Source organism: Homo sapiens, chromosome 13, assembly GCF_000001405.40.
Source record: "Homo sapiens chromosome 13, GRCh38.p14 Primary Assembly".
Classification (NCBI taxonomy): domain Eukaryota; kingdom Metazoa; phylum Chordata; class Mammalia; order Primates; family Hominidae; genus Homo; species Homo sapiens.
The window spans coordinates 34,880,438-35,752,870 of NC_000013.11; the positions used below are offsets into that span (position 1 = coordinate 34,880,438).

Sequence of the window (872,433 nt, forward strand, 5' to 3'; positions counted from 1 at the left end):
GATAACAGATTGCCTGGTGCCATGAGAGATGAAGAGAGCTAGTGCATTTCTCTATTTATCCATTCATCCATTCAAATACGTGCTGAACCTACTAGGATCCCTACATTACCACAGGTGCTAGGGATTCAACAGTAAATGGGACAATAGAAGTCCATGCTTTCAGCGGGCTTGAAGTCCTATAAAAAGGACTGTTGGGAACTGATTATGATGAAAAGTCACAAATGTTCTGATACAGAAAGTTCAGGATGCCATGCGAACATAAAACAGGGAACCCAACATGGTCTAGTCTTCAGGCAGACTTTTCAGTTCCAATCCTTGCGTGGCCCAATTCTATCTCATTTCCTGTCCTTTAACATCTGTAAGATTCTTTTTTATCCCTTCAAGAATGAGCCCCCTTTTCAGTTGAATCAGCATACTGAAGATCTGATACATTTTGTCTGCCCAGTATGTGTTTGGGTGCTGTCATTTTAGGAATTGTCCCTTCTCTTCTTGGTGATGCAATTGATCACAAGGTCCCACCTCTCCTGACCCTTAGTCTCGCTCATCAAAATATCCCATGTTCCCCCTACAGTGACGGACTCAGATGTTTGCACACAACCTACTCTGAGTGACTTGGACTTCGGACTCCTTTTGTGAGGACTGATGGGGAAATGGGGGAAACTGTCTCTGCTCTCCTAGGATCTCAAGCATGAAGCTTCTTACAAGGTCAGAGCCACTGGGGCCATTCTTGCCACTATGTGAAGAGGGCTTGCCTAGGCATGAAAACACCACAGAGGACAGCAGAGCCAAGAGGTGCTGAAAATTAGAAAAATCCCTGACGACAACTTTTTAAGCACCTCAGGTTTCAAGTGCCATGAGCCAATACATTTCTTTTTTTCCTCCTTAATTTAAATGAGTTGCTTTCACTCAAAACTAAAAATATCCTCCTTATTCCAGCTATTCTGGATAAATTTCTGTTCCCTGTGCAAATAATCCCTGATCAAGATGGTTTAGTGGAGATAGGGGTGGAGAAGGCAAAACATGCCCTATCTTTCCCCTACCCTTCCTAGGTTGTAACAACACGTTTGTATAATGCTTTACCCGACAATTCCTCACACAGTTTCCTATGGCCCTCCCAACATTTCTGTGACATGGGTATTAGTATTCCCATTTGGCAGTGGTGTTCTGAGGTTGATTAGCTACAAAGTGGCTGATTTGGGACTTGGAATGTTGTTCTGGCACCAATGTCTGGTGTATTCCCATTCTGCCACATCTCTGATTCCTGCTCCCCCAGATGCCAGTCCCTCCATGCCAGTGGCTACTATATTCAGCCTCCAGCTTCATCCCTAGTTCCTTAATATGCCAACTGGAAAATGCCCACTGGAACATTATGAATTCATTTAATTATTTTTTGAGAAATTAAAATCATAACATAAATTTTACTACCCAGCTAAAGTCTAATTTTCATATGCAAATTTTGGATAAATTAATAGTATCATCCAATTTTTCAAGAACCTTGAATCCTGCCAACTTATTTTTTATTGCTGTGAATAAATGCATATTTTTCAAAACTTGGCAAAAATATCTAGAAATAGTTATAGCAGTAATCAGACATAGATATCTCAGATGATAGAAAGATCATTTTTATCCAGATTAACTTCTTCTCTTAAATGTACAGCAGTCCAGAGCTAAAAATGAAACACAAAAAAATTGCAATTACTTTTTAAATGAAAAAATCCCTGTACTGCCATGAGATTAGTCCTTAAACCTGTAAGATTTGGGGAAAGAAATAATTTTTTGCTCCATTACCCTAAAACATTCCAAAGGAATATTAAATTTGAATGAGAACATTTAAAAATACCATTTAAAAAATTTTTCACTGATGATTAAACTGATGTTAAATTATTACACTTATTTTCTTGACAATTTATAAAACTAACCTCTCTCTTTCAAACTCCATTATATTTTTAGTCCTGTAGAATTCCATTTGGATGTTATCTTGTTATTTTTGGTCAGTCTTTGAAGAATAACACCAACGATTATGCACCAGCAACCTGCCACTAAGTCACCTGCTTAAATAAGCGAGAGGCCGTCACTACTCAATACACTCTTCTTTTAATGAGCTAATAATTAAAGCTTTATTTTGAATATAAATAGTGCCATTTATACACAGAAACACACATGAAGATTATTTACTAAATCTCCATATTGGTGTTTATGAATCAAAATTTCTTCATTAAAATATTACCCTATTTAGTATATGAATTTTAAAAAATAAAAAATTATTTCCCAAGTCCATTCTAAAACCCTCCCTTGGTTATTATAAGGTTAATATATTTAAGAATTTGTCTGAACTTATTTCCATCTCTCCTACACAAAGATTAAGCATGAAACAATATATCCCCAGAGTAGACTGAATTCTGTGTGCAGACTAAATAACTGTCTACACAACTTGATTTTAAAGATTGTCCAACTCTCAACATTGAAATCTCTTAATACTATCTGAAAGTAGGGACCTTTGTACCTCCTTGCACTGTTATTGTCAACTGCTAACACCTGGCCATGGTAGATTAACAAATTAGATTTCCTATTAGCGTCAAACACTAAAGGAACAGAACAGAGAATCAATGAGTTTCATAGAGTAGAAGACAGGCAGGAAGAAAGGTCAGAATGACTGCATGGAGCTCTGAGCAGCTAGGAAGCATCAGAAAAGCACTGGGCCACTAAACTTCTGAGAGTAGGGAAGGCACTAAATAAAAGGTAGGGAATGTCAAAAGACACTCTAAAGAGAAATCCACGAGCTTCACTGAATCCACATTTTAAATAGCATTATTTATATTTAGTGACATTTTCAAAATTTAATGTCAGAATCATGACGTTGAAAATAGATTCTGAAACTAAGGGGGAAAAATATTCCCTTAATTAAGCTCATGGAGGTAGTTGGCTGACTTTGGCAATGAAATTTAACTTATTCTTTTTTCCATTCTCTCATACGTACACTCTGCTACACCTTACTGAACAAGCTGAAAATTCAATAAATAAATGCATTCGTTAATGATTTAGTATAACCCGAAAGGAAAGGAAAGCTGCTGGAGCCACTCCACAGGTCTCCCACTTTGCCAAAAGCGATTACTGTGTGTCAGGGCTGATGGCATGAACCCAGCTGTGGGAGGCCAGGGATGCGGGGAGGCTGCTGCCCCTGCAGCTGTTGCTGTGAGAGATGCTGAAGGCCTTAGAATCTGCACTCCCACAGTGACTGAGAAATGAGGGATTTGAATATGTTTATGTGAAGGGTTCTTCCTTCTTCCCCTTCATTATGCGCCAAAGGATGTTCTAGTAAAACTCAAGACATCAGCTTAGAATATGTTACTGATCATAAATTAAATTGCTCACAGAAGGTGATCAATTTTTAATGTTTACACTCAAGATGTTCTTTCTAATTAACACTTAGCTACATTTGTATTCTGTGTTCACTGTAGAAAATGTCTGAGCTTGCAGAGAACTGCAATAAGTTGTAAGACATCAAACTGCCATAATTTTCAAAGTTACACTCTTCAGCTAAAGAAAAAGGATTTAGCTTCAGAGCACTGACACCATAAAGGGACCTAAGTTATTCTTCGGAAGTAGTGGGAAGTTACTCTGTATGAATAGATATTTTTAGAAAGTTACTTATATTCCTGATGTGGAGGTGGAAATTACCCATCCATAATGCCTATGATGTACTGAGACATATATGTGAAAATTAAAAGTGATTTCCAAATTTAGCAAAAGCTCATTAATTTAGAATCTATTGATTTTTAATTAATGCTAATTGGCCACTTGTGAGCTATATAGAACTATTTTAAAAAACAGATTATTTACTAGCTGTGTGACCTTGAGAAATTGACCTAACTCCTCAGATTGAAAGTGGGAGTAATATCTATATGACGGTTTCTATGAGGATTAAATAACATATGTGAAGTACATATCAGTGCTTCACATATACTATTAGTTTCTTTCCTGTGTATATTACCATATTTACTTGCATTGTGCTTCTTGGTACTTTCTCTTTAAAAATGGGAATAACAGTTGATCAGGAAATATTTATGTATCTCATTGTGGAAAATACCGCTTCTGGCAGTGTCTGGGGTCCTGCGCCAAGACAGGAACAATTCAGGGAAGCAGGCCAAGGACTTTGACTTACTCTGCAAAGGAAAAGGTACTATATGTCAGTTATTTATGTATTTATTGGAGACAGGACCCCACTCTGCCACTCAGGCTGGAGTGCAGTGGTGAGATCATAATTCATTGCAACCTCAAACTCCTGGGTCCAAGCAATCCTCCTTCATCAGTCTCCCAAGTAGCTAGGACTAGAGACATTCTCCATCATGACCAGCTAATTTGTTTTCCCCTTTTCATGCAGAGACAGGCTCTCACTATGTTGCCCAAGCTGGTCTTGAACTCTTGGCCTCAAGCTATCCTCCCACCTTGGCCTCTAGAGTTGCTGAGATTACAGGCATGAGCCACCACACCCAGACATGAGTCATTTAGAGGAAAACTAGTGTCCACAGAAAACAGACATTTGCCGGACACAGTGGCTCATGCCTGTAATCCTAACACTTTGGGAGTCCAGGCAGGAAGATCGCTTGAGCTCAGGAGTTCAAGAATGGCTTGGGCAACATGGTGAGACCTCGTGTCTACAGGAAATAAAATTAGCCGGGCATGGTGGACCACACCTGTAGTCCCAGCTACTCGGGAGGCTGAGGCAGGAGGATTGCTTGAGCCCAGGAGGTAGAGGCTGCAGTGAGCTGAGATCCCTTCACTGCACTCCAGCCTGGTGAAACCCAGCCTGAGTGACAGAGCGAGAGCCTGCCCCTGCACCCCAAAAAATGGAAAGAAAAGAAAACAGATATCCATGGAGCATGGGTACAATGGCTTTCATGGTGCCATTGCCAATTCTATAGAAAAGAAGATTAGAAGAGTACAAATAATTGTTTAAAATATAATGGACTCAGTAAGGCGCGGCAGATCACGCCTGTAATCCCAACACTTTGGGAAGCCAAGGTGGGCAGATCACCTGAGGTCAGGAGTTCGAGACCAGCCTGGCCAACATGGCAAAACCCTGTCTCTACTAAAAATACAAAAATTAGCCGAGCATGGTGGCACAAGCCTGTAATCCCAGCTACTCGGGAGGCTGAGGTATGAGAATCACTTGAACCCAGGAGGCAGAGGTTACAGTGAGTGGAGATCACACCACTGCACTCCAGCCTGGGCAATGGAGTAAGACTTCATTGAAAGAAAGAGAGAGAGAGAGAGGAAGGAAGGAAGGGAGGGAGGGAGGGAGGGAAGGGAAGGAAGGGGAAAAGAAAAAAGAAAGAAAGAGAAAGAAAGAAAGAAAGAAAGAAAGAAAGAAAGAAAGAAAGAAAGAAAGAAAGAAAGAAAGAAAGAGAGAGAGAGGAAGGAAGGAAGGGAAGGAAGGGGAAAAGAAAAAGAAAGAAGAAAGAGAAAAAAGGAAAGAGAGAAAGAAAGGAAAGAAAGAAAGAAAGAGAAAGAAAGAAAGAAAGAAAGAAAGAAAGAAAGAAAGAAAGAACGAACGAAAGAAAGAAAGAAAGAAAGAACGAACGAAAGAAAGAAAGAAAGAAAGAAAGAAAGAAAGAAAGAGAAAGGAAAGAAAAGTGAGGGAGGGAGGGAGGCAGGAAGGAAGGAAGGAAGAGAAGTAAATAAAATAGCATGGACTCTTCTCATCCTTATATTCTCTCTAAATTGCATTTTTGTTTTCTTTTGTGTTTTTAAGGATCTGCAAGAATATCTCTAACATGGAGATTTCCAAGTTTTCTTAGTTTGATGATAGAGGAAATTTCAGGCTTAGACGATGATAGTAACAAAGGAGAAAAATTGGCACTAGGATAGGTGGGTGGAGCCAAAACAGATTTTACAGACTGATGAAAGTATGATTTTGGCAAAATGGACAGAAATTTTTGGCTCTGTATATGCTCAAAATAGCTGTTGGGATGATAAAATATTAAATCATAAATGTATAATTTTTACTAGTGGTGCACTAACTTCCTAGGAAGATCTCAAGACATGACTCTGAAATTAAGTATCCTAAAGTGTGTTTCTAGAGCTATAAATAACCTCCTTCTATGTGTAATTCCAATAATCCATGCAAATGTTGCTTTCAGATATCCATGGAAATTTTTGGTACATGACTAATTAAAATTATTGTTTAAGCCCATGGCAAGTCACTGGTGCACTAAACAAGACAATGAGAGTGTGCATGATTGTCATATTTAAACCAAAGCTGTGAGAGAGCTTCCTGGTCCACTGTTTCTGGGATATCTATTATAATTTGCCACACGTTGAACTATAAAAAATGATGTGTCTTTAGCTAACTCAACTTTAATTTTCTTGTATCTTACCCAATTTCCCAAATATTTTCTAAGTATTGCAATGTGAATAAATTTTCTAACAGTAAAACAGGATATAGTTTTATGGAGTTTTATTTTCTGAAGTAGATAACTCAAGAATGTAAGGAAGTAAAGCAAAAAAAAGAGACTCAAGTGATTTTTTTGTTAGCCTGATAATTAGTTTTTGTTTTCTTTTTTAATCTGAAGATCTGTGGAGGAAATGATTTTACTTTATAAATAAGAAACTTGGACTTATATCAGCAAGAATTCTATTGGCTGGGCTCACACAATCTGGATTAACAGGGAACACTCCTTGAAACTTTTTATTCTTTTTATTTTGTTAAACTATTTCAGATTTACTTTTTATATGACACTTGAGTCACTATGAGTCAAACTGGGTAGTGATATCATCTAACCTCTGGAAGGGTAAATAGTTCAAAAAATAGTAGCTCTGATCAATGCTTCAAAATTCTGTTGCACATTAGATTCAGCAGAGTACCATTCAAAAACATATAATACCCAGGTCCCAGGTGGGTCATGTCTTAGTATTAGTTCTTTAAAAACGCTACTCAGTTGATTTTAATGTGCAGATAGAATTAAAAACTACTGCTTCAGATAAAGCATTTTTTTTTTTTTACATAGAAAAGAGCACTTCAAAGGGTTATGTCCATCACAGTTCCCAGAATATGGAGAATGATCAATAAAAGTTAGAACTTCAACTATTTGAATCCATCAGGTTAAACTTTTTCTGTAATGGGTCTGACAGTAAATACCTTAGGTGTAGAAGGTTATAGGGTGCCTGTCGCAGCTACTCAACTCTGCTGGTATTCAATCCTATCATTGTAGCACAAAAGCAGCCACAGACAATATGAACCAAATATGTCTAGCTGTGCTCCAATAAAACTTTATTTACCAAAACAGGCAACATGTTGGATTTGGGCCACTGGTCATAGTTTGCCAACCCTGGCAATACATCACCTCTCAATTTTTGCAACTTTTTGCAATTTTATCACTATAGCTTTATTTTATAGTTTAAAATATTATTTGTTTATAAAATATTGCCATGGATTAAACCACTAACTAGCTATTATATGTGATTATTAAAGAGTTAGTGTAGCCAGACACGTTGGCTCACGGCTGTAATCCCAGCACTTTAGGAGGCTGAGGCGGGTGGATCACCTGAGGTCAGGAGTTCAAGACCAGCCTGGCCAACATGGTGAAACCCCATCTTTACTAAAAATACAAAAATTAGCTGGACGTGGTGGCATGCACCTGTAATTTCAGTTATTTGGGAGGCTGAGGCAGGAGAATCGCTTGAACCCAGGAGACAGAGGTTGCAGTGAGCCGAGATCACACCACTGCACTCTAGCCTGGGCAACAGAGCAAGACTCCATCTCAAAAAAAAATAAGTAAATAAAATTTAAAAAATAAAGAGTTAGTATAAATAAAAATGACCAAATAATAACCTCTGCCCTTTTGATGAGATTACCATCTCTAAAGATACTGGTTTTTAGAGAATTTAATTTAACTTTATTTAGCCTAGCTAATATAATTTATAAATTATACTTACTGGGATATGAAGTGATTAAATAGAAATTTCCTAGTGCTACTACTTCTAGAGGACAAGAGCTCTTTAATTGTATTTCATAGAAAGTACTGTAGTCAAGAGTAGAAAATATGAAATATACATAAGGGCCACTTTCCTCTCTAGGAAAGACATTGCCAATCAATTATACCTGATCCTGGATGTGATCTCCCAATACTTCTTACTATTACTCCAGGCAGTCACCACAAATCAAAGTTTGCAGACAAGATGAAATCTATGTGACATTCTTAACACAAGAGGAGATGTGTTTCCAGCTCCAACAACGTGCAGGAAATTATTCTTTGCTCCAAGGGTATAAATGCCCTTCCCACCACCACACTGAAGAGTGTGCTGATCTTACAGAGGAAGCATAGAATCACATGTTAATGTTTGTTAGAGATGCAGAAAATTGCAGCAAGTCACATCTTATCCAAAGTAGGTAGTCAGCATTTTGCATAGCATGCTTGGAAGAAAGAAAAGATTCCCATAGAAATCAATTGATTAAAAAAAAAATCTATAGCTAAAGGCTGTAATTTAAACTTAAGCAAAAGGAAATAGTAAAAACTTTTCTATAATTTACATAAAATAAACTCTGAAGCAGAGGTTTTGGGGCAGCTAGTATGGGACTAGAGAAGTGTGGGGCACACAAAAGGAGATTTAGATTGAACCGGAACTTTTTCCTGTCTCATTCTTCATGACTGGTAGCTGGCACTGGCTTTAACCGAGAAATCTCAATTCTCCTCTGGCTTCTCATCCTCCAGTGTACTAGATCAGCTTCCTTATATGAGAGTGGTGTTGGGGGACATTCCAAGAAAGCAAAGGCCTTTGAGGCCTAGATTCCTGAACTTACACAACATCAGTTCAATTACATAATCTATTCGAAGCAAGATTCAAGAGGTAGGAAAAGAGACTCCACCTCTTGGTAGGAGGCACTATAAAATACTGGAGTTATGTTTTTCAATCTGCCACTCACAGTGGAGCTGTAGTCTTACTTAACACATTCTTCTGATTCTTCATAAAGTTCTGAATTAAATTATTCTGATTATTATGTATGGACAGCAGGACCAAATGGGGCCTCTCTGACAACATCTTAAGATTCTGATGCTCAGAGCAGCAAAAATTGTCTAATAAAATTCCATCAGAAAGAAGCATATTTCTGTCTAAGGATGCTACATCTTACATATGTAAGATCTTTCATGTTTGATTTCAATCTTTCATGTTTGATTTCATAGAATCTTAATATTAAGAAAAAGAAAGAAACTTAAATATCATCCAATTCCACGTTAAGCAAAATTGCCAATTCACAAAAAATATACAACTTTTATTTCTTTAAAAGAATAGATACAGGCCCACGGAGGGGAATAATATTTTTCTACAATTATGCTACCTTCTTTATTGAATTGTACAATACAGTTATTTTAGTAGCTCAAGGTTTAATGTCTGGTTATACTTCAGGAGAAGCAGCCAGGTGGGCAACATGACCAGTTCCTTGATTTTCCAGGTAAGAAACAGAGACAGGGAAACTAAGGGTCTTGCTCAAGGTTACAGAACTAACTACTGGCAAAATTGATGCCACAAGACAACACCCTTGCTCCCAAAACAATGTTTCCTCATTGCTCCATTAGGACAGTTACTCTAATTCAGGAAAAGTCATTATTCTCTAAGCCTTACTGATCTGGTGAGACCAGAGGTCAGCAGCCTGTTTCTGGAAAGGGCCACATAAAAATTACTTTAGATTTTGCAAGCCTGGAAAGGGCCACATAAAAATTACTTTAGATTTTGTAAGCCATACAGTCTCTGGTTGCCACTATGCAACCCCAGCATTGTACCACAAAAGCAGACTGACAATACATTTTTTTAAATGACCATTCTGTGGTCCAATCAAATTGTTTTTATAGAAACAGGCAACAGGCCAGGTTTGACCCACAGCCAATACTTTTCCAATACCACGCACTTGATTAAAGTCTAAACTATTAAGACCCCAATTCCTCATCCCTTTATGCATTCACATCCTTTGCCATGTCATCATTATGAGTTCAGTTTGTAAGTCCTTTATTTTGGGCTTGACCCTTTATTATGGGTCAAATTGTTTCCCCCCAGAATTCATATGTCGAAGTCCGAACTCCCAGTACCTCAGAATATGACTGTATGTGGACATAGGGTCTTTATAGAGGTAATCAGCTAAAATGAGGTTATCAAGATAGGCCCAATCCAATCTGACTGGGGTCCTTGTAAAAAGGAGAAATTTGGAAACAGACACGCATACAGGGAAAACACCACGTGAACATGAACACAGCCATCTCCAAGGCAAGAGAGGGACCTGGAACAGATCCTTCCCTCACAGCCTTCAGAAGGAACCAAACCTGTCAACCTCTTGGTCTTGGACTTTTAGTCTCCAGAGCTGCGAGATAATAAATTTCTGTTGTTGAAGCCACCCAGTCTGTAGACATTTTTTAGGACAGCCATAGGACACTAATATACCATGTGACTTGTTGTGCCCAGTGATGCTGGGCTAGAAGTGGCAAATGCCAGTCTGTAGACTAGGTCTTAAAAAACTTTGAGTTTTTCCACTTGCTGTCTCACCCACCTTCCATTGCTATGAGAAAATTATGCCCTAATGCTATTCTGCTGGTCTAAGAAGCATGAGACACATTTGAACCAGAGCCATTCCAGCCAATCCCTACCTCCGGATGACCTGCAGATATACCAGCCATAATAAATTATTTCTGTAAAGCCACTGAGTTTTAGAATAGATTACTACATAGCAACAACTAATTGATTTAAATGTTAAATTTAACATTAGTTAAATTCCCAAAACACAGCTGTTTACATTCAATATAGAACTATGACTTTTTTCTGCATGTGTTTTGCCTTTTCCACTGAAAATTTAAGTCAATTCCTAAACACGTGGTTTGCTATCCACAAGCCTTCTCTCTTCCTTTTTTCCTTCCAGTGAAAATAGTGATATGAACTGATGAATAAATGAAGTCGGCTTGCTCGTCTTCTTCTAACTTAGGCCGGCAAAATTGCTATGTAATCCCACTCTTTTCCACAGTTGCAAAAATGTGCTCCGTTTTGCTTTCAGCAGCCTCGTTTCATCAGTCAGACTATTTCTTAAGAGATGTATCTATAGAGGGATAGTTTGCTGTTGTTGTTATTGTTGTTAATTAAATAATGCGATCCATTTTTAAACACACAGTTGTAAAATACCCTTTGAACAGACACACAGTTTGTTTGTTGGTTTGTTTGTTTGTTTGTTTGTTTGTGACAGGGTCTCTCTCTGTTGCCTAGGCTGGAGTCAGTGATCATACCTCACTGCAGCATTCAGCTCCTGGGCTCAAGTGATCCTCCCACCCCAGTCTCTGAGTAGCTAGGACTACAAGCACGTACCACCATGCTCAGCTAATTAAAAAAAAAAAAAAAATTGTAGAGACAGGGTCTCTCTATGTTGCCTAGGCTAGTCTTGAACTCCTGGCCTTAAAACAATCCTCTAGCCTCTGAAAGTGCTTGGATTGCAGGCATGAGCCACCACTCCCAGCCATACACATAGATTCTTAACTTGTTGGTACTTTTCACAAATTACCTAACATTTTGGTCTTAGTTTTTGATTGGCAGAATGAAATTAGACTAATTGGTGTGATGTATGGTGGGGGCCTTGAGCCATGATGTGTCAGTTTGACCTCAGGAGGAACTGGAAACCGAGTAACAAAGGTCAGTCACACCATGAACTTCATGCCTACATGTCCCAATTAAAACCCTGGAACTGGCTGGGTATGGTGGTTCATGCCTGTAATCCCAGCACTTTGGGATGCTGAGGCGGGCAGATCATGAGATCAGGAAATAGAGACCACCCTGTCTAATACAATGAAACCTCATCTCTATTAAAAATAAAAATACAAAAAATTAGCCAAGCATGGTGGCACGTGCCTGTAGTCCCAGCTACTCAGGAGGCTGAAGTAGGAGAATCTCTTGAACCTGGGAGACGGAGCTTGCAGTGAGCCGAGATTGCACCACTGCACTCCAGCCTGGGCAACAGAATGAGATTCCGTCTCAAAAAAAAAACAAAAAACCCTGGAACCAAAGTTTGGGTGAACCTCTCATTTGGCAATACTCTGTGCTGTCACACATCATTGCTGGAAAAATTCAGTACTGCTCATATGACTTCACAGGGAAGGGACAGCTGGAAACTTGAACTTGTTCTTTCCTGGTGACTTTAACTTGTACCCTTTTGCTGTAATAAACCATAACTGTGAGTATAACAGCTTTTGCCAGTTCTGTGAGCCCTTCTAGCAAGTCATTGAAACTGAGGGTGTTCTTGGGGACTCCCAAACACATAACTATGCAAACATACATGAAAAGAAAATATAAGATTGTGATTAATAACTTCTCCATTTGTTATATGTGTAATCACTGTACCCTGCCCCACTGTATGCAAAGACTGTGACATGTGTGCAAAGACTCCCAAGCCCATGTGTAAGTGAGGAAGCCACTGAAGCTCGTGAGAGCCTAAGTTAGGACTTACCATTTGATAAAATGATGTCAACATTACCATGGGCTTCCCCAGTCCTTAGAGGATGTGGATCACTCTTTAACCAGTCGCACGGAAAACTTGCCCTCCATGGTCTTGCAAGACCTAAGAACAAGGGTTAGCAATTCCCAGTAAACCATTTGCTATTTATGAGATCCTGGGCAAATTCCATGAACTCTCTGAACCTTAGGTTCCTGGTTTTAAATAGGAAAGCAATAAGTACCACACAGAATTATTATTAAGTTTAACAAAGATAATGCATGTGTGATTGAGTAAAAATTAATAACAGGATAGCTCTTCACCACCAACTTCCTTGTGAAAGAAGATTTTGTCTGTCTCATCTTCTCCCCCTTCCCCACCTTCCGAGAAGGATTCTGCTTTGCCCGTTGATTATTTGGAATTTGATAGTGCAGAATCAGAAAAGAGAAAGTGGTAGAAGGAGAAAAGGTATATATATAGACTAAGGCTGTGGGACAAGCTTTTCAGGAAGACTTTGAGAGACAGAGAGAGATCTGGCAGCCCCTACAGAGGAGTAGAAAGTGAATGGGATATAAAAGGAAGAATGTTAAGAAGTGCGTATCCTCTTTATAAGTAATATTTGAGAATCAGAAATATAGACCTGAGTAACCTCAAACCAACTTATATAAAAATCCTATTTGAGAGAAATAGTACAAACTGAAGAATAGCCTTTCTATTTTTCTGTGGATTAGGCCAGATCACATCAAGCTTCATATGCTTCTATTTGTCTTGCTTTCCAGAAATTCTTTCAGAGTTTCCCTTAAGATCCATGCCATTAACTTATACTGAAGGAATAATAAACTCAAAAAACATATTTTATTTCGGGAGATTTTTTTTTCAGTGTGATGTCACGCTCAAGAAATTTCACTTAGAACATAAAGCCAGAGGAATTTCTCTCCTAAAGGTGTAATACGTTTTCCCTTCTGTAACGCTGACAAACGTGTGATTTTGGCTACCATTAAGTTCAGAGTCAAATTTCTAGCTCGACTTTTGTTAATGATTTAAATTAAATTTAAATGATTTTTAAACTTCTGGCCGGATGTGGTGGCTCACACCTGTAGTTCCAGCACTTTGGGAGGCCAAGCGGGGAGGATTGCTTGAGCCCAGGAGTTTGAGACCAGCCTATACAACTGAGACCTCATCTCCAAAAAAAATTAAAAATTAGCCAAGCATGGTGTTGCCCACCTGTAGTCCCAGCTACTTGGGAGACTGAGGTGGGAGGATCGTTAGAGCCCATGACATCAAGGCTGCAGTGAGTTGTGATCATGCCACTGTACTGGGCAACAGAGTGAGAACCTGTCTCAAAGAAAACTTAAAATTAAAAATAAATAATTCTAAGTTCTATCTATCTGAATTTGAGCTGCCTTCTTCCCACTTTCACTTGCTTACATCAGATCATTGGGAATGGATGTAGATAATAATACCAGAACAGGAGGATTTATTTATTTATTTATTTATTTATTTTAGATAGAGTCTCACTCTGTCACCCAGGCTGGAGTACAGTGGTGCAATCTCAACTCACTGAAATCTCTGCCTGCTGGGCTTAAGCAATTCTTCTGCCTCAGCCCCCAAAGTAGCTGAGATTACAGGCACCTGCCACCATGCCTGACTATTTTTTTTTTTTTGAGGTGAAATTTCATTCTTGTTGCCCAGGCTGGAGTGCAGTGGCACAATCTCGACTCACTGCAACCTCCACCTCCTGGATTCAAGAGATTCTCCTGTCTCAGCCTCCCAAGTAGCTGGGATTACAGGTGCCCGCCACCATGCCCAGCTAATTTTTTGTATTTTTAGTATAGACGGGGTTTCACCATGTTGGCCAGGCTGGTCTCAACCTGCTGACCTCAGGTGATCAGCCCACCTTAGCCTCCCAAAGTGCTGGAATTACAGGCATGAGCCACCACGCCTGGCCCAGAACAGAGGGATTTTGAAGTTGCTGGGAGAGGACAAAGAGGTAACAGACTTCCTTTGTGTGTCGGTGGGAGGAGTGTCAGTGGGAGTAGCCTTAAGATAATAATCAATCAACACACATTTAAGAGCTATAGTAAGCCAACAAGAGTAGAGCAGTTTATTGGAGCTTCAAGAGTCAAGGCTAAATGACACAAGGCTAAAAGATCCTTATGAATCTTGACCCAGCTTAAAAGATCTAAGTGATGAGAACAACTTAAAGTGTTTTGGTTCTAGAATTTAGAATTCTTCTGCGTGAAGAATTTAATCAGGTGACTGCAAAGTGTACAGTTTTCATTTTAAAATAACAGGAGATTGAACCTTGGAGCCCCACCAGAAAAGACTAAATGTGCTTAGGGATGATGGCTTAGAGAGGTTTAACCAGCTGGAGGTGAAACAGTTTGCAACTGAACAATCTAGATGGTTATGTGAAGTACTGTGCCATGCAGAGTCCTCATAATTTATCTCTGTAATTATAATATCAACCCTAGACCTTCATTTAAAAGAAGAAAATATTTGAACCATTATTGACTCCAGAAGGCAATATAAGGAGCCTTTTTTTTTTTTTTTTTTTTTTTTTCAGAAACCTTTTATTGGTTTCATTAACAGAATCTGGCATGTCCACTTTAGTTCTCCTTAGCTAAACTTAAACAGACATTTCAATGTAAGTCTACTTAAGTAAACTAAAAACAAGACACATAGAGTCACGCCCAACAAGAACCTTAGAAACCATCTAGTCCTAGGCCGGGCACAGTGGCTCATGTCTGTAATCCCAGCACTTTGGGAGGCTGAGGCAGGCTAATCACCTGAGGTCAGGAGTTCGAGACCAGCCTGGCCAACACAGTTAAACTCCATCTCTATTAAAAATACAAAATTAGCTGGGCGTGGTGGTGCATGCCTGTAATCCCAGCTACTCAGGAGGCAGGAGAATCTCTTGAACTCGGGAAGCAGAGGTTGCAGTGAGCCGAGATTGCGCCATTGCACTCCAGCCTGGGCAACAAGAGCGAAACTCTATCTCAAAAATTAATAAATAAATAAATAAATAAGAAAAGAAAAGAAATTTCCTAGTCCTAGCTCCTCATTTTACAGGTTGGAAACCAAAATTGATAAAGGCCAGAATCACATGTCTTAGCTAATGGCAAGAACCTGAGGCCTCTGGATGCTCTGCGATCCTGTTCTGTCAGAAATGCATGAGGTTACTCTGCCCAAACCCCACCAATGCAAGTTATAAAAATGATTTTGAAGCTGTTTCTGAGGCAAAAACAGAGACCCACAGCTCTGCAATTCCATTTGCCAGCCCCAGTTCACATTTGCTTTTTTTTCTATCAATTATACAAATTAAACTTCTCTAGTTTTCAAATTCCAGAATAATTTGCATATTCCAATAAATTCCCAGGTGACTTTATTGAGCATAGGCGTTAGCAGTATAGACAAATTTCATCTTTTGACTTGTTGCTACATGTCTTCGTTTAGGAATCCCTTCTGGCTTTTATGACTCAGGATTTTCTTTAAAATCTCCTTGGACCAATATTTCTATATTTTCACTAAGGTTCAGTTAGCTCTTTTAAATTCAAAACTGTAATCTGCAGCTATGAAATCTGTTGCCCAGCAAGGTAAGCATACTTTGCAATTCTTTGGCAACCTTCTTTTTCTCTCCAACTTCTTCCATCCCATAATATTTACACTAAGTCTTATTTGTTCTTACTTTCACTCCATGAGTATTTCTTCTACCTACCAAGCACCCTCAGTCCAAGTTCAAGGAAAGATACAGAACAGAATCAAAAGTACATAAAATAATAGCAGATACATTTTCAGGATAATTGTTAATCCTTGTTTTGTGTACTTTACAATGTGTGGGCACACCATTTTGTTTTTTAATAACAATATCTTTCATCAGTTAAAAAACGTAGTTTCTATTTTTCCTATTATAATATGGCCGGTTATTTCCTCTTATTTTTTAAAAATACCATTTTTGCTGTATCCTGTGTAACTGATACAGAAATAAGTTCACAAAAGATTATAAATTTTTTTTTGCAATAAGGAGTTAGTCAAGGCCAGTCGCGGTGGCTCACACTTGTAATCCCATCTCAAAACAAAAACAAACAAACAAACAAACAAAAACAAAGAGTTAGTCAAAACAAGTAGCTTGGCCGGATATGGTGCTCACGCCTGTAATCCCAGCACCTTTGGAGGCCGAGGCAGGCTGATCACCTGAGGTCAGGAGTTCGAGACCAGCCTGGCCAACATGGTGAAACCTCATCTCTACTAAAAATACAAAAACAAATTAGCCAGGCATCCACTGTGGCACAAGCCTGTAATCCCAGCTACTCAGGGAGCTGAGGCAGGAGAATTGCTTGAACCTAGGAAGTGGAGGTTGTGGTCAGCTGTGGTCAAGCCACTGCACTCCAGCCTGGGTGACACAGTGAGACTCCATCTCAAAAAAACAAAACAAACAAGTAGCTAATTTTTGGAAGACTTTTTGCAAGGATTAAATTCACAAATCTTAGATGAGCCAAGAGCTGGAAACTTCCAGCAGATGCAGTCAGAGAAGTGAGTAAGAATGAGTCTTACCCCTTGCATTTATTGGGTTCTCTTATGAGATTTAATATGATAAATGAGCACGGTGGCTCAGGCCTGTAATCACAGCACTTTGGGAGACCGAGGAGGGTAGATCCCTTGAAGACAGGAATTTCAGACCAGCCTGGCCACCATGGTGAAACCCCGTCTCTACTAAAAATACAAAAATTAGCTGGACTTGGTGGCACGTATCTGTAATCCTAGCTACTCAGGAGGCTGACACTTGAGATTCACTTGAACCTGGGAGGTTGCAAGATTGCACCACTACACTCCAGCCTGTCTCAAAAAAAGAAAAAATTAATTAATTAATTAAATATATGTATATATTTATCATATTTTTACATGATTTTTATATATGATAAATGAACCAATTAGACTCCATTATGTTTTTCAATGCCCCACTCCCCAAATTTGCCACCATTTAAAATTCACCAAAAGCTAAAATTTGGATCATTGCTTTATGACTAAAAAGTCTGTGAATCTGCTACCAACTATAAAATCCCTTCACAAGTGTATATTCCCTTAGGAAAGATCAAATTCATCAGAAGGGCAACTTTCAAGAGTATGAATTTTAAGCCATATTAAGAGTTCTTCCCAAAGCATCTCAGAGAAACATGTTCAGAAGTCCAGCCTCATGGCCACAGCCCAAACAATCCTGGAGTTATTTTAGTGCTCTGCGATATTTTCGTCCCCATCCTTTGTCCTCCTTTTCTATAGTATCGATTTCAGGATTAGTATCACTATCATATAACTACACACACACACACACATTAAAAACCTGTATGTAGGTATATTTTCATGTTGCCATTTGCTTCTGATTATCCTTGATCTACATGCATATATGCTTTTAAAATAATGAGCCTTATTTATTTTTCCAATTTCATTTTACCTTAGAACTGTTCATTTGCATAAGAGTAGTCAGTGAAATGTATACTTCTAATTGTTCATTTTTACTTGTGTCAAAACCAGATATCCTTCATCTTTTTTTCCTGACTTTACATCGTTCACAAGCACAACCCATTTCCTTCAAAATTTTCTCACTGCACACAGTAATTTTCCAGTGGTAGGAAAGAATGCTTCATGGGTATTTCAAAACATCTTCTGTCCTAACCCTTCGTTCTTTTCTCACTTTGGATCTCTGGTGTCTTCCCACACAAAAAGGGGAATATGCCATCTCCCTTTAGGAAATCAAGATTCTAAAATATCTTTCCTCTCTTGACCGTTTTGGACTGTGGGTATTCATAACCTCACATATAAAATTGGCATAAATGTATTTATTTATTTATTTATTTATTTATTTATTTTATTTATTTATTTTGAGACAGTGTCTCGCTCTGTCGCCCAGGCTGGAGTGCAGTGGCGCGATCTCAGCTCACTGCAAGCTCTGCCTCCCGGGTTCCTGCCATTCTCCTGCCTCAGCCTCCTGAGTAGCTGGGACTACATGCGCCCGCCACCACGCCTGGCTAATTTTTTGTATTTTTAGTAGAGACGGGGTTTCACCGTGTTAGCCAGGATGGTCTCGATCTCCTGACCTCGTGATCTGCCCGCCTCGGCCTCCCAAAGTGCTGGGATTACAGGCGTGAGACACCACGCCTGGCCTAATTTATTTTTTAAGTAATAAGCTTTAATCAGTTATGATAAAACATCAGTTATGAACCACATTGTTAGTTTTTGTTACTCTTCTTTCACTATTATATTTCAGTAAATATTGCCAAATGCATTTTAATTGTCTTTGATATTTTAATAGCTTCATGTACCCTTGAAGAGATGTGCTGCCAGTCTAATTATTTTCAAAAAGTTAAATTATCCCTCAAATGAGACTTTCTTCATTTTAAAATTTCCTCATCTACCCATAGTGTTTGTTGATAGATTTCCTCAACTATTTTCTAGGTCTCTTGTTTTCTCTTGTGTTGTAATTAATCAGTTAGTGTTTTCATGCATAGGGAAACACATGTTGTTCTCATCAAGTTTCTTTCAGTTGCTTACTTAATCTTCTTCACAGCTTCCAGAAATATCTTTACTCCATCTGTAGAATTACAGGTTTAGAATACAGTTTCCTTTCCAGGTTATTGACTCTGTTTTCCCCTGTGATGTTGCAATTTTTGTTCACTAGCCAAGGAGTATTAACTGGTGTACTCATTCGTTTGGGAACTTAATTTTTTGGGTTCTATTATTTTCCTTTTTTAGGTGACATTATTTTTTTTTTACTGCATATAGAAATAAGGAATAACCTGACACTAGATGTTACTTCCTCTACCGTACCATCTTTCCAGAACGCCATAGACTTGTACCACAAAATACAGTCATTTTTAAATAGTTGTGCTTGATTTTTTTCTTGTTAACTTCCTATGATGATTGCTGCACGGTATAGTAAAATAGATGAGCATATTATTTTAAAAGTATTTTTCATGCCTTTAACAGGCTTTGTTTGCTGTGTAAGGTTTGAACACTAAGTGATAATGACCCATAATATAAACTAATTCATGCTCATAGATCCCTCCAAGTAGGGATTTCGAGTAAATTAGAGGCAATCTTTTTCAACCGAGCAACTTTTCTTAGAGCACAGAACAACTGCCATCCTCTGCCTTGATGCGGGGAGCTGCAATTGCTGAAGGTAGATACGTTCACGACCTAAGTTAGAGTTTAGCCTTTAACCTTACCAAGGGTATCATTCCAACAGCCATCTACCTCACCACCTAAAGCAGGAAAACGAAATGTCTTTTCTTTTGTCATTGGCTTTCTACTCCATTAAAACTATAGAGAATAGTTGGTATAACTGTAAAATATAGAGCCTCTTCCCAAGGTTAAAATGGGTTGTTATATTTTGTCTTTCACACACACAAAAAAGACCTCCTGCTTCTTTTTCCTTCAAGCAGGGAAAAGTGGCAAGTCTGTCTTGAACCATTGTGCCTTTCACATTCTCCTCCCCAAAGCCATTTAAGCTCCTTCGACCTGCTTCTCTATTTCAAGAGGTCTTTTCTTTACATTTGCATAACTTAAAGGTATCTATCTCCATAACAAAGAAACCCATTGCCTGGAAGGTGTGTTGGAGTTTCCACTTCTCACCTAATAAAGACTTCTTGCAGTTTTTAAATAATGAAATGTGAGAGACTGGGGAGATTACACTCTGTCATCCATGCCTCCGGCTTTTTTCAAAACCCATGGGTCTGGGAAATCTGATACAATTCTGCATAGTCTGCAAGACATAGTGCTATGCATTTATTGCATTCAAGTTGTTTTCATCCCAATTGAGTGCTGACTGTGTACCTGGCTCTGTCTGTCAATGAACAACAAAGACAAAACTTTCTCCCCTCATCCAACTAGTAAAAGGAGCACCTGTCCTGAACAAAATGAGGAAGTTAAATGTGTATTATATAGCTGTGAATACTATTAAAAAAAAAAAAGGAAAAAGGGGAGATTTGGAGCTAGGGTAGAGAGAGCTGTAAGTCATTCAGGCAAAGTTCCAAAGGAAGGAAGAGTGTTACAGGCAAAGACTAATGGAAGGAACAGGCCTGGAGACTGGAGCATGCCTGGGGTTTTAGAAGAACTGCAAGGAAGCTAAAGATAAGAACCCAGAAACTACAGCACTTAGAACTCCTATGACTAATATATGATTTCGCATTTTCTTTTTTTATTTTATTTTATTTTATTTTATTTTATTTATTTATTTATTTATTATTATTATACTTTAAGTTTTAGGGTACATGTGCACAATGTGCAGGTTACTTACATATGTATACATGTGCCATGCTGGTGTGTTGCACCCACTAACTTGTCATCTAGCATTAGGTATATCTCCCAATGCTATCCCTCCCCCCTCCCCCCACCCCACAACAGTCCCCAGAGTGTGATGTTCCCCTTCCTGTGTCCATGGGTTCTCATTGTTTAATTCCCACCTATGAGTGAGAATATGCGGTGTTTGGTTTTTTGTTCTTGCGATAGTTTACTGAAAATGATGATTTCCAATTTCATCCATGTCCCTACAAAGGACGTGAACTCATCATTTTTAAGCTTTCTTGACCCTGTTGCATCTGAGATCTCTAAGCTGTCTTAAGAACTCCGTAGCACACAAAAGGAGTTAGAAGCATCCTTCAGCATTCCCTGAAGCTTAGGCCAGTGTATTCTGAGCAACCATTTCTTCTAAATGCATAGACCCTCATGAAACCTTTTTTGGATCTATTTTTGTTTTTCTTACCCCTGGCTGTGTTCGTAATTGCTTCACGATGACATCTCATTGACAGATGCAAGGCTGCTGACACCACGCCAGACTCTCTGAAATGAAATCATTTGACACCTGAGGGGATCTGGGCCTTCTGGACTCTTCATTCCTGGCTGAGAACTCTGTGCCCTACTTTGAGGGTTTGAACCCTCAGGGAAGAAGCTAACTTAGGAATTCTCGTTGCCCTCATTGCTCATCTCTGAGCTACCTTAGCACCTCAAAAAGGGCCCGCAAATCCTGTCCCTTTCTTTATTCACAAACCTCAAATTTTGGTGACAGAGTGCAGGTGCCACAGGGACTTAGAGTCATGGTTGAACAAGGAAGGGCTGTACGTTCAGATGCCTACAGAGGCTACTCCGGTCACATATGTCAGCGAGAAGTTAGATAAGTGAGATCCACAGCAATTGTGAGCTTGTGTGTCTTTAGGGGAGAGCGAATTCTCAGATCTAGCCAGTCATTGAAATGTGGAAATAACAGTCCAGTGTTTCCAAATCTTATCGTAAAAGACAAGACAGCAATCCAAATATTTGTATGAAATTTCCTGATGTTTTAATGCTGACAACTAGTAATCCCCCCAAAACAAACAAACAAACAAACAAACAAAACCACTGTTGAATTACACCAAACAAGAGCTATCTGTAGCCTGGGTTCTGCCTGGGGGCTCTCATTCTATGACTTCTGAAACAATCATCTTTGATCCTGTCACTCATTGTCCATTTCATGGTGTTTGTGGGAGTTTAAAATTTTTTAAATAAGATGTGGAACAAGGATGGCAAATAATTTCTAAATTGCATGTCACCTCTGATTTATTAGCAGTGGCTGCCGTGAGCACTACATTTAGGATTCTGAGGCTGTTTCTAGGTCTGCAGAAAAAGCATGTGTTAAATTATCAATGTTGAATGATGGTACACAAGGCCTGTATTTGCAATTCCCCAACCAAACAATCCCCATGAAGGTTAGTGTTGGTGCTTGAATAAATGATTTCAGTTACTCCTCCTCCTTTCTTAGCTCTTTAATTCAAGTGTGCTTCTCTCATCTACTGTTCCCCAAGGCCTGGGAAAATGGAGCACTGACTTTCAGCGAATGGCGGAGGCGGGGGTGGGGTGGGGGTCCTGCCAGGTCATCAGGTGTCTTTGCTTATAACTCATGAGGCATAAATCAAGCCAATGCATTCAACACTACAGGAGGAGAGTAACTGATCTATCACTCAGACACCTGTTATAATTTTTTCAGATTTCTTGTGATGTAAAAATATCAGAGCAAAGTTGTACTACTCTAGACCAATCAGGCTCCAGATGATAAATATTTTAATCTGAGTTGGTATTCTAGCTCATTTTAATATATCAAAATGAGTTTACTTTGGAATAAAAATGACCTTAAATACAAATTTCAGATACTTTATTTTAAAGAGAAACAATAAAAACCAACACTGGAAAACAACCTACAACATTTAATTATTTTTAGTGTTTTAGTTCTTGATAGGGAAACTGAACCCAAGAAAGTAATTGAAAAATGTTATCCTCCACAAGTATATCTTAGAGGTAAGAGCATTTGAATGTTAAGAAATATATATTTTTAAACGTCCACTTATGTTTACTTTGGAAGGAATTTCTTATAGAAAAATGCTAGCAAATAGATAAGTTCTTACCTACTAATTCACTCTGTTTTCTCATAATCTTCTGACAAAATTTCAGTCAAAGTAATCAATGGTCTGCAAGCTCCCAGTTTCCAACAATTGCTAACTCAGTAACTAACATCAACTACTTGAGTCAATAGAATAGGTAGTAGTTGGCCTATATGTGATTTTAGACCACATATAGAGGATTTGATATAAAAAAATCTCCCCACAATGCCCCAAATCTCTTCTTCATCAACACGATGTTGATGCCTGAAACTCAGCAATCAGACTCCTTCTGAATTTTTATAATTCATTATTGCAATATTGTTTAATTGGAGTATCAAAATGTCATTGTCTTTGAGACTATTAAAAAATAGTGCTTCAATATAAACTATTTATTGTCTACAGTACATTCTTCCATTTATTTGATTCTGATTATATAGATTTCTTCCAATTGTAACTTGTAGGTAGCTAATGGCATTGCAAAATAATTTTTGTCCATAGACATGCAACTGAACTGTTCTCCCGCTGTGGAAAAAATAGTTTTGTCTCCATTTGCACATTTATTTCAATAGTCTTGATCTAGAAATGTGTCTGTTTAATTGTTTGTTTTTGGATTTTCTTTTGAATTGCTTATAATATCTGCCTAGTTCTCTCACTGAACAATGAGTTAAGTAAGATCTTTAATACATGTTTGCTTTATATCTGTATGAGTCATGATTTTACTTCTTTTTGAAAATTATCTTTTAATGATATTTTCCTATTTGATCAATATAAATTCTTGACAAGTAATTCCAATATTTATCCACATTTATGAAAAAAGACCCTTTGAAAAAGTAAGAAACTTGATTAATAATTTGCAATTTTATTTTATTCTACCAAAATGTTGTTGATAAATGTGTTTCTGAAAAGTATATTCCACAGCTATGTGTCCTGACCTATTTTATCCTTAAAATCTTATTTAACTTCAAATTTTGGAAAATGTAATAAGGAAAATAAACAATTAAAAAGCAATTTAAAAAGTAATTATTGAGCACGTGCTCTATTCCAGACTTGCTCAAATATCTGACCAAGGATCCCGGTATGCGTCTCACTTTTGAAAAGCCCTTTTAAAGTCCATCTAAGAGCAAATTCATTTCTCTAGCATCTACTGAAAAACAGCCAGTCAAAGAATATGTTCCACACCCTCCAAGTGTTTCTCCAATGTAACAGCCACTGTCAGCAGGGTGACTGGGCCCCTTCCCCAGGCTGTCACGTCTGATGCTTCCTTCAGTGACCCGGCCTTCTAATTCAGCTTAACCCTTCTCCCTTCAACCTCAGCCCTGTCACCAGGACAGCCTCTCATTCCACTCAGTCCTGCCTTCCAGTGGGAATCGGATGAGCGACTCTACATCCATGGTGGTCAAGGAAATGGGTTGCCGTGATGTGGGAGTGGAATTCGAGGTGCAGACCTTCTATTGTTTAGAAACAGAGCTATTGAATCCCCCAGGGTAAACCAAAACTAAGAGTGCTGAGGAAGACCTAGAGTCAGAGGCCGTAACACTCCCATGAATGTAGGAAAGTAACTTGAGAACAGTTGACGTAGTAAATAAAAGAGGAGCTTTTGCATGATAGCAGAATAGTCTAGAATCAGCAGTGGGAGCAAGATAAGCAAGATGGCAGCACTACTCTCCTGCCCTAGAGGGATTACAGTCTTGAGAGGGAGACAGACCAACAAACAAGCAATTACAATATTGTCTGATCTGTAGATGATCAGGGAATTCTAAGGATGCCCACCGAAGGTAAATGGATCCCAGTCTGGGTCAGTGTGGAGTATTCACAAAGGGAAGAATTAATGGGGAACTGGGCACTGTTTATTCAACATGATCCAGAGAGAAACACTAAATATGAGCAAAATGAACTTTCCAGTCACTGGGAAAGCATCTCTGTAGGTGAAGTAGAAATGATTGAATAAGCATCGCCACAGAGCAATGAATCTCTCCCATGCTTACTGATCAACATTCTGATTATTAGTGTATCTTCCTGGGTACCCTAATCTCAGCAAAGGAACATCCTGGATGGGGGATACATGCACTCCAGCAACTAGAACTGGATATCTCCCACTATAAATTACCCAGGACTCTTGCGAGTAGATTGCCATGAATCTTCTTTCCTGAGGCTTTTCCACTTTGAGAAATTGACAGGGCTGAAGGCCAGACTGGGGGCCTTTCTAAATTCACCAAAGGTAATGCCACCTGTGAGGCTTCTTGGCAGGCAGTTTTCAGCATTCTCCTGGAAGCACCCTAACCTTCTCTACAGCGCCTTTGAAATTTTTAACAATGGGCATAGTGAATATGAATTAGATGTCACTATGTCACCAATCAGCTCTGTGGAAACATAAAACCTCTTTGTTTTGATGGCTACACATACTTTTATTTGACAAGCCCTGTAACTGCTCAGCACCAGAAAAACTAAATTGGTCCATTCAGAAAACTTGGTCCAACCTAGTAAATTTTTCAGTTTCTGCTAGCTTAAAATTGAGCATCTCTCAGGTAAATATTCAATCAAATGCAAGTGTAATTCTGTCACTGTCCAGTTCAATGCTCGTTCTCTTCCTACAATCCCTCCACTGTCCATCCAACTCTCAGGAGGCCTCTGAGAGGCCTCTGGCCCAACACCTGTGCAGTGGAAGACCTAAAATTAAGACCCAATACTATGTGCTGCCTTGACATCTGGAAAAATCAGCAGGACCTCAAATGGCCTGATCCCAAGTTCACCTCCTGCTCCCATGGTTAAAGTCCCCCAGTCCAAAAATTCTCCTTAGCCAGTGGACCAGGCACAGTTTCTGCTTATCCCTAAGTAGTGGGTTTCAGTTCCCAGCCTACCTAAGGAATTATTCACACAAACCAATCACATCCTCTCACAGAAATCAGGAGTCACCTCACCCTCTTGATACTACAGTCTGCCTTTCCCAGCCCTGGCTCGTTCACTCAGTTTTCGAGTGGAACTCTCATGTGACCCTGCATGGCGTGCTGTGTTCTCCTTCCCCAGGTTATGAGGACATGTAACTAATAAAGTTACAACACCTCCTCTGCCCAGTGTTGGGAGTCATGTGTTTGGCTATCCCAGTAACTCTAAAGCATCAAAGGGTAAATAGGAGGTGATTAAAACACCCTGCACTAAGCAGCAGGACGGAATGGAGATGCGTCACCTGACCGGCTGCATGGTGGCTGTAAGGTGGCTTCCTCAGGTGGGTCTTGCTGGTAGCTAGAGTCCTTCCCTAGTCTAGTCTCTGGCTCTGGTGTTTTATCACTACCAGCTATTTGGAGTGGTCTGGTAGGTGGTGGATAACAGCCTCGAAAGGCTTAGGGCGGCTTCCAGGTTTGGGTAATCCAATAAGGTGATCCTTACATGCTAAATCCTCCAAGGTCTACCTCACAGGCTTAGGACATGAGGTCTTGTCCCCACTGAGAAACTTCTTGTGAGATGGCTGACAAGCCAGCAAGGACCTCAGCTACCTAGTTCCCTAGTTAATTCCAAGCCTACAGGAAACCTAGAAATTTCCCCCAGCTGAGCTTGGCTCCAGAGGAAGCTGAAGGTGATCTTTGCCTTCTCTTGCCTCATATTGCTATCTCCTCAGGGTCCTTCTTGCTCCAAAGGCGACAGAGGATTCTGCAGATTCTATTGCTCAGCAAACTCTAGAAATTGTGTGTCATTTTCTTACTTATCTGCCTACAGCTGCAAAACTAAAAATGATGCTTTAGAATGTTTCTCGTGTGTAGACATGTGGTCAGAATAAATCTTCTCACTCAAATGCTCTCTTTTCCTCCTTTTAGTGTCCTCTCCTGACTCTCCTTCCTTTCACAGCCAAGCCTCAAGAATGGTTCTATGCTCACTTCCCCTACTTCCTCCCATCACATTCACTCTTTGCTGCAGTCTGACTCTAGTCCCTGAAACTCCTTTCCATAAAGTCATAATTTATCCTCAAATTGTGAAATTCAATGACTATGTCCTGGCCTTATTGAACTACAGTGTGGCACAATGTGCTGCCCACTCCCTCTTTAAAACTCTCACTTTAGTGTTAGTGACATCATTCTTGCCTAAGTATCATCTCCTTCCCTGAGCATCTTTCTGTCTCATGCATGCAGGCTCTTCCAATTTCCCCTCAGTGATGGTGCTGCCACTGCTGAGGACCTGCTTTTTGCACTGTGCTCTTCCATCCATATAGTTCTCATTAGGTGACCACATGGAAGCCTCTGTTTTCCTTCAACTACCACTGTGTATGACCCAATGCCTCCAGCTCCTTCTACTGAGCTCAGACATCATCCCCGGGTTCTGGACCCACATAATGTGTTCTTTATTTGAAGAGAAATGATGACTTTATGGAAAAAAGTTTCTGCCTGAAACTTGCCTAGGCACTTTATACTTAACATGGATTATAAGCCCTTCTTCCCTCTGTATTCCCCTAGTTGAAGGCACATTCATCCAAGGACCTAGTATTCTAGCCATTCTGTCTGCCTCTTCTATCCTCATTGCCTAAGAGTCTGATTTTACTTCCTAAATGTACATGTTTGGGCTCTTTTCTTCCCTTCTATTGCACTGCCATGGTCTTGGTTTAGGCCCTCATTGCTTTTTGCCAGGATTATTGTTCTCTCAGCCTCTAGACTACACAAGCCCTTTCTCCTACCCAACCTCTACCAGAGTGATTTTTTAACTGTAAATCTGCTCGTGTCAGGTTACCTTCCTGCTTAAAACCTTTCAGGATTCCGTCACATTCAGGATAAAGGTCAAACTCCTCAGCTAGGCACACTAAGCCCATCATTAATACTTTGGCATCACACTCCACAGTACTAGTTGTGAGAGTGTAGACAAGTTACTTAACCTTACTATGCCTCAGTTTCCTCCATGTGTAAAATAGAGATAAGATAGCACGTGTGATAAGATCATTGTCAGCACAGAATGAACTAAGGCATATAAAGTACTTAGGCACGTAGTAAGCAATCTGTTTTTTTGCTTCTTTGTTTGTTTATTTTTTAGACAGGGTCTTACTCTGTCACCAAGGCTGGAGTACAGTGACATGATCTCAGCTCACTGCAACCTCTTTGCCTCAGCCTCTCAAGTAGCTGGGACTACAGGAGCATGCCACCATGCCCAGCTAATCAATGTTTGTTTGTTTGTTTGTTTGTTTGTTTCTTTCTTTCTTTCTTTCTTTCTTTCTTTCTTTCTTTCTTTCTCTTTCTTTCTCTCTTTCTCTCTTTCTCTCTCTTTCTTCCCTCCCTCCCTTTTTCCTTCCCTCCCTCTCTTCCTTCCTTCCTTCCCTCCCTCCCTCTCTCCCTCCTTCCCTTCCTTCCTTCCCTCCTTCTTTCCTTTTTTTTGTAGATATGGGCTTTCACTGTGTTGCCCAAGCTGCTCCAGAACTCCTGAGCTCAAGTGATCCACCAGCCTAGGCCTCCCAAAGTGCTGGGATTACAGGCATGAGCCACTGCACCCAGCCAGCAATCTGTTTTTGATAGTAGCTATCTTTATTACCATTTTAAAATCTCACCTCCCTTCTCTTCCCTTCCCTTCGGCCACCATACTGGTCTACTTGACATTTCTGAATATTGCCTGTGAGTTCATCCTCCTGGGCTTACTTATGGTCCTGCTTCCTCTGTGTGTAATACTTTCCCCCTCTTTCTTCATCTAGCTAACAGGTACTTAGTTTTAAAGACCCTTCTCACATCACTTCTTCCAGAAACTCTTCCTTGATCTTCTTGCTCCAGTCGGGGTTTAATTTTCCATGTTTTTGTAACTCTTCATTAATACATTTATCCCAACACTCAATAACTCTGCATTGGGCTTGATTACATGTTTGTCTCCTATACAAGACTGTGGATTCCTTAAAGGCAGAATACAACTTTGTCTGAGTTCCAACGAAAGGGCTTGTCAATGTTGAACCAGGGATTCAGTAAATGACTGCTGGGTGAATTAAAAGATTGCATCAGGTGCTCAGAGACTCTAGCACACCTTTGCTTCAAAAAGCACCTTACTTCAAAATTATTATCTCATTTCTTCCTCTATTTAAAGTCCCTATTTGTAAATTGTGAAATTAGGCACTATTAGTTTACTGTCAGCGATGAAACTAAGCTAGTCAGCTGAAAATTTATTACAATTCATTTATACTTCTAAAGCGTATATTTACCCTTTCAAACAAGGAACTTGTAAAGATAATAGGATGAATTTTAGTGATGAGTTTTAAGGAAATATAATAGGAGGAAAGGGTGTAGTGTGAGAAGATAGGAAGAATAATTTTTTTCTGCCCAGGCACAGTGGCGCATGCCTATAATCCCAGCACTTTGGGAGGCCAAAGCAGGAGGATCACTTGAGGCCAGTAGTTCAAGGCTACAGTGAGCAATGATCATGCCATTGCACTCCAGTCTGGGCCACAGAGGAAGACTCAGTTTCTAAAAAAAAAATTAAATACAGAAAAAATAAAAAAATAAAAAATAAATTTTATGGGAGAGTTGCTTGGAACTCCTTAAATAACATCAAGTGGGAATCCAGCCTCTACTGGTAGGGGTAAGCTGATGGCCTACTATATGAGGGGATTTGACTGGAAAAGCACCCAGAAGCTTTTCATAATTAAACTAGTAGCTGAAATACTGAACTAATATCACTAATAAAAAGGCAGCCTGACAACAAAAGAACTAAAATCTTGATACATGATACAACATGCTAAGTGAAGGAAGCCAGACAAAAAAACCCATATGCTTCATGTGTATGAAATGTCCAGAATAAGCAAACCCATAGTCAGTGAGTGGATCAGGGGCTGGGGAACAGGGAGTGATTTCTAATGAGTATGGGTTTCTTTGGGGCTGATAAAAATGTTCTGAAATTAAATAGTGGTGATGGGTGCATAACCCTTTGAATATACTAAAATCTACTGAATTGTACATTTTAAAAGTGTTATTTTTATGATATGTTAAATTATATTGCAATAAAAATATGTCAGAAAAAAGTGATATTCCAGGAAATACTGACAATAGAAAAAAAACAGCATGAGTTATTTATTATACTATTTGAAGGTCCACAAATAAAATTATATTTTCTAAGTATGAAGGATTATATAGCAAGTCATTTTAATAGCTTACATAAAGCAGTTTCATATTTCTTTTCCTCTAGTTTCACAGAACTCTTTTGATGTATTGTGTCATTAATTAATAGGCTCTAAAAACTACCGTTGTGTTAGTTGGTGTTTTGTTTCTGTTTTAAACTTTCAATTTTTTTTTTTTTTTTGAGATGGAGTCTCACTCTGTCACCCAGGCTGGAGTGCAGTGGCTGGAGTGCAACCTCCACCTCCCAGGTTCAAGTGATTCTCCTGCCTGAGCTTAACAAGTAACTGGGATTACAGGCACCTGCCACCAAACCCGGCTAATTTTTGTATTTTAGTAGAGACGGAGTTTCACTATGTTAGCCAGGTTGCTCTCAAACTCCTGACCTGAAGTGATCCACCCGCCTCAGCCTCCCAAGGTGCCAGGATTACAGGTGTGAGCCACCACGCCTGGCCCTAAACTCAATTTTTTAAAAAATAATTTATTTTGGTTTTATAATGGTCTCAATTTAGCTCATTCAATCAAAACAATAACCTATACTACTTTCGGTTCAATTCAAATGTTCCTTTTGACTATTAATCCCAGTTTTAAGATGAACATTTATAACTATCCAAGTTGATGCCACAGATATGCTGTAATTAATAACATTTTATGTTTCCTTTTATTTATCATAGTGATATAATTTTATATTACTGTCCACCATAAATGTCAGTTGAACAGAGGCTTAATTGAAACATTCTTTAGATCACAGAAAAAGATAGTGATGTTATGCTTGAAATATTTCTCGAAGATTATACAAGGTTAAGAAGTCATTGAACAAATGTTTATTGGAGGTCTACTATGTAAACTATGGCTCTCGGCCTTCTTATATTTCCAAGTGTACCTTGAAAACCAACTCTTCTGAGCAACAACTTGGAGAGATTAAATGTGCCACACACGTCAGCACTAATTACACTGAAATCCCAGAAAATCATGGCTCATAGTGTCTGTGAAAGTGTCCAGTCAGCACACTATTTAGTTGTTTACACTTTTACACTGAGGCCTTGTTGAAGAAGAAGAAATAGTCTCTTCCTTGACAATCCTCTTTTATATACTCAGACATAAGGGTTATTTTATGTTATAGTAAACACACATAATCCAGATATCCCAAAATTTTCTAAAATTTGATGTCTTGTTTTTTATAATACCCAAATAAAACAGCTCCTCCTCTTTACACTCTCTGGGATACCAGCACCCTCCCTTCTCCTCCATCAGTATTTTCTTGCACCTTTCAGAGGTGCACATTTTCTCAGATGTTGCAGCTGCTTTCCCACTGTGGTTTGACCATGAACCATTATTTGTGGCTTCCATGTTAGTTGTTATCCAGTTAAAAGCAGAAAACAGTCTAGGGTTCTGTATTTGTCAGCTTGAACTACTATAACAAAATGTCACAGACAGGGTGACTTAAGGAACAGAGATTTATTTATTATCTATTTTATTTATATCTCACAGTTTTAGACTCTAAAAAATTCAAGAACAAGATGCCTTGGTCTTACCTTCTCTCTGCGTCCTCACCTGGCAGACACTCTGTTGTCTCTTCTTTTAGGACACCAACGCTGTTGGACTACAGCCCCACCCTTGTGACCTTGTTTTATCTTTATCACCTCCTCACACAGTCACATTGGGCACAGGGCTTCAACATATGAATTTGGGTGGGGGGAAGGGACCCAATTCAGTCCATAGCATTTCTTCTGCAGCCCTCCAAAATTCATGTTCTCACATGTAAAATACATCAATTCCATCCCAACAACCCCAAAGGCCCTAATTCATTCCAGCATCAACTCCAAAGTCCAAAGTTCCATCTAAACATCATCTAAATCAGATATTGGTGAGATTGGAGGTATGCTTTATCTGGCTGCAAAATTCCTCTGCAGCCATAAACCTGTGAAACCAGGCAGGTTATGTGTTTTCAAGAGCATACAGTGGTGGGACAAGCATAGGATAGACATTCCCATTCCAAAAGGGAGAAATCAGACAAAAGAAAGTGGTGACAGGTCCGAAGAAAGTTTAAAACCTAGCAAGGCAAATTCCATGAGATCTTCAGGCTGGAGAATAATCCTTTTTAGTTTGATGCTCAGTTATGTAGTTAAAAGCTACAGTTGTCTGTTAGTTGGTGTTTTGTTTCTGTTTTAAAGTTTCAATTTTTTCTTTTTCTTTTTTTTTTTTTTAGACAGAGTCTCACTGCCACCCAGGCTGAAGTGCAGTGGCTCAATACTGGCTCACTACAACCTCCACCTACCAGGTTCAAGTGATTCTCCTAACTGAGCCTTACGAGCAGCTGGGATTACAGGCACCTGCCACCACACCCGGCTAATTCTTTTATTTTTAGTAGAGACGGGTTTCAACTAAACGTACATCGGGGAGTACAATTTTCTTTACTCAGTCCAGCAATTCAAATGTTAATTTCATCCAAAAACACCCTTCCAGAAACACCCAAAATAATGTTTGACCATATCTGGGCACCCTATAACCTAGTAAAGTTAACACAAATTTAACCATCACATTTTCTAACAGAGGGTACTTAATGCAAGGAATGTGTCAGAAAACTGTTGGCATGGCTAAAAGAACAAAAATGGAAAGACACAGTTACCTAGGGATGGAGGGGAAAAAAGGGGAAATAAAGTTACCTAGAGTGGATGCCGAGGCTGCCAGAGCAGCCACTGCCGCTGTTGCAACTGTGTTGCTGTACTCTGTGGTTAAGTTTTGCACCTGCGTTGTCACTGACACCACAGGAGCACAGAGGCCAGAAGATGCCTACTTTTGTTGCTGCTGCTGCTACTGAAGCCGGAACCTGTAAGTGCTATGCTGCCAGTTCTTTTGCTGAAACTGCCTGACCAGGATACCCAGGAGCCTACACTTGCTCATTTGCCACTGCTACTGTCCAAGGTGCTGCCACAAGCAGGGCGGAAAAAAATGGCCTCTTCCTCTTTCCACCCTTCCCCTAACATCCTACCTAATGCCTCCCTCGGGGCACTGCTTATGCTTAACCCTAAGCTCTCAGGCAAGGCAATCTAGCAAATACCATTTGCAGCCTTTCAATCTCCTGTGATTTAAAGGAGAGCATGAGAGGATAGGAATGGGGCTGAAAGCCAACAGCCATATCACCAGAACAGTAACACTAACCCTATGATCACTATTATTTTGCTGTACAGTTTGTCCCACATAGGGTATCAGCTCTGCTCTTTTATTCTCCAAGCCTTGCTCTGAAAAAGGCTGCTGTGTGTAGCAAACTTTTTTGAAGGCTTTATGTAATTGAGGATATAATAAATAAGGAAAAAAAACTCAAAGTTGGATACTAATTATGATTATTTCCATAAACCAAGAGAATAAAACATAAACGTAAATACTTCCATGGGAGTTTTCTCTGGTCTTGCTCCAGGTCCCAGTCTTGCTTGTGTCTCTTGCTCAAGTCCATCTACTTGGTTCAGCTCCCTGCAGCCCCATATCTCCTCTCCACTCACTTCCTGCATCCTTACCCCGGCCCCACAACTCACTGTGCCCCATGAAATGCTGCCAATCAGTCTTTCTTTGACAGAACAATTTATCTTTCCTTGTTTTCTCAGTCTAACCTATCAAGGTACTTTTTAAAATAAAATATCCATCCACCCTAGATATGAATTTTGCCATTGCAAAAGCAATTGCAGTCCATTTTTGTCTTAAATGGCCGTTTTTTTCTTTCAGCTATTATTAAGATCTTTTTAAAAATATAATTTTAGGAATGCCAAGCCTCTTAGGTGCAGCAAATTATACTTCGCTGTATACTGTTTACTACTATCCACTCGACTCTGTGTGTCATATGCAGACATTACTGTAACAATGTATATTCTTAGTTATATAGTAAAATAAAGTTTTCACATCATTGAAAAGTTGGTAGCATACCCCTGAAGGTTATCAGCACAGCAACTGAGAATCTCTAAAGTAGCAGGTAATTGCAAGTATGAAAGTAAATATAATGAATAAGACATCAGGCTTACTTTCCAGGAGTTTCTAGTCCATGGGGGGTTAGTGTACCACAAGTAAAAACTATAAAATAAAGTGCTTCAAGAACAAAAGAAGAAGAAGAAGCATGAGAGCTTGAACGGGCTTTTGTAAGAAATGGTCCCAAAGCTGAAGCTTGGAGAATTAGTCGGGACAGGAAATGAGAGGGAGGAAAAAAGATATGTAGATGGGAGCATGCCACAGGAGGGGGCAGGGATGCAGAAGAATGCAGCCATGCTCAAGAAACAGAGTTGTTAACATAAGAAAGTCTTAAAATTCTAATTGACCTGAATGGCTTTTTCATTCATGCTTTTACATAGGGCTCACATCACTGTTTCAGCAAGGAGCCACAAATCTAGATTCTTTGCTTTATTCCCACCTACTTTTTTCAGATACAAGAGGTAGAGGATAAAAATACAAGTTCAGAGGGGACAGATACTACTTGCAAAATGCCAGTGAACCCTGATTGTGGAAACTAGAATGCTAATCGAACAGGGTTTACCTGTGAATCTGGGGCAGGTTGAAGAAGAAAAGCTTAGGCATATTTAAGTCTCTTCACTTCTCTTATGTATTAGTAAGTGGTTCATTTTATCTTGCTCTGTTTAAGCCTATGAATCTTCTCTACCTCTATCCATTGACTTCTGCTTTTCCTAAAATTGGTAAATTTGATTCTGCATTTCTCTGCATTCCTGGCTTTACTTTTCTATTTGGTAGTGTTTCCAAATCTTATCTAGAAGCATAATGTAGATTCACGGTTGCTTCCCTCCTTTCAGTGGTTCTCAACCCTGTGTGGTACAATCTCTATAGAAACAGGAAGGAGTCATAGTTTTGGTTGTCGCAATGTCTGAGGGATGTCACCAGCATTTAGTGTGGGTGGGGGATGCCAAATGCTAAAAATCATACAGTTCTTGGGATACTCTAGCAAAGTAATTTTCTCATCCAAAATGCTAATAGTCCTCTTCATTGAGAAATATTTTCTTTTGATGTCTTTATTTGTAGACTTATCAAATAGGCCCAAGTGCTTCAGCAGAATGGACCAAAATTCTTTCACTTACAGTCCAGTATAGTGCTTTGTACAGTGTTTTTACAAATTAGGGATCAAGAGGAGCTTGTTGATATAATATTGGATTTATTGCTGTGGTCCAGGAATGCAGAAATCCAGCCCTAGCTCCCCTGCCTGCTTAGGATGCTGTTTTCCTTACAAGAGCTTCACAAGCATTTTACAAATTGTCTTTATCCATTATCAGCCTGCTTCCTCCCACATCCCATCCCCCAGATTGCAGAAAGTTCTGAACAGAAAGAGATATAGAATGGGAAGGAAAATATCACTTCATTAATGGCTGAACAAATGCTTGATACATCAAGGAGAGCATTTTTTTAAATTTTTTATTGGAGACTAAGGTTTATATTTGGTGACCTATGCTGAGCTGTTGACCCCTACTCAGCCCCACCCTAACCTCCTGTCCACCCCTCCATCCTCATAAATACAGACCTTTCCAAGTGGCTAGACTGAGGAAGAAAGTTAAAGAAGGAAAGAACTACCACTAAGTAGCTAGGGTAAGCCTTAGTTTAATTTATCTATTTGTTTTAGTTTATTAGCCAAGGGACAAATATATAAGGAATCCAAAATAGAAAAAGAGAGAAATCTGACTGTGATCTCCTGCAAGATCCAGTCCCTATCTAGTCTACATCCTAGAGACAGACGCAGCAGACAGAATGTAAAGAAGACAAATAAGGCTGAGCTTCCCAGCTCTAAGTATAGAGCTTCTTAATGCTATAGTAATCCTGTTCAGTAGAAAACTGTGACCTAAAGAGTGACCCTTTCTCTGACCCCTCATTTCCTTTCCTCCTTCAGAGAGATGAAGAATCAAGAACAGGGTCAGCAGAAACAGGCCTTGGAAGATAAGTGGAAGAACCCACATGCCCTATATCTTAAGTCCATATGTGCTTGTTGATCAAACGTGACCATAAATAGGATTTTTGGGCGTCTTGACTTGAAATTTGGTTTGGAGATATGAGGTGCATACCAGAAAGAAAGATGACTCCATCTGGAAGATTATGAAGGGAAAGTATAGCGAAGGGGAGAAAGGTTGATCCGCTATCTAAGGGTAGAATCAGCAATATTTGATGATGAAGTGGACATAGAAGCTAGGGAGAGGAGGGAGTCAAGTTAATAATCAGTTTTCAGAGTGGGACTCCTGACTAAAATGCAGAATATAGGATGAGAAACATGTTCGGTGCAAGAAGATTTCTTTTTGGCATCAGTTAAATCTAGATGGGGTGGGGTATCCAGATGAAGATCCCCAGGAGGCGAGGCAATTGTTGTATGCACCAGGCGTTCAGTAAAGAAGTCTAGGTCATTTATTTCCTTTTCTGACACTAAGCTTCTATTTATTCTTCATGGTCCAACCCAAATGTTCTCTTTTACTGACCCAAATGAACAGAGTTATATGTAATTGTTGTTCTCAACACATTTTATACCACTTCTGATAAAGTACTTATCATATTTTTTATTGCTGTTTTCATCTCTTTTGTTATACATGAAGTCCTAGATCATGACTTGTTCATCTTTACATCCCCAGTAGTTAGCATAGCTTAAATAATACTTATTGAAGTGAAATTAATGAATATTTTTGTTAAATGATTGATAGAATATTCTGAGAAATTTGGTAATTCATATGATATTTAAGGCAATTGGCAAGTGGTAGTTTAGTATCTACTCAATATTCCCCAGTCATTGGGTTCTTTCTTGTTCCTAAAGCAGCCACACTAACTCCCATTTTAGATTGTGATTGTAGACAGAAGTTCCTCTGCCTGGAATGTTACTTCAGATCTTTCCATTGTTATTCCTTATTTTCATACGATCTCTTCAGAGAGGCATTCCAATCAGAAGGAATGCCATCCCAACTCAGAGCCCTTTACCTTATCACCCTGCTCTGCTTTCTTCATTGCACGTATCACTACTGTCTGTCTGCTCCCACACAAAGTTAGGTCTGTAAGAGCAGAGAACTCCTCTGTCTCATGCTCTGCTAGATCCCTACTGCCTAGAAGTTGGCCCTCAATAAATATTTGTTGACTAATAAATGAAGCAGGTCATCCCCAAGGGACAGATACGTTGCCATGAACATTTACAAAAACCTTTGGATTTGCTCTAATTTGGATTTATGCATTGAGAAATAAAGACCTTTGTGGTAGTTTTCACATCCTCATGGGTTTTTCTCTCTACCTGCAGTTTTCCACTTTAGTGAATCCTGAGGCATACACTCAAGAATCCTGCAGCCCTTTGTTTTCACAGCTGAGTTGCAGTGATTACAACTTCAGTGATGATAGACTGGATTCTTTCTAACATCTCTTTGTTGGAGATTTTATCTTCTTTAGTATCACCCATGAGCAGGAACAAAAAATAAGTATGCCATTATGGCAGGTTCATGAATCTCCTCTACATTAGCAGGAAAATAGATAGAACATCTGAAGGAACCATATGCAGTACAATTGTTGCTGCCTCAAGAAATGTGACCAAGACTCTGTAACACCCTGTCTGCACAGTTGGTAAATTGCCTAGTTAAGTCTGGACTCAAACTGTGTTACCACTTTTAAACTGTGTTAAATTTCTTAGTACTTTAGACTTGATGGGGTGAGCCCATTTACTGTGACGAAAGGATTACCTTTAAGTCGGTCTTCTACTTTAAGTAAGTAGTATTTAAGTAGTATTTCTCCTTTAATGAGTCTAACAAAAGAGGGCTATAGTTTATTACCTATGGGTGAGATTAAAGAAAAAGAGGACTCTGAAACACATGGGAATCTAAGAGGAACCACTGTGAGTACATGTGCATTCCAGCGCATAGTAGCTATTGGGAAGTAGTATCAAAAAGTCATTAGAAGGCTGGGTGTGGTGGCTCAGGCCTGTAATCCCAGGTCTTTGGAAAGCCAAGGTGGGTGGATCACTTGAAGTCAGGAGTTCAAGACCAGCCTGGCCAACATAGTGAAACCTCGTCTCTACTAAAACTACAAAAATTAGCCGGGTGTGGTGGTGGCTGCCTGTAATCCCCAGCTACGTGGGAGGCTGAGGCAGGAGAATCACTTGAACCCGGGAGGCAAGGCGGAGGTTGCAGTGAGCTGAGGTCGCACCACTGCACTCCAGCCTGAGCGACAGAGTGTGACTCTGTCTCTCAAAAAAAAAAAAAAAAAAGTCATTAGAATGATAGGGTCTGGAAAAACCAATCTTGGGTCACGAATACATATTCAAAAGTAGTTTAGAACATTTATAAACTTAAATTTGAAATTTTGAAAATATTTTCTTTTAATCTGTATGAGTCTAAATATTTGCCTTTCCTTAATAATTTTGAAATTAGTAGTCATCAAAGGGGTTGGCAATCATGGCAAGTGGCTATTAATGATTGACTTAGAAAATAATACTAATTGCAATAATACTAATTGCATTCATTAATTCATTTATACATTTTTAAAAGTCCTCCAACATTTTTTCTTATTCTCCTTTGCTCATAAGCTTCAATATCCACATTCTCTGATCCTTATTTTGATCTTTTAAAATACCTGTTGAGTATCCCTTAACCAAAATGCATGGAACCAGAGGTATTTTGGACTTTGGATTTTTTTCAGATTTTGGAATATTTGCATTATACTTACCAGTTGAGCATCCCTATTCTCCTTTGCAACAGGGTGCTAATATTCTCTTCTGTCTTTCTTGTTTTGTATGATAGTCTATGCCCACCTAACTCTGGAAGTTAACATCTATGCCAGCAACAGTTCTCTAAATTTGTCCTCATCTTTCACGTTTCATCCTTCAAATATCTCTTGAGATTTTTGGTTTCTATGCTCCACTTAATTTTGTGTTAGAATCTTTCACGAGTTGTCCAGTCCCAAGAAACCCATCAAACTTCACATGTCTTTACTGACAAATGGACATTGAATTTCTCATTGATTTTACTGATCTCTGGGGAGGTGTGCTCCCTGAAGGCAGCACTTTTATTTCCAGTGAAAAAGGCACAGTTAAGCAATATGGGAAAGGCATTTCTGAATTTTAGGACCAGTCCTAAAATTGAGTTTGGGTCAGTTCTCTCTAGAAAAGATTCTATTTTATTTACAGAGTAAAATTATTTTATTCCTTACAATAATATCAGAGGAGTTTTCCTACTATTTACATTCAGTCTTTGGCCCTAAGTCAAATAATCAACTCTGAAAGGAGAAGATCTTTGAGATAAACTTATTCTGTACCCTATGGAGAAAGCTAAGTTCTTTGGAGGCCTCTAGTTATAGCTCCCTAAGAACTATAAGGGAAGATAATAGGCAACTGACTTCAAAAAATTTTGTTCTATTTTTTTGAAAACTCAACTCATTTATGCTCTCCAGTGTCTTATCTCCATACTGCTCTGTGTTTTACTTCTGAGTCAAACTTCCTTCCCTCCCAAATATTTTCACTGTGATGTCTGGAAACCTCATTAGAGGACATCCACTCCATTTCTTTGCTTTAATTAACATTCAGCTATCTCTATGGGGACATTGCTTCCCTTGACATATGCTCAACTGAAGGCTGGTCATTTTCCCAAATGCTAAGGTATCATAGAATTTATTTAACAGAAGTGCATTGGCACAATTTTAGCTCCATATTTCCTATTCCCAACCACTATTCCTCTATTTTAACATAAAAGCCCCTTCTTTACTGTCTATCCATTTAACTATAATGTCTTCTGACAACTGCCACATTTATTCCAGAACTTCCTCTCCATCCAAGTGACATCATTTTCTCATTTGGCTTCCCTTTCACATTCATGTGGTTGACTCATCTAACACCTTAACCCCATAGGTTCTTCATTTCCTCAGCTCTGAGACTTTTTCTTGAGTTCGACCTTCCACTGCCTATGTCTTAGACATTTTTTAAATGGCCTCAACTGTTCCATATTAAAAAAACATAAGTTTAAATATCCATATTCTCTGATCTTTATTTTGATCTTTTAAAATACTTGTTGAGTATCCGTTATCAAAAATGCATGGGACCAGAAGCATTTTGGATTTTGGATATTTTTCAGATTTTGGAATATTTGCATTATACTTACAAGTTGAGTATCCTTAATTTGAAAATCTGAAATCTGAAATGCTCCAATGAACATTTCCTTTGAGCATCATGTAAGGGCTCAAAAAGTTTCAGATTTTGAAGTATTTCAGATTTAAGATTTTCAGATTAGGGATACTCATTGTTTGGCTGCCTTGGCTTGGGACCACAATTTTATCTCCTGCTAGGGCAGGCTCTTCAGAGTCACTTCTTACAGCTGCTTCAGTGTGGGGAAGCAGTTGACAGGCTTACTGTGAAGCTCCTCCCAGACTTTAGCCAACTTCAATCTCAAGCCACAGGCAGAGAGTCTTCTTCGTGTAGTTATAGTCCTTTCCTGCCCTGTTTTATGTTATTTAGCTCCAGCTTGAGTTCCTCTCTTGGAGCCTTTACTAAAAGTAGCAAAAAGCAAGCGTCTTATACCAAACACTTGAAATGTTTTACTCCATGTTCTTTGGAGTTAGAGGTTCAGATGGCATGTGCTCTACCTTCCATGACATCATAGATGGTGGTTTTAACAAACATTTGTCCATGACCTAGCTAAACTCACCAGCTGTATCACTGTCACTTGCTGGGGAATTCCGAGTAAATGCCACATATTTCAGATTCTGTTCTGTTTAGCTTCTCTTCCAGGTACAAAGTTTTGTGTTAGTTAAGATATAGGTTTGGTGGTTGTGAAAGAAGTTCAAAATAAGAGTGGCTTAGACAAGAAAAGAGACTATTTCCTGGTCACACGATAGAACAAGTTGTTAATGCGGCATAGCTTTACAGGGTGGTCAGTACTTGGGTATCTTCTATTTTTCTTTTATCCAATCAGTAAGGCATGGCCTTTATGGCCCAAAAGAGCTTATCACCACATCTGCATGTTAGCTATGGAAAAGGGGAAAATACTCCCTTCACTGACACACAGCAGTCACCAAAGCTGGTCATGTGGCTATTGAGAAGGTGCAAGGGCAGCTGGGAAAACTGCAATGCATTCTGGGTATTGCTGAGGAGGCAGCCACACTCATCTACTCTGATATTGAGAATTACATGTGATTGCTTTTAATTTTCATGTTGAACTTATCATTATGTGAGTTGGAACATTAAAGAAAAAATACACAAACAAATAAACTAGAGAATATTTTCCACTCCATTCATGTGACTGCCAGTCTTTGATGGAGTTTCAACCTGACAGAGATGAGAGGCAGAGCTCACAGGATAGGAAGATTTGAATTTGACTTTACTTTTAAATGCTTTCCTAATAACTGACTCCAAAAGTTAAATAAAAAAAAAAAGTGTTTAATTTTTCCCTTTATCTCTAGGTAGCCCTACATTAACATTATTAACATTATCATGAATACATTCCATTTAAAGACCTCCTTGAAAAGACAGTTCACAAATTCCCTCTATTTATGTTTCTGAGTTTTCTAGCCAAAATAAACATCTCAACTTGTGCATTTCCTTTACGTAAGGGTGTGCAGTTGTGATAAACAAATTATATATGAAACTGACATGATACTAGAACAGAAACTCTTTGAATACTGAGGCTGTGCATTTTTTAGGTTAGTAGATACTTTGCAATTTTTTTTTTTTAATGGAGTCTAACTCTGCTGCCCAGGCTGGAGTGCAGTGGCATGATATCAGCTCACTGCAACCTCTGCCTTCTGGGTTCAGGTGATTCTTCAGCCTCAGTCTCCTGAGTAGCTGGGATTACAGGCGTGCACTACCACGCCCGGATACCTTTTATAATTTTAGTAGAGACGGGGTTTCGCCATGTTGGCGAGGCTGGTCTTGAAATCCTGACCTCAAGTGATCCGCCTGCTTCGGCCTCCCAAAGTGCTGGGATTTCAGGCGTGAGCCACTGCGTCTGGCGGCAATTCTTCTTTCAACTTAATCAGCCCTTATATACTCAAAGAGTTACTTGGGTGCACACTTTCTCATTACCTATTTTTGTCATTGCATATATCTGAGGAAGGATAATGAAACTCTACTATCAGTAGAAGGATGCTTGGATTATGAAGTGCAACACTTTATAGCCTATCTTGACTCTTCTCCCAAACTTCATAGAAGTAAAGATGGGATTTTCTGAGTCTTTTTAACTTCCTAGGACTGGAGAGCCAGGAAGACAGAATAAAGGGGGAAAAGGGGCCTTACTTTTAACTTGGTACAAAGTTTATAATGGGAACGTAACAGTTTCAGAAAGCAGAATAGAAGAATCTTAGTAAAGAAACCAAGACAGGCAGCTTCATTTAACATTCTGCTCTTGAACTCATACTTTTATTATATACTTATATGTAGGGTTATTCTGAGGACCTACTATTCATTTTTCAAATAATTTATATTTTAATGTGTTTACATAGGTAATTTACATGACACTATTTTTAGAAATCCTGACCTATTTCAACCTGTCATGATTATCTATGGCTTAATTTCTTTGAAAAGCAATGAAGTCTCTCTCTGGAATCTAGCTATAATGATCTCTAATTTTGTAGTTCTCTAACTTGTTCACACACTTAGAATGACCTTTTATGCCTTTCCAACTATGACATCTTCAATTGTTCTATGGTTTGGGTTCAAATGTTCACAAATACATAGTGCTGAAATGCATATTAAACACATATAAACAAGGGAGAAGAGAAGTTGACACAGAAACAGTAATACACAGTGTTCCAACCAATCCATGTAAGTTGCAATTTCTGGTTTCATATCTCATAATTCAAAATCCTGGAGAGCTGCCACTGAATCATTTCTTCTCCTAATCATAAATACCTAGACCTGATACACCAGGGAATATCAGGATCTTGAAAAAAATGAAATAATGGAATAACAAAATAGCCTCAGGAAAGCAGCCTAAATATATTTTGTAGGTAGGTAGGTAGGTAGATAGATAGATAGATACCTAGATAGATAGATATTCCAAGACTATAAAACTATGAACCAATTTTTAAAATAATATAATCTTCTAATATTATGTTGAGTTGTGATCATCTGCTTATGTAAAATTCAAGACACATTCAAAGAGATCCTTCAGTGATAATGTTTTAAAAGAAGGAAAAAGTTTTAGATGCTACTTGAGAAAAGGACAAAGTATAGCTGGAGTTTCTCTTTCTTCCGTTGTTATTACTTAATTACACTATCTTTCTGGCCACAAAATGAACAAAAAGATTCATTCACTTGTGTCATTAGGTACTAAGCATCAGCTGTCGATTCATTCATTTCACACATTTTACTAGTGACACTGAATACTGCAGAGCCAAAGATGAAAGGGGAAGCAATCCACAGGCCAGTGAGAAGATGCATGATTGCCATTCAGGTACTGAGGGCTGCAACGGAGGAAGGGCGGTGAGGGCACTAATGAATTCTTGCTGTGTTCTGGTTGTTTTCTTATCCTAATAACAGCTCCCTGGAAATGGTACTATTAATCCCTAAAGAAACTAAAATTCAGAGAGATTAAATGACTTTCCCAAAATCACAAAACCAATATGCAATAGAGCCATAAATCCAATTCAGGCCTATCTCATATCACAATTATTTTCTGTCTGCTACACCAAGTGGCCTCCTTCAGTTTTGCAAGACGCCCTCAGTGCCAAGGCATGAGCCCTGACCAGGGAGTCAGAGAAACTTTTTCTTTCTTTCTTTCTTTCTCTTTCTTTCTTTCTTTCTTTCTTTCTTTCTTTCTTTCTTTCTTTCTTTCTTTCTTTTCTTTTCTTTTCTTTTCTTTCTCTTTCTTTCTTTCTTTTTCTTTCTTTCTTTTCTTTCTTTCTTTTTCTTTCTTTCCTTCTTTCTTTCCCTTTCCTTCCTTCTTTCTTTCTTTCCTTTTTCTCTTTCTTTTTTCTTTTTCTTACTTTCTGTCTCTCTTTTTTTCTTTTTCTCTTCTTTCCTTTCTTTCCCTTCCTTCCTTCCTTTCCTTTTCCTTTTTTTCTTCCTTCCTTCCTTCCTTCCTTTCTTTTCTTCCTTTCTTTCTTTTTTATTTGATGGAGTCTCACTCTGTAAGCCAAGGTGGAGTGCAGTGGTGTGATCTTGGCTCACTGCAACCTCTGCCTCCCAGGATCAAGTAATTCTCCAGCCTCAGCCTCCTGAGCAGCTGGAATTACAGGGGTGCGCCACCATGCCTGGCTAGTTTTTTGTATTTTAGTAAAGACGGGGTTTCACCATGTTGCCCAGGGTGGTCTCAAACTTCTGACCTCAGGCGATTCACCTGCCTCAGCCTCCCAAAGTGCTGAGATTCAGAGAAACTTTCATGGAGGGGGGACAGATGGAGTCAAGTCTTGTGGGGTGAACAGGAGTACCACAGGTAGAACGAGGTTGTGAAAGATTTTCCAGACAGTTGGAAGAGCATGTGAAAGACAGATTTTGAGAAAGTCAAGTCTGGGGAACTGCAAGCCTTTTGGCACAAGAAAGCCACTGTGGATTGCAGAGGCAGGATGCCTAGATTCAAATCCCAACTGGTACACTTCTAAGCTTTGTAACTTTGGCAAGTTTTTACCCTCTTTTTTCTTATCTATAAAATATAGATAGTAATAGTACCTACCTAATAAAGTTGTCAAAGAGTAAATGATATAATATATGTGAAGCATTTTGTCCAGTGATAGGAACCCAGGAAGGGCTCCATGAATATTATATATTATTATTATTCTAAAGTAGCTGGAATACAATGTTCAAAGGAGAGAGTGGCAGGAGACAAGTTTGAATTGAAAGATTGAGGCCAGAACATAAAGTGCCTCCTATATTATATTTTATATAATTGAAACATCATTGAAGGATTTAAGTGCTATTTATGTGTATGTGTGTGTTTTATATAATTAATTCTAGTTCAACATTTTAAAATATCTTTCTGATGTCACTGTGAACAACAGATGAGAAGAAGTGAATCCTGAGGTAAGGAGACCAACTCTCTGATTACTGCAATAATCCAGGGAGGGTACCATAAGGATTTCACCTGGAAATGAGTCCATCCTGATGGAGAGGAAGGACAGGGCTGAAAAATACTTAGGAAGTAATATCAGTAGGACTTGGTTAAGACAGAGCAGAGGCAGGCTACAGGGGTTGAAGGTGCCAATCACACAGATAGGGAAAATGGGAGGAGAAGCAGGATTTGAAAAAGTGGCTTGTCTTGTAAAATTATGTCCTGTTAAAATAGTAAAAGAAATTAATATATTCAATCCCAAAATACAGGGACAATTCTGTTTGAAAGAGTTACCCAGATAATCTCGCTTGAAGTTTTCAGTTAAAAATAAAGAAATTTCTTGTTAACAAGTAATGTAGTCATAGAAGAAAACACTTAAAACTTTATTGAATAAAACTAATAAATCATTTAATATCATTTATAGGAAACTGTTATATAACATACACATTCAATACTTTTAGGTAAAGTATAAATTAATGGAAGGAGAGCACACACAGAGGTTGCATTATGTTTATGACTTTATTAGTCAAGAATACAAAATTGAGTAGCTACATCAAGCAGAAACAGATGCTTCACAATCCAGCATAGAATCCCTTGACTTCCAAATTCCCGAAATAGACACGTAAATACAGATGACACTGTCAGAAAAAAATAGGGTCTCACCAGACCTATAATGTTCTTTTCTTGATATAAATATGCATATGAATTGCATACGGTCATATGGTGCCAATGACCATTATTTCCTCTGGGCTTACCTATCCATCTAAGGAGAATTTACACCAACACTGTACTTCTACTTACAAGAATATATGAAAGCATAGTTAACTTCTGGCTTATGACCCCATCTTAGGATCAACAAAGCAGTCCTCTTGGGGGAAGCCCATTTTGCTACAATTTAAAGCCGTTATAAGCATTAAATAAAAGCTTAGTACTTGTAATCTAGTGTGTTATAATGCAGCTAGGGAATTAGATTTCAGGTGTTTATTTTTAACACAAATCCATTAATTCTGACACCTAAGGCAAATGCTAGTCAACATGAATGGAGAAACTTTGATTAGTGGTATATGTTTTCAGATTTCTGGAACATTCATAGACTCCTCAATGTCTTATGTACTGAAATTTTTTAAACCATTGTTTTCTCTAGAAACTAATGAAACTCATCAGAAACTCATTTTTCAATACTAAAACATAGTCATAAGTAGAATATTAATCTTACATTAATTAAGATGTTAACATATGTGAAATTTAATACTTCCTTTAAGGTATGAACATTTATCCAATTCATAATTTCAATGAAAGGAAATGTCTAAGAGAAACTGTTTTAATTCTTCAACCACAAGGACTACACAGAGCAGTTTCAGCACCAGGGATAGTAACCTTCTTGGCTAGCAGTGAATGCTCTAATACTGATGAGTAAATCCTGTGTGTCTAACTTCAAATTAATTGTTAGTTGTTAGATTTATAAGAATGAATATAACATGATAGGAGCATAGGCACAAAGGAAACATTCAAATTTGTTGTTGTCCTTGCGATTATTCTTGTTATATGTGAGGCTGATATGATAGAAGATACTGATTTAGGTCAAATACACATATTAAATGTGGAAAATTAATAACTCTAATTAAATATTTCTTGTTTTATACACATTAATTTTAAATACAGCCCAACAATGGACCACTATTTCTCAATACAAGAAAGTAAAACATAAAAATCATGAAGTTCTTCAATCAAACTTCAGTAATGCTTATCGCAAACATAAAACATAAAAAACAACACATTTTTAAAGAAATATTATCTTTCCAAACATAGCCATGTGATTCCTCTGTATTAGAATTTTTCACAGGAATTTTAACTATTATATTTTTTCTACATGCTTTAAATAATAAAATAATTTGAACTTTTGACCAAATGTGATATATTTAAACTATTGTGTGTATTTTAAAGTGAGGGTAAAAAAAGACACCAAAGCGTCTAGGAAGTTAAACTATAAATTAACATACAGAATTAATTAATTAGGAAGTTAAACTATAATTAACTTACAGAAGTTACCAAAAAGTGTTAATGCCCACCCCAAGAATGACTATAAATCTATTGTTAGAATTTCCATGTATCTCAATTTTTAATATGTAATTGTTTTGAAAAATTTGGCCAATTTGAAAAAAGCCATTAATATGTAAATAAAGACATCTACATTAATACATATTCTTTATTAATTCTTTATTAGATACTAGATAATCTGGGTTCTGCACAATTTTGTATTTGGCCATTTATTTGTTCTATATATCAGTAACAAATATACAAGTTTTTGAAGCCTCCAATACCAACATATTTTTAATGAGTGGGGCCATCTCTTTGCTGACATACCATGGTTACTACACCAATTTATCGTCACGAGATATCTGAACATGATGTTGGACTTAGGAAACTAGTACTTGTAAACCCAATCACCAGGAATGCATGGTTGAATGGCCAAAATTCAGGCAACATACAGGTGGATAAACCAATGGTCCATTAACCTAACGATATAATGGTTCCCAGGAACCAAGGGGAACAAAATTGGTTGGAGAAGAAATACACGATACTTGCAGAAAAAAACAACTTGCTGCTGAGGCCAGGTTCCTTACTGGCATGCCACCCCTCCTTCCTGGGGGTAGCCAGTCCTGAGTGAGCCTGGCCTGAGGTTTGCTGGTAATCACTACACATGTCTAGCTAGTGGGGTTCCTTGGTCAGTTTTGAATGTTGAGATAGAAAGCAAACAAACAGTTACCTAATGACAGTAATTCTCTCCCATCCACAGGAGGGTTTTGCCTAGCATTCACATGCATGTTGCTACAGTACAATTGATTCATTAATTTACTTTAGCCAATTACTTAGTAAACTCATGTCAACAAGAGAGGGGGCAAGGCTTTCATTCACAGCTGAAACCATACATACTGAGGATCTAATAATGAGTGCATACATCACCAACTGAGTTTTTTTACTTTCAAAATATTTTGTGGTACCATGAAAACATGATGTAAATCCCAAGGGAAATTTGTCTAGAGATTTGATGAAGCTTTATCTTGCTGTCCAATTAGAAATTGGATGACTGGAAAGATTCTTCTAAAAACTGGCTAAGATATTTATTGCCAGAATTTTCTTGAGGAGAAACTGTTGGTTTGGCTCCACCTACATTCCCTTACCTCAACCATGTAATCCTGAGCACCTGCTCCTCAGGAGTCAATGCTTTCCTTCAAAGGATCCTTATACATACACTGGAGCTGATGCACAAAACTGCCTTGCCGCATTTTTGAGGATCTCAAATTTGGCCCCTTGTTTACATTATCCTTCTTTTTGTTCATCACATTTCCAGATTCCTGACTGTTTACCAAACTTTATATTGCCTTCCTATTCCATTCTTGAGGATCCATGGTCACTGCAACTGTCTTTTCAGGTTTGCCCCAACTGTGGCTTGTGTGACCAGTTTTGATTCCTTGCCAATTGATTCCTGACCACTAGCTCTGGGCATGGAACCTGCCTGGCTCCTTTTAACATCCCCACAACTTGTCACGCACTTTATCCAAACCAGTTCCCTGCTCTGAGTCTACAGCTGTGACTCACTACTGCCTGTATTTCCAGATTACTGGAATTACTGCTCCACTCCAGATTGCTGCCAGAATTAATGCTACTGCTTTCTCTGTAATACTTTGTACTTTTCAAAGGATCATAATTTATCTCATTTGTGCTTACAGCCCCTTTCTATAATGAGAGCTGTTCATTCCCATTTCATTGGTAAGAAAATCAAGACTCAAAAAGGCCAAATAATTTACTTAACACCACAGTGACGATTTAATACTTTGAATGCTAGTTTTGAGGACCTTATTATTCCCCCAAAATCATGTTTTAGGGAATTTAGCAGTCCTTTAGAGGAATGATTTTATTCTGACTTTAAAACCTTTTGTTTTTTTCTTCCTTTAATATGTGACATTGCCTTGCAATGTAAGTAATCTGTATCAAACTATTGAATGTATTGAATTGTTAGAATTTTTACCTTTTAAGTTCTTTCCTCCTTTCTTTCCTTGAGACATTTATCAAGTACTTACCATGTATCAACCAATGAGCATAGTATATTGCTGCAGAGTTTATTTATAAGCTGTAGTCCCTGCTTTCAAGTAGTGCTAATGTAAAGTCAGGAAAAAATTGTATAACAAATTACTACAAGACTATTCTTTTTCATAAAAATAAATACCATATAAAAGTATCATTTTCTGAAATCATATTATTTATATACATTTTACTAGTTTATTGTCTGTGACCTCTATTAGAATATAAGCTACATGAGGACAGGGACTTTGTTTCATTTACCACTATATTTCCTGTACCTTGAAATGACACATGGCTTGCAAAATACATTCAATAGATACGTGTAGTAAGGAATAAAATGTTAGTTCTCCTTTAGGCTTTTACAAAATGCTCTTATGTTTCTAGTGAATGAAGACTATTTATTAGATACCACATGAGTGGCTCTCGTTGCATAATCAGTTAGCACGTGCTACTTTATAAGATACTACATTAATTCAATGTATTTCACTTAAAGTTTTTGTTCTCTTTAGTTGAACTCCTTTTTAGTTTTTCTAACCTTCTTAAAAAGGCCATATATGTTTTATTACTTAATAGACACACAATCTTTTAAACATAGAATTCATGTATTTAACAAACATGTATTGTTAGAAATACATAATGTCTCTTTAAAGTTATCCCATTTCATGTTTTGCTCACTGGATGGTCATTAGTATGTTTTCTGATGACTCTAAAATGAATGCTACAGAATTGCTACTGTAAAAATTATTAATTTACTAGTTTATTTAGTAAATTTGTATTTCATTTTAGGTTAAGGCTTATGGTCACAAAGCTCAAAGGGTTGATGTATCAATTATATTGACTATTTGTTGTTTATATCAACTTTTTGTTTGTAGTGGCTGCCTTCTAAGTTCCATTGCATCTCTGCTCTTAAATCTGTTCTGTGTTATATGTGATTATATTTTCTTTGGCATTTTTCTTACTTAAACGTCAAACAGATTACATTTCCCAATTTTAGAGTGCTGAAACTATGTCTTTATAGTTATCTTTCAAAATAGTTAACAGTAATATCCACAGGTGTAAAGTTAATATATGTTTTATAGTGATTCAGTACAAGATGTTTTCAGTTTAGGCATTAGTAGAGGGATTTTTTTTAAAGAAAAAATTAATCATATGACATTTCCAGTGAATGAAGGCTACTTATTAGATACTACTTAAAGACATTATGACTTTTATAAATATTCTGGATAGGACAATTCCAAAGAGGTAACAGATAGGAAAAGAAAGTAGAGGTACAAAAATCTGTTGTTGACTCCCATTTTAAAAACTGGAAGCTATATGCATAATCTTAGCCATAGCTAGGAAGTGCATACCATATGAATGCTGCCACAGTGTTGTGGGTCAATGTCAACACAAACACCAATGAAATAATTTGGAAAAGTTAATGTCATGAAATGCCACTGTCCTTTTAAAGAAGGAAATCAGGGAAAACCCTCTGTCTTGGCATAAACTTAAAAGTACTGAGCTTGTTTACAAAGAAAGCAGTAATAAAATATTTTTAATGAAAAGGAAAAGGAAATAGATATTGAAAAGTCTGGTTTAAACCATCAGATACATTTTGGTAGACTGTTTACTTCCATGGGCTAGTAAATTGTAAGGAAGTATTTTGTTATTATTATGTCTTTGTTCTTTTGGCTTCTTATTTTTATAAAGTTGCAGAGAAAAATACTTAGTTTCTAATATGCCTTCTTTCCCTATGACTAGCAAACCAAAAAGAAAAGTTATATTGCCAATTTTACTTAATGTAATTAAAGGGATAAAACATTTAAGTTTGAGATAGGGATGGAAATCATTAAGGCTATCGTAAGATAAACTAACGTTGAATATATATTAGGCTATTCATTAAACAAACAAAACACTAAAGAAGACACTGATGTCCTATTTGCTCTTTGAAGAAGGGAAAGCCAAGTTAATGAATGAAGAGAAAATAAGTGGAGATTAGTGTATTTAATTATGTAATTTGAAAACTCACAAAAACTGTATTAAGCCCTCTTTTGGCACGAATCTATAATCACTTCTATCACCTGTTGAGCACTTATTACAGGCACTGGCTAAATGCTTTATATGTGTTATCTCTGTAAATCCTCCAAGCAATACATGTGAGGTAGTTACAATAGTACCCCCTTATCCCATGGTTTTGCTTTCCCCCTTATCCCATGGTTACTTATGGTCAACCATAGTCCGAAAATAGTAAATGGGAAACTCCAGAAATAACAATTAATACGTTTTACATATCATGCTATTCTCAGTAGCATGATGAAATATTGCACCATCCCACTGCATCCTGCCTGAGACGTGAATCATCCCTTTGTCCAGTGTGTCCTCATTGTACCCGCAACCTGCCCCTTAGTCACTTAGTAGCCATCTTGGCTATCAGATGGACTGTCACAATATCGCAGTGCTGTGTTCAGGGAACCCTTATTTTACTTACTGACCTCAACGTGCAAGAGTAGTGATGCTGGCAATTTGGGTATGCCAAAGAGAACTTAAAGTGCTTCCTTTAAGGGAAATGGTGAAAGTTCTTAATAAGAAAAGAAAAAAAAATTGTATGCTGAATTTGCTAAGATCTATTGTAAGAATGAATTTTCTATCCATGAAATTTGAAGTTAAAAGAATTTCTTGCTAGTTTTGTTGTCACACTTCAAACTGCAAAAGTCATGGTCACATTGGTGATAAGTGCTAGTTAAGATGGAAAAGGCATTACATTTGTGGGTGGAAGACATGAACAGAAACATGTTCCAATTGATGACAACGTGTTCCATCAGAGAACATTGAACCTGTCTGAAGACTTCAGCAAGGGATCCTCTAAAAGGAGTAACAGTCATTTACAGCAAGTAAAAGATGGGTACACAGATTCAGGAATAGGTTTGTACTGAAAAATATAAAAATTATTGAAGAGGCTGCATCTGCTGCTGATGAAGCTACTGCCACATTTCTGGCAGAGTTGATGAAATTGATTAAGGAGAAAGGATACCATTCAAAGCAAGTCTTCAATTATGATGAAACCAGGCTCATCTGGAAGGAGATGCCTAATAGAACCTACATTCACAGAAGTGTAAAGGAGGCATCAGGGCATAAAACATGGAAGAACAGATTAACTCTGGTGCTATGTGGCAACGCTGCAGGGCATACGATAAAGCCAGGCATAGTGTACAGAGAGAACCCATGTGCTCTCACAAACAAAAACAAAAATTATCTGCCTGTGTATTCGTGATGGCAAAGACTTGGAACCAACCCAAATGTCCAACAATGACAGACTGGGCTAAGAAAATGTGGCACATATACACCATGGAATACTATGCAGCCATAAAAAATGAAGAGTTCATGTCCTTTGTAGGGACATGGATGAAACTGGAAACCATCATTCTCAGCAAACTATCGCAAGGACAAAAAACCAAACACCGCATGTTCTCACTCATAGGTGGGAACTGAACAATGAGAACACATGGACACAGGAAGGGGAACATCACACTCTGGGGACAGTTGTGGGGTGGGGGGAGGGGGGAGGGATAGCATTAGGAGATATACCTGATGCTAAATGATGAGTTAATGGGTGCAGCACACCAACATGGCACATGTATACATATGTAACAAACCTGCACATTGTGCACATGTACCCTAAAACTTAAAGTATAATAGTAATAAAATAAAAAAAAAATTATCTGCCTGTGTTTGGTATAGGGATCAGTACTATATGCAGTTTCAGGCATCTATTGGGGGTCTTGGAATGTCTTTAGCTCAGATAAGGGAGAACTACTGTATATTTTACAGGTTCAGAAATAAGCTCATAAGTAATTTTTCTGGATTTGAACCCAATCTACCTAAATTCAAAACCGATTCTTTTAGCCACTACACCATAATTTGAAGGATTATTTGGGATTAGAATGGGGATGGCAAAAAACAAAACAAAACAAAACAAAACAAACCAGTGAAATGTTTGGGAGAAATGTTTTATTTTATAATGTAATCATGTGAGCTCTCTTGTGCTTATGAAAGAAAACACTGTGGTATGAATTATGAGGGCAGGGCAAACCAGGTGCCCACTATGCTTACTATGCCTCACTGGATGCAAATAGCCTGAAACACATTATGTTATGTGCTCTTGCCACTGCAAAAGAAATCTGGCTGAGCTTGTTTTAATATAAACAGAGAAACTAGTGATAAAGCTGTGGCTAACATATCACATTTCATTTACTTCTCACAATTTTAGATCAGCCAGACAGAAATGAAGTTTTATATACACATTTGTGTGTATTTAACAGAACCCTAAATAATAAATATGATTAAGCATCTTAATTCTTTAAGATTTGCTTTTACATTAACAACAAAGGGGTTACATATAATGGATAATCCAGAATATTTAAGTTTAGACTCTCAGGTAGAAGGTACGGGTCAGATACTGTGTTCTTTCTTTTTACCTCTCTTTTCCGATCCTGACCCTTCTGTCTGTTAAGTGAAAAGAGATACATTATAGTTCTGGGAAATCAAAGTATAAACCTCCAATTGTCTCCATGACAATGGACCTGCTAATTGGACAATGAAGTAGCTATTTCAAGCCATTCTTCCACCAGTTAATCCATGGCTGCTAGCAGCAGAGAAAGGCTCTATTCTAAAACTTTATGCACCACTACTAGGCTCAGATTGTTCTATGAAGTTTCTCAGTTGAGCTAGAGTTTGGTAAACATGCTGTCACCTATTTTGAAGAGATTCTAATAATGAGATACCTATTCCAAAGGATCCTTGGATATTTCCTCACAGCATTTCTTCTCTCCCATTACCCAGGGTGTGTGATTTTTTATTATAAATATATAGATATGTAATCATAACCTTTTTAAACAAGGACTAGATTACAAATTTTTTTCCAGAAAAGCATAATAAGGAACGATATACTAATATGAGAATGAAATTAAATTTTGGTTAATTTTAATGAATAAAAAATAATTTGTTTATTCCAAGTGATTTTTGTCCAGGATTAAAATGATTTCCAGGAAATAGAAAGGCTAATAGCATTTTCTGAACCTTTCTAGGCATAGATAAGAGATATAAGACCAGATTGGCTCCAGATATCATTTCTTGGTGGGGCGCTTTCAAATATACATACAAAAAATGATGATGTTAATTTTAAATGACCTTTCCTGGTCTCATTAGTATCTTCTGTCTGGTCCATTTGGTAGAAATTAGTAATGGCTTTGGTCTGGGTCCCAGTATAGGCAGTGTGGGATAGGAGTAGAGCTGTGGCTTCAGCCAGTCACAACTAGGATCAAATCCTAATTGTGTCACTTCCTTAAGTGTGACTTCACAAAACTGACTGAACCTCTCTTTAGACCAGTGTCCTAGTATGGGGATAATAACTTACTTGAAGAACTATGGTAAGGATTTAGAAATAACACATATAAAAGTGTGTGGCAGAAAAGAGATAATCAGTGTGTGACAGCTACAATTTTAAACAATTAAGCAGCCAGTAAAAATTAAATAAACTCCTTTCTTTAACATACTTTTCTTTCTCTAGCCTATGTATACCAACTACAATGGCAACTATGGTAAAATAGATGTCTGCGCAAAACTAAAAGAAATTTACTGCTCAAAGTTTGTTAGTGTGAAAACATTTTTTATATAGTTTTTCTTTCTTTTTGAATTTCACTGAAGGAGTTGTGTAGTTGACTACATATATTAACATGAATTTCTTACTCTTGGCAAAGGAGGCAGAGAAGAGGGAAACTATTTAAGTGAAAATTTGTCAACCTATGCTATCTGAAAGAAAAATATTTTTTTAAAAGTGGAATTGGGTACAGTGTTTTAGATCACTTTCTTTTTTTTCTTTTTTTTGAGACGACATCTCACTTTGTCGCCCAGGCTGGAGTGCAGGGACCCGATCTTGGCTCACTGCAATCTCCACCTCCCGGGTTCGCGCCATTCTCCTGCCTCAGCCTCCCAAGTAGCTGGGACTACAGGCGCCGGCCACCACGCCCTGCTAATTTTTTGTTTTTCATTTTTTGTATTTTTTAGTAGAGATGGGTTTCACTGTGCTAGCCAGGATGGTCTCAATCTCCTGACCTCGTGATCCGCCTGCCTCGGCCTCCAAAAGTGCTGGGATTACAGGCGTAAGCCACCGCGCCTTGCCTTAGATCACTTTCATCTGGGTGGGAACATGAATATATTCATGAAAACGGCACTTCCACTGGCAAGAACTTCAGTAGGGGAGATGAGAAGGATAGGGCTGTGGACAGAAGCAAGAAAATGAGTAAGGCACTAAAGGAGGAAAGCACAGTACATTAATTGGGGATAGAGAGAAATTCATGTTGGCTGAAGCCCTGTTTTCCCACCTGGGGACTTCGGAATTATTCAAAGTGATCCATGAATACTTACATACATCAGGTATTGTTTGTGGACAGAATAAAAGTTAAACACATGCAGGTGAATTCGTTTCTTAGGGCTGCAGTAACAAAGCACCGCAAACTACAGGGCTTAAAACAACAGAAATTTATTCTGTCATCGTTCTGGAAGCCAGAAATCAGAAAACAAGGCATCAGCAGGCTCATGCTGTCTCTGGAGGCTCTAGAGAAGAATCCTGCCTTGCCTCTTCCTCGCTTCTGGTGGTTCCCGCAATCCTTTGCTTTTCTCAGCTTGCAGCTGCTTAACTCCAATCTCTGCCTATATCTTTACATAGCCTCCTTCCCTGTCTTTACATCATCTTCCCTCTGTGTGTCTCCTCTCTTTTTATGAGGACATGGACATATTTGGTGAAGGGCCCACTCCACTCCATTATCTCATCTTAAGGTCACATTCACAGGTACTTGAGGTTAGAACCTGGATGTATCTTTTTGGTGGACACAATTCAACCCAAAATGGTGTGTATATGTATTTCAAATATATGTAGATGTGTGATTTTTTAAGTGAAAATTATTTAAATAGCATTATTAACTTGAAAGTAGCAGTTCATCACTGTAAATTTTCTCAATTAATGGATATTAAAGGAATACATCTGTCAGGTAGGAGTCTAACAGTCTATAATTTTTTTAATGATAAAAAGAGTTGTACACACTGAGAAGGGTTGGGATCTGTGGTATAGGGTTCCTGTGGAAGAGAATGAGATAAAACTAGCAAATAAGCTAAAGTATGAAGTGTCTTTGGTACCGATAGGACTTAATTTCTTAGGCAAAGAGAATTACTGGTGATGTTTTCACAGATGCAGTGCATGTATGTAGAAGCTATTGTGATGAATACAGTAAAATCCTGGACCACTAATCTGTCCATCAAGGTGGAACGTTAGGAAGACTACCATGTAAGGATGAACTGGAGAAGAGTGAGTGTGGAAACAAGGAGACCAGGTATGAAGTGACTAGAATCTAAATCAGGATGACTGCAGTGAGAATGAAAAAAATGAGATGAATGCTAGACCCACTCCCACGAAGAATGGGCAGAGGTATGACAATTTAATGGTGAATAAGTATGTGTGCATGGTGCATTTGTATGCATATTTATGTGATGTTTACGGGTACATGTTTGCATTAGGCTGCTTGTATGATATCTAGTTCATTTATGATTCCAGAATACTTATTATTTCAGTACCATTTGACATTTTAAAATTACTTGCTGATAATTTTCCATGTCTCAACACAATCTTTTCCTAAATGAAAGATTCAGAATCACTCATTTCAATTAGTTTAATTTTTGGCATACAAATATGTATTGGTTGGTAAGCTTCAACATTTTAACCATTCCCAAATTGGGTCAACTTAGGATACAAATATAGAATTTCTATTTTGTGTTTGTGTTCCCTCTTTAAGAGGAAAATTAGTGGAGCAAAAAAGGTAAAAGAAGTAGTGGTAGTTGGAAGAAACTGACATTTAAGTTTGATGAAGAAATTCTAAATAGACACCTAGAGAGGCTAAATGAATTCAAGTCCCCAAGGCAGGACAAATTGCATCCACTGATCCTAAAACAATCTGAAAACTAGATCACTGAACAACTCTCAATGGTCTTTGAGGAGTCATAGAGAACTAGGAGTGCCAGAGGATTGAAGTGCTAAAGGCAGGGTGAGGTTAATTCTCGAAAATCCATAGCAAGTAGCTTAATATCTCCAAAGCAAGTAATAATACTTCACATCAATATATTTTCATTTAATTTTGCTCAGATACAGAAACAGAGAGTATCCAGACTGCAGCTAGACAGTTGTCAAGGTCCCTTACGGTATCCTTTGGTAAAGCCAGAGGAATATGTGTGCTAGTTATCAGCACACTATGGTAGCTAATTTATTATTGAAGGAGTATGCTAAACAGGTGCTTATAAACAACTTAAATCAGTTTTCAAACTTTTTGACTACAATTTGCAGTAAGAAATACATATTACATCATTACCTAGTAAACATACATATGTATTTTTATGTACGTGTGTGTAATTAAAGCAGATCTTATAAAATGGTACTTACCCTTACAAAATAGATTTTGAAATTTCTCATTATGTGTGTTTCTATTCATTTCATTTAAAAAAAACCCTGTTGGTTGCAACCCACTAAATCAATTTCATGACTCCCTATTAGGATGGGACCCACAGTTTGAAAAACGTGAATTGATTCAAGCAGAGTGATACTGGTGACTGCTGAGCTGTTTTCATCCTGTTCAATCAACATTTGAATGGAGGTATAGAAGGAATGCTCCCAAATTTACACATAGACTAATAAGACAATAAATTATTTGCATGATATAATCAGGATTAAGAAATTCCTAGCAGATGAAATTTAATGGATAATTAAATAGAAAATTTGTATTAAATAATCTTTTTTTTTTGTTTTGAAACAGAGTCTTGGTTTCTTGCCCAGGCTAGAGTGCAGTGGCATGATCTCTGCTCACTGCAACTTCTGCTTCCCGGGTTCAACTGATCCTCCTGCCTCAGCCTCCTGAGTAGCTGGAATTACAGGTGGCCACCACCACACCTGGCTAGTTTTTGTATTTTTAGTAGAGATGGGGTTTCACCGTGTTTTCCAGGCTGATCTTCAACACCTGACCTCAAGTGACCCACCTGCCTTGGCCTCCCGAAGTGTTGGGATTACAAGCATGGACCACCATGCCTGGCCTTAAAATAAAATTTAAATTTAAATTGATATGTTCAATTTTGTACTTATATCTCAAAATCTACATGTAAAGCTACAAATTGTAGATATGCTGCTGCTAAAAAAACAGTAATAACAAAAGAAAACGCCTTAGTTTTTCAGGTCGATAATTATTTCATGCAGAAGCTATTGTGATTAATAAAGTAAAACTCTTTATTAATCCTAATTAATCCTGATGGTCTAATCTGTCCATCAAGATGGACCTTTACGAAGATTACCCATGTAAGGATGGACTGGAGAAGAGTGAGTGTGGAAAAGAGGAGACCAGGTATGAAGTGACTGGGATCTGAATCAGGGTGGCTGCAGTGAGGATGAAAAAAGTGGGATGAATGCGAGACCTATTACCAGGAAGAATGGGCAGATCTGTAACTAATTTAATGGTGATAATAATTTCAATATGAGAGGAGAATGGAACCAAAATTATTTGAGAACCTACTACGTGCCAAATGTGAATCATTACTACATTACACGAATCATTAGTGTCATGTTAAGAAAAAAATCCAAAACCAAAACAAACCAAACAGATCTAATTTGATTTGGGGCAACATTAACAGGAGCTATATTGCTAAAGGTTGAGGGTGAGGTAAGAATTTCCCTCTGTTTTATACAGGTCTAAACCCACATTGAATTTGGAGTATTCTGTTCAGATAAAGTTTAGAGGAAAGCAAGAAATGTGTTCTTTAAAGAACAGGTGAAGGAAACGGGAATAGTGTGGAGAACGGCTGTTTCCATCCATTCATTTTTGAACATATTTATTCAATGTAAATTATGTCAGGCAAGGTAGGTGCAAAAAAAAAAAAAACCCAAAAATAATGACACAAAATAACTGTGGGTATTTTCCGGCAGCCAATGAAGGGAAACATTATTGATTGCCACTTACTACTACATTAAGTACGTTAAATGTATTAGCTCCTTTAATCCTATAAAGTAGTATTATCATCCTTACTTTGGGTTGAGTAAACTGAAGCTTTGAAGCTAAAGTCATTTTCCCAACATCACACATATAAGTGGTGGTGGAACTAGAATCTAAATCCAGCTTCCATTGAATCTGGGGCATGACTTCTCAACCTCTCTGCAATATTGCTTCCTGAAACTCAGATTCACAGGTTTCTTATCTTTGAATGATTGTCCTTAGGAAGTATGGGTATGCAAAAATGCATACAAAATTAATATTCACCACATAAAATATATTTTTTAATCTGGAGATTTAAAAATATACATATTGGGTATCTTCTATTATTATGTAGCTTTTCTTTCAAAATATTGTTAATGTAAATGTAAAGTTATTTGCACATTTTCCGGGAAAAGGTTTTGTAGGCCAAAAAGAAATAGACCTGTTGACTTTTCTGAACTTTATGCTTTTGGGATGGTATGGAAGACATATAACTGTGCAATTATGCAGACTTGTATGTGGTTATAATTGGTATTACATGTGTTTATAGGTCATGCAACACACATGCCTGTATACTAAGGACACAAAGACACATTGACTATATGCTAGCTGCTCAGCTGAAATTATTTTATGGAATTCTTACTTCCCTATGAAACACATATTATCATTCCTACTTAAGGAACCAGGAGACTGAAACTCAAATAGCTTGAGTAGACTGCAAAGGTAGTAAGTTGTAACTATGACTCAAAGAATCATGCACTTTCCACAGTATCATAGCGCCTGCGAGGAGCTGATTGTCTACTGGAGAAAGATTTTTAATTGGTAAGCTCTTTTAAATATCTCTGAAATTGAATTAAGTAGGCAAAAGAAGTGGAGTTTTCCTACTTAGAAATGGTGATATTATCTTTACCCACTCACTATCTTCACTAAGAAAAATGAGCAGAAAAATACAACCAACTGCATATACATACTACTTAAGAAAAAATACAAGAAAAATCAAAATGGAAATGTTAAAAATGATGTTAAGCTATTCATTCAGAAAGGAAATAGAAAGTTCAGGTTGTCACTGTCTCTCAAAGTACTCATGCAAGAAGTCTAAAAATAGCAAAAGGTAGAACCTGCTGCCATATAGATATATGCACAGTGGGTAAAAAAACTTAGTGTGACAACCTTTCAGTCTAGATTTATGTATTTTACAAAGATATCATTTTAAATTTGCAAATGAAACAGTACTCTTAAAAGCAGATGATACTCACTTGGGACAGACAAAAATGTAGTAGAAGGATATAAACGTTACAGGATTTTTCAATTATATAGTATATCTCAAGTCATACTATTATGACTTGTATGTTTTGTAAATTTCCCGTACAGTTTCAAGCATTCTAGCATTTTATAATTCAATTGCCATTTAATTTAAATGGACATGCTAGTTACCACTGCTTTCAGAAGTGTTTGCTTAACTACTTTAACAATTCAATCACTTTGGTGCAAGTTTAAACAAACAGACATGCAACCAAGAATTCATCCTAAGTACTGGTTTTGAGGAACTTTTTTATAACCTGTGGTACTTAGAATTTTACCGTGTTCCCATATCCTGGGAGTTAACTTGACTGGCAGGTCCAATTAAATATGAATAATAACAAAACTGATTATGGTGGATTTGTATATTGACCTTTTTCATTTGAGAGGACAATTAAAACGATCTGAATATACCTCAAGATACCTAATATTTCTGGTGACTTGCAATAATCTTTATTGAAAAGGGAAGACCTCATGAAATATTAAAGAAAATTATATCATTCCTTTCAAGGAACAGTCATGCCTATTTAGTTTTAATTCAATACTAACAGCAAGATTACTGTGTACATTTTAATTTTTAAAAATTAAAGGTTTATTTTTTGTCTCGTATCTGTGCAGACATAGATATGTACTTTTCTCACAGACAAGGCTGGCAGTGAGAATCACCCATGTTTTTAGATAATTTCGAAAGTCCTCTGAATTGTACGTGCCTGTGAAAAAAGGAAACATTAATAATTGGCATCATACCTGAGGATTGTCAGGATTTTGAAAGTGTGGGATTTGTCGTTCCCACCAAACTACCCCACAGTGTCACACACTGCAGTCTTTTTAGGCTGGGAGGCGAGTTCAAGAGCTGTTTGTTGTTCCGAGCTTGATCCAGAGAGGATCACTGTTTGACAAGTTCTATTTTAAGTCGTGCCTGAGTGTGCAGGTGTCAGCCTCTTTCATGGCTGTAGAAAAAGCACCATTACACTCCGTCTGTATTCTTCCCCCGACAATGCAGGATCGCCCCCCCGCCCCCCCGCGCGTTTGTTTCTGCTTTGCCAGCCACTTTTTCTTTGGGAAATTCTAGGGAGGGCAGGCGGACAGGACTGCGAGGAAGGGCGAGGAGGGGCAGAAAGAGGTCGTCTGCCACTCCCCTACCTTACAAGGCACGTGGCACTGGCAGTAGCAGCAGCTGGATGCAACAACTGAGATGAGGAACCTCCTCCCAGCAAGAGGATATTGAGAGAAGGAGGAGGTGGCAGCGAAGGCAAGACATGCACACTGTGTCCTTCCCCAAAGGGAGAATCCGCCCTCAAGGGAAAAACCACAAGGAAGCCACTACCCGCCCCGCCTCTGCCAGCTTGCCCCAGTGTCTGGCAGCAGTCCCCATGCACCTGCTCACCTGTCTATCCGTTCGGGGTGGTTGGGGGAGGGACGAGGGGTGTCGGGGTGGGTGGGTGGGAAGAGAAGGAGGGCAGGGCAAAAGAGGGGGTGCACCGAGGGCTCCGCCCCCCCGGAGGCTGTGCGCAGGCGCAGTGGCTGCTACCGCAGGCAGGGGGCGGCAACATGGCGGAGTGAGCGGCGGCGTCGGGGCTTCACAACAACAGTGGTGGCCGTAGCAGCGGCGGCAGCAGCGTCAATAGCATCGGCCACAGCCTGAGCTTCAGCACCGGCCAGCGTCGTGGCCAGCTGCTCGCGTCCTCGGGCTTCTCGGAGCGGCTGCAGCATCTCCGCGGGGGGCGGGCCGGGCCGGACAGACCGGGAGAGGGAGAGAGCAGAGGCAGCGGCGGCGGCAGCGGCAGCGGCAGCGGCACACCTGCTGGGCGGGCACAGCCGCTTGCCCGGCAGCGGTTAGCGGTACCGCCACCGCCGAGAATAAGCCTGCGGATCCCCCGCCGCCTCCGCGGGGGAGAGCGCCGGAGCGGGCCGGGCTGAGGCGCAGGCGGGGAGCGGGCCCGGCGCCGCGGCGCTGGTGGATGCTGGGGCTCCGAGGCGACGGCCGGGGGGCGGGGGCCGAGGCAGGTATAACGGTACCGGCGGCGGCAGCGCCGCTGCTCTTCCCTTCTCCTCAGGAGGGGGGCCAATGGCTAGCGAGAAGCCGGGCCCGGGCCCGGGGCTCGAGCCTCAGCCCGTGGGGCTCATTGCCGTCGGGGCCGCTGGCGGAGGCGGCGGGGGCAGCGGTGGTGGCGGCACCGGGGGCAGCGGGATGGGGGAGCTAAGGGGGGCGTCCGGCTCCGGCTCGGTGATGCTCCCCGCGGGGATGATTAACCCTTCGGTGCCGATCCGCAACATCCGGATGAAATTCGCAGTGTTGATTGGACTCATACAGGTCGGAGAGGTCAGCAACAGGGACATCGTGGAGACGGTGCTCAACCTGGTAAGGAAAAGGCGTGCTCTCAATCTGCTTCCCCAGTCCCCACATACACCGTCCCCAGCGCCTTTCCCTCCCACCCTTCACCCCCAGGGTCACACGCGCCGCGCGTCCCTGGGAGCGCAGAGCGTTCAGCCGGTATTGCCCAGCGGGTGACCTGCCTGCGCGCTGCTAGAGCCACGCCACCTCCCTCCTCTCCTCTTTCTGGTCCTCTCCTGCCACCTGAGCGCAGTGCCCAACTTAACACCGCTTCTTCTCACTTTTTAGGACCGCGAGTAACCCAGTACCCGCGGTGAAGGTTTTGGGTCGACTTTAGAGTTTAGTTAGGAGGTGAGGAGGCCTCCTGTTCTCTGGGGTTCTTTTTCTCACACTTAATTGTCCTTGGTGTCGCTCTCCGAGGATGACAGCCTTGCCCCTGGAGCCTAAATTCCCCCGTGCTGCTGAAATGTGAGAAGCGCATTAGCTTCCAACTTGAGCAGCTGGGGTGTGATGTTTTCGAAGGAGACAGAAAATGATGCAGTTTTGCATCTGTCTTTAAATATTCCAAGGCCATGATGGAGAGTGTTGTGTCTGTATCCATCCCCCTCCATCTCAGAAGCAGCCGTCCCTTCTTTGTAATATTGCCCTGAATATACTGATCTCTTAGTCATTTTTTGTGCACACAAGGTGTGTGAGGACACCAAATCACACAGGTTGATTTCTGTGGTTACTTTCAGTAGTGTGGCATGTGGGTAAAGACTAAAGGAAAGGTTTTAAACGCAGCCCTAGGTTTTGGTTCCTTTCATGGTAAGAAAGAGTTACTGCAGAAGTGTGTATGACTTAATGTTTTGCGCTATCTACAGAGAGGCTCAGAAGCGTTTAAGATGTCAGGGAAAGAAATGGAAAGAAGGAGAGGAGAATCATACATTGAGGATAATTAACAGTAGTTCATATTTAGTGCTTTGTAAATGGAGGTTTTGTTTTGTTTTGTTTTGTTTTTAAATGCAGCCAAGCTTTTTAAACAGTTTTCTCTGCAATAGATCTAGTCTTTGACATACTGTAAGGTTGGGCTTTGGGAGGCAAGACATAAATCGAGAGCAATCAGTTGAGTATTGTATTTGGTGTGGGGTCACAGGAATATAACAATATGCTTACAGGGGTACTTTGTAACACCCATGCAGTCATTTTTCAGCTAAGCAATTATTTTTACTTACTCTATTGGAAAACTGAGAGAAAGCTGCAGCTACATCAGTGGTGTCCTGAGACATGCATTAGATAATGTCTACGGTTTATGAACCTCGTAAATGCACAGAAAAGTTGAAGCTGTTTTTTTCCTTTTGCTAGTGTGTCAGGTCAAAGGAGATTATCTGTCTTTGTTATATTCATTGCTGTTTAAAACAAAACACCTCTTTTTACTTTTTTGTACCTTTCAAATAAATCATCATGAAAAGTCAGTGTAAGTTTGAGGGAATGTCACTAAGTTGATATAACCAAGTTCTTTTCAGAACACTACTAGAAATACAGTTTTCTTGAGTTTTAATTTTAACTAGCTGCAAATAAGAGGTCAGTACTTGCCATTTCTTTTTAAAAGAAGATAAATCTCAAACTGTTAGTATGTTAGCAGGTAACTGTATTTCTGTAATTTAAAGGAACACATTTTTAGTTGCAGTTTTGATCTAACCAATATCATTTTTAAGTTAGATTATATTAGGCTATTTTAGTAAGTATTCCTATGCTTACTTAATACATTTTAACCTGGTAAGAGGCAGTAGAGCTTTCACAACCTGGAAACTGATTTGAATGTATAACCAGTTTGGACTCTGCAGCAGTAGCAATGTGTGCTGAATCAGTTCTTAACAGATGGGGTTTTTTAGATATACGGTAGACTAAGAAAGGAAGTGAAATGTTTCTCTTGAGATAAAAAAGAAATTTAACTCTTCAGAGCAATGAAAATCTGACATGAAGTTTCAGTATGCAGACGTTATTTTAGAGAACTTTACCATTAAGCTTAGAGTCACTAGAAATAAAGTAATACTGAGATAGTATATCCCCAAATCTACCTAAGATTTTGTAACTGCAATGATATTTGGAATTTAAAGAGTTAGGTTTAAAATTTCTTTGTATGTATTTAAAGAATGCAATAGATTTTTAAATAGAAACTTTTGGAGAAAAGAATAAATGACAAAAGGAGCTGTTTATTACTAAGTTGTTAATTATATTAATTGTGGAGTATAAATTAGTCATTTGAAGTGTAATTTTCTTGAACTGTAGATTTAGGGCTTTATTGTCCAATACACTCATGAAAATGTCATATGAAAATTTAAGTGGATTCTCAAAAATATGTGGAAGTCATGGGCATTTAAAAAACTGATTATCAAACTTAATTCTATTTATTTAGTAAGTAAACCAATAAAATTCATATAGGACACTCAGTGACTCGTTAGAGTTTGGAAACCTTTAATATTAAATCTAAAATGATTTTTTAAAATTTTCAGTTTTAGTTTAACACATTAAATAAAAATGTAAGGTGAAATAGTGAAATACCTATTACTGTGCCCTGAATGACAGAAAAGAAAGGAGAACTAATGAAACTTCAAAAAAAAGAGGAGTTTCTACCTTAAACAATACCTTTGTCTCAGTCGCCTTTGTCAGTATATTTTTCTTTCTTTTTCCTGTTTATTTTTTCTTCCTATGTAAGGATACTCATAAATACTTGGTTTTTAGGTGCTGTTTCTCACATGCCTTGGCCAAAGAATTAAAAGCTGGGCAGAGTGAAGTTTTAAGCATGCACTAAAGTGTAGGACTTCTTCAACAGAGCGGTGGCTGTAATTTTTCTGCTTTGTTTCCCAAAGGTCTAGAGACCTATTTTTACTACTAGGTGGATTGTGGGAGTTTGGTGAGGAATCACCAATGTGATATGATATAAAATTAGTCATTTTTATTAGAGATGTATGTATTTTGTATAATGATGTTATAGTTGACTTAAAACAGTGAAATATGGAATGGATAATGTTAGGAAGGTAGGTAAATTAGTTTGTGAATAAAGTTACAGTCAGAGTGCATTGTCAAGGATTTTGCATTGTAGCTCTACTAATGAAAGAAACTGATCGTTAACAAAGTTTGGCTTCTGGAGGAATTATTTAAAGTGGCAATATAAGAGAATTTAACTACAGAGAAGAGATTTTGTTGATTGTTTTCAGTTGTAAAACTGGCGTACTACCTAATCTATTACTTCTTTTGTAAACACACTTAACATATGTTTATATAAGCTTTATCCATATTTGAAGTAAAAGCTATGTAAGTATCGTGTTATTGTTGCTTATAACATGGAAGTTTCTTTTATAAACATAAATTTCTAGAAAAATATGTTTATAATAGAGGATTAATATTTACTTAGTGAAAGAATTCATAATTTTTTTGGAATGGCTTTCTTATGTGTATAGTATAATTCTATGATTATAATTATGGAATTTAATTATAGACAAATTTTTTATGAATAACTGAATTCATGAAATTTTTTCATGAAATTTTTTCATGGATTTGTAGTTTTTTTTCATGAGTTACAGTGAGTTATATCAGTGTGTCCAGTTGTAGAAAATGATATTTCCTCTGATTTTTTTTTTTTTTTACATTCTAAGTGGCATGCTGTTGGCTGAACTGGAAGCCTAATAAGATGCTTTGAAGGGATTTGTGGTTTACCAAATTTCTCTCATCTTGGCTTATGGATCATGGTATTTTTGTTAAAAGGGTAACTTTAAGGTTTTTTTTTTTTTTGTACTTGAATATGGCAGTAACTCTTCTTCCTTAGAGTTTTTTTAAATTTGCAGCTTGATAGTCATAATTTTCATTTTAAAGATATTTAGAATTTTACAAACAAGGTGTCTTCTGCATTTGAATTATATTTATTTAAAAAATATACAGTTGCATCTTAGAATCATGGAGGTCCTTAATACTAATAAAACCACATTTATATTAAAATAATTTCCTGCATTTTAATTTATGTTGATATATAAGCCTTTTCATATTAATTTGAGTTGTATTTTATTCTCATGATTGGGTATGGAAAATAAAATTCAGGATTCATATGTAAATGCTCGAGGTTTCAATATCTTAAGGAGTTTTGAGATTTTCCTTAGAAATATTAATTTAGTCACATAATGACACTAAGGCAGCAAATATTCTGTGGTCAGTCAACGATCAAGTTATATTAATTTTAAATAAATGTTTTGTGTATTGCTAGCTGCTTTTTGGTAAATACTATGCTGCTAATTAAAAATATCTCAAGGTTCTTTATTCTTTTGCTATACTTTTCCCAAACAGTGTGAAATAATTTATTGGGTCTAACAGACCCAGTGCCCGTTTTGTGTCACTGGTATAGCTGTATTATAAAATTCAGTCACCTGCATTTTTTTTTTAACTATATACTGAACATATTGTTATGCATTAGTTCCAGGTTTTCCATTTCTTGTCTTTATACAATGTCAGCATATCTCTTTGGCATCACATATCACCCTGTAGCATTGCAGTTATTTATGTGTGTTTCCCTTCCTAGGCTGTGAACTCCATGAGGGCAGGAATTGATTTTATGTATATTTATTTTTTGTATTTCTAGGCCTTGGATAAGTTAAGTGCGTTTGTAGTGTGCAGGACACTGTATTAGGCAGTAATGATTATGGTCAGTTTCTGAAGTTATGTTCAACATTACGGTCCAGACTTAGGATCCTGAAATAAACTCATATATAAAGTCAACTCATATAAACTTTATGTATTTCTTATTCCTCAAACTAGAAATATGTGTTCAATGTGTATGATATTACCTGACTGTGTAGGCATTACTGCATATGTAGATGTTATTTTGAACTGGCATCTGTTAGTAAGTTCGAATCTGGTAAAAACTTTTCAGTAAACTTTTATGTATAATCAAATATAATCACATAACAAGGTCATGTTGTTAACAAAGAAAATACGTAATGCATTGAAGAGAAATTGTAGAAAATATTGTTAGCATTTGTCATATTGCCAAGAATAGTGGACATCTCTTGTTTTTGTGTGTCTGGCGTACATGTCACCTCTTTGTAGTGGTACCTCAGTTTTCCTTTGATGACTCACTTATTCCCCATTTGTAGTTCAGCTGGTTTAGGTGGGTCTACCCCACTGCCTGCCTTGAGGGTCAGACATCTAACCTAGGTGTGGCAAGAATTGTGGTGATTGGTTCAGGGACAAACATTTAACCCAAGGGTAGCGAGCCAGAGTAGGTTCCAGGAATTGTGCTGGAAGGCTTTCTGATGGGGATGCTGAATGTGTAAATTCTTAAGAGTTGTAGGTCCCTGTCTTAGAATTTGATCAGGTGTAAAGCAAACAACCTCATGATTCTGTTGGAGAACCTAGAGTTCTTTATGTCTGTGGTGATTATCTTCTAACCATTAAATTATCTCCTTTAAAATTTACTATTGTTATTTATTTCAAATCAGTGTAAGTTGGGTTTTTTGTCACTTGTAAATAGAAGGAATCCCCAGTAACATAGACATTAGTATCTGGAAATGACACATTGTAGGAAACAGACCTTAGATTTTGAAATGGAGTGGAAGGCAGTGAGAACTTTGTGGTCCTCTAGCAGTTCCGTTTTACAGAGCAGCTGTTTAAATTGTCACCTGTGTTATCTTTGTCAATGGAACTACTGAGGTTGGAATTTTAGGGATGTTGGAATGTTTTGGTCACTTTTTGGGGTCTTTGATACAATGTCTTTTAAGAGAGCAGTTAACTTCGGTCCAAGTTAGCATGCTTGAAAGCAAAGCAGAAAGAAAATGTAGCCTTTCCAAGGCAGAGAGGCTCTTTCTGCCTGTAGCTGCCATCCAAGATAGCAGAGAATTAGAATATTAAAGCTTTGTAGGTCATAAAGGCCTAAGTTTTTACCCCGTGCTAAAGTTGGCAAGAGGAAAGCCAAGAGTTTAAATGAGAACCAAATAAAGTTCTGTCTGATAAGCTTCTCCCAAGCCTCGCATGCAGTATACGCCAGCCTTCTGACCAAAGTAACAGTAATCCAGTTGTGAAGAGCTTTAAAATAGGATGCAACCAGGGAGCAAGTGATAGAATAGCTGTGCCTCCTCACCCAGTTTATTGTTTCACATTGCTTCAAGGAAGATCATTAAGCTGACGGTTAAGGGGATAAGAGTACTGGGAAGGCCTATTGCTATGAGACTGAAACTTAAAAGCTGACAAGATCCTGACAGGATCTCCTGTTTTGGTTGCGAATTCAACTCCTTTTACTTAAGTAAATTGACGAAAAACTTACCAAAGTTTAAGGAAGCCATACTTCTAGAGAAACCTCAAGCCTGGTAAACAAAGGCCTGCATTCTTTTACTTCTAAGGCAATTCTAAGCTCCAGCAGTGTAGCTGCTAGAAGGAAAATCTGCGTTATGGAGGCTAATAAGTGAGATCTTCTGAGATATAGTGGTAGTGAATGTGTTCATTTTGGCCGACCCAAGGAATTCCATTAGCAAGGACAGGGAATTCTTGTTACTCTGACCAATGATATATGGTTTATGCTTTGAAATTAGTTATCATGGTGTTTCTTTAACCTTCTCCAGTCTTCTAAGTGCAGTTATTGTTTCTTAATGTTCTTTTACCATTGTATATTAATTAGAAGTTATAGTTAAATTCATTATATAGCTATATAATTGGTCAGGTTTGAGGTACCACCAAGAAGAATATTGTCATAACACAAAAATTTCAGACTTGAGGTTAGATGCAGTAATTTGTCTTTGTCTTTTTTCACCCTCTGGTAAGGTGGTAAGTACACTTTCTATTGTGTCTAAGATAGCCATGTTAAACATGGATATTTAAGTAGTTATATGTATGAAAAGAAGTGAGTGTCTGAGATGGGTGGGTAGCCAAGGACTCTAATGTTATAGATTTCTGACGGTTTTGGCTGCCTAGCATCCATTCTTTCTGCTGTTAACATTCTCGATTTTTTGATACTCTTTTAGGGAGTCATTCTTGATTTTTATGGTCTGGGGCTTCACTGGACTTTATCCTGCTTTCCTGGACCAGACAGAGAAACTGACGTCTGGCCCAACAGTAACTGGTATTGGTTATAAAATTTAGCTGCATTTCTGAGACAGCTTGATAACTTCTTTCTGAAGAAAGAAAAAGGTGCTTTCGCTGGGGTTGCTGAAAATGTTAGAATGTAAGTCTAGAATTGATTGCAGTCTGCACCATGAAGTCAGATTCTACTTGAGAACAGAGCTGTTAAAGAGGCACCTAAAACCAAGCCATACATTGCTGATGGCAGCTTTGGATCCCCTCAAGTCAGTTTTATCTCCAGATGTTTCAGTGCATCATTTTGCCTTAAGCCAGTTTGAGTTGGGTTTCTATCCATTTGTGCCCCAATATTCTAAATTAAAAAATATTTAAATACTAATGTTTAAATTAAATATTCTAATATTCTAAATTAAAAAATTTAGAATATTCTAATTTTCTAAATTAAATATTTAGAAATATTTAATTTCTAATATTCTAAATTAAAAAAATTTTAAATACTTTAGGTATTAAATATTACAGGACGAAGCATAAGAAAAATGTTTACTTGTCAAAGAACTTGATATATTTCAAGAAAGAAGAAATATACATGTTTAATTAATATAAAAATACTCACTTTGGCTAAATAAGAACATAAGGCAACAGATAACATGAAAAGGAAGTGATTAAAAAGAAATGACCAGCTGGTCATGGTGGCTCATGCCTGTAATTCCAGCACTTTGGGAGTCTGAGGTGGGAGGATTGCTTGAGCCAGGGAGTTCAAGACCAACCTAAGCAACAACCCTGGAGGTTGAGTCTGCAGTGAGCTGTGATCACGTCACTGCATTCCAGCCTGGGTGATGGAGTAAGATCCTGTCTCACAAAAAAAGAAATGATGATTGTTTGCTAGGGCAAGTTAAAATAATCTTAAATGCTCTTTCTGGGCTCGTAAACTGTTACAGCTATTCCGAGTGACATTTTACCAATATGTATCAAGGATTTTAAAGAGGTTCCTATAATTTATTCTTAGTTCTTTAGGCTAAGGAAAAAAATACCTGTGGACAGGTATGAAAATTAAGTGTATTTTTATGATATAACATGTGGCAACAACTTAAATGTTCAACAATAGGAAAACATTAAATATATTATTTTTACATCCATGTTATGAAATAACATACAGCTATTAAAACATTCTGTGCCTCAGTTTCTTTGTGTGTAAAATGGGATTTCAACCTTATAAGATAGATATACAGGTTGTACAGATTAAATGGGTTAATATATGTAAAGTGCTTGGTATATAGTAAACTTTAGTTAGTACTTACTATTGTTGTTTTAGTTATTACCTTGGTCCTGAGAATCACCTGACCATAGAAAGAAGTAATGACCTAACTGAAAGTGATCTGTCCTATTTTAGCTTGGAGTACCTGAGCCTAGTGACCTGTCAGGGAGGGGACTCTTAGGTACACACAGATCATGATCTCCTGCTGAAGCACAGGACATCTGTTGTCTTGAATCCTGCATAGTCTTTATCAGTGCCTGAGGTAGTTTTTCTGATTTCTTACTTTGCATGAGGAGGGTGAGAAACTGGGGATGGAAGAGGCAAGAGGTAACACCAGTTCCTTTGTGTGGAGTCTCTTCCATCTCTTCTCTCACAGGGCTGACTTTCACATGTTGATGTAGTAAGACATGAATGGTGATCCAAGGCAAATAGTAACTCCCTCTGGGAGTATTTGCTTAAATATTTAGAAGACTACTTGGGTAACAAGTCTAAGGGGCAAGTTAAAGGATTAAAAACTAATTTATGACTATTTTAGAAACTAACATTAGCCTATAGTTTAATAGCTCTTAACTATTTACAGTACACTTGCGGAATTGAACACAGCAGTGTCCTCTAACCCTCAGAATAATTTCCTTTTATAGATACCATTCCTGCTTTACATATGTAGAAACTAAGGCTGTAGAAAATGTGAAGTAATTAGACAAGGTTATCTAGGTACTAAGTAGCACAGCTGGGACTCAGACCTTCAGGTTCCAAAGCTAGAGTTCTTTCCCATTACTAAGCAAATGTAGCTAGTACTTAGAAATTATCCCAAAAACAGCATGTATGAAGAGATGATGTTGGAAGGGGAGGGACCAGCCAGCCTCAGTGAGTTGATTCTCTGGTAGGGAATGTGTCCCATAGACAACTTAGGACAGGCTATTCAGAGGAAATTAAAAATGAATGCAGGTCAATTGAATGGATTTGTACACTAAAGTGACTTAGCAAGAACTGTACCATGAGTTATTAATATTTGAGTTTTAGGAAATAATTGGTTATGTGGTAAATGGCTTTGAATTTTATACATTTTCACTGGGTATAATGTGGATACTTGAGGGATTACTCTGAACCAGAATAGTAGTATGCATTAATATATTATACAGAAAAAGTAAATTCGTGATTTTCTTGTTATATATTGGAGGTAATTATTTGAACCACTGTATATACCATATTTGCTTGAATAAAACAAATGAGTTATAGAAGGAATTATACTAGCATCTGGGTAATATAATTTCTAATAATTGTGATTTCTCTTTCAGTTTATGAAGATAGAGCAAACATTGGTTAATAGCAAATTTTATGGGAGTAAAAATATCTAGATATATTTCTCTTTAGCAAATACTTTCATTTTCTGAGAAAAATAACGCAGCAGATTAAAAGATGGTATATAAATATTTTTATGTTATTTAATTTTTTTACATTTGGGAAGGGAATTGGCATTTATAGATTGGGTTTGGGTTCATATCTTATGTTTTTAATGTCCTCTTCCAACTCCTTTGAAATAATAACTAATCTATAACTGAGGTTAAGGAGCTTGTCCAAGATGGCAAAATTGCTTAGTAGCAGAATGAGATCCAAAGTTGGATCTTCCATTTCCAAGTTTTGCTATTTAAATACACCATTACCTTTGATAATGATGATGATGACAGTGATAGAATCTTTACATGTCAGGCACTGTGTTAAGCATATGACCTATGTTATCTTATTTAATCATCTTGACCTATATTGTGAAATATTCAGTGAAATAAAGTAATTGTCTTTTTAAGCTAAGCAAGTCTGCTGTCTTAAAAGACAAGTGTTTTCAACTCTGAATATATAAACGATACTTGATTATAAAATGTCATAGAATTATTTCACTTAATTTATACTAATTCTTTATAACTTGATCCCCCTTTCAAAGTCCTTGACTTTAAATGAAGTATTTAAATTTTTTTAACCTTAGGAGATATGAGTTATCAGTACAAGAATGTTCCTTTTATTATAATATATTGACTGTTACTTGATAGTTGTTACATTTCTCAAGTCATCATATTCTTCCATCTTTTGTCTAAAGAACAGCTCATCTTTCAAGATTTAGCTCTTACCCCTATTTAAGTGACGTCTTCCCTGATATTCCCCTAAAAGCTATTCCTCCCAACATGTACTTTCCCATAGAATTTTATACATATTTCAGATTTAGTACCCACACATTCTATTTTAAATTACAGTTGGCCCTCTGTATCCATGGGTTCCATATCCGTGAATTCAGTTTGGATAGAAAATATATGAGAAAAAAATGGATGGTTGCATCCATACTAAACATGTATAGACTTTTTAATCTTGTCATTATTCTCTAAACCAGGGGTTCCCAACCCCTGGGCCACGGACCTGTTAGGAACTGGGCCGCACAGCAGAAAGTGGGCCATGGGTGAGCGAGCATTACCACCTGAGCTCTGCCTCCTGTCAGATCAGCAGTGCCGTTAGATTCTCAAAGGAGAGCAAACCCTATCATGAACTGCGCAAGCAAGGGATCTAGGTTGTGCGCTCCTTATGAAAATCTAATGCCTGATGATCTGAGGTGGAACAGTTTCATCCCAAAACCATTCCCCCTGAACCCCCCTATTCATGGAAAAATTGTCTTCCATGAAACTGGCTCCTGGTGCCAAAAAGGTTGGGGATCGCTGCCCTAAAGAATATAGTATAGAACTATTTACATAGCATTTACATTGTATTAGGTATTATCTGGAGAGGAGTTAAAGTATACAGGAGGGTGTGCATAGGTTATGTGCAAATACTATACCATTGTATACCAGGAACTTGGGAATCTATGGATTTTGGTAACCACAGGGGGCCCTGGAACCAATCCCCCAGAGATATCAAGGGACAACTGTGTTTGTTTACTTATCAGACTGCACTAGAGGCTCTGAATCTTTTGAGGATCAGCACATTATCTTACCTTGCTATTATGAGTATTTAACATAGTATCTGGCATTTTGTGGTGTTTAGTGAACTTTACTGTGGATATTTTCTCTCATCTTTGGTATAGTTAGTTTGCTTGTTTCAGTCATATTCAGCTTCGGCACAAATCTTATCTTTGCAGGCTATTCTGATTCTTTTAATTTCTACATTTTCCTCTTGCTTTAACATTTCAGTTTTTATTTTTGAGTGGGGGATGATTGGTGTACCTACATGTATGCAGTTGTCCCTTGGTATCCATGGAAGATTGGTTTCAGGACCCCTCAGGATACCAAAATCCATGGATGCTCAAGTCGTTTGTATAAAATGGCATAGTATTTGCATATAACCAATGAATATCTTCTCATATACTTCAAATCATCTCCAGATTACTTATAATACCTAATGCAGTGTAAATGCTAGGTAAATAGTTGTTCTGTTGCAGTGTTGAGGGAAGTGACAAGAAAAAATGTACATGTTCAATACAGATGCAACCATCTATTTTTTAAAAGAAATATTTTCGATCCCCTATTGGTTGAATCTATGGATGTAGAACTCATGGATACAGAGGGTCCACTGTAAATACATGGTTTATATTTTAAAAAAAGTTTTCTGGATATTTGAGACTGGTAAGGAGTCAGAGTGTTTTTGGATCTGGTCAATGGCCTGACTCTTTCACTTGCATAGATGAGGAAACTGAGAACCAGGTAGGTTAAGATTCTATGGTCCTTCACAGACTAGGAATTAACACCCAGATTCCCTGACCCTTCGTCCAGTTCTTTTTTCATTTTATCTTGATGACTGTAGTTCTACTTTGCTTAAGCTCAGTTTCTGCTTTATAACTTTCATATGGAAACTTCCGTTTTTACTCCAGCAGGCTCAGAATACTTAAAATGATAGTTAAATAAATTACTGATTAATCCTAATCTAGTGTGCTATTGCTAGAGTCAAGATACTTCTTGGGTACATAAAAGAGTAACATAATTCATACCTTCAAATAACTTGAAATTCAGAACAGGGAATGGAAGAATAAACAGATAAATTATAATGGATGAAAGTGATATTGTAGAGATAGAAACAAAGTGCTGTGGGAACATTAATGGAGCTCCTAACTTTCCTTGGAGGAGTTGGGAAGGCTTCATGGGTAGACGTCTTGTGAAAGGGATCTCGAAGGACAAGTAACTGTTCCAGGATTAAAAGAGCAGGAAAAGAACAGCTTTCCACAAAGGGATAGCTTGCACAGTGACAAGAGCCACGAAAGAGTGTTTTCATGGTTTTTTGCCTTAATGCTAACTATAGACTACAGTAAATTAAATCAACTTTATTTCTTTTTGTAGAAATCATTTTTTTTTAAAATTCTAGTAGTACAGTTGACCATTCATATCTTTCAGTTAGGAGGAGTTAATTACCCCTTCTTGTAGGAGGGTCAGCCTTTTGTTCTGTTTAGGCCTTCAACTGATTGGTTGAATGAGGCCCATCCACATTAGGGAGGGCAATCTGTTTATACAGTATACTAATGCAAATGCTAATCTCATTCAAAAACACCCTCACAGACATTCAGAATAATATTTAATGAAATACATGGGCATTCTCTGGCCCAGTTAAGTTGACACCTAAAATTAACCATCATAAGAGGTATGTATTTTTTCTATCAACTCTCCCTTTTATTTGACTGTTGAAAGATATATTGTTATACCCATTGCAGAAAAATTATAAACCTGTGCACATGGTAGGCATTTAATAAATATCAAATGAATGAAGTACAAAAATGAATGAGACTCACTGGCAAAGAAAAAAGACGACTTTAATTTTGAGTATATTGTAATTCTGAAGAGAATGTAAAGATGAATAGATGAAAATTAACATTTTAACATTTGGCATTTACGTTTATTTTCAGTAGTCTTTGAGGTGAATGATGATTAACTTTTTAAGGAAATTAGTGTTTTCCATTTATAAAAAATGAAATTTATATACAAATAATCAATTTTTTATAAGAGCAAAAAAACAATGGTTTTGAAAGTCAGTGAAAGTTGTTTTTTTTTTTTTTTTTGGTCATTAGGTTTATTCCCAGGCTGGCCTGATATGTTCAAATTCTTGATATCTTTATCTTTTTATAGAGGTAAAATATACATAACATATAATTTATTTCAACCCTTTTTAAAATTTTGTTTTCAATTGACACATAATTGTATGTATTTCTGGGGTCTAATGTGATGTTTTGATACATGTATACATTGTGTAAAAATCAAATTGGGGTAGTTAGCATGTCCATCACCTCAACTATTTATAATTTCTTTGTGATAAGAACACTCAAAATCTTCTGGTTATTTTGAAGTACACAGTACAATATTGTTAATCATAGTCACTGTATATTTTAACCATTTTAAAGTTTACAGTTTGGTGGCATTAAGTGATTTCACGTTGTTGTTCAACCATCATCACCATCCTTGTCCAGAATTTTTTCATCTTCCCAAACTGAAATCCTGTGCCCATTAAATAGTAACTTCCATTTCTCCTCTCCCAACCTCGGGTGATCCGCCCACCTCGGCCTCCCAAAGTGTTGGGCTTACAGGTGTGAGCCACTGCACCCAGCCAAAAGTAATTTCTACAGGACTCAGATTCTTTAGTTCTGTTTCTTTAATATCATGTGGAATATATATATATATACACACACACACACATATATATACACACACACATATATACATACATATGTATAAACACAAACACATACACACACACATATATATACCCACCATAGTGATATTTATTTAAAAATTCATTTTTTCCCTTGCATTTGTTTTGTTCTCATAGTAGAGCTACTCTTGATTCTCTTATCTTGAAACTTCTATGTATTGCTCCACACCTAGCCCTAACCCTGTATTTTCATAGTATTCCATTTCCTTCATCTTTATTACAAAGCTTAAAATAATTAAACTGGGAAGACAGTCTTAAAAGGTGAGGGAGGTGAAGAGACTCAGCAGGCCAAGCCAGAATTCTGGCACAGGAAAAGAAAGACCACGAACACTCACACATGTATAATTTTTGTTTTGTCACCTAAAAATCGATTTGTGGACAACAAAACTAATTTGTTATGTATGATTAAGCCTGATGATTTCACTTCCTTACTGAATATTCAGCAGTGATTTTATCCCAAGTCCTCCTTTATCTAAAGCAAAATACCTGTAATTCATCTTTTCCTTAAGAGATTGTAAACATGTTACATTAAACAATCTGAATTTTAACATTAAAAAAAGGTAAAGCAAAAACTTCTATTTATCTTTCATACTACCTGTCTATTTATAGGCTTCTAGAGAGCATGACCAATATCTATTTGAACTTATTTTATATAACATATAACTTCTGAAGATACGTGTTTTCGCTACAACCCCTTTGTTTTTGTATTTTTAAGAAACAACATAAATTTATTACCTTTATTATAGTCCTAGCTAATCTTAAATAACTTACGCAAGACTTATCAGCCATGGATATATTTATAACTCTTTTGAGTCTATTTATAGCTTTATTTGTCTCTTTGTTTGCTTCTTTTTGTTTGTGTACAGCTATACTATCCAGTGTGGAAGCCCATTTCTTGTGGCGGTGAGCGCTTATAATGTGGCTTTTGAGAATTGAGTGTTCTTTAAGTGTAAAATACACAATGAATTTCAAAGACTTAGTTAAAAAATATATCTTATTAATAATGTTTTATATTAGTTACATGTTGTAGATATATTGCCTTTAGGTTATTTTATTATAAATAAAGCATACTTATTAAAATTCATTTTACCTGTTTATATTTCTTTTAATGTGACTACTTAAATTTTAAAAATTATATATGTACCTCACATTATATTTCTTTTAGATAGCATTGTTCTAACTGAGGTAAGTCAGTTGTTAGGTCTTATATTGGAGACTTTGGGAGACAAATTCATATTTTACATGATTTTATGAACTATAATAGTCACTTGTCCTTTATCTTTGGAGCAAAAACGATTCATTTTTATTTATAATGAAATTAGAGGATATTCATCAGTAAGAAGGGGAGGACAGATTCAGATTAAGTTTTGACTGGGGGAAGTGACAATGGGAGGAGACCCTCTAATGCCTGGTAAAGTCAGGCCTGTTATATAGTAAACATTTGATACATATTAATTTTTTAAAAATTGGGTCAGGATTTGAAGAAATAGTAATAATAGGATATTTCACACCATGAATAGAGTTATAGTTTAAATGCATAGGTGTAAGTTTAGGCCCTGGGGAGACTGGAGGTGCTTTTGGTTTTTACTGCCTGCCCTTGAGAGTAGGAGCTAGAACTCCGGGCATTTGTGAAAAATGAATAAGAGAAAAGGTGGAGGAAGGGATGAGAGTAAGTAAACTGAGAGTGTTTGGAACTTATTTCTAATTTTTGCAGTCTCATAAAATTTGATTTCCAAGAATTGCAATAGTTTATCAAAGTAGAGTTAAATGGCTTGCTAAAACTGAGAAGAAAATTCAAGTTGGTCTGATACAGTTCAGTATTCTAAGATCAGGATCACCATGAATATGGATTTTTCCTTAACTGTTTTGGTAGCAGCACTATTATGTCAAACCTTTCTTTTTCTGTAAGGATATCCTGTCCCCTCACCACCTCCTAAAGGAATTGTTTTTTTCCTTCCTGCAAATTGAGTTACAGTTTTCCATTAATCTGCAATAAAAATTGAAAGTATGTTACAGAAAAAATACCTTAGAAGCCAGGTCAAATAGTATTATATGTAATAATACAGTAACTAATTATGAAGTGCTATGTTTATTTGTCGTGTTTTTTAAGAGTTGAGGTTTAATGATTCTTTTTTTTACCAAAATGTTACTTTTCATATTGTAAGTTTCTTTAGAGTATCTATTGCTATGAATAAAATATTCTAAGGTGTGAATTTTATGTTTTTTTCGTAGGTGTTAATCTGTTCACATGCTTGTTTCATTGCTGTTGTTGTTGGAAGTCGTCCACCTGGCAGACAGGAAGCTCTGCTTGGGTGGGATTGGAGGTGCAGTCTTTCAATACTGGACTATACTAAGTATAGATTCCAATGGCAATGTAATTCCATTTCCTTGGCCTCATTAATACTACATAGCAGTTCAAGATTCCTGGAATGGTCATAAAATTCTTTTGAACTATTAACAGTTTCTCATCCAGGCCTTAGGATAAAAAAAAATGTTCATTTTTAGGGTGACTGACATACTTATTTTAGGAGTCTGTTGAGTAGCTGTGAAGAAGCATTTTTTCTTTTTAAAAGTACTCATTTCCATAAGTGTCATAGGGAGTATGTTGAGCGAATAGGTTTTGGTCAGATTTGCTGATGCTGCATAATGACATTTTGGTCTACAATGGACCACATATACAATGGTGGTCCCATAAGATTATGATGGAGCTGAAAAATTCTTATCTCCTAGTGAAGTCAGAGATATCATAATGTCATAGCACAATGCATCATTCACTGTGGTGATGGTGGTGTAAACAAACCTATTGCACTGCTAGTTGTATAAAGGTATAGCACATACAGTTATGTACAGTACATAATACTTGATAATAAGCAGCTATGTTACTGGTTTATGTATTTGCTATACTGTACTTTTTATCATTATTTTAGCAAGAACTCAAGCTTAAAAAAAAAGTTAACTGTAAAACAGCCTCAGGCAGGTCTTGCAGGAGGTATTCCAGAAGAAGGCATTGTTATGATAAGAGATGACAGCTCCATGGGTGTTGTTGCCCCTGAAGACTTTTCAGTGGGACATGATGTGGCGGTGGAAGACAGTGTTCTTGAAGATCCTGACACTTCGTAGGTTTAGGCTAATGTGTGTGTTTGTGTCTTAGTTTTTAACACAAAAGTTTAAAAAGTTAAAAAGTAAACATAGAAAAAGGTTATAGAATAAGATACAAAGAAAATATTTTTGTATAGTCATATAATGTGTTTGTGTTTTAAGCTAATTATTATAAAAGTCAAAAAGTTAAAAAAATGAAAGTTTATAAAGTAAAAAAGTTTATAGTAAGCTAAGTTTACTTTAATATTAAAGAAATAAACTTTTTTTTGTAAATTAAGTGTAGCTCAAGTATATACATTTTATAAAGTCTGTGGTAGTTATTGTAATGTCCTAGGCCTTCACATTCACTCACCACACAACCACTGACTCACCCAGAGCAACTTCCAGTCTTGGAAGCTCCATTCATGTTAAGTGTTCTCTACAGGTGTACCATGTTTTATCTTTTATAGTATATTTTTACTGTATCTTTTCTGTGTCTAGATATGTTTGGATATATTAATACTATTGAATTATAATTGTTTATGCAATACAGTAACATGCTGTGCAGGTTTGCAGCCTAGGAACAATGGGCCATACCATAGAGCCTATGTATGTGGGCTGTTCCATCTAAGTTTGTCTAAGTACACTCTGATATTTGTACAACAACAAAATCAACTAATGACACATTTCTCAAAATGTATCTCTGTTGTTAAGTGATGAATGACTGTATTTTATCCTAGAAATAATGTTTAACCTTATTAGTGATGTGCACTCTGAAAGATAAACTAATATATTTTAGTTACTGTATGACAAACTGTCACTCAGTGTGACAGCTGAACCCAATTACATTGAAAAATTATGCTGCCAAACTCTGAAATAAATTGAAGATGACCTGGCTGGAAAATATAGGATATAGACATTTACAACAGAGATTTGAATTCCAACGAAAGAATGGTTGTAGTTTTGGATCGGTATGCATTTTATATTTTAGAACCTTAATTTATTATCTGTGTATGTAAAAAGATTAGAGCGGTATTAGTGGGAAGATTGTTTATGGGAATAAAATTTAATAATTAGATGTGTCACACTTGTGGCATGTTATTAGTTGTTAAAGAGGGACTCTATTAATGTAGCTTATTCCTGAGAAAAAACCACAAGTCTAATAAAAGTTTTGCTTTATATTATTATCAGGATATGATCAGATATTAATGTTTAACATACACTCATAAGTTATTAAATTATATCATTGTCCAGTTTTGACTCAGTTATTCAGTGTGGGTTACTATATTTAGCTCACAGATGATCTATTCTTTTGCTCCTAGCTATTTCTCTGTGGCTTCCCCTCCTCCTGCACGCACCCCCATATAAATACCAGTCTATTGGATCTAAATATGTATATTCATTTTCAATCTAACTTCATATCTGGTCACATATCCATTTTATCCCACAAACTTTTATTGATTACTTACCGTATGTAAAGCTAGGCACTTCGGATACAATGATCAAGATAAGGTCTCTGCCCTGGAGTTTATAGAGTTGTAGAGGGTGACAAATATGGGCAATGAGATGTGTAAATTCTATCATAGAAATCAATTAGGGTATTGTGGGCTACACTGAAAAAAGAAATCTACCAAGTAAGTCAAGGTAAGTCTTTATAAAGGTGATGAAGCTTGAGTTGAGTTTTGAAAGATGGCTAGAAGCTAGATCTGGCTACAGCTGTGTGGTCCAGCATGGCGGCCACTAGCCACACATGTGGCTAGTGAGCATTTAAAATGTCCTTAGAATATAAAATGCACACTTAATTTTGAGGGCTAGGTGTAAAAAAAATGTAAAATATCTCAATAATTTCATAATATTTACTACATTTTGAAATGATATTTTGGATATTTGGGTATATGTACTGAGTTAATACAAGTTAATTTCACCTGTTTTATTTTACATTTTTCTTTTCATGTGGCTAATAGAAAGTTTGAAGTTATGTATATGGCTTGTATCTGTGACTTGCGCTGTATTTTTATTGGCTATCAGTGGTCTGGAGATTTCTGAAATTTTTAAGATTTTTAAATTAGATGAACCATTAGAAGTATAGAAAGAAACTAAAATATATTCTAGCATGCCCTCTTTTTCTCTCTATGTGTGCATATGTGTGTACATATGTGTCTATATATACACACACATAACCTTTATATTGTTCAAGTCATTCATACTTTGGGTTTTCTGGTTATATGTCAGTAAACCTCATCCTAACAGATACATTGAATTAATAGCAACAATTTAAAAACCACAGACCACTGGGGAAAAACTTGTTCTCCCTACTCTGGCAAAAATTGCTTAAATAATTCATGGAAATCAATATGGCAACAAATTTAAAATACATTTTATTGTCAGCAAATACTTTGAAAGGAAAATTGAAAACGTTACAGAGTTGAGGAAACAATTATTAGAATCAAATGTTGGAGTTTGTTTTAAGTACAATGAGAGTACTCTTATTCCCAACATGTTTTTATATATTATTTGCTATATTGTGTTTCTTAATGAAATAAACAACTGCTTTTTGTGAGCTCTATAAAAATATATATAAGTGAATGTACACTTTCGACAGAAATTCCTGTATTCCCTGCTTATTGAAACCAGAAATCAAGAAGGAATTCTACCTTTACCTGGAAAGCAGAAGATGTGTTTTGTGAAGATTTACTTGACTTATCAGAACAAGTCTCTCTTCCGGTATTTAGATTGCTACTTTGTATATTAACTGTCAGGGGCACCATATTTTAAACAGGACTCTGAATTGAATACTAGAACTCCAGAATGCTGGTGCTTGATAAGATTTTAAAGATTATTTAGTTTTTCAGATGTGGAAACCTAGGCACAGAGAAATTACTGATTTAATGTGGGATACTCCGATTTTAAGTTGCCATACTGTGGAACTGGATTTCAGGTGTTTGATTTTCTAGTCTAGCAATGATCTCTTTGGTTATATTAACGTGAGTCTCTTGGGTTTGGCTGGTGTATTAGTTTACTGGAGGTGTCATGACACATACTGCAGACTGGGTGGCTTAAAAAATTGTAATTTATTTTCTCACAGTTCTAGTGGCCGCAGGACTGGTTTCTTCTGAACCTTTCTCCTTGGCTTGCAGATGGCCGTCTTTTCCCTTTGTCTTCATATGTGCTTTCCTTTGTGTGTCTATGTCCTAATCTCCTGTTCTTATGTGAACATCAGTTATATTAGATTAGGGCCTATCCATATGATTTCATTTTATCTGACTTATCTCTTTAAAGGTTCTATCTCCAAATGCAATGCCATTAGGCTGTACTGTGTTCCCCCCAAAATTCATAATGTTGAAGTCCTCACCTTTAGCATATGAATTTTTGGGGGGATACAGTGCAGCCCATAACAGCTGGTCTTAACTAAGCGAAAATAAGGGTAAAATGAGTGATAGTGATAAAAATGTAAGGTCTTTTATTAGTAATGCTTTACTTAAATTCCTGTAAAAATGACAGTTTTCTATTTGTAAACCCATTGCTTTTTTACTTTGAATTATTTCATCCTTTTCCATGCTTCTACTCTTTTCTTCCCCCCCCCGATATATTTTTATTCTCACATGCCTTCATCTGTGCATCCAAAGGCACTGTTGATTCAGTAGTATCAGCGGAAAAGCCCAAATAGTTTTGACTCCAGCTAATTAAAAGAAAACACCTTTAAAAAATATATGCTGCAATGTTTGTAGAAAATCTAGGTCTTACTTTTCTTTATTAATATCAATAATAATAAAAATAATAATAAACCTCTGTTAAGTGCATATTAGGTACCAGGGATTTTGCTAAATGCTTTACCCTATGACTTTGGTAGTTTTATAGATGAGGGAACTAAAGGTTAAAGAAAGTGAAATAATTTTTCCAAGATTTCAGAGCAAATAATTGTTAAATTAAGCTTCAGACACAGGCAGTACTTGCTATGCTTACTGCCTGTTTTTTAGAATTCTTAGGAATTTAACTTGCAACTGTCTCGAATCCAAGCTATACTCTGATTGAAATTAAGATATGGAAATAACATCATATGTTGATAGCTTTTGTGGTAACTATCGTGTTTACTATGGCAAGCATTCAGCACACTGAGCTTTGGATGTTTAAATATATTGAAGCTTTGATTCTTGAAGTCCTCAAGAATCTGTTTGCTTACCCAGGCACAAAATCACTCAGCATCTTCACTTGGCACATAAATGCTAATTCAGTAGCATGATATACATGGCATGTCATAATTTGCCCCTGCCTGTCTTTCTAGTGACATTTTATTTTTTCTCATAGCTCTACACTCTTTAGTCATAATAAACTACTACACTTATTTTCTGGAATTTAATTATTCTTATGGCTCCTTGGGGTTGCTCATGTTCCTTAGTTCCATTTAGGAAATATTTTATTGATTACTTACTAACGCACAATTCAAGGTTTGTTTGTTTCTGTCTGCACTATTGAGAGTGATGTTGGGGCCCAAAAGACCAAAAAGGAGTTGTTTACAGGTGGACTTGGACTGTTCTGAAGAGAATCTGCAGATACCTATTTGTGTTTTGCTAAGTGGAGCTTAAATGACAATGGGCCACAAGGAGCAGGGCTACAAAGGGAAGAGCAGGGGGAGAACGTTATCTATGTCTCTGGGTCCATTAGTAGGTACGTGCTTGATCCCAGCTGGATCAGGTTAACACTGGAGCAGAATTAGGAACAGAGGGCAATAGAAACAGTGAGTGGGGAAAGGATTATTGTGGTGACTATCACTTTGGTGCTCCATAGCGGTGCCTAGAGTAGAGGACCCATCACAGAAGTGTTCTAGCAATGACTTATCTAGGAAACTAGCTACTGTAAACTTGGTTATTTGTTTATTTCTTCAGACTTGGTGATACATATTATGGTCTTCCATTAACATTATATGGTATATGTCAGCAGCATTCTTGTATGGTTTTAAACCCTGACAGAACTATAAAGACCTTTTGGTGAGGAGAAGCAGATTAGTTTAAACATACTTGTATTTCTAGGTAGTTGATGGGAGCATAGCATAGGGATGGTATGCCCAACTCTGAGGACAGAACAGGATTGGGAAGATGATTCTTATCTTTAAGGATTTCAAGATCTAATAAGAGAGACTAATGTGTAAATTAAAAAATACTAAATAATGTGTTCAGGCCTTAGTGGTAGGACTAGTCAGAATTCAAATCCTGGCTCTTCCCTTTCTTTGCTTGTGACTGAGTGAAAGTGTGTATTAGATACCACAGTATCACAGAGAAGAAAGCAATGAACTATTTGAAGCAGTTGGGAAAGACATTAAGGTGGAGGATTCCCCTGAGATTGGCTCGAAAGGGTCAGCTGCAGTTTGCACAGTAGACTGGTGGAGTGAGGGCATTCCAGATAAAGAAATCTGAATTGGCACAGTGTATTCTAAATAGTGTTTTCTTCCTAGAAATGTTTTTCTTTCCCAGAAAATTCATACATATTCTTTAGATTTAGCTTCTATATTTTTTTATGGATCCTTGTTTAACTCACATCTATCTCTCAACCTCAGGAGTCACATGGTTGGCAAATGCACTTGGTTAGCAAAACTGCAGTTGCCATGATCAAGGTCTCCTGGATGACAAGGGGTGGGAGGAGGAGAAATTAAGGTAATGCATTAAATGTGTATATTTATTTATAAACACATAACTAAAAGTTCTGGAAAACAGTTGTTTCCAAAACCAGAATTATCTGTTGTTGTTTGTTTGTACCGAATGTAATAAAATGATAATGTAGTTACAAGTTTTTGTAAGGTATGTTGCTAGGCTGTTGACTGTTTTGATTTAATATTAGTAGGAGCTCTTCATGAGAAGAAACACTATTACATTAAAGGTATACATCAATTATGAGTTACATGTTTATTTCAGAAATGTTAAATATGAAAAAATGTTTATTGGAAAAAGGAAATATGGTATTCTGAATTAATAACTTTATGACATAGGCATTTGTATTCCCATTTGTATATAAGAAAAATGAAGTTTGGTGGAATTTGAAGCTAAGAACTTTGGGCAATATGGAGCAAGAGGCTTTTATAAGAGAGTGGCATGAGTGAAGTAGTGTGCCCATTGCATGTAGATTCATCTGATTGGATAGAGTAGTGTCCTCTTATCCTTTCAGTGTTTCTTATATTTCTTTTCCTGAAACGGGACTTGTCAGAGAGCACAGCCTCTTCTGTAGCGAAGTATGTATAAGTTGGGAGGTGCTTCTTTCTAGCCCCAAGTTGTGCTTGTTTCTCTTAGGTCTTTTATAACTGTAAGCTGATGTACTTGACTCTCTACATTTATATTTGTAGGATTAATGAATAAATACTATTAGAATCCAATCAGTTTTTGTGTCCTGGTTTTCTGTAAATAACTTGGCCTTTGTGGTATGACTAATCTGAATCCAAATCCTGGTCTGTCTTTTCGTGGCTTTGTGACCTTCAACTATGTTACATATCTCTGAGCCTGTGTTTTTTTTTTTTTTCTCTCTCTCTCTCTCTGTGTATGTGTGTGTACCTGTATATTCTCACATATATGAAAATGAGGTAAATGATGTTATTTTTCCTTTTATTTCCCTCATAAGTGGAAACTGTATATATGAGAGAATTCTATATATAACAGATCATTATATTATTGTTTCTGCTACTATACTGCATGTTCATTTAGCACATTTATTAGTCAAAATGTGGTCCACAGATGAGGTTTGCATATTCATGAAATATTTGCTGTTCTAAGAGGAGATAAGGAACTTGTGCCAGAATGCAAATCATCTGTGCTAAGTACACTATTTCTTTCAACTAACCTTTCTTTTTTTTTTTTTTTTCTCATAACAAGACTTTCTTGATGAAGGAAGCAGAATGTCGATTCATATTTTACTTCTATCTCCTCATTGGCTGGCACTCTGAGTAGCCTGAATGTAGAGTGCTTTGGGAAGATATTTTGAAGAAAGCTTAATTTTATTTATATTACTTTTCATTTTTGGTGTTAGAAAGGTTTGTTATTATTAGTGAAAAGGTTATTAAATTTGAACTTGGATTCTAATCGTGTCTTTGCTACTGATTAGTTGGGCAACTGAATTAAATCTTCTAGGCCTTATTTTCCTGACGGAAAATGAAGGTTGGGTTAGATATCTGTGGTTTTTGTAGGCTTTAACATGTTAATAATTATGTTTTTTAAGTACTATTTTTTTCTTTTACCTTTTTTTTTTTAAAAAAGCAAAACTGAGACCTCGTCAAAGTAGTAGATAAGAAGCACTGCAATAGAAACATACTTTAAGAAGCCTCTTTTTGGAATAGATGTTTTATTAAGCTGTAGTCAACCATATGGCAAGGATTTGATGCTAAGGCTATAATGATTGAGACTGTTTTTGTCTTCAAGTAGTAATATCCTGGGAAAGATAGACAAGTAAATACATACAAATGTAAATACATAAATCGGTAGTGTGTTAGAGATATGGACCAAAAATGTGTGAAACAGGAGGCTGTGAAAGACTCTCTAGAACAAAGGTAAGCAAACATTTTCTATAAGGATCCAAATATTTTAGCCTTTGTGGGCCACATGGTGTCTATTACAACTACTCACCCTGCAGTTGTAGTGGAAAGGCAGCCATGTAAATAAAAATACATCATTTTTCAACACCAATTCTCTGGCACTAATTAAGTGTCCTAAAATTCAATCCTGATACTACATAGAGTTAGTGCAAACCTCTTAAATTAGAGGCAGAATCCTTCAATTCTGACACTAATTGAAAGTTAGTACAGACTCCACAAGTTAAGGAGCCAGTCCCACAAGACTGCTTCCATTTCAGATACCAGCCTGAAATAGGCTACCTGCACTTCTGCTCAACTGACCACAAATTCAGAGGTTCCCACAACTTCCCTCAGGTTCTGTAATCACTAGAATGACTCAGAGTTCAGGAAAGTGCTACACTTACAATTACAGTTTTATTATAAAGGAAACAGCTTAGGAACAGCCAAATGGAAGAAATGTATAAGGAAGGCACTGAGAGGGAGTGGGCTATAGAGCTTCCATGCCCTTACTGGGCACACCACCCTCCCAGCAGATTGATATGTTTGCCAACCTGGAAGCATCCTGGACCTCGTTGTTTGAGTTCTTATCAAGGCTTCAATTATGTGGCCTGATTTATGGGCCACGTAATTGAACTCAAGTACCAGCCTTATATTCACTTGCTTAGTTTTTTTTGACTTGGCCAGCCCTTCCCTTGAAACTATCTAAGGGCCCCAACATGAGTTAGCTTGTTAGCATGAGCTCAGCTATGGTCAAAAGGGTCTTGTTATGAATAGCAAAGGACACTCTTATCACCCAGGACATTCTAAAGATTTTTGAAGTTCTGTGCCAAGAATTGGGGGCAAAGACCAAATATATTTTAAATTATACGATAGGCAGCCATTACTGATATGTAAATGAATGGCCAATGGCCGTATAATAAAACTTTATTTACAATAAGACATTGAGCTAGAACTGACCTATAGGTAGTAGTTTGCAGACCCTTGCTTTAGAAAAATGTGAAAAACTGCTGAAAGAATGTGACATTTGAACTGTTTCTTCTATTTATTTTAAACTTTTTGCTGATATGATACTATTTTATAGAATTTTTAAAATTTATTTTCAGTAGCACTAATAGATTTTTTTAAGGTGCTATGAGAGTGAGTAAGGAACTTTTTTTAAACACATATGCTGTGATTAATGTGTTTTAATATCAATTATTAATATCAATTGATTGTTAATATCAATTGATTATTAATGTGTTTTAATATCAATTGAGAAGGACTTCAGTTAAGTCCTCTTTGTGCCTCTTACTCCAGTAGGTGGGCTTGAAAACTACCTACTGGATCACAACTGGTAGGCTTTATTCTCCTGAGTGATCATGACTTTTATCACATTCCTTGATTAGTGATGTTTCTGTTGAGAATGCTGTTTACCTTCTGTCGTTTATGTTTTGCATTTATATTTTGCATCCCACTCTTGTTTTCAACATAGTGAAAGGAATTAGAGCCTTGGGTTGGAGTTTTATTCCTCTGACTTAATGGGCCTGTGACTAGGCAGGTTCCACATTCTGAGAGCTGTCCAGTGAGGGATTAGAAATTCGACACTTACTGCTGTGTAATAAGTTAAAGCATGAACATTTAAAATTTTTTGGTTTTTAAAAAAAAAAAACTAAAATTTTTTGGTTTCCGTTTTTTCTTTTTTTCTGGCTTGATAGTTTTATTTTTTATTTTTTAACTTTTATTTTAAGTTCAGGGGTACATGTACAGGTAGAGTGCTTTTGGGAGATATTTTTTACATAGGTAAATATGTGTCATGGGGGTTTGTTGTGCAGTTTATTTCATCACCTAGGTATTAGCCTAGTAGACATTAGTTATTCTTTTTGATCCTCCCACCCTTGACCCTCCGATAGGCCCAGTGTGTGTTGTTCCCCTCTATGTGTCAGTGTATTCTTACCATTTAGCTCCCACTTACAAGTGAGAACATACAGTATTTTGTTTTCTGTGTTAGTTTGCTGAGGATAATGGCCTCCAGCTCCATCTATGTGTCTGCAAAGGACATTATCTCATTCTTTTTTATGGCTGCATAGTATTCCATGCTGTATATATACCACGTTTTTTTTTTTATCCAGTCTATCATTGATATGTATTGAAGTTAATTTCATGTCTTTGCTATTTTGAATAGTGCTGCAGTGAACATATGCATGCATGTGCCTCTGTAATGGAATGATGTATATTCCTTTGGGTATATACCCAGTAATGGGATTGCTGGGTCAAGTGGCATTTCTGTCTTTAGGTCTTTGAGAAATCATTGCACTATTTTCTACAATGGTTGAGCTAATCTGCACTACCACCAACAGTGTATAAGCATTTCTTTTTCTCCACAACCTTGCCAGCATCTGTTGGTTTTTGACTTTTTAGTCATAGCCATTCTGCCTGGTGTGAGATTGTATCTCATTGTGGTTTAGTTTGCATTTCTCTCATGATCAGTGATGCTGAGCTTTGTTTCATATGATTGTTGGGCACATGTATGTCTTCTTTTGAGAAGTGTCTGTTCATGTCCTTTGCCCATTTTTTAATGGCATTGTTTGTTTTTTTTCCTTGTAAATTTGTTTAAGTGGCTTATAGATGCTGGATATGAGACCTTTGTAAGATGCATGGTTTGTAAAATTTTCTCCCATTCCGTAGGTTGTCTGTTTACCCTGTTGATAGTTTCTTTTGCTCTGCAGAAGCTCTTATTTGTCAATTTTTGCTTTTGTTGCAGTTGCTTTTGGTGTCTTCATCATGAAATCTTTGCCCATGCCTATGTCCTGAATGGTATTGCCTAGGTTGTCTTTCACAGTTTTTATAATTTTGTGTTTTATATTTAAGTTTTTAATACATCTTGAGTTTATTTTTGTATATGGTAAAAGGAAGGAGTCCAGTTTCCATCTTCTGCATATGGCTAGCTAGTTATCTTAGCACCATTTATTGAATAGGGAATCCTTTCCCCATTGCTTGTTTTTGTCAGGTTTGTTGAAGATCAGATAGTGGTAGGTGTGCATCATATTTCTGGGTTCTTTTTTCTGTTGATCTGTGTGTCTGTTCTTGTGCCAACACCATGCTGTTTTGGTTAATGTAGCTCTGTATTATAGTTAAGTTGGGTAGCGTGATGCCTCTAGCTTTGTTCTTTTTGCTTAGGATTGCTCTGGCTATTCAGGCTCTTTTTTGGTTCCATACGAATTTAAAAGTAGTTTTTTTCTGGTTCTGTGAAGAATGTCAATGGTAGTTTAATGCGAATAGCATTGAATCTGTAAATTACTTTGGGCAGTATGGTCATTTTAATGATATTGATTTTTCCTATCTATGAGTGTGGAATGTTTTTCTATTTGTTTGTGTCATCTCTTGATTTCTTTGAGCAGTGGTTTGTAGTTGTCACTGTAGAGATCTTTCACCTCCCTAGTTAGCTGTATTCCCAGGTAATTTATTCTTTTTGTGGCAATTGTGAGTGGGAGTTTGTTTGTGGTTTGGCTCTCAGTGGGACTGCTGTTGGTGTATAGGAACGCTAGCAATTTTTGTACATTTATTTTGTATCCTAAGATTTCCCTGTAGTTGTTTATCAGCATAAGAAGCTTTTGGGCTAAGATGATGGGGTTTTCTAGATACAGGATCATGTCATTGGCAAACAGGGTTAGTTTGACTCCTCTCTTCCTATCTGAATGCCCTTTATTTATCTCTCTTGCCTGATTCCCTGCTGAATAGGAGGGGTGAAAGAGGGCATCCTTGTCTTGTGCCAGTTTTCAAGGGGAATACTTCCAGCTTTTGCCCATTCAGTATGATGTTGGCTGTGGGTTTGTCATAGATGGCTCTTATTATTTTGAGATATATTTCTTCAATACCTAGGTTATTGAGAATTTTTAACCTGAAGGGATGTTGAATTTTATTGAAAGCGTTTTCTGCATCTATTGAGACAATCATGTGGTTTTTGTCTTTAGTTCTGTTTATATGATGAGTCACATTTATTGATTTTTTTATGTTGAGCCAACCTTGTATCCTGGGGATGAAGCCTACTTGATTGTGGTGAATAAGTTTGTTGATGTGCTGCTGGATTCAGTTTGGCAGTATTTTGTTGAGGATTTTTGCATCGATATTCATCAAGGATATCAGCTTCAATTTTTCTTTTCTTTTTTTTTTTTTGTATCAGGATGATGCTGGCCTCATAGAATGACTTAGGGAGGAGTCCCTCCTTTTCAAATTTTTTGGAATAGTTTCAATAGGAATGGTACTAGCTCTTCTTTGCACGTCTGGTAGAATTCAGCTGTGAATCTGTCTGGCCCTGGGCTTTTTTTGGTTGGTAGGCTATTACTGCCTCAATTTCAGAACTCATTATTGGTCAGTTCAGGGATTCAGTTTCTTCTTGGTTCAGTCTTGGCAGGGTATATGTGTTCAGGAATTTATCCATTTTTTTTCTACATTTTTAAGTTTATATGCATAGAGGTGTTTATAATATTCTCCGATGGTTGTTTGTGTTTCTGTGGAGTATTCCCCTTACCATTTCTTATTTTATTTGAATCTTCTCTCATTTCTTCTTTACTAGTCTAGCTAACAGTTTATGTATTTTATTATTTTTTTCAAAAAATCAGCTCTGGGATTTGTTGATCCAATGAATCGTTTTTCATGTCTCTGCCTCCTTCAGTTCAGCTCTGATTTTGGTATTTCCTGTCTTCTGATAGCTTTGGGATTTGTTTGCTCTTGGTTCTCTAGTTCTTTTAGTTGTGATGTTAGGTTGTTAACTTGAGATCTCTCTAATTTTTTAATATAGGCATTTAGTGTTATAAATTTCTCTCTTAACACTGCCTTAGCTATGTCCCAGAGATTCTGGTACCTTGTATCTTTGTTCTCATTGTTTCAAAGAACGTCTTGATTTCAGCTTTAATTTTATTATTTACCCAAAAGTCATTTAGGACCAGGGTATTCAATTTCCATGTAATTGTATGGTTTTGAGTGAATTTCTTAGTCTTGAGTTCTAATTTGATTGCGCTGTGGTCTGAGAGACTGTTATGATTTCAATTCTTTTGCATTTCCTAAAGAGTGCTTTACTTCTGATTATGTGATCGATTGTAGAGTAAGTGCTGGGATTACAGGCGTGAGCCACCACACCGGCCTGGTTTTTGTTCATATTCTGAATTCTACTTCTGCCCTTTCAGCCATCTCAGCCTCAGCCCAGTTCCGAACCCTTGCTGCAGAAGTGATGTGATCATTTGGAGGAAAGAGAGCACTGTGGTTTTTTGAGTTTTCAATGTTCTCGTGCTGATTCTTTCTCATCTTTGTGGACTTTGCTACCTTAAATCTTTGAGGTTGCTCACCTTTGGATTTTTTTTTTCTTTTAATAGTCTGGCTGCTTTTCCACAGGACTGTTGCGGTTTGCTGGGGGTCCACTGCAGTCCTTAGTCATTTCGGGTTTTCCAGTACCTACCTGAAGGTATCACCAGTGAAGGCTATGAAACAGCAAAGATGGCAGCCTACCCCTTCCTCTGGGTGCTCCATCCCAGGGAGGTACAGACTTGTTCCTGGCCCAAACATACCTGTAGGAGGTGGCTGGAGATCCTGACTGGCAGGTCTTGCCCAGTCAGGAGGAACAGGATTGGAGACCTGCTAAGGAAGCAGCCTGGCCACACTTTCATAGAGCAGCTGTGCTGTGCTGGGGTACCACTTCTGCCTCTAGTTGGCTTGGGCTCTCTAAAACCTAGAGGCTAGAATGGCTAAGTTGCCCAAATAGCAAAGATGGCAGCCTGCCCCTCCCTCTGGGAGCTCTGTCCCAGGAAGTTTTCAAATCTTTGTTGGCCAGAGAACATTCGCCAGGGTGTCTGGAGGTCCCCCTTGCGAGGTCATGCCCAGTGATGAAAAACGGATCAGTCTGGTCATGTTTTGGTAGAGGAGCTGTGCTGTGCTGGGGGATTCCTTCTGGCCTAGGTTGGTTTGGACTCTCCAGGGCCTGCAGGCTGGAACAGCTGAGTCATCCAAACAGCAAAGATGGTGGCCTCTACTCCCCACAGGAACTCTGTCCCAGGTAGGGGTGACACTGTTGCCCCTGGTTAGCTGGAATTCCAAGCCAGTGGGTCTTATCCTCTGTGGTGCCATGGAAGTGGGGTCCGCAGACCGTTACTGCCTGCTTCCCTGGATTCAGCCCCCTTCCCAGGGGTATGTACGGAAGTCCAACCTCCTGCGTTGCTGGAGTTGCAGTCACTTTTGCCAGGATACCCAGAGCCAGAGTCTGTAAAACTCCTGGGCCCCTCTGCATGTCTGAGTGGCTGCTCTGCTGAGACTCCACACAGCTCTTTGTGTCAGACTGAAGGCCCTGCTGGAGTGGGTTCATGAAGGGATCTCTCCTGACCTGAGGGTTGCAAAGATCCGTGGGAGAAGCATGGCATGGTTTCCTGGGGTTGCACATTCACTCACGACTTCACTTGGTGGGGGAGGTTCCTCCGGCTTTGTGTCACTCTCAGGTGGGCCGTCATCCTATCTGCTTTTCATTGTTCTTTATGGGTTGAGTTGCTTTCCTGATTAGTCCCAATGCAAGTACCTGGATGTTTCAGTTGAAGGTACTGTATTTACTTGCCCCTTTCATTCCTCTCTGTGAGAGCCATGCACCATTGCTGCTTCTTGTTGGCCATCTTGGCCCAAATCCTCTGTTTTCTTTTTGCCAGAGTAGAAGTGGTTTCCTCTTCTTACCTGGACGTTTCACAATGGAATGAATAAGCAAGCTGATATCAATTTATCAGCTTATCTTGTTAGTTTCATTTCTTAGTATATGTGAGGTTTCAAATGGTCACAAAGATGAACATTTAAAAGGCCTCCAAACAAGGAAAACTGGCAGTGGGCCAGAACTGACTATTTTAATAGGGATAGAGAGTTTGAGTTTGTTACTATCCTGTTGCTTAGGTAATGTTACTGTAAGCAGAGGATAGAGAATAAAGAGAATTGCCCGTATGAGTACATACAAAAATGATGATGAAATGAGGGTAATGGGAAAATAATATTTTAGGGATAGAATAAATGCAAAATTCAGAAAAACCAAAGTGGAGTTTATTCTTTTTGTCAGTAGCCACAGATGAGTTGCTAGTATCATTTTTAAACACAAATGGCAAGTACTTAAATGTGTTTATATGTGTGGACTACAGCAATATTCTACCAGTTAGCAGCACATGAAATAGCTTGTTCACTTGCTGGTTCAATTGAAATGTTTTTACTTAAATACCTATTAAACATTGTTGATACTGAATTAGGCTTGTCAGGAGAAAAAATAGAACACTAGTTTTCACAATTTTTACCCGGTAGTAGCTCATGCATGAGGCTAAGCATGTAGTCCTCATACTATCACCTTGAGGTAAAGTCCTGTTATCCACAATTTACATATGGGGAAAGGAGATTAAGTAACTTCCCTAGGTCAAGCAGGTAGAAATGGCTGCACAAGACTCAAGCCTTTTACTGGTTTTCTTCCTAACAGACATAATTTCTTAAGTTCTGTGAGAAAATTACAAAGAAATCTGGAAGCATCACATTATCCAACTTCAAACTATATTATAAGGCCTTAGTCACCAAAATAGCATGGTACTGGTATAAAAATAGACACATAGACCAATGGAACAGAATAGAGAACCCAGAAATAAAGCCACATACAGCCAGCTGATCTTCGACAAAGCAAACAAAAGCATAAAGTGGCAAAAGGACACCCTATTCAACAGATGGTGCTGGGATAATTGACAAGCCACATGTAGAAGAATGAAACTGGATCCTTATCTTTCACCTTATACTTGAAACTAAGACCTGAAACCATAAAGAATCTAGAAGATAACATTGGAAAAACCCTTCTAGACATTGGCTTAGGCAAAGACTTCATGACCAGGAACCCAGAAGCAAACGTAACAAAAACCAAGACAAATAGATGGGACTTAATTAAACTAAAAAGCTTCAGTACAGCAAAAGAAATAATCACCAGTTAACAGAAAACCCACAGAGTGGGAGAAAATCTTCACAATCTATACATCCAACAAAGGACTAATATCCAGAATCTACAAAGAACTCAAATCAGCAAGAAAAAAAAAATCCCATCAAAAAGTGAGCTAAGGACATGAATAGGTAATTCTCAAAAGAAGATATACAGATGGTCAACAAGCATATGGAAAAATGCTCAACATCACTTATTATCAGGGAAATGCAAATCAAACCACAATGTGATACCACCTCACTCCTGCAAGAATGGCCATATCAAAAAATCAAAAACTAATAGATGTTGGTTTGGATGTGGTGAAAAGGGAACACTTTTACACTGCTGGTGGGAATGTAAACTACTACAACCATTGTGGAAAACAGTGTCGAGATTCCTTAGAGAACTTAAAAGTAGATCTACCCTTTGATCCAGCAATCCCACTACTACGTATCTACCCAGAGGAAAATAAGTCATTATATGAAAAAGATACTTGCACATGTATGTTTATAGCAGCGCAATTTGCAATTGCAAAAATATGGAATCCTCCCAAGTGCCCATCAACCAATGAGTGGATGAAAAAAATGTGGTGCATAAATACCATGGTATACTACTCAGCCATAAAAAGGAATGAAATAATGGCATTCTCAGCAACCTGGATGGACTTGCAGACTATTATTCTAAGTGAAGTAACTCAGGAATGGTACCCAAACCTCATATGTTCTCACTCATATGTGAGAGCTAACCTACGAGGACACAAAGGCCTAAGAATGATACATTGGAGTTTGGGGACTTGGGGCAAAGAATGGGGGGTGGCAAAGGATAAAAGACTGCACATGGGGTACAGTGTACACTGGTCTGGTGATGGGTGCACCAAAAACTCAGAAATCACCAGTAAAGAACTTATTTATGTAACTCAACATCACCTGGTCTCTGAAAACCTATTGAAATAAAAAATTTAAAATAAATTACAAAGAATTATGACTTTCTAAGGATTGGATAGATATCTTTTTCTTTTTTCTTTGTTTTTTGTTTTTTTTTTTTTTTCATGGAGCAGAGACTCAGACAAAACTTCATAAAGGAGAGATATATAAGATGAAGTGAAAATCTAAGGTGAGGCCTAAGCATGGAGGGCATTGAATGTTAGGTGACAACTTGAGGAGTTACTTGAGTCATAGAGCTGTTTTATTTCTTTTGTTCATTTTACCTCTCGTAAACCATTCTGTGCTACTTTTTTCTCCAGGAAGATTGTTCAAATTTTTGAGGCTTTGTAGTTAAATGCTATTTTGCTTCTAGAGAACTTTTCTTTTTCTCTCTATTTTTTTTTTTTTTTTTGAGACAGAGTTTTGCTCTTGTTGCCCAGGCTAGAGTGCAGTGGTGCAATCTTGGCTCACCGTAACGTCTGCCTCCCAGGTTCAAGTGATTCTCCTGCCTCAGCCTCCCAAGTAGCTGGAATTACAGGCGTGCACCATCACGGCCAGCAAATTTTGTATTTTTAGTAGAGATGATATTTCTTCTTGTTGGTCAGGCTGGTCTCGAACTCCTAACCTCAGGTGATCCGCCTGCCTTGGCCTCCCAACTTGCTGCAATTATAGGTGTGAGCCACTGCGCCCAGCTAGACCTATTACCTTTGCTTATATACTTATGTGTAAATACTGAATATAAATGGATATGAATTGTACATAATTATCTTTTTTTTTTTTTGAGATGGAGTCTGTCTCTGTCGCCCAGGCTGGAGTGCAAGGGTGTGATCTTGGCTCACTGCAACCCCTGTCTCCCGGATTCAAGCGATTCTTCTGCCTCAGCGTCTTGAGTAGCTGGGACTACAGTCATGTGCCACTGCACCCAGCTAATTTTTGTATTTTTAGTAGATACTGGGTTTCACCATGTTGGCCAGGCTGATCTCGAACTCCTGACCTCAGGTGATCCTCCCACCTCGGCCTCCCAAAATGCTGGGATTGCAGGTGTGAGCCACCACGCTTGGCTGGATTGTACATAACTATCTTAAACAGAATAGATGCTAACATTAATCTGTATTGAGAAGTAATCTAATTCATTTTGATAGTTGGAGTCATTTTCCCCTCCAGATGAAGGCTAATGAGGTTCAGGATTTTGTTTCACATTTCTTGCACCTGCCATACACTAGGCATTCAATCACTATTTGTAGAAGGACAGAAGGATACACTTTTAATTTAAAGTTCTTTTTTTTTTGAGACAGGTTTTTGCTCTGTAGTTCAGGATGGAGTACAGTGGTATGATCACAGTTTACTGTAGCCTCAAACTCCTGGACTCAAGCAGTCCACCTGCCTCAGCCTCCTGAATAGCTCCCATTATGCCTGACTAATTGATTAAAAAAATTTTTTTTTTAGAGAATGGGTCTCACTGTGTGGCCCAGGCTGGACTCAAACTCTTAGTCTCAAGTGATCCTCCTGCCTTGGCCTCCCAAAGTGCTAGGATTACAGGCATGGGCCACTACATCCTGCCTAAAGTTATTCTTTAATCAATCTTCAAACCTTGGGATGGGCATATTCTAAGCAGTGCTGATCAAAAAGTAAGTATCAATGATTTCAGGGAAATTCTGGAAGACTCTTAAGTCAGCTATAATTATTAATGGCAAGATTTGGTTCTGGCACACAGACTTCAGATAACTAATATTTACTGATAGGAAGAATTGAAAAAATTTTATAGTGAACACCCATATATGTACCACCTAGAGTCTACAATTTACATTTTACTAAAATAACTTTATCACATATCTGTATTTTTATGCATCCATCGATCTGTCTATTTTTTCTGGATCCGTTTAAACCAGGTTGACGCCATGCATATTTTTTAACTGAAATTCAATGTTTGGCTACCTCCCCACCATAAAATTACATACAGTGAAAACATCTAATATTCTGTGAGTTGTGACAAATGCATGTACCTGAGTAACCCAAACCTAGAACATTATAGTCATCCCAGAGAGTTCCTCGTACTCCTTTCCAGTTAATCCCTACCTCCATACTCCCAGAGATGGTCAGAGGTTTTTTTTTCCCACCATAGATTAGTATTGGCTGTTGTAGAATCTTGTATAAATGGAGTCTTAACAGTGTCAATGAACCCTTTTGAGTAAAACTTCTTTTATTTAACAGAATGCTTTTGCAATTTGTTCATGTTGTGCTTATCAGCATTTGTTACTTTTACTGATGAGTTGTGGACCATTGTATAAATATACCAGAGTAAGCTAATCCATTCTTCTACTCATGGAACTCTAGGTTGCTTCCAGTTTTTGGCCATTATGAATAAAACTTCCTTGAATATTCACCCATGAGTCATTTTAAGATTCATGTTTTTATTCCTTTTGGGTAAATACCTAAGAATGTAATTATCAGGTAGAGAGATGGCATATGCTTGGTTTTAGAAACCTGACAGACCATTTTATTAAGTGATTAAAACATTTTGTATTTTCAACAATGTATAACAGATCTCTTTTCCCCAGCATTTCATATGGTCAGCTCTTTTAGACATTCTGATGGCTGTGTATTGATACCCCACTGTGGTTTTAATTTGAATTTCTGGGATGGCCAGTGATGTCGAGCCCTTTTTCATGCCTTTATGCACCATTTAAAAATTTTCCCCTGGTTGCTGGGCACAGTGGTTCACACCTGACTTCGGGAGGCCAAGGCAGGCAGATCATCTGAGGCCAGGAGTTCGAGACCAGTCTGGCCAACATGGTGAAACCCCACTTCTACTAAAAAGACAAAAATTAGCTGGGCATGGTGGCGTGCACCTGTAATCCCAGTTGCTTGGGAGGCTGAAGCAGGAGAATCACTCGAACCTAGGAGGCAGAGGTTGCAGTGAGCCAAGATTGAGCCACTGCACTCCATCCTGGGTGACAGAGCAAGACTCTGTCTCAAAGAAAAAAAAAAGAAAAACAATTTTCCCCTGGGAAGTACCTATTCAAATCTTTTGCCAATTTGTAAATTTTTTAAAATGTAAGAGTTCATTATCCTAGATACAGATTTTTAAGTCAGATGTATGTTTTTTGGAAATTTTTTAAAAGTCTGTATATTTTCTTTTTACTTAAAGCTATATTTTCAGGAGCACTTTTAAATATTGATAGAATTTAATTCATCAACTATTTCTTTTATGGTTATTACTTTGTATCCTTAAGAAAACATTGCTTTCCCTGTAGATCATACAGATATTCTTCTGTGTTTTCTTCTAGAGGCTTTATAGTTTTAATTCTCATGTCTGTTATCTATATGAAATTAATTTTTGTGTCTGGTGAGATAAGGGTTCAGATTTCTTTTTTCATATTAATATCCATTTGTTTCATCACCACTTGTGGAAGAGACTTTGCTTTTTCTATTGGATTGCTGTAGTACCTTTGAAGAAAGTTGAATGATGTGTAAGTATGAGTCTTTCTTGTTCCATTGATCCATTTGTTGGTCTTTATGTCAGTACTGTGGTGTACTGTGGTGTCTCAATTACTGTAGTTTTATGTAAATTTTGAAATCAGGTAGTTTAAGTTTTCCAATTTGTTGTTGTTGTTTTGCCCTAGGATTGCCTTAGAGTCTAGCTGTTTTTTTTGTTGTTGTTGTTATTTATATAAATATTTTATAATCAATTGTCAGTTTCTAGCAACAATCCTGGGTATGTTGAATACATAGTTTAATGAGGGGGAAGAGGAGATTGACTTGTTACATGCTACTGTCTTCAAATCATTAGTATCATGTATCTCTCTAATTTACTAGATCTTTTAAAAATTTCTTCCAGCAATGTTTTCTGGTTTCTAGTTTAGAAGTATAACTTTTTTTTATTACATTTTATTACATTTTTATTACATTTATTTATTTATTTATTTATTTATTTATTTAAATGCTATTTGCTATGGTTGGAATGATGGTGTTCCTCCAATGTATGTTGAAACTTAATCCTAATGCAACATTCTGAAGAGGTGTGTCCTTTGGGAGGTGATTAAGTAATGAGGGCTCTGCCTTGTTGAATGGGTACCCTTATATTTAATACAGTGTTGAATGTCGGTGATGAAAATGAGCATCCTTAGGTTGTTAAGGATATTAGGAGGAAATTGGTTACTATTTGATCATTTAGTAGATTACAATTAAGATGTTAGCTATAGGAGTTTGTAGATACTATTTATCTAGTTGAAAAAGTTTTTCCTCTTCCTAGTTTGCTAAGAGTTTATACCATCTGAATTTTGTCGGATGATTTTTCTACATTGATTGAAGTGCCCCTATGTATTTCTCCTTTTATTAGTATGATAATAGTTATATGTATTTTCTTAAAATAGCTTCATTGAGGTATAATTTATATATCATAAAATTCACGTGTTTTTAGCATACAATTCAATGAATTTTAGTGAATTTACAGTTATTTAACTGTAATCAAAATGTACTTTTATAACATTTCCGTTACTCTCCAAATAAATAATATGCTAATTTGTAGTTATTTCCAATTCCCACCCCCAGCCTAAGGCAACTACCGATTTACCCTCTCCATGTTTGCCTTTTCTTGACATTTTGTATCCATGGAGTCACACAATGTGTGGTCTTTTGTGCCTGGCTTCTGTGACTTAGTATAACATTTTTGAGGCTCATCTATTTTCCTTTTTATTGCCAAGTAATATTATGTGGATATACCACAGTTTGATTATCCATTTACCAGTTTACGACCATTTGAATTGTTTCTAATTTTTGGCTTTTATGAATAATGCTGATATGAACATTTGCATCTAAGTCTTCATATGGATATATATTTTCATAGATACCTAGAAGTGAAATTCTGGGTCATATGGTAAATCCTTGCTTTAAGAAACTGCCAGACTATTTCCAAAGTGATTATACCACTTTACATTGCCACTGACAATTGATTTTTGAATGTTATAAACAATCTTGCATTCTTAGGATAACCCCATGATGTATTTTCCATCTTGCGTATTGCTGGATTTGGTTTGTTAACAATTTAAGGATTTGTGTGTCTGTGTTCATCAGAGATTTTGGTCTGCAATTTTATTTCCTTATAATGTCCTTGTCAGGTTTTGTCTATGAATGATTTTTATAGAATTCACCAATAAAACATTGGCCTGCACTTTTCTTTGTGGGAAGGTTTTTTTTTTTTATAATGGGGTTTTCTTTTTAATCTAGATTGTTTGCATTTTCCTTCATCTTGTGTCAGTAAATTGTGTTTTGCAAGGGATTTATTTGTGTCATCTAAGTAGTTGAATTTGTTAGCACACTGTTCATAAACATTTCTCTGATATTCTTTTAATGTCTGTAGGATCTATACTGATAATCCTTTCCAGATATTGATAATTTATGTTCTCTCTTCTCTCTCTCTCTCTCTCTGTCTCTTAAGCTTATGGTTTATCAACATTATTAATATTATTAATTTCAAAGAAAGAAATTTGGCTATGTTAATTCTATTATTTGTTTTTTATTTTATTAATTTATGTTCTTATTATTACTTTGTCCTACTTGCTGCTATGAGTTTTCTTTGTTCTTTGATTAGCTTTATGAGGTGAAACTGTGGGTCAATAAGAGCTTTTTCTTTTCTAACACTGTATAACTTCCTCTAGGCACTGCTTTAGCTCATTTTACAGAATTTAATAGAATTTTGATCAGATTAGTTAGGAGTGTTGTTTTTGAAGGCATTTCTAAAGATTTTGTTGTTATTGATTTTTTTTTTTGAGATGAAGTCTCTCTCTGTTGCCCAGGCTGGGGTGCACTGGTGCGACCTACCTCAGCTCACTGCAACCCCTGCCTCCTGGGTTCAATTGAATCTCCTGCCTCAGCCTCCCTAGTAGCTGGAATTACAGGCATCTGCCACCATGCCCAGCTAATTTTTTATATTTTTAGTAAAGACAGAATTTCACCATGTTGGCCAGGCTGGTCTTGAACTCCTGGCCTCAGGTAATCCTCCTGCCTCGGCCTCCCAAAGTGCTGGGAGTACAGGTGTGAGCCACCATGCCTCACCTGATTTCGAATTTAAATCCATTGTGGTACAAAGACAGGATCTGTGGACTTCAGTACTTTTAAATTTATTGAGACTCGTCTTATGGCTCATCATATATTTCCTGTTTTGGTGAAAACACCATGAACACTTGTAAAGAATGGTGTTTTATGATTATTGGTTGTAATGTTTCTAAGCTCTCAATTAAGTCAAGTTAATTATAGTGTTGTTCATATATTTTATGGTTTCACCTATGGGTTTTTTTTGCTTAATTTTATCAGTTATTGAGAAAGGGTCTTAAGAGTCTCAACTATGATTGTGGAATTTTCTTTCTCCTTTTAATTACTTAATATTTCAGTTTTGCTTTATGTATTTTGAAATTCTTAGCAATTGTGTGCACATTTGATTGTTATCTGTTCCTCAGGAATTGACCTTTGGGTTATTATTATTATTATTATTTTATACTTTAAGTTCTAGGGTACATGTGCACAACGTGCAGGTTTGTTACATAGGTATACATGTGCCATGTTGGTTTGCTGCACCCATTAACTCATCATTTACATTAGGTATTTCTCCTAATGCTATACCTCCCCCTGACCCCCACCCCACACCAGGCCCCAGGGTGTGATGTTCCCCGCCCTGTGTCCAAGTGTTCTCACACTGTTCAATTCCCACCTATGAGTGAGAACATGCGGTGTTTGGTTTTCTGTCCTTGCGATAGTTTGCTCAGAATGGTGGTTTCCAGCTGCATCCATGTCCCTGCAAAGGACATGAACTCATCCTTTTTTATGGCTGCATAGTATCCCATGGTGTATATGTGCCATATTTTCTTAATCCAGTCTATCATTGATGGACATTTGGGTTGGTTCTAAGTCTTTGCTATTGTGAATAGTGCCACAATAAACATGTGTGCATGTGTCTTTATAGTAGTATGATTTATAATCTTTTGGGTATATACCCAGTAGTGGGATCGCTGGGTCAAATGATATTTCTAATTCTAGATCCTTGAGGAATTGCCACACTGTCTTCCACAATGGTTGAACTAGTTTACACTCTCACCAACAGTGTAAAATTATTCCTATTTCTCCACATCCTCTCCAGCATCTGTTGTTTCCTGACTTTCTAATGATCGCCATTCTAACTGGTGTGAGATGGTATCTCATTGTGGTTTTGATTTGCATTTCTCTGGTGACCAGTGATGATGAGCACTTTTTCATGTGTCTGTTGGCTGCATAAATGTCTTCTTTTGAGAAGTGTCTGTTCATATCCTTTGCCCACTTTTTGATGGGGTTGTTTTTTTCTTGTAAATTTGTTTAAGTTCTTTGTAGATTGTGGATATAAGGCCTTTGTCAGATGGGTAGATTGCAAAAATTTTCTCCCATTCTGTAGGTAGCCTGTTCACTCTGATGGTAGTTTCTTTTGCTGTGCAGAAGCTCTTTAGTTTAATTAATTTAGTTTAATTGACAAATCCCATTTGTCAATTTTGGCTTTTGTTGCCATTGCTTTTGGTGTTTTAGTCATGAAGTCCTTGCCCATGCCTCTTTCCTGAATGGTATTGCCTAGGTTTTCTTCTAGGGTTTTTATGGTTTTAGGTCTAACATTTAAGTCTTTAATCCATCTTGAATTAATTTTAGTATAAGGTGTAAGGAAGGGATCCAGTTTCAGCTTTCTACATATGGCTAGCCAGTTATTAAATAGGGAATCCTTTTGTTTATTAAATAGGGAATCCTTTCCCCATTGCTTGTTTTTGACAACTTTCTCAAAGATCAGATGGTTGTAGATGTGTGGTGTTATTTCTGAGGCCTCTGATCTGTTCCATTGTTCTATATATCTGTTTTGGTACCAGTACCATGCTGTTTTGGTTACTGTGCCATGTAGTATAGTTTGAAGTCACTTAGTGTGATGCCTCCAGCTTTGTTCTTTTTGCTTAGCATTGTATTGGCAATGCGGGCTCTTTTTTGGTTGCATATGAACTTTAAAGTAGTTTTTTCCAATTCTGTGAAGAAAGTCACTGATAGCTTGATGGGGATGGCATTGAATCTATAAATTATCTTGGGCAGTATGGCCATTTTCACGATATTGATTCTTCATGAGCATGGAATGTTCTTCCATTTGTTTGTGTTCTCTTTTATTTCGTTGAGCAGTGGTTTGTAGTTCTCTTTGAAGAGGTCCTTCACATCCCTTGTAAGTTGGATTCCTAGGTATTTTATTCTCATTGTAGCAATTGTGAATGGGAGTTCACTCATGATTTGGCTCTCTGTTTGTCTGTTATTGGTGTATAGGAATGCTTGTGATTTTTGCAGATTGATTTTGTATCCTGAGACTTTGCTGAAGTTGCTTATCAGCTTAAGGAGATTTTGGGCTGAGATGATGGGGTTTTCTAAATATACAATCATGTCATCTGCAAACAGGGACAATTTGACTTCTTCTTTTCCTAATTGAATATGCTTTATTTCTTTCTCTTGCCTGATTGCCCTGGCCAGAACTTACAACACTATGTTGAATAGGAGTGGTGAGAGAGGGCATCCTTGTCTTGTGCCAGTTTTCAAAAGGAATGCTTCAAGTTTTTGCCCATTCAGTATGATATTGGCTGTGTGTTTGTCATAAATAGCTCTTATTATTTTGAGATACGTTCCATTAATACCTATTTTATTGAGAGTTTTTAGCATCAAAGGCTGTTGCATTTTGTTGAAGGCCTTTTCTACGTCTGTTGAGATAATCATGTGGTTTTTGTCGTTGGTTCTGTTTATGTGATGGATTATGTTTATTGATTTGCATATGTTGAACCAGCCTGGTATCCCAGGGATGAAGCCGACTTGATTGTGCTGAATAAGCTTTTTCATGTGTTGCTGGATTTGGTTTGCCAGTATTTTATTGAGGATTTTTGCATCGATGTTCATCAGGGATATTGGTCTAAAATTCTCTTTTTTGTTGAGTCTCTGAACAGGCTTTGGTATCAGGATGATGCTGGCCTCATAAAATAAGTTAGGGAGGATTCCCTCTTTTTCTATTAATTGGAATAGTTTCAGAAGGAGTGCTACCAGCTCCTTTTTGTACCTCTGGTAGAATTTGGTTGTGAATCCGTCTGGTCCTGGACTTTTTTTGGTTGGTAGGCTATTAATTATTGCCTGAATTTCAGAGGCTGTTATTGGTCCCTTCAGAGATTCACCTTCCTGGTTTAGTCTTGGGAGGGTGTATTGTTCAGGAATTTATCCATTTCTTCTAGATTTTCTAGTTTATTTGCATTGAGGTGTTTATATTATTATCTGATGGTAGTTTGTATTTCTGTGGGATCAGTGGTGATATCCCCTTTACTATTTTTTATTGCATTTATTTGATTCTCCTCTCTTTTCTTCTTTATTAGTCTTGCTAGCAGTCTATCAATTTTGTTGATCTTTTAAAAAAACCAGCTCCTGGATTCATGGTTTTTTGAAGGGTTTTTTTGTGTCTCTATCTCTTTCAGTTCTGCTCTGATCTTAGTTATTTCTTCCTTCTGCTAGCTTTTGAATGTGTTTGCTCTTGCTTCTCTAGTTCTTTTAATTGTGATGTTAGGGTGTCGATTTTAGATGTTTCCTGCTTTCTCTTGTGGGCATTTAGTGCTATAAATTTCCCTCTACACACTGCTTTAAATGTGCCACTGAGATTTTGGTACATTGTGTCTTTGTTCTCGTTGGTTTCAAAGAACGTCTTTATTTCTGCCTTCATTTCATTTTGTATCCAGTAGTCATTCAGGAGCAGGTTTTTCAGTTTCCATGTAGTTGTGCGGTTTTGAGTGAGTTTCTTAATCCTGAGTTCTAGTTTGATTGCACTGTGGTCTGAGAGACAGTTTGTTGTGATTTCTGTTCTTTTACATTTGCTGAGGAGTGCTTTACTTCCAACCATGTGGTCAATTTTGGAATAAGTGCGACGTGTTGCTGAGAAGAATGTATATTCTGTTGATTTGGGGTGGAGAGTTCTGTAGATGTCTATTAGGTCTGCTTGGTGCAGAGCTGAGTTCAAGTTCTGGATATCCTTGTTAACCTTTGGTCTCATTGATCTGTCTAATATTGACAGTAGGGTGTTAAAGTCTCCCATTATTATTGTGTGGGAGTCTAAGTCTCTTTGTAGGTCTCTAAGGACTTGCTTTATGAGTCTGGGTGCTCCTGTATTGGGTGCATATATATTTAGGATAGTTAGCTCTTCTTGTTGAATTGATCCCTTTATCATTATGTAATGGCCATTGGTTTAATGTCTGTTTTATCAGAGACTAGGATTGCAACCCCTGCTTTTTTTTGTTTTCCATTTGCTTGGTAGCTCTTCCTCCATCCCTTTATTTTGAGCCTCTGTGTGTCTCTGCACATGGGATGGGTCTCCTGAATACAGCACACTGATGGGTCTTGACTCTTTATATTTGCCAGTCTGTGTCTTTTAACTGGGGCATTTAGTCCATTTACATTTAAGGTTAATATTTTTATGTGAATCTGATCCTGTCATTATGCTGTTAGCCGGTTATTTTGCCCATTAGTTGATGCAGTTTCTTCCTAGCATTGATGGTCTTTAAGTTTGGCATGTTTTTGCAGTGGCTGGTACTGGTTGCTGCTTTCCATGTTTAGTGGAGCTCTTGTAAGGCAGGCCTGGTGGTGACAAAATCTGTCAGCCTTTGCTTGTCTGTAAAGGATTTTATTTCTCCTTCACTTATGAAGCCTAGTTTGGCTGGATATGAAATTCTGGGTTGAAAATTCTTTTAAGAATATTGAATATTGGTCTCCAGTCTCTTCTGGCTTGTAGAGTTTCTGCCGAGAGATCTGCTGTTAGTCTGATGGGCTTCCCTTTGTGGGTAACCCGACCTTTCTCTCTGGCTGCCCTTAACATTTTTTCCTTCTTTTCAACCTTGCTAAATCTGACAATTATGTGTCTTGGGGTTGCTCTTCTGGAGGAGTATCTTTGTGGTGTTCTTTGTGTTTCCTGAATTTGAATGTTGGCCTGTCTTGCTGGGTTGGGGAAGTTCTCCTGGATAAGATCCTGAAGAGTATTTTCCAACTTGGTTCCATTATCCCCATCACTTTTAGGTACACCAATCAAACGTAGATTTGGTCTTTTCACATAGTCCTATATTTCTTGGAGGCTTTGTTCATTTATTTTTACTCTTTTTTCTCTAACTTCTCTTCTCGCTTTATTTCATTAATTTGATCTTCAATCACTGATATTCTTTTTTCCACTTGATCAAATAGGCTATTGAAGCTTGTGCATGCATCACATAGTTCTCATGCCATGCTTTTCAGCTCCATCAGGTCATTTAAATTCTTCTATGCACTGTTTATTCTAGTTAGCCATTCATCTAATCTTTTTTCAAGGTTTTTAGCTTCCTTGCAATGGGTTTGAACATCCTCCTTTAGCTCGGAGATGTTTGTTATTACTGACCTTCTGAAGCCTACTTCTGTCAGCTCGTCAAAGTCATTCTCCATGCAGCTTTGTTCTTTGCTGGTGGGGAGATGCTATCCTTTGGAGGAGAAGAGGCACTCTGGTTTTTAGAATTTTCAGCGTTTCTACTCTGGTTTCTGCAAATATTGCAGAACAGCAAATATTGCTGCCTAATCTTTCCTCTGGAAGGTTCGTCCCAGAGGGTTACCCGCCTGTTTGAGGTGTCAGTCGGCCCCTACTGGGAGGTGTCTCCCAGTTAGCCAGTTAGGCTACACGGGGGTCAGGGAGGAGGTAGTCTGTCTGTTCTCTGAGCTCAAACACCATGCTGGGAGAACCACTGCTCTCTTCAGAGCTGTCAGATAGGGACGTTTAAGTCTGCAGATGTTTCTGCTGCCTTTTGTTCAGCTATGCCCTGCCCCCAGAGGTGGAGACTATAGAGGTAGCCGGCCTTGCTGAGCTGTGGTGGGGTCCACCCAGTTCGAGCTTTTCCGGCTGCTTTGTTTACCTACTCAAGCCTCAGCAATGGCAGACCCCCCTGCCCCTGCCAGGCTGCTGCCTCACAGGTCGATATCAGACTGCTGTGCTAGCAGTGAGCAAGTCTCTGTGGGCGTGGGATCCGCCGAGCCAGACATGGGATATAATCTCCTGTTGTGCCATTTGCTGCGGACCAGAGCTGTTCCTATTCGGCCATCTTGGACTGACCTTTGTATTGTTATGAAATGTTCTTTGTATTTGGTGATACTTCTTGTCTCGACGTTTACTTTATCTAATAGTTATATTGTTGCACAATCTGTCTTGTTTATTTGCATGGTATATCTTTTTCTGTTCTTTTACTATTAATTTCTGAATTTTTTATTTTCTTATTTTTCTGTAAACAGCATGTAGCTGAGTCTTTATAAAAATTAAAAATCCATTGTGACATTCAGTCTTTTAATAGGAAAATTTGTGTTCCAGTAGTATTTAATGTAATTACTGATACTGGATTTAGGCCTTCTATCTTACTACTATTTGTTGTTTCTTTGTCCCATTTGTTTTTTCTTCCTGTGTACCTCCTTTTCTGCCTTCTTTGGATTAGTTGATTAGAATTTCATTATTTTATATATTTGTTTTTTAGGCGTATCTCCCTGCATTATTATTTTAATGATTCTTCTACATCTCTAGCTTTTCAGTCTAGAGTTGTTACCATACTGTTTCACTTAAAAAATAGAAATGTTCATCCTTACAATAATTAAAAGTCATTTATCTTCCTCTTCTGCTGTAGTTGTCATGTGTATTATATCTACACATATATACCCAATAAATGTATTAGTCTGTTCTCACATTACTATAAGTAACTACAAGAGACTGGGTAATTTATGAAGAAAAGAGATTTAATCGATTCACATTTTCACAGGGTGTACAGGAAGCCTGGCTGGGGAGGTTTCAGGAAACTTACAATCATGGCAGAAGGTGAAGGGGAAACAGACACATCTTCACATGGTGGAGCAGGATAGAGGGTGAAGGGGGAAGTGCTACATATTCTTAAACAACCAAATCTTATGGGAACTCACTGTCATGAGAACCGCAAAGGGGAAGTCTGCCTCCGTGGTCCAGTCGTCTCCCACTAGGTGCCCCCTCCAACACTGAGGATTACAGTTTGACATGAGGTTTGGGTGGGGACACAGAGCCAAACTATATCATTCCACACCTAGCCCTCCCAAATCTCATGTCCTTGTCACCTTTCAAAGCACAGTCATGGCTTCCAAACAGACCCCCAATGTCTTAACTCATTCTAGCATTAACTCAAAAGTCGAAGTCCAAAGTTTCATCTGGGACAAGGCACGTCTATTTGCCTATGAGCCTGTAAAACCATAAACAAGTTAGTTACCTCCAAGATACAATGGGGCTACAGGCATTGGGCAAATGTTCCCATTCCAAAAGGGAGAAATCGGCCAAAACAAAGGGGTTACAGACCCCATGCAAGTCCAAAGCCCAGAAAGGCAGTCATCAAATTTTAAAGCTCCAAAATAATTTTCTTTGACTCCATGTCTCACATGCAAGCACACTGATGCAAGGGGTAGGCTCCCAAGACGTTGGGCATTTATGCTCCTTTAGCTTGGCATGGTATAGCCTCCTTGGCTGGTTTCATGGGCCAGTGTTGAATGCCTGTGGCTTTTCTAGGCACATGGTGCAAGCCGTCAGTGGGTCTACCATTCTGAGTTCTGGAGGATGGTGGCTTTTTTCTCACAACTCCACTAGGCAGTGCCCCAGTGGGGACTCTTTGTGGGGGCTGTAACCCCACATTTCCCCTTCACACTGCTTAGTAGATTCTCCATGAGGGCTCTGCCCCTGTAGCAGACTTCTGCCAGGATATCCAGACATTTCTATTCTCTGATAGCTATTTGGAGGCTCCCAAGCCTTAACTCTTGCCCTCTATGCCCCCACAGGCTTAGAAACACATAGAAGTCACCAAAGTTTGCAGCTTGCACCATCTGGAGCAGTGACCTGAGATGTATCTGGGGCCCTTTTAGCCACAGCCACAGCTGGAGCTGGAGAAGCTAGGATGCAGGGAGCAGTGTTCTGAGGTTGTGTAGGGTAGCAGGGCCCTGGGCTTTGCTCTCAAAACCATTCTTCCCTTAGGCCTCTGGGCCTTTGATTGGAGGGGCTGCGGGAAAGCCTTCAAGGCATTTTCCCCATTGTCTTGGCTATTAACATTCAGCTCCTCTTTACTTATGCAAATTTCTACATCCAGCTTGAATTCCTCCCCAGAAAATGGGCTTTTCTTTTCTCCCTCATGGTCAGGCTGCAAATTTTCTTAACTTTTATGCTGTTTCCTTTTTAAGTATAAGTTCCAGTTTCAGATCATCTCTTTGCTTATGCATGTGACCATATGCTGTTAGAAGCAACCAGGCCACATCTTGAAGAACACTTTGCTACTTAGAAATTTCTTCTGCCAGATATCTTAAATCATCTCTCAAGTTCAAAGTTCCACAGATCTCTAGGGCAGGTGCAGAATGCCTTCAGCCTCTTTGTTAATGGTTAACAAAAGTGATCTTTGCCCCAGTTCCCAATAAGTTCCTCATCTGAGACTACTTCAGCCTGGACTTCATTGGCCATATCACTGTCAGCATTTTGGTAACAACAGTTTAACAAGTCTTTAGAAAGTTCCAAACCTTCCTTGGTCTTCCTGTCTTATGAGCTCTCCAAACTGTTCCAACCTCTGCCCATTACCCAGTTACAAAGCTGCTTCCACATTTTCAGGGATCTTTATAGCAATACCCCACTCTCCAGTGCCAATTTTCTGTATTAACCCATTCTTGCACTGCTGTGAGGAACTACCTGAGACTGGGTAATTTGTGAAGAAAAGAGGTTTAATTGATTCAGTTCCACAGACTGTACAGGAAGCATGGCTGGAGAGGCCTCAGGAAACTGACAATCATGGCAGAAGGTGAAGGGGAAACAGGCACATCTTCACATGGCAGAGCAGGAGAGAGGGAGTGAAAGGGGAAGTGCTACACAATTTTAAACAACCACATCTTGTGAGAACTCACCCATTATCACAAGAACAGCCAAGGGGAAGTCCACTCCTATGACCCAGTCACCTCCCACCAGGCCCCTCCTCCAACACCGAGGATTACAATTCAACATGAGATTTAGGTGGGGACACAGAGACAGATCATATCAATATACACTACACAGTACTATAATTTTCACTTCAAGCAGTCATATGTATTTTAAAGATGTACTAAGGACATATATTATTCTATGTTTACCAATATGCATGCCATTTCTTTTACTTTTTGTTCCTTCCAGAATAAGTTTCCGTCTTGTATCATTTCCCTACAGCCTGAAGAACCTTATAAAAGCACTTTTAAAAAACATGCTGGCAACCAATTCTTTTAAGTTTCTTCTTTTAAATTTAAAAATGTGTTTATTTGACTGTTCTTTTAAAGGATATATTTTGGGTGTAGGAATTGGAATTGACAGCATTTAAAAAATGTACCACTGTCTTATGGTTGTTTTTTTTTTTTTCCTGATGAGAAGAAAGTAGTCATTCAGTCATTGTTTTTCTATATGTAATATGACTTTTATTCTCTGCCTTTTTTTTAAGCTTTCCTCTACCCTTGATTTACAGGTATTTGGCTGCTGAACCTTGTCTTTTTGACAAGTTTTTTGAATTTTTAAATTTATATATTTCACCAAGTGTTTGAAAAATGTGTGTGTATATGTGTGTGTATATATATGTGTGTGTGTGTGTGTGTGTATATGTGTGTGTGTGTGTGTATATATATATATATATATATATATTTTTTTTTTTAGACAGAGTCTAGCTCTGTCACCCAGGCTGGAGTGCAGTGGCATGATCTCGGCTCATTGAAACCTCTGCTTTCTGGATTCAAGCTGTTCTCCTGCCTCAGCCTCCCGAGAAACTGGGAATACAGGCACATGCCACCATGCCTGGCTACTTTTTTGTATTTTTAGGAGAGATGGCATTTCACCATGTTGGACAGGCTGGTCTTGAACTCCTGACCACCACGCCCGGCCAAGAAGCAAATAATTTTGGAATCTGTAGTCCCTTAATGGGGAGAAAAGGAGCTAGGATGAAATACATAAATAAGAGTTAAACATTTGACTTGGTAACGAGGTATTTGAGGGGAATAGTGCCCTTCAGTGTTTATTCTTGCTTTTTTTAAGGTAAAGGCTAGAAATACTTATTTTATTTATTTATTTTTTTGAGACGGAGTCTTGCTCTGTTGCCCAGGCTGGAGTGCAGTGGCATGATCTCAGCTCACTGCAAGCTCCGACTCCCAGATTCACACCATTCTCCTGCCTCAGCCTCCTGAGTAGCTGGGACTACAGGCCCCCGCCACCACACCCGGCTAATTTTTTTTTTTTTTTTGTATTTTTTAGTAGAGACAGGGTTTCACCGTATTAGCCAGGATGGTCTCGGTCTCTTGACCTTGTGATCCACCCGCTTTGGCCTCCCAAAGTGCTGGGATTACAGGCATGAGCCACCACGCCCAGCCAAGGCTGGAAATTCTTAATGTGACTTCTGAGCCCTTGCATGATCTCCAATGAGTCTCATCTCCTGCTACTGTTGCATTCATTACTCGCTCCTCTCTCCACTTTGCTATCTATACTGCAAACACACTAGCCATCTTATATCGTATCTTATTAGAGCTTATTCATTTGGTGACCCTGTTATTTCTGCTTTAATTTCTCCTCTTCATTTCTCGTTCATCTTCCTCTGGATACTTTCTTTTCATCCTAATGATCTCAGCCGAAATATTATTTTTTCAGTTATTTCATGGCCTCTCCTGATAAGATTATATGCACCAATAGCATCCTCGTTTTCTCTTTTGTAGAATTTCTCATTGTTGCAAATAGTTGTTTACTTATGAATATCTGTTTAACCTTGCTACAATGTAAGATGTATAATGCAGTATTTTTGTATTCACTGGTATATTTTCTGCATCTATTACAGACCTTTGCATATAGTAGATGCTCAATAAATGCTGGAAGGAATAAATCCAGAGATGAATTGCTTATTCAGGATTTCATTCAGCTAATTTTCAGTAAGGAATAAACTGCCAAAGATTAGTGTGGAGACTATCCCTACCAGTTCCTATTTCTGACTCAGAGTGAGGAAGTTAGTCTCCAAAACTAAATAACCAAGATAAATGATGACTGTTTTTCGTGGTTTGAGTATGACCCCTGGTTACAACATAGAGTAGTGCCGACAGGCTATAATGTCTATCCCTGAAATGAGCTATAGTGCGGAACATTATGTCCAATATGCACTTAGTCTGTTACAAAAATTTTCATTTGTAAGAAATACTGTATTTCTACCCTGTACATTTTTTTCCCTATTTTAGCTCAATTTTGATTATGGTTCTTTTGAAAAGATATGTAGAAACAGTAAAAGATTACCTAAAACTATAAAAAATGGCTTCATAAGGGGCTGGGCATGGTGGCTCATGCCCGTAATCCCAGCACTTTGGGAGGCTGAGGCAGGTGGATCACTTGAGGTCAAGAGCTCAAGACCAGACTAGCCAACATGGTGAAACCCCGTCTCTACTAAAAATACAAGAATTAGCCAGGTGTGATGGTGGGTGCCTGAAATCCCTGCTACTTGGGAGGCTGAGGCAGGATAATTGCTTGAACCTGGGTGGCAGAGGTTGCAGTGAGCCGAGGTCATGCCACTGTACTCTAGCCTGGGTGACAGAGCAAGGCTCTGTCTCCAAAAAAAAAAAAAAAAAAAAAAAAAAAAGTTCTATAAGAAAAAAGTAAATAAATGGAGTTTAGTGGTTTATATGAAATAATTCAATTCAAAGGGATGCCTTACATTAATTTTAATTATGTGGAACGAGTTTATACTAATCAGTTGTTTTAATAAATGGGAAAATTAAAATATAGCTTTAAATAGGGGAGATTTATTTCAAATGAAAGGAAAAACATATTGACAGTTAAGAGTGAGACAGACATAGGAATATTCCAGCAATTGAGAGTGTTGATGATGCATCCTTGGTGACCTTTTAAGAAAATAGGAAAATATCTATTTATTGATATTTCCTCCTATGTATGTAACTACTTTTAATGGTTATTTTTCAGATACAATTTACCATATTTTTATCATTAATTTTTTAAATCTCCTGAATATGGAGAAAATCCTACCTTTACTGTTGTGTATGAGCAATAAAACTCATTATAACTAGTCCTGTAAACTGTGACCACCAGGTAACTTGTTGATAAGTTGGCATAGGAAGGGACCTCATACAACAGGGAATTCAGCTAAAATATTAAAGTTGCTAATTCTGAATCTTGGCAGATGGCTGGAAGTCCAAGTCATCTTTTTTCTGAGACTCTTGTGCATATGGATGGTTTTTGGTTGGGTCTGCTATCTGAAGTATCTGACATGGTAGGTATTATGGGCAAATGATAATGTTCGTATTTGAATAGTTGATAGCTTAATGATTTCAAAGAATTATTATACATTGAAACACAAGGTCAGTCAGTGGCTGGAAATGAATGCACACATTTGAAGTGAGAGGACTGCTGAGAGCTTGTTGGGTGGTTGGGACCTCAGTCCTAGGTTCTCTCTGCCCCGACCTTCTGGCAAGGGGAATAGAGTTAGCTCAGGAAACAAAGGTAAAAGCCCATTTTCCACAACTAGGTAAACCAAGTAAGCATTAAGGATATTAAAAAGGAAAAACTGGCTGGGTGTGGTGGCTCATGCCTGTAATCCCAGCACTTTGGGAGGCCAAGGCAGGAGGATCACTTGAGGTCAGGAGTTTGAGACCAGCCTGCCCAACATGGTGAAACCCCATCTGTATGAATAATACAAAAGAAAATGAGCCTGGCATGGTGGCATGCACCTGTAGTCCCAGCTACTGAGGAGGCTGAGGCAGGAGCTGAGATTGTGCCACTGCACTCCAGCCTGGGTGACAGAGAGAGACCCTGTCTCAAGAAAAAAAAAAAAAGAAAAACTTTAAGCATGTTTAACTTTATCAGAGGTTGCCTGAGCAAAAAACAAACAAACAAACCAAAAAACCCAATAACAATGATTTGCGATTAGGCAGCCCTCAGAACTAGAACAGGTTCCAAGAACTATCTGCTACCTGTTCACCTAGCATTTATGGACAGAAAACAGAGTGGGACAAAAAAAAACAACTTAATTGGTTACAGCTAGGTGTTGTGTCTCACTTTAATCAGCTGACTGTCAACAGTTGACTGAAGCTCAGATGCTGTAACTAATAAACTCAGCTTTTTGTTACATGAGTACACGCTCAAGTTTCATTCAGCATGAATGACTTCATATTAGTTTGGTCTGTTGGGCTCAGTACAGGAGCCTAGTCCAAATCAATGGCCTCCTGCAAATTTTATTTAACAGGTTAAAAGTTTAGTCCCAGAATATCTGAATTAGAGCATAAGGCAGAAAGATGAATTCTCAGTCCTACCTGCTAATGGGACGTGAGCCTTTAGATATTCTGCTGGGCTTGACCAGAATTAGCTCAGAGCCTGAGCATTTGTTAACTTGTAGCTGTTGAAGCTTGGAAAAGCAAGGATTCCACCTTAGTGAAATTAAATGACTTACCCAAGATCACAATACTAATTTGAAATTGTGTCAGAATTGGGATCTAGGCCTATGTCCATTCCTAATCTAGTAGATTTGCTATATAATACCATCTTGAATGTGCAAATTACAACCTTGTTACTTCACAAAGTGTGATTATTACTGTAAAGCTTAAAAAGTTGCTTGCTACTTGGAAAAGCAATCCTGAATAATTAAATAAATCTTGTTATATAAATATAAAATTGCATAAAATTTTTAGAAAACTGTTGATAGAGTCTTTATTATTTATTTTACATTCATATTTATTTTACATCCCATGATAGATACTTGCCACCTTATATAGAACTTTTGCCAATATTAGGGTTTAATAAATATTGATTGAATGCTAATATCTGAAATGGTAGTCAGAGGAGTTGGGCTTTTCACCTCTGCGTTTGTGTGTGTGTGTGTGTATATATATAATTGTCAACATGATAGAATTTATACTATAATCAAAATTACCTTGGTTTTTAGAAGTGATTTATAGTATATTTACTTTTACATCTATCTATTGAGTGGTCCCAGCAATAATTAGTGAAACGTAATGTAAGAACCATCCATTATCTTCTTTTTATAAATGAGGAAACATACTCCAAGATCATGTGAATGGAAAAGGAAACATGGGAAAATCATATTTCTGAACATGAGTTGTACATTACCAGATTTTGTTTTAGGAAGACTCACTATTAAATGTGTGTGTGCGTGTGTGTGTATGTTTTGATTAATGTATGTATTATGTGTTAAGTAAATAGTATACATGCTCATTGCAAATCATTTAAAAATATATGTGACGAAGAAATGAAAAATTGCCAGTAATCTCATTGCTCCATGGTCACTATTGTAAACATCTGACATTTGTTAAATCTATTATTTATGTCCTGTATTCAAAGTAGTGTGGAGGTAGGCAAGATCACTGGATTAGTCAGGAAATTTGAATATTCTACCTGTCTGTTAGCTTAGTTTTTGACCTTGGTGTAGGGATTCCGTGATTGCCAACATTTAATTTTTAAAATTATTTCTTACCTTACCTTCTTCTCCAGTTTATACTGTTATTTCTATTAAATAAATATGACTTTGTTTTCCAGTGAGATAACTAGATTAACAACATTACCTTTATTGTCAGTGAAGAATAAAAGATGATGTTTCACCTAGCTCATGTAGTTCTAGTTCTCAAGAATATGATATGTGATACTTTTTGAAATATTTAAAGTAGTTTAAACAGTATCCATTTGACTCTATAAAAGCCTAGCTGGGCTCTCCATGAGGGAACAATTCGAATAGATGGTTTGTAACGTCTTTTTCAGTTTTAAAATGCAGATACTTTGATTCCATTGCACATTGATATATGAACTCATTCTTCCTTATTATTATTTCCCAAAATGGTAATTATTTTGCTTCTAGACCAGCAAGCTAATATATCAAAAACTCTTACATGTAAATGTAGTTGTTTAAAAATATTTATGCTGTGTAATGTCAGTAATTTATGAGTTACAGACATGATATCCCTTATATTTTTGCATAATAATTCATTTTTAGGAAAAACTAAGAATAAAGTTATTCTTTGTATTTTTACCAGTCTTTTCCCAACCAAGTGTTACTGAAACTGTCATACCAAAATCTTTTTACCTTTTAAGATTCTCACTTTTGAGGCTGAGAACTATGAAGCTAGTATTCCAATTTGCATTCATTGTTGTAATTTCAGGCAGCATGTCCAATTTACTTCTACTGTTAGGTGCTTGTTTGTTGTACTTATGAAGAACTAAGAAGGATTTTCTCGTAGCCCAGAGTTATGTTATTTTTTGCTTAGTGACAATTTTTACAAGAGACCTTATTATAATCAAACCAATGAAATGCATCATAGTACCTTTTTCAGAGTGCCAGTGGCTTAGGAGGTATTTTTTTTATGTAAACTTGTTAAAGGCATGTAACTAACTATTGGGCAAAATTCACCCCCGATATTTCACATAGGTTCTTTTCTATTTTCTGTAAGTGTTGGCCGGTCTGAGAAATAAAGGGACAGAGTACAAAAGGGAGAAATTTTAAAGCTGGGTATCCGGGGGAGATATCACATGTTGGCAGGTTCCATGATGTGCCCCCAAGCCACAAAACCAGCAAGTTTTTAGTGATTTTCAAAAGGGGAGGGAGTGTACAAATAGGGTGTGGGTGACAGAGATCACCTGCTTCACAAGGTAATAAGATATCACAGGGTAAATGGAGGCAGGGTGAGATCACAGGACCACAGGACTGGGGCAAAATTAAAATTGCTAATGAAGTTTCAGGCAGGCATTGTCATTGATAACATCTTATCAGGAAACAGGGTTTGAAAGCAGACAACTGGTCTGACCAAAATTTTTTAGGTGGGAATTTCCTCATCCTAATAAGCCTGGGAGTGCTGCAGGAGACGGGGGCTTATTTCATCCCACAGCTAAGACCGTAAGAGACAGCTGCCCCCAAAGCGGCCATTTTAGAGGCCTCCCCTCAGGGACGCATTCTCTTTCTCAGGGATGTTCCTTGCTGAGAAAAAGAATTCAGTGATATTTCTCCCATTTGCTTTTGAAAGAAGAGAAATATGGCTCTGTTCTGCCCAGCTCACCGGCAGTCAGAGTTTAAGGTTATCTCTCTTTTTTCCCTGAACATTGCTGTTATCCTGTTCTTTTTTTCAAGATGCTCAGATTTCATATTGTTCAAACACACATGCTGTACAATTTGTGCAGTTAACGCAATCATCACAGGGTCCTGAGGCGACATACATCCTCCTCAGCTTACGAAGATGACGGGATTAAGAGATTAAAGACAGGCATAGGAAATCACAAGGGTATTGATTGGGGAAGTGATAAGTGTCCATGAAATCTTCACAATTTATGTTCAGAGATTGCAGTAAAGACAGGCGTAAGAAATTATAAAAATATTAATTTGGGGAACTACTAAGTGTCCATGAAATCTTCACAATTTATGTTCTTCTGCCATGGCTTCAGCTGGTCCCTCCGTTTGGGGTCCCTGACTTCCCTCAACAACTAACCAAGCTTATATCCTTATGGTAGAAATAGAGACATACTATAAATATTTATAACAAACAAAATTGGGGTAAGAATCCTTCTTTTGTTCTATTGTTTGGTCAGTCAATAAATATATTTTTAAAAATTTTTGTGGGTATATAATATGGGGAATATATGTGTGGAGTACTTTAGATATTTTGATACAGGTGTACAGTGTGTAGTAATCACATCAGGGTAAATAGGGTATCCATCACCTCAAACATTTATCCTTTGGCTCCTTTTCAATAAAAAAATTTTGTTTTCTCACAGCTCTCCCCCAATACTCTCTTTACCCCCTTACCTGAAATCTAAGTGCTTTTTGTTCTCACAAGTCCTCTGTACCTTATGATGAGTGAAGAGCTTGACATTCTCCAGGTATTTTGCTTCTAGACCACTTTTTTAAAAATCACCTTCTTTCAGCAGAGTGTTCTCACTTTGAAATCTGTGTAATACCTGCTTTGCCATGATTGTTCTTATGCTTACTGTCATTAGTGATTTTTTTTAAAAAAATAAGCTTTATAAAAGTGGAAGCCTGTGTGTGAATTTTTCTGTGATTTTTTTTCTTTTTTTGACTCAGCCTTATGGGTTTGAATTCATTTGTTTGAGTATCTCCCTTTAACAACAACAACCTTATGAGGTAGACACTATTATTATCCACACTTAACAGATGTGGGACTGAACACAGTTATATGTTTAGGTAACTTGATAAGGTTATATATCCAGTAAGTACAGTGTCTGGATTTTAACACAGGCATTCTATTTCAAAGCCCAGACTCTTAACCAGTATACAGTACTTACATTCACTGGTAATCAGAACAATGGAAACTAAACTGTGATGCCCATCATCCGTCGGTATGTCTGTATCTATCTTCCTTCTGTCTGTCTACATACCTTTATATGTATTTAGATTATCAACAGATTATCTGCAGCAAAATTGGGTACAGTAATATCTTTAAGGGTCAGGGGAAGATAATTTTGAATTTAGTAATGTCCTATCCAGACATTAACATTTTAGAATAAGATAGACATAAGGACAATTTCAGGCATACAGGGACTCAGAAACTTTTTCATAGATCATTGCTGAAAGAATTATTAATGGATATACTCTAGCAAGAAGGGCAATGAACCAGGAGAAAATAATGGGATACAGGATGTAATGATGCACAAAGAAAGCAGTAAAACATGCTGTTAAATTCAAATATAGTTGAAAAATTTACATGGGAATTGGGAGAGGAAGTATAGAGGACAGTAAAATAGTAAGCTATGGTTCTGGTCCTGTTTCGGAGAAGATAGATATGCTTGCTTGCTAATGTTAAACTTGGTTAGGAAAAGAATAAATCTACATGTAAACTGCTATAATAATACCACCTACAATTTACTAAGCATTTATATGTGCCAGATACTTTGTTAACATTTTACATGGATTATAAGAGATACACACACATTCACTCTATATATGTTATATAGATTATATATTTATAATATATATAACACACACACACACACACACGTTTTAAAAGCATACACAAATGCAGGGATACTGATCGAGCAAGCATTTAATAGCTGTATCCTTTAGGAAATAGAGGGGAAGGGGTTGAGATGGGGAGGTGTGAAGGTCAAGTGGAAAATTTTGCTTTATCTTTATAGATAAATGCTTTTACATTAAAAATGCCATCACATATTATTGTTTTTTTAAAAACCTAAAGAAGTTTAAGCAGATATACCAAAAATATCAATAGCAATTAAATTTGTTTTTTTACTTTCCTTTTTTGTTTTTGTTTTTTAGTGTAATTTTGAATTTCAAAAAAGAAAAAGCCTTGAGAAACACTTGGCAGCAATGATAACATAGTTGGTTTTTTTTTGTTGTTGTTGTTGTTGTTAAGAGAGGAGGTCTTAGTATGTTTCTGAGGTTGAACTTGAACTCCTGGACTCAGGTGATCCTCTCATCTCAGCCTCCTGAGTAGTTGGGACTATAGGTGCTTGTCAATGTGTCTGATTTGTGGCGTAGTTCTTAAATCTTTTCAAACTTCTATTAAAAATAATAACTAGGGTAACTGAAGGAAGAAACAAATGCTGGGTAGGATACAGAGAAAAGGGAACTCTTATACATGGTTGGTAGGAATGTACATTAATACAACCATTATGGACAACAGTATGGAAGTTTCTCAAATAACTGAAAATAGAACTACCATATGATCCAGCAGTCCCACTACATAGGATATATCCAAATGAAAGAAAATCAACATATGAAAGAGATACTTGCACTCCCATGTTTATTGCAGCGCTATTCACAGTACTCAAAAGGTGGAATCAACCTAAGTGTCCATCAGCAGATGAATGGATAAAGAAAATATGGTATATGTGCACAATGGAATACTATTCGGCTATAAAAACAAGTGGAATCCTGTCATTTGTAGCAACATGGATGGAATGGAGGTCATTATGTTAAGTGAAATGAGCTAGGTACAGAAAGATAAATACCACATGTTCTCACTCATATGTGGAAGATAAAAAAAGTTGATCTCATGGTAGTAGAGAGTAGAATAGCAGTTCCTGGAGGCTGGGAAAGGGAGGAAGGATAGGAAGAGATTGGTAAAAGGCTATTGTAATTTTGTAATTACAAAATTACATTTAGATAGGAGGAGCACTGTAGGGTGACTATTGTTAACAATTTATTGTATATTTTGAAATAGCTAGAAGAGAGGATTTTGAATATTTCCAACACAAAGACGTGAAAAATGTTGAAAGTGATAGATGTGCTAATTGTGCTGATTTCATCATTATACATTGTATGCATTGAAATATCACTCTTTACCCCATGTGCACAATTATTATGTTAATTAAAAATTAAAATAGGTGACAGTATATCCCCGTATCACTGAATATGAGTAAAACAATGGATAGCAGCAAGAATTATGGGGGAATAGCCAGTGACCAGGAATGGTTAAAGGAAAGATAAACTATGGTGTATTCTAAGATCTGAGGAAACCAGAAACCACAAGCAAGTGTTCACCTCCAAAAAAGGTACCCTCAGAATGGGAGCTCAGGGGTCCCATCTGAGACCAGCAGTTGCAGTTGGTAGGGAGCTAACAGGTTACATACAGTTTGTGGGTACAAGGAGACTGTGGAAAGGTCTGAGAGAATAGGGGTTCCCTGGGCCTTCAGTGTTCTCTGACATACTCAATAAGGTTTGGTCCTACAATGGGGAAAAATTTATAGAAATAGAACACAATTTCATCAGGGCAGGAACTCTGTGAGTAAAGGAGGGAAATCTTCCAAATACTAATAGGTGAATGACCAGGAAAGATGCATCTTAGAAAGTACTGGAGATGAGGCTATGCTTGAGAGGCTCTTACTTTTTTATATTTCTTGGTAACAACAGTAAAGCTAGGAGCTCTATTCTGTCCCCATGTCCCCTCTTCTAATAGTTAAAGAGAAATGATCTCATTTAAACATATGCATTAGAAAATGACTGTATTAAAACTCCACAAAAATATATTGTATCAGGTCGGTGCAAAAGTAATTGCAGTTTCAGATAGTGAATTTTAAATCATTATAACTAGGCTCAAACACATACTTATTAATCAAAATAGGAACCATTACAATCAACACATCTTTTGCCAATGAGAAATAAGTTTGTTTATTCCTGTAGTATACAAATCTGTTTCGGGATGCCATGAACTCTTGGAGTGCATTTTTTGCATCCTGCTGGTTGTAGAAGCACTTTCCCCACAAAAAGTTGCCGAGATGCTTGAAGAAGTGGTAGTCAGTTGGCGAGAGGTCAGGTGAATATGGCGGATGAGGCAAAACTTTGTAGCCCAGTTCCTTCAACGTTTGAAGTGTTGGTTGTGCAAGGTACATACCGTAAGCCAACAAATAAAACCTCAGTAAATTTCATAGAACAGGGATAATAAGAGAGCGTTCTCCAGCCACAGTACAATGAACGAAGAATGCACACACTCAATCCAAAGATGGCAAGAAAGAAGAAAATTATGCATAGAAAAACTTGAATCAACAGAAAACATAAAGATGGTAAAAAGTTGGATATATTAATAATCAAAACAAATAGTATGAGCCTGGGCAATATGGTGAAACCTCATCTCTACAAAACAAAAACCAAAAATAAAAATTAGCCTGTGTGCTGGTGTGTGCCTGTAGGCCCAGCTACTTCAGGGGGGCTGAGGTAAGAGAATTGATTATGCGGTGCAGCAAGCCATGATCATGCCACTGCACTAGCCTGGGCAACAGAATGAGACCTCATCTTAAAAAAAGAAAGAAAGGGTATGCAGTATGTGACTGAGGTTATAATGTGGGAAAAAGAAAATGCAGGTATATGCTTTTTACAAGAAATGCCCAAGTAGTAAAAGGATGAAACATGAACTAGACAAATAGCTGCCCAGCCTGTCTCCCCAAAGATACTAGGTGACTTTTAATGTGCACACATTTGATTTTAGGAAGGATAAAGAGATCTCTAAATAAAAATTCCATTTCAGTTCATAGATATGGAAATAATTTAAATGGTTTTAATTGCATCAAGTTTGTGATTGTTTATATGTTCCCATGTAGTTTGGGAACATTACACTCTGAATTTGTCATCCATATACATTTTATTTCTTAACTTTAATTTTTATCTCATTTAGATTTGGTGGGATGCTTTGTCGTCTTTTTTTAAGAAAATTTAATTTTATTTTAAGTTCCAGGATATATGTGCTGGATGTGCAGGTTTGTTACATAGGTAAATGTGTGCCATGGTGGTTTGCTGCATGTAACAACCCATCTCCTAGGTATTAAGCCCTGCACGCATTAGCCATTTATCCTGATGCTCTCCCTCCTCCCACCCTACCCTGACAGGGTGTGTTGTTCCCCTCCCTGTGTCCATGTGTTCTCATTGTTCAGCTCCCACTTATTAGTGAGAACATGCAGTGTTTGGTTTTATGTTCCTGTGTTAGTTTGCTGAGGATAATGGCTTCCAGTTTCATCCATGTCCCTGCAAAGGACATGATCTTGTTTCTTTTTATGGTTGCATTAGTATTCCATGGTATATGTGTACCCCATTTTCTTTATCCAGTATATTATTGATGGGCATTTGGGTTGATTCCATGTCTTTGCTATTGTGAATAGTGCTGCAGTGCACACACGTGTGCATGTATTTTTGTAATAGAATGATTTATATTCCTTGGGTGTATACCCAGGAATGGGATTGCTGGGTCAAATGGTATTTCTGGCTCTAGGTCTTTGAGGAATTGCCACGGTGTTATATTGGATGCTTTGTCTTCTAATGTAGATCATTCATATGGTCTTCAAGTCTTTTGTAAATTGCTGAATGTTTGAAATAGTTTGCTGTGATTGAAAAGGAAGTTAAAGGGGGAAAAAAGCACTGGACAACTAGACTCTGGTATGCTGCTACCACTGACAAACTTTGTTACTGCCTCTTGACTAGTTTCTTTTTTCATTTATGCCCTTTGAGGCTCTAATATCCCATTTTGGAAGCAGTTCTTGTGGATTGGGGATATCGCTGTATTTTTCTCTCTGTAGAAAATACCAGTGCATTTATTCGATCTGTGCATTAGCTTATATATTTCAGCAAGTCCACTACTTAATAAAATGATCATAGTAATCCCACTTGGTATATGACATGATGAAGATGAAGGTGCTATCTGGTTAAAGATCCAAAAGAAGAGGATTTATAACAAATAATGTTTGTCTGGACATTTGAATTTAAGCATCGAAAAGGATATTAATAGAACAGTGTGAATTTCCAAAGTAGACATAATGCAGCTATGCACATGATAGAATAAAAATAGAGCTTTTGTCTTATTTTTTAAAAGCTTAGGAGAATTAAGACATGATTTAATGTTTTATGATGACAGTATTTTGCCAGTTTTTTATTACCTTATTTATTATATATTATAATGCATTAAGTTGATACTGATTATCAACTATGTGCCAAGCATTATACTGTTACATGTGAAATGGTAAACTGTATTTGGGCAGACGATTTCCCATGGCATTTTTGCATGTCTTGTATTAGCATTTGTTCTGGACTATCTTTTCAGGGATTTTGGTGCAGGAAACAGCCTTGAGAAACAGACATACGTTTGGCACAGGGCAGATTTTTTTTTTTTTTTCTGACCATGATAATAAAGATGTTTCCCTCTGAGGCAAAGGTTGGACAGGTTTTCTGGCAGCTCCTTTAAAAGACTGGAGTTTTCAAAGCTTGTGGTTCCTTCTCTGTGATGCAAACTCACTGTGTGTGTGCAGCATCCACCTGTCTTGCTTCTGCTTTAACCCTGTGAGACTTTGGAGGAGAGAGGGGACCAATACAAACATGAAGGTCATGATGTCTGTTGTGCAATGAATAATGAAACCTTTAATCTCTGACCCTGTAAACTTAGATATTTTGCTGTCTATGGAACTATCAGGCTAATTTGTTAGCTTGCAAGTAGGGTAAAATATCAGACCCTTTGTAGTTCTTGACCCAATGGAGATTGATTCCTTGGTATTAGAGCATTTCTTCTCTAGTGGAGAAGACAGAAAGTGAAACAGTTACTTACAGTATCCTTGATAATTGTTATGATGGTATGGAAGCACCTAGCTGGAGCACTTAATTCAGTTAACTAGTTAAGGAAGAGTCAAGGATAGCTTACCAGAGGAAGTGACATATTTAGACCTGAAAAATGAGAATAAGTTAGGCAAAAGACAGAGATTAGAAAAGAGTTTATACTTCCAGATATGTGTATGCATAATTATTTTAGGCTTCCCTTTTTTGTTTTGTGTTTATGAATTACTTTGCACATTTTAAACTCTTGGAAGAGACAGGAACCATTTCATAGCCTCCATGGGTTACATTCTGTAGTTTTCCTTAGGTATAAGGTGTATTTCTTCATTTCTTATAAGCTGCATGTGGTTGATCTTTTGTTTAAAAAAAGTATATGTATTTAAAAATGTATATATCTATCTGTCCAGTTTGCCAATTCTTGTCTTTAAATTGGAGGGTCTAGTCTCTTTACGTGTAATTATTGACGTGTTTGAATTTAAACATACCATATTACCAAGTAGCTTTTTATTTGTCATGTCGGTTCAGTACATTTTTCTTTTTTTTTCCCACTACTTTTGGATGTACATGTCTTTTATTTTTATTCAGCATCCCCCTTTATTAACCTTAAAAAATTATTATTTTGCTATTCTTTTAGTGGTAACCCTAGATATTATAACATGCATGTTTGATTTATTAAAGGGTAAAATAAATTTATACTTTTATCATTTTCTGGACAATTCATGGATCTTCAAACACTAATTTCATTTATCCTTCTCCCAAATTCAGTGCTATTGTTTTTGATATATTTTAATCTTTTCCATCTTTTAAAGCTCTTCTGGACATCATTGTTATTGATAAACATAGTAAATATGTATTTAGATTTATCCATGTGTTTTTCCTTTTTCTAGCCTTTATTTCTTCCTGCATGTCTAAGCTTCCATCTGGGCTCATTTACTTTCTGCCTGAAACATAGATTTTAGTATTTTCTTTGTTGGAAATCTACTTTTTACAGTCTCTTTTTCTTTCTCTGCAATTTTTAAATTTTTCCTTCACGTTTAAAGGATATATTCCTAGATATAGAATAACAGTTGGCAGTTATTTTCTTTCCTAGGTTTTTAAAGTTTTTGAAAGAGTCTCACTCTGTTGCCCAGGCCAGGCTGGAGTGCAGTGGCACGATCTTGGCTTACTGCAACCTCCACCTCCTGGATTCAAGGGATTCTCCTGCCTCAGCCTCTCGAATAGCTGGGATTACAGGCATGCACCACCACGCCTGGCTGATTTTTGTATTTGTGGTAGAGGACTTGTGTTGTCATCTGACTTCTGTTATTTCAGTTTTCGAACAATATGTTGCTGCTTCTTTGAAGGTAATACATCTTTTTCTCGTCACTTTTTAAAACAATTCTGATTTTTAGCACTTTTCCTCTGATGTGTGTAGATGTGATTTTTTTTTTGTACTAGTGAAATGGATGATAGATCAGAAATGATTCTGGTATCTATAGCTTAATTTATTTAACTGGCCTTGAAAATTTGTTTGTAATTCTGTGTTCAAACACTGCTTCTTTATTTCTTTCTCCTATCCTTCATGAAGTGTAATTATAGGTATGATAGCCCTATTCATTGTATTTCACATCCTTTTTTCCCCCCTCTGTTTTTATCCTTATGTCCTTACTATGTCCATATGACTGAATTTTTTTTGATGTGTATTCTAGTTCACTCATTACTTCTTCAACTGTATGTAATGTGCTGTTAAACCTACCATTGAATTATCAAATTCACTTATTTTTCAGTTGTGGAAAGTATGTTTTATACTCTTCTATGGTTTTTTGTTTTCTGCTGAAATCTTCAATCTTTTTTTGTTTGTTAGTTTTTGAACTGGGTCTCATTCTGTTACCCATGCTGGAGTGCAGTGGCGTGATCTCACCTCACTGTAGGCTTGACCTCCCAGGCTCAAGTGATCCTCCTGCAGCGGCCTCCTGAATAGCTGGGACTACAGGTGCATGCTACTGTGCCACAGCTAATTTTTTTTGTATTGGTGGAGATGGGGCTTTACCCTGTTGCCCAGGCTGGTCTGGAACTGCTGAGTTCAAGCAATTTGCCCGCATTGGCCTCTCAAAGTGCTGGAATTACTGGTCTGTGCCACCGTGCCCAGCCCTCAATCTTGTTTTTCACATTAGTAATTATTGTTTTATGTTCTGGTTCTGATAACTTCATTATCTAGTCATTTGTGTATCTGCTTCATTATCTAGGACCCTATATGTCTGTTGCTTTCCTTAGCTTTTATTCACTTCTAATCATTTAGTATGGCTGGCTATTTTTTATTGATGTCTGAATAAAGTATATAAAAATTGTAAACGCAATTTGAGGCTTTGGATACTGTTATCTTCCTTGAGAGAAGATTACTTTTGATTTACGCTGGTGCTGGTGTGTAGGCTTGGGACCCTGGCAGTCACAGATTGTTACAATCCAACTAAGAATAGGGATGATTTGAAGTTGTGCCTGGTCTCTGCAAGGACTTACCTATATCGGTTTTTGTTTTAATTGAAATGAAATTCACAATAGCTATAGTTCACCATTTTAACTATTTAAAAGTATACAGTTTAGTGGTTTTAGTATACAATTTTCCCTTCGTATCCTTGGGAGATTAGTTTCAGGACCTCCCATGGATACCAAAATCTACGGATGCTCTAATCCCTTAAGGAAAATGGCTTAATATTTACATATAACCTATGCATATCCTCCCATATCCTTTAAATAATCTCTAGATTACTTATAATGGCCTATACAATGTAAATGCTGTGTAAATAGTTGTTATACTGTGTTGTTTACGAAATAGTGACTAGAAAAATGTTTGTGTATGTTCATTACAGACACTGTCATCCATTTATTCCCCAAATATTTTTGATCCATAGTTGTTTGAATCCATACACAGAGACTCTATGCATACAGAGGGCATAATGCAGCTCTGTATTTACAATGTTGTATAATCATCATCTACTTAATTCTAGAATACTTCCATTACATTAAAAAGAAACCCCTCATCTCCCAATTTCCTCATCTCATCAACCCCTGGCAGTCCAGTAATCTACAGATTTACATATTTTAAATGGAATCATACAATATGGTCTGTTGCTACTGCCTTCTTTCTACTTAATATATTTGGCCTTTTTTTGTAACCCTTACTTTTGGGGTATACTTACTTGCAACAATTCTTGGAAGTCTGTGAACCCTAGCTTTGTCTCACTGTTTTCATGGGCATATTAAAATCTTTGTTCAGGTTCTCAGCCCTCCAACTGTTGTTTTTACAGTGGGCATTTATCTTGAGAGGGAAAGTAGCCTAAAGTCTGGGCTTACATCTCTGGGTTTCCTTTCTCTCTTGATCTGCCTTTGCAGTCCTAGTTTTCTTGGTAGCTCTCTGATGTCTTCAAGTATTGTTTTTATGTTTTATCCATCTTTCTGATTCCCAGCTCATTGGAATTAGACTATGTAAATATTTGCTGAATGACTAAATTCATTTATTGAAACATTATTTATTGAATGGAAAATATGTGCCAAGTACTGGAGGTATAGTAGTGTACAAAGCAACAAAACTCTCTACTCTCCCACAGGTTACATTTTAGGGACAGTTGATAGGAAATAAAGCATACACCTGAAATACATAGTATGTCAAAAGGTGGAAATTTCTGTGGAGAGCATAATGCAGGGAAAGATAGAATGAGTTCTAGGGTGTTGAGAGCTGTTTCAAGTAAGGTAAGTTAGGGAAAACCTCTTTGATAAGATGACATGGGAAGAGTTAACTGAAGGGAGAGAGCCATATGGATATCAGTCAGAGGGAACAGAAAGTATAAAGACCCCGAGTCAAAAATGAGCTGTCCCACTGTCCAAGCAAGAGTATGGCTGGAGCAGAAATGAGGTGGTAGATTAGCTCCTAGCTCTGGGGGTTGGACAGATCATGTAGAGTGCTGTACAAGTTTGGATTTTATTAGAACAGAGTTGGGAAGCTGCTGGAGTGTCTTGAGTAGAGGAGAGACATGATCTGCTTAGCACTCACATTGATCCTGTTAAAACTGGTATTTCGGAATAAACCAGATCCTGGGTGGTGAGGGTGGATGCAGAGACACCACCTGGAGATTTTTTCAGTAACACAGACAAGGGAGGAATACTCTTTTAGATCAGGGTGCTAGCAGTGCAAGTAGAAAGAACTGACCAGAATTTAGATATATTTTGAAGGTACAGACAACCCAGTTTGCTAGACATTTGAATGTGGGGGCATGAGAAAGTCAGGAGTTAAGTTCTTGGCCTAACTGATCAGAAGGATGGAAGTGCCATTGAGTGAAACTAGAAAGCTCGCTAGAGGATCTAATTTGCAGGTGGGATAGGCAGAAGATCAAGAGTTTGTTCTTGGCCCTGTTCAGTTTTATATGCCTGTTGTGCAGCTAAGAGGAGATGACAAGAAGTAAGTTAAATATATGAGGCTGCAAAATGGTCTGAGGTTAATATATACATTTGTGAGTTATTAGTATCTTGTTGATACTAAAAAAGCTTTGAGATTGAATGAGGTCATTTAGGGGTGAATGTGAATAGAGAAGAGATGCAAGTACTGAAAACAGAGACAATTCAAATTTTATAAGTCCAGGGCTGAGGAGGACTCAATAAAGAAGGTAGATGGGGCTCATGCTTATAATCCCAGTACTTTGGGAGGCCAAGGCAGGAGGATCACATGAGGCTAGGAGTTTGAAGACCAGCCTGGGTAACATAGTAAGACCTCATTTCTACAAAAAGCGAAACAAATATTAGCCAGGTGTGGTGGTGCTCACCTGTAGTCCCAGCTACTTGGGAGGCTGAGGTGGGAGGATCATTTGAGCCTGGGAGATCAAGGCTGCAGTGAGCCGAGATTGTGCCACTGCATTCCAGCCTGGGCGATGGAGACCCTGTCTCAAAAAAAAAAAAAAAAAATAGATGGGCCAGGCATGGTGGCTCGTGCCTGTAATCCCAGCAGCTTGGGGAATCTAAGGCAGAAGGATAAGTTGAGTCCGGGAATGGGAATTCAAGACCAGCCTGGACAACATAGCAAGACTGGGTCTCTACAAAAAAAAAAAAAAAATATATATATATATATATATATATATATATATATATATAAGCTGGGTGTGGTGGTGCACACCTGTAGTCCTAGCTACTTGGAAGGCTGAGTTAGGAAGATGACTGGAGCCAAAAAGTTTGAGGCTGCAGTGAGCCATGTTTGCCTGGGTGACAGAGCAAGACCCCATTTCTTTAAAAAAAGGGCTAGTAGCTCAAGGATGAAGTGGAGCCAATGATTTTTTTTTTTTAAGTTGGGATAGATTTTACTGTGTTTGCATGCTGAAGCGAATGATCTAGCAGGTCAAAGGTCAGGAACGAGTCTTGTAGCAGTTTTCTTGAGGAGGGGAACAGGTATGGAATGTAGAGGGCAGAGGACATAGGTGGAAGGTGGGCTCTGTATAGTCCTGAGGGTAGTTCATCCACAAGAGAAGGGAAGGCAGATTATTTTGGTAACCCTACAGGGTTAATAGATAGAACATATCAAAGTTGCCTTTCATCAATAAGAGTAAGAATGGTGGAGGAGGTCCTGTAAGTTTAAGCAGGGAAGAGAAGCAGCAAAATAGTAAATGGAAAAGGAAATAGATCTGGGAAATGGATTGTAGAGGAGCACTGAGATAATTTCACCTTCTCATCTATAAATTGAGAAAGTTTAATTAGATCCATCTCAAGACTTTTAAATGAATAAGTAATTGACTAACCACACCTTGAATACTATAATATACAAATTCTTGCTATTACTTGCTGTGACTTCGTTGTCAAACAGTAAAAACAAGTGTTTGATATGGATATAATATTGATATAAACAGAATTATTAATGTTAGTGCATATAAATATGACATTCAAATGCAAATCTTATTGCTAGCAAAAATTTTTTGATATTAATTTCTATATATAGTTTAAGCTATAGATTATGGAAAACAGAAGCAATGCCCATAGTTGGTAGTTCACATTTGAACTACATAATGATCTCGTACTACTCCTAAGAATTTCTAAAACATATTTATGGAAGCTAAGTTTAGGTATGTATGTTCATTTCAGGGAATATTCATTTTAGGCTACTTGATATTTTACTTAAGCTTAATTACTCACAGGTGTGCTATTGCAGTTGTATGATAAAGGAAATAACTAAATTTTATGACTATCCAAAACATTCTTTGTGATTTTTTACTATCTATAATTTTTTTAATTTTTAATACAGTATTGCTCTGATATTTAGCAGTATTAATCACTTGTCATTTATATCTGTTTATCAGTGCATAGTGCCAGTGAAGTTGAAGTCATAGATACTATTCCCAGTAAGTTTTCCTCCGTATTTAGTTCTGGCTGCCCATGTCATACTGGAAAAATAAGGCAACTTAAATTTATTGAGTACTTTTAAAGTTCATTTTATGCCACTATAATAGAATAGTACAGACTGGGTAATTGGTAATGAACAGAAATTTATTGGCTCACAGTTTTGGAAGCTGGGAAGTCCAATATCAAGGTGCTGGTATCTCATCAGGGCCTTCTTGCTGTGTCATCCCATGGCAGAAGAGCAAAGAGAGGGTGGGAGAGAGAGCAAGAGGGGGCCTAAGTCATCCTTTTATAGGGAACCCATTCTTCTGATAAGGAGCCCTCTCACATGATAGTGGCATTAATCAACTCGCTCCACCCTCATGGCCTAATCACCTCTCTTTAGGACCCATCTCCCAACAATGTTGTATTGGGGATTAAGTTTCCAGTATATGTCTTTTGTGGGAACACATTCAAGCCATACCAAGTAAATAGCCTAAGTGAGTCACTTTTGAGTACTTTACATGTGGTAGAGTCTTTAGTCCTGCAGCTATCCTGTGAGATAGGCGGTGTTATTCTGAAAAGTTCCATGCCAAATTATGGATTTAGTAAGTGACAGGGTTGGGATTTATTTCCAAGTTATTCCAAATCTAAAGACTGTGCCACTATTAATGATCAATTATAGTTCAGTAAAGTATATTTTGTATAACATTTGAAAATAAAACAATGGTTATATAGTCTTGTGCCTGTGAATTGTTCTTTTTTACCTGGCTGTATATCATCTTTAATTAGTGCCTTCCTGGACTCAGTCACCTTCTTTTAATTAGCCTTTATTTTATGTTCTTATTAGAAACTTGATAATTTCTACATTATTGAAAAAAGAAATTTTGTAAGTAAGAGACTGCTTAGGATATTATGGAGTGGAACTAGAGTTCGAGAATTGAATGGCATTAGGTTGGCTCCTGATTGTGTACTTTAGGGATAGGTTATTTTTGTGGAAGAGTTAGTAAGAATTCTTTTATCAAATAGATAGTTAATAGACTATAAGGGGTAGATGGTTGAAAACTAAATATTTAAATGTTATTTTAAAGCTACTTACAAATATACTGACATCACACAAATGATATGAAATACTTGCTTAATAGATATATAATAGTTTCAAATATTTCAGTGCATACTATTTAGGTGCTTCTCATAGAATGGTCAACAAGACCAATGTGGAACTTATCATTAGAAGTTTATAGTCCAGTGTTTGTATATAACCCAACCCTGAGAGATATATCTAGCCCCCACCCCTAGAAACTTACTGTTTTCCCTCTGATTGTAAAATATTCATTTTACAAAATTTGTGGAATAGGAAAAAATATAAAGATAAATGGAAAAGATTTATAAGCCCACAGCTCAGAGATACACTTCGGACATATTTCACTTTAGTTTCTTTTTCCTTTATACACATTTATTAGCATGAATTAAACATGTATCTTTTTTTTTTTTTTGAGACAGAGTCTCACTCTGTTGCCCAGGCTGGAGTGCAGTGGTACAATCTTGGCTCACTGCAACCTCTGCCTCCCAGGTTCAGGCGATTCTCCTGCCTCTGCCTCCCGAGTAGCTGGGTACAGGTGTGTGCCACCATGCCTGGCTAAGTTTTCTATTTTTAGCAGAGACGGAATTTCACCATGTTGGCCAGGCTGGTCTTGAACTCCTGAGCTCAAGTAATCCACCTGCCTTGCCCTCCCAAAGTGCTGGGATTACAGGCGTGAGCCACTGTGCCCTGCCTAAACATGTATTTTATAAGAAAAATCTGTTTGCTACATTTTGCTTTTAGTTTTTAATTTTCAGTTCTTTTTTTTCCTTTTGTCTCAGGGTCATATATGTCATTCTTTTTTCTCCTGTGACTCACTTAATCTTTGTATTTTCTGATCCATTAAATTCTGCTTTAACATGTATAATTTCTTTTTATTTACTCAGTTTTGCTTTTTAGAAATTCTCAACTGCATGAGTTAAATGCCTGACCCGTTTATTGTTATTATTTGCTGCTTTTAATTTTTGTTGAAAGCTTTTTAAAATAGAAATTTTTGTAAACACCTTCTCATTAGGATATAAACACAGTTATTTGGGAAGTTACATTCCTTTCCTGTTATTAGCAAAAAAACTTTTTTTTTATCTCAAGCAGGTTCTGTGAATTGTAGGGACCAGAGAACATTATTTTGTTGTTCTAGTCACGTATTTTTTATTTCTCTCAAACAAGTTTTGAACAAGTGAATCTTCTCTTTTTCCTTTACCTCATCTGGTAATTTTTGCAATCTATTTGTGCCATACTTGCAGTCTTAAAACATTTTTTTTGTTTGATTTTTACCACTTTTAGGCCTTCAGATTCTAAATTCATTATGTACTCTGATGCCAAAGTTGTTGCATACTTCACAGTTGTCTTCTTAGTAGATTATTGTACTACTTTGGCATCATAGAACCAGAAGGCCTTAGAGGTCATATAATTTTGATGAATATTATTTTTTAAAGATCTGGAAACTGGGGCTTGGAGAAGAAGTAAACTGATGTACCTAGCTCACTAAACTAATGTACTTCTGCTAAAAGGTTTTAGCAGAATCTCTACTTAAAAGCAGGGGTCTACTGGGACCAGGGCAAGCCTCAGTCCTTACTGTGAGATGAAAGCCAGGCCATCTGCCAGCCCCACTCTGCAAGGTGCCTACTCCCTGCAAACACAGAAGCTTCTTGGTGGGAGCAGACACCAGACAAACAGGCCAATGTGGGGACAGGGGCGGGGCCCTACCTGTTGGTGCCACTGGGCTCAGTGAGGTTGCCCAGGCCTTGGCTGCAGCAGTCCCGCTGCCAGCACTGGGAGAGGTTGAAGAGCACGAGACAGGCCACCAGGGCCACTGTCAGCAGCATGACCTTTGGCTTCAGGCTCATCTGCAAGAAGATGGAGCAGGCAATGAAGCCCAGGACACAGCTGCAGGTGTAGTACTGGGGAGGGGTTGGTGTCACTCAGGACAGGGCCGCATCATCACCTCCTCTTGCCTCTGATCCAGCACTGACCCCAGAGCCCCACTCTCCAGTGCTTCAGCATCGTGCTCTTGCCTTGCCGCCTCCCTTCTCAACAAAAAGCAACGAGATCTGAAAAAAAAAAAACAAACAAAAAAAAAAAACCACACACAAAGCAGGGGCCTAGATCTCTTTCCATTTAACCCCATTGAATCTGATTTGAATCTGGTTAGTAGTTCTGTGAGAAGCTATTACAGGATTTCAGATAATAAGATAATTGAAATAATGTAGCTATTCAGATCATAAAACTCATTTAATAATGAGTTATTGAGAAACTAAGTATTGTGATCTAAGTGGTGTTTTAGGAAGGTGAATTTGGCAGTGGTATTGAGTGGTGACATAGGAAGATGGGAGGAGGCAAAAAAGAGGGATTTTGAAACTGCCTGGCATGGTTCTGTGTTCCATCCCAGATATCTTTAACAAAAGCTAACAAACAGTATATACAACTACTTTCCATTTTTTTTTAATATTGTCAGTTTTCTTTTATGTGGACTAAAGCATTACATTACTCTAACAAGTAAGATAATATTGCATGATACAATAATGAAATATTATTTAATTCAAGTCATATAGTCATTATTTTTGAAAAACAAAAATAATGAGAAAATTAGCCTTCAGAAAAACATTATGAAGATTAGGAATAATTACAAAAATATTTTAGTATATATTTAAATTCTGCATTTTAAAACGTCTAGAAACAATAACTTTTTATATTATGAGTTATATTCATAATATAAAAATACTCTCTTCAGTGTGCTCTATTTGAGAACTTACATAATAACCTCATTTAACATTATGTATAACAGTGATTCAGGTGGGCAGATTTTATTTCACAAAGTGCAGTTATAATTATGGCTGAATTTTGAGATTCGGATAAAAAAGGAATATAGATATTAGTTTTTCTCATATAATCTTTATCTTTTATTCATTCATTTGAAAGTCATTCATTACACAGTTGCATTAGAATTGAAGCAAATAACTAGAATAAAGTTATGTTTTATATCAAAGCACTTAATTCTTAAAACCCCAGATATTCAAGTATTGTTTACAATTAGGATATAAAAGGTTAGAAATGATGTGCATGTTAACTCTCATGTAACTTTTGTGAGTTACACTTTGATGTGATTGAGTTTATTTCTTTGTAATTATATTCTATAATTTTTTTGCCATATGTGTATGTGTGTGTATGTAGATATATGTATACATAGTGTGTGTATACATATATACACATACATGTTAAAATGAGGATAACTTGTAAAGCGACTTAAGTTTTATGGTAAAAATGGAGTTTATTATTTTGTTAGAATCTGAGTATTACATCTAACTGGGATGTATACATTGTAGTAATTAATTCATCAGCAACTAGGATATCTTGGACATTTGACAACTCATTTGTTGAGTCCCGTTTTGGAGGGGACATTTTCTTGCATGACAGTTGCAAACTGTTATCTATCAGGCACTGAGGCAGGTACTAGGGTATATAATGGAGTGCAGAGCTACAATACAAGCTCCACCGTCCTTCAGCTTGTATGTGTATACACACACACACACACACACACACACACACACATTTATTTATTTTAATTTGAGACAGATTGTATACACACAAATCAAGTATAGATTATGTAGTGCTAGGAATGAAATAATGTATTTTTATCCAGAATAATGGAGACATACGGTATTTTAGGTAGTGTAGTCAGTGAATGCCTCTTTGAAGAGGCAGCAACTCAAACTGAGAAGTATAAGAAAGAGTCAGTCCTGCTAAGAGCCAGTTAAGAGCATGTTAGAAAGAAGGAACAGTGAGCAAAAGGCCTGGGAGTTGGGAGAAAGTGTGCCTATTTAGAAACCAACTAAAATCTGAGTGATTGGATCCTTTAATGAGCAAAGGGGAGAGTAACATGATTACATTGGTGAGGTAGACATGAGTAAGATTTATTCAGGTTTTGTCGACTGTGAGAAACAGTTTGGATTCTGTTACAAGAGCAGTGGGAAGCCATTGAAAGACTTTAGGCTAGGGGAGTGACATAATTTCTTTTATGTTCTAAAAAGATCATCTGCCGCAGTGGGAAGGGAGCAAAGGCAAAAAAGTGGTGATCTAGTGTAGTGCTTCATTTATAGTGGTGACACAGTTATTTTTTTTTATTAAATAAAGTGAAGAAACTAGAATTAAGCAGGAATCTGTTGTTTCTAGTTGTTTCCAGTAGGGATGTTTCCATCTGTACACTATTTTTAGTAAAAATGCATAAACCTATGTTTTCATTTCCGTTGGGTACTGAGAGTGCTGAGACCTACCTGTGGGTAAATGTGTGTTTAGTGCCTGTTATAAGAAATTTGCCAAATTGTTTTCTAAAGTGGCTGTGTCACTTTGTGTTCATATAAGAAATGTGTGAAAGGTCCAGTTGTTTTACATCCTCTTCCATACTTGGTGTTGTCAGTCTTTTTGATTTGAATCTGGTAGATGGATAGTGGTAGCTTACTGTGGTTTCAGTTTGTGTTTTCTGAATGCCTTATGATATTAAGTATTTTTCCATGTGCTTACAGAACATTTTTATATCTTTTTTTGAAATATCTGTTAAGATCATTTGTCAATTTAAAAATGGCTTATATTTTTAATTAAGATGTGAGAGTTCTTTATATATTCTGGGTACAAGTCTTATCAGATATATAATTTGCAAATATTTTTCTTCAGGCTCCGGTTTGTCTTTCCATTTTCTTAATAGCATATTAATTCTGTACAAGTCTAATTTATTGATGTTTTTTCTTGTCCTTTTGTGGCTTACTTAAAAAATATTTGCATAATCCAAGACAAGAAAAGATTTTTTTCTTAGAGGTTTTGCAGATTTAACCCTTATATTTGCATATGATATAAAGTAAGGATAAAAGTTCATGTGGCTGTGTGGTTGTTTCTGTTGTTGTAAATACTGTTCTTTCTCCATTATTTATCTTGTCACCTTTGTCTCACATCAATTGATCATCTATTGATTTGTTTTATAATTTATGTGGGTTTATTTGTGGGTTTATTTTTGGACTTTCTATTATGTTCTGTTAATGTGTATGTCTATTCTTATGGTAATGACATATTGCCTTGATTTTTGTGGCTTCCTTGTAAGTCATAAAATCTGGTAGTTTAGGGCCTCTCAAGTTTGTTCTTCAGTCTCAAATTTGTTTTGGCTATTGTAGGCTTTTTGAATTTCCATATACGTTTTGTAATCAATTTGTGATTTTTCTAACAAAAAACCAGGCACAATTTTGATTAGGATGGTGAAAGATGAATTTGGAAGACCAAGACATCTTCTCATACTTAAATATGGTAAATGTCTGTATCTACTTAGGTTTTTCTTTTCTCTTGTTATTATTTTTTAATCTTAGCAATGTTTTGTAGTTTTGAGTATACACTTTACAAATATTTAGATGTACTTACTACTTTGTATCTCATCTTTTTGTATTATAAATGATATTCTTTTTAGTTTTAATTTATTGTTTCAATTGTTCTTTGCCAGTATAAATAAATGTAATATGTTTGTGTATATTGATCTTAAATCCTGAGAATTTGGTAAAATTCTTTATTAAATTAGAACTTTTGGGTAGATTCCTTAGGATTTTGCGTGTAGATGATTATGAGGTTTGTGAACAGAGATAGTTTTACATCTTCCTTTCCAATCTTTATGCCTTTAATTTATTCATTTTTCTTCCTGTTTTGCATTTGGTTGAGCATCCATGATAACACTGAATAGAAGTAGTCAGAGAGAACATCTTTGCTTTATTTATGACCTTAGTGTGGAAACCATGCAGTCATTCACCATTAAGTATGATGTTAGCTATAGGTTTTTTATAGATGCCTTTTATGAATATCTGGTTGAGGAAATTCTATTTCTAGTTTGTTGAGAGCTTTTATAATGAATATTTTTGAATTTTGCAAATGCTTTTTCTGTATCTTTTGACATCATCATGTGGCTTTTCATTTTTAGTCAGCTGATATGGGGAATTATGTCATTTGAGTTTTTTTTTTTTATTGATGAGCAAATCTTGCACTCCTGGGATAAAACCAACTTGGTCATGATGTCTTTTTTGTTTTTTAATATGTTGCTGGATTTAATTTGGTATATATTAAGTGTTTTTGTGTCTACGTTCACGATGGTTATTTGGCTGTAGTTTTCTTTTCTTTGAAATGGTTTTCTGATTTTGTTACCATGATATTGTTGACTCATGGGTTTTGAAATGTTCCTTTCATTAAATTTTTTTTTGTTTTTTGTTTTTTTTTTTGAGACAGAGTCTCACTGTGTCACCCAGGCTGGAGTGCAGTGGTGCAGCCTTGGCTCACTGCAACCTCTGCCTCCTGGGTTCAAGCGATTCTTGTGCCTCAGGCTCCCGAGTAGCTGGGATTATAGGCGGACACCACCACACCTGGCTAATTTTTTGTATTTTTAGTAGATACAGGGTCTCACCATGTTGGCCAGGCTGGTCTCGAACTCCTGACCTCAAGTGATCCACCTGCCTCGATTAAAATTCTGAGAAAGATTGTGTAGAATTGATAGTAATTCTCTCACGAGTGATTGATAGAATTCATCTGTGAAATCATCCAGATCTGGGGTTTTGTTTGCAGGAAGGCTTGTAACTACAAATTTAATTTTTATAATAGATATAGGACTATTTAGATTGGCTATTTATTCTTAAGCTTTGGTAGTTTATGTCACTCAATGAATTTGTCTTTTTAATATAAGTTGTCAAATTCATAGGTATAAAGTTGTTCACAAGAATAACTTATCTCTTCATAGTGTCTGCAGATCTATAGTCATGACTTTTATTTGTATTAGTGGTAATTTATATTGGTTCTCTTTGCCTCCCTCCAGCCGCTCCAGCTGTCCCACACCTCTTTGCTTCATCGGGCTAGATAAATTACAGAACTAACCAACATTTGATTTCACCAGTATTGTTTTATTGGGTTTTGTATCTTTGTTTTTTTCCCTCTTGTTCTAGTTATATTTTTTCTTTGACTTATTTTGAGTATAACATGCTCTTCTTTTATAGTTTCTTAATGTGGAACCTAAGGTCATTGAATTGAAAGCTTCTATAGTAATATAAGTCTTTTAATGTTATACATTTCTCTAAAGCACTGTTTTAGCTATATCTAATAAATTTTGATATGTTACATTTTTATTTAGCTCAAAAATTTTCTAATTTTCTTGGTGACTTCTTTGATCTATAGGTTATTTGGAATAAGTTTCCACATACTTAGGTATTATTATTCTGATGTATAGTTTTATTTATTTTTAATTCTACCGTGATCAGATATCATACTTTGTATAATTTGTCCTTTAAATTTATTGAGATTTCTTTTGCAATCTCAGATACTCTTAGCTTGATGACTGTTTCTTGTACGCTTTTAGAAGGCTATATTTTCTGCTGTTGGATGGTATGTATGCCCCAATAACAATTTAGTAAAGTTGTTTGATAGTGTTGCTGAAATCTTCTATATTCTTTTGTAAGACAGAGTCTCACTCTGTCACCCAAGCTGGAGGGCGGTGGCACGATCTTGCTTTACTGCAACGTCTGCCTACTGGTTTCAAGCAATTCTCGTGCCTCAGCCTCCGAGTAGCTTGGACTACAGCTGCGTGCCACCACACCCAGCTAATTTTCTTGTATTTTTAGTAGAGACAGGGTTTTGCCATGTTGGCCAGGCTGGTCTCAAACTCCTGACCTCAGTGATCTGCCTTCCTCAGCCTCCCAAAGTGCTATGATTACAGGTATGAGCCACTGTGCCTGGCAAATCTTCTATATTCTTATTGGTGGATTTTTTTTATATGGGGGGAGGTGTCTTTTTAATCTACTGAGACAGGTGTGTTGAAATTTCAACAAAAATTGTAGATTTGTCTATTTCTCTTTCATTTGTATAGGCTTTGCTTCTTGCTTTACAAAGCTATTATTAGATGCATTCACATGTAGGATTGCTGTGCCTTCTTGATGAATTGATTTTTTTTCTTCATATGAGAAGCATCCCTTCTTCCGGTTACTGTTCTTTTTATAAAGTCTAATTTGTCTGATATTAATTTAGCTCTCATTTTTTTGGAGTTTTTTTTTCTGCATAGGGTTATTTTTGTGTCATGGGCTGGCAAACTATTGCCTATCTGCTGGCTGCCTGACTTTATAGTTTTATCGGAATGGTGGCACACCTTGTCTTTACACATTCCCTGTGTCTGCTTTCAAGTTACAGGTGAAGAATTGAGTAGTTATCATGGAGACCAAATGGCTTACAAGTCTAAAATTTTCAGTATGTGGCCTTGCAAGAAAAAGTTTGCTGACCCTCTGCATTTTTTTGTAGACAGATTGTAATGGAGTCTTGCTATATTTCGTACATTCTTGTAATCTCTGCCTTTTGAGTCATAGTTTTAGATTATTTACATTTAATGTAATTATTAATATTGCCACAATTCTGGCAGTTATCATTGCTGTTTATTCCGTATTTATTACATCTGTTTTTCTTTCTCCTTTTCCTATTTTATGTCTGGTTTTGGATTAATTGAATATTTGTTATGACTTAATTTTACACATACTCTTGATTTATTAACTACACTTTTTTTTTTACATGTTTAATGGTTTTTCTAGAGTTTATCATATGCATCATTAACTTAGTGCTCTCTAACTTAAAAGTAATATGCTACTTCAAGTTTAGGGTTAAGAACCTTATAAAAGTACACATATATTTCTCCCGCCATGTCCTTTGTGCTGTTGTTGTTACTGTTTTTATTTCTACGTGCATTATCTTAAGCCCATAGTACATTGTTGTTATTTTTACTTTAGATAGTTATGTTTTAAAGAGATTTCAAACTGTGGAATTTTTTCTAAACAAGATACTTAACATTCTGGTGCTCTTCAGTTTTTTGTGTGGATTTAAAATTTCTGTATGTTTTCTTCTGTCTGATGAAGTTACTTACATTTCTCATAGTAAAAGTCTATGAGCAACAAATTCTGTCTTGTAGTTGGCTGCAGAAGTCTTTTTTTGCTTTCATTTATGAAATAGATTAGGATTTTTACTTGTTAGACTAAGAGAATTTAAAAGTGTATAGTCGTTTGGCCATTAACACTTCATTTTTAACTCATTTTACTTGTCACTTGACTACTGGCAGTCAGGTATCCTTACTATATCTATTGTTATAGACATATAAAGCCATTATAAAGGTGGTTATACAGCTTTTGAAAAATTGCGTGTTGCTTTAAATATATTTGAAAGATGTATTTTCAAGTAGGCACTTTATGATAGTCACTCCCTTTGTTTTCCCTTCCCTAGAGTTTTTATAGACTGTATTTGTAGCAGCATTTGATATACTCTTGGGTACAGTTATTTCTATAACACAGGAAATTGCCAATATGAATTACTTGAGAGAGGACCAGTGTAAAAGAAATAGGAAGCAAATAAGTAATTTTCTATTTTACTTGCCTTTGTTTCTTAGCTGGGGTACAGGGTCATTAATGTTTATTATGTTCATGTGTAAATTATAAGTATTTTTCTGTTATTTACTAAACAATTATCTAAAATTCATTTATTATACATGTTGATGGGGGCAGATCTTAAAGGTTAAATGCTTGGTGGAGATAAATATATATGTCTTGGGCATGGTTTCTCTGGTATTCATATATTTATTTATGGTATTGAGAAGACATGGATTTAAATTCTGATGCTAACACTAGCTTTGGGATCTTGGGCTGGTTATTTAATGTATGCCAACCTCAGTTTCCTCATTTGAGACACCCATTGCACAGAATTTTGAGAATTAAATGAGGCTATACACATAAATTACTCAGCATGTGATAAATGTTCACAAAATGGTGATTCTTAATTATGTTTCTGCTTACATTTTTATCTCTGTATAATTTCATATAGCTTTATCTAGAAGAAGATTTATGTTTTAGAAATTAATAACTCAAGAGCTTTATAATATAGATTGTGCCTACTTTGAAAAATAATTTGAATTGGCTTACAGTGAAAGATAGCAGTATACTAAAGGAAGGAAAGCAAAAACTAGTCAGGAAGACAGAATAAAGAAAGGAGATAATGAAGACAAATATAGTTATCAAAATTTGATCCTTAATTTTTAATTTCCTGGAAACCAAGGCTAAAAGGATAATATGGTGGCTTACACTATTCTTATTGTATATTAAAAGAAAGCATACTAGTTCATTAAGGTGCTTAACATTTTCCCCCAGATTTTATGATAAGAAAAATGTATTTCTTTATAAAGGGACACTGTCAGTGTAACTGATGGGAGAAGTCACCTACAGGTCAGATGCCTAAGGAGATGAGAAATTATACTACTGATCTCATACTATATTCTTAACTTGTTTATATTTTAAAGGGCTTTCATACTTTTTTCAATTTTTATCTTTGTGTCCTGTATAAGTTATATTAAATATAATTTATAGTAGAGCTATAGTAGATCCTATAAAAGTATGCGATCATAGAGGAGGGTAGTATTAATTTTGAAAAGAAATGTTTCAGATGATCTCATCAAGGAGGTGGAAGTTAAGTTGGGCCTTGAAGACATTACTAAGGTTTAGAGAGACAAAAGTACGTACATCTGTGTGTGTATGTAAATATAGTTACCTATACAAAAGAAAAAGTGTGAGTAAAAACAAGGAAATATAGAATAATGCAGTGGTCACAAAGTAGAACATGGCAGAAGTGAGCTTAGGAAGACTGGGCAGGTCAGATCTTGAAGGATCATGAATGCTATTAAGAAATTTGGTCTTTCTTTAGAAAATCGCAAGGCTCTTTTTCTTCCACCTTTTATTTTAGGTTTGGGGGTGCATGCGCAGGTTTGTTACGTGGGTAAATTGTGTGTCTTTGGGGGTTGGTGTACAAGTGATTTTATTACCCATGTGGTGAGCATAGCACCCACTAGGTAGTTTTTCAACCCTTGTGCACCTCCCATGCTCCACTCTCAGGTAGGCCCTGGTGTCTGTTGTTCCCCTTTTATGTCCACATGCACTCCATGTTTAGCTCCCACTTACAGGTTACTTCCATTTTCTGATGGACTTAAAAGTGGGAGCTTATTTGTGTTCATGTGATAATTTGCTTAGGATAATAGCCTCTAGCTGCAACCATGTTGTTGCAAAGGATGTGATTTTTTTTTGTTATGGCTGCATAGTATTCCATGGTGTATATGCACCACATTTCTTTATCCAGCCCACTGTTGATGAGCACTGCATTGATTGCATGCCTTTGCTATTGTGAATAGTGCTGCGATGAACATACAAGTGCGTGTTGCTTTTTGGTAAAACAATTTTTATTCCTTTTGATGTATACCCAGTAATGGGATTGCTGGGTCAGAGGGTAATTTTGGGCCCGGCGTGGTGGCTCATGCCTGTAATCTCAGCACCTTGGAAGGCCAAGGCAGATGGATCACCCGAAGTCAAGAGTTCAAGACCAGCCAGACCAACCTGGCGAAACTTTGTCTCCACTGAAAAAAAAACAAAACAAAAATTAGCCAGGTGTGGTGGTACACACCTGTAGTCCCAGTTACTTGGGAGGCTGGGGCTGGAGAATTATTTGAACCTGATAGGCGGAGTTTGCAGTGAGCTGAGATTGTACCACTGCACTCCAGCCTGAGTGACAGAGCAAAACTCTGTCTCAAAATAAATAAAATAAAATAACATAAAATAAAATAAAAGTAGTTTTGTTTTAAGTCCTTTGGGAAATCTCCAAACTGCTTTCCACAGTAGCTGAACTAATTTACATCCCACCAGCAGTGTATAAACATTTCCTTTTCTCCACAACTTTGCTAACATCTATTATTTGCTGATTTTTGTTTTTAGTAGCCATTCTGACTGGTGTGAGATCTTACCTCATTGTGATTTTGACTTGCATTTCTCTGATGATTAGTTATGCTGAGCAAATATACTTGTTGGCCTCATGTATGTCTTCTTTTGAGAGGTGTCTGTTCGTGTCCTTTGCCCATTTCTTAATGGGGTTATTTGTTTTTTAGTTGTTGATTTGTTCATATTTCTTATAGATTCTAGATATTAGACTTTTTGTAGGATGCATAGTTTGCAAATATTTTCTCCCATTCTTTAGGTTGTCTGCTTATTTTGTTGATAGTTTCTTTTGCTGTGCAGAAGCTCTTTAGTTTAATTAAGTCCCACTTGTTTATTTTTGTTTTTGTTGCAATTGCTTTTGGAGACATCATCTTGAAATCTTTACCAAGACCTATGTCTAGAAGGCTATTTCTTAGATTTTTCTTCTAGGGCTTTTATAGTTTTAGGCCTTACATTTAAGTCTTGAGTTGATTTTTTGTGTATGGTGAAAAGAAGGGGTCCAGTTTCAATCTTCTGTATATGTTTAGCCAGTTACCCCAGCACCATTTATTGAGTTAGGGAGTCCTTTCCTCATTGCTTGTTAATGTTGACTTTGTTGAAGATCAGATGGTTGTAGATGTGTGGCTTTATTTCTGGGTTGTCTAACCTGTTCCATTGGTCTGTGTGTCTGTTTTTGTATGAGTACCTGGTTACTGTTGCCTTGTAGTACGGTTTGAAGTTGAGTAGTGTAATGCCTCTGGTTTTCTTCTTTTTTTAATGCCTGTGACGTCTTTGTTTTAGACTGAGAGCTCTAGTGGGAGAGTGATGAATTGAATAAAAGAGATGTCTCATCCTTTTATCTCTCACTAGTCTCACTTGTCTCTCTTACTAGTCTCACTTGTCTCTCACTAGTTTATTTTGCTATCGCTTACATTTTCTTCTCCATCTTCATTTTGTTTTTTACAGACTCAGGTTATTATATTAGGTTATTCTAATGATCAGTGAGAGGTTCTTTTCTGTTTTAATCTGTTTTACATACTACTGACATGCTGAGTTGTTTGGAAAAAATTTTAATTAGCTCCTTATTCCTATTCTAAGTGAACAAATTCTTTTGCATTTTGATTTTTTTTTTCTTGAAGTCTGATATAATTTGGCTCTGTGTCCCAACCCAAGTCTCACCTTGAATTGTAATAATCTCCACATGTCAAGGACAGGACCAGGTGGAGATAATTGAATCATGGGGACAGTTTCCTCCATGCTGTTCTCATGATAGTGAGTGAGTCTTATGAGATCTGATGGTTTCATAAGCATCTGGCATTTCCCCTGCTTGCCCTCATTCTGTCTCCTGCTGCCCTGTGAAGAGATGCCTTCTGCCATAAGTGTAAGTTTCCTGAGGCCTCCCCAGCCATGTGGAACTGTGAGTCAATTAAACCTCTTTTCTTTATAAATTGCCCAGTCTCAGGTATTTCTTCATAGCAGTGTGAGAACAGACTAATATAGAGCCTCCTTGTAATCTCACTGTATTTCTCTGCTTTCTGTTTGCTGACTGTTCCCTGCTTTGTTTAGCTAGTGTGTTCACTGCTCTTTATGTTTTATATCTCAGTTTTTTCTCTAGTATGGGGCACTTTCTGTTTTCAAATGCATGGCAATATCTTTCATAGTTATCCATACCCATTGCAAATCTCATCTTTTCATGAAGATGTATTTTATTGGACTGCTATTGTACTATCCTCTTTTGTTTCTGAACTGTTGGTTAATACATTTTAGCAAATGATTGTTCCATAATTGTTTTATATATTCTTTCAATTGGCCAGCTAGATTGTTAGCTTCTAAAGCAGCACTACCAATAGAAATATAAAATGAGCCAGACATAGTTTTAAATTTTCTAGTAGCCACATTTAAAAATCAAAAGAAACACATAAAATTAACATTAATAATATATTATATTAAACTCAGTATATCTGCTACTTTGGTGGTTAGCTGATATTTTGACAGTTACCTACCTAAAATGCCAAGATAGAGAAGTATTCTATTACTACAAATATAGTCACACCCATCCTCTTACCCTCATAACCCTAACTCTTGGTAACTACTACTCTCTTTTCTGTCTTTATTATGTTGTCATTTAGAGAATGTTCCATAAATAGAATCGTATTTTATGTGATCTTTGGAGACTGCTTTTCTTCACTCAACATAATGTCTGTGATATTTATCCAGGTTGTTGTGTGTATTGACAGTTGGTTCCTTTTTATTGCTGAGTAGTATTCCATGGTATGGACTTTCCACAGTTCATTTAGCCATGTACTTTTTGGGAGGGCATCTAGTTGTTTCTACTTTATGGCTATTACAAATAAAGCTGCTATTAACAATTATGTACAGGTTTTGTTGTAGCTATGTTTCCGTTTCCCTAGGATAAATTCCCAGTAGTGAAATTACTTGATAATATGCTAACTGTATGTTTAGTTTTGTAATATACTGCCAAACTATTTTCAGAGTGATTGTACCATTTTATATCCTTACAAGCAATTTATGACAGATCCACTTTTTTTTTTTTGCATCCACACCAGCACTTGCTGTTACTACTGTTTTCTGTTTTAACTGTTCTGATATATATGCAGGGATAACTCTTTGTGCCATCCATAGATCCTCTTTGATCAAATGCGTGTTCATGTTTTCTGCCCATTTTCTGATTCAATGGCCAGCTTCTTTACTGTTGATTTCTGTTACATTCTAGATGAGTCCTTTATCAGATATGTGGTTTACAAATACTTTCTTCCAGTCTGTAGCTTATATTTTCAACTTTTTAACATGATCTTTCTCAGAGCAAAAGTTTTTATTTTTATGAAGTCCAATTTATTAATGTTATCTTGAATGGATCCTGCTTTTGGGGTCATGTCTAAAAACTTTTAGCCAGGCTCTAGGTCCTGAATATTTTCTGCTATGTTATCTTCTAAAAGTTTTATATTTTACATTTAAACTATGATTAATTATGAGTTAATTTTTATAAAAGATATGAAATATCTTATAGGTGGAGGTTCATGTTTTTTGGCCTGTTGATAACCAGTTGCTCTGACATTGTTTGCTAAAAAGGTTGTTCATCCTCCATTTAATTGCTTTTGTATCTTTTTTGAGAATAACTTGTTGATAATCATTTAGGGCTGTTTCTGGGTTCTCGCTTATGCTTCATGATCTATGTGTCTATCAACTCACCAGTGCTACAGGGTCTTGAATTATTATAGCAAGTCTTAAAATTAGAGAGTGATTCCTCCCACTTTATTTTTGTTTGTTCAAGAAAAAATTTAAGGTATTGTAATTCCTTTGCCTTTCATATAAAGTTCAGAATTATCTTGTTTACATCTACTAAAAATATTTCCGGGATTTATAGAAAATGCATTAAACTTATATGTTAATTTGAGGAGAGTTGATATCTTTATTATGTTGAATATTCCATGAACATAGTATGTTTCTATATTTATTTAGGTCTTTGATTTCTTTCATCAGTGATTTGTTGTTAAGAATGATAGTCTTGTACATAGTTTGTTAAATTTACATAGACAATTAATTTTTTAGTGACAGTAAATGGTATTTTAAAGTTTCTGTTTCCACATGTTCCCTGATAGTATATAGAAATAGAATTGACTTTTGTATGTTGATCCTGTTACCTAGCTAAACTCACTGAATGGTTACAGAGATGTTTTCCTAGATTCCTTGGTGATTTCTTTAGGCCGGTTCATGTCATATGCAGATGGAACAGTTTTATTTCTTCCTTTTAGATCTCTGTATCTTTTATTTCCTTTGTTTGCCTTATTACTCTGCATAGAAATTCCAGTACTGTGTTGAATAGCAGTGGTTGTACAACTGTCAACACTGTCTGCATTCAAAACTTTTTCATCACCCCCTACAGAACCTTTATATTCATTAGGCAATACCCCCACATTTCCCCCTTCCTCATCTTTGGTAACTCTAATATACTTTCTTTCTCTATGAACTTGGCCTGTTTTAGATATTTCATGTAATTGCAGTCATATATTTGCCTTTTTGTGTCTGGTTCATTTCACTTAGCATAATGTTTCAAGATTAATCCATGCTGTAGCATGTATCAGAACTTCATTCATTTTTATGGCTGAATAATATTCCATTGTATGGACTATATTATTAAAAGTTATTATAAATTTTTAATAATTAAGACTGTAGTATTGGGCTTCTTTCTTTTTGTTTCTGCTTATTCATATTCCTTTGTTCAGTTACAGCAATGGTGAGAGGACAATTTTCTCAGAAACTTTTCTTGTCTATTTGACTGTTGAGGGCACAAACAATTAGTCTATAACATTATGTGTTATATATGATATATAACACATATATATGTGTTTATATAATGATATATAAACATTTAGTCTATAACACCATAGTCTATAACACCACTGCTGTGGTGTGGATGGCTGTAATGGGAGTCCAAGAAAAACCATCTTTGTGGGTACTGGGAGGAGTTTCTGGATTAAGTGGTATCTAAATTGATATTTGTAGATTTAATGGAAGTTAACAAATCCAGAGTTTGAGAGGGAACCCTGTATCATGCATAGGGAGTAACACATACAAAGGATTTTCTATGAAGTGAGGGATGGTATTGTAGAAACTTTCCTTATGGCAGTAGCTGGGAATTAGAAAAAACTGAGGCTGGGAGTTAATTTGGGCTTTCTGAAAAGTGTTACCATTTTAGAGTTTATCCAAAATAACAAATTGCAAAGAAATCCAGCAGTTTAACAATTGTTCACTTTGATTTAAATAATGAACATTGAATTATTGCGTATGATCCTAATAATCTAAGATTTCAAATCAAGATATTTAAAGACTCACTCTATACCTAAAACATACACAAAAGGTACTTAAATTGCTAGTATTTATAAACCTCAGTGCTCTTAGAAGACAACATGTTTCCAAGTCAGCATTTTGTATTTCAAAATTTTTATTCAGTAAAGTTTATTTACTTTATGTAAATAAAAGTTACTGCAGTTTAAAAAGCTCAGCTGTGATATTTATTTTACACAAATTCACTTAAGACTGATTCTTGAGTAGCAAGCATCATTGTGGACCACTTCTCTAACAGCGGTAGTACCTTTTAGAATTTTTTGAAGGCCTGGAGGAAAAGAACACCGTTAACTGTGCAAATAGAGTATCACAAAGATGCATTCAGATTTGTAGGATGTCTCAACTGGTTTATCCTTCTCTTTTATATATGGTCACAGTGATTTGACACATCTTTTCGAAGAACAGATTTTTAGTATTTAGCTTTGTTTTTTATTTAGCTTTTTCAGCTTTGCTACATCATTTCCTTTGCTTTTTAAGATGTTTTCTTACGTGTTTTTAAAGTATTTTTATTTGATTTTCTTATATTTGAACCTTCAAAATCTTCTTTCTTGCTTTTAACTTTAACAAATTCTTTTAAATTATGGTCTACTACATGTAGATGTTTCATTTCTTACCCATAAAAATCATTGTTTCCTCATTTTACTCTTCATAGAGCTTTATAAATATCCCCTCTCTTTCTTTCTTTCTTAAATCTACACCTCTGACTTCATAGCAAGTGATTAAGTGCATTTTGTAGTCTATATTAGGATCCTGGATCTACCGCTTACTTATGTGTGACCTTAGTCTTGTTGCTTAACCTCACTTATCTTCAGTTTCTTTCTATGAGGATAATGAAGCCTCACTGTAGTTCTTCATAGGATCGTTAGAGAATTGTTTAAATAATGAAGGTCAACTCTTTTTACTTATTATATGCTTTAGTTGCTAATAAGCAACTCATTACAAGCAAATAAATATTTTCCTAATCTTGGGATGATATTTTCATTCAGCAGTTAGCCTCTTTAACACGAATGTATTAAAAGTTAACAATAAAGGTTATAAAACCATCTCACTGTAGAAAGCATAGGCCCATTACAACATCTGTAGTAAATATTTTTACTGCTTCCGGCAATTAAATCAGAGAGCTAAATGATACATAGAAAGGGGCAATGTGTTTTTGGCTGCGAAAGATGTACACTCAGGCTTCACATAACAGAGCCTGATTGTTAGAATTACATATATTAATTGTTAATTCCTTTCACAGCCGACTCCACCAGCACCCCTGCAATGAGCCCATCTCTGCTATTTACATATGTAATTATTTGGCTCTACCAGACTCTGCTAAAGCAGTTACAACTGGTTTAGGAGATTCATCTAAAAAAATTCTCCAATACTCTACAATTCAAGTGTATACCCTTTATTCTACAAATTTATACAGAGGCCCATAGGCATAAACCTCATTATCGGCTTCTATTGGTTCAATCAATAAGTGTCCGTATTGTTGATTTTCCAACCTTTTGTTTTTATATAGTTTATTTCTCGAGAACCTTTTCTGAGTTACCAATCACTAGTGTACAAGATTCACAGTAGTGACAGACTGAAGTCAGTTGGGCTCATAATAATGAACAAAAAGGAGTTTTATAGTAAGACAATGGTATGGTAAAAAAGTGATGTTTGAGTTGGTTTCAGTAAATGTCCAAGTGATATCTAATAGAGTGTATGATCCATAATAAATTTGATTTTGCTGGAAACATAAGACTTAAGCTTGCTGAATTTCATGATACTTCAGAGGTATTCGATTGGTGACTACTTTTTTTCTTTTTTTTTAATAGCTGGAAGCTGGGGTGGTTAGAGAACTGATAATTGCTAACTTTAACTGAATGCTAACTGTATGTCTCCCATTGTGCCTAAGTACTTAACTCAATTATCTCATTTCATGCTCCCAACAATTTTATTAGACAGGAACTTTTTTTTTCAGGTTTGTAGGCACATGTGAAGGTTTGTTACATAGGTAAACTCATGTCATGGGGGTGTGCTGTACAGATTATTTAATCACTCGGTTATGTATTAAGCCCAGTACCCAATAGTTATCTTTTTTGCTTCTCTCCCTCCTCCCACCCTCCACCTTCAAATAGAACCCAGTGTCTGTTGTTTCCTTCTTTATGTTAGTAAGTTTTCATTATTTAGCTCCCACTTATAAGTGAGAATGTGTGGTATTTGGTTTTCTGTTCCTGCATTAGTTTGCTAACGATAATTAGCCTCCAGCTCCATCCATATCCCCATAAGAGACATGGTATTGTTCCTTTTTATGGCTGCATAGTATTCCATCTGGTATATGTACCACATTTTCTTTATCCATTCTGTCATTGATGGGCATTTAGGTTGATTCCATGCCATTACTATTGTTAATAGTACTACAGTGAACATTTACATGCATGTGTTTTCATAGTAGAATAATTTGTATTCCTCTGGATATATACCCAGTAATGGGATTGCTGGGTCGAAAAGTAGTTTTGCTTTTAGCTGTTTGAGGAATCGCCATACTGCTTTCCACAATGGTAAAACTAATTTACACTCCCACCAACAGCACATAAGTGTTCCCCTTTCTTTACAACTTCACCAGCACCTGTTATTTTTGACTTTTTAATAATAGCCATTCTTCTTGGTATGATATGGTATCTCACTGTTGTTTTGATTTGTATTTCTCTAATGATCAGTTTTATTGAGCTTTTTATTCATAAGCTTGTTGGCCACACTTATGTCTTCTTTTGAAAAGTGTCTGTTCATGTCCTTTGCCCATTTTTTAGTGGGGTTTTTTTTCTCTTGTAAATTTAAGTTCCTTATAGATTATGGATGTTAGACCTTTGTCAGATGCATAGTTTGAAAATATTTTCTTATATTCTGTAGGTTGTCTCTTTACTCCATTGATAGTGTACTCATAGTGTACAAGTGTTCCCTTTTCTTCACATTTTTGCCAGTGTTTATTATGCTTGTCTTTTGAATATAAGACATTTTTAACTGGGGTGAGATGATATCTCATTGTAGTTTTGATTTGAATTTCCCTGATGATCAGTGATGTTGAGTATCTTTCATATGCCCATTTGCCATTTGTATATCTTCTTTTGAGAAATTGCTATTTAAATCTTTTGCTCATCTTGGTTTGGATTATTAGATATTTTCCTATAGAGTTGCTTGAGCTCCATATGTATTCTGGTTATTAATCCGTTGTCAGATGGGTAGTTTGCAAATATTTTCTCCCATTCTCTGGATTGTCTCTTCACTTTGTTGATTGTTTCTTTTGCTGCACAGAAGCTTTTTAACTTAATGTGATTCCATTTGTTCATGTTTGCTTTGGTTGCCTGTGCTTGTGGGGTATTGCTGGTGAAATTTTTGCTCAGACCAGTGCCCTGGAAATTTTCTTCAATGTGTTTTTATAGTAGTTTCATGGTTTAAGGTCTGAGATTTAAGTCTTTAATCCACTTTGATTTGATTTTTGTATATCATGAGAGATAGGGGTTTAGTTTCATTCTTCTGCATACAGATATCCAGTTTTCTCAGCATCATTTATTGAAGAGATTGTCTTTTCCCTAGTGTATGTTCTAGGCACCTTTGCGAAAAATGAGTTCACTGTAGGCATGTGGATTTGTTTCTGGGTTCTCTATTTTGTTACATTGGTCTCTGTGTCTGTTTTTATGCCAGTACCATGCTGTTTTGGTTACTATAGCTCTGTAATATAATTTGAAGTCAGGTAATGTGATTTCTCCAGTTTTGTTCTTTTTGCTTAGGATAGCTTTGGCTATTCTAGGTCTTTTGTGATTCCATATAAATTTGAGCATTGTTTTATCTATTTCTGTGAAGGATGTCATTGGTATTTTGATAGGGATTGCATTGAATCTATAGATTGCTTTGGATAGTGTGGATATTTTAACAATACTGATTCTTTCAATCCATGAACATGGAATATTTTTCTATTTTGGGTGTCCTCTTCAATTTATTTCATCAGTGTTTTATAGTTTTCATTATAGAGATCTTTCACTTCTTGGAGTACATTAACTCCTAGGTATTTAATTTTATGTGTGGCTATTGTAAATGGGATTATTTTTAAATTTCTTTTTCACATTGTTCACTGTTGGCATATAGGAATGCTACTGATTTTTGTATGTTGATTTTGTATCCTGTAACTTTACTGAATTTGTTTATTATTCTAATAGTTTTCTTGTGAAATCTTTAGGTTTTTTTCAGGTATAAGATTCTATCATCCGCAAACAAGGATAATTTGACTTCTTCCTTTCCCATTTGGATACCTTTTTCTAGCTTTCTCTTGTATAATTATGCTAACTGGGACTTCCAGGACTATGTTGAATAACAGTGTTAACCGTGGGTATCCATATCATGTTCCAGATCTTAGAGAAATGACTTTTAGTTTTTCGTTTTTCCCCATTCAGTATGATACTAGCTGTGGGTCTGTAGTATATGCTTTTTGTTGTGTTGAGGTATGTTCCCTCTGTCCTTAGTTTTTTGAGAGTTTTTATCATGAAGGGATGTTGAATTTTATCAAATGCTTCTTTAACATCAGTTGAAATGATCTTGTGGTTTTTCTTCATTCTGCTGATATGATGTATCAGATTGATTGATTTGTATATGTTGAACCGTCCTTGTATCCCAGGGATAAATCCCATTTGATCATGATGGGTGATCTTTCTAATGTATTGTTGAATTTGGTGTGCTATGTTTTTTGTTGAGGATTTTTGCATCAATATTCATCAGAGGTATTGGCCTGTAGTTTTCTTTATTTTATTTTATTTTTTATGTGTCTGTGACTGGTTTTGGTATCCGGGTAATACGGGCCTCATGGAATGAGTTTGGAAGTATTCCTTCCTCCTCCATTTGGAAGTATGCCCTTCTCCTCTATTTTTCAGAATAGTTTGAGTAGGATTAATATTAGTTCTTTAAATGTTTGGTTAGAATTCAGCAGTGAAGTGCTTTTCTTTACTGGGAGACTTTTATTACAACTTCAGTCTTGTAGCTTGTTATTAATCTGTTCAGGTTTTGGATTTCTTCCTGGTTCAATCTTGGTACTTGTATGTGTGGAGCAATTCATCCATTTCTTCTAGATTTTCCAAATAATTTGCGTGTGGTTGCTCACAGTAGCCACTAATGATCCTTTGAATTTTTGTAGTATCAGTTGTAATGTCTCCTTTTTTATTTCTGATTTTATTTATTTGGATCCTCTCTCTTAGTCTGGCTAAAGATTTGTCAATTTTGTTTAGCTTTTCAAAAAATGAACTTTTTGTTTCATTGATCTGTTGTATTGTTTTCTTCATTTCAGTTTTATTTATTTCTGCTCTGATCTTTATTATTTCTTTTCTTCTACTAATTTTGGATTTGGTGTGCTCTTGATCATTTAGTTCTTTAAGGTGCAGCATTTGATTGTCTGTTTGATATTTTTTCTCTTTTTTGATATTGGCACTTATAAACATCCCTCTTAGTACTGCTTTTGTTGTATCCCATAGGTTTTGGTATGTTGTGTTTCTGTTATTATTAGTTTGAAGAAAATTTTCAATTTCCTTCTTAATTTCTTCATTGACCCGCTTGTCATTCAGGAGCATATTGTTTAATTTCCATGTATTTGTATAGTTTCTGAAATTTCTCTTGATGTTTCTAGTTTTATTCCGTTGTTGTCAGAGAAGAGCTTTATATTATTTCATTTTTTTGGAATGTCTCAAGATTTGTTTTGTGACCTAACATATGGTCTGTCTTTTCAGTTGATCCATGTGCTGAGGAAAAGAATGTGTATTCTGCAGCTCCTGGATGAAATCTTCTGTAAATATCTATTAGCTCAATTTGGTCTGTAGTGCAGATGAATTCTGATGTTTCTTTGTTTATTTTCTTTCTGAAAGATGTGTCCAGTGCTGAAAGTGAGGTTTTGAAGTCTCCAGATATTATGGTATTGGAACCTATATTTGTCTTTAGCTGTAATAATATTTCCTTTATATGTCTGGGTGCTCCAGTGTTGGGTGCATATATATTGAAATTGTTATATCCTCTCACTTAATTGACACCCTTATCTTTATATAGTGACCTTCTTTGTCTCTTTTTATAGTTTTTGTCTTGAAATCTCTTTTGTCTGATACAAGTATAGTGACTTCTGCTCTTTTTTTGGTTTTCTTTGGCATGGGATATCTTTTTCCATCTGTTTATTTTCAGTCTTTGTGTGTCTTTATAGGTGAAGTGTGTTTCTTTTAGGCAACAGACCAATAGGTCTTGCTCTTTCATCCATTTAGTTAGTCTGTGTCTTTTGATTGGTGAGTTTAGTGTATTTACATTCAATGTTATTATTAAGTAAGGATGTACTCTTGCCATTTTGTTTTTGGTTTTCTGGTTGTTTTGTGGTCTTCTTTCTTGCATTTCTGTCCTCTAGTGAAGATGATTTTCTCTGGTGATTTAGTTTCTTGATTTTTATTTTTTGTGTGTCCATTGTATAATTTTTGGTTTGAGGTTACCATGAGCCTTGCAAATACTATCTTATCATTCATTATTTTAACCTGATAACATAACACTATTTGCATAAGCAAACAAACAAGCAAAAAGAAAACTAGTAAAAACTTGCCTTAACTTCATTTCCTTGCTTTTTAACTTTTTGTCTGTTTATATCTCATTATACTGCCTATGTCTTGAAAAGTAGTTGTAGTTATTATTTTTGCTTGGTTCATCATTTAGTCTTTCTACTTAGGATAAAAGTAGTTTGCAAACCACAGTAACAGTGTTATAATATTCTGTGTTTTTCTGTGTACTTATATTACCAGTAAGGTTTGTATTTTCAGGTGATCATTTATTGCTTATTAATGCCCTTTTCTTTCTGATTGAAGTACCCCCTTTAGCATTTCTTGTAGGACAGGTCTGGTGTTGATGAAATCCCTTAGCTTTTATTTGTTTGGTAAAGTCTTTATTTCCTCTTCATGTTTGAAGGATATTTTCACTGGATATACTATTCTAGGGTAAAAGGATTTTTCCTTCAGCAATTTAAATATGTCATGCCACTGTCTCCTGGCATATATGGTTTTCACTGAAAAGTCTGCTGCCAGATGTATTGGAGCTCCTTTGTATGTTCTTGTTTCTTTTCTCTTGCAGCTTTTAGGATTCTTACTTTATTCTTGACCTTTGGGCGCTTGATTACTAAATGTCTTGAGGTAGTCTTCTTTGGGTTAAATCTTCTTGGTGTTCTATAACCTTCTTGTACTTGGATGTTTTCTCTAGGTTTGGTTAGTTCTCTGTTATTTGAAGGTTTACTCAGAATAAACTTTCTACACCTATCTGTTTCTTTACCTCCTTTTAAAGGCCAGTACCTCTTAGATTTGCCCTTTTGAGGCTATTCTCTAGATCATGTAGGCATGTGTCATTGGTTTTTATTCTTTTTTCTCCTCTGTGTGTTTTCTAATAGCCTTTCTTCAAGCTCATTAATTCTTTCCTCTGGTTGTTCCAGTCTGCTCTTAAAGGACTTGATGCATTCTTAAGTATGCCAATTGCATTTTTGAACTGCAGAATTTCTGCTTGATTTTTAAAAATTATTTAAATATCTTTGTTCAATTTATCTGATAGAATTCTGAATGCCTTCTCTGTGTTATCTTGAATTTCTTTGAGTTTCCTCAACACAGCTATTTTGAATTCTCTGTGAAAGGTCACACACATATCTTTGTTTCTCCAGGATTGATTCTTGGTGCCTTATTTAGTTCATTTGGTGAGGTCATGTTTTTCTGGATAGTGTTAATGCTAGTAGATGTTCCTCGGTGCCTGGGCATTGAAGAGTTAGGTATTTATTGTACTCTTCATTGCCTGAGCTTATTTATAGCCACCCTTCTTGGGAAGGCTTTCCAGTGACACTGTGATTCTTGCAGACTTGTAGAGGTACTGCCTTGATGGTTTTGGGCAAGATCTGGGATAATTCTCTAGATTACCAGGCAGAATCTCTTGTTCTCTTTCCTTACTTTCTCCCAAGCACACAGAGTCTCTCTCTCTTTCTGTTCTGAGACACCTAAAGCTGGGGCTGGTATGACGTATGGCACAAGCACTCCTATGACCACCACCACCATGGCTGTGCTGGGTCACACCTGAAGCAAGCACAGTGCTGGGTCTTGCCCAAGGCCTGCCTTAATCGCTCCTTGGCTATAGCCTATGTTCACTCAAGGCCCTAGGGCTCTACAATTAGCAAGTAACAAAGCCAGCTGGGCCTGTGTCCTTCTCTTCAGGGTGGCAAAGTCCCCCTGGCCACTAGTGGGTCCAGAGATGCCATATAGGAGTCTGGGACTAGAGTCTTAGAAATCTTAGAAACCTTAGAAATCTACCTGGCATTCTGTTGTATTGTGGCTGAGCTGGCACTCCAACCACAAGACACAGTCCTTCCCCTTTTCCACTTTTCCCCTTTTCCCCTTTCCAAAGGCTGAGGAGCCTCACCCCTTAGCCACTGCCACTCCTGGCCATGAGGAGTACTGCCAGAGTACCACCGACATTCCCTTAAGGACCAAGGGCTCTTCTATCAGCTTGTGGTGAATGCTGCCTGGCCTGGACTCAACCATCAGGGCAGTAGGTTCCCCTTTGGCTCAGGGCAGGTCTAGAAATGCTGTCCAATAGTCAAGTCCTAGAATTGGGGACCCCAAGAGCCCACTTGGTGCTCTACCCTACTGTAGTGTTGTTGGTACCTAAGATACAAGACAAAGTCCCCTTTACTCTTCTGTTTTTATCAAGCGGAAGGGGTTTTGCCCCATAGCCACCACAGCTGGTAATGTGCATAGTCTCACCTGAAGCCAACAAGTCTCAGAAACTCACCAAGGCCCTCAGCGTAGTACCTTGGTATCACTGCTGGTTATTCAGGACCCAAGGGCTCTTCAGTTAGCACATGATGAATGCTGCCTAGACTGGGTCCTTTCCTTCAAGGCAGTGGGTTTCCTTCTGGCCCAGGGTGTATCTAGAAATGTCATCCCAGAGCTAGAGCCTGGAACAAGGGCCTCATGACCTCAGGGTGCCCTATTCTTCTGTGGCAGAACTGGTAAACAAGATGCAAGACAAACTCCTCCCCACTCTTCCCTCTCCTCTTCTCAAGTAGAAGGAAGGGGTTTCTTTTGTATCCACAAGCTGTGCAGTCTGGGGTTAGGGGAGGGGTGATGCCAGCATTCCCTTAGCTGCCCCAGCTGGTATCTCAGTGTGTCCATGCCACTTTAGTCCACTGTGTTTGGGCCTAGTTCAGCACTAGGACTTACCTATGAGGTACAGTCCTTATGGCCTAGACTGCCTTTCAAGTTTACTTAAACACCAAGAGCACTCTGGCCTTTGGTACTGAGGTTTTCAGGCACTCAGGTTTGGACTGCTGGTATCAGTGATTCCCCTCTGGCTAGGGCTGGTTGAGATGCCTTCTTGTGGGTGGACATCAGCTTAGTTTGGTCAGGTTTTCCTTTATGCTATAGCAAGATGGCCCCAGGTTCAGTGCCTCACAATTGCTCTGTTCTCCCTTCACCAGCACCCAGAGATGCTCTTGGCACCAAGCCATGCTGCTGGAGTCAGGGAGGGGTGGCGTCAGAGACTCAGAACTGTTTTCTATCTTTTCAGTGTCTCTTTCAGTGATACGAGGTTAAAACCAGGTTCTGTGGGTGCTCACATGATTTTTAGCTCTTATGAAGAAGCTTTTTTCTGTGTAGTTGTTTGTTAACTTAGTGTCCTTGCGGTAGGGTTAGAGGGACGATCTGTGGAGTTTTCTGTTCTGCCATCTTGCCTCACCTCCCTCCTAAAAAATATTCTTATATGAGATTGTAATGTTTATATGAACTTGCATGAAGACAGAATTCTTGTGTTTGGATCCTGAGTCTCTTACCCATTTTGTAACATTCTTCAACATACTTTTAACTCTGTGCCTATGATTCCTTATCTGTAAAATGAAGATAATAATAGTGTCATAATAGATGTAAAACATGTAAAACAATACTAAATGCCATGTAAGGTTAAGTGGTGGTATTATTACTATTTATCCTATTTACATCATATTCTGTGGTCATCTGTCAGTATTTGTGAATACCTTTCAGTGACAGGAAATTAATTTTACTTCTTGATCCTAATTCTACTCCCTGTCTGTTCCTAATCTTGTTTTGCCTTTGCTTCCTCTTTTCTCATCTACTCATATTTTATGTCTTCCTTCATGCTTTATATAACTTTTAGCCACCTTCAATGTTTTTTGGAATAAAGTAATGTATGCATACATACATATACATCTTTGTTCCTAGAATTTAGCACTGTTAGTGCATGGTTTTTATCTTGGACATTCATATATTCTAGTTCCAGAACAGTAACTTCTAGAACTTAATAATTTATTAAGGAATCAATGACTTCAAATTTGTCAGACGTTGTATATGATTATTATTTTATTCCTAAATCTTATCGTTCTTTAGACCAAAAGGATATCCAGTTTGACAGTGTTCTTTTTTAAGAATGATGCTTTTAACTGAATATAATAGTTCCTATGGGATTCGATCAACAGAGAGTAAAGAGTGTTATTATGTTATTTTATTCTATGTGTATTTGTCTATTACTGTACTTAAAATACCAAATGGGAGGGGCAGTATGACTTTGGACTCATTTGCCATAATGCTGAAGTTAAATGTGTTGCTGTTAAATCAGCTTTCTTTTACCCAATTCACATTTGTGCTTTAAAAAAAAAAGCATTACAAGACCTTGCATACTTCTGTTCAACTTATTTTTTAACATTCATTTCATTATTTCAATATTTCTTATAAGTTGTATGAGTTTCATATTTCTTTATCTTCTATATATTGAGATTATGCCCCAGTTATATCTCTTTGTCTGTAAGACTAGTAATGTCAAAAAAAATGAATTTCATGTCTTAAAATTTATCCTTAGTAAATTCTGTATTTTCTGTTGATTATCCCTTTTAAAGGCCAAACCCTCTTTTTAGGAATTTTTCCTGAATCTCACTCAGGAATCACATGCTGTAGTTTGCTCTATTTTACTAGATTTGAAATCACCCTTTTCCATTTATGTGAAAATTAGATTTCTGTTTGCTAGTTTCGATGCTCACAATGCCTTTCACTTATTTGTAGCTCTTATACTTTTGATCAAAATTAATTTTATACCAGAATCCTTGAAATTTTTTAGAGTAGTAGCTTTGAATTCTTGTTATTATTTCATTCTACTGTCATCGATAACCTCCCATGTTAACACTATTGTTTCTTTCTGTTTACTTTCAGCTGGTTGGTGGAGAATTTGACTTGGAGATGAACTTTATTATCCAGGATGCTGAGAGTATAACATGTATGACAGAGCTTTTGGAGCACTGTGATGTAACATGTCAAGCAGAAATATGGAGCATGTTTACAGCCATTCTACGAAAAAGTGTTCGGAATTTACAGACTAGCACAGAAGTTGGGCTAATTGAACAAGTATTGCTGAAAATGAGTGCTGTAGATGACATGATAGCAGGTATGGGGTTGTCTGACAGGAAAGTATAACTTAAATGTTTATAAAGTTTCACATACTTCTCTTTATATTCTATAGGTAATGTAGATTTGTTGACATTACTTTGATTTAAAATAAATGGAAATGTGTGGAAATTTTACTTTTTATATTAATGGAAAACCTGAAGAGTGCAAGAAGAAAAACATACTTACTATAGTAGACAAACATAATTACTAATGTTGTTTTCTAAATTTTAGAAAATCTCAGTACCATGGAGTGCTATGAAATCTATCAGAAAAATAAACATTATTTTTATGTAGTATTTCATTAAGCTTTTACATAATTAAAATACCACAATAGGTATTACAGTTCTGTATAATGAGCATTTTACCAAATTCTTCTAGTTCTGTGCCCCTCAATCTGGCATATATGCAACTATGACAGGAGGTACTAAAAGCCTTATATAAGCATGGTGTATCTTTTGGATATGTCCATTTTGGAAGAAACTTTTGTATTAAAATAAACTAATATATTATGGGCTAGAACATAAAATTCACCAAGAATTTCAAGATAAAAATACTAATGTTTTGCTTGTTTGGGTGATTTCAAACAATAACTTTGAAATCTATAATTTTTTCACCACCAACCGTTTACTACCTTGCATGCTCATTCTCCTGTGTGGCTAGATGCATTTCAGAAAAGTGTTTTGAATATTATTCCAGAGCAAATATCATTCCAGAAAATAAGTTTAAAGTTTAAAATGTTTATTTTTTGTAAGCCACGAATCTTCAGCCTAAGTATCTTCTGACATAAAAGCATTTTCATAATTATAAAAGTGCTGATATTACCCTCCACAGTATTATACCTGATCCTGGAAAGTAGTTCAGATACCAGAGAATACTCTTTTAACATTTTGGCTTATGCATTTCATTATTTTTAAAATTTATGGAACAAAACATTAAACAAGAATGGAATGAAAAATGGCTTAAAAAAGAATGCAGAATTGCAAAAAGCATGCTTTGAATTTAAATATTTCAAAAAATTTGATTTTCTGAGAAAATATATTAAAAATCATATCTAATTACCTTCAGGGTGGCATATATCTTTTTTTTAGAATGATTTAGCAGTCCCTGTATTGGGTACTGATGGCTAACTTGATGAAAAATGAGATTCAGACATCTATTTCTTAAAATACCTTTTTAATATTAATAGTAGCATTTCTATAAATTCTAGAGGTACTTAATAGAAATTTATTAATATAGACTTACATGTACACATGTTTTATAGAATATCATATGATCTTTTAATTCTTACATCTGAGCTTAAGCTCTTAATTTTTTTTTTGTAAATTGGCTGCTACTCTATGGAGTGCAGTTTAGAGAATGAGCCAAAATTACATGCATAGTAGTTTACTGGTACATAATTCATCAGCACTGAAATGTGAAAGTGACAGTGAAGATGATTGTACCATAGAAGTTCATATCTTGACATTGCTGTTACATAAAGCTCCTTAATTCTTTTATCTTTTTCTCAGTAATAATATTAATAACAAAATTTTTCACTTTTTGTAATTTCTAGCATTTCCCTTCAAAAGAGCTTGATGATGGAAGGATATGAGAAAAGAGAATAAATGTCAGAAAAATACCTCTGTCTTACTTTTTAATAGAGAAATTAAACTTTACATATTATACTAAGGAAGAACCAGTAGCCACTAAAACACGACTAACAGTTCATATCTGAATGTATTGTAGTATGTTAAATTCAATGGGGTACTTTTTATTTAATAATGTAGTAAAAGTGTCACTAAAAGGTGGCTAAATTAAACATTTTATAACAAATTGATGAGAAAATTTCTTGGTCTTAGTATTTTTTCTTTTAAAAAAAATCATTTCTAATTACTTTCAATCTTGTTCTCCAGCAAAGAAGACCGTCTATAATAAAATTAAACTGAGCTGCTTGGTTGTGTTACATATACAATATATAAGTAATTCGTATTTTTTCTCTTTTAAAAATGATTTCTGATTACTTTTAATCTTGTTCTCCAGAAAAGACCTTCTGTAATAGAATTAAACTGAGCTGCTTGGTTGTGTTACATATACAATATGCAAGGAATTTTTAAAAATTTCTAATTAAATACAAATTTAATAGATTACTTTTTGTGACATACATGGGAGATAAGATAAAGATGAAGTCTTGTATAACCTGAAAAAATTTAAACGTTGCAAATATTTTTTAAAGTTTTTTTAAAAGTATTTTATGTAAACCTTTAAGAAATCTTCTGTAAAGGTTGCCATTGCAGCTAATTGCTTAAAAATACTTCATATTATAGCAACATTAAATGGACTAAGAAAAAAATACTTCATATTAGCTTAGGATTTTTATAGTACTTAAATTTTTTTGTAGAAACACACTTTTTGACCTATATGTACTAATATTTTAATACATTTTTGTTGCTTCAGTGATGACATGTTTTATTTCATTAAAATATCACTCTGAAAGTGGCATATCCACTGTCACAATTTTGTCATAGAGATTATTGTGTGTTAAATAAAATTATTTAATTATTAATTGATTATTAATTGATGAAGATAAGCATACTAAGTTTCCATTTTGAAATATACAAATGACAAATATTTTTTAAAGTCTCAAATTCCAGTTATTAATCTGTGATATGATATTGAATAATATACATTATATATCAGTACTAAGTATTTCAGCTTACCCTAACCTAACCTTTTTATTAATTGATTATAAGCTTTTAGAATATATATGTGTATTGCTTTGTAATAACCTTTGTAGTATGTTTCATTCTTAAGAAGTGCTTTAGAAATTGAGAAAACGAAGTATAAATGTTTAGATGTTCAATTTCTTGCAAAGAACAATGACAGAAAAAGTATTAATCACAATATGTAGAGAAAGCAATCAGAGACAAGAGATTAAATGTATAATTTTTCTCATTATTAGGTGTGCTGGTGTGTCTGTTATATGCACATAAACACTCACACTAGCATGATGGATACCACTATTAATGTGTTTAAATTACACTTCTACTTATAGACTAGTGTGTAAGAGTGAGGGTTCTGAAGCTATACTGTCTGGGTTTGAATCCTGATTCTACCACTTGCTAGGTCTATGTTCTTGGGCAATGGGAATAAATTATCTGTGCCACAATTTGCTCATTTTAAAAGGGGATAATAATGGTACTTACCTCATAGGCTTGTTAGGAGGATTTGTGAGGTTAGTATCTGTAAACCACTTGGAATAATGTTTCACTTGGAGTAAGTGGTAAAAATTGCTAATGGGCCAAGGAATATACCAAGAATATATTAAGAATAGATAATTCTGAAAGACAATATAGTCAGCTGTTACTTTTTCATTTGACAATAACCAGTTTGCAATTTTAAATCTTTGTACATTTGCATATTTTACCTACCTTTCCCTGCACACAGCAGGCTGTGTTGTGGTGTGTGTGTGTGTGTGTGTGTGTGTGTGTGTGTGTGTGTGTTCTGGGAATATGTAAAATCTATTTTACATTTCTGCTAAGACAGCTTAATTGCGGTGGTAATTTAATGGGGGAAAATCATGTAATTCAAATAAATTCTTTTGGTTATTTAATGAGTTAAAAATTGTTAATTGGAATGGCTATTCATGAGGACATTTAGCTGTATTAGATACATATATATATATATAGAGAGAGAGAGAGAGAGAGAGATAACAATGATAACTTTTTTCTTTCAAAAAGTATATTACCTTGACAGATGGCAGCTCATGACTAGAGTTCAGAATAACTTTATTTTCCTTTGAAGATCTTCTAGTTGATATGTTGGGGGTTCTTGCCAGCTACAGCATCACTGTCAAGGAGTTGAAGCTTTTGTTCAGCATGCTTCGAGGAGAAAGTGGAATCTGGGTAAGCTGTGGTCGGAGGGAAAGGTATTCAGTATCAGTCCATTAATACTTAATGTTCAAAAGTTTGTCTCTAGAGAGCTATATACTTGAATTTATAATGGAAATTGCTTTCTTCTTAAATGATTTAGTAAATGTTTTGTAAATGATTTAAAATTAATTTTTCTCTCTAGTTAGAAAACAGTCCAATGGGTAACATGGTATATTAAGTATGATTGCTAAATTTGTACAATGACATTTCTTTCTTTTATTGTTTCCCCAGCCAAGACATGCAGTAAAATTATTATCAGTTCTTAATCAGATGCCACAGAGACACGGTCCTGATACTTTTTTCAATTTCCCTGGTTGTAGCGCTGCGGTAAGTTTTAAATACATGTGCTGATTTTTATTTATTTATTTTTAGGTCACCTTTAGTAAGGTTTAACTTACATATAATAAAATTTACCAGTTTAGAAAGCACAACTTGATGAGTTTGGAAGTCATACAACCACTACTATATAATGATTTGAACAATTTCATCACTCCCCAAAATTCCCTTGTGCCTGTTGGAAGATATTCCCCTCTACCCATCCCCACTCCTTACTACTTCTGATTTACTTTGTATTCCTATAGTTTTGCCTTTTCTAGATTGTCATATAAATAAAATCATACAGTATACAGTGTTTTTTGTTTTGTTTTGTTTTGTTTTGTTTTGTTTTGTGTTTTTGACGGAGGCTTGCTGTCACCCAGGCTGGAGTTCAGTGGCGTGATCTTGGCTCACTGCAACCTCTGCCTCCCGGGTTCAAGCAATTCTCCTGCCTCAGCCTCCCAAGTAGCTGGTATTACAGACACCCGCCACCATGCCCAGCTAATTTTTGTATTTTTAGTAGAGACAGGTTTCACCATGTTGGCCAGGCTGCTCTCAAACTCCTAACCTCCTGTTTGCCCGCCTAGGCCTCCCAAAGTGCTGGGGTTACAGGTGTGAGCCACTGCACCCGGCCTGGTATATAGTCTTTTGTGTCAGGCTTCTTTCACTTCCCGTGATGCTTTTGAGATTTTTCCATGTTGTAGTTTTAATTACTGTTTTATTCTGTTCTCTCTTTTTTTGAGTAGTATGGCATTTTATGGATATACCACAGTTTATCTATCCTATCCATTCACTAGTTGATGGACTTCTGGGTTTCTAGTTTTTGGCTGTTATAAATAAAATTGCTGTGAACATTTGAGCACAGGTCTTTCTATGGACATATGTTTTCTTATCTTTCGATTAAATACCTGAGTGAGATTGCTGGATTTTATGGTAACTGCCTGTTTACTTTCATGAGAAACTGTCTACTCGTTTTCTGTATTAGAACATTGTACATTCCTATAAGCAGTGTATGAGAGTCCCACTTGATCTGCATCCTGAACATTTTCAGTCTTTTAAATTTGAGGCATTTAAATGGTTATGTACAGTAGTCCCGCCTTATCCATGGGGTATATATGTTCTAAGACTGTCTCAGTGGATACCTGAAACTGCGGATGGTACTGAACCATCTATATAATACATACTATGGTTTTTTCCTCTACATACATACCTGTGATAAGGTTTAAATTACTAACTGCACACAGTAAGAGATTAACAACAATAATAAAATATAACAATTATAGCAATATATTATAGTAAAACTTTTGTGAGTGTTGTGTCTCCCTGCCTCCCCTCCTTCTTTGTCTCTCTCTCAAAATATCTTAATGTACTGTACTCACCTGTTTTTGGACTGTGGTTGACCATGGGTAACTGAAACTATGAAACCACAGATAAGAGGGGATCTACTGTAGTGGTACCTCATCATAGTTTTAATTTTGCATTTTATTCATGACTGATGATGATGAGCATTTTTTCATGTGTTTATTGGCCATTCTTATGTCTTCATTTGTGATGTTTCTGTTCACATCTTCCGTTCATTTAAAAAATTCGGTTGTTTTTCTTATTATCGTAAGAGTTCATTATATATTTGGAATGTAAGTTCATCTATTAGATCAAGGTAAAATATTCCCTGTTTTAAAAAGTCAATAAAAGTTATATATTATTTGATAATAAAATGTTATTTATATTGTATGATAATAAAACTGCCTGAACTAATTGCTTAAATACTAAAATCCGAAAGGTTAGTATAGGGTTTAACTCTTCATTTGAAATTGTGTGTGTGTGTGTGTGTGTGTGTGTATTTTTTTTAACAGCAAGCACTTAGAAATCTTTGACTACTTTGAGATTATTTATTAGCCACCTGCATCTTCAGTCATTATGCTTGGAGTAGATTACATTCCTTACTCTTGAAGAACTCTGATGGCTAGATATGCAAATACAGCTTGCTACAATAAGAGTTATAAATGATACTGTAGATTTAGGTATGGGAACAAAACTATGGGAACACAATTGAAAAGAGAAACCATGCTAGGTTGAAGTCCAGAAAAGCTTCACAGATGAGGAAACATATTAGTCTGCTATTAAAGAATAAATGAGATTTTGTTAGAAGGAAGAATGATTTGGATAGAAGCAACATGATGTATAGGAAGAGGAACTGTAAAAGAACTAGTGGAATAGCTGGTATATTTAGATGTACTTTGGAATGTGGGGTTGGGTAGTAGAGGAGGATAAAATCAGAAGGGTTTGTTGGAGCCATAGCACGTGGGAAGTCCTGTATAACATGAAGAAATTTAAATTTTATTCTGAATGCAGAAGATTTTTGACATGGAAGGTCCGTGTTGTATTTGAGAAAGGCCATTATCAGCAACATGAAAGATCTATTTGAGGATATCTTTTATGTAGAATTTTGATAAAGTCTAGGAAAATAAATAAATACATTCACACATTTCTTGAAGTCAGGTGAAATAATCAGCTACTTTCTTATTTATTCCTTAGAATGGCTACATTTTATTTGATTGCTATTTTCAAGGGAGTCCTATATTACTCCTTTTCTGCTTATGAATGGATCTGAATCCTTTTTGGTTATAAATATCAGTAGTTAAGTTTCTGAGTAATAAATGTCATACTTTGCCTTTCTTAGTTTCAATGTTGTTAGCATTATGAACATTATCTCTTAATGCTTGCATTTCTTCAATATTGATTCCATTAACATTTTCTAGCTCAGTCATTTTTGGCTTTAAATATTCAATCTCCTTTAACCAAATGGGTTACTACTGAAAACCTAGTGTAAACCACAGAAAACTGAAATTGGGAGGCTTATGTGTAAGAGACTGTATACTGATGAAACTAGATGGCGACTTCTTGGAGTATAGTCTGAAACCCGCTATGTAATCTAGAGATAAAATCTAATTCACTGAGCATTTGAAAATTGAATGTTTCTATAATCAACAAATACTATTTAGGTGTACTGAGATTGTTTTAATAAAATACTAGCTCTTATTTTATGGATTTGTTTGTGATTTTCTGGTATTTATACTTTGATTGTTATTTAATCTGCAAAAGCCATATTTGACCTTAGCTACTATCACATTTCTTTAACTGATACTTTCGTACCTTTTCTCATTGCCTTGTAGGCAATTGCCTTGCCTCCTATTGCAAAGTGGCCTTATCAGAATGGCTTCACCTTAAACACTTGGTTTCGTATGGATCCATTAAATAATATTAATGTTGATAAGGATAAACCTTATCTTTATTGGTAAGTAATATGTTTAATTTTAGTACTTTTTTCTTTAAGTACTTGAATTCTATAAATGTATAGTCTCAAGGCAACTTAGATAGAATATATGTATATATGTGCGTATAATATATGCTAGAACTGTGAAGACACTGTAAATCAGTTTTATTTATGTATGTATATATGCATTTATTTTGCTATTGATTCTAGGTCATCTGCTTCATGATTATCATTCTTTTCCAATTACAGTTTAAAAGTCAAAGGTACAGACTTTCTGTCCCAGTCTCCTTCAATGTATATCAGTTGTGGGATTTTTAGTGAGGATTGCTGGTCCCTGAAAAAAATTCCAAACTTTTACCAGATTTCATTCATTTTTGCCTTTTCACTTACTTTGTTCTATGAGCATAACTGACATATGCTTTAAAATTGTTGATAATAACTATGTAAGAAATTATAAGATAAGATTATTTGGTGTAGACAACTAGAATGAGTTGATCAACCTAACAATGTGTTGATCTGTAAGGGTTGAAAGCTTGATAATTTTAGTATGCCAGTAATACACAGTACAGCATACTTAACAATAAGTACATCAAACATTCATTGATTGCCATACTGTATGCTAGGCATTGTAAGTGTTTATATATATGATTTCATTTAATACTTGCAATACTCTGTAATAAGACGGCCTGTGTTCAAGTTCTGGCTTTACCACCTACTATTCACCTTGTACTTTTGGTGTCTTCAACTATACCAATGAGGATAGTAATAGTGTCTATCCCATAGGATTTAATGAGAGAATCATATTTAAAGCTCTTTGTATAATGGCTGGGTCAGAAATGTGAACACAGAAATATGTGAGCTATTACTATCTTCTAAGCTCTATTATAAAATATATATGGATAAAATGAGACCAAGTTTTAAATAAGCATCTGAACTTCCAAACATAAATGGGGTTGGACTTCAAAGTGGTCATTTTGGGAGATCATACATTAATTTCAGTGGTATCTGCATTTTTCAGTGATTAAACATTTTTCTACATCGTGATAAATTTACAGCTAAGGGAAATGCTCTTGTAGAAGAAAACAACTATATTTCATAGTTACATCTTTTTAATTTTTTAAACTAAAAATGTACTGCTTTGCTTGATCAACTGTATCATTTATCAAACTTGACTCTGACCAAGTTTTTTTTTCTTTTTCTTTTTAATTTCTAAGCTATTTTCAAAGGTATACCAGAATTAGAGAGCAGGTTGTTATTTAAAATGTGAACTTTGTGTAAATGTGTTCTGTATTTGCTGATTGCAAATGGTCCTTAAAGTCTACTTGGTGGTAGGCTTTTGTTGGCAATTAATTTGTTTTTAAGTATTTCTGAGATTTTAGATTGAAATACTAAAAGCTGTCATAGTCTTTTATTTCCTAGTTTAAATTTCTTATATTTACTTATAACTAACCTTTTATATTTTTGTTTAGTTTTTATTTGACACATATTAAACTGCTTCTACTGTACAGGGAAATAAGTTTTATTTTTATAAGAATGTTTAATAGCCATTAGGTGTTTAGTTCTTTTTATCAGAGGATATTATACTATTCTCAGTTGTCTTTGCAGTTTTCGTACTAGCAAAGGAGTTGGTTACTCTGCTCATTTTGTTGGCAACTGTTTAATAGTCACATCATTGAAGTCCAAAGGAAAAGGTTTTCAGCATTGTGTGAAATATGATTTTCAACCACGCAAGGTAGGTAAAAGTAAATATTTTTATAACTCACCTGTTATGACAGAATTCTTAACTCTCCTTTTATGAGCTCTGTAGTATTCTCTTTCACGGGTTTTCCTATGCTTTTAATTGTTTTCTCTTATCCTTGTCTGCATTTCCTTTTTACTTTTATGTCTAATTTTTGTCTTCTGTAAGATCAGTGTTTTGATATCTTGTGGTGTATTTCTCTTACACTCTCTCATTATCTCAGTCTGATCTGTTTTATGGCATTCTTTCAATAGATACTTATTATCTACTGAGTATTGGATACCATTGTAGGCACTAGGGATTAATAAATATTTGCCTTTTTTTAAAAAAGTTAAATGTTAAACCCCCAGATTAAGCAATGCACAGACACATTTTTTTTGTGGGAGATTAACCTAATCCTAGTAGTTCTGAATATTGTTTCCTGAGATTGAAGGTTTTGTTAATTTGTGATGCTTTAATAATGCTGGCTTCAAGGAGAGGAATGTTGCTGTACTGTTAGTTTTGGCTCATGAAATGTATCTTTACTTAATATCTCAAATAATAGCAGAGACAAGGCCAAAACACATTTTAAAAACTGCTCTAAAGAGAAAATGCAGAGAACTGTGCAACTGTATGATTAGAATTATAAGAGATAATTCATTCATAATCAGGTGGCATTTTCTAGAGGGATTTTCCTGCCTGAGTACCAGACTCCATCTTTGTGTCAGAATAACAAACCATCTGAAAATCCAGATGAAAGAAAACCAGGACAGAGTGCATAGGGGTACCCGTCACACATGTTTAAGGCTTTGTTCCCCTTCCAGGTTCAGGGTTCTTTCTTGGGTATATGACAGTGAGATTATCAACGTTTTTTAGGGCACACTGCCTCCTCCTAACAGAAATATTGCCTTACCCTTTGTGATTAATGGTACAATCATAACAGATATGATGAACCCAAATGTGGTGAGGGGGAGATCTTTATTTCTTTTTCGTATCTTTTTTGTTTGTTGTTGCTTATGATCTGATGTGTGTCTTCCCATATACGGAAAAATATATTATTTTGGGTGGTATTTCCAAAATTTGTTTAGATTTTACATGATTCTAATAAAAATATTTGCTTTATATTTAATGTCAGTTATTGTCATTTCTGTTAAAGAATATCAATTTAACAGTAATTCATTAACATATACTTAGAAAATGATTTAAAAAGCAATGATTCTGAATAAATATATTCATTCATTATAATGGTGTATTCTTTCTTTTTTAATACAAATTGATTATTTTAATACCAATCACATTGCCTTTGCTCTGGAAATTCTGTTTTATTAGAATTAAGGTGAGACCAAGATAGTTTGCTAAAAGTGCCAAATTATTTTGAATTTCAGTGGAATAGATTAGAAGTACAGTTGTTGGTATTATAATTTTTCATGTTAGGATTGTGTGTTTTTAACAAATATTCTAGGTAACTTTTCTCTTCAGACAATTTTAGGAAATGGTGGTTTAAAGAATGTACAGGCAAACAATTAGAGTGAAGTTATAACCAAATGAAATTGTCATTAACCAATAAAAAGCACTTTAACCCATTTGTTCTCACTTTTTCTATTTTGTGTCTTCTTCACTGTTCACTTTTGGAAAACACATTCTCCTTTGTAAAGCTCTCAATATGCAGTGAATCTAAGGGGTCTAGTTAGGAGCAGGGCCAGAGAGTGATGTGGATTTTAAAAAGTCTTTTGTGAAGATTCTCACAAACCTTGAAAAGTCATAAATATTTGCTTTTACTGTGTTTCATTATTCAAAATAAATTCATTCTCTTGTTTATTCCTCTCTTTAATTTTCCATAGATTCCCTAGCTAAGTTGTTGTTATCCTTCCTAATAAGAGATTTACTGGCCTTTCAAAAAGAAATCTTTACATTAAAGCTTTTGCTTTCCCAGCTGTACCACTTAACCAGCTGTTAGAACTTGTGAAAATGGATATAAACCATTAGCATGTTACCTAATGGTAATATGTGCTCTAGACATATTAGCTACTATTGATATCATGCTGTACTTTTAATTTTCAATTTATTTTCATATCTTCAATTTATAATACATATCTTGTGGATTCTTAATATGGATCTTTTTATTCCTTATTACTGGTTGTGTCTTTCTTTTATAAATTTCTTTTTGAGTCTCAAACTAAATGCAGACTTCAGTATATATACATAATATCACTATGCACACATAGTTTCCAAGTTTATTTTTATTTTCTTTAGTCAAAGTATATCAGATCAAAAGTTAGGCTTTTTTTTTTAACCATTGAAAAACTCATTTGTGTCTGTTATCTGTAGAGTACAGTTTGGTGTACCAAGGAAAGAGAAAAGTTACTTTTCTTGTAAATAAGTACTATGGTCTTTACTGAGATCAGCTCATTAATCAGTGCATTTGTTTATTCATTCATTTAATTTTATCATATATTATTGTTACAACCAAAAGCAAACCTTGATAAACTCCAAATCTGATTAATTTTTCTGTATTAATTATCTTAAGTTAATGGTACCCTTACCCATCTAAGTGAAAATTGGAAGCCATCTTAGACTCCCATCTTAGACTCCCCTTTTATATGTTAACACTTCCTATCAGTTCTGTTAGTTAATTCCCATCCTCATTTTAAAATTATGAGTGCCTTTGTCTTAGTTCCGCAGCTTATGGTGTCTTACCTAAATCTTTGCAGTGGCTTTTCAATTTTATCTTTATCCACACTTGCCTGCCTATCTCACCTCCACATTGCTGCCAGTTATTTTCTTTAACTATGGAGCAGATCGTTTCACTTTCCTGCTCAGAATTATTTAGTTATACCACATTATGCAAAAAACAAAGGCCTAAAGGTCTGTTTACAATCTGGTCTTTGCCTGTTTTTGTTTTTGTGTTTTTCCTGCTAAACCTACACACTGAGGAAAGTTTTGTCAAGCATCTGTGCTGTATTGTATTAAGATTCTGCCTGGAATGTTTTTTTAACCACTGTCTACTGAACAGTTCCTTTTCATCCTTCAAGCTTAGTCTTACAGTTCATTTTATTCTTTTAGTGAATATTTCTATGATAGTCTTTCTTCTCTATTTGTCTTTCCTTCCCAGTTACTTATAGTATTTACTTTTATTACTCCCAAATCTGTATTTTAGATACTCTCTATTCTCATAACTGTTTCTCTAGTGAAACTTCCTTGAGTGTGTATATGTTGTCCGTCTTTATATACCCATGATCCAAGGTTGGGATAGGGTACTTGGCATAAAGTAGGCTCAGTACATTTTTTGAATGAATGAATGCCTTTGAAAGGTAAATAATAATCAATTTTAGCATAAACAAACCTCATCATGGGACATAGTAGATAAAAACAAAATAGCAGTTTAGTCAATGGTATGTTATGTATGGGTGCCAAATACATTAGGAACTTTTCCTCATAGTTTTCATACATTATCTATTTATAATATTCACAAGGAATCCACAAAGTAGGCATTATTATTCCCCTTTTTCAGAGATGAAAATAGGTTCAGAGATACTAAGTAATTTGCCAAAAGCCATAGAGCTAGTAACTTGGGAATCCAATTCATGTCTTTATGAAGTAAAATTCTTCCTGCCCAGTACATTATCTGGAGTAGTAAGAACTCAGTAAGTATTGTTTGAATGAGTACTTTTTTTAATAGTAAGTACACCAATAAGTATAATAATACATCTAGTATTTATCTTAAAACTGTCTTTGGGCAGGAAATCTTTTCCTATATGTAGGCATTTATTCGTGTCTCTTCTCTTTAGAAATGCAAAGTTTACACATTTTATTCCACAATATAAAGTTTGTGTCTTCTGTGTTATTTAGATAGCATTCTGATTGAATATTTTCAAATTCAGTGAAGGTAATATATGCAAACTTTAATTCTTATACTTGTAAAATTCTATAAGATTTTCCTTAAATTTATTTGACACTCTTTTTACGGTTTTTTCTTGATAATTTTGTAATATTTAGAAACAATTGTTAAATGAATACTTTAAAGATTTTCTCTTCTGATTTTAATCAGGGCTAACATATATGTTGGTTTCAAATCAAGTGAAAGACTTAGTTTCCAATAAATTAATGATTACCTGGAATGAAAAAACTTAAAAAAGGATGTGCATTTTAGACAGTTAAATGTCTTGACCTGACCTTGCTTTTATAGAAGCACACTGTTGTTTTGTATTACTGACTTTTTTGAGTTAATACACTGTTTTTTTTTTCTTTTTCTGTTTTCTTTTCTTTTTTTTTTTTTTTTTTGAGACAAAGTCTTGCCCTGTCGCCCAGGCTGGAGTGCAGTGGTGTGATCTTGGCTCACTGCAACCTCTGCCTCCCAGGTTCAAGTGATTCTTGTGCCTCAGCCTCCCTGGTAGCTGGGATTACAGGCACATGCCACCAGGCCTGGCTAATTTTTGTATTTTTAGTAGACACGGGGTTTCACCATGTTGGCCAGCCTGGTCTCGAACTTCTGACGTCAGTTGATCTGCCCACCTTGGCCTCCCAAAGTGCTGGGATTACAGGTATGAGCCACCGTGCCCAGCCTATTTTTATTTTCTAAGTTGAAATGAACAAAATTGAATTTTGCTCAAAGTATTTTAGATACCTTGAAATAACTAATATTTTAGTGATTAAGGATTATTGTAACTTTTTATTTCTGAAAATATATATGAAATAATTGAATAGTGCATTTAAATAATCTGTAGAACAAAGTTTGTATTTTATATTTTGGTGGGAGGGAGAAACCAGTTAATTTTCCCCCCTTAACTTCAGAAAGCATACTTGTTCAAATGTTTACAAATCATTTGTATTTTTCTATACTTTAGAAAAAATTATTTCTATATTCTCGATTTTAGGCTATTAACTCTCAGGAGACTAAAGGTTGCTACAGAAATCAAACCATCCATATTAAAATAGATACTTAAAATGCTTTTTGATACCAGTAACTATAAAATGGGCACTTAATATGAACTCTTTCATTTATTCTTAATAAATATTCCCACATTGTTATTAAATATATAATTATCCTGGATTTACTAAATCTAAATGGTGAAATTGAAGCTACCTAAATCTTATTATAAATGCTAAAATGTTGTTTCTTTGACAGATCCTTCCTGACCATGCAATCCAAAGTAGAATCCTTGTTTATTCTTTTTCAGTTTATACTGTTCTTTTTCTCTTCACTGTAATCACCATGATTTATAATTCTACATTTGTTTAATTGTGTCATATATATTTCTTTTACTAGCTCATAAATTCTAGGAGAACTGGTCAGCCTTGGGTATCTGCAGTGCTTGGCACAATGTAAATTTTAAATGAATGAACACAAATAAATTGTATTTCTACAATTTCGAATCTTGGTATAGTGGAAGGAACGTCACGCTGGAGGTCAAGGGGTTGTAGTTCTTGTCTTCTCCAGGAGTATTCTTTATGTGCCACTTCTACCATCTGTGAAATGAGAAATGAGAGGGGGAACTTGATCAAGTGGTATTAGATGATCCTTAATAGTCCTGTCAGCATATTCTTGTAGGGTTTTATGAATGTTACAATTGCATTTTAGACTGTAACAACCAAACATTACATATTGATATATTTAATTTTTTTATTTAAGTGGTACATGATCAGCATTGTCCACATTTACAATCGATGGAGGAACAGTGAAATTCGGTGTTATGTTAATGGACAACTGGTATCTTATGGTGATATGGCTTGGCATGTTAACACAAATGATGTAAGTCTTTATTTTTCTGTCTGTGTTTTAATTTGTTTGGGAGTATGATCTATCATTACAATATGAATTAAATAATAAAATAGTTTGGTAGAAGCTTAAAACTTTGAAAGTTTATTCTTTTTATTAAATAAATCTTTCATTGTTAAATTTAGTATAAGAAAATTTCTAAAAGACATGATTAGTGATTAAAAAAACAGAAACATTTAGCCAAAGTTTTAAGTTTTTTAGATCAAAAACCATGAATCCTGTATTCTGTTTTTTTCCAGCATCAAGCACTAAAAAATGTGGTTTACCCCTTATTTAGATATGGAAAGAAGACCCTAAACAGAAGTATAACAGATAGTCACTATTATTAATTACATAGTGATAAATGCTATGGAGAAAATAAATTGGGGATACAGGAAGTAGGTGTAGGGAAGGGAGAAGCAAGATGGTCCAGAGATGATTTTAGTAGGAAGAGTTGAGCAAGCAAGATATGTGGGGAACTTCTTCTATTCAGTGGGAACAGTGAGTGCAAAGGCTTTGAGGCAGAATAGGAAAGTTCAAGGAAAAGGCAATTTGTCTGGAGCAGAGGGAGGAAGAGGCAAAATAATATTAAGAGATGAGGTTAGGCAGAAATCATTTTGGCCTTCATAAGCAAACAAGGCCTGGGTTTTCGCATCTTACTCAGCTTAAAAATCCTTGGAAGGTTTTCAGCAGACAAGTGATGTGTGCTTCTATTTTAAAACCATCAGTCTGCCTGCAGTATTGAGAATATTTTGAAGGGAAATTACAGAAGCGGGAAGATCACTTAAATCGCTTATTATAATAAAACAAAGAGACTTTATTAGTGTCTACCAGTATATTAGCAGGGGAAGAATTGACACAGTTGGATTCTAGGTAGAGAATAACTAGAATCAAAACCTCAAGGGTCCTTACGGTTTCTCTACTTTGGGCTTTCCATTGTCTACATTCCGGCCTGTCAGAGCCAAAGTGAAAGGTTTGTTTTAATGCTGAAAGTACCTCCAAGCTCAATAATATACAACCCTTCAAGCATACCTGGTTTTATAAGAACTTACCTCTTAAACACAATTCATTTCTCAGTTTTGTTTGCATCTCTCTAGGCTTTCATCTCCCGAAGGGCAGGGATTTGCTTATCCTGTCTTGTATTCTTTTAACTAGCACTGTGCATATGGTCCACAGTTTGTCCCCTAGATTGGGGCTGGGCAGACTACACCCTATGAGCCAAATCTGACCCTCCCCCTGTTTCTGGTTTTGTGTAAGCTGGGGGCTAAGAATCTTGGCTTTTAATTTTTAAAGGTTTTTGTTTTTTTGTTTTTTAAGAGACGCAAACAAAATCAAAGAAGAATGGGACAGAAACCAGGTGTGGCAGGCAAAGTTTAAAATATCTTCTGTCTGTCCCTTTATAGAAAACGTTACTTTTCTCTGCCGTAGAAACTTATGGTTGAGCCACAACCAATAAATATTTAATAGAATGTTGTTTTCAGAATTAGAATACACAGATGAAATTCTGCTTTTTATCTTCTCTCCAGAGGAGATCTCTCCAGAGTCTTTTTATTATAGAGTGGAGGAAATCCCAGTGGTCTTCTTGACTCATTAAATGAGAAGACAGTATCTTGGAAAGAAAAGACTTAGTTTTTTGGTTATTTGTAATAGTGCCCTAAGAAGTGGAGAATTCTAGATTATAACACATATATACATTCTTTATGCAGTTAAAGTTCCCATACTTCTAATTAAAGATTGTGTATTTAATGACGACAATTTTTTTTGCCTTTGTTCTCCATTCACAATTTTTTTTGTTACTTTATTGCAGTACGAAAAGTACTTCTTACATATATAATTTTTGCTTATTCGTTCTAAGGTGTGAAATAGCCTGTGGGGATAGGAGAAAGGAACTGAGCCATGACTGCCTTCCCTGGTTTGGGTGGGCGGGGTGTAAGAAGTAGAGGCTGGAAAGATCAAGCTTTTGGCTTCTTCAGTGCTGAATTCCTCTTGTGGAGAGCACTGTACCATCGGCTTTAAGCAGCAGATCTTAGTCTTATTGTTTATTTGATTCTGTGTAATTCCTACTCATATATGAGAAGCGATTGATTTTCTTTGTGTCTTTTACTTAATATGGAGAAGTAGAGGAATAGATTTGTAATTTGAAAAATAAAGTAGAATAAAAAAATTAGACCCTATGTGTTCATGATTAAATTTTGGAATAGTCATTCCCTTGATTCAGATCAATCTCTCCATATATGGATCATTATACATCATTACAGTTTTAAATTAGTTTAACTTTTGTAAATAAATAATTATAAGCTATTTTGCCTTTAACTATAGTATTTGAAAAGTGGTAAGTCTGAAGATTAAGTAGGTGGCTATTGTTTGTTTGCTTAAACATAAGTGTGAAACATGTAACTGATCATTTTTCCCAAAAAACTTGACTGGCATTTATTATTAAAATAATAAAGTCTTAATTGATGCTTTCTTCTATTATTATTGTTATATTTTAAAATATTCATGATAATGAAGGCCGATTTAAGGATTTAAACCTTTTTGTCATTAAAAATAATGCATTTTTCTTTATTACTTTTAAAAATAGAGCTATGACAAGTGCTTTCTTGGATCATCAGAAACTGCTGATGCAAATAGGGTATTCTGTGGTCAACTTGGTGCCGTGTATGTGTTCAGTGAAGCACTCAACCCAGCACAGATATTTGCAATTCATCAGTTAGGACCTGGATATAAGGTAGTAATAACTGTAATTTTATAAATTCTATGGAGAGTTTTAGATGTAAAATGTGGTGTAATATCATTTTTAGTGAAAATCTTTAATACGGTTTAAGAGTCATTTCTATTTTTTGGAATGTAGTCAAGTTTTATTATATGTTTCTTTTTGGTTCAAAGATGCTTCTTAACCATTTTATAAACTTTTATTCTTCAGAATATTTTCTAATATTCATGGCATGCCTTTTGTTAACAATTCTGAAATAATAGATCTTATAAAACTGTTTTGCTTAATGTAGTATTTAAAATACAAAAATTTGAAATATACATATTACTTAATGAACATAATAAAGAACTTGTTAATATTACTGGTAACTTGGAAAGAAGAGTTAAAGATTTAGAAGGAAACTAAGATAATATATTTCATGGGCCTAAAATTATTCAATTTTAGCTTATAGTTTTGCTTTAATTGCACTAAGTGAGGAAGTAGGTACAGTAGTGAGTATACTAATTTAGCAAAACTAATTAATGTAATTTATCATATTCTTTTTGTTTTTTAAACTTTAAAAACAAAGACTCTAGGTAAGATAGAGCGTGCACATATATGAGTTAGTTTTAAGTGTGTAGTACATCTGGCTAGGGGAGTATATAAGGGTTCTATTTAAATCACATTGGGAATTGTAAAGTCTCAAACTACTTCGAGCTGAAAGAGAATTACACATTATAGTCAAAGTGTTTATAATTCTGAAGGAGTACTTGTCTTGTATGGAAGTGTGGTTTTTTATTGAACTCAATTTAAATAATTAATGTGAAGATTGTGTAATGGAAAGGAGTAGTAAATATTAAAAAATATTCCCTCTTTGGCCTTTGTATTTTTGCATTGGTATTTCTCTTTGTATGTCATATATATATATATATACAGAGAGAGAGAGAGAGAGAGAGGAAAGTTTGAATTTACCCATATTAAAAGATCTTTTTGTTCTCAGTGACTTTAATAACCATAATAATACTGAAGAAGAATAATGCTATTATTTTTATGTCAAGGTAACAATACTTGCTATCATGTATTTTCCATATCATTTTTGGTTTTGTCTTACTAGCTCTAGAAATGAACTTGTGCTTGTACAGTTACTTTTTCTTTCATGGGTCTTTTTGTTGGGTTTGCATCCTGGTTCTGCCATTGTTGATCTTGCATAGGAATATTTTTGTAATTCACATTTTGTATTAATATGCTGCATGCTTTTCTTTCCTAGTTCTTTGAGTTTTTTCATAAAATACTTGCAGTGTCTTTTTAAGCTCTAATAGAATGATATTAAATAGAGTGACAAGCAAACAAATGAAATATAAGAAGGTAGAATATCAAGAAAATACAAATCCAATATGATTGCTAATGTTAAATTTTAGAATTGATGGGAGCTTCCTGGCAACATCAAGGAAAAGGGCTGAATATAAGCAATTTTGTAATTCTTCTATTCACAAAGAAACAAACTTTGTCCTGAACAGCTTTGCAAACTCTGTAATTTGTAGTATTCTTTTCACACGTCTTTCTTGTCATTCTTTTTAACAGCAGTGATAATGAGCAGTAACCCTGTCATCATGTGTACACAGCTCATGTGACATAGTGTATCCTTAGTATCCTAACACACAGTAGAGTACCTAAAGTCAGAACTTTTAAGAGATATACTTGTAAATTTGGGCATTACATCAGAGAGTATTTTATTAAGTTTTGAAAGTTCTCAGCTCACTGCACCCCTTGTTGTTAGCTTGGGTTGATGATAAATCCACGGGTAAATGCATTTTCTCAATTTGTAAATATTATAAATACAGTTGCTACCATGACAGGCATCAGCAAAAATTTTTTATATTAAAAAGCTTTTTTTTTCAGAAATTCAGAGAATATAGGGAAGGAGGAATGCATTTGATCAGATTGTGTTTTGACAGAAGAAAACCTGAGTAGTTCACACATTATAGTCACAATTATCTTGGTAAAGTCACTTTCTGTGAGTGAAGGGGTAGAGGGCTACAGTGGAATTTTTAAGGTGTAGAGAATATAATAACTAGTGGACATTTGGATAAATCACAAATGGAGTTTAAATTACTTAGTGTTGTATAATAACATAGTATTTATATTTTTTTGCCTTAAGTTATATGGAACTTTCTTTCATTGTAATGGTCAGACAATATTTATGATTCTGAGCTTAGTGTAGATAGCATGTCAACATACGGGCTTCGAAATTAATAAAATAAGTTAATTCTACCTTCAAATAATGTCATCAAACTGTATATTCAATGGAGCCTATCACAAATGATTTTGACTTGCTGGTCACTGGAGTGCTAGGTAATTTTTGTTCTGTCGAATTTTTGGTTTTGAGCGTTGCAGTTTATCAGTAAATATTCTGTACTTGGTTATTTTCTGGAAACAGTAAATAAGTTAGGGTGTCACTTATTAACTAAATCATTCAGTTTGGAAAATAAAATACAGAAATTCAGAAAATATTTAAAATACTGAAAATCTCACTGTAGATTTGTCTAGTATGGTAAAATTTACTATCAGATAAGTTTACTGTGGATCTCTATTTGGGGTTATTTAATGTCTTCAAGATTATAAAATCTTGTGTATCAGGTGGCCCTTTGACATAAGCTTGCAAATCAGATTTTAACAAAGTTTTTATATTTTATAGTTATTACTAGATATTTTCTCAGTGTTATGTTAACCCTGTGTGGCAAGCAGTTAGTCTTCATTGCCAGATATTTGAAAATTTAGCTTTGAGTTCTCTCCTTCATTTATGAATATGATAACAATGGTTTTATGAATTGCTATATCATAATAAAGTTCTAACTGATAAGAGAAAAAGTATAACACAACCTCCAAATTAAAATTCACTTCAGAGGATTTCCAATACTTGTATGGAGGGGTGAGCTCCTAACAAACTGATCTTCTCACAAATAACCATTTGTAAACTCTGCATATAATATAGATAACATCTATAGGGTTATGGAGATTGAATAAAAGCAGGCAGGCTTTGGAGGGTAGTCAAAATATGGAACAGTCAGTCTGCATGGACTGATATCCTTATTTTTTGCTTTTATAGGAGACTTTCTGGCCAGAAAGTTTCTCTACAATATTGTACGGAGTAGTAGTCACACAATTTAGCATATAATCCCAAAGTATTTTTTCTAAAAATAGGAAAATGTGACTTATTCTCAAGGGAAGAGAAAATCATCATATACCAACACCAAGATAACTCACATGTTGGAAATATCACATGAGGTCTATTATAACTAGTGAGGTAGAGAAAAATTTACTTATAATGAATTAAAAGACAGGAAGTATCAGCCATGAAATAAAACAAAGTCAGATGGCAATTCTAGAACTGAAAAATATATCGGAATTAAAAATAAGCTGTATGGGCTTATTAGCAGAATTAATATGATAGAGAAGTAAATGAACTTGAATATAGATTGATAGAAACTTTGAAGAGAGTTGTGAAAGATTGGGGTAAAAAAATAGAACCCTAGAGATGGATGGGGCAATTTTGAAAGGTCTAATAGGCACAGTATAAGAGAAAGCCAGAAAAAATATTTGAATAAATGATGTTAGAAAACTTCTCAGATTTGGTAAAAGGCTTACATTTATAGATTGAAGAAACTCCGAAAACTCCAACCAAAATAAATGCAAAGAGAACCAAAGTAGGCACATTACAGTCAAAGTGTGGAAAACCAAAAATAAAGAGAAAATCTTGAAATCAGGCAGAGGAAAACTAGACATTGATAAGGGAACAATAATTTGAATATCTGTACACATCTCATCAGAAAGCAGTAAAGCCATAGAGGTGGAACAAAATCCTTAAAGTTCTGAAAGGAAGAAAAAAAATCTGTCAACCTAGAATTTTTTTATCCGGTGAAAATATTCTTTAAGTCTTTTGAAAGAAAATTAAATAAATTTGTTGTTATTTGACTGTCATTACTGACTGAAAAAGAAAACCTGGATGATTAGGAGTATATACATGTAATACATATGACAACTAACAGAAAGATTTGTGGAGAGGCTATAAATGCACCTACGTAGTTGAAAAGTTGCTGTATTTTACAATGCATCTTGATAGAGTGATGTTGACTACAATTCAATGGCTAAAACAAAATTAACAAAGTCAAAATTGCATGTCTTTTCTTGAATGATAGGCCAAATATGTATCCAGTATTTCATTTACCCACAGCATATGTTGTAGACTCCTCTTTCAAATGAAAGGTAACAAAAGCTCAGTTGAAAGGAAAAACAAAATAAATCAGTGCTAGCTACTACAGATAAGGTACACTAAATACAAATAATTAGCCTTCACTAATTCATCCATTCATTCTTTTATTAAGCAGTTGGGCACTGTTCTAGATGCTAGGGATATAACAATTAAAACCAACAAAACCCCTGCCTGTATTTTGGAGAAGTAGGGTGTGCAGTATCATGGGAGAAGATAGATTACAAAACAAAAGAAAAATATATAGTGTCTATATGGTGATAAGAGCTATGAGACACACAAAGCAGGTAAAAAAGTTGGAAGTTGATGCTAGCCAAGTGGATATACGGGGAAGAGCTTTAAGGGCAAATGCCAGAGCCAGAATAAAGGCCATTAGCAGAAGCTTACTTCACAGATTAAAGAACATTGTGACTGTTTTCCTGTGACTGTTACAGAAGGAGCAAGGGGAAGAGTCAAGGAAGATTAATTCAGAGAACAATTACATGCTTTCAGAGGATTGTTATGACTTTATTTTTGCTCTTGAGTGAGAGGAACAGCCATTGAAAAGTTTTCAGCCTGATACCAATTTGAAAAGGATCACTCTGGTTACTTTGGTAAATAGGGAGAAAAGGTGGAAATAGGGAGACTAGTTAGGGGGCTGTTGCAGTTATTTAGTGAAAGAGCTCTGGAAAGTATTGAGACTCGATTAGATTTTTGATAAAGCATATCTAAAATATCTAAGACTCTAAAAGGTCAGCTTTTGGATATACTTTGGAGGTAGTGCCAGTAGGATTTTCTGTCACTGTGAACATGGGGTAAGGGAGCAAGAGAGGATTGAGAGGAGCAAGTAAGTGACCCCATGAATTTTAGGCTGAAAAACTGAGCTGATGGAGTTGTCATTTACTGAGATGGGGAGGACTATAAAGAAATAAGTTTTGGCAGAGAAGATCAAATATTTGGTTATGGACATAGGTTATGGACATAGTTGTTTGAGATGCCTGATAGACATCTAAATGTAAAAATGAAGAACGTCTGGAGTTCAGAGGCGACATACAGGTTGGAGATAGAAATTTGGCATTGGCAGGATATGGACAGGATTTAAAGGTAAAGGACTGGATTTAGGTACCAGTGAAGTGAGTTCAGAGAAAAAGATAACTGAGAAATGAGTCCTTGGGAAAGCCAGTGTTTGTAAGTTGAGGAGATGCAGAGGAACCAGCAAAGGAGAATGAGGAGAACAAGGGAATAAGGAGAAAAAGCAGGAGAGTGTGGTGTTTTAACTTGACCTACTTGAAGTTAAATCTCCTTTCTTCTTCATTGAGGATACTGATTGTCAAATAGACACAGGATAATAGATTAGAAAATCCTGTAATTATACATAAAGAACAGTCTCAGAATAACAATATCAATAATGCCCAATTGTTATAATTACTGAAAATACAGTTAATTTGTTTTTGCATATGTTATCTTCATTCTCCATCTTGCCATTTTTAAAATAGTTGAGGTATGTTACAAGGTGAATTATGTTCCCCTAAAATTCACTAAAATTCTAACCCTCAGTAGCCCGTAATCTGACTGTTTTTGGAGACAGGGTCTTTAAAGAGGTAATTAAGGTTAAGTGAGGTCATTTGGTTATTGGGCCCTAATCCAATGTGACTAGTATCCTTATAAAGGGGAGGAAATTAGGACACAGCCACACGCAAAGGGAAGACCATGTGAAGACACAGGAAAGAAAAGGTGGTTAGACTGTCTTCAAACCAAGGAGAGAGTCTCCAGAAGAAAACCCTGCTGACACCCATATGTCAGATTTACAGCCTCCAGAACTATGAGAAATTAAACTTCTTTTATTTAAGCCATCCAGCCTCTGATTCTTTTTCATAGCAGACCCAGCAAGCTAATACAAGGTCTTATCTGTGTTGTGAGCGCACACAGTCACTACATACCATTGACTCTTAACTCTTACTTAATCATAGTTCTATAAGTACCTGTGTGTTTAAGGCTTATATTATTTCCTTATATTGATGTGTTTCGGCTGTGTTTTAGCTCTTTCTGTAGTAGATTCCTCAGGAAGAGTTCATGGAAATAGTATTTCTTGAGAAATGCATTTTGATACTAGTTTGTAAGGGGCTTTATACTTTATACTTGAAAGCCATTTTGCCTGGCTATAAAATCCCTGACTTTTCTTTCTTTGGATGTCTTAAATATGCTACTAATTTTTCTCTGGCATGAGGTATTGGTATTGAAAGCCTGTTGACAATGTAGTATCTTCTCCATTACAAGGCACTTAGTCTTGTTAGATGTTCAAAGGATTTTTTTTTTCTTTTTCCTTATATCTAGTAATTTTGGTAGATATGTATTGGTGTTGGTCACTGTGAGTTAATTTCTCAGGTATGTGGTGTCCACTTTCATATGTAGTTTGCATCTTTTCATATTTTAAGAAATTGTTCTTGTACTATACTTTTAGAATTTCTTCTATTTCCTTGCTTTGGTTTTCTTCTCCAGACACTTGACTATGCATGTTTATTTACTTTGCTTATCTTTAATATTTCTCTTAAATCACTCCTCATATTTCACTTTCTCTTAAATCTTTATCTCCTTCTTTATTTCTCTCTCATTTTAAAATTTAAAAGTAAAATAAAAATTACAGGAAAGCTACAAGCACTATCCCAGTCAGTTTTTTTCCTGAACCCTGAGAGTAACTACTGACATGATGGTTATTTAGGAATGTGTTTATTTCCACATATTTGTGAATTCATCAAATTCCTTTATATTATTGATTTCTAACATCCCAGTTTGGACAGATAATATACTTTGTATTATATCTGTCTTCATAAATTTATTCAGGTTTGTTTTATGACCTGAGTTTGGTCTATTCAGGGAATGTTTCGTGTGTACATTTTTTTTTTGGAAACAGGGTCTCTCCTTCTGTCACCTAAGCTGGAGTGCAGTGGTGCAGTCCTAGCACACTGGAGCCTTAGACTCCTGGGCTCAGGCTATCCTCCTGCCTCAGCTCCTGGGTAGCTGGGACTATAGGCACAAGCCACTGTGCCTGACTAATTTTTCAGTTTTTTATGGAGACAGGGTCTTGCTCTGTTGCTCAAGCTAGTTTTGAACTCCTGGCCTCAAGTGATCCTCCTACCTCAGCCTCCCAAAGTGTTGTGATTACAGGCATGAGCCACTGAGCCCAGCTATGTGTACTTTAGAAGAATGTGTATTAAGCTGTTTTAGGATGGTGTGTTCTAGAGATGTCTGTTAGTTCTGTTTGGTTTTTGTTCAAATCTTCAGTTTCCTTCTTGATCTTATGAATGGAAAGTTGAGTATTGAAGTGCCCAACTATTATTATTAAGTTGTGTGTTTCTCCCTTCATTTCTTCAGAGATTTCTTCATGTATTTTGATGCTTTGTTGTTGGGTGCACATATGTTTACAATTGCTATATCCTCCTGATAATTGGCCCTTTTATCATTATCCAATGTCTTTTTAATATCTAGTAATATATCTTGTTTTAAAGTCTATTTTGTCCGATATTAGCACAGCCATTCCAGCTTTCTTGTGGTTTCTTGATTTTTTCCCATTTTATTTACTTTAAATATGTTTTTATCTTTGAATATTCTATAAACAGTATGTTATTGAATCTTATTTTATTATCCAGTCTGACAATCTCTGCCTTTTGATTTGATTGGTTATTTCATTCATCTTTAATGTGATTATCGATAATTAGGTTTCCATCTGTCATTTTATTTTTTGTTAGCTATGTGTCTCATGTTCTTTTTATTTCTTTATTTCTTCTTTACTGCTTTCTTTGGATTATGTGCTTATTTTCTTATATAGCATTTTCAATTTTTAAATAATTTTTTTCACTTAAAAAACATTTCTTTAGTGATTGCAGTAGAGCTTACCATATACATCTTAACTCACTGGAATCAGCCCCAGATTTATATTAATTTTATCCTAGTGAGTTATATAAATGTTACTTCTATAGAGCTCTATTTGTTTTCTCTGTTTTTGTGATATTATTGTTATACATATAGTATCTGTATATGTTACGAACCCAACATGACGTAATTATTACTTCATATAATTGTGTCTTTTAAAGAAGCTGAGAGAAGAAAGATACAGTATATGTTTATAGATTTTGTTATATTGATCTTCTGATTTATCATTTATGAATCTCTTCATTTGTTTCTGTGGATTCAGTTACCACTTGGAGTCGTTTCCTTAGCTCAGTACAACTTTGCTTCCATCTACCTTCTTTGTTATGCTGAAGTGGTCCATACTGAAAAGAATGCATCATACTCTACTTATTTGAGTGTAATTAGTACAAAATATATTCATACCTTCTTTTCTTCTTTTAAAATAATTATAACAGTTTTATTGAAGTGTAATTTACATGCCATACAAATCATTAATGTTAAGTGTACAAGTCAATTATTTTTTTATAAACTTACAAAGTTGTGCGGACATCACTACAATTTAATTTTAGAACATTTCTATCACCCCAGAAGGATCCTACCTGCCTATTTGCAGTCACTCCTCATTCTCATCCATCTCCTCCTAGTCATACAGATTTATATAATAATTCTTCCTCTGAAAATCCTTCTGAAAGAAATAATACGGTAAACATTGATATTTATATAAAGGCTTATACTTTTATGTAAAATATTTTCTTTAAAAAAAATTTTTTAAGACTCAAGGTCTCACTCTGTCACCCAGGGTGGAGTGCAGTGGCATGATCATGGCTCATTGTGGTCTCAAAATCCTGGACTTGGTGATCCTTCCACCTCAGCCTCATGAAGAGCTGGAACTACAGGCGTGTGACACCACACTTGGCTAATTTTTAATTTTTTGGTAGAGATGGGGTCTCTCTGTGTGTTGTCCAGGCTGATCTCAAACTCCGGGCCTCAAGTGATCCTCCCACCTTGGCCTCTCAAAGTGCTAAGATTACAGGTGTAAGCATAGTACATGTCCGCCTTTATATATAAATTTAAAGACATAGAAATAACCTAATACTGCAAGTAAGGAAAGATAAGAAAATTTTCTTCATTTAATGGATTCTATGTTTATATTGAAATTACATTATACACTTTTTTTAAACCTAAAACTTGTAGATTTATTACATAAACTTGTTTTCCTCCTACAAACCAAAATAGCGTATGGTATGTATCATGGACTCAGAAAAACTAAGACCAATCAATGTTTTTCCAAATAAAAATAGGTTTTATTAGATATCTTACATTTCCACAAAATGATTTTAAATCTTTTAAGAGAATATATTAAAATTTGTTAATTCCAGTGTAAGCAGTATGAACAAAATGAAAGCAAGAGTTTTGTTCTAGACAATGGGATGTACAAATGTTTCAGCAGTGGTAAATTGCAGACACGGAAAGCTGATTTCAGTGTTTAACAACTTATCTGTGTGTTTTAATTCAGTCACTGTTTTTTTGAATGCAGGTATGCTGAGTTCTTAAGCATTCTAGTGATAACACTACCCTCCTCATTCAAAAAAAAGTATTATCAATGACATACTTCAGACTACAGCATACACAAATTTTTAATCGTTCATGTTGCTCTTGTCTTGGCACATGCCTGATAACTAATGGTTTGCATCCAGTTTTCTTTTAGATAGTCTCTACACGCTAGTCCAGAAGTAAAAACTGACATGTTTGGTCTGCACAGTGTTAAAATGTTTGAATTAAATTTTAAAATATAGTGATTTTAGATAAAAATTCAGATTTCATGTTTCTCTTGAAAAATATGGAAGAACTAGCAACATTGAACAGTTGACTTGAGCTGAGGAGTGGGGGCCACTTTTAGAAAGGACAAATCTTCTCTAGTTTGAGGAAGTCCCCATCTGGCCCAATTCACTTATATGCATATCTGTATGCCTCCCGTAAGAACTTGAGTTTGGGACATTTAATTTAACCTTATAACATTAGAGTAAGAAAATTAGAGCCACATCAGCCTAATGATTTGCTCAGCATGAAAAAGATAATTAGTGGCAGAGTCAGGATTTTAAGATGATTTCACTATCGAAACATTGAATATGGAGTATAAATCAGAAGACTTAGAATTACGTGCTGGCCCCTTCTACATCTTAATTTCTGTAACATTCAGTTTTCATAGTTGTAAGTTGAAATTAATAGTAATACTGATATGTGATTATTGCAAAGGTTAAATATTATTTATCATTATTAGATTCATATCTGCAGAGCAATTTTAACCACATCTAACAATACCTTTCTTGTTATAGATGGCATAGGTTTAGTTCTTGTGTTTCATAAAAAGTAATAACATGTTTTAATGAACTTCTCTTCTGAGTTTTGTATGTATATTGTGATATTATTATTGAGTAGCATTGGTATTTCATAGGTTGATTTGCTTTTTAGTAAAGATGTGAATATTTTTACATGTTAACTTTTTATAGCCTCAAATGATAGTCATTTTTCTCTATAAGTAATTCATGTGCCAGGCACTGTTTATTTACACAAATACTTTTTAAAGTGTTAACAAGAAAAATTCAACTTAAGCTCTGATGTAGTCAAGTAACATCCTATTTATATATAATATCAGGTTTGATATTTTTTCTAATGAAATGATTTTGCCAGTAATCAAAAACTTTAAATTAGAAAATGAAGATCTGAGCATTTTTATTGGCATAATAAAACTTAACTCTCATTGAATTGAAGTGACAATAACAAAGTAAGTAATACCACTGAATAGTCCCTGACACATGAAAGGTACACAAGTAGTTTATTATTGTAAATGTTTCTCTGCTTTAAAACTTTTGAGTGTAATTGTTGCTTTTAAAAAGAGTGTTTACCTTAGTTTTATTTTTTCAGAGTACCTTCAAGTTTAAATCTGAGAGTGATATTCATTTGGCAGAACATCATAAACAGGTGTTATATGATGGGAAACTTGCAAGTAGCATTGCCTTTACATATAATGCTAAGGCCACTGATGCTCAGCTCTGCCTGGAATCATCACCAAAAGAGAATGCATCAATTTTTGTGCATTCCCCACATGCTCTAATGCTTCAGGTGGGTGAATCGTGGCTTTGTTTTCATGTTCTTGTCAGAATTTGACAGTATCTTTATTTTATATATCAAACATTGCTCATCTATAAATCTATGATTTTTTTGCTTCTTTTTTGGCTTTTGCAGATCTTTTAAGTGAAACTTTAAAGAATATCTCTCTTTTCTATAGCAATATACTCTACCCTGGCCTTGTCTCCTTAGTAGGAAATCTGTCATATCCATTATCTTATATAGCCTTTGAAATTAAATCAATTAACTGAATAAGTTAGTTGTTAGATATAAAAACATACTTTGCTTTAAGAATGTATTACTAATATTCTCTAACATTAAAATTACTTGTCTTTAAATCCATCAATAGTATTTCTGATTTTAAAATAACGTTTGATTTTAACTTAATATTTTTAGTGTGAAAATGCCTCAACCTAAGATTTGAAATTTAAAAGTGATTAGCAAAGGTATTCACTTTTTTGTCTTATATGTGTATAAAAATTATAATTGAAGGCTTAAAAATGTCCAAGTATGTTATTTAATTCTATTATAAAGGTATTTGGAACAAGGAAATAGTGATGAAATCATTCTATAGAAGTTTAATAAACATTTTTGTTTTTGGACATAGGATGTGAAAGCGATAGTAACACATTCAATTCATAGTGCAATTCATTCAATTGGAGGGATTCAAGTGCTTTTTCCACTTTTTGCCCAATTGGATAATAGGCAGCTCAATGACAGTCAAGTGGAAACAACTGTCTGGTAAGTTTTCTTTGCATGTACAATTGCTGGTATTTTATACACACTTAAGACTATGCATGATGTACTCAGTGCTGTGTAAATGTATTACAGTATTTGGGTTCTGCCCTTAAAGTGTAATAAAAAATTTTTTAGAACTAATGGAGATAGATATTTATACAATAAATAAAGAAAACGCTGACATTTAGGTTGTTATATCATAAAGGAATGCCTTCCTTGATAATAAATAGAAAATTCTTACCAAAGATAGCATAATGATTATAATATGTAGTTGAGGGAAAAATATTAATCCTGACCTTATCATTTGCATATACTCATGGTTTGAATTGACCATGAAACCCTGTCAGGTTGAAGAAAATTACTAGGGTAAAGTTATTCAGAAGAATAACATTTATTAGCAATTACATAATTTATATCTTAAAGAATGGTATTATTTTATAATGCTTTTGTCATGGCATAAGTCTAGCATAATATTAATTGACATCAGCCCTTATTTATATATAGTTTATATGTGAGGACTCAATCTAACCAGGCAAATCCATGTTTATGTAAAAATTAAATCTCTTCTAATGAGTGTGATTTCATGTACATTTTTATAGTTTCTCTTTTATTAAAAAAAACCTTATGTGCCAGACTCTAATTTAATGTTATATCTTAGAATTATACATACAAGAATTTAAAAATGAATTGTAGTAGCTATTTTGATTATACACATTGCCATGCTTGGGGATTTTAATGGGCAAGTTATATAGATAAGCATTAATTTTTATTCCAAAAGTAACATAGTAGTGCTTCATTAGTGTATATATATACATATACATGAGCTCCTTAATGGGTTATCTAATTTTGAATTGATGGCGAATCTAGTGAATGAAGATATGAGAAAAATTTAAGGTACAATGAAATGCTTTTTCTCATAATTATTATCTAAATTAGCTATTAATGAAATTCCATTTTAGTATTTCTAATAATATTATTTCTGTTTTGGGAACATCTTTATGTAAAGTATAAATCTAAATATGGATATGAGATTTGTACATTTATAACATTCACCTCCCGTCTATGGGTCTTGCCTTCTTTTATATCAATATAGTGTAAAGGTTGGAGTTTTGAAAGTAAAAAGCTTTGAAGTGAAAAGGAATCCTGAGGTTATGTCCTGCTGTGATACTATTTTGCTTGTGAGATCTTAAATAATCTAATTGGAAGGCAGCTCAGCTTAGTGGAAAAATCAAACTTTAAATTTCAGTCCTTTATTTAAATTCAAAATGTTTTACTATTTATCATCTCAGTGAACTAGGACATATTATGATCAGTATTTAAAATCTAGTCAGTACTGTGAAAAGAAGTGGGAGATGAAGTAGCCACTAGAAAAATCCATGTATTAATTTAAATATTTCTTATGAAATAATATGAAATACATATATTATCAAATCTTACTGCTAAAACCATATGTAATAGGTTATTTGGTTTATTCATCCAAGACACATGGTTACTTTTTACTGTCTTTCTTCAAAACTCATTTAATATTTATATTATATCTTGGTATTTAAATTGTATTTATTTCATCGTGGAGATAAAAGATAGTGTGAGGAGTCAGCATACCTATTTTCATTTTGATTTTAGTTCTTTAAATCATCCTAATATTTCCCTATATTAACTAATTCCAACCTTTTCAGTGATGTCTATTATGTCTTTTGTTTGTTTGTTTGTTTGTTTATTTATTTATTTGAGATGGAGTCTTACTCTGTTGCCCAGGCTGGAGTGCAGTGGTGTGATCTCTTGGCTCACTGCAACCTCTGCTTCCCAGATTCAAGCAATTCCCTTGCCTAAGCCTCCCAAGCAGCTGGGATTACAGGCACCTGCCACCATGCCCAGCTAATTTTTTTTATTTTTAGTAGACACAGGGTTCCACCATGTTGGCCAGGCTGATCTTGAACTCCTGACCTCAAGTGATTCACCTGCCTTGGCATCCCAAAGTGCTGGGATTACAGGCGAGAGCCACTATGCCTGGCCCTGTTTATAGTTTAGCCAATAGAAAACATTACAAGAATGATACTGCTTTCCTCTTTAATACGTACTCAATTCCAGGCTACCCTGTGATTTAGTTATGTACTATTTTTAATTCTTATCTATTACTTTTTCATTAATTATTTCAGTATCCTAAATATCTGAGATTTGCTCTTTGGTACAGACAATTGTGTGGATCAGTAATACAGTCTTTTGTTATTTAATGTTTTATAGGGAACCATTATAGAAAAGTATGTGCATCAGTGAAATAGTCTGTGATTTTGCAAGCTGTTAAGTGGGATTTCTCCCTCTATTTGAAAAATACAGATTCATGGCTATGCAGGGGTGATAGAATTTTATGTTTTATGGCTATATCATCAGTTCATATCGATGATTGGGACCTTGAAATAGGATTTATCATCTTATTTAGTTGATAATAAATTGTTCTAGATTAAGGATAATCAATTTGAAGTTTTTAAATCTTACAGAGAAAATTTAATATACTCCTTTTTGGAAGTCTGATTGCATGGTAAATAGATGACTGAAAGTTGCAATACTGTCTAATTTTTAATTACTTTTTTGAGAAATGGAGCTAAGCTCAAATATAAGTTACTTCTTTGCCCTCTGTGTTTCAAGCTGAAGCATTTTATCTTCCACATAGTTTTCTCTACTAAGTAGTACCTTTTAATGAAACTTTTCATTGTTTCTTAAGCCTTACCTCTGTTGGCACTACTACTTTGTTTTATCAACTTTGATGAGTTTTTACTTTATATAGGGGATTTAGAATTTTTAAAAAATTATTGGCTGGGGGTGGTGGCTAACGTCTGTAATCCCAGCACCTTGGGAGGCTGAGAGTGGTAGATTGCTTGAGTCCGGAATTTCAAGACAGCCTGGACAACATGACAAAACCTCGTTTCTACAAAAAAATAGAAGAAGTTAGACGGGCATGGTGGCATGCACCTGTAGCCCCAGCTACTGGGGAGGCTGAGGTAGGAGGATCACTTGAGCCCAGGAGGTGGAGGTTGCCATCAGTTGTGATCACACCACTGCTCTTCAGCCTGGGTAACAGAGCAAGACTCTGTATCAAAAAACCACCCCAAATTATTGAAGGAATAATTTCATTTTCTAGAGTCTTCAAAGATGGATTTATTTTTGCTGGATAATTTTTGTGACTTTTTAAATTATGAAGGCCACTTATAGTTGTTTTATGTATGGACTTTCAAGTCAGACAAACATGGGTTCAAATCTTGAATTTAGTATTTATTACTAGTACAACTTTGTGTATGTGATTAATTTTTTGAGCATAACTCAAACTCTGAAGTAATATAGCTTTCGTATTTTGTGTCTAGAATGACTCAAGAAATTAAATAGAAACTTTATTTTCCTTTGAATTGGATGATTATGTAGACTGAGTACATATTCTTATTGAGTACATGTTATTGAGTACATACATCTTATTGAGTACATATTTTTCTTACATTGAGCTATGTTTTTAAGAACATGGGTAATTATGTAGGTGATACAAAATAAAACCTTCCTCATTGTGTGACCTAAGACAGTTTTGCTTTGAAAAAAAATTATGTTTTCTGGAACAAGGTATAAATTGAGTTTTGTATATCAAACAATTAAAAATACACCAGGAGAATAGTTTCATTAGAAACCAGTGTAATATATTGCGTAAGTGTTCTTTTGGTGGAAGACAAATTTGGGCTCAAATCCCTGTCCTGTTTTATACTGTCCGATGTTAGGTGATGGGATATTCATGGGTGTGTAGTAGTGGTACATGGCATTTATTGAATACATACTGTGTGCTAGTCACTTATTTTTAAAAAATAAATTTTATTGTGTATGTTTAAGGTATACAACATGATGTTATGGGATACATATAAATAGTAAAAAGGTTACTATAGTGAAGCAAATTAACATGTCTGTTGTCTCACATAGTTACCTATTTTTTGGGGGGAGGGAAGTGGCTAAAACGTACTAATTATGAATCACATACAAAATATAATTCTGTTACCTACAGTCCTCATGTTGTACATTAGATGTACTCGTTCAACCTACATATCTGGTACTTTATTTACTCTAACCTACATCTCCCCACTTCCAAGCCCTGTGTCCCTTTTCCCTGATAGCCACTGTTTTGTTTTTTATCTCTGTATATTTGAATTTTGCCAGTCATGTATTTTAGTGTAATTATTTGCTGATGAAGAAGAGAAAAATTGAATAACTTGTTCAAGATCACAGAGACATAAGTGGCAGAACCAGGGTTCTAATCCTGCAAGCCTGACTCTAGAGCTCTGACTCTAAACCACTGTGGACTACTCTGAGAATCACTTTTGCCAGCTGTGGAATGATTTTAATAAGTGCCAACTTTATCTGATTGTAATATGAATTAAAATAAGACATGTAAAGTATCTGTCATAGCGTCTGTACATAGCATCTGGCATTTAATGAGTTTTCTTTTTACTTTCTTCCGTGAGTTACTAGTCTATTGGTTAGATGCAACTTTTTAATTATTAAAACTTAGTTTTAATGTTATTGTAAACTATGATCATTTTTATAAAGTAGAAATTTCATGTGATAATTTAAATAAATTATCTTAAGTATATGAATATTTTTCTAGGAAAAGCATTTTTTAAAATTACAATAAATACAGTTTGTTTGCTAGAAGGATGGAATGTAAGAAATAAAAGTGTTTAGAGAATCCCATAAAGCATTTATGTCAACAGTCCTATCATATGAACAGTCCTCTTGTAATGTGAATATTTATGACTCATTAGTTTGTTTAGTGAACTTAAATCACAATTTATTTTTTAAGATTACCTTGCTAATTAATCAAAGTTATTCCAGTGATTAACTTGAATTTTACAGCCACTTTAATAATTAAGCAGCCCCTTAATAATTAAGTATTTCATTCTAATATTCTGATTAGCACTATTGTAATACATAAAGCAACAGAATTACCTGGAAAATTTAAATATTTCAGCGTCTAACTGCCTTAGCCAGATTTCCTCATACACTTAGAAGTGACATGAAAATCCTTTATCTGACCATGTTTCCTGATTTTTAATTCAGAAAAAATATCTATTATATACAGCGTTAAAATTTTATTACATACTCTTAATCCAACTTAATCTGACTTAAAAATAATATGTGATTGTTTTTAATAGGGAAAATAATTAAAATTAGTACCTGTTTATAATAATTGCTTATCTTATGGAGGTGGTGGTTCTTATATATAGAATATAATTATTAATTTAGTTTCCAAAAACATTTAAAATATTTGTATTAGGCTATAGTTTATACAGTTATATTTACTTAGGTTTTTCGGAAAGAATATACCACTGATATGTCTTAAGATTCATATCACTTTGTTTGCCTTTAAAAAAATTGCTAAATTGGTACTGAAAACATTTTGAAGTGATAGACACAAAAAAATACATTTGATGTACTTGCACTACTACTTTTAGAAGAGAAAAATGAAGTAATTTGGTTAGTGAGATTTAAGCAGAGTAAAATGAAATATATATTGAATTCACTATGCAAATGAATTTATAAGTAGTAAAAAGTAAAATACATTATTCTGTCTGAAACATCAGGAAACATTACATTTAATTTTCAAATAGCTTTTTCTTCTTTTTAAATTTAGCGACAGCCACTTTCAATGCTATACTACTTTGTGTTGTTTAGTTTTCAACACTTAATTTTTCTCTGTAAATTTTTCTTTGTCTTGTTACAAGGTTTATGCTTTTATCTTTGACCCTTCACTCCCTCTCTCTTGCTGTGGAAAAAAGGCACCTTTTTGGCAATAAGATTAACTACAAATTATTCCTTGCAGAAATTCTGGCGACCATGGACACATCTTCACTAAATTTGTTGCCTTAATTTTCTTCTAGTTTGCATTTCCACATTCTGTTGTCTTTAATTTTTCAGTCTTACTATCTTCTAACAGGAGTATTGTTATTTTACTCATGCCATAGATTTCATTTCTTTTAACTGTCTTACATTACCTTCCTTCATTTATTTTGATTTTATGACAGTCGTGCAGGTATAATGGCATCAGCCCAAAACTAAAATAAATATTATTTGCCTTTATAAAGAGTATTACCACATGCCATAATTCATCCTCAGAAACCCAGAATACTTTTAATAGATTGTAGCTATAATACTGATTGTCACAAGTGTTTAAACCCTCTTCTTTTTCCATCCAGGGGTGAGATGTGATGACCATAACATGTAATGAATGGAATTTTCAAGAAAAGATTTAGTAAAGCATACTAAGGAGATTCTAGCTAACTTAGTATTATAATTTTATTGGTTTTTGTTTCTAATTCTACTCAGATTTTTAGGTCCACAATCTTGTTACCTAGGCTGGTAACTTCCAGTGCTTATCTCTAGCTTGCCTTCAATTTAGGCTTATACACATAAACCATTGATGGAATATTTCCATGTGGAAAGTATCTCAAACTTAACATGACTCAAATAAAAATTCATAAACTTCTCATCTACCCAATTTCTATTGCTTTTGATTTTCTAATGTTACTGAGGAACATTGTCTCCAGGCAGTCTCTTAAATTAGAACCCCAAGAGAACTCATCAGTTACTTTCCTCCCTTTGAATAATTAAAATATTAGCTGTTCCTGTATTTCCCACATACAATCTATCATGATAAACTATTGATATTATTCCTTAAATACCTCACAAAGCTACCCTTTCCCCTCCATCCATATTGCTACTGCCTTAGTCTAGGTTCCCATTATTAATTACTTCAGCTAGTATATATCCAGTAATTGCTGTTGCCCTTTTCCAGTAATTTTCAATGGGTAGAAGAGTTATCTTTCTAAAATACAAATCTAATTATTTCACACCAGTGGTCATTCACTGGTTTCCTGTTGCCTCAGAACAAAGTCATTATCTGATTTGGTCATGCTTACTTATCTTCTCTAGTCACATTTCTTGATAGTCTTTCCAAACCCAAATTCCTATATATAGCAATAAGGACAAAGGGTGGAAAATGCTAGCAGGGACATTCTAGAACATGTATTTATGAATAAAAGGTGCTACAAATAGGGACGGCCTCAGCAACAGTGTATAGTTGGGAACATGGTTTTTCTGCAGTCCTTGGATTTATAATGTCAGTGAATTAGGGAGGAGATTTAACAGAATACTTCATTTAAGGTGTCTTGGAGTCTTACTACCTGCTTTATAAATAAAGGGGAAGGTTTCTGTGCGCTTAAATCTGGCTTTCAGCTTCAGAATAGAGATGGAGTGTCTGCTGTCATGCAAGTGGACAATAAGCAAAGCCATAGGTAATCTGTATACCAAATGACCCATTATTTGTTGGCCAATACCCTGTTTAACAGATCTTGTTTAATAATCAGCACAGAGAAACCTATCAGCATAGAACTTACATTATCCAGCATTTGCTAGTTATAGCTGTAGTAACAAACAACCTCAAAATCTGGTAGCCTCATAAAACAACAAAAGTTAATTGTTTTTTCATAACTGGTTGTGCTGTGTTCCCTGTGTCTTCTCATTCTGGGTCCTAAAAGATTAGCTGTGATATGGAATATGTTTTTCTTGTGTCAAAGAAGAGCAAGAATCTGAGTTAAACAATACAATTGCTCTTGTAGCTTCTGGTCAAATGAGATGAATGTCATATTCAATCTGCTAGCCGAAGAATGACCAACCAAGCCCAACTTCAATGAGGGGATTTGGTTGTAAAATATATGTCCTGGAAGTGGGGGTGGAAAGTAAGTCTTTGGCCATAGGCAAGGATTTATAATCTTCTTACTGAGATGGAAAAGTCGGTAATTGGGAATAATAATGCAATCTCCCATGGGACTTATGAAAAAGTATTACGGTGCACAGGAAGGAAACCCATATCCTGAAGACTTGAGGCAAGCCGACTTATAAAACTTTGAGAGGCCCAGGCGGGCGGATCACGAGGTCAAGAGATCGAGAGCATCCTGGCCAACATGGTGAAACCCTGTCTCTACTAAAAATATAAAAATTAGTGGGGTGTGGTGGCACGTGCCTGTAGTCCCAGCTACTTGGGAGGCTGAGGCAGGAGAATTGTTTGAACCCGGGAGGCGGAGGTTGCAGAGGGCCGAGATCGCACCACTGCACTCCAGCCTGGCAACAGAGCGAGATTGTGTCTTTAAAAACAAAAAACAAAAAACAAAACCTACTAGGAGGAATTCAGAAGAAAATTTTGGTAAAATTTAGGGTACAAAATGACCCTGTATGAAATAGCAGAATACCATAAGGCTGACATTGAGACAATACTATCAGAATTTAGAGATGATGGCCAAAGTCTATATTTTTGCCAGACATTGTAGAATATTCTGATATAAAATCAGGTGTGGGGGAAAAAACAAAGAATGTTTTTCTAATTCCTTTTGGTAACTTCTCGTTGAATTAAAAACTGTATATGTGCCTTCTTTTGGATTTACTGGAGAAAGTAAAAATTAAAAATGTAATGGTTACAAAAATACGGAAAACAAGGGAATGGGAATAGAACCATAAAGCAACTGTTAATATAAAGTAACAGGTTATATAACCTAGAGATACTATTAACTGTTAAAAGACAGAAACTCACATATTCATTCAATAAGCCAGAATCCAAATATGTAAGCTTTAAAGAGAAACTGTTTCATTTAAAACTAAATGGTAAAGAATATAGGTCTCAATTTTTGGTCTGCTGTAGTCTGGCAATTTTTTTCTTAGTATACCACTAATAAAAGTGTAGATAGTATACTAATAAAAATGTGGCTATTTTGTCCCATATAGAATGCATGGATGGTATCTTTTTACCTAAGAAAGCACATATTCCTCATTTGCTGGTTAGAATAAAATCATTTGTTAAGCTACACAGAAATAATAGAAAATAGTCCACCATGTTTGTTACATTTTATCTAGAAAGTAGGTTAGGTCACTCACTACTAAGCTATTCCAAAACGTTCCCTAAAATTTTACTTCTCATGGGATGTGGGCCCTTTTGCAACTATTCATTTTCACGTAATTCATGGTGGTTTTATACTTTTTCTATAGGAAGTGTCAAGACATACTGCATGGCTTGAATGATAAATTTTCTATAGTATAGGTACCCATACTAAAGACATAGTAGTAGTAGTAGATTATTATAATAGTAATATTACCTATTTCTGAAGTATGGGTACAGATGCTTGTTTCTTTCTGCACTGTGTAGTTTTTAGAACAACACAATTCTCCCTTTTCAATGGTTGCCTAATGCTGAGTTGGCACCTTCAAATTATTTTGTCAAGAGAGTATAGGGGTCATGTACCATATAAAATTAAAAAATTGTTTATTTCCATATCCAGAACATGCAGGTAACTTTTGTCCCTCCTAGTACAACTGTCGTACATATTATTTTAATTGATATCATTGAGGATCTCTCCCTTGGTGGCCTATGGGTGCCTATTAATGCATCCAGCATTTAGAAACAGGGAAGTCCTTTGCAGGATCATTTTGACATTACTTTACTGAGGATAGTAGTCAGGGACTTGAGTGGGGTCTTACGTATCTGATGGAAAAAGAAGATTCATACATTCTCTGACAAAGAGGTTATGAGCAAAACCTCTGCCTTTAATTATGTAATTTCTAGATATTCTTTATCAGAAAGTCCAAGCTGAAATTGGAGGGTAGGTTACAATAAGGCTCAGCTGGAAGAAGAAAATATTTTTGCCATGGAGAGGAGGGCATATAACCTTTGGGGCGGTAAAGCTGACTCATAGCAGTTTGGGTATTTGGTATGTATCCCTTGTAACTCAGCCAAGTACACTAGGTAGCACATCTTTAATATAGTTGAAGACCAGACTTAAATAGGTTTAGAAACATAAGGAGTTCTAGTAGATAAGCACTGTTAGGAAGCAAAGGGTAAAAAGTTTAGCACTAATTGGTTCCTGTGAAATCAATGTGGAAGTCAGGCATGAGACACATAAATTTATTTACTGCCAAATATTTTTACAGATGGAAATGAGATACAGGAGTTGGTACCTTTGGTATCTTATGTATAGTGAATAGGACCAGGTATGATCCCTTCCAGCAACTCTTGGTGGAGCTTTAATGAGGATCCAATGTCAGACCAAAGATGCTGGCATTCATCATCCCAAGTTTATCAGTAGGGCTTTTTATACCGCTAAAAGGTTTACCTTAACACAATGACTTTATGATTTAAAACATCGAATGAAATATGTATACATAAATGCTTCGTAGTATGGCTTGCTGCTGGAAGGCCTAGAGGGAAGTTTCATGTGCCTCACACTCAGCAATTCATGGGGGAATAGCAGGAGTCCTATTTTTCTGGTGGCTGTATATCTCATCAGGGTTATGAGCATCTGCCTATTAGAGCCTAATTTTTGTACAAATCCTAGCTATTTATTATTTTTGAATTCTATCTTGGCATTTTCTGTATTTGTGGTGAAAATATTGTTGAAGTTGATCTTCTTTAGACACTTCCTTTGCAATATCTTTATTAATGGGCAACCATACTCTGAATCTAGGTATTAAATTTTATATGACAGCTTTTGTGAATGGATTTACTTAGCTATCTTGATAAAATACATATATTATTTTTTGAACTTTTTTTCATAGAAACAAACAAATTCAATCTAAATATTTATTAATGGCTTTCAAGATGGGCAAGCTTTTTTTTTTTAAGTGCTTATCTCCATTTTGCAACAGGCAAATATGGCAGGAATGACAATATGTGTGAGGCATTTGAGAAAACAGTTTGGAGGATATTAACAATGTTTGTTTGCATAACTTTTTATTTTTTACCTTTTATGCCAACTCATTTGCAAAGAACAGAAGATTTTTTATATAATCTAACAGCAATTTGTGGAGTATAAAAAAGTGAATCTTGTTTTTAAGAGTATTTTTTTCTTTTCTTCAAAATTTATTTTGTTGATTAAAAATACTTTGCGAAATTTATAGGTGTATGTGAATATTTGTTACATTCATAGAATGTGTAATGACCAAGTAAGGGTATTTGATCATCACCATCACCTTGAGTATTTATCATTTCCATTTTGGTAACTTTTTTTTTATTATACTTTAAGTTTTAGGGTACATGTGCACAAAGTGCAGGTTAGTTACATATGTATACATGTGCCATGTTGGTGTGCTGCACCCATTAACTCGTCATTTAACATTAGGTATATCTCCTAATGCTATCCCTCCCCACTTCCCCACCCCACAACAGGCCCCAGTGTGTGATGTTCCCCTTCCTGTTTCCATGTTTTCTCATTGTTCATTTCCCACCTATGAGTGAGAACATGCGGTGTTTGGTTTTTTTGTCCCTGAGATAGTTAGCTGAGAATGATGGTTTCCAGCTTCATCCATGTCCCTACAAAGGACATGAACTCATTATTTTTTATGGCTGTATAGTATTCCATGGTGTATATGTGCCACATTTTCTTAATCCAGTCTATCATTGTTGGACATTTGGGTTGGTTCCAAGTCTTTGCTATTGTGAATAGTGCCTCAATAAACATATGTGTGCATGTGTCTTTATAGCAGTATGTTTTATAATCCCTTGGATATATACCCAGTAATGGGATGGCTGAGTCAAATGATATTTCTAGTTCTAGATCCCTGAGGAATCGCCACACTGACTTCCACAATGGTTGAACTAGTTTACAGTCCCACCAACAGTGTAAAAGTGTTCCTATTTCTCCACATCTTCTGCAGCACCTGTTGTTTCTTGACTTTTTAATGATCGCCATTCTAACTGGTATGAGATGGTGTCTCATTGTGGTTTTGATTTGCATTTCTCTGATGGCCAGTGATGATGAGCATTTTTTCGTGTGTCTTTTGCCTGCAAAAATGTCTTCTTTTCAGAAGTGTCTGTTCATATACTTCTCCCACTTTTTGATGGGGTTGTTTGTTTTTTTCTTGTAAATTTGTTTGAGTTCATTGTAGATTCTGGACATTAGCCCTTTGTCAGATGAGTAGATTGCAAAAATTTTCTCCCATTCTGTAGGTGGCCTGTTCACTCTGATGGTAGTTTCTTTTGCTGTGCAGAAGCTCTTTAGTTTAATTAGATCCCATTTGTCAATTTTGGCTTTTGTTGCCATTGCTTTTGGTGTTTTAGTCATGAAGTCCTTGCCCATGCCTCTGTCCTGAATGGTATTGCCTAGGTTTTCTTCTAGGGTTTTTATGGTTTTAGGTCTAACATTTAAGTCTTTAATCCATCTTGAATTAATTTTTATGTAAGATGTAAGGAAGGGATCCAGTTTCAGCTCTGTACATATGGCTAGCCAGTTTTCCCAGCACCATTTATTAAATAGGGAATCCTTTCCCATTTCTTGTTTTTGTCAGGTTTGACAAAGATCAGATAGTTGTGGATATGTGGCCTTATTTCTGAGGACTCTGTTCTGTTCCATTGGTCTATATCTCTGTTTTGGTACCAGTACCATGCTGTTTTGCTTACTGTAGCCTTGTAGTATAGTTTGAAGTCAGGTAGCGTGATGCCTCCAGGGTCGGGTTACCCACAAAGGGAAGCCCATCAGACTAACAGCTGATCTCTCCGCAGAAACTCTACAAGCCAGAAGAGAGTGGGGGCCAATATTCAAAATTCCTAAACAAAAGAATTTTCAACCCAGAACTTCATATCCAGCCAAACTAAGCTTCATAATTGAAGGAGTAATAAAATCCTTACAGACAAGCAAATGCTGAGAGATTTTGTCACCACCAGGCCTGCCCTAAAAGAGCTCCTGAAGGAAGCACTCAACATGGAAAGGAACAACTGGTACCAGCCACTGCAAAAACATGCCAAATTGTAAAGACCACCAAGGCTAGGAAGAAACTGCATCAACTAATGGGCAAAATAACCAGCTAACATCATAATGACAGGATCAAATTGATACATAACAATATTAACCTTAAATGTAAATGGGGTAAATGCTCCAATTAAAAGACCCATCAGTGTGCTGTATTCAGGAAACCCATCTCATGTGCAGAGACACACATAGGCTTAAAATAAAGGGATGGAGGAAGATCTACCAAGCAAACAGAAAACAAAAAAAGGCGGAGATTGTGATCCTAGTCTCTGATAAAACAGATTTAAACCAAGAAAGATCAAAAGAGACAAAGAAGGCCATTACATAATGGTAAAGGGATCAATTCAACAAGAAGAGCTAACTGTCCTAAATATAGATGCACCCAATACAGGAGCACCCAGATTCATAAAGCAAGTCCTTAGAGACCTAGAAAGAGACTTAGACTGCCACACAATAATAATGGGAGACTTTAACACCCCACTGTCAACATTAGACAGATCAACGAGACAGAAAGTTAACAAGGATATCCAGGAACTGAACTCAGCTCTGCACCAAGCGGACCTAATAGACATCTACAGAACTCTCCACCCCAGATCAGCAGACTATACATTCTTTTCAGCACCACACCACACCTATTCCAAAATTGACCACATAGTTGTAAGTAAAGCACTCCTCAGCAAATGTAAAAGAACAGAAATTATAACAAACTGAAACTGTCTCTCAGACCACAGTGCAGTCAAACTAGAACTCAGGATTAAGAAACTCACTCAAAACCGCTCAACTACATGGAAACTGAACAACCTGCTCCTGAATGACTACTGGGTAAATAATGAAACGAAGGTATAAATAAAAATGTTCTTTGAAACCAACGAGGACAAAGACACAACATAGCAGAATCTCTGGGACACATTCAAAGCAGTGTGTAGAGGGAAATTTATAGCACTAAATGCCCATAAGAGTAAGCAGGAAAGATCTAAAATTGACACCCTAACATCACAATTAAAAGAACTAGAGAAGCAAGAGTAAACACATTCAAAAGCTAGCAGAAGGCAAGAAATAACTAAGATCAGAGCAGAACTAAAGGAAATAGAGACACAAAAAACCCTTCAAAAAATCAATGAATCCAGGAGCTGGTTTTTTGAAAATATCAACAAAATTGATAGACCGCTAGCAAGACTAATAAAGAAGAAAAGAGAGAAGAATCAAATAGATGCAATAAAAAATGATAAAGGGGATATCACCACCGATCCCACAGAAATACAATCTACCATCAGAGAATACTATAAACACCTCTATGCAAATAAACCAGAAAACCTAGAAGAAATGGATGAATTCCTCGACACATACACCCTCCCAAGACTAGCCCAGGAAGAAGTTGAATCTCTGAATAGACCAATAACAGGCTCTGAAATTGAGGCAATAATTAATAGCTTACCAACCAAAAAAAGTCCAGGACCAGATGGATTCACAGCCGAATTCTACCGGAGGTACAAGGAGGAGCTGGTACCATTCCTTCTGAAACTATTCCAATCAATAGAAAAAGAGGGAATCCTCCCTAACTCATTTTATGAGGCCAGCATCATCCTGATACCAAAGCCTGGCAGAGACACAACCAAAAAAGAGAATTTTAGACCAATATCCCTGATGAACATCGATGCAAAAATCCTCAATAAAATACAGGCAAACTGAATCCAGCAGCACATCAAAAAGCTTATCCACCACGATCAAGTTGGCTTCATCCCTGGGATGCAAGGCTGGTTCAACATATGCAAATCAATAAATGTAATCCAGCATATGAACAGAACCAATGACAAAAACCGCATGATTATCTCAATAGATGCAGAAAAGACCTTTGACAAAATTCAACAACCTTCATGCTAAAAACTCTTAATAAATTAGGTAATGATGGGACATATCTTAAAATAATAAGAGCTATTTATGACAAACCCACAGCCAATATCATACTGAATGGGCAAAAACTGGAATCATTCCCTTTGAAAACTGGCACAAGACAGAGATACCCTCTCTCACCACTCCTGTTGAACATAGTGTTGGAAGTTCTGGCCAGGGCAATCAGGCAGGAGAAGGAAATAAAGGGTATTCAATTAGGAAAAGAGAAAGTCAAATTGTCCCTGTTTGCAGATGACATGATTGTATATCTAGAAAACCCCATCATCTCAGCCCAAAATCTCCTTAAGCTGATAAGCAACTTCAGCGAAGTCTCAGGATACAAAATCAATGTGCAGAAATCACAAGCATTCTTATACACCAATAACAGACAAACAGCCAAATCATGAGTGAACTCCCATTCACAATTGCTTCAAAGAGAGTAAAATACCTAGGAATCCAACTTGCAAGGGACGTGAAGGACCTCTTCAAGGAGAACTACAAACCACTGCTCAATGAAATAAAAGAGGATACAAACAAATGGAAGAACATTCCATGCTCATGGGTAGGAAGAATCAATATCGTGAAAATGGCCATACTGCCCAAGGTAATTTATAGATTCAGTGCCATCCCCATCAAGCTACCAATGACTTTCTTCACAGAATTGTAAAAAACTACTTTAAAGTCCATATGGAACCAAAAAAGAGCCCGCATTGCCAAGTCAATCCTAAGCCGTTTTGGTAACATTTTAAGTCCTCTATTCCAGCTACTTTGAAATGTGCCCTACATTGTTGCAAACTATAGTCACTCTACACTGATATTAAACATGAGAACTTTGACCAACTATCTAACTGTATGTTTGTACCGACTAACTAACCTTTGTTTATTCCTCCTGCTACCCTGGTACCCTTCCCAGACTCTGTATCTATCTTTTTACTATCTGCCTCCATGTGATCAATTGTTTTAGTGCCCACATATGAGTGAGAATGTCTTTAGCCATTTGCCTGTTGATGGAAACTTAGGTTGATTTCATAGCTTTGCTTTTGTGAATAGCGCTGTGTTAAACATGTGAGTGCGTGTATCACTTTGATATACAGATTTCCTTTCCTTTGGATAAATACTCAGTAGCAGGATTGCTGGGTCGAATGGTAGTTCTATTTTAACTCTTTGAAACATCTCCACACTCTTTTCCATAGTGGTTGTATTAATTTACAGTGTGCAAAAGTTCCATTTTCTTTAGATCCTCACCAGCACCTGTTATTTTTTGTTCTACTTATAATAGCTGCTCTAACTGGGGTAAGTTGATGCCTCATTGTGGTTTAGATTTGCATTCCTCTTATGCTTAGTCATGTTGAATATTTTTTCATATACCTGTTGACAATTTCTGTGTCTTCTTTTGAGAGATGTATGTTCACGTCCTTAGCCCACTTTTTAATGGGGTTATTTTTTTTTTATTGTTGAGTTGTTTGAGTTCCTTGTATGTGCTGGATATTAGTCTCTTGTAGGATGAATAGTTAGCAGATATTTTCTCCAGTTCAAACACAAATTGTCTCTTCACTCTTTTGATTGTTTCCTTTGCTGTGTAGAAGCTTTTTAGTTTTATATAGTCTCATTTGTCTATTTTTATTATAGTTGTCTGTACTTTTGAGGTCTTAACCATGAAATATTTGTACTGAAACAATAAAACAACTAGAAAAAAACATGGTGAAAACACTTCAAGATATTGATCTAGGAAGAGATTTCATGTCTATATTTAAAAATTAAAATATTTATATTAAAATGCTTCCACTAAAGTTGGTACCTAATCTTATATAAGGAAATTTTAGAGTACACTCTGGAGAAGTCCAGTCAGCACAACATTAAAAGTATGAATTTGGAAGTGGAAGGGATTACAGCTTTGGCTGAAGCATGAGCCACTATTAACATCATCATACAGCTTTTGGTCAGCAATGAATTTTATAATAGTTACGGCAGAAGGAAGTTGTAAATGATGTAAGTCATAAAGTAGCATTAAAATAATATTCCAGAGAGATTTTTTTCAATAGTAGGCAAGGAATTCTTATTATATGATTGTGTAAAATCATGAACAGCTTCAGAACTGTAAAAGAAGTCATGGCATCTATCAACATTACAGCCCAAAAGTAGACATTTATGAAAGGCATGGATATATGCTCTAGAGAGAGCATCAACTTTAGACAATTTCAGACACTTGGACAGAATAGTCAGAAGGCAAAATAAAACGTTTTGTTACTTGATGTAGGAACAAATGGTATAACCAGAGAACCTTGTAGACTATATTTGACGTACATTAGAGATAAGATGAAGATTTTGAAGTAGGAGGTTTGTTAAACGATGTTGGTTTTCATCAAGTGGTCAAGTTTTCTATAGCTGGAGTTTGGAGTAAAGGGGTTGGTACGGGGCACCAATAGTAATGTAACACAGGGAAGAAGAAGACTTTATATTTTCCAGGCATTAGAAAGGTGCAGTGTTTTGGTATTTTGGATAGGTACTGAGGTATCACCTACCATAGTTAGTGTCAGACAGGAATCTATTACGGAGGTTGAAAAATCCTCCATTATTATTGCAGCCATAGCTACTGAATGCAATCCAAAAGGCAAGCAAGCTGCTATGAGATTAAGGGGAGAACTTCAGTGAGCAATTGGATATTGTTTGTTCTTTTGAATCTCCCTTAATGTACCCTAAATAATTCCATACTTCAAAAGAAAGGTAACAGGTTTAATATAATTAGGAAAACTCAATATAGGGACTTTGGACAGACGTTATTTAGGAAACTGATAAATCTTTTCAGTTTTCTGGTTCTGTGATGACAGCCTGCCAGTTTTTATGGTCGTTGAGCTATTGTAATATAATCCAATTTCCATGGTTAGCCATAGCCATGTGGATTTCTCAAACTATATGGTCTGGGGGTATCCCAGATAGCTTCTATTTAGGAAAATGCAAGGTGATGTTTTTAGTAGAACTTAGTAAAAATTTGGCTTTTCCAGTGTATTCTGGGTCAAGTTTATTGGAGTACTTGATATGAAAGATAACTAAGAATTAGATATTAGGCTGGTAGGGTCTCTGAAATACATAGTAGTATACAAACTTTTTTTAAAAAAAATCTAACCAAAACAGCATGGTACCGGTACCAAAACAGAGATATAGATCAATGGAACAGAACAGAGCCCTCAGAAATAACGCTGCATATCTACAACTATCTGATCTTTGACAAACCTGAGAAAAACAAGCAATGGGGAAAGGATTCCCTATTTAATAAATGGTGCTGGGAAAACTGGCTAGCCATATGTAGAAAGCTGAAACTGGATCCCTTCCTTACACCTTATACAAAAATTAATTCAAGATGGATTAAAGACTTAAATGTTAGACCTAAAACCATAAAAACCCTAGAAGAAAACCTAGGCATTACCATTCAGGACATAGGCATGGGCAAGGACTTCATGTCCAAAACACCAAAAGCAATGGCAACAAAAGACAAAATTGACAAATGGGATCTAATTAAACTAAAGAGCTTCTGCACAGCAAAAGAAACTACCATCAGAGTGAACAGGCAACCTACAAAATGGGAGAAAATTTTCGCAACCTACTCATCTGACAAAGGGCTAATATCCAGAATCTACAATGAACTCAAACAAATTTACAAGAAAAAAACAAACAACCCCATCAAAAAGTGGGCGAAGGACATGAACAGACACTTCTCAAAAGAAGACATTTATGCAGCCAAAAAACACATGAAAAAATGCTCATCATCACTGGCCATCAGAGAAATGCAAATCAAAACTGCAATGAGATACCATCTCACACCAGTTAGAATGGCAATCATTAAAAAGTCAGGAAACAACAGGTGCTGGAGAGGATGTGGAGAAATAGGAACACTTTTACACTGTTGGTGGGACTGTAAACTAGTTCAACCATTGTGGAAGTCAGTGTGGCGATTCCTCAGGGATCTAGAACTAGAAATACCATTTGACCCAGCCATCCCATTACTGGGTATATACCCAAAGGACTATAAATCATGCTGCTATAAAGACACATGCACACATATGTTTATTGCGGCATTATTCACAATAGCAAAGACTTGGAACCAACCCAAATGTCCAACAATGATAGACTGGATTAAGAAAATGTGGCACATATACACCATGGAATACTATGCAGCCATAAAAAATGATGAGTTCATGTCCTTTGTAGGGACATGGATGAAATTGGAGATCATCATTCTCAGTAAACTATCACAAGAACAAAAAACCAAACACCGCATATTCTCACTCATAGGTGGGAATTGAACAGTGAGATCACATGGACACAGGAAGGGGAATATCACACTCTGGGGACTGTTGTGGGGTGGGGGGAGGGGGGAGGGATAGCATTGGGAGATATACCTAATGCTAGATGACGAGTTAGTGGGTGCAGCGCACCAGAATGGCACATGTATACATATGTAACTAATGTGCATAATGTGCACATGTACCCTAAAACTTAAAGTATAATAAAATAAATAAATAAATAAATAAATAAATAAAAATCTGGCTGTATTAGTCAGTGTAGGTTATATGATATCAAATTAGCCATGAGACCTTAGTGGCTTTATACAGTAAAGGTTTATGTAGTGTTCCTGTAATCAAATATAGTTTCTTCAGCAATCTAAGGTATTGGGTTTCACCATCCTATTTCAGAGTAGCCCAGTATTCATTGTAGGAGGCGGGGAGAGGGACTAGAGAATTATGCATAGGTTTTTCATTGTTGCAACCCACAAGAGATTTCTGATAACATTTAGTTGATTTAGTCACATAATTAACTATAATGGGGTTAGGAAATGTCTTCTGTATACACACGAAGTAGGAAAATGACATGAGAATTATTAATAACAAACATTGTCTCTAGCATACTTGGTTTCTTAGCTGGTAAAATTAATGGGTTGCAATGGTTCTTGGTTAGAATTATAGGTTTTGGTGTGAAAGGATTTGACAACTATTAGGGATGTGGTGGCATAGCAGTATTAAACCTGACTTTAACTGATGTGATGCTATATGCCAATATCTGGGCATATTGAACAACTCTGTCTAATTAGTATGTTGAGATCAAGATGTGGGGACTCAGAAGGATTTTTTGAGTCATCTTAGTTTGGAGCTTCATTCAAGTCAGTAAGAATACAAAAAAATCAGTTCCAATTCTGGTTAAGGTAGAGTGAGCACACTCTACCCTGTTTCTCCTACTCAATGCAAGAAAAACACCCTACATGGACAGAATTCACACAGCCACTATTTCACAGCTCTGAAAAGTGAATAATAGCAGGTAGAATGGGGAACAAGAGCAGAATTCACAGTGCCTTTGAACTGGAAGTGAGTTCACTATACTTTTTGTCCCTTTATTATCCCCTAACATGAATTAAATGGATTGAAAACCTGAAATTGTGCACCAGGGTGCAGTGAGAGACAACTCTGGGAGAAATCCTCTAGTTCTGAGTGCCCTGTTAATTTTTCTTTTCTTCACGTTGTTCTGTTATGGCCCAGCCCTCATGTGGTCTTATCACCAATGGAAGGCTATAGAAGCCAAAACTCTGAGGGAGGCTTTTCTTTGATCAGTGGAGCTAGAGTCCTAAGAGGGTGGGACAAACACCCTTTTCTTCTTAATCTCTCTGCCTTTCTGCCAGTGGCCCTGGATATGAACAGACTTGTAGAATACATTGCAGAGCAGAGAAACTAAAGCCCCAGCGTTTTGACAGAAGAACTGAAAAGAAGAGCCTCAGAACTGAAAATATCAGGGATGTCATGGAAAGGGAAGAACATGAGAAAGTAACCCTGTAAAATTTTTTAATGAAATTCAGTCCTGAGTTGTGCATACATGGATCTAATCCAAATTACAAGTTGTAGCTGCTACAATAAGGTAAGAAAATGAAAGTCATACAGATTATAAAGGAAAAATAGAATTATCTGTTTTCACAGATGACATGATTGTCTATGTAAAAATTCTCAAGGAAATGACTTACACATAAATTCTAGCACTAGTAAGCCATGTTTAGCATACTAGTGTCACAAGATACAAGGTTCTCATACAAAAATGACTTGTATTTCTTTATATTAACAATGTACAATGTGAAACCACATTTAAAAATAACATTAACCACAGCATCAAAAATGTTAAATACTGAGATATAAATTTCACAAAACATGTACAGGATGTGTATGCTGAAAACTACAAATTTCTGATGATAGCAATCAAAGATCTGAATAAGTTTAGGGCTATATCATATTCATGGACTTAACATATAAAGATGTCATTAAATTGGTAGATACATGTAACATAATAACAATTAAAATCCTAGCTGAATATGTTCATTAATGTAGACAAGATGAGTCTAAAATTTATGTTGAATGACAAAGTAACTAGGATAGTTAAAACAGTTTTGGAAAAGAATAAAGTTGGAAGAATTATACTTAACTGACTTTAAGACTGACTTTTAAGCTGTAATAATGAAGACCGAGTAATATTAGTAAACACATATATCAGTGAAACAGAATAGAGTCCAGAAATAGTCCCACACATATATGGACAATTAATTTTTGGCAAAGGTGCAAAAGTAGTCTAATGGAGGAAGGATAATCATATGCCAAACAAATGTGCTTTGACCTAAACCTCACAATTTATATGAAACTTAACAAAAAACTAAGTCTAAATATAAAACATGAAACTCTAAAACTTTTATGGGAAACGTATAAGGAAATTTATGGGACTTAGGGTAGGCAAAGCTTTCTTAGTTGTGACGACGAAAGCATAATTCACTAAAAAAGGGATAAATTTCGTTTTGACTTTGTCTAAGTTAAAAACTTTTGCTATGCTAAAGATGCAATGAAAAGACACAGTACAGGCTGGAGGAAGATAACAGCAAATTGCTTATTTGACAAAGGATTTATGTCAAGAATAAATAAAGGACTTTCAGTCCTTAACAATAAGACTACAATTCAGTTTTTAAAAGTGGACAAAAGAGTAGACACTTTACCAAAGAGAATATAAGGATGTCAAAATAGTTCATGAAAAGATACTCAACATTATTAACCAACAGATAAATGTAAATTAAAACTATATAAAACCATTATATACCTAGTAGAATAAAAAATAGCTGTTGTGCTAAATACTGGCAAGGATGTGAGAACAACTAGAACCTGTTACTGGTGGGATTGCCAAATGGTTCAGCCAGTCTGAAATACAGTTTGGCAGTTTATTATAAAGTTAAATATACACTTATTGTATAGTTCAGCCTTTCTACTCCTCGGCATTTATTTATGAGAAATGAATGGAAATCATGTCCACACAAAAGCCTTTATGTGAATGTTTATAGTAGCCTTATTCACAATTGCTATTCTACAACCCAAATGCTTTTACAAATGAATGGGTATACAAGCTGTGGTACATCCATTAATACTCATCAACTAAAAAGAATGGACTCGATGTATGTACTTACTTGGATGCCTCTCAGAGGCAATATGCTGAGCTTACAAAGGGAGACTTAGAAGGCTACAGACTGTATGATTCCATCTATGTCACATTCTTGAAAAGTAAAAATATGTAGTGATAGAGAAAAGGGATAAGTACTAGAGCCTATGGGTATTGAGAAGGTGTGGCTATAAAGCTGAAAAGTGATAGCACAAGTGAATTTTTTGGTGTGATAGAACTGGGCTATATTTTGATTGTGGTGGTGGTTATACAAATCTATGTATCTATTTAACATTCTCAAACTGGTACACCAAAAAAAAAAAAAAGAGAAATTTCACTGCATGGTCATTTAAAAAATAAAATTAACTATTAAAAGAATAGAAAATTCCTGACCTGTGTAAAGCCTAAGTATTAAAGAATTGTTTCAACTTTGTGTATTCAGCTGTTTATCTGTTTATTTTCTTGCATTTGCGAATTCCAGCACTTCTAGTGTATGTTAATCCTATTTCTCTTAAATAGGTTGGGGCTTGGGTGAAAGTGGAGCCAGCACCAAGATAAAGGACTGGGCATTTGGCCTTCCTGCTGTGGCATGTTTTGACCTTGAAGGGCATTAGAGTATGCATAAATAGTTAAGATCATCCATGTGTAATTATGACCTGTTTCCAATTTAGAACTTAAGTTCTCCTTAGGGGTTAGGAAGTTACATTATTAAATTTCTAAAGCATTCATCTATCCATATTTACTATAGTGGTGGCTGCCATTTGTAAAACGTCCAGGACGTTTTCATAAAGTGACTACAACATTTAGTGCACTGTAAGGGGTGGTTTGTTAGTTGTGGTTAATCTGTGGTACTATTAGGCTTTGAAAGTTATTTCTTTTACCTTTGAAGGCTTTTAGTAAATATATGAAAGGAGCTTATAATAAAAAGGCATTTTGCTCTCAAACTATATAAATTTTGTTACATACTATATACTAATATATAGTAATATAAGAGATTTATAATGATTTTTTTACATATGAAAATTTTAACATTTTGTTTTCCTCAGAAGACAAATTGACACATTTCAAGCACTTTTTTATACTTCTTAAAACTATATTTGTCAAAAATAAAATACGCTATACAACATAAAATTAAAAATCTCTGACAAGACAAAGGAAGATATAAATGAGTAATAACCTCACTTTTAATAGAGTCTCTAAGGAATGCTCTTAAATATCCATGACAGTGGTAGCAATTCAGTTTATAAGGCTGCCTTGCCTTTTTATCAGGATGAAGAAAAAGGTAGAAATTACTGAGAAGAGATTTCATGGCTCCGGGCAGACTCAGTGATTTCATGTGCTATCTTATGTATCCATCTGTCCTTGTATTTTACTGTGTTGCATTTCACAGTTTTCCTTATTTCATTCTGCATTTACCGCCTATGTAGGCATTGGTCTTCTTTGAGATCACATCTTCATGAGGGCGTTGTCTAAAAGTGACTGCTAAATATACCTGGAGTTAGAAACATGTGGTTTAGCCCTTTCTAATGTTGAACTGTGAAGGAAATTTAACTCTTACAACTTATTGTGAGTTTTTTGTGTGTCACCGAAAATTATCTTGGATGCGAAATTGTCTTGGGTGTGGACTTGAATTGATTAACGTACAGTGAAATCAATTATTTCTGCTATGATCACTCTCATTTAGGAATAGTTTTGTAGTGAGAGAAATACTATAGAAATATGATATTAAATATTTTACATAATTTTAATCATCTTTTAAAATATTTCACTGTAATTCAGTCCTAAATTAGGCTTAAGAGATGAAACCTTTTAAAAATGTCAAAAGATTTTTCCCCCTTACTGATACCGTAAATCTGATTTGGAACTTAATCTACTTAATCAATTACTTTGCAACATTCTTTTAAAAGGGGTGGAGGTATTGGATTTTAGGGGGAATCTTTACTTTTTATGTAAGGTATTTCCAGTCTTCTTAATAAAAAGGTGTTTATTTAAAAAGCCAATCTAGCTGTGGTACTTAGCTTTTTCAGTAAAAACCAAATTGAATAGCCAGTTTATGTCTTCAGAGAGCTACCTTTGAACAGAACTTAGGTTTATATATTCACTCTTAATCATTTTAGTTATGAATTAGTTGTATCTTTATGATATATTGAATTCTAAATAATATAAGTACCTCAAAGATAATAAAACTTTATGGATCACATTACATGAGTTATCTACATTAGTTATTAAAAAAATTAAATACAAATTGAAATGGATAAAGTTACAGTAAAATAAGTCAAAATCTATATTTAAATTTTAATGGAATATAAATATATATATTTTATTATAAACAAATTAGTTATGTTTATACATAGTTAATAAATATTCTCAGGTATTTGTGGGCCAAGACTGTTGTGGTATTCTTTATCAATAAAGGCCAAAAAGCTCTGGAGAAGTAATAAATATGCTAATTTATAAGAGATATTATTATACTATTTCTTTCATTTTTTTCCCATGGTCTAGCCCTTTAAAATATGATACTTGAAATAAATGTTAGTTTCTAACTTAAATGAAGCTTATTAAGAATTACAAGGTGGTAATTATTTTTAAGAAAAAACACCCACTAGGTTATTAACATCATTTTCCTTAAAAAGATACAGGATTACAAACTCTTATCCATTCTTGAAGTAGAATTGCTACTTACAGAACATGTATTATGGTACTGTCTGTTGAAAAGTTTAGCAATTATATATCATGACATAATAATCAGCATACTTTTGGTCTATGAAGTAAAATACTCCTATGAAAATCTGTTCCTAGGTATTGCTATACTTTTCAAGAGAATTTTCTATGTTGTATTAGTTTTGGCTGACACAGATACTTGCTTTTTGGTTTATCCTATAGTATATATTTAGATCCTCTGCAGATGAACTGATGTGTTCTAGACAGGAAGTGGTATGTAGGAGATATAGGAATGGGCTGAAGTATCCTTTATATTTGCCTTTGTATCTAGGGGAGTTGGAAATAGGCAAGAATGGAGAGAAATTTTGTATGGCAGTACACAGAATTTTGCAAGTTTATTGTGAGCCCTGCAACAATCCGATGCATTTTAGTTACTGGTAAGTTTGTTAAATTATGTTTGAAAATGTACCTCTTCGAAGATGGCCATCTATTTACTATTACGTCCACCATGTCAATTATACCTTATTGTAAAGATTTTTTTTTTTTTTTGCAAAGATGTGGTATTGCTATTGCATTGGGTTTTAGGTATAAATTAAAACGACTTTTGTTAGTGAATGCATTTGACATTTCAATTGGTGTCCTGGTTAATATTGAAGTGAAATTAACACTTTATGGATAGCAGAGTCCTGTGTTAAGATTTTGGAATAATAATATTAATATTTCTGTTTTTGTAATGGAACTCCACTGTGTTTAGAGGTCTGAGTTAACTCATTAGATGTTTGAGAGTGAGTAGTTATTCTGACATAAAAGAATGAGAAAATCCATGTCATCCTTGCAATTTTACATGGTTCTATATAGTAGGGCGATTTACTGTAAGAAATACTTTTTTGCCTTTTTTCATGGATCATAGGGACCATTGTGAGGCATTTCTAGTCGTTCTTTTTGGCAGTGCTCATGCTTAGGAATCCATTTTCCCCCTAAATCACTAACTTTGGTGTATGTAAGAATTCTATGAACAGATTAGGAAATTGTGTAATCTCTACCCATAGTTTTCTTTATTCTTTTTAAATATCTAGGCAGAAGTGTTAGGTGTAATATAGTACTTAGCAATTATTCGTGAAGTGGCCTTGACTATTCAATTCATTTAAAATGGACTAGATTGCTTAACAGCTGTGCTTCTTTACAGAAACATTTTTTTAAATCCCAAGAGATTCCTTGGTAGTTGTATTTTTCTTGTAAGTGTCTGTCTTTGGCTTAAGGACAAAGTAAAAGAATATCATTGATTTGTGATAGTTTACTTTTTTTTGTGGTTTAAGGATATAGGATCAGTTAATATAATTGAATTTTAATTTCCTGTAATGAAGTACTTTATTTCTAGATACTATATTTTGTCTAGCTGGTATGTAATTCATTAAACTATGAATTTTTATAATAATGATAATGATAATTTTGCTGTTGGTTCTTGTTATGAGAACATTTCTAATTTGAACAAAAGTAGCCACATTATGAGAAAAATGTATTATCCCTATTGAAACTGGAAGAGCTAGAATAATTCAAAAATTAGAATAACTTCAGATTCCTTTTGGGCTTTAATAATTTTCAAGTTTTCCTTATTACCAGATTGTCTGAATCACTTGTAAGAATGAGTACTTCTGCATTTAAAATATGTTTAGAAATTTGTGGTTTTACCCTTTCTTATGAATATAAATAGGTAATTTATGGTATATTATAAAACATTGTAAATTGATACTATTTTAATTCATGATAAAATCTGGTCTATAACAATTTATTTTGAGCTACATTAAGCATATACAATGAAGGAATATGTATTTCCGTTATTTAGAATACTATATTCATGTATCAGTGTTGCTGGTTAAAATCATTATATGTAACTGTGAAGTAATGCATTATCAAAGCTTAATTCAATGCAATCATTTCTTTTTATTTTGTTTCTTCATTGATTCCAAAGACAAATCAAGTGCTTAACTTTGACACCTCTTTGTCTGCTTTTATGTATTTGTTTATATATTGTGTAATTGTCACTTTTCATTTCAATATTACATAAATCATTTTATTTGCTCTCATGAGCTTTTCTTAGGGCATACCTGGACATAAGTGACATGTTACATATTTCTCTGGATTTTTTTTAATGAAAGGTTTTTGAAGAATAGTTCTAAATGAAAAGTTTATTTAAAAATAGAGTTTGTTGTTACAAAGCAATATTGCATCTATATTTAAAATTCTCTACAATAGCTTGTTATTCAAAAGAATAGTATGATACAGGCTTTATTATGATACATTATAAATGATGTGTATATGTTTCTTAGGTTTACTTGAAGCCAGACATATAAATATACGTAGAGATAAACTTTGATGTTTTACTTTGGAATGTAAAAAAACTACACAGTTATGATTCAGTTTATTATATTTAATTTGTAAAGGACAACAGTAGTTTTCTCATGCTTATGAGGAAATATATTCTTTCATAATATAAGGCATAATAGTCATTGTCAGTAAAATAGAGATGAGATTTGAATATGGTTATCTTTTGGCATAATAAAATACTGAAGTGGGACACTGTTTATAATAAACATGTGATGATTACATAATGATGTCTGTACTTTACATGCAGTGCTACTCTGTTGGCATTCCTGGTTGAACTACTTAAAAGTTCAGTAGCCATGCAAGAACAGATGCTGGGTGGAAAAGGCTTTTTAGTCATTGGCTACTTACTTGAAAAGGTAAGTGATATGTGTTGATGGTTTTATTGTGTAGCTTCACAGTTGGACAGCTGTTAATCACTAATTTTTTTTTCTGTAATTTCACTTTCCATTGACTGTGTAGAGATTATACTATTTGCTAATTCACAAACGTCTTAGATTTAAGTGTAGACATGGAATTAACTGGGTATCGGAAGTGTAATTAAGAAATTTTGAATAAAAAAATCTAAATAAAAAATTTACATCTATATCTATTCAAGCAATAAGTATCATTTCTCTTAAGTTTTCTAAGTAGTACCCCCTTTATTTCTACTCTCACTTTCTAAGGTGTCACTTACCCATGGTCAACTGCAGTTCAAAAATAGCATGGAATAAACCATTTATAACTTTCTAAATTGTGTGCTGTTCTGAGGAGAGTGATGAAATCTCATGCTGTCCCTCTTCATCAAGCCCTGGACATGAATCCTCCTTTTGTTCAGCTTTTTCATGCTGTATACACTGTCTCTCCATTAGTTATTTAGTAGCTATCTCAGTTCTCGGACTGAAAATCGTATTTATTATCCACTAGGGGTCTTGGAACTATCGCGTCAGGATAAGGAGGGAGTACTGTAGTTGTTTCTTTGCTATCTTTTCACTTAGACTTTTTTTTTTTTTTTTTTGAGACAGTGTCTCACTCTGTCTCCCACAGTGGAGTGCAGTGGCATGATCTTGGCTCACTGCAACCCCCATCTCCTGAGTTCGATCAAGCGATTCTCCTGCCTCAGCCTCCCGAGTGTCTGGGATCACAGGCGCGCACCACCATGCCTGGCTAAAGTTTTTTTTTTTTTTTTTTGAGATGGAGTCTTGCTTTGTCACCCAGGCTGGAGTGCACTGGCTCAATCTCGGCTCACTGCAAGCTCCGCCTCCCAGGTTCACGCCATTCTCCTGCCTCAGCCTCCCAGGTAGCTGGAACTACAGGCGCCCACCACCATGCCCGGCTAATTTTTTGTATTTTTAGTAGAGACAGGGTTTCACCGTATTAGCCAGGATGGTCTTGAACTCCTGGCCTCAAGTGATCTGCCCGCCTTGGACTCCCAGCGTGCTGGGATTACAGGCATGAACCACCGCGCCTGGCCTTAGACTGTATCTCGAAAGTCTTTTTTATTAAGATAAAAATCTTAATCTATATTTAGTATACATGAATTTACCTGTTAAGTTTTGTGTTATTTTTTAATTATGCGGTCAAAATTTTTATTTTGTGGTAATAGAAACATTATTTTGTGCTCTTTTTCCCTGCTCTTAATATATATTATTTAAAGTAGTTTTTCTGATCTACGCATAATATAAACAATAAAAATTAGATGGGTTTACTTTTTCCCATTTTGTGTCATTTATGTTGTTTTATGACCTCTTTTGCTTTAGTCAAAGCTGTGCTTTTATGATGAGTGCTGAATTTCTGATTATGATCTCACAGGAGTTTAGTTGTATTATGTGATTTCCTTTGAAAATTAAAGTGGGATTTCATGAATAAGCGTTTTTTTATAACAAATACCTATGTCTTTTATTAGCACTCTCTGACCTTTTCTTATCAGTTAGTTAACTCTATAATATTCAGCTGCTCTGAAAATGAAACTGTTGGAGAAGTAATAGAAGTGAGATCTCAACTAAGGGATAAACATATTTCCTTTGCAAAAAAATTGAGAAGATATTTTGAAGTAGTTTTAATTTTACCTCCAATTGTTTTACATTTGAAATATTATCAATTGATTAATGGATAAACAAAATGTGGTATATACATCAATTGAATATTATTTAGTCACAAAAATAATCAAGTTCTAAAATATGCTATATTTTATATATTACATGTCTTTATACATATTGTGTATATAACATGTCTTTTCTTTGAAACAAGTGTTGACCTTTCTTTAAGGATTAATGATTGAAAAGTGGTAGATTGTTAAGTAGATTGATCATTGGTAGCATTTCTTTATTAAGATGATTTTTTCCATAACATTATTAAGAACTTAAGGTCCTTTGGCTTATTTTTTTGAATGACAGAATACTCTTTTTCTGTATCTAGAGTATAATATTTGTTTAGAAGATGTATGATAAGCTACATTTAACATGAATTTGATAACATATGAAATGCCTTTGTAAGATTACTGTGTGTGACAGGATTTCTGTGAGGACTTACCCCGTTAAATAATTTGCTTTCATTTGTTTGATGAGAATGTATCAGAAAATTCTAAAGTAAATATTCTTTTACTTAAAACTTAGCTTATAATTAGAAATATTTGTAAAAGCCTTCAAATAAAGACATATGTTAATATTTCAAATATTATAATGTCAATTTAGTGGATGCAAAATATTTCATTGTGGTTTTAATTTGCACTTTTCCTAGATTTCGAATAAGATTAGACATTTTCATATATAATTATAGAAAATTAATCTTTTATCTTCTTTGTTATTCATTTCCTTTACCAGTATTCCCTATGTCTCTTCATGATTCCCACCCCTAGTCAACCCATAATTCACTTTTTGGCTTTATGAATTGCTTATTCTAAATATTTCACATAAGTGAGATCATACAATATTTGTCTTTTTGTATTTGGTCCATTTTGCTTAGCATAATGTTTTCAGTGTGCATCCATGTTATAGCATATTTTAGAACTCCGTTCTTTTTTACAGCTAAATAGTATTCCATTAGATGTATATACATTTTGCTTCTCCATTCATCAGTTGATATACATTTGTGTTGTTTCTATCTTTTGGCTATTATGAATAAAGCTGCCATGAATGTTCATGTGCTAGGTTATATGTGGACATATGTTTTTATTTCTGTTCAGTAGATACCTAGGAGTTAATTTGCTGGGTCCTATGTTTATTTGAGAAACTATTGATGTTTTTCAAAGTGACTCCAGCATTTTACATCCTACCAACCATATTTAAGAGTTCCATTTTTTCCACATCCTTACCAACTCTTGTTTTGTATGTCTTTTTGATTCTGACCCTCCTAGTGGGTGTGAAATGGCTTATCAATTTTAAATTTGCATTTTTGGGATGACTAGTGATGCTGAATATCTTTTCATATGCTTGTTGTCTATTTTCATGTGCTTATTAGCTATTTATTGATATATATTCTTTGAAGAAATATCTTTAGATCCTTTGCCCATTTAATAATTGTGATATGTGTCTTATTATTGATTTGTAGGAGTTTTTTTTTAATATTCTGGATACTAGTCCCTTAATAGACGGATGATTAACAAATATATTTCTCCATTCTTTGGATCACATTAATTTGTATTTCCTTGATGACAATAAAGTTGAACATATATTTATTTTCCTTTGGGATATCTTCTTTTGTTAAATACCTCTTTAGAGTGCCAATTTTCATTTGGGTTGTCTGTCATTTTGTTACTGATTTGTGGAAATCATATATGTATTTTGGATGTGATTACTTCATTGGATATACACTGCAAATTATCTCTTCTTCTTTGGTGTGACTTTTCACTCTCTTAATGGTGATTTTTGATAAACAAGTTACTAATTTTAATATAGGTTAAAATTTTCAGTTTCTTTTATGACTAGCCCATTTTAGACCCATATCCTGAAGCCATAAGATTATTCTGTTTCCTTCTTAAAATTTTGTTTTATCTTTCATATTTAGATCTATAATCTATCTGGAATTGAATTTTGTATATGGTATGAGGTATAAGGGTCAAGGTTCTTTTTTTCTATAATCTATCTAGAATTGAATTTTGTATATGGTATGAGGTATAAGGGTCAAGGTTCTTTTTTTCCCCCATGTATGTCATCTAGCTGGCCCAGTACCATTTTTTGAAAAGATGATTTCCCACTGCATTGCAGTCTAATCTTTGCCATAAATCAGATGACCATGTATGACTGGGATTTTTTTTGTGTGTTTCAGACAGTACAACAGTATTTTAATTTGTATAGCTTTTTAGTATGGCCTGATATTTAAGAGTATGTCATCTAGCTTTACTGTTGTTCTTGAAGATTGCCTTGGCTGTTTTTGGGTCTTTCCATTTCCATATATATATATCAGCTTATCAACTTCCACCAAAAAACATGAGGATTTTTATTGTATTATATTGACATCTTTCCTATATTGAATCTTTCAGGTTATATACTTGGTATATTCTTTTACTAATTGAGATTTTCTTTTGTACTTTTCTGTATGGAACAGTTTCTGTCTTTTTGATGGATTTATTTCCAGGTATTTGATATTATTTGATGCCCTTAAAATTTTAATATTTTACACTTGATCTTACCCAAAAGGCCAAGAAGCAATTAAAAGTTTTGATTTTTGTTACTGGTACATAGAATTATAATTGATATTTATGTTGAACTTTTATATACCAGTCTTTCTGTTCCTCTATTAAATCTAGTCATTTGTAGATTTTTTCAGAAAAATTTTTGTAGACAATAATAACATTGGAGAATGATAGTTTTGTTTTTTTCCTTTCTAATTTTAGGGTTTTTTTCCTTGCCTTGTTATGCCACCTAAAAAGTGCCAGTACAGTGTTGGGATAAAAGTTGTGATAGTGGCCATCCCTGTCTTATTCCTGATCTCATGGGCAATGCTTTTAATAATTACACTAAGTATGATATTTTTAATAGATTACTTTGTGTGGATTTTTTAGTTAAATTAAGGAATTATCTATTTCTGGTTTCCTAAGAGTTTTCTTTATTATAAACAGGATTTTATATAACATCTTTTCTGTAGTACTTGAGATGATTAAGATGTTTCTTTATTTTTCTTAATTTAGTCAATTACATGGATTATTTTTCAGATTTTAAACCTTCCTTATATTCCTGGACTCTCGTTTACTCCTAAACCTACTCCTATTCCAACCTGGTTTTCATTCTTACATGTCCTTTAAGATGGCTCATGTCTTTGTCACCAGTGGCCTTCATAATCTGTCCTGTGATTATTTCTCAGTTCTTATCTTATTTGACCTGTGAATATTTCAGTTGAACATTCTTTCCTTCTTGAAATGCTTTCTTGCATTGTGTTTTGTGATGGCTTGCTTTTTTTTTTTCTTACTTATTCTCTCTCATTAGTTCTGCTTCATCTTTCTAAATTCTGATGACTGTTCTGTCCCAGTGATTAATCCTGGAAAGCGTTTCACTTTTCCATCTACACAGTACCTTACTCTAATTGAGATTATCCACTTCTACAGTTTCCATGATCCTGTAAATACTAATTACTCTCAATTGTTTCTCCTATTTTTAGTTCCACTTGGATTTCTGGTAATCTTCTTGACTAAATTATCCAAACTGATTTTTCTCTTAATTTTTCATCCTTCAGAGTTCTTTATCTTATTTAGTGGCATTACTATTCAACAAGTAGTTGAAACCAAAAAGTTAATTCTTTTTGACTCTACTTTTTTTGCGCTCTAGATCCAAACTCAGGAAATTATGTTGTCTTACTGTCAAAATGTATCCAGAATCAATTACTACTTCCTCTTTACTTCTCAGCTCCTTACCATGTCAGTTGATATCATCTTAGTTCAAACCATGATCATCCTTCACCATTGGTTACCTACAATCCATTTTTCACTTGCAGTTAGACTAGTTATCCTAAAATGTGCCAAATCTTATTCAAGTCTTCATCCTTCTCATAATGAAGTCATAAGCCTTATACCTCACTTCATCTCTTCCCACTCTTCTTGCTTTCTCTATTTTAGGCAAAGGTCTTTTTGCCTTTTCCTTAAGAACTAAAATGGTAAACATTTACCCAAGGACTTTTGCATTTACTTCCCCCATTGTTTCCATCACTCTTTCTTCAGATACTCACAGACTTTGATTCTATGCTTCATTCAGGATTTTGCTTATATGATGCCTTATCACAGAAATATTCTCCGATCATTCTAAATAAATTAGTATTCCTTCCATAACCATCAGTGTTTACCTATGCTGCTAATTTTGCAGCACCATTCTGGCATGTTTTATATTTTTTACTAATTTTCTGCCTCCTTCTGCTAGAATGTAGGCTTTATGAAAGCAGGGGCAATGTATATATATTTTTGTCTCCCCTTATTGCTGTATCTTCAGCACCTAGAACAGTGCTTAGCTCAGTAAATGGTTGTTGAATTGAGTATATGAAAAGTCCTTGTATGCTTGTCTGATTACCTGCAAAGAGTAACTTTTTTACCTTTCTTGGAGGAGTGCTCACATTTTGTTATTTTTAAATAATCACTGGCAAGGTTAGTATTAATAGTATAGGTAATAGAAGTTTCATTTTTTAATTTCTTAACTAATAACAGGTTACTGGTTAACTGCCACTTAGCTTTTATATCTCCTTGTCATAGAAGATGTCTTAGGAAGATAGTATATGAGAGGCCTTTTTATTAATAACAATTTTACTGTTCCACGAAAAAATTTTTAGGTGTTTTTGTTCTGTTTTGCCAAAATGTGATCTTGTGGGAAACTTAGAGGTTATCCAGCGTATTCAATAGGATATTTTTGATTGTGGTTAGTAGAAAATTTGATTCAAAGTATCTTAAACATTAGGAAAATATACTAACTGATGTAACTGAAAGCCTAGTGTTAGATGGCATATCAGTTATATTCTTGGCAGGGAACAGATGGCATACTCAACCTAGGTTTTTGAGAAGACTTTAATGCAAGGGTATTTAAAAAGTTGTAAGCAGGGAGCTTGGCAAGATTTGAAGAGATGAGGGAAATAAGTGTTTAGCATAACCCAAAGAGAAAGTTATTGTAGCTATTAGGAGAAGGGTACCTGATGGGAGCGTGGTCTTCAAGAAAGGAGTATAGTGTAAGTGTACTGAAGGGGTAAAATCTGGAAAATATATACCCAACTTCATTTTCTTTCTGTCCTTTAATTTCTTGCTAATGTCTTCAATTAGTCAAACCCAACTGGAAACCAGTAGGCAAGGGAGCATCCCAAGCATAAAAATAGGACAGGGAAGGTTGGAAAGGCAGCAAAAGGTTGGAAAAGCAGCAAACAGTAAGTTGTGTTTCAGGGCTGGGTTATCTAAGTCTCAATAATGTCATCAGAGACCCAGGTTTTATCTATATCTCTGCTGTACCAGCTACAGTGTTGATTTTATGCTAAAGCTGATACTCTTTGAGGTCACAAGGCTGCCAGAGAGAATTGGCGCTATAGACCTTCACATCCAGGTGAAGAAAGCGAGCTCATTTCTGTCAATTACTGAGCAAGATTCTTCTCTCCAATTTGATTGGTTAGCTTAGAGCTTGGCTAGCCTACCTTTGAACCAGTTGTTGCTATGAGAATGCTAAACTTTGATACTGAATCTCTGAGCTGATCATTGCCTGCCACCCTCCCCTCCACTCCCTACCAAAACAACAACACATGATTAATCTGGTTGGATTAGGCTATTTGGAGCACAACCTTGGAGTCCTGGGAGGAGCAGAATGGATAATAGACTATAAGGTACCTCTACAATTACAATAGTTTTACACAATTTATTGAATATATACTCATACACATTATATGTATATGTGTGTGTGTATATTATGCTTTCTACAATAAAAATGAACATTTCTGATAACCTGTTCTATTATGGGCTAATCTAAATGTTGGAACAATCTCTCTTTATTGAATAGAAGTTTCTCTTTGTAACCTCTAGTGCTCCTATTTGGTTTAGTTAATTCTGGAGTGGATGCTATAACGCAACTATTTGTATAACTTCTTAGATATTATTTCCAAATATGGTTAGCCATGTCACATATAGTACTTCTTAAAAATTATGTATTCTGCCACCACATGAAAGTAATATATAGATCAAATTCCAGAGCTTACATTTTCTGTAAGATTTAAATTGTATTTCCATCTAAAGGTTACAGATTTATAACTATAAATTATCCAAGTATAGATCTCTTTCTAAAATAGCTTTACTTGAGAAAATGAAAACAAATACCAAAATATAAAAATATTTTAAAACCGTTAATCAAAGGAAATACATTTAAAAGCAGAGTCAGAGATCTTCTTTCTTCTTTTCCCAGGCTGTGTTTTTTCCTACCTATTCTATTCTTACTGTTTTTGAATTTGACATTAATTCAGTTAAACATTTCCTGAGAAATTAGGGTAGGGATCAGGAGGATAAAAGATGAATAAGATAATATCCTTTCTTATATTAGGAAAGAGATTTCTTTTTTACACTAACAATAATACAAGGAGGAAAGATAAGTACTACTAAGAGGTAAAGGTAACATGCTGTTGAAGAGAATATTCATTTATGCATTTATATACTATTTACAATCCAAAATTGTAGGATTTTGAGTAGGTCAATAAAAAGACACAATTTTAGAAAAATATTTTCCAAAGAATAATTTTAGAATGCAAATCTGCTACCCAACAGCATTAATTGGTATGCGAAAACAATGGCCCCCTCCGCCTTTTTTTTTTAAAGTAATGTAGAAGGCCTTGTGATGCTTCTAGTATACCTTTTAATATCATGGTCCAAGTTCCAAACTTGTTTCTATATTATGAATTCATCAAGTGGATATGTTTATAATGGTCAGCCTGATTTTATAATATGGGTTAATGTTCTTCATGAGGACATGATGAATAATTTTTATGAGCTACAGTCTGGTCACCTAGCATGTTTATCTAGTAACAGGATCTGACTGTATTCTATTTTAGAGTTTTAAGTGTAAGAGTAGAATGTATCAGATCATGTTCTTGAAATCATTACTACTGAATAAAAATAGAATGTATAAGATAAGCTATGTGAAATTATAATTAGTGAAGGAGCTGGCTACAGTTTTAAATAACTAGTGATCTCTTATTTTAATTTCATCCCTTTACAAATATTTTTTAAAGTACTATATTATTTTCATTGATATTCCTTTAAATATGATTACCCGATCTTTACTTTTTAAACTCAAATACTTGTTTTGGTTCCCCCCCCTTTATTAACTCAGCTATTTATTTAGATCATTTCCACCATCTTCTGTAAAATTTTCATTGAAAATTATGTACTAAGGTTTGGTTTGAATTTTGTAGGCTATTGCTTATGTAGTAAGCACCATTGGTAATTTTGTCAGACACATAATTCTATTATATTAATACTAAATCATTTTTAACCTTATAATAATTTGAACCAATTAAGTGGCCCCCTTCTTAGTAAAACCTGTTAACCATCCTTCTGCAAATGTTTTATCTGCCCCATAGTTTCTTCCATGAACTTAGTAACCTCTAACATTTTACATATTTTACCTTTTTATTTTATTAACTATGTGTTCCTGCCTTATCATCTCTTAGAATATGTTCTGTGAGGAAGAGTTTTTTTCTTCAATTTTGCTAGCTGCTTTTTTGACAGTGCCAGGGAGCATATTTGACTAATAGTGAGTAATCAACATGTATATTTTCTAAATGACTAAAAGTCTTGAGTTCTACCTTTAAGGTAAAGGAAATGTATGCAAGGGTGTTACAAACTGGGGGAGCAACATGGTAAAGCAGGGAAGCAAACGTGTCCTGTGGGTGAAATTGGCCCACAGTAATATTCTGTAGGACTCAGCAAAGAGGTTAGTTTTGGTCCTCACCAATCTTTATTGTCTCCTACTCTAGTTTACACATTGTTGTTAGTTATTTGCAATCATTTTAGTTCGTGACCGTTTATGTAGAAGTGTGAAAATTCATGAAGTGCTTAAGTCAAATATATTGAGTTATCCTTATTATGAGCATGAAAAATGTAGCTAAATCATATGGGAGGTAAAATTGGTAAGACAATTTCATCCCTTTTAAACTTAGATTGTTTTAAACTGATATTCAGACTTCAGTTAGTGAAGAATAGCGAGGAAAGATGTGTTGTGTGATGTGTGCTTCAGGATTGAGTGATAGGTGATTCTTTACCCTATGACTGAAAGGATAGTGATACTACAAAATAGTATCACTAGATGAGGAAGAAAAGATTTATGTAGGAAGATAAATTTTTTGATATTTGAGTTTGAATTATCAGCTTTTATGAAGAGCATTTTTTTAATATTATAGCATTTTTATCTGAAATTGTATTCTAGTATAGCATTGTCCAATTAAATTACAATTCAAGCCTCAGGTGCAATTTAATATTTTCTAGTAAAAAAATACAGGTGGTATTAATTTTAATAACGTATTTAGCCTAGTATTTTATTTTGATAATATGCAATATATTATTTCAACATCTATTCAATAAGAAAATATGATTTTTAAAAATATTCTGAGCTGGAAAAACCCAGTTTTTTCATACTTATGACACATCTCACTTTCAATTGCAATATTCCAGCAGCTCAATGGCCACATAGGGCTTCTGGCTACTGTATGAGATGGTGCAGCTTTAAGGTTTGGTTTCAATTTTGGAGAGTCTGTTGTTTAAATACCATTGGTAATAGGTACATGGTGATAGTAGTTGAAAATTCTTGAAGCGAGTGTTCAGCATAGACATAGTGTTATATGAAGCTGTGAAAGCATACTATATCATCCAAGGATAGAGTATTTATGGAGAAGAGAAGGCCAAGGAAATAATATTTTAAGCAGTATTTTACATATTTTTAAGCAGTATTTTTACATATTTTAAACACTATCACTTTTTATTTCTATGTCTAAGATCTCTTCTTGTATGTCAATTTCTACAAAAAATGAAATGAAGCCATTATTTATAACATTTCATTTCTTTAGCTAATAGTAGAATTATTTAACTTGAATTATTTATCTGTAATTGTCTTAGATCAGGCTTCAAATAACAAGCTATCACTCAAAGAAATAGCTGAAATTTTAGATCTCTTAAAGTTATATTTTAATAGCAAAGAAAACAAATGTTTATTTCATATTTATTAGGGATAGCATATGAAAAATTCATGTGTCCTTATGCTAAATCAGAAATTATACAATTTGATATTCTGGATGTTTCAAGCTAGAATTTCTGTTTTCTTTCTTAGTCATCAAGAGTTCATATAACTAGAGCTGTCCTGGAGCAATTTTTATCTTTTGCAAAATACCTTGATGGTTTATCTCATGGAGCACCTTTGCTGAAGCAGCTTTGTGATCACATTTTATTTAACCCAGCCATCTGGATACATACACCTGCAAAGGTATGAATTTTATACTTATTCAGTTTGATTTAGTGTAATGTTATACATTATAGTTGCTGGATCTATAGTATTCAGTGGAAAACATTTGAACATTTTAGCTTATTTTATAGTTAATCTGTGGCAATTGTGTTAGGCAGTATCAGGAGATCAAAATATTTATAAGCAGTAAAATAAATGAAACAATAGGTAAAAAAGAATCTTTGTGTAACACTGCATTCTAACATCTTTAGATGTGATACTTACTTTTCAATGAAGAAAATTTGCTATACCAATTTTTGAAAGACTAGGAAAGAGAACAGATAACTAATTGTATTATGACTGTAATCATTTTGCTGGAAAATTGCTTTCATTTTGAAGGTAGAATTTATATCATGACATGTAAATAATACTAATTTAAAAATAAATATATACATGAATTAAATATTTTCCAGATAATAACAGAAAATTCTTATTGTTTTATATACAAGGATTTAGTCCTAGTTGAAATCAATAATGAGGGATATTTTGATTTTGAGCTATCTTTTATAGTTTAAAAATATCTCACCGAGTTATTAATTATTGCCTAAGCCCAAATCTGAATTTTGACAACTCTTTTTTTTTTTTTTTTTTAAATGTTTTTTTTTTTTATTATACTCTAAGTTTTAGGGTACATGTGCACATTGTGCAGGTTAGTTACATATGTATACATGTGCCATGCTGGTGCGCTGCACCCACTAACGTGTCATCTAGCATTAGGTATATCTCCCAATGCTATCCCTCCCCCCTCCCCCGAAAGAAGACATTTATGCAGCCAAAAAACACATGAAGAAATGCTCATCATCTTTGACAACTCTTTTAACCAAGGTGTCTGACATGCCATCTCTATGCTCACATGGTCAGATTGTGAAAGCGAACTATATGTTATGGCCATAGGTGAGGAGAATTTGAAATTGCATGAACTTTTAGGATATATGACAAAAATATGTATGTTTTCAGATATGCTTTAGCTGACTGATGTTCTATTGCTATGAAGAAATTTTTACATTGAAAGCTACTGAAATGTACTTTAAGAGCTTTAGTTGACTTTTAAAATATTTTAATCTTTTTATCAGATTAATTTCAATAAATTATTAAATCATTTTAAAATTATTTAATTGCCACAGCTGTTGGACTACCTCTATTATGAGTTTATTAGAATATGTTAATTGCAGATTATATATTTTTTAAATATAAATAATATTGAAGAAGAAAGTTATTTTTAACCTCATAATAAATGGTCATTTCTTGGTCTTTACTAATTCACATTTAAATTAAAACTGAATGTATATAATATGAGCACTTGAGGCATTTTAAATTCATTTTAATGATCTGTTAATATTCTGTATTAGGTTCAGCTTTCCCTATACACATATTTGTCTGCTGAATTTATTGGAACTGCTACCATCTACACCACCATACGCAGAGTAGGAACAGTATTACAGCTAATGCACACCTTAAAATATTACTACTGGGTTATTAATCCTGCTGACAGTAGTGGCATTACACCTAAAGGATTAGGTATGTATACCACTTCCACTGTATTTACATTTGCCTATGATTATTCTGTATTCTGAGTACTGTTAAAGTGAGCAGTGTACATGACTATGAAATCACTGAAATGTTTTCTTTCTTATATAGCAAACTGGCATATTGAGAATTGTTTGTGGTAAAGAAGTTTAGGGCTTTTCAATATTAAATTATTTCGGAATAAAATCAGTTAAAAAGCAACAATAGTCTTTATTTTAGCCTGTATGCTTTTTTTTCATTCAGGAAGATACATTCATAATATTAAAAACAGATAAATGATATTGGTTATAACTGGTGTGTTCTAGTACATCAGTTGCTTTCAACATTTTCAGATTGTTAATTTTTTATATTTTATTCCAAATTTATCCTTTGTTCTGACTATAATGGAAACTAATTCTTCACTGTGATTTTTTTTTTGAAAATATAGCCAGTTTTTCTAATTATACAAAAAATATAGAAAATAAAATAATACAGAAGAAAAAATATATTTATGACCCAAACCCCAAGAATAATTACTGATATGATTTTGGCATGTTTTCTTCCAGTGTTTCTCATTGCATACATATATAAAAATATTTAAACTTTTTAATTATAGATTGAGATTTTCTCAATTTTTCTATGTTGTTCTTTTCTCAGCTCAATGTAGTAATGTAAGGGGATGTACCATTTACATCGTTTCTAAAGTTTTGATTCTGTAAATGTTAGAGCATTCTCTCATTTATATATGTGTTTACCTCCATCTTTGATTTGTTTAAAATTACTGAGAAAGGGGCTAATGACAAATATTTTAAATTTTTTTCAGGAATGTCATATTATTTTACAGTTTTACCAGTATATGTTAGAGTACTTCCTTTTGCGTGCTCACAATAGCATTGAATATTATAGTTTTATAATAATCCCGTTGATAAGGAAAAATAACACTTTCCTTTTTTTTTTTTTTTTTTTTTGAGACGGAGTCTTGCTCTGTCACCCAGGCTGGAGTGCAGTGGTGCTATCTCAGCTCACTGCAAGCTCTGCCTCCCGGGTTCATGCCGTTCTCCTGCCTCAGCCTCCCGAGTAGCTGGGACTACAGGCGCCTGCCAGCACGCCCGGCTAATTTTTTTATATTTTTAGTGGAGACAGGGTTTCACCGTGTTAGCCAGGATGGTGTTGATCTCCTGACCTCGTGATACACCTGACTCGGCCTCCCATTTTACTATTCTAATATTTATATAAGCTTACTTTTATTTCTTTTTATTAATGGGGCTTTAGAAGTTATTTATACTCAGATCTGTTGTTTTGTCCTTTTATGGCTTCTTCCATTGCTTTTAAGTTAGTAATGCCTAAAATTTATTGGATTTTTCTGCCAAGCACTCTACATGTTAATTTGTTTAATAATACATATAATGTAATTATAGATAAATAGACATATTCATATACATACATAAGACTGCATCTATATATAACTTTGTTTTTGATATTATCCTCATTTTAAAGATTAGGAAACTGGAAGTTGGTACAAACCGAACAGCACCAAAATTTGAATCATATCCATCTGACTCAGAGACCTAGTTCTTAAATGCTACACTATGATAGAGTTTTCTCTAGTCTAAACAAATCATATATTCACACATAATAATTTCTGCCTTAAAATATTAATTTCTAATTTACAGAAAAGTTACAAAGTTGCAAGCATTGCACAAAGAATTCTCATATGTCCCTCACCAGATTCTCAATATTTTACATCTTATCACTTTAGCCTTTACTATTCTCTCATGCTCTCTTTTTATGTATATATAAACACACCTACAGATATATACACATTTTTTTTCTGATTCGATTGGTAATAAATTGTAGACATGATACTCTGTCACCTCTAAATACTTTATTGTGTATTTCCTGAAAGGTAAAGGCACTTTGTTAAATAACCAGAGGACACCCATTAATATCAGGAAGTTAGCATTAATATGATACTATCATCTAATTCAGAGACCCCATTCAAATTTCACTAATTACACTAATAATGTCCTTTCTAGGAAAAAGAAAATTATTTTGCCCTAAGTCTGTTGAGGATCGTATGTTGTGCTTAGTTGCATTCTTACTTTTAATGTTCTTCAATGTAGGATAGTTTTTTAGTATTTCCTTGTCTTTCAGGACCTTGACATTTTTGAATAATACAGACCAGTTATTTTTTTGAATAACCTTAAATTTGAATTTTCTGTTTGTTCATGATGATTCAGGTTTTTTCATTTTTACAAGAAATAACACAGAAGTCATATTGTATCTGTCTCCTTGTATCATGTCAAGGAGGCACATGATGTTGAGTTGTCCTTTTACAAGTGATGTTAACTTTAAACATTTGATTAAGGTATTATCTTCCAGGTTTCTTCATTACAAAATCACTCCTTTCTCTTTGGTAATTAATAAGTATTTGGTGGAGAAATACATTGAAACTATATAAATAGCCTGTTCTTCAACAAAGTTTCACCTACTTGTTTTAGTTTGTTGATGATTCTTACTAGATTATCTTTATTGTGATGACTGACAAATGATATTTTCTAAGACATTAATTAAGTTGGCATATCTACTGTAAGGAAGAACTTGTTTTACTCCTCCACTCATCTATCTATCTATCTATCTATCTATCTATCTATCTATCTATCTGTCTGTCTATCATCTTTTATATCAGTATGGACTCATGTATTCAATGTGTTATATCAACAGTTAGCATACTTTCTTTGCAAAGGGCCAGATAGTGTTTTAGGCTTACGGAGCCATAAGGTCTCTGTTGCACATAGTCAGCTCTGACATTGTATTGCAGAAATAACCACAGACAGTATGTAAACGAATAGGTGTGGCTTGTTCTAGTGAAACTTACAAAAACAAGTGGCTTCATGGATTTAGTCCTAGGGCTGTGGTTTGTCTGTCTCCTGGGTTGTATCATTATTTCGATGCTCAAGATTTGGCCAGTAGGACCCTTCACATGGATTATGGGACAAATGCCCATAAGTTTTTAATACTATTTTACTTTCTGAAACAAGATGTTTCTGACTTGTCCTACACTTTCCTTATCCCGCCCTGAAATTAGCCATTTTTCCAGGAAGCCCTGGTTTGTTTGGTGGATATGGTTTTTAGAAACCAAGATGTGGATGTGAGGTGTGCTTCTTGGTTTTTGAATGTCATTGCTTCTACGTACTTTTAGTGGACAGATCTAGGAAATGATGTTTATATCTATGTATATAGGTACATCTCAACTGATTTATCTGTATTAAAACCATGAGTTCACAGCAGTACCTTCAATTCCAGTCCAAAGCCACATGGCTCAACCTAGCCTCAAACTTTTTAAATTTGCCGCTTTCTTCTTCAATAGTGAGAAATCTTGCTCCTATTGTCTTTAATATATTTATATATTTTCTTATTCTACTTTATAAAACCAGTGTTTTGATACACACGGCATAACCTTCTCAGCTTTAACATTGCTAGTCATCTGTAACCATACCCTCAGATTTGACTCTGAATGGCCCTTGTTGTCTCCTCAGCCCCAGTTGTTTCTTTGGCACTGCCACCCTCCTGACCTCTACTGTCTCCTTGGCCCTGACCCTGAAAGTCCTTCCAGACTCACTTGGCTCTGGCTCTGTAAGACCCTGGGTATCACCAGGGCCTCTGCTCCCTCCATAGAACCCTTGCCCCTGAGGCCTCACTGGCTCTAGCTACATCAAAGAGAAGGAAAGGAAGAGTACCAGTACATATATTTTAAATGAAAATGACAGGAAAGTGGAATCAGCATTTATTTTCCTTTATCATTTAAATTATTATTTTACTTTAACATTTTAATACTTTGAAATTAATTTTGTTATATAGTAGAATGTAAGGTTCTGACTTGAAGTATATACTTTTCTAAATGACAGCATTTTTCAATACCATTTTAAACAAATGCTTTCTTTTAAGGACACTCTAAAGATAATTTGCACTACACTAGCTTTCGTAGAACTATTCATGTGTAGGCACTCGCCTTGAGAAGTAGGATATTTTTGCTTTAACTGTAACTTAACACTTTTGTCTCTTAAATTATTATTATATATAGTTAAGTGTAAAAGCATTGAGATATATTAAAAATATTATAGGTCAGGTAATACATATTTATGGTAGCAAGTGAAATCATACAAAGGTTTATAAATAAAATGTTACTACTCTCCCAGGTAGCCAATGTTACCAGTCTTGTATATCTTTCTACTGCTTTTTCTCTGCTCATACAAACATGAGCTTACTCATGCATACATATAGGTGTTTCAAAGCTTTATTTTGAATACATCATGAACACAAAGTGGTATAATTACATATATCGATGTAATATATAAACAAGTTATAATTATAAATATAAATATAAAATGAACCTTATTTAAACATCACTAAGCCTAAGAAACAGAATATTACCAATGAGCCTGAATATTCTCATGCGTGTTCACACCTCTTTTCTACTCCCTGTCATAGAAATAACTCCGTCCCAAATTTTACGTTATTTCTTTTCTTTACTTGGGTGCTTATTATTTTTTACTATGTTTTACTCTTGCTATTTATGTATGTATTACTAATTTATTGTTTAGCTTCTATAGTTTACATAAATAGTATTATTTGGGGATTTGTTTCTTCATTCAATTTTATATTAGATAAATCCGTTTGTATTTTATTTTGCAGAAATGGATTTATATCATGCACAAAGCACACAAATATGTATATATTTCTTTGCAACATGCTGTTTATATTATGCAGTATACAATAAAAATAATTATTGCTAACATTTGAGTGCTTGTGATTAAAATGGGCCTGGTACTAGTCTAATTCCTTTACATATGTTGATCTATTTAATCCTCACAAGATGTCCTATGACAAGCAGTATTATTATTCTTACCCTAACAATAAAGAAGAAAACAAACCTAAGGCACAGAGATGTTATAAAACTGGTCCAATTTTATTAATTGGTAGCAGAAATAGAAGAATAAGGAAATTATTACTAAGACGGTATCTGTCTGTTCTTGAATGGAGTGTGGGTGTGGTCAGGAAAAGCAATGTGGCACAGAGCTGAGGTCTGGAGCATGGTGAGGGCTTTGGCATGCAGGGCAGGATGGGACCACAATCAGTTGTTAGATATTCAGGAATTTTATGAGCACCTTGTTAAATCATTGGTAGCTTGAACTTGAAATCAGATTATTATTAATATGATAGAAATCAGAAGTACATAAATGCTCAAAATCAGGACCTCATCCCTCCACTCTGCAGATAATTCCTTTACCAGCATACCAATGGTTGACGGGTTTCCCTGTCAGGCTACTGTCAGTGTTCAATTTCTTGACCAAAGAAGTGTTTATACAGGTGTTCATTTCATGATAATTCGTTAAGTTGTTCATGTATGTTTTCTGTACATTGGCAATATTTTACAATGAAAAGTTTTTTTAAAGTAATACCAAGTGTCAATAGGAGGGGAAGAGTACTTTGTGCATCTTGGTGGCAGTGGGGCAATAAAAGGTGGAGAGCAGTCTGGGAAATAGGGAAGATATTTCTTTTATTATAATAGGCGGGATGGATTTTTTGGATAATAACTTGCTTGCAGATATAATAATCTTCATGTAAATATTAAGTGAATAAGCAGATGCTATACATTATACATGAAGGGATTATGCTTTTAAAACTTGTAAAGCAGTAGATAAATACTGGTTGCTACAAGAAAGGCTTAATGTTACAGGATTTTTATGAATCTAGCTTCATTTTTTAAAAGTATTCTGTATTGTATATTATGCATATTAGAATATATTATATTTTCATTTTTATTAGTAATTAAATATTTTGAAATTACTTTAAAATTTGTACGTTATGATAGAACTGATATGCACATTTTAATATTTTATACTCATTTTCACTTATTGACGCAGCATAAATGCCCACTATAATATGTATTTTCTGTATACAAGTGACATAGAAGAAATAGGCTGCAAAACAAATAATTGCAATAAAACAGAGTGTCATTTTTTCTGTGCTTTGTTAAATAATGTGTGGGGTGAAAATGGAGAGAGTCCTTAAATGAAGACAAGTTTAATTGAGAGTGGAAGACATATTGGGAAACCTATTAATGTAATAAAAACAGAAAAAAAAGCATTAATATAAATACTTGGGGATTATACATTTATAAATGGATATTAATATATAACAACTTTTTAAAAAGTTCTTTTTTCCACAAAATCAGACATTCAGTAAATAATTTGAAATTGTCAAAAATTTGAAAGTTAATTTTTGGATACTCATATATTATTAAAATTTTATAGCATTAATATAAATATTGTAATTTTAATAAAGATAATTATTCAAGAATGCCATAGTATCCCAAGATAATTGCATTTAGCTAATTTAATATCTTGTATTTTTTATTTTACTTTTTTTTCTGTTTTGTTCTAGATGGTCCCCGGCCATCACAAAAAGAAATTATATCACTGAGGGCATTTATGCTACTTTTTCTGAAACAGCTGATACTAAAGGTAAAATAATTTTATATAATTTAAAATAATAGTATATTAGGTAGAAAGGAATTTCTGGCATGTTTTAAAATTATTAAATTAGTAATAGCTACCTTTAATTCATGAATTGCTTTCAAAATTCTCCACATCTTAGTATTCACTTTTATTGAACTTAACTAACTTCTGATTAAATGCTCTCTGAAATCTTCCCTATTAAGGGATGTGACAGAAATGGACAAGGAACATATGAATAAGAATTGAGCCCTTATTCTTATAGTAATTGACCATTATTCGAGAAAATGATCTGTGTGCCAGTTTAATAAGGCTTACATAATGTATTTTATTGTAGTAGAATTTTTTAAATGTTAAGATGAAACCAAAGTGAAAATAAATATAAATTGTGAGATAGTACACAAAAATTGATACTGTATAGTCTTGCATTTATATTGTTTTAAGGAAAGAGTAAGTGATTAGAAAATAGTCATAAGAATACTTAGATGGTCAAAATATGCTAACTTTTTATAGTGAATGTCAATCAAATACTAATGACTTTTAAAAATTGATATAATTTTCTAAATATTTACTTAACTTGAAATAATACAGTCTATAAATTGTGAAATGTGTGGGGATTTTAATTAAAATATCACTACATTAAACTAACTCTTATTTTCTTTTACAATGATTATTTTGACATCTTTTTTAAATTAAAATTTTAATTTTAGATGTAAAGTAATAAAATATTTTTTAAAAATTAGGATCGAGGGGTCAAGGAAGATGAACTTCAGAGTATATTAAATTACCTACTTACGATGCATGAGGTAGGACATGTTATGGGCCTTTTATTTTAATTATTTAAGCCAATCTTTAGAGTAAAATTTTAAATCAACATTGGTGATTTATGCAGGATGAAAATATTCATGATGTGCTACAGTTACTGGTGGCTTTAATGTCGGAACACCCAGCCTCAATGATACCAGCATTTGATCAAAGAAATGGAATAAGGTATGATTATAATATTAGTATTACTATTAGACTTTAATGGAGCACAGTTGTTCCTCCTAGAATAACTGCTATTCTATGAATATTTGAATAAATATAGCAAAGTCTTGCACATAAGAGAATAAATGGAGAATGCTGCTATTGATCCTCGAATACTCAGGAAACTGATGAAGTGTATAAACAGTAGTCTCAGGAATCAAGAAGAGTAATTAAATTGTATTTGCTATAGTAAGGACATTACAAATTGTGAATAGAGCATTTTTTTTTCCAAGAAGACACGAAAAAGCAAGGCACATTTTACCAAAAGAGGATACAATGAAATTTTATGATATGAGGCCCGAGAGAGATTATAGCCAGATTTGGAAGGTTCATAGAATGGTAATAACTTTAGTGGTTTTTTTCTTTCAGCTGGTGATGAAAATTAAAGAATTTTGAGTAGGGGAAATGTTGTGCTCAGATTGCTATTTTGTTAGATTTACAATCACCAGTGTGAAACATGAGTTGAAGGACAAACTGATGTAGCAATATCAGCAGGGAGATTATTTTATTCATCAGTATTAAAGATGATGACTTGAGACAGTGGCAGTGCAATGGAAATAATAGAGATGAAAGATGTTTTGGAATAACAGGCCAAAGCCAAAAGAAACTGAAAACCAACTTTTGTTGTGGCAATTGAAATGTAACTTGGTAGATAGGTGAAATATAATTTCTTAATTAGTATTTTTATGAACTTAACCCTATCATTTAGCTTTTTAAGGAATTCTTCGTTTTTATTTTTCTGGAGTTTTAATTAGTGGGATGAGCAGGATATCGAGGTTATGCCATGTATAACTCAGTGAATTTCCACAGTTTTATTGTGAAAAAGAGTTTGGAAATAATATATCAGTGACTGTCAAGGGCTTTTTTAAGTGCCTTTTTTACTTGGCCATTTATATCAATGAATAACAACTTTCTAGACTTGAAGAACTCCTTTTCAAATTAGAGAAGCAATCACTATCTCTTTATGCATATCTCAGTTGTGATATGAGTATTACCTTTGAGTTTATAATTCATAGGGCTGCCAATCTATTTGAAGAAGATTATACATTTAGTGATTAACAACTGTTACAATTTTTTTTTCTTTTTGAGACAGAGTCTTGCTCTGTCGCCCAGGCTGGAGTGCAGTGTGCAGTGGCGCAATCTCAGCTCACTGCAAGCTCCACTTCCCGGGTTCACGCCATTCTCCTGCCTCAGCCTCCTGAGTAGCTGGGACTACAGGCGCCTGCCACAATGCCCGGCTAATTTTTTGTATTTTGTTTTAGTAGAGACGGGGTTTCACCATGTTAGCCAGGATGGTCTCCATCTCCTGACCTTGTGATCTGCCTGCCTTGGTCTCCCAAAGTGCTGGGATTACAGGCGTAAGCCACCGTGCCCAGCCTATAATTTTTTACTCTAGAGTTTGAGCTATATGAAACTGTTGATACTTAACTGATTTTACAAAATAATGACAATTTCATATAGCTCAATCTAATAATGTAGTACAATTACTCTCACTCTTCTGAACTTATATTTAGATTGAATAATTAGTGTCCTTGTCCTTAGATTTTGCTTTGTTTATTATATTACTTGATAAATTTAGTGAATCAGTTGAAGATATCCACATTACTCTTGTAGAAGATACCAAACTTAGATTGTCTAGTATGATGAAATGCAGAAATATAATTGTATTATTTTGACACATCGGAAATATGATCCTACAATTGAGAGTGCTATTTGGTAAGACCTTTAGGATTTACATGTATTTTAAATGTATGGTACGAAAGAACTAATTAAGCACAACAGATTAAAAGGCCTTGTGCTCATGGCTGACCATGAGCAGAACATGTCAGATTGTTACCCGTATGTTAAAAACAATCACACAGATTAAAAAACGGCCTTTCCTTGACACTTCAGCTTTTCTACTTCAAAAATGTGGAGAAAGCTGGTTCAGAATAGTATAAAAGATGAAAAAAATAGGCTTATTAGATAGAAAATATTGAAAGTGGCTAACGAATTTATATGTCTGTTTTCTAGAAAATAGCCATTAAAGGCTAACAGTTGTATATGAAGTATTTTGGGAGGAAAATTCTAGTCTGTTGTAATTCATACAGTTGAATTCAGTATAACAGTTGAACAAAAAGAATGAACTCAGTTTAATTCTGATGGTATGCTAATTGGGCTTAAGGAAGCCCTTGTAATAACAGAACACTGAAGTAAGCAGCTAAAAATTTGATGTTTTTATATCTGGGAAATTTCAAAGAAAGGAATAGACAGCTACCTCTCTTATATAGCTTAGACCATTTGCTTACTGAATATAGTGAGCTTAAGCAGATGTATTAGGATTATTGTTATTTAGTAATAATGTATATTACAAGTAAACATTAATTAACAAAGTAAATTTCTTATTCATACTGTATCACATCCCTAGGTATGTAGATGTGTGATGGACCTAGACATTTTCATGTTTCAACATTAGTCATAATTTCTCTTGACCCAGGGTGGGGTCTAATACCTTTTTTCCTGCTACTCGAAGTTATTCCTAGACAATAGAAACTCTGTGAGAACTTCCAGTTCTATATTTGAGTGTAGCCACATTTTTAGACTGTGAGGGTTTTTTTTAATTTTTTAATTTTTTTTTAGAGTCTCGCTCTGTTGTCTAGGCTGGAGTGCAGTGGTACCATCTCGGCTTATGGCAGCCTCCACCTCCTGGGTTCAAGCAATTCTCATGCCTTAGCTTCCCAAGTAACTGGCACTACAGGCATGTGCCACCACACCTGACTAATTTTTTTTGTATTTTGGTAGAGACAGGGTTTCACCATGTTGCCCAGGCTGCTCTTGAACTTCTGCGCTCAGGCAGTCTGCCCACCTTGACCTCCTAAAGTGTTAGGATTACAGGCATGAGCCACCATGCCTGGCCCAGACTGTGAGCTTTTACTTTGGTTCTCAAGACTATTTTTGCTGTTTAGTGTTGCTTCTTATGATTTCTTGAATGTGTTTTTTTTTTTTGACATGTCTGACTTTGCTATTCTCAGACTTGTCTTTTTTCATTACTGATCTTGGTTCCTAAAAGTTTTGAAAATGGATTTCAGTGTAAACCCATACATATTTATGAATGTGGGATTTGAAAAAAAAATCTTCCAAAGGAAATAATCACTTTTCTCATAGTTTATTCTTTAATAGATGAAATGCAAAGCATAAAAGAAAAAAAGAGAAAAAGAAGCAGTATCAATAACATCTTTTCTTTTTTAATAGTATAAGCTCTTGGCAAAACTAAAAATAATGACTTTAAGCTATTTGTTCCCCTTTGTATCACTGAAACTATGAAAATTATATTGCATCTTTTACTAGATTCTCTTGTTCAGCTGAGTACTTTACCTCAAAATATGCCATGGCATTTTATTTTTTCAGAAACATATTTAATAAAATAAAGCACACTATAATGTTACAGCCCCTAAAGAACCTTCTTGTATTCTAGAATTTGTTGCCAGTGTATATAGTTGTCATTGTCCCTTCTACTTTATGGAAACAAATTACTTTTTTTAATAGAAAAAATGGAATAAAATTTCTAAACACTTAAACAAATGTTATAATGAATATGGCCCTACTTTTATATAGTACTTGAAGTGATTGTATAGGTTAAGTTGTATATTAGTGGAGGCTATTTTGCTCCAAGTAACAGAAAACCTCTAAAGCTTTTAAAGTAAAAACTGAACAATATACTTGTTAAAAAAAACCTTACCAAAGGATTATAAATCATGCTGCTGTAAAGACACATGCACACGTATGTTTATTGTGGCACTATTCACAATAGCAAAGACTTGGAACCAAACCAAATGTCCAACAATGACAGACTGGATTAAGAAAATGTGGCACATATACACCATGGAATACTATGCAGCCATAAAAAATGATGAGTTCATGTCCTTTGTAGGGACATGGATGAAGCTGGAAACCATCATTCTCAGCAAACTACCGCTAGGACAAAAAACCAAATACCACATGTTCTCACTCATAGGTGGGAATTGAACAATGAGAACACTTGGACACAGGAAGGGGAACATCACACACCGGGGCCTGTTGTGGGGTCGGGGGAGGGGGGAGGGATAGCATTAGGAGATATACCTAATGTAAATGATGAGTTAAGGGGTGCAGCACACCAACATGGCACATGTATACATACGTAACAAACCTGCACGTTGTACACATGTACCCTAGAACTTAAAGTATATAAAACAAAATCTTAGAGTAGGAACCAGGAATTGTAGGGCTGTTAGGAAACAAGTTTGCTTTATCTACTGCTTTCTGTAAGCTGTTTAATCCTTCCTTCTGTATGTTGACTAGCCTTTCTGAACAGAAACAAAACGTTACTGTTCTAGTTTCTATTTTAAACAGTTTTTGAATTCAAGAGCCCAGCAAAGAGGAGATATTGTTTCTTAGACCTCATTCCAAATTCTCAAAAAGGAGAAAGAACTAGGCAGGTGCCTACCTATCATCTAATTAGTTATACCAAGAAAACAGGGTTAGGGTGCAGGTGGCTCACGCCTGTAATTCCAGCACTTTGGGAGGCCGAGGTGGTCGAATCGTTTAAACTCAGGAGTTCCAGACTAGCCTGGTCAATTTGGCAAAACCTCACCTCTATATTAAAATTAAGAAAAAAGATTTTAAAAAAGAAAATAGGGTTATCAAGTTTAAATATTGGGGCCAATTCTTAGAGAGAAGACATGTGGCCTAACTAAGCATGTGTTAGTATGTTGGGAGGCAGTACTTATGAACACCAGTCACATTGCCCTTTTGAGTGTATGGCTGAAGGACTGTTTAAAGAAAAATTATTAAAGCATGCTAGTTTTTAATTTTTCCAAAGAATTATAATCCTGAGAAGAAAATCTTCAGAGTTTTATATTTCACATATGTATAATTTATCTGTAAAGCATGTAGTGTGTTTTTGTTTTTAATATTAGTAAGTTTTTAAAAGATAATTTATATATTTTGTAGGGTGATCTACAAATTATTGGCTTCTAAAAGTGAAAGTATTTGGGTTCAAGCTTTGAAGGTTCTGGGATACTTTCTGAAGCATTTAGGTCACAAGTAAGTTGATATTTGTCATAATGCATTCTAGAAATAACTATTGAGATTATGTTTTTATGAGTTTTCTATGTAATGTAGCATGAAATTTGACTTGAAAAATCTAACAGCGGAAAATAATAGCTTTCTGTGGTAGAAATTGTAAAAATGTTTTATAAAATATATTTTATTAATAGTAGATTGTGAAACAAAATTACAATTTAAGTAATTAGTTTATTTCTATATTCTTCCTGAAAAGAAAGCATTATCTATTCTGAAGATGTAATAAAATATTTTGTCAAGATAAAATGATGCACATATAGGTATGATTTCAAGGAAAGCTTTCTTGACAAGGAAATACTGTGTATATGCTGAGGTCTTTCTCAGAGTTGATCTTATGCTTACATGCTGAGTCAGTATTTGTTATTAGTTTCTAACAGTAGGGCTTATTGATTAATTTTGTGACTTAAAGATGCTAGAATACCTCATTTCTTTCCCCAAATCAAGAATTTGAATACTTTCTAAGAACACTTTTTGTGTAAGAAACTGCTGCTGGCTTAATGATTGCAATTCATGCTACACTATCCAGTGTAGGAATGTTTTAAGAGTATATTTTCCTTACAAATGAAGCCAAGGAAGTAGTGCAACTATAATTTAAATGTTACTAGATGAGGTTCCTATCAGAACCTCATTTTCGCCCTTGTTTTTTTTTTTTTTTGGTGCTTACTTAAATTTGCAAAGCGCTTATTTGTAATAATCATGAAAACTGCACAAAATTCAGACAAGACATGTCTAACAAGCTGTATAGCCTAGAAGTTTAAATATTTTTAAAATTTCGGTACCAAAGAATAATTAAGTAAGGGAGACTAGATATACTATGGATATGGATATAAGGAATAGTTCAAACAAAGCCAGGATTGTAGAAAAGGATATATATGTGTGTGTATACACACACACACACACACACACGGATATATATACACACATATATGGATATATATATACATACACATATATATGGATATATATATACATACACATATATGGATATATATACACATACATATATATGGATATACATACACACACATATATGGATATACACACACATATATGTGGATATATATACACATGTATGGATATATATACACACATATATGTATGGATATATATACACATATGTATGGATATATACACACATATGTATGGATATATATACACACATATATGGATATATACACACATATATGGATATATATACACACACATATGGATATATATATATATGGTATATGGAACTGTAAGTACACTTGGTGACAGAGTGCTGGGAGTGAAGAAGCATATGCCCTTTTTATATTAAGAGATAAAGATCACTTCTTTAACTTCAGTTAATTAAAATAAACTGACTGGAGAAAGTTAAAGGATTGTAGCCCAAGATGCAGCCTCCTAAAAATGTCAAGAAAGCACATTAAAAAATTTACGAAAAGATGAAAACTCAGTTAATACAAAATTAAAAATAACAAGCAGGCAGTTTCCTGTATAAAGATGCTGTTTGAGATAGCCTATTTTCCCCCTTTTTCCTGTAAAATGTATAAATGATACAACAAGAAGTAAAAAATGTACTCTCTATCACAAATGTTATCACAAGTAGAAGATAGATGCAAAATATGAACTCCAGAATACGGGTATCAGCTGCTTAAAGTTGCTCAGGTTGGGTAAAAGCTGTTAAGGCTAAAGAGAAGATAAAATGCAAAGAGAATGGTGAGAGAGTTCACTTATAGCAAATAGGAAGTGTCAGTGAAAGTAGAGTTTCTGAAGATGAGAGGCACACCTTAAATTACAAAAATAGATCATTTGTTTGAAATAATAGATATACATATATCATGCCTGATAGCAGAGTTTTATTTGAATCAGATTGGTTTCAGAAAAGGAGAAGATATATCACAAAGAATTACACAGATGAGCTGTATTTGTGGCAAGCAGTCTATCTCTGTGGCTATAGAGAAAGGAAAGTTTGTGGATTGTGAAAGCAAAAGGTTACCCTTGTCCCTTCTTTTACACATATGCATGGAAGTGTCCTGCAGACAGATGGTCCACGTAAATTAGACTGCATCAAAAGAATTGGCACATCATCAGTGCAGGTGAATCAGATAAAAAACATGGAAAAAATAAGTTAAAGTAACCAGTACATGAATAGCACTTAGCAGAAAAATATTGCTATGGAATACATAGCATTTTGATTTAAAAATTTCATAAGTTAAAAATAAACAAATGCATACATACATACATACATACATACATACATACATAGCTTCTGAGAAAGAACCACTAAACAGAATTTGGAGAAGTAATCCAGCTACTCCGGAGGCTTACGCAGGAGGATTGCTTGAGCCCAGGAGTTTGAGTCCAGCCTGGGCAATGTAGCAAGATCCATATCTGGAAAAAAAAAATGTTGTAAGAAATGTTAACATAGTGATATGGTTTGGTTGTGTCCCCCCACCTAAAATCTCATCTTGACTTGTAATCCTCACCTGTAAAGGGTGGGACCAGGTAGACATAATTGGATCATGGGGGCAGTTCCCCCCTGCTGTTCTTGTAATAGTGAGTCGCATGAGATCTGATGGTTTTGTAAGCATTTGGCATTTCCCCTGCTTTCCCTCACTCCATCTTCCTGCCCTGTGAAGAAGGTGCCTACTTCTCCTTGCCTTCCACCATGATTGTAAGTTTCCTGAGGCCTCCCCAGCAATGCAGAACTGTGAGTCAATTAAACCTCTTTCCTTTATAAATTAGCCAATCTTGGGTATTTCTTCATAGCAGCATGAGAATGGACTAACACAGATAGCATGGAAGTATTTAATTATGAGTTAATAAAATATTGGACAAATACTGGAAGAAAATAACTATACACAAAAAAATAAAATTGGAAATTGCTCAAAGGCAAAACTCTGGCTAGTAGCATAGTGAAATACACAGAAGATAAAACTGAAAAAAAAGCAAATATTATGAATAGATGAAAATATGAGTTTAGGATTAGAAAGAAAATGAGCGACATGGGAGAAAAACAAATTACCATAATGGCATAAATTGGCCAGGTGTGCTGGCTCATGCCTGTAATCCCAGCACTTTGGGAGGCCGAGGTGGGCAGATCAACGAGGTCAGCAGTTTGAGACCAGCCTGGCCAACATGGTGAAACACCATCTCTACTAAAAATACAAAAATTAGCCGGGCATGGTGGCAGGTGCCTGTCATCCCAGCTACTCGGGAGGCTGAGGCAGGAGAATTGCTTCAACCCGGGAGGTGGAGGTTGCAATGAGCTGAGACCGTGCCATTGCATTCCAGAGCCTGGGAAGCAGAGGGAGACTCCATCTCAAAAAAAAAAAAAAAAGCCAAAATAATAATAATGGCATAAATGGAGTTCCCAAATAAGAAAAGCAGAATAATGGAACAAAACGAATATTTAAATCTATAATTCAGTGAAGTCTAGATGTAAGATTTTGCCATTTTTATTTAGAGGACATATTGTTTGCCAGGGAAAACTGACCTAGAATGGTTAGCATCAAAGTGCATTACTGGACTTAAATAGAAGAATACTTTGTATAATAGTGCACAAATAAGGAGAAAAATGAGTCTGGCTTTAGACTCTAAAATAACCTTCAATACAAAAAACTATAACAATCATAATTAAATGAAGAAAGTGGGAGCCAAACTATCCTTTAAGTAAAAAGGATGCTGTCAAATATTTTTTAGCCATACAGCAAATTATTTCTGTGACTAAATCTTGAGGAAATTGTGGGGAATAAAGTCCAACCAACTAGGAATGACTGGAGAAACTATTGCTAAGGACCGCTGGTGAGCACTGAATAAATTTAACCATAAAACTAAGACTAAAATAAATGTTCATATTACTGTGACAGACCAGAATTTACTTTTTATATATGCTAATAATGTACAAATGACACAACCGTAATGAATTGGGAGGGGACTGAGAAAAGAAGGAAAGTAGAGCAAGTGCAAAGAGTCAGAATTTCCATGTAAGTGGACAGATGAAATATTACAAATATAGGCCTATTGACTAAAATTTGATGATGTAGATGAAAGGAAAAAATTAAGAGTAAATATGCTGACATTTACATTTCTCATAGTAGGGAAATACCCTTTTTAAACAGATGGAGGATTACTTATTCTTTCACAGTTAAAAAGATAAGCAGTTCTATAAAATTATAAAGCTTTCAAAATATTTAAGATCTGTATGGATAAAACTAAGAACAATGTATGTAATGGAACTTTGAAAAATCCGTAAAGATCAGTAAGCATAACATAAAATATGAAATATCTAAGACCAGTCTTACTGTCATTAAAAAAAAATGTAAAAGCTTTTATAAATCAGCTGTTGTAAGAAAAATATCACAATTGATCACAGTAATGAAACCCAGTTCTGTATGCAAGAAACATACCCAAAAACCAAAGTGGTTTTGAAAGGTTGAAAGTAAAAGGATGAGTAAAGTTTTATTATATAAGTACAAAGAAAGCAGAAAGGGGTGGGGGGAGGGGGGAGGGATGGCATTGGGAGATACACCTAATGCGAGATGATGAGTTAGTGGGTGCAGCGCACCAGCATGGCACATGTATACCTACGTAACTAACCTGCACATTGTGCACATGTACCCTAAAACTTAAAGTATAATAATAAAAAAAAAAAGCAGAAAGTAGGAACCATGATCTTAGTATTGGACAAATTAGAATACAAGCCAAAAAGCAATAACCATTAGATAAAGAAGAATTCTTTATAATGATAAAATAGAAACATTCATAAACTAGAAATTACAGGAGAAACAGACAGTCACTTAAAGTTTAAGACTTCAGAACGAACTTTAATTCACCTATTTCAGTCCACAAAAAGCCAAGAAGATCTGAAATGGGATAAATCTTTTTGACCTTAAACTTGTGGGTCGGTGTGTAGGAAGATTGGAGTGCTATCATGCTGGCTCCAGGGGCTCATGGTGCAGGACTTATAGCTTGCTAAGTTTTATACTACAAGTCAGTAAGTTTAAAGGGTGCTCTGCCTGACACTACCTGCAGGGATCTCATCATTTAAAATTCACAGCCATGAGATTTGACCTTGACTCTGTGGGTAGTGAAAAATAGCAACTCATCTAAAGGGGCCTACTAGCCAGAGGCAGGATGAGAGAATCATCAAACTGTGTACCCAGTGAAGTAAAACTATGGTGGAGGCTGTTGTGGAACATCTGAATTTCATTTATACAAAGAGATTTTGAGATTCAAATAGAGCACCAATGATAATATTCTGCTCTTTTAGCTGATGATTTTTTAACCCTTCACCCTACTTAATGGAAGATCTGAAAGCATGGATGAAAAATAGAGAGTGAGAGAAAAGATAAAGCCTTAGAAAATAAGAGACTTCACATGTGGCTATTAAGAGTTCAAAACCAAACACCACATGTTCTCACTCATAGGTAGGAATTGAACAATGTGTGTGATGTTTCTCCTTAAACATGGGGGGAGGGGGGAGGGATAGCATTAGGAGATATACCTAATGTTAAATGATGAGTTAATGGGTGCAGCACACCAACATGGCATATGTATACATATGTAACAAACCTGCATGTTGTGTACATGTACCCTAAAACTTAAAGTATAATAAAAGAAAGAGTTCTTAGAAAAGTGATGAGTGTAAAAACTAGATATCCTGAAACACTTTGATCTACTAAAAACTTAGAAATGTTAGATAAAAATATGTCAAAAATCCTATTAAATATATAGGTGTGCACACAAAAGTAAGGGAAATTCTCACATTCCAGAAATGAAAATCAAGCATACTAAAAGAAACAAGACTTTAAAAACAAGGTAATTTAAAAATAAACCATGTAATTAAAAAAACCCTAAGTAACTTGTGAAAATGTAAAGGTAGTAATTACAATGAACACCTATATGGAAACATTAAACAGATTAGACAAAGCTTCACAAAGAATTGGTGAACTGAGGGATAGAACTGAAGAAATTACCTAGAAATCAACACCAATAAGCAAGATTACAACCATGACATTAAGAGAGGGGGAAAAAAGGAAAGGTTTCAAATATGGCTAATAAGAGTTATAGAAAAGGGGAAGAGAGAATGAGGAAGAGGCAATATTCAAAGTAAATTACTAAAGTTTTACAAAATTGATGAAAGACCTGATTTCTCAGATTTTGGAAGTAAAATGAATTCTAATCAGGGAAAATTAGTATGAAATCTTACCACAAAGTGAAACTCCAGAACCCAACAAGGACAAGGAGAACAACAAAGGGAAGTTAGCCATATAATATTAAAAGAAATATAATATTTTAGTAAAGAAAACAATATAGTACATATTTGTGAATAAACAGCAAAGTGCAGTCCATAGATTGACCCAAATACTTAGTGATTTTAGTGCTAATAAAGGTGCCATCTCTGATGAATAGAGTGATGATTTACTTTTAAAAAATGCTGTCTGTTAAAGGAATGGAACAAATGATATATTTTTATTTGCATTTAAAAAGTTAATAGGCAGTTATAACAAATGTACCACTCTGGTGAGGGATGTTGACAGTGGGGAAAGCTGTGTATATGTAGGGGTAGGGACATATGGGACTCCCTACATTCTGCTCAATTTTACTGAGAACCTAAAACTGCTCTAAAAATAAAGTGCATTTAAAAGAGAAGGGTAAAGTGGTAGGGAAATGAGAAATTATAAAGTGTTCACTTGTATGGGGGAGCTGTGAGTGATGTGGAAATGTAAAGGATGAGTTGGGTGTAAAATCTCTATGTATTTTTTTATGTCATATATTTTTAACTAGGTAAGTGTATTACTTATTCTAAAAATTAAATGATAAAAGCTGTTATTGCATTATTTAAATATATAAAAATAAACTTTAAGGCAAAAAATTTAATGAGGATGAAGGGGGCCACCATGTTATGAAAAAGGTGTAATTCACTAGGAATGTAAAAGTTTCAAATGCGTATACACTTAGTGTAGGTGAGTCGTAGAAATCTATTATTGACTAAATTTGGAAGAGTATTTTACAAATTTTAACATATTTTTTTCCTTAGAAGATCAATTACAAAAAATCTCAAAAGTATAATTTGAAAAAAAAAATCCATTGGCTTGAGTGTCATACACGTTCTTTTCAAACACACAAAACTATAGAAATTATTTAAATGAGACCATAAAGTAGGCTCAAGAAATTTAAACAAATTGTCATACAGATGACTTTCTCTGCAAACAGTGCAATTAAACAAGAAATCAATGACAAAAATTAAACTTAGAAAATAGAAATATATATATCTTCTAAATAACTATAACAAGAAGTTATTCATTATACAAATTATAAAATGCAGTAAAAATATTTAAAATTATGTATATTTACACTTGTGAGATTTGGTCTAAATGATACTAGAGAAAATTCATAGTTGTGAATATTTATATTAAAAGCAGAAAGGTACTTAGGTTTTCATTTTTCTAGGTTCTCGGTTATGCTTACCTCATTAATTGTCAGCCTAAGAAGGCAAAAGAAATAGTAAAGGGCAGAAGTGAATGAAACAGAAAGCAAGACTATTAAACAGAGTAACGGCAAGGCCAAAAAGCCGTATTATTCACTTATAAAATACTTTTCCATGACTAGCTAAAGAAGGAATCGGCCACTATTTCACCTAATATAATTCATACAACCATGATACCAAAATTGGATATGGATTATCCAATTATAAGGGAAATTTATGGTCAATCTCCCCTATGAACATGAGTCTATCAGTTACTTTTTTAAAAGTATACAGCATAACCAAATTGAGGGTAGTCATAGAATGTAAAGGTGGTTTAACATCAGGACAACATTTCATCTATTTATTAACAAAGGAGAATAGCTATATAATTATGATGTGTGCAAAAAATTTTCATAAAATTCAGTATCATTTGTCATAAAAATTTTTAGCAAACCACAAATAGAAAATAATTTATTCAATCTGGTAACATATGTCTACTGAAAACTTTCCACAGTCCTATTTAGTAATGAAATGTTAGAAGCATCCCCTTTGAAAAACTAACAATTAACAAAAGCCTGCTTTCACCACCCCTGTTTGACATCCTATTGGGTAATATTTTGGCATTTATGAAACACTCCACTTAAAGCTAGCAAAATTGTTTTCAAGTGCATATGCAGCATTCTCCAAAAGGTATTATGAGTTGGGGTGTAAAATATAAAACAAGTCTCAGTAAATTTAAAAACTAATAAATCAAACAGAGTGTATTATCTGACCACACAGAATTAAATTTGAATGAAAGAGGTTTGAGAAATTGCAAGGTATTTGGAAGTAAAGAACGTAACTAATCCCTGAGTCAAAAAAGAAATCATAAAGAACATTAGACGTTAGTTAGAACTGAACGAAAACAAAACCACAGCATAGACTACTTACTGAATGCTTATGCATTGCTGATGGAATGTAGAATCCTGCAGCCATGTTCCAAAAGGATTTCCTAATTTCTTAAAAAGTATTACCATACTTAGGAATGTATCCAAAAGAAGTGATAGCATGTTCATAGCCAGACTTCGCATGAATGTTCTTAGTACTATTATTACTATTATTATTATTTTGAGATGGAGTCTCACTCTATTACCCAGGCTGGAGTATAGTGGCACGATCTCCGCTCACTGAAACCTCTGCTTCCCATGTTCAAGCGATTCTTCTGCCTAAGCCTCCCACGTAGCCAGGACTACAGGTGCGTGCCACCATGCCCAGCTAATTTTTTTGTATATTTAGTGGAGATGGGGTTTCACTATGTTGGTCAGGCTGGTCTCAAACTCCTGACCTCAGATGATCTGCCCACCCCAGCCTCCCAAAGTGCTGGGATTACAGGCGTGAGCCACTGTGCCCAGCCAGTACTATTATTAATAGTAGCTCCAAACTAGAAACAATCCAAAAGTCAATCAGCTGATGAATGGACAAACAAAATGTTTTATGTCTATACAATGGAATACTATTGTGCAATTAAAAGGGAACAAACTACTGATGCATGCTATGACATAATGAGTCCTAAAACTATTATGCTAAGTGAAAGAAGCCAGATGCAAAAACTATATACTATATGCTTCTGTTTATATGAAATGTCCAGAATGCAAATAAGTGGTTAAATGGGGCTAGCAATGGGAGTGGGAATTAACTGCCAGTGGGCACAGGGAACTGTTGAGGATGATAAAAATGACCTATAACTATATTGTAATGATAGTGGCATGACTCTATATAATTTTTAAATGAATTGTTCATTTGCAAAATGTGTGAATTTTGTGGTATGTGTATTATAGTTCAGTAAAGCTAGTAAAAATGTGAAAAACAAAATTTAAAACTCTTTGGAAGTGCAGGATAATAGTATTATCACCTTGGATTAAGGAAGGATTTCTAAAACAATAAATACACATAAATCATACAGCAAAAAGATAAATTTGACCATTAGAATAAAAAGTACTTTAAAAGATACCATAAAAAGTGAAAAGACAAGGCACAAAGTGAAAGAAGATATTTGCAGTTTATCTAGGATACAGTGGATTTGTATCCTAAACATACGAAAAAAATTGTGCAAATAAATTAGAAAAAGAAAATCTGTTAGGATCATGAAGAATATAAACAGACAATTCACTGAAGAGGAAACTTGAGTTAGCAGTAAACATATGGGTGATATACTCAACTTCAGTAGTAATCAAGAAAATGCAAATAAAACATGCATTTAATGCTTATCAGGATGGTAAATTTTAAAACTGTTGACAGTATCAAGTGTTGACAAAGGATGTACATCAGTGGTAACTCTCCAGTCACTGGTGGAATTATATACTGGTACAATCACATTGAAGAACAATTTACAATTTTTGAAAAAGATAAATATACTTATACTCTATGACTAAGGAACTCTCTCCTTGACATAGAGAAAGTCTCATGTGTGTGAACAGTGTTCAATATAACATTGCTAATATTAAAAGTTGGAAACAACATAGAATAGGAGAACAGATAAATAAACTAAGGTATATTCATACAGTTGGATATATTCAGAACTGAAAATGAATGAAGTAAAGTTACCTTGCACAAATCAAATATAAAGCAGTAAAGCAAGTTGCAGAAGGATACATAATAATGATGCAATTTATTTCAATTTCAAAAATACGTGAAGACAAAATTGTAAATTGCGTATGAATAGATATTCATCTAATTAAAAGTATAAAGACGTACATGGGAATAAAAAACAAAATTTATGATTATTGGTTATCCCGAAGTAGAGTGTGAAGAATGGGATGATGGACAGGTATCCAGAAATACTTACTAAGTTGGTTGGTGGTTACATGAATATTTATTATGTTTAAAAAAAAAACTGAGTAAAGAAACGTATAGCAAACAAAAGTAAAGCAGAAATTTATTATCACTGTAAAAATCAGATGGGATTTGAAAGCCCAAAACACAATGAGTTGAACCTGAGGTTAAAAGTTCAAAAGAGAATGTGGAAGGACATTCTGTATTTTGAAAGGAATAATTTAAGTAGATGGTGTTAAGTTCATAAACCTGAAAACATCAAATAGCGATGTCAAAAATATAAAGCAAAATTCATTTGAGATGCAAAAGAACTTGATAAAATAGAATAATGGTAGAGATGACATATCTCTCTCAGAATGGGACCAATTGATAATACATACAGATATAGAGAAATTGAGTAATAGATTCATAAAACTTGGCTCAACAGATATATGTTCAATCTTACATATTTTGAGGATATACTTCATGGCTAAAGAAGATATACAAAAAAAAAAGGCGGGTCATGTCCTGGGCCATCAAATGAACAAAGCAGACAGAGTAGACATTTTATTGGACACTGCCTCCTGACCATAATGTGATAAAATTGGAAATAAAAAAAGAAATTATGCAAAAATATCTTACCTACTTAGAAATTAAGAAGCAGTGTGAAGATATCCTTTAGAGAATAGAAGAAAATAAAAGAAAAATTAGAAATTATCTAAAATTTTCTGTACTTCATAGCAAAAACTCTTATCAGAAATAAATACCTCCATTACTGAAAAATAAAGATTAAAGTTAGAAGAACTTTGTACTTATATTACAACATTAATTAAAGTACAATAAAGTAAAGTAGGAAGTACAAATTAGTAAGGGTGGAGGCTAACATGAAGAAACGAGAAAAATAAAAACGAACTGTTGAAAGGATCACTAACTACAAAGCTGATGTTTTTAAGGAACCAACAAAATGAATCAAACTTTCCCATACCTCATTGAGATAAAATAGAAGCTTTTGAATAAGGAAAGCCTTTTCAAATTATAGGACAGATTATAATAATTATAAGAAAAATATAGTACATTATAATGACATATAAGAGGTCCACTTCTAATTCTTGGTAATATCATTTTCTATATATTTTATGTGTTCATTCATTCGGTTTTTCCCACATATACATAGTACTTTTCCATCAATTAAAAAATGGGAAGGGTAATATCCAGTCATTAATAAATAAAATAAAACTACAGGAGCACAAAACATGCCCTGTTTTGCTTCACTAGTAATCACCAACAAACCTATCGTATGCTCCCTTAATGCAGAACTGTGTTTTGATATAGTTTCCGTGTAAACATTGGTGCATATAGCATTGAGTTCCTATACCTTATCCTCCATTCTAGCCTCAAAATAAAATGCTGGGGAGATGTAGGTTAAAATCTGAAATAATATTACAACTGTCCTGATAGATTGAAGAAGATCAGAAAGTATAATAATATCTACTAGTTGAGTAACTACTGCTTCTTACTACAGAATAATATATACAATGATAGCCAAAGGAAATTGGAAATGTAAATACAATTATAAATTGCTTCCTGAAAACCATTAAAAATTAAAAATACAGTAAATGGAGAGCTATGCTGTGTACATTAATGGGAAGACTCAATTATATAAAGATAAAATTGTAATAAATCAATTTGTAAACATGTCATTCTGGTAAAAAATATAATTTTTATTTAAAGGTTAAAAAAACTCTTCAAAAGCTAACTCAGATGAACAAATAAGTAAAAATGTCAATAGAAGTTTGAAGAATAAGAATAATGAGTATTTATTGTAATAAGTCTAGTGGACTTTATATCAAGGAATAAACTTAAAGAAGGGGTGTAGAATAGAAAGCACAGAAACACATCCTGATATACGTGTATATCTATATATATATATGTATGCTTAGATACTAGAAACATAATTAAAATATGAATTATTCAATAATTGGCAGTGGGAAATTATTTAACTTCTGGATTGAAGGTGGAGAAGAAGCCTTCAAACCATATCACCACACCCAGCCCCCTCCCCCCTCAAAAAAAAGAAAACCAAAACCACAAACATTTTACAAAGAATAAACATTTGGAATTGTGGACTTCCAGATCAAGTTGATAAAGAGAGATGAAAGAATATCCCTTGTCCCAACCTAATGAAATAAACATTATATAGTAAAGTAGAGACTCTCCCCCTCCAAAACAACAAATTCAAATGTAACCAGACAAGGAAAGCAGCATCACATAAAGCAATGCATGCAAAATATTGACAGCGAAAAAAAAGAACCCAGAGATTCTGGAGTGACTTCGTAAGTATCCTTCCCTCATTTCTATCCCTACAAAGCCAACGGAATTCCTAGATTTCTCCCTTAATAATCCCCACATTAGAGTGATAGGAATTGATTAGATATACCTGGTTTTTCTTCTTTAGGACTTTTGGTGAGTGAAAATAGTTCTTTTTTGAAACAAGGAGAATGAACTGAGATTGATGTTCTGTGATGAAAATGGGATTCCAAGTTTTTGTATTAACTTATCACACTGAGGGATCAAGTCAAGGCCTGAAACAATTTCCTTTTGGAAATGAGATATAGTCCCTTAAGTAATGTATGGAAAAAGCACACCATCTTCTAGGAAAATTTGACAGAGAATGATAACACTAAGATATATAGTATTTAAATAAAAGTTTAGTGATTAAAAAAGAGAGTTCCTAAAAAGAAAATGGAAAACCTAGGCAAAAAAGAAGTACTTTCAAATGGTTAAACATTTGGCTGGCCTCAGACTTCTCCCAGTTGAATTCAGTGCCAAAAGAAATAATGCAGTGTCTGCAAGTTCTGAAAGAAGGTGTGACCCGAGAATATTATATCCTGCCAGATTGTTAAGTATGTAGACATCAGGTCAGAATTCAGAAGACAGACTTCTTCATCTCCTCTTGAATGGCATCCCCAGTCAATTGAGAGCTGAGTCAAAAGAAAAACCACAAATGGTAAAGACAAGGTCAAGGAAGTGAATTCATTTGAAGTAGACGAAGACCCAACAATTCATACATAACAGCAGTGTTACAATGAAAATAATTTAAGTGTTTTAAACCTTGATGTTCAAATAGCAATATAGCTCACAAAAACTAGATGACATAAAGTGTGAGGATGGTAATTATCTGTCTTTAATATAAAAGAGTAAATTGATACTTTCTAAAATTGAAATGTTTAGTTAATTATGTAACACTTTGTTGTTTTATTCATAATTATTTTTTAAGCCTCATAGAGATTTTTAATTAGAAAAAAGCCCTTTGGCCGGGCACGGTGGCTCATGCCTGCAATCCCAGCACTTTGGGAGGCTGAGATGGGTGGATCCCTTGGTCAGGAGATCGAGACCATCCTGGCTAACACGGTGAAACCCCGTCTCTACTAAAAATACAAACAATTAGCTGGGTGTGGTGGCGGGTGCCTGTAGTCCCAGCTACTGGGGAGACTGAGGCAGGAGAATGGCCCGAATGCAGGAGGCGGAGCTTGCAGTAAGCCAAGATCACGCCACTGCACTCCAGCCTGGGCGACTGAGCAACACACAGTCTCCAAAAAAAAAAAAAGCCCTTCATGTGGTAAAGAAAGTCATCTGAAGTTTTAAAAATTTTTTTATTGTTTCATGCCCTTTTCTTTATTTTCTGTTAAATGTGAGTAAAATTACATTTGATGCTTTTTATTTAAAATAAAATTTAGTATGAGTTTCTTCTATCCTTCTTTATTCCCTCTTTCTTCCCTTCTCCTTTATTACCTTCTCTTACTCTCCATAAAAAGATATCTAATGTTTATTGTTATTTATTGTGTTACTTTTGGGTAGTAGAATTTTAAGTCTTGTACTTTCTGTTTCCCTACAGTTTATGAATTTCTATGTTGTATATGATTTAACACAACCAATTAAATAATTATGAAAAATGAGTTAAAATAAAAATCATTTTAAAATGCTATAGTAGAAAGAATGAGTATTAAGTATAAATGAAGAAATGACAGGATGAAAACTTGATAGATTTTATTCAAGAAAATTAAAAAAAACCTTTGATGCCACAAAATCCCTTGAAATTCAGAAAGTGGAAAATATTTGTAAATGAGTTGACAAAGGAATAATTTTCCTGATATTATTAGGAATCTCATAATTAGTAGAAAAAAGATGAACACACAGAAGGAAAAAATGGGTCACAGGACAGTATCAGGAAGTTCTTGGAAGTAGTATAAATGGTTAGAAAGTTTCAATTGATCAGCAATTCTTGTCAATGAAAATAAGATCTACTTTTTACATACCAAATTGACTATTTTTCTGATTATTATAATACATAGGGTTGGTAAAATGCATTTATACCTTAATAGTAGAAATATAAATGTACATATTTTTGGAGGTCAGTTCAGCAAAGTCTCATAAAAATTAAAATATAAAAGCTTTTAACCCAATCATTTCAGTTTTTATCCTAAGGAAATAACCATGGTTATGCCCAAAAATGTGTCTAAAGGAAAAGTTTATTTATGGTAGAAAAAAATTGGAAATTACATAAATGGCTAACATTAGTTAATGGATAAAACAATTATGCTACTTTTTTTTTTTTTTTTTCGAGATGGAGTTTTGCTCTGTCGCCCAGCTTGGAGTGCAATGATGCAATCTCCACCCACTGCAACCTACACCTCCCATGTTCAAGTGATTCTCCTGCCTTGGCCTCCAGAGTAGCTGGGATTACAGGCGCCTGTCACCATGCCCGGCTAATTTTTGTGTTTCTGGTAGAGACAGGATTTCACCATGTTGGCCAGGCTGGTCTTGAACTCCTGACCTCAAGTGATCCTCCCACCTCAGCCTCCCAAAGTGCTAGAATTACAGGTGTGAGCCACTGCGCTCGGCCAATTATGCTCCATTTTTCTTATCAGTTATATTTTATGACACTGAAAAATACACAATATATTGTTGACTTAAACAAACTATAAATTACCTTATATAGAACAATTTCCATTGTATTCCTCTCATCCTGTCATTTATATCTGTGTGTCATATATGGATTTATATGCATAGTAATTAATCTGTATATAAAATGATATTTATAATGATTATGTCTGGGTTGAAGAATTATGGGGTTTCTTTTCTTTCTTTATTGTTTTCTTTACTGTTTTCATATATACTCTGAATTTGTTACAAGAAATATCTTTTTTTTTTTTTTTTTTTTTGAGACAGAGCCTAACTCTGTTGCCCAGGCTGGAGTGCAGTGATGCAATCTCAGCTCACTGCAACCTCCGCCTCCCATGCTCAATTGACTCTCCCACCTCAGCCTCCCAAGTAGCTGGGACTATAGGTGCATGCCACCACACCTAGCTAATTTTTGTATTTTTAGTGTAGATGGGGTTTCACCATGTTGGCCATGCTGGTCTTGAACTCCTGACCTCAAGTGATCCGCCTGCCTCGGCCTCCCAAAGTGTTGGGATTACAGGCATGAGCCACCACACCCAGCAATAAGAAGTATCTTTGGCCATCCCACAAAAAGATTGTTTTGTGAAGAAAGAAATTTAAATACATTTCAGTGGAATGTATAGTAAGCTAATACATCTATAATGTGCATGATTACAAGATTCTGTAAAAAAAAATAGATTACACTGTCGATCCATGTGGGCAGAAATCCTGTCAAACTCAAGATATAAAGCAAATCAGCACTAAAAACTGAGGTCTCTAGATCTTAAAGGTAATTATGATGTTAGTTTTTCCAGTAAATGTCCCACTGAAGCCTTTCCTGAACTAAACCCACAGAGCTAGGTCTTTCATTAGAAGTCCTATAAGGAACAAAATCATGTGATGTACAGGGCCAGTGCACCATTTCCTGCCTAAGATGATGGATGGCGTTTTTTTTTTTTTTTTTTTTTTTTTTTTATCTCTTGACTGCTGTGCAACAAAATGTACTGGTAAGTATTGTTTTAAAGAAAACTACAGGAGGAAGTTGACTCATCTCTACTGTGGTGTATGCACAGCATCTTCAAGTTTCCCCCGAACCTAGAATTAAGCATCTGTATAAACGTTTGCATTGGAGGAGATAATCAAGAGGGCATGGATTTCTTCGGTAGCTGAAGTAGTAGTGGCACAGTTAAGAGAATATTCTAAATTTCAGATAGCCTACTTAATTAATTAGTTCACTTTTTTGAGACCAGGTCTCACTCTGTTGCTCAGGCTAGAGTGCAGTGGCACAAGCTCACTGCAGCCTTGATCTCCAGGAATCAAGTCATTCTCCCCTTCTTGAGTAACTGGGGACTATAGGAGCCTGCCACTATGCCCAGCTAATTTTTTTTTTTTTTTAAGTAGAGATGAAGTCTTGCTGTGTTGCCCAGGCTTATCTCAAACTCATGAGTTCAAATGAGCCTCCTGCCTTGGCCTCCCAAACTGCTGGGATTACAGGCATGAGGCACTGAGCTGGCCTTTAGATAGACTAATTTAGACATATGTTTACCAGCTCCTTGTAGCAGAGATCTATTTCAAGGCCAATGCTTTGTCATTTGTTCTTTCCTGATTGGGAGCAAAGGAACACTTAAGGCCTCCTTTTCTTGGGCGAGGCTTGAGTTGGAAGAGATTTAAACCTTCCCTTCCATAGTCCCATAATACTCATTAGCCCTGTATTTTTTTTAAATAGCCATTTGACCTTTTTCAGTCATATTTAAGTGTTTTGCAAACACAGCTGCAGAACAGATGCCCTAGCTTCCTTTTGAGTTTAGGTCATTTTGCTTTTTCCTTCCCTGGACTGAGGCAGATAGGGTGAGGGTATCAACAATCCTGTGTCTTTTGTTATGGAGTGTGGCTCTTGGAGGCTAATGTTAGAAGAGACCTTTTGCAGATGAATGGTACGGACATAAATGGTTCATTTGATTTCTGTATTAATTATGGTAACAGTAGCTGCCATAACTGATAAATAATGAAATTCTAGTCACTTACCAGGCTAGTAGTTTATTTCATGTTCACTTAAAATCCAAATAGGTTTTCCCAAGCAGTTGATTATCTTACAGTGATTTAGAGACCCAGGCAGCTTCTCCCACCTTGTAGCTCCATTGTCTTCCTTCTGTGGATTCTGTGTTGCTGGCTTGGGGAAAGAGCATGGAAAATGTGCATGAGTGCTTTTCCTGTGGGTCAGGACTAAAAATAATCTACAACTTTTCTCTTCACATTTTATTGGCTAGAACTCAGTTAAATAGTCACACTTAGCTATAAGAGAGGCTGGAAATGTAATACAGATGTGGACCAAGGAAGAAAGGAACCAGAGTTTAGTGATTACTTTGTCAGGCTGTGTCACAGTTGCCAATCCAGAGAACAATAGAAAATTGAAGAAATGAAATACTGAGAATTGGGAGAGAAGATGATCCAGATTTTGAATTCTTTTTTTGTTTTTTTGTTTTTTTCTTGAGATGGAGTCTCACTCTTGCCCAGGCTGGAGTGCAGTGGCTCGATCTCGGCTCACTGCAACCTCCACCTCCCAGGTTTAAGCGATTCTTCTGCCTCAGCCTCCTGAGTAGCTGGGACTACAGGCATGTGCCACCACGCCCAGCTAATTTTTGTATTTTTAGTAGAGATGGGGTTTCACCACATTGGCCAGGCTTGTCTCGAACTTCTGACCTCGTGATCCACCCACCTCAGCCTCTGAAAGTGCTGGGATTACAGGCGTGAACCACTGTTCCCGGCCCAGATCTTGAATTCTAAGGAAGTGACACAAATGAGAGGCCTGTAGTAATTCTTGAGCTAGAGCTAAGAGTTCCAGGAGGCCTTTAATGGAACCTTCTATCCTGAGTATGGGTGTGGGAGGGACACAATTAAATCAGGCAACATTAAGTAGAAAGATATTTTTTAAATCCATTGGTAGACCACAAATACAAGCAATGATGAACTCTCTTTAATTATGCAGAATTATTTTGTTTTATGACACCAAAATTAAGCTAGAGTATTTATTTTTAACCATAGTTTTAGTTCTTGATATTAAGGTTTGTTACAGCCTATGTTATAAACTTTGAATTTGTACAGGCATGATTTAAAAATTATGTGGTCTGTATGTTAGGGGATACCAATAATTTTAACCCAATAAAATAACTTCAAAATAGTTATTTGAAATTTGAAAATAATAACAATGACATGTATGTAATATTCCATAATTTGTACATTTCACATTTTAGTTCACACAGATATTTTATTTGAAAAGTTTTTAACTAATAGTCTTGGAACTTTAGGATACAGTTGTGTTACAAACTGTTGTTTCTATAGATGGAAGTTCATGAAAATAATTACTTGTATTATTCTGTATCTGCTTATAAATTGTTCTCTCTTATCTAAAAGTCATGTGATCGGAGAATCCAATGTGTTTCATGGTGTTTTATTTTTCCTCCTTCTCTCCAGGAGAAAAGTTGAAATTATGCACACCCATAGTCTTTTCACTCTTCTTGGAGAAAGGCTGATGTTGCATACAAACACTGTGACTGTCACCACATACAACACACTTTATGAGGTAAAAATAAAAAATGTGTGATGAAAGTTTTAAGTGTATACAGTGGAAACCCTCTTAATCTATGCAATTGAGATGAGTAGTTGGTCTGTTAATCTAAAAGCTAATTAAACCAGAAAATGGTTTAATGGTAAAAAATGAATATATACCTTATATTTTTATTTTATTTTAAAACATATCCATGTACAATTTTTGCCAATTTCTTTATGTCGATCCAAGAGCTTTTCTTCTTGTATGGGTTGGCTGACTGGCTTCACACAAAGTCTTTCTCACATAAACTACATCCGTTATGTAGTATTAGTTCTGCTTCCCCATCCCCACCCCTCTGTTTTTATCCTCTCGTTCCTACTCTCTCTCTTTCTGCTTCTATTAGCTATCCACTGCCAGTATTAAGCTGGAGTTGCTACTGGGATAAATTTCGGTAAGAATTATTTGTAAAAATGATATCTGGAAGCATCTTTGGATCTCATCATTTCAATTTAGAGGTTCCTTTTTTATCACTTCCAACAAATGGGACAGTTTTGGGTTCAGTATTTTCTAGGAAATAGGTATACTACCTCACAGGGTGGCTACTTTCATTTTTAAATGCTAGTAAAATGTTAGTAATGTCCCCTTACATTAACCTTAACTCTGCTTTCCTATAACTGATCTTCAGTGGTCCCAGTTCTTTTTCTCTAGCACAAGAGCTAACTGCCAGCATCCATTTTTGTATGGCTCTAAGTTAAGGAAGCTTTTTATATTTCTAAATGGTTGAAAATAATCAAAAAAAGAATAATATATGAGTTGTAAAATGTATAGGATTTTCAAATTTCAGCGAACACAGTCACACTCATTTGTTTAGCTGTTGCGTGTAGCTGCTTTTGTGCCACGACCGCAGAGTTAAAGAGTTGTAACAAGAATATTTGTTATGCTCTCCTCACCTTGCACTGTTGCTTGGCAAACTAGAAATTACGGTGATGTAATACCTCAACAGTGTTTCATGTACCACTTGTATTGCCAAACCTAAGTTTTCTGCTTTTAAATACCAGTGCATACCCATCATGTCAAAACAAGAAAAGAAAAGTGGATTTTTAATCTCACACTTTGAAATACAGCAGAGTGTAGATTATTTTGTTATAGATTTAGATGGCAAGGCCTTGCGTCTGTTATACAAGGGCATTATAGTCATGCTAAGAGAAGACTTACAGGTACTACTAAATATCCATAATATTATTCCTAACTCAGAAGAGCAGTGGTCAGAAAACATTAAACAGAATATCTCATCATTGTAGATTTCTTTATAAAAATGTTTTAAAAATAAAAATGAGAGACATTGAGAAAGGGAGATGCTAAGCTTCTGAATGGAATTGTACTATAATTTTGAATTAACCTGTAATCTCAGCTACTTGCGGGGCTGAGGCAGGAGGACTGCTTGATCCCAGGAGGTCTGCTAGATCCCAGGAGGTCAAGGCTGCACTGAGCTGAGATCGCGCCACTGCACTCCAGCCTGAGTGACAAAGTGAGACCCTGTCCCCTTCAAAAAAAAAAACAAAAAAAAAAACAAAAACAAATTTACACTTCTCTAATACTGTTTCTTTTCATGTAAGCCATGGAACAGATCAAGTCAATTGCAGATTTTGCACAGTCCTCAAACAGGATAGGTTTTACATTTTTAAATGATGGGGGAAAAAGTGTATTTTGGGATGTGTTCAATTATATGAAATTCAAATTTCGGTCTCTGCAAATAAAAGTTTTTGTTTCTTTGGGTTCTTTTAAGGAAAAGTACAGAGAGTTATTGCAAAGAGAAAAGTACACACTCAGGAAAGGGGAGTGTGGGTATACTTAAGAGAGAGTTGCATGCAAGGGTTTTTGGGGCTGCTACCTTTATGAATTTCTTCTAACCAAGGGATGGATGGAATATTCATAAAGATTACAGTAAAAGGGTAGATATTTCCCAGAACTGTGATGCTATCTAGTTTTACTCCAAATATGGGTGTTCCTGGAACCATTATGGTGCTGGTGAGTGTGTGATTTAGTATGTCAGTGAGTGTATAATGAGGTCCTAGGTGAACCTCCATCAAATCCAGTGCCATACTGGGTGCAGTTAGCCTTAGCTATCTTGGCTCTCATCCTGGCTTTTCAGGGTCTTGTCAACCCCTAGTTTCTGAAGCTATTTCAACAGTTTCCTTTTGCTAGTCATGCGAAACTGCTGCCTGGAGTTTTTTGTTCTCCTGCAACCACCCTTATTATTCCTGTTTCATTTCCCCTTCCCCTTCAGAGATGTCCATCTCTTATTCTTATGGGCTGATGAGGGAGAAGGTCGGTCTTCTTTATCTACTTCCTGCTGATTAGAGATGTTGGCCCTGCCTGGCAAGGGTATGGAAATCTTTGGCTGCCTGGCCTGAGGGTTCTAAGGGTGAGTCATCAGGAGACTCTGAATCCAAAGCAGGGATTGGAATCATTGCATGACCATCATTTTGACATGGAACTGTTGTAATGTAAAAGACACAAAATTTACAAGGAGGTTAAACAAGTAAGGACAAAGATTCATAGTAATAAGAGAGCTATTAAAGGTCGAAGGAAGGAGGAACCATGTCACAGTTGGTAGGTATCCTTTGATGGAGTCCCAGATGGTTTGAGCAGTGGGATTATATTGAAATTATGTAGCCAGGTAGCCTGTTAGTAAATCTTTTGAACTTTCAGTTCAACTAATCCTGAATTGTTAATATAAGAACAACAGGTGTGGTTTATTACTGTGCAAACCCCTCTTTGTTCAGCCAGAACATAAAGCCTCTTGTTGTTTCCTTGACCATTCAAGTAGTTCATGCTTTGGCACGGTTAGAGCTTCATACAGTAGCTTAGCAATGAGCCTAAATCATGGGATCAAAATCTTGCAAATTCCTGTCATACCCAGGAAAGTTTTGAGTTGCTTCTTCGGTTGTAGAGGCCTGACCTTTAAGATAGCTTCCTTTTGTTCGATGGACATGGTGTAGTTTCTTGGGCTTAGGATGTACCCCAGATATTTTACTTCCAGTTTAGAAGTCTGGGCCCTGGGTGGAGAGACTGGATACCCTTTCTCCCAGGAAGTTTAGAACTTGAATAACATTCTTATCTGAGGCCTCTTTAGTGGGTCTGCATACAAGGATGTCATCCACATATTGGCGTGTGGCTTCCCTTTCTGGCTCTAGTTCCCTTAATTCTCTTGCCAAGGCATTTCTGAACAAGTGATGGCTATCCCTAAAGCCCGGAGGCAGTACAGCCCAGGTATACTGCCAGGAAATACTATTTTCAGGATTAGTTCGCTCAAAAGCAAACAAATAGTGACAGTCAAGGCATAAAGGGATACAAAAGAAAGCATCTTTAAGATCTAATATCATTAACCAATTGGTGTCTTCTGATATTTGGGTAAATGTGGTAGAAGGATTTGGCACTTTAGGATGTAAGGGAATTACAGCCTCATTAATGGTTCATAAGCCTTGAACTAGACAATATTCTTCATTTTGTTTTTGGACAGGGAGGACAGGACTATTACAAAGAGACTGACATGGAACTGGGAGGCCATGTTTTAAAAACTTCTTAATTACAGGTTAGAGTCCTCACCTGGCTTCTTGTTTGAGGAGATATTGATGCTTATGTGGGAAATTATTTTTGTCTTTTAAAGAGATGATCACTAGCTGACCATGTATTACTTTCCCAGGAGTTTCTTGGTCTCATACTTGTGGTTCCATTTCCAGATCTTACTTTGGAAGGAATCTTCTGTTTGTCTGATACTGGTATCGAAAAAACAAGCATTGCCAATACTTGAAAGAAATGTTTCCCAGGGCCTGATAAACATAAAGTGACTCCAACTGTGGCCAGGAAATCCCATTCCAATAAAGAAATGGGACATAGAGTTTTGTAGCCTGCAGCTCAGGGGTAAGGTAAAGCGTTTTGATTTTGGAGTGTCATCAACATCCATGACAATGCAGTTATTGGAAGATAAGGTCCAAGAGTGGCCTTTAGGACAGAGTAACTTGCCCCTGTATCAATTAAGGAATTAATATTATTTCCTGCCATGTCGAGTTACCCAAAGCTCCTTAGTTGTGAGGACCATGCTTTTGTGGGAGCCGCCAGGAACGTTGGGTCCCTTCAGTCCTCAGTTATAACCATTATGGCCTCAAGTTTCCTTCTCTCCCTTTGGAGCTGAGGGCATTCCCTTTTCCAGTGGCCCTCCTGCTTGTAGTGAGGACAGGGTCTGGTTGGGCTCCCTTGGCTGGGACAGGTATTGCGCCTGTGTCACAGCTCCCCACACTTGAAGCAGCAACCATTACCTTTAAGTTTTCTGGTAGGTCTGCTTGGTCCATGGGTGAAGCATCCCTCTGGGTGACTCTGAGGTTGCAGGATGCTGCTTATAGTGACTGCTATCATTTGGGCCTGCTGCTGTCTCATTGTTTGCCATGCTAGGTCCTTTCAGCATATTCAGCCCTATCTCTATTATTGAATACCACAAAAGCCACATCAAGCATTTGATTAATAGGCATTTGGGATCCCAAAGCCAATTTCTGTGGTTTTCTTCTGATGTCAGGTGCTGACTGGCTGATAAAGTGTGTCCCGAGTAAAGTTTGGCAAGCATCAGTATGGGGGTCAATGTTAGTATATTTTCTTAGGGCCTCCACAAGGCATCTCTGGAACAAAGCTGGGTTTTCATCCTTTCTTTATTTCCCTTATTTTATCATAGTCCACAGGCTTGGTGTTACATTTTTTCATTCCCTTCACTAAACAAGTCACCATATGATTTCTTTTTCTTAGATCAACTTGGCCCTGTTGATAGTTCCAGTTAGGGTCATTGTTAGGCACAGATGTGGCCCTCATACCATATTCTTCAGAGTCCCCAGATGACAGATTGTTAGCATAAGCCTGGGCCTCTGCCCAAATATGCTGCTTTTCTTCAGGGGTGCAACACATGGACAAGATGTTATGAATATCTCCCCAAGTTAACTCAAATGAGAGTGAGAAAGCCCAGAATTCCTTCATGAATTTAGTTGAAAATCAAAGGTACATGCACCTGATGAATGATCCCAGCATCCCCATTGGCTACCTCCCTAAGTGGACATAACTTAGAATGGTCCCTTAGGAGGGTAGGAAACACCACTGCAGGTGACCCCAGCAGGGCTCAGTTCCCTTGGTAGGGAAGGTTATATAGGATGTTAAGGAGGCGGACTAGTAGGAGTCTGGGTGCTGGAGACAGTGGAACTAGGAGAAGACTGAGGACTTAAAGGTGGAGCTGGGTAAGAGGGAGAAGCTGTGGGTGCCAGACTGTGTCTGGGTCAGGAGGTGAGGGAAGGCTCTGGATTAGTTATTTGATATTTCCTAATTCCAACTAATTAGTTGTTTGATATTTTCCAAAAGGGGATCATTTAGGATATCTGGTTCCCCATTTGGTTCCCTTAAAGGAAAGGGTGTGAGTATAACAGAGGCAGGAATTCCTACAAAGCTCAGGGTTTTGATAAAGAGCTATGAAGGCCTGTACATACAATATTTGAGTCCATTTCTTCTGATGTTCACAAAAAACGATCTAATTACAAGATGGTATTAAAATTTAGGGTCCTGTTCTTTGGCTGTTGCACCCCATTTTCTGAAAGAGAGTTACCCTTGGCTTTGACTTGTTCTTGGGACAACCAACTGCCAGTGATTCTAAAATGAGGCTGATGATGCTCCAGGCTGGCTCATCATAAAGATAATACTGGTGGGCTGGGCGAGGTTTCCAAACACTGGTGGGACCTTGACCCCAGCTGGTGTTCGGGCTCTTGATAATAGGAGTTCAAGGATGAGTCACAAAATAGTGATAGCATGGAGATTTCTTGCAAAGAGAAAAGTACAAACTCAAGAAAGGGGAGTGTGGGTGTACTCAAGAGAAAGAGTTGCATGCAAGGGGGTTTAAGGCTGCTTCCTTTATGCACAAATAAAGTTTTATAGAACATAACTCATTAAGTAAAGTCCATTGGTCACTTGACACTACAGAGTTGAGTAGTTGTAATGGAGATTATATGATCCACAAATCTTAAAATACTATCTGATCTTATCTATAAAAAGTTTGTTGACCACTGCTCTACAGCAGCACAGAGAAATTTAACTCCCCTCTGTTGTTCTTTTTATTACAAGCTGTATTATAGTCTTCTGTCAGAATTAATATTCATCATTGCAAAAACTTGGAAAATGTAGAAAAGCACCAAAATAAAATTTAGCAAATACTGATTAATACTTAAGAATATATATATATATTTCTCAACTCATACACATATGCACACAGAACTTTTATAAAATGTTATCCTAAATATAGTTTTCTTGTCCAGCTTTTTGCACTTATAATTACAAATATATTTATCACAAAATATTTATCTATAGCTGGGAAGGCAAACTTTTCTGGTAAAGGGACAGATAGTAATATTTCAGGCTTTGTGGGCTATACAGTATCTGTCACAACTACTCAAATCTGTTGTAGCTCAGAAGCAGCCATAGACAGTATGAACCAGACAGGCTGTGTACCAGTAAAACTGTATTACAGAAACAGGTGGCAGGCTAGATTTAGCCCACAGGCCATAGTTTTCTGACCCCTGCTCTATAATATTACTTTTAACTACTTAATTTTTTCTCTATTTTATCAGTAAATTTAAGAGTGGCTGCTCTTTAGATTAGTGAGGAAATCTACTGACTGCTCTGAATTGTTTGTTTGTTTGTTTCTGAGCTTAATATTCCGACTTTGTGTCAATCATTCCACAAATCACAAGATTAGTAGACTATGCCTTTCTGAACAATGCCTTTTTGAATTATAGTAGTGTTTTAATATTGTTTCAATATTTGGCATGCAGAACTGAATAAGTACTAACACAATGGCTTTTCCCTATGCAGAGTATAATGAGGTCATTTTCTTTCTTTATTCTGATATTGTATTTCCCTCATCATAGTAACTGTTTTTTATTGGGCACTTCTTATGACAAACATGGTAAATTCTTTATGTACATTGTTTCAGATCTTATAACTACCCTATGATAATGGTATTTTTTTTGCTTGTGAAAACAGACAAACTAAGACTCACAGGTTAAATAATTTGCTGTATGTCATGCCACTAATAAATAATCATAAAATAGGTAGGTTCCATGATATATATACATAATGCAAAAATGTCAGAATCTCTCCTCAGTTGACAGCATTAAAATCCTCCTCTGAATCAAAACCTGCTACAATATCAGATTAGGCTTCTGAAGGCTAGTGCCTAATATTCATGAACACGTGTTTATGTTTTGATTTTTTGGACCTACTAACTGGTTTGGTCAATGATGCCTATGTAAGTTTTTAATCATTGTTTTACCTATGTGAATTTTTGAGCATCTGCTTATTTTGACCTCTTATCCATAATAGAGAGTCTGAGTAGTCAGTGCAACTTTATATTGAGTGTAGCATAATAACATAATATGTTGAATTTGAAAAACCATTGTGTAGTACTAACCTTTAAATAAGAAAATTTCATATACATGTATACACACATATATGTATTTCTATTAGTCTTCCTGAAAAGTGACTCAACACAAGTACAGCAGCGTTTTTACCCACCACCTATACTCCTGTGTATACCTAGTATCCAGATTTTGGTCTCTGGTGATATTCTACACAAAACAAAGCCAACTAATTGCTGGTCCTGTGTCTTAGATGAGGAAAACTCAAGATAAGTTTGAATTCTCTGATACTGGATGTGGGATGAGGCAGAGCTCCTGAAATGATGAAGGAACCAACTTACAGACCTCTGACCAATTTTAGTAATAATACTTGTTTTTAAAATAGAATAATGTTTATGGTTACTTTAAATAATTTTTTCAAGGACTTTGAGTTTATAATGAATGCATATTCTAAAAAGAAAAGTTAATGTAAGTGTACAAAATGCCAAAAGAGAGAGATGATAAATGATTGGTTATCATTGTTAATCCTACAAAATAGCAGAAAGAGTCTTCAACATAAGCTTTAATACTATGGCCAAACCAAATTTTATTATCAGAATGACAGGGCAGTGGATTACTGTTTCTGGATCACCAGAGTTTAAACATCACATCTTTTGCTGTGTCGCATCTAGTTGCAAAAAGATTAACTTGTGTGATGGGTATCAATTTAATTTTTGTTAACATAGTAAAGGAAATTTAACTGAAAAAGGAAATCGCTTCCAGACTCTCTGCTTAGGTTTAATTCATCTTGTTAGCATCAACCAGGTTGTGTACTCTTAGCAAGAATTAGTTGTTTGATAATCCAGAGTTTGAAATGTTTTTTTAATCTTCATTTTCTTTTTTCTGTTTGGGGAAATCACCTTAATCTCAGCAATGCATCAGAATAAATATTACTACAACTCTACGAATGTGTAAGATTAAGTGCAGAAATAATAAAGAACCAACTTATGGTGTTGATAATGATATTTTAGAGTAGAGTAGAGTAGAGTAGAGTAGAGTAGAGTAGGAGGCCAGGCACAGTGACTCATGCATGTAATCCCAGCACTTTGGAAGGCTGAGGTGGGTGGATCACTTGAGATCAGGAGTTTAAGACCAGCCTATCCAACATGGTGAAACCCAGTCTCTACTAAAAATACAAAAGATTTAGCCAAGTGTGGTGCTGTGCACCTGTAATTCCAGTTACTCGGGAAGCTGAAGTAGAATAGCTTGAACCTGGGAGGCAGAGGTTGCAGCGAACTGAGATTGTTCTACTGCACTCCAGCCTGGTCGACAAACAAGACACTGGCTCTAAAAAAAAAAAAAAAAGAAAAGAAATTTGTTATTTTAATAATTTTTTTGAAGTCTTATTAGGATAAAGACTATGTTATAGTGACCTTTGAAACTTTTAAGTTTGATAAGATGCTTGTAATATAATAAACAATAAATTTGAAGTCACAGGCCGGGCTCGGTGGCTCACGCCTATAATCCCAGCACTTTGGGAGGCCGAGGTGGGTGGATCAACTGAGGTTGGGAGTTCGAGACCAGCCTGACCAACATGGAGAAACCCCATCACTACTAAATATACAAAATTAGCCAGGCGTGGTGGCGCATGCCTGTAATTACAGCTACTCAGGAGGCAGAGGCAGGAGAATCGCTTGAACCCGGGAGGTGGAGGTTGCGGTGAGCCGAGATTATGCCATTGCACTCCAGCCTGAGCAAGAAGAGCAAAACTCTGTCTCAAAAAAAAAAAAAAAAAATTAAGGCACAAAATCAGATTTTTAGCAGGACATGTCAGACAACATTGTATAAGTTGTGAAGATGTAAAAATCTATCTTGATTATTTTGAAAACCAAAAAAAATTAATAAATTATTTATGTCTATAGTTTTCTGAGGTGAATTTATTCTGTAGGATATATACTAAGAAGTGAGTTAACTTTAATGGACCTCTTTTTGAAATTACTCAAAACTATTTTATATACATATTATTTAGGAATTGTAATATTTATGAAACTTATCTTTTAAATTCTATTTGTATCTTTAGTTTTGCTTTGTTACTCCATCTCTAAATTATGAGTAATTATGTTTTCCTTTTGTTAATGATTTGTAGTACTCTCTAATACACTTAAGAATTGTTTGATTGTAGAATATGTTTTCTGCAGGCAAAACAAGTAGATTTTTATGTTTAATACACTTGTAAATCTCAGCAATAATATCTGTTTCATTACTTCATTGTGATATTATTTTTGCTTTATGGGTTCTCTTTGCATACTCTTCCCTTAATTTAGTTAAACATGTAGTGGTGACACAAGGAGCCAAATGTAAGATCTTATAACCTAAATGAGAGCTTTGTTCCTTATAGTAATAACTAACCAATTTAAAGGAAAACATATATTTTTTAAATTAACTGTTTCTATAAGGATATAACAATTTATGAGTGCAATCATTTTACGAGTTAGTCAACTTTAAGCACTTAATAATCAAAGTTTTTCTCAAAATTATAGAATTTCAGAGGTGGACAGTATGTTAGATACCATCTTATTCAAACTTTCTATTCACAGAAAAAGAAAGTCACAAAGTTAGGTAGCTTGTCCAAACCTGTAAAGATTCTCTGACCCAAATACAGTGGCAGTTAGATGCAACAGCAGGGTTAATAGTTTGCCTTTTTTTTAACCACCCCATCTCAAAAAGTTGAGCCTACTAATACTACAAAATTTATGCATGATGAAGCTGGGGAGCAGGTGCATCAGAAAGATAGCTTCAGTAGCCCCTGCTTCAGCCTAAAGTTCTGTAACACATGAATTGCAAAATAATTCCATTTATAAAATGAAATTTCAATGTGTAATGCTGGGCTCAGGTGTATCTCTGTAAATAGCATGTAAAGTTACCTCCATGCTTATGATTCATTGTTGTTTCCCTCCCTGTCGATTACCTGTATTATAGCCACTGGGGACATGTGGCTGTTGAACACTTAAAATGTGGCTGGTATGAATTGAGATGTGCTCTAAGTGTTAAATACACATTGGTTTTCATGTCCATATCCAGCTCTGAACCTCTGTACAATTTTGTTTTAGTGGGGGTTTGGGGTTACTATGCATATCTCTTACCAATCCAGTCAAACCTTTGGGGCCCATCTTGAGTCCTGCTCTTTCATTAGAATGTTTGGGTCTACATTCATCTCTTTTTATTTATATTTCATTATTCCCTTTCTCCCTTTTTAAACTTACATAGGTTCTTTTTTTTTTTTTTTTTTTGAGACAGAGTCTCACTCTGTCGCCCAGGCTGCAGTGGCGTGATCTCGGCTCACTGCAAGCTCCACCTCCCAAGTTCACGCCATTCTCCTGCCTCAGCCTCCTGAGTAGCTGGGACTACAGGTGCCTGCCACCACACCCGGGTAATTTTTTGTATTTTTTAGTAGAGACAGGGTTTCACCGTGTTAGCCAGGATGGTCTCGATCTCCTGACCTTGTGATCCACCCACCTCGGCCTCCCAAAGTGCTGGGATTACAGGTGTGAGCCACCATGCCTGGCCACATAGGTTCTTAATGATAGTCTATCATGTTTTGTTACTTTATTGGGGCATGCATTTATGCCTGCCTCCAGAACAATAATTAAATAAATTGCTACTAGAAATGAAGTTGCACCTAGCAATGTATTTTCAGTCTGCAAACATTTAGCAGAGGGAGGGCACATAACTGGTTATTAATAAATACATGTTGAATTGAGTTTCTGAGTATATGTTTGTCATTTTAAAAACCTTTATATTTGAATATGTTATAGTTTTCAAAGCACTTTCACATATGGAGCTTTATTTAATCTTCCTAGCAGTTTTATTAGATAGGCAAGGCAGTTATTCTTTTCATTGTTAGATGATAAAGTAGGGACTTAAAAAGACAATATAAAAACTGGTGACACTTTTGTTTCCTGTGCAATGTGATTTCTTCTCTTTTGGTTGAAAACACTTTAACTATCACGGGAGAGTAGGTCCTGATTTCCTTTAAGCTCGTCTGAAGTTATTTTGAATCCTTTATTTATAACCACAATTTTCTTGGATCTCATCCACTGGGCTATAGGTACACACCAGGGTCTTCGGGGCAAGTTGTTGTGAAAACTACTTATACGTATATACCAAGCAATAAGTGATTGTTCTTTAGTATATGGTTTTCAAATAAATTTTATCTCGTGTCAACTCCGTTTGATTAGGAGTGCATGTTTGGGGTCCTTTGTTTAGAAAGTTGTGAAATGCTGTTTAGTTTTAACAAGTAAGTGTTTAGTTTCATCAGAGGTATGAGAATGAGGGGAACGGGGGTAATTAAATGCTATATTCTTTAATAAAGTAGGTCAGTTTTTATTTCAGGTCAATATCTTTTTTATGAACATTCCTAATATACTTATGTAAATGTCCTGTCTTAGTCTGAGCAGAAGGGGAAGGAAAATGAAACTTCTGGATGTCGTGGTCCTTTTCTAATCAGAAGAGACCATCCCTCTCTCTCAATTTGCTTTTTCCATCTTCAGCTTCTACAATATAGCTATGTTCAATTGTCCTTTCAACTAACGTTGGTGGTTTTGCAGCAGTTTTTGTACTTGACTTAGGTTTAACTGTTTATTCAGAATTTGCCATGTTAAAGCTAAACAGGAAATTAAATCACAGATATAAAATGATGTCTGTATTAAATATAACCTCATAGGGTTTATGTAAGAGATAAACACAAACTCAAGCCTAAAATACAGTGAGCAGTTGTACATACATTATTGATATATAATTAGGTTAATTATTCTTTAATTTAACAAATATTTACTGAATGCTGTTGTGTGTCAGGCATTAGTGCTGATTACTAGGAATATAACAGTGAAGATGATGTTCAAAATCCTGCTCCCACATTTTAGTGGGAAAGTTAGTAAATGTTTTAGAATTTTCTCTTTCCTTTATTTGGTCAACTGTTTTTTTGTATTTGAAAGGAATAATTTAAAAAACTCATTAGTAAATGACAATGAGCCACATTGTTAGGAAGAACTTTCCCTTGTCACACTTACTGAAGTAGGGGCCAGATGTGGTGGCTCATGCATTTAATCCCAGCACTTTGAGAAGCTGAAGCAGGAGGATCTCAGGAGCCCAGGAGTTCAAGATGAGCCTGGGCGATAAAGTGGACCCCATCTTTACCAAAAAATGAGAAAAATAATTAGCTGTGTGTGTTGGCATGAACCTGTAGCCCCAGCTACTTGGGAGACTTAGGCAGGAGGATCACTTGAGTCCAGGAGTTGGAGGCTGCAATGAGCCATGATTGTGCCGCTGCAGTCCAGCCTGGGGGTACCATAGTGAGATTCTGTCTCTAAAAAAAAAAAAAAAAAAAAAAAAAGTAGTTCATAAATAATTTTAGGAACACTGAAAAGGCATTTCAAACAATAAATTCATTAATTTCCTAATCTTTCCTTCTATAGATACTGGTTCTGGTTTTGTATGTATAAATAATAAATAAAATTTGGTGAATACAGAGTTAAAGAGTTTAGAAGTATGTGGAATTCATTAAAAAGTCTCTTTAGGGCTGGGCATGGTGGCTCACACCTGTAACCCCAGCACTTTGGGAGGCTGAGGCGGGTGGATCATCTGAGGTCAGGAGTTCGAGACCAGCCTGATCAATATGGTGAAACCCTGTCTCTACTAAAAATACAAAAAATTAGCCAGGCGTGGTGGCACATGCCTGTAATCCCAGCTATTTGGGAGACTGAGGGAAGAGAGTCACTTGAACCCATGAGGTGGAGGTTGAAGCCAAGATTGCACCATTGCACTCCAACCTGGGCAACAAGAGTGAAACTCCGTCTTGAAAGAAAGAAAGAAAAAAGTCCCTTTAGAAGAGATGTTTCTTTTGGTTTGGACTGCATTGACATTTCTTTTGCAGGTTCATTGTATATCTATATTTTGCAATTATTATTTAAATTGTTTTCTAAATGAAGTTCAAATTCTTCATTTTTCAGATCTTGACAGAACAAGTATGTACTCAGGTCGTACACAAACCACATCCAGAGCCAGATTCTACAGTGAAAATTCAGAATCCAAGTGAGCAAATGGCAGTTCTTTACTGTATTGTGGTAGGCGCATGGCAACATATGAGACTAAATCAAAACTTTTCCTAACCCCTTAAATCATTATGGTGTTTACCTAGTTCATGACAGTTTTAACTCACCTTTTATAGTGTTAAGTATTTATTTGAAAGTTGGTAATACTTTTTGAGTTGAACATAGGATATGGTTACAAATCTACAAGTTTTTTTTCTTTGTTTACAGTGATTCTTAAAGTGGTGGCAACTTTGTTAAAAAACTCTACACCAAGTGCAGAGCTGATGGAAGTTCGTCGTTTATTTTTATCTGATATGATAAAACTTTTCAGTAACAGCCGTGAAAATAGAAGGTAAGCAGTTTGGATACTGTAACAACACTTTATTCCATAATTAATATTTTCTCTCTTTTAGATTTTCAATTCATTTCAAATCTTTTCCATATTGCTAAATACTTTTAATCATCAGAAAAGGCATTTTATGTTTCTTTGACATAATCTGTATTCGGTATTCTTCTATTTATTTTTATATTATTTTTATTTTGTTACGTGGATATTATATTTTAATTGTATATATGAATATACATATAAACAAACTCTTATTTAGAATGTAATATCCCTTTTAGTGGTACCTATCTATCACCAATGGAACTTTCAGTTGTAATTGTGTTGGATTTCCCCATTTTCATCTATGCTTTCCACCCCATATTTCTTATGGCCGAATGTTGTGCATTTTTAAGCTAGTTAGCTTGAACATGGGGTAAAGTCTGAGGCCATGAACTCTGGGGTAGTCATTGCCTGAGTCTATAATTTAACAAATATTGATTGAGTGCCTACTGTGTTCAGTGTAAGACTTTGTGCTACACAAGATAGTCTTAGTACACAGTCTCAGTACATTCCAGTGGGAAACCATAAAGCAATGATTAATGTATAATGTGTTAAGTACATTGTGAGTGCTAAAGGTGGTGAGAAAGTAGAGAAGCAATAAGTAAATCTGACTGTGAAAGTTAGGAAAATGATTTTGAATGATAATTAGGATTTTTCCTGGTAGAGAAATAAGAGAAAGTCATTCCAAGTATAGAATATATAACGTGCAGCATGACTGTACACCTTGCTTTACTGAGGTCAGATCATATTTTCACTATTTTATTTATCAAAGTTTCAAAATAGTAAATTCTAACTTAATTTGGATATTTTTAATGAGATCAAATTTTTTTCTCCCTAGATGCTTATTGCAGTGTTCAGTGTGGCAGGATTGGATGTTTTCTCTTGGCTATATCAATCCTAAAAATTCTGAGGAACAGAAGATTACCGAAATGGTCTACAATATCTTCCGGATTCTTTTGTATCATGCAATAAAATATGAATGGGGAGGCTGGAGAGTCTGGGTGGATACCCTCTCAATAGCCCATTCCAAGGTAACACGGGATTTAACATTTTAACATCATCAGAGTTATTGCAGTGGATTAAATGGCTACAAACATGCATCTGGTGCCATCTTGTGGGCATCTTAGATTTTGACAGATTCCTGTATCTCAGTTTTGTATTTTTCCCTCATTGTTCATAGACTGTTAGAACTTGAAAGTGGCTTATAGATGAATTAATTCAAACCCCAAATTTATAAATCAGGAGTTTTATACCCAAAGCTGACATACATCTGTTTTATAGCAAATCTGGGAACTTTAATCTGAGCCACTTGCTCTTTCAACTGGTTCTTGGAAGAATATTTTATGAAATAGTCTCTGAAATATACTTTTTAAGACTTTTTTTTAAGAAGTCAGATTTTTTTATTTCCAAGTGAATCATAAATACAGTGTTTAAGTTTAGTGGTATTTTAATTGCTTTATCTTTTCTTTATTTTTAATCTTAAAAATCTGTATGTCTATTTTAAGTATTATTTGATCTTTGGTAAAATGAAATAGTGAATTAAACTGTACAAGTATATACACATTAGATTCTGGAAATTCAGAGTTATGGGTTTCTCATCATGAAGTGTTATAGAAGAAGCATGGGTGTCAGAAGTATGGCTTTTAATTTAGTCTGTGCCATAATTGAGTTTTGTGATTTTAGGAGACTCATTAAGTCTTCTTGAACACGAGTTAGAAAAAAATGTTTAAAAGGATAGATAGTAAATATTATAGGCTGTGTGGGCTCTATAGCCTCTGATGCAGCTACTCAACTCTGCCGTTCAGTGTGAAAGACAATACATAATGTAAATGAATGATCATGGCTTTGTTTGAATAAACCTTTATTCACCCAAAGAGGTGATAAGCAGTTTTGTCCCATGGGCCTTATGTTACCAACCCCCACTTTTGGGACTTGCTTTCTTCTTCTGTAAAATTAAGGGGATTTTTGTATTATGAGATATTCTTTAAAGGATGGTCCCCCCAATCTAAAATTCTGTTAACTTATTTAAATATACATTAATAGAACCCATGTCTGTAAGAGAAAGTCTGTGAACTTTAAAAAATATTAGAAAAGCTTTTGTTTCAATTATAAATTTACATTTTGTGAAGTATTGACACCTCAGATTTATCATTGCTTTAACAAATTTGAAAATAGCAAAGAAAAAGACATTGCAGGTCTTTGTGCAAAAAAAAAGTATTCTGATTATTAATAAAGAAGCCTAAGTAAAGTAACAAAGCCAAAACAGCTTATATAAGGATAAAACTGTGATATTTTAATAGCTTGTAAATTTATATATTTAATGATATGTGTGAATTTTTTAACATCAGTTGTTGGGAAGGGTGCACATATGAGCAATAGATGGTGAAAACCAACATAGTAATAGTACTTTGGTTATTGTATATTATTAGCTGCTTATTCTCTGTTTAAGCTTACATAAATGTGTGGAAGTTAACTGGCATATTTGGTTTGGGTAACATTGAAATACTTAGCCTAAAAGAAAATAGCTTTTAATATTGCTGAGTTATCTGTGTGATTTTGGCAATCCTTATAATAAATCATATATAGCTGTATTTGTTGATTATTTCCAGTTACTTAATGAAACTAAGCACTTGCTTTAGGACTAACAAATGCCAGCTTTGAAGTCTTAAACTTTCTGGCATTATTTTTTCTATTTCCACAATTTAATTTGTATTATTTAGTTTTTTCTTTTTGATATGTACAAAATGCCTTAATGTTTTCTTTACTTATTCCTAAGGTCACTTATGAAGCTCATAAGGAATACCTAGCCAAAATGTATGAGGAATATCAAAGACAAGAGGAGGAAAACATTAAAAAGGGAAAGAAAGGGAATGTGAGCACCATCTCTGGTCTTTCATCACAGACAACAGGAGCAAAAGGTGGAATGGAAATTCGAGAGATAGAAGATCTTTCACAAAGCCAGAGCCCAGAAAGTGAGACCGATTACCCTGTCAGCACAGATACTCGAGACTTACTCATGTCAACAAAAGTGTCAGATGATATTCTTGGAAATTCAGATAGACCAGGAAGTGGTGTACATGTGGAAGTACATGATCTTTTAGTAGATATAAAAGCAGAGAAAGTGGAAGCAACAGAAGTAAAGCTCGATGATATGGATTTATCACCGGAGACTTTAGTAGGTGGAGAGAATGGTGCCCTTGTGGAGGTTGAATCTCTGTTGGATAATGTATATAGTGCTGCTGTTGAGAAACTCCAGAACAATGTACATGGAAGTGTTGGTATCATTAAAAAAAATGAAGAAAAGGATAATGGTCCATTGATAACATTAGCAGATGAGAAAGAAGACCTTCCCAATAGTAGTACATCATTTCTCTTTGATAAAATACCCAAACAGGAGGAAAAACTACTTCCTGAACTTTCTAGCAATCACATTATTCCAAATATTCAGGACACACAAGTACATCTTGGTGTTAGTGATGATCTTGGATTGCTTGCTCACATGACCGGTAGCGTAGACTTAACTTGTACATCCAGTATAATAGAAGAAAAAGAATTCAAAATCCATACAACTTCAGATGGAATGAGCAGTATTTCTGAAAGAGACTTAGCGTCATCAACTAAGGGGCTGGAGTATGCTGAAATGACTGCTACAACTCTGGAAACTGAGTCTTCTAGTAGCAAAATTGTACCAAATATTGATGCAGGAAGTATAATTTCAGATACTGAAAGGTCTGACGATGGCAAAGAATCAGGAAAAGAAATCCGAAAAATCCAAACAACTACTACGACACAAGTAAGCTACCTTATATGAGTTCTAGAAATAAATAAAAATGCATTGAAGAGTTGTTAGCACCAAAACAGAGTAATTTCTTATCAGTTACTTCATGTTTATATTGAATTATAGTATAATAGTAATTTATGGAACTAAATAGTGCGGTATAATTTCATGTATGTAAGAAACTAAAAATATCTCAATTATATTTCCAACTCTGCCACATTCTTCTGTGTAACTTTGCTCAACCTCTCTGGGCCTAAGTTTCCTTATCTAGTACAAGAGGTTGTACTAAAGGATGACCTTTAAGGTCTCTGCCAGTTCTAACATTTTATAACTCTGTGACTACATTTACACATTTTGTACTCAAGATCTTCATTCTGAATACTTGATTAATTTTAACCTTTTAAGCTTCAGGCCCAACCCTGTTCTGTGGATTATAGAAAAGAGGACTTGGAGCCCAGATTGAACTGATAAATGAAGGGGAAGGGAAAAGGGAACTGTTATTTATCCAGTGCCTACTATGTTCCGGGCACTGTGCTATATGTTTTCAGATTTAATCCTCACAACAACCCTGTGAGGTAGGTAATATGGCTGAGAAAAATTAGAATTGTTAGCAGTGAGAATTTTCTGTTCAACCACATGAATAGAAATTTGTTATAAGACAATTAAAGACTCTTAGGTCTGGTTGTTAGGAAATGTTAGTGCTTCAGTTTTGACCTCACTGGAATAAAGCTAAAAACAGATGATGTTTTCTGATATGGATTTTAATTGTTGAGCTCTGAGTTATGACTGTTTCTTTATTTTCTAGGATAAATAATACCTTATGGTTAAGAGTTGAAGAAATAAGAATACATTTACCGTTAATGACTTGGGTTTTGTTATCCTCTGGGTGCCCCACTTGCCTTTTAATGTCATTGAAAATACATTGAATGTGTTTCCATTAGGTTTATACTATGAAGAGTAAACCATGCCTGTCTTGTGTCTTTGTACTCCAGTAAGAATCCTTCATAATATATCGTGTGTGGGGAAAGTATTTTTATTTTTTCTCTAACTGCCAATTTCCATTTTTGTGGCAGTTGCATTGTAGTGATAATTGGCAGGAGATGAGCATATTGAATTAGATACAGATGTAAAATAAAGGAAAACATCGTGCGTTGTTTATTGAACAATAGGCTTGCCTGTTGAACACTAGGCTTGCCTGTTTTTCATTTGGAGTTTATAGACATTTTTCTGGTTTGTTTTCTAACTTATCAAATGCATTTGTGTTTTTGAATTGAAGTACTGTAAGTGAAACAGACTTCAAAGTTAACTTGAAACTGTCAAGTAATATTTTTTCTAATCTTGTGCTTTAGTTACAATTAGTTGATGACATATATCCAGTATACTTCACTGTGTATATGCTCACTTCATTAAGGAAGTAATGTGGTCTAATTTAAAGACTCTTAATGGGGTAAAGGGGTCTGGTTTTCAGTGTGAACTTTGGTGTTAACTTTAGGTATTTGATTATCTTGCCTAGTTTCTGCAATAGTAAAATAAAAGCAATAATGGAGACTTCAGCCCAAAAAGTTTCCTGTGCAAGGAATTACCAGGTGAATAATATATGTGAAATATATTAAACTGCTAAAGTCATATGCTAAAGCATTAAAGCATTATTCACTTTACTATACTCACAGTTTCATTTTAAAATGAGGCATTTCTTTTGTATTCCACAAAAGTTCATCTTTTCCTTCTTTAGGCTGTGCAGGGTCGGTCTATCACCCAACAAGACCGAGATCTCCGAGTTGATTTAGGATTTCGAGGAATGCCAATGACTGAGGAACAGCGACGCCAGTTTAGCCCAGGTCCACGGACTACAATGTTTCGTATTCCTGAGTTTAAATGGTCTCCAATGCACCAGCGGCTTCTCACTGATTTACTATTTGCATTAGAAACTGATGTACATGTTTGGAGGAGGTAGAAATATTTCTTTTTTATAAATTAAAAGCAAATATTTAAAATATGCCATTGCCTATTCTATTTGGTTTTGACAAAACCAAAAATCTGCCTTGATTAAAGGAATTTCCACATTTTTCTTGTATCTTGTTTAAATTAATACCATGTACTAAATTTATTAGTGATAATAATATATACTGTTTAAGTTTAAAATCACCCTGTGACATGTGTATTCAGAGCCTGTAGTATTTAAGCAGTTAGTGGATATCAGTTCAAAGATGATAACTTAGACAACAAATCTACATAAAGTAAACCATGGCCTTTCTAAATTTTCAATTTAATTTTTTAATAGTAAATGTGAAACAAATTAATTAAGAGAGCACATCATTTACATAGGCATGAATACAATTAGGAAGTCGATGGATATAAGTAGCAAGGGCAACTTAAATGATCTAGCACAACATTCTTAGAAATGTTGGCTTCCATGCTTCTCCTCATTTTCCTTTTAGGATTCAAGGTGGCTGCTTCAGCTCCCAACCTCAATTCATAAGAAACCTGCCCAAATTAAAAGGCAGAGATGACTCTTCTTCCTTCCTCTTCTTCCTGTTTTTCCTCTGCCTCCTCTTCTTCTCTCTCCTCTTTCACTTTCTCTTTTTCTTCTCCTCTTTTCTTCTTTTTTTTAAAGGAAGCCCGTCAAGAAATTTCCCCCTTATATCTCGTGAGCCAGCAGGATCACATCCTCTTTCAAAATCAATCATCAGAAAAAGAAAATGGGATTATAATGACTGGCTTTTAGAGACTAATACTGGTTAATTAACTAGTAACTAGGGTTAGGCTAGTCTTTCCTATACCCAGTCAAGCTCAATAATAAAACAAAATATAAAATGTGTGTTAGCAGGGAAAAAGTTATGACTGTTGTGGAAGAAGTCAATAAAGTCTGCCATAGAAAGATTTTACTTTTGATTTTATTTGATCAATTTGTTCTTAGACTACTCATATACTTTCATTGCTAATTGTTATATGATAAATTACCTAGAGATGGTAACTGAGGAAACCTAAATACCATGAAATACATTGCTATTAACATGAAGACCAATGTATGGAGATAAATTATGTAATTTGATAATTATAATATCAGTAGCCTCCAAGTGAGTGATACTCAGCTTTTTTTCCAACCACCTACTCTGTGTTTTTGTTTTCTTTAATGGGCTCTCATGAAATTACCCAGGTAGAATTTAATGTAATTTAAATTTTTTAAAGGTAACACTTTATTTTTAGGACAGAGAGAAACATCTTGAAATTTAAGATACACAGTGATAGATAATAATTCACAACTCTAAAAGGGTGAGAATTATTGACTCAATTTTGACCATGAAGTAATTTCTTTTTTTTAATCTTATTTTTTTCCCATTAAAAAACAGTTCAGGCTAGGTGTGGTGGCTCACACCTATAATCCCAGCACTTTGGGAGGCCAAGGCGGGAGGATAGCTGGAGCTCAGGAGTTCGAGACCAGGGCAAGACCCTGTTTTTACAAACATTAACTAGGCGTGGTGGTGTCCACCTGTAGTCCCAGCTACTCGGGAATCTCCTGGGCCCAGGGAGGTTGAGGATGCACTAAGCCATGATCCCACCACTACACTCTAGCCTGGGTGACAGCAGAGATCCTTTCTCAAAAAAAAAAAAAAAATTATATTCTTGACTGACACCAAACGAAAGCAGGGTATTTTTTTGACATCTACATTGTATGTTTTGTATGAGAACACTGTACTACCAACTTACTTTGAGATTTTTTCCTTTTCTTATTAAATAAGTTCTTGAATTTGTACTGATTTATTTATACTCCCCTATCATGTCACTTCTTTAGCAGTATACATTTCAATGTGACTAGTCAAAGGTGGGGCTGAAGTCATTGGGGATGTGACAAATTGAAACTGCCTACAAAATAGAACTTTCAGTTAAATTTTTAGGTTTTCGGTTTCAAATTTTATTTATGGTTATGAAAATTTTGAATTGGTTATATTTTGAGTTTCCATATTATTTTTAACATTAGACATACTTTTTATATTTAAAAGGTTTTGCCTTTCAACAAAAAACAATCAGATTTGGCAAAATAAATATTTTTAGCCAAATTTGTTGAGTCAGTCATATGTCTTAGAATCTAGTACTGTATTTTTCAAGCAAAGTAATAATATAATGAGTTAATATACTTGGATACAACAAAATCCTGTGGAGATGAATGCTTAGTTTTTGGTAATATGATATCTCAATTATAAATTGCTTTATTTTATAATTTAATTTTAAATATAGCTAGCTCCTACAGTTCTATAATTTTTCACTTGTTATTCTAATTGTCTAAGCTTTTCATTTAAGTAAGCCAAAACATACTCATTTCTGTTTTCTGTATTTTAGCCATTCTACAAAGTCTGTAATGGATTTTGTCAATAGCAATGAAAATATTATTTTTGTACATAACACAATTCACCTCATTTCCCAAATGGTAGACAACATCATCATTGCTTGTGGAGGAATTTTACCTTTGCTCTCTGCTGCTACATCACCAACTGTAAGTACTTTGCCTCCATCTAGTGGTTATATTTTATAAATACATGACTTTAGCATTTCAGTGGTGGTCTAGGCTATAAACACATTTTAACCAGACCTGTACTTTTTAGGCAAATTTTTAACCATTTAAATTTCTATTTCCACCACTTTTGTTTATCAGTGTTGGGTTCCAGCTGTGTGTGCTTATGAAAATGTTTCTCTGGTAATTCTGATGAATACTTCATCAGAAGAGTATTGCATTCTTCATCAAAGATATTGTATATCTCTTCAAATCTGTAGTATAAATAAACTCTTAAAATCCTTGTTATTTAACATTTTCATTTATTTACTGATTCAACATTTATTTTACAAAATCTAGCCTTGTCTTGATTTGTTTCTATATAAAACATTGAAATGTGTTAATATAATACATTTTAAAGGCATTTAATGTTAATTGTGTATGTCATTTAAAATAAAATAGGTCAATGTTAACTTTGTATTTTAGTTGTCATTAAAAACAAATTCTTTGATTCAGACCAAGGCAGACTCCATAGCTACTTGCTCAGATGGGAAAGAATATAGAATTTTGCTTCCCATATTACCCACGTTCTTGTTGCCGTATTAGAAACTCATCCTTAAGCTCAGAAAGCATACCTTTGCCAGAGGGAAATATTTCATTTTACTAAGATGTGCTTTAGTTGGTGAGACACTGTTTCCAAGTTGATCTCTAAGTGTATTTCATCATTAACAAGCTTTTTCTACATGACTCTTTTTCTTACTGTTCTTTTGTTAATGCCACCACCATCACCAGAGCAGCCTTGAAACTTCAACATTAGCAGCCATAGGCTATATCCTCACACACTTTCCCCAGGCCTTACTCTTCTGTTTTATTCATGAATTTGCTCAAGAAGTCCACAAAGGGAAGCATTCCAGTTCAGAAGGAGGAATGCAACAGAGCAAGTCACCAGTAGGGCCTTAATCAAATTAGCAGCTGAACCAAGGAAATGGAGCTAAGAAGAACAGTATAAATTGTTGATGGTGTGTGAAGAGTGCAAGTATACATACACCACTCCTTTTCTTTAATCTCTCTTTTCCTCTGGTGATTTATACCAAATTCTGGTAAATTGAGAGTTGTGTATGATTTTTAAAATGCTTTCTAATAGTGAGACATAGAGGGCATTTTTTTCTTCTCTTTTCTTTTCTTTTTTTTTTTTTTTGACAGAGTATCATTCTGTGACCCAGGCTGGAGCAGAGTAGGGCGATCTCAGCTCACTGCAACCTCCGCCTCCTGGGTTCAAGCAATTCCTCTGCCTCAGCCTCCCAAGTAGCTGGGATTATAGGTGTGCACCACCACACCCAGCTAATTTTTGTATTTTTAGTAGTTATGGGGTTTCACTATGTTGGCCAGGCTGGTTTCAAACTCCTGACCTCAAATGATCTGCCTGTCTCAACCTCCCAAAGTGCAGGGATTACAGGCATGAGCCACTGCTCCCGGCCAACGTGTTTTTTGTTTTATATATTGAAGACTGAATAAATCAATATTTTCTTTGTGACATTTTTCTTGATCATATAAATTGCATTTTGTTTTATAAATTATCATTTGTTATGAAGAAATTTTTAAAAGGTTGTATTGAAATTCACTTTGAAATGTAATATTGAATGTTTTTAAATTTTGCATGGAACATAAAATGCTTCTTATGTAAAAAAAACAGTTTAGCAATAAGTTATTTCAATTTGTATAGGTTTAAAATATTCACATTACTAAATAGTTTTCCAAATTTTAAAGGCAAAAGATCTTTAACTATTAAGATAGAATATTAAAGTAATGAAGTAAACTATAACATACATACTATTGCACCAGTCAAATTTGCTTATTTGTTTTATGATGATTGTACAGTAAAGATACTGACGCTTTGAGGTTGGCTTCCAAAATTATTACGATTCAATTTTGACCACTGTAGTTTGGAATTTAAAATTATTTATTACCTAGACTATCTCAACAGACTTGGGAATTCATTCAATTATAGAAACCTTTGTTTATTTTCTCAATTTCTATATTTCTGTTATTTTGGCCCATTAACTGTTTGGACCTATGCCTGGTTGTACAACATAGCTGATTTTATGTTTTTAGAATGAATTGCTTCCTTAAGAGAAATAGCCGAACCTTTCTCCCATTTTGTATCTGGTAGAACTATGATTGGTGCTGACTGCTGAATGTTGTTTTTCTATTATGAATGTTGTTTTTGTATTACTGGGTTGTATAATATTCTTGCTAGAAGTTGTAACATAGCAGAGGGAAAAAGTTGGGAAAGAGGAGGTTGAATAATGAGGGAAATTAAACCGAATATTTGGGCTTTTTATATTTAAATTTAAAGTGTAAAAAGCCAAAAGAGAATTTTGGAAGGGATAAGTGAAAAAAGGAAACATTGGCAACGTGAAGATTACTGAAAGGAAACATTGTCTTGTAGGTGCTTTTAGAATTTTAATCCTAGATATATGAAGAGAGATGGAAACATTTGAAACTAAGGTTTGAGTGAGCTGGTAATTTTGTTTATATATATATAGTTTTTCAGAATATTCTTGTGTGCATTTTATGAAGAAATAGGAATAATAATGGTTTATGGCAGTAGTTCACAAACTTTTGTGTATGGGGCCAGATGGGAAATAGTTTAGGTTTCATTGGCAGTATTGTTATCTGTCACAGCTAGTCAACTCTGCTGTGATAGTACAAAAGCAGCAATAGACAATACATAAACAAATATTTTTTGTCTGCTGTTTCTGTGAGATTGACATAGAAGTGGTCTCTTTTCTGCCCTGGAAATTTAGATGAGTACAGTAATTTATACTAGAGATAACATTTTTGTATTGCTGTTATAGTATCATCATCATGGAAGAAAATTTTTGAACTGTTTAATCTTAGTTGGAAGGTACATATCTTAATGGAAACTTAAGAAAAAAAGAACATATATATATTGTTTATAATGATAGTTTGAGCACCTTGAACTTAGTACTCTTGAAGAAGCAGCACTTTATGGGAGTTTCAGTTTTGCCCAGATTACTTAAATTCATATGTAGCATAGAAAATAAATTACAAAAATAGTTTCAGATCTCCGAGTTAGACCAATAGTTTTAACTGTACTCAGGGAAAAAAAATAGACCTCTTAGTATGTAGTTTGGCCAATCTTTGCTTTGGGAAAGCAGCATTATTTTTGTTGTTGTTGATTTTTTTAGTTGATGTTTCTGTGACTAGTTAATTGAATCCTCTCATTTATTCTCTAATATATTGTTTAACTTGGTCATAAATGAAAGTGAAAAATTGGAGAAGAAAAAGAAAAGCAAAGAACATGGATCAACCACAAATTGCACACTTTGTGATTTTAAGTTGACCACTTTAGTCAGCCATCCAGAACACTGAATATTATGGAGCTTAATTCAGGGCTTAATTTTCTCTGTCCCAGAAAAATAGTAGAGACTGACATTTCTAGCTCTCCTAATAGTTTCATAATTATAAGAAAGAAGAGCTGCTTTTTCTATTCTGTCCAAAAATAACAAAGTCTTAATTTTAGTTTATTTTTATTATCAGAATGTATCATAAATAGATTTGGAAAAATTATGAATAATGTTGTTGGTTTTGCTGTTCTTTTGTTTATGTCATAGGACTGATCATACTTTACTATTCTCAGGATGCTTTTATATGTTTTCCTATACAATGTACCATGAAAATAGCATATTTTAAGATTTATACTCACATGTACTTGTCAAAAATTAGAAAGAATAGTTGATGATTTTTATTGTGAAAACTAATTCTATCTGATATTTGAATATAATGAATATAATTATTAATGTAATAAGAATCTTAAACTTAGTATAATACCTATTTAATTACCTTTATTCATATTCAGGCCTCATTTAGTATATCAAGTTATTTTCTAGCATGGAAAAGTGGTTTATAAGTTATAATCTCTCAAATATTTTGTTATTTTATTAACTTCTCAGAATTTTCAACTATAGGAAGCTTTCTGTATATTTGAGAATACAAATTACATTATTTCCTTATAGAAAATTCTAGAGGTTGGTATAAATAGTTCATTTCCCTGAGTCATTTCTGCCTAAACCAGAATTGAGGTAGGGATTTTGCAGAGGCATTATGTTAGCTTATTTATTAAAATGTTCCATTAATTATAGGAAAAGATACTTGTTTTGTAAAATAGAGTATGCATTATTTCTAATATATGAACTATACTTATATATATTATTTGGGCAGAGTTACTACAATAAAAATAAGTTGAAGTCTAAATATTTGATATTTAACCTTGATCATGTATAATTTATAAAATGAAAATCTCTTCTGAGAATTTTGCTTTTAATAAAATAATCAAATATAATTTTTAAATATATTATTTTGTGTTTCAATTTTACATTGTATTTTCATTTAATTTAATAATTTCCTTTTCTTGTACTTTTTGGTCTGTTGTCTGTTTTGTCTAATGCATGTCCAGGGTTCTAAGGTTAGTATTACTTTTGTAGTAATTTTCAGCTTTCAGTTTCAAGTTTTATTTTTACTTATTTATGAAATTTTTGACTTGGTTATATTTTGAGTTTTCATATCATCTTTAACATGAGACATATCTTTTGTATATTTAAAAGAGTCATTGAAAGGATTATTTTCCCAATGCATTGATGTATTACTATTTTATTATGCACAATAATCCCTAGATTAAACTATCATATTGAACACAATGGTGTTACAGTCATATGTACAATCAGATTTTAATTGGTTCTAAGGAAAGTAAATTGGATGAAATATATTATTTTAAGATTTAATAATTGTATGAGAGTGATCTTTATTTTTTAGCCCTATCTTTTGATGCTTACATACTTCATTTTTTAAATTACTTTTATATAAAATGGAATACAAATTCTCTTTTAGACTGTTGTGTTGAAAGTGCCTTCTACTCTAAAATTTAATTTTTTCAGTCAAAAAAACACTTTGATGGATTATATGGACACCTTAATAATTCTATTTATAATTCACTCATTTTAAAATGAAAGCATAGTTTGACAGGTCAAAACACTCAAAACCATTAAATAATGAATATAGAGAGATAGCTATCTGCAATTTCAGTGATTCAAAATGATGAAGAATTTGTGAACACAGATCTAGATATTCTAAATTCTAACATTTGAAAAATTATTTATAGTATTTGATAGACCTAAGAAATGGCCAAGTTCTTCATTCCTTTATAGAACATTTTAAATTGAAAACAGATTTAAAATGAATTTTTTGCTCTTTCTTATGAGCTATGATGTCATGGTCATAGATTTTTAATTGATATTATGAAGTGATGCTGTATATTCATGAAGTGCTAAGAAGTAAAGAATCTGCATTTTAAAATCCAAGTAATGAATTAATCATTTCTTTATGCCATGTGTACTGAATTGGCATAATGTTGTAACAACTGAAAACACATTTCTGTCTCTTTCCAGGCTCATTTTAGAGAGAATGGTTTTAACCCTATTTTGCTGTTAAATGGAAGGAGGAATGGTTGTTACATTTTATACATCATTTAAAACTGAGCTTAGTTATATAATGCTTGTAGTAGCCACCTATCCTTTTTATTACCCACTTTGTGCACAAGAAATGTTTTGAGTATTTTGAGTTCTTTTTTCAGTGTTTTCTGCTCACGTTTCCATGTTAATGCTCCTGCTTCTTCCAAGCAGGAAGAAGTTTAGGTATAATGATGGCTATAAACAGTGTCAAAATGGAACATTAAATAGGAATAGATACCTATTACATATGCTAACCTTGTAGTTGAATTTATCATTTGGTTAAGAGTTAATATTGATTGGAATGGCTAGTGTGTCCATTTTCAGAAAATTTAAATAATTTTTTTTTACTTATGAAGTATTCCCTTCCTTGGTTCCTTGAGGCACTGATAAAATGAGGCCTAGTCCTAAGGAACAAAAATAATTAAAATGCTGTATAGTCCATGGTGCAAAACAAAATAAGAAATGTTGACATTGTTTAAAAAACCATAAAGTTGTGCATTTTAAGAAACACAATGCTTTGTAATATTCCCTCTGAAATCAGAAATGTAGTGAAAGTACAGTTTTCCAATCTAGAATGCTATGATTCTTTTTATTACTAGTGTTTTATAAGTCACGAATTAAATATCTATAGATGAGTTAGCGATCTTGATTATTTTTACCCTAGAGTTTTATCGTACATGTAAAGTACCTAGTAGTTTCAGTTTATTCTAAAATGGATAAGAAATTGTTATGCATTCTAATTTGACAGCCATCTCATTTTGATACTAAGTTAAATTACCATGTATTTTCCCTATTATTCATCATACATCTATAGGAAAGAAAAATCAAAGCATATATTTTTATTAATGGGAATGAAGATTTTAGAAAAGAAATATCAATTTAAAATCTTTATAAATTACAAAACAAAACTAGTATAAGTACATATATGTGGTTCTGTCTAAATATCTTTGTGAAATGATCTTAAGTTTAGGATGTCATTTTTATAACTAAAGACATTTAAAACTAATGTTGATTTTAAAATGGGCTTTTCCTTTATTCAAGGATAATTGATAGGTAAAGTAACCGAATTTGGTAACCAGCTCTGGTGATATATGGAATTAGTTGAACATTTATTTTATTTATAAAATATGGTAAATATACTAAATTTATGTTCACTTGTAGTATGTATGTATATGTATTATATTTCCAAATTTCCAAATTTTAAACAAGACTTAAATCTTCTACTTTTTTAAAGACGGAATTGGAAAATATTGAAGTGACACAAGGCATGTCAGCTGAGACAGCAGTAACTTTCCTCAGCCGGCTGATGGCTATGGTTGATGTACTTGTGTTTGCAAGCTCTCTAAATTTTAGTGAGATTGAAGCTGAGAAAAACATGTCTTCTGGAGGTTTAATGCGACAGTGCCTAAGATTAGGTAAGTCTGTTAAAACAATAGTGCATGTCAAATAATTATCTACAGAGCAGCTTTATAAAGCACTATGGTACATAAAATATTAATGATATAAGTTGATGATTATATAATATGGAGATTATCTTGAGATACAGAGATTATTTTTATAATTAATCAGAATTACTAAATTTTAAAAAATTATGCCTTCACATTGGAGATTTCACAGAACTGATCATCTTTAATGGTTCATAGTTTGAAATCAAGAGTGAAATATACTTGGAATTCTTTCAAAATCAGTAAGACTAACATTTGTCATTGAAGTGATTTTTAATGCAAATCCATTTATGAATCCAATTTTGGTAAACCAATACTGAGGGTAGTGTCCTGGCCTCACAAACATGTCAGATACACATAATGCTAGAAGGTTAAAATAAACTATCCCAATCTTACTGTTTCTTGGGGTGAACAAATGTCCCTAATAAATATTGTTATACCCATGCTGTTCACCTTTTATCTGTGTGGCAGTGAAACTTTAGCACTGAAACCTCTTAGTAAATCTGAATGAATTCTTTAGATAAGAACCATTTCTACCTCTCTTAAAAGGAACATTTATTTACACTATTTAGACTTTCAAAACCAGAAAACTGCTGTTTTTGTACTTGCCTTAGATCATGAGCAGGACATAAGAACTGCAAGGCATGAAATAGGAAGGACGTTCCTGATATGTACTGTTTTCACCCATAACTTTTAAAGATTATGTCAAAAATTCCTTTCTGATTCAAGAAAGGAACAAAGACTTGGTTTAAGAATGGTGGGATGAAACCTTTTTTTGTTTGTTTGTTTCGTATTATTTATTTAAAGACAGGCAAGCTGAGAGGAATCATTTTGTATTCATTATAAGAGAAAGATTGACCACATTAAGATCTTTCTGGCAACCAAGAGGTGTGGGTTAACTGACGGTGGGCCATTAAAGACATTTCCATTGACATATAACAAGAGCTGTCAAATGAACTGTGTGAGAAAGAGATATATATATATATTTTTAAAATGGCTCAATATCTTGAAACCTGCATTTATTTGGTTATTCTGTACTTTTATTTTTAAATATAGTCCAAGACTTTACTCCCTATTTCATTTTTATCCTAATACTACTAGCACATTTAGTTGTTTAATCAACCACAGGAAACTTTTATAAGTGAATAATAATAAAACACTTATATTACCTCCTATGCTATTTACTGTTCTAAGCACTTTCTATATATTAATTCAGTTAATCCTCACAACAGCCCTCTAAGGCAGTTACTTTGTTCATCCTCATTTTACATATGCTAAAACTGAGGCACAGATAGTTTAAGCAGCTAGCCTAAAACCACACAGCTCCAAACTGGAAAATACAGGATTCAAACTCAGGTCACGGTCTGATTTCAAACTCTGTACTACTTGTTACAGTATTCTACTGCTTCTTAAAATAAATGAATAAATAAAAACATGTACATATTGAATGCTTATTGACAAAGCCCAGAGACTTTCCCACCATGAAGGAAGGTGAATTTGGGGACCTGTGAGACTTGAGTATACTGATGTACTCTATTATTGCCCGAAATGGGAAGTTGTGCTCAGTAGAGTCGACAAGATAGTCAAATTAAGGGCAGAAGCTTTATTAAATTTTTAAATCAAATATGAATTTTATGTTTAAAATATTTTATTGATCCATAAATTCAGAACTGTGAAACTCAGAGGGTAACAGAATAAGGAAGGATACATTGGGGGTTTCAGAGCCTCTGGTAATGTTTTATTTCTTCAGCTGGCTGGTGGTATATGGGTATTTTGTTTTATTTTTAACTATATGTATATTTTGTAGGTACTTTCACTACTGTATTTCATAATTTTGAAAATTATTGATCTAGTTGATTTTAAGATTAATAGTTTATGAAGCAAGGGGAAAGAAAGGGAAGAAGAAATAAACTTGCAACTTTTTCCAGGATATCAAAGTCAACAATTTATATTAACAATATGTTTTTGAATTTTTAAATAGTTTGTTGTGTTGCTGTGAGAAACTGTTTAGAATGTCGGCAAAGACAGAGAGACAGGGGAAATAAATCTTCCCATGGAAGCAGTAAACCTCAGGAAGTTCCTCAAAGTGTGACTGCTACAGCAGCTTCGAAGGTAAGTAAACTTTTTTTCTTGGCCAAATATAATTTACCTGAAAAAAATCTTTTTTAAGTTGATGAGAACAAAGTGCCATGGTATTGCTCAGTGATAGAGAGCAAGGACATTGTCATTAGGCAGCTCTAGGCTGCTTAACAATTTTGTTACCAAGATTACTTAACTTCTCTGAGATTTGTGTGTTTTGGTTATTAAATGAAGTTACTAACAATTTCTACTTAATAAAGTTCTTACAAATATTATAATTAGCACTAAAAACTGTTATTTCTATTTTTAATAGTCATATATTTTCACAGAATTTAATGTATGAATAATTCTCCTTTTAAATGGGTAGGCATAATAGTCAACAAAAACTCACTGAATGCCCATTCAATGAATGGAGTATTTTGAAATATACTATTAGTTTTCTTTCTAAATTAGCTTTCTTTATCATATGCTTAACTGGCCCTTGGCGTCACATCCAGTTTCATTAACATGCTTTTTGAGGTTCTGTGCCTGGTCCTTGCTTACTTCTCCAGCAGCAGCTCTCAGCCCTTTACCCTTGCTTGTGCTGTTTTAGTCATACCATAGACTTCATTCTGTTCATCAAAAGAAGCTATTTCCCCTAACTTCTCAGACTTTTATATGATTTCCTTTCCATAAAGTATTCATCCTTATTTTTTATCCAGCTAAAATCTATGTAACTACTAGGTTACCTTAAATGCTACATTTTCTCAGGAAAATGTTTTTTGACACCCTCGCTACCACCCCAGTCAGTCTAGGGTTGTTCCTTCTGTTTGTTGTTTTCATAAAATTACATAGGTCTGTTATCACTCATTACACTTGTAATTACATGTTTAATATTGATACAGTAACTTTTTGCTCAATAAGTGAAGGTATGAAATAGAAGTTTAATTCATCTTAAAAGTTCTATTGCTTTAAACTTCTGCAGATGGCAAGCAGACTGACCACATATTTATCCTATTCGTTGGTTATTTGCAGTGTTGTAACTTTTTTCTTTTTCACTACTGTCAGAGAACATTTGTAATTTGACTATATATTATTTACTGCTCACAGGACTCCATAGTGCTCTTATTTGGTTTGGGAAATTAAATACAAATGGATCATCAGTAATGCCTGATATCATTTGTGTAGGCATAGTAGACAGATAGGTACTTGAGGGCAGTGTCTATGTGTTATAGATCTTTGTAACTTCAGAGTAATTTTTTTTTTTTTTTGAGATGGAGTCTCACTCTGTTGCCAGGGTGGAGTGGAGTGGCATGATCTCGGCTCACTGCAACCTCCGCCTCCTGGATTCAAGCGATTCTCCTGCCTCAGCCTCCCAAGTAGCTGGGACTACAGATGTGTGCCACCACGCCCAGCTAATTTTTCTATTTTTAGTGGAGACGGGGTTTCACCACATTGGCCAGGATGGTCTAGATCTCTTGACCTCATGATCACTCACCTTGGCCTCCCAAAGTGCTGGGATTACAGGCATGAGCCACCACGCCCGGCCACTTCAGAGTATTTATAGCACTATGAGTACTTTGTAAAAAGAGGACAACTCTAGAATCAGACAGTTCTGAGTTTGTGTTCTGGCTTTACCACTTAACTGGTTTTGCGACCTGAGAGAAATCTCTTAAATTTCTGTGCCTCCGTTTTCTAATCTTTAAAATGGATACAAATCTTAATTTACAGAGTGTTTGTATTAATTAGACAAAAAGTGATAATAGACTGACATGCTTTGATTTCTGGCATGCAGTGAACATTCAGTTATTACTGATTTGTTCCCCTGTCTAGCAGTTTGACACTTAATATATTGTCGTGAAACGAATAAATAGTATTTTGAAGGTGACACCTTTGAGATGTAAGCACTTCAAAATAGTAATGTATTTAGTAATTTGTAGATATACTAAATAAAGTAGATAATAGAAAGTCCTTAAAGATTTTTATAACTAGTATTTCACTGATTGTAGAATATGGACAGAAAAGCCCAGTGGGAAGGAAATTGGTAGTAACTTACTTGAGCTAATCAGTATTTATCTGGCAAGAACTTTGGCAGTGAAAAATGGGTAAGTAGCGATGAATGTAAAAATACTAGGGGAAGATTTGACATTTCACAACAATGAATGGATCTGAGTGGTGTTTCTTTTTTTTTCCTTCCTGTGTTATGTGTTTCTTATGTGACATTTTAGGAAGTAAATCGAGTAATTTTTGAATGCAGTGGGAAAGTTTCTTGCAAGTTTCTTGCATGAATCCCATACCTTCATGTGACCTCATTTTTATACTGTGTGAAAAGGAACAATTACACAAGCTTCTCCTATCATGTTGTCTTTATAAGGATCAAATTAGATTAGGGGTAGAGAAATATAGAAAAGAAAATATTTCTAATCTTAAAATCTATGTTATAAATTCATTTATGCTGTAAATTATGTATTATTTTCTTTAACCATCCTGTAGTAAATATTATTAGTCTGTTATTCAGATGATGTAGCTGAAGTTCAGAGAGGTTAACTTCTCACCGATGGTCATATAGCCAGAAGTTTTGGAATTGTAATGGAAACCAAATACTATCAACCTTTAAATACTATGCTCTTTTTACTATGGCGTGCTGCCAAGGAATCAAACATTTTAATTTTGGGCTAGAATATCATGATTGACATTCATTGAGAAATAGAAGGTACCCTGTTTATTTTTCATTGTTAGAGTAACAACAAGTGCATACCTATTATGGGCTGGAATTGTATTTTGCATTATACATATTATCTAATTTAATCCATACAATTTTTAACACACTGTATAAGTGAGAAAGTACTTGATTGAGTTTCAGGGACCCTAGTTCACTTAGTAGTCTACTATGTGACTACATTACCTGAAATATGTAGATGTTTTTCCTCCAACTATAAAATGTTTTGTTGGTAACAATCTTTAATGTCTTTCAGCTTTAATGGGCTGTGACTGATTCTTTTTAATCTTACCGTTTCTAACCTTGGATAGACCATGAAATGGTTACACATACAAAATCTCATATACTAGTGTAGTATAATAATCTCATATATTATAAAAGCATGATGGATAAATGAACCCAGAGGCTCAAAGAGATTTGTTAACTAGAGGTAGAGAAATGAGGCTCAGGAAATCTTCTGAAGTCCAAGACGAATCTTTATTCTGCTATAACTTTACCTGCCTTTATGAGTCTATAGTGGTAGCTGTGCCAATAAAGAACAAGAATGCTAGTATGGAAACCATGACATGAGTAGAGAGCAGAAAATATGCATTGTAATAGAGGATTATGATCAATAAATGTTAACTCAGAGAGGTGGAGATACATGATGTGACCAGTTTAGCCTGAATTAAGAAGTGATACTTCTATATATTATCTGTAATATATTATCTATTCACAATTCTTTTTATTTTCAAAGACTCCATTGGAAAATGTTCCAGGTAACCTTTCTCCTATTAAGGATCCGGATAGACTTCTTCAGGATGTTGATATCAATCGCCTTCGTGCTGTTGTCTTTCGGGATGTGGTAAGTTATACCTGATTGGTTTCCCTGAAATAAACCTTCTACTGTCATTCGTATGAAATACGTTTTATAAGAAAGCTGCTTATGAAAACGACATTCCCTAGTATCTGGGATTGTTGGTTTATTGCATACTTCTCATTATAAAATGGTTGAACCTTAGCTTTCTCTGAAAGCTTATTGATAATGTTACTTTTAAAAAATGGTCTGAAATTTTGATGTAAGTTGCTTGCATACTAAGAATAGGACTAGCTCTGAAAAATTATAATTAACTTTATCTTGTATCAACTACTCCTCTCTTAGTATTCCTTGCTCCATTTGCAGGTACTAAAAATTTGTTATTATTAATGTTCCTTACATTATGGATGAAAGGGATTAATTCATTAGGTGTTACTGACAATTACTTTTGGAGGAGGGGCAATTAAAGAATAATCTGCATTTTAAAAAATACAGGTATCTATGGGAATTTGAGTTAGAAAGATAGCTTAATAAAGCTAAAGGGAAAAGATGAAGAGGTTTCATGGAACCCTCCAATCTTATGATCAGTTACTCCAGGCAAATAAAAATAAGATTGGCCTTTTCAAAAATTGCATAGAAACATATATGGTGTTTCACATCAGATTCAATGCTGACAGCATCTCTTAACATGGTTATTATAAACCAGCCACTTTGAATTCTGTTTTTCTTGTTTTAGTTGATGATTCTTATCTAGTTGTTGATTGTATATGAAATGTAGAAGAAAGTTTATATTTTAAATTTATATTTAACAGTAAATTGAATGGCATGCTTTGTACTTTAGAACATGATTAAAATATATTTAGGTTATATAACATAATGCTATATGTTAGGAATGTACAATAGAAAAATCATCACTCTGTTTAATATATATTAGTTATAAAATGCTAGGAAAATTCCAAACATACCAACAGAAAAATAGGCAATGGACACAAGGCAACAAACATGATAAAAATTCAGTATCCCTAGTAGTCAACAGAATGCAGATTAACACAGGAGTGAGAGATTTTTCACTATTAAATAAACTAAAAATTTTAAAATGATAATACCTAGCATTGTCTGGGTGCAGTGAAAGCTGCTCTGTCAAATATCACTGGTGTTTGAGCTTTCGAATAGCTCTTTGCCAATATGGTTAAAACTCTTACAAATCTTGATGTCCCAATGAACCACTAGAACCCAGTCGTTCTAGTCAGAATTTGTTTAACTTAATGTTTTCATCAGAGATATCTACAGGAAATTTGGCAGCATTATAAATATCCAGTAATAGAATTTTGGCCTAAAAATTCTTGGCGTAGTCATTCAGCAGTGACCTATTCAGCCTTTAAGCATATATTTTTGAAGGAAATTTAATGACAACGGAAAATGATCATGATATATTTTAAGAGAAAGCAACAGCATGTAGAAGTACTTACATTAACAAGTATTACATATGTATACTGATTGTATGTACATACATACGTGCATCTTTATTTTTAAAAAAAGACTGAAAAAATATACCAGTATTCCACCAATGATTATGTCTAGGTAAACAGATTTTATTTATCCTTTTATGCTTTTTTGTAGTTTTAAATTTTTTATAATAAACCTATATTGTTTTTATAATTAATAAATAATGAAGGTTTTTTTAAAAAGGGAGACTACATTAAAGTATAAAAACCACAATGTAAGAACTCACTGTAATCTAAACTCTAACCTAGACTTGGAAAGAAGATACCATTCTTACTGACAGTTTAACCATTTAGAAATGGGAATAGTCATCCTGAAAAAATGTGTTGTGAAAAGGATTTTTTTTAATGAATGAATGATTAAAAACATGGAGCTCATCTTCATCTCCAAAGGCACAGTCAGACGTAATATATAACATACCGGAGGAGTTTCTATTAAGGGTGACATAGTGTTTAAATTGTTAGTAAATTTTGAATTAGGTTATATGGTAAATGATGATCATTTCCCTTAAATTCATGGATATTTTATAAATATGTTGGATAACCCAGCAGTGGTTGTATCTGTGAAATATGGTGATGAAAAGAGAATGCTTTGGAAAGATCTGGGTTTGAATTCTGACTCTACCTTATACCAGTTGTGTGGTCTCAGTGTTTCTGAGTCTTAACTTTTTCTTAACCCTTAACTGGAAACTTAGGATAATATGTATTTAGTGCTTGATACATAATATAAACCCAATTAACACAAGTTATATTACCTTGATGTTGTTCGGAAGGTACACCATGGCAACACTTAAAGCAGACCGGAGAAACATTATATAGCTCATGTCTTCTCAGTAATAAAATACCTGAGCAAGTCAATTAATTTGTATAAAAATTTAGTCATTCCCCAGATGTTTAGCCTCTATGTATACTGAGCTTCATTTCCAAAGACAGAACTGGGAATAAGAAGCACAACTGACTAGGAGATCTGGGTTAAAAAAAAATAAAAAATAAAAAATAAAAAAAAAAGCTAACTCTTTTCATGCCATATATAAAGGAGGTTTTCGTGTAGCTATGACAGCAGTTTAGTGTCTGTTATTTACAGCGCTGCCACTGTGTAGTTGGCATTCATTCATTCATTCCACACATATTTGTTGAATGCCTTCTGATTGCCTGGTACTGAGTTTCTAGTGTTAGAAATAGAAGTATTATGGGATATTATGGTCTGTCACAGCTTGAGCAATGTGTGAATCTGTTCTTGGTTGGTATCTTTTCTTAATCTGATTGTGCTTCATTTTCCTTTGTAATAACTGCTTAGGCATTTGATTTCTTCACTTCTCTCTGTGTTTATTGTATCATCATTGTAGTGCAAGGAATATGCATTTTAAACAGTTTGTAAGACAAAGTATCTCTAGAAAAGCTATAACCCACAATGTATGAAATAGTAAATTAGGAATAATTCAGAACAGATTTTGTGTATTTTGGTCATTTTCCCCATTAGCCAGACTGTTTTACAATATTAAATCATCAGTAAATATGTCTTATTTGCTTTTTGCCTGCAAATGCACATAAATTATGAATCTTGTTTGCATTGTGCTTAGATGAAGTAATAAATATAAAGTGCCTGTTAATCGAGTTACTAGAATTTATTACTTGCTTGTTTTCCTTATTTCTTATTCTGCCTCTTATCTGTGGGCCACAGTAACTGCTTTCAGTTTGGTTTGAAAGTATCAGTTTTACCTAGCTTATAAAAGAAGTTTAATAAAGATTTACATTTTATTCCTTAGATATACTCTAGTATATTAGAGGTCATATAATTTAGACTTGATACTTATTGTTTCCCTGAAATAAGTTTATCTAGGCTTTTTGAATAGAGCTCTCAAGGTTACATGCAGCTTGTTATATTTTTGGAAAGCATACTTATTTTAAAGTTATCTCTCTACCATACCACAGCCGTTGTTTTAACTATCATTGCTTTCTGCCTTGGCCAGTTTTTTTCAAACCTTTTACCATTTGCTGTTCTCCTCTGGAAGAACTCCATTTTATCTTTGAGTTTGGAAATGAGGAGCGTGAAATATTGGCAGTGTTTTAGAGGTCATTTTTCCTGTGCAGAATAATGGACTATTATTTCTTTTAAAAAATGTTCTATTTCCATAGGTTTTTGGGAAATAGTAGTATTTGAATACACGAGTAAGTTCTTTAGTGGCGATTTGTGAGACTTTGATGCACCCATCACCTGATCAATATACACTGACCCCAATTTGTAGTCTTTTATCTGTCACCCACTTCCCACACTTTTCCCTTCTAGTCCCCAAAGTCCATTGTATCATTCTTATGCCTTTGCATCATAGCTTAGCTTCCACTTATGAGTGAGAACATATGATGGTTTTCCATTCCTGAGTTACTTACTTCACTTAGAATAATAGTCTCCAGTCCCATCCAGGTTGCTGCGAATGCCATTATTCCATTACTTTTTGTGGCTGAGTAGCATGACATAGTGTATATATATACCACAGTTTCTTTATCCACTCATTGATTGATGGGCATTTGTGCTGGTTCCACATTTTTGCAATTGAAAATTGTGCTGCTATAAACATGCATGTGCAAGTATCTTTTTCATATACTGACTTCTTTTCCTCTGGGTAAATACCCAGTAGTGGGATTCCGGGATCAAATGATAATTCTTTTAGTTCTTTAAGGAATCTGCACACTGTTTTCCACGGTGGTTGTACTAGTTTTCATTCCCACCAGCAGTGTAGAAGTGTTTCCTTTTCACCCCATCTGTGCTAATAACTATTATTTTTTTATTATGGCCATTCTTGTGAGAGTAAGGTGGTATCACATTGTGGTTTTGATTTGCATTTCCCTGATAATTACTGATGTTGAGCATTTTTCATATATTTGTTGTTGGCTATTTGTATATATTCTTTTGAGAATTGTCTGTTTATGTCTTTAGTCCACTTTTGGATGAGTTTTTTTTTTTTGCTAATTTGTTTGAGTTCCTTGTAGATTGTGGCTATTAGTTCTTTGTCGGATGAATAGATTGTGAAGAATTTCTCCCACTCTGTGAGTTGTCTGTTTATTCTGCTAACTGATCTTTTTGCTATGCAGAAGCTCTTTAGTTTAATTAAGTCCTGCCTATTTATCTTTGTTTTTGTTGCATTTGCTTTTGGGTTCTTGGTCATGAAATCTTTGCCTAAGCCAATGTCTAGAAGGGTTTGTCAAATGTTACCTGTTTATACGATCAAAGATTGAATTAGCTTTTTCTTATGCTGCCATAATCATACTTCTGGCTCATATTGAGCTTATGTAAATTCATGTTTTCTGCTCCCCCATTGTTTATTTCTCCTCTATTTTGTATTCATATAGTCTCTTGTTCCAGTTACACTAGGATTTTATATGTATTTCAGTTGGAGTTTTATCCTACTAATTTTATTCAGTTATAGTATATAAAACCCTTGATTTTTTTAAAATCCAGGACATTATTCTTTTCAACTTTGTGCCATCTACATATTTTATAAGCACACATACTATGTTGTTATGTAAGTAGTAGATAATAATGGACAAAAATGGACAAAGAATAAAATTTTAATATTCTAGTTTTTGGAAATTACATTCCAACCTGTAGATGATATATTTTAGGAGTTTTATATTTATAGTTAAATAATACTTATTAAATAAATATATATATTTAGCAGGTTTTCATAAAAGTTACATATCATATTTTGCCTCCATAAAGATAATAAAATAGCAGTTTCTAGTGCTTTAAGAACTTATACTTCAAAAAGTTTGAGTGTTAAAACTGTCTTTTCATTTTTCATAGGATGATAGCAAACAAGCACAGTTCTTAGCTCTGGCTGTTGTTTACTTCATTTCGGTTCTGATGGTTTCCAAGTATCGTGACATATTAGAACCCCAGAGAGAGACTACAAGAACTGGAAGCCAACCAGGTAGAAACATCAGGCAAGAAATAAATTCACCAACAAGTACAGGTACTTAACATTGTATAATTATTTGAATTTTCACCATGATGTATCTCCTTTTTTTCACCTTTACATCTAGATTTAAACTGGACCTCTTCATAATCACCTCAAATATTTATGAATGGTTGGTATAGAAATGCTAATTTAGTATTCCTTAATTCAACAAAAATGTATGAATGGTATTTTTATATAGTTGCTACATTCTCATTTTATCAGTATAGCTTTGGTTTCAGTGTTTCTCATTTATTAATACAAATCATTAATTTATACCACTATTTAATATGCAAGTAACTCATATATTGTTAAATATATTACTTTTTTAACATTTATAAACATGAAAGTAGAAAGTCATTATAGAGTTGTTCAATGCCAAGGGTAAGCCAAAATACAAATCTTTGTAGCCAAGCTCAAAAGTTGGATTTTTTTCTTTTTTAGCTGTATACAGTTAATTCAGTATCTAAATATTCTATCAGTGATTTATAATCAAACATGTGTTCTAAACTTTATACCAAAGTGGCCTCAACTAAAATCAAAGACTTGTGGAAAGTTAACATGGACAACAATGAACCACCTTGGGTCATGCTGCCTTTTTTCATTTGCAAAAAATGCTCATGTTGCAGCAGTTCTTGCATTACTAGCTTTGCCCACTCTACTTGAACAGCATAAACACAGTTTCTGGCAACTAACATTTTAATATTGGACACCTTCTATCATTATCATTTCCTTCCAGGTGTTTATATCAAGGTTGTTTCTCTATTGTTTGCAGTGAAACCTTGATAACCTAATGGTTATTTCATGTACCACTGGATTAATTTGTAGTTGAAATTTTCTTTCCTAAATAAATGCATATGATTTATAAATAAAATGGATATTTCAAAAAGTGAGTAGAAATTAGTGGTCAAATCTCTGCATCTTGTTTTTCATAAGCATATCCTATTTCATATACCTTTTATTGATGTCATGGAGATATGGATTATGTTTTAGCTACAGTATTTTGCTGTTGCATGATACATGTACTTTTAACACACAAACATGAGAATATTTCATTATAATATACTTTTGCTTTTAATTTTATTATTCAAATTAAACATCATCCTACCATTCCAGTTCATGTTTTTTCACCATTTAAAACACTAAGACTTATCATTTTCTTTTTCTTCATTTTTAATGCTTTTATATCCATTATATGTACAAAAAGTAATAGTATAGTGAACCTTCTAGTTCTGAGTTTCTTGTGTATTTGTATGTCTCTGTGTATGTTGCTAGAATTACTCTACTTAACAAATGTATTATTTTCTTTCTCTTAATACATAAACTCTTTTCTTCAGAGATGCATTCGTTATTGCTAGTATTGTTTGCATGTTGCAGTAATACAGAATTGTCATGGATCTTCAGTGGACCATGTGGCAGGTTGTTACATGCTGGCTCAAATTTGATTCCATGATTTTCTCCACAGTTGTGGTCATACCATCTATCCCTCATCCAAGTTTGAACCATGGATTCCTTGCCAAGTTAATTCCTGAGCAGAGCTTTGGCCACTCATTTTACAAAGGTAATACTGACCTCATCTCCTGACCTGTTTGGGTATTCTTATTTCATGAATTGTTTTAAAATAAATATTCATGATATACTTGTTTATAAATAAGTATATACCTCAGGTTTCATGGAGATATGATATGTTGTATTTATACCTAGCTATTGAGAGCGAAGTATAGCTTTTATATTTGTATTTTATTACATTTCTTTAAGTATCATCTATAAATTAAGGATACCTAATTATATGTATATTAATATGCATAGTGGTAGCACTCAGGAGAGATCTCAGGAGAGTCACAGTTTAGTAGTGGGACTAAATGAGCCTAATATAAAGGCTACTCTAGAATAAACCTTAAAAACATGCCTTGAAAGCATCAAACTGATCTATACGTTATTTAACTTCCAGTTAGAACAAAGCCCCAACACTGTAAAGGAATGCGAAAAGTCCATATGAAAAACCATAAAATTAAATATTAGACATCCAACAAAAATTATTAAACATGCAAAGAAGGAGAAAAATGTGATGCATAAGCAAAAGAAAAAAAATCAGTGAATAGAAACAGATTTTGAGACAACAGAAATGGCAGAACTATCAGATACGGACATTATAGAAGCCATTACATGTATATTCAAGATGTTTTTCAATGTAATGGAAAAAGTTAACATATTGAAGAGAGAAATGGAAGATATAAAGAAAAAAATGACAATTTTAGAGATGAAAAATACAATAGCCAAAATGATAATATCTCTGTGTAGGAGTAACATGAGATTACTGACTTCAGAACAAAGGATTTATAAGAGGTAGAATTCTGTGATAGCTCCAAGATTTTCCTGTGTACGCACTCTGCAAAATTCCTGGGATGATAAATATGATGGTGTTTACTCCTGTGATTAGGTTATGCTGTATGGCACATTGGCCTTTAAGAAATGGTGATTATCCAGGTGGGCTTGACCTAATCGCATGAGCTCTGTAAAAGAAGAGAGTTTCCTCCTCTGGTCACAGAACAGGAAGTCCGAGAGACTTGAAATGTGAGAGAAATTTGACATGAAGGAGGATCTTTATTGCTTAGATGGAGGTGACCATCTTATTGCTTAGATGGAGGAGCAAGGACCTGAGAAAACCACATAGCTAATAGCACTCACCAGCTGACAGCCAGCAAGAAAGTGGGGACTTTAGTCCTACAGCAGGAAGGAACTGAATTCTGCCAATAATTGAATGAGTTTTGAAGAGGACCCTGTGCTCCAGGTGATACAATACTTCAGTGTATTCCATAACTGCCTAATCATATGGAACAGCACTTTTGGAACAAATAAAGCTAGCAAAATATTTTTGTTACAACTTGATGAATGTACAAATATTATTTTTTATAAATGTGCAACCTTTGAACAGCATGATGAAATGAAGGGAAAAATATTTTTTTCAACCTCACTGCTGGCTGACAAACACATCTAGCTCTAAACTGTGCAAACCAAAAAAAGGATGAGATTGTCAGCAAACATCACCTGGAGTTTGTCTGGTGGAGTGTGTTCCAAAGGCTCTGCTATGGGAAGTATCCGGTTGTATCTGCCCAGATTAAGGAGCCTATATCAGAATAGTAATGCACGTTGTCAAGAAAGTCTTGCTATGAAAATAGTGTCAGTTAAACTGAAAATAGTTTCAGTTACACTGAACAGTGGTGTTAGTAGCATAATAAAATTTTGAATTACTTTAAGGCCAATGTGGTAAACTTGCTATTATTCTTTATATTATGTGATACTATGGCAGATTATCATAACTGTTATTGCATGCTGTAGTGCAGTGGTTATTGGGGGAAAATGTCTGTCAAATATTTTTCATGAACTCAATGCTTCCAAACGGGGAAAGATATTTTTTCATGATAGATATGATCAAAGAGCACAAACAAAAGTTAAAATCTTAGAGGTACACAATTTCTGTGATATGTTTCACAATTTAATAATAATTATCGGCCCAGCTCGGTGGTGCATGCCTATAATCCCAGCACTTTGGGAGGCCGAGGAGAGAGGATAGCTTGAGACCAGGAGTTTGAGACCAGCCTGGGCAATGTAGTGAGACCCCGTCTATACAAAAAATTAAAAAATTAACCAGGCATGGTGGCATGTGCCTGTAGTCCCAGCTACTCAGGAGGCTGAGGTGGGAAGATTGCTTAAGCCCAGGAAGTTTAGGTTGCTGTGAGCTGTGATTGTGCCTACTGCACTCCAGCCTGAGCAACAGAGCAAGACCCTTTTTCAAAGAAAAAAATTATTAAGTATTCTGATCTTTAGGAATGATCTGATTTTGTTCATCTTTCAAGTTATCACCTGTCATTTTATGGATTGGGCAGACTATTTTATATTTTATTTTCCAGCAATAGAAGATTCACAGGTAGCAAATTAATGGATCTGGAATCCATTTCTGTCATTGAAATATAACTTACATCTTATTTTAACTATACAAAATGTAGAAGAGTTTTCATTCCATCAACATACCTGTGTGACACTACTTTCTCCTCTTTGAGTGTTATTGACATAAAACAAAAACAATTTAAGTATTTATTATTCCCGAGTTGCTTTATTGCCAGTTCACCTTAGATTAGATAAATTAACAAGCAAAAAGCTCATTGTCAACATCATAAACTTTATTTATAATCGCAGTATTTGTTCAAAATATTCATATAGGCATTTGGGACGTGAGGATCACTCTTTACCTAAAATTTTTTGTTTAGTTATGTTGTGTAATGAAGAAAAGTTACAAGTGTAATAGTAGTTGTCTAAATTAATCACCAGTTCACTTTCGGTGAACAACACAGGCCATTTTTATAATTGTATTCTTTTTCTTTGTGCTATTTTTGTCTAATTATATTTATTGATATGTAATTTTATGTCTGCCTAATCAAATAACAAAAACAGTTGTGCTGTTTTTGTTTTAAAAACAAAACAAAGTTTTAAAAGTTTAAACTTTAACTTAAACTAAAACTTTAACAAAGTTTTAAAGTTTAAAAGTAGTTTTAAAATTTTTTATTTTTTCAGTAATTTACAATTGGTAAATAAAATTTCATATTTTATTTTCTAAATGTGTCAGCGAATGATGGATTTAGGACATAAAAGTAAATTTTCACAAATAGTTTGAGAAACCCTTTTCTGGACTACTCTTCAGCTCCTTCACACCCCACTCCCTTCTTTCAGCTCCTTTTTGAGACTTTAAGAAAACTCTGAATTAGCTCTCTGGTCTCTCTCTTTAAATTTTGATGTAATCCCTTAGTTCAGACTCAAATCCCTTCTTGAAGTATTGCCATAGTTTCTTCATTGGACTCTTAGTTTCTAGGCTTTCTCTCGGTTTATTACTGACAATTTTGGAAATAACACTAATATATAATACAACATAGTAACAGTAAGTATAATTTATGTACCATTTTAATATAATAAATATTTTATAATATATAATAACTATAATAAAGTAATTTTTCTTCCTAAAATTCTCAAAAGGCTCCCTGTAATTTTTGGGACAAAGTTAAAATGCCTTAACATGGCAAAACTATTCTAATTCTGACTTGACTCAATTACAATAATCATCTCCAAAGTGGGTTCCTTACTTCTCTTACTGATCGTTATTCTTTTATTTTTACAGTTTTGCTGCCTATTTCATGGTTTTAAAAGATAAAGCAGATTATGTCCTTTCTTGACATAAAATTTCTAGTAGTATTTAGAGTAACATTTCACAAGGGCCCTAGATAAGATGACTATTGACTACGTTTCCAACTTTATCTCATGCTATTCTTTCTTTTGCTCACTATGAAACCATCAGACTACCTTCTAGTTTTTTAATCATGCCAAGCATTTTCATGCCTCAGGATGTTTGTATTTTGTTCCTGGCTTTTGGCTCTTTTCCCTGTTTTCTGTGTGACTGGTACCTACTCATTCTTCAGGTCACCTCCTCCGAGAGGCCTTCCCTTACTCCTGTAACTGAGTAGCTTCCTTTCCATTATTATTCTTTCTCATATCATCTTGTTTTATTTCCTTTCTTCTATTCAGTGCTTTGTTTAATCGTTTATTAGAATGTATGCTTCAAGAGGGTAATCATAACTAACTTTTTTTTAGTTTATGTATTTATGGTGTACAATGTGATATACTGATATTTGTATGCATTAGGGAATGATTAAGTCAAGCTAATTAATGTCTTCATCACCTCACGTATCATTTTTTTTTTTTTTGTGGTAAGAATGTTTAAAGTTTATTCTCAGCAGTTTTCAAGTACTGATACATTATTAACTATAGTCACCATGCTGGAAAATAGATCACCAGCATTGATTCCGTCTCTGTAACTGAAACATTGGTCCTTTTGGTGAACATCTTCCCAGTCCCTAGTAACCACTATTCTACTCTTTACTTCTGTGAGTTCAACTTTTTAAGATTCCCTATATAAGTAAAATTATACCTATATTTGTCTTTTTATGTCTGACTTAATTTAATGCAGTATTCTCCAGATTCATCCATGTTGTCATAAATGACAGGAGTTTCTTTTTTTATGGGTGAATAGTGTTCCATTGTGTATATACATTTTATTTATTCATTCATCTCTTCGTCAATAGACACTTGATTCCATATTTTGACTATTGTGAATAATGCTGCAATGAACATTGGGGTGCACATACCTCTTTCAAATACTGATTTCATATCACTTGGATATATACCCTGAAGTGGAATTATTGAATCGTATGGTAGTTCTGTTTTTAATTGTTTGAAGAATCTCAATACCATTTTCCATAATAGCTGTCCTAATTTTCATTCCTATCAACAGTGTGCAAGGGTTCCCTTTTCTTCACATCTTCTCCAACACCTATATTTTACTTTTTGTTTTTTTTTTTTTTTTTGGTTGTTTTTTTTTGAGATGGAGTCTCACTTTGTCACCCTGGCTTGAGTGCAGTGGTGCGATCCTGGCTCACTGCAACCTCCACCTCCCGGGTTCAAGTGATTGTACCGCTCAGCTTCCTGAGTAGCTTGGATTACAGGCACGCCCCACCATGCTGGGCTAATTTTTGTATTTTTAGTAGAGACGAGGTTTCACCATCTTGGCCAGGCTGGGCTTGAACTCCCCACCCCAAGTGATCCACCTGCCTGTGCCTCCCAAAGTGCTGTGATTACAGATGTGAGCCACTGCACCTGGCCACATTTTCAATAATAGCCATCCTGTGTGAGGTGATATTTCTTTGCAGTTTTAATTTGTATTCCTCTAATAATTAGCGAAGTTGAGCATTTTTTATATACCTGTTAGCTGTTTGTCTTCTTTTGAGAAATGTCTATTCAAGTTATTTGCCTATGCTTTAATTGGGTTATTTGTTTTGTTGCTGTTGAGCTGAGTTCCTTATATATTTTGGATATTAAACCTTTATCAGATATATAATTATATATGTTGGCATTTTATTATTAGTATTATTGGTTGCCTCTATTCCATTATAAAAGTGCATGATACATTTTAATAGGATTTATGAGAAGAAAAGGAAAAAGAGTAAAAACAAGCTAGGGCAAGAGAAAAGCAAAATACATATATATGAATATATTGTAAGCTCTAGTCGATAATTTATTTAAAATATAAAAATTATAACTACATTAAAATTTGAGTTCTAAACATTACTTGTAAGTGGAACTTCGGGAAGAGCAAAGTAAGAACCTCCAAAATACTGCTTTTCTAAAAGTAGTATTTTCAAAATACTACTTTTTTTATGTTATTTAAAATAAGAACACTGGCAAAAACTGTCAAAATCAACTTTTTCAGTTCTTTGGAAAGCAATCAGAGGTTTACAACAACCCAGAGGCTGTTAATTCAAGAAAAACTCTAGACCTTTATAAGAACAGCAAGATTTAGAGTGATTTAACTCACCCTGTTGCCATCTACCTTTCCTCAGCTCTGTGGTAGCTTTGAAAACCAGAGGCCAGACACCAGTGGTAGTTTTGAAAACCAGTAGTCTAGCAGCCACTGAGGATAGGAGTGGGAGTAGGTTAGGTTTAGAATTTCTTAGAAAGTCTCGACCTTAGAGCATTATAACTATTTGAACTGTATGGAATCTTCCTGGAAAACTCCATTCACAGGGCTTATTATTATTTGACCTAATCTAGAGCTTGTTTAGTGAGAAAAGCCTGTCTCCAAGGTATTTGTTGAAAATAATCAGCTTTTTTCTTTAATGTTGCAACTGCTCGAAGTGACAGTGCCAGTTGGGGCAAACAAGAACCTTGCCTAAAAGCTTAAACAGATGTGAGAATGAGATATCCATATTCCCAGGGCTGTCCTCAGGCCCAGGGAAGACCTGAGAAGGCCTCAGTCTCTCACCTTTGGCTGACCTTGAGGCCCAGCACAAGAAGGAAGCGCAGGCTAAGAGAGAGTTTTAAACCATGAGAACATTGCAAGCATACCCAAACACACACACACAGAGCCTGTGGCAAAGGGTGGAACATTTATTGGTTCAAGACATTTAAGACAATGTCTGTGCAATCATTAGCTGACCACTAGGTTAACTGAGCAGAGACTTAAGTGGCTGCAGATGATGGAAAACAGATTTTACAGAATTAGTTCAGGAAAATGAATAAACAGAACAAGAACAAACTGTAGGTGGGGTCAGATTTTCATGATTGCCACATTATGTTATTTAAAATATCCAGTTTACAACAAAAAGAATTATGAGACAAGCAAAGAAATAGGAAAGTATGGTCAATACACAGGGGGAACAAAGCAGTTGATATAAAATGCCCCTGAGGAAGCCCAGATACAGAACTTACTAGACGGACACTTTAAACCAGCTATTTTACATATGCTCAAGTAATTACAGGAAGCATTTTCTAAAGAACTAAAGGTATAAGAGCGATATCTCACCAAAAGGAGGATACCAATAAAGATATATGTAATAAAGAACCAAATAGAAATTCTGGAGTTGAAAATTGTAATAACTGAAATGAAAAATTCACTTAGAGGGGTTCAGCAGAAGATCTGAGCTGGCAGGAAAAGAATCAGCAACATGAAGATAGTTCAATTGTGTTTATCCTACGCTGGGGAACAGAACAAAGAAAGAATGAAGAAAAGTGAACAGAGCCTCACAGACCTTTGTGACACTATTAAGTTGAACCAACATATGTATACTGGGAGTCCCAGAGGAAAGAAGAGAAAAAGAAAGGAGCAGAAAGAAAATTTGAAGAAATATTGGCCTGAAAACTCCCTACAGTTGATGAAAATCATTAATATATATGTCTAAAAAGCTCAATGCACTCCAAGTAGGATAAACTCAAGAGAGACCCACATGTTGACACAGCGTAGTCAAAACATCAATTAGAAGATTTTCTTGGCTCTTAATTTTCATTTTGTCTCTTATGGGCGTATAAGTTAGTAATAATATTTAATTCCTGAAGTTGTATTCTTTTCATACACTTAGTGTAGCAAGCAAACAAAATAAATCATATATAAATAATCGCAAATAATTCATTGCAGTATTTTTGTTTAAAATGAACTTTAATGAGGATTTAAAATCTTTTTGTGTATTTTTTTTCCTCTTTGGAGTTAAGATATTTAATTAATTTTGCATTTATGGATTTAATATAAACAAAATGTGTAAGTTAGTTACATATAGCTTTTTTATGTTTCATTTTAAATTACAGTGATTTAGTTTGCTTATATTATTATTTGAAGTGCCAAAGCTTAATATAATTTTTAGTGCTATACTAACAAGGTGCTGTATGTTTCTTTCATGATATTCCTTATTTAGAGAGTTTGGAAAATGGCAATTTCAGTAATTTAATATGTAAGACATATTGAAATTCTTCATAAATCATGGTAAAACAGGATTTTTGGAGGAAGGAATGTGATATGTGAAGTCACCGTGTAAATATCATGTCATTTGCTGAAGTTGTCCTCATATTTTTCTCAAAATGTATTAGATGAACTCATTATAGTCAATGAAAAACAGTAAGAAAAAGAGACATCTGGCATCCAAATGCCTGTTTCTGACAAGGTTAAGATCACTCTGGCTAGTAATGTTTCTGCTCTGTGTACTGACATTGCCTGTTGCTACAGAAACTGATAAGAGCTATTGAAAACTTACATGCCTGTGATTAATATAACCTACACAGATGCAATCATTTATAGTTTTTCTGCAGTTCATGCCTAACTTCCTATTTGAATCATGGATTAAATCCTCAAAGTACTTTAGTGTCACAAAGAGGTATTCTGGAAACACGAGTTATCTAAGTTGAAGTTTATGGTATCAACTGAGAGCATGTTCTGTTAAAGATGTAAATGCATACTGAGAAATATGTAGGTTTTTTGACTACTGATCTGTTTTTTTATTGCTATTATAAAATATCCTATTGGCATTTAGTTTTATTTCTATGTAATATCACAGCGTGTATGCTTTACAAAACATATTTATTTGAATAAAAGTCATTGAAATATCAAAATTACTACTTCCTTTTTGAAATCATTCTTTTATCAGCCTCAATAAAAATAAAATTGAGATGTTTTTAGTACTATGTAAATATTTTGATGAGCTATTTGAAAATATTCTAATATTTGATTTCTAGAAACTTCTAATTGTGTTTTGTAATCTAGAGATCAACATTTATATTGAAGTTTCAACTATCTAGTTAGAAAGTTAAACATTTTAATATCCATTGTAAGTCAAATAGTTGAGCAGAAAAGCAAAATATTATGTAGTTGGTGGCAAAAGTCTTTTGATGTGGTAGCTTGTGAACACCAAATCAGATTTTATTTCCTTAGGTATTTTGTTTGCTAGTGAAATGCTTATATTCCAGTCTAATATAGCTTGAGAAGTTTAAACTTTTTGTATAGCTGTTAATGTAACATGTCATATATAACGATACTTAGACATTATATTAATGGAAAGTCAAAACACTAGACCATATCTGTAAATTAGCTAAATTCACACTAAGTGTTAGATATGATTGTATGACTTCTGATAATTAAACTCTATAAAAATTAGCCCATGCTAGTAACCATGACACTGTTTTGTTTTTGTTGTTGTTAAAGTTTTTGTTTCTGCATTTACATTTTCTGTCCTCTTGTCGCTATAACTATTTAAACTATTTAATTCTCTCCTGATACTTTGCTGCAATTGTTTTCTCTCAAAAAATGTACAATCCATAGATACAAATGTATGTTAAAATATATTCAGTGGTATCTCTAATAGTGAAAATAACTGCCTCAGTCATCTTATCTTCTCATTCTAGATTTGTAGGTTATTTTATCAACTTCCAAAATTTTGGCTATTGCCTCAGTTTGAATGATCCCAAAATGTACGGCTATTCTTCTTTTGACCTACAGATATAAATATCTTAGAGATTCTGTAGACTAAAAGTGATTCAAAATTTAGTTAATTATTTTCCTGAAGAAATCTCATTTTCTTCCTTTCTCAGTTAGTGACGTATTACCACTCTTTTTCTTAACCTAGATATTTCAGAAATACCCTTAGTCTTCTCCTCCTTCTCATTTATAGGGTTACTATTCTAATTTAAGTCTTAGTCTTCTCTGACAAGATTTTATTAAAAATGCCAAACTATTGTCTTTACTTCTTACCTGTTTCCTTCTCTAGTCCTTTGCCTACTATTATTGACATTGTCTTGTCAAATGCAGTTATTTTAATTTTTAATCTTGGAAGCAGTAAAGAATCTACCCTGATTTTCACATTGGTCATCCAATATGAATGTTTGAATATTATTATCATATTCCACAGATTAATCTATTCTTTCAGTCTATCATCTTTGACCAAACTAACAAATAAACAAACAAAATTTAAATCTATTCAACAAATATGAGGAAAACTATGATATAACATTGCATTGTGATAAATGCATATTTTAAGTCAGTTTAAATTAGTATTTGATATTAGGAATATTGAATAATATGAGGATGTTATTTATTCCTAATTTAATGTATAGATTTGATATAATTTGACTCAAAAGAAAAGGGGGAGAAAAAAATGGGAGATTTTATTTCAAAACCTGGCAACATTTTTCTGATGCTTATCCTAGAAAAAGTATTATAAATTCACACCCTCAGGAAATCTGAATGGTATGCCATTAGTTTAAATTCAAGCAATTAAAAAAACTGTCTAATAGACAACACCCAAGAATTGAGTCTGTTACTGACAAAATCCCTTCATATTGTTTTTAATTTTTTAGTATGTGTGTACAAAACTTTCAGAAGCTGTGATCACACCCAACAATTCTATCATCAGAACAACACTTCTACTAGAGATTTCACAAAAGATTTTGTGAGATGTCTTGCTGACATCAAGGTAGCCTATTTTCCTGTTGGGCAGTTTCCTGGTTTCTTGTCCTAACAACCTTTGAATTCAAAGAAACAAGCAAATAATAACAAAATCTAAGAGAAGTTATATAGAATTTACTGATTTTCAATTTTTAGGAGATCTTTGAAATAATTTAGTCTGTGCTTCTCATTTTCAAAGATTATGAAACTTTCAAACTTAAATGCAAGTTTAAGCAATACAAATAGCTAACATTTACTGAGCTTCTACTTTAAAGTGAGAACTGCAGTGAATTTACATATAGTAGCTTAATGGTATCTTACTTTATTCAAAACGATTAAGTTAAGGACTGTTATCTCCATTATACTTAGATGAGATACACTTTTCAAGGTTATCGTTTAGAATTTGGTAACATTTTATTATATGGAGAACTTTATTACATTAACCTTTGTATGATGAAATTTGATAGAAATTTAACATTTTAAAGATTTTTTTATTTCATTACTTTTAGTTGTTAATATTATATGTGTATTTCATTATCTGTGTAGTTATATGCACATATATGTTTCTGATTTAATTTTCACAAATTGAAATTTATATTTATTTACAAAGAATGAGCATGAGTATTCCAAAATATAGGCCTTGTCCTTGAGGAACATTATTATATTATTAATGTATTTATTCTTTTGAACTAATCATTTGACTTGCTTTGCATTTTGCAAGTGTGTCAGAATTTTACGTATTGTAATTTTAAAATGATCTTCGATTATCTTGAATATTTCAGATATTATTAGTTATTGAAGTACCAAAGAAAGTATAAAAATGACTTTATATTTTTAAGGAAACTAATAGAGAAATATAAGAATTTCTCTTCTATGATTGGCAGCTAACAATCAAAGGATAAGAGGGGAACATCATATAATTATTATTTATAAGCTGCTTTAGGAAATTGTTATAGGAACTATTTCCTGATGCTTTTGAAGGCATCAGTTTTGAAATGCCAGATGATTTAAGAAGCAAGAGGATTATTTTGATGCTCCCTGAACAAAATAGTAGGTGTATTGGATGATATCTTTTTGTTTTTTTTTTTGTTTTTTTGAGATGGAGTTTTGCTCTTGTTGCCCAGGCAGGAGTGCAGTGGCATGATTTCAGTTCACTGCAACATCCACCTTCCAGGTTCAAGCAATTCTCCTGCCTCAGCCTCCCGAGTAGCTGGGATTAGACGTATCCCACCGTGCCTAGCTTATTTTTGTGTTTTTAGTAGAGACGGGGTTTCGCCATGTTGGCCAGGCTGGTCTCGAACTCCTGACCTCAGGTGATCCATCTGCCTCAGCCTCCCAAAGTGCTGGGGTTACAGGCATGAGCCATCATGTCTGGCTGGATGATATCTTTCAACTGAGTTGTGTTACTACTATGCACATCCGTTTAGCAATTTTTTGTTTCTACAGGTTTTGTTTTCTTTATTTGAATATATGAAAACATTTGATTAATAATACAAGATTTTTACTTTCAAAGCTTTTTTCTAACCTAGTTTCTTTCATTACAGAAACACCTGCTGCATTTCCAGACACCATAAAAGAAAAAGAAACACCAACTCCTGGTGAAGATATTCAGGTAGAAAGTTCAATTCCCCATACAGATTCAGGAATTGGAGAGGAGCAAGTGGCTAGCATCCTGAATGGGGCAGAATTAGAAACAAGTACAGGCCCTGATGCCATGAGTGAACTCTTATCCACTTTGTCATCCGAAGTGAAGAAATCACAAGAGAGCTTAACTGAAAATCCTAGTGAAACGTTGAAGCCTGCAACATCCATATCTAGCATTAGTCAAACCAAAGGCATCAATGTGAAGGAAATACTGAAAAGTCTTGTGGCTGCTCCAGTTGAAATAGCAGAATGTGGCCCTGAACCTATCCCATACCCAGATCCAGCATTGAAGAGAGAAACACAAGCTATTCTTCCTATGCAGTTTCATTCCTTTGACAGGTAGGTACTGAACTTATTATTCACAGGGCTTTATACATAAAAGGAAAATTAGACTTTGTTAATTTTAAAATATAAGGAAGATCTTGAAAACTTTATTAACGTAGATTCTTATTACAAAGACAATCAAAATGATGGCTCAACCTAATCTTATAATAAGACATCTTAATAATACATCTTAAAGAAGAGGTTTCAATGTGATATGATGGATAGCACATTGAATTGGAAGTAGGGAAACATGGATTATGGTTATATTCCATTATCAAAGGACTACAGTACATCGGGGTGTTATTTTTCTCTTTGGACTTAGTCGTTTCATGTACATAATGGGGAAGGGGATGGGTCACATCTGTCCAAGGTTTATCCTGGCTCTGAAATTCCATTATAATATTATAAAATACTATAATAATTGTTGGAGATTATATGACATGCTTTAAGTGATAATATTTAAATTTGAACCTTAAATGGAAGTATATGGAAAAATTTTAAAATTGTTTGTGGTCATCTTCTTTATGAGATTTCCAATACCAATGTAAAAGCTGTATTTTGAAGCATGTATTTAAAAGTAAATATTTTTGAAAGGTATTTTGGCATTTTAGGTATCGAAACTATTTATAACATGGCCCATATGTCATATATCTACATTCAAATGTTAAATCATGCAAGGAATTTTTTTAAGGAACAATTAACTTTTTATTCCAGTATACATTCAATAAAAATGATAGTTCACAGAAGCAGAATAAGATATTTTAGAACCTAATACCCTAGTCATCTAATATCTTCCACTATTTAAAAACATGTGCAAGATTAGAAGAATATTTTAGTCACTAATTACTAACAGTAGTACTTAACATTGATCACTGGGGTTAATGCCTATTCCAAATAATGTTTGCGTGTTAATGTATTAACTGAAAAATGTGATGGCTTACCTTTTAAAGTAAATCATTGTTATTGATGTTTTAAAACATCTTTTCATACCAAAAATTTATGTATATGTATGAGGTGATTGACAAGCAAGTGTTTTTTTTGTTTTAGAAAGACAAGATCAAATTAGGAAATAAAATGTTTCTAAATGGAAATGTCAAAGTATATAGTCAAAAAATAATATCTATTCCATATTGCTTTCTCTAAAGTAGCCAGACTGCTCTTGTTCTAAGTAACATTTTAGTTTAGGGGTAGAGGATGTGGCGGTATAGTCATTTCAGTTTGGATGAATACCCTTTTTTTTTTGTTTTTGAGATGGAGTCTCACTCTGTCACCCAGGCTAGAGTGCAGTGGTGCGATCTTGGCTCACTGCAACCTCCACCTCCTGGGTTCAAGCAATTCTCTCCTCAGCCTCCTGAGTAGCACCTGCCACCACGCCTGGCTAATTTTTGTATTTTTAGTAGAGACGGGGTTTCAACATCTTGGCCAGGCTGGTCTTGAACTCTGACCTCATGATCCACCCGCCTTTGCCTCCCAAAGTGCTAGGATTACAGGCGTGCGCCACCGCACCTGGCCGAATTACCCTTTTAATACACAATATAATTTAAACTTTGCCTGTAAACACTTTTGCCAGTGTTTTACAAATACGTCTTGAAAATCTGTTGTGGAAAATGTTAAGTGGCACTGGTTATCATGCAGAATATAAAGATGAATAAAATTAGTTTTATCTTCTATGAATTTAGAGAGTAGTAAGAAGATGTTTGCAAATAATTGCTATAATAGATAAAATGTGTGGTGTCAGAAGTTTTAAAAAGTAAAAAATGGTAGGACTATAAAATGTAAGAAATATTTTTCTTTTTTTGGTATTTTGGTATTAATATTGTGTTTGGATGTTCATTCATATAGTGATGTTCCCTGGGTGTTCCTTATGATGTTTCACATTTATTTCACCTTTTTCACATATTTGGTTTATGTTTTCACGATATGCCTATATGTGTGTTTATAAGTTTGTATAAACATATGCATGTAAGTATATGTACTTGTGTATTTCTATAAGCCTATAAGGTAATATATAGTAATTTAAGTTTTGTATTCTAGTTAATTTTAAATTATATCTTTAAATGTTGGTAAAATACAAACCAATAAATACAGATGATTATTGTGATTTACATATGAAAATCCAATGAAATAAACATTAAGTAAAATTTTTTGTTTTAATTTGGATTATTGTTAGAATGAGTTTTTTAATTAAAACTTTAAAAAGCAGTCACCTGAGTGCTAATATTCTTAGCTACTCAAAATTTATTATACTTTTGAGAATATTGCTTTAAGAAAAATACAGCTTTTTATGTTCCTATAGCATTTGTACAAAATGCAGTAGGAGTGGAATCATTATTCTAAATTGCATAAGTACAAATGAAATGGAAGAGCACAAAGCATATTTCAGTTCTTTTTAGGAAAAGAGTCTCTAGTGTAGTTAATATATGCAATAGCTCAAGTACTATCAAATGTAAATGATGAGGTGATATTGATGAAAGGAGGGGATTGAGGTCTCGGGGGCGCTGATGACGGATTGAACAGAAGCGGCCTTGCACTGCACGTAACTCAAGTCTGTCGTCTTCACTACTCAAAGCCATAATGGGAGGTGGCAGTTTGAAATGAGTTGCCACGGCAAAGAGTATTATTTTTGAAATGCTTTCACACAAATCACTAGGCCCTGCATACAACTTAGTTTCATGCTTTAATGTCATCAGGAGGCACAAATTGGTGTGTCTAATTGTTTGCCACCTGCCAGCAAAATGAGCTGCCAGCCAGCCAGACGGGTTTGATTGTCTGTCAGCCATTCAATAGATTGAGAGTGACAACATCAAAAATTTAACTTCAAACTCTGAAGCTTTGAGCAGCTTTTCAGAGACATCATCCCCACAAGTGCTTCTGGACCAGTGCATTTTTCAATTATACTTCCAGGGTATTGCTACCATTTGCCTTATCTGTCTTAAGGTAGCTATAATTACATTATGAGGTATATAAACATGTTTCTGAAGCACTAATGTCTGAAATCCAAGTTATGACATGTCTTTTAACATCAGATTGAATTCGTTGAAAATGAGATCCAGGATGACAGGCTTTAGAATGAAAGTCCTGAATGCTACCGGTTTCAAACACAGAATCTATCATGGGTCTTACTTTACCAATAACGTGTTTTTCATTTTAATCTTTAGTTGAAAAGTAGATATAAACTCAGTTGGTCGCTTCTTTGTAACTAAATCACACTCCTAATAATATTGTACAGTCTCAATAGAATTCATGTAGGATTTTACTTTTGTTAACCAGTTGTTTATTGATTATATTGCAGACATGCTAACAATGATTTCCTTATACTTATCCTGGATTTTAAATTTGGAAATAATTTCCTAGAACAACTGGGATAATTTGAGTTATGTTAACTTGTGTTCTACGTCGAGTGTATCTCACCCCTTAGGATGGAGCATTGGTGAATTTCAGTGTTTTGAAGTTTATAATAAAAAATTGCAACATCAAATTCTTAGAAACATTTAGACTTAATTAAAATAAACCTTTTTTCTTTACTATTACATATTTCATCAGATTATGAAATATTACATAAATGTTCTGTACATATAAGGAAAGTACTGATTCTTTTTCTATTTCCTTCAGTCATCTGTGCAGATTAAGTATATATCTTTGATTATACTCAGTGATCCGAACAGATGTGTACTCATGAAGTATTAAAATGCTAGAGATCCTCTAGTACTGTTCTATAATGAGCAAACACTGTATGTAAAGAGGAAATACAATCATAAAACTATAACAATTTTTTCAAAGTTCTGTTACTGTGAGGCAGAGAGAAATATTTATGATGGTTTTATTTTTAACAGAAAAGCTTAATAATCTCATTTTAGAATTCTTAAATCAAGTTGCCAAGTTCTCTAACAATACTATCTCTTTAGATAGATTGCTATATTTATCGATGGTTTATAAAATGTTTTAATTGAGCTATTATTTTTCATGTACTGTGTAACTTTTACTTTGGAGTAATGCTTTTATCTAAAGCCACCAATTAACCTTTTACTTACCTTTTAAACTAAAAATTTAATCTTATATATCTGCATGCTTTTTATCTTTTGAGTGTTTGGTATATATATATATCTATGTTTTGGTTTAGTTTTAACTTCCTAGGATTTCCAGAGATTCCCACTTAGTTTGAACAAAAGACAAAAAAAAAAAAAAATAGAGGGCAATGTGCTTCTCATACATTTTTAACTGTTAGTATGTTTTTAAAAATTGTTTTAAGTGTGTGATATCACACAAAGCTTATAGTTGTGTTGCTTCTTTGGCTAACAGACCTCAAACTTACACTTCACTTTTTCAGATTTTGCAAACCTCCTGTATTCAAATTACTGGGTTTGATATATTCAGGGAAACTAGTAGGTATTTTTTCCTCAAAATTTTAATATCCTTGCTTCCCAGTGTTTAATTATCTGAAAAAGAAAAATCTATTTTGTAAATAATATAGGGCCAAAAAAGCAACTTAGATAGACTTCATATTATTAACCATGAAGTATAAGCTTGAGCTAGGTATTTTCTCTTTAGTTTCATTAGTATTCTAATATTGATATTAGTGGTAAGGATGAAATTTCAGGGTAAATATTTTTAAAAATATTGAGTAGAGTTAATGAGGTCTTATGTTGATTTATTTAAAGTTAGAATTAAGTAACTATGAAAAATTATAATTACTTCTGAAGACTTCAATTTGTTCTTATTACTATTTTTTTAAAAAAGTATTTTGACCCTATCACTTAAAAGATGAACAAATAAACGTAAGCCAAATTGATTATTCATCTTCCAGCCTTTACAATTGAAATTTTCTACATCTAGCCACTGTAATTTCTGCTTTTATTATGCTGCAAGTGCCCTGAGTATATATTTTAAGGTCAATTGCTGGAAGATTCAGTTTTGACTGAGCATGTTTGTGTCCTCATTTCCCCAATGTTGTTGACTTTGTGTCTCCTGGCATTTATAGAGAGCTGAATAAAGTTCAGTGAGCTGAATAAAGTATCTCTCATTAATAGGTGATTTAATGAGATTCTTTATTGTTTCTTAAACATATTTTTTTATATTGCAATTCTCAAATATTTTACAAAATAAGGAAGCATGATAGATAACATCATGAGAGCATTCACCTTGCGATTTCTGATGAACTGAAGTAAATTGTCATGTTATCCTAGAATCAGTAACAAATTATTTTTCTCTTTTAAGTTTCAACGTTTTCTTTCAAGATACATATTTAACATCCACATCCTAGTTAGAGAGTGATAATCTGGAAATTAGGGGAACTGGATATTAATAGTTGGTCTCTCTTCAATTTGTTCCAGGACCTTGATCCATTCTTTTTGGCTCTCTGGAACTCAGTTTCCCAACCCATATAATATGATATAAAGCTACATGATTTCTAAAAAGTCTCATAAATTTCCAAAATCCTATTTAAATGAAATGGGCTTATTATTAGTCCCCCAAAGCAACAGATAGATATTTTCGAGCTTGGCTAAAAGATTTGAATCCCAGAAAAGGTGCATCTCCATTCTCAAACTACATTAGCCCCTCAGCGTCTCTAAGGTGGATTCTTTCTGTTACCTCCTAACTGCCCTCACTATTTCCATGTTTCCTCTCTCACCCCAAATTTATCTTTTACATTTATGCCATAGACATTTTTCTAAAGTGTGAAGCTGATGAAAATTCTGAAATAATTCTTGTTATTTATATAATAAAGGAGGATTATTTTAGTTTGGAATAGAAAGTCCACACCTTTCACCAGCCAGAAGTATCTAAAGCAATTCCTTTAACCTACCTTGTTTTTTCATGTCTCTTTGCCTTGCTAGGTTTTTACTATTAAATTTTTGTATGCACTTTTCCCTACTTGGTTAATTTCTATTGATCCTTTTCATTTCAGCCCACTCTTCCTTGATTGTGCACAGCCTGTGTTCCTGAAAGGTCCTGGGCATAACTCTGACCAGGTCAATTATTGAAATATATTGCATGGTCAGTTTGTGTGTCATATTCCTTAAAGTATCTAAGGAATATGCCCCAGGGCATGGGGCATGTATTATTTGTCTTGTGTCTCCCAAACTTAGTGTAATCCCCTGTTAGTGCTCAAACAGTAGAAGGGAACAGAAAGAACGGGATTCTTATAGTGTGCCATGAATAATTATAAAACTCACTTGCCTTAATGAGTCACTGTTTAAAAGCTCTTTCTTATCTTCAGTATCTCCGTTTGTACCTAGGATAAACCATGATGTACACAGATAAGATAGTATCCCTGTTTTTACAAAATTTACCGAACTGTTTAATGGAGACTGCCAATACCCTATCCTTATACCACTTTTCCTGTCCCTTTGCATTCACTTCTTTGGCCATCTCATCCACTCTCCTGGCATTAAATAGCATCTGTATGCTGATGACTCTTATATTTATATCTTAGTTTGAACCTCTTTTCTAAACTAGAGACTTATCTATCCAATTGCTTATTCAACATTGCTATTTGGATGATTAAAAAGAGGTATAAAAAATTAGTATAAGAAAGCTGCTCCAACCATATTCTTCCCTATCTTAGTTAATGGCAACTTGTCCTTTCTGTTACTTAAGGCAAATTTTTTTGCATAATCCTTGACTTTACTCTCATGTTCACCTCCAGTTCTTATTTAAATCTTATTTGCTCTGCCTTCTTAATATTGCCAAAATTTGAATCACTTCTCACCAGGTTTTACTTTGCTATTCCACTCCAAACCACCATCATTTCTTGTTTGTAGTATTGTAGTCTCCTAGCCATTCTCCACAGTAACCATTGTCCCTCCTAAGACTATCTGTGACATAGCAGCCAGAGTAGTCCTATTATAACATAAGGTTATATCCTTCTGTGCATAAGCCTTCATGGTTTCTCATCCCTCTCTGAATAAAAGCCAGCATCTATACAATGGACTACAAGGCCCTGTGAACTCAGCCCTCTTACTTATCTCATCTCTTACAGCTCTCCATGTCACCCAGTATTCTCTTGTCACACTAGCCTTTGTACTGTTACCTCTGCCTGTGATGCTCTTCTCTAGATAGCCTCCTGGCTTATTCTTTCACCCCCTTCAGTGTTCTCTCAAATACTACCATTTTTTGTCAATCTTCTCTGAGCCGCCCTTTCAACATTATTCCTTCTTCTTATCTATGCTTTATTTTTCTTACAGCACTTAACATCTGATATACTATATTTACTCATTTATGTTACTGTATTTGCTATATCTCTGTATTGAAATGTCAGTTCCATGAGAGCAGGGATTTTATTCTATATATTGCTATATCTCCAGAACTTACGTCAGTTCCACACACATTGCAATGCTCAATAAATATTTGTTGAATGAATGAGTGAATGTATCACCTCTAGCTTTGAGATAGGATAAATTCAATGATGGAAGAATTCACACTTACATGTATTACTTATTAGTCAATTTATTAAAATCATATAATCAATTAATGAAATATTTTATCAAGTGAATTAGATTGAAATATGTCCTGGCTTATACCACTTTGATGATAACTTTTACAACCTTGGAGTGTGTATAGATTCTATGTAGTATAAAAGAATTATCCACTTTCTTGTAGTTAAGAGTCTTAAAGATGTGTGATAGAAGTTTGAAATTGTGTGGAAAGCATAGTATTGAGATTTTTTAAAAAATTCCATTGGTAAGGAATATGTAGAATAGAGCAGGGGTCCCCACCCCTGGGCCATGGACTGGTACCGGTCTGTGGCCTGTCAGGAACCAGACAGCAGGAGGTAAGCAGTGGGCAAGTAAACAAAGCTTCATCTGCATTTACAGCTGCTCCTCATTGCTCGCATTACTGCCTGAGCTCTGTTTCCTGTCAGATCAGTGGTGGCATTGGATTCTTCTAGGAGTACAAACCCTACTGTGAACTGTGCATGTGAGGGATCAAGGTTAAGTACTCCTTATGATAATCTAATGCCTGATGATCTGTGACTGTATTAGTTTGTTTTCACACTGCTGATAAAGACATACCGAAGCCTGGGAAGGAATAAAAGGTTTAATTGGACTTACAGTTCCACATGGCTGGGGAGGCCTCAGAATCATGGCAGGAGTGAAAGGCGCTTCTTATATGGTGGTAGCAAGAGAAAATGAAGAAGCAGCAGAAGTGGAAACCCCTGATAAACCCATCAGATCTCATGAGACTTATTCACTATCACGAGAATAACACAGGAAAGACCGGCCCTCGTGATTCAATTACCTGCCTGCCCCTAGGTCCCTCCCACAACATGTGGGAAGTCTGGGAGATACAATTAAAGTTGAGATTTGGGTGGGGACACAGCCAAACCATATCAGTCACTGGTGCCAAAAGCTTTGGGGACCACTGGAGTAGAGGATTCAAGGTATCCGTCAGGATGAATAGCAGATCTAAAAGAAGAGCATAATACCTGAATAGTTTAGTTCAATGGCTCTTAACCTTTTTGTGGCTATGTATGTTTTTGAAATTCATTAAAAACTATATGTTCACTCTAAAAAAATGTTTTTACCACCAAAATTTGTATATATTTTAGTGTATTTATCTACCCTAAATAGGTTACCCACAGTAGGTACCTAGACTTCTAGGTAAGATTTTTTTGGTGTAGATGGAATAGATAGCCAGTGTGAAACGTTGTGTAACAATCTGATAGAAGATTTTATAAGAGTTGAAAATTTTTACTCTCATATATGAATAGTTGCTAATACCAAGTAACATTTTAAAAGATAATTAATTTGTTATCAACACATACTGGTTAGTGTGGACTTTCAAATTAATTGTAAGATTGATTGCTAAGAAAGAGAATGGTTTGAGATAAAAGGGAAGGGGTAATGTTGGTGAAGAAACAATATTAAGGACAAGAACGTGCAGTCCTTTAGTCCTAGATAAACAGTTTGGCCATCTGAATCAAAGGGGAAATAGTTCTTACAAACTCATAATGTAGGTGCAGAAAAAGATCGGAGAAATCGGTCAAATACAGGTTCCTGCTTCTCTCAACTAAACCCTTGTAACTTGGTCATCTCAGCCATTTGAACACATAAGTGATTAGAAACTGGAATTCATAAAAATTATCAGAGATTTTTTTCTTCTTGTTGGTCCTAATTTGGTATTCTGAAGTACATGGAAGTTTCATTTTGTTTTCTTATCAGACTTTCAGATTTTTTAAAAATGCTGTAACTTTTTCTCACCCTTTTACTGTAATTTTCTGTCCTTTCAGCCTTTCCTCATATGACTTGTTTTCCAGATCAACTGTCATCCTAACTGTTCTCTTAGGGACATGATTCTGTTTGTCATTATCCTTGAAATATAGTGCCTAAAACTACACGTATGAGATATGACAATAGCAGAGTATATGAGGATTATTGCTTCTTTCAGTCTGGGTATTTTTGCTGATATAGACCCAGACTATATCAGCACTTTTGGGAGCCATAGCAATACTCGTAATAGCTAAAATGTATTGGCTGCTTAGAATATTCCATGGACTGTGCTAAGTACTTTATATGTGTTACCTCCTTTTATCTTTATAACAATCTTATTGCACCCTTTTATAACAATCTTTATAGCAATCTTAAGTTTATGATGATATTACCATTATGCATCTCATTTTAATGGGGAGGAGAATGAAGCTTAGAGAGATCTATGTGCCCAATACCACGTAGTAACTGCTGAAGGTAGAATTCTAACCCGGGTCTGTAGGGTTAGAATTCTGTGCCATACTGTCAAACTCTGCTGAGTTTGCAAGCAATGAAATATCTGGAGGCTTTCACATCAATTGCTATTAATTCAGTGCTTTGAGATTTTTAGTAGGCATTTAACCTGTCTATATTTTACTTATAAGTCATAATTATGGGATTTAGAGATTTTTTTTCTCTCGGTCTCATAACTTATTTTTCCTAATATAACTTATTTCTCATAGCTTCCACATTAGACAAGATACCAGTCTGTTACAGAGAGCTTTTGCTCAAAGTTAGTAATGATCAACAGATCAGAAATTTATAGTAATAGTTTTTCTACCTTCTGCAAATTCATCTCATAGCACTGTTAATTAGCTCATGATTCTTTATCCATAAATAAACATCTTTGTGTCTGCTGTTCTAAAAAAATCATGAGAGATGCAGAAAAAAGAGCATTATACTTTCACTAATGACTTATCTTCAAATCGACAGTTGATGGTTTTGTTTTCTTGCTGGAGAGTCAATGAAATAGTACATCTCACATTATTTTATAAGTTTAGAGGAGAATTTTGATAACAAACTCCAAATATTGGCAAGTTCCTTTTTTCTGTTGATTTTTATGTAGATCATTATAAGTAGATGCCTTATATCTCATAGACAAAAATATATTTCACTTTAGACAGTGGTAATGATTATTAACATTTATAATACACTTCATAATTGACAAAGTCCATTTAAATATGATCTCATTTAATCTCCCCAATTGTATGCGAAGGAGGTAGCATTAGTCTTACGATTTTACACTCAAAAAAATGTAAGATCATACAGTTTGAGAGTGGTCCAGTTTTCAAGCCTTAGTTTTGAAATATAGTCCACATCTTATATTCTTTTCTGCAATGTCACACTACCTCTCAATGAAATAAACGAAGGCATTAGATGAGGACTTGCCAATATAGGGAATGAAGGCATAATGTGTGCTTTAGGTAATTAGATAGATAGTTGAGAATTAAAGGTTGAGTCTAAAGAATTTGACACCAACATGCTTAAAGAGAAAAGAAGAAAGTACCTAGAAGGAGATAGTGAAGAAATTTTTTGGCATGAGTAAAACTATTTAAGATTATAATACCTTAATTATATTAAGGTATTATACAAAATGTTTTAAGTATTTCTAAAATTAAGAATAATAATTATTACAAATATAGATTATTAACATTAAAGAAGTCACTGAAGATATTAACAAAACCACTTATTTGTGGAAAAAAAAGTGTTGATATTAAGGAAGTTTAAGCAACAAACTTATTTGAGAAAGGACCATTGATGTAGTTTTCTTTAGGTAGATTTTTTTCATTGAGTAAGTATGAAATAGAGATGCATTAAAAAGATGTAAATCAAGTTGGATATTTTAGTACTGTCAGTTACCAGTTTCCAAGCATTACATTTGATTAAAATAGATCATAAATCTATTTGTAGATGAATAAATTCTGTGATGGTTGAGTAAGGTTTGGAAGATATTTGCTAAATGAAGTTTGCAGTGCTATAAACTTTGAGAAGAATGAACCTTTACTGCAAGAAAATTTAGATATTTATTAAGTTAGAGAAGTAGTTTCTTTATACATTTTTAAAAACTGACTAATATCCATATTTATTTGTCATTTAACCTTAACACAATGTCAAATTCAGAAATTTTTAAATGAAATACATTTAAAATACGCTAAAGAAACCTGGGGAAATGTTGAACTCCTCTGTTAAAGAAACCAAGGCTCAAAAGTGAAATAAACTTCTAACCAAATGTCTCTCTATCATCTCTGTTCTCTTTCATTCTAATAATATTCCTACTATAAAAGCAACTCAATTTTGTTCAGAAAAATAAAGCATAACTTTATTGTGCTCTTAGAAGTTTATTTATTATTCCTTGGTTTAATTTTCAGCTTTACTATGAAGAAGCTTTAGAATTTGGCATTTAAAGTCTGGGCACGGTGGCTCACGCCTGTAATCCCAGCACTTTGGGAGGCCAAGTGGATGGATCACCTGAGGTCAGGAGTTTGAGACCAGCCTGACCAACATAGTGAAACCCCGTCTCTACTAAAAATACAAAAATTACCTGAGTGTGGTGGCACGTAGCTGTAATCCCAGCTACTTGGGAGGCTGACACGGGAGAATCACTTGAACCCAGGAGGCAGAGATTGTAGTGAGCCGAGATGGCACCACTGTGCTCTGCCTGGGTGACCGAGTGAAATTCTGTCTCAAAAAAACAAACAAACAAAAAATCAAAAAACAAAAAAAGAATTTGGCATTCAAATGTTTTATGTTTTTACATATTTATGAATATTTTAAACATGGAGAATGTGATATGGGTAAGATGGACATTTTTTATGTATATTTTGCCAAAAATTCTATGTGCAAAGGCAAAATCTCCTAACTTTAGCACAAATTTCTTAATATTCCCAGATTTATGATCACAGTCCATTTGCCATCTTAAGAAAGGTTTGCAGACTCCTAAGTCTTCAAAAATGTTGGCCAAATCAATTAGGCAACACACTTTATAATATATCCTTAATGTCCATATCCTTTCCACTGACAAAGCTGGACTAAGGAGTTTAAAATTTTTTTTTAATTAAAAGAAGAGAGGGAGAAATTCGATGTTGACTATGTATATCTGTTGCAGCAGGATTATAATTCATCTTCAACCTCATGTTTGTTATTTTCAATCCTTCATTTCTTTGCAGGAGTGTTGTGGTGCCTGTAAAGAAACCACCTCCAGGTAGTTTAGCTGTAACCACTGTGGGAGCCACTACTGCTGGAAGTGGGCTGCCAACAGGCAGTACCTCTAATATATTTGCTGCTACTGGAGCTACACCAAAAAGTATGATTAATACAACAGGTATTGTACTTACATATTTTTGTGATACTCATCTTTTTATGTTTTCTGTATCATTTTTCTGCTTATTTGATCTTAAAAATTAAAATACCCTAATCATTTAAGATTATCTTAATTTTTAAGAAGGTTATATTTTATGTTATGACTTTTAGAATTTGTCTGTAGTTGTAGAGTGCATTTTTTAGTGGTCATTTTAGAGGACAGTATTGGTTTTGAGTCTTCTCAAAACAGTGCTGTTTATTTTCAGAGTGAAATCAGATTACTGAAAGATATTTGGGGAGCAGAAGCAAAGGATAATTTGAACACTGAAGTTTGATATGTAAAAATCAGTAAAATGTATCAAGAATATCAAGATGTACTAAAAATGTTAGTGACAGAAAGTAGATTTGGGGACATGATTGGTTGAGTTCTAATATATATTCTTTGCTAAATCCCCTAAGGGAGGCAGAGCTCCCCTAAGAACCTTGACGATATGCAAGCGCCTCAACTTGATAAAAAGTGCATGTGAATAAGAACCATTGTTTGACGTTGAATTAATTCATATACATAGATTATAACTTGATCCAATTCATTGCCCAACAAATTCCTAATGAATCTAGGAACAAAAAATTTCAAATCAATTACAAATATTAAAAGTCTGCCTAAAATAACCTTTTTTTTTTGTAAATTTCCAGAAATGTTCCTGTTGATTATTAGCTAAATAAATCCTTACCCAAATCTTTGTGATTCCATTTTAGGTATTTATACAGCGCAAGATGATCCCTGACTTTTCTTCCCTGACTATAGTAGTCTTCTCTTCTCCAAACTGTATAGCCTTGAACTTTTCCATTTATTATCATTACTTAGATTCTTCCCATTTTTATTAATTTCATAGCTCTTTTTTGTGCTTTCTGTATCTATCTTGTTTATCATACCACCTGAGTCTGACATATCATGAACAACACATTTATGGGGTTGTAGTAAGTAGAATGTACTCTATTAAGAATATTTATATTGGCAAATGAATGTCATTAATGGCATTGTGTCAAAGAATAGACCATCTATTGTTTACCTGTATTATAAATAGATATTTCTATCTGGCTTGTCTGAAGACTTTAAAGTCTTTCCAGTATTAGAGTTTCATTCTTTATACTCATTCAGCTTTCTAGAAATAGGAGTAAAACTGTTTTTCTTTTACTAAAGTATATACGTTAAAAGTGTAAAGGTTTTAAAAATATGAATAAAGTCCTTATTCTTGTTAGGAGTTAGGCAAATGCAAAATGAAATCACCTTTTTTATTTTTATATGAGACAAGTCATGATGTTTTCTTTTTAATTTCTATTTTAAGAATTAATAATATGGAAAGTGATGGTAGCAAGAGTTTTGATGATAATATAAAGTATATAATATTATAATGAGAAAAATGTAAGTGATAAACTTCTTAAAAGTGTGTGTGTGTGTGTGTATGTGTGTGTGTATAAATTGTGAGCCAACAGCTAAAGACTGGGCATACTGTTCATTTCAAATATTGGCACATAGGTGCTATAAAATGTTATAGTGGAAATCCCAGTAAGCAATTCAGTTTTATGGGAATTAGTATAAGATAATAATATTTAGGAACACTAGATGTCCCTCAACTCCACAGCTACTTAATATACTTACGTGGCATATGATAGAAAAATCTTTACTAAAATGGCATCTTTATATCATTGAGGGAAGACTCATTATTTTAAGACCAGGTACTAATGTAACTCATTATAGCCCTTCTTAAGCAGTGATCTTATCAAAAGGAGCATTAGATGCTTCAGTGCCACAAATTTACGCTCAGATAGTTCACTCCAAACTATGTCTTAAATGATGAAAACCAAAAATATTACAATGTAGCTATAAAAAGATAAGTTTTTCACCCCTAAGTTTGCATTGTTTTATCAGCATCATTTTATCGAAAAATTTTTTCATTTCTTGATGTTTTTTATTTATACCCCATTTGTAGTATGTAGTTTTGTTAGATTAATGTAAGTAAATCAATTAGATTTCAATGCAACATCTGTTATATAAAATTATGTTCATTAGCATACTTACTAATGGCCAAATGATTAATTGTCAAATTCGGTTTTGAAAATCTGATGAGTAATTCTTTCAAAATCAGATAGTAATGGTGTAATTAAAATTTTTTTAAATAAATTTATGTTTAAGGCTAAAAATTATTATTTTGGGAACAGGTGCCGTGGATTCAGGGTCCTCCTCCTCTTCCTCCTCTTCTAGTTTTGTGAATGGTGCTACTAGCAAAAACCTTCCAGCTGTACAAACTGTTGCTCCAATGCCAGAAGATTCAGCTGAAAATATGAGGTATGCATGACTACTTTTTATTCATTTTAACTCTTTTTAAATGTAGTGAAACAGTACACAAAAATACAAAAATATAGAAAGAGTTCTTGAGAATGAAGGTTAATTATTTTGTGATTACATTTCACAATTCTGATATTTTTGGCTAGTTATTATGTAAAAATCTATGATATATTTCGATCTAAGCAGAGATCTTCAGTGATTTTAAAATGTTCACTGTCGTATAGTGTATAGTAATTCACTGTCATTTAGTGCATGTTACTATTTCCGGTAAAGGTTAAAACATGTACAAATGGTAACATGATAAAATTGGGCATCTTTGGGGGGTGATAAAAAGTTTAAAATATAAACTTTCAGGCTAGGTGTGGTGGCTCACGCCTGTAATCCCAGCACTTTGGAAGGCCGAGGAGGGCAGATCACTTGAGGCCAGAAGTTGGAGACCAGCCTGGAAAACATGGTGAAACCTTGTCTTTACTAAAAATACAAAACTTAGCAGGGTGTGGTGGTGCACGCCTGTAATCCCAGCCACTCGGGAGGGAGGCTAGGGCAGGAGAATCACTTGAACCCGGGAGGCAGAGGTTGCAGTGAGCCTAGATCACACCACTGCACTCCAGCCTGGGTTGACAGAGTGAGACTGCATCTCAAATAAATAAATAAATAAACAAATAAACAAACAAACTAAGTAACTTTCAAAATAAATCTACAATGTTATATATAACATCATTGGAACTTGAATAAGCAAACATTACCTTATCTGTCATGATTAAAGACCATTCCTAGAAGAGACTGGCCCTCATTCTTGGAGTAAGATTGTGTATACGTGTACACACACACACACACACACACACACGTATGTATTCACAGTTTTTATAGAAGTATAACACAAATATAGAATATAAAAGCTTATTGAAAGAATGAACACACTCATCATCAACAAAGTCAACAAATAGACTGTACACCAGGAACGCCTACTTTGCACTTTTTTCCCAGTCACTGTTCTTGCTTTTCTTCCAATTCCTTACCCTGACTTTTAATACTAAGCTAGTTTTGTCCTTTTTGAATTTTATGTAAATGTAAGTACATCCTATGTATTTCTTTGTCTCTGGCTTCTTTTGTTCAACATTATTTTTATGAGATTCATCTACTATTGTTGCATATAACGAGTTTATTCATTTATTCTCCTTTTATTTATTTATGTGTCTATACCATAATTTATTAATTCATTTTACTGATGATGGGCATTTGGAATTTTCCATTTCTTAGTTATTACAAATAATACTGCTATATAGATAAGGCCACTTATAATTACTATGAGTATACTACTATTACATGTGTGTACTGCACATTAATATGCATATTTGTTAGATAATTTGGAGTGTAATTGCTGATTCGTAGTGTTTGTATATGTTCAGTTTTACTAGATAATGCAAAATGGTTTGCAAAAGTGGTTGTACTAGTTTACTAACTCAGCAGCTGATTATGAGAGGTCTTGTTGCTTCATATCTTTGATAGGACTTAGTATTTAGTCTCTGTCATTTTAGCCATTTTGGCAGAAGTATAGTGGCATTCCATTGTATTTTTAGTTTGCATTCTCCTGATAATAAATGAGGTTGAATACTTTTTAAATACATTGGTCTTTTGTTTTCTTCTTTTGATTTGCCTGTTGAAGTCTCTAGTCCATTTTTTTAAATTGTGGGCTTTTTTTTGTCTTTTTCTAATTAATTTTTTGAAAATGAGCCCTTTGTAGATTATATGCCATACATATATCTTCTTCCATTTTCTGGCTTTTCTTATCATTATCAATATGGTCTATTTTGATCAACAGAAGTTGTAAATTTTAATTAAATTCACTTTATAATTTTTTGGTTTATAAGTGCTTTTGGTGTTGTAAATGCTTTGTCTACATTTTCCCTGTCTTGCCTTCTGGCTGCTTTATTCTTTGCTTTTTATATTTAGATGTGTAATCCATTTAGAATTTTTTGTGACTAAAATGAGGTAGGAGTAATAGGTATACGAAGATGACCCAGCACCATTTATTTGAAAGACACTTCTTTTCCCTGTGTTCTGTCACTTTTGTCACAAATTAGTTTTTCATATACACTTGATTATGGTTCAGCAAGCAGCTCTGCCTCATCTCTTTGTCTGTCTTTAAGTCATACCATCTTAATTAGCCTTAGGTTTAATAAATATTGAGTTGAGTAAGATCTTCTCACCCTGTTATTTTTCCTCAAGAAAGTCTGAGGTATTCTTGATGCTTTGCATTTACATTTATATTTAGAATTAGTTTGTCAGTATCCATTTTAAAAACAACTTGCTGGGGTTTTCATAAGTAATGGAGTATTTGGATCTATTGCAAGTGGGGCTATATAGGTCTCTTTCAATCTGTGACTAACAAACTGTGATTATCATATATTCCTACCATTTCCTTAGGTGTTCTTATTTTTTTTAGTAATGATTTTTAGTTTTCTATGTGGAAGTCTTAGATGTTTCTAAATTGATTTATTCTTAGGAATTGAATATTTTGTATGTTTCTATTTTCCTGAAGTTTTCAGATAAACTTCACTGAAACTATTTGTTTATATTGTTCAAACTCAATAAAAAACACTCATTTTGAGCATACATTTTAATGAGTTTTGATTAGTTTATGCATCCACATAACCACCACCACAATCAAGATGTAGAATATACCCATCACCCCGAAAGTTCTGTGTGCCCTGTTTGTTATTCACTCCTATCTCTGCTCCAGGGAAACACTGAAGTGCTTTTTAACATTGTGAATTAGATTTGCCTTTTCAAGGTTTTCACATAGATAGAATCGACAGTACATACTATTTTTGGTGTCTGTCTTCTTTCATTCATCCTAATGATCTGTGATTTATCGATATCTTTTTGTTTATGAGTAGTCTATTCCTTTTTATTGGTAGGTATTATCCCATTATATGGCTATTAATAATCTACTCTTCTTTTCACCTGTTGATAGCCATCTGGGTTTTCCCATTTTGTTGTAGTTATAAATAATGATTCTATAGATATTTGAAAACACGTCTTGGTGTGGACATAAATTTTCATTTCTTATGGCTGAACACTAGGAGAAAAATTGTGGTTGGATAGTAAGTGTATGCTTAACCATTTGAGAAACTGCTGAGCTGTTGTGCAAAGTAGTAGTATCATTTTATATTACTGTCAGCAATGTGTAGTTCTATTTTTTCCATATTCTTGTCAGCACTTGGTATTGTCAGTCTTTTTAAGACTTTATAATGGGTGGGTAACCATATCTCATTTGGTTTTATGTTTTCTTTCCTATTGATTAATGATGGTGAGTATTCTTTTTTGCATATGCTTATGGGCCATTGAAATCCCTTGCTATCTTTTAAAATTTTTCTTGAGATATGAGTTCTTTATATATTCTTCATATATGTCCTTTGTGAGAAACATGCAGTCTAGAATTTTTTGTTCCATTTTGTTGTATATATTTTTATTTTCTTAAAATTGTTAATAACAAAAGTTTCTAATTTGACAGAGTTCATTGTCTCAAATAGTTTCGTCTTTTATGATTTGTGCCATTTGTAAATCATAAGAAATCTTTACCTACCACAAAGTCATGTAGATATTCTACTATATTTTCTTCTAAAATAAAAGTTTTGTAGTTTTATCTTTATTAGGTTTCTGATCTGTTTTGACTTAGTTTTTGTGTCTGTGGTGAGGTAAAGGTTGGGATTTGGCTCTGTCTTTATGTATATTAATGTTTTAGTACCATTCAATTACCTTGGAATTGATTTAAAATCAATTGACCACCTATGTGTAGATCTATTTCTAGACTCCATTCTGTCCCATGAACTATATGTCACTACTGCACTATCTTCCTGTATCGTAGCTTTATATTAAGTTTTGAAAGAGATGATGTAATGTAAGTCCTGTAACTATTTTTTTTTTACTTTTCTGGGTTAATTCGCATTTTCATGTAAATTTTAGAAGTGACTTGTCAATTCTAAAGCAACAAAAAAAGAAATTCTGCTGAAATTTTAATTACAACTCTGTTGAACCTTTTAATTTGAGGAGACTCTTCATCATAATACTGAGTATTCAAACTTTTGAAATTGTCATTCATTGGGATCTTTAATTTTTTTCAGCAACTTATTGTAGTTTTCATTGTAAAACTCTTGTACTTATTTTTATGTCTTTTTAAATTTTTATGTTTTTCTAAATTTTCATGTGTTTGATGATATTATATTAGATTTTTTGCTGTAAATTTCCAATTGGGAGTTAGAAGCCAGACCAAAAAGAGTACATAGTGTATGATTCCATTTTTATGAAATTATAGGAAATGCAAATTAATTTATCTTAAAAAATAGCAAATCAGTGATTGCCTGTGTCAATTTTACCTCAATAAAACTGAAAAAAGGGGATAATTTTGTATTAGTACATTGATTTTTATATATTGATTTTATATTTTATAATCTTGCCACTTACTTTTAGTAAACGTGGTAAGTTGTTTAGAACTTTCTAAACTCACATAATCGATCTAACACTTTCTGTAGTTTCCTTATTATTTTCTATGCATGAGATAATGTCACTTGTAGCTTTAGTATTATTTATCCTAAAATGTTTGAGAATTCACCAGTACAGCCATTTCTGCCTGGAATTTTCTTTCTGGGAAAATTTAAATTATAGATTTAGTTTTTTTAATTGATAAATGAGTATCCAGATAGTATATTTATTTTTGTATCTGTTTTGTTATTTTTGTCTTCAATGAATTTACCCATCTTATCTAAGTTGTTGGATTTATTGCCATAAATTCTTTGTAATTTTAAAAATTTTATTATTAATATTTTAAAATATAAGCATGATCCCTAATGATGTTCCCTCTTTCATTTCAGATTTTGTTATTTTGTTTTTTCTCATTTTTTCATTATCAGAATAGCTATTGCTTTTCAATATTATGATTTCCCCCCAAAAATGATACTGTGTTCATTAATATTTTTAGAGTGTTTTTTTTCTATTATGTGAATTCTGCTCTTATTACTCCTTTCTATTTACATCACGTTTGCTTGCTTTTTTCTTCCCATATCTTAGAGTGGAAACTGAGATTGAGTGTCTATAAACTGTGGACCATGGGCCAAATCATTCTGCCACCAGCTTTGTACATAAAGTTATTGGAATACAGCCACACTCATTTGCTTATGTATTGCCTATCACTGCTGTCACATTACTGTGACTGAGTTAAATAGTTGGAACAGAGACGATATGGCCTAAAGCTTAAAATATTTACTGTCTTATCCTTTACAGATGTTTCCCAGCCCCTCTCTTGGATCTTTGATTTTAGAACTTTCTTGTTTAATGATATGGTATATGAGCATTTAAAGCCATAACTTTTCCTCCAAGCACAGTTTTACCTGTATTGTACAAATGTAGTATTTTTTATATTCAATTCAATATTTTTTTCTAATTTTCCCTATTTCTTCTTGGATTCATACACTTTACAGAGGTGCATTTTGACATTTATCTTCCTTCACTAAAAATACTGCCATGCAATCCATTCAAATTGTTGCATGAATTAATAGTATGTTCCTTTTTTATTTCTCAGTCATATTCTATGGTACGGATGACAGTTTGTTTAAACATACACCTACTAAAGGACATTTAAGTTTTTTTCCAGTTTGGGGCTATTAAAAATAAAGTTACAGTGGACATCTGTTTTTATGTGAACATACATTTTTGTTTCTCTGGGATAAGTACCCAAGAGTGAGATTACTTGCTCTATGGTAAGTATATGATTAGTTTTATAAGAAACTGCAAAACTGTCTTCTAGAGTGGCTTAACCACTTTATGTTTCCACTGGCAATGTGTGAGTGGTCCAGTTTCTCCTCATTGTTACCAGCATTTTTTTAAGCATTCTGATAGTATGTAGTGATATCTTACTGTGGTCTGAATTTGCATTTTCCTAATGGATAAATATGCAGAACATCTTTTCTTGTGTTTATTTTCCATCAATATGTCTCCTTCATGAATTGTCTGTTCATGTCTTTTGCCTATTTTTTAATTGGATCACTGTTTAACTTTTGAACTCTGAGAGTTTTTGTTATATTCAAATACAAGTCCTTTTTTAGAAATTTAGTTTGCAAATATTTTATCTTAGACGTGCTCCCTGTTTCATCCTTTTAATGGGTTTTTTAGCAGAGAAAAATTTAAATTTTTTTTAATCTGGCTTGTCAGATTTACCTTTTTATAGTTAAGCTTTTGGTGTCATGTCTAAGAGCTCTTCACCTACCTCTACTTTCCCAAAATTTATATTGTATTTTCTATAAAGTTTTGTGGTTTAAAAGTTGTTTTACTTTTAAGTCTGTGATCTATTTTGAGCTGATGTCTGTGTAAGGTGTGAGGTTTAGGTTGAGGTACACATTTTTGCCTATGAATGTTCATTTGTTCCAGCACCATTTGTTGAAAAGGCTATCCTTGCCCATGAGGCATGTTTTTAAGACCTTTTAAGGCAAATTTAGAGAGGCCTCTCTTCTTGGATTGCTTTTGCCACACTTAGAAAGGGTAGACTTGCTAGAATTTCTCCTGAATGCTCAGTGTATTTAATGAGATCTCTCCTTTCTGGCTGGAGGGAATACAGACTATTCCCAGCACTATGCACTCTCAGTGATGTTTGTGTTGCAGCTCCTTCATAATTATTCTTTTCAAAAAATTATTCTATTCTAGCCCTTGGAGCTTTCAGGCTTCACATAAGTAGATTGCTATTCAGCCTAAGACTCAGGTTTTGGGAAATTTTTTTCTTCATAGCTTCCTCCTCTCAGGGACTCTGTTCTGCAAATTCTATTCACCTTGGCCGTTTTGAACTACAGTCTCAGTCGTGTCAACTCAAAAACATTGCAGGACTCAGTATTTGCCATAATATAGGAAATACCTCCATAAAGGAAACATGGATGATGGGGGAGCTCACCTCATTGGTTTCCCTGTCCTTAGGGTTCATAGTCCTGTACTCCCTGTATTGCCTGAAAATAGTTGTTCCCTGTATTTGTCTAATATTTTTAACTGTTAGCATGGAAGGTAATTTTAGACCATCTTACTTTTTCAAGGCTACAAATGAATTTTATATTCTTATCATGTTGTCAATGATTTCTTTTATAAATTTTAATTCTTTTAATTGTTTCCCTTTCAGTATGTTGACAGAATATCCTGAAATGTTAACTCACTTATTATTCCTAATTATTTTTCTATAGATTGTTTCAAAATGTATATGTATATACATAATTCTGTCATCCACGAATAATGGGGGAGTTTTTTCTCCCATTAAAATCCTTGCACCTTTTAATTTCTTTTTCTGAACTTACAGTGCCACCCAGTACCTCTAATGCAATTTATTATAGTCATGGTTATAGCAGGCATTCTTTTTAAATTCTTCATCTCAGATGAAAAACATTGAACATTTATCATTAACTATGATGCTTCTTACCTATTAATTATATATAATTTTCAATAAATGTTATACATCTCTTATATTTGTAATTAACAAAAACTTGCTATCATGACGTATGTTGAAGTTTATCTTATGCTTTTTAAATATACACTAAGATGATCATGTGGTTTTTCTCCTTCTGTTAACATGGTATACTATATTGATTTAATTTTTAAATGCTAAAAGAATTCTCAATTTCTGTAAGAAATCCAATTTCATTGTAATGTGAAATAGATTTATCTCTTGAAAGCTTCTATAAGATTATTTTTTTATTTTTTCCCCTGAAATATTTAGTAAACTTCACAAGCAAAGACACCTAATCCTGGATCTCTTCTTTTAGGAAAGTTTCTTAATTAAAATTTCAATTTAATTAGTTACAGATCTCCCAAAATTTTCTATTTTTTTCTGGTGTCAGCTTTGTTAGGTTTTTGCTGGCATAAAGCTTTTCATAATATTATTGTGTTATTCTTTTAACATTCATATAATCTGTAGTAATGTCCCTTCTTTTTAATCTTGATATTCTTTATTTAAGCTAGCCAGCTTGTCTGCCTTCCTGCCTTCCTGCCTTGCCTTCCTTGCCTTCCTTGCCTTCCTTCCTTTTCTTGATAAGCTCTGGCAGTGATTAATCAGTTTTATTCATATTGCCAAAAAAATGTCTAGAGAGAAATAACAAGAAACGGTTAAGTTGAAAGTTGTACATTGTTTGTTTCCTTAGTGCAGTAGTTTTCTAACATCAGCATGCATCAGAATAACATAGAGGGCTTGTTAACATACAGATTGCTGGATACCTAATTCAGTAGGACTCCAGTAGGGCATGAGAATTTAGGGCACCTCTAACAAGTTTTTAGGTGTGTTAGTCAAGCTTATTTAGAGAAACAGATTAAATAGGATGTTTACATTCATATGAATATACATGCATATACACATGATTTATTATAAAAATTTGGCTCACATGATTATGGAAACTGAAAATTCCCAGTATCTGCAGTTAGTATGCTAAAGACCCAGGAGAACCAATGTGTAGTTCTAATCAAAGTACCAAGGTCGGAGAACCAAGAGAGCCAGTGATACAAGTTCCTATCCAAAAGCTGGCTGGCTCAAGACTGAAGAAGAGCCGATGTTTCCGTCTGAGTCCAAAGGCCAAGAAGAGACCAGTACTCCTAGCTCAAACATTCAGGCAGAAGGAGTTTGCTCAACTTTTTTGTTCTATTCATATCTTCAACTGACTAGATGAAGCCTTCTTCCATGAAGGAGGGCAGTCTACCTATTCAAATGTTAATCTTATCAATAGATACCCTCACAGTCATACCCAGAGTGCTGTTTAATCAAATATCTGGACACCCAGTAAAATTGACCCATAAAATTAACCACGATGCTAGATCATGCTGATGCTGCTGGTCCAGAATACACACTTTGAGAAACAGTGTGTAATTGATAATCCTCCACATCGCAGGAGTTATCCTTGATTTATCGAGGTCCTATTCCCAGACAATGCATGGCCCTTCCTTACTCTAGTTTAACTTAATTTACCCCAAATTTTGCAGACATACATGTACATATGTATGCATGTGTGCATGTTCATCTTAAATTCACACCCTGCAAGAAAGTATACTTATTTTATTGGTCAACATCTGTTTTGATTTAGCCAAATGACTATCATTTTTTGTTGCTCATCATTCTTTTCTGAATGTCTGACCTCCACCTAGTATCATATTTCTTCTTCTGAAAGAACGCTTCTTAGTATTTGATTTAGTGCAGGTTTGCCTGTCATGAATTTTTAGTTCCTATTTCTCTAAACATCTTGGAAATCCACCTCGATGTTTGAAAGGATATTTTGAACCAATAGAATTCTAGGTTGGCAATTATTTTCTTATAGTGCTTTGAAAATATCATTTTATTGTCTTTTGGCTTTTTTCATTCTGTGTTTTATTTATTTATTTTATAGGTTAATTCCTAGTCATATTGTTTCTGTTCTCCACTCCAACCCACCTGATGTCTGTTTTAAAGGTGTTCTGTATTTTGGGAGTTGATAAGTTTTACTATGATGTTTTCAGGCGCTGTGGATTTTCTTTGTATTTATCCTGCTTAAGATTTGTAGAGTTTTTCAAATCTGAAGTTTTATCACTTTCATTCAATTTTGAAACTTCCTAGCCATTACCTCTTCAGGTATTGCTTCTGACCCATTTTATCCTTCTGTTAGAGCTTATCTTACATAAAAATTAGACTTTTTAAAAATACATTTCTTACCTATCTATATCCTTTCCCCCTATGCCTATTTCTCTCTCAGTGATTTTGAGTATTTTCTTTTAACCTATAGTCTACTTTACTAATTATCTCTTTAGCTGTGTCCAGTCTTCTCAGTTCTTAATTTCAAGTTTTATAAGTACTCAAATTTCCATTTGACTTTTGTGGTTTAATATTATCTTCCAGCTGGGCGTGATGGCTCACGACTGTAATCCCAGCATTTTGGGAGGCCGAGGTGGGCAGATCACAAGGTCAGGAGTTCGAGACCAGCCTGACCTTCATAGTGAAACCCCATCTCTGCTAAAAATACAAAAATTAGCTGGGCATGGTGGTGAGTGCCTGTAATCCCAGCTACTTGGGAGGCTGAGGCAGAAGAATTGTTTGAACCCAGGAGGCCAAGGTTGCAGTGAGCTGAGATTGTGCCATTGCACTCCAGCCTGGCGACAGAGTGAGACACTATTTCAAAAAAAAAAACAAAAAACTAAAAAAACTTCCAATTGTCTATCTTATCCAGTTGTTTATCTTGATCTTTAATTTCCTTGAATGTAAATATAGTTACCCTAAAGTCTTTGATTATTTATCAGAGCTACCTCTGTCATCTTGTGTTACTTTTGGTATTCAATAATATCTTCCTGTCTACTTATATTTCTTTTCTTGTTATTATTATGTGAAAAACCTATGTAGTATCTGAAAGATTATAAACATAATATGAAAGTACAAAGTGGTGTTTTCTTCCAGAAAAAAATGTATTTTTTTCTAGTAAGCATTAGCAATCCTAAAGGACCTTAATGAAGTCAAGGTTAGAGGGCCAGTCTTTTTTCGATTCACCACTTCTTTAAAGTGTAGTTCTATAGGATCTCAACCTATAGAATCATAAATCAGATAAACCTATAGAACCTTACATCATAAGGGTTTTTCTAAGCTTTTTTTCCTCTTTAGTAGGCTCTGAGCTCCAAAAATTTTGTTGAATTTCAATCATTCAGTTGCTTCTACCAAAACATGTCCATGGGAGAAGAGCGGTCCAGAAACCAAAATCATCTTAGAGTTTCTTCTTCAGGATCATGGTCAAATAATTGACTTCTGTCTTAACTCTCCATTTCCCTCAGAGAAGTGTTTTTGATTTTGTCCAGCTTTTTTAGTTGTTCTCAGCAGGAGAATTTGCCTATTACTAAAGGTAGAAATCCACATTATTTTTATATAGTTATTGTGTTTATGATCATATATTAGATGGAGTGTAAATGTTAAAATGGCTTGGTTTTTTTTAATCACTGATTTCAGCTGGATTATGTCAGATCCATTCCTTCTGATCCTTAATTATATAATAGAAAAATGTGTAACTTTTTGGTAATTTTTAAGTTGTATAAAGTTCATCCAATTAAACATTTTCAACTCCTTACATGACTTTCTTTATTTTAGTGAAGGGTTTTGATGGTAATTTTTTCCTTTCTTTAAACTTGTCTATATTTTTATACTTAAAGCAGTTCTGCTTTTTAAAAAAATCAAACTGACAATTTTTATATTTTAATTGGTATTTCTACATCATTTGCATTCAGTATAATCACTGACATGATTGTATTGATATCTACCAATTTGGTAATTGTTTTAGAATAAATTGTTACTTTCCATCTGTACTTTATTTTCTTTTTCTTCTTTTATGCCCTCTGTTGGGTTAATGGAGTATTTTTTTTATTATTTCATTTTCTCTCCAATATTGTCTTATTGTAGACAATATTTCAAACATTTTTAAAATGCTTAAAATAAAAGACAACTTTTTAAACATTTTAGGGGCTTCTCTACGACTTACAATATAAATCTTTAAATTATCAGACTCAGTTTTTAATATTATTACAAAGTTTCATGTGTTAATAAAGATGCTTGTAACAGTTTACTCCTAATTCCTCTTTCACATCCTTAGTGTTAATGTTGTCATACGTTTTACTTTTATATATCTTAACGAAGAAACAGTAGGCCGGGCATGGTGGCTCACACCTGTAATTCCAGCACTTGGGGAGGCTGAGGCGGGTGAATCACCTGAGGTCAGGAATTTGAGAGTACTAGCCTGGCCAACATGCTGAAACCGCATCTCTAATAAAAATACAGAATTATCTGGGTGTGGTGGCATGTGCCTGTAATCCCAGCTACTCCGGAGTCTGAGGCAGGAGAATCACTTAGAACCCGGGAGGCAGAGGTTACAGTGAGCTGAGACTGTGCCACTGCACTCTAGCCTGGGCGACAGAGTGCGACTCTGTCTTGAAAAAGAAAAAGAAAATAAACAGTACACTGCTATTTTGCTCTAGACAGTGAATTTTATTTTAGAGCAATTAAAAATAAATGCATTTTATAGATTTATTTATCTTTTCTAGCACTCTTGTTTGTATAAATCTGTTTTTGTCTGGTATATTCCTTATACTTGAACTACATTTAAAAGTATTCGTAGTACAAAGTCAGCTACATGAATTACCTCCGTTTTTGTTGTCTAAAAGGTCTTTATTTTACCATCTTTTTCTAAAGAATTTTTTGGCTACATATAAAATTGTGGACTTATGTAATTTTAAAATGGCTTTGAAAGGGATTTCATCTCATTTCTTCTGGCTTGCACAGATTCTAATGAGAATGTCATTCTTATCTTTGTTCCTCTTTATGGAATGTGTCTTTATTCTCTGAATGCCTTCTTCAGATTTTCTCTTTATATTTGAATTTCAGCAGTGTATTATGTTACATATTTTTTTACTTATTTACTAAAATTCTAGTTGGTGTTTTCTGGGCTTCTTGTATCTGTAGTTTTATGACTTCATTGTTTTTGGAAAATTCTCACTCAATATCTCTTAACATATTTCTTCTGCTCTGGTATGTCTCTGTGTTAGTTTTCTATTGCTAGAATAACACGTTGCCACAAATTTGGCAGCTTAAATCAGCACTGATTTATTAATTATATCACAGTTCTGTAGGTTAAGAGTCCAACACTCAGGTCACACTGGGCTAAAATGCAGATGTTGGCAGGGCTGCATTTCTTATTGGAGACTCTGTTAGAAAATGAGCTTCCAGGCTCACTCAGGTTATTAGCATAATTCGGTTCTGTATGGCTGTAGAACACATGGACCTGTTTATTTGCCTGCTGTCAGAGGCTTCCCTTATCTCCTAGAATTCGCCTTGCGCATGGCCTCCTACATTCGGCATTAGTAATAATGCATCCAGTTTTTCTCAAACTTGGGATCTGTCTGTTTTCCTCTTATACGTATCTTTTCTGCCTTCCTCTTTTGCTGTACTTCTCTAGCCAGAGAGTTTTCTGCTTTTTAGAACACATGTAGACTGAACCTACCTACGTAATCTAGGATAATCTATTTTAATGCCCATAACCTTAATTTCACTTGCAAAATTCTTTTTGCCATGTAATATAGTTTATTCAAAGATTCCAGGGATTATGGTTTAGGTATCTTTGTGGAGCCATTATTTGGCATACCAGCATACTGCACTTCTCTTTCTGTGACTCCAATCACATTTATATAAAATTATTTGATACTGTTTAATAGCTTTTGAATGCACCAATGTGCACACTCCGTTTGAGTGTGTATATATTCTTTTTTCTTTTTGTTTTAATATGTCTATATTTTATTGGCCTATCTTCAAATTCACTGAGTCTTTCCTTGGCTTCATTGAGTCTTTTGATAAGTCCATTGAAGGCATATCATTTCTTTTACTGTATTTTTTATTTCTACCATTGTTTCTTCTTTACAGTTTCTTACTTTTGCTGAAAATTTCCATCTGTTTATGTATGTTGTCTGCCTTTTCAGCTATTAACTCTTGACATGTTAATCACAGTTATTTTAAATTATTTTATAGTTCCAACATAGGGTTCATCTGTGATTTTGATTCTATCGGTTTTTCTCTGGCTTTTTTTGTTTGTTTGTTTCTTCATGTGTAAGGTAATTTTTAGTTGAAAACTGGACATCATGTATAGGATAGTAGTTCCTGACAGTCGTATTTGTGCTCTAAATGGGTCTGCCTCTCCTTATGCTAAGGCTTTTGTGAGAGGGGTTGAGTCATTTTAGTCTGGAATTGAGCAGGGTTTATGTTTTCTTGTTGTTTTTGTTACTCTCTGTGTACCACGGACTTTAAATTTCTCTACTTTTACTTTGTGTTTAGTTAGGTGCTAGTTTTTCAGAGTGTCTTACTCACTATTTCTGTTCTACCCTGTTCTGATTCAGAGAGGTTCTCTACACTATGTAGTCCCTTCTGCAATAGTAGACTACTGTTATCTGTTACTGGGTGCTTGCAAGCCTGGTGTTCAAGGGTTCTCTTTTGTCCTGGTCTAGACTCCATTTTAGTCAAGTGCTGTCCTGGATCTTGAAGGTAGGGCTTTTTCAGTGATTTTATGTATTTCTACATGATTGGGGATCTGTAAATTTCAGGACTCAGAACGTTTCCCTTCCCCTCCCTCAGAGTAGAGGGTTTTTTATGTTCCTTTCCTCCAGCTGCAACAGGCCTCCTACTGTGCCCCAAAAGTGACAGGATTTGTTGTCTTTCTCTCAAATGCATAAGGCTTCCATTCTGTAGAGGAGATAGGAAGAAGGATCTAGGCAGAACTTTGTATCTTTTCTGCAGCAATTAATTCTCCCTCCTTTAACCTGGAGCAATGAAGGAAGTTTTCTGCAGTCTTCCATGCTGCCTCCAATTTTTCTCCTGAATACTGGTTAGGTTTGAATGGAAGAGGCTGGGCATCGTTGCAAACGCCCCTTGTGTCTATAGCTCTGGGGGTTTTATTCTCTTATAGTTCACACATGGACTTCAGAAATTTATTTAAAAAATTTAGCTGATTTTTTTCTTGCCAGCTTAATGTGGTGCCCAGTGCTGCTGCTTCCTGTTCTCTGCCTCAGGTTAGCAAGTTCATGCATCCTAAGTCTTCTTGGAGTTCCTATCCTCAGATTTCAAGCTGTTTGGTTACCTAGCAACCTCAGCTCTCTGATGAGGCCTAACAAAGTTATAATTCTTTAGATTATCTGGCTTTTTCTTGTGATTTTTGTGGGAATGACTCTAGTTTTCTACATCTGAAATAGAAGTCCTCTATTTAATTTTAAAAGTTCAAATTCTTAGTTGATTTTTCAATTTATATATTCAAAAATATTATATTTTACTAAATACTACACTACAAAATGCTCATTAACTGCTATTCCAGAAAACAAATTCTTTCGGTGCTTTACTGGGGAATATTCTTGATAACACCACCTGTAAATAAGTGGCAGTGGAAGATTGGTCTGAAGGAAAAGTAATGCAATTGTAAGAGATATTCCAGGCCACTCCATGGGAAAGCTCTGAAATTGGAATGGCTCCAGAGGTGTCCTCAATTGGGTCAAAGGAGCTGGGGTTTTTCATTTTTCTTCTAATTGACCATTGTTTGAATTCACACTGCTCCTAATGAGGGGGCTTAACCTTGGGTGAAGCAGCTCCCTTCTAGGGAGGGATTCAGCTGTGAGCCATCACCCCACAGTTCTCCTCAGAACTCTCCAGGGAAAGAATGTCTCTATCCTAAAAGAGGATCTTGGATCTTGGTGAGACACCACAGCTCCTACTACATTAAAATATTTTTTTAAATATACGAAATATTGTATTTAGGAGCATAAATGTTATTATTACAATTTTCCTGTCAAATATTTAAGATACAATTAGCCTTACCCTTTTTATCACTAGATTTGTTGTTTGGTTTTAGTTAGACTTACATTCTTGAGTTTATATTTTTATTTCACTATAGTTAAATTTTGTGTCATTTAATTTAAGTGATTGACTGGAAACAAGGAATTGTTCTACATCTTTTTTTTTTTTTTTTTTACTTTCGTAATTAGCACACTCCAAAAAACTTTTCTAAGTTGGGGATGTCTAAGGGCATCCCCAAAAAAGCATTACATAATGTCTATTCACAGATGCGATCATGGCACACAACAGCTCTGAATTCCTGGGCTCAAGTGATTTTCCTGCCTCAGCTTCCTAAGTTGTTGGGACTAGAGGTTTGCATCATCATGCTCACGTAGGCATTACACATCTTAAAACTTGAAAAATGTTTACTTGGAATTTTGTTTACGATATAAAGCAGTAAACTTTTTACTTATAAAAATATTCTATTTAGCTTCAATTTCTTAGTCTTCTATAGCTTTATCTACTTTTTTAACCTTTTCATCATGCACTTGAAAATAATTCTGTTTAGGAGTAATAAAGACAAAATGCCAGTTTTAAATTTATAAGATCACAGGGAAGTAAAATAAGTAAGCATTTTTTTTTTCAATATCATGTTTTCCGTAGCGGCCACAACCTTAGAAAGCTGTAACTTAATAAAATTGTCAGTAGGTAATTATGTCACAGGTTTGCAGATCTAGGATACATTTACTCATCAGCTATTTTAGTATGTTAAATTATATTTAATATTAGAAATTTAGTGACAACAGACACAGTATTTGAGTTGTGTCAATTCCTAGTCATAATATATAGCTGATAAGAATTTAACTTTACAATGTGTGTTTATTCTATCATTAATACTCTCTTAATCTTGTCTTTTCATCTGTGTTTACCTAAACCCAATCAGTTCACTTACCGATGCCTACATTTCCTCATTTACATAGGAGCATTCAATTAATAAAAATCTACTATAGAATTCACTAGTATAATAATTTCTTTTATGTCTGAGTAAATCTTTTAGGTACAATACTTAAGGGTATGTAATTATTTCTTTTTGTTCTATGTTTTCTTATTATAAACTACCTATTTTATATGATTTAAGAAATGAATTAGGAAATTTAAGCACTCTAATCTTTCAAATCGAATTGTTGTTTATTATATTTGTGACATTGTGCTAAGTACCTAGGAGAATACAAAAAGTAAATAAAATCAAAAATAAGTAAAAATGACTTTATGAAGTAGCACAAACATAAGGGTGTTTGTTAAAATAGAATACACAATGTATGTAGGGCCCTAAATAAGAATAGAATTATTATATTTTTCTAGAATTCTAAAACATATAACATTAAGAAAAGATCACTTTGTTATGAACTATGTTTATAAGGGGATTCATTTAGATGACAGGAGAGAAAAATCTTCTTTTTTTTTTTTACTGATTTGTGTACTTAAAATTACCATGGCTTTGGATATTTCTTGAGGCCAGTTACATTTGGCAAGATTTGATAATAATTAAGCCGTGGGTTTTCATACATTATTTTTCCCATGGATTAATTGTATTTTTATTCATACGAATTTCTTAGAATTAAGTGTGAATGAGACTTCCTTAATACAGGTAAAAGCCAATACATGATTGCAGTTTTTAAAAACCATAATTGTAAGCTTTTGTGTTTTAAGTCATATTGTTTTAATCCAATCATTGGAGCTATAGAATTTCATCTAAAGCCTTATTATTTCCTTTGAATATTTTGTTTTGAGTTGGTAATTTTGTTAGAGTGGTTTATAATTTCTCAAGTTTCAGCAAGAATTTTCTTCATGGAAATAAGTAATTCTCTTTTTTTTTTTTTATTTGTGTAAATTTAAGGGATACAAGTGCAATTTTGTTTTGTGGATATATTGCGTAGTTGTGAAGTCTGGGCTTTTAGTGTATTCATCACCTGAATAATGTACATGATACCCATTAAGTAATTTCTTACCTCTCGCTCCCACCTTCCACCCTCCAGCCTTTCCAAGTCACCAGCCTCCAGTGTCTATCATTCCATATTCTATGTCCATGTGTATACATCATTTAGCGCCCACTTATAAGTGAGAACATGTGGTATTCGCCTTTCTGTTTGAGTCACTTAAGATAATGGCCTCCTGTTCCAGTAATTTAATTCTTTTTCTTAAGAGTTTACACTTACTATTAAGAAAAATAGCCAAATTCAAAATAGTCATCAATCAAGCATCTTAAACACATCATTAGTGTGACTTAAGGGGAAAAAATAGACTGGGGAGAATAGAATGAGTGGCTTGAAATTGTATGCTTTTCAAACCACACTTGATAAAGTCTGTGGTTAGAGCCCAAGAACTTAACCAAATATTAAGTTATTAGAGTATAAGATTATAAAACTCACTCAGACTGTGCAGGGCAGATTCCCCTACATAGGGAAATACACCTTTGTATTACTTCTGTGCATAAAATGTCTTAGACTAAATGAATAGTTTTTGTTTTTGTTTTCTGTGGCAAAATAGGGGTCTTGCTCTGTTACCCAGGCTAGAGTGTAGTGGCATGATCATAGCTCACTGCAGCCTTGACCTCCTGGGCTCAAGCTATCCTCTTGCCTCAACCTTTTGAGTAGCTAGGATCACAGGCACCCGCCACCACACCTGGCTAATTTTTTAATTTTTTGGTAGAGACAGGGTCTCACCATGTTGCTCAGGCTGGTCTTGAACTCCTGGGCTCAAGCCATTCTCCTTCTTCAGTCTTCCAAAGCGCTGGAATTATAGGTATGAGCCACCATGCCCAGCCTAAATGAATGTTTTTGAATAAATGAAAGTAAACTTTCAGAGAAAACTCAAAAATCACTCTTTAGAATTTTCCCCTAAAGTCAGTATATTATGCCAGTTTTTCTTACAAAAATAATTTGCTGAAGAATACCTGGTTTTATTCTGGTGGCTATATGTTCTTTGTATTTTTATTTTAAGGAGAAAATTTTATTTATTTTTATAGGACTTAAGGGCATGGGCTTTTCTCACATTAACATAGCTTTTAATTTATTTTTTTACATATTAACAGATAGCTGTCTCATGTGTCTTGGAATTGGGGAAAAGGAGTTTTACATTGTGTGTTTCTTTGAGATGAGAATGGAAATAACAAAATGACAATATAGCCACAATATGTCTTTTTTGGTATTTTTTGTAATTAATCCTTATTTTCAGGCGATAAAGGAGGTTCTTAGGCTGAAGTTTATGTTTGTACCATTTTCTTTCAGAATTTAAATTGTGTAACAATGAAGCTAATTTATACAGCATTTACAACCTTCTTTGGAATACATTGTGGGGAATCTGTAAAAAGCAACAACAACAAAAGCTTTCTTCACTATGAAAAATGAGGATGAAGTTTTTCCATTTAGAATATTTTGCTGTTGTAATTCCAGCAGAATTATTTGATAATGGTTTATATACATAAAACTTCTAATCTCTTGCTGAGTAAAATATTATATTCTTTGCCCCCTATTAGAAAATTAAAATTCTCATTGCAGGATGATACGTAAGAGCAACATTTACTATTCTAATAAATTTTATAAGAAAATATTTGCAAAAAAATCTTAATAGGGATTCACTTTCTGAGAAATATCTGTTTTTATCTATTACCCTTTAGTCAAGATAATCGATAATAATGTATATTTATACATACTTACAGAAGTAATCAGTTGCTCGGATTAATTGAAGTTCTATTTTGTATTTAACTTAATCACCAGTAACAGTATTTTTGTAATTCTGAAGCCTCTAAATCACACCGAAATCTGTAAAATAGGGGAGAAAGTTCTCAACCTAGGATAAAAAATGTTCCTGGCTTTAACTCAATAATAGTACATTAAATCCAATAGCTATGATGCAACCCTCCATTAATCAATAATTTTTATAATTTTACTCTCACTTATTAATCTTAAATAAAAATAATCATACTTCATTTATAATTGAGCATCAGAAACTATTATATCTAGATTTTTCTCCTTTTAATAAACTCACTCTTACCATTCTTACCATTTCTTAGTAGAGGGAATTAGTTTAGCTGGGAAGAGCTGTAGGACATGATTCTAGAGATTTGAAGGAATTAATGAAATTGTAGATTCAAAAAAGAATCTCTTTGTATTCACTAACAGGTAACTTACTGTGATTATGCTTATTCGGTGACTTCAGGTAGCCTTTCTTTTGCTTGCTTCTTTGTTAATTCTTTCTAATAGTAAATACTCTCATTAAAACAGTCATTCTCAAAGTGTGTTTCCTGGATCAGCAGCATCAACACCACTGACTGAGAATTTGTACTTCTAACAAATGCTTGCCGTACACACAGACCTGCTGAATCAGAGACTAGGGTGGGGCTCAGCAGTCTGGTTATACAGACTCTCCAGATAATTCTGATCCACATTAAAGCTTGAGAACCAGTGTCTTCAGGAGGTCCTTGCTTTAGGAATTACAGAGTAGGGGAGACTATTGAAATCTCTTAATTTCAGTAAGTCTGCCAAATCCCCTTCAAATCCCTTTTTCTTACGGGAAAATGTTCCTCCAGAATTTTCTAAATATATGTGGCAGTGATCAAACTTGAGTTTTCTCCATGGTTTCTCCTTTCTCTAGAGCTGTTGACACGGGTAAGAGGAGACAGAGTTAAACAGAAGTGCTGATGGTGATACTTAGAGTGCTCAAAGATTTGAAACTTGGCTGTTTCCAATTTAGGAAAGAAGTCATCCGATATTATTCTCTAATAGCTATTTAATTGCTTAAAAAATTTAAAAAGAGGCCATAGTTTAGTTTTAAACCTTAGTAATATATTGCAAATTATTTTATGGTTAATTACCTTTTTTTCATTTATAAATTTTTGCCTCATGTGTAACAAAATGTTACCTGGCATTGTGGCAGACCTTGTATTATTTTGTAACATTGTTTAATTGCTAACTGTACATATCGTCTGTGTAGAAGAATGTGTACTCATCTAATATATTGACTTTGGTTTGTTTAATGTATCAGAATCACATTTTGTGAGTGTAAATATGGGTGTGTTCAAAGTAGAGCAAAAAAGTGAACATTATTGACCTCTCACTGTGTGCTGGGTGCTTTTCTGTGCACTTTATATCCCTTAGCTTGTTTAATCCTCACTGGGTAGGTACTGCAATCATCTTCATTTTGCAGACATAGAAAGCCTAATGTGCCTAAGGTCACCTAGCTAGTATATGATAGAGCCAGGATTCTAGTCTAAGCAGTCTTACTCCAAAGCACTTTTATCTAAGACAGATAAATCTGTTACTATGTTATTCATTTGTCTAAGCAGAAATATTTTCCTCCTCCCCATTTTTTACTTTTACATGTACCAAAGTATTTTTAAGAATGTCAAGTAGTGCTTATGTATGGCTATTAACTTAAAATTCAACAGTGAACTATATAATAATACAGCAGTTTGTAAAGAAAAGTAAATAGGCTTATGAAATGGAAAATGCCTACTTTGGCAAAGCATTCAACTGTATTACAACGAATTTCAGTTATTCCCTTATTTGTCCAGATTTCAGGTAATACCTCCTTGAGAGCAAGAATTAAATTATTTGTAACTGGCACAGGGACCCACATTGTCAGTGTTCCAGATCATTTTCTTTGATGGATAGATACATAGAGAAGGCATACAAAAACTCATTTACATGACGCTCATAGAGCGGTGGACAGTCTTTGGCCCTTTCGGGTGGCATAACCCCAATTCTTTTTCATAGTATAGTCATTGCAATTTAGCTGAAACCTTTCAGTAGCCTTATGACTGTTTGTGAAACTGTACAGGGTATCCCTTATACATGAAGCTTGTTATTATTCCATGGGCTAGAAAGGACATTTATGATTTTTAAATATTTTAATTTAGAAGTAAAGTTTATTTGACATTTTATATTGAATTATATTTATTAGTTTTTATGTCTTAATTTCAACAGCATCACTGCAAAACTTGAAAGAGCGTTAGAAAAAGTTGCTCCTCTTCTTCGTGAAATTTTTGTAGACTTTGCCCCATTCCTATCTCGTACACTTCTTGGCAGTCATGGACAAGAGCTATTGATAGAAGGTATGATTTCTCTATTATAATTATTTTAGTTTCCTATAATGTATGTATTAATCATGGCATAATTTGTGCTTCTGGAGGAATATATATTTCCAAAAGAATGTAAAGGCATTACTTCACAAATTCTAATAAGATATTCAATATGTTTTCTCTTCACTCATTTTTTTTAAATAACATGTTTGCATGGTCAATGCCAGTAAGAAAACTTTGAAGATGAAGAACGTTGAAAAGGTGTCAGAATGGGAGGCTTTGGCTCTTTAATCCATCTATCAGGGCTGATGTATATCCTGTCATTAAGATAACCTGTTTATTAAGCAGTGATCTCTGAAATTTCCTTCTGACTCTGAGAGCCATGCACCTTTAAGTGATTTTTCTTATTCACATAACATTTGTAGTGTGGGAATCCTTAACTAAGAAGACATTAAAAATCTAGAGAAATACTTAACAAAGAATTGATGAACCCATTGTCTCCTCAACAGCAGCTTACATACAGTAAGGAGGCAAAGGAGAAAAATTTACAAGGAGAGTGGCTTTGAAAAATATGGTTAATCAAAATCGTATTTCTTTTTAAAAAGTTTTGTTTTATGAATATTTCTGAGCTTCAGAAAGAATTAGATAATATCAAGATGATCTGTAGGTGAATAATGGCTTTAGATGCTGTTTCAGGTAGTCCTGGGATTTAGCATCCTTGTATATCTTTTTTGCTTTTCACTTCCTGTTTACTGTAGAAGAAAGAGAGTTTTCCTGTGCCTGTTCTGTTATTGTCCCAACTGCTTCTACACAGTGTTTCTATTAGGAAGACTGTGATAGTTAATGACTCGGCATCTGGGAGCTGACTTTGAATCCTAGTTCAACTACTTTCTTAGCTTTGTGGCCTTTGTGAATTACTTAGCCACTTTGTATCTTAGTTTCCTTTCTATAAATTGGAGTCAGTGATACAGCACTTTAGGGTTCTTGTGAAGATTAAATTATGCAAGGCATTTGAAGCTCTTAGAATATTGTCACATAATGAGCTTCTCAGGTTTCCAAAAGTACTGAGTTCCTTCTGGGCTAGGTACTATGTTACATAGTTTTGATATATTAGTAAACAGACAAAGACGCTTTTCTTCAGATGGAGCATATATTCTAACAAGGACACAAAATCAATAAGCATTAAACAAAATGAATAATTAAATTACATAGCATGCTAGAAGATAGTGAATGTTATGTAAAAGGATAAATACAACACAGAGAATTGGGATTACAGAATGACAAGGTTAGGCTGAAGTTTAAAGAGAGTGGTCAATTTTAAATAGGCCTCATGGTAAAAGTTACATTTGAGCAAAACCTTACATAATAAGTAATAAAACTTACTTAATAAGTGCCATACAGCTTATTAGATGAGGAGTGTTCTATGCAGAGAGAATAGTCAGTACATTGGCCCTAAAATGATAGAAAGATGTTCTTGGTATGATCTACCAACAGCAAAAATGCCAGTCTCATGTGAACCAGAAGGACAGTAGTCGAATATTAGGGCCAGAGAGGTAATGGGTTCTTTGGCTTTAACTAGTGTGTTGTAGGGAGGCTGCTGATGTTTTAAGTAGGGCTGTCACCCTGGATGCTACTATTGTCATTATTATACTCCCACCTACAAAGTGAAGTATAAAATGCTCTGAAGAATTGGATTCTGAGAAGAACCATGCTAATTCAAAGCAGCCGCAAAATGAACTTTAAAAGTTCTTGGAAGCTTAAAAACTATTGCTTGGCCGCAGATTGTGTGTGTAATTTAAATAGCTTTGTTCTAGATGTGTATGATTGACTACACAAAATCATGTATTCATTGATTCATTCAAAACAGAAGAAATATTCCTCATGGAGTTTGCAGTCTAATGAGCAAAGAGACATAAAAACCAATAATTAAAATTAAATAGGATATGTGCTATAATGAAAGTATATACAAAGGTACAGTGGGAAATGAGACTAGATGGCCTACTGACCACTTGCAGGGCACATATTCTTCTAACTGGGTCAGTGAGGTAGTTGTGTATACCTGGTCTTACTCCTGCTGCCATAAAGCCACTTCCTCATCTTTATGAGGACACAGGTTTGAAAGGGTTATGTTCCCTGCTTCTACCTAACTCCTGTAACAGCTCAACCCAGTCTTCTGAATTCCAGACATAGTTGAAGTTACCTAGCATAGACATCTAAAGCCATATACTCCAGGGATACCTCAAACTCTGTTTATCCAAAATTTGTTTTCCCTCAATTTACTTTTCCTTCTAAATGTATTTATTTTGTCATTAGCATTACTATTAATGCAAACATTTGAGGTGAAAATTTGATTTTTCTTTAGCTCTTTTCTCCTTCAACTTTAATATTTACAATTACTTCATGAGAATGAATAATTTCCGAAAACAATATTTAGAGGATAGTTCTTCAAATATTATTAACATTACAAATATTATATCAAGCCATGTATAAAAACCTTCCAAAGTAGCCTAAATATTATGTTAGCTAAAAGTGGTGGCATCATAGTTACGGATTCTAAAAGGTACTAGGTTATCAGTTGGTCCTTCTTGAGTTCCTTTTTTTGCTTTTAATTCTTTTGATTTCCTGTAGTTAGATGCTATTGAGGAGCAAGAATGCTGGTTATTGATATTTTTATTTTCATGCTTTTCTGTAACATGTGTTACTTTATTAAAATAAAGAAGTTCAGTAAACATCATTGAAAAAACAAATCTTAAATGTTTCCTCATTCCCTACAAGATAAAAGCCTTTTATTTTTTCTGTTGCTATCTATCTTTTCCTAAAATGATTTGATAGGTTTTACAGAAATGTATAAATACTGACCAAAGACATAATAAAATAAAACAGGGAATAAAGTTAGTCTTGTAATAATAATGTTAGTAGTGAGTCCTGCAATGTTATTAAAACTAAGACAAATTCTGTGCAAGTTTTCTAGCCGCCAGAGCAAAGGCACAATTATGTTGTTATAAGACTCACGTTACTGGCTCCTAAGTGATAGTCTGTGGCAATTTTATGTTAACTGCTCTGTATTGGAAAATCAGGAACCCCTGTGTGTAGTTATTTCCCAGAATCTTCCATGACCACACATTCACATTGTTTCTTACTTATTTCTTCTCATCAATGCACAGAGAAAAATGATTGAGTAATTGAGAGTTATTTTTTTTAGCTTCTCTGTTTACCTCACATATTCTGAATTGAGTGGAAAGACCATTAAGAACATGCCTTCATTGTTATCAGTGCATCCAGGTGAACCTGGATTTTTTTTTAATGTAACTATGCTAGAAATGAAATACTGGAACGGGTTAGATATTAAAAAGTTCATTTTGTGTTCCCCTGGCAGTATACAATTATATCTTGTAACTTTCTACATTCAAAGAATTTTAATACATCCTACTTTTTAAACTATATGGATGTAATATTTATGTCTTTCTTTGCTGATGTTTAAAATGACTTCTCTTTATAAAATGATGACAGCAAATGGTAGATTTTTAGGTTTTGAGTTTTGCTTTTTAAATGCCAGTGACTTGGCAGTATAAAAAGCTGACAACCCTAAAATATGATCCTTTAAATTTTTGCTAGTTCATACAACCCAGAACTCTGGAAACTATAGTTGTTTAAAAGAATGACTTTCAGTATCCCTCACAATTTGGTCATAACCCTCCCTTCCAGACCCAACTAGTCTTTATCTTCTTGCTATAAAAAAACATTTCTTAAACATGTAAAGAAGTTACATACTATCACATTTCCTTGTTTTTGTACAGCTCTTCTTTCTGCATTTAATCCTTTTTGTTTTGTTTTGTTTTGTTTTGTTTTGTTTTGTTTTGTTTTGTTTTGTTTTGTTTGAGACGGAGTCTTGCTCTGTCGCCCAGGCTGGAGTGTAGTGGCACTATCTTGGCTCACTGCAAGCTCCGCCTTCTGGGTTCACGCCATTCTCCTGCCTCAGCCTCCCAAGTAGCTGGGACTGCAGGTGCCTGCCACCACGCCCAGATATATATTTTTTTTTTTTTGTATTTTTAGTAGAGATGGGGTTTCACTGTGTTAGCCAGGATGGTCTCAATCTCCTGACCTCATGATCCGCCCGCCTCGGCCTCCCAGAGTGCTGGGATTACAGCCATGAGCCACCCCGCCCGGCCTAAACCCTTTTTTTTTTTAAATCTCCCCAAATTATACTCATCCTTTGAGTCCATTTTCAGGCTCATTAAGCAAATTAATGTCATGACTTATGTGCTCCTACAGTATTTTACTTACATAATATTAATAAAATTATTTTACACTTATTGAAATAGGAAATATCTTATTGTTTATATTGTCATTACCTAACTTAGACTCTGGTACATCATAAATATTCAGTGTTTTTCCCTTGTGTTTGCATAGGATATTATTTTTCTTTCTTGGGAGGCGAAAGCAGATGTATTGCTTGAGGCCAGGAGTTTAAGACCAGCCTGGGAAACATAGTTAGACCCTGTCCCTAGAAAAAATAAAAAATTACTCAGGCCTGGTGACATGTGCCTATAGTCCCAGCTACTCTGGAGGCTGAGGTGGGAGGATTGCTTGAGTGGGAGATTGAGGCTGCAGTGAGCCACGATCGTACCACTGCACTCCAGCCTGGGCACCGGAGACCCTGTCGCTAAAAAGAAAATAAGGAAGGATTGGTAAGATTTTATGTTCTGTGGTAAGAACTCCTGGTATTGATCAGTTCTTCAGACCTAGGAGTTTGCTGCTGCACTCATCCAAGGTCCATACTTGCTCTCCACCCCAGCCTGTAGAAATGTATGTCCTTTTATTTTCTCATTCTTGAGCATGTACTCTTACTCATTCTTTGTTCTTCGCTCTCCTTCTGTTTCCCTTCTTTCTCTAATTTGATATGCTTTTCCTTTCCCTTGAGAAGAAAATGTATCAAAGCATTATGAAGAACTCAGGACATTTACATGATAAAAACATATTTACCCTAGCTTTGAATATTTCCATTTAAGAAATAGTGCTTATGATGAATAAATCTCACTGCATTTCAATTTACCATATAAATATGTGTGTGTGTGGTAGGAACAAAACTGAATTTAGGTAACTGAAGATACTTTAATGTCTATGAAAAGAAAAAGCAATTACTCTTTTAACTTCAAATAGCCATAAAGTATATTTGAATTGCCTCTTTATTTTATGTTTTATATTCCATTTTTCTTAAGGCACACATTTATTTTTGTTTAAATTATTTCTTATGGGATAATTAATCCTTGGCAGTTTTTATTGTCGGTGTCCTTTCATTTTCTTAATTATCTATTACTTTGATTAGTTAGCTTGTGATTGTATCATTCTAGAACAATGTAGTTCACCTTTTAAGACCATTCATTAACAGTAGCTATTTTTAGGTAGCTTTTGATGTGTGTTTTCTCTTAGCAATAATTAAGGATTTTTGAAGACAGTAATTTGAAGCTTACTGAATTTTAAGAAAATTATGGGTTTTCAATTTATAAACTAATGCATAAAAACTACTTAGAATAGGTATGTATGCAAGTATCAAAACCTACCAGCCAAAGATAACAAAGCTGCCTAAGAATCCAGTTTATGTTCTGTGAGCATTGTTTATGTTCTATTGGGAGCTCACAGAAATATTCAGAGTAACTTAGTTATGATGCGGATATAGCAGAAAGTCTCATATGTGTCCAAGGACAGGAAATAAAATATAGTTGATCTTCAGGCAGCCTGGAAATGGGAGAGAAAAGTCAGTAACAAAGACTACTCCCTTTGATTCGCAAAGCAACTTTATAGCCTCCTGTCTTTTATTCTCTCTGTGTATCTACTCAGTGTTTTTACTTTCCTCCCAGACCAACTTCTCTTGCTTAGTCATCAGAACATCTCTTAGCATAGCACCTTAGCCCTGAATCTTAATGCATTTTTAATGTAAATATCCTGCATCATCTAACTATAGTCACTTAACTTATCAACAGAGAATCTGAATGGCTTAGCCAGGCCTATTACTTTGTTCCTCCTGGGTTAGGTGTCTGACCCTGTCATAATCAGCTAAGCCTGAGGTGGGATAGAGGTGTCTGAGATACATGAGGCTCTCCCTTTTAGGCTCTATATACAAGTTGAAACATTTTAGAAAGAGATGTTAGCAGTGCAGGAAATTTCACTGAAGGGTCCACTCTACTTTTGGTGGCATCAATAAATATTTTATTAAAATCATATAATACTCAAGAATATTTATGGTTTCCACGACTAGCATTTTTTAAAAGTATATAAATATAGCATGAAATTTCTACCTTCACCAAAGAGGATATCACTGACATATTCTAAAATGAATGAGCCTAGTCAAGAAGCTCCATATCATTCACAGATCATTTGTAGTAGCATTATAGGCACATAATCAGAAAAACTTGCCGTATTTTTATTTAAAAATTATAGACTAAAATATAATTTCAGAATTATTGTTTTTAAATTACAATAATACAAAAAAATGTACACAAGAAAATTGGGTAAATGGAAAATGCTGGCATAATTTTTAAATATTCCTGATTTCCTCCATAAAAAATGGATGGAAGAATAGATAATGAAACAATAACTACAAGAACAATGAATGGACATTTACAACAAAACTAGGTGACAGGTATCTCATTGGACCCCAAAATATGCCTAGGTGGGGACCATCTAGCTTATAGCTACATGATATACATGATATCAGCTTATTTGTGGCAAGGACTCATGGTGGCCATCAAATATAGATCTATTTGGAGAATTAACTAAATGAGGGTTATATAGGAGAAATTAAAGGATATGACTGCTTATTCTGAAAAATTTGAAAAATGGGGCAGTAATTATGTTGGTAGTAATATTATCGATATTACAAAACTGTTATGTAATGTTGGATAAAGCTGCTTGGTAATTATTAATATTCTAATTATTTTATCCCGTGTTCTTGAAAATCAGGATTCTGGCTGAAGAAAGGCGATCCAGATATAAAATAGGAGAGTTTAAGTAAAAGCTTTTAATTTGGAATTTGAATTGGACATTTTCATGTAAACTTATGCATACATATGCATGTACATGCACACATACACGCATACCCATATTCTATAGGTATATGTATACTATACTAGTAGCCCTGTCTGTTGTTTTGCCTGGACACAAAAACCAAGTCAGTAGCAGTGAGTACACTTAGGGTCCATATTTACTATTAAAATATCATTTGCCAATGAAAGAAACTGGGACTTTATCATAGAGAAATAAGTGATGTCAAGGCTGGGGCAGGAAATATTAATCATTTACCTGCAACATTTTGTGATACCACAAAGCAAGGAAGGTATCAAATGTTGTCAGAAGAGCTCAGGAGCTAACTTAAAGAAATTCCTGTTGTCCCAAGATGGAGCAGTTTGAGCATCCATAAATCTATTAGGTTGGTGCAAAAGTAATTGCGATTTTATTAGCAATTGGCAAAAATCGCAATTACTTTTGCACCAACCAATAATAACTGCAATGCATTGAAACACCTGGATATGTTTAAATCTATGTATTCGTAATGATAATTTAGAAAATGATTTTGTCAAATTTAGAGAATGATAGAGAACTTACTTTGAAAACTGATAAGAAAATTAAAAGAATAAAGTATTTCTTATGTCCTTTCTTTGTGAACGGATCATTGTATTATGAAGTTATTGAGGGGGGATGTTTTGTTTTTACAAAAATATATCATCTGATAAATAGTGGTGGGATATGTGAGTTAGATTATCGTTTAGCACCCTTTAAGAATTTAATAGATCTAAGCTTCAATGGCTGCTAAACTCACAAATAGAGAGACAGCTAGACAATTAGATAGGAAAAATACCATCACCTATCAAGACGGTATGTATGAATGAATGAATAAAATAAAAGCACACCTGATTAAATCTGTATATTCAACGTGTTGAATTATACCATGGGAACTCAATAATCAAAATTAATACTGGAGGAAATTCTGCAATACAAATTGAGTTGGTCTCTTCAAAATAAATTACATGGGGAAAAGAGATATAGGAAGAACCTGTAGCTTAAAAGAGATTTTTTTTTAATTTCAAAAATCACCAAAACTAAGTTGTTTGTAGAAATAACTCTATGATTTAGGTATTAAAAACTATAATCAAAGGCAAAGTGATTATCATAAAAATCAGAATAATGGTTTGTTATAAGTAGGGAGAGGGTTAGAATGGGAAACATGGAGTACTCCTGGGATACGTGGTAATAATTTATTTCTTTAGCTATTTAGTGGTTGCAAGGATGTTCACTTCATAATAGTTTATTAACTGATGTTTTCTGCAGTTTACTTATTAATATTTTGTAATAAAATATTTTAATGTTCTCTGGAGAAGATATAAAAATTCTTGAATGACGTTAAAGACCTAAATAATGGTGAACTATATCATATTCATGGTAGGAAAACTCATCACAAAAAAGTTATTTCAGTCCATGTTAATATATCAATTTTAATAAAAATTTGATTTAAAATAATTTTTAAATTATTTTCATGGAATTTAATAAGCTTTATCTTAAATTTCTGAGCAGAATAAAGGGATGAAAAAATCGAGTAATTTTGGAAATTAACAAGCTATTATAGTTAAAACAGCATAGCAGTAGCACAGAGATAGATCAGTGTGTCAGAATAAATCTCCAAGAACAGATCCCACATACATATGGTAACATTATGAGACAGAGCTCCATTGTAGACTGGGGAGAAATACGTGAACAGTGGATCTAGATCAATTGGATTCCCTTTTGTTAATTTAAAAGACAAAACAAAGTGGATCTCTTCCTCCCTGAACAAACAAAAGACACTACCACTGTGGTTGAAAATCAAATATCAAATGTTTCAGGAGAAAAAAACATAGGAAAATATCTGTAATACCAAAGGTATTATGTAAACTAGATACAAAAGCGTAAAGTGTAGAGGGTAAAAAAATCACCATATTAAAACTGTTTTGTTTTATCAAAACAACATTAAAAAGTGAAAAGATTGAGAGTAACATGAGCAATATAGTGACTACAAACCTTGAAGTCCTCATTCTCCCAAAGAAAAAATGAATGTACAAAAATACATGGACCAAATTAGTGTTGTTAGAAAGCTAATAAATCAATTAAGATTCATTAGATCAGATAAGATGTTGCAGCAATGAAGTAAACACCTAGCTAAGACAGAGCTACTCAAAACGTTAGGAAATCCATTGCTATTTTGTTTGCCCTTATCCCACACCCTCCTCAACACAGTGCAGCATACATGATAATGAGGAAATTGCTCAGTTCCCAATTACTCCTTTGGGGTGGAAGGGAAAGAATGGAACTTGCTTGCAACATTCTCACTAAAGACTGAGAAGTGACTATATTTTTTAAAAGCCCGAATTTTAACAAAAATAGTACAACGCACTCAAAGAAAGAGAGAAACATAGTTCATGCAAAGGAACAAAACAACTTCCAGAAACCACGTTTAAAGAAATGTCGGCCTCTGACTTCTTTTAAAAATAATTTAAAACAACTGTCTTTAATATGCCTATGAGCCAAAAGGTAGCAGGGACTGTCAACTAAACAAAATTAGGAAAAGGTTTTATGAACACAAGGAGAATATGAACCTAAAGAAATTATTTAAAAGCAAAAACTAATTTGAAGCTGAAAACCACAAAGGAATTAAAAAATTCATTATTAGGGTTCAAGAGTAGACTCAATTAGACAGAAGAAAGAATCAGCAAACTTGAAGACAGGTCATATGAAATTACTGAGCTAGAGGACCAAGACAAACAGAATGAAGAAGAGTGAACAGAGCCTAAAGGACCACATCTTCAGACAGACTAACATAGGTATTATGGTAGTTGCATAAGGAAAAGAAAGAGAAAAGGGCAGAGAGCGTATTTGAAGGAATAATGGCTAAAAAACTTCTCAAATTTTAGGAATCAGACATACGAACTGAAGCTCAACAAGCTCCCATGGGATAAATTCAGACACATACAGAGACACATTTTAATCCAACTACTGAAAGTCAAAGATAATCTCAAAAGAAGCAAGAGAAAATTGTACATGTACAATGAGCCTCTATAAGTTATCACCAGGTTTCTCAGTAGAATCCATGCATGCTGGAAGGCAGTGGGATGATATATTTAAAGTGCATGAAGTAAAAAGCAAAACAAAACAAAAAGAAACTATCAACCAATAATACTACCTCCAGCAAAACTGTCCTTTAAAAATGGAGGAGAAATTAAGAATTTTCCAGATAAACAAGAGCTGAGAGCATTTATTACTACTAGATCTAACCTACGAGAAATGCTAAAGGGAGTCCTTCAACTTGGAAAGAGGGATTCTACACAGTAACTCAAAGCCATATGAAAATTAAAAGTTCTACAATAGACATATTACAAATATGAAAACTTTATTATTATAATTTTGGTTCTACTATTCTTTTAAAAGATTAAAATCCAAAAATGTAAAAACAAACCTATGAATCTATGCTAATGGGTAAGCAATATATAAAGATATGACTTGTGACATAAGTAACATAACTTGTGCAGATGACTGAGCTGTAAAGGAATAAAGTTTTTATATGCGATTGAAGTTAAGTTGTTCAGTTTAAAATGAACTGTTATAATTTTAAGATGTTTTATGTAATCCACATGATAACCACAAAGAAAATTTCTATAGAAATTACACGAAAGAACAAGAGAAAAAGCAAATCACAACAAAATTCAACTACACACAAAGGAGGGAAGTACGGGAAGAAATAAGAGACAAAAATACAATGACATACAGAAAACAACAAATTAAAATAGTTCTTCCTCTTTCAGTAATTATTCAGGATGTAAATGGATAAAAACTCCTCAATCAAAAGACATAGATTAGCTGAATGGATAAAAAATCAGGAACCAACTATGTGCTGTCTTTAAGAGACACTCACTGTAAATCTAAGGACACATAGAAGTTTAAAGTGAAAGAGTAGAAAATGATATTCTGTCCAAATAGTAACCAAAACAGAACAGGGATGTTTAATATAAGACAAAATAAGCTTTTGAAACTGTTAAATGAGACAAGGAAAACAATATATAAGGATAAAAGGGTTATACAAAGAAAATGTAACAACTATAAATTTATATGTACCAAACATGAGAGTTCCTAAGTGTAAGAAGCAAATATTGACAGACTTGAAGGGCAAAAAAGTTCTGCAATAATCGTGGGAGACATTCATATCCCAATTTCAGTAATGGATAAAGCAACCAGGTAAAAGGTGAATAAGGAAATGGATGACTTGAACAACACTATAGATCAATTGGACTTAACAGACCAAAGAATACTTCACCCAATAACATCAGAATATACATTTTTCTAAAATGCATATGGAGCATCCTCTAGGTTAGACCATATGTTAGGTCATTAAACAAGTCTTAATACATTAAGACCATATGTTAGGTCATTAAACAAGTCTTAATACATTTAAAACTATTAAAATCTTACAAAGTATCTTTTCTAATCACAGTGGAATGAAACTAGAAATAAAAACTAGAAGGAAATGTAGAAACTCCATAAACACTTAAAAATAAAACAACATATTTTGAATAATAGAAATAAAAAGTAGAAGGAAATTTAGAAACTCCATAAACACTTAGAAATAAAACAACATATTTTGAATATGCCACTCACCTTATAAAAAAATCAATATTTTTTTATAAGGTGAGAGATGAGGATCAAGTTTTATTCTCCTACATGTGAATAGCCAATTATCCCAGCACCATTTGTTGAAAGAGTATCCTTTCCCCACTTTATGTTTTTATTTGCTTTGTTGAAGATCAGTTGGCTGTAAGTATTTGGCTTCCTTTCTGGGTTCTCTATTCTGTTCCATTGGTCTATGTGCCTATTTTTATACCAGTACCATGCTGTTTTCGTGACTATGGCCTTATGGTATCATTTGAAGTCAGGTAATGTGATGTCTCCAGATTGTTCCTTTTCGATTAGTCTTGCTTTGGCTATGTGGGCTCTTTTTTGGTTCCATATAAATTTGAGGATTGTTTTTTCTAGTTCCGTGAAGAATGATGATTGTATTTCGATGGGAATTGCATTGAATTTGTAGATTGCTTTTGGAAGTATGGTCATGGTCATTTTCACAATATTGATTCTACCCATGCATGAGCATGGGATGTGTTTTTGTTTGTTTGTGTTTATGATTTCCTTCAGCAGTGTTTTGTAGTTTTTCTTGTAGAGTACTTTCACCTTTTGGTATTTTATTTTATTTTTTGCAGCTATTGTAAAGGGGTTGAGTTCTTGATTAGATTCTCGGCCTGGTCACTGTTGGTGTATAGCAGAGCTACTGATTCGTCTACATTAACTTTATATACTGAAACTTTGCTGAATTCATTTATCAGTTCTAGGGGCTTTTTGGAGGAGTCTTTAGGTTTTTCTTTAGGGTTTTCAGCAAACAGCGACAGTTTGACTTTACCAATTTAGATGCCCTTTATTTCTTTCTCTTGTTTGGTCTGATATAAGAATACCTACTCCTGCTCACTTTTGGTGTCCATTTGCATGGAATGTCCTTTTCCACCCTTTTACCTTAATTTTATGTGAATCCTTATGTGTCAGGTGAGTCTTTTAAAGGCAGCAGATACTTGTTTGGTGAATTCTTATCTATTCTGTAATTCTGTTTTTTAAGTGGAGCATTTAGACCATTTACATTCAATGTTAATATTGAGATGTGAGGTAGTATTCCATTTATTGTGCTATTTGTTGATGAATCCTTTTTTTTGTAATTTTGTTTTATAGGTTATGTGAGATTCATGCTTTAAAGAGTTTCTGTTTTGATGTGTTTCCAGGATTTGTCAAGATTTAGAGCTCCTTTTAGCGGTTCTTGTTTTGCTGTCTTGGTAGTAGAGAATTCTCTCAGCATTTGTTTGTCTGAAAAAGAGTGTATCTTTCATTCATTTATGAAGATTAGTTTCTCTGGATACAAAATTCTTGGCTGATAATTGTTTTGTTTAAGGAGGCTGAAGATAGGTTTCCAATCCCTTCTAGCTTGTAGGGTTTCTGCTGAGAAATCTGCTGTTAATCTGATATGTTTTCCTTTATAGGTTACCTGATGCTTTTGCCCAACAGCTCTTCAAATTCTTTCCTTTGCCTTGACTTTAGGTAACCTGATGACAGTGTGCCTAGGTGATGATATTTTTGCAATGAATTTCCCAGGTATTCTTTGAGTTTCTTGTATTTGGATGTCTAGATCTGTACCGAAGCTGGAGAAGTTTCCCCCAATTATTCCCCTAAATATGTTTTCCAAACTTTTAGATTTCTCTTCTTCCTCAGGAATGCCGGTCATTCCTAGGTTTGGTCATTTAACATAATTCCAAACTTCTTGGAGGCTTTGTTCATTTTTAAATTCTTTTTTCTTTGTCTTTGCTGGTTTGGGTTATTTCAAAAACCTTATCTTCAAGCTCTAAATTTGTTTCTTCTGCATTTTCAATTCTGTTGCTAAGAGTTTCCAGTACATTTTGCATTTATCTAAGTGTGTCCTTTGTTTTCTGAAGTTGTGATTGTTTTTTATATATGCTGTGTATTTCACTGAAGATTTCTCTTGTCATATCTTATATCACTTTTTCAATTTCCTTAAGGTAGACTTCACCTTTCTCTGGTGCCTCCTTGATTAGCTTAATAATCAACCTGAATTCTTTTTCTGGCAATTCAGGGATTTCTTCTTGGTTTGGATCTTTTGGTAGTAAGCTACTGTGATTTTTTGGGGGATGTTAAAGACCCTTGTTTTGTCATATTACGCAAATTATTTTTATGGTTCCTTCCCATTTGGGTAGGCTTTGTCAGAGGGAAGATCTGGGGCTCAAGGCTGCTGTTCAGATTCTTTTGTTCCACGCGGTGCTCCCTTGATGTCATATTCTTCCCCTTTTCCTAGGGATGTGGCTTCCTGCTAGCCAAACTGTAGTGACTCTTTTTTCCCTCTGGATCCAGCCACCCATCAGGGCTTCCAGGCTCCAGGCTGGTACTGAGGTTTGTTTGCACAGAGTCCTGTCATGTGAACCATCTTCAGTTCTCTCAGTCGTGGATACCAGCACCTGCTCCAATGAAGGTGGCAGGGGAGTGAAATGTACTCTCTGAAGGTCCTCAGTTGTAGTTGTTTAATGCACTAGTTTTGTACTGGCTGGCAGGAGGTGGTGCTTTCAAGAGAGCATCAGCTGTGATAGTATAGGGAGGATCAGGTGGTAGTATAGGGAGGATGGGCAGGGCCCTAGATCTCCAAAGAGAATATGATCTTTGTCTTCAGCTACCAGGGTGGGTAAGGAAGGACCATCAGGTGGGGGCAGGGTTAGGCATTTCTGAGCTCAGACTCTCCTTGAGCTGGGCTTGCTATGGCTGCAATGGGGGTGTGTGGTTCCCAGCTCAATGGTGTTATGTTCCCAGGAGGATTATGGCTGCCTCTCCTGTGTCAAGCAGGTTGTCAGGGAAGTGCAGGAAAGCCAGCAGTTACAGGACTCACCCAGTTCCCACTCAACCCAGATGGCCGGTCTCATTCCAACCATGCCTCTCCCAACAGCATCAAGTTTGTTTCCAGGCAGTGGGTGAGCAGGGCTGAGAACTTACCCCAGGCTACCGGCCTCCTGGCCCAGAAAGCAAGCAGGGCTTCTGCGTCTCCTGCCTGTCATGTCTTCACACTGAATTCTTGCCTTCCCCCAAGTTCTGCCAGGAAACTTCACATTCATTTGGAATTGTTACAAAATTCAGCTGGAGGTTTCCTTCTCCCTGTAGTCTTTTCCCAGTTCCTCTGGCAGCCCTCCCCAAAGACCCCAGTGAGACACATTAGGAATGGCTTCCCTGGGGACCCAGAGAACCCACAGGGCTTTTCCCTGCTGTTTCCTCTACCCTGTATTTTGCTTGGCTCTCTAAATTGTCTCAGTTTCAGGTAAGGTTAGAATCTTTTCCAGTGATCTAGACCCTCACGTTCCCCAGTGAGGGTGTGCATTCAGGGGCAGATGATCCCCTTTTCCCACTTTCACAGTTTGGACACTCACAGTGTTTGGGCTGTCTCCCAGGTCCTGCAGGAGCAATCCACTTCCTTCAAAGGGTCTGTGGATTCTCTCGGCTTTCTTGGCATATTCATCTTGAAGCAAAAGTTGATAATGTGAGTCTCCACATTCTGCTCTGTCTATCCAAGTAGAAGCTGCAATTTAGTCTTGCCTCCTATCTGCCATTTTTTCATCTCCCCCAAAATAGTTTATTTTATTAAAAAGATCAACAAAATTGAAAAACCTTTAGCTTGATTTAGGGAAAAAAAAAGAAGATTCAAATAAAGTAAAAAATGAAAGAGTAGGCATTATAACCAATGCCACAGAAATATAAAAGGATTGATTATAAGAGAATACTATGAATAACTTTATGCCAACAAATTAGATACATAGAGGAAGTGAGTAAGTTCCTGGAACCACACAACCTACCCAGATGAAGAAACAAACCATCAACAGACCTACAACAGGATAGAATATTTGCAAACTCATAATATAAGGTCAGCATTGCCCTGATATTGAAACTAGATGCAGTACTAAAAGACAACTATAAAACCAATATCCATTGTGAATATTAATGCAAAAATCTTCAACAAAATACTATAAACTGAATTTGGCAACATATTAAAAGGATTATATACCATAACCAAGTAAATTTTATTACTGAAATGCAAGGATGGTTCAGCATATAAAAATTGATCAATGTAATACATCACACAGAATGAAGAAAAGAATTACATAGATCATCTTATTTAATTAGTTTACTGTGTGGGGAAAAAAAGCCCTCTTAAAATTCATATGGAATCTCAAGAGACCCAGAATAACCAATACAATCTTAAGAAAGAACAAAGCTGGGGGACTCACAGGACCGATTTTAAAACTTCTACTTACATAGCTCCACAAGTCAAAACAATGTGGCACTGGCATAAAGACATAGTAGACCAACGGAATAGAATCTCTAGCCAAAAACAAAGCAAAACAAACAAGCAAACAAATAAACAAACAAAAAAAGCCAGCCCTTACTTATATGGTCAAATGATTTTCAACATGGGTGCCAAGACCATTTAATAATGAAAGGACAGTCTTGTCAACAAATCATGTTAAGAAAACTTAATATCCACATGTAAAGGAATGTTGTTGGGCCCTTACCTTTCTCCATATACCAAAATTAACTCAAAATGCATTAAAAACCTAAATGTAACACCCAAAACTGTAAAACGCTTGGAAGAAAACAGGATAAAAGCTTCATGATGGCCGAGCGTGGTAGCTCATGCCTCTAATCCCAGCACTTTGGGAGGCCGAGGCAGGCAGATCACCTGAGGTCGGGAGTTCGAGACCACCCTGACCAACATGGAGAAGCCCCATCTGTACTAAAAATGCAAAATTAGCCGGGCATGTTGGCATATTGCTGTAATCCCAGCTACTCAGGAGGCTGAGGTAGGGGAATTGCTTGAACCTGGGAGGCGGAGGTTGCAGTGAGCAGAGATTGTGCCATTGTACTCCAGCCTGGACAAAAAAAGTGAAACTCCATCTTACAAAAAAAAAAAAAAAAAAAAAGCTTCATGACATTGATGACATTGGATTTGGATTTGGCAATGATTTCTTTCTAAAATCAGAAATATAGGCAACAAGTAAAAATAGATATATTGGACTACATCAAAATTTTAAACTTCTGTGCATCAAAAGACACAATCAACAGAGTGAAAGGCAAAGGCAACCTATGGAAAGGGAGAAAATATTGCACATTATATATCTGTTAAGAGCTTATTATTCAGAATGTATAAGAACTCTTAGAGTTGAACAATAAAACTACAAATAACCCAGTTTAAAAATGATATAGTCAAAAGCACAAGAAGAAACCTTACACTCATTAAGCACAAGAAGAAACCTTATACCCATTAAGCACAAGAAGAAACCTTACACCTATTAGGATGGCTGCTATCAAAAAAACAGAAAATAATAAATGTTGACAAGGATATGGAGAAGTTGAAAACTGTGTACTCTTTGTGGGAATGTAAAATTGTGCAGCCAGTATGGAAAACAGTATGGCATTTTGTCAGAAAATAAAAAATAGAATTAACATATGATCTAGAAATTCCAGTTCTGGGTTTATAGCCAAAACAACTTAAAGCAAGGTTTCAAGGAAATATTATTTGCGACCTACATTTATAGCAGCAGTATTAACAAATGGTCAAGTCGTGGAAGCAACCCAAGTTTCTATCAACATATAGATGCATTTCAAAAAATGTAGTATATACATACAATGGAATGGTATTCACTTAATAAAAAGGAAGTTCTGACACATGTTGCCACATGAATTCAACCTTAAGGAAATTATACTAAGTAAAATAAGCAAGTCACAAAAACACAATACTGTATGATTCACTTACACAAGTTATCTAGAGTAGTCAAATTCAAAGAAATAGAAAGTAGAATGTTATTTGCCAGTGACTGGGGGTGATGGGAAATAGGAGTTGTTTAATGGGGTATAGAGTTTCAGTTTTGCAAGATGAAAAACCTCTGGAGATGTGAATATATTTAACACTACTGAACTGTGTGCTTTAAAATGGTTAAGACTAATTTTTATATTATGTGTATTTTACTACAATTTTAATTAAAGTGAAAAGTTTACCCATAGACTGGAAAGGTATATGTCTAACAATGATAATCAACAAATGTTGATATCTAGATTACACAAAGAAACTCCTACCAATGAATAAGAAAAGCACAATTCTATAGAAAAAATGGGCAAAAGAATAAAAATCTGTTAATTTGTGGATGGGTTAAATACAAGCAGTCAGTAAACATGTAAAAAAAAGTCAACCTCATTTGCAATCTCATAAATGGTTAATAAAGCCAAAATGAAACAATTTCACTCCCATCCAATAAGTATAAAATTTATACTTAAAATCCATTTATTAGGAAAGGTGTAGAGTTTTCTAGTGGGAGTCTAAATTGATGAAACCACTTTGAGGAATAATTTTGCATTATCATGTAAAGTTGAATTTGTAAATGTACATTGACTCAGCAATTTCATTCTTGGGAATATACCATGGAATAATTTTTGCATGTGTACACAAGAAGATACAGATGTAAAATGCTTATTAAAAACAGTGACTTTACCCAAGACATACTGAGAACAACCTAAATGTATATTAAAAGAAAATTGTATAATTAAATGGTATACTATGCAGTAGTGAAATGGGATTTCACAAAAATGATATTTACCATAAAAGCTTAACACATGGATAAGGATACTGTATCTTCTTTAGGGACACATTCATAAGTGATAAAAATATAAATGCCAATCAAGATGATAAATTTACAGTAGTTATTACATCTAGGGGAATGGTATCAGTGCTGTAACTCTAACGTTCATGGGGGATGCATGTGGACATCAGAATGGAAGCAGGTGTAAGGGTTCCACAGAAGAAAACATGGCTGCCAAAGCTCAGCCTGGCCTTAGCCATTGCACGAGGCATGGTGAACTCTGCCTTCTATAATGTGGATGCTGGGCACAGAGCTGTTTTCTTTGACTGATTCTGTGGAGTGTGGGACATTGTGGTAGGGGAGGGGACTCACTTTCTCATCCCATGGGTACAGAAACCAATGGCATTCCACTGCTGCTGTCAACCATGCAGTATGCCAGTCGTCGCTGGTAGCAGATTCATAGTATGCCAGCATCCCTGTGCATCCGCTTCCAGCCTGTCACTGCCAGCTTCCTCACATCCTCACCAGCCTTGGAGAGGACTCCAATGACTGTGTGCTGGTGTTCTGCCATCTGTCACTACAGAGATCCTCGTCAGTGGTGGCTCACTTTGATGCTGGAGAACTTATCACTCAGAGAGAGCTGTTCCCCAAGCCAGGTGAGTGATGACCTTGTGGAGTGAGCAGCGGCCACCTCTGGGCTCATCCTGGACGTCATGTCCTTGATGCATGTGACCTTCAGGAAGGCGTTCACAGAAGCAGTGGAAGCCAAACAGGTAGCTCAGCGGGAAGCAGAGATGGCCAGATTTGAGGTGGAAAAGGATGAGCAGCAGAAAGAGGCGGCTATCATCTCTGCCTATGATATGGCTCCAGAGCAACTCACTGGTGCCCGGGGATGACTACCCGATGGAGCTGTACATGCTCAAAGCCACCAAGAGCGTTGCTTACCAGCTCTTGTGCTCTCAGAATGTTACCCACCTGCCCACGGGGCAGTCCATGCTCCTCCACCTGCTCTAGTGCTACCTGCACCTCCGCGGGCCAACTGGGCCACAGCTCTGATGATTGTTAACACCAGCCTTCCTTCTGCTCCCACCCCAGAAATCACTGTGAAATTTTGTGATTGGTTTCAAGTGAAGGAAATAAAAGTAAAATCACTCCAGATCTCTAAATACTCTATCAAATGAAGCACTTTCATTTTTCTCACATCCATCTACTTTTTTATCCACTTCTGTATTAGTCCATTTTCATACTGCTATAAAGAACTGCCCAAGACTGGGTAGTTCATAAAGGAAAGAGGTTTAATTGATTCACAGTTCCAAATGGCTGGGGAGGCCTCAGGAAACTTAACAATCATGGTGGAAGGGAAAGCAAGGTACCTTCTTCACAAAGCTGCAGGAAGGAGGATCGCCAAGCAAAGGGGGAAGAACCCCTTATGAAACCATCAGATCTCATGAGAAGTCACTGTCCCGTGAACAGCATGGGAGAAATCACCCCCATGATTCAGTCAGCTCTGCCAGGTCCCTCTCTTGACACTTGGGGATTATGAGGATTACAATTCAAAATGAGATTTGGGTGGAAACACAAAGCCTAACCATATCAACTCCCCTGCCAAAAATTCCAAAGTATATATGCAGACTGGCTTTAAGCCCCAATTCGGGGCCTGCTGGAGCTCTGGCCTAGGCACTGGCAATTGTCATAACAAAGGTAGGGCAGTGTGTGATCGACTGGGGAGCACAGTTGTCAGCCTGAGTAATGTGTAGCCTCTATCCTGTCCTTGATGGTTGATTAAAGATTTGAGGATGATGGATATGTAGCTGAACCGAGAAGGCAGGCCTCAGTTTTACTAGCTGTCCCTGCACAGATGCAGCTGAAGAGAGGTGCTAACCAAGGTCAGAGAGGAAGTGGTCTGTGGTCTGTCTCTTACCCTAAGAGTGGTTCTCTCTAACAGTGTGACCAGCCAAAGCAGGTGTTTGTAAAGTGGGCATGGACTGAAGAATCTGTTCCTGTTGAGCTGGATGGGCCTGAATGTTGCCCCCCAGGTCCCTAAAACTTGGGATGGACTTGAGAGAGGAGGCCTGGACCAAGATGTGAGTCCCATTGAAGACATCCTCTCTACTCCCCACCTTGGTCTCTCTCAAATACCCAACAGAATTCCAACTTGAAGGATTGCATCCTGACAGGGCTGAACATGCCTGCCGAGGAAGTATGCATCCTGTGTTCCTGGCTCACTCATTCACAGACTGCTCTTCTCAAAGGCTCTGTGCCTGTGCTTTGAAGGAAACAACCATGGGAAGAAAACAAATGTGTGTAAACTGCTGTCAATAAATGACACCCAGACCCTCAAAAAAACCCGAAAATTGGAAATAAAATATATACCCAGGAATACTTCTTTTTATTGTGCTTCACTTATTATGCTTTACAGATACTATGTTAACAAATTGAAGGTTTGTGGCAACCTTGCATGGAGCAAGTCTACTGGCACCACTTTTCCAAAAACGTGCTCACTTCGTGTCTCTTTGTTGGCATTTTTTAGCAATGGTATATTTTTAAATTAAGGTATGTACTTTGTGATTGTTAGCCATAGTGATATCACACACTTAGTAGATTATAGTATAGTGTAACATAATTTTTATATACACTGGGAAACGAGAATTGTGTGGCTTGCTTTATCGTGATACTTGCTTCATTACAGTGGTCTTGAACTGGACCTTCAGTATCTCTGAGGATGCCTGTATTTTTAAAACTGTGTGTTGATCATCATTATATTATGGTGTATACCAGGTTTCAGCCAACTATGACCTAGCAGTCAAATCTGCTTTTGTAAATGGAGTTTTATTGAAATACAGGCAGGCCATTCTTTTATGTATTATCTAGATTGTCTTTGTACTACATGGGAGAGTTGATTGGTTTCAGCAGAGACCATGTAGTTCACAAAGCCTAAAATATTTACTATCTGACCCTTTAAAAAATTGCTTACCCTTGATCTATACTTCTATACGTTTTTGTAAGTAAGAAGTATTAAGAAAAAAAAAAGAACAGAAGAATGGTATATTGGTATTGTCATTGTCATCTGATATCCTTACACTTTTGATGAAGTTATGAAGTTCTTTCGTGATCCAAGTTGAATAAAGTTGATGATTGCTGGGTATTTAGTCAGGGACATTTTGTTGGAAATTAGTCAACTACATTTTTTGTTTCTCCTCCAAACTATAGCAGTATCATTTATTTCCTAAATTTTATAACATATTTTTGTACCTACATCCTTATCTAATTTTCAGCTGAAAAAATAACATGATCTTATTTCTCCCACCTTTTTGGGGAAACTATTATAATAATATATATAAGAACTTTGCCCCTTGATGAAAGCATTTGATTAATATTTGGTCCAATTTTAGCCAGAATCTTCAGGGGTAATATTCTTACTATAAAATGCTTAAAAAATTAAAATTATATTGTAAAACTTAAAACTTTTAACTAAGTTTCTAACATTTTTATTTTTTACTTTTTTTTTTTTTTTTTTGAGACAGGGTCTTACTCTGTTAACAGGCTGGAGTGCAGTGGCATGATCACAGATCACTGCAGCCCTGAACTCCTTCGCTAAGTTGATCATCCAGCCTCAGCCTAGCCTGGGACAACAGGTGTGCACCACCACACTCAGCTAATTTTTTAAAAAATTTTTTGTGGAGATGGGGTCTCCCTATGTTATCAAAGCTGGTCTTGAATTCCTGGGCTCAAGCAGTCCTTCCACCTCAGCCTCCCAAACTGTTGAAATTACAAGCATGAGCCACCGTGCCAGGCCTATTTCTTACTTTTGATAGCAGTATTAGTATATACAATACTTTAATTTTGTTCCTATTTTAAAAATTTTTTTTCAAGATAAAGACAGTTTAATTAACTATATAATAACTTCTGGAATACTATTTTTAGTTCAAATTCCGTTATCTAAATTTAAAAGCACTTAAAGTTGATACAGCAAATATACCTCATTGTTATATCCAAAATTTCAAATTGGTAAGAATAAATCTATGAACTGGATTCTTAGAAATATTCTCCTTTTTATTGTTACATTAAAATAATATTTTTTTAATATAAAATTATTTTGAAGATTATTTCTCCATAGGGAAGTATTATATAAATAACAATTTAATGGGAATAATACAATAAGATTAGTTTCTGTTACTAAAGTTTTACCTGTTGCTTGTGAAAACTAAAAAATAAAATGCGATTTTGTTTCACAGTAATATTAGGTTATCAAATTTATTATTTAATGAATCGACCTCATGTTGCTTGGCTATCAGGGATAAAAGGTATAGAGTACCATTACCAAACTCTAAAACATTACTTATTTTTTTCCCCACTGAATGGTTATACTTAGTCACTAATTTTGGAATAAATAGGGACTGTTGCGAAGCATCACTTTCATTCTTTCCATATTGAATTATAACGTGATATTGTCATGGGATCCTTGGGGTGTCACTTTGCCAGCCAGAAACCTCTGTGGCTAGTGGCACTTTTCCCTGAGTTTTGCTCAGGCATGCTGGGCTCATTCCGCCCACTTGGCCTGACATGCTGCACTCAGCTCATGCTGCTGGCCTAGATCCCATGCGAGCCAGGCACAGAGCAGCAGTGGGTGCATGAGCGGGCAAGCGCAGGTTCCGGCCACTGTGCACAACCAGGCACACTGACTGCTGCAGTGGGGTAAAAAGCTCTAGGCACTGGCACAGGCGCTAGCTTCATGCAGGCCTGCAGCTAGATCAGGTGCATCATACGCAGCTTCCACTGCAGGCACCCATGTCTGGATGAGGGCAAGATGATAGCACCTGGAAGCTTGGAGACGCCAGAAATTACAGAGCCCCAGAAAGGGTGTCACAGCCCAGGCTTGGGGAGCCCCTAGGTCTGGGCTCCCTGAGTCCTGCAGCTGTTCTCTCCTCATCACCCACAGTGTGGTGAGCGGGGGTGGGAGGATTGTTTCAGCCCTGTTTGTGTTACAGCTTTTCAGTCCCACCATTTGGTGAGTCCCAAGTTCTTGACCCATGTTCAGGAAGAATGAGATATGTGGACAACTAGAGGGTGAGCAAGGTGGAGAGGAGCTTCACTGAGTGACAGAACAACTCTTGGGAGACCCAAAGTGGGTAGCTCCTTTCCGCAGGCAGGTCATCCCAGTGAGTGTCCAGCTGTCAGTGGAAAGGATACCTGGAGTGAGTAGCTCCTTTCCACAGGCAAGTAGTCCTGACAAATGCAGCCCTCAGCAGAGAGGAGACCCAGAGTGGGTAGCTCCTATCTGCAGGCAGGTTGTCCCGATAAGTGTCCCAGCTCTCAGCAGAGAGGAGACCTGCAATGGGTAACTCCTATGCACAGGCAGGTTGTCCCTATGAATGTCCAGCTCTGATCGGAGAGGAGACCCATAGTAGAAAGCTCCTTTCTGCAGGCAGGTCATCCTGACAAGTCAAGGAGACCCAAAGTGGATAGTTTCTTTCTGCAGCTGGTAGTCATGATGTCTGTGTAAGTCTGGCTGGTTCTGGGGTCTTTATGGGCTCAGAAGGGAGGAAGCTCATGCTGACTGGTCTTTGGGAGGCCATAGACAGGCCTGAAAAAATCACCATAAGTTCTCACTCTGGACTGCAGACTATACCCAGAACTGAGAGCCTGGTTCCCAGGCTTCAGGCCATTCCTGGCTTGAAGGTGGAGCTTCACCAGGGTCCCACCCCTTTCTGCCCAGGAGCCTTTCTTCCTCCTACGCCGTCAACATGATATCCATGGCACCCAGGCTGTTCATGCCGAGGGGCGCCTGCAGGCTCACGCTAAGCCATCCTCAGTACCCTCTCAGCCTCCCTCCTGTGCTCTTTGGCACCCAATGTCTGGAGGGGGCCAAGGTGATAAGGCTGGCATGTCAGCACCACCCAAGCATGTGCACGCCCAGCTAGGTCGTGACAATGCCTGGGTGTGGCCACAACTTTGCTCTGCCCAGGAGTGGGTGCCAGGAGTAGGGGGAGCCCAGGCAGCGGGAGCAAACACTTTCAAGCCTGTGGGGGCAAGGGCTTCCTGCACCCCCAAGAGTGCAGGTATGCCAGGGTCTGGAGCCATGGCTGGGCAGCTGCAGTTGCACCCGGGAGCCTGGGACTCCTGCCCTGCCAACTCAATAGTGGAGGGAGCTCCCACCTGTTCCAGCCCCCACCTAGTCCATGCAGCCCACAGCCCTGGCCATGCCTCCCCCACTGCAGTTGGTGTCTTTGTAGTGGCCACTCCAGATGGGCCACTGCTGCCATCAATGTCACTTTTTAAAAGTGTGTGAGAGAAAGGAAGTGGATAGAGTATTACAGAGAAAAATTATAGATAGGCAAAATCTGTTAAAGAGCATGGCAGCTTGATAGAATTATAGTAGTAAAGTGGATAAGTTTAACTTGTTAGCATTTTTATATGAGGCATGTACAGGTCAAATTGTCATTAAATACTGTTTGTGGAAAAATATGTTTTTGGATGCTAACTGTTCTGAATTTTCCTTTCTAGTTTTGCTAATTCTATTGGTATTTTGAAATCTGTTTAAAATATTTTATATATGATTAATTTCTGTACTACTCCTGGGAGGTAACATAAAATAGTCACCTAACTTTGATCACAAAATTTATTAAAATTTGCATTAATTAAGAGCAGCAATGTAAATGACTACTATGGTTATGTTTACTATTTGAGATATTTAAAAAATACTTCATGTGGTTACAGTTTCCATTTTTACACAAATTTGAGCTTATAATATATACAACATGATGGTATGACATGAAGAAAATGGAAAGGAAACTTAGCTATGTTCAATAATCTAATGAAAAAAATATTTTGGAAAAAGTTGTATATAAGTGGTAAACTATTTGAAAATCATTCTTAAAAAAATTTATTTCCTGCTTTTTAAAATGTGACAGACTCCACCTTTCTATATCCTGTTGGGCCATTTGTCCCTGTGCAAACAAAAATTGGTAATTTTCATATAGATCTGATTAACAAAAATAAATTTAATGAAGTCTGACATATGAAAGGAAAATGCTCCAGTTTTTTTCTTACTTGAGTGAACAGTTTTTTCACAATCTAAAATGAGTTAACTCATACAGGAAATTTGAAAGACTCTTCATGTTTTATGTCTCTCCAAAATGGAATTTTGACTCACTTTTACAAAAGATTTTAATATTTATTATTTTTATTTGTAATGAACTTTACATATAATACAAATTTTCATTTTATAGATTTTTACATTTTATTTTGTTTTCCTAATGTTTCATGAATTGGAAGTACTGTAAAATAAGGTTTTGCAAACTTTTTCTTTGAAGGTTTGGGATTGTTAGCCACACAGTCTTTGTCATTTTTTTTTTTTTTTTTAAACAACATCTCGCTCTGTCACCAGGCTGGAGTGCAGTGGCGCGATCTCCACTCTCTGCAACCTCCACCTCCTGTGTTCAAGCGATTCTCCTGCCTCAGCCTCCTGAGTAGCTGGGATTACAGGCATGCGCCACCACACTTGGCTAATTTTTGTATTTTTAGTAGAGATGGTTTCATCATGTTGGTCAGGCTGGTCTCGATCTCCTGACCTCATGATCCGCCTGCCTCAGCGTCCCTAAGTGCTGGGATTACAGGCATGAGCCACCATGCCCGGCCATATTTTCTGGTTTTTGTGTTCTCTTATTTTTATGATCCTTAAAAACCATAAAATCTGTTCTTAATTTACTGGCCATAAAAAAAAAACAGTGGCAGAATAGGTTTAGCCCATCCATAGACTACAGTTTGTCAACCCCATTCCTAGAATAAGAAGTAATAACATCATCAACAGAAAAATTAAATTTAGATACTGTTGATAATGTTGGTGTTTATTTTTCATTTAATTGGCTGTGACTATTATACTACATGATGATGTAACTTGTAAATCTCATATGATATCTGTACAGGCAGTCCTTGACTTACAATGATTTAATATGATTTTTTAAATTTTAATGATGGTGCAAAAACGGTATGTATTCAGTGGAAACTGTACTTCAGTACAGCATTCAATAAATTACATGAGAAATTCAACATGTTACCATAAAGTAGGATTTGTGTTAGATGATTTTGCCCCCAAATAGGGTAATATAAGTGTTCTGAGCATGTTTGAGGTAGGCTAGGCTAAGCTATGACATTCAGTAGGTTAGCTATATTAAATAAATTTTTTACTTAAGATGCGTTCAACTTACAGTGGGCTTATCAGTACATAACCCCATTTTAAGTCAAGCAGCATTTGTGGTTCCTTTCCATGCTAAGCACTTACAAGCTTTTCCTTAATAAATGGTTATGGGAAGTTAGTTTTCTCCATTTTGTTTATTATCTGGTGTCCTGAATACCTGTTCTTGAAACCTTTGTTTTGAAATAAATTTCATTTTATTTTTAGCTCGGCACCAGACTCAACTGGTAAAATTTCCTGGCCATCTAAATTTATTACTATGTTGTTTAATAATGAACTACATTGACTGCAGAAAGCATTTATCTTCCTATTTTTGATAACTAGTTTTCATCAATTTTGTTAACAGGTATCATTTTCAGTTATTTGCATAATTTCTGCCTAACTAGCAGTGAGCAGCTGTAGTTCCTAGAGTTGTTATTAGTTATCTTGTTTAAAGAAAATGGTCACTAACACTTTAAAAATATTTTACAGACATACACCAGTGATGTTTTGTGTAACATTTCAAGTTTTTGTAAATGATAGATTCTATTTTCACATTAGGGGAAAAATAATTCACTTATTTTGCTAAATCTCACAAAAACTTATCAATCTAAAATCAATCATTTTTACCCTAAAAATAAAACATTTTATTAGCAATTTTAAAAAATATATTATAATTATTCTTTAGAGATACCTATTGGCATATGAACAGATAATCATTTGAATTTTTACAAATATAGTTAAATGATATTTCATCAAAAGATCTCATAACTTTCAAAAAGCCACTGAAATTTTTTAGGTATGTAAGTTATTTGGGTTCTCAAATGGTCAAGATTTTGTGTTACAACATAACTTCAATCAAAGAAATGTTATTTCAGGAATGATATTTAAAATATAGAATATTTGGATAGTCATCAAGATGGAAAAAGATGGCCAGTTGATTAGTTGCATCAGCTTACTCAACATTGACAATCAGTGCTTTAACAATTGATGGCTACATTGCCTTCACATAGAAATTATAATCCAATATGAAGATATGGTTATCTTTAATATCTGTAACATAGTATTTTGTATACAATCAAGGATTTTACTTCAAACACGTAAGATCATGTCCACACTTCTTCGTGCTTTCAGAGATGGGGAAATCAAACTAAAACCCATGAAATAACAAAGTCAGTCTTTAGCCAAGGTTAAAGCTTCTTTAGTATTGATTGAATATAAGGCCCTACACAGGATATTGACAGGAACAGGGAAAAAGAGGCAGTGACATAGTGTTTTGAAAGAAAATTCTAAAAGACATACTTTGATTTCTTCTTTTTCTCATGATGGCATAACAAGAAGTAGCCTTATTAATAATTTCCAATTATAATCACTAGAAAATTGGACAAAATATATGAATAAGCAGTTTTTATACATTGAACAGTAGGCCTCAGATAACTGTGAACCATGAGAGAACAGAAATAATTGAGTTGGGCTCTTTAATTTCTCTGATTTGCCTGGAGGCACTTTCTGGATTGTAGTACAAGAAAGGGAATTTCCAGTAAATCACAGCACTCTTGCTGAGTTGAGGAGACAGTGATCAGAGTTCAGGAAGTTATGGAGCAGAATTTTGTGGAAGAGGAAGCATCACAGTAAAATAGCTTGAGAAATCTGCCTATAAGCCCCTTGAATCTTGAATTTTTTGAGATGCATATGTAAAGGGCAAAATTCCACAAGACTGGGTAAAATATGACCGTGGACCTTTAGAGCAAGAAATTTCTAGAGCTCACAGAGCTGAAAGTGTTTTTCTATCTCTAATCAGCCAGAGTGGCTAATCCTAATTGATTTCCTGGGACAGAGAGTAGACAGTCCAGAAGAGTGGCACATTAGTAGTAGAGTTAAATTATTTCTAGAGTAAAGGGTTTTCTAGAACCATTCAAGTCTAAATCTGATCTAAAAGTATCTTCAAAATAGGCCTCAAATGACCAAATTGTTTCGCCAGTAACTCAATTATGAGAACAAAGCCCAACACATTTTAAAGGAATACAGCAAAATGCAAACACTTAATGTAATACTCATAATACCCAGCATCCAAACATAATTACTAGACATGAGATAAAGCAGTAAAATGAAGCACATTACTGAAAGGAAAGTCAGTTGTAAAACTTTCTGGGAAATGACAGGGATAAGGGGTTTAAAAGACAAGGATTGTCAGCTACTATAAAGATGTTTAAATATTTAAAGTAAAATATGGGCCAAGTGCCATGGCTCATGCCTATAATTCCAGCACTTTGGCAGGCTGAGGCGGGTGGATCACCTAGGTAAGGAGTTCGAGACCAGCCTGGCCAACATGATGAAACCCTGTCTCTACTAAAAATACAAAAATTAGCTGGACATGGTAGAGCATATCCGTAGTCCAGCTGCTAGGGATGCTGAGGCAGGAGAATCACTGGAACCTGGGAGGTGGAGGTTGCAGTGAGCCAAGATTGTACCACTGCACTCCAGCCTGGGCAACAGAGCGAGACTCCATCTCAAAATAATAATAATAATAAAGTAAAATATGAATGTGAAGTGAATTGGACAATGTAAAAAAGAAAGAAATGGAACTCTGGAAAATGAAAAATAAAGGCCTAAAATGAAAATTCATTTGATGACTTGAGCCGAATATTTTATACTGATTAAGAAATAGCAGTGAACTCGGAGATGTAGAATAGTATGTTTCCAAACTGAAGCAGAGAAAAGACGAAAAAAGAAATGGAGACCAGAGCCATAGAAACCTATTACATAAATCAAGCAGTTTAATATACATGGAATTGGAGTTCAAGGAAAAGGGGTTGAGAGTGGAAAATAATACCCAAATATTTTGAAGACTATAAATCCTAATATCCAAGAAATTCAGCTAACCATGAGCAGGATTAACACAAATAAAAATTACCACGTAACATAAGTAAAGTGTTTAAAAGCAGTGTTAAACAGCAAAATTTCAAAAAACTCTTATTAGCAAGAGACAAATAGCTAGTTCACTTAACAGTGACTTGAAAAGACACTTCACCAGTGATTATATTAAATGCCAGATGAGCACATAGAAAGATGGCCAACATCGTTAGCGATCAGGTAAATGCAAATTAAAACCAAAATTAAATACCTCTACAAATATATGAGAATTGCTAAAATAAAATTACTGACAATTCCAAGTGCTGCCAAGAATATGCAGCAGCTGGCATCTCATCCATGGTTGTCATCCATGGCTTTGAGAATGCAAAATAGTAGCCATAGAGGAAAATAGTTTGGAAGTTTCTTATTTAGTTAAACAAACTCTTAATTATATGACCGAGTAATCCCATTTCTGAGTATTTTCCCTGAAGAAATGAAACTTATGTTCACACAAAAACCTATAAATCAATGTTCACATCAGTTATTGGTGTAATAGTCAAGAGATGGAAAAACACAAATGTCCTTCATGAATAAACAAACCATGATTTAAACACAGGAATGCTACTGAACAGAAACAAAGGGCCACACTTATAAACCTGACTATGTAGATGAACTCAAAGACATTATTACAATGAGTTTTCTTGTGAGTAAGAAAACTCATTTCAAAAAGTTACATATTGTGTATTTCCTTTTTTGGGGGAAATTCTCAAAATAACAAAATCATACTGATGAAAATGGATTAGTGGTGGCCAGGAGTTATGGGTGAGGTTAAGACTTCCAAGGATTCCTTCAGGCAGTGGAGCTATTGTGTGTTGATTGTGGTGGCAAAACACAGTGCATGTGACAACACTCATAAAACTACACAAATACTGATAAAAGACTTGTACAATGAAAGGTACAAACCACTGCTGAAAGACATTAAAGGCAGAAATAATTAGCAAGCTATTCCATGTTCATGGGTTGGAAGAGTTTACGTCAGTCCTACCCAAAGCAATTTATAGATTAATTGCAATTTCTATAAAAGTCCCAATAATGTGTTCTGCAGAAATAGAAAAATCAATCCTAAAATTCATTTGCAAACTTAAGGAACCCTGAATAACCAAAATAATCCTGAAAAAGAAGAGCAAAGCTGAGAGGCACACACATCCTAATTTCAAAACTTGCAACAAAGGTACAGTAATCAAAACAGTGAAGTACTGGAATGAAACAGACATATAAACCAATGGAATACAATCTCTAGCCCATAAATAAAGTCTCCTATATACAGTCAAATTATTTTTGACAAGAGTGCCATGATCATTCCCTGGGAAAAGGCAGTCTTTTCAACAGATGGGAAAAGTGGATATCCACATGCAAAAGAATGTAGCTGGACCCTTCACTAACAACACAGACAGAAAAGATAGACTGCAATCCAATAATTGTAGCAGACTTTATCAGCTGACTTTTAGCAATGGAGAGATCATCCAGACAGAAAATCAATAAGGAAACATTGGACTTAAACTGTACTCTCGACCAAAAGGACCTAACCGACATATTGAAACATTCTATCCAGTAGCTACAGAATACCCATTCTTCCCCAATCCACATGGAGCATTCTCCAGAATAGAACATGTATCACAAAACAAGTCTTAACATATTTAGGAAGACTGAAATTGTATCAGGTATCTTTTCTGACCATAAAGGAATAAAAGTAGAAATTGAAAACAGGAGGAACAACTTCAGAAAAATCACAAATACATGGAAATTAAACAGCATGCTTCTAAACAACTAATGGGTCAAAGAAGATATTAAAAGAAAAACTTTAATATTTCTTGGACAAACAAAAATGGAAACAACATACCAACACCTATGAGATACAGCAAAAGGAGATCTCAGAGGGAATTTTACAGTAATAAATGCCTACATCAAAAAAGAAGAAAGATCTCACACAACCTACAGTGTACCTCAAAGAATTAGAAAAACGAGAAAACTAAGCACAAAGGTAGTAGTAGCAGGAAGGAAATAATAAAGATCCGAGCAGAAATAGATGAAATAGAGACTAGAACAATAGGAAAGATTGACAACACAAAGAGTTGTTTTTTTTTTAAAGAAAAACTTTACAAACCATTAGCTAGACTAAGAAAAAAGAGAAGACTCAAATAAAATCAGAAATGAAAAAGGAGATATTACAACTGATAACACAGAAATACGAAGGACAACAAGAGACTATTATGAATAACTATATGCCAACAAATCGGATACCCTAGAAGAAATGAAAAAAAAAATCTAGATACATACAATCTACCAAGATTGAATCATGAAGAAATAGAAAATCTGAACAGATCAATAATGAGTAGGGATCAAATTAGTAATAAAACATCTCCTATCAAAGAAAAGCCCAGGATCTGATGGCTTTTCTGATGAGTTCTATTAAACAACTAAAGTGTTTATACTCATCTCAAACCCTTTTAAAAAATTGAAGAGGAGGTAATATTTCCAAACACATATTACAAACCCAGCATTTCCTTGATACCAAAGCCAAAGACATTATGAAAAAAGAAAACTGTAATACGATATCCCTGATGGACATGGATGCAAAAATCTGCAACAAAATACTAGCAAACCCAATTTAACAGCACGTTTAAAAGATCAGTCACCATGATCAAGTGAGATTCATCCTAGGGATGCAGGGATAGTTCAACATACATTAATCAATAAATGGTGATACATCACAATAACAGATTGAAAGACAAAAACCATATGATCATTTGAATAGATGAAGAAAAAGCATCTGACCAAATTCATTGTTTTTGCATGATAGAAAGTCTCTACAACTTCAGAAGGAATATACCTCAACACAATAATGGGCATTCTGACAAACACGACTAGCATCATATTCAGTGGAGACAATTTGAAACTTTTTCCTCTAAGATCTGAGAGAGAACAAGTAAACTCACTCTCTTCACTTCTGTTCAACGTAGTAGAAGTCCTGGACAGAACAGCCAGGCAAGAGAAAGAAATAAAATGCATCCAAATGAGAAAAAAAAAATGTTAAATTGTCTCTTTGCAGATGACATGATCTTATATGTAGAAAACCCTAAAGAATCCTCCAAAAACTATTAGAACTAATAAATACATTTAGTTAAGTTGCAGAACGCAAATCAATATACAAAAAATCAATAGTGTTTCTATACATTGACAGCAAATTATTTGTGAAAGAAATCAAGAAATCAATAATATTTGCAATTGCAATGTTTCCTAAGTAAAATGCTTAGGAATGTGTTTAAACAAGGAAGCTCTCTACCTGAAAATTATAAAACATAGATGAAAGAAATGGCGGAAGACACAAATAATGAAAACCCATATGGATCATGGGCTGAAAAGTTAATAGTATTCAAACTACACAAAGTGATCTATAAATTCAATGCAGTCCCTATCAAAATACCAATGACATTCTTCACAAAAGTAGAAAAATCATTTCTAAAATATGTATGGAACCACAGAAGACCCCAAATAGCCAAAGTAATCTTGAGTAAAAAAAATTTGAGGCATCACATTAGCTGACTGCAAAACATACTACAAAGCTATAGTAACCCAAACAACATGGTACTGACATAAAAATAGACATACATACCAATAGGATAGAAAGATAGCCCAGAAATAAATCCACACATTTACAACTAACTGATTTTTGACAACGGTGCCTAAAAACAGTGGAGGTAGGGAGACTCTTCAATAAATAGTGTTGGGAAAATTGGCTATCCATGTTTAGAAAATAAAATGAGACCCTCATTTTACATCACACACAAAAATCAACTGAAAATGAATTAAAAACTTAAATGTAAGACCTACAACTATGAAACTACTAGAAGAAAATATAGTGAGAAATCTCCATGACATTGGTCCAAGCAAGGATTTTTGGATGTGACTCTAAAAACACAGACAACAAAAGCAAAGACAAATGGGATTGCATCAAACTAAAAATCTTCGGCACAGCAAAGAAAACAAACAACAGTTAAGAAGTAATCTACAGAGTAGGAGAAAATATTTGCAAACTATACATCTAACAAGTGGCTAATATCCAAAATATATAAGTAACTTAACTAAGCCAGAAAACAAATAACTTGATTTAAAAATGGGTAGGAGAACTGAGTAGATATTTCTCAAAAGAAGAAATACAAGTGGCCAAGAGGTATATAAAAGTAATGTTCAACATCACTAATCAGAAAAATGCAAATTAAAACCACAATAAGATATCACCTTCCTTTTTAAATATAAATATTACCAAAAAGATAATAAGTGTTGGCAAGGATATGGAGAAAAGGGAACACTTGCTCACTGTTGGCGGGAATGTGAATTAGGATAGCCATTGTGGAAAACAGAATGGAGGTTCTTCAAAAACCTAAAAACAGAACTACCATATGATCTAGCAGTTTTTCTACTGGGTATGTATCCAAAGGAAATTGAATTAGTATGTCAAAGAGATATCTACACTCTCATGTTTATTGTAGCATTTTTTCACAGTAGCCGAGATGTGTACTCAGTTTAAGTGTCCATTAACAGATTAATGGATAAAGAAAATACGCTATATATACACAGTGGAATACTATTCAGCATAAAGAAGGAAATATTTTCCTTTGCAACAGCATGGAAGAACCTGGGAGACATTATGTTAAATGAAGTAAGCCAGGCAGAGAAAGACAAATATTGCATCATCTCACTCACGTGTGGAATATAAAAAGTTAGACTCATAGGTATAGAGAGTGGAATGTTGGTTACCAGGGCCTAGGGTAGTTGGTTATGGGAGTTGGGGAGATACTGATCAATGGATACAAAATTTCAATTAGATAAGAGGAATAATTTCAAGAAATCTATAGTACAACCTGGTGACTATTGTTAACAATAAACAGTTATCCCATGAACAACTCAGTGTTCGGGGTGCTGACCACGTGTGCAGTTGACAATACCATATAACTTTTCAACTCCCCAAAACTTAACTACTACTAGCCTTCTATTGACAGGAAGCCTTATTGATAACATAAAGTAAATTAACACATTTTATATGTTAATATGTACTGTATTGTTAAGAATAAGCTAGAGAAAAGGAAATGTTATTAAGAAGATTATAAGGAAGAGAAAATATATTTACTATCCATTAAGTGGAAGTGGATCACTATAAAGGTCTTCAACCTCATTGCCTTTACATTGAGTAGGCTGTGGAGGAGAAGAAAGAAGAGGGGTTTGTCTTGCTGTCTCTTGGGTGGCAAAGACGGAATAAAATCCATATATAAGTGGACACAGGCAGTTCAAAGCTGTGTCTTTCAAGGGTCAACTGTATTATATTTTTGAAAAATGCTATGAGGGTGAATGTAAAGTGTTCTTACCACAAAAATAACTGTGCGAGGCAATGCATATGCTAATTAGCTAGATTTAGTCTTTCCACAATGTGTATATACTTCCAAAAATGATATTTACAAAATATACAATTTTATCTGTACATTTTTTAATGAACAAAAATACTCCAAGGAGAAAAGCATTAGGGCATTGGATTTGGCAATTATATCTTGGATATGACACCAATGGCACAGAAAACAAAAGCAAAACTAGACAAATTAGATGTCATAATAATTTTAGACTTTTGTTGATCAAAATACATTATCAACAGAGTAAAAAGGCACTCCACAGAAAGAGATACATATTTGCAAATCTTTTATCTAATAAGGGATTTATATCCAGAATATATAAAAATCTCCTAAAACTCAACCACAAAAAAAAACTCAAAAAAGCACAAAAGACTTGAGTAGACATTTTTTCAAAAAAGTACATACAAATGGTGAATAAGCACATGAAAAGATATTCAGCATCACTAGTCATTAGGGAAATGCAAAACAAATCCAGAATGAGATGTCACCTCACACCATTAGGATGGGTACTATTTAAAAAAAAAAAAAGAAGAAGAAAAAACAATAACAAATGTTGGTAAGGTTGTGGAATAACTTAAACACTGAACTGTTGGTGGGATTTTAAATGGTACAGCTGATGTGCAAACCAGTGTGGTCGTTCCTAAAAAATTAAAAATATAATTACCATGTCACCTAGCAATTTGACTTCTGGGTACATACCCAAAGGAATTGAAAGCCTGGTCTCAAAGAGACATTTGTATACACACGTGTTCATTGCAGCATTATTCAAAACAGCTAAAACATTGAAATAACCTGGGTGTCCACTGATGGAAGAATGAGTAAGAAAAATGTGGTACACATGCAGGGGAATATTATTCGCTTTTAAAGAGAATTCGGGCATATAATGCAACATGAATGACCCTTGAGGACATTAAGCTAAATGAAATAAACCTGTCACAGAAAGGCAAATGATGTGTGATTTTATTTATATGAGGGACATAGAGTAGTCAAAAATCACAGAGACAGAAAATAGAATGGTGGTGGCCAGGGGCTGCAGGGAGTGGGGAATGGGGAGTTACTGTTTAATGGGTGTAAAGTTTCAGTTTTACAAAATAAGAGTTATGGAGATGGATGATGGTGATAGTTGTACATTATGACTGAACTTAATACCTCTGCCTTGTACACTTAAACATGATTAATATGGTAAATTTTATGTTTTATGTCCTGTACCACAGTAAAATATTGGAAAAAATATACAAACTTAGAATTAAACAAATTCTATTAAAAATAACACAAACACGCCAACAACAACAAAAAACCATGCAGCCCTGTTGCAAAAAATCTTGAAAACTGACCCAAATTTTATCTGTAATCTTGCCTCTGAACATTATCATTTTGTATATTCATTTCCAGTCTTTTTTTAGTAAATATATTTTTATGTAGGAGAACAAGTAAAAAGGTCCATTTTAATGTATGATCATTTAAATTTTAAGTTTTAAAAAATCTGTCAGAAGAAAAATCACATCACTTGCAAAAATAGACAGAAATTATGCAAGCCAGAAGATAATGGAACATCTTTAAAGTGCTAAAATGATAGACTGCCAACCTGTTATTCTTAATTCAGTGAAAATATTCTTCAAAAATGAAGGTGAGATAAAGACTTTTTCAGACAACAAAAGCTGAGGAAATTTATTGCCAGCAGATCTGTATTGTAACACTGTTAAGAAAATGGTTTTCAAGCAGAGGGTTAAAGATACCAGATGGAAACATGGACACATACAAATGAAAAAAGGAGTACAAGAAATGGTTTCTGTGTGAATATTCAGGTGCTCCTCAACTTATGATGGGGTTACATACCCATAAACTCTTTTTATGTAAAAAATAACATAAGTTGAACCATCACAAGTTGGAGGTCATCTGTATATTAAACATTGTTTTCTCATTTTTAGTCGATGCAGAAAATGCATCTGTTAATATTCAATACCTAGTCATAATAAAATCTCAGAAAAATAGGACCTGAAGTGAAAAAAAGCTGAACTAATTGGTATCTAGGAAAAAACAACTTATGACATATTTGACAGTAAAAGACCAAGTAAGATTGGGCAAGAGTTTTATGTCTCATTACTTTAACATTTTACTGAATATTCTAACTAGTACAGTAAATATGGGGGATGCATATTCCCTCTTACTACATGGAAGTGGTCAATATTATAGAGAAGTCAACAGAAGGAAGATTAGGAACAGACCACATGATGTCATCGTTAGAATCTTTGATTTGGAGACAGACCTCAGAAGAGTAGTGGAAACGAATATAGAACTGTAGGGTGTAAAATGTTTGAATAACAAACTGAGTAAACAGACCATTCGTTGGAGAAATTTGACAATGAAACAAAAGAGGAAAATTGGTGGAGGTTTGTGTAACTGTTGAAGATTTTATTCATGGAAGGGAAAGCTATGTTTGTTTGGATATAGAGGAAAAAGAACCATTGGAGATGTAAAAATGAAGATTGACAGAGATAAGAGAAATAATGCAGAAAAGCTGTCATGAGTTAAGAAAGGACTTAGAAGAAATAGAGAAGTTTGCTCTGGAGGGGAGCAAGGACAACTTCTAAACTTAGAAGGATAAATTATAGGCTAGGAATAGACATGGGTTGAGGGAAATGTAAATGGAATTTTCTCTGTCCATTTTATTTATTCAATTTACCATTCAGGATATTCTAATTCAGTTATTACTTGATTTTGTGTCCAAAGGATACCTCTTTTTGACTTGACCTGATGTTCTGAGAACTTCTCCAAATTATTTTTTTCTTACAAATAAATAGAAATTAAGTAGCCCCCAAAGTAATCCAAATGTTTACTAAATGTAGAAGTTGACAAAGATTTTTTTCATTACAGTTAAATTCTACCAATAAAACAACCTCCACATAGAGAAATTATACTCTTTTGTCATAAACAAACATTTAAAACTGCACAGTTTAGTATTTCAATATGGAAATTTCCTTTTATGTAATAAAGATGGTTAATCCAAAGAAGACATGATTTGTCAAGAAGAATGGTTACAGACCACTTTCAAGATGGCTGAGTGGGAAAAGCTTTGGTCTACAGGTCCCAGCAAGATTTACGCAGAAGATGGTGATTTCTGCATTTCTAAGTGAGGTACCTCGTTCATCTCACTGGGACTGGTTGGACAGTGGGTGCAGCCCATGGAGGGCGAGCTGAACCAGGGCAGGGTGTCGCCTCACCTGGGAAGTACAAGAGGTCTGGGGATTTCCCTTTCCTAGCCAAGGGAAGCCATGAGTGACTGTACCTGGAGGAATGGTACACGCCTGCCCAAATACTGTGCTTTTCCAATAGTCTTCACAACCAGCAGACCAGGAGACTCCCCCCGTGCCTGGCTTGGTGGATCCCACACCCACAGATCCTTGCTAGCTGCTAGCACAGCAGTGTGAGATTGACCTGGGATGCTGGAGCTTGGCAGGGGGAGGGGCATCTGCCACTGCTGAGGCTTTAGTAGGCAGGTATATGCTCACAGTGTAAACAAAGCAGCAGGGAAGCTTGAACTGGGCAGAGCCCACCACAGCCCAGCAAGGCCTACTGCCTCTCTAGATTCCACCTCTTGGGGCAGAGCATACCTGAACAAAAGGCAGCAGACAGCTACTGCAGACTTAAACGTCCCTGCCTGACAGCACCGAAGAGAGCAGTGGTTCCCCCCAGCATGGCATTTGAGCTCCGATAACGGACAGACTGCCTCCTCAAGTGGGTCCCTGACCCCCATGTAGCCTGACTGGGAGGCATCTCCCAGTAGGGGCCTACAGACACCTCATACAGGTGGATGCCCCTCTGGGACGAAGCTTCCAGAGGAAGGATCAGGCAGCAGTATTTGCTGTTCTGCAGCTTCCACTGGTGATACCCAGGCAAACAGGGTCTAAAGTGGACGTCCAGCGAATTCCAACAGACCTGCAGCTGAGGGACCTGACTGTTAGAAGGAAAACTAACAAACAGAAAGGAATAACATCAACGTAAACAAAAAGGACATCCACACCAAAATCCCATCCATAGGTCACCAACATCAAAGACCAAAGGTAGATAAAACCACAAAGATGGGGAGAAACCAGAGCAGAAGGGCTGAAAATTCCAAAAATCAGAATGCCTCTGCTCCTCCAAAGGAACACAACTCCACGCCAGTAAGGGAACAAAACTGGATGGAGAATGACTTTGACGAGTTGACAGAAGTAGGCTTCAGAAGGTTAGTAATAAACTTCTCCGAGCTAAAAGAGCATGTTCTAACCCATTGCAAGGAAGCTAAAAATCTTGAAAAAAGGTTAGACTAATGGCTAACTAGAATAACCAGTGTAGAGAAGAGCTTAAGTGACCTGATGGACCTGAAAATTGCAGTACGAGAACTTGGTGAAGCATACACAAGTATCAATAGCTGAATAGATCAAGTTGAAGAAAGGATAGCAGCAATTGAACATCAAATTAATGAAGTAAAGCATGAAGACAAGATTAGAGAAAAAAGAGTGAAAAGAAATGAACAAAGCTTCCAAGAAATATGGGACTATGTGAAAAGACCAACTCTACGCTTGATTGGTGTATGTGAAAGTGACAGAAAGAATGGAACCAAGTTAGAAAACATTCTTCAGGATATTATCCAGGAGAATTTCCCCAACCTAGCAAGACAGGCCAACATTCAAATTCAGGAAATACAGAGAACACCACAAAGATACTCCTCGAGACGAGCCACCCCAAGACACATAATTGACAGAATCACCAAGGTTGAAATGAAGGAAAAAATGTTAACGGCAGCCAGAGAGAAAGGTTGGGTTACCCACAAAGGGAAGCCCATCAGACTAACAGTGGATATCTCTGCAGAAACCCTACAAGCCAGAAGAGAGTGGGGCCAATATTCAACATTCTTGAAGAAAATAATTTTCAACCCAGAATCCCATATCCAGCCAAACTAACCTTCGTAAGTGAAGGAGAAATAAAATCCTTTACAGACAAACATATGCTGAGAGATTTTGTCATCACCAGGCCCATCCTACAAGAGCTCCTGAAAGAAGCACTAAACTTGGAAAGGAACAACCGGTACCAGCCACTGCGAAAACATGCCAAATTGTAAAGACCCTCAACGCTATGAAGAAACTGCATCAACTAACAGGCAAAGTAACCAGCTAGGATCATAATGACAGGATCAAATTCACACATAACAATATTAACCTAAAATGTAAACGGGCTAAATGCCCCAATTAAAAGACACAGACTGGCAAATTGGATAAAGAGTCAAGACCCATCAGTGTGCCGTATTCAGGAGACCCATCTCACGTGCAAAGACACACATAGGCTCAAAATAAAGGGATGGAAGAAGATCTACCAAGCAAATGGAAAGCAAAAAAAAGCAGGGGTTGCAATCCTAGTCTCTGATAAAACAGACTTTTAAACCAACAAAGATCAAAAGAAACAAAGAAGGCCATTATATAATGGTAAAGGGATCAATTCAACAAGAGCTAACTATCCTAAATATATACGTGCCCAATATAGGAGCACCCAGATTCATAAAACAAGTTCTTAGAGACCTGCAAAGAGACTTAGACTCCCACACAATAATAATGGAAGACTTAACACCCAACTGTCAATATTAGACAGATCAATGAGACCAAAGGTTAACAAGGATATCCAGAACTTGAACTCAGCTCTGCACCAAGCAGACCTAATAGACAGCTACAGAACTCTCCACCCCAAATCAACAGAATATACAGTCTTCTCAGTACCACATTGCACTTATTCTAAAATTGACCACATAATTGGAAGTAAAACACCCCTCAGCAAATGAAAAAGAACAGAAATCACAACAAACTTTCTCTCAGACCACAGTGCAATCAAATTAGAATTCAGGATTAAGAAACTCACTCAAAACCACACGACTACATGGAAACTGAAGACCCTGCACCTAAATGTCTACTGGGTAAATAACGAAATGAAGGCAGAAATAAAGATGTTCTTTGAAACCAATGAGAACAAAGACTCAATGTACTAGAATCTCTGGGACACATTTAAAGGAGTGTGTAGAGGGAAATTTATAGCACTAAATGCCCACAAGAGAAAGCGGAAAGCAGAAAAGATCTAAAATCGACACCCTAACATCACAATTAAAAGAACTAGAGAAGCAAGAGCAAACAAGTTCAAAAACTAGCAGAAGACAAGAAATAACTAAGATAAAGAGCAGAACTGAAGGAGATAGAGACACAAAAAACCCTTCAAAAAAAGTCAGTGAATCCAGGAGCTGGTTTTTTGAAAAGATCAACAAAATAGATAGACTGCTAGCAAGACTAATAAAGAAGAAAAGAGAGAAGAATCAAATAGATGCAATAAAAAATGATAAAGGGGATATCACCACCGTTCCTGCAGAAATACAAACTACCATCAGAGACTACTATAAACACCTCTACTCAAATAAACTAGAAAATCTAAAAGAAATGGATAAATTCCTGGACACATACACCCTCCCAAGACTAAAACAGGAAGAAGTTGAATCTCTGAACAGGACAATAATAGGTTCTGAAATTGAGGCAATAATTAATAGCCTACCAACCAAAAAAAAGTCCAGGACCAGACAGATTCACAGCCGAATTCTACCAGATATACAAAGAAGAGCTGGTACCTTTCCTTCTGAAACTATTCCAATCAATAGAAAAAGAGGGAATCCTCCTTAACTCATTTTATGAAGCCAGCATCAACCTGATACCAAAGCCTGGCAGAGACACAACAAAAAAAGAATTTTAGACCAATATCCTGATGAACATCAACGCAAAAAATTCTCAATAAAATACTGGCCTACTGAATCCAGCAGCATATCAAAAAGCTTTTCCACCATGGTCAATTCAGCTCCACCCCTGGGTTGCAAGACTGGTTCAACATATGTAAATCAATAAACATAATCCATGACATAAACAGAACCAATGACAAAAACCACATGGTTATCTCAATAGATGCAGAAAAGGCCGTTAACAAAATTCAACAGCGTTTCATGCTAAAAACTCTCAATAAACTAAGTATTGATGGAATGTATCTCAAAATAATAAGAGCTATTTATGACAAACCGATAGCTAATATCATACTGAATGGGCAAAAACTGGAAGCATTCCCTTTGACAACTGGCACAAGACAAGGATGCCCTCTCTCACCACTCCTATTCAACATAGTATTCAAAGTTCTGGCCAGGGCAATCAGGCAAGAGAAAGAAATAAAGCATATTCAGTTATGAAAAGAGGAAGTCAAATTGTCTCTGTTTGCAGATGACATAATTGTATACTTAGAAAACCCCATCATCTCAGCCCCAAATCTCCTTAAGCTGATAAGCAACTTCAGCAAAGACTCAGGTACAAAATCAATGTGCAAAAATCACAAGCATTCCTATACACCAGTAATAGAGAGCCAAATTATGAGTGAATTCCCATTCACAATTACTACAAAGAGAATAAAATACCTAGAAATACAACTTATAAAGGATGTGAAGGACCTCTTCAAGGAGAACTACAAACCACTGCTCAATGAAATAAAAGAGGACACAATCAAATGGAAGAACATTCCATGCTCATGGACATGAAGAATCAATATCATGAAAATGGCCATACTGCCTAAGGCAATTTATAGATTCAATGCTATTACCATCAAACTACCACTGACTTTCTTCAAAGAATTGGAAAAAAAGTACTTTAAGTTTCATATGGAACCAAAAAAGATCCTGCATAGCCAAGACAATCCTAAGCAAAAAGGACAAAGGTGGAGGCATCATGCTACCTGACTTCAAACTATGCTACAAGGCTACAGTAACCAAAACAGCATGGTACTTGTACCAAAACAGACATATAGACCAAAGGAATGGAACAGAGGCCTCAGAAATAACACCACACATGTACAACCATCTGATCTTTGACAAACCTGACAAAAACAAGCAATGGGGAAAGGATTCCCTATTTAATAAATGGTGCTGGGAAAACTAGCCATATGTAGAAAGCTGAAACTGAATCCCTTCCTTACACCTTATATCTAAATTAACTCAAGATGGATTGAAGACTTAAAATGTAAGACCTAACACCATAAAAACCCTGGAAGAAAACATAGGCAATACCATTCAGGACATAGGCATGGGCAAGGACTTCATGACTAAAACACCAAAAGCAATGGCAACAAAAGCCAAAATAGACAAATGGGATCTAATTAAACTAAAGAGCTTCTGCACAGCAAAGGAAACTATCATCAGAGTGAACAGGCAACCTACAGAATGGGAGAAAATTTTTGCAATCTACTCATCTGACAAAGGGCTAATATCCAGAATCTACAAAGAACTTAAACAAATTTACAAGAAAAAAACAAACAACCCCATCAAAAAGTGGCCAAAGGATATCAACAGACATTTCTCAAAAGAAGACATTTATGCAGCCAACGGACACATGAAAAAATGCTCATCATCACTGGCCATCAGAGATATGCAAATCAAAACCACAATGAGATACCATCTCATGCCAGTTAGAATGGCGATCATTAGAAAGTTAGGAAAGAACAGATCCTGGGGGGAGGGATAGCCTTAGGAGAAATACCTAATGTAAATGACGGGTTGATGGGTGCAGCAAACCAACATGGCACGTATATACCTATGTAACAAACCTGCACGTTGTGTACCTGTACCCTAGAACTTAAAGTATAATAATTTAAAAAAAGAAGAGATGAGCACCCAAAAGTTGTAGATGGCATATCTGAACATCTGCTATAGGGCTGACTGAATACATGTAATTTTTAGTCAGTATAAGATGACTTTATCCCTTACTATGAAATCAATCTTCTACTTTGATATGGTGATTAGAAGACACTTTTGTTTTACAAAATAAGAGCACATATGGCCTGTGTTGTATATTCCATGATAATTTTTAAAGGGAATTATTTTCCCTTTTGTTCTAATACAATTGGTGTATTTGTATAAATTTTTAAATGCGAACCAGGAAAATACCAAAAAAAAAGAGGCTATGTTTAGAATTACCCTCAGGCATCTGGTGTGAGCTTGGATTGTTTTGACAAATCAAGACATTTGGGTGCTTAAAATACAAGGTAATGTAATGAAAGGTCTATATATTCCATTAAATTTATGTCATTGAATAACAGGTTTGGTTTGGAGGGCATACATGTAACTTCTTTTGAGACAAGAAATATTTTTACATTATGAAAAACTGCATGCTGACTATAATGTCTACTCATGATAAACTACATGGAATCTTCAAGAAGCTAAGCATGGAATTAATGTTGGCTTTTATTATTATACTCTCTGGGATACTAATGCACGTTAGAGAAATATGTAAACAACTTGGGAAAAAACTAAATTGGGAAATTTTTAAAAAGGAAATACATTGCTTAGCACTTATATTGTAGTGTTTACATTTTCCAAGTAATTTATATACTTATTACAGACATACTGTAGTTCCTAAATGTGAATAGACTATAAGATACTAGCCTGAGTTTATTTAGTAGCTGATGGCCTTCTGCCCATCCTCAGGTTGCTCTAAGCAAAGTCCACGTTTTTTTAATTGAATTCTGATTCTTTTTGAATATAAAATAGATTATACATTTGTTTAAATTTTGTAATATTACATTACATATTTAAAGAAAACTTTAGAGAACGGTTTACTTTTTCCTTCTGTTTTAACAGAGTAATGGAAAGCATGCATGCAGAACAATAACAATGCAACATAAGCATCTGTGGCCCCAGGTGGCAGGGATGTAGAGAGAACATAGGAGATACCTATATGTAAAAATTCAGCTAGTTATGGACAAGATTCAACAAAGCTGGTACTTACCTTAACACTGCTTTGTTTCCAACTATATTCTTAAAACAAAATTTGGTAAAGTAAAAATACAGTACATACACAAAAAAACCAAGGTGGATGACATGCAGATCAGGTTTAAACCTGGCAGAGACCAGGTATTAAAGGAAGTAAAGACATCAGAGAGCCAGAAAAACTCATATTTGTTCATGACTTATTAAAAATCACATTAGGCCGGGCGCGGTGGCTCACTACTGTAATCCCATCACTTTGGGAGGCCGAGGTGGGTAGATCACTTGAGGTCGGGTGTTCCAGACCAGCCTGACCAACATGGAGAAACCCTGTCTCTACCAAAAATACAAAATTAGCCAGGTGTGGTGTCACATGCCTGTAATCCCAGCTACTCAGGAGGCTGAGGCAGGAAAATCACTTGAACCTGGTAGGCAGAAGTTGCAGTCAGCTGAGATCGCACCATTGCACTCCAGCCTGGGCAACAAGAAAGAAACTCCGTCTCCAAAAAAAAAAAAAAAAAAAAAAAAAAGTGGGGGAAACAACATATGTATGCAAAGGAGGGTAGAAAGAAAGGAGCAGCGACTTTGCCAAATACACATATTCTAAAGGAAAAAAAGAAACCTAGATTCTAGTCATTCTTGAAAAAAATTTGAATAGAAAGGGACAAAATTAAAATATGATTTAGAGTCGGTTACAGTGGCTCACACCTGTAATTCCAGCACTTTGGGAGGCTGAGGCAGGCAGATCACTTGAGGCCAGGAGTTTGAGACCAGCCTGGCCAACATGGCAAAACCCCATCTCTACTAAAAAATACAAAACTTAGCCAGTGTGGTGGCACATGCCTATAGTCTGAGCTACTTGGGAGGCTGAGGCAGGAGAATTGCTTGCACCCAGGAGGCAGAGGTTGCAGTGAGCCAAGATCGCACCACTGCACTCCAGCCTGTGCAACAAGAGCAAAACTCCATCTCAAAAAATATATATATATATAAAATATATATATATACATAAAATATATATATATGCACACATATATATGCATGTATATGATTTAGAAACAGTAGTGTACAACAAGCATTAAATAGAAGGAGAGTTTGGGTGTAGAAAGAATAGATTGTATTGAACAAACTCAATAAGGATGTTATAAATTTGAACAATGGAAGAAAAAAGGATAGTTGAAAGGCAGTTTTAAAGTATATGAAAGTGGCTTCATTTTCTCTACCTATTATTGTATTGTAAGTTTAACACATGGCAATACAATGCAATGTAATTGACCATTTTATGTTCAAGCCTAATCCCTGCTAAAAGTATTAAGAGCCTTTATTGGTCCCATCATTTAACCAAAATGCTCAAGGTCTACAAGATAAAACCCCGTGAACTCACAAAAACAGATTCTATAAATGATTTGTCATCTTTATGCTACCGCCAAATACTGCCTGTTGGTTTAGCCACTTTTGATTCTTGTTTTCAAGTACATAATTAAATAGAAATTTGATGCTTAAATAACTAAGAACCAATACTTTTCCATATCATTTCATTTCTGCTATCATATATCTTATTTTTGGTACCAGTTCAGCCCAGTAAGACCTGAAGGAAGGACTTAGAACCTGGGATACTCAAGACAGAAAGAACTATGTATGCTTTAGCACAAGGATTGGCAAACTATTTCTTAGATGGGCCAAAACATGAATACTTCGGGCTTTGCAACCATGTAGTCTCTGTCATAGTGCTCAACTTTCCCATAACATGGAATTTGCTACATACAATATGTAAAAGAATAAGCTCAGCTGTGTTCTGATAAAATTTTATGAACACTGAAATTTGAATATTGTATAACTTTTAAGTATCATGAAATATTGCCTTTCTTTCTGTTTTTCCACTAACTTTAAAATATTAAAACTATTTTTAGCTCACAGGCCATATAAAACAGAAGGTGGGCCAGCTCTGGAGAATTGATTTTCAGACTGCAGGCTGTGATTCATTAGGTATACAATGTAATCAATAAAGCAAGCCCTGGCCAATACTTTTTAAGGGCAAACCATGCCATAGCATAACATAGATGAGAATATCACAGTTAAAGGAAGTACTATTTTGTAAAACATTTGTTTCAGTTACATATACAGGATCATGATATGAAATGTATTGCTGTAGACTGTAATAAAAAAGATTTTAAATCATTAATCTTTACTAGCAAGGAAATTTAGTGTCAAGAATGTGATGTGTCTTAGCTCAAGTTTACACAGCTAGTTTGTAGAGACTACATTAAAACCAGATATTCTGATTTTCAGTTCAGAGTTTCTTTGACTGAATTAAAAATTAGATTCAGACTAAAATAATTCTGAAATACTTATAAAATTGCCTAATTTTGAATGATCAGGATAAACCCTAACATTAAAATATTTAGAGGAATGTAAAAACTAACTGGCTTATTACTAACATTCAGATTATTAGCAATAGTCACCTAATTTGAGTTTAAAACAATACAATGAATTAGAAAGTATACAGACAGAGTTTTTCCTGGACCTTGATCTGTGCTGTCCAGATATGTTGTTCCTTGCTCTCTAGTTTCAGACTAGGAGGTCAGGCCCAGGGCATGTCAACTTTGACCATCAGTCTTCAGTCTGTCCTTCTCAGGTATCAAAACACAATTTTTCCCATTACACATGCCCCTTAATTAGGTAGCGTTACCACAACATAGGTGGACACTGGATCACAAGAGAAATAAGCCACCAAGAACTAACTTGCTGAAAAGCCTGAGAAAAATAAGCTGAGGGAATGGACATTTCCTAAGACATAAACCTGGAGAAGTTATCCATTTCTCCTGTCTGCCCATCATGGGTGTGTCAGGTTGATTTTTTAAAGGACAATTTTAACATATAAGACTATTTTCTAATTTTTAAATTATTTGAAATTTATTTTAGTAGAGATTTTATTTGTGTGTATCTAGCTAAATTAATTTATAGGGATATACATGTTATATTATCCACACCTGAAAGGTTGTTCTCTCTGTACTCAGTAGGATTGTTCTAATTACACAAAGTCCAACCAAATATATTCTTCTGATTAAACATATATTTTAGCTTATAAACTATTTACTTAAAAAGATTATATAGGTAATTTCAACTGAAAAATATTCTCACATTAAGTGTGCTATTTACATATTTGTTTTGTTATAGAGAATATCTGAGGCTCTACATCCTCTCATGAGTAAAAGAAGATGTTTAAATTAATTTCAGCAGATTTTCTTTTATAAATTGAATAATATTATTTATAATTACTGATCCTAGAATAATCCCTAGGTCAGTTTTTCTCTAGAAATTAATAGCTGTTCATTATTTCAAGTTAAATATTTCCTACTGGTATTTTTTAATTCCACCATTTTCTAATAATCACAATAGGAATTACATTAATAGCATCATTTAGCTTGCTTACCAAGTCAATATCCTAAAAAGATTCTGAGATAATACTTGGTCTCATCATAATAAACTGATCAATGTAACTACCTGTATACTCCATTAGAATTCAGGCTTCTCCAGCAGATGGAACATAACTGTTTTATATTTGTGTCCTGGCCTATGGTAAGTATGCACACTACTTATAGAATCAAATCTTTGGATGCCTTTTATCCTTGGAAATGACTGGGTTCTCTTTTTGACAGATTTTTTTTTTTGCCATTTATTTGATGCCCTTTTTTAGATTTCCTAGTTCATCCAATTTCAAAATATAACTCACTTTGTAATAGATCTCCGTCATATTATAACTGGATTCTGAGTAATAAAAGTACCACTTACTTTTAGTTTATAATAGGTCTAATATTTTACACTAGAAGTGTTTTTTTAAAATTACGAAGTGACTCACATACTGACTTCTTTATTGTATCATTATTGGACTGTATTCTGGTATGTAATATAGAACTTGACTCTTAAGATCTCACCATGAATTGTGGATAGTTGTGATTTGGATATAGGATTTTCTAGTTAGGCAAAATAATCTTGTTAATTCAATGACATGTAATTTTTTGTGTATATAGTCTTTGGCATACTATCCCAATAAATTATTTCTTGGGTTGAATCATGATTATAATAGTTTCTGTGACTTTGGGGAATATCTTCAATGTTGTAAAATTGAAGGAAATTCTAAGAACCTATTTCATTCCTATGAATGAATGCAACTGTACTGATTACTCATCTCTAATTTTTTTCTTAAATGGAGGATTCGTAAGAAAATTCGACTTGGATTACATTTGAGAATTTATTGCTTTGAGCACAAATAAGGAACTTTGTGAAGTTTAGTTTGTTTTTTCAGGGTATTTCAACAATTTGGCAATAATTATTGTATAAAGTTAATGTGCTTTTGGAAGTAAGTGAGGTTCGCCTGACTGACCTCTACTTGAACCTGCCTTAGCCTGAAACCATTTTTTTGGTGATTTATGCCTTAATTACAATGATTATCAAATAGTTTCCTTTTACCAATTATGTTTTTTCTCTTTGACTTCGTGAATATCTTTTTATGAAGAGTGATACATAGCATTTCCATTTTACATGATATATTATTTAAGTATTTCAAAGAAAAAACACCAGTGCTTTTTTGAATACAAAAATAAAGATCTTAAAGGTGTATACAATACAAAAGCTACCTGAAATTTATTTAAATTTGTGAACTTGTAATTAGTAAATATATTTATTTGAGAATTTAAATAAATATCAGAATTTAGGTAGTTTGAAACTGTATACAAATTGTTCGTGTATACACACTATGCTTAAAAGGATTTATATTTTATAGAATATAAATTATGTTATTTATTTATTTATTTTGAGACGGAGTCTTACTCTGTCACCCAGGCTGGAGTGCAGTGGCCCAGTCTTGGCCCACTGCAAGCTCCACCTTCCGGGTTCACTCCATTCTCCTGCCTCAGTCTCCCGAGTAGCTGAGACTACAGGCGCCTGCTACCACGCCCGGCTAATTTTTTTTTTTTGTATTTTTAGTAGAGATGGGGTTTCACCGTGTTAGCCAGGATGATATCCTGACCTTGTGATCTGCCCACCTCGGCCTCCCAAAGTGCTGGGATTACAGGCATGAGCCACTGCACCCGGCCAATTATTTTATTTTTAATATGGAAGCATTACTATAGCCACTTTTATTTAAATGTAACTACTTGTGTAATGTAATCATATGACTAACATGGTATATGTTCTCTTTTGATTATTAATATTTCTTGAAATGATGTGTACATGGTTAAAACACATGTATCATTCTTAATAATTATTTAGGACCAGTCTTTCTTGAGCAGTGTTAAAATTTGAACCAGACATAGGTTAGTAACTTTAGAATTTAATTAAGGCTTTTGAAATTTCAAGGAGCTCAGAGAGAAATAAAGAAAGTTGATGCAGAGGAGTGATACAGGAATAACAATTGATTCTATAATTAAATTTAACCCAAAAATAATTGCAAGATCCAAATGATTTATGATAGCGAAAATGTCTCTTATTTCCCTTATTTCATCCGTACTCATTGCTGTTGTGATTATATTAGCAAGACACTCAGGTCAGTCACCTTCTGTAGTAGAAATCTGAGTTACTACTGTGAATAAAAGTATCTCATTCAATTTCAAAAATAATTGTTTTATATTATTTAGAGTCATAGTACTTTATTGTAATCCTTATTTCAGTACCATATTCTTTAGACTCTTACATAAATCTGTATTTGTATGTCTTATCTCTGTAACTGGTCTGTTAGCTCCTTGAGACCGAAGACTGTATCATTTCTGGATTTCTTAAAGATCCTTATAGATAGTGCAAGGCCTATAGCAGTGATGTAATTATTGTTCCTTAAATAAATTTTTAAAGCATAAATTAAAAAACAGTAAAGTTGGGGCAGTGTTTCACAGACAGTAGGTGTTAATAATATTGCTGATAATGCCATTAGAGTATTCTCTTCAGCTCATATTAAAATCAGGTTACTAGTTTAAATCTGTATAAAAACCATCACTATAGATTCCTTTTTGTATTATAATCTGTCATTTTGTAGAAGATTTATCTGTGAGTGTTATGAACTTCAATTCTGGCATTATGTAAAAAATTCTCAGCAGAAGCAAAACTATAAAAAAGAAAAAATATTCACAGTAAGATTTCTAGGCTGTATCAACACAATGACAAAAAATTTAGAAAGTTTATTTCAATAAATCAATCAAAATTATTATTTGGGTATTGTGTAACTACAATTAAACTTAACTTTGTTTCTGAGCAATCTAAACATTCTGGGATTACAATTTAAAAGCACTTAGTCAACCATTCTCATGTGGAAATTGATTTCAGTTCTTCCAAATATCTGAAATTTCCGTAGGGAAATGTGTAATATCAAATTACTTTGAAATTGCAATTAAAATTAATAATATTAATTTCTTTATCAATCTTCGAAAATATCTCATGTAACACAGTACCACTGATTTCTGACTTTTGATAAGCCAGATGCATTTTACAATTCAAATATTTTGGATCAAAGAAAGGTAATAAGTGCATATATTTCATAGCATCTTTAGGAAAGGCTGGGAGAGCTCCCTAATAAAACACATTAACATGTCTACAGTAATACATAAGGATTTTCACAATAAATAGAATAACAAATTGTAAATAGCATCACATTATTCAGGGGAAATTTTGCTGATAATTGAATTTGTGATAATCTTACATGAAAGCTTTCAGTTTTCAGAGCTTTTTGGGTTTCAGAATTGTAAAGTATCATGGATGTACAGCTGAAATAATTGCCCCTGTGATTTTTAATATCTATAGATGTGTAAGTGTGTGTATGTATGCATATGTTTTTCTTTTTCCTTTTCTCTTACAGATATGTACTCATGCACATGTGTACACAGACACACACACACACACACACACACACACCACACAGATGCATGTACACACACATCTTGGGATGAGTAAATAGTTTCCTTGGAAGACAGCCAAACTCATTTGTTTATGTATTGTCTATGGCTACCTTTGTACCACATGCCAGAGTTCAGTGGTTGTGACAGAAACTTATAGCCACCAAAGTCAAAAATATTTACTATCAGGACCTTTACAGAAAAAGTTTGCTGCCCCCTAATATATCTGGTATATCCAGAAACTTACGTTTTGTTCCTATTTTAAAGACAGTAAGACTGCCATAAGTTTGTGATAACTCAGTTTTTAGTGAACTAAAGAAATCAATGAATGCATGAACTCTCACTGTCTTTACAGTATTTTGCAGGGTTTTTTTTGTTAAAATTTATAATCCAAACATGAATGTAAGCTGCATTGGCTTAATTATATTTAAATAAACTTTTTTAGTCAAAAAAATGAATTTTATTATAGTTTTAAGTTAATATTAGAGTTGATTCCATTTGTAATACAGTTTTAAAATAAAATACTTGAGAGAACACATAGGCAAACCTTAAAATGTCCAATTAACATAGTAACTAATCTACCTATATACATCTTAATATTAATTTTAGCAATGATAAAAATTTAAGCCATTATTGTTATTTCAAAGGATGTTTCATGTCTATTTTTGTTTGTTTTCTTGGTTTTGAATTAGAAAGCCACATGAATTGCTTGCTTTGCTGTTTTTTAGGGTTTAGATCTTAGTAAGTTCAGGTGACTTACATGGTAACATTGAAAGTAAATTTTACAGAGAGAAGCATATCACAGTGAGGGAATAGGAAGACAATTTCATGTTTCAGATTAAAAAAGTAAAAGAATAGTAGAAAATATCAGAAATTACTGTTGTGCAGATAGAGGTGTATAAGTATTACAGGAGTCTAAAAGACACTCATTATGGTAATACCCTGTGTCTTAGAATCCTTCACAATACCATGGGAGAAGTGTAGAGAACAGAATTTTGAAGAATACACCACTGAAACTAAGGCAAATGAAGCATATTGGACATGCAAAATTCCTTTCCACGTCTATAGTTATTCAACATTTGTTACTGAAATGAAAGTATTTCAGTGCCATTCAGCTCTACTAATTTGGGGATTTTTAAAAGTTAAGAATAGGCTGGACCTGGTGGCTCAAGCCTGTAATCCCAGCACTTTGGGAGGTCCAGGTGGATGGATTGCTTGAGCTCAGGAGTTCACATCAGCTTGGGAAAGTTGGCAAAACCCTGTCTCCACGAAAATTACAAAAATTATCCACTGTACTCCAGCCCAGGTGACAGAGCAAGATTTTGCTTCCAAAACAAACAAAAAGATTAAAAATCATTAGAAGATTAACTAAAAACTAGTTAGTCCTAGGCATATTTGATTTTTAAAATTCAGATTGTCAGTATAGTCATGTCTATTTGATAGAAAATAAATTGGTATCTTTTATTGTGAGGAGAAATATTGTCTATAATGAAACTGATCACTTTTCCTTCTGCAGATTTGCTTCTTAATTTGCTTTCCTTATCTCAGTTAAAGGTATCATCATCACACTCTGATGGTTCCTTTACCCTGTCCCAAATAGTTGTTAAAATAGTTGTCTAAAATAGTTTGTCTCATTACAGAATGCCTTGAGTCTGTCTCTCCTTGCATTGTCACCATCTTGAGCTCAAGCTTTCAGTCGTGTAACTAAACTCTTTAGTTACTAGCTTCTTCCTATACTGCTGACAGAAAGTGGTCTTTCCAAAATAGAGCTAATTCTGTCTGCGCCCTGCTTAAAATCCTGTAGTGGCTCCCTGGTGATGATAGGATAGTGTGCCATGTATGGCTCTGCTTCCTGCCTACCTCTCTGTCTTCATTTCCAGTCACTTCCTTTCATCCTTCACAGCCTACGACATAACATTCCAACTCCACTTTGCTGACGATTGCATGCTTCTTTATACCTCAGACATTTCTCTGTCACCTGGAATGACCTTCCTTTCTTTCTACTTTTTGCTTAGATAGGCTCAGCATTATCCAACTTAAATGTCACATTCCCCATAACTTCTTCTCCTAGACACAGTTGCTTACTACCCTTCCTGTGCTTCTCACACTGCATTCTCTATGAACCCCCTAAGATTCTCTATCATGATTATTTGCTTATATTATCTGCCCCACATCCCACTTAGTACCTGCCATGGTGTCAGGCACATTAGACAATATGTTTGGTAAATGTTTTTTGAATGAATTGGGATCTTATTCTAAAAAATGATGTTCTTATTTTTGCTCAAAATGTAATTTTTTCTCTACAGTTGATAGTGAATGATGATTTATAGATTTATTGATTCAATTAATATTTACTGATAATATATTCAAAGCAATCATAGATGTCTGTCAGAGTCTCCTCTCTTGGATCCTTACTTAAAGAAAACTTTGACATTTAAAAGATTAGTTCCATATAAGAGCATGATTTCTTGTCCCTAGAACATGTAATATTCTTCATCTCCCACCATGAGGAACATTCTGCTAGAGATGGAATTTTTCAACGGTATTTTAAAGCTTTAGGGCTCTTTTAACTTGATATTCAATTCAACAGATGTAAAAAGTTAGACCCGCAGATTGACTCAAAAGAGTCTGACAGTTCTTTATTAAAATAATATCATTGTACCTTTTAGTAGTGTTTGTATTAAATAAAGATAGCTTTGTCCCAAAGGCCAAGCTTCTAACTTTATACTCATTTTGGAGATTTCTTATCTGGTTTATCATTTGTGGCAGTTTTTTGTTTTGTTTTGTTTTGTTTTGTTTTATCTTGTTTTTTAGTGGGGAGGGAGTGTCATTCTGAAAATAGAAATTGACTTCCTACCCCTAGTCAGTGTGAACCCAAAAGAACTGCCAGTTTTTTTGGATAATGGTTTACTCAGCTATATCTGTTTTATTTACTGCCTGGATCTGGACCACCTCAAGTTTGTCCAGCTAATTAATCTTCTCAAGTACTTGTATCTTAGCCACTCAGTGAGCTGACTTCATCTTTCAACAATATAGTTCATAATATATTCAAAAGCACTTAATGGACGGTTTCCTTACTGTTAGAATATCTCCCAAATATACAAGCCTCCTTCCTCATAGGCCCCCACACATTTATTGTTTACATCCCAGGTGTTCATTTTATACTGCTAAGCTGTATGGCTTGCAGTACTGAATCAGTAATTCTGGTTAGAATATTTATTCCAGTGAACATATATATTTTCTGGTGAAAATATTCTATTACTTTGCCTGCACTCCTAACTATATTTTTGTTGGGGAGGCACATATGTACAGCTCCTTTGGGGGCTTCTTCTTAATTAACAAGGCACAGATTGTCATGATAGAATAGGAATGCTATAAACAGTCCTTAGTATCATTTCTCCCGTTTTATAACTTGCTTTAAATTATTCCTTTTGTCTTTCAAAACCATATAATTTTCCTTCAATCTTAATCTATCTTTGGTTTTCACCCTAGCCCTCCAGTCCACTTTTAAACACTCTTATAGTCTATTCATCCATCCCCCAAGCTATAAAGGTTTTTTTCAGATTTTCTCTTTGTTCTCTGCTTCCTGTGTACTTTTTGCTTAAGCTATTGCTTTTTGTCCCCTTGTCTGACCACAATAAGCTACTTTCACCAGGAAAACTGTCAAAATCATTCACCTTTGAATTGACCATTACAACCCTTCTCATAATCAAATATTGCCATCTTATTAATGCCAAACTATTCATGTAGCTCTGCAGCAAACAGAATGGGCTTTGAGTTAGATGACCTGAATTTGGGACCCAGTTCCACCACTGACTGAATGACACACCTTTGGCTAGCCACCAAGTCTCTTCAATTTTTATGTATCAAATGAGGTAGTAATAACTAGTTTAAACAGTTATTAAGAGATTCAAATGAGTCAGCATATATGTAAGTTATTTGTAAATTCTAAAGCTCTATATAAATTTTATGTAATCTTAATTTGAATTAAAATATGGGCACTTGGGAAGGTATAAATAATAACTTATTACTGTAAACTCCTTAGTACTAACATTATATTTTGCTCATAAGTGGAGATATCAAATGAGCTAATTTGATTATGAATTTTTTGCCACATACAAAAAGGATACACTCAAACTTTTTGAGACGTACACTTGTAAAATATTTGTCTCATGCATATACAGCTTAAGAGTTACTTATAGCATCAGTCAGTGGTTGTATTTTCATTATCTCTAGTAAAACATTGAGTTTACCTCTTTTTTTTAGTAATACTCCCAACCAAAGTGATTATGTAATTTTTGAAGATAGATAGGTCTTTCAAATTTGCCTCTGCTTGTGTTCTCAATGTCACGTTTAGTTCTTCTTTTGCTTTTGGGAGAATCCATTTATTCTTTCTGTCCAAAACTAATTAGACAAAACACATGAGTAAAGGTGTGAGGTTCTATGGACTTGAAATCACAATAGCCTTTTACAAAATACTGAGAGCACTGTTTGCAAATTGCAATTTTGTTATTGTGTCAATTTTTTGCCATTCCTTTTGAACAAAGCATTAATGAAGCATTTGTTTATATTTTTCTTATGATGGAATGATGGTATTTGTAAAAAACTATAAATGGTCTTGTTGCATAGGGTTTTTTATAAGTTCATTTTAAAAATTGGTTTCTGAGAAATTAATGCAATTTCATGTTTTTCCAATTTTACTTCAATTTATTATATATTTAAAAACTCATACACAAAATGTATGCGAATAATTCTTTATATCAAAGCCTTATTGTCTAAATTTACATGAGTTTAATTATGATCCTTTGGCCTTTTACTTGTTTTTTCTTTGTCAGAATTCAAATCTTTGAGTAGTCAACAGGTGATAAATGTCCCATTAATCTTTCTGACTCCCTAGAACCTGAGCATGAGAATTGCTGATCAGTTACACCAATTGTCTCGTAAATGAGCTTCTCACATCTGCCTCTTATTTCATTAGTTAACTGTCTGCCCAAATATCTGATAAGATGGAATACTAGTACCTTTTTACAGCTTGTTCTGTCGGTCTGTACAATAAGGAGATAGGGTCGTTAGCAAAATGGGCACAAAAGAGTATTTATCCACTACCTACAATAAATATGCATGCTAGTGTCTAGAAGGCATTTGAGACTGTTTATTGAAATCACCTCAAGAAACAAAAATAACTGGTTTCACTTCGATTTTCCATTTAGCAACAAATAATGTTAAGACCATGGCCTGCCTTACTGTATGATGCTTTTACTAATTACATTTATCATCAAAAGAAGAAAAATGATAGTATTTCTAAAAACTATGAATGTTCTTGTTACACAGAAGTTATTTTTGAAAGAGGAAAAATCTATTTATTAAATTAATTTTAAAAACAGTGAAAAACTTTAGAAAATATTTTTAAATTACCAAACATCATAATTAACGTACTCTCAACAGTGTTTTTAATACTTGATTACCTCATTCTCTATGTTGGCACTTCGAAAAACTACCAATTAAGATCTGCTTTCTTATATACATCGTTATACAGCAGTCATACTTTTAATTGGAAAAAATCTTGATAACTTCATCAATACATATAAGAATTAATGTTTAAACTGTTTATAGGAAATATACGTTCTTAACCTGTAGAATGGGAATAATAATACTATGTCACAGAGTATAATGATAATTAAATGAGACCATGCACGTAAGGCACTGTGCCAGTGTGTTAAATATTGCCCAGCACATGCTAAGTGATCAATGAGTAGTAGCCATTATTACATAGACATTATTGCAATCAGGTTTTTTTCTTCTGCTATCTATTTGGGGAGATTGGAGTATAACGGTGAAATATTTTATAAGCATTGCTTGATGTGTTAATCATACATTTTTTATTATTTTTAAAATTATTTAATAACTGATAAGCTATTGAAATTACCTATTTGTAAATTAATTTTGTCTTTTGGAACAAAATTTAGGCAGAACTTCAGTGATTATTGTTCTTTGCTCCAAGGAAACAACCATATAATAAATGTCATTGGCGTAATAGCAGCTATACCTAGCTCATCAATTTTAATAACCTTCCCCACCTTGTTTAAATGTAAGAAATGCCTCAACCAAATAAACAACCAAAGCATGAAGTCAGTTTTCGAGTATTTTCACATCATCTTGTGACAAACCCACAGCCAATATCATACTGAATGGGCAAAAACTGGAAGTGTATCTAAATAGTTTTAAATTATTGCTAAAAATGTATGCTAGGTGAACATTTTCATTCAGTTTACCTTAGGAATTCTATTTAAAAGAAAGTTTTTTTTATAAATTAAAATTATATAATGAATTAACTCAGAATGATAATTTCTGCCATTGTAATTTCATTTTGTTTTAACCTTTCTTTGTTGTAGGCCTTGTTTGTATGAAGTCCAGCACATCTGTGGTTGAGCTTGTTATGCTGCTTTGTTCTCAGGTACAAAATCCCATTCACTCAGTTACATTAATATATGAGGGTTTTTTGTGACTAATAATAAAAAGTATGTGCATATATATGTGTATGTTTATATATTTTTAAAATTTCCATCTATTATCCCATAGATGGAGAAAATAATTTATGTTGAGTTTTATTAGTATATAGATTATCTTACCATGTAAATATTGACTTATTCTCCCTCTCCCTTCTTCTACTCTTTTTAGCAGTATTATTCTCCTACCCTTTCGATTCTTCCATTGTTTCCTATCATATATATGTATATAAAATACGATATATAAAATATCTTAATTTATAATTTTTAAATGTATTATTAATTATCTTGTATCTTCTTCTCTTATATTTGAGATAATGAAAAGTAAGTTTTTAAATTCCATACCCAAAGTGTATGATACAGCTTATTAATGAATGGTCTTTGATATAAGACCTTGCTGCTTTCTCTTTTTTAAATGTAATTTGTATATGTCAGTGTAAATTCTAAAAATCTACTTGAGCTGTTTGTCTTTAATAATCAGAATCAAAGATAAATGATAATTGTTGGGTATTGTTTCTTCTTAACAATTACAGGGCAACCAAAAATAAATGTAAACATATTTTCTGATTACTTAAATAGGAACCTATTGGTTTTTCTTCTCACCAGCTCTGTCAAGTCTCCTAGCAGTCCTGATTATCCTGATTATCATATTAGTGTTAAATATTTTTTAATATCAGAAGGAAAAAAGAGCTTGTGTGTGTTTGTAATAAGCAGTTATTATCTTTATTCGTAGTTTCCTCAGTAGAAAGAAACATATATCTAAGCTATTCCTAATTACTGGCCTGAGGTTTGCCTAAAGCCACAGCTAACTCGCAGACAAACAACAATATGCTTTCAAGTGATCCTCTAAAACATCAGCAAAACTGAACAAAACAAATGAAAAACTTACCAATTGATTTCAGTTTTCAGGTTTATTTTCTTCAAGAATATATTCCTAGGAAAATCATTAGGCCCATTTTCCTCTTTATAGCCAGGAACAATATTGATAAGGAAGAGGTTAAAGAAAACAACATCCCTGTGAGGAGGTCGTCTGCAGGGCATTTGAAAATTTTGTCACCTACTGTTGAAGTCCTGAGTTCGAGAGACTATCTGGACCTTTTCGATTCATGATGATGCACAGTTCTGTAAAATGCGTTTATGGAAAAATAGCTTAGAATTCCTTCTTCCATAGCCCTGTGTTTCACTGCAGTTCAGAGAAATAAAGAGGAATGTAGCATTAAGATCTAGTGTCTTTGATGGCCTCATCATCTAATCATAGGTTTAACATTACTCATTTGCTGGCTCCAGGAATTCCTGCCATTAAGGGCCCTAGAGATGAAACTTTGCCTCAGATATTGATTGAAAGGAAGAGTGAGAAATTTAAGCTCTCTATGCAGTGCACTTTCTTTCAGTGTTTCAGCAAAGCAATGTTGTAAACACACCTCTCGATTTGATTTTTAAGTTGAATTTTTAAAATAATTCAGTGTTTTTAAATATTTTAAGTGTTTAATTGATTAAATGCACCTCATTTAAGTAACTTAAGAATATATGCTTATTCTTTAAAATAGCTCCCAATTGTTTTTGTTATTTTCTGTTTAACTGAAATAATGCTTTCGACTAAATATTTTTAATGAAACAAATAATCCTCCTTTATTCTTATTCAGGGGGGATAAGTTTACCATTTTACTGTGAAATTAAGCTTCTAGAACTATCTTTGTAGATCATTAATTGCTCCATGAATGTTTAAAATCATGTCTTTAGTTGTAAGGACACACATACCAAAAAATGGACATGTCTTCAACGTTTCTTAAAATAATGTGCCATTTTTCTATACTACTTAAATTTGAGATGATTTATATCCTATTTTCATCCATTAACAGGGCAACATAGCAGTAACATACCTCTGAAAAGAGAAATAAATACAGTTAATGATGCTGTGGAGATTGCTTGGCATAGCTCTCTCCAAAGCAGTGTTCTTCTACAGCCTTTAATGCATCTCTTGTAGAATGAAGCACAGTCCCTGTAGAATTAGTACAGTTCTGTAGGCCGTCTTTGTGCCAAGGCAGTAGGTAATCCTGATGAATCTTGAAAGCTGCAGAGTTCTGAGTTCTTTTTGTTTTGCTCTACAGACAGCCCTTTGTAAGTCTTGATAGCTCCATGTTACTGTCATGACCAGTATTAATACTAATAAAAATAGTTGAAAATCTGAATGAGTAACTTTAAGTTACTATCTTGATATACTATGTGTATATTTTTCCACAGTGAGAAATCCAACTAAGATATTATTCATATTGTAATTTAATGCTGGTTAGAATAAGTTGGAATTCTGCAAATGGAATTTTTAATGTATTTATTTGCATAAAATATGCTTTTCTTTTTCCAAATTTAGACAAGCCATTGAAAGATAAAAATTTTTTGAGAGACCGGGCAGATAAGTATTAAAAAGGGAAAAGAAAATGCAATATTGTGTTTTTTATAGGATTTTGTTTTTCTTTGCTACAACACATTAGATGGCTTTTATTTTTATGCTTCTCATTTTCATTTTGGAAATTTCCTGTTAGCAACTACATATTATTAAGGATATTAGCTTTTCTTTCTTATCTGAGCTCCTGAATAAACTTACTATTCCTAATAGTTTGTGCCCAAAATATGGTCTAAATTTACGTGAGATCATATTACAAGTGTCTGAAGGTACTTGTCAAGGATAATTCAGTTCATATGGGCAAACTTTTAAACTCCAAAGGCTATATCATCCAGTCTACCCCCCAATGTAATTTTTCATCTTTGTGGAAAACATATTTAAGTCTTAAGAAGAAGCTGTTAATATTATCATTCTGATATATTTATCATTCCACAAATACCCAAAACATTTTTGACTGTATTCTGGATTTTTTTCTGATATAGATCTTATGATACAAGTATATTTATTCTTCTTCACTTTTATTTTGTATTAAAGTTGTTAGTAGCATTTTAAAAATTGGTTTCATATCATTTTGAAGTGAAATGAACTAAAGTAAAAAAATTAATATCAAATCAGTGCTTAATTAGGGAGTACAAGGTTTTCTACAGATTCTTCAGTATATCACAGGTCTGATACTATCTTCTATCATAGCTTTTTAAAAAAGTTTTATAATTAGATATGATTGAAGTGCTTATTCTCTATTTGTGCTTATTGGTTTATTACATTATTTTTACTGTATTGTGCTCTTTGATGAATAGCAGATTTAGTTTTCAAGTAAACTTCTTTAGGTGCTATAATAGTTCCTAATTACTTCCAGATTTTTTAAGGAAGTCTCCATAAGATATACTCCAGGAAAAGTGGACTGATGTTATCCCATAGCATTTCTGTAAGTTTTTATAAGTAAAGCTTAGCAGATGGCACTTGCATTTTTCTGTGCCTTATCTGTCAATAGAAAACATTTTATAAATTGAGAAACTGTACATTTAAAAAATTCTTAGTATTTAAATGCTTTCTGACTGGAGGCAATGATTAAGCAAATGCATGCTTAGTAAGTCATTTCTACTCTTACTGAAAAGCTAAAGATGTATAAGTAATATAAAGTAAGAGGCCTGCAAGTCTTAGTTAGGCATCTGTGTATGAAGTCACTAACATGAATTATTTTGTGGTTTGTTTGAATTTACTTTTTTCTAAATACCTCATATACTTAAATAAAAAGAATTTTAGTGACTTCATTGATGTGATCAAAGCATTAACCCAGGACTTCTAAAGACAACACTTGTAAAAGAACCACAACTAAAGAACAATCTTTTTTTTTTTTAATGATTTGGCCTTTGAACATTTACGTTTTTCATTTTTCCTCCAGTGTGATACAGTTGAGTCAAATAGTACAAAAGAAAAAAATATACTTTTCTTCTGAGGCTGAGTTACAAAGACATAGGTAAGAGAACATAGAGGCCTATTAAAAAATATTCATTGTAAGTACTCAGTAGTGAAAGGATTTTTGGTGTGTATAGTAAGAAGATTTCAAATATAAGGAAACCAGGGATGGAGTAGATGTTTTTTCCCCGTTGTCTTTGGAAATATCATGAAATCCTAATTATCATGATGAAGTTATGTCACATTTAATTTGGTAGTTATTTAGTGACTACATTTTTTAAACATTTTAATGGTTACTAAAGACTTACACATTGTTCCATTTCTCATGTTTAGTGTTATCTATGAAACTTGCCAGTTTTGCTGCTGAATTTGAATTCAATTAAGAACAATAAAAAATTATGACCTGATACTTAAAACTGAATATAAATGAGCAGTTACCTTTGTATGGTTCAGTAAATGGGTCCTATGTACCAACAATAAGATTGTCATGGAAAAGTTTATTGAGGTGAACTAAAAATGAGCCCTGACGATGCAAGGTATCCTATTCAGCATAAGCAGCGGAGAATTGGGCTGAAGAAACAGCCTGAGCCCTGTTTCTTCAGAAACCTGAGGTCTGGAGAGGAATGAGTCTGTTCAACAGTGTCTAATCATTTGGCTTCCCTGGGCCACACTGGAAGAAGAATCATCTTGGGCCACACATAACATACACTAACACTAATGACAGCTGATGAACTAAAAAAAAAAAATTAAAAAAAATAGCAGAAATTAAGTGGCCAGGCAATGTATAATATTTATATTTAATATATAAATATAATATTTATAATATAAATAAATATAATATTTATTTGTTTATCTAGGGTATTATCCATTTCCAGGCAATGTGTAATCCAATACCTTCCTCAAGAGTATTTTTAATATAAAATATTGTAGTGTGTTAATAGTATAGAATTAAGGCTAGTAAGAAATGTCTAACTTTTAAACAGTATTGGATAGTTCATGATCATTGACTATAGATTCTGTTTTTAGAAGAGCCACTTTTTCATTTTCTAATATCTAAGAAATCCCTGCCTTTTTCTCTAGACGGTGGGTGACCCCACCTCTTATCTGTGATATAATGTCATTTCCAAGTTAAAGGGGTCAAATTTGGGCATTTAATTTTTTTGGAGTGTCTATGTTATATAATCTTTATTGCCATAAAAGTTTGTAATATGTCCTAAAGTATAAATAAAAGTTAAACAGGAAGGTGAAAATACAGTGAGGCATAAAGATTATAGTCACCTCAGATAACAATATTTAAAATTATTAGAGAATATGGAGAAAGTTATGTACTGAAAATGTAGACATTTTAAAGGAAAAAGAGTATCAGTAGAAAATAATTGGGAAATCTGTATTTAATATATCTTGGGGAGAATCAGTACAGAACAGATTGCAACAGGAAGACGGGCTCTCTGTTATATGTTCAATTACTTACAGCATTCCTGGATGAAAATTTAATCAAAGATTTAAAGAGCATATAATTCAAATTACTTTTGATTAGTTCTATGAGATATTTTATTGTTGAATTCTTTTTTTAAAACTCTTAGAGAAGTTAGCAGGTATAAGAAATTTTGAGTCAGTCTCTTTTATGTTATAAAATATTTTTTCTAAGCTACCTGTGATACATACAATACTCACACATCACATAACACTTATATATAACAACTTAGCACATATCCACCTCAAATTATAGAGGTAATAGTTTATGAATAAACAAAAAGTTCTGACCTCATCTGTTAGAAATTATAAACTAAGCCTGATCGCGGTGGCTCACGCCTGTAATCCCAGCACTTTGGGAGGCCAAGGCAGGTGGATCATGAGTTCGGGACCAGCCTGGCCAACATAGTGAAACCCGTCTCTACTAAAAATACAAAAATTAGCTGGGCATGGTGGTGGGCACCTGTAGTCCCAGCTACTCAGGTGACTGAGGCAGGAGAATCTCTTGATCCCGGGAGGTGGAGGTTGCATTTAGCTGAGATTGCACCACTGCACTCCAGCCTAGGCGACAGAGCGAGACTCAGTCTCAAAAAAAAAAAAAAAGATAAAAAAGAACAACAGTCTTTTTTTTCTTATGTCTAACTTCTCATAATTCTAATAAAATTGAGGGAAAAAAGAAATCAATAACCCTAGGCCATCTGCAGGATCATTTTTAAGAGTGTTTAATGTCTGTGACAGAAGAGAAGGAATGTAGAATATTCTGAATCCCTGAATCCCTGACACTAAGCCCACCTCCCTGACCTAAAATTTCTTTCCATACTTTGTCTCAAAATTCACATTTCCCTTTCTCCCAGTATTTTGGTTTATTTTTCTTTAATCTTTATTTTCCTGTGTCTACATTGTATAAGTTTTTCAGACAAATTACAACAACTTTGAAAAATAGTGAAAACTATATATATATATATTTCACACTTTTACTTCTAGTATACATTCTCTTTTTTGGTGGTAAATTTTCTTCATTTTTGTCACACATATTTCAATATGCTTTATTTTTATTAGCTATCATATAATAAGTAGTTTTCTGTATCCTCTTTTTTGTTACATTGTACATTTCCTCATGATCATTTTTTCTGTGGTTTCGTTGTTTAAATAATTAGAGACTCACAGGAAGTTGCAAAAATAGTACACAGAGTCCCATGTACCCTTCCCTCAGCTTCCTCCAATAGTAACATCTTACATATAACTGTAGTAGAGTATAAAAACCAGGAAATTGATATTAATGTAGTACTGCCAACTAGATGATAGACATTATTCAGCATTCTCTCTTTTTTACATGTGTTCATTTGTATGTATATGTAACTCAATACAATTTTATTCCAAGTATTAATGAAACCAACATGGTTGTTCCTGTACCTCATATCTTCCCAATTATTTCAAACTCTTTTATTTCACGAAGCCTTTCTGTATTATTATTGTTATAAGGTTCTAATCTCTCCATCATTCCCTTAGCATCTGAGTGCATAAATCTAGATGATAAATATAGGTATCTGTTTATATGTTTTAATTGGATGCTCTTATATGTGATTAAGGTATGATTTTCTTTATCTACCACATTTCAGGTTCCATTAGAATAAGCTGCATTTCTAGTATTTCCTTTCTTTTTGAAGAATTCTATTCTGCCAATGGAGAAAATAAGTATTGTATAGTCTCAATATATTAACATTTATGAAGAGCATTTAAAATCATACATTGTTTATTTACAACAATCCAGAAGAAAAGACTACTTAAGGATGACACAGAACTTTGCAGTTTCGTGAAGTCACTTTATGGATGTTATTCATTTCAATTATGCTACAAATTTACACCATACTAAAGATCACTTTATTTTTCTATTGCCTTCTGTTGTGCTTACCACTATGTCTTCCACTCCTAGTATAAATATCCAGCATATAGTATAGGTAGTTATTAATGACATTTTGAGTTATTTTATAAATAAAAAGGAATATATATTAGCTAAGGTGATTTGTTATTTATTTTTATTGTGATAAAATACATAAAATGTAAAATGTGCCATTTTTACCATTTTAAGTATACAGTTCAGTGGCATTAATTAAATTCACAATGTTATGTAACCATCAACACTACAATGAGAAGGTTAGGGAGGCCAGTCCCCCTACACAGTCAAAAATATGCATATAACTTTTTACTCCCCCAAAACTTAACTACTAATAGCTCAGTACTAGTGACCAGAGCCTTACCAATAACATAAGCCATCAGTTAACACGTTTTCTATGTTATATGTATTATGCATTCTAATCTTACAGTAAAATAAGCTAGAGAAAAGAAAATGTTATTAAAAATATATATAGATACATAGCCAGTGTGTGTGTGTGTATGTGTGTGTGTGTGTGTGTGTGTGTATATATATATATATATATATATATATATATATATATGTATATGCTTCTTTTTTTAATTTTAATGTAGTCCAAAAGTACAAGAAGCTGTTTCAGAGGTCAAGAATATAGTAGGTCTTCAAACAAATGGCAGCTAATTATGTGTCAGAGATTCTTGTACTTAGTTAAAAATGATGATCTCTAAATTTCTCTACAGCACTAATGTTCTTATACTGGCTTCCACAACTATTGCTGCATGATCATTTGTGAATAAAATATGAAATATTTAATATAACTTAGTACCTATTTCTAAATCTTAAACTACACATTTGAATGTGAGAAACTTTTTAACAACTCAAACCTAATAAACATGAGTGTTGTATATACTCATAGAATATGCTCTCTTTAAAAATATCTTGTAAAACAGTCTAGACTTTTTTATTACAAACACAAATACAAATACATACACTCATTTTATAATAATAAGATGTGTCCAATTTGAAACATAATTTAGTGATCACCTAAAGTCCTGGAAGCCTGCTTATGTTTATATGATACGCCAACTTTTCCTTGAGTAACCAACTAAATATATTTCAGTATTTCCTAATTTTTTTTATGGTTGACTATTATATCGGTAATCTTCTCTTTGAATTGATCATTCATTATTCATTTCTTACATTCAGTTTTTCCTATAATACTTTTAGTAAGATCTTCATAAAAATAAGAAATGAAAATGAAATAAATGGTACTTTAAATACTTCACATATATATTTTCAGTAATTATGTATGTTTTATATGCATTGAAAAAAATTCTCGTCTCTATTTTCACCCTACAGAGTGTTTTTTTCACTTCACTCCTTATACTTACTGACTTCAACTTACAGCACAGAATTTCTAAACATGCCAGTTATAATGAACATTCACTTTGAAAATTTTAAGAAACACACCTATGTATTTTAGTGACAGATAATGATAAATAGATATTAAAGATATCAGAAATATAAAATCAATTCTGGAATTCTTGAAGACTTAAGATATCAATTTACTCTACCATTTTTCCTTGTAATTTTTTTATATATTCAAAACTTTTATGATGGATTGAATCTCTAAGGACGGTTTATTTAATTGTATACAAAGAAGAGGGAATGAAAAATGTACATTGAGTTGACATAGATGGGGAGAAACTGATGGGAAGCATTATATTTTGGATCTGAGATTTCTTCGACTAGTCCATCTAACTACCATAAAGCGATTGTGAAGAGAACATAGGGATTTTATCGTCATCCTTCTGGAACTTATTTGTCTTCAAAGTGTTTAGTTTCAAAGGGTCCTTAACATGAGATCCAGTTCCCTGAAAAAGTCCTTCATCTTGAGGAAATTTTATGCATCCATGTTGAAGAGTTAAAAAATTGTGACAAAACTATCTAAAGACTTGGCAGCTCTCTGCAGGCATTCAAACCCAAAGTTAAGTATTGTCCCCATGAAAATAAAAGGTTGTTCATTTATTTTTTCAGCAGAAAAGTGCATATATGTCTATGTAGGTGTGTTTTCTCAAATGGCAAAAAATTCTGGAATAATTTGTAAGATAAGACTTTAAAATATACCTTTTTCCTGTCATTGCCAAGAGCTTGTTGTTGATGAAATGACAGTAAATTATTCTTATCCCTTTGCATGTGTTTTCATGTATCTGTGTGCCTTGTTTTAAGCAAATTCTCTAAGTTTATGTATTTGTCAGAGAGAATTGTTAGAGTGCTAGGACAGGGACTAAAGTTGTCTTCCATGTCCACCTCTATCCCATTTTTTAACTTTCAAGGTAGCTTATATCTCAGCATCCACAACAAACAAATACCGTTTCTCCTCTATGCTATGTACTTTTCTTGTCACAAAGTTTTGTTTATCTCTCCTTTCAATATTTTATCCAATTATTTTTTGAAGCTCTTAGAATCAGTTACATAGTAATATGCACTTAAGAAGTACTTTTTGAAATTAGCCGGGCATAGTGGTGCACGCCTGTAGTCCCAGCCACTCAGGAGGGTGAGGCAGGGGAATCGCTTGAACCCGGGATGTGGAGGTTGCAGTGAGCCGAGATCGAGCCACTGCACTCCAGCCTGGGTGACAAAGCGAGACTCTGTCTCAAAAAACAAGAAAAACAAGTATTTTTTGAAATTATAAAAAGAAATGTGCATCAGTATAAAAGAATATAATCATTGCCTACCCAAGTTTGTTACAAAAATTCAGAACCGTGTGTATCTCATTTACTTCACACACACTGTAAATAAAATACTACAAATATAAATAATTCCATTTCAGAGGCAATGTTTCATGATTAATAAAAGTAACATTAACTGATGAGAAGATGATGTAGGATTTATCCCATTTCTTATTTTCAGAGTTTTAAAACTATTTCGTTTACATGCTTTAAGATTTGTTTCATTGCTATCATAAATTCTTAGACCTTACTCCTATGGAAAAGGGCGATAGAAATAGAAATTTTTAGACCTGACTCCTATGGAAAGGGGCAATAAGAAGCATAAATTCTTGTCATAGGTATTGCACTTTTCCATAGGAGTCAGGCCTAAAAATTCATCGGTAGCTTAGGATAACCAATGGAGAAGATGCCCTTTGTTACACTTTTCCTATAGGATACATTTTTCTTCTCATTCCGTTTTTTTCTTTATACTTATGCATTTTTGTTTGCCACCCAATACTGTGTACTGTTGTCTACCTAGGATGTAAAGGGATTGGACTTCTCAACTAAATATGGTAAAAAAAAAATTATCTTTGCCACTTTTACAACTGTCATTCACAAATTATTAAACATGCTTTAAAAACCACATGCAATCCTAACATTTTCTGAGGAGGAAAATATACTTTATCTTGTGAAGAATATTTTATAGTCCCTTTTCTGTCTCTCATTTAGTAGGTGAAAAAAATAAACTTCTGTTTTCTTCATTGACCACAACAATGAGAGTCCACAATATGTTTTTTTTTTTTTAATTTTACTTTAAGTTCTGGGATACATGTGCAGAACATGCAGGTTTGTTACATAGGTATACATGTGCCATCGTGGTTTGCTGCACCTGTCAACCCGTCATCTAGGTTTTAAGCTCCGCATGCATTAGGTATTTGTCCTAATGCTCCCCCTCCTCTTTCCCCAACCCCCCAACAGGCCCCAGTGTGTGATGTTCCCCTACCTGTGTCCATGTGTTCTCATTGTTCAACTCCCACTTATGAGTGAGAACATGCAGTGTTTCATTTTCTGTTTCTGCGTTAGTTTGCTGAGGATAATAGTTTCCAGCTTCATTCATGTTGCTGCAAAGGACGTGAACTCGTTCTTTTTTATGGCTGCATAGTATTCCGTGGTGTATATGTGCCACATTTTCTTTATCCAGTCTATCATTGATGGGCATTTGGGTTGGTTCCACATCTTTGCTATTGTAAATAGTGCTGCAATAAACATACATGTGCATGTGTTTTTATAGTGGAATGATTTATCATCCTTTGGGTATATACCCAGTAATGGGATTACTGGGTCAAATGGTATTTCTGGTTCTAGATCCTTGAATCGCCACACTGTCTTCCACACTGGCTGAACTAATTTACACTCCCACCAACAGTGTAAAAGCGTTCCTATTGCTCTGCATCCTCGCCAGCATCTGTTGCTTCCAGACTTTTTAATGATCGCCATTCTAACTGGCATGAGATGGTATCTCATGAGAGCCCACAATATGTTTTATGCTAAATCCCAGAAAATAGCTGATACAAACTTATCTTTAAAATTTCTAGTTTTAGTGCTGTCTGTATGGCTAAAGTCATTAATTCTCCAACTCTTCTACTTGAAGCAGCGCCTCATGGGCTGCAGTAGGGAGGAGTTGGAAGGGTGGCCCAAACTGTAACGCATGCCAACCACCAGAATCACAAATGTTCTATGCTCTTAGGCTTTCAAATTCTCATTTTACTTTATTGTTCTTACATTCCTTAATATTTTGAATTAGATTACTTTAGATAATTTTTTAATTTTTTGTTTTCCTCTCAGGCTCCAGGGGGCTGGACATGTATTATATATCCTGGGCATAGTTACTGCCTGTGTCTTATGTATCTCATACCCCAAATTGAATAAACAAAAACTTTAAACTCCCTTCCTTCAGAAAAGACAATTGGTAACATTTTTGTGACCTTATACATTGTTAATAGCAGTTCATAATTGTTCATGTAGTTAACAGACATTGACTTGGTAAATTGAAATTATGCAAATAGTTGCAAATAGCTGAAGAATTTTGAAAACCTTCAAAAACTGAATTATACTCTCTTAATATTAGGTGGAACCACTTTGGCTATTGCTTAGGTCAAGGCCTGCATAAACTGTTCTTGTGCCCCAGCCATATCATATTAATGGAGCATGTGTGACAGAAAACAAAACATTCATATCTGGCAAACAAACTAATAATAGAACCTAGGGAAAAAAATGCACCAGGAAATATAAAATTTAAACATTTTTATACATAAGGATTTTTTCTGTGTTTGCCATTCAATGTTGGCTAAACTTCTAGAATTAAAGTCTTGTTTCCTTAATGTTGTAGTATAGTCATTATGACAATTGCACCATCTATTTCTTCTGGCCCTAGTGTCATCACAGATTAATAAAACCTGTCTCTTCCTTTAAAAATACAGTACTTAAAATCTAATTATATAATGTGCACATAAAACACATAAAGAGTAAACTGAACTCATAGAGTCACATGAAGAAGACTGTTCAGCCAGCTGGTGTTAAACTCCCATATTGAAAAATTGGTATTTCAATTTAAAGTTGCTTTAAATTCCTATATCAAATAAAAGTATTTGATGTCTACCTATGTCAGGACAGGTGAGCAGGACAGATAGCAGGATAGACAGAAGACTTAAATTTCCTGCAGGGCACAGAGGAGAACAAAAAAATCTTCTTTACATTAAAAAAATCCTTTCTCATTTTCATAATTAGTAATACTTTTTCATGTCTTCATGGAAAATGAGAACCCAGTTAGATTCGTTTTCTATAGGATTAAAGAAACACTATGTTCAATTAGTATTGTTCATCCGTAGTAGTATTATTTTAAGAGGTCTCATTACCAGTCACCTGGTTTCATATCTTTGGCAATAACAAGAGGTGGATTGTATGTTAATCACTATTGACCCAGTAGATCACTAGTTAATAATATTTATTATTATGTTACTCAGACTGTAGCAGGTATTGATTTAAAATTATATTAGAATTTAAAACCACATATATCTTAAATTCAAAAAGACCAAGACAAATAAGACCAAGGAGTTTACAGTTTTCTGGGAAAGAAGTAAAGTTTACAGTCATGTTACTAAAGTCTGGGTGCCTTCATGAATAATAAATGGACTATTTTATACATAAACAAGTACAGGAAAACTTCACACTTTTTACTCTTTTTCTGAAGAATTAACTGTTCTTATCCCTTTTCAGGACACTCCATTCTTTTATGCATTCATCAGGATTTCTGTCACCTTTCATCTCTTGTAATCTTTCTGTCTCTCCTTCACCCTTTCATTATGGTCCATAATTATATTCAAGTCTCTTCATCATAAAAACTTCACAAACACTTTCAAACCTATCTTTCTCTGAGCATCCTGTCCATTGTTTCTTGGCTTTAATCACAAAGCTTTTTGTGATTGTTTACTCTAGTTACCACTTTCTCTTTCTCACTTACCAGCCCAGTACAATGACTTTCCTCCCAGCATTTAGGGCCTGTCTTTTGTCCTCATCATACCTGACTTTCCTGAAATACGAAAATGACAATGTAATGGCATGCAAACAAATGAAATAGTGATAGTTTTCTAATGATTGTATTTTAAAAATATGGAAAATCTTGCAAAATTAAATGAGAATGTGACACAGTCCCACCATCAAAATGAGAAAGTGACACAGTCCTACTGTCAGAAAATGTTTAATATTCTCTTCGACAAGAAGACTTCTGCCACCCTCTCTTCCTCTCTAATAGTGACTCTTCTTTTGGTAGAAAACTAAAAAAAGAGCAACTCAGGCCTTCTGAGAAAGGAGTTGAACACAAATACAGGTCAACAGTATTATATTGTCATTGAACAAATTCAGGAATTACATTGCCTTGACAAAAGCAATTCTCTGTGTGTGTGTGTGTGTGTGTGTGTGTATATCTGTGTGTGTGTGACGGAGTCTTGGGTTGTCACCCAGACTGGAGTGCATTGGCGCGGTATTGGCTCACTGCAACCTCTGCCTCCTGATTCAAGCAATTCTCTTGCCTCAGCCTCCCGAGTAGCTGGGATTATAGGTGCTCACCACCACACCCGGCTAATTTTTGTATGACAAAAGCAGTTCTTGAAGGGAAAACATATAATTGCAGTGATACATTTTTATTCAGAATGTTTTCATAAGTCTTCTGTGTTCAGAATCTCTCTCTGTAGGCTGATAAAGTTACTGTTTCCTTTTTGACAGTCTGTTACCCTGCTTTCAGTACAAGTCTCTCCTGATTCATCACAGAAACTCTTTATGGTTCTGTAAAACTATCACTGTTCTAAAAAAATTGTTTTTAAAAATTTTTTATATTTACTGTGTGTATTTTAAAGGCACATAACCAACAAATAACAGACCCCTACTCCACCACTGAGATCCACTGGTCGAAATCAACTATTTCAACTCTTTTATCTGTTTACTTTATTAGTAAACTATATTTTTGAAATAACACTGTTATACTAATGTTCTTGGTTTTTCAATTTTAAATATTTTTTAAATTTATTATATATAGCATGTCACTCTTACAATGCGGCCACTACCACCTACTAAAAAATATGGGGGAAAGTTTCTGCTTTTCTCAGCATTTCCCCACTATAGCCATATCACAGTTTTAAGTGTGTCAGTGTTTCTTGTAAGTATCATCTGTAGCTAAACTATCCACCATTTCCTTCCTAAGATAACTATTTTCTTTTAGAGTGAATTGCCTCTTCGCTCTTTATTTGTTGGCTAAGTTTTCTGGATGCCTGTTACTAAATTTCCCCCAAACTTTCCAGTAGAACTAAAAACCTGCTCTAACTCTAGTGCATGTTAAGTATTCTGTCAGCCTCTGCTTAATCCTGTTTTGGTACTTCCATTAACAATTATTTAGATAATTTTCATTGCCTCTGTCTTGTTTCAGTCTACCATTTCTTAGATATGGGTCTATCTCTTTTTAAAGTTCTTTTCTTATAGTATGTTTAGGGTTTGTCACAAGTTCTTTCCGTCTTATTGAGCGCTTTTGGTGTGTTTGCATTCCCCTCCTCCAGTGAGATTGGGCTTCATCATAGGACTTTCTCTGGCCAGTGAATATGGGCAAAGGGACATGTGTTACTTCTGGCTAGAAGCTACAAGAGCCGGGGCATGCTTAGACCCCTTCTCTTTCCCTCCATCTTGGCTGCCAACAGTGTTCCAGACAATTGCAACATAGTATGACTCCCAGGATGATGCCAATGATGATGTAGAGCAGAACACAGACAGTGGACACAGAATTTGAGCAAGAAGTAAACTTTCATGTTTTAAGCCCCTGAGATTCGGGGACTAGCACAACATAAACTTGTTTCTCCTGTTTGATATATTTTCTCATTTTGGCAGAGCACACCATCGGTGGGTTCTTGAACAAGAGTCAGTGATAAATTTTTATGCATGTGTGAAAATGTGATTATTCTATCTTCATATGTTACTGATAGTTTGGCTGCATAGTTTGTTCTGAGTATTCTATTCTTCATAATTTTGAAACTGGCTGATGTTAAACTCTCATATTGAAAAATTGGTATTTCAACTTAAAGTTACTTTAAATTCGTATATCAAATGAAAGTATCTGATGTCTACATACATCAGGACAGGTGAGCAGGACAGGCAGAAAGCAGGATAGACAGAAGATTTACTTTCTTCCATCTTCTAGTTTTGCTGTTGAGAAGTCTAATCTCATTCAGATTCCTGATTCTTTATATAAACTTTTATTTTTTCCTGCAAGCCTCTTCCTTAACCCTGGTGTTCTAAAATTTAATGATGATATACTTGCTAGGTTATATTATGTATTATATTGTTCATCATATAATTAAATCCTAGAAAATATTTGAAATTCCTTTGATAATTTCTTGATACAATGTTTCTCATTCACTCTTTCTAAAATTCCTATTTACTAGATAGTGACCTTTAAAAGGAAGATCCTCTAATTTCTTTGTCTCCTTTGTTTTCTATCTCTGTCTTTTTGGTTGTACCTCATTATCTCTTTGTTCTATTTTCTGGGAGATATTTTCAACTCTTTTTTAATGTATACAATATCTTCATATGTCCCAGTTTTATTACTACATTTTTTTGGTGTTGCTTCATTGTCTCTCATTATTTGGGTTTCATTCCCTTCCCTCCAACCCCCACCTCCATTATCCCTTTCTAATATTGGTCTGTGTCTTTAATATAAGGTTGCAAACAGGATCATAGGTAGTGACTTTGAAAGTAATATTTGTCATTAAAGGGTCCTTTCTCTTTCTGTTTTCCTGAGGCAATGTATATACGTGGAGTGTTTTCTTTCAAATAATGCTATAATATTCTGCTTCTGTTCTTAAATTTTGATAGATCTTTTTCTGTCCCTTTCTATTGCCTCTTTTTGCAATCTTAAAAATGTGAATCCTTTCCAGCCTAGGAATACCTTCTCAGCCTAGATATTTGATCCTCGTTTTGTTTATACTTCTTAGGAGACTTTGCCCAATGTTATGCCTTACTCAATATTTCTATGTAAATAATTCTGAATTTCACATTCTTTTTTGATATACCATTGCCACTGTAAATCCAACAAATTCAGACAACAGTGTTTGTGATTTTCCCCAAATGTATTCTTCAGTATTTTCATAATAATATTACCATTATCCTGGTCATGTACATTGAAAACTTAATAATTTTTTTATCTCAACTTCTCTACATCAGCTCTTAAATTCAGATTCTCATCTAGTCTCGGCATCTCTTCTTTGTAACATCTCTTATTTTTTATTCCCTATTTGAAATACTCATTTAGACTCCTAATATTTCTCTTGTGGAAAGGCGTGTAACAACAATATCCTACAATTTCCTCTGGCTCAAAACTGACAAATTACTCTTCTAAAACACTGATTTATTGAATGAAGTCTTGTGATCATATACTTTCATTGGCTTTCTCAAACTTTAAACTGTAATGTCCTTAGCTTAGCTCAGACTTACTTCTACTGTTCCTCCATCAAAGGTTGTAAATTAGTACATCTCATTGGCTGTATGCAGATTCCATATAATTTTAGATTGATTCAAAGATAATTTTCTCTTGATTTTTTTAGACAAGGCATACTTTGGGATGCACATGTAATACCTAGATATGTACTCTGTGAAATATCTTACCGAAAAATCTTATTCATGTTAGAAGTTTATGGTGACTAAAGAGTCTTAGTGTACAAACACTATCACAGAAAATCAGGTGTAAGAAGTTGTAAGAATCTAGTCTTCATAGTGGCATGGGTCTTCGTATGTAAAAATCAATTTTCTCTTTAAGTTAATATCCCAATGAATATGAAGTATTTCTGAGAAATGTATGTATTTTGTAGGATCCTGATTTCCAATAAATACAGAATATAGAATGAGAATAACAAAGAGGCTTTAAATTTTGTAAACATTTGGGAAAAGAAATTTTCTGTAATTGTTTTATACAGAAATTGTTTGAAAGTTTCAGTAAGTTCTGTACAATGGAATAGCAGTCTTGTCATTTGGATAAATTTTAGTTAAAGATTATGATAGCTAGAACCCAGTGGCTTTGTACTATCCCCAAGTTACCATATCTCTTTTCACTAGTTGTTGATTTTCTCTCCTTGGGAGATTCAGGATTTGTTATTCTATAATTCAGCACACATTTACTTAGAGCAGAGAATATTTATATACACACAAGTACCTACTTTGGGGGACCATATTTATTTTCAGAATGAGTGTAAAGCCTTTAAAGGGAAAGGGATCAGGAGTAGAATGAAGGGTTGATACAGAGACTGTGTTTTTTGTGAAGCTGAACCCATGGCCAGGGCAGCTGATCACCTCTGTACAACCAACACCTTATTAGAAAAATCATAGGGGGAAAAATCTATAGAGGAGGGCCATGACTGGTCAATAAAGATTTTTCTATTAAAATGCATTAGGGAACTTTGAGGAGTATTTAGTTATAGAACCATTGGAAGGGATATAATTTTCAATCCAAAACACTGCTATTTACTATATATATATATATATATATATATATATATATATGTATATATATATGTGTATATATATGTGTATATATATATGTGTATATATGTATATATATGTATATATGTATATATATGTATATATGTATATATGTATATATATGTATATATGTATATATGTATATATGTATATATGTATATATATATGCACACACACACACAGATATATATATGTATTTAAAACCCCATATATATATTTAACCCCAAATATATATATTTAAATATATATTTAAAACCCCAAAATATGTATATATTTAAAACCCCAAAAATAGAAATCACTAGCATAAACCAAAAACAGTATATAAATTATATTCTAAATGTGCTTTAGGAACAGCATAAAATAAGCATATGCTTTTCTAATCCAAAATACTTCATTATAATCACTTATGTTCATAATGATGAGCCTTACCTTGAGAACTGCCAAATTCACAAATATAATCTAAATTAGCAGAGATTACATAGTTATCTATTACATATTTAGCCATAGGTTTACTACTTTTTTTTACAATTTTCAAAATAGTTAATTTGTAACTTTTTTCTAATTAGCATTAAATAATTAGCATTAAGTAATTTGGAATGTACATATAACTAGAACATTGCACTTCCAAGTCAATTTAAATATGTTAATGTTTCTAAGAGTTTATATTTCTAGTATTCATTTTATTATCTTAATGTAAAATTTCTATATGAGGAGCTAAAGTTTTCTATCCCAAATATTTCTAGTCCTTGTGTAGTCACATTAGGTCTCTTTTGGTCATTTGCTGTCTTTTGGAAAGAAGCTTTGTGCTCAGAGCCCCTTATACCTGCAGTCTCACTTTCCATCTCAGTTTGCATCCAGCCTGAAATTTTCTGGTGAATCAAAAGCACCTTATAAACTAAGTGATAAAACTAAAATTTGATTTTTTACAAAATAATATTCATTACAAAATCTTGTAAAGACATTTGGAAATAATATAATGTGGAAGTTATTAACAATATCAACATGATCCTTAAACCAGAAGTTACTTTCATTAAGTGTTCACTTTTCTCACGTTTGTTTTGGTTTCTCCTTTTAGGAATGGCAAAACTCTATTCAGAAGAATGCAGGACTTGCATTTATTGAGCTCATCAATGAAGGAAGGTAATTAATTTTACAATTTTAGACAACTAGTCAGTGTACATTTTATTCCACTGGGCAATTGCTCTTTCCTACCATCTGTTCCAAAAATGTAGAAGAAAATGTCTTTTAGTTAAATAATTTATCACACAGGTACTTAATTAATCTTTAACAAAGTTTAAAATGCTAAACATTTATTTTTGAAGAAAAAGCCGTGCATGAAATAAAGGGACAAACCTTATAAGGTTTGGTGAGATCTGAAGTACATTTTACTGAGTAGTAAAGTTGTTTTACACAGATCAAGTGAACCCAATCTGCAATCCCATCTGCCACTCCATCTGTTTTCAGAGCAGTGCTCAGTGTTTACTCCTTCAGCTTCTCCTCAGTCCATGTGAAACAGTTTTATCTGAACATGTCATGCATTCAATGTCCAACTGAAAATGTGAGGGATATTAAATATAGCAAATATATCTGTCTCGGTTAGAAATTTGTATATTCTATTATTTTTTTTTTCTTTAACAAAATTTTTATTTAATAAATGGTTAAAATCGCAGTGCCAAAAATACATTGACATTTAGCAATTTCACTGAAAGGAAGAAACTACAGAATGCACGGTTTCAGAAAGCTATTTTAAGTTATTTACAAATAAAGTATCTAAAACTCAAAAACAGGCTCTGTATGCTATATCTAGTTTATCCCTTCCTGAACAAAATTTCTGTTATTTGGGCAAATTCTTAAACCATGGTTTAAACCGTAATGGTTACAAACCACAAACACATCCATCCAAAGACTGAAACCGTTTTTATCCGGTCAGTGGCAAAACTGTTGAAAGGGCAATAGTTGAAGCTGTTGGGTTTTATATAGTGTGAACTCTGATAAATATTCCTACCAGGACTAAAACACAGCACGCTTTGCGGGCATGGCTGACTCACAAAGGTTGTATATTCTATTATTAAAACAATAAGTAAAATTACATTTGAACCCATTATTTACCATTTTGTGGTAAATAGTTGTTAATTATTATTTTTGCAGTGCTTTATTGGCAGTGGACACATTAAAACAGACGTAGCTGTCACCATGTGACATATATAGCTTCTATCAGCCCAAGACCTGCAAACTTTACAACTTGAATTTCTTGTATGATATAGTGCATTCTTTGGAATATGATGATTATTTGGCATGACCTATTCATTTCATATTTGAAACCAGCTTTCATTAGATTAATGAGGAAATAATGCTTACTGTATATAAAATTTATCTTTTCAAGTAGGGGAGTCATGAAAGAATAGTCCTTGAAAATTAGTTTCTATATGGTATAGATACCCAATTTTTAAAAATTAAATATCACTTAGTATTCATTTTTTATCACTGTATTATATTTTGAGAAATATCTTCTGTTTTTATAACAATTTATCTTATTTTATATTTCTCATTTTGATATTTTGTGACCTAATCATGTTAGCCAGTAGTACAGATCTAAAATTTAAAATAGGCTTTGCATTCACTGCAACACCAAAGTTGCAGGAAAATATCAGTTTTCTTTTATAACGCAAATAGTGTTTTACATAACAGCACTCACCATGTCTTACAGAGTTTCACTGTGATAAGAGTTACTAACAATTATTATCCGTTTTCAGGTGATGAATAAACAGAAAAAACTATTTGCTAAGGCTAATCATTGTCATTTAAGTTTTAGAAATAACTCTCAATGACATATCCACAATTATTTTGTTTCAACTGCGAAGTAAAAATATATATATATATAAAATTATTATTATCAGTAACTCTCCTAAGAGTTATCAGAATTGAACCTCTAAACACTTAAATTAAGATTATAGTAATAGGCTTAGAAAAGGAAGGGGGTGGAAAATTTGCTAATATCAGAGATTTTAAGCTTCTGATAATGCTTTTGTCAGTCAGTGGTAGAATTTGGGATTTGCTTTATATTAGGAAAGGTTAGAAATAAAGAAAGTAGTCACAATTTTAAAAAAAATTTCAATCTAGGTTGGGTGCAGTGGCTCACGCCTGTAATCCCAGCACTTTGGGAGGCCAAGTTGGGTGGATCACCTGAGGTCAGGAGTTTGAGACCGGTCTGGCTAACATGGTGAAACCCCATCTCTACTAAAAATACAAAAATTAGCCAGTTGTGGTGGCAGGTGCCCGTAATCCCAGCCACTCAGGAGGCTGAGGCAGGAGAATCACTTGAGCCCGGGAGGTGGAGGTTGCAGTGAGCCAAGATCGTGCCATTGCACTTCAGCCTGGGCGATGAGAGCGAGACTTCGTCCCCCCACCAAAAAAAAAAATTCAACCTATAATAATCTCTGAAATTCTGTCCATTATGTTCTCTGTGCTCTCCTAAGTTTCTGTTTCTACTCTTCATAGGACTCGTTCTTCCAAATAAATATGATTTTGGAATAAGGATTCAAACATGAATAGCTGTAAATATATAAGAACAAATCATGTATGCATGAGTGCAGCAAATGTCTGTTCAACACCCACTACATGTCAAATACTGCTATAAGAGTTAGGAATAGAGTTAGGAATAAGATATAAATGATTCCAGTTTCTTGGGGAAAGGCAAACATTAGATGAACACATACAGTAATACAAGGATACTGTGATAAAAGAGGTATAGGTAATGATGCAATCGTACCACAGAATAATTTACCTAGTCTGGAGGGATGCATTCCACTGAGTGGTGGGATTATCAAGGTTTTCAAAAGAGTACTTACCCAAAGGAATGCCATTTGAGAGATCATTAGGAGACAGCCAAGTGAGAAAAAAAAGTAGAAATACAATTATTGGCAGAGGGAATTGTATAGTGCAGAGGACTAGCGGCAAGAGAATAGTGAGACATGTTACTGGAGAGCTATTTCCAGTCAGCCAGCAGCTATTTAAATGCATGTTGTATGCCAGCCACATGGAGGCACAGGTCATTGGCAAAGGTCATGCCATGAAACTGTGCAAAGAATACTGGAGAATAACTGAAAATGTTTAGGTGTGGCCTGCAATGTGGAGGGTTTCACGGGCTCAAGACTTGAAGCAATACCAATCTGAGGTTCAGTAATCTTGTTGAAGAATATGGTGTCATGGACTAATAGTAGCTATGAGGATGGAAGAAGTGAACAAATTTGAAGTATCTTTTGGAAATTAAGTCACTATGATTGCTAATATATTGGATGGAAGAGGGGAAAGAAGGAATCAAGGATATTTTGATGTCAGCTTTAGTAACTAATAGTTTACAGTATAAGTATAATTCACTTGGCTAGGAGAGTACAGAAAGCGAGGTTTGAGTTGAGAGTTTTTCACTTTTGGGTTACACTGAACTTGTGGTACCAGTGAAATATCCAGGTGGAGATGTTCAATAGGCATGGGCATTTGAGTATTGAGCTCTCCAAAGAGAGAGCTGGCATGGAGATTTAGACTTATGAGTCTCCAGGTTATTCGTGGTAAACTGTAGAAAGGATTCAGATGTGATGCTCAGAGAGAGTGAATAGAGTGAGTGGAGAACCAGAGGCCCTGCTTTTACTCCTGTTTCTGCTGGGAATCCTCTTCTCCCACATCTTGACACGACTGGTTGTTTCTCGACTTTGAGGAATCAGCTTAAATGCCACCCTCTCACAGAGGCTCCCCTGACTATCTTATATAGTTGTTACACTCCCATGACATAATCCTCTTGTAACACATAATAACATCATCTCAAATGATCTGCTCTGTTTGCTTGTTTACATCTATTTCTCCTGCTAAAATGTGTTTTCCTTAAGATCTTGTGTCTTATTCATCGTCTTATTTGCTGCTATATCTCTATATTCTGGAATAGTGCCTAGCATGTAGTTAGCATGCTAATGAAATATCTATTTATTTGCCCTGTTAAATGAATATTTATTGAAAGCATAAAGAAAAGAATGGTGAGTGGAATGTTTAAGGAAGAATGTATGGTCAAAAAGAGGATTTTTAAGTTAGTACTAAAGGGACCACTGGGTTCAGCCACAAGGAGGTCATGATGATCTCATCCAAACTTAATGCTGGTGAACACCTGTGTGCTAAAGAAGCTGGGTGTAGATCCAAATCCTACCCTATTAGAGTTTACAGTCTAGTGTGGGCAACAGCCTTAGATTAAGTAATTGCAAGTTTAATAAATATGTGAAGGACAACTAGAGGATGCTATGGGAGCAGGCAACTGAGAGAGGTATTTTTTGAAAAAGTGATGATTTACCTAGAGTAGAGGGACAGAAGCCAGGTTGCTTTGAGTTGAAGAGCTAGCCCAAAATGAAATACAGACAGCAAGTACTTCGCTAAAGAAATTTGGCCAAGAAAGGGAAAGATAGAGTGGTTGCTGTAGGTGAATAAGGTTTAAATTTGGAGAGAGGGGTTACTTTTTAGAATGAAGAACCTATTTTTCAATTTTGATGGAAAAACGCAATATGGTGGGAGGGAAAGAAGGCAATATTGACAGCATAAACTCTCTGAGAGGGGTGCATTGAGATAGAAGGATTGGCCTTTAGTGGAAGAGCACTGAGAAAGGGTGAAGACAATTAAATTGGTGGCAGAATTCAGAAGAGATTTCATATGATGCCTTCTGTCTATGAAGTGGCAGGTAAGGTCATTTGCTGAGAATAAAAGGAATTGGGAGAGGGTATATACTATCTTTAGAAAAGTAAAGAATACTGAAAATAGCGATTGTAAAAGAATGGAGAAGAGAAAAAACTAAAGAAACCTGAGAGGCTTGCCAGGCAATTTGGGGGAGCCAATTGAGGTTGCTGTCTTTGATAGTGTAATGTTTTCTTCAGCAGTTCGCAGTTCAGAGAAGATAGGCATTTGCTTTAAGACATTGACTTCTCTTACTTTAGTGAAAATAATCTTTTCACTGAGGACCAACCCCTTCCTACCCCTAATCTGGATTAGGTACCTTTCTCTGTTCTCCCAGTACCTCAATTTTTCCCTGATTTATATTTACCTATCTATAGTGTTTATTTGTAGTGGATTTTTTATGGCTGTTCCACAATGCATAGTATAATACATAGTATCCATATGTTAATTCTACTGAGTTCAAATATCAGTTCTCCCATTGATAAGCTGTTAGACAACAGGCAAATCATAATCTTCCTCTGACATTGTTTCTCATCTGTAGAATACTGTAGCACCTTTCTTGCTCAGTTTCCCTGAAAGTTCAAAATAATATATATGATATTTATTACAGCTGCTATAAGTCCTTAAAATGGAAGTTTTTACTTTTGTTATTACATATAATATGTATTCAGAATTTTGCTTATTCCCACCTTTAGTTTGGATCATTTCTTTCAATTTAGACTTTTCTCTTTCACAAGCATGAACTGGGACTTCTGGTTCAAAAAGTCATCTTTAGGTAGCTGGGATGCAGTTCCAGTAAAAAGCCCAAAATTACTATTACTCTGTTTATCTTCCTACTGTATGTTGATGCCCATTATGTGCGAAGCACAAATTAAATATTTTATACATGCTTTTATCCCATTTGCATGCACATATAACATTTTTACAACTTTTTCATATGGCTTAATATGAAATATTTAAAAATTCACTTTATTTGGGTTGTTAGAATATCAGTCTTTAATTTGTCCTTATGGGAATGAAGATAAAAATCTTTAAGTAGAAATTATTATAAATGTTTATCCTACTTAACAGCTACACTTTTGAATACAATTCATCAATCATAGCTGGAGAAAGCAATTGTGCAGTTGTCTACAATTAACAGGACAAAAACAGTTGATAAATGTGCATCTGAATTAAAGTACTCCCTGGGACCGGCTGAAATTATACACTGGATCATTTAAAGGAATCTAACAAAGGATCTTTATAATTAAAACAAAGCAAGGTTAATGGGATGTAAAATTGCCTGTAATATCTTGGCAATAATGATTGGAATTTGAATTATTAAAATATGCATTGAAGAATAAGGCAAATAGGAAGTACTTATTTAAAATACAGAATTTGAGTGATCTTTTTAAATAAATTAATCATTTGCCTGAAATAAACCTTTGTCACTCTTTTAAAAGAATATAGAATTTAATTTTTGAATATTCATCAGAAAAGAACAGATAATATTTATGTTTAGCACTGAATTTAAGCTAGAGCTCTCAAGATTCTGATTTTTTGTTTTGTCCTTTAGAATAGGGGAAAATATACACCATGCATTTCTTAGGTTTTTAAGAGGAGAAGCATATTGCATCCAAGTATAATTTTTTAGTGATTGTATGGCACCAATTTGAATGTATTCTTTAATTTAACAAATGCTAGTTAATATTTTAACCAACAAGCATTGGTTTGCTTGAGTTTATTTCTCTTATGTCTTTGATTTGGCAAAAACTGTATTTAAAAATAAAACAAACCAAAAAAAACTTCCAAATCTGTAAAATAAGAAACTATTTCCTAAAGTAGATATTCTGGTTTAATTTGGAGCCAATAATCTCTGGAAGCTACTGGAAAACAGAAGTTTCTTTTCCATGTGTTTTCTTATAAAATCTGACCTATGCCAGGTTTTCTTTAACATTCTTTTTTAATTATTATTATTTTCTAATATTATACTTTAAGTTCTAGATACATGGGCAGAACATGCAGGTTTGTTACATAGGTATACACGTGTCATGGTGGTTTACTGCACCCATCTACCCGTCATCCACATTAGGTATTTCTCCTAATGCTATCCCTCCCCTAGTCCTCCACCCCCCAACAGGCCCCAGTGTGTGATGTTCCCCTCCCTGAGTCCATGTGTTCTCATTGTCACCTCCCACTTATGAGTGAGAACATGCAGTGTTTGGTTTTCTGTTCCTGTGTTAGTTTGCTGAGAATGATGGTTCCCAGCTTCATCCATGTCCCTGCAAAGGACATGAACTCATCTTTACTTTATGGCTGCATAGTATTCCATGGTGTATATATGCCACATTTTCTTTATACAGTCTATCATTGATGGGCATTTAGGTTAGTTCCAAGTCTTTGCTATTGTCAACAGTGCTGCAGTAAACATATGTGTGCATGTGTGTTTATAGTAGAATGATTTATAATCCTTTGGGTATATACCCAGTAATGGGATTGCTGGGTCAAATGGTATTTCTGGTTCTAGATCCTAGAGGAATTGCCACACTGTCTTCCACAGTGGTCAAACTAATTTACACTCCCACCAACAGTGTAACAGCGTTCCTATTTCTCCATATCCTCTCCAGGATCTGTTGTTTCCTGACTTTTAAATGATTGCCATTCTAAATGGTGTGAGATGGTATCTCATTGTGATTTTGATTTGCATTTCTCTAATGACGAGGGATGATGAGTTTTTTTTCATATACTTGTTGACCACATAAATGACATCCTTTGAGAAGTATCTGTTCATATCCTTCGCCCTCTTTTTGATGGGTTTTTTTGTTTTATTTCTTGTAAATTTGTTTAAGTTCCTTGTAGATTCTGGATATTAGCTCTTTGTCAGATGGATAGATTGCAAAAATTTTCTCCCATGCTGTAGGTTGCCTGTTCCCTGTGATGATAGTTTCTTTTGCTGTGCAGAAGCTCATTAGTTTCCTTAGATCCCATTTGTCAATTTTGGCTTTTGTTGCCATTGCTTTTGGTGTTTTAGTCGTGAAGTCTTTGCCCATGCCTATGTCCTGAAAGGCATTGCCTAGGTTTTCTTCTAGGGTTTTTATGGTTTTACGTTTAAGTCTTTAATCCATCTTGAGTTAATTTTTGTATAAGGTGTAAGGAAGGGGTCCAGTTATAGTTTTCTGCCTCTGGCTAGCCAGTTTTCCCAGCACCATTTATTAAATGGGGAATCCTTTCCCCATTGCTTGATTTTTGACAGGTTTGTCAAAGATCAGATAGTTGTAGATGTGTGGCATTATTTCTGAGGCCTCTGTTCTATTCCGTTGGTCCATATATCTGTTTTGGTACCAGTACCATGCTGTTTTGGTTACTGTAGCCTTGTAGTATAGTTTGAAGTCAGGTAGCATGATGCCTCCAGCATTGTTCTTTTTGCTTAGGATTGTCTTGGCTATACGGGCTCTTTTTTGGTTCCATATTAAATTGAAAGTAGTTTTTTCTAATTATGTGAAGAAAGTTAGTGGTAGCTTGATGGGGATAGCACTGAATCTATAAATTACTTTGGGCAATATGGCCATTTTCACAATATTGATTCTTCCTATCCATGAGCATGGAGTGTCTTTCCATTTGTTTCTGTTCTCTCTTATTTCCTTGAGCAGTGGTTTATAGTTCTCCTTGAAGAGGTCCTTCACATCCCTTGTGAGTTGTATTCCTAGGTATTATCTTAGTAGCAGTGGTGAATGGGAGTTCACTCATGATTTGGCTCTCTGTTTGTCTATTACTGGTGTATAGGAATGCTTGAGATTTTTGCACATTGATTTTGTATCCTGAGACTTTGCTGAAGTTGCTTATCAGCTTAAGGAGATTTGGGGCTGAGACGATGGAGTTTTCTAAATATATAATCATGTCATCTGCAAATAGAAACGATTTGACTTTCTCTCTTCCTATTTGAATACGCTTTATTTCTTTCTCTTGCCTGATTGCCCTGGCCAGAACTTCTGATACTATGTTGAAGAGGAGTGGTGAGAGAGGGCATCCTTGTCTTGTGCTGGTTTTCAAAGGAAATGCTTCCAGTTTTTGCCCATTCGGTATGATATTGGCTGTGGGTTTGTCATAAATAGCTCTTATTATTTTGAGATACATTCCATCAATACCTAGTTTGTTGAGAGTTTTTTGCTTGAAGGGGTGTTGAATTTTATCAAAGGTCTTTTTGACATCTATTGAGATAATCATGTGGTTTTTGTCATTGTTTCTGTTTATGTAATGGATTACATTTATTGATTTGCATGTGTTGAACCGGCGTTGCATCCCAGAGATGAAGCCAACTTGATCGTGGTGGATAAGCTTTTTGATGTGCTGTTGGATTCCGTTTGCCAGTATGTTATTGAGGATTTTTGCATTGGTGTTCATCAGGGATATTGGCCTGAAATTTTCTTATTTTGTTGTGTCTCTGCCAGGTTTTGGTATCAGGATGATGTTGGCCTCATAAAATGAGTTAGGGAGGAGTCCCTCTTTTTCTACTGTTTGGAATAGTTTCAGAAGGAATGGTACCAGCTCCTCTTTGTACCTCTGGTAGAATTCGGCTATGAATCCGTCTGGTCCTGGGCTTTTTTTGTTGTTGTTGGTAGGCTATTACGGCTTCAATTTCAGAACTTGTTATTGGTCTATTCAGGGATTCGACTTCTTCCTGGTTTAGTCTTGGGAGGGTGTATGTGTCCAGGAATTTATCCATTTCTTCTAGATTTTCTAGTTTATTTGCATAGAGGTGTTTATAGTATTCTCTGATGGTAGTTCGTATTTCTGTGGGATCAGTGTGATATCCTCTTTATCATTTTTTACTGTGTCTATTTGATTCTTCTCTGTTTTCTTTTTTATTATTCTGGCTAGAGGTCTGTCTATTTTGTTAATCTTTTCAAAAACCAGCTCCTGGATTCATTGATTTTTTTGAAGGGTTTTTTGTGTCTCTATCTCCTACAGTTCTGCTCTGATCTTATTTATTTCTTGTCTTCTGCTAGCTTTTGAATTTGCTTTTGCTTCTTTAGTTCTTTCAATTGTGATGTTAGGGCATTGATTTTAGATCTTTCCCGCTTTCCATTGTGGGCATTTAGTGCTATAAATTTCCCTCTAAACACTGCTTTAGCTGTGTCCCAGAGATTCTGGTACATTGTGTCTTTGTTCTCATTGGTTTCAAAGAATTATTTATTTCAGCCTTCATTTCGTTATTTACCTGGTAGTCATTCAGGAGCAGGTTTTTCAGTTTCCATGTAGTTGTGTGGTTTTAAGTGAGTTTCTTAATCCTGAGTTCTAATTTGATTGCACTGTGGTCTGAGAGACTGTTATGATATCCATTCTTTTGCATTGGCTGAGGAGTATTTTACTTCCAATTATGCAGCCAATTTTAGAATAAGTGCAGTGTGGTGCTGAGAAAAATATATATTCTATTCATTTGGGTTGGAGAGTTCTGTAGATGTCTATTAGGTCCACTTGGTCCAGAGCTGAATTTAAGTCCTGAACATCCTTGTTAATTTTCTCTCGTTGATATGTCTAATATTGACAGTGGGGTGTTAAAGTCTCCCACTATTATTGCGTAGGAGTCTAAGTCTCTTTGTAAGTCTCTAAGAACTTGCTTTATGAATCTGGGTGCTCCTGTATTGGGTGCATATATGTTTAGGATAGTTAGCTTTTCTTGTTGCATTGATCCCTTTACCATTACATAATTCCCTTCTTTGTCTGTTTTGATCTTTGTTGGCTTGAAGTCTGTTTTATCAGGGACTACGATTGCAACCTCTGCTTTTTTTTTTGCTTTCCATTTGCTTGGTAAATAATCCCCCATCCCTTTATTTTGAGTCTATATGTGACTTTGCACGTATGATGGGTCTCCTGAGTACAGCACACTGATGGGTCGTGACTCTTTATCAACTTTGCCAGTCTGTGTCTTTTAATTGGGGCATTTAGCCCATTTAACATTTAAGGTTAATATTGTTATGTGTGAATTTGATCCTGTCATTATGACGCTAGCTGGTTAATTTGCCCATTAGTTGATGCTGTTTCTTCATAGTGTCGATGGACTTTACAATTTGGTATATTTTTTGCAGTGGCTGGTACCAGTTTTTCTTTTCCATATTTACTGTTTCCTTCGGGAGCTCTTGCAAGGCAGACCTGGTGGTGACAAAATCTCTCAGCATTTGCTTTTCTGTAAAGGATTTTATTTCTCCTTTGCTTATGAAGCTGAGTTCGACTGGATATGAAATTCTGAGTTGAAAATTCTTTACTTTAAGAATGTTGAATATTTGCCTCCACTCTCTTCTGGCTTGTAGGGTTTCTGCTGAGAGATCCGCTGTTAGTCTGATGGGGTTCCCCTTGGGGTAACCTGACCTTTCTCCCTGGCTGCCCTTAACATTTTTTCCTTCATTTCAACCTTGGTGAATCTGAAGTTTATGTGTCTTGGGGTTGCTCTTCTCGAGGAGTATCTTTGTGATGTTCTCTGTATTTCCTGAATTTGAATATTGGCCTGTCTTGCTAGGTTGGGGAAGTTCTCCTGGATAATATCCTGAAGAGTGTTTTCTAACTTGGTTCCGTTTTCCCCATCACTTTCAGGTACACCAGTCAAACGTAGGTTTGGTCTTTTCACATGGTCCCACATTTCTTGGAGGCTTTGTTCACTGCTTTTAATTCTTTTTCTCTAATCTTGTCTTCACACTTTATTTCATTAAGTTGATCTTCAATCTCTCATATCCTTCTGCTTGATGTATTCGGCTATTGATACTTGTGTATGCTTCATGAAGTTCTCGTGTTGTGTTTTTCAGCTGTGTCAGGTCATTTGTGTTCTTCCCTAAACCGGTTATTCTAGTTAGCAATTCCTCCAACGTTTTTTTCGAGATTCTTAGCTTCCTTGCACTGGGTTAGAAAATGCTGCTTTAGCTTGGAGGAGTTTGTTATTGCCCACCTTCTGAAGCCTGCTTCTGTCAATTTGTCAAACTCATTCTCCATCCAGTTTCGTTCCCCTGCTGGCGAGGAGTTGTGATCCTTTGGAGAAGAGGCATTCTGGTTTTTGGAATTTTCAGCCTTTTTCAGCTGGTTTTTCCTCATCTTCGTGGATTTATCTACCTTTGGTCTTTAATGTTGTTGACCTTCAGTTGAGGTTTTTGAGTGGGCGTCCTTTTTGTTGATGTGGATGCTATTCCTTTCTGTTTGTTAGTTTTCCTTCTAAGAGTCAGACTTCTCTGCTGTGGGTCTGCTGGAGTTTGCTGGAGGTCCACTCCAGTCCCTGTTTGCCTGGGTATCACCAGCAGAGGCTGCAGAACAGCAAAGATTACTGCCTGTTCCTTCCTCTGGAAGCTTTTTCCCAGAGTGGCACCTGCCATATGCCAGCTGGAGCTCTCCTGTATGAGGTGTCTCTTGACCCCTGCTGGGAGGTGTTTCCTTCAGTCAGGAAGCACTGTGGTCAGGGACCCACATGAGGAGGCACTCTGTCCCTTAGCAGAGCTGGAGCACTGTGCTTGGAGATCTGCTGCTCTTTTCAGAGCCAGTGGGCAGGAACATTTAAGTCTGCTGAAGCTGCACCCACAGCCGCCCCTTCCCCCAGGTGCTCTGTCCCAGGAAGATGGGAGTTTTATCTATAAGCTCCTGACTGGGGCTGCTGCCTTTCTTTCAGAGATACTCTGCCCAGAGATGAAGAATCTAGAGAGGCAGTCTGGCTACAGTGGCTTTGCTGAGCTGCGGAGGGCTCCGCCCAGTTGAAACTTCCCGGTGGCTTTGTTTACACTATGCAGGGAAAACCACCTACTCAAGCCTCAGTAATGGTGGACACCCCTCCCTCCACCAAGCTAGAGGGTCCCAGGTTGACTTCAGACTGCTGTGCTGGCAGCGAGAATTTCAAGCCAGTGGATCTTAGCTTGCTGAGCTCTGTTGGGGTGGGATCTGATGAGCTAGACCACCTGGCTTCCTGGCTTCAGCCCCCTTTGCAGGGGAGTGAACGGTTCTGTCTCGCTGGCATTCCAGGCACCACTGGGATGTGAAAAAAAAACTCCTGCAGCTAGCTCAGTGTCTGCCCAAACGGCTGTCCAGTTTTGTGCTTGAAACCCAGGGCCCTGGTGATGTAGGCACCCAAGAAAATCTCCTGGTCTGTGGGTTGCAAACACTGTGGGAAAAGTGTAGTATCTGGGCCGGAGTCCACCGTTCCCCATGGCACAGTCCCTCACGGCTTCCCTTGGCTAGGGTAGGGAGTTCCCTGACCCCTTGTGCTTCCCAGGTGAGGCGATGCCCCACCCTGCTTCAGCTCACCCACCGTGGACTGCACCCACAGTCTAACCAGTCCAATCACCCACTGCCTAGTCATCCCAATGAGATGAGCTGGGTACCTCAGTTGGAAATGCAGAAATCAACCGCCTTCTGGGTTTATCTCGCTAGGAGCTGCAGACTGGAGCTGTTCTTATTCGGCAAGATGGCCAGCCAACGCCCCATGCTCCTTTTTTGCCACTCTTTTATTCACTTTATACATCTAATTAGTTAATAAACATACTGAGTTTCATACGTGAAACATGACTTTTACAAAATTACCTGCATACATCTTAAATAGTATTTCTTATTTATACATATAACCTTAGACATTGATGATAAATAAAATGTTATTTATCTAAAACTAAAGTCCCATTTAATAATGGTTAGATTTTAAGTAATAAGGAAATATATTTCAAAATTTGTGATCATAAATTGTATTTGAATTATATTTTGTTTTTTGAGACAGGGTCTCACTCTGTCATCCAGGTTGGAGTGCAGTGGCATGATCTCGGCTCACTGCAACCTCCATTTCCAAGGCTCAAGCAATCCTCCCAACTCAGCCTCCCAAGTAGCTGGGACTATAGGCACGAGCCACCATGCCCAGCTGCATTTTGTATTTTTTGTAGAGATGGGGTTCTGCCATGTTGCCCAGTCTGGTCTCGAACTCCTGAAATTAAGTGATCCACCTGCCTCAGCCTCCCAAAGTGCTGGGATTACACGCATAAGCCACCATGCCCAGCCTAAATCACATTTTTAACCATGTTTAAAATATATCTACAATTTGACCCAGCCATCCCATTACTGGGTATATACCCAAAGGACTATAAATCATGCTGCTATAAAGACACATGCACACGTATGTTTACTGCGGCATTATTCACAATAGCAAAGACTTGGAACCAACCCAAATGTCCAACAATGATAGACTGGATTAAGAAAATGTGGCACTTATACACCATGGAATACTATGCAGCCATAAAAAAATGATGAGTTCATGTCCTTTGTAGGGACATGGATGAAATTGGAAATCATCATTCTTAGTAAACTATCGCAAGAACAAAAAACCAAACACCACATATTCTCACTCATAGGTAGGAATTGAACAATGAGAACACATGGACACAGGAAGGGGAACATCACACTCTGGGGCCTGTTGTGGGGTGGGGGGAGGGGGAGGGATAGCATTGGGAGATATACCTAATGCTAGATGACGAGTTAGTGGGTGCAGCACACCAACATGGCACATGTATACATATGTAACTAACCTGCACATTGTGCACATGTACCCTAAAACTTAAAGTATAATAATAAATAAATAAATAAATAAAATAAAATATATCTACTTATGTACACATATTATTTTTTCTCTTCTGAGCACAAGTTTAAATATACTTTTCTCCTTATTACATTAAGAAACATAACAATTTAAAAGTGAATCAATGAGAAAGTTACCTATTTTGGTGTATTCATTTCTATGCCATATTTTTCCATTTCTTATTTCTTAGAGACACATATCATATTTTTTTTGTTCTTGGTTTACTCATTGCATACAAAAGCCAGTCAAGATGTACATAATCTGTGCCTTTATTAGAAAACTTTTATTTAATTTCCATACCATTCTGATAGGTAAGATCAACTTGGCAATAGAGGAGCCTAGAGTTGGCCTTTGCATTTGTGGCTGGTGTATTGTGACATAATGGATGCAGGTAGAAGTGAATTAACAGGGGCTACACTAACAGGAAGGTATAGATGTTGTGCACGTAGCCAAAGGATACACCAAAGGTGAGAAGTGAGGAGATAAGATGAGCAGGACAGATAGGACAAGAATACAGGCATGACCTGTGTCATAGATTTTAGCCTATGCAAGAGTCCCAAAATGCCAGGAGAATTAGAATATTGAGTTACATGGACTGATTAGTTCATATGTTGGTAAAATAAGAACACGTAACTGATTTATATTCCTCATGTCCTGTTGTACAGATCAATATTTGAAAAACCAGAATATTTCTTCTATAACATGTCTCTTATAAAGATCCAGTCCCAGCCAAACAAGGATTAAGAAAAACTTATTGTTACTGTTTTTTAATTACAAAGGTAATATAATACATGGACATGTATTCCTGAAGTTCTTAGCACTTATTAATTACAATGTATCTTAAAAAACAAAACCTGAATAAATACTTAGAAAACACTCATTATGTAGTTAGTTTTAGCAGGGACATAAATACATTTTGCACATATTCCTCATCTACGAGTAACTCATAATTGAGAGGTTAGGATTTATGTGCAGAAAAAAATTAAACAGTTCCAAAATATTATAGTCAATATATGACTGTTTTCAAGCTAAATGATATAAAAATGTCAGGGACTTTAGAAGGAGCTATTTCATTGGGCAATAATGATTGCAGAAGGTTTCTTTTGAGAGAGAGGACCTAAGCAATATAAGCACAATGTGTGGAATCCAAACAAACAAACAAAAAATCATCCCTGGCTTTTTTGGTGAAAATTAAAATTTAGAACAACAGAAAATACCTTTTGAGTTTCATTATCTAATGAAGCAAATGTGGTCCTAATTTTAGTTGGAAAAGATAAAATCTGTCTTTGAAGTTTATATTATTTAAATAGTCAAAGTTTTCCTGATTTTTTAGTGCTAACCAGTAATTTGCTTAATTCTTAATGCTGATCGGGTTTTATAACATTAATCTCTATATCAGAAAGAGTATGAAAATTTTACATATTTTTCTTTTTTAAAAGAATTACTCATAAAGCAGACTTCAAAACAATCGATTATACCAAAGTCTAGATTTCCGTATTCATAGACCAGTATAAGAAAAACAATGGACTTAACTTACTAAAGAACTGGGTTGATGTTAAACAATAAATATTTCTTTTTAGTTTTTTAAAATTTTTAATTTTTGTGGGTACATAATTGTATGTATACAAGATATATAAGATGTTTTGATACAGGGATACAATGCATAATAATCACATCAGGGTAAATGGGGATGAAACATTATTATTTAAAGAATAAATAATACCAATATACTGAAAGTCTTCCAGAAATAGAAGAGGAGGTAATGCTTTATAGTTCCTTTTATGAGATATCGTAATACTGATACCAACGCCAGAAAAAGACATAACAAGAAATGAAATTACAGACTCATATCCATCATAAGCATAGGTGCAATAATTTTTAACAAGGTTTGGCAAATCAAATCTAGCAATATATGAAAAGGATTATATCATGAAAAAGGTAATGATTCTCCAAAATGCAAAGTGTATATAACATTCAAGACGATTTATCATAAATTTTTTCCCAAAGCTAATGTCTAGAAAGGTATTTCCTGTGTTTTCTCCTAGGATTCTTACATTTTGAGATTAGATATAATTTAAATTTTTAATCTTTCTTTAGTTAATTTTTATATATGGTGAAAGGTAGGGGTTCAGTTTCAACTTTCTCTATTTGGCTAGGTAGCTATCCTAGCACCATTTATTGAATAAGGAGTCCTTTCTCCATTGCTTATTGTTGTCAACTTTGTTGACAGTCAGATGCCTGTAGGTGTACAGCTTTATCTCTGGGTTTTTTATCCCCTTCCATTGGTTTGTATGTGTGTTGTACCAACAACACCATGCTGTTTTGGTTACTGTTGACTTATAGTTTGAAGTTGTGTAATGATGCCTTTGGCTTTGTTCTTCTTGCTTAGGGTTGCTTTGGCTGTTCAGGCTCTCTTTTAGTTCCATATGAATTTCAGAATAAGTTTTTCTAAATCTGTGAAAAAATGACATTGGTAGTTTGATAGGAATAGTGTTGAATCTGTAGTATGGCTATTTTAATGATATTCATTCTCCCAATCCATGAACATTGGATGTGTTTCCATTTGTTTGTGTCATCTATGATTTCTTTCAGCAGTGGTTTATTGTTATCCTTGTAGAGATTTTTCACCAAATTAGATGTATTCCTAGATATTTTTGGGAGGGAAAGGGGAACTATTATAAATGGGATTGCATTTTTTATTTGGCTCAAAACTTGAATGTTATTGGTGTGTAGAAATGCTACTGATTTTTATATATTGATTTGGTATCCTGAAACTTTACTGACATTGTTTATTAGTTCCAGGAGCCTTTTGGCAGAGTCTTTAGGGTTTTCTAGTATAGATTCATATTGTCAGTAATGGTATGATAGTTAGGCTTCTTCTTTTTCTATTTTGGTGCCTTTTATTTCATTATCTTGCCTGATTGCTCTGGCTACAACTTCCAGTACTATGTGGGATGGGAATGTTAAGAGTGAGCATTCATGTCCCGTTCCAGTTCTCAAGTGGAATTATTCCCATTCAGTAAGTCCTCAAAAGCAATTACAACAAAAACAAAAATTGACAAGTGGGACAAGGTTAAACTAAGAGCTCCAGCACAGTGAAAGTAACTGTCAACAAAGTAAACAGAAAACCTACAGAATGGGAGAAAATATTCACAAACCATGCATCCAAGGACTAATATCCGGAATCTATAAAGAACTTAAACAAATCAACAATAAAAAACAAATAGCCCAATTTAAAAATGGGCAAGATACATGAACAAACATACAAAAAGAAGACATACAAGCAGCAACAAACATGAAAAAATGTTCAACATCACTAATCATCAGAAAAATGCAAATCAAAACCACAATGATATACCATTTCACACCCATGAGTAATGGATATTATAAAATAAAAAAGCAGCAGGTGCTGGAGAGGCTGTGGAGAAAAGGGAATGCTTATACACTGTTGATGGAAATGTAAAGTAGTTCAGCCACTGTGGAAAGCAGTTTGGAGATTTCTTAAAAAGCTTAAAACAGAGCTACCATTTGACCCAGCAATCCCATTACTGGGTATATATCCAAAAGAAAATAAATTGTTCTACCAAGAAAACACATGTACACGTATGTTCATCGCAGCACTATTCACAATGGCAAAGACATAGAATCAACCTAGGTGCCCATCAGTGGTGGATTGGATAAAGAAAATGTGGTATGTACACACCATGGAATACTATGCAGCCATAAAGAGGAATTAAATCACGTTCTTTGCAGCAATATCGATGTAGCTAGATGCCATTATCCTATGCAAATTAAAGTTGGAACAGAAAACAAAGTACCACATGTTCTTACTTATAAGTGTGAGCTAAACGTTGGATAAATGTGGACATAAAGATGGCAACAATAGACACTAGGTACTACTTGAGGAGGGAGAGAGAGCAGGAGACAAGGGCTTAAAGACTATCTGTTGGGCATTCTCACTACCAGGGTGATGGGATCTATTGTACCCCAAACCTCAACATCATGCAATATACCCAGGTAACGATCCTGCATCCCCTGAATCTAAAATAAAAATTGAAATTATTTGTTAAAAGGAATATATATCAATGAATATTCCACATCAACAGACTGCAAAAGAGAAAAATATACGATCATTGTCATAGATGTAGGAAAAGCATTTGAAAAAGTCAGCATCTATTCCTGATATATAAAAAAAAAACTCTCAGCAAACTACAAATTAAGTTGAACTCCCTCAATATGAGTGGCATCTGCAAAAAACATATAGCTAACATTTTAATGCATGGTGACAGACAAAATGCTTTCCTTGTGGATCTAAAACAAGGCAAGGATGTTCTCACCACTTATATCAAACCTTTGACTGGAGTTCTTGGCCAGTTCATTTTGGCAAATAGAAGATCTTAAGATGTATGACAGAAGGTATTAGAACTAATAAGTAAATTTAGCAAAGTCACAGGATACAGGACCAATATTCAAAATCAGTTATAATAACAAACATGTTAACATATATAAAACATTGGAAACTGAAATAAAATAAACCATTATAATAGTATCAAAAATAGGAAGCACTTAGGGGTATACTTTAAAAATATACAAAAGACTCATACAATAAAACCTACAACATATTTCTGCCAAAAAAATAAAAATAAATACAGGGGGAATGGGGATGGTTAACAGGTATAAAAAAATAGAAAGAAGGAATAATGCCTAGTATTCAATGGCACAACAGGGTGACTATGGCCAAAGTAATTGTACATTTTGAAATAACTAAAGGAGTATAATTGGATTGTTCGTAACATAAAGGATAAATGCTGGAGGGGATGGATACCCCATTTTGCATGATGTGATTATCATGCATTGCATGCCTGGATCAAAATGTCTCATGCACCCCCTAAATATATATACCAACTATATACCCACAAAAATTAACATATAAATATATTTAAAAATGTGGAGACACGGTGTTCATGGATCTGAAGACCCAGCATTATTAAGGTGTTAGTTCTTTCTAAAGTGAGAGACACAACACAAACCTAATTAAAATTCCAGCAGGGTTTTTTTTTTTTTGGTAGAAATTTAGCCAGCTGATTTAAAATTTTCTGTGAAAATACGCAGGGCCTAAGATAGCCAAAACAAATTGAAAAGGAACAAAGCTGGAAGATTTATACCATTTGACTTTGAGACTTATTCTAAAACTACAATAATCAAGACAGGATAGCACTGATATAAAGATAGACAGATCAACGGAAGGAAATAGAGAATCCAGACCTTACAACTCAATGATAAAAAGATGAACTACACAAGTAGGCAAGAAATCTGAACAGACACTACACCAAAGAAGATATACAAATGGCCAATCACTGTATGAAAAAATGTTCCACCTTATTAGTCGTTTGGCAAATTCAGTTTCAAACCACAATTAGATAACATTACACACTTGCTGTAATGGGAATAAATAGATTGTCAACACCAAGCATTGGTGAGGATGTGGAGCCACGGGAACACTTATACCATGGTGGTGGAAGTGCAAAATAGTATACCCACTTGGAAAACAGTTCTGTCAGTATTTTACAAGGTTAAACATATTTTTACCATATGTCCTAATAATTCCAAGCCTAGGTATTTGCCCAAGAGAAATGAAAAATAAGTCCACATTAAGACCTGTATGTGAATATTCGTAGCAGTTTTATTCGTAATAGCCAAGGACTGAAAGTACCCCAAATGTACATCAACAGGTAAATGGTTACTCATTATCATCCATCATTATAAGGAAATTCAACTCCACAATTTAAAAAATATGAGCTACTGATACACACAATAACATGTATGGAACTTAAAAATGCTTATGTGAAGTGAAAGAAGCCAAACAGCAAAGACATACCACATGATTCCATTTATGTGACATTCTATAAAAGACAAAATTATAGGGACAGAAAACAGTTCAAGTTCACTTGCTACAGATGGCAGGAAAAGGTAACAAAAGAACATTTTGGGGTGAGGGAAGTGTTCTTGATAGTGGTCTTGATTAGATGAAATATGCATTTGTCAAAATTAAACTGCATTTTAAAGGGTTAATTATATTATATGTAAATTGTGTCTTAAAAAAACTACAGTAGCATTTCATTACTTATAAAGTTCAGGCTCTGTAACACTACCCAGAAGGCCTTCGCTTATCTGGCCTTCTTTACTTCTCACACTGAATTAGGAATCTACTTCAGGTTCCATGAAGTGCTCCTATACCATGCTTATATTTTACTGTCATTTACTACCACAAAGAAGGTTCTCAGTAAATTATTGTTCAGTAGATGAATGCCTAACTCTGTACCCCTTGTCTTTACTTACTCTCTGGAAACTATTAGCAGCCACACCAAACTGATAGCTTTTCCCGAACAACATAGTCACCTGTTTCTGTGCCTTTGAGCAAGTTACTTAATCTGTTTCAGTTTTTTTTCTTTGTGTATAGTGGGGCTAATTGTGCTTAACTAATAAGATATGAAGTGAAGTAAGAATCAAATGAGATGATAACTGTAAAGCACTTAGCCTATTAAGTAATCAGTTCTCAATGTTTCTGGAACATAATAAAGACTCAAGAAATGTCATTTGTTTTTATCAGGATTTAGTTATTTAAGTGGCACTTTAGCTGGATTTTGAAGGCTCTGGACAATCGTGAGGAAAATTGAGGACCTTTCACATCCCACGCAGGAGCACAGATGGGTTTCCTATCTAGGGGCTTTCCCTTAACACTTAATTCCACAGGGAAGGGATGGGTTTCATCCAGTGTTAATTCACTCTCATCACCCTGCCTTCTCTTTTCAATGATTCTCTCCTTTCCATATCAAGCCCTTATGTTTCATTGTCAAGCTCCAGAATTATTATTTTGGTTTCTCTTTATTCTCCCTACTTCTCACCCAATCAAAATGATAGTTCCCATAGTGAATTAATACGTAGTTAGGTCTGATTGTATTTTTATATAATTGTTCATATAATCAACTGACGCAAAGGCATGAATAATTGATAGATTTTATCCGTGAGGAAAGATTTCTATTTTGAGAGAATAGCTTATCAATTTTTTTCTAATAGCTATATAGAGGGGAAAGTCTCTAGTGTCTTATTTTTCCATCTTGTTCTACACAAATAGAAAGTCTCAAAATAGCCTGCTACATATACCATCATTATGCCTCAGTGTTCAGATCTTTGTAATTTTACAGCCTATGAAAATGAGTAAATTGGTTCATCCTTCAAAAAAAAGTTTGATTAGTAGCATAATTCATAGCTAATATGGCAGACTACAAATCTAGATTATGAACATGAAGAATTGATATGAATTCCCACCACAGTCTGATATGGAGCTTCATAACTAAATAGCAAGATCTGCCATCTCTTTTTCTCTCTTCTAAGGAGCATAAAGATGACCAATCTATCAATGTGTATCTTTCAGAAAAAGGAACTACCATTTTCAGGTACTTTTTAGTGACACCAGAAACTTCGTGACTTACTTTTGAGATTTTGGAGCCAGAGGAAATTACACTGAGGTATTAAATCCCCAATCAAAGTCTGTCTTCTTCACTAAGTAAATCAGGATCTTAAAATCTAATCTTACAGTTTGGGCATGCACTCTTTCCCCTAGTTTGTAGGAGATCTGAAATAGTATACTCCCATTCTCTGATGACAAAAACTGAAATTAAGACATAGGGAAAATTATTTGTCCAAAATTATAATGCTGCTGAACAACAGAACGTAGATACAAACTAGTTCTCCCTTTTGTTCTGTAATCTATATATAATGAAAAATGAATTTGTCTGACCTATCCTATTGCCTTTTCTATTGATGTATTTTTCATCAAGTAATAGAAATTGTTTATATTTAAAATGCAAGATCTCACAGTCTGAGGTCAAAGACATGCATTTAAAAGATAACAAACTGCATAAAGTCAGTTACTTCCAAGAACATCAGAACTTGCTTGTTGACATCTATTCCATTTTGAATAGGATACTTTGTTCTGTTAACTGACTTCTTTTTTCTGGTATTCATGACAACTCTTATCTGTTATTAAACAGAAAAGAATAGGACTGGATAAACTATTTTCTGTTTCTGTTTCCTATGGAAAATAACCTTGCATTAGAAAATGAACATCACTTCATTCACTTTCTGTGTTGTATAGATACTCCAAGTAGGAAATGTTCTGTAATAGCTATTCTTAAATTATCTGATGTTTTATTTACCTTGTTTTTTCCATGTTAAATGTACTGTACAGTTTTATAGCTTTAACAAAAATGACATGATCATTAAAATTCTATTTTTCTTAGTGTTCTTCTTCCCACATAACATACTCATGCATTCATTCAGTCATTTATCCATTTAGCTGTATACTATTGGTGATTTCATACTTCATGACAGGTACCATGCAAATCATACTGGATACTGAGATAAATAGATTTTGTACGTCATTTACTGAATTTTACAGTTTTAGAAAGTGAAAGACTTTTTAAAAGAAAATAAGAGGAAATAGCCAAGCTAGTGTGATAAATAAATATCCGGAACATCTGAGAGATTGGGAGAGGTCTCTTAGCTCTATAGGGATGAGGGCGTGGCAGGGGTTATAAGAAGAAGAAATGGCATATATAAAGGCCCTGAAATAGCATGACTCATTAAAGGAAATACAAGGGTTGTTCAAGGATATAGAATAAATATGTTAAAGTGGCAGCAGAGAAGGTTAGAGAAGTAGACAGACATCTCTATATCATAATAAATTTAACTGTTATCTTGTAAGTTGTGGGTAGCCACTGGAAAAATTTAACTTTGGATAACACCAATGGAAAAGTGAAAAATGTAGATGTAGACAGACATTTCTATATCATAATAAGTTTAACTATTATCTTGTAAATTATGGGTAGCCATTGGAGAAATTTAACTTTGGATAACACCAATGGAAAAGTGAAAAATGTATTAGAAGGATGGAAGATTTCAGGGAGGCAGAAAATTATATGGCTGTTGTAATCCAAGTGAGAAAAGATTAAAATTTAAACAAAAGCATTATTACTTGAAAGAATTAATAGATTAAAAGTATATTATGGAGGTAAAATTCACAAACCTTGGTGGTTCAGAATATTCACATTCTACATAGAGTACACTCATTGAGGCATCATGAGTCTTAAAAGTGTTAGGACTCCTTCGTGGCCAGCACTCCCCACTATAAATTAGTGCCCCAAGGGGAAGGAATTCCCTCAGTATATGCCTAAAGTAACATGTCATTGGGATTTTAAAGCTGCCACCAGAAGTAAAGCAGAGAATCTAGCCTGGAACTATCAGACTAAGCCAAGATCCTTAAGAAAGGCTGATATGTTTCTAGTGGACTCTTCTTGTTATCACCAGAAACAAAAGCAAACCATCATAGATAAACACTTAATGACTAAATATATGAGACCGAAAGCCAATATGCATGAGAATCATCAAGGGGGAAAAAAGATTTTAGATCTCTAAGGGCTGCAAAGGTTAGAATTGTGAAATAAAATAAAGCGCAAAATAGAATGAATAAAAAGAGACCATTAAAAATGAAGAAGAATATTTGGAAAAATAAAACTTGTAGAATTTTTAAAATACAAGTTGGAAAAAAGATGTTTATTGATGATTCATCAGATTAGACAAAGATGGAGGTAATTAGTTAATTGGATTTTTAAAATTTTTTATTTTTGTGCATACATGGTAGATGTATATATTTGTGGGGTACGAGATGTTTTGATACAAGTGTGCAATGCATAATAATCACATCATGGAAAATGGGGTATCCAGCGCCTCAGGCATTTATCCTTTATGTTACAAACAATACAATTATACTTTTAGTTATTTTTAAATATACAATTAAATTATTATTGATTATAGTCACCCTGTTGTGCTATTCAATATTAGGCCTTATTCATTCTTTCTAATTAATTTTTTTGTACCATTAACCACCCCTACCTCTCTCCAACTCCTCAATACCTTTTCCAACCTCTTGTAACCATCTTTCTACTCTCTGTCTCTATGAGTTCAATTGTTTTGAATTTTAGATTTCACAAATGAGTGAGAACATGCTGTTTGTCTTTTTCTGTGCCTGTCCTGTTTCATTTAACATAATGACTTCCAGTTACATCAATGTTGTTGCAAATGACAGGGTCTCATTCTTTTTTATGGCTGAATATTACTCCATTGTGTACAAGTACTGCATTTTCTTTATCAATTCATCTGTTGTTGGACATTTAGGATGCTTCCAAATCTTGGCTACTGTTAACAGTACTGCAACAGACGTAAGAGTGTAGATAACTCTTCCGTAGATCGATTTCCTTTCATTGGAGTATATACCCAGCACTGCGATTACTAGATCAAATGGTAGATATATTTTTAGTTTTTTGAGGAACCTCCAAAGCATTCTTCTTACTGGGTTGTACTAATTTACATTCCCACAAACAGTGTATGAGGGTTCCTTTTTCTCCACATCCTCGCCAGCATTTGATATTGCTAAAGTTTAGATAAAAGCCATTTTAACTGGCATGAGATGGTATCTCATTGTAGTTGCTTGTTTGTTTGTTTTGGGACAGAGTCTCACCAAGTCACCCAGGCTGGAGTGCAATGGCATGATCTTAGCTCACTGCACCCTCCAACTCACAGGTTCAAGGAATTCTCCTGCCTCAGCCTCCTGAGTAGCTGACATTACAGGTGCCCACTACCACGCCCAGCTAATGTTTGTATTTTTAATAGAGATGGGGTTTTACCCTGTTGGCCAGGCTAGTCTCGAACTCCTGACCTCAGGTGATCCACCCACCTTGGTGTCCCAAAGTGCTGGGATTACAGGCGTGGGCCACCATGCCCAGCCTCGTTGTAGTTTTGGTTTGCATTTCTCTGATGATCAGTGATGTTGAACACCTGTTGATATTCCTGTTTGCCATTCGTGTGTCTTCTTTTGAAAAATGTCTGTTCAAATTATTTGCCCATTTCTAAATGGATTATTAGATTTTTACCAATAGTGTTATTTGAGCTCCTTATATATTCTGGTTATTAATCCCTTGTCAGATAGGTAGTTTGGAAATATTTTCTCCAATTTATGGATTATCTCTTCACTTTGTTGACTGTTTCCTTCGTTGTGAAGAAGTTTTTTAACTTGATGTGATCCCATGTGTTCATGTTTGCTTTGGTTGCCTGTGCTTTTGGGGTAGTGCTCAAGAAATCATTGGCCTGACCAGTATCCTGGAGATTTTCCCCAGTGTTTTCTTCTAGTAGTTTTATGGTTTGAGTTTATGGATTTAAATCTTTAATCCATTTTGATTTGATTTTTATATATGATGAGGGATAGGGGTCTAGTTTCATTCTTCTGCATATGGATATCCAGTTTTCCCCACACCATTTATTAAAGAGATTGTCTTTCTTTGGCACCTTTGTCAAAAATGAGTTCACTGTAGGTGTGTGGATTTGTTTCTGAGTTCTCTATTCTGTTTCATTGCTCTATGTATCTGTTTTTATGCCAGTAACATGCTGTTTTGGTTACTATAGCTCTGTAATATAATTTGAAGTCAAGTAATGAGATTTCCCCAGTTTTGTTATTTTTGCTTAGGATAGCTTTGGCTATTCTGGGTCTTTGGTGATTCCATGTAAATTTGACCATTGGCTTTTTTCTATTTCTGTGAAGAATGTCATTGGTATTTTGATGGGGACTGCATTGAATCTGTAGATTGCTCTGGATAGTATGGTCATTTTAACACTGTTGATTCTTCCAATCCATGAACACAGAATATCATTCCATTTTTTGATGTTCTCTTTGATTTGTTTCATCGATGTATTATAAATTTCCTTATCAAGATCTTTCACTTCTTAGGTTAGATAAGTTAGGTGTATTGAATATATTTTCAACTTACAGTATTTTAGACTTATGATGGTTTTATTAGGACACAACTTCGTAAGTCAGAAAACATCTGTGTAGATTAATTACACATATATTAATGTTAATTAATGTTAATTAATTAACATCCTAGGAGATGTTACTGCCTTAGGTAAAAGATAAGAGTTTAGGCAAATAGTGCGTTAACCAAAAGTTTGGGAGGAACAGCTTGGAAATAGGTACATAAGGGCTTTGAAAAGCTCTAACATATTTATGGAAGTCTAAAAGGCTATTCGCATGCCGGGGGCTACATGCATCCTCTGGACAGACTTAAGAAGGCCTTAAGCTTTCACCTTCTGCTGGCCTTGCGACAATATGGAAACAGGAAGTAAATGCTAAGGTACAGTTGAAACCTGCCTGGTTGATTATTGAAGGGCTGTCCTTACACAGAGTTCCTTAGGAAAATCTGGGAGGTTTTTTCTATCCAGGAATTTAAGGAAATCTCTATTCAATTATTAGCTGACCACTAAGGTAATGAAACACAGATTTCAGTGGCCACACATGACAAAGAATGCAAACCATACAAAATTAGTTAAGAAAAATCACTCATCAGATAATGAAAACACCAACAAATCCTAGGGAAGAGAGAGAATGAGATTTCAAGAATTGCCATATTATAATACTCAAAACATCATTGCAAGGAGACAAATTAAAAAGTACGACCCACACACAGCAAAAAACCAAATCAATAGAAACTCTGCTTGAGGATATATTGCCTAGAACTTTCTAAACACAGACATTAAGTTTTTAAAATATGTTCCACTAGTCAAAGAGATATGCTTATACACTATTGGTGGGGGTGCAAATTATTTCAGCTATTGCGGAAAGTAGCGTGGCACTTCCTTAAAGAGCTTAAAACAGAATTACCATTTAACCCAGCAATCCCATTACTGGGTATATACCCAAAGGAATATAAATTGTTCTACCATTAAGACACATGCATGCAAATGTTCACTGCAGCATCATTCACAATAGCAGAGACATGGAATCAACATAAATATCCATCAATGGTAGACTGGGTTAAGAAAATACGGTACATATACACTGTATTATGAAGCCTTAAAAAAAATGAAACCATGTCCTTTGCAACAACATGGATAGAGCTGGAGGCCATTATCCTAAGCAAACTAATACAGGAACAGAAAACCAAATACTGCATATTATCTTTTATAAGTGGGAGCTAAACAATGAAAACACATGATACTAGGAGGTAAATAGCAGACCCTGGGGCCTACATGAGGGTAGAAGGTGGGATAAAGGAGAGGATCAGAAAACATACCTATCGGCTACAGTGCTTATTACTCAGGTGACAAAATTATCGATACACCAAACCCCTGTGACATGCAGTTTGCCCATATAACAAACATGCCCATATACCCTTGAACCTAAAAGTTAAAAAGAAATAACAAGGGAAAGAAAATGCTACACTAAAAAATATTTAGTTAGTACAAAAGAAGGCAAGAAATGGAAGAAGAAATAAATAAGACATATTGAAAACAAATAGAAAAATGGCAGAAGTCCTTTCTTATCGATAAATCAGTAATTGCACTAAATGTAAGTGAAATGAACTTTCCAATTAAAACACTGAGAATTGAAGAATGGATTTTATAAAAAGGATTCAACTGTAAGCTGTGTACAGGAAACAGATTAATAGACACAAACAGGCTGACAGAAAAATGATTTTAAAACGTATTCCATACAAATAGAACTCAAAAGAACGGATGACTATGCTAATATCAGACAAACTATATTTTAATACAAAAATCATTACAGTGACAAAGACATTATATAATGTTAATTATGTAAATCCATCCATAAGATATCATAGTTTTAAAAATATATGCACTTAACAAGAGACCCCTAAAATATATCAAGCAAAAACATACAGAACTAAAGGGAGAAATAAATAATTCAAATATGTTACTTGGAGACTTTAGTATCCCATTTTGAATAATGGATAGAACACCTAGACTGAAACAACAGTATATGTCACCTAGACCTCCCAGCCGTCTATAGAATATGTCATTTAACAGTAGCAGGCACATGTTCTTCACAAGTGCACATGAAACATTCTGTAGGACAGACCATATGTGGCCAAAAAACAATTCTCAGTAAGTTTAAAAAGGTTGAAAGCATGCATTTTATCTTCTCCAACCACAATGGATTGGAATTTGAAATCAGTAAGAGAAGGAAATTTGAAAGATTCACAAATGTGTGGAAGTTAAACAGGAAACTACTAAATAACCAATGGGTTAAAGGATAAATTACAAGAGAAATGACATAATACTTTGAAGAAATGAAAAAAAATCAAAACTGATGGGATGCATTTAAAGTAGGGCTCAGAAGGAAATTTATGACTATAAGTAACTACTTTTAAAAAGGGGAAATAAGAAAACATTAACATAACCTCCCCGCCCCCAACAGGACAAACTAGAAGAAGAGGAGCAAATTATTTCCAAAACAGGCTGAAGAAGGAAAAAATAGCAATTAAAATATAAATAAAGCAGAGAATTTGAAAGTAATAAAGCTTAATAAAACCAAAAGTTGATCCTTTAAAAAGACCAACAAAATTGAAAAAACTTTAGCTAGAAAAAAAAGAAAGAAGACTCAAATCACTAAAATCGGGAATGAAAGTAGGAATATTATTAATGACCTTAATGAAAGAAAAAAGATTATAAGGGAATACTTACTATAAACCATTGTGTCAATACTAGAAAACTCTACATATGAAATGGAAAAATTTCTGGAAACATAACTAACACTAAACTAAAACTGACTGAATATGAAATAGAAAATCTGAGTATTGCTGTAACAGTAAGGAGTTTGAGTTAGTAATTTAGCAAAACTTCCAACAAAGAAAAATTCATTACCAGATGTTTTCCCTGGTAATGCTATCAAACATTTGAGACGAAAGAGAATCAACAGCAGTCCTTCTCAAACTCTCCCAAAACATAGACGAGGATGAAACACTAACTCATTTTATGAGGCGAGTATTACCCTTAATGATACCAAACCCAGATAAAGTCGTTTGAAAAGTAACAAACCGGTATCTACCACGCTATTAAGTAAAGGTTAATAAAACTACAAATCTTATGACTATGGATGCAAAAATCCTGAACAAAATACTGGCAGATCTACGTCAGCAATATGTAAGAAAGGATTATATACCTTGATTAAATGGGATTTATTCCAGGAATTTATAGTTGGTTTAACACATGAAAATCAATCAACGTAATACACCATATTGCTGAAATGACTGGGAGAAAAACACATGATCACATCTTAATAGATAAAATCATTTGACAAAATTTAATACTGTTTAATGATAAAAATACTCAACATATTAGGAAAGGAAGGAAGCTTTCTCAGTCTGATAAGTGAGATTTACAAAACAAAACAAAGAACCCCGCAATGAAGTCATGCTTATTTATGAAAGACTGAATGTATTCACCCTAAGGGAAGAAGACAACAATGGCCACTAATACTAGTGCTATTCAACATTATACTGCAGGTTCTAGCTAGTGTAGTTAATTAAGAAAACAAAATAAAAACTGTCTAAATTGAAAACGAAGAAACAAAACTCTCTATTTGTAGAAGGTAGGACTTATATATAGCAAACCTTAAAGAAACTACCAAAAAAAAAAGGATCTGTTAGAGCTAATAAACAAATTCAGCAAAATGGCAGGATATGAGACCAATATACAAAGATCAATTGCATTTCTATACACCAGCAATGAACCATCTGAAAATAAAATTAAGAAGATGGTTCCATTAACAATAAAGTCAAAAATAATAAAATGTAACAATGATATTAAGTAATGCTCAACATCAGTAGTCATTATGGAAATGCAAATCAAAAGTACAATAAGCTACCACTGCATAACCATTTGGATGGGCACTGTAGTAGTCTATTCTTGCATTGCTATAAAGAAATACCTGAGACTGGATAATTTATAAAGAAAAGAGGTTTAATTGGCTCTTCTGCAGGCTGTAAAGGAAGCATAATGCTGACATCTTCTTGGCTTCTGGGAGGCCTCAGGAAACAAACAAACAATCGTGGCAGAAGGTGAAGTGGGGGCAGGCATGTCTTACATGGCAGAAGCAGGAGCAAGAGAGAGGTGGGAGGTGTTACACACTTTTAACAACCAAAGTTCATGAGATCTCACACTCTATCATGAGAACAGCAGCAAGAGGATATTTCTAAACCATTCATGAGAAACCACCACCATGATCCAGTCACTTCCCACCAAGCCCCACCTCCACCACTGGAAATTACACTTCAACATACAATTTGGGTGTGAACACAGATCCAAACCATATTAGGCACTATCAAAAAATTAGAAAATAATGAGTGTTAGTAAGGACATGGAGAAACTGAAACACTTGTACATTGTTGGTGGGATTGTAAATTGGAGTAGTCACTATGGAAAACAGTATTGCAGATCCTAAGAAATTTAAAAATAGAATTGCCGTATTATCCAGCTATTCCACTGCTGCTTATGTTGCCAAAAGATTTAAAAGTAGGGACTCTAAGTAGTATTTGTGCCCCTATGTTCATAGCTGCATTATTTGCAGTACTTAGAAGGTTAAAGCAACCAAAATGCCCATTGACAAGTGAAGCATAAACAGAGCTCTTTATACATACAATGGGATATTATTCAGCCTTAAAAAGGAATGAAATTCTAACACATTCTACAACATGGATGCTAAATAAAATAAGCCAGTAATAAAAGGACAAATACTGCATGATTCCACTTGTATGAGGTACCCAGAGTAGTGAAACTCACAGAGACAAAGTGGGATGATGGTGGCCAAGGGCTGAGGATGGAGGAGCAGGTAATGGGGAATTATTAATATTTCTAAATAGGTAAAGAATTTAGATTTTACAAAATGAAACAAGTTCTGTTAATGGATATTAGTGATAGTAGCAAAACAATGAAAATGTGTTTAGTACCACTTAACTGTACAATTAAATGCTGTAAATTTTATATTATATGTATTTTATTACAATTAAACTTTTTTTAAAAAAGGAATAAATTTAGCCAAAGAATGTCAACACTTGTTCATCAAAAACCACAACATTATTGAATTTCTTTCAAACATTGTTGAAAGAAATTAAAGAGGGTATAAATAAGTGGAAATACCTCCCAGGTTTTAATGGATTGGAAAAGTTAATAATTTTAAGATAACAGTACTTTTCAAATTTATATATAAGGTCAATGCACTCTATCAAAATTTTAGCTGTCTTTTTTCAGAAATGGAAAAGCTGATTCTAAAATATGGAATTGCAAGAGACATAGGATAACCAAACCTATATTAAAAGAATAAATTTGGAGGACTTATACTTCTTAATTTCAAAACTTAATACAAAGCTACAGTGATAAAAACAGTGTGGTGCTAGTTAAAGATAGTCTTACAGACAAATTTAATAGAATTGAGAGTCCACAAAGAAACCCATATACTTATGGTCAATTTATTTTCAACAAGGTTGCCAAGACTTTTCAAAATGACTGTCCTTACCATTGTTGAAAAGACGGTCACTTCAACAATGGTGCTGGAACAACTGGATATCAACAGGCCAAAGAACAAATCTAGTCTCCAACCTTACACTCTATGAAAAAATGAATTCAAAATGCATGAAAGACCCAAATGTGAGAACTATAACTATTAGAAGGAAACATAGTTAAAAATCTTCATGACCTTGAATTACCCAATGGTTTTCATAGATATGACACCAAAAGGACAAGCAAAAAAAAGTAGATTGATAGTCATCAAAATTTAAAACTTGTGTGTCAAAAGACATTCATTTACAAGATAGTGAAAATATAACAGCAGAATTGAAATCAATGTTTGCAAATCATGTGTCTAATAAAAGTCTAATCTCCAGAATATAAAAGTAACCCTTACAACTCAATAATAATAAGACAAATGGCCCAATTTAAAAATGAATAGAAGATACAAGTAGACATTTCTCCAAAGAAGACATACAGGTGGCCAATGGACACATGAAAAGATTCTCAGAAATGCAAATCAAAACCACAGTAAGATACCACTTCATATTCATTAGAATGGCTATAATGTTTAAAACAGACAACAACAAGTGTTGGCCAGGATTCACAGAAATTGGAACCCTCACACTTTGTTGGTGAGAATGTGAAATAGTACAGCCACTGTGGAAAAGAGTTTGGCTGTTACTCGACAAGTTAAACATAGAGTTACCATATAACCCAGAATTTCATCTGTAGATACATCCTCAAGAGAATTGAAAACATATGTTCACAAAAAACTATTCATAATAGCATAATTCCTAATTGCCTGTAAGTGGAAACAACCCAAATGTTCATCAACTGGTGAGTTGGTAAACAAACTATGATATATGCATAAAATGGGATATTGTTCACCAATAAAAAGGAATAAGGTACTCATACTTGACATGGATGAACCTGGAAAATATTGTGCTACCTGAAAGAAGCCAGACACATATTGTATGATTCCATTTAAATGAAATGTCTAGAATAGGAAAATCCATAGAAACAGAATGTAGACTAGTACTTACCAGAAGAAAGGAGGAAGAGGAAATTGAAACTAACTACTACTAAGTATAAGGATTTTTGCAGAATGATAAAAAGGATCTAGACTTATATAGTTCGTGGTTCCACAAGATAGTGAGTATACTAAAAACCACTACAGTGTACATTTTTAAATGGAGAGGATTTTGTTATGTGAAATATATCTCAATTTTAAAAATACTTTTTAAAAATTAGCATGAAATGAACTTTTAGCGATAACCATAATTTTAGATGGTTTATCCCCAAGAGAACAGCAACTAAGAAACTTACAATGTATGCATGTCAGGACAGCATAAGAAAATCTCATAATGACAAAACTATACAAGGAGAAAAGTATGCAAACAAATTGGTAAATTTGTGTACATCTACGTAGAAATTGTCTTTATAAAGGGCTAATGATATGTAATATGTGAGTTTGAACTGGACAATATTGGGCAATAGCTTGTAAGTTAGAAGGGATTGTTACATAATATTGTTGCAGAAGAGGCTTATGATGTTATTTAACTTCATACTTATTTAAGTTAACTATACCTGGTAAAAGCCCAAGCATAGCAATGAAAAGAGTAGAATAAATACATTTCCAATCAGTAGGGAGTAAAAAAGATGGAATTAAAACTAAAGTTTCTATCCCCAACCCCTCCCCACCCCAATAAAAAGCATTAAAAAACTGGGACCAATGGAAGATTTTTAAAGTATTGGGCTAGAATTAAATACATTATATATCAATAAGCACAATAAATATAAAAGGACTATGATTTCCAATTAAAAACCAAATTTCTCAGATATGATTAAAACTCCAGGTGAGTTCCATTTATTAAAGGCATACCTAAAGCCAAAAGAATGTTGAAGGTAAAAAGATAGAAAAATATATCCTGGGCACTAATCAAAAAACTAAGCTGACATAGCTATATTGATATTTTAAAAAATATTTCAAGGGAAAAATTGTTAGTGAAGAACTAAGTTGTATGGGTAGGAAGAGCTGAATTTTCTTAAGTAAGATGCTACCATCCTAAATTCATGTATTTCAAATAAATAACCTCAAAATGTGTAAAGCAAAAATTGATGAAACATCAGGGAGAAAATGACAAATCTGCCATCTTTGTGGAAGATTTCAACACTCCTATCTCAGTTATCAAAATATCCAGGAGACAAAAAAATTCAGTGAATATATACAAGATTTGAATAACATAATTAGCATTTGATACTATTGATATATAGAACTTTTCACCCAATCATAGACAGTACATATTATTCTCAAGCAAACATGTAACCTGTGTAAAATCTGATCACATGGTTCAGGGGTCCCCAATCCCTGGGCCACAGGCTAGTACCAGTCCTTGGCCTGTTAGGAACCAGGCAGCACAGTAGCGGGTGAATGACTTGCAAGAGAACAAAGCTTCATCTATATTTACAGCCACTTCCCATTGCTGGCATCACCGCCTGAGCTCCGCCTCCTGTCAGATCAGTGGCAGTATTAGATTATCATAGGAGCATGGACCCTATTGTGAACTGTGCATGCAAGGGATATAGGTTGCATGCTCCTTATGAGAATCTAATGGCTGATAATCTGTCACTATCTCCCATCACCCCCAGATGGGAACATTTAGTCACAGGAAAACAAGCTCAGGGCTCCCACTGATTCTACATTATGGTGAGTTGTATAATTATTTCATTATATATTACAATGTAATAATAATAGGAATAAAGTACACAATAAATGTACTTGAATCATCTCGAAACCATCCCCTTCCACCCACACTGGCCCGTGGAAAAATTGTCGTCCATGAAACTAGTCCCTGGTGCCAAAAAGGTTGGGAACTGATGACATAGTTAGATCATAACACAAGTCTTACCAGATTTTAAGAATTAGTGTTATCAATACCATGATATCTGACCAGTGTAAATTTATATTTGAAGGCGAGGACAAATAATTATATTAAAATATTCTCATTACTGCTGAAGAATTTTGAACACTTAACATATTTCAAAGAAACATAAAAAGTATTTAGACTAAACAATAATAGATATACTAAATACAAAAACTTGTAGAATGTAAGGAAAATGAAACATGAAGATAAATCTATTTGCGTAAAAGCTTATTACTTGAGAGAAAAGCCTAAAATTAATGAACTAAATCTCTAACTGCAAAAAAAAATGTCCAAGTTAGGAAAATAACAGAACCCCTTCACAAAGTAGAAGAAAGCTAATAATAAAGAAGTTTAACAGAAATCAGCAAAATAGAAAAATAAGATACAGTGGAGAAGATTAACAAAGATAAATGTTTATTCATTAACTAATAATAAATGAGCAAACTCTTCTAAGATTGATTAAGAACAAAATAAAACAACACAAATAGTGAACATACAGAATGAAAAGGAGACATAATTATAACCAAAACTAATTAGAAAAGAAAATGAGAGTGCTATCAAAGCATTATACCATTAAAATTACAAATTTAAATGAAATGAGCAATGTCCTAGAAAATATACAGCTTCCTATAACTGAAAAAGAAGAAACAAAACCCTAAATAGTTCTTTAAGTATGAAAGGAAGTTAATCAGTAAAATTTCTTCCTGTAGAGAAAACTCTAAGCCCAAATAGTTTACAGGAATAGTCTACCAAATGTTCAAGTAAAACTCTGTTCCAAACTTACAAACTCCTAGAGATCAGAAACAGGGAATGTTCCAGATTGTTCACTGAGGACTGTGTAATCTTAATTATAAGAGCAAACAAGGAAAATCACATGCCAATCTCCCTTATGAATATAGATCTGTAAGTTCTAATTAAAATATTAGCAGAACTCAATTCAACTGTGTATAAAAAGATAACATGTGTATGTGGGGCAAACTGGAAGACGGTGATGAGGGAAATTTATCCCATGAATGCAGGAGTTGTTCATCATTTTAAAAATTTCTAAAAATGTCATTCATTTATCACATTAAAAGTGAAAACTTTTATGATCATCTTAGTAGGTGCAGACATCTAGTAAAGGTCAGTAACGTTCATGATTAGAAAGAATACTCTTAGCAAATTAAGAATAGAAGAGAATTTTGAACTATTTTAATTTAAAAAACAATATCTACAGAAAACCTGCAGCTTTATTTATAAAACTCACAAGCAATCTGAACAACATATTGCTTTGGCATATATACATATGTGAGATAAAATGGTTTGTTAAGGAAGCAAGAGACTGATAAATACCAAGTGCAGCAGAGTGGTTTATTTATTTATTTATATATTTACATATACTATTATTTTTAAGTGAGTGAGCTTAGGATAGTAAAGACATTCGTGTCGCCTCTCAAAACCTGAGTTAAAAACAACTTGACTGTGAAAAAGAAATATAGATTTTATCCTCAGTGAAAATTCATTTTGTTACTTTCCTTAGCAGTCTAGATGTAAGACTGAGAAAGGAGACCAGTGTGTTAACCCAGGGTCACACATCTTTGACTCCAGTGCAGCAGGTAGATCAGGAATTAAGTGAAGGTGTTGGCAAGAGAGTGGTTAAAACATGGAATTGTGGGATCCCAGATGGATGCAAAAGGAAGTGAATTATTAAGCAGAAGAGGAAAGAGAGCAGCAAGGATAGGAGATCATGATCTGAGAGTAGACTTAAAGCATAAAGACTTGTGAAATGAAGCTACTTATGGCCATTGGATTTATTTGCTGAAGTAAGGGAGACTTGAAGATCTTTTGAGTTAATCAGTCAAAGAATTGTGAGCTGCTGTGATCAATGTTTTCCATGTGGATAATGGTGTCATTCAGAGTGGTGTCAAGAGTCATGGAAAGATACCTTCTCTTCGTGTAAATAAAACATCATAGATCAGTTGGCAGAACTCATAAGTGCCCAAGATAGGGGAACAGACTAAAAAACTGATACAATTTCTTTGGTGTGTCTGAGGACAGGAGTCTTTTGTTACAAAGCCTCCACCCCCACAGCCATGCTGCTTTGCTTTTCTAATCCACTGCTTTGCTCCTGGGAATGATATGTATTAGCCAGCCAGACCATGTACCCTTCCCTTCCTGCTGTCTCCTGTTAATCTATTTAAGTTTTGTAATTTGCACTAATTTGCACATATTAGATTTCTTCCTGGCTTTCTTCAGCCTTCAGCATGCACTAGACAAAGCCATTGAACGAAATATTCTAATATCACATCTCTTCTCTCTTTTGAAGCCTCTCTACAAAATGTAGGCTGATAATATGATCAAAAGTTAATAATCAGAGTTTACGTGATGTTCTTTTTTAGCTTCTTTTAATTTTCCATTTCCCTCAGTGATTAAGACTGTATGTTTGTTTGCCCTCCAACGTCATTTACAGAGGAGTTTTTATCTTTTTTCCTAAGTATTGTCACATCTAACAGATTTCCATAACCTTTGTATTCTTTTAATAATTTGTGTTGTGGTTAACTTTTAGACTGAAAACTGGACAACTTTCCCATTAGAATGTGTCTATGTCCCCCTCAACAGATTGGAGAGATAGCTGCTCCATGCTTCTAGGAAATATCTGCAGCTATCCTGCTGCTATGCAAGATTTTACTGGTGCCGCTGTCATATTGTCAGAACCGTTCCCACTGGTCCTAGAGTGACAGAGTAGTTATTTAACCTAAATCTTATCAAGGAGTGATTAAATCTATATCTGAGCAGACATGGATTTTAGACGGATTTCTACTGAGAACTATCTTGAGTTCAGTGTTGCTCAGTATTTACATTACCACCCTAAAATAAAGGAACCATTCACCTGTCGGTTTTTATGGAAGATGCCACAAAGATATTGCAAGTAATTTGGTGGGAAGATATTAAAACTTCATGTTTTGTAATTCAACCTTGATATTAGAAAGAACAAATAAATCCAGTATAGTCACACTCACCTCAAAGACATATGTAGGCTTTTAAAATTATATTTAAACAATAAATTAGAAATATCAGAATACATAATGATATTTTGTTTCTTCTGCTTATATTTATGTATCAGTAAAGAAGAAAGTTTGCCACAGGTAGACATGATATAGTGAAGAATATAGGAGGAATTACTAGGACTTAGTATTTAGTAAGTACAGAAATTAAAACAAAGTTAAACCTATTTCCATCTGATTTATATTTATGAAAACTTGAGCAAAAAAAAGTTGATATATTTCATTAATGAGCAGTGAAAAAAAGTAATGCTGTTATTGAAGTAGTACTCCTGTTTAAAATCCCCGGAAAGAAAAACTGGACAATGAAGGAATATGAGGATTAGAATGAAATTTAAAAAGGACATAGACAAAGGAACTGAAACCACTTCTTAAGCTTGCCCTTTAAGGAAAACCCAGAATGACTTGAAGGTAGCTTTTTAAATATTATTTTTTTTAATATGCAGTAATTACTTAATGCAAAAAAAATTGAAGAAGACACAAAAAGGCCAAATCATTGTTTTTAATTGACACAGTGAAAAACAAAATGATATTAGTTATTATAATCAATATTATCTTCCCCTCCTCTTCCTCCTCCTCCTCTTCCTCCTCCATCTCCTCCATGATCATCATCATCATGTGGCTTAAACCAGTAATCAGTTTTTTTCTTTCTTATGATTCTCATTGCCTGGGCTCAGCTAAGCAGTTCTCTCTGGCTCCATGTGGAGTTGCCTGGGTCTGCAGTGTCCTGAATGTGACTTACTTTGGGCTGAGACCTCATTTAGGCCTGAGAGCCCGAGCAATTCTGTGCTCTTCAATGTGCTCCATGTGATGTGGGCTTCTCTCAGGGGAGCAACAGACTCCAGAAGAGAGAGTTCAAAAAAAATCAAAAGCTGCCTGGCATCTTATGTCCTAGCCTCAGGAGTCACATAGCATCACTTCTGCTGTATTCTGTGGCTCACAGGAAGTCACAGGGCAAGTCCAGATCCACAAGGAGTAGAAAAAGTCTCCATTTTTTGATGACAAAGTCACACTGCAAAAGAGCATGTGGGATGGGAAATGTTGTTGCAGCCATCTTTGGAAGTAATCTCTGCCACATGTTATTAAAGAAGTTAGAAGAAGCTCACTGTGTGTACATGTGAAAAGATGTCCAAGATACATTTCTATGTGAGAAAAGCTGGGTAAAGAACAGACTGTATAATGTACTAATAATTATCAGTGTTAGGAAGTGTGGGAAAAGAATATATTTGTATTTTTATTTATATATTTTAGAAGTCTCTGAAACACACCCAGGCATAACAGTGGGTACCTGTTGAGGTTGAAAATTTGGTGACTAGGGGACATAGTGAGAGGCTTTTCACTGTAAAATGTTACTACACATTTTAAAAATAATTCGAATCTCCTAAATAAGTAACTTCTGTAGTTAAAAAAGTCAGCTATATGGTTGAACTTTAACTGTAGTTCCATATTAGAATTTGGAATCTCAGCATTTAAAAGAATTTTAGATGTCATTTAGTCCTATCATCTGCATTATTTAAAGTAAGAATCTACATGGTTTATCTGAAATTCAAATTTAACTGGGCATCCTATATTTTTAAAAATTTTATTGAGGTACAATATAAAAAAATAAAAATAAAGTAAGAATCTAGTCTGTTGATTTCCTAAAGTGTGGTCATTGAACTTATCTGTGAAAAATTACCTCTAAGATAGTGACTTCTGTTGCATAACCATTTGAAAACACTCCAACCAAAATTTTTTATTTTTGAGGAACCTATCTTAATTGAATTAACTGAATTGCTGATTAACAAGACACACTATTTAACAGAGGAATTGGTGCAACAGTTTTATGACATCTTTCTATATTTCACATTTTACTGAATCATAATTTAAAATATATTAATTTTATATCTAGCTTTATCTAAAACTTATGTATATTTGAAGTACTGAAATCTGATTATTGAAAAAAATTGGACTGACCAAAGCTATTAAGAATAATATTTCTAAAGGTATTTTTCTTTTTAGATTACTGTGCCATGCTATGAAGGACCATATAGTCCGTGTTGCAAATGAAGCTGAGTTTATTTTGAACAGACAAAGAGCCGAGGATGTACATAAACATGCAGAGTTTGAGGTAAGGTTTTGGGAGTAGACTAAATTCTGCCTTTCTATTATAAGCCAAAAATCACCTATCTGTGACCTTACATAAGAAGGTTTTTTTAAAAGGAAAATTTCACTGAAGGCATTTCTGTTCCTGTTTTTTAAAAGCTTTAGTAAATGTCAAACAGAGTACTAATATATTTTCACCCCATTTACAGCATGAAAACATTCCTTCTGCCCTATATATGCCTAACCATTTGGTAGACTGAAGTTATTCTAACCTACTCAAGAGTAAATGCAAAAAATAATTTATAATGCAACAATTTTAGTTATTTTAAGCTAGCAGAGATTTACACACCAATAGGTAGATATGAGTATATGATACAGTTATATGAATAAACTCATATAAGATTCAAAAAAATCTTTCAATTTCTGTTTTATACATAACAGTTATTTATTATTTCAGTTTATTCCATTTACAAGACAAAATAGGTCCGAGAAATATTTATGTGCCCTGCTGTTTGGCTTAGTTGGACTTGAAAGTAATAAATGACTCACCAATTTATTCTCCTGATACAACAGGCTAACAAGTATGGTGTAGCTAGAAATCAGAGCCCACAATTCTAGTTTTGATGAGGTTTTTATCTCAGTAAAGCAGCTCTGTGAGTCATACAAGTTGATAGACTAGGTCTAGTGATCTCTGACCTAGCTGGCTGAAAAGCATGAGACAGGAAAATAGCCACTATCGCTTTCAAACACATGACCTTTGCTTCATTTGGTCAGAAGAGGCACAAGACAAGCAGCCACTTGTCTTGTGAAATTGCAACAACCGTATTCTGAGAAAGATACCAGATATTTTAAACTTCGATAAAAGTATAGTGATCTTTAAGTGTTTATCAAAGTGAAGTTTCGTATTAGTAAAGATTTGGAATCTCAACTGAATTCCCTGCAGGATCAGTTTTGAGTCTCTTGTATTTCCACTAAGAAAATCAAGATAATTTGTGAGGATATAAGCAGATCAATATTTGTCATGTGAAAACATTTAAAATAGATTTTCAAGTGGCTAGATATTAGTTATGAGCTTTAACATGTTTAACCAAGGTGACATTAAGCCAAGGGCAGTGTTTCTCAACCTTTTTTATTGTTGTTATTGATTCCCTAAGGAGTCCTTTTAGACATTTTGCCTAATTGGCCTCTCATCCCAAAGAAATTTTATAATACCACCCATAGGCTGTGTATCTGTTTTTGTACTTACATACATTTGTGTTTTATGTACTGAAATAACAATATTTTTATCCCCCACCCGACACACACCAATTTTTCACTCTTAGGAATGAGATTACTCTCGTTGTGGGTCATCTTCCCAAGGTGATAAGAGGTTTCCAAGGAAACATGAAGACTTAGTGTTTTTTAGATTTTATAAACATAAAATATAATATTAATGTAAATGTAATTTTGATTATATTGCCAGTGTTATTTGATGATTGTACCTTATTTTTTTAACCTGAAATGTTTATATCTCTCCTTTTTGGGTTAGAGCTATTGATGTGTGTGTGTGTGTGTGTGTGTGTGTGTGTGTGTGTGTGTGTGTAGTTTACACAAAGATATCCCTTTTAAATTGTAAAAGATTTTACAAGTCATGACATTTTGCTAGAACTTTTTGAGGAATTTTTCTATCCCCCATATCAGCCTATAATTAGGAAGAAAAGTATATTTGATTTTAGATGGGTACTTCACAGTTAAGTTTTTTTAGTTAACTACTGTAGTTGTTAAGGAAGAAAAATGAAAATTTAATTTTACTCTCCAATGAGCTAATGAAATATTAACCTCATTACTGAGGCAGATCGTTGTACTAATTGGTGATTCCCTGTACAAAAAGATAAATTGGAAAATGAATTAATCCTTCTTAGATTACTGTAGGGTTATTTCTCCAGAAGAGATTACTTGTGGTAGTAGTGTATATCAATAGATAAATGAGAGGAATATGTTCAAGTACCTTCCATGAAATAGATTTTTGCATAGTAATGATGAATGTGAACTACTTCTATTTATTTTATCAGATGTATGAGACTTTTTTCTTCCTAGTTATATTACTTGTATTACACATTTATTAATGTTAAAAGTTATAGTCACACCACTCTGTATATTTATTGTAGTTTTCTGTATAAAAACTACAATAACAAGAATCAAATTTATAATTAAAGAAATATTTCTCTTTATGTTTACATTAAATATTTTTAATACAAAAAATGATCCATTGATAGCAGTGTTGCTAACAAATGTAAGAATGAATACATGTCAGATAGCTGACATGACAACTGATAATTATGGGAAAAGGAAGGTAAGAATAAGGTAGTAGTTCTCATGAAACCCTTTGAACACATTACATTTTAAGAATATGGAGGGATCATAGAAAAAAATCTTGTCTCAGCTCCTCATTTACAAATATGAAACTGAGTACATTAAAATATATGGAGTTTGCATATTTTGTGAATTAAAATCTAGGTCTACTGAATTCCTAAATGACCACATTTTCTTCTGTATCACATTACCATTCATGAAATGGAAAATATAAATTAAATGACAGATTTTTGATTCATATGTAATTATCAGGAACATACCTCTTATTTTAAGTGAGATATACTATATTGGCTTGATAAACAAGTAGGTTTACATTTATAGTAAATATTTGTGCTTCTAAAATACATGAAAATTAGATTCTCAGAATTGGAAGAAACCATGAGTCTTTAATTACTTCAATATTATTCAAATTATTTTACATATACTTTAGAAAGAGCACATTTTTATATTTGAAAGGTGACTATATGTATTCTTTAGAACAAAATATCAAAAGATTACATTATTTGAGTTTTAAAAAGTTGAATTCCTGTTACCGTTTAACTTAAATGTATATCATCCTTACTTATATGCAGTAAAAAGTTTATTATTATGCATCATTTGTATTTCTTTATAGTCACAGTGTGCCCAATATGCTGCTGATAGAAGAGAGGAAGAAAAGATGTGTGACCATCTTATCAGTGCTGCTAAACATCGAGATCATGTAACAGCAAATCAGCTGAAACAGAAGATTCTCAATATTCTCACAAATAAACATGGTGCTTGGGGAGCAGTTTCTCATAGGTGAGTTATAATAAATTCGAGTAAATAATAATTCATAGGTTAATTATAATAGTTGGTAATAAAAATATGGCTACAAATTTAAAAGTCATTTAGAAAATATAATTTAAAATATAAAAAATTACTTGAAAATTTTCCTGAAATCTTTAATAATTCTTCATCAGAAGAGTTTAAGGGAAAACCTAAACTTTTTATAGTAGCTACAGTGGAAGTTATTTCTACTTTATAATAATATGCAACATAATACAAAATATGGTTAGGCAAGTATTTTAGTCTACTGTCTCTCATATGTAACATGGATGTTTAGGTATGAGAAGTGGCTCTTTTTAAAAAAGAATCTTTTAGAGTCAACTCTTCCTACTTATTAAATTTATATCATTCTTTTTTATACAGAAGCATATATAAGCATATACTACAGAGAAATAATATGTTCTTTTAAAAAGTTTTCTTTCATAATTTTCTATTCAGTCTTACCAAGGGAAGATTTTCATCTCAAATATGATTGTTTATGATAATATAGTACAACTAAAACCAAAATTTGGTTGTTTATAAATCACAAATGTTCTCCCTAAAGTTTTGTGGACATACAATTATTGTTGTTGTTGTTGTTGTTGTTATCTATACAATGAAGTTTTCTGGAAAACTAGAAGTGAAACAGGTCACTATATTTAGATTGCTGATGTTCTTCCTTTTTATATTATGTTTTTTGACCCCACTAAATGTTTTTATTAAGTCTGTGTTTGGCAGAGTTTATTAAATCTGTTTGACAAAGTTGGCTGGTGAAATGTAAACGGGATACTACTAAGAAGAGCCTTGGTAAAAATGATTCTGTTGACCTGGTGCGATGGCTCACGCCTGTAATCCCAGCACTTTGGGAGGCCAAGGCTGCTGGATCACCTGAGGTCAGGAGTTTGAGACCAGCCTGGCCAACATGGTGAAACTCCATCTCTACTAAAACACAAAAATTAGCCAGGCGTGGTGGCGGGCACCTGTAATCCTAGCTACTCAGGAGGCTGAGGCACAAGAATTGCTTGAACCCAGGAGGCAGAGGTTGCAGTGAGCCGAGATTGTGCCACAGAACTCCAGCCTGGGTGACAGAGTGAGACTTTGTCTCAAAAAAAAAAGATTCTGTTAGAGAAAAACACCTAGAATATGAGTAGGATGGTATTTAACCAACTTCCTGGGATTATGAGTGTAAGATAGGTTTTTTAAAACTTTATTAATTTTGGATTTAAGGTAAAATTATAACATGTGTCTTTAAAATAGTCAGCATTTAATATTTATCATAATAATAGCAATAACCCATGGCCTCTAACATTTATTATTTGTTGTGTGCGAGGGACCATACTAAGAACTTTACATGGATTATTTCCTTTATCCTTGAACATCTTTATTAAGGGTGACATTGAGGTATTCTCCATTTTACCGGGAAGAACCTAAAGCTGAAAGAGGTTAAATAAAACTTACATAGTATCACACTGCTTGTACAAATAGAGGCAGATTATATCAGTCAGGATGCTCCAGAGATATTTATATTCATTAACTAAATTTATTTTAAGGAATTTATTCATTCAATCATGGGAGCTGGTAAGTCTGAAATCTGTAGGACAGGCTGGCAGGCTAGAAACTCCGGCAAGATTTCTGTGTTACAGTCTTGAGGCAGAATTTCTTCTTCTCCGGGAAACCTCAGCTTTTGCTAAGGCCTTCGGTTGATTGGATGAGCCTTTCCCACATTCTTGAGGGTAATATCCTTTACTTAAAGTTAACTGACTGTAGATGTTAATCATATCTACAAAATACCTCCACAGCAACAGTTAGACTAATGTTTGACCAAACAACTGGGCATTATAGCCTAGCCAGGTTGACATAAAATTTAACCATGAAACACACTAACAATAACCTGAGCATTTTACCCATCTACAGACCTTGTCTCCCTTTTTGTGTCAGCTGAATTGGGTTTATCTATTAATACTTACTTATATGTAGTCAGGACTGTAACATTATATTGCTAGTAACGCAGCTGGTATGATTCAGGATATTGCCTTAGCTGTATAAAGCAGTACATGGTTTGGGTTTTAATTATTTCCTTATGTAATTAGAATACAGCTAAAGGACAGTGACCTCCATAGCAGCAGTCATGTGGTAACATGTCAGATGCGTCCTGTGCTAGCTAGTCAACAACCTTTCTGACATCTCATTAGACTGACAGAAAGCATGGCCTGAGCCCTCAGAAGAGCAGGTGTCTTCTTTCCTTGCACATTAGTTTCTACTGCCAACTATCTGAAAAAAAAACCACAATATTTTTATGATCATTTACTAACTGTGTCACTGAACTCTAAACCTTTAAGCATAGGTTTTGTTCTGTTTAATTCTCCTTAGTATTTGATTAACTAATAGGGCTCAGTCATTGGACCTCTTCTCTTTTCTATCTTATTCACTCTCTAGACAATTTTATCTAGTCCCATGATTTAAAAATACTACTAATATGTTGATAACTCCAAAATTTATTATTCCAAGTCCAGATCTCTCCCGTCGCCAGGTCTGTATATTCATCTGCCCACTTGGTATCTTCTAATTGATTAGCTGATAGTCACCTCACACCTAACATATGAAAACTAAGCTTCTAATATTTTCTTCCAAACCAGTTTCTCTTATATTTTTCTCCATCTCAGCCAAAGGCAACTCCATTCTTACTGTTTCTGAGGCCATAAATGTTGCTCTGTCCTTGACTACTGTTTACACATCCCACATTGAGCCCTTCAGCAAATCTTACTGACACTGCCACAAAATATATCCAGCTTCGACTGCTTCTCACCATTACCTTGGATCACCTTAGTCCAAGCCACATCATTCTCACTTGACTTATTGTACCAGCATGATATATAGTCTTATTTTTATATTTCACTTGACTTATTGTACCAGCATGATATATAGTCTTTCTTTTTATATTTTTCCCCTGTCCTCCTAAAGTCCATTCTCAGCGCAACAGCCTGAGTGACTCTTATTAAAATGTAGATCCCTCTGCTCCTATGCTTAGAAACCTCCACAGCTGTACTATGCCAGACTGTAACCACTAGTCATGTGTGGCTATTCAAATTTAATTAATTAAAATTTAATTTAATGAAAAACGTGATGCCTCAGTTGCACTAGCCAAATTTCAAGTACTCGGTAGCCACATGTGGCTGGTGGCTACCATAGTAGTTATCACAGAACCTTTCCGTCATTGCAGAAAGTTCTTTTGAACGCTTGCTGCAGAGGTTTAGCATTCACTGAGGGGGAAAATAAGATCTCATAGTGACTTATTAGGCCCTACATGGTTTAGTCTTTGTTTGTTAACTCTTCAACCTCCTCTGCCAATACTCTCCCCTTGGTTCTTTTTGTTCTAGTCACCCTGGCTTCTTTCTTGCAGGTCATGTTTGCTCTGTTTAGAATGCTTTCCCAAAAAGTTCATTGGTCAAACTTTTTCATTTTCTTCAGGCCTTAATTCCAAATGATACCATCTCAAAAAAAAAATCATTCTCTAGCCACTCTGTCTAAAATTTTACTCTTCCTCCAAATATTTTATATTGCATTTCCCCACTTTTCAACATCTATTACTTTGATACTAAAATTTCATATATTTTACTTATATATTATTTTTATTGTTTTGTTTTCCAATAGCATGTAAGCTTCATAATGTAATAGATTCTTTGCTCTTTTATCCATAATTGTATCCCCAGCACCTAGAATAAGCCCTGATGCATAGTAGGTACCAAAAAATTTGTGAATAAATTAATGAATAAACACTTGGTGTATGCCCTTTTTTCAGTAATGATACCTATCATGGAATAATAGAAAATAAACTAGTCCATTGGGAATAATTTTATATTTTATTTAACTTTATAAAATGCCAAAAAGTACTTATCCCTGCATGAAACCAAAGTGTTAGAGCCAGCAACACTCTAAAACAGGTGTTCACAAATCCAGTAACATTTTACATAGAAAAGTTTATATATTCTAACTGGAGTCACAAGTTCCTCAAAAAGACAGGAAAATATTTCAACAGCAAAAGTTGCTTTTGAATGCTGTTTATTCTGTGAATGTTACAGATTTGGTTTTTGTATAAATTATCAACTTCTATATATTATACAGTGTACGTTTCTACTACAGAATGATGCTTTCAACTTGTAAATGCAAGAAAAATATGTGGCCATATTTTCCATTGCTAATCCAATGGGATTAATACAATTGTGCATGTAAGAATATTTATGTCATACTTAGGAGTAACTGAAAAATATTCTTCCATATTAGAGTGACCGTTGATTTTTTGTTTGGAGTTCATCCTACTGAACTTCTAAACTGTATTTGACAGTCTTCTATGAACTCTATTCTTTTGATCTCTTGTGTTTCACCATTACGTCTGACCTCACATCCTGCCATGCATCTTCTCAGCCCATGGCTCACTCCACCACAGCCACCCTGGCCTCTGTCTGTTTTGTATACAGGCCAAGCACTTCCTCCTTTTGTATGCTGTTCCTTCTGCATGATATACTCAGATAGGTCTTTGCACAAGTGTTTCCTCATTAGAGTGGATTTCTCTGACCTTTCTATCAAAAATTGCACACCACATTTTTCCCTTCATCACTCCCTAAATTTTCTAAGCTTTAATCTTCATAGCACCTATCACTTGGCATATAATTTACTGTTTAACTATTTTTTTACCTGATATTATGGACTTTCATTTACTGGTGTGTACCCAGTGCATAGAACTCTGCATATAATAATTGTTCAACACATAATTTAAAAATTCATGAATCCATGAAAATTTCCATACACATGTATCATGGCACTTGTGTAGATAGCATGTAAGCTAGTTTTGATACTTTCCACATAGAATTTGAGCTTTATAATCAACATTAAGAGCTCAATTACTTACTAGCTGTATGACTTGTAAGCTGTGTAATCTCGAACAGAGAGGTTTTTTTGTTTTTCTTTTTTGTTGTTTTTTTTTTAACTTTTAAGTTCAGTGATACATGTGCAGGTTTGTTACATAGGAACACGTGTGGGGGTTTGTTATATAGATTATTTCATCACCCAGGAATTAAGCCTAGTATCTGTTAGTTATTTTTCCTGATCTTCTCCCTCCTCCTACCCTCCACCCTGTCATAGGCCCCAGTGTGTGTTGTTCCCCTCTATATGTCCATGTGTTCTCATCATTTAGCTCCCACTTGTAAGTGAGAACACGTGGGATTTGGTTTTCTGTTCCTGTGTTAGTTTGCTAAGGATAATGGCCCCCAGCTCCATCCATGTCCCTGCAAAGGAAAGGATATCATTTTTTGTTATGGCTGCATAGTATTCCATCATGTATATGTACCATATTTTCTTTATAGAGTCTATCATTTATGGCCATTTTTGTTGATTTCATGTCTTTTGAACAAAGATTTTACCTTCCTGATGTTCACCTTTTCTCATTCAGAAAATGGGATGAATAGTTTCTACTAAATTGAGTTACGTTACTATGAAAAATTGAAATACTGTGTGCAAAATGCTTAATATAATGTCAGACACAATAGATATCCAATGCTTATTAGTAGTCTCTTCTTTTTTCTGTTAGTCTGCTCTTTGCAAAGACCCTTTTAAAAATATTTTCTGTCTGCTTAATCACTCCTTAACTTCTAATATATAGTTGTAATATGTTGATTTTATTTGTTTTATCAACAGATAATTCTTTTTTTCAATTGAGATGGAGTCTCACGCTGTCACCCAGGCTGAAGTTCAGTGGCACGATCTCGGCTCACTGCAACCTCCACCTCCCGGGTTCAAGTAATTCTCTTGCCTCAGCCTCCTGAGTAGCTGGGATTACAGGCACGCACCACCACACCCAGCTAATTTTTTTATATTTTTGGTAGAGGCGGGGTTTCACCATGTTGGCCAGGCTGGTCTTGAACTCCCGACCTCAAGTGATCTGCCCGCCTCAACCTCCCACAGTACTGGGGTTATAGGAGTGAGTCAACACACCTGGCCTCAACAAATAATTCTTGAGCTTCTATTTGTGCAAAACAGATATACTTTCTCCCCAACTGAGCTTATAGTCTAGTAGAAGAGATTGATATTGAATTAATAATTATAGAAACAGGCCAGGCAAGGTGGCTCAAACCTGTAATCCCAGCACTTTGGGAGGCTGAGGTGGGCAGATTACTTTGAGGTTAGGAGTTCAAGATCAGCCTGGCCAACATGGTGAAACCCTGTCTCTACTAAAAATATAAAAATTAGCTGGGCATGGTGGCGTGTGCCTGTAATCCCAGCTACTCGGGAGTCTGAAACAGGAGAATCACTTGAACCTGGGAGGCAGAGGTTGCAGTGAGCCGAGATTGTGCCAGTGCACTCCAGCCTGGGCAACACAGCAAGACTCTGTCTCAAAAAAAAAAATTATGGAAATAAAAGATATAAAACTTTGGCAAATGATAGGATAGAAAAGTGCCAAGTACTTTGAAGGAGCACATAAAACAGAGGAGCTTTATTTTAGATTAGGGAGTGAGGAAAGACTTGTTTGAAGAAGCTCTGTTTAAGTAAAAAGATGAGTAGCGCGTCTTTAGCAAAGGGTGGTGTGTGAATCATTCAGAAAAGAAATATTACAAAGACTCTGGGCTTGAAAAACAGAATGAACAAAAAGGAGGGTAGTTTGGAGCTTAGTGAATATTGGGAGTAGTGGCTTGAGAGGAGGCTGGAGAATAACATGAGCCAGATGATTTAAAGTCCTGTTCAATCACGTTAAGGATTTGTGACTTTATCCTAAGTAGCATGAAAAGCAAAGAAGTATTTGAACAGGAGAATAACATGATCTGATTTATGTTTTAACAACATCAGTCTGGCTGTTATGTGAAGACACATATGCAGGATAAATAGGAAAATATAGTCACCTTATTTATAGCTGAGTTCAAATGTCACCTTTTTCTATAGCATCCCTTGGCTTTCTCTTATCTTTTTTAACACTGCTTCCCCATATTTTGTTGTTGTTATCTGTATTGAAATTAACTGTGATATATCACTTAATGTTTTATAGCCATGTGAATGTGCCTGTCTCTTTCAACATACTTGTAGCTTCCTAAGCATAGGAATTGAATACTAATTGTTGTTATATCCCTGTTCTCAAATATATGTTCAATATGAAGGAATTTCATCCCTCTAATTTTCTACTTGCTATTCTACCAAAAAAATAGTTTAGTTATAACATAAAATCTCTTTTACATCTATCTTTGGATTCAGTGGTGGGGTCGGTTCTAACATACTTTAGCATTTGAATTAATAATATTGATCTTTATTTCTGTGTTGAGGAAAAGCTATGAGAGATCCTTTAACATGCATATTTCCAGATTCAGTGTTGTTAAATAATGCTCAATGTATATAGTTTTTCTTTGTTTATTTTAGCTTTTTGGATATTTCCTATTGCTTAAACTACGTAAGCCATACAGCCTAAATTTCAGTGAACAGGGTTTAATAGCCCCTTGAGTTTAATAGGTGTGTGTGTGTGTATGTGTGTGTGTGTGTGTGTGTGTGTGTGAGATCTCAGTTTTTATTATTCATTTTCAAATAATCATTACTATTGTTTAGTTTTCTGGTAAGATGTTGGGAGCACACCTATGTATTGACGGTAACTATGTTGATACTTCCATTGGAATGTCTTATTTTCATCCTAACAACTGTAAGGAAGACATTATTTTTTCTATTTTACGGGTAAAAAATGTGAGATTCATAGAGATCAAATGTCTTGCCCTGTATTACACAGCTAAGTAATAGAGACAGGAGCAGGATTTGAGTCTAGGTTGATCTGACCTAAAGCTTGTAGTCATTTCAATGACTAATTACTGATTATTGTATTGATTATAAAAACTAGCCATTAGAATAATGAAATGCAAAGAACTGTGTAATTAAGAAGAAGACTGAAGACTTGCAAATCTGGAGCTTTAAAAAGTATTCTTAGGTTTCCTAAATCCAAGGCCCAAACTGAACTGACTTTGGAACTGCCACCCACTGAAGGCATGAAAGAACTTGTCTGAACCTAAAAGGTTCACCTGACTTCCAAAACAAAAATAAACAAACATCCTAAAGAGGAAGTTAACATGATCCAGTGTACTACAAGGTAATATTATAAATGTCCAGGATACAATCCAAAACTACTCAATATACAAAGGAAAATCTCACCGTTTCTCAAGGACAGACAGTTAACAGATGCCAATCCCAAGATGACTAAAATGTTGAAACTATCAAAGACTTAAAAGCACCTTTATTATCATCTTCCATGAAGTAAAGGTAAATACTTTTTAAATGAATAGACTGATAGATCTCAGCTAGGAAATAAAAAGTATATAAAAAAACAAAAAATGAAAAATCCATCACCTGAAATGAAATATTCACTGGATAACCTCAATAGTAGAATGAAGATGACAGAGGAAAGAGTAAATGATTTTGAAGATAGATGAACAAAATTTTATAATTGAAGAAAAGAGAGAAATCAGATTGAGGGAAAAATTAACAGAGCTTCAGGCACCTCTGGGATAATATCACACAAAACGTCTAAGTTTGAACACTGAATCATCAGAAGAAGAGGAGAAAGAAATTGGTACAGAAACATTATTTACAGAAAAAATGGTTGAAAATGTATCAAATTAGGTGGAAGATGTCAAGTTAGAGACTCAAGAAGCTCAGAGATGACAAACAGTATAAATACAATTATCCAATTAAGGCTAAATCTAGACACATCATAATTAATCTTCTGAAAACCAAGGTAAAGAAAAAATCTTGAAAGAAAATACAGGAAAACACAATATGTTACATATAATAGGCAACAATTCAAAAGATAACTTTTTTATCATAGTTAAATGGAGGCCAGAAAAATAATTGGCAACCCAGAATTCAGCATTCAGCAAAAATATTCTCTAGAAATGAAGGCAAAATTAAAACATTCTCAATGAAGTATTAAGAGAAGTCTTCACTAATCAAAATGTTATCAAAGAAATTCCAGACGACCTCTTTCAGATAGAAGGGGAACAAAAACATAGAACTTGGGACTTTAAGAATGCAGAAGCGTTCTTTGTTTTGTTTTGTTTTTCCCACAACAGTGCAAAGGCAATGTAGTGGAGAAATGATAATCTTTTCAGCAAATAGTGCAGGAACAATTGAACATCCATGTGCAAAAATCGGAACTTGACCTGCACTGCGGACCATATACAAAACTTAACTCCAAATTGACCATAGACTTAAATACAAAATGTAACACCATAAAACTTCTAGGAGAAAACATAGGAGAAAAATCTTGGTGACCTTGCTTGTTTTGGGCAAAGAGTTATTAAATACAGTACCAAAAGTCTGATCCATAAAAGAAAAAATAATTAAAAACATTTTTTCTGTGAAAGACTGTTGAGAGAATGCCACATTCCTTCAGACTGGGAAAACCATAGACTGGGAAAAAATACTTTTAAAACTTAACAATGAGAAACAAATATTGTAATTAAGAAAAGCAACCTAAATATTTTAACAGATGCTTCGTTACTGTAGGCAAACAGATCAGTGGTTTTCAAGGGTTAACACCTGAGGGAGGATTTAACTAGAAAGTAGCCACATGAGAGAGCTTTTCAGGATGATGGAGCTGTCCTATATTTTTACTGGGGTAGTGGTTTTATGACTGTATGCATTTGTCAAGATTTATACAATTGTAAGTCAGAATGTGAATTTTACTATATGTAAATTTTAAAATGTTTTAAAACTTTAAAAAAATACATGGCCTGGGAAAGGTTTTATAGGTGATTATTCAGTTGTCAACACTAGTATTTGTCACAGTCTGCATTATATATTTATTGTAAAGATTTCCATCAAATATTATTTAATTGTTGTTATAAAGATAAATAAGTTACAGCTCAGATTATCTGTTATTTCTGTGCAAACACTATTATGTTGGTCATAGAGTCTCAAGACCATAAATTGGATTAGCTTTCTCTATAGCTATACCTATAAATAGGTTAATTTTTACTAGATGTATTTATATATGTGTGTGTATGTGTATATGTGTGTTTTATATAATCCTAAATTAAATTTACCATTCTCTAATAAAGATTATGAATTATTAAGATGAGAAAATAAACTTTTCCCAGCAATTTTTATATAATATAAAATGTCCAGGTTTTACCTAGAAATGTGCTCTACACTCAATGAATTATAGTTGTTACAAGTATATTGACAGTTATTGAGTTAGACTAAACAGTCTACCAATTGTGATCTCAGTAACACCGTGAGATCTAAGATGACTCACCCATGCCCACCAAACAAACATGCTTAGGAAATAAATATATTTACATCATAGATTATATTTTTAATGGCTATAAAGCCTCACAGAAGGCTATGTTATAGTTTTATGAGAGCTATGTAAATGTACATAACAGGTTCAAATGAGAACATGTGTTCTTTGATTTCAGTTTGATATTCTACACTTCCAAAACAAGAGTTCTTAAACTCACTGTTTCAATAATTTAAAGTCAAAATAATAATTTAAATAAATTAGAATGAGGATTATAAGCACAAAATAATAACTTAAAGTGACATAAGGTAAGCACTAAAACAAAGTAAGCAATGACTAGGTGGAACTGTAAAGTAAAAATTATATGCTTTTTCAGCAAATTCTGGGTTTAGAATATTCTCATGCAGTCTATTCACTTTCACTTCCTGGTCCCACTCCTGTTTCCCTTATCTTCAGACCTTCACCGTTGCCATTTATGGTGGATGTGCACTGCAACCACCATACTAAGGCGTTTATTTAAATCCAGTTTAATTTGCTCCTAGCCCCTCCATGGGGCTGGTTGGTAGAAAATGTAATACCAGTTATTTATAGAGCCCCAAACACATACACACTCCAGGATTAGGTAGAAATTTTAATAATTTTACTGGTGTAAAGCCCTGGGATTCTTATTTCACTCTGGAATCTAGGAGCGTGTTTGATTTCTTCTTAAAGGTAGGTCTGTTTCTGGCCAAAATGCTACATTAGTTTCTATACTAAGGCAAGGAGCTGTGGTACCTAGGGCATGGCTATATGGATTCCTGCCATTTCATTAAAAGTAAATGTACCCTATCACTTTTATGACCCCTTTCTTATATTACCTTCCTAGCCTTGGAATTAACTACTTGAACCCTGATTACTTCAATTTCCTCACCCCAAAGAGCCTTCCTGTCCATCCTCTTCTTCTAGGTTAGTTCATCTGCTAACAGTTCTTATATCTTTTGAGAAGATAAGGGAATTCTCAGGTCTCCTGAATTCAAGATCCTGCTTGTTCTGAAAGGGTTGGCATAGGATGAAGTGGAAATTTTGCTTATTTCTCTGATCCATTTGGATTCCCTGGCTTCCCTTTCTAGAACCATCCTAAAACATCTATCCGATTCGAAGGTACTATATAACCATGGAACAATTTTTTCTTCTCCCTTGGATGTTTGAACCTCTGACAGTTAACTCATCATGTTCTAGCTAAATGATTAATTCTAACTGTTCTAATGAACAGAAAACATAAATCTCACTTTAGGTGGAATCATTGTGACTTACTGATTGAATAAATAGGAAAGAATCAGGAATGTTGCTGTCATCCTTCATTGGGTGAATGGTGGTGCCACTCTTGGAACTGACAAATGCAGAAGGAACTGGTATACAAAGGAATATGATTATGTTGAGTTTGCCTTGCCTGTGGCATGTTCTAGTGGAAATGTCTACCAGGAAGTTGAAAATAGAAATAGCTCCATGTGACATGAGGTCACTACTTGTGCATGTGATAACCTTCTCAAACATATCCAAAACATATTTCTCTTATGGCCAACAAATTTCATCTCTCCCATTTTCCCAGTGAAGGGCATCTAGGAAACATCCTTGATTTACTTCTTTCCTTCAGCCCTTTCTCTGCCTATACAACCCATATACACAAATAGTCTATCAGCAAGTCCAACAACACATGTAGAGTATATGCTTTCTTCTTCCAAGCACTGAAAATAGTTTGAAGATGGGTTCTTCCAGGGCTGTGTCTTGCTGGGTGGGTTCACCAAGGCAAAAGAACAAGGTAAATATTGAGACACAAGTAAGGAAGTGGTTAAAATAATAGAGTGTACTTAATCTGAGATAGTTAAAGAAGGTAAGTAAAGAAAGAAGGGGATTGATGAGCAGAAAATTAAGAAGTTAAGGAAACAAGCATCAGTGTTTTAAAAGGATGGGACATTGTAGGATGTTTGAATTTAAGATTCAGAAATACAGCAATTAATACAAGATTGACAACTCCAAAATGTTGTCATGAAAGTGATTAAGGGGGATTGAAGATCATGGTAATCAGGAGATTATGAAACTAAAAGGATGGAATCTTTTGTTGATTTACCCAAGATAAATCCAGGAAAGGAAGATTGTCAGCATCTTCTAAAAGTCTTCAGTAGATAAGTGAAATGGCCTGTGAGGCTGACAGATAATCCCAAATGAGGAGAGGTATAAGATGGTATTGCCTGATTTAACAGGAGCCTTAAAAGAATCCCATCTCAAAGTTCATCTTCCTTAAAACAAAATATAATGCAGGTGCAAAGGGAGAGGAGTTGAAAATACATTACGGAATAACAGAGCTTTAAAAGCCAGTCAAAATTCTTTGACCCTGATAGAACTCTAATACAGGTCACATTGGTAAGAGTAACTATTTAAAAGCACTTAGTGATGTAGATCAATAATGATTGGATGGGTCAGCACCAAAAATGTCTGTTATTTGACATGAAGGAAATTAGGCAGAAACCTCTATGAGCCAGTTCATTGCCGTCATCATTTCTGATGCATTTTTTCTAAAATATGTAGATTTTTACAAATTAAGATAATTAGTAAGTCAGAAGTACGATACTTTGTAAAATGCCTAATACATAGATTAGAATTACATGAAACAACAAATAATGATAATGAAGAAAATCAGCATGTAAATGTAAAATAACTCTCACAAATATTAAACTACTTTTTCAGCAACAGAAAAGTCATTAGTTTTAAAATAAAAATTAGTTTTTGGATTCCCTACATTAATGAAACTGCTCCTTGGCTTACAAATGGCATGACATTTAAAATTTTTGACCCATTCGCAACAAACATCTGTAGTTAAAGTGAGGCTATCACAGTCTCTTAGTCTATAACTTAGCTGCTTATTAAAATATACATCTACCAAACCAAAAAATGTTTTTCAAAAAGTAACATCTGGAATCTTGTCAGATTCTAAGGCATTTTTGTTGAAATCATTGAAGATGGAACATTATTAGGCTAGTGAGATAAATTTCTTGACACTTGCTGCGATTTTTGTTTTAGAAGCTTGCTTTTTGGTTTAGATATTTTTATTTATATATCATCACATTTTCTAAAACAAAATGTTCTACTCAAAAAATGTTTGGAAAATTATGTAAATATATGTTAAAAAGGTTTAGAAATTTGAATTCTGACCGCCTTTTTCTCTGTAAATATCCTTTTTTTATAACAACATATATTTTTGTTTTTCATAAGTGAAGAGTAAATTGGTTTACAGTGATATTGTTCTATATTATATGCACACTCAAATTGTATGCATTAGATTGTGGAGCATTTTCTGATATTTGTGCTCACAAGTAGGTTAGTGTCATTTGTCAGTAATAAGGCTTGCCTGTGTAGTTGGAAAGTGCCATTGCCCTAGAGTGCTGTATTTTGAAGTCATCTGTCATGGATACATTGTAGAGAGAGAAGACTATTTATGTTTATGGCATTTTAAGTAACTGAGTTAAAAACCCTTTGGAATATAGAGAAGTGGCTTGTTTACTGTCATCACTGTTCACTTAATCCTACGACCTTGACATGATAGCATTCCCATAAATCTCCCTGTGGGTAGATCAATAAAACAGATGAACATCAAAATGTAATGATTGTTTCAGCTTTAGGAATTAACTATGTAATGGAATAAATATAAGCCAGTAAGCAGTATTACAGAAACATTCTATTATACCAACCCCTTTTTCTAACAGATAACACTTACTAGAACATAAGGAGTTATTATATATTATATTTTCTGATAATGTTTGCAGTATCTAACAGATTATTATATATTAAAAAAAGAAAATAGATACAAGTAATATGCATATTATGACTGGATTTTTAAATAGCAGTTTAAAATTTTTGGTATACCTATGATTATAAAAATAATGAAGTTAGGGTTTTTTTTGCAATGATGTTTTAATATAGCTTTATTTTACATTGTGTTTTTATTGTATTATATCTCCATTGTTAATTTTCTCTAGTTCATTCATTTTAATTTTATAATTATAATTCCTCAAACATAAATTTTTAACTACAGTACGTTCCTCTTTCCCCCAATGTAAGCAGCTACTCAGGTATTCAGGAAAAAAAAAACTGAGGAAATTGGAAAACTGAAAAAATAATTAACACATCACACTAGGAAAAATTAATGGATGAAACTTAAGGGAATTAACACTCAGTCCTCACTATACTATATTCCAGAGTCCATGTCCACACACAATAGGAAAATAAAACTTAGATTCAACAGCCTCTGAAAAAGTAAATACTATGAGTACTCCCATTGCTTACATAATAGATCTGTAAGATAAAATTATTTTAAAGCAAGTTACATTTGCCTCTTACCAATTTTCATATGTAACAAAAAAATGGCAATTTAGTTTGGTGTAGTAAGAATCTCTATTCTTTTTGAACGATATTTTGTACTTTGCATGATAATGATACATTCTAAATACTAAAAGTATGCTATATAATGTGAAATCTGTGAAAAATCATAGAATTTATGCTTTATATAAAGATTATTATAGAATTATTATTATAGAATTATGTCTAACATAACTGTAAAGACCGTTATAAGCATTTTTAGTAGCTACTTAGGTAGAAACCTAACAAAATGAGGGTTTTGAAGCCTGTCAGTAAAGAAAAACAATATTACTATGATGTATAAGTCCGCAGAAAAAAAGATGGTAGAAGTATCTTTACTAATTTAATCTTAGACCATTAACATCTTCCATGAAGATAAGGTGGATATGTGTCAGTAAATAAATGGTCAACTATTTTACTTTATGTTTAGACAATTGAGCCCCAGGAATATTTTCTTCTATTTTAACAGGCTTTCAAGTTGATATAAGTCCTAAAAATTTGATTCGTAATTTTTCTAGAAGTTACAAATTGTAATATCTCCTTGTGCATACTGTTAGAAGCTGTTGTTGTTGTTTTTTTTTTTTCCAACTGGTGTTCTTTTCTATTACCATTATTCAGTAAGTAGTTACCAAATTGTAGTCAAACACTCTATTGATAAAGATACCATTCAGAGCTAGGGAATAGAGTATTACACAAATAGAATTTTTATGCCTGTTTTGAGTCTTAACATAAGTCTAAAAAATTAAATACATCTGGCTTTTGGATGAAGAAAGACTTTTGAAGTCTAGGCAGTAAAATATGCCAAATATAAACTATCACACTGGCATTTTTACAGGTTGTAAACTAGACTTATCCAACTGAATAAGCTAAGTGTTCTTATGACACTTTAATACACATTACTAAGCAGTAAGTTAACATGCATACGAAGTGGACAACTAACAAAATACCTTGTTAACTGATTTAGGATCAGTAATTAAGTCCGCAATAACTGATGGATTGTTAAAATTTTCACCTTTCATTAAATTTGATGTGTTATGGGCAGAGTTATGTGAATATCGGTTCCAAGTATTAATGCTTCCAGGGGCACTTAAGCGAAGAGGATTTTGTAATTATTTTCTTGAAAAGAATCCTATCTGTTGATACCTACTTTAGTTTAAAGTAAAATATATAAATCAATTACTACTATGTAATTCGTTATCTTATATAGGTCCTTTCAATCTATATTAATAATAAAGCTTTCTTCCCAGGTAAATTCCAGCTATTTCTAATTTACTATCACTCACATTATTTTACATTAAACTTCAACTGTGGTCAACCCAAATTTGATCAATAAAATAGTAATCATCTTATAAAGAAACCTAAATATACTCCTGTCTCAGCCTTTTTGTGACTGGTCTGTGCTATTCTGATTTTGGTGTATAATACAGGACATAAAGGAATAAAATACCTGTCAGATTTGTCACTTTTCATTGTTTGAATTTCTTCTCTATCTCTATTCTGTCCCACTTGAGATCATGCCAATAAAATATTTTTTATTTTGAAATTGCAATCTCATCCATCTTCACACAATCAAAAATTATTTGTTTTTATTTCATTTATTATAAATATCTTTACTATTATTGATACTACTATTGTTCGTTTGTTACTTCTTGAAACAATCTATACTCCAGATATTTTAAGTGGCTGTCTGAACGATTTTTAACATTTAACAAGACTATTATTTTTAATACACAGTACCTGCCACTTAGGCTTGAAGATTAAAAACATGCAAATGTAAGTAGGTGTTAGTTATTATTATGTCATTCCTTGTTACGTATTTACCAAATGAGGCAATTTGTTAATGATATAAAAATATTAAAATATCTAAATTATACCTAAAATCTAATATATATTAACTCAGTTCAGTATATTTTTTTCTTTCAGATGCTAAGGTTAGAAAGTGTGGCTAACAAGAATCCTCTATTCTAGCCTCTGACCAATTAACAAATACAACCAAACCATCTAAGGCACACATCAGTGCTCCGAAGTGTTTGCCTGCATTTTCTTGTAGTCATTTTATAGCTTTGGGTTTTAACATTTAGGCCTTTAATACATCTTTAGTTCCTTTTTTTATATAGTGAGAGATAGGAGTCCGGTTTCATGCTGCAGATGGATATTCTGTTGTGCCAGCACCATTTTTTTTTTTTTTTTTTGAAGAGAGTGTGTGTTTGTGACACTGTTTTTGAAAATCAGTTGGCTGTAAGTACATGGATTTGTTTCTGGGTTTCCTATTCTGTTCCATTGGTCTATGCATCTGTTTTTATACCAATACCATGCTCTTTTGAAGTTAGGTAGTGTGATGCCTGCAGCTTTGTCCTTTTTCTGTAGGATTTGCTTAATCTATTCAAGCTCTTTTAGGGTTCCATATGAATTTTAGGACTTTTTGTCTATTGCTGTGAAAAATGACATTGGTGTTTTGATAGGGATTGCTTTGAATCTGTAGATTGCTTTGAATAATATGATGATATTAACAATGTTAATTTTTTCAATCAGTGAGCATTGGATGTCTTTCCCTCTGGTTATATTTTATTCAGTTTTGTTCATCAATGTTTTGTAGTTTTCCTTATAGAGGTTGTTCACCTCTTTGGTTACATTGTGAATAGGATTACCTTCTTGAGTTTTTACTCAGCTAGTTCATCATTCCTGTATATAAACACTACTGATTTTTTATGTTGATTTTATAGCCTGCAACTTTACTGAATTTATCAGATCGAAGAGGTTTTTGGTGGAGTCTTTAGGTTTTTCTAGATATAAGATTATGTCATCTGTAAAGAAGGATGGTTTGATTTCTTCTTTTCGAATTTGGATGCCCATTACTTTTTCTCTTGCCTGATTGCTCTGTTCAGGACTTCCAGTACTGTGTTGAGTAGAAGTGATGAAAATAGTCATCCTTGTCTTGTTGAGACTTATTTTGTGTCATAACATATAGTCAGTCTTGGAGAATGTTCCATGTACTGATCAAGAAGAATGCATATTCCATAGCTATTGGATGAAATATTCTATAAATGTCTGTTAGACCCATTTGGTCTAAAATACAGTTTAAATTCAATTTTTTGTTGTTGTTGTTAATTTTCTGTCTAGATGATCTAACACTGATGTAGGGTGTTGAAATTCCTAACTGTTACTCAACTGGAGTCTATCGCTCCCTTTAGATAGAATAATTTAATAATAGTTGCTTTATATATCTAGGTGCTCCTGTGCTGAGTGCATATATGTTTAGAATTGTTATTTTCTCTTGCTGAGTTGGTCCCTTTATCATAATGACCTTCTTTGTCTTTTGTTTTTATTGCTTTTGACTTAAAGTCTGTTTTATCTGATATAAGTATGGCTACTCCTGCTTATTTTTGGTTTTCCTTTACATGGAATATTGTTTCCCATTCCTTTATTTTTAGTCTGTATGTGTCTTTGCAGATGAGATGAGATTCCTGTAAGCAGCATATAGTTGAGTCATGTTTTTAAACCATTCAGCCAATATATATATTTTAAGTGGAATGTGTAATCTGTTTACATTCAAGGTTGTTATTGATACATGAGGACTTATTTCTGTCATTATATTAATGTACTTTTGGTTGTTTTGTATATCCTTTGTTCCTTTCTCTCTTTTATTGTTTATCATTGTGGTTTGGTGGTATTCTATAGTGGTAACATTTGAGTTCTTTCTCTTTCTTATTTGTGTGTTTAGTCTACCAGTGGATTTTATACTTTCAGGTATTTTCATGATTGGAGATAGCATTCTTTTGCTTCCAAGTATAGGACTCCCTTAAGTATTTCTTGTGAAGCTGGTCTAGAGGTGATGAATTTCCTCAGCTTTTGCTTGTCTGGGAAAGACTTTATTTCTCCTCCATTTATAAAGAATAACTTTGCTGGGTAAAGTGTCCTCAGTTGGCAGTTTTTTTTTTCTTTGAATATGACATCTCATTCTCCACTAGCCTATAATGTTCATGCTGAGAAATCCCTTACTAGTCTGATTGGGGTTTCCATATAAGTAGTTAGATGTTTTTCTTTTGCTGTTTTTTGAATTCTTTCTTTGTCTTTAACTTTTGACAATTGGACTTTAATGTGCCTTGGAGAAGACCTTTTGAAATTGTATCTCTTTAGGGATCTCTGAGCTTCCTGTATCAGGATGTCTAAATCACTTACTAGACTTGGGAAATATCCAGCTATTATTTTCTTAAATAGGTTTTCTGTCTCTTTTGTTTTCCTGTCATCTTCAGTGACACTAAAAATTCAAATATTTAGTAGCTTTGTGATGTGTGTTGTGTTATGAGGACTTTGTTTATTATATTCTTTTTTCTTTATTATTTTCTTACTGGGTTATTTCAAAATATCTTTCTTCAGGTTCTGAAATTCTTTCTTCTGCTTGAGCTGGTCTATTGTTGAAGCTTTCTAATGTATTTTTTATTTCATTCCATGAATTCTTCAGTTTCAGGATTCCTGTTTGTTTGTTTGTTATGATACCTCTTTAGTAAATTTCTCATTCATATTCTGAATTGGTTTTGTGATTTATTTGTATTATCTGAATTCTCTCATATCTTACTGAGTTTCTTGAATATCATTTTGAATTCTTTCTCTAGGATTTCATAAATTTCTTTTTCTTTGGAATTTCCTGCTAGACCATAATTTTGTTTCTTTGGAGATGTCGTATTTGCTTGCTTTCTTCATGGTTCCTATATCCTTATGTTGATATCTGCACATCTGGTATAATTGATGCTACTTCTAATTTTTTGAATTTGCTTTTGCAGTGGAGGATACTTTTATGAAGATATGTCTGTGGTGTTTGTTGGGTAGGGCACTTTGGCCTGATTCTGGGTGCATGCAGTAGTGTACTCTCTATATAATTTCTTAAGCTTTAAACAGCATCAGTTGTATCCATGATTTCCTCAGCAGCTTAGGGTGTAGTTGTTTGTGGAGGCTGTAGTAAAGTTTTGTTGGAGATAGAGATGCCAGGTGGGCCAGTCCTTTGGGCTCTGTGGTGGCAATGGTGGGCCAAGTCTGCCTGTCTTTGGACCCCTATCTGGCATAGGCTAGTACCAGTTGTAGCAAGTCCAGGCATACCAATTTTTGAGTTTCCAGGTGGCTTTCTTGGGTGCCAGCAGTGGCAGCAGAGGGCCAGGTGGGTAGATGGGCAGATTGGCTGGTCTTTGGTTCCCTGGGCAGTGGGCGTGGTATGAGTGATGGTAATAATAATGGCAGGACAACCCTCCGGCTCCCAAGTTGTCTATGCTAGCATTGGCGGTGGCTGTGACAGGCTGGGTAGGCCTGTCCCAGGCCTGCAGATGGTATATTGGAATGGGTGCTAGCTGTGGTGGTAGTGGCAAATTGGGTGGGCCCATCCTTAGGCCCCCATGGGAAGTACTCAGGTGGCAACAGTGGTGGACAGGGCAGAGTGATCTCCAGGCCTCCAGAGAGTGTCCTTGGGCACTGGGGAGGGCAGATCCAGGCCAGCAGGACCTGTCCTCAAGTATCCTGGTGATACATGCATATGCTGGCTGAGGTAGACAGGGAGGGGTTTTTCCGCAGCCCCCCAGTGAATTGCTTGGATAGGGATAGCAACAACTGCACTGTGGCCTTTCTGCTGGGGAGGGAGTGGTTGCTTTCAATGTGCAGCACCCATAAGCAGGGAGCTGGGGAGTGTGCACTTCAGCCCAGGTAGCAGCTTCGTGTGGTGGTGTCTATCCTTAGCACACATAAAAATGTGCAGTGGCACCATTTCTGGGGGCAGTGGGGATGCTACCAGTGGCTTGTGCTTCAACTCTGTTGGCAGCAGCCAACAGCATGGCAGCTGTGGGTGAGGGATGTCAGTGGAAGCCCAAGGATGTAGAGATGCAGGGGCTGTTGGGCCACAGGGCAGGATGTAGTCTAATGGAGACTGGGCTCTCAAAATGGTGCCTTGATGTAGCTGCTTAGGCCTCAGGGGTATGTGGGATCAGTTTGAGCTCCTTTTCTCTGGCAGTGTAATCACATTGTTTCTAGGCAGCTTCTTGTTTTATTATCAGAGCCTCCAAGGGCCAAGGGACTCGCCTGAATCTAGGACTGCAGGAGTCCATGGTGGGAATGTGAGCCACTGGGGGTCTCTCACCCTTTTCCCATACTGGGAAGCCTTTCCAGGCTCCCAGCTGATCTCAGCTGAGTGGGCTGCCTCACATCCCTCTCCTTCCTTGCCTTAGGTGTTTCCTGTCACCTCTCTATTGAATTCCAGTGTTCTCTCTTAGATGATCTGTTGGAAGTGTGATTATCTACCTGCTATTTTGGTTCTTCTTTGTGGAGGGGGCAAGTACCAGATGCCTCTAGTCAGCCATGTTAAAGCCCCACATAACACATATTTTAATGTTATATGTGTTATATACTGTATTCTTACAAGAAAGTAAGTTACAGAAAATGTAATGTTATTAAGGAAGTAATGGCCAGGCACGGTGGCTTACACCTGTAATCCCAGCACTTTGGGAGATCGAGGCAGGCAATTGCTTGAGTCCAGGAGTTTGAGACCAGCCTGGGTGACAGGACAAAACCCCATCTCTATAAAAAATACAAAAATTAGCCGGGCATGGTGGTGCATGCCTGTAGTCCCAGCTATTCAGGAGGCTGAGGTGGGAGGATCACTTGAGCCCAGGAGGAAGAGGTTGCAGTGAGATGTGATGGCGCCACTGCACTCCAGCCTGGGTGACAGAGGGAGACACTGTCTCAAAAATAATAATAATAATAATAATAACAAAAACCTAAGAAAGAGAAAATATATTTATTACAAATTAAGTGGAAGTGGATCATCATAAAGGTCTTAATTTGTATCATCTTCATGTTGAGTAGGCTGAGGAGGAGGAAGAAGCAAAGGGGTTGGTCTTGCTGTCTCAGGGGTCTTTTTTGCAGAGGTGGAAGAAAACCCATGTATAAGTGAATATGAACAGTTCAAACCCATGTTATTCCAGAGTTAACTCTACTTGAATATCTTAGTTATTGTAGCCTCCTTCATCAGTGATCTGAGCTAGATCTTCTGAATAACTTGCTGCAGCTTCTACGTCAGCACTTGTTTGTTTTACCTTTATGGTATGGAAGCAGCCTTTGACATGCCTTCCTCACTAAACTTAATCATTTCTAGCTTTTGACTTTAAATGAAAGACACCACTTTTTTTCACTGGAACAGTTAGATGCCATTAGTTGGGGTTATTAATTGGCCTGATTTCAGTATTTTTTGCCTCAGGTAATGGGGAGGCCCAAGAAGAAGGAGAAACAAGGCGAACAGCTGGTTCTGGAGCAATCAGAACACACATTCATTGGTTGAGTTCACAGTTAGATATGGGCAACATTCATGGCACCCCAAAACAATTACAGTAGTAGCATCAAAGATCACTAATCACAGATTACCATAACAGATATTTTAGAAAGTTTTAAATATTGGAAGAATTACGAAAATGTGACCCAGAGACATTAAATGAGCACGTGGCACCAAGAGAGTTGCTTGATACAGGGTTGTCACAGACTTTAAATTTGGAAAAATACAGTTATCTGTGAAGTATAATAAAGCTAAGTGCAGTAGAACAAGGTGTGTTGTACCTCATAGGTTTGTGGAGCATATGTTAGAAAACAAAATCCTGCAGTTTTATGAAATTTGTATTAAATAAATGGATATTTCAAATTGGTAATAAATTTAAAAGGAAACCTAAATAATAACATCAACACTTACTGTCTTATTTTTCTAGTTTAAATATATACAGTATTATATTTAATCATCAGAATAGTCACCAGCATATTTCAAACTAATAAAATTTACACAAGTTTAAAAGTATCTTTACTGTTCTGATTTTTAACCATTTACTTACGGTTTTCCTTTATTTTTCTCACTGTTATAACAGTGAGAAATTTATCAATGCATTGTACTTTTACAAATACACAGGAATGCATGCTAGACTATTTACTAGAAATAACTTTCCTAAATAAAACTGTGTCAGAGCATTGTTCATTTGTAAATGTTTTCCAAGAGAAACAATACCAACTTCAATACCATAAGGCAGAAATTCACCTTTGGCTTTAAAATTCACTGGCAGTATTTTTTTATTTATTAAAATTAGAATGTGCATAAGACTGCTTTTCATCTCTCAGTATTTAATTATAATTAGTCACTTTCGCACTGCTTTCCTTCCTTTCAAAGCAGTACACACACAACTTTTGAACGCTTCTACTAGTTTTCGTGTTTATTTGCTCAATTAAAATCAAGATTTAAAATTCATGGTAGACATTCATTTCTTTTGGTATTTAAGTGAAGCCTAAAACATCTATTTTATTCAAGAACTTTTAGCCACGCCGTCTCAACGTAAGGTCATCTCATACATCATATTCGTGTGCTCCATTTTCAACAACTTTTTGATACATTGGTAAAATGAAATTTAAGAAGGTAACAATGTTTTTCTGATTTCAAAAGGGGGAAATCTTAGAAAATCTCCTACTTATTCAAAAAATAATATTATATCAATCCTCAATTTTTGACTCTGGTTTTTCCCCTTCCACCTTAACTGAATTATGATTAAACATACATATTTACAGATTTTATTCTTTACTTCCACTACATAAAAGACTTGCAACTATTTTTTATGTAATACAGAGAAAGGGACATGCATGATTATGTCATAGTTTTGCAAAAATCCAGCAAGGTGACAAGTTAACTTGTGTTTCTAGAAACCATACATGAAATCATAGCATTTGTGATGCTGAAATTTATTGTAAATGACAGACATTTGTCTTTGCAGCAGAACAACAAGTGATCTTAAATATAATGAGTCAGAAATATTAGGGAATTTATTAAAACATTAGACGTAATTTCTCAGTTACTTTCTAAAATTCATAGTTACCTGAATTAATATGACTGTTATTTACAGTTAATAGATAAATTGTTTCTACCTAAATATTTGAAATGTAATGCCTTTGTGTTAAATATTTTCTCCTCAGAAGTATTTATGAGGGGAAATTGTCTAGGATACAGTTGTCAGGGACTAATTGGATACCCTATAAAACAAAAGACTTCATTTTATATATTTATTATTATTATTCTTTACTTTTGCTTTTGGTCAAGAAGGCAATTGGAAAAGAACAAGGACCTGTTATTTCCATGATCTAAAGGTTTTTACTGCAACAACTGAGCAGCTCACTTTTATTCAATGCTACATTAACTTTTCCATTACGGGTGCTGTTGTCAAGTACAGAGCCTTTGCACATTATGAAGTTGCTGTCTGGTATTTGTTCATTGATATGATTTCCTTATTTGAATGTTTCAAGTAATTCTGGAGTGAAAGCCTTCATCACTTTTTAAGATTGTTGTCTCTTTCATTTTAAATTTAGTTAAATTTAATTGCACTGCTATAGTTTAAGGGTCTGTAAATGTTTTCATAAGCCTGAATTCTCTCATTTTTTCTTACTTAGAACTACTGTCACTTAAACTAAAATATAATTATAGTGTTACTATTATTCATAAAATCTAGTGTTCAGTGACAACTCTTATTTCAGCAAGAAAGAGAAATACTTTGGTGTCATGATGCCCCTTTATTCATTTTTCTTCTTTTGCTTCTTTTCATTCGTTCTATAAATTATTCCAGTTGTCTACAATTGCTCAAGAGCCAAGGAATATTCTCTAGGAGGCCGGAGTCTTAGGGTGAAACTGATAGGAGGAGGAATAGGATTCCCCCATTCTGGATTAGACTGTGAGGTGATTAGTCTAGAATGGAGGAGGTGGTTAGACTGTTGAAGGAGAAGGAGATTTAGAGTAGTAGAGTGTTTAGGAAAAGGGGTTTTGAAGTTGTGGGCACATGCTGTAATACAGGGAGGCTGCAGAAAAGTTTCTGTAAGCCTGCCTCCGGTTGACCATGTGGTACCCCACTGAGCAGACTGGTGAACTTACCTATTGAGAGGCCCTGTCCCACATTCCTAGCAAATTTTCAGACCTCCTTCCATACTGGTAAAAGGATAAATTCTGTGGTGATGAAAAGCCTATTATAGTTACATACCCTTTGTTTTCATGATTCCTTGAAGAGCTAAGACATAGAGAAATAGATCATTAAAATGAAGTTTGTGTTCTGCAATATTTTATTTGATGATAGGTTGGTTAGTTTTAAAATTTTGACCAAAATAAAAAAAGTGAAGAGAAGAAACAGATGTCTCCACCAACTGTGGGAGTAAGCTACAGTGGTGGCAGTGTGATTGATGTTCATCAAAAACAGTATTAATCTAATAAACAGCAAGGAGCAGCAGCAGCAATGGTGAAACACAGGGCTGGGAAGGAAGCTAATTTGAACACTGTCTAGGGATTGCAAAGGGAGATGTGGCAGAATACAGTTCCCTGCCAATGAAGGACTACATAGTCAATTTAGGTTGAACTGTTGAGGCTGGCCATGAGAAGGAACTATCCTTTGGAGATTAGGGTCTGATGGGATATCCCTTTCTTGTATAGCAATAATCTTGATTCACTGTAGTTTGATAGTTAATGTCTCCCAAATACTTAATGCTTCCAAACTTTTACTGCTGAAACATGTCATTGTCTTAAAGCAGCAAGGTGCTATCTCTTATTCCATAACCTTGTTAAGTTTACCTGTTCCATTGAATAAGCCTCTAGCTCAGATCTCAGTGATTGGTACCTATCTATCCCTGATATTTAGCCTTCCAGTTCCCTCTAATTTTAAATTGCTTTCTCAGCCCACTGTTTTACCATACCTTAACATCTTGGAAGCATTTGACTCTTGCCTTCCAGTAACTTCACCATAAATTATGATACTTTCTACCAGTGTAGTCCTATCTTTGTGACCCCTGTTATCCCTGTCTCTCATTTCTCCAATCAAAACAAATAGACCATAAACATATACACAGGTACATAAGCTTACTCCCTGCCTGAAACAAAAACACTGATTTGTGTCTTTTCATTGAAGTTTCTTATTTATTATTTTGATCTTTATGAGCTCTTCAGTAATTACTTTAAGACAGCAGCTCAAAATAGAGCCCTGTCTTAGTATTTTTACAAATAAATTATAGTTATTCTGATTACAATATAGCTTTAGGAATGGAAGAACAAAATAAAATGTTATCATCAAATATTACTGTCTTGGGGAGAAACAGGAATACTTACGTGTATGTATGTGTTTGTGTGTATCCAGGAATAGGCCCATAGAAATAAAGTCTGTTTTTGCTTCATTCTTCCTCACATTTCAAATATCTTTGCTTCTAGAAATCTCTTTGGCCCAGCTGGCTGGCCTGGCCTCTGAAGACAAACACCCTGTCTGTGCCTCACAAAAATAAGTCTATTTTGCTAGTAGATTCTAAGAGACAGAGAAAAATTCATAACTCAGGAATGAACACCTGTGGTCAAATTTCAGAAAATAAAATAGGTCATTCAAAACATATTTTGGTTTTGTCCTGGTATCTTTAAGGTATATCATGACATTGGCTGGCCACTTAGCCACTGCTTATAAAGTTAGCCTTATACTTTATTTTTATTTGTTGGTAAAGAATCCAAGTTAGAGCCTTTTAGGTCTTGGGTAAGTGTTATTTTACAAGTAAATCAAGTTGATGGATTTGAATTTCAAATACACGTTGAAATGGACTATAGATCACCACAGGATATTTAAAAAGGCAAAGAGGCATGACTGATTTTTTTCCTTTATATTAAAGTATACATACATACAGAAGAGTACATATGTCATAATTGAACAGCTCCATGAATTTTCAAAAACTGAAGGCACCTATGCACTTACCACACTAGATGAAGACACAGACAATTACCAACACCCTATATGAGCCCTTCTTGTATTCCTCACCCTGCTAAGGTAACTGCTATCCTAAATTCTAAGAGCATTTATTTATTTTGTTTACCCTTACATTTATAAATGTAGATGGAATCATATAGTATAAACGTTTTTGTCTAGTATCTTTTGCCCAATATTACATTTGTGACATTCATTGATATTATTTCATACAGTTTATTCTCATTGCTATATAGTAGTCCATTGTGTTAATGTAACTGAATATATTTATTGTACAGATTTTAACTATTATGAATAATGTTGCTCTGAACATTCTGGTACATATTTGTTTTTTTTTTTATGAATAGAGTTCTGTTGAGCATATACCTAGGATTGGAATTGCTGAGTCATAGTGTAGACTTGTGTTTAACTTTACTGCTGAACAGTTTTCCAAAGTATTCAGTTGCTCTGCATTCTCTCCTATACTTTACATTTTCTGTGATTTTCATTTTAGCTATTTAGGTGGGAGTATGATGTATTGCCTTATAGTGTTAGTGCATTTTCCTGAGGTTGAGTGCCTTTCATCATGGCCAAAAAAGGTCACTTCCCTATCTTCTTTTGTCAAATGTTTATATAAGCCTTTGGTCCATTGTTCTATTGGATTGTCTTTTTATTCTTACTGATTTGTAAGAATTCAGTATATATTTTGGATCTGAGGCATTTGTTTGATATATATATTGCAAATATCCTACTCTGGGTTGCCTTTTGCTTTCTTATTTTTAGTTCTTCTAATCTATCATTTTATCTTTTATGATTAGTGATTTCTGTTTTTTGTTTAAAGCATCTTTGCCTAGTGTGGCATCACAAAGATGTTCTCTTAGGTTTTCTTCCAAAAGCTTTCTTGCTTTGATTTTTACTTTCAGATTTGAAAACCATTTGGAATTGTATATGGCATGAGGCAGAAGTCAGGATTACTTTTTTTTTTTTTGCATGGATATTCAGTCAAAGTGTTATTTATTGAAAAGACCATACTTTTTCTTACTGTAGTTAAGATGTTTGTTTCTGGACTCTCTCTACAGTTCTTTTGGTCAGTTTGTCTATTTTTAGACCAATCTCACACTGTCTTAATTACCATATCTCTATAAATAGATCTTTATACCTGGTAGTGTAAGCCCTTTAGCTTTGTGGTTCTCACAAATTGACTTGGCTATTCTTGGCCTTTGCATTTTCATATTAATTTTTTGAATCAGCATGCCAATTTCTGCAAATAAGTGTTAGGATTTTGATTGGGATTGCATTGAAGGTAGAGAACAAGTTGGAGGGAAGTGACACCTTTGCACTTTTGATATGCAAATGGCATCATTTATTGATATATGCCTTTCTGTATAGGTCATCTGTGATTTCTCTTGGTAATACTTTGTAGTTTTGGCCGGGCACGGTGGCTCACACCTGTAATCCCAGCACTTTGGAAGGCTGAGGCAGGTGAATCACCTGAGGTCAGGAGCTCAAGACCAGCCTCGCCAACATGGTGAAACCCTATCCCTACTACAAATACAAAAATTAGCCTGGTGTGATGGTGGGCATCTGTGATCCCAGCTACTCTGGAGGCTGAGACAGGAGAATCACTTGAACTTGGGAGGCCGAGGCTGCAGTGAGCCAAGATCACGCCACTGCACTCCAGCCTGGGCAAGACAGAGTGAGACTCTTGTCTCAAAAAATATAATAATAATAATAATAATTTGTAGTTTTCAGTGTGGAGGTGTTACAGATATTTCATCAGATTTATTTGTAGGTGTTAGATATTTTTTGAAGCTGCTGTAAAAAATATCATTTTTAAAATTTGACTATGAACTTGAGACTGATAAAGAATTTGTTTTCCTGCATATACTTTTATCTAATAACCTTGCCAAATTTGCTTACTAGTTATAATAGTTTGTACATTTTATTTGATTTTATATATTTTATTAGATTATGAGCACAGTCATTTGCAAATGCTGTCAGTTTTCTTTTTCAGTTTGTGTAGCTTTGATTTGTTTTTCTACTTTCTGTAATGACTGCGGTCTCCAGTACACTGCAGTATGATAATGAGAATCCTTGTCTTGCTTCTAATGACAGAGAAAGTTTTAAATATTTTGCCACAATTGTGATATTAGTCATAGGTTGTTTGTTTCGTTTTGCTTTTTTATAGATACTTTTTACCAAATTAATGAAATTTCCTTCCTGTCCTATTTGTTAAAAGTTTTTATCCTAAATTGGTATAGAATTTTTTAATATGCTTTTTCTTTATCATAATTGCCATATGATTTTTCTTTTTTTCTACGAATGGTAGTGATTGAATTGAATGTGGTTATAATATTAAGCTATCAAAAGGTAATTATTAAACTCTATAATGACTTTTCAGACTGTAAACTTCTTGACAGTTTAAGTACCTACCCTCTGGCAATGTTTTTGGTACCTAAGTAGTAGTTTTTGTTAGCTAACTGGTAGTTCAATTAATATGTCATTTGGGGGAATATATACTTTCTTTCATCCAAATTAGTGCCATTAAACAACTATTCTGTAATATGTCACAGCAGACTACTATGCTGTACACTTTGTAAAATGGAAAGATATATAAGAATCAGTCCCAGCCTCAATGAGCTATAGTCTCATTTGTGAGAGCATACCAATTCTTAGGTAATTATAATATTAATACAAAGCAATATTTAGTAATATTTGAGTGAGGCATTAACTAACCTGTATGCTTTATAAAGACATACATGAATATCCAGACTTCTATTCCCGAGTAGCATGGGATGAAACCGCCAGGCTTCTTTGAGAAACATTAAGTTATTTAAAATAAAGTATGAGAGCAATAGTAGTTGAAGATAAGACTGCAACTCTACTGCAAAGTAGAGTCCAAATTCAATCAAGGAGGATCTTGAATGCCCAGCTAAAGATTAGACCTGGTTCTACCTGGTTCTGTAAGCAACTCAATTTTACAAATAAGGAAATATATCTTGAGAGGTCCTGACCTGCCTTTGGTGATAATAAATCAGAACTGGGAGTTCATAATAAAAAGAAGGTAATCACCTTAATCCTTAATGAAATTCTTCACCTTCACCAAACCAGTTTATGTGACTGATTATTATACCGGTGTTGCTTTATACTCATAAAAATAATTTGTTTATTGTCCATTTTTAATTATCTTCTTCTATTTCTAATTATATTTCTTAGTTGTAAAACTAAATTGATGAAGAATGGAAAACAACAATTATTCTCTAGCCATGACAGATATAATAGGCATTCATGTCATATGATACTAAATGTTATAATGAGGTCACAGGGCACTGGAGAAAAGGAAACAAGCCATATAGTACCTCTGAGTGATGAATGTGAGGGGAAACATCTTATATAGGGCACTAGCCAGGATATTTATCATTTAGTACTGAAAACCTGATGACATGATAACAAGGATTTTCTATGGTAGTCATGATAGCAGAATCCCATAGACTCTCTTCATGATGTCTTTATCCCTTTAGCCCAGCACTTGCTTAAACAAGAGGCAAATGGCCACAGATTTCATTTGAAATGATAAAAATACCTTTATCATTTCCTTTTTGGCTGTTGTTTTAGTTATCTTAATATTCAGAACAAATAATGTAATTCTATTTTATTTAACATATACTTAAGCACCAGAAGGCTAGCCTTTGTAGTTGGAAGGAAGGTAAAAGGAGAAACACAAGCCATATAGATGAGAAACTCATTAACAGTTTTGTTGTTTTGGGGAGTATACTGCATTTGGAGTAGTAAATGCTGTCTTTTAGAAAACATTAATTGCACATAACAATTATCAATAAATAATTGTGAAATGAATTAATGCAAAAAGGGAGTGAATTGTTATCATTTCTACATAAGCCTATATGCACAGTGTTAATCTCTTCTCATTCACTTGTTTTTTAAATCACAACTTTTTAATAGGTTTACATTTTCCAAAAAGTGTATTTATATTATTCACTTTAATAGTAAAAATGCCTGTATTTTGCAACATGATAAAAAATTTCATAAGCTAATTTGAACTAAAAGTGGTTAATTTGGTAGCAAGGGAAACTTTAGTTCATCTTAAGCCCCTAGTTTAGACTTTTATGGGCTGTATTTCAAATTCAAACTTTTGCTACAAACAAAGGAAGAGTAATCATTCTGGTGTGAACAGTGCCACTGAAGGACATAATTCTCTCATACCATCTGTCTTTATATAACCTTTAGACCAGCAGGCACTAATTGATAATACAGTTGCTTTTCCCTCTGTCCTTAAATGCATTAATACTGGCCAGATACACATCTCACTATACACTGATTATACATACCAGTACCTTATAGATTTGAGGAAATTTGAATTGTAAGAGAATTCATGGAAGAGAAATTTAGACATAGGCTTTAGTGGAGGTAAATCATCAAAACTGCCCATCTAGAAAGACTCCGAATTTGGTAAGTTAGGTGACCTCAAACTGAGGGAGGTTAGATGACTTGGTAGAATTTTTAAGAGCATTCAGAATTGAGAATAGAAGGACGTATATTATCTAAAGTCAGAAAATAAAATAATATCAGCCAGGACCAAGATATGCCTAATCAATATATTAACTGTCAATAGCATTATTTAAGGGGGAGAGTGAACAGATGGAATAGGGATTGTTCATGTAACATAGTTCAGTCTAATTCAGAGAGCTATAGGGTTTTGCATACCCAGGGGAATGATTGTCAATGTGTAGCTGGAAATAATGCTTTTAAGTGAACTTTTAGATCAACTCAAGGCAGAGATAATCCAAAATACAGCTTTTAGATTGAGAAGAAAAGCAATGAGAGACCATTGTGGGTGAGAGGGTCAGGCATAGCCAAGCGATGTGACTGGTCCTCGTGCAGGCATCCTCCTAGCCCAGAGACAACAGTCACTACACAGGATCTATTGGACGTAGCTGTACTGCTGAGAAAGACATGGAAGGATATAGTATATAATACAGAAGTTAGGAAAATGAACAATAACTAAAATTATTCATGAAATTTGACCTCGATGACAGGAATAATGTTGGTAAAATTTTTATCAGTATTTTTAAAGACAAGGAAAAGAATTTCAGGAAAAAATACAAATTTGTGTGTATGAGCATGTTTAAACATATTTTTATGTTTAAGGTAAATGTATAGTTTCTTCTATGTTTGGCATAGTGATGAAAAAGCCAAGCAGATAGGTATTGGCATATGACTGGCTGGCCAAAAGAGAGTCAATCTGGAAAGATGAATCCAGTATAGAGGCACAAGTGATTTCTAGAACTAATTGAAAGAAAAATTGAAAAGGAAAGAGATTCTAATACCAAGGCCCAGTCACACCCATACTGAGTGAGGTAGCATGCGGAAGTCACTAAGACACCAAGGAAAAGGTTAGAAAACTGGAAGAAAAACATGAACAACATGAATATTAATTTTCAGATGCTAATATTATATCAGTGTTCTGTTACTGAATCAGTTGTAATGTTCTAAAGAGTATTTACTTATCCTAAGCTTTTATACCTAAATGGATTCTCTCTACCTTTAGTAAAAATTGCTAACCAGTAAATTACATCTCTGAGACATTAAGTAGAACCTTTGAAGTATGTGAGAGTAATACATCTCCAAAAGTACGTTATATGTAATCAGAGGAGTGATTATTTCTTCAGTGGATTAAAGCCTTCTCTTGTCAAAGCTGTCTTACTTAGGCTTTTCTACAAAGCAGTTTTTAAAATGCATCCCATCAGCATCTAGAACCTTGAATAATCTTTTTTTTTTTTTTTTTTTTTTGAGAGGGAGTCTCGCTCTGTCATCCAGGCTGGAGTGCAGTGGTGCGATCTTGGCTCACTGCAACCTCCGCCTCCCAGGTTCAGGCGATTCTTGTGCTTCTGCCTCCTGAGTAGCTAGAATTACAAGCACCTGCCATCATGCCGGGCTAATTTTTCTATTTGTTGTAGAGACGGGGTTTCACCATGTTGGCCAAGCTGGTCTTGAACTCCTGACCTCTGGTGATCCACCCACCTCGGCCTCCCAAAGTGGTAGGATTATAGGCGTGAGCCACCGCGCCCGGCCTGTTTTTTAATTACTTATTTTCAATCATCTTCATTTTGCAAGTGGACTACTTTTTCTGGAAAGATTATGATATTGCACCATTCCCATTGTTAATTACAAGTTCAGCTGAGGATCACCAAACAGGATTCAGTCTGAAAATATTATCTACTTTTTGATGTTACCTTTCTCTTTCGAAAGTATACTCCTGCTACTGTTGGCTCAGATGTCCTGTGTTTTAAACACTGCATTTATAGTATTACATTTTTTCCTTCTACTGGTGATAGTTTTATTCTTCAAGTAAATCTTTTTTAGTCTCTGCTGCATTAAAATTTTAATAAGTTCTAAAATAGTTCAGCTTTTTTAGACTTCAGTAAGTTAAGGTTGGCTTGAGTTTCTGTATGTATTACTTGTAGAGTACTTTGTTTTGATTATTCTATGAGGTAAAGGTTTTAAAATTTTTGTTTTAAAATTACAGTTTTTTATAATTAGTTTTTTGCCTTGCTTTTTTCTTTTTAAGCATTTTGCTTCCACCTGGTTGAACAATATAAATCATACATTTCTCAATTTACAACATTAAGAAATTAATATTTTATTTTATTTAACATACTAGTTGGGCCAGGAATGGTGGCACATGCCTGTAATTCCAAAGCTTTGGGAGTGCAGAGTGGACAATCACTGGAAGCCAGAAGTTCTAAACCAGCCTGGGCAACATAGCAAGGCCCTTGTCTCTGCAAAAAATAAAATGAAAATTAGTCAGGTGTGGTGGTGTGTTCCTGTAGTACCAGCTACTTGGGAGGCTGATGCAGGAGACTTGCCTGGGCCCAGGAGTACGAGGCTGCAGTGAGCCATGATCACATCGCTGCACTCCAGCCTAGGTGACAAAGAAAGATCCTGTCTCTAAAAATAATAATAAAAAAATAAAAATAAAACATGTTAACTGGAAATGTTTTGTCTTTGGTATGTGCCTAATGCAATAAAATCTCTATTGCTGTTCTCTGTTTCATACTGACTGAACAGGGATTGGCTTTATATAAGGCTCACCACAGTGCCATGCACATGTGGAAGGTGGAGCTTAATAAATAACATTTACCATCACTGATTTACATTGTTTCCCCATCCCATCCATTTTCTTGTAATGTTTTATATAATTTCCTAGAGAGATTCACAGTAAATATAATGGTATTTCAGGTAATTACATTAATGTGCCAGGTTTTAATTAAAATACACATTTTCTGAATATATAATAGAAAACCTACAATGTTTATAAATAGATAAAATAAATATGTTAAAAATAAAATATATAATTTGAAGTTGAATGCTGTCAATTTGGAAGATTTTTTTAAAGGCCATGATTATTCCATAACTGTTTATTTTCTCTAGATTCTTAATGGTACTCACAATTAAATACTAATAGTGTGGCAACAAATACTTACACTTTGTTTGCAAAATATATTGATGTTCTACTTTAAACTCTCCAGTACATTATGGATGACTTGAGCAAAATTCCTATTAACAGAATTTTCATCCGTACATTTGTGAATTAAGAAACAATTAAGTGTTCTCTGTCCCCAAAATATTTCTACTACATAGTCTGAAATTCTTGCAAAATGCTTTATTAATGCTTAATGCCACTTTTAGCTGTTAGTTAACAAATGGAGGTACTTTGTATGTTACATAATAATTCACTGACTCTAAAATTTTTCTCTTTTTAATTCTAAATATTTACAATAGCTCATTATAAAATAACTATAGGCTTATCTAATCCTGTAAGATAATGTTGACCTAGTTAAAAATTGAGAACAGGCAAAATGAAAAAGTAATAGTTATTTCCCAAAGTATTTTTTAAAATTCAATGTTTTGGTTAACTAGATTTAACAATTAGTTTGTAACCATGATTGACCATCAAGGCAAACAAACCTGAATTTCATTTGATCATTTTATTTTCTAAACCTCTGTTTAAAAATATATTGAGTTTTTTATGGTTGTTGATAAATGTGGCTGCCCTAAGCTTATAGCAGAAGATCAATGTTTTAAAAATTGAAACAGTATAGGTTTGTATTGATTAATGTGGCTAAATCAAAACGAGAGGTTTTGTAACAGCTTTCTTAGACAGGCTGCTCCCCAGTAATGGCAACCTATCAATTTTAGCTTTCCACTGATAAATCAGCTTGAAAATTGGATGTCAAAATTTTTTTCACTGAAGTAGTGATTTTTTCATGCCCTTTAACCTTTTCTGATATATTAGATTGGTTTATAAGACTAAGCTCTATCTTATAGAAAGTAGTTGTCAAATTGACATTTGGATAGATTTTTAAATGATTGTAACAACTATTTTTATCCCTGTATATAAAATACCTGTGTGTATAATCATATATATTCTACCTCCCTAACTAGAAGGATTGTTTATCATGAGAAAAATTCAATTTCGCATTACAAAATTATAGATGTGCTGTTTATGGGTCTTGGATATTCAAAGAAGGTCAGAGCCTCAACTGGAAGGTTAAGACACATGGTTCCAGAAGTATTTTAGTTTTCATTGAGTAGGGACATTGATTTTTTTTCCTTGCGAATTGATTTTTTTTCCCTTTTTTTCTTTTTATTTCCTTGAAAATTACTAATGGATTAATTAATGGCACCTATTCTATGTTGTTATATGGTCAATAGTAACTTGATATGCTTTATTACCAAAAACAACGAAAACAAAAAACTGACAACACTTTCTTATTTATCAGGAACCAGTATTGAGGATTTGAAATAACACTAGAAAAGATTTGATTAACAGCACAGGAAAACAGGCTTAATTTGGATTTAATGGGGTAGACTTCAGTGACAGCTGACAGTACCATACCTTCATGCCTACATAGCCGACTTTAAGTTAGCCTGAAAAGGTATTGATTGTGAAGTTCCTGTTGTATAATTACTTTTTGCTAGGAAAAAAAAATGCATGGTGTATTGATCTAGATGGGAGCATTTGAGTAGCAGTTTCCCTTGGCTAACAGTGAGTGTCATCTTTCAGCCATGATAAATGGTAACGCTCTGGCTCAGCATAATTACTTTGTGGTGAAATGAACCTCCTATCCCCTTCGCCTTTTCCCTGCAAGGAGATATAGTAATCATCATCGTCTGAAAGCCATGATTTACTGAACTAATCATCCTCTTAATAGAGGAAAATCTTTCCCCCCAGAGTGTGTCCAGTTTTTGCTAACTGAAACAGAAATGCATTATGAAATGATAGAATTTTTTTAAATTTCCGAATCCACAAATACACATCTTTTTAATCAACTATCAATTATTCCTGACCTATGCTTCTCCCCTCTGTCTATTCCCTACCTACTAGGTAACCTTTGATCTTAACATCGAATATAAATAAAAAGAGAAAAGAGAGATGGCCAAATCTTATGTACTCATTTTGACGATAGGTGGAATAATTATGTAAAGAAATTTATTACATTTGGCAAAAATAGGAATTTATTTAGTTAAAATATGTCTTGGAAAGCCTTCTGGGTGTAACACTTTTTCATACAATTTTTAGTGTTAAGCAACATTATTATTTTTTAGTTTCTGTGATGGTTCTCTACATTAAGAGGCAAATAAGATGCCTTTAATGTGGAAACCATACATTCCCCCCAATTCTAAAAAACTAAGATAATTTATATTGTATGCTAGCTTTTTTGACAAAGATATTTAATATGTTATCTATTTTTTATTAAGCCTGTGTTATATTTTGCTGAAAATAGATCTGTATTTACTTGCCAGTACTTTAATATTTCCCCTGGGTAATGACTTTTAGTTAAGTAATGTTATTTAAAGAATATCTGGCAGTCATTTTAGATCATTTTAAGACTGCTGTGAAGGGTTTGGATAAAGGTCATTTTCAGTGATTGTGCTTAGTTAAATAAATGTGAAAGGTTTCACAAAGGGAATCTTGCTTTTCAGTGTGCTGTCATAAATTTCCTCTTAGCACATCTGGGAATACCAAGTAAAATGTAGTTGTTTCTGCCTTGAAGGCATTATATTTTATATTTTCCTTCTCTTTGTTTATTTTCTCCTCATAATTCTATTTATTCCCACAACTGAGCACAGAGGTTTCATTTTGTCATAAATTAGATCCTCCACTTTTGACAGTTTGTGGAAACCCCTACCTATATTTCTCTAAACGTTTACGAAGAGTAGATTTTTTTGCTAAGACTTCTTGAAAAGTCTGGCGGGTTTCTTTTTTTTTTTTTTTCTTTTGGTAAACAATTCCTCCCTGAATGTAACCCTGGTTCACAGTTTGCTCCCACTCTGACCACAGCTGGCCTCTTGCTGTTCACAGCCGAAAAGTGAAATCAATTCTTGGTCTAACAAAATGCCAAATGCAGATGAAAGCCATTCTGATCATTCATAGTCATTTCCCGTAATTGTATCAGCCTGTGGTACTTATATGATCTCTGGAAAGCATTGTTTATTCAAGTAAATTCAGTCCCAGCTTCTTTGTTGAGTGTTGCTGTCTTCTAGGAAAATAATACTTCCTTAAACCCATAAGCATTGTGAATACTCATCATTATGCAGTTTTCTAAAATAACCGTTGCTTTTTCCCCCTAAGGAAATATTACATGTCTAATCAAATCCTTTATTATTTAAATTCTAGAAATTTGTATTCTAGGCAAAGATGTCTCTCTATTTCTTACTGTTAACAAAATTTAAAATTCTGAAACCAAAAAAATGCTAAAATACCTCAATCCAAATGATCATTGATCTAGTATTTTCTTAAAATTTTTTAAATGAGATTAGATAGAAAGCTGTATTATTATAGCTGAATGCTTCAAAGGTCACAGAACAACTGTGAGTTTGATGGAAAACAGCTTTTCTCCTTCCTATTTTAAATGGTTCCTACTTTGATTGCAAGCATTTATTATAATTATCAAGAGATTAGTCTGCTGTGATAGAATCCTTGTAATGGAACCATTTAAAAGGAATATAATGGCAGTTTATTGGATTCTGCAAAAGAAAGGAGCACAGATAAAGTGGTCCTTTTATAAATGGCTCAACTGCTAGCTGAGTATACTAATTTTATTATTCTCTCTTAGTTCCCTCACTTTAGTAGTTTTTGTGGTTAAGATTACAGTTTTTTTCTAATATATAACCTGTCCTCTGGTCATTTCTATGGTTTATGTCTTTTGTAGAGTGTGTGTGTGTGTGTGTGTGTGTGTGTGTGTGTACTCAGTACTCTCTGATATATCGTTTTTGTTTTAGAACATATATTTGTATAATATTTTTTCTAAGATTATTTTGAATATTTACATTTTGATTTTTGAAACTTATAGGCATATTAGATGAGTCCATTCATCACTTCTCATTCATGTGTACTTATTCTCTAGGTACAATAAAGCAATCCCTCCCAGTGCAGTAAATACCCAGGAAGTGGGACTTAAGACCTATTCCGTGCTAATACCTTTTCTATAAAAATTAATGCAGTTGACACTCAGGGTAGATATATTTGGATTCTTTCTAATTTCTCAAAGGCAAAAATAAGGGCTTTAACACTTTCTTTTTCTTTGGAGACTTTAATCCATTTGGAACCAGACACAAGACAATACAAGGACAAAATTTTTGAAGAACCTAAATTCAGTAAACTAGATATTCCTGTTCTTTCCCAAACTGGAAACTAGTAGAATTGCAATGTTTGCTAAAATACTTGAATAAACAATTAGAGAATCGATGCCTGCAGAGAAAAGGCACTAAATGTTATCTGTCAGAGGTGTCAGGGCTAGGTAGAAGACTCAAGTTCATCCAAACAGATTCTTGTGAAGTGGGGGACTGGAATGGGGAAACTTAAATAATGCTAAAATAAGGCTATTTTAGAGATTATACACTTTCTGAAAACAAAAATCAGCTAGTAAGTACCTTGCACTAATAGGTATCTTGAGCATAATAGGTCTTCAAGAATATTTTTTGGAAAATTTTGTTTTTATTAAAGTAGTAAAGGAAACATCACTTTTTAAATCTTAAATTTTATATTTCTTTGAAGAATTTCAAATTGTATTATCTCCTTTTTTATATTTTGTGTTATCAGTGTACATGTTGTTATTTTCTTAATATTGCTGCTATACAAAAATGCCTGATTGAAGAGGAGTAATGGTTTTATTTCTTCATACTTACCTGAAAATTCTTAAATCAGTTGTCCTATGCCATAAGAAGGCCTTGCATTCCAGGTGCAGTGGCTCATGCCTGTAATCCCAACACTTTGGGAGGCCAAGACTCGCAGATCACTTGAGGTCAAAAGTTCAAGACCAGCCTGGCCAACATGGTGAAACCCTGTCTCTACTAAAAATATAAAAATTTGCTGGGCTTGATGGCACGCACCTGTGATCCCTGCTCCTGGGGATGCTGAGGCAGGAGAATCACTTGAACCCAGGAGGCAGAGGTTGCAGTGAGTTGAGACTGTGCCACTGCATTCCAGCCTGGGTGACATAGCCAGACTTGATCTCAAAAAAAAAAAAAAAGAAGAAGAAGAAGAGGGCCATATAGCTTAAAGGTTTCTAGAGATAATAACTCACTGTAAGAGTATACCTAGTTTTCTTTTCTTCATTACTTGAGTTTCATGTTGTACACATAGAAGAATTTGAAATTGTAGTTATGCAACTGTTATTATAGATATAAAAGAAGTTATTTAAAAGAGAGACATAGTTCAGAAAGACTGAATAATGAAGATGGTTAAAGATTTACAAATTTGTTGTACATTCTACAAGTTTACCTTGCTTTGCTATTTAGTTGCATACTTAAGCTTTGCTTAAAAGAATGTTATACATGTGTGTTAATATTTACATGGATGTTTTTAGGTAAATAATCATTGTAGATGCATGAAGTATGTGTATATAAATAAATAAGAATATTGGAAACATGGAACATAAAAGTAATTCAGAAGGGTAATTTCTGTGCACTTGATTCTTATGAGCACTACACAAAATATCTAAACAAGTGAAATAAGGAAATTTACATGTATTAATTGAAAACTATCTCTGGCATTGATTGTCAAACCAAGTCATCAGAAAGTTATTTCTTACTAACTTTTCCTCAGATATAATTATATCTGTTAATTTTGCAAATGAGTTTTCTATACAACTGAATTTAGTTTTTGCTTCTATCTCTGTTGTAAGCAATACCACACATATAGTGCTACTTTCATTAATATGAGTTTGATCAATAGTGGAGCTAAACTTATATATAGGGGAGACGTAAGAATAATTGCAGTCCGCTTGGTAGAAGGTATCACAAGCACGCTGTTTCTCTTAGATTTTATATTATAAGTGAATAAAAATAAACTTTTCTACAAATATCATATTTGTATTTTGTATGCAATATTTTTATTAATTTTATTTAGAAGAATTCAGGGAGACTGGTAAGATCATCCTTTAATCATTTATGAAAATGAAAGCAAAAGAAAAGATTTATGTTTACTTGCTAGTACTGTAATAAGGCAACTGAGAAATATTATTGAAAATAAATTAAGGAATTGTGGCATTTATTCAAGCACTTGGACCAAAAAGGGAGAAGAGTTTTACTTTTAGGAATTGTTACAGATCTCCAATCCCTTTAAAAGCCCTGAAGTATGTAAATTTTGTAATATGCCTATAGGAAACATCTGGTGGTAAAACCTAACTTGAGCCAGTATGTGTGTGTGTGGTTTTGTTTTTTTTGTTTTTTTTTTTTGCCTTTATCCCACTTAGAGTCAATATTCATACATTTCTTTGCAGAAATATTAATTTATTTGATTACAGAGTAGTAATCTAAATGCTACTAGGAATGATATATAATACAAAGTAGCTGCACCATACTGATCTTCTAACATGAGAAAAACTATGATTTGCAAAACATACTCAATCCCAAGGGTTGTGCATAAGAACCGTGCTAACGGTACAAATGGCAGATCAAAGCTGCCGTGAGACCTGGAGCAATCAGAAAGGAAAAGTTGAAGTCAGGTCTTTGAATAAATGGGACTTTTTTTGCCCTAGATAATTTCAAATTAAGAATGGTATCGTGCCTAGACCAAAGATGTTTTGAGGTGCAGAAGTTAAAAACTCAGTTGAGTTAGCAGTATTCAAAAGGAAGGTCCAAATAGGACACATTGTGGTTATTAATGACCTCCCAGGTCACAGTTGAACATTCCATTGGGAATTATTTCCTGTTATAGTTGTATTTGTTGGCTATCCAGAGCTAGCACTTTCGGAGTCCTATTCAGTAATTATGATCTACATTCTTTCTGAGAAGCTGTTTTTTTACAACCTCTCTAGACTAACCCTACCAATATGACTGGTTTGAAATTGTATTTAATCAATATAATTTGTCCAGTTACCCTAAAGTGAAAGATAGCAATTGTAATAGATTATTTTTCCCCGTACAACACCTTAAACAGTTAACTTGGAGCAGTAATGGAAGCTGCCTCTCAAAACACATTTTAGCACATTAAAAAAATGATTTTTTAAATTCTCCTGGTAGACAACTAAATGTAAAATTGTAGAGCATCCACTAGAGTTTTGCTTTCATCCCAGCTGAGATTAATTATAAGAAGTACAATACTCCAAAAATTAGGATAATTCTATGGCATAGAATAAATAGAAAATGATAACTTAGCTTTCATTGCCAAACATTTAAATTAATATCCTTTGGTATGCTTTTTTCTTTAAAGTGTTTTATTTGGTGAAAATTGGAATCCAAAACATCATTTGAAACACTCATTTATTTCAGAAAATTTTCTGATTATTTTATTGAGATTATTTAAATTTAGAGTCCTTTTTTGTTTTTCAGTTTCAAACATTTATGGAAAATTCAGGTACCATTAAAACATCCTTTTTCTTATTTGAAATTTCTGTATGTAAATGGTACCAATGATATCCAAATTTGCAACTATGAAGTAGCTAAAACACTAAGACAATTAGAAATACAATTTTAGTGTATGGTTTTCCAAGTTAAAGGAAAGAAGTATGAAATACATTGTCTATCTTTGCTGTCTCCCTTCCATTTAGATTTGTATTTGATTAGACAGAGCAAACCTAGGCTTAAGTTATGTACCTTATTAGAGAAGTTATTCTCTAATTAGAAGTTATTCTCTAATAGGCTTATTTTCCCTGGGGATATGTGTTAAACAGTATAACTACTACTTTTGCTGCCAGGAGCTGTATCCTAGAGATCAACAGCCCATTCTAGGTATTCTTTTATAATATGCAGCATACCAAGATGACTAAGGCTCACCTTCCTGTTTGAACTATTTTATATCATTGTATAGACACAGATGTACTAAGTGTGGGAAAATAGCATATCCTTCCCTTCCAGAAAAGCAGAGACTTTATTTAGCTTATCTATACTTCTTTTTGCTCCCAATCATTGATGGATTAGCCTATCTGCACCACGCACTTCAGCTGAACACTGTACAGATCTGAAAGGCTTACTTCTGGGAACAGACGTTTATGTATTTCTTTACCTAGAAGGAAAGGATTGTCTTTTCAAAACACAAGGGAAAGTGCATTTTGTAATTCTCTCCTTTCTTCCCTCACTCCCTTACTTTTCCCTCTTGCCTTTTTTCCTCCCTTTTTGGTGTTAGAGTAGAGCTTCAAGTATATATGTGATCATTGATGAAAACTTAAGTGTTACAGTAAAGCTGTAATGTTTAGAAACATTTTTAAGTAGTTGTAAAGATTTTCCAAATCAAATAAAAAGTGGTTCAATTTCGATTTACCCACAAATACAAAGAATTAATATAAATGTATTTTTCTTGCTACATGAGCAAACTCGCTGGAAAAAAAAATGAGACATTTCATGCATTCTAGATCTTGGTATCTCCTCCACATAACATATGCATATATACAAACACAGAACATGAACTCACTTCCCTGGGACATTTCCAAAACTATGCTAGACATGGATCCAGCTAAATTTGCAAATTCTCTACCAGATAATTCCTTGTGGTTTCTTCTCTCATCCTTATTATTTTCTTTTTCTACTTATATTAGGCTTACTTTGTTTTGTTTTGTTTTTTTCTAATTTTTTGAGGTACAAGCTTAAGTCATTGGTTTTAGATCTTTCTACTTTTTAAAAAATATAAATATTTAAAGCTGTAAGTTTCCTTCTACACACTGCCTTAACTGCATCCCACAATTTTTATCTGTTTTACTTCCTTTGTTGAGTTTCAAATGCTTCCTACATTTAAATTTCTTTTGTAACCCATGTATTATTTAGAAGTATGTTGTTTAAGTTTCCGATATTTGGAGTGTTCATAGAGATCTTGTTATTGATTTATACTTCAACTCCATTGTAATCAGAGAACATACTCCATGTAATTTCAGTTCTTTTAAATTTGAAGATTGTTTTAGGACACATTATATATGACATATCTTGTCAAACATAATGATATGGTTTGGATCTGTGTCCCTGCCCAAATCTAATGTTGAATTATAATCCCCAGTGTTGGAGGTTGGGCTCGGTGGGAGGTAATTGGATCACAGGGGTGGATTTCCCCCTTTGGTGCTATTCCTCTGATAGAATTCTCATGAGATCTGCTTGTTTAAAAGTGTATAGCACCTTCTCCTTCTCTCTCTTCCTTCTGCTCTGGTTATGTAAGACGTGTCTGCTTCCCCTTCGCCTTCTGCCATGATTTTAAGTTTCCTGAGGCCTCACCAGAAGGAGAAGCTGCTATATTTCCTATATAGCCTACAGAACTGTGAGCTACTTAAACCTCTTTTCTTCATAAATTACCCAGTCTCAGGTATTTCTTTACAGTAGTGCAAGAATGGACTAATACACATACCATGTTCACTGGAAAATAATGTACATTTTTCACTCATTGAACATAGTGTTCTATAAATTTAAATTAGGTCAACATGGTTGATAGTGTGTTTCAGACTGTTTCTTTACTAATATGTTTGTCTACTCATTCTCCCTATTAAAAGAGAGATGTTAAAATATTCTAATATGATTGTGAGATTATTTATTCCTATGATTCTGTCAATTTTGCATCATATATTTTAGGCTCTGTTATTGACTAAGTACACATTTGTGAATATTATGTTTCTTCAATAATTGAACTCTTTCTCATTATTAAATATCCCTCCTTATTTCTGGTAATGGTACTTGTTTTAAAGCAAACTTTGTCTGATAATAATATACATAGCTACTCTGGCATCTTATGCTTATTATTTATATGCTTTTCTATTCATTTATTTTCCACTCATCTGTGTCTATGTTTTTTAGTGCATTTTGTGAACACACAACATATAGTTGAGTATTGCTTTCTTTTTTGAGACAGGGTCTTGCTATGGTGCCCAGTCTGGCCTCAGACTCCTGGGCTGAGATGAACCTCCTGCCTCAGCCTCCCAAGTAGCTGGGGTTGTAGGTGCATGCCACTGCACCTAGTGGGTATTGCTTTTTAATCTGTTTTGATCTCTGCCTTCCAATTAGAATGTTTAGTTTATTAGTGTTGATTATAATTATTGATGTGATTGGATTTAGCTCTAAAATTTTAATATTTATTTGTTTCTGTGTGTCTACTCTGTTTATTTCTGCTTTGTGCTCTATTCTCCCTTTCATTCTTTTTTTGAATTATATGAATATTTTTAGAATTTCATTTTAATTTATATATTACATTTTTCCTATGTATTTTTGCAGCATATTTTTAGTTGTTGTCTAGGGATTATTTTATACATCCTTAAATTTCAGTTTACATAGAGTTAATAGTGTATCACTTTATGTAAAACATAGAAACCTTGAAACCATATAGATTCATTTGTAGCTTATCAGACAGGGTCTTAGTCACCTTGCGCCATTGCTAGGGACTGCAGTTGAACTCAATCCAAATGCTCAGAAATGGGTAACTCACCAATTCCTCCAAATTTTCCTCACCTCCAAAATGATTCTATTTTTGTTTACTCCCAGAACACTCACATTGTTGTAACCTCTATTTTGTTCAGATTTTATAATTGCTATCTGTTAGAGATTCAATTTATGAGGCGTTTACTCCTCCAAACCGGAAGTAGAACTCGAACTAGGAGTAATTTTTCATTCATTCCTGTCCTTTACCACTCCTCCAGTAACCTTCCCTGTGCCCCTGTATTACATCAGATAGTCCTGTTGGCTCTATCAGTGAAAGATATTCCATTTCTGACCTCATCTCTTCATTTTCAATGCTATGCACTACCAGTGTCTTCATCCTGGACTTCTACACTATCTTGCTAACCTGCCTTTCAGCTTCCACTTTAACACTACCATTGTTTTCCTCACACTGAAGCCAAAGTAAGATAAAGTAAAAATTTAATTTTATTACTACCCCTTCCTTAAAACCTTCAAAGACTCCTTCAAGACCCCAAATGAATTTGTCCCTGCCTACCTTTTAGAACACATTTGATCCCCTTATTCACTAGGCTTAAGCCATACTAACATTCTTTCTGTTAAACACACCAGGCTTATATCCAACTTAATGCCTTCCCTGCAGGCTGTCTCTACTGTCAGTGCTTTTACCTTTAATCTTTGGGTGGCTGGATCCTTTTCATCATTGAGCTGTCAGCTCATATGTCAACTTCTCATAGAGGCTTTCCCCAACCATACTGTATATAATATTTCTAGTCCATCTCTATCTCATGACTAAGCTTTATTCTATTCATAATACTTAACCTTATCCACAAGTATTTTGTTTACATACTCTGCTTAACTACAGGAGAATGTAAACTCCATGAGGGCAGAGACTTTTTTTTACTCTTGATCAGTGCTGTATCCTCAGCTCCTAGAAATAGTGCCTGTTATAGAATAGCCATTAAATAGGTATATTTTTATTGAATACACACATACATCAGAGATACTGTGGGTTCAGTTCCAGACCACTACAATACAGTGAACATCACAATAAAGCAAGTCACATGAATTTTTTGGTTTCCGAGTTTACACTATACAGAAGTCTGTTAAGTGTGCAATAGCATTATGTCAAAGAAATGAAAACACTTTAATTTAAAAATACTTTATTGCTAAAATGTTAATGATCATGTGAAACTTCAGCAAGTTATAATCTTTTTGCTGATGAAGGGTCTTACCTTGATGTTGATGGCTGCTGAAGGTTGGAGTGTCTGTAGCAATCTCTTAAAACAAGAAAACAATGAAGTTTTGCCACATCAGTTGACTCTTCCCTTCACAAAAGATTACTCAGCAGTATGTGATGCTGTTTGATAGCATTTTCCCATAGAACTTCTTTCAAAATTGGAGTCAGTCCTCTCAAACCCTGCAGCTGCTTTATCAATTAAGTTTGTGGAATATTCTGAATGCTTTGTTGTCATTTCAATAATGTTCACAGCATCTTCACCAGGAGGAAATTCCATCTCAAGAAACCGTTTTCTTTGTTCATAAGAAGCAACTCCTCATCCTCAAAAGTTTTATTATGAGATTGTAACAATTGCTATTGCTATTTCCACTATATCTGCAGTGATTTCCTCCACTGAAATCTTTAATTCCTGAAAGTCATCCATGAAGGTTGAAATTAGCTTCTCCCAAACTCCTGTTAATGTTGATATTTTGACATCCTTCCATGAATCACAAATGTTCTTAATGGCATTGAGAATGTTGAATCCTTTCCAGAAGGTTTTTGATTGATTTTGCCCAGATCCATCAGAGAAATCACTAGCTATAGCATTACAAAATGTGTTTCTTAAATAACAAAATTGAAAGTTGAAATAACTCCTTGATGCATGGGCTACAGAATGGCTGTTGTGTTTGCAGGCATGAAAACAATATTCATCTCCTTGTACATCTCCAATCAAAGCCCCTCGGTGACCAAGTGCCTTGTCAATGGGCAGTAATATTTTGAAAATCTTTTTTTCTGAGTAGTAGGTCTCAATAGTGGGCTTAAAATATTCAGCTAACCATGCTGTAAACAAATATGCTGTCACTAGGCTTGATTGTTCCATTTTTAGAGCACAGGCAGACTAGATTTAGCATAACACTTAAGGGCCCTAGAATTTTTTGAATGGTCAATGAGCTTTGGCTTCAACTTCAAGTTGTCAGCTGCATTAGCCCCCAGTAAGAGAGTTAGCATGCCCTTTGAAGCTTTAAAGCCAAGCATTGACTTTTCTCTAGCAATGAAAGTCCTAGGTGACATTTTCTCCCTATATAAGGCTGTTTCATCTACATTGAAAATCTGTTGCTTAGTGTAGCCACCTTCATCAGTGATCTTAGCTAGATCATTATATAACTTGCTGCAGCTTCTACATCAGTACTTGCTGCTTTGCTTCATCTTGCACTTTTACAGTATGGAGATGGCTTCTTTCTTTAAATCTCATGAAATAACCTCTTCTAGCTTCAAACTCTTCTTCTAGGCTTCATGGAATTGAAGAGATAGGGCTTTGCTCTGGATTAGGCTTTGGCTTAAGGAAATGTTGTGACTGTTGTGATCTATCGAGGCCACTCAAACTTTTTCCATATCAGCAATAAGGCTATTTTGCTTTTGTATTAGTGTTTTCACACTGTTTTAAAGATAGTGCCAGAGACTGGGTAATTTATTAAAGGAAAGAGGTTTAATTGACTCACAGTTTGCATGGCTGGGGAGGCCTGAGAAAACTTACAGTCATGGTGGAAGGGGAAGCAAGCACCTTCTTCACAAGGCAGCAGGAGAGAGAGAAATGAAGGAGGAACTTCCAAACACTTATAAAACCATCAGGTTTCATGAGAACTCACTTGCTGTCAGGATAACAACATGGGGTAAACTGCACCCATAATCCAGTCATTACAGGTCCCTCCCTCGGCACATGGGGATTACAATTGGAGATGAGATTTAAGTGGGAACACAAAGCCAAACCATATAAGCTTTCTTATCATTCATGTGTTCACTGGAGAAGAACATTTAATTTCCTTCAAGAACTTTTTCTTTGCATTCACAACTTGGCTAACCATTTGGAGAAAGAGACCTCGCTTTTGGCCTGTTTCAGCTTTCAACATGTCTTCCTCACTAAGCTTAATCATTTCTGCCTTTTGATTTAAAGTCAAAGACGTGAGCCTCTTCCTTTCTCCTGAACAGTTAGAGGCCATTGTAGGGTAATTCATTGGCCTAATGTCAGTACTGTTGTGTCTCAGGGAATAGGGAAGCCCAAAGGGAGGGAGAGGGACAGGGGAACAACCAGTTGGTGTAGCAGTCAGAAAGCACAATATTTATTGTTTAAATTTACCAACTTATATGGGTGCAGTTTATGGCACCCTAAAACAGTTGTAGTAACATCAAAGGTGATGGCTGACAAATAACCATAACATATAATAAGAATGAAAAAGTTTGAAATATCACAAGAATTACTAAAATGTGACAGAGACACAGTGAGCATATGCTGTTGGGACTATGTCACGGATAGATTTGCTAGATGCAGGGTTGCCACAACTCTTCAATTTGTAAAAAAAAAAAAAAAAAAAAAAAAAAAAGTATCTGTGAGTACATTAAAGTAAAGAGCAATAAAACAAGATATGGCTATGCTTAATTTGCCAGCTGGACTTGGTATATGATTTATTGAGCCTCCTTTCCTTATCTATGAAATTTGGGTATTAAAACATATATCATAGAACTATTGTAAGAATTATATGTTTAAGGGATATAATGTAGTGCCTGGCTCACATTTGTTACTCAGAAAAATTATCTTATTGAGAATCACAAAAAAGAAAGGAGACATCTAATATGTCCTACTTTTTCTCAGAGCAAGAAAAATTATATATATTTTTTGAGGATTATACCACAACCTTGAGAGAAAAAGTGAGAGGAAAGAACCTTAGAGCTCATATTATCCAAGATGATAGAAAAATACTTTAAGCAAGCCTGGGAGCTCTATAAAATCTGATTCAACCCTCCCTCCCCTTACTGCCTCAATCCACAATGAATTTTATATTATTCCATTTGTAGTCTGGAATTTATAATCTGGAAAGTTCTCTGGAAATGTTGGAATGGGATTCAGACTATGGGATGATCAAGGCTATCACAATCTCAAGCAAAATTCATTTATCCATTTGTGGAGCACTCCTATGTTAGGAGAAAAGGAGAAAATCACTGATAAACCTTTTTTTTTTAATGGGAGTTGATGGTTTTTAGGCTCATTCTTTTTCAGAGTGGCTGTACTCCGAGGTTAAGTAGCCCTGCTTTCCTCGTCCACATGGCACATCCCTCTTTATCATTAAAGGCTCATTTCTAACATCATCTGTCTCTTTTTGCCCCAGCAGAATTCATAATTCCTTCACATGTGCCCTCAAAGCACTTTATTCAAACATTGATTATATTATATTGTAATTATTTATCTATTTGTTCTCCTTTCCACATTACTGTAAGATTTTAAGTAGAAAATACTCCTTACTAATATTTATTGTATTAACTCCTAGCACAGTTACTAGAGCATGGTAGTTCACTCAAAAACAGACGCTGTAGCAAGCACTATTTCTGAGCAATGGGAATAGAGCAATGATAAGACAGAAAAGACATCTGCCTTCATGAGCAAGTAGGAGGTGGCATGACTGAGCTAACGTGCTTAACATCCCCTGCCTCATAGTAAATGATATTTTTAAGTGAAGAATCACCATCTCCCTGACAACACATTACAAAGTATAAATCAAAGGGCTATCAATAAGTGTTACTTAAATAAAATAGTGTGTGGTCAAATGAATTTAGGAAATGTTGAGTACCCAAACAGTAAACAGTTTTGTTTACTTCAGATTTCCACTATTGTGGAAAACTTCACCAGGTTCCCTAAAGTTAGTTAATCAAGTCTTCCTAAGTGTATTCTAAAACATTTGTTACACCCTCTGTTGCTCTATCTTAAGACATCTGTAAGAGAAAATCTTCTAGCTCTTTTACAAAGGGTCATTGCCATCTTTAAATAGTTCAGAATCAATAAGATCCGTCTATTGCTTTGAAAAGAATGTGCTTTTAGAGAAGGCAGAGGTCATTTATTATCAGCTAAATGTACATCATTTTATGTTCATTATTTATATTTAGAATTAGAAAAAAACTTCCATTAAAGGTTAAATCAATGGATTATGGATTAGTGAGTTGTGAAGTGTGTGCTGAGTTTTCTAGTCATGATATATGCCATTGTTTTAAATACATAAACCTCCTTTATGTGAAAGAGGAAATAATGAAATTGATTACGAGTGCAGCTGTCCATCTGTAATTATAGGTTGTGTAACCTGTGTACAAAATCTTGGGTTTTTATTAACATGTTATCGTTATTAATTTTACATGAACTATTTAAATTTTGGATATTGAGTCAAAATAAGCAAAATTCTGATAATTACCTAAATTGGGGAAATAGTTTAAAACCACTTCAAAAGGTGAACAAGAAAATATTTCAGACATTTTAATATAAAATTTAAATATAATTGCAATAACAGATATAAATCTCGAAGTAAATACTTAAAAAGTTTAAATTATATAAATACATCTGTTATGCTGATCTTTAGAAAAATATTTTATACCTGAATAGTAAAAATGAGTTCAAAATTAAATGTTATCTTTAAATATCAATTTTAAATAAGTACAAAATCATTTCTGTATTGTGAATGCCATTTTTAAAAATATTTATCCACATTAATGAGAATTTGGAAGAAAAAATATAATGAAAGATTGCCATATGGATGCTGAACTAGCAGTTCTTTTTCTTGTTCTTTTATTATTATAATACTCTTAATGTGGCAAATATAAGTCAGGGAGAGAAAATTACTTTGAGATGGCTTACAGTTTTAAGGACTGACATGTGTAGGAAAAGAACCGAACCACACAGTGTGGAGAGTTTGATTGTTTTCTGAATGGGCACAAAAGTGAAAACTTCAGCCAAGTTAAGAGCTTTTGTAAATAGGAAGTTAATTGTAAAACTAACAAGTACACTTTTTAATTAGTTTAAAAGCAGATGTGTTTGATAACTTTTTGGTGGGATGGAAACATTTTTCTTTGGCATGTCTCATAAATATCAGAAAGAATCAAATACAAATAGGCCGGATTGCATTTAATTACTGAGATGATTGCATAGCCTAAAGCAGACTTCACGAAGGCAGACTAAATTGTCACCATGTTCTTAATTTACTATGTTGTATTTTCCTTTTTGGGCTAAAAGTGTTATTGGCAAATAATTCCCTCCTACAAAAGAACAATAAGCTTCTTAAAAAGTGATGCTTTTAGTTCCATTATCAGTAGTTTCATAACTACTTCCACCTCACTTAGTGGAGAAGCAAAATAGGACATACATGATTTTGTTAAAATCCATAAGCATGTTTAACACTTAGGAGCTTTCCTCTGCCTTTGAAGACTATTCTGTGTCATAACTTTGTTTTAAAATTTATGTCTACTTTTATTGCATGAAAAAACTGTGAGACAGCAATCACATTAACAAATAATAAATAAAAAATTAATTAAAATAAATTACTTAAAATTGTATTTAAATATTTTCTTTGAAATAGTTATTAATGTTAATATGATTAATAACAAATATTAATAATAGCTGCCTATTATTTGCAAACACTATTATAAGTACTATAGGGTTGCAAAGCTGCATGAGGTGAATATCCCGATCTCTTGTTGCTTACAATCTAGTAAGAGTGTCAAGGTATAAATGCATGAGGCATTAAATTAACAGTTGAGATCCAAAAAAAGAACAATACAGAAATAACGCCGCATGTCTACAACTATCTGATCTTTGACAAACCTGAGAAAAACAAGCAATGGGGAAAGGATTCCCTATTTAATAAATGGTGCTGGGAAAACTGGCTAGCCATATGTAGAAAGCTGAAACTGGATCCCTTCCTTACACCTTATACAAAAATTAATTCAAGATGGATTAGAGACTTAAACATTAGACCTAAAACCATAAAGTCCCTAGAAGAAAACCTAGGCATTACCATTCAGGACATAGGCATGGGCAAGGACTTCATGTCTAAAACACCAAAAGCAATGGCAACAAAAGCCAAAATTGACAAATGGGATCTAATTAAACTAAAGAGCTTCTGCACAGCAAAAGAAACTACCATCAGAGTGAAAAGGCAACCTACAAAATGGGAGAAAATTTTCGCGACCTACTCATCTGACAAAGGGCTAATATCCAGAATCTACAAAGAACTCAAACAAATTTACAAGAAAAAAACAACACCATCAAAAAGTGGGCGAAGGACATCAACAGACACTTCTCAAAAGAAGACATTTATGCAGCCAAAAACACATGAAAAAATGCTCATCATCACTGGCCATCAGAGAAATGCAAATCAAAACCACAATGAGATACCATCTCACACCAGTTAGAATGGCGATCATTAAATCAAGTCAGGAAACAACAGGTGCTGGAGAGGATGTGGAGAAATAGGAACACTTTTACACTGTTGGTGGGACTGTAAACTAGTTCAACCATTGTGGAAGTCAGCGTGGCGATTCCTCAGGGATCTAGAACTAGAAATACCATTTGACCCAGCCATCCCATTACTGGGTATATACCCAAAGGACTATAAATCATGTTGCTATAAAGACACATGCACACGTATGTTTATTGTGGCACTATTCATAATAGCAAAGACTTGGAACCAACCCAGATGTCCAACAATGATAGACTGGATTAAGAAAATGTGGCACATATACACCATGGAATACTATGCAGCCATAAAAAAGGATGAGTTCATGTCCTTTGTAGGGACATGGATGAAATTGGAAACCATCATTCTCAGTAAACTATCACAAGAACAAAAAACCAAACACCGCATATTCTTACTCATAGGTGGGAATTGAACAATGAGAACACATGGACACAGGAAGGGGAACATCACACTCTGGGGACTGTTGTGGGGTGGGGGGAGGGGGGAGGGATAGCTTTAGGAGATATACCTAATGCTAAATGACGAGTTAATGGGTGCAGCACACCAGCATGGCACATGTATACATATGTAACTAACCTGCACATTGTGCACATGTACCCTAAAACTTAAAGTATAATAATAATAAAATTTAAAAAAAAGAACAATACAATGATTAATTGCCAAATTTACAAGCAAGAGTATTTTAGAGAGAGGAATGTCATGTGATACGAAATAAATATTAGAAACATAGCAAAGAAGAATACACAATTAATTGCCAATTCGATAAGCATTAAAATTTTAATGAGAAGAATAGCATAGAACTTGGAATGAACACGATTGGAGGAAACAGTCAGAAGGGAGTAAAGATTCTAAATAATGCAGTAAGAGAGATGATACTGGAAAGGGCACACTCTGTGGACCCTGAGAAGCAGCATAGGAAATTTACTTCAATATTTCTGTCATTTCAGTAAGTATTGCATTAAAAATTGTTATGTTTGAAAAGAAACAAATCTGGATTTTTTGAAAACATATTGTTGTAGAAATAGAAATGCAAAAATACATGCACTTTAGTCTGTGTAACAGTTGATGTAATTACTATTTATTGGTGGACTCATGGCAGGCACTAGGAAAAGAGCATTATAAGAACTGTTACATCCATATGAATGAGAAACGAATACTCAGAGAAGCTGTCATTTACCTAGTAGGTGGCAGGGCTGGGATTTGAACCCATATCTTAGTAGACTGTCTCATGCTGCTGCTGCTGCTACTGCTGCTTTCTTATATGTGCTAGGCACTGGGCTAAACACTTTACATATATTCCTTCTATCAGTTTTACAAAATCGATTTAATTTATCCCAATTTTGTGAATGAAAGAACTGAGGTTTAGATAATTGCAGTAGTAAAAATCATGAACTTAATAATTTTAATACCAGGCTTGTAAATGTGACATAGCTAATAAGACATCTTTAATATAAAATATTTTATGAGATTTAAAAAACATTGATTTTGCTGTGATAGACGTAGTTTCAAAAACAATTGACAATTGTACAATTTAGCATTTAAGGATATTCCTCAAAGTAAGTCCTTTTCTGTGGGATTTCTAACAGTAATCAAATGTTGAAGTCTTATGGGGAAGAATTTTTAATTATAATTTCTAAAAATAATTGAATAAGCCTATTCCATATAGCAGTAATTATTAAGATGAAAGAATGCCTACTTTCTTCCAAGTGTGGTAATTGCTCAGTAGAATTAGCTATTTCACAAGTAATTTTACAGTTTTGTTAATTAAGATTAAAGTAATTATCTTGGCCCTAAGATTGCTTTAAATTGAGAGTCTAGCTCTACTGGCAGAAAAGAAAAAGAGTGTATAAGAGCTCTAAAAAGGTTTGTATGCTATTCCTGCCCCCTCCATCTCCAGAAAAAAAAGGCTGAGTCAGAAAAAGAGCTTGTTAAAGACGCGAAGAGTGAAAATGCAATTCCACATTTGTGGTAATAGAGAGCTTATTGAATAAAGCTAAAAACAAATCATTTCTCTCTTTTTACTCTCCAGCCCTGCCTTCTTGTTTAATATTTGGAGTCACTTTTTTCCTTCATGTTAATAAAGTGAAAAAATATACTCATTATACTAAATTTTTCCTCAATGGCTTCACCTTTAAAACCTTCCATTGACCTCAGCCAAATCTTTTTTTTTTTTTTCATTTATTTCAATAGGTTTTGGGGGGAAAAGATGGTGTTTGGTTACATGAATAAGTTCTTTAGTGGTGATTTTCGAGATTTTGGTGTACCCATCACCGGAGCAGTGTACACTGTACCCAATTTGTAGCGTTTTATCCCTCATCCCCTCCCACCCTTTCTTTGAGTCCCCAAGTCCATTGTATCATTCTTATGCCTTTGCATCCTCATAGCTCGTCTCCCACTTACGAGTGAGAACATATGAGGTTTGGTTTTCCATTCCTGAGTTACTTCACTTAGAATAATGGTCTCCAATTCCATCCGGGTTTCAGTCAAATCTTTTATGTAGGATCACACCTGGTGACCTTTAAGAAATTGAACCATCACAAGAAATCAGTTGGCAGTGTTCTACTGGGGTGGCTCTTCCTCTTTAGTCATAGATTAAGGAAAGCTCAAGAACCACAACTCTACTGCTCTGTCTGAACACTCAATTGTTAATTTTGTTCCTCTTCTTTTAGCTGAAATTCAGATTTTATAAATATTGTGAATAAATATTTTGTGAGAGTTGAGCTCAATTTCCTGGACAACACACTTAAAATACTTGCTCTTATGTCTTACAGTTGCATACAGAACCTGACCAGATGTTTATGGGTTTTTTTTTCTTTTTTCTTTGCTCTTTTTTTTTTTTTTTAGACAGAGTCTCACTCTGTTGCCCAGAATGGAGAGCAGTGGTGCAATCTCAGCTCACGGCACCCTCTGCCTCCCAGGTTCAAGCAATTCTCCTGCCTCAGCCTCCCAGGTGGCTGGGAGTACAGGCACCCGCCACCACACCTGGCTAATTTTTGTGTTTTTTTTTCAGTAGAGACAGGGTTTCACCATGTTGGCCAGGCTGGTCTCGAACTCCTGACCTCCAGGGATCCACCTGCCTCAGCCTCCCAAAGTGCTGGGATTACAGGCATGAACCACTGCACCCGGCCTATTTTTTTTCATCTGTGGTTATCACATTGAAATTATCCCTTAAAGACTATAAAACCACTTTATTCCTTCAGATACCAGAAAATTAGGCTTATAGGGAATGATAACCAAGAGACAAAAAGCAACAGCTAAATTTTTTTTGTTCTTAAAAAAACTGCTTTTCCTGAAGAAAGTAAAATAAAATAAAGCCCAGATTAAAGAATCAAATATAAAGACATCTAATACTCTTATCAGAAGACCTTTCTGCATCATTTCAAAAAAAAAAAAAAAGGCTGTAAGCCTCTGATAAGATTATTTTAAGGACAGAATGAAGATTTCCTCTTGAATGATTTGCTCTGCCCTTTATCAAAAAGACATGTGTCTGTCCACTTTAACATTTCTGGTATAAATATACCTTGTCCTTTAAAAATTACTGCATAACATTAAAATCACGAGCATTGCTATACATCATCAACAGTCAAGCCAGAGAGCCAAATCAGGAATGAACTCCCATTCACAATTGCCACAAAAAGAATCAAGTACCTAGGAATACAGCTAACTAGGGAGGTGAAAGATCTCTATGAGGAGACCTACAAACCACTGCTCAAAGAAATGAGAAATGACACAAATAATTGGAAAAACATTCCATGCTCATGGATAGGAAGAATCAATATCATTAAAATGGCCATACTGACCAAAGCAATTTATAGTTTTAATGCTATTCCTATTAACCTACCATTGAGATTCTTCACAGAACTAGAAAAAACTATTTTAAAATTCATATAGGACCAAAAATAGCCCAAATAGCCAATGCAATCATAAGCAAAAATAATAAAGCTGGAGGCATCACACTGTCCAACTTCAAAATATACTACAGGGCTACAGTAACCAAAACAGCATGGTGGGTACAAAAACAGACACATAGACCAATGGAACAGAATACAGAACCCAGAAATAAAACCAGATACATACCACTATTTGATCTTTGATGAACCTGACAAAAGCAAGCAATGGAGAAAGGATTTCTTATTCAATAAATTTAGTGCTAAGATAAGTGGCTAGCCATATGCAGAAGATTGAAACTGGACCCCTTCCTTATACCATACACAAAAATAAACTCAAGATGGATTACAGACTTAAATGTAAAACCCAAAACTATAAAAACCTTGGAAGATAGCCTAGGCAATACCATTCAGGACGTAGGCATGGGCAAAGATTTCATGACGAAGACACCAAAGCAATTCCAACAAAAGCAAATATTGACAAATGGGATCTGTTTAAAGAGCTTCTGCACAGCAGAAGAAAATATCAATAGACTAAACAGACAACTTACAGAATGGAAGAAAATTTTTGCAAACTATGCATCTGACAAAGGTCTCATCCAGTATCTTTTAGGAACTTAAACAAATTTACAAGCAAGAAACAAACAACCCAATTAAAAATGGGAAAGAACATGAACACTTTTCAAAAGAAGACATATATGTAGCCAATAATCATATGAAAAAAAGTTCAACATCACTGATCTTAGGAGAAATGCAAATCAATACCACAATGAGACACCATCTCACACCCGTCAGAATATGGCTATAATTAAAAAGTCAAAAACAACAGATGCTGGTGAGGTAGTGGAGAAAAAGGAACACTTGTACATTGTGGGAGTGTAAGTCAGTTCAACCATTGTGGAAGGCAGTGTGGCAATTCCTGAAAAACCTGAAGACAGAAATACCATTAGATCCAGCAATCCCATTACTGGGTATATACCCAAAGGAAATAAATCATTCTGTTATAAAGACACATGCATGTGTATGTTCATTGCAGCACTATTCACAATAGGAAAGATACGGAATCAACCTAAATACCCATCAATGATAGCCTGGATAAAGAAAATGTGGTACATATACACCATGGAGTACTGTGCTTCCATGAAAAAGAATGAGATCCTGTCCTTCACGGGGACTTCGATAGAGCTGGAGGCCATTATCCTAAGCAAACTAACAGGCACACAAAATGAAACACCACGTGTTCTCACTTGTAAATGGAAGCTAAATGATGAGAACACATGACACATAGAGGGAAATGACACACACTGGGGCCTATATGAGAGTGGAGGGTGGGAGAACAGAGAGAATCAGGAAAAATAACTGGTGGGTACTAGGCTTAATACTTGGATGATGAAATAATCTGTACAACAAACCCCCATGATACAAGTTTACCTATGTAACAAACCTGCACAAGTACCCCTGAACTTAAAAGTTAAAAAAAACTACTGTGTAACATTAACATGATATTTCAAAGTTCACTGTAAGTGAAGAGTTTACTTGCATAGTGTATTTTATGCCTAGATGTTTTATTTTTCATATTATGTAACTAATAATAAGTTATCATACTTTAACCAAATGGTTCTACCTGTTTCTCTTTCTGATAAATAAGTAAATTTGGAGTAAAAGTGATGCCAAGAAGTAAAATATATTGCTGCAGTGAGCAATACAGGGGAAAAGGAAGGCAGAAGGTAGCAGAAACTACAAAGGGGGAAGTGTAGAGAGGGCCGCAGCTTAACAAAGTAGTAGCTCAGTAAAAGAAACACATACTGGAATTAAAATTTTAGACAAAATGTTACTTTCCTATCCACTTTCTTTTTTCATGTCTTTATTTGATTTGGTTGATAACAAACTTTTCTAATTATTAAGTATAGGTTATACCATCTAACCTATACTTTAATTATATTCATGCTTTTTTGCCTAAAGTTTCATTATTATTAGTGGGGGATCTTTTTGATTTGATACTGGCATTTATTACTGTCTTCCTCTAGTTGAATCCAAAATGTTTCAGAGAATTTATCAAGAATCATCATTAATAATAACTATATCCTACTGATATGCATGGAAATAAATGGGGATATAAACAAAAAGTTGAAATGCATCTCAGTGATGTATTTACAATTCTGATTATAAAATCCTATCTTTCCTTCCATGTTTAGCAATCACATGGAGAAGGCACAAATTAGTCTGGCTTTAAAACATTGAACTAAAAACTAGGATTTGACTATCTGAGCCATAGCTTTACAGTGTCAGAATATGAGAGTATACTTCGTAAAGGCAGGAAGGATGCATTTTTCAAGAACTTCACCAATTAATTTGCAATGTAAATTGATATAATAACCAGATAATAATACACAACCCTAGGTAAGGGGGAATGGAAGAGTGTCAGAGAAAGAAGACCCTGAAATAATACATAGGCAAGAGTCAGAATAGTAGTAATGGCTTAAGATATATATCAGATGTAAGAGGGGACTTCAAAAGGTTCACAGAAAAATGGAATTAAAAGATAGGAATAAAGACATATAAACTTTATCCCTCAACATAAATACCATCAAGTTCAGGACACTTTTGTAAGTGATACCAGCCATTTAGTCCATCCCTAAAGAACTGAGGGTCTTGGAATTTAACATGTCAGTACAGTTTTTTTACATTATTAACTGAAGAAAAGGGTACCCTTTACAAACTTTTTAAGATTAGGAAACAAAAAGAAGTTACAAGGAGCCAAATCAAGACTGCATGATGCACTCCTGCTGATTTCCCATAGAAACTCTGAAAATTGCACTTGTTTGATAAGGGGAATGAGCAGGAACATTATCAAGTCAGAGGACTCTCTGATGAAGCTTTCCTGGGCATTTTTGTGCTAAAGCTTTAGCGGACTTTCTCAACACACTCTCATAATAAGCAGATATTATCGTTCTTTGGTTCTCCAGAAAGTCAGCAAGCATAATGCCTTGAGCATCCCACAAAACTGTTACCATGACCTTTGCTCTTGACCAGTTCTCTTTTGCTTTGACTGGACCACTTCTACCTCTTGGTAGCCATTTTTTTGATTGTGCTTTGTTTTTAGGATAGTTAAGTTTTATCTCCTGTTACAGTTGTTCAAAGAAATACTTAAAGGTCTTTATCCTACTTGTTTAAAATTTCTGTTGAAAGCTCTGCTCTCATATGCAGCCAATATGGGTGCATTGATTTTGGCACCCATCCAGTGGAAAGTTTGCTTAACTTTAATTTCTCAGTTAGAATTTGTAAGCCGAACCAGTTGAGATTTCTACAGTATTGGTTATTATGTCCAATTGGTCCTCTTCAATTAGCGTACAAGCAAGATTAATTTTTTTGATGAATTGTTGTAGATGATTTGCCTCTGCCTCTGCAGGCTTCATCTTCAACACTGTCTTGTCTCTTCTTTTTTTTTTTTGAGACAGAGTTGTACTCTGTTGCCCAGGCTGGAGTGCAGTGGTGCAAACACACCTCATTGTAAACCTTGACCTCCTGGGCACAAGCTATCCTCCTGCCTCACCTCCTGAATAGCTGGGACCACAGACATGTGCCACCATGCCCTGCTAATGTTTTTCTTTTTTGTTTTTTGTTTTGTTGTTGTTGTTGTTGTTGTTTAGTTTTTGTAGATAAAGGGTCATACCATGTTATCCAGGCTGATCTTGAACTCTTGGGCTCAAGCAATCCTCCCATCTCAGCCTCCCAAAGTGCAAGGATTACAGGCATGAGCCACCACATTTGGCTTGTCTCTTTAAAAAGTCATCCATCAACACCTGTGAAAAGAAGGGGGACAATACAAGTTTTTTATTTGTAAACTTCTGATTTCTTTAATTCTTCCCATGTTTTTTTAACCATCAATGATTTTATCATTCTTCCACCGAAACTTTACCATAAATTTGGTACTTGTTCTTAGTTCAGTTGTAGCAGCACTTAACGTTGCTCTGAGAGGGTTTTGTTCAAACTGATGTCTTACCCTTCTTAGTGCCTTAAACTATATCCTGTTCAGACATGTAGCAAGTTAGTACAAGTTTATTTTGGTGCAAAAAATTTGAAATCCATGCATAATGTTTTCATAATACACATTTTCCATGAACTTTTTGAAGTCTGCTAGTATGTGTATAGATATATATTATAGGTAAGAGATTTTGTGTGTGTGCACACATGCATGCACAAACCCACAGCATTGCGGTACTATATATCACTGAGAATACATCCAACAGGACACAAGACATGTTAACTAAAAGGGCGCTGACCTTTCTTATGGTGGAGAACAGTGCCAGTAAATATAGACTGTGTCTTTTCAACATATTTTGTAATCATGTTTCATTAGTGATTTCTCATATATATACTTATACATTCACCTGTGCGGCAAGTGGGTTCCCCCATTTTCATTACTTTGTCTCACCTCTTTCCTTCAATTTGGCAAAAATTTTAACTATAAGTTTGTTTTTATTATGAAATAGACTGAAAGCTGCACAAAGGCTAGAATCATGCTGATATTTACCTAGTATGCATACCTCGTATTTAGTCTGTGGCTTGGCTCATAGATTTGTACAGTAAGTGTTTGTTCTAATGAATGAACATAGACATTACACATACAGTACTCTATGTATATCATAGTTATCACTGTTTATCCAGAGTATTTAGTACTGGTTTTAGAGAGGCAGGAAACAGCTATGCTGGTGCTGTCAATGTAGTATTCTTAAGATAGTCCATTTTCTTGGTTGCTTTTCTTGCAGTTAGAAGCGGTGCAGCATAAGCAAGGAAGTCAGACTGCCTGAGGACACATTCTGCCACCAGCTAGTTGTATGATCTTGGGCACATTACTTAACCACTCTGTGCTTCCATTTCTTCATCTGTACAATGAATTAATAATAGTACCTATCTCAAAGGGATTAATGAAAAGTAGTTGAGTAGTGAGTAGATATGTGTACAATATTTAGAAAGGTACCTAAACACAATAAGCTCTCAGTAAATATTGGCCTATTTTCTTGATCACTAAAGTGGTAGGAAGGGAATATTACTAATTATATACTAGCTCTTAAAGTTTTTGTCTGGAAATGTCTCACTTCTGCTCACATTTTATTAGCTGGAGGAGGTCACATCAACATGATTAAGTTCAAAGTGATAGAAAAGTACAATTTTAAAATGTGTATTGAAGGAGAGGATAACCATTTGTAACTCTCAGTACTTATGTTTTTGTTTAATCTTGGTAGGATTAGAATTCATGCACAGAAGTCCTGACCTCAATGATTACCACTTAACTCTTGTAGCCAAAGGGAAATTCTGTTTCTTATGTATTTTTTGTGTGTATTTAGTAAAATATTCCTTTGTTTACTTCACTCTTTCCTCTGTTCCATTGGATAGTTTTTGTTACTACGTATTAAATAATCAATTAATTTTCAGTAGTGCTTCACCAGGTAAATTCAGGTTCCTCTGTAGCTTTTAAAGGGGAACCATTCCTGAGGGGCCAGGAGGCTTTAAGGAAAATCAAGTACATGCTCATAAGCTGAAAATGCAATTATCAAAAATTTTATTGAGGAAACTATGAGTACCTAAACCCTATTTATCTAAAAATAACACCAAGTTCCAGCTAATGAACATCATTATATCAATAGTAATATTAATTATCATAATACAACCTAACTGGAAATCTTCCCTTCATTAATTATTGATTGTTCATATGTTCTTTTCTTGCAGTAGTACACTGTTCTCGTATAGCCACACTCATGAACAAAATATACATATGATGCTCAATGTTTCTGTATAATTTAGTCATTAATGGCACAAAGATATAAAGAACAAAAAATAAACAAATGAAAAGAAAGCATATGATACCACACTCACCTTCCTAGTGTTGACACTGGAGGTATCATACATGAGATAATAAAAGTATAAGCTAGCAAATCCAAACAGACTTCGGTGTAGCATGAGTACCCATGCAACTGTGGAGACAGTAGCATAAGTGGCTCCTGTCTGTTCAACTGGGTACTCTCCAAATACAGGAAATCTAAATTAGCCCTTCTTCATGAAAAGAAATGCTTTTATATACCAAACTGAGGACATTCGTTGAAACTCTTAGAGCAGTCAGAATATACTGACTAAATAGGCATATCATAGGATAACATGAAGTTTTGATCATGCTTACAAATTATTAATAATAGTCACATCTACAGTTACTCTTTTTTTTATTATACTTTAAGTTCTGGGGTACATGTGCACAACGTGCAGGTTTGGTACATATGTATACATGCGCCATGTTGGTGTGCTGCACTCGTTAACTCGTCATTTACATTAGGTATATCTCCTAATGCTATCCCTCCTCCCTCCCCCCACCTCACGACAGGCCCCAGTGTGTGATGGTCCCCACCCTGTGTCTAACTGTTGTCATTGTTTAATTCCCACCTATGAGTGAGAACATGTGGTGGTTGGTTTTCGGTCCTTGCGATAGTTTGCTCAGAATGATGGTTTCCAGCTTCATCCATGTCCCTACAAAGGACATGAACTCATCCTTTTCTATGGCTGCATAGTATTCCATGGTGTATATGTGCCACATTTTCTTAATCCAGTCTATCATTGATGGACATTTGGGTTGGTTCCAAGTCTTTGCTATTGTGAATAGTGCCACAATAAACATACGTGTGCATGTGTCTTTATAGCAGCATGATTTATAATCCTTTGGGAATATGCCCAGTAATGGGATGGCTGGGTCAAATGGTATTTCTAGTTCTAGATCCCTGAGGAATCGCCACACTGTCTTCCACAATGGTTGAACTAGTTTACAGTCCTACCAACAGTGTAAAAGTGTTCCTATTTCTCCACATCCTCTCCAGCACCTGTTGTTTCCTGACTTGATTCAATGATCGCCATTCTAACTGGTGTGAGATGGTATCTCATTGTGGTTTTGATTTGCATTTCTCTGATGGCCAGTGATGATGAGCATTTTTTCATGTGTCTTTTGGCTGCATAAATGTCTTCTTTTGAGAAGTGTCTGTTCATATCCTTTGCCCACTTTTTGATGGGGTTGTTTGTTTTTGTCTTGTAAATTTGTTTAAGTTCTTTGTAGATTCTGGATATTAGCCCTTTGTCAGATGAGTAGATTGCAGAAATTTTCTCCCATTCTGTAGGTTGCCTGTTCACTCTGATGGTAGTTTCTTGTGCTGTGCAGAAGCTCTTTAGTTTAATTAGATCCCATTTGTCAATTTTGGCTTTTGTTGCCATTGCTTTTGGTGTTTTAGTCATGAAGTCCTTGCCCATGCCTATGTCCTGAATGGTATTGCCTAGGTTTTCTTCTGGGGTTTTTATGGTTTTAGGTCTAACATTTAAGTCTTTAATCCATCTTGAATTAATTTTTGTATAAGATGTGAGGAAGGGATCCAGTTTCAGCTTTCTACATATGGTTAGCCAGTTTTCCCAGCACCATTTATTAAATAGGGAATCCTTTCCCCATTTCTTGTTTTTGTCAGATTTGTCAAAGATCAGATAGTTGTAGATGTATGGTATTATTTCCAGGGGCTCTATTCTGTTCCATTGGTCTATGTCTCTGTTTTGGTACCAGTACCATGCTGTTTTGGTTACTGTAGCCTTGTAGTATAGTTTGAAGTCAGGTAGTGTGATGCCTCCAGCTTTGTTCTTTTGGCTTAGGATTGACTTGGCGATGTGGGCTCTTTTTTGGTTCCATATGAACTTTAAAGTAGTTTTTTCCAATTCTGTGAAAAAAGTCATTGGTAGCTTGATGGGGATGGCATTGAATCTATAAATTACCTTGGGCAGTATGGCCATTTTCACGATACTGATTCTTCCTATCCATGAGCATGGAATGTTCTTCCATTCGTTTGTGTCCTCTTTTATTTCATTGAGCAGTGGTTTGTAGTTCTCCTTGAAGAGATCCTTCACATCCCTTGTAAGTTGGATTCCTAGGCATTTTATTCTCTTTGAAGCAATTGTGAATGGGAGTTCACTCATGATTTGGCTCCCTGTTTGTTTGTTATTGGTGTATAGGAATGCTTGTGATTTTTGCAGATTGATTTTGTATCCTGAGACTTTGCTGAAGTTGCTTATCAGCTTAAGAAGATTTTGGGCTGAGATGATGGGGTTTTCTAAATATACAATGATGTCATCTGCAAACAGGGACAATTTGACTTCCTCTTTTCCTAATTGAATACCCTTTATTTCTTTCTCTTGCCTGATTGCCCTGGCCAGAACTTCTAATACTATATCGAATAGGAATGGTGAGAGAGCGCATCCCTGTCTTGTGCCAGTTTTCAAAGGAAGTGCTTCCAGTTTTTGCCCATTCAGTATGATAGTGAGTGCTCTTATTATTTTGAAACACATCATAAATTGCTCTAATTTTGAGACACGTCCCATCAATACCTACTTTAGTGAGAGTTTTTAGCTGTTGAATTTTGTCAAAGGCCTTTTCAGCATCTATTGAGATAATCATGTGGTTTTTGTCTTTGGTTCTGTTTATATGATGGATTACATTTATTGATTTGGGTATGTTGAACCAGCCTTGCATCCCAGGGATGAAGCCAACTTGATCGTGGTGGATAAGCTTTTTGATGTGCTGCTGGATTTGGCTTGCCAGTATTTTATTGAGGATTTTTGCATCAATGTTCATCAAGGATATTGGTCTAAAATTCTCTCTTTTTTGTTGTGTGTCTGCCAGGCTTTAGTATCAGGATGATGTTGGCCTCATAAAATGAATTAGGGAGGATTCCCTCTTTTTCTATTGATTGGAATAGTTTCAGAAAGAATATTACCAGCTCCTCTTTGTACCTCTAGTAGAATTCAGCTGTGAATCTGTCTGGTCCTGGACTTTTTTGGTTGGTAGGCTATTAATTATTGCCTCAATTTCAGAACCTGTTATTGGTCTATTCAGGGATTGAACTTCTTCCTGGTTTAGTCTTGGGAGGGTGTATGTGTTCAGGAATTTATCCGTTTCTTCTAGATTTTCTAGTTTATTTGTGTAGAGGTGTTTACAGTATTCTCTGATGGTAGTTTGTATTTCTGTGGAAACGGTGGTGATGTCCCCTTTATCATTTTTTATTGCATCTATTTGATTCTTCTCTCTTTTCTTCTTTATTAGTCTTGCTAGCAGTCTATCAATTTTGTTGATCTTTTCAAAAAACCAGCTCCTGGATTCATTAATTTTTTGAAGGGTTTTTTGTGTCTCTATTTCCTTCAGTTCTGCTCTGATCTTAGTTATTTCTTCCTTCTGCTAGCTTTTGAATGTGTTTGCTCTTGCTTCTCTAGTTCTTTTAATTGTGTTGTTAGGGTGTCAATTTTAGATCTTTCCTGCTTTCTCTTGTGGGCATTTGGTGCTATAAATTTCCCTCTACACACCGCTTTAAATGTGTCCCCGAGATTCTGCTATGTTGTGTCTTTGTTCTCATTGGTTTCAAAGAACATCTTTGTTTCTGCCTTCATTTTGTTATGTACCCAGTAGTCATTCAGGAGCAGGTTGTTCAGTTTCGTGTAGTTGAGTGGTTTTGAGTGAGTTTCTTTACTCCTGAGTTCTAGTTTGATTGCACTGTGGTCTGAGAGATAGTTTGTTTTAATTTCTGTTCTTTTACATTTGCTGAGGAGTGCTTTACTTCCAACTATGTGATCAATTTTGGAATAGGTGTGATGTGGTGCTGAGAAGAATGCATATTCTGTTGATGTGGGGTGGAGGTTCTGTAGATGTCTATTAGGTCCTCTTGGTGCAGAGCTGAGTTCAATTCCTGGATATCCTTGTTAACTTTCTGTCGCGTTGATCTGTCTAATGTTGACAGTGGGGTGTTAAAATCTCCCATTATTATTGTGTGGGATTTTAAGTCTCTTTGTAGGTCTCTAAGGACTTGCTTTATGAACCTGGGTGCTCCTCTTTTGGATGCAGTGCATATATATTTAGGATAGTTAGCTCTTCTTGTTGAATTGATCCCTTTACCATTATGTAATGACCTTCTTTGTCTCTTTTGATCTTTGTTGGTTTAAAGTCTGTTTTATCAGAGACTAGGATTGCAACCCCTGCTTTGTTTTGTTTTCCATTTGCTTGGTAGATCTTTCTCCATCCCTTTATTTTGAGCCTATGTGTGTGTCTGCATGTGAGATGTGTCTCCTGAATACAGCACACTGATGGGTCTTGACTGTTTATCCAGTTTGCCAGTCTGTGTCTTTTAATTGGAACATTTAGCCCATTTACATTTAAAGTTAATATTGTTATGTGTTACTCTTAAAGACATTATTATTAGAGTATTTTCTATTGTTTTTTCTATAGTGACTCATTTGCAGAAGAAAATGGCAGAAGAATAACTTATTATGTTGAAATACTAAATAGAAGGAGTGATGCAGGAGGAGTTTAGCTAAATAAACAGAAGAAACTATGTGCTTGTATAGTGATGAATTTCAGTAGGAAAACAGAGTGAAGAACATATGAGAATGAAAGGAAAGGAAATGCATGATGTTGTTTTACCACAAGAATATATGCTCAGCACTGAGAATATTGCCTAACACAAAATAGATGCTCAGTAAATATATTTTTGAATGAGAACCATAGAAAGAAGGATGGAAAGAAATAGACAAGAAGGAGTTTGAACAGAAAACAGATGATGATATCCTAGATTGGTAACCTGGCACAGATGCCAAATATAATGGTGTTGGAACATAAGCCTTTTTTGAACATATTATTCTACAGTAGAAAAACGTCTCATGATTCATGACTTGGTGGTAAACAATATTATCAGAAAAATGAGAATATAAGGAGAGTATTATTTGTATACTCTATGTTTTAGTTCGTTGAGGCTGCTATAACAAATTACAGGCTAAGTATTCCTTATATGAAACGCTTGGGGCCAGAGTGTTTTGAATTTAGGATTTTTTTCAGATTTTGGAATATTTGCATGTACATAATGAGATATCTTGGGGATGGGACCCAAGTTTAAAAACAATTGTCTATGTTTCATATATATACCTTATACACATAGCCTGAAGATTTTATACAATATTTTTAATAATTTTGTACATGAAACATGGTTTGTGTTAAGTACTTATATGTGGAATTTTCCACTTATGGCATCATGTCAGCACTCAAAAAGTTTTGGGTTTTGGAACATTTTGGATTTTCAGATTAGAGATGCTTAACCTGTTCCATAAACTAGGTAGCTTATGAACAACAGAAATTTATTTCTTGCAGTTCTAGAAGTGAGAAGTCCAGGATCAAAATACCAGTAGATTTGGTGTTTCGTGAGGGCCCCACCTCCTGGTTCATAGAACAGTGCCTTCTCCCTGTGTCCTCACATGATGGAAGTGACGAACAGGCTCCCTTGAGCCTATTTTATAAGGGCACTAATCCCATTCACAAGCGCTTTTCTTTCATGACCTAATTACTTTCCCAAAAGCCCCAGCACATCATACCATCACCTTGGAGGTAAGGATTTCAACATATGAATTTTGGACAGAAACCATACTAATGACAGTGTTTCTGAACATTTCTTTATTAGAAACTGCTTTTGGAAAAATGTAATAAAACTCTAGACTTCTCCCTCAAAAATACGTATGTACATATACCATAAAATTTTGTAGACCATTTCAGGAGTTTTGTGAATCTGTAAAACTCATCCATTGGTTAATGATGAGTGCCACATTTTTAAATAATGTGAATGTTGGGTTAATATCTACCCCCACCCCCCGAAAAACATGAAAAGAAGAGCACAGAAGTGCCAAGGAACAACACAAAGCTCTGAGATAGATATCAGAAGGACCAAAACCCAGAATAACCTGAGGTGCAGTCTAAAAAAGTAATAGAACTCCTCCATCAGGTCCCACAGTATAGTAGGGTATAGCCCATTATCTTTCCATTTAGTGATTATAATTTTTTGTGTCCACATATTCACTGCTAGTATATAGAAATACAATTATTATTTGTGTGTCTATCTTGCATCTCGTGACCTTGCTTAACTCAGTCCTTAGTTCTAGGAGTGTTTGACAGATTTTGCATGATTTTTTACATAGACAGTCATGTTATCTGCATATAGGGACAATTTTATTTCCTCTTTTTCTATTTATATTCCTCTTATTTCCTCTCTTTTGCCTTACTGCATTGGCTAGAAATTTCAGTACTCTGTTGAGTAAGAGTGGTAACAGCAGACATCTTTGCCTTATTCCCAGTTTTAGGTGGAGAACATTCAGTCTTTCACTCTTAAGTATAAAGTTAGCTAAAGTTTTTTGTAGACACTTTTATCGAGTTGAAGAAATTGCCTTTTATTCCTGTTTTCCTGAACTTTTCTAAAATTGTGAATCGTTGCTAAATTTTGTCAAATATCTTTTATAATGACTAATATGATCATGTGATTTTTCTTCTTCAGCTGTTAATGTAATGCACTACATTGATTCTTAAGGATTTTTTTGTCTATATAAAGGATGGATATTGGTCTGTAGTTTTCTTTTTTTGTACTGTTTTTGGTTTTTGTATCAGGGTGATGTTAGCTATAATAATTATTGAGAAATATTTCTTCCTATTCTGTTTTCTGGAAGAGATTATGTATAATTGGAGTTAATTCTTCTTTAAATGTTTAATAAAATTCTTCAGTGAAACTATCTAGGCCTGGAGATTTGGGGAAAGAGGAGTAAACATCTTAAATTTCTTTAATTGTTACAGAGTTGTTCATATTATCTTTTTCACATTGGGTGAGTTGTGGTCATTCATGTTTTTTGGTCCATTTCTTCTAAGCTGCCAAATTTATGTGTGTAGAGTCTTTCACAGTATCCACTCCTTCTTTTGATGTCTTCAGAGTCACTAGTGATATCCCCTTTTTCATTCCTGATATTGGTAATTTGTGTCTACTCTTTTTTACTTTGTCAGTCTTTTTAGAGGTGTGTCAGTGTTATTGATTTTTTTCAAAGAAACAGCTCTTTGTTTTTGTTAATTTTTCTCTGTTGTTTTTCTGTTTTCAGTTTCACTGATTTTTATTGATTTCTGCTTTTTTATTGTTTCCTTTCTTCTACTTGCCTTTTATGTGTTCTTAAGGTGAGAATTTAGGTTACTGATTTTAAATGTTTCTTCTTTTCTAATATATGCATTTAGTACTATAGATTACCCTCTCAGTTCTACTTTACTTGTGTCCAACAAGTGTTGATATTTTTTATTGTGATTTTCATTCAGTTCTGTATTCTTTTGGTTTTCCCTCGAGAATTCTTTTTTAAATCAAGGGTTATTTATTTTTTCTGCCTTCCTGTGGGTGACTTGGTCATTTTTTAGAATTCTGTTTTGATTTATCTATGTTTCTTAGTATATCCCTTTGTGTAGCTTTTTTAGTGTTTGCTCTAAGTATTACATTTTTTGTGCATAGCCTTATCAGTCTACTGGTGCTAACATTCTGTCAGTCCATGTGAAATATAGACACTATGTCCTTTCACATCCCTTTGCCTTCCCCCATTTATAATATAGTTATCTTAAATATTACCAGTAAATATACTTAGAACCACATCAGTGTTACAATTTTTGTTTCAACAGTAAAACATAATTTAGAAAACTCAGGAGGAAAAGGAAAGCCTATTATAGATAGTCATGTTTTGCTTATTGTGTTCTTTCTTCCTAATGTTTCAGTGTTTCTTCTATTACTTCTCTCATGTTTACAGGACTGCCTATAGCCTTTCTTTTAGACTAGCTCTGATGGCAATAAATATTCTGTTTTTTACTTCATCTAAAGATGTCTTCACTTGTTATTTCTGGAGGTCTCATCACTGGCTATAGGATTTGGGGTTGACGGTTCTTCTCTTTTAGCACCTAAAAAATATTTTGCCACTTTCTCTGGTCATCATTGTTTCTGATGTAAAATATATTGTCATTCTGTTTTACTTCTGCAGATGAGATGCCACTTTTCTCTGGCTGCTCTTTAGACTTTCTTTGCCCTCAGTTTTCAGAAATTTAATTATGATGTGTCTTAGCATGGACTTCCATGGATTTATCATGTTTAGAGTTCAGTAAGCTACTTAAATCTGTACATTTATGTTTTTGCCAAATTTAGAAAGTTTTCCGCCATTTTTTTGTTTGTTTGTTTTTTTTTTTTTTTAGATTCTTCGTTCTTTCACATGCAGAGCATCTTTTTTTTTTAATTTTATTATTATTATACTTTCAGTTTTAGGGTACATGTGCACAACGTGCAGGTTTGTTACATATGTATACACGTGCCATGTTGGTATGCTGCACCCATTAACTCGTCATTTAGCATCAGGTATACCTCCTAATGCTATCCTTCCCCCCTCCCCCCACCCCACAACAGTCCCCAGTGTGTGATGTTCCCCTTCCTGTGTCCATGTGTTCTCATTGTTCAGTTCCCACCTATGAGTGAGAACATGCGGTGTTTGGTTTTTTGTCCTTGCGATAGTCTGCTGCGAATGATGGTTTCCAGTTTCATCCATGTCCCTACAAAGGACATGAACTCATCCTTTTTTATGGCTGCATAGTATTCCATGGTGTATATGTGCCACATTTTCTTAATCCAGTCTATCGTTGTTGGACATTTGGGTTGGTTCCAAGTCTTTGCTATTGTGAATAGTGCCACAATTAACATATGTGTGCATGTGTCTTTATAGCAGCATGATTTATAGTCCTTTGGGTATATACCCAGTAATGGGGTGGCTGGGTCAAATGGTATTTCTAGTTCTAGATACCTGAGGAATCGCCACACTGTCTTCCACAATGGTTGAACTAGTTTACAGTCCCACCAACGTGTAAAAGTGTTCCTATTTCTCCACATCCTCTCCAGCATCTGTTGTTTCCTGACTTTTTAATGATCGCCATTCTAACTGGTGTGAAATGGTATCTCATTGTGGTTTTGATTTGCATTTCTCTGATGGCCAGTGATGATGAGCATTTTTTCATGTGTCTTTTGGCTGCATAAATGTCTTCTTTTGAGAAGTGTCTGTTCATATCCTTCGCCCATTTGTTGATGGGGTTGTTTGTTTTTTTCTTGTAAATTTGTTTAAGTTCTTTGTAGATTCTGGATATTAGCCCTTTGTCAGATGAGTAGGTTGCAAAAATTTTCTCCCATTCTGTAGGTTGTCTGTTCACTCTGATGGTAGTTTCTTGTGCTGTGCAGAAGCTCTTTAGTTTAATTAGATCCCATTTGTCAATTTTGGCTTTTGTTGCCATTGCTTTTGATGTTTTAGACATGAATTCCTTGCCCATGCCTATGTTCCTGAATGGTATTGCCTAGGTTTTCTTTTAGGGATTTTATGGTTTTAGGTCTAACATTTAAGTCTTTAATCCATCTTGAATTAATTTTTGTATAAGGTGTAAGGAAGGGATCCAGTTTCAGCTTTCTACATATGGTTAGCCAGTTTTCCCAGCACCATTTATTAAATAGGGAATCCTTTCCCCATTTCTTGTTTTTGTCAGATTTGTCAAAGATCAGATAGTTGTAGATATGCGTCATTATTTCTGAGGGCTCTGTTCTGTTCCATTGTTCTATATCTCTGTTTTGGTACCAGTACCATGCTGTTTTGTTTACTGTAGCCTTGTAGTATAGTTTGAAGTCAGGTAGCGTGATGCCTCCAGCTTTGTTCTTTTGGCTTAGGATTGACTTGGCGATGTGGGCTCTTTTTTGGTTCCATATGAACTTTAAAGTAGTTTTTTCCAATTCTGTGAAAAAAGTTATTGGTAGCTTGATGGGGATGGCATTGAATCTATAAATTACCTTGGGCAGTATGGCCATTTTCACGATATTGGTTCTTCCTACCCATGAGCATGGAATGTTCTTCCATTTGTTTGTATCCTCTTTTATTTCATTGAGCAGTGGTTTGTAGTTCTCCTTGAAGAGGTCCTTCATATCCGTTGTAAGTTGGATTCCTAGGTATTTTATTCTCTTTGAAGCAATTGTGAATGCGAGTTCACTCATGATTTGGCTCTCTGTTTGTCTGTTATTGGTGTGTAAGAATGCTTGTGATTTCTGCAGATTGATTTTGTATCCTGAGACTTTGCTGAAGTTGCTTATCAGCTTAAGGAGATTTTGGGCTGAGACCATGGGGTTTTCTAGATATACAATCATGTCATCTACAAACAGGGACAATTTGACTTCCTCTTTTCCTAATCGGATACCTTTATTTCCTTCTCCTGCCTGATTGCCCTGGCCAGAACTTCCAACACATTGTTGAATAGGAGTGGTGAGAGAGGGCATCCCTGTCTTGTGCCAGTTTTCAAAGGGAATGCTTCCAGTTTTTGCCCATTCAGTATGATATTGGCTGTGGGTTTGTCTTAGATAGCTCTTATTATTTTGAGATACGTCCCATCAATACCTAATTTATTGAGAGTTTTTAGCATGAAGGTTATTGAATTTTGTCAAAGGCCTTTTCTTCATCTATTGAGATAATCATTTGGTTTTTGTCTTTGGTTCTGTTTATATGCTGGATTACATTTATTGATTTGCGTATGTTGAACCAGCCTTCTATCCCAGGGATGAAGCGCACTTGATCATGGGGGATAAGCTTATTGATGTGCTGCTGGATTCGGTTTGCCAGTATTTTATTGAGGATTTTTGCATCAATGTTCATCAAGGATATTGGTCTAAAATTCTCTTTTTCAGTTGGGTCTCTGCCAGGCTTTGGTATCAGGATGATGCTGGCCTCATAAAATGAGTTAGGGAGGATTCCCTCTTTTTCTATTGATTGGAATAGTTTCAGAAGGAATGGTACCAGCTCCTCCTTGTACCTCTGGTAGAATTCGGCTGTGAATCCATCTGGTCCTGGACTTTTTTTTCGTTGGTAAGCTATTGATTATTGCCTCAATTTCAGAGCCTGTTGTAGGTCTATTCAGAGATTCAACTTCTTCCTGTTTTAGTCTTGGGAGGATGTATGTGTCGAGGAATTTATCCATTTTCTAGATTTTCTAGTTTATTTGCATAGAGGTGTTTATAGTATTCTCTGATGGTAGTTTGTATTCTGTGGGATCGGTGGTGATATACCCTTTATCATTTTTTATTGCATCTATTTGATTCTTCTCTATTTTCTTCTTTATTAGTCTTGCTAGCAGTCTATCAATTTTGTTGATCTTTTCAGAAAACCAGCTCCTGGATTCATTAATTTTTTGAAGGGTTTTTTGTGTCTCTATTTCCTTCAGTTCTGCTCTAATCTTAGTTATTTCTTCCTTCTGCTAGCTTTTGAATGTGTTTGCTCTTGCTTCTCTAGTTCTTTTAATTGTGATGTTAGGGTGTCAATTTTAAATCTTTCCTGCTTTCTCTTGTGGGCATTTAGTGCTATAAATTTCCCTCTACACACTGCTTTGAATGTGTCCCAGAGATTCTGCTATGTTGTGTCTTTGTTCTCATTGGTTTCAAAGAACATCTTTATTTCTGCCTTCATTTTGTTATGTACCCAGTAGTCATTCAGGAGCAGGTTGTTCAGTTTCCATGTAGTTGAGCGGTTTTGAGTGAGTTTCTTAATCCTGAGTTCTAGTTTGATTGCACTGCGGTCTGAGAGACAGTTTGTTATAATTTCTGTTCTTTTACATTTGCTGAGGAGTGCTTTACTTCCAACTATGTGATCAATTTTGGAATAGGTGTGGTGTGGTGCTGAAAAGAATGTATATTCCGTTGATTTGGGGTGGACAGTTCTGTAGATGTCTATTAGGTCCTCTTGATGCAGAGCTGAGTTCAATTCCTGGGCATCCTTGTTAACTTTCTGTCTCATTGATCTGTCTAATGTTGACAGTGGGGTGTGAAAGTCTCCCATTATTATTGTGTGGGAGTCTGAGTCTCTTTGTAGGTCACTAAGGACTTGCTTTATGAATCTGGGTGCTCCTGTATTGGGTGCATATATATTTAGGATAGTTAGCTCTTCTTGTTGAATTGATCCCTTTACCATTATGTAATGGCCTTCTTTGTCTCTTTTGATCTTTGTTGGTTTAAAGTCTGTTTTATCAGAGACCAGGATTGCAACCCCTGGCTTTTTCTGTTTTCCATTTGCTTGGTAGATCTTTCTCCATCCCTTTATTTTGAGCCTATGTGTGTCTCTGCACATGAGATGGGTTTTCTGAATACAGCACACTGATGGGTCTTGACTCTTTATCCAATTTGCCAGTCTGTTTCTTTTAATTGGAGCATTTAGCCCATTTACATTCAAAGTTAATATCGTTATGTGTGAATTTGATCCTGTCATTATGATGTCAGCTGGCTATTTTGCTCGTTAGTTGATGCAGTTTCTTCCTAGCCTCGATGTTCGTTACAATTTGGCATGTTTTTGCAGTGGCTGCTGCCGGTTGTTCCTTTCCATGTTTAGTGCTTCCTTCAGGAGCTCTTTTAGGGCAGGCCTGGTAGTGACAAAATCTCTCAGCATTTGCTTGTTTGTAAAGTTTTTTATTTCTCCTTCACTTATGAAGCTTAGTTTGGCTGGATATGAAATTCTGGGTTGAAAATTCTTTTCTTTAAGAATGTTGAATTGGCCCCCACTCTCTTCTGGCTTGTAGAGTTTCTGCCAAGAGATCAGCTGTTAGTCTGATGGGCTTCCCTTTGTGGGTAACCCGACCTTTCTCTCTGGCTGCCCTTAACGTTTTTTCCTTCATTTCAACTTTGGTGAATCTGACAATTATGTGTCTTGGAGTTGCTCTTCTCGAGGAGTATCTTTGTGGCGGTCTCTGTATTTCCTGAATTTGAATGTTGGCCTGCCTTGCTAGGTTGGGGAAGTTCTCCTGGATAATATCCTGCAGAGTGTTTTCCAACTTGGTTCCATTCTCCCCATCACTTTCAGGTACACCAATCAGACATAGATTTGGTCTTTTCACATAGTCCCATATTTCTTGGAGGCTTTGTTCGTTTCTTTTTATTCTTTTTTCTCTAAACTTCTCGCTTCATTTCATTCATTTTATCTTCCATCGCTTTCTTCCAGTTGATCGCATCGGCTACTGAGGCTTCTGCATTCGTCACGTAGTTCTTGTGCCATGGTTTTCAGCTCCATCAGGTCCTTTAAGGACTTCTCTGCATTGGTTATTCTAGTTAGCCATTCATCTAATTTTTTTTCAAAGTCTTTAACTTCTTTGCTATTGGTTAGAACTTCCTCCTGTAGCTCAGAGTAGTTTGATCATCTGAAGCCTTCTTCTCTCAACTCGTCAAAGTCATTCTCCATCCAGCTTTGTTCCGTTGCTGGTGAGGAGCTGCGTTCCTTTGGAGGAGGAGAGGCACTCTGATTTTTAGAGTTTCCAGTTTTTCTGCTCTGTTTTTTCCCCATCTTTGTGGTTTTATCTACCTTTGGTCTTTGATGATGGTGACGTACAGATGGGTTTTTGGTGTGGATGTCCTTCCTGTTTGTTAGTTTTCCTTCTAACAGACAGGACCCTCAGCTGCAGGTCTGTTGGAGTTTGCTAGAGGTCCACCCCAGACCCTGTTTGCCTGGGTATCAGCAGCGGTGGCTGCAGAACAGCAGATATTGGTGAACTGCAAATGCTGCTGCCGAATCGTTCCTCTGGAAGTTTTGTCTCAGAGGAGTACCCGGCCGTGTGAGGTGTCAGTCCGCCCCTACTGGGGGGTGCCTCCCAGTTAGGCTACTCGGGGGTCAGGGACCCACTTGAGGAGGCAGTCTGCCCGTTCTCAGATCTCAATCTGTGTGCTGGGAGAACCACTACTCTCTTCAAAGCTGTCAGACAGGGACATTTAAGTCTGCAGAGGTTACTGCTGTCTTTTTGTTTGTCTGTGCCCTGCCTGCAGAAGTGGAGCCTACAGAGGCAGGCAGGCCTCCTTGAGCTGTGGTGGGCTCCACCCAGTTTGAGCTTCCCCGCTGCTTTGTTTACCTAATCAATTCTCAGCAATGGCGGGCGCCCCTTCCCCAGTCTCACTGCCACCTTGCAATTTGATCTCAGACTGCTGTGCTAGCAATGAGCGAGACTCTATGGGCGTAGGACCCTCTGAGCCATGTGCGGGATATAATCTCCTCGTGTGCCGTTTTTCAAGCCCATTGGGAAAGCGCAGTATTAGGGTGGGAGTGACCTGATTTTCCAGGTGCCATCTGTCACCCATTTCTTTGACTAGGAAAGGGAATTCCCTGACCCCTTGCACTTCCCAGGTGAGGCAATGCCTCGCCCTGCTTTGGCTCGCACACGATCCGCTGCACCCACTGTCCTGCACCCACTGTCTGGCACACCCCAGTGAGATGAAGCCGGTACCTCAGTTTGAAATGCAGAAATCACCCATCTTCTGCGTTGCTCACGCTGGGAGCTGTAGACCGGAGCTGTTCCTATTCGGCCATCTTGGCTCCTCCCCCACCCGCCATTATTTTTTTGGACATTGTTTCAGCTCTGCCGACTTTCTCCTCTCCTTCTAGGATTCCAGTGACACAAATGCTAAATGTTGTGCTCCACAGATCCCTAAGGCTCTGTTCACTTTTTCCTCTATTTCCTTCTGTTATTCAGTTTGCATAATTTCTATTATCCTGTCTTCCAATTAAGTGATTCCTCCCTCTGTTCCTTCTGTTCTGCTGTTGAGCACAACTACTGAGCTTTTATTTTGGTTATTATATTTGTCAGTTCAAAAACTTCTGTTTGGTTCTTCTTTACATCTTCTGTTTCTTTTCTGAGAGTTTCTATTTCTTTGCTAAGTGTATTTTTTTCATTCATTTCAAGCATTTTCATAATTGCTTATTGAAGTATATTTTCAATCATGGCTCTTTTAAATTCTCTGCCATTTCGATGTTGGCATTTTAGGGTGATCTTTTTACATTCCCTTGGATATTTTCCAGGTTCTTGATATGACAAGTGATTTTAGATTGAAACCTGGACCTTTTCTTATTTTTTTCTGAGATAATTTATTTTATTTAAACCTTCTATTTAGACTTCCTGTAACATTGCTTCATCTGGAAGTGGGGACACTGCCTTATATCTGCTAGATGGTGGTAGAAATCTAAGTTCTTCACTTGGCCTCCATTGAAACCCAGTGAGTCGGAGGCTCTTCTTTACTGCTTGATGGGGGTGGGAGTTCCCTGTCCCCATGTGATGTCCACTGGTGGGCTGGCCTCATTGCTGTTTGTCAGCAGTGAAAGTCCTGACTCTGCAGTAGGCTTACTCTGACACTTCCCCAGTGGGGAGGGGGAGGGATGCCCCATTACTGTCCAATGGGAGGTGGAAATCCAACCTCTCCACATGGTCTCCACTGACTCCATGTGAGTGGGGCACCTTGTTACCAGCCAGCAGAGATGAAGTCCTGGCTGTCGACTTGGTGTTCTCTGATACCACCCAGCAAGGGTGTTGGGTGTCTCATTACACCTTCATGAGGGTACATGTCTGGGTTTCACACCCATCCTTTGCTGGTGTAGGTCAGGTGGGGACACAATTTTTCTGTGATGTTTGGCTGGAGTATAGCAGTTGTCTGAAAGTTTTCTATCTTGCTAAACTGCTGTTTTTTTTTGATCTTTTGACTAGAGGGAGCAGGCTTTTGCTGGGGCTTTTTGTTTGTTTGTTTGTACTCATTGGTCTATCTGGGCTGTTGGCCTCTTTGCCTCCAAGTGTGGGATATATGAAACAAAAACAACTCATCAATATGTTGTTCCTTAGGTCCTGGGGTCCTTAGCCAGTCTGCCTTTTCTCACCTTTCAGAGTCTTCTCTTTTTTAAAATCTATTTTAATAGGTTTCTGGGGAACAGGCAGTATTTGGTTATGTGAATAAGTTATTTAAGTGGTGACTTCTGAGATTTTGGTGCACCCATCACCTGAGCAGTGTACCCTATACCCAATGTGTAGTCTTTTATTTCTCACCCACCTCCCACCCTTTCCCCTGAGTCCCCAACGTGTGTGTGTGTGTGTGTGTGTGTGTGTGTGTGTACACACATTTTCTTTATCCACTCACTGATTGATGGGTATTTGGGCTGGTTTTGTATTTTTGCAATTGCAAATTGTGCTGCTATAAACATGCATGTGCAAGTTTCTTTTTTGTATAATGACTTCTTTTCCTCTGAGTAGATACCCAGGAGTGGCATTGCTGGATCAAATGGTAGCTCTACTTTTAGTTCTTGAAGGAATCTCCACACTGTTTTTCATTGTGGGTATACCACTTTACATTCCCACCAACAGTGTAAAATGTTTACATTCTCACCACATCCACACCAACATTTTTTTTTTGAATTTTTTGATTATGTTCATTCTTGGAGGAGCGTGGTGGTATTGCATTGTGGTTTTAATTTGCATTTCTCTGATAATTAATGATATTGAGCATTCTTTCATAGGTTTGTTGGCCATTTGTCAATCTTATTTTGAAAATTGTCTATTCATGTCCTTAGCCCACTTTTCGATGGGATTGGTTGTTTTGTTCTTGCTGATTTGTCTGGATTCCTGTTGCCCAATGTATAGATTATGAAAATTTTCTCCCATTTTATGGGTTGTCTGTTTACTCTACTGATTATTTCTTTTGCTGTGCAAAAGGAAGCTTTTTAGTTTAATTAAGTCCCATCTATTTATCCTTCTTTTTGTTGCACTTACTTCTGGGTTCTTGGTCATGAAGTCTTTGCCTAAGCCAATGTCTAGAAGAGTTTTTCCAGTGTTATCTTCTAGAATTTGTATGGGGTTTCAGGTCTTCAGAGTCTTCTTATGTTTGTTTTACATACTCTTTCCAGAACTGTTCAGCTGCCCTTACAGAAGAATAGGGAAGAGTATGTCTATGGTTAGAAATTTTAGATAACATTAGCTCTCTGACCACTTTTGGTGAATTTTGACTTAATTTTAACATAATCTTAATGAAAATCAATATAGCATGATTTTAGCATGGTCTTCCTTAAATTACTGGGATTAGTTTGTATTTGTAAGGACAGAAATCATCCTATTTTAAATTAGGGAGGTATACTATTTATTACTATTATTCATCAAGTAATCATTATTTAACAGAAGAATTAAGTTGTAATTATGATGTACAGGAAAAATAAGTGCATTAAAGCATACTTCAAAGACTTACAATTTTAGTTCTTTTTATATGCCCTTTATACTATTGGGTTTTTATAATGAAGTTATAGATAACAAAATTATATAGCCATAAAATCTAAAATGCTTTTCAAAATGAAATTATTTTTCTCAATGGCCATACATTGAAAAAATCCATAGCTTTTTTTTGAAATTAAAAAAACGTTTTCATTAATACAATGAATATTTAGTAAAAACATACTGTGGGCGAGACATTGTGCTAGAAATATAATGATGAGCAAAACATACATAGGTCCTGCCTTAATCAGACTTAAAGTGTTCTTCTACAGTAAAATATCAAAATAATGAAATGAAATCTTCTAGGAAAGTATTTTATATGTTTTTATGAATAGTGCTGCTCTGGAAAATTAGAATATTATCTTTCGAGTGTATTACTCCACTACTAGATGCAGAAAAATTGACGTCTTAAGCAGTGGTATTTATTACTAATGTTTATTGAAAATAAATTGAAAACAAAAATTATATGATGAAATGTTTCATTGGCTATATAATGGGCTATTTCCATCATTTCTGAAATATCTCTTGGATTTTTAGTATTGGTTTAGAGTATAAAAGACAGTGATGGCCAATGTTGGCCGTGGCTATTAATGGTTTATATTAGTTGAAAGCTGTAGAATCATCCAAGAACTCTATTAGCATTAGAGTAACAATTTACCAAGACAATTACCACATACTGGAAATTTTTGCAGCTCTAATTCAGTATTATTAATAATGGATAAAATTGCATTTTTCTCAGGTTGCTGTGGGCAGCGGGGAATTATTTCAATGAATATTTCAGCACATTATTTTAATCATTTTTCCACCAAATCCAAGTGGGCAATATTTTATACTTCTTAATTCAGCCTACTAAGAAACCATGGTCATTAAATTGTAAACTATTTGTAGTGAGGTCTATTCCGTGATTTACAACCCTTGTTAAAAACAGTGTAAAAGAAAGCAAACTGTACCATTACTACGGTGTAATTTGATGTTGCCTTTGTTACTAAACTCCACATGATTAATGCTTTTAGTAGAAAGAAGAAAGTTTTAAAAAATAAAAAGCAGAGCTGAGTGGTATAATACCTGAAATATGAGAATGTTATTATTTTAAGTCTTTTTCACTTGTAGAGGAAATATATATATATATGTATATATATACACAAATACAAGTGTAAAATATAAGTATCTCCAAAATTATCTTAATTTTTCAATGAGACCAACAAAATAACTTCAATTTTATAGAAAAATGTATTTCCAGCTATGCATTGTTATTAATAGGGATTACTTTTTTTCCCTCTACTCTTAGCCAATTGCATGATTTCTGGCGTTTGGATTACTGGGAAGATGATCTTCGTCGAAGGAGACGATTTGTTCGCAATGCATTTGGCTCCACTCATGCTGAAGCATTGCTGAAAGCTGCAATAGAATATGGTTAGTACCAATGCTTCTTCCACAAAAATACTTCTGGATGTGAGGTGACTCCTTGTGTTTGAGAATTCCTTCTTTTTTTTTCGCTAGTATTTAATGTTCTCCATGTCTTGAGTCAGAAATATTTTGTTCTGCTTTATCCTTCAGCATCATTTAGGTTACTGTTAATCAACCCAATATTTCTCAGATTAGATATATTTTTGTAGCCTTCAACTTATTTTTAAGAGCTAAATGGACTTCACATAGTTAGTTATTAACTAACAGTCCTTTCATATATCCTAACACAAGAATAAAATCAATTTCTTTCTCGGTGTCTTTCAAACTTTGATGACCAAGACCCATAGTAAATACTGTGATCCTGTACTCAGACTTAGATATTTTATGTATAAATTTGTTTCTGTGTACATACTTATATATACTGCATTAATATACATATACACATGTAATATATATACATATGTATACTGTGAGTATATGTTTATGTATGCATATACATATTGTATATATTAAAAAAGTTTTATTTATAACCTCTTTATATGATATTTTGTTTTAATCCCACCTATTCCTTTCAGCTTAATAAAATAGAATTTAAAATCTTGTTATAAGCTGCCAATTTAAATTTCCAGTCCTCCAATGCACTACAAATGAAGTTTGAAAAAGATGGTCTCCTACTTACAGTATCATTAATTATCACACTACAGTAGAACTATACCCTAAATTGTTCTTTATAAACTGTACAATCACAAATACCAAAATATTTTTGTAGTTTAATAAAAATGCTGCTACTTTAGATTGTTTTCTGCTAAGAAGTATCTTAGGAACATTTGGTCTACTTGCCCATTTTTAAATGCTGTAACAAGTTAAAGTGTGATGGGGTATATCAGAATTTTACAAACCACATTCACTAAGGAAATACCAGTAATGAACACTGTCCATGTGTTTGTTATCCACTTTTGTTCTTCAATTACTTGTATTTTATTATATTAATTTTCTTTTATTTGGGAGTACTAAGTGAGCCATCTGTTTTTAAAATTTAAAAACAGTTGATAAATAGTATTATATCAAATCATAGTTTATGTCATGTAAAACCATTCATGTTCTTAATGAATTGAACAGGGAAGTAATAAAAAGACAAAATGTGTAAAGCTTTTAAAATTTCTTTTCCCAGTAAGCTATGAATTGCTATAACTTAATAAGCATCAAAATATCATTAAAAATAGATAAGGATTTCATATGAAACTGTTATACCTAAGATAAAAGTTATACAGTAACTTTATATAGTAAAAGTAACTATGGAAAAAATATGCTGGAAAAAAATTATAGTTTGTCTTCTTTGAATAACTAAAAATAGCACCTAAGGATAATAGCCCTCTAAGGATTTGATACCAACTCAAAATGAGTTATCATTATGATCTTGTAGGAGAGAATCTTAGAAATATCTGCCTACCTAGTAGTGGCATGCTTTATAATATGATCTTAAAATTATTAAACCTTCATTTCATTTAACCAATAATTTAGACTTTTTCACCAATTAATCCTGAATTTATCTCATTTGAAAGTGGAAACATATAAAGACAATTTGTAACAGAGTTTATACTACAGTGATATCATTAGTAATACTGAGTTGCCAAAGCTTTAATTGTACAGAATTCATATTATATTACATTCCACAATCTACAGATTACTTTTAAGCAAGGCTTTTTTTAGAAAAATGTTTGTATTTCTTCTTAAAAGTGAATACTTTGTGTGTTTAATTTGTAAAATAATTTCTAATAAACCAGTGTCAAAGCCTATAAGAAACAAAATTTAAAATCTTTGAATAAAATCTTTTTCAAACTGATAGTCATATTTTAATAAAATAGTAACTATTGTTAATGAACCTAAAGTAAAAAATAATACCGTAATTTTGAAATAGGTAAGAGGTGTGATACTAAATATTCTTTATATGTACTATATTTTAAAATACAGTATTTATGAATTTTCAATCTGGATCATAAGCAACGTTCAGAACCCATTATCTATCCCTCTTGAGTTGTGTTCTGTTATAAAAGAAAAGAGGAGTATGTTTTTATTATACCTATTAAGAACAAAGATGACACATCTACACAGTAAAATATTCAGGGAATCGACATGGTACTATTGGAGTTACTCCATGGTCATTCTAAGGTCAGGGAGTGGAAGACTAAAGAGAACTAAAACAATTTTATCTCCAAAAACAATTATCCTCTAACCTTCCTCACAGTTCACAAGTCTATGGACTTTAGGACTGAGTGGAGAGTTGGGAGTAAATACAGAGGATGTAGAGAAGGTGAGTGGGAAGCTCTCCCTGGAGTGATCTATACGTAGAAGTAGAGGGAAGAATCACAAATTGACGAGAGAAATTTAGTATTGTGCCTTCTTCCTACCTCTTAATGTGCACTCTAACCTATATAGAAAATATCTCTTCAGAAGAAATAGGAAGTACATGTCAATAATTATTACAAAGCACTTAATCCAGTAAATGTTGAAAAACTTAATTCAAAACAGATTTTGTACTGCCAAGGACCCAAAAGATAAGGAAAGACTGAGAAAATATTCCAAACTGGAGAAGACCAAAAAAGATAAGATAGATTATTACAGCACATTTGTTTGTTTGTTTTTGTTTGTTTGTTTGTTGTGACGGAATTTCACTCTTGTTGCCCAGGCTGGAGTGCAATGGCGCGATCTCAGCTCACTTCAACCTTCACCTCCTGGGTTCAAGCGATTCTTCTGCTGGGATTACAGGCGCCTGCCACCACACCCGGCTAACTCTTTTGAATTTTTAGTAGAGACAGGGTTTCACTGTGTTGGCCAGGCTGGTCTCGAACTCCTGACCTCAGGTGATCCACCCACCTCGGTCTCCCAAAGTGCTGGGATTACAGGCGTGAGCCACTGCGCTCGGCCTTACAGCACATTTTTCTAGATGATTGCAGTTGGTAAAATTTGACTGGGGTCCATGATCTGGATGGCAGTATTGTTATCAATGCTAACTTCCAGAGTTGGAGGGTTGATGGTACTTAGACAGGAATGTTCTTGTTTTGAGAAATACAACGGAGTAGTTAGGGGTAATAGGGTGCCATACCTGCAACTTCTCAAAAAGTTTTCAAAAGATTAGTGATAATGGATATGTGCAGGAGTGGGGTGGGGGGGGCGTGTAGATGTTTGTTAATATTGGGAAAACCTGGATAAGGATAAAAATGGGAGTTTTGTACTATATTTGAAATGTTTCTGTTAGTTTGAAATTATTTCAGATATTGTTTAAATTTTATCCCTGCAAGTTGAATTAAAAGAAAAAGCAATTTAAAAAAGTATAGAATAAATCATTTATCCACTGTAAATGAGCTTAGAAACCTTTTTCTTGTAATATTAGGTATTAGTGGGTTTGCAGTAAAAAATAAAAAGAATCTCATATACGTTGCTGAAACAATGTAAATGAGGATTGCTGGAAACAAATCCTTTGCAAAACATTTTGCCAATGCACATCAAGAGTCTCAAAAATGCTGATAATCTTTGACCCAACAATTCCCTATCTAGGAACTTGACCCAAGGAAATGACTTAAAAGACAGGGGAAAAAAAGCTATTTCAAATTATTCGCCACAGTTTTCTTTGGAAAATCTGAAAAGCAATATAATATTGTGGGAAGACTGGTTTCAAAAAAAAAAAGAATGGACTCAAAAAAAAGAAAACAGATTTCATATTTTTAAAGAAAGATTTTGTATATACAAATTGCCAGGACGTCCATGTAAAAGTTAAAAAAAAATAGCCTGACGTCTGAATATTCCATCTGCCGTTAAACATTTAAATGTGTTTAAGTATTTTGAAGTCTGGCATTGTATAGACTAACATCCAAATGACTTAATGTTTTGGAGTTGTATAGATGTAGATTAAGAGTATATTGATAGCACAAACCTGCAAATTCTGACTAAACTACTAGAATAAATTGAAATTCAACTGATCTCTTCCTCTGTGTTAAATAATGACACTATTTCAATTTCCCTGTTGTTAAATTCTACTGTGAAGGCCGGGCGCAGTGGCTCACGCCTGTAATCCCAGCACTTTGGGAGGCTGAGGCGGGTGGATCACGAGGTCAGGAGATCAAGACCATCCTGGCTAACATGGTGAAACCCTGTCTCTACTAAAAATACAAAAAATTAGCCAGGCATGGTGGCGGGCACCTGTAGTCCCAGCTACTCGGGAGGCTGAGGCAGGAGAATGGCATGAGCCCGGGAGACGGAGCTTGCAGTGAGCCTAGATCGCGCCAATGCACTCCAGCCTGGGCGACAGGGAGACTCCGTCTCAAAAAAAAAAAAAAAAAAAATCTGCTTTGAAAGTTAAGTGCTAACTGTGTAGAATTTCTGCTGAAAACTTTGGTCAAAAAATTTTATATTGATCCACATGGTAGCAACAAAAAAGATTTTAGGTACAAAAGAACATTTTATAGATGGAACTTTCAGAATGTCTAGAAGTATTTGAATTAGTTATCAAAGTTTTCAGAATTTTCAACATGTTGTCTACACTGGGAGAACAAGCTTAAATTACTTAGAAAGAAAATTTTTACATGACCATCAAAGCAATCCCTGGGATTTGAACCATTGATTTCGTCTTATCTATTAATGTAGTAAGTATACTGTAGTTCAAGAATATAAGCCTTTATTAGTGTAATAGAAGTGAAACTGATTTTGCAGACTTCATGTTTTAATAAAAATATCTTGAGTCATTTGATTTTTTCTAATATCCTAAATTCAACTAAACATTTTAAATTACAGTTGCATTTTCATGTGATGGGAAGGAACATTTAGCCATCATTTGGATTTCATGACATTATTTTCAGGCAATTTATTTGGTGCCTCAAATATATTAATAATATATTGGCAATGCTTTCTTTTAAATGAGCAAACAATCAGAATTGGATATAATTTCAAGGAAATAAAGGAAAATAATTTTATTTCATATTTACTTTGAAAAGCTTTCCCTTCAATTTCATTATTAAAACTTGGTTGACCTTTTTCAGTTGGAAAATATCCTTTATACTGATGGAGTTTTTCATGCTTTTTTAGTAATACTAATGAGTTGAATAATTTATGAGGTTGTCATGTGCAAAAGATTTTGTGTGATTTGATATACTTTCAGCCTCTGGTGTTGGAATGTGATTAATGAAAACCTAGAGGCAGGTAATTTTTTCCCTGCTGGTTAGTGTTCTAATTTTGCGTGTATTTAATGTGTTATTTAGGTGTTTTCTAATAGTAAAATCTCATACAAGTGAAAATTTAATTGATTACCATGAATTTTATGGACCATAGCAATGGAACAGTATAAGGAAAATATTTTAAAACTCATAAACTCACCTTCTGATCTGCAGAATTCTTTTTCTTTTGAGCAAATGAGCTAATAGGGAAATGATTGAAAAAGGAGGGTTTTGTATATTGTTTATATATTAAAATAAAACCTAGACTAGTCAAATTCTGGTGCATTTCTAGCATGTCAATATTGTAGTTGTCGAAGAATGGTACAAAATCTTAAGTTTGATTGTCTTTGTTGACTGTCAATTATTATTTAGGCCTCTGTTGCCCTTTCATAAAATTACAGTGGAACAATGTTTCATCAAAACCTAAGACTGCAAGCACCTCCATGTCTGTGATCAAAGACAGCATCTTAAATAGGTCTGATCAGGCATCGTAGAAGAGAGCAGACTGCTTCAGCCTGAGGAAAAAAAAAACATGGAGCAAAAATGACAAAGTTAATCAGTCATTTCTTTGGCAATAAATAATAAGATATGCTGAGAACTGCAAATGAGAACATTCTTATGTTCCTCAGAGATGTGTCTGCTTAACACCTGATTTATCTAAGCTTGTGAAGCCATCAAGTTATGACCTTGATGAATAAAAAGCAGCTCTGTAATGAATCTGGAATTAAATTAGTTTTGATGGTATATGCATGGCTACTGTAATGTGCTATTTTCAGCCATCAAGAATAAGAAAGGCAGTGAGAATAGAAAAATACTAAGACAGCTATACAATTGTTGAGAAAGAAGCTATCAAGTAATCTGACTTCATTTTTCAAGACTTTATAGTTCTTACAACATGTGAGAGAGATGACTTGATTTTGTAAAACCTAATAACCTATTGGTTGTATTATGTAGAGACTCTAGTAAACATCTTCATTATTGTTCATTGATAACTCCATTTTAGTTGGTGTATTATTAATTGGATCTCCTTATTTGAAATGAAATAGGTAATCTGGTTATGGTTTAAATAATTTATTGAAAGTTAATGATGTAAATTTTTAGAAAGAGAGAGAGAAAGACATGCAGGAAGTGTCTGTCAGCTCTTTTTGGTGTCAGTGTCATATTTTAGTATCATAGCCTTGTCTTCACCCTATGGTTTTTACAGTCTCTTAAAATAATTTCAATGGGTTATATAAAGGCTAAGTTACAAAATATTCTTATAAAATACATTTGACAGATATTATGTAGCATTTTCATATTAATAAATGTTCTAAGAGGCCACTTAGTTTTCTGTTGAAGGTTCAGATTGTAGATTTTAAACAGACTCAGAGGACTTGTGTAACTTTATTAATTTAAAAGCAGTTATTGAATAACTTCTACATACTATGCACGTGCTACCTGCTGGATTTGGAGACTGAGACAATCAGTTTCTTCCATCTAACAGCACATAGTTTACTGTAGTGATTCCCAACAGGGGCAGGGGTAGGAGTGCACTGCTGGCATCTAATTGGTAGAAACCAGGAATGCTGCCTAAAATATCCTACCACATACAGGAGAGCTCCCCACAACAATGACAACAGCAAAATTCCAGCACGAAATATCAATAGTACCGAAGTTTGAATAACCCTAGTCCAGTGGAAAGGAATAAAGAAAATAAACAGTTATCATAGAGGGATGTAGTAGTTCCTAAAGGGGCACAGGGAGAGACAGTGACTTACTGAGTCTGGTTGGAGTAGGCTTCGTACAAGTAAAGGCTTATGAATTGTCTCAAGACTTGATTATGAATTTGCCAGGTTATCGGGGAGTAAAGGCAGAGGTCATAACAGAAATTACCATGGCATGGAGACATAAACGACCCTTACTCCTTTGAATGGCCTTAATATTTGGCATTTGATGACAAGTCACTTCATAAAGGTTTCAGAAGGTATTTTTATTTTAGATGTCTCATATTCCTAGATAAAACAAAAACCATTTGAGGATAAGATATATCTAATGTAAATGGCAAGTTAATGGGTGCAGCACACCAACATGGCACATGTATACATATGTAACAAACCTGCACGTTGTGCACATGTATCCTAGAACTTAAAGTATAATAAAAAATAAATAAATAATTGAATTTGCATTTTAGAAAAAAAAAGAATCAGATCTTCTATCAGTTCTATTTGGAACATTCACATTAATACAATTCTTTGTGCTTATTACTCAGTTGCTATTTTTTTATTTAATTTATACTTGATTGATTTTTTTTGTTTTTGTTTTTGAGACGGAGTTTCACTCTTGTTGCCCAGGCTGGAGTGCAATGGTGCGATCTTGGCTCACTGCAACCGCCACCTCCCAGGTTCAAGCGATTCTCCCACCTCAGCCTCCTGAGTAGCTGAGATTACAGGCATGCGCCACCACGCGCAGCTAATTTTTGTATTTTTAGTAGAGACAGGGTTTCACCATGTTGGCCAGGCTGGTCTCGAACTCTTGACCTTAGGTGATCCACCCGTCTTGGCCTCCCAAAGTGCTGGGGTTACAGGCATGAGCTACCATGCCCAGCCCGATAACTGATTAATTTTAAGGTATACAAACAGATTTTAACCACACCATTCATCACTTTGGGTAACAACATTGAAGGATGGATTTTCTATAAACTAGGTCTAGAAGGATGGTATTTCCAAATCATTTCTGACTGTCATGGAACTAATTTAGATCATTGTTCAGAATCTTGCTTCTTTTAGACTAATTTTTGGTAAAGTGTACACACAATCACATTTACAAGTGATTATAATATACAATTGTAATATTTTCATCAAAGTATATTAAAAATGTTATGGGAGCTCAGTAAAGAGGGTCGCCTAACTGAAGAAATATATTTTAGCTGGAGTCGAAAGGATGAATGGAAGTCTTCCCAAGCCAATGAGTGGGAGAGTGGCATTGTGGAAAAAGGGAGCACATAATACAACATAATGTATTCAAGGAATGGAAAATGGTACTAAATGATGGAACACAGGATAGTGTGGGGAAATGGTATGAAGATGAGGCTGAAACACAGTTGTGGCCCTGCTGTGAAGGGGATTGTCGTTAAACAATTTTTATTTGGAAAATGACAAACCATAGAAATTAGGGGACATGCTAAATAATAAGTGATAGATAGAGCTAAAACTCAACCCAAATACCAGTCTCTTACTCTACAGTGTGTTGTAGTAAATACATTTGGAATTTCCTTAACTATGAGGGCATTACCGAACATTTCCCTGCTGTAAAGTTTACCTGCTAATATTTGGTTGGCGCTTACAGCCTATCGTCTGTAAAGATACATCAGAACAGATGAACTTAGTATCATTCCCAGGATATGTATTCTATGCCATTTAGAAAAACATTTTTAAATGTTTTGGTGTTTTAAAAAGTGCTTTTAGATAATCTGTATCAGCACCATCACTTATGTATTTCATTTTTTAATAATTAAAGAGACTTTTAAAATTTTCTCTTCCTTCCATGTCTCTGGGCCAATTGTTTGCCTGTCTCAAAAATCTCCTACCCCCATTTTCCATCATCTCACACTTTTAAAGTGAATTGTCCACATTGGACTTTGTGATATACTTAAAAGAAGACACCAAGCCTCTCATGGAAAACCAGCCCATATTTATTGTCTCCATTTATTTTCCTTAAATTGTCTGTACAAACATGATTTTCTCCCTCACATTTTTAAAATTCTTACTATAAATTCTCCATTGAAAATTCTAATCTATAGTAATCTGATTTCTGGTTGTTAATGCTGTGTAGAGCAAAACCACCATTCATTTTTGGCATAATGTAATTAAAATACAATATAAATGCTAACTTGCATGACCTATCAAAGCCTATATGTTTGGGATATGCCATATCCCAAATGAAGGCCATGTTGTCATTAATGCCACCTTAATTCTTTGACTTCTTGCTGGTTCCTTCCCCTACCTTCATGACCCAGGCCACCTTCACAAAAATTGCTGCTCCATCAGTGATCAATTAGGGAATTGTCAGGTTTATAAATTTACTAAATGTGCCATGGGGATACCAAAATCACTAAATGATTGGATTGAGATCAAAAACTGAGAATATTGTCTTAGTGCATATGCTATCTGCAAGATGGAAAAATAAACTTGTCTCCTATTTGAAAATACATGGAATGGAAAAAGGTTAAAACTCTAGTAAACAAGGAATGCTAGATGTGAAAAAAAAAAAAAAAAGAAGACACTGAGGTAATGTCACTTACTGTGCAAGAAAGTCTCCCCACCCTGTCAGCCCACTCTCAAGTTGTCCAGTTAATCTTTTTTTTCATTCTAATAGTTGCCAAACTTTCTAATTCACATTCTGCTGCTCACTAGCCATCTACCCGTATTGGTACATGATGCAGGTTCCTTTCCTTTGTGCCTCCCTCCCTGCCTCCCTCCTTTCCTTGCTTTCTTTCAGAAAAACATATGCTCATTATAGGAAATACCAACAAAAGTGCCAAAAAAATTTGAAGAAGTCATCCACATAAAGATAACTGTCTTTATCATTTTCATGTATTTATTTCATGTTAGTCTTTTTCTGTGTGTATTTTATCATAGGGACCAAACGCTATGCAATGTACTCATATAGTCACAAAGATGAATAGTGCATCATCTCTGCTCTTTATGATATTTAGAGAGTTCCAAAAAGACGCAAGTTTTCTATATGTTTTATTACGTTTTTTTACAAGTAAAATGTGCCCTGCGATTTTTAGTATAATGAAATCTCATTTTAAATAATTAAAAATCTTAACTTCATGGCTAATCAAAATCCTGTCGAGTAATATCCCGTCTAAAATGTGGAGAGAGTCTGCGTTTACCGTCACGTATATTCTTAAAATATGGTTTATCAAATTTTCTTTAGAAAGCATAGAAGGCAGTTTTCTACGTTGACTCCATTAAGAAGATTATTAAGTTAACATTTCATACTTATATAGTGCTTCACTTAAATTCAATAATATTTTCTTGCACTTTTTTAATTGCATTTCTCTGTTTAAAAATACTGTTTATGAATTTCCCGTTTGTTGGTCTGCTCTAAAAAATATTGCTTACCTATGAATATTTTGAATTAGGAATAAATGAAATTCCGTTTTTGCTGTCAGAACCAAATTGTAAAAATGAATTGCATGACTTTGAAAATCAGTATACTCTATTAGCAGGCCTGTCAATATAAAAAGTGCATTCCATTTCCACCTCTTGCTCTAATAACCTTTTCTCTGTTACTCTGAGGCAGTTCACATAATCAGAGTATATTGTCAGCTTACTGGAGTTGGGGAAGCATGAAATGAAAATCACGTTAGTATTGATCCAATTCTTTTGCTTGCAAGTATCCTTGATGTCCTTTTCCAGTGAGCAATAACTGTTGGTGTTAGGTAGCCATTTTCTTCTCTTCTTTCTTAAATTCCAATCAATTGTTTACAAGCATAACTAATCTGAATAAAAATTTAACACTTGGAATAATTTCCATGTGTTAATTCCCAGATTGCTAATGCTGCACATTTACTATACCACTGAACTGTTTTCCCCCAGCTTTTCAAAACACAGCCTACCTAAAGACGTAATATTTATATGTAGTTTAAAACAAAAGTCTGTACAAGTTCCTTTTTGGTAAAATTACGTAAGATGCTGTACTCTGACTTTTATGTAATATAGTCATGTGCTAAAATGGACCATAAGTGCCATGAATTACTGATCCACGTAAGGAATAGCATTTTTGAACCAAGTTTATTATAAATTTGAAGCTGGTGTCTTGGGTTTTTAATTTTATAGTGGTATAGATAATATCTATTTTGGATTATTCAATATATTCTCTGTCAACAAAATTAAATTGAAGTGGGAATCATGGTTAGATCCAACTCATTCAAACTAAAATATCCACAACTAAGAAAGGAGGAATTGGATGGTTGAACTATCCAGACTTTATATCTGTATTTATTAAATTTGCTTAGTAAATACTCAGATTTTTACCTAAAATGTATTTGGAACAACAAATAGAAAGTCTATTTCATGTGTAGAAATACTTGCTTTCATAAAATAATTTTATATTGATAAAGTGAGGCTTCTGACTCAGTATCAGGTATAAAAGATTGAGAAAATGCTTGAGATTTCTGGTCATTCTTTCTAATTTAGTGTTTTTATTCAGTATCACTAACAGTTTTGCCATTGGGATTTTTCTATTGAAAGACCTGTTTTCTTCTCCTTTTTAAAAAAATGCTATTTTATAAAGAAGATGATTTAATTTTTTGTCATTAATCTTCGTTAGAAAAGTGATCTTTCCTATTATCGTAATTTGTTTCTTAAGGAAGGACGCACTTAATAAAGTCAAACACAAAATTAAAATTGGAATTTAGATGATTTACAAAGAAAAATATTTACTTATTAGGAAATGATTGTTACAGTAGACTGTTCTAGTGTGTATCTATTACTTTTATCTCACAGATACACTAAGGTAAGCATAAAATGTTTTCGAACAATAGGTTCCTCAGTATAAGAAAAAGCATTCTTTCAGGTTTTTTTGAAATGTTCAAAATTGTAAACTTCCCAGTAATAGATTGATTCATACATATTATTGCACAAGATTGTGTCATCATATCTATTGTAATTTTCTGAGAGGTATATTTATCTTAAATCTTTTTCCTTTTAGTGGAAATTAAACAGCACCATTTAGAGTTACTAAAAGCACTGGTCTGAAAAGGTATTTGTTGCTCAGACTTAAGTTTTAATGAGAAAAAGTAATCTTTAAAATTTCTCAAAGTATTCATGTAATTAATGCACTTTAAAAAGTATTTAGGTTTGGAAATGAATTGCAACATTTTATTCTACTAAAAGAGTGGTAGACTTCGTCAAAATACATTGAACAAGCTAAAAAAATATTGAGAAATGGCGTATAATGAAAAGAATTTCTTCTTTGAAAAAGAATGCCATCCTGTTCAACAGATTCCTGAATGTTTAGAAACAGAATTACCTGATAATACATTTAGGTAAAAATAAAATTAGACCAGATTTCTATTCTGCCAGTGTCCTCCCAAAGATCTTTTTCCAAAGATGAAAAGAAGCCTATATTAAATGCATTATCTCTTCTTGAGAAAGCAGTTCTTTTCCTTCAAATATCCAAGATACTAAACATATTTATATAATTAAATATCTGTATGCAAAATCAGAAGTACATGTCAAATACATTGGTGCTTTATGTAATTTTATTTAATATCTTTAAATGAATAAAATAGTTATGGAAAACCTACATTACATTTAAAATGTAAGCTATTTATACTACATTCAATTTCCAAAGTACTTCCTAACACCTGTACTTCATGCTATCATTCCTGTCTTCAGGGAGCATCCAATCTAGTGGAGGAGCTGAAGGCTCATTCACATTTTAATGAATACGAACACTGTTATAACAGCATGGTGGAAGGAAGAATAGTAACTCCAACTGAAGGAAAGGAAACTATCACTTGTTGAATACCTGATGTTGGATAGGCATTGTGCCAAGACCATAGACTCATGCTTTATCTTGAGTTTTTTAATCCTCAGATAAGCCAGCTTTTTTTCCCCCTCTTTACGTAAATCTTATGCAACACTATTATAAGCAATAAAGCATTAACTATGTTCTTTTTCAGTTTTAATTATGTATTCAGTATACTTTTTATCCTCTTGTTTTATTTATTTTATCAAAATTTTAATAAACATTTTTGAAAGCTTACTATGTAAATAATCTCCACACATTTCCATTGTCTCATTTTAACTTTGCAATAATCCTGTGAAAGAAAATGTGGAAAATACTTAATATTACTCTTCTACAAATTTGGAAACTGAAATTAAGAGATTGGTCTGAATTTTTTTAATGTTTCTAATGGATATTAGTGGGGAACAATAACTTATGAATGGCAAATCAAATAGTCCAACTCTCCCACTTATGAGGAAACTGTAAAGTACATGAAAAGTAACTTAACTAATGTGCATGTAAAATGACTAATATGTGAAGTGTGTTTATGTGTTTTCATTTACTCAACAAACATTTGTTACCATTTTGACATGTGAAATTAAAGTCCAGTAGAGAATCCCTAAAATAAAAACACTCCAAAATTGAACAATGATAAGATATGATGACTTAATTCTAAGATATAAATGTTTATATATATATATATATATATATATATATATATATGTATATATATATATTATATTTGAAGTTCTAGGGTACATGTGCACAGCGTGCAGGTTTGTTACATATGTATACATGTGCCATGTTGGTGTGCTGCACCCATTAACTGGTCATTTACATTAGGTATATCTCCTAATGCTATCCCTCCCCCCTCTCCCCACCCCACAACAGGCCCCAGTGTGTGATGTTCCCCTTCCTGTGTCCAAGTGTTCTCATTGTTCAATTCCCACCTATGAGTGAGAACATGTGGTGTTTGGTTTTTTGTCCTTACGATAGTTTGCTGAGAATGATGGTTTCCGGCTTCATCCATGTCCCTACAAAGGACATGAACTCATCCTTTTTTATGGCTGCATAGTATTCCATGGTGTATATGTGCCACATTTTCTTAATCCAGTCTATCATTGATGGACATTTGGGTTGGTTCCAAGTCTTTGCTATTGTGTATAGTGCCACAATAAACATACGTGTGCATGTGTCTTTATAGCAGCATGATTTATAATCCTTTGGGTATATACCCAGTAATGGGATGGCTGGGTCAAATGGTATTTCTAGTTCTAGATCCCTGAGGAATTGCCTCACTGTCTTCCACAATGGTTGAACTAGTTTACAGTCCCACCAACAGTGTAAAAGTGTTCCTATTTCTCCACATCCTCTCCAGCACCTGTTGTTTCTAAGATATAAATGTTATACAGAGATGGAAATAATCAACCTGACTGAATCCTGAAGGAATAGGCATGTAAGAGATTTTATGTAAAAGAAATTACATAGGTCGGACTTAAAGATTTGAGACAATGTGGCATGTATGCAGACAAAAACATTCAGCTTTTAGAGAATATGAGGTGCAAAGAGGCCAAATCAGTAAAATAGTGAGGTTAAATAAGCAGAAGCTAGATCATGAGCTTTAAACCATATGTTTAAATGGTACAAATAAAATAACATTGAAAATGTATTATTCCATTGTTGATATACATTAGATAGATACACATATATACCTATATATCTATATAAATATACCTATATATATAACTTTTCAATAAATGAAAACCCCATTGTTCCACAGTCAATATAAATAATAATAGCATAAGCTGGTGAAAAGCTGAGTCTACATTAAAACTGGCTTATTATGTGGTTATATCTCTTTTCTTTGTGTGTTAGCCACACATATGATTTATAGCTAACCTATTGTTGTGAATTACTTTTTTCTTTATTAGTATAGATGTTTTAGAGTTGATTATAGGAGGATTTCTTAAACAGAAATAAAATACTGTATTTTTCTTACATTAATTGTTTATATTTATCAATAGAAAAGAACATAAAGGGCACATGAACTAATTTCTTTGCCTTGATCCTGTGGCCATTCCAGGTAGACATATTCTTTGATGTCGTTAGGAGGAGTTCATGTCTCCAGTTTGTCATTTCTGTGTTTTAACTTATGCTTATTTAAAATAACAACAAAACTTTAAAATGGAAATTTAAACTATATCAATAAGAGTAACAATAATACTGGAATATAGTAACAATACTAGAAACATTTTAGTTCTGCTGTTACTTCACCTTTAAAATATACCTTTTTTCACATGGATTCTTGGTTATTAATAGAAATTTTATGAAAAAGGAACTTTAGATTTCTGCAATGCAATATTCTGTATTACATAACATTTTCATATACAGAGCTTTATATATATATATATTTACTAAGAAGTCAGTCTATGGAGTGCTTTCATGGGTTATTTCTCACATGATGTAGAAAATAACATAAGTGCGGTTTTGGATTTAGCTTCCTTGAGCTATAATTCAGTGGCATTTTTTCTCCTGAAACTTTTAAATTTTGTGGTATTTTAATGTTTTCATAGGCAATAGCATATATGTCTATCCTACCCAGCTTTACACATAATATACATTTTCAGATCCAAGGCGTTCTGGTAGTTTGTGGTATTCGCTTGTTAATTTCTTGATGAATGGCTAAAGAGGCCAAAAAGTGCACTCAGTCCAACATGTCTTCTGAAGATAGATGATCTCAAATAAATTCTCTTCCCAATCAGATTTTGATTTGTTGGGTGTTAAACCAATTCTTTCTAAGGACAGTGTTTACAAGCCTTGTAATGAGACAGCCCTTTGAGACCTTCCCTCTTTTTGCCTGTAATTTTGATGAATGAAACTCTAATTCATAAAGGATATTGTGATTGAAAAGCACCTTTAGATCTCATACACTTTAATTTAGATAAATGTTTGGTGCAGTACCATGAAATCAGGAAGTTTGCTGAGCTGCAAACTGATAACACTTCAACAAGGATGATAAGCTTAGTGTGTTGATATGGATTAGTTTACTATATATCTTTTAAAGTCATGATTGTTTTACTGCTTTAAAACCAGAGGGGATAAAATTGAAAGCTTGATATACATTTCAGAGCTCACCTTTCTTCTACTACATTTTCTTCTTTGGTAAATTTTTATTTTGGTAATACAAAAGTAACATAAAGCTTTTTTACTGACAAAGATTACCCATGATTTTTATATAAGGAAAAACTTGCTTTATTAGATTACTCACACTTAAAGGCTTTTTTGACTTTATTGTAAAAAACCAAGTTACTTTTCATGTAAATACATATATTCTCCGGCTTGCCCCAAACTAAAGGCAAATCACTGAGATTCTGAGATACCCTGGGAACTTCAGACTTTGAAATATGCAGGGGTAACTGTAATGTCTGAGTTTATACATTTATTCAGGATTTATGAGGGCTTGCTCTGTGCTAGGCAGTGTGCTAAGTACTGAGAATACCAAGACAAAAACATGTTTCCAGTCATGAAGGAACTTGGAGGCTTTTGTGGAGTTAAATAAGCAAGCAGTTACAATATCTATAAATTATGCAGTAGCAGGGTTTACGAGGTATGGTGGAAGCATAAGGGAAAGAGTACACAAGTGCTCTTAAGAAATCAGAGAAGGGAATGGGGTGGTGGGGTGAACTTGAACTTCAGTTCAGCACATGTTTGTGGCAGAACTGCTGGGCACCAGGCACTGAAGCTACAGAAATGGGACTGAGGACAGACACATAGTAGGTAACACCTATACAGTGCAGTTGAATTATGTGTAAGCTGTTAACGTGCAGTAGGGTTTGTTAGGAAAGGCAACTGAAGGAAGTGAGTTTTTAAGGGCAAGTAGCAATTAGCCAGGCCAAGGAGGAAAGGTAGGAACATACCCTGCAGAGGGAATAACATTAGCATGGGTAAAGAGGTATGTGAAAGCATGACATATTTTGGAAGCTATAAGTGGTCCAATATTGCTGAGGAAGGTGTGGTGAAAACACAGAACTGGTAATGAGAGGATAAAAGGCCTTGGTAAGCCATGCTAAGAAGTTTGGATTTTATCCTCCAGTCTAAGTCTTGCATTAGGTGTTCTTGACTGGGAGGAGTTAATGAATAATTTTAATAGGAAAATGTCCTCAATTTATTTGTGTTTTATAAAAATCACTCTGACAAAAGTATGGAAGGCGGTGTGAGTCAGGCAGCTGTTGACACCCTCTAGACCAAAAACAGTGATGGCCTGAACTAGGGCAGTGGCAGTCACCATGCAGGATGAATTCCTAGGTTTCTGCTAAAGTACATGGTTGGCCAAAATAGGAGGAGGAGAAGGAGCAAGAGACAATTAGCTCAGTAAGAGAAATGTTCAGTTAATAGTATTCAGGCAAAGTCCAGAAATATAGCTGAGAAGACCTCAGGAGAGATTTCTGAATTATTAATCATTGGGTTTCCCTCTTTTGTTCTCAAATGATGCAAGCTCTATATTTCTGTTTGCCAAGAAGCAAACAAGTTATAAAGATAGCTACCCTCAGAAGATTACTCTTGGGCTGGCTTTATATCACCAAAAATCAAATAGAATTAAGATAAGGTTCTGAAGCATTCAGTGATCTATCCCTAATCTTTTATTCCAGAAATAATAATTATCTATGGGCCAGTGGAAGAAAAATACACATGGAACCCATTTAATTCCCCTCCCCTCCAATGTAGCATTGATTTGTCATAATACTATTTGTCTCTGAAGTATTTATCAAAATATATGTCTAACAATCTATTTATACATTTAAGGTACGCATTAACCATGTGCTCTAAATGTGGTTATGTAGTAGGAGCTAGGATGACAGACTATACCTCTTAGCCAGTGATACTCTGTAATGGTATTGTGATGTGACTATGTTCCTCAACATGTGTTTTTACTCTGGCAGCCTTTTGAGTCCATTTTTTCATATTTTAGCAAACAGAATTAGCCTATATTCACTGAGAAAAAGAAGTATACAAACTGCAAAGAGAAAAAGGAAAAAAGCCAACTATTTTACAATGCAAGTTGTATGACAGCCAGATGTACTTGCAAGAAAATGGTTGAGGCTGGGCACAGTGGCTCATGCGTATAATCCCAGCACTTTGGAAGGCCAAGGTGGGAGGATCGCTTGAGCTCAGGAGTTCAAGCCCAGCCTGAGAATATAGTAAGAGCCCATCCCTACAAAAAAAAAAAAATAACAATAAAAAAAATAGCCAGGCATTGTGGTATACATCTGTGGTCCCACCTACTCAGGAAGCTGAGGCAGAATGATTGCTTGAGCCTGGGAGGTCGATGCTGCAGTGAGCTGTGATCATGCCACTGTACTCCAGCCTGGGTGACAGAATGAGACCCTGTCTCAAACAACAACAACAAAATGGTTGAGCAAACATCAATAGGCAGTAATGGACTGTTGGAAGTTCTATGGTCTGGGCCTGGGTGAATTGACCAAAAGTATTGTACACTTTCGACCAAAGGCATGACATCATTTGGAGAGCCATTGTTTATGGTCCGACACCATAATGTCCCCTAAAAATATAATACAACACCATATAGGACTGATTTATAAGGCTCCCATTTCCAGGAATATATCCACCACCCCAAATGAGATATGAAGACATTTTCCTAGTTAATGCTGCTCCTTGAAGGCTATATCCTAATACAGAACACAGTATATGACAATGCTTTCTTCTAAATTGAATTTCAGCTTCAAGTGATATAGAAGTATTTCATGTCTGTGGTGTTTGTGTGGGTGTAGGTGGTGTATGCATGTATAAAATTTGCTTTCAGTTCAGATAATTTTATATTAATTGACACCTGCCAAAGCAGATGTTTGAATGTAAATATGAAAACATTTATTAAGCAGTCAAATTCTTGAGGGATTCAGATGCATTCGTTTCTAACTTAACGCATTAATGCCAGGTCAAATCTTGCAATATTTCCAGTATTTCAGTTTTTCTGCTTATTTTCATGTGTTTTGGTTTTGGCTTTTTGTGTTTTTGTTTGTTTGTTTGTTGAGAGGGAGTCTCACTCTGTCGCCCAGGCTGGAGTGCAGTGGCGCGATCTCGGCTCACTGCAAGCTCCGCCTCCCGGGTTCACGCCATTCTCCTGCCTGGGCCTCCCGGGTAGCTGGGACCACAGGCTTTTGGCTCCACGCCCGTCTAATTTTTTGCGTTTTTAGTAGAGACGGGGTTTCACCGTGTTAACCAGGATGGTCTCATCTCCTGACCTCGTGATCCGCCCACCTCGGCCTCCCAAAGTGCTGGGATTACAGGCGTGAGCCACTGCGCCCAACCAGCTTTTTGTGTTATTATATATAGCAAAATAAGGCTATCATTTCAGAAAAACCAGTATTTATTTCACTAATTGCTAAAGAAATAGCTATTGTGAAGAAGCTTTTATGTCTCCATCATTTCTAACTCCGCCTTTCTGTAACTTTCCAATGATCATTTTTCCCCTCACATGTGAATGGTTTCTCGTTTGCTGCATACTTATCCACTTTCAAAAATGATCTTCTAATTAGCTAATTAGCAATTGATTAGCTAATTAAGACAAAGTATAATTATGTAAAATAGTGTGATTTTAAGAAAATAAGTTTGGGGTGAAGTACAGACTTTTTGTGCAACATGCACTGATCTTAGAGCCCTAAGACATGGATCTTCGAGTCCTTAGACATGGTAGAGTTCGTTTCTCTACCACTAGCAACTGCTAGGTTCCTCCAAAATGCATGTAGCTTCCTCTGCCTGTTTCCTCATCTTTAAAATAAGGGTAGATCATTACAGCTCCGCACACCCCATGTTTCTCACAGAAAACCAAACAAGATAAAGAAGGTTAAAATGTTCTGTAATTGTAAAGTAATATGTAAATGCAGCATATAATTTAATAAAGCAATCAATTATTTATAATACCTACTATAAGCAGAAACAATCATAATAACCTAAATGATTATATTTTTGTTGTGATTAGGCACGGAAGAAGATGTAGTAAAGTCAAAGAAAACATTCAGAAGTCAAGCAATAGTGAACCAAAATGCAGAGACAGAACTTATGCTGGAAGGAGACGATGATGCAGTCAGTCTGCTACAGGAGAAAGAAATTGACAACCTTGCAGGTAAATTTTAAAATATATTTTTCCTATTTGTTGTAAATAAACACAAAGCTACTGAATTCAAAATCTGTCTCCTAGTAAATAAATGTGTGCCAATGGTTGTAACAATGCTCAATCACATGAATGTTAAAACTCTACTTTATCTCATTTCTAATATTGAAGAGAGAACCCCAAAGAAATGTGTATTTTATTGGCAATAAATGAATATCATCAAATTTCTAGGTAATGAAGAGCAATTTTTTATATAGAAGGAATAATACACAGTATCAGTTATTCACATCTTACGGCCTATATTATAATTGGGAGGTGGGACAGAATGACAGTTTCATTGATTTACGTGTATCTCCAACATGCTAAGAGCCAAGGTCCTTTTCCCAGGTGCCAATTGAATTTGCCATTTCCTCCCATTTGTCACTCTAAAGAATGTCTCTCTCCACTCCTGTTTTGTTCTGTAGCCTCATATTGCTAAGCCACTAGCAGATATTCTTTCCCCTACCACCTCAGTTTTACCTTGTCATGATATATGTCTGAGATCAATTCTGGATGTGATTCTACAGTGAGCAGATGGGGTATAGATATCTTAGTGTATTCACCCACAACCTTTTTTGGGTTTTAAGCCACTTTGAGAATCTGATGAAAGCAAATGGCTTCATGAAGAGGCACATACAATTCTGTACACAATGTCATAGTGGTCACTGACCTCCAGAAACCAGTCCATGGAATCATATCCTCAACCTCACCTTAAAAATGCCTGCTTCAGAGTCTCAAAAAGTAGCTGAGTCTTAGTTCTATACTTGCAGCCCACACAAGGTTGAGGTGGCAGGTGGCAATAGAGAGGTGGACTTATATTTATAATTCTTGATACAACATAACACTTGTTGCAAGGAACATACTGAAAATTATCTGGCATGGCTTTATGAAAGTCTCTAGTGATTTCTTTCTACTGGTTAGAGAGTTCTCTTTTCATCTTCAAAGAGATGTTACTGTTAATTATAAACTGGAGATAGCACATTATTCTCCCTTTTCTAGATTAAGAAAGAAAATATTTAATAAGTTTATTCTAATGCTAGTTCCTAGATATTTCTATATTATTCACATTTCTGTATTATAAAAACTATTTTTTCGATTTAAATGTACTCTTAAGTCTGTGACCAAATGTTTGCCTCAAATTCTTAAGTAAATGTTCAAGTTTTGCTTTCGTTGTTTTTGTGGTTTGTTTTAGTAGCTCAGAGATTTTATATGAGGCCATTTGGAAATTTAAGCTAATGAAGGTCATTGATTCTGTTTGCCCACAGATGTGTTTTCTTTTCTGCTGGTCTCATTCTTCATCTTAAAGAATACAGAAAATTCACAAATGTTATTTCTGACCCTTTTAGATTATGTGTTGTCTTTCCTATTCATATATGCTAGCAGAGATGTTTAATAATTGTACAGTTCAAATTAGACTCCCTGGTCCTTTGTTCCTACTGAAGATAATTAATTAGTTAGTATAGATTTGCATAGTCCCTTAAAGTTTATTATAAGACTGCCCAGTAATGCCAGTGGCACAATTCAACAAAGACTAATAACCTTTTTATATTTCTCTTCTTTAATGGTAGCTAATTATTAATATTAATTTATTTTTATAAGAAAACATCCCCCAAAAAAGTTAAGTTCAAACACCTAAAGAACAGTGAAAATATGCTTGAAATAAACTTTTTAAAATCAAATTATATGGCTCCTGACCAATTCACTGAATCAAGACTCCTCTAATTTCTGTCTTTTAATGGATTTGTCATTGAGCATACCTGTTCCTATCCATAATATACCTGGTCCTAACTCATACTCTTCTAGCGGGATCCTTGTGTGTTACAGCTGTCCTAAAGTATTGATCCTCTGCCTACTCTGTAGAGTTCATTTTAAAAACAGCAGTCTACAAATATACTCTGAACCTTGAATACAGTGGAAAAGAAGTAAGGGATGGGTGTTTTATGAAGGGCCACAGAAATATGCTGCATAGGTTATAAGAATAGATTTATTTTGTAAATGCTGAAGCCTATTAATCTAGACTAACATAATAGTTACAATGTTACATAAAATTCATTTTTAGAACTTTGTTACAAGCCAGAATTCTTAGGTTTAAGAAATCAGCTATTGGTTAAAGATGCAGATTACATCAATACGTAACTGTTTTTGCCCTAAGCAATTATTGTCCAAATCATGGTTATCTCTGTTGCAGAAATTAAAATTTGTTTAATAATAATGTCTGTCTTACTCATAACATGTCATTCTAAGTAGCCTGACAGAGCTGTACTGCCTAAAGAAAATGTCACCCTTACAGGAGACTTAAATTCAAATTAAAACCCAGGCCAGGAGTGGTTGCTCACACCTGTAATCCCATCACTTTGGGAGGCCGAGGTAGGCAGATCACAAGGTCAGGAGATGAAGACCATCCTGGCTAACATGGTGAAACCCCGTCTCTACTAAAAATACAAAAAATTAGCCAGGCATGGTGGCGGGCACCTGTAGTCCCAGCTACTCGGGAGGCTGAGGCAGGAGAATGGCATGAACCCGGGAGGCAGAGCTCGCAGTGAGCCAAGATCGCACCACTGCACTCCAGCCTGGGCGACAGAATGAGACTCCGTCTCAACAAAATAAATAAAAAATAAATAAAAATAAAAAATAAAAAAACAGGAAATCCTAAAATCGGTGTACAATATTAATATAATCTTATATTTATTTGCTATCTCAGAAATATTATATAAAGTAAAAAGTGCCTATTTCAATCTCTGAGATAAAAATCACAGGTTTATCTTTTCATGACAACTTAATGAAATGGCTTGCATATTATTAGTATGAGAAATGTACTTTCAAATATATAAAAGTAATTAGAGTTCTTAGATTTTAGAATATATATGAAAGAATACATCATTTTTATAATTGTAAAGGTAAACCTAAACCTGCTGATTAGCATACTACATTTTCCTGTTATTTACAAAACCCCGTTTTGCTGACATAGGCATAGAGATAAGCAGATATGCAGTATAATTTGCCAATATGTAATAAGTTAAATTCAAATAGAAGAAAGTATGCTAATTAGTACAGAAAACTTAGAGAAAGTACTAATTTAGTTAAGATTAATTCTGTTCTTATTTTAATTCAAAAGATAGATCAATTTCTGTTTATAAAAAAAAAAAAAAGAAGAAGAGAAAGAAGAATATCTGGCATGAAGTACTAGGAGCCAGACATCAAAACCAGCTTTTTTCGACATATAAATGATGCTGCTATTATAGATTTAACATTTTCTGTAAAAGGAAAATCTGTATTTTCTGCCTGTTGAGAACTGTTTAATAGCAGTTACTCTTCAGTACATTTACATTTTCATGTTTTTAAAACTATTTTCCTTATAGCTGAAAATATTGACAAATGGATATGGTGAGCTTCTCTAAATAAAAAAGAGTTCGGCTTAGGGTTAGGGTTAGTGTTCAGACAGCTTTGTGTGCAGTAACCCATTTAATCTAAACAACAACCCAATAAGGTAAAAATTATTACCACCAATTTTGGAAATAAAGATAAAGAGGTCAAGAGATTAAGTAACTTGCCTAAGGTTAAGAAGTAGGCAAAATAATATATTTCCTTGCAAATACATAGTATATGGTTTGAACTAAAATATACCAAATAGTACATTTAAATGTGTGTATGTGAGTGTGTTTGTAGGTATATATCATTAAAGACTCTTCTAAAATGATGTGAAAATGACATCTTCTGTTTATAACTCAATTTTTACACTGGTTCCATTACATTAGAAGTATATGAATATGTATAATAATTAATTTTAGTTTTGCTTATAGATAGTCTATGTGTGGTCCAAATCAATCTGGTAAGTTAAAAACTATGATAAATAGAATGCTTTTAGTACAATTTTACTTAATGTTGGCCTTTTCTTATGTTTCCTCCATTTTGTCTGGAGTTTTCTAGTTTTAATAAAGATAAAATGTTCCACAAAATTCTATAGCTTTAAATGTCATACAATTTTATGTTTCACTTTTAGTTCCCTTTCTTCCCAAGCTGTTCGTCTCAAGAGGCAAGTTAAATGTGTGTGACTACTAATTACCCAATTTATTATGTATTGTAGCAAATGGCTAATATGATTATAATATAGAAGTATGCCAATCAATAAAGTAATTATTATATTAATAAAACCTAACTTAATTTACTTTAATTGCATTTTTAGTTTGTAGTGATTCACCAAAGTGAATTAGTACCTAAATCCCATATGTGACTAAAGATTTCAATTTACTAATTTTATTTTTTACTGAAAACATTGAGATTGGTATAATTCAATGAATTTTAATATAAAATCTTGATTACCTATTTTAATTTGAAATTTAGCAAGTTGTTTCTTCAAATAACTATTGAGTAACTGAAATTCAAGATTAACTCAAATTTATATAAATTGGTAAGTGAAGGATTTAATTAAATTGAAAAAATGGCATCCCACCAATGAAACGTATTTCATTTCTTTTAGAATGGTAGTTCTGTCACATATGCTGAGTGATAATAGAAATATTTTACATAGTGTAATTGGAATGTATATAGGTTCCTTATTATTTCTTCCAAAAGTTAGTAATTTTACTAATTTAGGGAATTGTGAGTTAATGATAATGATGGTTCTTTATGCTTTGTTAACAGTTCTGTAAATTGTAATAATTTTTTTTGTTTGCATATATATTTGCTGTTAGCAATAACAACATACGTATATTGTTATTAGTTTATATATATATAGATATATAGATATAGATATATATGTTTTTATTACCAACAGTCCACCCATGTTAATGTCTACTAACTTAAAAATTTCACAGGCCCAAACTAATGTCCACACTTCTTCACCTGCAATATCCTTCCTATTTCTCTGTTCCACTCCCTCTCCCATCTCCTCCTGTTAAAAACCCTACCCATTTTTAAGACCCATTTAAAACACTTATGAAATATTCACTGGCCAGTCATATCATCTCCATAATATTTTGTGTTAGCATTTTTTTTTGGAAATAGCATTATTGAGATGTAATTCACATATCATATAATTGACCTGTTTACAGTGTACAATTTAGTGATTTTTTGGTATATTCATTCACAGAGTTATGCAACTGTTACCGAAATCAATTTTAAAATATTTCATTACTCCAGATAGAAACCTTGTTATCATTTGCCTTTCTTCACCAATTTTCCTGTTCCCTCTTTCGCAATCCTGGACAACCGCTAATCTACTTTCTGTCTCTATAGATTTGCTTATTCTGGACATTGCATACAAATGGAATCATAGATAGACTTTAGTGTCTGCCTTCTTTCACTTAGCATGGTGTCATCAAGCCCTTTCCATATTTTGACATGTAGTCCCTTTTTTTGTTTTTTGAGATAGAGTCCCTTTCCATCACCCAGGCTGGACTGCAGTGGCGAGATCTCGGTTCACTGCAAGCTCTGCCTCCCGGGTTCACGCCATTCTCCTGCCTCAGCCTCCCGAGTAGCTGGGACCACAGGCACCCGCCACCACGCCCAGCTAATTTTTTGTATCTCCAGCAGAGATGGGGTTTCACCGTGTTAGCCGTATGGTCTCAATCTCCTGACCTCGTGATCCGCCCACCTTGGCTTCCCAAAGTGCTGGGATCACAGGCGTGAGCCACCGCGCCCAGCCGCATGTAGTCCTTTTTATGGCAGTTATTCCATTGTATGGATACACCACATTTTATTTATCAGTTCATTAGTTGATGGACATTCAAGTTGTTTCCACCTTTTCACTACTATGAATAATTCTGCTGTGAACATTTTACAAAATTTCATGTGGACATATGTTTTCATTTATCTTAGGTATATTCTTAGGAGGGGAATTGGTGGGTCAAATAATAACTCCACGTTTAACTTTTAGACTATTTACCGAAGAGGCTGCACCATTTTGAATTCTCATCAGCGGCATGTGAGGGTTTCAATTTCTCCATATCCTCTCCAAGACATGTTATTATCTGTCTTCCTTTATTATAGCCGCCCCACCACATTTTGATTGTATCATTCTTAAGACACATACCACATAAAGCCTTGCATTGTAGCTGTTCTTCCATGTTTTCTCTGTCCTTTTAGACTAGATCGCTTAAAGACAGCATTCATATACTGTGTAGCTTTGAACCATGAAGAAATCTCCTAACGCAATTATTTGCCCTCAAAGGTTCCCACTTAAAAATGTTATGTAGGTAAACTGGAAAGCTGAGATAATTATTGAGTTAGTTTATATCAAAAGACAAAACAAAACTTACGAGCTGTTGAAATAAATATTTGGGGGCTCAAATTATCAGACTATCTGCTCATACTAACTGAATTATTCAAATAATTTCAATAGCTCATAATAAGTTTTGTTTTGTCTTTTGTTTTTTGGTATAACTTAATTATACCAAAAGCTGAATTTCAATTCAGCTCATCACTTGAATTTTCCAGGATAGGAACAGCTAAAGTTAAGCTAATCTTTATTGCATTTCCACTTCTGGTAAACGTGTCATTTTAACTAAATGTCTCTGTAAGTTCCAATTTATAAGGTCAAAATACCGCACCTACTGTTACTGTAAAAAAAATTTAGCAAATAGAAAAGCTGTTCTATATCCAATGGATTGTAATGCTACTTTGATATTTTTTAAGTAATTAGTACAGGGAGATAGCAACACAAGGAAGAAGTATTCAAATGTAAGTGTTGGATTTTTTTTAATTTGGGTTTTTCATAATGGTAAGTTTATATTTCTTTACCACCGCCCCCCCCCCCCCACACACACACACACACACACTTACCAAGTTAAGAATCCAAAATTCAGAAAAGTAATTATGTAAATTAAGAATGAGAAAAATACAGAAGGAGGAGATCTACTAAAAGGCTCTCTGAAGTGCCAGTCATCTCCTTCATGACCCACTTTGTTGCCCATGACACTTCCCAGTTGTACCTTCCCTGATTTTTAGAGGGCAATATATTTTCAAGCTGTTTTTCTTCTTGTAAACTGGTTAGGTTGTATACATATTCCATAGCTATTGTTCTACTAGTTCAAAACAAAATCAGGTATCCAGTGGTGAAAACAGGGCTGGTAGGTGGAAGAGGGGGCATTATGTAGAATTTTTCTTAAGGCTGACCATTTCTGCCTTCCTAAATGTCTTTTTGAATGCATTCACTTGCTCATTTACTTAACCATTAACATCTTTTGAATATCTACTAAATATATAGAACATTGGTACTCAGATTGTGATAGAAAAAAAAAAAAGTCCTCAAGAGAATTAGCTCTGCTACCACTACCTCTGGGTAACTCAAATAACCAGGAAGTTATGGCAGATAATGTATCTTCCCTAAGAAATGAAAGTAGACAGTTGAAATAATCAGCTTGGCAGTTAGACCTTCAGTGTCCTAACTTCAAATATCCAGATACCACAGGCAAAGTTGTTTATATATAAATTGAATGTTTTCTACAAACTGAGCTAGATATGAGAATAAAACAAAAATGTAGAGCATGTGGGAAGACGAAAGAATTCAAGATTCTGGGGAAACATAATTAAAATAAACTACAGAATTCTAAAAGCTAAGAGTTTGTCTAAGAATATGTTCTTTAAAAAAGAATAATAGTATAAGCCAGTGGCACAGAAAATTTTGTTGTAACTGTTGACTGGAATACTTACTATGGGAGAGAGCATGTTCAGTGCAGATAGACTCAAATCCATCTGCTTAAGCCTAACTCTGTGCATTGCAATTCTGATATGGTGAATGTAACATTCTGTCTCCAACAAAACTAGTATTTTTTAAAGATTCCTCCATATTTAGTTTTATTTCATTTTTAGTTACAGAGTCTAACTAGAAGTTATTCAACCTGATACTTGTATTTAGGGGGAAAATATCTCTTAAACATTCTGGATTCTCTAAAATGCGTTTTGCTCAGAATTTTCCCCGTATTTTTTAAACCCATGTGTATTTTAAGGGAAATTTAATCCATATGTCCCTGACTCACTCACACTTAACTCATCAAAATGTTGTTTAGTGAAAGCTATTTGATGTTCAAAAAGCCTTATGAGTCTTTATGAGTCTTTTTTCTCTCTTTGAATGAGGAAGTTGCTTTGCCAGTCATAAATAGTATACCCAAAGGATTCACATTCAGCTTCAAACACAGAATTCACAAAGCTCTTAGAGACAACATTAATACATGCCTATTTCTTATAAAAGCTAAAGTATTTAAATTTCTAACTTAATTTTTATATCAGTTAAGGTGTTATAAAAATAAATAAAAGCTTCATCTTGAATATTGAGCCTCTTTGCCTCTTTTCATTATTTTCAAAAAGTCTACAGGTCCTTTTAGAATGTGCAAACATTTTACTGTAATCCATATTTATTTCCATAAACATATGTCCCCTTCAACCATGATTCCATCATCTATGAAACACTATAAGGTACTCTTAATTGTAACAACATCCTTGATAACCAAACTGTGTAAATTAAAAATATAATAAAAAGACACAATTCAACCATGCTTATTAGACATTGTCTTAGTTCATTTTCTGTTGTTTATAACAGGATACCTGAAACTGGACAACTTATAAGAAAAGAAACTTATTTTATACAGTCATGGAGACTGAGAAGTCCAAGGTCAAAGGGCTGCATGTGGTGAGGGCCTTCTTGCTGGTAGGGACTCTCTGCAGAGTCCTGAGGCCGTACCCGGCATCACATGTGAGGGGCTGAGGGAACTCACATGCTATCTCAGGTCTCTCTTTTTCTTCTTATAAAGTCACCAGTTCTACTCCCATGATAACCCATTAATTCATTAATCCACAAATGGATTAATTCACTCACAAGGACAGGGCCCTAATGACCCAGTCACCTCTTAAAGGCACCACTTCTCAATACTGCCACATTGAGGGTTAAATTTCAACCTGAGTTTTGGAGGGGACAAACAAACATATTTACACAACAGTAGGCATCAACCATAAATCATATATAATTTGCATTTTTTGTTAATTTTAAGAATAAAAGCCACCCTTTGTTATGGTCAGGTGTTTCACAAACCGTACTCATAAGATCTGTTCTTTCTTAATACAGTGTAATAGTTGAAACCCATTTTGATTTTCTACTTTTTTCTCTGTATGGAGAATTTATCATAAACTAATTCCTCTACAAATTTATAGTCATACTGTCTACCAATCTGGAGAATGGGGCAATAAATAACTAACTTACCAGGAAACCATATTTTTCTATATGGAGGTGACTAAGCTTTCATGGTTGTTTTTAAGCATGTGAATGAGGATATTGATCACCTACTGAAAATATGTGGGTCATCTTGTTAGATCACATTTGAGGGAAAATGCAAGATAACAAAACAATTTTCCTAGTATCAAATTATGGATGTTAGCAACTTGGAAAGGAGGAAGAGTGAGCTCTTCATTATCTTGTCACTGCCATACCTAAGAGTGTCCTGGTCCTCTCCCTGAAAGACTTTGCCGCTTACTCAAACATAAAGTTAAAAAGAGATTTTGCCACTACAGTTAGAATAGTGCTATACAGAAGGATCAATAAGTCTTTCTGCATACTGAAAATATTTTGTTTAATTAGTTTATTTCCATGGCTTGATGTTGCAGAGCCAGAATAGCAGCTATAGAAATACTTAAACAATTAGCCCTAAGGACAAGTATTTACATGGCAATTAATTTACAAATAGCTAGTCCAGTAGAATATGTTCTATCAGTTCAAGTCATCAGTCCAATAAAAACAAGTCAATTGTTTTCTCTTAGAATAGAATCTGATTAGAATAGAAAATGTCAAGATTCACACAAAGTAGGGACAAGACCTGGAAGGACCTGTTGGACCCTTATTCTCTGATGCTAGATCGAAACTTCACTCGGGTGAATGTGGTTGTCCCACCAAAACAAATATAAGTATCGGATATCAACTCTATGTAAGACATAATGGTGAGTGCTTAGAGTAAAAAGACACATATGATCAAAATTCTGCCCTCCAGGAAGTTATAGAGGAGAAGAGATAATGAAAAAAATAGTTAACCTAGATATAGAAAGGAAACCATTCTAACAGAAAACACGATCCTAGAATAACATGGATTCTGGAAAGCCTTTATTAGAATGGGTATTTCCTTTCTTGAGTCTTGAAAAATAAGTTAAACATTTAGAGAGTTGTTGCAGATGGCGGGAAATGTATACTAAAACATTAACTTCTGTGTGAAACTACAGTAGTTCTAAATTACTTAGGTAGAAAGCATGAGTCAGGGAGTCTCTGAAGTTGAGACTGACAAGCGCTTGGGGAGGGAGCTTTATGTGCCTTAAGGAACCTTGTTTTTATCCTGAAGGCCACTGTGAGACTGTGAAAGATTTTAAGTATGACAGTGATGAATTTTTTTAAAAAAATCACTCTGGCCCTTGTGTAGAATATGCTTTTAGGATGCCCAGACTTGAGGTAAGAGCTTGACAGGAGGCTGTTTTCCAAAGCAGCAGTGATGAGAGCCTCAAGTAAATTGGCAGCAGGCAGGAGAAAGGAGAATGGGACAGCTACCAAAAAGAAAAAAAATTAGAAGGTAATTTGTGGAGGACTGTAATAACTGACTAGTGCAGGGAGTAAGAATGAGGGGAATCAGGCCTGAGAGGAGAGGTGGTCTAGAAGCTATTAACTGTGTGTGGGAATGTGCAGATGCAAGGTCTTCTGTGGGTGGGAGATGAAGATGCGTGATCTGTTGGGCCTCCAAAATTTTCAAAAGAATAGAAGTTTGAAATTTGAGAGCCAAGTTGGGCATGGAGTTCATAATGGAAACCAGTGAGATCACCTAAGGAAAGTAAGAAAATAAAGAGAGAAGTAGTAGGCCAAAATCAGATGCCCTGTGGCACAAGGTTTAAAGGGCAGCCAATGAAGGAGAGCCCATAATAGGATACCAAGCAGGAAGTAAAGTAGTAAGAGAAAAGGAAAGAATCCTATGCTTACGAGTCAGGAACTCTGGCTCAGCATTTTTCAAACTAATGCTCCTTGTAACACAGGTCTTTTGAAAGATGCTAATGAGAAAAAAGAAACTCTATAGTTAAATATGTTTGGAAAATTGTGAGTTTAAAAATAAGTTGCAGGCCAGGTGCGGTGGCTCATGCCTATAATCCCAGCACTTTTGGAGGGTGAGGCGGGAGGATCGCTTAAGCTCAGGAGTTCGAGATCAGCCTGGGCAACATGGTGAAACCCCATCCGTACGAAAAAATTTAAAAAATTAGCCAGGTGTGGTGGTGCGAGTCTGTGGTCCCAAGTACTCAGGAGGCTGATGTGGGAGGATCCCTTGAGACTGGGAGGCAGAGGTTACTGTGTGATGGCGCCACTGCACTCCAGCCTGGGTGACACAGTGAGACTCCGTCGCAAAAAAAAACAAACCAGAAAAAGTTGCAGACTTTTTAAATTGATGGACTTTTTCAAGCCTTTAACTTACTAATTAATGAGTATTTCCCAAACATCTTGGCCTAAGTAGAGGTTGGACTGAAACTAAAGGAGAGAATAGGAGTGAGGAACTAAGAAATGGAAACTCATGTCTAGAGCTTAACAAAGAAGGGAAGAAAGGAGATAGAAATAAGAGAGCAGAGGGGGCAGGGGAGGGTAGGACTAGTAGCACAGATAGAGGGGGTAACTACCTCAAACAAGAGGAAAGATATATTTCCAGAAACTGCTGAAAAACAGTTTAGGATAAATGCAGACAGAGACAGTTAAGGATAAATGCAGACAGAGACAGTTAGGGATAAATGCAGATGTAGAAAAATCTGTAGATAGAGGAAGACAAATGAAAAAAATTTAATTTTTTTCCAAAATATGAATTCTTCATTTATTATATAATCAGGATGAACAAATATATAGGTGAACTTTTCTAGAAAAAAAAATCCGTATATTTAACCATCTTCTCGGGAGAATGTGTGACCCAGAAAAAGGGTAAACCCCAGTGCTCTGCACTATAATTTCTGAGCTCTAATCTTTGATTCCTTAACCTACAAAGTCTGACATTCAAGTATATGTATGATTTTTCCGTTTCATCTCACACTGCTTTCCCTTACACATCCTCATCTCTGGCCAAACTTATTTACTGCTCATTTACACCTACAACTGTGTTTTTGTCCAAACTATTCCCCCTTGCTCACAATGCTCTCGAAGACCACAACTTGTCCAAATTTCTACCCATCCATCACAGCTCACTACAGATGTCACTGCCATCATTCTATCCCAACTGCTCACTTCCCCACCAAAAATAGGCCGGAAATCATGATTGTTCTGTGAATGTCCAGAATTTTTTTCTGTCCCTTTCTTGATAGGAGGCAGCGTATATAACAAATACCCTGACTTTCGAATCAGATCACCAATTTTGAATCCTATCTCTCATTTACTAGTTGTATGACCTCTAAATTACTCCAACCCAGAGTCTCATTTTCTTATCTGTAAAATGGAGATGATAGTAGTGCTATCACACAGGGATGTTAAGAGAAATAAATCACATAAAGTGCCTTACACAGTTCTTAGTTTAACCCTTTCTTCCTTATGTCATAATTATTCTTGTGTATTCTTTACCTTATACTATAAGCTCTTTGTGGGTAAAATGTATGTCTTATACACTGCTGTATTCTCTCCTTATATGCAAAAACAATATACTACTCATTAATTTTCGTTGACTACGTGAATGAATGAATGAATGCTGAATTAAATATGTCTCTACACATTTAATTACAAAGAGCAAGCAAGTTATACACTAGGAAAAATACGATAGTCATAAAATTATGCCATTTAAAACCATAATAGTATGCATGTAATATAACTAGAATGATCAATTACATTATAACTCTCATTGGTTTTCAGTATATTTTTAAATTTATATTTTCTCTAAAATACAGTTATCTTTTATATTTATAAAGAAAAATTTGAAATCAATTTCAGAAAAACATAAAAGATGTAATATATTAATTTAAGTGGGCTTTTACTATGACATATAAATGCAACACTGGTATATATCATTTTCTATATTCAATTCCACAAACACAGATTGCATACTATATGACAGATACTGTAATAGGTGAACAAGATAATAACCCCTGTCTTCAATTAGCTTGTGCCAAATGGGAGAAACAGACTTTTAAACACATATATTTAATATATTTTAAGTGCCATAAAGATATGGCTAGGAAACTATGGAAATATAAAGGCAAGCTACTTAATCCAACCTAGGGGTGCAAAGATTTAAATCATATCCTCTGGTTTATTCACTCCTCTAGTCTAGTAGAAATTTACTCTTCCCGATCATTAAATGATATCCCAGTGCCGTAAAAGAGTCAATACTCTTCCAGAAGGTGAAAAATGTATTCCATATGTTGAACTAAATGTAATATAACTGGAAACAGAAATCTCAGCTGGCTCACTTATTAAATCAAAAGGCAGAGCAAATTTTCACACTGAACATTGAAACTATCACTGTTGTTTAGTACTTTTTGTATTAGAAAATAACTCCGTGCTATTTTACTTATAGTATATATGCTTTGTAAGCTTTTTCTTCTAGGAAATCACACATTGCCTTTGCAGAAAATGCAGCAGTTTTTTTTTTTTCTTTTTTGGTTCCTTGTAACATAAAGAATTACCTGCTCTACAATAAATTGGTAAACATAAATAGTAGGTTAAAGTTAGAGCATATAAGAGTCTTTCTCAGTACTTTTTAAAATTATGTATTATAAATACATTAAGGTGGGATTTTAGATAATAGTGTAAAAATAGATGATCTACTATGATGAACAAATAATATGCTAAATTTCAGTATTCAGTTGCTCATATAAGAGGGCTCCATTCCTTCCATGTCTGTTTTAGACTGTGCTAAGTTGAGTTTTTCAGATGTAGGTTTACTCTCATCTCAAAACACCTAATATGTGTTCTTCATCTGTCTCATTTTATACAATAATAATCTAAGGAAACTATGATCTGTGGGGATAATTAGTTATTGTTAATCTTAGTGTTAAGGATAGATTATGCTCAAGAAGTCACCTAGCAGCATCAAGAGGCCAATTCCTGAAAACAGTGAGCTTTTGTGTAAAATTTGAGTTTATAGAATATTTATAATGGATAGTTTAGGGGAGAGTACATTGTGTCTTTGTGAATATGTTGGGGAGGAAGTAGTACTGAAGTTTAACTTCATAACCCTTAAGGCATTGTATTCTATGAGTTGTTAAAGTATTTTTATTTTATTCAAGCAAAAACATCCTGTAACTATTTCCATGCAAAAAAAGTTCAGGGCTGGAGTGCAGTGTCACTGTCATAGCTCCCTGCAGCCTTGACTTCCAGGGCTCAAGGGATCCTCCCACCTCAGCTTCCTAGGTAGCCAGGACAATAGGCATGTGCTACCAAACCCAGCTAATTTTTTAAATTTTTCATAGAGATGAGATCTCGCTATATTGCCCAGGCTGGTCTCAATCTCCTGGCCTCAAGCAGTCCTCCCGCCTCAGCCTGCCAAAGTGCTGGGATTACAAGTGTGAGCCACCATGCCCAGCCCTAAAAAAAAAGTTTGAAAATTTCAAAATACCATTGCTCTGAAATTTTATCTGGACAGCTATCAATATTATTTGTATATAAATAAAACAGTCACTATCTGTAGACTTTGCTACTATGATTTTTTTTTATTTCCTTAAGATACTTCAGTCACCTGAAACCCAGAGAACCATCCTGGATATCTAAAATTTGGGAATCTAAAATTTTTTACAGTATTTTTTCTAGAACTTCCCCCCTCCATGCACATACACAAATACCTCCATTTTTATAATGCCCAAAGCTTTCCTAGGATTCCAAAACAAAGTTACAACTTTATTATATTCTTCAGTAATTTGTTTTGAGATTAAAACATCTTATTATTTATTTCTATGGGGGAGAATGTTTTAGGGAAACTGACTGTACCATACTTAAAAATAATGAGTCTATGGCCAGGTGCGGTGGCTCAGACCTGTAATCCCAGCACTGTGGGAGGCCAAGGCGGGCGGATCACAAGGTCAGGAGTTCAAGACCAGCCTGGCCAACATGGTGAAACACCATCTCTACTAAAAATACAAAAATTAGCTGGGCATGGTGGTATGCACCTGTAATCCCAGCTCCTTGGGAGGCCGAGGCAGGAGAATCGCTTAAACCGGGAGGCGGAGCTTGCAGTGAGCCAGAGATCATGCCACTGCACTCCAGCCTGGGTGACAGAGCAAGACTCCATCTAAAAAAAATAAAAGAGTCCAAAGCAGTGACAGATATTTTAGATATGTTCAGTCACTCATGCTATGAATTATTTCCCTACAATGTATACCACTTTATAAAAATAATTGTAAAAATTTACTCCCTTATTATATTTTTGTCCTGATTTCTTTGGAATAATATTATTTTACATTGAACATAAAGAATTTCAGATTAGTTTTAGTTCTTCTAAATAATGTCAGGATTTTAAGTTTAATAATTCTACTAAGATTAGTCAATGTTTATTATCCCAAAATAACAATATTTTACATGTTCTAAAAGCAAACTGAGCATGTAGTTTCCAAGTAATTGAAGCTGAAGAAAATCCATATAGCTAATACAACTTTTAACAATATTAAACTAAGGTTAGGAAATATTCAAGTGATTCTAAAATACATTATAATTTTATGTACCCTAAATATAGTTTACCAATTGAAAGTCATCAAATACTTCTAACAATTCCAATTTTAATTAAACTCCAACTCTTTTTTTTCCATACGTAGTCTTTGCTGTGCTTTACATTGAAAGTTGTAAAGAAGCTTAGCATTACTTGGAAATTTAATAGCCATCGTTGCCTTTTAATCACTAGAATGCAGTGTACCCCCTCCTGAAAATGATTTACACCCCCCCCCCACTCCCCTCCCCTGAAAATGATTAATCCCTGCAATTGAGAAAAAGAAAAAGCAGCCTCTGACCTCTGGGAACTGGCCTGCCTATATCTAAGCCTCATTCTTTTTGAGAACTGTCCTGGAGCTCACAGCTAGGCCATGGCGTTCTCTTGTTGGACATAAACAACCTCACAGAGCACCAACTTCATACAGGGTTGTGTGATGATGATGTGAGACAAAAAACAACTTTATAATTTTGACTAAGCACAGACAAAAGCAAGATCACTGTGCATACCACAAAAATACCAGACATTCCCCTCTTTTGGCTAATATGAGTGACTGCTACATCTCTTCAATTAGAGCTTTAGCATACATACATTTAGTCTTCCTTCCCTCTAGATAAGATTGATTGAAATACTTAATCATTGAATTATTTCTGATGCCTGACAGAGCCCAATCCAGAGCAAAGCCCTGCTTTCCTGAACTCTTCCCAAAATCACTTAAGTAAAATCCAGATCCTACAATGAGTCTTTTAACACCCCTAAGTCACCCCATGGTACTTATTGTTGTCAGTTTCTCTCACTGCAATGAGTAATAAAACCCACTTGTTCAACTACAGATGTGTTCTTGGTGGTCTTTGGCAAGAAAGCATTGACACATCCAATAACTTAAAATTTGTGAATATTGGACTATTAGTTCTGTAAAAATATAAAAGAGTTTTGTGGCCGTGCACAGCGGCTCATGCCTGTAATCCCAGCATTTTGGGATGCCAAGCCAGGTGGATCAACTGAGGTTAGGAGTTCAAGACTAGTCTGGCCAACATGGTGAATCCCTGTCTCTACTAAAAATACAAAAATTAGCTGGGCACAGTGGTGCGTGCCTGTACTCCCAGCTACTCAGGAGGCTGAGGCAGGAGAATCGCTTGAGCTCGGGGGGCAGAAGTTGCAGTGAGCCAGAGATTGAGCCATTGCACTCCAGCCTGGGTGACAGAGCAAGACTCTATCTCAAAAAAAAAAAAAAAAAAAAAGAATTTTGTAAAGTTTTACCAAAATGTCAGCATATTATTAAGATTTCTGTGCTTGAAATTTTTATTTTCATCAAGATAATCTAAACCCACAAGTATTTAACATTCTACTTTTAAAATATATTTGATAAATTGTTTCTTTTTTAATATAAAATGTGTACTTTCTACTGTAGGTCCATGATGAGGTTTACCATCTCAATTGGTTAAAGATCTTACAGCTCTAAAGAGAAGTTATTATTTTAAAGATTCATTATGCTTGGGCGGTTTTTGTTCTAGTTCAGATTTTAAATTAGATAAATGGGAAGTAATACCCCTATACTTCTTTCAAAAATAGTAATGGATCAGTATTTTTTAAGCATTATATTGCCAGTTGTAAAAAGTAAATAACATTTATATTTTCCTTTTAATTACCACTTTAGATGGTGGAATTTTAAATTATTATATGCATCAATGCAATAGGAAGAGGTTTGTCTTATCCATTTGTTTAACATTTAATATCAATATTTCTATGTGTGCCGAGGACATTATAATTTATTCTTTTATTGCTATAGTAGTGATTGGGATGAATATATTTACAGTCATTCCTCAACTCACTACACCAAGCAAAGTTTAGGAGGTTAAATGTGTAGTTACTTAAGTTATCTTCTAGAACAGAATCAGCTAGATCACCATCTCACCATCATTCAGAGATGCTATTCTTTGTAAACTATTTTTATTTGGAAAGGGATCCGAGGTTTTCAAATAACCAAGTACTGTATGGAAGATGTGCTGGCTTGTGATTGTGCCTTATGTAAACATTTTAATATCGGATCCCTAAAATCCAAAGGCTCCCCCAAAGGGGATTAAAACATAATCCCCTCTCTCTATTCTGTAGTGGATTAACTCTGTATTCTCTCTGCGGCTGGTTTGCTCCCTGAAGACTACAACAAAAAGATTCAGTGCTCCTTAAACATGCTATGGAATTGGAAGTTGTAATTGGAGATTTCCAAAGGACGAGGGTAAAAATGACACACTATTAATGCTGAATATTTCATGATGGTCTTTCTTAAAGAAAGACCAGTTCGAAGCCCTTTTATAAATGCCCAGAAAATCTCCTCAACAGAAGGATATTGGAGTAAAATCCAAAGGAAGCCGTCCCCTTTCAGAAACACAGAGAAGTAGAGAAGATATGCTCCCCACGGAAAGTTCACGGATGTGTACTTAAAATTTGTAATGTATTTCAATAAATCAATGGGTATGGTTTTGATGTTTCACGATCTTTTTTTTTTCATGTTCTCAATTTGGATACGTTAAATTACTTTTTAAGAGAAAGAAGTAATTCACCATTTTTAGTGTTTTTGACCATTATTTGTCTCCAAATGCCAGAAACCTCTGTTAAACTATAAATCTTGATAGTCCTCTGTCTTTAGAATGGAGACTTTTTTGAGGTTTTTAGCAATGCCCAACAATGTACAACTTTGTTTCCAGTGTGAACCAAATCACCTTTCTCACCTTGCCCCAAGCAAGAGTAAACCGCATAGATTTCTTCAGAGAGAAGATAGGAAAAGTGGCATCCAAGGGAGCGTCCTGGTTGCTTAAGGGTTAAGGGAGCGGTTCGAACCGGCCCGAGCGTTGGGGGATTCGGAGGAGGGCGCGGGAGGCAGGAGGCGCCGCCAAGCGCGCGCACAGACCCTCCAATAAACACAAAGGAGGGCCTGGGGAATAGAAACCCAAATCCACTTGTAATCGTACAAGAGATTCGGGCGTAATTACTTGAGCAATCTAGATTAAGATTGATGATCCTTTAAAGTGGTGCTTCAGATCGACTGCCTCTCCCTTTCCAAAGAAAAACCTTGTGCAACCGAGGTGGACCCCGACTCGGCTGGGCAGAGGCCGAGGCCCAGAGTCCGCGAGCCCCGGGGGCTCATCGGGGGATCGAGAGCAGTGAAATGAAAGACAGGGCTGTGCGTGGGTCTGGCCCGGGCAGTCCCGACAGGGCTGAAAGCTGACACTGTCACAGTTTGCTCCTTAGCCACCCCCTTGTAATCGCGACAGAAGCCAGCCCAGCCCTCTGTGTTCCCGCAGCCTCGGGAACGGCCCGGCATTGTGCAGGACGGTCGCAGATTGGGTGTGTGCTGCGCCAGGGAAAGCCAACTTGGCCGCCTCTCCCGAGCCCGGCCCGGCGGGGGCCGAGGGCGGTGTCGGCGCGAGGGCTCTCCGCCCGGAGGGCCGAGGCCTAGCGGCCGCGGGGAACCTAACTTTTTATTGCCTTTCTCCGACTGTTATTGTGACGCATCTGACTGTATGCATTTGAGAGAAGTGGAAGGGATTATGATGCGCCCTTGCTACCTACAAATGAATAGTTACATCCGATCCCCACGTTATGTATAACGTTATATCGTGTTTCGAATCCAGGATTGCGAAGAATGGCTCCCTTTGGGGAGACTTTACAGAAAACATTTAGGTAATATCCCATTTGAATTCATATTCCATACGCGTAATTCGTGATTTTCAACCTTAACAGATTGAGGGAATTCGAAGCAAGCACCCTGGCAGGCACTTCTAGTGAAGCTGTTTCTGTAGTTTCAAAAGTTGAGAAGTAGCACTTTCGCACGGTTTTTTGAGAACCGTTTTGTTCAAGCGTCTTACATTTTCATCACTTTTGATATATTCTCTGTAAGAAAATGACTAAGATTTTCGTTCTTTTCTACGTAAGAACTTTATGTAATGTCCGTATGCACGCGTATGTATGTGTGTGTAGCGCGCCTTAGGAGACCGATATTAGATTAATCTTCCTGCAAGAGGCAAACCGCTCTGAACAGCGGAATTTATCATTTAGATCCTTGCCCCCTTCTCGTCCTCTCGCCTCTCCTTGGGGAGCGCCGCTGCTGAGTGGAACGGCTTCGCGCGATGGCTGGTCTTGGGGGCAGTGCTGACTGCCTAGGGTCTCTGGAAAAGCCAGTGATACTCAATGGAGAATTGGGGCATTTGTCCGTTCTGCACTTTTAAGTAAGTTAATGGCAGCCCCTTACCAACCATGTAGGATTTCTAGGTGGAAATTGAGCGTTATTCGGTATCCTGACCTCCTGGGTTTTCATACCATTTTTTCTCTCTAGTCTCGTTATAAGGTAATGTATAAAAGCTAAGTAGTCCTTATCTTACGTGAAAAAAGAGTTTGCCGCATAATACAGGCACCATTTTTTCTAGTGCATCCTTACCAATAAAAACCTCTGGTACCTTTCTGGGAGGGAGCAGGAAGGGCCACAGGGGCTCAGCCTGACTCCCCTTGTCCTTGCCTTGCAGGCCCAGTGGTTCTCAGCACCCCTGCCCAGCTCATCGCTCCCGTGGTGGTGGCCAAGGGGACTCTCTCCATCACCACGACAGAAATCTACTTCGAGGTAGATGAGGATGATTCTGCCTTCAAGAAGATCGACACGAAAGTGAGTTAAAGCGATTCCATGTACAGTATTGGTGGCTTTGTGGCAGGAAGTGGTTTTCAATTTTGTTTGGTTTTACCTGACAGTGGAGGAGGGGAGCACATTCTCCTCTTTCTCATAGAAAATAAAATGAATGAAATAGCATGTTCTCTTTATGGAATTGAAGAATATATTAATGAATTTAAATCCTGTATTACCAGAGCATGCACATTTTAACAGTCTTTCTATGAGTGCCTTTGTTTGCATTTGGGCAGATTTGGTAGTTAAGCCAATTGCTTCCAAGTCCCTGGGGCCCAGAATCTCAGGCTCTGAGGCTGACTTTGAAAGGTCTTGAGAAATTTCTTATTAAGATCACTTTTAATTTTCAAAACTTTATATTGTAATGTGATTATTGAAAAGTTATAAGGAAACTGGGGGGAGAGCATTTAGATATAAATTAATCTCCATTAGTACACCCATTTTGTCCATCTCCTGAAATAAGAATGGGTTTTATATGTGGATTTAAGAGAAAAGCAACTGATTCTCTGAGCTTTGATTTTAAATATATATGCTAGCACTCAGATGTTTAAATATTGTATTCTTTGGATATAATGCCAGAAAATACAAATTTGGACCATTTAAATGCATATTTATTAAATGTTATTGTGTAGATTTTAAACACCAGAGTATTAGAGTAGCTCTTTCTCAGCATTTTCTGAGATCTGTTCTAATGTTTTAACTTTCATGTTACTGTGCAATTTGCAAACTTCTATTCTGGGGTTAAGAATTCAACAGCATGAAGTGTCATGCTAGAAATTCTAGCATCATTTTGCAAAGATCTTCCTTTATTTTCAGAGGCAGTTATTCTAAAATAGTCAAAGACAAATGCTCCCACAGATCCAGAACTTTATTGTTTTTAATTTAGATATTGAAATAAAATGTTATAAAATAGTATTTGTAGACTAGAGCTGAAATCCAAAAATTTACCATCACCTGAATTAACTAACTTAAGGCCCATAGGTGATCAGCCTTTTCAGCACTTGTTGACTACTAAACTCTTCCAAAGGAGAGCCATGGGACTTCTTTTACTTCTAGCTGCAAATGTAGTTTTTAAAATGAGCTTGAATGCACTGTATTTTATTTTAAAATAACTTAAATTTTGTGTTCATCCTTTTATTAGCTTGCCCTATGAAGTCAAAAAGAAATGTTGAATTTCTAATGAATTTATTCTGCTAATGGAACCCTTATTACATAAAATAAGGTTTGACATAAAATATATTGGTCAGAAAGGATCGTTTTATTAGTTTTCATACATAATTTTCGAAGTTTCATTATGACTTTGTTAAGTTCATTTCCTCTGAATTAGTCAGATTTTTAACTCAGTCATCTCTACTGTCATGATAGACTTTTTTTCTTATATTATCAAAAATGCTACAAGAAGAGCAAGCTTTCAAAGGTAGATTTAAATTGTTTCTGTTGTAGAAAGGAATTGTCTTACAAGTAAGTTAGAGACTGAGAGTAGATTGTTATCTTATGGACCTATACAGAAAGAGCTTTTCTCCAATGTTTTATTTTTAAGGATTTCATTAGCATATTTCTCAAAATATTTAAGATATTCAAGTGGGTTTGATTTTCAAAATGCATCATTACATCTTGTGATAGGAAACAATTTAAAGTGAGACACAACAACTTTTATTTTACTTCATTTATTACCATCTAATTAAATAAAAACCAGCAACAAATTAAAATCTAAATCACAAAAGTAATTATCCAGTGTATTTCAAGTGCATTTTTCAAATATATAATTCAGATATTCAAGCGTTATTATATAAGCTGAATTCAAATTTCTTTGAATATATTTAAATAACATTTCAAGTATATTTATGGAATGTTAGAAATAGAACAAGCAATATTTGAAACAAAATGTAAACTTTTTAAAGTTCAGACACTTTCAAAGACAGATAAAAGTACCAGGAAGAAATCTACCTTTAAATGATATCTTTGTTAGTGGAAAATGTCTGGAAGTATCCAGAATGGCAATTTAAGTTCTGTTCACCAAATCACAAAACACCAACATCCACACTTTCAAAGACAATGTGAGATCACAATATTTGTTACAAATCAAAATATACATTACAGTTTCTTTCAGATGGCATATCCAAATCGTGTTTACTCACAGACAGATGCACCTAAATCACCAGGATTGCTATAATCCTTTGATAGTTAGGCAGAGTGTTCGTCTCGGTCTGGCGTTACAGCTGGGCTGTTTACGGAGTGTTACGGTGTACTTTTCAAGGGAGATAGGAAATCGTGTGGAAAGAAGTCTTCTAATACTAGTGGCTTTGGGTTTTTCTCCATCCGCTTCCCCTACTTTTTCTCCCCTTGTGGGGGTGGGTGAGATGATGTTTAAATATTGTATTATTATTCCTTTTTAAAGGAAGAGATTGTTTGCACTGCGGAGTGGAATATTAGGAATTGAACAGAAGTTTACACTTAATAAGGACTTTGAGAAGGGTAATAATTTCGGCTCTTGATTAAATCATCCTCTAAAGTTTTTCCAAACTTTTCGGGTTGGTCAGGATCTCTCTTGCCAGTCGCCACGTTTGTTTGGCAGCGTTTTCCAGAGCTGAGTGAGGTTTGCCTTGAAACAGATCTAAGTTCGGTAGAAAGTAGTGGGGACACCGCCGGCACTGCAGGCAGGAGATAAGTTGCAGCAAAATCCCGTTCAGCCGATCACCCAGGCAAGACTCGTCCCAGTCCGACTCTCGGGGATGCTTTTCACACTCGTAGGAAACCAGAGTCTTCATATGGTAATTGTTCAAGGGCTGGCCCGGCAGTTCAAGGTGACGATCCCTTAAGGTTTTGAGGATGGAGAGGCACTTCTTTCTGCAGCCCCCCATCTGCAGTCTGTTCTCTGCCTCCGCGAACTGCAGCACCCAGGCGTCGCTCTCCGCCGAGCTCTGCTTGCCGGCCAAGGAGTGGCACTCCTTGGACAAGAGATTGAAACCTTCCGCCTTGACCTCCGCCACCCGGTTGGGTCCCGGCCAGGGGATGTGGGGAAGTGGCCAGTGGGCAGCACTCCTCGGCCAGATCCCGGTGCATTTAAAGGCCGGCGTGATCTGCACCACGTACCTATCTCGGATTCTCAGTTTCACTTCGCTGGTGTCTGCCACCATCTTTACCACATCCCGGTAGCTACATTTGTCTACCGCTTGAGCCACCAGCGTCTGAAACCTGGACCGGATTTTGCGCGCCGAGAGGTAGCCGGAGGCGGTAATGAATTCCACCCAGAGGGACATGCTCCTCTTGCGCCCGTCGCTCAACTTCAGCACCGCGCAGCCGGGCAGTGAGCCATCGTCCACGAAGTTGAACACCCCCATTTGGTTGAGATAAAGCACCACTTCAAATTCGGTGGGGGAGATGACCTCGAGGCCCTCGTAGCGATTGTCCATCTCGTTGAGAGAGCTGATGAACCGCGGCTCCTGCACTTCCACTTCCTTCAGTACGTCGGAAACTACTTTGCAGACTTCCCGGATAGTTTTGGCAATGGCAGCTTTCCTGGCTTGGCATTTTTCGTTGTAGTATTTATTCAGATGGTAGACCAGCTTGGCCTGGGCCGCAATCATGTTGGGGCAGAGATCCGGATTGTACACCGGAGTCTCGCAGTAAGCTGTGGGATCCAATGCGGCTGCTAGAGCTGGAGCCAACTTCGGTGGAGAAACGGGCCGCAACACTCAGAAATGGATCAAAAATGCCTTTCGGAAGTGCTGCAGCGTTGGTTTCCCTGCTGCTGCTGCTGCTGCTGCTGCTGCTGCTGCTGCTGCTGCTGCTGCTGCTGCTGCTTTTCCCTTCCTTTTATCTTTGAGCCCAGCCGTTCTTAAAGTGAAAGACTGTCCTCCCCCCTCTGCTTGTCTCTCTTCCTCTTTTAAAGAATCCTTGTGTGAGAGAACCGCATGGAGAGATCACCTTCTCAGGAATAAAAAACAAAAGTTGCGCTGAGACCCAGCAAAGCTCTTCCAGTAGTCAAAATAAGCACCCCTTTCCGTATTTATTTGCGCTTTCCCGTAATCATTGTGTGTGCAGCACTGTTAATCAAATGGAGGAAAAGTGTGCTGAGTGTGTGTCCGGGGTGAGTGTGCGTGTGTATATGTCAGAAGAAGCTGCTGTTGGTTTGTCTAAGAGCCCAGATGCACTCGTGTGGAAATTATAAAGGCAGGGCCAGGCAGGCGGGCGGCCAATCGCCACTGGGCTCGTCACGACAGCCTCCTTCAGCTCCAACCCGGCTAATTAATCCCCACTCATGGATATAGGCACACAAACTAAAGGTAGGAGGCTGCTGCCGGCGGAAAACCACTCAGGCCACCTAGACAGTTTGGAAATCAAGAGGAATCTCTCAGCTTTGGTATTACTTGAAGCATATTGACGTTTTGAAAAGACTTGGCAAAGCGGCTCTCTTCTGTGCCGAAAACCTGCTTGTCTTTTACCGCTGAAATGCAAATACAGGTGTATTAATGGGCATCCATCAATTAGTGATCTTGACGGGGTTTTCTAAAACAAAATCACTAACTTGCATTTAGAGTAAGATAATTAACGTCTGTTAATCCTTGGGGTCTTCTTAAATGCAGGTTGAAAGTTTGTTCTTTCATGCAGACTACTGGCATATGGAAGTTGGCTTTAGATGGAGGAGTACCTGTGTAATTTTCTCATTCTGGATGTTCCTATATGTTAAAATGATTTTTTGAAACGTTATGGAGGTAGTATGCTCTTTTTTTACTTATGTTTTTTTCTTTTCTCCATTTGTTGAATCTGAAAATTATTGCTGAGTGTGTGAGATGTTCTACCCCTGTTTAAGTTAGGATATTTAAAAAATATTTCGTACATCCCTCTGCCCCAGCAGATGCAGTCTTTGCACTTTGGTGGACTTGCCCAGCATTACAAGCAGGACACAACGCTATATATGCACTTATAGAAACATTTGAAAAATAAATTGTCTGTGGGATGGACAGAGTACTTTAGCGTTATTTCATAGTGACCTGTATTTTAGTACATAAAATTCAGGTGAGATCATAGAGATCAAGCTTCCTCACAGATAACTATCCCGAAAAATTGAAGGTTTGGGGTATCTGGCTTGTTTACAGATGTATAATTAAGGATATATCTCCTGTCTTAAGTGTCCTTAAGTGGTGACCTGGCAGTAGACTTCTAATTTTATACTATTTCGTGTGATTTAATTAAGGGAAAATGGTTAACATTTGCAAAGAAAATTAACTTGCAGTTATCTGGGGGGTTTTTTGGATTTAAACATCATTTTGAAAACAAAAATGAAATAAATCATTTCATTTCTGAATTTTGGAACCTGGAAACAGGAGGAGGAATTTTTTTTTCTAGTTGGTGGTCCAGTTGTGTCCTCAAAGTACAGGAAACTAAAGAAATACTACTTAGTGGTTACGTTGTGGTTTTTAAAACTAGGTGGATTTTTTTAATTGTCTACCTTTAATTTAGATGCCACGTCTTTCCAATTAAGAATATTTCCCGTCAAATCCTATAACTCCCGGTAACATGTTTGTAGACACTTTCAGAGTCACTTTTAACAAGATATTCTTCAGGGCTCCCACTTGCTACTTAAGCTTTTGATTTTTGTTTGTGTGTTTTGTTTTGCACAGGCACAGCATCACAAAACCACCTATTATTTAATTTCTCCTTATCCAACAGTGATAGATTCCAATTTAGCTGAAAATAGTATACATTGGGGTGCGTGGCACCCAGCTACTCTATTTCCCAAGAACCTTCCATCCCCTTAAGAGCAGGGTCTGGGAACACCCAAAAAACCCCTCCCCACTTTGCCGTCATCGCGGGTGAATGCACCACTACCTTTTGGCAGTTGGAGGGGAGACCCATCAGAGCCGGAGAACCTGCAGCCACGACGGCGAGGATGTGCAGTGGTCTCTGGGGAAACGCCGCCTTCTGCCCTCACCCGGCGCGTGTGGCCCTGTGCCGTCCGCTCGCCGCCTCTCTCTCGCTGCTCCGCATTCCCGTGCCCTCTTACTTTCCTCTCTGGGCTCAAGATCGCTACGCTTTATTTCTGCGTGAGCTTATTTGAAAACCTTACTTGGTGTCCCGGCTTACTCTCCACGTCTGCTCCAGACCACGGTCTGCCCACGCACCCCTCAGCCTGCACCGCCCACGTCCGGCCCAGGTGTGGTCGCAGCCAAGCCCCAGCCGCGGGCCCCTGCGCCCTGCGCTCTCTCCCTTGGGTTCAGGCCAGAGATGCTTGCCCCAAGACCTCGCCCCTTGCCTTCTTGGGCCACCTGCAGAACACCCTTGGTTGTCAAGGACGTGAGACAGCCGAGGACGGGGAGGCCCCAGGGCTGTTCGGGGGACCTTAAGTGGGTCCAACGGGAAGGACGCGGGCCTGCGAGGGATGCCGGTCGGGCCTGGCTGGAGCCAGGCGCGCAGGTGGCGCATCTTCGGGGCTCACTGTGCAGCTTAATTGGGTTAAAGCGAAGCTAAACACCGAAGCACTTTGTGCAAACTAATTGGTGCAACCAGCGCCTTTTCACTAACGATTTGCACTTTGAGAAAGAAAAATGGATGGTGAGAAAAGGTATACTAGGAAACTCATTAGATCTAGAGTGTTCAGGAAAGTGAAGTCATTTAGTTTAAAGGACGCCAGGACTGTGTTTTCTAAGCTGCTTCCTTAAGCACCCCTCACACAAGGAGCTGAAGGTGATTTACATAACATAGGATTCACCGGTCCGCGATTATCACTGTGGGTGAACTGGGCGCCCTGGAATGAATAATACTCTAGTGCAAGTACTGCTTGTTGCTGCAACACAGTGATTTTCTATTACACTGAACACGTGAAATGAATTGCCTTCTGTAGCTGAATCCTTTCAGTGATCGTAGACGCCCCTCATTGTTGAAGCGAGAATTAAGCTATTCGGAGAAGCGTGTTTTCCATCCCCGAAATTTTTTTATGGAAATGACCTATAGAGAGGGATTGCAAATAACAGTACATTTTTGTGCAGTTCAGCCGATTTTAATCTAGGCTTGGGGGATATATTTATTTTATGGGAGTAATATATTTAACTATTTTTCAGTGAATTTTAAAAAAATATCATTTGACCTATTAAACTAGTTATGTCAAATGATTATGTAGTACATAGAGATGGCTTAATATACATTTATGTATTAATGTGAAAAGTTTTTTTAAAAAACTCCAGTTATACCAGTCTTGCAATATTTTTTGTTGTAAATATACTCAGTGCTACTAGAATAAAATTGTGTGTGTGTCATGCTTTAGGATGTAAATACTTAATTGTTTTCAGTGGTAGGCATGCAGACATCTTTGACATGAGCTAATAATAGAATGATAATTGAGGAAAACTGGCCTAATTGAAGGAAAAAAATCTCAAGAATCTCATGATTTAATGATAGTTTGAAATGCTTATATTGAATGGTATTTAGAATTTTAATGCCTAACTGACTTTTACATTGCATTTACTTAGTTTATGAGGCAGGCTCGATTTAAAATGTACCAGTTAGGAAAAAAAAAAAAAAAAGCAATAAGGACATAGCACACCATTATCATAAATGTTAGTAGTATTAGTGAATATAAAATAATTAAATATTGTGATCCTTAACACTTCGAAGCGTTCGAAATAACAGTGGCAAAACAACTTTGCCTCAAGTAGTATTTCCTAAATAACTTGTCTCCACTTCTGCAGACCTGCTTACTTATATGGGATATACAAAGTAATTCATAAATAGTGTCATTATTAAGCTTAAAGAAAAACCCTGTTATGTTGAGAAATACAAGAATGCAATATTTCTTTGTTTTCGAAAAAAACCTGATTTAAATTTGAATTGCATGTTCACAAATCTCAGTAATTGTAACCTTTCATCTGGAAAAAAGGTATCTGTTAAAGGATATGCACATACATGTTAAGTGCTTATATAGATATTGTTTGGTGTTTTTTCATTATCTGCTAGCTGCTAGTCTATTCACAAGTATTAATGAATTTAAAGTTTTATTTTTTTAATATGTGCTTATTACGCTGGGGAGATAAAAAGAATATGAAGTTGAGTTTATTACATTATTTATCCCTACTGCTGGAGTGGCTTTGAAGGCTCATTGTAGCCATCTGATTTCTTTCCCCCTTCTTTTTTTTTAAATGCACCCAGGCTATTTCAAGTGTTTCATTCTGCCAGACACAATATATTTCTTTTTTTACACTAGAGAAATTAAAGACAGATATTTGTGCAGGGTTTTCTTTATGTGTCACATTAAATAAAGTAAAATAGAGAGAGTTTTTCTGGTAACCTAATTTGATGGCATCTATACCTTTCTTCCTGTGTGATTCCTGGTATAAGAACACTTGAGACAAAAAATAGCTTGAAACCTTTCAAGGTTTCAGTGATTTCTTAAAGTAATTATTTCATCTTTTAATATCAGATTTATTTCAAAGTCAAGCAGAGGATTGAGGTCACTGTTTGCACAATTTAGACCCTATTTTATTTCTTCAACTAGAACATTTTGAGAATCGTGGTTAATTTTTTAGAATTGTTTATTCTTCACTTGACTGATAAAGGCCTTTGCCTCAGTTTTCTTCATCACCCTAGTTCACAATCATATAGTCACATTTGTAGTGAAGAGTACTTTTTTTCTCTACAGTGTTGCTTAATAAGCTTGATATTGGTATTAATAGGTTTTTGAAAAGAAAATTTTGAGATTAAAAATGGAAGTTGGGAGTATACTTGTAAGAATTGACCACCGCTGCTTGATTTGCAGACTTGAAGTAATACTGGATAACTAGCCAAAACTTTTCTTTTGGTAGAAAAAGAAATTTAAAGCCTGGCTTATTTTCATAATTGTCTCTGTTTCCTCACTTCATTTGCATATGTACACAGAGGTACAGGATGTTTTCAGTTGTATCTGTAAACTGAAAAAAAAATGGGGAAAGGGAGGTTATCAACCTAAAGAATTTTTTATTGTTCAGCATAAATTGTGATCTCTAACCTTTTCCAAACATTTAAGGACAATGAAGTTAGTCATTCATTTATTGAATACTGTGTAGGAAATATGGATTCCAATAGTCTAATTTCTCACAAACCCTTCAGAAAGTTACTATTATCTTTCTAATAAAACTAAAATCTTTTTGTTAGATATCAGCTTATAATTTTCTTGTGATATTATAGAAATATTCAGACAGGATAAATGGGCTCACATGATTCTTTTCTATATAATGTATGAAAATTAGGTATTTCCTAACCTACAACATATACACAAATGTATGTATGATTTTACATACATGAATTTACGTACATTTGTGTATATGGCTACATTTTTAGTACTCTTAATATGCTATCTTTTTATTGCATTTAGAGAAAACAAAGGAATCAGAATCGATTAGTGTCTGTTAATCCCTACATCTGTACTAGGTCATCCAGGACTGCATTGCTCTCATTACTGTTTCATACTGTATGTGATTAAGCCACTGGAAATATTCAACATGACCTTGAGACTAGAATATGGTACATAGATAATCAACTTCCAGTGATTACATGTCTAAAATAACCTTTCCTATTTTTAATTTATAGTTTTGGAGCTTATTTTTTAATGAGCAAAGTAATTCTTCTAAAGTAAGATTTATTTTTTTTAATGATTAGTAACTGGAGTAATAATTTAAAAGGATAATTACATAAAATAGAAAACGATTACCTTTTATCATGTATATTATGTGCAGTAAAATAAATGGTTTACAGAAAAAGAAGGAAATTAGTTTATAAATATAAATTTTCTTTATATCTTTACATATAAGTATAGAGATAACTATCTGAGAATATAATACCTATATAATATTTCATTTCCAGTTACATTTCAATATTTTCACTATTGTAATAATATACATTTTAGTACACCAATATGTACTATTTCTTGAAAGCACACTTTTTCATATAATGATTTGTCAAAAATATCAATTCTAAAGTAATACTAATGAATAGTTAATACTTTTACATTCACATATCCTTATCCATTTTATTATCTAAAATCCCAATCAAATTAGAAGCATGAACAGCATAGTTTGTAAGATGTAGTGGTGTTCCTGATTAAAAAAAAAAAAGTGGGAACCTAGTGAAATAAAATGTATAGCTTTGTTTTTCTGTGAAATTTATTTTTTTTAAGTTAGATATGTCTGTGAAATTTATTTTTTTAAGTTAGATATGTCGATGTGTACTTTGCATACAGTAGTATTCCATGATTTTTCCATATGATTGTGCCATTCTATGAATTCTGACAAATATATACCATCATAGAAGCTCTACCACACATGTAGATAGAACATTTCTATTACCACAAAAATGTTTCTTCATGCCCTGATTTCATTATTTTTATTTGGAAATTTTATGATTAATGTATAAATGTCTGGCTGTTTTAGTTTTATATCAAAAGATCTTTAGACTGTAACACCGTTATTTATTTCCCCTAGAGTTTACTATTTTGTCATGCTTCTAATTAAAGACAAGTTTTAATCAAAAAACACTGACACAGGCAAAGTGTAAAATAATATTTCAGATATATAAGCAATATGTTTATAATTTTTATTTTATGTAAAGTTTAATTTTCATGTATGTGACAAATTAATACTTGGTAGAAGATTGATTTTTCAAAGAAACTCCTAATATTTAGTAGCTAACATGAATATATGTGTTAGATTTATGAATCTGATTTACAGCTTACACATCAAAATATGCAAGTAAGAATGGGTTTCTCATATAAGTTAGCAACATTTGAGGCATATTTGTAATGTTTCTAGCTTTATGGCACTAGAGAAAGAAATGTCAAGATTTCTCAATATTTTTACTTTACATTTTCAGTAAATTAACCTTCCCTTTGAGTGGTAGGAATTGAGGCTAAAGAGTTTATTAGATCTAATATTACTTAATATATGCACATTCTTGGGACATGTGTATAAATATACATTATCCTAATTTTGTATAAATATACATTATTATGTAAATGTAGATGGTTACAAATACTCTAAACCAAGAATTATTAAATTATAGGAGTGAAGACATTGATAATGATGCTCTTTCAAATATTTTGTCTTTTTACAACTTGGAATAGTACAACTAGTCTTTTATTTCTTCCCCCAAGATATACAAATTATTTAAATGCTTTCTGTTTTGTATTTTTATTTTGCAGTTACAATAGAAATTTTAATGTTATGCATGCTTACAGGCCTATTAAGAAAGAAGTTATTGCTTTCTTAATAATCTCAAACCATCTTTAGGAAATACACTCTTTTTATGGTTTGCAAAATAGCCCATGCATGCATGCAGGCTGTGTACAGACACACACACACACAAAAACACCAGTGTTTAAGATAGCAAAAGATTGAATTGGCCTCTATACATTTTCCGTATTCATCTGTTAAAAGGAAACAACCACTAAATATTGGAATCTTGTTGCCACCAGGAAGTAATATCCACATCCACAAGTTTGTCTCATAATAACCCTTAACAGTTTTTGATAATACCTGAAGAGACTGTACCTAAATGGATTTTTAAAATAACACGGGAAATTCCAACAGCATGTATTCAGTCACATATACTACGTCAACTTTGAATGTCATAAGCTTTTAATTATGAAATTGAGAAGTTTATTGCTAGCCATTTTGTCCATAGAAAAAATTTACTTAAATATTTACCTACATTAATATGTGTGTGTGTGTGTGTGTGTGTGTGTGTGTGTGTGTGTGTATATATATATATATATATGTAGACCCTCACTAATTTAAAATTGTTTTTTACTTTTTTGCAACAGACCAAGTTTAAATTTTTTGCAACCTTAACCTGCATTTGATAAACAAAATGTATAACTCTTCAGGGGGAAAAATGTGGGATGTTTTGTTTTTTGTTTTTTACTGGCAATTTCAGTTCTTCATTTGTTTTGCTCTCCACGCTGCATTAGCACAGTTTTCCCCTGTGTGCATCTGCCAGTGTACAATTTAGCCACGGGCATCTGTAGACCTTGTGGTGATCAGTATTGCAGGCAAAAGCCATATGTGTTTAAATAAAAAAAAAATCTCTTTATTTCATTTGCTGTTTTAACTGGATGGATAACTTTTGTGCCTCAAGACAGAAAAAGAAAAAATACAGAAATAATTAATTGCCTCTATTCTTGAGGCAGTTTCATTTCCCCTCCAATATGGAATGCTTGTCAGCTTTCCTGATAAATGACTGCATGTATTTGCATAGATTTTACATTAACACAAAAATTAGTTTTATTTGTGGAAAACTAGTTTACATAATAATATAAAACCCCTGTTATTGATTATGTTTCCAAGCATTGATGACTTTAGAGGGGTGGTAGTATTCTAAATTTTCAAAAGTCTGATCAACCTGTATAATTTAAACTTTCTTTTGATAAATAGTTTTACATTAAGATCTAAAAGACATATTTATAACATTTTAAAGTTTTAAAACTTCTTTTCTAGATATACTTACCACAACTGTTTCAGACTCATAGTAGCACCCATTTGGTAAGAAGATTTTGATTTTGAACTTTTGCCAAGGAATATTTTTAAATACATATTACCAATTACGTACACTTCAGCCAATTGGAAGACTGCATCTATATGAATTACTTTAATTTTCATATTCATATTATGAAAAAAGATGGGTGCTATATTGGATGTGTACAGTTTAGCTAATTCTTGGGAAGTTATGTATTATTTACAACCAAATTTAAAATATATCTGAGAACTGTCCTCTCCATCTTTAACCTATTTCCTTCAATATACTTAATTAATCACCCAGCCCTGAAAAAACCACTCTGCTGGAGCTGTTAGGGTACTGAAAACAATTCTACCTCTCTAAGTGGCAGGCAGTAGATGTTTATTCATACTATAATCTGGCATCTTGTTGTCTAGAGGCAACCTGCTAATTATGTGCTATCGTTGTATTATCCATGTTATGGAAAATTCAAATATGTTCACTACTGTTAGTTACATCGCAAAGCTTTTCGTAAAATATACTTGATCCTCAAGAAACCTACTATACTTAATGGCAACCTAAACCAAGAGTGTCTCTGCCACTTCTTGATTCTGGGACACCCTGGGTGCCAGCTGTCACAGCTCAGCTAATGATGACAAATGCCCCTCTCTATGCAGATTGCAGAGCTTGCAGGCTGCTGTGAAAGGCAACCAGATTACCTTTCTTCAGATAGTAACTTAACCTTTAAAACTCATGTCAGAATGAAATGATCAGCTGTGATAGTTTCAATATCTGTATCTTTAAAAACAAAAATCAGAATAATATCAAATAATGCTTTTAAAAGTTTCCAGTATTTGTATGATTTACAGTGTTTTACCCTTGAATGCTGTAATATTCTTAAATAAGAAACTCTGGGTAAGACATACTTCACAACCACTTTAGAGTGTGTATTTGAACTCTGCGTATAAATCAGGTAATAGGTAATTGAGAAAATTCTCCAGATTGTTTAGTCTAAAAAATAGGCTGATGAAATTTTGAGGGAAAATATGTTCTTCTCTTCACCTGAATGAATGGTAAAGCCTCAATTCTCCCACTGCTTGTACAAGCCTAGCCTGTCCCAAGCCAATAGTTATATTATGTCATTAAAACTTAGTTATTCCAAAATGATTTAGAGAATAATTGTTGCTAATGATTGTTTTCTCTGGGTATTTTCAAATATGATCTTTTAAGTTATTAATTTGTTCTATAGAAATTTATCATATTACAGAACCTATACTTACATGGATTATTCAAAACAATAATGAACACCATTAACCATAATGTAATTCAGAGGGATAAATTACCTATTAAATGAGATAATGCTTTACAATTGCAACATTCTTTTCAATTTACAAAGGATTTATATCCATTAATTCATTTGATACTTAAAATAATTCTGAGCTGGGAAAGATGGGTGACAAGGAACAGGGACCAATATTTAATGAGTATTTAATCTCATTTAATCTTCACAACAAATATTAGCTCCCATTTACAAATAAAGAGACTGAGGTTTAGAAAGGTTGCATCTTACCAGGGTCACACAGGTAATTGCAGAGCCAGGTCTGTCTGACTGTGGCTGCCATCAGCATTACAGTTTCTAGACTACATATGTCCATAGCCAGATATAATTCATAGAAACTGCTACTAGGCTTGCATTTACATAAACAACATAATTGATGAGTTTTAAAGATAGGTTCTTTATAGGATGCTTTTAAATAGGTAAATACTGAGATACTTTTATGTTATAAATTTTAATTTTATAAGGATAATGTATTGATCTATCACATTGGGAGAAACTATTTAGGAAAGATATGTACTGTTTACTGAATATCAAATTGGACTAATTCACCTAGATAACCACTTCATTGTAAAACTTAAGATTAATGGGATATACCTTTATAAATGTGATGAGGAGAAGCAATTATTTCAATAATTACTTGAGTGAAATATTTATATACTTTTCTTTTATAAAGGTTTATCCATATCATAGTTTTACTATGTAATATCAGTGAGCTATACCACCCACAATATTGTTTTTCAGCTCAAGACACATTGAAAACTTCCTTTGATCATGAATTTAAGTGCAGTCATTTCCAAGAAAGCTATGCCAATGCCAGTTGTATTTATTCTGTAGTAAATTATTCTTTGGTATAGATACTAAAATGTGAGGAAATTTTTTCAATGATACATATGATTATATTATTATATAAAGACTATTTTATGTACTGATTAGTAGAATTATATTAGTACTTATATAGAATTAGTACTTATAGTTACTAATCAGTACTTATGCTCAATTTGTATTTCACTCTACATAAAAATTAAAACTTACAGTGAAAATTTTACTAAAATGTGTCATGCAGTTAGTATCAGGGAAAAAAGTAATTCTGCCGCATAAGTCAGACATTTTATATCAGGGCAGGAAAGAACTCTGGAGGATAATGCAATGTAACCCTCTTCATAACTGTCTGAATCTTCTCTACACCATTACCAGCCATGGTAACAACCATAGCCAGAGGTGGTTATCTAACCTCTACTTTTACCTCCATGAATGAGAAACTTACTACCTACTCAGATAGTTAATTGCACTTACAACAGTTCTAGTGGTTAGAACGCTCTTCCTAATATTGAACCAAAATATTTCCCCTTGAAACTTTCACCTTCTGGCCCCTACTTTCCCTTCTGAATAGTATTATCCCTTTAACAAATATATGCTTTTTAAATTCAGCATTTCAGATACCAAGTTGAACATACTCCAGTCTTTCAGCTATTACACCTTTGGCATCTTTTAAGTCACCTCACTGTTCAGGAGCCATTCTGGTACATGATTTTCTTCAAGTACGGTGCCTAGAAAGTATTACTCCTAGAATGGATTGGTACATGTAAAGTGGAGAATAATAGCGAAACATGGGTCACATGAGCTTTTTGGGCATATCCATACCCACGCAGATAAATGCTGTATGTCAACAAATATCTTATTTGTTTAAACATATTATTACCGAGGTCCTAAGTACATGACTTTTGTATTCATCCAACTCATATCTTGCTATTTTTAGGTATTTTTTCCGTGACTTGACTTATAATAATAAGTTATACATCATTATTTTAAGAATCAATAGGCATAACAGTTCTTTCTAAAAATGTGTTCATAAGCTACACATAGAATATTCAGAGCAAAACAATCTAACTTTAATGAATTTAATGTTTTTGCTCAGTTTAAGTGTAGAAGGAAGCTAATCCACTTAATAAGACCTCAGGATACATTGAATTTACTAAATACTCCACAGCCTTCGTATAGTTTTTTTTCCAAATATTTAAAATCCTAATATTAGTTTTTCATAGCTTTATCGAAATGTGTAACTAAGAAGCCTCATTTGGGATAAAGTATATACTTTATGTATTTTGGCATTTATCAATTTTGCTTTGTCAATAAATTTTGTATCTACAAATGAAATCTGCAGGTTTCCCACATGCTTGATCAATGACTAGCAAACTAATAAACTTTCAATGCAAATAGATGTGCTTCTAGGACTTGTAGACTGTTATAGGAATCACCAACATATTGATCTACATATTTTAACCTTTTGACAATAACAAGAGTTTCTAAATAATTTAGCATGAGCAGAGGTAAATACTTTTAAAAAGTGATATTTTTAATAACTTGAAGCCAATGTGAAAATTTGTAAATTAAACCAAAGTAGTCACAAGACCCATTATGCTCAGTTGTTTTCTTCAAGTGCAGTGCCTAGAACTGAATATTCAGTATCACAGAGTGAACTGGTGAATGTAGGGCAAAGAGGCCTCCCTTAAGTATTAAATACATTGTTGGAAAAAACGTATTCTGAGAATTCTCAAAACACATTTGAGAAGCAGTAGTAAAATACAAAATGCATTTTAATATATATTAATTAAGTAATTTGTAAAATACAAAATACATTTATGTCTGTATGGGTGGCAAAAAAATTGCATTAACTTTTTTGTGTTAAAGCCTTGAATTTCTTTAAGTGCAGGCGCATGTTTTTATTTGCCAAGTTTTTTTTTTAATGAGGATGTTTCATTACTACTTTATTTATTACTGCTGTGACATCTAGGCAATAAAAGACAAAGACAGCCTGCCTGAAATTTGGCTTTCTTGCAGTTTGTATCTTGAATGGGGAATAAAGAAGTCCAGTGCGTTTACAACAGAAACATTCTCAAGTGAAGAGCTGCCCCATCTGTTTCATCTGGTGGCTTATGCAATAAGAGGTGTTATCACATGAATCTAAATGCACAAGCGGTCGTTTTATGAACTCTTTCTGTGCTTTGAGGAGTTTATAAGTTGCCTACTCTATTGTGTATCAGTCCCAGCTGACCCAAGTGCATTCTGCTGGGCATATTTGGGGGATAATTAGAACTAATGAAGCCTGGAATACAGCTAATTCTCTAAGTGATTTATTCTTATGCTCTTCTCTGATCCCTAAGAATTCTCCAAATCATAATCTATGCCACTTATTTTTTCCTAGCATTGTGTTGATACAGCTACTTTATGCTTAGCTGATGGACATCAAAAGTAAATTCGGTATTTGAAAGGCTGAGAAACATGTTTCAAAGTAAAACTTTACGTTACTTATTAGTCCCCAGGCTTGAGAAGAATGCCAGTTCTTCAACATTTTATGTTTTTGTTTAAATCTCAAAATGTTTATGGCACTTGCAAGTAGATAATAGCATAGAAAATATAAAGCAATAAAAGCTCATTAAAAAATGTACCACTGGGAAATCAAACCTACAAGTAAAATAATTGAAAATTATTAATGGAAGTTTCCTATTTCTTAATTAGGTTTCCCAAGGAAATCTGAAGTTTAAAAAAAACTTTATGAATAGCTTTCATGTTCCAAAGCTGTTTCATTAACCTGGCTTCACTGTCCTAGCAGTGTTGAAAATGATGTTTCTTTACGTGCCCTCACCAAGTAGTCAGTGATTCAGTGGCCTGTAACGCTGTAAATCCCATCAACTTGCTTTCCTTTCCTGTTATAACTGTTTCAATGAGTGGCACTTTTGTTGTGCGGGTTCAGATCTGGTAGCTTACTGAGGGCACACTAGAATGAGGACAGACACAAATGCCAACAAAAGAAGGCTATAACTTTATTAAAGCCTTATACTCAGTAAATAAGATAGTGGAGCCACTTCAGCTAAGTAGTTTTATAAGCTATGTCCTATTTGATCTTCTGTTGTCTAGAAACTATAGTAGAATTTATTAAGAATTGTTAGTTTTACCTATTGATTCCAGTGTTTAATATTTACCATATTCTAGAGCCCAGATAACAAAACCCTTAAGGGCAAGTACCACTTTATTAGTTAGACATACTGAAATACCTGTACTAATGTAGATCACCAACTAGACTGATTATCAACCAAAGGACCAGTTGGAGATTCCTGAATCTCATTACAGGATACCTAATCCAGCCTCAGATAAATTCTAGTCTTAATTGTATACCCTGACGTAAGAAGTTACTGTTTCTCATATTTTACCTTCTGCCTAAAAGTCAGCTAAACACTCGAAAACATGTCTTAGGAACTTGATGAAAAGTTGCAGGTCATTTTTTTAAGAACATTTTTACATCTTTAAACAAGACAAAGAACAAATTGGTAAAATTGGCTAAAACTGAGTTTTTGTTATTTGCAAGTTATTCTGCTAGGTGCTTTATCTATATTACTGTATGTACCTTCATCTTCTCAACACTATGAAGTAGAAACTTCTGGCCTCATTTCATTGTTAAGAATCTGAAACACAGAGAATTCAAGTAACTCTTCCAAGTTCACAAAGCTAGGAGTTAGCAGAGTTAAGATTTTCATCTATGCCATCTGGCCCCAGGCTCCAGAGTGTGCTTTCTTAGTCATCATATAGAACCTCTCTAAGTTTGTCTTGTCATCTGTAGAACAGGGATAATTCTGTGTCATAGGGTTGTTGCACAGGTTAAATAAATTAATACACATAAAAGTTTATGTGTTTTAAAAAGAATATTTTTAAACTTATATTACCCAAGACCACACAGTAACTAGCAAAGATAGGACTCAAACCCAGCTTTTTCTATCTCCAGACTTCTGAGTTTATGTAGCATCATGCTTAGGTATGTTTGTTGAATGAATAATTAAATGAATATCATCTGTTCTGTACTTCCCAGTGGAAGATTTTGTTAATTTTGCTGGTTATTTTGATAGCATATAGCAGGTACTCAGTGCCTGAATGAGTGAAGGATTTTTCAAACAATACTCGCCAATATAATATGTTCTATACATTGATCACTCTTAAATTTATATCTCTAGCCAAGACCTCTCCCCTTAATTTCAAGCTGGTATGTTCAGTGGTCTTCTCCACATCATCTCACATATATAAGATGCATTTCAAACTTAGATTCCCAATTGAGCACCTGCTTCTCCATCAGTCATCTGTACCTCAGTAAACTGCAGTGCCTTTTTTCCGGTTTCTTAGGCCAACAACATGGCTGTCATCTTTGACTCCTCGCTTGCTTGTGTACCCAATATCCAGAGTGTCAACAAATCCTCCAGACTCTGCCCATCTCTCACCAACTTTACAGCTTCCATCCTTGCAAGCCACCATCATCTCTTAATTTATTTTTGGTGCCCATTATCCTGTATGTGTACTACTGGTTATCTGAGGCAATATAGAATGAGAAAAAGTACAAGGAATTATGCTAGGGAACATAGCTTCTCACTAATATTCCTCTGTGAGGAATATGATCCAATAGGAATAAATGAGAAGGAATGTTCAGAAAAGTAAGGCGGAAAACTAACAGATATGACTATCTTAAATGCCAAACACAAGAGAGTTGTAATAAAAAGTTAGTGGACAACAGTTCAGCTACCACATAGAGTTCAAATAACATAAAAAGTTCTTTGTCTTTCCACATCCGTATCAATGGAATTGTAGAGACAGAAGCAGATCACAATAGGATTGAAGAGTAAATCGGAGGTGGAAAGTGAGGTAGACAATACACTTTCAAGAAAAGTAGGATTGAAGACTATTCTAAGTGAAGTAACTCAGGAATGGAAAACCAAACATTGTATGTTCTCACTCATAAGTGGGAGCTAAGCTTTGAGGATGCAAAGGCATAACAATGACACAGTGGAGTTTGGGAACTCAGGGGGAAAGGGTCAGAAGGGAATGAGGGATAAAAGACTATGAATTGGGTTTAATGTATACTGCTCAAGAGATGGGTGCACCAAAATCTCACACTAAAGAACTTACTCATGTAACCAAATACCACCTGTTCCCCAAAAACCTATGGAAATAAACAATTTTTAAAAAGTAGAAATAAAGGAAATGCAAGAGATAGTATGGTAATTATGAAGTGATGCAAGAAAAAATTTTAAAGGTATTTGAACATATTTAGGGCATAGAGAAAGAAGCCATAGAGGAGAGGTTAAAGTTAAAATGAAGGACTAAATCATGGAGGTCTCTCTATCTCCAAGATCAGTAGAAGGAAATGGTATCATTGTCTTGAGGCTACAATGAGAGATGGCTTTTTTCCTTGAAGATAAACTCTACACAATTATTAATATTGCATTTTATTTTATTCCATATGTATTTGTAACAGTGGAGGGTGAGATGTTGGGTTTAGGATAAACAGGTGGAGATCTGAAAATGTAGCAGGAAGAAACTGTTGCATTGTGGAAGATAAATTTGTAGATGGTGGTTTTTAAAGTTGGTGGATTATACAACTAGGCCTCAGTTTTCTCTTGGCACTTAAAGCACTGGGACTGAGGTAAGCTTCAAGAAGGGACTTAGATGTTTAAACTGTCACTAAAAGGAATGGGAGATAACGATGCTGAATCCTGCTTTACCTGGCAACCCTAGATGAAGGAGAAAAGTAGATGTAGTAAAATTTCTAAATAGATAAGTGACTGAGATAGCTTAAACATAGGCAGAATAGTTTACTAAGCGGAATATGGACACAGGCATAGACTGCTGAAATACAAAGAAATCAAAGAATTTTAAGATTAAGGTACAGAATAGATTGTCTATATGAATACTGAATTCTCTAAAAGTGATTATAAGATTCTGGGTGGAGAGGGAAAGAATTTTGGGGAAAGAAGACCCATGAAGAGTAGAATGAATGCTGTTAAGTGAATGGAACAGGAGACAATCTGAGTCACCAGAGCCTGCACAAAACAAACAAATGGGCCTAAGAGGGGTTGCTGGGATTTTGGAAGCCAAAAGATAACTTGATGAAATCCTTTGTAGCCTAATGCTTTGAATACTTTTGAGAGATTTGATAAGCAGTTTTATCATCAACAACTAATGATATGGGAGTTTATTTAAATTTATTCCTGGAGCCAGGGAATTCATAGACTCTTATTTTAAAAGACCCTAACATTCCATATGAAAGTGTTTTTTAGGTGTCTGCCCAAGTGATAATCCACTTTAGTATATCTGTTTCCAATACTACCAAAGTGTCCATCAGGATATTTTGGTAGGACCTAGTCATATGTTTTATTTGAAGTATGTAAAACTGCCAAAGATACTTTACTCTTAAGTGTTTTCATATCATATAACTTTCTTTAGTTTCCCAGTAGAGTGAGGAAGCCCTCCATTAGGAACCAGAAAGCTTGGGTTTTAGAGCTTGCTCCTTTTTGAATAGAATATACAATCTTTATTAATGAGCTTAGTTTCCTGCCCTGTGTGATGAAGGCATTGGAGTAGATGATTTCCCTTCTAAAATTCATTCAGTTCTCTGTATTATTTAACTTTGAGATGAGTACAAAATAGCAGCAGTTTTACCTTTAAAGGTGTATCTCGTCATGTGCAACATATACCTTCCTGAAAAGTTAGCATATTTTTATTATTTGAATTATATTTAAATATATCTGTGAATTTATTCTTCAAAGGATCCTTACAATAAATCTTTTAAAAATGAATTCATTTTATAAATTTAATGATTTCTTTATAATGTATAATTTCAAATTTAAATCTTTAGTTATTAAATATTTTTAAAAACAACTCTATATATTTGTCTTTATGTAACTTTATAAAGGGTATAATGAATATGAATATAAGGAATACAAAACCAATGATAAGTAAGAAAATAGTAAGAAAGTAATTAATCACTTTAAATGAATTCATGACTTCAGGGTACTAACAGAATTTGGAGGTTTGATTGAAGGACCAATCATTGTTGAGGAATTACAGAGACAGTGAGATATGTCAGAAGACTAGATGAGAGCAAAATATTAGAGAATTTTGCTTGGCACCTTCTGATCAACAATGGTAACAAAAATGTGATTAAGACTTAAGGGAAAAAGTCAAGTCTGCCTCAAATCCTGTGGGTAAGCAAATAAGATCTAAATTTTTGAAAAATAAATCTGTAGTCTGATAAATTAAGATGTATTAGGTTGGTGCAAAAGAATCGTGGTTTTTCCCATTACTTTTCATGGCAAAAACTGCAATTACTTTTGCATCAACCTAATATATTGTAAGCCCTAGAGCCATCGCTAATAAAATAACTAAATAGATGTAGTTAAAAAACAAGTGAAGGAATGGCAAAAGAAGGCAGTAAAGGAGGAAGAGGTGAACAAAAAAGATATGAAAGATACAGAAAACGAAAAGCAAAATATCAGATGTAAATCCAACCATATCAATAATAGCATTAAATGTAAATGGATTAAACAGTCCAATAAAAAATCAGAGACAGGTGCAGTGGCTCCGTAATTTCAGCTCTTTGAGAGGCTGGGATGGATGGATCACTTGAGCACAGGAGTTTGAGACCAGCCTGGGCAACATGGCAAAACTCCATCTCTACAAAAAATAGAAAAATTAGCTGGATATAGTGGCACATTCCTGTAGTCCCAGATACTGAGGAGGCTTAGGTGGAAGGATCACCTGAGCCCATAGAGATTGAAGCCGCAGTGAGCTGTGACCACACCACTGTGCTCCAGACTGGACAACAGAGTGAGACTCTGTCAAAAAAAAAGAAAAGAAAAGAAAAAAAAATCAGAGACTGTCGACTGAATTAAAATAAAAATAAGATCCAACTCTGTGCTCTCTACATACAACCAGATGCTGTTAACTATGTGTTTTGACCCAGTTTAGGTTCAAAGATACAGATAGGTTGAAAATAAAAAGATAAAAAAAGATATGCACACAAACAGCAACCATAAAAGACCTAGAGATGGCTACAATAATATCAGATAAAATAGACTTTTACACTAAATAAAGCCACTACATACAAAGAGAAACACTTTGTAATCAAAAAAGATTAGCTTATAGGGGAGTTATAACAATTATAAATATATTTGCACCTAACAACAAAGCCCAATGTCCATAAAGCGAAAACAGATAGAATTGAAAAAAGAAATATTAAATTATCCAATAATAGTTGGAAACTTCAATACCCCGCTTTCAATAATGAAGACAATAACTAGATGTAAGATTGACAAGGACATATGCTCCTCAATTTACAAGGGTGTTGCATCCTGACAAACCCATCATAAATTGAGGAGTGTATTTTATATGTATCATTTTTGCACCACTGTAAAGTCAAAAAATCATAAGTCAAACCATCATAAGTCAGGGCACATCTGTAAATAGAAGACTCAAACAACACTATAAACCAACCAGACCTAATACACATCTGCAGAACACTCCCAAGAACAGCAAAATTTCTTAGTGCACATGGAACATTCTCCAGGATAAACCATATGTCAGGCCATAACACAAGCCTCAATAAATTTAAAAGGATTAAAATAATACAAAGATTTTTTGACACAATGGAATTAAAAATCTTTCTACAGTTGACAAACTGAACAGCAAATACTTTGGATGATAGGCAAGATTCATAAATGATATAGAAACCATGCCATGTGACTTGAAAGAACTGAGGCTAGTGTACCCAACTAAGGAGTCTAATTTGGATGGTAGAGATGGGGATGAAGTAGGATATAATAGTTTCCTCTAAGAAGCCTGTCGTTTATAGCAAGGAGAATATTAATATGTATACATGACCTTCCAGAGGACACAAGTAAGATAATTGGGTGGAAGTTACAGCACAAAATAAGGAAGAATATTATAACTGTACTTTTCAGTTCAGTAAGATATAGGCAGTATTGTACTTCCCTTTTTAAAAAAACAAGGTCTCATTATGTTGCCCAGGCCTGACACAAACTCCTGGGTTTAAGGGATCCTCCCACCTCAGCCTCCCAAGTAGTTGAGAGTGACTAGAGTCACATGCCACTGTGCCTGGCTCTACTTTCATATATTGTGTTCCTTAAATTGGATTTTTAAAGTCCTATGTAGAAAAGCCAAACAAGGCCAGGTGTGGGGGCTCACTCATATAATCCCAATACTTTGATTGGCTGAGGCAGGAGGTTAGCTTGAGCCCAGGGGTTTGAGACCCGCCTGAGCAACATGGTGAGATCTTGTCTCTAAAAAAATGAAAACCTTAGCCAGGCATAGTGGTGCACACCTGTGGTCCCAGCTATTCAGTAGGCTAAGGTGGAAGGATCACTTGAGCCCAGAAGGTTGAGGCTGCAGTGAGCGATATTGTCACCACTGCACTCCAGCCTGGGTTACAGAGTGAGATTCTGTCAAAAAAAAAAAAAAAAAAAGAATAGAAAAGAAAAGAAAAAGAAAAGTCAAACAGTGGTTTTTAATAGCTGTTCTTCTAGCAAGGATAAGTTTAATTCCTGCAATATGTCTTTTCTCAAAAAGTCAAGGAGAAGCCTTAATAACTGGAGCAGCTTGGTGTGCAGGCACCTCTACCGCTCCCAGGACTGGAGCTAGAACTTAGATATTGAATCAGGACATCTCATGTCTTTCTCAACAAAATAATGCTCCCTTCCCCCAAACAAATTTACCAAACTCTAAATATATTATTGCACAACTTCCTTATGGTTTGGAAGGAACTTTTTCCTAACTTTATCAAATCTAAAGAACCATGAAGCAACTCTTTCTCCTAAGTCTATGCTTCAGTCATAAGCACTGTGAATTACGCAAATAGCTTAGTTAGATATGTAGATGAGTTAAAAATAGAATCTGCAAAACAAAATGCAGATTGTACAAAAATTAAGGATATGATCACCAGTCCAGGATCACCTCCAATAGGTTATCTCATAAGCTGTGAACATTGCCACTTAAAGTGATTCACTCAGGGCCTAAGGAACCTTCTGTAGGAGAAATTGAGGAAGTGCTTATACTCTGTATGATTTCATATACACATACAAAAAAGTGGACTGAAAAATATAAATCTATTTTGCCAGATGTTCTTAACATTTATATTTATCTGCATTAAAACAATGTTTTTGTTACTGGAGAGTGGAATTTTCAATAAGATTTTAATAAGAAAAATTATTTCATTTGCTATATTCTCTCAGAACATAAATTACACTGTAGCAGTAAGTTAGACTTTCTTTCATACTCTGGAAGTACATTTTAGCATATTATTCTTCCAGTAAACTACCTGATATCTATAGAGTGCTGAAGAAGTTAGCAGCCAGATTATTTGGTTTACCTACAAGAGATTAATTTGCATATCAGCAAGGTCTGCATAAATCTGGGTGCAGTATCTTTCAGTCTTTTCTCTGTTTTGTAACACTTGACCCATCAATTTAGATAGTACCTTGCCTGAAGTACAAAAATGAGGAAGACATGTATATTATCTCTTTTAATGATAGGCAAATGAGGAATCAACTCTTACAGGTGTCTGGGAGATTTCAGACTATGTATTTATAATCTTATTTAATATTATATAACCAAATATTTTTATGCCTTTCCACTAATTTTCTACCAAATGCTTAAAGAGAGTCTATTTAGAATAAAAACCACTTGAATGGATTATTTATATTAAGAGCTTACTAAACATTCTTTGTAATATTGGCTATTATTTTTTACCTTGAATGTGTTGCTTAAATTTGGACTTTTTCTCAAACACTATTGGTATTTTAGTGGCAAAATTATTTAATGGTAGATGTTTAACATTGGAGATCTTAGCATGTATTGATTTGCACAAAAATTCTATTCTTTAAAGGTCATATGTACCAAATTTCATAAAGGAAATGCATTGGAGATGCTTAGTAGACATTTTCTTAGGCACTAAGTATTACTTGCTTATAAGGATATTTTACTGTTTATGTATAGGTTAAATACTTCACTTGTAATGTCCATCTTGTAAAGAAAGTCCTCTCTGTGTTGAAAATCTCTCATTGCTAATCTTGTTTTTTTATATGTCCAGTAAGAGTTACCAATATATCTTTCATGAGCTATGGCAAATCATTGATAATTACTGTTCAATTTATTCCTCCCTAGGCAAATGGGTTCCTTTGTAGTACCTAGGACAAGGGATCCACAGGCAGGAGTCCTCTGGCATTGATGACTGATGGAATAAGCCATAGTGACACATAGCTACTATACCACATGAGAGCATCATGATTTGTTTATTTTAGAACTGGTTGTAGCAATATTAGAGGATGAAATGATTTTCTTAAAGCACTAGGAGAGTGGGGACTACATCATCAGGATAACTTAAAGAAAAGCTGCTCAAAAACAAAGTGTCCCAGTCTCTTCAATAAATTGTATTCTCTCCTTGACTATTTAATTTATGCAAATGCACAATGAAAATATTTTTGCTTCATATCTGAATCTTCATAAGAAAATGTATATTTAAAAATAATAAAATCATATTTTTCAGTTATCTACATTAAATCTTTTATTCATGTTATAGTTTAATTACATGATATCTGTCTTCACCAATGGAAATGTAATGTGCTAAATGCTCCATTAATTTTTTCCCCTTATACCTTATGCTCAGTTATGCCTGGTACAAACGACATATACTTTTCTGATATTATTGATGAGGTGTTCATGACCTTTCTGTTGAGATTTGTGTGGTGGTGCTGTTTAAAGAAAGAGTACTTAGTGGAATTTGTGTGACCACACCAGGCAATTGAAGAATAGGTATTATTTCTGGCCTTGGTTCTATAACCCAAGTTAATTATAATCACTTTAAGAAGAAAACAGTCTTGCTATAGCAAGCTGTTTTGGGTTTTCTTTTTCTAAATGAGAGAAAATTGATGTGATGCTTTTTACATTGCATTTTACAGCAAAGCATAAGATCTGTTTACCTGGTTGAAATTCAAATTGTTTTATTATGGTGTCAATTCTTTGGTTTTGGCAGCACTTCTAAAGTGTCTATTCACAAAAAGACTCCCATAGTGAATGAATGCTAGTGTTGACACCACCTAACAAGCAGGGATTATGTGTTTACAGAAGAAGTAATATGATAGGTCAAGTATAAGAGGCACTTCTCAAGAGCACTTCAGCACATAATGAGTGACTGACTAGAAAGTGCGGAGCTGCCACTCTTTGGCTTGGAGTCCGTGTTGATGCCTGCCTCTCTTCTCCAAAGCTCTCTTGATCATGTTCAGCTGCTCTGTTCTCATGTGGGGAATAATAGTAGAGTAAAGCTGCTTTTCTGTCTCATTTTTCTTGCTAATTTACACATTCAAGCCATTTTTTGTTTGCTACCCTTATTTGCTATTCCCTTTTGTCCAGGCACTGTTCTCTTTTTTGCCTCAGGCCTAAGAACTAATTTGAGCTTCTATAATTACTTCATGTTTTACACCTGTCTGCGTATCATGCACCCGCTTGTCTCTGTACTTAAGCTGTATATTTCCTTGCAGAAAAGCTAGTTTTCATATACAAGGACTCCTAAGTTTCTCCCCTCAGACTGCCTACAGAAGAAACACAATTAAACTGTTGCGATATCCTCAGCCATGCAGCTGACCTTTGCAGTTCATGAAGGACAAATGAACGCTGTCTGCTCAGACAGTTTGTGTTAAGACATTGTTGAGCAGAGAGCCTGAGCTTTGTTCCTCATGAATGAAGCAATGGTTGTAGTCATTTTAAAATCATTAAGACTCTGAATGCACAGTCTCATTCTACAGTGTTTGCTCTACAGCTGCTCTTCTGCTTTAATAGCAGCTTATTAAATTTGGGTCAAGCGTACTCTGAAGAGTATCACAATGAAGAAACTGTTCTAAAAGTTACCTGTTTAAAAAAAGGCAATTGATTAGATTTTTAACTTAAGTGACAGCTGCAATTCATTGCCTATTCTTTGTGATGTCCTGCAGCCCAAGCAGCCTTTTGTAATTTGGGCTTCATTTTGCAAGAGCTTTCCTGAACAATCCAGGGTTGCTTTCCACTCGGAGCCTGCTTCAATCCAATTAGGAGTTTAACAAGGGTCAAATTAAAGAGACTTTACACTTCATGTTTGCATCATTAGCCATAAGACTGTTATGTGAGTGCATGACTGTGTGTCAGGGAAGAGGGGGAAAGGCTGCAGGATGGGACAGACACAAAGCTGTCATCCACCGTGTGGTGTGCTCCTTTACTGATGGAGGCTCAGCAGGCTAGCAACAACATTTCCAGTTGTCTTTTGGGGTTGCTGCCTTGTCAAATCAGCTGGTATATAGTTGTTTGGAGGTTACAGGTGCTAGCTGGGGCTGATAAAGAAGAGTGTTTTTTGCCTACTCTTTTCTCTTCTGGTAGTCTGTTGTGATTGGACAAACGACTGGGAAGACATGAAGTTGAAACCTCTTGAGCATTCATTATTTTTGATGAGATGACAACTATCTAGGTTCATGTTCTCACTCCTCGTGCTCTTTCCTGGCTCTTCTTTTTTTTTTTTTTTTGAAAACATAATTGTTGGTTCTGTAAAATATTATCATAGGAAATGGAAACTAATTTTTAGGAGAATAGTTAGAGGCTTTGCAAAGACCAGTTACCTGTTATTCAGGAAAACAGAGTTCACTATAGTATTTTCAGAATTGTGTTACGTAGAATAGCATTTTGCTCCACTTTGTCCATACCATCAAGATATATTTATATTTAGCCATATTATGTTACTGTTTAAAGAAAATGACCTGTTTCTAAAAAGAAGAGACAATAGAATTCTGCTAATCAGCAGTTCCATGCGTGGGATATCGCTAGAGAACTGTTGCTGTGCCCCTTGAGCAAAGCTTTGTGCTGCTACACACAAAGTAAAGATTTATCTAAAATAACACTTTCATTGTTCCTTTCTTACCTCCTCAACCCATTAATAGGTACTTTAGTATCATGAGAGTTTTCATAGTTTAATCCCCTTTCAAAAGCTTTTCAGAATAAAAGCTCTAAATGGTCCTCAGTATTAATTTGATGTGACTTCTGTACAATATGGTTTAAAACTCTCAGAAGCACATTTTTACTGCTTACCCTTTTTCATCAGAGCAACGTGTGGAAAATACCAGCTAAATGTTTAGTGGAGTCTCTATTGTGAGCCACTGTTGTTGCTTTCTGATAACATAGATTTTCAATTAAAAAATTATTGTCATTGTGATATATATGACTGTTAATCCTCAAGAATATTTGGGCTCTCCATTTTTAAAAATGTAAATGTCTTCTTGTTATTTTTCAAAGCTGTAGTTTTATAAAGTCTCTGATTTGCAAAGAATTGAGAGTGAGTAATAAAGTCAGCCTGGTAAATAGTAATCAGGCTTGATTATATGCACTCAGTTACATCTTTGTTTATATGTAGACCACAGTAGCTTCAAACACAAGAGCTTCCAGCACTAATAAATAACCTACCTCACCTTTTTTATGTGATGCTTTTGAATACACATTTATCTTTCTTAAAACAGTTAATATATGGTAAATGTAATTCTTGCTGTCTGTAAAGCATTTGATGATGGAACTATACATTCCATGCCAAGTTCCATTTCCTCGACTCCTCCTGCAACTGCAAAGCCTCCAATATGACGGGGGCGGGGAACCCCTATTAATCCTTTTAAATTCCAGATCCCCTCTCTGATTTTTTTCCACATTGTCAGAGGGGATGTATGTATGTGTGTGTGCATACATGTGTATATACACACGTGAACATCCTTCCACAGAGAAAAAGGTATTTATTTCTAAAAATATTTTTGAAGCACCTGCTAGTGCTAGGGACTGAGCCAGTGAAACAGCAGAGAGAGCTCAAACAATACCACCTTGCCTGCCGGGGCTTTAGTGGAGTGGAGAGATGGACAGAAATCACAGGAAACAATGTAAACTTACGACTGTGAATGTGCTCTTATTGGGGAATGTGATCTGGTCAGCAAGTTCAGAGACAGTTTTCCTAAGCAAGTGACCTTAGGCTAACCTTTTGAAAACATCATGCTATAAAAAATTTTTGTTTATTTTCTTTCCAAAGAACTGAAAATATTTCTGCATATGCTTCGAACTCAACAAATTTACAAACATAATGAAATTTGTGCTGGTAATATATTAGGTAAAAGAACATGTAGAAAAGGGCATCTGGAAGGAGATATAAATAATTATAATTTCTAAGGAAAGTTTTAGGCTCAGTTTTAAGTTACATTTATGGACAGGAATGAGCAAGTGACTTCTAAAACTATTCCTTTTTCTTCATTATATTTTCCCTGGGTTTTTTTTTTTCTTTTCTTTCTTCCACAAAGTTTTTTCCATGATTTATCTGCTTACCGTGTGGAAGCAGATTGGAATCTTCCACTAGTGAATGAACAGTGTGCTGGGACCAGATCCTCTGGGGGTTTGTGGGTCTGTACATTCAGTGACCTCACTATGGTAGCTTGAAATCTGCTTATGACAGTAGGATCTATACAACAGAAATTGGTAAACCCTGCAAATTCTCCTCCCCTCCCTGCACCAGCTTGTTTAGCAGCACATCCGTGCTTATGTCTGATACAGTACGTGGGATTTGGGCCTGCAAATAGATTTGGGAAAAAGAGTCCATAACACAGCTTCCCTCCATAGCTCCAAAGGAGCTATAAATGGAAACTAGAAAGCTTAAAATCAAGTTTTGGATTTTTTTTATTAATTAAGTTTTATGAGTTTTAAAATTTAGCCAATTATATCATTTATCTTTTAAGATAATAGCCACAACTCCTCCCCATGGATTAAGTGATGATTACTTTTTTAAATGATTGTCTTTTGCATGTAAATGTTTACTAGTTTCCAGTGTAATCACAGGCAATATAAATTCGAAGGTATATTTTTAAACTGCACACTAATGACCTTTATCAATCAGTCTTTATTTTTTTCCTTATAATGAATTAAATGTTGTTGTGCTTTCAAAACCAATGTACTCATTGGTTTTTTCTAATATAAAAGTAATACTTGCTAAATACTTAAATATTATAGTGTAGTCAATATATAATAGTATAAAAAATAAAATTAAAATTACTGATAATCAAACAGCCCAGAGATAAGAATTTAAAATACTATACATTTTCAATGTATCTGTCTACATATAGGTAGATATATAATTTTTATAGATCATAGTATAAAGATTATTTTGTAACCCACATTATTCACACAAAAATATAATATGAACATATTTCTATATCAATAAGTATTGATCTACATTATTTCTTTTAGTAGCTACATAACAGTTCATTGTATGAATACCATATATTAATAATAACTAATCACCTACAGGTAAACATTTTTTGATATTTTCTCTATTTTAAATACTGTATAATTTTGTAAATACTCTTTTGTATACTTGTTCATTTACCAGGATACATTTCTTAAGGTAGCATTGCTGGTATTGAGAATTCATGGTTTGTTTCATTTTGTTTTTGAGGCATCTATACAAATTGCTTCCAAATTTCCCTTCAGAAATTTTGTACTAATATGTAAAATAGCATATTGGATTATTTATGTTATTGCTCCTTTGTCAATATAGGTATTATTATTCTTATTTATTTTTGTTAACCTGATTAACTGATCATCACACTGGTTTTAAAGAATCTAATTTTAAAACTATTTCTTCGTGCTCTATAGCTTGTAAGCTTAAAATTGACTTCAGTATATTAAATGTTATTGTATTATTTTTCAATTTTGATTATTCCCTAAGAGAAAGGAACAAATACATGATTTGAAGTGTGCAAAATTTATGTAAAAATATGAGAATACAGTTTTACATGAAAGACCTGATAAAATATATATTATGCTATCTAGGAAGAGAAGCAATTATGAATATTCATTTACAGTTGGATATTTGAGATATTTCACATTCTTCACATCCATTCATGAGTGAATATTTGTTTTAGAGGAAACATTTTGGATTTTAAAACCAGAATGTGGAGTATCCCTTTGTAGAATGTTGCCAGCTAATTGAAGTTACAAACAACAAAACAACCAAAAACACTGCAATCCAAGCAAAGCGTATCTGAAGCAAAATTTGGCCTAAAGCCTGCCAGTTTACAAACTCTGCGTTTTGTGGCTTTCTTCCTATGTAATATAATACACATCTAACCAGTTCTTAACTAAAACTGTTTCTCTTCCTTTCCCTGAAACCTTAGTAACACCTACCTGTTTAGATTGAGCATGCCCAACTTGGAGGCTGCCACAGTTGAGACCGTTTTGTCTCATCTCACACCCATCCCACTTCACTCTTGGACTTCACTTGACTTTATCTGCAGTTGCTGTTTTTGAGTATGTAAAGATAAAAGATAAAAATCTTTTCATTTACTTATTTTTCTTTTTTTCTGATATTGTTAATATTTAAGTATTTTATATTGTAGGTAGGAGGGAACTTTTTTTTTCCTCTTTTGATACACGGTCTCACTCTGTTGCTCAAGCTAGAGTGCACTGGCACAATTATGGCTCACTGTAGCCTTGACCTCCTGGGATCAATCATAGCTGGGATTATAGGCGTGCCCCCATGCCAGGCTAATTTTCTTATTTTTTTGTAGAGACAGAGGTCTTACTATGTTGTCCAGGCTAGTCTCGAACTCCTGGGCTCACCAAACAGTCCTCCCCGCTTGGCCTCCCAAAGTGCTGGGATTACAGGCGTGAGCCACTGTACCCAGCCAATATGTTTTTCATGTTTAAATGCAATGTTGCTTATTTTTTGGTATAAAATAAAAATGCTACGATTATCGGAACCTCATTTGTATCTCAGTAAATTACTGGCTTGTATTAATTTACTGCTTAAAGTAAATATTATAAAATATATATTATTTTAAAGAATGTGGGCAGAAATCAGAATTCAAAATAACATTTTTAAAAGAGGCTATGCCATTAGCATACATACTGAGATATGCATTTATTTAAAACATACCTATACTTGTTTGGAATCATGCTTACTATGTTCATATGAATCCAACATTGAGGTAAAAACTGGCTTTTTAAAAAAAATTAGTTGACAATAGACATATAGAGTTTGAGTTTAGACCTATAAATAGCTAACTATTATTTCAATGATACGTATTTGGCCTTTGACCTTTGTTGCTTAAAGACTAGCTCACGATGCTCCGCAGTTAATGTAAAACTTAGTTAAACCATGGCGACCTATTCCGGAGTATGAGAATTGGAAGTGAGAAATGGAAGTAAGAATTCTGAACTGGGAGTGTAATCAGCTGTCACTGTTTAAATAGTCCAGTTTTATTATTTCTCCTTCAACTCTTCATTTTTTCATGTAATGAGCGTAAATACGGACTTTTTAACTGTTATATTAGGGATACATCTATGCCTAAGCTGAAGCCTGAAGCTATATTTTAAATTTGTGATTCCATCTTAGAAGGAATAACCAGAGTACAATTTTGAAGAAATAGGTTAAAAATGCATTCCCTTAATAACTACAGTTTTCTCCTCGAAAAGGTTAATGTAGTAAAATAAATACTATGAGAGGTATCCATGAGTTTTAATATCTGGAAATCTTTTGTGTGTGGGACATTTTAAAAGTTCTTTGTGTTTTAATGAATATTCAATTAATTGATTTTAAATTAATTAGATTTAAAGACAGAAAGCATTCTACTTTAGTCTGCATGTTCAACTTACAGATTTGATTTTACTCATAAATATTTTGCATATAAAAACACCATTTACTTTCAATTAATCTTCAATTCAAATTTAAATAACTGATAGGTTTGAGAAATCAAATTCCTTTAATCACTTAACACCAGATCCATACTAATTCATCAGATTCTCTTATATATTTCCAACTTCATCTATTAAATTTATTTATTTATTTTATTTTTTGAGACATGTTCTCACTCTGTCACCTGAGCTGGAGTGTGGTGGCACGATCTTAGCTTACTGCAGCCTTAAACTCCTGGGCACAAGTGATCCTCCAGCCTCAGCCTTCAGAGTAGCTGGGACTACAGGCACGTGCCAGCACACTCAGCTAATATATATATATTTTATTTTTGTAGAGAATAGGTCTGGCTTTGTTGCCCAGGCTAGTCTTGAACTCGTGGCCTCAAGTGATCCTCGTGCCTTGGCCTCTCATAGAACTGAGATTACAAGCGTGAGCCACCTCAACCAGACCCATCCATTAAATGTATAAATCTGATTTGTTACTATTTACGGCAGTAGTTTAAATACTTAGAATTTTTTTTTTAGGTTTATAAGTCTGCCTTATGTTTTTTAAGTGTTTGAGAAATCAAATGTATTGATTCAGCAAGAGTAATTTGAAATTCTTACAAAGAACTGTGATAGCAAAATGCTATAGTTAAAACAGCCCAGGGGTCAGGTGGGTTCGTGTTCTGTCCGTCCCTCACTCATTCCCAACAACACAGTCAAAAGATAAATCCTAAGTAAATTACCCCACAAATTTTTGAGTTAGAATTTGTGATAAATTATTTCATTGCAATTTTTCAAAATAAATAAAGCCTCAACATGATTTGTCACAAGTCATAGAGCCAGTTAGAAGAACTCAACCTAGGGCTCGTTTGATTCCTAGGTCCATGTTCTTAACTCCAAACCATTTCTCAAATTATAGAACCATTGCCATAGAGTTTGAAGGTATTTTCTAAGTCATCTGGTCTAATTCTACATTATAGGACTCCTTTCTTGAACATCCCTTTTAATATCCATCCATTTTGAATGTTTATAGCAATAAGGACCTCCTGTTAATTTTTCCCCTTCTGGCTACTGTCCCCCTTGTCCCCCTTAAAGCTATCTCCAATGACTTCTTTCTTTCTTTGTCTTAAAACCACTTAACATAGGCTTTGCTTCCAACACTTCTCTGAAAATGCTTTTGTTAAGGTCACCAATGACCTCCCTTTTACAAAATCCATAGGCCAATCTCTATTCTATTTACATAATTTATCATACCCTCATCCTGAATTGAAACTGACCTTCCCTTCCAGGATGCCCTACTCCTGTTCTACCTCACTCGCTTCTCCTTTTCAGTCTTCTTTGCCAAAATTCTCTCCTTTTCTTCAACCACCTAATGTTGGAGTGTCCCAAAGCTCAGTTCTTGGACCTTTTTTTTTCTTTTTACAATTACTCTCCTGGTAATCTTATGGCTTAAATATCCTCCATATACTGAAAACTCCAAAATTTCTATTTCTAGCCTGACTCTCTTTCTTGAACTTCAGGCTCTTATATTCAAATGCCTACCTGGCATTTCTGCTTGAGAGTCCAATAGATAAACCAAACTTACTTTGTCTAGTTTTGAACTCCTATTTTCTTTTCCACTGCCCTTCCCAATTCCCAAAATATTGCTGTACCTACAGTCTTTCTTATCACAGTTCCTTTCAGCTCTTTCAATCCAGTTGTTCGAGCCAAAACCTTGGAGTTAATTTGACTTCTCTCTTTCTCTCACACCCAACATATACAGTCTCTTAGCAAGTCACATTATCTCTACTTCAAAATATATCCAGAATTTAACTTGTCACCATCTCCATGGCTACCATGTAGATAAGCCTCTTCTGGGTATTCTTTAATTTTGAATGCACCCCGTACAATGAAATACTCAGAAATGGCCTGATTGAACGTGTTGCAATGGAATTGCTCTATCCCTTTTCCATCATCATAATTCATTCTAGGATTGTAAGGATCATTTTAGTAGTCATGTCATGGTGTTGACTGGAGTCAACCAAAGTTCCAGTATTTCTTTTATATTAATTGCTGCTAGATAGGTATCACCATCTAAAATAATTAAGTGACTATCACTTGTGGAGCACCTACATATGCAACTTTGTTTCATTATTACCCTTAAAGATAGGAATTATTATCTCAATTGGTAGATGAAGAAATAGAGACTCAGAAAAGCTAAGTAATTTGCTTAAGATCACAGGGCTAGAAATTGGTAGAAACGGTAGTAGAATCCAGACCTGTTTCACTTTAAAGCCAATCCTTGGACCATCACATATGAAGGGCTGCAGATGAGAAAGAACATGATACACTCAAGGATTTGAAAAACATGCAATATATTGGGAAAGTATAAGGGACAGAATGCTGGCAAGAATCAGACCAGAGAGGGAAGTGCTCAGTTTTGAGGGATATTATAAGCCATATTTGAGGAGTTTACATTTTACTGACAAACATTGGGAAGGTACTATTAAGGTATTTCAAGCAGATTTACTTTTCTAATTAATGATTACTCTAATGTTAGCATGAAGAATGAATTGGATGACAACAATGCTGAGTTTTAATGGCCTAAACTAGAGTAGTAGCAGTGAAAAAAACAGAAATTGATAGATCAGGTGGATTTCAGGAGTAAAGTGGATAACATTTGTGAACTGACTGGATGTGGGAGGTGAGAGAGAGGATGACTGCCAGGTTTCTGGCTGAGTGGTTGATAACATTCATTCAGAATGACCATTGGAGGAAAGGAAGGTAGTGCTGGAATGGGTATAGGAGATGTGATAACTTTACTTTTGGAAATAGTAAAAGGAATCTAGGAGACATTTCAGTGGTAATACCCAGATGACATCTGATCTAGGATCTAGGGGAGTGGAGGTCTCAGCTGCAGGTAAATCTGTGAGGTAAATCTGTGAGACATCAGAACATGGGTGGTAACTGAAGTCACAGAACTGGATGAGTTGAATGGCGGATTGTTTGGAGATTCCATGGCTAAACTGGGGCTCCAATATCAGAGTGTCTAGCAATCATGCCCTAATGGGAAAGGAAGGGGAGCTGGACATGAGTGTCTACTGTGTGCCTTTCAATGGATATGCCTTTTACCTGCAGATGGCCTGATGCCTTATTGTCCAGCCCTGACCAGGAGTCCCTCCCATGGGTAACTGTTTATAATGGCGGATGCCATTGTGTCTCTTGTCTGACCTGTGTCTGGCGTATGCCTGCCTGACCGTGGCTATGGTTCTGCAAACCCAACCTTGTGGTTCCCCCTTGCATCCTAGGGAAAAGCCAGCTGGTAGCTGGCTGGTAGCTGGTTCTTCTAATGAAAGGCACAAATTCGATACACCGCCACAACAGGAAATAAGTTCAGAAAGCTGTTACTTATAGATCCTGGGCAGGGAAGGCACCATGAGTCAGGAGGGAAGTTCTCTGTCCCAGGTCATGTGAGGCAGGTGTGTAGAGTCAGAGAGAGAGAGAGAGAGAGTGAGCGAGTGAGTGCTTGCATGGAAACTAGCAGTATATGTAAGGGAATGGGGGCAGGAGAGTCACTTTAAGTTCGTGGGCAAATGTATGAATGGTCCATTTGAAGGAAATGGCAAAAAAGCTAAGAGCCCAGTCTGCTAGGCCAGAGAGAGGCCTCTAAGTTTTTGTATTTGGCCACCGGCTTAAGCCATTTGTGGTGTTCTACTTCTAGTACCTAGGCAGCAACCTTTGCTGTGTTGTTTCCATTACAAAGATGCCAGTCTTTTAAAGATAGGAAGGAGTTGTTTGCAAATGGCATTTAAAGAATAGATAGAGAGTTAGTGGGAAAAAATTAGGAGAGTGGTAGTGGAAGTCAAGAAAAGCGTTTCAAGAAGGATGGACTGACCGGCGAACAGTGCCAAATCTGAAGGGGTCAGCTAGATAGGGACTGAAAATAGCCATTGAATTGAATAAGGCGACAGTCACTATGAAAAGGGTTGTTTCAGCAGATTGTCAAGGGCTTAAGGATATTAAGTATTTTTCATTTTTCAAGCTAAAAGGGGAGCTCATTTCAGTTTATTAAATTTCATCTTGCAGACTTCAAGCTAACTTCTACTTCATGATTTTGAATGTCAATAGATCTGATCTGAATATGAAATTCTGAGGAAGATTTTTCCTTATAGCCACTAACTGTTTATTAATTATTCTCAACATACTTTTGAAAACATTTGAAATGGGTTTGTATCAGAGGTGACTCCAGAATTTCTGTGTAGAGGAGATTAAGACTGTGAGCGTTTGAATGGAGAATTGAAAGAACAATCCATGGAACTTGTGTGTTTCCATGGCCTATATTACAAATCAAGAAAAACAGTGAGGTGTTCTAGAGAGGTTTTTATTCACAACTTAAATAAGTTTAAGGAAGGACACATGCAGCCTCATACAACCGCTCTTTCTTCTGTCATTCTTGACATAGTTTTGCATTTTTGTAGCATCCATGACATGAAAATAATATTAAATACCTTAGTGTCCATTTATATTTTGACTTAATTTTTCAGCTCTGTTGTTCTGACCTATCTGGGTAAAAGTAATCTGCCTTGTGTTGTAAGTGTTAACACTAAGGGCCTGCCATGCACCAGCCACCTCGCTGGGATGTGTGAGGATGATGTTTAGATAGTTCTTGCACCAGATTTTTTACCGTATTACACGTTACTGTCTGTTTTTTGACTCAGAAAAATAAAATCAACTTGCAAAGGAATAAAAAAGAAGGAAGAAAGGGAAAGCAAGGTGGGAAAGAAGGTAAAAGAGGGAAGAAGGAAGTATTTACTGAGCATCTGACTAGGTACCAAACATTATGCTAGAAACTTTCATGTATAGTATCTCATTTAGTCCTTACAATTTTGTTAGGCACTCATTTTACAGTGGAGAAAACTAGAGTTTGAGAAAGTCCAGTAAGATTTATTAACTTATCTAAAAGCTATGTAGGAAGTAAGAAATAAAGCTGAGATCTTATTAATGTCCAGAATGCTTGCCACCACACATCATGCCATCTTACCTGGAAAATTCATTTTCCTCATTTTAATATTTTAGTCCTATTATGACTTCTTAATGGATTTTCAGATAACATAATAATAAGTAGAAAACATGAAAATAATAAAATATGGTGGATTATAAGTACATCATTCAAGTTTGCTATTGAAGGAAATGTATGTTTCTTTTAAAATAATGTGATCCATTTAAATATCAGCAATCCCAAGTAAAAACTCAAATAAATACTCAAGTAAAAGCTTGGGCTATTCCTGAAAATCATTGTTAGTTTTGAGATATATTTATTCACATAGTCAGCCTGCAATTGTCAAGCAATATAGCACAGGAAGCATTGTTCAAGTTGCTGTGGAATACCTATTTTATTCTCTGCTTACAATGACTGGACTTTAAAGAATTTTTAACCACATAAGGACTTTTAAAATAATGTATTTATTGGTGATTATCAATATATAACAGTATGTTGCATATATAACATACAACTCAGAACACGTAAGTACTTTAAAGTTGACTTAAACCTACAATGAAATATTAAGTACAGAACCTATTACAGATTTTTCGAGCAAGGAACCCATTTGACAAAGAAAGAAAAAATAATCACTAGCATAATTATTACTGGATTTGTTATCCACACATCCAGTATCTCTCAACCCTCATCAGGTGTTGATTGCAATGTATATTTTTACTCTAAAGTATTCTATGCAAGTAGATATCTCTCTATATATGCAGTTAGCAAAGATAGTCAAATATACTGCTATTAGTAAGGCAGCATTACACTGTATCATATTACCTATGTTAATACACTCTTCAAAGAAGTTATATAATGTTTTAATTTTTTAACTTCTACAAATATTTTTTAAATTATCCCATATCTTGTTATTTGTAATATAAGAAGTTAGGTATTGTGTATTGTTAATATAGCAGTTACCTCATTTATTTACCTGAGAGTACTGTTTGCAAATAATTAGGAGAATGACAAAAAAGTATGGTTGGAAATTGTATTATCTGTCAGTACCTCTACTGAAAGTTGTTTTTAATGTCCAGTGGAGATGTTTTGATATTTATAATTGACTCTACTTTGTTTGCTTAAAGTATGTTTTGACTAAGCTATGCAGTGACTATTTGAAGATAGATATTCTATTCAGGAATTTTTAAAACCTCAATGTCTAAAAGAACTCATCAAACTCACCCGTCTTGAACTGTCAGTGAAAGCACATGCTTTTAATTTCTAACACACATTAGTTGTGTTTGCACTACAGGTACACAACAGGAAGTAAAATCGTGAACCCATAGCTTCCCAGTATCAATTAAAATCTTGGCTGCATGAAACAGTATTTTTTGAGGATTACCTGATGGTTGAAGGGTTCATTCATTCCTAAATATTCTGTATCCTGGGATTAAACCTGAATAGCAGAAACTGTCAACCTGGACTTTCATGTTGGCCCCTGTTCTGGTTAAAATCTTTGGTTGCATGGAATAGGCTTCATTCAAGTTACCTCAAGCAATAGATGCTATAGGTATATATGGTCTGGAATTTAAAAATGGAATAGCTGAGTCAGCTTTAGGGACCAACTGCTCTGTTTGTCTTTCATAAACCATTTGGTCTGCTAATCTCTGAGCGTTCTTTTCTTCTTCTCAACAGATAATCTTCCTGTGCTTACTCAAACAGCTTTGGTTCCTTGTACTTTCAGCTTGCCTGAGTCTTATCTTGGCTCCCTGGCCTCTCAGTACATTGTGATATTTCAGCTTCAGTTCCTACTGCCACACAGTTCTTTCTGCATTTCCTTTTTCTAGCTCTCTACAGAAAGAATCTGACTCATTCTACTCCTATTTTTTAGTCAGGCCAAACCACGGACTATTGGCAAACCTCTGGATTAGCTGTCGTTGATTCAGCCTAGAGGAGGTACCTTGCGGTCCTCATAGGTCGACCTCCTTCCACAAAAACTGTGGCTGAGCCCATTTCTCTCAGAAGGCAGCTGCAGGCTGTCTTGTACTACCTCATGGTAGGATTGATTTTTCTAAGTTGTGCTTTGGGAAATATTGTAAGCCTTGAAACTCAGTGTAAGGTTATTGTTGAAGACATTATTGATTATACTATACAGGTTTTTTTAAAACTCTTGGCATAAATTTATTTCTAGCTTTAGTATTAGGAAATAATTGTGCAATTATTCCTGAACTCGTTTGTTTTTATCTTCATTACCTTTGTGGTGAAATTATTACTTTTTTCTTTTTTTTTTTTTTAAGATGGAGTCTTGCTCTGTCACCCAGGCTGGAATGCAGTGGCGCAACCTCGGCTCGCTGCAACCTCCACCTCCCAGGTTCAAGCGATTCTCCTGCCTCAGCCTCCCGAGTAGCTGGAATTACAGGCGCCTGCCACCACACCTGGCAATTTTTTTTTTTTTTTTTTTTTTTTTTTTAGTAGAGATGGGGTTTCACCATGTTGGCCAGGCTGGTTTTGAACTCCTGGCCTCAAGGGATCCACCTGCCTCAGCCTCTCAAAGTGCTAGGATTACAGGCATGAGCCACCGTGCCTGGCCTATTACTTCTTTTTCAACATTGCCTGTTGGGAGTTCACAAATTTGTGCCCCAAACACAGGAAGTTTAAATGATTCTGTGGTATGCTTTTTTAGTCTTATTATCCAACTTACACCTGAATTCATTTTCTGTTTTTCACCTTTTTTTAAATATATTTCTAATTTGAATTATAATTTATATATTCCTGTAAGTCACTTTATATCTTTTCAGAAGTGAGGTATAGATGTAAAGTATATAAATTATAACACATTCAGGAACATGTTCATGTTTCCAGCTAGTTTTTAGTTAAATGTGAGCAAATTTTAAAGAAATGGACAAAGTATTGGAAAATAATAGTATGTGACATTTTTCTGTATTTAAGTAATTTTAAATCATCCAGCTACTTTTTTAAAAAAACCTAAAATTCCCATTGGGTTTAGAACTATCTTTCAAATATAATTTGAGATTAGAAAATCTATTTTATTACACATTAATCATTTTTTGTCATAACTATTTGTAACATATTCTTTGTCATGGAGAAGGTAGTAGAAGTGTAATAAAATTAATATACATTTTAAATTATTTCTACATAAACCCGTTTCTAAAACAGCAGCCTCTAGCCCTCCAACAATAACATACTCCTAAAATTATTTTTCCCCAGACTCTACTTCTTGGCTACTCCTTTAGAAAAAAAAAAAAGAAACTGACATCAATTTTATATAAAAGAAGCCCTTGAGGTGGAAAGTTGGGAAGACTGCATGAGTTTATAGCGGACAAAATGTCGCTTACATTTTGCTGCTCAGTAGTTTGATATACTCATTTGCTGATGTGAAATGACGAGGGCTTACAAAACAGGGTTTTGTTTTTTAGCTGCCTGTAGACCTAGTGGGGCCTAACAGAACCCAGTCAGCAGGTCATTAACTCTGGAGAAAACAGCTTGCATTAATATGCTCTAATCCGGTATAATTAGTCAAATTACTGCACGCCGACCAGCTTGTCATGTGTTGTCAGACTTGGCATGTACGCTGGGTTGCCTGGGTCCCTCTGGAATGCCACCCTCAATCAGAAAAAACTGCTCATTTGTAGTGGGTCTTGAACTCTTGATGCAAAAGCCTACTAAAATAGTGGTCATAGAGGAATTTTTATTAATTTTTGAGAAAAAAATATTTTCATCAAAAATAATTTAGTACTTTGGTGATTGAAATGGAATCTGTTCATTTTTGCTGTTTTCTGTACCATATCTATGTAATACTCCAAGAAAAATTAACATTAGTGCAAACAAAAAAGAGGTCGAAAATAAATAATTACCGGTTGATCATTTATCATTCCAATATATGGCAGTGTGCATTTGTAGGTGTTTGTGTATGTGTGGGTCTTTTTCCAGTAGGGTAAGAGGTTATTAAACTCTAAAAGGGCTACATTAGCATAAATTTACAAGAGCTCTTGTTCTGGCGGCATGACAAAAACCTGTGTTACCTTTGCATTAACACTGAATTGCTTGTTGTGCTTTTGGCAATGACAGATAAGTCCGTGTAATTCCCCATTGCAACAGAAATGATGCTCCAGATTCCAAACGCATCCTGAAGATGTCACTGACAATAATCTTCAAAGAACGGGCAGTGAAAGTGGGCTGTATGTTTGTAGGATGATATACTGCAAATGACAGGAAGAATTATGTGAGTGAAGACGAATCTGTAACATATTATTAAGCAATTTCACGAGAATAACAGGGATAAAAGGATAATGGATGAGGGTGTCATTATTACCTTCATGTAGAGGGAAAGCAAAAGCAAAGGTAGAGAGACAAGATTAATTGAGGAAGGGTGAAGCATTCATTGCTCATCAGCTCTTTTGTACTCTTTGCTCCTGAAATTCCAGACTGAGGAGGGGAAAAGGTGCTCAGAGCTGCATTTTAATGCATCTGGCAAAGAGTAGGATACTGACAAGGCACTTTTTAGCCACCTCCCTTTTTATCAAAATACACATAATGACTGTTACCTTTTGAATGTTCCAAAATCACAGCAAAAATTCAGCAGAAGGTTTTATTCTTTGTGTATATATGTATGTGTGTTTGGCAGCTTTGATTATTAATTAAGCTTTTAAAACCCAAAATTATAAAATACCAAAATGGTTTTTTCCATGCATTGCCAAAAAATTGCTATTTTCAATTTAGAGAATCACGTTCTGTGATGAAACATTTCAAAATCCATTATATTATTATTTTGATTAGTCTGAGGACATTGTGTTAAAAAGGCAATATATTTTATAAGCAGTTTTTACTCTCCATTTTCTAAGTACATTTCCCTTTCATGTAGTAACTGGTTTTTTTTTTTTAAATTTAAATATATTTTCTCTTTGTTAAATGAAGGGTGTGAGTAATTAAAAGCTTAAAATACTAAATTCTCCATTTATATCTTTTTTAATTACCTGTTTCTTATAACTTCTCATTGGGCCAATTACTCCAAAGCACATATTATATCACACACAATAAGATGCAATTATAACATAGCAACCACTATCCTTCTGGTTGCAGAATGGTGGTAACACAGGTGTTTTGCTGTAATCTAAGAAACCTTTTGGGGCATGAAATCCCTTCTGATTATAATTTACTCATGATACGGAGTTAACCTTAAACATTGTAGAAACTTTAAATTATATATATGTTTCTGTGTGCTGGACTAGTAGAAAAATAAAATGATCATATTACAAGCTTAAATATGTATCCAATGGAGATACTCACTCAAAGATTAATTTGGGAACAAGAAGCCTACATTTCATCCTTGTCTACATAGCAAGTTCCTATATTCAGGAAAGGTAACAAAGGATTAAGATTCAGGAGTCAGTCAGAATTGAGACCCATGCAAGGCTGATAGCCAGATAATAATCAAGAGTGTAATGTGTATCATACACAGACATGCATAGCAGTAATGCTATTAAATGCTACACGTATATACCATCTAGTAATGCTATATTTTATTGCATACTGTCTCTCTGTATGCCTATAATGTTTTATCCTTGTCATTTTCTGATTAGCAGAACTAGAATTTCCATTTTAGTTCTATAAATGGGAAATTTGAGGAGCAGAAAATTAAATGAGTCTACCCAGGTAATTTTATAGTAAATGATGCTTCTAAGAATAAAACCATCTTCAGATACCTCATCCAATCTACATTCCATTTGCTGTTTGATTTTTTAATTTGTTATTCATGCCACATTCTGTTTTTTGATATTTTGCTAGTTTTGATATGTGTCTTTTAAATTATCTTAAATGTTTCTTCACTAAAGGAGCATCCTCTGCCTTATCTTTTCTGTAGAGTAAGGGAAAAGAAACTAACATTTCCCAAGTACTTAATATGTGTCAGACACTGTTCTAGGCACTTTGTATATATTATCTAACTTAACATAGTTATAATAGCTAAGTGAGTTAGATATCATTATCACTGTTTTACAAAGGACAAGCAAATTCAGAGATGTCCAGTTATTTCTCCAAGCTCACAACTGGGAAGTGTTAGGGATTCAAATCTAAATTTTCCTGGTTCCAAAGATCATGTTCTTTCAATTACTACATACTCACTTACTCTTGTCTATCCTATATCTTAACATATACAGTCAAAATTATACTGTCTTTTTACATCTATCCCATGTTTTAGATCTCCAAATGTCTGTATTCAGTGGCCTTTTTCTGCCCACATATTCCTTGATTTCTGCATAACATTTGACACTGAGCTTCCGAAATCCTAAACATGCTTCCTTGCCAAGTCCTCCGCTCCCCTTCCCTGGCCACTCTTCCGTCGGCCTCGCCCTCAATATTCTCCCATCCCCAAAGGTATGTCCTTTCAGTCACCTCCATTCTCTGCCATAGAGATCTAATTCCTTTTCGTGCTTTAAACTTTCACTGTGTACAGATAATCCCAAAGGTACTTCTCTAGTCTTGTCTTCCTTCTACAGCTCTATATTCTTAGCTGCCTGCTCTGTTGATTAGCTCTTAGTATGCTTTGATTATCTCAACCAAGCTCATAATTTTCCTTTTTTCTAATTTCCTTTTAACTTCCCAATTTTAAAAGATGTCGTGATTCTAATCACCCAGGCCTTATTGCCCATTTGAATTACTTAGAAATTCTTTAGCTCAGCATCAGAAGCCTCTCCCACCTCTTTAGCCTATTGGAGTTTATCTCCCATCTCCATCTTTGGCAGATCAACCATCCTTCAAGGCCCATTATCAGATATCATCTTTAGTAAGAGGCTCGCCCCAAACCAATCAAACGTGTGTATTTCTCACATCTTTGAATCTCCAATCAATTTGTACCTTCTACTATATATTTTATTGTAGTTTGTCTTTTATTATTTCTATAGTTGTCTACTCACTTCCTTAGACAGTAAACATCTTGAAGGCAGGAACCATTGTATCTTATACACATAGTACTTGGAATAACCTTACAAGATACTTAATAAATATTTGTTGAATTGAGTTAAATAAAATTATCTGACAGTCTCAATCAAGTATTTTTAAAATATTTTTTCTTTTACATGAAAAAGCCTTTACTATGTTGAAATTTAATATTAACCTTTTGATTATTTGACACTCTTGAATGTATTTTCTTTCCTAATTTACATTTATACATTGCAATTTATTATCATAATAGTTACCATTTAATGAGCATGTACTTCCCTTGGTACTTTGTTAATTCCGGATATATGGAGGTGAGCAAGTCCCTACCTTCATGAAGGTCACTATTTCCTTGAGAAGATACTGCTCTTTTCATATGACATTTCATACCAACAGTCCTTTGTAGTTATATGTATGATATATGGAAAAAATTAAAAAGAGAAATTAGAGCACTTTATTATATATTTAGATATATCTTAATCTTAATTATATTAAATCCTTATAACAACTATAAAATGTAGGTACTATTTATCCCCATTTAACAAATATGGAAGCAGACTCTGAGAGTCAAAGGTACTTTTTCCAAATCACAAAAGCAGTAAAATGGCAGAGCCGGAAATGGAATTAAAGATGGTTTAAAGCCAAAGTCTGTGGTTTTCCACTGTGCCACATGGCTCTGCATATCCTTGTCTTAGCAAAGAGATGTTACATGACAGGAGCTCTTAACTGTAACTCCTGTATTTGCCTCAAACTAGAGGAGGCAGGGAACATTAGTCATAATTATGCCAGACGATGGTTAGAATGGTATTACTTGTTAAACTTAGGGAAAGCATACCCCCTGCAGTTTTATAAAAGGAAGGAAAATATCTTTCTACTTTTGTGCAAAATGCCCAATCAGGTTGAGCACACATGGTTGCCCTACTTGCTAGCAGCAGTCACAAGATCCCAATTATTGATATAATTTGGGTCAGAGAGAATGTTTTCTGCATCCTACCGAGCTTTGATTTGGGGCGGTGTGGGGGGAAGGTTGCAGGATACCTCATAGAGGCTGACACTTTCCACTGCATGTGCTGCTGTGCAGATGATTATAAGAGAGCAATTCTTCATTCACCATAAGTCCAAATCAAACGTAGAACATGACAAATAGAATTAGTTCCTCTCTTCCCTTTGCATTAAGCAAATTTGATGCTTCGTTGTGAAAGGAAAAAGCAAGCAAACATCAACAGATTGACTAATACAATTCTACTTAGCCTTTCAAGCAATCTCTCAGACTGCCTCTTATGCCTACGTGTCTCTTTATTTATTCTTTTCTTCTTGTTTTTTAACTCCAAACTTCCTTTATCAAGACTTCTTTTGTCTTCCTTTCCTGTAAGCTGTTTTTAAATGTATTCTTTGTTTTGGGGAAAAGTAAAAATTTTCTGTTGGTTTCACATTACCCAAATTTCAAAATTCTAGTCCACATACTCATACAAAAAAATGATACTCCTAAGTTTTAGATAAGTTAGGATTTCTTTATTCAATTTCTTGCATCTATTAGATGATTCTAATTTTATGTTTCAACTTATAAACTTTTAAAGGTGGGATCATACAAGTCCCTTTCATTGACCTTATTACTACCCATCATGGTGACATACCCAAATGTTCATATACTAGTGCTTTTGATTATAAAGATTTTCTTTTTATTTTCAGATTTTCTAGGCATTCATGAAATATTAGTTTCATTTATTTTTTAACATAGTTTTGGCCTTGTAAATAGCATTCAGTGTAATGTAGACATGAATATTTCTTACAGAAGAAATGAAGAGTATAATTCATTTATTTTTTTTAAATTTTAAAGGGATACATAATAATTATGCCTATTTATGGGGTACATGTGATATTTTGATACATGTATACAATGTGTAATGATCAAATCTGAATAACTGGGATATTACCTGAAGCATTTATCATTTCTTGTATTGGGAACATTTTGAATATTCTACCTATTTTGAAATATACAATACATTGTTATTAACTATAGTTACTCTGCTGTGCTATTGAACACTAGAACTTATTCCTTCTATCTAACTGTATGTTTGTACCCATTAACCAAACTCTCTTTATCCCCACACCTCCTTCCCATCCTCTGGTAACTATTACTCTACTTTCTTCTTCTTTACAGCAGTCCCCAACCTTTTTGGCACCAGGGATGGGTTTCATGGAAGATCATTCTTCCATGGACCCAGGGCATGGGTGGGGATGGTTTCAGGATGAAACTGTTCCACCTCAGCTCATCAAGTATTAGATTTTCATAAAGAGCATCCAACCTAGATCCCTCACATGCGCAGTTCACAACAGGGTTTGCGCCTGCTGGCCCATGGCTCACCTCCTGCTGTAAAGCCCAGTACCAGCCCATGGCCTGGAGGTTGGGGACTCTTGCTCTATAAGATCAACTGTTGTATATTTGTCTTTCTGTGACTGGATTTGAAGAGCATAATTTAACCTGGTGATTTGATTAGGTAGAAGCCAAGCCTAAGGTGCCTACTATCCTAGTATCACTATAGTCACCATGTATAATAATACTTCAGTTAAAAAATGCCTTGAGATAAGGCAACCATGTCTCTTCCTATACCAGCGAGATTCTAACATTTCCTCTCATTAGCACTGAGAAAGTTTTTATAGGATAAGGGACTGGAGAGAGGTTGAGAAGGAAGATGTGCCAGTGCTGATGCTAGCGAGGAAAAGGTTAGAGTATCCAGGGTTACAGGAGCATGGTGCCAAGGACGTCATGCCACAGAAACTCTGAGGGACACCAACCAAGTGACCAGTGATCTCTCTCTCTTTTTTCCAACTAGCTTCAGGAATTGATTCCCCTATTTCTCTCTTCCAGTACTATTATAGATTACTTTCACCCAGGGTTTCTTTTCCTTTTGACCTCAAAGAGGAAAAGAACACAGTCTTCTGGCGTCTCACAACTGTCCTCTCCCTTTAGCCCTCAGACTCCTTTAAACTTCTATTGGAAAATTCTAAGTCTTTATATCACTTCATTTTGAGAGCTTCTTCTTGAAACTTATGTATGACATACTATAAATGAAACTTTTTTCGGACATATCTTTACTGATGAGGAAAATTTTTCATTGAGGAAAAAATCTTTTATTCCCTCACATGCCTTCTTTGTCCATAGAGAAGAAAATTCCACTCAAGCTTTTGTTGTTCTTCCCATGGGAAGGAAATTTCTGCTCTCATTTTCCAGAGCATTTTCATTGCTGGGTGTTGGAGGCCTTGTTTTGGTTTCAAATCACACTGAATTGATCAAGTCTTCCCAGGATAACCTTGCAATAAGGGAGGATAATATTAGATATTAATTTTATTAATATTTATGAATAATTACTATTTAATATTATAGTCATTACTATTAATTTTTATGAAAAGTTCCTAGTTTTACATCTGGTTATTGTTCCCCTGATGTACATTTCCTTAGTCAAAAACCCTGCAGGAAAAGGCAAAATGCGATAGGCTTTAAGCAGCAAAATTTCACCCACAGGTTCTAATTCTGATTCCATTATTATTACAAGTATGAATATTCAGGAATCATTTGGTTGCAAGAAATAGAACTCAAACTAGCTTAATGTAAAAGATCATTTATTTTAAGCAATAGGAGTAGCTCATGAAATCCCATGACAAGAACAGGCAGAACCTGAGGAGAGACTGGAACTGAGGATTGGAAAGCCATTTGTCTGGATGTCTCCCCTTCTGGGCCACGTGGTTCTTTGTCTCTGCTTCTGCTTCATCGTTGTTTCTCCTCACAGATAAGATGTCCCTGGATCTCCCCGCTAGAAACCCAAAAGTCACTGCAGGGACATTACAGAGACTGCAATTCACTGCTGCTCCATTACCAACTAAAGTTCCACTTTCAAATTCCAAGGAGAGGGAATTTGGTTGGTTTGCCTCGGCAACAAATGTTCACCCTGGTCTAAATCAGCTCTGGTCAGAAAGAAGTAGGGACACACCTCTGAGAGTATGGGAAAGCTTTTTTGAGAAAGGGGGCATGGTTGGTACATACATTCCAAAAAGTCTCTCCCCTTTAACTATTTTGGTTCCTCCTTTCCTCAGTATACTATTCAGAAAGAAGAATGCGCAACCCAGTTTGGAGAAAGATAGGAAGATTCTTAAATATGAACCCATCAACAGGGAGTCAGACAGAGAGGAGCAGGACATTCCATACAGATAGAAGGAACAGTGAGTGCAAAAGTACAGAGAGGCGAACCACTTCTGAGAACAGCAGGGATTCAAGGGGATGTAGAGCAGTGGTATGAGGGGAACCCAGAGATGGATGCTGATACTCAGCAGCAGCATTTGCTATAGGATGCTGGGGGTGGTTGGCTGGGCACGGTGGCTCATGCCTGTAATCCCAGCAGTTTGGGAGGCCAAAGAGGGTGGATCACCTGAGGATCACCTGAGGTCAGGAGATCGAGACCAGCCTGGCCAATATGATGAAACCCTGTCTCTACTAAAAATACAAAAATTAGCCAGGTATGGTGGCGCATGCCTGTAATCCCAGCTACTTGGGCAGCTGAGGCAGGAGAATCACTTGAACCCGGGAGGCAGAGGTTGGAGTGAGCCAAGATCACACCACTGCACTCCACACTCCAGCCTGGGCAACAAAGCAAGATACCATCTCCAAAAAAAAAAAAAAAAAAAAAAAAAAAAAAATGGATGCTGGGGATGGGAGTCAGAGTCTGGAGGCAGGGGCATTGGTAAGGGTTGCCGGAGGTTAGAAAACCACTAAGATGGGGTCCCCACCCTCCCCTGCGACGGTACCAGTCTATGGCCTTTTAGGAACCAGGGCACCCAGCAGGAGGTGAGCAGCAGGCAAGGAAGCACTGCTGCCTGAGCTCCACCTCCTGTCAGATCAGCGGCAGCATGAGATTCTCATAGGATCGTGAACCCTATTGTGAACTGTGCATTGGAGGGATCTAGGGTGCACACTCCCTATGAGAATCTAATGCCTGATGATCCGAGGTGGAACAGTTTAATCCCCAGACCACCCCACCCCCTCACCCCCTGGTCCGTGAAAGATTGTCTTCCGTGGAACGGGTTCCTGGTGCCAGAAAGGTTGAGGACTGCTGCTAAGAGACTTACACAGCTTTATCAGTGAAAATAAAAAGAACAGATGTGAGAAATACTGTGGAGCTGGAATCAACAGGATTAGCCACCAGTTGGACGTAGAAAGGAAATGACAAGAATATTTACAGATGAGTCCCAAATGTTTAGTTTGATGGCTTTATGAATAGTGTTGCCATCCACTAAGATAATGACAAAAACTTACTATTATTATAGTGACCACCCTTTCTGAGTACCCATTATATACAAAATACTGTGCCAGAAACCTTTCCATCCACTATTTAATCACTCTATTGTCCCCATGATTGATATTATTTTCACTGTTTTATATATAAGAAATGAAAGTCTTCAAGAATTTAGGTATGTTGCCTACATTCATGTAACTCAAGGTACAGAGTTAATTCTCATGCCCATTTCTGACATCAGAACCACCGTGCACTTGGGTTTGTTTTTCTTAAGAAAGAAGAACAGATTTTAAGGAAAATAGAAGTTCAGTTTGGACTTACTACATTGTGTTTCCTGTGAGACATTCAGCTGGAGAGGTCTAGTGGACATTTGACTATGGGTCTGCAACTTATGAGCAGTCTGGGCTGGACCCTTCGATTTGAGAGACAGCAGCTTAAAGTGGGAATTATGAGAGTGGCAGAAATCACTCAGGAGGAGGAAGCTGCCCAATGAGTTACTATGTAAAGCATACGCCTGCCTCTCCTGGGGGTTGTTTGACATCATAAATACACTGACATACAATTTTTCAAGGCATTCACTTTCAATTTTAGGAATCCCTTCTATATCAGTTATTATAGCCCTGCTTTTTAGATTTGTACTTTTTCTCTCTCTTTTCAAAAATATTTGCCAGGGATTTGTCTTTTCTGAGAACCAGTTTTTAGACTTCTTAAATTTTCACTTTTAAATTTTCTAATGATTTTTCTATTTATTTTAGCTATATTTCCCTCTGCTTTTTTCCTTTGATTTTTTTTCTGCTTTTTTAAGATTTAAATTGAATTCCAAATTCATGAAGTTTTCTTTATAGTTGTAAGCATTTAAAAGTAAAAACTTACATTGGCTTTCTATTTTCATCACATTTCATGGTAATGTTTTAAATATTCACCATTTCCTAAATGCTCTATTACTGTGTTCATGCCTAAGACAATGACATTAACCCAAATGAATCTAATTGGTAGGATATCTTTGGTAATAAGGTCTTTCTTGGGGCACTGGAAAGAGGATAATGTAAAGCCTCACATTGCTCCCTCTAGATTCTATACCACATGTTACCCACTCAACTCAGAATCCATAAGGAAGAGCTGTGCTACAGACTCAAAGAAAAAGAAAAAGATTCATCCTCTCTTTTCGAGTATGTTTCAAAACACCAAGTCAAATCTTTTGGTTAAGTTCCAAAGGAAAAAGTCAGCAATGAACATTGTGATCTGAGTGAGGATAGGAGCTCGGGGAGTGCCTCCAAGCCCTTGTACTGCCTTTCCCATCTGTTTTTCACTTTCTCCCATTCCCCCAAGTACTTAGTAGAGTTTTCCATTAAGCTCCACTGAACTGAGCCATTCTCAGCAAAATAACTCCACAGGTTATTTATTGCGGTTCAAATAAGTTCCAAATCAAATTCTGTGTCATTGAATATCATTTTTAAATTCCTTCAAGTCAGATTGGTATATTACATTGAGTTTGTCATATTTAACCAACAAACTAAAGCTAAACATTTTCCAAAGGAAAAAAACAAATGCTGAAATACACCACTTGGATTTTATTTAATATTATTTAAAATAACATTAAACTAGAACATGTGGACATAAATTCTATAACTAAACTTACTGATTTATGTATCATAGAAAAGTAATAAAACAACTCTCTTCTAAATAAAGGCTTATTTACACAATGTTAAATGGTCAGAAATACAGCACTTACCAGGATGTTCCTTGTCAGCACACAAGGTATTGCAAGAATAGATTACCTGGATGAATGATTCAGAAGCCTTTTATCTAGAGAGTCAATATAATAAAGATAGGACATAGTGTATTCTGGTCCCCATTGTGGATCCTTTTTTTAATTTAGAGAACTAAATTGATGTCATTTACTTAGAAGAATGCTCAATAACAAAATGTATTACTTTATCCTTTTAAATGTCCTACCATTTTTCAGAGAATATTTAAAGCAAACTAATGCATATCAGAAATAAGTTATCTTGTTACTGTCAAAGGATATTAAATGTAGTTGCTTAATATATTTACTTACCTTGCTTTAGTGCCTGGTATATCAAACCATTGAATGTCAATCAAGATATGCATTAAATCATTATAGAGATTAGTGGTAAATATTACTATATTATTAAAATAAATTTGAGGCCAGGTGCGGTGGCTCACGCCTGTAATCCTAGCACTTTGGGAGGCCGAGGTGGGTGGACCACCTGAGGTCAGGAGTTTGAGACCAGCCTGGCCAACATGGCAAAACCCCATCTCCACTAAAAATACAAAAAATTAGCCAGTCGTGGTGGCGCATGCCTGTAATCTCAGCTACTCAGGAGGCTGAGGAAGGAGAATCACTTGAACCCAGAAGGCAGAGGTTGCAGGAAGCCAAGATCGCGCCACTGCACTCCAGCCTGCATGACAGGAGCAAGATTCCATCTCAATAAATAAATAAATAAATAAATAACAAATAAAAAACAAAAAAACTTGAGAAAACATTCCCATATTTAGAGGGAAGTGTACTCTATATGGGAACTCTGAGGCAGGATACTTGGTATCTTAGTCTTTTGGGGTCACTATAACAAAATACCTTAGATCAAGTTATTTATAGACAACAGAATTTTATTGCTTATAGTTGTGGAGGCTGGGAAGTCTAAGAACAAGGCACCAGCACTTTTGGTGTCTGGTGGAGGCTCTCTGCCTTATACATGGTGCCTTGTTGCTGTGTCTTCACATGGTGGAAGGGGAAGAGGGTTTCCCAAGCCTCTTCTATAAGGGTACTAATTCCTTCCCAAAGGCCCCACCTCTTAGGGATTACAGATTAGGTTTTAGCATATGAATTTCAGAGGGAAGGGAGAGACACGAACGTTCGGACCATAGCACTTGGATTCCAGTCTCAGCTCTCCCAGCATTTAGACTTTTTGTGACCTTGATGAAATAAGTTAACAGTTCTAAGTCTTTCCTTCCTCGTTGGTAAAATGGGGATACAAATTCTTGTCCAGCCTATCAAAAAGTGATTTTGTGATGCTTAAAGTTGAATATTTGAAAAATGTGTGGTATGTATATAGTTATATATTAAGAACTTCTACATTTTGTTTTGTAGATATTTTAAATTATTTTGCTATGAAACGGTCCAATCAGTAGAAAAACCAACCAATGTCATGTACTCAACTGCCCAACTTTAACATTTCATAAAATTTGATATATTTGCTTCTGATCGTTTTTACAAAATAAAACATTAAAAAAATACAAGTTTTTGGCCAGTGGCCCATGATTGTAATCTCAGCACTTTAGGAGGTCGAGGCCCGTGGATCACTTGAATCCAGGAGCTCAAGACCAGCTTGGGCAACATGGTGAAAACCCGTCTCTACTAAAAATATAAAAATTTTGGTGATGCACGCCTCTGGTCCCAGCTACTCAGGAGGCTGAGGCAGGAGAATCACTTGAACCCAGTGTCCTTGGAGTGTCACTTTTCCAGCTGGAAACCTCTGTGGCCTATGGTGCCTTTTCCCAAGTTTTGCTTGGGCCCACTGGGCTTGTTCTGCCCACTCAGCCTGGCAGGCTATGCTAAGCTTGCACTACTGGCCCAGATCCCATGCCTGCCAAGGGCGAGCCAGGCACAGAGTGGTGAAGAATGTGTGAGCGAGTGCATGGTCCGGCCACCGTGCACAGCCAGGTGTGCTGGCTGTGGCAGGGCAGGCAGCTCCAGGCACTGGCACAGGTGCTGGCTCTGTATGAGACTAAGGCTGGAACAGGCATACTGCAAGTGGCTTCAATGATGGGCACCGGGAAATGCAGTGGCGACAAGAAGCTGGTAGACACCAGGAACCACAGAGCCCCAAAGAGAGTATCACAACCATGGCTCAGGGAGCCCCTAGGTCTGGGCTCCCTGAAGGGCCCCAGCTCTTCTCTTCCTCTCTCCTTCTCTCTTCTCTCCTTCTTATCTCCCACAACATGGCAAGCAGGGGCCATGTTTCAGCCCTGTTTGTGTTAACAGCTCTTTCGGTCATCCAGACTAATGTCCAGCCCTTAGCAGAGAGGAGACCCATAAGAAGTGTGGCTGAGTCAGGTTATTTTATGGGCTCAGACGGGAGGAAGTACATGGTGATTGGTCCATGGGTGAACGTGGGCATGCCTGGAAAATGCACCATCTGATCGGCCGAACGGTCATCAATGAAGTCTTCCCTCTGGGTTGTGGATTTCACCCGGAAGTGGCAGTCAAGCCTCCCGGCTTCAGGCCATTCCTGGCTTGAAGGTGGGGTTTCACCAGGGACTCTCCCCTTTCTGCCCAGGAACCCGTCTGCCTCCTGCCATCAGCATGCCATCCACAGCACCCAAGCTGTTTATGCTGAGAGGTGCCTGCAGGTGCATGTCGGGTTGCCTTCAGCTACCCCCAGCCTCCCTCCTGAGCTCCTGGGTGCCCAAAGTCCAGACGGGGCCCCAAGGCGGCGGAGGGCTGGCATGTCATTGCCACCCCAAGTACACACACACACCCGGCTGGGTCACAGCAGTGCCCAGGCTCAGCCACAGCCTTGTACTGTACCAGAACGTGCTGGGAGCCAGGAGAGGCCAGGGAATGGGAACAGGCACTTCTGAGCCTGCGGGAGCTAGGGCTTCCAGGGCCCCTGAGAACATAGGGATGCCCAGGTCCAGAGCCACAGCTGGGCGGCTGTAGCTCAGTAGGAGGCGGGGCTCCCACCTGTTCCTGGCTCCTGCTGCATTGCCGAACACACAACTTCATCCGCACCTTCCGCGCATCAGCCGGAGGCTTCCCAGCAGCTGTTCTAGTCAGGCTGCCTCTGCCATCACTGGGAGGTGAAAGTTGCAGTGAGCTGAGATCATGCCATTGCTCTCCAGCCTGGGTGACAAAGCAAGACCCTGTCTCAAAAAATAAAAAAAATATAAGTTTTACCCCACAATGGTTCCATTTTGTTCCCTCTTTCCCTAGAAACTCCACATTATTATATGGATGCATTATCCTAATATGATCATGTTCAATTTAGGCTTCCTACTCAATTTTCAGTTTTTCATATATGCAACAATTTTACCCCAAGCATAAGTACATCCATTATGATGACATTTAATAGAAGGGCCAGGCCACTCACATAGATTTTCAGAAACACTGAATTTAGTCATCATCAAGAAAATCTGTAATCAAACTCTGTTTGTCTTTTTTTGTTCTCTTTCTGTGTGTTGATGCCAAACAGAAATAAAGAAGACATTCGTTTAAGTGCATTTACACTGTAAGAAAGATTGCTCATTGAAAATATTGATTTTTAATTATATCTTTGAGATAGGTAAATTAAGAACCAGAAGCAATTCCACAACTTGATAAAAACTACAATTGTAGGCAAATTTGGATGACAAATATGAATATTTACTGTATTGGGAATAAGGTTAATATTTTAAAACAAGGTTGACAGGAGAAAAATTGTCTTAGTTTGCAAAAGGAAATTTGTTTCTTTAAGTGAAAATTGGGGTCAGTAGGCCACAGCTCTTCTTGCTTTTACATGCCTGAAATGAATTAAATAATGCAGTAGCAAAGCAGTACTGAGCAGACTAATGACAAAATTATACATTAAGGCTCAAAATCATTATACACTAGAAATACATATTTTATATAAGAAAACATGAAATTTTAAATGCATTCCCACTTCACCTCCATTATCTTAAGAGAGAAAAACTAAGTCATATCTTCTTATGTTCATTAAGGAACTCATGGTCTTTTTCTAGGGAGCAAGGGTGGTTACTGGATTCTGTTTGCTGATTGTGATTTCAATGTGATTAAAGACTTATTCTTCATACAGTAGATGCAGTATCCAGCCCCATATGCTATTCAAAGTGAGTATGGTATTATTTTATAGAGGGTAAATCTAATTTTGAGTTGTTTACCCTTCTTTGGATTCCTTTATGTGAAATAATGATAGTAAATAACTTTGTTAAACATGTACTTACTATGTTCTAGGAATTGTGCTAGGTACCCTACACCCACTCTCTGATTCACAATACCCTTTGAGGCAGACATGATTTTCACCATTTTATAGATGAGGACACAGGCTCAGACAGGTTAAATAAGTTGACCAAAGTAACCAGGCTAGTAAGTGGCAGTTATTAGATGCTAACTTCATATTTTCAGTAGTGACATTTTCAGGAATGTATTGCAAATATATTAATATTCAATCCACTATCAAATTTCATGATTTATGACTTTTAAAGTAAGTGTGAGTGGGAGTCTATTTTTAGAAATCAAAATGAATAGCACTTTAAGTACACTATGCACTTGTGTACACTTATACACATGGAGCATTGTGTTTGGCTCTTTTGGTTTCAGTGCCAATGCCAGTAGTTACCCTATGGAAAATGTTAGTGAAAAACACTAAAGTGTAGTAGAAAGTACATTTTATTATATAAGTACCGTTTTATATGTGGGCATATAGTAAACAATCAACCTATGCATATTACATATAACTTTACTTTGAAAGACATGTAAATAGAACAGAGTCATACTGTGACATATCTATATGATGCTCAAATAACCATCTGATTCAGAGAAGTTATTTCATTAGAATGTGGTTTTTATTACAACCTTTCACTCTTTAGTCCCTCGTGTCAAGTTGTATAGACAGGGCCCAAGCTGTCATGTCCTCAGTGGGTTGTATTTATTTATAATGGTACATTTTTCCCAGCATCACAAAAGGCAGAAAATTTGTTATTGCCATGTGAAAATACTCATTTTGTACCATTATTCTCTTTACACATATTTGTCCTCAGAATATGGGAAATAAAATTAGCACTACTGCTACCCGGTAATCTTTACAAGAGGATTGTTTTTGAAGATAAGGAATTCAAATATCAATAAGCTGAACTGAAAACAATATTAAATTTCCAATGTGATGTGGCTTCTGTTTGGATAGAGATGGAGCTGGTCTATGTTTCTTTACTCTGTGTTCATAGTATCAAAGTAAGCTTTGTATCTGTTTTTCTGTAATGATGACATTTACACTTGGTTGCATTAATATGAAGTAACATGGATTGCGTGTGTTAGTAGGTTCTTTTTAATTACTGTGTAAAAATAATATGTAATTGAAACAAAAAGCATTGTTTCCAATCCTAATTTTTTTTCCTCAAGTCCATCCTGTCAAGCTGCAAGCGTGAAAGTTATTTTCTGGTGGTGTGATTAGATTGGGGCTGAACCCTCCAGCTGGCAGGCCTGTCTGTGACTGGCGGCGGCCTGTCCCCAGTGCTTGTCATTTCCTGACATGCCTGACAGGATGGGGACAGCCGCCCCAGACAGGTTCATTAGATGGTGTTTTCTACAGCTGGGCTAAAAATAAATAAATAAATAAAAAGTCTGTGCTTTGTAAAAGCCCAAGCTGTAGGGGCCCTTCTTGTTGGTTTAAACCAGGGCCTTGTTTTGACAAATTTTGATCTGTGCAGTTTTTAGATTTTCTGACACATTTTTGTTTCCTTCCCCTTTGGCCTGCACTTTGTGCTCTCTGCCTTGTTGCTGCTTCAAAATCCTAACATAGTCTTCCCAAGAGAAAAAGAACCACCGTTATTGAGGGCTTAAAAGAAACAATAGTGTAATACTTCATAAAATAGCAATACTTAATCTATTTCCATGGTGATCTGCACAATGGAGGAAAAACAATCTTGGGACTTGTGATAAGCCAATTACAAGAAAGGTTAAGAGTTTTTTTAGTGCCAGAAACATGCCATCTACATGAAAACATAGGATCATTACTAACAGTCTACACTGTCAAATACACTGCTCTTTAGAACTGCCAGAAATTTAAGCTGTCTTCATTTTTGAGCTTTTAGGAAGCTGACAGAGTTTTCTGCCTGTGTTCATAGGCTTCGACGTCAGAAAGAGAAATTACGGAAGACTGTAGAATACTTGCTAATTAAAACCAGAAATAAATTCAAAAATCAGATTTAGAAATATGCTTCTTTGTCAATGATAGGGCCCCTTTAAGACTAACGATTTGCCAAAAATGGAGTGCATTTGAAACATACATTTCTACAGAGTCATGATTTATCATTCTCAACCCCAAATTCAAACTTTTAGAACTGCAGAATTGGAAAGAAAAAAAAAAATCTTCAGCCAAGAAATTATTATTCTGGGTTGCACCTGTAATTAAAAAGTAGCTATTGACATCTGTGCCTTAGAGACTTGCCGTAGTCTTCCTACTATCATAGTTGCTGATAGCTGCTTTCCATTAAGAGAAACATTTTATCTTAATTTTTAGTAGATAGAACATGCCCAAATAGAACATATCTGACCATATTTGTCTAAATAATCTTAGTGTTGCTGTTAGCTATATTTCCTTTCACATGTAAAGATACAAAATATAATAATGTTTGTATCTCATATGCTTTGTCATTGGTGTAATAAGTAGTGTTGCTGAAAAAAAATCAAATTCCTCATTCACAGAAATCCTAGCCCTTACCTTTCCTTTGTATTGTTAGCTTTCACTGCTTTAGTTCCCCGTCTCTATGACAACTGTTTAAATTGGGATGGGCAACTGTCATCTGGAGTATTACTGAGAGAAAAGTGTTAGTGAGCACACAGTTCCCATAGATAGAGCATTTCAATATAATCCAATTTTAATTGAGCTCCAGAGACTTTGATGTGCTGCAGAAGGTTGGGAGAGAGCTATTCCAGGGAGAAATTAAAGCAGCCCAGCAAGGCTTCCCTACTCCAGACTGTCACCATTTTAAGTAAGCATTAGCATCAGACTTAACCTGCCCCTATGGAACATCTCACTTCTTTTTTCAGCTTTTCACTGATTTATTTTGCCATATGTAAAAGCAAAGCACTTTCATCTTTTTATATATGTTTTTACACCCATTTGATTAGGCTTGAAAAGCTTGTACTGGACCTGAGATTCATCTTATGCTGTCTGTTGGACTTTGCTTTGGCGGCTCATAAAAGACATAGAAAGTAGAGTAGGGATTAGCTTCAAATTGTCAGCTATTATATATTAAACTTTCTTTTTTAATGCTGCTTTGTAAGACCCTATTTTGGAGCTAAAAAGTTGAAGGAAGTGTAATTTGTATTTAGCTTCGATTTGTCATTGAATTTCATTTTAATGCTTAGATTCATGGTCATTTATTAGTGGCTACGATTTTTATTTCAAAATGCATTAAAATATCTTTTCCTCATCACATGAAAAGTACCTTTCAGGGAAAGCTGGTTCAGAGCAGCTGAATACAGATACATCAATCCTTAATAGAGAAACCATTAACCCTTTATTTTTTTTAATGGAGAGAAAAAGGGGTATTTTTCCATATATATTCAAAGAGCCTTTTAAATATTTTGAAATATAATGTTGAACATGCATTAAATATGCTAGTAATAATAAAAATGACATCAAATCACAATGTTAATTATAATTAAATAAGTACTAAATACTTTGATTGTGCAGTCAAAAAGCTTTGTTACAGGTATGATAAACTTAAGGAAATTATCTATTTGTGACATACTTGACATTTCTGATCTATATTGGCACCTTAAAGAAAAACACGTATTTAGAAGTTAAGTAAAATATGACAATAATTAGAAATTAGTTTGAGTCTATGCATCATTCTAGATACTTCTAGTACCAGAAGTAGATTGACTGTAAAGCTAATGAATCTTCAGCCAGGGCCCCTTACTCTTCAGGCCTTGGGGATGATGGGAGTTGCTGATAATGGTACAGTGGTTTCAGTTTACTAAGTTGCATTAAAAGATCTCAGAAGAATAGAACCTAATTTCTAAGGCACTAGTAATTTGTTGAGTTTTTTTTTTCTAATTCTAAATATTCATGTGCATAGCTTATTATAAACAATGTTGCAGTGAGTGATCTGGTACATATTTCATCTTGCTTTTCTAGGAGTATATTCACAGCATAAATTCATAGAAATAAAATCACCAAGTCAAAGGGTATATACAAATACAATTTTGATAGATGCTGCCAAAATTTTCTTGATATGTTTTATTATTTGTGCGCCCACTAGCAATGTAGTGAGAACTTGTTTTTCTCACAGTAAGCTCAGTATTAGCAAACTTTTGGATTTTTACCAATCTGATAGATTAAAAATATAGCATTTTCATATAATGTTCTTTCTCCAACAATGAATCAATTTAATCATGTTTTCAGTCAAGGAAAGCCATTTTTACTATTTTCTGTGATTTATCTATTTGAGCTTTTTTAAAAGGAAAATGTCACCCTCTCAATGTCTGTGGGAGGGGATTATTGATAAATAGTATGGTTTGTCTCATGCATGTTATTTTTCCATATTAGTTAACATAAAAATTTATAATACGTATAATGAAAATTATATGCACATATAGGTATGTCCCTTTCTCCCTGCTCCCAACCTAAGTTAATTTCTCATTCCTCAATGGAATTTCCTCCTAAATATTAGTGTCATTTGTTCTGAGGATAAGAATTTTTTTTAATTTACCTGCATACCCAAGAAGAATTTTTCTGCTCTAGCATAGATCAACTGCCCTATTACCTCAAATTCTAGCTTATTACTTATAATACAGTTAGCTAAATATATTAACACTCTGTTTGCTACATAAAATTCTAAACCAGAAGGGCTGCATCCTTTATAAATTAGTTAGCCAATGTGGATGTCTCTAGTATATATTTTTATTTATTTACTAAACATGCATATTGGAGAAGCATACACTGGCACTCCAGGCAGCTGCATTCATTGAGTACTTGCTGTGTGCCACACACTATACTGAGCACCAGGGAAAACATTCCACATTAAGGTGGGGTTTTGACTGAAACACAGAAATAACCTCTATATATGGAGAAAATAATATTAGGTTTATTTATGTTATCAGTGGAGAGCAAAGTTTTAATAACACTAGATATTTTAATTTATATTTTATTCACTGGTTATCATTCCTTTAAAGTTGTCAGGTGTAGATAGGTTAATTGTTTTTATTGGTAACACATTTTCTTTGTGGAAGTTCATGTTTATGTGAGTGATAACAAACAGAGTGATTGCCGTATCTAAAGTCTGGACTGAACTTCTTTTCTTTTTCATAATACTCGTAAATCTGCCAGTAATCCTAAACCTAGGAAATGGCAGAAAACTCCTAGCCACTGGAGCCAGAAACCCTTGAGACTCCTTTCATACCTTTACCTCAGCACAAAACAAAACACTCTAGCCCTATCTGTCTCAGAACTGTCTGTTCTTCCTTCCCTCTTCCTACCTGCTGCAACTCTCTTAAGTCAGACTTCCTCTACTTCCTACTGGCTTCATTCAGATTTCTAGTTTAGCCTCATTCCAAGTCATTCTCCATACTGCTTCCAGAGTGCTCTTTGCAAATGCAGTTTTAATCTTATAACCACCTTCCTCCAGTGCTCTCAATGGCATCACATTCCTCATTAGAGCTGCCATCTATTGAGGGCTAAGTTAAAATCCCCATTCCAGTTCATCCTTTCTGCAGTGAGTGCTCTGGACAGCCTCTTGCCTGTAGACATGTGACCTCTGTACTTGGAGTGGAAACACCTGAGATAAGAACTTTACATACCGTAGCTCATTTAATTCTTTCAACAACCCAGTAAAATAGAATCATCCTATCAATCTTACAGATAAAGACACAAATAGAAAAGCTGGGCTCCATGAAAGGAGGGGCCGTCTCTGTCTTGTTCACAATGTGTCCCATCACCTAGCACAATATCTGGATCCTAGTACATGCCGACTGAATTTTTTTTGATGAACAAATTATGTGTTATGCCAACAGGCTTTGCCTAGGATCAGAGAACTTGCTCATGATATTCAAATGAAACAAATAAAAGGCAAATTTTCAGCAAACTAGTATTTTGCTTCAAATAGCTTTACAAAAAAAGAATAAAAACTCAGCAGAAGAGAAAAAAATAATCCTGGGGCATTCCAGAAATGCAGAAGAAACTTTTTGGTTATATTTAACCCTGGAAATACTGTTTTCGTTGCCTGCAAGTCGGGTAATCTCTAAATCCTCTTTTTACCCAATTATAGATATTTGTGAAAGGTACTCATTTGCCAGCAAGGGCCATTTACTGGGCTATTTACAGTTAAACTGAGTTGCATTTCTTGAAGAGCTAATTTTCCTGTAATGTAGAAAACTGGCGGCAGAAGCAAAAACACCATGGGAAATTCAGTAGGTGCATTGTGTAGTTGAAGCATGAAGGTGCTTTAAGGTGTTTTTTGTTTAGTTTTGTTTTGTTTTGTTTTTTATGTTAAACTTCAAATGCAGAAGACAGAACACGCAAAACCGTTTAGTAAGTGGTAAATAAGAACAAATTCCAGGAAATAATCAGAGCTGATTGGAGCAATGTGACACACAGAACCAGAGACTGGATCAGAGAATAAAGTACACTGAAAAGGATCTGGGCTGGGGTCAAGGCAGAGACTGCTCCCATCACTCCTGACTGAGGGTTCACTAAGGTCTGGGTAGGGGAGGATCGTGAATTCATTTGTTCAACACATCTATGTAGCACAGCCTTTCTGCTAACCTCCCCACTTGATACTTGCTGTGTTATTTCATTTAATACTCACAGCAACCCTGCAAAGTAGATGTAATTTGTCCCATTTTATATAAGGGAAACTGTCACAAGTGTATTGGGAAACTTGCCTGAAGTTATACAAACTTTAGAGTCTGTGTGTCATCCTCCAAGTCCAAGTTCTTTCCACTACAGCATGGCATACAGATATATAAAAAATTACTTTAGTCTACAAAACTAAGTGCTAGTAAAGTACATACTTATTGCTACATACTGGTAGGATGAGGGAATGTGGCAAGGGTAACATTCATACTGCCTTAGGTAGATACACAGTAAAATAGACCCAATCAAAAGGACTTCCAAAATGCAAGTTTGCCTGCATGAGGTTATGTTTCATTCTACCACTTCTCTTCAGGAGACGGTGATGCTGAGGGAGCTGTAGCTTTAAGAGAAAGAAAAATAAATTCTCATGAACCCCAAGCATGCACCTGTGAATACCCAGGGGCACTTGGGTTTTCAAGTGAAAATATGCTTCACAAACTCGGAACCCATATTTTATGATAGCTTTCAGTTGCTAATTGTCACTGAAAAAGAAAAGTCTTTAAAACCTGAAAAATAATTCACATTCATCTTTTCTTTCTGGTCCCTGATGAGCCTACTACCTACCTGGCAGATACTTGATAAATGGTAAATATTTTTTGAATAAATGCTTTTTTGAGCAGTAAGTTTTTAATATATCATAGAAATTTACCAGGTAGACAAGGAGGAGAAGTTATTCTAGAACATAAAGTGTGGAAATGTTTGATATCTGCATTTGTTTTTTTTTAATTTCAATAGACTTTACTTTTTTAGAACAGTTTAAGTTTACAGAAAATTGAACAGCTAATACAGAGAGTTCCTATATATGTGTGTGTATTGGTCCTGTTTTTTTCCTTCTTCAAAGAACAGAGACATGAAAGTAACATCTGATAATAACACTTTATATTAGAAAATTGTCAGCTGCAAGTAACAGACACTGTAAACTGGCTTCGTAAAAAATAGATAGATGATAGATAGATAGATAGATAGATAGACAGACAGACAGACAGTCAGTCCTGGATTCTGGTGGTCTCCAAGGTTGATTCAGCTAGTCGTGGATGCTGTCAAAAACCCAGGTGCATTGCCTGTCTTTACTCAGTGATCCTTGGTTTGTCCTAATTCTTACGCTGATAGCAATGTGGCTCCAACACTTCAAAAAATCAACATAAGCTCAGAAATATTCAAAGGAATGAGAGAGCATCTCTTCCATTGGCTCCCTCACAGCATGTGGAAACTTTTCTAAATCCGATATACCCCTGGAACTGGCCAGGGGGTCAGTGTGTCCTGGCTTGGAAGTGATGTAAGAGAAGTCAATACCTGAACATGATTGGAGTTGTGTCAATCAGGGAAATGGGGCAGGGGGATAGGGTTGGAATAGGAGGAGTGGAATGGTTTCTGAGTAAGTAAGCAGTAGTGTCTACTATAGAGTTTCTTTTAAGAAAGCATAATAAAATACAAATGGTAAATTTTGATCAGGCCTTCTGAAAAACTGGAATTTTTTTCAGCTCCAATAAACCACATTTTTTCTGTCTCCCTCAATCATAGACACCCATTGACATAGCACCAATTACTCTGTTTATACTTCTGCTACTAGAGAATAACTATATATAGACCCTGTATATATACAGGGTCTCCTAGCTTAATCATTAATAGAAGTTAATCAGAAGAACAAAATCAGAAATCAGACTCTATATATACCCTTTAATTCAATCATTCAACAGATTTTTTACTGAGTTTCGACAACATACCAGGCATTGTGCTAAGTAATAGAGATACAGTAATGAGAAGAAAAAAAATGGTCAAAAAGCTTATAGTCTAGTGGAGGAGATTACATTAAAAATGAAATTATACAATGAATTTGCAAAATTACATTTGCGGTAAGTGCTGTGAAGAGAACTTGTCTCATAGGTGCTATGAGAGCGTAAGATAGGGTGATTTTACCTAGCTAGGGAGGTCAGTGGCAAAAATAGAAGCAAAAAGAGACCTTGAAGATGAGTAGAAGTGAACTTGGCAAATAGGGGAGGGAAGATATTTCCAGAGAGGGAAGAATATGTGCATTGGCTCTGTGACAGGAAACAACATGGTAGGTAACAAGGGACTGAACAAAGGCCAGTGTGGCTTGACCTCAAGGGCAAAGTGGAACCTGATTCATCTGGAGCAGGAGACCTGTTGTGTGCACCACTAACCCCATCCCATCTCTTTTGTTGTTGGCTCTGCTTCCTCAGAACTTCTGCTGCCTTATGATTTCTGTTGACTGCTTTCTCGCTGTGTTCTAGCTTCTTCCCACTGTCCTCTTCAGGCCGTCTCTGAATATCTTGAATTCAGATCATTAAGAGAGATCCTCTGATTGGACCAGCCAGCCAAATTCATGATAGCATGGCTCTGATGGTTTTAACAACCACAGACTGTAGCTACCCTACTTAGATAACCGCAGGTGGAGTATCCCTTGTCGCAAATGCTTGGGATCAGAAGTGTTTCAAATTTTGAATTTTTTCACATTTTGGATATATATAATGAGACATCCTGGGGATGGGATCCAGGTCTGAAAATGAAATTTGTTTATGTTTCATATATACCTTATACATGTAGCCTGAGGGTAATTGTATACAATATATTTGAAATACTTTTGTGCATGAAACAAAGTTTGTGCATTGAACTATCAGAAAGCAAAGGTGTCACTACCTCAGCCACCCATGTGGACAGTCTGTGGTTATTTGGCATCATTATCATTCTTCACACTGAATTTATACGCTACTGATAAGCAATCATTTTCTTACACTTATTCATACATAAGTACATAACAGTAAAAAAAAAGACACACTGTTAACACCGTGTAAAAACAATGTGTTCAGTGTAACTAAGCGGCACAGCAGCATCACAGAATACCTGGATCAGCTGTTAAACAGCAGCAACAACAGTCAATGCAGGCTTTCAGTCTCTACCTACCATGCTGGGTTTTGATTAGAAGGTAGGAGGTTGTACAGTAACCCCCGTGAGGACACTGAATAAACAGTGCGTCACATACCTGCGTTATGACTGTGACCTGTCACGTGAGGTGGGATGTGGAATTTTCTACCTGTGGCCTCATGTTAGCACTCAAAAAGTTTCTGATTTTTGAACATTTTGGATTTTGTGTTCCCACATTAGAGATGCTCAAGGTGTACTTTTAATATTAGTACTCATCGTGGTTCAATCCAGGGTGGTGGCATAATTGGTAATAAACATGGTACAAAGGAACTTTTCAGAAGAGGGTGTCACCCATGTTCCATCTAGTCCATAACAAATTGGGAATCACTCTGGAATGTTTTAATATAGCTGGTTTTAATCATTATAGACCATGTAGATTAATAATTCTTTTGCATATGTTTCTTATTAAATAAAAATCAAGAAAAGTATTCATAATTCATTAGTGTGTTAAATTACTGCCATGTGCTAGGCTCTGTGCTAAGTATGAAGAATGCAGAGACATACAGAATTCCTGCCCTCAGTGAGTCAATAGGTTAGTGGGAGACACCAAGAAGTCAACCAACAATTATAGTTTGGTAAGTATTATAAAAAGGTGGGTACAGGGTTCCCAGTGGGAGCAGCAGGATCTCCTAGCTTAATCATTAGTAGAAGTTAATCAGAAGAACAAAATCAGAAGGGATCTGCCAGTCAGAAGAAATATCATTTGCAGGGGCACAAAAGTGTGACAGAACACGGCACACTGGGGAGCAGAGAAGTGTTCAGGATGGTTAGAATTTAAGAGCTAGGAAGAATGCACATTGTGGCTAAATAGGGGATTTTATACTACTATTAATAATAACATTTGCCACTTTTTAAATACCTACTATGTACCATAGTATATATGCTTCATATGCATAAATTGTACTATGATTTTGATTTTCATGACATTAGGATGCAAATTTTTAAAAAATGTTTGAAGCTATAATGGATTAAAATTAAAAAGTGCACTAGGGCCGGGCGGGGTGGCTCACGCCTGTAATACCAGCACTTTGGGAGGCTGAGGCGGGCGGATCACGAGGTCAGGAGATCGAGACCATCCTGGCTAACACGGTGAAACCCCGTCTCTACTAAAAATACAAAAAATTAGCCGGGCGTGGTGGCGGGCGCCTGTAGTCCCAGCTACTCCGGAGGCTGAGGCAGGAGAATGGCGTGAACCCGGGAGGCGGAGCTTGCAGGGAGCCGAGATCCTGCCACTGCACTCCAGCCTGGGCGACAGAGCAAGACTCCGTCTCAAAAAAAAAAAAAAAAAAAAAAAAAAAGTGCACTAGTATTTGTAATACATGCAGTTTTCTTCAGGTTAACATAAAGAAATGTTAACTAGAGAAAAAAATATTTTTAATTAAGTCATATTTGACTATTGCTACAATCATTACTGCAACTCTACCCTGTAATCTTGTTTCATTCTGGCTGTATCTAAAATTTTAATATGAAATACTTTTAAAAAGAGAAAATAATTTGTCTCGACAATTTATAATATTTGTAAAATCAGACCCTATTACCTAATTAGTTAAAACAAAAACCTCTAACCCAGAAATCCAAATGATCTGAAACAGAAGAAAATAAATAAGTCTATAGAGAGAAGACATATAAATATAACTAGTTTAAAAAATTAGCAATATGCAGAATAATACATAGAGAAGTTAATGTATTCAGTATAGAAATGAAAGTAAATACTGGAAACTAGAAATTCGTTTATTTTCAGTAGTATAGAGTTCTGGTCTCCCCACCTCATCCCTTTGTAAAATAATAGCAGAGAGAAAAATAAAAGATTTTAGACTATGCCAAATTTGAGAAAATGAGGAAACATAGCCAAAGATACAATATTTACACAAGAACATTCATGAGTAGGACAAAAATGAAGCAACTGTGCCAGTATCATTTTTAATTTTGAGAGTTTTACCATGATTTGAGAGTATGTGTTTGAAGATGAAGTAGACACAGAGGACTCCAGCTGCAACTCAGTTTGTTTGTAAATTAAATTTTAAAATATTTTGCTCAACAAAAATTGAGTTCCTTCTCTGTGCAAGTTCTATAAGGAATACAAAAATAGAGTACAACTCAGTCTCTATCCTCATTAAGTCCATTTTTTAGGGGATGTATATAATAAGATAGATCAATTTAAAAGGACCTGCCACAATGTAAGAGATGCTATTGGAGAAATACAAATAATGCTCTTTTGAGTAGTTCCTGGTTCTTTACTAATGAATATAAAATACAATTCACATAGATTTGAAACAGTATTGCACTTCTCTAGTCCAAATAGCGTCTACCTTGCAGCCACAGCAGTGATTTCTAAAGTGCCAGTTTCATTGTCTCACCTCTTTCTTTGTTAAAAATCTTATAGCAGCTCTCCATTATTCTCAGACCAGAGTCCAAACTCTAATGTGAGTTATGAGATCTCGCCCCACATCCTGCTGCCCACTCACCCTTTGTTGTTCTAATTTTATTTTTCACCTCTCTGCTTCTTACAATATATGCACACACAGTCTGTGTCCGTTGCCCCCCCACCCCCAGCACTGTGTTTATGTATCTTTACATACATGTTTACATATGTGTTGTTCCTTCTGCTTGGTACTTCCTTTTTCCCCACTCCCCTGCCTTTTCCCATTATTTGTGATTTTCCACCAAACTGTGAACTCCTAGAGATCAGGGACTCTGCTTCTCCTGTTCACCATTGGTTCCTAATGGTCAGCTGATAAATATTTGTTAAATTAAAGGAACGGAAGAAAAATAAAATTGATAAACCATGAGGACACTTGGTAGAAAAGAGCTGACCTAATTATGGGCTGTTTATAAAATAGGAAGCCTTCTTGCAGTTTATCACTGCTTATAGTGAGACTGGTAGCTGGTGTCCCAAATAGTTGGGCTTCGTAGTTAAGAGTTAAGTGCTATGATTCCAATAATGTCTAGGATACAAACTACCACTAAAGAAACAATAAATGTGGCTTTTAGTTCAGTAAAAGGCTATGTGCTGTGGTCCAGATTTTCTACATCTGTTTTGGTGATGTCATCAACAAAGATTAGAACCAGAGGTCTGCATGGGTGTGTGTGTGTGTGTGTGTGTGTGTGTGTGTGTGTATGTGTTTGTGTCTGTACACATGCACAAAAAGGTAGGGAGTAATTGCAGTAGTAGGCTGACATTTGTTAAGCATTTCCTGTGTGCCAGGCACTGTGCTGAGCATTTTTTGAAAAGAGCTATTAATATCTCATTCAATCGCACAATGACCCCATGAAGTTAGGTACCATTATTTCTCCCCATCTTTAGATAAGAAAACCAAAACATCAAAAATCAATGAACTTGCCTGAGGTCTCACAGCTAGTAAGAGAGGCAGACCCAGGGGAAGCCTTAAGTCTAAGGTAAGCAGGTCCATAAATTGATGAATTAGAGAAAAAAAATCAAGATTATTAAATCAAAAGTTCTCTACGGATGGGCTGCCTATATTTCCCCCAATTGTAGGATGTTTTGACACCCCCCCCCCACCGCATACCCATATGCCCATGTACCAATAATGGCTGTGTTTATAATGGCATATAATAACATTCCTAAACACAGCCATTATAGCAACATTGTTTAATTTTCATTGAGGATGTATTTTCTGGAAAGCTTCATTTTTCCAGCTTCATTTCTTGATCATTTTTGTTTGCCTCACAGTTAAGCCATTTCCAATTTTTCCCGTTTTCAGTTTTATATTACTGAATTATTTTCATCAGGATTAATTCTTTTCCATGTAAGTTTTATGGAGTGACTTGGTTCTGTGATCAATCTTTTGGTCCATATTACATTTTACTGACTATAGTGCCTGCCCTTGACAATTTTATTTTGATGATAGTATTCATTATTAATTGAATAAAAGGCTAAAGTGAAACTCTTCTACCAGATATTTGAAGATTTCTTTATTGTGTAGGAGTGGTCTATAGCAGTTGTTCTCTAACTTTTTTTCACCAATTTTATTATAAAAGAATTTTATAAAGCTCTATACCACATTGCACATGTTTAAATTAACAGTTACAATTTTCCATAATTTTAAATATTTTAAAAAGACGTGATATCCAGTATGTTCTAAATATTACTATTTTAAAATAAAATTGTTATATTACTTTTCAGATATATCCAGTAGAATAAAATAAGTAGAGTAGTGATTGATTACTATTATCATCTGTTTTAAGATGTACAAATAAGCTCTTTTTTCAAATGAACATTTTATATAATTTCTCTCTTTGAACTCATACTTCCTTTCAATTCCTTCCCCCAAATTTACCTAATCTAAAATATTTGTGCTTGTGAGTCTTTTTTGATCACTATGTTATACTACTCTGCAAAAAGTGTATATACTTACTGATTAAAGCTTTAGTTTTTTAGGTTCCTAAGACCATAACATTCTAAGTATTTAAATTTTTTATTCTGAAATAAATTGTTACAAATATTATTAGCATACAGTCATACAACAGCATAAATATATTGTGAACTTTGAAAAATAATTAAGCATAAAAAATGAAATTATATTAGAAATTCATCTCTTAATGGGATGAATAGTTAACACATGCACATATGAATATTACTTATTGCTACAATAATACAGGAATCAATATTAGAGCTACTTATAACTTTCTTTTTTATAGAGGTGTTGAAAAATCTTGTTCACATAAGTAAACAGCATGTCGAAGTTGTATTATAGACAGTGTTATTCAGTGTTTTCTACTCTTTCCAAGTTGTGTGCTAAAAATCACATAAGGATCTATTGTCAGAAGTTATTTTTAATTATCTCTCAATTGACAGCCCATTTAGATCCAACTTCTCCTCTTTGAAAGTAAAGAATTGGGAAAACATCTGACTTGCAAAAGGATTTTTTTTTCAGTCCAGTCACTGGGAACATTCACTTTCCAATGCCTCCATCAGGTATTTCGAATCATCCAATTTGATGCTCCTACCCCTCAACAGATCTTATACTCCAGTCAATACACCATAGAGAAATACCATTTTTTATTTTATTTTTTAAGTGGGAGAATGGCAATGTGTTTTTCCCATCTCCTTTTTGGAGATGGGAAAGAGAACCTGTACTATCTTATGTTTCTCCATTTCTTTGGTAGGGAAATAGCATCACCAAGACATGTGGTGAGAGGTGGGAAGGGAGTGTTCCATAGCTGCTCCCCACATCCTCACTGCATGTGCCACACAGCAGGTATCAGTCAGACATGGTCTTCCAGGTGGTCATTTTGGAAGTCAAGCCTCTCCCAGTTTGTAGATCGACTTTCCTTCAGGGCCTTGGAATCTTCTCCATTCAGCTGACAGTTTAAAAAGAGCATGGATGATCTCATATGAGTGTGGACCTGAAATTTCTTTTGAACTATTCTTCTTGAATATATTTGCTGTAATCCTGAGCCATTGCCACAAATTCCAAATTTATATGAAATTATAAAAGTAATAGGGATTTGTAACTTTAAATTGCACCACAACAAGCTCTTTAATTAAACTGTTGAGGCTGCAAGTGTGGATTGAACGCGACAACCTTAGGAACTCTAAAAAGGGTTTGCCCAGCCTTCTGCAGCATTTTCAACAATTCGTAACAGGAAATTCAACTGGAAACAAAATTTAGATTTTTTTCGTATTCAAAGAAAAAAAATTTGTAATACTTGTGCTAATATATGCATTAGATGATTTGAGATCAGCAAAGCTATCACTAAACAAGTATTTTTTTAAGTTGCACAATATTTAGCTTCCTTAAAAAGAAAAAAAGGTGAAACTTTTTTCATCTGTGATTTGACAGTCATTTACATGTTTCTGACAACATATACATGTCCGATACGCATGAGTGCACAGCAGCCTTGTATTTTTCAACATGATCATCAGATAATATGTGGTAAGCACATATTTGAGTAGGTGGTTTACAAGGGATTTCTATGACATTTGTATTGTATTACTTTCTATGTACCTTACTTTCTATGTGCTTTCTATGTACTTTAGTTCATAAGTGAACTAAAATTCATAAGTGAATGGGGCAGACTTCAGGGTATGAGCCTGACATGAACTTTCTCCCTTCACTTCTTTTGGATATTAAGCAGTTAGCTCAGTATAGTTCAGTGGTCACTTAAGAAAATCACAAAGTTCCATAAGATTTGGGGTCAAGATGCTTTAATATTCTTGCTTATGATCTGTATGATGTATCAAAAATTATGTTTATTCAGTTCTCAAAAATGAAACTGGATGGGATAGTATTTGTTGATTAGATTTCATTGTATATTAAATACTTTGAAGAAACAGGCAGGCACAAGCTAGATGATATGGGAAGCTTGGCTTAAGAAAGAAAACAAAACCACAAACCTCAAGTATACATGAAAGTACTTAAATGACAGAAAAATATCTTGGACTATAATAAAAAGCAAACTGAAAGAATTATTATAGAATGTCCTTAAACTTATAGAAAATTATGTAACCAGTAAAGGTATAAATAAAGAAGACGATTTTATAGTATCAGGCCATATTTCAGGCCTGAGCTTGATGCCCAGATTTTTATAGAAATGTACCATAAACTCAGTATTCAACTGACTGTGATTGATATTCCTTTACATTTATGAAAGTTATACAGATTGATTAACTCATCACTTGCCTGAAGCAGCATCCCCTCCGGTCATTCTGCCCCCATCCCACTGCATTCCACTCTATCCTCCACATGCCTCCCTAGCGCTGTGCCTCAAATCTCACTCTGCCACCTTCCTGCTAAGCTTCAGGACTTTCCCAGTGCCTGTGAGCAGAGCAGGGTAACAGAGCCCTGGGGTATAGTCCAAGGAAGCCACAGTAATCACATGTATCTGAGTACCAGTGTTTTATCTTAACAATTCATTCATATTTGCAGTATTTTCCAGCCTGTGCTAATTTTACTACAAAACTGTTTTAAATTGCTTACCAGAAATAAAATTGATGCTCAAGAAGGGGTTCCAAATGATATTCTTTGACATACCTTAGTATACATTTTCCCATGTGAGAGGCGTAAGTCCATAATATCAAGTCAAAATTGCTTAGCCTAAAGCCCTTCCATAACTCCTCTGGAGTCAAGGAATCCTTTCATTGTAAAGGTAGTGTCTTCTCAGAATGGATCTAATCCAGTCGAAAGTTCCATGGTAGTGCAAATTAAACTACTAAAAAAGAGAAACCAGCTGTATTTAGATTACTGTTTTGGTTCTTGATTAAAGTCAGCAGGGTTGTTTGGTGGACTATACCATTAGGACATAAACATGAGAAGTCTGAAGGCCACATTGGAGAGAGCTTCTTCTGGTTTAGCAAAGGAGTCAAAATGCACATACTCTGTACAATTTCTTTAGAACCTTCCCCATATGTACTATTTCTATCAGTTTCCCATTGTGATTTATTAAACAAACATATATGGAGCACATATGTGCCAGACACTATTTTAGGCACTGTGTATCGAACAGTAAATAGGATAGATGAGAGTTCTATTCTCCTATTTGATGTCACAGGGAGGGGACAGACAAAAAACAAGTAAGAAAATTAATCATTTTCATGTGCAGAATTAAACAGTGATAAGATAGGCTGTGTGTTGGGATCACTTGAGGTCAGGCATTCAAGACCAGCCTGGTCAATGTGGCAAAACCCTGTCTCTACTAAAAATACAAAAATTAGCTGGTTTTGGTGGCACACGCCTGTAGTTCCAGCTACTCAGAAGGCTGAGGTGGGAGAATCGCTCGAACCCAGGAGGTGGAGGTTGCATGAGAGGAGATGGCATTGTTGCACTCCAGCATGGCTGACAGAATGAGACTCCATCTCAAAAAAAAAAAAAGAGATAGAGTTACATGATAACTCTTAAATTGTGTGTCAGAAAAGGCAGCTGAGAGGAGTAGATCTAAAATTATTATTAATTTTTTTTTTTTTTTGAGACGGAATCTTGCTCTGTCACCCAGGCTGGAGTGCAGTGGCATGATCTCGGCTCACTACAACCTCTGCCTCCCGGATTCAAGCAATTCTCCTGCCGCAGCCTCCCAAGTAGCTGGGATTACAGGCATGTGCAACCATGACCGGCTAATTTTTTTGTATTTTTAGCAGAGATGAGGTTTCGCCATATTGGCCAGGCTGGTCTCGAACTCCTGACCTTGTGATCCACCCACCTCAACCTCCCAAAGTGCTGGGATTACAGGCGTGAGCCACCGCTCCCGGCCTAAAATTTTTTTAAATAAAAATGTATTATGGAATGAAACTCTTTTTAAATAAAGAAATTGTAGGATCATCTTATTCCGTGATCAGTCTTGAAGGTAACAAGCAGGGAAAGCAGGAGGTGGTTTGCTATAAAAAAAAGAAAAGAAAAGAAAATGACCCTAGGCTCTATCAGGTTTTCCTAGCAGGGAATTATGGCTAGCTCAGAACATCGTCTTTCATCAGCCCTTTTAGGATTTCAGATGCTTAAATATAACATGGGTTATTGTAAAGTAATTAGGTAGGTTTTTTGAAAAGCATATAAGAACATACATAAAAATAATTTTTCTTCCCATGTCCCCTTTGGTAAGGGCTGAACACTTATTTAAATGATGTTGCCATTGTTCAAAATAGCTTTGGACCTTTGGATCTGTCTTTCAGAATTTGCTTCCTAAGCCATTTAGAAGCTACTAGCAAAATCATTTTCTTTTAATTTTGTTATCTCTCCTTGTCCTCTTTGCATTTAAGCTTTACTGATCTTAGGTTCCTTTTTTCTTGCTGCAGAGGGTCCCTAAGGACCATTATGCTCCCAGGCTGTAGCTAAGAGAATGGTGATAGGAAAACTGAGTTTGTGTATTAGCTGGGATCCAGTCAGGGGAGAGGAATCAGAGTGCAATTTAGATAGGAAAAGTGTGATACAATTATCATATAAATTATGCCAGGAGATTGAGTAACAAGGGACTGGCTAGTAAGAAATAAAGATAACTCTAAAGAATATTGGCCAGGCGTGGTGGCTCACACCTGTAATCCCAGCACTTTGGGAGGCCGAGTCAGGTGGATCATTTGAGATCAGGAGTTCGAGACCAGCCTGGCCAACATGGTGAAACCCCATCTCTACTAAAAATACAAAAATTAGCCGGATGGTAATGGCACGCATCTGTAATTCCAGCTACTTGAGAGGCTGAAGCAGGAGAATCGCTTGAACACAGGAGGTGGAGGTCGCAGTGAGCCAAGATAACGCCACTGCACTCCAGTCTGGGTAACAGAGTGAAACCCTGTCTCAAAAGAAAAAAAAAAGGGAATTGATGAAGCCATTTATGGGAGGTGTCCCAACAGAAACACTCTGCTACAGAACGGCTCGGGGTGAGGGAAGTACTGAGAAAACTGCTGGTCACTGGGTGCTGGGAGCATCATGCGTCCCAGAGCCAAGTGCTGGAGAACAGGCGCCTGCCAAGTGAGAACACCAGAACAGAGAAGAAAAAACACCCTTCCTCCTGTGTGGTCTCTTCAGTGCCCTTTCCTGACAAAGTTTAATGCTATGACAGGTAGCAAAGGAAAAATATTTTAAGGACACAGGTTCGTTTTCACAGAGCAAGCAATTAAGGGTGAATTTGCACATGGAAGGCCATAAATGAATAATTGGCACAGTTTATAAAATACAGTTTTACATGGTGCACTTAAGGAGTCAAACTAACATACTTTTTGGAGCTATCTGCTTGCTATAACTAACGTAAAAACTGATAACATGCTTAATGGAAATAAATGCTTGGTCAAATTTTCATTACACCATAGCTCCAGAAGGAAAAAATAAGTCAAAATATGACTCTGTGTGTGTATACACATGTGAGATATTAATATATCTGGACCTAGAAATATAGATACAGGTATCTTTCTGACATAATGCTATGGGTATAAGGGTGCCAACACAGCTTTCATGGGAAGATCTATCATTTTTTCTGATATTATATTCACTTTACTGTTTGGGTTTTCAAATGGCCATAGTATTTTTAGTACCTTAGTGAAATAATTATTATAGTTGAAGATAGATTTTGTTGTTGTGGCTGTTTTGTCTTAAAATGTTTCCTACTTGACAAAAAAAAGAGAATTAATCCTGTATCACTATCCCTTTCCTTTTTAAAAATCATACTGGTCTATGAAAATCAAATATGGAAACCATTATAGCCAACTAACAATTTATAAATATAAATTGTGGCAAGTCACTATAACCCTTTTGTGAAATGTACAAGAAGAAGTTTTGCATTTAGAAATCAAAAACCAATTGTCACCTGATGCTCAACAACAAGGAGACATAAATTCATCAATGGAACTTAATAGCCAGGGTCATGTACTTTATGTTCTTTGTCTCTGCTTAAACTAACCATTTCCAGGTATCATTATCACTGTTTTTCAGATGACAAAAACCAGATGGAGTTAAATAATTGTTTTTCAAAATACTGTAGTTGGTAAATAGCAGAGCCAAGAGTTAAGTAGGAGTCTGAATGGCTCCAAAATGTTTCAGATTTAAATAGACGTCTGACTGCCTCCAAAAACCTTTCAATGTCTAGAGAAAGACAAAAACTGAATTAAGGGTTACAAAATGGGATTTTCAAAAAATAAAGACCAAAAGATTATACACTTACATATTTTATGTATATTTCCTAGAGAAAGGAAGTGTAAAAAGGAACTTCATAACTTGTTTTCAAATGTATATATGAATATAATGCATGTAAAATGAATATAATGTATGTAAAACTCAGTAACTGTTTTCATTTCCACCAAAGCAAATATAAGTGCGGTAGAGTATACCACAGCAAGTAGAAAAGTCCCTCTGAATTGTTAATACACGTTGGTGTATCAGGAAGGAATGTGCTTGTTGTAGATTTGAGGACAGTAGCTTAATCAAATATAGATTATATACATGGTAACCAGAAGTCCAGATGTGGATGCTTGCTGTGATTGTTTCAGTAGCTCAGTATTAGAGCCAACCTTGGCCTTCCTCTCATAGTTACACAATTGCTGCTACAGTTTCAGCTATCATATCTCCATTCAAGCAGGAAGGGCAAAGTGGTATGCCAGCTATATATGACTCATTTCATCAGCTTTTCTCAAACATCCTCAACTGCTTTTGGTTTTGATCTCATTAACCAGTGCTTGGCCTAATGTCCTTCCACAAAGTTACAAGGGAATTTGGGGAAGCAGGGAATAACATTGTCAGGACTGGCTTAGACCATGGGTCAGCCAAACTCTGCCCTGGGGGCCAAATTCAGCTCATACTTGTTGTAAATAAAATTTTGTTGGAATACTTCCATACCCCTTTATTTACACATTGTCTATGGCTCCTTTCATGTTACAATGGCAAAACTGAGTAGTTGCAACTGAGACCATATAGCCTGCAAAGCCTAAATATATTTACTCTCTGGCCTTTTACAGAAAAGTTTGCTGACACCTGGATTAAACCAATCATGATCCTTTGCCTGGGGTTGACCATATGGACACTTTGGGGGTAGCTGGGCTTCCATTAAGCAAGGAAGGGGAGAAAGGATATTGGAAAGAACCAACAATATATGTCTCACAGGTGGTCACCTGGTCCAATTAATTATATACAAGACCCAAAAGTGATAATATATTTTCGGTTTTAAGTCACAGAGTCTCCTTGAATATGTTTTTCTACTCCTTCTTTTCCTCAAGACCCAACTAAGACACTTTAGAAAGGCAGAAATTTTGCAAATACACAGTATCAAATTATTGACAATGTTGTGACAGACAGTGAATTCATTTCTAGTTTTCTGACTTTTACTAAGTTACTGTCAGAGTAGATCTTAAATCCATATTTTATTGATTGACACTTCCCTTTAAACTGTTTATTTTAGGTTCTTGCATACACTGAGGGACTTCACGGAAAATGGATGTTCAGCGAGATACGAGCTGTATTTTCAAGACGTTACCTTCTACAAAACACTGCTTTGGAAGTATTTATGGCAAACCGAAGTAAGTCCCCTTAATATTTTGAAAGAAAATGTGCTCATATTTACATATTATTCATTTACATGGTATGATAATGTCTTGATTTTTCCTACTGTATTTCTGATGTGCTCTAGCTTAAACAAACAGAAATTCTTTTTAAAAAATAAAAAAAGAATGAATTTGTTTGAAATGTTAGCCCTAGGTTTCTCATGGATAAAGTTATACTGAAAGCTGATTTTTCATGAAGATTCATTAGCTTTACAAATAAATCATGATAGGCACTTGAAGATGACTTGTAAAATTGATGGCTAACTTATCCTGCGGTTTTCTAAACTCTGTTTTTTTTCTTCTTACCACAGCCTCAGTTATGTTTAATTTCCCTGATCAAGCAACAGTAAAAAAAGTTGTCTATAGCTTGCCTCGGGTTGGAGTAGGGACCAGCTATGGTCTGCCACAAGCCAGGTAATTATATCATATTACATATTATCTATGGCTTGTTAACATATTTCAATCTCAATATTACAGCAATGTAAATGTGGTTATAACATTATAATTATTTCAGAGACCAAAGAATTTTCTTTCTCTGAAGGTTATTTGTAGGGATAGAGATTATGAAAATAGCTATTTTGAGAATGACAGAATGGTTAGGGCAGATTTTTATTTAATACATATAAATAACAAAGTAAAAAACTTGATTGCTTATCACATAGCTAGCATATAATTAAGACATTCTTGCTTGTTAAAATCTTACAGGAAACATACCAAAAGCCTGAAGATCATAAATGATTAATTGCTATGTAATAGCATATAAATAATGTTTTTATAAATGCCATATATAAATGCTTCTTAATTAAAACAATAAAACCCTGAGAGTTTATTAAGGGTAATAGTCATTAATTATGGTATAGTTGTAACCACATTTCCTAGATTTTCATCTTGGTATTTTAGAAGAATCATTTTGAAATCTTATATTATTAAAAGATACTAATGTAAGTAGAAAACATAATCAGTAGTTACTTATATTGCTGATATCAGTTTGTCGTTTTTGGCTCGAAATAACTGAATACCTTACTAAAAGTGGCTTAAACTATAGGGGTGTGTGTGTTTAATATAAAAGATCTGGAGTTAAGGTGCTGCCAGTATTGGTTCAGAGGTTCAGTGATGTCAGAACCCTGTTGGCTTTGTATTCACAAAATCACCGCTACTTCTTCAGCTACTACATCTTCACACAACTGCATTACAGTAGGAAAAAGACACAAAGGATTTCTCTTTAAGCTTCTCTGTTTTAGGAAGAATGTATTTCTCAGAAGCCTAAAGCAATCTTTATCTTAAGTCCCTTTGGCCAGAATACAGTCACCTTCCCATTCCTAAAACAATCACTGCCAAAAAGGTGTGAGTTCTGTTGGCTTAGCCCAATCATTCCCTAGGTTTTATGGAAAAAGATACCTCTGATTCTTTGCCAGCTCCTACATGAACAAAAGAGGATTTCCGTTGATGAAGAACAAAGGGAGATTGACTTTAGGTAGATACAACAATGTCTACCACATAGACTGTTATGTCCTTGAGAATTATTACACAGCACTGTATGGATGGAAAGGAAAACTAATCTTTGTCTATCCTCCCTTAAATAGGCTACAGACAACTGAAAGACAGGGACTGTGTTTTATTTATCCTTTAATCTACAGGACCTAACACAGTGCCTAATTGCAGCAGTGCTTTTTAAGTGCTGTTTAGCTGGGGTTACCTTGTATTGCAACTTATCTATTCTCTTTAAGCTTACAGTGTAAGACCAATTCACTGACACGTATACACATGCTCAAGATATTTGCTAGTAGAATGACAAGATTAAACTAAGATATTAGTAGATAATGAAGCACTTATATAAAATACAGGTCAAAGAAAAATGCATTTCATCTATCAAAGAAAATGAGGTTAGTTCTGCAAGACTTGTTCTTATTGAATCTAAGCTGACTCATAATAATCATTACTTCCTTTCCCAAGTGCTTACATACTATTTGTTTAATCATCAATTCAAGAATTTACTCAGGAATTGACATTAAGAACTTACGAATGGGCCTAACTTTTTCCTATTTAAGAATAATCTCCTGTCTTCTGGCATATTTCTCAATGACCATGATTCCTGAAAGATTACTAATAGAGGTTTCTATATGGCATGTATAATTTCCCTCAGTATTCTTTGACTTGTCTGGACCGGAATTCATTTAAAACAATCAGAAGCTCTTTTATTTTATTTCTTACCTATGATGAGTATTGTTTCCCTTTTAACCACATTTGGTCTCTTTTTGACGTTTGGAAGATCATTCTTTTTTTTTTCTTTGAGACAAGGTCTCACTCTGTCACCCAGGCTGGAGTGCAGTGGCGTGATCTCAGCTCACCGCAGCCTTGATGTCCCCAGGCTCAGGAGATCCTCCCACCTCAGTTTCCCAAGTAGCTGGGAATACAGACATGTGCCACCATGCCCAGCTAATTTTTGTATTGTTTATAGAGATGGGGTTTCACCATGTTGCCCAGGCTGGTCTCGAACTCCTGGACTCAAGCAATCCACCCACTTAAGCCTCCCGAAGTGCTGGGATTACAGGCAACAGTCACCATGCCCAGCTGGAAGATGATTCTTTATAAGAAAACTGAAAACAAAAGGCAGCTCAGTAGTTTTGGTCTCTCTGTAATTCATAATGCCATTCTATCTTCAAACGTCCTTTTGTTGTCCTTGGCTTATTTTCCCCCAAAAAGCTCAACTAATTATTAGTTTCCTAATAATATTCTTACAGACTCAGTTTTATGTACTTCCCTAGATATACATCCTTAGAAGTACCAAGTGGCAATGGGGAAACACTGCATCTAGGCTTAAACCTGTCACTTAGCTGGGTAACAATAAGCAAGCCTCACACTTAGTAGCAATTCAATAAATATTGGTGGAAAGAATGAATAACACTACTCAAGCAGAATGACATTCTTATCTACCATAAAATGGGGAAAATATCTTTACAAGAGATATTCTGCCAGAGATATTTTGCAAGATATCTTTGCAAGAGATATTTTGATAATCTTTTGTGCTATGTACAAGACAATGCCTATTAAGATTCCATGTGAATACTCATGTTAATAATCCATGAGTAACAGAAATAGCCTTAAGTCTGTTGTTCCCAAACTAAACACGAAGGAGTCCTGCGATATCACAGTGAATTCTCAGGGGTGCTGCAGGTCATTTTTTAATTTTTTAGGGAAAAACAGCAACATTTGTCAGATACCACACAAACTATTTGCTCGAGTTAGTTCCAAGTTTCAACTTAGAATGATTAGATAGGGCTGCATCTTTTTCAGTGACACCTCTGAGAAACTGGTGTTTGGTGGCTACTGTCTTCAAAAACAAGAGCCATATGAAAAATCAGTGTGGAACAGGAAATGAGTGTGGTGGTGTCAGATCTGATTCCAAGGTTTCAGAAGCTGTGCAGTTTCCAACAGACATACACACCCCATTAGTAAATGTGGTTATTTAAGAATGAAATATAAATATTTCTCTTTAAGTTTATGAGTATTGTATTTTCAAATAGCTACTCAGTTGTTAAGATGTTAAATATTTATTGAGTTGTTAGAGCTAACTACTTAATAAACAGAATTGTAAGATATTTCTCTTGGTCAAGGAGCACTATGAAAAATTATGGAGATACTAAGGGTGCCATGAATTGAAAAAGTTTGAGAACCTCTGTCAATCAGTTTAAAAACCCAGTAGCTTTATCATACTTTTCTAAATACAACTGCTTTTGTTATTTTTAGATGAACACATTGAACCTGGAAAGTTTCATAATTTGGACCAATGATCATGGTTTATTCCCTTAGGCTGTTCCTATGTCCCTTCTTCTGGACCCATGCATTTTTTCAAAGTTCCCAGTTGTTTATATTTTACACCATTGCAGGGATAGATATTGTACGGGCAGAGGCTGTGCATGTGTACACACTCTGTGTGTGTGAAGGCAAGTCGAAGAAGTTCATTGATAGACATTAAGTCAAATGCATGTAAACAGGTACCTGACTACCTACCTACCTACCTAATTAACATGGAGCAGATTTGCTGTATTGTTTAAAAGCTACTTGATTTATCTTAAGTATAGTTTTACTTTTTTTCTTGTGGATTTGTGACTCATTTGCAGCTGTGATTTGACAAATAAGGTTGCTTTCAAATTGTTTTATCCTGAGTAATTAAGTGTATCTTCTCTATAATAGAATTCTCAAATATTGCTAATTTCTACAATTAAAATATATTTTCTAATTCATCTAAGAAGGATAAACCATAAATTATTTTAAGTTGATTATCAAAGCAATATATTAGTTAATATTGGATTTTTTAAAGTTATGAATTAAAGAGACTATGTTTGTTATGCTGTGCTTAATTGCTAGGAGGATATCATTGGCCACTCCTCGACAGCTTTATAAATCTTCCAATATGACTCAGCGCTGGCAAAGAAGGGAAATTTCAAACTTCGAATATTTGATGTTCCTTAATACTATTGCAGGTAAGATGTCTCATTCTTTAATCTAATAATATGTTTATGTTCATCAAAATCATGGTAATGTAGCCTGATATAATACATTTTTCTCTTTGGAATTCAAATGCATCATTAGAGTAAATTTTGAAGCACTCACATTAAATTTTATCAGAAACTGTGCAAGCTCATACCAAACTTTTAGATGCATTTATTGTTGAAGAGGCTTTTCCTTGCTTTCCTTCTGCCATTTCCTTTGCTGACAGCTTTGTCTGAAGGTTTATTAGAGTCAACAAACCATTGCCAGAGTGTCTGGAAATAATAATGGGAAAAGTAATTTCACTACTTTGTCATTCTCAGCAATAGCAGCTAGACAGGAGAATAACAACAGGATTCTGCCTAGTACAGATGTCACCTGGAATATGGCATGATTAGGTTACAGCATCTTTTTTTCTTAAAATCTTCAAATAAAAATACAAAATCAGATTACATTTTCTAAATTATGAGTAACTGCCATCAACCTTTGCAGTACCATGCTTGCAAATCAAAAGGAGGTAGTGGCTTTGTTTTCTGCTAAATCAGTGGTTGTCAGTGGTTAAACATGTCTATGAGATTTAAGTACTTCATCTTTTTTCTTAAGTTAAGCTCCAAAAGCCCTTATTCATGATGAATTACAAAGAGTTTACTTCTATAAACCAGGCTCTACAAAAAGTTTTTGCAATTAGATGAATTCAAATAACCACATAAATAAAGGTGCTTACCATAATTATTGTTTTGTTATGAATGAATGCTCACAACCGTGTATTTAGAGCTGTGTACTTCTCTGAATCATTACTTTAAAAATATAACTATGTAATATTACTCTTTTTTAATCTATCATACATAAGTGTGACTAAAGATACTATAGGTATATATTAAATGCGGGTAATATAGATATGTATTAAATAGACAAAACTTGATTTGTCCACAAAAGGGAATAAAGCTATTTGATATATTAAAATGCTTTTTCACTTTAATCCCAATACATTCATGTATATATATGTTCATATATACATGCATTTATTCATATGTGTAGTACATACACATATATATCTTGAATAAACCTGTTTACTCCCTCAAAGATAAAAGAAATGTGTTATACTATTTAATTAGCACATTATTTATAAATAGAATGAATTTAAACATCTGAAATGTAAAGAACTTAATTTCATGAGCATATTTAAGTAAATAGCATGGTGTAGCAGAAAGAACACAACTTTCAACACCAAAGAGAAGAGGGAGAGAATCCCAGATCTGCCAACTTTCTGTCCTGGAGCATAAGTTGAATTTTAACTTTTAACTCTATCGTGGACTTTTAATATTTTAATAGCAATATTTAATATGTTTACATCTGTTTTAATAACTGGTATGTTTGGTCTTATATCATCTTGTCTTATACTTTTTTTTAATGTCCTCTTGCTTTTTATATTGTTTGTTCTCTGGCTTTACGAATGCTTTTTTGCTCAGTGCTCTTGTGATTTAAAATGTAAGCACCTTGTTATTAATTCCCCTAGAGATATTACATTTTTAAAAGCCTTATAAACTATTTTTCTTAATTTGAACTCAAAAATCAATTAACATTTTTAAATCATACCTAAGACAAAAACTTCAACTCAATTTTATTTCTCATTCATTGCTTATATTCGCAAATATAAATTACTAGCCAGAATCCAGATTATTATTAACTTCACACTCTGGGGTCTACGTCTTTTTGCAAATTAAGAAAGATTTCAAACTATTGAAATTATGTGTTCATGCAGTATATTATTTTCAGCTATATGGATCTTTACCTGATTTTTCGGGATGATATTCTCTGTACGTTCTTGTGTAACAGTTTTCCATATTCCCTGTATTAGGTTTTTATATTATCTGCTCTTGAGAGACCTATCAAGACAGTATCATTAGACACCATTAGGTGATTTTTTTTCCCTTGGCTGTGCTAGCTATTTGGAGCTGTTGGATATAAAACTGGAGGGCAGGGTGATATACCTCACTTGTAGTTCAGTTTCCAATGTAGCAGGCATTCATATTAAATGGTTTTCCTATTCTAAAATGAGATTTTCTCCAGGCTCTGGATGGAATGTTTTCTAGTTCATTGTTTTAAAGGTCTCTTCTAGTCTCCATCCCTTCCCACTGCATTTTACTCATGTAAGGTCAGTTTCCCACAGTGTGGTACAGTACCACCTATAACTACCACCCACTTCATGCCTGTTACTTTCTGGGAGTCTCTTTATCTGTCCAACTCTGGAAAGGTTGCTGTGTCTAAATCTGGATAGAGATAACATTGTCATGCCTTCTAAAAGTTACACCTGAGCAGTATAGAGCCTAATATGCTTTTTTCTATTTGGGACAATCTTTGGGTTTCTGAGCCAGAGCATGCAGACTCTGGTGGGAATTTAAAAGCATCTTGCTATTATTGTTTGAATCGTTGAAGTCTGTTTTATTTATAACATGAAGATTATATGGGCCACTGATTTTTTTCAAAAATTACTGGGTACTTCCTTTGCAATTATTATGACTAAACATGAAAGCCTGACTATTGTAAGCAATGGGATAAAAATTAACAATAGGGACTAGGCACACAGAACACTTACAGTCTAGATGAATAAGTGAAATACACGTAAATAAGACATTTTAAGATGGCTGATAGTAAATGCTGAATCATTGCTATCGTGAATGCTGCATGAGCTTAGCAGAGGGGAGGCATTTTAAAATGTGTTTGGGGAGAAAAAAAGAGAAGAGCTTCACAAATTTCTGCTAGTTGTATATATATGGTGTATTCAGTGGACAGAATTATCATACCTTCTGTGGAGTAGAGAATTATATATAATATTGGAGCCTTAGAGAAGAGCCAGATTATAAAGAGGCTTTTAGGAGTCAGTATAGTGTTAGAGTAGAAGGGAATGCGATGTGGAGTTTTAGAAAAATTAAACTGATAATTATGTATGGCATAAATCAAAATTGAGATTCCTTAGCATTAGTGCTATAAGGGGAGTAGTAATAGTAAATTGTTACTGAATATTTACTATGTACCACATATTCTATTTTTCCCTGACTACAGAAGCAAGTAAAGTATGGTTTCTGCCTTTGAAAAGATCGTAATATAGTGAGGAAGCAGACGTATACCAGTAATTCCACTAAAAAGTATTGGAATGTATAAAATTGTGTACAATTTTATAATGTATAAAAAAGTATTATAATGGGAGTATATGTGAAGCCATTTGAGGTAGTCAAATCTAGGAGCCATTATTTATAACTAAGAGAGCAGAAAAAGCTTCCCATAGGTGACATTTAAATTGGGAATTGAAATATGATTAAGAGTTCACTAGAAAGTAGGCAGAGGGCATTCCAAGAAGAAAATGTGAGGTGAAGATTTTGGATGAGCATATGGCAGCAGGTATGGCAAAAAGAGAGTAAATGACACTTTGTACAATATCATTATACAAAAAAGTTTCACTGTCATTTGTTCTAGTTCAGTGGTTATCAAAGTGTAGTCCCCTGACCTGCACTATTACCTTGGAGACCTGTTAGAGATTTCTGATCCTCAGACTCCTCCTCAAGCCTACAGAATCAGAAGCCGGCAACCTGCCTTTCAGCAAGCCCTCTAGTTGGTTCTGATACAAAAAGTTTGAGCACAATTGCATTAGCCATTTAAGACCTAATTATCAGGGCAAGATTTGCATATAAAACATTTAAAACATAGAAGAAAGTACAGGATTAAGTGCCATTCAGTGTAATAAAAGTTTAGAGAAGTGAGAGATTAATATGAAATAGTCTACTCGAGGAAACCTTGGAAAAGATGAGCTTTAAATGAACTCTTTAAGGATTTTGTCAGATGTAGATGACTATCCAGGCAAAATAAACCGTAATAAGTAGAATGACAATTGAAAAAAATTATGAATATGAATATCCTGAGGTACTCTCCCTGGATATATTCCTATTAATTTAATTCTTCCTTTGCTATCATCCTGAAATTTTAAATAGGAGTGCCAGTTTAAACTGAGCACCAGCATTAAAGACATGGGTGATGGTTTTCTTAGAGAAGCTTCAGTAATGCCATGACTGAATACTTGTTAGGGCAGCAATTAGATTTGCCTGTTTTCCTGATTGGTGGACAGTGTGTATCCATTCATCTCTTCTTATCAAATCACCCTTCAGAGTTCTCTTATGATCCTAAAATAAAGGGTGCTCTAAAGATGTTAAGTTGTACCAGTATCACTTTAACGAACACGGGTCCTAAAAATAATCATACTATTTTATAACACTGTTTTAGGGATACGGTTATTGTTCAGGAAGTATTTATTTCATTTGATTGATTGAAACTTAAGATTTATCATTTCTAGATAGGATGTTAGTCTTCTTTTTGACAAATGTAATTTCTTAGGTAATCTAAAGCCAAGACATGGTTGGCTTATATTTTGTCATAATATGTTTTAAACATTTTTATTTGATATCAAGATTCAGAAAAAAAATAGTATTGTTATTATGTCTTTCTTTCATTTTTCCTATTGAAACATTCCTTGGCCGGGCGCAGTGGCTCACGCCTGTAATCCCAGCACTTTGGGAGGCCGAGGCAGGTGGATCACGAGGTCAGGAGATGGAGACCATCCTGGCTAACACGGTGAAACCCCGTCTCTACTAAAAATACAAAAAAATTAGCTGGGCGTGGTAGCGGGCGCCTGTAGTCCCAGCTACTCGGAAGGCTGAGGCAGGAGAAGCTGAAGCAAGAGAATGGCCTGAACCCGGGAGGCGGAGCTTGCAGGGAGCCGAGATCCCACCACTGGACTCCAGCCTGGGCGACAGAGCGAGACTCCGTCTCAAAAAAAAAAAAAAAAAAAGAAACATTTCTTTGTTAATAATAAGAACTCAGAAAAAATAGTAAATAATAGTTTATGACTATTGAATAATTTATAATGTGCCAAACATTGTTCTAAGGACTTTATATATATTTGCTCATTTAATCCTCACAATAGCCCCATGAGTTAGGTTCTGTTCTTATCCCCATTTTACAGAGATGAGGTAGAGAGTAGCTAAATAACTTGGCCCAAGTCATAGGGCTAATAAGTGACACAGTCGGGATTCAAACCTAGGCAGTTTAGCTCCAGAGTCTTCATTCAGTTACTACAGCGTACTGTTCCAGGATATTCCTGGTACCATACAACTTCACCTCCAGTCACCAGCTTTAACTTATTAGCTGCTTTTAAAACCTAAATAATTAATGATTTAAAACAATTTTGTAATTTTCTTTTACATTTCATCAAATTAACCCTTTGAAATTTATTTACTGTCATGACTTTTGTAGATACTGATATTCTAGTACTAGATCTGGGCCTGGAATTACTATCTTTAATGTAGAAGCTGGCACTGTTTTCAGTTAAGCTTTAGATCAAGAGAAAAAGACTCTGAGACAGAGATTTGCTTGAGGATTTTTATTGAAAAGCCCTTGGGATCAACATCTGTGGGGGAGTGAAGAAGTTAGAACTGGGCAGAAGGAGGATTCAGACCTCAGTGCAGTTGTGACAAAGGCTTCAGTAGATCCCACAGGGTGCCTGGGGCTGGGGTAACCGTTCAAAGTTGTCTTGGCTTGAGGCAAGGGAGCCAGGTCTTCATTACCTCCACTCTGCAATCATTGGATGCAGACTCCTGGGAAGGAGACATGACTGGATTGGGGGCTTTCTTCTAATGGTAGCAATTCTTCGAGATGGACATAGCTGAACACCACCAGCCATGAACACCACCAGCCATCATTGCTCCCAGCATCCACCATACCAGCAGTTCTCAGACTTCAGTGTATCCAAAGCAGGATTGCTAAAACCCTGATCTTTGGTTCCCTACTGCCATAAGTTCTGATTCAGTAGGCTTGGATTGAGCCGCAAGAAGCTGCATTTCTAAGAACTCCCCATTTGATGCTGATGCCATTGATCTAGGGACCACACTTTGAGAATTACTGCCCTATATCTATATCTTTAAAAGACATACCTAAAAATAATTTTATTAATCTTCATATAGCACCGTCAGTATCACACATGATGACTCTTATGATAGGGCATCCTTAGCATTTTATGTGCATTTTATCTTCCCAATGAGAAAAAAAGTTTTGCTCAGTAAATACCCATGAAATTAAGTTACTTAATATTTATTTTTGTAAATATTTGCAGGATGTTGTGATCTATTATGTAAATTCACTAGAATTACTGGACGAGGGATTCTTTAAACGTCTTGGATTAAAGAGAAGTGTTACAGAATTGGAATCTGGTTGACAAGATGAAACAATCTTTTCTGGCTTCACATGTTTAAAAATATAGGTCAATGTGACCTAATAAATTTCATATTTTCTATAAATATTATCCACAAATATTCTATAAATAATTCTAAGACTTAGATTAAAACAGTACCAAACTGTACATTATTATTACACTCTCAGATTTATCTTTTTTCCCAAAAATATTATTTTAGTATGAAATGCAAAGTACATTTTATGACCCATTTCTTAAAAGTGTCTCATACTTGACCAATTTCACTTTTCTCCTTTCTAGATGCTTTTAAAAATAAGATTCTGTATAAAGCACATGGTCTCAGTATCATAGTATTAATGCATTATGCAGACTTTTTACACCCTCCTGTGGTATGTGTACATGTGCATAATTGCATATAAATAAACACACATTTACTGTATGTAAGTTTTGTAAAGATACTTTACATAGAAGTATCTTGCCAAAAGAAGCTTGCCAAATATCCCGGAAACGTATTTAAAAGACATCTAAAATCCCATAAATGTGTTCTTAGGCTTTGTTTTATTCTATTTATAAATTTAATGAATGTTCATTATAGAAAATTGGAAATACAAAAAATGGTAATTTTAAAAATTAAACCACTCAAAAGTCTAACCGTAAATATCACAGTTGACATTTGGGTGATTTTTCTGTTTTTCATTCTCTGTGTGTGGTGTGTCATTGGGAACCTGTAATGTATACAGGTTTGCTTTCTACTTTTTCCATTTCACTAAATATTCTTTGAAGGCATGACTTTTAAAACTACATGAGAGTCCAACCTAGAAATATGGCAAAATTTCTTTAACTATTTTTGAAACACTTGATTTTTTTCAAAGAACATTAAATTTTAGATGATTGTGTAAAATAATCTTAATGATACTTAGAGTTCTACTAAAAATGTGGTTTCAACTTTCAGTTCCCAAATTGACCTGATTTCTGTTTGTTTTCTGAAAAATACAACCTATGCCTTATTTTATACCTTGTTAGATAATATTATGCAAAAGATATTAAAGCCTGTAATTCTTGCATTTTAAAAAATAGGAGAGTAACCGCTAACACGGCTTTGTGTAAATGATCCCCTGTTAAACTTGAGAATTTTTTTTAAGGATTTTGAGTTGTTTTTCATATGATCAGCTAATGAATTCAGCACAACTTCTCCAACCCCAACCTTTTTCTCCTGTTTAGCATTTTCCACTTTTTTACTCTGTGATGAACAAGCCCTCCCTGGTTAATTATGTATATATTTAGCAACTGCATGTGTTGGGCTTATTATTGTCATCTAATTAGATGTAACTTGAACTGCTTGCTTCTAGAAAAATCATTAAAAATTCTTTCCTAATGACCTAGAGATGACAAAATGTCTGTAAAGTGTGAAGAAGCAGACAAGCACAGGAACATCGCTCTTAAAGAGTGTTAATCCAGATGCTGCCATCATCTAATTAAACAATATTTTGCTGTCATTAACATTTTCACCAAGGAATTGCAGTTATAATTTCTTTGTCAGCTGTCTCTAGATCACTTTACCTTCAAAACCAAAGTGCCATATAAAAACATTAAATTGGATGGTTTAATTAAAAAGTTTTTTTAATGAAGAAACATATCCAGTGTTTCTGAGATCTCATTTACTGTTTCACTTTTATTATTTGAGTAGATTAGTGTCATAGGCTTGCGGTATTTAATATTCATCTTCCAAGATAAATTCTTATAAGCATAGTTAGCAAAATAAAGTGTATGTGTGTGTGTGTGTGGAGATAGATAGATAGATAGATAGATAGATAGATAGATAGATAGATAATCTCCACACACACAAATATATATATTTACTTACCACTGCTGGAAAAGGAAAGGACCCTACCAATTATAGCACCAGTGTATTTACTAAATATCAACTATCCTAAAGAAAAAACAAAACAATTAGTAATTAAACATCTAGGTATGCCAGAGCCTCATGAGTATTACTTTGGAAATAACTCATTTTTTGGATGATTTAATGAACAGTATTTTTTTTCATTTCACAAAGGTGTTCAGTAAAATAATTAAAGGAGTAATACTAATTCATGATTAAAACATATCAATGCAAAACCCCAAAGTGCCACTTCATCACTCTTTTTTTCCATGTAACATTAAATACATTGTGCATTTTTAATTCAAATCAAATACATATATGACTGTCCATTTTACAAGGCTCTTATGCAGAAATTTTTATTAAAAACAAGCATTAATGTCATATTTATTTATAAAGTTTATTATATTTATTAGAATTAAAATAATGCTATAAATCTCTGCTAATTTAAAAATTACTAAAATTTTCTTTTTAGCACTTATTTTCAAAGGACCTCTCAAAGATTATTGAAAGTGAATTACAAAAAAAAATGCAGGACAGAATAATAGACATGAAATATGGCTATTGGCATCATTCATTTTGTGTATACGTGTGTGTGTATTTTTAAATAATGCTTTTCTTCTTTGTATTTTTTTCCTAAAATAGCATTATTTTTTTTTTAACTTTTATTTTAGGTTCAAGGAGTACATGTGCAGATTTTTTATAGAGATAAATTACATGTCATGGGTGTTTGGTGTACAGATTACTTTGTCACCCAGGTGATAAGCATAGTACCCAATAGGTAGTTTTTGGATCCTTACCTTCCTCCTTCCCTCTACCCTCAAGCAGTATCCTTTTCTTTCTTAGAAAATCATTTCTATTAAAAAGGCTGGTGTCTTCAAATATAGTCTACATTTTTATGCTGTTTGCATTGACACAGTACATTTAAATACTGTGTTTATGTAAATTGGCTTTTTAACAGTTTTCCTTAATATATAAATTATAAAACTTCATCAGAAATTATTTTAACAATTGTGGTTATCTGATTTTCATCTATCAATTAATTTATTTAAGTAATATATGTTATATCTAGATAGGTAGCATCAGCATTATTCTATTAAAAAAATATACACTGGAATACTTGCTTTTCATTAAAATCTACAGATTTTTAAGTAGAACAGCTCCCCCAAGAAAATGGAAGAGCTCTAAACTCTGCCATGGACCCATTTAGGATCCCAGAAATAGCTCTGTCTAGCCAATCTGTACTCTTTGTATATATACATATAAAAAAAGTACTGAGCCCTATCAGGTGTCCTAGGTTAGCATACATATGAACTATTAGTAATAAATTTTCAAGTTTAGAATTGTACAGCTTTTATTTTACAATATTGGTACTGTTTTAGCAGATTATTGTCATGTCAAAAGACTTTAATATGGCTCCGAACTCTTGTTTAATCTCATCATTAGTATTATTCACCATAGACTTAAACACAAGCAGGTTCATTGATTGCTTGAGCTACCTAGCTGTAGATGTTTTCTTCTCGTTTAATGTAGACATTCACAATATCATTCTCTCTCATATATACCTCTACGCCTTTGCATAATCCTCGTCTTCTAAAGATAATGTTCTGCAGTTTTCCTTTACTTGACTTATATTTGTTCATCTTCTGAAATTTGGGTCATTTTATTCCATTTTTATCACATGCATATCCATTCCATCAACAAACATTTATTGGGCAGATGGCATATGCCAACACACAGAGATTAAAACAAACAAACAAACAACCCAGCCCTGACATTTATGAGTTTACAGACTGGTGGAGAGGCAGAGAAGTAAACAGCAATGTATATCAGGTGTAATAGAGGTCTGTATGAGAACTGTGGTGAGGCAACACAGGGGAAGCCCTAACCTAGCTGTAACCTCATCCCAGTAAATGCAAAGTGGAAGCAACATTCTGCTGCCATTACCCACACCTATATTACATACCCACACCTATATTACATACCCACACCAGTTTATACATTTAAAGCAATATGCAGTTTAGTTGTAAAATGCAAAGCTTCATATAATAAACAGATAAAATAGTCATCAATAAAGTGTTTTCTAAATATATTAATTAATTTGGTTTGGTGCTTGCAATTACAGATTTTGGTTCTTACTCAGATTGTAGTTCTTTTTTTTTCTATTTCACAGTTATGTTTTCCAAATGCTGTAAGAGCAGATATCATTTAATGTAATTTCCTGATGATGAACAAGATAATATCTGCATATCTATGCTACTGTGATAGTACATGTGGTGTGTGCAACCATGGCATACTGGATGAAACTCATATCACTAAATACCAGTGAAATAGCTGTTTTGTGTGAATTTTAATGGAAATTTAGAAAATTACTGATAATTGGATCATAACGCATTTTTATAAAAAATAATTTTGTTCAACAAAAGTTTTCTTAGGATCCTGTTTCTTTAATAGCTATTCTCTTAATTTCACCTGATCATGTTTTTTCAGTTTCAGTTTATGAGGGGGGGCCGCAGCTTGCTCCCCTAAACTTTCCCCATTCCCACTGTGCCTCAATATCATACCTGAAATATTTAAGTCATTCTACCAAAACATAAGCAGACATATTCACCCTAAGATCGAGCAGTTCTTCGCTAAAGTGAAACAACATAAGACAAAAAAATATTTCATGAACTTAAGGAGTGAAAAAATGTATGATTGACATCTGCCTCTGTAGTTTCTCATCCTAGCTTCAGAGTACTTCTGTCCACTCGCAAATTCTCTGCATTCATTCTTGATATAAGTTTAACATAGTATTCTGTGTACTCATAATATAATTTCTAGATATATATTCATTATAATAGAATACCATCACAGCCAGGTGCAGTGGCTCAGGCCTCTAATCCCAGCACTTTTGGAGGCCGAGGCAGATGGATCACAAGGTCAGGAGTTGGAGACCAGCCTGGCCAACATGGTGAAACCCCATCTCTACCAAAAATACAAAAATTAGCCAGGTGCGGTGGCGCGTGCCTGTAATCCCAGCTACTCAGGAGGCTGAGGCAGGAGAATCGCTTGAACCCGGGAGGCAGAGGTTGCGGTGAGCCAAGATCGCGCCATTGCACTCCAGCCTGGGCGACAGAGGGAGACACCATCTCAAAATAAATAAATAAATAAATAAAAGATAAAATAGAATACCACCACATAAGCTGCAGATGTGCAGGTCAGTGGGGTGACTTCCTCCATAATTACTTTCAGGGCCTCTGACTGGCAAGGCTCTGCTTCCGGGGTTGCAATATTATCTACATCAGCAGAAGAGAGATGAGACACACATGCAGGAAGTTTCAGTGGGCCAAGTCTTGAAGAGACTTTGCTCACATTCTGTAGATGAGAACTAAATCCTGTGGCCAGAGCTACTTGTAAGGGAGGCTGAGAAATGTGGTGTAACACAGGAAGAGGAGAATCAATTACAATAACCAGCCAGTAGCCTCTATCACAGTCTTATAAATAGTAATTCTAGTTACGTCTTAAAACAATTATTGAGTGAATTCCCTTGAAATGCATTGTTATCAGAGTTAAAGATACGGTTCAATAAATAAAAAGTTATTTTCTTCTGAAATTCAGTAGATGCTTTGTAAAAACAGAAACTATTTCATAAGCATTTTGTGTGTACAAATTTTTATTTCTGTTTTTCTTTACTAGGACGGACATATAATGATCTGAACCAATATCCAGTGTTTCCGTGGGTGTTAACCAACTATGAATCAGAAGAGTTGGACCTGACTCTTCCAGGAAACTTCAGGGATCTATCAAAGGTAACTTTTAAATATATAGAAGTCAGCTTTCTTCATAAGGCTATAGTCTAATAGTATTTCTGTCAGAGTATATATAGCCAGTTAATGTTTGTAAGAAGGTGAAACTGATTATCTTGACTTACATAGTCAGTTTCTAAATCTTACCAATTCTTAGCACAGGAATTAAGCTACAAGAAGATAAACTAGTACTAGCATAGGCAAAATGAAATGGGTATTTGAGAAACAGCAGATGTAGAGAGAGTTTTCTCATATATCCTAGGCTTTAAAGTCAAGGTTAAAAACCTAAAATTAGTAGAAAATATGATGGCAAATCATTTATGTGATATGTTCCTTAGATGGTAAGACATTTATATTGACCATAAAATACACACATTGTAGGGAAATATAATACTGAAAAGAAAGTCAGTTAATTTTACCAAGTGTCTGTCTATATATGAGAGAGAAGATATGGCCCAAAAGATGGCAAGAAAATGGTGCATAACGGTAATGAGAAATAAAAGGCAAAATTTTTATTAGCTCACCTCATTTGTCCAGAGGAAACTACAGTGTGATACTAAACTGTTTGAAATTCAGTGAAGAACTGGGAACTAAGCCCAAAAAGCTGCTCTATAGTCTAAGCTTACGCCAGAGGCCTGCCTTAAAGTTTATGTATGTTAGCCATAGTAAAGCCTCAGCCCATTGACTTGGAATGTATCTCTGTTTTCTATCAGACTTGATTGTCTGATTTAGCAATCCACAGAAAGTTGAAAGGTATTTGTGTATACATTTGGTTTTAGGGGGCAGGTTTAAGGGGCTAATTGACAAGAGCAGCATAAGCCCTGTGATTTAGGGAAACAACATTACAGCTGATTTAAAATTAATCCCACAGATGGTTTTTAACTCAGCATGCCTGCTTCTGCCCCTTTTCTGGCCTTTGAAACCTAGACGTACCTAAGTTGAAGTTCTATATTGCACTAGTTACTAGCTCTGTGACCTAAAGCTAGTTTCTCTTGTCCCATTTGTAATATGAGAATAATAATACTGTCCCATGTCAAATAGTTGTACAGATCTAATGACATGTACATTTAAAAATTATAACATAGTACTTGGCACATAGAAGCACTTCCTGAGTATTAAGTATTATTGTTACACATGGAATATTTCTTAGCCTCTTTTGAAGACTGTTTGCTAGTTTTTTCATGTTCTTATGCGTCATTCAGTATCCAATTCTTTTATTTTATATAACTCCCTATTAAATTTTAGTTGATAGCTCATGGATAATTTTAGCTGTGGTATTATAGATGTTAAAGGGACCTAAAAGATCAGTTAGCCAACATCTTACTGAGAGTCACACAACTGGTAGAAATAAATTGCTAGCAAATGAATTCTAATACGCTTGCAAATATAGTAATTCTTCCAAGGTGAGTCAACCAAAAATTCTTAACTATTTACCATATTCAGGTAACTAAATTATTTAAGATAAGGTAGATAGAAGCATTGTAATTCATGCAGCCTGCCCTTCAGGAACAAATCTAGTTATAGATTATCTAAATAATAAGATCAGTCCCCCAAAAAATTAAAAATAAAGTACAATATTTTAGAGAGACCCACACAAGAGATAATACATGCAGGTTGAGTATCCTGTATCTGAAATGCTTGGGACCAGAGTGTTTTGGATTTTGGATCTTTCTGGATTTTGAAATATCAATATATACATTATATACTTACCAGTTGAGCATCCCTAATCTGAAAACCCAAAATCCAAAGTGCTGCAGTGTTTCCATTAAGCATCACATCAGTGCTTAAAAACTTGGATTTGGGGCATTTGAGATTTCAGAATTTTGGATTAGGGACAAGATTAGGAACAAGAACTCTGCAGCTAGACTGCCTACATTCAAATCCTAATTCTGCCATTTACCAGCTGTGGAGCTTTAGACAAGAGTATTAGTTTCTCTTTGTCTTAATTTCCTCACCTATATAATGAGACATCAATAATAATAGGGTTGTTGTGTGGAGTGGTGGATGGGTTAATAAGCATAAAGGACTTAGAATAGTGCAGGGACATCAGTATTAGCTAATGCTATGTATATGACAATAATAGAGTGGTGAATCATTGATATAGGCCATATGCTTTGAATTGTGTTTCAAATAATGATGATGAATATATGCTACTACATACATATTGGATGAGAATATTTGAATGGCATGCATGACTTGCCAAGGTTGAAGTGTAATTTTGGGGTGTAAAACAAAAACCAAACTAACTTATTGATGTGAGGATGAAAACTGTCAAACTAGTTCTTTGACAAAATCTTGTCTGCATGTATTTTATTTAACATAAATTGAATAGCCATTACTTAGACATTATAAAATATATATACGATAAAAATTCAGAGTATAGATTCTCAGGTAGCATATTACAACCTCGTACGATGACTACTATTATGGCTATTGTATTATTTTTAAAACAAGGAAGGAAGTTCTTTTTATTTAAAATCAACTGGGATGTTGTGTTTAAAGGAAACTTATAGACTGAAGCTCCTTTTTTTCTCTCCATTTATTTATTCTTTCAGTTGTTCAGTCAACAAATATTTATCACACATGTGCTATATGTCAAACACTCTACAAGTGAAAGAGTGTACAGGAGTGAATAAAGCAGACATACTCCCAGCCACTTGAAGGGAGTTCAGCCCAGAGCAAAATGAAAACTCAGATAGTTAACAGTAATATGAGAGGCCAGCATTTACAAGATAGGTATAGTAGGGACTGTGCCTCACTGGGGAGTACAGGCTCAGACTCACTAAGACATTTGGACTCAAATGTTCTTGAAACACTGGCCCAGCCAAAGAAAATGTGGCACTCATTATGATTAGTATGGGTTATAGAAGGCATCTGGTAACATATTTGCTGGTAATCATAGATTTTTTTCATTTATCCATGTAGGAAAAAATGAGTTAAAATAAATGAGGAAGTCACTGTTTCTACAGTAACTGAAGATATAAACATTTCAAGGTTTTGTTTGTTTGTTTGTTTGTTTGTTTGCTTGCTTGCTTTTGAGACGGAGTCTCGCTCTGTCGCCCAGGCTGGAGTGCAGTGGTGCAATCTCGGCTCACTGAAGCCTCCTCCTCCCAGGTTCAAGCGATTCTCCTGCCTCAGCCTCCCAAGTAGCTGGGATTACAAGCTCCCACCACCAAACCTGGCTAATTTTTTTGTATTTTTAGTAGAGACAGGGTTTCACTATGTTGGCCAGGCTCGTCTTGAACTCCTGACCTTGTGATCTACCCACCTCAGCCTCCCAAAGTGCTGGGATTACAGGCGTGAGCCACCACGCCCAGCCCATTTCAGGGTTTTTATGCTAATCTGTGTAATGTGTATTTCCTTTGGCAGAGCTTTTCCTTTTGTGCCTCACATGTGCTCCTCTAATTTTATATAGTGTTAAGTAAATAATACAGGTAAACAGACGGAGCCTAAATAAATTAGGCAATGTGACTACAAACTGTAGTTTTGCAAGCATGTAGTTCTTCATGCTGTGAACAGTTGAATCCATGAGCTCTTAAAAGATAGGTAGCTTTTCTTCCAATTTTACTATATTCTATGCTTTAGCAATTTGTTCTTTCTATTCTGTCACCCTAGCATGATAGGAAAATGTTAGCAAATTAAAGCCTCTTGATATGTTAATAAATTACTCGTGCATTGTTCCCATGCTTCATTGAATTTCTTAATAGGAGCTTCTTACAAATGAGCTAGAAACCTGAGACTATCCTGTATAAAATCCATCAATAAACAAGATTTTAATGTATGAAAATATATCTTTTTATATGCCTAATGGGAAAATGACATTTGAAGTATAATAATATAATTGGAAGGAAAAACTACTATAGTGCAATATTATCACAATGAAGAGATGTCCACTAAGAAGCACATGAAGTTCTTGTAGTTATAATCAATACCGCAAATGAAAATTTTAATGGAGAGTTTCTTACTCTTCAGAAGCTCAAGGAAAAATTGAAATACTTGAATGATATGACCAAGAACATTCTAAAAGATCTCTAACAACAAAAGTAGTTGTTTCTAAACAAACACTGGGACTCCTGATCCCAGTAATAATTCTTAGCAGTGAATAATTCTAGAATTTGTTTCAATAAACATGTGGTACCCCAAATACTTTTTATATTCCTTACTATATGAAAGAATTAAGAAACTATGAAATGTACAATGCCAAAAAAATAAATATTTATTTTCTTTCTTTATACCACCACATTACACAGGCTTCATGAAATTCTGTGTTGTATCAGTTGGGAAACTTCTGAATGAAAGTTTCAGAAAACACAGCTGAAAGTGGCTTGAACAATAGTGGGAATTGGGAGAAAAAGTCAAGAGGTTGTAACTGGAACATGAAAAGAATGTAGGCTTCGCTCAAATATTTGTTTCTGTGTCACATATTGTGCAAATTTAAGATGTTTTCTAAATTCTCTGAACTTGTTTTCTCATCTTTAAAATGAACACAATCATACTTACATAATAGGGTTGTTGAAAGATTTTAACACCGTAAAGTAGTTAAGGCACCTAGTATAATGCCTGACACAGAAGTGGCATTCAGTGAGTGGCAGTGACAAAGCAAATTTCCATAATTGTCATTTGAGAGTTCACTATCTTTGGTATGATTGACAAAAACCTACTGAAGGTTATTTGATTCCTCTGATTTATTTTTTATTCTAGTAAGATTAAAAATTAATGCCATTTAATAAAATATTTTAATTCAATAAATAATTCTGTTTTATCATCTATTTGAGTTATCAAATTATCAAAACTGTAACATCAAAACACTAAGGTTATATTAAATGTTTATTAGAACTTTAGGTGCACATTTATTTAGACTGAAATATTTTATATTTATAATATTCTTACTTGTTCTTTGGCCCACTTAATTGAACATTCGAAGAGCACAGGAGCAAAAAAAAAGTTCTTTATCAGTAAGATTTTTTAGACCTCTCATTTGATTAGACATCACAGGTTCAAGTTTTATTTATTATGTGTACAGGTTAGGGGCTATGTTTATTGTTTGACATGAGGGTCAACAGATGAAACAATCTGCCTTTGACCTATCTTTTCAACACCAACCAACAGTAGGTTTAGAGATTTCCTCCCCACCCCATTTATATAGGTATTCCTTATGGAGATGTAACCTTATGGTGAAATCTATCTTACAACATGATATATGCTAGGGCTTCAGTTATTTACATATACTCATATGAACTCGACTCTTAAATTACAGTGGTTACATGACTTTGATGTGAAGCACAGTCTCTGCTCATTAAAGTGTAAATAGAATTTTCCTATTTCCCAGTCATGCCCTCTGATAAGTGAAATAGTTTCATCACAAAACCAAGTCCTACTAATATTGACATGAACATAAGACATCACATACACACACCCATTCATCGAGTGGAAAAAATATATTTTGTTAACACAGGAGTTGTTTGACTGACAGATGATGATAAGCATAACCATTTTCCCAAATTATTATGCCACTTAATAAAAGGAAGTGATAATGCCTTGAGGCTTTGAAATGTGATAATGCAAATGGATGCACTGAAGTGTGAATACTCTTCAACCATCCACCCTCAATACTTCCAAATGTCTATCTACCACACAGAAAAGAGTTTATATTGGTAAGGTGGGGAATGCATGACTCAGCAATCTAGAGCAAGTTGGGTTTGTTGTTGTTGTTGTTGTTGTTGTTGTTGTTGTTTTTGAGATGGAGTCTCCCTCTGTCACCCAGGCTGGAGTGCAGTGGCATGATCTTGGCTCACTACAATCTCAACTAGAGCAAGTTTCTGTGGTTATTTTATCTTTCTTTTTCACTGTAAGTTAACAACATCTAAAATGAAATTAATTCCATTTACTTGATCATAATCTACCTAATGCTTAATTTTAAACAACAAAATATGAAGTATGGGCAAAACTACTAGGTGTGTTAGTGGTAGGATGATACAAAACTAAAAGATAAAAGTGTAAATGTGTAAATATAATTATATACCATCTGCCAAATAACCCTGCTGCCAAATTTGAAATAACTTGTTTCAATGTATGTTGAATGCTGCCTTAACATATAATCCACACTATGTTGAAAATTGTTTTCATTAGACTTGCTAATATGGCAGTGCTGAGGGACAAGGTATTGACTGGCAGTGTTTGGATACTGTTTTAAACTCATGAGATATTCATTTATTTAAATTAATACTTTTATTCATTCACTCATTCTTTCATTACACAAGCATTTATTGCCAACCTACTCTGTGCCAGACACTGGAGATACAAAGGCAATAAGACTTAGTTCATACCTTTAAGAAGTTACAGTCATTGTTTACCCAGTGACATATTAAGCTGTTCTCCTTCTAATTGAAAAAATGGAAGAACCAAGAAAAGTGCAACTAAAAAGGTAGACTTCACAGACACTGGTAACCAGAAACAGTGAAGTGTTTTTGTGTTTGTTTGTTTATATCTCCAGTGTTGCTTGTTGGAGACATAATAGGGTGACAGGGAGCTTTATAGATTTATACAGAACTTCCAAAGCAGTCCTAGGCTCTGTTTGCTTATACTAAATGTCTCTTTATCCTCTTTTCTTGTTCCTTCCCACTTAGCCAGCTGAATCACCCTTTCAGAAAAAGAGAGGGAAAAAAATCCTATAGAGCCTGTTTTGCTTTGAAAATTTTAGGCTGTTAAAGAAGAAACTGAAAACAGCAGGAACACTGTTTAGTGTATGCTCTTAGAAGAATCCTACCTATGGAAAGGAAAAGAGAGCCTGCTTTATGCACTTTAATTTCACCAGCCACATGTCACCTCTGTGTCTAAACCACAGCATTATCATGCAAAACTAGGCCAAATTCAGTCTCCTTTAACCTTTCTTTCCAGCTGAAACAAAATATTAAGCAGTTAGAAGTGATCTTGAAACTAATTTGTAGCCCCATCATTATCCTTCTACTTAATACCTGGAAAACTTCTAGAACTAACACATGAAGATTTAAGATGCTCTACTGTTTGTAGGTGAAAGTATTTACTTTTCACTAAGATATATAAAACTAACTTTCTTAGGAACTATCTTGGGATAATGATAATAATAATAGCCAATATTTTGCATGTGTTTATTATATGCCAGGCATTGTGCTAAGCATCTTACATGGATTTTCTTGCTTTACCCTCACAACGCTATGATGAGTTGCACTGGTTATATAGATTGCATTTTCTTCCATTCGTTACCTATTATTTCTCCATAATACATAGGTAGGATATTCTTTAAAAAAAAAAAAAAAGCTAGTGATTAATTTCTCTTCTAGATGCCCTCTACCTTTTCTAAGTGCCCTGGCAGTTTTTATACACTATCAAAAAAAAAGAAAAACAAAAGAAAAAAAACAAGGAAAGAAAAAGAAAAAAGAAAAACTCTCCCTATTATCCAGTAAGAATGAGTTCTTTTAAAATATCCTGCACAATGCTCAGTCATGTCAGATATGAGGAGAGGAGTCAAAAGAAATGCGGTCAGTGAGCCATTCCACACCTCCAAAGTTTTCAGTCCTATGTGGGACTAGCATTCCTGTGAAAGTGCCTAAAGCTGGATGTGGTGGCTCACGTCTGTAATCCTAGCACTTTGGAAGGCAGAGTCAGGAGGATTGCTTGAGGCCAGGAGTTTGAGACCAACCTGAGCAACATAGCCAAACCCTGTCTCTACAAAAAATTAAATTAAAAAAATAAAGTGCCAATAGATTTTTTTTTTTTTTTGAGTTTCGCTCTTGTTGCCCAGGCTGAAGTGCAATGGTGCAATCTTGGCTCCCTGCAACCTCCGCCTCCAGGGCTCAAGCAATTCTCCTGCCTCAGCCTCCCCAGTAGCTGGGATTAAAGGCGTGCACCACCACGCCTGGCTAATTTTTGTATTTTTAGTAAAGATGGGGTTTCACCATGTGGGCCAGGCTGCTCTCAAACTCCTGATCCACCCGCCTCGGCCTCTCAAAGTGTGGGGATTATCGGCGTGAGCCACCATGCGGCCAAGTGCTAATAGATTTTGCTAATCAAATTGCAACTTTAGATCAAAGATGATCTTTCTTCATAATATACTCAATTCCACCCTATGAAAAACTATAAAAAGAAACACATTTAATTAATAGAAAAATGTAATCTTAACACTTCTCTTTATTATCGTTTCATGACTTCAGGTTCTGTTCCTTAATAATGTATTTGAAAATTGTGTACTGATTTGCTGAAGTTCATCTGATGACAAAAGGCCATATTAAGCCAATTAACAGTATAAAATTGCAAAGGGAATGTTTAATCCACACTTACAAGAACGTAATTTTAACATATTTTAGAGAAACAAATTTTCAAGTCATTTAAAGCATTCTTATTTAGAACAACCCAAAACATAGGAAAGACTTGGATTGATTGGAAAGGTTTTGTTTGTTTTTGTACTCTATTTTAATTGATTTTGACTTTACTATGAAAATTTTTAAGCAAAGAAAAAGTACCAATTCCTAATAACAATACCCATTAACCAATACCTACATGTTATAATTATTGACAGTTTAGCTTTTATTGGTTTACTGAAGTATTTTTAAATAAATTAAATATATCATACTTTACCCCTAAATATTTCAGTGTGAAAAATAGTATTTTCCCATATAATCAGATCACCATGATTATATCTAACAAAACTTATGACAGTTCCCTAATATTATCTAACACTGTGCCTATAATCAAGGTTTTCTAATTATCTCCCATGTGTCTTAAAAATTGTTTTGCTTAAGCCAGGATTCAGTCAGCGACCACACAGTACATCTGATTCTTCTGTCTTATCTGTCTAAAGGTTAGAATAGCTCCCAGCCACCCTAACACCCCCACCTTTTTTTTCATGATATTGACTCATTTAAGAGAGCATGCCAGTTATCTTATAGAACATAACAATAACAGCCAATATTTTGCATGTATTTATTATATGCCAATGCTAGGCTTCTGAATTTGTCTTTTTGTTCCTCGTGTTGTCATTTAACTCGCTGTAACTAGTAAGGTTTTGATGTACGCTGATTCAAATATCAATGAAGATTGATAATAGAAGTTTTTTGTTTTGTTTTGGTTTGGTTTTTTTTTTTTGAGACGTTGTCTCACTTTGTCACCCAGGCTGGAGTGCGGTGGTGCAATCTTGGCTCACTACAACTTCCGCCTCCGAGATTCAGGCAATTCTCCTGCCTCAGCCTCCCAAGTAGCTGAGATTACATGTGCCCACCTCCATGCTTGGATAATTTTTGTATTTTTAGTAGAGATGGGGTTTCATCATGTTGGCCAGACTGATCTTGACCTCCTGGCCTCAAAGAGATCTACCCACCTTGGTCTCCCAAAGTGCTGGGATTACAGGCATGAGCCACTGCCCTGGCCAATAATAGAAATTTATATTTGGAAATATTTGGTCAATAACACTAGCCAAAATATAAAGTTACTATAGTTAATTTAAATTTATCAAAGTTAAAATGTTCACATGTGAAATATATTTCTGGGTCATATAATTCTAAAAGCCGACTAAAATTATCTCTATGAGATAAACCAAATTCATGATTAAACAGCAAAAAAAGAGTATACAGGGAAGACTAAAGTCTCCACATTCTCACTGCCCAGAGACAACTGTTGATATACTGTCATATATATTCTTCAAAAAATAAATTATACAAAGTAGAATTACTTGATCAAAACTATATGATTTTTTAAATGTTACCAATTTTCCCCACAAGAAATTTATACTGATTTATTTGCCAATAGCATTATGAGATATCATGTTTTCCAATACTGAGTATTATAAAACTTAATAATTTTTGACAATCTAGTTAATAAAAATAGTTTTTGTTTGACATTTTAACAATTGTGAGTGTACTTACGACTTTTGATTACATATAGTAGAAAGTCAACTTATACTGGCTTTAATTTAAAATAAAAATTTGATTAGCCCATATAACTGAGAAATCCAGGGATGGGTCAGTTCAGGAAAACTGGATCCAAGTGCCCACCAGAATTATCAGGATCCACACCTCTGTTACTTTTCTACATTGGCTTCATTCTCAAACAGGCTTCCCTGTGTTACAGTAATGATGTCTTTGTAACCCCGCTAGAAAAAGAGAGCTTTTCCCAGATAGTTGCAGCAAAGTTTCATCCGATCAAGTTGAATTACCTGTCCATTTCTGCTGCAGTCATAGTGCCAATGTGGATAAAATATTATGATTGACAGGTCTAGATCCCATGCCCACCCAGGGAGTCAGGTAGCGAGGTCAGCTCACCTGCACCAGGTAGACCAAGAGTGGGGAAGGAATGGTTCACAAAGGTTGAAGGCATAATGAATGCTAAACAGAAAAAAAGAATATATATCCATTACATTGTAGGAACTGGTACTATTTTTTCTTATATATATTGGAAATTGGCATTTATTATTCTGTGAATTGCCTATTCATCATATCATTTCCTCATTTATTTAATTAGATTGTTCATTAGCTTCTTATTGATTTGTAAGAGCACATTTTTAAGGAAACTAGCTCTTATGTGCTATGAATATTTTTCACTTTGTTATGTCTTTCGATTTTTGCATAAAATTTTTTTCTAAAATTTCCACATGGAAATTTTATATAATATTATATAATTGGGTCAATCAGTCTTCATTCATTTAGCATTTATTGCTCGCTTAAAAAGGTTCAGGTACTGTAGGTGTGAGAATAAAGAGATGAATAAAAGACAGGGAGTTTCTTCGAAGGGCTACACTACTGGGTTAAAAAGATGAGAAAGTTGCCTATTACCAGATGGTGTCATGTAAGGCTTTACAGATGCAATTTGAAAAACCTCCAAAATAATGAGTTGAAGTTCCTTAGATAAAAAGGGAGCCCGGGAATTTACTTGAGCACAGAAGTGTCTGTAGGTATGATTTCTATGTTGTCATAACAGAATTTTCAGAATGATGACAGGTAGTTCATGACTAAAAAACAAAAAAGGTAAGAACTCTCAAAGCCTCTTCTAAGGATTTTCAAGCCCTTGATTACAAAAGATAACACGATAACTTAGATATGTTAGCAGTTCAATGTCTTAAAAGTATTGAGATAACTAAAAGCTATTGTTAGAAGCCAGACAAATGAGTCAAATATACCCAGCTTCAAGCTGTATCTAGCACAGAGCTGCAGCTGGTTCTGTAAAACGTCTAGCCACTGACTAGCAACATGATCTTCATTTGACTTTTCTTCAGTGTACTCATTTGTAAGAGATTTGGTCAAGTTTACCTGAATGTTTCCTTCCATTTCTGTGGATCTGTGAGGAATGAGGAATTAAGTAGGAAATTATGAAAGAAAAAAGTCACATCAAGGGCCGGGCATACTGGCTTATACCTGTAATACCAGCACTTTGGGGAGGCCAAGGCAGAAGGATCACTTGAGGACAGGAGTTCGAGACCAGCCTGGGTAGCATAGTGAGATTCCATATCTATTGAAAAATAAAGTCACATTAAGATCAGAATTTCATATTTAGCAATGAAAAAGCAGTGCAGTAGTGTGGAATGTGGAGACCCAGGTACCTGTTTCCTCCTCATGAAATTAGGTTCGTATTGAATGCCTTGCTGACCTCAGATACTTATGAAAATCAGTCTAGAAAATGGATGTGAAGACAATATGTTATACAAATATATAGTATCATCAGCAGTTGTAATAGCAGTAGTGAACTCTTGAACATTTTATGTGTGCAGGTTTGAGTATTCCTTATCCATAATGCTTGGGACCAGAAGTGTTTCAGACTTCAGATTGTTTCAGATTTCAGAATATTTGCATATACACAATGAGATAGCTTGGGAACAGATCCAAGCCTAAACAAAAAATTATTTCATTTCATATACACCATATTCCATATAGCCTACAGGTCATCTTAAACTTTTTTTTTTTTTTAACAATTTTGTACATGAAATGAAGTTTGTGTTAAGTACGTATGTGTGGAATTTTCCACTTATGGTGTCATGTTGGCATGCAAAAGGTTTTGGAATTTGGAGCATTCCAGATGTCAAACTTTTGGATTAGGGATGCTCAACCTATGTAACAGTAGAATCCTAGTACCATGAACATCATTACCATTTTCAGTTTTTTATGATATATTAGAATTCAGTGTTATTGACATTGCTTTAACTAGGCCTCTGATTTGTCCTTGACAAACTTTTTTTTCTTGAAAATTATAATGTAGTTTGGTGACATTGACCATTCATCAGATCAATCCACATTTATTTATTTGTATTTGTTTAAATCAATAACTCTGTGCTCAGACTTTTATGTTCTCTAAAAGTTCTTCTGATGTCTCATATAATACCATTTATCCAATATGTTTTATTTATATAATTTTTGTGGTCATTTTTACTTACTAAATTTATATATTTTATACCTGTCCTAAGAAAAGGGCTTGGTACAATATGCAGGTTTAAAAGATAGAAAAATATTGGTAAATCAAGGCTAAGATGACAGAAAGAGGAAACAGCAAAATGAAACTAAAGAAAAAGTTAGCATGCAGAAATACACATCAAATACATACCAGAATGTTTCAAGGTACAATCTAAGGTATTGCATCTAAACAGTTGTTTTAAAAACAAAAGAAGTATGTATTTCCCATTAAAAATTTTAAAAAATAAGCACTGGAATAAACACATTTAAACAATTATATTTACTATAGTATTTATCAGAGCCTTAAGATCACGTAAATCCCCACAAACATCTGGTAGGATTTTTGTTTCATGTAATAAAGTCACAAAGGTTTTTATTTTTAGGAAAACCAAGCTTTTTGTGGCACTGAAGTTTGAGACAGATTTCTCTCTTTGGTCTTCAAAACAGGGAAACTGAGTGATAAGAGTAGAGAAAATTCTCAGCATTATTTCTTCACTAACTACAGTAGTGTTTCATGTGAACATCCTAATGCTACACATGTAATTTCCCGTAGATTTTATAAGGAATGTGAATTTTTTTACATTAGTCACTTCTTTGATTCTTCAATATTGGAAACAGTGCCTTTTTGCAAGCTATGTAGGCTTTTTAGCAGTTTTAAAAACTGAATTATAATAATAAAGTTTTATAGGGATAGAAATTTTATTTTTCATTTTTGCATTTTTTGCACCATTTTTTCCTATTTGTTAAAGTGTTCACCTGTAACATAAAAGCTAAAAAAGACAAAACAGCAATAAATCTAAAAACAGGCTTTAAACTTTCAGTTAAACTTTTGTATATGGTAACACTTAAAAAGTGCGGAAGTCACTGTATCCAAATGCCCACTGTTTGACAGAAAAGGACACTATTTATTGATGTAGTAACTATAATGAAAATTGAAAAATATTGCAAAGTAAATTTATAAATTTTATTAAGTGTAGCCTTACCTTTTGACCAGAATTCTTACCATATTCATCTGCCAAAATCAGATGATATTGACATTGCAGTATTTGCTAAAATTTTTGAAGTATAGCAAACTTACAACCTTGTCAGTATGTAGGTAAGTAGGTAATTGATTGATAGATGGATAAATATGATATGATAGGTATCTATTAGGATCTCTTAAGCAAATGTCATCTATGACAAAATTCTTATTTCCCCAAACATTTGGAAGCTTTTTGCTTTCTAATTATTTATTGCTGTTTGACTGTTAGAAGCAAAATGATAGAAAAATATTAAGTACAAAGCAAATCACTTGCATTATGTTTCATAAAAGTAATTTCTAACCTTATTAGGTAAAAATTCAAAATTAGAAATACATTTTAAGAAGTTACTAATGGAGGCATATACAGACTTTAATACTGTGCAACTGTTTCCTACAAAGCATTACTCTGTAAAACACTGCAATAACATGACTTTGATGAAACTTGTGTAAAATAAAAAATATAAGTATTTACTTTTCCTTTTCCAGAAGTGTAAGAGAAGATTGAAAAAGATTAGAGGAAGAGACATGCTCCTTTTTAAAGAATGTTTTGTGAGATTTTACAGGACAAACAGTATCAGTTAAGATCAAACCTTAGGGATTGCACAGACATTTTATGCACGTGAGAGGTCTATTAGCATATTCACGACAGAACAAAGTATTAAACATTTTCAGTGCTTTGAAAAATATACTCAGTAATGGGATGGCTGGGTCAAATGGTATTTCCAGTTCTAGATCCTTGAGGAATCGCCACACTGACTTCCACAATGGTTGAACTAGTTTACAGTCCCACCAACAGTGTAAAAGTGTTCCTATTTCTCCACATCCTCTCCAGCACCTGTTGTTTCCTGACTTTTTAATGATTGCCATTCTAACTGGTGTGAGATGGTATCTCATTGCGGTTTTGATTTGCATTTCTCTGATGGCCAGTGATGATGAGCATTTTTTCATGTGTTTTTTGGCTGCATAAATGTCTTCTTTTGAGAAGTGTCTGTTCATGTCCTTCGCCCACTTTTTGATGGTGTTGTTTGTTTTTTTCTTGTAAATTTGTTTGAGTTCATTGTAGATTCTGGATATTAGCCCTTTGTCAGATGAGTAGGTTGCGGAGCCATAAAAAATGATGAGTTCATGTCCTTTGTAGGGACATGGATGAAATTGGAAATCATCATTCTCAGTAAACTATCGCAAGGAGAAAAAACCAAACACCACATATTCTCACTCATAGGTGGGAATTGAACAATGAGAACACATGGACACAGGAAGGGGAACATCACACTCTGGGGACTGTTGTGGGGTGGGGGGAGGGGGGAGGGATAGCATCGGGAGATATACCTAATGCTAGATGATGAGTTAGTGGGTGCAGCGCACCAGCATGGCACATGTATACATATGTAACTAACCTGCACAATGTGCACATGTACCCTAAAACTTAAAGTATAATTAAAAAAAAAAAAAAAGAAAAGAAAAAAAAAGAAAAATATACTGAGTTAGAAAAACATATCTGAACATCTAGTAAAGTATAAAATATGTGGGTAATTTTAAATGAAAAACTCATTACTTTCGGCCAGGCATGGTGGCTCACGCCTATTATCCCAGCACTTTGGGAGGCCCAGGCGGGCGAATCATGAGGTCAGGAGATTGAGACCATCCTGGATAACACAGTGAAACCCCATCTCTACTAAAAATACAAAAAATTAGCTGGGCATGGTGGCGGGCGCCTGTAGTCGCAGCTACTCGGGAGGCTGAGGCAGGAGAATGGCGTGAACCCAGGAGGCGGAGCTTGCAGCGAGCCCAGATCGCGCCACTGCACTCCAGCCTAGGCAACAGTGCGAGACTCCATCTCAAAAAAATAAACAAATAAATAAAATAAAAAAATAAAAAACTCATTACTTCAATTCCGTAACAGACCTTACATTCATTTCACTTTATAGCAATTACTTTTACCAATAATGTAATTATGTTGTTTTAAATATTAAGATTTTATGTAATGTTTAACAAAATTACATTCCCTTTTTTACATCTATCTAAAGAGATTTGAGAGATAATGAAATTTAACACAATAAAATTTAAACCTTAGAACTTTTTAAAAAATCTAAATTTTTATACTGTCATACTTTGTTTTACAAAATGAGGACAAAAAAGTTTAGGAACCTTAAAATATTAACACTTTTGTGCGTGAAAAATACAGCTTTTATATAAATTGTTGAGTCTTTGTTAATCATAATTAAAGTTAACAAAAAATGAACATAATTTACAAGTAATTTAAATATTCAGGATAAGCACCCTTGCAAATAAGAGTTTATTATGGAAATTCTAACAGACTTTTTACTGCTGATGACCTCATTGTGTTATTTGAATTAGTCTCCTGAGGCCAAAAGAAAAGGCTCATAACAATTTATAAATGAATCTTCCTCTCTTGTGTAACATTATGTGTCCCTTTGAAACACTAATTTTCTACTACTTCTCTTGTTAAAATTAAGCCTTCGAGGGATCTTCATAGTTAATTATAAATATTAAATTTTGAAATAAAGTAGACATTGTACTTAGTACTCTTGTTTTCTCTGTAAACATACTTAATTTATAGTATGCAACTTAAATCAAAATAATGTGCTTATTTGATACCATAAGCACGGACTCTGTATACCATTAATCCAAAATCAGACAAAAACTGAAGCTAAGGCAGTTTGCTATTTGAAATCATGAAGATGGTATGCTGGAAATTCCTAATGATTAGATGTGCTAAAATTTTGAGACTGTGATGCAATTAAGCACATGCTTTTTGAAGAAATCAGTATAGGGATTAGCATCATAATCAGTAAATAGGGTGGTGGTACTGATAGGAGAGGTCTTAGTGGCCTCAGCAAAATGCTTTCCAAGGAATCCGAATTTCCTGGATTATTCCATCACCCTTAGGTGTGTAGTTTAACAGTAAAAAGGATAGTTGTTCCATCTATATACTAACAGAATGAGACTAACATTCTATCAGGCTTCCATATGGAGGGTTGTCTTTCACACTCTGGGTAACTGGCTGTTAAGACAAGGTTTTCACTAATATGGTTGTCAAATGGTCAATCTCTTCACCTTCCCTCCATTGGGTTTCCTGTATTCCAAGCTAAATTTTCATTATGTAGCTTATTAAGTAGAAGGAAAATAACGAAACTGTTGGTGTGGCCTTAACAGTTTAAACTAGATCACCTCTGATAATCTAGTTAACAAAAACTTGGTAAAGTCTAGATACTTTGTACTATGAATTATCCTCTTGGGCAGTTTATAACAAGTGTAATGATTTGTAATTAATATCAAAATCCAGTATGGTTAAAAATGTAATACAAAATAATGTATTTATGCTGTATGGCTAAAATGAATTAACAGTGAAATACTGAAAGTATAAAGATTTATTATCTAGGATATCTAATATGACTGTATTAAACAAAATATTTTTTTTCTTTTAATAGCCAATTGGTGCTTTGAACCCCAAGAGAGCTGTGTTTTATGCAGAGCGTTATGAGACATGGGAAGATGATCAAAGCCCACCCTACCATTATAATACCCATTATTCAACAGCAACATCTACTTTATCCTGGCTTGTTCGAATTGTGAGTATCTTCATTGAGTTAGCTTGCCTTTGGTACCTTAAAATTTTAACATAAGTAAATTAAATAAAAATCAAATCAGTTGTAATTTGATTAACAAAGATTAGAGACGAGTGAAGTAGAAATTAAAGATTTCAAAGTAGCAAAATATGAATTTTTTTTATTGAGTTGTCTCATTTGCAAAATTGGATTAGGAAGATAGTTATCTGTTGCTAGGTATTATGAGCTTAAACCAAACCAGTTGTCCAGTTATAAAGGAGCCAAAATTGAGTACATACCTTTTTTTTTTTTTTTTTCAGTGAGAGGGTCTCTCACTCTGCCACTGAGGCTAGAGTTGCAGTAGCACTATCATAGCTCACAGCAGCCTTGAACCCCTGGGCTCAAAGGATCTTCCTGCCTCAGCCTCCCGAGTAACTAGAACTACAGGCATGTAACACCTTGCGCATCTATTATTTTTTTATTTCTCTTCTTTTTTTTTTTTTGAGACAGAGTCTCGCTCTGTTGCCCAGGCTGGAGTGCAATGGCATGACCTCGGCTTACTGCAATCTCCGCCTCCCAGGTTCAAGTGATTCTCCTCCCTCAGCCTCCAGAGTAGTTGGGATTACAGATGCCCACCACCACGCCCAGCTAATTTTTGTATTTTTAGTAGAGACAGCGTTTCACCATGTTGGCCAGGCTGGTCTTGAACTCCTGACCTCAGGTGATCCACCTGTCTTGGCCTCCCAAAGTACTGGGATTACAGGCGTGAGCCACCACGCCCGGCCCAGCTATTATTTTTAAACATGGGATCTCACTTTGTTCCCCACGCTGGTCTCTCACTTTTGTTCTCCTGGGCTCAGGTGATCCTCCTGCCTTACCTCCCTAAGCACTGGGATTACAGGTGTGAGCCACCACACCTAGCCCTGGAGTGCATTCTTAATACCCACTGCCTCCTTTCTCACAAATGAGGCACACTGGCACTTGCTCTCCCCCCCTCCCTCATTCTTTCTTCTTGGGCAGCATGTTTTAAAACCAGTTTCCAAATGTTTTGAAAACCTCTTTCTGTTACTTTTCTCTTTCTCCTAGGACATAAATATATTTAAGTCTCACTGACCTTAAAAAAAAAAAGCCTCCTGCCAGCCTCCGCCCACTCTGAAGTTCTTTCCCATCTCTCTCCCTGCACAGTCAGATTCCTGAAAGCACAACCTCTGCTGTCCTGCAGTGCACTGTGGTACCTGTTGCCTCTACTTTATCACCTCCCATTCAGTCTTTAGCCTGGTTGATTTCAGTTCCACATCCATCACTTTACTGAACTGTTTTGGGGAGGTCACATATTATGCAGATAGAGCATCCCATTTTTTACCTATCATGTCTCTTGAAGCATTTCACGCTATTGCTAATCTCTCCTTGAAATTTTCTTTCAAGTTCCTTTTACAATACCCTCTCCTGGTTTGCCTCCTGTCATCCTAACTGTTCTGCTCAGTCTCCTGTTCAGATTGTTTTTCCTTAATGTTCCTCTTCTACAGGATTTTTCTTTATATTTCAGCTGAGCTGTGTCATTCAGTTACAAGCTAGTGATTTCCAGCTTCTCTCTTCTTTGCAAACATTTCTCATGGGTTCCTGACCCATATTTCCAAGTGCCTACTAGATATTTCTACCTGAACATCTCACAGTACCATAAGCAGCATTTCAATAAATGAACTCCTCATCTCCCTCATGTACCTGCTGTGGTTAAATGCCGTGATTATTCACTCAGCTGCCCAATCTAGAAATTGGGAAGCTTTTTCCTAGATATTTTCTCTGTCTTTCCAACCTCTTACATCCAGTCAGACATCCACAGATTCTACCAACTAAATATCTCTATCTCCTTTTCTGTATACTGTGGCACTTTCTTTAATTTAGATTCCCATTCTCTCTCGCCTAGAGTATTGCCAAAGCTCTTAACAAACCTCTTTTCCTTTATTCTTGCCTTCTCCATTCTGGTCTAGATAGGAGCACTATAAGTGACTGAGGAGTATTGTAGAATGCTAAATTAAATCTCTTAATCAATAATTTTTCCCCTTATTAAGATATACCTCAGACCACTCTATTGTATGGGGCTGATGTGTCCAAGAAACACATTGGTAAAGCAGAGTATATGAAACTGCATCTCCTGTCTTCGAAAATATTTTTTCCCTTCACCTAAATGACAGCTCTAGTTTGTAGGTCTTCCTTAGGCATTCTCTCCATTATGGGGAAAAAATTAACTTTCTACAGAAATTTAGTATGAATACATTTTAAGTAACTTGGAAACCACTGATAGGTGACAAACTACAATTATTTTTGTTAAGAAAAATGTTGTCAGAATTATGATTCTGTTTGAGCACAGATTTTATCCCTTTCATAATTCTACACCAGCATAAGAAGTTAAGGAAGTCTGGACTAACTAGTCTTTTGAGAAAACAAACCCAAATCTTACTTTTAAAAATGAACTCTGTAATGATAAACTAAAGGAAAAGACATAAAACTATTTTTAGACCAAAGTTATTAAATCAGTCTAGTTTATCCAAACATTCACCTTAATTCTGTGAACTTGGATTCTTTTATAAAAAATGTTTCTGAGTTAGAAGTTTCTTGAGAAATACTTTTTAAATCCGGCACTTTTAAAGTATAGATGTTCTCTTTTTTATTTTCTGTTAATTTTGAGAATATTAGATTTATGTCATTGCCTATTTATCTCTATAAAGCAATCAGAACAGAGCATCTTTAGTTTCTGGGTGATAATAATAATTCCAGAAGTAGGAAAATACTTCACACTCACAAGAGGCAAATGCTTTTCAAATTCCAGATACATGGACACATAAAGAGCTTATAACTTCCAACCTGCAGTTTCAGCCACAAGTCAAAACTAAACAAAGTCACAAAAATTTACCAGTCAAGATCTCAAAAGAGCTGGCTTTCTTTATAATAGATATAAAATATGCTCTTAATTGATTTGAACTCTCAAATAGTCAGACAAGAATACAAAAAAACTAATTAATTGGATTCGCTGATCACCAAATGATCAGACCATAAAACCAAAACTACATTCTCAATCATTACTGCCGCCAGTGGAAAATTACCTATTAGCTGTGCGGAAACCAGAAACAAACAAAAAAATCAGTAGAAGGAGTAAATTTTAAAACCTAGAAAAAAAAAGTCACTGGAGTTCAAATTCTGTTTGCTGCCTAGGGTCCACCCTGGAAGCTAAGAAAAGATGTACCTGGGCTTAAGTAGCCCATGAGATATATTTCTTAAGCTACACAGTCAATTTGAGTTCATCAGGTTAGTCCACATGGAACTCTCAAGGGGACCACCAAAACTGTTAGCAAAGGAAATTTTTGGAAAACACTGAAACTAGAGATTTTCACCCTGGGAGGCCTTTTCATACCACCTCAGGTCCCGTCAATGACAATCATTGCCTTAGTGAGCCACCACCATGGAGGGAGCAGGACACCTCTTGCAGGTACTTTGGGGATGAGGAAAAAGGTCAGGAGTCCTTCCTGAGAAAATGTTATCAACTGGGTTGTTTGGAGAATTAAATGAGAGTATATATATGATAGTATTTTGAAATACATAAAGTGGTATTCACTGTTTTTTTACCTAATCAAGTTAGTCTGAAGCCAGATTTACAAGACTTCTTCAAGTGTGACTCCATAAGAATACTTGTTATGAACAGCCTAAGTTAACCTCATCTATCCCTAATCAGCTAAACACTTTCTCAAATCATAACTCAGAATTTATTCTTAAGTAGATTTATTATTCCAGCGAAATGGAATTCAAACTTGAATCTATGCAAGGGTATGCCAGAATATTCTGCACATTTATCCTACACATGCCCTTGTCTATAGCAGTGCTGCACAACAGAAATATAATGTAAACTACCATGTGACTTAAAATTTCTAGTAGCCACATTTATAAGTAAAAAAAGAAACAGGTAAAATTAATTTTAATAAATATATTTGTTAATCTACTATTTCCAAAATGTTATCATTTAAACATGTAACCAATATAAAAATGTAAAATAAGGCATTTTACATTTTACATTTTTGGAGGGAGGGTACTGAGTCTTTGAAATTCAGAGTGTATTTTATATTTACAGTGCATCTCAATTTGAACTAGCCACACTTCAAGTGCTCAATAGTGACATGTGGCTAGTGGCTACTGTTTTGGACAGATCTATAAAACTGCTTTTTTGGAGACTCAGCCCAAATATCTTATGTCACGTGGTTATAAATAAAAGTATCAGTCTAATGGTTTACTAAGTATTTATCCTTATGGTCCAGGGAATTGTAATGTCCTCACTCCCATTCCAAGGAGTTTATGAAATAGAAAATGCATTAAAATTTGGGTCACTAAGAATTTGTTCACAAAAATAAAATACACATTAAAATAAGTGTCTGTCCTTTACCTTAGACCTTTTAGACCTAGTCATTAAACTTGTTATTTGTTTCAATGTACTTAGTATAACAACAATAATAATTGCTTAAAAATGCTAATTAACTACATACTTCATTACTTTAAATTAAAAATATTATTTTAAACAAACTACCAGTGAAATCACTTGTCTACAATATGAGACCCTGAAAAGACTGTTTTCCTGACAGCTGCCATTGGGCAAATCATGAATAAACTTATAGCAGTGTTTGGAGTTTCTTCAGATATTAATATTAAAAGACACATTTTACTTGGAATGTTTTTACTTTACAACTTACCCTAGACATATAACATGTATACAGAAGTAATTAAATCTTTTTCCCTGGCTTGCTGACCACTCAGTAACTCGTTCACCTTCCAAATTCAGTATATTCAACCCTCCTATTCAAAACTCATTCGTCAAACATTTCATAATTTCCAAGGAAGTGATGTTTAGAATTTGACACTTTCTGTGTAAATTATGGCTTGTTTTGAAAGCTTACCCTAAAGCCTCTTTAAACCATAATGTGTCTTTAAAAGTATATATGTATAGTAGAAACATTTTTGCAAGTGTTGTAACTAAAACCAAAAGATAGTGCTACTGAATAAAATATTGTTGTTTATCTTGAATACTGAGGCATTAAGGACAATGCATATTTACTCAGAGGAAGATGAGAAATACTTAACCAAGAGCCTAGTGCATGGTAGGTACATAGGTTAATTAGTGAAAACTTTTGGAAGATTCTAAAAGATACTTCTTGGCTCTTGGAAGAGAAATAGGAGAAAATAAACTTCTGGAATTAGACAAAGGCCATTAGAAATAATGGTTCCTCCATTTGTTAGAATGTGACCTTGAATTTTCTCAGATATAAAAGGGGAATAATTACACCTACTCTGAAGGGCGATAGTAGGGATTCAGTTAACTTAGATAATACAGAGCCTGGCACAGAAAAATGCTTTGTAGCTGTTATTTCCCTTCCCTTTGTATTTTATTATGCTTCCAATCACTTCAAATATACATCTTTTCTTTGCTATAGTTATGTCCCAGGCACTACCTATTACCCATAAACGAGATTTGTTTTGGCTTTTAAATGGAATGAAGAGAAGGAAAAGAAGAACAGAACAGAACTACAAGAAGCGAAGGATGTAAAAGATTATTATGAGATGACTAAGCGAAAATCGTGTAAGACAGAAGAATGAAGAAGTTGAGTAAAGAGAAGAGGCAACAGGGAAACGGCATTAGATGCCCACGATGGAATTAGTTGATCTGTAATCATCCAAAAGCAAGAAAGGCTGTTAGTGTCTTCAGAGGGGACTAAGGGGTATGATAGAATACAGAAGGACAGGTACTTTCCAGTGCAGGCAAGGTGAGTTTTCCATCACTGAAAAAGGGTTGGAAGATATGAAATGATGTTGGAGTGGATGTAATTAGGAGAAGAAAGTCTGCCATTGGCCATTTATATTGCAGGACCTAACCTGAACTTTGTAAAGACTAACGAGTTCCAGAATTGTAATTCCTGAAATTACCGTTTAATATGTATTCATTTATACATCTTATCTCCCATGCCTAAAACTTTTCTAATATAATGGTGAAATGTCCAATCTGTTGATGTACACATGGAAAATGGCCCAATTGACAGGTAGTAGGCAAATAAATATAAAAGTTTTTTAAGGTTAATATAGCACCTAATCCTCTATGTTAGTCAGACATGAGTCAAATGAAAAAGAAAGGCTCTGCATTGTGGCTTGAAGGTAAAAGGGAAACACATGGAAAAAGCAATCTCCACAGTAATCAGAGCTTGAAAGATCAATACTTACTTATAAACAAATAGGTTATCAATTTCTATTAGTACTCTACCACTGTAGCAACTGGAGGCCTTCAGGTATAATGAGAATATATGTCAGTAATGTAATATGTGACCTTAAGACAGTTGTTAATCAGATCTTTTTAAAAGCTATTTAAAACACTGAAATGTGGAATTCAATATTCTCTGCTTTTAGGTGCCACCAGATTCATTCATAACTTTGTTACCGGAAATAAATATAATTCTTTAATTTCAGATTTCTTTTCACTAAGCCCATCTGTGCTATTCTTGGCATGTCTTTGTTAAGAGTTGAAAACTAGACAGGATTTTGTAATTTAGGTTGAGGTGGAGATCAGCTTTTAGCGGCTGATGATAAGAAGTACGGCTTTGCATGTATAAATGGGTTTTCACTCACATCTGTTTAATAGGTTAAAAAACCTAGAGACAAGCCTGATCCCTCTAAATTAATCTCTGCCCACTACCTACAGTGAAAATTAAATGCCTTACATCAGCATCCTGCAATAATAAAGTGGGTTCTGAAGATAAAACTTTTTGGTCAAACCTACTAGTAGTTAAGAACTGAAAAGAAAACCCGTATCTTACTCTCACCCACCATACTCCCATCTCCCAACAATACCTTGTATGTTTAGGTGTATTTAACACACATTTGTTAAACATTGTTAGCCATGTGCTGTGCTTGGGGCTGGGGATAGAGAGATAAATAAGGCCTTAGGAACTGGCAGTCTGGTGGGAAGTCCAACAGTGAATACTTGGTACAGTGCGTAAAGCTGGTAGTCATTTTCATAACTCTGTGCCAGGTAAGATACATCAAGCTTTCTCTATGTTATTTCATTTAATCTTATTTAATCCCATAATTCCCCCAAGGTATTGTCATTCCCAGTTTACATAGATGAAGGAATGGAGACAGTTGCTTGACACAGTTACTTAAGGTTAAGTAAGCTTGCCCAAGATAGAGAAATAGTTCCACCAAGATTCAAACTTAAATCTGTCATATTGCATTCAGTTTACCATTGCTGCATCTACAATTTTTATATCCCCATTTTATTTAATATAATTTAGTGACAGATATGTTATTTTCACTACCTTATTTTTAATAGTGAATTAAACATCTAAAAAGCAAATAAATTAGTGAAAGACATGTCATATAATTTTTTTCTAACTTAATTTCACTAACATTTATTTATTTCTCATATCACTTAAAATCCTAAACAGCAATATGGACTTCTTGGATGCATATCTGATTTTCAGGTGAATCAATACTGTCCCCCTTACTTGTATATTGTTTTTTCATTGTTGATCTTATCTCTTTCATCACCCTTTTCTCTCATCCAACACTGAACATGAAATAGTGGCAACATATTACAAGTTTACAAAATTGATGACATCTGGCCATACTAAATTTCAGGGAGATATTGAGGAAGATCAGTATTTGTTGCTTTTACTCCAACAGCCAGCCCTTAAGGTTAGTGGCAAGAAAGGGAGTTTAAGGGGGCAAAGTATGTCCCCTTTGTACATACATACAAAGGAATTGTAAAGCATACAAAGGAATGAACAGAGATTACATATTAAAGAAAGAGGACTAAAATATTTTGGAAAATGTCATGTAGGTTTCTTAGCATTATTGAACCTGGGAATGACATGTCATTCATCCTAGACTTGAGAGAGAAGAATTGAAGCAGGGAAAGGGAAATATGTATCTATCTTTGCTATAATTGTAGTTAAGAAATCCTTAGCAGAAATGAATGTTATTTAATCCTTTTAAACTTGGAAGCAAATTTAATGACATCAAAAACATAAGAACAACCTAAGAACTCCCAGTGTGAGAACTCCCAACTTAAGAATTACAGGTAAAGCATTAAAATTAAATGCATTAGGACATTGCAATAAAGTTATTCCTAGGTTTTCTGCTATAGGAACATGTACTGGATGGCAGACACTATGTTATCCAAAGACAATAGTCACAGAATGCAAAAAGGTCTAGTTCATCTACTGTCATTTGTACTTACTTTATTCTTCGTTCAACAGATTATATATTGAGCAACTTCTATGTACCAGGAGTTGTTCTAAGTGTTGGAGATAAAACAATGAATAAGGTAGATACGGAACCTACTCATAGTGGGGAATATAGACAGATTAACAATCAATTAAAACCAGTGTGATAAATGTTTCAGTGCTGTTTGAGGAAACACAGATTGCTATTTGAGCATACTGGAGAGCCGTGGTAGCGCAAGGAAAGTTTTTCAGGAGAAAATGACATCATGGCTGAGTCTTAAAGGATAAAAAGAACTTAGTCAGGTCAGAATAGTGAAATAAATGGGTAAGTTTATACCCGGCCTAGGGAACATCACAGACAAAGGACAAGAGGTGAGAGTAGTGTGGCAAGATTTTAGAGTGTGAAGAGGGGAATGGTGAGAGATAAGAGTTAAGCAGGTTCCAGATCATTCAGCCTCTTGTAAAACAAATTAGGTAGTTTAGACTCTCTCCTAATCACTCCCAAGAGCTATTGAAGGTTTTTAAGCAGGGATTTGCATTTTAAAAACATTATCAGACCATAAGGTAGTACTAATACTTTCGTAGTCTTTCACAGGTAATCATGGACATTCTCTACCTAATTCCACACTGCAGTGATCAGTATCAGAGTGATTTTTGTGATCAGTATCAGAGTGATTTTTGTGATCAGTATCAGAGTGATTTTTCTTATTGCAATGTTAGTGTATATATAGCCTTAATTATTCGAAAGAAAAATCCAACTTATGAATTGTCATTAATGCAAAATTATTTATCAGAAAATCGTAGAGCACTGGAACCCCATCATTTCACAGATGAGAAGACCAGAAGCAAAATGACCTGCCAGAGTTGCAGACTGACAACTGCTGCCTTGGCCTAGTCAAGCCCAGACAGGCATCTCCTACTGCCTTAATTTGGGGGCATCTTTCTAGGACCCTGATCTGCCTCCACATCTTGAAGGATTTTCAAGATAGCCATGTTTCACAAAGGAACGAGGGCAGCTGTGTTTAGAGTGGTCAAATTTCTGATTCTGTTTTTTTGCTTAGGAACCTTTCACAACCTTCTTCCTCAATGCAAATGATGGAAAATTTGATCATCCAGATCGAACCTTCTCATCCGTTGCAAGGTCTTGGAGAACTAGTCAGAGAGATACTTCTGATGTAAAGGTAGGCTCTTTTATTTGTTGATATTCATTAAATTTCAAAATATGTGGAAATTTTGATTTTTTTAAGTGGGTATGTATAAGACATTTTATATTGCAGCTTTGTTCCATCATATTAAAATTATATGGTACATCTAACCTTATAGGAAATAATTTTGAACATTATAGAAAATAACTGAAAATTCTTTCATATTACCCAGTGAAGGTGTTTTCGTTATTTCAAAAAATTCCTACCTAATTTAGATCAAATAATCAGGAGATGTGAAAAGCCTATAAAATGCCTTTCCTGCTGTTAACTCAATATTTGGTCCATTCCATAAAACACAGCAGGAATTGGATTTGACCTTAATGTGTCATATTGTTATAGCTTGCCTGGCTTGGGGTTTGCGTAGCCTGGGGCAATTAATAAAGCATTAATGACAAGACCCATTTAAAATGTAGGCTTTTCCGTATAGCCTTAGCTTTTACTTGACTGTGCCTGGGGATACTATGCAACAATACACATTAGATTAAACCAACACACACACAATATCCAGAAACAGCCAGAGAGCAGAGTAATTTTACAGTTGGTACTGCTTAACTATTGTTAAATACAAGGATTTGTTATTCATTTATATGGGCTCCTATTTTAAAAAAGAAAAACATTGTATTCAAAGCAATAATATATATTTGTTCTCTCATTTGTCTCATTTTTTTTCCTGATAATAAGGTTACATGGCCAGGTTATTGCATAGGTAAATGTGTTTCTTATTTTAAGCTCATTTTCTTCAAGGCACATTTTTTTCCCATTACTGTCACTCAGTACAAAAATGTTACGGTATCATTCCATTTAGAGCCTTAAACCAACAAAAGTTAGTGAGTTAAAATCAAAATTGTCATTCACATATTTATGCTTCTCTATTGCAAAACATTTGTAAAAGGCAATTTCAGTGTTACTGAACTGTAATTGGATGAATACAAGTTTTGTTCAGTATTTTTCCAAAGCAGAAAATAAAGGAAATGGAGCCAAGTAGATTGTAACATATCTGTGTGTTTTACTTGTTGTTGTCAAACTTTACATAAATGAATATTTATTCATACAACATATTTACATTTGTAAAAAAAATAAGAGAATTTAATATGCATCCTTACTATATTAAGCTTTGAAGTTCTAACGGTCTTACAACTTTGCTGAGACTTAAACTCTAAAATATCCATAAGCCATCATTTAAAATGATTTGTTACCAGTGAAGTCAAGGAGGGAGTCTGTTTCTTATATAATAACACTTTGAGAATTAATACAGAAAATGGGAGTCCATAGGCTCCCATTGAACAGTAGTATCCAGAATTCACACAATGTTCATAAAAGGCACTCAAATATTTTGTATGTGAATTAAATATTCTTATCTGTAATTGAAGGCTTCTTATCGCAGTTAAGATTATTGATATTTTAAATCAGAGCTATATCCATATTATATCAGCCTATTTCAAATGAAAATGCCTGCTCACTGTTGTTTGACATCATCACACACACACACACACACACACACACACACACACACACACACAAATTGGCTTTTCAACTTAATTCAGAGATCCACCCTCACATATTTGGGGGTCAGTCATTCTAATTTTTATATACAGTTTTAGATTTCACTTCCTAGCCTGAGAATTTCACTGATGCTTTATACCACCAGTCTCTGATAACCGATGCCCTGTACCGGGCTTTTTCCTCTAAATTCTCCCAGAAATTTTCCTCTTCAAAACCCTTTCAGAAACATTTACATTTTATTACTAATTGTATTTGGGGGGCTCCTGGGTTCACATCATCCAGGACAAAGACCAATGTGGATATCACTAACTTGGGAGTTTTTTTGTTTTTTATCCTCAAGCAGCTGTACTGAACACAAACATGCAGCTTTTTTTTTCCCCAAAGACTTAATTAGTTCATAAGAAGCTCATTTCCCCAGGATGACATTACACAGATTGCTCTCATTTTCAGCTCTCTTACCACCACTCATGAACCTTTCATATTATATGTTAATACATCTTAGATATCTTGCCATGTAGACTTCCCCTTTCTTTTTAAAGGCAGCATGCTACATATATACAATAATTTATATATGTGATCTCTGGTTGATGGAGAATCTTTCTCCCTGATTGTTACTATGAAGCACAAGGCTGTAGTGAACATCTTTGCACAGACATCCTGATGGACTCCTTCTATATACATAAAGGCTAATTCTTATTAATGGGACTGATGGCTCAAAGACAATATACTTTTTTTATTTTTTAAGATATTGCCAAACCATCATCCTCAAAGATGAAAATTCACTCTCTACAGCAGTGTGCAAGGGTACCTCCTTCCCCGTGCCCCCTACACCCATCATCACTATTGTATTAAACAATGGAACTTCTGCTAGTCTGGCAAGTGAAAAATTAAGTTATGTTTGTTTTAGTTTGCATTTTTTTTTGAGTGACGTGGAACATTTTTCATGTACTTATTGACCTGTACACTGACTCCTATCTATTGCTCATTTTTCAGTTGGGTCACATGTCTTTTTCTTACTGATTTGAAAAAGATCTTTGAAGTTGCAGAAGGTTCCATTGCAAGTAGGGTTTCTTGGTCGTCTTAGCTTTGTTATGGTTCGTTTAATGTGTGTGTGCGTGTGCGTGTGTGTGCATGTGTGTGTGTATGTGTGTGTGTGTCCAGTCAAATATATTTATATTCCCCTCTATAGCATCAGAATTTGAGGTCCTCATGACCAGAGTGTTAAAGAGAAGATAAGACTTTTGGGTAATAACTAGTGCTAACTTGAGAATCTTCTGAATTCATGATTAAACCTGATTTATCAGAGAAAAATATGTTGCTACGAGTAGTAATTGTTTTGCTACTTGTGTGTTAGAACCTAAAGTTTTTATTCTTATTTCTAAGCTGTTAAAGCACAGCATGATATATTTTTTAAGGAAGTGTGTTTCCATTTCCAGAGAAGAAAAGTATCTCTGCAATGTCTACTAACTTAGTCAGTTAATCACATAGGAGAGAACTAGGATGCAGTAGATGGTTTTATTCTGTCTGTCTCTATTAATGTCAGTCTCTTCCTGTGCTAATGAACGCAAGCTGGGAAGAAGGAGTGCTGCTGAAGTGACCTTTCAGGAGAGAGGTCTCTGGAGTTGAGTCAGACTAGTTAGTTTTTACTTTATTATTATTTTTTAAATTTCTTTCCCTCTAGCCTAGTCTTGGTAACAATGACATTCAACTCACTGAAGTTCTTACACTAATTTTCCTTAATGCCTTCAAAAGTTGTTATATTACTTTTAGAATAGCTATGTAGATGTCAGAAAAGGTAGCTGTGACAAAATGTCATTAAGGTGACATAGTGTAAATTAATACAGTTAATGGAGGTGCTCGCCACTGACTCATTGACCCATTATGAGCTCTTGTGGAATTAATGAATGCCAGGGCATCAGTCTTTTGAAAAAAAAAAAGAAAGAAAAGAGATGGCAGCTTTAAAACCTTGCAATGAATTATATTAGAAAAGTGAAAACGTCTGGATCGGATTTGATTTCACTAGGAAGCCATAAAATGGTACGCTCTCTCAGCAAAATATATTAAACTGAAATGTCAGATTTGATGCAATAGGTATACAATTATGATAGTGTTAATAGTGGTCTTCTATCATTCTAAGACATACTTTCAGGTCCAATTTCTCAGCAGCTTGAACTTGTCATAAGCTTATAAATTAGGAATCGCATTTGAGGATATGTTCTTATTTTTTGACAGAATGTATATAATACTATTAACTATACCGTGGGGTTTTAGTGTAGCTGCTAAAATAAACTAGAAATCACATTTATAGACACAAAATGTCTGCTATAATGTTCATTTTGCCATTTCTTTAATAATATTTGGTGTTTTCCTGCACTGTTTTTCATTTAGGAAATTTTAAACTACTTAGACTTTTTCCTTAAAGAGAAGCTGATTAACAGAAATTTATCAATGGGAAGAGAGTCAGCAGAACAGCAGTTATCTTAAGCATGCAATCTAGTGTCTAATGTGCCTCTGTAGGAGTACACTTACACATTATAAAAATAAGCCCATCTTTTAAAATAATACTGAATAGTTTTCAAACATGTTTTTGTTGGTTGATACAGTCCTTGAAACAATCCTATGAGGTAGTAGTCATTAACCCTATTTTGTAAAGGAGGTTCATGAATATTAAGTGACTCACCTAAGTTCACACGCAGGCAGGTAAAGAGGAAGCCAGTACTAGCACAGAGTCTGTCCAGTTATTTAAGATGCTTCATATCCAAGAGGATTTTAAGAATGGGAGCTGCAAGGCCACTTCATGCCTAGGCCCGGAAGTCACATCATGTTACTTCCACAGCGTTGTATTGCTCAAAGCAAGTCATGGGGCCCTCCCAGAATAAGGAAGAGTAGACACGGACTCCACTTCCTGATGAGATGAGTTGCAAAGTCACATTTCAAGAGGTCACTGAGGGTGGAGGGATTACTGTGCCCACCTTCGGAGACAGTCTACCACAGTCCTCCGAATCTGGTCAAAATTCACATTCCTCTTACATGTAAAATATACTCAACTTGTTCCCCACAAGTCCCATCCCAGTATTTGTATCAGACTGAAAATCTGGTATCTTGTTGTCTACATAAGCCCCAGGTACAGATAAGGCACAGCAATTCCTAATTTGGAGACCTGGGAGCTAAAAAGACAAATTATCTGTCCCATGTACACACAACATGTGGTGGTAAGACAGAACAGTTAAACTTCGGTAGAAACTCCATTCAGAAGGGGGAGAATGTGGAAGGTACATAGCAGTCAATGTTCATAGCAGTTCTGAAACGCAGCCAGGAATAAGTTGTCGATTACCCAGACTGCAGGGACAGGGACTGTCCATGGATTAGGGCCCAGGTCTGTTATCTGGGCTTGGCTCCTTAATTCATTATTTTCCATGGCTCTTGGTTACTTCCTCTGGGACATTGGCTTTGCCCTCTGAATCGTTCTTTTGTTTCCAGAAGAAATAAACATGGTTTGCAGCTGAGTATCTTTCTCTGCATGCTTCCTGACCATAGAAAGTTAGGGCCAAAGCCTCATATTCCCAAGTTGGTACAGCAGCTTTAAAACTGTGTAGCCTTTCTGTGTATCAAATTAGAAAAAGCTAATACTCACAAATCCTTTTGGAACAGGATTCTCTCTTTCAAGCTGTGAATTAGGATACTGTTTATAATGCCCTAAGAATCCCTTTCTCGTGAATCACTCTGTGTAGCTGAGCAAGTCTGAAAAACACTACCTGAAATTTTAACTTTTATAAAAGGGTTTTACAGACACACCCTTGATTTTAGCTTTATTCTATGGCCATATTTTACTTGTAGCACCTTCGAATTGATCTCCATCCTGAACCTATGTCTTATTTTGAGAATCTTTTGCCAACTGAAGAGAGTGTTCTAGGCCCTTCTATTGCTTGAAATACTGCTTCAAAACTGAACAGTTTCTTCCTGAGTTCATCTCTCTCTTGCATAGCTTATCTCTTTTGCATAGCTTACACCATTAGATGAAACCATTGGTCACTTTCAGCATTCTGCCTGGAAATCTTCTAAGTCAGAAGCACATGCTTATTAGGTACTTGTTCTGTCTTTGAAATTATTGCAGAAGACGATGTTAATTTTCCACCACTACTTAAGAGGGACTGCTTCCAATAACAACTTCCTTGCTGATCTTCCAGACCCCACCAGGCTCCTCACCACCCCTCCCACTTCTGCCTGCTGCCTCATCGCAAGCCAGAATCATGTGTTAAATTCTTTTTATTACTTTAGCACTCCACTTTGAGGATTCAGTTTCTGTTTTGGTCATTTATGACTTTGTAACAAATCACCCCAAAACCTATAGGCTTAAAACAACTATTTATTCATCGACAATTATGCAATCAGAGTTAAGGCTCAAAAAGGACAGCTAACCTCTAAGCCACACAGTGACAGTGGGGCAGCTTGACTGGGCGGCAGAATCTACAGTGGCTTTGCTCACATGTCTTGTGCCTCATCTGAGATGGCTGGAACAGCCAGGAACTGCCTGGGCATGTCTGTCTCTATCACATGTTTCTATAGCAAGGGAGCCACTCTATTGCATGTGGTAACTGGCTTCTAAGAGGACTAAAACAAAAGCTGCCAGGCCTCTTAAACTCTTAGGCTGCCCTAAGAAGCCTTGCAGTGTCACCTTGTCACGTTCTGTGTGTTGAAACAAGCCAGGCCATATTCAGACAAGGGGGAAATAGACTCCACCTCTTTATGGGAGGAGTAAACTGGAGATGCCAAAGGGCTTGCTCTTGGGATGGGAGGACTGTTATAGCCATCTATGAGAAAACTCTGTGAGTTACCAATTTAAAAAATACTTTAAGTACTAGTTTGGTTTGTACCATTCTCTACAGTCTGAGTGTGCATTTAGACATAAACCAAAATCTCATGAGCAAGCAATTTATAAAATACATCTGATTAGTTTAGGTAATATATGTTAGTCCATATATATGTCAACTTTAAATAACCATATTCAGAAAATATGATTAAGTGTAAAGTTTGTTTGAGCTCAAAGCTTGAGAATGGTCACCCCATAACATAGGTTCAAGTAGCCCTGAATATACACTCTGATTAGCAGCAATCATAAATGGGTTTTTAAGAAAAAAAGAAGAGGCAGGTCCTAAGTTGCTTACCAAGAATTTACATTAAAATAAGATAAGCCATTGGCTATACATTGTTCTTTGTATCACCGATTTCAGGAACTGAAGATAATGGGTAAGGCAGCTGGTCAGAAACCAAATGCCTTTTTAAACAGTTGCTCCCCAGGCTTGGGTTGAGGAGGCAGCATGAGTGACTGATGTCCCACACGCACGTCTCTCTGGACCTGATGAATTTTTGCATGCCTCACATAACTCAGACTGCTGTGAGCTATTCTTTTCCTCATATTTGCTAAAAATACTTGCATCATCTGAACTGTCTACATAGCTATTCATTGAAACACAATCCACAGTGACAGAACTTTTTTACTGAATTACAGGATGCACTTTGGTACTGGGTAAACTCTAGTCTCAGAAGTAATATTTTTGATCCGTGCCCCTAAAAAAAATTGAGACCAAATAGCTTCTAGAATATATTTTATATAAAGTTATGAAATGTATTGTTTTATAAACATTATTTCATTTAATCCTCACATCTACCCTAAGAGTTCATTGCTGACATCACCACCATGTTACATATCAATAAACTTTTTGTCAAAAGGTTAAGAAACCTGCCCAAGCTAGCAAGAAGTCTGGATTGGACTCAGACCTGTTTGATTCTGATGTATGTAAGGTAGCATTTCCCTGGTAGAAGAAGGGACAATCCCAATGCTGCTGCCTGCCCAGCTTCCCCCTTTATCTTCAACTCACTGGTAGCCATGAGGTTCCTCTTCTTTAAGAAACACACTTTGAGCCGCGTACGGTGGTTCATGCCTGTAATCACAGCACTTGGAAAGGCAGAGGTGGACAGATCACTTGAGATCAAGAGTTCGACACTAGCCTGGCCAACATGGCAAAACCCCAGCTGTACTAAAAATACAAAAATTAGTCAGCCATCATGGCGCACACCTGTAATCCCAGCTACTCGGGATGCTGAGGCTCAAGAATCGCTTGAACCTGGGAGGCAGAGGTTGTAGTGAGCCGAGATGGCACCATTGCACTCCAGCCTGGGTGACAGAGCAAAACTGCATCTCAACAAAAAAAAAAAAAAAGAAACACACTTTGAAAACCAGGGCCTGCAAAGTTTTTAATCAACATTTCAATGCCTGAAATTTAGGATATGGTAAACATAGTAATCTTGATTCATTTTTAATTTCACAAATATTTATGGATTACATATTATATGTTAGCACCATTCTTAGCAAGATAGACAAGGTCCCTACCTTTTGGGATTTCTATTATGATGGGACATGCAAGCATACAACAATAAATAGAGAAAATAATCATTGCTATGCAGAAAATTAAAACAGAGTAACGTCATATAGAATGACTAGATGGTGGCCGGATGTTGTGGCTCATGCCTGTAATCCCAGCCCTTTGGGAGGCTGAGGTAGGCAGATCACGAGGTCAAGAGTTCAAGACCAGCCTGGCCAATATGGTGAAACCCCATCTCTACTAAAAATACAAAAATTAGCCAGGTGTGGTGGCACACGCCTGTAGTCCCAGCTACTTGGGAGGCTGAGGCAGAAGAATCGCTTGAACCTGGGAGGTGTAGGTTGCAATGAGCTGAGATCATGCCATTGGACTCCAGCCTGGGTGGCAGAGCAGGACTCCATCGCAAAAAAAAAAAAAAAAAAAAAAAAGAAAAAAAAAAAGAATGACTGGATTGTTACTTTAAAAGGCAGAATACAGAATATAGGAGCAGGAAACCTGGATTTAAAGTATCTGGGTTTGATTTTTGGCCTTACTACCAATTTGCAGTGCAGCCATTAGCAAATTACCCACCCAATCTTTACCTCAGTGTTCATGTCTATAAAGCGGGAATAATGAGAACACCTACTTCACAAACTTTTTGTGAAGATTAAGAAAATATATGTAAAGCACTTAGAACAGTGCCAAGACATAGAAAGGTACCAAAATAAATGTTACCTGCTGGTTTAAAACAGAATGACCACAGGTAACATTTAAGTTGATTCCTGGCCTTGGAGCACAAATGTAGTAATTGCCATCTTCTTGCACATAACCAGTTAAATCTCAGAGATGAAACGCTCATATTCTTTGGTTTATATTTTTGAAACAACAAATCTTTTCAATAATGGAATTGTGAATATAAATTATACTAATGTCTTGTGTTTACATACACTAACTTTAAATAAAACTTGCTATTTGAAACAAGATTGTAAAACAATAAAACTGAGACCAAAAAAAAATCTCACCTCTGCTGCTTCAGCTACTTCTCCCTAGACTTCTTGTGATTTCACTTCCTCTACTATCCCCTTCACAAAACTCCAAACTATCCCCAACTCTGGACTTCGGGTTCAGAGAGCTTTAGTCACTGATAGCTCTGGTGTTTGAAACCTCTAGGGGCTCTGCAAACAAGCTGTGCTTCAGAAGTTTCTTTCTATCTGTGTTTAAAACATGTCTGTTTAGTGATTGTTTCCATTATGAGAAATCTGGGAGAGTTTCTTTGTCCCTTCAAACATCAAGCCTCTAACAGCTTACATCTACATCTTAGTTAATGCCCTAATTTATGACCACATTTGGGTGGCCTGATAAGAATGGAGCCAAAAAAACCATCCTTACTTAGAAGGGTGTCCTGAAGGCCCTGGTAACACGACTTCTTTCTATGACTAGCCCCAGTTAGGGCCTCCTTGAATGATCCTACTGGAGTATTCTTCCTCCTGCCCTTCTAAAGAACCATCAAGACAGATCTTTCTAGGCCTTCCTTGTTCTTTGGTGGAGGCCAGCTGTTAGTGCCCTTCTTTCTAGAGTGCCTAAATGAAAATGAAATTAGTCTTCTGCCACTTTTGCAGTTTGAGAACAATTCTGATGGCAACTTTAAAATCAACTTTTTCTATATTTAAATTGAGCTATTTTATACTTTTGAGCCTTTTAAATGTAACTTGAATAAGCAAGATAACATTTTTTAAACAGAAAAGTTTCCCCTTAAAAGGCAGATTTCATTTCAGGGTTTATATCCTTTTCCTTTTCTTTAATAAAGTTCTTCATTCACTCTTTCCCCATCTTGAGGCATTTTTCTGACCATCTGTGTATTCCCCAGATTTCTAGTCTTATTAAAATAACTTCATCCAATATCTTTAATAGCTTAATATTTAATGAGCACCTGCTGCGTGCAAAGTATAGCACTGAGAGCTACGAAGGATCCAACAAAACATAAACCTCACAAAATAGGCTCAAAACTTTGCGTTTGCCCAGATTTTATTCATACTAAAATTGCATTTTCCCCAATTTTATTCACATTAATAAATATGACATCCTATGTTTCTTGCGCCTTTGTGAATCTAATTTAATGACTTTCAGTGAAATTGCATTGTAGTGGTAAGTAGGTTAATAATGACCACATATTTTATACAGGAAAGAATGGGAAATAATATATGAAAAACATTATAGAGTGCCAAGATGGTATAAGATAAATTAAGACTATTTTAGTTGTTTAAATAAAACTAAATATATTTTGCTATGTACATGTAGATATATACGTTCCTCTCTGCCCTCAAGGAAGCTTCTGTAGCCTCGTTGTAGAGATAGGGCATGAGCACAAATAACTGACGAAAGGCAGTAAGGGAAACACCTGATTTATGTGAGTCTAGTACATATAAATCACACTCCCAACCGAGCAGCTGCACAAGCTTACGTTCCTTCCCACTTTGGACCCTTTAGGGTGTTATTGCTATTGTGTCACATGAAGACCAGGTCATATGCAAATAGCAATAGTCTTTGCCTTCTCTGCGCCTTTTACTAATTCCTCATGTTTTCCCAAAGAGTGAGAGTAAGAGCAGAAGAAACTATATATTTTACATTCATACATTGAAGTCATAAGATAATAATATGCATTTCTGATTGGATGCCAATACATGAGAACAGCAGTGATTCTTTACTTCTACTCTCCTGTCAGCGATCAAACCAAACTGCTCCTTCCGTGACTGATAAACACTGTCATGTTTGCCCAGCCTGGAAATCAAACTCATGATAGTCATTGCTGATAGAATAGTCACTGCTGAAGTGCCCTTTAGCCTGTCTTATCCTTCAATTAAACTGTATGATTTTTGGCAAATGAACATGTGTTTTCTACAGTATGGTTTTTCTTTCAGCCTCTTCTCCATTTCCCCGTTCATATTGGAGTCATTGAAAAATTATATTAATTTGTATTAATTCCACTAGAATTCTCTTTTCCTTTTTCGTTGTGGCCTTGAGGTCTTGTACATAGTTTATTGTTGATACACATTTGGCCCCTAGTGTGAGCCATCTAATTCCCTCTCTTTAGCTCTGTTGTAGATTTCCCCTCTTTGATAAAGTTCCACAATAGGGCCCCTTTCTCTCCACACTTAGCAGTTGCCCTTCTCTCTTTCTCCTCCCTATACATGCATATACACCACATCTTCCCATTCTCCAATCTCTCCTTTACTTTGTCACCCAGTGTCTTGCTATAAAACAAATTTGACTGTGTTAAAAACTCTTTTTTAAAATTTCTAAACCACTAAGACAAAATCCAAACAGCGTATCCTTCATTAAACTTTTCTCATCCATCTGGCCTCATATACCTCCCACCATCTCATCCCTCCCTTGTCTTGATCTACCCACAATATACCCTGTTCTCCTCTTGTGCTCAGTTTCTCACCATTCCATATAACTCCCTGAGGGTGCCCGGCCCCCTCTTCTGGTTTTCATCTTAGCCATGCTCCAACTCCAATGGCCCATCTCCAATGAAGTCTCTCCTGACTTGCCCAGAATCCCCTGCTCTTTCCTCCCTGCTCCCTTCTTCCTCAGCTGCTATTGTGTATTATAACCATCTGGTTCTACATCTGCCCCACAGGCCAGACTATGAATTACTTGACAGTAAGGCCATGTCTTGTTCATTTTTTGTTTCCTGAGTACACATCACAGTTTCTGGTACTAAAAACCTTTACTGTATGCATAAGTAAATGTCAGAGAAATATGTAAAGGATTTTAGAAAGATTTCTATTTAAATAGAAGAAAACTGAGATTCTTAAAAAGCAAAGCTCCATTTATCCAGAAAAATCATTTATATGGACCTGTTGATGCACCCATAATGCTGGAGAAAATGAACATTTATATTTTTCTTATGGCTCACAGTGATCATCATAAGAGTAATGGTCAGTTTCACACAGAGTGTTACTAAAATGAATGCCCACTTAAAACAGATATATCAGTTTTAGTGGGAGAACTCGTGAAGAGAAAGATTTTATATATGCTTTTTCTAGAAAGTTAGGGATCCAGTTTATTTGAAGACCTCAGTATGTGGTGGTTTTAATTTTTTCTATGCATCCCTAGAAAAGACTACAGTGAGATTTAAATTTCAGATGCTATGCCATCAATGTTGATCATATTACACAAATAAATGTGTAGCCTCACAACCCTATCTTGATATTTGAAAAAAGATGATCAGGATGGTACACATAAAAACTACAGCAGTTTGTTTTAATTTTCTCCCAATTACTTTTTAAAAAACAACAAAAACTTTCAGGGTATTAAAATCAGTTCATTTCTACATCAGATTTATTCTAAAGTAACAGAAACCTCAAATTAGATGCTGTACATCACACACAAGTTCTCCTTGAATCCAGTTGTTTATGCTACAGTTACATACAAGTAACACAAGTTGTCTTTGCATCCAATTTATTGAGAACCTGTCATTTCTATGGCATGCATTAAATATTTAAAACTGTTTATCATATTGTGTATCATCTCTTTTATTGTGTTCAGTGATTGATATAAAAATAATTTACTTTATCAAGTAAAAAAAACTATGAATCTCTTTATAAAAATCACATATTGTAATTGTCAGTATAGTTAAAAACAAAAGTAGAAAATATGTGATCTATTACAAATACTGGCAATTAGTTTTTAATTTGGATAGTTCATAAATTTTCAGATGAAGATTTTACACAACATAGACTTGTTTATATAGCTTTACATATTTGTTTTCTAATGCTATTGTGAACTGTTGTTAATTTGTATACTCATTTCTCTTCATTAATTTATGGGAGGATAAGATTGAAAATAGGTAACATTTTAAAGTAGCTATCATAAACATAAATTTTCAAGTGAATTTTTCACAAGAAATGCTTCATCTCAGATCTTTAAATAAAATTAAATGAAGAATAGAATAGAATTAATTCATAAAATATTGGTTTTAAGAAATTATTTTATTCCATTTATAGTTAATAAGTTATAAGTTAATAGTTTTATTCAACTGATTTTTATAAAGTGGTTTAATATGCTTCATTTTTATTCCTGATAGGAACTAATTCCAGAGTTCTACTACCTACCAGAGATGTTTGTCAACAGTAATGGATATAATCTTGGAGTCAGAGAAGATGAAGTAGTGGTAAATGATGTTGATCTTCCCCCTTGGGCAAAAAAACCTGAAGACTTTGTGCGGATCAACAGGATGGTAAGAGAGATTTTGCTTTTGCTTGGGCAGTCATCAGGGAGTTAACATATTCTGTAGTTTTGTTTTGTCCTGTTCTTTACTATAATATTACCAATTATACTTAACATCTATAAATACAAGCTTAAAATTTTAAATGAAAAAGAAAACATTTTACTGTTGTCTTGACAGCATTCCTTATTGTAGAGTGGATTTTCCGTTCATGAGGACTAATAAAGCAATGGTAATTCAGTTATGTTTGCTCCTTTAGGAGAAGACAATCAGATGAGCATCTGTTGACTAATATAATGTATTCTAAAGTGCTTAAAATAAATGCCTATTTCTTAGTTTTATCTACTGACTAAATCTGAACGCTTTTTTCACTTATAAAAACACTCAGAACAGAAAAAAATTTATTTAGAACATATTTATATGTGCGATATTTATGCTGTGAAACATACCTTATGGTGTAAACATTCTGAAATAGAAAACATCTTTTTTTGTTTTGTTTTACAGACAGTGTTTCACTCTGTTGCCCAGGCTGGAGTGAAGTGGTGCAATCATAGCACACTAAAGCCTCAAACTCCTGGGCTCAAGTAGTCCTCCCACCTCAGCCTCTTGAGTAGCTGGGGTTATAGGCAAATGCCACCATGCCAAGTTAATTTTTAAAAAAGATTTTTTTTGGTAAGATAGGATCTCACTATGTTGCACGCACTGATCTTGAACTCCGGGGATCAAGAAATCCTCCTACCTAGGCCTCCCAGAAGAAAACATCATTATTTTAAGCTATATTACAGATATCTGGGTGTTTAAATGAGAAATGTATAAACAGAATGTTCACATATGGGAATTTGATGGGTTTTAATACATTTCACACATATTTAAGGAGATTTTAATCCCAACATGGTTATAGTAGGTGACAATAAACCACTTTACAAAACAGCCTCTCTAGTGTACTCTTGAATTACATCAATAAAACCAATGACGCCAAATATATTTTTAACCCTGTTTCATTCACTCCCAAGTTTTTCCAACTGTCTGATAAATATATTTTATTTTGTTTTTACAGCTTATTTATTTGAATCAGAATTCAAATAAGGTCCACACATTGTGAGGGAATTCACATATTCCTTAATCCTCTTTTCTTAAAGAGCTTAATTGAAATATAATTCATATCCTGTGCAAATTGTTCATCATTTAAAGTAAAAAAAAAATGAATATTAGTCCATTCACAAAGTTGTGCAACCATCACCACAATCAATTTAAGAGCATTTTTATCACCTCATAGAGAACCCCATACCTTTTAGCATCTTCCCCGATTTTTCCTGATTTCCCCATTCTCCCCAGCTAGCCCAAGGCAAACACAAATCTACTTTATATCTCCATTGATTTGACTATTCTAGACATTTCATGTAAACAGAATCATAAAATATGGGGTTCTCCTCCCCTCCTCTCGATTTTCTGTCACTTTTCTTTTGGACTTTACTGTCAGTCACACATTTTCTTCTATTTTGGAGCTGTATGTTCTGTCTCTAAGAAATATTTTACTTTTAACGTACTTTATTTTAGAAAGTTGCTGATGTAATATACCTATGCTTAAAAGCATCATCTAGATAATCTGCAATGTGTTCTCCCCCCTTTTTTTTTAAGAAAATTTCATGTTTTGCATAAGTCTTATTGCCAATCTCTCTCACTTCTCAATCTGTTAAATTGGCACTTTCAGATATATGCAGTTATTTCATACTATTCCCTTGAACAATAGCTTATTTCTTCAATTTATATTTTTAATGTGAATGACTTATATTTCAGTAATATATACTTCTGAAAATTTCTGATTCTTTTTAGAATTGGTATTTCATCACCACATTATTCTCACATACTTGAATGTTATCTGTAAATATCAGTGTAAGGATACCAGCGCTACAAATGGAACCCTAAAGGCTCATTGTATATCAATATCTCTCAGTCACATCATTCCATTGTAGCTCCAGAGCTCAGAGCCCTGCTTGGCACATACTAGTTGTTCAGGAAATATTTCTGAGTGAATGAATGAATTAATGAATTATAGAGGTGTAGTAATCTCATAGCTGTTAGCATATAGTCTATTAAGTCCAAACCAGTCAAACTGAATGAATCCTTCACTCCGGCAAGCAAAGTAGCCAATAGTTGTTGGACCAATGCTTTTGTTGATCATGCTATTGAACAGAATTCTCATATGGGTGCTGATAATAAGTGCCTCTTACCTGTCAGGCATTAAGCAAGGCACTTGATTTTTTTTAACATTTATTTTACAGATAAGAAATATGAAGGCCAGACATGTTTCATAATTTATCCATGGCAGAGCCCAGATTCAAGTACAGAAAAGTTTTAACTCCTAAGTTATACTCTTTCCAGTATGCCAGCTACCTCTGATATTATCTCTTCTTTGTGAAATTCTTTGAGATTATTCGATCTCTACTTTTAGGTTTATAATTGTCAATCCAGACCTTATTTATTTCCTTTAACTTCGTGGACATGGTTAATGCAGATCATTCACAGATAAAGACTGCAAGTATACTAAGCTTAAATATGCATTAAAGAAAAATAGAGTGGTTATCTTTATTATCCACTGGACATTTCACATTTATTAATTTGCTAATGTTTACTGATAATGTACCAGGAAATGTATATGACATTTTTTAGACTTCTAAACATGCAGTAATGCAGACTGGATGAGCAGGAGGCCACTGTTGTTTCCCAGTCCCAGGACTAGGCCACATTTCCTGCTAGAAGAGTACTATTTTCAGTGGTACCCATTCCATTCAGTGTACAGATAACTTTAGGAAAGGGATTTGCCTTCTTAATAAAAGACTGAAAGTTTGAGAAGAAAGTTTTAGGATGAGCGAAGATTTACTATGATACAGGGAAAGGACGTATGTTTTTTAAAAATTGGGGAAGTGGGCTCTCATGTAAATGATCTAAACCATCTTGTCTTAAGTTTCTAGTAGAGGCCTAAATTAACAAAATTGTGTTGTGAAAAGCATAGGGCATTTGGCGTTAGCATTTTTGAAAGCAGTTATGTAAGATCAGTTTCTCATTATAGTTATTTAAGCAGAGACTTTTTTGTATTGAAAAGAAGCCATTGGAGAGAGAGTATGATGTCTCCTTTCAGTTTTTGCAGCAGCTCCCTTATCTTGCGTTACCAATAGCAAATTTCAGTGAGAACAGGAGTAACTAAGTATTTAAACTAGTACTTAATTATAATACAGGTAAATACTTCTCCAGATAGAGAAAGCCTGCGCAGAATGCTGTTTGGAAATAGGAACACAGCTAGTCAGTGGTCTTGGTGAGAAGCTGCCTGCTCTGTAAATGAGCCGAAGTCATAACAAAGATAGGTGGAAGTAAAGGTCCTCAGTGATATCTCTTCTTAGGAGTACGTCTGCACTGATGCTTCCAAATGCAGACATAGGAAACAGTGGACTAAGTGATTGGTCAAATGCCTCCAGATTCGTCCACTGAAAAATAATTTGTTTGCTATAGAAATTGGTCCCCACAGTTTTTCCTCCTTTTTGTCTTCCTCTCTGCTCATAGCTCACACTGTCTTCTTAGCTGTTCTGCTGTGTTTATTGCTTTACCTGATTAATAGACATGGCAAAACAGGCTTTAAAGATAAATTGGTGAAACCTTGTCCCTACAAAAAATACAAAACTTAGTCAGGTGTGGTGACACAGTGTCTGTGATTCCAGCTACTCAGGAGGCTGAGGTGGGAGGATCGTTTGAGCCTAGGAGGTCGAAGCTGCAATGAGCCGAGATTGCGCTACTGCACTCCAGCCGAGATCGCGCCACTGCACTCCACCAGAGCAAGACCCTCTCTCAAAAAAATAAAATAAAATAAAGATAAATTGGCATTCAACAAATGGTGCTGGAAAAATTGGTGCTAGAAGAGTTGGATATCTATATCCAAAAAAAAGGAAGGGGAAGGTTTCAGTCCTTACATCACACCATATAAAAAAATTAACTCAAAATAGATCATGGACCTAAGTTTGAAACCTGAAACTATCAAACATCTAAAAGAAACATATAGGAGGAAATCTTTGTGACTTTATGTTAGCAAAGATGTTTTAGATATGACAACAAAAGCACAACCTATAAAAGAAAACATTGATACACTGGACTTTATTAAAACTTAGCTTGTTTGAACACTACTGTAAGAAAATTAAAAGACAAGCCACAGGCTGAGAAAAAATATTTCAAAACACATCTAATAAAGGACTAGGATCTAAAATATATAAAGAGCACTCAAAAATCAATAAAAATAAAACAATATTTAGATAATTAATTTTTTTAAAGGAGGGGCAAAAGAATCTTCAGCGAAGAAGATATGTAGATGGCAAATAAACACATGAAAAGATGCCTCATATCAAAAATTAATCCACAAATTAAAATTAATCAAATTGAAACCACAGTAAGCTACCATTACACATTAGAATGACTTTAAAAATTAAAAGGGGGAAAAAAAAAAAAACCTCTGACATCCCAAGCCCTGGTAGAGATGCACAATAGCTGAAATTCACATATCCTGCTGGTACAAAACAGTTTGGTTGTTTCTTATAAACACACACCAACCATATAACCCAGCAACCCTGCTTCTTGGTTTTAGCCCCCCAAAAATGAAAACTTATACAAGTACATCAATGTTTATAATGGCTTTATTTGCTTTCATCAAAAGCTGGAAACTACCCAAATATTTCTCACCTGGTAAAGGGATAAACAAACTAAAATAAACTATAGTAACTCCATATTATGAAGTACTAGTTAGCCATAAAAAAGAACCAAGCACTGATACATGTAACAAAATCACTTTCTTGCTGTCACTTGGATGATGCCAAAACATTTTTAACGGCTTTATTAAAATATAAGTTATATATCATAAAATTCACTTGTTTTCAGTGTACAATTTAATGATTTTTAGTAAATTTTAACAGTTATATGACCATCACCACAGTCTAATCTTAGAATATTTTCACCACCCCAGAAAGATTCCCTGCCCACCTCCAGCCCAAGGCAACTGCTAATCAACTTTTTATCTCCAAAGGTTTGCCTTTTCTGTGTATTTCATATAAAAGGAATTATACAATATGTGGTCTTTGAGTTTGACTTCTTTGAGTAGTTTTTGAGATTCACCCATGTTGTAGCATGTATTGGTACTTTGCCCAACTTTTTACATAATACTACCACATTGTGTGGAATATCACATTTTGTTCACCCATTCATCAGTTGATGAACATTTGATTTGTTTCTACTTTTTGGCAATTTTGAGTAATGCTGCTATGAACAGTCATATACAAATTTCTATGTGAACATACATTTTTATTTATTTGGGGTATAGACCTAGGAGTAGAATTGCTGGGTCATATGGTAAATTTATGTTTAACTTCTTAAGAAACTGCCCAGCTGTTTCTCAAAATGACCTTGCATTCCCCAGCAATGTATGACAGTTCCAGTTCCTCCATAGCCTCACTCCCACTTGTTATTACCTGTTTTTTTTTTTTATTACAGCCATTCTAGTGAATGTGAGGTAATATCTCATTACAATATTTTTTTTTCTTTTTTTTTTGAGACAGAGTCTCGCTCTGTCGCCCAGGCTGGAGTGCAGTGGCACCATCTCGGCTCACTACAAGCTCTGCCTCCTGGGTTCACGCCATTCTCCTGCCACAGCCTCCTGAGTAGCTGGGACTACAGGCGCTCGCCACCACGCCCGGCTAATTTTTTGTATTTTTAGTAGAGATGGGGTTTCACCGTGTTAGCCAGAGTGGTCTCGATCTCCTGACCTCATGATCTGCCCACGTTGACCTCCCAAAGTGCTGGGATTACAGGCGTGAGCCACGGCGCCTGGCCTACAATTTTAATATATATTCCCTAGTGACTAATGATATTGAGCATCTCTTCATGTATTTATTGAATGCTAAAACATTTTTAGATTTATTTTAATAAAACATTTAGTGATTCATTATAGACACAGAATTTGTGTTCTTCATAGTCAAAGAAGTTTGTATGCCCCCAGAATTAATAATTTTATTACTGATGTGCCTAAATGAAATAGAAAAGCCAGTCTTGCTTTTAAAGACAAATCCCCTAGACAGTGTTATACCCCAAATTTTTTGAATGTAGGAAAAGCTAATAATTATTGTTGATGAGAAACCTTTAAATAATTAATGTTGGTATAAGCTAAACAAGCAAGACCTACCTATATCTGCAGAAAATGCTACATTCAACTAGTGTGTTGGGTGGTAATGCAATCCAACTAAATAAACTTTCCAGATAAATGAATTTTCTAGATTTTCCTAAGTGAGAACTTTTTAGAAGCATTATGGTTATCTGTTAAGTTTTATTTTATTTTTAATTGACAATTAATAATTGTTTATATTTATGGGGTATACTGTGATCTTTTGATATATGTATACAAGTCAGAATAGTTAGCATATCCATCACCTCAAATATTTATCATTGCTTTGTGGTAAGAACATTTAAAATATATTTTAAAAATATATATATTTACATATATATATAAATAATTAACTACAGTCACTTTGCTGTGCAATAGAACACCAGAGTTTATTCCTCCTAACTGTAACTGCACCATTGACCAACATTTCCCCTTTCCCTATCCATATCTCCCATCAGCCTCTGGTAACCACCATTCTACTCACTACTTCTATGAGTTTGACTTTTTTAGATTCCATACATAAGTGAGATCATACATTATTTGTATCTCTGTGCCTGGCCTATTTTATTTAACATAATATCCTCCAGGTTCATCCATGTTGCCACAAATGACAGAATTTCCTGTTATTTCTTAAAGCTGAATATCATTTCATTGTTTATATATACCATATTTTTAAAATCCATTCATTCGTTGGTAGACACTTAGGTTGCTTCCATATCCTGGCTATTATGAATAATGCTGCAGGGAACATGAGAATGCAAATATCCCTTTAGCATACTGATTTCAGTTACTTTGGGTAAATACCTAGTGGGATGGCTGGATTATATGGTAATTCTATTTTTAGTTGTTTTTGTTTGTTTGTTTGTTTGTTTGTTTGTTTTGAGACAGTGTCTCACTCTTGCCCAGACTGAAGTGCAGTGGTGCAATCAGTGACCACTGCAGCCTTGAACTCCCGGGCTCAAGTGATCCTCCCACCTCAGCCTCCCAAGTAGCTGGGAGCACAGGTGCATGCCACCACACCCAGCTAATTTTTAAATTTGTTATAGAGATGGAAGAGTCTTGAACTCTTGGGCTCAAGTAATCCTCCCACCTCAGCCTCCCAAAATGCTGGGATTACAGGCATGAGCCACCAAGCCAGGCCTATTTTTAGTTTTTTGAGGAATCTCCAAATTGTTTTCCAAAATGGCTTTACTAATTTATGCCACTACTAACAGCGTAGTTGTTCCCCTTTTCTCCACATCTTTGCCAACACTTATCTTTCATCTTTTTTATAATAGCCAATCTAACAGGTATAAGGTTATATCTCACTGTGGCTTTAACTTGCATTTTTCTGATGATTAGAGATGTTGAACATTTTCTCATATGTCCATTGGCCATTTGTATGTCTTCTTTTGAGAAATATTTATTTAAATTCTTTGCCCATTTTTAATAGGATTATTTGTTTCCTTGTTGAGTAGTTTCGGTTCCTTGTATTATGGTTATCTTTCTAAAATTTATTACTACTTTGTTCCCTGCCCTTTTATACAAGGAATGATACTTCATTTTTTACTTAAAAAAGTCAAGTTTATCATCCTGAGTACCCATTGTTATTCCATGAAGTGATATAATTCCATATCTATTATTTTCTACTTTCTTCTTCAGGTTGTCAGCTATCAGTACAGTTCCCTTTAATAGCCCTCAGCCATACCAATGAAAATTGGTTGTTTACAATCTCTTCTAGACTACAAAACCAGATAATTCATTGTATCAAGCCCTTATTATAAGGCTTAAGAATCAGTCAAGTGCTCAGTGAGGCCGTAGAGGAAATGTGAATTTTGTAGCTCTGATAGGGAGTGACTTTAGCCTCTACCTCAAGTTTCACTGGCCACTGCTGATTTGGAAGTTGTGTATCAACAGATGAAGTGACAAAACCATCCTTAGTAAATTAATGTAACTACAGGCAGCACCAGGTTAACACTTCTTCTTACATGCAAACAGCTATCTGGCTGGCCTAAGGCATTCTTCTCCCCTAGTATAGCTGCTTGCATTTGTTTCTCCTCTTTCCTCATTCCAAGACTTAACTGCTGACAACTGCTGCAAATCAGAATGGATACCCTAATCTTAGCCACCTTACCCCATACCCTAGTGATAGTCCTGAGTCATCCTGATATGAAGGTTGACCAGGATATCATAATGGCAATGATAGTGCTTGTAGGACATGCCATTTGAGTGTGTATTCTGTGCCAGATACTGTGCTAGAACTTCAGGTGCATCATTGTTTTAATCCTTAAAAAATCACTTTCAGAGGCCAAGGCAGATCGATCGCTTGAGACCAGGAGTTCAAGGACCAGCCTGGGCAACATGTTGAAACCCCATCTCTACTAAAAATACAAAAAAAAAAAAAACAAAAAAAAATTAACAAGGCATGGTGGTACATAGTCCCAGTTACTCGGGAGGCTGAGTGAGAGAATCACTTGAGCCCAGGTGGACAGTGAGGCAACATCACACCATTGCACTCCAGCCTAGGTGACAGAATAAGACCCTGTCTCAAAAAAAAAAAAAAAAAAAATTAGCTGAGGAGTTATTGACCTGAAACCCATTGAGGTAAAAATATATTTTTTTTGAGACAGAGTCTTACTCTGTTGCCCTGGCTGGAGTGCAGTGGCACGATCTCAGCTCACTGCAACCTCCGCCTCCTGGGTTCAAGTGATTCTCCTGCCTCACCCTTCCGAGTAGCTGGGATTATAGGCATGCACCACCACGCCCGGCTAATTTTTTGTATTTTTAATAGAGACAGGGTCTCACCATGTTGGCCAGCCTGGTCTTGAACTCCTGACCTCAGGTGATCCGCCTGCCTCAGCCTCCAAAAGTGCTGGGATTACAGGCCTGAGCCACCATGCTCGGCCCCATTGAGGTAAATTTACATGCCAAATACCACCACCTTATCAAGGTGTCAGTGTTCTTATTCACAGTCTCCAGGATAGGTAAGTGGTGGTGGCAGGCAAGAGGAGCCGTGGAGGAGAGGAGAAAGGAGAAGAGAAGGAAATCCGAAGCCAGCTCCGTAGGGTGAGCAGAAGATGGGAAGAGATGAGAATTCAGCATGGTCCAGCCCCAGCAGCTTTTAGGGCCTGACTGTCTATGGTCCCTGTTTCTATATCTTTTACCCTCCACCCTTACCCGTAAGGCTTCCTTTCACTGCCAGGAAACCCTGAACTTACAGCTGAGGAAGTGCCAGCTCTCTCTGCCCATCTGGTATGAGAGGAAGTGTGTCCTCCTTCAATTCTACAAATGGAAGAAATGATATTCATTTACATTCTAAGCTTTGTAGTCATGGGATTTTAGAACTGGAATACACCTTTATTTGAATGAGGAGTCTGAGGCCTAGGAAGGCAAAGTGGTTCATGGAAACTCTGAACCCAAGTGCTTTTCTAACTAACCATGCTTGGTGTCACAAGTTGGAACTCTGAATGTAGTGTCCCCTTGTTCCGTCTTAAAGTCTGTAAAATTCCACCTGTATTTTGAATTAAATTTAATTTATAGATTGACCTGCGAACAAAACCATAGTAGAATAATACTGTTTCTACTGCAATATATATTCCAATCACCAAATTATAAAGAAACTTTGGAATATCCTGTTTGTTATTTGCAAACTGTCTGTATCTGTGCTTAGATGGCCTCCAAACACCTAATTGTGACCCAGACTTAAAATTCAGTTTTCCTCAGTGACACTCTGGTCTGTCTCAGTACACATGTGATCAATACACAGGTTTTCTTTTAAAAAGTCTCTTTAAAAAACCTGATTCTCACCAGATGGTTTCATGACATTTGGGTTTTAGAGAATTAACAGATTATTCATTGAAAGGAATAGCCTGAAAAATTGTATAATACTATAAAGACAATTTAAACTCTGAAGTAGGTTTTCCCTCTTACTGTAAGAGAGAATAAAACACATGAATACAAATTCTGAGTAACAATTTTTAAAATTTATAATTGCTCAGAGTACTTATATTGCACATAAATTAAATATAACAAATAATTTACTCCTGATACTAATATGACCAGTTTAAGAACTGACTTCTGTTTATATATACTTCTTACCTGTTATAACTTGTCTTTTTAACATCTAAAGTGCTGATAAGCAGACTTTATTCAAAGTGTGCTTCTTTAAAATAAGCCTCACGGTGTAGCATCCCTGTAAATACATATTAATCCAGCCAGCTGTGTGCAATGCACTAGGAACTGTAAGGATTCATATGTAATTCAGTGAAGCCACTGTTCCTCAAATATTTACTCTCGCAGATTCAGAAGAATTAAGTTTTACAACTAATATATGAAGGATACATATTGTGCATCTCTGGAAATATAAAACATTCTCAGAAATGAATAGTCCATTTTAATTGTAAGTAGTAAGTTCCAACTTGTGTTCATGAAGGAATGAGAGAAGCAAGGCACTGCAGTTTCCCTATGTTCTAAACCAAATTCCTGTTATTTCATCATAGGAATTAATGGATCTGGTAAGACTTGTGAACTGAAACTTTATTCCATGGAGCGAAAGGCTTTATACAAAATTCTGCATATTCAGGATAATTAAACTGCCCCAGTCTGTGTTCTCTGCATCACCTGGAAGCAGTGCCGGGTGAAATGGATCACGTGTAGGAGTGCCTCACTTGAAAAGTGCTTATTGTTTCTGTGTTGTGCTTCTGGGTTTTCCTTGAAGGAAGCCTACGGAATAGAAAGGGAAAGCTACCTTGTGTGTCAACAAAAAGCTGTATCCATAACAGCTATAGCAGCCATTCTTAGTTGCTTCAGAATTAGAGCTAAAGGAAAAGCCCACACTGCTGCCTCTGAGAACTGTCTTAAGCATCAACGCTACGCAAAGACATCTCGTGAAATGTGGCTGCATGATTCTGCAGCTGCTCGTCTCTCAGTGTCTCCTGTGCTGCTTCAACTTGAAGTTTTCCTTCATAGCACCTTTTTCATAGTTTCTGTTGCTCCAACTCCTGGTCGGTTTTCTCATCCTACTACTAGGAAATGATCATACTGATCTCTTGCAGAAATAATGTCAGATATCTGTGTTAAAACTAAAAAGTTTAACCAGTTATCTACATATGTTCATACTTGCTGAAGGAATGTTTATTTGGTGAGTATTTATGTAATATACAAAGTCTAGGCACTCATATAAAATATCAAGTATTTAAATTTTCCATAAATTCCTTGAATATAGGCTGTATTTTTTATGTTGTTTTGTAACTTTAAAAGTTTCTAACTTTATATTGGCTGGGTAATTCATACAGGATTTAGTTCTTATGAAATAGCTTTAGAGAAAATGTGCTCTAGTATATTTATAATTTTGACTAGGATTATCTTCAGTTATTTGAAAGAGTTCTTTGTAATGAGCCTAAAGTATAAAATGAAAATGTCATATATTCCAAAGAGATGACATTCACAGTGGTAAAAAACCTCCATTTCTTTGTATGGATTAGTATTCTGTACCTATGAGTATTCCCTCCTTCTTTCAAACTGTCATTAAGAAATTCAAGGCAAAGATGACAAAATATTATAAAAAGTGATATCATTGATGATTAAATGCCCAGCTTTATTACTGCATGCCAGCAATTGAACAGCAGGTATTTGATGCATTTGTAGCAGACTTTACATGTCTACAACCTAATTTCATTTTTTATTTTTTTAAAAAATGAAGCAGTACTTTGTTGTTTAAGTTATGGACAATAACATGTATGTAATTGGTTAGAATTGTTTGTTTTGTAAATACAGTGCCAAGAGTTATGTTTCGCTGTGAAATACAAAGTTTACTCTCACTAGAAAACCTGGAAAAGCGATACAGACACATTTAGTAGACATTTCAATGCATTCTAAGGTCATTAAGTTTATACGTCAAGAATTGGTTTAATTTATCCACATGAAGCTAGGCTTATTAGACTGACTTACTCATGAAACATTAATAAAGCATTGTGTTTAGTTCTAACCTGATTATAATCTGACCTTCTGACAAAGGACAGAAATAGAAAGTATCTGATAACATTACCCTAATGCTGGGTTCATCCATCATAATCTACCCTTTTAAAAATTTGTTTTAGAAAAAGGCCCTTTCACGGATGTGCATTGATAATCTCATCTCGCCCTCAGCCCAGCAGATTCCTGGTGCTGCTGGGCCAAGTACAGGCTGTCTGCAGTCAGCAGAGCATGCACAGCAACTGAGGCAGGGGAAGCCAAGCTCCAGTGTGGCTCTGCTCATATTGTATTATAACCTTTACAGAATGTCCGTATTTCAAAGAAAATGTTTCCTTTTTAAGCTGGGTTTTTTTTTTAAGTAGATTATACCCCAAATGCAAATGTAAAAATTTGCATTTGGGGTATAATCTACTTTTAAAAACCCCAGCTTAAAAAAGAATTTTAAGCAAATAACATAAGAATTTTTGGAAGTCTTATGTAGGAATTCAAAATATCAAGATAGACATCTTGTGTTTGAGTGCCATCTCTGGAACACCTGTTAGCCATGTGTTGTGCTGAACCCCTATTAACTTCAACAGGGATGGCACCAGGTTCTAGAGGCCAAAGAAGAGACCCAGAGCCAGTGAGCATGACATAGAGTTTTACTGGGGACTTACCTATCGGGGAAAGTCCAGTGGTAGCAGGCTGGACAGGAGACCCATATGGCTCAGTGGCAGCAGACTGGACAGCAGAACTGCAACCGCTTGCAAAAAACCTGCTGTTTATATCACATTTTTATTTAACACTCCCCCACCCAACCACAACATCCTGTATCTGGCAACCTTCATTTAACCCAAAACAAAGGGCCTTGATTCCCATTATGGCCTGAGTTCCAAGAGATGGGCCAGAGGGGGCTCAGATATTCTTCACAGATAAGGAATGGATCTCCAGGTTGGCCACCCCAATTCCCTAGCTTGAGACTCTCAACTGCATTCAGGTGTGTCTGCCATACAGGGTCTTTCTCAAGGTTTGTTCAAGTCATCACTGTCAGGTGCAGCTTACCGCACACCATGACACTTGGAAGTAAGACACCCTATCTCTTGGAACTGCAGTGTCCTCCTTATTTCTCAAATTGAGGACTTGTTCATTCCATAAGTCTTTACTGAGAGCTAGTTATGAGCAAAGCATTATGGAAAATACAAAGAATGGCCATGGATCCTACTCTAAGTGAAGTTAGAGTAGAGAAATTCCTTCGTTCATTCCGTAATTATGAAGGGGCTATCATGCACTTCATCCTGCTCTGGGCTCTGGGAACACAAGGATGAGCAACTCAGTGAGTGGCTTCAGAAGGTGCACTCTAGTTAGGGACACAGACAAATAAACAAACAGTCCCAGTAAACACTGATAGTGTTTATTCAACAGATACCTGTTGAGTGTTCCGGGTGATGTTTTATGTGTTTGCAAGGATCCCTGCCGTCCTGGAGCTCACTTTTGATCAAAGGGAGACAGGCGATAGACAATTTTTTAAAAGTGAAATATCTAGTATCTTAGAAGGTGACCGGTGGTAGAAAATACCACTGCAAGAAAAGGAGACTGTGAGTACCTGCAGGGGAGAGAGGTCAGGACAGCCTCCCTATGAAGGGAGATTAGAGGTAGGCCTGGAGGAGCAGAGGGAGGGAGCCAAGTGACTCTCTTGGGGAAAGAGCATGGTGGGCAAAGGGAACATTAGAGCAAAGGCCTTATGGCAGGGATGTGGTTGGCAAGGAGGCCAGTGGGCCAGGAAAGGGTGGGCAAGTGGGCACACAGTAGGACAAGAGGACTGAGTAGTAGTGGGGGAGCATCACACAGGGTCTTGAAGGCCATCATAAGTACTTTGCCTTTTTACCCTGAGTAAAATGTAAAGTCCTTGCAATCTTTTGAGTGGAAGTGTGACTGATCTTCCTTATGTTTTGAAGGGATCACTCTGGCTGCAGTGTTGGGAATGAATGATTCTGCAAGGGTAGAATCAGGGAGATCTGCTAGAAGGTAATTTGAGAGATGATGGTGGCTTGGACCAGGGGTAGCAGTAAAAGTAGTAAGAAATTATTGATTCTGGGTGTATTTTAAAATTTGAGCCTATAGTCTCCCTGGGACTTCCTACCAGTGGCCATTTTCCCTCAGGTATCTCTAGTCTTACAGAGGCAGGTGAAGGGCTGGGGATGAGCATGCGGAGTAGTGATGGCTACAGCAGCAGAGATAGATAAATCCATCTTAGCAGAACATTTTAGAGAGTTCAGCTAAAATGAAAGCGTGGGTGTTTAGTGCCTGTTGTCAACTTGGCCCTTTAGCAGAAATTCTAAGCAGCGGAAAAAGCCAGAGTCAACATGTTTATCCTCCGCTAGACTGTAATCTTTTTCAGGACATCGAATGCTTATTCATCTATGTGTCCTCTAAGGCTAATGTCTGACATATGGTTGGTGGTCAGTAATCTGGGGCAGGAGAGATATTAGACTATATTCACCTTGTTTATTTGCATTTCAGTGGGATCTGCTCCCAAAGATCAGAGGTTTTGTCTTGTTTGTCACAGCATCCCAGGGCCTAGAACACTGCCTGGCACATAACAGGTGCTCCATGTTGAATGAATGAATGCTCCCTCTGTTTGAAATGCCCTTCTCCCAGATGTCTTTATAGTTCATTTCTTCACTGGGGTCCTTAATTGTCACAAACTCAGAGAAGCCTTCCCTGACCTCCTCCCCTAAACTAGCAATCCTCCCCCACTACACATACACCCTACTCCCCATCCTGCTTTTCTGTTTCCTTCGCACTTGTCACCTGCTGACACACCCTGTATCTTACTAATTATGTTAGTTTTTGTTGGTCTCCTCCCAGTACAATGTAAACTCTCTTGCAGGGACTTTGGGTTTTTTTGTTCACTGCTATAATCTTACAATCTAGAAGAGGGTCTGTCACAAAGCAGATGGCCAATCAATATTTGCTGAGTGAATGAATGAGCTTCTTCCCCAGCCCCGCCCTCATTACTGACATTTCCTTTATTCCTTCCTCTTGTGATCATCACATCTTTTCCACTGCTTTAATTAATAAACCTATAAATATTTATTAAACAGTTATTATCCAATGATAGGTTAAGAGTTGTGGGAAATGCAAGATAAGAATTAGATAAAGTCCCTATCTTCAAAAGGCTTACATTCTAATTGAGGATATAGTATTAACTTTGGAAACAATGAAGTGCTAATTGGCAATCATCCCATTCATTTGTACAGTACCTCACAGTTTGTTGTAAAATGATTTCACAAGTAAATTTGCATGTGTTATCTTACTCTATTAAGTAACAAGAGGATACTGATGAAAAGTGTTGGGTAGAAATTCATAGAAAAAAACAAGTGAGAGCTGAGAACACAGGAAGCAAACACTGAACTTGAGTAAGAAGGATGAGTAGGTCTTCAAAAAGCAGGAAGACAATGCTTTCAAGCTAGAGAGAAAGAAAGCAAAAGCTCTGAGGTCATACCAGCTGCTGTGTGCCCAAGGGCTGTGAAGTGTCTGTGCTGGGGAAGCTAAGGATTTATATCAGGAAGTCCTGAGAAACAGTGGGGAAAGGTGGGATGGAGGTTTGAAAGGCCTGAGTCACATAGGTTATGCTGGGAGGAGCAGTGGCAGCTTTGAAAAAGAGAATGGCAATGTGGACATGATGGCTTGACAAGTCTGTCCCACAAGCAGGACACCAGACAGACTGGATTCAGAAGAAGTTTGAAGTATGTTGTAGTAACCCATGTGGAGAGCTGTGAGGGTTAGAAATAATCTTCTGTCTTATACATCCAGAAACAGTCAAGTACTGGAATAATTTAAGCCCCTTAAAATAAACATCAAAGACAACTATATTGTCTCTACTTAAAACAGTTGAATTATTGAAGTTGTAATAGCTACAACTTCAGTCAAATTATGAAAAGAAGATGGCATAGACACTACAGAAGTGACAATATGGCTTTCTGATTATCTACTTGAATATATGCAACTCTATTTAGAGAATTTTTTAATCTCAAAAGCAGATTTTTGACGTAATGAGAAAAAGGGATGGGAAATATTTTTGCTCTGATCTAGAAGAAGACATGGGTATTTAATATTCTTAAATTTTAAAATTCAGGAGAAATATTGTCTCCTCACAGTTAAATTTGGTAGTCTACTTTCTTTTTTTTCATAAATTTCGGAGAAGCTTTACCCCAAACCTGCTAGAGAAAGAATTCTGTACCATCCAATACTCATGGGAGAAAATAGAAATTAGAATGAGGGAAATATTATCCATCTAAGAGATATCCTCTCTAGTTTAAATATCACTCTTTATTTCCTTCTTTCCAGATCCCCAGGGTAGAGCTCTGGATTGGGAATTGGTTTATCTAGGCTTAACGCAATTGCTTCTGCCTTTAGATATGCAAGTAGAGGGTAAAGAAAGCTATTAAGACCATTATGACACTAATAGCTTAGTAATCAAGTATTTCTTTACATTTTTCCAATGTAAGTATTGTACTAAAAATCCCGTTTCAAAGTGCCAAATAGGTTTGTATATAAAAATGGTTCTGAAAAGAACAAAATAAACAGATACCAATGACCGGTCAATACTGTTTATAGTAAAGAGTCTTAATGTCAGGCTTCAGCTTTAGACAAGTTGTTATATTTTAATTATTGATAGCTAATGTTCCATTCTTAGATATTCATTTAATTTTGAACTAGATTTAGCTTTTAAATGTGTAAACTGTATCTTCTTTTCTTTCTGCACAGTAAGTGGCAAGATAAAAAATCGACAAGACTTTGTTTAACCTCTTACCTCATTGTTCCTTTGCCATTTAATTTTATAATAAAAAAGACAAAATTATTTAACTATAATTAATTATTTATTGATTCACTATGCTGCCTCTCTAAGATATAGAATAGGGTAAATAACTATAGACATAAATATTTTTTAATTTAATTAAAGACTATTATGAGCATCTATGAGCTAATAAATCTTAAAACTGAGATGAAATGGATGAATACTGAGAAAAATATTTAAAATGTCAAAATTGAGACTTACAAGGCTTATGGAAATTTAAATGGTAAAATCTTCCCATCCCCTCCTCAAAATTCAAGGCCCATATTACATTACACGTAAATTCTACCAAATTTTCAACAGATAATGAATTCATTTTCTTATACAAATTGTTCCAGGAAACATGGAAAGCTATCCAGCTAATTTTATGAGGCTAGAATTCCAAAAACAGTGAAGGGGAGGAAAAAGAAATAAGGCTTATTTCATGTACGGCTATAAATATAAAAATTCTAAATGAATTCTTATCAATGTTATTAAATGTGTGTGTATATGCCTGTGTGTGTGTGGGTGTGTGTGTGTGTGTGTGTGTGTGAGAATTGCATCAGGACTAAGTAGAGTTTAACCCTTAAGATCAGGAAAAAGATAGGGATTTTCCACATCACCACTGCTGTTTTACATAGTTCTTAAGGCTAAGAACAATTCTATAAGAAAACAAAAAGTTGTAGGTGTAACTACTAAGAGTGGCTACAAACACAATCAACTTCTAGAAATCAGTATCATTGTTCTACATCATTAATAACCAAGTATAAAATATAGTTTCAAAGTATTACAGTTGCATCAAAATTTATGAAGTATCTGGGAATAAACTTAACCAAGAACACTAAGATAAAACTTTTATGGAGAAAATTTTATTTTTTAACTCTAATAAAGGACATAGAAAATGATCTGTATAAATCAAGATATTTGGGGACCTTGGATAGTAAAACCTAGTGTCAGTGTTCACAAATTAATGTATAAATTGATTGGCATTCCAATCAAATTCTTTTGATATATCTATGCACTTAATGTAAAAGTTACAAAGAAGAATAAATGTTCCTGAATAGCCTAGTTTATCCTGAAAAAAAGAATAAATTCTAGCACATATTGAGATATGTAAGAAATAAGATAATTAAGATAAGGTAATAATAGAAATGAAAAATATAGAAAGCTGGACACACATACGTTGACATGATAGGTACATAGAAGAGAGAGCAAAAGAATATAAAGATAAAATAAATTAAGATAATAATAGAAATGAAAAATATAGAAAGCTGGGCACACACATATCTAGACATGATAAATACATAGGAGAGAGAGCAAAAGAAAAGGAGGAAGGAGACTGGGCTTCTATGTAGATTATGATATTATCTGTAAATAACGGCAGCTTTATGTCTTCGTTTCAAATATATATTTACACAGTAAAGATAATACCATACATCTCTGAGAAAAGGAATTTTTGTTTAATAGATGGTATTGGAAAAACTCACTCACTTTATAAACAAAAATAAGACTGGACCCATATCTAATATCATATATGAATGAAAGTAGATGTAGATTAATTAAAGATCAAAATATGAAAAGTAAAACCATAAATATAAAGCTAAATGATACAAATATATTTATCTCTATAATTCAAGACAAAACCTCAAAGCATAAACATTTTTAAAACATGATTTGATGATCTCAAAATTAAGAAAATATATCCAACAAAGAACATGGATAAAGTTAATAGATATATGACATTTGGGAGAATGCATTTGCAGTGTTTCAAACCAACAAGGAACTCTTATCTAAAATATATAAATCAGGCCAGGTGCAGTTGCTCACATTTGTAATTCCAGCACTTTGGGAGGCCGAGGCAGGCGGATCACGTGAGCTCAGGAGTTTGAGACCAGCCTGGGCAACATGGCGAAACCCTGTCCCTGCAATACAAAAATACAAAAATTAGCCAGGCACGGTGGCGCATGTCTGTAGTCCCACCCAGCTACTCGGGAGGCTGAGATGGAAGGATCACTGGAGCCCAGGAGACGGAGGTTGTAGTGAGCTGAGATCGCAACACTGCACTCCACCCTGGGCCATAGAGTGAGATCCTGTCTAAAAAATAATAATAATAAAATTAAATATATAAATCAACAATATAAAGACAAGAACCTCCAGTGTTTAAATGGGTAAGGGATATGAACAGGAAATTTACAGAAGAGGAAACCCAAAAGACCAACAAGCATATTAAAAAGATGTCAAATCTGTTAGTAATTTGAGGAATACAAATTAAAACAATGAGATATTATTTTGTATCTCTTATACTGGCCAAAATTAGAAACCTGGATAATACTAACAGTTGATGGAGATAAGGACGTATAGAAACTGTCATGCATTGCTAGAGAGTGGGCACGGATGACTCACATTAAGTATGCACTCCCAGTTCTACTCCAGATTATAAATCCCAAAGAAATTCTCAGAAAGATCCAAAAGGGGCATTTATCACAGGCTTGTGTCATGGGGATTAGAGGTAGCCTGGTGTTTGTTACCAGGGGAGTTTTGTGCAGCCATGAGAAGCAATGGGCTAGTCACACAGTGACACAGGTAGATTTTTAAAATAATACTAAGTGAGAAAAGTAAGGAACAAAATGAAATTTTTAACCCTATATATTTTTATAGTTCAAAAGTATATCCACAAAAGAATGAGTAATATTTTATAAGGGCACATGCAAACAAAAGGAGAAACATTAAATACATTATAGTTATTGCCCATGGTGGTGGAAGGAAATGAAAATAGGAGATGGAGATAAAAGAGAAAAAACACATTTTAAAAGCTCAAATTATTGAAAAGTCATCATTCCCACTACCACTCATGATTCCATTAGGTATTTTATTCAATAATGGTTTTACTCTAATAGAGATAATAGTAAATTTCATCAAACCTTTCTTTAGTGGTATCTATAAGATATATTTGTAATGAATGCGCTTAGCTGATCATGTTGGTAAAATCTTCCTTTAAATTATTTATCTGATTCCATAACTAAATTGAATTCCTGTGAATAGACTTGAGCAGTAGTTACTCAATAATGAACCTCTATTTACTCATTTTTTAAATCCCTTCATTTATTGCATCAGACACTGAAAATATTACTAAATAATTAGACTGACATTTTTTCTTAATTGAATAGTTATAGAGAATTGACAAAATCATTTATACAAATTGACCAAACTAATATAGACATAATACAGAATTTTAACCATCTCTTCTTTCAGACTCATTTCCTGTGTTCTACTCTGAACTGTTATTTCAAGATCGATGAGATAGACAATATAGAAATTCTGTTTGCCTTTAGTATGGAAACTGTTCTTTCATAAAATGTCATTGTTTACATTGCTGAATGAGAAACATCCACACTAATTGGTGTAGATGAAATACAAAAAATTTTGAAAGGAATAAATCAGGAAAGGGATTGAAGGGAATAAATTACTAGTTAAATGTGATCACAGGAAAAGTTGAAAAGTATTATTTATAATATTTTATATACTTAAAAAATGAAAAGCAGTTTTTGGCAATCTTAATTCAAGAAATCATTTATTCATTAAGTGAATTCCAAATTGGTTTCAACACCATGGAAATCACAGAGAATGACTTTGTTCACATATTTAGTGACCGCCGTAATTTAGAAAATTGTCTTACATGGCTCTGCAATAGCTGAAATTTACAAAGCTAGATGTACAGCTCTTTTCCATGTTGTTGAAATCAGTGTCCTCTTTAAATCACTAGGAAGTTGATGATAAATGACTGCAGTAAGTGAGAGGCGTAGTGAGCCATGCACCATCACTACTTATTTCACGGACCTGAGCAAGACTCCCTACCTACCTGTCAAGACACCTCTAGGAAGCTTCTGATGGCTTCTTAGGAAATAAAAAGGCCTTTTTTTTTTCTTTTTTCTGTTTATGGAAACTTAGTATGGGCCTTGACTCTCAGTAATTTATATTTCTTTCCCATTAGCTAGCAAACATCCAAAATTGCCCAGTGATTCCCAAACTGTGTAATAGCTGAGTTAATTCATAGTGGAAGAAAGATATTCCCTTCTAGTCATCTCAGAGGTAAGCTGGAGGACTTCAGGCAGGAAAATAAATGTATATCAGAGTTTCTCATAAAATTGCTTAATTTCAAACTAATATTTAAAAATGAGAAATGAAACTGTAACATGGTATTAAAAAAGGTAATTTAAATTATTTTTCTTTTAAACATGAGTGTGTTTTAATAAGAAATTTATTTATGTTAAATCATATTATGTACCTAATGGAGCCAAGAGAAAGTTTAGCATTTTAGAAAGGGAAAATTTTCATTTAGGTCTCTGTACTTTCATTTAGGTGTCTGTAAAATACTACTGAGGTAGTATTTTTCCATTTCTAGGAACTGAAGATCTGATACATATAAATCAAGTACAGAAATTTAAAGAGCATATTCTCCTTTTTATATATATTTCAAAGTAAAAAAAAAATAAAAGGATATGAAGGTGTACTAAGTTTTGATGGTCTCTCATTTCTTTCTTGACTCATTTCAGGCCCTAGAAAGTGAATTTGTTTCTTGCCAACTTCATCAGTGGATCGACCTTATATTTGGCTATAAGCAGCGAGGACCAGAAGCAGTTCGTGCTCTGAATGTTTTTCACTACTTGACTTATGAAGGCTCTGTGAACCTGGATAGTATCACTGATCCTGTGCTCAGGGAGGTAGGTGTTAAATCCCATATTATTCCAAAAATTTCTGTCATCTCTCAAACACAAATTTGACATTTCATCTCTTTCTGTATAATTTTGTTTTCAACATAACTTCTTACAAAACAGATTTCAGGTTCTTGACATATGTGGAAAAATTGAAAAGTCCCAAAACAAGTAATGCAACCAGTATGTGGTTCCTTTTTAAATTTCAGACACTTTAAATATACTTCTATATCTGTATATTTGTTTTTCTTACTTCAAAATTTACATTAAAATATGTAATGCTTTACGTATTTTAGTAATAAGTGAAACCTAGCTGAATATTTAAATAGGAATATTCCACATTAACATAATCTGCCACTGTGGCTATTCTTAAAAATAACAGCACAAGTGCTAGGATTACAGGTTCAGTGGCTCTTGCCTGTAATTCCAGCACTTTGGGAGGCCAAGGTGAGTGAATGGCTTGAGCCCAGGAGTTCGAGACCAGCCTGGCCAATATGCTGAAACCCCATCTCTACAAAAAATACAAAAATTAGCAGGGTGTGGTGGCGCAGCTGTGTGGTCCCAGCTACTGTGGGGGCTGAGGTGAGAAGATCACTTGAACCCAGGAGGCAGAGGTTGCCATGAGCCAAGATTGCACCACTGCACTCCAGCCTGGGTGACAGAGCGAGACCCTATCTCAAAAAAATAATAAATATAAATAAAAGGAATATTTCTACCTTTTAGACAGAATACTCAAAAACATGCATGAATGAAATAGATGCAGTTATGCTATTTTATTCTTATGTGTTTTCAATCTGAAATGTTTATAGCTAACAGTTGGGAATTATGTGCTGTAGTATGTATATAGTATTTTTAGTGAAAATATTCATATAAAATATTACTTAAATCATTTCTACATTGCACAAAATGATTTCAGATAAGTGGAAAGAGTGAAGATGCAACAGCTGCTACATAAGTGTTGCTTCAAGGAAGTGATATCCCAGTCTTCCATTCTACCAGATATCTGCCATCTGTCGTATGCAAAACAAGTAATCATTTCTGCATCTCCAGCCAGTGGAATGCTTTTCTTATTTTTTATTTTAAAGGTGGAAAACTTGGAGATGGGCGCAATGAAGCTCTACAGAAAAATTTGCATTCATAAGTTTATTTCTTATATACCTCTATAAAATTAAAATGACTCCATTTGTATGGTTCAAGCAAAGAAGAGGAAAAGGAAGGGAAGAGCCTCATAATCATTGATCCTTGGACCCTTAGGGCAAAATATTCTGAGAACACGTTGCAAGCGTATTATTAGGGGCAATATTGTACCATATTGTGTGCACACAAGATAAAATTATTGCCTGAAGCCAAGAGAAAAACATAGAGACAGAATGAATGAATGAGAGAGAAGGCAGGTGTTATGAAATGGCTGGTGAAATAAGGAATTTTCTCTACAAATCATTACACTCACCCAACTGAGTATCCCCAGTTGTGTATAAATTGTAATCAGATTATTTGGTAGGAGATAATTCTGAGCTTAATTAGTCTCAACTGTACACCCTTGCTTATTACATGCCTGTTTTATTAAATACTTTATAAACTATTCTTTTAAGGCTAATACCTTTTAGAATCAGAAAAAAAGAAAACAGTTGTAATAGTTCATCCTTATATTCTAAGATCAACTGAATTGTCTTTTGACTTCTAAATGTCATAGGCATTTTTGCTTTTGGATATTTTGTTATACATTTTTACCCATTATAATAAAGTCCTGTTCTTATAAAGAAAGTTGCAAGTTAATCCTGTTGGGCAAAACAAATTAAATACATTAAACACAAAATAAAATAAATTAAATAAATTAAATACAAAATAAAATACATTAAGCATCTTATATGTGATGAAAGTGCAAGGCAGCATTAAAATTGACAGAAAAATAGCAGGTTTGTCCAATTTAAATGAGGGTTTAAAAAGAGATAACTGAAAGAATTTGAAAATGAAATTAAAATGGAAATTTTCTTTACATGGATACAGTGTTCATTATTTGAATCTTATCAAAATACCTGTTTCTACAAAATAACATCATTGCTTTGGACAGTGAAAGAATTGTGTATAAGGCTTTGTTAATGTAGAACTTCTTAATGAAACATTACATAGAAATGTAAAATTTAAAATGTAAAAATTAAAAATTAAAAATTGTCTTCTGTTGAATGGGAATGATTCAAGCATATGTTGGCATATTATATAGATGGTCTGAACAATATCTTGTATTACAGCTTCATGACCTTCTAGTGATGCAGACTCTCTGCTACTAGGGTGCCTCAGCTCAGGACTCTGTCTCCTTTCAGCATGCTCATTCGAAGCACATAATTGCCAGACACTCAGGTTTCATTAGAGAGACCCAGAGTCATACTGTGAAATGTTATGTTCTTTCTCCCCAGACCCCTTGCCCACTTCCTCAACCCTATAATTCTGTGTCAGTTCTTAGAACACGATACATGTGAAGGAGCGCATACCTGGAATACTCTTACTTCCCTTCCCCCAGCCCCCAGAGGCCTGAGCACACATCAGCAGAGAGGTTTACCATGACCCTGTGGACCTGTGTGGACTCAAGATTGCTTAGGAAGAGCCTCTATCTCCTTGTGACCACTAGGGGGCCATTTAGTACAGTGTAGACATAACAGATTAAATGATTTCAAGGAATGCTAGTTAATTTCCCCTTTCCCACTTCCCACCATTCCCCCCTCTAACATATTCCCATTGCTGTTAATGCCAGTTAGCCAAGTAGAAGCTAACAGATTCCCACAAAGACAGTTCTGCACTAACATTTAAGAATGTGAGGAATAGTGTCCTCCAAAGGACGAGAGCCCACCTGAATCCTGTGAGCTGGGTAAGTGAGGCCGAGTCATTCAATCTCACTTTACCTCAGTTGCTCTCTCTGTAAATACATCTATTGTTATAAGAAAGAACCCAGATAAAATGGAGTGAAGTACAGCATATTCATTATTTAGTGGTCATTTATGCACCCTTACCTATATACAACCCCTATGAGTAGACCATGTGGGAGGCACAATACCTTTTTTTAAAACATTCTTGTTGAGTTCCTGGAGGTCTTGTACTGCTGTGTTGCGACTTGAGAGAGTTGATTCCCACCTAAGTGGTTGGACACAGACTCTTGGAAAAAGCAGAGTTTAAGATATTAACCCTTTTATTGAGCTCAATACATTTATTTTATTTGATAATGTTTATCTTAGTATTTTTAAAATACAAAGATTGTACATTTCATATAGATAAAACCAAAGGAAGGCTAATTATGGCTACACTAAACTCCATCTAGCCTAAGATGGATTTTTTCATGCTTAAATTAAACACTAATTTAAAAAGAGAAATATTTAATATATGAATATCTATATATGTCTCCTTTGTAAAAAAAAAAAAAAAAAAAAAAATTCTACTACTTGCCTATAACTTTGAGTTTTGAAGTTAGTGCTAAAGTTTGAGAAATGGCTTAAGGTTATTGATTCATTCTTTCTTGACAGGTGAAATCATGAAGCAGCACTAACCACAGCAATTATGGCATTAAAATGTCAAGAAATTAGAGGTCAGAATAACAGATAATTTTCTTCTCTATGTCAGATTGAAAATTGACATTCTTTGACAGTTTAGGAACTCTGGCTGAGAAAATTATGACAGCTTAACTTATTTTATACTTGTAAAGCAGTAATTGATAATAAACTTTATCATGACAGCCTCTGGGCAGAAACATGACAGTACAGTTCTGGTACAAAGCTCTTCTTAATATGTAAACACTAGATCTGTTGGATAGTAGATATTATTTAAATTGTCTAAAGTCTTGGCTTACATCGTAATCTTCTATGCACTTTTTTTCATAGATGAGCTGTACTATTTGAGCAGTTTTTCAAGCATTATAAAGAATATTTTTTCTTATCGGTTTTTATATATTAATAAAAAGTATATGATCTGATTTATATTTTTACTTACTAAATGATGACCAAGAAACTTCATCCTATGACCTGCTTAGGAAAGAGAATATTCTGGTTGGTAATCATTTAGTCCCATGGTTTTCTAACACCTTGATGCTCAAATGTGGCCCATAACCCAGCAGAATCAGCATCACCTGGGAACTTGCTAGAACTTCAGCCTCTCAGCCTTCCCCAACCTACTAAATACATGTAATGAGATCCCTAGGCAACTTGTTTGAGACATTAACTTTTAAGAAGCACTGCTCTACTAAAGGTGTGTTAGAATCATTTGGAAAGCTTTTTTTTTTTCCCCTACAAAAGTACAGAGAATGGTATAATGAACCTCCATGTACCTATCACCCAATTTCAAAAATTTAAAACCATTTCATCAAAACCTCACCCCTCCCCTTGTATTTTTTTTCTTTCTTTCAGAGACAGTCTCACTCTGTCACCAAGGCTGAAGTGCAGCGGCTTACTGCACCCCACCTCCCAGGTTCAAGCAATTCTCCCACCTCAGCCTCCCAAGTAACTGAGATTATAGACACCCACAACCGCACCTGGCTAATTTTTGTATTTTTAGTAGAGACAGGGTTTCACCATGTTGGCCAGGATGGTCTTGAACTCCTGACCTCAGGTGATCTGCCTGCCTCAGCCTACAAAAGTGCTGGGATTACAGGCATGAGCCACTGTGCACGGCCCCCCTGTACTATTTTTAATACACATGTCATACCCATCTAACTCCCCATCCACTCTATCCTCCCCATCACATGGGCATCTCAGAATATCCAGGGAAAGGCTTCAATGAAGCAAGTCTTATTTTGAAAAAAAAAAAAAAAAATTATCTGGGAATTTCACACACATTCCCAATTAAAAACCATTAATCTAGCTAACACTCTCATTAAATAATTTTTTGTTTGTTTGTTTTGAGACAGAGTCTCGCTCTGTCGCCCAGGCTGAAGTGCAGTGGCGCAATCTGGGCTCACTGCAAGCTCTGCCTCCCGGGTTCACGCCATTCTCCTGCCTCAGCCTCCCAAGTAGCTGGGACTACAGGCGCCTGCTGCCACGCCCGGCTAATTTTTTGTATTTTTAGTAGAGATGGGGTTTCACCATGTTAGCCAGGATGGTCTCAATTTCCTGATCTTGTGATCCGCCCACCTCGGCCTTCCAAAGTGCTGGGATTACAGGCGTGAGCCACCGCGCCCGGCCTAAATAATTTTTTCAGCTGGGCGTGATAGCTCACGCCTGTAATCCCCACACTTTGGGAGACCGAGGCGGGTGGATCACTAGGTCAGGAGTTCAAGACCTGTCTGCCTCAGAGTATGATTATATTGTATGCCATAGGCAACAAAAATGGATAGAAAGATGGGAATGATATTATAAGTTGTATCACAGCTCAACCATTAGTATTTGAGTGACATTAAGTCAGTCACTTGAATTTTATGTACCTGTATTTTCTCACCTAAAAAATTGATGACAGAGATGATACCTAATTCATGGGAGAAAAATATGTGAAAATACTTAAACTATAAAGCACTACACAGGCATTATTACCTAAAGGCATAATTAAATGAAGTTATCTTAGAAGAACTTTTGTTTTAATAATTTCATTATATATGACACCAAAACTATCAATTTAATTTTAAAAAATCTGTTAGCAACAGAGAAAATAAGTTAATTTGTTTTTAATATTATTTAGTAAAAAGAAGCAGTTGTGGCTTTTAAATTTATTTTCAATACTGTCTCCAAAATTTTATAAAGATGGCCTAATTGCAGCCCACTTATTGCCTGTAACATTCTTTCTTGATCTAAATTAGTATTAGCATTTATATCCTTTATTATCCTTTATATTTTTAAAAGTTTTACATTAGGCCAGGCGCTGTGGCTCATGCCTGTAATCCCAGCACTTTGGAAAGCCGAGGCAGGCAGATCACGAGGTCAGGAGATTGAGACTATCCTGGCTAACACGGTGAAACCCCATCTCTACTAAAAATACAAAAAATAGCTGGGCGTGGTGGCGGGCACCTGTAGTCCCAGCTACTCGGGAGGCTGAGGCAGGAGAATGGTGTGAACCCGGGAGGCGCAGCTTGTAGTGAGCCAAGATCATACCACTGCACTCCAGCCTGGGCGACAGAGTGAGACTATCTGAAAAAAAAGTTTTACTTTAGTGTCATTAGTTTTGTATTCATATTATCAAATGAATTAGCAACACTATTACTGGCATTAAAGTTGTACTGGTTCAGCAAGAGAAAAAAATTGAGTCAGTATTTCAACAGAAGCTGTAAGCATATACCAGACAAGTTATTAACAAGATACTAAGTTCTGAACTTGTCATAATACTTGTCATCATTCTATAGTTGACGTTGCCAGACTGAAAATGATTTCAATGGCTTCTTTTTAACGGTGAGAGGTATGCACATAAGTCTATCATAAAAGGCTGTTTTGCTGGCAGCTATTAGAACATGTGAGCCATTGCAATATTTATTTATAGATATACACATTTATTTATGCTGGAAATATTAAAATATTAAGTAGTTTTTAATATTACCAACAGTCATAAAAATGTGGCATTTTTAGTCTAATTTTCTGTTAATATTTCTTGGCTTTCTTAGCTTATAGTTTCTTTTTCTATCTTTTTCTCAATCTGACAGGGATAACACTGCCTCCCTTTGGATCGGCTATGGTGAAAATATGCCCATAGGAAGTAGGCTAGATTACTTCAGTTTTTACTTTATTTTCTTGCTGAAATATTCCTTGCTACTACAGAGAATTGACATGATAGGGCTGTCAAGAACCAGAAGATAGATGTGTCTTTAACCAAAACAGCTGCAATGCTGGCTTTTCTGAGAAGATGAATTCATAAAATTTATAAGACAAAAAATTAACACACTTTTTCATCCTGATGATGTAAATGAAGGGTAATTTAAGGGCCCATAATGACAACATTGAGGACCTCTACAATCATTGTCTTCCTTGAATTCTTTCTATTATTCTTTATTCTTTCTATGAATCCTTTATTCCTCAGCCTTTCCTCCCCCCATTTCTGATTCTCTTTGATATGACAAGGAATATCAACACCACCTGCCCGATCTGCGTGAATGAGTTGTAGCACAAGGTTATCCATTTACAACTGCCATGATGCCTAATTGTCTTCATATGGGGGATATCCAGGGTTCTTCTCCTGGGCAGTTATTCTGAGAAGTGATTGCAACAAATGATCACAAAGTGGGTGATTAAGATTTCTTAAAACCATCTTAATTTCCCCCTATAATTACTGCATGTTTTACTGGGATGAAAATTTTAACAGATTCAAAAGCCAAATTAAAATGGAAAGAAAACCCCTACATTTTAATTAGTGGAGTGAAAATACGTATTTGGTGTTCTTTAAAGCTAAAGGATCATTTTGGGAACATGAAAAATACCATGATTCCTAAAACTAATAAGGATATAGGTTCAAATATATTTGTTATGTGTTTCTCACTGCAAAGGTTTTCATTGAGAGCCATAAGGCTTGCATTGCAAAGGTTTGATGAATAAGGTTTTAATATAGAAATTAGTATCAAGGAAATTAATGACACACATTTAATTTTGATTAGTGAATAAATCTTTAATTTAGGTCTATCTTACCTGCTCATAATTACTGCAGTACTTCACTAGGCCATGGTCATCAATCGTCCACTAGAAAAGCATAAATAATGCAGCTAGTCAAAGTTGGATGTATGTCATTTATGTGACTTGTGCTTCTTTCTTCGCTTTGTGTTATTTTTATTGTGTGGTGTTGAGAAGTGCTAATTATTGATTTTCAGAAATTAACAGCAAGTACTTTCACAAGCATCTAAAGCCATATTTTACTCAAGGGAAGAAGGGTGAAAATTGCAGCCTGCTGTTTATAATAGAAATAGCTGGAAGGGATTTCCTTATCTTCTATTAACATAGATTTCACTTCTATAACACAGTTGTTACCTCAGCATAAATTAACAATTATTCAAAACATATTGCATACTTCAATTTGTTGAAATAGATATTACTCAATCTAAGTACCTAGACATTTCAGTTAGATATTTAGAACTCATTTTTAAACATTTTAAACATATTGATAATGAGCCTATTTAAAGCCATTTGAAGTCTCAGTACAGTATATCTAAATTACTGTTGCCCATTTATGTCAAAATCAAGAATATTTTGTTCTGCTGAATACGTCCAATAATACTTTATTCTCACTTTAGTATACTAAAAGTATATGATTTCAATTTGGAATATTTATACCAGCACCTGGTAAACCTGTGTCTCAATGTCATTCCACATACCAAACAAATCTATTTCAGCTTTTTAAAAAAATATTTTCCCATGATTAAACACTTCTAGTGAACTTATAAAGGCCACCACTTCTCTCTCGTTCCTGCTCCTACACCACCACCTCCCCCTCAACTTGTTTTCCTCCTCCTTCACCTCCTGAATCAGCCAGCATAGAGTTTAGTTTATATAAACTTATTCAACCAGGGAAAATTTGGCAGGGATGTCATACTGATTGTTCTCACCTGTGGTAAAGGATTTGTGGATTGAGTCCTCTACTTAGGTACCATTTAATGATTAACCCCAAAGTGGGCAAAGAACCAGAAACCTGGAAGAATCCTTAAGCGATCATCTGCTAAAATCTTCGCTTCCAGGTAGGCGAATCCCTAAGTCATCTAGAAAAGAGTATTTCAGTTCTCTTCCTGAGTATCAACAAATATTTATTGCAATGAGACTCTACAGCCTTTCCTATCTGCTTACAATGTTTATCTCTGAAATATTTAAAATCCTCAGTGAAAATGCCCCTTGCTTGGATATAATCTTTTTTTGGTCATTCCTACCCCAACATGTAGCAAAAGGTAACCAGCATTTCTCTCATTTGTTGTGCCTGAATAACAATCCTATTTGTATCAGTCAGGATCTCAGCACATTACCTTTCAAAGCGATAATGAAGACTCCAAAGAAGACATACACATGACCAACAAGTATGTGCCAGCATCATTCATCTTTAGGGAAATGCAAATCAAAGCTGCAGTGAGATACCACCTCACACCCATTAGGTTAGCTACTATCAAAATAGAAAATAACAAGTGTTAGTGAGGATGTAGAGAAACTGGAAACTTTGTGCACCATTGATAGGAATATAAAATGCTACCACTGGCGTAGCTGCTAGGAAAAACAATATGGCAATCGTTCAAAAATTAAAAATAGAATTCCCTATGACCCAGCAAATTCTACTTCCGGATATATATCCAAAAGAATTGAGAGAAAGGGCTTCAAAGAGACATTTGTATACCTATGTCCACAGGAGCACTTTTCACAATAGTCAAAAGTCGAGGCCAGGCGCAGTGGCTCACACCTGTAATCCCAGCACTTTGGGAGGCTGAGGCAGGCGGATCACAAGGTCAGGGATTTGAAACCAGCTTGGCCAATATGGTGAAACTCCGTCTCTACTAAAAATACAAAAATTAGCCGGGCATGGTGGCAGGCACCTGTAGTCCCAGCTACTCGGGAGGCTGAGGCAGGAGAATCACTTGAACCCGGGAGGCGGAGGTTGCAGTGAGCTGAGATTGCGCCACTGCACTCCAGCCTGGGTTACAGAGCAAGACTCCATCTCAAAAAAGAAAAAAAAAAAAAGTTGAAAGCAACCCAAGTGTCCGTGGATAGATGAATGGATAAACAAAATGTGGGGTGGTGTATGTGTGTGTAATGCATTATTAGTCAACCTTAAAAAGGAAGGAAATTCTGACACATGCTACAACATGGATGAACCTTAAGGACATTAATACTAAGTGAAACAAGCCAGTCACAAAAAGACAAATCCTGTATGATTCCACTTCTATGAGGTATCTTAACGAGTCAAAATCATAGAGAAAGAAAGTGGAATAGTGACCCCCAGGGACTAGAGGGAGTGGCGAGTTTTTGTTTAATAAATATAGCGTTTTAGTTTTAGAAGATGAAAAGAGTTCTGGAGATTGGTTACACAATAGTGTGAATGTACTTAACACTACTGAACTGTACTCTTAAAAATGGTTAAGATGGTAAATTTTGTGTTATATATATTCTACCACAATTAACTTTTTTTAAAGGATAATGAAGAGAGTTTAATAATGGTTCTATTTACAAAGGTATAGACATGGTAAAGTGGATGAACAAGGGAAAGCGACAAGGAAAGGGAGCCATTCCCAGAATCTGGCAATAAAAGTGCTCACCCAACAAGAGCTGTGGCCTTAGGTAGAGGAGTACTGGCCAGGCACTGCCAAAACGGGACTTGGCAGAGAGGGGCCATATAATCCTGTCTCTGCTCCTGAGCTCTGTCATTGGCTGAACCCACTGGGAAGGTAGAGAGCAAGGGAGCACAGGTCTATGGAGGCGCATCTTCCAGAGCCAAAGAAGGTGTCCAGCTCACTGGTCTGTTCCCCCTGGGTTGTTCATTTCTCTAGGCCAAGAAGACTTATTTAAGGCTTCCAGGCTTGCTCAGCCACAATCAGCTACATTAAAATGCACTCACTCTTCCTACCTGAGTTGACTTATACTTATTTTAAGTGGAGAAATTGAGTGAGCTTGTCATTGATGGCACTGATCTGATTTGGACAGAAAATATTCTGGATGGAGCATTTTCTCTCCGGAGGAAATGATGCTTACTTTTTCACATTCATTTGTTAAGTCAGTTATGTAATATCACCATTATAATTCAACATGCCAAGGAGGAAACAGGGATCAGCAAGAGGATAAGTCACATCTTAATTCTACTTAGATTTACGCTAAAAGAAAGAAACCAAGAATTAAGGCAGGTAACTGGACAAATCAGAATCTCTCTCTCAAATATTGTCTAAGTGCATCTACTAATTAAGGCAATTGTGGTCCCTTTTTACTCGGATTACCAAATATTTGCTTAAATATTCTAATAATTTTGCCAGGATAATTTTAGCCTTAATGCAGTTGAAGGTTAAAACAAAAGGAAAAATATTTATTCTCCTATTTTGTGGTTTCTATGAAAAACTAGAAGCAGTTGAATATAAAATAGCATTTTAATTTTTTATATAGTTTAATATTTATAAAGCAAGAAACAACAAAGTGCAGATATTATTTGCTTGATTTATTTTGCTCCTGTTTTTCCAGCATTAAAAAGTAATGCTTTATATGATCTTGTTTTATTACAACAATAAACCAGAAGCAAAAGCTTATCAGTTAAAATGTAGTCTGCCATTAAGTAACCTTTCCTTTTATCATTTCAGACTTAAAATTCCATTGTTTTTGTTTATTTTTTTCCTATTTGGCATTGGTAGAATTGCAGGTGGAACAGAAAGATGATATCAATCACATGTATTTTTTTATTTTGTGTCAAGCTTGTATTTTTTGGTTTAAAAAAGAGCACTTTTAAGTATTAAAAGCCTTGTAAGTAAGAGCTATACAGTGAGATAAACAAAATGCTAAGGAAACTTTGAAAATCTTTTTCTGTTTTCTCAAGCAACCACTTTTACTACTTTTTTCTTGAATTTTCTGAAAATTGTTAGTGAATTTACTGGTATTTGGACGTAGTTTGATATTTTGCATTGTGGGTACCATAACCTATAGTACTTTATAAAATGCTGATTTTTCTGAAAAACAATTTAAAAGTTTATACAGACCAGGGAGATGGATGAATAGGTCATTTGAGAGCCTGTATTATTAGCTCCTTCATGCTGTTTGTCATGGCTCTGTAGACCTGACGGCATTTCATCTGAAAGATAATACTGAATTACATTTACCAAAAAAAAAAAAAAAAAAAGCAGTTGTAATCATTCTATGGAGAAAAATGTAAATGGGTTAAATCTACCTGCAATGTGGAAAAGACAAGATTAACGAAAGTTTTTGCCTACCACACACCAGAGAAGGTATGGCTTCTGAATTCTGGCTTACTTGGTTGCCACATTTAATTTTACCTTAGTAGGAAGTCTTTTATATGAATAAGCAAATGTGCAACACATAAGCACACATTATATTTATCGATTTCCTTTTCTGAGGATTCAATTCCAGGTATGTATCTTTATTCATAGAGGAGGTAGAACTTCCTTGGAAGGAAAGCCAAAAAGGAAAGAAAACAATTAAGAGATACGGAGGTCAAAGAAAGAAGGCATGTGTCACATCATAGCTAACACACATGCCCCTTTGTGCACACTTTAGAGGACACCTTCTCTAAATGGATGAATTACAAAAGGCACTCCTTTCTCTGGCTCTCCAGGTAGATTCTATTACTTATTTGCCTTCCAACTGGGCATCTTTGTACAGGGCATAAACAGCATACCCATGCACGGTGGCCCTGACCTATGAGAAAGAAGAAAGACTCAAGAGAACTTGTTAAGTAAGGAAAAAGGGGACTCCCATGAAGATGTCATAATTTCGTAACTTAGTAGGTGGGTCCTGCAGAATTGTATAAAGGAGAGCCTCATCAGACTAAGGAATGGGATAATCAGGAAGTAGGGAGGGGACAAAAGAGAAAGTGTCCCTAATCGAAACTTTTCCTTAATGGGAGCTCTATATACAGATAAGCAGGTAAAACTGAGTTATGTGTCATATATGTGTTTGTAACCTGAAAATCATTTATGCTGTTCAGATTTTCTTATTTTGTTCATTTGTGCATAACTCACTTCACATTTATCTTTACTTCTCTGCCTATACCTACAAAATTCCATGTTTTAGAACTTCCTCAAGGTGTTCAACCTACCTATTTCTCGGTGAGTCTTAGCTGGAGAGAAAAATAAATGCTAAGTGCATGATGTCAGTTCAATAAATATTCAGCAAACAATTTTATAATCAGTAAGAATCCATATAACAATTAAAATTTAACACTCTTTAACTTAATTTTCATTTCTACTTTAACAATTCCAGGTAAAGAAATAATTATTATAATTATTTTATGAGACAATTGAGTTTTGATATATACAAGTTTTATTAATAAGTTATCAGTACCCTAAAAGATTACATAATGTAAATCATTACTTTATTTACAGCTTCGACCATTACATTTTGGGTTCACAAATACTTACAGAAAATAAATACACAAAACCATTTTGGAGAAACACTTTGGCAGTAAAACTAAACTTACTCCTACCCTATGACTCACCAATCCCATATCTAGGTATAGACCCTCCAAAAACTGGCTGCTAACCTCCATCAAAAGACATGTACAAGAATCTTCTAAGCAACTTTATTCACAGTAACCTGAAACTGTTAACAACCCAAATATCCATCAACAGAATTGATAAATTGTGTTAGGTTAATACAGGGGAATACTATACAGCAAAAGAAAAATGAACAAACTACCGATACATACAACAAGGTTGAATCTTGCAGACATAAAGTTGATCAAAAAAGGCAGAAACAGGAAATATGTAGTGTATAACTCAATTTATCAAAAATTCAAGAATAAAAAATAATTGATGATAAACATCAGAATAATTATTAGCTTGACAGGGTGATGGGGCTAGATAGGGGGAATAATTGGCTGGGGAGGCACACAAGGTTACCAGTATCTATGTATTCTCTCATGTACCCACCACCCAGACCAAGATATGGAACCTTCTAGTTCCATTCCAAAGTCCTCTGTCTTAATGTAGATGGTGGTTAGAAGAACTGAAAAAATGTATATACATACATATATACATTCATCAAGCTGTACACTTAAGATTAGTGTACCTTATACACTTTTATCTTAAACCTTAAAAAATGAGTAATTTGAATAAATAAATAAAAGTGAATGCACATAATAAGCTTAACTTCAGGATACCAAAATCAGTGATTTCTTAATAACATTAAGAAAGAATATTATTTAAGTACAAGCAAATCTATATTTTCATGTTATTCTACCAAAGTGTTGTCTACCAATGGCTGCATGGTCTTTTGTATTTGTGAAACATCAAACGTTTTGTTAGCCACATTTGTTTTAAAAAATCTAGTGGTTTAAGCCTATTACCTATGCTGGCTTTGTATGAAATATGTAAGACTCATGATACCACTGTTTAAGTAAAAAGTCACTATGATTTATTGATTCTAAGATGCACACCATTTTCATATCTCAATACTCCAAAATCATAATGTGTCTTACAATCAATCAATCATAGCATATTTTAATTGATAGCATATTTTACTTATTAATAGTATATAAAATAATGGAGCTTCTAATAATGGATAACATAGATTTAATGAAGTTGGATTGATGGACATTTCCAAAGTTTTAGTCTCTTTCCATATACATTATACATGCTCATGAGCTCACGTGTTCAATGTTAACTCATTTTGGGTTTACTGGAAAGTACAACAGATACACAAAGCAACTGATATCTTGTAATACAAATTAAAGTTTTCATTATTATATTTTAAAAGGATTCACAAGCCCCAAAGCATATAAGAACCAGACAGGGAATAGATGAGTGACACAAGCCAGTGGCAGTGCCCAGGTCATGTGAGTGGTGGGCGTTACAAAAGGGCAGTTGTGCAGGAATGCTGATGTGGTATTGCCTGATCTGCGAAGTTTTTAAGAGAAGCCAAAAAATCCAATTTCTTGTATGCCATTTACTGACCTGTAAATTTTGGCTCAAATAGAAACCATGTCTGTGAGCTGAATCTAGCCCATGGGATGCCAGTGTGTGACTTTGGGCTGAATGTAAGCTCTTTGAGGGCAGGAATCTTTATCTGTTTCATTTTACCAGTATCATTAATATCTAGAATGGAATCTAGTATGTAGTAGGTACTCAACAAATACATGTTTTGTGAATAAATAAAGTTAACGTTAAATCTCACTGACCCTTGCAGACCAATGTATAGAGAAATAGATACATGTAGAATTTTTTTAATGACATTTCTGGATAATATAGAAGGAATTCATCTCACAGTTCCAGTAGTTTCTTTTTTTTTTTAACTTGATATATTTGGAAATTTTTAAGGGAAAATTTCTATATGGTAGAAAACCTTTTCATGCTGTGGACAAGCTAATTCTTACTTAATCTTCAAACCTGAGCTCTGTCCTTTTTCCAAAAGTCTCTTTCCTAAGAACCTATTCCCCTTCCCCTCTGTCACTCGTCTGGGCTCCCAGGGCAGCCTGGGCTTGTCTCCCCTGTGTCCTGCTCCCTACCATGTGCACTGACACACTCATCGTCTTTATTTTGGGGGCTGCTAACTTCCTGAGGTCAGCCTGGTATCTGACTTTGTATCCCTTGGCATAGAGTAAGCATTCAACAAATGTCTGTTAATTGTTTTTGTGGTATTGAATTGTAAAAGTAAAAAATTCTGAAGTGCTTTTCTTTTTCTAGACCAGGTTTCAGTTTTATACAAATGCCCTGCTTCTGTATTCACCAAATATTTTTAGAATCTCTGTTAAGACTAAGTCACCATCCTGACCTGCAGAGATTCAGTCTGAACAAACAGACATACATAAATAATTGTGTGTTAAAATCTATAGTAAAGGAGAAAAATGTGCTGTGAGAATATGCAGGGCATTCATTATGATTTAGAAGGATTTAGATCCTTGCCCAAGGAGGTGAAGGATTTAGATCCTTGCCCAAGGTTAGCATTCGGGGAGGATTTTCTCCTACACAGGGAGTAGCTCTCAGAACAACTACTTCATTGTAACAATTCATGGGTTGCAGAATGAGTTCTGCGTGTCACCAGGCAACCCTCCCATTCACAGGACCTGCACACTTGACAAGAAAGTCATTGATGACCCCCTTAAAGTGGGAAAGGACAGAAAATCTTACATGGGGAGCAGGTGAAGAAAGATAGTAGGTGCTCACTCTCCCCTCAAACGTTTTAGTAATGACAAGAAGTAGAACTTAAAGGAGACAGCATGCTTTTCAAGATCAGAAAGATCTGTACATTTTTAAATCAGAGGGTAAGGAATTACTGGAAGGCAGGACTACCAGATAGCTAAAAGGTAAATATTGGACTGAGATCCTTTGGGTCATGAAGGCATGTAAAGTAGATCACAAGGAAGAGGGAGTCAGTATAGTCTCAAAAGAAATAAACGTTCAGTGTCGAGAACTGACTGTCTTAATGAAAGGATAAAGTTAGTCACAATCTCGTCTTTATCCTGATGCCTGATTGGGGAACTCTTTTAAATATATATGCATATGTATTCTGCCTTAGTCCAAAATGGTCAGAGTTGGGACTCACTGAAGAGAACTGCACAGAAGATTTCTAGAAATTTTATCCATTTCATAACATTTTCTAGTACAATGTTAATACTTTCCTTTAAGAAACAAAACTAGAGTCAAGCAAAGCATGTTTGTTGACTAATTCCTTCAATAAACATTTAAAGGCTCCCTACTAAGTGCAAGACACTGATCTAGAGATTAAAACATGTTTAATTTTACCCCCGGCTCCTCGCCCCCACTTGTGTCCTTTTTCTGGGGAAGTAAAAACAGGAGTAGTAGTATCTGTTGTTAGAGAGACGTTTAGCTGTTCATGATACATGAAGCTAGGTATTAAGCACTTGCTAACCAGGGCAGCGTTAACAATAAAATTACCACTTTTCTTTGCAAATAATTCTCAAGAGTTAGTTATTAAAAATGTGAACCTAACCAGAAATGGTCTCTTCCCCCTTTTATAATCATAAATCTTGCACTGGGGAGACAAAAGTAGGATGTAAATGCATCATATGTGAATAAAATTTAGTTAAATAGTCACACTTGTGAGTAGACACCATGCAAATAAATGTATACATAAAAATTGGACAGCACTTAAAGAGATTTAATAATTCATCCCATTGCCTCTGCAGATAAAAGAACCAAAGTCCCATTTACGCGATGGCTAAAATATGGCAGATAATGATGCATTCATATTTAATATTGCTAATAAATTTGCAGGTTCGCATTTTTATTGATAAACATTTTCTTGAAATACAGTGTAGGAGGACAGATTTTTAAATTTAAGTACTTTATAAATTAGAATTGTAGATAGCGATGAGATTAGTGGTGGTGCTATGTCAAGAGCCATCTACCAACTCACCTGTGCTTCTACAAGCACCTAGCTATGATTTTCCTATTTCACTTTTACGTGCAACCAAATTGCACACAATTTAGGGAAAAAATTAGCATGGTAGCAGAGTAATGATCATAGTAAATATCATGCTTCTCCTTGTTGACATAAATTACATATAATATTTCAGAAAAAGATTTTTGTTAGTCTAGCTTAATATATGGAAATATTTTGCCTATAGAATTTATGTATCGAGGAAATACTTAAGTTTCTTTTAAGATGATCTCTTTGACACACACAAGAAAGGTATATTGTACAGTCCAGACAGTTTGAGGGCTAAAATTATTTCTATTCCTTGGAGGCTATAAAATCTCATTTCCAGCTACACAGGCTTTAATGAAATATTGTATAGCTTAGGATACAGGAAGATTTATTTCTTTTTTGGGTGAGTTCTCTCTAAAATTTCAGGGAAAATTTTTGAGAAAATGAATTTATACCTTAAAAATAATATTCCAGAATTCATCTTAAAATAGCATAGAAAGCTAAAATATATTTTTGTAACAAAAGTTTTGTTATATTTAATAATTCTATAAAATCTTGGTGTTCTTTCTGCTGATCACCCTCTGAATTAATTGGAACCTATAACTTTCTGAATTTTATTTTGTATAATTGGTAGACTTCATGTCTCATTCTTTTTTTTCCCCATTAAGATTCCAGAAGCTTATTTCATTAGAGACCCCCACACTTTCCTTCTTACAAAGGACTTTATTAAGGTATATGTTCTGTATTTAGTGTGGAAAGTGTTCTTTGGTCTTTAGCTGCATGCATGTATTCACAGGTTAGATTTTCCACATTTAACCCCAGCTTCTGGGAATAAGAATAGTGACTGGGTTAACTGAAGCATGTTTGGAAGGAGAAGCAAAGCTTGTCTACAAAATACTAACACTTGGATGATTCTGCACCCTGAGAAAAGAGCACCCGTTGAATTTTCTGGACTTTTTTTCATGGCTGACTTGGGATACACTTGCGTTGTCAAAGAGTGTGTTGGCCTCTCTCTTTGATGCATATTGATTATGACAATCACCCTCCTTCCCCTGCAGGCCATGGAGGCACAGATACAGAACTTTGGACAGACGCCATCTCAGTTGCTTATTGAGCCACATCCGCCTCGGAGCTCTGCCATGCACCTGGTAAGACATATCAGCATGTTGAGATTTTTTTTTCTTTCCTTTTTACCTGGGAATAGAGCAAATAAAATTGTGATTTTAACAGCATATTTTAAAAGGCTTCTCGATTTATTGGTTAACTCTTCAGCCTAAGTACAAACTAATACCCCAGGGAGAGACAGAGAAGGAAGTGTAAATCTACCTTTAAGTCCTACTTAAGCTGTCCCACTTTTGGATTCACAAAAATAGCCATCTTCTCTATGTATGACTCTACATAAACTCATTCATGCACACACAGGCATAGAGACACACACTGACACCAGAATTAGACTATATTTGTAAATTACAATGAAAAATGTATTGCAGACACAATATGATATTGCCAAATTTCGTGGCAAGATACAGTAGGGGAAGTAGTTCATTTGAATAAAAGGAAAGAAATATAAAGGTAATTTGTGGTTATTACAGAGAGGTTGTTGAACAGAGTGGTTAAGAGTAAGGGCCCCAGAGCCGGACAGGGCAAACACCATCTCTGCACTAGCTAGTAAATGACTTGGGCAAGGTATTTAACCTCTCTGTTTTTGCATTTCAGCATCTTCAAAATAGAGGTAAAAATAGTACCTACTACTGAGAATTGAATGATTCAATACTGTATAGCACTTAGACCAGCACCTGTCATACAATAAGTTCTTAATAAATGTGAGCTGACATCATCATAATTAGCTACTGGTTAAACCTCTTATTCCCACTTTGCAAGGGAGTCATATTCTTTTCATTTTAATCTGAATTTAAAAGTCCATTTCCATAAAAAAGTTTCTTTACAGTTTATTAGCAAATAGTAAACATTTTCTTCTTTAAGTAATTTGAAGAAGGTAAAATTTTTATGAGCAATTTCTTTAGAATTTTTTTTAAAACTGATTTTTCACTATTTTTTTACTGAAGTAAACAATTCTTGAAGGTAAAAATGCGTTCACAAGATGAACTTCAAGACAACAAGTACTCTAATTTTAGAGTAAAGAGCTCTGGAATATGGTCCATAATATATGTGTAAACAAATGTATAAGGTGTTATTTTGTGATGGAAGTATTAATCACACCTTTCATTTACTCTGTCATTTAACGAATTTTTATTGAGCCCCTTCTGTATGTCAGATCTGATGCTAAGCACTGGAGATACAGTGACAAATAAGTCCTCTAAACTTTCAAGAAATCAGTAGTCGAACTTTTGGGAAACACATAAATGCTTTTTGTTGTTGTTGTTTTGAGACAGAATCTCACTGTCACCCAGGCTGGAGTGCAGTGGCGCAATCTCAGCTCACTGCAACCTTCGCCTCCCTGGTTCAAGCAATTCTCCTGCCTTAGCCTCCCGAGTAGCCGGGATTACAGGTGTGCGCCACCACCCCTGGCTAATTTTTGTATTTTTAGTAAAGATGGGGTTTCACCATGTTGGTCAGGCTAGTCTCAAACTCCTGACCTCGTGATCTGCCTGCCTCAGCCTCCCAAAGTGCTGGGATTACAGGTGTGAGTCACCACGCCCGACCTAAATGCATTTGTTTTTAAATTTTTTTTTAAGATAGGGTCTCACTCTGTTGCACAGGCTAGAATATAGCGCCATGATCATGGCTCACTGCAGCCTCAAACTCCTAGGCTCACACGATCTTTCTTCCTCAGTCTTCCTAGTAGCTGGGACTACGGGTGTGTGCCACCATGCCTGGCTAAATTTTTAAAATTTTTTGTAGAGATTGGGTTTTGCTGTGTTTCCCAGGCTGGTCTTGAACTCCTGGGGACCCTCAGTCTCCCAAAGCGCTGGGAATACAGGCATAAGCCACCATGCCTGCCTGGTGTGTGTTTAAACTCTTTTTTTTTTTTTTTTTTTTTTTTTTTACCTTCCTTCAACAGCTCAGCCAAACAGCTTCAGCCTCCTTGGTTAGTCACTAGTGAACTCTTTTGACTGCAGTTGGTCTTTCTGTGTAACTAAACAGAAAGGTTTGCACCAAGCTCAGGCTGTTGCCGTATAAACCCCTCAGCCACATTGTAGACATAGAGATGTGGCCTCGGAGCCTCACCGTTTTTAATAAACTGTCCAGAAGAATATCTCTAACACTTTATTTTATGAAATGCTTTGGCAGAAGAGTTTTATTCCCGTGTTAGTTTTCTGTGTTTAATAATAATAATAAAAATATTTATCCTGGAGATATGCCCAGTCAGAATTCATTACTTTCCTAGAGGAAGTTGTTAGAGACTGAATTGGCATGAAACTGTTTATAAAGAAACTCTAAGCTTTCTAAGTTCATGTAGCAGAGAATTCATATATACTGCAAACCATTAAGAAACATGTATGAAAGCTAAATAATGGTTATTTCCAGCCTCCCTACTTTATGTTTTTAATATGGTGGTATTTGTAGTGTTTTGTAGGACTTACAGTATCTACTTTCTGTCAAGTCATATGCTAGATGTTGACAAAACAGACGCTAAAAACAGAAAGAAGAAAACACATGGACACGTGACAGGGAACAACACGCACTGGGGCCTGTCATGGGGGTGGGGGTGGTGGGAGGGGAGCATCAGGAAGAACAGCTAATGTATGCAGGGCTTACTACCAAGGTGATGGGTTGATCTGTGCAGCAAACCACCATGGCACACGTTTACCTATGTAACAACCTGCGTGTCCTGCACATGTATCCTGGAACTTAAAATAATTAAAAAAAAAGAAGAAGAAGAAGAAAAAGCATTGGCCCTCCATAAGCTCCCAGCCTAGAAGGGAGAAACAAGGCTTCAACCATAAACAGTCAGTGCCAGAGCAGAACCTGGGGAGAACTGCCAGGGAAGCGCTCGGCTGCTTTATGGGGCTACTGTATTTTAATTATTTAGACTGTAGTCATGACCCCAGATCAACCAGATAGAAATGAAAGTATTAGTCAATTCACTTTATATTTCGTGTAAAAAATGGGAGTCACTAATTTGACTAACTTTCCCACCAAACTGATTTTTAAGCTGCATTGCATAACTGTGTTACGTCATGTGGGTGTGTCTATGAGCTAACTTTTCACATTGCATTGTGGTGATATTTGAATTGAGGCTGGTCTTTAATGATTCTGTGTCCCTGTATCAGTGCCTTCACAGAATTCTTATTCTCTACTCTCTGTGCCATTCCCCAGTCAAAGCTGCTCGATTTGGGGCAGACATTCACCAGTATGAAAGTTTAGGTGGCTTTTCCTCCTTGTGTGTGCTCGTGCTAGCCTTGTCTGTTTAACCTCATTCTCCCTAGACCTTTCACTAACTATGTTATTCCTTTTGTCTTCCTCTGTTCTCTTCCCTTTCTATTCAACAGTGTTTCCTTCCACAGAGTCCGCTCATGTTTAAAGATCAGATGCAACAGGATGTGATAATGGTGCTGAAGTTTCCTTCAAATTCTCCAGTAACCCATGTGGCAGCCAACACTCTGCCCCACTTGACCATCCCCGCAGTGGTGACAGTGACTTGCAGCCGACTCTTTGCAGTGAATAGATGGCACAACACAGTAGGTATGTGTGCCTGAGCAAATCACTTACTAAAGATTTCTTAAAAGCTACAATTAAAGTAAAAAAGTGTACTGGGACTGGGATTAGCTCATATCCCACATTATCTACAAAAAACAGCAGACTAAATAAATAATTGTCAAATCCAACTAAGGGACTTCTATCTGTCTCCTTCATTTCTGCTGTATGTTAGTGCCTCATAGGATGCTTGGATCATAGTCAACTACTCAGTAACTATTTGACAAATTGAAGCAGTTCTACCAATAATTCAGGTTCTCCTACTCTATTCTGCTATTGCCTAACTGCAAAAAAATACACCCTTCTTTTTTCCTATATCAAACAGAAGAGAGTTTGAATATGGGTTTCTGGATGCTGGCTTCACATCCTCTTGTCTCTATATCAGTAATTTATTTAGCAAATATTTGAATGACTATTATGTGTCAAGTAGTCCCAAGCACTGTATATACAGCAATAAACAAAACAAGCACCAACTCTATTTTTGCAGAGCTTAGAATCTTTGCAAAAAGACAAAATCTAAATTCTCCAGTGATTTCACACTTCACATGTGTTTCTCCAAACTCTTTCCTGAAAGTACCAGCCAGTACATCTTGAAGCGACATAACGTTGTGGCAAACATTTAGACATATTGCAGGAGTTCAAGACCAGCCTGGCCAAGATGGTGAAACCCCGTCTCTACTAAAACTACAAAAATTAACCAGGCACAGTGGCAGGCACCTGTAATCCCAGCTACTCGGGAGGCTGAGGCAGGAGAAACGCTTGAACCCGGGCAGCAGAGGTTGCAGTGAGCTGAGATCGCGCCACTGCACTCCAGCCTGGACGACAAAGTGAGACTTTGTCTCAAAATAAACAAACCAACAAATCAAAACACATTTAGACATATGGATGCTTAACCAGGGCAGAGTGGATGTGACCAAATGATTTAGTTGGCCCAGTTTACCACTTGGGATCTCCCAGGAAGCCGAGGACTCCCCGTCTCCAGAGTTGAATAGCTGAGCCATGCCGAAGTAACCTGAATCTTTCTATTTTACTGACCTCTACATTGCTCTAAAAAATACAGTGATTTATATCCTAGCTTTATCTCCTAAGAGTTTCTAAGTGCACCTATTTTAAGGTTATTGGTGATATTATCAACGTAAGGTAACGCTACTTCCATTCCATCAGAGATAGGCAGCACATATCTTAAGGAAAATATATGACTGTATTATTCTCAGGAGACAGCCTCTAGAAATGTTTTGCATTGAGAAAAACTACAAAGGACTAAATTTTTATTTAAAATTGTTTGAAAGTGTTGTATATATTGTATAATCACGTGTGAAAAACTATGACTAATGAACTTCATCAAGCTCTAAACATTAATCCTCTGAAAGTAGCTTTTAGTGAGATTAAGATTTTAGGTGTGGCCCAATTTTTATACCTTCCATTTACTTGTCACATGTTGAAAAAAAGGCCCCATTGGATGGGAGCCCCAGCTTCCTGTGTCCTGCCCCAGGTGAGCGCAGGCTCATACCCATCCCTGCTTGGAAGCATAGCCCTTTCATTGATTTCTGCTTCCTGTGTCCTGCCCCAGGTGAGCCCAGCCTCATACCCATCCCTGCTTGGAAGCATAGCCCTTTCATTGATTTCAGGCTCATTGATTGCTCATGACCTTAGCTTTTTGATGGGTTCAATAAATGTTACAATCTTCTATTTATCCAGCTTTTTCTCATCATTAGAACAGAAACAAAACTCTTCCCAGCCTTGTACATCGTAAGTGGAAACCTGAAGTCCCTGTTGTGATTATTTTGTAAGGCTGTCTACAGAGACACATAGTATCAGAACAATTTATCAAATCATTTTTAAGCAAATATGCATTTTGTAAAATCATCATAAAACACTACCCATTAGGAAATCCCTTCTTTCTGAGAATTTTATGTTAGTTTTTCTCTCTTTTTTTAATCTTTAGGCCTCAGAGGAGCTCCAGGATACTCCTTGGATCAAGCCCACCATCTTCCCATTGAAATGGATCCATTAATAGGTATGTTAATAAAAAAGAATAAATTTTCATGGATACTATCCATATATTCATATATAGTTATTTTTCATAAGATAGTTGAACAATATTTTTTCTACCACAAGATTAAAATGCTAATAATATCAAATTATCATCAAGGAGCTGTGTAAATCATAATATGCCATCTAAGAACTTTTTGGTATTAAAGCAATCGTTTCTTGATATTTTTGGAGGTCATTTAAGTTGGTTATAAATAAGGCAAATAATTCCAAACTGTATTTTCTTTCAGCCTAAAGTGTTCTCTAACAGCTCAGTATTATTTAAAATATAAGGATTCAAAAAGATTACTAAAGGCTGGGGGAGGAATAGCATTAGGAGAAATACCTGATGTAAATGACAAGTTGATGGGTGCAGCAAACCAACATGGCACATGTATACCTATGTAACAAACCTGCACATTGTGCACATGTACCCCAGAACTTAAATTTAAAAAAAAAAAAAAAAAGGGCCGGGCATGGTGGCTCACTCCTGTAATCCCAGTACTTTGGGAGTCCAAGACGGGCGGATCACGAGGTCAGGAGATCGAGACCATCCTGGCTAACACGGTGAAACCCCGTCTCTACTAAAAATATAAAAAAATTAGCCAGGCGCGGTGGCGGGCACCTGTAGTCCCAGCTACTCGGGAGGCTGAGGGAGGAGAATGGCGTGAACCTGGGAGGCGGAGCTTGCAGTGAGCCAAGATGGCACCACTGCACTCCAGCCTGGGTGACAGAGCGAGACTCCATCTCAAAAAAAAAAAAGGAAGCTAATATTGAAGAACATCTTTTCTGGCAGTCTTTTTTTTTTTTTTTTTTTTTTTTGAGGCGGAGTCTCGCTCTGTCGCCCAGGCTGGAGTACAGTGGCGCGATCTCGGCTCACTGCAACCTCCGCCTCCCGGGTTCACGCCATTCTCCTGCCTCAGCCTCCCGAGTAGCTGGGATTACAGGCGCCCGCCACCGCGCCCGGCTAATTTTTGGTATTTTTAGTGGAGTCAGGGTTTCACCGTGTTAGCCAGGATGGTCTCGATCTCCTGACCTCGTGATCTGCCCATCTCTGCCTCCCAAAGTGCTGGGATTACAGGCGTGAGCCACCGCGCCCGGCCACCTCTGGCAGTCTTTATCACTGAATTTTTTTAAACTGACATGTTGTAAAGCAAATGTTTCATATGAATTGCAAACTGATGAGCTATAACTCTTTGCAGCAGACATTCAAAATATTTTTAAATAATCGTGTACATATTTATTAGCCATTGGATCCAGAGCTAGCATCTTAGTCTTTCGAGGCCCTTCCGGTTTCATATATGTAAGACAGTTTTTAATAATGTTTGTTCTATCTGTATCACTGGATGATTAGTAAGATAAATTAGAAAAAAATTGAAAATGCTACGAAAAATTATTAAGCTACATATTAAAGTCAAGGTGTTTTATTCTTGGGTTCTTTTTTTTTTTTTTTTTTTTGAGATGGAGTCTCATTATGTCACCCAGGCTGGAGTGCAGTGATGCAATCTCAGACCACTGCAACCTCCGCCTCCCAGGTTAAACCAATTCCCCCACCTCAGCCTCCTGAGTAGCTGGGATTACAGGCGTGCACCACCACGCCTGTCTAATTTTTGTATTTTTAGTAGAGACAGGGTTTCACCGTGTTGGCCAGGCTGGTCTCGAACTCCTGACCTTAAGTGATCTGCCTGCCTGGCCCTCCCAGAGTCCTGGGATTACAGACGTGAGCCACCACGCGCAGCCTCTTATTCTTAGATTCAAATTCATCCTTCGTCTTTGAACCTGGAAATAAGATAAGATACAGACGTTTCAATTAGTTACTTATACCCATACACAAAATACCATTTACATGTCTTTGGGAGCTTATAAGCTTTAGGATTAAGAATATTATTAGTCTAGTCTAGCTATTTCTCTTTCCAGTAGACATTGACAATGAAATATACAGCTAGTGTGTAACCATGGAAAAATTAATAGGTCTATTCTAATTAGTAAAGGACCAACTGTATAGTTTTCAAGTGGCCTGGGACCCTTGGTCTTCTTGTCCTTACTGACTTTTGTGTATAATATTTTTATTGCTTATGTTTCTTAGTAATTATTTTTATACTGTTAGTAGATATCTACAGATAGTAGTACTTAATATTTAACTGGTGTTAGAGAGTGGTGGTGACCTTCTACATCTGCATTTCTGTTTAAGAATTCAGCCCAGTGATTTATCCTGAAAGGATGGTGCGCAGTAAGGGACAGGCTGGCATGCAGACAGGCACTGGGGAAATCAGATGGTGTCTCTGAGTTCCTGACTTTATTCAGATTCAATCCCAGGGCTCTGCACTGATTCTTTGCCTGTCTCTTTCCTCCCCAGTCCCTCTCTCATCTTTTTTGTTCCTCTCCTCCCCTGCTAGCCCTTTCTGGAAAGGCCTTCTGTCTGTTGACAATCCAGGCCTGTAAAGCTGCTGACCTGAAGCTCCCTGTGGGGCTGCCCACGTAACAACATCCCTTGCTCAAATCTCTACCCTCCTTTTTCACAGGAATTATAAATACCATCTGAAAATGACAGACTTGGGGCAAATATTAATATATCTCTTCCTTAATAACATACTTCATACAATATTTAGTTTTCATGTGATTCTTATAAACTAATGAACTTGTATATAGTGAACATCTAAAGAATTAAATGCATTAAAATATTGTATTATGTTTTAAATTAATTGTCTTGAATTCCTCATATTGTTTTTATTGGTGGAGGGAGAACTAAAATTTCTGGCATAATTTTAAAATACATAATGTGGTTCATAAATAATTACTGCGAAGGAAATTTATATTCCTCAAGGGAGAATCTTAATAATCTCATACCATTAAAAAAACTATTTCTGGATAAATGAAGCATGAAAGTATTGTTTTCCTTCTTTGAGTGCTTGGCAAAACTCATATGGAATCTTTCTTCAAATGCTTTTTTCCATTTACTTTTAGCCAATAATTCAGGTGTAAACAAACGGCAGATCACAGACCTCGTTGACCAGAGTATACAAATCAATGCACATTGTTTTGTGGTAACAGCAGATAATCGCTATATTCTTATCTGTGGATTCTGGGATAAGAGCTTCAGAGTTTATTCTACAGAAACAGGTAATCCTAACTATGAAACACCATATTCTCTTCAAAATGACTATTGTTAAAACCAAAGCTGAATATGAAATCATACTTAATGTAGGCATTTTTATCATTTGCCAACTTGAGTAGTCAAGATTCAAATTAAATGTTCACATTGTAAGCAAAGTAACTAACTATAACTTCATGTATTCCGAACGTTAGCATGATCCCAGAATTCATAGGACAAATGGGGCTATTGTTCCTTTCCCACAAATTCATATGCAGTAAAAGATCCTAAAACTCCCCTTGGTCTGGCCCAAACCCTGAAGAGAAAAATCGTGATTGTGTTATTTTATAAAGTCTTTTCTTTAAAAATCTCAAGTGACATTCTTGTATCAGTTTCCAAAAGCAATGCAAGAAAGCAACCTGTAGCCAGATTTGAATAACATTGTAACTTTGTCAGCCCATAGATGAACTTTTCACAAAACTGGTAAAATAAAATTAAAAATATGGTAAAATTTTTTAAAAAATCTGATAAAGTTACACTTATTACCATTTGAAGAAAAAGACTAAATGAAGCAAACCTGTCATTTCTGTGTTGCAGGGAAATTGACTCAGATTGTATTTGGCCATTGGGATGTGGTCACTTGCTTGGCCAGGTCCGAGTCATACATTGGTGGGGACTGCTACATCGTGTCCGGATCTCGAGATGCCACCCTGCTGCTCTGGTACTGGAGTGGGCGGCACCATATCATAGGAGACAACCCTAACAGCAGTGAGTGTTTGTATCAAATTTGTCCTATCAAACTATAGTTTATTTAAATATATTTTGCCTTTTTGATTTTCCTAATAGTTTTTTCCTGAGGTGTAAGGATTTTAAAATATGAAAGCTTAAGTGGCCAAAATCTGTACTGGAACGTAGCTATGTTCAAAGTGTTAAAATGATCAGTACTATCACCTACAACATGGAGAGACTTCCAGATCCCCTCACCAGTCCCCTACCCAGACCCTCTGCTCAGCAGCCCAGTCACCAAATGTCCCCATCCTTCAGAAATTTTCTTCAGCTTCACCTTATCCATTAAACCTCATATTATTTCTTTCAGCTGAAAATAATCTCTCCCTGCTCTGAATTTTTAGAAGATTTTGCCTGTGTCTCATTCAGGGCACTAACTGCTATCTACCATATATACTGTAGTAAATTTCTCCATTTATTCGTTTAGCAAACAGTGAGTGAGTACCCCCTTCACATGAGGCATTGTGGGAGATGCAAAAACTGAATAAGACAGTTTCCTTGCTTGGGAGGATTCCTCAAGTGATAGTTATTCCACAGTGCACCCTAAGATATCCCATAGGAAGAAAGCGTTGGGAGAGGCTGGACTCCTTCGTGAAATAATTTTGGAGTACAGTGTTTATACTCAAACTTTCTACATAAGCTCTGAAAGTCTTACACAAATAAATTTGTTGATGCTTGTTTAATCCGCAGCCTCTCAAACTTCTTTTTCCAATGAAACTTTTATTTATGTAAGAGAAGTTAGTTATTAGTTGTTGGACTGCTGCCCCAAGAAAACACTAAAGTAGATAATGAGTGTCTGTCTTTCCATCTTCAGTTCCTGTCATAGTAATATACATAATAGGTTTCCAATAAATTAAATGACTGAAGAGCTGGATAAGAGATTGGCTAGAAATAATTACTGCTTTTAATTACTAAGCTTTCAATAGTTCACTCAAATGCATGACTTTCCTGTATAATATAGAAAGGTTTCTGTGAAGTGATAATGGCAAGTACTCAAACCAGGATTATTCAAATTGTCACAGCTTACACAGCACTCCAAAATAAACTGAAACATGAATTTGGGGAATACTTATAACCCAACAGAGATAAAAATTTTTCAGGAAACCTGTGCATCTACAACTAAAATACTATAAGAGTAGATAAGAAATCTACAAGATGCCATGTTACATTGCGTGGCTGGCTGCTGCCTCTCTGGTTAGTTCCAACCTGTGAGACAGCTAGGGGTGGAAACTGAATTGCACATCCACCCTTCATGTCCCACTCCATCCCCCCAACCCTTATGCATTTTGACAGGAATACCGCAAAAATAGGAAATGGCTTTGGATGGATAAGAACAAAGGCCCCATCATAGTACAGGAGAGAATGGAGAAATACATTTGTATGAGAAGATAGTGGAAGATTGGATTAGATGTCCAAATGTTATGTGAAGTTTTATTCCTGTTGCCCATAGCTAGAGTTGAACAGTGGATGAAGAAACTAGGTGTGTTGTAAAATAGCATATGCCTCTTGGCATAGCTACTGAACAAGAGAGTGTCTATTGTACATACGAGTCTCTGTTCTAAATTTGAACAAGATGTGATCTTTATTTGAGGGAAAAGATATTCAATGTTGCTTGATTTCCAACCAGTTCAAATAATTAGTTACCAATTCTGTTATTAACAAACATTATGCTCTAAATACCAGTAAGATAATCTCCCTATTTACTCTTTTGTAAAGCCATGTCCGTAAACAATTCATTTTTAACAGAATTCTAGTATGCCTATGTATGCGTATGTGTACATGTGTATAAGACATATGACCTACCAGCGATGGCTTTATTATTCTCAAGAATGGTACATTATCAAGTATATTTTATCTAAATATATGTTCACATATTTCCAAATTGTCTTTATTTCCATAATAGTGTAGCATTTCTTTAAAAAGTTTAATTAAGCAGCAGGTCTGTGTAGTATCTTTCATATACATTGATAAAAATTAGAACTTGTTAGAAAAAATTTAAAAGAAACAGAATAGAGCTTTAAATCTAATTAATTACCGTCTTCAAAATGAAGCCCAGAAATGATGCAAGTGTTATTTCCAAAAAGGGGATTTATTTCTTAAAAGCTGCCATCTGGTAGCTGAGATAAGATGTTTTATATAATATACTGCTAGGAGGTAAAGAATATTAAAGAAAAATATTAAATTATAGTAATTATCTATGTTCACTACTGTGTTTTCTAATGATCTCTTAAACCAAAAGATGGCTAACTATCAATTGTAGCTTTGGTACATCAGTTAGCAAGAAAAGTTAAATACAATAATATTTAAATTATTTAAAGCTCCTTACAACAGGAGCTGTGTAAATACAAAATGCTTTTTTAATTCTTAAGAACAAAAATATGGATATTATATTTGTTAAAAAGCAGTGTCATATTTTAGTTTTAAGTAAGGACAAGATTATCTTAAAGATATTATGACAAAATTATCAATATGTATTTTTCAGTATTACCTCCATCTATAGGAATTTATTTTTAGTGAAAAGCTGTTGTCATCATTATGAACCTAAACCACTTCCATAGAATCCATCCTGTCAAGACTTTATTAGATATTTAATGTGAACATACGTAGTATGGTACATTAATAAAAGGGAAAAGTGCTCTTCTAGAATAAACAAGATAAGCACCTAAAGTATTAGTCAAGCAACAGTATGTGTTGGGTGCCTACTGTGTGCCTACTGTGAGCCTGGTACTATCCCAGCAGCTGGGAATGCTGCAAAGTCACAACCTCTGACTTTCTAGAGTTTACAAGAATCTACTTTTATACTGATCACAAACTGTTTCTCCTGCTTGGATATACTGAGGATGTCAAGTATTTGTTAAATGAATCATGAATTGTTATCCGATAATATTTTGTACCATACTTTAAGGATTCGTAAAATGCTTAACTTTACATCAAATTGATGATTATGAAAAAAACTGGTTTTAGCTTTTTTCCATAAGGATGATCACAGTAGTAAAAAAGTGATCTCAGGTTTAGTATTGATTGACTGACTGATTTGTGACCCACTTATCTATTTAAAAAGCTAACCTAGTAGCATATATATGCCTGACTAGGGCAACCATCTGTGTCGGTCTCTTCACTCTTTTTTCAGGCAGTCACAGCACACACTGAATTGACTGCCATATCAGTGCCCTGCCTGTGGTTTGACATAGACATAGTTGTTGCCATCAGAAAACTCACAATGTGAAAGAGATTTTCTTCTGTTCCAGTTTAATCTACTCTAGCTTCCAATTCACAGGTCAGAGAAGCAGGCCATATGTGTTTTCTATCTCATAATACATTGATACTCAAGACCAGAAAGCTAGTTATGTCTAAATTTGTATTAAAGTGTGTGACACAATGCCCTTAGGTTTTGGAGGTTGTATGTATTAACCTATCCTTGACGTGGGAAGTCCTGGCATGTAACATAATATCCTAGTAGCTGTTATAATGAAGGGATTGGCCTTGGTGTGGACATGGAACTGCTTTGTGTGTCACCGAGGCCAAATCACACCTGTTCATCACAACATCATGAAATGATAGGATTTATCATTTAACCTTTACATGCATATCACTAAAATCTTCTCAAGATAAAATTCAACTGACTTTAACATATTTGTTTCTCTTGCATTGTCATTATTATATTGTAATAGATAGCTCTATTAATTCCACGAAGAAAAAATGTCATGTTTGTGAAATCTTTTTGGCAGGTATAGAAAGTATGTATGGTTTTATTGTGTCAAATATATTGTGAAGAATGCAGACATCTCAGAAATATTAGTCTTTTTCTAATCATTTTGACCATTGTGATGAATTGGTCACAAAGATAATGAATATTTGTAAGCAGACTATCAGATATAGAGTCTCAGACCATAAAAGAGATAAGCAAAGTCTACCTAGTGCAGGTTAGAGTTGAATTATCATTGCTTTATTAATGTATTTTATAATATTATTCATTGTTATTCTTTCAAACTCGCGGCTTTGAACGTATAAATTATCTTGGAGACTTTAAATAGGTCCCTAACTAGATAACAGAATTGCAAAGATGTGAAGGACAGATGCTTTCATCCGAAACAGACTTTTACACAAATTCTGAAACTAATTTGGAAGTGATAAAAATTAATTTGCGCACTTTAATTGGAAGCAGCCTACTGCATGAAAGAGAGCAGAGCAGAGCAGGCAATTTGTGCTAAAAGCTGATTGAATTTTTTGTCAGGTAGGTATCTTGGACTTGGCCGCTTATCCTCTTGAGCCTCTCTTTGCAATATATTACAACCCATCTCTGACTGGTGTTCTTTAAAAGGATCAATGGTATTCCTTTGGAATCCCTAGAGTCCAAAATTTCATTGATCTTAGGACTTGACATTTCTCATTACGTGCTGTAGCTTCCAACAAGATAGTCACAATAGAGGCAAGTTAACATTGTTGTCTCTTCAACAGACACTCAAAATACATTGGGACTTCAGCTCAAAAGCCAATCTGCTTTTAAAGAATGTAGTTTTAATGTTTATACCACATACAAGGTGCTTTATAGAGAGTTTGATATACATACATACAAAAATTTTTAAATCATAGCCATGTGAAACTTTGAAAGAGGATTTACCGTTCATCTTTTCAACTCAAATCTACAAATATTCATTGGGTAGTTTGTATAACACATTGTTATTATGCTTTTCTATTCCACTTTTTAAAAATAAGTATTTTAGCTCGTGTACGGGCATTATGCAGACTGTCAAAGGAGAAGCCAATTGCAAAGGAGACTCCAGCTGTGCACACACACCTTCTCTGGGCTCCCATTGTGTATGCCTCAGCTCTGGACGCTGACCCTCCTGCCAGCCACAACCTGTCACCAAACATCTGCCAAATCACATCCCTCTCTTTGTTGGCATCCAGGCTTCTTTTAAAAAGACTATCCTGGTGCCCAGCTCCACAACTGCCACTAACCAGTGCTATTATAAGAAATGAAAGCATGGCCGATGGATAGCCCAGAGAGATTTGTAGAGTATATTTAGATTTAGATACATTAAACAAGTTTGTATCACTTCTCGGAGCAAAGAATCTTAGCTAGGATTTAGCATATGTTAAACCATCTTTGTAAGATCAGAGGAAGTGTAGCTCCATATGCAATAGTTCTCACCTTGCAGGGCTTTTTGAGGACCAAATGGTAATGGATGTATTGGAACATCGATGGCACAGAGTCCATTCTGCAGTAGACCACTCATCCACCCCATCCCCTCATTCTAACACCAGTAGACTTTCCAGGGTTCCAGACTGAGAAGGGAGCTGCTTGCTACTCGGCCTCGGCTTTTCCTTTCCTTTTATGGGACTAAGGCTTCAAGAAAGGTCTTTGGCCTAGATTGGAAGCAATATATACAGAGTGACTAATGTGTTCTGATCAGAGAGCTTCAGGTTCCAACCAGGGGGTGTCTGGGCTTTACGCAGAGCCCAGCTTCCTGAGGAAGGGGAGGTGGATGATACTATTAGTTGTTTTTAGGTGAGCGTAGGACAGTAATGTACTGTGACCTAGATCTGGGCTCAGGACTTCAAGAGAAGAGGTTGTCCTGCAGTGGCAGTGCTCAGAGGAAAATGTAGTCATTGTTATCTCTGAAGAGGAAAAAGAAGTTAGAATGAATGAATAAATAATTTCACCGTATCTGTCTTCCATTCTTCACTGAATACTCTATGAGTACATAAGGAAATGAAACCACATCATGGGTGAATTTGACATTTTCCAACCCACAGAATGTTTTTACTTGCATTATCTTGGGACCTTGGGAAATGCGGGTCCAAGTGTATTTGATACTTGGAACAGACCTCCACAGCACCTGCCTGTGGCTGAGGAGTTGGGGTCTTGATAAGGGACTCCTGACCGATACCGCTCTTCTCAGCTATTCCAGCAAATTTCTAACATAATATGTTGAAATAAATCTTGAAATCATAGTAGTAATGAAACTACCATACCCTTTGACTAAATCCCTTATTCTGGGATTTTAACTTTCAAAACTCCATCATATTTTATCTAAGTATAAACATGAATAAAAATATCTTCTGCCATGATTCTGCAGTGACTTCCCCAGGGTCAGAAATAAAATCTGAATCAGATTTTATCAGGAGGTTCATCCTCTCACTGTGCAGCGGAGGTCTTAGAAACTCCACTGGCTTTGTTTAGTTCTAAATCAGAAAGACCACAGCTTCCCCTGCATATCAGTGTCCCACAAATGAGGTTTAAAATAAGAACCATGAGTTCTTTACTTTGGCCATTTCTCTAAAAGCCAGAGACCATCTCACTAAAAAACCTCTCCTGTCTATGTGAATAAGCAGCATCTAATACTAGTATATTTTTTTATCATCCATTTTGAGAATATTGAAATGACCTTTGATAAAAGGAGGATGGAATTTGTTTATTTTAAGCCTTTTAATATTCGGAGTTTCCAAATGCATGTCTATAAGGAATCTAAAAATTGGACGTGTTTGTTCTTCATCAGTTCTAGTCATTCCAGCACACGGTGAGTGCTTCTGTGGAGGCAGTGGTGGGCCTGAGGGCAACGGCGGTGGCCCTCAGAGGGGCGGTCCACCTGCACCTCCCTCTGCACTGGGCCCTTTAACCCTGGGCTACATCCATCAACTGTGATGTGACAGTGACAGAATATTCCTAGGATTTTGAATGATTGTTGGGGTGTGTGACATCTGTCCCTAGCAACGAAATGAAATATAGGAAACAAGCTTTCCCGCCGCTGCAGGTTTCCCAACTCAGAAAGCCTGGAATGGCATTTTATTTGCCTTTCACTTAAAGAAGGAAACAGTGCTTTCAGGGGCCCTAAAAAATACCCCCTAATAGTTAAGTTCCACAGTTTATTCAGATGATCTGGGGAAATCGTAATGAAAAAAATAAAATATTTTAAACTCTCTAAATCAGACATGAGCCTTTGAAAAACTCATTTCCTAGCAGAAAATGTATAACATGCATAAGGAATATTTTTATACATTTTTTTTCTCAATTCCCTGCAATAGGATCAGATTGCTTTTTATTTTTTCTATAGCATATTAGGGAAAGGTCCCAAAACTATTCATTTTATATAAATGAATTAAGTGTATAATTTCAGGGTTTTCCAGTGTGCTAGTCTCTCCAAGATAAAATTATCATTTAGAAAAATTAAACCTGATATTACACATAAAATCTTACAAATACTTTTTTAGAGATTTAATTTTTATGGATACATAATAGTTGTACATATTGATGGGATATGTTATACAAGGATACAATGTGTAATGATCAAATTGGGGTAATTAGGATATCCAACACCTCAGACATTCATCACTTCTTTGCATTAGGAACATTCTAAATCTTCTCTTCTAGTTATTTTGAAATGTACAATAAATTATTAGCCGTAGTCACCCTATTTTGCTACCAAACACTAGATTTTATTCCTTCTGCCTAACTTTATCTATCTAACTGTATTGTTCTACCCATTAACCAACACCTTCCCACCACCCTTGCCAGCCTCTGGTAACCACTATTCTGTTTATTTCCTCTGTGAGATCAATTTCTTCAGCTCCCACATATGAGTAAGAAGATGGGACAGTTGTCTTTCTGTGCCTGGCTAATTTCACTTAACCTCATGTCCTTCAGTTCCATCTATGTTGTTGCAAATGACAGGATTTCTTTTTTTTTATAGCAGAATAATATTCAATTATGTAAATATATCTCATTTTCTTTATCTTTTCATTATTTGTTGGACACTTAGGTTGATTCTATATCTGAGCTATTGTGAATAGTGCTGCAGTCAACACAGGGGTGCAGATATCTCTGATTTGCTGATTTCCTTTGTTTGGAAAACTCTTATCAATGCTTAAAGCTTATTTTACCAGGAAGCCCAGGGCATCTTTGAAACAATTTTTTTTTCTTTTTCACCTTTTTCCTGCAGTGTGAAACATAATTTTATAAATTATATAAATATGTTTCAGACAAATCCAGGACTGCTGACATTATAAATGGACACTCTACCAATAGTCAAAACACATTATAGCAATATCCATGTATTCAGAAGAAGATGGCAAACTAGCATGAGCTGCTGTCCCCCTTCTCCCACACTCCATCTAAGAGATGCCTCAAAAACAAAATTGGAGCTGATGGGTCTGAGAAAATGCAAATAAAACGGAGAAATCCTTGGGGAGACAGAAGATAGGCAGGTCTTAAGAGAAGATAGGCAGGTCTTAAGGAAGGGGCTCTTGGCCGACCAGAGTGGAAGATGTGGGTCGTCTTACTGGGTAAGGCCTTGTGATTATGCACTTTCCTCATGAACTCTCTGTGGCTTCCCTCTTGCCACTGTGGGCAGAGAACTGGAGCAGCAGTCCAGCTAGCCAGCACCCAGAGGTCCCATAAGTGCCAAAGAAGGGGCTATTCAGGGGGAGGTGCATCTGCCAGCCCTGGAACATTTAACTTCCCCCAACCCCAGTGAGGGCCAGTAGTTCAACCTAGGAGGCAGCTCTAGGAAAGAGGGGCACCAAGACCAAAGTACAGAGTGGTTCTCTGAGAGACAAGATAGGGGATCGGGGGTGGTTACCCCACCAAAAATAGGAATTCACAAAGGAAAACAGGCAAGCATGCAAAGAACACAAGTGCTAGAAAAGAAAGACCGCAAACAGAACAACCTATATGGGTGATGCAGAATAAGCTCATTTCTTTCTGATAAAAGAAGAGAAAAATATAGAACTTTTTACAAAAGGCATAACATTCTCTAAGTCCTTCAATTTATGAAAGCAGTTAGCAGTGAAAATGCTTCTGGGATATAATTCAGCTGGACTTTTTAGCTAGGTTCGCACTAATAAAGTGAAGTAGGTTCAATTCCAACCCTTAGCTGTATGAACTTGGGCAAGTTGAATCACCTTGCAAAGCCTTGGGTGTCTAGGCTATAGACTAGGGATAGTAAGAGTTCCTACCTCATAGAGCATGACCATAAATACATGATGTAACACAGATAAATGCCTTAGCAGGCATTGTACCTGTTTCATAACAATAATGGAAGAAAAAGAATAGCCATTACCACTCTCGTTACGTTCTAAGCATGTTACATACGTTAACTTGTCCTGTCATCTAAACAGCATGTATAATAGATTCGCTAGTTATGCGCATTTCACAAAAGAGGAGAGCAGAGAGGTTAAGTAACTGGCTCATGGTCACACAGCTTAATAATAATGCCCTTAATAAACATGGGTATTTTTTGAATATTGCATTGCTGGTGTAGCTCTCTCCCCCTGCTATTGGTCTGTAGTGCCTCACTGCTGCTGTTTTCTTGCAGGTGACTATCCGGCACCAAGAGCCGTCCTCACAGGCCATGACCATGAAGTTGTCTGTGTTTCTGTCTGTGCAGAACTTGGGCTTGTTATCAGTGGTGCTAAAGGTCAGAAGTCATTTCTTTCATTTTCAATGTCTAGAAGATGACTGTTTTCTCACACTAAGCGTGATTGTCAGTTTATTTCTTCCAGGAAGCTTCCCATAGACAAATGGTATCCCAAAGTTATTTGTAGATGTTTAGTTTTATGATTAATATTTACTGGCACTAATATAAAATATGTATAAAATTTTATGTAGTATTTTGTGGTCAACAGTGTTCTAAGCAGAACACTGATAAATTACAGTGTATTCTTATGATGCAGCCATTGTAAAGGACATGTAAAAGACAAGGGGAAAGTATCCCTGATGTAGTGGGGGAGGTGGGGGGTCATGTCACTCATCAGACACGGCCTAGGATCCCCTCCCTCTTCAAGTCCCTTTCTTTATAAGGCCAGGGGCTGTGTAGAGGTTGGTGGAAAGGAAACAAAGATTACTTGGTTCTTTGGAGGTTTTGTTTTGTTTTTGAGGCATACCTTCACTCTTGTCACGCAGGCTGGGGTGCAATGGTGCAATCCAGGCTCCCTGCAACTTCCGCCTCCTGGGTTCAGGTGATTCTCCTGCCTCACCCTCCCTAGTAGCTGGGATTACAGGCGCCCGCAACCAAGCCTGGCTAATTTTTTGTATTTTCAGTAGAGATGGGGTTTCACCATGTTGGCCAGGCTGGTCTTTAACTCCTGACCTCAGGTGATCCACCCACCTCAGCCTCCCAAATTGCTGGGATTACAGGCGTGAGCCACCACACCCAGCCTCTTTGGAGTTTTTGTAGAAGATCTTTCATTTCAGGAAGTCAGGAAACTTAGGTCCTAGTTCTGGCTCAAATAGCAGTTCTCTGTGGGAAGACTCCCAGGCAGAAAGGAGCCTGATGCTTGGAGAAACTGAAAGGAGCCCTGGGTGCTGCTGGAGTATCACCGTGGTGCCACAACCTGGAGGAATGAGAAGGCTGAAGGGATGGGAGGGGCCTGGGGCACAAGCATTTGCAATTTTTTTTTAAATGAGTATAGTAGGAAACTATTGAAGTTTTTTAATCGAGGTGATGAGATAGATAGGTTTGGTTGTTAGAGCTCATTTCAGCCTTTCTACGGAGAATGGATAGAGTCTGAAGGCTGGCACCATGTTTTTAAAATTTTGGTATCTAAGAATAAATAACCCAGAAATGGACACATAGGATATTTTCAGTCTTTTAATTTTAAAAAGTAATAATATGTGTAATATCATTTTACCCTGTGAAGTTAAAAAAAAAAAAAAAAAGGAAAATAAGTGACACATAGTAGGCGCCAAGAAAGAGACATTTCCTGCAGGGGCTGTGTGATATTAGAGATGATTGCTGGTGTTTTCCTAATTTTCTATAGGGCAAGTCTATTACTTTAGTAATCAGGACAAAATTTAATCATGTCACTTGCTTTGTAAAATATGTGTCTATTCAGCTCAATTAAAAATAAACACGTAATTCATACATTGTTTTGTGGAAATCTTTTTGGGACAAGGGAATAGATATATAACACCAAACTATAGTGACCAATTTTTATGAATTGATCAGTGAATTTTTTACTTTATCAACACTATTTTATAAGGGCAAAAAAACCCAGAAACCATCAGAGCCAAATGTCACTCCTTACCCTCCTTTCACACTCTTGCCTCACTATTCATTTATTTGAAAGACAAAATATCTTTCTGTAGGCTGAAATACTTAAGTTTTCTCAATTTTGCTTTTACATTTTATGCGTATGGATGACAGAAAAAGGTAAAATGTACTTGACGGCAGTGTATTGATGTGGTACAACGCGTAAAATTTTGATGCTACTTGAGAAAATGAGCAGCTGTTCTGATAATTCTATTAAACTTTCAAGAAAAGTTTCTAAAAGCGTATTAAGAGAAAATGTCTGGCACATAAAGTCTTTTATTGTCACGTAATCTGTGAGCTGTACCATTTTACTATGAATATTACCTGACAAAGGAAAAGACCAAGTATCTACCTGGTGAAGAAGCGTGCGGCGTAGGAGTGTGATATGTAGCAGGTACTCTGGCTTTGCTCTGTTTAAATGTAGCATCAGCGCTTGGCCTGGCCAGCCTACCTCTTTCCTGTCCTCTTCCGTCACATCTGAGCGCACACCCAGCAAGGTTTTCAGGTTGGTGGGAGCTAGTATGTCGTTTGTCGTCCCCAACTGACCCTGGCATTGATGTCCCCACTTTGCAGAGGGCCCTTGCCTTGTCCACACCATCACTGGAGATTTGCTGAGAGCCCTTGAAGGACCAGAAAACTGCTTATTCCCACGCTTGATATCTGTCTCCAGCGAAGGCCACTGTATCATATACTATGAACGAGGGCGATTCAGTAATTTCAGCATTAATGGGAAACTTTTGGCTCAAATGGAGATCAATGATTCAACACGGGTAAATCTGCATAGTTCGTGCTAAGTAGGACTGAAGCCAAGAGATTAAAGATTGATTGTTTTACATTAAATAATTCATAATAGAATGTCTGTGCTATCCAGATAAATGTGTTCTAGATTAAAAGTATATAACTTCTTGCGGACTGGTACTTTAAAGAAACCCAAAGTTCATTTAATTGCAAGTAATTAACTCACTGCATTAGACTTCAGAAATGATAGCTGTTGTTTGATTAAAGCTTAGAACCTCGGGAGGGTTTTTAAAGCTCCTTTTATAATTGTTTCAGTGCTGCACCCTCACAACATTAAAAGTGAGTTTATTTTCAAAGATTTCTATCTCTAGAACCCTAAACAAAAATTACATATACCCATTTGCCCTTCATTCATGAATAAATTATAATTGCTGGGTTGTCATTATTAAACACTGTTTTGAAATATGTTTCTTCCATTTGTTCTTTAATTCTCTATAATATTAATATTCAAGATTTAACTAAACATGTTACTTAATGCTCAAATTCTTCCTGGATTAAATTGATAATATTCTCTTGGGAATTTAATCTTGGTTTTAATAAGATCTTTTGTATATGTAAGAACTTCGATGAATTCCACAATGGAAATTCTGTGGATTGAACTTGATTTTGTTGGACAAATGACTGACAGTAGGCAATAATGATAAGGGAACTGTACTGAGTACTTTTCAGTAGTGACAGTTGGCTATTTAGGAAAAATTGAGAGAAATGGTTGTTGTGTATTTTATTTTATTTTGTTTTTTTTTGTTTGTTTGTTTTACCTTTTCTGAAGGCCATTCTCCTGAGCAGTGACGGCCAGAACCTGGTCACCGGAGGGGACAATGGGGTAGTAGAGGTCTGGCAGGCCTGTGACTTCAAGCAACTGTACATTTACCCTGGATGTGATGCTGGCATTAGAGCAATGGACTTGTCCCATGACCAGAGGTGAGCTGCGTCAAGGACAAGTATCATCACTGAGAACTGTCATTGAAGGCTCTCTTCATTCTACCAAGGGTGAATTGTGCTGTGAGTGCAATTCCAGCATCCAAATGAAAGAAAGACTGGCAAAGAAAAGGGGAAAATGAGGGGAAGAGTAAGGATTCTAGTGAGAGGGAAACAGAGGAAGAGAATAAGAAGGAAAAAAAGAAAAGGATCTGATGAAGAACAGGTGCCTGCAGACATGTTTTAAGGGCCCAAGACATAGAACTTACTCCCACCAAGTTCCCTGTTCTCAGGTTCCTGCCTAGTCTCAGACAGGCCACCCTGGCTTATATGATGTGAGGGAAACACGTATTTTTCAGCAGAGGTGGGATTCAGTGTGAGACCTACTTCTTGCTAACCAGTTTCCAGCAAAGTGCATAGTGTGGGCCGTAGCTGGCCCCCCTTTCAACAGCATGCGGCACTCACGCATTACCCAGAACAATTTTTTTACCCCCATGTTCTTATTTACCTGTTTCTCATTTATGTTATTTTGTTTTATTGTATGTATTTCCTTAAAACACGTTAATCCTTTAATCCAGCTCTTTCTTGGAAAGAGTTGATATGGATGTTAATCAATTAATAATGATTTTCCATTGTTCCTCAATTTGCAATAGGATTTTATTATTTCCTGAAATTTACCTTTGGGTTTCTTACAAAGTGAAAATAATATTAGAAATATAAAGTCTAAAGTTCCTAAGCCTTTAAAATAAACTACAACCCTGTAATCTGAATATGGCATGTGATTTCTAATTTTTGCTATTTAACAGAAATAAGAAAAGCTTGTTAATCAACGTTTTTCCCAACTACATGTAATATTCCTCATAACAGTATTGGTTTTAAAATATTTTAAATATTAAGACATAATAAAGTTAACAAAGCATCTTCACAATATAATAAAATGGCACTGAAGTCATCAGGAAAAACGCTGTAAGCTAATTTAGTCTGGGAAAGGATGTTTGGTCTGCAGCCCAGACTGTTTTTAAAGAAGGTTTAAGGTTATTATTGGAGTATCCCAAAGTGCTGCAGCCCATACTTAGGAATAAATGGGAATGGTTTGTTGTGTTACTATTTGTATATATGTGTGTTTCCAGAGTGTTTGAAATGATTTGTGTTTGTAAGCAGTTTCAATATTTCCCTGATATTCTTACTCGTTCGTGTATTCATTTTGCTGCCATCATCATAGGTTGAGTGCAGTGCAAAGTACTAAGGATCCACAACAAGAAACTGACCCCAGAGAGCTCAGATCCTCATAATCATTGCATATGAGGGCACCAGGAACAGACTAACAGAAGAAGGAAGGGATGAACTCTTCTTGAGGGCTGGGAAGGGCAGGAAAGACCTTAGAAGAGGCTCATCCATTCACCAGGCATGAACAGACAGGGTGGATGGAAGAGCATATTCAAAGTTGCAGTAGTATTAGGGGGTCTCAATGGAGGGGGGAAAGATACTAAGTTTCTATTTCTATTTTAACCTCATCCTTGGTTTTGATTATTTTGTTGTTTTATAATGAATAGTGCATGCATATCAATTATAAACTGATAAACATATATTGGGGATATTACTCAAAAGGTATTTATTGGATGAGGTGTCTAATCAAAAGTGAAGCAACACTTTATGTAGACAGAAATCCTGAAACCTGAGTTCAGTCAGTGGCAGTGGGACTGGGGAGGAATATCCCTGAAAAAGAAGCCTCAGAGCTGAACAGCTGATCAGTTAGGAGGGAGAGGGAGAGGAGACAAGGTGACTTAACCAGCAAAAGACCAGCAAGGTCAGAAGGTACCAGTGATTCATGGTGGACATGTTGAATCTGAGGGTTTTGTGACACAGCCTGGCAGTGACCTCCACTTGGCAATGGGAAATCAGCATCTGGGGCTTCAGAATGAGACGTCGTTGCCTTTACGTCCAGGGAGACTGTGGACCGAGAGGACAAGAGGTGGAGTGATTCAAGGGGGCAAAGAAAAGAAAGGTCACAGAGATAGGAAGAGATGCCAGATATCCTCAGAGAAGCCAATAGATGCCCAAAACAAGGCAGCGGACAGGCACGTGTGTGATTGCTGAGAGAAATGGGGCACCCAGCGGAGGCTGGAAATGTGGTTCCGTGGGCCCCTCACGCTCTGCAGCAGGGCTGGCTGTCCAGGTGTGTGCGGGCTAACTGTGCTCCTCTCAGCAGAACCAAGAAGAAATTTCAGTCCTACTTCCATGAATACAAAATTAAGACTTGGCAAACCTTGAGATCGTGATATTGTCTAGTGTAAAATGCCAAACTTTGAGATACTGTCTAGTGTAAAATAGCAACCACAGAAATGATTTTATATCACTCTTAACTGCTGTTTCTGCTTTTCCAGGACTCTGATCACTGGCATGGCTTCTGGTAGCATTGTAGCTTTTAATATAGATTTTAATCGGTGGCATTATGAGCATCAGAACAGATACTGAAGATAAAGGAAGAACCAAAAGCCAAGTTAAAGCTGAGAGCACAAGTGCTGCATGGAAAGGCAATATCTCTGGTGGAAAAAACTCGTCTACATCGACCTCCGTTTGTACATTCCATCACACCCAGCAATAGCTGTACATTGTAGTCAGCAACCATTTTACTTTGTGTGTTTTTTCACGACTGAACACCAGCTGCTATCAAGCAAGCTTATATCATGTAAATTATATGAATTAGGAGATGTTTTGGTAATTATTTCATATATTGTTGTTTATTGAGAAAAGGTTGTAGGATGTGTCACAAGAGACTTTTGACAATTCTGAGGAACCTTGTGTCCAGTTGTTACAAAGTTTAAGCTTTGAACCTAACCTGCATCCCATTTCCAGCCTCTTTTCAAGCTGAGAAAAAAAAAAAAAAACACGTTTGATACTTTGTACATCAGATGCATCTTATTTAAAAGGGATACTTTTGTAAAAGTAAAACCTTGTATAAAGAACAAAATGTTTCTTAATTTTATTGTGGAGTTACAACTTGCATGTTCCTTACTCCTGTTGGCTTGATGGAACAGGTGCATTCACACTATGAAACAGAAAGATCTGTCCAAGGACACAGCTTGTATGAAAGGGTTGAATTTGGGCTCCATCAGTAATTTTTGACATTTTCACCAAAATATAGTTTGCACTTTTTAATCTAAAGTCATCCCTTCTGAGTGAAATTTGCTCATAAAGCATTTGGATACTAAGCCATTATTTGCCATTTTGGGTACTTTATACAAAGAAAATTCAGCCCTACCCTGCATAATTTGAAGACACAGCAGAAAGGGGGCTTAGGGATGAGGTCCTGGTTTTTCTTGTATAAATAGGAGTCATGGGCGTTAGTTCTGTAGTAATAACTTCCCAGCACCTGGACATCTCTTCCAGAGTTATCCCACTGGCTTGGTGTGTATACATTAGGGGAGGATAATCTGATGCTAACTTTTTTTTTCTCTTTGGTTCTTGAATAGCTTAGTTTCTTTAATAACAAGTCAAACTTTATTACAACAATAACTGAAGTTATTCTTTTAGGTTCTCGTGAAATTCTCACTGAAAGCCACATTCTTAGCCTAAGGCATTTCATCTTTTATGATATAAAATGATGGCTATCAAATGATTTTCCATACATTGTACTGATCAAGTTATACACCCAGGGGTATATACACTTTCTTCATGTTTCTTCTTTGTATATTTGGTGACTGTATCGTCATAGATGTACATATTGTGTCGGTAGGGCTATGAGGCATGTTACAGGAATGTAATTTTCTCAGAATTTACACTCACTCGCAGTCATTTATTTAAAAAGATAAAACAAGATAATGGGTTCTTTGTATTGGCACTTTGCACCAGAAACATATCATTATTTATTGATGTGATTACTTATTTGTTATCCACCTTGTACTAGTAAGTTTTAGCACTGAATTCCTTCTTCACTGTTGTTTGTATTTATGAAATTCTGAAATTATGGGGAATCAGCGTAATGATTAAGTTATTCATCACCAGGCTGTAAGCAATATCTTGAGTTTGTAGCTTAGAATTGGGAGGATACTTAACATCTGGAAGACAAGTTCATTTCATCTTGAGATCATGGTGAAATATTTTGGATATATAAATTCCTTAAGCTATTGTAACCATGTTTTATTGCAAAGATGTAAAATATGCCAGATGTGTGTGAGTTGGAAATCAAAAAAAGAAAAATAAAATATGCAAAGAATTCACCGACTGTTTCAGATTTCATTGGACATGTCACTAGCATGCTTTCATTGTGTTGTCATACAGGTTTCCGAAGTCATCATCATCTGATGTAGAGCCTACAGCATCTAAAAACATGAAATCGAGTCCTAATGAGGTTCTGCAATTTGCTGAAACCTGAGCTGCTCTGCCGAGCCATCTGGCAGGGATCTGGGGCAACAGCGACCATGGGGAAACGGCCCTCATTGTCTATTCTGCATAATCCACTTTGGGGATTGTCTTTATTTTATTTAAAAGGAACTAAGTAGTGAAGGTTATAATAACTCCTTTTTTGAGTGTTATCACATAATGCCTTTTTCATTTGAAACCACACCTTCTAGAACCCATCAGTGACCAGGCATGGCACAGGCAGGGACCGAGGACCTGGAGAGGCTGAGCAGCTGCTAGCAAGGGCAGCCACGAGTGGGCTGAGGGGGATTCGGTCACACAGATTGGCATGGGTGGTAGCAAGGGCAGCCACGAGTGGGCTGAGGGGGATTCGGTCACACAGATTGGCATGGGTGGTTGGGGCAGCGGCCCAGACAGGCCCAGAGAATGACAGAACTGCAGGCCGTGCTTCCATCCGCATTCCCGAGACTAAAGGGACAGACCCAACAGTAGCCTAAGGAAGGTTTGCGCTCTTACTTTCCATCCTATCCCCAAACCAGAAATCTGTCAGTCATCTGCCCTGCTGGCTCCCTCACCCAGCCCTCCTGCCAGGCACTCCAGCCAACTGACTGATCACTACCTAAAGTGTCTTTTGAAACTGCCCCTGCCCTTTCCAGCACTGTCATCTGGACTGTCCGAAAACCTCCTGACCTCTGACCTGTCCCCTCCCATCCATGCTCCGCCCTGCTGCGAAGGCACCCATCCAGTCATCTCCCTCCCTGCCGCCCCGCGCCCCCCTAGTGCCCCCCAGCGCCCCCCAGAACCCCCCAGCACTTTGAAAAACCAATACCAATGGCTTAAAATGGTATTCTTAAACTCTGGTGGGTTGAAAATCACCTGGGGAGCTTATTTTTAAAAGCAGGATCTAGAGTCCCACCGCTCCCCCCTCCCACCCCAAGCACTTCTTGGGCACATTTTCAACAACACTGATTGGAGGGATAAATTCTAAGCTCAGTGAAGCGAAGTCCTTCAGGAACCACCCCCAGCAGCCAGCACCCCTAGTAAACCAGCCTTTTTCCAAGTTCCTGAGAACTCTCTTGCACCTGAGTCCCTAAGGCTCCTCCTGCCAGGCGGCCCCTCTCTGCCTGCACCACTCGCCTACTGCCTTGTCGCAGATTGACCTAAACCAATTTGGTCATGCACAGTCTTTTTTGGCAGGTAAAGGTAGCCCCCAAAACACCACATCTTCACTATTTCATGATGAAAACAACTTTTAGAAACAGTTTCTGCTATGTGTGGGGATACCTTTTTTTTTTTTTTTAATTGAGACAGAGTATCACTCTGTTGCCCAGGCTGGAGAGCAGTGGCGGAATAATCTCGGCTCACTGCAACCGCCGCCTCCTGGGTTCAAGCAACTCTTCCAGCTCAGCCTCCCAAGTAGCTGGGATTACAGGCACGCATCACCATGCCCAGCTAATTTTTTTTGTTCTTAGTAGAGATGGGTTTCGCCATGTTGGCCAGGCTGGTCTTGAACTTCTGACCTCAAGTGATCTGCCCACCTCAGCCTCCCAAAGTGCTGGGACTACAGGCGTGAGCCACTGCGCCCGGCCGGTATACTTTTAAATGAAACACATTTTAGCAAGCAGGCAAAAGAGTGCCTGCAACTCTTCTGTGAGTTTGGTGAAGTCCAGAGCTTGGCTTTTTTACGTGATCTCAAAATCATTTTACATTTCCAAAGGTACACTTGAAGCAGATGCACTAATATTCTAGAAGTAGCATCCCATGAGCCTTGTAATGCCATCAGCAGCCTCAATCCTCCAACCCAATCATCAAGCCATCAAGCTCTGGGCACCACCCTAAGAGTATGTGCTAAAAGCCTCATTAGATTGTTAAACCCTGGTTATAGAGAGGTAGGAAAAGTTCAAATACTTTAGCCAGCATATACTGAATTTATATGTATATTTAGCATCATTAATTCCATCAACAAAAGAACATTTCTATCATCCATTGAACTAATTTAGAAGCCAATAATTTCCCCTGCTGCAAAGCCATTTCTAGTATTTACTACCCTAACTCATAGAGCTTCCAGTTTATTCAGGATTAGGAAGCTGGATTGTTGGAATGACACCTTTCTGAAATGTATATTTCTGATCAGGGCAACTGACTATCCCTAGAACGCAGTATAAATTAACACATCACATGTCTATACTGGATATTTTAAAGTAAATTACAACATCATAACATTCCTACTTACTCTTACAGGCTCCCCACTCTGGGATGTCTTCCCTGACCACTGGCTTAGCCTCCTCACCCCTGGTGGTGGGCCTGGCACAGCCCTGAGCAGTGCATTATTGTAACTCACATGTCTTTCCTCCATGTGGCTATGAGCTTCATGGGCAACACGAAGCTTATGTCCTTAAAGCAGTGTTGGATTCAGAGTAGATTCTCAACAAATGTGATTTGCGGAATGTATAGATAAGCAGACAGATACCACGTCCCTAAGCAAAATGACAAAGTTGGCTGGGACGGTCCAGAGCCCCCAAACTTCCCTCTTCTCATTGTCCCAGGGCCCCACAGCCTCATGTCACCCTCTCCCAGCCTGCATGACAGTGCCCGCCAGGGAACCTCCTGCTCCAAGTACCACCTCAGTTGTGGGCCTATTCCATCAAAGTTCAGAGAATCAATTTCCAATAAGCACCAAAAGAGGGAATATTTTAAGATTTTAATTACTGCTCTTGACCCACATTCATTTAGTGGGAAGAAAAAGGAGCTGACAGATGATCTGGGGTAAGAGCTTCTGGTATTGCAGCCCATTCAAGCTGCCTAAGAACAAAATCCAATAACTGGGCTCTTCACTCTGAGAATAACTTGTTGGCTCCCTCATCAGTTAAAACAGGCACAATAGCTACGTTAAGTATTGTTTTGAGTATCAAAATACAGAGCATATACCAAGCACCTAGTAAAGCACCTGGCTCCCCGCAGAGTTCAGCAGATGGTCATTGCCTCCCACCATCTGGTGAGCATGGATTATCCTCATCTGCTCAGCATCCCTTTCCCTATTTACCTGCTATGGATCTTCCTGTGGGAAACTTCTCCTCTCTTCATCATGGGATTTAGTAGGACTGCCGGTTGTACCACCGGATCCCTGGAACTTCCTGGACTCAGGCCTGGCCAACCATGTCACCTTCATTTCTGGGACCTCGATGATTGGTCAGGGTTAGACATGACCTGAGTTGGGCCAATGAGAACCCTTTTGAAATTTTTTATATTTTGAAGTCAGAAAGAAAAGTCTCTTTCTTCCAGAGTCACTAACCTGTCAATAAGAAATCGGGGACTACTAGCAACCCTGTTCTCTGTTGTAGAGAAGACCTGTTTGCAATAGGTAAGAATAAAGCCACGAGAAATGAAAGAGCATGTGCACTTGTATGCCAGCCACAAGTTTCTGGGAACCTAAATTGCCCTCATATTTACAGATGTCCCAATTCTGGATGTTTGCTTTAGTCAATGACCAATAAACACTTTTCTCTCCCCCTTACATTGATCGAAGCTGTATTTAGTTTGTTTATTTATTTATTTTTAGTACTTGAGATCAAATCAAATAACCCTTAAGAGATACAGCTCCCTGCCCCCTGCTCTCCACCCTTGCTTAGAAAAATGTAACATATTCCAAATTTGGTAGGAAACTAAGCATATTCCTAGCCTATGTATGATGCCATAATCCCACATTTACATATAGTTCCAACATAAATGCTTTTTCCATCCATCAACACACATGGAAAAGAATGCTCTTGTCAACTTTGTTCCTAATAACCAAATATACCTGTTGAGTTTTTTAAAAATCCAGACACTGATATATGCTGTTAGGAATCAGAACGGTGGTTACTTCTGACCAGAGGTAGTGACTGGTAAGGGCCAGAGGGGGTTTGGGGGTACTGGAATGCTATTCTGGGGTGTTGGACTCTATCTCAGAGCTACGGGTGTTACAAAGATGGGTCTGCTCTGTGAACCATCATTGAGCTGTGTAATGATGATTTTTCACTTTTCTGTGTGTATGTTACCCTTCAATAAAAAGAAGTTCACTTTTAAAAAATTTTTTGAAAAAGCACTGGCTCTTGTCACCACTCTGAATTTGTCTGCCCATCATCTGAATTTGGGACCACCATCACCATTCGTCCCTTTCTCCAGTGCTTTTTAGGTCTGCCACCTTGGCTGCCATGTCCCAATGGGCACTTTTCTTCTGACGACAGCCTGGCCCCAGTGCTTCCTCCTCCAGGCAGCCTCCCCTCCACTGTCCAGTAGGAACCCTGCTCTCTGTGCACAGCTTGTACACACTCCTCCTTTAGCACCTGTCTTAGTGTAACTATAAAAAAATACCTGAAACTGGGTAATTTATAAACAACAGAAATGTATTTCTCATGATTCTGGAGGCTGGGAAGTCCAAGATCAAGGCTAGCAGATCTGGTGTTCAGTGAGGGCTCATTATTCATAGATGACACCTTCTATGTCCTCAAGTGGCGGAAAAGACAAACTCCTTTGGGTCGCTTTTACAAAGGCACTAATCCCATTCATGAGAGCTCCACCCTCATGTGCTAATCACCTCCTAAAAGGTCCCACCTCTTAAAAAATAGCCAACTTGGAACTTGGAGTCCTGGGTCTGTGTCCCAACTCCCCTGCTGGCCAGCTCTGTGGCATTGGGAAAGTCCTCTAACCTTTCTTAGGCTTAGTTTCTTCAGATGTAAAATAGATACAATAGAATGTGGATTTCACATTATTTGCAAATCATAAGGTGCCACATAACTAAGGTTTCACTACTGAACAATGAAGCCCTCGGGCCTCAATTGGAGTTTTTATGACACAGCCAAACCTCCCAGGAGGATCTGGGGCTCTTTTTCTATAAAATCTATGTTCTCTGTGGGGGAGCCTGGGCCAGTGGCATAAATTTGCATTTTGGTTCAGTTTACCACCTAGTAAGAGACATTTTGTTTAATTGAGTTCTATTTTTTTTAATGTGCCTTCCCAGTCAGCACAGAAAAAAAACAGAAAGCTAGTTGACATCACTTGGAAAGCCAGCTCTCTTCGCAACCGGGCCTTTCTCTGAGTGATTGTTCTTTTTCTTTTTCTTTTTTTTTTTTTTTTTTGAGATGGAGTCTTGGTCTCTCACCCAGGCTGGAGTGCAATGGCGCCATCTGGGATCACTGCAACCTTCGCCTCCTGGGTTCAACCAATTCTGCCTCAGCCTCCCAAGTAGCTGGAACTACAGGCATGTGCCACTATGCCCAGCTAGTTTTTGTATTTTTAGTAGAGACAGGGTCTCACCATGTTAGCCAGACTGGTCTCGAACTCCTGACCTCAGGTGATCCACCCGCCTTGGCCTCCCAAAGTGCTGGGATTACAGGCATAAGCCACTGCACCTGGCTGTGATTGTTCTTGGAGAAATGAACTGTATTCCCTGTTTGCCTCTAGAGCAAGCTTGGTCAACCTGTGGCCCATAGGCTGCATGTGGCCCAGGATGGCTTTTAATGCAGCCCAACACAAATTCGTAAACTTTCTTAAAACACTGTGAGATTTTTTTTTTTTTTTTTGCAATTGTTTTTTCAGTTCGTCAGCTATCATTAGTGTTTGTGTATTTTGGGTGTGGCCCAAGACAATTCTTCTTCTTCCAGTGTGGCCCAGGGCAGCCAAAGGATTGGACACCTCTGCGTCTATAGCCAAAAACCTGGTAGGGAAAGGGGTGGTTAGAGGCTCGGATGCCACTGTACTTCCCTCCCCTCTGGTGGCAAGAACTTCCCCCAGGAATGGTTCTGAAGGCAGAGGGGCTTTTGCAGCTGGAGGCCAGGAATGTTGAGAAGGACAGACCAGAGCCGGCTCCACTCAGGCTGAGAGAGGCCTGCGGAAGAGTCAAGCTCTGCCTCCCAGGGGCAGGCCGGGTGACAGGCCACGGGCCTGAGGAGAGAAGCCTTTAGCCCAAGGTTACTGAGGGGCCACAGAGGCCAACTCATCCACTCGCCTCTATTATCCTACTGGGAAACTGATGCCCAAAGAGGTCATGATCCCTGTCCCAGGCCAACCACACAGGTGGTAGGTGGCAGGGTCCCCATCCTGCTCCCCTGCCCTAATGAACACCCAGATCAGATAGGACAAGGCTGGAGAGGGGCTGCAGGCCCGTGAGGGGGGTGGTGGGGGAGGGGAGTTTGGGATGAGAAAGACTGTATTAGGGTCCCCCAGAGAAACAGAGCTGTAGTAGAATACATCTCTATCTATATGTATACATACACACACACATATAAATATATACATATATACATACACATAAATATATACATATATATACACACACATACACACACATAAATGTATACATATATACACACACATATACATATATACACACATATATACATATATACACACAAAAAATATATACACACACACATATAAATATGTATGTAAATATACACACACACATATAAATATGTATGTACATATACACACACACATATAAATATGTATGTACATATACACACACACATACACACATACATATAGAGAGATGCTTGATGAGGAACTGGTTCACACAGTTACAGAGGCTGACAGGTTTCACAGTTTGCTGGCCGGAGACCCAGGAAAGCCAGTCGTGTGGTTCCTCCTGAGCCCGAAGGCCTGAGAACCGCAGGAGCTGAAGGTGTCGATCTTAGTCCAAGCACCGGAGAAGGTGAGATGAGATACCCCAGCTCAAGCAGACAGGTGGGAGGCAAAAGGGGTGGCTCGCTCCTTCCTCCACCTTTTTGTTGGATTCAGGCCTCTGTGGAGGGGCTGATGTCTGCCCACACTTGGGAGGGACAGAGTCTCACTCTGTCGCACAGGCTGGAGTGCAGTGCCACAATCTCAGTTCACCATAACCTCCATCTCCCCAGTTCAAGCAATTCTCCGATTCTCCTGCCTCAGCCTCCTGAGTAGCTGGGTTTACAGGTGTGCATGACCACGTCTAGCTAATTTTTTATTTTTAGTAGAAATGGGGTTTCACCATGTGGGCCAGGCTGGTCTTGAACTCCTGACCTCAGGTGATCCATGAACCTCAACCTCCCAAAGTGCTGGGATTACAGGCATGAGCCACCACACCTGGCGGTGGCACCACTTTACAGAGTGCAAATCCCATGAAGAAACAGCCTCAAAGACACACCCAGAGGAAATGTTGAATCTGGGCACCCAGTGGCTGGTTAAGACAACACAGAGAATTAACCCTGCTGCAGATACAAAGGCTCCCCCAGGGGCAGACGGGTGGGCTGCCTAGCATCCCTTGTGTCATTAGACCGCCCGTTCTCAACCCTGATCTGAGGGCCCAGGACAAAGATGCCCTTGGTCTAATGAGAAATTAGACAAATAAGGGCCATACAGCGAGCTTGTCCCGATGCCTAAATCACCCCATTGTGTTTATTCTGAGGTTATGTCTTTTGTATGTGCTGAAAGTTTCCTGTCAAATGAAATTAAGGAAACCATAGATGATCGCTATTCATGTCTTTCTTGATCAAATAAATCCAGTGTCTAGAATGTTTTTGAAATGTTACTTGTTCCTGAAATTCCAAAATCAACTTGATTAAGACCGGGCATCTGTCTTCCAGAGAAGAGAGGACTGGGAAGCCCTGGAAGAGGTAGTCCCAAGTCCCCAAACTCAGGATGCTGCGGCTAAAAGCAGCCAGGGTGGCCAAAGTCAGGGTGGGTGCAGAGCCGGGGGCATCACGCTTCTGCTGAACCCAACTAAAGTAACTCTTCCTCTGTGCCTGGGTGGTTCAACAGAGCTGAGATCTGAATGGACGTCTACTTGAGGTAGCAGGAAGCTACTGGCTTAGTTCTACCCACAGAAACAGATTCCATCACAAACCTCCTGCAAGGGACCCCCCGCCCCAGCTGCTGTGTGTCCCTGCCCCTGGGAGTGATTACCCCAAGCTCTGGCTTTCTACCTGGGGTTGCATAGATGAAAGGAACCCCCTGTGAGTCTGTCCCAAAGTCCTTTGTGGGGCTGTGGCCAGAGGTCTTGGTGCCAGGCTAGGGCTGGAAGCTGGCAGGATGCAGAGGGAAATTCAAGGCTCCAGGCACGCACCCTTCATGATCTGAAGTGGGGCGGCGGGGGATGCCCAGGCTCAGGAGCTGGAACATCAGGCCCAGCACACACTGGGAAGCTGGATGGACCATCTGCCAAACTCAGAGGATTTTGTCCTTGGAGACAGGGTCTTCCCTCCATCAGCTGTGCTTCTTAGAAGCAAAGAAAATCAGCTTTTGGTAACTGAAGCAGAAAAGTGGTTTATCCAAGGGGTATTTGGGAAAATCCTTGGCCGAGCACAGTGGCTCATGCCAGTAATCCCAGCACTTTCGGAGGCCAAGACGGGCAGATCACCTGAGGTCAGGAGTTCGAAACCAGCCTGGCCAACAGGGCGAAACCCCGTCTCTACTAAAAATACAAAAATTAGCCAGGTGTGGTGGTGCACGCCTGTAATCCCAGCTACTTGGGAGGCTGAGGAGGGAGGATTGCTTGAACCCTGGAGGCGGAGATTGCAGTGAACTGAGATCATACTACTGCACTCCAGTCTGGGCAACAGAGTAAGACTCTGTCTCAAAAAAAAAAAAAAAAAAGAAAGAAAGAAAAGAAAAGAAAAAGAAAAAACAAAAAAAAAAAAAGAAAAAAAAGCCTCCTCTACTTCAGGCTGTGGAGTGGACCAGAAGCCCTGGATGCCATACCCAAATGGAACAACTAGAACATTGCATTGGATCAAATACAAAAACCAGTGTTTAAATGCATTGCTGGGTTGACACTAAAGGAGAGAGTCCTAGAGGCAAAGCACAAAGTGAGAGTAGGAAGCCTGGGTCCCCTGAAGGGAATTGTTTTGGAGACCAAAGGAGGGTGGAGTGGGGCTGGCTGCCCAGAGGCCCAGGAGCTCTCAGCAGGCAAGGGATCTAGGCGGGTGCATTTGCATCAGGAGTTTTAATAAACAGACAATACCCGACCTACGATGGTTGGATTTAGAATTTTTCCACTTTATGGATGTCTGGGGTATTAAATGTATTTTCCACTTCATGATGTTGACTTATGTTGGGTTTTTGGGGACATAGCCTCATCGAAAGAGAAAAAGCATCTGTATGTGTTGGTTCAGCATTTGGTTTGGTTTGGTTGTGAGTGAGGAAATCGGAGGCTGTTGCCTCCGTCAGTAGAGATGGAGTAGTCAAAATGTGAGGCCCGCGGGTGAGGATGAAGACACTCGCAAAGCACAGGCCCATGCAACAGGGATTTACACACCGCAAATCTCAAAACTGACGACGTTCAGGCATAGCAGCAGCCTTCCCTTTTGGTTAGCATGGTTGCTATTCTTCCTAGTTTGCTCTTTCGCAGGGACAGTCAAAAACAAAAAAGAAGCATAATCATCATAATAATAGTTATTATTAGTAACTCTATTGAGGCCATCACTGTGGCTCACACCTGTAATGCCAGCACTTTGGGAGGCCGAGGCAGGCAGGTCACTTGAGGTCAGAAGTTCGAGACCAGCCTGGCCAACATGGCAAAACCCCATCTCTACTAAAAATACAAAAACAAATTAGCCGGGCATGGTGGCGCACACCTGTAATCCCAGCTACTCAGGAGGCTGAGGCAGGAGAATTGCTTGAACCTGGGAGGCAGAGGTTGCAGTGAACTGAGAGCACGCCATTGTACACCATCTCAAAAAATGAAGAAGAAAAAAAACTATTGAATAGCCCTACTGGGTACCGGGTACCTAGCACAATTATATGACTTAAATACATTATTTCTTATCCTCACAACAACCATCTACAGTAGACACTATCATTCCAGTTGTTCACATACAGGAACTGAGGCCCAGAGAGGTTAAATATCCTGTCCAAGGACATACACACAACTCTGAAATTAATTTATCATTATATTTGAGACACTGAGAAATCAACAAGCAACGCTTTTACAGCATGTGCAAACACAGTTTTTATGTGACCTTTCCCAACAGAGCATTTGATAAAATTCAAGGAAATGATGTGAAAGCAGCTCAGGGCATCAAACCCTTGGACGTGCTAAATGAGCAGGACCAGGTTTGCAGCCTTCAGGAAATCTAACTTGATAGATTGTGTCTAGGTTGGCACATTGCAAAGAACTTGAGGGCAGACAACCTCCCCTCACAGGGGCCTGAAGAGGCCTGTCTGCCATAGTGGTGGTGGAGGCAAATCTGGAAGGTTTTTTTTTTTAGGTGGAGTCTCGCTCTGTCACCCAGGCTGGAGTGCAGTGGCATGATCTCAGCTCACTGTAACCTCTGCCTCCCAGGTTCAAGCTATTCTCCAATTCTCCTTCCTCAGCCTCCTGAGTAGCGGGGATTACAGATGCACACCATCACGCCTGGCTAATTTTTTTATTTTTAGTAGAGACAGGGGTTTCACCGTGTTGGCCAGGCTGATCTCAAATTCCTGACCTCAAGTGATCCGCCCTCCTCAGCCTCTCAAAATGCTGGGATTACAGGCATGAGCCACTGTGCCCAGCCAAACCTGGAAGTTTTAGAAATCATGAATGCAAGAAATGGGGGCCACCATCTCTCACGAATGTTGAGAAGCCTGACGGGTGTCCTCACTGAGCATGAAGGCCGCCCCCATCATTAATTCATTCACTCATTCAGCAATTATGTCTTAAGTCTTTATGGTTTGCCAAGTTCTGTATGAGGCCCCGCATTCAAAGCAGTAAGCAAAACCCTCGAGTTCAGTGGGGGAGCCCAACAACGCACGCATCGTTTCCTTGCCAAGTATCACTGCTGCGGTGAGTGATGGCAAAACAGAGGCAAAATGACAATGCAGGTCTCTCACTTCATGGATCACATCCTGGGATCCCAAAATCGCCACATTAATACTGATACACTGTATTTTATCTTAAAATAAGCCATGTCCAAACTGTGTACCTCTAGCTAAAATAACTATTCCAAACTAGTCCCTGGTCTCTGTTCTTGCTGAAAGCACAGCTGTGTTTCTCCAGGTAGGATAATCGGGAAAGACGGTACAGGCTGAAATAAATTTTCTCAGGCCAGGAGAAAGGAGGCTCCAGGGACTGGCATTAGCTGAGAAAGAAAACAGAAGGGGATGGAGGATGAGAGGAGAAAAGAACCACCTGTGGGAGAAGGGATGCGTCTGGCTCCAGGTGAAGAGATGGGAATTAGGCTGGGAAACTCCCCAGCTCCTGTCTCCTTCCCTCTTTCCCCTCGCTGCCATCCCCTCCAATCCCCTCACCATACCCCATCCTGTTTGCATTACTGTCTGTTTCCACTTCACCCTCGTTCTAAATGATTTTCCAGTCGATAGAATTTCACTGGAACTCAAAACTGCTTTGAGGAGACATGAAAAAGAGGAATAAGCAGAAGAAACAATGAGAATCCAAGGGAGATCTTTTGGGAGGGGTTTTAAACAGAAGGGATGTGATCAGAGCCCTTTCTAAACATGTGCACCTTTGTTCAGTTTGAATGTAAAGACCATATGTCTTTATTTTATGTAATTGCATATCAAGATATAAATGAATATGACTTCAGATTGAAATTCTGAAAAATCAGTATTATACCAACAAAAGTACCATAAGCTGGTTCTGAAATGTCGCTTGTTAAGCCAGAATCCTGGACGCCAATGGATATTGTGATCGCCACTCTGGTAGGGCTGTGGGCAGAGTGCAGGGGCACAAAGTGGAGAACCTCTGCCCAGGCTGCGGTGGGCTTCCTGGAAGGGGTGATGACCAGAAGCTGAGATGTGAAGGATGGGAAGTTAGAGAAGAAAAGGATGTGAATGTGGAGAAGAGGTGACCTCGCACCTTTGGGTGCTGTGACTTTGATGTTGGTGCTCCAGCCACACAGGAAATGCTGCAAGCAGTGCCAGGGTGCTCCTCAGGAGGCAGTTCAGGACCCACCTCACTTTTACTTTTTTTTTTCTTTTCTTTTTTTTTTTTTGAGATAGTGTGTCCGGAGTTTGTTCCTTCCAGTGGGTTCATGGTCTCACTGACTTCAAGAATAAAGCAGCGGACCTTCGAGGTGAGTGTTATAGCTCTCAAAGGTGGCACGGACCCAAAGAATGCTCAGCGGCAAGATTTATTGTTAACAGCAAAAGGACAAAGTTTCCATAGAGTGGAAGGGGACCCAGATTGCTGCGGCTGGCTGGGGTGGCCAACTTTTATTCCCTTATTTGTCCCTGCCCACGTCCTGCTGATTGATTGGTCCATTTTACAGAGCGCTGATTGGTCAATCTTACAAACCTCTAGCTAGCCACAGAGCACTAATTGGTGCATTTTACAATCCTAGCTACAGAGTGCTGATTGGTGCATTTTATAATCCTCTTGTAAGACAGAAAAGTTCTCCAAGTCCTCACCCAACCCAGAAGTCCAGCTGGCTTCACCTCTCAATAGGGTCTTGCTCTGTCATTCAGGCTGGAGTGGAGTAGCCCAATCTTGGCTCACTGCAGCCTCGACCTCCTGGGCTCAAGCAATCCTCCCAGCCTCAGCCTCCAGAATAGCTGGGACTACAGGCATGCACCACCATGGCTAATTTTTTTTTTCTTGTATAGACAAGGTCTCCCTATGTTGCCTAGGCTGGTCTTGAACTCAGCCTCAAGCAATCCTCTATCCTGTGTCTCTGAAAGTGCTGGGATTACAGGAGTGAACCCCCTATACCCAGCCCCACCTAACTCTCTTTTTTTTTTTTTTTTTGATACGGCGTCTCGCTCTGTCACCCAGGCTGGAGTGCAGTGGCGAAATCTTGACTCACTGCAAGCTCCACCTGCCGGGTTCACGCCATTCTCCTGCCTCAGCCTCCTAAGTAGCTGGGATTGCAGGCACCCGTACCATGCCCGCCTGGCTAATTTTCTTGTATTTTTAGTAGAGATGGGGTTTCACCATGTTGGCCAGGCTGGTTTCGAACTCATGACCTCGGCTGACCCCCCCCGCCTGGGCCTCCCAAAGTGCTGAGGTTCCAAGTGTGAGCCGCCGCACCCAGCCCCCACCTAACTCTTAATGGACTGCAACATACACTCTAGAAGAGATGTCTGAACAATTCTAAAAACAGACAATCCTTAGTATCCACTTCAACCCCTCAGAACATTAGCAGCACCCTAGGCACGACTGATTCCCAGCGGCAGGGTCTCTGCTGAGTCCCCTGAACCTAAATGTATGAATTAGCACTTAAGGAACTCAAAAATCAATGTCAGAGAATGCAGCTGCCGACGTTGAAGTAGGCAGTTGTTTCCTAACTCTTAAATTTCACTAATATATTGTAACAAAGATGGAAACAAACTGCATCTTTATGGTTATAGAGGGTTCTCTTCCTCCATCACTAACATGCACTTACAGGCTTCCCAGAAGAAATCTCCTTTCTGGGACTTTTAAGAGATAGAGAATACAGACAGACCTTGCCCCTTTGTTGGACAGATTCAAATGTTTTGCTTGTTTTTGTCCTTTATTTTTTTAAAAATTTTTGGTAAGAAACAGGGTCTTACTCTGTCAGCCAGGCTGGAGGGCAGTGGTGCAATCTCGGCTCACTGCAGCCTCAATCTCCTGGGCTCGAGCAAATGTCCCACCTCAGCCTCCTGATTAGCTGGGACCACAGGCACACACCACCACCCCTGGCTAATTTTTTTATTTTTTGTACAGACAGGGTTTCACCATGTTGCCCAGGCTGGTCTCAAACTCCTGGGTTCAAGTGATCCGCCCACCTCGGCCTCGGTTTCCCAAAGTGCCAGGATTACAGGCATGAGCCACTGTGCCTGGCCTTGCTTTTCTTGTATAGAAAAAAAATTCTACCTCATTGTCATTTCCAAACATACCCTCAGTTCTGCCCCTGGAAGCAAAACAAATTGGTACTGGAAAAAATGAACAATCCTTCTGGCTTCAGGAGCCCCAATTATTTTTGGAGAGCATTTGTTGCTTATTAGAGGGACCTTGACAACAAAAGCCTCACAATTCATTACTTAACAGGAGAATACTCATCTTCCTATTGGATTTGACAAGGGGGCTATAATAAGTTCTTCTAAAAGCAAGCCCAGACCACTTAATTATAAATTGTAAATGAAGATTTTTTTAAAAATCCTTGTTTCACAGAACTTCACACATCTATGTACAAAATCAAAAGACTGTGAGTGTCTACACTGATTTTTGTTAAGTGTAGTGCAGATTTTTATAAGGGCATTAATATTTGGTTCACAGAGAGACCAAAGAAAAATTTAAATAATTGTTGCATTATCTCTGGCAGATTTCTCCATAAGGTGAAAGGAAATATGGAAGTGGTCAGTGTTTGGGAATGAAATCCAATTGTTCCTCATATAAAATAAGGTAATGAGAAATCCAGACCCAAAGTTCTAAGGAGAAAACGGGTACAAGTTTAGAAGGAAAAACTATCGGAGTAAATGAATGGGCATGTGGGATCCTGACATGGGGATATTGGGAAAACAGAGTAGACTGCATTTTAAGCTTATAAAGAAGGGCATATAATACAAGAAGTAAAGAGACATAAACAATTTAGCAAGAATCAGAGCAAACCATTTAGATTCTATTTTAGCAATATGGAGGCTTCGCTATTCTCAAACCATCCCATTACAAAACACCTAAAAATGTTGGAGCCCATGAGAATGTAAGGGAGCACACAAGAGGCCAGTATCAAAGCTCAGGTGTGAATTCCGAAAGCTAAATTCTTCAAACTACCCTAAGGCTATTTGCCAATCCCCTTTAGACAGCCCTGTGGAGAAATAAAGATAAGGCCGAGACCCATCAAACTAAAGAGTTGGAACAGAGCCCACCCACCTCCCCCGCACCCACCCACTCCCTCAACACACAATAAAGCCAGAATTCCTAAAAGTCTATTCTTAAGGTGTAAGACTGAACTAGGAAAAAAAAAAAAAAAAAAAGAAACAAATTTTTTTCTCTTTGGCTTTGTGTGGAGAAGGATAACAGTCTCTACTGAAAATTCATGATCACATCCCAGCCCATGATCTGCGTGATGTTGAAAGACTCAAGCCAAGGCTTCCATTTAAAGTGGATCTAGTTTGCTACTTCCCTAGGCACCTGGAAAAAAATAAATGCAAATTGTCCTTGGAAAAATGGACCTTAGTCTTCAGTAATTTTCCGTGATTAAATTTGCATGGAAAATGAGCTCTTGGGAGAGAGAGAGAGAGAGAGAGTGAAAGAGAGAGAGAGAAAGAAAACATTCTACTAGGAATAAGAATCAGTACAAGTAATGAACAGCGGAATTAGACTCCTAAATACTACAAATATGAGAACTACAAATATCAAAATGTATTAAAATTATGTTTAATATGCTGTACATTTTTAATATGTATTTTCATATTCTGAAATTCTACTGGTTATGAAGTGGCTACGCTGTCCGGAGTATATACCCTGCGGTTCGTTGTCGTACTCCGAGAAAGAATTCAGGACACAGACACACGTGGGTGAGTTAAGGAGTGGAAAATTTAACAGAAGAAAGGAGAGAGGAGAGCAGCTCCTTGCGAAAGAGAGAGATGTCCGAAAAGGCGGGAGGTGGTGGACTGTATCAGATTTTATAGGCAGTCTGGAGAAGGTGGCATCTGATTTACACAGGGCTCACAGATTGGTTTGATCAAGTATGATGTCTACATAGTGTATGGGGAAGGCTGGTCGCCCCACCCTAATCTTCTTATGCAAATGGGCTTTCTAGTTGATCAGTGCCATCTTGTCTGCTCCTTTACAGTACAGGTGGCTGGCAGAGAAGAGAAGATGGAGCTGCCATCTTGAACATGTCTAATCCTTAGTTCCCATTGACATTCACCCACACAAGCTCCTAGCTCGCAGGCTGTTCTTAGTTAGAAAATGATTTGGGGCTGCTTTTTATTAAAAAAAAATAAAATAAAAGCCTTACAGAGGACTCTCATACCCTTGGTATCTGCTAAGTTATTCTTTCTTAACTTCTATATCAGTTATTTTTAAGGAAAGGAAAACAAGAAAAGAGAATTAATATAAAAGTAAATTTAAAATGAATATAAAAGAATGAATTTAAAACAAATATAAAAGAATGCATATAAAATTAATATAAAAGAGTAAATATTAGAAAAAAGAAGAATACACCATCTCAAAAGACCAGGCTGATTTCAAAACTAACCAAAGCAAACTTCAGAAAATAAAATATGCAATTTCTCCCCTGGGCTGATAGCAAGAATGGCATTAGATTTTGTTTTTACTTTACTCATTTTAAAAAAGTAAAAGAAAGGCTCTAAAGAGTTCAAATACAAAATATCTTTTCTTGGGACTTTGTTCATTTTAAGGTGGTTGATCCAATGAGGAAAAGGGCTCAGGTCTGTGATGTTAATATTGTGTCAACTTGACTGTACTGAAGGATGCAAAGTATTGTTCCTGGGTGTGTCTGTGAGGGTGTTGCCAAAGGAGATTAACATTTGAGTCAGTGGAGTGGGAGAGGCAGACCCAACCTCAATCTGTGTGGGCACCATCTAATCAGCTGCCAGCGTGGCTAGGATAAAGCAGGCACAAGAAGATGAAAGAGCAGACTTGCTGAGTCTTCCAGCCTCCATCTTTCTCCCGTGCTGGATGCTAGGAAGCCCTCAAACATCAGACTCCAAGTGCTTCAGCTTTTGGACTCTTGTATTTATAACAGTGATTTACCAGGGGCTCCTGGGGCCTTTGGCCACAGATTGAAGGCTTCCCTACTTCTGAGGTTTTGGGACTCGGACTGATCCACCACTGGCTTCCTTGCTCCTCAGCTTGCTAACGGCCTACTGTGGGACTTTACCTTGTGATCGTGTGAGTCAGTTCTCCTTAAGAAGCTCCCTTTCATGTATACGTCTATCCTCGGCTGAGTGCAGTGGCTCAAGCCTGTAATCCCAGCACTTTAGGTCAGGATATCGAGGCCAGCCTAGCCAACATGGTGAAACCCTGTCTTTACCAAAAATACAAAAATTACCTGGGCGTGGTGGCATGTGCCTGTAATCCCCACTAGTCAGGAGGCTGAGGCAGGAGAATCGCTTGAACCCAGGAGGAAGAGGTTGCAGTAAGCCGAGATGGCGCCACTGCACTCCAGCCTGGGTGACAGAGTGAGACTCTGTCTCAAAAAAAAAAAAAAAACAAAAAGAACATATATATATCTCCTGTTAGTTCTGTCCCTCTAGAGAACCCTGACTACTACAAGTCTCAGGCTGCGCAGTTGTCCTGGGATCAATGAGACTTCAGATTGTCAATGAGGAATCTACTTCCACAATATCCATTCCCAAAACCATACCACCATCCCCTAGATCCCCAATTACACATTGTTTATTAGTAAAAGAAGGAATAGTTTCAGGATTTATTTATTTATTTATTTATTTATTTATTTTTCTTTTTCTTTCTTTCGACAGGGTCTCACTCTGTCACTCAGGCTGGAGTGCAGTAGCACAAGCATAGCTCACTACAGCCTCGAAATCTTGGGCTCAAGTGATCCTCTTGCCTCAGCCTCCAGAGCAGTTGGGATGACAGGCACACACCACCACACCCAGCTAATATATTTTTTCTTTTTTTGTAGAGATGGGGTCTCACTATGTGGCACAGGCGGGTCTCCAACTCCTGGCCTCAAGCGATCCTCCTACCTCGGCTCCCAAAGTGTTGGGATTACAGGCATGAGCCACTGTGCCTGGCCACTTTTGCCATTTATTATACATAAGTTTTGCTTAGGCAAAAAAAAAAAAAAAAAAAAAAAAAAAAAATGTATAGTAGTAAACTCATGAAAAGCTTCTTCCATGTTGTACCTGAGGTGTTACCTCCTAACCTGCTTAGGCTTGTTTTTGTTTCTGGTTGTTACTAAACCAAGAACTAGAGGACAGAGGCCCCTGTGTACCAAAGGAAGTCCTTGGAGGAAGGGGGAAAGCACTCGATGAGTAAGTGTTGGCAGAGCCGGCTTACATTTTCTGCAGCTGTTTGGAATGCAGTCAGGACTAATAATGAACAGCTATCTTTCTGAACTTCATTACGGGGTAGCCCATATAAGAACAGGCACAAAATGGTTTTTGTTTTGTTTTTTAAATAACACCCCTGGATGCCCGCAGCTGGAGGGATGTGAAATAATATCACACAGGGAGGACTCTGGCTCAAACAGGGGATTCGTTTCCCTGTGGATTCCATTAGCAATCGCTCTTCTGCTGAAGAGCTGGGGAGGTGAAGCAGAGAACCAACTGGGATGATGGAAGAACTGTCCAGCCGATGGAGAAGGAGATCATCAACAACAAACCTCAAATGTTCATGAGAAAATTTAGCAAGGACGAAGTCTCTTTAGAAACACTGATAACAGGATGTCCTGAAAATGAATCCCAACAATTGCACATCTACAGACTAATTTCTTTTTTAAAAATTCAGATATACAAAATTCTGTTGCAATATGAAAAATAGGACAGGGCCAAGGGGGTTGGGGGGCAGCCTTATAAGAGGCTGAGGTTGGGCAGAACTTAGGTTTCATCAGAGTAACACCCTAAGTCATACCTCTTTGAAGGTTTTCACTAGTTTTTTAATCAAGTAGAAAATAGAAGTTAATTTTATAATTTCCCTGTGTTTCACAGTAGTGTTTTTGGTTTTTTTTTCAGGCCATTATGGTTTTCATTTCCAATATGGGTCCAGTCATCTAACGTTTCACTTCTTCCATAAAGTCCCAAGTTCAAGAACTTCTCCAGGTTTTGTCATAAAGGCTCCTGCACAGAGTAAAACATAGGATGCTATTAAGGGCAAAAGTCTCGTTCTTTCAAGGGGATATAAAACTAGGAAAGCAGCCCTCAGCCAAGATCCCCCAGCACAATTGTATTAGTCTGCTTGGCTGCCATAACAAAATATCACAGATGGGTGGCTTAAACAACAGAATTTATTTCTCACAGTTCTAGAGACTGGAAGTCCAAGGTCAAGGTGCTGTCAGGGTTGGTTTCTAGTGAGGACTCTCTCCTTGGGTGGCAGAAGGCACCTTCTTTTATATTTTCTTTTTTTTTTCTTTGTCATTTTATTTTATTTATTTTCTTGAGACGAAGTCTCTCTCTGTTGCCCAGACTGGAGTGCAGTGGTATGATCTTGGCTCACTGCAACCTCCACCTCCCGGGTTCAAGTGATTCTCCTGCCTCAGCCTCCCAAGTAGCTGGGACTACAGGCATGCGTCACCACGCTCGGCTAATTTTTGTATTTTTAGTAGCGATGAGGTTTTATCACATTGCCCAGGCTGGTGTCGAACTCCTGACCTCAAGTGAGCCACCCACCTTGGCCTCCCAAAATTCCGGGATCACAGGTGGGAGCCACCGCGCCTGGCCAAGGCACCTTCTCATTGTGTTCTCAAGTGGCCTCTTCCTGTGTGAGAGGGGAGGAGAAGGGAGAGGAAGGGAGTAAGGAGGGAGGTCCCTGGTCTCTCTTCCTCTGCTTATAAGGCCACAGTCCTATCTTATTAGGGCTCCACTCTTTTGACCTCATTTAATCTTGATTATCTCTCTAAAGGCCCTCCCTCCAAATACAGCTGCAATGCCAGGGGGTAGGGCTTCAAAGTATAAATTCCAGGGACACGCGATTCAGTTCATAAGAAAAGTATTGCTTTATGGAGGTTCATTTGTGACATCTGAAAATGTGACAAGACCTCAGACTTGTTCGAACCTCCCAGTTGAGAGGAAGAGCACTGCCTTTGTCTTCACAAGATGTGGTTTTGAATCTTCTACCCCTTACCTGCTAAGGTGATGTTGGGCAGTTTCCTGAACAAGCATTTTGGGAGGGTCATATATGATACATGAAAATGTGTAGTCCTGGGCCCTATGAATAGCAAGAAATTAATACCTGATAGTTCAATGACTCTTCTGGATGATTCTGTGTGTGCCAGAAATGTGAAGTCAAAATGCTGTGACTGAGTTGGGTCAAATATATACGGCTATAGTATTGGTTATTGTAGGATAAAATAAAGCAAGTTGAATTTATTTCCAGGGCTTTTCAGGTTAGCTAATGTTCTCATATTTGTTCCTTTGTACCAAAATATGAACAGCTGGGCTGCCAGAAATATGTTCTTCACCCTATTTTCTGAAGCTAGCTGCATTCCTTTTCCTTTCTAAAGTGAAAGAGGATTAGGATCAACAGTTAGACAAACTAGTGTATGTGTGTCTTTCTTGGAGAAAAGCAGAACTCACTCAGTTAGCCATTTTTCTAATAACCAAACACTCTGTCCTAAAGCCCTTTAAACTGATACTGTGTTGAATGATGTCACTAATGTTAATTGACAGTTTGCTGGAAACCATCTCTTCAAAATTCTCCTTTTCCGTTCAAGTCCTGTTTATTTTGTCACAGAATTAGAAATCAAGAAACTTCCAGAAAGAAAATGTGTGTGTGCATATGTGTGTACGCACATATGTTCTGGCTTTTAAACTAGGAAGGTCATTTGCAAGAGAGAGAGAAAAAAAATGCAACAAGTAGAAATGAAATTAGACCTGTGTTTATACAGTTCTCCTCATTGGCCCAGGACTTATTTTTGAAAGTTTGTAAACTGGCCTTCCAGTTTAAATTGAATAAGTAGGTGCAGCTGAGTAAATGGAGAGACCTGGGTTTGCAGCCATGTGTTTTCACTTTAAAATTACATCGAAGAGGAACACGGGGGTTAGAAACAAAAATAAGAAAGGGGGAGAGAAGACAGTCTACATTTAAAGGGAAAACGTGAGAAAACGAATAGTCAAAACAGAAGTCCAATCTGCTTGGCCCCAAAGGGGTCGGCAGCCACTCCACCATGACAGGGGAGACAGAACAGCCTGCCCAGAGCTATCCCCACAGACCTGGGGACGAGGGGAGAGCCTGCAGGCAAGGAACACTGAGGTGCTGCGCAGGGCCTGTAAAGGCCTGGAGACTTCCAGGCTGGCATGGATTTAAGACACCTTCATCTGGAAGTCTCCCCACAGCCTCCTGGGGGAAATCCACTCTTCTGCTCAACTTAAAGACCAACTTAGCTGATCCTCAATAAGTAAGAACACTGACTTTCTCTGTAGCTACTTGGTATTGGCTGAATTGCATCCCCCTTCCCAAAATTAATATTTTGAAGTCCCAAGCTCCAGTATCTCAGAATGTAACTGTTTGGAAATAAGGGCTTTAAGGAAGAAATTGAGTTAAATGAGGTCATTAGGGTAAGACCTTATTCCAGTATGACCGATGGCCGATGTCCTTGTAAGAAGAGGAAGAGATATCAGGGGCCCGTAAACGATGAAAGGCCACGTGAGGACCCAGTGGGAAGGCAGGTGTCTGCGAGCCAAGGAGAGGCGCCTCATGAAACACTGACCCTGCAGACACCTTCACCTTGGACTTCTGGCCTCCAGAACTGTGAGGAGATATGTTTCTGTCACGCCTGCCACCGAGTTTGTGGTATTTGGCTTGTGGGTTATGGCAGCCTGAGCCACCTGATACACTACTGAAGACAACCCTACCTATGGCTCCAGGGAAAGATGGGCCACGTTTTTGCTGTCACTGACACTGGGAGAATAGGGTGGCTTCTTCCTCTGACACCAGCGGAATCGCTTCATTTCTGCCTCCTTAACGGCCCGGGACACGTTGTAAAAGCCATCTGGAGACTGTAGTAATTCATGAACTTCTGGGTGATCGTAAAAGACTTCCCTCAGCTTACCCCTGCCACGTCCCTGCTACGGGTAGAACTGTGTCCCCAGCCCCTCCCACTCCAAAAGCTATGCTAGAGTCCTAACCCCCAGGACCTGAGAATAGGACCTTATTTGCAGATAAGGTCTTTAGAGAGGTGATCGAGTTTAGGTGAAGTCATCAGAATGGGCCTAGTCCACTGTGACCGGTGTGCTTATAAAGGGGAAATGTGGACACAGAGACAGGTGCAGATGAAGGCCATATGCAGATGAAGGCAGAGAGTGGGTGATGCAGAGGCAGAGGGACGCAAAGCTCGTGGGGAAACCCCCAGAGGCTGGGAGAAGGCCTGGAAGAAACCAACCCTGACCCCACGTTGACCTTGAACTTTCAGCCTCCAGAATCATGAGACAATACATTTCTGTAGTTCTGCCGCCCCCCCCCCCCCCCCCCCCGCAGTCTGTGGTACGTTCTTATGGCAGTTCCAGGAAACGAACGGTCCCTCTTCCCAGGGTCCATCTCCTGGCAACCTGATGAGAATCAGCTCCGGGGCGTCCAGTCCATAGGTGCTCAGAGAAGCTGTGGGGCCCGATGGCTGCACACAGTTGGTGAGAGCTGAGAGCTGCAGCAGCCCTTTGTCTGCTCACACTCAGCCCACCAGTCCCCCACCCACCCCTCCTAATGGCTCTGAATCTCCCCCATGCCTCTCCGCTTCTTCTCTCTCCACGCCCTATGTACCCACGCCCTTCTCCACTCCTGTTTTAGGCTTTAGTTCCCCGAAGTCTTCTGGTTCCCTCTCTGGCCCCTCCCGGGCTGGCGCCTGCAAACCCACCCCATCCCCCATTCCCAACGCCCCCACCCCTCCCACTCCTGGGCCCCTGCCTTCTGCGGATCCCTGAACTCGAGGCCTGGCGCGGATTGCAGATACTCAGTAAATATTCGCTGAAAGAGCAAATAAAATGAAAAATCGTGTTGAAGGGTGTGATGTAAAGACAGACGTATTTGTCTGTGACTATGTAACCAATTTCCCCAAACCTCGCAGTTTATTCTCACGGTTTCTGTGGGATGGGAACCGGAGGCTCAGCTGGGTTCCAGGCGGGCTGTTGGCTGAGCCTGGCTGCCACACCAGGGCTCTGCTTCCAGCTCGCTCACAGCTGCTGCCTGGCCTCGGTTCCTCGCTGGCAATGCGGAGACCTTGGCTCCTCACCACCTGGGCCTCCCCGTGGGTGGCCTGCCTGTCCTCGGGCATGGTGGCCGGCTCCCCGGCCGAGGGTTGTATGACCAAGCTGGAGAGCCGGAGATGAAAGCCACAGGCTCTTGCCACCTAGTTGTGGACAGGACGTATGGTCACTTCTGCTGGATCTATGGATACAATATGGGGGAGGGATTTTTCCAGGGTGTGAATTCCAGGAGGCCGGGATGATCAGAGCCATCCTGAAAGCTGCCTACCCAGAGAGACAAGGGTTCAAATCCCAGACTTTCCATCAACTGGCTCAGGGCAACACTGGCCCCTCTACAGATCTCCTTGGCTGATTTTTAGCTGAATCGTGACGGCTAATAATTGGAAGGCGATGGACTGTTCAAGTGGTTGCATATGTTGCCTCACTGAATCCTCGCATCAGCCTCCAGAGCCAGCTAGTACTACTGGAGTCTACTTCAAAGGAGAACCACTGCAGGTCACTTGCATGGTAAGGGACGGGGCCTGCAACCTTGAACCTGGGTCTGCCTCTCACTCCCTCCCATGGTTTTGGTTTTTGTTTTTGAGATGGAGTCTTGCTCTGTCGCCCAGGCCGCCACGCAGTGGCACGATCTCAGCTTACTGCAACCTCCGCTTCCTAGGTTCAAGTGATTCTTGTGCCTCAGCCTCCCGAGTAGCTGGGATTACAGGCGCCCACCATCATACCTGGCTAATTTTTGTATTTAGTAGAGACGGGGTTTCATCATGTTGGCCAGGAACTCCTGACCTCAAGTGATCCTCCCACCTCAGCCTCCCAAAGTGCTGGGATTACAGGCGTGAGCCACCACACCTGGCCCACTCCCATGTTTTTAATGTGGGAAACTGAGACTGCTGGACTGCTGAGCCTTCTGCTGAAGCCTGGGGCTGAGGAAAGGGCTTCCACCTTGCTGCGGGCTCTCACCCCGCACACATTCTGTCTGCTTTTCCTGTGCTAGGAGCAGTGCCACGGGGCTCATGGATTCTCAGGCAACACAAACGCTCACCCTGTGGGGAGAGCCTGTCTCCTCTGAACAGAGGTGGGCGGTTTGGGCTGCTTCTCAGAGTCACAGTCTGCAGGAAATCAACTCTGGCCTGATGGCACAGTGTCCGGTGGCCGCTTGGACACTGGCTCAACATGCACCAGAGCCAGGTCACGAGCTGTCACTCTCAATTCACCTTTGTTTCCAAACATTTGTTTCTGCCACTTTAAGGGGAGGGAAGGGTTTTAGCCCAAACAAACTCATGGTTTGGAGTCACTCACTGGAGGCGGAGGACACCTCCTGGGGGCAGTGAATAGGCAATGAGAGGGACTGGAAGGTCACATTTGCAGCCAGAGCCCAGGCTGCCCTGGCATGTCCGGCAGGACCATGGCCCGTCCTCCTATTGGACGGCTGCGTATCCCCTTTCCCTCGGTGACCACATTTCAGGACCCTTGATTTCTTTGCAAATCCCACCCTGCCTGGCCAGTCCCCTCACTCTCATGCCGACCGCAGAACCAAGGCTGCGCCCCTTCAAAGGCAGAGTTGGGGTAATTTTACTTGACAAGACTGCTGCCTGCCCTCCTCCTCTTTCCTCATCTGCCTTCCTCTCTCCTGACCCTGTTTATTATTATCAGGAAAAAACAATAGGTCCACATTTAAACTTCAAAGAAAAGCACGGGCTCAGGTTTCAAACAACTGCAGAGGCCTGGGCTTGGGACAGCTCCATCCCGCTCTCTCACCTGAACTACGGGGAACCTGGGGATGGATTTCAACTCTCTGCAGCCCAGCACTCAGGGTCAAGGTGAGGCCCAGTCTGTGACCACGGAGGAATTCTGGAATGTGGTGATGACCAACAGGAATTTTATGAGTGTCCCTCTGTGGAGGAGCCTGAGAGAAAGGCTCATGGAGGGCAGAGGGTGGAGGGCGTGGGACCAAGTTCCTTAGATAAGGCTGTGGCCCCATGGTAAGGGTCTGGACGGGGAAGGTCAGTGTTAACCCTTTGAAGGGCCCCCGGGGAGTGGATCAGGTTCAGAGCCCAAGGCTTTCACACATAGGTGTGTTCTAAAGCTGGTAAAGCCTCGGATCATCAGCCAGTGTCAGGTGTCACAGCATAGCCAAGCGACCAGACGAGCAGATGAGACCTTGTTAATCTCCAGTGGTGATGAGTAACCGTTCTCTCTATCACATATCACATACTGGGTGCGTTAGGGGGCCCTTAGGACTCGCTCCATTCTGCCTTACCCCACAGTGACTTGAAGGCACAGCTCCTGTTCCCCAAATGAGTCTCAGTGTGTTGTTCTCATTCCTGCCCTTTGAGTACATCTACCCAACCTACTGATTTCCCTTGTTTAATAGCATTTAAAGCTGGGTGCGGTGGCTCACACCTATAATCTCAGCACTTTGGGATTTTGAGATGGGAGGATTGCTTGAGACCAGGAATTCAAGACCAGCCTGGGAAACATAGCAAGACTCCCATCTCTACAAAAAAAAAATAAAATAAAATATTACCTGGGCACGGTGGTACATGCCTGCACTCCCAGCTACTCAGGAGGCTGAGGCTAGAGGATGGCTTTAGTCCAGGAGATTGAGGCTGCTCACTTGCTATGATCACGCCACTATACTCCAGCCTGGGTGACAGAGTGAGGCACTGTCTCAACAATAAATAAATACATAAAAATAGCATTTAAGCGATGGAGGGAGGGAGATCCTTTAGGCCTTAACCTGTGTTGCTAAACGGACCTTCAGAACTCCACCTAACATGTCAGGGACATCTTGGGAAGGCAGAGTGGAATAATTAAACAAGACTTGGTGCTGATGGCAGACAGGCCCCACTCCAATTCACCTCCACTGCTAGCTCACTCCATCTCACCTCCACTGCTAGCTCACTCCATCTCACCTCCACTGCCAGCTGGGCCTCTTTGAACAGGGCGCATAAGATAATTGAAACTTTCAGCTTATCTCTAGAATGGGGAAAATCATACCTATTTTGCAGACTTTATTCAGAGAGAAAGAAATGCATATAATATGCCTAGCATGGAAATTAATGTCCAATGTAATAGTTTTCTTTTTCCACTTTCCCCTGGAAGTGATTCATCCAGGTGGCGCTAGGAGGGATCTTCGCCGCAGAGGGCATTCGAGAGATGACAACTCTAGACATCCATGCAACTTCTGTTCTTGTGCTCCTGCTGTTTTCAAATTCCACAGTCACAGACTGCACCCTGGAAAACTCAGGACACCCTAGAGTGAACTGCTCTGAAGAACAAAGTTGCTACTTGCTTGCTACCTCTGGTTGCTACCCCTGGTTGTGTTTGGTTGCCACATAATGAAATGATTTTCCTTCCCTCTTTTATTTCCTTTCTTTCTTTTTTTTCTGCTACAAATGGAAAAATAGTTTGATCACCTTGAATCTTTTCACCCTTGGTATTCTCCCCCTTCACACCCGAGCACCGCCCCTTGATAAATGAGAACACGTGTACTGAAATCGCAGACTTCACCCTCCAGACTCATCGTCCTCATGCTCTCAGGGGGGACATGTTTCCTTTCAAACCTCCAGAATAAATTCATCACAGCAGGAAGAAGATTGTTTTTCTTAAAAAAAATCAAATCCTGTATCACAATTATTTCATTTCAGAGGGAAAATGCTCCCCTTCCATCTGAAACTTTCTTCTCTCCAGCTCTGCAGTCTTTGACCGTGGCGATCCGGCACCCTCGGCCCGGCTGCTTTTGCAAAGTCCACACTGATTCATTATTTCAGAGAGCCAAAGGGTGACACATGCATATTTTGAATATTACCCTGTATGTAGATCTGCCTCTGGCTTGACTTAGGGGCTTCTAACTGCCTGATGTATTGGCACTCGCATGCTTTCAATGGTGTTTGCATTTAAAAAATCATCTTCAATTCTTTCATTTGGAGGGTGAACTTTCTGAAAAGGATGCTGGGAACCATGTTATTTCAGTGTTATTTCTCTACTATACCAGCCCCTTTGCAAGCAAACCCCTTTTTCCTTAATGACAACACACAGTGACAAATGCCCAGTGCTGTAAACGTGAAGCTCCTTGGTTTGACTGAGACGGTCTGTAGCTGACATCGAGAAGCAGGACATCTTCCTGAACCAAAACACCTACTCAAGAACTCCTATAAACTTCCTTACGCTTTGTTTTAAGGAAAACCGCCTGACAAGAAGCATACTTGCTCCTCGCTGCCAGGCATCTTTCTGTTTATGTAGCCTTTGTTTACATGTATCCCCTGTTAATAACAATCAATATTTAACAGATGCACTCAGGCATCTTGGAAACTAATTTTCTTTCAAACGCAAGCACTTTCTGGGAAGGAATAAAGGGAGAGGAGAGTAGGGTTGGCAGCCCTCCATCGCGTGACCATTTATTGTCATGGAATGTAGCAGAAGACGGCTCCTGCTATTTCCTTTTGATTTCAGTGTGTAAATCTGCTCTCACCTAAAGCTTGACCGCGTGACAGTGCAGACACACATTAAACTGATTATTTCTGTCTGAGCTGTGTGTAGAATGTGCACTCTAAATTGCACATAAAAATGTTCTCCAAAATAGTACCACCTGCCTGCACGAGGATCATTTTCTTTCACAAAGGCAGACTCAAATGTGTTTCTGTGATTCTGCAGCCTCTGGGCTGATGAGGGTTGTCGCCCTTTCTGTGTCGGGTGCAAGCCGGGCTGGACTGGGGTTGCTGCTCTTCTTAGCCCCCTGCCTTCCACTCCAGAGGGAGATGAGGACTCCGGCGGCCTCACTGTGGTGTCTTTAGTTCTTGCTTAGAAGAGGGTCTCAGATTCCCAGGGAGCAGCTTCTCCTGATCAAAAGGAGAGAGAACAGAGGAAGGCAGGGTGGGTGGGCAGAAGGGGCTGGAGTGGAGCGAGTGGAGAAAAAAGAGGCAGAAGAACATAAAAGTATAGCACAAACCATTGCAGCCCAGGGAAGAGCACCTAGAGAAGAGGGGAGAGAAACGAACCTAGTAAGGAAGACTGAGAAAGGAGGATAAAAGTAAACACTGGGAGAGTGGCTTCATTTTTTACAAGGCAGGATGAAAACTAACCCCAGAAAAGGCAAGATCAAATTATTATGATTTCTCCAGACTAGCCCATGTTTCTCCAAACAAATGCCGTGCCCTTGCCAAGAAAAAGAAGAGAAAGATGTTCAGAAGGAGAAAGAGAGGTGTTTTGTCCGTACAGGGGCAAGCTATGGGATGTCATTCTCAACATAGCGCTTCCCTGACTCACTAACTCACACAAGGACCAGAGTAAAGGAAGTCATCTCATCCCAACTTTGAGGGCTGGGCTTGCAAATGCTTCTAATTTTCTAATATTTGGGGTTATGTGCAGGAATTTTCTTGGTCATGTTATGCTCTGGATACATAGCTTTGCGGATCTAAGCACGGAAGATAGAGGCTGCCCCTTCAGTTATAGTTGAAAAATTGAGGACCACAACTTTTCTGTCATGTCTTTATTAGCTCGGAGGGCTGAGGCTGCTCTGCTCTCTCACAGACTTTGGGACTTTTGGTTTTGGCCCCTAAAAGTCTGGGGCCCTTCATCCTCACCCACAGACTGTGCTTTTTGCTTCTATTTTCCATTTTAGCCAAGCTTCTAAGAAGTAATCTATATCCATCTGGGCTCAGTGGATCATGCCTGTAATCCCTGTCCTTTGCGAGGCCAAGGCAGGAGCATCTCCTTAGGCCAGGAGTTCAAGACCAGCCTGGACATCATAGGGAGATCCCCATCTCTACAAAAAAAAATACAACAAAAAGGCTGGGCACGGTTGCTCATGCCTGTAATCCCAGCACTTTGGGAAGCTGAGGCGGGCAGATCACCTGACATCAGGAGTTTGAGACCAGCCTGGCGGACATGATAAAACTCTGTCTCTACTAAAAAATGCAAAAATTAGCTGGTGTGGTGGTTCCTGCCTGTACTCCCAGCTACTCGGGAGGCTGAGGCAGGAGAATCCCTTGAACCCGGGAGGCAGAGTTTGCAGTGAGCCAAGACTGCACCACTGCACTCCAGCCTGGATGAAAGAATGAGACTCTGTCTCAAAAAACAAAACAAAAACAAAAACAACAAAAAATAATATTCTATATCCCTATTTCTGCATCTGCAGCTCACGTTCCCATATCAGACATCTGTACGTCAGCTTCCCTCTCCCACACCCTGGCAAAGTCTAAGCCCCATGCCCAAGGCAGAGGGAGCTTTTCAGTCCATTTCTTGTCTTCGTGGTGACACCTAATGATGCTGAACTGTCCCTTGTTGAATCTGCCCCTCTGTTGAGCTACCTGACACCATCCTCTCCTGTTCCCCTCTGCCTTTTCTGACTCGCCATTCTTCCTCTTCCTGTCAGATACCTGTTTTGTTTGGCTTGGTTTGGTTTTAGCTCTGTGGTGGTTAATTTTATGTCAACTTGCCCTGATATCTGGTCAGACACCATTCTGAGTGTATTTGTGGGAGTGTTTCTGGATGGGATGAACATTGAATTGGTGGAATGACTAAAGCAGATGCTCTCCCCAATGTGGGTGGGCCTCATCCAGTCTGTTGAAGGCCTGAATAGAACCAAGTCCTAAGGAAGGAGATGTTCCTCTCTCTGCCTGGTGGTCTTCAGGCTGGGACATTGGTCTGCTTATGCCTTCAGATTTGGACTGAGGTTTACACCATTGGCTCTCCTGCTTCTTTGGCCCTTGAACTATATAGATCTTGAGATTTTTCGGTACCCCTGAGAGGGAGGGGGAGGGAGAGAGAGAGGGGAACCTAATGGTTCTGTTTCTCTGGAGAACCCTGACTAATACAAGCCCATTCTTGAGTGTTGGTGTTTCCCTCCCCTACATCTCCCTCATAGCCAAGACTCAAATGAGTCACCCAACCCAGGTCCCAGGCACATCTCAGCCCTCTGAGTTCTGCTGCTGCACCCTAGCCGCAGGTAAACTATTTTCACCAAGGTCATTGCCATTGGCTGAATAGTGGCCTCACAATATATCCATGCCCCAATCCCCAGAGCCTGGGAATGTCATCTTATAGGGCAAAAGGGACTTTACAGATGTGATTACATTAAGGATATTGGGATGGGGAGATTATCCTGGATTGTCTGGGTGGATCCTACATGTTATCATAAGTGTCTATAAGAGACAGAAAAGGGGATTCAAATTCAAAATTAGCCCCCGATTGGATCACAGACCTAAATGTAAGAGCTAAAACTATAAACTACTTGAAAAAAAACATAGGCGTAAATCTTCGTGACCTTGAATTAGGCAATGGTTCTTTATATCTGGCACCAAATGTGTAAGTCACAATAGAAAACAGATAAACTAGACCACATCAAAATTAAAAGTTTTTATGCTACAAATGATAGTATCAAGAAAATAAAAAGGCAATCTACAGAGTGGAAGAACATATTTGCATATCATAGATATGATAAGAAACTTGCATTTGGAATATGTAAATAACTCTTACGACTCAAAAATAAAAAGACAAGTAACCCAATTTAAAAATGAACAAAGAATCTGAATAGACCTTTCTCCAAAGAAAATATACAAATGGCCAATACGATTATGAAAGAATTTGCAACATCATTAGTCATTAGGGAAATGCAAATCAAAACCACAATATCACTTCACACCCACCAGAAATGGCTTAAATAAAAAAGACAGAGAGTAGCAAGTGTTGTCAAGGATGTAGAGAAATTGCAACCCTTATTCATTGCTGGTGGGAATGTAAAATAACATAGTTACTCTGGAAAACGTTAAACTCAGAATTATTATGTGACTCAGCACTCCCACTCCTAGAGGTGTGTGTGTGTGTGCGTGTGTGTGTGTGTGTATGTGTGGTTTATATATACATACGTATGCATGTATATAGAAAGATGGATAAAAGATACATATGTGTATATATATCCAAGATAAATAAAAATGTACATGTACATGAAACTGGTATGTGAATGTCCATAGCAGCATTATTCATAATAGACAAAAAGTGAAAACAAAGGCCTATCAACTGATAAATGGATAAGCAAAATGTGATCTATTCATATGATGGAATATTACAGAGCAATGAAAAGAAATAAAATCCAGATACAATGCTATGCCATGAATAAACCTTGAAATATTATGCTAAGTGAAAATAGCTAGCCACAAAAGACTACGTATTGTATGATTCCCTGAATATGAAATATCCAGAATTGGCAAATTTAGAGAGACAGAAAATAGATTACAGGTTGCCTAGCACTGAGGTGAGGGTGGGAAGTGAGGAGGGCACAGAGGGCACAGAGCTTCTTTTTCAGATAATGAAAATATTCTAAAATTAGATTCTAGTGATACATAAATTTGTAAATTTACAAAAATCATTGAATCGTATCTTCAAGTTCTGGAATTATATGATAGGTGAATTATACCTCAATAGAGGTGTTAAAAATTAAAAAATAAAAAAGAATGCCACAGAAGTGATGTGTCCTTTGAAGGTATCATATCCTCTGGGGGTCACCATGTCCCTTTATTTGCTGACTTTGATCATTTGGATAAAGGGTCATCTGCCAGGTTTCTTCACTGTCACGTTACTATTTCTTCCTTTGTAATTAATAAGTGCTTTGTAGGGAAGTCCACTGAAAATACATAAATATTGTCTCTCATCACATTGCATGCATTAATCTTAGCATCCATTGCTGATTCCTGCCTGAAACAATGATTACTGTTGGGTTTGCTGAATGGTAATTTCCTGTTTCCATCATTCCTTCCACATTTAGTAGCTGGAATTCTACTGGAAGGAAGACCTGTCCTTCCCCTGCCCCCATTTATTTATTTATCCAATTGTTTATTTATATTACCATGGACCCATGGGTTCTTATTTTATTCTATGGTTTATAACAAACACACACACATTTACTCACTGATTCATCAAATATTTACAGCACTCCTAGCACATGTCAAACACTCTTCTGGACTTTTGGATTTCGCTGTTGAGCATGATGTCTTGGCCAAGACAGCTTTTACTCTCCTTGGAGAAATGTCCCCTCCTCCCTGAGCTGGCACAGGCATCTCCCTTGTCTGTGTCCTGTGCAAGTGCTTGCATGGGTCCATGCACTCAGTCATCTCCCTGTTTCTGAATCTCTCTGGCTGGCCCGGAGGACCCTGAGGGCAGGGGCCCACACTGTGGATCTCGAAGACACAGCACTGATCTTCGAAGACACTCAGCTCTTGCTTGGGCCTGGGTGAGCTAGTGAGGGAAGGGGTAAAGGAATGAACAAACATTGCTAGTGCTCAGATGCAAATCATAATATTAGAACATTGTCTAAGAAGTTCAAAGTTTAACCTTTGTTTGTCCTTGAGAGGCTGCCAGCTGTCTGTTATATTGGTTTTCTATCCAGACTGGATATAGAAGAAAAAGGAAAGAATTCAATATGCCTCCAAGATTTCTGGCTATGAGCCATTGGTAGAAGGAGGTGCACACACTTGGGCTGGGGATCCGTGTAGAGAAGATCTGTGGGTTTGGCAGTGCTGAGCTGAAGAGGAGCCCCCAGGGCACTCAGGTGGGAGGTCTAAGAGGCAGCTGCAGACCTGGGCTTGAGATCCCCAGAGAGGATAGGGTGGGGTTGGGGAGATGGTGACACTTTGGGAGTCATGGGCCTCTGTGGGGAGGAGTAAGCCATGGGGAGCATGGGCATGAGTAGAGGGAGGAAGGAAGAGTGCAGGGAGCGAAAGAACCTATGGCAACACCAGTGGTGACACCTTGAAGCCTGAGGAAGAGGCTGAGAAGACTTTTAAGGAGAGAATGGTCAACAGAGCCAAGAAGAGCGGCAAGAGTCCCCAAGATAGAGGCTGACATGGGCCAGGACCTAGGTGGGGCGGGGAAGTTAGGGGGCGGGAGGCCTATTTCAGAGACTGAAATGGGATGATGGAGAGGTGGAGTAGGTGGAAGGGAAACTTATTCCCTGAGGTAACTTGAATGCCGACAGGACAGAGACCTGGGGATACCTTGGTGGAAGCAGAGGATCAACTGATTAATTCTTTAAAGGGCATGGAGGGTCTCGAGTATGTTCACACAACAGAAAAGACTGGGCCAGGCCGGGCATGGTGGCTCAAGCCTGTAATCCCAGCATTTTGGGAGGCCGAGGCAGGCAGATCACCTGAGGTCAGGAGTTCAAGACCAGCCTGGCCAACGTGGCAAAACCCCGTCTCTACTAAAAATATAAAAATTAGCCGGGTGTGGTGGTGTGTGCCTGTAATCCCAGCCACTTGGGAGGCTGAGGCAGGAGAATCACTTAAACTCAGGAAGCGTGGAGGTTGCAGTGAGGCAAGATCATGCCATTGCTCTCCGGCCTGGGCGACAAGAGCAAGACTCTGTCTCAAAAAAAAAAAAATAAAATAAAATAAAAGAAAAAAGACAAGACAAGACTGTGCCAGTAGAAAAGAAGTGTCCTGGTAATGGATGGAATCATGATCAGCAGGAGGCTAAAGACACAGGAGGAGAAAGGGTTCAGGGCCTGGATGGCAGGGACATTGGACAGGGAGGGACCCACCTTCCTGTGAAACTCGAGGGGAAGGGCAGGGTGAGCTAGGTGCAGAAGGGGTTGAAGGGGGAGGGGCAGGGGCGGGAAGCCAGGGCCACCTCCTTTGAAGTCCTCCATGTTTCCATGTGAGGAGGAGGGGAAGTCACCTGCAGGGAGCGGGAGTGGCAGGCCACAGCCTTGGATCCCTTCATTGCTGAATGGCTTCCAGAGACATCACCGATGCCTGACCCCACAGCTCCCAGCAGGCTGCAGGAGAGAGAAGAGGGGTGGGTGGGGTGGGAGGAAGAGCTAGAGGGAAGGAAGTTCGAGTAAGAGAGCAGCTGAAGGGCTGACTTGTGGTCTAGGGAGGGACCCGGGAAGCAAACCCAGGGGAGCCAGGGAGGGAGCTGGAATAACGGGGCTCTGGCCAGCAAGTGGGAGGATGGAGCGGGTTGGGGGGAAGGTGTAGGAGGAGCAGCGGGTGATGACAAGATCTGGGTGTGGCTGTGGGTGTGAGTGGCTGGGTTTGCCAGAGCCTGCGGGGGTTTAGGAAGTGAAGGGGGCATTCCAGGACACCCGATGGGGGGGCCCACATTCGAGGCCTCAGCTAAGGCCAGCCAAAACAGTGTCCAGTGTGTCCAAAGACAGATAGTGCCCCCACCCTGGGGCATGGGAGCAAAGGAAGAGGACGGGAGAGTGATGCGTGGGAAGGGGTGGGCCCACAGAGGAAGGGAGGAGAAAGAGAGGAAGGGCCAGGGGACAGGCACAAGGGGTGGGGACGGACCTATGTTGCCTCAGTGGGGACCCTGCTTCAGAGAGGCAACACTGCTGCCTGGCCTGCGGTGTCTTGGAGCCTCGCCTCCCAAATGTGAACTCTGCAGGCACCTCTTCTAAAGGCAAAGGATTCTCTGGGAGTCCCAGTTTTTTTGTTTGTTTGTTTTGTTTTGTTTTGTTTTTGAGACGGAGTCTCACTCGCTCACCCAGGCAGAAGTGCAGTGGTGCCATCTTGGCTTACTGCAATCTCTGCCTCCCAGGTTCAAGCAATTCTCCTGTCTCAGCCTCCCAAGTAGCTAGGACTACAGGCACCCACCACCACGCCTGGCCAATTTTTGTGTTTTTAGTAAAGATGGGGTTTCACCATGTTGGCCAGGCTGGTCTCAAACTTCTGACCTCAGGTGATCTGTCCCCTTACAGCCTCCCAAAGTGCTGGAATTATAGGTCTCAGGTGAGCCACCGCTTCTGGTCCCCAGTGTTAAAGGGGAAAAGGGTTAAATTCAGTACAAGCGCTTCAGGCCCTTCAACTCCTATGAAACCTACTCACTGGTGTCCAACTTTTATACCCAGCAAGAGGCTGATAATGGAATTTTGCTGAAACAAAATCATTGTTTTCATCACGGCTATCATCCAGTTTACTGGAGTCCAGTTTCTTTTTACTTTGGCCTCTTGCCCTTTGTCCTTATGACAATTCAGATTCTCCTGCCACTGGATTCTGTCTGATATGCTTTGAAACCTTTGATCATGTGGGATGTGTCAGTGGCACCTGGTTTCTACCTGGCGGGGTATAGCTTGTGTGTTCTGGAGGTGCTGGTGACTGGCAGCTCTTAGTGGAACTTCTCACTTCTGGATTCACCCTCCCTGAAGAGCACCACCTTGCCCAAGGTCACACCCCCTTCCAGGGTCCACCCACCCCCAGTGATGGTCGGTGTCGAGTATTGATATGATTTGGCTGTGTCCCTACCCACATCTCATCTTGAACTGTAATTCCCATAATCCCCAAGTGTCATGGGAGGGACCCACGGGGAGGTCATTGAATCATGGGGGCGGTTACCCCATGCTGCTGTTCTTGTGATTGTGAGTGAGTTCTCACGAGGTCTGATGGTTTTATAAGGGGCTCTTGCCCACCTTTTGCTCAGCACTTCTCCTTGCTGCTGCCATGTGAAGAAAGGCATGTTTGCTTCCCCTTCCACCATGATTTTAAGTTTCCTGAGGTCTCCCCAACCATGCTGAACTGTGAGTCAATTAAACCTCTTTCCTTTATAAATTACCCAGCCTCAGGTATGTCTTTTTTTAGTAGCGTAAGAATGGACTAATACAGGTATAAAGCCCCAACCACCTCCCTCAATGTGAGATGACTCTGAAGGGTTGCCCCAGCTCAGGAGCCCCTGCGTGGGGTTGGCTGAGGCCTTTGTTGCAACTTCGTCACAGTTCAACTTCTCTCTGCTTGGTTCAGCTGCCTTCCCTCCCCGACAGGTGTTGACCCTTAGAGCATTCCCCAGTAAACTTCCTGTATGCAAGCTGCATCTTGGAGTCTGATTCTTTCTACAGTTCTTAGACTTAGTGCATAAAAATGCAAGGTGCCCAGTTAAATTTGAATTTCAGATAAACAATGAATAACTTTGTGGTATGAGTATGCTCCAAATACTACACAAGACAGTATACTAAAAATTATGTCCTGTTTTTGGGAAATTTAAATTTAACTGGGCATCTCACATTTTATCTGGCAACCCTACTTCTTAGGGAGCCCAAGCTGGGTCATGAAATGATCCTTCATGGCCCTCATAGTCTGTGGAAGAGGAGCCCTGTGGTTTCTATGGCAGTGAAAGAGCACAAAGGTTATCAGAGGCACGAGCACCAGGGACACTTCAAGATCAATGGAACATCCCATCTGGAGAATGGGTTGAGGACCAGTATTACTGATGGGGCTGAATTATTCTCAGTGGTGGAGGTGAAACTGAAGAGCTCTCCAAGGAGAAAGCTCCCACACTGCCCATGTGAAGGCAACCACCTCTGGTGAGGCTGCCAGGAGAGCAGAGCATGAGCACCGAGGGGCCAAATCATGGCCCCACCATGACAGTCATGAGGGTAGACTGCCTGCTTCCTGCCCAGGAGTTGGGGAGCCCACTCTTACTGAAGAGGGGACTCAAAGCCAAATCGCACCCACTCCTTTGCTCAAAGCAGTTATAGCCCTTTTCAGTGGTAAGGACTGAGCTTTCAGTGCTGAAATAAATCTGTTTTAGTAACCAAGAATGATGAATAATTATACAGTCAAGTCAAAATGGTGTGATGAAGGGACCTTAGTTGGCCTTTAGTAAGAAAAATGTTTCAACATGGCATTATAAAGGGACGGTTATTGGAAGGAATAAAACCACTTTATGCTTATGTCCAATGAGTTATGCTCTCAATAAATAAGTTACTATTGTTATTATCATGTCAAAGGGCTTTTAGGCCTGAGAAACTAAGTTTTCTAATATCCTAAGCAAATATGCCTGCTAGTAACGCTTACCAGAGATAAAGGAGAAAAGATCATAACTTGGAAAAGACCTCGGTCCTTACTCCTTGGCCAGGCCACCCCCTCTTCCTGCCCTCTCAGCCTGTTCCCACTGCACTAGCACTGGGAGTCGGGGAGGGGAGTGGCTTTTGGACCAAAAATGTACTCAGGTCTTCCTAAAGAGCTTGCCTCACCCTGTTACTTCTTCAAATTCTTCTCACCCACAGCCAGCTCTGCAAGCCACTGCCAGCGTGGCTCTCTTGGGGACATTGGTGACCTGGTTGGTTCATGCCCTTTGTACTGGTTCGACTCTTCCTTGACCACTTGGCAGTGCCTGAAGCAGCTGCCTGCCCACTTCTTCTGAAGCTCCTCCTGCCTCTCCCAATACCCACTTTCTCTGTTGATTATCTACCTCCTCTTTCCACCTTGGGTAAGGTACTTATTCCCCAGAATGCCATTCTCAGTTTCCTTTCATTATTTGTGTTTTTCTGTGTGATACTTTATTTTTAATACACTTTTTGCATATCAGCTTTATTTCAATGTAACTTACCTACCATAAAATTCATTTTTTTAAAGTGTTTGATTCAGCAGCTTTTAATAAAGTCACACAGCTGTGCAACTACTGTGGCTGTGGGTGTGAGTGACTGGGTTTGCTGGAGCCAGGGTGGGTGCAGGAAGTGAAGGGGGCATCCCAGGTCACCTGAGGGGGCAGCCCCGCCTCCATGACCTTGGCTGAGATCGGCCAAAATAGTGTGCAGTGTATGTGAAGACAGATTCTGCCCTCAGCCCTCAGGTGGCATCATAGCGCTTGTGTGCAAGTAACACTTACTTTACTTAACAATGGTCCCAGAGCTCAAGAATACTGTGCCTAATTTATAAATTCAACTTTATCGTAAATATGTATGTATAGGAAAAAAACATAGTAATACAGGATTAGGTACTATCCATGGTTCCAGGCTTCACTGGGTGTCTTGAAATGTATCCCCTCTGGATAAAAGGGGACTACTATATGTTTTACTTCTCTTTTGAGGTTTTTTTTTTTTTTTTTTTTTTTTGAGACAGGGTCTTGCTCTGTCATCCAGTCTGGAGTGCAGTGGTGCAATCTCAGCTCACTGCAACCTCCACCTCCCAGATTCAATCGACTCTCCTGCCACAGCCTCCTGAGTAGGTGGGACCACAGGTGCGCCCTACCATGCCCAGCTAATTTTTGTATGTTTAGTAGAGACAGGGTTTCACCATGTTACCCAAGCTGGTCTCAAACTCCTGCCCTCAAATGATCTGTCTGCCTTGGCCTCCCAGAGTGCTGGGATTACAGGCCTGAGCCCCTATACCCAGCCTGTTTTGAATTTTGAATCTGTGGGTGGTGATGAGCTAGCTGAAATTCAAGAGTTCCAGTCTAATGAGAGAAGAGAACAGATGCGTAGGACAACTAGCAGACTCTACTACCATAGTAATTCAAAGGCAAAACTCTGTCTCTTGCTGTACCAGTCAGGGTCCAGTCAGGCAAACAGAATCAGTAGGACACATACTCTCAAACCCACGCATCCCTAGGAATTGATCGTGAGGAACTGTCTGGCTAAGAACATCAGAAATCTTTAGGGCAGGCTTCAAGAAGGCAAGATCAGAAGCAGGCAGGGCTCCACAGACACAAGCAGAAGCTCATGTCTGGAGAAGGCTGAAGCTGCCTTTAAAGGCTTTGCAAGTTATGCCCATCCAGGGTAGTGTCCATAACTTAACACCAGCTGATCAGGGGCTTCAAGCACACCTGTGAAGTTCCTTCACAGCAGCATCTGTATGAGTGTTTGAGTAACCAGGAAGAAGGGTGTGTGTACTACACGGGGCTACTGCTTCTTTTCCGTCCTCACAGTCTCCTAAAAGTATGTCTTTTATGGCCCACCCTGTCTGAAAACATACAGGAGAGGGAATTCTAAGAAATGCAGTTCAGTACAGTAGTGTGTCACAAAGCCATCACACCTGTGGTCCCAAATCGAGAAGTCCCATAAAAGTCCCTAGTTGGCCCAACTCAAGTCATATGACCAGCCCAAGTTCAACCACCGTTGCCAGGGGAAGGGGTAGAAAAATTGGGCTGAATCATGTGACCGTCTTGTGACTAGAAGGGGGAGGATACCATGATGAGTGGTCCCATAGCAGCACCTGATTGGGATGGGGAAGGAGGAGAACCCCAAAAGAATTGGGGATACTGAAAACCTAACACAACCTATATCATCATCTTGGATGCCCCATAGGACTGAGCACCATGCTTAGGGCTTAGAAGGCCTTCAGAAAGCACAGCTGGCAACTGAGGTAAGAACTCAAGTAAGACCTATGGATTATATTAGCTCGACCATTTGTCCACTCACTGACATTGGCTGGACCCGGCCAAGACCCCAAGAGAAGAGCAGTCCTGGAGGTTCCCACTGACACTTTAGTTCCTGCACATCAGGAATGGCTTCTCAGCAGCCAGTACCTTTTCCAATGTTCAGAAACAGTTGTTACTTGCCAAGACACGTTACATATCTCCACCACAGACTGCTGCTCGTTCACACTCAGTTTCCTCTGGAAATCTCTGGCAAACACCATCTGGCTGCAGCGGGGGACTGAGCCCTGGTCTTTTGTTGCTCCACGGCCTCCTACTCAGGGGATTTCACCCCTCCTCATGGCCCCCAAGGAGAAGGCCCTCCAGGTCTGTGGGCCCCATTTCGCAAAGGTGGCCAGTGTGTGCCCCGAGTTCCAGTGGCATCATCCCCTTGGTGAATCTGGGTCGGGGAAATGGTGCTTAACTGTTAACCCATCAAGGTTTCATGATCCTTTTCATCTGTGCAGTTCCAGCAGGGAGAGGAGCTGTCACTGTGTATTAGCCTGGTCTCATCCTCCACGATGTTGTCAACTCCCTGGCAGGAGAAGCGATGTTGCATCCTGCCTGTACGTTTCCTCCATGCCTAGGACGGTAGTTTGATTTTAAAGGGCGCCAGGTAAATGTTTGCTGATGAATATTAAACGAAGGAGGAGATGATTTTCCAGCCATCATGGGAGGAGGTCAGGAGGGGCTGGACTCCACTTCCCTTCAATCAGAGTCAATAACTGACCTAAAGTTCTAGCCTGCAATGCGCGGTACTCATGCAAGGTGGGTTGGTGGTGCTAGTGGCATGACTTCTCCCGTTGGATGTTCTTTGCAAGCCCCCTGTCCTTTTCTTTTGATGTACTTACTGGAGGAGTTTGTAATTACTTATAACACAGGCCTTTCATTCTACCTCTCTCTCCTCCTGAACTATAAATTCTGTAGGAATCGGGACAGGGCCTCCTCACCTGGCCCACAGCAGGCACTCAGTAAAGAAGTGATGAATGAATGAACACATTCTTCATGTCATCTGGTGAGCATATTTAATTAAAAATATCAGTGCTTTCTAGGAAGACAAATGAGCTCTGCCACAATCTTTTTCATTTGAAATTCTAGTGCTGATTCTGACTTTAAACTGGTGGTGTTTATTGAGTACTTGCTATGTGCCAGGCATTGTTCTACACTTTTCACTTGTATACTTAAAAAAAAAAAAATCCTCCTGGCTGCATTTGGAGTACACAGTAAAGAACAAAACACCCTCACAGCATCCCTGCTGGAATGCTCACTTTACAGCTGAGGAAACAGAAGCGCAATGAGCTCAAGTACTTGCCCGAGGCCATGCCGCTGGTAAGAGGTGGAAACACCTAAGAATGAAACTGATCTGCCCCTTCCTTTGTGTCTAGACCAACGATGCAATAAAGTAAGTCTACCAACTCACAGCAAGGCCATGGGTAGAGGTCTTGAAAGGCACCATGGAGCCCAGAGCTGAGCTGACTCTTCAAACTCATCACTCTGATATTTCACTTCCTGTATGAACCACCCAGCAACATTCCTAAACTCCCCCTTTCTTAAAAAAAAAAAAGTTCTACATATACTTGCCAAATGACCCAGCAATCCCACTAATGGGTGTTTACCCCCAAATAAATGAAAACATATGTCCTCACAAAGTTCACAGCAGCTTTATTCTTAACAGCTAAAAACTGGAAACAATCTAAACATCCATCTACTGGTGAAAGGATATTCAAATTGCAGCACGCCCATATAAGGAAATACGACTCAACAGCAAAAAGAAATCAGCTGCTGATACGTGCAGCAATGTGGATGAGCCTCAAAGGCGTCCCCTGTGTGAAACAAGCCAGACACAAGAGACTCTATAAGTATGTGCTTCCATTTATATGATATTCTGGGAAAGGTAAACTACAGGGCCAGAAAACAGATCGACGGTTGCCAGGGGCTGGAGGTTGCAGGGTGGAAGGTTCGTTGCAAAGGGTCACAGGAAGCTTTTTTTCTTCCTTGGGACAGGATCTTGTTATGTTTCCCAGGCTGGTCTTGAACTCCTGGCCTCAAGCGATCCTCTCCCTTCGGCCTCCCAAAATGATAGGATTACGGGCATGAGCCATGGCTCCTGGTCAAGGAAACTTTTTTACGGGGTGGAGAGAAGGGGCTGAAAATTTGATTGCAGTGGTGGCACTATATTTGTTGCCAAATTGTACACTAAAAAGGATGAATTTTATTATATGTAAGTTAGACATCAGTAAACCTGATTCTTGTTAAAAGTAATTTTTAAAATCTTTTATTCCAATGTATAAAATTGGTTCTTCTATTCCTTTCCTTATAAATCCAAGCAATAGTTTCATTCTTTAAAAATGCATAATGTGAAAATAGCATTAGGAAAGCTGCCTTGAAATATGGATACTAAATGCATCCCACTGGGCAACTTCAGCAAACCGCTGGGTCTTCCACCACAGTTAAAATAGCTCCTGCTGTCCCCGGGGCAGGAGTGGCTTAAGAAAGCATTTAATCCAGGAGTGCGTGTCTGGAGCTTTGTGTTAATCAGATTCCATATGACTGAATGACCTTTGTTTTCCCTCTGGTGGAATCGTGAACATTTGGGAAAACCGGTTTGCTTTTAGTGAGTGTTGCAGGGTGCAAATGAAACTGTATTCAACCTAGGATTCGACTGGGAGAAAAACAGGAGAAAGGCCACAGGATTGGTGCAAGGACAGCAGGTCAGTGTCAGGGGCTAGGTGACTGGGGAGAAAGCTTGCTGTCCCCTCTGAGTGTCCTCCCCCAAACCTCAGCGTCCCCCCTTGGGAACCCATACCATGGCCCCGGGCAACAGAGGCAGCAACACAAATAAATAGAAGAACTGTTTCATTAAAACCTCCTCCAGACAAGGCCAGCTCTGGATGCAGTCTTCTGTGACCTCTGGGCGAGAGGAGGTGGTGTGTTAAAGACAGGATTACCCCTGAGGCCAGTCTCTGCAGCGGGACAGGGACAGGGCAGCCAAAGGTCAGCCAGGGCAGCTTCCAGCTGGAGGGGGATGGCAGGCCTCAGCAGCACCAGCAGCTTCCCAGGGAGAGGAAGCAGCTGCAGCTGGCGCAGGCAGGAGCCTGGTGCGTACCCGGAGGTAGCAAGCTCACTCAAACCCCTGGGCCATATGATGAGCTGGGGGGAAGCTGAGGCAGCCTGGGATTCCTGCAAAGTGGGTAGGTCCAGAGTCACACAAAAAACTGCTTTCTTACTGTGATATGTATCCCTCCAGCTGGTGTGTGGCTGGGGATGGCACAGACCACAGGCACAACTTTTAAGCAACTGGATTCTGTGCTGCAAAACATGTGCAGCCACGTGACACCTCCCATCCTCCAAAATTCCTACCTGCATTACATACAAATCTCTTTAAAGATTTCTGTGTATGTCTTTCTGCCTCGGCATGCATTTCCCGGGAGCTCTGGTGCATAGCAACTGAATTAGCATCCAGGCCTGCTTAATTAATAAAATGAACCCTGCGTACATCTGCAATCCTTCCAAACAATTTCAGCATTTCTCTCATTTCTACATGGAATTCAGCCTGTTAGCACAAAAAACCATGGTGCACCAAATGCTTGTTTTATCCTTTGAGAGAAAAATTCTTTAAAATACAGGTTGTTTCGGCTGAGACCTTTCAGGAGTTTCTTCTTCTGAACTGTGCTCACTCTGCCTGGTATCTGGGAAACCCCAGGCCTAGCACAAAATAGAGGCCTAATATTTGCTGAATAAACTGTGACCTTGGGTCTGTTGCTTAATCTCTCCCCGAGCCTTAATTTTGCCATCTTTAAATAAAGAGAATAATACCACTCCTGTAGGACTGAAGTGAAGATAGACACAATATATGTAAAACATGCAATACATTGTAACTGTGAAGACATTTAGCACTTTACATGTCAAAAACCACTGAAAAGGAATAGAGACCTGCCTGTTCATCCCAGACCTGCCACCAAATTGTTGGTTGACCTTCAGAACATCCCCAATCTTTCTATCTTGTTGTAGAGACACTGACACCGGTGACTTCAGGATTTTTCTCTAACATTACATGAGATTATCCAGGTTGAAAAGTAGGAATTGTTATTCAATTTCTATAGCTCTGGGATCAGTGTGCTTCCTCCATAGTTAAACTTTTCTTGCTCTGGGAACTGACCCTTTTTAGCTATCAAATTGATCCATGTTTTTGTAAGAGCTCACCTTGGTCCATCTATACATTTCATCTCCACCTGAGTCCAGCGCCAGCACGCCAAGCCCTGCCGGGGTCTCACAGCCCCCCTGAGAAACACAAACATGCCCATGTTCATAAATAAACACTGTTGTCCTTCTTGTTTTTTTTTTTTTCCTAGGAATTGCTACACACGAGTTCCCTTTTCTGCACCTCAGTCTGTGGAGGCAGGGCTGTATTTATTTATTTATTTTGCTCGTCCATTCTCCTTGAAGGCTATTTCCCTCTCGTCATCTTTTGGAGCTGTCACCCTTTGTAGATCATTCTTATTAAGCATTAACTTGGTGAATGGATGAGCATCACTTGGGAACAGCTCTGGGATATTACAAAACATAAAGCAGTCAGTGCAAACATCTGCAAAATTTGGCAATCCACTGTGGTTTCAATGAGCTAGGGGCCAAGTCCTTGACAGGCCTTGAGGTCCTTAGAGAACACTGCACAGGAAAGATTTATTTGCGGAAAGGGTGAGAAATGTCACTTTGCACTTCAGGTATGAGGTGGAGGTGGTCAGCGTTTGCAAGCATGAGTCACTGTCTAATCTTAGCCTTCATGGGTGTTGGCTAAGCTGCCCTCACCCCATTCCAACAAGTCCTTGTAATGGCTTTGAAAGAAGCTTAAAATCCAGGATCACTTCTGGAAGGAGATTTGAGGAGCAGGTGCCATCTCTGGGCCGGGCTCCCTAAATCTCTGGGTTCCAGAGCTTGTCCTCCCACCACCTGGGTGCTAACAGGAGCTTGCATCCCACTCTGCACAATCGAGTGTCTCTGAGGCCAACCAACGCTCTGGGCCCCAGCTTCGGCACCCCTTCTGAGGCGACTGGCCAGCTTGGGCTGTCGAAGGTGGGAGGCCCTGACGTACACCACCAGCCCGCTTCCCCAGCCAGCAGCCACCGAGGCCTCCTGTGCCCACTGACGAGCAGTGACATTTCAGCGAGTGAGCCGGCTGAGCCTCCTCCTGGAGTCCCCAGCAGTGCCACGGACACTCGCCTGTTTACAGAGCATGACTTTGCTTCTTGCTGCCTCACATCCTCGTTCAGCGCAGGGAGAGCAAGCAGGCCCCTTTCCCAGCAATTCCTGGATTCTCCACAGAAACTCCACAGTGATGCTGCTTGGGTTTCATGAAGGGGATGCTGGTATTTGGACCTTTCTTCTTTCCCTGGGCTTTTAAGGCAATGTCTCATGCTTCTAAGATCATTTTCCTCTGAAGGTTGGACCTTGAGATATTGGATCCCCATTTATGATCATGGATAAAACATTCCCTCCAGTTTCGGAGTATGTACTTCAGAGCTGAGGAATGTTTTCTGTACTTTATAAAATCCCATATGCGTTGAATAGCTAATATTTAGCCATCACTACAGGGCCACATGGTGACTTTCCCGGGATCTAGGCAATTTTGCTTTCATGGGCTCCTTCCTCTGTTCATTAAATAAATACATATTTGTATTTGTAAGGGGTGCCAGTGCAATTTTTTTACATGGATATATTGCCATAGTAGTGAAGTCTGGACTCGGTACATCTATCACATCAGTACATTGTACCCATTCAATAGATATTGTTTTTATGACTGTGTTGATATAAGACAAATATAATTCATGGTGGGTTTATTATTATTATTGTATTATATTCATCATTTTCTTCTGATTTTAATGGAAAATAAAAAACACTTTTTGTTTTGTTTTTGTTTCTTTTGAGACGGAGTCTTGCTCTGTCGCACAGGCTGGAGTGCAGTGGTGCAATCTCGGCTCACTGCAAGCTCTGCCTCCTGGGTTGAAGAGATTCTCCTGCTTCAGCCTCCCGAGTAGCTGGGACTACAGGCATGTGCCACCACACCTGGTTAATTTTTGTATGTAAAATAGAAAACACTTTTGGGGGCCCTAAAATTGTCGTGGGTCCTGGGCACTTTTTCCACTGAGTCTGTGGGGTGAGTCAGCCCCTCGTAGAGGCTGCCCGTATTCTTGGATTTGGTCTTGCAGCCTCACCAGGAGCCCAGAGGTTCTCAGTACCTGCACTGCAGCACCAAGCTGGTTGCAGTTTTCTATTCCAATTAGCAATGTCCCATGGCTTGGGTTCGTGTCTGGTTTATCTTTGAATCCCATCCTCACTTCTATACCTTCTGTAGATATTCAACAAAAGTTTATGGAATTAAACTGAAGTTCTAAGATAAAATTTCACAGCCACATCCCAGGAAGGTTTGGGGAGTCAGCTAATGACACTAACTAGGGACCACACGCACACAGTGCCGTGAGATCATCCAGAAGACAAATGATGGTGCTGGTTCCTTCACAACCACGTGGTGGAGACACACCAGGGGAAAAGCCTTCTGCTTAGGCCACGGATCTGGAGCCATCAGCCTTTCCTTGACCCCCAACTGCAAGTTCCTCCATCTTTGTTTTTCGTTTTTTGCTTGTGAATTAAGGTGATAATAATAACAGCAACCTTGTTAAAAAGAGGATGGATGTGAAGATATTAGGACACCACATGGGACACAGGGAATATTCAAGATGTTCGTTCACTATTTTCAGTAGTATAATCTTGTCCTGTATCCGTGTTGAATTATCACCTACATCTTAATGGCTATATTTCCAGAAATTTCTGCAATCAGCTAATATAGTGTGTGTTCAAAATCGAACTCCTTTTCTTATATTGAAACACATAAGGTGTGTCCTTTTCGCCCATGCTGTAAGCTGTTTGAGGACTGAGGCTTTGCCTCTTGTTTTTGTTCTCTCAGAGCCTAGTAAATTCCATTTATGGGGGCAGGTGTGACACAGATACACCGTGAGGCTCCCAAGGGACTGTAGCCTGAAGGATGTTACGTGGTGGATTTAACCACAGAAGTGAAGTGGTGTTTGGGCTTGTGGCTGATGGGTTTAGCTCAAAATTCTATGGATAGAGGCTTTCCCACCAAGCTATAGCATATCTACCCCTTTGCTGCCTCAGGGACTTGCCGTAAAGAGAGACAGGCGCAGGCTGGGGCAGCGGATGTAAATCTGGAAGCATACTTTCTGCAGCACCTATTGGAGCCACACACAAACTGTTCTATGAGCAAACTTGGAACTTCTGCAGAAATAAAAACTATGGACATCTTGATATGGTAGAATAACATTTTTGAGATTTTATTGGAAATAGTATTAACCGGTTTTGAAAATCTCTCCTGGTAAATCTTCCTTCTTTTCTCTCACCTGCTCTGCTTTGCCTCAGGGTGAGACAGCGCAGTTGTGAAAATCTAGAAGGCAGAGGGGAGCTGCCTCTACCTTGGCTTCCCGAAGCCTCGACCCACTAAGCTATCGTCAGGTGCCTCCAAGGCAAACCAGAAAGTACAGGAAGTTTCTCTCAGGGAAAAACCTCAAGAATGGAAAAGAACTTCCTCCACTGGTGTCTAGAAAAAACATGCTCCTCAAGACTGGGAATTAAATCCCAGGGAAGCTGGCTGAGGGGGATCCTGAACATTTTCCTGGACAGAGTCCTGAGAAGTCAAGACCCCAGAGAGGGTTTGCAGGTGGTGCTGAGCCTCATGGGAGCAGCAGAAAGAACGTCACCTCTGCATCTCAGCGCAGGGCAAAGAGAGCCTCATGCCTGTGGACAGGCTCAGCAGATGCCCCGGGGGGGGCCTCCATGGACACAGGACTCAGGGACCACATTTCCTCCAACCTCCTTGCCACAACACTAGTCAAGTTCCTGCAGTTACAACATCACCCTGGGAAAAATGGGGATTGGAATCCCTGGTTAAATGGAAAATGTGTGTCTTTCACTCAGGTAGAGTAGCACCTTGAAACAGAAATTAACTTACAGAAAAAAATGGGAAAAGTCCTATTTCTAACACTATGGAATTTGTGGTTGACACTCATTTTGGCCACAATAACGAAGACCCATGCCAAAGATGTGAGCCCCAGCAGAGACAAGCCTTCCGGATGGCCAATGGCCTGGGACCGGAAGAGGACATAGTATCTCCACGGATGACAGAAGAGTCCTTTTGATCACACTGCCTGAGTCTCTTGTGAACAAGAATAAGAACTTGCAAAAACTCCTATAGTAAATGATAGAGATGTACTTCTCTTTCCAAAGTACCAATCATTTCAAACAAATTCTCTTGGCAGCTTGATAAAGATTTGAGTTAAAGAAGCCCTCCAAGATTGCTTTATCTATAACAGTCAGGACTGGGTGAACGCTACCTGGCTACTACAGTCAAGATTTTGGGGCCCAATGTAGGTACAACCAAATGAGCAGTCTCTCTATGTGATGAAGAATGCTGCACCAGTCTGGCTTATTTCTGATTCATTTTGTTGCTGGGCACATACCAGGTGCTGAGTAAATACCCACTGAATGAATGAATGAATGAAGCCTTCTTGATTGCCCTGGGCCAATGAAGTCTGAGCCTCTCTGGAGCCCTTTGTTGCTCTGGGGCAGTAGAACTGCTTCTCGATTGGCAGGGCCTCATGCAGCCAAGCTACTGTTGATGATTCTGGCCCAGGTATACTCAGACGTTACAGAGGACTGGCTGGATGACGTCCTTCTGGGCTGAGTCAGACAGTGCCTCATTTTATAAATGACTGGAGTACAGGTATATTCCCAGCACAATGCCTGGCTCATGTTAGGCGCTAAACAAATCTTTGATGAATTAAATGGTCATGTGCTAAAATCATGCCAGATGAACCTGATGGCTGAATGAATGAATGAATGAATGCAGAAAAAACTTCGCATCCGTCAAGGGGCAGTAGGTTGGCAATCTCTGATCTGGGCTACTTTTCACAAGGTGCTTACATTTTTAAAAACTCCCATTTCTGAAGTTTTTGAATTTCCAGTGGGAAACTCTATGTCAAGCAAGCCAGCGTGGCTAGGACTCCCAGGTGCTCAGGCCAGAGCACAGGCTGGTTCCCCGGCGCGGGGCAGTCCTCTGCTCCACAACGCACTAAGGTGCAAAAAGTGGGATGGTGAGGAGATGGGAGGAGTCTCTGATTATGCTCAAGAGATGCCTGAGGGTCGGAGAAGAATCCTGGAGCTCAGCAAACAAAATGCAGCCTAGCAGATAATGCAGGCTGAGTTGGCTGCTCCTTCAAGTTCGCTGGGGGGCTGGAAGAGGGATCCCGTTGGTCTTCCGGTCCAGTCCCTGGGGACTGGGATGATGCACGGGTGCCCTCTGGTGGTCTTCTCACCAAACTGCAGGCTCTGAATGCACGGGGGTCTCTGGCTGGGGAGTGGCCTGTCCACCCAGAGGACCAGCATCACCTGTTAGGGAAAGAAAAGAATCAATCAGGGGCAGAGGAGCCAGAGCGCCTTAATTAAGTGCCTGACATTGTGGAATGTCTTCTTAGTAAGCCTATGCCCGGTTAGTCTATGTGGATTGATTTTGTGATTACATCTTGAAGTCCGGCCGCCAGGAGCCTTGATAAAATCTTTACATCTACATTAATCAGGAAAACCAGGTAGACCCCTCGGAGTACTTTCCAGATGTGTCCGGCAGATGAAGGCCTCCACGAAGATCAGTGTTCTCGGGGTCGTCATGAATTGTCAGATCCAGTAGCCAAAAGGGGCTGAGCAGCAAGAGTGGGGGAAGGAGATCAGGGGTGGGGCTGGCATGGACATTTGGAGACCTTGCTGAGAACCCAGCAAAGCCAGGCTCTGTGGAGGGGCCACAGGCCTTCATCCCTGAGCTTTCAGCAGAGGGACACCCCCTCTCTCGAGAGTGGAGAGATGGGGTCCACACGCAGGCCACTGCCAGCTGACACTGAAGAATCTTCAGGATTCTCCCAGAGAACTGGGAATTATTTCACATATTAGAACTTATCCTTAGGGGGAAAACCAAGGCTCTTTTCATCCCCATATGCAGACAAATCATCCCATGAAGTAATACGTCTTTTAAACATGTATGTACCAGGTTATGTGTTAACATGATATATTTAACCAAAGGGATGTTAGAAAGCAGGGAATTGCATGGTTCACAGGTGGATAAGACATGTAGGTAGATGATGTCTCTCACCAAAAACCACTTGGATTCAGGATAATAATGATAACCAAGAGTGGTGGCCTATAGTCCCAGCTACTCGGGAGGCTGAGGTAGGAGGATCTCTTCAGCCCAGAAGTTCAAAACCAGCTGAGCAACATAGACAGACCATATCTTGGAAAGGAAAAAAAAATACACACAACAACAACAACAAAAAAAAAAAAACCCAAAAACGATTTCATATATTGGGTCCTCTTCAAGAATCTGGAGAAGGAAACACTTAATCCAGAGCCCAAACGATCATAGAGTTTGAACTGTTTCATCATAAAATTACAGCTTATGCCCCTATGGGTTCTTTTGTTTGTGCCTCTACAAGTGACTAAAACAGCCGTTTAAATATTGTGGATGCTTATTTTTGCAAAGGCAAAAAGCATGGGTTAAGCATGCTCCACTTACAATAATCACTCACCCATTCAACGGGTGACAAAGCTGAGGCTCTTAGGATGTGGCTGTGTGTTTCACGATAACTGCAATGAGGAAGGACAAAGCGAATCTAGCGTCCCTACATCCTTTCACAGGGAGAATGCTTCGCTGGTGCCCCCTGAATGCACAGCCACAGCAAGCACACTTTCTTCTGGCTTCTTGGAAAAGACAGGCCGCGAGAAGTGATTTCTGAGAAAAGCAATACCCCTCAATGAAAAACTGGTCATAAAACATAAAAGAGGAACTGCCCTCCTCTCACCAACAGTAATGTGCCTTCTACTGTATCCTGCCTTCTAAAGGCTTCAAATGGTAAAAGAGCCGAATTTGAAACATTTGCTGCATTGAGGCAAAATTGAGCTTAGCCAGGATCTTTATGGCTCTTATAAATATTTATACTTAATAACATCTGGGCCTGAGCTTTAGTTTCTAAGCTCACATTTGCTCAACAAGTCTGGTTGTGTGTGTGTGTGTGTGCCTGCGTGTGTGTGTGTGTAAATGAGAAATGAGTTTCAGGAGGATATCTTTAGTTTGGTATTTTTGTTTTTATATTCGTTTCTCTTAGCATATCTTATAAGAGCCAAGCTAGGGTTGGTTTGATTTATTCATTTTACTACTAATCAAAAGGCACGAAGTGAAGGAGGATGGGAAAAAAGGGCGAATGGAAGGTGGGAGCTCTCTTAGGACCAGCTCACACAGCTGAGAGTTGCGCAAGTATCTGCAAATGTCAGGCCCCCAAATCTACTTTTGCCTGAATTCTATGATTGGCTGTCCCAGAGGTCCTGAATTTCCTCTAAATAATTGCATAATGTTCTCACTTTGTTTTAGCTAAGATGACTTAGTCATGAGAATCAAACAAATGTTGTCGAGTTCTTCATGTTTTCCAAAAGCTTTTCAAGGACTTGATTTATTATTTTTGAGTAGGTCAAGATCAGCCACGTTTGCATAGCCAGAGAGCAATTATGTCTTTTGAACTTAAAGGACAAATATGAGTGAATGCAAATGAAGTCAGCCCTCAATTTTCTGCACTAGGAAAAGCAAGACGATTCAAAAAATCAGTGGTATTTGGTTTGGAAATGGGTTTGTGCTTTTAATCAAATCCAGTACTTTTTAATTTTGTGGAATTCACTTTCAGGAAGGAAAGGAACCTTGCTTTGAAGGACTGACTTGGAGCTTGGAAGCGCTTTTCTTCTCTCCTCTTCTCTTGTTTCTCAATGAACAAGAAGAAGGGGAGAAGAAGGCTTCCTTGCCAGCTTCAAAGGTTTTAGGGAAAGCTGTACTGCCCTTGTAAATACCTCTGCCGCAAAAACAGCAGTACAATTCATTTTGCAAGGGGCTCCCCAGCAAGGATGAACGTTGCAGAAAAAGCAAGTGAATACTAGAAGATCCATATGTCAGTAAAGCAAGGAATTAAAATGTTAGTGTTTCCTGCAGAAAGAGTGAGCTGTCAACTTGGAAAATAATTAAATGGTAAGTGCTGTCAAAGAATTTGAAAGATTTGCCTGAGGTAAACCAAAATGCAGACAACTGATGCATAGGATAACACAGCAGATACACACGGCTAGATGCCAGGGAGGATATTTTGACATAGACAAGGGAAGTGACTAGTTCAAGGTCACTTGGGAGTTAAATTCCGCAGCTTATCTCCCTGTGACTGTAGTCCCCTGGCCGCCAGTACTTACGTTCCGTTGCCTTGTATTGTTGCATAAGCACTTAGCTTTGTTTTCTGTTCATCAGTGCAAGTGTGATGCTACCAATTCCATTCTTAGCACCAGACTTTTCTGACTCTAAGCTCCCTCTGGGTGTCAACATCGTCTCCCTTGAAAGCAGAGATAAGCCTACACTGTGTTATTAGAAGCAAAGGGTTTGAGAAAATGTTTTTTCCCCACCCTCAGCTCATCCTCCAACATGTGATTGAAAGTGAGAGTGAAACAGAAGATAAATGTCCTCCTCCTTGACTTGGAAGTTGGTTTTTGTCCAAAGGTAGAAGTCTTTGGAGTGAGATAGCAGGTAGAATTACACCTCATTTTCCTAACGATACAGGCACTATAATAACCTTGGAAAAGTAATCCTCAACACGATACCCATAGGAGTATTTCTAATAAGTAATTTGAAATCATATAACATTCCTGCTGTGGTGCAGTGCAAGGGAACCATGAGGAGATTAGATTTATTTTCTCATGTTTTTCCAAATGAGGCCGAGAGGCAGGAAGAGGGGCATCGCCTACTTAATACTAATACTCTGACATTGTGTGACTATGTTCTTAGGCCCAGATCCAAATGGTGCTCTGGCTGAGAGAAACCAAAGCTGAAAGCTGAGAACCATCAATCTCCGAAGCTGAGCTTTTTCAGATGCTTTCTGAAAACTGAGTATGCACATGATGGCTGGTGCATCCTGCGATTTCTAAAGGCTGGGGACTCTGGGAATGCACTGATGAAAAGCAATCCCAAAAGGAATCGACAAAACCGAGTCTTTGAAACAGAGACTCAGATTTCAGGGGTAAAACAAATGATTGTGTTTAATATAGAAGAAAGCAAATGCTACTTTAATTTGTTAGTTTCACAAAAATTCATTATGCCAGAAGGAGAAGGGGATAGAAAAGATTTCTAGTCTAGCATTTTAAGTATAACAAAAATAAAATTTGTGAAATATGAGTACGAAGTATCAGGTGGAGGAAAGAGTTACATGAACAGTTTTCACCTTTAAGTCTTGACGATTCTGTTAGGCATGCTCACTTAGAACCATAGCTACCATTTTGGGGCACTTACTGGAGATCAGACACTAAATTAAGTATGTACCTGATGAGCATTATCTTGATTGATCCTGATGACAATCCTGAGAGGCAGGAGCGAGTATTCCCATTTTCCAAATAGGAAAATTGAGATTCAAAGAGGTAATTAATTTTCCCCAAGATCATGCAGTTTGTCTTCGGAGTAGCTAGGATTCAAACCCAGACTCGGGAGCCATCAGTAGGCTGCCTGCATCCCAGAATGCATCACTTTAGTAGTTCAAGGCCCCTCCTCCACCAAAAAAAAGAAGCTAATTGTGGAACCAGAGCTTAATTCAGACCCAGGGGAAAGTTTGGGCCCTCTTAAAACTAAGATGACTGGGTGTGGTGGCTCATGCCTATAATCCCAGCACTTTGAGGGGCTGAGGCTGGACGGGGGGATTGCTTGAAGCCAAGAGTTCTAGAACAGCCGGGGCAACATAGCAAGACCCTTCTCTACAAAAAAAAAAAAAAGAAAAGAAAGAAAGAAAGAGAAAAGAAAAAGAAGAAAGAAAGAAAGAGAAAGAAAGAAAGAAAGAAACCTAAGGTAACCAGCCACCTGGGAGCCCTGTTCTAATAATATAGGTTACTGAAGAGCAGGACTCTACAGATTTACCAAAACCAATATTTTAAGGATATTGTCAGAATTTGATGAGAAGAAAAGACAAGGCTTGTGGTCACTCTGAATAATCCCCAGAACATAAACCAGAAAAGGCAAGGAAGAGATGTTCACACCGGATTGAACTTGGGCTGAGAAAGCAACAGAAGCAAGGTCTGTAATTGGGAGCAATGGGTTCACTTTGAGAGAGCAAAGAGGAGCGCTTCTGAGAAGCCTTGGTGCCAAGACCAATATTATCTTATATTAAAAAATAATTGAAACTGATACAAGGCTTTTGCAGGTCCAAATTCACCATGACCAGGAGAAGAACAGGGGGTGGGGCAAGCAGTTGAGGATAGCAACCAATTTTCAGTAGCCTGGGGAAGGAGGAGAAGGGGAGCCGACGAAATTCAATATTCCAGAAGTTAAAGCCTCATGCTTGTAGAGAACAAAAGAAAACACACCTAATGGAGTAGAATAATAAAGGGAACACTCTGCATTCAGAGGGATTGGGTCCTTCAAAGACCTTTGCTAATAACACAGGGGACTCCATCTCCTTACACCTGTGGGGCATTATTATTTGCAGGCTACTCTCTATTGCAAACCTGGCCATTGACAATGGTAAGAAAGTACCAACTGGACAATTGCATTCTAGCCTTGACAGGATTAGGACCCAACGCCACCTGGGAAGAGAATAAGGCAGCAATAGCTGGGGGCCCACTGCCTAGGTGCTCATTTCGCCAGTGGGAGGGAAATTTTCGGTGTGGTCTCGTGAATGATGAGGTCACCCATTCCCTTCCTCTCTCCCTCCCTCACTCTTTCCAGAACAGCTAAAAAGTTCTGCAAATAACTCTCTGTTAACCAGCCACATGGTTAAGGTTAACAAAGTGAGTTATTTGAGTATGGCTAATGGAGAGTTGTATATTTTTTAATAGATGGCTAGTTTGCAGAGAATGAGAATATACCAAAGCAATTATCCATAACCATTTTGGCTTATGTACCCTCTAAAATAGTCTGAAAAACTTTGTACCCCCACCCATATTTTTCAGTTGACATCTAAGTTTTTTCATCATAAGTTTGTGTAATTGCAAAGGATTTAACTTTGTAAAATTCTACAATTCAAAATATAACTGTTATTAACTTCCTTAAATGTATCCAACTGAATGGTTTAATACCCACCATCATCCACTTAAAAAATACAAGTACAAACTCTTGTTTAATAGAAGGAAATTCCACATCATTCCCTTTTCTCCTTGACATTGTATCTGTATTCTAATTCTCTTTAAGAGTCCTCTTAATGTATTATATTTTTGTGTTTGTCTTGTATACTCTATCCTATGGTTCTGTGATAAATATATATATGAATGTGTATGTATATGTATGTTTTTAAATTTGTATGTTTAAAACTTTTCTTCTGGATTGAGATGCCATTCTAATTATTAATAAATTATTTGACATAACAATATAAATATTTTACAAATTTAAAAAATAATTATAAGCACAAAACTAAAATTTTTACTGGACATCTGTCTTAATGAAATGGAAGAGAGTTTATAGTTTTTTAAATTGTTTCTGTGTTTGATGCCCTGGAGGATTTTACACCTGGACCAATGCTGCATAATAAGCCTTTGTTGTTGTTTGTTTTTGTTTTTATAAAATAGGAGAAGAAAAATTTTGGCAGGAGAGGTGGGAAAGGAGAAAAACAAAGCCTTGTCCTTAGACCAATCAATTTTTAGGAGAGAGAGGTCATAGAAGTTGAAGAGTTGAAAATTGTTTTTCTTTTTTTCTTTTTTTTTTTTTTTTTTTTTTGAGACGGAGTCTTGCTCTGTTGACCAGGCTGGAGGGCAGTGGTGCAATCTTGGCTCACTGCAACCTCCGCCTCCCAATTTCAACCGATTATCCTGCCTCAGCCTCCTGAGTAGCTGAGACTACAGGTGCACACCACCACGCCAGGCTAATTTTTGTAATTTTAGTAGAGACAAGGTTTCACCATATTGGTCAGGCTAGTCTGGAACTCCTGACCTCAGGTGATCCACCTGCATTGGCCTCCCAAAGTACTGGGATTACAGGTGTGAGCCACTGCACGCAGCTGATTTTCTTAAAATTATCCAAATGCAGGTACCAGATGGAAAGATTTGGTGTAGGGTCAGACAGGGATCTGTACTTCAGCTTGAAGATGATTGCCTTAAACTGCACTGGATTATCATTTACTCTTTCTCTGGGGAGTCAGAGAAGCCAGCCAGAATCTTACAGTACAGGCTGACAGCAGGGATGTCAGACAAGCCGGTGCACGCTCCAGCTCTGCCACTTGCTAACCATGTGACTTCAGCAAGATGTAAACTCCGCTGACACTCAGCTCCCTCTTCTTTAAAATAGTTCCACCACAGGGCTCTAGAAGGATTACATGGCTAATACGTATTGGGTAATATGTAAGTGTGCATGTTGAACGTGGATGCTCAGAGCATATTAGTTTCCTTTCCTGCTATAGAAGTATTCGGATTATGGTCAGGCGTGGTGGCTCATGCCTATAATCCCAGCACTTTGGGAGGCTGAGGTGGGTCGATCACCTGAGGTCAGGAGTTCGAGACAAGCCTGGGCAGCATGGTGAAACCTCGTCTCCACTAAAAATACAAAAATCAGCCAGGCGTGGTGGCATGTGCCTGTAATCCTAGCTACTCGGGAGGCTGAGGCAGGAGAATCACTTGAACCTGGGAGGTAGAGGTTGCAGTGAGCCAAGATAGTGCCACCGCACTCCAGCTGGGCGACAGAGCGAGACTCCATCTCAAAAAAAAAAAAAAAAAGAAAAAAGAAAAAAGAAATATTCAGATTTTTTGAAATTAGCTACATGGACATTTATTCTATTCCCTCAACTCTTAGGGGCAAAGCACCTGAGAATAGTCCCCTGCCATTATTATTCAGAGTCAGTCCACCAGAAAAGAAAATAGTCACTTCGTGTGTCTTCATCCCTCTCTCTTGCTACGTTAGACATGGTAGGGGAGCCAGTCCAGCCCTCAGCCCCTTTGCTCTGGGATTTGCCTTCTTCTCTTCCTACTTCCTTTTTAGTAATTGTGAGTAGAAACCCCACCCATGGTTGCAGAGGGTCGGGGATGTGGGTGTATAGAAGCACAGTGTTGTCAAACTTAAAGAGTTGTCTTCATGGCAACTCAACCATTATTTGGGTTATTATGCATAAACTACATACATGCATAGTTACTATTCACACACTTATTTGGGTCTCCAGTTTATCCGGAAGACATTAGGAGCTCTTCACCCTGTCCCCATTTGGAGGGTCAGAGGAATTCCTTAGAAGCAGAGAGGAAACCTGGACTATAACTGAAGACCACGGGCTGTGGAATCAGAAAGATGCAGGTTCAAATCCAAGTTCTGTGACTTAGTTGGGAAACCTCAGCAGGTCTTTTCACCCCTGTAAGTCCAAGTTGGCTTATGCACAACATGTGATCAGTGGTGCCATTTTCTTCACAGGGTTGTTTGGAGAATTTAATGAAACGATGCACATAAAACACTAGCACAGTGCCTGGCATAAATAAGTATTCAATAAGTACTGGAAGTTCTAGCCAGGAAAACTAGCCAAGACTATGAAATAGAAGGCACCTAGAATGGAAAGGAATAAGTAAAACTATCTACATTTGCAAAGCAGAACATTTGGTCAGCTTAGAACGTTCCCATGGTTTATACTGATTAACCTCATCTTTGAAGTAATAATTTTTTTGGATAAATTCTAGGGTATAATTTGCAGAATCGTGTTCAAATATGACAGCTCCTGGGAAGAGCCTTGCGAAGAAATTGTTTGTGAAATTGAACCAGTGTTCTGAGGAAGGAACCCAGGATTACTCCACCAAAATTTGTTGAAAGATCGATGCTTGTATCTAAATTGTGTATTTAATATTTAATAGAAACTCATAGGACAACTAAGAATGAGATTCCAGGTGGTTCTGCTTGTGGGAGGGTGAACTAGCAAAAAGTACTCATCTGGAAGATGGGAATACTTTATGTTACTGTTTCACATACACGTGTGAGTGAACATAGCCCTCTTCATTTTTTTCCCTGTTATTTCTAATTTTTTATTAAAGTACAACCACTCAAGCTTCCCATAATGGCACGGGAAGTCCTTACTGCAGTGTTGAGGACAAGATGGACAAATCCATGTCAGCTCAGGACTGTCTGTTGTCAAACTGGAAGCCTGCCACCAGCCCTCTGCCAAATGGTCCCCAGCAATGGCCCCTCCCAGAGCTGGCCAGTGGGGCCCATGCGTCAATGACCTGGAAGAACAGTTTCCAGCTGTGTAGAAGTCCCCTCGCTCAAATCAGCAGCACTTGGCAGAGCCAGTAAGATCTGTCACACTGTGACATTTGCACGCTTGGGCTTGGTGTCTGAAGGATTGGCGTTTAGCTTCAAATTTGGTGGGAGGGAACTTGAAAAGACATTGGTTCTGTTCTCCATCTCATCAGGACAAAAGGTCATGGGTCCCCTTCAGTGTGCTGACTTGCTACTGCTAAGAAACAAAAGCAAAAGCAAAAGCAAAAACCCAAACCCAAAGGTAACAAAGCATGGCTTGTTGAGCCCCCGCCTGGGTAAATTGAAACAAGCCTGTGGCTGCACTGAGAAAATACTCATTTTGTGGTATCAAATGTGGATTCCTGTTTGCTTTTTAAATGAGCCTCTGCTCTGGGCCACATGAGCTCTTCATGCTCTGTACTGTGGACTGAATGTGTATGTTCACATATGTTCACAGTCATATGTTGAAACCCTACCCCTCAGTGTGGATATATTTGGAGATTGGGCCTTATGTAGGGGAAAAGTCTCTCAACCTAGGGTTTTCCTCTGCTCTCACACCACCACAACAATAGACTTCTGTGATGATGAAGACTTTCGTGACCAAAAGCGTGTGGTTTTCCCCCATGCATCAAGCAGTGGACACCAGCTGGGCGTCCTCCAATTCAGTTCCGACAGTATCTACCGGGAGATGGCATCAGATCCCACTGGTTAGGGGCTCAGTCCCCAAGAATGCCCCCTACACCCTCAGATGCCAGTTGCAATTTTGAGCCTCCGGAACTTCCTACCAACTGGCTTCAAGTTGGGGTCGCATGACTCTCTTTTGGGTTCAATTAATTTGCTGGAGCAGCTCACAGAACTCAGGGAAACACTTACTTATGTTTACCAGTTTATTATAAAGGATATTGCAAAGGATGCAGAGAAAGAGATGTGTAGGGTGAGGTTTGGGAGAAGGGGCACGCAGTTTCCAAGCCCCCTCTGGGTGTGCCAGCCCTCCAGGAGCCTCCATGTGTACAGCTGTCAGGAAGCTCTCCTAACCCAGTCTGCTTGGGTTTTTACCGAAGCCTTCCTTCCCTCAGGGTATGAGGCAGGACCCTTTGCAAAGGAGGGTCTTAAGACCTACAATCAGAAAAGTGGGGAAAGATTAGAGTCCCGCCTTGGGGCAGGTGAAAGGAAGGCAGGAGAGAGATTCTGTTTCCTGAGGCCCGTCCCTGAGGCCTCACACACCCAGCCTTATAACAAAAGACTGTAACAATGGGATATGGGAATTATGAGCCAGAAACTGTGGACAAAAAACAACATATCATAACACCACAGGCTTCTAAGGAAATAATTAAGGTTAAATTTAAATGAGGTCATAAGAATGGGGCCGTGATGCCATAGGATTAGTATTTCTCCCCTAACCCCAGCACACGAGCACTGAGGAAAGGCCAAATGAGCACATGGTAAGAAGGCGGCCATTTGCAAGCCACGGGAGAGCCCTCACCAGAAACCAACCATGCTGGCACCTTGATCTTGGACTTCCCAACCTCTAGAAGAGTAACAAAATACATTTCTGTTGTTGAAGCCATCTGACCTGTGGTGTTTTGTTACAGCAATCCAAGCAGACAAATGCCGTCTGAGAAACTTGTACAAGTAGGGGAGCTCAGGCTCTCCCCTGGTCCTGCATCCCTTACCTGTCTCTGCCTAGAAGCAGCAACTCAATCACCCTGTCCTAAGGATTGCTGATTATAAACCCCCCCAAGCAAATGAGACTGTCTCCCAGGTAGGAAACTTTGCATGAGAATTTCTTGCCATCCTACTGCCATCCCTCATCCGTGGGCTGCTCTGACTGTGTCCTCAGTGGAGACATAGACAAAGGATTTCACTTTGGCAGGTGAGCTCTGCAAACCTGGGCCATCCACAAGGCAATCTTCTCCAGGTTGCATGATTTTACTACCCTCTGGACTTCTGTGTAAATTAATGGTGCAAAATGTTCTCTCATGTCCTTTCCAGATCTAAAGCCACAGCATTTCTTCTTTTTATTCATCTTTCTTTTTTTTTTTTTTTTTTTTTGACAGAGTCTCATTCTGTCTTCCAGGCTGGAGTGTAGTGGCACAATCTCAGCTCACTGCAACTTCCACCTCCTAGGTTCAAGTGATTCTCCCACCTCAGCCTCCAGAGTAGCTGGGATTACATGCATGCATCACCACTTGGCTAATTTTTGTATTTTTAGTAGAGACAGGGTTTCATCATGTTAGCCAGGCTGGTCTCGAACTCCTGACCTCAAGTGATCCCCTGACCCTTGGCCTCCCAAAGTGCTGGGATTACAGGAGTGAGCTACTGCCCCTGGCCTTCATCTCTTCAAGAGACATCATTTTTGAGGTAAAAATCAACACACACGAGAGTTGAGTTTTCCTCAAATATAAAGTAAATACTGTACCTATGGGTGTATGGGTGGGAATTTACATAACGGGATGAACGTCCTGCACTGGGTATTGGAAGCACAAAGACAGATAAGATGGTCCCATTTTCAGGGGCTTAAAATACACTAGACAACATCCAATAATTAGACCTCCTTTTTATTTTAAGCTTTTCAAACAAGAAGAAAGAAACATAGCAGCAGTTTGTTCTTCGACCTTTCCTACCTCACTTATAGAGCGCTCTTCAAGCTTGGAACATCTGAGCAATAACAGCAACAAATGCTAAGTGCTTTCAGCAGAACTCGGCACAGAGCCTGGCTGACATTCTAAGTACGTTGTGCACTTGTATTAAACTACTATGCTGAATATATAAATTCATTCATGGCACATGGTGAGGGTTCAACACAGCAGCTATTAGAAATACTGAAGATCAGCACTAGCTAATTATCATTTTGGAGCTAGATAGGGGTAGTGGTTGCATAATGTTGCAAATCTACTAAATGCCACTGAATCATGAACTTTTTTTGAGACGGAGTCTCACTCTGTCACCCAGGTTGGAGTGCAGTGGCATGATCTTGGCTTATGGCAACCTCCACCTCCTGGGTTCAAGCAGTTCTCCTGCCTCAGCCTCCCGAGTAGCTGGGATTACAGGTATGCACCACTACGCCCGGCTAATTTTTGTATTTTTAGTAAAGACAGGGTTTCACCATTGTGGCCAGACTGGTCTTGAACTCCTGATCTCAAGTGATCCACCCACCTCGGCCTCCCAAAGTGCTGGGATTACAGGCGTGAGCCACTGTGTCAGGCCTTAATCATACATTTTAAAGTGTTAAGTTTCTGTGATGTGAATGTCACTTCAGTTTTTTTTTTTTTTTTTTTTTTTTAAAGCTAATTGCCACTTGCACCAGGTGCTGGGCAAAAATGCAATTAAATACCCAGGATTCGAGGCTGAGAGTTACCACTAGAAAGGAAGAAGGAAATCACAAGGTTAAAATAAAAAATAATTATGTGCACAGGAAGGCCTGGTGCCCCCCGAGAAGAGCATACATCCACATCAGACAGTCTGCAAACATTGAAGAAACACACTAGAGAGATGAAAATCATAGGCCCTAGAGGACTTAGGCCAAGAAGCCCATTCTTACCTCCTCTGAGCCTGGACTTGACCACATGCAGGTCACAGAGATGCCTGGTGGGGTGAAGCGGGTTTCATAACTTTCTTCCCTGTCACCATCTACTGCTCTCAGAGTTACCCTCTTAACTTTTCCCATATAATAGCATACTTAACTCCGGCCTCATCACTGCCTTTGCTTAATCTGTAATGTTTTCTAGACCTGAAATGCCTGGCAATGTGCAATGTAATATTACTCTTATCATCACTGTGTTACCATTTGCCCTTTAAAGGACTTTGGAAAATGCTTTTACTTTTAAGTGTAATGCTTTATTTTCACACAGATGGACACACCTCCTTCTTCCTCTTGGATTCCTCCCAGTTGGGGGATTACGCCCTGGTAATTCAATCACTTGGCCTCTTTGGCCTAGTTTCTATCTCCCTGTTTACGTCAGAATTTCCTTTCACTGCAGAGTGTGTTTTCTGGTCAACTATCTTGTTTCTTCTGTTCTGTGCAACTGTGGGAAGACAACACAGCCAATGCCACTTTAAGCTCTTGTTTCTTTTCTTTAGGCAATGTTCGAGCTTTCACACTTTCTTCTTAGCGCCCTGAACTGCTAATTTCTTTCTGCTTCAATGAAACATACTTGTCAGTGCTCACGAAATGAACCTTTCTGCCCTGTCCACTCCTTATTATTCAACCTCTGATGTTTTGCCGTCTGGGGTTTCTCCTCCCCTCAGGGCCGACGGGGCTGTTGTTGGATTTTTGTGTGTTTGTTTCTTCTCCTTTTGTTTTCCCAACATAAGCAAATATAATTTTAATTGAATTAATACCACAATTTTTTCCTTTTATTTTTAGTTGACACATCATAACTCTACATACTTATGGGGTTCAAAGCTGAAATGTCACTCTTTGTTTCTTTAATCACTGTTCTTGCCAGCTTCTGCCCTCCAAGCATGTTCCGTGACCTTCAGTGGATCCCAAGACATTTAGGTTTGTGGCTGCTCTTCAGTACACAAACCGTGGGATCCACAGTTCGTATCCTGATATTGTCACTCACTAATCTTTTGATTCTAGGGCTGTTTCTTACTACCTATTTGGCACAGTTGTGAGAATTCAATAAGGTTATGCCTGTGAAGGCAGGCAGCATATCGTCTAGGGGATAGTAGGTGTTCCATAAATGTGTGTTGGATTGAGAGAAAACTTATTTTCATCTCATGAAATATTTTCTCTAATTTGAATCTCTGACCATACAGGTGCACTTAAATAAGTGTGCAAGAAAACAGGCACTCATGGTGGTAGGAACATAAATTAGTACAACCTTTGTGGAGGGCAATTTTATCACATGTATACAAACTCATTGTCTTAGTCCATTTTGTGTTGATATAACAGAATACCACAGACTGGGTAATTTATAAAGAAGCGAAATGTATTTCTCACAATTCTGGAGGCTGGGAAGTCCAAGACAGATGACTTGCATCTGGTGAGGGACTTCTTGTATCATCCCATGGTGGAAGGTGGAAGGGTGCATGAACATGTATGTGAAAGAGAGGGCAGGGAAGGGGCAGAACTCATCTCTTTATCAAGAACCCATCCCTTCAATAATGAACTCAGTCCTGAAATAACGATATTAATTGATTCATGAAGTCAGAACCCTCATGACCTAATCACCTCTTAAATGTCCCACCTCTCAATACTGTTGCACTGAGGATTAAATTTCCAACACATAAACTTTGGGGAACACATGCAAACCATAGCACTCTCTGTCCCAGCAATTTGAATTTTAGAAACTGACACTAAGGAAATAATTGATCTGCATGAAGATTTTGCTATGAGGTTGTAAAAGATAGGAAAAGCCCAACTGTTTTTGCTACTTTCACACTCAGCCAAACACAGAACCCTTCTGTGAAATGTACGTGGATTCTCCAGTGGACGCCAACTGGATATCCTATAATTCAACTCAATTCTGACACTACAGAAGGGTCGGATTCCACAGGTTGAGAGCTCAGTCCCATAAGACTTCTCCCATTTCATATGCCAATTGCAAGTCCCAGGTTGTCACCTCTGCTTCTGATCAGTTGAGGTTCCCATAACCCCCTAGTTGAGTTCGATTATTTGCTAGAATGGTTCACACAACACTTTACTTACAGAGAAACACTGTACTTACATTTACCCATTCATTATAAAGGATATCACAAAAGATACAAATAAACAGGCAGATGAAAAGATACATAGGACAAGGTTTGGAAGGGTCCTGCAGGCAGGAGCTTCTGTCCCCATGGTGTTGAGGTGAACCACCCTCCTGGCACAAGGATGTATTTGCCAATCTGAAAGCTCTCTGTGTGCCCTAGTTCCAGGATTTTTATGGAGTCCTCATCACATAGGCCTGATCCATTATTAACTCAATCTCCAGAGCCTCTCCTCTTCCCAAAGAATGGGAAGTAGATCTGAATATTCTAAGCTCCTAATAATGGTTTGGTTTTTCTGGTGACCAGCCCCATCCAGGAGCCCACAAAGAGTTGTCTCATTAGAAAAAATGATGCTCCTACCGTCAAGGAAGTTCCAAGGGATTAGTGGCTCTGTGTCAAAAATTAGGGCCAAAGATCAAATATTTGAACAAAAGATGCACCTAGAACACCTGTTGCTCAGGAATTTACAAGGATTTTAGGAGTTCTGTGCCAGGAACTAGGGACAGAGGCCAAATACATATTTCTTTTTTGATGTTGTTGTTGTTGTTTTGAGATGGAGTTTTGCTCTTGTTGCCCAGGCTGGAGTGCAAGGGTGCGATTTTGGCTCACTGCAACCTCCTTCTCCTGGGTTCAGGCAATTCTCCTGCCTCGACCTCCTGAATAGCTGGGATTACAGGCGCCCACCACCACGCCCGGCTAATTTTTGTATTTTTAGTAGAGATGAGGTTTCACCATATTGGCCAGGCTAGTCTCGAACTCCTAACCTCAGGTGATTCACCCACCTCGGCCTCCCAAAGTGCTGGGATTACAGGCGTGAGCCACTGCACCCGGCCCAAAAACATATTTCTTATTGTCTCATTATATCAGAAGATATTCTCTGAAGCCTTATTTATATTCATAAAACATTGGAAACAATTTAAATGTTCATCAGTAGAGAATGATTAAAAAGATAATGCTATATTATTTAAAGGAACGGAATACAATCATTAAAAAAGGTGTTATAGAAGAATACTGAAAGGTAAGTATGATATTCATAACATTTTGATGGAGAAAAGAAGGTTAAAAAAACTTGGATATTTAATAGACAAAAATTAAACTTGTATATTTAAAAAACATAAGTCCTGATTTTCCCATACTCACCAAACATGCTCTATCTGTAGCCACTACCTGTCCAATTGCTCAGGGCAAAACTTCACAGCCGTCTTTGATCGTCATAGCCTATGTTCAACTAATCAGGAAATCCTTTCACCTCTACCTTCTAAGCATACTGAGAATCTCAGCCTCACCAGACTCATCACCATTGCCCTAGGGCAAGCCACCACCATCTCTCAGTTGGCTTATTGCAATAGTCTCCTGCTGGTCTTTTCACTATTATGCCTCACAAGTTATTCTCAACACAACAGCAGAGTGACCCTGTTAAGGCATTAAGTCTCTTCATGGAGCTCTTCTGCTCAAGAGCTTCCCATCTCACACAGAGTCAAAGACTCTGTAAAATGACCAGTAATAAATGGGCTGAATGTAGTTTATTCAGCCTGTTTGTTCAGCCACTTTGTGGCCTCCCAGTACAAGGCAGGACCCCTTTGGAATGAAGGTCTGATGACCTACTTTCAGGGGAGGTAGGTCAGAAAATTCTTTTACATCCTGTTTCAGGGGAGAAAGGTGAGAGAACGTCAGAGAATGATCCTCCTTTTCCTGCAATTTTCTCAATTTCTTTCAGTTTAAAATACTTAGTATGGGCCAGGCATGGTGGCTCATGCCTGTAATCACAACACTTTGGAGGCTGAGATGGGAGGATCTGTTGAGCCCCGGGGGATTCAGAACCAGCCTGGGCAACATAGGGAGACCGTATCTCTACATAAAATCTAAAAAATTAGCTAGGCGCTCATTTGTGTTCCCAACTACTTGGGAGACTGAGGAAGGAGGATCGTTTGAGCCTAAGAGGTCAAGGCTGCAATGAGCCACGATCACACCACTGCACTCCAGCCTGGGCAACAGAGCAGACCCTGTCTCGGAAACAACAACAACAACGAAAAAAAAACAAAACAAAACCAAACAAAAAACCCAAAAAACAACCCAAAACACACAAAAAACACAACTCAGTATGCTAAGATGCCATATTTTGAGGCACTATGTTCTGAGCCCTGACATAGAATATAAACCTCATGAGAGAGAGATTTTTACCTCTTTAGTTTTACTGATGCGTGTATCTCCTCCACCTAGAGCACTCAATGAATATTAGTTGAATGTCTTGAATGCATTAGTATGGGATGAACCTGTTTGTTAAAGGCTAAAAATACAGTTGGTCTTCATATTTGTAGACACTGTATTTTCTTTTTTTTTGAGATGGAATCTCTCTCCGTTGCCCAGGATGGAGTGCAGTGGTGTGATCTCTGCTCACTGCAACTTCTGCCTCTTGGGTTTAAGCAATTCTCCTGCCTCAGGCTCCTGAGTAGTTGGGACTACAGGCACCCACCATCATGCCCAACTAATTTCTGTATTTTTAATAGAGAAGGGGTTTCACCATGTTGGCTAGGCTGGTCTCGAACTCCTGACCTCAGGTGATCCACCCACCTCAGCCTCCCAAAATGCTGGGATTGCAGGTATGAGCGACCGTGCCCAGCCAATGCTGTATTTTCTAATTTGCCCACTTAATAGAGATATTGATAATCCTCAAATCAATAGCCACAGTGCTTCCATGGTTTTTCTTGAACATGTGGAGACAGCGAAATAGTTGAGTAACCCACTGTGCACTTCTTCAGCTGAGGTTGAACAAGTCATCATTCTGCCTTCTTGTTTCAGCTCTCGTACTGTAAACAAGTGTTTTACAGATGGTCTATTTGGTGCCATTTTTTTTTGCATGTTGATATTTTTAAACCATGCAATAATAAAATTGCAACTCCACTAGCCATTTATTAAAGGCTAAAAATACTAGCCACTTCCGTTTGGGGGAAAATCCTTTCTCACCTGCATGTTCTAGTCTTATGTTATTTTCATGTTTTGGGTATCTGGAATTTCTAGGGTCAAAGATACAGACATTTAAGCTGACAAGGAAAGTATCAACTTTCAACAAATCCCCAGTTTAGGGTTTGGGTCTGTTAAAATTGTTGTTATTCTAAACGTTGTCCTGATTTGCTATTTCAGTTCCATATATGCTAAAATGTAGGTAACACCGCTCCTTAGTGTTAACCGATCACTACAGTTCTTATTTGCAGCTATTAGCACATTAAAATGGTGTCTGTTGTTTGGAGAATCAAGAAACTGCCTGTTTGCTTTTCTATACTCAGGGTTTATGTGATGGTTAATACTGAGTGTCAACTTGATTGGATTGAAGGATGCAAAGTATTGTTCCTGGGTGTGTCTGCGAGGGTGTTGCCAAAGGAGATTAACATTTGAGTCAGTGGGCTGGGAGAGGCAGACCCACCCTCAATCTGGTGGGCACAATCTAATCAGCTGCCAGCAAATATAAAGCAGAAAAATGTGAAAAGGCAAGACGGGCCTAGCCTCCCAGCCTACATCTTTCTCCCATGCTGGATGCTTCCTGCTCTCGAACATAGGACTCCATGTTCTTCAGTTTTGGGACTCGGACTGATTCTTCTTGCTCCTCAGCTTGCAGACAGTCTATTGTGGGACCTTGTGATTGTGTAACTTAATACTTAATAAACTTAATAACTTAATAAACTCCTATATATATATCCTGTTAGTTCTGTCACTCTAGGGAACCCTGACAAATATAGTTTAATATTTGTTTATCGAATATCTTTTATATATAACTATAAAAAGCCCATATCTATATAACTACAGATTTGTAGTAACTAGATAAATAAACCCTTAGATTGAAGAGGGTGGTGGGGCTTACACCTTCCCCCTCTTCCACAATCGATTTGAATGTTTATTGTTGGTGAACTTTGGCAAATGTGCAAGCATGATAATTGTTATTTCTTCAACACTTTAACCTAAAGACTATAGTACTATATGAGAAATTAAAATAAAATTAATATAAAATTCTAAGCCCCCTAATTGACTGAACGAACTACTTCTTGACCAAGAGGAACCCAGAGAAACTTAGAAACTGAGCTCCTGGCCATTGCAGAATGGGATGGCAGACATGGCTTGTTATACCCCCTCCCTCACTAACCACCATTCCCTTCCTAAGGGCTAAACAGAAACCAGCCTTTTGGAAAGATTTGCTCCACTACTGACTTCAACCAACCAACTGACCCTTGCTGTATCCCCTCTGATATGGTTTGGCTGTGTCCCCACTCAAATCTCATCTTGAATTGTAGCTCCCACAATTCCCACAAGTTGTGGGAATGACCTGGAGGGAGGTAATTGAACCATGGGGCCAGGTCTTTCCCATGCTGTTCTCATGATAGTGAAGAAGCCTCATGAGATCTGATGGTTTTAAAAAGGGGAGTTTCCCTGCACAAGCTCTCTTCTTTTGTCTGCTGCCATGTGAGACGTGCCTTTCACTTTCCACCATGATTGTGAGGCCTCCCCAGCCACGTGGAACTGCGGTTCATTAAACCTCTTTCTTCTGTAAATTGCCCAGTCTCAGGTATGTCTTTATCAGCAGTATGAAAATGGACTAATACACCCTCCCTTTTTGCAGTTTCTGCACAACTGACCAGCATTCCTTCCTGATAAGAGACCACTGACCATGGAATGGCTCCATCCAGTTTACAGAGGCTATGCATAGGATGCCTCTGTTTCACTTTTGCCTAATTATAATGTATTTAAGTGTAAATTCTCCACCCAAAACTCAACATGGGACATATGTAACATGCATGTCTGCTTACTACACATGTGTGTGTCCACCTTCATGAATATTCATAGCTTCTCCTATAACCTGTTGACTATATATACATAGCTGGCCCATTCAGCATAAATTGTGATCTCAGCCTTTCCTCTGAAATGCCTGCTTGTGGTTTCTACCAGAAGCTACACTTCCCAGCCTGTGGGTTGGCCAGCCGGCAGGCTATAATCCTTGATAAGAAATAAAGCTTTTCTGGGCGGGTGCAGTGGCTCATGCCTGTAATCCCAGCACTTTGGGAGGCCAAAGCAGGTGGATCACCTAAGGTCAGGAGTTTGAGACCAGCGTGACCAACATGGAGAAACCTGGTCTCTACTAAAAATACAAAAATTAGCGGGGCATGATGGCACATGCCTGTAATCCCAGCTACTCAGGAGGCTGAGGCACCAGAATCACTTGAACCCAGGAGGTGGATGTTGTGGTGAACAGAGATCACACCACTGCACTCTAGCCTAGGCAATAGAGCAAGACTCTGTCTCAATAAATAAATAAATGAAAGCTTTCCTTTCTAAATTTATGAACCTCGTGATTTTTCAGTTGACTTGGAGGAGACCAAAAATATGTCACTCTGTAATATGACTGTAGGAAACCAGAATATGCCACTCCAAAATGTTACCAGAAAGGGGTCGCAGTCCAGACTCCAAGAGAGGGTTCTTGGATCTTGCACAGGAAAGAATTTGAGGTGAATCCATACAGTAAACTGAAAGCAAGTTTATTAAGAAAGTAAAGGAACAAAGAATGGCTACTTGACAGACAGAGCAGTCCGAGGGCTGCTGGTTGCCCATTTTTATGGTTATTTCTCTATTATATGCTAAACAAGGGGTGGATTATTCATGCCTGTCCTTTTTAAACCATATAGGGTAACTTCCTGACGCTGCCATGGCATTTGTAAACTGTCATGGTGAAGCAGCTACATTGTCTTGGGTAAATACCCAAGGTTTGTCATCTCACGCCAGGAAAATTTAGGACGCAGACACACATGAGGAGTGTAGGAGTGGAGGTTTAATAGGCGAAAGAAAGAGAAAGGAAAATAGCTCTCTCTCTCTCCAGTGAGAGAGAGAGGTCTTCTGAAAGGAAAGACTGGCCGGTGGCGGATGCGCTGGATTTTATAGTCAGGCTGGAGAAGGTGGTGTCTGATTTACATAGTCTCACAGATTGGTTTGATAAGGTATGATGTTTACATAGCACGTGGGGGAGGCTGGCTGCCCCACTCTAATCTTATGCAAATGGGCTTTCCAGTTGACTGGCACCATCTTGTCTGCTCCTTAGTGTACACATGGATGACAAAGAGAAGGGAAGATGGAGCCACCGTCTTGAACATGATTGGCACAACAGCCAGCATCTGTCTGCAGCTTGATTTTACAGGCTGCTCTTTGTTAGAAAGGAAAATAATTTGGGGCTGCTTTTTATTAAAAAGGAAAGCTTACCAAGGACTTCTGTACCTTCACTATCTGCCTAAGTAATTTCTTCTTAACTCTTGTATCAATGGCACTGGTGGGAGTGTAGTAGTGAGGACGACCACATGTCACTCGCATCGCCATCTTGGTTTTGGTGGGTTTTAGCTGGCTTCTTTACTGCAACCTGCTTTATCAGCAAGGTCTTTCTGACCTGTATCTTGTGCCGACCTCCTATCTCATCCTGTGACTTAGAATGCCTAACCATATGGGAATGCAGCCCAGTAGGTCTCAGCCTTAACCCAGCCCCTATTCAAGATGGAGTTGCTCCGATGCAAACACCTCTGACAAAAATATATTCCTTTGGCATAAGGATTATTTTGCACTGATTATTTTGTGACACTGCTCAAAATAATCATAAGAACATATGTCTATTATTGCAGACATCGGAAAAGCTCTGAAAACAGAGTGGGTTACCCCTTTGTAAAGGAAATTTACATATATAAAAGAAATCTCCATTTGTATAATAGGGTCTCCCTCTCTGAATCAGGAAGAGAAGGGTAACTTAATCACTAGAGCCTCTTAACAATGGAAAAAGCATTGACTTAAGTGTGCATAGCAAACATTATCATTTTGCCATACTATGTACTATACCTGGATACCTCTTCATTTTGTTTAAGTTGAAGATGGTATTTAAGCCTGAACTCAAAGATGCTTGTTTGAGATTTACTCATTTTCCCCCGGGTATCTCCCACATACACAGGAAGAATACGTTTTTAAGCTTCTGTTGTTTTTTCTCTTGTTAATTTGTATTTTGCTGCTAGGGTTTGTCTCCAGTAAGTGCTATGGTGGGTATAGAGAAAATTAATTTTCTCTCCTATAGTACTTGACAACACTTGGAAGCTTTTTCTTCTTCATTGACAATACAATTGCCTATTAGGGCATTCTTTCTCTCTCTATCTCTCCATCCTCTGTCCCAAAACTTTGCTAATTTAGGGGCCAAGGGAAAACTTCCCCTTTGCCCTCTGAGGTTTCACTGAAAAATCAACTCACCGAAGGCAGATTAATTGGAGAAAAGGTGTAAAAATTTATTAGCATTGCAAGTTGGGGAGAATCACAGAGTGATTGTTCAATATCCTAGTGGGGCCTCCATACTTACATAGCCTTATTTCAGAGGGAAGAGGGAGATGGGGAATATAGGTAATTCTATTGAGGGTCAATCAATGATTACTAGTGAGAACAAGTGGATGGAGGGGTAGGGATAAATTCATAAATCGTTCTCTTTAGAAATGGAGTGAACCTGAGACAGGGACATTATCTTGTGAATGGGTCTGTTCAGATGTGGTTACATTCTTGGGCTTCTTTTCTGCAATAGATAAGGAGATAACAGGAAGGGGAAGGAAAAACTACGCTGTCCTCAGTCTGGTCTTTATGTAGATAGGGAAAACGTCTCTTTCAGTGTCTGTTAATCTTTGAGGGTTTTTAACTCAAAATACTCATTGTACCAGGGAGGCATATTTTAGGGTGAAGTCCCTTGCATTATTTCACTAAACATCACTTTTTTTTTTAAGTGTAGTGTTAAATGCTACAGAGAAAAACATGGGTGAGACAAGCCAGTTCTCTCAAGAAGCTCAAATGGGTGAGACAGGCATGGAAACACAATAGCCTTATGATGAGATGAGTTGCCCCCATCACTGACTGAATTAACCCTGATCTCAGTCAAGGAAACCCCAGAGAGAGCTTAAAAACTGGATTCCCTGCCACAGTAGAGAGAGAGTTCTGACACGTCTCATTATAACTCCATCCTTATGGAGTTTAGGCACAACTGACCAGCATTAATGTTAAAATAAAGATCATAATGTTACAGGAAAGGGGTTTCCATCCAGACCCCAAGAGAGGGTTCTTGGATCTCATGCAAGAAAAAATTCAGGGTGAATCCGTAAAGTGAAAGCAAGTTTATTAGGAAAGCAAAAGAATAAAAGAATGGTTACTCCATAGACAGAGCAGCCCCGAGGGCTGCTGGTTGCCCATTTTTATGGTTATTTCTTGATTATATCATAAACAAGGGTTGGATTATTCATGCCTCCTCTTTTTAGACCATATAGGGTAACTTCCTGTCATTGCCATGGCATTTGTAAACTGTCATGGTGCTGGTGGGAGTGTAGCAGGGAGGATGACCAGAGGTCACTCTCGTTGCCATCTTGGTTTTGGTGGGTTTTATCTGACTGCTTTACTGCAACCTGTTTTATCAGCAAGGTTTTTATGACCAGTATTTTGTGCTGACCTCCTAACTCATCCTGTGACTTAGAATGCCTTAACTATCTGGGAATGCAGCCCAGTAGGTTTTAGCCTCATTTTACCCAGCCCCTGCTCAAGATGGAGTTGCTCTGGTTCAAAACGCCTCTGATAATAAGACAACAAAATTGACTCTTTGTGACAATAAGATAAATTATAAATAGAACCTAAAGCCATGCCAGATAAGGGTTAATTCACACAGCCCTGCCAGTCACTCTGACCCAGTGTACTGGTTAACAGACTTCCTTACCTTAACTTAAACAGTCATTGCTGCTGACCCCAAATTTTTAGACAAAGCTTTAGTCATTTAACCAATTGTAAACTAAAGAATCTCTGAATCCACCTCTAAGCCCCTGTTTCAAGATATCCTGCCTTTTCAGCCTGAACCAGTGTATACCTTCCGTGTATTGATTTATGCCTACCTGTAACTCCTACTTCCCTAACATGTGGATAACCAAACTGACATGTGGAATCTGACTGCCTTGGGTGCGCTTTCTCAGCACTTCTTGAGACTGTGTATCGCCGGGCCAAGGTCACTCATATGGGCTCAGAATAAACCTCTTTAAAATATTTTACAGAGCTTGATTTTTCTCTTAACAACTCGCTGGGAGCAGAAATGCATGTGGTTAGCAAAGGCTTCACCAAGAAGGAGACGAGCGAGGGGGCTCTTGCAGAGTGAGTGAAACTCGACCAGCTGGCAGAGGAGGTGTGGGATGCATTCCAGGCTGCAGAGAGCACGCTGATAGAGAAGCATAATACACACAGAGAGCTATAAGTCATTGGATTTGACTGACACAGCCTGTGCTGAGGAAGGGGAGGAGGCACAGCAGCAGATGTGGCAAGAGAAAGGGAACAGGGACATATAATCTTAATTTTTAAAAATAAGAACTTTACTGGGATGTCATTCACATGTCATATAATTTACCCTTTTAAAGTCCACAATTCAAGAGTCTTTACCATATTCACAGAGTTATACAACTATCACCACTTATCATTTTAGAACATATTCAACATTCCCCAAAAGACACCCCATACCTGTTGGCAGTTATTTCACACTACCAGATCCTCCCAGCCCCTGGAAACCACGGGACTACTTTCTGACTCTGGATTTCCCTATTCTGGATATTTCATGTAAATGGGCTCTTGCAGTGTGTGGCCTTTCTGACTGGTTCCTTTTGTTACTAGAAAGGGGTCCTGATCCAGACCCCAGGAAAGTGTTCTTGGACCTTGCACAAGAAATTTAGGGCAAGTTCATAAAGTGAAAATAAGTTTATTAGAGAAGAAACAAAAGAATTGCTACTCCATAGACAGAGGAGTGGCATGGGCTGCTTGACTCAGTATACGTATAGTTATTTCTTGATTATATGCTAAACAAGGAGTAAATCATTCTTGAGTTTTCTGAAAAAGGGGCGGGCAATTCTAGGAACTGAGGGTTCCTCTGCTTTTTAGATTATATAGGGTAATTTCTAGACATTGCCATGGCATTTGTAAACTGTCATGGTGCTGGTGGGAGTGTCTTTTAGCATGTGAATGCATTATAATCGGCATATAATGAGCTGTGAGGAAAACCAGAGGTCTCTTTTGTCACCATCTTTGTTTTGGCTGGCTTTATCACTGGATCCTGTTTTATCAGTGGGGTCTTTGGGACCTGCATTTTGTGCCAATCTCTTATCTCATCTTGTGACTAAGAATGCCTGACCTAGGAATGCAGCCCAGTAGGTCTCAGCCTCATTTTACCCAGCCCCTATTCAAAATGGAGTCACTCTGGTTCAAACACCTCTAACACTTTCACTTAGCATGTTTCACTTACCATGCATCCAAGTAAAAGCATGACTAAGTACTTCATTTCTTTTTATGGTAGACTACTATTAGATTATAAAAATATACCCTACCACATTTTGTTTATCCATGCATCAATTGATGGACATTTGGGTTGTTTCCACTTGAAGTTTAGCATAAAGATTATTTTAAAGTGAAAACATTTGAAATCTTGTCTAAACTTTCCTTATCTGACTATTGCAGGGTCTTTTGAAAATTGAACTGCCGTTATTCTCCACTCCAGGGACTTTCCAGTAAGGAAACAGACTGCCCATTCCCATCGGCATAAAGAAAGGCCAGTTGAGCGTTCCAGCTTTTCCATTAAAGCCCTTGGGTATTCAGGGAGTCACTCATTACTGAGTGACTTCTGCCTGCACCTGTGAATAAAGCTTGTCTTTTCTCCTATTAGTCTGTCTATTGTCAGTTCTTTTGCCATTCCCCAACCATGGTAATTTAAGTGGATAGAGGAAAAATTTTCCTTCCAACGAACTTTTTGGTTATTATGAATAATGCCACTCTGAGCATTTGGGTATAGGTTTTAGAGTGAACAGATATTTTAAATTCTCTTGGGCATATATCTAAGAATGGAATTGCTGGGTCATATGGCAACTGTTGCTTGAACATTTTGAGGAACTGCCAGGCTGTTTTCAGAAGGGCTGCAGCATTTTAAAACCCTACAAGCCATGTATTGTGGGTATAAGGTGGCATGCCACTGAGGTTTAGATTTTTATTCCCTAATGGGTAATGTTGAGTCTTTATGCATTTTTATACTCATTCCTCTCTCTTAATGTATACTGTTTGCTTTGCTTGTTTGCTTTTTTTTTTTTTTTTCTGGAGATGGGGTTAACATCTGTCATCAGGCTAGAGTGCAGTGGTGCAATTAGAGCACACTGCAGCCTTGAACTCCCAGGTTCAAACAATCCTCCCATCTCAGCTTCTTGAGTACCTGGGATTATGGGAACACAGCTAATTTCTAAATTTTTTGTAGTGATGGAGTCTTGCTATATTGCCCAGGCTAGTTTCGAACTCCTGGCCTCAAGTGATCCTCCTGCCTTGGCCTCTCTTAGTGTTGGGACTGCAGGCAGGAGCCACTACATCTAGCCCTGCTTTCTAATACATTAATGCTTGTCTGGATTTTAAAAGAGAAAACACAATTAACTCATTCCTTTCCATTCACGTCTTACTTCTAGCCTTCCATTCTCAGCCAATGTTTTCTAAAAGGTGAGTTCTATTTGTCTGACTTTATTTCCTCATTTTATACTTATCCCTCCAAGGCCACTATGTCCCACTGCTCCAGGTGACACCATTCACTTAGAATACAATGGGTTTGTTGCCCCCAGAGCTGTGTAATGGTAGCTGCCCTGCCCCTCACCAACTCCCCTTGCATCCCTTGTTATCAGGCTTCCAGGACTTTTGCTCTCACTCTTGGAAACAGTGCCTTCCCTGGAAGGCAGAGCTTCCCAACTGCATCTGCTGAGATTAGGCAGATGTGTGTCAAGCTAAGGATCCCTTAGGCTTCAGGGCTGCCAGGTGGGTCCCTGGAAGCTGGAGCATCTGAGATGGTTGCATCTGGCCTCAGGCAGCCTTGCCTGGTACCTTTTGGTATTATACAAGTATCATTTTCTATTCTGCTCTGGTCAAGAACTGAGAAGTTGTGCCAAGGTCATGAATCACCTCCAAATTGCCAAATCCAACAGATATTTTTTTCTGGTCTTCAATGCCCTCTCCTGGGCCCTTCCTATGTCTCCAGCTGCTTCTGTTATCGGCCAGGTCTAGGCCCGTTCAAAGTAAATCAAGCAGTGTGACATGGGTTTTGTGAAAGAGAAAAGATTTATTCTCAAGGCTGCCAAGCAAGCAAGCAAGTAAGCAACCAAGCAAGCAAGCAAGCAAGCAAGCAAGCAAGCAAGCAAGAGAACAGCTCTCAAGTCTACCTACTAAAAGATAAGGCTTAGGGATATTTATGGGTTAAGGAAGTGGGGTGGCCTTAGAAATGGGGAAAGGTGATTGGCAGTGGGGAAAAATGAAGTAACAGGTTCATTCTGCGCAAGTGTAGTCAAGGTTCATGGCATTTCATAAACATATATACAGAAAATGGTGCTGTTAGCCTGATCTGAAGGTGGAGGTTTTGGCCCTCTGACATCAAAAGGCCACTTCTCCGGCACTTTTGCAGGCCCAGTGGAAGGGTCAGTGGTCTGATCTGGTTTGAACTGGACAGGAACTGGACCAAGTTCCTGAAAAACACTAGAAGTGACCATTAGCATGGTGACCTGTGAATGTTATCTATAAAGTAGCCAGGGAAAGTTGAAGTTAAGTTTCAGCATTCAGCAGGGCAATCTTTAGGTACTGTAGCCATCAGCTTCATGGAAAAAGGCGTAAAAATTCCACAAAAAAGCAAGCAAACACAATCAAGCAGGGCAGGCAGACCTGATTAAATTAATCTGTCCATCTCACCTCTTTGTCTCTCTCTATCTTAAAAAATTTTTCTAAGTTTTAATTTTTATGGGCACATAGTAGATATATATATTTATGGAGTATATGAGACATTTTGATACAGGCATGCAATGTGTAATAATCCCACCAGGGTACATGGGGTATTCATCACCTCAAGCATTTATCATTTCTCTATGTTACAAACATTCCAATTATATTCTCTTAGTTATTTTTAAATGTACTATAAATTATTGTTAACTGTGGTGACCCCATTGTGCAATCAAATACTAGATCTTATTCATTTAATCCACCAAATTTTTGTACTCATTAACCATCTCAACTTCCTGTCTCACCCCACCCCCCAACACCCCTTCCCAGCCTCTGGTAACCATCTTTCCACTCTCTATCTCCATGAGTTCAATTGCTTTGAGTTTTAGCTTCCACCAATAAGCAAGAACATATGAGGTTTGTCTTTCTGTGCCTGGCTTATTTCACTTAACATAATGTCCTCCAGTTCCATACATGTTGTTGCAAATGACAGGATCTTATTCTTTCTTATGGCTGAATAGTGATTCATTGTGTATATGTATCATATTTTCTTTATCCATTCATCTGTTGATGGACGCTTAGGTTGATTACAAATCTTGGCTATTGTGAATATTGCTGCAATAAACATCGAAGTACAGATATCACTTCAATATACTGATTTCCTTTCTTTTGGGTATATTATATTTAGCAGTGGGGTTGCTTGATTGTATGGTAGCTCTGTTTTTAGATTTTTGGGGAACCTCAAAACTATTCTCCATAGTGGTTGTACTAATTTACATTACCACCAACCGTGTACAAGAGTTCTCTTTTCTCTACATCTTCACCAGCATTTGTTATTGCTTGTCTTTTGGATAAAAGCCATTTTAACTGGTGTGAGATGACATCTCATTGTAGTTCTGATTTGCATTTCTCTGATAGTTAATAACGGTATGTACCTTTTCATATGCCTATTTGCCTGTTTGCCATTTGTATGGCTTCTTTTGAGAAATGCCTATTCAAATCTTTTGCCCATTTTAAAATCAGATTGCTGGATTTTTACTATTGAGTTGTTTGAGCTCCTTATATACTCTGGTTTTTAATCCCTTGTCAAATGGATAGTTTGCAAACATTTTATCTCATTCTGTGGGTTGTCTCTTCACTTTTTTTATTGTTTCCTTTGCTGTGCAGAAGCTTTTTAACTTGATGAGATCCGATTTGTCCATTTTTTGCTTTAGGTATTACACAAGAAATCTTTGCCCAGACCAATGTCCTGGAGAGTTTTCTCAATGTTTTCTTTTAGAAGTTTCCTAGTTGAAGTTCTTAGATTTAAGTCTTTAATCCTTTTTGATATGATTTTTGTATATGGTGAAAGAGGGGGGCCTCGTTTCATTCTTCTGAATATGGATATCCAGTTTTCCCAGCACTATTTATTGAGGAGACTGCCCTTACTCAATGTATGTTCTTGGCACCTTTGTCAAAAATAGGTTCACTGTAGTTGTATGGATTTATTTCTGGGTTCTCTGTTCTGTTCCATTAGTCTATGTGCTTGCTTTTATGCCAGTGCCATGCTGTTTTGGTTACTAGAGCTCTGTAGTATAATTTGAGGTTAGGTAATGTGATTCCTCCAGTTTTGTTCTTTTTGCTCACGATGGCATAGGCTATTTGAGTCTTTTGTGGTTCCATATAAATTTTAGGATTTTTTTTTATTTTTGTGCAGAATGTCATTGGTATTTTGATAGAGATTGCACTGAATCTGTAGACTGCTTTGGGTAGCATGGACATTTTAATAATATTGGCTCTCCAGTCCATGAACTGAAATATCTTTCCATTTTTTTGTGTCCTTTTTAGTTTCTTGCATCCATGTTTTACAGTTTTTATTGCAGAGATCGTTCCCTTCTTTGGTTACGTTTAGTCCTTTGTATTTTATTTGTAGCTATTGTAAATGGGATTGCTTTCTTGATTCTTTTTTAGATTTTTCACTGTTGGCATATAGAAATGCTTCTGATTTTTGTATTTTGATATGATATCCTGCAACTTCTCTGAATTTATCAGTTCTAATAATTTCATGGTGGAGTCTTTAGCTTTTTCCAAATATAAGATCATATAATCTGCAAACAAGGATAATTTGACTTCTTTATTTCCAATTTGGATGCCTTTTATTTCTTTCTCTTTTCTGATTGCTCTAGCTAGGACTTCCAGCATTGTGTTGAATAACAGTGGTGAAAGGGGGCACCCTTGTCTTGTTCCAGATCTTAGAGGAAATGCTTTCAGTTTTTCCTCATTTAGTATGAAACTAGATGTGGTCTCTATTCTGTTCCATTGGTCTATATGTCAGTTCTTGTACCAATACTACGCTGTTTAGGTTACTGTAGACTTGTGGTGTAGTTTGAAGTTCAGTAGCGTGATGTCTCCAGCTTTGTTTTTTGCTTAGGATTGTCTTGGTTATTTGGGCTCTTTCTTGGTTCCATATGAGCTTTAAAATAGTTTTTTTCTAATTCCGTGAACCATGTCAATGGTAGTTTAATGGGAATAGAATTGAATCTATAAATTACTTTGGGCAGTATAGTCATTTTTATGATATTGATTCTTCATATCCATGAGCATGGGATGTTTCTCCACTTGTTTGTATAAGACCGCACAGCTACAACCATTGGATCTTTGAAAAACTTGACAAAAACAAGCAATGGGGAAAGGCCTTTCTATTTAATAAATGGTGCTGGGAGTGCTGACTAGCCATAGGCAGAAAACTGAAACTAATGTGAAGATTCCTTAAAGAACTAAAAGTGGAACTAACATTTGATCCAGCAATCCCACTACTGGGTATCTACCCAGAGAAAAAGAAGTCATTACATGAAAAGGAGACTTGCACACACATGTTTATAGCAGCACAATTCACAATTGCAAAAATGTGGAGCCAACCCAAATGCCCATCAATCAACGAGTGGATAAAGAAACTGTGATATATATACACAGTGGAATACAAAGGAATAAATTAATGGCATTCACAGCAACATGAATGAGATTGGAGACCATTATTCTAAGTGAAGTAACTCAAGAATGAAAAGTCAAACGTCGTATGTTCTCACACATAAGTGGGAGCTAAGCTATGAGGATGTAAAGGCATAAGAATAACACAATGGACTTTGGGGACTCGGGGGAAAGGGTGAGAAGTGGGTGAGGGATAAAGGACTACAAATTGGGTTCAGTGTATACTACTTGGGTGGCGGGTGCACCAAAATCTCACAAATCACCACTAAAGAACTTACTCGGCCAGGCATGGTGGCTCACGCCTGTAATCCTGGCACTTTGGGAGGACGAGGTGGGCAGATCACTTGAGGTCAGGAGTTCAAAACCAGCCTGGCCAACATGGTGAAACACCATTTCTACTAAAAATACAAAAAAACTAGCCAGGCGTGGTGGTGGTTGCCTGTAATCCTAGCTACTCAGGAGGCTGAGGCAGGAGAATCACTTAAATCTGGGAGGCAGAGGTTGCAGTGTCACTGCACTCCAGCCTGGGTGACAGAGTGAGACTCCATCTCAAAAAGAAATAAATAAAAAATAAAAAGAACCTACGCATGCAACCAAACACTTGTTCCCCCAAAACCTATGGAAATACAAAATGTTAATAAATAATTAAAGAAAATAAATTCAATACCCCTTCATGATAAAACCCTCAAAAAACTGGATATGGAAAGAACATATCTGAACACAATAAAAGACATATATGACAGCCTCTAATGATCCTTTGCATTTCTGCTGTATCAGTTGTAATGTCTCCTTTTAAATCTCTGATTTTGTTTATTTGGGTCTTCTCTCTTTTTTTTCTTAGTCTGGCTAAAGGTTTGTCAATTTTGTTTAACTTTTTAAAACTCCGACTTTTTGTTTTGTTGATTTTTCATATTTTTTTGTTTCAATTTCATTTATTTTGGTTCTGATCTTTATTTCTTTTCTTGTACTAATTTGGGGTTTGATTTGTTCTTGCTTTCCTAGTTTTTAAAGATGAATTATTAGGTTGGTTATTTGCAGTTTTTCCACGTTGTTGATGCAGGCACTTATTGCTATAAGTCTTCCTTTTAGTACCACTGTGTTTGGCTGTTCTTATGTTGCTGTAAATACCTGAGACTGGGTACTTTATAAAGAAGAGAGTTTTAATTGGCTTGAGGTTCTGCAGGCTGTACAAGCATGGAACTGGCATCTGCTCAGCTTATGGGGAGGGCTCAAGGAGCTTTTACTCATGGCAGAAGGCAAAGGTGGAGCAAGCATACCATATGGCAGAAATGGGAGCAAGTGAGAGAGTGGTAGGGGAAGGTGCCACACACTTTTAA

At 36.1% G+C, this 872,433-nt stretch overlaps 2 protein-coding genes, 5 long non-coding RNA genes and 2 pseudogenes across 22 annotated transcripts, besides 29 other annotated features; 4 read left to right on the plus strand and 5 right to left on the minus strand.

The window, feature by feature from the left end:
* Positions 19,875-20,169: a silencer, noted in NCBI's record as "tiled region #402; HepG2 Repressive non-DNase unmatched - State 24:Quies". NCBI's record gives its function as "represses a minimal TATA promoter and a strong SV40 promoter by Sharpr-MPRA in HepG2 cells {active_cell/tissue: HepG2}" and the evidence as "EXISTENCE:reporter gene assay evidence [ECO:0000049][PMID:27701403]".
* Positions 19,875-20,624: an enhancer, noted in NCBI's record as "OCT4-NANOG-H3K27ac hESC enhancer chr13:35474449-35475198 (GRCh37/hg19 assembly coordinates)". NCBI's record gives its function as "activates a minimal SCP1, AML or CMV promoter by ChIP-STARR-seq in naive and primed H9 embryonic stem cells {active_cell/tissue: H9 hESC(naive and primed)}" and the evidence as "EXISTENCE:reporter gene assay evidence [ECO:0000049][PMID:30033119]".
* Positions 21,375-22,124: an enhancer, noted in NCBI's record as "NANOG-H3K27ac-H3K4me1 hESC enhancer chr13:35475949-35476698 (GRCh37/hg19 assembly coordinates)". NCBI's record gives its function as "activates a minimal SCP1, AML or CMV promoter by ChIP-STARR-seq in naive H9 embryonic stem cells {active_cell/tissue: H9 hESC(naive)}" and the evidence as "EXISTENCE:reporter gene assay evidence [ECO:0000049][PMID:30033119]".
* Positions 33,905-34,578: an enhancer, noted in NCBI's record as "OCT4-NANOG hESC enhancer chr13:35488479-35489152 (GRCh37/hg19 assembly coordinates)". NCBI's record gives its function as "activates a minimal SCP1, AML or CMV promoter by ChIP-STARR-seq in naive and primed H9 embryonic stem cells {active_cell/tissue: H9 hESC(naive and primed)}" and the evidence as "EXISTENCE:reporter gene assay evidence [ECO:0000049][PMID:30033119]".
* Positions 50,848-52,047: an enhancer, noted in NCBI's record as "MED14-independent group 3 enhancer chr13:35505422-35506621 (GRCh37/hg19 assembly coordinates)". NCBI's record gives its function as "activates an origin of replication core promoter dependent on BRD2, BRD4, P300/CBP and CDK7 cofactors, and independent of MED14, by STARR-seq in HCT116 cells {active_cell/tissue: HCT116}" and the evidence as "EXISTENCE:reporter gene assay evidence [ECO:0000049][PMID:35650434]".
* Positions 54,497-55,006: an enhancer, noted in NCBI's record as "H3K4me1 hESC enhancer chr13:35509071-35509580 (GRCh37/hg19 assembly coordinates)". NCBI's record gives its function as "activates a minimal SCP1, AML or CMV promoter by ChIP-STARR-seq in primed H9 embryonic stem cells {active_cell/tissue: H9 hESC(primed)}" and the evidence as "EXISTENCE:reporter gene assay evidence [ECO:0000049][PMID:30033119]".
* LOC124903231 (uncharacterized) lies at positions 60,884-61,753 on the minus strand. Its single transcript, XR_007063908.1, has 2 exons — positions 61,703-61,753; positions 60,884-61,265 (listed from the first exon to the last, which is right to left on the minus strand). It is a non-coding gene; the product is annotated as an uncharacterized LOC124903231 (long non-coding RNA).
* Positions 61,415-61,524: an enhancer, noted in NCBI's record as "active region_7586". NCBI's record gives its function as "activates an Ori minimal core promoter by ATAC-STARR-seq in GM12878 lymphoblastoid cells {active_cell/tissue: GM12878}" and the evidence as "EXISTENCE:reporter gene assay evidence [ECO:0000049][PMID:35858748]".
* Positions 61,695-61,764: a silencer, noted in NCBI's record as "silent region_5259". NCBI's record gives its function as "represses an Ori minimal core promoter by ATAC-STARR-seq in GM12878 lymphoblastoid cells {active_cell/tissue: GM12878}" and the evidence as "EXISTENCE:reporter gene assay evidence [ECO:0000049][PMID:35858748]".
* Positions 61,833-792,299, plus strand: NBEA (neurobeachin). Of its 15 annotated transcripts, XM_047430271.1 has the most exons (60): positions 61,833-62,677; positions 82,297-82,418; positions 160,496-160,727; positions 164,510-164,610; positions 164,869-164,964; positions 168,126-168,247; positions 169,832-169,958; positions 175,573-175,692; positions 178,280-178,426; positions 189,471-189,668; positions 190,282-190,415; positions 217,860-217,968; positions 228,853-229,005; positions 230,373-230,541; positions 236,977-237,056; positions 237,791-237,853; positions 237,940-238,037; positions 243,045-243,137; positions 261,832-261,940; positions 275,337-275,418; positions 275,646-275,769; positions 276,641-276,833; positions 278,579-279,595; positions 281,313-281,530; positions 283,919-284,072; positions 288,550-288,558; positions 290,835-291,015; positions 293,027-293,157; positions 296,559-296,666; positions 301,923-302,091; positions 303,539-303,634; positions 315,427-315,865; positions 328,263-328,417; positions 330,616-330,742; positions 352,055-352,182; positions 409,952-410,013; positions 429,091-429,155; positions 468,671-468,779; positions 471,720-471,886; positions 551,832-551,956; positions 571,655-571,798; positions 591,963-592,099; positions 670,040-670,157; positions 670,493-670,595; positions 674,550-674,665; positions 686,468-686,580; positions 703,461-703,601; positions 712,891-713,010; positions 725,989-726,141; positions 747,644-747,811; positions 765,432-765,494; positions 765,822-765,911; positions 769,218-769,410; positions 771,368-771,439; positions 774,418-774,573; positions 775,142-775,312; positions 784,648-784,749; positions 786,937-787,133; positions 787,931-788,082; positions 790,464-792,299. In XM_047430271.1, the coding sequence occupies exons 3-60, from the start codon at positions 160,523-160,525 to the stop codon at positions 790,552-790,554; spliced, it is 8,583 nt and encodes a 2,860-aa protein (XP_047286227.1). In that variant the 5' UTR covers positions 61,833-62,677; positions 82,297-82,418; positions 160,496-160,522; the 3' UTR covers positions 790,555-792,299. The 15 variants fall into 15 exon arrangements, with proteins under 15 accessions (XP_047286227.1, NP_001371941.1, XP_006719866.1 ...); NM_001385012.1 differs by lacking the exon at positions 82,297-82,418; XM_006719803.4 differs by lacking the exon at positions 82,297-82,418 and having other exon boundaries at positions 769,233-769,410.
* Positions 62,205-62,324: a silencer, noted in NCBI's record as "silent region_5260". NCBI's record gives its function as "represses an Ori minimal core promoter by ATAC-STARR-seq in GM12878 lymphoblastoid cells {active_cell/tissue: GM12878}" and the evidence as "EXISTENCE:reporter gene assay evidence [ECO:0000049][PMID:35858748]".
* Positions 63,384-63,473: a silencer, noted in NCBI's record as "silent region_5261". NCBI's record gives its function as "represses an Ori minimal core promoter by ATAC-STARR-seq in GM12878 lymphoblastoid cells {active_cell/tissue: GM12878}" and the evidence as "EXISTENCE:reporter gene assay evidence [ECO:0000049][PMID:35858748]".
* Positions 78,355-78,649: a silencer, noted in NCBI's record as "tiled region #6808; K562 Repressive non-DNase unmatched - State 24:Quies". NCBI's record gives its function as "represses a minimal TATA promoter and a strong SV40 promoter by Sharpr-MPRA in K562 cells {active_cell/tissue: K562}" and the evidence as "EXISTENCE:reporter gene assay evidence [ECO:0000049][PMID:27701403]".
* Positions 84,155-84,449: a silencer, noted in NCBI's record as "tiled region #1134; HepG2 Repressive non-DNase unmatched - State 24:Quies, and K562 Repressive non-DNase unmatched - State 24:Quies". NCBI's record gives its function as "represses a minimal TATA promoter and a strong SV40 promoter by Sharpr-MPRA in HepG2 and K562 cells {active_cell/tissue: HepG2 | K562}" and the evidence as "EXISTENCE:reporter gene assay evidence [ECO:0000049][PMID:27701403]".
* Positions 92,919-93,420: an enhancer, noted in NCBI's record as "H3K27ac hESC enhancer chr13:35547493-35547994 (GRCh37/hg19 assembly coordinates)". NCBI's record gives its function as "activates a minimal SCP1, AML or CMV promoter by ChIP-STARR-seq in primed H9 embryonic stem cells {active_cell/tissue: H9 hESC(primed)}" and the evidence as "EXISTENCE:reporter gene assay evidence [ECO:0000049][PMID:30033119]".
* Positions 93,421-93,920: an enhancer, noted in NCBI's record as "H3K27ac hESC enhancer chr13:35547995-35548494 (GRCh37/hg19 assembly coordinates)". NCBI's record gives its function as "activates a minimal SCP1, AML or CMV promoter by ChIP-STARR-seq in primed H9 embryonic stem cells {active_cell/tissue: H9 hESC(primed)}" and the evidence as "EXISTENCE:reporter gene assay evidence [ECO:0000049][PMID:30033119]".
* Positions 109,951-110,477: an enhancer, noted in NCBI's record as "OCT4-NANOG hESC enhancer chr13:35564525-35565051 (GRCh37/hg19 assembly coordinates)". NCBI's record gives its function as "activates a minimal SCP1, AML or CMV promoter by ChIP-STARR-seq in naive H9 embryonic stem cells {active_cell/tissue: H9 hESC(naive)}" and the evidence as "EXISTENCE:reporter gene assay evidence [ECO:0000049][PMID:30033119]".
* LOC124903232 (uncharacterized) lies at positions 244,995-260,526 on the minus strand. Its single transcript, XR_007063909.1, has 2 exons — positions 260,386-260,526; positions 244,995-256,400 (listed from the first exon to the last, which is right to left on the minus strand). It is a non-coding gene; the product is annotated as an uncharacterized LOC124903232 (long non-coding RNA).
* Positions 304,857-306,242, plus strand: SCAND3P1 (SCAND3 pseudogene 1; annotated as a pseudogene).
* Positions 317,698-319,846: an enhancer, noted in NCBI's record as "VISTA enhancer hs1330". NCBI's record gives its function as "enhancer in: neural tube[3/4] | hindbrain (rhombencephalon)[4/4] | midbrain (mesencephalon)[3/4]" and the evidence as "EXISTENCE:transgenic organism evidence [ECO:0001131][PMID:17130149]".
* On the plus strand, positions 370,557-371,596 carry PHB1P13 (PHB1 pseudogene 13; annotated as a pseudogene).
* Positions 403,455-403,749: a silencer, noted in NCBI's record as "tiled region #11126; HepG2 Repressive DNase matched - State 9:DNaseU, and K562 Repressive non-DNase unmatched - State 24:Quies". NCBI's record gives its function as "represses a minimal TATA promoter and a strong SV40 promoter by Sharpr-MPRA in HepG2 and K562 cells {active_cell/tissue: HepG2 | K562}" and the evidence as "EXISTENCE:reporter gene assay evidence [ECO:0000049][PMID:27701403]".
* Positions 469,235-469,529: an enhancer, noted in NCBI's record as "tiled region #14424; HepG2 Activating non-DNase unmatched - State 5:Enh, and K562 Activating non-DNase unmatched - State 9:DNaseU". NCBI's record gives its function as "activates a minimal TATA promoter and a strong SV40 promoter by Sharpr-MPRA in HepG2 and K562 cells {active_cell/tissue: HepG2 | K562}" and the evidence as "EXISTENCE:reporter gene assay evidence [ECO:0000049][PMID:27701403]".
* On the minus strand, positions 593,352-596,252 carry MAB21L1 (mab-21 like 1). The gene has a single exon (NM_005584.5). The coding sequence runs from the start codon at positions 595,699-595,701 to the stop codon at positions 594,622-594,624; it is 1,080 nt and encodes a 359-aa protein (NP_005575.1). The 5' UTR covers positions 595,702-596,252; the 3' UTR covers positions 593,352-594,621.
* Positions 594,828-595,824: an enhancer, noted in NCBI's record as "H3K4me1 hESC enhancer chr13:36049402-36050398 (GRCh37/hg19 assembly coordinates)". NCBI's record gives its function as "activates a minimal SCP1, AML or CMV promoter by ChIP-STARR-seq in naive H9 embryonic stem cells {active_cell/tissue: H9 hESC(naive)}" and the evidence as "EXISTENCE:reporter gene assay evidence [ECO:0000049][PMID:30033119]".
* Positions 595,860-595,916: a repeat instability region, noted in NCBI's record as "repeat instability region; expansion of the (CTG)n trinucleotide repeat (CAG relative to the plus strand of the reference genome) to around 40-50 repeats results in meiotic instability of the repeat and somatic mosaicism". NCBI's record gives the evidence for it as "EXISTENCE:polymerase chain reaction evidence [ECO:0000082][PMID:9152839, PMID:8733127]".
* Positions 595,860-595,918: a tandem repeat, named in NCBI's record as "mab-21 like 1 repeat instability region".
* Positions 598,338-599,134: an enhancer, noted in NCBI's record as "OCT4-NANOG-H3K4me1 hESC enhancer chr13:36052912-36053708 (GRCh37/hg19 assembly coordinates)". NCBI's record gives its function as "activates a minimal SCP1, AML or CMV promoter by ChIP-STARR-seq in naive H9 embryonic stem cells {active_cell/tissue: H9 hESC(naive)}" and the evidence as "EXISTENCE:reporter gene assay evidence [ECO:0000049][PMID:30033119]".
* Positions 618,340-621,398: an enhancer, noted in NCBI's record as "VISTA enhancer hs1333". NCBI's record gives its function as "enhancer in: midbrain (mesencephalon)[7/11] | nose[6/11]" and the evidence as "EXISTENCE:transgenic organism evidence [ECO:0001131][PMID:17130149]".
* Positions 672,015-672,309: a silencer, noted in NCBI's record as "tiled region #14935; HepG2 Repressive non-DNase unmatched - State 24:Quies, and K562 Repressive non-DNase unmatched - State 24:Quies". NCBI's record gives its function as "represses a minimal TATA promoter and a strong SV40 promoter by Sharpr-MPRA in HepG2 and K562 cells {active_cell/tissue: HepG2 | K562}" and the evidence as "EXISTENCE:reporter gene assay evidence [ECO:0000049][PMID:27701403]".
* Positions 750,377-750,426: a silencer, noted in NCBI's record as "silent region_5262". NCBI's record gives its function as "represses an Ori minimal core promoter by ATAC-STARR-seq in GM12878 lymphoblastoid cells {active_cell/tissue: GM12878}" and the evidence as "EXISTENCE:reporter gene assay evidence [ECO:0000049][PMID:35858748]".
* LOC105370161 (uncharacterized) lies at positions 810,917-814,237 on the minus strand. The gene is made up of 2 exons (XR_941852.2): positions 813,856-814,237; positions 810,917-811,122 (listed from the first exon to the last, which is right to left on the minus strand). It is a non-coding gene; the product is annotated as an uncharacterized LOC105370161 (long non-coding RNA).
* Positions 814,238-814,973: 736 nt separating this feature from the next.
* LOC124903224 (uncharacterized) lies at positions 814,974-817,017 on the minus strand. Its single transcript, XR_007063891.1, has 2 exons — positions 816,955-817,017; positions 814,974-815,380 (listed from the first exon to the last, which is right to left on the minus strand). It is a non-coding gene; the product is annotated as an uncharacterized LOC124903224 (long non-coding RNA).
* Positions 816,044-816,640: an enhancer, noted in NCBI's record as "H3K4me1 hESC enhancer chr13:36270618-36271214 (GRCh37/hg19 assembly coordinates)". NCBI's record gives its function as "activates a minimal SCP1, AML or CMV promoter by ChIP-STARR-seq in naive H9 embryonic stem cells {active_cell/tissue: H9 hESC(naive)}" and the evidence as "EXISTENCE:reporter gene assay evidence [ECO:0000049][PMID:30033119]".
* Positions 816,641-817,236: an enhancer, noted in NCBI's record as "H3K4me1 hESC enhancer chr13:36271215-36271810 (GRCh37/hg19 assembly coordinates)". NCBI's record gives its function as "activates a minimal SCP1, AML or CMV promoter by ChIP-STARR-seq in naive H9 embryonic stem cells {active_cell/tissue: H9 hESC(naive)}" and the evidence as "EXISTENCE:reporter gene assay evidence [ECO:0000049][PMID:30033119]".
* Positions 817,087-818,819, plus strand: LINC00445 (long intergenic non-protein coding RNA 445). 2 transcript variants are annotated; one of them, NR_132116.1, is made up of 2 exons: positions 817,087-817,199; positions 818,302-818,564. It is a non-coding gene; the product is annotated as a long intergenic non-protein coding RNA 445 (long non-coding RNA). The 2 variants fall into 2 exon arrangements; NR_132115.1 differs by lacking the exon at positions 817,087-817,199 and adding an exon at positions 817,290-817,414 and having other exon boundaries at positions 818,302-818,819.
* Positions 832,364-833,079: an enhancer, noted in NCBI's record as "NANOG hESC enhancer chr13:36286938-36287653 (GRCh37/hg19 assembly coordinates)". NCBI's record gives its function as "activates a minimal SCP1, AML or CMV promoter by ChIP-STARR-seq in primed H9 embryonic stem cells {active_cell/tissue: H9 hESC(primed)}" and the evidence as "EXISTENCE:reporter gene assay evidence [ECO:0000049][PMID:30033119]".
* Positions 839,980-840,480: an enhancer, noted in NCBI's record as "H3K4me1 hESC enhancer chr13:36294554-36295054 (GRCh37/hg19 assembly coordinates)". NCBI's record gives its function as "activates a minimal SCP1, AML or CMV promoter by ChIP-STARR-seq in naive H9 embryonic stem cells {active_cell/tissue: H9 hESC(naive)}" and the evidence as "EXISTENCE:reporter gene assay evidence [ECO:0000049][PMID:30033119]".

Coding starts and splice junctions, on each gene's coding strand:
- NBEA (NM_001385012.1), top strand. CDS start 62,384: ATGGCTAGCGAGAAGCCGGGCCCGGGCCCGGGGCTCGAGCCTCAGCCC. Junction 164,965..168,125: donor TCCCTGGTTGTAGCGCTGCG/GTAAGTTTTAAA, acceptor ATTGCCTTGTAG/GCAATTGCCTTGCCTCCTAT. Junction 168,248..169,831: donor GATAAACCTTATCTTTATTG/GTAAGTAATATG, acceptor TTGTCTTTGCAG/TTTTCGTACTAGCAAAGGAG.
- MAB21L1 (NM_005584.5), bottom strand. CDS start 595,701: ATGATTGCGGCCCAGGCCAAGCTGGTCTACCATCTGAATAAATACTAC.